The sequence below is a fragment of the Jaculus jaculus genome, chromosome 7 (genome assembly GCF_020740685.1).
Source record: "Jaculus jaculus isolate mJacJac1 chromosome 7, mJacJac1.mat.Y.cur, whole genome shotgun sequence".
Classification (NCBI taxonomy): domain Eukaryota; kingdom Metazoa; phylum Chordata; class Mammalia; order Rodentia; family Dipodidae; genus Jaculus; species Jaculus jaculus.
In genome coordinates, this window is record NC_059108.1 from 69,128,179 (window position 1) to 70,223,690 (window position 1,095,512).

General features: G+C 43.6%; 26 protein-coding genes, 1 long non-coding RNA gene, 4 other non-coding genes and 10 pseudogenes across 59 annotated transcripts in view; 20 read left to right on the forward strand and 21 right to left on the reverse strand.

The window, feature by feature from the left end:
- Nucleotides 1-864, forward strand: part of Lrp10 (LDL receptor related protein 10) — a 6,932-nt gene extending 6,068 nt beyond the window's left edge. For both annotated transcript variants that reach the window (XM_004661782.3, XM_045155045.1), the window contains one exon: nucleotides 1-864. This exon is cut by the window's left edge and continues 158 nt beyond it. In XM_004661782.3, coding sequence (XP_004661839.2) covers nucleotides 1-436 — 436 coding nt within the window. In that variant the 3' untranslated portion in view covers nucleotides 437-864.
- Nucleotides 865-25,469: 24,605 nt separating this feature from the next.
- Rem2 (RRAD and GEM like GTPase 2) lies at nucleotides 25,470-32,246 on the forward strand. Its single transcript, XM_045154677.1, has 5 exons — nucleotides 25,470-25,673; nucleotides 26,721-27,062; nucleotides 28,636-28,709; nucleotides 30,667-30,874; nucleotides 31,188-32,246. The coding sequence occupies exons 1-5, from the start codon at nucleotides 25,571-25,573 to the stop codon at nucleotides 31,478-31,480; spliced, it is 1,020 nt and encodes a 339-aa protein (XP_045010612.1). The 5' UTR covers nucleotides 25,470-25,570; the 3' UTR covers nucleotides 31,481-32,246.
- On the reverse strand, nucleotides 29,912-31,767 carry LOC123462164. The gene is made up of 3 exons (XR_006638138.1): nucleotides 31,384-31,767; nucleotides 30,905-30,997; nucleotides 29,912-30,822 (listed from the first exon to the last, which is right to left on the reverse strand). It is a non-coding gene; the product is annotated as an uncharacterized LOC123462164 (long non-coding RNA).
- A 39,316-nt stretch (nucleotides 32,247-71,562) lies between the features above and the next one.
- Nucleotides 71,563-71,964, reverse strand: LOC123462307 (D-dopachrome decarboxylase-like). Its single transcript, XM_045155555.1, has one exon. It carries the CDS (start codon nucleotides 71,962-71,964, stop codon nucleotides 71,590-71,592), a length of 375 nt encoding a protein of 124 aa, XP_045011490.1. The 3' UTR covers nucleotides 71,563-71,589.
- A 434-nt stretch (nucleotides 71,965-72,398) lies between these two features.
- On the reverse strand, nucleotides 72,399-73,332 carry LOC101603113 (annotated as a pseudogene).
- A 51,871-nt stretch (nucleotides 73,333-125,203) lies between these two features.
- On the reverse strand, nucleotides 125,204-139,430 carry Prmt5 (protein arginine methyltransferase 5). 3 transcript variants are annotated; one of them, XM_045155162.1, is made up of 17 exons: nucleotides 139,275-139,430; nucleotides 138,586-138,704; nucleotides 138,208-138,293; nucleotides 137,122-137,256; nucleotides 135,364-135,476; nucleotides 135,163-135,212; nucleotides 133,741-133,904; nucleotides 132,663-132,824; nucleotides 132,425-132,502; nucleotides 132,282-132,340; nucleotides 132,084-132,206; nucleotides 131,824-131,999; nucleotides 128,799-128,908; nucleotides 128,490-128,583; nucleotides 128,209-128,325; nucleotides 127,317-127,381; nucleotides 125,204-125,801 (listed from the first exon to the last, which is right to left on the reverse strand). In XM_045155162.1, exons 1-17 carry the CDS (start codon nucleotides 139,382-139,384, stop codon nucleotides 125,652-125,654), a joined length of 1,911 nt encoding a protein of 636 aa, XP_045011097.1. In that variant the 5' UTR covers nucleotides 139,385-139,430; the 3' UTR covers nucleotides 125,204-125,651. The 3 variants fall into 3 exon arrangements, with proteins under 3 accessions (XP_045011097.1, XP_045011096.1, XP_045011098.1); XM_045155161.1 differs by having other exon boundaries at nucleotides 125,204-125,804; XM_045155163.1 differs by lacking the exon at nucleotides 138,586-138,704 and having other exon boundaries at nucleotides 125,204-125,804; nucleotides 139,275-139,393.
- Nucleotides 139,431-139,750: 320 nt separating this feature from the next.
- On the forward strand, nucleotides 139,751-139,823 carry Trnar-acg. The gene has a single exon. It is a non-coding gene; the product is annotated as a tRNA-Arg (tRNA).
- A 28,355-nt stretch (nucleotides 139,824-168,178) lies between these two features.
- LOC123462234 lies at nucleotides 168,179-172,051 on the forward strand (annotated as a pseudogene).
- An 11,614-nt stretch (nucleotides 172,052-183,665) lies between these two features.
- Nucleotides 183,666-184,255, forward strand: LOC105944486 (annotated as a pseudogene).
- A 12,932-nt stretch (nucleotides 184,256-197,187) lies between these two features.
- On the forward strand, nucleotides 197,188-198,722 carry LOC123462166 (annotated as a pseudogene).
- Nucleotides 198,723-207,637: 8,915 nt separating this feature from the next.
- Nucleotides 207,638-242,908, reverse strand: Haus4 (HAUS augmin like complex subunit 4). 3 transcript variants are annotated; one of them, XM_045154807.1, is made up of 10 exons: nucleotides 242,800-242,908; nucleotides 241,220-241,292; nucleotides 237,295-237,437; nucleotides 237,085-237,216; nucleotides 235,946-236,080; nucleotides 231,763-231,859; nucleotides 209,826-209,971; nucleotides 209,567-209,697; nucleotides 208,146-208,214; nucleotides 207,638-208,002 (listed from the first exon to the last, which is right to left on the reverse strand). In XM_045154807.1, exons 2-10 carry the CDS (start codon nucleotides 241,272-241,274, stop codon nucleotides 207,813-207,815), a joined length of 1,098 nt encoding a protein of 365 aa, XP_045010742.1. In that variant the 5' UTR covers nucleotides 241,275-241,292; nucleotides 242,800-242,908; the 3' UTR covers nucleotides 207,638-207,812. The 3 variants fall into 3 exon arrangements, with proteins under 3 accessions (XP_045010742.1, XP_045010743.1, XP_045010744.1); XM_045154808.1 differs by having other exon boundaries at nucleotides 242,792-242,860; XM_045154809.1 differs by lacking the exon at nucleotides 235,946-236,080.
- LOC123462131 lies at nucleotides 213,006-215,796 on the forward strand (annotated as a pseudogene).
- An 18,857-nt stretch (nucleotides 242,909-261,765) lies between the features above and the next one.
- Nucleotides 261,766-262,498, forward strand: LOC123462195 (annotated as a pseudogene).
- A 12,859-nt stretch (nucleotides 262,499-275,357) lies between these two features.
- Nucleotides 275,358-287,826, reverse strand: Ajuba (ajuba LIM protein). Its single transcript, XM_004661783.3, has 8 exons — nucleotides 286,487-287,826; nucleotides 282,944-283,045; nucleotides 281,249-281,316; nucleotides 280,321-280,383; nucleotides 278,331-278,461; nucleotides 278,196-278,247; nucleotides 277,260-277,328; nucleotides 275,358-276,816 (listed from the first exon to the last, which is right to left on the reverse strand). The coding sequence occupies exons 1-8, from the start codon at nucleotides 287,520-287,522 to the stop codon at nucleotides 276,691-276,693; spliced, it is 1,647 nt and encodes a 548-aa protein (XP_004661840.1). The 5' UTR covers nucleotides 287,523-287,826; the 3' UTR covers nucleotides 275,358-276,690.
- Nucleotides 287,827-299,242: 11,416 nt separating this feature from the next.
- C7H14orf93 (chromosome 7 C14orf93 homolog) lies at nucleotides 299,243-346,476 on the reverse strand. 9 transcript variants are annotated; one of them, XM_045154488.1, is made up of 7 exons: nucleotides 346,410-346,476; nucleotides 315,687-316,441; nucleotides 313,482-313,799; nucleotides 303,964-304,025; nucleotides 303,652-303,755; nucleotides 300,400-300,512; nucleotides 299,243-299,889 (listed from the first exon to the last, which is right to left on the reverse strand). In XM_045154488.1, the coding sequence occupies exons 2-7, from the start codon at nucleotides 316,281-316,283 to the stop codon at nucleotides 299,470-299,472; spliced, it is 1,614 nt and encodes a 537-aa protein (XP_045010423.1). In that variant the 5' UTR covers nucleotides 316,284-316,441; nucleotides 346,410-346,476; the 3' UTR covers nucleotides 299,243-299,469. The 9 variants fall into 9 exon arrangements, with proteins under 9 accessions (XP_045010423.1, XP_045010419.1, XP_045010418.1 ...); XM_045154484.1 differs by having other exon boundaries at nucleotides 315,687-316,498; nucleotides 346,410-346,465; XM_045154483.1 differs by having other exon boundaries at nucleotides 315,687-316,498; nucleotides 346,325-346,439.
- On the forward strand, nucleotides 328,235-328,336 carry LOC123462545. The gene has a single exon (XR_006638353.1). It is a non-coding gene; the product is annotated as a U6 spliceosomal RNA (small nuclear RNA).
- A 26,798-nt stretch (nucleotides 346,477-373,274) lies between the features above and the next one.
- Psmb5 (proteasome 20S subunit beta 5) lies at nucleotides 373,275-379,165 on the reverse strand. Its single transcript, XM_004661785.3, has 3 exons — nucleotides 378,950-379,165; nucleotides 377,980-378,286; nucleotides 373,275-373,781 (listed from the first exon to the last, which is right to left on the reverse strand). The coding sequence occupies exons 1-3, from the start codon at nucleotides 379,145-379,147 to the stop codon at nucleotides 373,495-373,497; spliced, it is 792 nt and encodes a 263-aa protein (XP_004661842.1). The 5' UTR covers nucleotides 379,148-379,165; the 3' UTR covers nucleotides 373,275-373,494.
- Nucleotides 379,166-385,130: 5,965 nt separating this feature from the next.
- On the forward strand, nucleotides 385,131-386,039 carry Psmb11 (proteasome subunit beta 11). The gene has a single exon (XM_004661786.2). It carries the CDS (start codon nucleotides 385,131-385,133, stop codon nucleotides 386,037-386,039), a length of 909 nt encoding a protein of 302 aa, XP_004661843.2.
- A 7,864-nt stretch (nucleotides 386,040-393,903) lies between these two features.
- Nucleotides 393,904-408,571, reverse strand: Cdh24 (cadherin 24). 4 transcript variants are annotated; one of them, XR_006638166.1, is made up of 13 exons: nucleotides 408,457-408,571; nucleotides 406,728-407,041; nucleotides 406,246-406,540; nucleotides 405,981-406,100; nucleotides 405,738-405,905; nucleotides 405,380-405,567; nucleotides 404,536-404,789; nucleotides 402,582-402,718; nucleotides 399,354-399,475; nucleotides 399,165-399,276; nucleotides 397,293-397,541; nucleotides 394,073-395,063; nucleotides 393,904-393,994 (listed from the first exon to the last, which is right to left on the reverse strand). XR_006638166.1 is itself a non-coding variant. In XM_045155212.1 (12 exons), exons 2-12 carry the CDS (start codon nucleotides 406,926-406,928, stop codon nucleotides 394,573-394,575), a joined length of 2,223 nt encoding a protein of 740 aa, XP_045011147.1. In that variant the 5' UTR covers nucleotides 406,929-407,041; nucleotides 408,457-408,571; the 3' UTR covers nucleotides 393,992-394,572. The 4 variants fall into 4 exon arrangements, 3 of the variants coding, with proteins under 3 accessions (XP_045011147.1, XP_004661844.2, XP_045011148.1); XM_045155212.1 differs by having other exon boundaries at nucleotides 393,992-395,063; nucleotides 406,246-406,426; XM_004661787.2 differs by having other exon boundaries at nucleotides 393,992-395,063.
- Nucleotides 408,572-409,453: 882 nt separating this feature from the next.
- Nucleotides 409,454-483,512, reverse strand: Acin1 (apoptotic chromatin condensation inducer 1). Its single transcript, XM_004661788.2, is given in 20 exon segments — nucleotides 409,454-410,368; nucleotides 411,320-411,420; nucleotides 411,521-411,845; nucleotides 412,033-412,140; nucleotides 412,275-412,382; nucleotides 412,936-413,081; nucleotides 413,351-413,492; nucleotides 414,053-414,205; nucleotides 414,302-414,435; nucleotides 415,597-415,639; nucleotides 419,072-419,213; nucleotides 443,188-443,303; nucleotides 447,236-447,448; nucleotides 449,370-450,617; nucleotides 454,265-454,350; nucleotides 472,965-473,084; nucleotides 473,473-473,584; nucleotides 481,830-481,895; nucleotides 483,200-483,439; nucleotides 483,441-483,512. Coding segments are annotated over 20 exon segments (4,008 nt in total). The 3' UTR covers nucleotides 409,454-410,035.
- On the forward strand, nucleotides 483,069-486,698 carry C7H14orf119 (chromosome 7 C14orf119 homolog). Its single transcript, XM_045155198.1, has 2 exons — nucleotides 483,069-483,842; nucleotides 485,757-486,698. The coding sequence occupies exons 1-2, from the start codon at nucleotides 483,808-483,810 to the stop codon at nucleotides 486,184-486,186; spliced, it is 465 nt and encodes a 154-aa protein (XP_045011133.1). The 5' UTR covers nucleotides 483,069-483,807; the 3' UTR covers nucleotides 486,187-486,698.
- Nucleotides 486,699-487,436: 738 nt separating this feature from the next.
- Lmln2 (leishmanolysin like peptidase 2) lies at nucleotides 487,437-494,819 on the reverse strand. The gene is made up of 14 exons (XM_045155556.1): nucleotides 494,522-494,819; nucleotides 494,304-494,397; nucleotides 494,162-494,213; nucleotides 493,473-493,616; nucleotides 492,892-493,017; nucleotides 492,614-492,698; nucleotides 492,331-492,476; nucleotides 492,082-492,253; nucleotides 491,872-491,941; nucleotides 491,700-491,796; nucleotides 490,942-491,214; nucleotides 489,527-489,747; nucleotides 489,113-489,292; nucleotides 487,437-487,617 (listed from the first exon to the last, which is right to left on the reverse strand). The coding sequence occupies exons 1-14, from the start codon at nucleotides 494,817-494,819 to the stop codon at nucleotides 487,437-487,439; spliced, it is 2,139 nt and encodes a 712-aa protein (XP_045011491.1).
- Nucleotides 494,820-513,720: 18,901 nt separating this feature from the next.
- Cebpe (CCAAT enhancer binding protein epsilon) lies at nucleotides 513,721-515,123 on the reverse strand. Its single transcript, XM_004661790.2, has 2 exons — nucleotides 514,614-515,123; nucleotides 513,721-514,056 (listed from the first exon to the last, which is right to left on the reverse strand). Exons 1-2 carry the CDS (start codon nucleotides 515,121-515,123, stop codon nucleotides 513,721-513,723), a joined length of 846 nt encoding a protein of 281 aa, XP_004661847.1.
- Nucleotides 515,124-531,761: 16,638 nt separating this feature from the next.
- Nucleotides 531,762-622,750, reverse strand: Slc7a8 (solute carrier family 7 member 8). Of its 3 annotated transcripts, XM_045154465.1 has the most exons (12): nucleotides 622,510-622,750; nucleotides 622,077-622,281; nucleotides 593,210-593,414; nucleotides 592,113-592,264; nucleotides 551,920-552,045; nucleotides 550,128-550,281; nucleotides 549,446-549,569; nucleotides 547,416-547,519; nucleotides 538,426-538,522; nucleotides 536,607-536,756; nucleotides 534,287-534,464; nucleotides 531,762-533,780 (listed from the first exon to the last, which is right to left on the reverse strand). In XM_045154465.1, exons 2-12 carry the CDS (start codon nucleotides 622,231-622,233, stop codon nucleotides 533,617-533,619), a joined length of 1,611 nt encoding a protein of 536 aa, XP_045010400.1. In that variant the 5' UTR covers nucleotides 622,234-622,281; nucleotides 622,510-622,750; the 3' UTR covers nucleotides 531,762-533,616. The 3 variants fall into 3 exon arrangements, with proteins under 3 accessions (XP_045010400.1, XP_004661848.1, XP_045010401.1); XM_004661791.3 differs by having other exon boundaries at nucleotides 622,077-622,750; XM_045154466.1 differs by lacking the exons at nucleotides 550,128-550,281; nucleotides 592,113-592,264; nucleotides 593,210-593,414; nucleotides 622,077-622,281; nucleotides 622,510-622,750 and having other exon boundaries at nucleotides 551,920-552,035.
- Nucleotides 588,076-588,184, forward strand: LOC123462660. Its single transcript, XR_006638442.1, has one exon. It is a non-coding gene; the product is annotated as a small nucleolar RNA SNORD23 (small nucleolar RNA).
- LOC123462408 lies at nucleotides 602,295-602,409 on the forward strand. Its single transcript, XR_006638230.1, has one exon. It is a non-coding gene; the product is annotated as a U5 spliceosomal RNA (small nuclear RNA).
- On the forward strand, nucleotides 603,812-605,399 carry LOC123462148 (lysine-rich nucleolar protein 1-like). The gene has a single exon (XM_045154467.1). The coding sequence runs from the start codon at nucleotides 603,837-603,839 to the stop codon at nucleotides 605,217-605,219; it is 1,383 nt and encodes a 460-aa protein (XP_045010402.1). The 5' UTR covers nucleotides 603,812-603,836; the 3' UTR covers nucleotides 605,220-605,399.
- A 1,406-nt stretch (nucleotides 622,751-624,156) lies between the features above and the next one.
- Nucleotides 624,157-765,204, forward strand: Rnf212b (ring finger protein 212B). Of its 3 annotated transcripts, XM_045155607.1 has the most exons (16): nucleotides 624,157-624,626; nucleotides 678,870-678,970; nucleotides 680,935-680,987; nucleotides 683,161-683,235; nucleotides 726,925-727,040; nucleotides 727,997-728,057; nucleotides 730,029-730,057; nucleotides 732,219-732,265; nucleotides 732,464-732,506; nucleotides 732,679-732,739; nucleotides 733,558-733,606; nucleotides 744,664-744,703; nucleotides 745,900-745,997; nucleotides 749,008-749,069; nucleotides 752,307-752,412; nucleotides 764,615-765,204. In XM_045155607.1, the coding sequence occupies exons 2-15, from the start codon at nucleotides 678,871-678,873 to the stop codon at nucleotides 752,409-752,411; spliced, it is 939 nt and encodes a 312-aa protein (XP_045011542.1). In that variant the 5' UTR covers nucleotides 624,157-624,626; nucleotide 678,870; the 3' UTR covers nucleotide 752,412; nucleotides 764,615-765,204. The 3 variants fall into 3 exon arrangements, with proteins under 3 accessions (XP_045011542.1, XP_045011544.1, XP_045011543.1); XM_045155608.1 differs by lacking the exons at nucleotides 624,157-624,626; nucleotides 752,307-752,412 and adding an exon at nucleotides 675,123-675,254; XM_045155609.1 differs by lacking the exons at nucleotides 624,157-624,626; nucleotides 749,008-749,069; nucleotides 752,307-752,412 and adding an exon at nucleotides 675,121-675,254.
- On the reverse strand, nucleotides 630,714-635,731 carry LOC101603992 (annotated as a pseudogene).
- On the forward strand, nucleotides 755,288-756,761 carry LOC101605816 (annotated as a pseudogene).
- A 7,692-nt stretch (nucleotides 765,205-772,896) lies between the features above and the next one.
- Nucleotides 772,897-864,412, reverse strand: Homez (homeobox and leucine zipper encoding). 7 transcript variants are annotated; one of them, XM_045154048.1, is made up of 3 exons: nucleotides 864,139-864,412; nucleotides 863,544-863,630; nucleotides 772,897-775,124 (listed from the first exon to the last, which is right to left on the reverse strand). In XM_045154048.1, exons 2-3 carry the CDS (start codon nucleotides 863,575-863,577, stop codon nucleotides 773,563-773,565), a joined length of 1,596 nt encoding a protein of 531 aa, XP_045009983.1. In that variant the 5' UTR covers nucleotides 863,578-863,630; nucleotides 864,139-864,412; the 3' UTR covers nucleotides 772,897-773,562. The 7 variants fall into 7 exon arrangements, with proteins under 7 accessions (XP_045009983.1, XP_045009988.1, XP_045009987.1 ...); XM_045154053.1 differs by lacking the exons at nucleotides 863,544-863,630; nucleotides 864,139-864,412 and adding an exon at nucleotides 809,404-809,519 and having other exon boundaries at nucleotides 772,897-774,312; nucleotides 774,598-775,124; XM_045154052.1 differs by lacking the exons at nucleotides 863,544-863,630; nucleotides 864,139-864,412 and adding an exon at nucleotides 809,404-809,519 and having other exon boundaries at nucleotides 772,897-774,312; nucleotides 774,583-775,124.
- LOC123462086 lies at nucleotides 780,746-782,506 on the forward strand (annotated as a pseudogene).
- Nucleotides 840,648-842,761, reverse strand: Ppp1r3e (protein phosphatase 1 regulatory subunit 3E). The gene is made up of 2 exons (XM_045154054.1): nucleotides 842,345-842,761; nucleotides 840,648-842,110 (listed from the first exon to the last, which is right to left on the reverse strand). Exons 1-2 carry the CDS (start codon nucleotides 842,759-842,761, stop codon nucleotides 841,688-841,690), a joined length of 840 nt encoding a protein of 279 aa, XP_045009989.1. The 3' UTR covers nucleotides 840,648-841,687.
- Nucleotides 844,348-845,265, reverse strand: LOC101604274 (annotated as a pseudogene).
- Nucleotides 863,940-884,570, forward strand: LOC101606686 (polyadenylate-binding protein 2). Its single transcript, XM_045155557.1, has 12 exons — nucleotides 863,940-864,124; nucleotides 864,428-864,515; nucleotides 864,966-865,405; nucleotides 865,979-866,124; nucleotides 877,147-877,364; nucleotides 878,408-878,751; nucleotides 879,089-879,203; nucleotides 879,875-879,942; nucleotides 881,544-881,650; nucleotides 883,320-883,407; nucleotides 883,494-883,645; nucleotides 884,445-884,570. Exons 3-12 carry the CDS (start codon nucleotides 864,974-864,976, stop codon nucleotides 884,482-884,484), a joined length of 1,710 nt encoding a protein of 569 aa, XP_045011492.1. The 5' UTR covers nucleotides 863,940-864,124; nucleotides 864,428-864,515; nucleotides 864,966-864,973; the 3' UTR covers nucleotides 884,485-884,570.
- A 76,729-nt stretch (nucleotides 884,571-961,299) lies between these two features.
- Slc22a17 (solute carrier family 22 member 17) lies at nucleotides 961,300-967,526 on the reverse strand. The gene is made up of 9 exons (XM_004661797.3): nucleotides 967,135-967,526; nucleotides 966,956-967,059; nucleotides 964,422-964,576; nucleotides 963,442-963,607; nucleotides 963,103-963,248; nucleotides 962,838-962,943; nucleotides 962,467-962,684; nucleotides 962,064-962,175; nucleotides 961,300-961,915 (listed from the first exon to the last, which is right to left on the reverse strand). Exons 1-9 carry the CDS (start codon nucleotides 967,390-967,392, stop codon nucleotides 961,627-961,629), a joined length of 1,554 nt encoding a protein of 517 aa, XP_004661854.1. The 5' UTR covers nucleotides 967,393-967,526; the 3' UTR covers nucleotides 961,300-961,626.
- Nucleotides 967,527-971,243: 3,717 nt separating this feature from the next.
- Nucleotides 971,244-984,836, reverse strand: Efs (embryonal Fyn-associated substrate). 2 transcript variants are annotated; one of them, XM_045155513.1, is made up of 7 exons: nucleotides 984,109-984,836; nucleotides 975,651-975,929; nucleotides 975,263-975,403; nucleotides 974,474-975,178; nucleotides 974,180-974,269; nucleotides 971,934-972,191; nucleotides 971,244-971,543 (listed from the first exon to the last, which is right to left on the reverse strand). In XM_045155513.1, the coding sequence occupies exons 1-7, from the start codon at nucleotides 984,376-984,378 to the stop codon at nucleotides 971,523-971,525; spliced, it is 1,764 nt and encodes a 587-aa protein (XP_045011448.1). In that variant the 5' UTR covers nucleotides 984,379-984,836; the 3' UTR covers nucleotides 971,244-971,522. The 2 variants fall into 2 exon arrangements, with proteins under 2 accessions (XP_045011448.1, XP_004661857.2); XM_004661800.2 differs by having other exon boundaries at nucleotides 971,244-972,191; nucleotides 984,109-984,835.
- Nucleotides 984,837-997,795: 12,959 nt separating this feature from the next.
- Nucleotides 997,796-1,002,022, forward strand: Il25 (interleukin 25). Its single transcript, XM_045155558.1, has 3 exons — nucleotides 997,796-997,804; nucleotides 997,981-998,225; nucleotides 1,001,767-1,002,022. The coding sequence occupies exons 1-3, from the start codon at nucleotides 997,796-997,798 to the stop codon at nucleotides 1,002,020-1,002,022; spliced, it is 510 nt and encodes a 169-aa protein (XP_045011493.1).
- A 1,112-nt stretch (nucleotides 1,002,023-1,003,134) lies between these two features.
- Nucleotides 1,003,135-1,005,817, forward strand: Cmtm5 (CKLF like MARVEL transmembrane domain containing 5). Of its 2 annotated transcripts, XM_045155248.1 has the most exons (5): nucleotides 1,003,135-1,003,406; nucleotides 1,004,337-1,004,489; nucleotides 1,005,127-1,005,219; nucleotides 1,005,391-1,005,475; nucleotides 1,005,569-1,005,817. In XM_045155248.1, exons 1-5 carry the CDS (start codon nucleotides 1,003,281-1,003,283, stop codon nucleotides 1,005,580-1,005,582), a joined length of 471 nt encoding a protein of 156 aa, XP_045011183.1. In that variant the 5' UTR covers nucleotides 1,003,135-1,003,280; the 3' UTR covers nucleotides 1,005,583-1,005,817. The 2 variants fall into 2 exon arrangements, with proteins under 2 accessions (XP_045011183.1, XP_045011184.1); XM_045155249.1 differs by lacking the exons at nucleotides 1,004,337-1,004,489; nucleotides 1,005,127-1,005,219 and having other exon boundaries at nucleotides 1,003,157-1,003,406.
- A 1,935-nt stretch (nucleotides 1,005,818-1,007,752) lies between these two features.
- Myh6 (myosin heavy chain 6) lies at nucleotides 1,007,753-1,032,771 on the reverse strand. The gene is made up of 37 exons (XM_045153940.1): nucleotides 1,032,571-1,032,771; nucleotides 1,031,250-1,031,393; nucleotides 1,030,854-1,031,010; nucleotides 1,030,732-1,030,759; nucleotides 1,030,373-1,030,484; nucleotides 1,030,069-1,030,161; nucleotides 1,029,194-1,029,257; nucleotides 1,028,843-1,028,941; nucleotides 1,028,101-1,028,204; nucleotides 1,027,873-1,028,011; nucleotides 1,027,139-1,027,407; nucleotides 1,026,691-1,026,861; nucleotides 1,024,985-1,025,294; nucleotides 1,024,333-1,024,403; nucleotides 1,022,939-1,023,026; nucleotides 1,022,732-1,022,849; nucleotides 1,022,465-1,022,588; nucleotides 1,022,100-1,022,236; nucleotides 1,019,445-1,019,700; nucleotides 1,019,096-1,019,338; nucleotides 1,018,791-1,018,967; nucleotides 1,018,327-1,018,472; nucleotides 1,018,103-1,018,193; nucleotides 1,016,044-1,016,433; nucleotides 1,015,357-1,015,483; nucleotides 1,015,148-1,015,266; nucleotides 1,014,709-1,014,905; nucleotides 1,014,091-1,014,274; nucleotides 1,013,761-1,013,926; nucleotides 1,013,537-1,013,661; nucleotides 1,012,224-1,012,532; nucleotides 1,011,718-1,011,921; nucleotides 1,009,988-1,010,113; nucleotides 1,009,611-1,009,886; nucleotides 1,008,404-1,008,499; nucleotides 1,008,161-1,008,295; nucleotides 1,007,753-1,007,776 (listed from the first exon to the last, which is right to left on the reverse strand). Exons 1-37 carry the CDS (start codon nucleotides 1,032,769-1,032,771, stop codon nucleotides 1,007,753-1,007,755), a joined length of 5,820 nt encoding a protein of 1,939 aa, XP_045009875.1.
- A 5,176-nt stretch (nucleotides 1,032,772-1,037,947) lies between these two features.
- Nucleotides 1,037,948-1,063,787, reverse strand: Myh7 (myosin heavy chain 7). The gene is made up of 38 exons (XM_004661802.2): nucleotides 1,063,587-1,063,787; nucleotides 1,063,157-1,063,300; nucleotides 1,062,726-1,062,882; nucleotides 1,062,604-1,062,631; nucleotides 1,061,950-1,062,058; nucleotides 1,061,773-1,061,865; nucleotides 1,061,602-1,061,665; nucleotides 1,061,150-1,061,248; nucleotides 1,060,806-1,060,909; nucleotides 1,059,865-1,060,003; nucleotides 1,059,644-1,059,762; nucleotides 1,058,901-1,059,050; nucleotides 1,058,454-1,058,624; nucleotides 1,057,520-1,057,829; nucleotides 1,057,198-1,057,265; nucleotides 1,056,753-1,056,840; nucleotides 1,056,032-1,056,149; nucleotides 1,055,765-1,055,888; nucleotides 1,055,358-1,055,494; nucleotides 1,054,861-1,055,116; nucleotides 1,053,051-1,053,293; nucleotides 1,052,746-1,052,922; nucleotides 1,050,442-1,050,587; nucleotides 1,048,954-1,049,044; nucleotides 1,046,234-1,046,623; nucleotides 1,045,887-1,046,013; nucleotides 1,045,597-1,045,715; nucleotides 1,043,575-1,043,771; nucleotides 1,042,925-1,043,108; nucleotides 1,042,593-1,042,758; nucleotides 1,042,341-1,042,465; nucleotides 1,041,527-1,041,835; nucleotides 1,041,115-1,041,318; nucleotides 1,040,870-1,040,995; nucleotides 1,040,493-1,040,768; nucleotides 1,038,783-1,038,878; nucleotides 1,038,540-1,038,674; nucleotides 1,037,948-1,037,965 (listed from the first exon to the last, which is right to left on the reverse strand). The coding sequence occupies exons 1-38, from the start codon at nucleotides 1,063,785-1,063,787 to the stop codon at nucleotides 1,037,948-1,037,950; spliced, it is 5,808 nt and encodes a 1,935-aa protein (XP_004661859.1).
- Between the last annotated feature and the right edge of the window lie 31,725 nt (nucleotides 1,063,788-1,095,512).

A 1,095,512-nucleotide genomic window follows, 5' to 3' on the forward strand; every position in this document is an offset into this window, starting at 1 on the left:
TAACCCCTCAGCTCGGGCCCCTGAAACCACACCCCAGATCACACCTTCAGCTTCTCCTGCTGAGGCCCTGGATGGCAGCACAGGTCCAGCCCTTGAGGGTGGGGCAGTGGGAGGGCAGGATGGGGAGCAGGCCCCCCCACTGCCCATCAAGTCCTCTCATTCAAGTGTCAGCACATCTGCAGCTCTCACTGCTGTCTCTGAGACTCCAGGGCCTCTGTCTTCAGTACCCCTAGAGCCTTCAATATTGTCTGGAGTGGTACATGCACTGCGAGGCCGTCTCCTGCCCAACCTGTGGCCCCCAGGGCCCACCTGGGCCCCACCTGGGCCCCACATGGCAGTCCTAGCCCCCGAGGATGAAGATGATGTGCTGCTGATGCCACTGGCTGAGCCAGGGGTCTGGGTGGTAGAGGCAGAGGATGAGCCATTGCTTGCCTGAGGGGACCTGGCCACAACCTTTAGTGGTGACTCAGCTTCCCATTGATCTGTACAGCACTGGAAAGTTAGGGGGGCTTAGGCAGGGAGAGGGCTCACTCGGAGACCAGAGATCCTTTACCCTCTCCCCATCCCACTGCTGTCCAGGTTGGCTGTGTTAAAAAAAAAAAAATACAGATTTTAAAGGATCGGAATGGACATTCCATCCTTGCCAACCTCAACACAAAAGTGGCCTTAATCACCAAGATGTCAATTGACTAGAGGAGACCCTGTAGCCCTTAAGGGGAGTATTGGGGCAGTGCCTGAGGTTTTGTCCATCTTCACACCTGTAGGGTCTGACTTACAAATAGAATGTAATGAGCTTTTCTCCTTTAGGTAGACCATTGCCCAGAAAAATCAAGATAAAAAATAAACCATAAAATTTAACTCTTACTACCTGTGAACCTGCATCCTGCCTCTCTGCCCATCTTCTTTATTTTGTGAGTGTTTTTTTTTTTTTTTTTTCCAAGGTAGGGCCTCACTCTAGACCAGACTGACCTGGATCTCACTGTGTAGTCCAAGGCTGGCTTTAAGCTCTCAGTGATTCTCTTCCCTCAGTTTCCTGAGTGCTGGGTTTATTAAAAGTTATGTGCCACTAGACCCTGCCCCTGTTTGTGGTCATGCCAGGGTTTCCTTCCACTGCGGATGAACTCCAGACACATGTGCCATTTTGTTCAACTGCCTTTACATGGGTGCTGAGGAATCGAACCCAGGCCAATATTAGGCTTTGCAAGCAAGAGCCTTTAACTGCTGAACCATCTCCCCAGTCATTGGCTTTTGAGGCAAGGTCTCACTTTAGCCCAGACTAACCTGGAACCTACTCTGTAGCCCTAGGCTGACCTAAAACTCAAAGCAATCCTTCTACCTCAGCTGCTGGATTGCTGGGATTACAGGATAGGTCTGAGCCACCACTTCTGGCTTCTCTCTGCCATCCTGGCTTCTGATACCCTCATCTTGATTCTCCCTGTAGAGGCCTTACCTCAGCCCTCTACCTGCTGTCCTCTTCTAACCACCTGTCCTATGGACCAGCCTTCACTTCCATTGACTTCCTGGGGCCCATCATACACTTTCAGGAGGGATGAGCATCAGTCCTCTACTCAGTACAGGCAAGGAGCCAGCTGGGCCTTGTAGCCTGGGAAGGTTCCACTTATGGAGTACTCTCAGAGCACAGACCATGGGTGCAGACTGTCTCTGATGGGACACAGGAGCCATGACTACCACTCTTCAGCCCCACCACAAGGCAAAATAGGTGGAAGCCCAACTTCTCACAGCAGACAGATTAGTTGAGGGAGAAAGCCACACTGAGGTGATGAGAATGCTGGCATGACTGGCAAAGTCAAAGGTCTTTCTATAAGAGGGTCAAAACTAGCTTTCCAATAATACTGTCAGCAGTTGAACTATAACTGAATTCTGCACAGAACAAATTAGAAACATGAGAGCTAGACCTCAGAAAAGGTAGAGGGCGTGCTGGGCATGGTGGCGCATGTCTTTTATCCTAGCATTTGGGAGGCTGATGAAGGATTGCCAGGCTAGTATGAGCCAAAGTGAGACTCTGCCTCGAAAAAACAACAAAAAAGGTAAGAGGGCCAAAGGGGTGGTTCAGTGGTTAGAAGCACTTGCTTGCAAAGCCTGCTTGCCTGTATTCAATTCCCCAGCACCCGCATAAAGCCAGACATGTTTGCAGTGGTGACCCTAATGCGTGCACACAGGCAAAGAAAGAAAAGGCAGTAGAGAGCTGAAGAGATGGCTTAGTGGTTAAAGATACTTGCTTACAAAGTGCACGCTTGGATTTGATACCCCATTACCCACATAAAGCCAGATACATAGCATGATGGATGTGTCTGGAAATCATTTGCAGGAGCAAGAGGCCCTGGCACACCCATACACATACTATCTCTCTCAAACAATTTTTAAAGTTTACTTATTTGTAAGCAGAGATAAGAGAATGGGTGCACCAGGGCCCCGAGCAACTGTAAATGAGCTTCAGCTTCATATGCCACTTTATGCATCTGATACATCTGGCTTTACACAGGTACTAGGGAATCAGATAGCCCAGGTCCTTTGGCTTTGCCAGCAAGCACCTTAACCAGTGAGCCACCTCTCCAATCCATGAATACATTTTTTTTTTTTTTTTTTGAGTTAGGGTCTCCCTCCAGCCCAGGCTGACCTGGAATTCACTGTGTAGTCTCAGGGTGGCCTCGAACTGACAGCAATCTTCCTACCTCTGCCTCCCAGGTGCTGGGATTAAAGGCGTGCGGAACCACTTCTGGCTATGAATACATACATACATACATACATACATATTTGTTTTGTTTTTCTCTTTTTGTTATTTATTTATTTATTTGAGAGAGAGAGAGAGAACGGGCACACTAGGACCTCCAGCCACTGAAAATGAACTGCAGATGCATGCACCACCTTGTGCATCTGGCTTATGTGGATCCTGAGGAATCAAACCTAGATCCTTTGGCTTTGGCAAGTGCCTTAACAGCTAAGCCATCTTCCCAGCCCTTGTTTTTTCTTTTCTTTTCTTTTCTTCTCTTTTTTTTTTTTTTTTTTTTGATATAGTGTCCCACTCTATCCCAGGTTGACCTGGAATTCACTCTGTAGTCTCAGGGTGGCCTTGCACTCAGGCAGTCCTCCTACCTCTGCCTCCTGACTGCTGGGATTAAAGGCATGTGCCACCATGCCCGGCTGAATGCACATATGTATGTATATATTTAAAAATTTATCTTTCCAGGTGTGGTGGCATGCACCTCTAATCCTAGCACTCGGGAGGCAGAAGTAGGAGGATTGCTGTGAGCTCGAGGCCACCCCGAGACTAGAGTGAATTCCAGGTTCAGCCTGAGCTAGAGTGAGACCCTACTTCGGGAAAAAAAAAAAAAATCTTTATTATTTACTTGCAAGAAAGAGAATGGGCATGCCAGGGCCTCCAGCCACTACAAACAAACTCCAGATGCATGTGCCACCATGTGTATCTGGTTTATATGGGTACTGAGGAATCAAACCAGGGTCCTTAGTCTTTGCAGGTAAGCACATTAACTGCTAAGCCATCTCTTCAGCCCCATAAATATATATTTTTTAAAAGGCAGAACTGTATATGATGTCGCACACCTTTAATTCCAGTAGTTGGGAGGCAAAGGTAGGAGGATAGCTGTGAGTTCGAGACTAGCATGAGACTGTATAATGAATTTCATGTCAGCCTGGGCAAGATCCTACCTGGAAAAAAAAAAAAAAGTGATAGCCCAACCAGTGATTAGAGCCCAAGAGCTGGGGAAGGTAATGGGACGTGGTGATAGGAAAAATACTGGAACTGCCTCTAGTAAGAAAGGTAGCAAGCTGAACCTGAGTTTGGAAGGAAAATGCGGCAGTTCTTGACAATAGTCCCTAGGGTACTGGCTCCCCTCAGGCTTGGGGTTATGTTGATACACCCTGTTGCAGTCCGGTTCACATTGCTGGTAGAAATCACCCAACCAAGAGTAGCTTCTGGGAAAAAGAGGTTTATTTTGGCTTACAAGCTCGAGGGGAAGCTTCACGATGGCAGGGGAAAACGATGGCATGAGCAGAGGGTGGACATCACCCCCTGGCCCACATAAGATGAACCACAGCAACAGAAGGGTGTGCCAAACACTGGCAAGGGAGAACTGGCTATAAAGCCCATAAGCCCGCCCCCAACAATACACTCCCTCCAGGAGGCATTAATTCCCAAATATCCATCAGCTGGGAACCTAGCATTCAGAACACCTAAGTTTATGGGGGACACCTGAATCAAACCACCACACACCCTGTCACCATCTTCACATCCAGTAGCAATTACACAGTTTCCCTCTCTTGCTAGTGAGCAAGGGCCTGTGGATGTAGCAAAGACGATGTGTGGGCCTGTGTGCAACCCAGGGATGCTTCTACAGATAAGGAAAACTGAACTCCACTCGCTGGCTGAAACTTGAGAACAGGCCTCTAGAGAACAGGGTGGAGGGTGGTGGGGGAGGACTTGCTTACAGTTCCCCCTTGGGCCCTCCTTCCCACAGGCCTATACTCCCTTCCCTAGGTCAGGGCCAGTGAAAACAGTCAAGCAGGGATTATGGATTCTCTCCCCAGCCCCCATCTCTCAATCTCCTGGTCTTTACTCTTTCTTACTCTCCCCATCCCCCATAGCCACCTCAGAAGCCTTGAGCCTTCTTCTTCATCCCTTAATCTTTTCCAGACTTTCTCCCTCCTATAGGTATGTGCAGTTTAAAAGAAGACAAGATCTAAGATAATCCTCATTTTAAAATATTTATTTAAGAGACAGAGAAAGAGGCCGGTAGAGAATGGGCACACCAAAGCCTTTAGCCACTCCATATGAACTCCAGACACACATACAACCTTGTGCACTTGGCTTACATGAGTTCTGGGGAATCGAACCTGGGTCCTTTGGTTTTGCAGGCAAGGGCCTTAACTGTTAAACCATCTCTCTAGCACTAATCCTCCTTTTGGGGAATACTACAGAACAAATTTTACTATAGAGGCCTGTGCCTAGGGATTATTGGGTCTGAAAGAAGTTTCTCTGACACAAGACCATCATAAGAGGAGGAAAAGATCATGACATCAAAATAAAAGAGACTGAGACTGATTGAGATGGGGAAGGGATATGATGGAGAATAGAATTTCAAAGAGGAAAGTGGTGGGGGGAGAGAGGGTATTACCATGGTATACGTTTTATAATTATGGAAAATGTTAATAAAAACTGAGAAAAATAAATAAAGTAAAACACAAAGCCAAAAAAAAAGTTTCTCTGAGTCCTACAAAGTGCAAGCAGTAACCCTACTTTTGTCAGTTGCAGTGGAGCCACAGAGTTGGTGGGGAAAGGGAATTGACACACTGTACCTGCTACATGAAAAGTAGTGAAACTAAGGGTGAGGAATTGGGGAGCAATTTATTTTCTTTTTCTTTCCTTCCTTCCCTTTCCCTCCTTTCCTTGTCCTCTCCTCTTTTAATTTTTTTTACTATTGACAACTTCCATAATTATAGAAAATAAACCATGATAATTCACTTCCCCACCACTTTCCCCTTCACAACTCTACTTTTTTTTTTTTTCATATCCCCTGCCTCTTTCAATCAGTCTCTTTTATTTTGATATCATCTTCTTGCAGGCACTGCAAGGTCATGGATATCCAGGACATTTTGTGTCTGGAAGAGCACATTGTAAGGCATCCTGTCCTTCCTTTGACTCTTACAGTTTTTCCACCATCTCTTCTGCAATGGACCCTGAGCCTTGAAAGGTGTGAAAGAGATGTCTTAGTGCTGAGCACTCCTCTGTCATTTCTTCTCAGCACTACGGTGATTTCTGAGCCATCCCAAAGTCACTGCCATCTGAAAAGAGAGGGTTCTCTACCCAAATGTAAGAGTAGCATAAATTTATGGGTAAGAACATTACGAGAAGTAGTTACCAGGCAGTTTGGTGAGCACTGTATATACATTTAGGCAGACACCAACAGATGTTACACCTTTAGGGCTCATGACTTCCCCCTTCATAGGTTTTCAGTATCAGGCACGTATTCCCCCCACACACCCCCTCATGTAGCAGAACTCCAGTCCAATTAGAGGGTGACTGGTTTCCCCCATAACAGACATGCTACTATTGCACCCATTAGCTCATTTGCCTGACTGCCCAAATTTAAGGTTTGCAGTGTCCACTTTTGTTTATCTCCACTGGTGATTTCTCTCTCTCCCATGGAACTACATGCAGCATAGTCTTTTCCAGCTTTCTGTTAGCTTGTAGAGTCTTTAGGGGACCATTATACATAGAATCATATCATCTGCAAATAATGATAACTTGATCTCTTCCTTTCCAATTTGTATCCCTTTTATGTGTATCTCTTGCCTTATTGCTATGGCTAAGACTTCCAGCACTATATTAAATAAAAGTGGGGATAGTGGACACCTTTGTTTTGTCCCTGATTTTAGTGGAAAAGCTTCAAGTTTTCCCTATTTAGTATTACATTGACTGTAGGTTTGTCATAGATAACCTTTATTATGTTGACGTATGTTCCTTCTATTCCCAGTTTCTGTAGGACTTTTACCATGAAGAGATGTTGGGTTTTGTCAAATGACTCCTTTCCCCACTCTCTCTCTCTCTCTCTCTTTGTTTTTTGGAGATAGGGTCTCACTTCAGCCCAGGCTGACCTAGAATTACTATATAGTCTCAGGGTGGCCTTAAGCTCACAGTGGTCCTCCTACCTCTGCCTCCCAAGTGCTGGGGTTAAAAGCATGTGCCACCATGACCAGCTCTGTCAAATGCCTTTTCTGCATCTATTGAGATGATCATGTGATTTTTGTTCTTCAGTCCATTTATATAGTGTATTACATTTATTGATTTGTGTATGTTGAACCATCCCTGCATCTATGGGATAAAGCCTACTTGGTCATGGTGAGTAATCTTTCTGATGTATCCTTGTATTCTGTTTGCCCAACTCTTGTTGAAAATTTTTGCATCTATGTTCATCAGGGAGATTGGTTTGTAATTTTCTTTTCTTTTTTTTTGTAATTTTCTTTTTTGTTTTGTTCTTTGTCTGGTTTTGGTATCAGGGTGATGCTAGCTTTGCAGAAGGAGTTTAGTAGGATTCCATCCTTTTCTATTTTATGGAGAAGTTTGAGAAGCATTGGTGTTGGTTCTTTTATGAAGGTCTGGTAAAATTCATCAGTGAATCCATCTGGGCTTAGACTTACTTTAGTTGGGAGATTTTTTATAACTGCTTGGATCTCCATACTTATTATAGGTCTATTTAAGTGGTTAATCTCATCTTGATTTAATTTTGGTAGGTCATAAATCAAGGAAATCATCCATTTATTTCAGATTTTCAAACTTAGTGGAATATATGTTCTTATAGCATGTCCCTATGATTTTTTGCATTTCTCTGGTATCTGTTGTAATGTTGCCTTTTTCACCTCTATTTTTTAAAATTATTATTATTTTAGTTTTTTGAGGTACAGTCTTACTCTAGCCCAGGCTGGCCTAGAATTCACTATATAGTCTCTGGGTGGCCTCAAACTCATGGCATTCCACCTACCTCTGCCTTCCGAGTGCTGGAATTAAAGGCATGTGCCACCACACCTGGCTTACATCTCTAATTTTATTAATTTGTGTCTCTTCTCTATTTCTTTGGGTCATATTTGCTAAGGGTTTATCAATCTTATTTATCCTTTAAAGAACCAACTCTTTGTTTCATTGATTCTTTGGATTTTTTTTTGTTTCTATTTCATTAATTTCTGCCCTAATCTTTATTATTTCTTCCTGTCTAATGATTTTTGATTGGCCTTGTTCTTTTTCCAAGGCCTTAAGGTGAAGCATTAAATTGTTTACTTGCAACCTTTCTAATTTCTGTCTATCTCTCTCTCTTTTTTTTTTTTTTCTTTTTTTGAGGTAGGTAGGGTCTCACTCTAGCTCAGGCTGACCTGGAATTAGTCTCAGGGTGCCCTTGAACTCATGGCGATCCTCCTACATCTGCCTCCCAAGTGCTGGGATTAAAGGTGTATGCCACCACACCCAGCTCTAATTTCTTAATGTAGGAACTTAAAGCTATAAATTTCCCTCTTAAGACTGTCTTCATTGTGTCCCAAAGGTTTTGTCAATTGATGAGAGTGAGGTGTTGAAGTCACCCACTACAACTGTGTTTGGTGTTATCTGCGACTTTAGTTCTAATAGTGTTTGTTTGATGAAATTGGGAGCCCCCATGTTAGGTGCATATGTGTTTAGGATTGAAGTGTCCTCATGATGAAGTGTTTCTTTAACCAACATAAAATGACCTCCTTTATCTTTCCTTACTAATGTTGGTGTGAAATCTACCCTGTCAGATATTAGGATAGCGATGCCTGCTTTTTTTCTATGTCCATTTGCTTGAAACACCATTTTCCAAACTTTCACCCTAAGATAGTGTCCATCCTTTATAGAAAGGCAGGTTTCTTGGAGGCAACAAATAGAAGGATCCTGCTTTTTTTTTTTTTTTTTTTTTTTGAGGTAGGGTCTCACTCTAGCTCAGGCTGACCTGGAATTCACTATGTACTCTCAGGCTAGCCTCAAACTCATGGAAGTCCACCTACCTGTGCCTCCCAAGTACTGGGATTAAAGTCATGCACCACCATGCCTGGCTGGATCCTGCTTTTTAACCCATTCTGCAAACCTGTGTATTTGGTTGGGGCATTGAGGCTGTTGATATTAAGAGTTATTATTGAAAGGTGGGTATTTATTCCTGCCATTCTTCTTGTTTTGTAGTTCTTCTGTTTTATCCTTCACTCTCTTATTAACTATTATTTGAGTATGGTCTATTTTTCCAGGTTCCTTATGTGTGTGCTTTTGTTTCTCTTTCATATGGAGTATCCTCTCAATCATTTTCTGTAGAGCTAATTTAGTGTTCATACATTCCTTTAGCCTGTTTTTGTTGTGGAATGTCCTTATTTTTGCAACAATTTGGATGGATAGCTTTGCTGGATAAATCTTGGCTGACAGTTGTTATCTTTCAGAACTTGGATACATCATTCCAAGCCCTTCTGTCTTTTAAAGTTTGTGTTGAGTAATCTGCTGTTATCCTGATAGACTTGCCTATGTATATAACTTGATTTTTCTTTCAGACTGCTATCAATACATTTTCTGTGGTTTGTGTGTTTTGTAGTTTAATTATAATATGGTGGTGAAGTATGTATTAACATTCTATAGACTTCCTGTATCTGCACTCACATCACTTTCCCTATTTAGGGGAAATTTTCTTCTATTATTTTGTTGAAAAACCTGTTATGCCTTTGGACTGAAATTCTCCTCCTGCTATGCCCTGAATTCTTTTTTTTTTTTTTTTTTTAAGTTTAGAAAATATTTTATTTATTTATTTGAGAGAGATAGAGGGAGAGAGAGAGAGAAAATGGCACCCCAGGGCCTCTAGCCACTGCAAACAAACTCCAGATGCATGTGCCCCCTTGTGCATCTGGCTTACATGGGTCCTGGAGAATCAAACTGGGTTCCTTTGGCTTTGCAGGCAAATATCTTGACTGCTAAGCCATCTCTCCAGCCCTATACCTTGTTTTTTTGTTTTTGGAGGTAGGGTCTCACTGTAGCCTGGGCTGACCTGGGATTCACGTGGCCTCAAACTCACGGCAATCCTCCTACATCTGCCTCCCGAGTGCTGGGATTAAAGGCATGCGCCACCACTCCTGGCAGCCCTATGCCATGAATTCTTATGTTTGATTTCTTCACAGTGTCCCAAATGTCTTAAAATTCCCATTCATGCCTTCCTGTTAGTTTGTTTTTCTCTTTGTTGAACTGTAGTAGATCTGCCACCTGGTCTTCTATGTTAGACATTCTGTCCTCTCTTTGATCCATTCTACTGGTAAGTCTTTCTACAGAGTTTTCTATTTACTTACTCTGTTTTTCATTTCTAGTATTTCTGATTGGCATTTAAAAAAATATTTCTATTTCCTTACTCATTTCTCGTATTGACTACCATATTTCATCAAGTTCTTTTTCTGTACTTGCCTTCAGGAATTTATTCTCTTCTTTGATTCCTTTGATTTTATTAAGTATAATCATTTTTAACATTATTTACTTGAGTGAAAGAGAGGAGGAGAGAGAAAGAGGCAGATAGAGAATGGCACTCAGAGCCTCCAGCCACTGCAAATGAACTCCAGGTGCGTGTGCCCCTTGTGCATCTGACTTATCATTGTCAGGCATTTCATCTAAAAGAATCTCACTGAGGGCCATTTCTGATGCATTTATAGATTTTGGTAGGATTGTATTATCTTGATTTTTCATGTTTCTTGTATTATAATATAGAGATTTTACATCTTGAGTTAATTTGATGCTTGGGTTTTCTGATTATCTGCAGTGTTCTTAACCATGTAGGTCCAACTTTATATATCTTCATTGTAGGAGTTTAAGGTGCTAAGTGTAGTTCTTATACTCCAAGAAAACAGCAGAAGTGACCCTAGGTGTTGAGTTTGTCTGCCATTAAAGTATTCTAGTATACTGGATGGAGCTTTTTACTGGTAAATTCTAAAATTCAACTGAGTAGTATGCACATTCAATCCAAACCAGCAAAGAGTATGCAGTAGTGGGGATTACAACAAACAGATAATCTCATAAAGTACAGTATTTTCCAGATCCATCCATTTTCCTGAAAATTTCATGACTTCATGTTTATTTCCTGCTGAGTAGAACTGTAGAGCTGGTTTTATCTTCAAATATTCCTTTAGCCTGCTTTTGTTGTGGAATGTCCTTATTTCTCCATCTATTTAAATGGATACTTTGCAGGATAAATTAACCTTGGTTGACAGTTGTTATCTTTCAGAACTTGGAATATATCATTCCAAGCCCTTTTGGCTTTTAAAGTTTGTGTTGAGTAATCTGCTGTGATCCTGATGGGCTTGCCTTTGTATGTGACTGGATTTTTCTCTCTAACTACTTTCAATATATTTTCTATGGTTTGAATGTTTGGTTGTTTAATTATAATATGGCAAGGAGAGGTTCTTTCCAGGTTTTGTTGGTTTGGAGTTCTAAAGGCTTCCTTTATCTGCATTGGCATCTCTTTCCTAATTTGGAAGAAGTTTTCTTCTCTGATTTTGTTGAAAATGCCTACTATACCTTGAGAGTGAAATTCTTCTCATTCTACTATACCCTGAAGTCTTATGTTTGATCTATTCATAGTGTCCTGAATATCTTGAAATTCCCATTTTACTTTCCTATTAGCTTGTCTTTCTCTTTGTTGGACTGTACTAGATCTGCCACCTGGTCTTCTAGTTTAGGTATTCTGTCCTCTCCATCCATTCTACTGGTGAGATTTTCTACAGAGTTTTTTATTTCATTGACTGTGTTCTTTTTAGGGGGGGTTGAGGTAGGGTCTCACTGTAGCCCCGCTGACCTGGAATTCACTATAGAGTCTATGGAGTCTCAGGGTGGCTTCAAACTCAGGCAATCCTGCTACCTCTGTCCCCCTAATGCTGGGATTAAAGGCATGCGCCACCATGCCCAGCACGTTGACTGTGTTCTTCATTGCTAGTAATTCTGACTGGTTTTTCTTTATTATTCCTATTTCCTCATTTATGTCTTGTATGGCCTCCTTATTTCATTAAATTGGTTTCTTGTGTCTTCTTTGATTCCTTTGATTTCTTTGAACATATTTATACTCATTCTTTTGAAATCTTTCTCAGGCATTTCCTCTATATCATTCTCACTAGAGTTCATTTCTGATGCATCAGTACTTTTTGGTGGACTTATATTGTCTTGATTTTTTTGTGTTTCTTGTATTATAATGTAGTAATTTTTGCATCTTGGAATAATTTAATGCCTGGGTTTTTAAAAAGCATTTTTAATATTTATCAGAGAAAGATGGAGAGAGAGAGAGAGGGTGCACCAGGGCTTCCAGCCACTGTAAATGAACTCCAGATGCTTGTGCCCCCTTATGCATCTGGCTAATGTGGGTCCTGGGGAATCAAACCTGGGTCGTTTGGCTTTACAGGCAAATGTCTTAACTGCTAAGCCATCCCTCCAGCTTGGGTTTTCTAATTATCTGCAGTATTATTAGATGTATCAATCTGTTGTTATATATCATCAGGGTAGGAGCTTAAGGTGCTAGGTTTGGCTCTTAAGACTCTCAGAGTAATCACAAAAGTGACCCTAGGTGTTGGGTTTGCCTGCTATGAGAGTATTCATAACATGAGAGTGGAACAAAATACAAGCAAATTCTAAAATTTAACTAAATAATGTACATATTTAATGAAAAACAGCACAGAGTATTTATGCAGGAGTAGGTATCATGACAACCAGATCCTCTAACAAAGTCACAGTCCCTAAGGATGTGTGTTGCCCCACACCCTTAACCCTGTCAACTGGGAGGCTAAGATTTCTGGTCTGTAGAGTGTTCCAGGTCAGCTTGTGACCAAGTGAGAAACCCTTCTTCAATGAATGACAGAAGAGGAAACAAAGGCACTATAAATCAGGAAGCACCAAAGACAAGCCCAAAATATAGCTTACTTAAGAATGGTAAATCCAACCATCCATCATATTTAACATATAATTTACCCTGACATGGAAGGTGCAATTAGCACTTCCAATTCAAGCCTATATACCAGGCTTATTTGGTGAGTTCTGACCTGGTGTAATCTCAGTTACTTTTTGGGATGGCATTGGTCTCAATTCTGCTGCACACCCACTTGGGTCCCTCTTTGCTGCACTGTAGGCTCAGGTAGGCTGGCTGAGTCAGTGGGTCGGTGGGTCACTGCTATAATTGCCTGTGCTGGGTGTGTGTAAATGAGCTCCTTTCCCCAGGTCTCTGGTCCTTGCTGGAACTTGCCCTGGTGGTGGGGGAGGGGAGGCTGTGGATGGTGGCTGAAGTTCTCCTGCTGGTCCTCATGATCCTCTTTCTCACAAGCTGCTCTGTTCGTCCCTGCCATCCTCTCTTCATGTTTCTTGAGTCTGGTATGAGTAGAAAATCCCCTCACCTGGCTCTTCCTGCTGCTCGGGCTGAGTCTGGCAGCTGTGTCCATATGGACCTGGTGCCACCACTGCTGAAGCCTCTTCTGTCTGCTTCTGTGGTCTCTAGATGCTCTGGGTCTTTCCTACTTCTCTGCTGTGGTTGATAATTTATTTTTTAAAATATTTATTTATTTATTTGGAGAAAGCGGCAGATACAGAGAGAGAGAGAGAGGATGGGCATGCCAGGACCTCCAGTCATTGCAAATAAATTCCAGATGCATGTGCCTCCTTGTACATCTGGCTTACGTGGGTCCTGGAGAATCGAACCAGGATTCTTTGGCTTTGCAGGCCTTAACTACTAACTTAACTTTGCCTTAACTGCTAAGCCATCCCTCCAGCCCCACCTTCTCTTTTTAGTAGAAGAGTGTATTTTTCTTTCTTCTTCTTCTTTTCTTTTTTTTTTTTTTTTTTTGGCTTTTTCTCCCCTAGGCTGCTTTGGCATGCTTTCTACACCACCATCATTTAAAAAATATTTTTTATTTATTAGCAGAGAAGGATAGAGCAAGAGAAAGAGAGAAAGAATGGGTGCACCAGCACCTCCAGATGAACTTCAGATGCACATGGGCCCTTGTGCATCTGGCTAACTTGGGTCCTGGGGAATCAAACCTGGGTTCTTTGGCTTTGCAGGCAAATGCCTTAACTGCTAAGCCATCCCTCCAGCCCATGCACTGCCATCTTAACCAGAAGTCTCTCAATTGCTGTTTGTCACACTGTGAAACTTGTATTCTGATCAGCTGTGCTGGATGCTCTATGGCCTGGGGGTTAATGAGGTTCATGGCCCTAACAGTTTTGGGATGGGAAGCTGTGTAAGATGCCTGGAGTTGTACTGGATCTGCTCATCTCGTCCTATTTGTGTTCTCCTTCAGGTGCTGCTCAGCTGGTTCCTGCTAGCTTCTCTTTCAAGTTTCTTGACTTTGCAAGGAGGCTGATGTGAGTGGAAAATCCCTCCACCTGATTTCTGCTCCTGCCACTGGTCCTTTTTTTTAAATTTAATTTTTAAAATATTTAAATTTTTATTTATTTATTAAAGACAGAGAGAGGGAGAGAAAGAGAGTGAGGGAGAGAGAGTAAGAATGGGTATGCCAGGGCCTCTACTCTCCAGATCACACCTTAGCCATACATACAAAAGTGAGACAAATGCCAGGTTTCACATGCCCACTAAGTGGTGCAAGCATCTGGAGTTCCATTGCAGTGCCAATTTATCTCCTCTCTCTCTCTCTCACTTTCTCTAAAATAAAAATAATTAAAAAAAAAAAAAGAATTAATGGTCGGGGAGCTGGTGTTGCATGCCCATAAACAGCTCTCAAAAGGGGGGCTTGAAAGACGCGGAAACAAGACTGCTGCCATGACAGGCTTCAGTAAGGCGCTGCCCAGGCTAGGCCTAAGTTTCAAATTCCGGCTTAGGCAGAGGACTGAGTCAGCCCCTAGACATGTAGAGACATGCCCAAGACTTGTCTCTTCTGCCTCTCTGCCCCAGCCAAGCAAAAGGATACAAGTACAGTTACTGTTTAAACCAACCAATCATGTAACCGCCCCCTACTTCTTTGTTCAAATCCCTATAAAAACCCCGCTCTCACGCTGCTCTGGGCTCTTGTACGGATCCACTGCATTGGTGAAGTCAAGAGCCTGAGCTTAAGCCCGAAATAAAGCTCCTTGCCTTTGCATGCATGTTTGGTTCTCCTTGGTGGTCACTGGGGGTGCCGAGAACTGGGCATAACAGGCTAACACAGGATTGCCTTGAGTTCAAGGTCATTGTGAGATACATAGCAAGACCCGGTCTCAAAGCAAAAAAAAAGGCTGTTATTATTATTATTGTTGTTGTTGTTGTTTCAAGACAGGGTCTAGCCCAGACTGACCTGGAATTCACTATGTAGTCTCAGGATGGCCTCGAACTCACAGTGAACCACTTACCTCTGCCTCCTGAGTTCTGGGATTAAAGGAATGCACCACATGCCCTGCTAAAAAACGTAATCTAAGGCTGGAGAGATTGCTTAGGGGTTAAGGCACTTAGCTGCAAAGCCAAAGGACCCAGGTTTGATTCCCCAGTACCCATGTAAAGCCAGCTGTACACGGTGGCACGTGTGTCTGGAGTTCATTTGCAGAAGCTGTATACCCTGGTGTGCCTATTCTCTCTGTCCATCTCCTATCTCTGCCTGCTTGCAAATAAATAAAAATTTTAATAAGTTTTTTTTTTAATCATTGAGAATAAAGCAGTTGTTCCCATTCTTTTTTTGTTTTGTTTTTTTGAGGAAGGGTGTCACTCTAACCCAGGCTGACCTGGAATTCACTATGGAGTCTCAGGGTGGCCTTGAACTCAATCATCCTACCTCTGCCTTCTGAGTGCTGGGATTAAAGGCGTGCGCCACCACACCCGGCTCCATTCTTTTTTTTTTTTTTTTTTAAAGTTTATCTTTGAGAGAGTCAGAGAGAGAAAGAGGCAGAGAGAGAGAGAAAATGGGCATGCCAGGGCCTCTAGCCACTGCAAACGAACTCCAGATGTGTATGGCTCCTTGTGCATCTGGCTTACGTGGGTCCTGGGGAATTGAGCCTTGAACCGGGGTCCTTAGGCTTCACATGCAAGCGTCTAACTGCTAAACCATCTCTCCAGCCCATAAATACAAACTTTAAACAAGGTTATTTTGTCTCATGATTTTGAAGATTTCAGTGTGATGGATAGGTGCCATTGCTTGGAAGGGGAGTAGTATGTCATGGCAAGAGCTCAAGGCTTAATAAAACCATCCTCCACTCCCCCCGCCCCCCGTACTCTAAGCCCCACCTCTTCACAATACCCGAAGCTAGAAACCAAGCCTTTCATACATGGACCTTTGAAGGATACTCCACATTCAAAATATACCATAATAACCAGGCGTGGTGGCACATGGCTTTAATCCCAGCACTCAGGAGGCAGAGGTAGGAGGATCACCATGAATTTAAGGGCCCTCTGAGACTACATAGTAAGTTCCAGGTCAGCCTGGGCTAAAGCAAGACTTTACCTCAAAACAAATGAACAACAACAAGAAAAAAAACAAAACAAAACAACAACAACAAAAAAACACCCTAAGGCAATCTAAAATCCTGTGGTGATGCATGCCTTTACTCCCAGAACTCAGGAAGCTGAGGTAGGAAGATCACAGTGAGTTCAAGGCCAGCCTGAGTCAACATAGTGAATTCCAGGTCAGCCTGAGCTACAGTGAGACCTTACCTTAAAACACACACACATGAACACAAGCACAAAAAAAAAAAAAAAAAGCCAGGTGTGGTGGGGGCCATGCCTTTAATCCCAGAATTCAGGAGGCAGAGGTAGGAGGATTGCTGTGAGTTCGAGGCCACCCTGAGACAACATAGTGAACTCCAGAACAGCCTGGACAAGAGTGAAACCCTACCTCAAAAAAAAATAAAATAAAATAAAATAAAATAAAAGAGTTAGGGAGATGGTTTAGCAGTTAACTTGGTTGCTACAAAGCTTAATGGTCAGAGTTTGATTTCTCAGTACACATGTAAAATCAGATGCACAAAGTGGCACACATGTCTGGAGTTCATTTGCAAGTGGCTGGAGGCCCTTATGTGCCCATTCTCTCTGTTTCTGTGTCTCTCTCTGTGCTTGCAAATATAAAAAGCGGGTGGGGGGGAGGGGTAGGCATGGTGGTGCATGCCTTTAATCCTAGCACTTGGGAGACAGAGGTAGGATGATCACTGTGAGTTTGAGGCTAGCCTGAGACTACATAGTGAATTCCAGGTTGGTGTGGGCTACAGTGAAACTCTACCTCGAAAAACTCCCTCTCCCGAAAAAGTTATTATTTTTTGGTTTATTTTTATTTATTTATTTGAGAGTGACAGACAGAGAAAGAGGCAGAGAGAGAGGGAGGGAGAGAATGGGCGCACCAGGGCTTCCAGCCACTGCAGACGAATTCCAGATGCTTGCGCCCCCTTGTGTATCTGGCTAACATGGGTCCTGGAGAATCGAGCCTCGAACAGGGGTCCTTAGGCTTCACAGGCAAGCACTTAACTGCTAAGCCATTTCTGCAGCCCCCACCCCCCCCAAAAAATTAAAGAAAATAAAATCCTGGGCTGGAGAGATGGCTCAGCAGTTCAGGTACTTGCCAGCAAAGCCTAACCACCCAGGTTCAATTTCCACATAAAAACAGATGCACAAAGTGCATGCATCTGGAGTTCATTTACAGTGGCTAGAGGCCCTAGTGTACCCATCCTCATTCTCTCTCTCTTCTGTGTGCAAATAAAATAGTTAAACAATACAAAGAAAAGGAAAAGAAAATCCTATCAAGATAGATACCACTATCTAAGGTGCGCAGTCTAAGGTGTGAGAGCTCCGTGAAGGTGAAGAGGGAGAAAGTGATCTCAGCACAGCATGGGGATCAGGCTGTGAAGCACCAAGAGCTTTCATGTGACTAACCCGTACAACAAAGCTGTGCCACGTGTGTCATCAGCCCCATTTCACTGGTTCAGGATTTCACTGGCTTGATTCGGTTCCAAATCTTATCCTACTATTCCACAGGCAGGAGAGAATTTCTTTTCTTTCTTTCTTTTTTTTTTGCGGGGGGGGGGGATACAGTCTCACTCTAGTCCAGGCTGATGTGGAATTCACTATGTGGTCTCAGGGTGGCTTTGAACTCACGACAATCCTCTTACCTCTGCCTCCCAAGTTTGCCCGGGTGGCTCTCCTGTTTCTGAGAGAGTACCTCATAGGCTACAGCAGAAGACCATTTCCAGCCTTCCACTAGAATGGTTGTTAAACCCAGCTTGCTTCTGTGGCCCAAGGCTAGTTTGAAAGAAGCAGAAGTTCCCATGGAGAACTGTTGCCCTACTCTGCAGCCCCTTACTTGCTTATTTTTCTAGAAATGAATCCAAGCACCCAATGAGTTTTCCAGATACAGAGTGCTCATTCTCCTTCACACCTTTCTCTTTTTGTTTGCCATTGAGACAAGCTTAGGCTCTTCTCTAATTCCATGAGCCTCCTGCCTGAGCATTCAGAAGACTAAGGGGCTGGAGAAATGGCTTAGTGGTCAAGGCACTTGCCTTCGAAGCTTAAGGACCCATGTTCAACTCTCCACATCCCAGATACACAAAGGTTAGGCAAGCAAGGCCGCACATGCCCACTAGGTGGTGCAAGTGTCAGGTTTGATTGAGTGGCTGTGGTCCTGGCTCACCAATTTTCTCTAAAAAAATTTTTTTTTAAGAAGATAGGACTAAGGATATAGTTCAGGGGTAGCATGTTTGTCTGACATGCAGGGGGCCCTTGATTCAACCACCAGAATAGCAAAAAGAAAACCACCCCCCCACAGAAAAAATTGAGCTAGGCTTGGTGGCGCCTACTTTTAATCCCAGCACTCAGGAGGCATAGGAGGATTGCTGAGAGCTTGAGATCACCCTGAGGATACATAGTGAATTCCAGGTCAGCCTGGGCTAGAGCAAGACTGTACCTTGGAAAACCAAATTAATTAATTAAATTAAAGAATAAAAATAACTCATTTTACGCCAGGCGTGGTGGCACACGCCTTTAATCCCAGTACTCGGGAGGCAGAGGTAGGAGGATTACCGTGAGTTCCAGGCCACCCTGAAACTACATAGTGAATTCCAGGTCAGCCTGGGCCAGAGCGAGACCCTACCTCAAAAAACAAAAATAACTCATTTTAGAAGAAATTCATGCTAATTATTATTATTTTTTTGTCTGGGTGGTGGTGGTATGTGATATGGTGCCCCACACACTCACCTGCAGTGGTGGGGCATGCAGAGTGGAACTTGCGCTGTCTCATTCCATCAAGTCTTCTGCCTGGTGTCTAGAGTTTCTCTGTTCCTTGATAGGCCTGGGGTTACAGGAACTCCTGGCCATTCCAAAATATTTTTGTGGAATCTGGGGATTCAAACTCTGGTGGTCTCAGCCTCTTCAGCAATCCTCCACCCCACTATGCCCAGGTCCTCATGTTTTCACAGGAAGCATACTTATCTGCTGAGCCATCTATCCATCCCAGTAAAAGCAGTAAAAAACAGCTACATTTGAGCCATGCCCATCTTTAATCCCAGCACTCAGGAGGCAGAGGTAGGAGGATGTCCATGAGTTTTAGGGCACCCTGAGACTAGAGACTACATAATGAATTCCAGGTCAGCCTGGGCTAGAATGAGACCCTACCTTAAAAAAAAAAAAAAAAAATCTGCTTTTATTTTATTTTTCCAGGCAGGATTTTGCTCCAGCCCAGGCTGACCTGGAACTCACTCTGTAGCCCCAGGCTGACCTCACACTCATGATCCTCCTACCTCAGCCTTTCAAGTACTATGACTCTAAAGGCATGTGTCCCCATGCCCAACTTAAACATAATTGTTTTTTTAGACAGGATCTCTCTCTAGCCCATAGAGACATGACAGCTGGGGAGATGGCATAGCAGTTAAGACACTTGGGCTGGAGAGATGGCTTAGCGGTTAAGCGCTTGCCTGTGAAGCCTAAGGACCCCGGTTCGAGGCTCGGTTCCCCAGGTCCCACGTTAGCCAGATGCACAAGGGGGCACACGCGTCTGGAGTTCGTTTGCAGAGGCTGGAAGCCCTGGCACGCCCATTCTCTCTCTCTCCCTCTATCTGTCTTTCTCTCTCTGTCTGTCACTCTCAAATAAATAAATTAAAAAAAAAAAGACACTTGCCTGCGAAGCCTAAGCACCTAGGTTCAACTCCCCAGAACTCATATAAGCCAGATGCACATGGTGGCACATGCATCTGGAGTTCATTTTCAGTGGCTAGAGGCCCTGGTGTGCTCATTCTCTTCTTTTTTTCTCTCTCTAATAAATAAAAGTAAAATATTTTTAAAAAGAGACATGAAATTTATTTTGTAGCCCAGGCTGGCCTTGAACTTGGAGAAATCTTCATACTTCAGTCTCCTGAATGCCAGGATGATATTTGAGCTACCACACGCAGTTCTAAAACATAAAAGTTTCTAAATGTCTGAGGATCATGTGTAGAAACCATTGACTATTGGGTTATTGCTTTGAATGTGTTTCCACTACAGGAACACATATGAATATATCAAAACTGTGGGGCTGGAGAGATGGCTCAGGGGTTAAGGCACTTCCCTGCACAACCTAATGATCTGAGTTCAATTCCCTAATGCCCATGGAAAGCCAGATTCACAAAGTGGTACATACAACTGAAGTTCATTTGCAGTGGCTAAAGGCCCTAGCATGTCCATTCTCTCTCTCTCTCTCTCTCTCTCTCTCTCTCTCTCTCTCTCTCTCTCTCTCTTTGCTTGCAAATAAAATTAATTTTAAAAATTGTGAATAAAAGAAGGACAAGTGGCCAGGCTTAGTGGTGCATGCCTTAGCCCTAGCATATGAGGATGGAGGTAGGAGGATTGCTTTGAGTTAGAGGCCAGCCTGGTACTACAGAGAGAGTTCCAGGACAGCCTGGACTAAAGAGAAAGCTTCCTCGAAAAACAAATAAATAAGGATAACTAAGTTGAGACTGAAGACTAATGAGTAAAGTGCATGAGGATTTGGCTGCTCAGTCCTTTATGCTCTTATTGACATGTCCTGTGGCTGGCCTTCAGAAGAGTAGTGTCACTGCACTTTATTCCCAAGATTACTACTTGCCCATTCCATTGGTAACTCCACTGAGGATAGTAGATCTCCTAGGGATAGTTAACACAAGGAAAGCAGCGTAGTATAGAAATTGGGGGGAGAGGGAAGCCAGGCATAGTGGTGCCCTCAATTTATCTCAGCACTCAGGAGGTGGAGGTAGAGCACCTCTGTGAGTTCAAGGGCATCTATGACTACAGAGTGAGTTCCATGATATTCTGGGCAAGAGTGAGACCCTACCTCAAAAAACAAAAAAATAAAAATAAAGAGAGAGAGAGAGAAAAGAAATGGGGAAAATTTTCTTTGCCTTAAAAAGATCTGTATGACTCCACATACTTGGGCGGCAAGGTCACTGACAAACTCTGCTGGGGCTGAGCTGATAACCTCTTCCATGTAGACCAGCTGACAGAAAGCTGGAAAAAGCCATTCTGCATGTGGTTCAATGGGAGAGAGAGAAATCACCAGTGAAGATACTCAACAGTGGACACTGAAAGCCTTAAATTTGGCCAGACAGGCCAAATGAGCCAATGGGTGCAATAGTGGCATGTCTGTTCTGGAGGACACCAACTGCCCTCTAATTTGACCGGAGAACTGTTCCATGGGAGGGAATACATCCCTCATACTGAAAACCTATAACAGGGGTAGTCATGAGCCGTAAGGGTCAAATGTCTGCTGCTGTCTGGCTAAATGTGTATACTATGCTCACCAAACTGCCCAGTAAGCACTTCACTTAATGTTCATACCCATATATTAATGCTATTCTCACTTTTGGTTAGAGAAGATTATCTTTTCAGATGCCAGTGACCTTGGGATGAGTCAGAAGGTACCATGGTGCTGAGAAGAAGTGACAGAGGAGTGCTCAGCACTGAAATACCTCAATCACACCTTCCATGGCTCAGGGTCCATTGCAGAAGAAGTGGCTGAAAGAATGTAAGAGCCAAAGGAAGGGTAGGACTCCTTACAACGTGTTCCTCCAGATACAAAAAGACCTGGATATCCATGACTTCACAGTGCCTGATACTACCTACACAAGACTATCATAATGGGAAGAAAAGATCATAATACCAAAATAAAAGAGAGACTGATCGAGAAGGGGAGGGGATATAAAGAAGAGTGGAGTTTCAAAGAGGAAAGTCGGGGGAGGGAATTACCATGGAATATTGTTTACAATTATGGAAGTTGGCAATTTAAAAAAAATTTAAAAAGATCTGGGTGGAAATGCTAATAGTGCTTGTGTGACTGCTTGGGGATAAGCCACCTGTCACTCTAGATCTTTGGGTCATGAAGAAGAAGCTAAGGTAGAAAACACCATATAAAGTACTCAGCAAAACTAGGTGTGGAGAGGAAATGAGGGTGTTTGCATGGGTAACAGTATCAAAGGAGGATGATGAAGTGGCACTGTCTGCCCTGGCCTTCCACAGTGGTAGACACCATTCATTGTGGGATAGTTTTGTCTGCCTTTTTGGCTATTTATTAACACTGGCTTGCTGAGCCTAGTTAGGAGAGAAAGTAAAGGAGACCCCACATGACTTGCACCTACCTGAACACACTGGCAAAACAAAACCCACTTTCTGAAAGCCTCTTCAGCAAATGGTGCTGGGAAAACTGGATATGTATCTGTAGAAGGATGAAAATAGATCCTTATATCTCTCCATGCACAAGAATTAAGTCCAAATGGATCAAAGACCTTAACATCAGACTGGAAACTCTAAAACTGCTAGAGGAAAAAGTAGGGGAAACCCTTCAACAGATTGATATTGGCAAAGACTTTCTGAATATAACCCCAATTCTCAGCAAATAAAACCACAGATAACCACTGGGACCTCATGGAATTACAAAGAGTTTGTATAGCAAAAGACACTGTGAACAGTGCAAAGAGGCAACCTACAGAATGGGAGAAAATCTTTGCCACCTATATATCTGACAGAGGATTAATACCCAAGATATACAAAGAAATAAAAAAAATAATAAGAAATCAAACAATCCAATTAAAAATGGGCTATAAAGCTAGAGAGTTCTCAAAAGAAAAAATACAGATGGCATATAAACATCTAAAAAAATATTATACATCCCTAGTTATCAGGGAAATGCAGATTAAAACGACATTAAGATTCCATCTCACTCCTGTCAGATTGGTACCATCATGAAAACAAATGACCATAAATGCTGGTGAGGATGTGGAAAAAGAGGAACCCTTCTACACTGTTGGTGGGAATGCAATCTGGTCCAGCCATTGTGGAAATCAGTGTGGAGGTGCCTGAGACAGCTAAAAAAAGATCTACCATATGACCCAATTTTACTACTCCTAGGTATATATCCTAAGGACTTGTCTCACTACCTTAGAGACACTTGCTCAACCATGTTTATTGCTGCTCTATTCATAATAGCTGGGAAATGGAACCAGCCTAGATGTCCCTCAACTGATGAGTGGATAATGAAGATGTGGTACATTTACACAATGAACTTCTACTCAGCGGTAAAGAAAAATGAAGTTATGAAATTTGCAAGAAAATGGATGGATCTGGAAAGTATTATACTTACTGAGGTAACCCAGGCCCAGAAAGCCAAACTTCACATGTTCTCTCTCACATATGGATCCTAGCTACAAATGATTGGACTTCTATGTGAGTAGGAATAATAGTAGCAGAGGCCAATAAGATAGAGAGGAGATATAAAGAGAATAGCCAGGCGTGGTGGCACATGCCTTTAATCTCAGCACTAGGGAGGCAGAGGTGGGAGGATCGCCATGAGTTCACGGCCACCCTGAGACTGCATAGTGAATTCCAGGTCAGCCTGAGCTAGAGTGAGACCCTACCTTGAAAAACCAAATAAATAAATAAATATAAAGAGAATAGAAAAGGAGGGAGGGGAGGACTTAATAGGATGGTATTGTATATATGTAAGTAGAAAAACAGATTAATGGGGGTTGAAAAGGCCTGAGGTCAGGGGAAGAGATTGAGTAAAGGAAAGGTGGAGGGAGGGCTGATCAGATTCTAAGAGGATATAACTAAGTCATATGGAAACCTACTTTGGACAATGGAACACTCAGAAGCCATAGATTGTTACTAGAAAATTTTCAGTGCCAGGGATGGGATACCTTCCAGTGAGTTGTTGGCCACGGAAGTCCCTGATGCCCCCAAAACATTATAGGCCATGGCAGAAGCTCTTGGTTTCCCACCAGGAATAGATGATAAGACCCTATTGCTGAAGTCTCCACATACTTGGGCTGCAAGGCCACTGAGTTATCCTGCTGGAGCTGAGCTGATAACCTCTTCCATGTAGACCAGCTGACAGAAAGCTGGAAAAAGCCATTCTGCATGCGGTTCAATGGGAGAGAGAGAAATCACCAGTGAAGATACTCAACAGTGGACACTGAAAGCCTTAAATTTGGCCAGACAGGCCAAATGAGCCAATGGGTGCAATAGTGGCATGTCTGTTCTGGAGGACACCAACTGCCCTCTAATTTGACCGGAGAACTGTTCCATGGGAGGGAATACATCCCTCATACTGAAAACCTATAACAGGGGTAGTCATGAGCCGTAAGGGTCAAATGTCTGCTGCTGTCTGGCTAAATGTGTATACTATGCTCACCAAACTGCCCAGTAAGCACTTCACTTAATGTTCATACCCATATATTAATGCTATTCTCACTTTTGGTTAGAGAAGATTATCTTTTCAGATGCCAGTGACCTTGGGATGAGTCAGAAGGTACCATGGTGCTGAGAAGAAGTGACAGAGGAGTGCTCAGCACTGAAATACCTCAATCACACCTTCCATGGCTCAGGGTCCATTGCAGAAGAAGTGGCTGAAAGAATGTAAGAGCCAAAGGAAGGGTAGGACTCCTTACAACGTGTTCCTCCAGACACAAAAAGACCTGGATATCCGTGACTTCACAGTGCCTGACACTACCTACACAAGACTATCATAATGGGAAGAAAAGATCATGATACCAAAATAAAAGAGAGATTGCTTGAGAGGGGGAGAGGATATGTTGGAGAGTGGAGTTTCAAAGGGGAAAGTGGGGGTAGGGAGTTAGGGAATTACCATGGGATATTGTTTACAATTATGGAAGTTGTCAATTACAAAAAAAAAAAAAAAAAAAAAAAATCGCTTTCCCAGAGCCCTTGAAGGCCTTGAGAAAGGTGAAAAATCGATACTTTTGTTGCTCTTATCCTAGAAGAGGCCATTTCCTGTTTCATTTTTTTTTCAGATCAGTTTTTATTTTATTTTATTTTGTTTTTATCGAGGTAGTGTCTCACTCTAGCCAAGGCTGTCCTGGAATTCACTATGCAGTCTCAAGGTAGCCTCAAACTCATGGCGATCCTCTTACCTCTGTATCCCAAGTGCTGAGATTAAAGGTATGTGCCACCATGCAGGGCTCTGATCAGTTTTCAGCCTTTTGTTTGTTTGTTTTTTCGAGGTAGAGTCTTGCTCTAGTGCAGGCTGACCTGGAATTTAGTATGTAGTCTCTGGGTGGCCTCGAACTCATGGTAATTCTCCTACCTCAGAGTAATGGGACTAAAGGCATGCACCACCACGCCTGGCTGGTAGTTTATAGCCTTTTTGTCTGTCATTTCTTTCTTTCTTTTCTTTTTTGCCACTGAGTACCCACTCTGGGCTAGACACTGGGTTGGGTGCTGGAAACAAAAGACAAATCCTGGAATCCTGGAGCAAAAGACCCTGCTCTCCTGAGTCCTTGCCCGTCTGCCACAATCTGCTCTTTTATGGACCTCTCTCTCCACCTCATCCTCTTAACTCATTTCTTCTGCTACTCTGTCGTGCCTTAACCAGGTTCTGCAGTCAGTAATTGCACAGAGGGAAGTGACACAAAGGGAGGGGGCAGAAGGAGGGAATCCCGCTGACATCACTGCTTATTAGCATATGTGACCTCATCAGGGGGTGGGACAATTTCCCCAGGTGTCGGAGGGGGAGGGAAAGTGGAGGGTGGTATTTAAAGGGGAAAGCTGACAATGCTGCTGAGGGAAGGAACAGGCGCTTTGAGCTGCTGGGTTGCACTCGCACACGCAAGCTGATGCACGCAGCTCTCAACATCAACATGGACACGGACACAGAGACTACAGCACTTTGTTCTTCCAGCAGCCGTCAGGCCTCCCCACCAGGGACACCCACACCAGGTGAGGGCTAACCTGAGCAGGTTTGAGCTGAATATATGGGTTAAAGCTTTCATGGGGGGAGGTCAGAATTATGTTTTAACCAGCAAAAGGAGAAAGCAAGTCAGGTAATAAAGAAGACTTCTGCACATCTAAGGTCCATGCTGTTAAGGGGGAGGGGGAGCTGCCTAGACACCCCTCCCCCATAACTCCCAGGGCTTTGCTTGAGAAACTGGTACTTGTTCCCTATGTCAGCTTCATTCCTGATGCTAGGCTAAATGGAAGTGAGCAGTAAAGGGGCAATCCACAAGCCTGGGAATCACTAGCCTGGTGGGGTGGAGGGGCTGCCATGGGGACCTGTTGTAAGGGTTTCTCCTGACTCCAGAGGTCCTGGCTGCTCGCCAAGTATTGATCCTGTGCTATTTACAGCTTCTCTCCATCTTCCTTTGTTGTGTCTGCCGTTACTCCTCCAGTTACCTGACCCTTGCATTGCCGCCCACCCTCTACCTCTACCTCTCCATGAACACGATATTCTCTCCCACTTGCTGGGACAGCCAAGGATGCAAGAGGATACACGCACGCACACACGCACGCGCGCACGCACGCGCACACACACACACACACACACACACACCCCGTAGGGATGCTCAGCTAAGGCAGCATGGGAAGTATTCCCCCACCCCACACACATCTTGCAGAGTCCTGGGACCAGGCTCCCTATAAAGTTTGTGCCTTTGCCCATACCTACTCCTCAGTACCTGGGCAGCAGCTTTCCATTCTGCCCTCTTTAGTTTGGACATTAGTGTGCCTGTGTCAGTATATGGTGTAAGCAGATATACAAGCATGTACATAGATGCCTCCTTTGCACAGAAAATGTTTGAACAGATTGTGGCTGTTTCACAATGCAGAAACCATGTTAGTCCCTTGGAAGTTCAGGCTTCTGGTTAACTTTAGGGTAAGAGATTGGGCCAAGGATTCTCAAAGCCTCTGAGGCAGGAGTAGCCTAAATGAAACCCGCAGCAAATGGCTGGTGATGCTTCAATTACAGTCTCCTTTTCTCTGCTCCCCTAGGAGCAGATGCTATACTTCTGAAGAATCCAGAAAAACTGTTGGCAGAGTTGGACCGAAGTGGGCCACTCCCTGACCCTGGAGCCCCCAGAAGAAGAGGCAGTATGCCAGTGCCCTACAAGCATCAGCTGAGGCGAACTCAGGCTGTAGATGAACTTGATTGGCCACCTCAGGCCTCATCTTCTGGCTCCTCTGACTCCTTGGGCTCAGGAGAGACAGCTCCTGTCCCAAAAGATGGCATCTTCAAGGTCATGCTGGTGGGGGAGAGTGGTGTGGGCAAGAGCACCCTAGCAAGCACTTTTGGTGATCTCCAGGGAGACAGTGCTCATGAGCTGGAGAACTCAGGTATTTGATGGAACCCTACAAAGGCTGAGGGGACCTTAGGGTTTTATTTTTTTTTAACTTTTTATTTATTTACTTATTTATTTGAGCAAGAAAGAGAGAGGCAGACAGAGAAAGAGAATGGGTGCAGCAGGGCCTCTGGCCACTGCAAAACAAGCTCCAGATGCATGTGCCACCTTGTGCATCTGGCTTACATGGGTACTGGGGAATCAAACCTGGGTCCTTAAGCTTGGCAGGCATGCGCCTTAACCACTAAGCAATTTCTCTAGCCCTAGGGATTTTTATATTTTTTTATTATTTTTTTCCTAATTTATTTATTTGAGAGCGACAGACACAGAGAGAAAGACAGGTAGAGGGAGAGAGAGAGAATGGGCGTGCCAGGGCTTCCAGCCTCTGCAAACGAACTCCAGACGCATGTGCCCCTTGTGCATCTGGCTAACCTGGGACCTGGGGAACCGAGCCTCGAACTGGGGTCCTTAGGCTTCACAGGCAAGCGCTTAACCGCTAAGCCATCTCTCCAGCCCAGGGATTTTTATTTTTAAAGCTTTCTTTCTTTCTTGTTTTTTTTTGGGGGGGTAAGGTCTTGCTTTAGTCCAGGCTGACCTCAAATTCACTATGCAGACTCAGGCTGGCCTCAAACTCATGGCAATTTTACCTCTGCTTCCTGAGTGCTGGGATTAAAGGGATGCGCCACAATTTTCAGCTTGCTTGTGAAGCCTAAGGACCCATATTTGACTCTTCAGGACTCATGTAAGCCAGATGCACAAGGTAACATAAGCACACAAGGTTGCACATACACACAAGTAACACATGCATCTGAAGTTTGATTATAGTGGCCAGAGGCCCTGGCATGCCAATTCTCTTTCTCTCATTAAAAAAAAAAATACAAAGCTGGGCATGGTGATGCACTCCTTTAATCCCAGCACTTGGAAGGCAGATCTAGGATAACTGCCATGAGTTTGAGGCCACCCTAAGATTACATAGCAAAATCCAGGTCAGCATGGGCTAGAGTGAGACCCTACTTCGAAAAAACAATACATAAATTTATTTGAGAGGCAGAGGCAGAGACAGAGTGAGTATGGGCATGACAAGGTCTCCTGCCACTGCAAAGGAACTCCAGATGCATAGGCCCCTTTGTGCATCTGGCTTTATGTACAAACTGGGGAAATGAACCTGGGCCATCAGGCTTTGCAAACAAGCGCTTTTAACAGAGGAGCCATCTCTCCAGCCCAACATTAGTCTTTTGTATTTGTTTAAGGTAGGGTCTTGCTTTAGTCTAGGCTGACCTGAAATCCCCTATGTAGTCAGTCTCAGGGTGGCCTCGAACTAAGGCACTCCTCCTAATTCTGCCTCCCAAGTGCTGGGATTAAAGGCATGCACCATCATGTCCTGCAACATTAGGGTTTTAATCAGGGATGAAAGTGCTCTGTGGCAAGAATAGCTCCTGGAGGACAGAACCTCTATAACAGTCTCCCTGGAGGGGCTCCCTGGTGCTGGGAGCTATAGTGTTCCTGGTTACCAGGTCTGAGTGTTAGGGAACCTTCTAATAGACTTTATTCCTTCAATTTCCCAACAGAGGACACCTATGAGAGACGCATCATGGTGGACAAAGAAGAAGTGACTTTAATTGTTTATGATATCTGGGAAGAGGTGAGGACTAAGCCTTGACTGTGAACAGGTGAAGCTGAACTGGGGAAGGACAGTTTGGCTAAACGCTAGTGGGACTGCAAGCCATGTTTCAACATGTGCTGAAAACTGACTTCTCACTAATCTCATCTCAAAGAGCAAAGGTTCACATTAATGTGCATATCATGGCCCACAGTCATGAGATCCAATTTCTTCTAGAACCTTCCAAACCAGTTATAATATAAATTTGACAAACCTTTCAAGTAAGGCTGAACACCCAGAAATTGACCCCATCCATAACTATTTCAGCCTGAGAGTGTGATGTGAGAAGCGCTCAGTGCTCTTTTTTTAAAAAAAATTTTTTGTTTTTGTTTATTTATTTATTTGACAGTGACAGACAGAGAGAGAAAGAGGCAGAGAGTGAGAGAGAGAAAAAGAGAGAGAGAGAGAGAATGGGCATGGCAGGAAACGAACTCCAGACACGTGTGCCCCCTTGTGTATCTGGCTAATGTGGGTCCTGGGGAACCGAGCCTCGAACCAGAGTCCTTAGGCTTCACAGGCAAGCGCTTAACCGCTAAGCCATCTCTCCAGCCCAGTGCTCTTTGACATTAGAAAGAGGGAGGGAAAAGTGAGGACTGAATGTATGAACATAAAATGGAGGCTAAATTACATTTTTTCCTTTTATAAAAAAGTTACTTACAGAGGAAGAGGCAGGTAGAGAATGAGCGTGCCAGGGACTTTAGCCACTGCAAATGAACTCCAGACACATTCATGACTTTGTGGGTACTTTACAAGGGTACTGGGGGAAATCAAACCTGGGTCCTTAGGCTTCATAGGCAACTGCCTTAACCACTATGCCATTTCTCCAGTTTCCCCCCCACCCCGGTTTTTTTTTTAAGATAGGGTTTCATCTTAGTCCAGGCTGACCTGGAATTCACTATGTAGTCTCAGAGTGGCCTTGAACTCACAGTGATCCTTGTACTTAGGCCTCCTGAGTGCTGGGTTTAAAGGTTTGCATCACCACACCCAGCTTAAAATACTTTTAAAAAATATTTTATTTAGGAGGGGATATGATGGAGAATAGAGTTTCAAAGGGGAAAGTGGGGGGAGGGAGGGCATTACCATGGGATATTGTTTATCATCATGGAAGTTGTTAATAAAAATAAATAAAAAGGATAAATGAAGAAAATATTTTATTTATTTATTAGAGAAAGAAAGAGGCAGACAATGAGAGAGAGAATGGGTGTGCTGGGCCCTCCAGCCACTGCAAACGAACCCCAGACTCATGTGCCACCTTGTGTTTACGTGGGTCCTAGAGAATTGAACCGGGATCCTTTGTCTGCAGGCAAATGCAGCCCCTTAAAATACTTTTAAAAAGAGTGTATTTATTACTACTAATTTTTGGTTTTTGAGTCAGGCTCTCCACTGTGAAGGCGAATGGCCTGGAACTCAGGGCAGCATTCCTGCCTCAGCCTGATGAATGCTGGAATTACAGGTGTGAGTCATCACATCTGGATTACACACTTTAATTATTTCTGACAGGGCCTGAGGTAGCACCCAGGCTGGCCTTGAACAACCCATGCAGCAGAGGATGCTGTTGAATTTATGATCCTCTTTCCGCCTCCTTCTCCAGCGTTGGGGTTACACATTCAGTTTATGCTGGGGATGGAACTCAGGGCCTTGCGCATGCACGTGCTTTACCAATTGAGCTACATCTCCAGCCCCTACATTTGGTACTACTTTTTTCTTGATCCAGAGCTTCAGCCTAAGAAAATAGAATGGCTACCCTAGTCTAGGATCCTATGTCATCAATTCTTTCATGTGGAATTCACAATCACTAACTTGCCCCTTCTCCAGAAAGCTGGATAGAAGACTCTTAAGTACCTCCATGTCCAAAGCAGGAGTCTGATTCCTTTTTTTAGCTACAGGCGCTGAGCAGTCTCCTGAGCCTCTAATTCCACTGCTCTTTGCTCATCCGCAGGGAGACGCAGGCGGATGGCTGCGGGACCACTGCCTTCAGACCGGGGATGCCTTTCTCATAGTCTTCTCAGTCACGGATCGACGAAGTTTCTCGAAAGTTCCGGAAACGCTTCTTCGGCTCCGGGCTGGGAGGCCCCACCACGACCTGCCAATCATCCTAGTGGGAAACAAGAGTGACTTGGCCCGCTCTCGGGAGGTATCACTGGAGGGTGTGTATCCCCAACCGACTCCATACTTACGATCTCAAGGGAATGCTCTCCCTTCCGTGTCACGTCTTCTCCCTAAAGCCTTTTTTAGCCTCACGGGTGCAGGAACTCTCTTGCATTTAGCTCCTGGATAAGGGCAGAACCCCGGTACCCCATTCTTAGGGTCCTCACCTCTCCTCCCAGGCGCGCTGCTCCCCCGCTTCGCACCTGGGGCGCCCCAAGGCGGGGTCGCCCAGACCTCGGAATCCACCCGGTAGTCCAACCCCTTCCCGCGCAGGCGCCCCCAGCCGCGCGCTGAGCCTGTTCCCTCCCGCAGAGGGCCGCCACCTGGCCGGGACGCTGAGCTGCAAACACATCGAGACTTCGGCCGCGTTGCACCACAACACGCGGGAGCTCTTCGAGGGCGCAGTGCGCCAGATCCGGCTGCGGCGGGGCCGGGGCCGCCGGGCGCAGCCGCCGGAGCCGGGCAGCCTCGAGGGCCCCGCGCCGCCCGCGCGCCGCGAGAGCCTCACCAAGAAGGCCAAGCGCTTCCTCGCCAACCTGGTGCCGCGCAACGCCAAGTTCTTCAAGCAGCGCTCCAGATCGTGTCACGACCTCTCTGTGCTCTGAGCCGCGGTCGCCATGGCCACAGCTGTCGCCATGGCCACCGTGCCCTTGGCGAGTCCCCTCGGCCCTCCCCCGACCGCGTGCAGCCGTCCAGGACACCAAAAGCTTCAGGATGCCGTGGTCACCACTCTGGAGGACGTCGTGCGCGCGGACTGGACCTGGGCCGGAACAAGTCAGGAAAAAAAACATCACTTCTACAAACAAAACAAAACAAAACAAAAACCAAATTAGCTGGCCCTTGGCCACCTCTCCTGTAAAGAGTCTTTTAAACTGGAAAAGTGGGAGCTGAGTGTGGTGGCGCATGCCTTTAATCCCAGCACTTGGGAGGCAGAGGTAGGAGGATCGCCGTGAGTTCGAAGCCACCCTGAGACTACTTCGTGAATTCCAGGTCAGCCTGAGCTACAGTGAAACCCTACCTGGGGAGGGGAGGGGGACTGCAAAAGTGTTTTGTGGACTCCTGGATAAAATTGACCTCCTTACTACTCTAAACATGCCTCACCTTTAAAGGTAAAAACAGACTTCCGGTGGCCCTGGTCAACTTTGCCCTTAACAAGTTCTTAAAGGCACGGCCTGAAAGTGCTGAGATTGGATTCTGATTTACCATTTCGCTCTAACGTTTCCCCTTTAAGGTTATTGACAGTAACGTGTGGACAGATTTTCTGCTTTTAGATGCCAGAAAGTAGAGCTGAGCAGTGGTAACCCCTTTGGCCAGGGCCAGGAGGCACCAGCAAGGGGCTACCCCATTCCTTTCCAATAAAGAATTTTTTTGCTATTGCCATCTGGTTATCTTGGCTTTCTGTTCGCAGAGTCTCCAAGGAAGGAATACATATGGATGGAAAACTCAGGAGATCCTGAGAAACAAGGAGTCTAAATATACAGGAAAGCTCTAGAACTTATTTGGTGCTAGGATAGTCCATTTTCAACAGGATTTGAAAGATAATTAGGCCTACTTTGTCTACTTTCCAATGAGACACTAGATCTGGCGTCATTTAGCAATTTAGTGACCAGTGGGTCCAGTCTTTTGACTCTAGGTTCATCTTTCTATCTTACCCTATCCTGCAGGGAGCAGGGTATCTGGGATTTGACTTGGAGTGGTTCAAGTAGGAGATATATTCCCCAGGGATGCCCATTAGCTGTGGCATGACCCAGTGGGTCTGTATGTACCTCCTGTGGCAGAGCCCCACAGCCTTATCACCTGCATAGCCCGTGTGACAACTGAAGCTGTCACTGCCTCCCCTGGGGACGCCTACGCCTGCTGCTGCCTGAGCCATGAATTTGAACAAAGGGAACAGAGGCAGCAGCTCTCCTCACCCCTAGGCATGCTGCACAGCTATCTGAGTACTTTGAAGGCCAGCCTCCAACCCACCACATGCAGAACTTGGTGGTGAGATGCTTCCTGAGTCCTCAACAGGGTTAGCGGAGCATGGGTGGTTATGAGAGGAGAATACAGATAATGTTAATTCTTTTTTTTTAAATATATTTTTATTTATTTGAGAGTGAGAGAAAGAGAGTGAGAGAGAGAGAGAGAGAGAGAGAGAGAGAGAGAGAGAGAGAGAAAATGGGCACACCAGGGCCTCCAGCCACTGTAAACGAACTCCAGATGCATGCGCCCCCCTGTGCATCTGGCTAACGTGGGTCCTGGGGAATTGAGCCTTGAACCGGGGTCCTTAGGCTTCTCAGGCAAGCGCTTAACCGCTAAGCCATCTCTCTAGCCCTACCTGTTAATTCTTTAAAGAGTACATACAGTGTTATTACCTATTTTACAGAGACAGTTTAAGTAAATTACCCACAGCTACCCAGTTAAACAACAGAGCTGGGGTTCCATTGTGTGTCTGTTTTGATCCAGCTTTAAGTCCCCTTATTGCATTATATATATGTGTGTGTGTATTTGTATTTTTTTTTTTTTTTTTTTTTGGCAAGGTTTCACTTTAGCCTAGACTGACCCGGAATTCACTTTGTAGTCTCAGGGTGGCCTCAAAATCATGGTGATCCTCCTACCTCTGCTTCCCAAGTGCTGGGATTGAAGGCATGTACCACTATGGACAGCTATTTTTTGGTTTGTCAAGGTAGGTTCTCACTCTAGCCCGGGATGGCCTGGAATTCACTATGTAGTCTTAGGGTGGCCTTGAATTCACAGCAATCCTTTTACCTCTGCTTCCTGAGTGCTGGGATTAAAGGTGTGTGGCACTATGCCCAGCTGAGGTTTATCTTTAATATAGGTGGAAGTATAGCAGAAGACATACAAGAACACAATGGGTAGGGCCATGTGCAATGGCTGTGGTGAATGGACAGAGAAATTACATGGTTATAGTGGAGTAAGCAAACTCTAAACTCTGGAGTTTATGAATAGAGGCAGTTCAAATTATAGAATGTAGGAAAATACATGGACCAATAAGGGACCAGATGGTTGTACAGTTGTCAAATTCTACAATGCAAGAAAATACATGGACCAATAAGGGACCAGATGGTTGTACAGTTGGGTTGAAACCTCAGGGACATGAAGAGGAGGGGTAAGAGATGAACATGGAAAAGATTCGGAGCCATACAACAGGACCTTAAATGCCAGGCAAAGGAGTTTGTGCCTAACTGCAGCAAATGAGTCACTGAAGATCTCTGAATATGGAAATGACATGTTAGTGGTCTTTTGGGAATAAGAGGCTGGGAGAGAGGTGCCCTGACTAGAGCAAAGACCCATGGAGCTGAGTTCAGGAACCAAGAACAGTCAGTGACACATATGGAGGATAATAAAGGACCATCCTAGGGTTCTTCCAGGGGAGTGAAAGTGGAAAAGAAGAAGGGGCATGGGCTTGAGGGTCAGAATCTACTGTCTCTGATGAAGGATCTCACTAGGACCCAGGCTGACCTGGAACTCATGGTGATCCTCTTACCTCAGCCTCTCCAGTGCTGGGATTAAAGGTATGTGCCACCATACCTAGCCTTGAGGGTCAGAATTGATGGGACTTGGTCCCATCAGGAGGCTAAGCCAGGAAGATGAGTTTGTAGCCAGCCTGGCCTACCCAGAGAATTCAAGGCCAGCCCAGGCCATATAGGAAACCTGTCTCACAGAAACAAAGGCTGGAGAGACTGCTTAGAGGTTAAGGCACTTACTTGCCTGCCAAGCCTAAGGATCCATGTTCGATTCTCCAAGACCCACATAAATCAGATGCACAAGGTGGTGCATGTGTCTGGAGTTTGTCTGCAACAGCTGGATGCTTTGGCAGGCCCATTCTCTCTTTCTCCCTCTCTGTGGCCCCCCTCAAATAAATAAATAAAAGAAAATATTAAAAAATAACAGAAACAAAACTAAGGGTCAGTAAGTAGAGCACCTGCCTAGCATGCATAACTCCCTGGGTTTCATCCCAGCACTATATATAACATAACAATGGGGGTTTCCGGGTGTTGTGCACACGTCTTTAAACCCAGAACTCAGGAGGCAGAGAGGTGGGAGGATCACCTTGAGTTTAAGGCCACCTTGAGGCTACATAGTGAATTCCAGGTTAGCCTGGGATAGAGCAAGACCCTATCTCAAAAAAGGGGGGCCTAGAGAAATGGCGTAGCAGTTAAGGTGCTTGCCTGCAAAGCCTAAGGATCCATGTTCAACTCTCCAGATATCACATAAGCCAGATGCACAAAGGTGAGGCAAGCGCAAGGTTGCACATGCCCACTAGGTGGCATAAGTGTCTGGAGTTTGATTGCAGTGGCTGAGGTCCTGGCCAATTCTCCCTCTCCCCCAACCCCTCCGTGCTCTCTCTAATAGTTGGGGCTTGAGAGATGGCTCAGCAGTTAAAGTGCTTGCCTGCAGTGCCTGACAACGTGGGTTCAATTCCCCAGTACCTACATAAAGCCAGATGCACAAAGTGGTACATGCATCTGGAGTTTGTTTTCAGTGGCTGGAGGCCCTGGAGTACCCATTCTTTCTCTCTCTCTTCTATTTCTCTCTGCTTGCAAATAAATAAAATTTAAAAAACATAAGAGGAACTGGAGAAATGGCTTAGTAGTTGAGGCACTTGTCAGCAAAGCCAAAGGATCCAGGTTTGATTCCTCAGTACCCACATAAGCCAAATGCACAAGGTGGCACATGTGTCTGGAGTTTGTTTGCAGTGGCTAGAGGCACTGGTGCACCCATTCTCTCTCTCTGCCTCTCTCTCTCTCTCTTTCAAATAAATAAACAAGAGTGGCACACCTCAGCTATCAGGAGGTTGAGGCAGGAGGATTAGAAGTTCAAGGTCATCCTCAGCTATATAGAGAATGAGGCTGTCCTGGGCTGGAAACCATCTCAAGAGAGAGAAAAACAGAATGAATTGATGGTGGAATTAGGGTGAGGAACTAGGAGTTGGGAGCATTGAAGAGGGGAGATAAATGAGTCCTATTTTGGAGACACTGAGTTTAAATTTAGTTTTTGTTTCTCTAGGTAGGGTCTCATTCTAGCCAGGGCTTACCTGAAATTCACTATGTAGTCTCAGGCTGGATCCTCCTACCTCTGCCTCTGGAGTGTTGAGATTAAAGGCATGTGTCACCACTCCAGGCATGAGTTTGAAATTTCAGAAGGACATCCATATGCAGAGTTCAACAGCTCCCCAGATAAAGGAGTTTATAATTCAGAACAAGTTGGGGCAACACAGACATGAAAACAATTACTACAAAGGTCATAACTGAGGAGCCAGAAGAAAGGCATGAGCTGCAGGGCCGGCTTTATGGTGTGGGGTCTCTGTGTTCACATAGGGACCGTGTTTAAATTAGTGCTGTGCTGCTATTGCCCTGGAGTTTGCTTTGAAGAAAGAGTCCTGATGTTCCCAGTGCTGGAGTTAGAAATACATACCACCATGCCTGGAATCTTTTCTCTATAGGAGTTCTGGGAATCAAACTCAGGTTCTCGTGCTTGCAAAGGAAGCACCTTACCAACTGAGTTACCTCCCCAGCCCTAGCTTTGGTTTTTCAATCATAACATTTATTGCTTGTTGAAAGACTGAATAATTTGTGTGTGTGGGGGGTGCATGCATGCATGTGTGCAGGTGCCACAGTGTGCATGTGGAGGTCAGGGAACAACCTCAGGATGTTGGTCCTCTCCTTTCACTTTTTGTTTGTTTGTTTTGTTTTCAAGCGAGAGTCTTGATTTAGCACAAGCTGACCTGGAATTCACTATGTAGCCTCAGGCTGGCCTAGAACTCCTACTTCTGCCTCCCAAGTGCTGGGATTAAAGGTGTTTGCCATCACACTTGGCTTTCCTTTCACCTTCTTCTCTTACTATTTTGCCACTGGGAAGGCCAGCCTGGGTGGCCCATGAGCTTCAGGATTCTCCTGTCTTCCATTCCTTTGCAGTAGGTACATTGGGATTAAAGATGCTTGTGCCACTCTTTGATCACCAAGAATTTCCCCAGCCTGAAGACTAATTTTAATAAACCCTCAGTGTTCCAGAAAAAGAAGGTCCAAGGAGAGTCTTAGTTACAGATATCACAAAGGCAAAAAAGCAGCCATCAAAGAGATAATGGAGGACTGGAGAGGTGGCTTAGTGGTTAAGGCACTTGCCTGCAAAGCCAAAGAACCCATGTTTGATTTCCCAGTACACACATAAAGCCAGATTCAGAAAGTGGCCCATGCATCAGTTGCTAGTGGACCTGGTGCACCCATTCTCTCTCAAATAATTAAAATAAACTTTTTTTTTTTTTTTTTTTTTTTTTTGTGGTAGGGTTTCACTCTAGCCCAGGCTGACCTGGAGTTCACTATGTAGTCTCAGGGTGGCCTTAAACTCACGCCAATCCTACTTCTGCCTCCCGAGTGCTGGGATTAAAGGCGTGTGCCACCATGCCCAGCAAAGTAAACATTTTTAAAAATTAAATGAGGGAAAAAAGATAATGGAGGGATTAGGATTAAGTATATTGGGGTTAAGGTGGGTAAAGGGACAGGCTTCCAGAACAGTATCACCAATAATCAAGTGTGGTGAGAAGGGGACAAGGACATGCCTTCCATGTGGTAGATTAAAACACGAATAGAATATTGCATATTAAAGGTGGTGACAGAGACTTCCCCCAGGAGGAAAGCCACATAGCACAAGCCTCCCTCTCTTCAACTCAGCCCGTCCCATCAGCCTGACCCATCTGTGTGTTCCCTCCAGACGCCTACGGGAAAGAGCTCAGAACAGACGGAAAGTGAAGCCAGGCTCCCAGCAGCCTTGGAAGTGGTAAGGTCTTATCTGAGAAGCTTGGTCATCTTCTTCCCTCTGCTCTAAGCAAAGTAGAACTATTAGGTTGGTCTGGGGTGAGAGGTCAGCAGAGAGCACTAGGGCCTGATCTGCCTGTGCCAGATCAGATCCTCCCAAGTGCTCCCCTTAAACACTGGAAGTATGTTTGGGCGGCGGGGGGAGGGGGGTGTACGTGCTCTCTTACCATCCCCTTTCTTCCCACAAGCTCTCCTAAATGCCCAGAGCATAAGATTGTGTGTGTGCTTCCCTGAGGAGCCAGAAAGGCGCATAGTCCTTTGTTAAAGAAGGTGTTCCTCCAGTCTATGCCTCTGCTTAAGTTGTGCATTTAAGCCCTGATGGATCTAACCCCCATAGAAAGAGTGGAATAGGGGCTCTCCTTTTCTTAAAGGGTGCTACAGGCTATAGTCATGGGTAGAAGTCTTCTGGGACTCCCAAGAAGTATACACATAGGTTTCTCTCCTTTTCTTTTCTTTTTTTTTTTTTTGTTGTTTATTTTTATTTATTTATTTAAGAGTAACAGAAAGAGGCAGAGAGAGAGAGAGAGAATGGACACGCCAGCCACTGCAAATGAACTCCAGATGCGTGAGCCCCCTTGTGCATCTGGCTAATGTGGGGCCTGGGGAATCAAGCCTCAAACTGGGGTCCTTAGGCTTCACAGGCAAGCGCTTAACTGCTAAGCCACCTCTCCAGCCCTTTTTATTTATTTATTTGAGGTAGGGCCTCACTCTAGCCCAGGCTGACCTGGAATGCAATCTATAGTCTCAGGGTGGCCTCAAACTCACATGGATCCTCCTACCTCTGCCTCCTGAGTGCTGGGATTAAAGGTGTGCACTACCACACCCCACTGTCATTTTTATTAATCTAACATAGTTTCCATCCACATGAATCTAAGTACATTTTCCCTCAGCATTTTTGTCTTTCTTCCACAAATGTTTGAAGACATTTTGTTCCCCTCAAGTACTAAACATATGCAATATGCCAACCTCTATGCTGGGAAAACAGGTACATATATGACATGATCCCAGCTCTTCAGATAGTTTTTAGTTAAACCGAAGAGATAGACAAGATGGGGACAAGGCTAAAAGAGATAACACAGCTGCAGAGGAGGCTATGTCCTTACTGTGGGTTACATTACCTTATCTAAGAATCTGCAACTGGACCTTGAAGCATATATAAGCTAGGGGAAAGAAGTTAAAAACCCTCGTTGTGAAACAACATGAACATGTGCATGGAGGAGCTTATTTCATGAGGGAAAGACCATCCCTGAGCAGAAGGCAGTAAAATTTGGGTAGGTGGTAGAGCCAAGGATGCCCAAAAACCAGAAAAGGACAACCTGTTCACCAGTCCTTTCTCATCTTACTGATTCTTTGATGATTATACCCAAGGTCCCTTTTTGTTTCTTGTTTTTCTTTTCTTTCTTTCTTTTTCTTTTTCTTTTTCTTTTTCTTTCTCTTTTTTTTTTGGTTTTTCAAGGTGGAGTTTCACTCTAGCCCAGACTGACCTGGAATTCACTCTGTAGTCTCAGGCTGGCCTCAAACTCACAGAGATCCTCTTACCTCTGCCTCCTCAGTGCTGGGATTAAAGGTGTGCATTCCCAGAGGTCAAGAAAAATGAAATTATGGAAGTTGCGAGAAATGGATGCATCTGGAAAGGATTATATTTAGTGAGGTAACCCAGGCCCAGAAAGCCAAACGTTGCATGTACTTTCTCATATGTGGATCCTAGTTACAAATGTTTGGACTTGTATGTGAGTTGGAATAAAACTCAGTAGCAGAGACTAGTAAACTAGAAAAGGGATATAAGGGAATAATGGGTGCAATAGTGGCATGCCTGTTATGGGAGAAACCAACTGCTCTTTAATTGTACTGAAGGCCTGCTCCATGGGAGGGAATATATGTCTGATACTGAAAACTTATGCTGGGGAAAGTCACAAGCACTAGTGGTATAACAACTGCTGGTGTCTAGTTAAATGTGTGTATTACGCTCACCAAACTGCCTTGTAAATACTTCTCATAATGTTCATAACTGTAATGTTCATATATTAATGCTACTCTTACTTTTGGGTAGAGAAACTTCTCTGTTCAGATGGTGGTGACCTCTGGAATGACTCAAAAGGCACCATAGTGCTAAGAAGAAGTGACAGAGGAGTGCTCAGTACTGAAACATTTCTATCACACCTTCTAAGGCTTAGGGGTCCATTGTGGATTAGGTGGCAGAAAGAATGTAAGAGCCAAAGGAAAGGTAGGACTCCTTCCATACACAAAATGGCCTGGATATCCATGACCTTATAGTGCCAAGCACTATTTACACAAGACCATCATAATAAGAGGAAAAGATGATGACATCAAAATAACAGACAGACTAATTGAGAGGGGGAGGGGATATCATGGAGAATGGAGTTGTGAAGGGGAAAGTGAGGAGGGGGAGGAAATTACCATAGTTTATTGTCTATAATTATGGAAGCTGTCAATAAACATTTAAGGAAAAAATCATTAAAATTGTCTTTTTGTTTGTTTGTTTTTCCAGGTAGGATTTCATTATAGTTCAGGCTGACCTGGAATTCACTACATAATCTCACAGTGGTCTCAAACTCACAGAGATTCTCCTACCTCTGCCTCCGGAGTGCTGTGATTAAAGATGCCACCACACCCAGGTATTTTTTTTAATTTTTAAACAAATTTTTCTTTTCTTCTTTTTTTTTTTGTTTTGGTTTTTCAAGGTAGGGTCTCACTCTAGCCCAGGCTGACCCAGAATTCATTGTGAAGTCTCAGGGTGGCCTTGAACTCACAGCAATGCTCCTACCTCTGCCTCCTGAGTGCTGGGATTCAAGGAGTGCACCACCAAACCTGGCTAATTTTTAAACAGTTTTTTAAAATACATATTTGGGGCTGGAGAGATGGCTTAGTGGTTAAGGTGCATGCTTGAGAAGCCTATGGACCCAGGTTTGATTCTCCAGGTCCCACATATGCCAGATGCACATGGTAGCACATACATCTGGAGTCTGTTTGCAGTGGCTAGAGGCCTTGGCTTGCCCATTCTCATTCTCTCTGCCTCTCTCTTTCTTTCTCCCTCTCTCTCTAATAAATAAATAAGTAAAATAATAAAATCTTTAAAAAATAATGTATTTAAAAAATAATAAAATACATATTTGTTGCCAGGCATGGTGGTGCATACCTTTAATCCCAGCACTTAGGAGACAGAGGTAGGCGTGTCGCCATGAGTTCAAAGCCATCCTGAGAGTACAGAGTGAATTTCATGTCAGCCTGGGCTAGAGTGAAATGCTACCTCAAACAAACAAATAAACAAAAACATATTTGTGAGTGTCAGAGAGAGAAGTGAGTATGGGCATGCCAGGGCCTATTGATGCTGCACATGAACTCCAGATGTATGTGCCACTTTCTGCATCTGGCTTTAGATGGGTACTAGGGAATCAAACTCTGGCTGTTAGGCTTTGCAAGAAAGTACCTTTAAAGAGCCATCTCCCCAGCCCAGATGTAGTCACTCTTAACCTCTGCTTTTATGTACCTTACCTATACAATTTCAACTATAAAGTGAATTTCTTATTTTTATTGTTTGTATTTCTTTTTTTGGTTGTTTGGCTTTTTGAGGTAGGGTTTTGCCCTCGCCCAGGCTGACCTAGAATTCACTATGTAGTCTTAGGGTGGCCTCAAACTCATGGTGATCCTCCTATATCTGCCTTCCAAGTGCTGGAATTAAAGACATGTAGCACCATGACTGGCTTCAATTTTTTGGGGGCTGGTGGTGGTAGAGGGTCTTTCTCTAGGCCAGGCTGAACTGGAATTCACTGTAGCTCCACACTGGTTCAAACTCATGGATATCTTCCTACCACAACCTATCAAGTGCTAGGATTAAATAAAGGTATGCACCACCACATTTGGCCCAACAATAAAGTGAATAAAGTTTTTTCTTATAAGATAGTCATAAAAAAATAAAAGGACTTCTAGGAATGTAGGTAAATTGGCAGAGTGCTTGATTAGCACAAATGAGGCCCTGGGTTCAATCCCTAGCACTGTGTGGGGCATAATTAAAAGGACAAAAATCTTTAAAATTTGTCAAGTGATATACAATAGAAATTATGCTGTAAATCTTTACTTAGGTTCCCAAGCAGCATGAGAAACTCATAATACCACTCTGGAGTACAAAAGTAAGTTAAAGTCTACAAGGCCCAACACGACTCCTATAGGACTCAGCTAACCCACTATTGAGGTTGGTGGAGTGAGGAAATGTTAGAAGGTAGACTGGCACTGGAAGCCTAGGTGATGGTATCATGCTGCAGTGCTCTGTTTTTGTTTTGTTTTGTTTTTCAGGCACTACATGTATCTTTATTTTTATTTTATTGACAACTTCCATAATTGTAAACAATATCCCATGGTAATGCCCTCCCCCCCACCCACATTCCCCTTTGAAACAACACTCTACATCGTATCTCCTCCCCGTCTCAATATCTTTTATTTTGATGTCATGATCTTTCCTCCTATTATTATTTCCTCCTATTATGTGTAGACAGTGTCAGGTACTGTGAGGCTATCCAGGCCATTTTGTGTCTGGAGGAGCATGTTGTAAGGAGTCCTACCCTTCCTTTGGCTCTTACATTCTTTCAGCCACCTCTTCTGTGGTTGACCCTGAGCCTTGGAAGGTGTGACTGGGATATTCCAGTGCTGAGCACTCCTCTGTCACTTTTCAGCACCATGGTGCCTTGGACATCCCACGGTCATTGCAATCTGAAAAGAGAAGCTTCTCTAACCAAAAGTGAGAGTAGCATTAATATATGGGTATGAACATTAAAAGAAGTGCTTACTGGGAAATTTGATGAGTATAGTATATATATTTAGCCAGACAGCAGCAAACATTACACCCCTAGGGCTCATGACTACCCCTGTTGTAGGTTTTCAGTATGAGGGAAGTATTCCCTCCTATGGAGTGGGCCTACAGTCAAATTAGACGGCAGTTGGTTTCCCCAATAACAGACATGCCACTATTGCACCTATTGGCCGATTTGGCCTAGCTGGCCAAATATAAGGCTTGCAGTGTCCACTGTTGAGTACCTTCACTGGTGATTTCTCTCTCCTATTGAACTGCATGCAGCATTGCTTTTCCAGCTTTCTGTCAGCTGGTCTACATGTAGAAGGTTTTCAGCTGAGCTCCAACAGGATTTCTTAGTGACCTTGCAGCCTGAGTATTTGGAGTCTTCAGCAATAGGGTCTTACCATTTATTTCTGGTGGTAAACCAAGGGCCTCAAAAATGGCCTGTAATGTTTTGGAGGCATCAGGGACCTCCCTGGCCAACAACTCACTGGAAATTTTTCTAGTAATAATCTATGGCTCCTGTGTATTCCATTGTCCAAAAAAGTAGGTTTCCACATGAGTTATTTATATCCTCTTAGCTTTTGATTAGCCCTACCTCTACCTTTCCTTTACTCAATCACTTCCCTTGACCTCACTTAGGCATTTTCACCCCCATTAATCTATTCTTTGACTTACATATATAAAATACCATACTATTAACTCCCCCCCCCCTTTTTTTTGGTTTTTCAAGGTAGGGTCTCACTCTAGCCCAGGCTGACCTGGAATTCATTCTGTATTCTCAGGGTGGCCTAGAACTCGCAGATATCCTCTTACCTCTGCCTCCCGAGTGCTGGGATTAAAGGTAAGCGCCACCATGCTCGGCTTCCTCCCTCCCTTTCTATTCCCTTAATATGTCCATTCTAGCTTCTGAGTTTTCTTAGAAGTTTTCTTCCTACTCACACAGAGGTCCAATCATTTGTAGCTAGGATCCACATATGACAGAGAACATGTGATGTTTGGCTTTCTTGACCTGGGTTACCTCACTTAATAATCCTTTCCAGATCCATCCATTGTCCTGCAAGTTTCATAACTTCACTTTTCTTTTTTTTAAGGTACTATTTTTTTATTTTCATAATTTTTATTAACATTTTCCATAATTATAAAAAATATCCCATGGTAATACCTCCCCCCAATGCACTTTCCCCTTTGAAATTCCATTCTGCATCATATTACCTCCCCACCTCAATCATTGTACTTACATATATACAATACCAACCTATTAAGTATCCTCCCCCCTTCCTTTCTCTTCCCTTTATATCTCCTTTTTAACTTACTGGCCTCTGCTACCAAGTATTTTCCTTCTCACACAGAACCCCAATCATCCGTAGCTAGGATCCACATATGAAGGAGAACATGTGGTGCTTGGCTTTCTGGGCCTGGGTTACCTCACTTAGTATAATCCTTTCCAGATCCATCCATTTTTCTGCAAATTTCATAACTTCATTTTTCTTTTTTTTTAAATTTTGTTATCTTTCAAAACTTGGAATATATCTCTCCAAGCCCTTCTGGCTTTAAAAGTTTGTGTTGAATAATCTGATGTAATCCTGATGGGCTTGCTTTTGTAGGTAACTTGATTTTTCTCTCTAACTGCTTTCAATATTTTTTCTTTGGTGTGTGTGTTTGGAAGTTTGATTATAATATGGCAAGGAGAGGTTCTTTCCAGGTTTTGTCTGGCTGGGGTTCTAAAGGCTTCCGGTATCTGTATTGGCACCTCTTTCCCAATTTGGGGGAAATTTTCTTCTATGATTTTGTTGAAGACACCTACTATGCCTTTGGAGTGGAATTCTTCTCCTTCTACTATGCCCTGAATTCTAATATTTGATCTTTTCATAGTGTCCCGAATATCTTGAAATTCCCACTCATACTTTGCTATAAGTTTGTCTTTCTCTTTGTTGGCCTGTATTAGATCTGCCACCTGTTCTTCTAGCTTAGATATTCTGTCCTCTCCTTCATCCATTCTACTGGTGAGTTTTTTAGTTCATTAATTGTTTTCTTCATTGCTAGTAATTCTGACTGGTTTTTCTTTATTATTTCTATTTCCTTATTTATGTCTTGTATTGCCTTCTTTATTTCATGAAATTGGTGTCCTGCATCTTCTTTGACTCCTTTGATTTCCTCTTTAAGTTCCTCTTTGACTCCTTTGATTTGTACTCTGACTTCTTTGAACAAATTTACAATCATTCTTTTGAAATCTTTCTCAGGCATTTCCTCTAACTCGTTCTCACTGGAGGTCATTTCTGATGCATTAATACTTTTAGGTGGATTTATATCGTCTTGCTTTTTAGTGTTTCTTGTGTTATAATGTATATATTTTTGCATCTTGGATTAAGTTAATGCTTGGATTTTCTAGCTAGCTGTGTATTCTTAGCTGTATCAATTGATTTGATGTTATATATTTTCAGGGTAGGAGCTTAAGGTGTTAGATGTGGCTCTTAAGACTCTCAGAGTATCTACAAAGGTGCTTCTAGGGGTTGAGTTTCCCTGCTATGGGGGTATTCAAGTAGGCTGAGTGGAATAAAATACAGGTAGGTTCTAAAAGTTAACTAAACACTGTACCCATTCAGTCAAAAACAGCCCCAAGTATGTATGCCAGAGTAGTTATTATAACAACCAGATCCTCCATCAACATAGATGTTAAGATTTCTGGTCTGTTGAGGGATCCAAGTCAGCTTGTGACCAAGTGAGACCCTTCCCTGGTGCAAACCCAGTTACCTTGGATGAGTTTGGTCTCAGTCAAGTTGCTGCCTGGGTCGTTGGGCTGCTGTTCTGATTTCTGGTTCTGGGCACTGGCTTTTCCTATGGGGCAAACCAAGCCTGGAAACTGTGGCCCTGCAGATCAGCACCCCCGCTGCTGGAACCGCTGCTGCCAAAGCTGCCTCTGCTGGGTCTGTCAGCAGCTGAAGCTGCTGCTTCTGGGTCTGCTGTTGTTTCTGCTCCTGGGTCTGCTGCTGCTGGGGCCGCTGTTACCGGTTCTGGAGCCGCTAATATTGCTCCCGAACTCTGCTCCTGCTTGTGTCCCGCTGTCGGCTCAAGTTGGCGTGGCCGGTCCCGGACCGCTGCTCTGTTCGCTGGAGCTGGGCTCAGGCGGTGGGGGAGGGAAGGGAGCTGAAGCTGCTCTGGTTCTCTCGCTGCTCCACGTGGTCTTCTACCTCGTGGTCTGATCCTCCCTTGCTCACTGCCGCTCTTCCTTCATGTTTCCTGAGCTGCCGAGAGCGTGGTGTGAGTAGAAGCTCCCGCACCTGGCTTTTCCTATGGCTCAAGCCGAGCCTGGTGGCTTTCTGGTGCGCCCCGCCGCCGCAGCAGTTGGCGGAGCTGCCGGGCGCTTTTGCTGGCCTGTGTGGGCTCTGGATGCTCTGGATCTCTCCTACTTCTCCACTGCTGCTTCAATTTCCTATACACCTCACTTTTTAGTAAAAGTGTGTATTTTGCTGAGTTTTTTTGGTCTTTTTTCCCCCCAGGCTGCTTTGGCATGGTACCTACGCCACCATCTTAACCAGAAGTCCATAGCCCATTTTTTTTTTAATATATTTTATTTATTTGAAAGAGAGAGAGGAAGAGAGAATGGGCACTCCAGGGCCTCCAGCCACTGCAAACAAACTCCAAACTTCAAATCCATGTGCCACCTTCCTTGTGCACCTGGCTTTACCTGGGTACTGGGGAATCGAACATAGGTCCTTAGGCTTTGCAGACAAATGCCTTAGCTACTAAGCCATCTCTCTAGCTCCAAAATGTCTTCTTTTAGTCTACTGGGCATTCCTCCATTGTGTTTTCCCTTTCCAGTGTGACTTTTCAATCCTGGCACCCTGTTGTCCATAGAGTTTCCCAAAGTTTGAATTATTTATTTATTTTTTATTAGTCATGGCCATCTTCAGTATGGAAACAGCACATGGTGGTATGACCTTCTCCCTCATCCCTGACCCCCTCCAAAGGGACCCTCCTCAGTGGGGATGCCAGTCATCCCCATGGGAATTGTGGGTCGAGTGTTGTGGGGGTGGCCATCAGTTATGGGGAAGAGGCGATGTCTTCTCTGTGCATAATGTCCCAACTTGTGGCTCTAACAATCTTTCCACCCCTCTTCCCCAAGATTTCCTGAGCCATGTTGGGTGCATTTTAAGTCTACTTCAGTGATGGGCTCTTAGGAGCCTCTGGATCTCTGCTTTGGTAGGTGTTGAGTGTCCTCAGAGTCTGTCTCCTTCACCCATGGACTGATATCAGATTTACTGAGAAAGCAGCACTCTTGCTCATTTCCTCAGTTCCTCTGTGGTTTCAGCTGGGGCCAAAGTGAAGTGCACTGGTCTGCATAGCCCATTTTTTGATTGGCTTGTTTGATTCCTTATTATTTAACTTTCTGAGTTCTTTGTATATCCTACATATTAATCCTCTATCAGATACATAGCTGGTGAAGATTTTTTTTCCCATTCTGTAGGTTGGCTCTTTGCTTTTTTCACTGTGTCCTTTGCAGTGCAAAATCTTTGTAATTTTATGAGGTCCCAGTGATTAATCTGTGGTTTTATTGCCTGAGCAATGGGGTTGTATTCAGAAAGTCTTTGCCAAGAGCAATATGTTGAAGGGTTTCCCCTACTTTTTCCTCTAGCAGTTTCAGAGTTTCAGGTCTGATGTTAAGGTCTTTAACCCATTTGGACTTAATTCTTGTGCATGGCAAGAGAGAAGAATCTATTTTCATCCTTCTGCAGATATATATCCAGTTTTCCCAACACCATTTGCTGAAGAGGCTGTCTTTTCTCCAATGAGTATTTTTGGCATTTTTATTGAATATCAGGTGGCTATAGCTACCTGGACTTACATCTGGGTCCTCTAATCTGTTCCACTGATTGACATGTCTGTTTTTGTTCAGTACCACACTGTTTTTGTTACTATGGCTCTGTAGCACAGGTTCAAATCAGGTATAGTGGTACCACCAGCCTTACTTTTGTTGCTCAGTATTATTTTAGATATTCGAGGTTTTTTGAGTTTCCAAATGAATTTTTGGATTGTTTTTTCTATTTCCATGAAGAATGCCTTTGGAATTTTGATAGGGATTGCATTAAATGTGTAGATTGCCATTTCACAATATTGATTCTTCCAATCCAGGAACAAGGGATGTTTCTCCACTTTCTAGTGTCTTCTGCAATTTCTTGCTTGAGTGTTTTAAAGTTCTCTTTGTAGAGATTCTTTACTTCCTTGGAGAGGTTTCTTCCAAGGTACCTTATTTATTTATTTATTTTTTTGATGCAATTGTGAATGGGAGTGTTTCTCTGATTTCATCCTCTGTGTGTTTGTTGTTAGCATATATGAAGGCTACTGATTTCTGTGTATTTATTTTGTATCCTGCTACATGGCTGTAGGTATTTATCAGCTCTAACAGTTCACTAGTAGAGACTTTTGGGTCCTTTATGTATAGAATCATGTCATCTGCAAATAATGATAACTTGATCTCTTCCTTTCCAATTTGTATTCCTTTTATGTGTGTCTCTTGCCTTATTGCTATGGCTAAGACTTCCAGAACTATATTAGATAAAAGTGGGGACAGTGGACACCCTTGTCTTGTTCCTGATTTTAGTGGAAAAGCTTCCAGTTTTTTCCCCATTTAGTAATATGTTGGCTGTAGGCTTGTCATAAATGGCCTTTATTATATTGAGATATGTTCCTTCTATTCCCAGTCTCTGTAGGACTTTTATCATGAAGGGATGTTGGATTTTGTCAAATGCTTTCTCTGTGTCTAATGAGATGATCATGTGATTTTTGTCCTTCAACCTGTTTATGTAATGTATTATATTTTTAGATTTGAGTATGTTGAACCATCCCTGCATCTCTGGCATAAAGCCTACTTGGTCAGACTGAATGATCTTTTTGATATTCTCTTGTATTCTGTTTGCCAATATTTTGTTGAGAATTTTTACATCTATGTTCATGAGGGAGATTGGTCTGTAATTTTCTTTTTTTGTTCTATCTTTGCCTGGTTTTGGTATCAGGGTGATGCTGGCTTCATAGAAGGAGTTTGGTAGAATTCCTTCTTTTTCTATTTCCTGGAAAAGCTTAAGAAGCAATGGTGTTAGCTCTTCCTTAAAGGTCTGGTGAATCCATCTGGGCCTGGGCTGTTTTTAGTTGGGAGATTATTGATAACTGTTCGGATCTCCATGTTTGTTATAGGTATATTTAAGTGATTAATCTCATTTTGATTTAATTTAGGTAGGTCATATAGATCAAGGAAATTATCCATTTCTTTCAGATTTTCATACTTTGTGGAGTATATGCCTTTATAGTATGTCCCTATGATTTTTTGAATTTCTCTGGAATCTGTTGTGATGTTACCTTGTTCATCTCTGATTTTATTAATTTGTGTCTCTTCTCTCTTTCTTTTGGTCAGATTTGCTAAGGATTTATCAATCTTGTTTATCCTTTCAAAGAACCAACTCTTTGTTTCGTTAATTCTTTGGATTGTTTTTGTTGTTGTTGTTTCTATTTCATTAATTTCTGCCCTAATCTTTATTATTTCTTCCTGCCTACTGCTTTTTGGTTTGCCTTGTTCTTCTTTATCCAAGGCTTTAAGGTGAAGCATTAGGTCGTTTACTTGCGACTTTTCTAATTTCTTAATATAGGCACTTAAGGCTATAAATTTACCTCTTAGAACTGCCTTCATTGGGTACCAGAGTTTTTGATATGTTGTGTTCTCATTATCGTTTGACTCTATAAATATTTTGATTTCCTTCTTGATTTCTTCATTTACCCATTCATCATTTAGTAGTGTGTTGTTTAGTTTTCATGATTTTGTGTATGCTCTATAGCCTTTCTTGCTACTGATTTGTAGTTTAATTCCATTGTTGTCAGATAGAATGCAAGGAATTATTTCGGTTTTTCTGTACTTGTTAAAATTTCTTTGTGTTCTAATATATGGTCTATTTTAGAGAATGTTCCATGTGCTCCTGAAAAGAATGTATATTCTTCAGCCTTTGGATGAAATGTCCTGTATATATCTGTTAGGTCCATTCCTTCTTGCCTCTCTGTTTATTCTTTCCCAGGATGACCTGTCAGTTGATGAGAGTGGGGTGTTAAAGTCGCCCACCACCACTGAGTTTGGTGTTATCTGTGACCTTACTTCTAATAGTGCTGGTTTGAAGCTGCTGCTGGTGGACTGTTGCTGCTGCCTCTAAAGCTGCTGCTACTGGATCCACCACTGCTGGGGCCACTATTGCTGGTGCCAGAGCTGCTGATGTTGCTGCCGGACCCTGCTCCTGCTTGGGAACTGTTGTTGGCTCAAGTTGTTGTGGCCGGGTCCAGGACTGCTGTTCTGTTCGCTGGGGCTGGGCTCAGGCAGTGGGGGAGGGGAGGGAGCTGCAGCTGCTCTAGTTCTCTCACTGTTCCACGTGTTCTTCTACCTTGTGGTCTGCTCCTCCCTTGTTCACTGCTGCTCTCCCTTCATATTTTTTGATTTGTGGAGAGTTCCAGTGTGAGTGGAAGCTCCCCTCATCTGGCTTTTCCTGCAGCTCGAGCTGAGCCTGGCGGCTTTCTGGTATGCCGCCACCATCATTGTTGGAGGACCTACCGGGTCCGCTTTTGCCGGCCTGTGCGGGCTCTGGATGCTCTGGATCTCTTCTGCTTCTCCACTATTGTTTCAATTTCCTATACACCTCACTTTTTAGTAAAAGTGTGTATTTTGCTGAGTTTTTTTGGTCTTTTACCCCCTAGGCTGCTTTGGCATGGTACCTATGCTGCCATCTTAACCGGAAGTCTTCATAACTTCACTTTTCATTACCACTGAGTAGAACCCCACTGTGTAAATGTGCCATATCTTCATTATCCACTCATCAGTTGAGGGACATCTAGGCTGGTTCCATTTCCTAGCTATTGTGAATCAAGCAGCAATAAACATGGTTGAGCAAGTATCTATGTAGTGATATGAGTCCTTAGCATATATGTCTAGGAGTGCTATAGCTGGGTCATATGGTAGATCTATTTTTACTTGTCTCAGAACCTCCACACTGATTTCCATTATGTCTGGACCAGATTGCATTCCCACCAACAGTGTAGAAGGGTTCCTCTTTTTCCATATCCTTGCCAGCATTTATGGTCATTTGTTTTCATGATAATAGCCAATCTGACAGGAGTGAGATGCAATCTCAGCATAGTTTTAATTTGCATTTCCCCAATGAGTAGGGATATAGAACATTTTTTAGATGATTACATTCCATCTGTATTTCTTCTTTGAGAAATCTTATTTAGTTCCATACCCATTTTTTAATTGGGTTGTTTGATTTCTTATTATTTAATTTTTTGAGTTCTTTGTATGTCCTAGATATGACACCTCTATAGATGTACTGCTGGCAAAGATTTTCTCCCATTCTGTAGGTTGTCTGTTTGCTCTATTCACAGTGTCCTTTGTTTTACAAAAGCTTTATAATATAATGATTAGGTCCCAGTGATTAATCTGTGGTTTTATTGCCTGAGCAATTGGTGTTATATTCAGAAAATCTTAGCCAAGACCAATAGGTTGAAGGATTTTCATACTTTTTATTCTAGCAGTTTCGGAGTTTAAAGTCTGATATTAAGGTCTTTGATCAATTTGGACTTAATTCTTGTGCATGGAGAGAGGTAAGGATCTATTTTCATCCTTCTACAGATACATATCCAGTTTTCCCAGCACCATTTGCTGAAGAGGCTGTCTTTCTTCCAATGAGTATTTTTGGCATTTTTGTCAAATATCAGGTGGCTATAGTTACCTGGACTTAGATCTGGGACCTCAGAATGCCACTGGAATTTTGATGGGGATTGCATTAAATGTGTAGATTGTTTTTGGTAAGATTGCCATTTTCACAATATTGATTCTTCTGATCCAAGAACAAACGATGTCTTTTCATTTCCTAGTGTCTTCTGCAATTTCTAACTTGAGTGTCTTAATGTTTTCATTGTAGAGATCTTTCACTTCCTTGGTTAGGTTTATTCCAAGGTACTTTACTTATTATTTTTTTGAGGCAATTGTGAATGAGAGAGCTTCTCTGATTTCATCCTCTGTGTGTTTGTTGTTAGCATATAGGAAGCCTACTGATTTCTGTGTATTTTTCTTGTATCCTGTTACATGGCTATAGGTGTTTATCAGCTCTAACAGTTTGCTGGTAGAGTCTTTATGGTCCTTTATGTATAGAATCATGCCATCTGCAAATAATGATAACTTGATCTCTTCCTTTCCAATTTGTATCCCTTTTATGTGAGTTTCTTGCCTTATTGCTATGGCTAAGACTTCCAGTACTATATTAAATAACAGTGGGGACAGTGGAAACCCTTGTCTTGTTCCTGATTTTAGTGGGAAAGCTTCATTTTTTTCTCCATTTAGTATTTTGTTGGCTGTAGGCTTGTCATAGATAGTCTTTATTATGTTGAGCTATGATCCGTTTATTCCCAGTTTCTGTAGGACTTTTATCATGAAGGGATGTTGGATTTTCTTGAATGCTTTTTCTGCATCTAATGAGATGATCATGTGATTTTGTCCTTCAGTACATTTATACAATGTATTACATTTATCAATTTGCATATGTAGAGCCATCCCTGCATCTCTGGGATAAAGCCTACTTGGTCAGGGTGAATGATCTTTCATATATATTCTTGTATTCTGTTTGCCAATATTTTGTTGAGAATTTTGCATATATGTTCATGAGAGAGTTTGGTGTGTAATTTTCCTTTTTTGTTCTATCTTTTCCTGGTTTTGGTATTAGGGTGATACTGGCTTTGTAGAAGGAGCTTGGTAGCATTCTTTCTTTTCTTTTCTTTTCTTTTTTTTTTTTTTTTTTTTTGTTTTTCAAGGTAGGGTCTCACTCTAGCCCAGGCTGATCTGGAATTCACTATGGAGTCTCAGGGTGGCCTCGAACTCATGGCAATCCTCCTACCTCTGCCTCCCAAGTGCTGGGATTAAAGGCATGCGCCACCACGCCCAGCTTCCTTCTTTTCTATTTTATGGAAAAATTTAAGAAACCTTGGTGTCAGTTCTTCCATGAAGGTCTGGTAAAATTCACCAGTGAATCCATGTAGGTATGGACTATTTTTAGTTGGGAGATTTTTGATAATTCCTTGGATCTCCATATTTGCTATAGGTCTATTTAAGTGGCTAATCTTTTCTTGATTTAATTTTGGTTGGTCATATAAATCAAGAAAATCATCCATTTCTTTCAGATTTTCAAACTTAGTGGAGTATATGTTCTTATAGTATGTCCCTATGATTTTTTTTTTTTAATTTCTCTGGTATCTTTTGTGATAGTGCCTTTTTCACCTCTAGTTTTATTAATTTGTGTCTCTTCTGTCTTTCTTTTGGTCAGATTTGCTAAAGGTTTATCAATGTTGATTAATCTTTAAAAAAAAAAAAACCAACTCTTTGTTTCATTGATTCTTTGGATTTTTTTTTTTTTTTTTTCAAGGTAGGGTCTCACTCTAGCTCAGGCTGACCTGGAATTCACTCTGCATTCTCAGGGTGGCCTTGAACTCATGGCGATCCTCCTACCTCTGCCTCCCGAGTGCTGGGATTAAAGGTGTGTGCCACCATGCCCGGCTGATTCTTGGATTTTTTTTTTTTTAATGGTTTCTATTTCATTAATTTCTGCCCTAATCTTTATTTCTTTCCATCTACTGATTTTCAGTTTGCCTTGTTCTTCTTTTTCCAAGACTTTAAGGTGAAACATTAAGTTGTTTACTTGCACCCATTCTAATTTCTTAAGATAGGTACTTAAATCCATAAATTTCTGTTTTACGACTGCCTTCATTGTGTCCCAAAGATTTTGGTATGTTGTGTTCTCATTATCATTTGACTCTATGAATTTTTTTATTTCCTTTTTGAATTCTTAATTAACCCATTCATCATTTAGTAGTATATTTAGTTTCCGTGGTTTTGTGTATGCTGTATAGCTTTTCTTGCTATTGATTTGTAGTTTAATTCCATTGTTGTCAGATAGAATGCAAGGAATTATTTCGGTTTTTCTGTACTTGTTAAAATTTCTTTGTGTTCTAATATATGGTCTATTTTAGAGAATGTTCCATGTGCTTCTGAAAAGAATCTATATTTTGCAGCATTTGGATGAAATGTCCTGTATATAATTTTTAGGTCCATTTGTTCTATGACCTCATTTAATCCAGATGTACCTCTGTTTATTTTTTGCCAGGATGACCTGTGAATTGATGAGAGTAGGTGTTGAAGTCACCCACTAAAACTGTGTTTGGTGTTATCTGTGACCTTAGCTCTAACTGTGTTTGATGAAGTTGGGAGCCCCCATGTTAGGTGTATATATGTTTAGGATTTTAATGTCCTCCTCTTGGAGTGTGCCCTTAATCAATATAAAGTGACCTTCCTTCAACTCCCACCAGATCAGAGAGCCAGAGCCTCAGAGGCCCCCAACACCTCAGCACTGAAGCAGAACAAAAATGAACCCAAGATGGCTCAGGGAAATTTTGTGGAAGAGGGGCAGAAAGAATGTCAGAGTCACATGTTGGGTCATGATATGCAGAGACATTTATCGTACCAATAACTGTGGGCTAACTCCACAATGCACGACCCATTTACATCAACAAGGAGGGTCTAATGGGAGGGGATAGATCATGGATGAGCCTAAACAATGGTACCAAACTGACTGTATTTGCTGAAAAGAAAACTAATAAATTAAATTAAAAAAAATTTAAAAATAAAAAATAAATAAAGTGACCTTCCTTATCTTTTTTGACTAATGTTGGACTGAAGACTACCTTGTCAGATATTAGTATAGCAACCCCTGCTTGTTTTCTAGGCCTATTGATTTGAAATACCATTTTCCAGCCCTTCACCCTAAGATAGTGTACATCCTTTATAGAAATGTGAGTTTCTTGGAGGCAACAATTGAAGGATCTTGCTGTTTACATTAGTCTGCAAACCTTTGTGTTTTGGTTGGGTTATTGAAGTCTTTGATATTAGGAGTTATTATTGAAATGCATGTATTTATTTTTGTCATTTTTTTTTGTCATTCTTGCAGCTTTACCTTTGCTCTCTTATATTAACTAGTATTTGAGTATGGTTTGTTTTTTCCATTTTCCTTATATGTGTGCCTTCAGCATGGAGGATCCTTTCAAGTGTTTTCTGTAGATCTGGTTTTGTTATTCTTCAAATATCCCTTTAGCCTGCTTTTGTGGTGGAATATCCTTATTTTTCTGTCTATTTGAATGGATAGGTTTGCAGGATAAAGTAATCTTGGTTGACAGTTGTTACCTGGAATACATCATTCCAAGTCTTTATCTCTTTCAAAGTTTGTGTTGAGTAATCTGCTGTGACCCTGACTGACCTGTCTTTGTTTGCAACTTGATTTTTCCTCTGTTACTGCTTTCAATATATTTTCTTTGGTTTGAATGTTTGGTAGATTAATTATAATATGATGAGGAGAGGTTCTTTCCAGGTTTTGTCTGTTTGGTGTTCTAAAGGCTTCTTGTATCTGCATTGGCACCTGTTTCCCAATATTGGGGAAATTTTCTTCTATGATTCTCTTTAAAATGCCTACTATACCTTTGAAGTGAAATTGTTATCCTTCTACTATTCCCTGCATTCTTATGTTTGATCTTTTCAGAGTGTAGCAAATATCTTGACATTCCTATTCATATTTTCCTATTAGTTTGCTTTTCTCTTTGTTGTATTAGGTCTGCCACCTGGTCTTCTAGTTTAGTTATTCTGCCCTCTCCTTCATCTATTCTACTGGTGAGATTTTCTATAGAGTTTTTTTTTTTTTTTTATTTCATTGACTGTGTTCTTCATTGCTAGTAATTTTGACTGGTTTTTCTTTATTACTTATATTTCCTTATTTATGTCTTGTATTCACCTCCTTATTTCCATATACTGGTCTTCTATGTCTTTCTTGATTTCTTTGATTTCCTCTTTGATTTCTTTGAACATAGTTATAATCATTCTTTTGAAATCTGTCTCAGGCATTTCCTCCAAATTGTCACTGAAGGTCATTTCTGATGCATTAATACTTTTGGTAGATTTATATTGTCTTGATTTTTTGTTTCTTTTGTTATAATGTATATTTTCTTTATTTTGTTTTGCAAGGTAGGGTCTCACTGTAGCTTAGACTGACATGGAATTCACTATGTAGTCTCAGAGTGACCTCAAACTCTGGAGGGAGGCTTCTGACCATACAGTTGTCACTGCAGCTCCTGCATACCAGACACTATCCTTAGGGAAGCTGCTACCATCTGTATACCTAGACAGGTCTGCCTCTTTAAGTGGAACATCCTTGAGATCTGGTCAGGTCCCTTGTAAACTGCTTAAGGTCTCCAAGCAGTCATGTATGGGACTGTCCAGATCCAGATCAGGTAACAGGGTTGCAGGATTGAGGGTCTGACTGCAAATTGGACCCATTGGGGGGGGGTTGAGGAGAAGAGCTTGGAATGAGTCAGTCTGGCATTAGTTAGCCACCTGTCAGGTGGCTACTTTAGCACTCCTTCAGTAGCATGAGTAGTCACTCTCAGGGTTTGGCCCAAAGTTAGTTTATCTGAGTCTTTGACCAATAAGGTAGTGGCTGCTATTATTCAGAGGCATGGGAGCCATACCATTGCCACTGGGTGTAATTTCTGTGATAGGTAAGCAAGTGGCCTCTTCCAAGGGCCAAGAGTCTGAGTCAATACCCCTTTGGCTATGCTCTTGTGTTTTTTGTTTTTTTTTTTTAAAGGCCATTACTGGCAATTTTATTAAGGCTTGTTTTTTTGTTTTTTTAAATTTTTTTATTTGAGAGCGACAGACACATAGAGAAAGACAGATAGAGGGAGAGAGAGAATGGGCGCGCCAGGGCTTCCAGCCTCTGCAAACGAACTCCAGATGTGTGTGCCCCCTTGTGCATCTGGCTAACGTGGGACCTGGGGAACCGAGCCTCGAACCGGGATCCTTAGGCATCACAGGCAAGCGCTTAACCGCTAAGCCATCTCTCCAGCCCTATGCTCTTGTTTTCATCCACATAAATATGGAAAGGTTTGTGGATATCTGGCAAAGCCAATGCCAGGGCTTCAAGGTTCTAGGAGGGCCTCTTTCAATCGGAGGAAGGCCTTCTCCATTTCTGGGGTCCATTCTAGGGAGCTTTCTTGTCCCCTCATGGCATCATAGAGAGGCTTGGCAATTTCTGTGAATCTGGGTATTCAGATTCTACAAATCCCCACCGACCCCAAGAACTCACGTACCTGTCACTGGGTTCTGGGGTGGGGGATGTTGAGGATTGTCTCTTTGTGGGCTTGAAACAATAGGTGTTGGTCCCCCTTGAGTATGTACCCAAGGAACATTACTTCCCTCTGGCAGAGTTGCACATTTCTGGCTGAAACTCAATATCCCATGTGGTCCACTTCTCTCAGCAAGGCCTCTGTGGCTGAGCAGCAGGCTTCTTCATTTGGGGCCACTATAAGGAGGTCATCTACATATTGCAAGAGGATTATTTAGGGCCTGATTGTACTCACCCAAATCCTCCTGGAGTGCTTCATCAAAAATGGTGGGTGAGTTCTTAAATCCTTGTGGCAATCTGGTCCATGTTAATTGCCCATTGAATCCACATTCAGGATCACTCCATTCAAAGGCAAGTAGAGGTTGACTGGTCGGAGCCAGCAGCAAACTGAAGAATGCATCCTTGAGGTCCAGCACACTGTATACATTGAATTTAGGTGACACAGTGCTTAGCAAAGTGTACAGGTTTGGCACCATGGGGTGGATGTCTTCTACCCATTTATTAATTTCCCTCAGATCCTGTACAGGCCAATAGTCATTAGAGTGGGGCTTCTTTACTAGCAGGAGAGGAGTATTCCAGGCACACTGACAAGGGACTAATCCCTTGTTCCCAAATCTGGGTTATGTGAGGTGTTATACCAAGTTTGGCCTCTTGGGGCATAGAGTATTGGCGGACTTGGATTGGGCTGGCATTAGCCCTCAGTTAGACCATGATTGGGGCCCAGTGTTTGGCTAGTTTGGTCTGATTTCTCTCTGTCCATACACCTGGAATTCTTTCCCATAGCTCCCCAAAATACAGGCTTTCAGGGGTAGTTTGGGAGGGTGAAGAGTAGAGTTTATATCCATCCTCCAGGGACACAGTTAACACATGTACAGGACCATTCTGATTGAGAACCTGTACTACCCCTGGGCTAAAATGGATTTGTGTCCTCATTTTAGTCAAGAGGCCTTACCCTATGAGTGGATATGGGCACCCACAGATGATCATGAATGAGTAGGTTACCCGTCCCACTCCTAAGTCTACTTTTCTTCAGGTAGTCCCTGAATATTGATTTGTCCCAATGGTTCCTTGGACCCATGTCCTCTTGGTGGACAGGGGTCCCATAGGTTATTTCAGGATAGAATGTTGAGCCCCAGTATTGACCAGGAAAACCACTTGTTTCCCCTCCATCTTCAGGGTTACCCAGGGCTCATGGGAGGGGTTATGAGCCCTGACACCTTCAGTCACTGAGTTCTCCTATTTCCGGGATTTTAGGATTTTTGTTCCTTTGTCTTTTTGGACATTCATTTTCCCAATGTCCCATCTCTTTGCAATAAGCACATTGGTCATTTTGGAGATGGGTTCGGTGTTGTCCTTCCCCTCTCAATTGTGGGGCTGGTTTGCCTCTGTCTCTCCCATAAGCCATGGTTTTTAATTACCTTGGGTCAGATTTTCCTGTGGCAGCCAGTAATATCTTAGCTAATCCTCTAGTTTGTTTATCTTCTGGGATTTCTCTATTATTATAAATGTTTTCTGCTGTTGCCACAAGTTCTGACATCTGCTTACCCATGGAACTGTCCAGCCATTGAAGTTTTCTGCATATGTCTGGTACCACCTGGTTGATGAAAGCCATGTTCATGGCAGACTGGTTTTCTCTTATTTCTAGGCCCAGGGGCATATAGGTCCAGTATGCTTCTAATAGACTCTCTAAAAAGGCTCTGGCCTTTCTTCCTAACCTTGTATAACCTGTCCTACCTTAGATAAATTTGTAGGCTTCCTAGCAGCCTCTCAGAGACACCCCATCAGAATCTGGTGGTAGGCTTTGAGTCTTTTCTTATCTTCAGGGATGTTGTGGTCCCAGTCAGGGCGGGCTAAGGGAGAGGCTGCATCCACAACAGTCTGCACAATCATGGGTTGGCCATTAGCTTGCAGGAGACAGCTAGAATCCATTCCCTTTCCTTTGTTGTGAAGAGAAACTGCAAAAGCTGCTAACAATTATCCCAAGTGGGCTGATGGGTTATCATTATGGAATCTAACAAGTTTAGGATGGTGAGGGCTTCTCAGAAAACTTTGGGTTCTGCATCTTCTAATTATACAAGTCAGTAGTGGAGAAAGGGCTATGAACCATGAACTGTTGGCCATCCTGATCAGGGGAGCCTATTGCTTACAAGGGCAGTGCAACCACTGTGGGGTCTGCCTGTCTCATGGTCCGGGCTCACATATGGGGAGGACTGATCATATTTCCAGTTACCCCTGCACCCAGATCGGCAGTTACCACATGAAGCCTGGGCTTCGGTGCAGGGACAGGTACATAGGGAGGTGGGTGAAGGTCTTCCTCGGGGGCAGAGGTGGACAAGACTTCCGGCTTATGATCCCCAGGTGGCTTAGACTCCTTAGCAGACAGGATGGCTGGGGCTGGTGGCAAAAAGGGGCTCAACCAAGGAGGGGGGCTCTCTACCAGGTATTTCCTGGCTATGATGTATGGGATCTGGTCAGGATGCTCAGGATTCCCAGACATGTACCTTTAACCTTATAAAGGGTAGAGAGGTGGAAGGTGCCTCCCTCTGGCCATCCCACATTGAAATTCGGCCATTCATTCCTGCAAAAGATGGTTAGTTTTCCTGACCATACTGTTTAGCCCAGATTGTCTGCCAGGTGTCTGAAATCCTTGAAGTATGACTGGACTAGGTCCTATGGGGTGGAACTTGCTGCCTGTCCCATAGTACCTTTCAAAAAAACTTTCAAGAAAGTAGAAAAGGACAAACAAGACACAGACACAGAAACAAATTTCCCAGGAAGCAAAGAAGATACTCAAATGCTGCTGATGGTGGCCTATTCCATGAATGGGCTCCATCAGACTGGCGTGATCCATCAGTATTTACCAAAACAAGAGTCATACTGGAGCTCTCCGGCTCCACCAGACTGGAGCCTTCTGGCTCCACCAGATTGGAGCCAGATTTACCAAAAGTGAAACAAAAAGCAGAGCAGAACAAAGACACACATTACAGAGGGGCTCCCCAACTCACCAATGAGTGGAGAACAAAACTATACCCCTGAAAATGCTCTGCTATCTCTGGGGGTCCCCAGCAATCCTGGATGAGCTCCAAATGTAAGGGCCCGAAAATTGCTGAAGAAAAGACCACAGACTCAAATACTATGTAAAAGCAAAGAACGTTTATTCTGCAGAGTCAGCCAGCATGTGGGGGTCAACCATTCATACAAAATGGTGACTCTGGGAGGAGCTCGCAGGCTCCTTTTAAGCACATATCTCAATATAATGAAGTAAATATAATATAATAAAATATTATAAATAAAATAAAATCTCAATATAATAAAATAAAATAAAGGCTATTTAGGACAAGCCTACAGCCAACATATTAGTAAATGGAGGAAAATTGGAAGATTTTCCCCTAAAATCAGGAACAAGACAAGGGTGTCCACTGTCCCCACTTTTATATAATATAGTACTGGAAGTCTTAGCCATAGCAATAAGGCAACAGACACACATAAAAGGGATACAAATTGGAAAGGAAGAAATCAAGTTATCTTTATTTGCAGATGACATGATTCTATACATATAGGACCCTAAAGACTCTGCCAGTAAATTGTTAGAGCTGATAACCACCTATAATCATGTAGCAGGATACAAAATAAATACACAGAAATCAGTAGCCTTCTATATGCCAACAATAAGCACAAAGAGGATGAAATCAGAGAATCACTCCCACTCACAATTGCATTTAAAAAAATAATAAAGTGGGCTGGAGAGGTGGCTTAGCGGTTAAGCGCTTGCCTCTGAAGCCTAAGGACCCCGGTTCGAGGCTCGGTTCCCCAGGTCCCACGTTAGCCAGATGCACAGGGGGCGCACGCGTCTGGAGTTCGTTTGCAGAGGCTGGAAACCCTGGCGTGCCCACTCTCTCTCCCTCTATCTGTCTTTCTCTCTGTGTCTGTCACTCTCAAATAAATTAAAAAAATAATAATAATTGGGCTGGAGAAATGGCTTAGCGGTTAAGCGCTTGCCTGTGAAGCCTAAGGACCCCGGTTCGAGGCTCGGTTCCCCAGGTCCCACGTTAGCCAGATGCACAAGGGGGCGCACGCATCTGGAGTTCGTTTGCAGAGGCTGGAAGCCCTGGCGCGCCCATTCTCTCTCTCCCTCTGTCTTTCTGTGTCTGTCGCTCTCAAATAAATAAATAAAAAAATAAAATAAAAATAAAAAAAAAATAATAATAATAAAGTACCTTGGAATAAACCTAACCAAGGAAGTAAAGAATCTCTACAATGAAAACTTTAAAACACTCAAGCAAGAAATTGCAGAAGACACTAGGAAATGGAAAAACATCCCTTGTTCCTGGATTGGAAGAATCAATATTGTGAAAATGACACTTAAAAAAATTTCTATTGTTCATTTTTCTTCATTTATTTGAGAGTGACAGAGAGACACAGAGAGAGAGAGAATGGTCATGCCAGGGCATCCAGCTACTGCAAATGAGCTCCAGATGTGTGTACCTCCTTGTGCACCTGGCTAACGTGGGTCCTGGGGAATTGAGCCTCAAACCGGGGTCCTTAGACTTCACAGGCAAGTGCTTAACTACTAAGCCATCTCTTCAGCCTGAAAATGGCAATCTTACCAAAAGCAATCTACACATTTAATGCTATCTCAATCAAAATTCCAATGGCGGAGAACTTCCGGTTAAGATGGCGGCGTAGGTACCACGCCAAAGCAGCCTAGGGGGGAAAAAGACCAAGAAAACTCAGCAAAATACACACTTTTACTAAAAAGTGAGATGTATAGGAAATTGAAGTGGCAGCGGAGAAGTAGAAGAGTTCCAGAGCATCCAGAGCCCGCACAGGCAGGAAAATTGGCTCCGGCAGCTCGGCAAACCACCGTGGCCGGGGCGCACCAGAAAGCCGCCAGACTCGGCTCAAGCCGCAGGAAAAGCCAGGTGTGGGAGCTTTCCCTCACACCGACGCTCTCCGCAACTTGGGAAACGTGAGGGGAGAGCGGCAGCGAGCAACGGAGGAGCAGACCTCGAGGTAGAAGAATGCTTGGAGCAGCGAGAGAACTGGAGCAGCTGCAGCTCCCTCCCCTCCCCCACAGCCTGAGCCCAGCTCTGGCGAACAGAGCAGCGGCCCGGGACCCAGTCACGCCAACTTGGGCCGACACCGGGACCCAAGCAGGAGCAGAGTTCGGCAGCAACATAAGTGGCTCCAGCACCGGTAACAGCGGCCCCAGCAGCAGCAGACCCAGGAGTGGCAGCAGCGGCAGATTCGGCAGCAGCAGCTTCAGGGGGAGCAGCAGCAGTGGACACAGCAGCAGCAGCTTCAGCAGCAGTGGTGGCTCCAGCAGTGGCAGCTACAGCAGCAGCAGAGGCAGCAGCAGCGGCTCAGTTTTCCCCACAGGAAAAGCAAGTGCCCAGCTCCAGAAATCAGAACAGCAGCCTGACGACCCAGGCAGCAACTTGACTGAGACCAAAATCATCCAAGGTAACTGGGATTGCACCAGGGAAGGGTCTCACTTGGTTGCAAGCTGACTTGGATCCCTCAACAGACCAGAAATCTTAACCTCTTTGTTGATAGAGGATCTGGTCGTTATAATAACTACTCTTGCATACATACGCGGGGCTGTTTTTGATTGAATGTGTACAGTGTTTAGTTAAATTTTAGAATCTACCTGTATTTTATTCCACTCAGCCTGCTTGAATACTCCTATAGCAGGGAAACTCAACCCCTAAGAACATCTTTGTAGATACTCTGAGAGTCTTAAGAGCCACACCTAACACCTTAAGGTGCTACCCTGAAAATATATTACATCAAATCAATTGATACAGCTAAGAATACCCAGATAGCTAGAAAATCCAAGCATTAACTTAATCCAAGATGCAAAAATATATACATTATAACACAAGAAACACTAAAAAGCAAGACGATATAAATCCACCTAAAAGTATTAATGCATCAGAAATGTCCTCCAGTGAGAAAGAGTTAGAGGAAATGCCTGAGAAAGAGTTCAAAAGAATGATTATAAATATGTTCAAAGAGGTCAAAGAACACATCAAAACAATCAAAGAAGAAATCAAAGAGGAAATCAAAGGAATCAAAGAAGATGCAGGACACTAATTTAATGAAATAAAGAAGGCAATACAAGACATAAATAAGGAAATAGAAATAATAAAGAAAAACCAGTCAGAATTACTAGCAATGAAGAACACAGTTAATGAAATAAAAAACTTTGTAGAAAATCTCACCAGTAGGATGGATGAGGGAGAGGACAGAATATCTAAGCTAGAAGACCAGGTGGCAGACCTAATGCAGTCCAACAAAGAGAAACACAAACTTATAGAAAAGTATGAGTGGGAATTTCAAGATATTCGGGACACTATGAAAAGATCCAATATAAGAATTCAGGGCATAGTAGAAGGAGAAGAACTCCACTCCAGAGGCATAGTAGGCATCTTCAACAAAATCATAGAAGAAAATTTCCCCCAAATTGGGAAAGAGGTGCCAATGCAGATACAGGAAGCCTTTAGAACCCCAGCCAGACAAAACCCAGAAAGAACCTCTCCTCGCCATATTATAATCAAACTTCCAAACACACACACCAAAGAAAAACTATTGAAAGCAGTTAGAGAGAAAAATCAAGTTACCTACAAAAGCAAGCCCATCAGGATTACAGCAGATTATTCAACACAAACATTTAAAGCCAGAAGGGCTTGGAGTGATATATTCCAAGTTCTGAAAGATAACAACTGTCAACCAAGGTTACTTTATCCTGCAAAGTTATCCATTCAAATAGATGGAGAAATAAAGACATTCCATGACAAAAGCAGGTTAAAGGAGTATTTGAAGACAAAACCAGCTCTACAGAAAATACTTGATAGAATCGTCCATGCTGAAGAAAAGGAAAAGCACACATATAAGGAACCTAGAAAAAACAAGCAATACTCAAATACTAGTTAACAGAAGAGAACGCAGGTAGAACCAGAAAGACACACACACACACACACACACACACACACACACACACACAAAAAAAGGCAAACATAAATACACACCTTTCAATAATATCTCTTAATATCAACGGCCTCAATGCCCCAACCAAAAGACATAGATTTGCAGACTGGGTTAAAAAGCAGGATCCTACAATTTGTTGTCTCTAAGAAACTCACCTTTCTACAAAGGATAGACATTATCTTAGGGTGAAAGGTTGGAAAACGGTGTTTCAAGCAAATGGGCCTAGAAAACAAGAAGGGGTTGCTATCCTAATATCAGACAGGGTAGACTTTAGTCCGACGTTAGTCAAGAAAGATAAGGAAGGTCATTTTATATTGATTAAGGGCACACTCCAACAGGAGGACATTACAATCCTAAACATATATGCACCTAACATGGGGGCTCCCAAATTTGTCAAACAAACACTATTAGAACTAAGGTCACAGATAACACCAAACACAGTGGTGGTGGGTGACTTTAACACCCCACTCTCATCAATTGACAGGTCACCCCGGGAAAGAATAAACAGAGAGGCATCTGGACTAAATGAGGTCATAGAAGGAATGGACTTAACATATATATACAGGACATTTCATCCAAAGGCTGCAGAATATACATTCTTTTCAGCAGCACATGGAACATTCTCTAAAATAGACCATATATTAGGACACAAAGCAAATCTTAACAAATTCAGGAAAATTGAAATAATTCCTTGCATTCTATCTGACCACAATGGAATTAAACTACAAATCAGTAGCAAGAAAGGCTATAGAGCATACACAAAATCATGGAAACTAAACAATACACTACTAAATGATGAGTGGGTCAATGAAGAAATCAAAAAGGAAATCAAAAAATTTATAGAGTCAAATGATAATGAGAACACAACATACCAAAATCTCTGGGACACAATGAAGGCAGTTCTAAGAGGTAAATTTATAGCCTTAAGTGCCTATATTAAGAAATTAGAAAGGTCGCAAGTAAACGACCTAATGCTTTGCCTTACAGCCTTGGAAAAAGAAGAACAAGGCAAACCAAAAATCAGTAGACGGGAAGAAATAATAAAGATTAGGGCAGAAATTAATGAAATAGAAACAAAAAGAACAATCCAAAGAATTAATGAAACAAAGAGTTGGTTCTTTGAAAGGATAAACAATATTGATAAACCCTTAGCAAATCTGACCAAAAGAAGGAGAGAAGAGACACAAATTAATAAAATCAGAGATGAACAAGGTAACATCACAACAGATTCCAGAGAAATTCAAAAAATCATAGGGACATACTATAAAAGCATATACTCCACAAAGTATGAAAATCTGAAAGAAATGGATGATTTCCTTGATCTATATGACCTACCTAAATTAAATCAAAATGAGATTAATCACTTAAATATACCTATAACAAACATGGAGATCCGAAGAGTTATCAATAATCTCCCAACTAAAAACAGCCCAGGCCCAGATGGATTCACCAGACCTTTAAGGAAGAGCTAACACCATTGCTTCTTAAGCTTTTCCAGGAAATAGAAAAAGAAGGAATTCTACCAAACTCCTTCTATGAGGCCAGCATCACCCTGATACCAAAACCAGGCAAAGATAGAACAAAAAAAGAAAATTACAGACCAATCGCCCTCATGAACATAGATGCAAAAATTCTCAACAAAATATTGGCAAACAGAATACAAGAGTATATCAAAAAGATCATTCACCCTGACCAAGTAGGCTTTATCCCAGAGATGCAGGGATGGTTCAACATACGCAAATCTATAAATGTAATACATTACATAAACGGGTTGAAGGACAAAAATCACATGATCATCTCATTAGATGCAGAGAAAGCATTTGACAAAATCCAACATCCCTTCATGATAAAAGTCCTACAGAGACTGAGAATAGAAGGAACATATCTCAATATAATAAAGGCTATTTATGACAAGCCTACAGCCAACATATTACTAAATGGGGAAAAACTGGAAGCTTTTCCACTAAAATCAGGAACAAGACAAGGGTGTCCACTGTCCCCACTTCTATTTAATATAGTTTTGGAAGTCTTAGCCATAGCAATAAGGCAAGAGACACACATAAAAGGGATACAAATTGGAAAGGAAGAAATCAAGTTATCATTATTTGCAGATGACATGATTCTATACATAAAGGACCCTAATGACTCTACTAGCAAGCTGTTAGAGCTGATCAAAACCTACAGCAATGTAGCAGGATACAAAATAAATACACAGAAATCAGTAGCCTTCATATATGCTAACAACAAACACACAGAGGATGAAATCAGAGAATCACTCCCATTCACAATTGCATCAAAAAAAAAAAAAAAGTACCTTGGAATAAACCTAACCAAGGAAGTAAAGAATCTATACAATGAGAACTTTAAAGCACTCCAGCGAGAAATTGCAGAAGACACTAGAAAGTGGAGAAACATCCCTTGTTCCTGGATTGGAAGAATCAATATTGTGAAAATGGCAATCTTACCTAAAGCAACCTACACATTTAATGCAATCCCTATCAAAATTCCAAAGGCTTTCTTCATGGAAATAGAAAAAACAATCCAAACATTCATTTGGAATCACAAAAAACCTCGAATATCTAAAATAATACTGAGCAACAAAAAAGAGGCTGGTGGTATCACCATACCTGATATTAACCTATACTATAGAGCCATAGTAACAAAAACAGCATGGTACTGGCACAAAAACAGACATGTAGATCAGTGGAACAGAATAGAGGACCCAGATGTAAGCCCAAGTAGCTATAGCCACCTGATATTCGATAAAAATGCCAAAATACTCATTGGAGAAGAGACAGCCTCTTCAGCAAATGGTGTTTTGAAAATTGGATATATATCTGCAGAAAGATGAAAATAGATTCTTCTCTCTCGCCATGCACAAGAATTAAGTCCAAATGGATTAAAGACCTTAACATCAGACCTGAAACTCTGAAACTGCTAGAGGAAAAAGTAGGGGAAACCCTTCAACATATTGGTCTTGGCAAAGACTTTCTGAATACAACCCCAATTGCTCAGGCAATAAAACCACAGATTAACCACTGGGACCTCATGAAATTACAAAGATTTTGCACTGCAAAGGACACAGTGAAAAAAGCAAAGAGGCAACCTACAGAATGGGAAAAAATCTTCGCCAGCTATATATCTGATAGAGGATTAATATCTAGGATATACAAAGAACTCAAAAAGTTAAATAATAAGGAATCAAACAAGCCAATCAAAAAATGGGCTATGGAGCTAAATAGAGAGTTCTCAAAGGAAGAAATACGAATGGCATATAAGCATCTAAAAACATGTTCTACGTCACTAGTCATCAGGGAAATGCAGATTAAAACTACATTGAGATTCCATCTCACTCCTGTCAGATTGGCCACCATCATGAAAACAAATGATCATAAATGTTGGCGGGGATGTGGAAAAAAAGGAACCCTTCTGCACTGCTGGTGGGAATGCAATCTGGTCCAGCCATTGTGGAAAACAGTGTGGAGGTTCCTAAAACTGCTAGAGATTGATCTACCGTATGACCCAGCTATAGCACTCTTAGGCATATATCCAAAGGACTCGTCTCATTTCCTTCGAAGTACGTGCCCAACCATGTTTATTGCTGCTCAATTTATAATAGCTGGGAAATGGAAGCAGCCTAGATGTCCCTCAACAGATGAGTGGATAATGAAGATGTGGCACATTTATACAATGGAGTTCTACTCAGCGGTAAAGAAAAATGAAGTTATGAAATTTGCAGAAAAATGGATGGACCTGGAAAGTATTATACTATGTGAGGTAACCCAGGCCCAGAAAGCCAAGCACCACATGTTCTCTCTCATATGTGGATCCTAGCTACAGATGACTGGGCTTCTGCGTGAGAATGAAAATACTTAGTAGCAGAGGCCAGTAAGTTAAAAAGGAGACATAAAGGGTAGAGAAAGGAAGGGAGGAGGATACTTAATAGGTTGATATTGTATATATATAATTACAATGATTGTAATGGGGAGGTGATATGATGGAGAATGGAATTTCAAATGGGAAAGTATGGGGGTGGGGAGGGAGGGAATTACCATGGGATATATTTTATAATCATGGAAAATGCTAATAAAAATTAAAAAATAAAAATAAAAATTCCAAAAAAAAATTCCAATGGCATTCTTCACAGAAATAGAAAAACAATCCAAAAATTCATTTGGAAGCACAAAAAGTCTTGAATATCTAAAACAATACTGAGCAACAAAAATCTGGTGGTATCACCACACCTGATTTTAACCTATACTACAGAGTCAGAGTAGCAAAAACAGCATGGTACTGGCATAAAAGCAGACATGTAGATCAGTGGAACAGAATAGTGGAACTCTGGGTCACTATAGCCACCTGATATTTGATTAAAAAAAAAAAAAGCCAAAAAATATTCACTGGAGAAAAGTCAGCCTCTTCAGCAAATGATGCTGGGAAAACTGGATATGTATATGTAGAAGGATGAAAATAGATCCTTCTCTCTCTCTATGCACAAGAATTAAGTACAAATGGATTAAAGACCTTAATATTAGACCTCAACCTCTGAAACTGCTAGAGGAAAAAGTAGGGGAAACCCTTCAACATATTGGTCTTGGCAAAGACTTTCTGAATATAACTCCAATCACTCAGGCAATAAAACCACAGATTAACCACTGGGACCTCATGAAAGTACAAACATTTTGTATGGCAAAAGACACTGTGAATAAAGCAAAGAGGCCACCTACAGAATGGTAAAAAATCTTTGCCAGCTATACATCTGATAGAGGATTAATATCTAGGATATACAAAGAACTCAAAAAATTAAATAATAAGAAATCAAACAAGCCAGTTTTAAAATGGGCTATAAAACTAAATAGAGAGTTCTCAAAAGCAGAAGTACAGATGGTATATAAACATCTTTAAAAAAAAATGTTCTATGTCCCTAGTCATCATGGAAATGCAGATTAAAACTACATTGAGATTCCATCTCACTCCTGCCAGATTGGCCACCATCATGAAAACAAATGACCATAAATGCTGGTGGGGATGTGGAAAAAAAGGAACCCTTCTGCACTGCTGGTGGGAATGCAATCTGGTCCAGCCATTGTGGAAAACAGTGTGGAGGTTCCTAAAACAGCTAAAGATTGATCTACCATATGACCCAGCTATAGCACTCCTAGGCATATATCCTAAGGACTCATTCCATTACCTTAGAGATACTTGCTCAACCATATTTATTGCCACTCAATTCACAATAGCTGGGAAATGGAGCCAGCCTAGATGTCCCTCAATTGCTGAGTGGATAATGAAGATATGGCACATTTATACAACATAGTTTACTCAGCAGTAAAGAAAAATAAAGTTATGAAATTTGCAGAAAATGGATGAATCTTGAAAGGACTATACTAAGTGAGGTAACCCAGGTCTGGAAAGCCAAGCGTAACATGTACTCTCTCATATGTGGATCCTAGCTACAGGTGATTGGACTTCTGTGACAGTAGGAAGAAAACTAAGTAGCAAAGGCAAGTAAGCTAGAAAAGAGATACAAAAGGGAAGAGAAAGAAAGGAGGGGTGTACTTAATTGGATGGTATTGTATATATGTAAGTAGAAGAATAGATTAATGGGGGTGCAAAGGTCTAAATGAGGTCAAGGTAAGAGATTGAGTAAAGGAAAAGTGGAGCAAGGGCTAATCAAAATCTAAGAGGATATAAATAAATTACTCTTTTGGAAAAGGAGCCATAAGTTGTTACTAGAAAATTTTCAGTGCCAGGGATGGGATACCTTCCAGTGAGTTGTTGGCCAGGGAGGTCCCTGATGCCCCCAAAATATTACAGACCATTGCCGCGGCTCTTGGTTTCCCAGCAGTAATAGAAGGTAAGACCCTATTGCTGAAGACTCCATATACTTGGGCTGAAAAGCCACTGAGAAGTCCTGCTAGAACTGAGCTGATAACCTCCTCCATGTAGACCAGCTGGAAGAAAGCTGTAAGAAGTCATTCTGCATGCAGCTCAGTGAGAAAGAGAAATCACCAGTGACAATACACAACAGTGGACACTGCAAGCCTTATATCTGGCCAGCCAGGCCAAATGAGCCAATGGGTTCAACAGTGACATGTCTATCATGGTGGAAACCAACTGTCCTCTAATTGGACTGGAGGCTGGCTCCATGTGAGGGAATACATCCCTGATACTAAAAACTTAAAACAGGGGTAGTCATGAGCCCTAGGGGTGTAACGTCTGCTGCTTTCTGGCTGAATGTGTATACTATGCTTATCAAACTGCCCAGCAAGCAATTTTCTTAAGGTTCATACCCATATGTTAATGCCACTCTCATTTTTAGTAGAGAGCCTTCTCTTTTCAGATGGCAGTGACCCTGGGATGCATCAGAAGGCATCATGGTGCTTGGAAGAAGCGACAGCCATCCTCACACTGCAATATCTCTATCACACCTTCCAAGGCTCAGGGTCTAATGCGGAAGAGGTGGCGGAAAGAATGTAAGAGCCAAAGGAAGGGTAGTAATCCTTACAATGTGCTCCTCCTGACACAAAACGGCCTGTATATCCATGATCTCACAGTGCCTGACACTACCTACACAAGACCATCATAATAGGAGGAAAAGATCATGACATCAAAATAAAAGAGAGACTGAGTGAGAAGGGGAGGGGGTATGCGTAATGGGGTTTCAAAGGGGAAAGTGGGGGGAGAGGGTATTACCATGGGATATTTTTTATAATCATGGAAGTTGTTTAAAAATATTTGGAAACAAAAATCAATGATGAGGTGAGGCTGGAGAGATGGCTTAATGGTTAAGGCACTTGCTTATGAAGCCTAAGGACCCATGTTCCTTTTCCCTGAACCCATGTAAGCCAGATGCACATGGTGGCCTATGTGTCTAGAATTTGTTTGCAGTGGCTGGATGCTCTGGCGCATCCATTCTCTCTCTATTCTCTCTGTCTGTCTCTCTCTCTCACACACACACACACACAAAGTAGATAAATAATAATTTTAAAAAATCAAGAACCAAAGGAAGGGTACCACTCTTTACAATGCTACCACCCAGACAGAAATTGGCCTCAATATCCATGACCTTAGAGTTGCCAGAATCCCCACATTGGTTCCCTGACTTGTGGAGTGAGGGCTATCATGGTTGGAAAGGCCAAATAGAAGCCACTGAGTCTCCCACCAGTGGGGAAAATAATGAATCAAAAACTATATTGCATCCCTGGAGGGATTTCAGAAATTAATGCCACCATAAAAGACTTGAAGGATGCAGGAGTGGTGGTTCCCACCATGTCTCTCTTTAACTCACCTATTTGGCCTGTTCAGAAGACAGATGGATCCTGGAGAATGACAATGGATTATCAGAAACTTAATCAGGTGGTGACTCCAATTGCAGCTGATATATCAGGTGTGGTTTCTTTACCTGAGCCGATTAACACATCTCCTGGTACCTGGTATGCAGCTATTGATCTTGTGAATGCTGCCTTCTCCATACCTGTCCATAAGGACCACCAGAAGCAACTTGCCTTCAGCTGGCAAGGTCAGCAGTACACCTTTACTGTTTTACCCATATATTAACTCTCCAGCCCTGTGTCATAGCTTAGTTCACAGGGATCTTGGTCACCTATCCTTTCCACAAGGTGTCACGTTGGCCCATCATATTGATGACATTATGTTGATTGGATCAAATAAGCAGGAGGTGGAAACCACTTGGGAGTTGCTGGTACAGCATATGCACATCAGGGGATGGGAAATGAATCCATCCAAAATTCAAGGACCTTCCACCTCAGTGGAATTTCTAGTTCAGTGGTGTGGGACATGCATTGCTGGTAGAAATCACCCAGCCAAGAGCAGCCTGTGGGAAAAAAAGTTTATTTTGGTTTACAGGATCGAGGGGGAAGCTCCTTGGTGAGGAACTCAAAGAAGCGGGCACTGTGGTTGCGGTTCTGCTCAGCGGTGCCCACCACTCCAATGGAGGAGACCAGTAGCTGGACGCAGGGCTCTGTGGATCCGCCTACTGCCATGGCCAGGCCTGGTCGCACTGTAACACTCACTCGGTCCTTGGGCTTGTCCAGGATGGAGGCGGTGGCCGCGCACAGCCGCTTCTCCAGCCCCGCAGGCACGCTGCTGGAGGGCAGGTTCGTGTCCAGTTCAATGAACGGCAGGCTGGCGGGCCTGCACGCAGCTAGCGGACACGGCTCCCCGAGAGAGGCTCGGGGGAGAAAGGGCGCCGGGCTGGGACCCATCTCATTACAAAAAAAAAAAAAAAATCTACCAAGAAACTTTTGTTGTTGTTGTTTTTTGTTTTTTTCGAGGTAGGGTCTCACTCTAACTCAGGCTGAACTTGAATTCACTATGTAGTCTCACGGTGGCCTCAAACTCACAGCAATCCTCCCACTTTTGCCTCCCGAGTGCTGGGATTAAGGGCGTGTGCCACCCTGCCCACTTTAAGAAACTTTTTTTTTTTTTTTAAGAAAACCCTTTGTTTCTACAGTAGCTTTGAGAGAAAGTTCTTGGAATGACTGTATTCCACTGAAGACGTCTCAGTAACAGGAAGCTTCATTTTAGCAATCCCATGTGCAAATATTAATAAAAATATATAAATAATTCAATTTATCTCTTGCTCTCACCATGGCAGTCAGGACTGTTGTTTATGAGAACTGTTGTGCTTGAAAAAGGATTAGACTGTGAGCTTGGCCTTCATCTCCATCTCAGCAGCCCGTCTGAGTGCCACATCCACCAGCAGTTGGGACCCACTAAAATCCTGTTTGAGGTCTGGTGGAGTTGGAGGAGGAATGTTGAAAAATGCCATTCTGTGTGTTTGGACTGGGTCCAGGTTTACAAATGTCCTCTGGGTACATGATCGAGGTGGTGTCTGTAGAGTTGTTGGTTGCTATTTGTGGTATATCTGTGTTCTGTCCCACACCCACTGACTGGCAGTCACAGTGGTGTGGCAGATCACTGATGGGCAAGCCAAAATGGATCCCAGCGATGAAGGTTTGGGAGACAGTGACCTCCCTAGGATTGGATTAGGACCAGCTGTGCAGAAATGATAGGAGCTTTCCTCTAGAACTGGTATGAAGTTTTTGATACACACTGCAGCCTCTGTAGAGCTGGTTTTAGAAATTATTTATTTATTTATTTATTTATTTATTTATTTATTGTTTTTTTTTGAGGTAGGGTCTCACTTTAACTCAGGTTGACCTGGAATTCACTATGTAGTCTCAGGGTGGCCTCGAACTCACGGCGATCCTCCTACCTCTGCCTCCCAAGTGCTGGGATTAAAGGTGTGCGCCACCACGCCTGGCTGGTTTCAGAAATCTTGGCCCCACAGCCAGAAACCATGAACTGGTTTGGATCTTTGCCATCCTTTCTTAGCATGTCACGGAGGAGCCTGCTGTGGGCATTGATGAACCGGTTGCACACCTATAGTGTGTTTGCTGGGACAACAATGCTTTCTCCTGCTCTGAGGGACAGGCATTGTACTGATGCTCATACAGCCAGTCTTGCAGAATCTGAATGGACTCCTTGGACAGGTTGTCCCTCCTCCTCCTCTTGCTGGAGCCAGCTGAAGAGGAAAGGTTCAGGGGAATGTCCATGCTGTCCTCATCTTCAGTCTTGCTGGGACCACACCAGACTGGAACCTCTTGGTGCACTGCAGGCTCCTCCCTGACATACTGAGAAAGGATGGCAAAGATCCAAATCAGTTCATGATATTAACAGTTATTATTGAAAGGTGTGCATTTATTTTTGCTATTTTTCTTGTTTTCCAGTTTTTTTCAATGGCCTTAATGCCCCAACCAAAAGACACAGGTTTGCAGACTGGGTTAAAAGCAGGATCCTTCCTTAGGTGGGGATGCCAGTCCCTAGGCCACATGGGCACAACCGCTGATTCATCTCGAGCCAGGTCAGGAAAGGAGCTGCACCCAAAGGTTCCAGTCTTCATCAGGCACTTCATCTAAAGCAGTCTCACCGGAAGTCATTTCTGGTAGATTTATAATTTTTGGTATGATTGTATTGTCTTGATTTTTTTGTGTATCTTGTATTATAATGTAGAGCTTTTGCATCTTGAATTAATTTGATGCTTGGGTTTTCTAATTATCTGCAGTGTTCTGAGATATGTAAATGTGACTTTATCTATCCTCATTGTAGGAGCTTAAGGTGCCAGGTGTAGCTCTTATACTCCAAGAGAATGAGCAGAAGGGACCCTAGATGTTGAGTTTGTCTGCTATTCAAATATTGTAGTAGTCTGGGTGAAGCAAATTACTGGCAGATTCTACAATTTAACTGAGCAATATAGAGATTCAATCAAAACCAGCACAGAGTGTTTATACAAGTATGGGGATTAAACTAAACAGAAAATCTAGTGCAGCCAAAGTCCCTAAGGGTGTGTGTTGTCCCACACCCTTAATCCTGTCAATTAGGAGGTTGAGATTTCTAGTCTGAAATGTGTTCCAAGTCAGCCTGAGTCCAGTCAGCCCCTGCCCCCAATAATGACAGAAGAAAAGACAAAGGCCATAAAATCAGAAAACATCAAAGGCAACAACAGTCAACACCAAAATATAGCTTATTTCAAAAGGGTAAAGCCAACCAAGAATATATCACTCAAATGTAATATGTAACCTTTCCTGACATGGAAAGAGATATTAGTACTTCCAGTGCAGGCCTATGTATCTTAAAAGTAGGCCCTGTTACCCTTTGGAATGACTTTCAATCTCACCAATGCTAAGTGCCCACCTTATCCCTCTTGGTATGGGGCAGCCAGGGGTGAATGAGTTCTCTGGAGATTCACAGCTCTGACAGCTAGGGGATGGGAGACTTTGCAGGGTGCCTGGACTTGTACCAGAGCTGCTCAACTGGTCCAATTTGTATTCTCCTTCAGCAGCTGCTCAGCTGATCTCTGCTGTTGTCCTTTCGGTTTCTTGCCTTTGTGAGGAGGCTGATGTGAATGGAAAATGCCCTCACTTTTTTTTCTGCTCCTGCCACTCTGGGCTGCCAGCCAGGCAGGTGTGCAAATTGGGGGTGCTGGCATCTCAGCAGGATTCTGGCCCGTTTCCTCCTTCTGGAAGGAGGTCTCTCCTGCTTCTCTGTTGTTGTTGATAATAACTTATACACCTTCACTTTTCAGTGGAAGAATGAGTTTTGCTGTGTTTCTGTTTATTTCCCTCCCAAGGCTGCTTTGGTGTGGCTAGTATGCCACCATCTTACCTGGAAGTCCTTGTCTGGAATTTTCAAGACCATCTCATTGTAATCTCACTAGACAGAGCCTGGGGCATAAAGAGTGTTTCAGGGAGATTGGTTTTCCTGAAAAGTAGACCTGCTGTACACATGCAGGATCTTGTAAGCCTGGGACCTTAACCCAAAAACTATTATCTTCTAATTTCACCATTTCCTACCCACCCTTATTTCTTTCCTCATAGACTCAGAGCATTTTCTGAAGTTGGAGAGAATGAGGTCCAGTGGGAAATCAAATGAGTAGGCATCCTGAGGGGTAGGAATAATGACAACAACAAGCTGTCAGGTTCGAAGCTTTTTATATTTAGCATCTCATTTAATCATCACAATATCCCTCTGAAACAGATGCTATTATTTCTTTTTCACAGGAGTCTGAGGTAAGTAAATTACCAAGCTTAGTCAGCTATTTGTGGTACAAGAGAAACATGAGCCAGGTAGTTTATCTATGACTTTAAGTGAGCATTCTGCTATGGGGTGAACCATTCGATTCTTTAGACACAGGCTTGAAGATGAAGCTAATTCTCAGCACACCTTACTCTAAATAAGTGAGCTGGAGAGATGGTCTCACCAGTTAAGGAGCTTACTTGCTAAGCCTGATGGCCTGAACCCACATAAAGGCAGATGCACAAAGTGGCTCATGCCTCTAGAGTTCCTTTACAATGGTAAGAGGCCCTGATGTGCCCATTCTCTGTCTCATCTCTCTCTCACCCCCTTGCTAATAAATTTTTTAAAAAATTAAATATTTTTTATTCAATTATTTTTAAGCAGAGGAAGACAGAGAGAAAAGAGACAAGAGAGAGAGAATGGACACACGAGGGCCTCCAGCTGTTGCAAATGAACTCCAGATGCATGCACCACTTTCTGCATCTGGCTTTGCATGCATACTGGGGAATTGAATTTGGGTCATTAGGCTTTACAGGCAAGCACCTTAACCACTGAGCCATCTCTCCAGCAACCCCCCCCCCACTGCAATTATTTTTGTTTGTTTTTCAAGGTAGGGTCTCACTATAGCCCAGGCTGATCTGGAATTCACTTTGTAGTCTCAGGGTACTCTGGAACTCACAGTGACCCTTCTGCCTCTGCCTTCTGAGTGCTGGGATTAAAAGTATGCACTATCACACACTGCTTCCAAAAAAATTTTTTTAAATCTGACTGTGGCTCTCATATTTTCTGAAATAGTGACAGAAATCTGACAAGTCTCTGATTTCCAAGGTTATTATTTCCCATTTCTTTTTTTTTTTTTTTCCGAGGTAGGGTCTCATTCTAGTTCAGGCTGACCTGGAATTCACTATGTAGTCTCAGGTGGCCTCAAACTCATGGCGATCCTCCTACTTCTGCCCCCGAGTTCTGGGATTAAAGGTGTGCGCCACCATGTCCGGCTATTATTTCCCATTTCTAAACCTAGCACTAATGGGCTCTTTTCCAGTCTTTAGTTACCTCACCCATCTACCCATTACTGTAAAAAATATCTGCCTAATGTCTCCTCAGTAACATCAGCCAACTCCTTATGGGCTCTTGAGAACAGATAATTTGGAATGGCAAACAGAATTCATCCAATTTTTTAAAGTAGTCTTTGATCCGTTTGTTTCCACTTTCCAAAAGATTCAAATTGAGTGGTCTGTTTCACCTCATATTTATTAGAGGACTAGGAGAAAATTTTGAGAGCATACAAGTTTTGGGTAAAGAGTTCAAAAGTTGGAGAGAAGAGAAAGGATGACTGGAGTTAGAAGATTTAGACACATAGCTTCTCAGACCAAAATTCCTTCTTGTATCTAGCTCATGACTATTGTCTTCACCTGGTTGCCATAGAAACATCAGTCTCTGGTGGATGGCAAACAGTACTTTAGACAAAAAGCATCACAGGCTACCATGGTAACACCAAGAAGAGATGCAATCTCTCCTCTGGAGGAGAAATGAATAGATGAAGCTGCTAGGAAAAGCAAGTTAGAAGAACAGTCTTTGGAAAGCCTGGCTCTGACTTTGAGAAGGGGAATAAGTGAATAGACATGTTATGTATGGCAGAAACACAATGAAGATGACTTGCATGGTCAGATTACAACCTCATCAGGTTATAACCATCTAGCATTACAGTTTGCAAAGAACTCTAAATAAATGCAGAATGAGCCAGGGATGGTGGTTCACACCTGCAGTCACTGTAATCCCAACATTTAGGAGGCTGAAACAGGCATATTGATACAAGTTTGAGGCCAGCCTGAGCTACAGAGTAAAACCGTCTCCAAAAGAAAAACACAGGTCCAGGCATGGTAGCACACTTCTTTGTTCCCAGCACTTAGGAGGCAGAGGAAGGAGAATTGCTGTGAGTTTAAGGCCAGCTTGGACTAGAGTAAGATCCTACCTCAAAAACAAAACCAAAACAAAACAAAACAAAAACCAGGGCAGAATCCCAGGCTGACCTGGAATTCACTATGTAGTCTCAGGGTAGCCTTAAACTCATGGGGATCCTCCCACCTCTGCCTCCCGAGTGCTGGGATTAAAGTTGTGTGCCACCACACAAGCTCTTTTTTTAAAATAAATTTTATTTGTTTATTTGAGAGAGAGAGGGGATAGGCACACCAGGGCCTCTAGCCATGGCAAACAAACTACAGATACATATGCTACTATGTGCATATGGCTTTACATGGGTACTGGGGAATTGAACCTGGGTCCGTAGACTTCACAGGCAAGTACCTTAACTGCTAAGTCATCACTCCAGCCCTCCAGCTGTTTTATTTATTTTTATTTTTATTTATTTGAGAGCAACAGACAGACAGAGAGAAAGAGGTGGGGGGGGGGGGAGAGAATAGGTGTGCCAGGGCCTCCAGCCACTGCAAATGAACTCTAGATGCATGTGCCACCTTGTGTATCTGGCTAATGTGGGTCCTGGGGAATTGAGCCTCGAGGCCCTTAGACTTCACAGGCAAGCGCTTAAGCACTAAGCCATTCTCTCCAGCCCCAGCTGTTTTTATTTTTATTTATTTATTTATTTTTTGAGGTAGGGTCTTGCTCAAGTCCAGGCTGACCTGGAATTCACTATGTAGTCTCAGGGTGGTCTCAAACTCACAGTGATACTCCTACCTCTGCCACCAGAGTTGTGGAATTAAAGGCATGTGCCACCACAATCAACTAGGAATATTTTTATTTATTAATTTGGAAACAGAGAGAGAGAGATAAGAAAAACAGAGAAAATGGGTGTGCCAGGGCCTTCAGCTGCTGCAAACAAACTGGAGTTTGCACGTACCACTTTGTGCATCTGGCTTTATGTGGGTACTGGGGAATCCAATCTGGGTGGTTAGCTGTTCAGGCAAGCACCTTAACCACTGAGCAATTTCTCCTGCCCACATCAGCTGTTTCTTTCTTTCTTTCTTTTTTTTTTTACAAAAATTTATTCAATTATTTGTACATGTGTGCATACGGATGGGTAAACCAAGGCCCCTTGCAAATGAACGCCAGACATTTGCATCTACTTTCTGTGGGTACTGGGGAATTAAAACAGCAAGCACTTTGAGTCATCTATTGCGCCTCTAAGCAGCCCCTCACCCTGCTTTGTAAGTAATTTCAATAAACTCGTTGGCTTACCAAAACTGGCCTTGGTATAAAAACTAAAATAAAATAAAATGTGTATTTTGCAAATGTAAAAAAAAAACAAAACCGGCAAGCACCTTCAATCACTGAGCCATTCCCCCTGCCCCACATGAGCTGTTTTTAATGCATTTTCCTTCACTGTGTCAGAACTGAAGATTCACCAGTGAAGAGCCAAATATCTCACTATAGCTCTTATCTAGGAGGGCTCTTGAGAGTCTGAGAAGGGGTAGGCAGAATCCCTGCAACAAAAATGCAGCAAACTGGCTGTAGCAGTTAATACTTGTAATCTCAGCATTCAGGAGGCAGAGGCCAATAGATTTCCTTGAGTTTGAGGCCAGCCAGGGAAGCCTGGGCAACAGTGTGACTATCTAAAAAAAAAAAAAAACAACAAAAAAAAAACCAAACAACAACCAAAACCCTCACCACACCCCAAAACCCACAGGAGAAGCTAGGCATGTTATGCATCGTAAACCCAGAATTCTGAAACTGAAGCAGGACTGCCATCAGTTCAAGGATAGCTAGAGACAGCTACATAGCACCTTGTATCAAACAAGGGGTTGGGGAAAATGGCTCAGTGTGTAAAAGTGCTTTCTGCACAAGTGTGATTTCAGATCCTTAAGACCCATGTAAAGCCAGGCCTATTTTGGCAAGATAGGGTGGGAGGGAGAGACACGAGTTCCTGGGTCAGCTGCCCGGGATACACAGTGGTAAGAGGCCCTGCCTCAAGCAAAGACCAGCACTCAAGGTTGTCCTCTGATTTCTATATGTGCACCATGGCACACATGTGCCTAAATTTACACACACAATTTTTTTTAAGTTAATAAAAGACGGGGTGTGGTGGCACATGCTTGTAATCACAGCACTTGGGAGGCAGAGGTAGGTGAATCACCACGAGTTCAAGGCCACCCTAAGACTACATAGTGAGTTCCAGGTCAGCCTGGACTAGATTATAGAGTGAGACCCTACTTTGAAAAACCAAAAAAAAAAAAAAAAAAAGTTAACAAAAGAGCACAGCAATTTGAATACCGAACACAGAAATGTGCACTGTCTCAGAGAAGATAGAGCATAGGCTTATATAAGCTCAAAGTCAGGCAAGACTTCCACTTAGAATTGAAACTGGTGAGGAAATCCTGACTGTTGGACAAGGGCCTGGGTCTCTCTCACCTCTATCCCACCCATCCACCTATGCTGTGTGTGGGGGCAGGGGTAGCAGGAGGGAGGTTTCCTTTACCTTAGCTTTGGCAGACTGTTCACCACCTCCTTCTCTCCACTCTAACCACCCTCCATGGAGGGATGAGTAACAAGGCACTGAGTCACATTCAGTGACACCAACTGTCACCTAGTACACACTGTCACCTTATATGGGGTAAGACTAGAGCAAAAGTTGCCTTAGATGTTTCCTTACTTCTACCATTGTCTCTCCCACAGCAAGAGGCTGTATGATGAACTAAGAATGGAATAGCCAAAAGCTGAGGTAGAAGACCCAATATCACAATATACATAAAAGCTATAGGAGGAGCCAGGTGTGGTGGCACACACCTTGAATCCCATCACTCAGGAGGCAGAGGTAGGAAGATCACCATAAGTTTGAGGCCGCCCTGAGACTACATAGTAAATTAAGGTCAGCCTGGGCCAGAGTGAGACCCTACCTCAAAAAAAAAAAAAAAAAAAAAAAGCTATAGTAGATAGGGAAGGGACTCCAAGGAAACCAAACAAAAATGGGGCCCATCTGAGAAGGAGGGGAGGGAGGCAAGACCTGTGGGTATAATAGTTTGAAGGAGTCCAAGTCAGCCATGAGGAGTCCAGTTCATGGCCTTGGGATGACTAACAAAAATGGTCCCCTGCAGTTCTCAACATGTATTAGCCAACAAATCAATAACTACAGGACTGGGCCATGCCAGCAGCTCCTATCTAAAAATAGTGTATCCTCTTTCTTTCCCTTCTCAAAGGTCCAAAGAGCAAACTAGGATAGGACCAAGAAGGGGTAGGGTGGCAATAAAGAGTAACACCAGGTGACACTGCCAGCCACAAATCAGGACCTAGTTCAGAGAGTCCCAGTGGCATATGTCACACAAGCTAGCCTTCAGTACTTAGCTATTTAGTGTAGAAAGCAGCCCCAGAGACTGACATCTCCACACTGCTTAAAAGTCTGAGAGCTGACAAATTAAAATCCAACAGCAATTATCCACCACATTTTTAGCATGATAAAGTTTTAACATTCTGTTACCATAGAGATCAGTAAAAAATGGAGAGTCCCACAGAGCCCTGCCCCTGAATTCAGCCATCTCCTTAATGTAGGATCTTTCTCATCCCTTGTTGTACAAAGCAGGCAAGGGAAGGTACCCCTCTCCTTAGACAGGCCTACTCTTGGAATATTCAGCTCGCTGAAATTTACTGGTCCTAACCTTGTTATTTCTGGCAGAGCTATGTGAAAAGCAAAGGTTGAAGGAACAGATCAAGAAACAGTAGTAGATATCAGTTAAGAAGAGACTTGATGAGCGATGTCCAAGCCTCTTTGGATACTGAACTAGGATTTCTACTACAAAGGGTTAAAGACAGAGCACAAAGGCCAACGGTAAAAATTTGCGCTCAGGAGCTTTAAGCTTCTCAGATCACAGAACACCCCTAGAGGAAGGTGCAGAATGTCTTACTGCCACACTGCCATCTGGTGGAAAGAAAAGACATGTTCTTGGGCACAGACAGGGCAGGTAGGTATGCAGTTAAGATGATTCAATGAAGGACATGGTTGCAGAGTAATAAATACACTGTTGGGAAATGCCACCCAGATGTGAACTTTGCGTCCATTTATCTTCCGAAAGATTAAACAGTAAAATTTTTTAAATGCAATGGCACCAGGCATGGTGACACATGCCTTTAATCCTAGCACTTGGGAGGCAGAGGTAGGAGGATCACTGTGAGTTTGAAGACAGCCTGAGACTACATAGTGAATTCCAGGTCAAACTGAGCTAGAGTGAAAACCTGCCTCAAAAAAAAAGGGGGGGGGGGCTGGAGCGATGGCTCAGTAGTTAAGGCATGTGGTGGTTCGATTCAGGTGTCCCCCATAAATTTAGGTGTTCTTAATGCTAGGTTCTCAGCTGATAGAGATTTGAGAATTAGCACATTCCGGAGGCAGTGTATTGTTGGGGGCAGGCTTATGGGTGTTATATCCAGTTTCCCCATGCCAGTGTTTGGCACATTCTCCTGTTGCTGTGGTCCACCTTATATTGGCCAGGGGATGATGTCCGCCTTATGCTCATGCCATCATTTTTCCTACCATCATGGAGCCTGTAAGCCAAAAAAAAGCTCTCTTCCCCTCCCCCCACAAGATCCTCTTGGTTGGATGATTTCTGCCAGCAGTATGAACCTGACTGCAACAGTAAAGCCCTTTGATTGAAGGGGTGGCTGAGTCCCCTTGAGGAAGGACCCTCCTACAACCCCCAAAAGTTTCAATGTTAAGTTTGATTCTATCCTTCCTCAGAGGGACCTGCAGCCTTTTGCTAGGGTAAGTGTACACTGGGGAAAAGGAAATAAACAGACCTTTCAGGGCCTAATTGACAGTGGCTCTGAATTGATATTGATTACTGGAGACCACAAACAACTCCATGCCCCTCCAGTTAAAATAGGTGCTTATGGCTGGGTATGGTGGCACACCAGCATTTGGGAGGCAGAAGTAGGAGGATCAGCATGACTCTGAGACTACCCTGAGACTACATAGGTCAGCCTGAGCTACAGTGAGACCGTACCTCAAAAAAAAACAAACAAACAAACAAAAACCACCACCACAACAACAACAACAACAAAAAAAAAATGGCTGGAGAGATGGCTTAGCAATTAAGCTCTTTGTGAAGCGTAAGGACCCTGGTTCGGTTTGATTCCCCAGGACCCACGTAAGCCAGATGCACAAGGGGGCACAAGCGGCTGGAGTTTGTTTGCAGTGGCTGGAAGCCCTGGTGTGCCCATTCTCTCTCTCTGTTGCTCTCAAATAAATAAACAAGTAAAATAAACAACAAAAACAATAAATAAATAAATATTAGTGCTTACGGAAGTCAAGTGATCAATGGAGTTTTGGCAAATGTTAGACTGACAATGGGTCCAGTGGGTCGCAAAGCTCACCCTGTGGTTACTTCCCCAGTCCCAGAATGCATAATTGGGATAGATATACTTAGGAGTTAGCAGAACCCCCACACTGGTTCCCTGATTTGTGGAGTGAGGGCTAGTATGGTTGGAAAGGCCAAATGGAAACCAATGAGGCTCCCTTCACTGGGGAAAATAGTGAATCAAAAATGGCATCACATTCCTGGAGGGATATCAGAAATTAATGCCACTATAAGGGATTTGAAGGATGCAGGGGTGGTGGTTCCCACCATATCTCCCTTTAAGTCACCTATTTGGCCTATTCAGAAGACAGATGGATCTTGGAGAATGACAGTGGATTGTCGGAAACTTAATCAGGTGATGACTCTAATTGTAGCTGCTATACCAGATGTGGTTCTTTTTTTTTTTTTTTTGTAGAGTCTCACACTAGCCCAGGCTGACCTGGAATTCACTATTTAGTCTCTGGGTGGCCTCAGCCTTCAGCAATCCTCCTACCTCTGCCTCCGAGGTGCTGGGATTAAAGGCATGCACCATCATGCCCGGCCTAAACCACTTTTAAGTGTTTAGTTCAGTGGTATCAAATACATTCATAATGCTGTACAACTATTACCATAATCTAACCCCATAACTTTCTGAATTTTTAAAATTTAATTTATACATTTAATTTTTTAATTTTTTTTTTTACTTGAAGAAGAAAAGAGGCAGAGTGAGAGGGAGGAAGAGAGAGAAAGAGAATGGGTATGCCAGAGCTTTCAGCCACTGCAAACAAACTCCAGATGCATTAGTCATCTTGTGTATCCAAGGTCTTCATCTCTCCAGCCCCTGATTTTTTTTTTACTTAATTTATTCACTTGCAAGGAGAGAGAGGGAGGAGACAGACAGAGAGAGAATGGGCATGCCAGCGACTGTAGCCACTGCAAACGAACTCCAGATGCATGTGCCCTTTGTGCATCTGGCTTATGTAGGACCTAGAGAATTGAACCAGGGTCCTTTGGCTTCACAGGCAAATGCCTTAACTGCTAAGCCATTTCTCCAGCCCAGATGTGGTTTTTCTTACTTGAGCAAATTAACACATCTCCTGGTACCTGTTATGCAGCTATCAATCTTGCAAATACTTTCTTCTCCATACCTGTCCATGAGGACCACCATAAACAATTTGCCTTCAGCTGGTAAGGTCAGTGGCACACCTTTACTGTTTTATCTCAAGGTTATATTAACTCTCCAGCCCTGTGTCATAGCTTAGTTCAAATATGTTGCAGTCAGGTTTATATTGCTGGTAGAAATGATGCAACCAAGGGCAGCTTGTGGGAAAAAGAGGTTTATTTTGGCTTACAGGATCAAGGGGAAGCTCCATGATGGCAGGGGGAAACAATGGCATGAGCAAGAGGGTGGACATTACCCCCTGGCCAACATCAGGTGTACAACAGAAACAGGAAAGTGTGCCAAACACTAGCAAGGGGGAGCTGGCTATAACACCTATAAGCCCATCCCCAACAATACACTGCCTCCAGGAGACATTAGTTCCTAAATCTCCATCAGCTGGGAACCTAGCATGCAGAACACCTAAGTTTATGGGGGACACCTGAATCAAACCACCACATTCACCCCTGGCCCCCATAAACTGATATCAATACATGACATAAAATACAATGTATTCAGTACAACTTTAAAAGTCCACATAATTTTTATCAATCCCAATAATGTTCAAACATCCTGATAATCCAAGATCTTTTATTTTATTTTATTTTTATTTATTTATTTGAGAGCAACAGAGAGAGAAAGAGGCAGATAGAGAGAGAGAATGGGTGCACCAGGGCCTCCAGCCACTGCAAACAAACTCCAGATGCATGCACCCTCTTGTGCATCTGGCTAACGTGGGTCCTGAGGAACCGAGCCTTAAACCGGGGTTCTTAGGCTTCACAGGCAAGTGCTTAACCGCTAAGCCATCTCTCCAGCCCCCAAGATCTTTTAACTAAGCCATAATACCAAACCCCCCCCCCAAAAGAACATAATGGCACAGAATAAAATTCACACTGCAAAAGATGGCATTGGGCATATCAAAGAAATATTCAACCAATACAAGATTTAAAATGGCAAACATCAAACTCTGGAGGTTCAAGTCCAACAACTCTAGTCAATGACAAGTTTCCAAGTCTGATAATTCTAACCAGCAACAAGTCTCTGAAGTTCCAATTTTGTCCCTCAGCTAGGCTACTCACAGTCCTGGAAAACTTCATCCAGGGCTGGCAGCTCTCCTTGGCAGCCATCTCATGGTCTGGCATCTCCACTAGGTCTCCACTGCAACCCATGGTTCATCCTCATGGCCTCTCCATGCAGGCATCCAGCAAACCTGCTTCACACTGCCGATGGCCATTTCCAAAACACAAGACCATGTTGCAAACTCAATGACCCTCTTTTTCCTGCATTTCTTATACCCCAGAATATCAGCTACGGTGCCAATTTGTTAATGGGGCAGGTGGGAGGGGGGAATAAAGCAAACTTTGAGGAACAGGACACTCCTTGAGCACTCAGACCCCTTCAAAAGACTACATTCTTCCTGTTGCCCCAATGCAACTTAGCTGGCCCAAAATCAAAGGTTGTCATCTCTCAATTGCAGCTAAACAGGAAGCAGTTTCAGCCTAAACATTTCTTTCTGTGCCATAACCCTCTGCTCACATCAGTCCATTTCTATGCAAAGCAACCCTGCACAACTTCTCAGGACATAGGCATAACAGCAAGCTTCTCAAACTGTCAGCCCAGTCCAGGCCAAGTTCTTTCTTACCCTCATAAGCCAAACCTCACAGTCCACAGTTCTTACTGCACTTGGGTCTTTCAGCTCTGACCAGAATAGTCCATCAAGCTGTACTTAAAGCACTGCAAGGCACCTCTTACGCCAAGATTTCAAATCCTTCCACATTCCTCTTGAAAATCTGCTCCAAAAGGCCAAAGCCACACAGTCAGGTACCTAGCAGCAACCTCACTCCTTGGTACCATTTTACTGTTGCACTGAGGTTTGCATTGCTGGTAGAAATCACCCAACCAAGAGAAGCTTGTAAGAAAAAGAGGTTTATTTTGGTTTACAGGCTCAAGGCGAAGCTCCACAATGGCAGAGGAAAATGATGGCATGAAGCAGAGGGTGGACATCACCACTTGGCCAACATCAGTGGATAACAGAAACAGGAGTGTGCCAAACACTAGCAAGGGGGAGCTGGCTATAACACCTATAAGCCCGTCCCCAAGAATACACTGCCTCCTGGAGGCATTAATTCCCAAATCTCCATCAGCTGGGAACCTAGCATTCAGAACACCTAAGTTTATGAGGGACACCTGAATCAAACCATCAAACAGGGATCTTGATCACCTATCCTTTCCACAAGGTGTCACGTTGGTCCATTATATCAATGATATTACGCTGGTTGGATCAAATGAGCAGGAGGTGGAAACCACTCTGGAGTTGGTTCAGCATATTATGTGAGCACATCCCAGAAGTGGACAGCTGTTGCATTACAGCCCCTTTCTGGGACAACACTAAAGGACTGTGGTGAAGAGAAGTCTACACAATGGGCAGAACTTGGGGCAGTACACATGGTTGTACATTTTGCTTGGAAAGAAAAATGGCCAGATGTGTGGTTATACACTGATTCATGGGCTGTGGCCAATGTTTTGGCCAGATGGTCCGGGACTTGGAAGAAGCACAATTGGAAAATTGGTGAGAAGGATATTTGGGGCAGGTGTATATGGATAGAACTCTCTGAATGGGCAAAGGATATGAAGATACTTGTGTCTCATCAGAAGGTGATGTCATCAGAGGATGACTTTAATAATCAAGTAGATAAGCTGACCCATTCTGTGGATAGTGGTCAATCTCTTTCCTCAGCCACCCCTGTCATTGCCCAATGGGCCCATGAACAAAGTGGCCATGTTGGCAGAGATGCAGGCTATGCATGGGTCCAACAACATGGACTTCCACTAACTAAGGCTGACCTGGATATTGCTACTGCTGAGTGCCAAATTTGCCAGCAGCAGAGACCAACTCTGAGGCCCAATATGGTAGTATTCCTTGGGATGACCAGCCAGCAACTTGGTGGTAGGTTGGCTAAATTGGACCTTTTCCATCATGGAAAGGGCAGCATTTTGTCCTTACTGGAATAGACACTTATTCTTGGTATGCATTTGCCTTTCCTGCACGTAGTGCTTCTGCCAAAACTACTATCCGTGGGCTTACAGAATGCCTTATCCATGGTCATGGTATTCCACTCAGCATTGCTTCTGACCAATGAACTCACTCACAGCCAAGTAAGTAAGTCAGTGGGCTCATGATCATGGAATTCACTGGTCTTATCATGTGGCCCACCACCCTGAAGCAGCTGGCTTGATAGAATAGTGGAATGGCTTTTTTAAAGAAACATCTACAGTGCCAACTAGGTGGTAATAGATTGGAGGGCTGGGGAAGTATCCTCCAGCAGGCTGTATATGCTCTGAATCAGCGTCCTATATATGGTGTTGTTTGTCATACCTTGATACAGAGTGTTTGTACAAATCTATACCAATATTAGGATTGTATCACTAGCTAACTGTTGAATTTATATTAGACCTATTTTATTAGAGACTAAGCATTCCTCAAGGAACCTGGCTTTTTGTTGGGGGTAAGATTTTGCAGTTCTGGTTGTACATGGGATAGTTATACCATGTTAGGTGGAATTGTGAGCTTGTTACTACTTTCATTTGGAAATTAAGTATGATGTAAGGAAATAGTGTTTGGTGTCAAGTTGACAAGAGGCAGACTTGTGATAGTTAAGATGTTGTCAACTTGATCTGTTTAGTAATCCACTGAAATCTCTTTTGGGTGGATCCCTGAGGTTGCTTCCAGGAAGGATTAACTGAAGGAGGAAGTCCTTCCCTCAGAGTGAGCCCTTCCCCCAGAGTGGACAGTCCCTCTCAGGGGGGTACTTTATATAAGGAAGCTCTGGATGAAAAGAGCCCCCTTGTTTCTTTCCTTGGCTACCAGAGCTGCTTGCTGCCTTCCAGCATGGATTGAAGACCAGCACTGACTGAAGACCAGCATCAACTGAAGACCCACATGGATCAAAAACTGAGCAGCTTCCAAGTTCCTTGATTCTTGGGCCTGCAATGGCTATTGGACTACCATAAGTTAATCCAATAAATAACCTTTTTTTCCATTTATTTTTTTTTAATTTTTATTAGCATTTTCCATGATTATAAAAATATATCCCATGGTAATTCCCTCCCTCCCCACCCCCACACTGTGGGATTATTTTTATAATCATGGAAAATGCTAATAAAAATTTAAAAAAATAAAATTTAAAATTTAAAAAAAAAATTTTTTTTGAAAATCCCATGGTAATCCCCTCCCTCCCCTCCCACACACTTTCCCCTTTGAAATTCCATTCTCCATCATATTACCTCCCCATCTCAATCATTGTACTTACATATATAAAATATCAACCTATTAAGTACCTTCCTCCCTTCCTTTCTCTTCCCTTTATGTCTCCTTTTTAACTTACTGGCCTCTGCTACTAAGTATTTTCCTTCTCATGCAGGAGCCCAATCATCTGTAGTAAATTACCTTTTTAATATAAGTCATTCTAATAGTTCTGTACCTCTAGAGAACCCTGACTAATACAAGACACTTGCCTGTAAAGCCAAAGGATCTCGGTTCAATTCCCTAGCACCCACATAAGCCAGATGCACAAGGAGGCACATGCCTCTAGAGTTCATTTGCAGTGGTTGGAGGCCCTGGCACACATTCTCTCCCTGTCTCTTTCTCTCTCTCAAATAAATAAATAATTTTAAAAAAAAGAAGAAGAAGCCAGGACATCCGGGTAAGATGGTGGCATAGTAGCTGGGGGGCAGGAGGAATAAGCAGAAAAACAGCAAAATACAGTCTTCTACCAAAAAGTAAAGATGTATAAGAACTTATCAATCACAGCAGGGAAATAGGAGAGACCCAGAGCTTCTAGCAAGCAGGAAACCAGCCAGAATCCCACACAGCACCTGCAGCCCCAATCTGTGTGCCCACATGGTCCTGCATAGAGCCACAGAAGCTGAATCCAGGTGAAGGGATTTTCCACTCACACAAGCCTACTTACAAAATCAAAAAACATGAAGGGGGAAGACAGCAGGGTTCAGCTGAGCAGCTGCTAAAGAAGAACACAACTGGGCCAGCTGAGAAGCTCTGGTACAACTCCAGACACCCTGTATAGCTCCTCTTTCCACAACCGCCAGTGCTGTGATCCATCGGAGAACGTATCCACTCCCAAACATACAGTATCCAGCACAGCCAATCAGAATACCAGATCCATTGACCCAAGCAGCCCAACAGAGTTCACAGAGGGGGACTGAAGTCAGCACTCAGCATAGGTGAGATTGGAAGCCATCCCAAAAGGTAACAGGGCTTAATTACACAAATCCAAGTAAATAGGCCTGCACAGGAAGTGCCAATCTCACTTTCCATGTTAAGGCATGTTATGTGTTAAATTTGATTTATGAATTCCTGGTCAGCTTTACCATTCTCAAATAATGTGTACATTGGTGTTGAATTTTATTGCTTTTGACATTTCCTGACTTATAGGGCCTTTGTCTTTTTCTTCTGTTGTTATTTGGGACAGAGTCTCCCTTGGCCATAGGCTGACCTGGAACATATTTCAGACCAGAAATTTCAGACTCCCAGTTGACAAAGTTAAGGGTGTGGGGCAACACAAAGTCCTTAGGGACTTTGGCTTTATTAGGTTATCTGTTTCTTTTAACCCTACTCTTGCATAACTACTCTGTGCTGATGTTGACTGAATGTGTATATTGCTCACTTGAATTTTAGAATTTGCCAGTAATTTGCTCTACCTAGTTTACAGAATACTTGCATAGAGAGCAAACTTAACACCTAGGGTCACTTCTACTGTTATCCTGTATGGTAGTTTGAATAGATGGCCCCCAATATATTCAGTTCTTTATTGTTTGTAGTTTGCATCTGCAGCCACCTGGCTGGAGGCAATATCACTGGGTGGATCTTAAGGTGTGGTGGTGGGTTTCAGATTTCAATCTAAAGATATGCAAAGTGTGCCTAGCAGGAGTTCCTGAAGTGTGCTGTGGCTTTTGGCTTTTGGGCTTGTGCTTCTCTCTCTCTTTGCTTGGTCCTGTGATGTCAGGCCAGCTTCTTCTGCCATTTATGGAACTTCCCCTGGATCTGTAAGCTTCAATAAATATCCCTTCCTCCATAACTGTGCCTGGTCTGGAAGTTCATCTCAGCGAACCTGAAGCTGTCTGCTACACCCTGGGAGTAATATAACTTGGCACCATAAACTCCTACTCTGAAGACATATAACACTAGATTTACATATCTAAGAATACTGCAGAAAACCAAAGCATCAAATCAACTCAATATGCAAAAGTCTCTACAAGAAACACACACACAAAAAAATCAAGACAATCCAATTCCACCAAAATTTATAAATTCATCACAAAGGACCTCCAGTGAGACTATTTTAGAAAAAAATCCTTGACAAACATTTTTTTAAAAAATGATTATATCTGCATGAGAAGAAAAATACTTAGTAGAAGAGGCCAGTAAGTTAAAAAGGAGATATAAAGGGGAGAGAAAGGAAGGGAGTAGGGTACTTAATAGGTTGATATTGTATATGTAAGTACAATGATTGAGATGGGAAGGTAATTTGATGGAGAATGGAATTTCAAAAGGGAAAGTGTGTGGGGGGAGGGAGGGAATTACCATGGGATTTTTTTCATAACCATGGAAAATGTTAATAAAAATTTAAAAAAAAATTAAAAAATGATTATAGCTATGCTGAAAGCAAATCAAAGGAGTCAAAGAAGCAAACAAACTCTGAAGGAATCCCAAAAGAAGACAGAAAACCAACTTAATGAAATGGGGAAGTCAATACAAGACATGAGTAAGGAAATATAAATAATGAAAAAAAAAAGCTATCAGAAATACAAGAAATGGACTTCCTATTAAGATGGTGGTATAGAAACCACACCAAAGCAGCCTATGAGAAGAAAAGCAAAAAACAAAAACAAAAGCCAGCAAAATACACTCTTCTACTAAAAAGGGAGGTATATAAGAAATTATTGGGCTGGAGAGATGGCTTAGTGGTTAAGTGCTTGCCTGTGAAGGCTAAGGACCCTGGTTCAAGGCTCACTTCCCCAGGACCCATGTTAGCCAGATGCACAAGGGGGCACATGCATCTAGAGTTCGTTTGCAGTGGCTGGAGACCGTGGTGTGCCCATTTTCTCTCTCTCTATCTTCCTCTTTCTCTCTCTGTCTGTTGCTTTCCAATAAATAAATAAATAAAAATGAACAAAAAATTTATATAAAGAGTCTAGAGCCCACAGAAGCAGGCAGAAGCTGCTCCAGCAGTGGTGGCATCAGGTTCACATGGCCACAGCTGTATGATTTGGCCTGAGCCACAGGAAAAGCCAGGTGAAAGGATTCTTCACTCACATTGGAGCTCCTCACAAACTCAAAAAATGTGAAGGGAGAATGGCATGGAAGAACAGAGGAGCAGCTCATGAGGAAGAGGACTGCAAAGACCACTGGGAGAACTTCAGCCCCCATCCACAGCCTCCCCTCCCCCACCACCAGCACAAGCACAAGCACAAGCAATCACCAGAGACCTAAGAAAGGAGTTCACCTACACAGCACCTGGCACAGGCAATCAGAGAAGCAAACCAGTGACCCAGCCAGCCTACCTGAGCCCACAGCACAACAAAGAGGGACCCAAGAAGAAGTACAGCATAACTGAGACCAAAACCATCCCATAAAGGTACCTGGGATTACACCAGGTTGGTACCCTCCCAAAAATACGCCTGGTATGTAGAGTTCTATCCACTAATCAATAGCAAAGAAAGCTATAGAGCATACACAAAATCATGGAAACTAAACAATACACTATTAAATGATGAATTGGTCAATGAAGAAATCATGAAGGAAATCAAAAAATCATAGTCAAATGATAATGAGAACACAACATATCAAATCCTTTGGGACACAATGAAGGAAAACCTAGAGGGAAATTTATAGATTTAAGTGCTTATCTTAAGAAATTAGAAAGGTCGCAAGTAAACAACTTCATGCTTGGAAAAAGAAGAACAAGGCAAACCAAAAATCAGTAGACAGGAAGAAATAAAAAAGATTAGGGAGAAATTAATGAAATAGAAAAAAAAATACAAAGAATCAAGAGTTAATTCTCTAAAATGATGAATAAGATTGATAAATCTTTAGCAAATCTGACCAAAAGAAAGAGAGGAGATACAAATTAATAAAATTGGAGATGAAAAAGGCACCATCACAAGAGATACAAGAGAAATTCAAGATATCATAGGGACATACTATAATAACATATACTCCACTAAGTTTGAAAATCTGAAAGAAATGGAAGATTTCCTTGATATATATGACCTATCCAAATTAAATCAAAATGAGATTAACCACTTAAATAGATCTATAACAAGTACGATCATCCAAGGAATTATTAAAAATTTCCCAACAAAAAATAGTCCAGGTCCAGATGGATTTGCTGGTGAATTTTACCAGACCTTCAGGGAAGAACTAATATGAATGCTTCTTAAACAACTCCTTCTACGAAGCCAGCATAACCCTGATAACAAAACCAGGCGAAGACAAAGAAAAAAAAATACAGACTAATCACCTTCATGAATATAGATGCAAAAATTCTTAACAAAATATTGGCAAAAAAATATAGGGAGAAATAACATTCCACAACAAAAGCAGGCTAAAGGAATATTTGAAGACAAAACCAGCTCTACAGAAACTACTTGAAAGGATCCTCCATGCTGAAGGGAAAGAAAAACACACATATAAGGAACCTGGAAGAAAAAAAAAACAACTCAAATACTAGTTAATACAAGAAAGAAAAGGTAAAACTGGAAGAACTACAAAATACAGGAAAATGACAAAAATAAATACATGCATTTCAATAATAACTCTTACTGTCAACTGCCTCAATGCCCCAACTACAGGACATAGGTTTGCAGACTGGGTTAAACAGCAGGATTCTTCAATTTGTTGCCTCCAAGAAACTCACATTTCTACAAAGGATGGACACTATCTCCAGGGTGAAAGGTTGGACAAAGGTGTTTCAAGCAAATGGGCCTAGAAAACAAGCAGGGGTTGCTATTCTAATAACTGACAAAGTAGACTTCAGTCCAACATTAGTTAGGAAAGATAATAAAGGTCACTTTATATTGATTAAAGGCACACTCCAACAGGAGGACATTATAATCCTAAACATACATGCATCTAACATGGGGGCTCCCAACTTCATCAAACAAACACTATTAGAACTAAGGTCACAGATAACACCAAACACAGTTTTAGTGGGTGACTTCAACACCCACTCTCATCAATTCAGAGGTTATCCTGGCAAAAAATTGAAACAGAGGTGCATCTGGATTAAATGAGGTCATAGAACAAATGGACCGAAAAATTATATACAGGACATTTCACCCAAATGCGGCAGAATACACATTCTTTTCAGCAGCGCATGGAACGTTCTCTAAAATAGACCATATATTACGATACAAAACAAATCTTCACAAATACAGGAAAACTGAAATAATTCCTTGCACTCTATCTTATCACAATGGGATCAAACTACAAATCAATAGGAAGAAAAGCTATAGAGCATACACAAAATCATGGAAACTAAACAATACATTACTAAATGATGAATGGGCCAATGAAGAAATCAAGAAGGAAATAAAAAATTCATAGAGCCAAATGATAATGAGAACACAGCATCCCAAAACCTTTGGAACACAATGAAGGCAGTCCTAAGAGGGGAATTTATAGTGCCTATATTAAGAAATTAGGAAGGTCATAAGTGAACAACTTAGTGTGTCTCCTTAATGCCTTGGAAAAAGAAGAACAAGGCAAACTGAAAATTAGTACATGGGAAAAAATAAAAAAGATTAGGGCAGAAATTAATGAAATAGAACCCCCCCCCAAAAAAAATCCAAAGAATCAATAAAATGAAATGTTGGTTCTTTGAAAGGATAAACAAGATTGATAAACTTTAGCAAACCTGAAGAAAAGAAAATTGGAAGAAAGAAGAAACACAAATTAACAAAATTAGAATATGATGGAAAATGGAATTTCAAAGGGGAAAGTGGGGGGGTATTACTATGGGATATTTATTTTTTCTGGTTATATATAATTTTTTTTTTTTTTACTTTTAAGTCATAACTGTACTTTATTTTTTTAAGTAAGTAATAGTACACATGCCATCTTTTAAAAGGTTTCTTTTGGGAACAGATTACTGAAAGTGACACTTAGGGATCTTTAACTCTGTCTCCAAAATTATTTTCCAAATTTGATGTGATTTCTATTCAAAGACAAATATTCCTGGACCAAGTCAAAATAATCTGAAAAATAGTTGTCCCATGGGATATTTTTTATAATCATGGAAAATGTTAATAAAAATTGAGAAAAAAAATTAGAGATGAAAAAGGTACTATCACAACACACCAGAGAAATTACAAAAAAATCATAGGGACTTAAATATAAGAACATATGCTGCACTAAGTTTGAAAATCTGAAAGAAATGGATGGTTTCCCTGATTTATATATTTATATGACCTGCCTAAATTAAATCAAGATGAGATTAATCACATAAATAGACCTACAGCAAGTATGTAAATCCAAGTAGTTATCAAAAATCTCCCAACAAAAAAATGTCCAGGTCCAGATGGATTCACCAGTAAATTTTACCAGACCTTCAGGGGAGAATTAGCACCAATGCTTCTTCACTTTTCCATAAAGTAGAAAAAGAAAGAATCCTACCAAATTCATTCTACAAATCCTGCATTACCCTCATACCAAAGTCAGGCAAAGTTAAAACAAAAAAGGAAAATTAGAGACCAATCTCCCTCATGAACATAGATGCAAAAATTCTCAACAAAATATTGGCAAACATAATAAAAGAATATATCAAAAGATCAATCACTCTGACCAAGTAGGTTTTATCCCAGAAATGCAGGGATGATTCAACATACACACATTGATAAATGTAATGCATTATATAAATGGACTGAAGGACAAAAATCACATGATCATCTCATAAGATGCAAAAAAAGCATTCAAGAAAATCCAACATCACTTCATTAAAAAAGTCCTACAGAGACAGGGAATACAAGGAACATACCTCAACATAATAAAGGGTATTTATGACATGCCTACAGTGAACATAAAACTAAATGCAGAAAAACATGAAACTTTTCCACTAAAATTAGGAACAAGACAAGGGTGTCCACTGTCCTCACTTTTATTTAATATAGTACAGGAAGTCTTAGCCATAGCAATAAGGCACATAAGAAGGATACAAATTGGAAAGAATGAGATCAAGTTATCTTTATTTGCAGATGGCAAATAAAGGACCCTAAAGACTCTACTAGCAAACTGTTAGAAGTGATAAAAAACATATCCATGTAGAAGACTACAAAATAACAAAATATATACACAGAAATCAGTAGCCTTCCTATGTGCTAACAACAAACATGCACAGGATGAAATCAGAGAATTACTCCCATTAACAATTGCCTCAATAAATAAATAAATAAAGTATCTTGGAATAAACCTACCCAAGAAAGTCAAGGATCTCTACAATGAAAACTTTACTTTTTTATTTTTAAAAAATTTTTATTAGCATTTTGCATGATTATTAAAAAATCCCAAGTTAATTCCCTCCACCCGCCCAATTTCCCCTTTGAAATTCCATCTCCATCATATTACCTCCCCATCTCAATCATTGTACTTACATATATACACTATCAACCTATTAATTACCCTCCTCTCTTCCTTTCTCTTCCCTTTATGTCTCCTTTTTAACTTACTGGCCTCTGCTACTAAGTATTTTCAATCTCATGCAGAAGCCCAGTCATTTGTAGCTAGGATCCACATATGAGAGAACATGTGGCACTTGGCTTTCTGGGCCTGGGTTACCTCACTTAGTATAATCCTTTCCAGGACCATCCATTTTTCTGCAAATATCATAACTTCAATTTTCTTTTTTATTAGCATTTTCCATGATTATAAAAAAAAATCCCATGGTAATTCCCTCCCTACCCCCCCACACTTTCCCCTTTGAAATTCCATTCTCCATCATATTACCTCCCATCACAATCATTGTGCATACATATGTACAATATCAACCTCTTAAGTACCCTCCTCCCTTCCTCTCTTCCCTTTATGTCTCCTTTTTAACTTACTGGGCTCTGCTACTAAGTATTTTCCTTCTCACACAGAAGCCCAATCATCTGTAGCTAGGATCCACATATGAGAGAGAACATGTGGCGCTTGGATTTCTGAGCCTGGGTTACCTCACTTAGTATAATCCTTTCCAGGTCCATCCATTTTTCTGCAAATTTCATAACTTTGTTTTTCTTTACCACTGAGTAGTAGAACTCCATTGTATAAATGTGCCACATCTTCATTATCCACTCATCTGTTGAGGGACATCTAGGCTGGTTCCATTTCCCAGCTATTATAAATTGAGCAGCAATAAACATGGTAGAGCACATACTTCTAAGGAAATGAGTCCTTTGGATATATGCCTAGGAGTGCTATACCTGGGTCATATGGTAGATCAATCTTTAGCTGTTTTAGGAACCTCCACACTGATTTCCACAATGGCTGGACCAGATTGCATTCCCACCAGCAGTGTAGAAGGGTTCCTCTTTTTCCACATCCCCGCCAACATTTATGATCATTTGTTTTCATGATGGTGGCCAATCTGACAGGAGATGGAATCTCAATGTAGTTTTAATCTGCATTTCCCTGATGACTAGTGACGTAGAACATTTTTTTAGATGCTTATATCCATTCACATTTCTTCCTTTGAGAATGCTCTATTTAGCTCCATAGCCCATTTTTTGATTGGCTTGTTTGATTCCTTATTATTTAACTTTTTTAGTTCTTTGTATATCCTAGATATTAATCATCTATCAGATATATAGCTGGAGAAGATTTTTTCCCATTCTGCAGGTTGGCTCGTTGCTTTTTTCACTATGTCCTTTGCAGTGCAAAATCTTTGTGACTTCATGAGGTCCCAGTGATTAATTTGTGGTTTTATTGCCTGAGCAATTGGGGTTGTATTCAGAAAGTCTTTGCCAAGACCAGTATGTTGAAGAGTTTCCCCTACTTTTTCCTCTAGCAGTTTCAGAGTTTCAGGCCTGATGTTAAGGTCTTTAATCCATTTGGACTTAATTCTTGTGCATGGCGAGAGAGAAGAATCCATTTTCATCCTTCTTCAAAACACCATTTGCTGAAGAGGCTGTCTTTTCTCCGATGAGTATTTTTGGCATTTTTATCGAATATCAGGTGGCTATAGCTACTTGGGCTTACATCTGGGTCCTCTATTCTGTTCCACTGATCTACATGTCTGTTTTTGTGCCAGTACCACACTGTTTTTGTTACTATGGCTCTGTAGTATAGGTTAAAATCAGGTATGGTGACACCACTAGCCTTATTTTTGTTGCTCAGTATTATTTTAGATATTCGAGGTTTTTTTGTGATTCCAAATGAATTTTTGGATTGTTTCTTCTATTTCCATGAAGAATGCCTTTGGAATTTTGATGGGGATTGTATTAAATGTGTAGATTGCTTTTGGTAAGATTGCCATTTTCACAATATTGATTCTTCCAATCCAGGAACAGGCAATGTTTTTCCACTTTCTAGTGTCTTCTGCAATTTCTCGCTTGAGTGTTTTAAAGTTCTCATTGTAGAGATTCTTTATTTCCTTGGTTAGGTTTATTCCAAGGCACTTTATTTCTTTTGATGCAATTGTGAATGGGAGTGATGCTCTGATTTCATCCTCTGTGTATTTGTTGTTAGCATATATGAAGGCTACTGATTTCTGTGTATTTATTTTGTATCCTGCTACATAGCTATAGGTTTTGATCAGCTCTAACAGTTTGCTAGTAAGTCTTTAGGGTCCTTTATGTATAGAATCATGTCATCTGCAAATAATGATAACTTGATCTCTTCCTTTCCAATTTGCATCCCTTTTATGTGTGTCTCTTGCCTTATTGCTATGGCTAAGACTTCCAGTACGATATTGAATAAAAGTGGGGACAGTGGACACCCTTGTCTTGTTCCTGATTTTAGTGAAAAAGCTTCCACTTTTTCCCCACTTAGTAATATGTTGGCTGTAGGCTTGTCATAAATAGCTTTTATTATATTGAGATATGTTCCTTCTATTCCCAGTCTCTGTAGGACTTTTATCATGAAGGGATGTTGGATTTTGTCAAATGCTTTCTCTGCATCCAATGAGATGATCAAGTGATTTTTGTCCTTCAACCCATTTATATAATGTATTATTTATAGATTTGCATATATTGAATCATCCCTGCATTTCTGGGATAAAGCCTACTTGGTCAGGGTGAATGATCTTTCTGACATATTTCTGTATTCTGTTTGCTAATATTTTGTTGAGAAGTTTTGCATCTATGTTCATGAGGGAGATTGGTCTGTAATTTTCTTTTTTTGTTCTATCTTTGCTTGGTTTTGGTATCAGGGTGATGCTGGCCTCATAGAAGGAGTTTGGTAGAATTTCTTCTTTTTCTATTTCCTGGAAAAGCTTAAGAAGCAATGGTGTTAGCTCTTCCTTAAAGGTCTGGTAAAATTCAGCAGTGAATCCATCTGGGCCTGGGCTTTTTGTAGTTGCAAGATTATTGATAACTGTTCGGATCTCCATGTTTGTTATAGGGCTATTTAACTGGTTAATCTTTTTAATTTTGGTAGTGCATATAAATCAAGAAAATCATCCATTTCTTTCAGATTTTCATACTTTGTGGAGTATATGTTTTTATAATATGTCCCTATGATTTTTTGAATTTCTGTGGAATCTGTTGTGATGTTACCTTTTTCATCTGATTTTATTAATTTGTGTCTCTTCTCTTTCTTTTGGTCAGATTTGCTAAGGGTTTATCAATATTGTTTATCCTTTCAAAGAACCAACTCTTTGTTTCATTAATTCTTTGGATTTTTTTTTTTTGTCTCTATTTCATTAATTTCTGCCCTAATCTTTATTATTTCTTCCCATTCACTGATTTTTGGCTTGACTTGTTCTTCTTTTTCCAAGGCTTTAAGGTAAATCATTGTGTCATTTACTGCTACGTCCACAGCGACCTCGCCTGTGTAGCAAGCAGAGATGCTTCTGTACTGGAAGAGAGCTGAGGACAGAGGGCCAGCACTCTTTGGAGGGATGCCCCTGGTGACCCCTTGGCAGTCAGTTACTGTAATGGTTCTTGCTGCCCATGAAGTCACGACGACCTGATTGCTGGCACCAATGAGCTGTTTTCTGCGTTCTGTTTCTTTTCTGCCTTCTTCTAGTTGTTTGTCAAAGAACAGCTAGTTTCTATGCTACGCTTACTATTAATCATGCACGCAATCAGAGTACAAAAACAATTTGAGCATTGAATGTGCCCCTCCTATGATTAGGACAATGGAGGAAATGTATAACTCTACTAGGAATAAAAAATTAACTCTAAAACAGTTTTTAGATGGTGTAGAGTAGAAACAGCTTATGATGTTTTAGAACAATACTGAGCCTGAGAATATGAAAGTAGAAATGTTGATCGGTAGTGTTCATAAGAAACATGACAATTCTGCAGAAAAGAAGTTACAAAAGTTGGGCATTCCCACCAGAACGCTTCCTGGGGGGTATGTTCAGTACTTGATCAAGGGCTGATAGTAGACTCCCAGAGCTGGGAACTACCTAGATCCACTCCCCTATGAGGGAGGATATGATGAATTCGGTAATAGATGAATGAATTATGAAGGAAAAAGGAGGCTATGGCATTCTCTTCCATTTATGAAATGCTTAGCAAGGACACGTAAGCCTTGGTGCTTATACTCTAGACAAGAAAGAAAAGAATTCCTGGAAAACATTAAACCAGCCTTAAAATATTAGTGGTCTTTTGGATAGAAACACTTTTATAATCAATATGAGGATTATATAAATAATCTAGTAAGTGACAAGAGATGGCTCTCTGCTCGGTTTATAAAAAATAAATAACCTATTGTTCACCTTACATCCCTTACCCCAAGCTTCTATTCATGTAAAGCTGTGGTCAATGATACAAGACGTCCTTCTTAAAAAATGGGTACATTCCTGCCTGATAAATATTACATGTATGCTTACAATAAAACAATACTTAAGATTGTTTAGATTAATGATTTCTGAGATCACTTGTTGGCTAAGTTTCCCTGTTCAATCTGTATAAAACCTTCATGAAACCTTCAGTAAATTGCAGCAGCATATTCAACTTAGAGTGTGTCTGTCTGTCATTTCCTCGCCGAATCCCGAGTTCTCCTTGAGCCTTCGCCCTTGTTCTCCCTCGGTCCTGATCTCCCCGAGAGTCAGTCCACGGCAGTTTACTTGTGACCTTTTTAATTTGTTTTATTTTTTGACAAATAATACAAATATATTTTATTTGAAATAAAAATGTTTACACAGCTTTCACTTACAATCAAACTCTTGCTTGACTGGATTACTGAGCAAAAACAAAGCTTTAGCAAAACACCCTTCTGTTTTGACATATATTTGGAGACAGGTAGGAAGACACTATGTGGTTTTTAAAAAACTTAACTCCTCTAAGGCCTGGTCATAGAAGTGTAGGCAATGTAAATGAATCCACTATTACCAGCTGTCATATCATATCCATGTTACTTGTGCATTCGGAGATCACACACACACCTGCCAATACACCTGGGAAGGGACGCTATATCACAGTTACATCTGAGTTCTTGGCAGGCAGGACTGTCAGAGGAAGAGTAATTTGGAATGAGTTTTGCATACTATTTATTCGGTTCAGTGACAGGCTACAATAGAGATACTTCCTGAAAGTTTTCCTTTTCACATTGGTTAGTTTTCATTTTTTATGATTTACATAGTTTTTTTTATTCATCTGCCTAAAAAATAAGCCTGCAAAGAAGTATTAAAGCACAAGACACCTATTATTCCTTCAAAATCTGCATTTTTCAAGTTTTATATTCTGTCCAATGTGTCAGCAGTTTTTGAATATGAAGCAGAAACACAAGTGGGCAGAGCTCTTCTAATCTGCAAGTGTGCGTAACCAGAGCACAGTGGCACTAGGTGGGAAGGAGACACGGGGAAGGAGAGAAAGCAAATGCTCGTGTGCACAGAATGTGGTTCAAGTCTTTGGATTTAAAAATAAGTTCCTCCAGAGAAGCTGGCTATTACAGTTTCCAGGAAACTTCTGTGTCTCTCAAAATGGACCTGAAAGTTCCAATCCAGACTTTTGAAATGACAGTTATGAGATGCTACAAAATATATAGCATAATTGATCAAAGCAGTCAGAGGATGAAGGATGAACGTGTCTTCCTCAGCTACACTTTGTAGCATAGCTTCTTTAGCAGTCGGTGGATCAGTGAAAAAAAAAACACTGAAGTACCAGAAGTACCTTGAAGCATAGGGGTTAAAAAAAGTAATGCAAAGATTATCTGTATAAATCAATAACAGGACTTCATGACTAGGAAAATGTTTTAACAGGATAGATCTCTCAACATTGAATGTAGCAGAATTAACAACAAAAAGATTTATAAGTAGATATAGTAGATATATATAACAGAAAATTACAAGGCAGAGACCACAAAAAAAAAAAAAAATCAAGACAATGCTAATATATGGTCTTAGAGAATGTTCCATGTGCTGCTGAAAAGAATGTATATTCTGCAGCATTTGGATGAAATGACCTGTATATATCTGTTAGGTCCATTCCTTCTATGACTTCATTTATTCCAGATGCCTCTCTATTTTTTCCTGGGATGACCTGTCAATTGATGAGAGTGGGGTGTTAAAGTCACCCACCACCACTGTGTTTGGTGTTATCTGTGACCTTAGTTCTAACAGTGTTTGTTTGATGAATTTGGGAGCACCCATGTTAGGGGCATATATGTTTAGGATTGTAATGTCCTCCTGTTGGAGTGTGCCCTTAATCAATATAAAGTGACCTTCCTTATCTTTCTTGACTAACGTTGGACTAATTCTACCTTGTTAGATATTAGGATAGCAACCCCTGCTTGTTTTCTAGGCCCATTTGCTTAAAACACCATTTTCCAACCTTTCACCCTAAGATAATGTCTATCCTTTGTAGAAAGGTGAGTTTCTTGGAGACAACAAATTGTAGAATCCTGCTTTTTAACCCAGTCTGCAAACCTATGTCTTTTGGTTGGGGCACTGAGGCTGTTGATATTAAGAGATATTATTGAAAGGTGTGTATTTATGCTTGCCTTTTGTGTGTGTGTGTGGGGGGGGTTCCGGTTCTACCTTTGCTCTCTTGTGTTAACTAGTATTCGAGTATTGCTTGTCTTTTCCAGGTTCCTTATATGTGTGCTTTTCCTTTTTTTCAGCATGGAGGATCCTATCAAGTACTTTCTGTAGAGCTGGTTTTGTCTTAAAATACTCCTTTAACCTGCTTTTGTCATGGAATGTCCTTATTTCTCCATCTATTTGAATGGATAGCTTTGCAGGATAAAGTAACCTTAGTTGACAGTTGTTATCTTTCAGAACTTGTAATACATCACTCCAAGTCCTTCTGGCTTTTAAAGTTTGTGTTGAATAATCTGCTGTAAACCTGATGGGCTTGCCTTTGTAGGTAACTTCATTTTTCTCTCTTAACTGCTTTCAATATTTTTTCCTTGGTTTGTGTGTTTGGTAGTTTGATTATAATATGACGAGGAGAGGTTCTTTCCAGGTTTTGTCTGTCTGAGTTCTAAAGGCTTCCTGTATCTGCATTTGGACCTCTTTCCCAATTTGGGGGAAGTTTTCTTCTATGATTTTCTGGAAGACACCTACTATGCCTTTGGAGTGGAATTCTTCTCCTTCTACTATGCCCTGAATTCTTATATTTGATCTTTTCATAGTGTCCCAAATATCTTGAAATTCCCACTCATAAGTTTGTCTTTCTCTTTGTTGGACTGTATTAGATCTGTCACCTGGTCTTCTAGCTTAGATATTCTGTCCTCTCCTTCATCCATTCTACTGGTGAGATTTTCTACAGTTTTTTATTTCATTAACTGTGTTCTTCATTGCTAGTAATTCTGACTGGTTTTTCTTTATTATTTCTATTTCCTTATTTATTTCTTGTATTGGCTTCTTTATTTCATTAAATTGGTGTCCTGCATCTTCTTTGATTCCTTTGATTTCCTCTTTGACTCCTTTGATTTGTACTCTGACTTCTTTGAACATATTTACAATCATTCTTTTGAAATCTTTCTCAGGCATTTCCTCTAACTCGTTCTCACTGGAGGTCATTTCTGATGCATTATTACTGTTAGGTGGATTTATATTGTCTTGCTTTTTAGTGTTTCTTGTGTCATAATGTACGTATTTTGGATTAAGTTAATGCTTGTATTTTCTAGCTAGGTAGGTATTCTTAGCTGTATCAATTGATTTGATGTTATATATCTTCAGGATAGGAGCCTAAGGTATTAGGTGTGGCTCTTAAGGCTCTACAAAGGTGTTCCTAGGGGTTGAGTTTCCCTGCTATGGGAGTATTCAGGTAGGCTGAGTGGAATAAAATACAGGTAGATTCTAAAATTTAACTAAACACTGTACACATTCAATCAAAAACAGCACTGAATATTTATGCAAGAGTAGTTATTATAACAACCAGATCCTCCATCAACAAAGAGGTTAAGGTTTCTGGTCTGTTGAGGGATCCAAGTCAGCTCGTGACCAAGTGAGACCCTTCCCTGGTACAATCAATCCCAGTTACCTTTTTGGATGATTTTGGTCTCAATCAAGTTGCTGGCTGGGTCGTTGGGCTGCTGTTCTGATTTGTGGAGCTGGGCACTGGCTTTTCCTGCGGGGCACACCAGGCCTGACAACTGTGGGCCTGCAGAATGGCACCCCCTCTGCTGGGACTGCCACTGCTCTTCCTGAAGCTGCCACTGTTGGATCTGTCACCACTGCTGCTAAAGCTGCCGCTGGTGGGTCTGTAACCTCTGATGGGTCCACCACTGCTGCTGTTGCTTTAGCTGCCACTGCTGGATCCTCTGCTGCTGCTGCTGGATCTGCAACTGCTGCCTCTGAAGCTGCTGGTGCTGGAGCCGCTGATATTGTTGCGAGACTCTGCTCCTACTTGGGTCCCGCTGTTCGCTCAAGTTGGCATGGCCGGGTCCCAGGACCGTTGCTCTGTTCGCTGGAGCTGGGCACAGGCAGTGGGGGAGGGGAAGGAGCTGCAGCTGCTCTGGTTCTCTCGCTGTTCCACATTTCCTTCTACCTTGTGATCTGTTCCTCCGTTGCTCACTGCCACCCTCCCTTCATTTTTCTTGAGTTGCAGAGAGCTCTGGTGTGAGTGGAAGCTCCCCTCACCTGGCTTTTCCTGCGGCTGGAGCCAAGCCTGGTGGCTTTCCAGTGCGCTGCTGTGGTCAGCAGACCTGCTGGGGCCACTTTAGCCGGCTTGTGCAGGCTCTGGATTTCTTCTACTTCTCCACTGCCATTTCGATTTCCTATACACCTCACTTTTAAGTAAAAGTGTGTATTTTGCTGAATTTTTTCGGTCTTTTTCCCCCCTAAGCTGCTTTGGCATGGTACCTAAGCTGCCATCTTAACCGGAAGTTCCAGCCTAGTACTTTTGACTTTAATATTCTTATTGATCTTGATAACTTCCTCAGAAGACATGGCAAGTAGTCCAGGATACCCTGCCTTCAGGGATTCTTTGCCCTTCATTCCTGTCCTTCCCTTTGTACTTCTTGTTCTACCTACCAAATTCTTCTGTCACCAAAAAAACCTCTAAAAACCTCCCCAAACAAAAGTCCTCACAAGACTCACCTTCTTTTGACCTAGCAGATGAACCCCCTCCATACCATTCCCCAAACCCCCTCCTGCTCCCCTACATCAACCTCCTGAAACAACTTCTTCCTCACCCCCTCAACCTCTATCCAACTCTCTTTCTGTACCTGTTTCTCCCCAACCCCCCTCTGCTCCTCCTGTCCTCTCACCCCAGCCCCTTGAAGCTCCCCAAAAGAATGATTCTCTTAATACCATGCACTCCCCTCCTCCTTCTCTACAGTAGGTCAAGGGGGGGAACCAACAGGGGATTTGGGATGTTTCCTTTACGTGAGGTAGCAGGGACAGAAGGACCCACTTGTGTCCATGTTCCTTTCACTCTCAGTGAAATGGACTCCATTGAACAAAATTAGGATCTTTCTCAAAAAATCTCTGCATTATAGAATTCTCTTTGCTAAGCTCACCCAAATCTACTCCCTCACTTGGAGAGATGTTTTTCACATTTTAATCTCAACCCTTACTCCTGATGAATGGGAAGACATTTGGAAGGCAGCCCAGACCCACACTGATAGATTGAGTGGACAGGACCCCCAATCCCCTCTTCCAGGGCTGAGGCTGTCCCCTTGTAAGAGCCAAATTGGGACTACCATGCAACAGGACACAGGCTAAAAGCATCTCCAGTATATGGTAACCTGCCTAGCTAAAGGGATGCACCAGAATACCCATGGCAGAATTAATTTTGACAAACTGAAAGAAATTACCCAGTGCCCCACTGAAAACCCAACCCTTTTCCTCAACCACCTATCTGAGGCTATTAACTATGTTCATTAATGTAGATGTAACTCCTGTGAAGGTACTTTGCTTCTTCACATTCACTTTCTAGAAAACATCTGCCCCCAACAGACACAAATTCCAAAGACTTGAAAAGGGACCTATGAACCCCCACCCAATGAATTACTTGACCTGGCTTTCAAAGTCTTTAATGGTAGAGAGGAAGAGGCCAGGAAAGAGATTGGAAACTGACCAGGAAAGAATGCCAGGCAGACTTTCCTTTTTTTTTTTTTTTTTTTTTTCTTCGAGGTAAGGTCTCACTCTAGCCCAGGCTGACCTGGAATTCACTATGGAGTCTCAGGGTGGCCTCGAATTCACGGTGATCCTACCACCTCTGCCTCCCGAGTGCTGGGATTAAAGGCATGCGCCACCACGCCCGGCTGCCAGGCAGACTTTCAATTCCTGGATGCCACCTTACACTGTTCTCAGCCACAGCCCTCACTCTCTATCTCCAAGAAGTGGGGTCAGCACCCCACCCCACCCCCCAGTCCCTGTTTCCACTGTGGCCAGCCTGGCCACTGGGCAAAAGAGTGCCCCAACCCTCAGCCCCCTTCCAGGGCATGTCCAATCTGTGGACAATGGGGACACTGGAAAATGGATTGTCCAATGAGCTGTGCAGGTGGTTCTTTTGGCAACCATGACAAATCCTCATCTCATGCCTTACTCCAATGACAGGGCCCAAGCTATGTCCACTCCCTCTCCTTGGTAGAGATCTCCTAACCAAACTTAAAGTTTCCATCTATAGACCCCCTCTGAATGCAACTAGTATTTTTCTTCTACAGGTGTATTCAAGTCTGCCTAAAGTCTGCTCTCAAATTGCTACCTCTCCCTATTACCCTCAATCAACCCTTTAATATGGGATACTTCCCATCTTGCTGTTGCCTCTCACCACTCTCCTATCCTCATAAAATCTCCCAAGACCAATACCTCCTATCCCCTGCTGTTCATCAAGACTAAAGCTCATAATTCAACATTTGCTCTCAGGGCTGGAGAAATGGCTTAGTAGTTAAGGCACTTGCCTGCAAAGCCAAAGGACCCAGGTTCAGTTCCCTAGGACCCATGTAAGCCAGCTGCACAAGGTGGTGCATGCATCTAGAGTTTGTTTGCAGTGGCTGGAAGACCTGGTGTGCCCATTTTCTTTCTCTGTCTCTCTCTCATACTCTGCCTCTTTCCCTCTCTTAAATAAATAAAAATAAAATATTTAAAAATTTGCTCTCAGCCTCTCTTCTCACCCCCATCCTGGGCATAAGAAAACCTAATGGATCCTATCATTTAGTACAGGATCTCCAAAAAATAATTTCTTTCATCCCAACTTTTCAAGTTGTTGCTAACTCCTACACTCTCCTCTTCTCCATCCCACCCTCTTCAAAATACTTTTCTGTTTTTGTCTCAAGGATGCCTTCTTCACTATCCCCTGCACCCTAAATCAAGACCACTTTTTGCCTTCACCTGGGAAGACCCTGCCACGCAGCAGGCCCAACAATTAACCTGGACAGTCACCACGTTTTTGGCCAGGCCTTATAATGAGACCTGGCCACTTTATACCTCAGACTTAGCCTTCTCCTTCAATATGTAGATGACCTCCTACTACGCAACCCTTCTAGTGATCTCAACTTAGCACATACTACCACGCTTCTCAACTCCTTGGCTTCTTGCGGATATAGGGCCTCTAGAGGTAAGGCTCAAATCTGTAAAACCTGTTCCCTATCTCAGCCTTTTACTTTCATAGGAAGGAAAAACCATTCCTGCCTCCAGAATTAAGGACTTCATTAATTATCCCTTACCCCATACTAAATGTGAACTTCTTGTATTGCTTGGTTTGTTTAATTTTTCCATATTTGTATTCCAAATTTCTCGCCCATAACTCATCTTCTTTCTGAGTCACCAAGGGGTCCCTAGAAGAGCCACTCCTATCCCCCATGTCCCTTCAGGCCCCCATAGACCTCTTCAGATGATCTTTATCTACTGTCATCACTTTCTCCCTACCTGATACTAACAAGCCTGTTTTTCTTTCCTTACATGTCAACTGAGGACAAGCCTTAGCCATTCTCTGTCAAAAAGGAAGTAGCACTTTTCAAACCCTAGCCAACCTTTCCAAACAACTAAATATGGTATCATGGGGAGGCCCCCTGCCTCCAAATGCTTACAGCAGTTTCCCTCCTTGTTCCTGAGGCTAATAAAATTTCCCTCCATAGTCCTCTCCATATTCTCACCTGTCACTCTCTAAAGGACTCCTGAGTCACTGAGCCTTTCTCTCCCTCCCCCTTCCCATTTCCAGATCCTCCATACTCACCTTCCTGATCCCAATCTCCTTTTTGAACAATCTCCCCTCTGAATACTGCTACTCTTTCACCTGCCACACATTCCTCTACACCATCTGACAGCCTCATTAATGTCTGCACAGATATTCTAGATTTCTCTCTTAACCCATTCACACACATTCACGACTCCCACTTGCCTGATGCCCCTGACTGATTTACTGATGGCAGTGCCTTCAAACAGGAACCCTTTACAGAAGGCTATGCCATCCTCCAGAGTGATCCCCAGCATCCTCAACACCCCCAAATCATAAAAGCTGTCTCTGCCTCCACATACTACTTCACAACAAGCTGAATTTATTGCTTTAACCAGAGATCTTACTAGAGTAACTGCTCTCAAGGTGAACATTTAAACAGATTCCAAATATGCATATAACATCATACATTCAAATATTTTGATGTGGAGAAAGAGAGGCTTCCTTACACAGAAAGGGTCCCCCATTATCAACTCATCTCTTATCCAAGAACTCTTAGACTAAGCTCTATTACCCACCCAAGCTATGATCATTCACTGCAAGGGCCACCAATGAGACAATGTTTCTATTCTCAATAACCAGGCAGACACGCTCACCCACCAAATGGCTTTCACTTACCCACACCAATCTTTGAAACAGGCTAACACATTCCTCCTCTCTCCCGGACCTACACCTTTATTCCTAGCCCATAATATCACTCACAGCACTCCTAGCCTACCACTAAGGAGAAGCTTTCATACTTACACTCCCCATTCTATCCCGTTGACAGCACTTTGCTTTTCTTTCTTCGGGGCTCATACACCCTCACTTCTGAAGACAAACATTTGCTCCAAAACTTAATCACTTCTTACTCTGTCTAATCCTAACTGTAATTTATGTCCCCTCAATTTTCAACCCATCAAAAGAAGGGAACCTCTCCTGCCATGGACTGGAAAACAGACTTTACTCACATACCCTCTGTCAAACACTACCCATATCTTTTGGTCTTCATTGATACCTTTTCAGGGTGGATAGAAGTTGTCCCAATGACTAACAAGAGGGCCTCAACAGTCACTAGACTTCTCATTACAGAACTGATTCCCCAGTTTGGTTTATCTTCCTCCCTGCAATCTGATAATGGGTCAGAATTTATTTCATGTCACCCAACATGTAGACCTTCACATACCTTGGAAGTTTTATATTCCCTACTACACCCAATCTTCTGGGAAAGTCAAAAGGGCCAATTGCTCTCTTAAAGGAATCTTAACTAAACTAACTCTGGAACCAAAATGAGACTGGATCAAACTCCTACCCTTAGCTCTCTTTTGTCTCCATGCCTTGCCCCATAAACCAACTAACATCAGCCCTTTTTTTTTTTTTTTTTTGTTTTTTTTTTGAGAGCAACAGACACAGAGAGAAAGACAGATAGAGGAAGAGAGAGAATGGGCGTGCCAGGGCTTCCAGCCTCTGCAAACGAACTCCAGACGCGTGCGCCCCCTTGTGCATCTGGCTAACGTAGGACCTGGGGAACTGAGCCTCGAACTGGGGTCCTTAGGCTTCACAGGCAAGCGCTTAACCGCTAAGCCATCTTTCCAGCCCAACATCAGCCCTTTTGAATTAATGTATGGCAGACCCATCACCCCCTACTCTTGCCCAAGATTTTCTTTCTTTCCTCAGAGAAGAACTGTGGAAGGCTGCTGACTCAAACCTCCCTAAGCCTATCCTTAATGCTCCTTGAAGAGGGAATCTCTTCAAGTTTGGGGACCAGGTTTATATATATACTTTTTAATTTATTTGAGAGCAACAGACAGAGAAAGAGGCAGAGGCAGGGGGTGGGGGGGAGAGAGACAGAGAGAGAATGGGCACACCAGGGCCTCCAGCCACTGCAAACGAACTCCAGATGCATGTACCACCTTGTACATCTGGCTTACATGGGTACTGGGGAATTGAGCCTTGAACTGGGATCCTTAGGCTTCACAGGCAAGCATTTAACCTACGTCATCTCTCCAGCCCCAGGTTTATATTTCTAACACCCACTCCTCCTTACAACCTAAATGGCAAGGACCTCATAAGGTCATACTCCTTACCCCCATGGCTGCCAAACCCCAAAATCTTGTTCCTTGATTTCATCTTTCATATCTCAAGAAAACACCTCCCTCTTACTCCTCCACCCTCCTAAATCCCAACAAACTCAAAATTTCTCATCTCCCATTAATTCCTGAAGAGACAACGGAGACTACTATTGATCTTATGCTTCCTTTTTCAGATCAACCAAATGACACAGAACCTTCATCAGTTTAACCTTTTCCTAACTGACCTGCTAGAGGACATATGGTTAATTCCACAGCCCATCCACACCTTTGATCAGCTACCCAAGACTACTAAAATCCTTTGGTTACAGGGCACTTTTGTCTCATTTCAGCCTCATCAGGTTGAATTCTTCACTCTTTCCCTTCATTTTGCTCTTCATTAAGGATTGCTCATGTTCTGCCCCATCCTTCCCCTTGTCCCTGCTGTCATCACAGCTGCACTGTGACTACCACTTCCTTACCAGTGGACTAATCAAAGCCATACCCTCTAGCTGGTCCCACTCTGAAAAGGCAGCTCTCACCCTATTATGGTCATATTTCATTATCATTCTAATCATAAAATGTCACCCAAGCTTCTATTTGCCTTACTCTTTCTACCATACTGTACCCATCTCCAACTCCTCCCCAAAATAACTTCTGCCTACACCTTACTTGAAACATGTGTCACTTCTGTATCCCTAATAAGACCTGCCACTACAGGATCTCCCTTAATGCTAAACTGTACCTTTTCATGTCCTGACACCATAATTGGCTCTATTAGATGGTATAAGGATGATCAACAACTATCTTGCCAAGGTGTCACACAGAGCCCCTGGAAAAATCTCACAGATCATTCTAAAAGAGATAACATAAACTAGGGTATCTATAAAACTCCTGCTAACCCTCAAGACTCAGGCTATATTCTTGTAACAAACTTCAGAAATTTCCCACAGATACAGTGCATTCAAAGGCTACCTTGAAGTATCAACCCTCTAGAGTCCCAGAATACTCAAAATTTCTGGGTGCAATTGGCTGGTGACACAATGAACAAACATCCTTTTTGTCTATAGGAGGAAAACTCAGCCCATCTAACTACCCAACAACACTGCTTATGCATCAACTGTCTCCTCCTCCTAGCCTCTCATAAATCTTTACATCCTAATGGTTCTATTAAATGTTTCTTTGCCTTCTGGCAAATATTTACCTACAGGATAGATCTCCTTCTACAACCAAACAACCTACCAAGCCCTTCCTGTCAAATTCTCTGGAATCTGTTCCATTGGATGGATCCTTCCCTGACTACCCTCCATAAACCCCTCCCAGTAGATTATCAGGAACTTACCCTCAAATTGTGATGATAATTTAATCTTATTAGATCCCAAACAGGTGGCCATCACATCAGTCCTTATCCTGCCTGTTCCAGGCCTTGTGACAGGAATACAAGAGAAAGTCTCAAAATTGGACTGCATTTTCAGCAAGACTGCTAACCTCAATGCACAAGTTCTGGCAGATATTAACCAAGAAATGAAGGAACTCTGGATCTCAATATTACAAAATAGAGCTACTACTTATTTTCTACTATTAAAACATCATATTGGCCGGGCGTGGTGGCGCACGCCTTTAATCCCAGTACTTGGGAGGCAGAGGTAGGAGGATCACCGTGAGTTCGAGGCCACCCTGAGACTACATAGTGAATTCCAGGTCAGCCTGAGCCAGAGTGAGACCCTACCTCGAAAAAAAAAAAAAAAAAAAAAAAAAAAAAAAAAAAAAAAAAAAAACATCATATTGGATGTCGGCAATTTCCTGGAATACGCTGTTTCAACATCACAGATAATTCTAGTATTATTCAAGAACAGATAGATAAAATCAAACAAGAAATCACCAAAATCCATAAAAGTAACTTTTGGTCAGATTTAGGACAATGGTTTCCATGGCTAAGCACTTTATTGGGCCCCATTGTTATGATTTTGTTAATTATTCTTTTTGGTCATTGCATACTCAGATGCCACACTGAATTCCTCCTGGACAGAATACATGCCTTCACAGCAAGTCACTGAATTCTTCATGGCCACTAAATATCAGCCCCCAAACATCCAACTTCCACAGGACTGAGTGGGACATCCCAAGAGAGCCTACTGCCCCTCTCCAAGCAGGAATCAGTATAAGAGTTTGTCATCCCTGTTCCAGCCCATACAGCCCTCCCCAAAATGTCCCACTCACTCCCCCATTCTCCCCAACTTCTTTTATCTTTCCAGAGTCCAGACTGAAGGGTTAACAGCCTTCCTTGAAAACCAATGGGAACTAAAGAGTTAGTAACTATCCCTAAAGCTCATGGGCAATAAGGAAGGCAAAGAGGTCAGGGGAAGAGACTGTGTAAAACAAGGGCATGGGGGGGGGGGATTGTCAATCAAAATTCAAGATATTCTGAATAAGACATATGAAAGCCTATTTTTTTGAATAATGGCACATCCAGAAGCCATAGATAGTTTTACTAGAAAATTTTCAGTCCCAGGGATGGGATACCTTCCAGAGAGTTGCTGGCCAGAGAGGTCCCTGTTGCCTCCAAAACATTACAGGCTATTGCCAAGGCCCTTGGTTTCCCTCGAGAAAAAGATGTAAGACCCTATTGCTGAAGACTTCACATGTCTGAGCAGCAAAGTCACTAAGAAATCAAGCTGGTGCTGCGCACAAAACCTTCTCCCTGTAGCCCAGTCAACTGAAAGCTGGAAAAAGCTATATTGTATGCAGCCGTATGGGAGACAGAAGTCATCAGCAGTGAAAATGGTGAACACTGGAAGCCTTAAATTTGGCTAGACAGGTCAAATGACTGAAAGAGTACAATAGTGGCATGTCTGCTCTGGGGGAAACCAACTGCTGTCTAATTGGACTGGAGGTCCTGCTCTATGGGAGGGAATACATGCCTATGGCAGGGGAGGTCATGAGCCTTAGGGGTAAAAAAGGCTGTTCTTATCTTAATAAATGTGTATATTATTCTCACCAAATCACCCTGAAAGCCAAGAGCAGGAACAAAGTTCTCCAGGTCTTGAGGCAAGTAAATACATATAGAAAGCTATGCATGGGCTGGAGACATGGCTCAGAGGTTAAGGCTCTTGCCTGTGACACCTAAGGATCCAGGTTCAATTCCCCAGTACCCACATAAGCCAGATGCACAAGGTGGCACATGTGTCTAGAATTCATTTGCACTGGCTGGAGGCCCTGGCACACCCATTCTCAATGTTTCTCTTCTATCTCCCTCTGCTTGCAAAAAATAAATAAAAATATTTTTTTAGTGAAATGGGCTAGAGTGATGGCTTACCGGTTAAGGTGCTTGCCTGCAAAGCCAAAGGACTCAGGTTCAATTCCCCAGTACCCACATAAGCCAGATGCACAAGGTGGCACATATGTCTGGAGTTTGTTTGCAGGAGCTAAAGGCATACCCATTCTCTCTCTCTCTCTCTGATTCTATCTCTCTCTCTCAAATAGATAAATTAAAAAAATATATTTTAAAGGGTGAAGTGGAGGCCAGGCATGGTTGTGTATGCCTTTAATCCTAGCACTTGGGAGACAGAAGTAGGAGGATCACTGTGAGTTCAAAGCCACCCTGAGATTACATAGTGAATCCCAGGTCAGCCCAGGCTAGAGTGAGGACCTACCTTGAAAAACCAAAAATAAAAATAAAAAAGCAAAATAGGGCTGGAGAGGTGGCTTAGGTCCCACATAAGCTAGACAGATGTACAAAGTGATGCAAGCACAAGGTTGCACATGAGCACAAGGTGGCACATGCATCTGGAGTTCAATTGTGGCTAGGGGCCCTGGTGCACCAACTCTTTCTCTCTCACAGACACACATTAAAAAAAAGGCCAGTCTGCTAGGCTTGCCTCAAAAAAACAAAGTGAAATGTGTTAAGACCAACCCCTTCAATCCTTAATACCTGGTCACTGTTTTCTAGCTGTTAGCTTAACTCTCAACACATACTCCTGTAGTATGGCTCTATCAACCATTTATTCATATTCCATAATCACTAAAAGGAAACAAAAATAGCCACTGTAGTAAATGTATGCCTTTAATCCCAGTACTCAGGAGGCTGAGATAGGAGGATCACTGTGAGTTGAGGCTAGCCTGAGACTATATACATAGTCAGCCTGAGCTAGAATGAAACCCTACTTCAAAAAACAAAATAAAGCCGGTGTGGTGGCACAGGCCTTTAATCCCAGCAGGAGACAGAGGTAGGAGGCTCTCCATGAGTTCAAGGTCACCCTGAGACTACACAGTTAATTCTAGGTCAGCCTGAACCAGAGACAGGCCCTACCTCAAAAAACAAACAAACATAAAGCCAAGTGTGGTGGCACACCTTTAGGATTGCTTTGAGTTTCTGACTATTCTGAGACTACATAGTGAATTCCATGTCAGCCTGGGCTAGAGTAAAACCCTACCATAAAAAAACAAAAAAACCAAAGCCAGGCATGGTGGTACATGCCTTTAATCCCAGCTCTCATGAGGCAGAGGTAGGAGGATCACCATGAGTTTGAGATAACCCTGAGTCTACATCGTGAATTTCAGGTCAGCCTGGGCTAGAATGAGACCCTACCTCAAAAAAAAAAAAAAAAAAAAAAAGTGCTCCTTTTCAACTCATCTGACAAAGCTTTTCTCTCAGAACTAAGCATTCTTTTATTTATTTTTTTTATTTTGGGTTTTTTAGAGGTAGTGTCACTGACATGGAACTCACTCTGTAGCACTGGATTGGCCTTGAACTCAGTGATCCGCCTATTTTTGCCTTGCAAGTGCTGGGATTAAAGGCAGGTGCCACACCTGGTTTGAACTGAGCATTCTTATTTGGTCCATACCTAAGGCAGAGAGAAACAAATTAAAACTTGATTTACACTGGTCCAATGGTGGTTCTTTGCTCACAAGAATATCTGCTGCTAGCACATCATCTCACATGTGAACACAACACAGGTTGAGCATCCCAAATCTGAGAATCTGAAATGCTCCCAACTCCACAACTTCATTCATTGCCAACATGATACCACAAGTAAAAAATTCTACACTTAGCCCCAAGAGTGGTTATAAGTCAAAACACAGGTACACTAAAGATGTATTAAATTATCTCCAGGTTATATGGGTGAGGTGAATATGACATATGAACAAAGCTTATGCTTAGACTTGGGTCCTACTGGAAAAGTATCTCATTATGCATATGCAAATGTTCTAAAATAGAAAAAAAATCTAAATCTGAAACATTTCTGGATCTAAGTATTTCAGATAAGGGGTATTCAAAACATATCAGTCCTCTCATGACTTAATATCCAGCCTACTACCAAAATGGATTACATGTAACCTCACACAAGATCTATAGTGCACCTGTTCAAGCTAAAGTAAATTCAAGGGCTAGAGGGATGGTTGAGTGGTTAAAGGCTCTTACTTTTTTTTTCTTTCAAATTGTTTTTAACAACTTCCATGATTATAAAAAATACCCCATGGTAATACCCTCCTTCCCCCCACTTTCCCCTTGAACCTCCATTCTCCATTCATAACCCCTCCCCATCTCAATCAGTCTGTCTTTTAATTTTAATGTCATGATCTTTTCCTCCTCTTATGATGGTCTTATACAGGTAGTGTCAGGCACTGTGAGGCCATGGATATCCAGGCCATTTTGTGTCTGGAGGGAGCATGGTATATGGAGTCCCACTCTTCCTTTGGCTCTTACATTCTTTCCGCCACCTCTTCTGCATTAGACCCTAAAGATTCTTGTTTGTTTGTTTGGTTTTGTTTTTCGAGGTAGGGTCTTACTCTAGCCCAGGCTGACCTGGAATTCACTATGGAGTCTCAGGGTGGCCTTGAACTACTACTACCTACTACCTGTGCCTCCCCAGTGCTGGGATTAAAGGTGTGTGCCACCACACACAGCTAAAGGCTCTTTCTTAAAAGCCTGTCAGTCTGAGATTCTCCAGGACCCATGTAAAGCCAAATACACAAGGTGGTGTATGCATCTGGAGTTTGTTTGCAGTAGCAGGAGATCCTGGTGGGTCCAATTTCTCCTCTCTCTCTCTTTCCTTGCATATAATATTCTTTAAAATACTTCATTTATTTGAGAGAGTGGCAGAGAGAGAGACTGGGTGTGCCAGAGCCTCTAGCCATTGCAAATGAACTCCAGATGCATGTGCCACCTAGTGCATCTGGCTCATATGGGTACTATTATGGAATCAAACTTGGGTCCTTAGGCTTTGTAGACAAGTGCCTTAAGTGCTAAGCCACATCTCCAGTCCCTATTTTTTTGTTTGTTTGTTTTGGTTTTTGTTTTTCTAGGTAGAGTCTCACTTACACACAGGCTAACCTGGAATTTACTATGTAGTCTCAGGGTTGCCTGGAACTCACGGAGAGCCTCCTACCTCTGCCTCCCAAGTACTGGGATTAAAGGCATGTGCCACCATGCCTGGCTAAAATACTTTTTTTTTTTTAAATTTTTTCTTTATTTATTTGAGAGCGACAAACACAGAGAGAAAGACAGAGAGAGGGAGAGAGACAGAATGGGCGCGCCAGGGCCTCCAGCCTCTGCAAACGAACTCCAGATGCGTGCGCCCCCTTGTGCATCTGGCTAACGTGGGACCTGGGGAAGCGAGCCTCGAACCGGGGTCCTTAGACTTCACAGGCAAGCGCTTAACCACTAAGCCATCTCTCCAGCCCTAAAATACTTTTTAAATGTAAAAGATTTTTAATTTTAGAAAGAGAAGAGATAGAAAATTGGCACACTAGGGCCTCAGCCAATGCAATCGAACTCCAGATGCTTGTGTCACCTAGTGGGCATGTGTGACCTTGCACCTGCCTCACTGTGCATCTTGCTAAGGTGAGATCTTAAGAGTAGAACATGGGTCTTCAGGCTTCACAGGTAGAAGCCCTAAAATATTTTTTTAAAGAAGTGGGGCTGGAGAGATGGCTTAGTGGTTAAAGCACTTGCTGGCAAAGCCAAAGGACACAGGTTCAATTCCCAAATACTCACATAAAGCCAGATGCCACTAAGTAGTACATATATCTAGAGTCTGTTTGCAGTTGCTGGAGGCCCTGGCATGCCCATTTTCTCAGTATGTATCTCTTCTATCTCTCTCTGCTTGTAAATAAATAAATAAGATTTTTTTTTTTTTAAAGGAAAGGCTGGAGAGATGGCTTAGCATTTAAGGCATTTGCCTGCAACGCCAAAAGGACCCATATTTAGTTCCCCGGTACTCATGTAAAGCCAGATGCACAAGGTGGCTCATGCATCTGGAGTTTGTTAGCAGTTGAATAGAGTCCCTCATTTTCCTGCTCTCTCTTTATCTGCCTCTTTCTCTCTAATAAATATATAAAAATAATTTTAAAAGAAGTAAGATTCAAGGGTAAGTGGGGTGTGGAAGTTTGAATAGATGATCCCAATATATTCAATGTTTTATTAGTTTGTAGTTTGGATCTGCAGGCACCTGGCTGGAGAAGGTGTCATTGGACAGATCTTAAGGTGTGGTGGTGGGTTTGAGATTCCAATCTAAAGCTATGCAAAGTTCTACCTGGAGTTCCTGAAGTGTGCTGTGTGGCTTTTGGCTTGTGGCTTCTGTCTGTCTGTCTCTCTCTGCTTGGACCTGTAAAAGCAGGGCCATCTTCTTCTGCCATTATGGAACTTCCCCTGGCTCTGTAAATTTCAATAAATGCCTTCCTCCATAATTGCCTGGTTTGGAAGTTCATCACAGGGACCTGAAGCTGTCTGCAACACTGGATTTAGTAGCTTACTCTGATAATCCCAGCACTCAGGAGGCAAGGCAAAGATTGCCCCGAGTATGAAGTCAGCCTTGGTTTCAAGGCAAGTACCAAGCCAGCCAGGGCTACATGACCAAAGAGTATCTCAGCATCCCTCCTCATTAAATAAACAAATAAATAATTTAAGATTCAAGGGTGAGAGTGGGAGATATAGCTCAGTGGTAAAGCATCTGCTTAAAATGCACCTGGGTTTGCCCTCAGGGCCATAAAAAATAAAAAAAGAAACAAGGATGATATTATTAGCAAAGGTGATACCCAATAAGTAGAGGATTCCTATTATAATGCACAGGATCTTCATAGCCTTTGTGGCTCACTACTATGTTGATCCCAGCTAGGGCTGCAGTGATGACCCTAATCATGGCTTTGGTTCTGTTTCTCTACACTGATCCTGGCTCTTACCTTTGCCTTTAAAGTACAGCCTTTGCTGGGCGTGGTGGCACACGTGGTGGCACACACCTTTAATTCCAGCACTCAGGAGGTAGAGGTAGGAGGATTAATGTAAATTCAAGGCCATCCTGAGACTACATAGTGAATTCCAGGTCAGCCTGGGCTAGAGGGACACCTACCTTGAAAAACAACAACAAAAAGTATATTCTTCCAAGGACTGGGGAGCTGGCTCCGTGGACAAAGCATTCACTGCTCAAGCATAAGTACCTGAGTTTGATTCTCAGACCCCATGTAAAAAGCTGCAAACTGTGCCAGGGTTCTATAATCCCAGCACTGTGACAGTAAAATGATGGGAAAACTTCTTGGAAGCTCTTAGAGAGCAATGAAGCATAGCAAAAACAGAACAGAGTGAGATCAAGAGAAACCCCAACCTAAAATGAGGTATAATGGACAGAATAAACCCTAAAATGACATACACACAGAAGAGGCCATGAACACCCACACTCTCCCACACAAATAAAATTTAAAAATAATTAGGGCTGGAGGGATGGCTTAGCTTAGTTAAGGAGTTTGCCTGGAAAGCCAAAGAACCCAGATTCAATTCTCCAGGGACCATGTTAGCCAGATGCACAAGGGGCTATAAGCGTCTGGAGTTCATTTGCAATGGCTAGAAGCCCTGGCGTGCCCATTCTCTCTTTCACTCTCTCTCTGTCTCTCTCTCCCTCTTTCTCTGTCAAATAAATACATGAAAATAAAATATTTTTAAAAAATAATAATTAGGGTCTGGAGAGATTTCTCAGTAGTTAAGGTTCTTGCCTGCAATGCCTAACAACGTGAGTTTAATTCCACACAAAGTAGTGTATACATCCGAAGTTCATATGTAGTGGCTAGAGGTCCTGGCATACCCATTCTCTCTCTTTCTTTCTGCTTCTCTCTCTCTCTTTGCTTGCAAATAAATAAATAAATAAAATATAAATAAATAAATAGAGCTGGAGAGATTATTGAGCAGTTAAAGGCACTTGCTTGCAAAGCCTGACAGCCCAGGTTCAATTCCCCAGTGCTCATATAAAGCTTGATGTACACAGTGGCACATGCGTCTGTAGTTTGCTTGTAGTGCCAGGATCTTATATATTATACACACACACACATATACATAATTACATATTATATATATGTGTATATATATATAAGGTGCTTGCCTGCAAAGCCAAAGGACCCAGGTTCAATTCCCCAGGACCCACATAAGCTAGATGCACAAAGTGGTGTACACATCTGGAGTTCATGCACCATTTTCTCTCTCTCAATCTGACTCTTACTGAGAGTTCAGGCCAACCTATGCTGAATTAACAAGTACTAGACAAACCAAGGCCTCAGAGTGACCCTGTTTCAAAATTTCTAAAAAAAAAAACAACAGGGCCAGAGAGATGGCTTAGTGGTTAAGGCATTTGCCTGCAAAGCCTAAGGACCCAGGTTTGATTCTCCAGGTCCCACGTAAGCCAAATGCACATGGTGGTGCATGCGTCTGGAGTTCATTTACAGTGTCTTAGAGGCACTGGCATACCCATTCTCACTCACTCTCTATCTCTCTCTGTCTCTAATAAATAAACAAAAATGAAATAAAATAAATTCAAAAAATAACAAAACTCTTTCTTAAGGGCCAGGTGTGGTAGCACATACCTTTAATCCCAGCACTTGGGAGGGAGAGGTAGGAGGAACACTGTAAATTCGAAGACAGTTTGAGACTACATAGTGAATTCCAGGTCAGCATGGGCTAGAGCAAGACCCTACCTTGAAGAAAAAAAAAATAAATAAATAAACCTTAATCTTAAGGGCTGGGGAAGTGGTTTAGTGGTTAAGGCATTTGCCTGAGAAGCCTAAGGACCCACATAAGCCAGATGCACAAGGGACACAAGCATCTGTAGTTTGTTTACAGTGGCTAGAGGGCCTAGTGTGCCCATTCTCTTTCTATCTGCCTCTCTCTCTTTCTCTCTCAAATAAATAAATAAATAAATAAATAAAACTTACTCTTAAAAGAAATGAACATCAGGAGGTTGGGGAGATGGCTTTGTTGGTAAAAGTGTTTGCCACACAAACATGAGGACCTGAGGTCGGATTCCCAGCACCCACAGAAAAGTTGGATGTGGTGACCCCCATCTACAATCCCAGCCCTGAGGAGATAAGAGAGTGGAGGATCACTGAGGGCTTAATCTGGTGGGCTCCAGGTTCAGGGACAGAGATTTTGTCTCAAAAAATAAGGTGGAGAGCAATTGACATTGACCTCTGGCCTCTGCACACCCACACACATATAAAAATGCGTGCTTGCACACACACAGACACACACCACATGTGCACTCAAAAAAAGTAAAAGGAATCAATCCTACCTTGAAAATTAAAAAGCAGAAGCCAGGGTGGTAACATACACCCTTAATCCCAGCACTCGGGAGGCAGAGGTAGGAGGATTGCCATGAGTTTGAGGCCACCCTGAGAATCCAGAGTAAATTCCAAGTCAGCCTGGACTAGAGTGAGACCTACCTCCAAAAAAAGAAAAGAAAAGATGAAAATTGGGATGGGCATGTAACTCAGTTGGTAAAGTGACTGTTTACCAAGCACAAAGCCCTGGGTTTAGTGCCCAATACTGCATAAACCAGGTATTTGGAAGGTGGAGACAGAAGGATCAAAAAGAAGTTCAAAGTCAGGCTGGGAAGATGGCTCAGCAATTAAAGACACTGGCTTGCAAGCCTGCAGGTCCTGGTTTGATTCCTCAGTACCCACATAAAGTCAGACGTACAAAATGCCACATGTCTGAAGTTTAGTTGCAGTAGCAAGAAGCCCTGGAGTACCCATTCTCTCCTTTCCTCTCTTTCTCACGCACAAATAAAATTAAAAAGAAATTAAAATATTTGGTGGCACATGCCTTTAATCCCAGCACTCAAGAGGCAAAGGTAGGAGGAAGATCGCTGTGAGTTGGAGGCCACCCTGAGACTACATAGTGAATTCCTGGGCAAGACCCTACCTCGAGAAAAAAAAAAAAAAAAAAGCCTGCTAGCCCAGATTCAATGCCCCAGTACCCATGTAAAGCCAGACACACAAAGTGGCACGTGTCTGAAGTTCCTTACGCCTGCAAGAGGCTCTGGTGCTTTTATTCTCTATCTAAAAAAAAAAGGAGGAGGAGGAGGAGGAAGAGAAGGAAGAGGAAGAGGAAGAAGAGAAAACAAAACAATTAAACATACACTTGGGGCTGAAGAGGTTAAGGCACTTGCCTGCAAAGCCAAAGGGCCCGGATTCAATTCCTAAGTACCCAGGTAAAGCCATCTCTCCAGCCCCAATATGGTGCATTCTTTCATCCATTAGCAGTATAGTCAGAGCTGTGCTTGAACTTAATCATAGCACAGCTCTCATTGCCAAAGAGGCAGAGGAATGTCAGCCAGTTCAGAAAGAACACCGAGTATTGCAGTCACAGTGGTATGGCAATGCCATCTCCTTGGTGGAATTACTGACATGGACAAAAGGCTTCCAAACTGAAAGGAACTTTAGTAAGAACCAGAACAAGGACTGGAGAGATGGCTCAATGGTTAAAGGTTCTCTCACTTATCTCTCTTCTCTATCTCTCTCTGCTTGCTTACGAATAAATAATTTTTTTAAAAAAGGCCAAATGCGGTGGCACATGCCTTTAATCTCAGCACTTGGGAGGCAAAAGAGGATCTCCAAGAGTTCAAGGCCACCCTGAGACTACATAGTGAATTCCAGGACAGCCTGAGCTACAGTGAAACCCTACCTCTAAAAAACAAAACAAAACAAAAACCTTGGCCATGGGCTGCAGAGATGGCTTAGCAGTTAAGCGCTTGCCTGTGAAGCCCCAAGACCCAAGTTCGAGGCTCAATTCCCCAGAACCCATGTTAACCAGATGCACAGGGGGAGCACGCGTCTGGAGTTCGTTTGCAGTGGCTGGAGGCCCTGGTGCACCCATTCTCTCTATCTGCCTCTTTCTCTATCTGTCATTCTCAGATAAATAAATAAAAAAACAACAACAACAAAAAAAAACCTTGGCCAGGCATGGTGGCACATTCCTTTAATCCCAGCACTTGGGAGGCAGAAGAGGATAAATCCGAGGCTGCATAGTGAAGTCCAAGTCAGCCTGGGCTACAGTGAAACCCTACCTCAAAAAACCAAAAAATAAACAATAAAAATACCTTCTAAAAAGTTGCTTGCTTGCAATACCTGGTGCCTGGTGCCAGGGTTCTTTCTATTAATATTTTTATTTATTTGAGAGAAAGAGGGAGAACGAGAGAGGGAGGGAGGGAAGGAGGGAGGGAGAGAATGGGCACACCGGGGCCTCCAGCCACTGAAAACAAACTGCAGACATGTGGGGCACCTTGTGCATCTGGCTTATGTGGGTCCTGGGTAATTGAAACTTGGCCCTTTGGCTTTACAGACCAGCGCCTGAACTGCTAAGACATCTCTCCAGCCTGCTAGGGTTCTTTTGATTCCACAGGACCCACATAAAGCCAGATGCACAAAGTGGCACAGGCATCTAGAATTTGTTTACAGAGGCAAGAAGCCCTGACATGCCAATTTCCTCTTCTCTTCTTTGTAAATAAATTAAAAAAAGAAAAAGCCGGGCATGGTAACACATGCCTTTAATCCCAGCACTCAGGAAGCAGAGAGGTAGGAGGATCACCATGAGTTCAAGGCCAGCCTGAGACTACATGGTGAATTCCAGGTCAGCCTGAATTAGAGTGAGACCCTACCACAAAAAAAGCAAAATAAAATAAATAACTGGAACAATATGAAGCCAGGAGTGGTGCTGGCACACACCTATAATGCAAACTCTGGAGGCTGAGGTAGGAGGATCATCCTGTGTTCCAGTGGACCCTGTCTTGAAAAAAAAAAAAAAAATAGAACAATGAGGCAAAAACATCACATTAAGAAATGTGTTGTGTAATGAGCCAAAATTACCCTTAAAAAAAAAATAGACCATATCCTCCTGTAAGATGTAGCTCAGTTTGTAGAATCTTACCTTGCTAGTGTGAAGCCCTGGGTTTAATGTCCAGCATGGCAGTACTATTATCACCAGGCATGGTGGCACACACCAATAAACCCAGTACTCAGGAGGTGAAGGAAGAGGATCCAAAGTTCAAGGCCAGTCTGGGCGGTATAGTGAACTTGAGGCACACCTGGGTTAAATGAAACCTTGTCTCAAAAGGGTGGGGGGGGGGTAAGAAGACAGCTTGGTGGTTTAAAAAAAAAAAGTAAGTTAAGAACTCGAAAAGCACCAGAGGAGATAATAAGATGAACATAATTTCAAGAGACTGGGAAGTAAGGAAGAAATGCCAAATCCTTTATGCCTCTGTGTTGGCACACAGGGTTATATGCATCTCCTCAAGGCTAAGCTCCCTCTCCCGGGTTATGGGTGACCCGGTCACGCTGCAGGGCCTTCCAGTGAATTCATTGAAGGTGCATCTTTGTCTGGAGACAGTACAGTCATCATCTCTAAAGACGTGCCACTGGGTAGTAAACGTTTCCAGAAAAACCGTAACTTTATTTTGAGAGAAAGGAGATAGAATGGGCATTTCAGGCTTCTCCTCCAGATGCACGCACCACCTCGAGCTCACAGTAAGTACAAAAAGCCATGTCTCCAGCCCCACACTTTTTAAAACTTCCGGCAGTTGGGCTGATTTTACTCGTGGTGTCAGGGGAAGCGCTATATCACTCACAGGAACGTAAGAGAGGTAGGAATAGAGTTGGGCTATCACCAGATCCCTTCTCCCAGTCAGCAGTAAGGGCCTGTTCCTAGTAAAGATGGCTGGTGCACTCCCAGGAATCTCTCACTGTTGTGGCAAGAGCCCAAGGTACATTTTCATTTGCTAAAGCGCTCCATGTGGGCAGCCAGTCACAACCAAGGCTCCCAACGACAAGTTAACCTCTCCAGTCTGAAGTAAAGCAAAGCGCCTCTTTGGTAGCTGTCCTCCTCTCATTGGCTAGGTGACTTGCGGAGCCAACAAACCGTCCCTACTGTCGAGGGTGCCAACCCTCTTCTCCCTAAGGTAGCTTGGCCCATAGTAACTGAGGGTTCCATTACAGCCATCATGACTGAGTCTTCTACTTAAGCTCTACCTGTTTCCCTGAAGTCTGGACCAGCAGTCTGCCACGGGGCCTGTGTCCACAACTGTTAAGATCAGCGCTCCTACTTTATATCCCACTGCAAATGGAAGCTTGGGAATTTCTCCAGTGGTTCCTTTGATACTGAGGTCAACTCTCTTTTTTTCTTTTTTCTTTTCCTTTTTGGTTTTTCGAGATAGGGTTTCACTCTAGCTTAGGCTGACCTGGAATTCACTATATAGTCTCAGGGTGGCTTTGAACTCACGGCAATCCTCCTACATCTGCCTCCCGAGTGCTGGGATTAAAGGTGTGCCCCACCATGCCAGGCAACCCTCGCTTCTTATGGCCTCCAAGAACCCTATCTTCAGCAGCCTAATCTTAACACACACACACACCCTGCAAAAAAAAGTAGCTAGTTGTAACAGACACAGGAGAGCTTGAGCACCAGTTTGTTTTGGGTGGGGGGTTTGTTTTGATTTTTCAAGGTAGGGTCTCACTCTAGTCCAAGCTGACCTGGAATTCATTATGTATCAGGGTGGCCTCAAACTCAAACTCACCTGGCTCTTGTCTTTTGAGGTAGGGTCTCACTCTAGTACAGGCTGACCTGGAATTCACTATGTAGTCTCAGGGTGGCCTTGTACTCACAGTGATCCTTCTACCTCTTCATTGACTGGGATTAAAGGCGTGTGCCACTGCACCCGGCTTGTCTTGAGTACCAGTTCTGACTTGGATCTGTAGTAATATGTCATTGTGCTGATTTCAAAATCCTCTTCTGAAAATGGAAAATCAGACTAATAATCCTTTAGCATTTTAAATTCTAACCCAATCATTTTGCTAGAGACTCCTGGATGGCTTTCCAGTTTCCAAAAAATACAAAAGGACCTGGGGGGCTGTGCATCTAAGGAGAGCTTCACTATTACAACTTCCCTAGGGTGGCAAACTCTAATGACTCCTCTTCAGAAAAAAGCCAAATCATGGACTGGTCATAAAAGCCTATACCCGACCCAACATGTTTTGTGGTACTGCGGATGGAACCAGGACCTCACAATGAGTATTCAATGTTCCACCAATGAACTATACTTGCAGCTTTCATGCAGATTTTTCCTTTTTTGAGGCAGGGTCTCACCCTAGCCCAGGGTGGCCTTGAATTCACAGTAATCCTCCTACCTCAGTGTCCCAAGTGTTGGGTTTATAGGCAATCGTCACTACTTACAGCATCATTCAGTGTGAGAATAAAGCTAGGTCTCTTTGGGTCTTGGTAAGGGAACTGACCTGAACACACCTGGACTGAAAAGAGGTATAGGGAAACAAGCAGGGATCAGTAGGGTAAAGCAGGAAAGGGCCATAACTTGACTTTATTTGTTTCCTTCTTAGACAAGACCATCAAAACAGCAGGCAGGGCAAGGACTGGAAATTGGATCAATCCACATTCTCAGAGCTATTTCACAAGCTTTTTTTTTTTTTTTTTCTTTCTTCCTCCTCCTCCTTCTTCTCACCCCTCCATGAAGCTCGAGGCTGAGTACCTGTTGATGTCACTTCAGACCCAGCATTACTAACTCCACATGCCCTGGCCTGAGGCCTTTTACAGATTGGTGGCTGAAGCCCTGAGATCTTACCCCTTGCCCATCTTGATGTAAAGTAGTAGAGTAGAATGAAATGTTCCTGTCCAATGGGTAAGGGATCATTCACAGATGTACCAGCAGATGGACTGCACCTTCTCTGCTTTAAGGATAAAACTCAAAGCTGCTTCCAAGGCTCTGACATCATACACGCAGCTAGAGGCCAATGGTATAGGAACGGCCTGTAGGGTTGTGAATAGAAGAACAAACTGGTGCCGTCACAGCCCACTCATACCACACCTTCTTAGAACTGCTGCATCGCCAGAAACGCACACAGATGGTCTGGCCTTCACGAACGGTAATGGGCTGCTGTAACAAGAAAGATACAGAGGTTCAGGGTAGATCCGTGAAATTACAAGACAATAATAGGTTAGTTATGGAGCTTAAATGATAAACATAGCCAGTATGGTGGTGTACACCTATAAAACCAATCAAGAGGCAGGAGGATAAAGACTTCTAAACCAGACAGTGTTATAACAGAAAACCTCTCAAGAAACAAAAAGACAAAAATAACAGACTAGGGCTGGGGAAATGGCTTAGCAGTTAAGGTGTTTGCCTGTGAAGCCTAAGGACGCTGGTTTGATTCCCCAGGACCCACATAAGCCAGATGCACAAGGGGGTGTATGTGTCTGGAGGCCCTGGCACACCCATCCTCTTTCTCTCTGCCTTTCTTCTCTCTTTCAAATAAATAAAGAAATTAAAAAAAAAAAAAGACTATCCCAATCTTCAGAGCTCTGTCAGAATGCAGAACATTCACACATTACACAAAGCTGTGGTGAATGCTGAGAGCTTGTATGGGTGCCATTAAAGCATTTAAGAAAGGGAATGCCACCCTAGTCTAAGAGGTCAGGAAAACATGATCTGACAGTAGAAATAAGCAAGCTACATGGAGAAATGAGCAAAGGACTTCACAGGTAGAGGAGAGAGGTATATAAGCTGGAGAATAAAGACAATGGAGTTTTAGTGGAGCCAAAAGAAGGCTCACAGAACTGAGGCAATGTGAGCCAGGAAACAACAGTTGAAAAGACAGGCAAAAACTACTTCAAACCAACTTCTATAAGCAATGTTCCAGATTCTGACCAAAGGGCACTGGGAAGACAATGAAGGCTTTATAACAGGAGAGAGATAAATTTAAATTAGAGGATTTTTTTTTTTTTAATTGGAAGTAGAGACAGAGAAGACAGATAGAGAGACAGAAAGAGAATGGGCACTCCAGGACCTTCAGCCACTGCAAATGAACACCAGATACATGCAACACTTTATGCATCTGGCTTTACATGGCTACTGGAGAATCAAAACAAGGTCATTAGGCTTTGCAAACAAGTGCCTTAACCACTGAACAATCTCTCCCAGCCCCTCAAATTTGAGGTTTTTTTTGTTTTTTTTTTTTTATTTACCTGAGAAAGAGAGAGAGAAAAAGGAAGAGAGGGAGAGAGAGAGAGAGAGAGAGAGAGAGATTGGGAGTGTCAGGGCCTTCAGCCACTGCAAACAAACTCCAGATGCATGTACCACCATGTGGGTCTGGCCTACGTGAGTCCCGGGGAATTGAACTTGGGTCCTTTGGCTTTGCAGGCAAGTGCTTTAACTGCTAAGCCATTTCTCTAGTTCCAAATCAAGAGTTTTTTAAAGGTAATTCTTCAAGGTAGAGAATGGAATGGATACAAAAGAACGCAGAGTAGATTATGTGGGAAGGCCAAAGATTCAAGAATAAGTGACAGCAGGAGAATGTCATAGCCAAGGATGCTGAGAGAAGGAAAGGGGGGAGGGGGACCCAATGGCAAAAGATATCCCCTAATCTACAGTCCTAAAGGTGATTCCTACCTTAATGGGGAACAGGATGGGAAACCATGAGAACATCCCAGGAGAGTGAGTCTCTGGACGAATACCTATGGAGACAAAATAATGCAAAACCTGAGGTCTCCCATCATTGCATTTTTTTTGTTTTGTTTTTATTTATTTATTTGAGGGGGGGGGAGGGAGAGAATGGGCGCACCAGGGCCTCCTGCCACTGCAAGCAATCTCCAGATGCATGCACGCCCTTGTGCATCTGGCTAATGTGGGTCCTGGGGAATCGAGCCTCAAACCAGGGTACTTAGGCTTCATAGGCAAGCGCTTAAACTGCTAAGCCATTTCTCCAGTCCTCATTGCATTTTTTTTTTTTTCCCCTGAGGTAGGGTCTCACTCTAGCACAGGCTGACCTGGAATTCATTATGGAATTCAGGGTGGCCTCAAACTCATGGCTATTCTCCTACCTCCTGACTGCTGGGATTAAAGGTGTGCACCGGGGCTGGAGAGATGGTTTAGCGGTTAAGCGCTTGCCTGTGAAGCCTAAGGACCCTGGTTCAAGGCTCGATTCCCCAGGACCCACGTTAGCCAGATGCACAAGGGGGTGCACGCATCTGGAGTTCGTTTGCAGTGGCTGGAAGCCCTGGCGCGCCCATTCCCTTTCTATCTGTCTCTTTCTCTCCCTCTCTCTCTGTCACTCTCAAATAAAGAAATAAAAATGACAATATATATATATATATATATTTAAAGGTGTGCACCGCCACTCCTGGCATCCATCACTGCTTTTTACCGAGGCTGACAAGGGTCTCTTGTAATTACAGAAACAAGTAATCAAAGATCCCCATTCACTGGTTTTTGGGACTCTCCACAAATGTAACAACACATGTAAACTGCTGTGATGCCCTTAAATACTACTCCAGGCACTCACTCAGAGTGATGTCCTGATAAAGCACCGTCTCAAAGTAGCCTGCAAACCCATGCAGGACTGTGTTCACCTCCACAGGAAACTCCAAGGTACAGTAGCGATTGTTGTCAATCATGGGATCTGTCAGGAAAGATTTGATTGGATGACAAGGAGGCCCTCAACAACTTGTATAGTACGAGCAAGATCCAGTGAAAGAAGTCTATATGCAGCACACCTGGGCTAGCAAAGAAAAAGCAGGATGAACTCACCCATTTCAGTCAGAGAATGGCCATGCATGAACCTACCTTTATTGGGATGGCTAAAGGTGAAACAAGGCTGGGGAGCAGACAGCTGGTGGAAGTTGTGCAGCCGAACCACATAAGGCATCTCAAACTGGGCCTGTCCAGAATGAGAAAGCAAGAGCTGGAGCAGACAGACAGGAGATACCTAATTCCCCCAAAGAAAACTCAAGCCTCAGGAACACAGGAAAAGACAGAAACATCATTTCACTTCAATCACTTTTTCCCACACCCAATGTCTCCTTCACCCATTCATCTCCAGTGGAAGGACTACGAAAATTCATTCTCTCCTTCTGGAAGAGAGTAGGTATTTACCTCAGGGTCACGGTCTTTTTCCCGACAGGCTCGGACCTCATTGTATAATTTAGAAGAGGAGATGGGAGCCAGGAAAGAAGTATATTCCCCAGGGATGCTCACACCATCATCTGCACACCAGGAGGGAAAAATGGCACATTTTCACTGACCAAAGGCTCAAATCTTCCACAATAAAACAGGCCAAGAATGGCATGCACATGGCAGTAAGAGGCACATGGATATCCCATTCCCAGGTTGGCCAGCTCCCAACTCTTGCTATGGGGAATTCTACTCCTAGGCTAATTTAAAGTCATAGAAGATTAAAACTGAAGGACCATGAAGAATAGTACATGTTCTCCTTAACAACAAAACAATTTTGTTACTCTGTGAATATTAGTCATTACACAAACTAAGATGGTGACAATGTTGCTAGTGATGAAATCCTAAAACCACCTCAAGTATGCAGTCCACTGGGAATAAAAACATGCAATGTGTGAAGGTATTCTAACCTGGTGGTTCTGAATTTTCTCCCCATATTTAATTATTTGTATGTGTGTGCATGTGTGTGTGCATGCCAGGCTTGCTTGCTACTACAAATACTTGTCCAGCTTTATGTGTGTGGCTGGGGAACTAATTTGGGCTAGCAGGCTTTGCAAGCAAATGCCTTTAACCACTGAGCCCCCTGAATGTGTGTGTGATGCATAGTATTGAGGCATGTTCATAATGTAGTATATGGGCACAAGTGTATGTATGTATGTATGCATGTGTGTGGAAGTCAGAAGTTGAGATCTATTGTCTCTAATTGCTCTACACTTTAGCTTGTTTTGGGGGTAGAGTGTCTTTTGCTGAACTCAGGGCTCACTAATTCAGTTAAGACTAGCTGGCCAGCAAACTCTAGGGATCCCATGCCTACCTTACCTGTGCTGAGATTTCAAACACACACCATATGCCTGGCTTTGTCATGCAGGTGCTAGGGATCACTTAGTTCACTTAGGTCCTCATGCTTGCACAGGAAGCATGTTACCCACTGATGAACTATCTCCTCAACCCTGATTCTAAAATGTTGTGGCATCACAAAGGCCCCCAAAAGTTCCTGATAATGAAATTTTCAGTACCAGGGATGGGATCCCTTCCATTGAGATGTTGGCCAGGGAGGTCCCTAATGCCCCCAAAATATTACAGGCCATTGCTAAGGTTCTTGGTTTCTCACCAAGAATAGACTGTAAGATCCTATTGCTGAAGACTCTACATGCTGGGGCTACAAGGTCTCTGAGAAATCTTTTTTTTTTTTTTTTTTTTTTTTTTCCTCTCTGAGAAATCTTGCTGGAGCTGAGCTAAAAACCTTCTCTGTGTAGACCAACTCACAGAAAGCTGTAAAAAGCTATGCTACATGCAGCTCCATGGAAGAGAAATAAGTCATCAGTGGTGATGAACAACAATGGATACTGCAAGCCTTAAATTTGGCCAGCCAGGCCACATGAGCCAATGGGTGCAATAGTGGCATGTCTGTTATGGGGGAAACCAACCACTCTCTAATTGGACTGGAGGCCTGCTCCATGAGAGGGAATAAATGCCTGATACTGAAAACCTATGATGGGGGCAAGTCATGAGCCCTACTGGTGTTAACAGCTGCTGGTGTCTGGCTAAATGCATATATTATGCTCAACAAGCTGCCCGGTAAAAAAGCACTTCTCTTAATATTCATACCCGTATATTAATGCTACTCATACTTTTGGATAAAGAAGCTTCTCTTTTCAAATGGTGGTAACCTCTGGGATGACTCAAAAGGCACCATAGTGCTGACAAGTGACAGAGGAGTGCTCAGCACTGAAACATCTCTATCACACCTTCCAAGGCTCAGGGTCTATTGTGACAGAGGTGGCAGGAAGAATGTAAGAGCCAAAGGAAGGATAGGACTCCTTACAATGCTCTTGTCCAGACATAAAATGGCCTGGATATCCATGACCTCGCAGTGCCTAGCACTTCCTATACAAGACCAGTATAGTAGGAGGAAAAGATGATAACATCAAAATAAAAGAGAGGGAAAAAAAATTTTTTTTAAAAGGGGGGTGGCTAGAAAGATGGCTTAGCGGTTAAAGCGCTTGCCTGTGAAGCCTAAAGACCCAGGTTTGATTCTCCAGGTCTCACGTAAGCCAGACACACATGGTGGCACATGCATCTGGAGTTCATTTCAGTAGCTGGTGTGCCCATTCTCTCTGGGTCTCTAATAAATAAATCAGGAAAAAAAATTAGATAAAATAATAAAAGAGAGACTGATGGAAGGGGACATCATGAAGAGTGGAGTTGTGAAGGGGAAAGTGATGGGGGTGAGGGAATTACCATGGTTCATTGTCTATAATTATGGAAGTTGTCAATAATAAAAAATAAGCTGGGCGTGGTGGCACATGCCTTTAATCCCAGCACTTGGGAGGAAGATAGGAGGATCTCCGAGAATTCAAGGCCACCCTGAGATTACATAGGACAGCCTGAGTTAGAATGAGACCCTACCGCAAAAAAAAAAAAATTTTTAAAGTTCCTGATAATACTGGGCATGGTGGCACATGCCTTTAGTTCCAGCACTTGGGAGGCAGAGGCAGGAGGACTGCCATGAGTTTGAGGCTACCCTGAGAATACAGAGTAAATTCCAGGTCAGCCTGAGCTAGAGCGAGACCCTATCTTGGAAAAAAAAAAAGTTTCTGATAAATGCTAAACCCAAGGTACCTTTTTTTTTTTTTTTTTTTTTTTTTTTTTGTGGGGTGGTGCTCAAGATTAAATCTGAAGCCTTACCCATGCTAAGTAACTGCTCTGCCACTGAGTTCTATCCCCAGCCCCCAAGGTACATATTATGTTAGCATAGGGTGTCTACAGATCTCAGGTATAGTCTAGTCATTCTTCTCATTTGATACACCTCTCTGAAGTCTAGATAGCTCATTTCGTTTGCTACTCTGATAAGTATTACTTCTCAGTTATATGATCTAATCCAAATCCAACCTCCCAGGTTGCTGTCATACCACCCATCAACCCTCAGAACCCCACACAGAGGCACCTTTCAGGAAATGCTGTGCTCCATCCAAGCACTCAGGTGACAGTTCATTGTCAGCAAAGGAACCCAGAAGCTCACTGACAATGATGTCTGCTTTCTCTGGAGCCACCCATTCCCGCATGTCTGATGAAACAACCGTCACCTGGCTTCCCCATTCTTCAAACTGCCAGTTCTCTAACCTGAAACAGAAGGGACACAGGTAAGGAGAGATGTTACTGGAAACTTACAAGGACAAACTTCTTAGGAAGCAAGTTGCAACTCACGTCACCACAGCATTTGGGTTCTTCTCCACAGCATACAGCTTTATCCGCCGGTCAGCCTGCTTGGCTGCCCGAAGGGAAGCATTCACTAGAGGACCCCGGCCTGCTCCCAGCACCATCAAGACCCTAAGAAAAGAGTCAAGTGTCAGCCTATAGAAAAGTAGGCACACAAGCGTCTGGGATTACAAGAAAAGCACTCACTGGACATTAGTATCCTTCTCCTCTTCTGGTACTCGATCTAGCAAGCATTTATAGATAGCCTAGGGGAACGAGAGAAGACTTCATAGCTGGAAACCCTCCCTGATATCATCCTGGCCTTTCCCAACCTGTATCCAATGCTGTACCTGCTGGTACTGAGAGTATTTGATGGGATCTTTTTCAAATACTTCATAGGTCTGAGATTCCAGATTGTCCATCAATGGCTGATGAATGAAAAAAAAAGGACAAGTTTGTCAGAGGAAAAAGGCCAGGACATCAAAAATTTCCCACTGCCTCCAGAGTTTTGGTAGGATTTTGGGCCACCTACTCCCAAGATACATTTCTTTTCCCTGTATCTTGCCTTTAAATATACTCCCAACCCACCTGAAGTGGGGACTGCAGATAGTCTTCATAGCCCTTAGCGAAGAGTTCATAGGCATTGGGTGGAGGACGGTTCTGGCTTAAGTATTCTAAGTACTGGAGGTAGGAACAGAACTCCTTCTCTGAATGGTGGTTGGTGCCCGTGATGATAAACTGTACTTCCAACTGTGAGAAAAGTCATACCTTTAGACCAGCACTCAAACCAAAATTCTAAGATATTATTTATGGTTTATGGCTACAAAGCCCTAGCATAAAGACCCAGACCAACAGTTCTCCAGTATCTGCTTTAGTATCAACAAAAGTAGCGTAAGGCTATGATGATTATAAAGCTCTCGTATGTTAAATGGATCCTTACTGTAACTCAAATGAAACAATCTACAAAGTTCCCATAAAGTCTGGTTCCTTCTCAAAGGTTTCTGGGGCTCCTACTAACATTTACATTTTAAGATCCTCAACTCTACTGAAACTGCACTGCAGAAACAAGAGAGAAAATAGTTAAGTCAGGTGTGGTGGCACACACCTTTAATCTCAGCACTCAGGAGGCAGGTAGGAGGATTGCCTTGAGTTCAAGGCCAGCCTAGGACTACAGAATGATTTTCAGGTCAATCTGGGCTAGAGTGAGACCCTACCTCAAAAAAAAAAAAAAAAAAAAAAAAAAAAAAAGCCGGGCATGGTAGCACACACCTTTAATCCCAGCACTGGGGAGTCAGAGGTAGGAAGATCACTATGAGTTTGAGGCCATCCTGAGACTACATAGTGAGTTTCAGGTCAGCTTGGGCTAGTGTGAAACCCTACCTCAAAAAACTAAAAACAAACAAGTAAAAAATAGCCTCATAGATGTAAAGTGGGGACATCATATATAAGTGAATAAAAGATATAAGCCGGGCATGGTGGCTCATGCCTTTAATCCCAGCACTCAGGAGACAAAGGTAGGAGGATCACCATGAGTTTGAAGTGATCCTAAGACTACATAGTGAATTCCAAGTCACCCTGGGCTGGAGTAAGACCCAATCTTGAAAAATAAAACAAAACAAAACGAAGAGATGTAGCTGAACTACCTTTTAAACCTTTCTACACCCACCTTGAGAAGCCTGAAGATAAGTCTCTGATGCATCTTAGAAAGAACAGGAAATCCCTTCTTGTTAGTCAGGAAAATGCTGGTGGGAAGAATGGCTGCTTTGATGGGTTCCCCAAGCCATCGATCAATGACATGACTAGATGGGAGGTCAGCCCCAATTTCAAGAGCTAAACAAAGGAAGAAAGGCTTGTCAACCATTACCAGGAGGAAAGCCCTTCCTCATTCCCTCTTCTTAAGAGCAAGACAAAACCAGGTGTGGTGGCACATGCTTTTAAACCCAGAACTCAGAAGGCAGAGGTAGGAGGATCACCAGGAGTTCAAGGCTACCCTGAGACTACATAGTGAATTCCAGGTCAGTCTGGGCTACAGTGAAATCCTACCTCAAAAAAAAAAAAGAAAGAGGGAGGGAGGGACGGATGGATGGACGAACAAGACAGTCTAAGGCATAGAAAATGTAGTAAAAATGCTCAGTAAACATGAAACTGTTTTTGAGACAGAATCTCGTTGTAGCCCTGGCTGACCTTAACTATAATTTTTTGTTTGTTTGTTTGTTTTGTTTTTTTTGAGGTAGGGTCTCACTCTGGCTCAGGCTGACCTGGAATTCACTATGCATTCTCAGGGTGGCCTCGAACTCACGGTGATCCTCCTACCTGCCTCCCGAGGGCTGGGATTAAAGGCGTGCGCCACCATGCCCGGCAACTATAACTTTTGATCCTTGTGATTCCATCTCTCAAGTCCTGGAATTACAGGTGTGAGTCAACATACCTAATGAGGACTGATTTTTATAAAATTATTATTATCATTTTTCAGCCGGGCATGGTGGCGCACGCCTTTAATCCCAGCCCTCGGGAGGCAGAGGTAGGAGGATCGCCGTGAGTTCAAGGCCACCCTGTGGACGACATAGTGAATTCCAGGTCAGCCTGAGCTAGAGTGAGACCCCACCTCAAAAAAGAAAAAAAAAAAAAAATTATTATTATCATTTTTAACAGAGAGAATTGGCATGCCAGGGCCTCCGGCCACTGTTACCGAACTCCAGACACATGTGCCATCTTATGTGCACATACAACCTTGCACTTACGTCACATTGTGCGCCTGGCTTACATGGGACCTGGAGTTGAACATGCATCCTTAGGCTTTGCAGGCAAGCACCTTAACCTCTAAGACATCTCTCCAGCTCTGATTCTTTTTTTTTTATTTTTTTAAATATTTTACTTATTTGAGAGATGGGGCAGAAAGAAAGAATGGGCATTCTAGGGCCACTCGCCACTGCATACGAACTCCGGATGTATGTACCACCTTGTGAATCTGGCTTACATGGGTACTGGGGATTTGAACCTGGGTTTGCAGACAAGTAACTTAACCACTTGAAAGTACTGATTCTTATTACTAACAGGTCACTGATCTCCCAAGTCCCTGCGGACTTACCTACTGCAATTCTCTTGCTATAATCACACAAAGTCCGGAAATTGTGCCACCTGGCCAGAGTCAAAAGATAGAAAAATAATGTCAAATACTTGTGGTCTACCAATCACCAGGACTTCAGGAGATCTCCCTGCTAGTTCCATCCCGTACTTCTTTTCTCTCACCCAACCCCTTGCTCTGGTATAGCAGCAGAAGGAAGCATACCACATCCATGTTTTTTCTTCCCCGCTGTAGTCTTCTGTGTGTGTAGTTGGCACATTCTCAATTATATCATCTCTCAAGTCATCTGGTGCCACCAAGGGTACTCGCATCCAGAACTGTGTATGAATACGTAGCCTTTTAAGAACTCTGTTTTGAACTCAATTTTTTTTTTTTTTTTTTTTCAGTTTCTGAGAGAGAGAAAATGAATGGGCAAGCCAGGGCCTTCAGCCACTGTGAGTGAACTCCAGACACATGTGCCCCTTTGTGTCCATTTGCAACACTGAACACTTGTGTTCCTATGCGTCTGGCTTATGTGGGACCTGGAAATTCAAACATTGAGTTCTTAGGCTTCGCAGGTAAGTGCCTAAACCACTAAGCCATCTCTCCAGCCCTCAAATAATTTTTGTTTTGGGGGGGGTTTCGAGGTAGAGGTCTCTCTCTGGTCCAGGCTGACCTGGAATTAACTATGTAGGCTCAGGGTGGCCTCAAACTCACAGCCATCCCCCTATCTCTGTCTCCCGAGTGCTAGGATTAAAGGTGTGTACCACCATGCCCAGCTGGATTATCTTTTTGAAAAAGTAATTTTATCTATTTGCAAGCAGAGAGAATGAGAACGAGAGCACCAAGGCCTCCAACCACTGCAAACTCCAGATACATGCACTACTTTGTGCATCTGGCTTTATGTGGGTACTGGAAAATAAAAGCCAGGCCTTCAGGCTTTACAAGCAAGTGCCTTTAAACTACTGAGCCATCTCTCCAGCCCTGGAATATCTTTTATTCCAGCCAGAAATAATTATACACTTTCTTCTTTGTTATTTTTTAAATATTTTTATTTAGGGCTGGAGAGATGGCTTAGCAGTTAAGCACTTGTCTGTGAAGCCTAAGGACCCTGGTTCGAGGCTCAATTCCCCAGGACCCACGTTAGCCAGATGTACAAGGGGGCGCATGCATCTGGAGTTCGTTTGCAGTGGCTGGAGGCTCTGGCACGCCCATTCTTTCTCTCTCTCTGCCTTTCCCTCTGTGTCAGTTGCTCTCAAGTAAATAAATAAATAATGAACAAAAATATTTTTATTTATTATTTATCTATTTGTGTGTGTGTGTGTGTGTGTGTGAGAGAGAGAGAGAGAGAGAGAGAGAGAGAGAGAGAGAGAGAAAGAGAGAGAGAGAGAGAGAGAGTGTGTTAGTCAGTCTGCATGGGCATGCCAGTGCCACTTGCCATTGCAAATGAACTCCAGACAAATGTGCCACTTTGTGTATCTGGCTTTACTTAAGTATTGGGGAATTCAACCCAGGTTAGCAAGCTTTGCAAACAAGCTTCTTTAACTGCTGAGATATCTCCCAACCCTATTTTCTTTTTTGTTTTGCATGCTGAAAATTGAATCTAGTATTTTTTGTTTTGTTTTTTGAGGTAGGGTCTCACTCTAGCCCAGGCTGACCTGGAATTCACTATGTAGTCTCAGGGTAGCCTTGAACTCACGGTGATCCTCCTACCTCTGCCCCACAAGTGCTGGGATTAAAGGCATGTGCCACCACACCCGGCTTGAACCTAGTATTTTATGAATGCTAAGCAAGTGATCTACCATTAACCTATACCTCAAGCCCCAATTTCTGTGTTTCAAAACTCTATACATACCACTTTTAGATGAGGGTGGGCAATACTGACATTTCAATTCTGCTAAATGCATAAGTGAATTGGCTAAGCAAAAATAGTACAGATTGCCTACTGTGATAAATAGCAGGAAAGAAGACCTTCAGCCATACCATGGAGGAGTGGTGGCCAGTGTGGATGTGGTTGGTCAAAACTCTGGCCAGATTTGTGTTATCTTCCTGATTAAGGGGCAACAGGAAGGCTGGAAGACCCAAATATGCTCCAAAATTCAGTTCCTGTAACATTGCCTGAAATGAAGATCAAGATAAAAGGGTTGAGAGCTAGCAACCAAACACTTTTTTTGGAGCAGGGTGGGTAGTTGAAGGTCTCACAATTGTAATGGGCGTGGGGACTCACAACAGTAATCCCAGCTCTTGGGAGGAAGAGGCAGGATTTCTTTTTTTTTTTTCATTCCAGCCAGAAATAATTATATACTTTCTTCTTTATTATTTTTTAAATATTTTTATTTAGGGCTGGAGAGATGGCTTAGCAGTTTGTTTGTTTGTTTATTTATTTATTTATTTATTTATTTGAGAGTGACAGACAGAGAGAAAGAGGCAGATAGAGAGAGAGAGAGAATGGGCGCGCCAGGACCTCCAGCCACTGCAAACGAACTCTAGACGCGTGCGCCCCCTTGTGCATCTGGCTAACGTAGGTCCTGGAGAATTGAGCCTCGAACCGGGGTCCTTAGGCTTCACAGGCAAGTGTTTAAACGCTAAGCCATCTCTCCAGCCCAGAGGCAGGATTTCTGAGTTAGTTCAAGGCTAGTCTGTTTTTCAGAGTGAGACCCTGCTTCAAAAATAAATTTGGACTGGGCATGGTGGCGCACACCTTTAATCCCAGAACTCAGGAGGCAGAAGTAGGAGGATCACGGAGAATTTGAGGCCACCCTGAGACTACATAATGAATTCCAGGTCAGCCCAAGCTAGAGTGAGACCCTACCTTGAAAACCCAATTAATTAGTTAATTTGGTTTCCACTAGGTTGCGGTGGTTTATGCCTATAATCCCAGCACTCAGGAGACTGAGATGAGGATTTTCTAAAATTTAGGGCGAGACTAGGTATATAATTCTGGTATTCTCAATCCTACATTAGTCTAAGTGTTGGACTAGCCTCCCAGTGCTGGTACTACAGGTAAGTGCAACCATTCCCATGTGGGATACAATCTACAGAAAGATCTCATGGATAAAACAGCCTTACCGCCTCAGAATTCCTGCGTATCTTCTCCACTTTAGAGTCTGGATGAATCCACGGAGAAAGCTTTCCCACAATTAGAGTATTCCAATCTGCACTCCCCACCCAAGAAAACAAAAATTGAATGAGGCTCAGTATTTATGGTTCCAACTTTGAGTTCTTAATAGGGAATACAGAGTAGACATTAAGAAAAAAAAATAATAATTTTCTCTTACAAATATGGGGATAGCCTGATGGGGAACAGGGAACTAAGGCTTTAAAAAATAAAGGAGAGAAAACAAGAGTTGTCTATGCCCCAGGAACTAACCAATATAACCAAGTTAGAAAAGGAGAATAAGGACCCTGATAACGCCTCTAATAAGGAGTGTATGGGAAGGTCCCTACCCCTTCCTGACAGCAGTAGGTCTGATCTCGTTTGGGGGCCAGGCCGATTCTTAGCAGGTTCCTGAGCGAACTCCCTCTTGAAACGCGGGTGGAAAACAGGCATGCAGAGGAAATCAAACCTATAACCGCAACAGGCCCAGAATGAACATGTAAAGTGAGCACCCAGACGCCAAGCAACTGTCAGCTGCCATCTGCCACCCGATCTCCAAGGATACCACTTTTGTTGCATTGTGCCTCAACTTCTCCCCAGAACACAACCGTAGGAGAGATGAGGGAATGAGAAAAGATGGACATGTAAGCCCAGCATCATTCTTTCTTCGCTGATGCCACTGACGTCCCAGGACTATTACACAGATTTGGCCAAACATTGCCTAAGAGTCCCCGCTCACGATTAACCTATTCTCGCCCTTGCTCCTTACTTCCTCCCACTTCCAAACTAGAATCTCAACCAAGGCCCTAGGTGGACGGATTTAACAGTCTCTTTTAGGGATTATCCAATTACTCCCCTGACTTTTGGATCTGATGAGCGCAAGCACCCGTAAGTTTCATTCCTCTCGTTCTTGGGGCCAAACCTCCCCTCAAGGAGGGTGGTTTTTCGCGTCCCCATCCCCTACGGGGATGACTAGTCTGCCCTCCTCGGCCCCCGAGTTTGGAACCCCGCGTTCTGCTCGCGGAGGTCCGTCCCTCACCCCTGCTTGGCCACAGCCCCCAGTGTGTCAGCTATTTCGGGGACGCAGTTCAGGTCCCTCCCGCTGGACACGCGGCTTCCACCGGCACCTCCGACCGCCATCGCCGCCATCTTTTCCCTCGCACGGACCACGCCGGGATCGAACAGCCAATCACAAAGCCGAAAAAGCGCCCCTCTCCCTCTCTCCTCCCCCCCAGCCCAAGGCGGGACAAATCGCCTTAACAACCAGGGCGTCTTCACAGCTCCCCAGCGGGCGGTGGAGAGGGTGGAGCCGTTCCTCCCGCCAATCCGCGGGCTGCACAGTGACGTGCGGCCTGGTCCTCTAGGCCCACCAATCCCAAGGCCTCCTTCCTGACGTACTGTAATTTCCCAGAATGCTTCGTTTGCCCGTGGAACGCTGACAAGAAACTACAGGCCCCATGGAGCCCTGCAGGAGAAGTTTGAAGTGTCATCACTGGGAACGTCTGCAGTGTCTCGGGGCCAGTGGCGCAATGGATAACGCGTCTGACTACGGATCAGAAGATTCCAGGTTCGACTCCTGGCTGGCTCGTTGGGACTGGTACTCCTTTATTTGCTTGCACCCTGTTCAAATTGTATACTTAAGCACCTTTTTTTTTTTTTTTTTTTTTAATTCTTTCATCAGTATCTTCTTCACTCATATTCACATCTTAAGTGGATGACGTTTTAGGTCGTCCTGTGTTAGTCTTTCCCATCAAAACTTGGTGAATGGCTGAGACTATTAAAATAGAGAAAACACGTACACACATACACCGCTTAAAATAGAGAAAAGGAATTCATATGGAATTAGAGCGCACATGGAACTGCCCAGCGGAGGTTCAAAGAGAACCTACTTTTTCCCTTGTCGAGAGACACGGGAAAATAAGGAAATGGCCAAAGCAGGGAAAAGCCTAGGGAGGTAAATGGGGACTGCTCAAGACAAGTGGCCCACCAGTGTTAAGGCCCCTGGTATAGGCCCAGAGATAAGAGCATACTATTAAGAGGCCCTACACTGGAGGCCCTGACAGAATTCCGGAACTGGCTGGTGTAAGGATCGGAGAATCTCTGAAGAAAGACCCCAGACTCAAATAGCATGTAAAAGCAAAGAGCGGTTATTCTGCAGAACCAGCCAGCATGCCAGGATCAACCATTCATGTAAATGGCGACCCTGAGAGGAACTCGCAGGCTCCCTTTAAGCACAGCTGGAGGAATTTTGGCAGGCTTAGGTAATTTTTAAAATGATTGGCTAAGCAAGCCGCAATTATACTTGCGCATCTCTGACTGGTTGGGGCAGGAGGGTTGCAAAAGGCGCGAAAAGGACATGTTTCCAGGACCTGACTCAGCCCCTAGGCGATTATCTTTTCGGGCCACATGTCAGGATCACTGTTGATTAACAGCCCGCCCATTCTCAGAAGTCTTGTCTGTCTCTCCCAGAAACTGGAACTTAGGCCTAATTAAGGTGGCACCTTACTGAAGCCTGTCATGCCATCAGTTTGGTCCCTTCACTAGCAGGGAGTCATGAGAATAAGTCAGATGTGAAATCTAGGTTTTTTTTTTAATTAATTAATTAATTTTTTAACATATATATTTTTATTGGCAACTTCTATACTTATAGACAACAAACCATGGTATTCCCCTCCCTTCCCCCACATTGTCCTTCTTAATTCTGCTTTCTGTCATATCCCCTCCCTCTCTCTATTAATCTCTCTTTTAATTTTTTTTTGAGGGGGGGGTTTCAAGGTTGGGCCTCACTCTAGCCCGTGATGACCTGGAATTCACTATGGAATCTCAGGGTGGCCTCGAACTCATGGCAATCCTCCTACCTCTGGCCCCTAAGTGCTGGGATTAAAGGCATGTGCCACCATGCCCAGCTTTCTCTTTTAATTTGATGTCATCATCTTTTTCTCCTATTATGAGGGTCTTGTGTGGGTACTGCTAGGCACTGCAAGGTCTTAGATATCGAGGCCAACTTCCTTCCAGACAGTTGTATATAAGGAATTGTACCCTTCCTTTGGCTCTTACATTCTTTCCGCCACCTCTTCTGCAACGGACCCTGAGCCTTGGTGGATGTGAGATGATTCAGTGCTGGACTTTTCAGCACTATGTTGCCTTTTGGGTCATCCCAGTGGTCATCACCATCTGAAAAGAGAAGCTTCTGTAACCAGAAGTGAGAGTAGCATTAATATGTGAGTGTGAAAATTAAGTGTAGTGATTTCAGGGCAATTTTTGGAGAGTAATATATGCATTTATCCAGATAAGAGCAGGCTTTATACCCCTAAGGCTCATAACCTGTCCTGCCATAGACTTTTGATTAGGTTTCCAGTACCAGGCATGTATTCCCTCCCATAGAGTGGGCCTTCAGTCCAATTAAAGAGCACTTGGTTTCCTCCAGAGCAGACATGCCACTATTGCAGTCGTTCAGTCATTTGGCCTGTCTGGCTAAACTTGAGGTTTCCAGTGTCCACTGTTTTCACCGCTGATGACTTCTGTCTCCCATGACACTGCATACAGTGTAGCTTTTTCTAGCTTTCAGTTTGCTGGGCTACAGGGAGAAGGTTTTCTGCTCAGCACCAACTTGATTTCTCAGTGACTTTGCCTCTCAGGCAGATGAAATCTTCAGGAATAGGGTCTTACCATCTCTTTCTCACAGGGAACCAAGGGCCTTGGCAATAGCCTTTAATGTTTTAGAGGCAACAGTGACCTCCCTGGCCAACAAATCATTGGAAGGTATCCCATCCCTGGCACTGAAACTTTCTAGTAACAATCTATGGCTTCTGGATGTGCCATTACTTAAGAAAGTAGATTATCATATGTCTTATTCAGAATACCTTGAATTTTGATTGACCCTCCCCAATTGCCCTTCTTTTATACAATCTCTTCCCCTGACCTCACTTAGATGTTTCCCTTCCCTGTAATCTGTTCTTCTACTTACATATATACAATCCCATCCTCTTAAGACCTTCCCTCTCCTTCCTCCCTTATAGCCTTTTTCTAGCTTATGGGCCTCTGCTACTGACTTTTGGGTCCAGCTCACACAAAAGTCTATACTTTGTAGCTAGGATCTACATATAAGAGAGAACATGTGTTGCTTGGCTTTCTGGGCCTGGGTTACCTCACTTAGTATTATCCTTTCCAGATCCATCCATTTCCCTGCAAATTTCATTTTTCTTTACTGCTGAATAGAATTCCATTGTGTAGATATACCACATCTTTATTATTCATTCATCTGTGGACGGACATCTGGTCTGGTTTCATTTCCTAGCTATTGTGAATAGTGCAGCAACAAACACGGTTGTGCAAGTATCTCTAAGTGAGAAAAGTCATAAGGATATATGCCTAAGAGTGCTATAGTTGGATCATATGGCAAATCTATTTTTAGCTGTCTCAAGAACTTCCACACTGATTTCCACAATGGCTGTACCAAATTACATTCCCACCAGCAGTGCAGAAGGGTTCCCCTTTTATTACATCCTCGCCAACTTTTATTGTCATTTGTTTTCTTGATGGCAGCCATTCTGATGGGAGAGAGATGGAATCTCAAGGTAGTTTTAATTTACATTTCCCTGATGGCTAAGGATGTAGAACACTTTTTTAGATGTTTATATGCCATCTGTATTTCTTCCACTGAGAACTCTCTATTTAGTTCCATAGCCCATTTTTTAAAAAATTTTTTTTAATTTTTTATCCATTTTTTATTTATTTATTTGACAGTGACAGACACAGAGAGAAAGACAGATAGAGGGAGAGAGAATGGGCACGCCAGGGCTTCCAGACACTGCAAATGAACTCCAGACACGTGCGCCCCTTGTGCATCTGGCTAACGTGGGACCTGGGGAACCGAGCCTCGAACCGGGGTCCTTAAGCTTCACAGGCAAGCGCTTAACTGCTAAGCCATCTCTCCAGCCCTTTTTTAAAATTTTTATTAACATTTTCCATGATTATAAAAAAATATCCCATGGTAATTCCCTCCCTCCCCCCCCCCACTTTCCCCTTTGAAATTCCATTCTCCATCATATTACCTCCCCATCACAATCATTGTACTTACATATATACAATATCAACCTATTAAGTACCCTCCTCCCTTCCTTTCTCTTCCCTTTATGTCTCCTTTTTAACTTACTGGCCTCTGCTACTAAGTATTTTCATTCTCACGCAGAAGCCCAATCATCTGTAGCTAGGATCCACATATGAGAGAGAACATGTGGCGCTTCCATAGCCCATTTTTTGATTGGATTGTTTGATTTCTTATTGTTCTGTTTTTTGAGTCCTTTGTAAATTCTGGATATTAATCCTCTGTCACATGTGTAACTGGCAAAGATTTTCTCCCATTCTGTAGGTTGTCTCTTTTCTCTATTCAGTATCCTTTGCTGTATAAAAGCTTTGTAATTTCATGAGAACCCAGTAGTTGATTAGTGATCTTATTTTCTGAGCAATTCAGAAAGTCATTACCTATGCTAGTATGTTGGAGAGTCTCCGCAACCTTTTCCTCTAGCAATTTCAGAGTTTCCGGTCTGATATTAAGGTCCCTGATCCACTTGGATTTGATTCTTGTGCATCAGAAAGACAAGGATCTATTTTCATCTTTGTGCATATAGATATCCAGTTTTCCCAGCACCATTTGTTGAAGAAGCTGTCTTTTCTCCAATGAATATTTTTGGCATTTTTGACAAAAAATCAGATGGCTGTAGCTGCCTAGATTAACATCTGGGTCCTCTGTTCTGTTCCGTTTATCTACATGTCTGTCTTTGTGCCAATACTATGCTGTTTTTCTTACTATGGCTTTGTAATATAGCTTAAAATTGGGTATGGTGATACCACCAGCCTTATTTTTTTTGCTCAAAATCATTTTGGCTATTCAAGGTTGTTTTTTGCTTCCAAATGAATTTTAGGATTTTTTTTCCCTATTTCTGGGAAAGGGATGCCACTGGAATTTTAATGGGGATTATATTAAATGTGTAGATTGCTTTTGGTAAGATTGCCATTTTCACAATATTGATTCTTCCAATCCAAGAACATGGGATGTCTTTCCATTTCCTAGTGTCTTCCTCATTTTCTCACTTGAGTATTTTAAAGTTCTCATTGTAGAGCTCCTTCTCTTCCTTAGTTAAGTTTATTCCAAATTATTTTTTTTAAGCAATTGTGACTGGGAGAGATTCCCTGATTTCATTCTTTGCATGTTTGTTGTTAGTATATAGGAAAGCTACTGATTTCTGGGTATTTATTTTGTATCCTGATATGTTGCTAAAAGTGTTTATCAGCTCTAACAGTTTGCTGGTAGAGTTTTTAGGGTCTTTTATGTATAGAATCATATCATCAGCAAATAGTGATAATTTGATCTCTTCCTTTCCAATTTGTATCCCTTTTTATGAGTGTCTCTTGCCTTATTGTTATAGCTATGACTTCCAATACTATATTAAATAAAAGTGGGAGCCAGGCATGGTGGTGCACACCTTTAATCCCAGCACTTGGGAGGCAGAGGTAGTTGGATCACCATGAGTTCGAGGCCACCCTGAGACTACATAGTGAATTCCAGGTCAGCCTGAGCTAGAGTGAGACTCTACCTCAAAAAAATAAAAACAAAAATAAATAAAAGTGGGGACAGTGGACACCCTTGTTTTGTTCCTGAATTTAGTGGAAGTTAACGTTGGTTGACAGTTGTTATCTTTCAGAACTTGGAATATATCATTCCAAGCCCTTCTGGGTTTTAAAGTTTGTGTTGAGTAATCTGCTGTGATCCTGATAGGCTTGCCTTTGTATGTGACTGGATTTTTCTTCTTAACTGCTTTCAATATGTTTTCTTTGGTTTTTATGTTTGGTAGTTTAATTATAATATGGCGAGGAGAGGTTCTTTCCAGGTTTTGTCTGTTTGATGTTCTGAAAGCTTCTTGTATCTGCATTGGCATTTCTTTCCCAATTTGAGGAAATTTTTCTTCTATGATTTTGTTGAAAACATCTAATAAGCCCCTGGATTGAAACTCTCCTGTTATACCCTGAATTTTTTTTTGTTCGTTCGTTTGTTTGTTTGTTTGTTTGACATGTCCATACAAAGTTTATACTTCACAAAACATAAAACAACCACAGTGACAAAAAAAAAACAACCCTGCCTTCAACCTTCCACAATCACAGATTTCCAGAGTTTGATGTTTCTCAGTTACTCTTAACTTCCATAATCTCTACCTTGTCTTTATGATGTCTCTCCTCCTTTGTGTACCTGAAGAATAAATCTTTGCATAGCTATCAATAAATGGTTACATTTCCTTTCTTTTTAAGAAATATTGTTTTGGGCTAGAGAGATGGCTTAGTGGTTAAGCACTTGCCTGTGAAGCCTAAGGACCCCGGTTCAAAGCTCGATTCCCCAGGACCCACATTAGCCAGATGCACAAGGGGCGCATGCATCTGGAATTCGTCTGCAGTGGCTGGAAGCCCTGGCGGCATTCTCTCTCTCTCTCTGCCTCTTTCTCTGTCTGTCACTCTCAAATAAATAAATAAAAATAAACCAAAACAATTTTTTTAAAAAATAAAAATTATTGTTTTAAAATGTTTTTATTTATTTTCAAGCACACACACATACAGAGAGAGAGAATGAGGATGGGTGCACCAGGGCCTCTTGCCACTGGAGCAAATTAACTCCAGATGCATGTGCCACTTTGTGTAGCTGGCCTTATATGGGTACTGATACCCTGAATTTTTATGTTTGATTTTTCATAGTGTCCAGTATATCTTGAAATTCCCATTCATACCTTGCTATTAGCTTGTCTTTCTCTTTGTTGCACTGTATTAGCTCTGCCACCTGGTCTTCTAGTTTATATATTCTGTTCTCTCCTTCATCCATTATACTGGTGAGACTTTCCACAGTTTTTTATTTCATTGACTGTATTCTTCAAAGCCAGGATTTCAGCCTGGTTTTTCTTTAGTATTTCTATTTCCTTACTCATGTCTTGTGATGACCTCTTTATTTCATTAAGCTGGTTTCCTGTGTTCTCTTTCAGAAGTTTGTTCTCTTCTTTGATTCCCTTCATTTCTTCTCTGATTTCTTTGAGAATAGATCCCATCATTTTCTTAAAATCTTTGTCAGGCATTTCATCTAAAACAGTCACATTGGTGATCATTTCTGATGGATTTATAGTTTTTGGTGGGATTGTATTGTCTTGATTCTTTGAGGTTCTTGTATTATATTGTAGTGACTTTTGCATCCTGAATTTAGTTGATGCTTGGGTTTTCTACTTATCTTCAGTGTTCCCGTATGTGGCCCTCCACCTCCATATACCCTCAGGATATGTGTTCAAGGTGCCAGGTGTAGGTCTTGTACCCTATTCAAGCCACAGAAGTAATCCTAGGTGTTGAGTTTGCTTGCTAAGCAAGTATTCTAGTGGACTGGGTAGAATGGCAAATTCTAAACTTCAACTGGGTAATATACACAATCAATAAAAACCAGCACGAAGTATGCAATTGTGGGGATTAAAACAAACAGATAGTCATATAAAGCTAAAATCCCTGAGGGGGGGGGGCGGTTGTTCTACACCCTTAATCTTGTCAGCTGGGAGAGTTCTGATCTGAATTGGGTTCGAGGTCAACCTGGATCTGGATCAGACCCTGCCCCCAATAATGACAGAAGAAAAAATATATGCAAGCACCAAAGGCAATGAAATTCAACCCCCAAATACAGATTATTTGAAAATGGCAAAACCAATGAAGAATATATACCCCAAAACCTGCCCTGACAAGGAAAGAGATTACCTCTTGCAGGACTGTGTACCTGTTTTTTTGATTGTTTGTTTGTTTTTTGTTTATTTGTCAGTCAGCTTCATTACCTTTTGGGGTGGCTTCCAATCTCATCAATGCTGAGTGCCTGCCTGTGCAACTGTACCTCTGATCAGCTCTTCTGGCTGAGCTGCCACTGAGGCCTGAATGCTGTAGGTTCATGGTTCTGATGGTGGGGGATGGGAGAGTTCAAACTTCCAGAGTTGCTAGTCCTTGCAGTAGCTCTTTAATTGATCTCAGCTGTCTTCCTTTCAGATTTCTTAACTTTGCAAGAAGGCTGATGGAGCTGAAAAATCTGTTGCTTGGTCTCTGCTGCTGCTGCTGCCACTGCCTGGTGCGCCTGGCGGGACTGCGCTGGGTGGGCGCCCATGTATCATGGGTCATAACCACCTCCATGGGATTCAGGCCATTTTCCTCCTTTCTGGTGGGTCTTTGTCTCTCCAGCTTCTCCGCTATGACTAAGAATAACCTATACTCCTTCACTTTTCAGAAGAGTGTATTTTGTTTGGGTTTTGCTTAAGTCCCTCTCTAGGCTGGTTTGGTGTGGCTGCTAAGCTGCCATCTTACTCAGAAGTCAAGTCCAGTGTTTTGTTTGTGCAGTGAGGATTCATGGAAAATCAGGTCTGGGGACTTGGGGATGCTGTGTGATAGAGTGGCATGAAAACTGATCAGAAGCAGATAGGATTTGGATGTCTCCAAAAGAAAAGCTGTGACTGAAGCTATGAGAGTGCATGTAATCATGGGGAACAGAGCTCTGAGCTGTTAACACAGAAAGGATGTGGATAGAATAAACTCAGAAGAGTCCTGGATACAATGCAATGTAAGTGCTCCAAAATGATGCAAGTGAGAAAAGCAGAGAACTAAGAAAATGCTCCATGACAAGATGAGGAAAGCTTTTTCCCATCTTATTATTATTATTATTTTATTCATTTATGAGAGAGAGAGAGAGTGAGGCAGAGAGAGAATGGGCATGCAAGGGCATCTTGCCACTGCAAACAAACTCCAGATACATGTGTGCCACCTTGTGCCATCTGGGTTACGTGGGTACTGGGGAGTTGATCCTGGGTCCTTTGTCTTTGCAGGCAAAGGCCTTAAACGCTAAGCCATCTCTCCAGTCCAGTTGTTACCATTATTACCAGACCTTTTCATGCTCCATTTTTTCACACAAGGTAGTTGAGGTAGTTTGAATTGATGGCCCCCAATATACTCAGTGTTTTGTTTGTTTGTTTGTTTGTTTTGTAGTTTGCATCTGCAGCCACCTGGCTGGAGGCAGTGTCACTAAGTGGATCTTAAGGTGTGGTGGTGGGTTTCAGATTTCAATCTAAAGTTATGTAAAGTGTGCTGTGCTGTGTGGCGTTTTTGGCTAGTGCTTTTCTTTCTCTCTCTCTGCTTGGTCCTGTGAAAGGCCAGCTTCTTCTGCCATTATGGAACTTTCCCTGGATCTGTAAGTTTCAATAAATCCCTTCTTCCACAACTGTACCTGGTCTGGAAGTTCATCTCAGTGGCTGTCTGCTACAAAAGTTGCTACCAAGAGTGGGGTGAGATGTACCTGACCATGTGGATGTTGATCTTTTGGAACCTTTCTTCTGGAGGAATGGGCATGGACTTGGTGCTTGCAACTGAAGATGCCTTCTGGAGTAGTAAGGCAAGTTTTATGGACTATTCTGATCAGAGTTTGAGAATGCTAAGTGCAGACAGTATTAAGCTTCAATGCTTGGTTTATGAGCTTTCTCAGAGAGTTTGATCAAGATTAAATTTGTAATGGGTTGATGTGTGTGGTGGTTTGATTCAGGTGTCCACCATAAACGTAGGTGTTCTGAATGCTAGGTTCCCAGCTGTTGGGGATTTAGGAATTAATGTTTCCTGGACAGAGTGTATTGTTGGGGGCAGGCTTATGGGTGTTATAGCCAGTTTCCCCATGCCAGTGTTTGGCACACTGTCCTGTTGCTGTTGTCCACCTTAGTTGGCCATGGGGTGATGTCCACCCTCTGTTCATGCCATCATTTTCCCTGCCATCATAGAGCTGCCCCTTTGAGCCTGTAAGCCAAAATAAACCTTTTTTCCCCAGAAGCTGCTCTTGCTTGGGTGATTTCTACCAGCAGTGTGAACCTGACTGCAACAGCGTGCTTGGCTAAAGATAATTGGACTGAGAGATTTAAGATTTTTAAGTAGGTCATATAAATATATAAATCAGGGAAATTATCCATTTCTTTCAGTTTTTCAAACTTAGTGGAGTATATGTTCTTATATTTAAGTCCCTATGATTTTTTGAATTTCTCTGGTATCTGTTGTGATAGTGCCTTTTTCATCTCTAATTTTAACTTGTGTTTCTTCTCTCTTTCTTCTGGTCAGATTTGATAAGGGTTTATCAATCTTGTTTATCCTTTCAAAGAACCAACATTTCCTATTTTTGATTCTTTGGATTTTTTTTTTTTTTTTTGGTTTCTATTTCATTAAATTCTGCCCTTAGCTTTTTTATTTCTTCCCATCTACTAATTTTCAGTTTGCCTTGTTCTTCTTTTTCCAAGGCATTAAGGTGATGCACTAAGTTGTTCATTGATACCTTTCTAATTTATTTCTTTTTTTTTTTTTTTTTTTTTTTTTTTTTTTTTTTTTTTTTTTTTTTTTTGGTTTTTTTTTCAAGGTAGGGTCTCACTCTGGTCCAGGCTGACCTGAAATTAACTATGTAGTCTCAGAGTGGCCTTGAACTCATGGAGATCCTCCTACCTCTGCCTCCCTAGTGCTGGGATTAAAGGCATGCACCACCACACCCAGCTTCTAATTTCTTAATAAAGGCACTTAAAGCTATAAATTTCTTTCTGAGGACTGCCTTATTGTGTCCCAAAGGTTTTGGTATGTTGTGTTCTCATTATCATTTCACTCTATGAATTTTTTGATTTCCTTCTGGATTTCTTCATTGACCCATTCATCATTTAGTAATGTATTGTTTAGGTTCTATGATTTTGTGTATGCTCTATAGCTTTTCTTGCTATTGATTTGTAGTTTGATCCCATTGTGATCAGATAGAGTGCAAGGAATTATGTCAATTTTCCTGTGTTTGTTAAGATTTGTTTTGTATCCTAATATATGATATGTTTTAGAGAATGTTCCATATGCTGCTGAAAAGAATGTGTATTCAGCAGCATTTAGATGAAATGTCCTGTATATATCCATTAGGTCCATTCCTTCTATGATCTCATTTAATCCAGATGCCTCTTTGTTTTTTTTGTTGTTGTTGTTGTTGTTGTTTTTTTTGGTTTTTTGAGGTAGGGTCTCACTCTGGCTCAGGCTGACCTGGGATTCACTATGTAGTCTCAGGGTGGCCTCGAACTCTTGGAGATCCTCCTACCTCTGCCTCCCGAGTGCTGGGATTAAAGGCGTGCACCACCACGCCCGGCTCAGATGCCTCTTTGTTTATTTTTTGCTAGGATGACCTGTTAATTGATGAGAGTGAGTTGTTGAAGTTCCCCACTACAACTGTGTTTGGTATTATCTGTGACCTTAGTTCTAATAGTGATTGTTTGATGAAGTTGGGAGCCCCCATGTTAGGTGCATATATGTTTAGGATTGTAATGTCCTCCTGTTGGAGTGTGCCATTAATCAATATAAAGTGACCTTTATTATCTTTCCTAACTAATGTTGGACTGAAGTCTACTTTGTCAGTTATTAGGATAGTAACCCCTGCTTGTTTTCTAGGCCCATTTGCTCGAAATGCCTTTTTCTAACCTTTCACCCTGAGATAGTGTCCATCCTTTGTAGAAATGTGAGTTTCTTGGAGGCAACAAATTGAAGGATCCTGCTGTTTAACCCAGTCTGAAAACCTATGTCTTGTGGTTGGGGCATTGAGGCCATTGATATTAAGAGTTATTATTGAAAGGTGTGTCTTTACTTTTGCCATTTTTCTTGTTTTGTAGTTCTTCTGGTTTTACCTTTGCTTTCTTGTATTAACTAGTATTTGAGTATGGTTTGTTTTTTTCCAGGTTCCTTATATGTGTGTTTTTCTTTTTCTTCAGCATGAAGGATCCTTTCAAGCATTTTCTGTAGAGCTAGTTTTGTCTTCAAATATTCCTTTAGCCTGCTTTTGTTGTGGAATGTCCTTATTTCTCCATCTATCTGAATGGATATCTTTGCAGGATAAAGTAACCTTGGTTGTTAGTTATCTTTTAGAACTTGGAATACATCTTTCCAAGCCCTTTGGCTTTGAAAATTTGTGTTGCATAATTTGCTGTGATCCTGATTGATATGTCTTTGTATGTGACTTGATTTTTCTCTCTAACTGCTTTCAATATATTTTCTTTGGTTTGTATGTTTGGTAGTTTAATTATAATATGGCAAGGAGAGATTCTTTCCAGATTTTGTCTGTTTGGTGTTCTAAAAGCTTCCTCTATCTACATTGGCATCTCTTTCCAATTTGGGGGAAGTTTTCTTCTGTGATTGTGTTGAAAATGCCTACTATACCTTTGGAGTGAAATTCTTCTCCTTCTACTGTACTCTGAATTCTTTTTTTTTTAATTTTTAAATTTTTATTAGCATTTTCCATGATTATAAAAAAAATCCCTTGTTAATTCCCTCCCCCCCCACACTTTCTCCTTTGAAATTCCATCCTCCATCATATTACCTCCCCATTTCAATCATTGTTCTTACATATATACAATATCAACCTCTTAAGTACCCTCCTCCCTTCCTTTCTCTTCCCTTTATGTCTCCTTTTTAACTTACTGGCCTCTGTTAGTAAGTATTTTCATTCTCACGCAGAAGCCCAGTCATCTGTAGCTAGGATCCACATATGAGAGAGAACATGTGGCGCTTGGCTTTTTGGGCCTGGGTTACCTCACTTAGTATAATCCTTTCCAGGTCCATCCATTTTTCTGCAAATTTCATAACTTCATTTTTCTTTACCACTGAGTAGAACTCCATTGTGTAAATGTGCCACATCTTCATTATTCACTCATCAGTTGAGGGACATCTAGGCTGGTACTATTTCCCAGCTATTATAAATTGAGCAGCAATAAACATGGTTGAGCACGTACTTCTAAGTAAATGAGATCAGTCCTGCGTATATATGCCTAGGATTGCTATAGCTGGGTCATAAATAGCCTATATTATATTGAGATATGTTTCTTCTATTCCAAGTCTCTGTAGGACTTTTATCATGAAGGGATGTTGGATTTTGTCATCAGTTGAGGGACATCTAGGCTGGTTCCATTTCCTAGTTATTATAAATTGAGCAGCAATAAACATGGATGAGCACGTACTTCTAAGGAAATGAGATGAGTCCTTAGGATATATGCCTAGGAGTGCTATAGCTGGGTCATATGGTAGATCAACCTTTAGCTGTTTTAGGAACCTCCACACTGCTTCCCACAATGGCTGGACCAGATTGCATTCCCACCAGCAGTGTAGAAGGGTTCCTCTTTTTCCACATCTCCGCCAACATTTATGATCATTTGTTTTCATGATGGTGGCCAATCTGACATTCTTATGTTTGATCTTTTCATACTGTCCCAAATCTCTTGAAATCCTATTCATACTTTCCTACTAGTTTGTCTTTCTTTCTGTTAGACTGCATTAGATCTCACCTGGTCTTCTAGTTGAGCTATTCTGTACTCTCCTTCATCCATTCTACTGGTACAATTTTCTAGAGATTTTTATTTCATTGACTGTGTTCTTCAGTGCTACTAATTTTTTATTTTTATTTTTTGGTGTTTTGAGGTAGGGTCTCACTCTAGCCCAGGCTGACCTGGAACTCACTATGTAGTCTCAGGGTGGCCTCGAACTCACAGTGATCTTCCTACCTCTGTCTCCCAAGTGCTGAGATTAAAGGCATGCACCACCACACCCGGCTTCAGTGCTACTATTTTTTTACTGGTTTGTCTTTATTATTTCTATTTCCTTATTTATGTCTTGTATTGACCTCCTCATTTCATTGAATTGGTTTCCTTTGTCTTCCTTGTTTCCTTTGATTTCCTCTTTCATTCCTTTGATTTCCTTGAACATACTTATAATTATTCTTTTGAAATCTTTCTCAGTCATTTCCTCTAAATCATTCTCACTGGAGGTCATTTCTGATGCATTAATACTTCTTGGTGGATCTATATTGTCTTGATTTTTTTTGTGTTTCTTGTGTTATAGTGTATATAATTTTGCATCTGGGATTAATTTAATGCTTGGATTTTCTAATTAGCTGCAATATTATCAGATGTATCAATCAATCTGATGTTTGTATCTTCAATATAAGAGCTTAAGGTGCTAGGTTGGCTCTTAAGACTGTCAGAGTAACTACAAAAGTGACCCTGGATGCCTCCTATGAGAGTATTCAAGAAGGCAGAGTGGAACAAAATACAGGCAGATTGTGAATTTTAACTAAACAATGTATACATTTAATGAAAAACAGCACAGAGTATTTATGCAAAAGTGGGTATTATGACAGCCAGATCCTCTATCAAAGTCACTGGCCCTTAGGGCATGTGTTGCCTCCCACCCTTAATCCTGTCAACTAGGAGGCTAAGATTTCTGGTCTTTGAGGATTCCAAGTCAGCTTTTGCCCATGTGAGACCCTTCTGGTGCAATCCCAGTTACCTTTTGGGATTGTTTTGGTCTCATTTATGCTGTGCTCCTATTTGGGTTCCTCTTTGTTGCACTTTGTTTTCAGGTAGGCTGGCTGGGTCGCTGGGTCACTGCTCTGATTGCCTGTCAGGTGCTGTGTAGGTGAGCTCCCTTCCCCAGGTCTCTCATGCTTGCTGGCACTTATGCTGGTGGTGGGGGAGGGGAGGCTGTGGGTGGGGGCTGATGGTTTCCCACTTGTCCTCACAATAGTCTTCCTCATGAGCTGATCCTCCCTTCTTCCTTGCTGTCCTCTCTTCATGTTTCTTGAATTTGTGAGACACTCCAATGTGAGTGAAGTGTCTTCTCACCTGGCTTTTCCTGTGGTTCAAGCTGAGCCTATGCCTGGTGCCACACAGGCCTATTTCCTCTGCTGCTGGAACAAGTTCTGCTTGCTTCTTTTGGCTCTAGATGCTCTGGATCTCTCCTACTTCTCTGCTGTAGTTGGTAATTTCTTATAAACCTCATTTTTTAGTAGAAGAGTGCATTTGCTGTTTTTTGTTTTTGTTTTTGTTTTTGTTTTTGTTTGGCTTTTTCTCCCCTAGGCTGATTTGGCATGGTTCCTAAGCCTCCATCTTAACCAGAAGTTCCTCTATTTTTCAGCATGTGCTTTTTCATGTTTAGGATTTATTTTGTCCCTGAATTAAGAATGTGGCTGTGTCCTGCACAAGCTGGTATTGGTTTCAGATGCATGAAAAATGAAAGGCATGGTCGTGAATTGCACACGGTTTGAGGAGCTGCTGCTGAGATGTAACATGAGGCAGGGCCTGATGCCCTTATAGGCTGAACAAGCCTGTGGAAGATGGACCATGATTTGCATGAATATCTGAAGAGAGTTTGGATATGCCAGGACTATGCAAGGGCTACCATAGAGCGCACTGTTGGCCTAGGATGGAAGTGTTCCTTGGCTACTCTGCCCAGCTGGAGGGGTGCAATTGGAAAATATGGAGACTGTCAATCTCTAGTTATACTGAACTTGAACTGCAGAAGTTTGATGTTTGTTTGATGGTGGTTGAGTTTGCATTGTTTTAGTCTCTCCTTGCTGTGCATTTTACCAGTCGAAAATGTTTAAAATTTACTCTATGCCTTTATGTGTTGCAAATATTTAACTTGTTTGATTTTACAGGACTTACTATCTTAAATATTAAAGAATGTGGGGAACCTTTGAAATTGAACTGAGTACAATTTACAATGTGTAATGGTCATAAATCTGTTGGGAGCCAGGGGCAGAATGTGGTAGTTTGAATAGATGGCCTCCAATATAGTCAATGTTTTTTTGTTTGTTTGTAGTTTGCATCTGCAGCCACCGGGCTGGAGGAAGTGTCACTGGGTGGATATTAAGCTGTGATGGTGGTTTTCTGATTTCAATCTAAAGTTATGTAAAGTGTGCTGTGTGGCTTTTTGGCTTCTGTTTCTCTCGCTCCCTCTTTCTCTCTCTCTCTGCTTGGACCTGTGAAAGTAGGCCAGCTTCTTCTGCCATTATGGAATTTACCTTGGATCTGTAAGCTTCAATAAATCCTGTTCTCCATAACTATGCCTGGTCTGGAAGTTTATCTCAGCAAACCTGAAGCTGTCTGCTACAGTAGTATATTATATTTCGTTGTCATGTGTCCATGGCTGTGACATTTCTCAGATGTACCCTTTTTTGATGGTTGTTGATTTTTGTTGTTGTTGTTTGCTTGTTTTGGTTTATTAAGGTAGGTGTTAAGTAGGGACAGACTCCCAAAATGGGTCACCAAGGATAGCAGGATGGCTACAGACATAAGGAAGTAGATTATCCACATTCCTCAAGAACCCTCCCAGCCATTATCCCTTCATTGCCTAATAATGTCCCCAGGTCATGGTTTTCTGCCCCCTTATCTCATAAATTGCCTGCTCACTGTTCTGGACTCACCTTCTAGATATTTGTTCTTTTCCCTTCCTCAACTTCTCCCAAATGAAAAGTCCTATAAAGTGCACTATCTAGAAACTCAGATTGGATATGCTCCTTTCTTGTGAGTCAGCCCTGGCAGCTCATATTTTTCCCCAAATAAAAGCTTTCATCTTTGCCCTCAGAATGGTCTGCATGGTCTTTGTACTCCCGAACCTTACCGTAAGGTCTCACTCGGGCCCAGGCTCACCTGGACACTAGGTAGTCTCAGGGTGGCCTCGGACTCATGGCAATACTCCTACTTCTGCCTCCCAAGTGATGGAATAAAAGGTGTGTGCCACCACGCTGGACTTTACTGTTAATGTTTTACTTTTTTTTTTTTTTTTTTTGGTTTTTAGAGGTAGGGTCTTGCTCTATCCCATACTGACCTGGAATTCACTATGTCATTTCAGGCTGGCCTCAAACTCAGTTATCCTCCTACCTCTGCCTCCCAAGTATTGGGATTAAAGGCATGGGCCACCACACCCAGCTGTGAGAATTGTTAATTTTGATGAGTACTGGTAAGGCATTATGGGATGCTCCTCTGTTAGAATTTATCTCATGTTTTTCTCATGATTTACTGGGTTTCTAAGGAAAGGGTTTGAGGCTACCCTGAAACTATTCCAGAGCAAGACACTACCTCAAAAGAAAGTGTGTGTGTGTGTGTGTGTGTGTGTGTGTGTGTGTGTGTGTAAGAAAGAGTTGGGGGCTGGACAGATAGCTTAGTGCCTGCCTACAAAGCCAAAGGACCCAAGTTTGATTCCCCAGGACCCACATAAGCCAGATGTACAAGGTAGCACATGCATGTAGGGTTTACAGTGGCTGCAGGCCCTGGTACACCAATTCTTTCTCTCCCTCACACAAACACACGCTTTCTTTCTCTCTCTCTTTCTCTTGCTCTCAAATAATAAAATGTTTAAAACATATATTTTTAAAAAAGAAGAAGAGTTACTGGGCATGGTGGTGCATGCCTTTAATCCCAGCACTTGGGAGGCAGAGGTAGGAGGATCACCATGAGTTCAAGGCCACCCTGAGACTCCCTCCATAGTGAATTCCAGGTCAGCCTGGGCTAGAGTGAGACCCTACCTCAAAAAAACAAAAAAACAAAAAAAGAGGAGTTGGGGAGATGGCTCAGGATGGCTCTTCAGTTAAGGCACTTTCTCATAAAACCTATCAACCCAGGTTCAGTTCCCCAGTAACCAAGTAAAAGACAGATGCACAAAGTGGTGTGTGCATCTCGAATCCACTTGCTGCAGCTGTAGGCCCTGGCACACCCATATTCTCCCTCTCTCTTTCTCTCCCTCCCTCTCTCTCTCTCTCTCTGTGCAAATAAATAAGAGTTGGATTTGGCACAATCCTTTAATCCTAGCACTTGGGAGGCAGATTTAGAGTTTGAGACCAGACTGGAACTAGGATGAGTTCCAGGTCAACCTGGGCTAGAGTGAGACCCTACCTCAATAAAACCAAACAGAGAGAGAGAGAGAGAGAGAGAGAGAGAGAGAGAGAGATAGTGAGAGTATGTGTGTTGGGGATGGGGCAATGGCTAAGAAGTTAAAAGTACTTTTTTGCAAAGTCTGCCGGTCAGGCTTCAGAGGCTGTCAACAGATGCATCACAATCCAGTGCTCCTGACTTCTTTCTTCTGATGTCAAGCTGGCCACTCTGTTGGTTGTTAATTAATCCACAGTGAGAGACAAAGAGGAAAATTTGTGGAGTACTGTTAGCTTTGCTTTGCTTTGCCCTTTCCTTTCCTCTCCTCTCCTTCCCTCCCCTCCCTTCCCCTCCCCTCCCTTCCCTCGCCTACAATTTCTGAAAGTTTATGCTGACTGAATTTCACTCATCTGAACTGTCTTCACTTTTACATTCACAATGTCCTAAACCAGGGTTGGAGAGATGACTCAGCAGTTAAGGGATTTTCCTGCAGAGCCTAATGAGAGCAGAGTTCGGTTCCCCAGTACCCACATAGAGCCAGATGCACAAAGCATTGCATGCATCTGGAGTCTTGTTTGTGGCCGCTGGAGGCCCTGGCATGCCCATTCTCCCTGTATGTCTCTTTTATCACTCTCACTGCTTACAAATAAATAAAAATACTTTTACTGCCCTAAGATGGGGCTAGAGAGATGGCTCAGTGATTAAGGAAATGGCCTGAAAAGCCTGATGACCCAGGTTCTCCAGCAACCATGTAAAACCAAATGTGCAATGTGGTGCATGCATCTGGAGTTGTTTATTTGCAATGGCAGGAGGCTCAGGCACACCCATTATCACTCTCTCTTTGTTTGTCTCTCGTCTCTCTGTCTCCCTCTGCTTGTAAATAAATAAAAGTATTTTTTTAATATCCTAACCCATGTAACAGTCATGATGAGGAGCAGTTCTTAGTAATTCCATACCACATTGCTCCTGTTTTTTCCTGTAGCACTGTCCTGGGCCTGAGGGCAGGGTGGAGCATCTCATTGTAACTGTGGGCCTGTCTGGATGAGCTACAGCAGAGCAAGAAGGATGGGAAGGACTGAAAAGAACTAGAACTTGGCTTCATACACTAAGTCAAGGCTGGTGACCTTTATCATATGCTGTGCATCCCCTTGTTCTACCCTGTGTGCTGAATATTTCTCAGAAGCATGTTCCTCTATTGTACTATGGGTTGTAGTCTAGGGTGGAGCTAGGAATAAAAGAAGGCCAGGTATTTAGGTAAGAAATCATGCTTTTTAGAGCCAAGCGTGGTGGTGTATGCCTTTAATCCCAGCATTCAGGAGGCAGAGGTAGGAGGATTGCCATGAGTTCAAGGCCACCCTGAGACTCCATAGTGAATTCTAGGTCAGCCTGGGCTTGAGCAAGACCCTACCTTGAAAAAACAAAAAAATAAAATAATGCTTTTTTATTTATTTATATTTTTTGGTTTTGGTTTTTTGGTATAGGGTCTTGCTCAAGCCCAGGTTGGCCTGGAATTAGTCTCAGGCTAGCCTGGAACTCCCAGCAATCCTCCTACCTCAGCCTCTTGAGTCCTAGGATTAAAAGTGTGTGCCACCCTACCAGCTTAATGCTACTTTCTCCAACGGAAACACTGGCAACAAAACTGGGCACCACTGAAGGGTACACCTGTAATCCTGGCATTTGGAAGGTGGAGGGAGGAAGGTCAGGAATTCAAGGCCACCTCAGCTGCATACTGAGTTTGAGGTCAAGAAGATAAGTGATAGATATTAGATAGGAGAGCAAGCTGGTTTAAGAAAGAGGCACTGAGATAAGTTGCCCTTTTAGAATAGGTGCTTTATTAGGCAATTTATTAGTTTCATGGTCCTGGCAATATGATGGGGTCTTGAAATCAGAGAGAAAGAGAATGTGAATCAGTCCCAGAATGGAAACCAAAGAGGGGGTTAGTTTTGTTAGGTCAGGCGGGTTCCCTAAAATGGGGTCACCAAAGACAGCAGAATAGTGACAGACACAAGGAAGTGGGTCATCCACATTCCTCAAGAACCCACCCAACCATTATACCTTCTTTGTCTAAAAATGCCCCCCAAGGTCATGATTTCCTGTCCTCTTGTAATCACTGTTCTGGAGTCACACCCTGGCTATCTTAGATCTCCCCTAAAGAAACCTTTTTTTTTTTTTTTTTAACTTTTCCCTTCCTCAGCTTCCCCCAACTGAAGAGCCCTATACAGCCCAATATCGGGAATCTCAGGTTGGTTGTCCTCTGCTCTTGAGAGTCAGTCCTGGAAACTCATGTTTTTTGCCAAATAAAAGCTTTCATCTTTGCCTCAGAGTGGTTTCTATGGTCTTGGTCACTCCTGAACTTTACAAGTTTGCCTTGGGAGAGCATAATGGGGTCACCAAAGCTAGACAGAGAAGAACTTCACTTTTTCCAAAGGACAAAGAAAGTTTCTGCTTTCTGTTTTCAGGAAAGAGGGAAAGTTCCACACTATGTGACCTATGTGCTAGGAGCCAGTAAGGCAATAAATTAGATACAAGGCTATAACTAAAGGCCATGGTGGGTACCTGGCAACAAAGGATATGGTCTTTTTTTCCCACTTGGCCTTGGTGTCAGGCAACAGGGCCTCTCTCTCTCTCTCTCTCTCTCTCTCTCTCTCTCTCTCTCTCTGTTCTTTTGGTTTTGCAAGGCTGGGTTTCGCTGTACCTCAGACTGACATGGAATTCACTATAGAGTCTCAGGGTGACTTGAAACTCATGGAGATCCTCCTACCTCTGCCTCCCTAGTGGTGAGATTAAAGGCATGTGCCACCATGCCTGGCTTCTCTGTCTTTTTTTTAAGGGGATAAGAGAGAGTTTATTCTGGAGCCAAGTATGAGTGACCATGGCCAGGAACACAGATTTAGGTTACCCTAAATTCGATGTTCCTATCTGTTAACAATTTCATGAATGTTTTATAGTTACAGAACAAAAGAAATTCACAAATCACTGCCTTTAATCCTAGCACTTAGGAGGCAGAGGTAGGAGAGGCCACCCAGAGACTACATTGTGAATTCCAGGTCAGCCTGGGCTACAGTGAGACCCTACCTCAAAAAAAAAAAAAAAAAAAGACTTCCAGTTAATATGGTGGCATAGGTACCATGCCAAAGCAGCCTAGGGGGGGTAAAAAAACCAAAACAACCACAGAAAAATACACACTTTTACTAAAAAGTGAGGTGTATAGGAAATTGAGCAGCAGTGGAGAAATAGAACAGATCCAGAGCATCCAGAGCCCACACAGGCCTGCAAAAGCGGCCCGGCAGCTCCTCCAACCATGGTGGCAGCACACCAGAAAGCCTCCAGACTCGGCTCCAGCCACAGGAAAAGCCAGGTGTGGGAGCTTCCACTCACACTGGAGCGCTCCGCAACTCAAGAAACGTGAAGGAAGAGCGGCAGTGAGCAACGGAGGAGCAGACCATGAGGTAGAAGAACACGTGGAACAGCGAGAGAACTAGAGCAAATGTGGCTCCCTATCTCTCCCCCACCACCTGTGCCCAGCTCCAGCGAACAGAGCAGCAGTCCTGGGACCCGGCCACGCCAACTTGAGCCGACAGTGGGACCCAAGCAGGAGCAGAGTCTGGCAGCAACATCAGTGGCTTCGGCACCGGTAACATCGGCCCCAGCAGTAGCAGATACAGTAGCAGCAGCAGCGGCAGACCCAGCAGAAGCAGACCCAGGAGCAGCAGCAGCGGCAGACCCAGCAGCAGCAGATTCAGTGGCAGCAGTGGCAGTGGACCCAGCAGCAGCAGCTTCAGCAGCAGCAGTGACTCCAGCAGTGGCAGCTACATTAGCAGCAGCAGAGGCAGCAGCAGTGGTGGACCCAGCAGCAGCAGCTTCACCAGCAGCGGCAACAGACCCAGCAGTGGCAGCTTTAGCAGCAGCAGCAGCAGCAGTGACAGATCCAGCAGAGGCAGCTTTCGCAGCAGCAGTTCCAGCAGCAGGTGTGCTGATCTGCAGGGCCAAGTTGCCAGGCTCAGTTTGCCCCACAGGAAAAGCCAGTGCCCAGCTCCAGAAATCAGAACAGCAGCCCGACGACCCAGGCAGCAACTTGACTGAGACCAAAATCATCCAAGGTAACTGGGATTGCACCAGGGAAGGGTCTCACTTGGTCACAAGCTGACTTGGATCCCTCAACAGACCAGAAATCTTTACCTGTATGTTGATAGAGGATCTGGTTGTTATAATAACTACTCTGGCATACATACTTGGGGCTGTTTTTCATTGAATGTATACAGTATTTAGTTAACTTTTAGAATCTACCTGTATTTTATTCCACTCAGCCTACTTGAATACTCCCATAGCAGGGAAACTCAACACCTAGGAGCACCTTTGTAGATGCTCTGAGAGTCTTAAGAGCCACACCTAACACCTTAAGCTCCTACCCTGAAAATATATAACATCAAATCAATTAATACAGCTAAGAATACACAGCTAGCTAGAAAATCCAAGCATTAACTTAATCCAAGATGCAAAAATACATATATTATAACACAAGAAACACTAAAAAGCAAGATGATATAAATCCACCTACAAGTATTAATGCATCAGAAATGACCTCCAGTGAGAATGAGTTAGAGGAAATGCCTGAGAAAGATTTCAAAAGAATGACTGTAAATATGTTCAAAGAAGTCAGAGAATAAATCAAAGGAGTCAAAGAGGAACTCAAAGAGGAAATCAAAGGAATCAAAGAAGACGCAGGACACCAATTTCATGAAATAAAGAAGGCAATACAAGACATAAATAAGGAAATAGAAATAATAAAGAAAAACCAGTCAGAATTACTAGAAATGAAGAACACACTTAATGAAATAAAAAAACTCTGTAGAAAATCTCACCAGTAGAATGGATGAAGGAGAGGACAGAATATATAAGCTAGAAGATGAGGTGGCAGATCTAATACAGTCCAACAAAGAGAAAGACAAACTTATAGAAAAATATGAGTGAGGCTGGAGATATGGCTTAGTGGTTAAGACTTTTGTCTGCAAAGCCAAAGGGCACTGGTTTGATTCTCCAGGATCCACATAAGCCAGATGCACAAGGGGGCACATACATCTGGAGTTTGTTTGCAGTGGCTGGCAGCCCTGGTGCGCCCATTGTATCTCTGCCTCCTTCACTCTCATAAATAAATTAAATAAATAAAGTTTTTTTTAAAGAAAAGTATGAGTGGGAATTTCATGATATTGGGGGCACTATGAAAAGATCAAATATAAGAATTCAGGGCATAGTAGAAGGAAAAGAATTCCACTCCAAAGGCATAGTAGGCGTCTTCAACAAAATCATAGAAGAAAATTTCCCCAAAATTGGGAAAGAAGTGCCAATGCAGATACAGGAAGCCTTTAGAACCCCAGCCAGACAAAACCTGGAAAGAACCTCTCCTCGCCATATTACAATCAAACTTCCAAACACACACACCAAAGAAAAAATATTGAAAGCAGTTAGAGATAAAAATCAAGTTACCTAAAAAAGCAAGCCCATCAGGATAACAGCAGATTATTCAACACAAACTTTAAAAGCCAGAAGGGCTTGGAGTGATAAATTCCAAGTTCTGAAAGATAACAACTGTCAACCGAGGTTACTTTATCCTGCAAAGCTATCCATTCAAATAGATGGAGAAATAAGGACATTCCATAACAAAAGCAGGTTAAAGGAGTATTTGAAGAGAAAACCAGCTCTACGCTCTATAGCCTTTCTTTTTCTTTTTTTTTGGTTCATTTTTTATTTATTTATTTGAGAGTGACAGACACAGAGAGAAAGACACATAGAGGGAAAGAGAGAGAATGGGCGCGCCAGGGCTTCCAGCCACTGCAAACAAACTCCAGACGCGTGCGCCCCCTTGTGCATCTGGCTAACATGGGACCTGGGGAACCGAGCCTCGAACCGGGGTCCTTAGGCTTCACAGGCAAGCGCTTAACCGCTAAGCCATCTCTCCAGCCCTCTGTAGCCTTTCTTGCTATTGATTTGTAGTTTGATTCCATTGTGGTCTGATAGAATGCAAGGAATTATTTTAATTTTCCTGGATTTGTTAAGATTTGCTTTGTGTCCTAATATATGGTCTATTTTAGAGAATGTTCCATGTGCTGCTGAAAAGAATGTATATTCTGCAGCCTTTGGATGAAATGTCCTGTAGATATCTGTTAGGTCCATTTCTTCTATGACTTCATTTAGTCCAGATGCCTCTCTGTTTATTTTTTCCCAGAATGACCTGTGAATTAATGAGAGTGGGGTGTTGAAGTCACCAACTACCACTGTGTTTGGTGTTATCTGTGACCTTTGTTCTAATAGCATTTGTTTGATAAATTTTGGGGGCCCCATGTTACGTGCATATATGTTTAGGATTGTAATGTCCTCCTTTTGGAGGGTGCCTTTAATCAACCTAAAGTTACCTTTCTTATGTTTCTTAACTAATGTTGGACTGAAGTCTACCTTTCAGACACTAGGATAGCAACCCCTGCTTATTTTCTAGTTCCATTTGCTTGAAACACTGTCTTCCAACCTTTCATCCTAAGATAGTGCCCATCCTTTGTAGAAAGGTGGGTTTCTTGGAGGCAACAAATTGAAGGATCCTGCTTTTTAACCCAGTTTGTGAACCTATGCCTTTTGGTTGGGGCGTTGAGGCCATTGATATTAAGAGATATTATTGAAAGGTATGTATTCATTTTTGCCATTTTTTTTTGTAGTTATCCTGGTTTTACCTTTGCTCTCTTGTGTTAACTAGTATTTGAGTATTGTTTATTTTTTTCCCGGTTCCTTATATGTGTGCTTTTCTTTTTCTTCAGCATGGAGGATACTTTCAATATTTTCTTTTTTTTTTTTTTGGTTTTTCAAGGTAGGGTCTCACTCTGGCTCAGGCTCACCTGCAATTCACTATGTAGTTTCAGGGTGGCCTCGAACTCATGGCGATCCTCCTACCTCTGCCTCCCGAGTGTTGGGATTAAAGGCATGCGCCACCATGCCCGACCAATATTTTCTATAGAGCTAGTTTTGCCTTTAAATACTCCTTTAGCTTGCTTTTGCCATGGAATGTCCTTATTTCCCATATATTTGAATGGATAGTTTGCAGGATAAAGTATCCTTGGTTGACAGTTATTTTTCAGGACTTGGAATACATCACTCCATGCCCTTTTGGCTTTTAAAGTTTGTGTTGAGTAATCTGCTGTAATCCTGATAGGTTTGCCTTTGTAGGTAACTTGATTTTTCTCTCTGAGTGCTTTCAATATTTTTTCTTTGGTTTGTGTGTTTAGAAGCTTGATTATAATATGGTGAGGAGAGGTTCTTTCCAGGTTTTGTCTGGCTGGTGTTCTAAAGGATTCCTGTATCTGCATTGGCACCTCTTTCCCAATTTGGGGGAAGTTTTCTTCTATGAGTTCGTTGAAGACGCCTTACTATGCCTTTTGAGTGAAATTCTTCTCCTTCTACTATGCCCTGAATTCTAATATTTGATCTATTCATAGTGTCCCGAATATCTTGAAATTCCCACTCAAACTTTTCTATTAGTTTGTCTGTCTCTTTGTTGGACTGTATTAGGTCTGCCACCTGGTCTTCTAGCTTAGATTTTCTGTCCTTTCCTTCATCCGTTCTACTGGTGAGATTTTCTACAGAGTTTTTTATTTCACTAACTGTGTTCTTCATTGCTCGTAATTCTGACTGGTTTTTCTTTATTATTTCTATTTCCTTATTTATGTCTTGTATTGATGTCTTTGTTTCATTAAATTGGTTTCCTGTGTCTTCTTTGATGCCTTTGATTTCTTTGAGCATATTTATAAACATTCTTTTGAAATCTTTCTCTGGCATTTCCTCTAACTTGTTCTCACTGGAGGTCATTTCTGATGCATTAATACTTTTTGGTGGATTTATATTGTCTTGATTTTTGGTGTTTCTTGTGTTATAATGTATATATTTTTGTATCCTGAATTATTTAACAATTGGATTTTCTAGTTAGCTGGGTAGTATTAGATGCATCAGACAATCTGATGTTATATAACTTCAGGGTAGGAGCTTAAGGTGTTAGGTGTGGCTCTCAAGACTCTCAGAGTATCTACAAAAGTGACCCTAGGTGTTGGGTTTGCCTGCTATGAGAGTATTCAAGTAGGCTGAGTGGAACAACATACAGGCAGATTCTAAAATTTAACTAAACAATGTACACCTTCAATGAAAAACAGCTCAGAGTATTTATCCAAGAGTAGGTATTATGACAACCAGATCCTCTAACTGTCCCTTACGGTGTGTGGTGCCTCACCCGCACCCTTAATCTTGACAAGGAGGTTAAGATTTCTGATCTGTTGAGGGTTCCAAGTCAGCTTGTGACCAGGCGATACCCTTCCCTGGTGTAATCCCAGTTACCTCTGCCCCTTGCTTGGGTCCTGCTGTCAGTTAAAGTTGGTGTTGCCAGGTCCCTGGACCACTGCTCTGTTTGCTGGACCTGGGCACTGGCGGTGGGGGAGGGGAGGCTGCCAATGCTGCTCTAGTTCTCTGGCTTTTCCACGTGTTCTTCTAACTTGTGATCCACTCCTCCGTTGTACAGAGATGGGCAATAAATAGCTATTGAGGGGCTAAAGATAGCCCAAGGTAATTAGGCTTTGATTTTGCAACACTTAGTCTCTCCAGTAGGGTCTCTTAAAGTGACCACATCTGTGTTCTGACAGGAAGGAGTACCCATTCCCAATAATGTTATCACTAGTCAGTCAGCATCCCTCACCTTCAGGCTCCATTCCTCCACTTGAATCTGATTCTCTTATCTTTGCTTAAACACCTCCTGTCAGTTGTAACTCTTTAACTTTTTTTGTGTTAGCTTTTCCCCTCAGCACTCAACTCCTTGCCAGATCCACCTTCAATTGCCTTTGTGCCTGACTGGCCAGTAGCACACATCAACACCAAAAAAATGGCTTGTTTGACACTCCTACTGCTCCAAATTGCTGCTTCACAATCAAAGTTATACTCTACTTACAATTGTGTCAGAGTTACTGAGGCAGAATAATTGGTACCAATTTGCATTTTTTTCCTTGTCATTTCTATTATATAGTGTTCATCTGTCTCAATGAAAAGAAACAGGAACTGTTCTGAACATAAAAAAAATGAAAACTGACCCAATTTATTTATGAAGCAGAAACCCATGCCAAACAAAACTTAAAAATAAAAAAACTAACACCATTGCTTCTTAAACTTTTCAATAAAATAGAAAAAGAAGGAATCCTACCAAACTCCTTCTACAAAGCCAGCATCACCACAATACCAAAACCAGGCAAAGATAGAACAAAAAAAGAAAATTACAGAGCACTCTTCGTCATGAACATAGATGCAAAAGTTCTCAACAAAATATTGGCAAACAGATTATAAGAATATATCAGAAAGATCATTCACCCCAACCAAGTAGGCTTTATCCCTGAGATGCAGGGATGGCTATACATATGCAAATTGATAAATGTAATACATTATATAAATAGGTTGAAGGACAAAATCACATGGTCATCTCATTAGATACAGAAAAAGAATTCAACAAAATCCAACATCCCTTCATGATAAAAGTCCTACAGAGACATAACAGAAGGATCATATTTCAACATAATAAAGACTATCTATGACAAGCCTACAGCCAACAAAATATTAAATGGAGAAAAACATGAAGCTTTTCCACTAAAATTAGGAAGAAGACAAGGGTGTCCACTGTCCCCACTTTTATTTAATATAGTACTGGAAGTCTTAGCCATAGTAATAAGGCAAGAGGAACAAATAAAAGGGATACAAATTGGAAAGAAGAGATCAAGTTATCATTATTTGCAAATGGAATGATTCTATACGTAAAGGACCCTAAAAACTCTACCAGCAAACTGATAGAGCTGATAAACACCTATATCCATGTAGCAAGATACAAAATAAATGCACAGAAATCATTAGCATTCCTATATGCTAACAACAAACACACAGAGGATGAAATCAGAGAAGCTCTCCCATTCACAATTGCCTCAAAAAATAATAATAATAATGTGGTGGTTTGATTCAGGTGTCCCCCATAAACTTAGGTATTCTGAATGCTAGGTTCCCAGCTGATGGAGATTTGGGAATTAACGCCTCCTGAAGGGAGTGTATTGTTGGGGGTGGGCTTATGGGCTTTATAGCCAGTTTCCCCATGCCAGTGTTTGGCACACCCTCCTGTTGCTGTGGTCCACCTTCTGTTGGCCAGGGGGTGATGTCCACCCTCTGCTCATGCCATCGTTTTCCCCTGCCATCTTGGAGCTTCCCCAAAAGCCTGTAAGCCAAAATAAATCTCTTTTTCCCAGAACTGCTCTTGGTGATATCTACCAGCAATGCGAACCGGACTGCAACAAATAATAAATAAAGTGCCTTGGAATAAACCTAACTGTATTAGTCAGGGTTCTCTAGAGGAACAGAACTGCTAGAATGAATTATTTAAAAAGGGGACTTATTGGATAAACTTACAGTAGTCCAATAGCAGTTGCAGGCCCGAGAATCACTGAACCTGGTAGCTGCTCAGTCCTCCTGTCCAGAAGCCTCAGCAGTCCCGACCTGGCACTGCAGGTGGTGTGGGGAAGCCTGGCGGCTTCCTCAGGAGCTGCTGGGTTTCGATCCACGCGGGTCTTCAGTCCGCCCTGGTCTTCAATCCACGCTGGAAGATAGCGAGCAGCTCCGGCAGCCAAGTGGAAGGGAGGAAGGAAAGAAGGAACTCTTTTTACCCAAAGCTTCCTTATATCAAGTCCCCCTCTGAGCCGGGCCACCCACTCTAGGGGAAGGACTCACCCTGGGGGAAAGACTTCTTCCTTTAGTTGAGCCTTCCTAGAAGCAACTTGTGGATTATTAAACAGATCAAGTTGACAACACCTTAACTACCACAGTAACCAAGGAAGTGAAGGATCTCTACAATGAAAACTTTAAAACACTCAAGTTAGAAATTACAGAAGACACTAGGAAATCGAAAAACATCCCTTGTTCTTGGATCATAAGAATCAATATTGTGAAAATGGCAATCTTACCAAAAGCAATCTACATAGTTAATGCAATCCCCATCAAAATTCCAATGGCAGGCCAGCGGCACAGCTGGAAATGGCTCAGGGAGAAGTACTAGCCTGTATCCCACGCCAGCCAGGCTGAAGGGCAGGAGAAGGCCCGGAGTCGAAATCCAAAAGCAACTCAACTCCTCCCAACTGACAGCCAACTTTCAGTGGAGATGGTGGGGCCAGAGCTGTTGCTGGACTCCAACATCCGGCTCTGGGTGGTGCTGCGCATCATAATCATCACTTACTACATGGGCATGATTCGCCACTACGTGTCCATCCTGCTTCAGAGCGACAAGAAGCTCACCCAGGAACAAGTGTCTGACAGTCAAGTCCTAATTCAAAGCAGAGTCCTCCGGGAAAATGGAAAATATATTCCCAAACAGTCTTTCTTTTTTTTTTTAAATTTTTTAATTTTCATTAACATTTTCCATGATTATAAAAAAAAAATCCCATGGTAATTCCCTCCCTCCCCCCTGACACTTTCCCCTTTGAAATTCCATTCTCCATAATATTACCTCCCCATTTCAATCATTGTTCTTAGATATATACAATATCAACCTCTTAAGTACCCTCCTCCCTTCCTTTCTCTTCCATTTATGTCTCCTTTTTAACTTACTGGGCTCTGCTACTAAATATTTTCCTTCTCACGCAGAAGCCCAATCATCTGTAGCTAGGATCCACATATGAGAGAGAACATGTGGCACTTGGCTTTCTGGGCCTGGGTTACCTCACTTAGTATAATCCTTTCCAGGTCCATCCATTTTTCTGCAAATTTCATAACTTCATTTTTCTTTACCGCTGAGTAGAACTCCATTGTATAAATGTGCCACATCTTCATTATCCACTCATCAGTTGAGGAACATCTAGGCTGCTTCCATTTCCCAGCTATTATAAATTGAGCAGCAATAAACGTGGTTGAGCACGTACTTCTAAGGAAATGAGATGAGTCCTTAGGATATATGCCTAGGAGTGCTATAGCTGGGTCATATGGTAGATCAATCTTTAGCTGTTTTAGGAACCTCCACACTGTTTTCCACAATGGCTGGACCAGATTGCATTCCCACCAGCAGTGTAGAAGGGTTCCTCTTTTCCACATCCCCCCCAACATTTATGATCATTTGTTTTCATGATGGTGGCCAATCTGACAGGAGATGGAATCTCAATGTAGTTTTAATCTGCATTTCCCTGATGACTAGTGACGTAGAACATGTTTTTAGATGCTTATATGCCATTCGTATTTCTTCCTTTGAGAATGCTCTGTTTAGCTCCACAGCCCATTTTTTGATTGACTTGTTTGATTCCTTATTATTTAACTTTTTGAGTTCTTTGTATATCCTAGATATTAATCCACTATCAGATATATAGCTGGTGAAGATTTTTTCCCATTCTATATGTTGCCTCTTTGCTTTTTTCACTGTGTCCTTTGCAGTGCAAAATCTTTGTAATTTCATGAGGTCCCAGTGATTAATCTGTGGTTTTATTGCCTGAGCAATTGGGGTTGGATTCAGAAAGTCTTTGCCAAGACCAATATGTTGAAGGATTTCCTCTACTTTTTTCTCTAACAGTTTCAGAGTTTCAGGTCTGATGTTAAGGTCTTTAATCCATTTGGACTTAATTCTTGTGCATGGCAAGAGAGAAGAATCTATTTTCATCCTTCTGCAGATATATATCCAGTTTTCCCAACACCATTTGCTGAAGAGGCTGTCTTTTCTCCAATGAGTATTTTGGGCATTTTTATCGAATATCAGGTGGCTATAGCTACTTGGGCTTACATCTGGGTCCTCTGTTCTGTTCCATTGATCTACATGTCTGTTTTTGTGCCAGTACCAAGCTGTTTTTGTTACTATGGCTCTGAAGTATAGGTTAAAATCAGGTATGGTGGTACCACCAGCCTCATTTTTGTTGCTCAGTATTATTTTAGATATTTGAGGTTTTTTGTGATTCCAAATGAATTTTTGAATTGTTTTTTCTATTTCCATGAAGAATGCCTTTGGAAATTTGATAGGGATTGCATTAAATGTGTATATTGCTTTAGGTAAGATTGCCATTTTCACAATATTGACTCTTCCAATCCAGGAACAAGGGATGTTTCTCCACTTTCTAGTGTCTTCTGCAATTTCTCGCATGAGTGTTTTAAAGTTCTCATTGTAGAGATTCTTTATTTCCTTCCTTAGGTTTATTCCAAGGTAATTTTTTTTTTTTTGGATGCAATTGTGAATGGGAATGATTCTCTGATTTCATCCTCTGTGTGTTTGTTGTTAGCGTATATGAAGGCTACTGATTTCTGTGTATTTATTTTGTATCCTGCTACATGGCTGTAGGTTTTGATCAGCAGTAACAGTTTGCTAGTAGAGTCTTTAGGGTCCTTTATGTATAGAATCATGTCATCTGCAAATAATGATAACTTGATCTCTTCCTTTCCAATTTGTGTCCCTTTTATGTGTGTCTCTTGACTTATTGCTATGGCTAAGACTTCCAGAACTATATTAAATAAAAGTGGGGACAGTGGACACCCTTGTCTTGTTCCTGATTTTAGTGGAAAAGCTTCCAGTTTTTCCCCATTTAGTAATATGTTGGCTGTAGGCTTGTCATAAATAGCCTTTATTATATTGAGATATGTTCCTTCTATTCCCAGTCTCTGTAGGACTTTTATCGTGAAGGGATGTTGGATTTTGTCAACTGCTTTCTCTGCGTCTAATGAGATGATCATGTGATTTTTGTCCTTCAACCCATTTATATAATGTATTACATTCATAGATTTGCATATGTTGAACCATCCCTGCATCTCTGGGATAAAGCCTACTTGGTCAGGGTGAATGATCTTTTTGATATACTCTTGTATTCTGTTTGCCAATATTTTGTTGAGAATTTTTGCATCTATGTTAATGAGGGAGATTGGTCTATAATTTTCTTTTTTTTGCTCTAACTTTGCCTGGTTTTGGTATCAGGGTGATGCTGGCCTCATAGAAGGAGTTTGGTAGAATTCCTTCTTTTTCTATTTCCTGGAAAAGCTTAAGAAGCAATGGTGTTAGCTCTTCCTTAAAGCTCTGGTAAAATTCAGCAGTGAATCCATCTGGGCCTGGGCTTTTTTTAGTTGGGAGATTATTAGTAACTGTTCGGATCTCCATATTTGTTATAGGTCTATTTAAGTGATTAATCTCATTTTGATTTAATTTAGGTAGGTCATATAAATCAAGGAAATCATCTATTTCTTTCAGATTTTCATACTTTGTGGAATATATGCTTTTATAGTATGTCCCTATGATTTTTTGAATTTCTCTGGAATCTGTTGTGATGTTACCTTGTTCATCTCTGATTTTATTAATTTGTGTCTCTTCTCTCTTTCTTTTGGTCATATTTGCTAAGAGTTTATCAATCTTGTTTATCCTTTCAAAGAACCAACTCTTTGTTTCATTAATTCTGTGGATTTTTTTTTCTATTTCATTAATTTCTGCCCTAATCTTTATTATTTCTTCCCCAAACAGTCTTTCTTGACACAAAAATATTATTTCAATAACCCAGAGGATGGATTTTTCAGGAAAACCAAAAGGAGGGCTGTGCCTCCTTCTCCTATGACTGATCCCACTATGCTTCACAGACATGATGAAAGGGAATGTAATGAACGTCCTCCCTATGATTCTCATTGGTGGATGGATCAACATGACATTTTCAGGCTTTGTCACAACCAAGGTTCCATTTGCACTGACACTCCATTTTAAGCCTATGCTGCAGCAAGGAATAGAACTACTCACATTAGATGCATCCTGGGTGAGTTCTGCATCCTGGTACTTCCTCAAAGTATTTGGGCTTTGGAGCATTTACTCTCTAATTCTGGACCAAGATAATGCTGCCGACCGGTCACGGGTGATGCAGGAGCAGATGACGGGAGCATCCATGGCCATGCCTGCAGACACCAACAAAGCTTTCAAGACAGAGTGGGAAGCTTTGGAGCTGACAGATCACCAGTGGGCACTAGATGTTGAAGACCTGCACTTGGAAGGCATGTTCAAAAAGGAACTTCAGACCTCTATCTTTTGAGTACTGAGCAGGGATTAGTGGTGTCAGAACTTGAGTAGTGCTTAACCTTGTAACTTTCGCTGGAGCCTGAGCCTCTGAGAATAAAAGGGAGGGTGCAAGGGCTGGCGGGCGTGCAGCAAGGCTCATTCTTGTGTGAGCTGGGTGCCCCTTACTGTTGGAAACTAGAGGAAAGAAGAGTGTGCTGGCTGACGTGCTGCCTAAAGTGTTGTGTGTTCACATTCTGGTGACTAGTAATGGAAGTCAAAAAGGGGGATACTCAAGCTACAGTAATATATCAAAACTTAGCAAACACTCAGTCTGAAAGAAGCATTGTCAGTTATACTTAGTTATTATCATGTTTGTCAGCCTGACTTCTAACCACAGTAAACTCCTGTTTGCTTAGGATCCCAACATCCTGCATTTTACCTTTCATTTCCTGTTAGTCTTTTTAAACTTTCTTTACAGAAGTAATACATTTTTGCTACTGAAAACTTAGAAACGATGGATGAACAACACATCTCCCTGTACTGTTCATTTTGAACCTACAGAATGACAAAGAGCCAGTGTATACCAACCTTACTGAAATAAACTCTTTTCAGAGTGAATACCCAGGGCCAGGACAGACTCAGCAAACCTTTCATATGTCTTGCTGTTGTCCATTGAAAATCGGTGACCCTGAGGCACTGCCAGACTTTCAAGTGTCTTTGGGATCATCAGAGACAGGTGACATACTACAAGTTCTTGATCTGAACTTCAGAAAATATCAAATCCATTGGCCAATCAATGGTGCTGTACTGTAAGTGGCTATTCACTTGAATGAATGGCCTCATTTCCCAGTTCCTCTGGACAGGAGAGAGTTTACATATCACTGTAAGAGGGAGAGAGGGCAGCTGCTGGGAGATACATAGATCAGGATGTCCAAGAGGACTCTCTAGATGAGCGACCCCAGGGAAGTGTCAGGGTGCCATTTCTGTACCAAGAAGTGAATGTAATTTGCATGTTGAGCACTGTAATCAAGAACAAGCAACTCCTGACTCTACTAATTAAACAATCCTGTTTTCTCTTAAAAAAAAAAAAATTCCAGGGCTGGAGAGATGTCTTAGCGGTTAAGTGCTTGCCTGTGAAGCCTAAGGACCCCGGTTCGAGGCTCGGTTCCCCAGGACCCATGTTAGCCAGATGCACAAGGGGGCGCACGCGTCTGGAGTTCGTTTGCAGTGGCTGGAAACCCTGGTGCGCCCATTCTCTCTCTCTCCCTCTATCTGTCTTTCTCTCTATGTCTGTCGCTCTCAAGTAAATAAATAAAAAATGAACAAAAAAAATTAAAAAAAAATTCCAATGGCATTCTTCATGGAAATAGAAAAAAAAAATCCAAAAATTCATTTGGAATCACAGAAAATTGCGAATATCTAAAACAATACTGAGCAACAAAAATAAGACTGCAGAGCTGGGCCTGGTGGTGCATGCCTTTAATCCCAGCACTCGGGAGGCAGAGGTAGGAGGATCATGGAGAGTTCAAAGCCACCCTGAAACTACATAGTGAATTCCAGGTCAGCCTGGGCCAGAGTGAGACCCTACCTTAGAAAAACAAAAAATAATAATAATGCTGGTGGTATCACCAAACCTGATTTTAACCTATACTACTGAGCCATAGTAACAAAAACAGCATGGTACTGGCACAAAAGCAGACATGTAGATCAATGGAACAGCATAGAGGACCCAGATGTAAGTCCAGGTAGCTATAGCCACCTGATATTTGATAAAAAAAAATGGCAAAAATACTCATTGGAGAAAAGACAGCCTCTTCAGCAAATGGTGCTGGGAAAACTGGATATGTATCTGTAGAAGGATGAAAATAGATTCTTCTCCTTCTCCATGCACAAGAATTAAGACCAAATGGATTAAAGACCTTAACATCAGACCTGAAACTCTGAAACATCTAGAGGAAAAAGTAGGGAAAACCCTTCAACATATTGGTCTTGGCAAAGACTTTCTGAATATAACCCCAATTGCTCAGGTAATAAAACCACAGATTAACCACTGGGACCTCATAAACTTACAAAGATTTTTGTACAGCAAAGGACACAGTGAATCAAGCAAAGAGGCAACCTACAGAATGGGGAAAAATCTTTGTCAGCTATACATCTGATGAAGGATTAATATCTACGATATACAAAGAACTCAAAAAATTAAATAATAAAAAATCAAACAACTCAATTTAAAAATGAGCTATGGAACTAAAAAGAGAGTTCTCAAAAGAAGAAATGCAGATGACATACAAGCATCTAAAAAAACTGTTCTACATCCCTAGTCATCAGGGAAATGCAGATTAAAACTACGTTGAGATTCCTTCTCACTCCTGTCAGATTGGCTACCATCATGAAAACAAATGACCATAAATGCTGGATGTAGAAAAAGAGGAACTCTTCTACACTGTTGGTGGGAATGTAATCTGTTCCAGCCATTATGGAAATCAGTGTGGAGGTTCATAAGACAGCTAAAAATAGGTCTAACATATGACCCAGCTATAGCACTCCTAGGCATATATCCTAAGGACTCATCTCATTACCTTAGAGATACTTGCTCAACCATGTTTATTGCCACTCAAGTCACAATAGCTGGGAAATGGAACCAGCCTAGATGTCCCTCATCTGATGAATGGATAATGAAGATATGGCACATTTATACAATGGAGTTCTACTTAGCGGTAAAGAAGAATAAAGTGATGAAATTTGCAGGAAAATAGATGGGTCTGGAAAGGATTATACTAAGTGAGGTAACCAGGCCCAGAAAGCCAAATGCTGCATGTTCTCTTTCATATGTGGATCCTAGCTATAGATGACTGGACTTCTGTGTGAGTAGGAAGAAAAGTCAGTAGCAGTAGCAAAGGCAGGTAATCTAGAAAAGAGATATGAATGGAAGAGAACAGAAGGGAGGGTGGTACTTAATAGAATGGTATTGTATATAAGTGAGTAGAAGAATAGATTAATGGAGGTGAAAAGACCCAAGTAAGGTCAGGCGAAGAGACTGAGTAAAGGAAAGGTGGAGGGAGGACTAATCAAAATCTAAGAAGATATAAGTAAATCATATGGAAACCTACTTTTCTGGACAATGGAACACTCAGGAGACATAGATTGTTGCTAGAAAATTTTCAGTGCCAGGGATGGGATACCTTTCAGTGAGCTGTTGGTCAGGGAGGTCCCTGATGTCCCAAAACATTATAGGCCATTGCCGAGGCTCTTGGTTTCCCACCATAAATAGATGGTAAGACCCTATTGCTGAAGACTGCACATACTTGAGCTGCAAAGCCACTGAGAAATCCTGCTGGAACTGAACTGATAACCTTCTCCATGTAGACCAGCTAACAGAAAGCTGGAAGAAGCAATTCTGCATGCAGTTCAATGGTAGAAAGATAAACCACCAGGGAAGATATCCAACAGTGGACACTCCAAGCCTTATATTTTGTCAGCCAAGCCAAATGAGCCAACAGGTGAAATAGTAACATGTCTGTCATGGTGGAAACCAACTGCCCTCAAATTGGACTGGATGCCTGCTCCATGAGAGGAAATACATTCCTGATACTGAAAACTTAAAACAGGGACAGTCATGAGCCCTAGGGGTGTAATGTCTGCTAATATCTGGATAGATGTATATACTATGCTTATCAAACTTCCAGTAGGTACTTCTGTTAATGTTCACACCTATATATTAATTCTGCTCTCACTTTTGGTAAAGAACCTTCCCTTTTCAGATGGCAGTGACCTTGGGATGACTCAGAAGGCATCATGGTGCTGGAAAGAAGTGAAAGGAGTGCTCAGCACTGCAATATCTCTATGACACCTTCCAAGGCTCCGGGTCTATTGTGGAAGAGGTGGCAGAAGGTAGGACTCTTTATGACATGCTCCCCCCAGACACAAAATGGCCTGGATATCCATGACCTCGCAGTGCCTGACACTACCTACACAAGACCATCATAATTGGAGGAAAAGATCATGACATCAAAATAAAAGAGAGGCTGATTGAGAGGGGGAGGGGATATGATGGAGAATGGAGTTTCAAAGGAGAAAGTGGGAGGAGGGAGGGCATTACCGTGGTATATTGTTTACAAACATGAAAGTTGTTAATAACAAAATAAAAGTAAGCCAGGCATGGTGGTGCATGCCTTTAATCCCAGCACTCAGGAGGCAGAGGTAGGAGGATTGCTGTGAGCTTGAGGCCACCCTGAGACTCCATAGTGAATTCCAGGTCAGGCTGGGCTAGAGTGAGACCCTCCCTCAAAAAACCAAAAACAAATAAATAAATTAAATTAAAAAGCACACCCCAAAAGATATAGATCCATCTCACTATGGATATTAATGTTAAAAATTCCTAAATATTTAGAATTAATTTAAAAATTAAAATATTGCTGAGTGTGGTGGTACATGCCTTTAATCCCAGCTCTTGGGAGGTAGAGCTTGTCATCACCGAGATGAACTTCCAGACCAGGCACAGTTATGGAGAGCGGATTTATTGAAGCTTACAGATCCAGGGGAAGTTCCAAATGGCAGAGAAAGCTGCCTCCCATTCAAAGGACCAAGCAGAGAGAGAGAAACTCCAAGCCAAATACCCAAAAGCTACACCACACAGAAGCACACTTAGGAATTCCAGGCAGAACTCAGGCACTATACATATCTTTAGACTGGAATTTCAAATGCACCTATACACCATAAGGGTTGGACCCTAGGATCCACCCAGTGACATCTCCTCCACCCAGGCGGCTGAAGATCTATATTAAAAACTGTAATAAAACCCTGAATGTATTGGGGGCCATTCATTTAAACCACCATACAGAGTTAGGAGGATCACAGTGAGTTCAAGGTCACCCTGAGACTACAGAGTGAATTCTAGGTCAGTCTGGACTAGAGTGAGACCCTACTGTGACAAGACCTAAACTGGAGAAGGACATAAGTGACTCCATATTGTGAACTTACACAAGGAAGTTCAGCTTAGCAGGTACCTTAGGATATGGTGTCACCTTCACTCATTCTTTATGTTTGGCTTGCTTTAACACAATGGGTTAACACAAGACCAAAATATTTTTCTCCATAAATTGCTAAATTCAATCTTTAGGTTCTGTATTAAGAGCTACTTGCTTGCAGTTATAGGAGAGGGAAAAATGCAGGGAGGGGAGATTCTGGAAAAGTTTCTGTTTTATTCTAAAATCAACTGAAATTAACTCTTGGTTTATTAATTTTATGATTACAGAACTGTCAAACTAAGATGTGCAATCTTATGGATTTCTCCTAAAAAAAAAAAAAAAAAAAAAAGAGCCCTGAAATATAGCCTGGTACAGCATTCAGGTTGTCAAGACCTGGATGTAACCGCCAGTCTGCTAATAAAGATTCCTTTTCTGCCAGGCATGGTGGTGCACACCTTTAATCCCAGCACTTAGGAGGCAGAGGTAGTAGGATCAATGTGAGTTCAAGGCCACCCTGAGATTATGTAGTAAATTCCAGGTCAGCCTGAGCTCTACCTGGAAAAACCAAAAAAAAAAAAAAAAAAAAGATTCCTTTTCTACTACTTGGTGTCTGTGTGGTCTTCCCTGGGGGTTCTCACCACAACACTACCTCAAAAAATAAATATACAATAAAAGTGGGGAGAGACTGGGATGTAGTCAATTGGTAGTGTGTAGGAAATCCTGGGTTCTATCCAAGCATAAACTTGGTGTAATGGTGCATACACGTAACCCCAGCATTGAGGAGATGGAGGCAGGAGGACCGGAGTTCTGGGTCATCCTTATCTAAATAGCAAATTCAAAGTCAGCTGGGGGTACATAAGACCCTATATAAAAAAAAATAGGGGCTGGAGAGATGGCTTAGCAGTTAAGGTGTTTGCCTGCCAAGCCAAAGGACCCAGATTTGATTCCCCAGTACCCACATAAGCCAGATGCACAAGGGGCACATGCATCTGGAGTTCCTTTGCAGTGGCTACAGGCCCTGGTGTGCCCATTCTCTCTGTGTCTGTCTCTCTTCTGTCTATCTCTCTCTCTCTCTCTCTGCTTGCAAGTAAAGAAATAAAAATAAATTTAAAAAAATTACCTGAGTGTGATGGTGCACACCCTTAATCCCAGCACTCTGGAGGCAGAGGTAGGAGGATCACCATGTGTTTGACTGAAAATACAGAGTAAATTCCCAGTCAATTGGACTAGAGTGAGACCCTACCTCAAAAAAAAATTTTGTTGTTGTTGTTGTTGTTTAAAATAGGCTGGGGGGCTAGAGAGATGGCTTAGTGATTAAGGTACTTGCCTGTGAGGCCTAAGAACTTCTGTTCGAATCACCAGGTCCCACATAAGCCAGATGCACAGTGATGCAAGCACACAATGTTGCACATGTGCGCAAGAGGGCACATGCGTCTGGAGTCCGTTTGAAGTGGCTGGAGGCCCTGGCATGCCCATTCTCTCTCCCTTTCTCTCTTTGCCTCTTTCTCTATTTCTCTCTCAAATAAATAGTATAATAGGCCAGGTTTGGTGGTACCCACCTATAATCCCACCACCTGGGAAGTAGAAGCAGGAGGATCAGTGGTTTAAGGCAAGTTCATGGCCTGGTCATGAGACCTGGTCTCAACAACAACAAAAATAATAAAAATGAAAAGGGCCAGAGAGGGCTGGAGAGATGGCTTAGTAGTTAAGGTGCATACCTGTGAAGCCTAAGGATCCAAGTTTGATTCTCCAGGTCCCACATAAGCCAGATGCACATGGTAGCACTTACATCTGGAGTTTGTTTGTAGTGGCTAAAGGTCTGGCATGCCCATTCTCATTCTCTCTGTCCTTCTTTCTCTTTCCTCCTCTCTCTGTCTCTAATCAATCAATAAATAAATAAAAATAAATCTTTAAAAAATGGGCTAGAAAGATTGTTCAGTGGTTAGGGCACTTGCCTGCAAAACCTAAGGACCCAGGTTTGATTTTCCAGTACCCACATAATGCCAGATGCACAAGGTGGCTCATGTAACTAGAGTTCATTTACAGTGGTTAGAGGCTCTGGCACACCCAGTGTCTCTTTCTCTCTTTATAATTTTATTTATTTATTTGAGAGAATGAGAAAGAGGCAGAGAGAGAGAATGGGCACACCAGGGCCTCCAGCCACTGCAAGCGAACTCCAGGCACATGTACCACCTTGTACATCTGGCTTATGTGGGTCCTGGAGACTTGATCGAAGGTCCTTTGGTTTTGCAGGCAAATGCTTAACCACTAAGTGATCTCTCTAGCCCTTTCTTTAGAAGTCCAGTGCTCTATCCATTGCACTACAGAGCCTTTCTCTCTCTTTAAATACATAAATAACACTTTAAAAATATCAAGTCGGAGCTGGGTGTGACAGCTCACACCTTTAATCCCAGCACTCGGGAGGTAGAGGTAGGAGGATTGCCAAGAATTCGAGGCCAACCAAAGAATAATGTGAATTCCAGGTCAGCCTGGGCTTGTGTGAAACCCTACCTCAAAAAAGGAAAAAAAAAAAAAAAATCAAGCTGAGTGTGGTGGACATACCTTTAATCTTAGCTCTCAGGAGGCAGAGGTAGGCGAATCTCAGTGAGTTTGAGGCCAGCCTGAGACTACATAGTGAATTCCAGGTCAGCATGAACTAGAGTGAGACCCTACCTCAAACCATCACCACCCCAAAAAAAATCAGCCAGGCGTGGTGGCACATCTTTAATCTCAGCACTCAGGAGGCTGAGGTAGGAGGATCATTGAGTTTGAAGCCACCCTGTAGTCTCAGGCTGGCCAATCTTGAACACAAAAAGCCCGGGGGTCGGGGGTGTCTGGAGATGCAGCATAACACTTAAGGCACTTGCATACAGAGCCAAAGGATCAAGTTCGTTTGCAGTGGCTAGAGGCCTTGAGTCACCCATTCTCTCCCCTCTCTCCTCTCTCTCTCTCTTTCTGCTTCTTTTTCTCTCTCTCTTAAATAAATATATAAGAAAGAAGAAATGCAAGCCAAAATAAATCCTTTCCTCCCATCAGCTGCTTTTGGGTGCTACTCACTCCCAGGAATACACAGGAATAGTGTAGCATGACTATAGCCCAGCTTTTGGGAGATGTACACAAGAAGACAGGAGTTCAAGGCTCTGTAGCTTCAGCTACATAGTGACTTTGGGGCCAGCCTGCACTACATAATTTCCTGATTCATTAAAACAAAAACAAAACCAAAAAAATTTGCCAGGTGTGGTGGCACACGCCTTTAATCCCAGCACTTGGGAGGCAGAGGTAGGAGGATCACCTTGAGTTCAAGGCCACCCCGAGAATACATAGTGAATTCCAGGTCAGCCTGGGCTAGAGACCCTACCTCAAAAAAAAAAGAAAAAGAATTGTAAAGTAACCTTCAACTTGCATAGCTATTGTAACTAGTATTTTCCCCATTTATCTCTCCAGTTGTAAAAGTAACACCATTATAAAATAGTGGGCTGAAGAAATGGCTTAGTGGTTAAAGTGTTTGCCTGCAAAGCCTAAGGACCCATGTTTGGCTCTCCAGGTCCCACATAAGCCTGATGAACAAGGTGAAGCTAGGGTGCAAGGTCACACATGCACACAAGGTGGTGCACACATCTAGAGTTTGATTATAATGGCTGAGGCCCAGGCACACAAATTCTCTCTCTCATTAAATAAAATGAATAATTAGCTGTACACTACCAAAATATATAAAGAACTTGTATGAAATTATAAAACTTTCCTGAAAGCCAAGTATGGTGGCACAGACAGGCCTTTAATCCTAGCATTTAGAAGGCAGAGGTAGGGCTGGAGAGATGGCTTAGCGGTTAAGCGCTTGCCTGTGAAGCCTAAGGACCCCGGTTCAAGGCTCTATTCCCCAGGACCCACGTTAGCCAGATGCACAAGGGGGCGCACGCATCTGGAGTTCGTTTGCAGTGGCTGGGAGCCCTGGCACGCTCACTCTCTCTCTATCTGTGTCTCTCCCTCTCTCTCCCTCTGTCACTCTCAAATAAACAAATAAAAATGAACAAAAAATATTTTTTTTTTTTAAAAAAAAGAAGGCAGAGGTAGAAAAACTGAGCTCCAGGCCAATCTGAGACTACGTAGTGAAATCCAGGTCAGCCTGGGCTAGAACAAGACCCTACCTCAAAAAAAAAAAAAAAAATTCTGGGCATGGTGATGCACACCTTTAATGCCAGCACTTAGGAGACAGAGATAGGAGGATCACCATGATTTCAAGGCCACCCTGAGACTACAGAGTGAATTTTACAACAGCCTGGGCTAGTGAGACCCCACCTTAAAAAACCAAAAACAAAACAAAAAATTTTCCTGAAAGATCTCAAATATATATATCTTATTTGCAAAGAGAGAGAGAGAATGAAGGGGTACCAAGGTCTCTAGCCACTGCAATTGAAATGCATGCACCACGTTGTGTAGCTGGCTTTATGTGGATCCTGAGGATTTGAAGTCAGGTTGTTAAGCATTGCAGGTAAGCACCTTAACTGCTGAGCCATCTCTCCAGCCCTCCTCCCTCCTCCTCCTCCTGTTTTGTTTCGTTTCATTTTGTTTTTTGAGGTAGGGTCTTGCTCTAGCTCAGGCTGACCTGGAATTCACTATGTAGTCTCAGGGTGGCCTTGCACTCATGGCGATCCTCCTACCTCTGCCTCCCAGGTGCTAGAATTAAAGGCATGTGCCACCACACCAGACTCAATTATTTTTATTTATTTATAAGCCAAGAGAGAGAGTAAGAAACAAAACAAAACAAAACACAACAAAAAACAATAAAAACAGAATCAAGCTGGTCATAGTGGCCCACACCTTTAATCCCAGCACTCAGGAGGCAGAGGTAGGAGGATTCCCATCTGGCTTTATTTGGGTACTTGAGAATTGAACCTAGGCTTTCCAATCAAGCACTTTAACTGCTGAAGTATCTCTCCAGCCCAAAGATCTCAATTTTTTGTTGTTGTTGTTGTTTGTTTGTTTTGTTTTTCCATGTAGGGTCTCATTCTGGACTAGACTGACCTGGAATTCACTATATAGTCACAGGGTGGCCTTGAACTCATGGTGATTCTCCTACCTCTGCCTCCCAAGTGCTGGGATTAAAGGCATGCACCACCACACCTGGCTAGGTCTCAATTCTTGACCAATTAATTTCTCTCTTTTCAACATTCAATCACAATTCTAATGGAATCTTTTTTTTTTTTCTTTTTTATGAGAGAGAAAGAGAATTAGTACTCCAGGGCCTCCAGCCATTGTAATCAAACTCCAGACACATGTGCCACCTTGTGCTTTCATCACCTTGTGTGTCTGATTTATGTAGGATCTGAAGAGTCAAACATGGGTCCTTAGGCTTTGCAGGCAAATAACCTCTAAGCCATCTCTCCAGCCCTGGAATTTTTCCTTTTCTCTCTTTTTTCAAAGATTTGTTTTCAGTTTTTTATTAGAGACAAGAGAAGGAGAGAGAGTGTGTGAGGATGGGCATGCCAGGGCCTCCAGCCACTGCAAATGAACTTCAGACATATGTGCCACCATGTACACCTGGCTTACATGGGACTGGGAAAATCAAACCTGGGTCATTAGGCTTCGGAGGCAAGTGCCTTAACTGCTAAGCCATCTCTCCAGCCCCTTGGAATCTTTTCTTATACATATTTAAAAAAAAAAAAAAAAAACTTCAGTGTTCAATGGTGGTTAAAAAAAAAGAATCCAGGCATGGTGGCACACACTTTTAATCCTAGCACTTAAGAGGCAGAGGTAGGAATAATTGCTGTGAGTTTGAGGCCATCCTGGGGCTACAGAGTTCCATGTCAGACTAGGCTAGAGTGATACCTTTCCTGGAAAAAAATAAGACAAGAAAGCAAAACAAACTGAAAGAAAGAAGAGCTGGGCTAAAGTGGCGTATACCTGTAACTGCTGTACTCAATAGGGGTAGATAAGGCAGCCTAGGGTACATGAAACCTCATTTCAACATCTCCACCCCAAAAAAGGAGAGAGAAGAAACAACACAGAAATCCTTTTATATTTTAGCTCCTTTTAAAAATGAATATATTTTAAAATATTGTAATTGTAGTTCATGTAAGAATGAGCAGACAAAGAAGAAGAAGAGGAGGAGGAGAAATAAAATAAAAGTAGAGCCAGGCATGGTGGTGCACACCTTTAGTCTCAGCACTTGGGAGGCAGAGGTAGGAGGATCTTCACAAGTTCGAGGCCACCCTAAGATGATACAGCGAATTCATGAAACAAAAAATAAATAAATAAATAAAAATAAACCGAGTATTGTGGCGCACACCTTTAATCCCAGCACTCAGGAGGCAGAGGTAGGAGGATTGTTGCAAGTTTGAAGCCAACCTGAGACTACATAGTGAATTTTAGGTCAGCCTGGCCTAGAGTGAGACCCTACCATGAAAAACCAAAAATAAAATAAAAAATTTTGTGGGGGTGGGGAGGGAGGGAATTACCATGGGATATATTTTATAATCATGGAAAATGTTAATAAAAATTAAAATAAAAAAAATTTTAAAAAGAGATAAGAGGCCCTGTGCCGGGCCGCGTCGGTGTCGGCGGCCGTCAGCGCCCTCGCTCCGGCCTCGGCTCGGTGGCCCTGGGCAAGGGCTCCGTCCGCGCCGCGGTGCGGGCCCTGGAGAGCCGGGCGCCGTCCCCATCTCCCAGAACGAGGGCAGCGCGGCGCAGCGCTCCGCACCCTCCCGGAGCGTGCGGGAATAAGCCGGAAATGGCCGACGAGGCGTTGTTTTTGCTTCTCCACAACAAGATGGTGTCAGGAGTGTACCAGTCCGCGGAGCAGGGCGAGGTGGAAAATGGTCGATGCATTACTAAGCTGGAAAACATGGGATTTCGAGTGAGACAAGGATTGATAGAAAGGTTTACAAAAGATACTGCAAGGTTCAAGGATGAGTTAGACATTTAGAGAGTTAGAGATTTTTGGACTACAGTATTCAAGAAACAAATTGACAATCTAAGGACAAACCATCAAGGCATCTATGTACTTCAGGACAACAAATTTCAACTACTTACTCAGATGTCTTCAGGAAAACAGTATTTAGAACATGCATCAAAGTATCTAGCATTTACATGTGGCCTAATCAGAGGTGGCTTGTCAAATTTGGGGATAAAAAGTATTGTAACAGCTGAAGTGTCTTCAATGCCAGCATGCAAATTTCAGGTGATGATACAGAAGCTATAGAAGATACTGAAATGCAAGGCTTCCACAGTGTAAAGAGATAAATTATTCCTATATAAAGTGTTTCAAGTAATGATTTAATTACATTGTTGCTGATTTGTTCAGAAGCAAGGGTGCTTTTTATTTGTTTAACCCAGACTAAGTCAAAGCAGATAAAGGGCCACTATACCATGACATAAACTTTGCTGCAACTTCAAAATGACACCAAGATCTAAGACTGTTTTAAACATTTTTATTTCCTTAGAGTGCTGGTTATTTAATCATGGACAGAGAAGTACAACTCAGGATTTGTTGAATTAGCAAAAAGAAAGATGTACACCAATCAGAATCATTTGTGTAAGGATGACCAAGATGCATTAGCTTGACTTTTTTTTTTAATATTTTTTATTTATTTGCAAGCAGAGAGACATACGGAGAGGCAGAAAGTCAGAGAGAATGGGGCACACCAGTGCTTCTTGCTACTGCAAATGAACTACAAATGTATGAACAACTTTTTGCATTTGATTTTACCTGGGTACTGGGGAATGGAACCTGAGCCATAAGGCTTTGTAAGCAAGCACCTTTGAACACTGAGCCATTTCTGTAGCCCTGTTTTAGTGATTTTTAAAAAGCAAGCCAAGGTAGGTGTGGTGGTACACATTTTTAATCTCAGCACTCAAGATGCCAAGAATTCCCATGAGTTTGAGGCCACCCAGAGACTACATAGTGAATTCCAGGTCGGCCTGGGCTAGAACGAGACCCTATCTTGGGGGTAAAAAGCCAACATGCTTAACTTAGATTTTTTTTTTTTTAAACTTTATTTGAGAGACTGAAAAAGAATGAGTGGGCATGCCAGGAGGCCTCCAGTCACTACAAACAAACTGCAGAAGCATGTGCCACCTTGTCCATCTGGCTTACATGGGTCCTGGGAAATTGAACCTGGGTCCTTAGGTTTGCAGGCAAGCACCTCAACCACTAAGCCATTTCTCCAGCCTGAGTAAGCTTAATTTCATTGTGTTGCTTATAATTTCTTTCTTTAAAAAAGATTTTTTTTTTTTTGCTTATTTTTAATTTATTTATTTGAGAGTGACAGACAGAAAGACGCAGAGAGAGAGAGAGAGAATGGGCCCGTCAGGGCCTCCAGCCACTGCAAAATCTAGATGTATGTGCCACCTTGTGCATCTGGCTTACGTGGGTACTGGGGAATTGAGCCTTGAACTGGGGTCATTAGGCTTCACAGGCAAGTGCTTAACTGCTAACCCATCTCTCCAGCCCCTATAATTTATTTCTTTTGAGAGAACGTTTATGCTTATATAAGAATTTCATTTATACATTGTATATACATGTACATACATATAAATACATATGTAAATTTTTAAAAAAGGCAAACTAGTAATTCAGAAATGAACTAACTGTATGTGTATACATATGTATAATTAAATATATGTGTTTATTTGTAATAATACCTAGTGTAAGTTTCATGAACTACCACACACAACCACTCTGAGGTAGCAAAAGATCTGCAGGGCTGTCTCACAGGAAGAGAGAAAAACCACCAGTTTGGGTTTTTATAGAGTTTTTTCCTTTGGAAGGGGTGTACAGAGAACAAAGAACTGAATAATTCAAGGGAGAGCAGAGAACAAACAGAGAAGCTAATTAATCTTGGGGACAGAAACCAAATGGAGGAGGTAATCATAGGATGAGTTGCCATCCCAAGAGGATTCAGGTTGTCTCTAAAATGATTTCGGCAGGAAAACTATGGATGAGGACATTGTTAGGTCAGGGGAATAAGGGTTAGGCAATATAAACATATGAAATTGCATCAGTTAAGCTGCTGTTGTTCTCTTCTTTCATCTAAATTCCATCTGGGGACTCTTGTCCTACCTAACATTCCATCATTTTGTTAAGGACAAGGGGCATGGTCATTTCTTAATACTGCTTCCTGGTGTGAGAGGGCGTGGTCAGGTGTTTCGGGGCATGTTGGTGTCAGCAGCTGACAAGTCCCTTCAAAGCAGGCGATGAGGTGTCGAGTTTGTGGAGGCTAAAAGTTGGTACTGAGTGGAAGAGGAATAGGTTAACAAAAGTTGGTTGAGGGCTGCAGAGATGGCTTAGGGGTTAAGATTTTGCCTGTGAAGCCTAAGGACTGCAGTTCGAGGCTCGATTCTCCAGGACCCATGTTAGCCAGATGCACAAGGGGGCCCACACATCTGGAGTTTGCATCTGGAGTTCGTTTGCAGTGGCCAGAGGCCTGGGGCGCCCATTCTCTGTCTTTATCTGCCTCTTTCTCTCTCTGGGTTTGTCACTTTCAAATAAATAAATAAAAATAAACAAAAAAAAATTTTTAAGTTGGTTGAATGATGTGTGAGATTATGGTTTTGGATGCATTTCCAAAGAGAAGGACCTATCAAGAGCAAAAGAAATATCCCCATTAATGGCCTGAGTAATGGTAATATCCAAGGCCAAATAATTTCAAATATACACCATGGTCCTGAGGACAGTGGGACTTCAGGATAGAGTCTATTGGCTAGAATGTGAAGCTTTTTTTTTAATCTCTAATTCTACTTTACCCAATTAGTTTATATAAGAGCAACATTCCTTGTTTAGGAAGAGACAGGTTCTTCTCTTTTTGGCTGTGATGCTGTTGAGGGCTTTACAGTTCTGAAGGACTTCTGATATCAATGAGGTGAGCTGCTGCTGTAGCAGGTGAAGGGCCATAGCAGAATCCTTAATAGCTGTACTCAGTTCTGTGGAAAGCTATTGATAAGAAATTAGGCTGTGTCCCAGCCCCTTCTCCTGATGTGATAGTTGAGGTGTTGAGTGTGTTGGAAAAGACAGTAGGATAGTTCACCCTCTCTACAGAGGGTGAGGTTAGGTAGCAAAATGACAGGGATTCAGGGACCTGTTTTATGGGGGAGATGCAAGTGTGCAGGGCAGAGTCACACCAGAAGTAAATCCCTGCAGGTAGAATGTGATTGCTAGGGAGAGAGAGAGATGTTTGAGAGAAATGTTTTTTTTTTAATGTCCCTGGCCAGCTCTTAGAAGTGTCATTATGCCAGCAGTCAAGACCTGAAGGAGAGAGAGGAACAGAAAAAGAATAACTGGGTTCCCAGGGATAAATGGAGCCTAAAGTGGAGGTGACATTGAATAGGGGTATTGCAGTAATAAGAAGCTGTTAAACATGGAAAATGCTAATAAAAACTAAAAATTTAAAAAAAAAAAAAGAAAAGAAAAGCTGTTAAAGAGAGGCAGGCACAAAGAAAGCAGGCAGTATGGTTTACTGAATTGAGCCGGTTGAGCAGGGAAAGTGAGGAATTTAGGATAGACATCCAAGGTGGGGTAGAAAGGAAAAGGTCACAGAGGTTGTGTTGAAGATCTTCATGAGCCTGTTGTATAACTCGGACTGCATGTATGATGGAATTTTGGGACATCACTGGCACTGTTTGGAGTGACCTGAAAATCTTTACCCCCCCCGCCCACACACACACAGAAATTTTTATCAAATGTGTCTTACTGTGTAGGCCACTCCCTCCATTTCATATGCCCCTCCCCCTTTTTTTGTTTTTGAGGTAGGGTCTCACTATAGCCCAGGCTGACCTGGAATTCACTATGTAGTCTCAGGGTGGCCTCAAACTCAAGGCGATCCTCCTACCTCTGCCTCCCGAGTGTTGGGATTAAGGGTGTGCACCACCATGCCCAGCTCCTCTAAAGTCTCTAGACAGGAGTATATAAGTTCTTTAGGTAGAGGTAAAAGGGTAGCTGGGTTAAGCAGGGGGTAGGAGTCTAAAGTAATGTTTGGGTTACCTAGAAAGGTAAGATGAAAAAGTTGAAATTTGGATGGGGTTAAGGTTGACAGGCAAGATTTAGAGAAGAGATACTTGAGCCTATGAGGTGAAAGAACTGAGCTTTTGGTCAAAGGTGAATTTTTGTGCTTCCTGCGCCCAGAGTGCTGCTGAGGCTAAAGCACATGGGCAAGATTGTTAGCTCCAAACAGAGGTTTCCAATTGTTTGGTAGGCCACTGGGGCAAAAGAAGGGTCTTTCATTTGTCCCAGAACTCCCAATGCCATTCCTCTCTTTGCAGTGCTATACAGGAGAAGTGCCTGTTGGAGATGAGGGAGAGCCAGGGCTGGTGCTATCAGGTGGGCATCTCATAGGTGAGAAAAAGCTCAGTCTAGGGATCAAGTGGTTCACATGGGTCTCCCTTAGCTTTGTCACAAAGGGGTTTTGCCAAGAGGGCAAAATTGGGAATACACGTTTTGAGAATACCAGAGAAGCCAAGAAAAGATAGGATTTCTTCCCTAAAGGTAGGAGAGGAGAGAGAGTGAAGATGCTATTTGTAGTCTAGTTGAGGTTTGTTTGTGTGAAGTCTAGCATCCAGAAGAGAGGGTGAGCAGAGAAGGTCATCAACTTACTGTAAGAGTATGCTAGGTAATATATTGAGGGATACGAGGTCAGTGGATACAGCTTGGCCAAACAGGTGAGAGCTGTCTCTAAACTCTTGGAGGAGGACAGTCCAGGTTGGTTGAGTGGTAGAGGAAGGACTGTGAGAGAGAAGGGTGTATGGGTTGGGCAATACTGGGTGAATGGGTAGGATAGCAGTATTGACTAAGCAAAGGTCTTGGATTAATATCAGGCTTAATGACAGGCAGGATGGCAGTATTGTAGGGGGAACGAGTGGGATGGAAGAGGTCAGTATGAAGGAGGTGAGAAATGATGGATATAATTTCCTAATGGTGTTTAAGTGAGATTGTGTATTGGGACCAGCAGGGGAACACTGTAGGGTCTTTGAGTTTGATAGGAACAGGTGGGTGATATGAGGCTAGAGCAGGAAAAGAAGTGTCCCACACTCAGGGATCAACCTCAAAAGTGGGAAGGAGAAACTTAGAGGTTTTTCTCCTCTGTGTAGACAAGCTGATAGAAAATTGGCAAAAGCATGCAGTTCCATAGGAGAAAGAGAAATCACCAGTAGAGATAAACAACAATGGACACTGCAAGCCTTAAATTTGACCAGCCAGGCCAAATGGGCAAACAGATGCAATAGTGGCACATCTGTTATGGTGGAAACCAACTGCCCTCTAATTGGTTTGGAGGCCTGTTCCATGGGAGGGAATATATCCCTAACACTAAAAACCTACAACAGGGGTAATCATGAGCCCTAGGGGCGGTAGCATCTGCTGCTGTCTGGCTAAATTTATATCCTATGCTCATCAAACTGCGCAGTAAACACTTTTATTTATTTTTTTTTATTTTTTATTTATTTATTTGAGAGTGACAGACAGAGAGAGAAAGACAGATAGAGGGAGAGAGAGAGAATGGGCGTGCCAGGGCTTCCAGCCTCTGCAAATGAACTCCAGACGCGTGCGCCACCTTGTGCATCTGGCTAACGTGGGATCTGGGGAAACAAGCCTCGAACCGGGGTCCTTAGGCTTCACAGGCAAGTGCTTAACCACTAAGCCATCTCTCCACCCCCAGTAAACACTTTTAATGTTCATACACATCTATTCATGCTACTCTCACTTTTGGTAGAGAACCTTCTCTTTTCAGATGGTAGTGACCTTGGGACAACTCAGAAGGTATCATGGTGATGGAAAGAAATGACCACAGTGCTCAGTACTGCAATATCTCTATCACACCTTCCAAGGCTCAGGGTCCATTGTGGAACAGGTGGCAGAAAGGATGTAAGAGTCAAAGTAGGGTAGTAGGACTCCTTACAACATGCTCCTCCAGACACAAAATATCCTGGATATCTATGACCTCACAGTGCCTGACACTACCTACACAAGACCATCATAATAGGAGGAAAGCAGTTAAGATGACAGCGTAGAAACCACGCCAAAGCAGCCCAGGGAAGGAAAAAGCCAAAAAGCAAAAACAAAAAAACACAAAAAAACAGCAAACTACACTCTTGTACTAAAAAGTAAGGTGTATTAAGAAATTACTAATGGCAGCAGAGAAGTAAGAGAGATCCAGAGCATCTGGAGCCAACATAGGCAGGCAGAAGCAGCTCCAGCACTGACATCACCAGGTCCAAGGGACCACAGCTGCAAGGCTCAGCTTAAGCCGAGAAAACCCCAGATGAGGGGATTTTCCGCTCACACTAAAGCTCCTGGCAAATTCAAGAAACCTGAAGATAGTACTGCAGCAAATAATGGAGGAGGAGATCATGAGGTAGAGGATCACGTGGACCAGCAGGAGCATAGAACCACCATCCACGGCCTCCACTACCTCACCACCAGCACAAGCGCCAGCAAGCACCGGAGACCTGGGGAAGGGAGCTCATAGCACGCAGCACTGGCTACCAGGGCAGTGATCCAGTGACCCAGCCAGCCTACTTGAACCCACAGTGCACCAAATAATGGACCCAAGCAGGAGTGGAACATAACTGAGACCAAAATCATCCCAAAGGTAACTGGGTTTACACCAGGTCAGTACCTGCCAAATAAGCCTGGTATATTAGGCCTGAACCAGGAGTGCTAATTGCACCTTCCATATCAAGATAAATTATATGTTGAATCTGATGGATAGTCGTATTTGCCATTCTTTTTTGTTTGTTTGTTTGTTTATTATTTATTTATTTGAGAGTGACAGAGAAAGAGGGAGAGAGAGAGAAAGAGAATGGGCACGCCAGGGCTTCCAGCCACTGCAAACGAACTCCAGATGCGTGCACCCCCTTGTGCATCTGGCTAACATGGGTCCTGGGGAATCAAGCCTCGAATCAGGTTCCTTAGGCTTCACAGGCAAGCACTTAACCACTAAGCCATCTCTCCAGCCAGGATTTGCCATTCTTTTTTGTTTTGTTTTTTTACTTTTTTTACTTATTATTTTTTTATTAACAACTTCCGTGATTATAAACAATATCCCATAGTAATGTCCTCCTTCCCCCCACTTTCCCCTTTGAAACTCCATTCTCCATCATATCCCCTCCCCATCTCAATCAGTCTCTCTTTTATTTTGATATCATGATCTTTTCCTCCTCTTATGATGGTCTTGTGTAGGCCGTGTCAGGTACTATGAGGTCATGGATATCCAGGCCATTTTATGTCTGGAGGGAGCACGTTGTAAGGAGTCCTACCCTTCCTTTGGCTCTTACATTCTTTCCTCCACCTCTTCTGCATTAGACCCTGAGCCTTGGAAGGTGTGATCAAGATGTTACTCAGTACTCCAATCACTTCTTTCCAGCACTATGATACCTTCTTAGTCATCCCAAGGTCACTGCCATCTGAAAAGAGAAGATTCTCTACCCAAAGTGAGAGTAGCATTAATATAAGGGTATAAATATTAAGAGAAGTGCTTACTGGGCAGTTTCAACCAGACATCAGCAGATGTTACACCCCTAGGGCTCATAACTACCCCTGTTTTAAGTTTTCAGTATCAGGGATGTATTCCCTCCCATGGAGCAGGCCTCCAGTCCAATTGGAGGGCAGTTGGTTTCCAGCATGACAGACGTGCCACTATTGCACCCACTGGCTCATTTGGCCTGGCTGGCCAATTATAAGGCTTGCAGTGTCCACTGTAGAGTATCTTCACTGGTGGTATCTCTTTCTCCCATTGAACTACATGTAGAATGGCTTCTTCCAGCTTTCTGTCAGCTGGTCTACATGGAGGAGGTTATCAGCTCAGTTCCAGTGGGATTTCTCAGTGGCCTTGCAGCCAAGTATGTGGAGTCTTCAGCCATAGGGTCTTAACATCTATTCCTAGTGGGAAACCAACGGCCTCGGCAATGGTCTATAATGTTTGGGGGGCATCAGGGACCTCCCTGGCCAACAACTCACTGGAGGTATCCCATCCCTGGCACTGAAAATTTTCTAACAACAATATATGGCTCCTGAATTTTCCATTGTCTGAAACCAGAGGATTCAGTATGATTTATTTGCATCATCTTAGATTTTGATTAGCCCTCCTTCCTGGATTTGCCATTCTTAAATAAGCTATATATGGGGCTGGTTATTAGTTGCTTCTTGATTTATAGTGGCTTTGTTTCCTCTTCTGTTGTTCATTGAGGAAGGGTCTCATGTGGTCATAAGCTGACTTGGAACCCTAAACAGACCAGAAATCTTAACCTCCTTGTTGACAGGATTAAGGGTGTGGGACACCACACACCCTAAGGGACAATGAATTTGTTAGAGGATCTGGTTGTCATAATACCTGGTCTTGCATAAATACCCTTTGCTGTTTTTCATTGAATGTATACATTGTTTAGTTAAATTTTAGTATCTGCCTATATTTTGTTACACTCAGCCTACTTGAATACTCTCATAGCAGGCAAACCCAAAATCAAGGGTCACTTTTTAGATACTCTGAGAGTCTTGAGAGCCACAACTAGCACCTTAAGCTCCTACCCTGAAGATATATAACATCAGATTGATTGATACATCTAATAATACTGCAGCTAACTAGAAAAACCAACCATCAAATTAATCCAAGATACAAAAATTATAACACAAGAAACTCCAAAAATCAAGATAATATAAATCCACCGAAAAGTATTAATGCATCAGAAATGACCTCCAGTGAGACATGCCTGAGAAAGATTTCAAAAGAATGATTATAAATATGCTCAAAGAAGTCAAGGAAGAAATCAAAGGAATGAAAAAGGAAATCAAAGGAATGAAAGAAGACACAGGACACCAATTTAATGAAATAAAGAGGTCAGTACTAGACAAAAATAAGGAAATAGAAGTAATAAAGAAATTCACTCAGAATTACTAGCAATAAAGAACAGAGTCAATGAAATAAAAAACTGTAGAAAATCTCACCAGTAGAATGGATGAAGGAGAGGACAGAATATCTAAACTAGAAGACCAGGTGGCAGATCTAATACAGTCCAACAAAGAGAAAGCCAAATTAATAGGAAAGTATGAATGGGAATTTCAATGTATTCGGGACATTATGAAAAGATCAAACATAAGAATTCAGGGTATAGTGGGAGGAGACGAACTTCAATCCAAAAGCATAATAGGTGTTTTCAACAAAATCATAGAAGAAAACTTCCCCTAAGTTGGGACAGCAGAGCCAATACAGATACAGGAGTCCATTAGAAAACCAACCAGACAAAACATGAAAAGAACCTCTACCAAACATACAAACCAAAGAAAATATACTGAAAGCAGTTACAGAGAAAAATCAAGTTACCTACATAGACAAGCCCATCAGTATCACAACAGAATACTCAGCACAAACTTTATTTATTAATTTTTTCTAGTTTTCAAGGTAGGGTTTCATTCTAGCTCAGGCTGACCTGGAATTCAATATGTAGTCTCAGGGTGTCCTCAAACTCATGGTGATGCTCCTGCCCCTGCCTCCCGAGGGCTGGGATTAAAGGCATGCACCACCATGCCTGGCCTCAACACAAACCTTAAAAGCCAGAAGGGCTTGGAATGTTGTATGCCAAGTATTGAAAGATAACTGTCGGCCATGGTTTCTTTATGCTGAAAAGCTATCCATTCAAATAGACAAAGAAATAAGGACATTCCATAACAAAAGCAGGCTAAAGGAATATTTGAAGACAAAACCAGCTCTACAGAAAATACTTGAAATAATCCTCCATGCTGAAGAGAAAGAAAAACACACATATAAAAAAAAAACTGGAAAAAAACAAACAAACCATACTCAAATACTAGTTTAATACAAGGGAGCAAAGGCAAAAGTGGAGAACTACAAAAAAAAAATGACAAAATTTAATGTACACCTTTCAATAATATCTCTTAATATCAATGGCCTCAATGCCCCAACTAAAAGACATAGACTTTGTAGACTGGGTTAAACAGCAGGATCCTTCAAATTTTTTGCCTCCAAAAAACTCACCTCTCTACAAAGGATGGACACGTCTTAGGGTGAAAGGTTAGAAAATGGTATTTCAAGAAAATGGGCGTAGAAAACAAGCAGGGGTTCCTCTCCTAATATCTGACAAGGTAGACTTCAGTCCAACATTAGTTAGGAAAGATAAGGGAAGTCACTTTATTTTGATTAAAGGCACACTCCAACAAGAGGACATTACAATCCTAAACATAAATTCACCAAACATGGGGGCTCCCAACTTCATCAAACAAATGCTATTAGAAGTAAGGTCACAGATAACACTAAACACAGTCGTAGTGAGTGACTTCAACACCCCACTCTCATCAATTGACAGGTCATCCCAGCAAAAAATAAACAGAGAGGCATCTGGATTAAATGAGGTCATAGGACAAATGGACCTAATAGATATATACAGGACATTTAATCAAAATGCTGCAGAATACACATTCTTTTCAGCAGCAGAAGGAACATTCTCTCTCTCTTTTTTTTTTTTTTTTTTTTTTTTTTTGAGGTAGGGTCTCACTCTGGTCCAGGCTGACCTGGAATTAACTCTGTCATCTCAGGGTGGCCTTGAACTCATGGCAATCCTCCTGCCTCTGCCTCCCGAGTGCTGGGATTAAAGGTGTGTTCCACCACGCCCGGCTAGAAGGAACATTCTCTAAAATAGACCATATATTAGGACACAAAGCAAATATTAACAAACACAGCAAAACTGAAATAATTCCTTGCATTCTATCTGACCACAATGGAATCAAACTACAAATCAATAGCAAGAAAAATTATAGAGCATACACAAAATCATGGAAACTAAACAATACACTACTAAATGATGAGTGGGTCAATGAGGAAATCAAAAAATTCATAGAGTCAAATGATAATGAGAACACAATAAACCAAAACCTTTGGGACACAATAAATGCAGTCCTTAAGAGGGAAATTTATAGCTTTAAGTGCCTATATTAAGAAATTAGGGGCTGGAGAGATGGCTTAGCAGTTAAACGCTTGCCTGTGAAGCCTGAGGACCCCAGTTCAAGGCTTGGTTCCCCAGGACCCACGTTAGCCAGATGCACAAGGGAGCACACGGGTCTGGAGTTTGTTCGCGGTGGGTGGAGGCCCCGGCGCACCCATTCTCTCTCTCTCTCTGCCTTTCTCTCTGTTTGTCTCTCTCAAATAGGTAAATTAAAAAAAATTTAAAAAAAAGAAATTAGAAGCCAGGTGTGGTGGCACATGCCTTTAATCCCAGCACTAGGGAGGCAGATGTAGGAGGATTACTGTAAATTCAAGGCCTCCCTGAGAATACAGAGTGAATTCCAGGTCAACCTGGGCTACAGCGAGACCCTACCTTGAAAAACCAAAAAAAAAAAAAAAAAGAAAAGAAAAGAAAAAAAAATTAGAAAGGTCTCAAGTAAACAACCTAATGCTTTATCTTAATGCCTTGGGAAAAGAGGCAAACTGAAAACCAGTAGACCAGAAGAAATAATAAAGATTAGGGCAGAAATTAATGAAATAGATACAAAAAAAAATCTAATGAATCAAGAGTTGGTTCTTTGAAAGGATAAACAAGATTGATAAACCCTTAGCAAATCTGACCAAAAGAAAGAGAGAAAAGACACAAATTAATAAAATTAGATGAAAAAGGCTACATCATAACAGATAGCTAGACAAATTTTAAAAATCATAGTAACATACTATAAAAACATATACTCCACTAAGTATGAAAATCTGAAAGAAATGGATGATTTCCTTGATTTACATGACCTACCTAAATTAAATCAAGATGAGATTAATCACTTAAATAGACCTATAACAAAGAGGGTTATCAAAAATCTCCCAACTAAAAAAAAGTCCAGGCCCAGATGGATTCACTTGTGAATTTTACCAGACTTTCAGGGAAGAACTAATGCCAAGGCTTTTTTTTTTTTTTTTTCAAGGTAGGGTCTCACTCTAGCCCAGGCTCACCTGCAATTCACTATGGACTCTCAGGGTGGCCTACAACTCACGGCAATCCTCCTGCCTCTGCCTCCCTAGTGCTGGGATTAAAGGCATGCGCCACAATACCCAGCAACACCAAGGCTTCTTAAGCTTTTCCATAAAATAGAAAAAGAAGGAATCCTACCAAGCTCCCTCTGCGAAGCCAGCATCAGCCTGATACCCAAACTAGGCAAAAATAGAACAAAAAAGAAACTTACAGACCAATCTACCTCATGAAAACAGATGTGAAAATTCTCAACAAAGTATTGGCAAATAGGGCTGGAGAGATGGCTTAGCGGTTAAGCGCTTGCCTGTGAAGCCTAAGGACCCCGGTTCGAGGCTCGGTTCCCCAGGTCCCACGTTAGCCAGATGCACAAGGGGCCGCATGCATCTGGAGTTCGTTTGCAGAGGCTGGAAGCCCTGGCGCGCCCATTCTCTCTCTCCCTCTATCTACCTTTCTCTCTGTGTCTATTGCTCTCAAATAAATAAATAAAATCTTTACAAAAAAATATTGGCAAATAGAATACAAGAATATATCAGCAAGATCATTCACCCTGACCCAGTAGGCTTTATCCCAGAGATGCAGGGATGGTTCAACATACCCAAATCGATAAATATAATACATTATATAAATGGACTGAAGGACAAAAATCACATGATCATCTCATTCGATCCAGAGAATGCATTTGATAAAATCCAACATCCCTTCATGATAAAAGTCCTACAGAGACTGGGAATAGAAGGAACATATCTCAATGTAATAAAGGCTATTTATGACAAGCTTATAGCCAACATATTACTAAATGGGGGAAAACCTGGAAGCTTTTCCATTAAAATCAGGAACAATACAAGGGTGTCCACTGTCCCCACTTTTATTTAATATAGTACTGGAAGTCTTAAACATAGCAATATGGCAAGAGATACACATAAAAAGGATACAAATTGGAAAGGAAGAGATCAAGCTATCATTATTTGCAGATGACATGATTCTACACATAAAGTACCCTAAAGACTCTACCAGGACACTGTTAGAGCTGATAAACACCTATAGCCATGTAACAGGATACAAAATAAATACACAGAAATCAGTTGCCTTCCTATATACTAAAAACAAACACACAGAAGATGAAATCAGAGAATCACTCCCATTCACCATTGCCTCAAAAAAAATAAAGTACCTTGGAATAAGTCTAACTAAGGAAGTGAAGGATCTCTACAATGAAACCTTTAAAACACTCAAGTAAGAAATTGCAGAAGACATTAGGAAATGGAAAAACATCTCTTGTTTTTGGATCATCATCCAAAAGAACCAGAGCAGTTGAGAAAGCTGTTTACTGGTGGTCTGAGCTTTGAAACTACAGATGACAGTTTGAGAGAACATTTTGAGAAATGGGGCACACTCACAGATTGTGTGGTCATGAGAAACCCCCAAACAAAGCGTTACAGAGGCTTTGGCTTGGTGACTTACTCATGTGTTGAAGAGGTGGATGCAGCAATGTGTGCTCGGCCACACAAGGTTGATGGGCGTGTAGTGGAACCAAAGAGAGCTGTTTCTAGAGAGGATTCTGTAAAACCTGGTGAAGAAAAATTTTTGTTGGTGGTATTAAAGAAGATACAGAAGAGTATAATCTGAGAGACTACTTTGAAAAGTATGGCAAAATTGAAACCATAGAAGTGATGGAAGACAGCCAGAGTGGAAAAAAGAGAGGATTTGCTTTTGTAACTTTTGATGATCATGATACAGTTGATAAAATTGTTGTTCAGAAATATCACACTATTAATGGGCATAATTGTGAAGTGAAAAAGGCCCTTTCTAAGCAAGAGATGCAGTCGGCTGGGTCACAGAGAGGTCGTGGAGGTGGATCTGGCAACTTTATGGGTTGTGGTGGAAACTTTGGAGGTGGTGGAGGTGGCTATGGTGGTGGAGGTGGTGGCAGCAGAGGGAGTTATGGTGGAGGTGATGGTGGTTATAATGGATTTGGAGGTGATGGTGGCAACTATGGTGGTGGTCCTGGTCATAGTAGTAGAGGAGGCTATGGTGGTGGTGGACCAGGATATGGAAACCAAGGTGGTGGATATGGTGGTGGAGGAAGAGGAAATGATGGTTACAATGAAGGAGGAAATTTTGGTGGTGGTAACTATGGTGGAGGTGGGAACTACAATGATTTTGGAAATTATAGTGGACAACAGCAGTCAAATTATGGACCCCTGAAGGGGGGCAGTTTTGGTGGAAGAAGCTCTGGCAGTCCCTATGGTGGTGGTTATGGATCTGGTGGTGGAAGTGGTGGATATGGTAGCAGAAGGTTTTAAAAACAGCAGAAAAGGGCTACAGTTCTTAGCAGGAGAGAGAGCAAGGAGCTGTCAGGAAAGCTGCAGGTTACTTTGAGACAGTCGTCCCAAATGCATTAGAGGAACTGTAAAAATCTGCCACAGAAGGAGCGATGATCTATAGTCAGAAAATTTACTGCAGCTTAAACAGGAAACCCTTCTTGTTCAGGACTGTCATAGCCACAGTTTGCAAAAAGTGCAGCTATTGATAAAATGCAATGTGGTGTCAATTAGATGTACATTCCTGAGGTCTTTCATCTGTTGTAGCTTTGTCTTTCTTTTTCTTTCGTTACATCAGGTATATTGCCCTGCAAATTGTGGTAGTGGTACTAGGAATAAAAAATTAAGGAATTTTTAACTTTTCAATATTTGTGTAGTTCAGTTTTTCTACATTTTAGTACAGAAACTTAACAAAATGCAGTTTTGAAGGTGTTTCCTTGTGAGTTAACGAGTAAAGAAGATCATTGTTAATTACTATTTTATATGAATTTTGCTAAAGTTAACTGTAAAGAAACACCTACTGACTTGCAGTTTAAGGGGGAATTTATTCTCCCTACTTCCAAACCATGCTATGAATGGGCGCTGACATGTGGAGAGAGTAGATACCTGTATGCTTGCAATGTGTGTTTAAAATATTTAGGATTGGGTATTTAATAAATTAGCATATTTGTGAACTTAATAGCATTAAGATTACCTTCAAATGAAAAATCTCAAAATTTCTATTTGGTTTTTGTATATTTTCTTCAAAATGTAATCATAATTTTAGTGTGTAGACTTACTGAATCCTAGCTGTTATAACATCTCCATTCTACATTCACATTGGTCACACTTAAAGTGGTTTTTGGATGTAAAGCATGGGCTGCCCTCTTTAAATTCTGGAAAGGGGTAGTGGATGTTTTCCATTCCCACTTTTAACCTTGATGCAGGACCACTAAGTCTGCTGTGTGTAAGCAAACTGGTAGGTACCTGATTTTGTTAATTCATCTTAAAACCCAGAGGTTCACAAATCCTGAGTCACTTTCCTTGATTTAGCTTTTCCCAAGTTTTTAGAAGAAAAGAATAAAAATCACTCATTGAACCCTTAACTGGCTGGCATGCTTTCCTGTTTGTGCCCTATACATATTTAGATGAATTAAACCAAGTCTAGTTTAGATATCATTGTCTTAACAACTAATGCAGCAGAAACATAGCACAGTTGCTAAGTACAAGCTTCACACTTCCCAAAGATCTGAAATTAAATTTGGATAATCGTGAGTTCCCAAAGAACATGGTATTCTCTGTATATATTTCAACCTAAAACATGTTGGTGTGAGTACACTTTGTTTGGAAAACCCTGGTTGAGAAGGTTTTAGAAATGAGGTTTTATATATATGAAAAGCAATGTCTACTGTCTTGCGCCAGTCTAGTGTTTTAACAATTTCATTCAAGCCCTGAGTGTGTGCCCTACTGTTACTCTTTCTTTGGAAGTTGAACGTTTGAATACAAATTTTTACTTGGTTTTTAAAGTACTGAGTAAAATAAGCAATGAAAAGGGGATGGGGCGTGCTAGTGTTTGACTATGCTCTTTGTTGCTCTAATTCTGTGCCTCTGTGCAGCATTAATATTTGGATGCATGCAATGCCAGCATGGAACTCAGTCTTCACATAATACTGCAGTTTTTCCAGAAAACACTCACCAATAAATGTAACAGACAACATTCCATTGTTAATGGGCATATGTGAAAAAGCAGTGTAGAAAATAGGCTATAGAAAATGGTTAAGTCCTTAAATAACAAGTGTGGTTATTCACTGGACACTGTCAATGTTCATAATTTAAACCTGGGTACCTGGTCAAAATGCTTGGGGAAGATTTCATTAAAATTGAGCTAAATTGTCAAAAAAAAAAAATGCCAAAAATACTCACTGGAGAAATGACAGCCTCTTCAGCAAATGGTGATGGGAAAACTGGATATGTATCTGTAGAAGGATGAAAATAGATTCTTCTCCCTCTCTGTGCACAAGAATTAAGTCCAAATGGATTAAAGACCTTAATATCAGACCTGAAACTCTGAAACTGCTAGAGGAAAAAGTATTGGTCTTGGAAAAGACTTTCTGAAGATAACCCCAATTACCCAGACAATAAAACTACAGATTAATCACTGGGACCTCATGAAATTATGAAGATTTTGCATGGCAAAGGACAGTGAAAAAAGCAAAGAGGCAACCTACAGAATGGGGAAAAAATCTTTGCCAGCTATACATTTGATAGAGGATTAATATCTAGGATATACAAATAACTCAAAAAATTAAATAATAAGCAACCAATCAAACCAATTAAAAGATGGACTGTGGGCCGGGTGTGTTGGCACACGCCTTTAATCCCAGCACTCAGGAGACAGAGTAGGAGGATTACCATGAGCTCGGGTCTACCCTGAGACTACATAGTGAATTCCAGGTCAGCCTGAGCTAGAGTGAGACCCAACCTCAAAAAAGGGGGGCTGTGGAATTAAATAGAGAATTTGCAAAAGAAATATGGATGACATATAAGCATCTAAAACAATGTTCTACATCCCTAGTCATCAGAGAAAGGCAGATTACAACTAAATTGAGATTCCATCTCACTCTTGTCAGATTGGCTATCATCATGAAAACAAATGATCATAAATGCTGGCAAGGATGTGGAAAAAGAGGAACCCTTCTACACTGTTGGTTGGAATGCAATCTGGTCCAGCCATTGTGGAAATCAGTGTGGAGGTTCCTAAGACAGCTAAACAGATCTACCATATGACCCAGCTATAGCACTCCTAGGCATGTATCCAAAGGATTCATCTTATTACCTTAGAGATACTTGCTCAACCATGCTTAATGCTGCTCAATTTTCAATAGCTAGGAAATGGAACCAGCCTAGATGTCCCTCAACTGATGAATGGATAGTGAAGATATGGCAAATTTATACAATGGAGTTCTACTCAGCAGTAAAGAAAAATGAAGTTATGAAATTTGCAGGAAAATCGATGGATTTGGAAAGGATTATACTTTGTGAGGTAACCCAGAAAATCAAGTGTTGATGTTCTCTCTCATATGTGGATCCTCGCTACAGATGACTAGACTTCTGTGTGAGTAGGAAGAAAACTCAGTAGCACAGGCCAGTAAGATAGAAAAGAGATATAAAGTGAAGAAAAGGAAGGGGGGGGGGAATTAATAGGATGGTATTGTATATATGTAAGTAGAAAAATAGATTAATGGGGGTGAAAAGGCCCAAAGTGAGGTCAGGGGAAGAGATTGAGTAAAGGAAAGGTGGTGGGAGGGCTAATCAAAATCTAAGAGAATATGAATAAATCATATGGAATCCTACTTTCTGGGACAATGCAACACTCAGGAGCCATAGATTGTTGCTAGAAAATTTTCAGTGCCTGGGTTGGAATACCTTTCAGTGAGTTGTTGGACAGGAAGGTCCCTGATGCCACCTAAACATTTATAAGCCATTGCTGAGGCCCTTGGTTTCTCACCAGGAATAGATGGTAAGACCCTGTTGCTGAAGACTCCATATACTTGGGCTGCAAGACCACTGAAAAATCCTGCTGGAACTGAGCTGACAACCTCCTCTATGTAGATCAGCTGACAGAAAGCTGGAAGAAGCCATTCTGCATGCAATTCAATGGGAGAGAGAGAAATCACTGTGAAAATATTCAACAGTGGACACAGCAAGCCTTATATTTTACCAGCCAGGCCAAATGAGCCAACAGGTGCAATAGTGGCATGTCTGTCATGGTGGTAACCAACTGCCCTCTAATTGGACTGGAGGCCTGCTGCATGGGACGGAATACATCCCGGATACTGAAAACTTAAAGCAGGGAAAGTCATGAGCCCTAGGGGTGTAACATCTGCTGCCATCTAGCTAAATGTATATACTGTGCTCTTCAAACTGCCTAGTAAGCACTTCTCTTAATGTTCATACCTATATATTAATGGTACTCTCACTTAAAAAAATTTTTTTTTTGTTTATTAGTTATTTATTTGAGAGTGACAGACAGAGAGAGGAAGAGACAGATAGAGCGAGAGAATGGGCGCACCAGGGCCTCCAGCCACTGCAAACAAACTCCAGATGTGTGTGCCCCTTTGTGCATCTGGCTAACATGGGTCCTGGGGAATAGAGCCTTGAACCACGGTCCTTAGTCCTCATAGGCAAGTGCTTAACTGCTAAGCCATCTCTCCAGCCCTCACTTTTGATAGAGAACCTTCTTTTTTCAGATGGCAGTGACCTTGGGATGACTCAGAAGGCATGGTGGTGCTGGAAAGAAGTGACTGGAGTGCTCAGCACTGAACTATCTCACACCTTCCAAGGCTCAGGGTCCATTGTGGAAGAGGTGGTGGAAAGAATATAAGAGCCAATGGAAGGGTAGGACTCCTTGCAACGTGCTCCTCTAGACACAAAATGGCCTGGATATCCATGACCTCACAGTGCCTGACACTACCTATACAAGACCATTATAGTAGGAAGAAAAGACCATGACATCAAAATAAAAGAGAGACTAACTGAGAGGGGAGGGGATATGATGGAGAATGGAATTTTAAAGGGGAAAGTGGGGGGAGAAAGGGGGGAAATTTGGATGTTTTCTACAATCATGGAAGTTGTTAATAAAAAAATAATTTAAAAAATAATAGGAGGAAAACCTGACATCAAAATAAAATAGAGATTCATCGAGGGGGGAATATGATGGAGAGGGGAGTTTCAAAGGGGAAAGTGGGGGGAGGGGGGAAATTATCAAGGGATATTGTTTATAATCATGGAAGTTGTCAATAAAAAAGAAATAAGTAAATAAATTAAAAATAAATAAATAAATAAAGTTGGGGGCTGAAGAGATGACAGTGATTAATGCATTTGCCTACAAAGCCAAAGACCCAGGCTTGATTCCCCTGGACCCATGTCAGTCAGATGCACAAAGTTTGCAGTGGCTGGAGGCTCTGGAGTCCCCATCCTCTACTTGCTGTTTTCTCTCAAATAAATAAAAATAAAATTAAAATCAATCAAAAGCTGGGTGTGGTGATGCATGCCTTTAATCCTAGCACTTGGGAGGCAAAGGTAGTAGAATCACCATGATGGGGAGGCCTCCCTGAGACTACATAGGAATTTCAGGGAATTCTAGAAGTCCAGGAGTATGCACCCATTCCAGGCTACTTTATTTCTTTTTCTCTCTCTTTCTGTCTCTCTCTGGTTTTGTTTTGTTTTTTAGGTAGGGTTTCACTCTAGCTCAGGCTGACCTGGAATTCACTATGTAAGTCTGAGGGTGGCCTGGAACTCATGGCAATCCTCTGGGATTAAAGGTATGTGCCACCCCACCCAGCCCTACATTCTTTCTTTCAAAAGCTTAACCAGGGCTAGAGAGATGGCTCAGCAGCTAAGGCATTTTCCTGCAAAGCCTAAGGACCCTGGTTCAATTCCCTAGGACCCATGTAAGCCAGATGCACAAGGTGACACATGCATCTGGAATTTGTTTTCAGTAGCCTCTTCCTCTCTCTCTCTCTCTCTCTCTCTCTCTCTCTCTCTCTCTCTGAAATAAACAAGTAGAAATTTAAAAAATAAAATAAAACTTAGCCAACATTCCATGTCTCTATAGCTGTCTCCAACATTCAGAAGTTACATGAATGCCCTCACAGCTAGACTGATATTTAAGTTTTACTACACACCAGGCATTTAAAAAGAAAAATCTCACTGGGCATGGTGACATACTCCTTTAATTCCAGCACTTAGGAGGTAGAGGTAGGAGGGTCACTGTGAGTTCGAGGCCAGCCTGGGACTTCAGAGTGAATTCCAGATCATCCTGGGCTAGAGTGAGACCCTACCTTGAAAAACAAAACATAATTTTGGGAGGCAGAATATACTCATTTTATAGGTAAGAAGACAAGTTAATTATGTCTTGAACAAAGTTATGCTTAGTTATGGTAGAGCCAGAATGAAAAAGAGTTTAGTTATTGGCCTTTTTCCTTTTCTTTAGGCTTAGATATATGCACACATACATGGGAGGGAGTTGGGGTATGCCAGTATGGTATGGAGGCTAGAGGAGAACATGGGTGTTCTCTATCTCCATCCATGTGTTTCTTTGAAACAGAGTCTCTCTCTGAGCTGGGACTGGAGTTCCAGGTACATATGGCTATGCCCAGCTGTTTGCAATGGGTGCTGGCAATCAAACTCAGGACAAATTAGACACTGTTCAGCCTTCATGTTTACAGGTTAAAAGCTTAACCATTGATCCATCTCTTCAGCTCAAAATTTGCTTCTTCTGATTCCAAAGTCCTTTTCTTTTTAAAAAAAAAAAATTTTAAGTTTACTTATTTATTTGAGAAAGAGAAAATGGGTGCACCAGGGCCTCTAGCCACTGCAAACTCCAGACACATGCACCACCTTGTGCACCTGGTTTATGTGGGTACTGGGGAATCAAACCTGGGTCCTTAAACTTCACAGGCAAGCACCTTAACCGTTAAGCCATCTCTCTTCTCTACCCTATGCTTTTCTTTCTTTCTTTTGTTTTTTTTTTTTTAATTTATTTATTTGAGAGCGACAGACATAGAAAGAAAGACAGATAGAGGGAGAGAGAATGGGCGCGCCAGGGCTTCCAGCCTCTGCAAACGAACTCCAGATGCATGCGCCCCCTTGTGCATCTGGCTAACGTGGGACCTGGGGAAGCGAGCCTCGAACCGGGGTCCTTAGGCTTCACAGGCAAGCGCTTAACCGCTAAGCCATCTCTCCAGCCCTTTCTTTTGGTTTTTTGAGGTAAGGTCTCACTCTAGCTCAGGCTGACATACCCTACATTGAAAACAAAAGCAAAAAGAAAAGAAAAAGAAAGAAGTAAAAAAGAAAGAAAGAGAAAAAGAAAGGGATTGGAGAAATGGCTCAGTTGTTAAAAATGCTTGCTTGCAAAGCCTGCAAACCCAGGTTCCATTCCTCAGTACCTATGTGAAGCCAGATGCAGAAAGTGACCCATGCATTTGGAGTTTGTGATGGTAGGATACCATGGCCTGCACATTCTCTCTCTCTCCCTCTCTGCTTACACATTACATAAAAATACTTTTAGAAAAAAAAATGTTAACATACAATGGGCTTTGGGGGGAAAGTAAGGAGTGGGTTTGTGACAGGATCTTATATAGCTAGGCTAGCCTAGAATTTATGTAGCCAATATGACCTTGAACCTCCCCCTCTTGCACACTTCCTAAGTGATAGCAGCATCACAGGTATGTAGTACCATAACCAGATTTTTTTTTCTTTTTTAGTTTTTGTGGGCCTTTTGTTGTTGCTTTTGGTTTATTGAGGTAGGGTCTCACTATAGCCCAGGCTAACCTGGAATTCACTATTAGCCTCAGGGTAGCCTCGAACACACAGCAATCCTCCTACCTTGGCCTTGCTAAGATTAACGGTGTGTGCCACCACGCCCAGCTTGGTCTCCCCCCCACACCCCAACTAATATTTATTTACTTGAAACAGAAAGACAGAGAGGGAGACAGAGAGAGAGAATGTGTATGTCAAGGCCTCTTGCAGCTGCAAGCAAACTCCAAATGTGTGTGCCAGTTGGTGTATCTGGCATTATGTGGGTACTGGAGAATCAAACCCAGGCCATGAGGCATTGTAAGCAAGCACCTTAACCACTGACCCACCTTTCCAGGCCTTTTGTGGTTTTCTTTAAGTGCTGGGAGGAAGGGAGAGAGGGGGAAGAGAGGGGAAGAGGGAGAGAGGGGGAGGAGCGGGGAGAGAGGGAAAAAGGGGAGGGGAGGGGAGGGGAGGGGGAGGGAGGGAGAGAGGAAGGAAGAGGGAGGGAGAGGGAGGGAGAGAGGGGGAGAGAGGAAGAGAGAGGGAGAGAGAGAGAAAAAAAAAGAAAGTGAAGGGGGAGGGAAGGAAGGGAAGAGGAAAGAAAAAGAATGAGGGAGGAAGGGAAGAAAAAAATAGAAAGTGGAGAAGGGAAGCACATGCCTACAATTCCAGAATACAGAAAACCCTGAGTTCAATCCCCCAGCACCACATAAACTAGGTATGGTGGTATATGCCTGTAATAGCAAAATTTGGGAGGTGAAGGCAGTAAGTTTGAGAGCCTGTCTCAAAAAAAAAAAAAAAAAAAAAAAAACAGAAAAACCCCACTAAGCAATATTGATCATTTCAAAGTTTTTCTATTATTTATTTGTTCTTTTTGTGTAGACTAACATTTATGTACATTAGTGGTTGGTGCCATTTACAGAAAAAAATGTTAAGTCCAAGACCTTAATTCTTCCATGCCAATCAGGACCATCATGTGAATGCCTAAGCCCATCTGCAAAGTGGTTGAGAAGAGTGGGTTCTTTTGAGTAAGAAGCCTTCTGTCCTTGTTTTATATATATGTGTGTGTGTATGTGTGTGTGTATATATATATATATATATATATATATATATAGTTTATGTGTACCTTATTTACTTGAGAGCAAGAAAGAATGGATGCACCAGGGCCTCCAGCTGCTGCAAACTAACTCCAGACGCATGTGCCACCTTGTGTATCTGTCTTACATGGGTCCTTTGGCTTTGCAGGCAGACGCCTTAACCGCTAACCAATCTCTCCAGCCCTTTCCCTGCTTTGATGCCAGCCAGATCCCTGCCTTATTCTACCACAGTGTAGAACTGTGTTCCTCAAGGAGCTATCTACTTGCCCTCTGCTTCTGGAGAGACATGAAGTCCTTACACTGTAGAAGCTTAAGTGGCTTATGTCCTTTTCCTGTAACCAAATTAAATGCCTGCTGTTTTATTGTAATTGTACTATTGACAGCATGGTAACAAAATAGTTTCATACCTGGCCTGAGCACTCAGAACTCCTTTGGAGATTATAATTCAAGAGCATATCCAGATTTAATCTACTTCTACTCTCCTGGACAAAGCCTTGACTTGAGGGCCAGCTGGCATCTCTACCGCCCATCCTTTTGGTAAGCATTAGAGATCTGTCTCTGTTTACAGCCACTGAGTTCTTCCTCTCTACCCACAGGCTTTAATGCCCTTTACTCATCTTTGCTCAAGGAAGGAAAATGACTAAACTCCTAAGATACAATATCATCCCTTTATTCAGGAGATAATCAAATGCTATACAGAGAGTTGGAATGATGGGTCTGCTTTCAAATGCTACACATGGCTGATACTGACAGTTATGCATACAATTATTTAACTCTCATAGCTACATTTTCAAGAAGAGACTTAGTCATTGTAAACAAATGAGAAAACAGAGCTAAGTGTGGTAGTGCATGCCTTTAATCCCAGGTCTCAGGAGATAGAGGTAGGAGGATCTCTGAGTTTGAGGCCAGCCTGGGACTGTAGAGTGAATTTGAGGTCAGCCTGGGCTAGAGTGAGACCTTACCTTGAAAAAGAAAAAAAAAAAAAAAAACAAGAAAGAGACACCAGGAAGATGCCTTAATGACTCCAGTATTTGAAGTATTCTTTTATTGGAATTCACTATGTAGTCGAACTCATGGCAATTCTCCTACCCTTGCCTCCCAAAAGCTGGGATTAGAGGTGTGTGCCACCATGCCCAGCTCCTATTTTCCTTTGTAATAAAGACATCCTCAGGTGGTGGTGGTCCCTTCAGCAGAAAGATGAGGCCTTGTTGAACTCCTGGAGCGCCCAACGTTTGTTCTCAGTTGCCTGTCTGAGTTCAGTATACTCTTGCACAAGCCTGTCAAACTCCTCTCCAAGGACCTCATAGGTGTTTAGGATCTGTCTTGACTTCTCCATGTCTTGCTCTTGTAGGCGAATGGCTCCTTCTAAGCGGTCCCTACAAGACCAGGCAGAGAAGGTTTAATATAAGGATGTTCATCCTCAAAAAGCAGGCAGGAATGGGAACAAGTTAAAATGAACATGCCTGGAGGGTGTGGGAACCAGCTGTGAGTACCTGTAACCATTCTTGGGAGTTCTCACCTAATAAGCCGATGAACTTCAACTTTCTCAGCAGTATAAGTATCAGACAAAATCTTTAGTTCCTCCATCCTGACAGAGGGAAGGAAGAAATGTCACATGGAATGTCCTTGACAAAAGTAGAGTTAGGAATGGATACCATCCCCAGCCACCCTGGTGAGAACTAAGAACTAAGAAGAGATGGGATAACAAGGTCACTATGGACCTGAGCAACTGATCTCACAATACAGCTACCTGTTTCAGAAGGCCACAACATCCAAGGCTCAAGAATGTTCACCAGGCATGGTGGTGCACGCCTTTAATCCCAGCACTTGGGAGGCAGAGGCAGGAGGATCACCATGAGTTAAAGGCCACCCTGGGACTACAGAGTGAATTCCAGGTCAGCCTGAGCTAGAGTGAGATCCTACCTCAAAAAACAACAACAACAAAAAAAAAAGAATGTTCACAGCTTTTGGTAATTCACAAAAAAAGCTAATACTCAGTGAAAACAGTGGACATTGGAAACCTCAAGTTTGGCCAGAGTGGCCAAACGTCTGAATAAGTGCAATAGTGGCATGTCTGCTCTGCGGGAAACCAACAACTCTAATTGGACTGAAGGCCCACTTTATGGGGGGGGAATACATGCCTGGTACTGAAAACCTAATCAAAAGCTTATGGCAGGAGAGGTCATGAGACTCCTTAGGGGTATAAAGCCTACTCTTGTCTAGATAAATGCATATATTACTCTCACCAAATTGCCCTGAAATCACTACACTTAATGTTCATACTCATATATTAATGCTACTCTCACTTCTGGTTAGAGAAGCTTCTCCTTTCAGATGGTGATGACCACTGCGATGGCCCAAAAGCAGCACAGTGCTGAGAAGAAGGGACAGAGGAGTGTCCAGCACTGAGACAACTCATGCCCTCAAAGCTCAGGGGTCCATTGTGGAAGGTGGCCAAAGGAAGAGTACCACTCCCTATATACAACTGTCCAGGCAGAATTTGGCCTCAATATCCAAGACCTCAGTGCCTAGCAATACCCACACAAGACCCTCATAATAGGAGAAAAAAATGATGACATCAAATTAAAAGAGAGACTAATGGAGAGAGGGAGGGGATATGATGGAGAGCAGAGCTATGAAGGAGAAAGTGGGGGAGGGAAAGGAAATACCATGGTTTGTTGTCTGTGACTATAGAAGTTGTCAATGAATGTATGTATATATATATATATATATATATATATATATATATATATATATATATATATATATACATATAATAAAAATAATAATCAATGCAAAGAGAAAAAAAGCTAATACTACTATGTGACATTTCCTAGGGCCCACCAGATGCTCCTCTGTGGGGAGGAAAGAGATGAGGGAGAGGGAATAAGGGATGGTATGTGGACAGAATCCCTTTGCTTCACAGGGCTCACAGCTCACCTCAGTTTAAGTATCATGGCACTGCACTTGATCTCCAGGTACTGGGCATTTATGCAGTCTAGCTCTGACTGAGTCTTCAGCTGGTGCTCCTGAAGCAGCTTCTGCAGCGAGGCAAGGCAACGGAGAAGTACCTGAGCCCAAAGAGGAAGGACAAGAAGCATAAGCACAGATAACCAAGGAGGCAAGTCAGAAATCCTGGTCTTCACTCACAAGGCCCCTGGGATCAGGTTGAGTGTGGTGCTGTACTGCTACAACAAACCTGGGAATAGATGGCGCTCTTCTTCTCCAACAACACCAGCTGCTCCTTCTGCTGGCTCTTGGCATCCAGGCACTGCTGCTTCTCACCTGCCAAGACCTCTGCCAGTTTCCACACCTTTGCAGCCTTCAGTGTTTCACTATCTGTGTCTGCGGGAAAGGAGACAGAAGACTGCTAGGAAAAACCCAATTGATACTGCCCTTCTAAGTGACCTGTACTAATATAGCTCTCTAAGTTGTGCTTCTCTCAGCTTTTCTCTTTCTTTTTCTCTCTCTCTCTTTTTAGGATCTCACTCTAGCCCAGGCTGACCTGGAATTCACTATGTAGTCTCAGGTTGGTCTCAAACTCATAGCAATCCTCCTACCTCTGCCTCTCTGAGTGCTGGGCTTAAAGGCATACGTCACCATGCCTGGCAGAGAGAGAGGTGGGGGGGGGGAGGGAGGGAGTGTGAGTAGTGAGATAGCTTAGTGGTTAATCCCAGCACTCAGGAGACCAAGATAGGAGGATCCTGGTGAGTTCAAGGCCACCCTAAGACTACATAGTAAAATCTAGGTCAGCCTGGGCTAGAGCAAAACCCTACCTCAGAAAACCAAAAAACAAACAACAGAACTATTAGGATCTGAGAGATGGCTCAGCCATAAAGGCTCTTGCCTGCAAAACCTAATGACCCAGATTTGATCCCCTAGTGCCCACATAAGCCAGATGCACAAAGTCGTGCATGCATTGGGAAATCATTTGTAGTGGCTGGAGGCCTGGGCATGCCCATTCTCTTTATCTCTCTTCTCTCTCTGGTTGTAAATTTAAAAAAACATAATAAATATTTTTTGTGGGCTGGAGAGATGGCTTAGCAGTTAAGCACTTGCCTGTGAAGCCTAAGGACCCCGGTTCGAGGCTCGGTTCCCCAGGAACCACATTAGCCAGATGCACAAGGGAGCACACATTGTCTGGAGTTCGTCTGCAGTGGCTGGAGGCCCTGGTGTGCCCATTCTCTCTGTGTCACTCTCGAATACGTAAATACAAAAAAAAAAATTCTTGTGGGCTGGAGAGATGGCTTAGCAGTTAAGGAGCTTGCCTGCAAAAGCTAAAGGATCTCTGCCTCTTTTCCCCTCTCAAATAAATAAAAATATTTTTAAAAAATATTATTTGTGAGAGTGGGGTGGGGGATGAGAGATAATGTGCATACCAGGACCCCTTCCATTGTGCTTCTGGCTTTGTGTAGGTACTGAGGAACTGAACTCAGTAGGCAGGCTTTGTAAGCAAGCATCTTTAACAACTGGGCCATGTGTCCAGCCCTCTCAGCCTTTCTTCCAATGTCTGACTATCATAGTTGGGTTCTTTTACTCTATAGCCCCGACTGGCCTTGAACTTAAAGCAATCCTCCTGCCTCAGCCTCCTAAATGCTGAGTGGCCCTATATTCTTTTTTGTTTTTTGTAATATTTTTAAAATATTTTATTTATTTTTTTATTATTTATTCATTTCACAGAGAAAGAGGGCCTCCAGCCACTGCAAATGAACTCCAGGCACATGTGCCCCTTTGTGCATCTGGTTAACGTGGGACCTGGGGAATTGAACTTGGGTCCTTTGGCTTTGCAGGCAAACGCCTTAAACACTAAGCCATCCCTCCTGCCCCTTGTTTTTGTTTGTTGAGGTACTGTCTCACACTTGCTCAGGCTGACCTAGAATTCACTATGTAGTCTCAGGGTGGCCTTGAACTCTTGGGTGATCCTCCTACCTCTGCCTCCTGAGTGCTGGGATTAAAGGCGTGTGCCACCATGCCCAGTTTAGTGGCCCTATATTCTTAAACCACAGAAATAAAGAGGCTAGGTGTGATGGCGCAAGCCTTAAAGTCTACCACTTAAGAGGTGAGTGAGCCAACCTGAGACATATAGTGAATTCCAGGTCAGCCTGGACTAGAATGAGACTCTACTTTGGGGGGGGGGGAGCTGGGCAATTGGGAAGCAGAGATAGGAGGATTGCTGTGAGTTCAAGTCCAGCCTGAGAATACATAGTGAATTCCAGGTCAGCCTGGGCTACAGCAAGAGTGCACCTCGAAAAACCAAAAATATAAAAAATAAAGAGGCTGGAGAAATGGTCTAGTGGTTAAGACACTTGACTGTGAAGCCTAAGGACCCATGTTCAATTCCCCAGTACCCATATAATTCAAATGCACAAGGTAGGGCATGCACCTGGAGTTTATCTGCAGTGACTAGAGGCCCTGGCGTGCCCATTCTCTCTCGCGCGCGCATGCTTTCTTTTAAAATTATATTTATTTATTTCAGAGAGAGAAACAGATAGGAGAGGGAATGGGCACGCCAGGGCCTCTAACCGTGCAAACAAATTCCAGATGCATGTGCCACCCTGGTTTATGTGGGTCCTGGGGAATCAAACCTGGGTGCTTAGGTTTCACAGTCAAGTGTCTTAACTGCTAAGCCATCTCTCCAGCACCCCCCCATCTGCCTCCTTTTCTCTCTTGCAAATAAATAATAAATGAAACTTTCAAAGTTTTAAAAAAAGATAAATGGAACAGAAATGGGCCTGAACTTGCCACTTTTTGTCATTCTTTTTTTTTTTTTTCCTTGTTTTTTTCGAGGTAGGTCTCACTAGCTCAGGCTAGTCATAATTTTTTTTTAAATATTTTATTTATTTATTTGACAGAGAAAGGGGGAGAGAGAAAAAGAGAATGGGTGCACCAGGGCCTCCAGCCATTGCAAACAAACTCCAGATGTGAGCACCCCCTTGCAAATCTGGCTAACGTGGGTCCTATGGAATAGAACCTGGGTCCTTTGGCTTTGCAGGCAAATGCCTTAAGCTAAGCCATCCCTCCAGCCCTGTCTTTGTCATTCTTAATTCACCCTTCTTGCACCAGGTGGGCTAATAATGACCAAACAGTCCTTACAAAAGTATTTGTTTGGCACGAGGCATGGTGGCACACCAAAAACAAAGAGAAAAAAAGTATTTGTTTTTATTCCACCACCAAGGAAAAAATAAACATTTCTAATTCTAAAGTTTAAATGTATTATTTTCAAAAAAGCAGCCCAGGCTGTGGCCGTTTGAAGTGACTAATTTTTGTCATATGACTGAGGCATCCATGGGGGTGGCAGGGCGGCCCTAGGAGCTGGAGGCACAGTGGAGGGGAATACCCCGGCCAAGCTCGAGCCCCCAGAAGGCCATGGTGGTCAGCCATGGTGCTGACGTTGTTTCAGAAGCTTTTCAGCACGCGGAGCGGGTTGGGCACACCAGGGCAACCCAGATTGTGCATTCAGAAACTCTGTAGTGTTAAAGTCAAGTTAAAGTCTTTGGGAAATGTTGCAACTGAAGCCTGGAGGAGATAGTTCTTCCTCTTTGGACAGTTCTATCACTTTATCTTCTGATGTAAAAGACCAGGGCACTAAGTAAAAGGATTCTCAGTGCTCGTTAGATGCCAACAAGATTGGAGAGATGATGTTTGGCTCCAGTATCAATGAGCTAAAAGGATCTACCTTAAAAACGCATCACATCCGCTCCCTCCACAACTCATGCTCAGCACCGTTTTCACTGCATGGACTGGCAGCAGGATTTGTGGCTGTCTTAATACACTGCAAGACAGTCTTGAATTCATCAATCAGGACAGTAGTAATACATTATAGGCTGATAACACAGTTGTTAATGGACTGCATAGGAATATAGTTCACAGCAACTCAGTGGACATGCCGGAAGAGAGCTGAACGAGGACAGGGACAGTAGCACAGCATGCTGTGCACCTCTAAGCAGCTTGCTCCTCACCCACTTCCTTCCCCAAACTCCTCACCTACCCAAAGCTGTGCCAGCAGTGATGTTGGCAACAAAGCCAAACAAGTTTGGGAAATGGTGTATTTCCTAGATGGTCTATAGAAGAAAGCTTTAACCTGTCAGATGAAAGCTGCAGCCCTAACCCAGGAATTGTGAAGAAAAAGAAGATGGCCACTATAGTCATCTTTACACTATCCAAAGATGAAGATGAAAATAAAAAATTTAATGAATTCTTTTTTATCACACTTTCCTCTCTTTGAAAACCACATGAACAAATTAAAGAGTGCAATAGACAGGCTATAAAAATGAGCCAGAGATCAGCCGATGACAGTCAGAGGAGTTTGGTACACAATCAAACAGTTGATGCCCTAAATGAATTCAGAACAATAGTTTGTAATCTCTATACAATGCCACAAATTGGAGAGTTCATACAGCTTACAATGTCAGGGACTCCAGAAAAGAACCAGCTTTGCCATCATTTCATGAAGGAGTTTACTTTTCTAATGGAAAATGATTCCAAAATCAGTTTTTGCCAGCTCTCATTACTGCAGTTTTGGCCAATTATCTTGCTTGGGTTCCAACAGTCATGCCAAATGGACAACTACCTATTAAAGAGAATGTGTCACAACAGGAGAAAGAAGGTGTTCAAGATGGCTCTAAAGAACTGTTAGGAATTTCAGATGAATGCCAAATGATTTCTCCTTCTGACTGCCAAGAAGAAAATGCTGTTGATGTTTAACAATATCAACATAAACTAAGAACATGCCTTGACACCAAATTAGAGACTCTTGTTTGCACAAGATCTGCTCCAGTAGACAAATGTGTATGGACAGAAATGGGCTTAGAGACAACAGAAGAAACATGGCAGAGTAAGGAATTGGATTCAGACAATCACACAGGCCAAGGGATAAGATCCACAGGAATAGTTGTAGAAGAGTGCATTTTCTTGTGGGGCAATTCAAACGAAAGTTACTTTCTTGATTGGGGATTCTGTGTCACCTGACTCAGATGTGCTCTCCACAGTCAGGCAGAGGTGGGTCAGATTAGCAGGCATCACACCAACCCATTGAAAGAAGGCAGAGGGGTGACCGGCAAGCATCAGGAAGCTCAACAAACAGCTCAGGACCAATCTGCAGAGAGTGATATACAGAGCCTGGCCTCTGGACAACCATGTTGAGTCATTTAGACTCAGAAAACATGAGCTTATTTGATGACTATTTTAATGATGGGTAAACTGAAATCAGGACTATTGATGATTTTCCAATTAAAACTAGTACAGACAATAAGGAACACTGCTGTATGTATTTCCAAAAATATTGTGCACAAAAGAGCAAAGCAGTGAATTTTGTAGATGTATAGAAACAGTTCACCAAGAGTCATGTAAAACCTGCTTTCATCAGCAGGACCAAAGAGATACACTCTCTATTCTTGTTCCCCATGGGGATAAAAGAGACTTCAGAGAAAACAGTTGCTGTAGGAACTAAATGGGACAGTCCACGAAATGAAAGTTCACATGGTGGGTGTCCTTGGGGATACTGAAAGTGAAGATACAGGTCATGATATGACAAGACAAGCTAGTAATTACCATGGAGGGAGCAAGAAGACTGGGCAGAAGAAGATGAGATACCATTTCCCGGGTCAAAGTTAATTGAAGTGAGTGCTGTTCAGCCCAATATTGCCAACTTTGGGTGGTCCTTGCTGGGTGGCTTTTGCTCATCTTATGTGCCCAACTTTGTTCTTCAAGGACTTGGAGGTGATGAGAGGCTTCACCAGTGCCTGATGTCAGATTTGTCTCATGTGTGCAGCACTCAGTGTTGGATGAACCCATCCTAGCAGCTGTCTGCATTATAGCTGATACGGATAAATGAACTGTTCAAGTGGCCAGCAGCCAGAGATGAGTGACAGATAATACTGGGAAAGGAAGTGTTGGTTTCCAGTCTTGTTTCCAACCTGCTTCATCCCACTCTTCAGCTTTATAAGTATAACTTGTCTCCAAACTTTGTGTAATGAATCTTGAAAACTGGTTACAGGAAGTATACTTCAAGAGCAAAATGCTGTCTGAGTACCTGAGGAGACAGATGCATGTTCTTATTAAGGAGCGAAGAGTGGTTCTTGGGATTGAATCCAGTGACTGTCCTCTTCTGGCTACTGTAGCAAGCACTCACTCTCCATATGTTGCTCAAATAATCCTTTAACATGCACAAAGGTTAATTTAGGGCAAAAGTTAAAATAGAGCCAGGCGTGGTGGCGCACGCCTTTAATCCCAGCACTTGGGAGGCAGAGGTAGGAGGATCGCCATGAGTTCGAGGCCACCCTGAGAGTACATAGTGAATTCCAGGTCAGCATGGGCTAGAGTGAGACCCTACCTCAAAAAAAAACAAACAACAACAACAACAACAAAAAAGTTAAAATAGAAACCCAGGAAGCAGGCACAACATTCATTTTAATTTTGTTTTGTTTTGTTTATTTTCCTCTCAAACTTCCATGTGAATAAGGCCAGTTCCAGGGTGTCCTGCATTGCATTGTATGTTCTGTGCAGACTGGATTGCTTTTTCTTTTTACCTGGCTTCTGGGCTGTGGTCAATTTTAGCCAGGAGAAAGAAAAGCAACACTGACAATTTTTGAAGGAAGCATTTGAAAAAGCCAAAGTGTAACTTAGAAATTTTTACAAAATATTATTGAAGGATTTCATGTGATCACTCAGTGCTGTCACAATCACAGATACTAGCAGACATCTCATGACCCAGTGGCTCAGTGATAGTCACTTCATTCACATACAATTCATCTCTACAAGACCTTGATTCATTGGTTGGCAATTTAAAGCAACAATTTCAGGTTATTTATCAAAGTAAATAATTTTAAATAGCCTGTTGATTAAAAGAAACTCAAAACAATGAGTTTAAAAAAGTGTTAATGTTATCTATCCAAATGTACATATGTATCTATTTTTTTAAAAAGCAAGGGTAGAAATCAAAGATTGATAAACATACCTTTTTAAAACATATTTTCAACTAATATTAATTGTATGTAATGTTGAAACATTGCTTTCTGGTGATCTTTCTGTTTCACCCACTCTAAAAACCAATATTTTCTTAAGGCTGAGGAATACAGATTTCCAGAGTAATATATGACTTCACACCATCTGTTTTGTAAACATGAGCTGATTCTTACTAATATGCACATATTCACTCATTTAATATATAAAAATTAGGATTAAAGAAAGGATAAAAGTGCATCAAACATTGGCAAAAATTATACTTTTTTTTTTTTTTTTGGTTGTTTTTCAAGGTAGGGTCTCACTCTAGCCCAGGCTGACCTGGAATTCACTATGGAGTCTCAGGGTGGCCTTGAACTCACGGTGATCCTCCTATCTCTGCCTCCCGAGAGTACTGGGATTAAAGGTGTGCGCCACCACGCCCGGCTTATACTATTTTTTTTAAATGCGCTCAGGTAGTGTAGTGGTTTGATTCAGGTGTCCCCCATAAACTTAAGTGTTCTGAATGCTAGGTTCCCAGCTGATGGATATTTGGGAATTAATGCCTCCTGGAGGGAGTGTATTGTTGGGGGCAGGCTTAAGGGCTTTATAGCCAGTTTCCCCATGCCAGTGTTTGGCACACCCTCCTGTTGCTGTGGTCCACCTTCTGTTGGCCAGGGGGTGATGTCCACCCTCTGCTCATACCATCGTTTCCCCCTGCCATCGTGAAGCTTCCCCTCGAGCCTGTAAGCCAAAATAAATCTCTTTTTCCCAGAAGCTGCTCTTGGTTGGGTGATTTTAACAGCAATGCGAACCAGACTGCAACAGGTAGCCATCACCTTTGTTTTCATTATCAGTCCTTCTTGAACCCATATAAGCAGTTTCACTGCTTAGTAATACTCAACTTCCACGACAGAAGTGATAATTCTTACAACTATTCTCCTGTCTCTAAGAGCTCCTTCCTTCCAAAAACTGATTTTCTAAAGAGATTTTCACTTTTCAATTATTATTATCTTTGTATATATAGTAGAATGTTGCTTGTAAAAAAAGGCTAGTACGAACCAAACTGTGTCCGTACATAATATAATGTAAATAGAAGGGTGGAGAGATGAGTTTTCAGTGTGCTCTACTACCTCAGTTCACCTGAATTACAGCTTACTCTTTGCTTCTCTAGTGTGACACACATTTAATGCTGGAAGTTGGTTTATGCTTTCATTGGCTATTATAATTGATTTTCTCAAAAAGAAAACTTCTTAAATTTATTGAATACATTTACTATTACATAACACACCCATTCTTGCTATTTAAAATTTAATGAATAAAAAATGTCTGTGGTTTGCTTAGTCTTTGAAACCTTGACTTTATAATGTTAGGCCACTTTTTGCCTTCCTGTTTTTGTTTATTCAAGATAATTCCAACAAGACAAAGAAGAAGAGGTTGTTTTCATGAAATATAAACCTGAAATTAGTATGTCTACAATTTGGCCCACGTCTCATTAGCTGGTTCCAGTTAATATCTGAGTCTCCTGTGGGTGACTTGCTGCCAGAGAATGTTTATGGATACGTTTTCTTTGGCTTACTTTTATTATTCCATTTATCTGTGGATTTTTCTGTTGTATATTGCTGGGATTCAATGAGTAGAATTCTGTCAATTTGGAATCTGGAAAAGTTCCTATATGGGCCACTGTATATTAATTTTTGATGTGTTCAGAGTAATATGTAGCAGATAGATAAAGTCCATTTCTGGGTGATTTCTTAATCGTCAAGGTAAAGCTACTATCTATTTGAAATTTCTGATTTCCATTTAGTAATCTAGTTTCATACCTGGCTCATGCCAGTGTTATTCTTAAAACTAAGCTTTGGTAGGAAGGAAAAGGCCTACTGTTTCTCAGAGAAGCATTAGTCCTTATAGGATTCCTGGGATTGATAATACCCCCTATGTACCTATTTTATATCCTTATTACCATCCTGCATTCCTCTGTACACAATGTCCAAGAAAGGAGCTGCTACTTTAAAGTGTGTTATTCTAATGAATGTGAAGAGTGATGGACTGTTTAAAGTTTAATTTTTATTTATTTATTTGAGAGCAACAGAGAGAGAGAGAATGGGTGCACCAGGGCCTCCAGCCACTGCAAAGGAACTCCAGATGCATGTGTCCCCTTGTGCATCTGGCTAACATGAGTCCTGGGGAACTGAGCCTCAAACTGGGGTCCTTAGGCTTCACAGGCAAGCACTTAACTGCTAAGCCATCTCTCCAGCCCTAAAGTAGTTTTTTGAACTACATAATGGTATAAGAAAATATGTGCTACATATTAAGAAATGCCTGGGCTGGAGAGATGGCGTAGCGGTTAAGCGCTTGCCTGTGAAGCCTAAGGACCCCGGTTCGAGGCTCGGTTCCCCAGGTCCCACGTTAGCCAGATGCACAAGGGGGCGCACGCGTCTGGAGTTCGTTTGCAGAGGCTGGAGGTCCTGGCGCGCCCATTCTCTCTCTCTCTCTACCTGTCTTTCTCTCTGTGTCTGTCGCTCTCAAATAAATAAAAAAAAAAATTAAAAAAAAAAAAAAAAAGAAATGCCTGTTTATTGCAATAGGAAATTTAAAAGGGATCTTTTATATTATAGAGCTAAAACTGATCTTTTGTACATGTAAACTAATTGGTTTGATTTTAAGAATCTTGGCATTTATTATATACATTATATATAATTAATTTTGAGTTTTGAAATATTAAATGCAACAAACACACTAGTACAGATTCTATTTTGTTGCAACTGGCATACACTGTGGAAGATGACTAAAAAAAAAAACCAGAATTTAAATAACGCCTATTTCTGGCACATGTTTTAGAAGAATGTTCTGCTTTCTCTGAGTTATTTAGATGGTGGATATATAAAATGTACGTACTTGGTTCTTGTTCTGAATACATTTCTGAAATGTACACCTGTATTATAATAACCTTCCAGTTCTAGGGGAAATTTATGCAATAAACACATATGTCAATTTGTTGGGTTAAAAAAAAGCAGCCCAATATGGGAGCTGGGCATGGTGGCTCATGCCTTTAATCCCAGCACTTGGGAGGCAGAGATAGGAGGATTGCCATAAATTCAAGGCCACCCTGAGACTACATAGTAAATTCCAGGTCAGCCTGAACTAGAGTGAGAACCTACGTCAAAAAACCAAAAAGAAGCTGGGCATGGTGACACACGCCTTTAAGCCCAGCACTTGGAGGCTAAGGTAGAAGGATCTCCATGAGTTTGAGGCTGAGACTACCTAGTGAATTCCAGGTCAGCTTGGGCTAGAGTGAGATGCTACCTCGAAAAACCAAAAAAAAGCAGCCCAATATGGGCATGGTGGTTCACACATATAATCCCAGCACTTGGGAGGCAAAGATAAAATGACTGTTACAAGTTTGAGGCCAAACTGGGTTATACAATAAGTTCTAAGCCAGTCTGGGGTACAGAGTGAGACCATGTCTCAAAACAAGGCCAAAAAAGTCAAAATTAAAATAGGGCTGGAGGACTTCTGGTTAAGTGGCAGCATAGGAGCCACGCCAAAGCAGTCTAGGGAAGAAAAAGCCAAAAAAAAAAAAAAAAAAAAAAAAAAAGAAAAGAAAAGAAAGAAACAAACAAACCAGCAACATACACTCTTCTATTAAAGTGAGGTGTGTAAGAAATTATCAACTATAGCAGAGAAGTAGGAGAGATCCAGAGCATCCAGAGCCCACAGAAGCAGCCCCAGCAGTGGCGGAACCAGGTCGGCTGGGCCTGAGCAAGCAGGAAAAGCTAGGTGAGGGAATTCTCCACTCACACCAGCCTCCACGCAAACTCAAGAAACATGAAAGGAGGACGGCAGGGACCAATGCAACAGCTGCTTGTGAGATAGAGTATCACATGGATCATCATAAGAACTAGAACCACCATCCACATCCTACCCCCCCCCCAACCACCAGCAAGCACCAGAGACCTGGGGAAGGGAGTTCACCTACACAGCACCAGGCACAAGCAACCACAGCAGCGATCCAGCGACCCAGGCAGTCTACCTCAGAACACAGCACAGCAAGGTGGGACCCAAGCAGGAGCACACCATAACTGAGACAAAAACAACCCCAAAAGCTAACTGAGGTTATACCAGGTAAGTACCCACCAAATAAGCCTGGCATTGAATTGGGAGTGCTAATTTTGCCTTCCATGTCAAGATAAATTATTTGTTAAATCTGATGGATGGTCGTAACTGCCATTCTTTTTTTTTTTTTTTTAAGAGGTAGGGTCTCACTCTAGCTCAGGCCTACCTGGAATTCACGATGTATTCTCAGAGTGGCCTTGAACTCCTAGTGATCTTCCTTCTGCCTCCAGAGTGCTGGGATTAAAGGCGTGTGCCACCACACCCGGCATAACTGCCATTCTTTTTTTTTTTTCTGCCATGATTCAGTCCTTTAATTTTGTAAAGGTGTAGCTGAAGGCCAAGTGCCTGGTATTGAGGTGGGTGGTGGAGACCCGTGCTGCCATTCTTAAATAAGCTATATTTAGGGCTTGTCATTTGTTGCTTTCTGACTTATACTACCTTTGTTTCCTCTCCTGTTGTTCATTAGGGAAGGGTCTCACTTGGTCACAAGCTGACTTGGAACCCTCAACAGACCAGAAATCTTAACCTCCTAGTTGACTGGATTAAGGGTGTGGGGCAACACACATCCTAAGGGCCTGTGACTTTGTTAAAGCATCTGGTTGTCATAATACCTACTCTTGCAGAAACACTCTGTGCTATTTTTCATTGAATGTGTACATTGTTTAGTTAAATTTTAGAATCTGCCTGTAGTTTGTTCTACTCAGCCTACTTGAATATTCTCATAGCAGGCAAACCCAATATCTAGGGTCACTTTTGTAGATAGTCTGAGAGTCTTAAGAGCCAGACCTAGCACCTTAAGTTCCTTTATATACCCTGAAGATATATAAATCAGATTGATACATCTAATAATACTTCAGATAATTTGAAAATCTAAGCATTAAATTAATCCAAGATGCAAAAAAATATATAACACAAGAAACACAAAAAATCAAGACAATATAAATCCACCAAAGAATATTAAAGCATCCAGTGAGACTGATTTACAGAAAATGCCTGAGAAAGATTTCAAAAGAATGATTATAAATATTTTCAAAAAAATCAAAGAGGAAATGAAAGAAGACACAGGAAACTAATTTAATGAAACAAGAAGGTCAATACAAGACTTAAGTAATGAAATAGAAATAATAAAGAAAAACCAGTCAGAATTACTAACAATGAAGAACACAGTCAGTGAAATTTAAAAAAAAAAAGAAAAAAAAAAGCTGTAGAAAATCTCACCAGTAGAATGGATGAAGGGAAAGGACAGAATATCTAAACTAGAAGACCAGGTGGCAGGCCTAATAGAGTCCAAAAAAGAGAAAGACAAACTAATAGGAAAGTATGAATGGGATTTTAAAGATTCAGTACACTATGAAAAGATCAAACATAAGAATTCAGGGTACAGTAGAAGGAGAAGAATTTCACTCCAAAGGCATAGTAGGCATTTTCAACAAAATCATAGAAGAAAACTTCCGCCAAATTGGTAAAGGGATACCAATGCAGATACAGGAATCCTTTAGAACACCAAACAGACAAAACCTGGAAAGAACCTCTCCTCACCATATTGTAATTAAATTAGCAAACATACAAACTAAAAAAAATATATATTGAACACAGAGAGAAAAATCAAGTGACATACAAAGGCAAGTCCATCAGGATCACAGAAGAATACTCAACACAAACTTTAAAAGCCAGAAGGGGCTTGGAATAATGTATTCCAAGTTCTGAAAGATAACAACTGTCAACCAAGGTTACTTTAACCTGCAAAGCTACCCATTCAAATAGACAGAGAAATAAGGACATTCCACAACAAAAGCAGGTTAAAGGAATATTTGGAGACAAAACTAGCTCTACAGAAAATACTTGAAAGAATCCCCCATACTGAAGAGAAAGAAAAACACACATATAAAAAACCTGGAAAAACAAGCCATAATCAAATACTAGTTAATACAAGAGAGCAAAGGTAAAACCGGAAAAACTACAAAACAAAACAAAAAAAAAGCAAATATAAATACACAACTTTCAATAATATCTTTTAATATCAACGGCCTCAAAGCCCCAACCAAACGACATGGTTTGCAGACTGGATTAAAAAGCAGGATCCTTCAATTTGTTGCCTCCAAGAAACTCACCTTTCTACAAAGGATGGACACTATCTTAGGGTGAAAGGTTGGAAAAAGGTGTTTCAAGAAAATGGGCCTAAAGCCGGGCGTGGGGGCTCAAGCCTTTAATCCCAGCACTCGGGAGGCAGAGGTAGGAGGATCGCCATGAGTTCGAGGCCACCCTGAGACTCCATAGTGAATTCCAGGTCAGCCTGGGCTAGAGTGAGACCCTACCTTGAAAAACCAAAAAAAAAAAAAAAAAAAAAAAGAAAGAAAAAAGAAAGAAAGAAAGAAAAAGAAAAGAAAATGGGCCTAGAAAACAAGCAGGTGTTGCTATCCTAATATCTGATAAGATAGACTTCACTCCAACATTAATTAGGAAAGATAAGGAAGTTCACTTTATATTGATTAAAGGAACACTCCCAACAGGACATTACAATCCCAAACATATATGCAGATAACATGGGGTCTCCCAACTTCATCAAACAAACAGTATTAGAACTAAGGTCACATATAGTACCAAAGACTTGTAGTGGTTGACTTCAACACCCCACTATCATCGATTTACAAGTCATCCCAGCAAAAAATAAACAGAGAGGCATCTGGATTAATGAGGTCATAGAACAAATGAACCTAACAGGTATATACAGGACATTTCATCCAAACGCTGCAGAATACACATTCTTTTCAGCAGCACATGGAACATTCTCTAAAATAGACCATGTGGGCTGGAGGGATGGCTTAGCGGTTAAGCGCCTGCCTGTGAAGCCTAAGGACCCCGGTTCAAGGCTCGGTTCCCCAGGTCCCACGTTAGCCAGATACACAAGGGGGCGCACGCATCTAGAGTTCATTTGCAGTGGCTGGAAGCCCTGGCGCGCCCATTCTCTGTCTCTCCTTCTATCTGTCTCTCTGTGTCTGTCGCTCTCAAATAAAAAAATAAATAAAAAGTGAACAAAAAAATATTTTAAAAATAAATAAATAAAAATAAAATAAAATAGACAATATATTAGAACACAAAGCAAATCTTAACAAATACAGGAAAATTGAAATAATTCCTTGCATTCTATCTGACCACAATGGAATCAAACTACAAATCAATAGCAAGAAAAGCTGTAAGAGCATACACAAAATCAAAATCATGGAAACTAAACAATACACTACTAAATGATGGATGGGTCAATGAAGAAATGAAGAAGAATGCCAGGTGTGGTGGCACAAGCCTTTAATCCCAGCACTTGGGAGGCAGAGGTAGGAGGATCACTGTGAGTTCAAGTCCGGCCTGAGACTACATAGTGAATTCCAGGTCAACCTGGGCCAGAGTGAGATCCTACCTCAAGAAAAAAAAAAATCCATAGTCTCAAATGATAATGAGAACAAAAAAAAACAAAACCTTTGGGACACTGAAGGCAGTCCAAAGAGGGAAATATATAGATTTAAGTGCCTATATTAAGAAATTAGAAGGTCTCAAGTAAACAACTTAATGCTTCACCTTAAAGCCTTGGACAAAGAACAACAAGGCAAACCAAAACTCAGTAGATGGGAAGAAATAGTAAGAATTAGGGTAGAAAGTAATGAAATAGAAACCAAAAAAAAAAAAAAAAAATCATTGAAACAAAGAGTTGGTTCTTTAAAAGGATAAACAAGATTGATAAACCCTTAGCAGATCTGACTGAAAGAAAGATAGAAGAGACTCAAATTAATAAAATTGGAGATGAAAAAGGCACCATCACAACAGATACAAGAGAAATTCAAAAAAGGTCACAGGGACATACTATAAGAACATATATTCCACTTAGTTTGAAAATGTGAAAGAAATGGATGATTTATTTGATTTATATGACCTACCTAAATTAAATCAAGATGAGATTAACCACATATACAGACCTATAACCAGTATGGAGATCCAAGCAGTTACAAAAAATCTCCCAACTAAAATAGTACAGGCCCCAGTGCCAGACACTAGAAGAACATCATAAGAGGAGGAAAAGATCATGACATCAAAATAAAAGAGAGACTGATTGAGATGGGAAGGGGATATGATGAAGAATGGAATTTCAAAGGGGGAGGTGGGGGTAGTCATAGAAGATGTTAATAAAAATTGAGGAAAAAAAAGAGTACAGGCCCAGATGGATTCACTGGTGAATTTTACCAGATGTTCATGGAAGAGCTAACACCAATACTTCTTAAAATTCTCCATAAAACAGAATAAAAAGGAATCCTACCAACCTCCTTCTGCAAAGCCAGCATCACCCTGATACCAAATTCAGGCAAAGACAGAACAAAAAAAAAAAAAATTACAGACCAATCTCCCTCATGAACATGGATACAAAAATTCTCAACAAAATATTGGCAAGCATAATACAATAATATATCAGAAAGATCATTCCCCCCACCCCTGACCAAGTAGGCTTTATCACAGAGATACAGAAAAAGCCAGATGCAGAAAAAGCATTTGGCAAAGTCCAACATCCCTTCATGATAAAAGTCCTACAGAGACTGGGAATAGAAGGAACATTTCTCAGTCTGGAGAGATGGCTTAGCGGTTAAGCGCTTGCCTGTGAAGCCTAAAGACCTGGGTTCGAGGCTCAGTTCCCCAGGATCCATGTTAGCCAGATGCACAAGGGGGCGCATGCATCTGGAGTTCGTTTGTAGAAGCTGGAGGCCCTGGTGAACCCATTTGCGTGCTCTCTCTCTCTCTCTCTCTCTCTAACTGCCTCTTTCTCTCTCTCTGTCACTCTCAAATAAATGAATAAAAATAAGCAAAAAAAAATTTAAAAAAAAAAGAAGGAACATTTCTCAATATAATAAAGGCTATTTATGACAAGCCTACAGTGAACATATTACTATAATGAGAAAAGTTTGAAGCTTTTCCACTAAAATCAGGAACAAGACAAGGGTGGCAACTGTCCCCACTTTTATTTAATATAGTACTGGAAGTCTTAGCCATAGCAGTAAGGCAAGAGACACATATAAAAGGGATACAAATTGGAAAGGAAGAGGTCAAGTTACCATTATTTGCAGATGACATGATTCTATATATAAAGGACCCTAAAGACTCTATCAGCAAACTGTTAGAGCCATGTAGCAAGATACAAAATAAACACAGAGAAATCAGAAGCCTTCCTATATGCTAACAACAAACACACAGAGGATGAAATCAGAGAAGCACTCCCATTCACAATTGCATCAATAAAAATAAAGTACCTTGGGGCTGGAGAGATGGCTTAGCAGTCAAGCGCTTGCCTGTGAAGCCTAATGACCCCAATTCGAGGCTCAATTCCCCAGGACCCATGTTAGCCAGATGCACAAGGGGGGACATGCATCTGGAGTTCATTTGCAGTGGCTGGAGGTCCTGGGGCACCCATTCTCTCTCTCTCTCTCTATCTCTATCTGCCTTTTTCTCTCTCTGTTGCTCTTAAATAAATAAATAAAAAATAAACAACAACAAAAATTTTTTTAAAGATAAAGTACCTTAGAATAAACCTACCTAAGGAAGTGAAGGATCTCTACAATGAAAACTTTAGAACACTCAAGCAAGAAGTTGCAGAAGACACTAGGAAATGGAAAAAACATTCCTTGTTCTTGGATCGGAAGAATCAATATTGTGAAAATGGCAATCTTACCAAAAGCAATCTACACATTTTTTAAAAATTTTTACTTTTGGACTGGAGAGATGGCTTAGTGGTTAAGAGCTTGCCTGTGAAGCCTGAGGACCCCGGTTCGAGGCTCGATTCCCCAGGACCCACGTTAGCCAGATGCACAAGGGGGCGCATGCGTCTGGAGTTCGTTTGCAGTGGCTGGATGCCCTGGCGCGCCCATTCTCAATCTCTCTCTATCTGTCTCTTTCTCTCTCTGTCACTCTCATATAAAGAAATAAAAATGAACAAAAAAAAATTTTTAAAAAAAAAAAGGGCTGGAGAGATGGTTTAGCGTTTAAGCGCTTGCCTGAGAAGCCTAAGGACCCCGGTTCGAGGCTCGGTTCCCCAGGTCCCATGTTAGCCAGATGCACAAGGGGGCGCACACATCTGGAGTTCATTTGCAGTGGCTGGAAGCCCTGGCGCGCTCATTCTCTCTCTCTCCCTTTATCTGTCTTTCTCTCTGTGTCTGTTGCTCTCAAATAAATAAAATAAAATATTTAAAAAAATTTACTTTTATTTATTTATTAATTAGAGATAGAAACAGGGAGAGAATCAAACCAGGGTCATTAGGCTTCGCAGGTATGTGCCTTAACTGCGAAGCCATCTATCCAGCCCATCAATCTACACATTTAATGCAATCCCCATCAAAATTCCAATGGTATTCTTCACAGAAATAGAAAAAAACAAAAATTCATTTGGAAGCACAAAAAATCTCAAATATCTAAAACAATTTTGAACAACAAAAATAGGCTGGTGGTATTACCATCCCTGATTTTAACCTATACTACAGAGCCATACTAACAAAAACAGCATGGTATTGGCACAAAAACAGACTGGGTAGCTATAGCCACCTGATCTTTGACAAAAATACTCATTGGATAAAAGACAGCATCTTCAGCAAATGGTGCTAGGAAAACTGGATATGTATCTGGAGGACAAAAATAGATCCTTATTTCTCTCCATGCACAAAAATTAAGCCCAAATGGATTAAAGACCTTACTATCAGACCTGAAACTCTGAAACTGCTAGAGGAAAATGTAGGGGAAACCCTTCAACATATTGGTCATGGCAAAGACTTTCTAAATATAACCTCCCAGCCAGGTGTGGTGGCGCATGCCTTTAATCCCAGCACTCGGAAGGCAGAGGTAGGAGGATCGCTGTGAGTTTGAGGCCACCTTGAGACTCCATAGTGAATTCCAGGTCAGCCTGGGCTAGAGTGAGATCCTACTTTGAAAAACAAAAACAAATAAATAAATAAAACCCCAATTGCTCAGGCAATAAAACCACATATTAACTGCTGGGACCTCATAAAATTATAAAGCTTTTATACAGCAAAGACACTGGGAATAGAACAAAGAGTCAACATACATAATGGGAAAAAAAAAATTTGCCAGCTATACATCTGACAGAGGAGTAATATCCAGGATATACAAAGAACTCAAAAAGTAAATAATAAGATTTCAAACAATCCAATTAAAAATGGGCTATGCAATTAAATAGGAGTTCTCAAAAGAAAAAACACAGATGGCATATAAACATCTAAAATGTTCTACATCCCTAGCCATCAGGAAAATGAAGATTAAAACTACATTGAGATTCCATCTGACTACTGTCAGATTGGCTACCATCATGAAAACAAATGACCATAAATACTGGCTAGGACGTGGAAAAAGAGGAAAACTGCTACACTGTTGGTGGGAATGCAATCTGGTGCTGCCATTGTGGAAATCAGTGTGGGGGTTCCTGAGACCTATCATGTGACCCAGCTATAGCACTCCTAGGCATATATCCAAAGGAATCATCTCACTGCCTTAGAGATACTTGCTCAACCATGTTTACTGCTGTTCTATTTATTCACAATAGCTAGGAAATGGAACCAGCCTAGATGTCCTCAACTTGAGTGGATAATGAACATATGGCATATTTACACAATGGAGTTCTACATAGTGGTAAAGAAAATGAAGTTATGAAATTTGCAGGAAAATGGATGGATCTGGAAAGGATTATACTAAGTGAGGTAACCCAGACCCAGAAAGCTAAACGTCGCAGGTTCTCTCTCATACATGGATCTGTGTGAGTAGGAAGAAAATTCAGCAGCAGAGGCCATTAGGCTAGAAAGGAGATATAAAGGGAATAGAAAGGGATGGAATGGGGGACCTAATAAGATGGTTTTGTATATATGTAAGCACAGTAACAGATTAATAGGATGAAAAGGTCTAAGTGAGGTCAAGGGAAGAGATTGAGTAAAGGAGAGGTGGAGTGAGGACTGATCAGATTCTAAGAGGATATAACTAAGTCATATGGAAACCTACTTTTTTGGACAATGGAACACTCAGGAGCCATAGATTGTTACTAGAAAATTTTCAGTGCCAAGGATGTGATACCTTCCAGTGGGTTGTTGGCCAGGGAGATCCCTGATGCCCCCAAAACATTATAGGTCATTGCCAAGGGCCTTGGTGTCCCAACAGGAATACTGATGAAGACTCCACAAACTTGGGCTGCAAGGCCACTGAGAAACCCTGCTGGAACTGAGCTGATAAGCTCCTCCATATAGACCAGCTGACAGAAAGCTGGAAAAAGCCACACTCCATGCAGTTCAATGAGAGGGAAAGAAATCACCAGTGAAGATAACAGTGGATTTGCAATACTTATATTTTGCCAGCCAGGCCAAATGAGCCAATGGGTGCAATAATGGCACATCTGTCATGTTGCAAACCAACTGCCCTCTAATTGGACTGGAGGCCCACTCTATAGGAGGGACTATATCCCTGATACTGAAAACCTACAACAGGGGTGGTAATGAGCCCTAGGGCTGTTACGTCTACTGCTGTCTGGCTAAATGTATGTTCATCCAACTGCCCAGTAAGCACTTCTTTAATGTTCATACCCATATATTAATGCTACTCTCACTTTTGGTAGAGAACCTTCTCTTTTCAGATGGCAGTGACCTTGGGATAACTCACAAGGCATCATGGTGCTGGGAAGAAGTGACAGGAGTGCTCAGCACTGAAATATCTCTATCACACCTCCCAAGGCTCAGGGTCCATTGTGGAAGAGGTGGCAGAAAGAATGTAAGAGCCAAAGCAAGGGTAGGACTCCTTAGAACATGCTCCTCCAGACACAAAAAGGCCTGGATATCCATGACCTCACAGTGCCTGACACTACCTACACAAGACCATCATAATTAGAGGTAAAAGATCGTGACACCAAAATAAAAGAGAGAGTGATTGAGGGGGGGAAGTGATATGATAGAGAATAGGGTTTCAAACGGGAAAGTAGGGGGAGGAAGGGGATTGCCATGGGATATTGTTTAGAATCATAGAAGATGTTAGTAAAACATAAATTAAGAAAAAAAATTTAAAAATCTAAGAGGATATAAATAAATCACATGGAAACCTCCTTTTTTAGACAATGGAACACTCAGGAGTCATAGACTGTTACTAGAAAATTGTCAGTGCCAGGGACGGGAAACCTTCCAGTGAGTGGTTGGCCAGGGAGGTCCTTGGCCCCCAAAAGTTTATAGGCCATTGCCGAAGCCCTTGGTTTCCCACCAGGAATAGATGGTATGACTCTATTGCTGAAGACTCCACATACTTGGGCTGCAAGGTCACTGAGAAATCCTGCTGGAGCTGAGCTGAAAGCCTCCTCCATGTAGACCAGCTGACAGAAAGCTGGGAAAAGCCATTCTGCGTGCAGTTCAATGAAAGAGAGAAAAATCACCAATGAAGATACTCAACAGTGGACACTTCAAGCCTTATATTTTGCCAGTCAGGCCAAATGAGCCAACGGGTGCAATTGTGGCACATCTGTCATGATGGAAACCAACTGCCCTCTAACTGGACTAGAGGCCCGCTCAATAGGAAGGAATGCAGCCTCGATACTGAAAACCTACAACAGGGGTAGTCATGAGCCCTAGGGGTGTAACATCTGCTGCTATCTGGCTAAATGTATATACTATGCTCATCCAACTGCCCAGTAAGCACTTCTGTTAATGTTCATACCCATATATTAATGCTACTCTCACTTTTTTTTTTGTTTTCTTTTGTTTTTTTGTTTTTTAGAGGTAGGATCTCACTCTAGCTCAGGCTGACCTGGAATTCACTATGTAGCCTCAGGGTGGCCTTAAACTAGTGATCCTCCTACCTCTGCCTCCTGGGTGTTGGGATTAAAGACGTGCACCACCACGCCCGGCAACTCTCACTTTTTCATTAGAGAACTTTCTCTTTTCTGATGGTAGTGACATTGGGACGACTCAGAAGTTATCACAGTGCTGAGAAGAAATGACAGAGGCGTGCTCAGCACTGAACTATCTTATCACACCTCCAAGGCTCAGGGTCCATTACAGGAGATGTGCCAAGAAGAATGTAAGAGCCAAAGGAAAAGCAGGACTCCTTACAACGTGCTCCTCCACACGCCAAATGGCCTGGCTATCCCTGACCTCACAGTGCCTGACACTACTTATACAAGACTATTATAATAGGAGAGTAAGATGATGACATCAAAATAAAAGAGAGACTGACTGACGGGGGAGGGTATATGATGGAGACTGGAGTTTCAAAGGGGAAAGTCAGGGGAGGGAGGCAATTACCATGGGATATACAATCATGGGTTTACAATCATGAAGTTGTTAATTATAAAATAATAATAATAATAATAAAGGGGGGCTGGAGTGATGGCTTAGTGGTTAAGGCACTTGCCTGTGAAGCCTAAGGACCCAGGCTCAATTCCCCAGTACCCACGTAACCCAGGTGCACAAGGTGGCACATGCATCTGGAGTTTTGGAGTTTGTTTGCAGTGGGTAGAGGCCCTGGCATGCCCATTCTTTCTCTCAAATAAATACATAAAATATTAAAAAGTAAATAAGCCAGGCGTGATGGCACATGCCTTTAATCCCAGCACTTGGGAGGCAGAGGCAGGAGCTAGAGAGAAATCCTACCTTGAAAAAATAAACAAAATAAAATGAAATAAATGAATAAAAATAAGCTTGATTTTAGCTGCAAAGCACCTAAAAATAAATACATAAAAAGGCTGGGGAGAAGGCTCAGTGGATAAGACCACTTGCTATGAAACATGAGAGCTGAATTCCTGATACCCATGTAAAAGGCTGGGCGTGGCCAGGCATGCCTATAACCTCAGTGCTGAGTGGGGAGTGGGGACAAGAGGATTGCTGCAGCAGGCTGGTCAGCTCCAGGTTAAGAAACTGTCTCAGGGAAATAAAGTGAAAGAGTGATAAAGGATACTCAGTAAACCCTGGCCCCTACACATGCGCATGGGGCACTGGCATTTGCACACACACATCAGGTCTAGAACACACACACACAGAGCCCATGTGACCATAAGCAGAACAGAAGGCAGCCCTCACCTGAATTGGGATCATGGTAGCACAGCAGAGTGAAACACTTCCTCTTAAGCTGCTCCTCCACTTCTAGCTGGAGCCGTGCTCTCATCCACACAAAATCCTACAGCAAAGAGGAAGGTACAAATAGATTGTTAGGACTAGGAAGACCTAGGGGCTAGGGAGATGTCTCAGGGGGTAAGTGCTTGCTGTTTGAGCATGAGGACCTAAGTTTGGTCCCCAGCATAAAAAGGTGGCCATGGGCATACACACCTATAACCACAGAACTGAGGACACAGACAAAAGAATCACCAAGGTTCACAGGTCAGCCAGTCTAACCAAAAGTCAGCATGAGCTCCGGATTCAACAAGAGACCCTATCTCACTTCTGGTTAAGATGGTGGCGTGGGAACCATAGCCAAGCAGCCTAGGGAGAAAAAAGCCAAAAAAGAAAGGAAGGAAGGAAGGGAGGGAGGGAGGGAGGGAGGGGGGGAGGGAGGGAGGGAGGAAGAGGTTACCAGTGGCAGCAGAGATATACAAGAGGTCCAGAGCAGGCAGGCAGAAGAAGCTCTAGCAGCAGTGGCAGCAGGTCTGCAGGGTAACAGCTACAAGGCTGGGCTCAGCTAAGTGAGGGGATGTGAAGGGAGGACCGTAGCAAACAATGAAGGGCCAGACCAGGAGGAAGAGGATCATGTGGACCAGCGGGAGAACTAGAGTTACCATCCACAGCCTACCCTCCCCCACTGCCAGATCAAGCGCCAGAAAGCACAAGAGACATGGGGAAGGGAGCTCACAGCACCAATCACCAGCAACCAGAGCAGCGATCCAGCGACCAGCAACCCCACCAGCCTACTTGAACCCACAGCGCAGCAAATAGGGACCCAAGCAGGAGCACAGCATAACTGAGAACAAAATCATCCTGAAAGGGATTACACCAGGTCAGTACCTGCCAAATAAGCCTGGCATATAAGCTAGAATCAGAAGTGCTAATTGCACCTTCCATATCAGTTTTGGGTTTGGTTTTTTTTTTTTTTTTTTTTTTGGTTTTTCAAGTTAGGGTCTCACTCTAGCCCAGCCTGACTTGAAATTCACTAGTCTCAGAGTAGCCTCAAACTCACAGCGATCCTCCTACCTCTGCTTCCCAAGTGCTGTGATTAATGGCGTGTGCAACCATGCCCGGCTTCCCATTCTTAAATAAGCTACATTTTTGGCTTGTCATTTGTTGCTTCCTGATTTATAGTGGCTTTGTTTCCTCTTGTTTGTTCATTAGGGAAGGGTCTCATTTGGTCACAAGCTGACTTGGAACCCTCAACAGACCAGAAATCTTAGCCTTCTAGTTAACAGGATTAAGGGTGTGGGGCAACACACATCCTAAGGGATTTACACAATGGACATCTACTCAGCAGTAAAGAAAAATGAAGTTACAAAACTTGCAGGAAAATCCATGGATCTGGAAAGGATTATACTAAGTGAGGTAACCCAGGCCCAGAAAGCCAAATCACATGTTCTCTCTCATACATGGATCCTAGTTATGATGATTGGACATCTGTTTTAATAGGAAGAAAACTCAGTAGCAGAGGCCATTAAGCTAGAAAGGAAATATAAAGGGAACAGAAAGGAAGGGAGGAGGGTATTTAATAAGATGGTATTGTATATATGTAAGTAGAATAGATTAATGGGGGGTGAAAAGGCCTAAGTGAGGTCAGGAAAGAGACTGAGTAAAGGAAAGGTGGAGGGAAATCTAAGAGGATACAAATAAGTCATATAGAAACCTACTTTTTTGGGCAATGGAACACTCAGAAGCCATAGATTGTTACTAGAAAATTTTCAGTGCCAGGGATGGGATACCTTCCAGTGAGTTGTTAGGCAGGAAGGTCCCTGATGTCCCCCCAAAAACATAGGCCATTGCCGAGGCCTTTGTTTTCCTGTCAGAAATAGATGGTAAGACCCAATTGCTGAAGACTCCACATATACTTTGAGTTGCAAGGCCACTGAAAAATCCTGCTGGAACTGAGCTGATAACCTCCTCCATATAGACTAGCTGACAAAAAGCTAGAAAAAGCCATTCTGCATGCAGTTCAATGGGGAGAGAGAAATCGTCAGTGAAGATACTCAACAGTGGACACTACAGGCCTTATATTTTGTCAGCCAGGCCAAATGAGCCAACAGGTGCAATAGTGGCACATCTGTCATGGTGGAAACCAACTGCCCTCTAATTGGACTGAAAGCCTCCTCCATGGGAGGGAATACATCCCTGATACTGAAAACTTAAAACAGGAGTAGTCATGAGCCCTAGGGGTATAATGTCAGCTGCTGTCTGGCTAAATGTATATACCATGTTCATCAAACTGCCCAGTAATCAATTCTCTTAATGTTCATACCTATATATTAATGCTACTCTCACTTTTGGTAGAGAATCTTCTCTTTTCAGATGGCAATGACCTTGGGATGACTCAGAAAGCATCATGATGCTAGGAAGAAATGTCAGATGAGTGCTTAGCACTGCAATATCTCTATCACACCTTCCAAGGCTCAGGGTCTAATGCGGAAGAGGTGGCGGAAAGAATGTAAGAGCCAAAGGAAGGGTAGGACTCCTTACAACGTGCTCCTCCAGACACAAAATGGCCTGGATATCCATGACTTCACAGTGCCTGACACTACCTACACAAGACTATCATAATAGGAGGTAAATAATCATGACATCAAAATAAAAGAGAGGGGCTGGAGAGATGGCTTAGCGGTTAAGCGCTTGCCTGTGAAGCCTAAGGACACTGGTTCAAGGCTCGATTCTCCAGGACCCACGGTGCACGCATCTGGAGTTCGTTTGCAGTGGCTGGAAGCCCCGATGTGCCCATTCATTCTTTCTCTCTCTCTCTCTCTCTCTCTCTCTCTCTCTCTCTCTCTCTCTGCCTTTCTCTGTCACTTTCAAATAAATTAAAAAGAAAGGGCATTACAAAATAAAAGAGAGACTGATTGAGATGGAGGAGGGGATATGATGGAGAATGGAGTTTCAAAGGGGAAAGTGGGGTGGGCAGGTATTACCATGGGATATTGTTTACAATCATGGATATTAATAAAAAATTAATTAATTTCAAAATTTAAAGAAAAGAGACCCTATCCAAGGAAACAAGGAAGAGAGTAATAAAGGTGGATGCTTGATGATGTCCTCCTCTGGCCTCTGTACACATGCAGTGTATGCATCTGCACACACACATATACACAGACCACACTAAATATACCAAAAAAGAAAAAGAAGAGCCAGGCATGGTGGCACATACCTTTAATCCTAGCACTTGAGAAGCAGAGGTAGGAGGATCACTGTGATCTCAAAGCCACCCTAAGACTACATAGTGAATTCCAGGTCAGCCTGAGCTAGAGTGAGATCCTACCTCAAAAAACAAACAAACAAAAAAAGCCAACATGCTCAGCCTAAAAAGAGTTCTAATTATAATACATTAAAACAGACTGTAGGACTGGTGAGATGGCTTAGCTGTCAAGGTGCTTGCTTGTGAAGCCTAAGAACTCATGTTCAAATCTCCTGGTACCACATAGCCAGACACACAGTGACGTAAGCACACAATGTTGCACATGTGCTCAAGGGGGTGCACGCATCTGGAGTTTGTTTACAGCAGCTGAAGTCCCTAGCATGCCCATTCTCTCTCTTTCTCTCTCTCAAATAAATACGTAATAATAATAATTTTTTAAAAGACTATAAACCGAGTATGGTGGCACACGCCTTTAATTCCAGCACTCCAGAGGCAGAGGTAGGAGGGTCACCATGAGTTTGAGGGTCATCCTGGGACTACAGAGTAAGTTCCTGCTCAGCCTGAGCTAGAGTGAGACTCTACCTTAAAAAAAACAAAAAAAACTAGACTGTACTTAGGAGCCTAAGGCAGTAGGACCATGAGTTTGAGGCCAATCAAAGCTGCAGTAAAATTCTGTTTCAAAAATTCAAGGGGAGGGGATTGGGACGTGGCTAGTTAGAAGAGCACCTGCCTACCATGAACAAAGGATCAGAAGTTCAAGGCCATCACTGGCTACTACATAGTGAGTTCCAGGCCACCCTGGGATACTAAGACCTTGTCTTGAAAAAGAAAAAGAATGGAAGGAAGGAGGGAGAAAGGGAAGAAGAAAAGAAGAAAGACTGATTTAAAGAAATGGGAAAAATCAAGCTATTTTACTCTGTGATCCAATATCTGCCCATTCCCAACCTCTGAGGGTGGCAAGAGTTCCAGAAGGTCCGCCTTCTCCAGCCCTAGAAGTAGAGGTATCTCCTTACTGGGCCTAGGCTCTGAGAGCTGTGTCAGTTCAGTCATGAGCAGCCGGTGTTCAAGGGTCTCATGAAACTGAGAATTTAAAAAAAAAAAAAAAAAGTGACTATTTATTTTATTTTACTCTTTCCCTTCCATCCCCAAGAACCAGTTCTTTTTGGTTTTCAAGATATGGTCTCATTCTAGCCCAGGCTAACCAAGAATTCACTATGTATTTTCAGGGTCTCCTTTGAACTCACAGCAATCCTCCTACCTCTGCCTCCCAAGTACTAAAGGACTAAAGATGTGCACCACCGCGCCCAGCTTCTCATACATTTTCAAAGTCTTAAAACATGTGATCAATCAGCCAGGTGTGTTGGCACACGCTTTTAATCCCAGCACTAGGGAGGCAGAGGTAGGAGGATCGCCATGAGTTTGAGGCCACCCTGAGACTACAGAGTGAATCCCAGGTCAGCCTGGGCTAGAGCGAAACCCTACCTCGAAAAACAAAAATGAAAAAAAAAAAAAAAAACCATGTCATTAAGCCCGGCATGGTGGCACATGCCTTTAATCCTAGTACTTGGGAGGCAGTGGTAAAAGGATTGCCATGAGTTGAAGGCCACCCCGACACTAAATAGTGAATTCCAGATCAGCCTAAGCTAGAGTGAAATCCTACCTCGAAAAACCAAAAAACATATAACCCCTTCAGATAACCCCCTCAATTTCAAGTACTTTTCTCCCCTCTTTCCTTTCTTCCCTTCTCTCCTTTTCTGCTTTTTTACAGGGTCTTTCTACATTGCATATGCTGGTCTTAAGATACTTGCACTTAAGCTCCTCCTGTCTCAGCCTCATGAGTCCTGGGATTACAGGTATGCACACCCACATCTGCTACCATGGTCATTCTTACATTTGCTAATTACACCAACCTCATATCTTTGGCATCGCCTTTTTGTTTGTTTGTTGATTTTTTGAGGCAGGGTCTCACTCTAGCCCAGGCTGACCTAGAATTCACTGTGTAGTCTCAGGCACACCACCTCCACCCCTCCCAAGAAGTGCTGGGATTAAAGGTTATGTACCACCATACAAGGACTTGGCCTTACCTTTTTGTCTTCTGAACTTAGATTTGTGTCTTGTGTCTTCACATAGTAGTCTACAAGCAGCTCTTGGATGACTCTGTATAAAATTTCGGACCTCAACCATGTTGTCTTATGCAGTCGAACTTCATTCCATGCCTAGAAAACAAAAACTGTCCAGTCTAGGAATCAGTCTTTCTCTCTCTCACTTTACATTGCTCCTGTCATCTCACTTACCTGAGACTGTTCCTTTGCCATGGTGAGGCTTAAGCCACTATCATCCACATGCTGTGACAGACTCATCAACAGCTTGCTGAAATTTGGGTTCTGTAACAGGTCCTCTTCACTCAGGTTACAAGGAGGAAACTGCTTGCTGCACACTTAGTGGAATAAGGACAAAAAACCAGGCAGACATAAAAATAAAAATAAAACAATCGCTATGAGTTTGAGGCAACCCTGACAATACAGAGTGAATTCCAGGTCAGCCTGGACTAGAGTGAAACCCTACCTCAAAAAAAAAAAAAAGGATAAACCAGGCATGGTGGCAAATGCCTTTAATCCCAGCACTCAGGAGGCAGAAGTAGGAGGATTGCCATGAGTTCAAGGCCACCCTGAGACTACATAATGAAAATCCAGGCAAGCATACGCTACAGTGAGACCTTACTTCAAAAACAAAACAAAACAAAACAAAAGGATACAGTGATACACATCACATCTATAGTCCCAGCTATTCAGGAAGCTAAGACAGGAGGGTCCTTTGAGCCCAACACACCAGGAGCCCCACCCACTGTAAATGAAATCCAGGTGCATGCACCGCTTTGCACATCTGGCTTTAAGTTGGTACTAGGGAATCAAACTCAGGTTGTTAGCCTTTGCAGGCAAGTGCGTTAATCATGCCTTAATTACTAAGTCATCTCTCCAGACCCCTATTTTGTTCTTAAAATTTATTTATTTACTTGACAGAAAGAAAGAGAGTGAGAATGAGCACACTAGGGCCTCTGGCCACTGCAAATGAACTCCAGACACATGCAACACTGTGCATCTTGCTTTACATGAGTAATGAGGATTTGAACCTAAACCAGCAAACTTTACGAGCAAGGGCCTTTAACCACTAAGCCATCCTCCCAGCCCCAAAAGTCCTTTTTCAAGATTAAGAAATTTTCCAGGCATGGTGACATATGCCTTTAATCCCAGCACTTAGGACGCAGAGGTAGGAGGACCACCATGAGTTCAAGACCACCCTGAGACAACAGTGAATATCAGGTCAGCCTGGGCTAGAGTGAGATCCTACCTCAAAAAAAAAAAAAAAAAAAAAAAGAGAAAGAAAGAAAGAAAGAAAGAAAGAAAGAAAGAAAGAAAGAAAGAAAGAAAGAAAGATAGATAGATAGATCAGAAATTTATCAATCTTAGGATAGGGATGGAATTCAGTCAATATAGGTGCTTGCCTATATTGGTTTGTGGGATGCATGCAGGAGGCCCTGGGTTTGATTCCAAGCACCACATAAACCAAGTGTATTAGGGAGCACCTGTTATCTCAGCACTTGGGATGTGGAATAGATAAAGGTCAGGAACTCAAGGTCATCCTCAGCTATGCATTTAGTTTGAGTTCAGCCAGGGCTACCTGTCTCAAAAAGCAAAAATAAAATAAAAATTAAAAAAAATCTGTCTCTATTTCCCTCCTTTTAAAGTATTAATTCATTATAAAAAATAAAATAGTGCCTGGGCATGGTGGAGCACACCTTCAATCCCAGCATTTGGGAAGCAGAGGTAAGAGGATCACTGGTACTTCAAGGCCACCCTGAGACTACATGGTGAATTGCAGGTCAGCCTGGGCTACAGCAAGATTCTACCTTGAAAAGCCAAAAAATAGCTGATAGAAAGCTGGAAGAAGCCATTCTACAAGTAGTTCAATGGGAGAAAAGATACCACCTGTGAAGATACTCAACAATGGACACTGCAAGCCTTATAATTGGCCAGCCAGCCCAAATGAGCCAACAGGTGCAATAGTGGCATGTCTGTTATGGTGGAAACCAACTGCCCTCTAATTGGACTGGAGGCCCGCTCCATGGGAGGGAATACATCCCTGATACTGAAAACTTAAAAGAGGGTAGTCATGAGCCCTAGGGGTGTAACGTCTGCTGTTGTCTGGCCAAATGTATATACTATGCTTAACAAACTGCCCAGTAAGCACTTCTGTTAATGTTCACACCGTTATATTAATGCTACTCTCACTTTTGTTGAGAATCTTCTCTTTTCAGATGGCAGTGACCTTGGGATGACTCAGAAGGTATGGTGATGGAAAGAAATGACCATAGTGCTCAGTACTGCGATATCTCTAGCACACCTTCCAAGGCTCAGGGTCTAATGCAGAAGAGTGGCAGAAAGAATGTAAGAGCCAAAGGAAGGGCAGGTAGGTCTCCATACACCAGGATTCCTCCAGATACAAAATGGCCTGGATATCCATGGCCTCACAGTGCCTGACACTACCTGCATAAGACCATCGTAAGTGGAGGAAAAGATCAAGACATCAAAAGTAAAAGGGAGACTGATTGAGATGGGGAGGGGTATGATGGAGAGTGGAGTTTCAAAGGGGTAAGTTGGGGGAGGGAGGGTATTACCATGGGCTATATTTTATAATCATGAAAGTTGTTAATAAAAAAATTTTAAAAAAAGAAAAACCAAAAAATAAACCAAAATAGAGCTAGATGTGGTGGTACATGCCTTTCATTCCAGCACTCTGGAGGCAGAAGTAGGAGGATCACTGTGAGTTGGGTCTGAGGCCAGCCTGGGACTACCGAATGAGCTCCAGGTCAGTCTGGGCTAGAGCAAGACCCTATCTCAAAAACAAAAAGGAAGGAAAGGAAAAAGGAAAAGGAAAGAGGGGAAGGAGTGAGGGGAAGGAAAAGGAAAGAAAAGAGGGGGGTAGGGGGAAAGGGAAGGAGAGGAAAGGAAACGAAACAGCTGGGCATGGTGGCACACGCCTTTAATCCCAGCACTTGAGAGGCAGAGGTAGGAGGATCACTGTGAGTTCAAGGCCACCCTGAGACTATAGTGAATTCCTGGTCAGTGTGGTCTATAGTAAGACTCTACCTCAACAAAATAAAACTAACAAAAAATACACACATACACACACACACACACACACACACACACACAGAAGGGACTCAAGATATGGAAAGAATGTAAGATATAGGGACTGAAATTTTGGAAGAAATTAAAAATACAGGTAGGGCTTGGTATGGTGGTGCACACCTTTAATCCCAGCACTCAGGAAGCAAAGGTAGGAGGATTGCCATGAGTTCGAGGCCACCCTGAGACTACATAGTGAATTCCAGGTCAGCCTAAGCTAAAGTGAGACCCTACCTTGAAAAACAAAACAAAACAAAACAAAAACCACAAGTAGGAAGGCATCCCTGAAGGCGCTCATATTTACAATATGTTTGCTAATACAGCAGGGTGCTAGTATCCTGACTTTTCAATCTGTTGCACAGATATAGAACAGTAACAGGAGTTTATAAACTGTTTCCCAGTAAGAGTGTGTTCAAGAATTTCCAGGCTGGAGAAATGGCTTAGCGGTTACAGTGTTTGCCTGAGAAGCCTAAGGACACATGTTCAACTCTGCAAATCCAATGTAAGCCAGATGCACAAGGTGAATCAAGTGTGCAAGGTCACACATGCACATAAGGTAGCACACACATCTGGGGTTTGATTGTAGTGGCTGGAAGCCCTGATGCACCAATTCTCCCTCTCTCTTTCTCTCTCTCTCTCTCTCATTAAAAAAAAAAAAAAAAAAAAAATTAGAAGTGCTGGAGAGATGGCTTAGCAGTTAAGGTGTTTGCCTGCAAAGCCAAAGGACCCAAGTTTGATTCCCTAGTACCCACATAAGGCAGATGCACAAGAGGGGCACATGTATCTATAGTTTGTTGGCAGTGGCTGTCCATTCTCTATCTCCTTCCTCTCTCTGCTTGCAAATAAACAAATTAAATTAAATTAATATTTGGAGAGAAAAAAAAGAAATTTCCATATACTCTACTCTCCCCAGAAACTGAGGCTCTGTGAAAGAAACCATTCTAGTGGGCATTATGAATTCTTTTTATTCTAGAAGGAAAGAGTCTGGATCTATCTAGAAAAGTCAGCAACCCCCTCACATGTCTTCCCTTACCTTGTTGTAGTATTTCCATCCCTTCTCCAGGTGAACAGAAGTCTCCAGATGCCATTTGGCTTATCTGATATTCCTGTTTGTGTGGAGGCAAATGAAAGATAACAGATGAATAAACATCTGACTGTTCCAGATGAAATGACCTTGGGCTCTAGTTTCTTTTCCACAAACTGGGAACTCCCAGGATACTTTTTATAGAGGTCTAATTTACAATATCCTGGATCTAAGCTCTTATACAGGTTTTATGGACAGACTCAGAAGTGCCAGAATAGTCTGCATTCCAAACACAAAATGTCTCTGTTTGTTCCAGGCTATTCAAAAAGTACTTTCTAAAAAGAAAAGAAAAAAGAAAACCCAGTTCATTAGGGTCCAATCAAGATTCCCCACCATTATGTTGAAGCTAAAACTGAGCTGTTATTTTCATGAAAGAAGTAAACTGGAGAAAGGAGGGGGGGAAAGTGGTTTTTTACCCCTCCAAATAACTAAGCTATCAAATTTCATACTAGTTTTCTTATGCTTCTTGAACTTGTCCTTTCATCTAAGAGCTGCTGGAATTTTCAATCATTAATGCTAAAATCACCCTTCAGGGACAAATCATCCCACACCGGAACAACAATGTTTCTTCACTTACTTAACGTGATTACTAAAGAGCACCTTGTCGAAAAAGGGCGCGAGAAGAAGGCTGACAAGAGGGGTCAGAGGCCAGAGTAATGCAAGGGTGTAGTGAAGGCAGCTGAAATTGGGCCATGACCTAAGCATATTTTGAACACTGGCAAGAATGACATTAACACAGGGACAGATGAGCAGTTTGAACTTGACATAAAACATTTCCCATATTACACTTCATTTGCAGAACATTTGGTTTATTCACTCATTTTATGAGTGACATCAAAGTTAAGTTCATGTTTTGTAACATAGTCAAGAAAAGCCTGTGTCTAAGGAGGCAGAATGCTTGGGATTGAGTCCACAGCGGCCCCATTACTGCTTCAGTATGAATTAGGGGGGAACTCTTTGGTGCCAAACTCTTCCTTCTGCAAAAGTGAGTTAACAGTGCTTGCACTGGATAAAACATTCAGTAACAATCGACTTGTCAACAAAAGCCACTACCTAGTTGAGCTCAGTGTATCAACAATTCAGTTTTGATCTAAGCTTGAGAATAAAAAGTTTTGCAGGCAAATTTCGTGCACACACAGAGACGAAGACCAATCCAGATTCCAACAGCTCGGCTACTCCCTCCATAAGTTTTTTTTCTTCTTTTACCCTTTTAAAAGGCTACAAGGGCGTGAAGGCAGCTGCCACCCAGGGCCCCTTAGCTGCAGCAGAGACGGAGCATTGAATTCTGACTCAGGCGTCTTTGAAATCCTCAGCTCTCTGTTTACACGCAGCGCTGAACAGTAAATTGATTTTACAGGTATTTTCACAAGACAGGACCCTGACAAGGCCCGACATAGATCAACATGCACAACAGGCTCTCCAGCCCCGACTCCCCTTCAGGCTGGGCGGCCAAAGATTCCCAAGGACAAGGACGAGGCCGGAGACCCGGGACTGGCCGGATAGACCCCTCCCCACGCAAACCTGCGCACCCAGGGGCGGCGGAGCTCCCGGGCCTAGCGGAGGATCTGCCGGCACAGGCCGGGACAGGCGACCGGAAGGGCGGCGCGGGAGGCGCGGACGCTGGGCCCGGGGGGCGGGGGGAGGGCGCGCAGGGCGGGGCTGGCGGGGGCGCGCGGGGCGGGCGGGGCGGGGCGGGGGGCGCGAGGCGGGGCGGGGCGGGGGGCGCGCAGGGCGGGGCTGGCGGGGGCGCGCGGGGCGGGCGGGGCGGGGCGGGGGGCGCGCGGCGGGGCGGGGGGGGGGCGCGGGGGGGCGGGGCGGGGGGCGCGCGGGGCGGTGGGGGCGCGCGGGGCGGGCGGGGAGGCGCGCGGGGCGGGGCGGGCAGGCCACGCCCATCGCCAGCCCTGGCCCCCAACCGCAGCGCGTCGGGCGGGAGGCGGTGTTCTCGGGACCGCTGCCGGGCCTGGCCTTGGTCCCGCAGTCGGTAAGCAGCGCAGGCCCTGTGTCAGGCGTTTGCCTCTCCTGTCTCTGAGGATGGTCACGGCCAAACCCACTGTACACAGGAAAACTAAAGCGGAAAGAGGTTCAGTTCAAGGTCGCCGCAGCTCCCCCAAGTGCCCGGCAAGTCTCTACACCCGGACTGTTCACGCCCATGCCCACAGCTCGCCGCTCCCTTGGGTTGGCTTCCTCCTGAGTTTCCTACTCTGGGCACCTCTGCTTTCCATGTTCTCATCCATCATTCACCCATCTCAATCACAAATCTAGCAGTCTGGGCCAGGCGTGGTGGCGCACGCCTTTAATCTCAGCACGGGAGGCAGAGGTAGAAGGATCGCCATGAGTTCGAGTACACCCTGAGACTACATAGTGAATTCCAGATCAGCATGGGCTATAGTGAGTCCCTACCTCCTCGAAAAGCCAAAACAGAAAAATCAGCCGTCTTTGCAAGACTGAGGAATCTATTTCGTTTAGAAAATGTGCCTGTGTACAGTGACATCCTCTCAACCCAGCTACAGCCCAGCCTGGACAGCGTGATGAAACCCTCCCCCCCACTGAAATGATTCATGTGAAACAAAGTGCGCTAGTTATCACACACAAATCTCTTGCCTGGGAGAAGCTGAGGAGGGGCAGGGCAAAATCCACTGGGACCGAAGGAGGGGAAAACATGGTCTTTATGTTGTAGCCACACATAATTTCCCATGCTCCAGTAATAACCTCCACCCATGCCCATGTAAGCAACCCTAATTTATCTCAGTGGGTCACCAAAAAAAAAAAAAAAAAAAAAGAGGAAGGGAAGCCGTTTGGATGAAGAATGGGTTATGGGTTTAATGCAAAGGAGTGCGAGGGTTATAAGAGGATGAGGGTGAGTATGATCAAAATACATCATATACATGTATGAGATTATGAAAAGTAAATTGAAAATGAAAAAAGGGGGGCTGGAGAGATAGCTTAGTGGTCAAGGTGCTTGACTGCAAAATCTAAGGACCCTGGGTTTTTGTTTTGTTTTGTTTTGTTTTGGCTTTTGTTTTGTTTTGTTTTTCAAGGTAGGGTCTCACTCTAGCTCACGCTGACCTGATATTCTCTATGTAGTCTCAGGGTGGCCTCGAATTCACGACGATCCTCTTACCTCAGCCTCCCAAGTGCAGGGATTAAAGGCATGCTCCACCACGTTTGGCATAGGACCCAGGTTTGATTCCCCAGTACTCACTTAAGCACAAGGTGGTGCATGCATCTCGAGTTCCTTTGCAGTGGCTGGAGGCCCTGATGTGACCATCCCCCCCTCTCAAATAAATAAATAAATAAATTTTTAAAAAAGAAAATGGAGAGATGGCTTAGTGGTCAAGGCGTTTGCCTGCAAAGCCAAAGGACCCTGGTTCCATTCCCCAGGATAATTCCACATAAACCAGATGCACAAGGTAGCACATGCATCTGGAGTTCATTTGCAGTGGCTAGAGGCCCTAGCACTCCCATTTTCTCTGTCTTTCCCTCTCTCCCTCTCTCTCTCTCTCTCTCTCTCTCTCTCTCTCTCTTTCTGACTGTCTTGGATAAGTAAAACTTGAACAATAAAAATAAATTAAAAGAAAATGGAAAAATGTATTAGAGATAGTTTCACTTTTTCATTTAGAACCAGCTAGAGAGCGTCTAGTATTCATAAAGTTACAGGTGTGTAGGGAAGAAATTTTATATTGTTGGTCAACACATCAACTGCCACCTTTCATGTTTAATGCTAGAGAGTTGTCATTTTTCAAGGCTTTTAAAAATAATTTATAGCCAGGCAAGTGGTACACTTTAATCCCAGCACTCCAGAGGCAGAGGTAGGTGCGTTCAAGACTACCCTGAGACTCCATAGTGACTTTCAGGTCAGCCTGGGCTAGAGTGAGACCCTACCTCGAAAAACCAAAAAAAAAAAAAGGTCATTTATGTTTCCTCAATTCTATAGAGCAGCATCATCAGATAATAGTCATAATGTCTCTAACAACCTGGGAAGCAAACTAGCAAGCATCAGCTGGGAATGTGACTCAGTGGATAGAATGCCTACCTAGTATGCATGTAGCCATGAGTTCAGTCCCCAGCACTGCATAAAGTTGCTGTGGTGGTGGCAGGAGGATTAAGGCCATCCTTACGTATGTAGTGAGGGCAGCCTGAGCTACATGACATTCTAAGAAAAAAAGAGGGACGGGCTCAGTGTCTTAGAGCATTTGCTCAGCAAGTATGAGGACCTGAGTTCAATTCCTGACACCCAAGGAAAAACTTGAGATGGTTGCATGCACCTGTCACCCAAGCAATGAGGGAGGCAGAGACAGGAGGACCTCTAGTGCTCATTGGTAAGCCTAACCAAAAAATGGAAGCTCCATGTTTAGTGAGAGACTGCCTCAAAGAAATAAGGCACAAGCCGGGCGTGGGGGCTCACGCCTTTAATCCCAGCACTCGGGAGGCAGAGGTAGGAGGATCGCCATGAGTTCGAGGCCACCCTGAGACTCCATACTGAATTCCAGGTCAGCCTGGGCTAGAGTGAGACCCTACCTCAAAACCCCCCCAAAAAAGAAAGAAAGAAAGAAGGAACAAGATAGAGGAAGACACTTAACATCTGCTTCTGCACATTCGCATGTCTGTGTACATGCATCTGCACACACATGCGTGTACACCACACACACGCACATGCACACACAAAGCATGCTTTTGGTGATTTAGAGCTGTTCAGAAACTGAGGAGATAGCTCAGTGGCTAAAGGCACTTGCAAAGCTTGTGTTCAAGCTCGCATATACACACACATGCGTGTGTAAATGAGTATTTAAAAATAAAAGGAAAAGAAACTAGGGGCTGGAGAGATTGCTCAGCAGTAAAAAGCACTTGCTTGCAAAGCCTCATGGCCTGGGTTTGATTTCCCAGTACCCACATAAAGCCAGATGCACAAAGTGGTGCATATATCTGGAGTTCATTAGCAGTGGCAAGAGGCCCTTGTCGTGCCCATTCTCTCTCTCTTTCTCTCTCAGAAAGAGAAAAAAAGGAAGGAAGGAAGAAAGTAGGAAAGAAAGAAAGAGCCAGGTGTGGTGGTGCACGCCTTTAATCCCAACACTCAGGAGGCAGAAATAGGAGGATCGCCATGAGTTCAAGGCCTCCCTGAGACTACATAGTGAATTCCAGGTCAACCTGGGCTAGAGTGAGACCCCACCTCGAAAAACCAAAAAAAAAAAAAAAAAAGAAGAAAGAAAGAAAGAAAGAAAGAAAGAAAGCAAGAAAGCAAGCAAGCAGGCAAGCAGGCAGGCAGAAAGAAAGAGCAAGGGGGTGGGGAAGGCCAGCCATGGTGCTGTCTTAAATCCCAGCATTTGGGATGCAGAGGAAGGGGGATTACCATGAGTTCAAGGCCAGCCTGAGACTACATAGTCTAGGTCAGCCTGGGCTAGAGCAAGATGCTTTCTCAGAAAAGAAAAGAAGGAAAGATGGAAGGGAGGAAGGGAAGAAAGGAGAAAGAAAAGAAAAAGTAACTGAAATGTCATTGTCCAGACTGGTCAAAGTCTTGGTTTTTCGAGGTAAGGTTTCATTGTAGCCCAGGCTGATTTGTAATTCACTTGTAGTCTCAGGGTGGCCTCAAACTCACTGCAGTCCTCCTACCTCTGCCTCCTAAATGCTGGGATTAAAGACATGCACCACCAAACCCGGCTTCGGCTTTTTGGGGTTTTTTTGTTTGTTTGTTTTTTTAATGGGAGCACCAGGGCTTCCAGCCACTGCAAACAAACTTCAGATACATGCTCCCTGGCTTACATGGGTACTGGGGAATCAAACCTGGGTCCTTAGGCTTTGCAGGCAGGTACCTTAACTGCTAAGCCATCTCTCCAGCCCCTTGTCAAGCTCTTAGTCAGAGAACTACAAAGCTTCTGCTGAGCAGCTCTTCTTTTTTAGAACCTTTTTTTTATTTTTTGTTTGTTTATTTTTATTTATTTAAGAGCGACAGACAGGGAGAGAAGGTGGCAGAGAGAGAGAATGGGAGCGCCAGGGCCTCCAGCCACTGCAAACGAACTCCAGATGTGTGTGCCCCCTTGTGCATCTGGCTAACGTGCGTCCTGAGGAATTGAGCCTCGAATCGAGGTCCTTAGGCTTCACAGGCAAGCAATTAATCACTAAGCCATCTCTCCGGCCCTGAGCAGCTCTTCTGTGCTTGAGGACCAGAGGGGAAGGATGCAGAAGGCTGCCTTCAGGTTACAAGATAAAGAAGACAGAAATGGGAAGCCTTAAATTAGACTAGACATTCATATGCAATTTTATCTTCCCTCTCTGTTTCTAACAAGTTCTCTGGCCTTGAGCTTCAGATTTCCTTATCTGTCAAAAAGAGGAAATAATATATTTCCAACTCCTCCAGTCTCAGAGTGCTGATATAATGATCCAATGACATAATGGCTGAGAAAGTGCATTGGAAAGACAATAAAAGTGATGAGTTTTAAATAGACACTTTGCAAGCTCATCCAAAGCAAATAATACGAGGCAGCAAAGAGGTGCCCAAAGAACAGCTTAGATTATAAATGCCAGAGAAAGTTTACAGAATTTTTTTCTGCAGAAATACATAGGAAATACTGTGAAGTAAATCTTATTTTTACTGGGCCTGAAAGTAAAGAGAAAATTTAGATCATTTAGAATGTGAGAAACAGCCCAGCAAATGGAGGCAGACAGTATAAGCTGCATTCTAGACCCAAGAGGAGATAGGACCAGCTGAAGTGAGACATTTTGCAGGTTAGCTCTATATAAGATTGGGTGCTGGGAATTGAACTTGGTGGTCAGCAAACACCTATAAACACTGCCCCCCGAATTTATTATTTTATATTTTATCTTATTTTGTTTTATAATTATTTATTTACTTATATGACAGAAAGAGTCAGAGAGAGAGAGAATGGGTTCACTAGGGCTTCCAGCCACTGCAAACGAACTTCAGATGTATGCACCACCTTGTACATCTGGTTTACATAGGTGGGGAATCGAACCTGGGTCCTTTGGCTTTGCAGGAAAGTGCCTTAATCACTAAGCCATCCCTCCTGCCCTTATTTTATTTTTTATTTTATTTATTTATTTTTTATTATTATTTTATTTTATTGGTTTTCTGAAGTAGGGTCTCAAGCCCAGGCTGACCTGGAATTCACTTTGTAATCCAGGATGGCCTAGAACTCACAGCAATGTTCCTACCTCAGCCACCCAAGTGCTGGAACTAAAGATATGTACCACCATATCTGGCTAATAATTCTTTTTGTTGTTGTTACTGTTGTTTGTTGTTTTTTCTAGATCAGGCTTACCTGGACTCACTCTGTAGTCACAGGCTGGCCTTGAACTCACAGTGATCTGCCTACCTCTGCCTCCTGAGTGCTATGACTAAAGGCCTTCGCTATCATGCCTGCATCTAGTTTATGTCTTTTTGTTGCCAATAGGTAATATGCAAAATCTTTTTTGTTTTAAATTTATTTATTTATTTATTTATTTGAGAGCAACAGACACAGAGAGAAAGACAGATAGAGGGAGAGAGAGAATGGGCGTGCCAGAGCTTCCAGCCTCTGCAAACGAACTCCAGACGCATGCGCCCCCTTATGCATCTGGCTAACGTGGGACCTGGGGAACCGAGCCTCGAACCGGGGTCCTTAGGCTTCACAGGCAAGCGCTTAACTGCTAAGCAATCTCTCCAGCCCAATATGCAAAATCTTTACAATCTTTGTTTGTTTGTTTTTGAGGCAGGGTTTCACTCTAGCTCAAGCTGACCTACAATTTACTATGTAGTCTCAGAGTGGCCTCGAACTCGTGGTGATCCTCCTACCTCTGCCTCTTGAGTGCTGAGATTAAAGGCATGCACCACCATGACCATCTACAATCTTAATTTGGGGTTGGGGAGACTGCTCAGCTGTTAAAGGCACTTGCCTGCAAAGCCCTATCGACCTAAATTTGATTCTCCAGCATCCACATAAAGCCAGATGCACAGAATGGCACATACATCTGGAGTTTGTTTGCAGCCCTGGTGATTGTCTCATCCTGGTATGCAATACTTTCTCCCCTGCTTCTCAAATAAACATTTTTTAAGCAATCATAATTTATTTGTGTGTGTATTCAAGGAGATTCTTCCTCCATCACCCAAGGTACGCATCTCAGTGTATAGGATGCAGAGGCACTTACTAGTTGAAAGAATGATATTTTTTTTTTTTCCCCACAGGCAGGGTCTTGCTCTAGCCCAAACTGACCTGGAATTCACTATGTAGTCTCAGGCTGGCTTGGAATTCACAGTGATCCTCCTACCTCTGTCTCCTGAGTGCTGGGATTATAGGTGTGTGCCACCAAGCCCAGCAAAGAATGGAAATTTACAAGAACTTTGCATGCACTCTCTGCCTAACACACTCTGGCCAGGAAAAAAAAACAAAACAAAACAACAAAATGGCACTCCAAAGAGAGAGGTGAACATTTAGCATTCTATTTATGATACTGATGGGAGCCTTAGAGTAGGACATGTTATCACCAAAAATATAAGTGTTGAATAACTAGTTGAAAGCTGGGACAATAAAATACCCTTTGGGGGCTGGTGAGATGGCTTAATGGCTAAGGCATTTGCCTGTGAAGCCAAAGGACCTACATTTGATTCTCCAGGACCCATTTAAGCCAGATGCAAAAGGAGTACATGAGTCTGGAGTTCCTTTGCAGTGCCTAGAGGCCCTGGCATGCCCACTCTCTCTCTGTCTCCCTTCTTTCTCTTTCTCTCTGCTTGCAAATAAATAAATTTTTTTAACCTGAATTAAAATGCCCTTTGGGCCAACTTGATAGTGCACACCTATAATCCCAACACTTTAGAGGATGAGGCAAAAGGACTGCCATGGGTTTGAAGCTACCCTAGACTTCATAGTGAGTTTCTGTCTCAAAAAAAAAAAAAAAAAAAAAAAAATTGGGGCTGGAGAGATGGCTTTGTCGTTATGATGGTGTTTGCCTGCAAAACCAAAGGACCCAGGCTCGATTTCCCAAGACCCATGTAAGCTAGTTGCACAATGTAACACATGCCTCTGGAGTTTGTTTCCAGTGGCTGAAGGCTCTCTATTTGCCTCTTTCTCTCTCCCAGGTAAAACTAAATAATTTTTTTTAAAAACCTAGATTATTAATTAGCCTTAGAATTTAGGACTCTGAGCATGGTGGCCCATGCCTTTAATCCCAGCACTCAGGAGGCAGAGATAGGAGAATCACTGTGAGTTTGAGGCCAGCCTGAGACTAATTCCATGTCAGCCTGGACTAGAGCAAGACACTACCACCCACCAAAAAAAATGATAAATTAGCCTTAGAATTTAGGAAGCCATTTGTGGTGGCACACAGCTTTAATCCTAGCACTCAAAAGACAGAGGTAGAAGAGGATCTCTGTGAGTTTGAGGTCTGAGGCCAGCCTGGGATTACAATCACAGAGTTCCAGGTCAGCCTGTGCTAGAGTGAGGCCCTATCTTTTTAATGTTTTTTTAAAATGTTATTCATTTATTTGAGAAAGAGAGAATGGGCATGCTTAGGGCCTCCAGCCAATGCAAACAAACTCCAGATGCATGTGCCACCTTGTGCATCTGGCTTCCATGGGTCCTGGATAGTCAAACCTTAGTTCCTTGGCTTTAAACGCAAACATTTTAACTGCTAAGCCATCTCTCCAGCCTGAAACTCTATCTTGAAAAAAATACAAAAACTTATGTTTATCCTTAACTGACCAATTGATCAGGAAAATTTGTAAGCCATACTACTTTGAAAGTAGTTGAATATATTATTATAGACTGAGGAGTTAGTTTCATGGATTAAAAAATTCATACAGAACTGGGCGTGGTGATGCACGCCTTTAATCCCAGCACTTGGAAGGCAGAGGTAGGAGGACTACCGTGAGTTCAAGGTCACCCTGAGACTACAGAGTGAATTCCAGGTCAGCCTGAGCTAGAGTGAGACCCTACCTTGAAAAACCAAAACAATAAAAAAAAAAAAAAAAAAGGTCAGGGCTGGAGAGATGGCTTAGTGGTTAGAGGCAATTTTTTTTCTTTTTTCTTTTCTTTATTAACAACTTCCATGATTATAAACAATATCCCATAGTAGTTCCTTCCCTCACCCCCCACTTTCCCCTTTGAAACCCCACTCTCCATCATTTCCACTCCCCCTCTCAATCAATCTCTCTTTTATTTTGATGTCATCATCTTTTCCTCCTATTATGATGGTCTTGTATAGGTAGTGTCAGGCACTGTAAAGTCATGGATATCCAGGCCATTTTGTGTCTGGAGGAGCACGTTGTAAGGAGTCCTACCCTTCCTTTGGCTCTTACATTCTTTCCACCACCTCTTCCGCATTAGACCCTGAGCCTTGGAAGGTGTGATAGAGATATTTCAGTGCTGAGCACTCCTCTGTCACTTCTCAGCACCATGGTGCCTTGAGTCATCTCAAGGTCACTGCCATCTGGAAAGGTTCTCTAACCAAAAGTGAGACTAGCATTAATATATGGGTATGAACATTAAAAGAAGTGCTTACTGGGCAGTTTGGTGAGCATAATGTATACATTTAGCCAGATACCAGCAGACTTTACACCCCTAGGGCTCATGCTAACCCTTTTGTAGGTTTTCAGTATCAGGGATATATTCCCTCCCATGGAAGATAGGGTCTCACTCTAGTCCAGGCTGACCTGGAATTCACTATGTAGTCTCTGTGTGGTCTCAAACACACAGTGATCTTCCTATATTTGCCCCCAAGTGCTGGGATTAAAGGCATGCGCCACCCACCACACCCGGCTTAAAGGCACTTTCTTACACAGCCTGCTGACTTAGGCTCAACTCCTCAGTATCCACGTTAAAGTCAGATGCCCAGAGTATGTGTCTGGATTTCCTATGTAGTAGCAGGAGGCTTTGGTGCACCCATTCTCTGTCTCTCTCTCAACAAAATAAATTTAAAAAAATTTAATTACATATTTCCAAATGTGGTAGCACACACATTTAATCCCAGCACTCGGGAGGTAGAGGTAGGAGGATTGCTGTGAGTTTGAGGCCACCCTGAGACTGCCAAGTCAGCATGGACTAGAGCAAGACCTTACCTTAAAAAATAATTTTAAAAATTACATATAGTCAAGTTGGGGAGATGGCTCAGTGGTTAAAGCACTTGCTTTCAAAGTCTGACAGCCTGGGTTTAATTCCCCATTTCCTGATACCCACATAAAGTCAGATGTGTCTGGAGTTTGTTCACAGTGGCAAGAGGCCTGGGTACAGCCATACTCACTCACTCTGTCTCTCTCAAATAAGTGAAGTTGTTTTATTATTTGTATTTATTTATTTGAGAGTAACAGACAGACAGAGAGAGAAAGAGGCAGATAGACAGAGAATGGGCATACCAGGGCCTCCAGTCACTGCAAACGAACTCCAGATGCATGTGCCACTTTGGCATCTGGCTTAGGTGGGTCTTGGGGAATGGAGCCTCGAACTGGTCCTTAGGCTTCACAGGCAAGTGCTTAACTGCTATGCCATCTCTCCAACCCATAAGTGAAGTTTTTTAAATTTTTTCTTTTTTATTTATTTATTTATTTATTTGAGAGCAACAGACACAGAGAGAAAGACAGATGGAGGGAGAGAGAATGGGCGCGCCAGGGCTTCCAGCCTCTGCAAATGAACTCCAGACGCATGTGCCCCCTTGTGCATCTGGCTAACGTGGGACCTGGGGAAGCGAGCCTCGAACCGGGGTCCTTAGGCTTCACAGGCAAGTGCTTAACCGCTAAGCCATCTCTCCAGCCCATAAGTGAAGTTTTTAAAAATGACATAAGCTGGAGACTCCCGGTTAAGATGGTGGCATAGGAACCACGCCAAAGCAGCCTAGGGGAGAAAAAGCCAATGAAAACCCAGCAAAATACACACTTTTACTAAAATGTGAGGTTTATAAGAAACTAAAATGGCAGCAGAGAACTAGGAGAGATCCAGAGCATCAAGAGCCCACACAGGCAGGCCGAAGCAGCTCCGGTTGTGGTTCTGGCTCTGGCAGTGAAAGCAGCAGTGGAAGCACTGGCAGCAGCGGCTCCAGCAGTGGTGTATCCAGCAGTGGCGGCAGCAGCTCCACCAGCAGCAGCAGCAGCAGTGGCTATAGCAGCAGTGGATCCAGCAGCAGCAGCTTCAGGAGCAGCAGCAGCGGTTCCAGCAGCAGTGGTGCCGGTCTGCAGGACCACAGTTGCCAGGCTTGGTTTGCCCCACAGGAAGAGCCAGTGCCCAGTTCCAGAAAACAGAACAGCGGTTCAGCGACCCAGCCAGCCTACTTGACTGAGACCAAAAGCATCCAAAAAGGTAACTGGGATTGCACCAGGGAAGGGTCTCACTTGGTCACAAGCTGGAATGGAACCCACAACAGACCAGAAATCTTAACCTCTTGGTTGACAGAGGATCTGGTTATTATAATACCTACTCTTGCATAAATACTCAGTGCTGTTTTTGATTGAATGTGTACAGTATTTAGTCAAATTTTAGAATCTACCTGTATTTTATTCCACTCAGCCTACTTAAATACTCCCATAGCAGGCAAACTCAACCCCTAGGAATACTTTTGTAGATACTCTGAGAGTGTTAAGAGCCACACCTAACATCTTAATCTTCTACAATGAAGATACATAACATCAGATGAATTGATACAGCTAAGAATACCTAGCTAACTAGAAAATCCAAGCATTAACTTAATCCAAGAGGCAAAAATACATACATTATAACACAAGAAACACCAAAAGTCAAGACAATATAAATCCACCAAAAAGTACTAATGCATCAGAAATGACCTCCAGTGAGAATGAGTTTGAAGAAGTGCCTGAGAAAGATTTCAAAAGAATGATTATAAATATGTTCAAAGTTTCAAACGGGAAAGTGTGGGGGTGGGGATGGAGGGAATTACCATGGGATATATTTTATAATCATGGAAAATGTTAATAAAAATTAAAAAAAAGAAAATAAAGAACCCAGTAAAATCCTAAAAAAAAACAAAAAAAAATATGTTCAAAGAAGTCAAAGAAGAAATCAAAGGAATGAAAGAGGAAATCAAAGGAATCAAAGAAGACACAGGACACCAATTTAACAAAATAAAGAAGTCAATACAAGACAAAAATAAGGTAATAGAAATAATAAAGAAAAACCAGTCAGAATTACTAGCAATGAAGAACACAGTTAATGAAATAAAAAACTCTGTAGAAAATCTCACCAGTAGAATGGATGAAGGAGAGGACAGAATAGGTAAGGTAGAAGATGAGGTGGCAGATCTAGTACAGTCCAACAAAGAGAAAGACAAACTAATAGAAAAGTATGAGTGGGAATTTCAAGATATTCGGGACACTATGAAAAGATCAAACATAAGAATTCAGGGCATAGTACAAGGAGAAGAGTTTCACCCCAAAGGCACAGTAGGCGTCTTCAACAAACTCATAGAAGAAAACTTCCCCCAAATTGGGAAAGAGGTGCCAATGCATATACAGGAAGCCTTTAGAACACCAGCCAGAGAAAACCTGTAAAAAACCTCTCCTCACCATATTATAATCAAACTACCAAACACACAAGCCAAAGAAAAAAATATTGAAAGCAGCTAGAGAGATAGATCACGTTACTTACAAAGACAAGCCCATCAGGAGCACAGCAGATTACTCAACACAAACTTTAAAAGCCAGAAGGGCTTGGAGTGATGTATTCCAAATTCTGAAAGATAACAACTCTCAACCAAGGCTACTTTATACTGCAAAGTTATCCATTCAAATAGACAGACAGAAATAAGGACATTCCATGACAACAGCAGGCCCTGACTGAATTTTGAAGACAAAATCAGCTCTACAGAAAATTCTTGAAAGAATCCTCCATGCCGAAGAGAAGGAAAAGCACACATATAAGGAACCTGGAACAAACAAACAATACTCAAATACTAGTGAACACAAGAGAGCAAAGGTAGAAGCAGAACCACAAAAAAAAAAAAAAAAAGGCAAACATAAATACACACCTTTCAATATCTCTTAATATCAATGGCCTCAATGCCCCAACCAAAAGACATAGGTTTGCAGACTGGTTTAAAAAGCAGGATCTGGGCTGGAGAGATGGCTTAGCAGTTAAGCGCTTGCCTGTGAAGCCTAAGGCCCCATTTCGAGGCTTGATTCCCCAGGTTAGGACCCAGGTTAGCCAGATGCACAAGGGGACACACATGTCTGGAGTTCGTTTACAGTGGCCGGAGTACTAGGCACACCCATTCTCTCTCTCTCTCTCTCCCTCTCTGCCTCTTTCTTGCTCTGTCTGTTGCTCTCAAGTAAATAAATAAACAAACAAATTTAAAAAAAAAAAAAGCAGGACCCTACAATTTGTTGTCTCCAAGAAACTCACCTTTCTACAAAGGATGGACATTATCGTAGGATGAAAGGTTGGAAAATGGTGTTTCAAGAAAATGGGCCTAGAAAACAAGCAGGGGTTGCTATGCTAATATCTGATAAGGTAAACTTCAGTCCAATGTTAGTCAAGAAAGATAAGGAAGGTCACTATATTGATTAAGGGCACACTCCAACAGGAGGACATTATAATCCTAATCATATATGCACCTAACATGGGGGCTCCCAAATTCATCAAACAAACACTATTAGAACTAAGGTCACAGATAACACCAAACACAGTAGTACTGGGTGACTTCACCCCACTCTCATCAATTGACAGGTCATCCCAGGAAAAAATAAACAGAGAGGCATCTGAAATGAATGAGGTCATAGAAGAAATGGACTTAACAGATATATACAGGACATTTAGTCCAAATGCTGCAGAATATACATTCTTTTCAGCAGCACATGGAACATTCTCTAAAATAGACCATATATTAGGACACAAAGCAAATATTAACAAATCCAGGAAAATTGAAAGAATTCCTTGCATTCTATCTGACCAAAATGGAATCAAACTACAAATCAATAGCAAGAAAGGCTATAGGACATATAAAATATCATGGAAACTAAACAATACACTACTAAATGATGAATGGGTCAATGAAATCAAGAAGGAAATCAAAAAATTCATAGAGTCAAACGATAATGAGAACACAACATACCAAAATCTCTGGGACACAAAGAAGGCAGTTCTAAGAGGTAAATTTATAGCTTTAGTGCCTATATTAAGAAATTAGAAAGGTCACAAGTAAACAACCTAATGCTTCACCTTAAAGCCTTGGAACAAGAAGAACAAGGCAAACCAAAAATCAGTAGACAGGAAGAAATAATAAAGATTAGGGCAGAAATTAATGAAATAGAAACAAACAAAAAAACAAACAAACAAACAAACAAAAAACAATCCAAAGAGTTAATGAAACAAAGAGTTGGTTCTTTGAAAGGATAAACTAGATTGAAAAACCCTTAGCAGATCTGACCAAAAGGAAGAGAGAAGAGACACAAATTAATAAAATTAGAGATGAAAAAGGTAACATCACAACAGATGACAGAGAAATTCAAAAAATCATAGGGACATACTATAAAAGCATATACTCCGCAAAGTATGAAAATCTGAAAGAAATGGATGATTTCCTTGGTTTCTAAAACCTACCTAAATTAAATTAAGATGAGATTAATCACTTAAATAGATCTATAACAAGGATGGAGATCTGAACAGTTATCAATAATCTCCCAACTAAAAAAAGCCCAGGCCCAGATGGATTCACTAATGAGTTTTACCAAATGTTCAAGGAAGAGCTAACACCATCACTTTTTAAGCTTTTCCATAAAATAGAAAAAGAAGGAATTCTACCAAACTTCTTCTATGAAGCCAGCATCACCCTGATACCAAAACCAGACAAAGATAGAACAAAAAAATAGAAAATTACAGACCAATCTCCCTCATGAACATAGATGCAAAAGTTCTCAACAAAATATTGGCAAACAGAACACAAGAATATATCAGAAAGATCATTCACCCTGACCAAGTAGGCTTTATCCCAGAGATGCAGGGGTGGTTCAATATATGCAAATCAATAAATGTAATACATTATATAAATGCATTGAAGGACAAAAATCACATGATCATCTCATTAGATGCAGAGAAAGCAGTTGTCAGAATCTAACATCCCTTCATGATAAAAGTCCTACAGAGACTGGGAATAGAAAGAACATTTCTCAAGATAATAAAGGCCATTTATGACAAACACAGCCAACATATTACTAAATGGGGAAAAACTGGAAGCTTTTCCACTGAAATCAGGAACAAGACAAGGGTGTCCACTGTCCCCACTTTTATTTAATATAGTTCTGGAAGTCTTAGCCACAGCAAGAAGGCAAGAAACACACATAAAAGGGATACAAATTGGAAAGGAAGAGCTCAAGTTATCATTATTTGCAGATGACATGATTCTATACATAAAGGAGCCTAAAGGCTTTACTAGCAAACTGTTAGAACTGATAAAAAAAAAAAAAAACTACAGCCATGTAGCAGGATACAAAATAAATACACAGAAATCAGTAGCCTTCATATATGCTAACAACAAACACACAGAGGATGAAATCAGAGAATCACTCCCATTCACAATTGCATCAAAAAATAAATAAATAAATAAAGTACCTTGGAATAAACCTAACCAAGAAACTAAAGAATCTCTACAATGAGAACTTTAAAATAAGCGAGAAATTGCAGAAGACACTAGGAAGTGGAAAAACATCCCTTGTTTCTGTTGGCAAGGGATGTGGTAAAAGAGGAACCCTTCTACACTGTTGGTGGGAATGCAATCCGGTCCAGCCATTGTATAAATCAGTGTGGAGGTTCCTAAAACAGCTAAAGATTGATCTACCATATGACCCAGCTATAGCACTCCTAGGCATATATCCTAAGGACTCATCTCATTTCCTTAGAAGCACGTGCTCAACCATGTTTATTGCTGCTCAATTTACAATATCTGGGAAATGGAACCAGCCTAGATGTCCTTCAACTGATGAGTGGATAATGAAGATGTGGTACATTTATACAATGGAGTTCTACTCAGTGGTAAAGAAAACTGAAGTTATGAAATTTGCAGAAAAATAGATGGATCTGGAAAGGATTATACTAAGTGAGGTAACCCAGGCCCAGAAAGCCAAGCACCACATGTTCTCCCTCATATGTGGATCCTAGCTACAGATGATTGGGCTTCTGTGTGAGAAGGAAAAAACTCAATAGCAGAGGCCAGGAAGTTCAAAAGGAGATATGAAGGGAAGATAAAGGAAGGGAGGAGGTTGGTATTGTATATATATAAGTGGAAGAATAGATTAATGGGGGTGAAAAGGCCCAAAGTTAGGTCAGGGGAAGAGATTGAGTAAAGGTAAGATGGAGGGAGGGCTAATCAAAATCTAAGAGGATGCAAATAAATCATATGGAATCCTCTGGTTTCGGACAATGGAAAACTCAGGAGCCATAGATCATTGTTAGAAAAAGTTCAGTGCCAGGGATGGGATACCTCCAATGCGTTGTTGGATAGGGAGGTCCCTGATGCCCCCAAAACATTATAGACCATTGCCAAGGCCCTTGGTTTCCCACCAGGAATAGATGTTAAGACTCTATTGCTGAAGACTCCACATACTTGGGCTTCAAGGCCACTGAGAAATCCCGCTGGAACTGAGCTGATAACCTCCTCCATGTAGACCAGCTGACAGAAGCTGGAAGAAGCCGTTCTACATGTAGTTCAATGGTAGAAAGAGAAACCACCAGTGAAGATACTCAACAGTGGACACTGCAAGCCATATAATTGGCCAGCCAGGCCAAATGAGCCAACGGGTGCAACAGTGGCAGGTCTGTCATGGTGGAAACCAACTGCCCTCCAATTGGACTATAGTCCCACTCCATGGGGGGAACACATCCCTGATACTGAAAACTTAAAACAGGGGTAGTTATGAGCACTAGGGGTGTAACATCTGCGGATGTCTGGAAAATGTATATACTATGCTTATCAAACTGCCCAGTAAGCACTTCTCTTAATATTTATACCCTTATATCAACGCTACTCTCACTTTGGGTAGAGAATCTTCTCTTTGCAGATGGCAGTGACCTTGGGATGACTCAGAAGGTATCATAGTGGTGGGAAGAAGTGATTGTAGTACTGAGTAACATCTCGATCACACCTTCCAAAGCTCAGGGTTTAATGTGGAAGAGGTGGCAGAAAGAATGTAAGAGCCAAAGGAAGGGTAGGACTCCATACAATGTACTCCCTCCAGACATAAAATGGCCTAAATATCCATGACCTCATAGTGCCTGACACTACCTACACAAGACCATCATAAGAGGAGGAAAAGATCATGACATCAAAATAAAAGTGACTGATTGAGATGGGGAGGGTATATGATATATAATGGAATTTCAAAGGGGAATGTGGGGGGGGAGGGTATTACCATGGGATATTTTTTATAATCATGAAAATGTTAATAAAAATTGAGAAAAAAATGATATAAGCCAGCCGGGCATGGTGGCATATGCTTTTAATCTCAGCACTTGCATGCAGAGGTAGGAGAAACACCATGAGTTCAAGGCCACCCTGTAGTGGTCAATTCCAGGTCAGCTTGGGCTAGAGTGAAACACTACCAAAAAAAAAAAAAAAAAAAAAAAAAAAAAACATAGTCAAGAGATTTTAGAATGATTTTGAAGTGTTCAATAGAAAATAAAGGTATTCAGAATGACAATGATTGATGATTAAGGTAGAAAATTTTATGCCCACTGTAACTACATGATTTGAGAAGAAAACAAGAATATAAAATATGTAATCAACCTATGACATCAAGTGAAAATTTCACAACAAGTGTTCATAATGTCCCATTTTTGAAATTACTTATCATTTCCAAGGGTAAGCCCTGTCCCTCACAACTTCAAAGGTTGCCTGTCTGTTCACAGATAGGTGTTATATAACTGGAATGAACTTGGTTTTACTTCCAGACACTATTGAGAGACTTAGTATATAAATGAGGCCTGCTGGGAAATGTAGATCTCAAAGGAAAACTGAGAAATTTGGCTCAAAAAAAATGGGACAGATTGAAACAATTTTTTAACCAAAGAAATACGAGACTGTAAAAGAAATTCATTGAGGAGAGGAAGAGTTGTATCATCTTGAAAAGCCAGACATGAAGTTCAGTGTGCACAGTTCTTGTAATGACTATGCTCCTGTAACTGGAAAGCATGTGCCAAGCTGATAATTTAAGTTGATGACGACATCTTATGCTGAGTTGCATATGAAGGAGATTTTCTCCTTTAACAATTCTGTACTGAAGCTGGGCTTGGTGGTACATGCCTTTAATCCCAGCATTTGGTAGGCAGAGGTAGGAGGATCACTGTGAGTTCAAGGCCAACCAGAGAATAGTAAATTCCAGATCAGCCTGGGCTAGAGCAAAACCCTATCTCAAAAAGAATAAATAAATAAATAAATCCTGTATTGGAGAGATGGCTCAGAGGTTAAGGCCCTTCCCTGCAATGCCTAGACCTGGATTCTGTTCCCCAGTACCTCCATAAAACCAGATACACAAAATGGTGCATGTATCTGGAGTTTCTCTGCAGTGTCTGGAGGCCCTGGCTCACAAAGGGCCAAAGCAAAGTGAGACTTCTCTGCAGCCTGCTGGGGCACCTGCCCTCTGGGATCACCCTTACCACCCCTAGGCTTGACAGGCTCCAGGGGGCCAGCACAGAGGCTACAGTCTAGGCTATTTTCTCTCCCCCAGTCACACCTGGCTGCTGTGATAGATTCTGACTAGGCAAGCAATTTCCATCCTCTGCATATCTTTCCGCAGGACAAAAATATGCATGGCTCTCCCTAGCTCTTCATCAAGCTTAGGTTTTTTCACCTCAAGTCCCCTATCATTCAGACCTTCTGAGAACTGTTCTTCAGGGCTGGAGAGATGGCTTAGTAGTTAAGGCACTTGCCTGCAAAGCCAAAGGATCTAGGTTCAATTCCCTAGAACCCACATAAGCCAGATGCACAAGGTGGCATATGTGTCTGGAGTTTGTTTGCAGTGGCTGGAGGCCCTGGCGTGCCCATTCTTTCTATCTATCTATCTCTCAAATAAATAAAAATATTTTGAGAACTGTTCAAGTCTTAAAGCCTTCCAGAGGCTCACGAGCACTGCATTTGGCTTTCTATGAGTTTTATCCTTAGCAACTCGAAAGCAACACAAATCTTGCCACGTTTGCTTCTGAGTGACCTGGATAGACCTTACAGCTTGCAGTGTCCACTGTTGAGTATCTCCACTGGTGACTTCTCTTTCTCCCATTGAACTGCATGAAGTGTAGCTTTTTCCAGCTTTCTGTCTGTTGGTCTACAAAGAGTACGTTTTCAGCTCAGCTCCAGCAGGATTTCTCAGTGACCTTGTAGCCCAAGTAAGTGGAGTCTTTAGCAATAGGGTCTTACCATCTATTTCTGATGGTAAACCAAGAGCCTCAGCAATGGCCTATAATGTTTTGGGGACATCAGTGACCACCCTGGCCAACAACTCACTGGAAGGTGTCCCATCTGTTGCAGTCAGGTTCACGTTGCTGGTAGAAATTACCCAACCCGGCGTCTCGCGCCGGACGTGCGGTATTGTAGGACAGATCAGACATTTTGTCACAATGCCTGAAATAAATACCAACCATCTTGATGAGCAACAAGTTCAACTTCTGGCAGAGATGTGTATACTTATTGATAAAAATGACAATAAAATTGGGGCTGACACCAAGAAGAATTGTCATCTAAATGAAAACATTGACAAAGGATTATTACATCGAGCTTTTAGCGTCTTTTTATTTAACACTGAAAATAAGCTTTTGCTACAGCAGAGATCAGATGCTAAAATTACCTTTCCAGGTTGTTTTACCAACAGTTGCTGTAGTCATCCATTAAGTAATCCAGGCGAGCTTGAAGAAAACAATGCCATTGGCATAAGACGAGCAGCACAGAGGCGAGGCGTTTAAAAGCTGAACTGGGAACACCCTCGGAAGAGGTTCATCCAGATGAAATGAAGTACTTAATGCGAACTTACTATAAGGCACAATCAGATGGTATCTGGGGTGAACATGAAATTGATTATATTTTATTTTTGAAGAAGAATGTAACCTTGAATCCAGATCCCAATGAGATCAAAAGCTATTGCTATGTGTCAAAGGAAGAACTGAAAGAAATTATGAAAAAAGCAGCCAATGGTGAAATTAAGTTAACTCCATGGTTTAAAATTATTGTAGATACTTTTCTCTTTAAATGGTGGGATAACTTGAACCATTTAAATCAGTTTGTTGACCATGAGAAAATACATAGGATGTGAGTGCATAAGTGAATGATTACTGAACAATTTCTTTACCTAGTAAGAATGGGAGAATGGGATTTTTTTTTTTTAAATTGGGCTCCCTCTTATGATACAGATACTTTTCAGTGAGAATTTGTGTGGGTGAGAAAAGAAAACAACTGACTTACAATTTTGTACTAACTCTTACATGTGCTCTGCTGTTTGTACAACATTTATGCGAGGCTATTGTAAAATGGATACAGCAAATAAAACAATTTAAACAGTAGAAAATTAATTGATATGACAAACTTGAAGAAATAAGTAAAACTATTTACATTTTGACATTTTCAGACACTGCCATTTTCCAGGTGCTTTATTTATTAAGTTTTATCATAGCCTAGAAAATGACCAAAGGAAACAGTTCACAAAACAGTCCTCATTCTCTGATTAAACTGTCAGAGCAGGGCTCTGCGATAGTGTGATTGCCTAGCAGGCATGAGGCCGCGGTTGTTGAATGCCCCGAGTGCCCCCACCTCCCCCCAGAAAGGAAAAAAGGCAGAGCAGGATGAGAGGAAAGTAAGTGGTATCCAGTCAGCATCCTCCGTCTTCACACCTGACTGATTTCAGGAGTCCCTTCATAACAAAACAAAACAAAAATATCTGTGACTTCTCCCAATTTCTTCTGTACTATGACAGTCTTTTCATATAGCTTCACACATCCTTCCTTATACTTTCTGTCCTCTCTAGAGTACTTACAATACCTAATACAGTGTGAATGGTTGTTACCCTGTGCTAGGAGATAAGGGTAAGGAAAAATGTATACATGCATACAGATGCAAGAATTTTTAAATATTAATACATATTGGCTGAACTCTTAGATGTGGAGGGCCAACTACATTCCATCATTCTAAGTTGCTATTGTACTTTAACTATCCTGAGAATCACTTTGCTACATAAAGTTAACTGTTACTTTTGGTAATGATAATTAGTTGACTTTTAAATTCTGTTTGCCATTTAGTAGCCAACTTTTTTTTCAGAAGTATATGGGAAGAGATGCTACTCATAAGATGGGATTGAGTCCTCTACAGAAGTTAAAACATTTGGCTCTGTCAGCATTTGGTCTGGATTCTTCGTTGTGGGGCCATCCTCTGAGTTGAATGTTTGATAGTGTCTGCCCTCTACACATTAAATGCCATGTAGCACCCCTTCCTGCTATGACAACCAAGATTGTAACAATACCAAATGCCCCCTAGAGGACAAAGTCACCCCTAGTAGAGAACCACTGTGGTCAGGGTTTATTTTACAGGCAGAAGTGAGTGAATAACAATGAGAAAATTTTTATGGAATAAGTATCTCTTATATGTAAAATTATATATTGGTTGGATACTTTATAAAACTTGCCACATGTTTGTCAAGTTTGAAATCTTAAGGCAGGTTTATTCTTAACTGCTGTGTAATGAATAAAATAAAATTTTCTTAGGAAATTAAAAAAAAGAAAAAAAGAAATTACCCAACCCTCCTCCATGTAGACCAGCTGACAGAAAGCTGAAAGAAGCAATTCTGTATACAGTTCAATGGGGAAGAGAGAAATCCCAGTGAAGATATTCAACAGTGGACACTGCAAGCCTTATATTTGGCCAGCCAGGCCAAATGAGCCAACAGGTGCAATAGTGGCACATCTGTCATGGTGGAATCCAACTGACCTCTAATTGGACTGGAGGCCTGCTCCATGGGAGGGAATACATCCCTGAAAATGAAAACTTAAAACAGGGGTAGTCATGAGCCCTAGGGGTGTAATGTCTGCTGCTGTCTGGCTAAATGTATATACTATGCTTATCAAACTGTCCAGTAAGCACTTCTCTTAATGTTCATACCCTTATATTAATGCTACTCTCACTTTTGGTAGAGAATCTTCTCTTTTCAGATAGCAGTGACCTTGGGATGACTCAGAAGGCATCATGGTGCTGGAAAGAAGTGACTGGAGTGCTCAGTACTGCAATATCTCTATCACACCTTCCAAGGCTCAGGGCCTAATGCCGAAGAGCTGGTGGAAAGAATGTAAAAGCCAAAGGAAGAGTAGGACTCCTTACAATGTGCTCCCCCCAGAAACAAAATGGCCTGGATATCCATGGCCTCACAGTGTCTGACACTACTTCCACAAGACCATCATAAGAGGAGGAAAAGTTCATGACATCAAAATAAAAGAAAGACTGATTGATATGGGGAGGGGATATGATTGAGAATGGAGTTTCAAAGAGGAAAGTGGGGGGAAGGGGTATTACCATGGGATATTTTTTATAATCATGGAAGTTGTTAATAAAAATTTAAAATTAGGGCTGGAGAGATGGCTTAGCGGTTAAGCACTTGCCTGTGAAGCCTAAGGACCCCGGTTCGAGGCTCAGTTCCCCAGGTCCCACGTTAGCCAGATGCACAAGGGGGCGCACGCGTCTGGAGTTCGTTTGCAGAGGCTGGAAGCCCTGGCGCGCCCATTCTCTCTCTCTCCCTCTGTCTTTCTCTCTGTGTCTCTCGCTCTCAAATAAAATAAATAAAAAATTAAAAAAAAATTAAAATTAAAAAATTGAAATTAAAAAAAAAAGACATCACCCAACTAAGCACAGCTTGTGGGGGGGAAAAAAAGAGGTTTATTTTGGCTTACAGGCTCAAAAGGAAGCTCCACGATGGCAGGGGGAAATGATGGCATGAGCAGAAGGAGGACATCACCCCCTGGCCAACATAAGGTGGACCATAGAGACAGGAGAGTGGGCCAAACAATGACTTGGGGAAATTGGCTATAACACCCATAAGCCCATCCCCAACAATACACTCCCTCCAGGAAGTGTTAATTCCCAAGTACCCATCAGCTGGGAACCTAGCATTCAAAATACCTAAGTTTATGGGGGACACCTGAATCAAACCACCACACCATCCCTGGCACTGAAAATTTTCTGGTAACAATCTGTGGCTTCCAGGTGTTCCATTGTCCAAAAAATAGGTTTCCATATGACTTATTTATATCCTCTTAGATTTTTTTTTATAAACTGATTTTTTTTTAATTTTTATTTATTTATTTGAGAGTGACAGACACAGAGAGAAAGACAGATAGAGGGAGAGAGAGAGAATGGGCGCTCCAGGGCTTCCAGCCTCTGCAAACGAACTCCAGACACGTGTGCCCCCTTGTGCATCTGGCTAACGTGGGACCTGGGGAACCGAGCCTCGAACTGGGGTCCTTAGGCTTCACAGGCAAGTGCTTAACCGCTAAGCCATCTCTCCAGCCCTTGTTTTGTTTTTTTGAGGTAGGGTCTTGCTCTAGCCCAGGCTAACCTGGAATTCAGTATGTAATCTCAGGGTGACCTCTAACTTTGGTGATCCTCCTACCTCTGCCTCACAAATGCTGGGATTAAAGTCATGTACCACTACACCTGGCTTCTCTTAGATTTATTTTTTAAGACAATTTTTTAACAATTTATTTATTTAAGAGTGACAGACAGAGAGAGAAAGAGGCAGAGAGAGAGAGAGAACAGGTATGCCAAGGCCTTCAGCCACTGCAAACAAACTCCAGATGCATGCACCCCATTGTGCATCTGGCTAACGTGGGTCCTGGAGAATCGAGCCTTGAACCGGGGTCCTTAGGCTTCACAGACAAGCGCTTAACTGCTAAGCCATCTCTCCAACCCTTCTCTTAGATTTTGATTAGCCCTCCCTCCATCTTTCCTTTACTCAATCTCTTCCCCTGACCTCACTTAGGCCATTAATCTGTTCTTCTACTTACATATATACAATACATACCATTCTATTAAGTCCCCTCTCCCTCCCTTTCTCTTCCCTTTATATCCTCTTTCTAGCTTACTGGCCTTTGCTACTGAGTTTTATTCCTACTCAAACAGCAGTCTGATCACCTGTAGCTAGGATCCACATATGAGAGAGAACATGTAATGTTTGGCTTTCTGGGCCTGGGTTACCTCACTAAGTATAATCCTTTCCAGATCCATTCACTTTCCTGCAAATTTCACAATTTCATTTTCTTTAAGGAAGATGGCCCAACTGCTTTACATTAATACAATGGAGAGGATATCTGAGGAAAGACTGGATAGAAATGTAAGCTCTTGGAAACAGTTAACTGGAGAAGGAACCTGCTTTTTCAAGGTCATGATTTATTTCATCACTGAATTAACAATATGGCTGTGTCCTGCACACCTGGTATTGGTTTTGAAAGCATGAAAAATGCATGGAGTGGTCATGAAGTGCACACACAGTTCCAGAAGCTGCTGCTGAGATGCGACATGAGGCAGGGCATGATGACCCTGATAGGCTGACAAAGCCATTGGAAGATGGACTGTGGTTTGCATGGAGACCTATGGACATTTTGGATATACCAGGACTGTGCAAGGGCTACCATAAAGGCTGTTAGCTAGGAATGAAAGTCTTCCTTGGCTACTCAGCCCAGCTGGAAGGGCGGAATCGGAAAATCTGGAGACTGCCAGTCTCTGGTTATATTGGACTTGAATTGCAGAGTTTGCTGTTTGCTTGATGATTGGTGAGTTGCATTGTTCTAGTCTCTCCTCGTTATGCCTTATACCAGTTGAAAATATTTACTCTGTGCCTTGTTATATTGAAACCATTTAACTTGCCAGTTGTGGCGCATGCCAGTAGGAAATGCTGAAGAGAAGAAGGCAGGAGAATCAGAAAGTATTTAACTTGTTAGATTTTACAGGACTCACAGCTAAGAGATAATTTCAAATCTCAGAGGAAACCTGGGACTTTGAAACTATCTTAAGTTGGTAAAGACTGTGGGGACCTTTGAAAATGGACTAAATGCAATTTTTTAAGTTGAAAAATCATTTTTATTATATGTCTTATTTACATAATGTGTATTTATATAATAATTTTATTTATTTAATTGAGAAAGAGATATATAGAGGAAGAGAATGGGCACACTAGGGCCTCTAGCCATTGCAAAAGAACTCCAGATGCATGTTCTACCTTGTGCATCTGGCTTTACATGGGTACAGGGGAATTGAACCCATGTCCTTAGCTTTTGCAGGCACACACCTTAACTGCTAAGCCATCTTTCCAATCCCCCGCCCTTTTTTTTTGGTTTGTTGAGGTAGAGTCATCACTCCATGCCAGGCAGCTTCTGCATTTTTTTTTTTTTTTTTGGCAAGCAGATAAAGAGAGAAGAGAGACAGAGAGTGAACGAGCATGCCAGGGCCTCTAGCCAATGCAAATGAACTCCAGACACATGTGCCCCTTGTGCATCTGGCTTATGTGGGTCCTGGGGAATTGAACCTGGGTCCTTTGGCTTCACAGGCAAACACCTTAACTGCTAAGCCATCTTTCCAGCCCATTTTTTAATTTTTATTAACAACTTCCATGATTATAAAAAATACCCCATGGTAATACCCTCCCTGTCCCCACTTAGCCCTTTGAAACTTCATTCTCCATCATACCCCCCCATCTCAATCAGTCTCTCTTTCATTTTGATGTCATGATCTTTTCCTTCTCTTATGATGGTCTTATACAGGTAGTGTCAGGCACTGTGAGGCCATGGATATCCAGGCCATTTTGTGTCTGGAGGGAACATGTTGTATGGAGTCCTGCCCTTCCTTTGGCTCTTACATTTTTTTCTGCCACCTTTCTGCCACCTCTTCCGTATTAGGCCCTGAGTCTTGGAAGGTGTGATAGAGATATTGCAGTACTGAGCACTGCAGTCAGGTCATTTCTTTCCATCATCATGATACCTTCTGAGTTGTCCCAAGGTCACTGCCATCTGAAAAGAGAAGATCCTTTATCAAAAGTAAGAGTAACATTAATATAAAGGTGTGAACATTAGCAGAAGTGCTTACTAGGCAGTTTGATGAGCATAGTATATACATTTGGCCAGACAACAGCAGACGTTGGACTCATGACTACCTCTGCTTTAAGTTTTTAGTATCAGGGATGTATTCCCTTCCCATGGAGCAGGCCTCCAGTCCAATTAGAGGGCAATTGGTTTCCCCCATAACAGACGTGCCACCATTGCACCCATTGGCTCATTTGGCCTGGCTGGCCAAATATAAGGCTTGCAGTGTCCACTGATGAATATCTTCACTGGTGATTTTTCTTTCTCCCATTGAATTGTATGTAGAATGGCTTCTTCCAGCTTTCTGTCAGCTGGTCTACATGGAGGAGGTTATCAGCTCAGATCCAGCAAGATTTCTCAGTGGCCTTGCAGCCCAAGTATATGGACTCTTCAGCAATAGAGTCTTACCATCTATTCCTGGTGGGAAACCAAGGGCCTTGGCAATAGCCTATAATGTTTTGGGGGTATCAGGGACCTCCCTGGCCAACAACTCACTGGAAGATATCCCATCCCTGGCACTGAAACTAAATACAATTTTAAATATGCGATGGTTTTGAATCTACTGGGGGCGAAGTGTGGAACGTGGTAGTTTGAATAGATGGCCCAATATATTGAGTGTTTTATTAGTTTTTGTTTGGATCTGTAGCCACGTGGCCGGAGGAGGTGTCACTTGGTGAATCTTAAGGTGTGGTGGTGGGTTTGAAATTCCAATCTAAAGATAAGCAAAGGGCTGGAGGGATGGCTTAGCGATTAAGGTATTTGCCTGCAAATCCAAAGGACCCAATTTGATTCCCCAGGACCCACATAAGCCAGATGCACAAGGTGGCACATGCATCTGGAGTTGGTTTGCAGTGGCTGGAGGCCCTGGAACACCCTTCTCTCTGTCTCTCTGCCTCTTTCTTTCTCTGAGTCTCTTAAATAAATTAATTAAAACTTAAAGATTGCAAAGCGCCTAATTCTGCCTGGAGCTCCTGAAGTGTGCTATGCGGTTTTGCTTTTAGCTTTTTCTCTCTGGCTGGTCCTTTTAAGAGGGGGCCAGCTTTTTCTACCATTATGGAACTTCCACTGGATCTGTAAACTTCAATAAATATCCTTTCCTCCATAACTGTGCCTGGTCTGGAAGTTCATCTCAGTGAACCTGAAGCTGTCAGCTACACAGGCTATAACTACAGCTAAGTATGAATAGTTCCAGGATCCCTATGTCATTGGCATAGCAGAGTGCCAGTATGCAAAATCAGAAGGGACAGACAGAACAGAGAAGACTGACAATGATCTGATTTGACACTTACTGAGCCTCATCCAACAGCTCTGAATGAACAAGCAGCTTTAGGGTACAGGTACTTCTAAGACATATTGCATACAAATGTTTTGGCTTACCTGCCCTATCTCAACCCCAATCCTTGTAATTGCTAATGATACAATGTGAAGGACTTCATCCATCTGGCTTTATTTATGTGGGTGGAAACCTCTTCCACCTGAAGGGAGGACTGCCTAACCTGATTGTGAATAGAATCCTAGCATTTCCTTGACTTCAAGAGGAGCTAGTCAATACTCGAAGGAGAAAGGCAGAGGAACACTCTATCTTGATACTTTTTTCTTCAAAGTGCTGGGGATTAATGCTTGCTAGGCAACAGTTCTACCTTTGGGCTATACCTCTAGCTCCGCATCTTATTTATTTATTTATTTTTTCTGAGACAGGGTCTCACTATGTAGCCTAGACTGGGCTCAAACTTGCTATATAACCAAGGATGATCTTGAAATTCTGATCCTCCAACTTCCATCTCCCAAGTACTTGGATTACAGGTGTTTAAGCTGGACAGTGCATCAAACCCAGTACTTTGTCCCTGCTAGGGAAGCACTCTACCAACTCAGTTGTATCTGCAGTCTGTAGTGTTTTTTTTTTTTTTTTTTTTTTTGAGGTAGGGTCTCACTCTGGCCCAGGCTGACCTGGAATTCACTATGTAGTCTCAGGCTGGCCTCTAACTCACAGTGATCCTCCTACCTCTGCCTCCCAAGTGCTGGAAGTACAGGTGTGAGCCACCATGCCCAACTTTGTATGTGTGTGTGTGCAGTGTGTATACACATGTGCAAATGCACATGCTCCACATGCACACATTTGGAGGCTAGAGGAAGATAGTGGCTGTCATCCTCTATTGTTCTTCCATCTTATTTCCTTCAGAGGTTCTCACTGAACCTACAACAGATACTTTTTGGTTAGGCTGGCTACTAGTGAGCCCCAGTGATCATCCTGTCTCCACCCTCTCTCACCACATCATGGGTGGGTGTGCAAGATCACAACTGGCTTTTTACTGGGTGCTTAGTATCAAACTCAGGTTCTCACGCTGATACAAGTTCTCTTACCTACTGGCAATCTTCCTGGTTCTGTTTGCTTGTCTGATTTGTCTGATTTGGTTTTAAGCAGGATCTCACTCTAGCCCAGGCTGACCTGGAACTCATTCTGTAGCCTAGGCTGGTCTCCAACTCACAGTGATCCTCCTACCTCAGCCTCCCAAATGCTGAGATTAAAGTCATGTGCCACCATCTTATCCTTGATAACCCATATTTGAGTTCTTGGCAACCAGTCTGTTGTCAAAGTCTACCTCTTGTCTTTCAGCTCTCCAATAGAAACAGTGGAATCCTAATTCATCCATTATTCCCCTTTCTCCATCTAGTACTAGTAGGTATTGATCAAAACTGAGTGGCAAGCTGGCCAAACTACTTTGCACCCTTGGCGCTATTTCATGAATTTTCATCAGCAATTGTAAATATTAAATAGAAATATTAGACAGGAACCAGGTGTTGTGGCACATGCCTTTAATTCCAGTACTAGGGAGGCAGAGGTAGGAGGATGTGAGTTCAAGGCCATCCTGAGACTACATAGTGAATTCCAGGTCAGCCTGGGCTATAAGACACCTATCTCAAAAAAAAAAAAAAAAAAAAGAGGAGCAATGTTGTAATCAGTCTCTACATGGAGAAAGGGGTTTATTTCAAGCTCACAGATCCAGGGGAAGCTCCATCAGTGGGGGAAGAAGCTGCTTCCACACATCCACACAGAGAGACCATCACCAGCCAGTGCACACCTAAAGCAGCAAACACAAAACCAGCAGCAATAGCAGGGGCCCAGGCAGAGCTCAGACCTCTCATACTTTGGGCTGGAATTCAGATCCACCTCCAAGAGATTCAAGTTACAAGTTTTATTAAAACACCTGAGGCTGAGCATGGTGGCACACGCCTTTAATCCCAGCACTTGGGAGGCAGAGCTAGGAGGATTGCCATGAGTTCAAGTCCACCCTGAGACTACAAAGTGAATTCCAGGTCAGCCTGACCTAGAGTGAGACCCTGCCTCAAAAAAAACAAAACAAAACACAAAACACCTGAGTCTCTGGGGGACAAACATTCTAACTACCACAAGCAATCTTCCACCACCAGGAAGGAAGCTGTGATACAGGGTGTACATGGTAACCTGCCACTGATAAGGGGTGGCTGCCCAGCCTGCCTTTCTAAAATGCTATCACTTATTTTCTTCAAAAGTAGGAAGAACATCCCCAGTGACAATAGAATTTGGGGGACTGGAGAGATGGCTTAGCAGTTAAGGCGCTTGCCTGAGAAGCCTAAGGACCCAGGTTTGATTCTCCAGGTCCCACATAAACCAGAAAATAGAATTTGGGGACTCCCCAAGGCAGAACAATATTAGTGGAGACCTAGAAAAGAAATGAGCCAGTTGGCCAGGGTAGGAACAGAGAGAGGTCCAAATCAGAGTGAACCAGGTTCCAAGAGTGAAAGAAGATAGGTGTAAGGCTATATAAGCTTGTCTAGATTTCTCAGCCTGATGATAAAATGTCCTAGTCTCAGAGTTTTTCTATTCACTCATTTAATAACAGTTCTGAAGCAGTCTTGGCCGCAGAACAAGCAACCCAGTTTCATGATGCCTGTCTCTCCAAAACAGTGTATTTTCCCCTCTGGCATTCAACTGTATGAATGTGAGTTCTCTTCTCATTCAGAGGCCTCTTCTGTGTAATCCCCAGGACAGCTGATATGGTGACTTTAGAATAACCACAAAGGTAGGTCTTCTGTCATCAGGAAGCAAATCATGAGGAAGGGTAAGACCAAGGGTCTGATTATCTGACAGAATTGCCTAAAACCAGCTGGCGGTAGTGCACACCTTTAATCCCAGCACTCAGGAGGCAGAGGTAGGTGATCACCATGAGTTTGAAGTTCAAGGCCACCCTGAGGCTACATAGTGAATTCCAGGTCAGACTAGACTAGACTAGAATGAAACTCTACCTCAAAACAAAATAAGAACAACAAAAAAAAATTACCTAAAGCCATAAAAACCAACTCATTGACAGTCCATTGGCTGAAAATAAGCACTTATCAAATCTACAGTATTCCAAAAAGACTTAGTTTAGCTTCACCTTTCCACTTAAGCATTGCTGTTCTCTATATAACCTTAAAATTTTTTTAAACTTTCATTTTTATTTATTTGAGAGCAACAGAGAGAGAAAGAGGCAGACAGAGAGAGAGAATGGGTGAGCCAGGGCCTCCAGCCACTGCAAACAAACTCTAGACACATGCGCCCCCTTGTGCATCTGGCTAATGTGGATCCTGAGGAACTGAGCCTTGAACCAGGGTCCTTAGGCTTCAGAGGCAAAGGCTTAACTACTAAGCCATCTCTCCAGCCCTGATTTTTTTTAAATTTATATGTTTTTATTTATTTGCAAGGAGAAAGACAGAGAGAATGGGCACACCAGGGCCTGTAGCTATGCAAACAAACTCTAGATATATGCTCCCGTTTGTGCATCTGGCTTTTCATGGGTACTGTAGAATTGAACCCAGATCATTAGGCTTTGAAGGCAAGTGCCTCGACCACTAAGCCGTCTCTCTGGCCCTATATAACCTCTATTAGTGAGCTGAATAGGCTTCCTACCTGTTCACTTGTAATGATTTAGCAATAAGAATATAGGAATCAGACCAAAGCTATGGTAGTGTGAATATAAAATGTCCCTTAAAAGCATGCCTTGACATGCAGCACTCAGGAGGCAGCGGTAGAATTGTGCTGAGTTTGAGGTAGAGCAAAACCCTACCTCAAAAAATAAATAAATAAATAACTCACCCCTGCTTCCCACACCCAGTTCACTATTGCCACTTCCTCCCTGCTGAGGTGTGACAACAGGATGCCCAGCTGTGTACTCCTGCTATGCTGGCCCTGCCGTGATCAAACTTCCCCTCGAAACTAAGCTGGAAACAAACCCTTTCCTTCCATATGCTTCTGGTTGGGTGTTGTTTTCCAGAAATGAAGGTAACTACAAGAGGGTCAGTCATACTCAACTCCACATTTTTCAGGGTATCTAATTCATAACTATTGAATTAAGAACTACAAATAAGCCAGGCGTGGCAGCACACACCTTTAATCCTAGCACTTGGGAGGCAGAGGCAGAGGATCATCATGAGTTCAAGGCCAGCCTGAGACTACATAGTGAATTCCAGGTCAGCCTGGGTTATAGTGAGACCCTACCTCAAAAAAACAAGCAAGCAAGCAAGCAAACAAAGAACTGGGGCTGGATAGATTTCTTAGTGGTTAAGGTGCACAAAGCACCTAGTCCTAGCCTAAAGACCCATGTTTAACTCTCCAAGTCCCACATAAGCCAAATTCACAAAGGTGAGGCAAGTTGCACAAGCCCACTAAGTGACACAAGTGTCTGGAGTTCCATTTCAGTGGCTGAGGCCCTGGCCAATTCTCTCTCTCTCTCTAAAAAACAAAGAACCACAAATAGGGCTGGAGAGATGGCTTAGCAGTTAAGGTACTTGCCTACAAAGCCTAGCCACCTAGGTTTGATTCCCCAGTACTCACAGAAAGCCAAATGCATAAAGTGGCACATACATCTGAATTTTGTTTGCAGTGGCTGGAGGCCCTGGTGTGCCCATTCTTTCTTTTTCTTCATATAAATAAACATATTTTAAAAAAAACAAGTCACTGAGAAATCCTGCTGAAACTGAGCTGAAAACCTCCTCCATGTAGACCAGCTGACAGAAAGCTAGAAAAACCCACACAGCATGCAGTTCAATGGGAGAAAGAGAAATCACCAGTGAAGATACTCATCAGTGGACACTGCAAGCTTTATATTTGGCCAGCCAGGCCAAATGAGTCAACAGGTACAATAGTGACATGTCTGTCATGGTGGAAACCAACTGCCCTCTAATTGGACTGGAGGCCTGCTCCATGAGAGGGAATACATCCCTGATACTGAAAACCTACAACAGAAGCAGTCATGAGCCCTAGGGGTGTAATGTCTGCTGCTGTCTGGCTAAATGTATATACTATGTTCATCAAACTGCCCACTTCTAAGCACTTCTCTTAATGTTCATACCTATATATTAATGCTACTCTTACTTTTGGTAGAAAACCTTCTATTTTCAGATGGCAGTGACCTTGGATGACTCAGAAGGCATCATGGTGCTGGAAAGAAATGACAGGAGTGCTCAGCACTGAAATACCTCTATCACACCTTCCAAGGCTCAGGGTCCATTGTGGAAGAGGTGGTAGAAAGAATGTAAGAGCCAAAGAAGGAAGGGTAGGACTCCTTACAACGTGCTCTCCCCAGACACAAAATGGCCTGGATATCCATGACCTCACAGTGTCTGACACTACCTACACAAGACCATCGTAATAGGAAGAAAAGATCATGACATCAAAATAAAAGAGAAACTGATTGAAAGGATGAGGGGATATGATTGAGAATGGAGTTTCAAAGGCGAAAGTAGGGGGAGGGAGGCATTACCATGGGATATTGTTTACAATCATGGAAGTTGTTAATAAAAAATAATGATAAAGAAAGAAAGAAAGAGTAGACTGGAAAGATTTCTCAGTGGTTAAAGGCACTTGCTGGTTTAGGTTCAATTCCCAGCACCCGCATAAAGCCAGATACACAAAGTGACACATGTGGCTGGAGTTTTTTGTAGAGGCAAGAGGCCCTTGCATGTGAATTCTGTCTCTCTTTCTCTACTTACAAATAAATAAATAAAATACTTTAAAATTTAAAAAAGAACAAGTAATGACATACAAAATATCTGTACCAATTGTATTTATTTCTAGAAACTTTGAACTTTTTCTTTAAAATGTTTGAAAAGCAGATAACATAAGAAAAGTCATCTGTAATTGTAGGAAGCAATCTCACCATTTGCAAAGTGCTCCAGATTTGATAAATTTGTTGCTGGTAATAGCTCAGAAGTATCTTGGATAAATAGATATAAATCCTTGAAATACTCTAAATGTAACAAAAAACAGATGCCTAAGTGGATATAAAAACACCTAAAGGGGAACTGAGCTTTTGGCAAACTGGTCATTAAATGAACTGCACTTTAAGCAAACAAGTTTTCAGTGAACTGGCTTTAAGACATGTAACTTTAGGTGAATTCAAGTTTCAGGCAAACTGATGAGAACCAAGCCAGTGTTTTGTTCTCTCCAGCTCCCTAAGCCTGAGCTGTGAGGCCATAGTAGATATTTGTAATCCGGGAGTCTATGAGAGATGGGAGGTCTGGAGTGGTATGCTACTATTAGGAAACTAATAAGTTTAAGAGTCACCTGAGAAAAGGGAATAACAGTGTGTGTATATGGAGAGGGGTGCGTGTGCACACACATACACGAATGTACCCACGTAAACATATACTGGGCTATAGAGCTCAGTGTGCTTAAACCCTGGAGAAGGGCTAGCCTGAAGTTTCCTAGCCATCCCACCCAGGAAATTCCATGTTCCCAGAGATCTGCTGTTACCTTTGCATCTGAGTGGAACCACAAGGAAAGAGAGACCCTGCTCAACCTCTCTCTGTCCCTGAGAAACAGGAAATACAGGCAGCAGGGCCACCTAGAGCTGGTCCTGTTCCCAGCAGAGGGATGAGGAGCTCACCTAGTCTTTAGTGAGAAGGCCAAGAAATGACTCATTATGAAGTCCAGGGTGTCTACCTCTTCATCCAGCAAGATAGAGTACTGTGCTAAACACCTAGGTGACCCCAGGTATGGGGTGCAGCAGAGTGGGGAGCTCCTGTGATGCCCTCTCCTCTTGTGATTCAGCGCCAGAACATTGGGTAATTTACACACAAACACACAGGAGACATGTACACCAGAATTGATGTTCACAAAGCCCTGGAACCCGCCTGTATTTCAGTATCTACTAGAGCAAACGCTTCACGTAGAAGGCCAGCCATCCCTCCTGGCAATTAGAAGGTTCCTCCTCCACAGTCCATATGGAATGTTTTGATCTTTGGGTCTCTGGCCCTTGGGGCATCCCAGAGGACTCTTCTCCAGGATTGCAGAGCGCAGTCTTTGCCTTGGCTGGCTTAAGAGAGGCCACCTGGCAAGAGGAGTCTATCAACAGCCGTGATGGAAGCAGCAGTAACTGCAGCTCAGATGTAGTTGGCAGGGGGCTGTCGGGCATTGAGTCGTTGCATGTGACAACCGTGGCAGAGCAAGTGCCCATCCAAAGGGAAACAGCAGCAACCTTCTTCATCGCTCAGCTGCATACGGCAGTCCTAGGAAAGAAGGCACCTAGTTCACCTCAGCCACAGTTCTCTAGACACTGAGGACATTTTGGGAATCTGTCCTGCTCAATACCAGACTCATAACTGCTGGAAGAAAGGGATACAAGGCAGCTGGAGGGAAGGATAACAGGGTAGAAAGAACCGAAGAGAAAACCCGGGAAAATACTTAATCTGGTCACCAGGTGTCGCTGCTGCAGAAGAAATAATGAGGCAAGCCTCATTTCCAGTCTCTAACGTTGACCCTTGGGAAGCCACATTCAGAAACGACTGAACAAGAACAAAGCCTGGCCACAGGACAAGAGACTGAGAGGCAGAAGAAGGGTCACAGCACTTCCCTGGATTTCTGTATCCAACGCCTCTGACATAAATGCCTAGAACTGGACTCCTGCCTTCTCTCAATTCCAATTCTCCAACAACGCTGGACCCACACTCACCTCACAGTGGTAGCACTCAAAGTGATAATCCCGGTCCATGGATATCACCCTCACAATGTCTTCACAGCCCTGAAACAGCAGACCTCTGTGAGGACCAGACCACTGTGGCACCCCCAACGACCTAGCCCTCCCCATGGGATTCCTCTTCCTCCTCCAACAGGAAGATCATCTGAAGTCCTTGTTACAGTGAAGCGTGAACACCGAAATGCTACCACACCTGGGTTTTTTTGTTTGTTTGTTTGTTTGTTTTTCCCTATTTTGAAGTAGAGTCTTGCTCTATCCCAGGTTGGCCTGGAATTCACTATGTAGCCTCAGGGTGGCCTTGAACTCATGGTGATCCTCCTACCTCTACCTGCAAGTGCTGGGATTAAAGGCATGCACCACCATGCCTGGCTCACTTGCCTTTCTTGGTGCCAGGAGGGCCTATCCTACATCCTTTGGCATAGGGGCCTTTGACTTACCTGTTGCTCCAAGGTGTGCAGGAAGCAGAGGGACAGAAAAGGGGCTAAGAGTAGGTGAGGCTGAGGACATGGAGGTCCAATAGGTAACTCTTCACTGGCCTCTGGCTTCTCTCCCTAGGCATATCTTCTGCACACACAGCTTAAACTGCTTCTGACCCTGTCCTACCAGCTTGAGGATTCTTTCACCTTTGTCCAGTTCCTCCATCTGGGATCTGGTGACCTTGACCTCAAAAAAAGCCTCCTCCTGTGGACTGGGACAGAAGATACAGAGCCTGGGCCCAGTGAGGCTATCAGACATGTCTGGGCCCGGATGTTAGGGTCAGGGTGGTGACCCCAAGGGCAGAGTCACACGGGAATCTTTGCAGAGAACATTCCTCAGCACCACCACTTCCAGAGGGAGGCCAAATTGCTTGTCCCCACCCATTCCCCAGAGGAAGCAACACTGGCTGCCCTATAGTAGAACTCAGACACTGACCTCTGAGGGGAGGATGGGTTGGCCGCAGGCTGCACATTTAGGGGCATAATTTCTGAAAAAGAGAACATGGTAATGAGCTGAGATTGGGGAAATCTGGGACCCAGTTCCACATGGCATCCCCAGGGTTGAACTCACTTGTGGTAGTCAGTGACACAGTACACCTGGTTGGAGAAGTCCACTGTGAAGGGAACACCATCCAGACACTTGTTACAAACGATGCATCGGAAGCAGCCTGGGTGATAGGACTTCCCCATTGCCTGTAGGATCTGGCTCAAGGAATGGGAGGAAGATCAGTCTCCTTCCAATCTTGGCTCTCCAGATACCCATTATGTTCCTTTCCAACCCCCTCTATTCTCCTTGAAGAATTCTATGTAATTTGAGGCGATCAGAGTCTTAAAATAGAGGCAAAAGCCCTGAAGAGAAGCTTTTCAGACCTGTGGATATATTTTTCTTTCTTTTCTCTCATTTTAGTTTTTGTTTTGCCTGTTGCCTTTCTTTCACTTTCTTCCTTTCTTATTTATTTATTTGAAAAAGGGAGAGAGGGAGAGGGAGAGAGAGAATGGGCACTCCAGAGCTTCCAGCCACTGCAAAGGAACTGCAGATGCATGCACTACCTTGTGCATCTGGCTTACATGGGTCCTGGGGAATCAAATCGAGGTCCTTTGGCTTTGCAAGCAAGTGCCTTAACCACTAAGACACCTCTCCAGCCCAGTTTTTTTTTTTTTTTTTTTTGAGATAGGATCTCATTCTAGCCCCGGTTGACCTGGAATTCACTATGTAGTCTCCGTGTGGCCTCAAACTCACAGTGATCTTCCTACCTCTGTTTCCCAAGTGCTGGGATTAAAGGCATGTGCTAGCACGCCTGGCTATTTATTTATTTTGAGGTAGGGTCTCACACTAGCCCTGACTGACTTAGATCTCACTCTGTAGTTTCAGGCTGGCCTGAAACTCAAGGAGATCCTCATACCTTTGCCTCCTCAGTGCTGGGATTAAAGGCCTGCGCCACCACAACCCAGCTACTCTCTTATTTTTTTCTTTTTCAAGGGAGTGTATCACTCTAGCCCAGGTTGACCTGGAATTCACTATGTAGTCTCAGGGTGGCCTCGAACTCACAGCAATCCACCTACCTCTGCCTCTCAAGTGGGGGATTCAAGGCATGCACCATTATACCCAGCTCCAGGCACTCTTTGATACAAGGTCTCATGAAGTCCAGGCTGGCTTTAAATTTAGCCAAGGGTAACCCCGAACATCTGACTTTCCTTATTTTGCCTTCTGAGGGCTGGGATTACAAGCATGTACCCCATGTACAGGTCTGTGGATTTCAAACCTGGCTACATTAGATCACTTAGAGAGCTTTTTTGTTGTTTTTGCTTTTTGTTTGTCGAGGTAGGGTCTCACTCTGGTCCAGGGTGACCTGGAATTAACTATGTAGTCTCTCAGGGTGGCCTCAAACTCATGGCAATCCTCCTACTTCTGCCTCCCGAGTTCTGGGATTAAAACTGTGCACCACCACACCTGGTGAGTTGTTTTTTTTTTTTTTTTTTTTTTTAATCAATGTCAATCCATTATTGTGCTCCACACCTGTTACCCCAGAATTAGCACTGTGAAGGTAAAGACAGGAAGATAGAGTTCCAGACCAGCCTAGGCTACACTGCAAGACCTAGCCTCAAGGGGTGAGTAGGGGAAGAAGTCAATGCCTGAGTCCCAGCTAATTTTTATTGCAACTCTGGTAATAAGCTCCAGCATTGTAACTTTTCCAGTTCTTCCCAGGATATTTGCTAGGCTGTCAGGGTTGAAAATCACTGATCCAATCCAATTCCTTCCTTCTACAGAAAAAGAAAACTGATTTCCAGCTAATCCTGACCCATAGTGGAAGAGGGACTAAGTCCCAGGACCCCACACTCCTAGCTCAGACCAGAGGGGCCTGATCACAGAAACCAAGAATGGTAGAATTACAAGTGCAGACAAGATGTCACAACAGGAGGAATGGCACTGTGAACAGATGCTCTTGGAAAGACGCCATCTGGTGATAAGTTCCCTCCCGCACCTCCTCAGTATCCCAGTAGCCCCCAATTCTACCCGCCAGGCCCATGGCTTCCATCTCAACCAAAGGGGTACTCTTTACCTTCTCCAAAATCAAGTGACCACAGACACAGCATTTCTCAGCTGCCTCTTGAAACCCTGAAAACTAGAGAAAAGACAGAAAGAGGATGTCACCAAGCTGAAAATAAGAGGCCACCAAAAAGAGGGACTGGGGACCCGGCATGGTGGTGCATGTCTTTAATCCCAGCACTTGGGAGGCAAAGGTAGGCGGATCACTGTGACTTCAAGACCAGCCTGAGACTACTTATAGTGTATTCCAGGTCATCATGGATAAGATCCTACCTCAAAAAAATAAACAAGGGGGCTAGAGAAATGGCTTACTGTTTAATAAGGCATTTGCCTGCAAAGCCTAAGGATCCTGGTTCAATTCTCCAGGACCCACAAAAGCCATATGCACAAGAGGGTGCATGCGTCTGGAGTTCGTTTGCAGTAGCTGGATGCTCTGGCATGCCCATTCTCTCTCCCCACCCTTCTCAAATAAAAATAAAATAAAATAAATAAAAACATCTTAAAAACTAAACAAGGGCTGGAGAGATGAGATGGCTTAGCAGTTAAGGTACTTGCCTGTGAAGCCTAAGGACTCAGGTTTGATTCCCCAGTATACACATAAGCCAGATACCCAAGTTGGAGTTCTTTTGCAGTGGCTGGAGGCGCGGGTGTGCCCATTCTTTCTCTATCTGCCCCTTTCTTTATCTACTCTCTCCTAAAAAATTAAATATTAAAAAAAGAGGGGCTGGGAAGATGGCTCACTGGTTAAAGACGCTTGCTTGCAAAGCCTGCTGGCCTGGGTTCAATTCTCCAGCCACACATTAAAGCTGGATGGGTGTTTGCAGCAGCAAGAGGCCCTAGTATGTGTACACACACACAAATTAAGAAAAAAAAAAAAAAGAAAAGAAGGTCCTACTGTGGGAGTCAATTCCAGATCCAGATGACCCTCACCCCTCACTCACCAGATAATCCTCCTCACAGTAGACAGAGCCATTGACACTGTAGAAAGCCTTGCAGCGCAAAGTTCGCCCTAGAAACAGGACAGAAGGGGCTGGAACCTGTCTTGGAGCCCAGGCACAGGGTTTTCCCCTCTGGTCTGTGCTCCTCATTGCTGCACAGGGCGTTTCAATCTGGACCTTAGAGCTTAGGTTGTCCTTCCCCTTATGAAAAGCCCACCTGATCTGCAAGGGGGAGCACAAGCCTGTAATTCCAGCACATGAGAGGATAAAGTAGGAGGATTGAGTTCAATGCCAGCCTGAGCTACATAGTGAGCCCCTGTCTCATAAAGAATTTCATCTAATAGAATTCCAATTTGCTTTGGCTTCATTCCAGCCCAACCTCTTTCTAATGCTCACTGCTTCTCCAGTTCCTGTATATTCAACAGTCATCTGACCATCACTCCTCTCCAGAGCCCAGTGTTTTGGGGCGGGGGGAGGTAACCTAGAAGAGCAAAGCTGGCATACCAGGGAAGGAGCACTGAGCTAAATGATGAACAATTTGCATTCAGAATCATGATCACAGGCATTACCTGGGACCTATCACCTGAAGTCTTGGCCTCTGCACAGTTATTCAGCTTTCACAGCTACCTAGCTCCTTCCAGCTCTGTGTTCAGCATATTGTAATTATTGCTGGGGACAAAGTGCTTCATTTGGGAGCAAATCTCATGATCTTTCTTGCTACTTCCCAAGCCTGGAAGGACTCAGAGGCAGCGTAGGATTTTTTGTAAGACAACAAAGCAGGACCAGTTTCCTTCTGACCCATACCCAGAAAACTACTCCAAAGTCTCTAAATGGTCAAGGAAGACGAAGGATGAGGACAGAGTAAAGAATGGACAATTTCCCTGTTTTCTGCCTTCTTCCCATTAAAATCTTCACTTCCAATTCTGTCCAGTAGTTTAGGAAAAGTGACTTGGAAACTTATGACATGAAAGGAGAGACAGAGATGTACCCAGAAGAGGCCCTATGAAAAGGACAGCCAGAGTGGCCTAAAGAGCCAGGCAGAGGTAGGAGATTAAAGGTTTAGCAAAAGAATCATTATGGGTAAGCAGTGGGGAAGGGGTAATGAGAGGTGAGAGAGGGTGTGGTAGAGGCATTAAAGCTGCTAAGAACACCCCCACAGAAGGCCCCTGAGTTATCAGCAGTAGCGGGCATTCCTGCAGTGTGATGTCATCAGCTTGGCATGGCCTGGTGGCCTGCACTCTAGAGAGGTGGCTGAACTCTGACCAGCCAAGAGAAAACCCCTCTCTCCACCCCCAAACTCCCTACTCTCCCAGCCCACACCCGCCCTTCCCACATTCCAGCCTTTCACAGTAGCCCCAGGCAACTCTACTGCCCAAAACCAAACCCTACCAAGAGCAAGTGGGAGTACAGGCAGCTCCAGCAAGGAGACACTAGAAAGGAGGACTTGAGAAGAGCAAGAAGGCTGAACAGAGGCAGAGGACTGTCTCCAGAAAACACACATGAAGGGTGGGGGCAAAACCAGGTACCACCCAGAATGGAGACAGCAAGAGCTATGGACCTCCAGACTCTTGGTGGGGACCTGACAGCCATTCTGAGGGTAAATGAAGACACATCAGCTCTGTTCAGGTTGCCCACAGCACTTGTGAAAGTGTTTGGTGTGCATGGGGGGGGGGGGGTGTTTGAGTGACAGACACTCACCACAGGAGCAGCAGACAAAGCATTGGGTGTGGTAGAGGCTGTCCAGGGCCTGACAGGCATTGCTCTGCCCATAGATGCCTTTGTTGCACTTGATACAGGTTCCTGAGGAGAGAAGAGGTTGTGAATGCCACACTCCACTTCCCTACTCAAATGCAGAGATCCCCAAACTCTCCTGATATGCCAGAGAAAAATGCCTCCCTTTAATGGGTTCCCTCCTGAAAAAAAACAGGTAACAAGAAATAGGATACAACATGCTGAGGATATACCTCAGTTTCTGCTTGCCTAGCCCTGAGTTGGACCTCCAGCACTCTCTAGACCAGGTGTGGCAGCAAATGCCTGTAATCCCAGCACTCAGGAGATGGAGGCAGAAGGATCAGGAGTTCAAGGCCAACTTGGCTACACAGTAAGTATGAGGCTGAACCTGGGTTACATGAGATGCTATGGGAAGGAGAAAGAGAGAGATGGGATGAAGCAAGATCTTGGTCAGGCAGAACTCTTTTTTTTTAAAGCAGATTTATTCTTGTTCACTTGATTAGTCACCAGATATTCTCTGAGCATCTATTTTGTGCTTAGCACATTTACCCAGTACTGAAAACAATTGGAAGAAGTTGGATGCTTAGATTCTTCTAAGGCCAATGTGGGAGATGTGGGACACAGGGACTCGGCTGCACACTGGAAAAAACTTCCTAGAGAAAGCAGGCCAGGGTTATAGATGACTCAGTGGTTAAAGGCACTGCTTTCAAAGCCTGTAGCCTCGTTTCAATTCCCTAATATCCATATAAAGCCAGGTACACAAAGTGGCACACATGTTTGTTTGCAGTGGTAGAAGGCCCTGGCACATCCTTACTCACTCTTTCTTCCTACCCCGAGACTACAGAGTGAATTCCAGGTCAGCCTGAGCTAGAGTGAGTCTCTTCTTTGAAAAACTAAAAAAAAAAAAAGAGAGAGAGAGAGCTAGAGAGAGAGGGAGAGGGGCAGAGTGAGATGGTACACCCCTTTAATTCCAGCACTCAGGAAGCAGAGGCAGGATCGCAGTGAGTTCAAGGCCACCCTGAGACTACATAGTGAGTGAATTGCAGGTCAGCCTGGACTAGAGTGAAACCCTACCTCAAAAAACCAACTAACCAAACAAATAAACAAAAAAGCCAGGCACAATAGCGTGTACCTTTAATCCTAGCAAAGGTAGGAGGATCACTGTGAGTTACAGGCCAGTCTGAGACTACATAGTAAATTCCAGATCAGCCTGGGCTAGAGACCCTACCTCAGGAAAAAAAAAGAAGAGACAGAGTTGTGCCCAGGCATGGTGGTACATGTCTTTAATCCCAGCACTTGGGAGACAGAAGTAGAATTGCTGTGAGTTAGCAGCCAAGCTGGGCTAGAGTCAACCCCTGCTTCAAGAAAAAGAGAAAGTAGGCCAGGGCCCAGGAGGCCTCTGGGACAACTTTTCCTATGTGTAAAACAGGCTGGACCTAGTTCAGCAGAGGGTCCTGTGCAGAAGGGCCATGGACGCACTTCTGTAAGTACAGGGTGTGTTCCAGGGACTGGGACTGCACAGGAAGCTGTTGAGAGGCAGTACAGAGCTTAGCTGCTCTTCCCCAGCATCCCCCACCTGGCTCTGGCACTAGCCTTTCCTGGGTGTGCTCTTCCTTTCTTCCACTCCCCAATTCCAGGCCCATGAGTGAGGGCTAGGGCCTGTCTTTGGGGAGCAGATCCCAACGGGCCCGCCCCACCTTTCCCCCTCGGCACGCTGCCATGCTCCATGCCTGTTGAGGCCCATCCCAGTCTGCCCAGGGGCTTGGGAGCTGGTGCAGCAGCTGCAGCAACTGATGAGCCTAGGCCTGTCTTGCTCCCACCCTCTGGCAGCTGGACAAAGCTGAAGCCAAGAAAAAGGGCCCCTAACTAGGGGCATCAGTAAAAGCGTACAGTCAGGCAAGGGCAAGGGTATAAGGGGTCTGTGTATGGGCCAGGAAGGCAAGGTAACCTGACCCCAGGGAGAAGCCCCTACTTCTGAATTTGGAAGATGGCCTCCCTCACAGATGGCAAGATCTGGCCAAAGATTGCCACACCAGGGGGTCCTGTCAGAGCCATTCTTTGGGAAGCCTAGGACAGGACATTATGGGAAGAGGAAACTGCTCAGGCATGTCTGCCTCACCTACTCTCAGCCAGAATATCCACACCTAGCTTCTTACCGCCATTTTATTGCACTTTCTGAGTTCCTTTCTTCCTTTTGGCTCTAATGGTTTGCCAATGAGACAGACTTCTTTCCCAACTCTCTCTCTAGGACCTCACAAGTGAACTGCTAAATGGAACCTGTCACTCAGTTTCTCTTGATCAAAGTGACTCAGTATCACCTACTTCGGACTTTCTTCTCTCAGAATAGGTGAAATGAAAGGGGGTGGAGGGCAGGGGAGGAGGATGTTGAACTACCAATCCTTTCCAGCCTAAACCCTGCAGTTTCTTCGTAACTTCCTCTGTAACAATCCCTCCCTGGGTTCCTCTCTCCTTATTCATATTCTAACCATGGGGGCCAGGAAAGAAACATGGATGGTGAGAAAGCCGAGAAGAGGCACATGGTCCAGGGGGCGAGTCCTCCACTTCACTCAGATCAGCACTGCTTTATATAATGATGGGTGCCGATGGATTCTGTTAAAACCCCATTATACCTCTTAGGAAACATATAATTGATCAGTAATGAAGACTGGAGGGAGGCAATGGTCACGTTTCCTCAACAGTAGAGGAAGAGGGTTACCTCTGCCTGAATGTTGAGCACGTTATGGCCAAAACTCAAGGCCAGACCTTAGTAACACAGGGTTGGTTGATCCACCCAAGGGTTACAGTATTCCTCTCAGCAATACTTTTGCCTTGACTTCCCGAGAATGTGGAAAACAGGCTGGTACTATCGGGCCTCTGTTTATATATGCCCACTGGCCACACCTCGTCAGCAGGCTTAGCGCTGGGCAGCACTTGAGTCCCGGCTTTCCCTCCGGATCTCCAAGGCCCTTACGAGGACCCGCGAGAGCTAGGAAGTACCCTCAGCGCCCACCTCACCCCCGGGCCCGGAGGCCCCGCCCGCCGGCACCTGGAGCGCCGGCCGAGGCAGGAGTCGGCACGCACGCAGCCCGCCCGCCCCGCCCCCCGCGCATTCCCCGAATTCCTACGGGCGGAGCCTGGGCCCGGGTGGGGGCAGCGCGCCGGAGTTTGCTGGGGCACCGCGGTGAAGGGGAGTCCGAAGGGGATGCTCTCACGCTCCCACCGGGTCTCCTCCCTACCAGGCCTCCTACCGCGAGAAACCAAGGCGTTCTAGTGCTGGAAAAAATGGGACTCAAGATAACCTGGGAAGTTGAATGTCAGGAATGAGGAGCCCTATCCCATAGGAAACCCAGCAGCAAAGGGAGAGCGCTCTGGGGTCCACCCCCCTCCTTCAAGCCCAAAGGTCCCTTTCCTAGTCCCGCGTCTCGGACCCCAGGACACCGGCAATTTGGGCCATCGGGGCCCTAGCGAGCCGAATGTTTTGAAGGGTCCGTAGGCTCGCCTCTTACTCACCGAAGTAGTCCTCTCTAGCCTCTGGCTCGCGCATCCGGGCCCGGGAGGCCTCGGGAACGAAAGGACCCGGCGGCTCCTCCAGACTCGACGGCTCAATGCCCGAGGGTTCTCCGCGGACACCGGCCTCTCGCCCACCGGTGCCCACGGTCAGGCGCAGCAATGCGCTCAGCTCATCCTGATAACGGGACCCCGCTGCGCAGTCCCCATAGCCAGTGACCGAGTGTCGTCCGGGCTGCGCCCCACGTCTCTCCAAGGGCCCAGCCGTTCCCACGGCGGCCCCGGCCAGAGCTCCAGGGCTACCCAGGGCCGGGGGATACGAGTGGCGGCTTTCTTGGCAGCCGAAACCCGTGGGCCGGTGAGCACACAGTCGGTCCAGGGCGGCGTGGAGCTCCGGGTAGGCGGACGGGACTCCTCCAGAGGAATAGCCTGCCGGAGCTCCAGTAAGAGGTGGGCCAAACAGACACGGCCCTGCGGGCAGAGGGCTTCCGTGGCGCTGGTCGTAGCCCATGCTGATGCCACTGGTACGGTTGCTGCAGGGCCGGCTCCCTCCGGCTCCGCCAGCCGCCGCCCCGTCCAGCAGCAGGCTGCCTCGGGGGCTAGACGGTTTGCTAGCATCGCTGGCTGAGCTACTGGCGAAACTAGAGCGAGGGCTTAGAGCCGGGGCCGTCGTCTCCAGCCGAAAGTCGGGAGGCAATGACTGAGGTAGAGGCAAGGCCCGGGTGGGCGGCGGCCCCCCGGAAAAGGAGCTTTCGTAACGCTGCGCCTCAAAAGAGCCGCGCGGGTTCCGCTCGGCATCCAGGGAGCCTTGTTCCCTGGCCTGCTCCAGTGGCTCATCCCCAGAACCCCCGGCAGCTCCTCCGGGCCCTGATTTCCTAGGTCCCCCCAACCCACCCAGGCGCCCCTTGCCCGGCCCGGGGGTCCCATCAGACCCCGACCGGCTAGCTTCACCCTTTCTGCGGCCGAACTTGGCACTGCCGGAGTCCGAGAGTCTTAACTTCTCCAGCAGACGACTGGCTTTCTCCCCTAGCCGCTCCATGCCCTCCGGTCTGGAGACGGCAGTTCCCTCCCGGCCGGGCACCCAGTAGCGTGTCCGCAGCCGCTTATCTGCCAGCGGCCGGGCTCCGGTTCCTCGGGGACACTGGCTCTGCACCCGGGCTTAGCGGTTGGCCCAGGTGACTGGCGCCCGGAACGCTGCAGCATCCCTCGGCGAGGGGGACACAGTCCCCCCACGCATCTGGGGTCAAGAGGGTCAGAACGGCCTTCAGTCGCGGCTGTCCCGGTCCCAGTCCCAGCAGGTCTGTTCACACGTCCACTCGCGCGACCGCCCGAGCGTGCCTGGCCCCCGCCCCCTGGCTCACAAGGCGCACAGCCAACTTCTCCAAACTTTTGTCTGCCGACCGGATCTACTTTCCGGGCGGGGCGCGCTGTGGAGCAGGGCGCTGGGGGTGTCTGAGCAAAGATCTCCAGTGCCCCACCGGGGACGCTGGGCCTCACTACCCTGAAAGTGGAGGTGGGCCGACTGGACGTGAAAGAAGAAAGTTTGGGACTCTGCGATCACCACACTCCAGAGTTGCAACAGGAAAGAGTCCAGAGGGTGGGAGGAAGGGGACTCTTTGTTTACAGTTGGAATGCGCGGAGGGGCACCGTGGAATGTTGCTATCTGCAACTTGGCGACCCGAGCAAGTTCTGGTCAAACACCGTGACTGTTCCTACTGGGAGGACTGCGAGAAAGACGAGACAGTAATAAGACAGGGACAGAGCCATCAAGAAGAAGGCAGGGAGAAAAGGGAAAGGTTAGATCCTACGATTCAGAGATTCCCTAGATAAAGATAGTCCTGAAAGGCAAGGAAGCTCACATAGGTGAAAGGTGGTGAAAGGAAGAGCCTGGGCAAAGAATCGTGTGGGAGATGCTAAAACAGACGAATATATAGATAAAGGAAAGGACAAGTAAGCCCTAGGAACTTGAGAGAAGATAAACTGCAATAAAAAGACACTGCTTTCTGGACCCACAGCTCTGATAGTGTGGACAGAGAACTTTGTAGAATCAGTGAAAAGGGGCAATGAAAATGTATCTGACTGATTCATGCTGTCAGAGGGGCAGGGAAAGATTTAGTATGTATATAAAAGTAGGGAGGAAGAAGGGCGTGGTGGCTCATGCCTTTAATCCCAGCATTCGGGAGGCAGAGGTAAAAGGATAGCATGAGTTGGAGGCCACCCAGACACTACATAGTGAATTCCATCCAAGTCAGCCTGAGCTAGAGTGAGACCCTACCTAGAACCCCCCCCAAAAAAGTGTGGAAGCTGGGCGTGGTGGTGCACGCCTTTAATCCCAGCATTTGGGAGGCAGAGGCAGGAGAATCACCATGAGTTGGAGGCCACCCTGAGACTACATAGTGAATTCCAGGTCAGCCGGGACCAGAGTGAAACCATACCTAGGAAAACTTAAAAAAAAAAAAACAGAAAAAACAATAGGGAAGAAAAGATTTGAGAATAATTTCTACCTTAAGGGTAGGAGAGAGTAGAAACGACAGATAACCCCTGGTGTTGGGAAATGAAATTTTTATCAAGTATTTCAGGTAATTAAGGATTAAAATCCCGTGTTTAAGGGTAGCAAATACCCTCTATGTGAGTTGATCACCGTAAATTGATGAAAAATAGTATGTATCAAAGAAGTAGAGGGGCTGGAGAGATGGCTTAGCAGTTAAGCATTTGCCTGAAAAGCCAAATAACCCAGGTTCGCTTCCCCAGGACCCACATATGCCAGATGCACAAGGTGGCGCATGTGTCTGGAGTTCCTTTATAGTGGCTAAAGGTCCTGGCATACCCATTCTCTGTCTCTCAAATAATTAAAGCCGTGTATGGTGGTGCATACCTTTAATCCCAGCCCCCGGGAGGCAGAGGTAAAAGGATTGCACTTAATTTGAGGACACCCTGAGACTACTTGGTGAATTCCAGGACTAGCCATCAGGGAAACGCAAATTAAAACTACATTGAGATTCCATCTCACTCCTGTCAGATTGGCTACCATCATGAGCAAATGACAATGCTGGTGAGGATGCAGAAAAAGAGGAACCGTTATACACTGTTGGTGGGAATGAAATCTGGTCCAGCCATTGTGGAAATCAATGTGGAGGCTCCTGGACAGCTAAAAAGAGATCTAACATATATCCTAAGGACTTACTACCTTAGAGATATTTGCTCAACCATGTTTATTGTTGCTCTATTCACAAAAGCTAGGAAGTGGAACCAGCCTAGATGTTCCTCAACTGATAAGTGGATAATGAAGCTGTGGCACATTTATACAATGGAGTTCTACTCAGCTGTAAAGAAAAATGAAATTATGAAATTCACAGGGCCTGGTGTGATGGCACACACCTTTAATCCCATCCAGCACTCAAGAGGCAGAGGTGGGAGGATCACTGTGAGTTCAAGGCTACCCTGAGACTACATAGTTAATGTCAGGTCAGCCTGGGCAAGAGTAAAACCCTACCTTGAAAAAACAAAAAACAACATATGCCCCCCTCTCCCTCTCTCTATATATAAAATTTTGAAATGCAGGAAAATGGATGGATCTGGAAAGGATTGTACTTAGTGAGGTAATCCAAGAAAGCCACACATCACATGTTCTCTCTCATATGTGAATCCTAGCTACAAATGATTGGACTTCTATGTGAGTTGTAATAAAACTCAGTAGCAGAGGCCAGTAAGTTAGAAAGGGGATTTAAAGGGAATAGAAAGGGAGAGAGACTTAATAGGCTGGTATTGTATATATGTAAATAGAAGAACAGATTAATGGGGTAAAAAGTCCTAAGTGAATTTAGGGGAAGAGACTGCGTAAAGAAAGGTGGAAGGAGGGCTAATCAAAATCTAAAAGGATATAAATAAGTCATATGGAAATCTATTTTTTTGGACAATGGAACACCCAGAAGCCATAGATTGTTATTAGAAAATTTTCAGTGCCAGGGATGGGATACCTTCTAGTGAGCTGTTGGACAGGGAGGTCCCTGGTGCCCCCAAAGCATTACAGGCCATTGCCGAGGCTCTTGGTTTCCCACCAGGAATAGATGGTAAGACCCTATTGCTGAAGATTCCACATAGTTGGGCTGCAAGGTCATTGAGAAATCCTGTTGTAGATGAGCTGAAAACCTCTTTCATGTAGACCAGCTGACAGAAAGCTGGAAAAAGCTACACCACATGCAGTTCAATGGGAGAGAGAAAAATCACCAGTGAAGATACTCAACAGCAGACACTGCAAGCCTTTAATTTGGCCAGGCCAAATGAGCCAATAGGTGCAATAGTGACATGTCTGTTATGGGGGAAACCAACTGCTCTCTAATTGGACTGGAGGTCCACTCCATGGGAGGGAATATATCCCTGATACTGAAAACAGTACTTATGAGTTCTAGGGGTGTAATGTCTGCTGGTGTCTAGCTAAATGGATATACTTTGCTCACCAAACTGCCCAGTAAGCACTTCTCTTAATGTTCATACCCATATACTAATGCTCCTCTCACTTTTGGTAGAGAACCTTCTCTTTTCAGATTGCAGTGACCTTGGGATGACTCAGAAGGCAACACTGTGCTGAGAAGTGACAGGAGTGCTCATCACTGAAATACCACTATCACATCTTCCAAGGCTCAGGGTCCATTGTGATAGAGGTGGCAGAAAGAATGGAAGAGCCAAAGGAAGGGTAACACTCCTTACAAGTGCAGCACTTCTTCCAGACACAAAATGACCTGGATATCCATGACTTTGCAGTGCCTGACACTACCTACACAAAACCATCATGATAGGAGGAAAAGATGATATCAAAATAAAAGACTGAGGGGTAAGGGGTATGATGGAGTGTGGAATTACAAAATGAAGAGGGGAGAGGGAGAGAATTACCAAGGGTTATTGTCTACAATTATGGAAGTTGTCAACAGAAAATTTAAAAAAAAAAAAAAAAAAGAGGGAGAGGGGCTGGAGAGATGGCTCAGCAGCTAAGGGGCTTGCCTGCAAAACCTAATGACCAGAGTTTGATTCCCGAGTACCCATGTAAAGCCAGAAGCGCATGTGTCTAGAATTCATTTGCAGTGGCTGAAGGTCTCGGTGAGCCCATTCTTTCTCTCCCTCTCTCTCTGTCTGCTTGCAAGTAAGTAAGTAAAGAAGAAAAATGTAAAACCTGAATTAAAAAAAAAACTATATGAGCCCTTTAATCCCAGCACCGAGGTAGCAGGATTGCCGTGACTTCAAAGCCACCCTGAGATTACATAATGAATTCCAGGTTAATCTGAGTTATAGTGAGACTTTACCTGGGGGGGGGGGGGAAGGGGGGAGAGAAGGGTGGGAAGAGGAAGAAAGAAAAGAAATGCTGGTTAGAGGACATAAATGAAAATGATCATGGTGGAAAAGAGAAAGAAGCTGATATTAGCCATACTGGAAAAGTCCAGAATAAAGAAGAAACCCTTGGCTAAAGCTAAACACTGGCCAGTTATTTTGTCCAAACTAGCATTCTAGACACAATGAGCCAGTGAAGGAAAATGACTCCCTCTGTATTTAGACAGTAAATGAGCATGAAAATTACATGCAAACAAATCATGCTTTTTTTTTTTTTTTTCAAAGTATGGTCTCACAGTAGCTCAGGCTGACCTGGAATTCACTATGTAGTCTCAGGGTAGCCTTGAACTCATGGCGATACTCTTACCTCTGCCCCCCAAGTGCTGGGATTAAAGGTGTGTATCACCACACCCCGCACATGCATGCTTTTTTAACTCAATATTTTGAGCACCTTTTATGATTTTTTTTCTGTTTTTTTTTTTTTTTTCTTTTTCTTTTTTCAAGGTAGGGGCTCACTCTAGCTCAGGCTGACCTGGAATTCACTATGTAGTCTCAGGGTGGCCTTGAACTCATGACGATCTTCCTACCTCTGCCTCCTGAGTGCTGGGATTAAAGACGTGTGCCACCACGTCAGCTACCTTTTATAATTTTAGTGTAACCTTAGGAAATGAGGAACAACAGTCAGGTATGGTGTCATACACCTGTAGTCCCAGCACTCAGGAGGCTGAGGCAAGAAAGATGGATAGTTTGAGGTCAGTCTGGAATACATAGCTCTTTCCTCTTCTCTCCTCCCCTCTCTCCTCTCTCATTTTTTGTTTTGAGACAGGGTCTGTGCTACATAGGTCTCTCCCCTCTCTTCTTCTCTCTTCTCCCACTTATTTATTTGAGAGAGGGAGAAAATGGGTGTGCTAGGGCCTTCAGCCACTGCAAAAGAACTCCAGATGTGTGTGCCCCTGTGCACATGTGCAACATTGCGTGCTTGTGTCACTGCATCTGGTTTATGTGGGACCTGGAGATTTGAACAGTTCTTAGGCTTCACAAACAAGCGCCCTAACTGCTAAGTTATCTCTCCAAACTTCTCTTGCTTTTTGTTTGGTTTTGAGACAGTCTCTGTAGCCCAGGCTGTCCTAACTCTACATAGACCAAGCTGGCCTTCGTGGCACCTATCTCAACCCCCAAGTTCTGGGATTACAGGTGTAAGCCACCACACCTACCTTTCTCTCTCTTTCTCAAAAAACAAAAGGGATTTTTAATTTTTTAAAAAATAAACTTCCAGGTGTGGTGGCTCATACTTTTAATGCTAGCACTTGGGAGGCAGAGGTAGGAGGACCGCCGTGAGTTCGAGGTCACCCTGAGACTACATAGTGAATTCTAGCCTGGGCTAGAGTGAAATCCTATCGGGGGGGCGGGGGGAGATCCAGATATAGTGGCACATACCTGTAGTCCCAGCACTTGGGAGGCGGAGGTAAGAGGATCACTGTGAATTCAAGGCCACCCTGAGACTACATACTGAATTCCAGGTCAGCCTGGGCTGGAGTGAAACACTACCTTGAATAACCCCACCCCCAAAAGGCGGGGTGACACATGTCTTTAATCCCAACACTCAGGATGAAAAGGTAGGAAGATTACTGTGAGGCCAGCCTGAAACTACTGAGTGAGTGCCAGGTCAGCCTGGGCTAGAGTGAGACTCTATTTTGAAAGAAAGGTGGGGGGGGGGGGTGGCTGGAGAGATGGTTTAGCAGTTAAGGCACTTACCTGTGAAGCCTAGGGATTCCTGGTGTACTTTCCAGGTCCCAAGTTAGCCAGACCACAAAGGTGAGGCACAAGCAAGGTCACACATGCCCACTAGGTGGCACAAGCCTCTGGAATGCCATTGCAGTGGCAAGGCCTTGGCATGCCAATTCTCTTTTTGTCTCTCTTTCTCTCTCGCTTTCTCTAAAAACAATAAAAATTAAAAAGATGGGCTGGAGAGATGGCTTAGCGGTTAAGCGCTTGCCTGTGAAGCCTAAGGACCCCGGTTCGAGGCTTGCTTCCCCAGGTCCCACGTTAGCCAGATGCACAAGGGGGCGCACGCGTCTGGAGTTCGTTTGCAGAGGCTGGAAGCCCTGGCGCGCCCATTCTCTCTCTCTCCCTCTATCTGTCTTTCTCTCTGTGTCTGTTGCTTTCAAATAAATAAATTTTAAAAAAAAAAATTAAAAAAAAAAAAGAAAGAAAGGGGTTCTGGGGATATAGCTCAGCAGTTAAAGGGTCTTGCTTACAAAATCTTGCAGCCTGGGTTCAATTCCCCAGTGCCCAAGTAAAGCCAGATACATAGTGATACATGTGTCTGTGAGTTCTAGGACAAGAGGCCCTGGTGCACCCATACTCACTATCAAATTGAAAAGAAAAAAAAAAAAATGGTGGAGTGGTTTCACTGTAGTCCAAGCTGACCTAGAATTCACTATGCATTCTCAAGGTGGCTTGGAACTCATGGCAATCCTCCTACCTCTGCCTCCCAAATGCTGGGATTAAAGGTGTGCATCACTACGCCCAGCCTAAAAAAAGGCTTAGGGCTTAGCAGTTCAGGTGCTTGCCTGCAAAGCCAAAAGACCCAGGTTCAATTCCCCAGTACCCACATAAGCCAGATGCACAAGGTGGTACATGCATCTGGAATTCATTTGTAGCAGCTGGAGGCCCTGATGTGCCCATTCTCCATCCCCCCCCCCGCCTCTTTCTCTCTGTCAAATAAATAAATAAATAAAATGTTTTTTTTTTTTTAATTTTTATTTATTTATTTATTTGAAAGCGACAAACACAGAGAGAAAGACATATATATATATAGAGAGAGAGAGAATGGGCGCGCCAGGGCTTCCAGCCTCTGCAAACGAATTCCAGACGCGTGTGCCCCCTTGTGCATCTGGCTAACGTGGGACCTGGGGAACAGAGCCTCGAACCGGGGTCCTTAGGCTTCACAGGCAAGCGCTTAACCGCTAAGCCATCTCGCCAGCCCTAAATAAAATGTTTTAAAAAATCTTTTCTAAAAAGGAAAGGGCTGGGTTGGAGAGATTGCTTAGTGATTAAGGCACTTGCCAGCAAAGCCTAACCACCAGTATCCATGTAAAGCTAGATGCACATAATGGTACATGATTCTGGAGGTCATCTATAGCATCTGAAGGCCCTGGCATGCCCATTCTCTCTCTGTGTCTGTCTCTGCTTGCAAATATATAAATAATAAATAAACAAATAAAGTCCTGGGAGATGCCACTGTTGTTAAAAGTACTTCTATAGGAAGTATAGCAAACCTGTCAACTGGAGTTCAGATCCCCAGAACTCATGTAAAGCCAGATATAAGTACTCCTGTACCTGTAATCCCAACATGCCTTTGACAATGGGAGGCAGAATCAAAAAAAATCCCTACACTCAGCAGTCAGTTGTCTGGCATTTGGGGTGGCAAAAAATGAGAGGTCCTATCTCAAAGTGGACCAACACCCTCAGATTGATTGATCTCTGACCTCGTGTCAGTTCTCTCTCTCTCTCTCTCTCTCTCTCACACACACACACACACAAAACACAGCAACTTTAGGGGAATTGAGTTTTTTGATTGAAGCTATATTTGTTTATTTATGTTTTTTTCGAGGTAGCTTCTCACTCTAGCTCAGGATGACCTGGAATTCACTATGTAGTCTCAGGGTGACCTTGAACTCATGGTGATCCTCCTACCTCCAGAACTCATTGCTTCAGAGAATCAGCCTGCTCTGGCCAAGCCTACAGTTTTTCTCTGATTCTGAGGAGAGATTCCCCCAGATAAGAAGCAGGGAAGACTGGAAGCACTAAAAGAGGGGAACTGTCAGTTTGCATATAGAGCACCTTCATAATTAAAGATGAGGTCCTTCCTCCTTTCCTGACTCCAGAGAGAAGGAAACCTGGATTCTTCCTACCAGAAGCATAGCTTCTATGGTAGTTTGAATATATTCAGTGTTTTATTAGTTTGTAGTTTGGATCTGCAGCTACCTGGCTGGAGGAGGTATCACAGGGCAGATCTTAAGGTGTGATGGCTCAGTGGCTAGCTAAAGGTACCAGGCTGCAAAGCCTGATGGCCTGGGTTTGATTCATCAGTGCCCATGTAAAGGCAGATGTACAAATAGCACATGCATCTGGAGCATCAGGAGGCCCTGGTATGTCCATTCTTTGGCTCTCTCTCAAATCAATACACAACAAATAAATAAATATTTTAAAAAATTTATTGGGGGCTGGAGAGATGGCTTAGCAGCTAAGCGCTTGCCTGTGAAGCCTAAGGACCCTGGTTCGAGGCTCGGTTCCCCAGGTCCCACGTTAGCCAGATGCACAAGGGGGTGCACGCGTCTGGAGTTCGTTTGCAGAGGCTGGAAGCTCTGGCACGCCCATTCTCTCTTTCTCCCTCTATCTGTCTTTCTCTCTGTGTCTGTCGCTCTTAAATAAATAAATAAATAATTAATTAAAAAAAATTATTGGGCCAGGCATGGTGGTTCATGCATTTATCCCAGCACTTGGAAAGCAGAGGTAGGAGGACTGAGTTCAAGGCTAGCCTGAGACTATGTAGTGAATTCCAGGTCAGCCTGAACTAGAGTAAGACCCTACCTTGAAAAACAAAAACAAACAAAAAAAATTATTGGCCAGGCATGGTGGCACATACCTTTGATTCCAGCACTTAGGAGACTAAGGTAGGGGAATAGCATTTTATATATACATATATATATAATCACAAGCAAAGAGAGGGAATGAGTGTACTGAGGCCTCCTGCCATTGCAAACTGGATACATGCACCACTTTATGCATTTGGCTTTACATGGGTACTGGGAAATCAAACTCAGCTTTCAGACTCTGCAAGCAAATACCTTAACCACTGAGCTACCTCTCCAGCTCCAAGAGAGGGTCTCTTGCCACTGAAAACAAACTGCTAGACAGCAAATGAACATCAGACTAGCCTGATAACTTCACACGCTCTCCTGGCTCTGCCTCCCATTGTCATAGGTGCACTGGGATCACAGATGCCTGCACCACTTTCCATCCCACTTTATGTGATTGCTGGAGAATTGAACTCAGGCTGGCAAGCTTTGCAAGCAAGCAGCTTTAACTGTTGCACCATCTCTCCAAATCCCCTTAATCTATTTAAAGTGCATTTGTGTGCACATGCATACACTTCCTTAAAATACAGCTTGACTGAATGTGGTGGTTTGGTTCAGGTGTCCCCCTTAGGTGGTCTGAATGTTAGGTTTCCAGTTGATGGAGATTTGGGAATTAACGCCCCCTAGAGGCAGTGTATTGATGGGGGTTGGCTTATTAATCAGTGTCTCCTTGTGTTTGGCACAATCTCCTTTTGCTATTGTCTACCTTATGTTGGCCAGGGGGGTGATTCCACCCTCTGCTCACGCCATCATTTTCCCTGCCATCATGGAGCTTCCCCCTAGAGCCTGTAAGCCAAAATAAACCTCTTTTTTCCCCACAAACTGCTCTTGGTCGGGTGATTTCTGCCAGCAATGCAAACCTGACTGCAATAGAGGATACTAAAAATACCATTACTCTCCATCACAAGAATGGGAGAAAAGCTACCAGTGAGACATGAGCACTTTCTTTTCTCTTCCTTCCTTTCTTTTTCTTTCTTTCCTTTTTTTTTTTTTTTTTTGTTTGTTTGTTTGTTTCTTGACATAGAGTCTCACTCTAGCCCAGGCTGACCTGGAATTTACTATGTAGACACAGGGTGGCCTTGAATTCACAGCAATCTCCTACCTCTGCCTTCCAAGTGCTGGAATTAAAGGCATACACCACTATGCCCGGCAATTTATTTTATGTTATTTTATTTTGAGACAGGATCTCACTCTGTAGTTCAGGCTGGCCTTCAATCCACAGAAATTCTACTGCATCAAACCTTCCAAATACTGAGATTATAGGTGAGTCACTATGTTCAACAACATGGAAATTCATTATCTTTAAGATGAGAGTAACTAAAATTTTCTTACCCGGAGGCCAGGTAAAAACCAAAAATAAATAAATAAATAATTTTTTTTTTTTTTCTTGCCTGGGAGTGGTGGTGCACACCTTTAATCCCAGCATTCAGGAGGCAGAGGTAGGAGGATCACTGTGAGTTCAAGGCCAGCCTGAGACTACATAGTGAATTCCAAGCCAGCTTGGCTACAGCAAGACCCTACCTTGAAAAACCGAAAAAAAAAAAATATATATAATAGTAATAATAATAATTTTCCTGAGGCAGGTGGATTATAAAGAGCTCAAGGCCAGCTTGGTCTTACATAATGAGTTCAGGACAACCTGGGCCACAGAGGGAGATTCAGTCTTAAAACACCAACCAGTTGGCCAGATATGGTGGTACACACACCTTTAATTCCAGCACTCAGGAGACAGAGGTAGGTGGAATGCACAAGGTTCTGGGTTCAACCCCCACCACTGGTTATGGTGGTAGTGAATGCCTATAATCCCAGCACTTGGGAGGTAGAGTCAGAAAGATAAGAAATTCAAGGGCATCCTAAATTACATAGAAAGTAGCTTATTTGTTGTTGCTTTGTTTTGTTTGTTTTTCAGGAAGGGTTTCACTCTAGCCCAGGCTGACCTGGAATTCACTACGTAGTCTCAGGGTGCCCGACTGGATGGACTATTTAAGAAAAAAAATTAAAGCCAGGCATGGTGGTGCAGGCCTTTAATCCAACACACGGGAGGCAGAGAGGTAGGAGGATCATTGTGAGTTCAAGGCTACCTTGAGACTACGTAGTGAATTCCAGGTCAGCCTGGGCTAGAGTGAGACCCTACCTCGAAAAACCAAAATCATCATCATCATCATCATCATCATCCATGGAACAGTAACTGTCATACCTACATTTCAATTCCAGATAGTGAGGAAGCCCATGTTCCATTGCTCAGAAAAATCAAGCCCATGACTATCTGAAACTTGCCACCAGGTGGCAGTATTCCCCAGGACTGCTCTGCTGCTTTCACTGCACAGCAAAACCAGTCATAAAGAAGCAAAAAGATAAGACGGATGGAGAGATGGAGAGACGGCTTAGCGGTTTAGCACTTGCCTGTGAAGCCTAGGGATCTCTGTTCGACCCACGTAAGCCAGATGCACAAGGTGGCGCATGCGTCTGGAGGACCTGGCGTGCCCATTCTCTCTCTCTGCCTCTTTCTGTCTGTTGCTCTCAAATAAATAAATAAAAATAAAAGGATATGAAATAGTACTTGGTAGGCATGGTGGCGCATGCCTTTAATCCCAGAGTTAGAGGTAGGAGGATCACTGTGAGTTCGAGGCCACCCTGAGACTGCATAGTGAATTTCAGGTCAGCCTGGGCTAGAGTGAAACCCTACCTCAAAAAAACAAAAAAAGAATTAGCACTCCTTCCTGAGCTTTCAGTGAAATGGGGTGAAGGTAAAGGGACACAGAAATGGAGGAAAACAAACTCAGAGACAGAGACATATATCAAAGACTCTTGTTTCTTTGACTCATCCTCCTTTTCTCATCCCAGGCTCCTGAGGCACCTTTTAGTTTAGGAATATGCAGTGGGGAATGCCCCCATCCCACTGAATTCTGTTCTCTCACCAAGACAGGAGAAGCAGGCTTGCTCTCTCAGCCTTGTTCTGAGTGAGCCACCCATTTCTGGGGCATGTGGAGTATCAGAAGCCAGTGAGTCTAGTTACAGACTTCACTCGTCCTTTTCCACCTTGATTTCGATGAAAGAGTTCAAGTCAGGACAGCAAGTCTTATGAGGCTGGTCAAAAGATGGGGAGATAGGTCCATTCTCATTGGTTCCTTCCTCTTCCTCTTCTTGGAAATTAGGGTTGTACAGCTCGGGTGGAAGGAGCTGGACTTCTGCAGAAGGCAGCCTGTCTGAGGGAGGCCCGTATACACGATTGGCTTTGGTGCCATGCTTGGAGTTAGCATCTAGGTGGTAGCAGAGCTCTGTGAGTCGCTGGGCCCTGAAACGTGGAGGACGGGCCACCCAGACGCCGGGCTCATTAAGACTGTCCTCCTCATCTGACATCAGCTCTTCAGTCACATCCTTCCACAGGCGTTGGTCCTCCGGTCCAAAATGCCTCATAATACTGGATCGGTTGGCAAAAAGCTATGGTAGGACCCCAGGACAGATTAGGAAGAAAACCAGAATGCACTGGCAGAATTGAGGTAGGGCTGAAGACATTGGAAAATCTGTGCCTAAGTGAACACAGTCCCCAAGGCAAATCTTAGAACTGGCTCACTGGGGCTGGAGAAATTGCTCAGTGGTTAAGGTACTTGCCTGCAGAGCCTAATGGCCTGGGTTTCATTCCCCAGTACTCATGTAAAGCCAAACGCACAAAGTGCGTGCATGCATCCACTTGTTTGCAGCTGCAAGAAGCCCTGGCTTGCCCATTCTCTCTCTCCCTCACTCTCTGTCTCTCTCTCTCTGTTTCTTTGCTTGCAAATAAATAAAATATTAAGAAAAAAAAATAATTGGCTCACTCTTTGTCTCTGTCTGCCTACCTTCCAACCTGTCAACCCTATTCTCAGATGCCATGTCCTCTGGCCCTTCACAGTGTGACTTAATTAGCATGTGGAGTCAACAGGGTTTAGCATCCTGAAATGCCTAGAGACCTACCCTGTATCTGCGACTTCGAAGTTTTTTTTCCTCTTTTTCCTTTAGTCCTTTAAAAGGGTTCAGGGAGTTGCGGTACTCACGCCTCTTGGTAAGGAAGTAGGCCACACAGGCTCCTGGGAGGAGAGAGGGGAGACAGCAAGGAATAGGGTCTTCTACGGCAGTGGTCCCCAGCCTCAACATTGCTTATTGAATGGGAGATTAGCATCACTATTGAGTTGGAATTGGCTTTCTGGCAAATCCACCAGCATTTCTCTTCAGTCCTCTTTGATTTAGTGCCCTATGCCCACCTCCATCTCCAACACTAAGTCCTCACGAATATCTCCCACTGCAAAAAGATAAGTCCAGGGCTGGAGAGATGGCTTAGTGGTTAAGGTGCTTGCCTACAAAGCAAAAGGACACAGGTTTGACTTCCCAGAACCTACGCAAGCCAGATGCACAAGAGGACACACACATCTGGAGTTCATTTGCAGTGGCAAGAGGCTCTGGCACACCCTTTCTCTCCCTCTCCCTCTCCCTCTCTCTCTCTCTCTCTCTATGTGCCTATTTCTGTATCTCTCTCTCCAATAAATAAATAAATAAAATATTTGAAAAAAAAGATAACTCCAATCCCTGCTGTGCATTAAACTTCTTTCATTAACCCTACGTCCACTGCCACCTCACTAATAGATTTCAAGTTCTTTTTGTTTTGATCTTTCAAGGTAGAGCCTTGCTCTAGCCCAGGCTGACCTGGAACTCACTCATTGGCTCAGACTGGCCTTGAGTTCATAACCATCCTCTTACCTCTGCCTCCTGAGTGCTGGGATTAAAGGAGTGTGCCATCACACTCAGCTACAAGTACTTTTTATTTCCTTGCAATTTTTTTATTAGAGAGAAAGTGAAGGAGCAAGAGAGAGAGAACAAATTGGCATGCCAGAGCCTCCAGCTATGGCAATCGAACTCCAGATGCTTGCATCACTTCGTGCATCTGGCTTATGCCAGACCTGGAGAGTTGAACATGGGTCCTTAGGCCTTGAAGGCAAGCGCCTTAACCACTAAAGCCATCTCTCCAGCCCTATTAGCAGAAGTAGGGTTTTTGTTTGTTTGTTGTTGTTATTTTGAGATGGGATCTTAATCTAGCCCAGGCTAACCTGGAATTAGTCTCAGACAAACCTCAAACTCACAACAATCTTCCTACCTTAGCTTACCAAGTGCTAGGATTAAAGCCACCACACCCAGCACATTTCTATTTTATTTATTTATTTTAAATTTTTATTAACATTTTCCATGATTATAAAAAAAAATCCCATGGTAATTCCCTCTCTCCCCCCCTCACATATTTTATTTATTTATTTACTTGGTAACATAAGTTTTCATAGTACTTCAGCATTAGGTACAAATAACAGAGTAAAACCAGGTGTGGTATCTCACACCTTTAATCTCAGCACTCAGGAGGCAGAGGTAGGAGGATCACTGTGAGTTGGAGGCCACCTGAGAATATATAGTGAATTCCAAGTCAGCCTGGGCTAGAGCGAGATCCTACCTCAAAACAAAACAAAACAAGGCTTGGAGAGATGGCTTAGTGGTTAAGCACTTGCCTGTGAAGCCTAAGAACCCTGGTTCAAGGCTCAGTTCCCCAGGACCCACATTAGCCAGATGCACAAGGGGGCGCTTGCATCTGGAGTTCATTTGCCATGGCTGCAAGCCCTGGCATGCCCATTCTCTCTCTCTCTCTCTCTCTACTTGCCTCTTTCTCTGTCTGTTGCTCTCAAATAAATAAATTTAAAAAAATAAAAAAGGCACAAGGAGCACATGCATCTGGAGTTTGTTTGCAGTGGCTGGAGGCCCTGGGTGCCCATTCTCCCCCCCCCCCACCTCCTCTCTCTTTCTCTCTCTGATAGCAAATAAATAAATTTAAAAAAAAAATTTTAATTAAAAAAAATTAGGGGCTGGAGAGATGGCTTAGCAGTTAAGGCACTTGCCTGCAAAGCCAAAGGACCTCAGTTTGATTCCCCAAGACCCATGTAAGCCAGATGCACAAGGTGGTGCATGCATCTGGAGTTCATTTGCAGTGGTTGTAGGTCCTTACGTACCCATTCTCCCTCTCTCTGCTTCTCTCTCTGCCTTTCTCTCTTTCTCTCTCTCAAATAAATAAATAAATAAATAATAAAAGAATTTTAAAATATATCTTTAAAAAGTTAATGAAAACATACAGGGGCTGGAGAGATGGCTTAGAGGTTAAGTGCTTGCCTGTGAAGCCTAAGGACCCGTGTTTGAGGTTCGATTCCCTAGTACTCATGTAAGCCAGATGCACAAGGTGGTACATGAATCTGGAGTTTGTTTGCAGTGGCTGGAGGTCCTGGAGCACCCATTCTCTCCCTCTCTCTCTCTCTCTCTCTCTCTCTCTCCCCCTCTTTAGCTGTCGCTCGCAAATAAATAAACAAAAATAAAAATAAAATTAAAAAAAAAAACAAGAAAATATACACAAAGCAGAGTAGACTAAAGAACATAGAAAACCCAGGATAAAAAAAGAGAGTGAGAGAGAGAGAGAGAAAAGAAAAGAAGGAAACCCAGGATGTCGTACTTAGGGACAAAAGGACAGACCTGGCTTCTGACCCAGATTCAGGCTCTATATAAACAATGATGGTACTCTCGTCCTTTCTTTTTCTCACTTTCATTTCAAATTGAGTAGGAGAATAAAAGACAATTTGAAGCTGGGCATGGTACCTCACATCTGTAATCCTAGATTTAGGAGGCTGAGGCAGGAGTATCACTGTGAGTTCAAGGCCAGCCTGAGCCACTGAGTGAGTTCCAGGTCAGCCTGAGCAAGGTGGCACACTCCTTTATTCTCAGCACTTTGGAGACTAAGGTAGGAGGAGTGCTGTGAATTCCAGGCCAGCCTGGACTAAAGTGAGTTCCAGTTCAACCTGGACTAAAGTTAGACTCTGCTTCAAAAAAAAAGGTGATTTGAAGTAATCAATCAGATGAATAAATTCTACGTGAGATGAAGAGGGGAAAAAAGTTTTAAAGTTTTAAGACACAATTACAAGCATTGTTTACTTTTTTACATATATAGCTTAGGTGGGCCTAGAACTCACTATGTAACCCAGGCTAGCTTTGGACTCAAAGTGACCCTCTTGCCTCAGCCTCCAGAGTAGCTACCACAACCAGATAATGCACTATTTTCAATGTCACCTAAGTCATCCCATGCCTTTACTCCTCTGACCAAGAATGGGGGAGTGGGAGGAAAGGGAGGAGTTAACTCAGTTTTCTCACCTTTCAGCTCTTTATCAGTGTAATTGTGAGGACTGGTCACCAGCTCCTGCTTGAGCTTGTCCAAAAGGAACTTCACTACAGAAATGTTCCAAGAAGACTTGATGCTGCCATGAAGGGAAAAGAAATAAGGTAGAGATCTTTGGAAGAGACAGAGGAAAAGAGATGCCCAGCACCTAGCAATCTGTGGCAAATTCCTTGGCCTGAGACCAGATATCAGGGAAAATGGCCCTGGCCTCCTTCTAGTGGAGCACCCCCTTTGTTTCCCTCTCCTTAGCAAAGTGCCTTGGAATCTTTTCCCTCGAGGGACCATACCTTTCAGAGCCATTGAATCTCTTGTCATTGGTGATGTGGTTATGTACATTGTGGACCAATTTCTAGGAGGGGGGGAAAAAAACAGAATCAAACAAACAAAAACAAAACAAAAAAGGAAAAAAGAGCTGGGATTGGTGGCACACATCTTTAATCCTAGCACTTGGCAGGCAGAGGTACAAGGATTGCCATGAGTTTAAGGCCATCCTAAGAGTATATAGTGAATTCCAGTCATCCTAGGCTAGAGCGAGACCCTACCTTGAAAAACTGAAGAAAAAAAAAGAAGAAGCCAGGAGTGGGTATTAGCATGCCCATTTTCTCTACCTGCCTCTTTCTCTCAAATAAATAAATAAACCTTCCACTGGCTCTCTAAGGGAAAGGGCATTGTCCCTATGGGGATTTTCTACCTAAATCCTTTTTATTGCCTAGGTACCTTTTTTTTTTCTTTAGGCAGCCCAGGCTGTTATGGAACTTACTATGTAGCCAGAGATAACCTTAAACTGCTTATTTAAATATTTTATTTATTTGGCTGGAGAGATTACTTAGTGGTTAAGGTGCTTGCCTGCAAAGCCAAAGGACCCAGGTTTGATTTCCCAGGACCCATGTAAGCCAGATATACAAGGTAGCATATGCGTCTGGAGTTGGTTACAGTGGCTAAAGGCCCTGGTGTGTGCTCATTCTCTGTCTTTCTCTGGTTCTCTTCTCTCTTTCAAATAAATAAATAGTGAACTAAAATATGTGAACTTGCCGTGTGTGTGTGTGTGTGTGTGTATATACATATATATATATATATATTATTGTTGTTGTTGTTTTGTTTTGTTTTTCGAGGTAGAGGTCTCACTCTGGCCCAGGCTGACCTGGAATTAACTATGTAGTCTCAGGTAGCCTCAAACTCATGGTAATCCTCCTACCTCTGCCCCCCTAGTGGTGGGATTAAAGGCATTTGCCACCATGCACAGCTCTTAAAAAATATTTTTTTTAATTTATTCATTTGGAAGAGAGAGAAAGAGGCAGAGACAGAGAGAAGGAAGAAGGGCATGCCAGAACCTCTAACTACTGCAAATGAACTCCAGACACTTGCACCACCTTGTGCATATGGCTTTATGTGGGTACTGGGGAATTGATCCTGGGTCCTTTGGCTTTGCAGACAAGCACCTGCTAAACCATTTTCCCAGCCTGACCTTGAACTTCTACTTTTTTTTTTTTTTTAACTTTTATTTATTTGAGAGCGACAGACACAGAGAGAAAGACATAGAGGGAGAGAGAGAGAATGGGCATGCCAGGGCTTCCAGCCTCTGCAAACGAACTCCAGATGCGTGTGCCCCCCTTGTGCATCTGGCTAACGTGGGACCTGGGGAACTGAGCCTCGAACCGGGGTCCTTAGGCTTCACAGGCAAGCGCTTAACTCTAAGCCATCTCTCCAGCCCAAACTTCTACTTTTTTTTTAAGTTTTAAATATATTTTGTAGTAGATCATCTTATTTACATTGATTCAGAATCATTTTACATTAAGTCAGACAGTAATAAATGTTTTACTTTTGTAAATTGTAAAGGAAAAGAAGGAAACTACTGAAAAAGTGTTCATTAGGCCTGTCTTATGCTATCTAGCTTGAGGACTTGAACACACAGAAACCACAACATGTTATCAGCACAGACTGGGGGCAGGGTTTGCTCTGGCACACAGTGGGGACCCCTCATCAACTTAACAGTTTTCTCCTCAGGAAAAAGACAATGATTCTTAGCACTAATTTAACCACACTTTGGAAAACAGATGCTAGCAGTGTTGAGTGGAGAGAATCAAGCCCCAGCCAACAAACCTCTAGATCCCCACAGAGGCTAAAATCTACCCCACATGGCCATGGTGGCTCCAGCTCAGAAGGGGTGAGGACTCTCACCCCCTACACCATACCCAGGTATACTTAGCAGTGGGCAAACAGCCATCTGAGGTAAGGGGGAGAAAGACTCTTCCACAGGCATACCTCACTAGGTCTCATCACCCACTTTGCAGCTGCTTGATACCTTCAGAAATTCAAATCAAACTCAAGAGAAGCTGGGCATGGTGGCACGTCTTTAATCCCAGGCAGAGGTAGGAGGACTATCATGAGTTTGAGGCCACCCTGAGATGACATAGTGAATTCCAGGTCAGCCTTGGCTACAGTGAAACCCTACCTCAAAAAAAAAAAAAGAAAGAAAGAAAGAAAGAAAGAAAGAAAGAAAGAAAGAAAGAAAGAAAGAAAGAAAGAAAGAAAGAAAGAAGGAAGGAAGGAAAGCAGGAAGGAAGGAAGGAAGGAAGGAAGGAAGGAAGGAAGGAAGGAAGGAAGGAAGGAAGGAAGAAAGAAAGAAAGAAAGAAAGAAAGAAAGAAAGAAAGAAAGAAAGAAAGAAAGAAACTCAAGAGAAGTGACTGTTGCCTCAGCAGACGCTGTAGGGGGAAGACGGAGTTGGTGGGGTGTGTAGTCGCTGGCTCCTGGTGGAGACCACCTGAGGAAGGACATATTACAGAACCTTTGAGAGGTTTTCTGAGAAGGGAATTAATCACCTCACAACTCCATGCAGCTTAAGGCTTCACTTTTTAAAAATTATTTTATTTTTATTCATTTTACAGAGAAAGGGGGGGAGAGAGAGAATGGGCGTGCCAGGCCTTCCAGCCACTGCAAACGAACTCCAGACGCGTGTGCCCCCTTGGCACTTGCCAGCAAAGCCAAAGGACCCAGGTTCAATTCCCCAGTACCAACATAAAGCCGGATGCATGAGATGGTGTATGCATCTGGAGTTCATTTGCAGTGGCTGGAGGCCCTAAAATGCCCATTCTCTCTCTCTCCTTATCTCCCTCTTTCTCTCTCTCAAATAAAAAAATGAATTAAATATTCTTTTTAACCAGGCATAGTGGCACACGCCTTTAATTCCTGCACTTGGGAGGCAGAGTGTGGTGGTTTGAGTCAGGTGTCCCCCATAAACTTAGGTGTTCTGAATGCTAGGTTCCCAGCTGATGGAGATTTGGGAATTAATGCCTCCTGGAGGGAGTGTATTGTTGGGGGCGGGCATAAGGGCTTTATAGCCTGTGTCCAAATGCCAGTGTTTGGCACACCCTCCTGTTGCTGTGGTCCACCTTCTGTTGGCCAGGGGTTGATGTCCACCCTCTGCTCATGCTATCTTTTTCCCCTGCCATCGTGGATCTTCCCCTCAAGCCTGTAAGCCAAAATAAATCTCTTTTTCCCAGAAGCTGCTCTTGGTTAGGTGATTTCTAACAGCAATGCGAACTGGACTGCAACACAGAGGTAGGAGGATTGCCATGAGTCTTATAGTGAATTCCAGATCAGCCTGGGCTGCAGTGAGACCCTACCTTGAAAAAAATCACACACACACACACACACACACACACACACACAAAATTAGTCTTCTGGGGCTGAAGAGATAGTTTAGCCATTAAGACGCTTGCCTATAAAGCCAAAGGACCCAGGTTTGATTCCCCAGTACCCACATAAACCCAGATGCATCTGGAGTTTATATGCAGTGGCTGGAGGCCTGGTGTACCCATTCTCCCAAACCTCCTGCCCCGCCACCCATCTCTCTCTGCCTCTTTCACTCTGTCTCTCAAATAAACTATAGGCACATTTTTAAAAGTCTTCTGAAATCTAGTAGAATTGATGACCCAAGAACATGTCACAGCTTTAGCTACGGCTTTATGTATCTCTTTGCACATTATCATAAGTCCCAGAGGTACACATATGAGGGTTTGAAAAACACAAATCTAAAATAACAGAAATGTTAATTGGAAAGCACCATGAAGACTGTCACGAGAGCCGGGCGTGGTGGTGCACGCCTTTAATCCCAGCACTCGGGAGGCAGAGGTAGGAGGATCGCCGTGAGTTCGAGGCCACCCTGAGACTCCATAGTGAATTCCAGGTCAGCCTGAGCCAGAGTGAGACCCTACCTCGAAAAACCAAAAAAAAAAAAAAAAAAAAAAAAAAAAAGACTGTCACGAGCTTCCTTTTCTGGTGTTAAACAGCTTCCTGTTTTGCTAAAACACATCTAATGATGGCTTCAGCTTTTTTTTGTTGTTTTGTTTTGTTTTGTTTTTCGAGGTAGGGTCTCACTCTAACTTAGGCTGACCTAGAATAATTCACTATGCAGTCTCAGGATGGCCTCGAACTCACAGCGATCCTCCTACCTCTGCCTCCCAAGTGCTAAAGTATTAAGTATTAAAGGTGTGCACCACCACACCTGGCAATGGCTTCAACTTTCTTTGCTTATTCTATGAATTTTTTTTTCACGTGTATGTATATATGCATGTGTACGCACATGTGTGGAGACCGCAAGTCAATGTTAGCTGTCTTTGTCCATTGCTTTCCACCTTATTTTTTTTGTGACAGGATTTCTCACTGAACCTGAAACTCACCAATTCAGCTAGACTTGCTAACCAGCTTGCCACAAGGATAGGCCTGTCTATACCTCTTGAGCACTGGGATAATAGGCACGTGCCGCCATACTGGCTTTTACCTGGTGCTAAGGATCTGAACTCAGGTCCTCATGATACACAGTAAGAAGTTTACCAACTGCTGCCCTGCATGGTGGCGCACGCCCTTAATCCCAGCACTCGGGAGGCAGAGGTAGGAGGATCGCTGTGAGTTCGAGGCCACCCTGAGAGTCCATAGCGAATTCCATGTCAGCTTGGACTAGAGTGAGACCCTACCTCAGGAAAAAAAAAAAAAACAAAACAGGAAGTTTACCAACTGAGCCATCACTACAGCCCTCTATTGAGCCTTTTTTTTTTTTTTTTTTTTTTTTTTGAGAGGTAGGGTTTCACTCTAGCCCAGGCTCACTAGTTCCAGGCTGGCCTTGACAGAAATCTTCCTACCTTTGCCCCAATTGCTGGGATTAAGGCATGTGCTACCAGGCCAGACCTGATGAACAATTTTTTTTGTTTTGGGTTTTCAAGGTAAGGTCTCGCTCTAGCTCAGACTGACCTGGAATTCACTATGTAGTCTCAGGGTAGCCTTGAACTCATGGTGATCCTCCTACCTCTGTCTGCCGAGTGCTGGGATTAAAGATGTGCACCACCACACCCAGCTTCCTGGCGAACATTTTTAATTGTTAAAAAAATTTACCCCTATTCTCTCTGTCTCTTCTTCCTATCTCCTTCCCTCCCTCCCTCCCCCCCCCTCTCTTTCTCTGCTTGGAAATAAATAAACTAATTAAAAAAAAAAAGGTTGGACTCAGAAGGTATCATAGTGCTGGAAAGAAGTGACTGGAGTACTGAGTAACATCTCAATCACACCTTCCAAGGCTCAGGGTCTAATGCGGAAGAGGTGGCAGAAAGAATGTAAGAACCTAAGGAAGGGTAGGACTCCTTACAACATGCTCCTCCAGACACAAAATGGCCTGAATATTCATGACCTCACCATACCTGACACTAACTACACAAGACCATCATAAGAGGAGGAAAAGATCATGACATCAAAATAAAAGAGAGACTTATTGAGATGGGGAGGGGATATGATGGAGAATGAAATCTCAAAGGGGAAAGTGGGGGGGAGGGAGGGTATTACCATGGGATATTTTTTATAATCATGGAAAATGTTAATAAAAATTGAGAAAAAAATAAAAAAGGCTGGAGAGATGGCTTAGGAATTAAGGCACATGCCTGCAAAGCCTGATGATCAAGTTCGATTCCCCAGTATCCACTTAAAGCCAGATGCACAAAGTGACACATACATCTGGAGTTCACTTGCAGTGGCTGGAGGCCCTGGCATGCCCATTCTACCTCTCTATCTGTCTGTCTTCTACCTCCTTCTGTTTGAAATAATTTTTTAAAATATTTTATTTTTATTTATTTATTTGAGAGAGAGAAAGAGAGGGAGACAGAGAGAGAATGGGTGCACCAGGGCTTCCAGCCACTGCAAACGAACTCTAGATACATGCACCACCTAGTACATCTGGCTTACATGGGTCATGGGGAATCGAACTGAGGTTCTTTGGCTTCACAGGCAAGTGCCTTAACCACTAAACCATCTCTCAAGCCCCTGAAAATAATTTTTTTGAAGTAGGGTCTCACTCTAGCCCAGGATGACTATGTACTTTCAGGGTAGCCTCAAACTCACAGTGATTCTCCTACCTCTGCCTCCTGAGTGCTGCGTTTAAAGGTATGCGCTACCACACATGAAATATATCTTCATATCTCAGGTGGTATTATGTACAAAACTGTTTTTTTGTTGTTGTTGTTGTTTTTTGAGGCAGGGTTTCAGTCTAGCTCAGGCGGACCTGGAATTTACTATATAGTCTCAGGGTGGCCTCGAACTCATGGCGAGTCTCCTACCTCTGCCTCCCGAGTGCTGGGATTAAAGGCATGTGCCACCATGCCCAACTTGGTGTCAGATTTTTGAAGGTAAAATACATATATTTTTAATATTTATAGGCTGGAGAGATGGCTTAGTGGATAAGGCACTTTCCTGCAAAGCCAAATGATCCCGGTTCAATTCTGCAGGACCCACATAAGCCGGATGCACAAGGTGGCACATGCATCTGGAGTTAGTTCACAGTGGCTGGAGCCTCTGGCATTCCCATTCTCTCCCTCACTTTCTGTCTGTCAAATAAATAAATAAATAAACAAATTAGGTAGGTAGGTAGGTAGGTAGGTAGATATAGATATGATTTTCGAGGTACGGTTTCACTCTAGCTCAAGCTGACCTCAATTCATTACATCATTTCAGGGTGGTCTCAAACTCACGGTGATCCTCCTACCTCTGCCTCCCGAGTGCTAGGATTAAAGGGTCACCATGAGTTTTAGGCCAGCCTGAAACTACAAAGTGAGTTCCAAATCAACCTGGGCTTAGGTGAGACTCTAACTCCAAAAAGCAAAAACAAACAAAAAAAACCCTTTACCTTCAGGAACTGAGATTATATCTCAGTTGGTAGAGAGCCTGCCTAGCATGATCAAGGTCCAGGGTTCAGTCCTTAGCACATCATGAAACTGTGGCATGGTGGTACACACCTGTCAGCTCACCACTCAGGAGGTAGAGACAGGAGGATCAGAAGTTCAAGGTCATCCTCAGCCAGTTTATACCACATAAAACCCTCTCTCAAAAGAAACATTGGGCTAAAAAGATGGCTTAGCCATTAAGGCACTTGCCTGCTAAGCTTAAGGACCCAGGTTCGATTCCCCAGTACCCGCATAAGCCAGCTGTACAAGGTGATACATGCATCTGGAGTTTGTTTGCAGTGGCTGGAGGCCCTGACATACACATTCTTTCTATCTGTCCCTTCCTCTCTCTCCCTCTCTCTCTTTCTCTCTCTTGCTCTGTCACCCTCTCAAATAAATAGTTTGTTGTTGTTGTTGTTTGTTTGTTTGTTTTCGAGGTAGGGTCTCACTGTAGCCCAGGCTGACCTGGAAATCACTCTGTAGTCTCAGGGTGGCCTTGAACTCATGGTGATCATCCTGCCTCTGCCTCCCAAGTGCTGGGATTAAAGGCATGCACCACCACACCCAGCTTAAATAAGTAAATATTAAAAAAGTATTTTACCTTCAAAAAATCTGACACCAGTTTTGTACATAATACCACCTGAGATATTTGAAGATATATTTCATGGATACTCTATGTCTTCTCTTGTCTGGTCTAAACACCTCCAAGTCATTTGGGTGATTCTCATAGTTTCCATAGAGATTTCACATCAGTAATAGAGGGCTCTTTGGCTTGTCTCCTGCAAAGTGGTACCAGGAACTGAATCTAACTCATCAGTTCAGATCTAGCCAGAAAAAGCAGTACTTACAAAGCAAAACTCTATGCTCTGGGAATGAAACTGAAGATGGCATTATCTTCTTCACTCACCCCACAGCCACTCAAAGTCACAGGACTCATTCTGCAACTGATGCTACAAGCTTTAATGTAAGATTTTATATTTCCTTCTGTAAAAATTTTTATGATTACATGTTCATCACAAATCAGCTGGAAGGCAGCTCATGGTTAAAAGTGCTTACTTGTAAGTCCCTCAATTGGAGGTTACCCCATTCCAAACTGATAGCAGCTCCCTGTTCTGAAATCTCTAGTTTATCCTCCTACCTCTAGGACTGAATGACTCTACTAACACAGGAATAGACTATTTGCTTTTAAAAGCTCTGGTCTCCACTTTACAAAAAGGACTATTACTATACTAAATTTATTTTCTAAATATTTTTTTATTTTAACTCCTAGAAATCCAAAACATAAAAGCCAGGTGTAGTAGTATGGTAGCTCATGCCTATATACAAGCTTTTGGGAGGCTGAAACAGGAGGATTGCTACAGGTTTGAGGCCAGCCTGGGCTACACAGTGACCCTACCTCAAAAAACAAACAGGGCTGGAGAGATGGCTTAGCGGTTAAGTGCTTGCCTGTGAAGACTAAGGACCCCGGTTCGAGGCTCGGTTCCCCAGGTCCCACGTTAGCCAGATGCACAAGGGGGCGCACGCATCTGGAGTTCGTTTGCAGAGGCTGGAAGCCCTGGTGCGCCCATTCTCTCTCTCTCTCTCCCTCTATCTGTCTTTCTCTCTGTGTCTGTCACTCTCAAATAAATAAATAAATAAATAAAAATTTAAAAACCAACCAAACAAACAAAAACCTAGATTAGGCTGTGCATAAGGTCATATGCTTATAATCCCAGACTTTACAGGTCTGAGGCAGGAGGATATTGAGTTTGAAGCCAGCTTCAAAATATCAAAACACACACACACACACACACACTATATATATATATATATATATATATATATAATTTTTTTTGAGGTAGGGTCTCACTCTAGCCCAGGCTAACCTGGAATTCACTATGGAGTCTCAAGGTGGCCTCAAACTCATGGCAATCCTCCTACCTCTGCCTCCCGAGTGCTGGGATTAAAGGCGTGCAACACCACGCCCAGCTATATATATATAATTTTTAAAGTGAGTGAAAGGGAGAGAGAAAGAGAATAGGCACAACCTCTAGCTAGTGCAAACAAATTTCAGACACATGCACTACTTTGTACATCCATCTTTACGTGAATATTGGGAAATCAAACCTGGGTCCTTGGGCTTTGCAGGCAAGTACCTTAACTGCTAAGCCATCTCTCCAGCCACCCACCTTTTTTGAGGTAGGGTCTCGGTTTAGCCCAGACCTACCAAGAATTCACTACTTCAAACTGACTTCAAACTCACAGATTCCCACTTCTGCCTCTCAAGTGCTGGGATTAAGAGCATGTGCCACCATGCCTGACAGAGGGAGAAATGGGAGCACCAGGGCTTCTAGCAGCTGCAATCAAATTTCATATGCATGCACCACTTTGTGCATCTGGCTTTACATGAGTATTGGGGGTCATTAGGCTTTGCAGGCAAACAACTTAACTTCTGAGCTATCTCTCCAGCCCCCCCCCCTTTTTTTGGAGGGGGGACCTTTTCTTGATCCTTCCCATCCCAGTAGGATCCAAGATACCATTTGATCTAAATTGGGAGTTTAAAATAAACCACTCTTCATTTTTCTCCCAACTAAAGAAAAACATTATGGAAACAGAGCTCACTTACAGAGAGTACCAGGTCCCGCTTGCGCCTGGAGTTCTTCTGCCCGCTCCCTCTGATTCTGCATGGGGAGCCAATGAAGCCCAGAGAGTGTCTCAGCTCCCCAGTGCTCCCAGGGGCTGACTCTTCCAAGGCAGTGTCCAGTGTGGCAGCAGCACTGAGCATGTCCTCAGGGTGAGGTAGTGGCAGCTTGGTTCCATTTTCTGGCCCTGTCTCTGAGGACACCCTGTGGATAGCCAGTTGTGTGGCTGGTGAAAGCTGTTTGGCATAAGCAGGGACCAACACTCGCTGAACTGTACCCTCAGAGGCCACATAGTCTTCCAGCTAAGAACATAAGAAAGAATCTATTAGTGAGCCAGGCATAGGGAACCTGTTCAATCTTTTTTTATTTATTTATTTTTTATTTGAGAGAGACAGAAACAGGCAGAGAGAGAGAGAGACTGGGCACGCCAGGGCCTCCAGCCACTGTAAACAAACTCCAGATGCGAGCACCCCCTTGTGCATCTGACTAACGTGGGTCCTGGGGAACCGAGCCTCTAACCGGGGTCCTTGGCCTCACAGGCAAGCACTTAACTGCTAAGCTACCCTCCAGCCCTGAACCTGTTCAATCTTAGTCTTTGGCTAAGAATAGTTAACTGAGTGAAGAAAAGGCCAGTCTAGCAGTCTTGCCAGTGGTAATGTTTCTCTTGGATTCCTAAGGGAACATCAGGCAAATATTTCTTGCATGTACAGAACCTCTAGTGGTTTTGACACCTTCTGTGTGCATAGTTATTTGTGGCTTGCTCTTGAGCATAAGAAATGCAGTTAGGGGGCTGGAGAGATGTCTCAGTAGTTAAAGCACTTATCTGCAAAGCTTAAGGACTAGGGTTTGATTCCCCAGTACCCACATAAAGCCAGATGTGCAAAGTGGGGCATGCATCTGGAGTTTGATTGCAATGGAGGAATGGTGTCCCCTTTCTTTCTCTATTGGCCTCTCTCTCTCTCTTATCTCTCTCATAAATAAAATTTAGGAAGGGACTTAAAAAAAAAAGTAAAAGAAAGAAATGCAGTTAGGAAAGTGTTTTGTCCAGGCGTTAGGAAAGGGAAACCAACCAAGAAAAGGAACAAGAAAAATAGCCAAGTGTGGTGGCTCATGCCTATAATCTCGGCACTCAAGAGGCTAAGAAAGGTGGATCTTGGAACTGGGGAGATGGGTCAGCAGTTAAAGGCACTTGCTTGCAAAGCTTTCAGGTCTGGGTTTGATTACCCAGTACCCACACAAAAGCCAGATGCAAAAAGTAGTACATGCATCTGGAGTTCATTTGCAGCTGCAAGAAGCCCTTTTGTGTCCTTTCTCTTTCTCTCTCCCTCTTTCTATTTTTCTCTTTCCTTGCAAATAAATAAATAAAAATATATTAAAAAAATAAAAAGCCAAGCTGGGCGTGATGGCGTATGCATTTAATCCCAGCAGTTGGGAGGCAGAGGTAGGAGGATCATTGTGAGTTCGAGGCCACCATGAGACTACATAGTGAATTCCAGGTCAGCCTGGGCTGGAGTGGGACTCTACCTCGAAAAACAAAACAAAACAACAACAAAAAAAAAAAAAAAAAAAAAAAAGGCAGGCAAAGCCTGCCTTGTCTATATAGTAAGTTTGGGTTAGCCTGAGCTAAAAAGTGAGGCCCTGTCTTAAAAAAAAGGAAACAGCATGGTGTCACTCGCCTTTAATTCTAGCACTCCAGGAACTAAGGTAAGGGGATCTGAGATCCCCGTACCTGCTTTCTATTACTCTTATATCTGTCCTTTCCCTATTACCAGTGCCTTTTTCCTCCCACCTGGTCCTTTCTCCACCTCCGCCCCCTCCCCTCCACATTTCCATTTGTGTACTAAAGTCCGTGGCAAGCTGTGATCAAATATGAATGAGCCGTCTGTGCGTGGCAGGCATTCTCTCCAGGAGGGGCAGAGCAGGTGGAGCAGCCGAGACAACTGTGAGAACATGCCATGTGGAGCTACTGCGAGAAGGGAAGGGCAACTCATCACCACACACTCCAAAAAAAGCTTCTGGCCATAGACTGACGGTTCAGGAAGCAAACTGGAATACTCACTGTCCCTTTAGCAGGTGCTCTTCTGTTTTCTCACAAATACAAACAAAATGAGAGTTTAAAGGTGGAAAGAAGCAGAGAAGAAAGGAGGGAAGAGGAAAAGCAGGTGCGGTGCCCGGGCAAGCATACTCACTGGGTTGAGCAGCGGGGCCTCGCCAGCCCCCAGCGTGTATCCTGGGAGCCGCAGGTCCCTTTGGGGGGCTGAGAAGGGCAGAGACCCAGGCCCCACGGAGGAGGAAGCTGCCCCCAGCTGTCGCAGCTCCTCGATCACCACCTGCACCCCGCTGCCCATGCTGTCACACTCCTCTTCCATGGCAGACAGAGTCTTGCAGCCTTCCCCAGGACTCTCCTTGAGTGGTCCAGGCTCCTGGAGTGGGGGGCTGTGGGCCCGACTTTCCCCATCTTCATCAGGGGCACACCCTTTCCCTTGACGTAGCTCACCCACTTCCTCCTGGAGCCGCTTTAACAACTCATTGTTGGCCCGAGCGAGACCCAGGGCGGCCTCAGCCAGCCCCACTGCCTTGTCCACCCGCTGGTAGATGATATGCAGGAGCTGCTCGGAGTTCTGAACCGCCAGGCCATGTCCTGTCACTGTAATGGGGGTACCGCCAGGGTTCCCACCCTGAGAACCTGTGCTGCCCCCGCTAGTCTCGCTCTTACAGGCACAGCAGCAGCACCTGGCCTCACTGCCACTGGGAGGGGAGAAGAGGATGGTCGCACTGAAGGACATGACTGCTGCCCACAGTAGCAAGCTGGGATCACACTGCTGCTGGCTCCAAAGAGTGCTCCAGTCAAATGGACGTCACTGAGCTGAACACTGGCCTCAGTATTCACCGTCCTTTCTCATCCAAAGTGGTCAGAAGAGCAGCAGGCTCCAGCTCGTCGATTCTGTGGAGGAGTAGGGAAGCTGCTGAAGGAGGACAGTCCATGGCCGACTGTCTAGGCCTGCAGAAACAGGGGAGACAGAAGCCATCTTCTATGGACAAGTCAGTCCTCCAGTTCCCTAGCATAGCGCACTGGGTGTCACACCCAGTCTTCAGGGAAATGGCAAGGGCCTCCCTGATGAACAGTTTCCAAAGATCCAAGACATTCTTCCCTTACCTAAGCATGGACACCCCAAGCCCTTCTAAATCCTTAAAAACAGAAGGTACTCAAAAGACCCTCCCAAGGTCTGTCTCCTCTTCTTCTTTTCCCTATCTTTACTGTAATAACAGTATTATTTTCTTTTTTAATTTTTTTCGACATAGGGTCTTGCTCTAGCCCAGGCTGACCTGGAATTCATTAGGTACTCTCAGGGTGGTCCTTGAACTCACAGTGATCCTTCTTACCTCTGTCTCCCCAAATACTACGACAAAAGGCATGCGCCAAGACACATGACCATTTTATTGCTTTTTAAATTATTTGCTGTACCAAGCATTGAACCTAACATGCATGCCAGGTAAGCGTTCTACCACTAATCTATAGCCAACACCATTTTATTGCTTTGACATCACCTTTAGGGAGTTCAGAATACTTCATAGGGCTAAAGGGAAGGCTTAGCACTTAAGGCACTCTTGCCTACAAAGCCAAAGGACCCCGTTTGATTCCCTAGGACTCATGTAAGCCAGATGCACATGATGGTACCTGCTTCTGGAGTTTGTTTGCAGCAGCTGAAGACCCTGGCACACCCATTCTCTCACTCCCTCTTTCTCTCTCTCAAATAAATAAAAAATTTAAAAAGAACACTTTATATAGGTAATCTCATCTACACAACAGTGCTTGGAAACAAATATTACCCCTGGTCCAGAGATAAATTGTACACTTTTATTAAGGTCAAAGGAAAAAGCAAAATCCAGTTACTGTTTTCAGTGTAATGTATATTGTTCAAAATATTTATTTGCATGTGTATGTGAGTGTGTATGGGTGTGCTAGGTCTACTATCACCAGATGTATGCACTGCTTTTTGTGTTCAGCTTTACATGGATTCTGGGGAACTGAACTTAGACCAGCAGGTTTTGCAAGCAAGCACCTTTAACAACTGAGCCATCTCCCCAGCCCCCAAAATTTTCACATAAATGCATTCAGAGTAAGACTCCTAAGTAAGGGACACATAGTTCACTGCAGCCACTGTGTCACCAACCTTTCACTGTTTATTTATTTATTTATTTAAATTTGAGACAAGGTCTCACTCTAGCCCACACTGACCTAGAACTCACAGTGATTCTCCTACCTCTGCTTCCAGAGCGCTAGGATTAAATGCATGTGCCACCATGGCCTGCTTGAGACAAGGTTTCATGTAACCCTGGGTGGCCTTAAACTCCTGATCCTCCTGCCTCTATGTCTCAAGTGCTGGGATTATAGACAAGTTTTACAAGCAAGTACCTTAAACAACTGAGCCATTTCCCAAGCCCCTATAATAACTCATGGTGATCCTCCTACCTCTGCCTCCTGAGTGCTGGGATTAAAGGTGTGTGCCAGCAGGCCCGGCGGTGGTACACATCTTTAATCCCAGCACTCAGGAGGCAGAGGTAGGAGGATCACCATGAGTTTGAGGCCAACCTGAGACTACATAGTGAATTCCAGGTCAACCTGGGCTAGAGTGAGACCCTACCTCAGAAAAAAAAAAAAAAAAGTACACCACCATGCCTGGCAATATTGAGACTTAAAAATTTTTTTGTTTAGTTTTATTTATTTATTTGAAAACGACAATAGACATAGAGAAAGAGGCAAAGAGAAAGAGAATGGGTGCACCAGGGACTCCAGCAAATGAACTCCAGATGCATGTGCCACCTTATACATCTAGCTTACATGGGTACTGGGGAACCGAGCCTTAAACCAGGGTCCTTAGGCTTCACAGGCAAGCACTTAAATGCTAAGCCATCTCTCCAGCCCCAATGTCACTTTTTTTTTTTTTTTTTTTTTTTTTTTTTTTTTTTAGTTTTTCGAGGTAGGGTTTCACTCTAGTCCAGACTGACCTGGAATTCCCTATGTAGTCTCAGTAGTCTCAGGATGACCTTGAACTCACAGTGATCTTCCTACCTCTTCCTTCCAAGTGCTGGTATTAAAGGCATGTGCCACCATGCCTGGCTCAATATTGTCACTTTTAAATGATACTTGATTTTAGAAAAAAAAATAATCTTTCTGCCTAAAGCTTCCTGACAAAATCTTGTGTTTACAATTCCCTAAAAGAATCACTTTGTAAATTATATCATATCATAATTAAAAGGAGAGGAAGAGGGCTGAAGAGGTGGCTCAGTGGTTAAAAGCACTTGCTTGCAAAGCCTGATGGCCTGGGTTCAGTTCCTCAGTACCCATGTAAAGCCAGATGCACAAAATGGCACATGTGTTGAGTTCGTTTGCAGTGGCACTGGGCCCTGGCATGCCAATTCTCATTCCATCTCTTTCCCTACCTCTCTCTGCTTGCAAATAAATAAAAATAAGCAAATAAAGCTGGGCATGGTGGCATACGCCTTTAATCCAGCACTCAGGAGGCAGAGGTAGGAGGATGGCTGTGAGTTGGGAGGCCACCCTGAGGCTACAGAGTGAATTCCAGGTCAACCTGGGCTATAGACCCTACCTTGAAAAAACAAAAAATAGGGGCTGGTGAAATGGCTTAGCAGTTAAGACATTTACCTGTGAAGCCTAAGGACCCGTTTGATTCCCCAGGACCCACGTAAGCTAGATGCACAAGGGGGTGCATGTGTCTGGTTCATTTGCAATTTGCTAAAGGCCCTGGTGCACCCATTCTCTCTATCTGCCTCTCTGCCTCTCTCAAATAAATAAATAAAATATTTTTTAAACCAAATAAATAAATAAGGGTTGTTTTTTTTTTTTTTTAAAGCAAAAGGAGGGGAACTGGGCATGGTGGCACACTCCTTTAATCCCAGAATTTGGGAGGCAAAGGTAGGAGGATAGCTGTGAGTTCAAGGCCACCTGAGACTACATAGCAAATTCTAGGTCAGCCTAGGCTAGAGCAAGAATCTACCTCGAAAAACAAAACGAAACAAAAGGGAGGGGCTAGAGAAATGGTTTAGTGGTTAAGGTATTGGCCTATGAAACCTAGGGACCCATGTTCAACTCTTCAGATCCCATGTAAGCCAAATCCACGAGGTGATACAATTGCACAAGGTCGCACATGTGTACAAAGTGGTGCACACATCTGGAGTTTGATTATAGTGACTATAGGCGTGGGTACACCAATTCTGTCTCTGTCTCACATTAAAAATAAATAAATAAAATTTAAAAATAAAAATAAATAAATTTTAAAAGGCCATGCTAGGTAGGCATGGTGGCACACTCCTTTAATCCCAGCACTTGGGAGGCAGAGGTAGGAGGATTGCCATGAGTTCAAGGCTACCCTGAGACTACATAGTGAATTCCAGGTCAGGCTGGGCTAAAGCAAGACCCTACCTTGGGGAAAAAGAAGGGGTGGGCAGGGCTAGAGAGATTGCTTAGTGATTAAGGCACTTGCCTGCAAAACTTAAGGACCTGGGTTCAATTCTCCAGGACCCACATAAGCCAAATGCATAAGGTGGCACATGTGTCTGGAGTTCATTTGCAGTGGCTGGATGCCCTGGTATGCCCATTCTCTTTCCCTCTCTCTGCCTCTTTCTCTCTCTCAAATAAATAAATAAATAAATAAATAAATAAATAAATAAATAAATAAATAAATTTAAAAAAAACACTAAGCACCAAAGAAAGGGTAGGACTCCTTACACTGCACTCCTGGAGACACAAAATGTCCTGGCTATCCATGACTTCACAGGGCCTGGTACCACCTACATAAGACCATCATAATAGGAGGAAAAAGCCTGGTGTGGTGGCGCACACCTTTAATTCCAGCACTTGGGAGGCAGAAGTAGGCGAATCACCATTAGTTCCAGGCCACCCTGAGACTCCATAGGGAATTCCAGGTCAGCCTGGGCTAGAGTGAAACCCTACCTTGAAAAACAAAAACAAAAACAAAAACAAAAAAAAAAAAGGAATTCACTATGTAGTCTCAGGGTGGCCTTGGACTCCTACCTCTGCCTCCTGAATGCTGGGATTAAAGGTGTGCACCACCACACTTGGCTGTACCTATCTTTTAAAAAAAACTTTGTTTTAAAATTTTTATTTATTTATTGACAGAGAGAAAATAGGGAGAGAGAGAGAGAATGGGCACACCAGGGCCTCCAGCCATTGCAAATAAACTCTAGACATGTGTCCCACTTTGTGCATCTGGCTAACGTGGGTCCTGGGGAGTTGAACTTGGGTCCTTTGGCTTTGTAGACAAATGCCTTAATTGCTAAGCCATCCCTCCAGCCCCCAAAAGACTTTTTTATTATTATAATGAATTCCAGGTCAGTCTGAGCTACAGTGAGACCCTACCTTGAAAAACAAAACAAAACAAAAAAAGGCACTACCAAGGCTGTTGTGGAGATGATTCGGTGGGTAAAGTGTTTGCTGTGCAAGTATGAGTGCCTGAGCTCGGAGCCCCAGCACCCCAAAAAAGCTGGCTGGTGGTGATGGTACAGGTCTACAACCCCAGTGGTGGGGAGGTGGGAAGAGCAGTGTTCAGAGTTTGATGGCAGGTAGTCTAGCATCCATCAGTAGGCTCTAGGTACAGTGAAAAACCCTGTCTCATAAAATAAGGCAGAGACTGACTGAGGAAGACACCTGACATCAATTCTGGCCTCCATACATGCACACAATAATTATGCTGCCCACATACATGTGAACATATATGCACACACACACACACCAAACTCAAATGCATAAAAAAGCACTATCCATGCCTTTGAGATACTCAGATTTGAATATGATAGTGCATTTTAATTACATTTGGGTATTAAAGAATAGTCTCTAATTTGTTCTTTCCATCCTTCATATTGAAGAAATGGCTTTTCTATGCCAGATAGTCACTTGTTCTAAGAACTTAAATTCATTTACAGCTTTTCTGTCATTAAAGTTATTGGGAGGCAGCTAGACTTGAAACTAAAGGTTAAACCCAATTAAAAATAAAGGTCAAAGAAAAACAATAGGCAAATGTCAATTGACAGATGAAGCACTTATGTAATATATTCTTTTCTTTCCTAAATAAAGGCCAAGACTTCTCTTCAAGGCTTTTTGCTTAGACCTGATGAAAAGTTTACGAGGAAAAAAAAAAGTTATGGAGTGTGTTTGGGAGCCTTTCCAGGCTGGCCTTGAACTCACAGCAATCTCCTACCTCTGCCTCCTGAGTACTGGGATCAAAGGTATGCGATACCATGCCCTGCTGGGTTTTTTTGTTGTTGTTGCTTGTTTTGTTTTGTTTTTTTTATGTGTATGTTCATGTGTATGAGTATAGGCCTGAGTCAAAGGACAACTTTTGGGTGTTGGCCTCACCTTCCACCTTGTTTGAGGTAGCTCTTTGCCAAGCTAGCTGGCTCATGAACTTCCAAAGGACTCTCCTGTCTCTGCCTCCTTTCTTGCCTGTAAACATGCTGGGATTACAGATTTCCCACTGCACGTGGGTGCTGGGAATCTGACTTTAAGTATTCAGCTTGCACCCCAAGCACTTTGTCCACAGAGCCATCTCCCCAGCTCACTGTTGCTTGTAATTTTGAGACAGGGTTTCCTTATATACCCCATATTGGCCTTGAATTTACAGCCATCATTCTGCCTCAGTTTCCTAATTCCTGCTGGAATTACAGATGTGGGCCACACTGCCCTAGCAATTCTGGTAGTTTTTAATGATTCACAATTTCCCCCCACTAAGGTAGGGGGGTCTCCCTCTACCCCAAGCTGACCTGGTATTCACTATGTAGTCTCAGGGTGGCCTTAAACTCACAGTGATCCTCCTACCTCAGACTTCTGAGTGCTGGGATTAAAGGTGTGCACCACCATGCCTGGAGATTCTCAATTTCTTTCTTTTTTGAGGTAGAGTCTCACTCTAGCCCTTGAGTTCACTATGTAGTCTCAGGGTGGCCTTGAACTCATGGGGACCCTCCTCCTTCTGCCTCCTGAGTGCTGGGATTAAAGGCATGTGCCATCACACCCTGCTCTTTATGCTTTTCTACTTTATGAATTATCATACTATGTCTATTTCACAAACGTGACATTAAAGGCAAGAAATGATGTTTTCTTGCATTAACATGTCTATAAAAACCTGAAGGCTGGAGAGATGGTTTAGCAGTTAAGGTACTTGCCTTGAAGCCTAAGGACCCAGGTTTGATTCCCCAGAACTCACATAAGCCAGATACACAAGGTGGCACATATGTCTAGAGTTTGTTTGCAGTGGCTGGAGGCCCTGGTGCACCCATTCTCTCTCTCTTTGCCCTCCCCCACCCCATAAATAAATAAAAATACAAAAACATGGTATAGGGCTAGAGATATGGCTTAGTGGTCAAGACACTAGCCAGCAAAGCCAAAGGACCTTCATTCTATTCCCCAGTATCCATGTAAAGCCAGATGCACAAGGTGGTACATGCGTCTGGAGTTTGTTTGCAGTGACTAGAAGCCTTGGAATGCCCATTCTCTCTCTCTGTTTCTCCTCCTCCTGCTTCTTTCTCTCAAACAAATAAATAAAATGCTATTTTAGCGGGGCATGGTGGTGCACACCTTTAATCCCAGCACTCGGGAGGCAGAAATTGCTGTGAGTTTGAGGCCACCCTGAGACTACATAGTTAATTCCAGGTCAGCCTGGACCAAAGTGAGATCCTACCTCGAAAAAAAAAAAAAAAAAACTATTTTAAAAACTTGGTATAGCCAGGCATGGTGGTGCATGCCTTTAATCCCAGCACTCAGGAGGCAGAGGAGGAGGATCACCATCAGTTCGAGGACACCCTGAGAATACATAGTGAATTCTAGGTCAGCCTGAGCTAGAGTGAGACCCTGCCTCAAAAAATCAAAACAAAATTAAAAAATAAAAACCTGGTATAGTACAGCATAACACAATGTGCTTTTTATTTACTTATTTATATACATTATTTATTTGCAACCACTAAGCCCTACCTCCCCAAACCCAACACAATGTGCATACAAATGACTTTTGGTTTCTCTGCATGCTCACTTAATTTTCCTAACTTCTACTAGTCTCCTACCTAAAGTCTGAGATATAGAAAGTGGGTCAGTAGACAATAAAGGAGTACTTCACATTATATTTACTAAGTAGGTAAGACCTAAGTACTAGATAAGTGATTATAAACAAAATTAGAAGCTGGGGAGAAGACTGAGCTGTTAAAAGTACTTGCTTGCAAAGCTTGACAGCCCAAGTTCAATTCCCCAGTACCCATGTAAAACCAGATGCACAAATGGTACATGTGTCTGGAGTTGCTTTGCAACCGCAAGAGACCCTGACATACTTTTTTGTGTGTGTGTGTGTGAGGTAGGGTCTCACTTTAGTCCAGGCTGACCTGGAATTCACTATGTAGTCTCAGGGTGGCCTTGAACTCTCAGCAATCCTCCTACCTCTGCCTCCCGAGTGCTGGGATTAAAGGCATGCACCACCACACATGACAAGACTTTCTCTCATAAATAAAAATATTTAGGGCTGGAGGGATGGCTTAGCGGTTAAGCGCTTGCCTGTGAAGCCTAGGACCCTGGTTCGAGGCTCGGTTCCCCAGGTCCCACGTTAGCCAGATGCACAAGGGGGCGCACGCGTCTGGAGTTCGTTTGCAGAGGCTGGAAGCCCTGGCGCGCCCATTCTCTCTCTCCCTCTACCTGTCTTTCTCTCTGTGTCTGTTGCTCTCAAATAAATAAATAAATAAATAATTTAAAAAAAAAAAGAACATAGATGTTTGATTTAAAAAAAAAAAAAAAATATTTAACCTAATAACCCAGGTAAGATTCCCCAGTATCCACATAAATGGATGCACATAGTGGTGCATGCATATGAAGTTCATTTACAGTGGCTGGAGGACCTGGTGTACCCATTCTCTCTCTCTTTCTCATTCTCCTTGCAAATAAATAAAATACATTTAAAAAAATTTTGTTTATTTTTATTTATTTATTTGAGAGCGACAGACAGAGAGAAAGAAGCAGAGAGAGAGAGAGAGAGAATGGGGGCGCCAGCGCCTCCAGCCACTGCCAACAAGTGTGCCCCCTTGTGCATCTGGCTAATGTAGGTTTTAGGTAATCGAGCCTGTAACCAGAGTCCTTAGGCTTCACAGGCAAGCACTTAACCACTAAGCCATCTCTCCAGCCCCAAATACATTTTTTTAAATCAAATTCAGGCTGGGTTTGGTGGTGCACGCCTTTAATCCTAGCACTCAAGAGGCAGAGGTAGGAGATTCACCATGAGTTTGAGGCCAGCCTGGAATTACAGAGTGAGTTCCAGCTCAGCATGGGCTACAGTGAAATCCTACCTCAAAATAAATAAATAAATAAATAAAACAAAAAAACAAATTTCTTTTGAAATTTAAAATTTTGGGTTACAGGGAAAGAATAAACAGAGAGGCATCTGGACTAAATGAGGTCATAGAAGGAATGGACCTAACAGATATATACAGGACATTTCATCCAAAGGCTGCAGAATATACATTCTTTTCAGCAGCACATGGAACATTCTCTAAAATTTTGGATTAAAGAAACTACTTCTTGTCGGGAGAGATGGCTCAGCAGTTAAGGCACTTGCCTGCAAAGCCCAAGGACCCAGGTTCAATTCCCTAATACCCAAGTAAAGCCAGATGCACGAGGTGGTGCATATGTCTGGAATATGTTTGCAGTGGCTAGAGGCCCTGGCACACCCATTCTCTCTCTCTTTCTCTCTCTCTCTCTCTCTATCTGCCTTTCTCTCTCTCTCTTAAATAAATAAACTACTTCTATCTATGCATAAAACTTTCAAAATAATTTGAGTATTTGCCAATATCTCATAGCATACCTTTTTATATCTATATTAACTATGTTAAATAGTTCTATCTTCTTCAAAAACTAAAATAAAAATATTTAAGATAGGCTGGGAGTGGTGGTATATACCTTTAATCCCAGCACTTGGGAAGAAGAGGTAAGAAGACAGTTCCAGATCACCCTGGGCTAGAGTGAGACTCTACCTTGGAAAGACAGAAATAAAAAGAAAATTAAAAATAAAGCAGTAATTTTTCATTATTTTTTTGTGAGTATGAGCGCTCATGTGCATGGCTGTAGGTGCAAATGTGCCATGGCTCATGTGTGAAGGTCAGAAGACAGCCCCAAGTGTTGGTCCTCAACTTTCACCTTGTTTGAGATAGGATCTCTTATTTCCCACTGGAAAAACCAGGTTTGCTGGAGCACAAATGTCCAGGATGCTCCTGTCTGTGCTCCCAATCTCACCATAAGAGGACTATGATTACATATGCTCAAAACTGCTCCTGGCTTTTACATTGGTTCTGGGAATCTGAACTCAGGTATTCATGCCTATACAGGAAGTGCTTTACCCACTGAGCTAGCTCCCCCAGTCCCAAAATTAGCTGCATACATTCCTCTTTACAGAAGGTATATGTTATTCTTTTTTTTTTTTTTTTTTTTTTTTTGAGGTAGGGTATCACTCTAGACCAGGCTAGCCTGGAATTCACTCAGTAGTCTCAGGGTGGCCTTACTTTGGAAATAGATTTAATTTAAATTGATAATCAAATTTTATTACAGAAACAACTGCATTGTTAGAACCTGTTAAATTTCTCTCTTCTAATATTCCACACCTAACATAATTACTCATGTTTCAATATCACAGCTCATTTAACCCTGCTGACATTATTAGCATACTTATACTTTATTCTGATTCTGATCTACCTATCTTTCACCTATCTATCTACCAATCAATCATCTATCCACACATCCATATACACTTGAGACAGGGGCTTATGTAGCTGCCAACTTGCTATGTAGCCAAAGCTGGCCTTGGGCATTTTTTGTTGTTGTTTTTTGAGGTGAGGTTTCACTCTAGTCCAGGCTGACCTGGAATTCACTACGGAGTCTCAGGGTGGCCTTGAACTCATGGTGATCCTCGTACCTCTGCCTCCAAAGTGCTGGGATTAAAGGTGTGTGCCAACACACCCAGCTTGAACATTTTTTTAATTAAAAAAAAAAAAATATATATATATATATATACATATGTATATATATGTAGAGAGACAGAGAGAATGGAGGGAATAGGTGTGTCAGGGGCTCTTACCACTGCAAATAAACTCCAGACATATGCAGCATTTTGTGTATATAGTCTACATGGGTACTGAGGAACTGTGAACTTGTGCAAGCAAGTGCTTTCAACCACTGAACCATATCCCCAGCATTAATAGACTTAACAAATATTGTCACTTTCTTTTTTTTTTAATTTCTATTTATTTATTTTGAGAGAGAGAGGGAGAGGGAGCAAAAGGCAAAGAGAGAAAGAGAATGGAAGCACCAGGGCCTTCAGTCACTGCAAATGAATTCCAGATGCATGTATACCCTCATGCACCAGTGCAAAATTGAGTGCTTGCATCACTGCATCTGACTTATGTCGAACCTGGAGATTCAAATAGGAGTTCTCAGGCTTCCCAAGCAAGCACCTTAACTGTTAAGGCATCTCTCCAAGCTTCCCACTCCCTGCAATACTCCTACCTCGGCCTCCTGAGCACTGGGATTAAAGGTGTGTGCCATCATGCCCATTAATGCTACCTTTTTTATTTGCAAAATTGGTAATTTTTTTTTCTTTCTGTGGTGCTGAGGGTGGGTCAATCCCAGGGCCTGTGCATGGCAAACACAAGCTCTACCACTGGGCTACACTCCCAGTCCAATATTTTGCTTGATATTTATTTATTTATTTTGGCTTTTTGAGCTAGGGTCTCACTCTAGCCCTGGCTGACCTGGAATTCACTATGTACTCTCAGGGTGGCCTCAAAATCACAGTGATACTCCTACTGCTGCCTCCCAAGTGCTGGAATTAAAGACATGCACCACCATTCCTGACTTACTTCATTGTTTTGTTTTTCCTGATTTATTTATTTATTAGAGCCAGAGAGAAGGACAGAGGGAGAGAGACAGAAAGAATGGGTACACCAGGACCTCTAGCCACTGCAAACAAACTCCAGATGCATGTGCCACCATGTGCATATGGCTTATGTGGGACCTGGAGAATCAAACCTGGGTCCTTAGGCTTTGTAGGCAAGTGCTTTAAGCATAAGCCATTTCTCCAGCCCACTTTATTATATTTTTAATATTTTACTTATTTATTTGAAAGAGAGAGAGGGCAGGACAGGGCCAGAGAGATAGCTTAGCAGTTAATGAGCTTGGCTGCAAAGCCTAAGGACCCATGTTTAACTCTCCTGAGCCATGTTAGCCAGACACTCAAAGATGCGGCAAGCGCAAGGTCGTACGTGCCCAAAAGGTGGTGCAAGCATCTGGAGTTCAATTGCACTGGTTGAGGCCCTGATGCACCAATTCTTTCTCTCTCTGTCTCACCCTTTCTAAAAAAGTAAAATATATATATATATATATATATATATATATATATATATATATATATATGACACAAATATCTGACACTTCTTTGCAGAGGCAAGAAGCCCTGGCATGCGTGCTCGCACACATACACACACACAAGCAAGTGTAAACAAAAGTTAAAAAATTTAAAAATAGCTGGGGATGGTAGCACAAGTCTGTAATCCCAGCACTGGGGAGACTGAGGTAGGAGGACTGCTGTGAGTTTGAGGCCTGCCTGAGACTACATAGTGAATTCCAGGCTAGCCTGAGCTAGAGCAAGACCCTACCTCCAAAAAAAAGATTTTTAATGTGCTTGCTTCAGCAGCACATATACTAAAATTGGAATCAAAGGAGATTAGTACAGCCCTGTGCAAGGATGACATGAAAATTCATGAAGCATTTCATATTAATAAAAAAAAAAAAGCTGGGTGTGGTGGCACACTCCTTTAATCATAGCACTTGGGAGGCAGAGGTAGGAGGATCACTGTGAGTTCAAGGCCACTCTGAGACAACATAGTGAATTCCAGATCAGCCTAAGCTAGAGTGAAACCCTATCTAAAACAAAAACAAAAACAAAAACAAAACTATATATATATATATTTTAAAATATTTTCAAGGGCTGGAGAGATTGCTTAATGGTTAAGGCACTTGCCTGCAATGCCAAAGTATCCAGGTTCAATTCTCCAGGACCTACATAAACCAGATGCACAGGGTATCACATACATCTGGAGTTCATTGCAGTGGCTGGAGGCCCTGGTATGCCCTTTCTTTCTTTCTTTCTTTCTTTCTTTCTTTCTTTCTTTCTTTCTTTCTTTCTTTCTCCCTCTCTCTCTCTCTCTCTCTCTCTCTCTCTCTCTCTCTCTCTCTCTTCCTCTTTCCATCTGTCTCTGAAATAAATGAAAAGTAAAATATAAAAAAAGTTTTAAAAAAATATTTTCAAACCCCAGTAGCTCAGGAACAATCACTCAACCAATGGGATATCATGAAACTGAAACATTTGTGCACAGACAAGCATACCATAAGCAGAGCCACACATTACCCACTAAATGGGAGAAAAATTTTTGCCAGCTATACAACTGACAGAGGGCTAATATGGAGAATCTACAAAGAACTCAAAAACCTAAATAAAAGCCAGGCATGATTGGTACATGCCTTTAATCCCAGCACTGGCACAGGTAGGAGGATCGCCATGGCACAGGTAGGAGGATCGCCATGAGTTCAAGGCCATCCTGAGACTGAATTCAAGGTCAGCCTGAGCTAGAGTGAGAGCTTACCTCAAAAAAACAAAACAAACAAAAAGGGAAGAGAAAGGAAGGGAGGAGGGTACTTAATAGGTTGATATTGTATATATGTAAGTACAATGATTGAGATAGGGAGGTAATATGATGGAGAATGGAATTTCAAAGGGGAAAGTGGGGGGAGGAGGGAGGGAATTACCATGGGATTTTTTTTATAATCATGGAAAATGCTAATAAAAATTTTAAAAATAAAAAATCAACAACAAAAAAATAAAAATAAATAAATAAAATTTTTTAAAAAAAAGCCTAAACAAAAGCCAGGCCTGTTTGGTGTATGCCTTTAATCCCAGCACTCCAGAGATAGGAGGACTGCCTTGTGTTCAAGGCCGCCTGAAACTACATAATTAATTCTAGGTCAGCCTGGGCAAGAGTAAAACCATACCTTGAAAAACTAAAACAAAGACAAACAAACCAAAAAACCCTAGACAACAAAAAAATCAAACAACCCACTCACAAAATGGGGCACAGAACTGAATAGGGAATTCTCAGAGGAAGAAATACAAATGGAAAACACACACTTACGAAAATGTTCAACACCCCCAACCATCAGGGAAATGCAAATTAAAACAACTATGAGATTCCACCTTACCCAGTAAGGATAGCAAATATAAAAAAAATCAAATGCAAATAAATGTTGGTGAGGATATGGAGAAATAGGAACCCTCATTCACTGTTGGTGAGAGTAAGCTGGTACAACCACTATGGAAATCAATATGGAGACTCCCAGAAAGGATGAATATAGAACCAGGCATGGTGGCACACACCTTTAATCCCAGCACTCAGAAGGCAGAGGTAGAAAGATCGCCATGAGTTCAGGGCCACCCTGAGACTACATAGTGATTTCCAGGTCAGCCTGAGCTAGAGTGAGACCCTACCTTGGAAAAAAAAAAAAAAAAAGGATGAATAGAGTTACCACCAAACTCAGTTATTCCCCTACTGGGCATTTTCCCTAAAAGCTCCACACCTCAGTTCAGAGATATTTGCTCAACCATATTTATAGCTACTCAGTTCATAATAGCTAAGAACTAGAATCAACCCAGATGTCCATTATTAGATGAATGGATAACCAAGACATGGTATATCTACACGATGGAATTCTACTTAGCGCTAAGAAAAAATGACACAATACAATTTGTAGATAAAAATGGTTGAACTAGGAACAGATCATTCTCAGCAAACTCACATAGTCACAGAAAGAAGACAATCGTTGCATGGTCTCACTCATCTGCAGTTCTTAACCTGGATCAGCCTGAGTTGCTGACATACCTGATAGGCATCTCAAGGCCTGGGAGGGAAGGCTTGAGGGGAGGGCAAGGGGGGGGGGTCACAAATATGAACCCAAATTGAAATGGTACCATAGAAACCTATGTCCTGGAAGGTAGACTAAATGGCTGAACCCTCAACAGGACCTTAGGGGGAGCATCTGAATCAAAGGGGCCTGAAGAAGGTGAGATGAAGCCTAACCTTAAATTTCTCCTGCTTCTTTTTTTTTTTTCCTTTCTTTTCTCTTGGCACTGGCTTGTGATTCCCACTTCCAGGATGTGGTTGACACCCATAATGAACTGTTGATCAGAGAGACCTACAGGGTTTCCCAAAACAAGACAGACTTCTGTCAGAGCACTTGATTACCCACCAGAGGTTAGTGGTAAGGCCCTACTGCTGAAGACACCATATGCTGTTGGCACGAAACATGGAGAAACCTGGATGAAATCCAGAAAAACAGCCAGTCCCCAGAAAGTTAGCCTGTTTAGTGCTGGAAGGCACTACATAAGCTACTAGGGGAAAGCAGCCAACATCTGTCTGAGCAACTCAAGATCTAAGCTACTCAGAAGCAAACAACCTGGCATGATGCTCACACAAGTGCAATAGTGGCACACAGCCATGGTGGGTAACCAACTGCTCTTGGATTAGCTAACAGATCCACTCAGTGGAAATGAAACCATATCTGGAACTGGGAAACAAGTCAGAATTATATCCAGATAATGATTTTGCTCTCCAATATCAAGCTCCCATTAATCTTGGGCTACAAGAGGATCTACACCCACTAAATTCTCTCTAAATTAATAATGGTCATTCCATTTAACCTGTACTGACTTCATTCTCCATTAGAGATTCTGCTTCTCTTTTTCAGATGGGATCAGGACCTGAGGAGATAAATGACCCATCGTACTTCATCCCAGCTGCAGCTTAGATCACACAGGAATTGGAGAAATAAGCAAGAGTGCTGCTTTCTCTGTGAATCTGATATCAGCACAAGGGTAAAGGAGAGAGATACTGAGGATACTCAACACCTATCAAACCAGAGATCCAGAGGCCCCTAATGAGCCCATCAATGAAGTAGACTTAAAACACACCCAACATGGCTCAGGGAATTTTGCAGAAGAGGGGGTGGAAAGATTATTACAGCCACAAGTTGGGACATTATGTACAGAAATCTTGTCTCTCTCCCATGACTGACTGCTGACCCCACAATGAATGACCCACAACCCCCATGGGGATGACCTGCATCCCCAATGAGGAGGGCCCTTTGGAAAAGGGGCAGTAATGAGAGAAAGGGTGGTACCAACATGTGGTGTTTACATGTTAAGTATGACCATAACTAATAAAAATAAATTTAAAATCCCAGCACTCGGGAGGCAGAGGTAGGAGGATCACTGTGAGTTCAAGGCCACCCTGAGACTCCATAGTGAATTCCAGGTCAGCCTGAGCTAGAGTGAGACCCTACCTCAAAAAACCAAAAAAAAAAAATAAATAAATTTAAGCTGGGCGGGGTGGTGTACACCTTTAATCCCAGCACTTGGGAGGCAGAGGTAGGAGGAACACCATGAGTTCAAGGCCACCCTGAGACTACATAGTGAATTCTAGGTCAGCCTGGACTAGAGTGAAACCCTACCTTGAAAAACCAAAATAAATTAATTTAAAAAAATAGGGCTGGAGGGATGGCTTAGCGGTTAAGGCATTTGCCTGCAAAGGATTCTGGTTCGATTCCCTAGGACCCATGTTACCCAGATGCGTAAGAGGGCACGTGCATCTGGAGTTCATATGTAGTGGCTGAAGGCCCTGGTGCGCCCATTCTCTCTCTCTTTCCCTGTCAAATAAGTAAATAGGTTTTAAAAAAAAAAAAGATAATAATTATAATAAGGGCTTTCACAGTGTCTGGCACACAGAAGCAACTAGTATTTATAAGGGCCTGGCATGTGGTGGGACATGGGGACCCAGCGGCAAATAAGCCAAAGTTCTTACCCCAAGGATCCCTAGCTTAGTAGCAGGGGGATCATGCAAGGCCTCCAAAGCTTTTCAGGTTGTTGAGATATGGTAGTTTGAACTATGTCACTCAATGGACTCAGCTTGTCTCTGGCAGCCTGAATAGAGGAGGTATCCCTGGGAACAGACCTGATTTCTAGCCTAAGTTATGCAGAGTGTTTGAGTTCTGCTGGTTCCTGCTATTTGGCTGTAGGTTTTTGCTTTTGCATGTGGTGCTGCTGTAGTTTTTCTCTCTGTGTGTGGATCTGTGAAAGGGGGCTAGCTTCTTCTGCAAAAGATGGAAATTCTCCTGGATCTGTAAACCTGAAATAAATCTGGTTCCTCCCAGAAAAATAAATAAATAAATAAAAATTGGGGCTGGAGAGATGGCTTAGCAGTTAAGGCGCTTGCCTGCAAAGTCTAACAACCAGAGTCCAATTCCCCAGTACTCACATAAAGCCAGATACTTAATGGTACATGTATCTTGAGTTTGTTTGCAGTGGCTGGAGGTCCTGGCATGCCCATTCTCTCTTTCCTGTCTCTCTCTCTGCTTGCAAACAAATAAATTTAAAAAATATTTTTTAATAGAAACAGTGGGCTGGAGAGATGGCTTAGCAGTTAAGGCGTTTGCCTACAAAGCCAAAGGACCCTCGTTCGATTCTCCAGGACCCATGTAATTCAGATGCACAAGGAAGCAGATGTATCTGAAGTTCATTTGCAGTAGCTAAAGACCCTGACATGCCCATTCTCTTTCTTTCCCTTTATCTCTCTCTCTCTCTATCTCAAATAATAAAATAAAAATAAAAATTTTAAAAGCCAGGCATGGTGGCACATGCCTTTAATCCCAGCACTCAGGAGGCAGAAGTAGGAGGATCGCCATGAATTTAAGACCACATTGTGAATTCCAGGTCAGCCTGGGCTAGAGTGAGACCTACCTTGAGAAACAAAAAAAAAAATAAAAATAAAAAATAACAAAAAGAGGGCCTGAAGAGATGGCTTAATGATTAAAGTTCTTGCCTGCAAAGCCAGAGGACCAAGGTTCAATTCCACAGGACCCATGTAAGCCAGATGCACAAGGTGGCACATGCATCTGGAGTTTGTTTGCAGTGGCTAGAGGTCCAGAAGCACCCATTCGCCCCATCTCAAATAAGTAACTAAAAGAAGGCTGGTGAGATGGCTTAGCTGTTAAGGTGCTTGCCTGCAAAGCCAAAGGACTCAAGTTCAATTCCCCAGGACCCATGTAAGCCAGATGTACAAGGTGGTGCATGTCTCTGGAGTTCATTTACAATAGCTGAAGGCCTTGGCATATGCATTCTCTGTCTCTGTCTGTCCATATATTGATCAATCTATCTATCTACCTACCTACCTATCTGCCTCTTTCTCTCTCTCAAGTAATAAAATAAATATTTAAAAACTAAAAATGAAATGAGCCGCATGTGGTGGCATACACTTTTAGTCTCAGCACTGGGGAGGCTAAGATAAGGAAATTTGCCATGCGTTTAAGGCTACCCTGAGACTACACAGTGAATTCCAGGTCACCCTGGTCTAGAGCAAGACTCTACTTCAAAAAAAAAAAAAAAGAAGAAGAAGAAAGAAAGAAAGAAAGAAAGAAAATTATATTTTTCTAGGGCTGGAGAGATAGCTTAGTGGTTAAGGTGTTTGCCTGTGAAGCCTAAGGACCCAGGTTTGATTCCCCAGAACCCACGTAAGCTGGACATACATGGTGGCACATGTGTCTGGAGTTTGTTTGCAGTGGCTAAAAGCTCTGATGCACCCATATTCATTCTCTCTCTATCTATCTTTCCTTGCAAACATATATATATATATATATATTTTTAATTATATTTCTAAACTAGGTGTAGTGGTGCACACCTTTAATCCCAGCACTTGGGAGGCAGAGGTAGGAGGATCACTGTGAGTTCAAGGCCACCCTGAGACTACATAGTGAATTCCAGGTCAGCCTGAGTTAAAGTGAGACCCTACCTCAAAAAATAAATAAATAAATAAGTATGTATGTATGTATCTCAGCCAGGTATGGTAACACACCACCAATCCTAGCACTCAGGAAGCTGAGGCAGGTAGATCACTGCTAAGTTGAGGCCAGCCTGGCCTATATAGTGAGTTTGTGACTGAGCTACATAGTCAGGCCATATCTCAAAAAACAAAAACAAGGGCTGGAGAGATGGCTTAGCGGTTAAGCACTTGCCTGTGAAGCCTAAGGACCCCAATTCGAGGCTCAGTTCCTCAGGTCCCATGTTAGCCAGATGCACAAGGGGCACACACGTCTGGAGTTTGTTTGCAGAGGCTGGAAGCCCTGGCACGCCCATTCTCTCTCTCTCCCTCTATCTGTGTTTCTCTCTGTGTCTGTCACTCTCAAATAAATAAATAAATAAATAAAATTAAAAAAAAAAAAAAAAAAAAAACAAGCCAGGCATGGTGGCCCACGCCTTTAATTCCAGGAGGCAGAGGTAGGAGGATCAGCCTGAGCTAGAGTGAGACCCTACCTCAGAAAACAAAAAAAAAAAAAAGGCCAGGCATGGTGGTGCACATCTTTAATCCCAGCACTTGGGAGACAGAGGTAGGAGGATCACATGAGTTTGTGAGTTCAAGGCCAGCCAGCCTGAGACTACATAGTGAATTCCAGATAAGCCAAGGGCTAGAACGAGACCCTACCTCAGGAAAAAACAAAAACAAAAACAAAAAAACAGGGCTGGAAAGATAGCTCATCAGTTAAAATGCTTGCCTGCAAAGCCTAATGACCCAGGTTTGCTTTCCCCAGTACCCACTTAAGGCCAGATCTACAAAGTGATATATGCATCTGGAGTCTGTTTGCAGTGGCTGGAGGCCCTGGCACGCCTATTCTGTCTTTCTCTCTTTTATCGCTCTCTGCTTACAAATAAATAAACAGTAATGAGCAGGCTGGGGATGTGGCTCATTGGTAGAGTGACTGCCTAGCATGGCATCACAGTGCCCTAAGTTCAATCCCCAGCACTGAATATACCAGGAATGATGATATGGACATACAACCCCAGCACTCAGAAGGTACTGGAAGTGGAGACAGAAGGATCAGCAGTTCAAGATCATCCTCCGCTACACAGTGAGTTTGAGAACATTCTTGTCTACATAAGATGGCCTCAAAAAGTACAGCAGTGGGGCTGAGTATATGGGTCAGCATGTTGGTAGTGTATAGTGGCCTAGCATGCATGCAGCCCTGGATTCAGTCTCCAGTACTGCATAAAACTGGGTGTAGTGGGGTTCACCTGTCACTCCAGCACATGGAAGGTGGTGAAAGTAGCAGAAGGGTCAGCAATTCAACGTTATTCTTTTTTTAAATTTTTTTGTTTATTTTTATTTATTTATTTGAGAGCAATAGACAGAGAAAGAGGCAGACAGAGAGAGAGAGAGAATGGCCACGCCAGGGCCTCCAGGCACTGCAAACGAACTCCAGATGCATGCGCCCCCTTGTGCATCTGGCTTACACGGGTCCTGGGGAATCGAGCCTTGAACCAGGGTCCTTAGGCATCACAGGCAAGTGCTTAACCTCTAAGCCATCTCTCCAGGCCCTCAAGGTTATTCTTAACTGCAAAATGAGTTCAATGTCCAGGTTTAAAAAAAAAAAGTGCTTCTAGCCAGGCATGGTGGTGCACACTAGAGAGGCAGAGGTAGGAGGATCGCCATAAGTTCCAGGCCACCCTGAGACTACATAGTGAATTCCAGGTCAGTCTGGGCTAGAGTGAGACTCTACCTCAAAAAAAATTTTTTTTTTAAAAAGTGCTTCTTGGCCAGGTTTGGTGGTGCATACCTTTAATCCCAGCAATCAGCAGGCCAGCCTGGGCTACAGAGTGAATTCCAAGTGAGACCCTGCTTCAAAACAAACAAAAAGTTATTCTCGGGCTGGAGAGATGACTTAGTGGTTAAGGTGCTTTCCTACAAGCAAAGGATACAGGCTCAATTCCCTAGAACCCATGTAAGCCAGATGCACAAGGTAGCACATGCATCTGGAGTTCATTTACAGTGGCTGAAGGCCCTGGCAGGCCCATTCTCTCTCCCTCCCTCTTTCTCTCTCTCTCTCTCGAAGAAATAAAATGTAAAAAGAAATTTAAAAAAAATTTGATGTTCTCAATAATTTTGTATTTTTCAGTTGTTTAAAAAAAAAGTTTAGGGTTGGAGGGATGGTTTAGCAGTTAAGATGTTCACCTGCAAAGGCAAAGGACCTAGGTTCAATTCCCCAAGACCCGCATTCGCCAGATGCATGAGGTGGCACATGCACCTGGAGTTCGTTTGCAGTGGCTGGAGGCCCTGGTGTGTCCATTTTTTCTCTCTCTCTGTCAAATAAATAAATAAAAATTTTAAAAAGTTTAGAGCCAGGCAAGGTTGTGCACGACTTTAATCCCAGCACTGAGGAGGCAAAGGTAGGAGGAACCATGTGAGTTCGAGCCCACCCTGAGACTACATACTAAATTCCAGGTCAGCCTGGGCCAGAGCAAGACCCAATCTGGAAAAAACAAAAAATGCCAGGTGTGGCAGTGAACACATTGAGTCCCAGAACTCAGGAGGCAGATGTAGGAGGATCACCATGAGTTCGAGGCCATCTTGAACCTGGGCTAGAGAGAGACCCTACCTCAAAAAAACCAAAATGCACAAGGTGGCACATGCATATGGAGTTCGTTTGCAGTGGCTAGAGGCCTTGGCATACCCATTCTCTCTCTCTCTCTCTTTCTCTCTGTCAAACAAATACAAATTATATATATATTATATATATATATGCATATATATATATGTATGTATGTATAATAATATATATATGATTAAAAAGCCAGGTTGTGGCACATGCCTTTAATCTCAGCAGGCAGAGGTGGGAGGATAGCTGTGAGTTCAAGGCCAGCCTGGGACTACAAAGTGAGTTCAGAGTCAGCCTGGGCTGCAGTGAGACGACCCTACCCTGATGAAAAAAAGATGTCAAAAAACTAATTTTGGGAGCTGGAGAGATTGTTTAGGTGTTAAGCACTTGCCTGTGAAGCCCAAGGACCTCTATTCAAGGCTTGATTCCCCAGGACCCACATAAGCCAGATGCACAAGGGGGCACATGCATCTGGAGTACATTTGCAGTGGCTGGAGGCCCTGGGGTGCCCATTCTCTCTCCCTCTCTCTCTCTATCTCTCTCTGCCTCTTTCTCTTTCTGTCTGCTACTTTCAAATAAATAAATAAAAATTTAAAAAAATTAATTTGGGGGCCAGGCATGGGGTCAGCTTGGGCTAGAGCAAGATCCTACCTCTAAACAACAATAACAACAAAAAAAAGTGATTGCTGAAAGTACGGCAATTCATAACATAATCTTCATTTTAAGAAATAAGAAAAGGAGGGCTGGGAAGATAGTTCAGTCAGCAAAGTTCTTGCTTTGGAATGTGGACTTGAGTTGGATCCCCGGCACCCATATAACAATGCCTAACTTAGTGTCTACTTGTAATGTCAGTGCCAGGAAGTTGAATGTAGGAGGATCCCTGAGGCGCACTGGCCAGTCAATACAGCCTATTTGGTGAGTTCCATCCAGGCCAATGAGAGAACTTGTCTCAAAAAAAAAGTGGAGGGGGCTGGAGAGATGGCTTAGCGGTTAAGCGCTTGCCTGTGAAGCCTAAGGACCGCGGTTCGAGGCTCGGTTCCCCAGGTCCCACGTTAGCCAGATGCACAAGGGGGCGCACACGTCTGGAGTTCGTTTGCAGAGGCTGGAAGCCCTGGCGCGCCCATTCTCTCTCTCCCTCTATCTGTCTTTCTCTCTATGTCTGTCGCTCTCAAATAAATAAATTAAAAAAAAAAAAAGTGGAGGGAGCCGGGAGTGGTAGCGCACAACTTTAATCCCAGCACTTGAGAGGCAGAGGTAGGAGGACAGCCTTCAATTTGAGGCCACCCTGAGACTCCATAGTGAATTCCAGGTCAGCCTGAGCTACAGTGAGACCCTACCTCGAAAAACCAAAAAAAGCCAGGCGTGGTGGCGCATGCCTTTAATCCCAGCACTCAGGAGGCAGAGGTAGGAGGATCGCCATGAGTTTGAGGCCACCCTGAGACTACACAGTGAATTCCAGGAGAGCCTGAGCTAGAGTGAAACCCTACCTCAAAAAACAAAAAGAAAAAAAGAAAAGAAAAACCAAAAAAAAAATTTAAAAAGGAGGAGGGATATACTTGGGCTACAAGGTCACTGAGAAATCCTGCTGGAGCTCAGCTGCAAACCTCCTCACTGTAGACCAGCTGACAGAATGCTGGAAAAAGCCATGCTGCATGCAGTTCAATGGAAGAGAGAGAAACCGGTGGAGATACTCAACAGTGGACACTGCAAACCTTAACTCTGGACACCCAGGCCAAATGAGCTAATAGGTGCAATAGTGGCATGTTTGTTATGGGGGAAACAAACCCCTCTCTACTTGGACTGGAGGACTGTTCCACGGGAGGAAATACATCACTGATACTAAAAACCTATAACAGGGGTAGTCATGAGCCCTAGGGGTGTAACATCTGCTGCTGTCTGGCTAAATGTATATACTACGCTCACCAAACTGCCCAGTAAGCATCTCTCTTAATGTTCATACCCATACATCAATGGTACTCACTTTTGGTTAGAGAAGGTTCTCTTTTCTGATTGCATTTACCTTGGGATGATTCAGAAGGCACCATGGTGCTGAGAAGAAGTGACAGGAGAGTACTCAGCACTGAAACATCTCTATCACACCTTCCAAGGCTTAGTGATGGATATCCATGACCATACATACATACATATGCATACACCTGTGTGCACACATTGCGGACGAGGTGGCAGAAAGAATGTAAGAGCCAAAGGAAGGGTAGGACTCCTTACAACGTGCTCCTCCAGACACAAAATGGCCTGGATATCCATGACCTCCCAGTGCCTGACACTACCTACACTAGACCATCATAAGAGGAGGAAAATATCATGACATCAAAATAAAAGAGAGACTGAGGGGAGGAGAGGATATTATGGAGAGTGGATTTTCAAAGGGAAAAGTGGGGGGAAGGAGGAAATTACCATGGGTTATTGTCTACAATTATGGAAGTTGTCAACAAAAATAAATAAATTAGAGCTGGGGAAATGGCTTAGTGATTAAGGCATTTGCCTGCTAAGCCTAAGGACCCCAATTCAATTCCTCAGGACCCATGTAAGCCAGATGCACAAGGGGGCACATGAGCCAGGAATTCATCTGCAGTGGCTAGAGGCCCTGTTGTGCCCATTCTGTGTTTCTCTCTATTTGCCTCTTCCTTTTGTTCTCTCTCTCTCTCAAATAAATAAATAAATAACTCCTGAATCTATAAAAAACAATAAATTAAATTTTAACAAAAAGGTGGAGGGCTGGAGAGATGGCTTAGCGGTTAAGGTGCTTGCCTATTAATTAATTAATTAAAAAATAAAATAAAGGGACCAGAGTGCTCAGTACTGCAATATGTCTATCACACCTTCCAAGGCTCACAGTCTATTGCAGAAGAGGTGGCGGACAGAATGTAAGAGCCAAAGGGTAGGATTCCTTACAACATGCTCCCCCACAGACACAGAATAGCCTGGATATCCATGACCTCACAGTGCCTGACACTACCTACACAAGACCATCATAATAGGAGGAAAAGATCATGACATGAAAATAAAAGAGAGACTGAGCTGGGGAGAATGGAGTTTCAAAGGGGAAAGTTGGGGACGGGAAGGTATTACCATGGGATATTTTTTTATAATCATGGACGTTGTTAATAAAAAAAAAAAAATTGGAAAAAATAAATAAAATAGTGCTGGAGAGATGGCTTAGCAGTTAAGCGTTTGCCTGTGAAGCCTATAGACCCCGTTTCAAGGCTCTATTCCCCAGGACCCATGTTAGCCAGATGCACAAGGGGGCGCATGCATCTGGAGTTCATTTGCAGTGGCTGGAGGCCCTGGCACGTGCTCGCTCTCTCTCTCTCTCTCTCTCTCTGCCTTTCTCTCTCTCTCACTCTTAAATAAATAAATAAAAATGAACAAAACAATTTAAAAAAAGAAATATGTTAAAAAATAGTAAAAAAAAAAAAAAAAGGGGGGTACTGGAGAAATGGTCTACTGGTTAAGGCACTTGCCTGCAAAGCCTAATGGAATGAGTTTGATTCCCTAGTACCCATGTGAAGCCAGATGCACAGGGGTGTGGTGCATGCATCTGGAGTTCATTTACAATGATTGGAGGCTCTAGTGTACCTATTCTGTCTGTCTTCTCTCTTTCTCTCTGCTTGCAAATAAATAAATATTTGAGGGGAAAAACAAGGTGGAGCATGTGGAGCATGCCTTTAATTCCATCAGTTGGGAAGCAGAAATAGGACAATCAATATGAGTTTAAGGCACCAGAGACTACATAGTGAATTACAATGAGACCCGGACCTTGCTGAAAATGATACCTGAGGTCATCTTCCAGCTTCCACATGCACACACACATACATACACACATATGCATACACCTGTGTGCACACACATTAAGAAAAAGAGAGAGAGTGAGAAATGTTCACTTAAAAGTCCTTAACAGATCAGCCCTGCCCTGGACTTCAAGGTACAAAGTGGCTCACCTGTTACACGATCCTTCAAAACTTCAGTCAGTAGTGAGAATGGGATTTTGATTGAGCTTACCACTACTATTGGGCTTGGTGTTGTTATCTGTGACTTTACATCTAGTAGTATTTGTTTAATGAAACTATGTACACCAATGTTTAATGCATATATGTTCCCTTATCCTGTTTAAAAAAAAACAAACTTCAATCAGAAATGGACTCCTTATCCCACAAGAGCACATAAGTAGTTATCATAAAATATAACTTCCCTACACTTTCAAAATAAAGTGGGGTTGGGGTGGGCTGGAGAGATGGCTTAGCAGTTAAGGTATTTGCCCACAAAGCCAAAGGACCTCGGTTCGAATCCCCAGGACCCACGTAAACCAGATGCACAAGGTGGCACATGGGTCTGGAGTTCATTAGCAGTGGTTGGAGGCCCTGGTGTGCCCATTCTGCCTCTCTGTCTGCCTGCCTCTTTCCCTCTCTCAAATAAATAAATTAAAAAAAGTATAGGGGGTCATGGTGGTTTATGCCTTTAATCCCTGCATTTAGGAGGCAGATCACTTTGCATTTGAGGCCAGCCTGAGACTAATTCCAGGTCAAGGTCAGCCTAGGCAAGACCCCAGCTAGAGCAAGACCCTACCTAAGGAAAAAAAAAGTTTTGGGGCTGAAGAGATAGCTCAGCACTTAAGGTGCTCTCCTTCAAAGCCTAATGACCAGAGTTTGATTCCCCAGTACCCACATAAAGCCAAAATCACAAAGTGGTGCATGCATCTGGAGTTTGGCTACAGTGACTACAGGCCCTGGTGTCCCCTTTCTTTTCTCTTTCTGCTTGCAAATAAAAAAAAATTAAAGAAACAAAAGTTTAATGCAAAAAATCTAATAACTCACTATCAAATAAGAAAAAAAAAACTAATTTTTTTTTTTAGTTTTTTGAGTTAGTGTTTCACTCCAGCTTGGGCTGACCTGGAATTCTCTATGTAGTCTCGGACTGACCTTGAACTCACAGTAATCCTCCTACCTCTCCTCCCAAAGGCTGGGATTAAAGGCGTGTGGCACCACTGCAGGCATGAATAATTTTTAAAAAGGAACTATATACCCAGAGAGCGGAATGAGCTTTTTTTTTTTTTTTTTGCTTTTTCGAGGTAGGATTCCCGCTCTGGCCCAGGCTGTCCTGGAATTTACTGTGCAATCTCAGGATGCCCTCGAACTCATGGCAATCCTCCTACCTCTGCCTCCAGAGTGCTGGGATTAAAGGCATGCGCCACCATGCCCGGTCTCAGAATGATCTTTTTTGTTTGCTTGTTTGTTTTTGTTTTTCCAGGTAGGGCTCAAGGAGGCCTGCAATTCACTCTGTAGTCTCTTGCTAGCCTTGAACACACAGACATACTCCTACCTACCTGTGCCTCGCAAGTGCTGAGATTATAAAACGTGCACCAGCACGCCTGGTTTAGAATGATCTTTTAAACAAAAGGTTTCCATGTACTCTGAAAATTGTAAGTTTCTCCCTGTTTCTCTCTCTCTGAAACGCCATTTTTGAGTTAGGGTCTCTCATTGTAGACCAAACTAGCCTCAAACTCCAGGCCACTGACCATTTTGACATTCTCAAGATGCCATAAGAGTGAAAAGATTAGCACAGAGCATTAATTACAAGCATGTGGATGGGTCCCAGTAGGGCATCTGGTGTTTGCTCTCACCCTGATATTTGGTATCTGCTTTACCTGGTGCTAACTACAAAATTTCTGCTTTTGTAATCATGTTTGATTGTTCTTGCTAAAGACAATGATGTGTGGAGGGGGTGGCTTTTTTTTTTTTTTTTTTTAAGATCATTGTAAAGGAATGTGGTCTTTGCCTTTAACACTCACTGTAAAAGTAGAGGGGGGTGCTGGAGGGGACAGCCGCCAGCTGGCTTAATAAAGACTCTCCTTTTTAAATTTTATTTGGGTGGTCTTCTGTTCATTTTTGGTCTGGGACTTGCTACACGAGTCAGAATTACAGGTGTGCATCCCTATGGCCAATTTATGACAAGCTTTTTGTCTTTCAACTCTGCGATCCTACCTCTGCCTCCCTAGTGTTGGGATTAAAGGTGTGCGCCACCACGCCCAGCTATTGGAAGAGTTTTTAAACTAAGAGGCAGCCTTTTATTTTTTTTAATTTACATTTGCTACAGTGCAACTTGGTATGATTAAAAATTCCACCTTCAAACCGGGCGTGGGGTAGCACGCCTTTAATCCCAGCACTGGCGAGGCAGAGGTAGGAGGATCCCCGTAAATTCCAGGCCACCCTGAGACTACATAGTGAATGCCAGAGGTCAGCGTGGGCCAGAGCGAGATCCTACTTCGAAAAACAAAGAAACAAAAAAACCCGCCTTCAGGTTTCTATATTACTGTGCCTGATTTCTGGAGATACTGAAAAATGGGAATTACCCGTGGAACTCGATCACGTGGCTAGAATGCCTTCGGTAAATGTTAGCTGATTTAATATTGGTGAAAGACAAAATGGACGCCAGGCGCGGGGGTGAGTCAGTGAGGTTCGTCGACTCGGAGCGCGAGACTGGCCAGGCAGCAGGTCACAGGGGACCCCCACCTGGTCCCACCGCGGCGTCTGCCAAAAAGATCATTCCCGGCGGCTGCCAGGCGGAAGGAAGCGCCGTCGCGAATTCCGCGCGGTCCTCGCGGCTAGACTACCTCCCCACCCGAGTCCTGAGGAGTAGGGCGGGCGGAGGTCTCGGAACAGGAATGGGAGCGCCACTCCGCCGGCGCCCGCCGACTCGTCAGGCCCACGCGGCTCGTGTACCCCGCTAGCATGCAAGTGGGAAGGCTCCGCCCCGCTGGCCCTCTGGCACCCGTTGATTGGTGGCTGGATCAAAGAGGGTCAGACCAGAGACGCTATTGGCAGCAACTCCCAGTCACTCAAAGAACCAAGGAGCGGAGGGGCCTCCTCAGTAAGGGACACGATCGTGAGGCCTTTTGAAGGCCGGCAGACGCCATGTTCAGCTTTGCTGTTTACTCATTTTTGTTATCTGCTGCTCATACAGTTCTGTGTACACGACTATAAAAGTACAATGGCCATAAAATTGGTCTCATACAATGGGGAGGGGCTGAATTTTAGTTTCTGCCGGCCTTAGTGACAGATCTTTCAGAAAATGGTTCCTTCGGATTCCCAGGCAAAAACAACTGAATTTAGATTTGATTTACTTTGATAAGGTCAAGCCAATGAGATACACACTCAGTCGTAGGCGGAATTCTTCTCTGAGAAAGAAATTCAAAAGCGAGAAACCTGGATGTCTACCTAGATTGCAGGATGTAAAAGGTGACTGAGTAGCCCAGGCTGTGTCCTGCTCTAGGAGAGCTCTCCCTTTTCTGAAAAGCTGCAGTGAGGCACTATGGTTAGAAAGGGTAAAACTCCCATTAAAAAATTACCATCACTGTTGTGATCACGAAGGTCACTAGAATCTATATTTTGGAGCCAGTGTTTAATAAGCACTGATCTGACTTGCATTATTAGGATATAAAAATGCTCTTCATAGATAAGAAATAGCCCACAAAGGGCCATTGTTATCATAGTGAGTTCAAGACTGCACACATAATTTTGCTGTAATTGTTATTTAGGTGTTTTAAATACTGCTTGCAACCGAGGACACTAGCTAAGGAGTAAGTTGTGGTGTAATGAAAATCTGAACCCTATCACTTCTTAGCTTTTTTTTGGGGGGGGGGGCTAAGATGAAACAAAAATTTGAACCCTACCATAGTCTTTTAATCTCCCAGTTACTGCTACACTTGTGACATTCCAGTTTCTCCCTTACCTCCCCATATACTTACTATGTTTTCACTCCAGTCTACAAATACAGAGTAGTTATTTTCTGTGTAACTCCTAATGAGACTGTCCCACCCGGACAGCTCCCATGGGGAGGGGAGGTGCTTTGGGCCTGTTGTCCTCTAATTCAAACATTTGTCTCTGAAAATCTTAAGCCAAGGTTTTTCAATGGAAATGTGCAACATGATTACCACGATACATTTTTAATTCCTGTCACCTGTCCTTTGCCTACTCTGGCACCCACTCCCATCTCTGCGAATTGGACTTGACTGAATTTTTACCTGATACTTTGCCAGCTGTGGAGCTTTTCAAATAAATCTCAACCAATAAACAAGCATTTTGTCAAGCAGCCAAAAGGAAACTTCTCTTCTGAATACCCACCCAAACCACACATAAAGGCCAAAATATACACAGCTGTACATTTATAAGAATGAGACAATAAAGAGCAAAACCACTTAAGGCGAAACAGTCACTAAAGGCAACTTTAACTACAAACTCAACAAAACGCCAACCCCCCCCCCTTTGCCACATGTACTGAAAACTCTGGCAATTATTTTTTTTTCTTGGCAATTATTCAATTATTCACTAGTCTGGTTAAGAGGAGCAGAAAATAACATACTAAGTATGTCCATATCTAATAAAAATAAATTTTAAAAAATAAATAAAATCCAACTCTGGGAAAACAAAGAGTAGCAGAAAAGTATCATGTGCAGAGAACGAAAGGTCTAAGTATGCTAAATACAAGACTTACTCCAAACTCCACTTTGCACATGAAATCCTGTTGTGGTTACATTTGGAAACACAGTAGGAAAAAATTTGCATCCTAGGGCCAATTTTACACACATGAAGTCAAAGACTTTTGAAAATAAAATATATACACATATACATATACTGGACATATACACAAAGAACAAACCCCAAACGCTTATGAAATTGTAAGAAACACACACAACATAGAGAAAAAATGTCCTCATGAAATTGTGTGTACTAGACACACCGTCAGACGGGCTTCCCCTGCTCCCCAGGGAAGTGAGTGTCCCAGTTATAATATCCCAATATTTTTAATCTTTTGGCCTTGGACAACTGCCACATCCAAGCCACTTGGTTTTGGTGGTGAGGGAGGGTGTGTGAAATGCACGCGCTTTGCAAAAGAGCCTCTCACATTATCTCTGCTTCCTTCCACTTGCCCGTGGCAGAAATTTACATTTTCCCCTCAGCCCGCTTATAAAAAGAAATCTATACTTCCCAAGAAGTTAAAAATTTTAAATCCCTCAACCACAACATTTTACCAGTTCTTAAAATGTGATAGCAAAGGGGAAAAAATTCTTTAAATTTTTCTGGAAACAGTTGCACACGGCCATCCTGCGCCTCAAGAACTTCTTGGTATATTTAAAACCTTGACCAGGAAAAAGAAAGAGGAAGAGAGACAGAAAAAGAAATGGGGGAAGAGCAAATTCCCCCTAGCAACAGTTTTCCTCACCCCAGCACTGACACGGATCTCTAGTTTTTTTAAAAATTGAAAACACACACAATATTAAGAAGAAAAAAAAATGGAAAAAGGATACCCGAAGGTCGTATGGCTCTTTGTATTCGTGTGTGTGCAAAAAGGAGGACTCGCGGATCCGCAGCCGGCACGCCCCGCCCCTCCCCGGACGCCCGCCCGGATTGGCCGCGGTCGGCCGTGGGTCGCCCCGCCCGTGAGCACACGCGCCGCGCCGCCCGAGGCGCCAGCCCCGGGGGAGGGGGGACCCTGGGGGCCACCGAGCCCCGACAGGAGCTCGGCCTGGGTGCCCCACTCGCCTGCCATCTCGGTCCACGTCCATTTCCTTTCACTTTACCCCTTCCCATCGCCCTTTCCCATCCCCTTTTCTCCTCTGCAAAACAAGGCCCAGTCATCCAGATTACCAGCCCAGAGACCCTTTGCTAAACTGCCAATTTGTTAGCAATAACATTCTAGACTGGAGTTCAACATTAAACGGCTTTTGGTGCGCAGGCCTCAGCTTCTGGTTTCCGAGTGGAACGTCTGACAGCCCTCTCCTCTTCATGAACATTCACATATGCAATGTTCAAGTGAAAGATAATCTCTAGTAGTCTTAAACCTCCAGGAGTTGTTTTTGCGCAGCCTGAGCGCTCAGTTTTCTCTACTTGGCCAAGACTACATTCTGAAGAAAATGAGTAGCTCCCTGTCACTTCCTTAATCTGCTGTCAGTACTGTTATTTCTCATTATCCTCGACTTCTCATCCTGTATTACTCCTTTGCTCAACTGCTTTCCTACCTGGAATGATGCGCATATCCTCTGGCTAGCTTGTATACAACCTTCAGTAAACACAGACCACTTCTTTCTCTTGGCTCCTAGCTAATACTATTTGGTTTCATGTATTTTACTAAATTCACTCCAGAAATGTAAGATCAGAAATAGTGTTCAGGGCTGGAAAGATGGTATGGTGGTCAAAGGCCCTTGCTTGTGAAGCCTGACATCAGGCCTGGGTTCCATTCCCCAGTGCCCACATAGATCCAGGTACTCAGAGTGGCTTGTATGTCTGAAGTTCCTTTGCAGTCTTTCTCTCTCACTGTGTGTGTCTGTCTAATAAAAATATTTTGGGGGCTGTAGACATGGCTTAAATGTTAAGGCACTCTCCTGTGAAGGCTAAGGACCCAGGTTCAACTATCCAGTCCCACTTAAAGCCAGACAAAGGTATGGCAAGCACAAGGTTGCACATGCCCACTAGGTGACACAAGCGTTCAGAATTTGATTTCAATGCCTGAGGCCCTGGCACAACCATTCTCTCTCTTTCCTTTCTCTCTCTGTTTTTCTCTCTCTTGCTCTAAAATTAAGAAAAAAAAAATTAAATCATGCTTTAAAAGTTCATCCAGGGGGCTGGGTAGATGGCTTAGTGGTTAAGGCATTTGTCTGCAAAGCCAAAGGATCTCCGTTTGATTCTCCAGGACCGACATAAGCCAGATGCACAGGGTGGTGCATGCATCTGGAGTTCATTTGCAGTGGTTGGAAGTCCTGGTAGGCCCATTCTCCTCCTCTCCCTCCCTCCCTCTCTTTCTCTCAAATAAATAAGTAAATAAAATATATTAAAAAAGAAGTTCATCTAGGAATGGTTTGATTATTGTTATAGAAACTGACATAACTATAAATAGTAAGCATTGGGCTGGAGAGATGGCTTAGCGGTTAAGCGCTTGCCTGTGAAGCCTAAGGACCCCAGTTCGAGGCTCGGTTCCCCAGGTCCCAGATGCACAAGGGGGCGCACGTGTCTGGAGTTCGTTTGCAGAGGCTGGAAGCCCTGGCGCGCCCACCCTCTCTCTCCCTCTATCTGTCTTTCTCTCTGTGTCTGTCGCTCTCAAATAAATAAATAAAAAATTTAAAAAATAGTAAGCACTAAAGAAAAAATAATTTATAGCTGGAGTGGTGGTGCACGCCTTTAATCCCAGCAGTCAGGAGGCAGAGGTAGGTGGATTACCAAGAGTTCAAGGCCACCCTGAGACTACATAGTGAATTCCAGGTCAGTTTAAGCTAGAGTGAGACCCTACCTCAAAGAAAAAGAGGGGGTGCAGCTAGAGAAATGGCTTAGCAGTTAAGTGCTTGCCTGGGAAGCCTAAGAACCCAGGTTTGATCCACCAGTACCTATGTAAGCAAGATGCATCTGGAGTTCATTTGCAGTGGCTGGAGGCCCTGGTGTACCCATTCTCTCTCTCTTTCTCTAGCAACTCTTACACTTTCTTTCTCTCCCCTTTTCTCTAATAAATAAATACATGATCATAGATGTATTATGAGATTTTTTTAGTTAAGACATAGATTGTGAAATTCAGACACTACATAAGAATTATCTTTTACAATAAATAATAGTATGTGTGCAGGTATATGCAGAAATTGTTGCAATTACTGCAAAAATTTTTGTTTGGTTGGTGTTTTGTTTTGTTTTGTTTCAAGGTAGGGACTCCCTCTAGCCCAAGTTGACCTGGAATTCATTATGTAGTCTCAGGCTGGCTGTGAACTCACAACAATCCTCCTATCTCTGACTCCCAAGTGCCAGGATTAAAGGCATGCATGTGCCACCAGGCACAGCTCTTATTTTTGTTGTTGTGGTGGTGGTAGGGTCTCACTTTAGCATAGGCTTACCTGGAATTCTTTATACAGTCTCATTCATGGTGGCCTCAAACTCAGTGAACCTCCTACCTGTGCCTCCCAGAGTCCTGGGATTAAAGGCATGAGCCACAACCCCTGCCTTTTTTTTTTTTTTTTCTGTTTGTTTTAATTTGTTTATTTATTTGAAAGAGAGAAGACACACAGAGAGACAGAGAGAAAGAGAGAATGGGCACACCAGAATTTACAGCCACTGCAAACGAACTCCAGACACATGTGCTCCCTGGCTTATGTGGGTCCTGAGGAATCAAACCTGGATTCTTTGGCTTTGCAGGCAAGAACCTTAACCACTAAGCCATCCCTCCAGCCCTTGTTTGTTTTTTATTGACAACTTTCATGATTGTAAAAAAATCCCATGATAACTTCCTCGTCAACCCCACTTTCCTCTTTGAAACTCCACACTGCATCATATCCCCACCCCCGCTCTCAATCAGTCTCTCTTTTATTTTGATATCATGATGTTTTCCTCCTATTTTTTTCCATCCAGCTTTAAATTTTTTTATTTTTTAAAAGCCAATTCTTTATTTTAATTTATTTTTTAATTTTTTATTAATAACTTCCATAATTGTAAACAATGTTAATGTAAACAAGTTAAATAATAAGGAATCAAACAAGCCAATCAAAAAATGAGCTATGGAGCTAAATAGAGAGTTCTCAAAGGAAGAAATACGAATGGCATAGAAGCATCTAATAAAATGTTCTACGTCACTAGTCATCAGGGAAATGCAGATTAAAACTACATTGAGATTCCATCTCACTCCTGTCAGATTGGCCACCATCATGAAAACAAATGATCATAAATGTTGGCGGGGATGTGGAAAAAGAGGAACCCTTCTACACTGCTGGTGGGAATGCAATCTGGTCCAGCCATTGTGGAAAACAGTGTGGAGGTTCCTAAAACAGCTAAAGATTGATCTACCACATGACCCAGCTATAGCACTCCTAGGCATATATCCAAAGGACTCATGTCATTTCCTTAGAAGTACGTGCTCAACCATGTTTATTGCTGCTCAATTTATAATAGCTGGGAAATGGAACCAGCCTAGATGTCCCTCAACTGATGAGTGGATAATGAAGATGTGGTACATTTATACAATGGAGTTCTACTCAGTGGTAAAGAAAAATGAAGTTATGAAATTTGCAGAAAAATGGATGGATCTGGAAAGGATTATACTAAGTGAGGTAACCCAGGCCCAGAAAGCCAAGCACCACATGTTCTCTCTCATATGTGGATCCTAGCTACAGATGATTGGGCTTCTGCATGAGAAGGAAAATACTTAGTAGCAGAGCCCAGTAAGTTAAAAAGGAGACATAAAAGGAAGAGAAAGGAAGGGAGGAGGGTACTTAATAGGTTGATATTGTATATATGTAAGAACAATGATTGAGATGGGGAGGTAATATGATGGAGAATGGAATTTCAAAGGGGAAAGTGTCAGGGGGGAGGGAGGGAATTACCATGGGATTTTTTTTTATAATCATGGAAAATGTTAATAAAAATTTAAAAATTGAAAAAAAGACAATTCTTTATTTTAATTTATTTTTTAATTTTTTATTAATAACTTCCATAATTGTAAACAATGTCCATGGTAATTCCCTCCCTAACCCCCCTTTCCCCTTTGAAACCCCACATTCCATCATATCCCTTCCCCCTCTCAATCAGTCTCTCTTTTATTTTGATGTCATGACCTTTTCTTCCTACTATGATGGTCTTGGGTAGGTAGTATAAGGCACTGTGAGGTCATGGATATCCAGGCCATTTTGTGTCTGGAGAAACACGTTGTAAAGAGTCTTATCCTTCCTTTGACTCTTACATTCTTTCTGCCACCTCGTCAACAATGGACCCTGAGCCATGGAAGGTGTGATTGAGATATTTCAGTGCTGAGCACTCCTCTGTCACTTCTCAGCACCATAGTGCCTTCTGAGTCATCCCAATGTCACTACCATCTCAAGAGAAGGTTCTCTGACCAAAATTGAGAGTAGCATTCATACATGGGTATAAACATTAAGAGGAGGGCTTTCTGGGCAGTTTGGCGAGCATAGTATATACTTGTAGCCAGACACAGCAGATCCCTAGGGCTCATTACTACCCCTGTCGAAGGTTGTTATTATCAGGGATGTAATTCCTCCTATGGAGTGGGCCTCCAGCCAATTTAGAGGGCAGTTGGTTTGCCCCATAATAGATGTGCCACTATTGTACCAGTTGGCTCATTTGGCCTGGCTGGCAAAATATAAGGCTTGCAGTGTCCACTGTAGAGTATCTTCACTGGTGGTATCTCTTTCTCCCATTGAACTGCATGCAGTGTGTCTTTTTCCAGTCTTCTGTTGGCTGGTCTACATGGAGGAAGTTTTCAGCTCACTTCCAGCAGGGTTTCTTAGTGACCTTGCAGCCCAAGTATGTGGAATATTCAGCAATAGGGTCTTGCCATCTATTCCTTGTGGGAAACCAAGGGCCTCAGCAGTGGCCTGTGATGTTTTGGGGGCATCAGGGACCTCCCTGGCCAACAACTCACTAGAAGGTATCCCATCTCTAGCACTGAAAATTTTCTAGTAACAGTCTATGGATCCTGTGTGTTCCATTGTCCAAAAAAATAGGTGTCCATATGACTTATTTTTATCCTCTTAGATTTTGATTAGACCTCCCTCCACCTTTCTTTTACTCAATCTCTTCCCTTGACCTCAATTAGGCCATTTCACTACCATTAATCTGGTCTTCTACTTACATATATACAATACCATCCTATTAAGTCCCTCCCTCCCTTTCTTTCTATTCCCTTTATATCTGCTTTCTAGCTTACTGGCCTATGCTGCTGAGTTTTCTTCCTACTCACAAAGAAATCCAGTCATTTATCTTATTTCTTGATATAGGCACTTAACACTATAAATTTCCCTCTTAGGACTGCCTTCATTGTATCCCAAAGGTTTTGGTTTGTTGTGTTCTCATTATCATTTGACTCTCTGAATTTTTTTTTTATTTCCTTCTTGATTTCTTCACTGAACCACGCAACATTTAGTAGTGTATTTTTTAGTTTCCATGATTTTGTGTATGCTCTATAGCTTTTCTTGCTGTTGATTTATAGTTTGATCATGTTGTGATCAGATAGAGTGGAAGAAATTATTTCAATTTTCCTGTATTTGTTAAGATTTGTTTTGTGTCCTAATATATGGTCTATTTTAGAGAATGTTCCATGTGCTGCTGAAAAGAATGTATATTCTGCAGCATTTGAATGAAATGTCCTGTAGATATCTGTTAGGTCCATTTGTTCTATGACCTCATTTAATCCAAATGCATCTCTGTTTATTTTTTGCCAGGATGACCTGCCAATTTATGTGAGTGGGGTGTTGAAGTCACCTACTACAACTGTGTTTGGTGTTTTCTGTGACCTTAGTTGTAATATCATTTGTTTTATGAAATTGGGAGCCCCCATGTTAGGTGCATATATGTTTAGAATTGTAATGTCCTCCTGTTGGAGTGTGCCTTTAATCAATATAAAGTGACCTTCCTTATCTTTCCCAACTAATGTTAGTCTGAAGTCTACCTTGTCAGATATTAGGATAGCAACCACTGCTTGTTTTCTAGGCCCATTTGCTTGAAACACCATTTTCCAACCTTTAACCCTAAGATAGTATCCATCTTTTGTAGAAAGGTGAGATTCTTGGCAGCAACAAATTTAAGGATCCTACTTTTCTTGTGGTTTTTTGTTTAGTTTAATTTTGTTTTTATTTGATTTGATTAGTTTTTCAAGGTAGGGTCTCACTCTGGCCCAGGCTGACCTGGAATTTACTATGTAGTCTCAGGGTGGCCTTGAACTCACAGTGATCCTCCTATCTCTGCTTCCCTAGTGCTGGGATTAAAGGCATGTGCCACCACGCCCAGCTAGGATCCTGCTTTTAAAAATTTATTTATTTTTATTTTTTTATTAACAACTTCCATGATTATAAAAAATATACCCTCCCTCCCCCCACTTACCCGTTTGAAACTCCACTCTCCATCATATCCCCTCCCCATCTCAATCAGTCCGTCTTTTACTTTTGATGTCATGATCTTTTCCTCCTCTTATGATGGTCTTATGCAGGTAGTGTCAGGCACTGTGAGGCCATGGATATAAAATCCTGCTTTTTAAGCCAGTCTGCAAACCTTTGACTTTTGTTTGGGGCATTGCAGCCATTGATATTAAGAGTTATTATTGAAAGGTGTGTATTTATTTTTGCCATTTTTCTTGTTTTGTAGTTTTTCCAGTTTTACCTTTGCTTTCTTCTATTAACTCGTATTTGAGTATAGTTTGTTTTTCCCACACGTATATTCCTTATATGTGTGTTTTTCTTTCTCTTCAGCATGGAGGACCCTTTCAAGTATTTTCTGTAGAGCTGGTTTTGTCTTCAAATATTTCTTTAGCCTGCTTTGTTATGGAATGTTCTTATTTCTCCATCTATTTGAATGGGTAGCTTTGCAGGTTAAAGTAACCTTGGTTGACAGTCGTTATCTTTCATAACTTTGAATATATCTCTGTAAGCCCTTCTGGCTTTTAAAGTTTGTGTTGAGTAATCTGCTGTGATCCTGATGGGCTTGCCTTTGTATGTGACTTGATTTTTCTCTCTAACTGCTTTCAATATATTTTCTTTGGTTTGAATGTTTGGTAGTTTAATTATAATATGGCAAGGAGTGGTTCTTTCCAGCTCTTGTCTGTTTGGTGGTCTAGAGGCTTTCTGTATCTGCATTGGCATCTCTTTTCCAATCTGGGGGGATTTTTCTTTTATGATTTTGTTGAAAATACCTACTATGCTTTTGGAGTGAAATTCTCCTTCTACTATACCCTGAATTCTTATGTTTGATCTTTTTATAGTATCCTGAATATCTTAAAATTCTCATTTATACTTTCCTATTAGTTTGTCTTTGTCTTTGTTGGACTGTATTAGATCTGCAAGTTGGTCTTCTAGCTTAGATATTCTGTCCTCTCCTTCATCCATTCTACTGGTTTTTTTTTTTATTAATTCTACAGGGTTTTTTTATTTCATTGAATGTGTTCTTCATTGTTAGTAATTCTGACTGGTTTTTCCTCATTATTTCTATTTCCTTACTTATGTCTTATATTGACCTCCTTATTTCATTAAATTGCTTTCCTGGGTCTTCTTACATTTCTTTGATTTCCTCAAACATATTTGTAAACATTCTTTTGAAATCTTTCTCAGGCATTTCCTCTAACTCAATCTCACTAGAGGTCATTTCTGTTGCATTAATACTTTTTGGTAGATTTATGTTGTCTTGACTTTTTTGTGTGTGTTTCCTGTGTTACAATGTGCATATTTTTGCATCTTGGATTAACTTGAAAATCAGCTCCAAAAGGCCAAAGCCAAACATTCAGGTGTCTATCAGCAACCCCACTCTCCATACCACTTTTCTGTTACAGTCAGGTTTGCATTGCAGGTATAAATCACCAAAATAACAGCAGTTTGTGGGGAAAAGAGGTTTATTTTTGCTTACATGCTTGAGGGGCAGCTCTATGATAGCAGGGAAAGTAATGGCATGAGCAGAGGGTGGACATCACCTCCTGGCCAACATAAGGTGGACCAAAGCAACAGGAGAGTGTGCCAAACACTGACATGGGGAAACTGGCTATAACACCCATAAGCCGGCCCCCAAAAATGCACCACCTCCAGCAGGCGTTAATTCCCAAATCTCTATCAGCTGGGAACCTAGCATTCAGAACACCTAAGTTTATGGGGACACCTGACTCAACCCACCACAACATCTGTATTTCTTCCTTGAGCACTCCCTATCTAGTTCCATAGTCAATTTATTAATTGGGTTGTTTGATTTCTTATTATTTAATTTTTTGAGTTCTTTCATCCTCTATCAGAAGTATAGCTGGCAAAGATTTTCTTCCATTCTGCAGGTTGTCTCTTTGGTCTATTCACAGTGTCTTTTGCTGTACAAAAGTTTTGCAATTTCAAGAGGACCCAGTGGTTTTATTGCCTGAGCAATTGAGGTTACATTCAGAAAGTCTTTGACAAGACCAATATGTTGAAGGGTTTCCTCTACTTTTTCCTCTAGCAGTTTCAGAGTTTCAGGTCTGATGTTAAGGTCTTTAATCCATTTGGACTTAATTCTTGTGCTTGCACAGAGAGAAGGATCTATTTTTACCCTTCTACAGATACATATTCAGTTTTCCCAGCATCATTCGCTGAAGAGGCTGTCTTTTCTTCAATGAGTATTTTTGGCATTTTTATTGAATATCAGATGGCTATAGCTACCCAGACTTATGTTGAAGGGTTTCCCCTAATTTTTCCTGTAGCAATTTCAGAGTTTCAGGTCTGATATTAAGGTCTTTAATCCATTTGTACTTAATTCTTGTGCATGGAAAGAGATAAGGATCTATTTTATCCTTTTGCAGATACATATCCAGTTTTCCCAGCACCATTTGATGAAGAGGATGTCTTTTCTCCAATGAGTATTTTTGGCATTTTTGTCAAATGTCAGGTGGCTATAGCTACCCAGACTTACATCTGGGTCCTCCATTCTGTTCCATTGACCTACGAGTCTGCTTTTGTGCCAGTACCATGCTGTTTTTTGTTACTATGTCTCTGTAGAATAGGTTAAAATCAGGTATGTTTTGTTTTTTGAGGTAGGGTCTCGCTCTAGCCCAGGCTGACCTAGAATTCATTATGTATTCTCAGAGCGGCCTCCAACTCAAGGTAATCCTCATATCTTTTCCTCCCATCTTCCTCCCAAGGGCTAGAATTAAAGCTATGAGCCTACCAACTTCTTTTATTTTTTAAAAAATTTATTTTTATTTATTTATTTGAGAGAAAAACAGAGAGAATGGGTATGGTTGTGCCAGGGTCACCAGCACTGCAAACAACTTCCAGATGCATGTGCCACCTTGTGCATCTGGTTTACATGGGTCCTGGGTAATCGAGCCTGGGTCCTTTGGCTTTGCAGGTGAGTGCCTTAACTGCCAGGCCACCTCTCAAGCCCTTTTTGTTTAAATATATATATATATATATATATATATATATATTTGTAAGGAGAGAGAGAGAGACAGAAAGAGAATGGGCACATCAGGACCTCTAGCCACTGCAAACAAACTCCTGACACATGACACATGTGCCCCTTGTGCATCTAGCTTATATAGTTCCTGGGGATTTGAACCTAGGTCCTTTGGCTTGCCAGGCAAATGTCTTAACCCCTAAGCCATCTTTCTAGTCTCAGCCCATTTTAAAATACACACATATATATGTATGTGTGTATATATATATATGCAAGGAGAGAGAGAGAGAGAGAGAGAGAGAGAGAAAGACAGAAGAGAGAATGGGCACACCAGGGCCTGTAGGCACTGCAAACAAACTCCAGATGCATGTGCCCCTTGTGCATATGGCTTCCATGGGTCCTGGGAAATCAAACCTGGGTCCTTTGGCTTTGCTGGAAGCACCTTAACTGCTAAGTCATCTCTCCAGCCCTTTTTTGTTTGCTTGTTTGTTTGTTTTGTTTTAAATTAGGGCCTTAGTCTGTAGTCTCAGGGTGGGCTCATGATTTATCCTATCTTGAGACCCAGCAAAGTATTAGGTGCATAGCTGGAAGCATTGAGATTAGTTTACAAAAGCATCCCCTCAACCTTGGTTCCTACAGACTACAAACTCCTAGTTAGACCTATTTATTTCCTTTCTTACATGAAGCCCTTATATTCCTCTGTCTTCCAGGGTCTTCTGGGATCTTCCTCCCCACTTGAATACTCTTGACCTCGTCCTGTGGACTGATATAGAGTATTAGTTTTGCTTTTATGCACCCTCTTCAGCAACTTTTCTAATCAAGAACTACTTTAAAAAATTCATTTATTTATGCATTTATTTGAGAGAACATGAGAGGGAAAGAGGCAGACACAAAAAAGAGAGAGAGAGAGAATGGGTGCACCAGGACCTCCAACCACTGCAAACGAACTCCAGATACATGTGTCACCTGGTGCATCTGGCTTATGCTTATGTGGGTCCTGGGGAATCGAGTCAAGGTCCTTTGGCTTTGCAAGCCACCTCTTCCACAATGGACCCTAAGCCTTGGAAGGTGTGATAGAGATATTGCAGTGCTGAGCACTCCTCTGTCACTTCTTCCCAGCACCATGATGCCTTCTGAGTCATCCCAAGGTCCCTGCCATCTGAAAAGAGAAGGTCCTCTACCAAAAGAGAGACTAACATTAATATATAGGTATGAACATTAAGAGAAATTTGATGAGCACAGTATATACCTTTAGCCTGACAACAGCAGACATTACACCCCAGGGCTCATGACTACCCTGTTTTAGGTTTTCAGTATAAGGGATGTATTCCCTCCCATGGAGTTGGCCTCCAGTCCAATTAGAGGTAAGTTGGTTTCCCCCATGACAGACATGCCACTATTGCACCCATTGGCTCATTTGGCCTGGCCAGCCAAATATAAAGATTGCAGTGTCCACTGTTGGGTATCTTCACTGGTAATTTCTCTCTGTCCTATTGAACTGCATGAAGCATGGCTTCTTCCAGCTTTCTGTCAGATGATCTACATGGAGGAGGTTATCAGCTCAGTTCCAACAGGATTTCTCAGTGGCCTTGCAGCCCAAGTATGTGGAGTCTTCAGCAATAGGGTCTTATCATCTATTCCTGGTGGGAAACCAAGAGCCTTGGCAATGGCCTATCATGTTTTGGGGACATCAGGGACCTCCCTGGACAACTCACTGTAAGGTACCCCATCCCTGGCACTGAAAAATTTCTAGCAACAATCTACAGCTCCTGAATGTTCCATTGTCCAAAAAATTAGGTCTCCATATAATTTATTTATATCCTCTTAGATTTTAATTAACCCTCCCTCCATCTTTCCTTTATTCAATCTCTTCTTACTCACTTATGCCTTTTCACCCCCATTAATCTGTTCTTCTAGGTATATATATATACAATACCATTCTCTTAAATCTCCCCTTCCCTTCCTTTCTCTTCCCTTTATATCTCTTTTCTAGCTTACTGGCCTCTGCTACTGAGTTTTCTTCCTACTCACACAGAAGTCCAATCATCTATAGCTAGGATCCACATAGAAGAGAGAACATGCAAGGTTTGGCTTTCTGGGCCTGGGTTACCTCACTTAGTATAATCCTTTCCAGATCCACCCATTTGCCTGCAAATTTCATAACTACATTTTTCTTTACTGCTGAGTAGGACTCCAAAATGTTCCACATCTTCATTATCCACTCATCAGTTGAGGGACATCTAGGCTGATTCCATTTCCTAGCTATTGTGAATAGAGCAGCAATAAACATGATTGGCAAGTATCTCTAAGGTAGTGAGATGAGTCCTTAGCATATATGAGTGCTATAACTGGGTCATATGGTAGATATAGTTTTAGCTGTCTTAGGAACCTCTACACTAATTTCCACAATGGCTGGACCAGATTGCATTCTTATCAACAGTGTAGAAGGGTTCCTCTTTTTCTGCATCCTCATCAGCATTTATGCTCATTTGTTTTCATGATGGTAGCCAATCTGACAGGAGTGAAATGGAATCTCAATGTAGTTTTAATCTGCATTTCCCTGATGACTAGGGAATGTAGACATTTTTTTAGATGTTTATATGCCATCTGTATTTCTTCTTTTGAAAACTCTCTCTTTAGCCCATTTTTAATTGGCTTATTTGATTTCTTATTATTTAATTTTTTGAGTTCTTTGTATATCCTAGATATTCATCCTCTATCAGATGTATAGCTGGCAAAGATTTTCTCCCCTTCTCTAGGTTGCCTCTTTGCTTTATTCACAGTGTCCTTTGCTGTACAAAATCTTTGCAATTTTATGAGGTCCCAGAGGTTAATCTGTGGTTTTATTGCCTGAGCAATTGGGGTTATTTTCAGGTAGTTTTTGCCAAGACCAATATGTTGAAGGGTTTCCCCTACTTTTTCCTCTAGCAGTTTCAGAGTTTCAGGTCTGATATTAAGGTCTTTAATCCATTTGTACTTAATTCTTGTGCATGGACAGAGAGAAGGATCTATTTTTATCCTTCTACGGATACATATCCAGTTTTCCCAGCATCATTCGCTGAAGAGGCTGTCTTTTCTTCAATGAGTATTTTTGGCATTTTTATTGAATATCAGGTGGCTATAGCTACCCAGACTTACATCTGGGTCCTCTATTCTGTACCATTGATCTACATGTCTGCTTTTGTGCCAGTACCATGCTGTTTTTGTTACTATGGCTCTGTAGTATAGGTTAATGTCAGGTATGGTGACACTACCAGCCTTATTTTTGTTGCTCAAAATTGTTTTAGATATTCATGATTTTTTGTGCTTCCAAATGAGTTTTTGGATTGTTTTTTCTATTTCTGTGAAGAATGCCATTGGAATTTTGATGAGGATTGTATTAGATGTGTATATTGCTGTTGGTAAGATTGCCATTTTCACAATATTGATTCTTCTGATCCAAGAACAAAGGATGTTTTTCCATTTCCAAGCATCTTCTGCAATTTCTCGCTCAAATGTTTTAAAGTTTTCATTGTAGAGATCCTTCACTTACTTAGTTAGGTTTATTCTAGGGTACTTTATTTATTTATTTATCTATTTATTTATTTATTTTGATGCAGTTGTGAATTGGAGTGCCTCTCTGATTTCATTCTCTGTGTGTTTATTGTTAGCATATAGGAAGGCAACTGATTTCAGTTTTATTTTGTATCCTGCTACATGGCTATAGGTGTTTATCAGCTTTAACAGTTTGCTGGTAGCATCTTTAGAGTCCTTTATGTATAGAATCATGTCATCTGCAAATAATGATAACTTGATCTCTTTCTTTCCAATTTGTATCCCTTTTATGTGTGTCTCTTGCCTTAATGCTATGGCTAAGACTTCCAGTAGTATATTAAATAAAAGAGAGGATAGTGGGCATCCTTGTCTTGTTCCTGATTTTAGAGGAAAAGCCTCCAGTTTTTCCCCATTTAGTAATATGTTGGCTGTAGGCTTGTCACAAATAGCCTTTATTATGTTGAGATATGTTCCTTCTATTCCCAGTCTGTGTAGAAGTTTTATCATGAAGGGATGTTGGATTTTGTCAAATGCTTTTTCTGCATCTAATGAGAAAATCATGTGATTTTTGTCCTTCAGTCCATTTATATAATGTATTACATTTGTTGATTTGTGAACGTTGAATCATCTCTGCATCTCTGGGATAAAGCCTACTTGGTCAGAGTGAATGATCTTTCTGATATATTCCTATATTCTATTTGCCAATATTTTGTTGAGAATTTTTGCATCTCTGTTCATGAGGGAGATTGGTCTGTAATTTTCTTTTATTTATTTATTTATATTTTTATTTTTTTTTGAGGTAGGATCTCGCTGTAGCCCAGGCTGACCTGGAATTCACTATGTAGTCTCAGGGTGGGTTCAAACTCACAGTGATACTCCTACGTCTGCCTCCCAAGTGCTGGGATTAAAGGCATGCCCCACCATGCCCGGCTTCTTTTCTTGTTCTATCTTTGCCTGATTTTGGTATCAGAATTATTCTGGCTTTGTAGAAGCATTTGGTAGGATTCCTGCTTTTTCTATTTTATGGAAAAGTTTAAGAAGCAATGGTGTTAGTTCTTCCCTGAAGGCCTGGTAAAATTCACCAGTGAATTCATCTGGGCCTGGACTTTTTATGGTTGGGAGATTTTTGATAACTGCTTGGATCTTCATACTTGTTATAGATCTATTTAAGTGATTAATTTCATCTTGATTTAATTTAGGTAGGTCATATAAATCAAGGAAATCAACCATTTCTCTCAGATTTTCAAACTTAGTGGAGTATATGTTCTTTTAGTATGTCCCTATGATTTCTTGAATTTCTCTGGTATCTGTTGTGATGCTGCCTTTTTTGTCTCTACTTTTATTAATTTGTATCTCTTCTTTCTTTTTTTTTTTTGTTTTTCCAGGTAGCCTCTCACTCTGGTCCAGGCTGACCTGAAATTCACTATGTGGTCTCAGGGTGGCCTCGAACTAATGGCAATCCTCCTACCTCTGCCTCCCAAGTGCTGGGATTAAAAGCATGTGCTACCATGCCCAGCTCTTCTCTCTTTCTTTTGGTCAGGTTTGCTAAGGTTTGAGTCCCCAGGACACATATAAGCTAGATGCACAAGGTGGTACATGTGTCTAGAGTTTGTTTGCACTGGCTGTAAGCCCTGGTGCACACATTCTATCCTCTCTCTCTCAAATAATTTTTTTTAAGTATTGAAGCTGGGCATGGTGGCACACACTTTCAATTCCAGCACTTGGAAAGCAGAGAGGTAGGAGGATCACCATGAGTTCAAGGCCACCCTGAGACCACATAGTGAATTCCAGGTCAGCCTGGGCTAGTACAGACCCTACCTCAAAAAACCAAAGGAAAAAAATAAAATAAAATAAAAGGAAGCTACATTGGGTATGGTGATGCACACCTTTAATTCCAGTACTTGGGAGGTTGAGGTCAGAAGATTACTGTGAGTTTAAGGACAGCCTGGACTACAAAATGAGACCCTGGCTCAAAAAAAAAAAAAAAAAAAAAAGGCTGGAAAGATGGCTTAGTGGTTAAGGCGTTTGCAAAGCCCAAGGACCCAGGTTCTACCCCCAATACACACGTAAGCTAGATGTACAAGGTGGCTCATGCAACTGGAGTTTGTTTGCAGTGGCTGGAGGCCCTAGCATGCCCATTCTCTCTCCTCTTTCTCTCTCTCATATAAATAAATAAAAATAAAATTTAAATTTAAAAGAAGAAGAAAAAGAGGAGGAGGTAAAGGAACCAAATTCTGCATTATTTATCTTGTTGCTTCAGAGCAACTTTTACTTTTCTGTCAGTGGCCTGGCGGGGTAAGAAGGGGGCTACGAGAAATCTGAAGCATCATTTTCAACCTTGTACCAACAGCATCAGCACAGAGAGATCCTTGCAGGGCATAAGTGACTGTAACAGTACAGGGACCACACACAGAGAGGCACGTGCTCATTATGTATGTCTGGAGAAGTTATCTGTCTCCAGAGGGACATATTTCACTCTGCATTGGCTTTGAGCGTCTTCCTTACCCCATGTTGTCTTTTCCCACGAGCTCTGTTGCTGTCCTTCTCAGTCTCCTTCCTCCCCCTCCATACCTCGCCCTTCCCATCCTGCTCTACCTGTCACTGTCTCCATCTCCATCCATCTTTCTCCCTCCATACTTTGCTCAGTCAAGCCTGTTCCTACTTCTCCTTGATTCCTTGTTCTCTGTAGCTCCCTTTCTCCCACTCCATCTGTGATACCACCTTGCTGGGTACCCTGCAGTGAGTGATGAGCTTTCCTTCTCACATTCAAAACCATAAGCTGTGCTTGGTTTATTGATTGATTTAAAAAAATAAAAACTGTAGAGGAAAGAAAAGAGTATTTTTCTTGTATTTTTTGGACTCATGGACTTGCACATGCTAAGCACACATTTTGCAACTGAGCTACACCCTCAGCTCCCCAAGATGCTTTTGTTTTTGCTTTTTTGAAGTAGGGTTTCCTTGCTGACCTCACTGTGTGGTGTCCAAATCATGGAGACCCTCCTACCTCTGCCTTCCCAATGCTGAGATTAAAGGAGTACACTATCACATCAGCCCCACCCAAGGTGATTTTAATTGTGTTCAAAATAGGTTCAAAGGGGGATTTTTTAATTGTTGTTTTGTAAAGGTAGAAAGTATAGGGAGATTGCCAGGCATGGTGGGGCACATCTTTAATCCTAGCACTCAGGAGGCAGAGGTAGGAGGATCCCTATGAGTTCAGGGCCACCCTGAGACTACCTAGTGAATTCCAGGTCAGCCTGGACTAGAGTGAAACTCTACCTTGGAAAGAAAAAGCATAGGGGGATTGTGAAACCATCAATGAGAGAGTAGCCTGAGAAAATGTATAGGTAGGGAAACAACATAAGAGGTTAAAAGCTGGGCATAATGGTTTACACCCATAATCCCAAATCCCAGTTCCAGAGAAGTAGAGGCAGAAAGGACCATTCTTGGATATGTAGTGAGTGGGAAGCCAGTCTGCTACATGAAACCCTTCTCCAAAAGAAAGTAGTTGAATGTTCTCTCTCATATGTGGATCCTAGCTACACATGTTTGGACTTCTGTGTGAGTAGGAAGAAAACTCAGTAGGAAAGGCCAGCAAGCTAGAAAAGAGATATAAAGGGAAGAGAAAGGAAGGGAAGGGAGTACTTAATAGATGGTATTGTATATATGTAAATAGAATAGATTAATGGGGGTGAAAAGGCCCAAGTGAGGTCAGGGGAAGAGATTGGGTACAGGAAAGATGGAGGGAGGGCTAATCAAAATCTAAGAGGATAAGCCAGGCGTGGTGGCACACACCTTTAATCCCAGCACTCGGGAGGCAGAGGTAGGAGGATTGCCGAGAGTTCAAGGCCACCCTGAGACTACAGAGTTAATTCCAAGTCAGCCTGGACCAGAGTGAGACCCTACCAAAAAAAAAAAAAAAAAAAATCTAAGAGGATATAAATAAATCATATGGAAACTGACTTTTTTGGGCAATGGAACACTCAGGAGCTGTAGATTGTTGCTAGAAAAATTTCAGTGCCAGGGATGGGATACCTTCCAGTGAGTTGTTGGTCAAGGAGGTCCCTGATACCCCCAAAATATTACAGGCTATTGCTGAGGCTCTTGGTTTCTCACCAGGAATAGATGGTAAGACCCTATTGCTGAAGACTCCATATACTTGAGCTGCAAGGCCACTGAGAAATCCTGCTGGAACTGAGCTGATAACCTCCTCCATGTAGATCATCTGACAGAAAGCTGTAAGAAGCCATTCTGCATACAGTTCAATGGGAGAGAGAGAAATCACCAGTGAAGAGACTCAACAGTGGACACCGCAAGCCTTATATTTTGCCAGCCAGGCCAAATGAGCCAATGGGTGCAATAGTGGCATGTCTGTCATGGTGGAAACCAACTGTCCTCTAATTGGACTGGAGGCCCGCTCCATGGGAGAGAATACATCCCTGATACTGAAAACCTAAAACAGAGGTAGTCATGAGCCCTAGGGATATAATGTCTGCTGCTGTCTGTCTAAATACTATGCTTATTAAACTTCCCAGTAAGCACTTCTCTAATGTTCATACCCTTATATTAATGCTACTCTCACTTTTGGTAGAGAATCTTCTCTTTTCAGATGGCAGGGACCGTGAATGACTCAGAAGACATCATGGTGATGGGAAGAAGTGACAGGAGTGCTCAGTACTGAAATATCTCTATCACACCTTGTAAGGCTCAGAGTCTACTGCGGAAGAGGTGGCAGAAAGAATGTAAGAGCCAAAGGAAGGGTAGGACTCCTTACAACACACTCCCCCCAGACATAAGATTGCCTGAATATCCATGACCTCACAGTGCCTAACACTACCTACACAAGACCATCATAACAGGAAGAAAAGATCATGACATCAAAATAAAAGAGAGACTGATTGAGAGGGGAAGGAGATATGATGGAGATTGGAGTTTCAAAGGGGATAGTTGGGGGAGGGAGGGCATTACCATGGGATATTTTTTTTTTTTTTAATTTTTATTTATTTATTTTGAGAGCGACAGACACAGAGAGAAAGACAAATAGAGGGGGAGAGAGAGAATGGCGCACCAAGGCTTCCAGCCTCTGCAAACGAACTCCAGACGCGTGCGCCCCTTGTGCATCTGGCTAACGTGGGACCTGGGGAACCGAGCCTCGAACCGGGGTCCTTAGGCTTCACAGGCAAGCGCTTAACCGCTAAGCCATCTCTCCAGCCCACCATGGGATATTTTATAATAGTAGAAGTTGTTAACAAAAAAATTTTGAGGGCTGGAGCAATGGCTTAGCAGTTAAGCACTTGCCTGTGAAGCCTGAGGACCCCGGTTCAAGGCTTGATTCCCCAGGACCCACATTAGCCAGATGCACACGTGGACACACACATCTGGAGTTCATTTGTTGTGGCTGAAGGCCCTGGTGTGCCCATTCTCTCTCTCTCTGCCTCTTTCTCTCTCTCTGTCGCTCTCAAATAAATAAATAAAAATAAACACTTTTTTTTTAATTTTTGAAAAGAAAAAAATAAAAAGAAAGTAGTTGAGACTGGAGAGATTGCTTAGCAATTAAGGCCCTTACCTGCAAAGCCAAAGGACCCAGGCTCAATTCCCCAAGACCCACGTAAATGCAGATGGACAAAGTGGCACATACATCTGGAGTTCGTTTGTAGTAGCTGGAGGTCCTGGCACATATATCCTCCCTCTATCTGCCTCTCTCTCTCTCTCAAATAATTTTTTTTTTTAAGGCAGTCAGGTGTGTTGGTGCACACCTTTAATTCCCACACTTAGGAAACTGAGGTGGGAGGATCACTGAGTTTGAGATCATCCTGAGACTACATAGTGAATTCTAGGTCAGCCTGGAATAGAGTGAGACCCTACCTCAACTAAAACAGAAAAGGAGAAAGAGAAGAAGAAAGGCAGCAGAGGCCAAGCTTGACTTCTTTTTAAAAATATTTTATTTAAGCCTGGCATGTTGATATACACCTTTAATCCCAGCCCTCAGGAGGCAGAGGTAGGGAGATTGCAGTGAGTTCAAGTCCACCCTGAGACTACATAGTAAACTCCAGGTCAGCTTGGGCTAGAATGAGACTCTACCTCAAAACACCAAAATTATCCAGGCATGGTGGTGCACACCTTTAATCCCAGCACTTGGGAGGCAGAGGTAGGAGCGTCGTCATGAGTTCAAGGCCACCCTGAAAATACAGAGTGAATTCTAGGTTAGCCTGGACTAGAATGAAACCCTACCTCGAAAAAGAAAATTATCATAATAATAATTATTATTATTTGGAAAAGCTGGGAATGATGGTGCATGCCCTTAATCCCAGCACTTGGGAGGCAGAGGTAGGAGGACCACCGTGAATTCGAGGCCACCCTGAGATTACATTGTGAATTCCTGGTCAGCCTGAGCTAGAGTGAGACCCTACCTTGAAAAACAAAACAAGGAGCTGGTGAGATGGCTTAGCAGTTAAGCACTTGCCTGTGAAGCCTAAGGACCCCGGTTCAAGGCTCCATTCTCCAGGACCCACGTAAGCCAGATGCACAAGGGGTGCATGCATCAGGAGTTCATTTGCAGTGGCTGGAGGCCCTGGCACACCCATTCTCTCTCTCTCTCTCTCTCTGTCTGTCACTCTCAAATAAATAAAAATATTTAAAAAAAGAAAAAACAAACAAATAAAAGTCAAGGGGAAGTTAAATTTATGACATCTTATTTCCTTTCAAATAAACCAAGTTAGCTATTTTTTGTTATTTATATATTTGAGAGAGGCAGATAGAGAAAATGGGCATACCCAGGTCTCCATCTGGCTTAGGTGGGTCCTGGGGAATTGAATCTGAGTCCTTAGGCTTTGATGGCAAGTGACTTGATCACTAAGCCACTTTTTTTTTTTTTTTTTTCCGATTTTTCAAGATAGGGTCTCACTCTAGCTCAGGTTGACCTGGAATTCACTATGTAGTCTCAAGGTGACCTCTAGCTCCCAGTGATCCTCCTACCTCTGCCTCCTGAGTGCTGGGATTAAAGCTGTGCATTTACATGGCTTATTTAGGTACTGGGGAATGAATCAAGGTCCTTTGGCTTTGTAGGCAAGTGCCTTAACTACTAAGCCATCTCTCCAGCCCCTCTCCTTTTTTTTTTTTTTTTTTTTTTTTTTAGGTAGGGTCTTGCTGTAGCCCAGGCTAACCTAGAATTTACTATATAGTCTCAGGCTGGCCATGAATTCACAGTGATCCTCTTACCTGTGCCTCCTAGGTGCTGGGATTAAAGTTATGCGCCACCATGCCCAGCTTCAAATTAGCTTTTTATGTCTAGTGACAGCTTAATCTTAATCTGGACTGTGAAAAGCTAAATTCTAAATTGGGCTTGGTACCTACTCAGAGGCAAAAGCTTTTCTGAATCAGGAGCTGAGTTAAATAAGCCTAAAATGCTGACATGGGTAGAATCTCTTCTGCCTTACCCACCAACTACTGTGAAGGGGGACATTTTAGAAATGGTTTTTATTGAAATGCTTTAGTGGGGGCATTTGGAAGTCCCTGGAAGCTCAAATTTGGCTCTGAGGCCAGGTCCGGGGATACCCTGAGGATGTGGACAGTTGGTTGACTTGAGGAAAGAAGGAGCAGCTTGGCCTCTGGGGAGGAGGCCCAGCTGTTGATCAGGGCAGTTGGGATTGCTATGTTTGCTCTTCCCTCTTCCACACTATAATTAAAGGTCTCCCAATATTATTATGCTTCCTTGGGAAACTAGAATTTACAAAAACAAGCTCTTAACAAACACAAAACAGTGGAGATGCTTGGTTTCAATATTTGAATTTTTGGGGGAGGTTTCACTGTAGCTCAAACTGACCTGGACTTCACTATGTAGTCTCGGGGTGGCCTGGAACTCACAGCAATCCTCCTACCCCTGCCTCCGTGCTGGGATTAAAGGCGTGTGCCACCACGCCCGGCTCCAGTTTTTTATTTTTCTGAGGCAGCATCTCACTTGAGCCCACACTGACCTGGTGTCCACTTTGTAGCTCAGGTTGAACTTGAACACATGGTGATCCTCCTACTTTAGCTATCGGAGCACTAGGATTAAAGGCATTTATTTATTTGTTTGCATGCATGCGCGTGCACATGTGTGTGTATGTGTATGTGTGTATGCCAGGATCTCATGCCACTACAAACCAGACACTTGTGCCACTTTCTGCTTCCAGCTTTACGTGTGTACTAGGGATTTGAACCCCGACAGGCAGACTTTGCAAACAAACACCTTTAATCCAATTGCTATCTCCCCAGTCCTTATTTTATTTTAATTAATTAATTACTTTATTTATTATTGTTATTATTATTTTGTTTTTTTGAGGTAGTCTCACTGCAGCTCAGGCTGACCTGGAATTCACTATGTAATCTCATGGTGGCCTTGAACTCATGGTGATTCTGCCCTGTCTTCCAAGTGCTAAGATTAAAGGCATGAACCACCACACCCGGCCCTTATTTTATTTATTATTATTATTTATTTTTATTTATTTATTTATTTTTGGTTTTTCGAGATAGGGTCTCACTCTGGTCCAGGCTAACCTGGAATTAACTCTGTAGTCTCAGGGTGGTCTTGAACTCATGGCAATCCTCCTACCTCTGCCTCCCGAGTGCTGGGATTAAAGGCGTGCACCACCATGCCCAGCTCTTATTTTAATTTTATTACTATTATTTTTTGGTTTTTCCAGGTAGGCTCTAGCCCAGTCTGGTCTTGAACTCACAGCAGTCCTCGCCCTGCTTCCTGAGTGCTGGGATTAAAGCTGTGCACCACCATGTCTGGCCCTTATTTTATTTTAATTTTATTTTTTTTTTTTTATTTGAGACAGAAAGAGAGGAAGACAGAAAGAGAGAGAATGGGCGTGCCGGGGCCTCTAGCCACCGCAAATGAATTCCAGATGCAAGTGCCACCTTGTGCATCTAGCTTATGTGGACCTTGAAGAATCAAACCTGGGTCCTTAGGCTTCACAGTTAAGTGGCTAAACTGCTAAACCCCAGCCTTTTTGTTGTTGTTGTTTTGTTTTATTTTCTGAGGTAGGGTCTTGCTCTTGCTTAGGTTGTCTCAGGGTGTCCTCGAACTCATGGCAATCCTCCTACCTCTGCTTCCCAAGTGCTGGGATTAAAGGCATGCGCCACCATGCCCGGCCTCCAGGCCTATTTAAAAAATTTTATTTTTTATTTTTTCATTTATTTATTTGAGAGAGAGATAGAGAGAAGGAGATTCATCCAGGGTCTTAATTCCTCCCTCTATCTAATGTACCACGTGAATTCCCCTGGTCACAATAAATCAGTTGTTTTATTTCCCCTCAAAGAATGTGACCTTCCTCTCTCCTTAAAGGGTTTTGACAGTTCGCTCACTTGCTAGCTGAGGAGGACATCAAGAGACACTGACCTTCTGGTTCTACCTAAGAGAGAACACTCAGTAGCTTAATAGCTTCCATCTCAGTGTTGCTTTAACTACTCCTTCCTCCCTGCTGCTCTGTCCTCACCTACCTTTCTCTCACCTGCTTCGTGAACATGACGCTCTCTCTGTAGAGCACTGCCGCTCCCCGCAGCCCTCGCTGGCCTAGTGGAGATATGCTCTAAGGCATATCTGCCTTCAATCCCACAGTGTTCCCTGCTTGCAAAAGAACACACAGGGCCTCGAGGAGTGCTTGCTTTCTTTTTAACTATCACCTACCCAGAGGAGCAAGATTTTGGTGCCACTGAACTGTGTGTGGCAGGAGGAGAAATTTTCAGACATTACTTTAAAAAGCCTTGTCCCTTGGATGCTTGGGAACTGCCAAGAGAAATTTCTTTTCCATCACCTTTTGTCAAGATGCCTATACTAGAAAATCAATTCGAAGGGATCCCTGAACTAGTTCACTCCACTCAACAGCAGCATCTCTTGAGCACTATGCAGCATCCATCATCCCCACATAAGTGGAGACATAGCACTCTCTTGCAAAGTCAACTCCCCATCAGTGAGAAATTACAAATTCACAGGGTAATACTACCAGCCTAGACACTAATTTTCCCCGTATTTCTCCTGTAATTTTTTCCTAGAAAACCCATCACAATTCTCTCCTGTTAAATAAGGTTTTACTTCCAGACCCAAGGTCAGAGAGACAGGGTTGTGCCATAAGATAGCACAGGACTGTAAGTTATATATTTTCTCTCCTAAATGACACTGTGCAGAGTAGGTGTTTAAACAGATCACTGCCAAAGCAAAGTGTGAGAAGAAAAACAGGAACTGCCAGGCATGGTGGTGCATGCCTTTAATCCCAGCACTCGGGAGGCAGAGAGGTAGGAGGATCGCCATGATTTCGAGGCCACCCTGAGACTACATAGTGAATTCTAAGTCAGCCTGTGCTAGAGGGCGACCCTACCTCAAAAAAAAAAAAAAAAAAAAAGTGAGGGGGAGGAGTGTGCTGCTTCAAGCTTGATAGGTAAGAGGGGGTGAGTAAGGTAGCACAGTTTGATGAGAGGCATTAAGACAAAGTAGCGGTTAAAACTTTTTTTTCTTTAAATTTTTAAAAAATTGATTTTGGAAGCTGGGCGTGGTGGCGCATGCCTTTAATCCCAGCACTCGGGAGGCAGAGGTGGGAGGATCACTGTGAGTTCAAGGCCACCCCGGAGCTACAGAGTTCCAGGTCAGCCTGGACCGGAGTGAGACCCTACCTCAAAAAATTTTAAAAAAAAATTGATTTTGGTCTTTTAAAATTATACATAGGGGCTGGAGAGATGGCTTAGGTTTAAAGCGCTTGCCTCCAAAGCCAAAGAACCCAGGATCAATTCTCCATGACCCACATAAAGCTAAATGCATAAAGTGGCACATGCGTCTGGAGTGCCTTTCCAGTGGCTAGAAGCCCTGGCATACTCATTCTCTATCTGCCTCTTTCTCTCTCTTCTGCAAATAAATAAATAAAAAATGTTCAAAATTGGGCCAGGCATGGTGGTGCACACCTTTAATCCCAGCACTCAGTGAGGTAGATGTAGGAGGATCACCATGAGTTCAAGGCCACCCTGAGACTACATAGTGAATTCCAGGTCAGCCTGAGCTACAGTGAGACCCTATCTCAAAAAACAAAACAAACAAACAAACAAAAGAAATGTTAAAAATTATATATATATAGGGCTGGAGAGATGACTGAGTGGTTAAGGTGCTTGTCTGTGAAGCCTAAGGACCCAGGTTCAATTCTCCAGGTCCCATATAAGCCAGATGCACATGGTGGGTGCATGTGTCTGGAATTCCTTTGCAATGGCTAGAGGTCCTAGTGCACCCATTCTCTCTCTTCCTCCCTCCGCCTCTAAAAAATAAATAAATAAAAGATTAAAAATTAGATATAAACCAGGCATGGTGGCACACGCCTTTAATCCCAGCTCTGGGGAGGCAGAGGTAGAAGGATTACTGTGAGTTCAAGTCCAGCCTGAGACTACATAGTGAATTCCAGGTCAGCTTGGGCTAGAACAAAACCCTACCTCAAAAAAAAAAAGAAAAAGAAAAAGAAAAAAACTAGATATGATATATAACAATTTTTTTTTTCGAGGGAGGGTCTCGCTCTAGCTCAGGCTAACATGGAAGTCACTATGTAGTCTCAGGGTGGCTTTGAATTCATGGCAATCCTCCTACCTCTGCCTCCCAAGTGCTGGGATTAAAGATGTGTGACACCATGTGCTGGAATTATATTATTATGAAAATAATATAAATTGTTATATATCAAGCCGGCGTGGTGTCACACATCTTTAATCCCAGCACTTGGGAGGCAGAGATAGGAGATCGCTGTGAGTTTGAGGCCACTGTGAGATTACACAGTGAATTTCAGGTCAGCCTGGGCTAGAGTGAAACCCTACCTTGGGGGGAGGGGAGGATTGCCCTTGGGAGGTAGAGGCAGGATTGCCAAGAGTTCAAAGATAGCCTGGGGCCCACAAAGTGAGTTTCAGGTCAGCCTGAGCTAGAGTGACACCCTACCACAAAACACCTAAAACAGCCTGGCGTGGTGGCGTACACCTTTAATCTCAGCACTCGGGAGGCAGAGGTAGGAGGATCACCTTGGGTTCAAGGCCACCCTGAGATTACATAGTGAACTGAATTCCAGGTCAGCCTGGGCTACAGTAAGACCCTATTTCAAAAACCAAAAAAAAAGATTTTTGCCAGGCATGGTGGCACATGCCTTTAATACCAGCCCTCAGGACCCAGAGGTAGGAGGATCACAGTGAGTTTGAGACCACCATCTTGAGACTACGTAGTGAATTTCAGGTCAGCGTGGGCTAGTTTATCTTTAAAAAAATTTTTGTTTTTTAGGTAGGGTCTCACTCTAGCCTAGGCTGACCTGGAATTCACTACAAAGTCTCAAGATGACTTTTTTTTTTTTTTAAAGTCTTATTATTTATTTGAGAGAGGTAAAGAGACAGAGAGAGAGAGTATGGGTGCACTAGGGCTTCCAACCACTGCAAATAAACTCCAGATGCATGTGCTACCTTATGCATCTGGCTTACGTGGATCCTGGGGAATTGAACTGAGGTCCTTTGGCTTTGCAGGCACCTTAACCTCTAAGTCATCTCTCCAGCCCAGGATAACCTTTGTGGAACTTAGGTGCCCTGAATGCTAGGTTCCCAGCTAATGGAGACTTGGGAATTAACGCCTGCTGGAGACAATGTATTGTTGGGGCCAGGCTTATGGGTGTTAACAGCCAGTTTCCCCTTGCCACTGTTTGGCACACTCTCCTGTTGCTATTGTCCACCTTATGTTGGCCAGGGGGTGATGTCCGCCCTTTGCTTCTGCCATTGTTTTCCCCTGCCATCGTGGAGCTTCCCCTCGAGCCTGTAAGCCAAAAATAAACCTTTTTCCCACAAGTTACTCTTGGTTGGGTGATTTCTGCCAGCAAGGTGAACCTAACTGCAACAACCTTGAACTCAAGGTGATCCTTCTACTCTGCCTACAGAGTGCTGGGATTAAAGGTGCGCGCCATCAAGCCTGGCATTAAAAATAAATTTAAAAACCAAAAACAATTTATTTTTATTTTTTTATTTTGTGAGGTAGGGTCTCACTCTAGCTCAGGCTGACCTAGAATTCAGTATGTAGTCTCAGGGTGGCCTTGAACAACACCTGTATAAGAGTCACAACTTGTGGGGCTGGAGAGATGGCTTAGCAGTTAAGCGACTTGCCTGTGAAGCCTAAGGACCCTGGTTCCAGGCTCAATTCCCCAGGACCCTCATTAGCCAGATGCACAAGGGGGCATACGTGTCTGGAGTTCATCTGCAGTGGCTAGAGGCCCTGGCGCGCCCATTGTTTCTCTTTCTGCCTCTTTCTCTGTCTGTTGCTCTCAAATAAATAAATACCTAAATAAAAATAAACAACAACAACAACAAAAAAGTCACAACTTGTAGTCATAGTTGCTTTCTCATCCACTTGTATGTCTTTCTCTGGGTCTAAGCCGCCCCTTCCCAATTCACTTCACATGCTGGTTTTATGCTTCTCACTGTCCTGAGTTGCATAGAATCAATCTTCCCTCCCCCAACACAGAACAAGAGTTTGTTCCTCTGCAGCCCTGCCTGTGAGTCTTTCCACCTCATCAACTTCACATCTTTTTGAAGGGAACTGGGAAGTCTCTCCCTCCTCTCTCTTTCTCCTTAGCTATTAGCATCACCAGTGGGGGCATTAATGTATTCTCTAGACAATATTTTCACACCATTGTTTCCTGTAATTATAGTCCTGTCACTCCCACTGCCCTTATTTGACTGTAAAATGCCTGAAGGGGGGCAGTGTGAACAAAAGATATAACACAGGCTGAGGTTGAGCAATGAGTACTGTAATGCAAACATCCAAAAATAAGCAAGACAGCCATTTCACCAGCAGCTCATTAGCAATTACTAATACAGATGTTAATAGTTTTCAAAGATGCCATTGTTTCAGATACAACTGCAGACTCCTCCACCATGCGATGGGGTGTTGTAATATCACTAGTGACAGTCACCCCAAGAAACGCAAGTAGCCACATCCACCCCCCTTCAAGGGGTAGATCCAGTATACTTGTCATGTAAGTCGGCTACATTGTCACTGGAAACATGGATCCAGCCAGCCTCCTGCACATGGTACAGGTTGACTGAACCTCCTGAGTAGGCATCTCTGTAGGTGGCTTGGTAGATGGCTCGACGGGCCAGATCATAGGCTTGCTCCACTTCTAGGTCATAGGAGTAGCCTCGATCCATAACCCCATAAGCATAAACAGAGCCAGAACCTACAGAGAAGGTGGTTCCAGAGATCCGGTTCCCTTCACTGTCCACGTAGTAGAGGCCTGGGAAGAGAAATGAGGTGAGGTTAGCAGACAGAAAACAACCACTCAGTGGATATTTATTTCATCTTTCTAAGGATGTTCATCCTTCTAAAAACCCAGGGAAGGGCTGGAGGGATGGCTCAGCTGTTAAGGTGTTATCCTGTAAAGCTGAAGGACCCAGGTTCAATTCCTCAGGATCCACATAAGCCAGATGCACAAGGTGATGGATGTGTCTGGAGTTAGTTTGAAGTGACTAAAGGCCCTGGCATGCCCAGTCTCTCCTCTCTAATAATAAAAATAAATAAATAAGTAAATAAAACAGGGAAGACCTGGAGATGTAGCTTACTAGCAGAACACTCACCCATCATGTACAAGGCCCTGGGCTGATCCTCCGGCAATGCAACAAACACAGGCACATACATCCAATTAAAAAAAAAAAAAAAAAAAAAAAGCCTGGCTTAGTAGTTAAGGTGCTTGCCTGCAAAACTGAGGGACCCACAAGCTACTCTCCAGATCCCATCTTAGCCAGACTTACAAAGGTGAGGCAAGCGCAAAGTTGCACATTCCCACTAGGTGGTGTAAGTGTCTGGAGTTCAATTTCAGAGGTTGAGGCTCTGGTGTACCATACCATTTCTCTATCTTTCCTCTCTCCTTTCTATGTCTCTTAAAAAAACAAACAAAAAAAAAAAAAAAAAAAAAAAAAAAAACAAAACACTGGGAATTGTAGTGAATGCCACTGGTCCCAGCAGAAGTCAGGAAACTTAGGTAACCATGAATTCAAGGCCATCCAGGAACTACAGAGTGAGTTCCTGGACTAGAGTGAGACCCTATCTTCCCCTGCCCCCAGGTTGACCTGAAATTCACTATGTAGTTTTAGGGTGACCTCAAACTCACGGTGATCCTCCTACCTCTGCCTCCCAAGTGCTAGGATTAAAGGTGTGTACCACCATGCCCGGCTCGAGACCCTATCTTAAAACAAACACCCCATCCCACAAGAAACAAAACAAAACAAAACAAAAACAAAAAATAGCCAGGCATGTGCTATCACGTCTGGTGTTTGTTCATAAAGTTAAAAATATATTTTAGGCCTGGAGAGATGGCTTAGCAGCTAAGGCACTTGCCTGTGAAGCATAAGGACCCAGATTTGATTGCCCAGTACCCAAGTAAGCCAGATGCACATGGCAGCACATACATCTGGAGTTTGTCTGCAGTGGCTGGAGGCCCTGGCAATACTCCATTCTCTATCTCTGACTCTTTATCTCTCTCTGTCAAATAAATAGAAAAAGTAAAAAAAAAAATTTTAATTATGTGTGTGCTGGGTGTGGTGGTTCACACCTTTAACCCCCCCCCCAAAAAAATAAACCACTAGGGGAGGAAACAAACATAAATACTAGTAAGACATGTATACAATTACTTGAAGCCAAGTATGGTAGTGCACACCTGTAATTCTAGCACTTAGGAAGTGGAAGCAGGGGAATCAGGAGCTCAACGTTGGTTTTAGCTACAGAGCTAGTCTGAGTAGTTTGAGGGCAGCACTGGCTACATGAGACCTGTCTTGTACATCAGCTGTACCAGGTGGTGCATGTGTCTGGAGTTCATCTGAAGTGGCTAGAGACCCTGGTATACCCATTCTCTATCTGCCTCTTTCTCTCTCTCTCTCTCAAATAAATCAGGAGGATCACCATGAGTTCCAGGCCAGCCTGAGACTACATAGTGAATTCCAGGTCAGCCTGGGCTAGAATGACACCATACCTTGAAAATCAAAAATGTGTGTGTGTCAAAACAACAAAGTGTGTGTGGTTTCTTTCTGTGGTACTAGGAATTGAATTTAGGACCATGTACATGCTAGGTATTCACTCTACCACTGAAATACATCCCCAGCACCCTTTGATCTTTTATAATTTTATTTTTTAGTTTGTTTAGGTAGAGTATCACTTTATCCCAGGCTGACCTGGTATTCACTATGTAGTCTCAGGTTGGTCTCAAACACACAGTGATCCTTCTACCTCAGCCTCTAGAGTGCTGGGATTAAAGGCTGAACCGGGAGGGACCCTAGCCCTTACTTTCTACATGGCTCCTTTAGCCCCTCCAGCTCCCCACATGGCAGGACCTCCTTGAACTTTCTTTTCTTTTCTTTTCTTTTCTTTTCTTTTCTTTTCTTTTCTTTTCTTTTCTTTTCTTTTCTTTTCTTTTCTTTTCTTTTCTTTTCTTTCTTTCTCTCTCTCTCTCTCTCTCTTTCTTTCTTTCTTTCTTTCCCCCCTTCCTTCCTTCCTTCCTTCTTTCTTTCTTTTTGCTTTTTTTGTTTTTATGAGGTAGGGTCTCTCTCTAGCCCAGGCTGATCTGGCATTTACTCTGTAGTCTCAGAGTAGCCTTGAACTCAAGGCAATCCTCCTACCTCTGCCTCCCAATTGCTGGGATTAAAGGCGTGTGCCACCACACCCAGCTCTTTTCTCTTTCTTTCCATACTTTTTTTTAGGCCCTCCACATGGGATCTCTAGCCACGTGGGTGCCTATCTTGGCTCTGTACTTCCCTAAATAAAGATAATTTTTTAAACGTTTATTTATTTATTCATTTATTTGAGAGAGACAGAGAGAATGAGCGTGCCAGGCCTCCAGCCACTGCAATCGAACTCCAGATGCATGCACCACCTTGTGCATCTACCTTACATGGGTCCTTTGGCTTTGCAGGCAAACGCCTTAACCACTAAACTATCCCTCCAGCCCTAAATATAATAATTTAATAATTAAAAAAATAAAATAAAGGCACCCAGCATGGTGGCACATGCCTTTAATTTCAGCAGTTGGGAGGCAAAGGTAGTAGGATCACTGTGAGTTCGAGGCTACCCTGAGACAACATAGTAAATTCCAAGTCAGCCTGGACAAGAGTGAAACCCTACCTTGAAAAGCCAAAAATTAAATAAATAAATAAAACAAAGGCATGTCCAGCAGTATTAATAATCTTTTATATTTATTTACTTATTTGAAAGAGAGGAGAGACAGAGAAAGAATGTGCACATCATGGCATCCTACCACTGAAAACAAACGCAAGTTGCACACATTACTTTAGGTATTTGGCTTTACATTGGTACCAGGGAATTGAACCCAGGCCATGAGGCTTTGTAACCAAATGTCTTTTAACTGCTAAGCCATCTCTTCAGCTCCTATTTATTTATTTTTGAGGTAGGGTCTCACTCCAGTCTAGGTTGACCTAGAATTCACTCTGTAGTCCCAAACATGCACCACCATGCCCAGCTCCTCTTGTTATACTTTAAATTCATCCATGAAGTAATTCTAAGTTATGTGTGTGACTCATGTTACTTATCTGTTAGCTAATGCTGGCTATAGTTTATCAGTCACTATAATTCTCAAATGTAGCTCTTGGGGGCTAAGGAGATGGCTCAGTAGTTATGGCATTTGCCTGCAAAGCCTAACAACTTGGGTTCCATTCCCAGATACCCACATGAAGCCAAATGCATGAAGTGGCACATGCATGGTAAGTTTGCAACGGCTAGAGGCCCTGGCACACCCATTCTCTCTCCTTGCAAATAAATAAATAAATAAATAATACATACATACATACATACATACATACATATATATGGGGGGGGTTGAGGTAGGGTCTTACTCTAGCCCAAGCTGACCTGGAATTCACTATGTAGTCTCAGGGTGGCCTCAAACTCATGGTGATCCTCCTACCTCTGCCTCCTGAGTGCTGGGATTAAAGGCATGCACCACCATACGCGGCTAAATCATATTTTCAAATGTAGTTCTTTTCTTTTCTTGTTTTTTTGAGGTAGGGTCTCACTATAGCTCAGGCTGACCTGGAATTCACTATGTAGTCTCTGGGTGGCCTTGAACTTGCAGCAATCCTGCTATCTCTACCTCAGAAGTGCTGTGATTAAAGGTGTGAGCCACCAAGCCAGGCTTGTAGCTCTTTTCTAGTTCTTATAGTTGTATGGGACTGAAAGCAAAAATATTATGTGCTAGATATCCCATGAATTGATTTATATTTACCACACTTAAACCATTGTGATAACTTACTCAACCCTTATAATTGATGATGAAAAGGCTGAGAATGACACAGCAGGTCTAATTTCATGGCCTTTCCCACACTATAGTGTCTTCCTTGGGCAAAGAACCAATTAATGCATCCTTAGCATTACTGAAAGTCCTTACATTCATCTTTCCATTTTAACCCTTCAGTGGCAGCACAACTCACCAGGACCTCTCTTATCCCAGCCACAGATCATGGTGCCCATGGACAGCCCCATGCCTTTGTATTGATACACCATGTTCGCAAGCAGCTTGGAGGCGGCTGCTACAGAGATACGTTCCTTATTTCGAAGCTCGTAGATTCGACACTGCCGGGCCAACAGTCGCTCCCAGAAGCTGCAGTCTGCTGCACCCCCAGCCATGGTGCCCAGAAGGTAAGGGTTGATTTCGATGACTTTTTTCACCGTCTGAGAAGCAATGTAAGCCCCGGCTGTGGCTCGGGAGTCAGCTGCAACAATGACTCCATGGCGAAACTGTTAAGATAAGAGAAAAACACACAATAGAACACAAAATCATTGGCCCCCGCCGCAGCACATCTATTTATCTATTTCTATCTTTTTTATATTTGACAACTTACTTCTCCACAAAGTAAAGATCACTTGAGCCTCACAGCAATTCCTTAACTTCGGGTATAATCAGTACTATATTATATTCACTTTACAGATGAAGAAATAGGTTCATTGAGATAAAGACTTGCCCAAGACCTACAGCTAGCTATTGTAGTACTGGAACAAGGACCCTAACCCCTTGTCTGGCTCCTACTACAGTAGTTCCTGGCCTCACCAAGCTTCGCTGATCTCCGGCCATATTTAGTCATTCTTGCCTAGGGGGATGGCCAGTTTACAAAACCACTGGTAAACAGCCACCCTGGCTCGGCCACGGTCCATGCTTACTACGGCCTCCCTACTCCCGGCTACGGTCTCCTGGATGGGAGCAACCCAAGCTAAGTTCCTTCCTCCCCAGCCCATGGACCCTCTGCTCCGGCCAGGATAGGCAGCCAAACCGTTAGGGTCGGGACGAGATGCCCGAAGCTCCGCCGGGGCTGGGCGGCCGCGGCCACTGCAGGCTCTGTTCGCGCCGGGAGGACAGGAAGGGCGCGAACGTTGGGGACTCGGCCCGGAGAGCCGGGGGCGCACCTTGAAGGCCAGGGTGGTGGTGCCATGAAGCATCTCGATTCGCGGCTCCTCCGGGAACTCCCAGCAGGGCGCGGCCAGGCTCAGCCCATCACAGGGACTCCCCGGACCCAGGTCCAGCAGATCTGTACGACCACCGAGTCCAAAAAACCCCTGCCGGTTCACCTGCAGCGGCCTCTCCAACACGCTGGCCAGCGCCATATCTAATAAGGGCAAAAGGAACTAATCCGGAGAAAGCCTGGCCGTCACAGCCTCACTTCCTGTTAAGTCCAGGCCCAGGGAGAAGCCATTTTTACTCAGGGCAACCAAGACGCCAGATACAAGAGTGAGTCAAACTGTTTTCCGAGGAAGGGGATAAATGGCTTCAGTATCCGTAAACCCTAAAAGGATGTGTCTGCTGTCTTGATTTTTTGGTCTTGTGAAAACCGTAACAAATAAGATTAACTTCAAATTCACAGAAAGGGCTTGTAAACATCCAAACTGAGTGAGCGAGGTGAAGTCCACCATCTTTGTTAAGGGCGTGACTGGTTAAAAATTGGGTCTGGACTCCGTGGGTGGATCATCTGTCTCCAGCCTGGGATTCCGGCTTTATGTTGCATCTCTGCAGCTCAAAATCCTGTTAACAAGACTAAGGCTGCTACTTTGTTTAAGGGCACGTGCTAGTACTGTGTAATCTATTTTGAGGGTATTTCTTTGTGATATTAGTTCAGCCACAGGAGTTTGTTTTTTGTTCTTTTTGTTTGTTTGTTTGTTTCGAGGTAGTGTCTTGCTCTAGCCCAGGCTGACCCGAAATTCACTCTGTAGTCTCTAACTCAGGGGAGCCCTTCTATCTCTGCTCCCAAGTGCTGGGATTAAAGGCGTGTGCCACCATGCCCGAACTGGCCCCAATTTTTAAGATACGATGTTCTTTTTACTTCCATATTCTAGTGAAAATTTATTCTTTTATTTATTTCTTTGTTGGTTTGTTTACTTAAGATAGAGAGTGAATATGGGCATTCCAGAGCCTCATAACACTGCCGAACTCCAGACATATGCCACTTTGTGCATCTGGCTTTAAGTGGGTACTGGGGAATTGAACCCAGACTGTTAGGCTTTGCAAGCAAGCGCCTTTAATAACTGAGCAGCCTCTCCAGTTCTCTAGTGTTTTTTCGTTTGTTTGCTTTTGTTTTTCGAGGTAGAGTTTTACTCTAGCTCAGGCTGACCTGGGATTCACTATATAGTCTCGGGGTGGCCTCAAACTCATGGTGATCCTCCTACCTCTGCCTCCCGAGTGCTGGGGCTAAAAGCATGTGCCACCACACCCAGCTCTAGTGAAAATTTTATGTAATGAACTACCTAAAAGGCTGATAGATGAAAAAAGAAGTAGCTGGGTGTGATGGCGCACGCCTTTAATCCCAGCACTCGGGAGGCTGGGATTAAAGAAGAATCACTGTGAGTTCAAGGCCACCCTGAGACTACACAGTGAATCCAGGTCAGCCTGAGCTAAAGTGAGACCCTGCCTCGAAAAAGAAAGAAAGAAAGAAAGAGAGAGAGAGAGGGAGGGAGGGAGGGAGGGAGGGAGGGAGGGAGGGAGGGAGGGAGGGAAAGAAGAGAAGAGAAAAGTAAAAGAAAAAGAAAAAGAAAAAAGGAGAAGTAAAGGGCCTGATTACTCTAGATTCTCCATTCAACACCCAAATATTTGAGTCAATAGTCATTTATCACCAGAGAGTGTGAAGGATAATTCACATGCCCTAGAGATGTATCGCGAGATTCTCTAACTTCAGCTAAGAGAAGGCTCTTTATCAGGAATGGGCTATATTGCCTCTTCCTCCTTCCACCAGTCTTCACTTTTCAATGCTTTTGGGAACTGTTGTAAGTCAGAAAGTGGGTATGTGCATGAAATGTTGCCTCCTGCTTTATGGTTTTTGGCAATGTCTGGCCTCCCTTCTTCAACATCTAAATTCCGCTTTCCTCTAATGCTCAACTCAGTCCTTTCTCTTAGCTGAGTCTGCAATTCTTACCAAGAGCAACCGCCAGAAATGAAGTAGGATTTTTATTTTATTTTTTGGTTTTTACGAGGTAGGGTCTCACTCTAGCCCTAGGCTGGCCTCAAACTCACAGTGATTCTCCTGTCTCCAGAATGCTGGGATTAAAAGCATGCACCACCATGTCCTACCCTGCTATAAAATTTTATCAGTGGTGTTACACTGTGATGGTATGCAAAATGCAAAATACAGCCGGGTGTGGTGGCACATGCCTTTATTCCGAGCACTTGGGAGGTAGAGGATCGTCTTGAGTTTTAGACCACCCTGAGACTACATAGTGAATTATAGGTCAGCCTGGGCTACAGTGAGATCCTATCTCAAACCCCCTACACACACAAAGGCCCCCCCAAAATGCAATAGAGTACATTAATGGGGGTGAAGAGGCCCAAGTGAGGTCAGGGAAAGAGATTGAATAAAGGAAAGGTGGAGGGAGGGCTAATCAAAATCTAAGAGAATATAAATAAATCATATGGAAACCTACTTTTTTGGACAATGGAACACTCAGGAGCTGTAGATTGTTACTAGAAAATTTTTAGTGCCAGGGATAGGATACCTTCCAGTAAGTTGTTGGTCAAGGAGGTCCCTGATGCCCCGAAAACACTATAGGCCATTGCCAAGGCCCTTGGTTTCCCAACAGTATTAAATGGTAAGACCCTATTGCTGAAGACTCCACATAGTTGGGCTGCAAGGCCACTGAGAAATCGTGCTGGAACTGAGCTGATAACCTGCTCCATGTAGACTAGCTGACAGAAAGCTGGAAGAAGCCATTCTGCATGCAGTTGAATGGGGAAGAAAGAAATCATCAGTGAAGATACTCAACAGGGGACACTGCAAGCCTTATATTTGGTCAGCCAGGCCAAATGAGCCAACGGGTACAATAGTGGCATGTCTGTCATGGTGGAAACCAACTGCCCTCTAATTGGACTGGAGGCCCACTCAATGGGAGGGAATATATTCTTGATACTGAAAACTTAAAACAGGGTAGTCATGAGCCCTGGGGGTGTAACGTCTGCTGCTGTCAGGCTAATTGTATATATTGTGCTCATCAAATTTCTCTTAATGTTCATACCTATATATTAATGCTACTCTCACTTTTGGTTGAGAATCTTCTCTTTTCAGAAGGCAGTGACCTTGGGATGACTCAGAAGGCATCATGGTGCTGGGAAGAAGTGACAGAGGAGTGCTCAGCACTGAGATATCTCTATTACAACTTCCAAGGTTCAGGGTCCATTGTGGAAGAGGTGGTGAAAAGAATGTAAGAGTCAAAGAAAGGGTAGGACTCCTTACAACGTGCTCCTCCAGACACAAAATGGCCTGGATATCCATGACCTCACAGTGCCTGACACTACCTACACAAGACCATCATAATAGGAGGAAAAGATGATAACATCAAAATAAAAGAGAGACTGATTGAGAGGAGGTGGGGATATGATGGAGAATGGAGTTTTGAACGAGAAAGTGGGGGGAGGGAGGAGGGAGGGCATTACCATGGAATGTTTATAATCATGGAAGTTGTTAATTAAAAAAATAATAATAGGGCTGGAGAGATGGCGTAGCGGTTAAGCGCTTGCCTGTAAAGCCTAAGGACCCCGGTTCGAGGCTCGGTTCCCCAGGTCCCACGTTAGCCAGATGCACAAGGGGGCGCACGCGTCTGGAGTTCGTTTGCAGAGGCTGGAAGCCCTGGCTCGCCCATTCTCTCTCTCTGCCTCTATCTGTCTTTCTCTCTGTGTCTGTTGCTCTCAAATAAATAAATAAAAATTAAAAAAAAAATAATAATAATAATATAAAAATGCAATATACCCATTTATTAAGCATGGGGTTTTTTGTTTGTTTGTTTTTGTTTTTGTTTTTGCTTTTTGGTTTTTCTAGGTAGGGTTTCACTCTAGCTCAGGCTGACCTGGAATTCACTATGTTGTCTCAGGGTGGTCTCAAACTCATGGCAATCCTCTAACTGAGTGTTGGGATTAAAGGCGTGCACCACCATGCCGGCCTAAGCATGTATTCTTTACAGTCTCCTTGCAGTGCAATTTGTCCTTTGCTGACTCGTAGCTTTCACCCTCTGCAGACAGCACCTGCACCTCTATTAATGCATTCTTTTGTTTGTTTTCTGAGACTGGATCTTACTGTGTAGCCCAGGCTTGCCTGGGATTATAAGTGTGTGCTACCTTGCCCAACAATTGCAAGCTTTATTTATTTAATTTTGGGGTGGGTTTTGAGGTAGGACCTCCCTTTAGCCCAGGCTGACCTGGACTTCACTCAGTAGTCCAGACTGGCCTTGAACTCAAGGCGATCCTCCTACCTCTGCCTCCCAAGTGCTGGAATTAAAAGCTTGAGCCACCATGTACTGCCTAATTTATTTTTATTTTATTTATTTTTTTATTATATTTTTTTTATTTTCAAGGTAGGGTCTCACTCTGGCCCAGGCTGACCTGGAATTCACTATGTAGTTTCAGGGTGCCTCAAATTCATGGCGATCCTCCTACCACTGCCTCCCTAGTGCTGGGATTAAAGGCATGTGCCACCATGCCTCGCTATTTTATTTTATTTTATTTATTTAATTTGGTTTTTCCAGATAGGGTCTCACTCTAGCCCAGGCTGACCTGGAATTCACTCAGTAATCCAGACTGGCCTTGAATTCAAGGTGATTCTCCTACCTCTGCCTCCCTATGCTAGGATTAAAGGCATGCACTGCCATGCCCAGCCCTTATTTATTTTTTTTAAAGATATTTATTTATTTATTTGAGGGTGACAGAGAGAGAAAGAGGCAGATAGTGAGAGAGAGAATGGGCACGCCAGAGCTTTCAGCCACTGCAAAGGAACTCCAGACAAGTGCGCCCCCTTGTGCATCTAGCTAATGTGGGTCCTGGGGAATCCATCCTCAAACCAGGGTCCTTAGGCTACACAAGCAAGCGCTTAACCGCTACGCCATCTCTCCAGCCCTCTTATTTAATTTTTACTAAATTTATGTGTGTGTGTGTGTGTGTGTGTGTGTGTGTGTGTGTATGAATGGGTATACCAGGGCTTCTTGCCACTGCAAACACCAGATACTTGCCCCACATTTTTGTTTGTTTGTTTTTGGTTTTTTTGAGGTAGAATCTCACTATAGCCCAAGATAACCTGGAATTCACTGTGTATTCTCAGGGTAGCCTGGAACTCACAGGGATCCTCCTACCTCTGCCTCCCGAGTGCTGGAACCTGCCAATATGCGTGTGTGTGATATATATATATATATATATCTTATCTGAGAGAGAAAGAGGCAGCTAGAGAGAGAATGGGCAAGACAGGCACTGCAAACAAACTCCACATGCATGCACCAACTTGTACATCTGGCTTATATAGGTACTAGGGATTTGAACCTGGGTCCTTAGGCTTTATAGGCAAGTGCCCTAAGGGCTAAGCCATCTCTCCAGCAGGTGGAGCTTCTTCTTCTTCTTTTTTGTTTTTTTAGGTGGAGCTTCTTGAAGGCAGGAGCTTCTCCAAAGATTTCTTGATGAAATGATCATGGATGGTGGTGACTCCCAGCCCTGCTCCTTCCTTTTACATCCACTCTTTTTATTTTAATTCTTTTTTTTACTAACAACTTCCATGATTATAAACAATATCCCATGGTAATGCCCTCCCTCCTCCCCCCACTTTCCCCTTTGAAACTCCATCATATCCCCTCCTCCTCTCAGTCTCTCTTTTATTGATGATGTCATCATCTTTTCCTCCAATTATGATGGTCTTGTGTAGGTAGTGTCAGGCACTGTGAGGTCATGGATATCCAGGCCATTTTGTGTCTGGAGGAGCATTACATCCACTCTTTTGTGCTGTTACCTGACCCTACTTCGCTTCTCTCCCTTCTGGGTAGATACAGGATGACAGACAGGGGACTCTGTTGGTGACTCTCAGATGCATCACTGGCAGCAGAAAGCAAAGACAAGTGGTATCTTGCCAGTGTGAAGCTTCTAATGGCCCATTCTGTTCATGGGGTATGGGGACTGCTCCATCAGCCAATCCCAAAGCCTGATTTGGGGTTGGAGAGAAATGAAGCATCAGTTTACTTGACTTGCTTGCTGATTCTGGCTGGAGCCCAGCTTCTCTGTAGCGTCCCTCTTTCCCCTGCTGACCCAGGCTTCAAATCCTGCTTTACTCCTTCCAAACTTCATTCAGCTTCAAGAATGGCTTTGCAAGATGTCTGCAAGTGGAAGGCTCCTGACACCCAGGAACTATCCCTTCACTTACCTCAGCATGGCAGCTGGGCTGTGCCACGGGGCTGTGACTCTCAAACCTTCTTGCATGTCCATGGCCCCAGATTGGCCCACGGCACCACCACCCTGGCCTTCCGCTTCCACCATGGTGTCATTGCTGCAGCCGATACGCGTTCTTCCTGTGGTAACTATGTGGCCTGTCCAGCCTCACTCAAGGTCATCCCTGTGCACCAGCACCTCTTGGGCACCACGTCTGGTACTTCTGCTGACTGTGCCACATGGTATCGGGTGCTACAGAGGGAGCTGAGGCTTCGGGCACTGAGGGACGGTCAGCTGCCTAGTGTGGCCAGTGCAGCCAAACTCTTGTCAGTCATGATGTCCCGTTACCGGGGTCTGGATCTGTGTGTGGCCACTGCCCTCTGCGGCTGGGACCACTCTGGCCCTGCCCTCTTCTATGTCTACAGTGATGGCACATGCCTGCAGGGGGACATCTTCTCAGTGGGTTCTGGATCACCTTATGCCTATGGTGTGCTAGACCGGAGCTACCACTATGACATGACCATCCAGGAAGCCTATGCCTTAGCCCGCTGTGCTGTAGCCCATGCCATCCACCGTGATGCCTACTCAGGGGGCTCAGTGGACCTTTTCCATGTACAAGAAAGTGGATGGGAGTATGTATCTCGTTCTGATGCCTATGTGCTGTATATGGAGCTGGAGAATCTCCCAGAGTCAAAACAGGAGCTGCAGGTGGAAACCAGCCAGATCTATACTGAAGCTGCCACTTTGCCCAGGGCGGAAGTAGGTGGAGAATTCTCTGTGGAGCCAGAGGAGGTGACCCCAGAAGACTCCAGGATGCCAGCAGAGACTGAAACACTGTGAGCAATGGCATGACTTAGGGGAACCCCACCAGTTAAGGAGCAGGTGGGATGATGGGGCCGCAGAGGCAGGCTTGCTGGGAGTAGCCTCATGGCATATGGCTCTAGCCCTTATGGTTTTCTGGATTCACGTGGTCAACTTCTTACCCTTTCTGCCTCCTAGAGTTATTGATGTCTCTGTCCAGGATGCTCTTACTGATGCCCAGTAGAATGGTGCTGCCTCCTTTTTGACTCCAAGCTGATTTTCAACAAACACTTGCAACATGGCTACTGCATCTAGACACAAGCTACATGCCACACTCTCCTTGGTCATCCTCCTGTCCTAGTCTCTATTCCCATGTGGGTCCTTATCTATCTGAATCTGTGTTTTTGTCTCTTTTTCCTGATTTTCTCTCACCTTGGTGAGGTAAGACAGCCAAGAGGGGAACAGCTCCTCTCAGAATAATTTAGGGAGCATGGTGTGGTGGTGCACGCACTCGGGAGGCAGAGGTAGGAGGGTTGCAGCTAGTTAGGGGCCAGCCTGAAACCAGAGTGAATTCCAGGTCAGGCTGGGCCAGAGTGAGATCCTACCTTGAAAAAAAACAAAACAGAGGGCATGGGGCCCAGAGAGATAAATCATGGGCTTGTCTCCTCACCCTCCTCCTGCTCTGTCTATAGTGATTCCTCCAGTTCTGAGTGCAGTTCTCAACACAGCCCTTTGAGACACAACGTGCCTGGCATCACAGAAGACGGATCAGGTTAATAGGGCTACTGGGACTTGCCCTGGTTACACTGTGGGTGCAGTAGTGGGGCTGAGGTGCTGTTCTGCCTTCTGCTCCCCAAGCTCCCCGCCTGTACTCTGTGTAGCTTCTTCTCCCAGGCCCTCTGCCTGGTCTTTCCTGTCTTTTCTTTTTTTAAATAAATTGTTTTGTTTATTTTTGTTAATTTATTTGAGAGTGACAGACAGAGAGACAAAGCAGCGGAGAGAGAGAGAATGGATGCACTTGGGCCTCTGCAAAGGAACTCCAGAGGCGTGCGCCCCCTTGTGCATCTGGCTTACATGGGTCCTGGGGAATCCAGCCTTGAACTGGGGTTCTTAGGCTTCACAGGCAAGCGCTTAACCAATAAGCCATCTCTCCAGCCCCTCCCTGTCTTTTCTACAGGCTTGTGGGGAATGATGTGAAGGGAAAGTAGCTGAGCCAACCTACTACTACCTGGAGGCCAGGGCTGAATGAACCCTAAGGAACGCATACATGGGCCTGGAGAAGTGAGCTTAGGGAACTGCCCATTTTTAGTCTCATATGGCCCACCAGGGCCTAAGGCAAGTTCTGTAACCTACCCATGCTTTCTACCTGCCAGATTTCTCCTCTCTCTCGCTCTCTTTTTCTTTCATTTTTATTTACTTGCTGGAAAGAAAGAGAGAGAAAAAAATGGGCATGCCAGGGCCTTCAGTCACTGCAAATGAACTCCAGACACATGCGCCACCTTGTGCATCTGGCTTATGTGGTACTGGGGAATGGAACCTGGACCCTCAGACTTAGCGGGCCAGAGCCTTAACCGCTAAGCTGTCTCTCCAGTCCTTTTTCTTTTCTTTTCTTTTCTTTTCTTTCTTTCTTTCTTTCTTTTTTTTTCCTGAGGTAGGGTCTTGAAAGACCCCCAGAGGGAGACCTTCACTCAAGTCTCGAGATAGCACGCACCCAAAGACACACGGGAGACCAAACTTGCTGCAAAAGCATGAGGCTTTATTCGGGAAACCAGAGCTCTGGGGCCGACATGTATCTCATGCAGGAGACAGAGGAGTCGACCCTGAGCCCTGTTGGGTGTTTCTTTTTATAGGGTTTTTAGCAAGGAAGGGAAAGGGGAGGGGGTTTCACAAGGGTATTTGCCAAGCTTGTACAGTTGTGTCTACATATCTTATTTGTGCATAACCAGAGTTTAAGTCCTTGGTCAGGCTGTCTTGGGAAACTATCTTATTATTTTGGTTTTTCTCAAAACTGTATTTTTGTTTATCCTCTTCCCGGGACATAAAGTTTAGGTTGACCCGACCAACCCATATCTTGGGTCACCCACAGCCTATCTTTTAGCCTATTTTTGATTTACTCCTTTCTGAATATACAGTTCAGGCTGTCCCCTACCTGTAGCAACCAGCTATTTCTTCACTAAGTTTACTTTAAAATTTTCTATCCTGCCTTTCAGTCTCACTCTAGCCCAGGCTGACCTGGAATTCTCTATGTAGTCTCTGGGTGGCCTTGAACTCACGGTGATCCACCTACCTCTGTCTCCTGAGTGCCACTATGCCTGGCATTCTCCTCTCTCCTCTTCCTTCATTTCAGCTTCTCCTTCCAGACGCTTTCCTGGAGAATGAAGACAAAAGGGAAGGGGTGTGCCTATGACACAGTGCTGGTAGCACATCTGCTCCTCCTGTCTTCCTCTGGTTTCCCCAGAAGCTTTGACTCAGAGATTCAGGATGGGAACTGCCCAATGGGGAGAAAGCAGAGCTGATCAAAGAGATGGGGTCAAAGGGACTGAAGGTTACTGAAACTTACCTCCCTCCTGAAGCTCTTAGTTCTAGCACTAACAGCTGCTTCTCCTTTCTGGGCACATCTTCACATCAAATTAAGAATTCTTCCAGGCAAGAATGAGCCTGACAAAAGATTTCCAGACTCTGAACCTATCTAAAACAAGAATCTAAAATAAGAAAGGAAAGTCAGAGATCCCCAGAAAAATAGTTGTGGGGTGGGCAAGGAACTGTGGTAGGGAAGGGGGCCCCAGAAGGTGCTCACTCAGTACATGGAGACCAACTTACAAGCCAGGGTGGAGAAATGTAGCTACTGGCCTCCACAGCAACTTTCTTCATCACTCCTTTGCATAAGGGAGAAGGTGTGGGACTCTAGGAATGATAGTCAAAGGCCAGGGACACAGAGATATCTAGTTTTTTTTTGTTGTTGTTTGTTTTGTTTTGTTTTGTTTTTGAAATGAACTCCAGACACATGCATCACCATATGTATCTGGCTTACATGGGTTCTGGGAAATTGAACCTGGGTTCTTAGGCTTCAAAGGCAAGAGTCTTAACTGCTAAACCATCTCACCAACCCTATTTTTAAAAATTTATTTTGTTTGTTTGTTTTTTCGAGGTAGGCTCTCACTCTACATCAGGCTGACCTGGAATTCACTATGTGGTCTCAGGGTGGCCTCAAACTCTCAATGATCCTACCTCTGTTTCCCAAGTGCTGTGATTAAAGGCATGTGCCACCATGCCCAGCTTTTTTTTTTTTTTTTAATAAACTTGTATATATTTTTATTTATTTATTTGCAAGGAGAAAGAGAGAGAAAGAATGGATGGATGCACCAGGGCCTTCTGCCACTGCAAACAAATGCCAGACACATGCCAGACACATGCACCACTTTGTGCATCTGGCTTTATGTGGGTGCTGAAGAATCAAATCTGGGCCATCAGGCCTTGAAGGCAAGTGCCTTTAACTGCTGGGCCATCACTCCAGCCCAAACTGTGTCTTTTCTGATGCCCTCTTTCAGATACTACCTCCTCACAGTCTCCAGAGACCTTGTGTGGATACATAGCTTGCTCTTACACAGGACCTTGGGTTCCAGCTTCTGCAGACATGTAACAACCAGTACTGGAGCAAGGGTCCTTGTCCTGCCACCACGTGGTTGCCTTAACTTAGTTAGGAAGGTATGAGAAGGTATGTTGCCAGCCAGATGTGGTGGCTCATGCCTGTAATTTTAGCATACAAGAAACTGAAGCAGGAGGATTGTCATGAATTTGAGGCTAACCTAGTCTATATAGTAAGTTCCAGGTCAGCCTGAACTTGCCAGGGCTCTCTAGAAGATAGAATGAATGAATATACATTATAAAGGGGATTCATTAGACTGGCTTATGTTCCAGGGACTGGGTACTCCAACAATGGCTATCTTCATGATGACAAGGCTGAAAACCCAGTAACAGGTTAGCTTAGGAGACTGGCTGCCTCAGCAGTCCCAATCCAGCATTGAAGGCTGGGAGGATTCCTGGAGAACTGCCAGTCTTCAGTCTACATTGAAAGGCTAAAGAAGCTGTGTTCCAATGGCAATGAAGGATGGCACCGAAGGATGGTGAGATGCACTTTCCAGCAAGGAGCAGAGGTGGGCAGATAAAAGCACTTTTTTTTTTTCTCTGACTTTGTACCGAGTTTGTTCCAGAAGGGCTGAAGAGCTTCCCACTCTGGGGGAGGGTCTTTCTGTGCCCAGTTTAACTATTACCTGAGTTACATAGTGAGATATGTCAAAAAAAGGGGGTGGGGACAGGAGTAGCACATACCTTTAATCCCAGCACTCCAGAGGCAGCCTGAAAAAAAAAAAAAAAAAGCCAGGCATGGTGGTACATGCCTGAGTTTAAGACCACCCTGAGACTACATAGTAAATTCCAGGCCAGCCTGGGCTAGAGTGACACCCTACCTTGAAAAAACAAAAAACAAAAATAAAATAAAAAAGAAGGGAGTACAGTTTTTCTGATGTTTAAAAAAAAGCTGTGTATGGTGGCTGGCATACACATATAATGCTAGCATAGGAGATGAAGGCAGGCAGACCCTTGGGGCTTGCTGGCCATCTGGTCTATTGTCTAGCCTATTGGCAAGTTCCAAGCCAGTGAAAGATCCTGTCTCAAAAAAAGATAGACAAGGGGTGGAGGGATGGCTTAGCGGTTAAGTTGTTTGCCTGCAAAGCCAAAGGACCCTGATTTGATTCCCTAGGACCCACGTTAGATGCACAAGGGGGCACACACTTCTGGAGTTTGTTTTTACAGTGGTTGGAGGCCCTGGCGCACCCATTCTCTCTCTCTCCTTCTTTCTCTGTTAAATAGATGAATGAATGAATAAATAAATAAGTAATAAATAAGTGTAAATAAATAAATAAGTGTAAATAAATAAATAAATAAGTGTGTGAGTTCAAGGTCAACCTGAGACTACATAGTGAATTCCAGGTTAGCCTGGGATAGAGTGAGACCCTCCCTCAAAAAAACAAAGTAAATAAATACATAGATTTTAAAAAATGTAGACAGCACCTGAGAAATGACAGCTGAGGTTGTCTTCTGGGTGGCTTCTGGCATACATGCATGTCCCCCCCCCCCCACATGCACACACTGTCCCATCAAAGCAGCCTTCTCCACTGGTCCCCATCACACAGCAGAGTGAGTCATAAGAACCTGTCCTGACCCATCTACTGTTGTGGGTCTCTAGGAGTCCTACCTGGAGTATGAGGCCTGAGTCTTGTGTTGCTCCCCACCTCAGAAAGTAGGCATTATAGGTGCTGGTGATCCCATCTCAGCTTCCATCCACTTAATTATTCTGCTTTTCAGCCACCCACTTTCTTGCTTCTTTTCCCTCCTCTGTTCTCTGTGAAGGCCAAGACCTTCTATGGGCTAGTGGTAAAAGTAGAAATAGGTCTAGATTCCGGTGTGACTGTCTCATCATGGCCTGTTCTTTCTCTTTTGACACCATAGACCCAGGAAAGGCTGGCTTGCACCACATCAGCTATTTAGCCACCCGTATTTTTTTTTCCTAGTGTGGAATGTCCTTGTGATGGTTAATCTGGTTGTCTTTTTGACAGGATTTAGACTCACCATGGAAACAAATCTCTAATCCTGTCTGAGGAATTGTCAAGATTAGATTAGTTGAGGAGGGAGGACCAAGCCTGTGGGCAGCACTATCCCACAGACTGGCTTCCTGGACTCATAAAAAGGAGAGAGAACCAGCGTGGTGGCCCACACTTTTCATCCCAGCACTCGGGAGGCAGAGGTAGGAAGATTGCCATGAGTTCAAGGCCACCCTGAGACTACATAGTGAATTCCAGGTCAGCCTGGACCAGAGTGAGAACCTAACTCAAAAAAATAAAAAAAAAATAAAAGGAGAGAGCTGGGGCTGGAGAGATGGCTCGGTGCTTAAAGACACTTGTTTGTAAAGCCTGACTGTCTAGGTTCAGTTCCCCAGCCATCTATGTAAAGGCGGACAGGCATTTGCAGTGATTAGAAACTCTGGCATGCATAGACACATAAACATGCACAAAATTTTCTTTTTCTTTTTTTTAAAATTTTTATTTATTTATTTGAGAGCAACAGACACAGAGAGAAAGACAGATAGAGGGAGAGAGAGAATGGGCGCGCCAGGGCTTCCAGCCACTGCAAACGAACTCCAGACGCGTGCGCCCACTTGTGCATCTGGCTAACGTGGGACCTGGGGAACCGAGCCTTGAACCGGGGTCCTTAGGCTTCACAGGCAAGCGCTTAACCGCTAAGCCATCTCTCCAGCCCCACAAAATTTTCTTTTAAAGGAGAAAGGATACTGAAGAGATATCTCAATGGTTAAAGGCACTTGCTTGCAAAGTGTGATGACCTGGGTTTGATTCCTCAGTACCCATGTAAAGCCAGATGCACAAAGTGGCACATGCATTTATAGGTCATTTGCAGTGGTGAGGAGCACCGGTGTGCCCATTCCCTCTCTCATTCTCTGTGGTTGCAAATAAATTTAAAAATTTTTCTTTGTTGAAGTGGTGGGGCACACCTTTAATCCCAGCACCAAGGAGGCAGAGGTAGGAGGATTGCCATGAGTTCAAGGCCAGCCTGGGACTACACCAAGTCAGCCTGGGCTAGAGCAAGACCCTATTTCAAAAAACCACAAATAGCCGGGCGTGGTGGCGCACGCCTTTAATCCCAGCACTCGGGAGGCAGAGGTAGGAAGATCGCCAAGAGTTCGAGGCCACCCTGAGACTACAGAGTGAATTTCAGGTCAGCCTGAGCCAGAGTGAGACCCTACCTTGAAAAACCAAAAAAAAAAAAAAAAAAAAAAAAAACCCACAAAAAAGGAGGGTTTGGAGAGATGGCTTAGCAGTTAAAGTGCTTGCTTGTAAAGCCTAAGGACCCAAGTTCAATTGTCCAGTACCCAAGTAAGGCAGATGCACAAGGTGGCACATGCATCTGGAGTTTGTGGTGGCTAGAGGCTCTGATGTACCTAATCTCTCTTTCTCTCGCTTTCAAATTATATATATATGGGGAAAGCAGGCCAGGTGGGGTGGAACACGCCTTTAATCCCAGCACTCGCCATGAGTTTGAAGCCACCCTAAGACTACATAATGAATTTCAAGACAGCCTGGGCTACAGCGAGACCCTGCCTCAAAAGAGGAGGTGGGGGGGAACTAGCTGAGCATTCAGCTTTCATCATTTTGCTCTGCTTCCTACTGTGGACTGAAGTGAGAAGCTGCTATGATGGACTGTAGCCTGGAATTGTAAACTGAAATTAACTCTTCGTTCCTTAAACTGATTTTTGCCAGGTATCTTGTCCCAATAATAAATTCACTAATACACTCCTCTTCCTGTCTTCTTTCTCTCTCCTAGTAGCTCTAACCCTGTATTCTTTTTGCTTTCTTGTCAATCCCTCACATTTAGTTCCTGGGACAGTTTGAGATCAATAGAAAACCTACAGAGTTGGTGGTGGGTGTAGGGGCAGTTATGGTCTTCTTGTTCTTCAAATGGAATGGTCCAAACTCTCCTCCACCTGGAAGGTCTTGAAGAGGATGCCCCCAAGGAAAAGGAATGAGCTTGGAGGAAATAGGTTTAGGCTTCTCTTCCTACCCTTTGGCACAAAGGAAGCTCTATCTAAAATGTGAGTGTAGAAACAGAAGGAGGGCTGCTATACAAAATAAAGTGTTTATTATGAAATTAGAGATGGAGGCCCCTCCCTTTCCTCCCTTTCCCCCCCTTCCCCAGCTGCCTCCCTTTTTTCTCCCCCCTTCCCATGTGTCGCCTGGGAAGCACACAAGACAATGTCCAAAACTGGCATAGCTAGGGCAGGCTGACAGCTGGGCAGAGCTCCAGGGAGGTAGCCACGTGGGGGCTGAAGCTCTCGCCCTGGGAGGCGGCGCTGGCTCAGTTCTTCCCTTCTGTGAGAAGCCAGGATGAGGTCATGAGCGAAGGATGGAACCATGCGGGCAGGTCTGTAAGGACAGGAGCAGTGGTAAGGCGTGGGGGAGGGGCTTTGGTCCATTCGTCCTATGTAATAAAGGAACACTGACCTGGGGCATAGCATCCCCTGTAGTAGGTTGGGCAGCAGTGGCTGGAAGTTTTCTCTTGCTTTTGGGATGGATAACAGAAAAAAAAAAAAAAAAAAAGAAGCCAGTCACAGGGACCCAAAGAGAAGTCTTGTGGGTGAGAGACAGACACTGAGCATGTGTATGGGCAAGGTAGACAAAGTTGGCGAGAGATTTAAAACTACAGAGACAATAACAGCCACGGAGGGTCACAGTGAAAGAACAGAGATTCAGGGTCAGGGTCATAAAACCAAGATCCCCAACAGTGTGAGAGTCACAGACAGACAGAGATCTCAGGAGAAAGACACACAGACCGACTCAGGAGAGGGAGATAAGAGCGAGGGTGCTCTGGGGAAGGAAGGAGACACACGGGCTGGGTGCGGGCCTGGGGCCCTTTGGCTGCTGCTGCCTGCGGGGACCCTGTGGGGCTCACTCAGCGGGCCTGTGCGGGGTCCCTAAGCTGCGGGCAGGGCCCCGCCAGGCGCTCAGGGGGCCGGGGGCTCCTTGGCCCCGTACAGCTCGGCCAGGGTGCAGAAGAGTGGACCCCAGTCGTCCGTTGGTTCTGTGGGGCCGGAAGCACCGCCAGCCTCGCAGTCTGAGCCCAGGGAGCTGAGGGAGCCACAGGAGGAGCCCCGGCCTTCATAGCCGTACACCTGCACAGAATCATATGGGGGCATGCTGGGGTCCTCATCTGCCTCGCGCAGCCGCAGTGCCAGGAGCTGGGCCACATCCGAGGGGCCTGGTGGCCTGGGCTGGCGTGGTGCTCGGGTCCGGGGCAGCACATCGCGGCGCACTGGGGCTGGCGGAGCAGCACCATCTGGATTCTGCAGGGCCATGATGTCAAAGGCTTCGGTGTCCTCCTCGCCGCCTCCCTCATCATCATAGGTGATGATATTTTCTCGGACGTCCTCCTCCTCCAGTACCATAAGTGCTTCCTGCTTCTGCCGCCGCAGGGCCACGTAAAGCACCACCAGGGCTGCACAAGAACGCACACAGGCAGCTGACCCAGCAGGGCCCACCACCTGCGGCTGGTTTCCATGTTGAACGCGGTCGGCCACATGAAAGAGAAGGCAATGTGGCCCGAGGTTGCAAGTCCTGCGGTTAAATCCTGACTTCATGAAATGCTTTGACTCTTAGATGGAAAAACTTCACCTCTTCAGGTGTTGAAAGCATAATATGAAATACCGTAAGTGATGGGCTCAGCACCACACTTGGTACAACATAATAGGGCTTCAATTAATGATTTTTTTTGTATGTCTGTTGTATGTATGTGTGGTGTGGTGTGTGTGTGTGCTGTATGCACAGGCCCACATCGTGTGTCCTTCTGTCACTCACCTGCATTTCTAAGTGTACAGCTGTGGTTTTCAGGAGCCCCAGAGATTCTCTGGACTCTGCGTCACACAGCACTGGGGTTACAGGTGTGTTTAGACATGCCCAGCTATTTACCTGGGTCCTGGGGAACTGAGCTCAGGAGTTCTCAGACCCCCAAGCTGTGGCAAAGCTATTACCCACTGGGCCATCTTTCTAGCCTCTTTTTAAAAATATTAATTCATTTATTTGGGAGAGAGAGAGAGAGCGCACACTAGGGCCTCTAGCCACTGCAAAGAAACTCCAGATGTGTAAGCAAATTTGTACATTTGGCTTTATGTGTGTACTGGGGACTCAAACCTGAGTCCTCTGGCTTTGTCAGCAAGCACCTTAACTGCTAAGACAGCTCCCCCTCCCCCACTTTTCTTTTTTTTTTTGGTTTTCGATGTAGGGTCTTCCTCTAGCCCAGGCTGACCTGAAATTCACTATGAAGTCTCAGGCTGGCCTTGAACTCACAGCATCACTCTTACCTCTGCCTCCTGAGTGCTGGGATTAAAGATGTGTGCCACCATGCCCAGCTTTTATTTTTTAAAAATTTACTTTTATTTATGTATCTATTAGAGACAGAAACAAGAAAGAGATGGGCATGCTGGGACCTCTAGCCACTGCAAATGAATTCCAGATGCATGTACCATGTGCATCTGGCTAACGTGGAACCTGGAAAATCGAACCTAAGTCCTTAGGCTTTGTAGGCATGTGCCTTAACCGCTAAGCCATCTCTGCAACCCCCCCCCCCTTTTTGAGGTAGGGTCTTCTGTAACCCAGGCTGACAAATTCACTATGTAGTCTAAGGTTGGCCTCAAACAGTGATCTTCCTACCTCTGTCAAGTGCTAGGATTAACAGAGTACACTATTACACCCAGCCCTAGCTTCTTAATAAGTTTTTTTTTTTTTTTTTTAGGTAGGCTCTCACTCTAGCTCAGGCTGACCTGGAATTCACTATGTAGTTTTAGGGTGGCCTCAAATTCATGGTGATCCTCCTACCTCTGCCTCCCAAGTGCTGGAATTAAAGGCGTGTGCCACCACACCTGGCATGGCTTAATAAACAATTTTTATGGCTATTGACGCAGATTAGGTCAGGGATATGAGGTCAGAGCTTTTCTCTTGGACACATAAAGTGGCAGAAAAATCCAGGCAGGGCTGGAGAGATGGCTCAGTGGTTAAAAGCATTTGCTTGAAAAGCCTGATGGTCCTGGGTTCAATTCCCTAGTATCCATGTCAAACCAGATGCACATAGAAAACATGGAGTTTGTTTGCAGTGGTAGGAGGCCCTGGTGTGCCCACACACTCTCCCTCCCTCTCTCCTAAATAAATAAATATATTAAAAGTAAAAGCCTGGGGCTGGAGGAATGGCTTAGAAGTTAAGGTGTTTGATTGCAAAGCCAAAGGATCCTGGTTCAAATCTCCAGGACCCATGTAAGCCAGATGCACAAGGGAGCACATTCATCTGGAGTTCGTTTGCCATGGCTAGAGGCCCTGGTGTGCCCATTCTCTCTCCCTCCCTCCTTCTCTGTCAAATAAATAAATAAATAAATAAAATATCTAAAAAATAAAAATAATAAAAGCCAGGCTTGGTGGTGTACATGTATAATCCCAACACTTGGGAGGCAGAGGTAGGAGGATTGCCATGAGTGTAAGGCCACCGTGAGACTATATAGTGAATTCCAGGTCATCCTGGGCTAGAGCGAGACCCTACCTTAAAAAAGCATTAAAAATAAATAAAAAAGAAATCCAGGCATGTGTGGTCCTTTTTGCCCTGTGTTCAGAGTCTTAGTTCTTCTCTACTACTCGCCACCACAGGCCCAGGTATCATGTGTCCCCCTATAGTCTGACTCACCAAGAAGGGTGCTCACACAAGTGAGGATGGCAAGAAGGGCACCAGTGCTGAGACCAGTAGGTGAAAGCTGAGCTTCAGGTCTGCAAGATGCCACTGAACCATCCGGCCGGCAGCGGCACATGCTGACAGTCATTGTGGCAGTGCTGCTCAGGGCTGGCTGTCCCCAATCCCACAGCTTTATAGGAACTAGGTAAGGAGCTAGGCGGGGTGGGGCAGGGCGGGAGGGCAGCATCAGGCTTGCAGAGCCATCTGTGAGAAAGGAAAGCGTAGGATTACTAAACTAAATATTCTTGTATAGCTTCAATTGTGAGACAGGCAGACTTCTTTTCTAGGGGAGAGGTTTATGGGGGGGTGAAGTTAGTATGCCATGGAGGAGCATGGCAGGAAGGAAACATAAGTTTCTTTTAAAATTTTTTTAAATTTATTTGAGAGAGAGAGAGAATGGGCACACCAGGGCTTCCAGCCACTGCAAACATGCTCCAGATGCATGTGCCACCTTGTGCACCTGGCTTACCTAGGAACTGGGGAATCAAACCTGGGTCCTTTGGCTTTGCAGGCAAGCACCTTAACCACTAAGCCATTTCTCCAGCCCTGTAAGTTTCTTTTTTAAAAAATATGTTTTAGCTCTGGAAGGATGGCTTAGCAGTTAAAGGCATTTGCTTGCAAAGCCAAAGGATCCAGGTTTGATTCCCCAGGACCCATGCTAGCCAGATGCACAAGGCGGCACACACATCTGGAATTTGTTTGCAGTGGCTGGAGGCCCTGGTGCACCCAATCTTTCTCTCTCACCTCCTCTTTCTCTGTCAAATAAACAAAATATGTAAACAATATGTTTTAAAGTTAGGCGTGGTGGTGCATGCCGTTAATCCCAGCATTCAGGAGGCAGAGGTAGGAGGATCGCCATGAGTCTGAGGCCACCCTGAGACTACAGAGTGAATTCTAGGTCAGCTTGGGCTAGAATGAGACTCTACCTTGAAAAGCCAAAAAAGAAAAAAAAGAAAGAAAGAAAAAGGAAAACAGAAAAGAGTAAACTTGTAATTCACAGTTGCTATGGTCCAGCAGGGGCCTCTTAAAGTGATTAAATCTAGGGGCTGAAGAGATGGCTCAGTGGTTAAAGGTAAAACCTGACAACCGACAACCCAGGTTCAATTCCCTAGTACCCACATACACAAAGTGGTACATGCATCTGGAGTTGGTTTGCAGTGGCTAGAGGCCCTGGCATGCCCATTCTCTCTTTCTCTCCTCTCTCTGCTTGCAAATCAATAATTTTTCTTTCAAGGTAGAGTCTTACTCTAGCCCAGGTTGATCTGGAATGTAATCTCAGGATGGCCTCGAACTCATAGTGATCTTCCTATCTCTGCCTCCCAAGTTTAAATTAAAGGCGTGTGCCACCATGCCTGGCAAACAAAAAATTTAAATGTCTGTATCTATGTTGTAACAGAAAGGTATTGAGGCATCTCATGGGACACATTTCTCTTAGGGTTGGTCCAGCCTGTACAATTGTAAAAGAGCAAACAAGCAAGTGTAAATGCACACTTACCTTTTCTTTTTTTTTTTTTTAAATGTTTATTTATGTACTTGAGAGAGAAAGAGAGGGAGGGAGAGAATGGGCACACCAGGGCCTCCAGCCACCACAAACGTACTCCAGATGCATGCGCCCCCTTGTACATCTAGCTTATGTGGGTCCTGGGGAATTGAACCAGTGTCTTTTGGATTTGCAGGCAAATGCTTTAACTGCTAAGCCATCTCTGCAGCCCCCATACTTACCTTTTGTTGGGGAGAAGGTCCCAGAGGTGGAGCAGGGAACAGTCAAGCTGGGCCAGGAAAATGGGAAGTAGAGGAGGGAGTCACACTTGGAAGGAGGCCACCCACCTCTGTTGTCCCGGAGTGTAAAGTTAGCATTGGGGTCCAGAGGACCTTGAAGGGATACTCTGCTATTGTTGCCAACTTCATCTCTGTCCAGGGCTTGTATGACCTGGATCAACTGGAGGAAGAAAGGCTTTAAATGGAGTGGGCTGCTGGAGGCCTTGAGATTCCAACTCATCTGCCTTAGCTGCTTACCTGGCCAGGGGCTGCAGAATCACACACAAAGGTGTCATAGGGCTCAGCCAGCTGGGGAGCATTGTCATTTTCATCCAGGGTCTGGATGGCCACTTGCACTTGGGAGGCCTGTGCAGAGCTGTCTGAAGCCAGAACACCAACAAGTACACACCACACACAATAACACAGTTTACACACAATATACATGATGCAGAGATATAGGCACCATATATCATGCACATGCAACACATGCAATAGCATGTAATATACAAGCAACAAACCATGTTTTGAAGTGAACAGAATAATGCATCTGATATTCATGTAGTACCCAAGATGTGCAGATTATACAATATGTATGCAACAAAAATGCAGTATCCATGTCGTACATATACAGTAACTCACATGCAAGGCACATGTAGCAATGGACAGAGGGTACATATGGGTTGTATTCAGATATAAGTGAAGAACCATACAAATATACCATATATGCAATACATGAGGGTTGGAAAAATGCAACATAAAGGAAGCAGATGTTTGATATACAGTGAAAGCAGCATTATCTGCCATCCCACCTAAGACTCAGAGGATGCATTTTCATGTACAATCCCATGCACAGCAAAAAGTGGGATGGAGACGTGCACGCACGCGCGCACACACACACACCATCAAAGGTCAGGGAAGCTGTAGTGCAGCAATTTGTGTTACTTAGAGTTGACCTTGGAGAGTGAGGCACCTCATGAGCTATAGGGAACCAGGCTCCCTCCTCACCTATCTCCTTTATTCAATGGTTCCCCACCACTGCCTTGCTTTGCTTTTCATTGTCAGTACCACTCAAGAGAGTATGCAAAAGGTGTGTGTGTGTCCCTGCTACCTTTCCTAGGCTAAGCCTCCTAATACTGTCAGCCTTTTCTCACGTTGGGGTGAGTTAATAGCCTGGGCAGGGGCACACTGTTTTGAACTGTAGTGTTGAGAACACCTAGAGAAAGGACAGGATAGGGTTCAGTCCTTTACTGCACCAATATTGGGGTGGGGGTAGGGACAGAATTTGGCAGGCAAGAAGACAGACAAACAAACAGACAGACAGACAAAGACACACACACATCTGCAGATATCCTTTCCCTTACAATTATAGATACATAACACTGTCAAATAGCACACAATTGCATTACAGAAACATAAACTAAGGCATGTATTTAAATATCAGTTCCCTGGTGGTCTAGTGGCTAGGGATAAATACATGTGGAAGGCAGTAACATGGAGGAGATAACTCAGACTGCGGACTGACTGCTAAGATGCCTCCATCACCTATTCTCTGGGTGACCTTGGGAAGTTGCTTAACTTCTCTTTGTATGGTTTCATTTAAAAATGGGGAAATAGTGGTGGCACAAGCCTTTAATCCCAGCACTTGGGAGGCAGGGGTAGGAAGATTTCTAAGAGTTCAAGGCCACCCTGAGACTACATAGTGAATTCCAGGACAGTCTGAGCTAGAGTCAGACCCTACCTCAAAAAAAAACAAAAATAAATAAATAATTAAAAATGAGGAAATAATCAGATCTCCCTCATACATTGGTGATGGTTAAGATTCAATGAGTTAATTCATTTTAGGGTCTTAAAATAGTACCTGATACACAATAAGCAATAAATTATTATCTGTCCACAATATAGCTACTTGCATATATATACATGTCTAATTGCACATTCACAAATTACATATAATTCTATGCAAACAAATGTGAGCACACATACATATTATACACATGTACTCACAAGTATTGTATATATGTATATATATACATATATTTTAATTTTCATTAGTCATTATCTTTTCTTAAATATCTTATTTTTTATTTACTTGAGAGAGAGAGAGAGAAAGAATGGGCTCACCAGGGCCTTTAGCCACTGCAAATGAACTTCAGATGCATGCACTACTCAATGCATCTGGCTTTATGTGGTTACTGGGAAATAGAACTTGGATCCTTTGGCTTTGCAGGCAAGTGCCTTAACTGCTAAGCCATCTCTCCAGCCCTTTTTTCAAGGCAGGTCTTGCTCTAGCCCAGGCTGACTTGGAATTCACTATGTAGTCTCAGGGTGGCCTCAAACTAGTGATCCTCCTACCTCTGCCTCACGAGTGCTGGGATTAAAGGCGTGCGCCACCACGTCCGGCCAGTCCCCCTTTTTTCTGGTCAGGGTCTTATGTAGCCCAGGCTGACCCCAAGTCCCTGTGTAGTTGAGGGTAGTCTTGAAATCCCGATCTTCCTGCCTCAGCCTCTCAAGTGCTGGGATCATATGCATATGCCACTATGCCTACCTGTATTTTCACACAGACAGAATTATATCCATTCCTGAATATATAACCACATATACACAATACGTATAGATCTTCCTCGACATGTATTAATATCAACATATACAACTGAAACTCTTAACAGGGCTGGAGAGATGGCTTAGCGGTTAAGCGCTTGCCTGTGAAGCCTAAGGACCCCGGTTCGAGGCTCGGTTCCCCAGGTCCCACGTTAGCCTGATGCACAAGGGGGTGCATGCGTCTGGAGTTCATTTGCAGAGGCTGGAGGCCCTGGCGCGCCCATTCTCTCTCTCCCTCTATCTGTCTTTCTCTCTGTGTCTGTCGCTCTCGAATAAATAAATAAAATAATTAAAAAAAAACCTCTAACGTACAATTTTAAAACAAGAGCATGAGTAGGGGAGATAAGGGAAAAGGGAGGGTGGTTCCCCTGCCTCTCCAGGGTAGGGCAGCTGCACCAGCTGCTGGTGACTGGGGGTAAGGCATACTAAAGGTATCCACATAAGGAGCTGATACTCCTCCCAACACCAGGGTGGGGTCCCAGCAGTGCTTCTACCAGGGCTTCTTTGGGAGGAACTGCTGGTACACTTCTGCTTAGCCCTTAGGGGTGCACAGCGCTGGGCTCCCACCTGAAGCAGATAGTGAAGAAGGTAGGGTCTACCATCACACAGGTTGGGAGCTATTCAGTCTTGCTGAGGCAAGACCCACTGGCTCTGTGTTGAGGAAAATCAAGCGAAGGGTAAATGCAGGGCCAAGGGAATGCTGGGCAGACCCTCTGTGCCCAGCTCAGTCTAACAGAGGAGGCCTGCTTGGTGGTGAGGCTCCAAGATGAGGACCAGGAACTACAGACTGGTGAGGGTGTAATGGCAGTCACTGCCCTGTCCCACCCACACTCAGGGACAGCTCTGCTCCAGAAGGATGCAGCATCCTTAGGGGCCCAGACTCCTCACCGAGCTCTGTAGCTAGCACAGTGAGGTTATGCCAGACATGAGTCTCGCGGTCCAGTAGCACTGCTGTTCGGATGGTGCCATCTTCCGGCTCAATGGAGAAGCAACGCTCTGGATCTGAGTGTGGGAGGATGGAGTATCTGTGGAAGATGAGACCCATGCTGGGGGCTGGTTGGGGAGCTGCCATTTCTCCATCTCTTCTCCCCTCTGTTCATCTTGATGGGCCTCAAGGCTCATCTGGGCAGAGGGCTCAAACTGGGCATTAAGGCTTATCTAAGCAGTTTACCCCTAGTACCTAGAGTCATCAGGTTAGTGTCTCTGAGAGGTTCTAAGACTTAGGGGAACTGAATTTCATGAAGGTGACAAAAAACAATACCCCAAAGAGGTGGAAGAGTTTAAACACTACGTGCCTTTCAGACTTCTAGGCTCTGTTCTAGGAACCCAGGGACCTGTGTTTCAGCCCTGTTCTGCCTCAGACCAGCTGAGAGGCCCTGGGAAAATCATTTAATCTCATTTAATTAGCTGCAAAATGGGAATGATGATACCAGCCACTCCCTCATAGATCAGTAGCCTGCCTCTCCAGGCCAGGGCAGCAGAGTCAGCTGCTGGTAACTGGGGGTAACACTTGTCAGGGAGCAGGGAGGTAGGAGTAGGAAGGATGGCTTTTTTTTTTTTTTAGGTAGAGTCTCTCTCTAGCCCAGGCTGACCTGGAATTCACTGTGTAGCCTCAGGCTAGCCTCAAACTCAGTGATTCTCCTACCTCTGCCTCTTGACTGCTGGGTTTAAATGTGTGTGCTACCACGCCCAGCCTGTTTTACTTTTTTATTTATTTTTTGTTTTTTCAAGGTAGGGTCTCATTCTAGCTTAGGCTGACCTGGAATACACTATGTATTCTCAGGGTGGCCTTGAACTCAGGGTGATCCTCCTACCTCTGCCTCCCAAGTGCTGAGATTAAAGGTGTGAGCCACCATGCCCAGCTCTTTTTTACCCCCCCTTTTTTTTTTTAAGTTTAGTTATTTCAGAGAGAGAGAAAGAAAGAGGTAGACAGAAAGAGAGTATGGGCAGATGTATTCACTACTTTGTGCTTTACATCTGATTTTACATGGGTACTGGGGCAATAAACCTGGCCTGTCGGGCTTTGCAAGCAAGTGTCTTTAACTACTGAGCCATCTCTGTGTCCCAGGAGCCTACGATGGCTGTTGTCAGCATAGACGAAACCAGACTCCAAATCCCAGCAAGCGGAAGGCAGAGGTAGGAGGATCACCATGAGTTCGAGTTCAGCCTGAGACTACATAATGAATTCCAGGTCAGCCTGGGCTAAAGTGAGAACCTACCTTGAAAAATAAAACAAAACAAAATGAAAGCATAAAAAACTAGACTCAGCTGGGTATAGTGGTACATGCCTTTAATCCCAGCACACAAGAGGTAGAGGTAAGAGGATCGCTGTGAGTTTGAGGCCAGCCTAAGACTACATAGTGAATCCCAGGTCAGCCTGAGCTAGAGTAAAACCCTACCTTGGCAAACAAAACAAACAAAAAAAAAAACAAAAGCAAAAAAACTAGACTTCATACCAGCTCTGCTACTCACAATGAGCAAATTATTTGACCACTCACAGCTGGCCTTTAAAACAACCAGTGATGATAACCTCTACTTTATAGGGTTATTGTAAGAATTAAACATTTTCAAATAGGGGCAGTCAATAGATCCACTTATTGAATGATATTACATTTGCTTGCACTGCCACTGGGAGGTGCTACTCTAGTCTACTCAAAGGGATAGATGGAAAGTTAGGCCATGTTAGCCAGGCCCTCCAATCCTCCTCTGCACAGAGGCTTGAAGACCAGCAAGTAGGGAGGTCGACCTTTGCTGGAAGGTGTTATTTGTAGCAAGGTGGAGGGCTGACCTCTGGCTTCCTTCTCAGAAGTCTTGTCCCTCCCCAGCTCACACTTCAGCTCACCTTATTGGGCTGGCTGGAAAGTCCAGGTCAGTGGCTGAGACCTGGCCCACCAGGGTTCCAGGAGCTTTGTTCTCAGGTATTATCAGGTGGTAGATGGCCTGGGTGAAGGCAGGTGGCTCTGGAGCATCTTGTACAGCCACATGCACTGAGGCTACATCCTTAAACGGACCTCGCCGCAGGTAGGCTGGGTCAATGAGTGTGTTGGTGGCTTCCACACGGAAAGAGTAGGAGCGACAGGTCTCGAAGTCTAAGGGCTATGATGACAACAGACAGAGTGAGTGAGGTATTCAGAAACCAGGGTAGAGCCGGATGTGGTGGCTCATGCCTTTAATCCCAGCACTTGGGAGGCACAGGTTGGAGGATTGCTGTGAGTTCGAGGCCAGCCTGAGACTACATAGTAAATTCCAGGTCAGCCTGAGCTATAGTAAAACCCTACCAGGCTCCTTCCCCATTTGCATCCAGTGCTCAGGAGACATGGCACTGGAGAGGTATGGCCTTAGTGATCAGGGTGGATGTACAGCTGGTAATTCTAGGGCTGCCCCTAGGTCCATTTTAGAGTTGTAAGTGTCCTTTAGATAGTTACTTCCCCTTTTCAGCCATTGGCCTCAACTGAAAGATACAATATCTATGTCCCCAACATAGAGGTCCTATATGTTTCAAGGAGCCTAGTTAGAAATATGACCCAGTGGGCGATGCAGGAGGTATAAGTGAGCCTGGAGGTGTCTCCTTCTCCCACACTGGGAGTTAGGATCAAACCCAGGTCTTTGTGCATGCTAGGCAGGCTCTCTACCACTAAGCTACACACCCAGCCAAGTCTGCAGATACTAACAGGCAGGAGGCTAACCTTCCGGATAGTGAGGAGCCCATCTTGGCCCTGAGAGTCTGTGCTGATGCTGAAAGCCTCTGACCCTTCCCCATCCAGGATGCTGTATGCCATGAGGGCGTTGTCCCCCAGGTCTGGGTCCTGGGCCTGTAGCCGACCCACCAGGGTTCCAGGCCCTGCAGTCTCCACCACAGAGAACTGGTACAAGCCTTAGGAGAGGATGGAGAGGAGACCCATTCTTAGAGATGTCCACAGCCCTCCGTCCCTATCCCCAGTACTTCCTTCTCCCAATATCTGGCTGGAGTAGGGCCACAGCTTCTTCAGAAGCTGTAAGGATAGGGTGGTTGAGGAAAGCTCAGGCATAACACTACCCCCTTACTCTGAGGAAACTTGGGTGGGTTGTCGTTGACATCGCTGAGGGTGACTGTCACTGTAGTGCTGCCTGACAGCCCCCCCATGTGGCCACCCATGTCCTTGGCCTGGATCACCACCAAGAACTCCTCCTGGGTCTCCCGATCCATGTTGGGGATGGCTGTACGCACCACTCCTATGGAGAGATACTGGGTCAGGAGGTGTCTATCCCTATGGCTTACCCCACAAGGCTCCAAAAGTCCATCCTCACCAGTCTGGGGGTCCACAGAGAAGAAAGGCAATCCATCCAACACAGTATATACCAGCTTGGCACTGTTCCCATAGCTGGGGTCATCAGCATCATGAGCAGTCACCTGGATCACGGATGTCCCTGTGGAGGATCCCAGCACCCCAATCAGCAGCAGGGGGACCAGAAGGGAAAGAAAACAGATGAGGGGGACTGTGATGCAAGGGAGACTGAATTAAGGAAGTGCAAGAGGGAAAGTAAAGATGGACATTCAGAGTTGGGTGCTCACCAACGTTAGACATCTCAGGTACCGTGGCATGGTAGGGCCCAAGGGGAAATACAGGTGGGTTGTCATTGATGTCCTGCACTTTGATAATGAACTCTGATGGAGGCTCCAGGGGCCGGTTGGAAGCTCGGTCCACAGCTTGGGCCAGCAGCACATATTGGGCTTTCTCCTCCCGGTCTAGGCTCTTGGTCACATGAATATTTCCTGTAGCCTCATCAATCACAAATACAGTGCCTGCCCCCTCCCCGGTCAGCAGGTACTTGGTGCGGCCTTCACCCCGGTCAACATCGGAGTGCAGCTGTGGGAATCAGGGAAAAATGGCAGAGGGCTCCAAGTGCAGGGGTAGCTAGTGAAAGAGTCTAGGCTTGGGTGGAGTTTTACAAATCTCCAGGGTCCAAGGTCATTGCAGACTGATGAAGTAACAGGGCAGGGCAAAAGGGCCTGACAGACTAGTCAAAGTAGGCATGAGAGGGGTTGATCCTTACCTTGCCAATAAGGACAGGCTCTGGACCAGCATATTCCTCAATGACAAAAAACTGGTTCCAGACCCAGCTCCTTCGGGTTCGCAGCAGTGTAGGACCTGAGCGCCCCTGGGACCCCGTCCTGGCCTGGACTAGGGCTGTCAGATGCCCCATGCAGCCCCAACCACCCAGCCAGGCCAGCAGGAGCCTCACAAGGCCCCACATATTTGGAATCCAGCCAGGGTGTTCACTGGCTCTGGGTGCTGAGGCTGGGCAGGGCCAGGTGGCCCATGAGCTGGCTGGGGTAGATGTGCTGGAGCTACCCCATGGATCCACACCTGTAGGACACATAGCTATTCAGGATTAAGGAAATCCTAAACCCTAGTCCTCCCCAAAATAGATGCCAAAGCCCAGATTTCTAAGGAACCAGACAGCTAGAATTCAGTCAAGACAGAGCATACAACTATATTTACCTTCAGTTCCCCAAGCCAATAAATCTCAGGCTAGTCAACTTTGAGAAGGTGTAAGCGAAGACAGGAGAGGGGAGATCCTGCCAGAGCTTGGAATCCCAAATTCTGTCCCTCTCCTCCCGCCTGTGACAAGTATCCAGGGGGCTGGAGGACATGGGTTGCCAGAGAAAGGGCATAAAATTAAGGGGTTTGGACTCTTAAGAGGTTTGGCCTTTAAGGGTAGGATCCGGAGTGCAGCCTAAGTCAGGTTAAGAGCCTATAAAAGTACCTCCCCTCATGGGAAACCCCACCTCTCCAGGCTGGCCTCAGCCCACACTGCCAGCAGCAGTCCTTAAGGGGATTGTTCTCATGAGGCAGAATGGGGTTGGAGCTTGAAGAGGTGGGTACAGGGTTATGGTTAGGGAAAGGAAACTGGGGAGGGATGAGGTGGAGATTAACGGAGAAATCATGTTTGAGGGTTAGATCAAGAAATCAGGGTTGTCTGTCTGGCAGATAAGAGATCGGATAAGAGGCAGAACCAGAGAGACAGGGCAGCAACAGAAAGGAAAGAGATCAGGGAAACAGCCTGAGCTTCTGAAAGGCTGAGAGAACTCGGGTGCCAGGCATGGAAGCCAACCGGTGGAGGTACAGAGGAGCTTTCTATGTGTGTGTGTGCGGGGGGAGTGGAGGTGGGAGGTGGATCAGGCCTGAGGAACTTCATTCTAGCAGGGGGAGCAACCTAGAGTAGCTGAGGTAGGGAGGGGATGCAGGAAGGGAGCTAAAGAGAGGGCCCTTCCCACTACTCTCTCCTGAGGGGCCCCATCAGGTAACTGTCATTTGCGCCCCTCCTCCTTCCCTAGAGCAGATACACATCTGACAGTCCATTTGCTGCCCGGGGAAGAGAAGCCGAGGTCCATGGAGAGAGGAAGACGAAGAGAAAAGGAGGAAACAGGATAGCAGAAAAGGAAGAGGGAAGGAAAGGAGTTTGGAAAAGGGAAGAGAAGAGAAAGGGGGAAAGGCAGACGGAAAGAAAAGGCAAAAGAGATGGGAAAAGATAGGACAAGAGGGACAGAGAGGTTCGGAGAGGAAACGGGCAGAGAAGGCAAGCAGAGAGGAGGAAGGGTGAAAAGAAATCGAGAGGAAAAAGGGAGAGAGGTGTGAGGGAAGAAGGGAAAGAGGCAGAGCGCGGGAGAAGGGAGCTCACAGCCCCAGAGCGCACCTCTCTGAAGACACCCGCAAGCTGCGGACCCCTGCCGCCCCCTCTAAGGATTTCTGACCCCGAGCTTCGAGGCAGGCGCCCTTACCTGACACAGCCGAGTGGCCCTGGGCAGCTGGGAGTGCCCCAGCCCGCCTCCGTAGCTCGCTCTTGGAGGCACAGCCCCGAACAGCTCCAAGCCGGCGCCGCGGCTCCGCTGCAGGTCTGAGCGGCCCGGGCGAGAACAAGGGAGCGAGACGGAGGGGGCGGGGGAAGCAGGCTCCGCCTGCGGAGGAGCGAGGCCGCTGGGCGCTGCGCGGGAGACAAGAGCCCAGCCTCCGACCCTCCCCCGTCTGCGCGGGGGAGGCGCCCGGCGCCCGCCCCTCGGCGCTCGCTCCCCGGCTGTGGGGCGCATACAGATGCGGCGCCCCTCCCGAGCCCGGCCCTGCCCGCAGCGCGGTACCGAGGCTGCTGGATGGCCAGGCCACAGCACCGAGCAGACTGAGCTGCACCGTTAGCGCGACGCGCTCAGCAGCACATCACCTTCGGCCCGGCGAAAGAAGGAGCACACGGTGGAGTGAGGAATAAGGAGCCCACTGCGGAGATCGGCTTCCTGCTCACTAACCGGCTTTTAGGACTGGTACGGCGGCTAGGCAGCAGCCAGCACCTTGCAGAGTGCGGTTGCGGGTCGACCGGCGTAAGCTTAGGGGTGGCAGAAGGGGTACAGGGAGCTTGAGGGATTGGGTACGGGTCAGGGACGGAGGCACAACGTGGGCAGCAGGCGGAGGTGGGTAACGGAACCTCTTTTGGGGAAGCTTGTTTGCAAGAGCGAGGATTTGCGCCCTCTGGTGGCAGTTGTGGACAGCACCTTTGAAGGTGGCAAGCAAGTGACCAAATGCCTAATGCTGCCAAACCTGCCCCCAGCTGCTGGAATACCACAAAATAGGAACTATACAGCCTTGGTCTGATTAGCCAAGGTAGGGACGGAGCATCAGTCCCGGATGAGTACACAGAACGCACGAAGTACCTGCTCCATGCTAGTGAATCATTCTCTTCCAGTTTCTTTCTGCCCAAACCCTCCCCAAGGAAAAGCACTCCAGTACTACTTAAAACTAAGTCAGATTTTATTTTTTTCATAGACCACATCATTTAATAATAAAAAAAATAAAAATAAAAATTGAACAAAAGGAAAATGTGGATATAAAGTGGAACCAGTGGGCAAGAGGCAAAGGCTGCAGGACACAAGTTGGGAACTGCAGGGGCGCCCTGGGACTCAGGAGGAGATGCTGATTCAGCTCATAGGTGACCCAGTCCTGGCCCCGGCTGTTCCCAAGAGGTTGTGAGTACCCAAGGAAGGTGGAAAGCAGGATGGAGGGAACATAAAAAAGCTCTGGGGTACTTGGCTGCTCCCCATTTCTGTCCTAACACTTCCCTCCATAACCTGGCTCTTCCCCTCAGGCTTAAAGGGAAATGAGGAAAGGCTAAGTCCCAAAAGTTAAGGGGGGGGGATTGCCACTGCTCCATTTGGTATGTGGGGACAGGTGGCAGTTATAGTTCAGCACTGAGCAATGGTGTGAAAGACCCTTGGTTCCAGGGTGGTGGTGATAGTACCTATCCCTCTGTGGCCTTTAATCCCCCCCATCGTGGGCAGAATGGCAGGTGCCTGCAGCTCTCCTAGTGTTTCCCAGCTAGCGGCGCCCACCCCGGTCTCGCACAGGCGTGCTCCGACTCCGGCTTCTGCTGTGGCGTTTGGTGTCTCTGCGATCCCGCTCCCTGCCTCTTTCACGGTCCCTTTCCCTATCCCGATCTCGGTCCCCCCTGTCACGCTCCCTGTCCCTCTCTCTCTCCCTGTCCCTCTCCCTCTCGCGGCTGTGCTCCCGACGTTTTTCCCGTTCCAGCTGTCGGTTGCGTTCCCGTTCCGCTTCCTTCTCCCGCTCCTTCTGTTCCTCTTCTTCTTGTTCCTTTCGCCGCCTCTCCCGCTCCTTGGCTCGTTCTGCTCTCTCAGCTTCCTTCTGAACAATCTGTAGCCAGGCAGGAAGGAGACAGAGAATGACAGACCCTCCTGCACTTACCTGGAACCTATGCTTACGGTGACAGTCAGCTTTGCTGTTAAGCAGGAAGAGGCAAGTGTGGGGGAGTGGGACTGGCTCCACAAATGCCTTGGACTGCACTGGTCTTTCTTAGAGCTTCTTTCTCCAGTTTCCAACTTGTCCAGGTTGACCTGGAATTAACTCTGTAGTCTCAGGGTGGCCTTGAACTCACGGCGATCCTCCTACCTCTGCCTCCCAAGTGCTGGGATTAAAGGCGTGCGCCACCACGCCTGGCTCAGTTTCCAACTTTTATGTGTGACAGGGATTGGCAACCTCAGATGGAACTCCCCTAGCTTCCCTTACCCTAAATGTAAACAAATCTTTTCTCTTGAGTAGCATGAAGCCTAAATGCTCACCTCATTTTAAAAATAATTCTCAGGGCTGGATAGATGGCTTAGCGGCTAAGGGGCTTGCCTGCAAAGCCAAAGGACCTAGGTTCAACTCTCCTGGACCCATGTAAGCCAGACGCAAAAGGGGGCACACACATCTAGAGTTCATTTGCAGTGACTGTAGGCCCTGGTACGCCCATTTTTTTTCTCTCTCTCTACCTATTTCTGTATCTCTCTCAAATGAACATATAAAAATAAAATATTAAAAAAAGAATTCCCATAAAAAGCAGAAACTATAAAAACTATAAAATAAAAAGTTTTTAAGAAGTTTAGGTAACAGCTTTCCTTCCTACCCTGGTGGCCACCCTCACATTCTGGGCTTAGTTGCTCTACGTACTTATCAACTGTTTCTTTGGGAAGCTTGTTTTCTCCCCTTACTAACTCCTCCGCAAATACCTGGGTCACTCACTTTCACACTCCTATACATCTCCTGATTCTAATGACCTCAAAAGCCTTACCACCACTATGGGCAGGCTCAAAGAAGAGTGCTCACCTGGCTGTCGGTCAGTGGGAGCCAATAGATGCAGGGAGCTGCCTTAGTCTTACGGAAAAGGTCATCCAGCAACTTGGCAGGTGGCTCTTCCTGGGCTTTCTCTGAGGCAGGAGGAAGGAAATCAGATTTGAGCACAGGACCCTCTGCAACTGGGTCTTTGTCCCTTCTAACTAAGAGACAGGTACACCCACAGCTAAGTACCTTTCTTCTCACTCTTCTTCTCTTTCGACTTTGCACGTTCTTTGCGGCGGCGGTCACGGGACCGTGATCTAGAGCGAGGCCCTTCTCGAACTTTGTCCCGATCCCATTCCCGCTCTGACCGAGTTCGCTCCCGCCGCTCCATTTCCCGTTCCCGCTCTGCCCACTGCTCTCGCACAGCCCGCTCCTGCTCCCTTTGCTCTGCCCGGGGGTGGGATGGTGGCTGGGCTGGGGGTGGCGGAGGAGGGTGCAGGGGTCTTGGTATCCCCTGCTCCTCTGTCTTAGTTTCAGAGGGACGGTCCACTAACAGGCCACGGTGATAGTCCAGCTGTGGACAAAGGGAAGAGTAGAATCTTAACGACTGGGATGCACTAAGTAGTGTAATGAATTTGTACATGTTACTTCTACAATCTTAATAAGTACTAGTTTGGCCAGTACCTCATTTGGAAACTACCAGAAAATGTCCCCCCTTCCACCTGTTCCCTGTTTTTTTCCCCTTAGGGTTGGTTTCTCACCTCATCTTGTTCTGCGTAGTCGGCACAAAGGAATTTGGGATTGGACTGGGGCCATTTTACTCCATGCAGAGCTGTGCGGGTGGCAACCGCTTCCTCTACTGTTGAGTACTGGTAGAAGAAGGCAGAGAGGCACAGTATATGTTCAGTCATTCCCCCTTGCTGCAATGCCCTTAAAATGTACCCCCATTAGTCTCAAAAATAAACATGTGCCACCATCTTTAGAATTAGCTTCTTCCCCTCACCGTTACAAAGCAGTGAGATTTGATCTTGTCAATCCAAAAGGCCTCTTCCACCAAGGTTCCTGTACGCCCCAGTAACTCCTTCAGTTGGCCTAAAGTGAAGGGCCGAACCTGCCAATGAAAATCAACTTTTCAGGCCTTGAAGGAGGTACAGACATCCAGTACATCCAGCCTTGAGCTTTCCCAGCTGTCACAGGCATGTATCTTCCAGATTTAGGTGAGGGCAGAAAGGTTAGGAACCCTGTAACAGGAATGTGAGAAGTGACAGCACTGAGATATTATATAGCAAGCCCTCAGCAAATCCTCAAATCCTCCTAAGAATCCTACAGAGTGATATTTTCTTCCCATTTTTCAGATGAGGTAATAGGCTAATTCAAGGTCAGTAAGTAACTGTCAGATCTAGGTCGGAGTTGAATCTCAGAAGCATGAGTCCTAAGTACAAACTCTTAAAGAAGTGTAGGTGTGATGGAACTCGCCTTTAATTCCAGCAGCACTCCGAAGACAGATGTAGGAGGATCACCATGAGGCCAGCCTGGGACCACAGAGTGAGTGCTAGTTCATCCTGGGCTAGAGTGAGACCCTACCTCAGAAAAAATCACCAAAAACAAAACAAAATAACCCCCCTCCCCACACAAAAACAAGCAAAATGTGAAACAAGACTTACCAAATTGGAGATATGAACAATGTTACTGATCTTGCCTCGGGGTGGGGAGGGCACCTGGGCAGTTCGGACTGGGTCATCAATTGTAATGGAAACTCCAGACTTCTGCTGGCTAATGGACCTCCGAGTTAAGGTATCCCCTAAAGTCACTATCAAAGAGCATAGAATAGCTTTCAGTAGGGAGTGATGCTTGCTAACTTCCCAGATGACACCAAGGTTTCCTTGCTTTTATTCTCTACTAAGCAGCCACTCTTCCACCTAATAACTGTAAAGTACTAGGCTTAGTTTCCTTGATGCAGAGACACAGAGATTACAGATTCAAACCCAGTTCACAATAACTTAGTATCCAGGATGAGATGGCAGAATCAGAAATCTACTGAAATATAAGGTAAAAGCATCAAATGAGCACTCCACCCACCTTTCTTTACTTCATGTTCCACAGGTGGGGGCAAGGCCACTTCTACCGAGACCTGGGGAGGTACAGGGAGTTCTGCTTCTGGCTCCTTCTCTTCTTCTTCCTCTTCCCTTTGCCCATTCTCCTGGCCCTCTGCAGGCACGATCTATAAAGGCAGCAGATGATACAGGTGGTGTGTCACCAGACTGGCACATTCTATTCAGCTGCTGGTTCCACAAGCGACAGCAATAATATCAGCTGAGCATGTCCCTTCTCCTGGAGGTTTACTTGGGTCACTTCCACCAGATTCTAAGATTGCTAGTGTTTTAACGAAAAGGCAGGCAGGAGTTGACATTTTTTTCCCCCCCACTGTATATGGAAAGATAGTATTTTAGGCTTTGTCAGCAATTGTCTGGTTGTAACTTCTCAGTCCTGGTGTCTGTAGCTCTTGTGTGCTACAAGAGTAAATGAACTGGTATGGCTATATTTTAATACAGATTTTACTTTTTTTTTTTCCCCCGAGATAGAGTCTCGCTCTAGCCCAGGCTGAACTCAAACTCATGGCGATCCTACCTCTGCCTCCCAAGTGTAATACAAATGTATATTTACATAGTAGCTGGTCATCTGCACAGGCGAGTGAGTTCCCTTCTAGGACTTTGTCTTAGCTCCTTAGGTGCCTGCTGTGCCTATACTGCCCCTCCCCTAAGGCTGGGCTGCAGCTTTTACCTGAGTGACTGTCCGGCATATTTTCAGTCCCTTGTCATGGGTCCCGTCATCACCATTGCGTTCTGTTTCATCCTCAGAGATGCGGGAGTCATCAGCATGAAGATCCACAACAGCCTCCTGCCCCACCAGGGGTTTGATGTCGGGGATGAGGCTCTGGGACACAGATACCCCCCACCCCGTTATACTGGGCCCATGTCTACCCCCCCATAACATGTCTTATCCTCCCTTCCCTGGCTCCTCCCACCTCACCTTGAGTGATTCAGTGGTGATACTGATGGAAGGTTTCTTCTGTGTGGTGGCTGTGCTGGCTCCCCAACGTCTCTTTCGACCAGGCTGGCCCCCCTCTGTGTCACTGTTTCCAGTTGGCACCCCCTTGGTAGCTGCTGTCCCCAAGAAACAGGATGCGACAATTAGATGATCTCAGGCCCCAGGATGGCTAAAACCATAAAACCTACAAGTTGCCTTTGGCTGGAGCTTCAGTAAAAAGTTAACTTAAAAAAATCATATTTGGGGGCTGGGAAATCTATGACTTCAGAGTGAACAGGCTCTTCCAGACCGACAAAACGTGAATTCCTGGTCAGCCTGGGCTACTGCGAGACTCTACCTTGGAAAACCAAGACAACAACAACAACAAAAAAGATCATTTGTCTATAAGGAAGACGTAGCTAGTTTGATAAGCACTTTAAGTGCCAGGAAAAACAAAACTTTGTTCTTTTGTGAGTGTGAAAATGCTACTTTTTGTGGCGTATGATACACCCATTTCCAATGCCCTCTTAGAATAAAGTACAAAAAGGTAAGCATTTTATGATTTCCATAAATGTAAGTTCACAGTGGTCAAAAGACAAAATGTCAGTGGATGTGGTGGTGCACCCCTGTAATCCCAGCACTCGGGAGGCAGAGGTAGGAGGATTGTGATTTTGAGGCCACCCTGAGACTACATAGTGAATTCCAGGTCAGCCTGGGCTAGAATGAGATCCTACCTTAAAAAACAAACAAAAAGTCTTTAAATACCTGAGTATGACAGCACATGCCTATAATCCTAGCTACTTGAGAGGCTGAGGTAGGATTCAATTTGAGGCCAGGCTGGTCTGTATAGCAGATACTTTGTCTCACCCTGGGTTGAATCCTCAGTCACACCCACACACTGGAAAAGCATGGCAGGGCTTTCATTTTTTTTTGTTTGCTTTTTGAGGTAAGGTCTCAATCTAGGCCAGGCTGACCTGGAATTCACTATGTAGTCTCAGAGCGACCTTGAACCCACAGTGATCCTCCTACCTCTGCCTCCGGAGTACTGGGATTAAAGGGGCGTGCCACCATAGTCCAATGACATTTTATCTTTTGACCACTGTGAGCTTACATTTAGGGAAATCATAAAATGCTTACCTTTTTGTACTTATAAAAAAGGAGGGAAAAAAAGGAACCCTTCATATGCAGGGAAGGCACAGATTTGTTGAAGGTATCCCCAAGAATGCCACTGGGAATAAACTACTTCTCTAAGAACACTGATTTTACGGCCTTTGTTAGGGAGTTGGGGCTAGACTTACAGACAACGGAGATTTTCCTCTTGAATGATTTGGGCATCAAGCTCTGTATAGAGAAGATAAGGGAAAAAAGAGAAAGAGAGACACCCCACAGAGAGGGGGGGAAGGAGGTTAAATGGGGGCAATCTTCCCATAAATGCCAAAGACACACAGAGACAGAGAGGGACACAAATAGACAGAGACCAAAACAGAAGCGGCAAACGGCAAAAACGAAGCAGAATCAATGCAAGTTAGAGGGGGAAAAAAAAAGAAAGAAAAGAAAAAAAAAAAGAAAACCAAACATCATAGCAGGGAAAAGTCATTTACTCCGCATCACATCAGTGTATTATTAGCTTTACCAGAAATAAGCTAAAAGAACTCAGCAACCTCCCAGACATTCATCTATTTTTTTTTTTTTTTTTGAGACAGGGTCTCACTATATAGCCAAGGTTGGCCTCAAACTTGTGGTGATCCTCCTACATCAGCCTACCAAGTGCTGGAGGAAGTGAGCCACCACATCCAGTTCCCTCCCAGTCCTTTAAAGATACTGATCATGCCCTTTCCACTCACTAGCTCTAGGGGATGAAGAGAACAAACCCAACAATATGTACTCAGAACTGGGTTAGCTAGACCTCTCAGGTCCTTCCTTATTAACCTGAGGAAAACAACTAGATTCACTGGAGGCAAAGCTCCTGAGCTATGTGCTAAAATAAAAGAATTTAAGTGTCTCTAGTAAAAGGGCAGGCTAACTTCACAAAACTTTCAACAAGCTCCAGCAGAATCTCAAATGTTTCCTCTTCAATCAGGACTTAAGCCTCAGAGGTTCTGACCATAGACCAGAAGACAGTTTGGGATGTGTGTGTGTGCCAACTAAAAACCAAAACAAAACCCAGAAGACAGCTTTGGGCAAGTTCCTCCCTCAAGCACTCAGTGGGAAAAACACTATGAACAGGGGAAAAAAAGGGGGGGTGTAGAAAAGGGAACAAAACATTTTAAAATTGAGGTGCTTATTTCTGGAAAAACTAAGAGCACTCTATCATACTTCTATAGGGTAGGGCAGAACCCTCTTAATTACAGTCCCTATTCCAATCCACCCCAGCCCCGTTTGTGTCGTCTAACCAAGTCTCCTGGGTCTCTGTTAGGGGCCAGCCTGACCCCTACTCTTGATGGGTAAGTTAGTGAGAAAAAAAAAAGAAAAAGAAAAAAAGAAAAAAAAGAAATAAGAAGGTCTTAATTAAAACAGTAAAAACATGAACCAAATAAGTAAATAAATAAACCCAACAAATAAATCAGAGAAATAAAGAAGAAAATAAAATAAAAGATTAAAAAGAAGTAGAAAATAAAGAAGAAAATAAACTAGGAATATGACAAATGTTCCAGGTACCATCTCACACCTGGGATCTTCAGTTCAGCCAATCGCACCTCACTGTGTACTGTATCTAGTCAACCGCCGGTCCAATCAGAATGAGCCCTCCCTGCTAGGCGCTGTACAATTGGTGGGGGGTTGGGTTGGCAAAAAAGGTAGGCGCACGGCGTGGTAGTCAGCACGGCACTGCCAGTCCTCCCAGGGGCGCAGGGGAGGCGGGAGGGAAACATGTGGGGGGACGCTGCCCAGTTTCCAAGATGTCAAGACAGTTCACTGGTGGTGACCAGGCTCAGCGAGGGGTAGAAGGGGAAAGGGGCAGAACATCAGTCCTAGCCCTGTAGGGGCATCATCTTGCAGTCCCTGATGACATGGCCTGTGAGCAGCTGGAACAGTCCTTGCCTTTATCATGAGGCAGGCAGGACCCTATGTCCGTCAGTGGCCAGGTGCAGCAATAACTCCACCCAATACTTGGGATCCACGTGATGACTCCAGAGTCCCTTTCTCCTCTCACTGTAACTGGGGAGGGGGTCCTCTCTCCGAGTGGGATCATGGAGCCTCTGATGAAGGTAGCCTGGGGGTAGTAGGTGAATATTCCCAGGACCTGGCACACATTCAGCAGCAAGGTCAGAATACGTTTCTTCAGAGTTGTGGATGGCATCTCCTCAGGGACTCCAGCTGAGACAGTGGTTCCAGTCAGGTGGATCAATGAGTCCCTGCCTCCAGGAATGGAGAAGTTGGAGCAACCAACATGCTGCCCTTTGCCATGGACAATAGGGACCGAAGGAAAAGTCCCATTTGATGAGCAAGTGGTGATACATGGGCTGGGCTGTCATTGCATTAAATCCCTGGGACACAGACCCTAGACTTCTCTGCAGGGTTCCTAGTCGCCACAGCTTAAGCCGAGGGCCCCACTCCTGGTACTGTGATCACAAACATTGACTTAGATTTCTTGGTCCCTAAATAGGGATCTCAGCAGTCTGTAGCAAACAAGGTAACCCACAGTTCTTGATAAAGTAAGGGGATATAGGCAGGCGCCCCAGGACTGGCACAAGCTCTTCTTGGGGTGTCCCAAGTAGGGAGATGATACAAGTCCACCCCTTCCACATGCCTTTTGTTTTCTCAATACAAGTCTCTGAAGAACAGTGCTCTTCTTAGCCCCCTGATATAAGCAAGACAGGGAGGCAAAAAAGGGCCCATCACAGGAGCCCAAATACACGCCCCTCTGGCCAAGACAACATGACAGCAGACTCGGCTCTGATTGGGCAGCTCAGTAGCAGCGGGTGGGTCCAGAGGAAGAGGCAGCATCAGCGATTGGCCAGTTGGGCAGGGTTATATTTTACGGGCGAATTACCGTACATGAGGTACTTGGACAAAATTTTACGGGGAAGAAGGACCTTGTAATAAATAATATTCTGCACATCAAATCACTTTCACCGGCCCCCACCCCCGCAACACACACCAGAGAAAGGCTACACACACAACAGTCCCTCCCACCCTGTAATCCCATTCCTACACCCAGCTAAATTCTTTAAGAGCCAAGAAGACTTCGCTGGCTCAGATGTGAGGAGCCTCCTGAATTGTTTGTGTACAGGAAAAGGGAAAAAGTAATATATATGCGAAAAAATAGATACAGAGGCCATAGATAATGGAGAAGCGGGGGGCCTTCTGGATCATTCCAAGTACTGGTTTCTAAGGAGTTATGCCTCTAATGAGACCACTGGAGGGCAGATGAGTAACAAAAATTCCTCAACATGGCTAATCAGGTTAAGAACCACAAAGCCCACTAGATGGCGCTGAGCTCCATCACGCTTTTAAAAAGGAGGGAAAGCTAAAGTAGTTATGGTAGGGGAAAAGCTTGTAGACAGCAGGAATAACTGAACTTGATTTTTAGAAAAGGGGCCATTTACAGACTTTCCACATAGGGAAAAGAAAAAGAATGAGCCCTGTGCCCACCACAAGAGGACTTCCTTGTTAAACCAGCGAATTCTACCTTGGCCATTTCCTGATCCAAGCCCTGACGTGTGCTCTCAGGTGATCCCCCTGTGTAAAGAGGGATCACTGGAATGAGGGTTCTGCTCTTTCCCCTATGTCCACCTTTGTCCACCCACCCCAACGGGTGACTGTGATATTTACCTCTTTCTTCTCCTCATCTTCAGTACTGCCTTCTGGGCGATCATCATTGCTGGCTTGGTCTGCAATAGGCATAGGCGGCTCTGGAACCTCATTTTCAGGTCTATTTTCACTTGTGTCCATGGTTACTTCCTCCTTCTCCTCACTGACAGGATGAAGAGAAGTTGAGGGGAAGGGCAGAAAAGAACCAAGGGGAAGAAAGAACAAGATATTAGCTTTTGGGCCATAAAACTTGCATGCCTCATCACTTGGGTGGGAATAGGATAAAATAGGTGATTTGCAGATCAGACTGGACCCCTGCTGCCACAGTAAAAGTGGAAGTCACTGAGAGCACAGTTCCCCACTGCCCAAATGGGTTAACGCTGCTGCTGCTGCTGTGTGTGTGTGTGTGTGTGTGTGTGTATGTGTGTAGCTAGGACCACACCAGTTCCTAGGTAGTAACTCACCAGAGGCCAAGTGACTTTGATTTACCCACAACCCATGGCCTCTCCATCCCCTAGCCACAGGCACCTTTATTTTGCATGAGGACCTAACGGAAGCTGATTCATTAAAGGGGGGGGGGACTGGCCAAGGCTGTCTGTGGCAAATGATCTTGACCTTGTGATTAATCAACCACTTAATGCTATCTTCAGGATCTAGAGACACCAGGAGTGGGGAATGGGGACAGTAGAGCTGGTGAGTTTGTGCCTCAACAAGGACTTTCTCTCATCCTATGAAAAGTACAACTGTTACTTTTACCTGTTCTTGCATTAGACTTTCACCTAGTTTCTTCCACTCCCTCATTCCAATTTCCAAGAGATACAGAGCAGGCCTCTCAAGTCAGTACTCACCCTCCCCCACACAATGCAATTCCCAACACTGAACCCACTCTCCCATTCTTACACAAGTTAGCACCCACTTGAGACAAAGAATCCCAGATTCACATCAGATAAACTATCTTCCCACCTTTGTTTTCTGTCACCATCATTAATTTCTAATCACATCAAATATTAGGCATAAATAAAAAAAAATCAAATCAAGATGTTCAGGGGCCCAAGTATCAGAAAAGGGGAAACCAAGACTCCCCAGACTGATAACAAGCACCAGAAAATTTAACATTCCCAACAGGAAGCCTGACACTCAGAGGTCAGAACAGCCTCCTAGAGCAGTGAGGGAGGGATGCACGAGTTGAGGGGGAGGGGGAACGCCAGAATTGTGCCCCCAGCTAACAGGCCCCCACAGAAACACCCAATCAGTTGCTTAAATCTACAAAAAAAAAAAAAAGTCTATGACAAAAACCCAACTAAAATAAAAATCCAACCAACCTAGTTCCCAGAGAGAACAAGTGGGGCCAATTAGAAAAGCTGAGCAGGAAGGACAAAGGGAAAAAGCAGAATGACCAAAAACAAACCAAAATGAAAAAACTATGAGCAAGCTAAGGAAGACGAGGTGAATTAGAGGGGTGGGAAAAGGGATACATGGAAATGTGAAGCTCTCACCCTTCTTTGCTGTCTGATAACATGATTTTTTTTTCTCCCCCTGGAAGTGCTGTTAATCCCTTTCTGGAATGGAAGAAATAACAAAAACCAAACAAAAAAATCCTAAAAAAAAAACTAAAAAGAAAAAAAAAAACAAAAAAAACCCCAAACAAACAAACAAACAAAAACCAAACCAACCACTTTCCTGGTCCCAAGCTCCCACCACCTCCTCCCAGCCACCCGATCCAGAGAGAAAATCGAGATGCAGCAACTGGGGATCCAAAAAATGTTAAATGGAAGGGGAGGTGGTGGTGGAGCAAGGTGGCTAAAATTGATCTGGCTTTTAAGAGATAAGCGGTAAGTTCTCACGGCAAACCCCGAGTTCGGCTGGATTGATCTCTCTGGAGGAAGAGGGCCAGGCTGCTGGTAATAGTTGGCTCTATTGTATTGGCGAAGCGGCAGCGATCAGCCGGAGACATGCAGGGGAGCCATCTTGCCACTTACCCAGCAGCCCGTGTGTGCGGATGGGGGAGGGCCCTGATGCAGCAAGGGGAGGGAATAAGAAGAGGGAGGGACCTGAGTGAGCAAGCCTCTTATCCTCTGGCAGACTACTGGGAGTCAACTGCTGGCTCAAAAGGCAGAGCCTTTTTCCTGCTTTTCTCAGGTTGCACTAGCTACCAAAGACTAGCCCCACAAGGCCCAGGTGCTTTCTCCCAGTTTCCCAGGAGGCAAGGGAGGGGCCAGGTCCAGAGAACATAGAAAATTACAGCTGCCTGATTGGCAGACACTAGTAGAAAAGGAGAGAAACGGCAGAGCTGGGAATGAAAAAAAAAAAAAAAAAAAAAAAAAGTTGAAAAATAATTTAGAGAATCAAAGCCACTATTCCAGAGTGGAACTAGCCATCTACTTTTTTAAGTAATTTATTTTATTTCATTTTATTTTTTGGTTTTTCAAGGTAGGCTTTCATTCTAGCCCAGATTGACCTGGAATTCACTATGTAGACTCAGGGTGGCCTTGAACTCACCATGATCATCCTACCACTGCCTCCCGAGTGTTGGAATTAGAGATGTGTTCCAACTTGCCCAACTTGTTTTATTTTTTAATGTGCCTACCACTGGGCCAGTCATGCTCAAAGTTGGGTGGTGGAATAGGAATTATCACTATTCAATCTAGTAACTAGTAATCCCCATGTGTAACTACTCTAGCTTGTCTCGGGAATGGAGGAAAGCAGATAAAAAGCAGAGTTACTTTTCCAAATTCCAGTGGCCCAGAAGATGACTTTATTTCATAGTCTTTAATAAGGTCACTCTCCCTTGGGCTGCCTAAAGCCAGAAAGGACAAGAATAAACAGGGCATAAGTGAAGCTTAAAGACCACTTCTTAGAGGAAGTGATTCAAGGGGAGGGCTCTGAAGCAGTGCTACTTGGGGCAGGGGAGGGAGAGGTCATATAGGCAAAATGGGACTGGGAGGAAAGAGAAAAACACTAATCATGGGTAACTTCACCAGAGCAGATGTGAAGAGGGAAATCAGATCCTAGCAACAAATGTACTCAGGGGGCTGTGTGAAATGGCTCAGCAGTTAAAGGCTCTTGCTTACAAAGCCTGCTGCCCTGTCTGATTCCCTAGCACCTATGTAAAGCTGAATTGACAATGGGAGGCAGAGCCAGGAGAATCCACTAGTGGACCAGCTAGACTGGTGTTCATTTGCAGCTGCAAGAGACTGTCTCAAAGAAGGTGTAAGAGTAGACACCTTCTCTGGTTTTCCTGACCTCCACAAGTGCACCATGGTAGGCACACTACACACATTGATCTCTTTCTGTCTCAGCCTAGGCTACAGTCAGTGAGACTCCCCCTCCCCCCCTTAAAAAAATAAAAAGCCCTCAGGCTGCACATAAGCATTCCCAGCACTTGAAGGGCTAATGCAGGAGTGCAGCAGTTTGGGGCCAGACTAAGCTAGAGATACTCTCTCAAAAACAAAAACAAAGATCTGGGCGCATACCTTTAATCCCAGCAGGTGGGAAGCAGAGGATCACTGTGAGTTAAGAGGCCAGTCTGAGAATACATAGTGAATGTCAGCCTGGGCTAGAGAGAGACCCTAACAGAAAAACAAAACAAAACAAAGAAACAAAAAGCACTAAAGCTGGGCGTGGTGCTCCGTATCTTTAATCAGAGAGCTCAGAGGCTGAGGTAGGAAGATTGCTATGAATTCAAGGCCAACCTGGACTGCAGATTGAGTTCCAGGTTCCTTGCTTCAAAAACCAAAGGGAAACTGGGCGTGGTGGCGCATACCTTTAATCCCAGCACTCGGGGAGGTAGGAGGATCACCGTGAGTTCAAGGCCACCCTGAGACTACATACTGAATTCCAGGTCAGCCTGGGACAGAGTGAGACCCTAACTTGAAAAAACAAACAAACAAACAAACAAAAAAACCCAAAACAAAAACAAAAACAAAGGGGACTGGGAAGAAAAAATACAAAAAAAAAATACAAAAGAAAAAATACAAAGGGCTGGAAAGATGGCTCCATGGTTAAAGGCACTTACTTGCAAAGCCTGCTGGTCTGGTTCCCCCCCCCAATCAAGCATCTTAACCACGGACTCATCTCTCCAGTCCTACAAAGTCCCCTTTCACATAGTGGTCCCTGTTTGCTCAGAATGTTCTCAGAGAAAATTGAGAAAGAGGGGGCAGAAATAATTTAAAAGCCATAAGCCAGGTGTGGTGGTGCACACCTTTTATCTCAGCACTTGAGAGGCAGAGGTAGGAATATTGTTGTGAGTTCAAGGACAGCCTAGGTTAGAGTGAGACTCTATTTTGAAAATGAAAAAGAATATAACAGGCAGAGGACAGGGCTGAAACACTGTCTTCCAGACATGAAGTGGCTGCTGCACTCATGACCTCACAGCAGCTGTCATTACCTGCACAGGACCTGCACAATACTGGGCCCATCAATACGTAGTCATGAATGATTGAAGAGGGGAAAAAAAAAAAAAAAAAAGTGAGCCCTTAATCTGGCTTGCACGCTTGTGTGGCCCCAAACTCACCATCTTAAAACTGTATGATGCTGCCAAATTCCTGATTTTCTCTGTGTATTTATTTCACAATCTGTAAAGGGTGGATGATAATATCTGTCATAGACAAGTGTAGTAAGTGTTAGTTTTGTAGAATCTGGCTTAGATGATACTCCAAGTTAAGATAAGAGTATGTAAACACCACATGTACAAGGGCTGGGGATGTGGCTTAGCTGGCAGGGTGTTTGCCTAGCATGCACAAAAAAGCCCTGGGTTCTATCCCTAGCAGTGCATAAAAACAAGATGTGGGGCTTGGAGAGAAGACTCAGTGGTTAAAGGTACTTGCTTTCAAAGCCTAACAACCTGGGTTCAATTTCCTAGTATTCACATAAAAGCCAGATACACAATGGGGTGCATGTGTCTGAAGTTCATCTGCAGAGGCAGGAAGCTCTACCATACCCATACTCACTCTTTCAAGTAAATTATTAAAAAATAAAAATGCAATATTCAAAAAAATAAATAAAAATTAAAAACCAAGCCAGGCATAGTGGTTCACATCTTTACGGCCAGCACTCAGGAGACATATGTAGAAAGATTGCTGTGAGGCTGAGGCCAGTTTGGGATCACAGACAGAGTTCTAGGGCAGCCTGGGCTACAGTGAGACCTTACCTCAAGATAACAACAAACAAGCAAACAAACAAAAACAAGGTGTGGTGGTATAGGTCTATAATCCCAGTACTTGGGAGGTAGAGGCAAAAGGATCAGAAATTCAAGGTTAGCCAGATATGATGACACGCCTTTGATCCCAGCACTTGGGGGGCAGAGGTAGAAGGATCACTATGAGTTCAAGTCCACCCTCAGACTACATAATGAGTTCCAGGTCAGCTTGGGCTACAGCAAGACCCTACCTCAAAACACACACAAAAAAACCCCCAGAAGTTCAAGGTCATCCTTAGCCACATAATGAGTACAAGAAGCACCTGGGCTAAATAAGACCAAACAAACTCGGGTATGGTGGTGCTCGCCTTTAATCCAGCACTCAGGAGGTTGAGGTAGGGGACTGAGCTTGAGGAAAGCCTCAGTTATAGTTCCAGGTCAGCCTGGGCTCGAGTGAGACCCTACTTCCAAAAACATAAACAAGGGCTAAAGAGATGGCTCAGTGGTTTATGTTTTAGAATTTTTAAAATAGAGTTAAAAAAATAGAATCTTCACAAGAATATGGCACAGAATATGTTATCATCAAACATGCTCAAATCAATGTTTTTCTACACTTTGTTTTACAATACTTTCAGCTGCTAAAAACCTCTCTATACATAGTTGTAGGAAGAACTGCTGGGCTGGAGAGACAGCTTAGTAGGCAGGCAATTGCCTGTGAAGCCTAAGGACACCAGTTTGATTCTCTAGGACCCATGTAAACCAGACGCACAAGGGGGCACATGCATGTGGATGGAGTTTGTAGTGGCTGGAGGCCCTGGCACGCCCATTCTCTCTCTCTCTTTCACTCTCTACCTCTTTCTTTCTCAAATAAACAACAAAAAAAATATTTTTAAAAATTACCCACCTTCTGTTATTTGAATTTTTTTAAAAAGAATATGAAGGGCTGGGGAAATGGTTTAGTGGTTGAGGAACTTGCCAAAGGACCCAGGATCAATTCCTCAGGACCCATGCAAACCAGATGGCCCATGTATCTGGAGTTTGTATGCAGTGGCTGGAGTCCCTGGCGTGTCCATTTTCTCTCAAATAAATAAAAAATAAAAATAAAAAAGAGTAAGAATAATCCCCCAAATTTTTCCTTTGCCTTCTTAAGACAGGAAATTTGTGCCTTCTGCTTCCCTATAAATTCTGTGGGACTCCAGAATTACTAAGACTTGAAGACAGTAAGGAATTCCTGAAACTGTTCCATCTCTATCTCATTTAAATTCTTCAACAAAGTGTTTCTGAAATCTTTGAAAATTCGTGAAGTTGTACAGTAAATATGGGAGGGGCAGGAATCCATAACTGAATACACACAAAGCATTTATAGTCCAAAAGAAAAGGACAGAATTACCTGAGTGCTAATAATATCACATTCTGCCTGGGCATGGTGACACACGCCTTTAATCCCAGCACTTGGGTTCACCATGAGTTCAAGGCCATCCTAAGACTACTGAAGCCAGACTACATAGAGAAATCCAGGTTAGCCTGGACAAGAGCAAGTCCTACCTTGAAAAATAAAACAAAACAACCCCTGCCTCCCAAAAAAATCACATTCTAATTCTTATACAACTATGAATGAGATTCAGAAAAATTAATGGAAAAGATAATTCCTATATATGTTCAAGTTTTAGTTATTACAGGAAACTCATGGGAGGCTAAGGACCCAATATGAAAATTTAGTAAGAAATACTGACACTTGATACCTCCAGTTTACAAGCTCCAAGACAAATAAAGATAGTATGGTTTTGGAGAGTACATTCTTAGATAAAACTTCTCAATGAACAACTCTGCTGATGACAACAAATTATACTTGCTTACTTGTTTAATTTTTGTTTACTTCTTACTTATTAATTTGAGAGTGACAGAGCAAGAGAGAAAGAATGGACGTGCCAGAGCCTCCAGCCACTCCAAACCAACTCCAGACATGTATGCCACCTTGTGCATCTGGCTAACGTGGGTCCTGGGGAATTGAGCCTTCAACAAGGGTCCTTAGGCTTCACAAGCAAGCACTTAACCGCTAAGCCATCTCCCAGCTTACTTTTTGTTAGAAAAAAATCACTTACAGCAATGGCATCACAGGTCCCTTGGAGATTATCAATTAAACTGTCTACTTTTGTTGTTTTTTTTCAAGGTCTCATTCTAGCCCAGGCTGATCTAGAATTCACTATGTAGTCTCAGGGTCACCTCAAACTCATGACAATCCTAAGGCCCAGCTCAGTTTCTACTTTGTTTATTCCAGCATTAGCAAGGGGAAGGAGGGCTAGCAGGAAGATGGAAGAAGTTGAAAGGAGGGGGCCGGATTCAGTACAGGGTGGGCAGGGTGACTGTCCATGGTCCTCCCTGGCAGTTGTGCTTTGCCCTCCTCGAACTGGCTAGGTGAATCTTTTTTTCAGTTTCACTCTACCCCAGGCTGACCTGGAATTCACTATGTAGTTTGAGGCTTGCCTCGAACTCATGGCGATTTTCCTACCTCTGCCTCCTGAGTGCTGGTATTAAAGGCGTGTGACACCACGCTGGGCCTCCGGCTATGTGAGTCTTGCTCTTCTTAGGCAGATGCCTTCTGCTGAGGCTGTGAAGAGTGACACCATCTAAACACCTTCTTGAACATTTCTTTTAGTGCTCTGAGCTTTTCCTTCCCCACCTCCTCACCCCAAGGCCTTAAGAGATGGTGAGTGAGGAGTTACAGAATTTTTTTTGGTCAAGGCAGGGTCCCATTCTGGAACTCACTATGTAGTCTCAGGCTGGCTTGGAACTCACGGGGATCCTCCTACCTCAGCCTCCCAAATGCTGGGATTAAAGGTGTGTGCTACCACGCCCACTTTTTTTTTTTTAATACTTATTTATCTGGGAGAGAATGGGTGTGCCAAGGCCTCTTCCTGCTGCAAATAAGTTCTATGCACGTACACCACTTTGAACCCTGGTAGGTAGGCTTTACAAGCAAGTGCTTTTAACAGCTGAGACATCTCCTTAGCCCCTCTTTTTTAATTACCTTATTAGATAGAAGGAAAAAAAACATATAGGGGCTGGAGAGAGATGGCTCAGAGGTTAAAGGTGTTGCTTGCAAAGCTTGATGACCTGGGTTCAATTCCATAGTACCGATGTAAAACCAGATGCAAAGTAATGCATGTTTCTGGAGTGTGTTTACAGTGGCTGCAGGTCCTGGTGCACTCATACCCTGTCTCTCACAAACAAAACAAACAGCTGGTGGGTGGGGCATGCCTGACACTACATATACATTCCAGGTGAGCCTGAGTTAGAATGAAACCTTACCTTGAAAAACACCCCACAAAACAAACACACACACACAATGGGCATGGCATGGTGGACATGCCTTTGATCCCAGTACTTGGAAGGCAGAGGTAGAAAGATTGCCATGGCTCGAGGCCACCCTGAGACTACATAATGAATTCCAGGTCACCCTGGGCTAGAGTGAAACCCTACCTCAAAAGGAAAAAAAAAATAAGGGAGCCGGAGAAATGGCTTAGCAGTTAAGGTGCTTGCCCACAAAGCCTAAGAACGCCTGTTCAAATTTCCAGGTCCCAAGTAAGTGCACAATGTCACACATGCACACAAGGGGGCACACGCACCTGGAGTTCACTTGTAGCAGCTGAAGGCCCTGGTACACCCATTCTCTCTCTCTCCTTCTCAAAAAAATAATTTTAAAAAGGTCTGGAGAGATGGTTTAGCAGTTAAGGCACTTGCCTGCAAAGCCAAAGGACCCACGTAAGCCAGATGTCCAACACGATAGAAAGCCCTTTCTCTCTCTCTCTCTTGCCCTTTCTCAAATAAATAAAAATATAATAATAATAACAATAATAATAATAGTAAAATTTTGCTGGGCGTGGTGGCACATGCCTTTAATCCAGCACTCAGGAAGCAGAGGTAGGAGGATCATCATGAGTTCAAGGCCACCCTGAGACTTAATAGTGAATTCCAGGTCAGCCTGGGCTAAAGTAAAACCCTTACCTCGAAAAACAAAAAAAAGCCGAGTGGGGTAGTGCACGCCTTTAATCCCAGTACTCAGGAGGCAGTGCTAGGAGGACTGATGTGAGTTCAAGGCCACCCTGAGAATACCTTGTGAATTCCAGGTCAGCCTGGGAGACCTACCTCAAAAAACCAAAACAAAACAACAAAAAAAACCCAGAAAACAACAAAAACAACAAAAAACTGTCCAAGTTATTTCTGAGAGCGGGAGAGAGTAAACAATTCAAGAAGCCAAGAGGCGGGATGGCTTATGCCTGTAATTCCCACAGTGGATGATACTGAATTCTAGGGCAGCCTGGGCTCCATAGTGAACTCCCAGTCAGGCTGGGCTTCAAGCAAGTCTTTGTCTCAAAAACAAAAGATCAAGGCACTTAGCGTAACCATGAATCATTACAGTAGAAATATACTCACACTTCCCCAAATTGGAGCAGCTGTAAGCCAATTTGTATTTACTGTAGAGAATTTATGGAATTGACAAGCAGTAAAAACAATGGTGTGGGATCTGGATAGATGGGACTCAGTGGTTAAGGTGCTTGCCTACAAAACCTAACAACCCAAGCTTGATTCCCCAGTACTCATATAAAGCCAGATGTACAAAGTGGCCCACACACCTGAAATCCATTTATAGCAGCTAGACAGAGGCTTTGGTGTGTCCATACTCTTTTTCTTTTTTGGTTTTTCGAGGTAAGGTCTCACTTTTAGCTCAGGCTGACCTGGAATTCACTATGTAGTCTCAGGGTGGTCTTGAACTCACATGATACTCCTATCTCTGCCTCCCGAATGCTGGGATTAAAGGCAAGGGCGTGCACTACCACGGGCTCTTCTCTGTCTCTTTGCAGTAAATAAAAATATTTTTAAAATCCTACCAATGGTATGGACTATCTGACCATGCGCTCTGATTCTTCCCCAGGCAGCATACTTGCTGGTGCTGAGATGGAGCATCACAGTAGTCAACCTAGCAAAAGAAAAGATATGTGGCCCAGACCCTCCCTCAAAGCCTGACCTCTTTAATCACTCAGCTTTTGCAGATACCATACCACACTCTGTGTGGGTTTCCTCTGTTATTTGGTTAACTGGAAAGTATTTGTGGGAGGTAGGTGGGAGGTTGACAGTGTCTCAATCTAAATCCCAGACTGGCCTCAAACTCAAGTCAATTGGCCTCAGTATCCCAAGTGCTGGTACTGTAGGTGTGATGCCCCTCAGTGTTTGTGTTCTCTGTATTCCTCACTGTTGGAAATGTTACTAGTCCCAGTATCTACAGCTGGATCTGATAAATACTAGATGTTCACTACACTACTAACTAAGCTTATTCTTCCTTTGTATCAAGACTTTGTGTAGGTGCTGGGGATGTGGCTTGTCAGAAGAAGAAAAAGTATTTCCTTTTACAAATGCACAAGGACAAATATGCATAGTTTCAAGAGCTTGAAGTCACTAGTGTCTGCTAGGTTTGTATACACAGAAGACTACAAAGATTCAGTAGTGGGGCTGGGGAGAGAACTCAGTGGTTAAAGGAGTTTGCTTGCAATCCAGATGACCCGTTTGATTGCCTAGCATCCACGTAAAAAGCTGAATATAAAGTGGTACATGTGTGTCTGTGATTACAATATTCCTACCTTAATGTGAGGCAGAGACAGGAGAATCTGGAAGCTCACAGGACAGCCAGACTGGCAGATGCACAGCAGCAAAACAAGATACCTTGCCTCAAAATCAATTCAAAACAAAAAACTGTGTTGGGCTGGAGAGATGGCTTAGCGGTTAAGCGCTTGCCTGTGAAGCCTAAGGACCCCGGTTCGAGGCTCGCTTCCCCAGGTCCCACGTTAGCCAGATGCACAAGGGGGTGCACGCGTCTGGAGTTCGTTTGCAGAGGCTGGAAGCCCTGGCGCGCCCACTCTCCCTCTATCTGTCTTTCTCTCTGTGTCTGTCGCTCTCAAATAAATAAATTTAAAAAAATAAAAAAAAAACAACTGTGAAGGTATCATGGTGATTGAAAGAAATGACCACAGTGCTCAGTACCGCAATATCTCTATCACATCTTCCAAGGCTCAGGGTCTAATGCGGAAGAGGTGGCGGAAAGAATATAAGAGCCAAAGGAAGGGCAGGACTCCTTACAACGTGCTCCCCCCAGAAACAAAATGTCCTGGATATCCATGGCCTCACAGTGCTTGACACTACCTACATAAGAGGAGGAAAAGATCATGACATCAAAAGTAAAAGAGAGACTGATTGAGATGGGGAGGGGGTATGATGGAGAATGGAGTTTCAAAGAGGAAAGTTGGGGGAGGGAGGATATTACAATGGGGTATTTTTTTTAATAATCATGGAAGTTGTTAATAAAAATTTGGAAGGAAAAAAAAAACCTGTGAGCAGAGAGGACAGACACCCCAGGTTGTCCTCTGACCTCACTGTGCAAGCCCATATAACCACCATCTAAGCACAGACATTAACAAAAAAGAAAGAGGAAGGAAGGAAAAAATTCAGTTGTGAGTGGAAAGGTTTAAGTGGGGCTAGGGTACAGAGAGATGAGGCATAGAAACAATCAAAACTAAGTATGTATAAAGAGCCATGAGGAAAGAAGGCTCAGTGGTTAATGCACTTGCCTAAAAATCCTAACAAACAGGTTCAAAGTCAGATGCACAAAGGGTTTTTGGAGGTAAGGTCAGCTCAGGCTGACCTGGAATTCACTATGTAGTCTCACGGTGGCCTTGAACTCATGGTGATCCTCCTATCTCTGCCTCCCGAGTGCTGGGATTAAAGGCACGCACCACCATGCCCAGCTTCTACTTCTCTCTCTCTCTCTAAAAAAAGAAAAAAAAAAAGCCACAGTGCTGGGCATGACGACACACCACATCTTTAATCCCAGCACTCGGGAGGCAGAGGTAGGAGGATCACCATGAGTTCGAGGCCACCCGGAGACTACATAGTGAATTCCAGGTCAGCCTGGGCTAGAGCAAGATTCTACCTAGAAAAACCAAAAAAAAAAAAAAAAAAAAAAAAAAAAGCCACAATGAAACCTGCTATTAAACTAGTTAAAAAACAAAAGGAGACTGGAGAGATGGCCTGGCAGTGAAGACATTTGCCTGTGAAGCCTAAGGACCCAGGTTTGATTCTCCAATAACCACTTAAGCCAGATGTGTACATGCATCTACAGATCATTTGTAGTGGCTAGAGGCCCTGGAGTGCTCATTTTCTCTCCCTTTAATAATATCTTTAATATATAATATCTCTTTAACAATCTTTCTCTTTAATAAATAAATTATTTCAAAAAAAAAGCTGGGTGTGGTGGCACATGCCTTTAATCCCAGCGCTTGGGAGGCAGAGGTAGGATTACTGTAAATTCAAGGCCACCCTGAGACTACATAGTGAATTCCAGGTCAGCCTGAGCTAGAGACCCTACCTCAACCCCACCCCCACAAAAACAAAAACAAAAACAGGGCTGGCTGTGTAGATGGCTCAGCAGTTAAAGATACTTGCTTATAAAGTCTGACAGTCTGGGTTTATTTCCCCAGTACCCATGAAAAGCCAGATGCACAAAGTAGCACATGCATCTGGAGTTGATTTCTAGTGGCAAGAGGCCCTAGTACTCCATTCTCATTCTTTTTTTCTAATTTATTTTTATTTATCTTACAGCAACAGAGAGAGTAAGAGGCAGATAGAGAGAGAGAATGGGCACGCCAGAGCCTCCAGCCACTGCAAAAGAACTCCAGAAGTGTGTGCCCCCTTGTGCATCTGGATAACGTGGGTCCTGGAGAAGTGAGCCTCGAACCAGGGTCCTTAGGCTTCACAGACAAGAGCTTAACCGCTAAGCCATCTCTCCAGCCTCCATTCTCATTCTTTCTCCATGGGAATAAATAAAATTTTTTAAAAATTATTTTTATTTATTTATTTGAGAGCGACAGAGAGAGAAAGAGGGAGATAGAGAGAATGGGCGCACCAGGGCCTCCAGCCACTGCAAACGAACTCCAGACACGTGCGCCCCCTTGTGCATCTGGCTAATGTGGGTCCTGGGGAATCGAGCCTCGAACCAGGGTTCTTAGATTTCACAGGCAAGCGCTTAACCGCTAAGCCATCTCTCTAGACCAAATAAAAAAAAATATTTTTTTTTAATATTGTTTTGCCAGGCATGGTGACTCACATTCTTGATTTGTTTTGTTTTTCAAGGTAGGGTCTCACTGTAGCCCAGGCTGACCTGGAATTCACTATGTAGTCTCAGGGTGGTCTTAAACTCACAGTGATCCTCCTACCTCTGCCTCCCGAGTGCTGGGATGCGCCACCACATCCAGCCTGGTGGCTCACATTTTTAATGCCAACACTTGGGAGGCTGAGGTAGGAGGATCACCAAGAGTTCAAGCATAACCTGAGCTAGAGTGAGACCCTGCATAAGAAGAAAAAAGGGGGCTGGAGGGATGGCTTAGTGGTTATGGCATTTGCATATAAAGCCAAAGGACCCAGGTTCGATTCCATAGGACCCATGTTAGCCAAATGCACAAGGGGGTGCATGCATCTGGAGTTCGTTTACAGTGGCTAGAGGCCCTGGTGCTCCCATTCTCTCTCTCTCCCTCTTTCTCTGTCAAATAAATAAATTAATAAATTAAAATATTTTTAAAAAGGGGGCTGGAGAGATGGCTTACCAGTTAAGTGTTTGCCTGCAAAGCCAAAGGATCCCGGTTCAACTCTCCAGGCTCCAGGTAAGCCAGATGCAAAAGGGGGTGCACACATCTGGAGTTTGTTTGCAGTGGCGGGAGGCCCTGGCACACCCATTCTCTCTCTCTCTGCCTCTTTCTCTCTCAAATAAATAAAATATAGTCTAAAAAAAAAAGTGAACAATGGAGTCACACACAAAACTAGGAAAAAAAAAAAAAAAAAAAAAGAAGCTGGGCACAGCAGTGTATGCCTTTAATCTCTAATCCCAGCACTCAGGTGGCAGATGTAGGAGGATCACGATGAGTTTGTGGCCACCCTAAGACTACACAGTGAATTCCAGGACAGCCTGAGCTTGATTGAGACCCTACCTCACAAAATCAACAGCCAAAAAAAAAAAAAAGTTTGAGTGGAAGTGCCCTGTGTGGGTGAATAAACCTGTTCCCCAAGGTTATTAAATCAAAATCCCAATGCCATGAGTGGGATATTTCTGTACAAATTGTTGCCAAGAAGGTCCCTGAGGCAGCCAGAGCAATATTGCTACTGCTGTTGGCTGCCCACGAGAACTACTGGGAAAGCCTTGGGTTGTGGGACACAGGAAAATCAAGCTGGAAGTTTTCTTCCTGATGACTAGCTTTCATAGTGCAGGAAGGTGTTCCTGGGTGAGCACTGTCATCCGTTTCTTAGCTGTGGACCCTGTGTACTAAACTAATGACCTTTTAGGCGAGATATACTCCCTGGTGCAACAACAGCATGACTGTTGCATGTTCCACAGGAGGGAATTCATACTTGCTACTGTAAACCTGGTCAAAATCCCACTGCCTTGTAGTCATAAGCCCTAGTGGGGAAAACTACTGCTGTTGTTTTGCTAAATGGACATGATTTGCCTGTTTGCCTCCTAAATATCTGTGGTCCTAAATATTAGTGCTGCTGTCGGTTTTGGTCAGAGAAGCTTCTTTTGGCAATGGGTAGTAGTTACTGAAAATCCATGTGCGTAACTTGTCAAAATGCCGAGAATGACTGTTGAATGCTCAGCATAAACAGGACATTATTATCATCCCCTCCAAGGCACAGGGAGCATGGTGGAAGAGGGGACAAAAAGATAATTAAGAGCAGGAGAAAGGGGAGGAGTGTTGTGGAAAACTTTTCCAGGCATGGAATTGCTAGTACATTCTTGAACTCTCAGCAGCTTTACTTACATAAGATTGGGTCCATCAACATTCTTTTATAGAGAGGGAGGGCTGCATGAGGCTTCACCACTTACAGAGAATTTATAGGTAGTTAATGCTTATAAGTGGGGATGCCAATGGTGCAGCCATTGCTAAGTTGCCCATGCTTCTGTAAATACTGATGCTACTATAAACAACTCCAATTAAACTCATTGAAGCTAGGTGTGATGGTCATGTCTTTAATCCAAGCACTCAGGAGGCAGAGGTAGGGGGATCACCATGAATTTGAAGCCACCCTGAATTCCAAGTCAGCCTGAGTTAAGAGTGAGACCTTGCCTTGAAAAACCAACCAACAAACAAAATCTAAACTCATTGAGACATGAAGAAGGGATTACTGAGAGTAGGATGAGAGGATAATAGGGGGAAATATAACCAAAATACATTATAGGGGTTGGAGAGATGATTTAGTGATTAAAGGCATTTATTTGCAAAATACATTATATGAGTATATAAAAATGTCAATACTAAACCCATTATTATAAATAATTAATATATGTTAGTAAAAAACTTCAAAATTCCAGATGTGGTGGCACACACCTTTAATCCTAGCTCTCAGGAGGCAGAGGTAGGAGGATAGCCATGAGTTCAAGGCTATCCTGAGACTACATAGTGAATTCCAGGTCAGCCTGAGCTAAAAACCCTACCTCAAAAAAACAAAAACAAAAACAAAACAACAACAACAACAAAAAACTTCAAAAAAGGAACTTCAGACACGTATGGTAGTACATGCCTTTAATCCCAGCACTTGGAAGGAGTGTGGGAAGATTATTGTGAGTTTGAGGACAACCTGAGACTACATAGTGAATTCCAGGTCAGTGAGACCCTACCTCAAAAAAAAAAAAAAAAAAAATTAGGGGCTGGATAAATGGCTTAGTGGGTGAGGTGCTTGCCTACAAAGCCTAAGGACCCAGGTTTGATTCCCCAAGAACCATGTGAGCCATTTGGAGTTCATTTGCAGCAGCTGGAGGCCCTGGATCACCCATTCTCTCCATCCCTGCCTATTTCTCTCTCAAATAAATAAAGAAAAATAAAATAAAGTAAAATAAAAAATGAAACTTCAGGGCTGGAGAGATGGCTTAGAAGATGCTTGCTAGAAAAGCCTAAGAACTGATGTTTGAATCTCCAGGTCCAAGGTAAGCCAGATACAGTGATATAAGCACGCAATGTTGCACATATGAGCCAGGGGGTGCACTTGCCTGAAGGCCCTGGTGTGTCCATTCTCTTTCTCTCTAATAAAAAAAAATAATACTTTGGGCTGGAGAGATGGCTTAGCGGTTAAGCACTTGCCTGTGAAGCCTAAGGACCCTGGTTCAAGGCTCCATTCCTCAGGACCCACGTTAGCCAGATGCACAAGGGGGCACACACGTCTGGAGTTTGTTTGCAGTGGCTGGAGGCCCTGGCACACCTATTCTCTCTCTCTCTCTATCTGCCTTTCTCTCTGTCATTCTCAAATAAATAAATAAATAAAATAATACTTCAGGTTTGTCAATTAACTACAACATATATAACTGTTTCCCATACACCTTTTTTTTTTGGTTTTTCAAGGTAGGGTTTCGCTGTAGCTCAGGCTGACCTGGAATTCACTATGTAGTTTCAGGGTAGTCTTGAACTCATGGCAATCCTCCTACCTCTGCATCCCAAGTGCTGGGATTAAAGGCATGTGCCACCATGTCCAACTTCTATACAACATTTTCTCCCATATTTTAAAATTTTTTATGTATTTGTGTACACCAGAATCTTTAGCCACTGCAAATGATTGCCAATCTGGCTTTATGTAGGTGGCTGGAGATTGAACTTGGGCCAGTAGGCTTTCAAGCAAGTACCTTTAAACACTGAGCCACTTCCCCAACCATAGGTTTTCCTTTTAATTTTTTTTTTTTTTTTTTGGTGTTTGAAACTGATTTCCAAATGCTTAGGGAAGAAGGGAATACGCTGGCATGCACACAGAGGGGATTCTTTGTTGGAGGAAAAGAGGACTTAATGGCACTTCTTCAGGGATTCTTTCTTAGTATATCTGTGGCATTATGCTAATTCATTTACTTGATCAAACTATCATAACAACTTTTAAAAACCTGTAGCTTTACGAAGTCTTGACTCTTAAAAAGAAAACTACCACATGAGGATTTTCAGTCAAGAATCATCCCTTCTACAAGCAGCTGAAATCATTGCTGAAGCCCTAGCTTTAGTGTCAAGCCTGGTTACTCTTGGATTCCATCTTTATATATATATATATATATATATATATATATATATATATATATATATATATATATATATATATTTTAATTTGAGAGAGAGGAAGAGAGAGAGAGAGAATGGGCATGTTAGGGCCTCTAGCCACTGCAAATGAACTCCAGACACATGAGCCACCTTGTGCATCTGGCTTACACGTGGGTCCTAGGGAATCGAACCAGGGTCCTTAGGCTTCGCAGGCAAATGCCTTAACCACTAAGACATTTTTTCCCCAGCCACTTTGAATTCCATTCTTGACCTGATTGAAGAGGTGAGGAGGAGGCTGCGAGTCCTTTTTCAATCTAAATCCTTTGCCAGCACCAATATTTGTTAAGCCTCTAATACGGGGTTATCAGTCCTTGGTAGAAAGCATTCATCCAAGTTCTGTAGACCTTGTACCTTTTCCATCAAATTAGCTATGATGAGGTGTCCTAGTTCTTTGCACATGTCATTGCAATCACGTTCTATTTCAGCCATCCATTTGGGTGGAGAACTAATAATAGGGCTTTTGAAAGAAGCTGCAAATTAAGCAACACCTGATAATTGTTCTGGCCACAGGTCTGGAGAGGCATGGTCAAGTTTCTCAAAACTTAGCAAAGATGTTTCCAAGTCTGTCCCATCTGTGGGAGACGCCATCTTCCAACCCATGTCCACTTTTTTTTTTTAACCCTCTATTCAAAGGACTCAGGTTCTATTCCCCAGGACCCACGTTAGCCAGATGCACAAGGGGGTGCACGTGTCTAGAGTTCGTTTGCAGTGGCTGGAAGCCCTGACATGTCTATTCGTTCTCTTTCTTTCTTCTTTCTCTGTCAAACAAATAAAAAGAACCTATAAAAAATATTTAAGAGAGAGAAGGAGGGAGGAAGGGAGAGAATGGGCATACCAGGACCTTTAGCCACAGCAAACCAACTCTAGACGCATGCACCATTTTGTGCATCTGGCTTTACGTGGGTCCTAGGGAATCAAACCTGGGTCCTTTGGCTTTGGCGGCAAGCACCTTAACCACCAAGCCATCTCTCTAGCACTATTTTCTTCTGTTTTTAATTTGAGGCAAGGTTTTACTCTGTAGCCTATGAACTCATTATTTAGAGACCAGTTGGCCTTTGACTCAAGGTGGTCCACTTGCCTCAGCCTCCCAAGTGCTGGGATTACAGGCATGAGCCACCATACCTGGCTTTAATTTTCTGCTCCCTCCCCCCTTGGTGTTTCTAAGTAGGGGTCTCACTCTAGCCCAGGCTAACCTAGAACTCACTATGAAGTCTCAGGATGTCCTCAAACTCATACTCATCCTCCTATGTCTACCTCCCAAGTGCAGGATTAAAGTTATGCACCACCACGCCCAGCTCTGGCTTTAATTTTCTTTTGAGACAGGGTCTCACTATCCAGCCTAGAGTGGACTTAAATTTACAATCTTCCTAACTCAGCCTCCCAACTGCTAGGACTACAGCATCCACCACTATCACAAATCCTTCTTCTGTTTTTCTTTTTTTTTTGGAGGGGGGGAGGTAGGTGAACACATGTGTTTGTGGTACCCATGAATATGTGTGATTTTGTGTTGGCATGTATGTATATGTGTATGAAAGGCAGAGTTTGATATCAGGTATGTTCGCCAACGGCTCTTCATTTTCTTTACTAAGGCATGGTCTCTCATTTGAAACCAGGACTTGCTGATTCAGCTACTGTAGCTAGGCAGCTTGCCCTGGGGAATCCCTGTATTAGAGGTTTAACAAATATTGGTGCTGGCAAAGGATTCAGATTGAAAAAGGACTCGCAGCCTCCTTCTCCAGTGCTGGGATTACAAGAGGGTTGCCATGCCTACCTGGCATTTATGTGGATGCTGGGCATGATGAACTCAGGTCCTTCTACATGTGCCTCAAATGCTTTACCAACTCCAGTCTCCTCCCCTATATTTGTATTTATGTACTTGCAAGCAGAGAGAGAGAGAATAAATATAAATGGGCACAGCATGGCCTCTTTTTGCCCCTGCAAATGAACTCTAGATGCATGCACCACTTTGTGCATCTGGTTTCATGTGGGTACTAGGGATTTAAACCCAGGCTAGCAGGCTTTGAAGCAAGTGCTTTAAACCGCTGAGCCATATCCCAGGCTTCCAGCTGCCCCCTTTGACAAAAGTACTTTATTTATTCAATGGGGGAAGTATGGGTGCACTAGGACCTCCTGCCACTGTAAATGAACTCCAGACACATGTGTCTACCTCTCTCTAGCCCAGGCTGACATGAACTCACAACTCACTCTGTAGTCTCATACTGGCCTTGAATTCACAGTGCTCCTCCTACCTTCGCCTCCCGAGTGCTGGGATTAAAACTGTGCACTGCTGTGCCTAGCTGCCCAGCCCTCCCTTCTTTTAATGTAAAAAGAAAACAGTAGCCTCCCCCGCCCCCCATGACGACTTTGTTACATGAGTAAAAGGTAGATAGGGACTTGGACTAAAATAGGACATTTACAAATTTCTACTCCAACCAATGAAAAAGACCTTACCCCTTAAATTTAGAATTCCTAGCTGGGCATGGTGGCACATACCTTTAATCCCAGCACTGGGGAGGTAGAGGTAGGAGGATTGCCATGAGTTTGAGGCCACCCTGAGACTACATAGTGAATTCCAGGTCAGCCTGATCTAGAGCAAGACCCTACCTCATAAAACCAAAAAGAACGGGAGGCAGAGGTAGGAGGATTACTGTGAGTTCGAGGCCACCCTGAGACTACATAGAGAATTCCAGGTCAGCCTGAGCTAAAGTGAAACCCTACCTTGTAAAACCAAAAAGAACAACAACAACAAAAAACAAACAAACAAAAAAAACCCAAAAAGAAAAAAATAAAATTAGAATGCCTTAGTTATCATCAGAGTCAGAACAGTTTTAACCAAGCACAGTGAAAATGTTAGAAAATCTCTTCAAAATGATGAGTGGTTCCTGAAGTAAAGTCTAACTTTTTCTTAACACTTTGCTATTGTTATTTTTAGTCATGGGAAAGCCAAAACTAAGTCACAAATGGTCTTTGCTATTTAGTAGTGTTGACTCCATTTTTAGAATTGGCCAGGGGTCTAGAAGGATTCCGGGCTGAAGAGATAAAGAGTACTGTGAATAAGTTGAAACACATGCAAACTTGTTTGTCAAATCCAATGTCATAACAGTCTTAGGCTTATAGGAATACTTTTTTTTTCCTCCTGGTTTTCAAGGTAGGGTTTCACTCTAGTTCAGGGTGACCTAGAATTCACTATGTAGCCTTAGGGTGGTCTCGAACTCATGGAGATCCTCCTACCTCTGCCTCCCAAGTGCTAGAATTAAAGCCGTGCGCCACCACGCCTAGCTAGGAATACTTTTTGTTAGGCTGTTGAGCAGCCCAGGTAAGGAGAAGAAAGCAAGTATAATGAATGGGTATGAGCTATTCCTGTGTGCAAGTCATTTTTTATCTATAGGCTGCTCATTTGGAGCTTACCTAGGCAACAATGGCCAATCTCAGTATTTGCTGAAGGTGCTATTTGCCTATTGACCTTATCAGAATCAATGTGATTGAATTATCTCAACCAGAAATGAGTATCAATACCTCTCTACCCTGTGGAGAAAAACTCTGTATAAAACTTCAAGCTGGGTGATAGAAAGCTGGAAGAAGCCATTCTGCATGCAGTTCAATGGGAGAAAGAGAAAACACCCGTGAAGATACTCAACAGGGGACAATGCAAGTCTTGTATTTGGCTGGCTAGGCCAAATAAGCCAACGGGGGCAATAGCGGCACGTCTGTCATGGTGGAAACCAACTGCCCTCTAAATGGACTGGAGAGGCCCGCTCCATGGGAGGGAATATATCCCTGATACTGAAAACTTAAAACAGGGGTAGTCATGAGCCGTAGGGATGTAACATCTGCTGCTGTCTGGCTTATCAAACTGCCCAGTAAGAACTTCTCTTAAGGTTCATACCCTAATACTAATGCTACTCTCACTTTTGGTAGAGAATCTTCTCTTTTCAGATGGCAGTGATCTTGGGATGACTCAGAAGGTATTATGGTGCTGGAAAGAAGTGACAGGAGTGCTCAGTACTGCAATATTTCTATCACACCTTCCAAGGCTCAGGGTCTATTGTGGAAGAGGTGGTAGAAAGAATGTAAGAGCCAAAGGAAGGGCAGGACTCCTTACAATGTGCTCCCCTACACACAAAATGGCCTGGATATCCATGACCTCACAGTGCCTGACACTACCTACCCAAGACCATCGTAATAGTAGGAAAAGATCATGACATCAAAATAAGAGAGAATGAGAGGGGGAGGCGATATGATGGAGAATGGAGATTCAAAGGGGTAATTGGGGGGAGGGAGGGCTATTTTTTATAATCATGGAAGTTGTTAATAAAAAAAAATTTGAAAAACAAATACAAACAAAAAAACCCTTCAAGCTGGGGCTAGAGAGATGACTTAGCAGTTAAGGCGGTTGCCTCCAAAGTGAAAGGACTCAGGTTTGATTCCCCAAGATCCACGTAAGCCAGATGCACAAGGGGGCACACACATCTGGAGTTCCTTTGCAGTGGCTGGCGGCCAGGCATGCCATTCTCTCTCTCCCTCTACCTACCTATTTCTGTATTTCTCTCTCCCTCTCTCAAATAAAAAAATAAAATAAAATAAAATAAAATAAAAAATAAAACAACTTCAGGCAGGTATGGTGGCACACATCTTTAATCCCCGCACTTGGGAGGCATATGTAGGTGCATCTCTGTGAATTTGAGGCTAGCCTGAGACTAAACAGTGAATTCCAGGTCAGTCTGGGCTAGAGTGAGATCCTACCTGGAAAACCCAAAACAAAGAATCAGAATAAAAACTTCAAGCTTCAATAGCCTGGAATGGTAACATTGATGAGATCAGGCATGGTCTAGCTATAGACAATAACAGTACTTCAAAGTAACAACGACAAAAGACTTCCGCTTGCTAGGATCTTATAGACTAATAAAATAAAAGCTTGTGAAGACCTTTACAGAAAACTGTTTGTTTCTCAAGGTGCTGAGGAAGCAGTTTTTCAAGTTGTCAATATCTACTTTAAAAACTCCAAATGAACAAAGGTCACCCTGTACTTTAATGGGACAGAGAAATGATGAATTTATGTCTGAATGATACTGAAAGATTTCACCATTTCCTTATTGATGGTGTGGTTGGTGAATTCAGAATACCTTCTAGAATCTGCTGAGTTTTTGTTTTATGGTCCTAGAGGAAAGTCCTTTCCCAAAGGATAATGTACCTATTTTAAAACAGAAAAACAGGGCTGGAGAGATGGCTTAGCGGTTAAGCGCTTGCCTATGAAGCCTAAGGACCCCGGTTCGAGGCTTGGTTCCCCAGGTCCCACGTTAGCCAGATGCACAAGGGGGCGCACGTGTCTGGAGTTAGTTTGCAGAGGCTGGAAGCCCTGGCACGCCCATTTTCTCTCTCTCCCTCTATCTGTCTTTCTCTCTATGTCTGTCGCTCTCAAATGAAAAAAAAAAAAACAGAAAAACAAAAACTTTAGAAACTGTTTTCCAAATCAAAAATATAATGGCCACAAGATGGCAGCAGTGCCAAGACTATTTGAAATAACAAGGAAACAATGGCAGAGCACAGCACTATCATTAAAATCATTAGCAAAGGGCTGGAGAGATGGCTTAGTGGTTAAGGTGCTTGTCTGCAAAGCCAAAGGACCCAAGTTCAATTCCCCAGAACCCAAGTAAGCCTGATGCACAAGGTGGTGCATGCATCTGGAGTTCATTTGCAATGGCTAGAGGTTCCCATTGTCTCTCATTCTCAAAATAAATAAAAATAAAACAAATAAATCCCTCGAGAGGCAGACCCTGAGACTACAAAAAATCATCAGCAAATATGGTAATCATGTTACTTGTCCATAACCCAAGAATTAAAGGACAGTCTGAAGCTCCCAGAGGTGTGTTACAGATAAGACTATCACAGACAGAAAAATGAGATCAGTAATAATCTTAAAATAGCATAAAAATAAGCATGAAACAACTGGAGGCCAACTATCTACATAGGACATTCTCCAAAGCCATCCACAATTTCTATGTATAGAAAGCAAGTAATCTTATCCCTAACAACACTTCTTTTCATTTCCCGTAAAGTTTTGAAGCTAGAGATTCTGGTTCAGTCTGGCCTCAAACCTCCCATGCTGCAAAGGGATGACTCTTGAACTTCTGGTCTTCCTGCCTGTATTTCCCCTGTACTACAGGCTTGAAACACATCTGGTTCTACACCCTCCTTTATTAAACAGTTTTCTAAATTCAGATGAAATAGGTGAACATGAGTTACAACACTGAATTAAGTTGAGCAAAATGTTTATACTACTATCTTGGCTGTTTATAGGAGTCGACCAATTTTGCAGGTAGATCATGTGTTTGTGTCCTATATATTTCTTTATATCCTGATCATTATTTTCAGACTACCTTAAAGCTTTGGGAGTTAAGTACTCAAGTCCCACCCAAGTAACACTGAAGCCTAGTCTTTGTCCAGGTAAAACTATTTTGAAGCAGTCTCCACTCCAGTCCAGACCACTAGGCCCAGGCTGCTCACTGTGTTCCTCCTGCCTCAACCTCCCAAGTGCTAAGATTAAAGATGGCAGATACCAAACATGGCTGACTTCATGATTTTTCGAGGTAGGGTCTCACTCTATCCCAGGCTGACCTGGAATTTACTATGTAGTCTCAAGGTGGCCTCAAACTCACAGTAACCTCCTATCTCTGCCTCCCAAGTGCTGGAATTAAAGGTGTGCACCACCAAGCCTGGCTAGCTACATGTTTTAAAATAAACTAGGACTACTTAGTCAAAGACCCTAGTTAACAAAGAACTACCTCACACTCGTAGTTCCTAATTATATTCCAGATGAAATGTATACTTACACAGTGTGATGAACCTTTTTTGACTCTGGCAGATGAGAGGTCACAGTCTCTGAGGTCTGAGGCTGGGTGGCAGCTGGTGGCTCTGCCTCTTCAGCTTCACACTTCTTTGGGCTCTCCTGAGAAGACAACAAAAACAAAACAAAGGACTTAAACCTTCTAGGTTCCTTTTCTTCAACCTGGAGCTAAAAAAAGACAGATCAAGCTGGGCGTGGTGGTGCACGCCTTTAATCCCAGCACTTGGGAGGCAGAGGTAGGAGAATCGCCATAAATTCGAGGCCACCCTGAGACTCCATAGTGATTCCAGGTCAGCCTGAGCTAGAGTGAGACCCTACCTCAAAACAAACAAACAAAAAAAAAGGGATCAGGACTTGGGAGGCATAGATAGGAGGATCACCATAAATTCAAGGCCAGCCTGAAACTACATAGTGAATTTCAGGTCAGCCTGGGCTACAGTAAGACCCTACCTTGCAAAACCAAAACAGATAAAAAAAAATGTAGTCGTTCCCCCCCCCCCCCCCACCACCGAGGTAGTCTCACTGTAGCCCAGGCTGAGCTGGAATTCACTGTGTAGCCTCAGGGTGGCCCTAAACTCATGATGATCCTCCTACCTCAACCTCCTGGGTTCTGGGATTAAAGGCGTGCCATACCTGTTTTTTGTGTTGTTGTTTTATTTTCATTTTGGTTTTTCGAGGTAGGGTCTCACTCTAGTCTAGGCTGACCTAGAATTCACTATGTAGTCTCAGGATGGCCTTGAACTCACAGCAATCCTCCTACCTCTGCCTTCCTAGTGCTGGGATTAAAGGCATGCGCCACCACACCCGGCTCACACTTTTTTTTTTTTTAATTTATTTTAAAACAGTCTCACTATATAGCCCACTCACTATATAGTACAAGGTCCTGGGTTCCATCTCCAGTACAGGGAAAGGTGAGGGAGATCATGTTTCTATGGGGATGGGAATGTAGCTCAGTGGTGAGTGCTTGCCTAATGAATGCCTTAGATTCCATCCTCAGAACCAAAAGAGAAGGGGCAGGTGGGGGGGGGGGAGCTAGAGAGATGGCTCAGTGATTAAGGCACTTGACTGCAAAGCTTAATGAATCAGGTCAGATTTCCCAGTGGCCACATAAAACCAGATGCATAAGGTGTGATACATGCATTTGGAGCTTACTTGAAGAGGCTGGAGGCCCTGATTTGCCCATTTTCTCTCTTTCTCTCTGCTTATAAATAAATGAATAGAAATATTTTTAGAGTCGGGTGTGGTGGCATATTCCTTTAATCCCAGCACTGGGGAGGCAGAGGTAGAAGGACTGTCATGAGTTCAAGGCCACCCTGAGATTACAGAGTGAGTTGCAGGTCAGCCTGGGTTATCAAGTGAGGAGGGAAAAACATATATAGATAGATAAGATAGATAGATAAGATAGATAGATAGATAGATAGTTAGTTAGTTAGTTTTTTTTGAGGTAGGGTCTTACTCTTGCTAAGGCTGACCTGGATTTCACTATGCAGTCTCTCAGAGTGGCCTCAAACTCATGGTGAGTCTACCTCTGCCTCCTGAGTGCTGGGATTAAAAGCATGTACCACCACACCCGGCCAGAAAAAAATAAATAAATAGACTTTTTTTTTTCTTTTTTCCCCCCATGTACATGTGTAGTGTATGTGGTATGGTATGTGTGATGAGCTCCATATACTCACATGTAGAGGCCAGAGAATGTTGGATGTCTTCCTCTATTGCTCATCCCTGTTATGTCCTTATTTAGAATCTCATTCTGAACACAAACCTACGGTTTTCACAAGCCTCGGTGACTCTCCACTCTACGCTCCCCACAGGCCTGTGGTTACAGGCATAGGTGGACCACATATTAGCTATTTATGAGGTTGCTGGGAAATCAAACTCTGGCATTTCTCAGGCCTTCATGCTTACAAGCAGCCAACAGTCTAAACCACTAAGATATTCCCAGTCCTCTTTTTTTCTGGGCAGGATCTCATGTAGCTCAAGCTGGCCTTGAATTTACTATGTAGTTGAGGACAACCTTGAACTTCTGATCCTCCACCTCACCCATGCCCAGTTTTTTGTTTTTTGTTTTTTCTTCCTAGGTAGGGACTTGCTCTAGTCCAGGCTGGCCTGACATTTACTATGTAGTTTCAGGCTGGCCTTGAACTCACTGTGATCCAAGTACCTCTCTCTCCTGAGTGCTGGGATTATGGGATTAAAGGTGTATGCCACCATGCCCAGTTTTATGGGGTGCTAGAGATCAAGTGAGGGCCTTTGTAAAGGTTAGGCAGGTACTCTACCTACTGAACCACATCCCTAGCTCTAGACTTTCTGTGTTAGAAATCACTTGATTAGATTTGGAGCAAAGGTGCTATGGATTGAATCCAGGGCTTCCTGCTTATTAAGCATGTAACTCTACCACTGAGCAACACCCTAAAACCCAAAGAATTGTTTATTTTATATATATATATTTTGAAGGTAAAGTCTTGCTTTAGCCCAGGCTGACCTGTGTTATTTTCTTGTTTTTTTTTTTCTTTTTTTTTTTTCCAAGGTAGGGTTGCACTCTAGCCCAGATGTTTGACCTGGAATTCTCTGTATAATCTCAAAATGGCCTTGAACTCACAGTGATCCTCCTGCCTCTGCCTCTCCAGTGCTGAGATTAAAGATGTGCACCACCACACCTGGCAATTTGGGTTTTGTGGGTTTTTTTCGAGGAAGGGTCTCACTTTTTAGTTCAGACTGACCTGGAATTAGTGTCAGGGTAGCCTCAAACTCATGGTGATCCTCCTACCTCTGCCTCCAAAGTGCTGGAATTAAAGGCGTGCACCACCACACCCGGCTATTTTTATTTATATTATTTGGGAGTACAGTCAGTATGGGCATGCCACAGCATTTTGCCACTACAAATGAATTCCAGATGTATGCACCACTTTTTGCATCTGGTTTTATGCAGGTACTGGGGAACTGAACATTTCCTTATAGGGCCAGATACATGGCAAGAATTCTTTTGTTCTTCAGGTAGGGACTTTTGCTAGTCCAGACTGGCCTGGAATTCACTATGTAGACCCAGGATGGCCTCAAACGAATGATGATTCTCCTACCTCTGCCTCCCCGGCGCTGGGATTAAAGGCATGCACCACCACACCCAGCAAAAATTGCAGAGTTCTGAGGGAGAACTAACATGAAGTGACCTGGAGATGAAAACCCTGCTACACAACCTCATAAAAGGTTTTCATGAACCAGGAAGTGGTCAATGAGTCCGTAAGACTTAGCATCTTCAACTCTTCATTTTTCTTGAGTCTTGTCTATACGGACTTTTTGTTAGGTTTTTGAAGAAGGGCCTCAGTCTATCTCAGGTTGACTTGGAACTCAATCTATAGGCCCAGACTGGCCTCCAACTCATCAACCTTCCTACCCCAGCCTGCCTAGTGCTGGGATTAAAGACGTGTGCCACCACACTCAGTTTATAGTTACTTCTCAATTCCATAGCTAAGACAAACTTGCTGGGTACAGTATACAGCTATAATCCTAGCACTTGGAGGTTAATACAAAAGGATTGTGAGTTTGAAGCTGGCTTAGGTTACGTAACAAGATCCTGTCTCAAAAGCTGGACTGGGCTAGAAAGATGGCTTAGTGGTTAATTAAGGCACTTTCCTGCAAAGCCTAAGGACCCAGGTTCAATTCTCCAGTACTCATGTAAGCCATATGCACAAGGTGTTGCATGCCTTGGGAGTTTGTTTGCAGTGGCTGGCTGGAGGCCTTGGCATGCCCATTCTCTCAAAAAAAAAAAAAAAAAAGGCAGCTAAGACAAGCTCAGTTGATAGAATGACTGTCTAGTGTGCACAAATCCCCAGCAGAGCATAAATCAGGCATGGTGGCACATGCCTGTGATCCTGGCACTGGGAGATAGAGGCAGAAGGATCAGAAGTTCAAGATCACCCTCAGCCTGGGATACATGAGACCCTATTTCAAAAGAAAAAACAAGAAAATAACAAAAGATATGGGAAAATCAGGTCTAATCCTCTGTGGCCTTCTAGGGAGGGGTTCTAATAGCTTACCCGTTCTGGCTGTAACCTCTGCATGCCATGCTTTTCGGCTGGCTGAGGCTGGCTCTGATGACTCATCTGGATAGAGGAGACGGAGGTTCTTTCTTTTTGCTCAAGGACCTGCAGCTGTGGCACTGGTGGAGCTACAATCTCCTGACCAGAAGAAGGATCTTTGGTTTCAGTGTAGCTGGTATTGCTGTCCCTAGAGACTCCAGGGCTCAGAGACTAAAGAAATGAAAGGAAACACAAAGAAAAATTATTGGAAATATAAAGGATGGAGAGTAAATATTCAGAAGATCACTGAGTTTTCCAACTCGTACCAACCCAATTTGTAGTCTAAATATCCATTAATTTGAGGGAGAGAGAGAGAGAAGGAAGCAGATAGAAAGGGCCTCTAGCCACTGCAAATGAATTCTAGACACACATGTGCCAATGTTGTGAATCTGGCTCATGTGGGCTCTGGGGAATTGAATTTGGGTTCTTTGACTTTGCAGGCAAGTGCCTTAACCGCTAAGCCATCTCTCTATCCCCCTTTAAAAGAATTTAAAACTATTTTATTATTATTGTTATTTTTATTATTATTATTATCAAAAGCATGCACCACCACACCCAGCTTATTATTATTTATATTATTTGAGAGACAGAATGAACACACCAGAGCCTTCAGCCATTGTAAATGAACTCCAGATGCACGCACCATCTTGTGCATCTGGCTTACATGGGTCCTAGGGAATTGGAGTTGGATCATTTGGCTTTGTGGATAAGTGCCTTAACCACTAAATCATCTCTCCAGCCCTTTTCTTTTTTGAGATAGGGTCTAACTCTAGCCCAGGCTGGCCTTGAACTCACAGTACTCCTCCTACCTGTACCTCTGGAATGCTGGGATTAAAGGCGTGCCACCATGCCTGGCTCACTTCTTTTAATACTTTCATGTAATGAGTGACTGAGTATGAGCATGCACACATGCACACGAGTGCACCAGGGCCTCCAGCTGCTACAAGAACTCCAGATGCATGTGCCACTTTGTGCATCTGGCTTTACACAGGTACTGGGGAGTTAAACCCAGGTTGGCAAACTTTACAAGCAAGTGCCTTTAACAACTGAGCCATCTCCCCAGCCACTATTTTTTGTTTCTTTCAGATACAGACTTAAATATTCTTTTTTGTTTATTTGGACCTGGAATTCACTATGTAGTCTCAGGGTGGCCTTAAACTCTTGGTGATCCTCCTACCTCTGGTTCCCGAATGCTGGGATTAAAGGTGTGTGCCACAATGTTCGGCCAGACTTAAGTATTCTAAACTGGCAAATGGCATTAAATTTTCTATGTAGCTGAGGGTGACCTTGAATTTCTGATCCTCTTGCCTCCACCTTCCAAGTGCTAGGATTACATGCATGTGTATGACCTTACTCTTAGGTATTTTTGTCTCTCTCTCTCTCTTTTTTTGGTTTATTGAGATAGGGTCTCACTCTAGCCCAGGCTGACCTGGAATTCACTATGTAGCCTCAGGGTAGTAATGAACTCATGGCAATCCTCCTAGCTCTGCCTCCCAAGTGCTAGGATTAAAGGCACATGCCATCATGCCTGGCATTTTTGTCTTTTTATTTATTCCTGTTTAAATTAATGATCTCTAAGTACTAGTCAACAAATTCACTAAATTCCAACTAGGTGTTTATACACTCAACAAGCTTATGTTTAGTTGAGGAGACAAGCAGGTAGATTGAGCATTCCCTGGACTCAAAGGGATTCAGAATGAAAAAAGACCCCATTTAGTGATCTAAGTGTCTATAATGAAGGCAAAGTAACCAGTGAACTGGAGACTAAAAGATATTTCTACTATAATTAGAAAATATGACGGGGCTGGAGAGACTGCTTAGCAGTTAAGGCCTTTGTCTGCAGTCAAGGATCCTGGTTCAATTCCCCAGGACCCATGTAAGCCAGATGCACAAGGGGGCACATGCATCTGGCGTTCCTTTGCAATGGCTAGAGGCCCTGGCATGTCCATTCTCTCTCTCTCCCTTTCTCCCTACCCCCTCAAGTAAATACATAAATAAAGTATATTTTTTTAAAAAAGAAAATATGACAGGTTATTCTTAATTTGAAAATTATTGGAGTATAGATAGGATATACAGGATTATCCATACTCACTTTTCTACTGCTGCTTGATGCTGAACGGGAACGGGAACGGGAATGGGAATGGGAACGAGATCGGGAACGTGACCTAGAATCTGATGTTGACCTGGAGCCCATCTTGGGTGTACCATGAAGGGTGGTATGAGCTCCTGCCTGGGATACATCTTTTTGTTTGGATCTTGGAGATGAGTGAGACCGAGAGGCTGAATTGTTGGGAGAGCGAGATCTGGATCTAGAACTGGAAGATGAAGATGAAGACGACCGGCTAGATGATGAGTCAGCTGACTGTTGCAATCTGTGGCTTGGGAAAAGAGTATGAGAAGCCCTTCTGCCTTCCTTCTGTTCCAAAGACTGCTGTTTCAGAGGTTCCTTGGTGATCCCTTTGGCAGGTTCTAATGCCTCCATTTTAAGGAGTGGCTGAGTGGATTTTTCTGACTCAGTTTCAAGACCCTTCTGGGCTGAGTATTCAGCTAGCATGCTCTTTTGATCTAGAGACAAGACATTTTCCTCTGATACTTTCTCTGTTGGAGATTCTTCTTTGGTGTCTGCAGGGCTTGACAAAGAAGATAGGCCTCCCACCACTTGCACAGTAGGCTGAGACATTAGTAGCTCCTTGGTTTCAGCATCTGCAATAGGAGGAGATAACTGAATGAGGACAGGGGGTGCTGAGCCATCTATGAACTCTATTTCTTCTTCACTCTGGAGCTGCATATGAGATGGTGGAGATGATGCTTCCTTGGTAAGTAAAGGTGGGGGAGTCTCTTCTTCACTGACTGACTGCTCTGGTGGTAGCACAGTAGGGGTCTTCTGTAAATCTTCAGTAAGTTGGGGTGGGGAAGGAGATTGTAATTTTTCCTCCAAGCTTTGTGAAGATTTTATTTTTTCTTCTTGAAGAGGAGAAACTATTTGACTCTCTATCTCTTGTTTGGCTAGATGACTTCTTCTTGCTTCTTCCTGGGATCTTGTAATGCGCCCCTCCTGTTCCTGGGACCTTAATGTCTTAGGTCTTTCATCCATCACCTCTTCTGGTTTTTCTCTGGGTATCTCTTTCTCTTCCTCCTCTAACTGTTTCAGGATTGGTGCAACTGAAGATTTCTGTACCTCGTCTTCCTCCTCCTCCTCCTCCTCCTCCTCCTCCTCTTCCTCTTCCTCCTCCATTTTTAAATTTCGATCTGGCCTGATCCTCAGATTTCTAGAAGGTGTTTCTTGATCCTCTTCCTCCTCAGTAGCCTGACTGTACTCAGAGAATTTAGTTGCTCTTGCCTGAAAGACATACAATGGCTTCAAATATATCTATTCATCATCAAGAGGACAAAAAGTATCTCATAAGATACTCTTAGGACAGACAATATTTCTTTTTAATTTTTTATTTATTTATTTATTTGAGAGCGACAGACACAGAGAGAAAGACAGATAGAGGGAGAGAGAGAGAATGGGCGAGCCAGGGCTTCCAGCCACTGCAAACGAACTCCAGATGCGTGCGCCCCCTTGTGCATCTGGCTAACGTGGGACCTGGGGAACTGAGCCTCGAACCGGGGTCCTTAGGCTTCACAGGCAAACGCTTAACCGCTAAGCCATCTCTCCAGCCCCAGACAATATTTTTAATATGTATTTAATTAATTTATTTATTTTAGAGAGAGAGAAAATGGGTGCACCAGGGGCCCCCAGCCACTGCAAACAACTCCAGATGCATTTGCCTCTTTGTGCATCTGGCTTACATGAGTTCTGGGGAATAGAACCAAAGTCCTTTGGCTTTGCAGGCAAATACATTAACTACTAAGCCATCTTCCACAGCCCCAGACAATATTAAAAATATATATACATATTTCTATTTATTTATTTGCAAGGAGAGAAAAGACAGAGAGATGAATGAATTAATGGCCATGCCAGGGCCTCCTGCCACTGCACACCAACTCCAGATACATGTGCCACTCTGCACATCTGGCTTTACGTGGGTACTGGGGAACTGAACCCAGGTTGTTAGGCTTTGCAGGCAAATGCCTTAACCACTGAGCCATCTCTCCAGCCCCAGAACAGAGAATATATTTTTTTCTTTTTCTTTTTCGAGGTAGGGTCTTGCTCTAGCCCAGGCTGATCTGGAACTCACTCAAGCTGGTCTCAAATTCACAGCAATTCTCCTACCTCTGCCTCCCCAGTGCTGGTATTAAAGGCGTGCCCCACCACGCCCAGCTTGTTTTTATTGATTTAAGGCAGGGTGTTACTCTAGTCCAGGCTGACCTGGAAGTCACTCTAGTCTAGGCTGGCCTTGAACTGAGCATTCCTCCTACCTCAGGCTCCTGAGTGCTAGGATTACAGGTGTGTACCACCAAGCCTGGTTGGAAGTAGAAATTTAATGACACATGTTCAGCAACATAGAAATAGGCAAGACAGTAATCACAATATAGGCTCTTTAGGAGAATCAAAATGAGTTCCATCTACTTCACTTCCTAGCTTTAAAATTTTAAAACAAAATTAGCAGAACATCTAAAAAGCAGAGGGAAAAATTAATTTAATGTCAATTATGGCAATAATTATGTGTTCCATTTTGGTAGGTTTTTTTTTTTCTTTTTTTAATAAGGTGTAAGCATGGTGGTACATGCTTTTAATTTTTTATTTATTTATTTATTTGAGAGCAACAGACAGAGAGAAAGACAGATAGAGGGGGAGAGAGAGGATGGACGCACCAGGGCCTCCAGCCTCTGCAAATGAACTCCAGACACATGCACCCCCTTGTGCATCTGGCTAACGTGGGACCTGGGGAACCGAGCCTTGAACCAGGGTCCTTAGGCTTCACAGGCAAGCGCTTAACCGCTAAGCATCTCTCCAGCCCTTTCTTTTCTTTTTCATTTTCTCTCTCTCTGAAATAGGATTTCATTGTGTAGCTCAAGCTGGCCTTGAACTTGAGATCCTTTCTGCCTCACCTTTCTAGGTGCTGGTATTACAGGATGAAGTACTACATCCTGCTATCTTTCTTCTTCCTCCTTTTTTCTTTTTAGAACAGAGTCTCACTATGTAGCCCTACATGTTCTATAAATGTTCTGGTACTTCATAATATATAAACTAAGCTTGTTTCAAACTTCCAGTGATCTTCTTGCTTCTCCCTCCTAAGTGCCACTACAACTATCCCTATTATATGTTTGCATAATCAATTATACCTAACTTTTGAATTCTGCTCAATTATCATCGTCGAGTTTTAAATAAATAATTGTCACACCTTGTCTTATAATGTGGTTTAAGGAGAGACCAGCCTGCTCACGTTCACATTTATGGTTTTAAAGATATGTATGTTCACACCAGGAATGTTGGCACATGCCAGTAATTTCAGCATTTGGGAAGGTAAGACCGGAGGATTTTAAGTTCAAGGCCAGTCTAGAGCTACACAGTGAGACCTTTACTCAAAAATAAGCTACAGGGCCGGAGAGATGGCCTAACAGTTCAGGTGCTTCCCTGCAAAGCCAAAGGACAGGACCCAGGTTCTGTTTTCTAGTACCCATGCATAGCTACATGAACAAGGTGACACATGCATCTGGAGTTTGTTTGCTCCAACTAGAGGCCCTAGAGTGCCCATTTCTCTCTCTTTCTCTGTCTCACTCTCTCTCAAATAAATAAATAAAATATATAGGGCTGGAGGGATGGCTTAATGGTTAAGGCATTTGCCTGCAAAGGTAAAGGACCCAGGTTGATTGCCCAAGACCCACATTAGCCAGATACACAAGGGGGCACACACATTTTGGAGTTCATTTGCAGTAGCTGGAGGTCCTGGCACACCCACTCATTTTCTCCCCTCCCCTTTCTCTGTCAAATAAAATAAATATACGTGTGCGGGGAGGGGGGTGTATTTTTTCCTTTTTTCCCCTTCCCCCCCTTTCTTTCTTTCTTTCTTTCTTTCTTTCTTTCTTTCTTTCTTTCTTTCTTTCTTTCTCTCTCTCTCTCTCTCTCTCTCTCTCTTTCTTTCTTTCTTTCTTGGTTTCACTCTGATGACCTGGAATTCACTATGTAGTTTCAGGGTGGCCTTGAACTCATGGTGATCCTCCTACCTCTGCCTCTTGAGTGCTTGGATTAAAGGCATGTACAACCACACCCAGCTAAATATTTTAAAAAATTAGCTAGAAAAATTTGTTTAGAAATCTGATGGCCAAAATAGATTTAAATAACAAAACAAACAAAATGACATTAACAAGATGATAAAGAGCAGAAAGGAGATTTCTACATAGAAATTGAGACACCAGCCAGGCGTGGTGGTTCATGCCTTTAATCCCAGCACTTGGCCACCCTGAGACTACGTAGTGAATTCCAGGTCAGCCTTGGGCTAGAGCAAAACCCTATCCTGAAAAACCAAGAAGAAAAGAGAAATTGAGACACCATTCAGGTTAGAGAGATGGCTACGTGGACAAGGCGTTTGCAAGCATGAGGACCCATGTAAATGTGGGGCCCGGTTGTAATCCCAGTGCTCAAGAGGCAGAGGCAGGGGATGTCCTGGGCAAGGTAGGTGCAAGCTGGATAGCTTGTTTAGCTAACTGGGGACCTCTGGGTTCAAAAGTGAGAGATCCTGTTTCAGTCAATAAGGAGAGTAGCTGAGAAAGACATCTAACCTCTGGCCTCCATACACACACACACGTACACAAATGCACATGCACAGGAAATAAAGAAAGCAAACTAAAGCCAGGTGTAGTGGCACACGCCTTTAATATCTCAACTCTCAGGATGCAGATGTAGGATTGCCATGAGATTGAGGCCATTCTGAGAATACATAGTGAATTCCAGGTCTGCCTGGGCCAGAGCAAGATCCTACCTTGAAAAAAAAAAAAAAAAATGGCAAACTAGAGACATGAACAGTTTGAGAAGGAAAGGATGGAGATATTCAAAGCACTGTTTAAAGAGGTGACTGTACTTTAGGAAGTCTGAGTTACCTGTCTGACCCTGGATGATCTTCTTTCTCCTTTCCTTGGTTTCTCATCATCAGATTCACCTTTGTCTTTTTCAGAGGAGCTTTTTCCTATCAAAGAAAAAAAAAGTCAGACTCATGTACTCACTCACCTATGACTTTCTAAAATCCAACTGATCATAGCATATGAGCTCTCAGTACATATCTTTATAAGTTTCTTTGCTCAAAACTATACAAGTTGAGGATCAAGGACTTATATTAATAACTCTTGCCAAGCATGGTGGTGCATGCCTTAATCCCAGCCTTTAGGAGGCTGAGGTAGGAGGGCTGCTGTGAGTTCATGGCCACTCTGATACTACATAGTGAATTCCACATCAGTCTGGGCTAGAGTGAAACTCTATCTCAAAAAACAAAAAGCAAAAATCCAAAAACAAACAAAAAAAAAACTTGGGCTGGAGAGATGGCTTAGTGGTTAAGCGTTTGCCTGTGAAGCCTAAGGACCTCGGTTCGAGGCTCGATTCTCCAGGACCCAGGTTAGCCAGATGCACAAGCGGGCGCACGCGTCTGGAGTTCATTTGCAGTGGCTGGAGGCCCTGACGCGCCCATTCTCTCTCTCTCTCTGTCTCTTCCTCTCTCTGTCTGTTGCTGTGAAATAAATAAATAAAAATAAACAAAAGAAACTTTAAAAAACTTGCTATGTATATAGAGAATATTTTTAAATACAAAAAGTCCAATTAATAAATTACAAGTAACTCAGAATAGAAGTAACTCCAGCTGGGCATGATAGTGCATACCTTTAATTCCAGCACTTGAGAGGCAGAGGTAGGAGGATCACTATGAGTTCAAGGTCACCCTGAGAATACACAGTGAATTCCAGATTAGCCTGGGCTAGAGAGAGAGTCTCCTTTGAAAAGAATAAAAAAAGAAAAATAACTCCCAAAGACGCTAAATTGTCCAGCAGGAATATACAAACACAGGTACACTTATTTCTAGAATGTGTTTTAATTAAACATATTTGTATTTATTTATTTGAGAGAAAGAGAGAATGGGCACAGCAGGACCTCAGCCACTGCAAATGAACTCCAGATGGATGAGCCACCTTGTACATCTGGCTTATGTGGGTCCTGGAGAATTGAACCAAGGTCCTTTGGCTTTGCAGGCAATTGCCTTAACCACTAAGCCACCTCTCCAGCTCTAGAATATGTTTTATTAATCTGAATCAGAACTTAAAAGACTTTACTGTCTGTTGGGCATGGAGGTTCACACCTGTAATCCTAGCACTTGGGAGGCTGCAGGAGGACTAAGTCTGAGGTCAGCCTGGGCTACACAGCCTTTTTCTACACTGTGAAGTTACTTTAAGAAAAAAAAAATTATTCTGTTGCTTATTTTTAAAATATTTTTATTTATTTTTATCTGCAAACACAGAGAGATATGAGACAGAAAGAATGAATATGGCAGGACCACTAGCTACTGCAAATAAACTCCAGATGCATGTGCCACTCTGTCTATCTGGCTTGTCATGGGCACTGGGGAATTGAACTCTAGTCATCAGGCTTTGCAGGCAAGCACCCTAGCTGCTAAGCCATCTCTCCAGCCCATTGTTTGTGTTTGTTTGTTTTTTGTTTTTATTTTAAGATAGGATCTCACTCTATCCCCGAATGACCTGGAATTCACCATGTAGCCTCTGACTGGTCTCAAATTCACTGTGATCCTCGTACCTATGTCTCCAGAGTGCACTGGGATTACAGATGTGAGCCACCATACCCAGCTCCGTTGCTTATTTTTATTTAATTAATTTTATTTACTTGAGAAAGAGATGGAAGGAGAGAAAGAGGCAGATAGAGCGAATGTATGCACCAGGGCCTCCATCCACTGTAACCTGATGCATCTGGCTTACGTGGGTCCTGGGGAATCGAACTTGGGTCCTTTGACTTTGCAGGCAAACACCTTAACTGCTAAGCCATCTCTCCAGCCCCATTATTTTTAAAAATAAAATTTTCTTTTGAGGTAGGGTCTCACTCTAATTCAGACAGACCTGGAATTTACTAGGCAGTCTTGGGGTGGCCTTGAACTCATGGCAATCCTACCTCTGCTTCCCCAGTGCTGGGATTAAAGATATGTGCCACCATGCCCAGCTTTTCCGTTATTTATTTTTAAATCACCTATTGCTATTATTTACTAGTCTTTTTGTTTTATTTTGTTTGCTTTGGTTTTTCAAGAGAGAATATTACTATGTAGCCCAGGCTGGCCTGAAACTCTGATCTTCCTGCCTTAGCTACCTGAGTGCTGAGATTTACATGGTTGAGCTATGCTTGTTCTATTCGCTAGTTTTTTTTTTTTTGGAAGCAGGGTCTCACTCTAGCTCCTGACCTGACCTGGAATTCACTCTGTATTCTCAGGGTTGCCTCGAGCTCATGGTGATCCTCCTACCTCTGCCTCCCAAGTGCTGGGATTAAAGGCATATGTCAACATGCTCGCTTATTCATTAGTTTTGACTAAGATATTATGATTAAATATATTTTATTATAAATAAATTAATTATAAATATATTAGTCAATTTATACAATGATAAACTCAAGAAATAAGTAAAGGCTGGAGAGATGGCTCAGCGGTTAAGGCACTTACATGCCAAGCCTAATGACCTGGGCTAGATTCCCCAATACCCAAATAAAGCCAGATGTGCAAAGTGGCGTATGCATCTGCAGTTCAAGTGCAGTGGCTAGAGGCCCTGGTGCACCCATTATTTCTGTCTCTCTGTGTACAAATAAATATTTTTTTAAGTTTAAGGATATAGCTCAGTGGTATGGAGTGTTTACCTACCAAATACAAGACCCAACATTTTAAACCCCCCCCAGTACAAATAAATAAGCAAAAGTATACAGATAAACAGGATTTTTTTTTTTCAGGGGCTAAAGTTCCTAGAAATAACTTTCAAGTTAAATGGGCAGCACTTCAGAACTGAGTCCTCTTGACCATAGTTAAGTACACTGGCACTCAAGGGAAGATTTGTAATTTTTCTAGGAAAAAAAAAAAATCTATTAAAGGAAAGCTTGAAGCTGGGCATGGTGGTGCATGCCTTTAATCTTAGCACTCAGGAGGAAGATTCAGGAGGATCACCATGAGTTCGAGGCCACCCTAAGACTACATAGTGAATTCCAGGTCAGCCTGGATGCTAGAGTGAGACTTACCTCGGCCCCCCACCCCCTGCAAAAAAAGAAAGAAAGCTTACAAACCATTAATCTAAATCATCCATGTAAAACTGAAGTTTCATGACCATACTATGGTAAAGGGAAGTATTTGGTATTATATATCACTTAAAAAGTAATTTGAGTCTCAATATCTCAATTAAGAATAAAAGGGGGGCTGGAGAGATGGCTTAGCGGTTAAGCGCTTGCCTGTGAAGCCTAAGGACCTCGGTTCAAGGCTCAGTTTTCCAGGTCCCACATTAGCCAGATGCACAAGGGGGTGCACGTGTCTGGAGTTTGTTTGCAGAGGCTGGAAGCCCTGGCGCGCCCATTCTCTCTCTCTCCCTCTATCTGTCTTTCTCTCTGTGTCTGTCACTCTCAAATAAATAAATAAATAAATTTAAAAAAAAAAAAGAATAAAAGGGGGGCTGGAGACATGGCTTAGTGGTTAAGGCGTTTGCCTGCAAAGCCAAAGGACCTCGGTTTGATTCCCCATGACCCATGTAAGCCAGACGTACAAGGTGGCACATGCATCTGGAGTTCATTTGCAGAGTGGCTGGAAGCCCTGGAAGCCCATTCTCCCTCCCTCTCTCCCCCTCTGCCTCTTTCCCTCTCTCAAATAAATAAATAAAAATAAAAATATTAAAAAGAATAAAAAGGGGGCGCTGAATGGAATGGTTCTGCTTCCTACCAATACTAAAGTACAATGTAGAAGGACTTTGGGTATAGCTCAGTGGTAAACAACATGCTCACCATGCATGAGGCCTTAGGTTCAATCTTCACTGTGGAGGGAAAAGTTATATATAGGATAACAATACAAGTAGTTATGAGAACAAGTTTAGAAATAGCATGGGGTGAGCCTTGGTTGAATGTCCAGCACCACAAAAAAGATATATATATATGTATTAATAAGCTGTATTGGCGTGTTTTAAAACAGCACAAAAGGCAAAAGGCTTAAATATTGGCTGAAGATATACCTCAGCAGTTGAGTGCCTGTCTAGCACACACAGGCCATGGGTTTGGTCTCCATCACCTAACTCCAAAAGGCTTAAATGACACACATAAAAATCATAAAAATGGTCTAATTTAATAGGTTTATTTATTTATTTATTTTTGGTTTTTCGAGGTAGGGTTTCACTCTAATCTAGGCTGACCTGGGATTCAATATATAGTCTCAGGGTGGCTTTGAACTCACTGTGATCGAACTCATGGTGATCCTTCTACCTCTTTCTCCCAAGTGCTGGGATTAACGGTGTGCACCAGCATGTCCAGCTTAATTTAATAGTATTTTAACTAGTGTAAAAAAATCACATGGTATAAGCACTAACTCATGATCTTTTCTTATGTCTCCTATATCCCAATAATCTAAAATGAACTAGACTTGGCTTATATAATAACAAATAAACAAACTAGAAGACTGCATACATTGTGTAGAACTTTATTCCATGATCATTTGATTAACAGGCTCTCTAAAGGTATTACCGTTTCACATCTACATAAGTGAAAAGACTTGCATTACCATTGTACAGGATCTATGTGATACAAATGACAGTCGATATTCTTCTGCAAACATCTGAAGACATTTTATCACAGTGGCTTTTAACCCAAGATCTTTTCTTCTTTTTTTTTCCAGGTAAGGTCTCACTCTATCTCAGACTGACCTGGGTCTCACTCTGCAGACTGGCCTCAAACTCATAGCCATCCCCCTACCACGTCTGTGAAGTACTGGGATTAAAAGGCATGTACCACCACACTCAGCCAAGATCATCATCTATTTCTATATTCCAATAAAAATATAATTCAGGGATGGCTTAGCAGTTAAGGCGTTTGCCTGCAAAGCCAAAGGACCCAGGTTCTATTCCCCAGGACCCACATTAGCCAGATATACAAGGTGGCACATATGTCTGGAATTCATTTGCAGTAGCTAGAAGCCCTGGCATGCCCATTCTCTGTCAAATAAATTAATAAAAATAAAAAATATTTTAAAAAATGTTATTCAGGGGCTGGAGAGATGATTAAAAATGCCTGCTTGGGGCTGGAGAGATGGCTTAGTGGTTAAGCGCTTGCCTGTGAAGCCTAAGGACCGCGGTTCGAGGCTCGGTTCCCCAGGTCCCACATTAGCCAGATGCACAAGGGGGCGCACGCATCTGGAGTTCGTTTGCAGAGGCTGGAGGCCCTGGCGCGCCCATTCTCTCTCTCCCTCTATCTGTCTCTCTCTCTGTGTCTGTAGCTCTCAAATAAATAAATTTTTTTTAAAAAGCCTGCTTGCAAAGCCTACCAGCACAAGTTTGATTCCCCAATACCCACACAAAGCCAGATACACAAAGTGGCTGAGTTTGTTGCAGTGGCAAGAGGCCCTGGTGTGCTCATACTCTCTCTAAAATTATATACATACATACATACATACATACATACATACACACACACACACACATACATGGGGGGGAGGGAGGGGAGAGGGAGATTAGCAGAGCTGGGTATGATGGTTCACTGTTTAATCACAGCACTTGGGAGGCAGAGGTAGGGGGACTGTCATGAGTCCAAAACCCTCCTGAGACTACACAGTGAATTCCAGATCAGCCTGGGCTAGAACGAGAGCCTACCTAAAAAAAAAAAAAATTATGAAATTTGCAGGAAAATGGATGGATGTGGAAAGGATTATACTGAGGTAACCCAGGCCCAGAAAGCCAAACATCACATGTTCTCTCTGATATGTGGATCCTAGCTACAGGTGATCAGACTTCCATGTGAGTAGGACAAAAACTCAGTAGCAAAGGCCAGTAAACTAGAAAAGAAATATAAAGGGAAGAGAAAGGAAGGGAGGGGGTTATTTAGTAGAATGGTATTGTATATATATAAATAGAAGAATAGATTAATGAGGATGCAAAGGCCAAAAGTGAGGTCAGGGGAAGAGATTGAGTAACAGAAAGATGGAGGGAGGGCTAATCAAAATCTTAGAGGATAAAATAAATCATATGGAATCCTACATTTTTGAACAATGGAACACTCAGGAGCCATAGATTATTGCTAGAAAATTTTCAGTACCAGGGATGGGATACCTTCCAGTGAGTTGTTGGCCAAGGAGGTCCCTGGTGCCCCCAAAACATTACAGGTCATTGCCAAGGCCCTTGGTTTCCCACCAGGAATAGATGGTAATACCCTATTGCTGAAGACTCCACATACTTGGGCTGCAAGGCCACTGAGAAATCGTGCTGGAACTGAGCTGATAACCTCCTCCATGTAGACAGCTGGAAAAAGCCATTCTGCATGCAGTTCAATGGGAGAAAGAGAAAACACCAGTGAAGATATTCAACAGGGGACAATGCAAGCCTTATATTTGGCCAGCCAGGCCAAATGAGCCAACGGGTGCAATAGTGGCACGTTTGTCATGGGGGAAACCAACTGCCCTCTAATTGGACTGGAGGCCCGCTCCATGGGAGGGAATACATTCCTGATACTGAAAACTTAAAACAGGGGTAGTCATAAGCCCTAGGGGTGTAATGTCTGCTGATGTCTCGCTAGATGTATATACTATGCTTATCAAACTGCCCAGTAAGCACTTCTCTTAATGTTCATACCCTTATATTAATGCTACTCTCATTTTTAGTAGAGAATCTTCTCTTTTCAGATGGCAGTGACCTTGGGATGACTTAGAAGGTATCATGGTGCTGGAAAGAAGTGACAGGAGTGCTCAGTACTTTAATATCTCTATCACACCTTCCAAGGCTCAGAGTCTACTGCATAAGAGGTGGAAGAAAGAATGTAAGAGCCAAAGGAAGGGTAGGACTCCTTACAACGCGCTCCCACAGACACAAAATTGCCTGGATATCCATGACCTCACAGTGCCTGACACTACCTATACAAGACCATCATAAGAGGAGGAAACAATCATGGCATCAAAATAAAAGAGAGACTGATTGAGATGGGGAGGGGACATGATGAAGAATGGAGTTTCAAAGGGGAAAGTGGGGGTAGGGAGGGTATTACCATAGGATATTTCTTATAATCATGGAAGTAAATAAAAGTCTGAAAAAAAAATTTTTGGCAGTGTGGTGTATGCCCATGTGCAAATGTACTCAGGCACAAGGAGGCCAGAGGAGAATGTTGGATGTCCTTCCTTTATTGCTCATCCAAGTATTTCCTTGAGATGGGGTTATCTTTTAGAATGTAGAGGTGTGGTTTTCAAAAGCTCCTATGATTCTCTGATCTCTGCTCCCCACAGGACTAGGATTACAGGCATACTGCTTATGGGGGTCCTGAGGAATTGAACTCAGACAGTCCCCAAGACCCTCTTGCTTGTGGCAAGTGCTTTTTATCACTGAGCCATCTCACCAGCCCTAGTCCATCACTTTTTAAAATTTTATGTTTATTTATTTATTTGACAGAGAAAGAGGCAGATAGAATGGGTACACCAGGATCTCCATCTGCTGCAAATGAATTCCAGATGCATGCACCACCTAGTGCATCTGGCTATTGTGGGTCCTGGGGAGTTAAATCTAGGTAAGCCATCTCTCCAGCCCTAGTCCATCAATTTTAAGCAAAACTCTTCTGCAAGCAGAAGAAAAAGAAGCTGATTTAATTTATCTCTGTCTCCTGAACGTTGGGATTCAAGGCATTAGCTACCACGCCCAGCTGAATTGTGTTTTTTTGGTTTTCTGAGGTAGGGTCTCACTCTGGCCCAAGATGACCTGAAATTCACTATGTAGTCTCAGGGTGACCTCAAACTCACAGCAATCCTCCTACCTCTCCCTCCCAAGTGCTGGGATTAAAGGTGTGCACCACCACACCTGGTTCTGAATTATGTTATTTTTGAAGCTATAAAAGTTCAGTGAGAAAATTTTGGAAGATTACGCCAAATGAGTCATTAAGTGGTGTCACCAAAAAGAGACACACACAGAGAGAAAATAATTATCCTCCTTTTGGTTTTCAAGGTAGGGTCTCATTCTAGCCCAGGCTGTCCTGGAATTCACTATGTAGTCTCAGTGTGGCCTTGAACTCACAGTGATCCTCTTACCTCTGCCTCCAGAGTGCTGGGATAAAATGCATCAAGCTACCATGCCCGGCTCATCTTTCTTTCTTTTCTTTTTTTAATTTTTAGACACACACACACACAGAGAATTGGTGCTCCAGTGCCTTAGCCACTGCAAACTCTAGAGGCTTGATCCACCTTTGTGGTCTGGCTTACATGGGATCTGGAGTCAAACATGCGTCCTTAGGCTTCCCAGGCAAGCGCCTTAACTGCTAAGCCATCTCTCCAGCCCATTTTTCTTTCCTTTGTCCCTCCTCCCCACAACAGGGTCTCATACTAGCCCAGGCTGAAGTGGAACTCATTCTGTAGTCCCAGGCTGGCCTCAAATTCAGAGATACTCCTACCTCTGCCTCTCAAATGCTGGGATTAAAGGCATGTGCCACCATGCCTGGCTGAGAATATCTATCCTTCCTTCCTTCCTTCCTTCCTTCCTTCCTTCCTTCCTTCCTTCCTTCCTTCCTTCCTTCCTTCCTCCCTCCCTCCCTCCCTCCCTCCCTCCCTCCCTCCCTCCCTCCTTCCCTTCTTTCTTTCTTGGTGGGGAAAAAAGAGGTTTATTTTGGCTTATAGGCTCAAGAGGGAAACTCCATGATGGCGGGGAAAACGATGACATGAGCAGAGGGTGGACATCACCCCTAACATAAGGTGGACCATAGCAACAGGAGAGTGTGCCCTATCTTTCTTTTAAAAAAAAAAAATTATTTGCTGGGTGTGGTGGCGCACGCCTTTAATCCCAGCACTTGGGAGGCAGAGGCAGGAGGATCACCAAGAGTTCAAGGCCACCCTGAGACTACATAGTGAATTCCAGGTTAGCTTGAGCCAGAGTGAGACCCTACCTCAAAAAACCAAAAAAAAAAAAAAAAAAAATATTTAGCTGGATGTGGCGTCACATGCCTTTAATCCCAGCATTCAGGAGGCAGAGGTAGGAAGATCACCATGATTTCAAAGCCACCCTGAGACTACATAGTGAATTCCAGATCAGCCTGGGCTAGAATGAAGTTCTACCTTGAAAAACCAAAACATAAATAAATAAGCAAAATAAAAATATTTATTTATTTGAGAGAGAGAAATGGAGGAAGGGAGAGAGATAAGTGGGCATGCCAGACTCTCTAGCCACTGCAAATGAATTCCAGAAGCATGTGCCACTTTGTGCATCTGGCCTTATGTGTGTACTGGGTACTTGAACCTGGATCCTTAGGCTTATAGGCCTTAACTGCTAAGCCATTTCTCCAGACCAAGAATATCTTACTAATGCCTTAGAAGGAGATGGTGTATATGGACAAGCTTCTGGGATTAAAAAACTTATTTTATCTAGGGATGAAGCTGATACTAGTAAAGGGGTAATAACTCATTCAAGAGTTGAAACTTTCAGTTGGCTGTCTATAGTTTAAGATGCACTAAAATGAAGAATTCATAAGGATCACTTCAGAAAGTAGTTTTGAGGTTGTTTGGTTTTGTAAAAAAAAAATATTCTTGGGGTTGGAGAGATGGCTCAGTGGTTAAGCACTTGCCAGTATAGCCTAAGGACCCCAGTTCAAGGCTTGATTCCCTAGTACGCATGTAAGCCAGATGCACAAGGTGGCACATGCATCTGGAATTCGTTTGCAGTAGCTGGAGGCCTTGGTGTACCCATTCTCTCTCTGCTTCTTTCTCTCTTTGTCTGTCACTCTCTAATTTAATAAAAATAAAAATAAACAAAAATTAAAAAAAAAAATTTGGCTGGGTGTGGTGGTGTATGCCTTTGATTCCAACGCTAAGGAGGAAGAGCTACGAGGATCACTGTGAGTTTGAAGCCAGCCTAGGACTATACAACGAGTTCCAGGTCATCCTGGATTAGAGTAAGATGCTGCCTCAAACCCTCTCCTCCCCCAAAATTCATTCATTTGTATCTCTCTATGTATCTATCTATCTGTCCATCCATCCAGCCATCCATCCACCATCATCTAGCTAGTTATCTATGTATGACAGTCAGACAAGACAGTATGGGTGTGCCAAAGCCTCTTGCCACTGCTAACAAACTCCAGACACATGCACCACTTTGTGCATCTGGCTTTATGTGGATACTGGGAAACTAAACCTGGGACAGCAGGCTTGGTAAGCAAGTTCTTTTAACATCTGAGCCATCTCCCCAGCCCTGTTTTTATTTATTTTATTATTTACTTGAGAGAGAGAGAGAATGGGCATGCCAGGGCCTCTAGCCACTGCAAACAAACTCTAGACACATGCGTCACCTTGTGCATCTGGCTTACATGGGTACTGGATAATCAAACCTGGGTCCTCAGGTTCTGTAGGCAAATACCTTAACCACTAAGCCACCTCTCCAGTCCTCTGTTTTTTATTTATTTATTTTTAAATTTTTACTTTATTTATTTGAGAGAGGGAAAGAGAGAGAATGGGCACACCAGGGCTTCCAGCCACTGCAAACGAACTACAGACTCATGCGCCCCCTTGTGCATCTGGTTTACGTGGGTCCTGGGGAATCAAACCAAGGTCCTTTGGCTTTGCAGGCAAGTACCTTAACCTCTGACCCATCTCTCCAGTCCTATTTTATTTATTTTTACTTTTATCTATTTGAGAGAGACAGAGAAAAAGAGGCAGATAGAAACAGTATGGGCACATAGGGCCTCCTGCCACCTCAAATGAACTCCAGACGCATGCATCACTTTGTACATCTGGCTTTCAGTTGCAAAACATGCCAGCCTGGGGTCTAATTCCCCAGTCACCAACATAAAACCAGATGTAAAGTGATGCAAGCCGGGTGTGGTGGCACACGCCTTTAGTGAAGCTATCCAAAAATGACACATAACAGTTCTTATAAAACATCCACTTTTGTTAAGTAAAAGGGAAAGAAAGTAATGTTGGGAAGAAGTGGAGAAAGAACCAATGCAATTATTGATCCATCAGGTGCCTTCATGCAGTCACATCCCCACTGGTGTGAAGTGGGACTGGATTCCCTCTTACCTTGCTTGTTCAATAGTCTCTCTTTACAGTTTTTTTTTTAGTTCTCAGTTTCTAACTGGCCTTGATCCCACCTTGGAGTTACTCATTATTAACATGTTATACATCACTAAACTTCTTTTGAAAATTAGTTTATAAATGGTTCCAGGCCACCCTGAGGCTACTTAGGGAATTCCAAGTCCCTACCTCAAAAAAAAAAAACAAAAAAAAAAAAAACAAAAGGGATGCAAGGACCTAGTGTTCCATTTGCAGTGGCAAGAGACCTTGTGTGTGTATGTGGTGTGCCCTCACATGCTATAACGTAATCCTGGTTCTCTTACAGCAAGATGAGAGGCAGGCAGGAGAATTCCAGAAGCTGTGGACTAGCTAGCCTGACTTCATAGTAGTGAACAACAAACAGACCCTGCCTCAAACAAGGAGGAAAGTGAGGGGTGTTACATATACAGAGTAGTCTTCTAACCTCCACACGAGTGTCTACACGCCCCCATGGACACCCACACCCAAAAAAACTCAAGACTAGTAGTAGTATGGAGTTCTAGCAGTGTTTAGTTAAATCAGCCTTAATTCTGGTATTTACTTAGAAGGAATTTGGTGGGGGGTTGGGGAGTTGAGGTAGGGTCTCACTCTAGCCCAGGCTAACCTGGAATTCACTATGGAGTCTCAGGTGGCAATCCTTCTACCTCTTCCACCCAAGTGCTGCGATTAAAGAGGTGCACCACCACTCCCGGCAGAAGTATTTTAAGTGTACAGTGTCAGTCCACCATAGGTCAATAAATGATAATGATGGCTTACTGTTTTTGAGTCACTCCATTTTCGTTTATTTATTGTTACAACAGGGTCTTGCTATGTAGTCCTGGCTGCCTTGATCTATGTCAGTGCTCCTGCCCTGGTCTTGCAAGTGTTGGGATTACAGGTCTAAGCCACCATGCCCAGCTTCTTCTTTTTTTTTTTTAGTCTCATGTAGCTCAGGATAGCTTCTGACTTACTACGCAACTAACGGTGATCTTTGTTTTTGCTTTCACCATGCCTAGCTCCCTTTAATTTTTATTTTATTTATTTAAAAAATTTTTTTTTGGTTTTCAAGGTAGAGTCTCACACTAGCTCAGGCTGACCTAGAATTCACTATGAAGTCTAAGGGTGGTCTTGAACTCGTGGTGATCCTCCTACCACTGCCTCCCAAGTACTGGGAAGAAAGACATGTGCCACCACAACTGGCCCTTCTTTATTTTTTAAGATGGGGGTCTCATAAGTCAACCAGGTTGTGACAGTGATCTGGCTGAGACATCTGTCACCCCACAGATCGCCCGAGTTGATTCAGCTGACCTGGCTAGGCGCGTGCCCCCTTCCTCTCTCACCACTCCATGTGCGTCCCTCCTGAAGCTGCACACTCAGTCGAGGGGGATGAGGACTGGTCTTCAGTCAAGGGTATAGGAGTAGCGCTCCCCTGCAAGAACCTCTAAACAAGCTCTCACTAAGTCGCCCAATTGGCCACAATCTTACAATGCCCCCGCCTCTAGCTACCCTCATTCTAAATCCTTGCTTTTGAAACCTATGTTCTATTTCAGGATTGGGTCTTCATTTTCATTACAAATTATATTTAATACTGAGAAGACATTTCTTTCTTTCTTTCTTCTTTTTTTTGGGGGGGGGTTTCAAAGTAGGGTCTCTAGCCCAGGTTGACTTGGGATTTACTTCACTATCAGGCTGACCTCAAACTCAGAGATCCGCCTACCTCCATCTCTCAAATGCTGGGATTAAAGGTGTGTGCCACCATGCCCAGCTTCTTTCTTTTTTTAAGATATTCATTTATTTCAGAGAGAGAGATTAAGGCAGACAGAGAGAATGGGTGCACCAAGGACTCTAGCCACAGAAAAACAAATTCAAGATGCATGCGCTATCTTGTGCATCTGTATTTATGTGGCTACTAGGGAACTGAAACTCATGTCCTTAGATTTCACAGGCAAGCGTTTTAACTCCTAAGCAATCTCTCCAGCCCAACACTTGTTTTTTTAAAGAGAAGTCCTTATTAAGAAATTTAATAGTTCCCTCATTACCAATAAAACAACAACAAAAACATACTTACTGGCTTGGCATCTAAAGCCTTCTGTAGTTTTATGGCAATCTACCTTTTTCATAGTTTCTCTAAATGTCCTGGAAAATGAAGTAAGTTGACTCTGGTGAGATTGGCCTACTTTTTTTTCTTTTTAAAATATTATATTAAGGGGCTGGAGAGATGGTTAAATGGTTAAGAGCTTGCCTATGAAGCCTAAGGACCCCGGTTCGAGGATCAATTCCGCAGGACCCATGTTAGCCAGATGCACAAGGGGGCACACACATCTGGAGTTCGTTTGCAATGGCTGGAGGCCCTGGTGCACCCATTCTCTCTCTGCCTGTTGCTCTCAAATAAATAAATAAATTTTTTTAAAAAACATATTACATTAAGGGGCTGGGTATGGCGGCACATGCCTTTAATCCCCAGCATTTGGGAGGCAGAGATAGGAGGATCGCCGTGAGTTTAAGGCCACCCTGAGACTACATAGTGAATTCCAGATTAGCCTGAACTAGAGACCCTACCTCAAAAAAAAAAAAAAAAAAATTACATTAAGGGGTTAGAGAGATGACTCAGTGGTTAAGGTGCTTGACTGCAAAGTCTAATGACAGGGTTCAATTCCCCATATCCACATAAAGTTAGATGAATGGAGTAATACATGCACCTGGAGTTTGTCTGCAGTGGCAGTAGGCCTGGTGCACCTATTCTCACTCTCTCTCTCCACTTGCAAATAAATAAAAATATTTTTTAAATAAACATTACATTAAGTTGGTCATGGTGGTACACACCTTTAATCCCAGCACTTGGGAGCAGAGGCAGGAGGACTGCTCTGAGTTTGAAGCCATCCTGAGACTACAGAGTTCCAGGTCAGCCTGGATAGAATGAGACCCTACCTCCAAACAAAATAAAATAAAATAATATATTAACTTAGCTGGGCAGGTGGCGCATGCCTTTAATCCCAGCACTTGGGAGGCAGAAGTAGGAGGATTGCTGTGACTTCAAGGCCATCCTGAGTCTACATAATGAATTCCAGGTCAGCCTGAGCTACAGTGAAACCCTACCTTGAAAAACCCCCCAGGCCGGGGGTGGTGGCGCACGCCTTTAATCCCAGCACTCGGGAGGCAGAGGTAGGAGGATCGCCAGAGTTCGAGGCCACCCTGAGACTACATAGTGAATTCCAGGTCAGCCTGAGCCAGAGTGAGACCCTACCTCAAAAAACCAAAAAAAAAAAAATAAATAAAGTGAATAAAATAAAATAATTAACCCATGCTGGGTGTGGTGGCACATTCTTTAATCCCAACACTGGGGAGGCAGAGGTAAGAGGATCACTGTGAGTTCGAGACCACCCTGAGACTACACAACAAATTCCAGGTCAACCTGGACTAGAGTGAAACCCTACGGGGGGCAGGGGGAGATTAAATCTTATCTTTATGCCCTTTTACCTTTTGAAAAATTACCTTCTTTTCTCAGTCAACTTAAATCCTATTAATTTATAAGGCTTGTATCAAATCCTATACCTTTGCCATAAGGCATTCTCTACACTCTAGTCCTGGTATCTTTCACTTCTTTGTGATTGTGTATACTTGTAATCCCAGCACATGGGAGGCAAAGCAGAAGGATCTTGACGTTGAGGCCAGCCTGGAACTACATAGCAAGATCCAGCCTAAAAAAAAAATTATACAATGTGCATTATTTATGTTATGTACTTTCTTCTACTGTTACAGTTTTATGTACAGTCATTCTTTCTCTCCAGCAGACAAAGGTAGGTATATAGCAGGAATTCAGTAGTTTCTTAATTTTTGTTTAAGAAGAAATACTGAGAGGCTAGGAAGATGGCTTAATGGTTAAAAGAACTTGCTTGGGGATGGAGGAGTGGCTTAGTGGTTAAGGCACTTGCCTGCAAAGCCAAAGGACTCTGGTTTGATTCCCCAGGACCCATGTAAGCCAGATGCACAAGGTGGTGCGTGCATCTAGAGTTTATTTGCAGTGGCTGGCAGCCCTAGCACACCTCTCTCTCTCTCTCTGTCAAATAAGTAAACAAACAGAAGATTTAAAAAGCTGGGCATGGTGGTGCACACCTTTAATCCCAGCACTCAGGAGGCAGAGGTAGGAGGATCGTAGTGAGTTCAAGGCCAACCTAAGATGACACAGTAAATTCCAGGTCAGCCTGGGCTACAGTGAGACCCTACCTTGAAAAAAAAAAAGAACTTGCTTGCAAAGCCTATCACCCTGGGCTCAATTTCCCAGTCACCCGTATAAAGCTGAACAAGTATTTGTTTGCAGCAACAGGCCTGTTATAGACACGTGCAAATGAATAAATAAATATTTTTTAAATAAGAAATATTGGGTTCATTTATGGAAGAGCTTTCTCCTTCCTTGTTAGCATTGTAATCTAGAGAAAAAAGTACTAAGACTAAAGTGGGCTAGTTGAGAGCCTTCTGCTTTCATTTTTGGGAGAAAAGAGGTTCCGAAGGAACTTTTTAATAATTCCAAAGTGTTGCCAGTGTTAATTTATTAAATATATTTTATTTTTATTTATTTATTTGAGAGAGAGAGAGGCAGAGAGAAAGAGGGAGAAAGCAAGAGAGAAAGAGAATGGGCACGCCAGGGCCTCCAGCCACTGCAAATTAATTCCAGATGCACGTACCATGTGCATCTAGATTACGTGGGTATTGAAGAGTCAAACCTTAACCGCTTGCCTGTGAAGTCTAAGGACCCATGTTTGATCTCTCTCCAGTTACCATGTAAGCTAGACACACAAAGGTGAGGCAAGCACAAGGTTGCACATGCCCACTAGGTGATGCAAGTGTCTGGAGTTCAGTATCAGTAGCTGAGGCCCAAGCGCACCAATTCTTTCTCTCTCTAAATTAAAGTTTCCCAAAGGCCAGGTATGGTGGCAGATACCTTTAATCCCAGAATTTGGGAGGCTGAAGTAGGAGGATCATCATGAGTTTAAGGCCACCCTGTGACTACAGAGTGAGTGCCAGATCAGCCTGGTCTAGAGAGAGACTTTACCTTGAAAAACAAAGTTTCCAAAGGATTGGGATTGTGGCTCAATGGTAGAGTGCTTGCCTGGCACGTGCAAGGCCCTGGGTTCAATCCTGTCTACAAAGAAAAAAGGAAAGTAGGGGCTGGAAGGATGGCTTAGCAGTTAAGTCCTTTGCCTGAAAAGCCAAAGGACCCAGGTTCAATTCCCCAGAACCCATGTTAGCCAGATGTACAAGGTGGCACATGTGTCTGGAGTTTATTTGCAGTGGCTAGAGGGCCTAGCATGCCCTTTCTCCCCCACCCCTTTCTTTCTGTCAAATAAATAAAAGAAAGTAGTATTGCCAGTATTTTGGGCTGAGGATGTATGTTACTCAGTTGGCAAAGTTTTTCCCTGGAACACATAAAGCCCTAGGTTCAATCCTCAGCACTACTACATAAACCTAGAAGTGGTAGTGCATACTTGTTATCTCAGCACTTAAAAGTAGAGGCAGAAGGATCATCCTTGGCTACATCAAAGTTCAAGTCTAGCCTGGAATATATGAGACCCTGACTCAAAAAAAAAAAAAAAAAAAAGTTTCTAAGCAGGGCGTGGTGGCTCATGCCTTTAATCCCAGCACTGGGAAGGCAGAGGTAGGAGGACTGTCATGAGTTCGAGGCCACTCTGAGACCACAGAGTGAATTCCAGGTCAGCCTGAACTAGAGTGAGACCCTACCTTGAAAACAACAACAACAACAACAATAAAATTCCAAAAATTCTTCCTCAAGAACTCAGACTAGGGATCAAGAAATATAGACAGTTGTTGAACTAGGACCTTAAAATTAAACTCAAAAGTCCTCTACTTTGGGCTAGAGAGATGGCTTAGTGGTTAAGGCATTTGCTTACAAGCCTAGCAGTCCAGATTTAAATCCCCAGGACCCATGTAAAGCCAGGTGCATACATCTGGAGTTCAACTGCAGTGGGAAAAGGCCTGGTACACCCATTCTCTCTTTCTCTACTTGCAAATAATAATAATTTAAAGTCCTGTATTTTCTTTTCTTTTCTTTTTTCTTTCTCTTTTTCTTTGGTTTTTCAAGGTAGGGTCTTGCTCTAGCCAGGCTAACCTGGAATTCACTATGTAGTCCCAAGCTGGTCTCAAACTCACAGCAATCCTCCTACCTCTGCCTCCAAATGCTGGGATTAAAGGCATGCACTATCACACCCAGCTCCATTTTCTTTTGTAGCCTGTCAGGTTAAGTTCTTTCCCTCCATTAAATAGCTCCAAACATTTTATTTTCTTGAAGGAATTCTACACTAATCAGCAGAGGTGGAAACTTCCATACATTCTAAAAGTGCTGAGCATAAGAGTGACTGTCACCCCCACTAACAACTGCTAATAGTAATAATGTTTGAAAATACTTGTTAATTTACATCTACCTATTGCCCATCATGAGTCGCACACATTGTCTTCAAAGTATTCAGTAGTTTCCAAAGAAAAGCTACATTTGCAAACTTTTGCATGAGATACTATGCAAAATTGGGTCCCTAATTTTTTTTTTTAACTTTTTTTTCCCCAATATGTTAGCACTTTATGGAGAGAGCAGTATTTTTCATGGTAATGAATACCAGGGATAACTTTTTGTTTCTTGGCCTTACACATTGTTAAAGAGGATCTAGTATGTGCATCAAATATCAAATGGGCCTGAAAGCCGTGCATCTAGAGTACCGCCTGGCGGGATCATGTACACAGGGGTCCCTAATTTTTTATAATGTGAAAAATACAAATCTTGCTTGAACCAGTCCTACACACTAGGTTAAGAGAGCTTTACAATATGCTCACATTACAGTATACACTTAACAGTACTTAGGGCAAGGTGTGGTGGTGCACACCTTTGATCCCAGAACATGGGAGGCAGAGGTAGGAGGATTGCTGTGAATTCAAGGTCACTCTGAGACTACACAGTGAATTCCAGGTCAACCTGGGCTAGAATGAGACCCCTACCTCAAATAACCAAAATAAATTAATTAATTAACAGTACTTAGTATAACTGTAATTATGCCACTTTCTGAATGCTCATCAACTCTCTAGACTAAGTTTCCTAAAGACTGACTTGTTTTTTCCACGTATATTCCTGAGGTCTATTATATGCCTGGTACACAACAGTTACTTAATAAAGTGCTAATAAATAAATAAATAGTAAATGCCTAATTTGGATGATCATCAGATGTACAACATATAATATACATAACAATAAGGATATGAAATTTGTGAATGTTTCTAAATTCAGAGGTACAAGGAGCTGAAATGGTACAGATGAGAAGAAAAATTGTAATGTAAATCGTAAAAAAGCAAGAAATCAATATAGGTAAAAGGACACTGAAAATAGACATAATTTCCCTGAAAAACACAGGTCAAATATCAATTTCACAAAATTTTCCTGGGAATTTCATGGAGGTTTAGCATGAAAGGAGGCTTAACTACCTCCCCCCACCAACTACGCAAGACTGACAAAACAGCGCAGTGGGGAGGGAGATACGTACTGGACGAATGTCTGCTGAGCTCCAGCTCTGGTCTCTCCAGGCTGCTCTGAAAATCAGGAGGTAGCAGGGAAGCCACTCCCTCGGGGTGGATGATCTCGTCCTCCGACTCAGCTGAAGCTTCTGCAAAGTACAGATTGGGTCGGGACAGGGAGGGAGTGAAGGGCTCAGCATGTGGGAACAGGATGGAGTGAAGGATGTCAGGTAAAGTCATAGATATAGACACATACTGAATGAAGAAACTCCTTTGAATTAAGCTTTTCCTTTTCTAAATGGTGGCTTAATTTACTTAAAACTCTTCCTGTTGGCAGGAATCCTCATATAGTAAGATTCCAATTAAGTGTCCCTTTTCCTGACCAAGGTAAACAGTAAATCATTTGGCTCTATAAAATACCAATGCAAATGAATAGCAGTCTCAGCCTGACTTATTACTGAGAACTGCCTAGTTAGGCCTATCTACTTGGTGACAGTTAAAAGAAAGAACTTCTTAGACATGACAATCTGGACTTACCTTCAAGTTCTGCAGCCTCTCGAGCTTCCCGTTCCAGACGCTGCCTGAGGAGCTCTTGCTGCTTTTCTAGATACTGTTTTATGAAACTGTTCTGGCTCATTTCCTCCCCAATCTGTGGAGAGGAAGTGATAAATCAAACCAGGAAAATGCAAGGAAAAAGTCCTATGAAATGTAAGTTTATTCCAGAGCTGGAGAGATGGCTCAGCTGTTAAAGTGCTTACAAAGCTGATGGCCTGAGTTCGAGTCCCCAGTGCCCACGTAAAGCCAGATGCACAAAGTAGCATGTGTCTGGAGTTCATTTGCAGTGTCAGGAGGCCCTAGTGCATCCATTCTCTTGCTTCCCAAATAAATAAATATTTTTAAAAGTCTATTCCAGGGCTGGAGAGATGGCTTAGCGGTTAAGGTATTTACCTGCAAAGAGGAAGAACCTAGGTTCAATTCCCCAAGACCCACGAAAGCCAGATGCACAAGGTGGTGTATGTGTCTGTAGTTTGTTTGCAGTGGACAGGAGGCCCTAACGTGCCCATCCTCTCTCTCTCCCTCTCTCAAATAAATAAACAAATAAATAAATTTTAAAAAGTCTATTCCATATAGCAGGATCTTAGAAAATTAACAAAATTAAAAATGAAACTCTTGGATGGCCCTTTTCTCTTTGTGTGTGTGTGTGTGGGGGGGGTCAGGGGACATATGGTAGTGTGTGCCTGTTTTTAAAGAGATGCATGAGTGCTAGGCACATACCTAAAGAGGCTCCTTACTTCCCTCAGATGGAGTCTTTCACTAAACCTGGAACTGCTGCTTTTCCTCCTCCCCTTCCTGACAGGCTGACCAGAGAGTCCCAGCAACTTTCCAGTGCTGGCCACTCTACGTAACTGGGTTTACAAGTGCACATGGCCATGCCTAGGTTTTTTGTTGTTGCTGTTGTTTTGATTTTTCAAGGTAGGGTCTCACTCTAGCTCAGGCTGACCTATAATTCACTATGTAGTCTCAGGGTGGCCTCAAACTCACAGTGGTCCTACTACCTCTGCCTCCCCAGTGCTGGGATTAAAGGCATGTGCCACCATGCCTGGCCATGCCTAGCTTTTTACAAGGGTGCTGGAGATCAAATACAGGGTGTCTCAGGCCCCCATGTTTGCACACCAAGTGCTGTTTTCAACTGAGCCATTCATTTCCCCAGCCCCCCAAACTGTTCATAATTAAAGATCAGAGTAAATAGCACTGTGAGTGAGTGGCAAAAGATGACAAAAAGAAGAGCTATATTAATTTTGTTTTTGTTTTTCAAGGTAGAGTCATGCTCTAGCCCAGGCTGACCTGAAATGCATTATGTAGTCTCAGGTGGCCTTGAACTCAACTCACAGCAATCCTTCTATCTGCTTCCCGAGTTCTAGAATTAAAGATGTGTGCCACCAAGCCCGAATGAGCTGTATTATTTAAAAATATTTTACTTGAACGCCATCTCTCCAGCCCCCCTAATTTTTTCTTTTGTTCATTTTTATTTATTCAGTTGAGAGTGACAGAGAGAAAGAGACAGAGAGAGAGAGAGAGAGAATGAACGGGCACACCAGGGTCTCCAGCCACTGCAAACAAACTCCAGATGCATGCAAGCCCTTGTGCATCTGGCTAACATGGATCCAGGGGAATCGAGCCTTGAACCAGGGTCCTGGAGCGTCACAAGCAAGCGTTTAACCACTAAACCATTTCTCCAGCCCTAGATCTCCTAGATTTTATTTAACATATATACAGTGCCTTATGAAGAGTGATATTGGTGCACAAATAACTTAAAAGAAAAGTAAAAACTTCAAGAATTGTGCTTCCTGGGGCCAGAGAGATAGCTTAACAGTCAAGGCTCAATTCTGAACAGGGATCCTTGTAAGCTAGATGCACAAGGTAACACATGCATCCGGAGTTCATTTGCAGTGGCTGGAAGCCCTGGCACACCCATCTTCCGTCTTTCTCAAATAAATAAAAATACTTTTTACCAAAAAAAAAAAAAAAAAAAAAAAAAATTCCAGAGCTGGGCGTGGTGGCGCATGCCTTTAATCCCAGCACTCGGGAGGCAGGGGTGGGTGGATCGCTGTGAGCTCAAGGCCACCCTGAGACTGCATAGTGAGTTCCAGGTCAGCCTGAATAGAGTAGAATGAGACCCTACCTCAAAAATAAAAAAAATAATAATACTAAAAACCTCCTCCATGTAGACCAGCTGACAGAAAGCTGGAAGAAGCCATTCTACATGTAGTTCAATGGGAGAAAGAGAGACCACCAGTGAAGATACTCAACAGTGGACACTGCAAGCCTTATAATTGGCCAGCCAGCCCAAATGAGCCAACGGGTACAATAGTGGCACGTCTGTCATGGTGGAAACCAACTGCCCTCCAATTGGACTGGAGGCCTGCTCCATGTGAGCAAACACATCCCTGAACTGAAAACTTAAAACAGGGGTAGTCATGAGCCCTGGGGGTGTAACATCTGCCGAAGTCTGGAAAAATGCATATACTATACTTATCAAACTGCCCAGTAAGCACTTCTCTTAATATTTATACCCTTATATTAACACTACTCTCACTTTGGGTAGAGAATCTTCTCTTTTCAGATGGCAGTGCCTTTGGATGACTCAGAAGGTATCATAGTGCTGGAAAGAAGTGACTGGAGTACTGAGTAACATCTTGATCACACCTTCCAAGACTCAGGGTATAATGCAGAAGAGGTGGCAGAAAGAATTTAAGAGCTAAAGGAAGGGTAGGACTCCGTACAATGTGCTCCCTCCAGGCATAAAATGGCCTGCATATGCATGACCTCATAGTGCCTGACACTACCTACACAAGACCATCATAAGAGGAGGAAAAGATAATGGCATCAAAATAAAAGACAGACTGATTGAGATGGGGAGGGGATATGATGGAGAATGGAATTTCAAAGGGGAAAGTGGGGGGGAGGGAGAGTATTACCTTGGGATACTTTTTATAATCATGAAAAATATTAATAAAAATTGAGAAAAGGGCTGGAGATAATGGCTTAGCGGTTAAGCCCTTACCTATGAAGCCTCAGGACCCACGTTAGCCAGATGCACAAGGGGGCGCACGCATCTGGAGTTCGTTTGCAGTGGCTGGAGGCCCTGGCGCGCCCATTCTCTCTCTCTCTCTCTCTCTGCCTCTTTCTCTCTCTGTCACTCTCAAATAAATAAAAACAAACAAAAAATATTTTAAAAAAATTGAGAAATAAAAAAGATCCAAGTTGGCCTCAAATAGTTCTGGGATTGCAAGTATATGCCCTCACTGGTCATGTGATTTTTTTAAAAATTGCTTTAATTTTTTTCATTTATTTATTTATTTTTATTTGCAAACAGAGTGATAGACACAGAGAATGGGTGCACCAGGGATTCTGGCTCCTGCAAATGAACTCCAAATGCATGCACCATTTTGTACATCTGACTTTATGTGGGCACTGGGGAATCAACTCAGGTCATTAGGTTTTGCAATGAAGTATCTTAGCTGCTAAGCCATCTCTCCAGCCCTATTTCACTTTATTTTATTTTATTTTATTTTTTGGGAGGCAGGGTTTCACTCTAGTCCAGGCTGACCTGGAATACACTACATAGTCTCAGACTGGCCATGAACGCATGCTGATCCCCCTACCTCTGCTTCCCGAGTCCTGGGATTAAAGGTGTGCACCAGTACACCCAGCCTATTTTATTGTTTTAACTTGGTGATGCTTGGGACATACCCAGAGCATGCTAATAATAAACTTTACCAGTAAGCTACATCCCAGTCTGAATTCTGAGTTATGCCTTTTCATCAATCCTCAGTACCCATGTAAAGCCAGATGCAGAATGGCGCATGCATCTGGAGTGTGTTTGCAGAGGCAGAAGGCCCTGATGTATCCATTCTCTCACTCTCTCTCAAATAAAAAAATATTCTTTTAAAAAAAGATCAGGGCTGGAGAGATGGCTTAGCGGTTAAGTGCTTGCCTGTGAAGTTTAAAGACCCCAGTTTGAGGTTCGATTCTCCAGGACCCATGTTAGCCAGATGCACATGGGGGCGCACACGTCTGGAGTTCGTTTTCAGTGGGTGGAAGCTCTGGGGCGCCCATTCTCTCTATATATCTGCCTCTTTCTCTCTCTGTCACTCTCAAGTAAATAAATAAAAATGAACAAAAAAATTTTTTAAAAAATCAAGCAGAGGGATGGCTTAGCGGTTAAGGTGTTTGCCTGCAAAGCCAAAGGACCTAGGTTCAATTCCCCAGGACCCACATTAGCCAGATGCACAAGAAGACACACATGTCTGAAGTTTGTTTGCAGTGGCTGGAGGCCTTGCCACACCCATTCTCTCTCCCTCTTTCTCCCCCTCTTTCTCTGTTAAATAAATAAATAAAGAGAAAAAATAGAAAAAAAAAAAGTGGACAAAATAGCACATGCCTTTAACCCCAGCACTCAGGAGGCAGAGGTAGGAGGATCACCATGAGTTTGAGGCCACCCTGAGACTAGCTAGTGAATTCCAGGTCAGCCTGAGCTACAGTGAGACACTACCTCAAAAAAATAAAATAAAATAAAAATAAACCACACATCATGGTAGATCAAGGCTAATCCTAGCAATTAGGAAGCTGCGGCAGGACAAGTGCCATAACATTGATGCCAGCCTCTTTCAAAAGAGCAAAGACAAATAAACAAACCAACCACTCTATTGTCCCTGGGGTTAAAAAAAAAAAAAAATCCCTGATAATGAATTCAAAATCCCAGGTCTTGGGGCTGGAGAGATGGTTTAGAGGTCAAGGCACTTGCCAGTAAACCCAAATGACCCAGGTTTGATTCCCCAATATCCACATAGGCCAGATGAACATGGCATTGCATGCATCTGGAGTTGGTTTGCAGTGGCTAGAGGCCCTGGCATGCCCATTCTCTCTCTCTAATAGAAACATAAATAAATAAATAAAATTCCAGGGTTTACCCCACTCCCCCTTCCCTTTTTTTGTTTTGTTGAGGTAGGGTCTCATTCTAGCTCAGGGTGACCTGGAATTCATTATGTAGTCCCAGGGTAGCCTTGAACTCATGGCAATCCTTCTACCTCTGCCTCTCAAGTACTGGGATTAAAAGCATGCACTACCACGCCCGGCTCCCCATTCCCATTTTAAAATTGTTTTTATTTTTATTTATTTATTTGAGAGACAAAGAGGGAGAGAATATGGACACACCAGGGCCTCCAGCCTCTGCAGAGGAACTCCTGATGCATGAGCCACCTTGTGTATTCGGCTTAAGTGGATCCTGGGGAATCAAACCTGGGTCCTTTGGGTTTGCAGGCAAGCACCTTAACCGTTAAGCTGCTAGTAGGCAAAGCCAAAGGACCCAGATTCAAATCTCCAGTACCCCAGGTTCAAATCTCCACTACCCATAGAAAGCCAGATGCATAAGGCAACACGTGCATCAGGAGTTCACGTGCAGTGTCTGGAGGCCCTGGAGCACCCATTCTCTATCTCTAGCTCTATCTGCCTCTTTCTCTCTCTCTCTCAAATATATAAGTATAATATCTAAAAAACAACAAAAAAAAAAAAAGGTGGATGGAGCCAGGAGCCACACACCTTTATTCCCAGGACTTGGGAGGAAGAGAAAGGAGGGTCATTATGAGTGTGAGGCCACCCTGGGACTACAGAGTGAATTCCAGGTCAGTTTGGGCTACAGTGAGACCCTATCATGGGGGAAAAAAACCCACAAGAAACAAATAGCTAGATGGGGTAGCACAAGTCTATAATCCCAGCAAGCCTATAGTGATGGGAGACAGAGATAGCATGAGAAGCTCGTGGACCAGCTGGCCTGGCCTACAACAAAAAGACCCTGCCTCAAACAAGGCAGATATCAAGAACTGACTTCCGAAGTTGTCCTCCAACCTCCTCCACAAGTGTGCTGTGCATGCACACATACACACACAAGTAAGGCCTGAAAGATTAAAATGCACCAAGTAAAAATACAATTGTAAACTGGCTAGGTAGTTTTTTATGCTTGTTAAAAGTAGGTAACTTGCCAGGTGTGGTGGCGCACGCCTTTAATCCCAGCACTGGGGGGGGGGGGGGACAGAGGTAGGAAGATTGCCCTAAATTCCAGGCCACCCTGAGACTACAGAGTGAATTCCAGGTCAGCCTGAGCTAGAGTGAGACCCTATCTCAATATCCCCACCAAAAGAAAAAAAAATACCTAACTAAACCTCTGAAACATGGCTAGATCATGAGACTTACAGTTTAATGAGGTCATAACAAGGGAATAAAAAAGCTCTCAGGGCAGGCGTGCTGGTGCATGCTTTTAATCCCAGCACTTGGGAGGCAGAGGTAGGAGGATGGCGGTGAGTTGAGGCCACTCTGAGACTACATAGTGAATTCCAGGTCAGCCTGGGCTAGTGTGAGACCCTACCTCAGAAAACCAACAACAACAAAAAAGCTTTCTTGTATAGTATCCTTGGACTTCATCTAGTATTGGGCCCCACACACCAATGCATTTTTTCCTCTAATTGTGTAACACATTAAATGAAGGGTTTTTGTTGTTGTTGTTGTTGTTGTTGTTTTTTGAGATAGGGTTTTGCTCTAGACCAGGCTAACTTGGAATTCACCATGTAGTCTCAGGCTGGTTTCCAAATCACAGTGATCCTATGCCTCCAGAGTGCTCAGATTAAAGGGGTGCACCACCATGCCCAACAAATAAAGCAGTTTTAGAAGCTGAAAGGAACTCCAAGGTATTATATAGTCTAAGAATTTGTTTATAAAGTGTAGAATAATTTCAAGAGAAATCAAATGTAGAAAACTGAGCATGGAAACACATGCCTATACTCCCAGCACTATGGAGGCTGGCTGCCCTGAATTCTAGACCAGTCTAGGCTTTACTGTAAGTTCCACACCAGCCACATTACATAGTGAGAGTACCATGATACCCACTCACCCCAAAATAATTTTTGCAGAAACACACTTGCTAACTTTACAATTAAGTATCATCCATAGGACACCCAAGCAGAGCAGTTATAAAACTATGTTTTTTATGAGCTGGGCATGGTGGTGCATGCCTTTAATCCCAGTAATCAGAGGCAGAGGTAGGAGAACTGCCATGAGTTCAAGGCCACCCTGAGATTACATAGTGAATTTCAGGTCAGCCTGGGCTAGAGTGAGACCCTACCTTGAAAGCCCCTCCCCCCCCAAAAAAAACAACTATGAGGGCTGGAGGGGTGGCTCAAAGGACCCAGGTTAGCCAGATGCACAAGGGGACACACTCGACTGGAGTTTGTTTCCAGTGGCTGGAGGTCCTGGTGCACCCATTCTCTCCCTCCCTCCCTCTCTCTCCCTCTTTCTCTGTCAAATAAATAAATAATAATAAAAACTATGGATTAAAGCCAACTACTTTTCATATTACAGATAAGGAAACTGAGAAACCCAGGTGACTTTCTTGTCCTTAAGTAACAGAACTATCAGGAATGTTTAAGAGTAACTGCAAACTGAGCATGGTGGCTCACGCCTTTAATCCCAGCACTTGGGAGGCAGAAGTAGGAGGACTGTCATGAGTTCAAGGCCACCCTGAGTCTACAAAGTAAATTCCTGGTCAGCCAGGGCTAGAGCAAGACCCTACCTCGGGGGCTGGAGAGATAGATGGCTTAACGGTTAAGTGCTTGCCTGTGAAGCCTAAGGACCCTGGTTTGAGGCTCAATTTCCCAGGACGCACATAAGCCAGATGCACAAGGGGGCACACGCGTCTGGAGTTAGTTTACAGTGGCTGGAGGCCCTGGTGCGCCCATTCTCATTCTCTCTCTCTCTCTGCCTGTTGCTCTCAAATAAATAAACAAAAAAATTTTTTAAAAATTTTTAAAAAGACCCTACCTCAGGAAAAAAAAAAAAGAGTAACATCAAATAGTTAAACATTTAATACCAGAAATGGAGATGATTTTATAAAGGACTGAGTTTAAGGAAATCTATATCAAGAAAAGCTCTTTTTTAAACATATTTTTATTTATTTGAGAGAGACAGCAAGGAAGAGGCAGACAGAGAGAGTAACGGTGCTTGCTTCGGGGATTCCAGCCACTGCAAACAAATTCCAGATGTATGTTCCACTTTGTGCAACAGGCTTCATGTGGGTACTAGGAAATTGAACCAGGGCTGTCACAACTTTTGGCACACTCCAGTGAAAATACAAGGACTTTATTAATAGCTCCTTTGATTTTGTTTTTTAAAAACTCCAGGCCTTTAAGTAAAATTGGGCTTGATTAGAATTCAACTACATATACAAAAACATTTCCAATGAAAAGAACTTAGAATATTGGTGATAAATATGAAATACACAACGCTATGTCATTCCATTTATTTGTTATCTCCAAACAGCCCACTCGAACAAACTTTCTTACCTGTGAATTTGGCTGGAATGCAGCATGGGGTGTTGAATGTTTCTGTAAATTTTCTAGCATTAGAGCCTGGTATGGACAAGGGCAAAAATCAGAATCCAGAAGAAAAACAACAAAAAACAAAACTAATACACACTTAAACTGTACTTCTTTTATAGTCTTGTTAAAGCCTTTACTAATACCACTGTCATTCATTTTCAGAAGACCCTTAAAGGTTACAGCTTCTGAGTATACAGACATAAATTATTACTGACACACAAAGTCAGTGAGTGACCTGGCTGTGTCTTAAAATCAGCGACAATGACAGAATCAGTAGTATATTCCTTATTATCTTCTGCAATTTTGACTAGAGCCCCTTTTAAATATGGCCCACCAGGCAAAATTGGTTCAAACACTCAAACAAGCTTCAAATACACAACACATACATGTGGCTGCTGCAGGTTTGGGCTTGACGGAATTAATTGTTTACTCAGGACTAGAACTGCTTAAGTGAATTTGTACAATTTCCAGCAGTGACACCCAGACTAATCAAATTTATTAAAATTTCAAAAAAGTAATTGACCACAGACCCTGTAAACTGTGGTCTGATCTAATCCACACACGCCCACACAAACTGTCAGCTTCTGTATAAACAACGGTCTGCCAACTCAACCCTTGAACCGACCTACCTCCTGTCGGTGCTACCGGCCACGCACCGTAAAGAACTCTAGAACCAGACTACTTCATCTTCTCTCCACTTACATCAAACCTTTACACAACCACCCATCTGTCTACCTCATGAAAGTCCATTCTCATCTACTCGAACACATACAACCGGCCTCACCTCACTTATCAATATTCATCTAATTCTTAACCACCAAAACTGCTTCTGGGTTCACCGGACATCCCATCATCTCACGTCCTAATCTAATCATATGGACATTTCTACCCTACCCTAAACGTGTCCTTGCAGACAGATACCAAGCCCACCCGCTCCTCCTCCTAACTGTACCCCTACTCGGATCCTGCCCAAAGCGGCCCCTGAAGGCCTGCAACACCGGTGGTTGTAGTGGGATTTAACTCCTTCTGGAGCGCATGCGCCGACACCAGACACAAACAAGGAGGGGGTGGGGGAAGAAGGAAGGAGCTTAACACACTCCGGAGAGTAGCACGCACCCACCCATTTTGGGCTCGCGCTGCTACCGTTAAGGCGGGAACCGGCGCGACCTCTATTCCAGCGCAAGCACACCAACCACCGTGCGCGCGGGTCTGGAGGCTCGCGCTGGCGGCCTGAGAGCTCGCGCCAAGCCCGGACACTGCGCCTGCGCCGCGGCGGAGACTCGTCTCTACCGGGTCCGCTCCCCTCCGACACCCCGGTAATGCCGACTTCTCACCCCTTTGAGCCGCTTGACCAGGGCACTCTTCTGCCCGCTTTTGGCTAGGCCTCGCTGCTCCAATGCGGCCTTCAGGTCGGTCACCCGCAGAGCCTGAAGAGGCTTCCCGTCCAGAGTCACCTCCTCCAGCTCCGCCATCTTGCGTGAGGTACTCGGGTCCGTCCCGACGGCTTCGGGCATCTTCGGTAATTTCCGCCAACGCCCTTCTAACGAACCGAGCTGATCCCGCCCACTGCCATAAGTCCACCCCACCGTTACCACTCAGAATGCCCCGGGTTCCTCCGGAACTGCTCGAGTATTTCCGCCTCCACATCGGCACCAATCGGTTCTTTCCATCTGCCCTTCAGCCGCCCCTCCCACCTTGCTTTCAGGCTCGGTTATCTTCGTCTTGCCGAGGCTATGAATCGAATCTATTCGGAAAACTTCGACTCTGGCATAACCATAATCGGAGACATTCGGTTATCTCCGGGTCTGGAGTGGAGGAGCTAGGGCACTTGGGTGTTTGGGCCTGGTTCAAGACCGGAAGTGCGTGGGTTGCCAGGCTGGCTTTGCTTAGGGTTTTCAGGAAACATGGAAGCTGCTGCCCTAGCCGGAGTTGAAAGACTCTTATGATCTCTGGACGTCTTCTGAGAGGAAAGGGGAGGTAAGCTGGGAAATAGTCCTTTGGGGCTAAGTCAAATTTGATGTTTGTAGGTTACCTTAGGAGGACAACCCTTTTGCTCCCGTATGGAAACAGCTGCCGTTCCCCATCTTCTGGACCCTGTCCGTCTATCTAAGGGATTTGTTGTTCTTTATTGCTAACTGTAGTAAGAGGCTTGTAGCCTCCAGTGTGGGCAAGGTAGCATCTTGTCTTTGGACCCAGGCAATAAACTGGTCCATGACATTGAATTTAAGTTTGCTGTGAAAGCGATGTGGCAAGACCCCGAAAAGTTTCCCTTTCTCAAAATAAGTTAAACAAGTTAATTAATTGGCGCTTCTCCCAGTAGGGACACTCTGAAAATGGCAATCATCACTGTTTTTGTACTAACTGATGTTTAGAGGTTTCTTTCTATGTCACTAAAATCTTAGAACTTGCAGCACAAGGAACAAATAGAAATGTAGAAATAGAAATATAGCTTACGGCTTTCATTATAAAAGATACAAACTGTAGGACTGAAAACTGTTGAGTTAGCTGACTTATTGCATTCATGAAGAAATAGCAGAGCACCAATAACATTAAGGAAGATTGTTTAAAGACAAATTGTGATGCATCAGTATTGTTAGACTCCCTCAGTCAGCTAACTGAGCTATTTTTCAGAGCCCTCAAAGCCTGGCTCCTGGTTTTCTGTTATTTTATTTGAGGCAAGGCCTTCACTTACTATTTCCTGAGGCTTTACAGAAATTATAATAAGGGGAATCTCAGAAGCTATATGCATATTGGGAAGAAAGTTCTTGCATCATATATGATGTTTTTTCCTTTTTCTTCACTTCATAACTCTGAACAATTATCATTTAGGCCCTGACCAATTGTATCTAACATGTTTATAAAAAGAACAAAACCAAGCTGGGTGTGGCAGCACACCCCTTTAATCCCAGCAGTTGGGATGCAGTGGTGGGTGGATCACTGTGAGTTCAAGGCCACCCTGAGACTGCATAGTGAATTCCAGGTCAGCCTGGGCTAGAGGGAAAACCCTCTAAAACTAAATATATATACATATATATGTGTGTGCATGTGTGTTTGAGGTTTGATTCCCCAGGATCCACGTTAGCCAGATGTATAAGGGGGCTCAAGTGTCTGGAATTCGTCTGGAATTTGTTTGCAGTGGCTGGAGTCCCTGGCACACCCAGTCTCTCGGTCTGCCTCTTTCTCTGTCTGTCGCTCTCAAATAAATAAATAAAAGTAAACAATTTAAAAATAAAATAGAATAAAGGATCCTTTTGATTCTGGCATAGTGGTGTGCACCTGCAATCCCAACATTCAAAAGCTGAGGCAGGAGAATGAAATTCCAGGCTAGTCTTGGGCTACATAGTGATCCCTTTCCCCTCTGGAATAAAAAGATCCTTTCCTTTTCCTATAAATTAGTGAGAAGTAAGCCAGGCATGGTGGTGCACACCTTTAATCCCAGTACTCTAGAGGCAGAGGTAGGAGGATCAAGGCCACACTGAGACTACATAGTGAATTTCAGGCCTGCCTGGGCTAAAGTGAGACCCTACCTCAAAACAACTGAAAAAAAAGAATTTTCTTATTATTTTTATTTATTTGAGAAAGAGAGGGAGGGAGGGAGAGAGAAGAGGCAGAGAGAAAAAGAATGGGTGTGTCAGGGCCTCCAGCCGCTGCAAATAAACTGTGGACACATGCACCACTTTAATGCATTTGGTTTAAATGGGTCCTGGAGGATTGACCCTGGGTCCTTTGGCTTTGCAGGCAAGCGCCTTAACTGCTAAGCCATCTCTCCAGCCCAGTGAGAAGTATTCTTCTCAATAGCTGCTGACTGAATGCTATAAGATTTTTTTGCTGCTTGGGAGTTGTTTTGTTTGCTCTGTCTGGAGAAAACATAACAGTGTTTTTTTGTTTCAGGATGTCACTGGAATCATCTTCCTCTTCACTATCACCATCCTTCCCTTCTCCATTACCCTCAGTACCAGACAGTATTAGCAATTCTTCCCCTCCTCCCATGTCTTACATCACTTCCCAGGAAATGAAATGTATTCTTCACTGGTTTGCCAGTTGGTCAGCTCCCCAGCGTGAATGTTTTCTACAGGACCTGGTAGCTAAAGCAGTGCCAGGAAAACTACAGCCCCTGGTGGATGGTCTAGAGCAGCTTAGTGTGTCTGGGCCAAATCGACCACCTTGCATATTTGAGTGCCAGCTCCGTCTTTGGGATCAGTGGTTTCGAGGTTGGGCTGAACAAGAGCGCAATGAATTTGTCAGGCAGCTGGAGGTCAGTGAGCCAGACTTTGTGGCAAAGTTTTACCAAGCAGTGGCTGCTACAGCTGGAAAGGATTGATCAAGAAAGTAACCACAGCTAATTGAACCAAGGACATGGCTGCAGTGAGAACTCAATGGAGATGTGTTGCTTAAAGATTTAGGGGGTGGCATGATCTGACTGAACTTGCTGATGAACACAGGCATCGTTTTTTCAGCATAACAATGGTATATCAGGTGGACTCCTTGTGTCAACATAATCCATGTAAGCAAATCCTGATTGTGTCAGGCACCTTCATTGCATTTTTCCAAGGACTGTTGAAACTTCAAGAATTTGACCACTTTGCAACTATAATCAAAAGGAACCTACCCTTTATAACTGAAGCCTACTGTTGGCCCATGGAGGCTATAAATTAGAACTTTCCTTTCTCAGAAATAGGAGAGAACAATAAGAAGCATTTTTATATTTTATTAGATTCAGGTGGCTGGCTTAATCACCCTTATCGTACTCTAGCATGATTATGTGACATCCCAACTACTGGGTTTCCCAGTGAAGACTTAATAAAATTAAAGTAGATCAAAGAAAGAAGATAATTCTGGCCTTCAAACTGTTTTGATTCCAAAAGGCAATGAACATTAAATAAGTAAAAAATATCAGGGACTGGGAAGATGGCTCAGTGGCTAAAGGCCTGCTGGCCTTGGTTCAATTTGCTACCCACTCATGTAAAGCCAGATGGGCATTCGTTTGCAAGAGAACCTGGTGTTCCCATACACACATACAAATAAGTAAAAATTATTTTTGTTTGTTTTTGGTTTTTCGAGGTAGGATCTCAGGCTGACCAGGAATTCACTATGTAGTCTCAGGGTGGCCTCAAAGTCACAGTGATCCTCCTACTTCTGCCTACTGAGTGCTGGGATTAAAGGAACATGTGATGTCTTTAGAACTGGTAGCAGATGCTCTTACTCTATTTCTGTAGTACTATAACAGTATGAAAGTGAGAGAAACTTTGCAGATCAAGCAGTTTATTTTTTGTATCAAAATAAACAATGGAACTTCATCATAAGACAACTGCATCTTCCTCATTACAAAGCTATTATAAAGTTCATATCCTGGGAAAGGGGTATTCTGAGGACAGTAGTACTTGATAACATAGAATAGATGAAGTTTTCCATCCTGTTGACTCAAGAAATAGTCCTCTAGGGATTTTCCTACCTGGGACTCCCTCCCAAGCTGGGAGCTTTTTTTTTTTTTTTTTTTTTTTTGGCCTTACTCTGCTATATTTTCCTAAAATTTTGCATAGTTCAAAATGAATGATAGCATAGTTCATCCAGTCAGACCCTTGCACCATGTCCCTCATGATGGTGAGGGGTAGATGGTCTGACCCGAAGTGTAGCTCGTTTCTGAAAGGCCACAGTTCCTAGTGCACCCATCAGAATTAGCAGCAATAGGCAGAATCCCATGGGCAGAAGTAGGTGGGTCACGGAGGGATTATGGTCTGATGTAGCCAGCAGCCTGGGAATATGGAAAATACTGTTGGACCTGAAATAGTGCCTATGCACACACACAATTTTTTATTTTTTAATCAGAACATAGAACCTGAAAATAGGAATAAAGCCAAGATCCAGCTCTCCCAGCAACTTCAATTATTGGAAGGAGACCTAATTTGTCAGTGAGGGAATGGCTTAAGGGAAGAGTTAAACTGTAGTGTTTCAGTAGCTAAGACTCTAGATGCTGCTTAAAAAAGGAAGGGGAGGGCTGGAGACATGGATGGCTTAGCAGTTAAGGCTCTTGCCTGCACAGACTAAGGACCATGGTTTGATTCCCTAGCACCCATGTAAGCCAGATGCACAAGGTGGTGCATGTGTCTGGAGTTCCTTTGCAGCAGCTGGAGGCCCTGGCATACACATTCCCTCTATCAAATAAATAAAACTTTAAAAAAAAAAAAAAAGAAAGAAAGAAAGGCAGGGGCTGGAGAAATGGCTTAGCAGTTAAGCGCTTGCCTGTGAAGTCTAAGGACCCCGGTTTGAGGCTCGATTCCCCAGGACCCACATTAGCCAGATACACAAGGGGGCGCACGAGTCTGGAGTTCATTTGCAGTGGCTGGAAGCCCTGGTGCGCCCATTCTCAACCCCCTCTATCTTTCTGTCACTCTCAAATAAATAAATAAAAATGGAAAAAAAAAGGCAGCCTTGTGTGGTGGCACACACCTTTAATCAGCACCCAGGAGACAGAAGTAGGAGGATCGCCAAGAGTTCGAGGCCACCCTGAGACTACATAATGAATTTCAGGTCAGCCTGAGCTAGAGTGAGATCCTACCTCAAAAGAAAAGAAAGAAAGAAGGCGGGGGGGGGAGGGCCAGAGATGGCTTAGCAGTTAAGGCACTTGCTTGAGAAGCCTAAGGGCCCAGGTTCAGTTCTCCAGGCTCCACGTGAACCAAATGCACAAGGTGGTGCATACATCTGGAGTTTGCCGCGGTTGGAGTGCCCATTAGCTCTCCCTCTTTCCCAAAGAAAAATAATTTTAAAAATAAATAAAATAAAATAAAAAAGAAAGGAGCCAGGCGTGGTGGTGCACGCCTTTAATCCCAGCACTTGGGAGGTAGAGGTAGGAGGATCGCTGTGAGTTAGAGGCCACCCTGAGACTACATAGTTAAGTCCAGGTCAGCCTGGACCACAGTAAGACCCTACCTTGAAAAACCAAAAAGAAAAGAAAGAAAGGAAGGGGAATCAGTTTGGTTGGTGCTGCATGCCTGTGATAGCAACATTCTAGAGTGGAAGCAAGAGAATCAGAAGTTCAAGGCCAATTAGCTACATAACCAATTTGAGGCCAACCTAGACAAAAAAAAAGAAAGGTTGGGGGTGGGACTGGGATCCATAAGTTTAGGGATGCGAACTCTGTTATTATGGGAAAAGTGCCACATAGTGATGACCCAAAAGTGGTATTTGGCATCTTTCAAACATCTAGACTCCAGGGATTCAAAAGAAAACTATGTGGAGTGTCATCTTACTTGCTGTATTCTGTGGTGAATCTTGCTTTTCCATGATACACTTCCAGGGGCTTCTCTTGGAGGGTCAAGGTCAGGGCCCTGTGTAGCATAGCAACTGAAGGCCCTTGGCAGCCAGGAGGCTTCCACATATGCACAAAGAACACCAAGCTAGCAGTGACTGATGGGCTGTGGAAGTAGCACCTAAGTGGACATTAGGATTTCTTTAATGGGGTTGTCCTTAGAAGAGCATATCTAATGAAACAAGTCTTAGGAATGGATTGAACAGGAAGTTTGCAAAGGCACCAGGTGGACATTGTGGTGCACACCTTTAATCCCAGCACTCAGGAAGCCAAGATAGGAGGAAAGTTTTTAAAATAACAAAGTCATTCTCTATGGCCCCATTGTATAAATGCTCAGCCTGAACTGTCCCTTTACCTGTTAGTACCACCTCTGTTCACCAGGGCCTGCAGTACTATTTCAGACAACTCTTCTCTCTGTTTCTTCCTCAGTAAGAGGCCTGGGGGCCCAGTCAGTCCTAAAGACAGCTGGACTAGCAGGTCTTGGGTTGAATGACTCACAGGTGGAGTACTGGTATCTTCATTACTCTGACACAGCCGACCTTGGGGACAGTAAAGAAGACCATGGTATCCAGGTATCTGCAAGGAAATGTACAGCAGAGTATAAGCTATACCCTGAGTTACCTGCTTAAGCCTTCCTTCTAAGAAAAATGTACCTTCTAGAGGCTTAGTGGTTAAGGCACTTACCTGTGAAGCCTAAGGACCCAGGTTTGATTCCCCAGCATTCTCATAAGCCAGGTGCACAAAATGGCTCATGTGTCTAGCATTCATTTGCAGTGGCTGGAGGCCCTGGTGTGCCCTTTCTCTATCTGCCTCTTCCTTTCCCTCCCTCCGTGTCTCTCAAATAAGTAAATGAATTAAATAAAAAGATAAAAGCCCAGGTGTGGTGGTGCATGCCTTCAATCCTAGCACTTGGGAGGCTGAGGTAGGAGGATCTGTAATGAGTTTGAGGTCACCCTGAGACTACAGAGTAAATTCCAGGTCAGCCTGGGCTAGTACGAGATCCTACCTTAAAACAAAACAAAAAAAGATTAGCAGCCGGAGCGTGGTGGCGCATGCCTTTAATCCCAGCACTTAAGAGGCAGAGGTAGAGGATCGCCATGAGTTTGAGGCCACCCCGAGACTACATAGTGAATTCCAGGTCAGCCTAGACTAGTGTGAGACCCTACCTCAAAAAGCCAAAAAAGGGCTGGAGAGATGGCTTAGCGGTTAAGCGCTTGCCTATGAAGCCTAAGGACCCCGGTTCGAGGCTTGGCTCCCCAGGTCCCACGTTAGCCAGATGCACAAGGGGGCGCACACGTCTGGAGTTCGTTTGCAGAGGCTGGAAGCCCTGGCGCGCCCATTCTCTCTCTTTCCCTCTATCTGTCTTTCTCTCTGTGTCTGTCACTCTCAAATAAATAAATAAAAATTTAAAAGTTGTTTAAAAAAAAAAGGAAGAGAAAAATGAATATCAAGTGGGTTGGATAGGGGCTGAGAGCATAGCTCAATGAGTGCAATGCCATGCAATTCTCTCTAGCACTGGAAAAAAATAAAAAAAGAAAAGGGAAAATGTTGAATATTAGGTGTGGTGGCTCACCTCTATAATCCCAGTACTCAGAAGGCTGAGGCAGGAGGATTGCTGCAATGAAGCTAGACTGGGCTATGTAGCAAGTTCCAGGCCAGCCTTGAACTATAGAGTAATACCCTATCTCAGAAAAAGACAGTACTACCATACAAGCATTTCCCAACTTCTTTTTACCAGTGTGCCACAACTAATCCTTTTATGATATTCACCTGAATTGCCATTCCTGGAAGGCAAGGGACCCAAGGTGATCCCTGCACCTGCACCTTGTATGCTCCCTTCTGTGTACATTGATGTAAATAGCAATGGCCAGTGAGCTCTTTTTCCCTAAGATGTGGGATTTGAGAAGGATAGCTGGTCTGGTCCTCAGAGAGTAACTGTGAAGTGAGGTTGGCAAGGAAGCAGCGACTCTGGGAATGGTAGATCTCTCCATGGGGATTCTCTGCTCCCACTGGGAGTCCATTTTCCTCTTTCCAGCATTCACTCTGAAGGGCAAAGAAGGAGGTAGAAATGTTCGTCTTGGGTTGGAGAGATGGCTTAGCAGTTAAGGTGCTTGTCTATGAAGCCTAAAGACCCATGTTCCATTCCCCAGACCCCATGTAAGCCAGACGCACAAGATGATGCATGTGCAAGGTCGTACATGTGCACAAGGTGGTGCACGTGACTGGAGTTCGATTACAAAGGCTGGAGGCTCTGGCATGCCAATTCTCTCTCTCTCTCAAAAAAAAAAAAAAAAAATGAGCCGGGTGTGATGGTGCATGCCTTTAATCCCAGCAGAGGTAGAGACAGAGGTAGGAGGATTGCCATGAATTTGAGGCCATCCTGAGACTACATAGTGAGTTCCAGGTCAGCCTGGGCTGTTGGGCTTGCCTCAAAAAAGAAAGAAAAAAAGAATTGTTTGTTTTGATGCCATGCATGTTGACTTCTTTCCAGGCCCAGTGTTTCATTCTCTGTTCTGTATTCCACTCACCCCATTGGCTAAGGGTTTGTAAATGCGGCAGCCTTCCAGCATGGGGTCTGAGGAGCAGATTCCCTTGTCCAGGTGCAGATAGTGACAGCCCAGCCCACTGTAAGAAGGGATGATAAAATGATGCTAGGGTTGCTGATAGATATATAGTCCCCCACCTGCTCAGCACACACACTTGCCAGTACAGAAGAAATCTGAGGAGTCACTCTTACAGGTGGTCAGCAGGCCAAATTCTATGCCAGATCCTGCTTGAGAGACAGGAAGAGAAAAAACACTCAACAAACAGAGCCTCAGACATCCCTAAGCACCCTTCCATCCTGTCCCACATCTCACAGAAACAACTTGGGTCATGAGAACGGCTCTCTGCAGGTCTCTTATTTCTTACCCTGGCCCCACAAGAGCTCCTCTGCAGCACTATCATTGACCTGATACCAGCCTGAATCTTTGAAGGCAGCAAGAGTGATTGGGTCAAGTCGAGTGCGCCTGGCACCATGGAAAGTAGCAGTCATTATAGAGCCTTGGAGCAGTCTGGCCTCCCAGTGGGAAGATAAAGAGCCCTGCTGGATGAGGTAGCAAATGGCTGGTTGTTATCTGGCTACTCTGTTCCTTTCATCTCCCAATGTGTTATTCTCACCTCTTCTTCCAAAGGAACTCCCAAAGAAACCTTGAGCACTCCCAAGTGTTTGGCCAGGCTGTGCCTAACAGCTGGGGTGATGAGAAGCTGCTGTCCCCGCTTATCTCGCCTTGTCACTTGTTTCCTTCTGGAACAATTCTCTCTAACTGAGTACAGAAAGGGAAGGGAGAGGAGAACTTAAAAAGAGTGAAATAGAATCAGAAGGAAGAAGGTCACAAGGTAGTGAACTTCCTTCAGTCACCATTGTGGGAAGTCCACCTGCTCCGTCATTCCTCCCATTTACCCCAGAGTCCTGAGGGGCAATCCCTCCACTTCTTGAAGAGCTGTCCAGAGAAACCCAGGGCATGGAGCAATTCATGTAGCGTGGCCTAAGGAAAAATGACTGCTGAGTGGGGGAGGGGGTGGGTTTGCAGCAGGGCTCTGTAATCCCTCTTAGAGCTTGAGGTACCTTTCGTCACATTCTCAGGTTCCTCATTGAAGGCTGAGTGAGCTGCCTCCCCCACCCCCACACCTGTCTGCTTCTCCCTGTTCATCATGCAACAGTCATCATGCAGCAGTCACCATGACGATGTCGTTATGGCTGAGGCTGGGACTGGTGAGATGTTGGACACAGTAGACAATGGTACCAGCAAGTGGCCTGTCTTCTGAGTCCAACTGGCAGCTGGCAGCATAGGCTATGATAGAGGGCTGTGAAAAGCCAGGAGAGGGTAGAATAGAAAAAATAAAATAAAATGAGTGTGGTAACACAGGATAGAAGGAGTCTTGAAGACACAGGGCCTGCAGAATTCTGGGATGGCCTGGGGGTTTCTTAGCCCCTACTCAAGCTAATCTTTCTCAGCAGTTCCCAAACTGCCCCAACGAAACAGAGTTTACTTAATAAGACTGCTACCCCTACCGCTGTCTCACAAGATTTAAGATTATAGCCGGGTATGGTGGCACATGCCTTTAATCCCAGCACTCGAAAGGGGGCAGAGGTAGGAGAATTACCATGAGTTCATGGCCACCCTGAGACCACATAGTGAATTCAGGTTAGACTGTGCTGGATAGAGGCTCTACCTTGAAAAACCAAACAACAACAACAACAAAACATTTTAAGATTATGAGAGGAAGAGCAGGGGAAAGGGATTTGTTTCAAACCTTACCTCTTGATGGCACTTGGAAGTTTGGGCAACGCGTACATACAGGACATAGTCAGCGTTTTGGACCCCAGGCCCATCTGGCTGGATTAGTTGTGGCAGACCATGCTCTGGCCATAAAGCATAGCCACGCAGATGGGCATCTGGCATCTAGCAGAGAATGGAATGTACCATGTAACCTAGCAGAGGGACAGAGACAGGAGCAGTGCCAGGAGGAAAGAAGTTAGCCCTGGTCTGCTTAGTACCATCCAGAAGCTACTAAGAATGCAAAGCTATGCCTGGGGCTGTTGCTCAGTGGTAGAGCACTGGTTTAGCATGTGCAAGGTCCAAATGCAATCATGAGTACTACACAAGAAGAGAGAGAAGGAGGGAAGAAGGAAGATAGGCTGGGAGTGGTGGCGCACGCCTTTAATCCCATCACGCAGGAGGCAGAAGTAGGATCACTATGAGTTCGAGGCTTTAGACAAAAAGTTGTTCCCAGCCACCTGTTTCTGCTTTAATATATTTTGGGGAGTGTGGGTAGAGAGGTACTAAGGAATTATACATTATTATGAAGCACAAGACAAGAAGATAAAGGAACATTTCATTTCATACCATCACCTCTGACTTTAGTTCCTTTACTGTACTGGAAGTATTGAAGACATCTAAGTAGGTTAGAGATCTCCAGATCCCCATGACTAGGAGGTTGCTCTCACCTTTGCTCCCAGGCACCTCTCTCCTTTGTATGCTGTGTTCAAGAGGCTGCACCTGCCAAGAATGGACATCTGTAGGTGAGCTTGAATTACCTCTAGATATCCCTGAAGAACTGTTGTATACATTCATAGTGACATAACTCACCTGTGGTAGTTTGGTGTTTCTGGGTCTCCCCAGACAGCGTGGCAGTATTGTGCAGGGTCTCTACTTAGAAGCAGAGGTCCTTGCACTGGAGGAACTTAAAGAGACAAGCAGAAAATTTAATGTCACCATCTCTGAGTTCAGTTCCTTTTCTGTGCTGGCCTGCATTTTCTGGACCTCTCTATCACTCAGCCCTCTGTGACCCCTGTCCCCTTACTCACCTGCTAGGATACCCTGGATTCTCTGAGTGGTCTCTCTTACTGCAGCCAGGGCTCGGGACCCCTCTCTTATTCCAGTCCCCTCAGGATCCCAAACTTCATCTGATCTAGGATCTCCTGCATAGTAGATTTGGATTCGAAGGGGTTGAGGATCATGGGAGCCAGGGAGAGGGAGGAAAGTTGAGTAGCGGAAGTCTGTGGGCATTTGGGAGAAAGGGGGCCTGAGAAGGCTCACAGACTTCTGGGTCTCATCATGTAGACATCTGCTCATGACCAGCCTGAGAAGGAGCAGCAAGAGCATCTTTCGATATTTTCCCACACCTTGCCCTGGTCCCTTCTTCCCTGGCTCATTATTCTGCCTTCTCCCTCTTTATTCTCTTTCCACATCCTCTCCACCACTGTTGCTTGTTTTTCCAAGACTAGAGAGTTGTTGACTAAATCTACAGTCCCCTGCCAGGAGGTCGGATATGAACCACAAAAGCCAAAGCCATCCTCTTCTGGGGTGTCAGAGGGGGAGCGTTGGGGGAGGGGATGTGATCTTGAGCCCTCAGCTCACCTTTGAGGGAGGAGCTGCCTTTCCCATTGTGGGATCCTGTCCTAGCCCTCTCCTATCTCACATGCTTAGTCCCCCATCTTTCTGAGTAGAAAACATTGAAAGCTCCTTAGAAGTATAATAATAATTTAAAAAAACATAAAGGAGCTGGGTGTGGTGGTGCACGCCTTTAATCCTAGCACTTGGGAAGCAGAAGCAGAGGCAGGAGGATTGCCATGAGTTCGAGGCCACCTTGAGACTACATAGTGAATTCCAGGTCAGCCTTGGCTAGAGTGAGACCCTACCTCAAAAAAATTAAAAAAAAAAAAAAACACCTTGAAAAAGGGCTGAATAGATGGCTCAGTGGTTCAGGTACTTGCCTTTAAAGCCTAAGGGTCTGAGTTCGATTCCCCAATACCCACACAAAGCCAGATGACTAAAGTGGCCCATGCATCTGGTACATGCAGCCCCGTTGTGCCTATTCTCTCTGTCTCTCTACTTGCAAATAAATAAAAATATATTTAAGGGCTGGAGAGATGGCTTAGTGGTTAATGCACTTGCCTGCAAAGACAAAGGAACTTGGTTCAATTTTCCAGGACACATGTAAGCCAGATGCACAAGATAGAACATGTTCCTGGAGTTCGTTTGTAGTGGCTAGAGGCCTGGCACGCCCATTCTCTCCCTCTCTCCCTCTTTCCTTCTTTCTTTCTTTCTTTCTTTCTGCCTCTATCTCTCTCTTTAAAATAAATAAATACAAATAAAATTTACATATATACATACACACACATATATACATGTATACATATATATATGTATATATGTACATGTATACATATATATGTATATATGTATATATATGTATATATGTATATATATATGTATATGTATGTATATATATGTATATATATATAGGTACATGTATACATATGTATGTATACATGTACATATACATGTATATATTTAAAAAGTAAATTGGTGACAGCCGAACATGGTAGTGCATATCTTTAATCCCAGCACTTGGGAGACAGAAGTAGGAGGATCACTGTGAGTTTGAGGCCAGCCTGGGACTACAGAATGAGCTCCAGGTCAGCTGAGGGCTGCAGTGAGACCCTGCATGGGGGGAGAGGGGTAAACAACATGTGATAACAATGAATGGGGTATATGAGGGATGTTTTTGGTTTATAGCTGTCAGCCTGCCTCCCTGCAGGTGAGCAGAAAGGTTTCTACACTTCAATGTCAGAACTAGAAGGCCTCTAAATGATGACTTTTAGGCATTGTGTAGGGCTGTTAGTAGGTGTACAACAAATACACTGACACTCCTTATGGAGGCTGTGGTGATAAGTCTCTGAGGTCTCACAGAATCTGCTTGCGGGCTGTGGAAAAAGAAAAATAAATTCTTTTTTATTTATTTTTAAATTAACATTTTCCATGATTATAAAAAGTATCCCATGGTAATACCCTCCCCCCCCCCAAAAAAAAATAAATTTTTGAAAAATGAACACTAGCTGGTGCTCTTGTAGCAAGCTAAGAGCTCCCACTGTGCTTCCCATCCGGCTTCCCCTTCTTGGCTAACTCCTGCCTTTCCTGTAAGTACTCTGGGAAGCCTTTCTTAACACCTCCCACCCAAATTCCACACTTTCCAGAGGTGGCAAGTGAGTTGGGGGTATCCTCTTACTTCTAGCTCTTAACAGACACCTGCCTTTCTCTATGTAAGTGCTGCTTCAGTGTTCCTTCCTCCACTCCCAACTCCCTGAAGCAGTTCAGGGCGTGGTGCTGCATGCCTTAATCCCAGCTCTCAGGAGGCAGAGGTAGGAAGGTTGCTGTGAGTTTGAGGCCAGCCTAGAGCTAGATAGTGAATTCTAAGTCAGCTTGGGCTAGAGTGAGACTCTACCTTGAAAAGCCAAAAAAAAAAAAAAAAGAAAAGAATATTCTACAGGCTGCAGTGAGCTCAATGGTAGAGCCTTTGTCTAGCATGTGTAAAGTGTGCTTGCAATCGCTAGCCCCAGAGGAAAAAACAAACAAAAACAAAATACCCATAACAACACATGTTATACATACTTTCATTTAGTAACCTTAGAAAAAAGAAATGATGGGGGTGGGGAGGGAGGGAATTACCATGGGATATATTTTATAATCATGGAAAATGTTAATAAAAATTTAAAAAAATAAAGAAAAAAGAAATGAGTATCAACTTAGGTACATCTTCAGGAGATTTAATCTTTCTCGAAGACAAATCTAGTCTTTTCCAAGTATCTGAAGACTTTTTCTCTAAAACAACAAGATCTGATTAGTCAGATTTTTGTGATGAGTTCAGGATACCACCCTAGTCTGCAGCCATTCCTAGTTTGTTGCTGCTCTCTGGTGGCCATGCTGAGAGGCACCACCTTGCTAGAGTCCTGGCCTGCTTAGAAGCTCCTGGGAAGCTTCACACCCCTCACACAGGAGGTGACAGTCAACTCAGGCATATTTGTTGAGGGCCTACTGTCAGCCCTACATGATGTAGGAGATGCCTGAATCTCCTCCCTCCCTCATCCCTTCCCTCCCTCCCTCCCTCCCTCCCTCCCTCCCTCCCTCCCTCCCTCCCTCCCTCCCTCCCTCCCTCCCTCCCTCCCTCTCTTCCTTCCTTTCAAACTCACAGAGATCCTCCTACCTTTGCCTCCAGAATGTTAGGGCTAAAGGTGTGCACTCTTTCTTTTAAAAATAATATTATTTACTTATTTCTAAGCAGAGAGAGATAGACAGAGAGAATAGGCACTCCAGAGCCTCCAGTTGCTGCAAATGGGACTCCAAATACACATGCCACTTTGTACATCTGGCTTTACCTGGGTACTGGGGAATCGAACCTGGGTCATTAGGCTTTGTAGGCAAGTGCCTTAACAGCTGAGCCATCTCTCCAGCCCCTCTCTTTCTTTTTTTTTATTTTTTATTATTTATTTATTTATTTGAGAGCGACAGACACAGAGAGAAAGACAGATAGAGGGAGAGAGAGAGAATGGGCACGCCAGGGCTTCCAGCCTCTGCAAACGAACTCCAGACACGTGCGCCCCCTTGTGCATCTGGCTAACGTGGGACCTGGGGAACCGAGCCTTGAACCGGGGTCCTTAGGCTGGCTTCACAGGTGAGCGCTTAACCGCTAAGCCATCTCTCCAGCCTCTCTCTTTCTTGCTTGCTTTTTTTTTTTTTTTTTTTTTTTTGGTTTTTCTAGGTAGGGTCTCACTCTGGCTCAGGATGACCTGGAATTCACTATGTAGTCTCAGGGTGGCCTTGAACTCTCAGCAATCCTCCTACCTCTGCCTCCTTAGTGCTGGGATTAAAGGTGTGTGCCACCACGCCCGGCTCTTGCTTGCTTTTTACCTTTCCTTTTTTTTTTCTCTCTTTCCTCCTTTTCTTTTCATTTCTCTCTCTTTTTTTCTCTTTCTTTAGTTAGACTAGCTGACCAGGGAACCCCAACAATCATCTTGCCCGCACCCTCCTGCCGCAGTGCTAGGTTATAGACATACACAGCCATACCCCCGCCTTTTTTTCTTGTGGGTTTCTTATGGGATCAAACTCAGATCCTCATGAGAGACACTTTTTAGTTTTTCCACTGATTTTGGATCTTCCTTTGCATTGAAAAAATCCTACATCTTTCAAGATCTAGGTTTTCTGCTCATTGAGACATTTTTTTCCCCCTTGGTTTTTCGAGGTAGGGTCTCACTCTAGCCCAGGCTGAGCTGGAATTCACTATGTAGTCTCAGGGTGGCCTCAAACTCACAATAATTCTACTTCTGCCTCTCGAGTGCTGGGATTAAAGGCGTGCACCACCACGCCAGGCTCATTGAGACTTTTATTTACCTCTCTCCCTCCAGGCAAAGCAGAGCTTATTTGTGTATCATATTTTCCAACAGTATTTCTTTCATGACTTTAAGTAGTACTTATTACATTAGCCTCTTTTTGTTTTTAAATATTTGTTTACTTGAGAGAGAGAGAGAGAGAGAGAGAGAGAGAGAGAGAGAGAGAGAGAAAGAGAATGCACATGTTAAGTCCTCCTGCCACTACAAACAAACTCCAGATACATGGCACCACTTTGTGCATCTGGCTTTATGTACATACTGGGGATCAAACCCAGGTCATTAGGTCTTGTAAACAAATACCTTTAACCACTGAGAAATCTCTCCAGCCCTTTAAAAATATTATTTATTGTGTTGGAGAGATGACTTAGCAGTTAAGGCACTTGCCTGCAAAGCCTAAGGACTCAGGTTCGATTCCTCAGTACCTACAGAAGCCAGATGTGCAAGGTAGCGCATACATCTGGAGTTTATTTGCTGTGGCTGGAGGCCCTGGCGTGCACATTCTGTCTCTCTCTCTCTCCCTCTCTCCCTCTTTCTCTCAAATAAATATTTATTAAGCCTGGCATTGTGGCATATGCCTTTAATTCCAGCACTCAGGAGGCAGAGGTAGGAAGATCTCTGTGAGTTCAAGGCAAGCCTAGGACTGCAAAGTGCTGGGATTAAAGGTGTGTACCACCACTCCCAGCTTCTAAACATTTTTTGTATGTTTTTTATTTATCTATTTTCAAGAATATATATATAAAGAGAGAGAGAGAGAGAGAGAGAATGGACACACCAGGGCCTCCAGCTGCTGCAAAGGAACTCCAGACACATGCGCCACTTTGTGCATCTGGCTTTATGAGGGTACTGGGGAATGGAACTCAGGTCCTTAGATTTTATGGGCAAGCATCTTAACTGCTAAACCATTTTTCCAGCCCCCACCTTTTTGTTTTATTTATTTTTAGTTTAATTTATTTATTTGAGAGAGAAAGAATAGATGATAGATTGATTGATAGAGAAACATATATATAGAGAGAATGGGTGTGCCAGGGCCTCCAGCCACTACAAACAAACTCCAGATGCATGTGCCACTTTGTGCATCTGGTTTATGTGGGTGCTGGGGAATTGAACCTTGGTCCTTTGGCTTTGCAGTTAAGTGCGCTAAGCCATCTCTCCAGCTCTTCTTTTTCTTTTTTTTGAGTAGGGTCTCCCTCTAGCCCAAGCTGACCTGGAATCCACTATGTAGTCTCAGGCTGGCCTCAAACTCACAGCGCACCTCCCACGTCAGTCTCCTGAGTGCTGGGATTAAAGGTGTAAGCCACCATGCCTGGCATTCTAGGCATTTTATACTCATGTAATTCTTCCAGAAACTTGTAAACCACCGGTATTAAAATAAATTATTGTCTTACAATTTTGTAACTAAGGCGTAGTGAAATCACATGATGTGTATAGGTGGTAAATGGCAGTACAGGATTTTAACAGATATAGATTTCTGGCAGGCTGAAGGGAAATAAAGACAGGAAGGAAAGAAGATATGCTTAGATGAAAGAACAGAAGTGAAGGAGTTGGGGAAGAGCGGAAGAACTACGGTGTGACAATAGGGCTTTGGGGATGAGAAAGGAGACTAAAGAGGCGATGGGTGGGGTGTGAGGGAGGATGAAGATGAGGAGCACAGCCGGCACTGGCAGTGGCATCACTTGTGGAGGCTGCCCAGCATGCTGACCTCTCAGCTCCTTCACTTTCTTGTCTCTAACATTCTTTTCCTCCATCCCACTAAATTGAGCCACTCCTAAGATTATACTCTGAGCCTTATCATCACTAGAAACTGTAGCACCTACGAAATAACTGAATCAAACATCCCCTCTCTGATACAATCTCTTTTCCTTATGGTTCGTTGCTAGGTTGTTTCACTGCAGCTGTTGGACAAACTCAATGGGGAACTATGACCCTTTTTTATTTAGTCTTGTCCTTTCTGTGTTATACGGTTCAGGCTCACCCCTGAAATCCTTTTCTGATGTCCTCAACTCCTTTTCCCCATCTGTCCTTTTTATTTTTTTCCCCCAAGGTAGGGTCTCACTCTAGCTCAGGCTGACCTGGAATTCACTATGTAGTCTCAGGGTGGCCTCAAACACTTGGCAATCCTCCTACCTTTGCCTTCCAGGTGGTGGGATTAAAGGTGTGCATTACCATGCCTGGCCCATCTGTCCTTGTAATCCCATTTTCCTGAGTAAACACCAACCCAAATGTATCCAACATTTTCTTTATTTTTGTATGTGTATGTGTGTGTTCCTATATGTATGTGGAGATCAGATATCAATGTCAGATGTCTTCCTCAATCAATGTTTATCTATTTTTATCAACACGTGTTTGTTTATTTTAAAAATATTTCAAAGCTGGGCGTGGTGGTGCACGCCTTTAATCCCAGCACTTGGGAGGCAGAGGTAGGAGAATCACCATGAGTTCAAGGCCACCCTGAGACTACATAAAGAATTCCAAGTTAGCCTGAGTTAGAGTGAGACCCTGCCACAAAAAACCAAAAAAAAAAAAAATTTTTTTTTTTTTTGATTTATTTGAGAGAGAGAGATACAGAAAGAGAGAGTATGGCCGCACTAGAGCCTCTTGCTACTGCAAATGAACTCCAGACCATGTGCCACTGTGCATCTGGCTTTACGTGGGTATTGGAGAATTGAACCTGGGCTGTTAGGCTTTGCAAGCAAGCATCTTTAACCGCTGAGGAATCCCCCATCTCCAGCCCTGTTTATTTTATTTATTTTATTTTGTTTTTTGAGGTAGTGTCTCACTCTAGCCCAGGCTGACCTGGAACTCATTGTGTAGTCTTATGGTGGCCTTGAACTCATGGCAATCCTCCTACTCTGCCTCCCAGTGCTGGGATTAAGGCATGAGCCACCACACCCAGCTTTTAGCTCTGTTTATTGATTTTGATGTGTATATGTATGTTTGTGTGCATGTTTATATGTATGAATACAGATGTGCACATGCTATGGTGTCATAGTTGTTCACTACTTCTTTTACATTGGGATTACAGAAGCTCACCACAACTTCTGGCTTCTACATGGGGCCTGGAGATCTGAATTCAGAAACTTAGAGTTGCACAGGAAGACTTTATCCACTGAGCCATCTCCCCAGCTCTCTATGTTAGTTTTGAGACAGAGACTCTCAATGTCTAGACTATCTATCCAGCAAGCCCTAGGAATCTCCTGCATCTGCTTCCCCAGAGCTTCGAAGCTCTTATATGGGTGCTGAAGATCCAAACTCAGGTGCTTTATGCTTGCACAAGAAGCACTTTTTGGCCTAGCCATCACCTAGTCCCAAATCCAACATTTTTAATTCTTTTTATTTATTTGAGAGAGAGAGAGAGAGGGAGACAAGAGAGAAATAGGCAGGGAAAGAGAGGGAGAGGGAGAATGGGCACATCAGGACCTCTAGCCACTGTAAAAGAACTCCAGATGCAAATGCCATCTGGTGCATCTGGCTTACATGGGTCCTGGAGATTCGAGCCTGGGTCCTTAGGCTTCTCAGGCAAGCACCTTAACTGCTAAGCCATCTCTCCAGCCCTAAAACTTTATTTATTTATTTATTTGCAAGCAGAGAAAAATGAGAGAGAGAGAGAGAGAGAATGTGCACATGCCAAGGCTCTAACCATTGCAAACTCCAGATACATGCACCAATTTGTGCATCTGGCTTTACGTGGGTACTGGGGAATCAAATCTGGGTGGATAGGCTTTTCAGGCAAGTGTCTTAAACTCTGAACCATCTCTAGCCCTCAAGTTAAAAAAAATTTTTTTTAAACTGGGTGTGGTGGCACATGCCTTTAATCCCAGCACTCAGGAGGCAGAGGTAGGAGGATCTTTGTCAGTTCAAGGCCACCCTGAGACTACATAGTGAATTTCAGGAACAGCCTGGGCTAGAGTAAGACCCTACCTTAAAACCCCTCTCCCCCAAAAATATATGTATTTCCAAGGAGAGAGAATGGGCATACCAGGGCTTCTAGCCACTGCAAACAAACTCCAGATGCATGTACTACTTTATGCATCTGGTTTACGTGGGTTTCAGGGAATTGAACCTGAGTTGTTAGGCTTTGCTGGCAAGTGCCTTAGCTGCTGAATCATCTCTCCAGGCCCCCACCTACTCTTTCACAGTGAAAGAAAGAAAGAAAGAAAGAAAGAAAGAAAGAAAGAAAGAAAGAAAGAAAGAAAGAAAGAAAGAAAGAAAGAAAGAAAGAAAGAAAGAAAGAAGGCTGTAAGACAGGAACAGCTACAAGCTTGCTTTTATTTATTTATTTATTTATTTTTTGGAAACGGGGGCTTGTTCTGTACCTAAACTGGTCTGGTGTTTGCTGTCCTCTTGCCTCAGCCTGAGTACTGGGATTACATATATATTTCAGAATGCCCAACAAACCTATGTGCACATGTATCTCTTGTTGTCTTTTCACTTTCTTCTTAGCAGAGAGGGGTTTCTCTTCCTTTGCAAAGTCGGTCCTCCCCCCACATGTTCTGGGCCCTACCTGAATAAACTCTAGCCTCAGTGTCCTACTCAGCCCCAGCCCAGTCCAGTGTGCCCTCCCATCTGTGTCAATGAGTGGTAAAGACCTGCTTATGGGCTTTTTGCTGATACTTCTCTCTCTATGCTTGACACCCTGCTTTTTGCCAGAGTCATCTCTTAGATTCTGCTTATCTGTTACTCCCTCAAAGAAGCCCAACTCTGACATTTAAATCAGGTGATCTCAGGTGCAGTGACTCATGCCTTTAATTTCAGCACTCTGAGAGCTGAGGTAAGAGGATTGCTGTGAGTTTAGGTCAGCCTGGACTATAATGAGACCCTGCCTCAAAACAACAACAACAAAAAAGTAATGCATGGAGTCACGTGCCTTGATCACAGTGCTTGGGAGGCAGAGATAGGAGGATCACTGTGAGTTGAGGACAACCTGGGGTTACAGAGTAAGTTCCAGGTTAGCCTGGACTGGAGTGAGATCCTACCTCAAAAAATCCAAAAGAAAGGAAAAGAAAAAAGAAAATAAATATGTTGAGGAGAGAGGTGAGGAGTTTAGTATGTTGACACCTATAATCTCAGTATCCACAAGGCTGAGACAAGAGAATTGCCTCTACTTCTAGGCTAGTCTGGACCAAAAAGAAAAAAAGAACAAAAGAACATGAGATTAGAGATGGAGGGGCCACCATATAGCAGGGAGGAGGGTTGGCCAAAGTAAGATTTTCAGGCATGGTGGGCTTCTAGGAGCTCTGGCTCCAGGGGCCATGATGCTTGAGATGTTTCAAAGCAGGGCTAGTTTGGGTCTATCTGCCTTTATCTAGGAGTGCAGCCCTAGCTAGCCTCAGATGGTGACAGCTGGAGCTAGCAGGGGTTTTGCAAACCATCCCGATTGCAGCAGGTCAGCCTGTGTGGGACAGGTGGGTGGAGCCTGGGCTTATCTCCCAAGTACAGTCCTAACCTCAGATGGTGAGAAAGGGGGAGCTAGTGGTCGTTTTGCAAACCGTCCCGATTGCAGCACAGTAGGATGGCCTGGTCAGGGTGACTGTGTCACCAAGTATGGGGGCAATACGAGTTTGGAGTTTGGCCTTCAGGATGAAACTTAGCTTTCAGGGTTCAGGATGGAGCCATGCTAGGATGGCTTATCTACAACAGGGCTTGGCTTCTCTCTGAAATAAGTGGGAGGCTGCAGCTCCTCAGGGGCCTCTCCCTGTGGGCAAACCAGAACACTGTACCTTTCCACTGCTTTCTCAGGTCATAGTTGATGGCTGTTTCCATGAAGTCAAATGACACTTTTTCCTTTGAAAATACCCACCTTCCTCTTCTTGTGTGCCATCAGTTTTCTGAGGTCAGGTCAAGGAGTCCTGTCCAAGTTAGACCACTCTCACTTTGGATGAGAGGTCTGCCAGCTTGGGGCTGCACAGGCCTTCAGCTCCACCACTTCTCATGACTCCATCCCAGAGTCCCCTCACCAGGACAAGAGCTGGAGGCGAAGAGGCCCCTCTCCACCACAACCCCAACCGGGATCTTGCAACACTGGGATGGGGGCCCTAGGGGCCCAGGCAATGTGGCAATCTTGGGGGTGGGGAGGGGAGGTGTGTGCTGGGGGGGGCAGCTTTCACAAGCCACCACTGACCTTGGCACTTACCTTGGTCAGTTTCACCCTCTTCGTGGTATCAGTGTCTCCCCACAACCTTCCTTCTCAGCAGCTTTCCTGTGGCCTGAGGGCCTGTTTCAGCTCAGGACTCTTGTCTTGGTCTCCTGCTCAAGAAGGAAAAGTATATTTGAGAGCAAAAGGAATGCATGTGTACTTTTGGTGCCTTGATTGCTGATTTCCAAAGTCCTCAACCTGCAGTCCTGGAGCCAGTGCACCCTGCCTTAGGCTCCTTTCTGCTCTGTCCTTTTCCTGTGGCCAGCCCTGAGAGGGCCCCTCCAGGGGCAGGCGTGTCTTCTCTCTTCCTTGCCAGCAGGTGTGTACTGCAGGGCACCCACTTGAGAGCAGTTATTTGCAACTCCTTTTTGCATTGAAGGCTTTTTTGTGGTTTTTTGTTTGTTTTTGTTTTGTTTTTTTCAAGGTAGGGTCTCACTGCAGCCCTGAGCTGACCTGGAATTCGCCCTGTAGTCTCAGGGTATCCTCAAACTCATAATGATCCTCCTACCTCTGCCTCCCGAGTGCTGGGATTGAAGGTGTGCGCCACATTCTTTCATATTTTTATTTTTATTTATTTATTTGACAGAGAAAGAGGGAGAGGGAGAGAGAGAGAGAATGGGTGCGCCAGGGCCTCCAGCCATTGCAAATGAACTCCAGATGCATGTGTCCCCTTGTGCATCTGGCTAACGTGGGTTCTGGGGAATTGAACCAGGGTCCTTTGGCTTTGCAGGCAAACGTGTTAACCACTAGGACATCCCTCCAGCCCCTCTTCATTCTTTCAATTCAACCAGCATATTTGGCTTCCTTTCTTTTCCTGACTTTGCACTTGCTCACTCTAAACCTCCTAGAAAGCTTTGAGGATTCAATGTAAATGTCATTTCCTTAACCTTCCCAGCTGAAAGCCTCCCTACCTGTTTTAATCCATAGGCCATAGGCACATTCAAATAGGATAATGAGAAGCCATAAATGTGTCAAAAGACAGGATTCAGAAGTGACAAGTACCACATTAGGGAAGTGACTGCCACCCTTAGGAGTCATAAGGGCAAGGGAATACTGGGAGAGGGGCTGCCTCCTTGTCCATCAGCCCTTGCCCTCCTGTCCCTCCCCTCCATGTTTGGGAAAGAAGTTGAAAGCAGGCAGTCTCCTGGAAAGGGAGTAGGTGAGTAGGATGTGGAGAGCAGTTAAGGACTTGCCTGCAGAGCCAAAAGACCCAGGTCTGATTTCCCAGGACCCATGTAAGCCAGATGCTCAAGGTGGCACATGTGTCTGGAGTTCATTTGCAGTGGCTGAAGGCCCTAATGTGCCCATTCTCTCTCTCTCTCTCTGCCTTTTTCTCTCTTTCAAATAAATTTTAAAAAAATTTAAATACTTGTTAAATAAATTACTTTAGCCAAAATCAATTGAAGTCAGATTGAAAGCCTCCTTTAGGCTGTGAGTCTTCTTGGATAGGAGCTCACTAGGGAGCTGGCTCTTCTCCAGTTTCAGTGACAATCAGTAAGCTTCCACCAGTTGGTCATAGTGGCACATGCCTTTTTTTTTTAAATTTTTTTTTGTTTATTTATTTGAGAGCGACAGACACAGAGAGAAAGACAGATAGAAGGAGAGAGAGAGAATGGGCACGCCAGGGCTTCCAGCCTCTGCAAACGAACTCCAGATGTGTGCACCCCCTTGTGCATCTGGCTAACGTGGGACCTGGGGAACCGAGCCTCAAACCAGGGTCCTTAGGCTCCACAGGCAAGCGCTTAACCACTAAGCCATCTCTCCAGCCCGGCACATGCCTTTAATTCTGGCACTTGGGAGGTTGAAGTAGGAAGATTGCCTTGAGTTCGAGGAGACCAGCCTGGGCTACAGAGCAAGTTCCAGGTCAGCATGGGTTAAAATGAGATCCTGCTTTAAAAAAAAAAAGCCGGGCATGGTGGTGCACACCTTTAATCCCAGCATTAGGAAGGCAGAGGTAGGAGGATTGTGGTGAGTTTGACACCACCCTGAGACTACATAGTGAATTCCAGGTCAGCCTGAGCTAGAGTGAAACCCTACCTCGAAAAACCAAAAAAAAAAAAAAAATCCCATCAGTTATGGGCTGTAGAGAGTGACAGGCCATAGGGTTGAGGGGCTGAGAGAAGACAGCTCAGAGCTGCAGAAAGAAACTTGGGGTCGGTGCCGATGCAACTTGGATCTCATCATTTAGTGCCTTGGAAAGAAGTCCAGGGCCAGTGGTTGTGAGCTAAGAGGAGGAACTCTGAAGACCGAGTCACTTGCTGCGTTCTGTACAACCACTTTCCCATGCAATCCATCTCCCGCACCCCTACCTAGGCTGAAGAGGTGAGAAGATTCTCCCAAGTGCCACAAAGATGGGGACCTCTTCTTCCCACTCAGGCAGCTTTCATCATTGTCTTCACCTGAAGGTTTGGGTCTATCTGCCCAAAGCCAGGTCACAGGGACAAGGCAAAGAGAGGATGCCGAGACATAAAAGCAAAAGTGCAAAGGTTGCTGAGCTCTGCTTGAGATAGACTTGGTGCACAGAAGAGCTTCCCTAATGTGGCACTTGTCACTCCTGAAGGGAGTGTGCAAGGGCTCTACCACTGAGATCTAGAGAGAAGTGAAAGACAGAGCTGTGATGATCGAAGCACAAGTCTCACTCCCTCTCAGAGCAGGATGTCTAACTATGGCTTTCTCAGCAAATACTGAAACTCTTTAACACTGTTGGGGAATTCACATTGTGTCCTGTCGTGTGTGTGTGTGTGTGTGTGTGTGTGTGTGTGTGTGTGTGTGTGTGTTTTGCAGGAGCTCAAGCCCAATGTTTTTTCATTTATTTTTATTTTTATTTTTTTTCAAGGTAGAGTCTCACTCTAGCCCATCCTGACCTGGAATTCACTATGTAGTCTCAGGGTGGCCTCAAATTCACAGAGATCCTCCTACCTCTGCCTCCCAAGTACTGGGATTAAATGCATGTGCCACCATGCCTGGCTAAAATTAACTAATTTATCTCTCTCTCTCTCTGTGTGTGTGTGTGTGTGTGTGTGTGTGTGTGTGTACACCAGGGTCTCTTGCCACCTCACATGAATGCCAGTGGCTGGCTTTATGTGGGTGCTTGGGGAATTGAAACTGGGCTGACAGACTGCAAGCAGGAGCCTTTAACCACTGAGCAATCTCCTTAGCCCTATAATTACTTTATTTTTAAAAACTATTTATTTAGTTATTTGCAAGCAGGAAGAGATAGAGAGAAGAGAGACAGACAGAATTGGCACGCCAGGGCCTCCAGCCACTGTAAATGAATTCCAGATTCATGTACCACTGTGCATCTGGCTTTATGTGAACACTAGGGAATCCAACTGGGTCTTTATGCTTTGCAGACAAGTGCCTTAACTGCTCAGCCACCGCCCCAGCCCCGTAATTACGTCTGGACTGTGGCTCTTGTGCCCCATCTGTGCTGTACATCCTCAGAGTAGAGCACGAGCACAGAGGAGAGAAAAACTAAGTGATGAGGCAACAGGGAGCTGAATGAGCTTCAGTAGATTGTCTCTTATCCCCACTGGACTCTCTGCTTTATCTACAAGATGTGGCTCACACTATCTTGTTTGTCTGAGGGCAAAGCTAACCCAGAATGATTTCTTGAGGTGTTCCTCAGCACCTCCCGAGAGCTGTGATTTTATGGAACTAATTCTGATTCTGCTTCTAAATAGCCATCTGATTCTACGTTGTCTCTTCCTCTCTCTCTGAGGCCTCAGTTTCCTCATCTGGAAAATGAAAAGTTTAGATAAGATCTCTGAGGTCTTTCAGTTCTAGCAAAATGGAATCACAACAAATATGAATGCATATTACTTGTCAGGCCCTGTTTCTTTAGAGATAAGCACTCAGATTGAAGCAGGAGGACCTATAAGTTTGAAATTGCTCCTGGGTCTCATAGCAAGAGCCTGTCTAAAAGCAACAATAAAATGGAGTCATTTGTGTCAGCTCTTCCAAAATGACTAAAGCCATGAAGTTATGGAGAAATAGTTCTTTTCTTTTTTAATCAGAGAGCCTTTTGTGAGAAACCTGCTCTTTCTTTCTTAATTTTTTTTTAAAAATTCTTTATTTGAGACAGAGAAAAATAGCCGAGGAGGGAGGAAGAGAGAGAGAATGGGCATGGTAGGGCCTCCAGCCGCTGCAAATGAACTCCAGATGCATGCGCCCCTTGTGCATCTGGCTAACATGAGTCCTGGGGAATCGAACCTGGGTCCATTGGCTTTGTAGGGAAGTGCCTTAACCACTATGCCATTTCTCCAGCCCAAGAAATAGCTTTTTTAAAAAAAATTATTTATTTATTTATTTATTTGCAAGCAGAAAGAGAGACAGAGAGAATGGGCATACCAGGGCCTCTAGCCACTGCAAACAAACTCCAGATGCATGCATTCCTTGTGCAACTGGCTTATGTGGGTCCTGGGGAATTGAACTTGGGTCCTTTGGCTTTGCAGGCTAGCACCTTAACCACTAAGCAATCTCTCCAGCCCAAGAAATAGTTCTTAGCCCAGATACCTGACACTGTGTCCTAACTTTGGCTCCTACTTCTATTCAGTTTATGATATTTGTTTCAGAAATGGGCATTTATATTCACTTCAAGACTGAGGTGTTAATAGCCTGCCCTGGTGGCACATGTCTTTAATCCTATCACCCAGGAGGCAGAGGAGGGAGGAGCGCTGTGAGTTAGAGGGACACCCTGAGACTACATAGCGAATTCCAGGTCAGCCTGGGCTGCAGTGAGATCTTACTTCAAAATAAATAAATAAATATAAAAAATAAAGAAATAAATAAAAGAGTTAAGTGTTAAAGAGCAAGGGCTGGAGAGAGATGGCCTAGCAGTTCAGGTACTTGCCTGAAAAGCCAAGGGACCCAGGTTTGATTCCCCAAGACCCATGTGAGCCAGGTGCACAGGTGGCGCATGCATCTGGAGTTGGTTTGCAGTGGCTGGAGGCCCTGGCACACCCATTCTCTCTATCTGCTTCTTTCTCTTGCTCTCTCCCTCTCAAATAAATAAAAAAGAAAAAAGAAAAAGAAAGAAATATTCTTGCGGGGCATGGTAGCACATGCCTTTAATCCCAGCACTTGGGAGGAGGATCATTGTGAGTTCTAGGCCAGCCTGAGACTAATTCCAGGTCAGTCTGGATTAAACCAAGACCCAATTATAACCACCCTAACAGGAAGGAGACATTCTAAAGAGACACTTATGTCTCTCCTTTGGCCATCAGACTATTGAAACATTGGACCTGAAGGAATTGGAATTTCCCTAGTAATTTCCTGCTAGGAGAAGGAAAAGACTAAAGCTTAGTGAGCACCAGCCGAAGGGGAAATTTGACTCCTTGGAAAGAACTGCCCCCGCCGCCAAGGTAAAGTCTCACTCAAGCTCAGGCTGACCTGGAATTCACTAAATTGTCTCTGGTGTCCTCAAACTCACGGCCATCCTCCTACCTCTGCCTTCCGAGTGCTGGGATTAAAGGCATGCACCACCACGCCCAGCTCTCAACTGTTATTTATTTATGTGTGGAGGGGCAGATAGAGAATGGACACACCAGGGCCTCTAGCCTCTGCAAACAAACTCCAGACGCATGCACCACTTTGTGCATCCGGCTTTATGTGGGTACTGGGGAATCAAACCTAGATTCTTTGGCTTTGCAGGAAAGTGCCTTAACCACTAAACCATCACTCCAGCCTGAAAGAGCTTTGATATAGTGCTGACAAGTCACTTGTAGACCACCATGCAGGAGAGACTGGGGCCAAGACAATCATGGGCGAGAGCATACCTTAACCAGGATTGCTTAGCACACCACTGGCCCAGTCCTGAAACTCAGACCTCATGTCAGGATCCTTAAGATGGACTTGGCAGGACCATGAATCTCTTTGGCCCTCACCCCAGTGTGGCTACATTGATTAAACTGGATTTTTCTGTTTTTTTTTTTTTTTTTGTTTGTTTGTTTTTTTTGCTTCTTCCAGGTAAGGTTTCACTCTGGTCCAGGCTGACCTGGAATTAACTATATACTTTTTTTTTTTTTTTTGGTTTTTCGAGGTAGGGTCTCACTCTGGCCCAGACTGACCTGGAATTCACTATGGAGTCTCAGGGTGGCCTCGAACTCACGGCGATCCTCCTACCTCTGCCTCCCGAGTGCTGGGATTAAAGGCGTGTGCCACCATGCCCGGCTTAACTATATACTTTTAGGGTGGCCTTGAACTCACAGCGATCCTCCTACCTCTGCCTCCCAAGTGCTGGGATTAAAGGTGTGTGCCACCATACCAGGCTTTTTTTTTTTTGGGGGGGGGTCAGTATTGCTGATCCTGGTTTGTTAGAGCCACCAGGGGATAGGCTCTGACCCTCTCCACCAGAACATGATTACTTTTGTTTTGCAGATGAGGAACCTGTGGTATGAAAAGGAGAAGTAAAAGGCTCAAGGTCACATAGCCAGTGAGTAGTGGAGGGAGATGCAAATTGAGATTCTCAATTACTTTCCCATTCTGCCTCCTAAACTGTATGCCATTCAATGAAAAAGAAAACATTGACTGTGAGGATTCACAGGCACAGGTAGATGTCATTGTCTTCCTCATTATCAATGTTCTCACATATAAATCAGCCCCCAAAGCCCTTTTCAACTGACTTCTCTTCTCTCAGGCACTCACATTCTGCAGTGTTAGGGAGTCAGGGCCCTAGGGGTTGAAGGAAGGTAGATGAGAGTGAGTGAATGTTAGTCTGGTGGGCTGAGGCTATGGAACTAGACAGAAGAGATAGAATGCTGGATCTAAAGCTAAGGGACCATAAACATGGCAGAGCCATCAAATTTTCCCTTGAGTCTATGTACATACCACCCTGAATGTGCAGAATCTTATTTCAGAAGCTAAGCAGGGTCAGGCCTGGCTTGAATTTGAAAGGGAGATATTTTCCCTTGGTTACCCAGGACAAGAGCTCCCAGACCTTGCCTTGAGATGGTAGAGTAGATTTGAGGTTAGAGGGTCTGGGTGCAGGGTGGTGTGGTGCTGGCATTGCTCTAAAAGTCCCAGCGCTCTCTCAGGCCCGTATCCAGAGGCTGCTCTGGGTCCTGCATGAGTGGTGGTGGCAAACATGTCTTCAGTTTACAAAGGATCAAGTGGACGGGTTTGAGGACACTGAGCGAAATGACAGAAGAGCAGAGAGAGAGATTGGAGAGACGGCTCATGGGTAAAATACTTGTCACACAAGCATGGTGACCTGACCTTGGATCCCTACTAACATTCAAAAAAATGCTGTATGTGTCAGGTGTGGTGGTGCACACCTTTAATTCCAGCACTCAGGGGCAGAGGTAGAAAGATTGCTGTGAGTTTGAGGCAAGCTTGAGACTAATTCCAGGTCATCCTAGACTAGAAGAGCAAGACCCTATCTCAAAAATAAAAAATAAAAAATAAATTAAAATGTGGGTAGGGACTGGAGAGATGGCTCAGCAGTTAAGATGCTTACTTCGCTGGGCGTGGTGGCACACACCTTTAATCCCAGCACTTGGAAAGCAGAGGTAGGAGAATCACCATGAGTTCAAGGCCACCCTGAGTCCACACAGTGAATTCCAGGTCAGCCTGGATTAGAGTGAGACCCTACCTCAAGAAACAAAAAAAGAAAAAAAAAATGCTTACTTGCAAAACCTGACAGCCCAGGGTTCTATTCCCCAACACCCATGTAAAGCCAGATGCACAAAGTGGTGCATGCATTTGGAGTTTGTTCACAGTGGCAAGAGGCCCTGGCACATCCATTCTCTCTGTCCCTTTCTCTCTCTCTCTTTTTTTGTGTTGCCTGAAAATTTTTTTTTCTTTTCACAATTTTTATTAACATTTTCCATGATTATAAAAAATAACCCATGGTAATACCCTCCCTCCCCCCCTCTGTCCCTCTCTTTCTCCTTGCAAATAAATAAATAAAAATATTCAAAAAATAATGGATACAGTACTTGCCATGCAAACATAAGTATGTGGAAGCACTTGTCTATAATTACAGTACACCTCCAGCTACAGGAGTCAGAGACAGGAGAATTGGAACCTCATAGGCCAGTTACTGGAGGACATGGCAAACAACAAAGAGACCCTGCCTCCAGCAAGGTGGAAGGCAAGAATTAGCATCCAAAGTTGTCCCCCAGCCTCCACATGCATGTGGTAGCACATGTGTACACATACACAATAAGATGGAGATTGAAAAGGGAGACACTTGACATTGACTTCTGGCATCCATATGCATGTACACACTCAAACACATACGAAAATGCATAACCCACATGCCCATATGCCACACAAACCAAACAAATAATAAATAAGCAAATAAATAAGTAATAAGAACAGAGTGACAGACCTGAGGTCTGGTTGTGTGGTATATTTGGAGAACTGTGAACAGAATGTTTATATTTCCATTTTCATTTGGGCATGGAGACAAGAATAGTACACCCAGTTAACATGCATTCCTGCCCTTAATATCTCATGAGTGCAGGCACACACCATCACCACCTCCAGGCCCAGGCCCAGGCCCAGTGAACAGTTCCAGTTTCAAGTCACAGTGCAATTTATTCAGCCACAGAATCATTATGGTCTGACCCTCCCAGCTACTGGCTGCCAGTCTAGAGTCTGTCTTTGGCTTGGCCCTGTAGGGCTCTGGGGCCCCAGCAAGATGGGGTTTCCCATGGCCAGGCGTTGGGTCTGCTGCCTGCAGTGTGACCCGTAGGCAGGCTCAGCTGCAGCTCCCTATACCCTTGATGAGGTTGGCAGCTTCGGGGATCTGGCGGAAGAGATTTCGGAGGGTGTCCAGCTCCTGGGTGAGCTGCTCAACGCGACTGCGCAGACGCTCGTTCTCAGCCATGTACTCCAGCACCTTCTGCTGCGTCTCCAGAATGCGCCTTTTGGCCTTGTCTCGGCTCTTGCGCACTGCGATGTTGTTGCGCTCCCTTCGCAGCCGGTACTCCAGGCTATCTTTGTTTACCGCCTTCTTGCCCTTGTGTGAGGGGCCAGCTGGGGAGGGCGCCTTGAGAAGGGTGCTGCAAGGAGGCGCTGCAGCAGCCACAGGGGTCTGGAGGGAAAGGCACAGAGGGACAGAAGGTGAGGGCCCGTCAGGAGGCAGGAATCCCAGCAGCAAGGGCACAGTGAGACGTCAAGGAATACAGGATCCTGAGCCAGCCAGCTCCAGTCTTTGCATCTGAGAAAGATGGTATCCCAGATGCATATGGTTCCCCGCCTGAAACCAGCTCCCATATATCCTCTGAGGACACTTTGCCTAGGCCTGTCTTTGGCGAGTCCCCTACAATTAGCAGGCCTTTCATCTTCCAGAAGCAGTTGGCAGAGAAACAAGAGAAACGCATGGTGGGCCTCAAAGATGCTGATGGCTGGGCCTGCAGATCAGGGTCTTCAGGACCAGGTGGAGTTGGGAGCCAGAGTGAATTCACAGAGGGAAAGGGGGAGTTCATGGTCTCTGTGAGCACAGAGGGCCGTTAGGTGGGTCAGATTCACAGAGCAGCATGCGGCGCACACAGACACACTTTTAGTATAAGCCTGAAGGTTAAAGTTCCCCCATCCACACCAGTTCACTCTGGGCAAGCAGGGAGGTAGGGAGAAATGACTTGCTCTTACCTTGAGGACGCGCAGAGGCTGCCCAGGTGCTGTTAGGGTTGGGGGCAGGTGCATAGCTGTCTGCCCACAATGTGCCACTTGGTACTGCAGGGGATTGTAGCCACCCCGGCTAGCACCTCTACTGCCCTCTGGTCCCCGAGGCTCCTCCTTCACAGCCATTGCTCTAGGGTCGTAGCTCCCGGGGCTGCTGTAGATGCCAGGTGCCAGTGCCTTCCTGTCTGGGCCAAATGTGTGTGAGGGGTAGGTGAATGGCCTCGGGTCTGCTGGCAGGTAGTGAGGGAAGGCAGGGGTTCCAAGGCCCTTATGGTTTCGGGCCTCTGGTGCTGGCTTCATGGCAAAGAGGTCAGAAAGTAGCTGCTCCTCCCCAGATTCGATGTAGGCTGATAGGTCGATGGAGGCCTCATGCTCACACATGTCCCCCAGCTCCCCGGGCCCAGCTCTGCCCCCTGAGAACTCAAGTGGCTGTTGGCCACCCCGGGGCTCACACTCATAGTAGGTCCCGTGGGACATGGCCAGCCCACCCCTTTGGCTCCCCGCCCCTGGGCCCTGCTTCAGGGGCACTCTCTGGGATGCTTGGCCTGCCTGCCCTCTCTGGATCTTCCCCCTGTCCTAGATCTGCTGTCTCCGGTCTCCTGTGTCATCCACTCCTGTGGGCCTTCTCTCCTCCGCTCTGCTTCCTTTTCCTTCCTCTGTAGTCAATGCCTCTCTTCTCTTCCCTTTTTCCCCCCTCTCTCTCCCTGGTGTGACTCAGGGAGGGGCAGGGCACACCCCAGAAGGAGGATGCTTAGCAGTCAGGGTGCTCTTCTGTGAGGCCCTAGCTAGGGTTCTGGAGATATTTAGGGGTTGCTGTTTTGGGAAATGTCCCCTGTGTCTCTGTTGAGCTTAAGAGATTCCAACTCCTTGCTAAGGGCAACTCCTCCCCCTGAATGTACTCCTTCCTCTAACTTCCAAAGAGCTCTGTGAAGAATGAGGTGCCAGGCCAGAGCCAACAGAGAAGACCGTCCTCCACTGCTGATCCCACTTGGCCTGAGCTCCTCCCTTGATACATCTTCCTGCCTGAACCCCCAGTGGTGAGCTCCACCTATCCTGGGGGTAAGTAAGGCTTTCTGTCACTTTACTACACCTCCTAGAGCATTCTCCCTGGTGTAGGCCAGGGGTGTTATTTGTGGGCTTCAGGAAGTAGTGGTAGATCCTGGGACCAAGCTAACCAGAAGCCTGTGCCCTGCCTGGAATAGGATATACTCTACTCATTGGCTAGGTTTTTGCAGCAGCCCAAACACTAACTTGTTTCCAGTGCTGGCTACCTCCAGCAGCCTGGCATAGTCTCTGGCTCAGGAACACAGCAAAGGTGCCTGGTCAGGGCTGGGGCTCAGGAAAGCTGCTGTGCTCCTCTGGATGCTTCAGTGCCTCTTCTAGATCCCCTGTTTGCCAGAGTGCTCAAGCTGGCATTTTGCCGCCTCCCTCTTCCCACTGTGGGCATGAAGCTCTGCCTCCAGCTTCCTGTGACCTGGGCTGCAGGCTCAGAAGCTCGCTGCAGCTCAGTTTGCTGTTTTTCCTTTTACATAGCCATTCTCTGACCTCCAGTGTGTGTTTCAGTGTGGGTCTACTTCCTCTTATAAGCTTGAGAAGGCTTCTTTTTTGTCATCACCTCTTCCTGGGGTTCTGTTTCAGTGTCTCTAGGAGAAGCTTGTTGCTCTGCCTCTGCTTGCACTAGCTCTGCCTCCAGTTTTCCTTTTCTTTTCTCTGGGAACTCCTCATTCCCTCTGCTCTGTGGGGGCTGTTTTTACCTGTTGAACTTCAAAGGAAGCTGTAGATACATTGATCAGAAAAGGGCTGGTACACACCAGTCCCCCCCCAAAAGGAAAAGGATTGGTAGAAATAAGTGGGGGCCAGGAAGATTGCTTTGTAGTTCATGGTGCTTGAAAAGCCTACCTGCCCAGGTTCAATTCCCATCCACATAAGGTGGACACAAAAAGTGGCATAAGTGTCTGGTGTTTATAATGTCAAGAGGTCCTGAGATGTGTACACACATGCATGCAAATAAAAAATGTGTTGCAGTCTTTCTCTTTTAAAGCAAGAGCTCCTTATGTAGCCTAGACTGGCCTTGAATGCTCTGCCCTCCTGTCTCAGCCTCCTTAGAGCTAGATCTGTAATTAAAGGTGTGCCACCATGTCAGCTCTACTAGCTCTTTTTTTTTTTTTTTCTTCCCGAGGTACTGTCTCGCTCTAGCCCAGGCTGACCTGGAATTCACTATGTAGTCTCAGGGTGGCCTTGAACTCATGGCAATCCTCCTACCTGTGCCTCCAGAGTGCTGGGATTAAAAGCGTGTGCCACCATGCCTGGCAGATCCTTTATTTTGATTAGGGAAATTACCAAAGGACAATTTCAGTTACTTCATATTTACCAGCTTCTTTCTTTCTTCTCTCTCTCTCTCTTTTTCAAGGTAGAGTTTTTCCTCTAATATAGAATGGAATTCACTATGTATTCTCAAACTTACAGCGATCCTCCTACCTCTGCCTCCCAAGTGCTGGGATTAAAAGTGTGAGCCACCACACCTGACTTCTACTATTTCTTTTATTACCAACAAATGTTATGGGTGTCTGGGGTAGGTGCAGAAGCTTTTATAAATTGGGCACACCAAAGAATAGGTCACTGAGAGGGGCTATAGTGAGGACACATTTGAAAAGGATACATATGGCACTGAACACTAAAGTAAAAACTGACAAATGTAATTTGCCCACAAGTTACTCTTCCTGATATGGTTCTCCTTTCCATTCTCTCGAACTCCATAATTTGGCCAGATGCTCTCTGAGCCCAGCTTTAACTGAATATGCTTCTTCCAGAAGCCTTGACATGACATGGGGAGAGCTTCAGAGATCCTATAAACTAGACTGAGCTCCAGCAGTAGGTGGGGAAAATTTCTGTCCATCCTGAAGGATTTTTTACTAAATAGATACCAAAGTTAAGCAAGTGACAAGTTTGATGTCAGCACCTCTGATGACCAGTAGGTGACAATGTTGTCCCCAAAATTCTGGACCGAAGGGGCTACTGTGGTTTGGAATGAGACGGACAGCAGAGGGCAGCGTCTCTCAACCCTGACGCTGGCCAATGTGCTGGGCCTTGGGACTCAGGCAGAGGAAACATGGCCAGGGTGAGGGATTTACAGTCAGGTTACTGTATGGGCAGGCTGGGGAATTTTGCCAGGGCTTGTGTTGAGGAGATATTCTGTCCCCGCCTTGACTTTGAAATAATAATGATTAGATCTTGTGTTGGTTGATAAATTATGCTTTTTCAATGAAACACACTTTTCTATTAAGTAGACAAGACTGACAGCATTTTTTATTCTAATTTTATCAGTAAGGAAAATAAAGCTGAGAGACTAAGCTGCCCAGGGTCAACAGAGGATGGCTGATAATGTCTGAAAGGGCCATAGGCTTGTTCTTGAAATGGATGTGGTGGCTTTGCTGTGTGACTCAGAGACCCTCCACACTCATTCAGCTACCACAGTAGGGGGCGGAGAGGGGAGCCGGGGTAGGGGTGAGGAACCACTGCATCAATAGCAGTGGATTGGGTGCTAGCGGAAGTGTGGAGGTATGCAAAGAGAGCCAGCAGAAAATGAGAAAGTCTGTGCCTTGAGCCATGGAGAGAGATAAGTAGACGATCCAGACGTGGCCTCTGTGGTGGGTACTGATGCTGTCTATGCAGTTACTAAAGGGTAGGCCAACCTAGACATCAGAGCAGGGCAGGCTGGTGCTCTAGGTGGGGGGGGGGGGGGGGGGGGGAGGGGCAGACAAGGACTGGGGAGATTCTTGCTCAGGAGAAGAAAGAAGCCTTCCCTGCTCAGCAGGATCATTTTCCTGTTGCTGCTGCAGTTGCTACCTGTTTGCATTCACTGAAACAATAGGTGTATATTATCTTAAGTGACTCTGTGATAGGCTTCCCTTGATGACTGACTCCAAGGCTTCCCCAAAGGGGAAGTGTCAGAGAGAACTGGGCTCAAATCTGGTCTCCAGCCTCTATCACTTACCAGCTCCTTGAATTTGGTCAAGCTGTTTAGTATTATTTATAAAGTAGTTTGATATGATCATTTAAACTTTGAATAAGAAAATGTATGTAAAAAGCAACTGATCTCAGTTAATGTTTAGTCTCCTCTCCTCCTTTGGACCTCTCACTGCTCTTCTGCAATCCTGCATGTGTGATGACTCTATTTTTTAAAAATTTTTTTGTTTATTTTTTATTTATTTGAGAACAACAGACAGAGAGAAAGAGACAGATATATATATAGAGAGAATAGGCGCGCCAGGGCTTCCAGCCACTGCAGACGAACTCCAGACGTGTGCACCCCCTTGTGCATCTGGCTTAAGTGGGTCCTGGAGAATCAAGCCTCGAACTGGTGTCCTTAGGCTTCACAGGCAAGCACTTAACTGCTAAGCCATCTCTCCAGCCCTGATGCCTCTATTTTTTAAAAATTATTTTTATAAGCCAGCGTGGTGGTGCATGCTTTTAATCCCAGCACTCGGGAGACAGAGTTAGGAGGATCAGGATGAATTCAAAGCCACCCTGAAACTACATAGTGAATTCCAGATCAGCTTTTTGAGCTTGATTGAGAACCTACCTCGGAAAACAAAACAAAAAAATATTTTTATTATTATGAACTTTATAGAACATATTACATGTACTACGAGTTGGTCAGCATCTCACGCTAGTTCAAGCTGACCTGTAACTCACTCTGTAAACCCAGGCTGGCTGTGAACTCACAGCAATCCTCCTACCTCTGTTTTCCAAGTGCTGGTATTAAAGGTGTGTGCCACCATACCAGGCTTGTACTCTTTATTTATTTATTTATTTATTTATTTGATAAAGAGGCAGATAGAGAGAATGGGCTTGCCAGGGCTTCTAGCCACTGTAAACAAACTCCAGACTCATGCACCACCTTGTGCATCTGGCTTGTGTGGGCACTAGGGAATCGAACCTGGGTCCTTAGGCTTCACAGGTAAGTGCCTTTATTGCTAAGCCATTTCTCCAGCCCCACTTGTACTCTTTTTTTTTTTTTTTAATTTATAGGGGAGGAGAGAGAAAGAGAAAATGGATATATGAGGACTTCCTGCCCCTATAAATGACTGTAAATGAACTCCAGACACATGCACCACTTTGTGCATCTGGCTTTACATGGCTACTGAGAAATTGAACCAAGGCTGTTGAGGAATTGAACCTAGGCTTTTAGGCTTTGCAAGCAAGCAATTTTTCTTTTTTTAATTTTATTTTTATTTTAAAAAAATTTAAAAAATTTTAAAAATTACTTATTTGAGAGAGAGAGAGAGAGAGAGAGAGAGAGAGAGAGAGAGAAGTAGATACAGAAAATGGGGGCTGGAGAGATGGCTTAGCAGTTAAGGTGCTTCCCTGCAAAGCCTAAGGACCCATGTTTGACACTCCAGACCCTGAAGTTGGACTTGGGATGGTGGCCACATCTTTTTCTGCTTTCATTATGAATTTGTCTTTTAAAAAATTTGAGGGCTGCAAAACATTATTGCTGAGGCCCTTGGTTTCCCACCATGAATAGATGGCAAGACCCTATTGCTGAAGACTCCACATAGTTGGGCTGCAAGGCCACTGAGAAATCCTGCTGGAACTGAGCTGATAACCTCCTCCATGTAGACCAGCTGACAGAAAGCTGGAAGAAGCCATTCTGCATGCAGTTCAATGGAGAAAGAGAAAACACCAGTGAAGATACTCAACAGTAGACACTGCAAGCCTTATATTTGGCCAGCCAGGCCAAACGAGCCACCGGTGCAATAGTGGCATGTCTGTCATGGTGGAAACCAACTGTCCTCTAATTGGACTGGAGGCCTGCTCCATGGGAGGGAATACATCCCTGATACTGAAAACTTAAAACAGGGGTAGTCATGAGGCCTAGGGGTGTAATGTCTGCTGCTGTTCAAGCCCTTATATTAATGCTACTCTCACTTTTGGTAGAGAATCTTCTCTTTTCAGATGGCAGTGACCTTGGGATGACTCAGAAAGCATCATGGTGCTGGAAAGAAGTGACTGGAGTGCTCAGTACTACAATATCTGTATCACACCTTCCAAGGCTCAGGTTCTATTACAGAAGAGGTGGCAGAAAGAATGTACGAGCCAAAGGAAAGGTAGGACTTCTTACAACGTGCTTCCCCTAGACACAAAATGGCCTGGATATCCATGACCTCACAGTGCCTGACACTACCTACTCAACACCATCATAATAGGAGGAAAAGATCATAATACCAAAATAAAAGAGAGACTGATTAAGATGGGGAGAATGGAGTTTTAAAGGGAAAAGTGGGGGGAGGGAGGGTATTACCATGGGATATTTTTTTATAATCATCGAAGTTGTTAATAACAAAACAATTAAAAAAATTTTTTTGCTCATTTTTATTTATTTGAGAGTGACAGACAGAGAGAGAAGAGGCAGATAGAGACAGAGAGAATTGGCGTGCCAGGGCCTCCAGCCACTGCAAACAAACTCCAGACACATGTGCCTCCTCGTGCATCTGGCTAATGTGGTTCCTGGGGAATCTAGCCGCGAACCGAGGTCCTTAGGCTTCACAAGCAAGCGCTTAACTGCTAAACCATCTCTCCAGTCCCCAAAAACATTTTGGAAAGGAAAAAAAAAATGAGGGCTGGAGAGATGGCTTAGTGATTAAGTTATGCCTGCAAAGTCAAAGGATCCAGGTTTGATTTCCTAGTACCCACATAAGCCAGATGCACAAGGTGGTGCATGCATCTGGAGTTCGTTTGCTGTGGCTACATGCCCTAGTGTGCCCATTCTCTCCCTATCTATCTCCCCTTCTCTCAAATAAATAAATAAAAATAAGATATTTTTAAAAAATTGGTATTTAAAATATGTATGTGTGTGTATGTGAGGCATGTATATGTACACATGTATATGGTGTGTGTAACCTGTGCACATAGCTGCAGAGGCCAAAGGAGAGCATTAGGGTTTAATGTTTCTTTCTTTTCAAATTTTTTTTATTAGCAACTTCCATGATTATAAAAAAATCCCATGGTAGCACCTTCCCTCCCCCCACTTTTCCCTTTGAAACTCCATTCTCCAACATATCCCCTCCCCATCACAATCAGTCTCTCTTTTATTTTGATGTCATGATCTTTTCCTCCTGTTATGATGGTCTTGTGTAGGTAGTGTCAGGCACTGTGAGGTCATGGATATCCAGGCCATTTTGTGTCTGGAGGGAGCTATTTTTTTATTAATTATTTTGTATTGACAACTTCCATAATTGTAGATAATAACCCATGGTAATTCCCTCCCTCCCCCACTTTCCCCTTTGAAACTCCACTCTCCATCATATCCCCTCCCCCTCTCAATCAGTTCTGTTTTATTTTGATGTCATTATCTTTTACTCCTATTATGATGGTCTTGTATAGGTAGTGTGAAGCACTGTGAGGTCATGGATATTCAGGCCATTATGTGTCTGGAGGAGCATGTTGTAAGGAGTTCTACCCTTTCTTTGGATTTTACATTCTTCCCGCCACCTCTTCCGCAATGGACCCTGAGCCTTGGAAGGTGTGATAGAGATATTTCAGTTCTGAGCATTCCTCTGTCACTTCTCAGCATCATGGTGGCTTCTGAATCATCCCAAGGTCACTGCCATCTGAAAAGAGAAGCTTCTCTAACCAAAAGTGAGAGTAGCATTAATATATGGGTATGAACATTAAGAGAAGTGCTTACCAGGCAGTTTGGTGAGCATAGCATATACATTTAGCCAGACATCAGCAGATGTTACACCCTTATAGCCCCTGTTGTATGTTTTCAGTATCAGGCATGTATTCCCTTCCGTGGAGCAGGTCTCCAGTCCAATTAGAGGGCAGTTGGTTTCCCCCATAACAGACACCTGTTGGCTCATTTGGCCTGACTGGCCAATTCAAGGCTTGCAGTGTCCACTGTTCAGTATTTCCACTGGTAATTTCTCTTTCCCCATGAAACTGCATACAGCATAGCTTTTTCCAGCTTTCTGTCAGCTGGTCTACATGGACAAGGTTTTCAGCTGAGCTCCAGCAGGATTTCTCAGTGACCTTGCAGCCCACGTATGTGGAGTCTTCAGCAACAGAGTCTTACCATCGATTCCTGGTAGGAAACAAAGGGCCTTGGAAATGGCCTGTAATGTTTGGGTAGAATCAGTGACTTCCCTGGCCAACAACTCACTGGAAGGTATCCCATCCCTGGCACTGAAATTTTTCTAGTAACAATCTATGGCATCTGAGCGTTCCATTGTCCAAGAGTAGGTTTCCATATGACCTACTTATATCCTCTTGGATTTCGAGTAGCCCTCCCTCACCTTTCCTTTACTCATTTTTTTCCCCTGACCTCACTTAGGCCTTTTCACCAGTGTTTTCTTTTCTTTGTTTTTAATTTTTTTTTTTTTTAATGAGAGACAGAAAGAGAATTGGCATGCCGCCAGGGCCTTCAGTCACTGCAATCAAACTCCAGACACATGTACCACCTTGTGTGTATGTACAACCTTGTGCATACGTCATTTTGTACATCTGGCTTATGTGGCATCTGGGGAGTCAAACATGGGTCCTTAGGCTTGGCAGGCAAGTGCCTTAATGACTAAGCCATCTCTCCAGCCCCCCCTTTTTTTTGAGGTAGGGCCACTTTACCCCACGGTGATCTGGAATTCACTCTGCAGTCCCAGGCTGGCCTCACACTCACAGTGATCCTCCTACCTTTGCCTTCCCAGTGCTGGGACTAAAGGCATGGGTTACCACATCCAGAAGCACCAGTGTTTTCTATTTTGCTCTCTTGCTTTGTTTCCTTCAGGCGGAGTCTCTCACTGAACCTGGAGTAGCTGTTTTTGGTCAGATAGTCTCATTAGCAAGCTCCAGCAATTCACCAGTCTCCACCCCCCTAGAACTGAGGTTACAGCTGTGTGTGGCCACACCTGGCTTTTTGCCTGGGTGCTGGGGATGGGATTCAGGTGTTCTGTGGCCCTCTCAGTCTCTCATGCTTGCATGGCTAGTGAACTTACCTGCGGAACCATTTCCCTAGCCCCTAATTTGACTCATTAATTGGCTTATTATTATTTTATTTCTTGTAAGGAGAGAGAGAGAGAGAGAAGAGCAAGAGAGAAAGTGAGAGGGAATGGGCATTCCAGGGCCATTTGTCACTGCAAATAAACAACAGATGCATGTGACACCTTGTGCATCTGGCTTAACTTGGGTCCTGGGGAATTGAACCTAGGTCCTCTGGCTTTGTAGGCAAATGCCTTAACTGCTAAGCCATCTTTCCAGCCCAAATAAAATATTTAAATAAAAAAGAACAAACTGTGTGAATAAACTATGAGAATGAAATAATGAAATATGGGAATGAACTATGGAAAAGAATAGGAATGTTTCTTTGGACCTTACAAATAGCTTTTATGACATTATTGCTGTGAGATACTAAATTCCTTACTTGTAACTTGCTCTAAAACTAATTTTACAGAGCCAGGCATGGTGGCACACGCCTTTAATCCCAGAATTTGGGAGGCAGTTAGGAGGATTACCCTACCTCAAAAAAACAACAACAACAACAACAACAACAACAAAAATATATATGAAATTAACTTTACAACTTGTAATCCACCTGCTTAGAGGAATGTGACTAGGTTTCCCCTGCCTTTGTACAACTTTGGCCTGAACAGCACAGATGACCAATATTGATGAGCAATGTTTAGAGATGCTGACTCATCTTAAGGTATGCACTATGTTCCTTTCCTCAGAGGTCTGGTGAGACTCTTGACTCCAAACACACACATATGTAAGAAGTGCTGATCACAGCGTTGAAGACAATGAGGTCAGTACCTATGGGCCCACGGATCTGTTGAAAACAGCAGGCAAGCTTACTGTGCTAGCTCTTGGGATCAGAGTATGCGGACGTTTTGGATCTACAGAGTCCAGCAGGTCATACCTCTACACCTCTTCCTTTAACAGTGTTTAAGGATTATCCAAGGCTGAAAGTTCCTTACCCTTTGCTCATACAATACACTGCTTGTTCACATATTACTGGCTTCTGGCTATTCAACAAAAGTGCTGTATGCGGAGGAAGCCACAGCCTCAGTGACGTCAGAGCCGCCGCGACAGCAGACACAGCAGGCTTGCTAACGGCTTGAATTTAACTCTTCAGTTTTCCTTTTCCTCAGGCACCTGCTAGAGGCAGCTAGCACACTCCTGAGACAGCTGTATCAGGAGTTAGCTTTCATACCTCTCAGGCTGTGCTCCTAGAAGCACTTTGCCCACTTCTGGATAGGAATGTTCTAGAGATTAGTATTTACTAAATTTAGGGCTCTGCTCCCCAAATAGGGCATTTGACTAGTCATTTTATTGGAGTACAACATAATTAGCCAGGTGTGGTGGTATATGCCTTTAATCCCAGCACTGGGAAGACGGAGGTAGGAGGACTGCTGTGAGTTTAAGGCTACCCTGAGACTACATAGGAAATTCTAGGTCAGCCTGGTCTAGATTGAGACCCTACATTGAAAAAAAAAAATTGAGCTGGGTGTGGTGGCACATGCCTTTAATCCCAGCATTCAGGAAGCAGACGAAAGAGGATCACTGTGGTTTCAAGGCCAGCCTGGAACTTCACAGTGAGTTCTAGGTCACCCTGGTCCAGAGCAAGACCCTATCTCGAAAAACAAACAAACAAAAATAAATGAGTCTGGCATGGTGGCTCATGCTTTTAATCTTAGCACTTGAGAGGCTCAGGTAGGAGGATCACCATGAGTTTGAGGCTGTCCTGGGCTACAGAGTGAGTTGCAGGTCAGCCTGGGCTAGAGTAAGACCCTACCGCAAACAAACAAACAAACAAACAAAAAAACTGTGTGTGTGTGTGTGTACACATGTACAGGTCGGAGGACTTAATAAGCAAGTGTCTTAAACCATTGAACCATCTCCTCAGCCCTTTTTTTTTCAAGTAGGGCTCACTCTAGCTTAGACTGACCTGGATCTCACTCTGCAGTCCCTGGCTGGCTTTGAATTTATAGCAGTCCTCCTACCTCTGACTCCTAAATGCCCAGATTAAAGGTATGTGTCACCACACCTTGGCTCATAGATGTTTATTTATTTATTTTTTCTTTGGTTTTTCCAGGTAATGTTTCGCTCTAGCTCAGGCTGACCTGGATTTTACTATGTAGTCTCAGGGTGGCCTTGAACTCATGGTGATCCTCCTACTTCTGCCTCCTGAGTGCTGGGATTAAAGGCATGTGCCACCACGCCTGGACTTCATAGATGGTTTTATTTTTGTTATTTATTTTTATTTATTTGAGAGAGGGAAAGAGGCAGAGAGAGAGAGAGAGAGAATGGGTGCACCAGAGCCTCCAGCCACTGCCAGCGAACTCCAGAGGCATGTGCCCCCTTGTGCATCTGGCTTACGTGGGTCCTGGGGAATCGAACCGAGGTCCTTTGGCTTTGCAAGCAAACACCTTAACCACTAAGCTATCTCTCCAGCCCCCATAGATGGTTTTTAATATAGTATGAAGTACAACAAATTAGCTCTTGGAGCTCCTAAAATAGCTAAATAACAAATCTTTGGCACATTCAGTTTTGTATTTTGAACTTATTATGACTAAGAATTGTGATTATTTTTGGAATCAGGTGTGCTACTGTTGCGCCACAGTGTCCCAGAAGAACTGTGATTATTTTTTATCTCAATTATGCTGCACTCATGCTTGGGTCCCTCTTTGCTGCACTGTGGGCTCAGATAGGCTGGCTGGGTCATTGGGTTGCTGCTCTGATCTCCTGTGCCTGGTGCTGTGTAGGTGAGCTTCCGCCCCCAGGTCTCTGGAGCTTGCTGGCACTTGTGCTGGCTTCTCTCTCTGTCTCTCTCGGCTCTCACCTGCTCCTTCAGCTCTCATTTGCTTTCTCTGTCTCAGCTATCACTTGCTCCCTCTCAGCTCTCACCTGCTCTCTTTCTCAACTCTTCTGCTCCCTACATGTGTGTCCCTTATTTTCTCCCTCCTCTTGATTCTTCTCTAATTCTCTTTTTCTAGTACACACACCCATTTCTTTCTCTACCTCTTCCCCATTATAATAAAGTCCTGGATCCAAGAAATTGTCTGTGAGTCACCTGGTCCAAGTTGCCTTTCCATATTCAGATTATACCAGTCAATCCTGCTGTCAAGGAGGATTCTGACCCAAGGAACTATCCTTCTTGGTCTCCATTAACCTAACCTAACATGGTACTGAAACCTGTGATTGCAAGTACTCGCAGGACTGATTGTCTTCTTGGTCTCCATCTCTCCCCCTTTTCTTCCTTCTGCTCTTTGCTAGATTTTTTCCTACATTCACCACCAACTCTATTTTCCTGTACATCATGTGGTTGACTCCCACTGGCATGATGGGGTCTGGGACTCCTTGCTCTGAATCCAATAGAGACGCAAAGATATTTGATCTCTATTTTTTTTTTTTTCAAGGTAGGGTTTCACTGTAGCCCAAACTGACCTGGAATTCACTATGTAGTTTCAGGGTGGCGTCAAACTCATGCGAATCTCCTAGCTGTGCTTCCTGAGTGCTGGGATTAAAGGTTTACGCCACCACGCCCGTCAGGTGACTGGAATTTTTGAGAGATTATTTCTCTTTTCCAGAGTTTAGAGTTTACTGCAACCCCCTCTCTAGATTGTCTCTTACCTTCCCCACTGTGCTGTGAGGTCCAGGCCCTCCTGGAGCTGGGCAACTCCAGAGTTTAAACCAATAGAATGAGTTTCACACAATACTCCTCCACTGTGCCATGGCAGATGTCAATCTCCCTCTCTCTCCCTCTCTTTCTCTCTCTCTGTCTCAGAAGTACAGTTCTAAACATTGGCCAGGTTTGCTGAACCTGTTTCTGTTCAAAGTGCAATTATAAAACTGGCTTCTAAGAATAGCCTTCAGCCTATTCGTCAGACTCCACTGTTTTTCTTTTTTAAAATTTATTTATTTGAAAGTGACAGAGAGATAAAGAGACAGAGACAGAGAGAGAGAATGGGCGCACCAGGGCTTCCAGCCCCTACAAACGAACTCCAGACGCGTGCGCCCCCTTGTGCATCTGGCAAACATGGGTCCTGGGGAATAGAGCCTTGAACAGGGGTCCTTAGGCTTCACAGGCAAGCGCTTAACCACTAAGCCATCTCTCCAGCCCTGTTTTCCTTTTCTTTTCTTTTCTTTTTTTTTTTTTTTTTTTGTTTTGGCTTTTCGAGGTAGGGTCTCACTCTAGCCCAGGCTGACCTGGAATTCGCTATGGAGTCTCAGGGTGGCCTCAAACTCATGGCGATCCTCCTACCTCTGCCTCCCAAGTGCTGGGATTAAAGGCGTGTGCGCCACCATGCCCGGCAGCCCTGTTTTTCTTTTTATTGTGCCTCTTGAACTCCACCTTCAGGATTTCCAACATGACTTTCTTTCCTAGAGAATATCTGCCTGTTAGAAAAAGAGGGAAATGAAACAAGAGAGAAGACTCTGATTGCTAGGTGGTCCACCTTCCTCAGGGCTTGGGCCACTTTAGGGAAGTGATAATCAAACAGGTGTTTCAGGAAGGTGATAGTTAGGAGAGGTGGTTGGGTCACTCTTGGGAAATAGAATTAAAATGAAATGACAGCCAGAGTCCAAAAATTGAGACCTTCTGGTTCTAACACTGTTTATGACCAGCAGCCACATGGTAAGACAGAAACACTGTTCTCCCCCCTAGGTGAGACCACATTTACTGGGCACGGCTACCTGGATTGTTCTTTATGATGCCAGGTGAAGTTAGTACCACTTGCCCATCAACTCAAGACTGTGCACCTTCCCCCAGGATATGTGGGTCTCTCCCACATTGAAGTTGGAGTCTTCTCAGAGGCTGCTCTGTCTTTGAGATGTCAATTTTCTCATATTAAAGATTACTTAATGCAGCTGAAGAGATGGTTTAGTGCTTGTCTGCAGAGCCAAAGGACCCAGGTTCAATTTCCCAGTATCCACATAAAACCAGATTCACAAGGTGATGCATTTGTCTGGAGTTATTTATTTTTATTTTTTTTTGCAGTGGCACCCATTCTCTCTTTCTTCAATAAAAATTAAAAAAAGAGCTGGGCATGGTGGTGCACGCCTTTAATCCCAGAACTCAGGAGGCAGAGGTAGGTGGATTGCTGTGAGTTCAAGGCTACCCTGAGACTACATAGTGAATTCCAGATCAGCCTGGGCTAGAGGGAGACCCTACCTTAAAAAAAAAAAAAGCAAAACTAATAAAAATATTACTTGATGCTGTAAAGAAAATAATCAAGGGGCTGGAGAGATGACTCAGCAGTTAAGGCACTTTCCTACAGAGCCTGAGGACCTTAGTTTGATTCCCTAGAACTCATTTAAGGCCAGGTGCACAAGGTGCTGCATGAGTCTGGAGTTTGTTTGCAGTGGCAAGAGGCCCTGGTGTGCCAATTCTCTGTCTCTAAAATAAAATACGAAAAAAGAAAAAGAAGCATGCTTTAAGCCAGGTGTGGTGGCTCATACCTTTAATTCCAGCACTTGGGAGGCTGAGGTAGGAGGATCACTGTGAGTTCAAGGCCACCTGAGACTAGAGTGAGACCCTACCTTGACAAAACAAACAACAACAAAAAACATGTTTTTAGCAAAGAAGTTTAAAAGAAAAGGATATGTGCTTAGATGAGAAAGAAGTAAGGTAAAAAAGATTGTTCCAATTGGAAGTAGAGATAAAGCAGGTTAAGTATGTTGTAAAAAGGTTATTGAGAGTTAAACTGACAAAAAAAAAAGTTAAACTGACAAAGGCTATTTATTGTATGATGACATAGAGCACTATTGTTAATCCCATGATGTAAAAATCATAAAGATGTCTGTGGCAAAAGGTAAGCATGTGAAGAGTGGTTCTCTGCATTTTCTCCCTTGCTCTAATTGCTTGCAAGATATGTTACTGTCCATGGTATTTATTAGCTTTCTTATCTTTACAAACTAGCTAGAATGTAATTCAGATTCAACTTTTTTTTTTTTTTTAGGTAGTGTCTCACTCTAGCCCAGGCTGACCTGGAATTCACTATGTAGTCCCAGGGTGGCTTTGAACTCATGGAGATTCCCCTACCTCTGCCTCTCCAGTGCTGGGACTAAAGGCATGTGCCACCATGCCTGGCTCAATTCTTTTTCAATAAGATGGTAAATTTGTTTATGTTGCCATGTTTCAGTGATATCAAATTTTAAATTTTTATTTATTTTATTATTTATTTTTATTTATTTATTGTTTTGGTTTTTCGAGGTAGGGTCTCACTCTGGTCCAGGCTGACCTGGAATTCACTATGTAGTCTCAGGGTGGCCTCAAACTCATGGCAATCCTCCTACCTCTGCCTCCCAAGTGCTGGGATTAAAGACATGCGCCACCATGCCCAGCCTATTCGAGGTAGGGTCTCACTCCAGCCCAGGCTGACCTGGAATTCACTCTGTATTCTCAGAGTGGCCTCGAACTCACGGTGATCCGCCTACCTCTGCCTCCCAAGTGCTGGGATTAAAGGCGTGTGCCATCACGCTCGGCTCCCAATATCAAGTTTAAAAATTAGTTAATATTAATGCTACTCTCACTTTTGGGTTAGAGAAGCTTCTGTTTTTAGATGGTGGTGACCTCTGGAATGATTCGAAAGGCACCACAGTGCTGAGAAGAAGTGACAGAGGAGTGTTCAGCACTGGAAACATCTCTATCACACCCTCCAAAGCTCAGGTTCCTGTGCAGAGAAGGGACAGAAAGAATGTAAGAGCCAAAGGAAGGGGAGGACTGCTTGTAATGCAACCTTGATGACACAAAATGGCCTTGATGTCCATGACCTCACAGTGCCTGGTACTACCTACACATGTCCCTCATAATAGGAGGAAAAGATGATGGCATCAAAATAAAAGAGAGACTGATTGAGATGGGGAGGGGATATGATGTAGAGTGGAGTTGTGAAGGGGAAAGTGGGGGAGGGGATTGCCATAGTTTATTGTCTATAAATGTGGAAGTTTTCAATTAAAAAATAAGTTAAAAAAAAAAGAAAAAGCTGCTTCCCCAGTGCTGGAATTAGAGGCATGTACCATCATGCCAGGCTAAAATATTAGTTTTTTAAGAAATTGGGCTGGAGGGATGGCTTAGTGGTTAAGGCATTTGCCCGCAAAGTCAAAAGACCCTGATTCAATTCTCCAGGACCCATGTTAGCCAGATGCACAAGGGGGCACACGCATCTGAAGTTTGTTTGCAGTGGCTGGAGGCCCTGGCATGCCCATTCCCTCTCTCTCTCCCCCCCTCTTTCTCTGCCAAGTAATAAATAAATAAAAATAAAATATTTTTTTCAAAAAGAAATTAACTTAGCATTTCCTCCTTCTTTCTAATCCTCGGCCAATAGTCCTCCCAGTCTTCCTACTGGAAACTTCATTGTCCATAAATATATTTCCCCTCCCTCCATCCTGCCCTTCCCTTCTTTTTTCCTTTTCCCTTTCTTTTCTTTCCTTTCCTTTCCTTTTTTTCCAAAGTAGGACCTATCTTTAGCATGGGCTGGCCTGGAATTCACTATGTAGTCTCAGGGTGGCCTTTAACTCACAGCTATCCTCCTACCTTTGCCTCCTGAGTGCTTGGATTAAAGGCATGCGCCACCATGCCTGCAATTTTTTTTTTTGAGACAGTCTCATTCTGGAGCCTAGGATATACTGAATTTATTAGGTAGATCAGGCCTTGAACTCAATGGTATTACCCCCACCACCACCACCTCCCATATGCTGGGATTATAGGTGTAAATTGACACACCTAACTTTAGAAATGCTTTTTTCTCTCTTTGTTTTCTACACTAGGTATTGAACCTAGGACCTTGTGCAACACTACTGTTATCACTATAATATATTCCCAGTCAACAATTGTCCTTTAGTTGATTCTAAGTGAACCAGTGTCATCTCCCAGTAAGCTCCTTGGACTCTTTGGGGTTCTCCACAACCACTGCATCCTTTCCTGCTGGGTTCAATGTAGGAAGGCTTTGCTGCCAGTATTAGGGGCACCGCCCCTGCCTTTGTCTCTTTTGACTCAGCTTTGTCCTGTCCCTTCACTTGTGTCTCTACTTTGGGGAGTGACTAGTTCTTGTTCCTAGTTTGCACACTCTTAGGACAGTGCACACAGTGAGACTCATGTAATTATCAATACCATCACCTGCATTCCTATTTAACATTTTATTACATGAAAAGAAACTTTGTAAAATGAACAAAATTCTAAAACCTAAACCAAGTCAATGACAGAATATCAAGATTCTAGCTCCACCCCCAAACCACCTTACATTAAAAAAAATCCAAAAGAAGTACAAATACCAGCTTCAAAAATATTTATCCAAAAGGTAAGTAAGGCATTATTTAAAAAAAAAAAGAAGACAGTAATTGAAGGAGGAGAGGAGGCCGGAGGAATGAGAAGAGAAGGAACAGAAGGATGGTCCCCTGGTCCTGTTGAGGCCCCCCAGCCTGCTTGGGTTCCATTTTGCAGGGTCATAATTCCCACACAACCTCTCACCAACCAGAAGTCAGGTCAGCTTTGTTGCAAGCTAGAAAATCTGCCCTGGGCCAGAAGGGAACCTGTATGTATTCTAGCATAAGCAGATGGAATGGGGGTGGAGTCCTGCTTTGGGATCAAAGCATCCCGTCCTCAGCACAGCAGGGTGGTGTGGAGGCTGCCAAGCCAACACAAACACCTTCACCTTGCTGTGGAACACAGGGGAAGGTCAGAAGTTGGCACTCCACAGAGAAGGTGCTTTTCTGCAGTTCTCAAAAGTGGGTACCATTCTGTCAGTACCTTCCCACTGTGCCCCAAGATGGGAAGGCAAGATGGCAGTGGGATCATTTGAGGAAATGGCCTTCAGATCTCTCCCCACACAAGGCCCCAGGTCGTGGAATGGGCAGCTCTGGGAAGTGGGAAAGCACCCTTCCTCTTGGGGAAGGCATTTAACACCAGGTCTGTCCAGAGAGCTAGAAATGAGGGAGTATTTTTAGGCCTAGTTCTTGGATGGGAGGTAACTTAAGGCTGGTTTGGCTCTGATTTCAGGCCTGAAGGGCTTGAGGATCCTTCATACCTGGTCCCTGAGCCAAGGTCCAGAAAAGGCATGGTGGGGGTGGCCGGCAGTGGTGAGGGTGGGTGTTGGGGAACAGCTGCTAGGGTAAGTGGAATACTGATCCTTGCCACCGGGTGTGGGTAAAAAGGAGGAGCTGAGTAACTTTGTCATCAGGCAAGAGACATTCAGTATAAATAAGCCTTCCTGGCTTCAGGGACCTTTGGCACCAGTTTGGGGGCTGGATGCAGGAGGCAAGGGAAGGGCTGGGTCTCTATAATCACAACTGTTCCCTATGCTCCACAAGCCAGGCTTGGGGGTTGAGGGAGGGGGATCTTCCTTCTTGGTCCTTAACTCAGTAGGGAAAGGGGGTCCTAAAAAAACTTTTTGGAATAGGGAGCCGAGGTTGGGCCTGTGGAGTGGTAATGGTATGGGGTAAGGGAAGACAGCAGAGGGTAGCATCTCTTAGGCATTTTGGGTCCCTTGTGAAGAGAAGCATTTGTGTCTCTCAGCTAATCTCAAGTCTCTCTTCTTTAGCTAACTCGCTGTGGTGACCACTTCAGTTTGAACTGAGGCTTTGCTTGGGCTCAGGAATGGAGAAGGGAGGCAGTAGTGAACTCAGGTTCCTAAGAGTCTCCTGAGAGTGTGAGCCCAGGAGGAAGGGCCCTGGAGGGCACCCATGGCATCTACACTGTCCTCTAATACTTGGAGTGTGGAGAGTCCCATCATATGGGCCTTGGTGTGAGAAGCTTGTTCTTCAGATATAAATGTCAGTGTTTTTGTTTATATCTTTTCATCAAGGACACCTAAGGTCATGCCCCTGCCTGAAAGAACTACAGGGTGTGTGTGTGTGTGTGTGTGTGTGTGTGTGTGTAGGTTGGTTTGTTTGGTTTGTTGGAGGGACCCAAACAGGAAAGCAGAGCAGAAAGGAGGACAAAGGAAGGAGCAGCTAATTAAAGGGATGGAGGTCTTCAGGGCTAGGACTGCTCCACTGAGTCCTGGTCCTTGCTGGGAGCGGGTTGGAAGATGGGCTTCTGCTGTTCCTCCTCCATGTTCTCACTTGCCTCCTCTGTTCCTGAGTCCTCCTTCATCTGGGGGTATACGACCACACACATCTTCTGGCTCACCAGGGTTAGTGACTCTGTGGAAGTGGACCACACAGAAAGTGGGTAAGTGCCGAGTGTGTTGTGCACTCCACCCATCAAGCCATGCCCTCTTCCACCCCAGGATTTACCTCAGAAGAGCAGTCAGTGGCTTTCAGAGACTAACTTGTCTGCCCCTTGCTTACAAGGCCCCAGCCCTTAACTTTCCATGTGCCCACTGACCCCTCAAGTCCAGCTCTCTGTTGGTCTCCACCCAGCTTGAGGCAGCTCTTGCAGGATTGCTGGCAGGCTGCCTATTCTTTTTTTTTTTTTTTCCAGGCTGCCTATTCATATATAGCTAAAGGCTGTGTGAGAATGTCAGCTGTTCTCTCCCCAGAGTATTTTGGAAGGCATCTGCCATTCCTGGCCCTGATTCCAGAGCCTGTAGACTCAGGTGAATGTGAATCTTGGCTTCCTGATCCTGGTGGGGATCCACCCACAGACAGTGAACCACTATGTCCATTCTCAGGCATCCCTCTAAATACTCAGCACCCCAGGGACTCACCAATGAAGTCATTGAAACACTTGGGCTTTTGTTGCCAGTAGACACCCAGGAAATACACAGGCACTCCTGTCAGCATGATGGCCAGGCCAATGCCACACACTACTGGCTCTGACCACAGACTGAAGATCAGCAGGAAGGCCCAGAACAGCAAGTAGATAATGGGGAACAGCAGGCTGATCTGTGGAACAGAGGCACTGTAAACTAAGCGGACCCCAGGACCCTTAGAGTCAGCCTACCCTCTCTCCACCTATATCCTTGTGGGTAAGGCTGGGCTTCACTTAGCTCTGCATCTGATACCCCAGGCTCTGACAGGCTATGTCAACAAAGGTTGGGCAATGGGACAAGGAGACAGGGATCCTCACTGCTCATGTCTTCCTCCTAGGTGGGGTCAGATGAGACCTTATGACCCATGCCAAGTGCCCATGGCAGCCAGAGAGACCTACAGGATTGAGAATCTGCCTATGATATTTATATGCACTTTCCAAGGTCCTGGAGGAGAGGCAGGAAGGAAGTGACCTGGGTCTTGTCTGGCTCCAGGCTCCCTATCTCCTCCTAGGCATGTCCTCATCTGGGTGCACTAAGGCAATGTCCATTGCTCTCACCAAGATCAGCCCCAGTTTGTTTCTCAAGCAATCATAGAAGAAAAGCCTGCCAAGCCCCAGGAAGTCACAAAATCTAGCATGGCATAAGGCAGGCTGGGGCCTGGGCTTCAGGTCAGAGAGAAGCACCAACTGCTTAGGTTTTAGTCCTTGCTGACCGCAAGTGGGGTTTCCAAAAGAGTCTTTATGATCTTGGGGCAATCCTGCTTCAGCTGTCTTCCTCCTTGAATGGCCCTCTCACAGATGAGCATGAAGATACAAGGAGATGAAATTATCTATCTCCTACAGCAGAAGAAAAATGACATTGAAAATGTCCCTGGAAACTGGGAAATCTGGAGACTCCTTGATTTCTCAGCAGGAAGATTCTTCTAGAAGCATCTAGTCTCTGTTTCTATTAAAGGTTGCTCAAATAAGCTCTGTTTTAGTTTCAGAAGGACTCCGCACTGTAGCATATCTTTTTTTTTAAATTTAATTTTTATTAACATTTTCCATGATTATAAAAAAAATCCCATGGTAATAATCTCCCCCCCCCACACTTTCCCTTTGATGTAGCATATCTTGTTCTGAGCAATCTCATCTTTATTCTTATCAGTTCTTTTAAGTAATCACTAAATTCACTGATTCCCCCTCCCCCACTTTGTGTAGAACCATTGGAGTGTTAAAAGCAAGGATTATACTGGACTTAGAAGATGGTTCAGTGGATAAAACACCTGCTCTGCAAGCGTAATGACAAGAGTTTAGATCCCCAGAACCCATATAAAGCCAGCTGCTATAACAGGCATCTGTAACTCTGGAATCCTAAGGCAAGATGAAGGAGAAACAGGAGAATCTGCTAGAAGCTCAAAATCCAGCTAGTTTGGCAAATGGAATTGTGAACAATGAAAGTCCTTGCCTCAAATGAGGGAAAGAGGACCAACTCCTAAGGTTGTCTTCTAATCTCCACATACACTCACATATGAACACACACACATACACACACACACAAGGGTCTAAGGCTTGTTAGGCTACAACAGGGTGGGACAGTTTGCCGAATAGCTAGGTCATACATAGATTACTTCAACTTTTTTCACCCTTCTGGAATTAAAAAAAAAAAAAAGCAAGGATGACATAAGTGGGGCTTCAAGAAAGAGGAGATACTTGAGGCCCATTTGAAAATGGTTAGATTTTAGACAGGCAGATAGGAGAAGGAAACTCATTTTGGGTTAGAGACATGGCATAACGAACCCAGTTATCTAGAGAAATAGGCAGGATAAGAGGAGCTTGAAGATCAGCAAGAGTTCAAGACTTAGGGTAGCAGAGACTGGAGAGACAGCTCAGCAGTTAAAGGCACTTGCTTGCAAGGTCTAGGTTCAATTAGCCACGTAAAGCTAGGAGCATGCATCTAGAGTTTGTCTACAGTGGCAAGAGGCCCTGGTGCACCCATTCTCTTTCTCTTTCTCTCAAATAAAATTGCATAAAAAAAACATAAAAAAACATAAAAAACAGTGGCATGAAACAAACCAATGGTTGATGAAAGTGACACTGAAATGAACTTATTTTCCAATCACAACTTGCTCTGTCTTTATCTCTAGTGGAGAAAGGAAATAGCTGCCCATTTACATGTGGTCTGTTACCACCATTGAGAAGTGGACTTATGGCCAGCGGCTAAGACCCAGGATGATTCAGAAGTCTGCAGGACAGCTGGACCCAGTAAGGAGAGGGGCAAAAGCAAGTTCTCTCACCTTGATGGGACGGGGGATATCTGGCTTCTTGCAACGAAGAACGATCTGCCCCGCAACTGTGACCCCATAGAAAAGGTAATTGATGAAGCCCACGTAGTTGATGAGTGAGTACATGTCACTGGTGACCAGCATCAGCAGCGTGGAAAGGCACTGTGAACAAACAGGGTCTCGTGAGTGACCACAAATGTGCGGCACACAGGCTCATGGGTCAGAGGCTGTTCTGAGCCTCCAGGCCAACCATGCTGTTTCATAGTGAACACATCTACAGTCTCATGATGGACTCTTCTCACCACCTCAAGTAGCCCAGGTTGCTGTTACACCTTCATTGCCAGGAACCTCTTTTTTATTACAGGGACATAACCAAAATATGTAATCATTGGAATGACATGAGCCACACTGGTGCCCTGGTCTCATTCTACTCTTGGTTATATCTGAAGCTAATTTTCTTTTCTTTTTATGTTTTGTTTTTGTTTTTCAAGGTAAAGTATCACTGTATCCCAGGCTGATCTTGAATTCACCCTGTAGTCTTAGGGTGGCCTCAAACTCACAGGGGATCCTCCTACCTCTGCCTCCTGAATGCTGGGATGCAAGGCATATGCCACCATACCCAGTTATTTTTATATTTTAATCCCTTAGGCAAGATTGTTAACTGATGATTAAGACTTTGTTCTTGCTCTTATCTTTTTCTCCAGGCTGAGTCACCTACTTTATTTTCCTTTTCTTTTTAAAAATTGATAAACAGTTATGTAGCCAGGTTCTATTCATAGCATTCTGCAAATATTAACTCATGTAACCCAAATAACATCCCTATGAGGTTTTCTTTTCTTTTCTTTTCTTTTTTTTTTTTTTTTGACAGAGGTCACTTTCCAACTTCAAAGTCATCTCTGTAGCTCTCTCTCTCTCAGAACAAACCATGCTCTTCCACTCTGGTAATCTGTGAGGGCCACTGCGATCTGATGGCGAGAAGATTTTAGTGGATGACCAGGTTAGATTCTTGTACATGCCTTGCAGTCACAATACTGCACTAGTGGCTCAAACAGAGAAAGTTTGGGTGGCCCATTGGGAAAACTGTCTTCTCTCACTTTTCACAACTCCTAATCAAGATGACCTTCATCCTGAGTATTTTAAAATTTGCCCCTTGTTATTTTGATTTCTGACCAAAGGAACAAAGTCATTTTAGTGTTTTATTTGGGATCTAGTCAGAAAATAAAAATAATTCAAAAGACTCAATGGGACACATCTTTGCTTCCTGTAGCATTTGCTCTAGATGACTTGACTCTATGGATATTTTACTCTCTTTCTTCCTCACCCCAAGTTCATTTTCCTCCACCTTCAGTTTATCACTCTTCATCTCTCTATGACTTTACTAAAATTAGGTATACCCTTAACAGTAGATTTGTTTCAGATATTTCCCAAAAGGACTCTGGGGCAGGAAGCAGGAGGGAGGAATATGTGTACAGTGACCAGCAAGGAGCAGATGCCCAGAACTGCACCCCTGTACTAGCAGGTGCTAGAAAGGGCAGGGGAAGAAGAGTGTCTTTGTGAGGCTGTACCATCCCAGGTCACTTCTGTATGTCCCCAAATGATGAGAGAATGAAAATGAGCCAGCATGAGAGTCTTAGATATCTTTTGACATTAATAAAGCCAGTGACTAGATGTGCCAGCTAATCTAAGGTTCACTGAAACCTCAGAATAGACCAGATCGGTGATGTGTGTGTGTGTGTACATGCACAGGGGATAATGTGAAGTCCCAACAGAGACTCAGCACAAAGAGAGGGAGGACAGGAGTTGGGCCAGTAGTAGCAGCAGGGGCCCTTACTGTGAAGAGCAGGGCTGGGATTGGGGTGCAGCGCTTCACGTGGATCATGGCCAACACGCTGGGAAGGTGGCCTTCTCTGGCTCCAGCAAAGAACAGCCTGGCAGGGAGAAAAGCAGATCAGCCTGGGATAGAGCATGCACCCCCTGAGCATGATCCCTCTCATTCATGTCCACCTTCTGCCCATACAGCAGCACCCCTCCCCTGGCCAGTAATCTGCTTTTGTGTACACACCTTCTAGTCTACCAGCCACAGGATCAGGTTCACAAATGCAGGTACAGGCATACCAGAGGCAGCCAGTGGGTAAGTGGACCCTCAGCCTGCAGGGATGGAGAGTGTGGTCTGGCTGGCTCAGGACACTGGCTGTACAATCATTCTCAATGCCTGGAAGGCTACACTGCAGGAGGAATTCTCTCCCCTAATTAATTTTATTATTGGTTCTTTGAGACAGAGTCTTGTGTAGCCCAGGCTGGCCTTGAATTCCCTCTACAGTCAAGACTTTGTCTTAAACTCTTCCTGATACTCCTGCTTCTAGATCCTGCGTGCTAGGATTATAGATGTGTACGTCTGGCTGATTCTCTCCTTCTCATCTGCAGGGCTTCAGAGGCCCTGGCACATGGGGACTGAATTGCACATGCAAAGCTTTAAACCATTTTCATCATGGTCAGAGTAGTCGCTGCTTCGGGGCTGGGGAGTGGGCAGTGGACTGGAAAAGGCAGGTGGGACTTCCAAGGGAGAGACATATCAGTGTTCTGGGCAGTGGCTATAATTGTCACAGCTTATCAGATCAAACCTTTACAATCTGTGCATTTTATTGTATTTAAAATTTAGACCCTTAAGCTGGGCATAGTGGCACATGCCTTTAATTCCAGCACTTGGGAGCCAGAGGTAGGAGGATCGTGGTGAATTTGAGGCCACCCTGAGACCACATAGTGAATTCCAGGTCAGCCTGAACTAGAGTGAGACCCGACTTTGAAAAACAAAAAACAAAACAAAACAAAAATTTAGACCCTTAGAACTATTTTTTTCCCCAAAAAAAGTCAGCCTTAGAGAAATGAATAGCTCAGTTGATAAAGTGCTTGCCTTGCAAGCAAGAGGACCTGAGTGAAAACCCCAGGACCCATTTTATTTAAAATGTTTTTTTTAAAGTTACTTATTTATTTACTTATGAGACAGAGAAAAAAAGAGGTAGAGAGAGAGAAAGAGAGAAAGAGAGAGAGAGAATGGGCACAGAGAGAGAGAGAGAGAATGGGCATACTGGGGCCTCTAGCCATTGCAAACTCTAGATGCATGTCATACCTTGTGCATCTGGCTTATGTGAATACTGAGTAATTGAACCCTATTCCATAGGCTTTGTAGGCAAGTACCTTAACTACTAAACCATCCCTCTAGCCCATATTTTTTAAAGCCAGGAATGGTGGCGAGTGCTTTTAATCTCAGTGCTGGGGAGGCAGACAGGAGGAGGCCTATAGCTCTCTGGCTAGCCAATCTAGCTTAATTAGGTGAGTTCCAGGACAGTGAAAGACCTTGTCTTCAAACAAACAAACAAAACAATGAAAAATAAAAGGAAAGAAAACAAAAGGAAAGAAAAAAAACTTGTTTTAAAAAGGTAGATGGGAATCCCAGCACTGAGGAGGCAGAGGTAGGAGGATCACTATGAGTTCGAGGCCACCCTGAGACTACATAGTGAATTCCAGGTCAGCCTTGGCTAGATTGAGACCCTACCTCGAAAATAAACAAATAGGGACTTCTGGGTAAGATGGCGGCATAGTAGCCACACCAAAGTTAGCCTAGGGAGGGAAATAAACTGAAACATAGCAAAATATACTCTTCTACTTAAAAGTGAAGGTATATAAGTTATTATCAACAATAGCAGAGAAGTAGGAGAGACCAAGATCTTCCAGAAAGGAGGAAACCAGCCAGAATTCCGCTGAGGCACCATTCGCTCCAATCCATGAGCTCGCCCAGTCGGTGGCAGTGAGCAGCAGGAACAGAAACAAGTTAAAAGGATTTTCCACTCATATCAGCCTCCTTGAAAAGTCAAGAAACCGGGCTGGAGAGATGGCATAGCGGTTAAGCGCTTGCCTGTGAAGCCTAAGGACCCCGGTTCGAGGCTCGGTTCCCCAGGTCCCACGTTAGCCAGATGCACAAGGGGACGCACGCGTCTGGAGTTCGTTTGCAGAGGCTGGAAGCCCTGGCGCGCCCATTCTCTCTCTTTCCCTCTACCTGTCTTTCTCTCTGTGTCTGTCGCTCTCAAAAAAAAAAAAAAAGAAAAAAAAAAAGTCAAGAAACCCGAAGGAGAAGATTGCAGGGGCCAGCTGAGCAGCTGCTGAAGGAGACACAAACAAGACCAGCCTAGCAGCTCCAGTGTGACTCCAGGCTCCCTGCACAGCCTCCCATCCCCCATCCATCTCAGGGCCATGAATATCCAGAGAACTCATTCTCCCATGGCGCCTGGCACTGATTGGCTTTACTAGATTATCTGTTTAGAATTTTCCAGTAATTTGCTTCACCCAGTCTATTACAACACTTGAATACAGGCAAACTCAACACCTAAGGTCACTTCTGCTGTTTCTCTTGGAGAATAAAAGCTACACCTGATACCTTAAGTTGGATTTATATGCCTAAAAACACTGCAGAAAATTAGAAAATCCAAGCATCAAATTAACTCAAGATGCAAAAATCTCTACATTATAATACAAGAACCACAAAAATTCAATCCCACCAAAAAAATAATAAACCCCCCTGATGCCCCCAAAACATTACAGGCCATTGCTGAGGCCCTTGGTGTCCCAACAGGAATAGATGGTAAGATCCTATTGGTGAAGACTCCACATACTTGAGCCTCAAGGCCACTGAGAAATCCTGCTAGAACTGAGCTGATAATCTCCTCCATGTAGACCATCTGACAGAAAGCTGGAAGAAGCCATTCTGCATGCAGTTCAATGGGAGAGAGATAAATCACCAGTGAATATATTCAACAGTGGGCACTGCAAGCCTTATATTTGGCCAGCCAGGCCAAATGAGCCAATGGGTGCAATAATGGCATGTCTGTCATGGTGGAAACCAGCTGCCCTCTAATTGGACTGGAGGCCTGCTCCATAGGAGGGAATACATCCGTGATACTAAAAACTTAAAACAGGGGTAATTATGAGCCCTAGGGGTGTAATGTCTGCTGCTGTCTGGCTAAATGTATATATATGTTTATCAAACTGCCCAGTGAGCACTTCTCTTAAATGTTCATACCCTTATATTAATGCTACTCTCACTTTTGGCAGAGAATCTTCTCTTTTCAGATGGCAGTGACCTGGGATGACTCAGAAGGCATCATGGTGCTGGAAAGAAGTGACAGGAGTGCTCAGTACAGCAATATCTCTATCACTCCTTCCAAGGCTCAGGGTCTAATGTGGAAGAGGTGGCAGAAAGAATGTAAATAGCCAAAGGAAGGGTAGAACACCTCACAACATGCTCCCCCTAGACACAAAATGGCCTGGATATCCATGACCTCACAGTGCCTGACTACCTATACAAGGCCATCATCATGAGGAGAAGATGATGACATCAAAATAAAAAAAGACTGATTGAGATGGAGAGAGGATATGATGGCAAATGGAGTTTCAAAGGGGAAAGTGTGTGTGGGGAGGTATTACCATGGGATATTGTTTACAATCATGGAAGTTGTTAATAAAAAATTAATTAATTAAAAAATATATAAATCCATCAGAAATGACTTCCAGTGAGATTGCTTTAGATAAATGCCTGACAGGATTCAAAAAAAAAAAAAAAAAGATTATATCTATATTCAAAGAAATCAAAGGAATCAAAGAAGAAAACCAAGTCCTGAAGGAATCCCAAGAGAACACCGGAAACCAACTTAATGAAATAAGTAGGTCAATACAAAACATGAGTAAGGAAACACAAATAATGAAAAAATACCAATCAGAAATACTAGGATTTAAAAACAGAGTGAGTCAAATTGAAAACCCTCTAGAAAATCTCACCAGTAGAATGGATCAAGGAAAGGACAGAATATCTAAACTAGAAGACCAGGTGGCAGACCTAATACAGCCCAACAAAAAGAAAGACAAACTAATAGGAAGGCATGGGGCTGGAGAGATGGCTTAGTGGTTAAGCGCTTGCCTGTGAAGCCTAAGGACCCCGGTTTGAGGCTCAGTTCCCCAGGTCCCACGTTAGCCAGATGCACAAGGGGGCGCACACGTCTGGAGTTCGTTTGCAGAGGCTGGAAGCCCTGGCGCGCCCATTCTCTCTCTCCCTCTATCTGTCTTTCTCTCTGTGTCTGTCGCTCTCAAATAAATAAATAAATAAATAAATAAATAAATAGGAAGGCATGAATGGGAGTTTCAAGACATCTGGGACACCATGAAGAGCTCAAACATGAGAATTCAGGGCACAGTAGAAGGAGAAGAAATTTACTCCAAGGACATAACAGGCATTTTCAACAAAATTATAGAAGAAAACTTCCCCCAAGTAGGGAAAATGACAGGACGTCATGAAATTACAGAACTTTTGTACAGCAAAGGACACTGTGAATAGAGCAAAGGGGCAACCTACAGAATGGGAGAAAATCTGTCAACTATATATCTGACAGAGGATTAATATCCAGCATATACAAAAAACTCAAATAACTAAATAATAAGAAATCAAACAACCCAATTAAAAAATGGGCTATGGAGCCGGGCGTGGTGGCGCACGCCTTTAATCCCAGCACTTGGGAGGCAGAGGTAGGAGGATCGCCATGAGTTCGAGGCCACCCTGAGATGACAGAGTTAATTCCAGGTCAGCCTGGACCAGAGTGAGACCCTACCTTGAAAAACAAACAAAAAAAAAACAACAACAACAAAAAAAAAGGGCTATGGAACTAAATAGAGTTCTCAAAAGAAATACAGATGGCATATAAACATCTAAAAAAATGTTCTACATCCCTAGCCATCAGGAAAATGCGTATTAAAACTACATTGAGATTCCATTTCACTCCTGTCAGATTGGCAACCATCATGAAAACAAATGACCATAAATGCTGGTGAGGATGTGGAAAACGAGGAACCCTTCTACACTGTTGGTGGGAATGCAATCCGGTCCAGCCATTGTGGAAAACAGTGTGGAGGTTCCTGAGATAACTAAAAATAGATCTACCATATGACCCAGCTATACCATTCCTAGGCATATATCCTAATGACTCTTCACACTACCTGAGATACTTTCTCAACCATGTTTATTGCTGCTCAGGGTCCATTGTGGAAGAGGTGGCAGAAAGAATGTAAGTGCCAAAGGAAGGGTAGGACTCATTACAATGCACTCCTCCAGACACAAAATGGCCCAGATATCCATGTCCTCGCAGTGCCTGATGCTACCTACACAAGACCATCATAATGAGGAAAAGATGATGACATCAAAATAAAAGAGAGACTGATTGAGAGGGGGAGGGGATATGATGGAGAGTGGAGTTTCAAAGGAGAAAGTGGGGGGGGGGGAGGAAGGGAATTACCATGAGTTATTGTCTACTATTATGGAAGTTGTCAATAAAAAATAAATTAAAAAAAGGTAGATGGTGCCTGAGGATCAACTCTCTGAGGCTCTTCTTGCACATGCACACAAAGAAGTGGATAGAGGTGGCAAAAGGTACATATACAAACATAGTCTCACAATAAGACAAACTGGAAATATCTTAAGTGCTAAAAACTATAAAACTGAGCTGGGCAAGGTGGTATATGCCTTTAATCCCAGCACTCGGGAGGCAGAAGTAGGAGGACTGCCGTGAGTTTGAGGCTACCCTGAGACTACATAGTGAATTGCAGAACAGCCTGGGCTAGAGCAAAATTCTACCTTGAAAAACAAAAAGCAAAACAAAAAAAAGCAAAACAAACAAACAAACAAACAACCACAATAAAACCCCAAAAGCTATAATATTGATTAAATAAATTATGATATACCTATAAGATGAAAAATTATGAATATGAGGTCATAATAATGTTTTTCAAAAAATGACTACGAGAACATGCTTGTCATTATAACATTTAAAAGAAACTCAGAATAAACTGGGCATGGTGACACACCTCTTTAATCCCAGCACTCAGGAGGCAGAGGTAGGAGGATTGCCATGGGTTTGCGGCCACCCTGAGAATATATAGTTCATTACAGGTCAGCCTGGACTAGAGTAAGACCCTACCTTGAAAAAGCAAATAAATAAATAAATAAATAAATAAATAAATAAAAACTCAGAATAGAGCCGGGTGTGGTGTATGCCTTTAATTTAAGCACTCATGAAGCAGAGGTAGGAGGATCATTGTGAGTTCGAGGACAGCATAAGACTAATAGTGAATTCTAAGTCAGCCTGGGTTAGAGTAAGACCTTAACTTGAAAAAAAAAAAAAAAGAGAGAGAGAGAAAGAGAGAAAGAAAACTGTAGCCCTAGACTGGAGAGATGGCTTAGCAATTAAGGCCCGCAAAGCCTAAGGACCCACGTTCAATGCACCAGATCCCATGTAAGCCAGGCACACAAAGGTGAAGCAAGCACAAGGTTGTACATGCCCACTAGGTGGAGCAAGCATCTGTAGTTTGATTGCAGTGACTGAGTCCCTGGCATGCCAGTTCTCTCTTTGTGTCTCTGTCTCTCTGAAAAGAAAAGAAAAGAAAAGAAAAGAAAAGAAAAGAAAATAAAATAAAATAAAATAAAATAAAATAAAATAAAAAGCAGAAAAATACAGTTAAAAAAAAAAAACTGCAGCTGGGTATGGTGGTTGGTGCACACCTTTAATCCCAGCACTCAGGAGCCTGAGGTAGGATGATCACCTTAAATTGGAGGCCACCCTGAGACTACATAGTGAATTTCAGGTCAGTCTCAGCTAGAGAGAAACCGCACCTCAAAAAAACAAAAAAGGAGAAAGAAAAAGAAAACTATGATTCTGAGCTCAGTCTATGCACTCAGGAGTTTGAAAGAGTATGATTTAGACTTCAAAGCCAGATTTATATAGGACAGTGTCTCAACAAAAAGGGGTGAAGCATTAACTTTGAGATCTTTGAGAGGGGGTGGGAAAGGGAGAGTGCATGCCAGTTGAGTTGGAGTGCTTACCTAACTGGTCATGGTGTCACATGCCTGTAATCTCAGCACTTGGGGGCGATGTAGAGACAGGAAGATCAGGAGTACAAGGACACACTCACCTACACAGTGAGTTCCAGGCCAGCCTGGGCTACATGATATTTATTTCAAAAGCAGAGGAGGAGGGTGTGAGTTAACTTTGAAAGCCATCCCTTTTCTCTCTTCCAAGAGAAAAAAATATAAACTCTTAGCAGTCATAAACATATTAATGTGACTCGAAGTGCCTTTTCTTCTAGGGCAAGTACCAACTAAACGACTAGAGGAAGTGGGTGGGAAACAGGGTCTCACTATGTAGCCCAGGCTGGCCTAGAACTCTTGGTCCTCCTGCTTCAGCGTCTGGAGTGCTGGTATTACAGAAGTGAGTCACATTGCACATGGAACAGGCTGGACTTCTAAAGAAAACTGTCACTTTGTAATTTGTGTATGGAGGAGAATGGAGCTAACAGCAACAGCTTGTGTTGTGACCCTAAGTACTCATAAGCAGTTGACATCAAGAACTTCTGAGGCCGGTGTCTCTAGTTTCACAAGGATGCACGGAGCCCCTCTTCTCCCCCATGCGATCCCCTCTACAGTGCAGCTTCATGCACTAGTCTGAGCCCAGGGGCTGGGTGGGTCATCGTGCACATAGCCAGGCTTCCGCATTCACATCCCTCCTCCACATGCAGCAGTACAAGTGTAACTGTCCAAATCCAACAGCATTTGCAAATGTCAAGTTCACAAGGATTAATCCTTACCCAGTGAACTGACAACAGAGAGGACAGTGACATTAAGCATAAGACTTCTCAGGAAGAATCATCTGCTTCACACCCCAGTATACAAAATACTGAAAGAGAGGAGGGAAGGAACAGGAAGGAAAGAAAGAACTAGAAGGCGAGCAGAGGAGGCCTGGGTGGGGTGGTTGCACCTCTGATGCCTCTTGCATGCACATACAACTATGCTGCATGCATGTAGACGACTGCATGCCTGCCTGAGGGACAAACCCCACTCTTAAAGCCACTGGAGCCAGCCACTCTCCTCCAAGAGATCCCAGGGAGCCTCATGGGTCACTGCTCTCTTCCACTGCTCGCCCTCGGCTAGAGCTTCCAGGCCACGACTCCTGTGTAACATGCACACCTGTGGGTGAATGTCACAGGCTGCTGGGACTCAGGGGATACTGACATTCTCTCTTCCCGTCCTAGATCCTGAAAATGTGCTAGTGCCTGTCATCCCACAGGAGCTCTTTCCTGATGAGACAGGGGCTTTGGAAACAGCTGAAGTCAGGAACTTGTCTTTTGAATAGTACTATTCTCCAAGGGAATGGGGCACTCCTCTGCCCGCACAAATGGAACCCCTTCAGCATCTGGTAATCCTCAACATTCCATTCTGAAGATGGTAGGAAAGGGACATGAAAGAAGGGCTGAGCACTGGATAGATGAAGGCAGGTTTCTGGGGCCCACTGGTGCTTCTGGCCTCTCAGAGTTTGGGTTAGGGGCATGGCTAAAAGGCTCTTTCCTGACAGGAGGTTTCTACTATTCCCCACCTATTACTTCACATTCTCCATTCAAGCCTCAGAGGCGCTTCCTACAGCAGCTGCACCCTCAGGACATTTGGAGGGATCCCCATCCCTGTTTGTACAAACTGAGAGGCTCCAGACCAGAAGCATCCAGGGACCAGGTAAGTGGAAAAGGGAGCTCTACGAATGTAGCTAAGGTCCTGTCCTGCTGCCAACCACAGCCCTACTCCTGAAACATGGCAGTACCCACACAGACACATTTGCCTCTGCAAAGCTGCCACTCAGGAACCCACATAGAGCCTTGCTGACAGAGACAAGCCCACCATGTACACACAAAGCAATGTGCACAGCAGAGTGGCCCACGAAGGGTCCAGGAAGCACTTACCTGGATGATGTGAAGAGTGACCCATTAACTCCTCCAAATGTGGACAGGGCAACGGAAATAGGCATGATCCATGCCATGACCCCTAGAAGCTTCTCTCCAAAAGTCTGGGAGAGAAAGCAAGGGCACAGATGAAAGGAAGAGTATAACTTCCCACTTCAGCTTGCTCTCCACTGCCCCATCCCGACTGCTTGGAGCCACCACTTCCGCAGGGACAACTATGTCAGGAGTCAATATGTGCTTTGGGCTAATTAACTGAAGAAGGTAGTGTACAGTGTTAATAATAGTAATGAGCCAGCTGGGCGTAGCAGCACATCCCTTTGATCCCAGCACTTGGGAGGCAGAGGTAGGAGGATCACCATAAGTTCAAGGCCACCCTGAGACTACATAGTGAATTCCAGGTCAACCTGGGTTAGAGTGAGACCCTACCTTGAAAAAAAAAATTTAGTAATAATAATAATGAGCCAACATTTGTTCTCCATATTTATGAATAAGGACACCGAGGCTCTTAGTGATTCATAGTTTACCTCAGATTGCACCCCAGGAAGGGGTTGGAAGCCAGGTGATCTAAGCCTGTGCACATTACAGATTTCTCTACCCAGGCAGAGACACAGGCTTGTGGGTCAGGCAGATCTAGATTCAAATCCTAGCTTCACCTTGAGAAAGGTTTGTATTATTTTATTTTAGTGCTGAGGATTGAACCCATAGCCTAGTACATGCTAAGCAAGTGCTCTACAATGGAGCTAGATTCTAGGTGCCAAGTTTGTAATTTTTGAGTCTCAGCTTCCCATCTATAAAGTACAGTGAGCCCTAATTTATAGGATGAGAATTTCTAAATTCATAGAAACATTATGTTGGTAAAACACACACATATCTAAAAACCAGTCATTATTTTGGTTGAGAAAGAAGGTGATGTGAATCTATAGATTAGTCTTTTTAAATTTAAAAAATTTATTTATTTATTTATTTGGGGGGTGGGTTAGGCAGATAGATAGAGAATGGATGCTCCAGGGCCTCCAGCCACTGCAAACAAACTCCAGACCCATGCTTCACCTTGTGCATCTGGCTTACTTGGGCACTGAGGAAATGAATCTGGGTCCTTAGGCTTCACAGGCAAGTGCCTTAACCATGAAACAATCTCTCCACTCCTACAGATTAGTCTTGAATATACTGAAGGGATATAAAATGTAGGGGGACCAGACTGCTCTAGGTTCTGTGAGCCAGCTATAGCATGTGACTGGGGAGGGGTTGTCTAGAACAGATGCTCCGTGGGGAGTGGGAGGCTGCTGGCCATAGGAATAGGAGATGGCAGGGTCTCTAGTTTCAGGCTTCAGAGATGAGGCAAGTGATGGCACTGTTCGGCCTGAAGCTAAGACTTTCTCAAATATCAAAGATGCCAGTCTCTTGGATCTCCATGATATATTTCCCCCCAAAGCATACACCATTCTGATTTACAGCTATTTATCCAAACCTGTGTGTGTGTGTGTGTGTGTGTGTGTGTGTGTGTGTGTGCATTCACATGCACACCAATGTGCCCACATGTTGTTAGGGAATGGAAGTTAGGGTTTTGCACATGTAGGCAAACACTCTACCACTGAATTCCAACCTCAGCCCTTCAGTTTTCCCTGATGAAAAGAGTCAGCTTGCATGATTCCCAGAGAAAAAGAGGCAGAGAGAAATGGTGTGCCTTGTGCAAGTACTTGTCTCTGTGAAGAGGAGCCTGTCTCTGTTATGTTTAAAATGCCCTACATCAGAGTTATCAAACTTGTTCTATAGAGCATCATATACTAGCTATTGCAATACCATAGGCCTAAAGTTTTTCTATGGCAACTATTCAGTTCACCATGGTAGCTGTTTTGGTACCAACCAAAGTCATCAGTTTGGTCCTAGGCACTTGAAGATGCCCTGTGAAGGAGACCTGAGGGCTTGAAATGATTTCCAACTTCATGAGGCCCCGAGTCAGGGTGAAGTGAATGGGCTAAGCTTGCAAGTCTCAGCATTCTGTGTTTGAGACCTAGAGTTTGATTTCTTACCACAGCGACTGCATTGGACGCCAGCAGCTCCTGAGGGGACATTGCCGTGACATACGCGATATTGGCAAAGACATATACAAATGTGACCAGTGGGATAGAGATGAAGATGGCTCTGGGAAGGTTCCTGTAGAGGGAGAGGAGGTGAGAGGGAGGCCTGTACCAGGGAATACCTGCTCTGCCTGCTGAGGATCTGCACAACCCTACACTTTGCAGATTCTCAGCTCTTCCTCTTGCTAGGAGGTTTTGAATTACTTGGGACAGGAGAATTTAAAGGAAATGAAATGGTTTAGGATAGAAATATGTTCAATATCTGCTGATCTCTTCTTGGCCCCGATCTGCACCATGCACCCTTTCTGCTATCTGAAGTTACAAGGGCCAGTCTGTCCCCAAACAGATAAGATGCCCAGGGGTCCCATAGGACAGTTCATTTTCCAAGGCATGATGCTATCCAGCAGAGATTCTCGCTTTTAACTGCCCGGAACAATTATAGGACCTTTCTTCCCTTGGCAGGGTGGATAATAAATGAATTAAGTTCCCGAGAAATGAACATTGCTTCAGGACAGACCAGAGCATGGTCAGGGCAGCTGTGAGAAGTAGGCAGTGCACCCCTGCTCCCCTTTTCCTATAGCAGGCTCTCTTGCAGATGAAGGGTGAGGGGGAAAGCTGGGTTAATTCAACTCACTTGTAGGGATCCACAAGTTCCTCAGTTACATAATTAAGAAAGTTCCAGCCTCCATAGGCAAAGGAGCCCTGGAGGAAAGCCAGGGCGATGAGGCCAATGTCAGGTTCTTGGAAATTCTCAAATGCGTTCTTTGGTTCCAGCCAAAAGAATTTTCCTGTTGACACAACGGGCAGGAGGCTGCTCAGAGAGGAGTCCAGGTCTGGCAAGCCCTTGCCTTTCCCTGAGTGATATTCCAGCTCTTTGTTTAGCCTCCAGTGAAGCCACTCTATGGGAGAAGTGGGGCTAACGGGAGTGGAGAAATTCAGGTCCAAAACTCCCCAGGAGTAGGTAACCATGAGTCCAAATAGGGGTTCATGTTCAAGGCACATCTCTGAATGTTTCCTTTGTTGTTTGTTTGTTTGTTTCATTTATTTTATTTTTGTTTTTTGAGGTAGGGTCTTTCTCTAGCTCAGGCTGACCTGGAATGCACTATGTAGTCTCAGGGTGACCTCGAACTCATGGTGATCCTCCTGCCTGTGCCTCCCAAGTGCTGGGATTAAAGGCGTGCCATCACACCCATATGAATGTTTCTTTTTTTAAAAAAGGTAAGGTCAGGGTAAAGGAAAGGCCATGGTACTTTTGGAGGCTGGCTTATTGAGTTTAAACATCTGGAGTCAGGGGCAATCTTCTGATTGCCTTCCTTGATGCATAAGTTTGCATTGTCACAGACAACAACAGCAAACACTCAGACACAAGCTTCAGCAGTGCACTATCAGCCCAAGCTTATTCTGCCTGCTTTGCCTGTGTCCCATCTTCTCCTAAGACATATTTGGCCTCTCTTTTCTGGGTCCGTTAGTACAAAGCCTTTAAACTCCCTTCCCAGCACTAACCACAGATCCTGAACACTGAGGGGCTTCAAAATAAGTTGCTGGGCTAAAGATGTAGCTCAGTACTAGAGTATGTACTTAGCACATGCAAGGTTCAAGACCCAACACCTCCCCACCTGCAATGGCTGCTGACTAATAAGGTAGGGATGAGGCAAGTAACCGACCATGTTATTTATTCACAGTAACAAGGCATTGGGACAGGAAATAGGGGATTAGGAGAAAGAATTGAGACTAGATTAGAAGGAATTTATTATCTTTGAAAAGACAGCATAGTGATTACCTACAATCTAAATTCCTAAAAACAATATAACCTTCTAAAGGACTCAATCCACCTGATTAAGATGGTCAGGGACATTATACAGCAGAAACTTGTTTCCTGGAGTAAATAACCAGGCTCCCCACACTGCCTTCAGTGCCTGTGGACAGGCAGGACATCTTCCTGCTTGTATTTAATTTTCTCCTTGAGGGAGTGATAGCGTGCAGAGCCAGCAGTGCCCTGTGTCCCAAGGAAACCAAATACAGACTTGGCTCAGAAAGAACCAAATCAATGGGGAATGTTGGCAGGCCTCAGGGGCGTAGAGTTTTTGTTTTTTTTTTTAACAGAGATTATGAGTAATTTTGAAATATATAAAATTCTCTTCTTCTGTTCTCCATTTTAAGATATGGACAAAGTATAATAGAAAATACTGGGTGCTTTCCTGGGGTTGGGGCAAATATGGCCATTGGGTACAGAGATCTAGAGTCATTACATGGCTGTGCTAGTCATGAGGTGAAGGGAGTGAGCTGGACCTTTGCAAGATGAGGTGGAGGTGGGTGGGGTTATTTCTAACACTAAGGAAACAGCCGAAGTCGCTCAAAGCCAAAACTTGGAAATCTCAGGAAGTGTAAAAAGTTGTGTGGGGTCCTGTTGTCCCCATAACACTCACCTTTGCATATCTGCACAATACCCATGATGATAATCAGGGCCAGGGCCAGGAGTTTCCCAGCTGTGAAGATGTCTTGAACTTGGGTGGCCCACCTCACACTGGAGCAGTTGACCCATGTAAGGAGCACTGAAATGACAGAGTACCAGATATGCTCTGAGTGGCTGCAGGACCCATGCTGCATACAAAGTGCTTCTGGCTTCTGACGACAGGATTGTAACAGGCAAGCCAAAAAGCCTCATTCCCAGTGACCAGAAACCTTGGCTCGGTTAATAGGTTACAATGGGGATTATGTGCTCCGAATTAGAGCTTGGTCACAGCATGCCCTGTGCAGGGCTAGAAGCCAGTAGTAGGCAGGGCAATGGTGGAGGGAGACTCAACATCTGATCATGGCATGAATATGGGCTTAGGATTCAAGTTTTATCTGCTTAAGGTGAATACAGGGCAGCTAGGGCCTTGGATGTCATCTTCCTGAGCCTGATTTTGGAGCAACAGTGATTTGGGGCACTCTTGACACTTAGGTTTATCAAAATACAATCTACATCTAGATTGTAAAATTCACCTTTAAAAATATTATTTATTAGGACTTCCGGTTAAGATGGCAGCATAAGGGGCTGGAGAAATGGCTTAGCGGTTAAGCGCTTGCCTGTGAAGCCTAAGGACCCCGGTTCGAGGCTCGGTTCCCCAGGTCCCACATTAGCCAGATGCACAAGGGGGCGCACGCGTCTGGAGTTCGTTTGCAGAGGCTGGAAGCCCTGGCGCGCCCATTGTCTCTCTCTCCCTCTATCTGTCTTTCTCTCTGTGTCTGTCGCTCTCAAATAAATAAATAAAAAATGAACAAAAAATATTAAAAAAAAAAAAGATGGTGGCATAGGAACCACACCAGAGCAGTCTAAGGGAGAAAAAGCCAAAGAAAACTCAGCAAAATACACACTTTTACTAAAAAGTGAGGTATATGAGAAATTAAAATGGGAGCAGAGAGGTAGGAGAGTCCCAGGGCGTCCAGAGCCCACACAGGCAGGCCGAAGCAGCTCCAGCACTGGCGCCCAGGCTCCGGCAGTGGGAGCGGCAGTGGAAGCCGAGGCTCCGGCAACACTGGCTCCAGCAGCTGCAGCTTCAGCAACAACAGTGGCAGTTCCAGCAGCAGGGGTGCCCATCTGCAGGGCCACAGTTGCCAGGCTCGGTTTGCCCTGCAGGAAAAGCAAGTGCCCAGCTCCGGAAAACAGAACAGTGGTTCAGCGACCCAGCCAGCCTACTTGACGGAGACCAAAATCATCCAAAAAGGTAACTGGAATTGCAACAGGGAAGGGTCTCACTTGGTCATAAGCTGACTTGGAACCCTCAACAAACCAGAAACCTTAACCTCTTTGTTGATAGAGGATCTGGTTGTTATAACACCTACTCTTGCATAAAATACTCGGTGCTGTTGTTGATTGAATGTGTACAGTGTTTAGTTAAATTTTAGAATCTACCTGTATTTTGTTCCATTCAGCGTACTTGAATACTCCCATAGCAGGCAAACTCAACCCCTAGGAACACTTTTGTAGATACTCTGAGAGTGTTAAGAGCCACAACTAACATTTTAATCTCCTACACTAAAGATATATAACATCAGATCAATTGATACAGCTAAGAATACCTAGCTAACTAGAAAATCCAAGCATTAACTTAATCCAAGATGCAAAAATATATACATTATAACACAAGAAACAACAAAAATCAAGACAATATAAATCCACGAAAAAGTATTAATGCATCAGAGATGACCTCCACTGACACTGAGTTGGAGGAAATGCCTGAGAAAAATTTCAAAGGAATGATTGTAAATATGTTCAAAGAAGTCAAAGAACAAATCAAAGGAATCAAAGAGGAAATCAAAGGAATCAAAGAAGACACAGGGCACCAATTTCATGAAATAAAAAAGGCAATACAAGACATAAATAAGGAAATAGAAATAGTAAAGAAAAACCAGTCAGAATTACTAGCAATGAAGAACACAATTAATGAAATAAAAAACTATGTAGAAAATCTCACCAGTAGAAAGGATGAAGGAGAGGACAGAATAGCTAAGCTAGAAGACCAGGTGGCAGATCTAATACAGTCCAACAAAGAGAAGGACAAACTAATAGAAAAGTATGAATGGGAATTTCAAGATATCTGGGACACTATAAAATGAATGATATGAATGATAAGAATTCAGGGCATAGTAGAAGGAGAAGAATCTCACTCCAAAGGCATAGTAGGCATCCTCAACTAAATCATAGAAGAAAACTTCCCCCAAGTTGGGAAAGAGGTGCCAATGTAGATACAGGAAGCCTTTAGAACACCAGCCAGACAAAACCTGGAAAGAACCTCTCCTCGACATATTATAATCAAACTTCCAAACATACAATCCAAACAAAAAATATTGAAAGCAGCTAGAAAGAAAAATCAAGTTACCTAAAAAGGCAAGCCCATCAGGATTACAGCAGATTACTCAACACAAACTTTAAAAGCCAGAAGGGCTTGGAGTGATGTATTCCAAATTCTGAAAGATAACAACTGTCAACCAAGGTTACTTTATCCTGTAAAGCTATCCATTCAAATAGCCAGAGAAATAAGGACATTCCATGATAAAAGCAGGCTAAAGGAGTATTTGAAGACAAAACCAGCTCTACAGAAAATATTTGAAAGAATCCTCCATGCCAAAGAAAGGAAAAGCACACATCTAAGGAACCTGGAAAAAACAAGCAATACTCAAATACTAATTAACACAAGAGAGCAAAGGTAGAACCGGAACCACACACACAAAAAAAGGCAACTTTCAATAATATCACTTAATATCATGGCCTTAATGCCCCAACCAAAAGACACAGGTTTACAGACTGGGTTAAAAAGCAGGATCCTACAATTTGTTGTCTTCAAGAAACTCACCTTTCTACAAAGGATAGACATTATCTTAGGGTGAAAGGTTGGAAAACGGTGTTTCAAGCAAATGGGCCTAGAAAACAAGCAGGGGTTGCTATCCTAATATCTGACAAGATAGACTTCAGTACAACCTTAGTCAAGAAAGATAAGGAAGGTCACTTTATATTGATTAAGGGCATACTCCAACAGGAGGACATTACAATCCTAAACATATATGCACCTAACATGGGGGCTCCCAAATTCATCAAACAAACACTATTAGAACTAAGATTACAGATAACACCAAACACAGTGACAGTGGGTGACTTTAACACCCCACTCTCATCAATTTACAGGTCATCCTGGGAAAAAATAAACAGAGAGGCATCTGGACTAAATGAGGTCATAGAAGGAATGGACCTAACAGATATATACAGGACATTTCATCCAAAGGCTGCAGAATATACATTCTTTTCAGCAGCATGTGGAACATTCTCTAAAATAGACCATATATTAAGACACAAAGCAAATCTTAACAAATCCAGGAAAATTGAAATAATTCCTTGCATTCTATCTGACCACAATGGAACAAAACTACAAATCAACAGCAAGAAAGGCTATAGAGCATACACAAAATCATGGAAACTAAACAATACATGACTTAATGATGAATGGGTCAATGAAGAAATCAAGAAGGAAATCAAAAAATTTATAGAGTCAAATGATAATAAAAACACAACATACCGGGCTGGAGAGATGGCTTAGCGGTTAAGCGCTTGCCTGTGAAGCCTAAGGACCCCGGTTCGAGGCTCGGTTCCCCAGGTCCCACGTTAGCCAGATGCACAAGGGGGCGCACGCGTCTGGAGTTCGTTTGCAGAGGCTGGAAGCCCTGGTGTGCCCATTCTCTCTCTCTCTCTCTCTCTATTTGTCTTTCTCTCTGTGTCTGTCGCTCTCAAATAAATAAATAAATAAATAATTAAAAAAAAAAACACAACATACCAAATTCTCAGGGACACAATGAAGGCAGCTCTAAGAGGTAAATTTATATCTTTAAGTGCCTATATTAAGAAATTAGAAAGGTCACAAGTAAACGACCTAATGCTTCACCTTAAAGCCTTGGAAGAAGAAGAACAAGTCAAACCAAAAATCAGTAGATGGGAAGAAATAATAAAGATTAGAGCAGAAATTAATGAAATAGAAACAAAAAAAAAATACAAAGAATTAATGAAACAAAGAGTTGGTTCTTTGAAAGGATAAACAATTTTGAAAAACCCTTAGCAAATCTGACCAAAAGAAAGAGAGAAGAGACACAAATTAATAAAATTAGAGATGAGAAAGGTAACATCACAATAGATGCCAGAGAAATTAAAAAAATCATTGGAACATACTATAAAAGCATATACTCCACAAAGTATGAAAATCTGAAAGAAATGGATGATTTCCTTGATTTATATGACCTACCTAAATTAAATCAAGATGAGATTAGTCACTTAAATAGACCTATAACAAGCATGGAGATCTGAATAGTTATCAAAAATCTCCCAACTAAAAAAAGTCCAGGCCCAGATGGATTCACTGCTGAATTTTACCAGACCTTCAAGGAAGAGCCAACACCATTGCTTCTTAAGCTTTTCCAGGAAATAGAAAAGGAAGGAATTCTACCAAACTCCATCTATGAAGCCAACATCATCCTGATACCAAAACCAAATAAAGATAGAACAAAAAAGAAAATTATAGACCAATCTCCTTTATGAACATAGATGCAAAAATTCTCAACAAAATATTGGCAAACAGAATACAAGAATATATCAGAAAGATCATTCACCCTGACCAAGTAGGCTTTATCCTAGAGATACAGGGATGGTTCAATATGCACAAATCTATAAATGTAATACATCATATAAATGGACTGAAGGTCAAAAATCACATGATCATCTCATTAGACTCAGAGAAAGCATTTGACAAAATCCAACATCCCGAGCCGGTTGTGGTGGCGCATGCCTTTAATCCCAGCACTCGGGAGGCAGAGGTAGGAGGATTGCCTTGAGTTCAAGGCCACCCTGAGACTCCATAGTGAATTACAGGTCAGCCTGGGCTAGAGTGAGACCCTACCTCAAAAAAAAAAAAAAAAAATCCAACATCCCTTCATGATAAAAGTCCTACAGAGAATGGGAATAGAAGGAACATATCTTAATATAATAACGGTTATTTATGACAAGCCTACAGCCAACATATTACTAAATGGGGAAAAACTAGAAGCTTTTCAACTAAAATCAGGAACAAGACAAGGGTGTCCACTGTCCCCACTTTTATTTAATATAGTTCTGGAAGTCTTAGCCATAACAATAAGGCAAGAGACACACATAAAAGGCATACAAATTGGAAAGGAAGAGATCAAGTTATCATTATTTGCAGATGACATGACTCTATATATAAAGGACCCTAAAGACCCTACTAGCAAACTGTTAGAGCTGATCCAAACCTATAGCCATGTAGCAGGATACAAAATAAATACACAGAAATCAGTAGCCTTCATATATGCTAACAACAAACACACAGAGGATGAAATCAGAGCATCACTCCCATTCACAATTGCATCAAAAATAATCATAAAGTACCTTGGAATAAACATAACCAAGGAAATAAATAATCTCTACAATGAGAACTTTGAAACACTCATGTGAGAAATTGCAGAAGACACTAGGAAGTGGAAAAACATCCCTTGTACCTGGATTGGAAGAATCAATATTGTGAAAATGGCAATCTTACCAAAAGCAATCTACACATTTAATGCAATCCCCATCAAAATTCCATAGCCATTCTTCATGGAAATAGAAAAAACAATCCAAAAATTCATTTGGAATCACAAAAAATCTCAAATATCTAAAATAATACTGAGCAACAAAAATAAGGCTAGTGGTATCACCATACCTGATTTTAACCTATACTACAGAGCCATAGTAACAAAAACAGTGTGGTACTGGCACAAAAGCAAACATGTAGATCAATGGAAGAGAATAGAAGACCCAGATGTAAGTCCAGGTAGCTATAGCCACCTGTTATTAGATAAAAATGCCAAAAATACTCATTGGAGAGAAGACAGCCTCTTCAGCAAATGGTGTTGGGAAAACTGGATATGTATCTGTAGAAGGATGAAAATAGGTCCTTCTATCTCTCCATGCACAAGAATTAAGTCCAAATGGATTAAAGACCTTAACATCAGACCGGAAACTCTAAAACTGCTAGAGGAAAAAGTAGGTGAAACCTTTCAACATATTGGTCTTGGCAAAGACTTTCTGAATACAACCCCAGTTGCTCAGGCAATAAAACCACAGAATTATCACTGGAATTTCATGAAATTACAAAGATTTTGCACTGCAAAGGACACTGTGAATAAAGCAAAGGGGCAACCAATAGAATGGGAAAAAAATCTTCGTCAGCTATATATCTGATAGAGGATTAATATCTAGGATATACAAAGAACTTAAAAAGTTAACTAATAAGGAATCAAACAAGCCAATCAAAAAATGGGCTATGGAGCTAAATATAGAGTTCTCAAAGGAAGAAACAGGAATGGCATATAAGCATCTAAAAAAATGTTCTACATCACTAGTCATCAGGGAAATGCAGATTAAAACTACACTGAGATTCCATCTCAGTCTTGTCAGATTGGCTACCATCATGAAAACAAATGATCATAAATGTTGGCGGGGATGTGGAAAAAAAGGGGAGCCCTTCTACACTGTTGGTGTGTGTGGTGGTTTGAATAGAATAGATGGCCTCCAATATATTCAGTAGTTTGCATCTGCTGGCTACCTGGCTGGAGGCAATGTCACTGGGTGGATTTTAAATTGTAGTGATGAGTTTCTGATTTCAATCTAAAGATATGCAAAGTGCCTAGCTGGAGTTCCTGAAGTGTGCAGTGGCTTTTGACCTTTAGGCTTGCACTTCGCTCTCTCTGTTTGGGCCTGTGAAGGCAGGCCAGCTTCTTCTGCCATTATGGAACTTCCCCTGGATCTGTAAGCTTCAATCAATCCCTTCCTCCATAACTGTGCCTGATCTGGAAGTTTATCCCTGTGAACCTGAAGCTGTCTGCTACAGTGTGAATGCAATCTGGTCCAGCCATTGTGGAAAGCAGTGTGGAGGTTCCTAAAACAGCTAAAGATTGATCTACCATATGAGCCAGCTATAGCACTCCTAGGCATATATACGAAGGAATCATCTCATTTTCTTAGAAGTACGTGCTCAACCATGTTTATTGCTGCTCAATTTATAATAGCTGGGAAATGGAACCAGCCTAGATGTCCCTCAACTGATGAGTGGCTAATGAAGATGTGGCACATTTATACAATGGAGTTCTACTCAGCAGTAAAGAAAAATGAAGTTATTACATATGCAGAAAAATGGATGGATCTGGAAAGGATTATACTAAGTGAGGTAACCCAGGCCCAGAAAGCCAAGCGCCACATGTTCTCCCTCATATGTGGATCCTAGCTACAGATGATTGGGCTTCTGTGTGAGAAGGAAAAAACTCAGTAGCAGAGGCCAGGAAGTTAAAAAGGAGATATAAAGGGAAGAGAAAGTAAGGGAGGAGGGTACTTAATAGGTTGGTATTGTATATATGTAAGTAGAATGACTGAGATGGGGTGGGGATATGATGGAGAATGGAATTTCAAAGGGGAAAGTGGGGGGGAGGGAGGGTATTACCATGGGATTTAAAAAAAAAATTTTTTTTTTAATTTATTTATTTGAGAGTGACAGACACAGAGAGAAAGACACATAGAGGGAGGGAGAGAGAATGGGCGTGTCAGGGCTTCCAGCCTCTGCAAACGAACTCCAAACGCATGCATCCCCTTGTGCATCTGGCTAACGTGGGACCTGGGGAACCGAGCCTCGAACCGGGGTCCTTAGGCTTCACAGGCAAGCGCTGAACGGCTAAGCCATCTCTCCAGCCCTATTTTTTATAATCATAGAAAATGTTAATAAAAATTGAGAAAAAATATTATTTATTGGATGCGTAAGAGGTGGCGGAAAGAATATAAGAGCCAAAGGATGTGTAGGACTCCTTACAACATGCTCCCCCTTGACACAAAATGGCCTGGCTATCCATGACCTCACAGTGCCTGACACTACCTACACAAGACCATCATAAGAGGAGGAAAAGATCATGACATCAAAATAAAAGAGAGACTGATTGAGAGGGGGAGAAGATATGATGGAGAATGGAGTTTCAAAGGGGAAAGTGGGGGGAGGGAGGGTATTATCATGGAATATTTTTTATAATCATGGAAGTTGTTAATAAAAATTTGAAAAAAAAATTATTTATTGGGCTGGAGAGATGGCTTAGCGGTTAAGGCACTTGCCTGCAAAGCCTTAGGACTCATGTTCGACTCTCCAAGTGCCACATAAGCCAGATGTAGAGTAACGCAAGCATGCAGGGTCACACATACACACAAGGAGACACATGCATCTGGAGTTAAATTGCAGTGGCTGGAGGCCCTGGCACACCAATTCTCTCCCTCTCTCTCTTTCTCTCTTGCATAAAAAAAAGGCCGGTCTGTTGGGCTTGCATCAAAAAAACATTTATTTATGAGAGAGAGAAAAAATGGGCATGCCAAGGCCTCTTGCCACTGCAAATAAATTCAAGATCCATGAACCACTTTTGTTTGTTTTTAGTTTTTTTAAATTATTTATTTATTTATTTGAGAGAGAGAGAGAGAGAGAGAGAAAGAGGCAGAGCAGGCTGGAGAGATGGCTTAGCAGTTAAGGTGTACGCCTGTGAATGCTAAGGACCCAGATTTGATTCCCCAAGACCCACATAAGCCAGATGAACATGGTGGCAAAATGTGTCTGGAGTTCCTTTGCAGTGGCTGGAGGCCTGCCCATTTTTACTCTCTTTATCTCCCTTTCTCTGTCTCAAATAAATAAATAAAATGTTTAAAAATGTTTAAGAAAAAGAGGGAGAGAGAGAGAATGGATGCACCAGGACCTCCAGCTGCTGCAAAAGAACTCCAGATGCATGCGCTCCCTTATGCATCTGGCTTATGTGGGTCCTGGAGAATCGAACTGGGGTTCCTTGGCTTTGCAGGCAAACACCTTAACCACTAAACTGTCTCTCCAGCCCCTGTTTGTTTTTGAGGTAGGGTTTCATTCTAGTCCAGGCTGACCTGGCGCTCACTCTATAGTCCTAGGCTGGCCTCAAACTCACTGCAATCCTACTACCTCTGTTTCCAAGTGCTGGGATCAAAGGCATGCACCACTATGCTTGACTGAAAGTCACCTTTTATTATTATTATTATTTTTATATATTTATTTATCTATTTGAGAGAGAAAGAGGGAGAGAGACAGAATGAGCACACCAGGGCCTCTAGCCACTGCAAACGAACTCCAGATGCTTGTGACCCCTTGTGTATCTGGCTTACATGGGTCCTGGAGAGTCAAACTGGGATCCTTTGGCTTTGCAAGCACACACCTTAACCACTAAGCAATCCCTCCAGCCTGAAAGTTACCTTTTAAAAAATATTTTTATTTTTTGGTTTCTTTTGGAGGTAGGGACTCACTCTAGCTCAGGCTGACCTGGAATTCACTATGTAGTCTCAGGTTGGCCTCAAACTCACGGCAATCCTCCTACCTCTGCCTCCCGAGTGCTGGGATTAAAGGCATGCACCATGCCTGGCTTTAAAAATATATTTTTATTTATTTATTTGAGACAGAGAGAAAGAGAATGAGTATGGGTGCGCTAGGACCTCCTACCACTGAAAATAAACTTCAGACACAAGCACCACTTTATATATCTGACTTAATGTGGGTAGTAGGCCATGAGGCTTTGCAAACAAGCACTTTTTTTTTTTTTTTTTGGTTGGGTTTCACTCTACCCAGGTGGACCTAGAATTCACTATGTAGTCGCAGGGTGGACTCGAACTCACAGCAATCCTCCTACCTCTGCCTCCCCAGTGCTGGGATTAAAGGTGTGCGCCACCACGTACAGCTCACAAACCAGCACCTTTAACAGCTAAGCCATCTTTCCAGCCCCCGAGTCATCTTTTTTTTTTTTTTTTTTGGTTTTTCGAGGTAGGGTCTCACTCTGGTCCATGCTGACCTGGAATTAACTCTGTCATCTCAGGGTGGCCTTGAACTCATGGCAATCCTCCTACCTCTGCCTCCCGAGTGCTGGGATTAAAGGCGTGAGCCACCACTCCCAGCCCAAGTCATCTTTTTTTAAAAATTTATTTTATTTGAGACACAGAGAGAAGGAGGGGTGGGGGGGAGAGCTGGGCGTGGTGGCACACACCTTTAGGTAGGAGGATCGCTGTGAGTTCGATGCCACCCTGAGACTACATAGTGAATTCCAGGTCAGCCTGGGCCAGAGTGAGACCCTACCTTAAACAAATAAATAAAAAATAAAATAAATAAAATAAAAGAGTACTTTTTTTTAAGGTTTAGAAAGATTTTATTATAGGGAGCACGAAAACTTAAGAGAAAGAAAGAGTCCAGGGCTCCTGCCAATGAGGCAGGGAATTCCTGGAAATGGGAAGGCCACAAGAGTACATGTTCATGAGATTTAACAAATGAGTTTAAATTTTTTATTCACTGCTACATACAATATATACAACACTTCCAGTATTCCAATAAGTTGCCTATGGGCTATAACTAACTTAATCCTCTTCCTCTACTGCTGGCAATCACTATAGACTTGCCTTTTCCAAAATGTCACAAAATGGAATAAGAGAATATGGATACTTTTGGGTCTGGCATCTTACACCTAATATAATGGTTTGAAATCTATCCGTGTTGTTATATATTAGTAATTCATTCATTTTTTATCATTAAATACTATTCAATTATATAGCTGTATCAGTTGTTTTTCATTCTGATGGACATTTGGGTGCTGTTAGGTTGGTTATTATGTATATAAAGCTACTATAAAAGATTGCAAAGGCTAGGCGTGGTGGTGCATGCCTTTAATCTCAGCACTTGGGAGACAGAAGTAGGAGGATCACTGTGAGTTCAAGGCCATAGTGAATTTAAGGTCAACCTGGGCTAGACAAGACCCTCAAAAAAAAAAAAAAAAAAGGTTGCAAAGGGGCTAGGGAAATGGCTCAGTAGTTAAAAACACTTTCTTGAAAAGCCTGCTGGTCTGAGTTTGATTCTCCAATGACCATGTAAAGTCAGATACACAAAGTGGCACATGCATCTGGAGTTCTTTTGCAGTGTCAAGAGGCCCTGCACACTCATTTTCTCTTTCTATCTCTTTCTCTGTCTCATATAAATGAAAAAAAAATTTAAAAAAAACTTGCAAAGAAACCATATGTGATAATTTATGCCTGTAATTCAAGCATATGAGAGGTGATGCAGAACTGCTGAGAGTTCCAGGCCATCTGGGCTACAAGGTGAGACTCTGTCTCCAAACCCGTAACCAATAATATCCCCCCCCAGCAAAAAAAAAGATTTACTTTGGGGCGGAGGTGCTGGCTCCGTGATTAAGGGTAAAGCCCGCTAGTCCAGGTTTAATTCCCTAGCCACACATATAAAGTCAGTTAGGCTTTTGTTTGCAGGGACAAGACACTTTGCACACCCTCCCACATGCAAATAAAGTAATGAATTTATTTTAAAAAATTTGCATGAGCTGGAGGGATGGCTTAGAGGTAAAGGCGTTTGCCTGCAAAGCCAAAGGACCCAGATTTGATTCCCCAGGACTTATGTAAGCCAGATGCACAAGGGGCCACACACATCTGGAGTTTGTTTGCAGTGCCTGGAAGCCCTGGTGTGCCCATTCTCTCTCTCTCCCTCTTTCTCTGTCAAATAAATAAACATTGGCATGGCTTAGCAGTTAAGGTGTTTGCCTGCGAAGCCTAAGAAATCTTCAGGTCCCAAGTAGCCACAGTGATGCAAGTATGCAGTGTTACACATGCACAGAAAGGGGTGCACACATGTGGAGTTCATTCACAGCGGCCGAAAGGCCCATTCTCCCTCTCTCTGCTTCTTTCTCTCAAAAATAAATAATAAAAAAAAATTGTGAAGAGTTGGGTACGCTAGGACATTGCTATGGTCCTTGCTGTTGAGAGGCTGAGGAATGATTTTTTTTTTTCAAGATAGGGCCTCACTCTATGCCAGGCTGATCTAGGACTCTGTATCCCCAAGCTAGCCTTAAACTCACCAACCTCAGCCTCCCAAATTCTGGGATTAAAGGTGTGTGCCACCACACCAGATTCTGACGCAGGATTTTAAGTTCATCAGCCTGGGCTAGCTAGCAAGGTCCTGCCTCAAAAAATAAACAAAAAGAGGTGTGGTGGTGCACACCTTTAATCCTAGCACTTGGGAGGCAGAGGGAGGAGGATTTTAGTGAGTTCCAGGCCAGCCTGAGACTACATAGTGAATTCCAGGTCAGCCTGGACTAGAGTGAAACCCTAAACAAAGACAAAAAAAAAAAAAAAAAAAAGACTTGCCTCTAAATTTCTGGAGTTTTTATTTCTCTTAAGTAAATACTCAAGAATAGGATATGACAGATGCCTTTTTCTTTTTCTTTTTCTTTTTTTTTTTTTTTAAGGTAGGGTCTTGCTCTAGCCCAGGCTATGTATTCTCAGGGTGGCCTCAAATTCATGGCAATCCTCCTACCTCTGCCTCCCAAGTGCTGGGATTAAAGATGTGCACCACCATGCCTGGCTTTTTAATTTTTTTTCGAGGTAGGGTTTCATTCTAGCTCAGGCTGACCTAGAATTCACTATGTAGTCTCAGGGTGGCCTCGAACACATGGTGATTCTCTTACCTCTGCCTCCTTTGTACTGGGATTAAAGGTATATGCCACCATGCCTTTATTTATTTATTTATTTATTTATTCATTCAGATAGGGTCTCACTCTAGCTCAGGCTGACCTGGAATTCACTATGTAGTCTCAGGATGGCCTCGAACACATGGCGATTCTCTTACCTCTGCCTCCTGTGTACTGGGATTAAAGGTATTTGCCACCATGCCTTTATTTATTTATTCAGATAGGGTCTCACTCTAGCCCAGGCTGACCTGGAATTCACTATGTAGTCTCAGGGTGGCCTTGAACTCACAGTGATCCTCCTATTTCTGCCTCCCAAGTGCTAGGATTACAGGCATGTACCACCACACCCAGATCTTATTTTTGGGGGGGGGAGGTTTGAGGTAGGGTCTCACTCTAGCTGAGGCTGACCTGGAATTCACTATGTAGTCTCAGAGTGGTATTGAACTCATGGCGATTCTCCTACCTCTGCCTTACGAGTGCTAGGATTAAAGGTGTGTGCCACCATGCCCAGCAAGTAGAAATTTTGTATAGATACATCTTATGTTGGTACCTTCATTTCTCTTCTACCTTCCCCTACTCCACTGAGGAACCTCCTTAGTGGAGCAATCCCTTAGTGGGATTGCTGATATTCACCATGGAGTTGTGGGTTATGTGTTGTGAGAACAGCAGTCAGTCATTGTGGGGGAAGGGCATTTAATTCTATAAGAAATTGCCACATTTTTCCCCAATGAGTAATGATACAGAGCAAGTTCTCAGGTGCTTCTTTGCCAGCTGCATATGTTCTTTGATGGCACAGGGTTGGGGGCTTTCAACGCTGCTCCTTACTTAGGAGGCCCGGTGCGCTCACCGACGTGGCCTCTGCAGGACTGGCCGCTTTCCTGCCATAGTGCCCAAGCACTCACCCAAGCTCTGGCTTACAGAGGCACGATCAGAATTTCCTGGTGCTTAGGAAGTACTTGAGAATACAGGTAGAAAATATAGGAAAAAAATCTGCTGCTTCTTTTCTTAAAACAGTGACCAGAACACCCTCTAGTGCTCAAAAGGTACATAAGATACTTGCAAAAACATATGACTATCTGTTTTTCATGCCTTCCCTTAAGGCTCTGACTTCACTTGAATGGCTAATTAAGTTTATCTCCACCTTAACCTTATATTATGCTTTTATTTTCCAAATGTTTCCCAGCCTTACTTGGTTCTGAGAACATGTCACAGGTTAGGAAGGTCTTGCAACATTATCCATCTGTGATCTTCCTTCCTGCATAGTTTCCAGGATGGCAAGGGCAAAGCCCTTCCATTTCTCAAGGGCCACCTGTTTCATAAAACTTTGCAGTTTTGTTGATTCCTAACAGTGAACCATCGAAGTAAGTTCTATCAGCCACACTTTATAGACGGGGTACAATGTTTGTCTTTCTTTACTAGGACAATCCCAGGCCATTTTGTTTGTAATTAAGTATAGCACATATTTCTTTTCTTTTCTTTAATATGTTATTTTTATCTATTTGAGAGAGGGGGGAGAGAAAGGCAGAGGGAGGGAGAGAATAGGTACACCAGGGCATCCAGCCACTGAAAACAAACTCCAGACAAATGCACCCCCTTGTACATCTGGCTTACGTGGGTCCTGGGGAATGAACCTGGGTCCTTTGGCTTTGTAGGCAAGTGCCTTAACTACTAAGCCATTTCTCTAGCCCTCATATTTCTTTAATATTTTATTCATTATTTATTAGAGAGGGGCACAGAAAGAGGCATGCCAGGGCTTCCTGCCATTGTAAAGGACCTGCAGATGCATACGCCATTTTGTGCATACAGCTTTAAGTAAGCACTGAGGAAATAAACCTGAGTTGTTAGGCTTTGCAGGCAAGTGCCTTAACCCCTGAGCCATCTCTCCAGTGACCTTCATATCAGACCTGAAACTCTGAAACTGCTAGAAGAAGAAGTAGGGGAAACCGTTCAACATATTGGCATAGGCAATGACTTTCTAAATATAACTTCAGTTGCTCAGGAAATAAAACCACTAATCAACCTCTGGCATCTCATGAAATTACAAAGCTTTTGTACAGCAAAGGGCACTGTCAATAGGGCAAAAAGACACCTACAGAATGGGAGACAATCTTTGCCAGCTACACAACTGACAAAGGATTAATGTACAGAATATACAAAGAACTCAAAATACAAAACAATAAGAAATCAAATAACCCAATTAAAAATGGACTATGGGGGCTGGAGAGATGGATTAGTGGTTAAGGCATTTGCCTGCAAAGCCTAAGGACCCCTGTTCGATTCTCCAGGACCCACTTAAGCCAGATGCACAATGGGGCGCATGTGTCTGGAGTATGCAGTGGCTAGAGGCTCTGGGGCACCCATTTTCTCACTCTCTCTCTCCATATATATATATACACATACATACATATATGTATATCTGCTTCTTTCTCTCTCCCTCTCTCTCTCTTATCTCAAATAAGATAAATAAAATTTTAAAAAATGGACTATGGAACTAAATAGAGAGTTCTTAAAAGAAGAAATACAGATGGCATATAAACATTTAAAAAATGTTCTATATCCTTAGCCATCAGAAAAATGCAAATTAAAACTACTTTGAGATTTGATCTCACTCCTGTCAGAATGGCTACCATCAAGAAAACAAATGACAATAAATGTTGGTGAGGTTGCAGAAAAAGTGGAACCCTTCTACACTGCTGGTTGGGAATGTTGTCTGGTGCAGTCATTGTGGAAATCAGTGTGGAGGTTCTTGAGACAGCTAAAAATAGATCTACCATATGAACCACCTATAGCACTCCTAGGCATATATCCTAATGACTCTTCTCACTACTTTAGAGATACTTACACAACCATGTTTATTGCTGCTATACTCATAATAGTTAGGAAATGGAACCAGCCTAGATGCCCCTCAACAGACGAATGGATAATAAAGATATGGTACATGTACACAATGGAGATCTATTCAGTGGTAAAGAAAAATGAAATTATAAAATTTGCAGGGAAATGGATGGATCTGGAAAGGATTATACTGAGGTAACCCAGGGCCAGAAAGCCAAATGTCACATGTTCTCTCTCATATGTGGACTCTAGCTATAGATATTTAGACTTGTGTGTGATCTGGAACCAAAAATTGGTAGCAGAGACCAGTAAGCTAGGAAAAGGCTATAAGGGAAAGAGGAGAGGGAAGAACTTAAGGAGATGGTATTGTATATATGTAAGTAGAAGAACAGATTACAAGGACTGGAATGACCTAAGTGAGGCCAGACGAAGAGATTAAGAGAAGGGTATTGGGGAGGGTCAGTCAAAATTCGAGATATTCTGAATAAGACATATGAAAGCTATTTTTTTTTTTTTTTTGGATAATGACATATCCAGAAGCCATAGATTGTTACTAGAAAATTTTCAGTGCCAGGGATGGGATACCTTCCACTGAGTTGTTGGCCAGGGAGGTCACTGTTGCCTCTAAAACATTACAGGCTATTGCCAAGGCCTTTGGTTTCAAACTAGAAATAGATGGTAAAACTTGATTGCTGAAGACTTCACATGCCTGGGCGGCAAGGTCACTGAGAAATCAAGCTGGAGCTGAGCTGAAAACCTCCTCCCTATAGACTGAAAGCTGGAAAAATATGCACTGCCTGAAGCTCTATGGGAGACAGAAGGCAGCAGTAGTGAAAACAGTGGACACTGGAAGCCTCAAGTTTGGCCAGACAGACCAAATGATTGAACGGGTGCAACAGTGGCATGCTTGCTCTGGAGGAAACCAACTGCTCTCTAATTGGACTGGAGGCCTTCTCTATGGGAGGGAATACATGCCCAGTACTGAAAACCTAATCAAAAGCCTATGGCAGGGGAGGTCATGAGCCTTAGGGGTATAGTTCTTGCCTGGCAAAATGTATATATACTCTCACCAAACTGCCCTGAAAGCACTACAATTAATGTTCATATTCATGTGTTAATGCTACTCTCACTTTTGGTTAGAGAAGCGTTTCTTTTCAGATGGCAGTGACCACTGGAATGACCCAAAAAAATAGTGCTGAGAAGAAGGGACGTAGGAGTGTCCAACACTGAAACATCTCTATTACACCCTCCAAGGCTCAGGGTCCATTGTGGAAGAGGTGGCGGAAAGAATGTAAGAACCAAAGGAAGGGTACGACTCCTTACAATGCAACTGTCCAGACAGAAATTGGCCTCGAAAAACAAGACCTCACAGTGCCTAGTAATACCTTCACAAGACCCTCATAACAGGAGGAAAAGACAATGACATCAAAATAAAAGAGAGACTAACGGAGAGAGGGAGGGTATATGATGGACAGTGGAGTTGTGAAGTGGAAAGTGGGGGAAGGGAATTACCATGGTTTATTGTCTACATGTATAGAAGTTGTCAATAAAATTTTTTAAAAATATTAAAAAAAATTTTTTTTGTTCACTTATTTATTTGAGAGTAACACACAGAGAGAGAAAGAGACAGAGAGAGAGAGAGAGAGAGAGAGAGAGATTGAGAACGGGTGCACCAGGGCTTCCAGCCACTGCAAACGAACTCCAGATGCGTGCGCCCCCTTGTGCATCTGGCTAACGTGGGTCCTGGGGAACCGAGCCTTGAACCAGAGTCCTTAGGCTTCATAGGCAAGCACTTAACTGCTAAGCCATCTCTCCAGCCCCTAAAATATTTATTTATTTATTTGAGCTAGAGAGCGAGAGCGAGAGCGAGAGAGAGAGAGAGAGAGAGAATGGGCTGGCCAGGACCTCTAGCTGCTGCAAACAAACTCTAGAGCTTTGTGTCACCTTGTTTGCTTGGCTTTATGTGGGTACCAGGGAACTGAACCCGGGTCCTTTGGCCTTAATCAATAAGCCATCTCTCCCTATTTCTTCGTATTAAAATGATCAGAGGCCCCAGTACTTGGGAGGCAGAAGTAGGAAGATTGCCATGAGTTTGAGGCCACCCTGAGAGTACATGGTGAGTTCCAGGTCAGCCTGGGCTAGAGCGAGACCCTACTTTGAAAACCAGACACACACAAAAAAATGATAATAGTTTGAGGCCACCCTAGGCTATGTAGTATTACCAGGTTAGCCACAGCTATGTATTTAACACTCTAGCCTCAAAACAAACAAAAAAACCCAACCCTAATTAGAGAGCTCAGTGGATAGTGTTTGCCACACAAGAGTGGTGACCTGAGTTTGGATCCCCAGAACCTATATCAAGCTAGACACATCAAGTAGCACATGAACATTGGTAACAGTAGTGCTCCTATGATGAAATGGTAGACAGGTCAGGAGAACCTTAGGAAGCTCATGGGCCAGCTAGCCTGGCATACTCAGGGGCAAACAACAAGACAGCCTGCCTCAAACAAGGCAGAAAGAGAGGAATGAAACCCGAGGTTGTCCTCTGAGCATACAAATGCTATGATACACGTGTGCCCATGCTCACACATGAGCATGCATACATATATGTCATATATACATATACATCATGCACACACACAAAAATAAATGATTCTTTTTTTCCTCTTTCCTACTTTTCCTTGTATGATTTTCATGTTTTTTTTTAAATTTATTTTTTGTTCATTTTTACTTATTTGAGAGTGACAGAGACAGAAACAGGCAGAGAGAGAGAGAGAGAGAGAGAGAGAGGGAGAGAGAGATAGAGGGAGGGAGGGAGAGAGAGAGAGAGAGAGAGAGAGAGAGAGAGAGAGAGAGAGAGAGAGAGAGAGAGAATGGGCATGCCAGGTCTTCCAGCCACTGTAAACGAACTCCAGACGTGTGTGCCCCCTTGTGCATCTGGCTAATGTGGGTCCTGGAGAATCGAGCCTCAAACCAGGGTCCTTAGGCTTCAAAGGCAAGTGCTTAACCTCTAAGCCATCTCTCCAGCCCATGATTTTCCCGTTTTTTAACTCCCAGGCATGTCACTGGTAGCTGCAAATAAATAGGTGCTCAGCAAATATTTAAGAAGAAAAATCAACAATCCATTAGCCCTCCAGTCTCACTCTACATACACATTCTACAGTGCATGCCAACTTTCCCTGTTCCCCAGGAATCTCATTAATAGGGTCTATAATCTCTAGTTGGTTTCACAGAGACAAAAGAGTAACAGGAAACTCAATTTTCAAGACTAAAACTTCCTGACTCCCTGTGCATGAGCAGCTAGCCAAAGTGGTATGATGGAAAAATCAAAACATATTGTTGGAGGAAGGATTTTAAGTGCCTGAGCAGGGAGAACATTTTTTTAAATTGCTAGAATGTCCCAGAAGAACAGGGATCCTGATAAATACACATTTGGTTATGTTACTCAATTCAGTAAGGATTTCGGATCATGTGTCTGGTGACAATCCAACTCTTAGCAGCTGGGGCTGTGACCTCATCTTCTTTCCAGGGCCCTGACACCTGCTAGGTACCTGGTACCAGGCTGGACCCCACCACCACAGACATTGAGGCAGTCACAAGCAGTAGTGACTAAGGGATAAAAGAGATTGATTTGTGATTGAAAATATTCAAAAATAAACCTGTGTGGCTCAGGAAAGAGTAAGAATTATAAAACAAGGGCCTGGCTCTTGACCTCAGGGAAGAAAACTCTGCTCCACTAAGGGGAGGAGAGGGCAGAGCAGGGAGATGACAAGAGGGTAGGTACTTAAGGAAAGTAAGGGCAGAGTAGACTCACATAGGAGTCCCTGCTCCCACAAGCAAGAGGAAGCATGTGGCCACTTCTCTGAGTGCTGGGATAGAAAACATAAAATTCTCTTTTTACAAAGCAGGCCTTGTCAGGGGGCAGGCACAAGGACCTCTCAGACTGTCATGTCAGCTTCAGGCATTCTCAGGGTGACTGAAGTATCTAAGGGACAGAATGCTCTGTCAAGTAGCCTTGCTGTCAAGTGTCTTCTCTCTTGCCTCACCTTATTCTCCACAATGTCACAAAAACTCAGCCTTTAGCTGGGTGTGGTGGCTTTAACCTCCATACTTGGGAGGCAAAAGTAGGAGGATTGCCATGAGTTCAAGGCCACCCTGAGACTACCTAGTGCATTTCAGGTCAGCCTGAACTACAGAGAGACCCTATCTCGAAAAACCAAAATAATAATAAATAGCCTGGCGTGGTGGTGCATGGCTTTAATCCCAGTACTCTGGAGGCAGAGAGATAGGAAGAGTGCTGTGAGTTCGAGAGTACACTATGTGCAGTATGAGACTCCATAGTGGATTCCAGGTCAGCCTGGGCTAGAGTGAGACCCTACCTCAAAAAACAAAACAAAACAAAGCAAAAAAAGTGTTGAAATAAATAATAAAATAAAAACTCAGCCCTTAACTAATAGTTAACTGTTCACAGTCACAAGGATCTTTCAGTAATAAGAAAATTCTGAGAATGACGGGGATTGAGCAGGTTGCCCCCATTCTCCTCAGAACAATGTTACTGGCCCACAACTCACCCTTCACCCTGCACCCTGTGGTTGGGCGACCACAGCATGTGACTGAGAGAGGGCACTTTCAGTCTCCTGGTACAGCAAGGCAGCCTCCCTTCCAGCAGCTGAAACCTGAGCCTCTATCCAGAGGGAAAGGTCACAGAGTGAAGGCAATACTTGCTATGTGCTTGCCAAGGCTTTCCCTGTGCAGGAGGCTGGGCACTGCCCATCTGCCACCCATCCCCTTTATTGCTTACTAGTATGGACTCTCTCTGCTCAACCAGACCATAAAATCTATTAAAAATACATATATACATACATACATACATACATACATACATACATACATACATACATATATATATATATATATATATATATATATATATATATGTGGGGGAGGTTGTTTGTTTGTTTGAGGTAGGGTTTCACTCTGGCTCAGGCTGCCTTGAACTCACTATGTAGTCTCAGCGTGGCCTTGAACCCATGGTGATCCTCCTACCTCTGGCTCCCAGATGCTGGGGATTAAAGGCATGTGCCACCACGCCTGGCTTAAAAATATATTTTTTTAAATTTTATTTATCTGAGAGCAACAGACAGGGAGAGAAAGAGGGAGAGAGAGAGAAGGAGAGAGAATGGATGCCAGAGCCTCCAGTCACTGCAAACAAACTCCAGGTGCGTGCGCCCCCTTGTGCATCTGGCTAACGTGGGTCCTGGGGAATCGAGCCTTGAACTGGGATGCTTAGGCTTCGCAGGCAAATGCTTCACCACTACGCCATCTCTCCAGCCCTTAAAAATATTTTTTATTGCAAGCAGAGAGAGCTAAAGAGTGACAAAGAGAAAGAAAAAAAAAAAAAAACCACAAGAGTGACAAAGAGAATGGGCATGAATTCCAGACACATGTGCCACTTTGTGCATCTGGCTCTACATGGGTACTGGGGAATCGAACTTGGGCCCTTAGGCTTTACAGGCAAGCTCCTTAACCATTGAATCATCTCTCCAGCCCTTAAAAATATTTTAAAATTTATATGCATGTGTGTGTATGGGTGTGATAGGTTCTCTTGCTAGATACCCCTAACTACTTTTTGCATCTGGCTTTACATGAGGGCTGAGGGGGTCAAACCCAGACTTTTCAAGCAAGTGCCTTTAATGGTTGAGTCATCTCACCAGACCCCACAATGAAATTTTATTCACCCATAAAGAAAAAATGAGATTATAAAATTTTCAGGAAAATGGATGGAAATGGAAAATGCTAAGTGAGGTAACCTAGGCAAAGAAAGACATACATGACCTGTTCTCTCTTATATGTGGATCCTACCTTCGAATCTTTACATATGTGTGCTCATAGAGGAAACTAGAAAGGGCCCATGAGGAGAAAAAGAGGCTTCAAGGGAGAGGAGTTGGAAAGATCAAAGGATTCCTGTAATATGAAAGTGAAAGGGGGAATTCTTGGGGTGAGAGGGTATAGTGGGGCTGGGGGCAGACATGGGGAGAAGGAGTAGGGGACAGGAGTCAACCATGTGTTTAAAGATATAAAAAGAGCCGGGCATGGTGGTGTATACCTTTAATCCCAGCACTCAGGAGGCAGAGGTAGAAGGATCACCATGAGTTCCAGGCCACCCTGAGACTATATAGTGAATTCCTGGACTAGAGTGAAACCCTACCTTGAAAAAAAAAGCGGGCTATAAAGCCAAAGGACCTTGGTTTGATTCCCTAGGACCCACATAAGCCAGATGCACAAGGTGACACATGTGTCTGGAGTTCATTTGCAGTGGCTGGAGGCCCTGGCACATCCATTCTCTCTCTCTCTCTTTCTCTCTCAAATAAAAATTTTAAAAATACAAAAAGAAAATGGGGGCTGGGGAGATGGTTCAGCGGATAAGATGCTTACCTGCAAATCTAATGAGCTAGATTCAATGCGGCACATGCATCTGGAGTTCGATTGTAGCAGCTGGAGGCCCTGGCATGCATGTTCTCTCTCTGTTTGCAAGTAAATAAATAAAAATAGTTTCAAAAGAAGAAATGGAAAGGAAAGGAAGATGAGATATCAAAAAGATGAAGTCAGGGGTTACTAAGACTACTCAGAATGAAGAACTCAATATCAGGAGAGACAGATACACAGAACGGAGCAAGAAGAAGTAAAAAATCTCAAAACCCAGCAATTGGCTGTGTGTGGTGCCTCACACCTTTAACCTCAGCACTTGGGAGGTTGAGGTATGAGGATCACCAAGAGTGTGAAGCCAGCCTAAACTAGACAACCTGGGTGGCACAGGCCTTTAATGCCAGCACTCAAGAGGCCAACGTAGGAGGATCATTGTGAGTTTGATGCCAGCCTGAGACTAATTCAAGGTTAACCTAGAAGCTCCAGGGCCAGCTAGCAGGATGAGCAACAAATCAAGAGACCCTGGGTTGGAGAGATGGCTTAGTGGTTAAGGTACTTGCCTGCAAAGCCTAGGGACCCAGGTTTGACTCCCCAGAAGCCACATAAGCCAGATGCATATGGTAGTACATGCTTCTGGAGTTCATTTTCAGTGGCTAGAGGTCCTGGTACACCCATTCTTTCTCTATCTCATAAATAAATAAATAAATAAATAAATACAAGAGACCCTGACTCAAAGGTGAGAGGCAAGGATCAAGACTTGACGTGGTCCTTGGACCTCCACATCCATGCTATGGCACAGAGTGTAATGAGGAATGTGTGTGAATATGATAGAAATCCATTATATACACGTATGACATTTTCAAAACATAAAAATAAATGATGTCAGGAGTGGTGGCACACACCTTTGATGCCAGTACTTGAGAGGCACAGGTAGGAGGATCACTGTGAGTTTGAGGCCATCCTGAGACTACATAGTGAATTCCAGGTCAGCCTGGGCTAGCATGAGACCCTACCTCAAAAAGCCAAAAGAAAAAAAAAAAAAAAAGGAAAGCAGGGACATATCCTTCTTAAATGGGAAAAGCTCTTAAAAACAAACAAACAAAACAAAACCTGGTAGAGGGCTGGAGAGATGGCTTAGTCATTAAGGCAATTACTTGTGAAGCCTAAGGAAGGACCCAGGTTTGATTCCCTAGTATCCACATAAGCCAGATGTGCACAAGATGACACATGTGTCTAGAGTTCATTTGCAGTGGCTAGAGGAGGCCTTATGGCACCCATTTTCTCTCTCTCTCAAATAAACAAATAAATTAACTATTTAAGAAAAAAAAAGTTTAAAAAACAAACCTGGGAGAGCTGGGGATGTAGTACAGTGTGGTAAAGCACATGCTTAACGTATGTGAGGCCCAGGTTCAATCCCCAGCACCAACCCACTAGCAATAATAAAAGTAGCACCAGACAATGCACACATGCGCACCTGGCCCTGCTGTTTTGTTTATTTTGGGACAGGGCCTCATGTAGCCCAGGTCCATCACAAACTTGCTACGGTAGATCAGGATGACCTTGAGCTCCTGATCTTCCTGCCTCTACCTCCCCTCCTAAATGCTGGCATTACAAGTGTGTGCCACCATACCCAGTTTATCCCCTAATTTGGTTGGTCGCCTTTTTACTAACTAGACGCTATAATCAAATGTCTTAAGAAGAGTCAAAAGGGAAAGCCAAGGGGCTGAGGTTGGGGCTCAGTTTAACATCTGTGAGGCCCTGGGTTTAATCCCCAACACTGAAAAACAAAATAAATCCACAAAAAAAGCCAAGACTCTTTCTCTCTGTGTGTATGTCTCTCTCCTCTCTTGGCTTTCAAATAAGTAAATAAATAAAATTTCTTTTTTTAAAAAAAAGCTGGGCATGGTGGGACACGCCTTTAATCCCAGCACTTGGTAGGCAGAGGTAGGAGGACTGCTGTGAGTTCAAGGCCACTCTAAGACTACATAGTGAATTCCAGGTCAGCCTGGGCTAGAGTGAGACCCTACCTTAAAATGAAAAAAAAAAAAAAAAATGCTAGGCATGGTGGAGCACCCTTTAATTCCAGCCCTTGGGAGGCAGAGGAAGAAGGATCACAGTGAGTTCGAGGCCACCCTGAGACTACACGGTGAATTCCAGGTCAGATTGGGGTAGAGTGAGACCCTACCTTGGAAAACAAAAAACAAAAAAAGAAAAGTTAAAAAAAAAATTAGAAAAAGGCTGCAGAAATGGCTTAGTGGTTAAAAGCCTAACAACCCAGGTTTGATTCACCAGAACCCACGTAAAGCCAACATGCACAAAGTGGCACATGTGTTTGGAATTCATTTGCAGTAGCTGGAAGTTCTAGCACACCCATTTTTTCTCTCTCTCTCCTTGGAAATATATATATATATATTGGTTTTTCAAGGTAAGGTCTCACTCTGGTCCAGGCTGACCTGGAATTAACTCTGTCATCTCAGGGTGGCCTCGAACTCATGGCGATCCTCCTACCTCTGCCTCCTGAGTGCTGGGATTAAAGGCGTGCGCCACCACGCCCGGCGGAAATATATTTTTTATTATGCTGGTGATCAGAGGGTGGGGCTGAGCAAATGGGAAAGGCAATAGCATTGTGGGCTTTAGAGAGGTCATATCACACATCCAACCAACCTCTGACTTTCCTGTAGCCCTAACTCTTCTCAATTTATAATCTTGTTCCCTTTTTTCTTAGGATAGTGCTCTACAGATCACTTGCTCCGGGGTCCTTAAGCCCAAGTTGTTAAGAAGTACAGTATTAGCAGCATGAGGATGGTTGGAATTGGGCTTGGGGAATTTAATACTAGATCAGAAGCCAAAATGGTCAATTGTACCACATTTTCAGAAATGGGGGGGGGGGGGAAATATCAACAAAACCAATAGATACCACCCCTTATGAATCAGGTGCCTCCATCTGCTAGGAAGGTGTGCCCCACAGAAAGCCACACTGCTGTACTTCTTAGACTTAGTAGAGAAGGAAACTGCCCTGTGCTTCCCAAAGCCATTAGAAGACATGACCATCAACAATGCCTCCTGGGCAGCGTGCCACTGAGATCCTGAAACAATGTGCACACACACAGCAGGTGCTAAGCTAAAAGAATGGAGGATGAATAAGCCTGCACAGAAAATATTGGGAGTGTTTCAGATGAGCTATTTGCAGGGAGTTAGTATCAGGGTTTTCAACCTAGTAGGAACCCTGTGGAGCAGGGCAGGTGGGTGGGTAGTGGTGCATATTTTGGCAGTTTTCCTTTCATGTGAGAAAGTTCACCAAGTACAGGCCCCATTCTCAGAGACCACTGAGTAATTATTTGTAAGTGTACCATGTTTCTGGATATAGGACTCTGGTTTCTTGTTGACCTGGGACAGCAAGGGGTTATGCCTTTCTCAGGAAGCTAGTGAGCACTTTCCTGAAGTAGTTTGAAGCCCCAAATGAATCTTAAGCCTTCTGCCAAGGCAGCTGCCATTCCTGAACGTGCTGGCCTGAGAGGTGAAAACTGGGATAGGACCAGTTGGATAGAGGGTTAGATTGGTTGTTTTAAGAAATGAGACAATTGGGGCTCTCTTTGTAGCTAATGTATAACTCTACAAATAGACATTTGAGACTTGGGCTCTACTTCCCAGATACATATCTCTAGTCTCCTGGGCAATCAGAGTCAAGAATGACCTTAGAGACCCTGGTCCCCAGATATTTGGTGGCAAAGGTAGGACTGGGAAACCCCTTTCCCAAGTCTCCTTGGCCAAAGCCTTCCTTTCCTCATATACAAATCGCCCTTCTTTCCCTTCCACTCACCCTTCCTAGCTCTGACCAAGGTACCCATGACCACTGTTGCAGTGCCCCTTGGGTGTGAGTCTGTTGCCTGAAGATACTGGCCTGGTCCCAACCTAGGTTGCATTCTGGGCAGCAGAAAGTAAGATACAACTCAGGTCTGTTTTGTGTCTCCTTAGTATTGACAGGACCATTGTCACCTATTCCTTCTGGGCCTGGGGACTTACATTTGTATTCTTTTAACTACTTTCCCTCCATTTTTTAAAAAATCAATTTTTTTTTTGGTGTTTTGAGATAGGGTATTATATAGCCCAGGTAGGTCTTGAACTCTTGATTCTATTGCCTCTACCTTCCAAATGCTGGGATTATAGGAGTGTACCATGATACCTAGCATCTTTCTTCCCCACACTCAATATTTTATTTATTTATTTGAGAGAGGGTGGGGAATGGGCACAGAACCTCTTGCCACTGCAAACAAACTCCAGACTCATGAACCACCTTGTGCATCTATCTTTACATGGGTATTGGGGAACTGAATGTGGGTCCTTTGGCTTTGCAAGCACATACTTAACTGTTAAGCTATCCCTCTTTCTCTTTCTCTTTTTAAAAATTATTTATTTATTTATTTGAGAGAAAGAGAAGGGGAGAGAGAGAATGGGCACACCAGGTATACCACCACTGCAAAAGAACTCCAGGTGCTTGTACCACCTTGTTCATCTGGCTTATGTGGGTCCTGGGGAATAGAACCTGGGTCCTTTAGCTTTGCAGGCAAGCACCTTAACCGCTAAGCCATCTCTCCAGCTCTCTCTCTCTGTCTCTCTCTTTAAGACCGGGGTCTTAGGGCTGGGAATATAGCTTAGTGCTTGCCACAGGTTCAAGTCCAACAAGAAGTTGGGGGAGGAGAAGAAAAAAGACATAGTCTAGATTGGCCTTGAACTCATAATCTTCCTGCCTCAGTTTTAGGAGTTTCAGGGTTACAGGCCTGTGTTAGCATGCTCAACTCCATTTGGATTTTTTTTTTTTTAAGATTTATTTTTATTTATTTACTAGATACAGAAAGAGGGAGAGAGAGAGAGTGAGAATGGGCATGCCAGGGACTCTAGCCCCTACAAACGGACTCCAGATGCATGTGCCACCATGTGCATCTGGTTTACATAGGACCTGGAGAAGTGAACCTGGGTCCTTAGGCTTCACAGGCAAGTGCCTTAAGTACTAAGCCATTTCTCCAGCCCTCCATTTGGATTTTTTTTTAGTCTAGCTGGCTCATGCCTTTCTTAGGAGGGGGCTAGAATCAACTTGGTAAAGTTATTTTCCATGAACACTGCCAGAACCAGGCTTTTCCTCCTGGTCTTTTCAGGAAAGTAAAAACAGGCCATAGGAAGGGGTAAAATGGCTGGGTTGGTAGAACATGCCTCTAGTGTAAGCATTCAGTAGACAGAGGCAGGAAGATTGCAGAAAGCACCAGGCTAGCCTGATGTAGTGGTCTACATAGCACATTTCAGGCCAGCCATGGCTGTATAAAGAGACCCTGTCTCACTGGGTATGGTGGTGTACGCCTTTAATCCCAGCACTCAAGATAAAAGAATCGCCATTGAGTTCAAGGCCACCCTGAGACTACATAGTGAATTCCAGGTCAGCCTGGGCTACAGTGAAACCCTACCTTGAAAAACAAACAAAAAAGAAAGGTCAGGCATACTGGTACATGCCTTTAATCCCAGCACTTGGGGGGAAGAGATAGGAGGATTGCTGTGAGCTCTAGGCCAGCCAGAGACTACATAGTGAATTCCAAGTCAGCCTAGACTAGAGGAAAGATCCTACCTCAAAAACAAACAAACAAACAACAACAACAAAAAGCAGTGGTGGGCTGGAGAGATGGCTTAGCAGTTAAAGCTAAGCTCTAGAGAGGCCTGTGAAGCCTAAGAACCCAGGTTCAATTCCTCAGTACCCATGTAAGCCAAAATACACATGGTGGTACATGTGTCTGGAGTTTATTTGCAGTGTCTAGATGCCCTAGGGTGCTCATTCTCCCTTTCTACAAAAAAAAAAAAAAAAAAAAAAAAAAGAGCCAGGTGTGGTGGGCACACACCTTTAATTCAGAGGTAGGAGGATCTCTGTGAGTTTGAGGCCACCCTAAGACTACAGAGTGAATTCCAGGTCAGCTTGCGCTACAGCAAGACTCTACCTTGAAAAACAAAACAAAACAAAAAGTTTAAAAAGCGGTGGTGGAGCTGTATATGCATACCAAAGTCCATAAAAACCAGCTAAGAGGGCTGCAGAGATAGCTTAGCCGTTAAGCGCTTGCCTGTGAAGCCTAAGGACCCCGGTTCGAGGCTCGGTTCCCCAGGTCCCACACCCAGGTCCCACGTTAGCTAGATGCACAAGGGGGCGCACGCGTCTGGAGTTCGTTTGCAGAGGCTGGAAGCCCTGGCGCGCCCATTCTCTCTCTCTCCCTCTGTCTGTCTTTCTCTCTGTGTCTGTCACTCTCAAATAAATAAATAAAAATTAAAAAAAATTATAAAAAAAATACCGGCTAAGAAGAGAGGGAAACCAAAGAGCGTGAGAAGTAACAGGGTGGAGGGAGGAAAGGGGGCAGCAGCATAGGTGAGGAGCAGAACTAGAGAGGAGAACAGAGTGAGAGCCAGGGTAGAAAAAGAAAGGTGCAAGGCAGTAAGTAGGCAGCTGCTGGGAAAGGAAGCCATGACGCTGCTTTGTAGAATCAGAACACCCTGTTCCTCTCCACGACTTCAAAACAAGCACCTTTCCCTGATGGAGCACCCCAGCCTTCGGTTCTAGCCATAAATTCCACCTGGGGGCTGCCAGAAGAATGCTTTCTTGGTCTCACCTTTTGCTGGGGCGTGCATTTCTCTGCCATGCTCTGACCAAGCCCCTGTCTCTCTGGCTCTGAGCTGCGGCAAGAGGGTGATGTGATGTTCCTGTGCCCAACCCTCAAAGTGCCCATGCAACGGCCAGGACACCCAGCCAGCGGGCAGGAAGGCGGTGTGGCCACTCAGCTCACTGATAGGCTGGACAGGGTTGTTGGTTGCCTGTACCATTCAGGAGGAACTGGGCACATGTTTCTAATTGTGGAAAAGGTGGGTGTGTCTAACCCCATCCCTTTCCAGGCTAGGAGGTAACTGGTGCTGGCTGCCAAAGCACACGGATAGGCAAAGAAAATAAAAGCTCTTTGAATTCTAATGCATACCCGGGAGCCTATGAGAAGGTTTCAGTTCTGCCCACTCAAGATACAGGCTGGATTGAGCCACTGCTACTCCTTAAAGACCCTAGAAAGGCCTGGGTGGGAGTACAGGTGGGGAGACACAGGGAACCGGCTTCCTGGAACGCTCCTAGAATCTTTCACTACTTACTTATGCTTTTATTTTGGTTTTGGTTTCTTGAGGTTTCACTCTAGCCCAGACTGGAAAAGTAATGGATAGGATTAATTATGTAGTCTCAGGGTGCCCTCAAACTCATGGTGATCCTTCCACCTCTGCCTCTCAAGTACTGGGATTAAAGGTGTGCACCACCATGCCCGGCTTGTCCTGCTTCTTTAGGAGCCTAAACTAACTAACTTATCTATCTATCCATCATCATCTCTCTGCCTCTCTCTCTCTCTCTCCATATATATGTGTATATATATATATCCATCTTCTATCCATCTCTCTATCCAACTATCTGTTTGTCTTGAGACAGGGTCTCATGTAGCCTAGGCTGGCCTCAAAGTCACAATGTATCTGAGCCTGGCCCTGAACTCCTCATTCTCCTACCTCTTCTTCCCCAGTGCTGAGCCAACATGCTCAGGGAGACATTGCTTGGCTAAACTAAGTATTGGATAGTGATTCAGCAGAGGTGAGGAGTTACGTTATTAAGTCCTCAGGCACCCTGCCTACTGACAACAAAGGTTTGGATTATTGTACATGTGATATAACTTGACCGGGTAAGTAATACATATAAATAACCTGACTAGGGGAAGACAAAGCATCCAAACAAAGCAGTAGCAACAGCAACAAAAATCAAAGCAGCCTTTCTTCATAAATGACACTTTGATCCTGTCCTCTTGTATAAAGTGGACAGTTGGGTTTTGAAATAGATCTTGCCTGCCACAGTACAGTACTGTTTCCCTTCTCCAGCTCTTTCATCTTGTGGCACTGACAGTTTAGAAATCTCACAACTCCCTCTTAAAAGGAAAAGAACTGCTCTTGAGCTTTTCCTCTTGCTCCAAGGACAAGCATGCAGCCAGTCGGCGCTTCCAGAGGTCTGACACTGAGCTGAGCCCATGCTGCCCCTCCTCCTCTCTTCTCCTTCCTCCTCCTTCTTTTCTCCCCAGTGCCAGATACTGGACCTGGACTCTCTGCTGAATCACCATCTTAGATCAGCCAAGAAGCCTGAACACACAGCTCAGCATTTTCCAAGAGCTGAGTAGTTCTCTCTTCAGCATTGGCTAAACATGGCTTCTGAGCTATGGGGTAGTAGAGGAGAGGAAAAAAAAAAAAAATACAACACCCAGAAAGCTAGGAATGCAATACTATGCAATCCGAAGGAGCCTCATTTTAATCCTATCCATTACTTTTCCAGTCTGGGCTTGAAATTTTTCTTTCTTTTCAAGTCTTCAGTTCTCAGGGCTGATTCTCCAGACAGAACGAGGTGGATAGCTGGTTCTGTTGGGCCTGCACTGCCCAGCAGGGTTTGACTGACTCTCATATTTAGTCTTGGAGGTTTGGGTCCTAGGAGTTTGGGTGGGTTTGGGGACTGGAAGACTCATGGGCTCTGTTAGTGCTTACCAAGATCTCTAAATTGGGTCCATGCTACGAAGTTCGCCACGTGGTTCAGTTTATGAGGGCAGCCAGCCCTCAAGCTGCTGAGCTCTCCAACCTCACCCCTTCTCTCCTTCAGTGTCAGGCCTCACCCTCATAATCCCATAGTCCTCTGACTTCATGTTCTCTGCTATGGGATATAGATTTGGGGTGTCACATTAACCCTGAAAAATTCACCAATTTATGGATGAGCTCATAAACCTCAGTCATCAGCCCCTCTCCACTCCAGTTAAAACAAAGTGCTCCTTGAGAGACAGCGCTAAATGGGTGGAGGACAATTCACGCTTCTAGGCTGGAATAGCAACTTGGTGTCTCACCTGGAGGAAATTGAAAAATTCCTACTCTAGAAGACCTTAATCCTCTTCAAACAAGGGTAGAGACAGTCCCAGAAATAAACCCTTGTTCCTCAGTTTCTAAGATGCGAGCTTTGAATAATTCTTAGACTCTGGTCCATGAGTGGAAGCTGGAAACTAGACTGTACTGTGGGAAGCATTGAAGAATCTTGAAACAAGAAAGACTAACTTCTCAGGTGGCCATCATGGGGAGAGGAGGAGTAAGAGTCTGGTCAGAGGACAGACAGGACACAAACCAATGGATAGAAGTATCCAGAATAGGCCCAGAGATATGGCTTAGCGGTTAAAGGCACTTACCTGCAAAGTCTAAGGATCCAGGTTCAATTCCCTAGGACCTATTTAAGCCAGATGCACAAGGTTTCACATGTGTCTAGAGTTCATTTGCAGCAGCTGGAAGGCCTGGTGTGACCATTCTTTCTCTCTGCCTCTCTCTCTTAACAATTAAATTTTTTAAAAAAATATTTTTAAAAAAGGAAGTGTCCAGCACCAATGGCTCTTTAGGGAAGATGACACCATAAAACTCTGTGATGTACATACTTCCTTACTGTGATATATAAACTGTAAAGCATTTTTCCATTAGTTATACTTTTTGTTCGTTTGTTTGTTTTTCAAGGTTGGGTCTCACTCTGGCCCAGGCTGACCTGGAATTCACTATGTAGTCTCAGGGTGGCCTCGAACTCATGACGCTCCCCCTACCTCTGCCTCCTGAGTGCTGGGATTAAAGGCATGTGCCACCACACCCAGCAATTGTTCTTTTTGTTGAAGCACAAAACTGAGTTCCTAACATAGCGAGGATAACTGAGACACCTTCATTTCCAGGGCTGCAGGAACAAGCACTACTCCAGTGGCCTGCCAGGGAGGGAGGTAAAATATCACTGAAAAGTAGACATTTTCTGTGGCCTTGTAGACATGAAGTTCAAAGACACAGGGGATGCCTGTTGCTTGAATCAGGAGAGTGAGTGAGAAGGGTAGAAAGACAAGAGCAGCCAACTCCACTGTTCTAAACCATACCAATGAGAAGTCACTCAAATATGATCTAGTGTTGTCCTCGGGTTATTGCACATGTATCCCCGCCTCCTTCACTGTCAGTCCTGGCAATTTCTACCTCCTGAATGCCAAATCCATTGGCTCCTCCCTGCTTCCATCCCTCAGTCACGTCACTGACATTTCTAACCTTGTTTCTTGTGTTGTCATCAGTTTTCTTGCCTCTGACCTTTCTCTCCTGGACTATCTCTCCTTTACCCTTACAGCATGAATCTTCTAAAATACAAACTGGCAATGTCACACCTGTTTCTGAAACCCTTCCGGGACTTCTTGTTGCTCCTCTGATCAAGCTCATCTATTCAGCCTGGCCCTTAAGGCCCTTCATGATGGGGTCCCCTCTTTTGCTACATTTCTTACCTACTCTTTTCTATGATGGCTATATTAAACCGCTTGTAGTCTCCTCAAAAGGACCATGTCACTTGTTACTTCCTTCTATGACAACATTTCCCTGTCCCAACCCACTTACCCTCCCCTCCGTTGCCTGTTTCTCTCAAAATGATCTGTTTTTTTTTTTTTTTTGTTTGTTTTGTTTTTTGTTTTTTGAGGTAGGGTCTCCCAGGGGAATTCACTATGTAGTCTCAGGATGGCCTCGAATTCATGGCAATCCTCCTACCTTTGCCTCCAGAGTTGGCATGATCTGTTTTTGTTTGTTTAAGACAGAGTCTCAATCTATATATCAGGTTGGCCTTGAACTTGCAGCAATCCACCTGCCTCAGCCTCCTGAGTGCTGAGATACAAGTACACATCATGAGGAAGAATGAAGATTTTTGCCTCCTGCTATATCCCTGTGCCAAGAATAGTATCTAGTATGTCATAGGTGCTTAAAAATGTTTGTTGGATGAACACTGGTTGTGATTCTCATTTTTTCTTTGGCATGTGTATGTGTGTGTGGTGTGCACACCCATGTGTGTGTGAATGTAGGTGTGTGTGGATATAGGCATGGATGTGGGTGTATGTGTGCGTGTGTGTGGATGCAGGTGTGCGTGCGAATATAGGTGTGTGTGGATGAGGGTGTGGGCACTGACATCGAGTGTCTTCCTTGACTGCTCTATTTATTAAGAAAGTTTTTGATACAGAGTTTCTCACTTGAACCTAGAGCTTGCCCATTCAGCTAGCTTAGCTAGCCAGCAGCAACAGGGATCCCTTGTCTTTGTTTCCCAAGTGCTAGGAGTATGGGTGGGCTGCTATGTCCACTCAGCATTTATGTAGGTGTTGGGGATCCAATCTCTAGTCCTCACACTTGCCCAGTGAGTATTGTATCCACTAAATCATCTCCTCAGCCCCGTGATTCTCATTTCTGCAGCATGCCCAAGAGTCTCCATTTTTTTCTAAGTTACACTGATATTTTTTCTGTGCTGAGGATCAAACTCAGAACCTTGTACTTGCTGGGCAAGTGTTCCCCCTCTAGTCTATATACCAAGCCCTTGTTACACTTTTTTTTTTTTTTTAAATCGAGGTAGGGTCTCACTCTAGCCCAGGCTGACCTGGAATTCACTATGTAGCCTCAAACTCATGGCAATCCTTCCAAGTGCTGGATTAAAGGCACCATGGCCCCCTAGAGTGATTTTTTTTTTTTTTTTTCGAGGTAGGGTTTCACTCTGGCCTAGGCTGACCTGGAATTAACTATGTATCTCAGGGTGTCCTCAAACTCATGGTGATCCTCCTACCTCTGCTTCCCAAGAGCTGGGATTAAAGGAGTGTGCCACCATGCCTGGTTTAGAGTGATTTTCTTTCTTTTTTTTCCTTTTTTTTTTAGCAGAATACTGAAATAACTACCCTGAGGAAGACTGCTAACCAGAGACCTACTCAGCACCCCTCAGGGCACTAAAAGGCAGAGACAGAGAAACTATATTCTAAGTGTTCATCTAAGTTAACATGTGTTTCACTTTGATTTGTGAGGCAAACTAGAGTCTACCTGCTTAGTGGTCAAACAGTCACCATGCCTGGCTGATTCCATCCCTAAACCTTCCTGTGTTTGTCACTGTACCATCTTTGTTAAGAGTATATTTAGGGGGCTGGAGACATGGTTTAGCAGTTAAACACTTGCCTATGAAGCCTAAGGACCCCAGTTGGAGGCTCGATTCCCCAGGACCCACGTAAGCCAGATGTACAAGGTGGCGCATGCGTCTGGAGTTCCTTTGCAGTGGCTGGAGGCCTTGGCGTGCCCATTCTCTCTCTCTCTCTCTCTCTCTGCCTCTTTCTCTCCTTGTCTGTCACTCTCAAATACATAAATAAAAATAAACAAAGAAAAAAAAGAGTATATTTAGTTTGAGCCACCACCTCCCCAACCTGGACAAGTACTTAGCCTGTTTTTCTCCCTGTTTATCCTTATCCAAATGTGAACTTAGTCATGTTTTAGTGTTCAGAACCCTTTAGTGCTGCCTCATACCTTGGAAAAAATCTGCTCTTTCTTTTGTCTAAAAATAAGAGATCTTTCGAGATCTGGCTCCTACCTACTGACCAGAGAACTCTTAGAATGAAGGAAGGGCAAGAAGGAAGTGCCACCCAAATGTCTGAAGCGATGTTTAATGTTTGGGGATAAGAAGTTTGAGACTAGAGAATATGAAGGCTCAAGGGAAGATGAACTGAGATCAAGGATTTAGATGCTAGGGAAGACTGCTGAACCCTCTCATGTCACTGGATTAATTTGCAGGAGACTTGCAAAACAACTCACAGCATCCTGCTCCTGGCAGTTGGAGCCTCTATAGAGGAAACGAGTAGTTCAGTTAGAAGAAGAATCTTTCCTTTCCACAGAGCTCAAGGAAGAAGGAGAAATCTGAAACCCTGGAAAAGCAGCCTCTTAGGAATCTGTAGAAAAATGGAAAACAAGATAAGAAGCATTTTTCCCTTGTGAGATGTACAGAGGGCACTCCTTTCTCTACAGAATTAGGAGGGAAAAGGAATTTCTTTAGGGAAAGATCTGCACAAAGAAGGGTTCTAGAAGAAAAAGATTCTACTTCAGCTGGGTGTGGTGGCATGAATTCAAGGCCACCTGAGAATACAAAGTGAATTTCAGGTCAGGCTGGGCTAGAGGGAGACCCCACCTTGAAACACCCCCCCAAAAAAAAAAGAAAGGAAAAAAATAAATAAATAAAAGATTCTACTTCAGATGCTGGATGGGAACCCCAGTCCCAAAGGAAAAGGAGGCAGCCAGGGACTATCTGAAAGGTAATTCCATCCTCAAGAGAAAGGGGAAAGAGAATCAAGATACATAGAGGAGGGCTGGAGAGATGGCTTAGTGGCTAAAGACACTTGCTTGCAAAGCTCAATACCCTGAGTTCAGTTACCCAGTACCCCATAAGGCCAGATGCACAAAGTGGTGCAAGCATCTGGAGTTTGATTATAGTGTTAAAGGGCTCTGGTACTCTGATTCCTTCTCTGTCTCATTCATTGTCACTCTCTCTCTCTCTCCTTGCTTGCAAATAAATAAAATAAAGGTATTTAAGAGATACCCAGAGGAGGGCTGGAGATGTGGTTCAGTGGTAGAGAACTTGCCTAGAATGTATTTGTCTCCAGCATGCACCCTTCCCACTCCAACACACAGGGATGTAGGACTTTCTATAAAGGGTACCCTCACACCCAGCACTCCTTATGCCACAAGGCCATTGTTTCCTGCTAAGCTCCTGCAATTGGCCCCAACACACCAGGGTAAAATCAAAATGAAGTCACTCATGCCTCCAAGCTGTTAGTAAACTATCTGACCTTCTTAGACTGAGGATTAGAGAGATAGCAGCCACCATTTCCAAACAAGCCAAATTCAATCACTATGAGGATATTCCTTCTGCTCTAATCTTTATACAAGAGGTAACCTAAATTACCTTATATTATTAATTATTTTCTGGTTATTCTGTCTTCTGTCCTTAGGTACAAGGAGAGTAGCTTTTTAAAAAAAAATTTATTTATTTGTGTGTTCGAGAGAGACAAAAAGAGAAGCCAATACAGAGAGAGGAAAAAAGTGGCATGCCAAGGCCAATGCAAATGAACTCCAGACACATGCCCCACCTTGTGCATCTGGCTTATGTGGGTCCTGAGGAATCAAACCTGGGTCCTCTGGCTTCGCAGGTGATTGCCTTAACCACTAAGCCATAAGGACAGTAGATTTGCTTTTGGGGTTTGCTTTCTGCTTTCTTTCTCTGTTTAAAAAAATCAAGCTCATTTGCTCAGACCATTGGAACACCTATTTTGTGGAATGAATTTGCCTGATTGCAAAGAAAAATTAAATTCAATTAAGATCTTTAATGCCCAGTGATGACACCATCCTTGCCCCCAGTGCCTCCAGGAGCTGTGAGTGACACTATGGCTGTCCATGGGCCAGGCCAGGTGGGCCACAGCCCGGGGGCTGAGGGCACAGGGTTCTGGGGGTGAAAATAAAAAAAAAAATCTTTAAGCTGGGCTTTCTGGTGTTCACCTATAGTCTCAGGTACTTTGGAGGCTGAGTCAGGGGAATCACTTGACCTCAGAATCCCAGACCAGCCTCGAGGCCTGAGATGTAATCTCAAAAAGGGGGGGATAGGAAAATGGCCCAGTGGTAAAAGGGGCTTGTTGGCAAAGCCTGCCCCAGTGCCTACATAAAGCTGGATGTACAAAGTGGCCAGAGACCCTGTGCACATTCACTCCCTGCAACTCCACCACTACAAATAAATAAATAAATAAACAAATAATTGTTTTTAAAAGTTGATGTATAAAAAAAAAAGTTGATGTAGTTGACATAGAAAGATTTATTGTGGGTTTTGTTCTTTAGCTACTGGAAAGTCATGTAACAGTAGGAAGAAGGATTATGTGACCAAAGGGAGAGCTGCAGAAGCAAGCCCCCAACACCCACGTCTATACTCACATGTGCACGTCAATAGATGCATTTCAAACATGCATATGTATCCAATTTATTTATTTGAGAGAGAAAGAGACAGACACAGAGAGAGACTAGGTGTGCCAGGGCCTCTAGCCACTGCAAAGGAAGTTCAGACACATGTGTCATCCTGCTCATCTGTCTCACGTGAGTACTAGGGAATCATACCTGGACTTCACAGGCAAGTGCCTTAACTACTGAGCCATCCCTCCAGCCCAACAGATGCATTTTATTTAGAACTGTTGGGATATCTGACAGTTATTACCAAGGCCACTATACCAGGGCAGGGAGAAGGCAAAGATGAGGGTGGCTTTCACTGTTGACTCTTTTTGTGTCTTAGTTGACTGTTCTACACAGAGAATATAGTCATTTCCTTACGAGATAATAAAAAGAAAAGGAAACACCCAGTAAGTCACAAAACCAGGCAAAAAAACAAGGTTTAACAACTTCCCTGTCTCCTTTCCTAACTCCCTCTTCCTACTAGCATGCTTCCTCTGGAGAGGCAAGAAAGGCTTTCCGTCTAATTACAATGTAAAATGCCTTCTTTCTTTTTTTACTGCCTGGTGGCCAGGGATATTCTGCTGAGTCAGCAGTGAATAATCAGCTTTGACCTAAATAATAGAATAACTCACAGTGGTGGCTGCAGTTGCACAAGCAGATCCAGATCTTCAGTTCCTTCTTTCTCTTCCTTTCCTCCTCTCCAGGCTCCCAGCAGGCATGCCAGTTACAGCAGCTTCTTTTGGCCTCTCTACCCACACCATCTGGCTGTCTCAACTTAATTTCTCATCAGATAGTTTCCAAAATGGTCCCATCACAGCACTAGATCTGACCTCATCTCCCTTCCACTGCCAACCCTGGCCCTGGTCTTTGTCACAAAGACTCCCTGCTGGGCTGTGTCCTGTCCTCCAGAGGCCCTGCATTATGCATCAGTGACCTCCCACTGAGGGTGGCCTTTCTTCAAACCTCTTATTGCTCAGTAGATCCAGCCCATTATCAGCATGCCAAAACGAGACAGCAGTAAGCAGAGTTTCCTATGTAAAGTCATTCCCACCATACCCAGGCTCTCTGCTGCTTTTCTCAAAAATATGGCTAGCTTGGGTGGCTCCTGGTTCCACCTCCAAAGAACACTGGGCCTATATTATGCTGCTGGTACCTATTAAGAGGATGGGTAGACTGGGTAATGGTGGCAGTGGGTGGGTAGGATGAGTGATAGAATAAAAAATGTCACAACAGCAGGTGTGGTGGCACACACCTGAAATCCCAATGCTCAGGAAGCTGAGGCAGGACATGACAAATTCAAGGCAAACCTAGGCTACCTGAGTAGTTCAAGGCCAGTCTAGTCTACATAGTGAGACCCTGTCTCCACAAACAAAACAGTACTCAACAAACCAGAAAACAGAACCTCTCTATCCATGGATTTAAAAGCAGCTGGGACCTGTTCTCCATCTTCCCTGAAGGACCTGTATGTTTGGCTTTAAAATTTTCTGCTTATAAAGTAGAAATAATTTAAACACGTCTCAAAGACACTAAACAATTCCTGTCTTCGGAGGACAAGGCCAACGACTACTTAGGTGGAGGCAATTCATTTGCAACTTTATTAGAAGGCTTGATCAGGTGGTTATTCATGTGAGGGTTAGGCATGGGGTGCACAGTATGGATCTGTCTTCTGGAGCTGGCTACAGAAGAACAGCTCTGGAGTGAAGGGATGGCCGCTGGCTATAATCCAGAGGGCCTTTGTGCAGGTTTGGAGAATACAAAGGAACTGCACAGTGTGGCTAGGCTCCTCTCCTAGGGGAGAACTTCAGAATTCTTGATTTGTAGTCATAGGAAAGGGGAGTCTTCTTGTCTGAAATGCTGGCATCGGCAGAAAAGAGGAAACTGTGTGCATAAGACACCAAACTAGCAGCTGCCAGCATTCATGTGCTTCCCTCTCCATCCCCACACCGTCCCCCCATTGCCTGATGGTACAAGCAGCATCTTTTCCTACACTCCCACACTCTCCTTTCTCTCCTTCCCAGCTCTAGAAAGCAAGGACCAAATGGCAATAATAACTTCACACTGAAGCTCCTCCTCAGACTGACGTGACGGGCATTAGGTGCAGAATGCAGTGCCGGGGGCGTATCACTCCTTCTTGACAGCACTCTTTGTAGCCACATTCTCCTGGGCACAAGTTTACAATGCTCATCTCACCAGGGGCAGGTGACAGTTCTGCCAAGCAATTAAATGGTAAAGTAGAGATGCTTGTGGGTGGTGAATAGGCCTCCTTCCACCATCCTACCAGCATGACCGAACAGGGCTAAAGCCTGGAAAGGAATAGAAAGGATGGTCCCTACCCTGAGCTAGGGGTCATGTGTTCACAGGTGTGAAAAGACAGGCACAAAAGTGTAGCCTCTAAAACACATGTGTATAGTTGCTTGAGAAGTTAATGTTTTATAAAAGCCATGGAGATGGGCGTGGTGGTGCACACCATTAATCCCAGCACTTGGGAAGCACAGGTAGAAGGACTGCCATGAGTTCAAGGCTAGCCTGAGAATACACAGTGAATTCCAGGAATTCTGAAATAGGCTCTGCAGAGCTTCTCTATTGAGGATCTCTCCAATTCTCTAAATTTTCTCTGCATATAAAGCTTTTTCCTATGCTTAAAAATCTCATTCATGAGCCAGACATGATGGTGCACGCCTTTAATTCCAGCACTTGGAAGGCAGAGGTAGGTGAAGTAGGAGGATCACCATGAGTTTGAGGCCATCCTAAGACTACATGGTGAATTCCAGGTCAGCCTGAGCTAGAGTGAAAACCTACCTCGAAAAAACAAAACAAGAGAGAGAGAGAAAGAGAATTCTAGAACTACAGAGATGGCTTAGTGGTTAAGACACTTACCTGCGAAGCCTAAGAACTCATGTTCAAACCTCCAGGTCCCACATAAGCCAGACGTGCAGTGACACAAGAGCACAGGCCGCAAATTCACACAAGGGGGCGCGGGCATCTGGAGTTTGTTTGTAGCGGCTGAGCGCTCTGATATGCCCATTTTTTTTCTCTCTTTCTCAAATAAATAAAAAATTTTTTAAAAGAGAACTCTGGCAGTGAAAATTACTATGTCTTCAAGGAGGTACTTATATTTCTCCTTATTTTCTATTTTTATTTTTATTATTTATTTATTTATTTTGTAGCCTTAGTGTGGCCTTGAACTCATAGTGATCCTCCTACCTCTGCCTCCCTAGTGCTGGGATTAAAGGCGTGCACCACCATGCCTTGCTCTTCTTGTTTTTAACATTAGATAACTATGCAGAATCCACTCATCCAAAACACACTCTCAGGAAATGAAAAGTAATGAGGGAGGGAAAAAAGGAAGAAAAGACGGAGAACCAGAGACATGAATGCCACCATGGAGACTAAAATACTGTCCTGAAAGCCAGGTCCAGATGACACTTACATAAGCAGATGGCAGCCAGGAGTCTAAGGCCAGACTCTGGGGGGAAGCAGGTGGGGAAGAGTGGCTGCAACACGTAGTTGGAGAAAGTGAGGGCGATGACAGCTTGGTTGGTGGGATAGATCACCAGCACAGCAATCCACAGTCTCAGGAACCTGAAGGAAGAACACAGTGCACCACCGATGGGCGTGGTGGGATTAGATTTTTCAGCAGGAAATCCAGCAAATTGGTGGGTGGACAGCCTTGAGCAAAGGCAGGTAGGCTAAAGGCATGGCTTTTTTTTTTTTTTTTTTTTTGAGATAGGGTCTCATTCTAATCCAGGCTGACCTGGAACTCACTGTAGCTCCATGCTGGCCTTGAACTTATAGCTATACTTTTACCCCTGTCAGGCTCATGTCTCCCTTTTTTTGTTTCCATGTGTCCTAGAGAACCCAGCTCCTATTCTCCACTCCAAACAAGACATCTAGCTTTCTGCAATGGCAATAAAGTGGTGGAATAATGAAGAGCTCAATTTCAACTAGCACTGATGCAAATCTTTTTTTTTTTTTTTCTCTTTCTCTCCTTTCATTATCTCTTCTCACAACTCCAGCCCTCTACATACAATGGTAGGAAAATCAAATGTAACTTTTAACAGCCAGGAGATGCTAAGGGTACAGCTGTGTAAGCAACTGCCAGGGAGGCATCAAGCAGGGGTTTGCAGGGAAGTTACCTTCCGTACCCTTTGGCCCATTGGTGAATGTTGAGCTCCTTAGCAGAGTTAGAGAAGCTGAGGAAATTCAAGATGATGGCTTGGCTCTAGAGGGAGGTTGGAAACCTTGGTGATGTGAGAAGAGGGGATGTTCAATCTTTAGGTAGCCACCCTCATTTGTCAAGATAAAGAGTTTTATTTTTGCGATTTTTTTTTCTAGCAGACTATGGTTAGTATTATCATATGTTACTATTTGCTTTTTTCACTCATAGATTCTTGTCCACCAAATTTAACCTAGAGAGTAAAGTTACATCCTGGTTCCTTTAGGCCTCCTTTGACCTGACCTCTTTTTGTCTTGTTTTATTCCTTTTCTTCTAGAGATATTCATTCATATTTCCACAGATTTGCTTACCCTGCCAGTCCTCCAAATATATCCTTGACATAGGAGTAGTCACCTCCAGATTTAGGGATGGTGACTCCCAGCTCAGCATAACAGAGGGCTCCCACAGCTGTGATGATGCCAGTAATGATCCAGACGATGAGAGCAAGGCCCACAGAGCCGGCATTCTCCAGCACACCTTTTGGGGACACAAAGATTCCAGAGCCAATGATGTTCCCTGCACAAAGGGTGAGGAGAGGAAACAGTGAAGTCAGGATGATTGGCAGGACTAGCATTTGCAGGAAGATCACATCTCTGGTCTGATTCTGAGATGCCTCTGAAATTGCAAGTGATCTTCAGGTGGGCGTGTTCAGCAATGATTCTTCCTAGAGTAAGGTAAAGAGGAGCAGAGAACTGACACGTATTCACCAGGAACTTGCTGGGTAATTGACACGTCTGATTCATTCCTCAGAGCAATCCTGTGAAGCCAAGATAACATTGCTCACATTTTCTAGAGGAGGAAAATGAATCTCAGAGAGGCCAAATGGGTTGCATAAGGCCACGTAGTAGTAACTGATGGAGCAAATATTGGATTTCAGGATACTTTAACTGGGCTATACACGTTCCACCCAAGGTGACAAGAATCTCAGGACTGCCTGAAAAGGACAGGACTGAAAATGTAGACTACTCTCAGAGACCACATCTGCCACCTAAAAAACTTCAAAAGATGACCCAAGGGACAAAATCTTTGGAACCACCCCTCTACCACATTGTGTGTGGGGGGATGTTCAAGACCTATGACTATTGGCTGGGTGTGGTGACATACACTTGTTATTCTAACACTTGGGAAGCTAAGACAGGAACATTATAAACTCAAGGCCAACTTGGGCTACATAGTGAGACCCTGCCTTAAGCAAATCAAGACAAAAATGAAACACCTAGCCAGGCGTGGTGGCGCACGCCTTTAATCCCAGCACTTGGAAGGCAGAGGTAGGAGGATCGCCGTGAGTTCGAGGCCACCCTGAGACTCCATAGTGAATTCCAGGTCAGCCTGAGCTAGAGTGAGACCCTACCTCGAAAAACCAAAAAAAAAAAAAAAAAAAAAAAACCCAAAAAAACAAAACAAAACAAAAAAACAAAAAACAATCACCTAGGAGTAGGTACAGCAAGCACCCTTGGAGTCTAGCTTCTACTCTAGACACAACAGCCCCATCCTTGGTGAAGAACCTGAAATAAACCTATAAAAATAGTCCTTGTAGTCTGGACATGGTTTATGAGAGTATGACACATGCAAGGCTTCAGTGCGACATTCTTCAAAAGCTCTTTCCCCTCTATGGTTTCTTGTGACCCTCAGAGTGATCTTTGGGAAGTCAGGAAGCAGAGAAACAGCAGGTATGTCTCTATTTTACAAACCAAGAGACAATAGGGTTAAGTGGCCTAGCCCAAATTCCTCAGCTACTGATGGGTAAAATTGGATCCTGAAATTCATCTCCTGAGGTTTAATCCAGGGCTCTTTTCACTAATCCACATCTGCCTGCTCGGGGGTGGATTTCTCTGAGAATTGAGGTTGGTACCAAGACCAAATGGGGGCTTCTAGGTTGTACTTATTGGGCAGGGGAGAAACAAGAGAGCTGAAACAGCTCCTGCCATGCTTCTTCAAGTTTTCTTCTAGATTGAAGTCAGTAATGAAGCCCACCAGACAGGTGCTTAGAAAAGTCCCTCTCCCTGGACTACCCAGATCACCACTCAATGCCTGGGGAGAAGCAGAGACTTACAACAATCCAGGTGGAAATGCAGAATGGGAGCATTTGTTATGAAGCAGTTGGATTTGACAGTGTTTGGGGGACATTAGTCATTTGGAACCAGTGATATGAAGAGTGTAACATTGTATGTGCCATTTTCCAGAGCTAACTTTCAGATTCCAGCCATAACTCATCTCACATAAATCCTGAAGCACTCACTTTCAAACCAAAATTTAATTTCAATTTTGTTGTTCATGTTTGGAGTGTGTGTGTGTGTGCAATATATATATTTGATCTGGCTGGTCTAGAACACACTACTTAAATCAGACTGGCCTCAAAATTGCGGTGATCCTACTTCTGCCTCCTGAAAGCAAGGTTTATAGACATTCACAACTATTCTTGGCCCCTAATTTGTAAGCCAGGGCCAGGCATAGTTACAGCAGTTAAAGGGGGAGAGGAGAATATTCTCATTCTACAAGCAATAATACTCCATTCCTCTCAGTTGCAGAATATGCTATCACTTTTCAAACTAAAAAAAATTGTGCATGAAAGCCAGGCGTGGTGGTGCATGCCTTTAATCCCAGCATTCGGGAGGCAGAGGTAGGAGGATCACCATGAGTTTGAGGCCACCCTGAGACTACATAGTGAATTCTAGGTCAGCATGGGATAGAATGAGAACCCATCTTGAAAACAAACAAACAAACAAACAAACAAAAAACAAAACAAAACAAAAAAATTGTGTGTGAAGCCAGGTGTGATGGCTCTCATGTATAATTTCAGTATTTAGGCAGGAGGATACCTTAGGCCACATAAAAATAAAACAAAACAAAAATTGAGGTGTGAGAGCCAAGTAAGGTGTGGTACATGCCTATAGTCTTAGCACTTAGGAGGCTGAAGCAGAAGTGTGAACTTGAGGCCAGCCTGGGTTGCTTAGTAAGACCCTGTCTCAAAAAGTCAAAACAAGCTGGGCATGGTGATGCATGCCTTTAGTCCCAGCACAAGAGAAGCTAAGGTAGGAGAATCACTGTGAGTTTGAGGGCCCAGCCTGGGCTACAGTGTTTCAGGTCATCCTAAGCCTAAGGAACTAGGTTTGATTCCCTAGTATCCATGTATGCCAGACACACAAGGTGGTGCATTTGTTCATTTGCAGTGGCTATATGCCCAGGCAGGACCATTTTCTCTATATATATCTACCTCTTTCTCCATCTCTCTCAAATAAATAAATAAAATGGTTTTAAAAAAATCAAAGGACGTGGCACTAAAACTAAAAACAGATGAAAAGAAAGCACATTTCTATATAAACATGTCTTTGTGTGTGTGTGTGTGTGTGTGTGTGTGTGTGTGTGTGTGTTGAGGTAGGATCTCACTCTAGCTACTATGTAGCCTCAGGCTGGCCTCTAACTCACAGCAATCCTCCTACCTAAACTTCCCTGGGATCTCAGGGATTAAAGGCATGTGACACCATGCCCAGCTTCTTTTTAAAAAATATTTATTTATTTATTTATTTATTTATTTATTTATTTATTTATTTATTTATTTATTTATGTGTGTATACACCAAGGCCTCTTGCCTCTGCAAATGTACACTAATTATTTGCACTACTGCTTTTATTGTTTGTTTGTTTTAATATTTTATTTTTATTTATTTGAGAAAGAGGGGGAGAGACACAGAGAGAAAGAGACACAGAGAAAAAATTGGTGCATCAGGGCCTCCAGCTACTGCAAATGAACTCCAGACACATGCACCACCTTGTGCATCTAGTTTACGTGGGTCCTGGGGAGTTAAACCTGGGTCTTTTGGCTTTGCAGGCAAGCACCTTAACCGCTAAGCCATCTCTCCAGCCCATTTGTTTGCTTTTGTTGCTTCTGGCTTAAGTGGGTGGCTTGGGAATTGAACCTTGGCCTGGGCTGGTAAGCTTTGCAAACAAATGCCTTCAACCACTGAGCCATCTTCCTTCTTTTGTGCTAAGAAATTAGTCTAAAAGAAGAGAGCTACTTATGGTAATGAAACTAAAAGAAGAAACAATACCTTACCATCAAGCTCATGATGTAAATATCAGGCTAAGAGAAGACAAAGAAGACTGAGGTAGCAAAAATTCCTGTAGCATTTCACTTTTGCTTACATGGGACAGGGTGAGGAAGGCACCTTTCAGCCCTCCTGTCCCCTCAACTAGTCCCCATGTGCGCTCTGCATGATCTGTTTGCTTAATGGAGACTAAAAGACCTGCACTTAGTATTTCAGGACTCAGACATCTTTACCCTGTCAAGTGACTCTTCAAGCTGGGCATGATAGGTCATACTTAGGATCCCAGCACATGGGCCACATTTATATCCTAGCACACAGAAGACAGAGGCCAGAGGGGTGTCTTGTGCTTGAGGCCAAGCTGGGCTACATAGTGAGACTCTATCTCAAAAAACAGCAAAAGCTGGGAGGGGATGAGGAGATGATTCAGTGGGCCCAGTGCTGGCTGCGCAAGTGTGCGGACCTGAGGTCTGGTCTCCAGTTCCCACGTAAGATGCTAGGCATGGTGATATGTGCCTGTGATCCCAGTACTGGCGAAGCAGAGACAGAATCTTTGAAACTCACTGGCTAGCTAGTCTAGCTAAACTGTAAAGCTTTGGGTACAGTAAACTCTGTCCCCAAGAAGGTAGAGAGTGACTGAGGAAGACATCCAAAATTCACCTCTGGGGCTGGAGAGATGGCTTAGTGGTTAAGCACTTGCCTGTGAAGCCTGAGGACCCCAGTTCGAGGCTCGATTCCTCAGGACCCATGTTAGCCAGATGCACAAGGGGGCACACGCATCTGGAGTTCATTTGCAGTGGCTGGAGGCCCTGGCGCACCCATTCTATCTCTCTCTCTGCCTCTTTCTCTCTCTGTCTGTCACTCTCAAAATAAACAAATAAAAATAAACAAAAAAAAATTTTTTAATTCACCTCTGTCCTTAACATGCATGCCCATATACCTGCACACACACTAACATACATGTGCATACCATACACACATACAAATGCAAATGCACAGTGGGTACATACATCTGGAGTTCATCTGCAGTGGCTGGAGGCCCTGGTGCGCCCATTCTCTCTCTCTGCCTCTTTCTCCCTGTCACTCTCAAATAAATAAAAATAAACAACAAAAATTAAAAAATAAAAAAACAAGTAAAAACAAAAAAAATCACAAAAAGCTGAGCATAGTAGCTCATGCCTATAACCCCCACATTATGGGAGGCTGAAGAAGGCAGATCACTTTGAGTTTGAGGTCAGACTAGACTTAGGCTATAGTTTAAGATCGATTCTGTCTCAAAAAAATTGTTCACATGCCAAAACTAAGTGTACTGCTGTTCCCTGAATGACCCCACCCAAGTGCTGGGAAGCGAGATGACTGGTGAGTTGCTAATATCTCTGCAAGACGATAGTAAATTCCTTGCCTATCTGAAAGTTATCAAAAGAATGATCTATAGGGCATTTTAAAGTCAGCCAAGAAGAGAGCAATAGAATTCAGTTATAAAACCAGATCCAGGGGTTAGAAAAGCAATCAATAGCAGGGAGAAACAAGGGTTGACTTTGGCCTTAAGGTAATGAATATGAGAGGTGAACCAGCCAGGCACTTAGAGCCAGGAATGGCAGTTGTAATGAGGACTATGGGATCTGAGTTTGAATATCTGACCTTCTCAGGAATGAAGTCAGTGTTCCACTAAGGTTCTTGGGGGAACAAACACAGCAGTAGGAATCAATCGTGATTGGTGATTGGTGAGCAATCTCATGTTTTGTGTGTTGCTGTGACATTTCCAAAATATACACGCTGTTTGTGGTATTTTAAGTCACAGGAAATCGCTGCAAGGTGTGATCTGCAATACTAGTTGACTTGTGAGTGGTCTGATCCGTTTCCTACTTCCAACTGCTTCTTGCAGGTTCTCTGACTTTCTTAGGAAAGGCAGAGTGATGGGAAGGTCTTGGTAAATCAGCACTGGGACAAGAGGCCTCATTTTCTAAAAGAAGGGCTGTCCAACTTCATAAAAAAAAATCTCGGGGGCTGGGGAAATGGCTTAGCAGTTAAGGTGCTTGCCTGCAAAGCCTAAGGACCGTGGTTCAATTCCCCAGGACTCACGTAAGCCAGATGCACAAGGGGGTGCATATGTTTGGAGTTTGTTTGCAGTGGCTAGACGGCCTGGCTCACCCATTCTCTCTTTCTTTATATCTGCTTCTTTCTCCCTCTTTCTCTCAAATAAAGAAATAAAATATTTTAAAAACAAATAAAAATCTGACTGGAGAGATTGCTAAGTGGTTAAGGCATTTGCCTGCAAAACCTAACGACCTGGATTCGATTCCCCAGTACCAATGTAAAGCCAGATGCACCAAGTGGCACATGCATCTGGAGTTTGTTTGTAGTGGCTGGAGACCCTGGCATGCCCATTCTCTCCCCCCTCCTTCTCTCTCCCCTTGCAAATAAACAAATACAGTAAAACTACAAAGACAAAAGCCCATAAGTAACCAGGCTTGGTGGAGAGGCCAAGTCCTTGGACTTCAAGCCCCAGTTCTCCAAACTCCATGCTGCCTCTCCTCCGGCAATTGCGCAACAGGTGGTGCACCAGTGGGGCCTTTACACCTGGACATTGTTCAAATGAAGCTTGGAGACAGGAGAGCTGAGACAGGGCTTTACACCTTGATTGGGAGTATTTCTTGATGAAATGGAGGAAGAAAGTTGTTACAGTGGGGAATTTTTTCCCCGTTCTTTTACTCTGAGATCTATTGTCTAGAAGGCCATGTAAGAGGTGATGCATGGCTGGGGAGATGACTCAGCAGTTAAAAGCACTTGCTTGCAAAGCGTTCGATTCCCCAGGACCCACATAAAGCCAGATGCACAAAGTGGTACATGCATCTGGAATTTCTTTGCAGAGGCAGAAGGCCCTGGTGTACCTATTGTTTGCAAATATATAAATAATTTTTTTTGGTTTTTTGAGGTAGGGTCTTGTTCTAGCTCAGGCTGACATGGAATTCATTATGTCATTATGTAGTCTCAAGTTGGCCTCAAACTCATAGCAATCCTCCTATCTTTGCCTCCTGAGTGCTAGGATTAAAGATGTGTGCCATTATACTTAGCTTGAAAATATTTTTTAAATATTTATTTACGTATTTATTTGAACGACAGAGAGAGAGAGAGAGAATGAGTGTGCTAGGGCCTCCAGCTACTGCAAACAAACTCTAGATGTATGGACCACTTTGTGCTTCTGGTTTTATGTGGATACTGGGGAAGTGAACCTGAATCATTAGGCTTTGCAGGCAAGCACCTTAACTGCTGAGCCATCTCTCTAGCCTGAAAAAACATATATGTTTAATTTTTAAAATAATATTTTATTTATTTGTTATTTGAGAGAAAGAGGCAGATAGAGAGAGAGAATGGGCATGCCAGGGCCTCTCGCTATGGCAGAGGAACTCCAAATGCACATGCATCTGGCTTATGTGGGTACTAGGGAATTAAACCTTAGTCTTTTGGCTTTGTGGGCCAGTGCCTTAACCACTAAGCCACCTCTCCAGCCCTATATATTTAATTTTTAAAAAGAGGTGATGCACACCTGTCTGTGCCAAGGTACTTGAGGTCAGGGTTTTAGCCCTGTTTCCAACACCCCAATTAACAAAGTAATCACCTTATTATGCAGATATTTAGTGAAAACTGGATTTTAGAATGCCTGGACAATGAGGCTTAGCTTAGCTTGTTCGGTCAGAGAAAATCCATGCAAGCCATTGCATTAAAAAAAGGCCAAGTTGTATCAGTGGGCAAGTCCTCACTAGGAAACTGCCTGAATTGAGAAAACTCACATGTGCTATGCATACACTAACTTCCCAACCTGTATGCCAATACTTATGTGACTCCAATGAAGGCATTACTCATATCCAGGCTTGTCCACACTAGAATACTGTACCCATCAAAAGATTTCCTAAGGCATGAAGTTATAGACTTACAAATGCCCAACAAACCCTCAGATCCAAAAGGCTTTGATTTTCTTTACTTATTCATGCTGGTTCTCAAGTCTAGCCACAGTTTCTGTTGGACAGTATAGTCCTTGGCGGTTGCCACAATGTCCAGAAAAACAGCGAATGTCATCTGCTTTTCCATAGGATGGCTGGAACAATCAGAGTTTTCAGGCTGGGGTGGGGGTGGAGGGAATGGTATGGAAGCAGAGCATGGGATGCTAGGGCCAAGCTTTGATCCTCGCCCCAGGCCCTCGAGCTCATCATGTTTCTTACGCTATATTCATTCACTTCCCCATCAGGACTGTACAAACAGCTACTGTGGGGGTGAGACAGGTCAAGACTCTGACACAAGCTCTGTGGGACTGCATATGCTGCAGATCAGAGATGTGGAAGGCACTGTAAGACTCTGCTATTCTGCACCCCTTACCAAAAAGGGGCACCAGAATTAGAATTGAAGGAGCCAGAGTCCTCATCACTCGTAGCCATGTGACTCATTTCCTTCATGTTCAGAATGAGTAATTGTTTAGGCTCTTATAGGCTTGTTGTGGGGATCAAGGGAGCTTATGCCTATGAAATGCTAACAAATAGAGGGACTTGCTAGGATTTATAGACGAGCCCTAGATGAATCCAACAGATTGGCAGTACAGACTTGGCTCCAAAGCAGCACTCTGTAGCCAGGACCATGAAGCATCCTCCGAGTCATTTGTCTGCCTGTCTAGGTATAATTTTTAGAGGCCGCAGGTGGGCAGGAGGCAGATAATTGCATGTCAGGAGGTATTTATTAATCGCCCACTCTGTACATGCTTGCTTTGGAAGGTAATTGGGAAACACTTGTTCTCACATGATCTTTTTATGAGATAGATGGGGCCAACCACCACCCACCAGCCAGTGAAAGACAGGCATCACAGCCTGAGGGGCTAAGAGTACTGAACCCACACATATGGTTCCCCCTTAGGGACTCACAGCTCGCCTCCAGCATTTCCCTACTGGATTGGAGAGACAGGCTGTAGTGAAAGCTTTTTACCTTCCTCAGTGAATTTCAACCAGGGACAGTTGTGCCACCTACCGCTAGGGAACAGTTGGCAATGTCTAGAAACACATGTAGTTTCCACACTAGAATGGGGATGCTACTGTCACTTGCGGTGCAGAGGCCAGTTATACTGCTAACCTCCTCTATTGTCAGGACAGCCGCCCACAACAAGAGGGATCTGGCACAAAAGGTAATAGTGCCAAGGGTGAAAAACCCTGCTCTTCCTTCAAATTTTCACAACACAGTCTGGATAATCCTACAAGACTCTTTGCTATTTGAACCTGGATTTATTTTTATTTAGCTAAGCATAAAAATGTATGGTTCATGAGAATAACTCATTTTTAGACATAAAGTATTGTGGTTAAAGACACATAACAACACTCTGGTTTCTCTTCAGATCATATAAAACTTTCACTTTTTACTAAAGATTTCATGGAGAGGAATAACTCTGAGACATAACCTAATTTTGGGGGGCCTTGTGTTAGCAAGGCTAAAAAAGAAAAGAAAGAAGAAATAAAGAAAAGAGAGAAAAAAACACATAAGAAGGAGTCTCTATGTTCGATCTCCCACGTGTGTGGAACTGCCCCAGCCTTTTCCTAGATATAAATTTCCCCCAGATAAACATCACTAATTATTATTTCTCCCTAAATCAACTCAATAATTCATTTTTAAAAATAACAAAATTTATTATCTTAGGTGGCACATGCCTTTAATCCCAGCACTTGGGAGGCTAGAGTGAGATCCTGCTTCAAAATAATTTTGGGGGGTGGTTGGAGAGATGGCTTAGTGGTTAAGGTACTTACCTGCAAAGTCAAAACCCAAGTTCGACTCCCCAGGACCCACCTAAGCCATGCATCTGAAGTTTCTTTGTGGTGGCCATTTTCTCTCTATCTGCCTCATTCTCTCTCTCAAATAAATAAATAAATTTTTTAAAACTTTAAAAACTTAATATATATATATACCTTTTGGGTTGTTTTGAGGTAGGGTTTCATTCTAGCCCAGGCTGACCTCCTAAACCCTTCTACCTCTACTTCCCTGGTGATGGAATTACAGGCAGGCAGCACCATGTGTGACTATCTTATCTACCATGTATGTGCAAGGTGAGGCCAGGGGACAACCTCAGTGTCATTCCTCAGGTACTATCCACCCTTTTTGGAGGCAAGGTCTCTCATTGATCCGGAAGTAGGCTAGGGTGATAATCCTCGAGGGCACGTCTTCCTGTGCCTCCTCAGCAATCAGATGACAACTGCTTGCCACAATGTCCAGCTTTTATTTTTTTGCAAGGAGACAGAAAGAGAGAGAGAGAGAATGGGCATGCTATGGCCTCTAGCCACTGCAGATGAACTCCACACACATGTGCTATCTTGTGCATCTGGCTTTAACATTGACACTGGGGAATCAAACCTGGGTCCTTAGCCTTCTCAAACAAGTGCCTTACCCATGGAGCCATCTCTCCAGCCCCCCAGCTTTTTAAAAACAGGTTTTGGCCTGGAGAGATGGCTTAGCGGTTAAGCACTTGCCTGTGAAGCCTAAGGACCCCAGTTTGAGGCTCGGTTCCCCAGGTCCCACGTTAGCCAGATGCACAAGGGGGCGCACGCGTCTGGAGTTCGTTTGCAGAGGCTGGAAGCTCTGGCGTGCCCATTCTCTCTCTCTCCCTCTATCTGTCTTTCTCTCTGTGTCTGTCGCTCTCAAATAAATAAATTAATTAATTTATTAAAAACAGGTTTTTTTCAAGGTGGGGTCTCGCTTTAGCCCAGGCTGACCTAGAATTCACTATGTAGTCTCAGGGTAGCCTTGAACTCATGGCACTGCCAAGTTCTGGGATTAAAGGCAGCACCACCATGCCTAGCTTTAAAAAAAGGTTTAAAAGCGGGCGCTCACATGGAGGCGGGGACGCTCGGCCCGCGGGTGGACCGGGAATGATCACCAAGACCCAGAAAGTAGACCTGGGCCCAGGGGTCCCAGAGAAGAAAAAGAAAAAAAAGAAGATTGCAGTGGTCAAAGAACCCGAGACTCAATACTCTGTCTTAAATAGTGACGATTATTTTTCTGACATTTCTCCTGCAAGGCCCATATCCCCCTCTGATAATGTGGGTCAGGGGCAGGTCTCCGAGATGTCTCTGGGCAAGAAAAAGAAGAAAAAGAAGGACCACCATACCTCTTGTAAGGAGTTTTCAGAACCTGAGCCCCTGGTATGTGCCAGACTGACAGAGTCACCCAGTGCTAGAAACCAGGTCCTTGACCAGCTGGAATGTCTTAGTGGAGAGAAGAAAAAGAAAAGGAAGTCCTTATCTCTGGCTGCTTCCCAAAGCTCAAAGTTGAAGACTTCCCCTGACCCCAAACAGGGCAAGGAGGTGAGCGGAGCTGGCAAGAAAGTCAAAAAGCACAAGAAGGAGAAAAAGACACGAGATGTCATAGCCTTCTCTACCAAGGACCCCTGGCTGTGTGAGGCTGGCGATGCTCTGTACGCAGCCTCAGTGGAGAAGGAGGAGGCTGAGGGGCAGGTGGCCTTGGGGCAGAAACGCAAGCAAGGCAGCACCAGAGAGCACAGCTTGAAAAAGAAGAAGAAGGCCCCCCAGGAGAGCGACACCCTCCAGGTTCACTGTAGGCACAGTAGGGCTGTAGAGACTAGCCCTGGGAGAGGAAGGAAGAAGCAGCCGGTTGAAGCTGGAGTTCTAGACTACATCTCAGTAGGAGACAGCCTGAAATCTCCAGGGAAGAAGAAGGGGAAGTCCAAGAAAAAGGAAGAACAGCCAGTTGGTGAGGAGCTGGCAGTGAAAACAAAGAAAAAGAAGAAGAGGAAAGAGCACAGAGTAGCAGAAGTTCCCTTGGAGGAGGAGGAGGTGTCTGATGCAGACTTGGAGGTGGTGCTGGAAAAGAAGGGCAACATGGATGAAACCTACATAGACCAGGTGAGGCGAAAGGCCTTGCAAGAAGAGATTGATTGGGAGTCTGGCAAGACAGAAGCTTCAGAACCCAGGAAGTGGACGGGAACCCAGTTTGGTCAGTGGGATACTGCTGGTTTTGAAAATGAGGAACAGAAACTGAAATTTCTCAAACTGATGGGTGGCTTTAAGCATCTTTCCCCTTCATTCAACCGGCCCCCCAACATGACTGGGAGACCCAACATGGCCCTCAGCAAGAAGGCCGCAGACACACGACAGCAGAACTTGCAGCAGGACTACGACCGAGCCATGAGCTGGAAATACAGCCGTGGAGCTGGCCTTGGATTCTCCACCACCACAAACAAACTCTTCTATAGCGATAGGAACGCCTCCAAGTCTGTCAAGTTTGATGATTAAATTCTAGGGTCTTGCCTCCCCGAGCAACCCAAATTACATCTTGTTTGATTTTGTAGATGAAAGCCAGTTGGAAAGTTGTCTTGAGTTAAACAAGAAGAATAAGGAAACTCATGATGGGTTTGGACTAAATGGGTAGGATGGCTTGTGTGTCAGGACTAGAATATGTGTGGCTAAAACTTCTATTTTCTGTGTTAAGTGTTCAATCCTTGCTTGGTGTGTAAGTAATAGTAGCTAACATCTGGTAGGTTTTAGCATGTACAGAGCACATACTGAAGGGTTTTCTTTGCATTAGTGTAAATAATCATGATTATGAAATGGATGTTATTCTTATCTCCATCTTATAGATGTGGCAACTGAAGTTCAGAGATGAAAGTAATAAAACTGTCCAGGGTCACCTAGCAAAAAAAAAAAAAAAAAAAAAAAAAGGTTTAAAAAATATTTTTGTTTATTTACTTTCAAGGAGAGAGAGAGACAGACAGACAAAAAAGGCATACCAGGGGCTCCAGCCGCTGTAAACAAACTCCAGATGCATGCACCACTTTGTGCATTTGACTTTACGTGGATACTGGGGAATAGAACTCAGGTCCTTAGGTTTTACAGGCAAGTGCTTTAACTGCTAAACCATCTCTCCAGCCTCAGCGTTTTTTTTTTTTTTTGAAGCTAGTAGTTTATCGATAGATATATGGATATTGATACATATTGTGTTTACATAGTCCACAAGTTAAATGCAGGTATCCATAACAGAAGCATTAACAATAAAAATACAATCTGTGCCGGGCGTGGTGGCACATGCCTTTAATCCCAGCGCTCAGTATGCAGAGGTAGGAGGATCTCCATGAGTTTGAGGCTACCCTGAGACTACATAGTTAATTCAGCCTGACCAGAGAGAGACCCTACCTTGAAAAAAAAAAAAATCTGTGTGTAGCCAAGTACAGAGACTTAAAATGGGAAAACAGCAAAAAGTATCTCACAAAAGTACAAATATATAGTACAAATTGATTTATTTAAAACACAAAATGCAGAACAAAATAAAGATTTTCCTTAGAATTATTAATGCTTTGTTAAAGATGCCTTTGTTAAAGGTAGGATTAGAGGGTAAGAAATGATACTGGGTGGGGGAGCACTAAGTTCTAAGGCTTTAGATACAATGCAGTTAATTACATATTAATTCAGCCATTACATACTGGGGATAGTCATTGGGGATCAGTAACTTATCTATAGGGAACTCCTACACAAACCAGATCTATCCAGACCTCCCCAGTGCCATCCTTCTCCACTGCTTAGGAGCCTAAAGCCACCTGAATGACAAAATTCTCCACCCTACTCCCTATCCATATATTCTTCCCTCCCCTAAGGTGCTGCGCAAGCTGAGAGCAGTGTGCTCTCTGCAGCTGGAACATATACTGTTTGACTACAGGGATCCCGTGTGACTAGAAAGTTTGTAGGGGACAGCCTTATTTCAATACTTCAATATAGCCTTAGTACAGTCTCTTCTGACACATTGCAGATTCTACTGAATGCAAGTGTGAAGCAAGTGAGGGATCAAGCCTGCCTCCCTCAACACCAACAGCTCTCCACCCCTCACAGCTTACAACTACATGCACACTCCCTGCCCAGGGGTGGGTGTGAAGCCACTGTCTCATCAGTTCTCTCTCTCCTCTGAAGAAAGGAGCTCCCCCTCGGCCCCTATAGTCCTAAAAACAGATTTGATGCTTGCAAGTTTGACAATAAGTCAAGGCACATGGGGAGCGGCCAGCTTTTTTTTTTTTTTTTCCATGTAGGTTCTGGGGATGGAACTCAGGACCTTATACAAGAACTTTGCCAACTGAGCTATTTGCTCAGTCAGTCCAGTGTTAACTTTTTTTTTTTTTTAATTTATTTATTTGAGAGCGACAGACATAGAGAGAAAGACAGATAGAGGGAGAGAGAGAGAATGGGCGCGCCAGGGCTTCCAGCCTCTGCAAACGAATTCCAGACGCATGCGCCCCCTTGTGCATCTGGCTAACGTGGGACCTGGGGAACCAAGCCTCGAACCGGAGTCCTTAGGCTTCACAGGCAAGCGCTTAACCACTAAGCCATCTCTCCAGCCCTTTTTTTTTTTTTTTTTTTTTTTGAGGTAGGGTTTCACTTTAGTTCAGGCTGACCTGGAATTCACTATGTATTCTCAGGGTGGCCTCAAACTCATGGCAATCCTCCTACCACTGCCTCCTGAGTGCCAGGATTAAAGGCATGCGCCACCACGCCCAGCTCAATGTTAACCATTTTTTAAAACTGTTAATTTAAGGGAGGGAAATGTCATGGTTAATTGTCTGTAAGTATAGAAGTTGTCAATTAAACATGTAGAAAAAAGGGCTGGAGAGATGGCTTAGCAGTTAAGGCACATGCCTGCAAAGTCAAAGGACCCAGGTTCAATTCCCCGGGACCCATGTAAGCCAGATGCACAAGGTAGCACATGTGCCTAGAGTTTGATTGCAGTGGTGAAGGCCCTGGCACGCCCATTCTTTCTCTCTCTCTCTCTATCTGCCTCTTTCTTTTTCTTTCTCTTGCCCTCAAAGAAACTAGCTGGGCGTACTGGTGCATGCCTTTAATCCCAGCAATGAGGAGACAAAGGTAGGAGGATTGCCAAGAGTTCAAAGCCACCCTGAGACTACATAGTGAATTCCAGGTCAGTCTGAGCTAGAGTGAGACCCTACCTCAAAAAAACAAAACAAAACAAAACCAAAAAAACTTACTTAAAGTCAGGTGTCATGGCACACACCTTTAATCCCAGCAGAGGCAGAGGTGGGAGAATTGCCATGAGTTTGAGGCCACCCTGAGACTAAATAGTGAATTTCAGGTCAGCCTGGGCTAGAGTAAGACCCTATCTCAAAAAACCAAATAAAACAAACAAACAAAAAAAGATGCATGTGTGTGTGTGTATGTATGTACATACACACACACACATTGTGGTGTCTTGCCATTTCAAATGAATACCAGACATGTGTTACTTTCTATGTTTGGCTTTATGTTGGTGCTGTGGAATTGAATCTGGGCCAGCTGGCTTAGCAAGCCAAGTGTCATTAACAACTGGGCAATCTCCCCAGATCCCAATGTTAACCATTTTTAAGTCCAGTTCAGTAATATCAAGTTTTTTTCCCCAGTGGTGGTGGTTAAATTCAGGTCCTTGTGCATGTTAGGCAAGGGCTCTACCATGGAGTTATATCTCCAGACCTGCTGATTTTTTTTGGCATGTGTATGTGTGTGTGGTGTGTATACATGTTTGGGTGTGTGTGTGGCACATGTGTGTGTATGTGTATTCATGTGGTGACCAGAGGTTGACTGCGGGTGTCTTCTTCAATTGCTCTTCTCTTTATTTACTAAGGCAGGGTCTCTCAGTTGAAACCAGAGCTTGCCAATTTTGCTAGTGTAGCCAGCCAGTTTGCCCTGGGGATCCACTGTCTCTGGCTCCTGAGCATTGGAATTACACAACATTTCCATGGGTACCAGGGATCTGAACTCTGGGGTCTTCACACTTATATAGCAAATGCTTTATCTACTGGTCATCTTCCAAGCTCCTTGGTTCAATTTTGACTGATTGCTATTATTCAACAAATACATGAAGCACTTATGACATGCTAGGCTAAACATGCAAGTCTGTGAAAGTGAGACTCAGTTCCTGCCCTCAAGGAATTGAGTGGAGACATGTAGCCAGACATGGAGCTGACCACACCAGGCTGAACAGAAGTTGCTTTAGTGTGACTATAATAATATATGACAAGGTATGTTAGAGTAGATGGGAAAGACCACTGGCTAGCCAGGAGAAACATCCTGACACTTGGGAGACTCAAGGTAGGAGATCTCAAAAGAAAGAAAGAAGGAAGGAAGGAAGGAAGGAAGGAAGGAAGGAAGGAAGGAAGGAAGGAAGGAAGGAAGGAAGGGAGGGAAGAGAGAGGGAGGAGGGAGGGAAGAAGGAAAAAAGAAAGGGAGAGAGAAAGAGGGAGGAAGGGAGGGAAGAAAGAGGAAAGGAAGGAAGGAAAAGATAAGGAAGAGAAGGGAGAAAGAAAGAGAAGAGGGCAGGAGAAGAGAAAAAAGAAAAGCTTCCTGAAAGAAGGGAAGCATGAGAGATATGCTGATGAGGAAGTCAGTTCAAGTCAACAGAGGAAAATGGAAAGGCACTGACTGGCTGCTAAGCAAGACAGACCCCAGCTGACTCAGCCAGTACTTTTTATCCCGGGATCAGTAGGAACTAAATTCCTGAACCAGCATTAGTGAGTGGTGCTTGTGGGCTGGGAGAGAGCAAGGAAATGGGGGTGGTAGGTAGTGGAGGATAAACCTGAGGGGAGAGAAAAAATGTGTATTGAACACGACCCCAGAGTAGGGCTTTTTTAGTGCTCTGTGTAACACGTCTTTGGCAGCTATGGCGGCATACCTCTTTAATCTCAGAACTGGGGAGATGGGGGCAGAAGGATCAGAAGTTCAAGGGGCAGTTTTGGCTACATAGTGAATTTGAGACTAGCCTGATCGACACGAGACTCTGTCTCAAAATTAAAAAAAAAAAAAAAAAAAAGAAAGAAAGAAAGAATAAAGAAAAGTAGGGAAAGAACTTCCATTTTGCAGTTAAGTAAGCTGATAGCTTATTCAGGGCTACAAAGATTGTGCACAGGGAAGCATTTGCAAACCCCAGGCTATCTCTAAAGCCAATCCTTTCCACTGTCTCACCAGCAGTCCTCTCTCTGTACACACACTGACATAAATAATGGAGATTTTTGCCTTACGCTTTCTATTTCTAGCACCATGGCCCAAATATTTTTAAAACTTTTTTTTTTTTTAAGTTTTTGAGGCAGGGTCTCACTACGTAACCCAGACTATCCTCAAATTTGTGGTGATCGTCCTGCTTCAGCATCCTGAGGGCTGGGATTACAGGTATGAACGCCAGGCTCCCAAATGCTTCCTCAAGGCAGTCTGACTTGCCTGGACCATTTGCTTGCTACATAAAACTACATAAAACTGTACTCTAAAGCAGCAGCGAATTTATACATCCATACATGTGCCAGTTGGCTGGCCCCTTTAAATATACACCGAGATGAGACAAGTATGCTATCATTCTGTGGCAAGGGTCTTCTGAGTAATGTGCAGCTCAGTGTGCGAGCCTGGCACACCATGAATCCCTCTCCCCAGAAGTGACGTCATTGCTGATGCTGAGGATATTTAAAGCTAGCCAATAGGAAAACCTGTGAGTGAGACAAAGGATAAGGGATGAGATGTGATTGATAATGCTTTTCATCTAAACTTCACTCATTCTATAAATAGATCTGCTTAAAATAGACTTGAGGGATTATTTTGCTCCTTAGAACTAAAATTCACCAGTGCTCTCAGCACATGTGTGTGATGAGAGTTAAGACACAGAACAGTTCCCATTCCTATCACCAACAGCCCCTCCATTTGGTCCTAGACTTCAATTTGCTATTTCTAGATGTGCAGGGAACAGTCTAGGATGGGGTTGGCTGTCTGTAAGTATGTTCTGGGAGAGGAGCTCTGTGTACTTAGCAGGGAATTGAAAATTGGAGGAGGGGTACAGCAGTGCAGCTCTGTGGTATAGGGCTTGCCTAGGATGTAACAGGTCCTGGGTTTGAGGCCCAGAACTGGGGGAAAAGTTAGAAGACAGAAGTTTCCAGCCCCCTGGGTTACTGACTAGTACTGATTTTCTGCAGATCAGAATCTATTCCTAGAACAGCTTGCTCCTGGTTGTTCTTTGAGATCTGTCCATGATCTCCACAATAACAAGAAAACACAGAGAGCAACAACAGATTCCTGGGGCTTTTTTAAATAGAAAGTAAGCTGCTAGATTAGTCCTCAGTGGGAAGCAGAAAACCTTGGCAGCTTGGCAATTTGAGAAGCCTCCATGCCTCCAGTCCACTTTAATAAATGAACTTAATTCAGAAAAGTTATATGTATGTGCCCACCTCTCTGAGGTCACTTGATTGGGTATAAGATATTTTTATTCCTTTTAGGGCTCTAGAGATGGCTTAGCAGTTAAGGTGCTTGTCTGTGAAGCCTAAGGACTCAGGTTTGATTCCCCAGTACCCATGTAAGCCAGATGCACAAGGTGGCTCATGCATCTGGAGTTTGTTTGCAGTGGCTAGAGGCCCTGATGTGCCCATTCACACTCTCTCTCTCTTTCTTACCCCTCTCTCCCTCTCAAATAAATGAATAAAAATATATTTTCAAAAAGATATTTTTATTTCTTTTTAAAATTTCTTAAAATGTTTTATTTTATTTTATTTCTTTGTGGTAGGGTCTCACTCTAGCTCAGGCTGACCTGGAATTCACTATGGAGTCTCAGGGTGGCCTTGAACTCACAGCAATCCTTCTACCTCTGCCTCCCAAGTGCTGGGATTAAAGGCGTGTGCCACCATGCCTGGCTATTTTTGGTTTTTTGAGATAAGGTCTCACTCTCTAGGCCAGGCTGCCCTGGAATTCACTATGTAGTCTCAAAGTGGCCTCAAACTTACAGCGATCCACCTACCTCTACCTCCTGAGTGCTGCTTATTTTTAAAAATATATCTTATTTTGGGACTGCAGAGATGGCTTAGCAGTTAAGTTGCTATTTACTTATTTATTTGAGGGAGAGAGAGAGAAAAAGAGAGAGAGAGAGAGGGAGAATGGGCCAGGGCCTCCAGCTGCTGCAAACAAACTCCAGACATATGAGCCATCTTGTATTTTATTTATATTGGCTTTATTTACGTGGGTACTGGGGAATCAAACCTGGCTTTGCAGGCAAGTGCCTTAACTGCTAAGCCATCTCTCTAGCCCCTATTTTTACTGTATTATCAATGGTAAAATAAATGGGCTCTTCATTCTGTCTTTTAGACATCATTTTATTTTTTGAGATAGAGCCTTACCATGTAGTCCTGACTGGTCAGGAACTCACTATACCTGTAGACCAGGTTGGCTTTGGACTTGAAGCCATTCTCCTGCCTCTGCCTCTCAAGTGCTGGGATGTATTGCCACATCCAGCTCAGGCATATTTTATACCTGTTGGGTATCTATTTCCTCCCCAAACTATAAGAATCTCCTGTGAATCACTCATTTTGCATAGCTCTGTTCTTTGAGGGAATAAATTATAGCTCCAACAGTTGCAGGTTTAATCAAATTGCCCCTCAAGCCCTCTGGCTCCTAGAGGCAGGGATCATGCTATAGCCACCCGCTCCATGCCAGGGAGCACCTCCATCCAGTGCTGCCAGCGCCCAGTCATTTGCCTACTGGAACCTTTCATTTCTATAACGGCATTAATTGTGCAAGATTTTCTATAAAGTGCCAATCAGGTATGCTGTATTTGGTGCACTGTGAGCAAGCACTCATTAAATGGTAGTTACTTATTATGTTGCTGACTACTACTTTTCCTACTCACCAAGGTGTGTTTGTGCTGAAATGCCTCTGAGCTGGCTTTTATCCCAGAATTTTCTTTGAAAACAATAAAAGTTTCAATTATATTTTCATCCTAAATGAACCAAATTCTAATATTCACATGTTTTTTTTCTTAATGGGAGTATAAAGTCAAGAATAAAATTTCATATTCTCTCCTTCAGTCAATATCCAATAAGCATTTCTGGGATTAGACACCAATATATTATGTTAAAGGCTACAATGCAAAATCTTTTGAAGTGGTATGTAGTATAAGGCCAAAATCTTCTGGACCTAAAATCTTTCCCTCAGTGCCATTTCAGTATGTCATACTTCTCTCCTGAAAGATATACATTCTCTCTCTTTTTGAATGCAAATCCTTATGCATCCTTATGTAGCCCAGGATGGCCTTGAAAAGAAGATCTTATTTCAGCCTCCCAAGTACTGGGATTATAGATATGAGCAATACACACTTGGCTCATCTATCCTTTTATAAGAAGGGCTACATGGTGAGATACTGGCTGGCCTGGGTTATAGAGTGAGATTCTATCTCAAAAAACCTGGGTGGGGAGACGACTCAGCAATTAAGACACTTGCTGGCAAAGTCTGCCAGCCCTGGAACCACGTAAGGCCAGATGCACAAAGTAGCACATGTGTTCATTTGCAGTGGCAAAAGGCCCCAGCATGCCCATGCTCCTCTTCTCTCTCAAATAAATAAATACAAATAGTGAGAAAGAGAGAAGAGGGGGAACCGTGGAACATGTAGCAAACCTATAGTTTGAAACCACCTTGGGCTATACAATGAGTCCCAGCCAGAAGTACATAGCAAAACCCCTTCTCAAAAAAAAAAAAAAAAAAAAATCAGACAGAAAAGCCAGGCGTGGTGGCGCACGCCTTTAATCCCAGCACTCGGGAGGCAGGGGTAGGAGGATCACTGTGAGTTCAGTGCCACCCTGAGACTACACAGTGAATTCCAGGTCAGCCTGGGCTAGAGCGAAACCCTGCCTTGAAAAACAAAAAAAATCACACAGGGCTGGAGAGATGGCTTAGCAGTTAAGGTGCTAGCTTGCAAAACCTAAAGACCCAGGTTCAATTAGCCAGTACCCACTTAAGCCAGATACACATGGTGGCACATGTGTCTGGAGTTCATTTGCAGTGGTTTAAGGCCCTTGTGCACCATTCTCTCCCTCTCACTCCTCTCTCTGACTCTTTCTCTCTTAAAAAAATAAAATATTTAGCTGGGAGTGGTAGCCCATACCTTTAATCCCAACACTTGGGAGGCAGAGGTAGGAGGATCACCATGGTCATTCTGAGACTACATACTGAATTCCAGGTCAGCCTGAGCCAGAGAGAGACCCTCCCTCAGAAAACAAAACAAACAAACAAAATAAAAGTGAAAAAAATACTATTGTTTTAAAATGTACTAGTGAGAGTCAGTGGTCTAGCTTATATTCAGTATTGCCTTGCAACAAATACCTCCCATGAGCAGGCAGCATGCTGAAAGCAAAGCAGTCAGGCAAACCATGAACATTGTTTCTTTAGGCTATGCAGCTAGCTTCTCTGCCTTCAGACCTAGCTTCCAGCCATACACCTAAATACACAATGGGTACAAAGTTACTTAGATACTCAAGAATGCTGTAAGCCCACCTGGAACACAGTTAGGTAGAAGAAGGAACTAATGAGAACATGACGTGGTCTGTGTGGGCACCTCAGACTGGCCCCTAGATGTTCCTGAACCTGCACTGGAGCACTAACTTCCTCCAGCCCAGCTCCTCTTACACTAGGGCCTTCCTTACCAGAAAGATAATAGTAATTGCTTATCTATAAAAATAAATTCTGGCTGGGCATGATGGGCGCACCCCTTTAATTCCAGCACTTGGGAGGCAGTGGTAGAAGGAGCACTGTGAGTTTCAGGAGGCCCCATAATGAATTCCAGGTGAGCCTGGGCTTGAGGGAGACCTTACCTTGAAAAACAAACAACAATAACAAAAACAACAACAAAAAGCTGGGCGTGGTTGCGCACGTTTAATCCCAGCACACGGGAGGCAGAGGTAGGCGGATCGCCATGAGTTCAAGGCCGCCCTGAGACTACATAGAGAATTCCAGGTAAACCTGGACTAGAGTGAAACTCTACCTAAAAAAAAAATCTTGGCTCCAAAACTTTTTAGTTGTGTGACCTTTGGCAAATTGCTTATCTTTCTGAGTTTCCATTTCCTTATCTGTAGGAAAAATAATATGTGCCTACCACATGGGGCTTATTGTGAGGGACAAACAGATAATGTATGTTAGGTAACTGAATGAGTGCCTGGCATATAATATGTATTTAATAGTGATTGCTATTGACAGTAACTTTGGTATCACCAATAAGTAAATTTTGCTGTCCTTTATTCCCTCTTTAAATTTTGGGGTGAGTTCACATTATTGGTGAAATTTAAATTCATCTGCTACCAAGAGTGTTCCTTAGTCACCTACCTGAAAAACAATAGCCTAGTTGTTAGGACAAATGTAATGTTAAAAAAAAAAAAAAAAAATTAAGGGATGGGAGAGATTGCTTAGTGGTTAAGGCATTTGTCTGCAAAGCCAAAGGACTCAGGTTCAATTCACTTGGAAGCACATAAGCCAGATGCACAAGGTGGAGCATGCATATGGAGTTTGTTTGTAGCCACTGAAGGCCCTGTTGGGCCCATTCTCTTTCTCTCTCTCTCTTTCAAATAAACAAAATAAGTAAATGAATATTTTTTTATTTACTTATAAAAAAGAATTAAGTTGGGTGTGTGGCACATGCCATTAATTCCAGCACTCACCCTGAGAGTACATAGTGAATTCCAGGCCAGCCTGGGCTACTGGGCTAAAGGGAGATCCTACCTCAAAAAAAACCAAACAAGAAAGTTGTGTGTGTGTGTAGTAACTGGTCCTAGTTTACACTTTTCCAAGCCAGGCTCTTTTAGATAAATGCAATATATATATATATTTGAGAGAGAGAAAGAAGCAGATGGAAAATGGGTGTGCCAGGGCCTCCAGCCACTGCAAACAAACTCCAGATACAAGCACCACCTGGCTTATGTGGGTACTGGAGAATTAAACCTGGATTCTGGCTTCACAGGTAAGCACCTTAACTGCTGAGTCATCTCTTCAGCTCAAAAAATGCTTCTTTTTTAAAAAACAATTTATTTATTTATTTATTACTTTTTTGCAAGCAGGGGTGGGGAGAGGAGAGGAGAAAATGGGCGCACCAAGGCCTCTTGCCATTGCAGATGAACTTCAGATATGCACTACTTTGTGCATCTGGGTTTATGTAGGTATTAGGGAATCAAACCCAGGCCATTAGGCTTTGTTAAGCAAGTACTTTTAACCGCTGAACCATCTTTCCATCCGTGATAAATGCTCCTTGTTTTGTTTGTTTCCAAAATAGGTTATTACTCTAGTCTAGGGTGGCCTCAAACTGTTGGCGATTCTCCTTCCTCAGTCTTCTGGGTGCTGGGATTGAAGGTGTGTGCCACATAAATTCTTGTTTGCTTGTTTGTCTGTGTTTTTGAGACAGAGATTTACTGTGTAGATAAACTGGCCTCAAACTTGAGATCTTCTTGTCTCAGCCTCTGGAGTACTCAGATTACAGGTGGGTGCCACCATGCTTGGCTTAGATAAATAATTTTTGGAGGAGCAGGAATAAAGATCAAACCCAGAGCCTTGGCATGCTAGATAAGCACTCTACCAGTGAGCTACAAACCCCACCCAACAATCATTTGAGTAACTTCCATATTACATGCTCTGATAAGCACTAAAGATTCAGAGATGGGGCTGGAGAGATGGCTTAGCAGTTAAGGCATTTGCCTACAAAGCAATTCCCCAGTACCCACGTAAACCAGATGTACAAGGTGGCGCATGAGTCTGGAGTTTGTCTGTAGTGACTATAGGCCTTGATGCACCCATTCTCTCTCTCTCTCTCTCTCTCTCTCTCTCTCTCTCTCTCTCTTAAATAAATAAGTAAAATATTTTTTAAAAAAATGATTCAGAGCTGTATAAGACAAAATGTATTTCTTCCTTCCCCCTTCTTTTTCTTTTGAGACAGGGTCTCATGCTGTGTACACTGTACCCAAGTTGGCCTGGTACTCACTATGTAGCTTTAGCTGGCCTCAAACTCTTGACAATCTTCTTACCTCAGCCTACTGAGTACTGGGATTACAGGCATGAATCTATATCAGCTTCTTTCCCCTCCCCCCATCCCTCCATCCTTACTTAGGACTGAATCCAGAGGCTGGAATATGCTAAGTACATGGTCTACAACTGACCTGCACCTCCAAGACATAGTTTTTGTTACATATATATATATAATGTTTTGTCGTTTATGAGAATTTTAATATATGAACATATTGCAATTTGGCTATATTCCCATTGGGTTATATATATACTATGTCCCTCCTCCCCCAACCCATCCCACTAAGGACCCTCCTTAGTGGGTTTACTGATAGTCACTGTAGTGCTATGAATATGCCAGTTAGTTTCTGTGGGGTAAGGGGACAATGCCTCAGAGTATATCTGCAAGCCCTGTGGCTCTTAGATTCTTTCAACTCTCTCTTCCCCAATGTTTCCTGAACCTTGGAGGGTATGTGGTAAGTTTCCTTTAGATTAAGAAGCCTCTAATTTTCTGTCTTGAAGATTGAGTCTACCATCATCTCCTTGGAAGAGGTTCTTAACAGTGAGAGCAGCACTCATGTTTAATCCATAATTTCCTCTGTGATGTTTCCTGGGGTCAATATTTTTTTACTTAAAGAATTATGGGCTGGAAAGATGACTTAGCTGTTAAGGTGCTTGCCTGTGAAGCCTAAGGATGCATGTTCGAATCTCCAGGCCCCATGTAGCCAGACACAGTAATGTAAGCATGCAATGTTGCACATGCACACAAGAGGGTGCACACGTCTGGAGTTTGTTCACAGTGGCTGAAAGGCTCTGGTGTTCCTATTCTCTCTCTCTCTCTCAAAAATAAAATAATAATAATAAAAGAATTGTGTGGTAAAGCACACCTTTAGTTTGAGGCCAACCTCAGACTACATAGTGAATTCCAGGTCAGCCTGGGCTAGAGACACTACCTCAAAAATCCCCTCCCCATAAAAATAATAATAGCCAATTGTCTTTGCTGCTTCTTCCCCACATTCTTCCAGAGGGTTCTTAACCTGTTTGCTGGTAAGATCCTCTCTCTTGCTATGCCTCCTATCTTTCCTTTCCATTCCCCTCTCTTTGCCCTCCCCCAGCTCTTACATAACTAAACCAGTCGTTAATTCTCAGTCTGTTTAGTGCATGTAAATCTCATCTTGCCCATCAGATTATAAATAACTCCAGGGCATGAGTCTTCTATATTATCTTATATTCCCATACTACCCACCATCCTGTTATATCTAATCATCCATGATGACTATGGATTACATTTTATGAACTTGTATGAAATACATAGCTCAACTTATCCCTCTAACATAGTTGGATATGAAACAGATATGGGGCAAATGCTACTTTGCTACTTTTGTATATACCACTTGATGCATGATGTACTTAGAAATTTTCTCACCCCCCCCCCGACTTTTTTTTTGTTTGTTTGTTTGTTTGAGGTAGGGTCTCACTCTAGCCCAGGCTGACCTGGAGTTCACTATATAGTCTCAGGGTGGCCTCAAACTCACAGTGATCCTACTCCCTCTACCTCCTGATTGCTGGCATTTAAGCCATGCACCACCACGCTCTAACTTATTTCTTCTTAAATCCTTTTAATTATTCTTCTTCCATAGTGTTGATATTGAACACCAGACCACTGAGTTCTACATGGAATGAAAAATGCCAGTTCCTTCAAAAAGTTAAATAATAAGGAATCAAACAAGCCAATCAAAAAATGAGCTATGGAGCTAAATAGAGCATTCTCAAAGGAAGAAGTACGAATGGCATATAAGCATCTAAAAAAATGTTCTACGTCACTAATCATAAGGGAAATGCAGATTAAAACTACATTGAGATTCCATCTCACTCCTGTCAGATTGGCCACCAGCATGAAAACAAATGATCATAAATGTTGGTGAGGATGTGGAAAAAGAGGAACCCTTCTACACTGCTGGTGAGAATGCAATCTGGTCCAGCCATTGTGGAAAACAGTGTGGAGGTTCCTAAAACAGCTAAAGATTGATCTACCATGTGACCCAGCTATAGCACTCCTAGGCATATATCCAAAGGACTCATGTCATTTCCTTAGAAGTACGTGCTCAACCATGTTTATTGCTGCTCAATTTATAATAGCTGGGAAATGGAACCAGCCTAGATGTCCCTCAACTGATGAGTGGATAATGAAGATGTGGCACATTTATACAATGGAGTTCTACTCAGTGGTAAAGAAAAATGAAGTTATGAAATTTGCAGAAAAATGGATGGACCTGGAAAGTATTATACTAAGTGAGGTAACCCAGGCCCAGAAAGCCAAGCACCACATGTTCTCTCTCATATGTGGATCCTAGCTACAGATGATTGGGCTTCTTCTGCGTGAGAACGAAAATACTTGGTAGCAGAGGCCAGTAAGTTAAAAAGGAGACACAAAGGGAAGAGAAAGGAAGGGAGAAGGATACTTAATTGGTTGATATTGTATATATGTAAGTACAATGATTGTGATGGGGAGGTAATATGATGGAGAATGTAATTTCAAAGGGGAAAGTGTGGGGGTGGGTAGGGAGGGAATTACCATGGGATATTTTTTTATAATCATGGAAAATGTTAATAAACATTTAAAAATTTTTAAAAAAAAGCCAGTTCTTGGGACTGCGATGATGGCTCAGCAGTTGAAGGTGCTTGCTTGCAAAGGCTGCCAGCCTGGGCTCAATTCTCAAGCCACCCACATAAACTGGACACACACATGCACACACACACACACACACAAAAGGCACAAATGACTGATACTCATTTGCAATGGCAAGAGACCCTGGCAACACCCCCCCAGCACATACACATCAAATAATTTTTTCTTGTTGTTTTTTCTGAGGGAGGGTCTTGCTGTAGCCCAGGATGATCTGGAATTCACTATGTAGTCTCAGGGTGGCCTTGAACTCACTGTGATCCTACTACCTCTGTCTCCCAGGTGCTGGGATTAAAGGCATGCATCACCATGTCTGGCTAAAAAAAAATTTTTTTTAAATGCTAGTTCTATCTTTGCATTTGGTCTTGAATTGCTATCATCTGCTTGGAAACTGCTCCAGAAGACAGGGCAGCTTCTCAGCACATCTGCAGCTAACAGTCATGCAGAAGGGAAGCAGAAGCAATTTTGCCCCATATCTCCCTTAAGGAGAACACTGAACGTTGTTCCTTAGCTTAGCTTGAATGGTGTACAATAGTGCTGATTAACTCTACAAGAATTCTCACATTTGGGAATTATTTGGGAAAATATCTTGATTTCACTGAAATCACCTGTAATACATGCACCATATTTATTACTCTTGTTTGTTTTGTTTTGTTTGAGGTAAGGTCTTGCTCTAGCTGAGGCTGACTTGGAATTTGCTATGTAGTTTAAGGGAGGCCTCGAACTCACAGCAATCCCCCTAACGTTGCCTCCCAAAAAAAGGAATGTAGTGCTGGGATTAAATGAATGCGCCAACACACACGGCCAGACTTGTTATTCTTGTTACTGTCATGTCACCATGAGGTGTTTTGGAACTCTCCTCTCTTCGGAGTCATGAACAGATCAGTAAGTAACATTTACCCCACTGACATTGTACTTAGTATACCTTACAACCCCACTCTGAGATTTCAGATCATGACTATAAACCCCCTTCACAAAACACTACCTTTTTCTTTAACCTTTGAAATAACAGAGGATACCTAGAAAACCTCCCAGAGTCCATTGTGAAAAGGGATTGGAGATAACATGATCACTGCACTGAAGTCTGGGTGAAGAAGTGAAGAGGATTATCTGCATACTGCACTGATTTTATTTGACTTCAGGATATTCTCTAATGTCACTGCTGTTCAAGTGCCAAGATATCTCTGAACTATACATGGAGCACTGTTATCCAGAGAAACTGGTTCATGGGCACCAGGACACAGTAAACCTTCATAAGAAAACTCCAGAGACAGACAACACAGAATCAGTCCCATGTGAGCCTGACCACACTGCATTCCTTTTTCTGGGAAGAAGGTTAAGCCTTCTACAAAATACAGCAGACTAAACTCTTCCTACCTAAAGAGAGGGCAGTAATGAATCATTGCCCCACGCCTATCTCCAGAGCTTCTCTACAGAGCATGTATTGCATAGGCAGAGTTATGTCTGAGAGCCCCTGCCCTGTAAAGCGCTACTGGGGCACCTACACTCTTGGTTCCACTCCAAGCCAGGACACACATTTCACCCATCAGTTCCTCCTCCACTCCATATTCTAGTTACTCCTGATTCCCTCAGAGGACCTCACAGGGTCTTCTGTGGTGTTGACAGGTGGATTATGATAGGTGACCAGAGAAACTGCAAAAATACATTTAGAAGCCAGTCGTGGTGGCGCATGCCTTTAATCCCAGCACTCGGGAGGCAGAGGTAGGAGGATTACCCCAAGGCCACCCTGAGACTACTTAGTGAATTGCAGGTCAGCCTGGGCCAGAGTGAGACCCTACCTTGAAAAAACAAACAAACAACAACAAAAACATTTAGAGAAGAACACAAGTGTCCCCTCCCTTCCGTATTTTCCTTATCCAAGAAATGGAAATAACAAACAGCCCCATGTCACATCTATTTCACTCAGTGAAGGTGCATTGGATGGGACAGGCTACAAAAAGTTAGGCCATTATTATTTCTGTTGTTGCTATTATAATCACACACCCCATAGTTTCATATAAGGCAACACAATATCTACTAAATATTCCTCAAAACCTAATCCACTGCATGCTGCGGGTGGCTGTGTAAAAACTCACTGCATGTGGCGAGTGGCTGTGTAAAAGCTAGTTAAGAATCTATAACTCGCAGGGCATGGTGGTGCATGTCTTTAATCCCGGCCCGCAGGAGGCAGAAGTAGGAGGATTGCTGTAAATTCCAGGCCATCCTGAGACTACATAGTGAATTCCAGGTCAGTCGAAAAACCAAACCAAACCCAAACAAACAAACAAAATCTATTCAGTCTCAGAGACTGAATCAGGGTTTTCTGGATCAGAACCCCCACGTGACAAGACCTGGATTTTTACCAAGTTCTCAGGCAATGCTGGGACACACACACCCAACCAGGTTTGTGACCCCTATTTGTTCTACTTTATGGAGAGAACTATTCAGTTTGGTTGGTTGACGAAATACATAACACAAATCACTTTTCATACCTCTCAGACTTGATCAGTGGAAATGGGTCACAATACATGGGACCAGACCAAGCAAGACTAATGCTTTGGAGGTTTTTTTTTTTTGGGGGGGGGGTTAAAGTTCCATAAGAGGGCCGCCAGAGAAGGGATGCTGAGATCTGTGGGCAAAGGAATTGGACTCACCTACAATGATGCCACAAGCGCTAACCAATCCGATCTCTTTCTTCAGAGCTACTCCGCCCCCTCCAGAACCGGCCTCAGCCTCCAGGCTGGCCTCCGACTTGCTCCCACCTGGGTGGTTCTTTTCCGTGTTGTTTCGGTGTCTGGCTCCTTTTTCCATCTTTCTCCGCAGGATTACAATCGTGAAAAAGCTACCTCTTTCTAAACACTGCTTATAAACAAAGAAAGTGCTTTTAAGGGCGGGGCACGGGAGCTTATATGTTTAAATATAAAAATAGAACTGTACCAGCGACTCCAGCTGGAATTCTCCGGAAAGGGTTTATCCCCAGAAACTGGGATGACTCTGCTTTGTATACCGAGAGCGGCTAATTTCAGATGCTTCAAAACGACAGTCTGACTTTCCTTCAGCTGCCCTAGCCAAAGAAACCGCCTTTACCTTCCCAGTCTTCCTGGATGACGAGGACAAGGTAGTTTTCCTGCGCTGATGGAGTAGGGAAGCGATCTTCAGGTACTTTCTTCTTTTCTAGAAAAGCAAAGCTGTGACCTGGCCGGCTGGCTCTCGATCTGGCTTCCACCTGCTGCGGGCTGCCTCCCCCGGCTTCGGCTCCTCCTTCCGCTAGCCCCAGATGTCCCCTGCTGTGTGGCTCACCGTCTCGTCCTCGCCGGCCCGGGTCCGCGCTCCGCGCTCACGGCGCCGCCGGCCCCATCGCGCGCCCGCCCGCCCGCCGGGGAGAGGCTCCTCCGCGCCCGCCGCTCGCCGCGCGCTCGCCCAGCGCTTCCCTTGGAGCCACCCGCTTTATTCGCTGGCCGAGGCTCCGCCCCCGAATCCTCCGGTCCTCTCCATCCTCCGGCCTCCCTCCTCTGCTATTTAAATATTAGCACATACCCCCAAAGATCCCGGGGAATATGGTTGAAAACATTTCTCTTTCTCTCTCTCCTTGTAACCAAGTGGAAGAGAAATGCTCTCAGGTCACCTGCTGGACATGGGAGAGCTCACTAGCCAGCCGTGCATGACAGCGTCTGCGAGCTTTATAAATAAAGGAACAGTTGTGCGGATACTTTTAATGCCATCAGAAATAAACCGGCCGATGTACTAAAATATTTATAAATTATTTGAGGACACCAGAGGGAAGGCTGTAGGGATATCATCTTCAACCTGGTTCTTGAAAATAGAAGGGAGTCTTTGGGGGATAGGGTGGAAGGAATTTATAACCACAAGAATTTTACTTAGCGGCCATTAATGAAAAGCAAATAAATTCATGAAGAAGTAGTAGCCTCATTGTTTATACCTCTTAGTGAGGGGTGATTGAAGCATAAGAAGAGTCTGGCCCTGGGCCCATTAATTCTAATATTTTTACATCTCTAAGCTGAAAAGCAGATGAGGGAATTATCAGCGCCTCATGAAGATTTGTTGATGTTAAGAGATGAATAACTCATCAGTTCCTCTACTTCCCTGAAGAATACATGCATTTATTTAATTAATGTTTTGTTGCTGTTTTGAGTTTTTAAGGCAAGGTATCTCACTCTCTAGCTCAGCTGACCTGGAACTCAACTCTACAGCTGAGGCTGGCTTTGAACTCCTCCTACCTCCGCCTCCAGAGTGCTGAGATTCTAGGCATGAGCCACCACATACAGCTTCCTGGAGAATTTAATTCTGAAACTGTTGCTTTACCACAAGAACAATATGTTTATTTCTAATTGTAAAGTACTTTGGAAAAGCAGCATGAAGCAATATCGCACACAACACTATAAATCTAAAGTGACTTTGACTCTCATTACATACATTATGCAAACTCTTTGATGTTAAAGCAGATCAAAAAATTAAAATTCTCCAAATTGACCATTAACTACAGAAATTTGGCTTTACTTTTTGTAAAATATCCTAAAATGTTTGCACTTTAAAAAATATTATTATTTTATTTATTTATTTTGGATTTTTGAAGTAGAGTCTTGCTGTAGCCCAGGCTGACCTGGAATTCACTATGGAGTCTCGGGGTGGCCTCACACTCACAGCGATCCTCCTACCTCTGCCTCCCAAATGCTGGAATTAAAGGCATGTGCTACCACGCCCAGCTTTGTGCTTTTATTTTTTTAATTTGTGCCTCTAAAGAAAATAAGTACTAATTCTTTAAAATGGGATTAGACAAACTATTGTAACAAGTTTTTCCAAATGGAGTAAAGTCCAATCAACAATCTTGTTTTCAGTCTGCCCCTTGAACACTCAACTCAGCAAGTATTAAGACGTTTCAAAGGTTGTCATCTCCATTCCCCCTTCTGCCCTTCCAAGACATAGCAAGTTTAAAACGTCAGCAAAATAAATAAATAAATTAAAAGGACAGAAAGGAAAAAAAGACATGGGGGGTAGTGTATAAAGGATTTTTAACAAAAAGACAAGACAGGAAATACAGCACAAAGCTCTAGGAGAAGTAATGAGTCATGGAAAAATGAACACAATTTGGATTGCCTCTGGCCTTTCCTGGCATTCGAGAGAACAGAGGGAAAATTTAAGAAGTTCATTACTAAACACTCTGATTTGAAGACTTCTGCTCAAATGTGAGTTATTTCAGTAATGTTTGATAATTCCAATTTAAATGATTTAGACTTAATATAGGATGAAACAAGATTGTGATGAATTTAAGGTCTCTTGCCAAAATGAGTACAAGCCTACCATGTAAGCTTGAGCTGTCTCAAGGGGAACTACCAGATCAAATAGATTTTTAGGATACAGTATATCTGCAAATGGGAAAGGGAGGGCTATTGAAGATTAATATTTCCCTTTTTTTTTTGGCTTTTTTGTGTGTAGCATGATATGTGTGTAGTGTATACACATACTTGTGCCTTTGCAGAGCCCCATTTACCCACCTCCAGTAGAGGGTCACTTGCCTAGGGTGGCTGGAATGGAACATGGAGTATTCCACCCCATTGATCTTTTGCCTGGTTTTGTTTGGAGCCTGGGTCTCTGTTTTTTCTAATTTTGGAGCTTGCGAGGTATGTGGGGGGTGGCTCCGGAGATCCTCAGGTCTGTGTTTCTCTGCAGGGCAACGCCCAGCTTTTTTATGTGGGCTCTGGAGATTTGAACTCTTGCTGTCCCAGGGTTAGTCCCCTCAGGTTCTTCTGCTTAAACAAAAAGTGCACTGAACTACTGACCCATCTCTCCAGCCTTATTTCCAATTTATTATTATTATTATTATTTCAGTACATGTGGTTTCTTAAAAAAAATAAGAGAGCAAGAGAGGAAGAATTGGAGCACCAGAGTGTCCAGCCACCGCAATGGAACTCCAGATGTGAGCGCCACCTTGTGCATAATGTGTCACCTTGTGCCTCTGGCTTATGTGGCATCTGGGGAGTCAACCATGGGCCCATTGGCTTCACAGGCAAGCCCAGTAACTGCTAAGCCATGTCTCCAGCTCTTGTGGCTTTTTAGTATGGCAGGCTTATGACTGTTTAAGGGTGTGATATAAAAACTAGAAAAGGAGTCTTCCTTCCTTCAAAAGGGCCATTATTCATATTATATGTCTCTCCTTAGGTTGGGATTTTTTTGTGACGTATGTTTAAATTTCATGTGACATGGGGCTGGAGAGATGGTTTAGGGGATAAGGCACTTGTCTATAAAGCCTAGGAACCCAGGTTCAATTCCCTAGGACCCATCTAAGCTAGATGCACAAGGTAGCACATTTGTCTGAAGTTCAATTGCAGAGGCTGGAGGCCCTGGTATGCCCATTCTTCCTCTCAAATAATTTTTTTCTAATTTTATGTGACCAGCATTGAACAGGAGAGAAAAAATGTTGGTGTAATATGTTAAGAAAAAAAATGACTACTTGAAATTTATTATGCTCTGTGTATACAATTCTTCATCTATAACTGTAGCCTACATTTGTTTACTTTTATATTTTTTATTTTACTCTGCATCTGAACAGTGCTTTATAGTATACAGTCTGTTTTCTTAATATCTTAATTTCCTCCCCCCCCCTCATAAAATATCCTGGGTAGACAAAACTAGTTTCTTTTTCGTTATTGTTGTTGTTATTCTTATTGTTAGGTTTTTGGTTTGTTTTGTTTTTTTCCTTGGAGGTGGGATCTCACTCTAGCCCAGGCTGACCTTGAAGTCACTCTGTAGCTCCAGGCTGGCCTTAAACTCACTTCAATCCTCTTACCTCTGCTTCCTGAGTGCTGTGATTAAAGGCATGCACCACCACACCCAGCTCACAAAACCAGTTATTATTTCTTATTTTTATGGTACCTGAGATTAAAACCAGGATCTTGCTAAGCAATCATTCTCCCACTGAGCTATCTTCCCCACACACTAGCTCCTATTTTAAAGATTATGAATCTGAAGCTCAAAGAAGTATCATGCCAGAGGTCAAAGACCAGACATTGAATCTGTTCAAGGGCCAGGTTATCACCCACTTATACTGAGCTCTTCTAGTCTAGAACACATGTCAATGCTTCAACTCCTTTCACCAGAAACAGAGGACTTCTGACCAGGCTTGTCCCATGTTTGTTGTTGTTTTGAGATGTCATTTATATAGCCCAGGCTGGCCACAAATTCATGATCTTCCTGGTTCAGCCTCCCGAGTGCTGGGACTCTGTGTGTTCTCGAGTTCATGTCATACCTTGGTCTCTTAGACACCCACCTTGATGTCAGCTCTTTGGAATCTGTTCTGTGAGAACCACAGGATTTAACATAGCCACTCTCCCCCACCTTCCCCCCATTCACCACCCTCTTCACACAGGCCACCTAGCGGACATTTCAAAAGTACTTAGTGCATCTCTATTTGCATTATGAGTGATGGTTCTCATTGCGTGCTTAAGATGACAAGAAATCAGCCTTATTAACCAGGAAAAGATAGGTGGAAAGAACATTTTCTTAAAAATACTTTATAGTCTGAGGAAGAGAAAGGCTGTGTATGGCTGACACCTACTGCACACACACACACACAAAAAAAATGCCACAGGGACATTTCACTTGCCATAGTTGAACACTGATGTTCTGATAGTCCCTTTTTGAAACAGGTAAAAATGCTAATGGTGGCACATGCCTTTAAATCCCTGCACTCAGGTGGCAGAAGAAGGAGGATCACCATGAGTTCAAGGCCACCTTGAGAAGACTACATAGTGAATTCTAGGTCAGCCTAAGCTAGAGGTACTCAAAACACCAAAAAAAAAAAAAAAAAAAAAAAAAAAAAAAAAAAAAAAGCTAATGCAAAGGAATGGAGCACAAAGCACATCTACTCCATTTCTAGCTTTGTTTCTGTGCCTGACAGAAAGTGTTCTATTCTTATTCTTTGTAGCAGAGCTATGAACTCTGCGGCCACTCACAGAGGACCAAACATCTTCCTGGAGTCAGCCCTGAGCCCGTGCTTTCACTGCTCTCGTCTCTTATCTACAGACTCCAAGTCAGACTGAAACCCTTCTTTAGATTAAAACCCATGGGTGAGATATGGGCTCATGCTATATAATCCCAACACCTCAGGGGGCTGACACAGGAATATTGCCATGAGATCAGGTCAGCCTGGGCTACAGAACGAGACTCTGCCGCAAAACACATAAATAGATAAATATATTAGGTAAATAAAGCCTATGGGCTGGATGTGGAGAGGCAAGTTTGTAATCCCAGCACTGTGGAGATTTAAGAGGACCTCCGAGTTTGAAGCCAGCCTAGGTTGCTCAAGATCAGTCTGGGATATGTGTTGAAACTGTTTCAAAAACAATGGAGGGGGGAGTGGAGAGATGGTTCAGTGGTTAAGACACTTGCCTTCAAAGCCTAACTACCTGGGTACCCAGTTAGCCAGATGCAGATGCACAGTGGCACATGCACCCGGAGTTCGTTTGCAGTGGCTAGAGGCCCTGGTATGTCCATTTTCTCTCTGTGTCTCTCTCTGGTTGCACATAAATAAATAAATAAAATATTTTTAAAGTAAAGGAGAAAAAGCTGGAGAAATAGCTTAGAGGTTAAGGCACTTACCTGAGAAGCCTAAGGACCTAGGTTCAACTCTCCAGAATGCAGAAGCACATGGTGGCGCATGTGTCTGGAGTTCATTTGCAGTGGCCAGAGGCCCTGGTACATACACTTTCTCTCTCTTTCTCCCTCTCTCTCTCTCTCTCTCTTACTCTCTCTTAAATAAATAAATAAAGCCAAGCATGGTGGTGCATGCCTTTAATCCCAGCACTCCAGGAGGCAGAGGTAGGAGAGGAGGATCACTCTGAATTTGAGACCACACTAAGACTACATAGTGAATTCTAGGTCAGCCTGGGTGAGAGCAAGACCCTGCCTTGAAAACCCAATAATAATAATAATAATAACAATAATAAATAAAAATAAAATATAAAGGGCTGGAGAGATGGCTTAGCGGTTAAGCGCTTGCCTGTGAAGCCTAAGGACCCCGGTTCGAGGCTCGGTTCCCCAGGTCCCACGTTAGCCAGATGCACAAGGGGGCGCACGCGTCTGGAGTTCGTTTGCAGAGGCTGGAAGCCCTGGCGCGCTCATTCTCTCTCTTCCTCTATCTGTCTTCCTCTCTGTGTCTGTCGCTCTCAAATAAATAAATAAATAAATAAATATATATATATATATATAAAGCCAGGCATGGTGGCACACACCTTTAATCTCAGCACTCCAGGAGGCAGAGGTAGGAGGATCGCTGTCAGTCTGAGGCCACCTGAGACTACATAGTGAATTCTAGGTCAAACAAACAAACAAATAAATAAATAAAATATAACAAATTTTGGGCTGGAGAGATGGCTTAGCGGTTAAGCGCTTGCCTGTGAAGCCTAAGGACCCCAGTTCGAGGCTAGGTTCCCCAGGTCCCACGTTAGCTGGATGCACAAGGGGGCGCACGCTTCTGGAGTTCGTTTGCAGAGGCTGGAAGCCCTGGCGCGCCCATTCTCTCTCTCTCCCTCTATCTGTCTTTCTCTCTGTGTCTGTCGCTCTCAAATAAATAAATTTAAAAAAATTTTTAATTAAAAATAAAAATTGGACTGGAAAGATGGCTTAGCAGTTAGGGTGCTTGCCTGCAAAGCCAAATGACCCAGGTTCGATTCACTAGTACCTACATAAAAGCCAGATACACAAGGTAGCACATGCCTCTGGAGTTTGTTTGCTGTGGCTAGTGGCCCTGGCATGCCCATTTTTTCTCTATGTACGTATCTGCCTCTTTCTCTCTCTTTCAAATAAATAAATTAATTAAATAAAAACATTTTTAATAAAAATTAAAGTCAGTGGTCCATTGTATGGTAGCTTCTTGAGCCAGTAGTTCTAGAAGCATTTATGTCATTTAAATAAGGAAAGTAAAGCTGAGCCTATAATTCCAGCACTTGGGAGGCAGAGGTAGACAGGATCGCTGTGAGTGTGAGGCCACCCTGAGACTGAATTCCAGGTCAGCCTAGGCTAGAGTGAAACCCTACCTCGAAAAACAAAACAAAAATGAATAAATAAATAAGTTAAATAAATAAATAAAATAAGGGAAGTAGATGAAAATTACAGGGGGAGAAAAAGGAAGGAAATTTAAAAAGATAAGGCCAACACAGGTCAAAAAGAAAAAGAAAAACAAAGCCAGCCCTGTCAGTTAAAAAAGACTTTTCTAGTTGTCCTCTGTCTGCCTTCTGGACATACCCTAAATTCAAGGGAAGACGTATCTTCTAGAGTTTATGCAATCCTGAGAATTTGGATGGAGCAGGCTTTTGTTATGATGGTTAATTAATTCATGCTTCTCTGGAGATAATGAATCCTTGCTCTGACACTAGAGACAAAAATTCCAGCAGATGATCCTTCTGTCTGTTAAACTTGGCTGGATTCCAGGGATCCAGCCCACTGCTGGTGGGAAAGCAACAAAGATCTGTTCCCCATAGCTGCCATAATCCCACAACTCCTGTACTATGCCCTGTCTGACCCAGGACACTGACTGATCATCTTAAAAAAAGAAAAAAACAACTTTTCTTTGTTTTGAGTGAGAGAAAGAGAGAATGGGCTCCTCCAGTGCAAACTAACTCCAGACACATATGCCACCTTGTGCTTCTGGCTTATGTGGTCCTGGGGAATTGAACGTGGGTCCTTAGGCTTCATAGGCAAGTACCTTAACCACTAAACCATCTCTTCAGCCCAAGGGATCCTGATCTTCTTTGTAAGGATTTATATCACTGTAGTCCTGAGTGCTTACATGTGGAAACTTCTGTCTTAAATGTTTGTTTTTATTATTTATCCAAGATGAAGGCCCATTTTGTTTTGTGGTGCCTAGGATCAAACTCAGGGCCTTGCACATGCTAGACAGATGTTCTGCTCTTGAATCACACCCCCAGCTCTTTGTTTGTTTTAATTTAAAAGATTCTAATATAGTTTATTAATAACAATGTAAACCAATGACAACTTAGTCAAATTAAAATTTACCAAATAAAAAATTATTTTTAATTCTAATTTTCTTTTTGTTTTTTGAGGTAGGGTCTCACTCAGGCTGACCTTAACCATTATTAATTGCCTATTAGATATATGGCAGATATGGTTAAAAAGTCAACAATTTTTTTTGTAAATTGTAAAAAATATACAAATTAGCACTTAACATTAATACTTGAGAGTACCTATATGTTAAGCAAAGTCAAAGGGCCTTTTAACAACAGAACAATGTATAAAACAAAGATGCTCAATTTGCTTTAGAGCACATGCTTTTTTATACAGAAAAATTTAAAATAGCCTGTTTTCAGAATCATACAAGAAAGTTCACATCTAGATGTCTTTTCTATCAAATGCTTAATCTTTATTATCAAAATCTTCATTTTGCACTCCTGGTTGGAGTTTTCTTCCTTGGCAGTTCTTTTTGTTATACCACTGAAATATTTCTTATGAAAGGTATGGCAGAAAGCCATCACTTAGTACATGTGAATATTGGTCCAGGTTCTCAAATTCCTTCACCTTCTCCATGGTGCTCAAGTGCCTGGATGTGTGTCTAGAAAGCTTCTGCTCACAATTGCTGATGAGTTTCAGGCAGGGGTGCCAGGGCACCATCTCTTCTGTGTATTCTGGTATGTACACTGGTAACCAATGGATTAGTCTTCCACTTAATACAAGGGTCTTGGCTGTGAAGTTTAACAGGTCAAAAAAACATATCACTCAGGTGATAACTCAAGGAAACAGGAATATGGCTTTCTGGACATTTTTCTATCCCCTTTAGTACTTCCCTCTGTGACCCTGTTCTTCTTGTCATACTCTGATGCTATATGAAGGATCAGTGATAATTACATCAAAATTTGTCACTGGGTGTGATGGTGCACACCTTTAATCCCAGCACTCAGGAGGCAGAGGTAGGAGGAGTGCCATGAATTCAAGGCCACCCTGAGACTACATAGTGAATTCCAGGTCAGCCTGAGCTAGAGCGAGACCCTACCTCAAAAAAAAAAAAAAATTGTGCCCCTTTCTCCAGGAAGGCTTAGATGCATCTGAAACCAGGACATCAAGGTAAGACTTCTCCAAACCATACTGATGAAGATATGCCCTGATGTTTTCATCTGGTCCTCTCCATTTCTGGTTTTTCCTGCTTGCCTTTCCCAAGCCATGCACATATGCACCAAAATGAGCAGATGCTATCAGGAGGCCATATGTTCCAACAAATGCATCAAACACAGTATTGTTTTCTTTCACTTTTGCATGGTTGGCCATGATGAATGATAAACTAGCATCCATACTTGCATTTCCAATAAAATGTCTCTTTTTGACACTATATGATCCAATTAGTTCTTTGTCCATCTGCATTCCATCTACCAAAATAAATATTATGTGGATTTTCAGGGATGCATTTTTCCTCCAAAATAGAGAATATATGTTGTGGTTTCTTTAAGTTCACTTTGCCTTCACATGGTAGAAATTCAAGTGTATCGATTCGTTTGACTTTTTCTTCTTGTGTCAATGTCTTATTAAATGTGTGAATCTTTATTTTATATGTAGAGTCCGAATGTAGAAATGGAACCATCTTTTCCACAGGATAATTTTTTTGTTCATTTTAATTTATTTATTTGAGAGTGACAGACAGACAAATAGGCAGGTAGAGAGCGAGAGAATGGGCGTGCCAGGGCCTCCAGCCACTGCAAACGAACTCCAGATGCATGCTCCCCTTTGTGCATCTGGCTTACGTGGGTCCTGGGGAATCGAGCCTCTACTGGGCTCCTTAGGCTTCACAGGAAGCGCTTAACCGCTAAGCCATCTCTCCAGCCCAACAGATAATTTTTAAGAGAAGTATACAGCTCCTCAGGAGATTTTCCATGAGCCCATAGTTCAAATAAGGCGGAACTCCAGGTGCTCTTGGGCCGAGCAGTAGATACCTGTTTAGGAATACCGGCAACGCCATTGCAGCAGCCCCGTGTGCCAACGCAGGCTCCGCGGGGCCCCGCCCCCTCCTGTTTGTTTTTTTGAGACAGGTCTCACTATGTAACCCGTGCTACCCTGGAATTTGTACTCCTTCTGCCTCACCACTTGGGCACTGGGATTACAGGTATGTGCCACCAAGCCCGGGGAAACTGTCATTCATTCATATATATATATATAATTTTTTTTTTTTTGAGAGAAAGACAAAGAGGCAGCCACAGGAAGAATGAGTGAGTATGGGCATCCCAGGGCCTCTTGCCACTGCAAACAAGTCCTCCTGCCTTTGCGTCCCCCGTGTTGAGATCACAGATGTGTGCCACCCCTTCAGCATATCACATGGGTGCTGGGGATACAAACTCAGAGCTCCTTGCTTGTTTGGGCAGGACTTTACCCATTTCCCTAGCCTGTTTTGTTGTTTTGAGCATTTCAGTATGTATGCCAGATTGGCTTCAAAGCTCATGATCCTCATGCCTCTGTCTCCTGATTGCTAGGATTATTGCTGTTTGCTACCATACCACACTTAAACTCTTTTAAAGTAATATCTAATTATTATCTAAAATTGTTTTCTTACTTGCTTGTTTGCCCTTTCTCTGTCCCTCCTAATAGAATTGTTAGAGAACAAAATGACAGTTTAGTTTAACATCTTAATTTGTTATTGTTCAGTTGTAAAATACAGCAAGATTTCACTCTATAAAACAGAATGAGGACTAAAGAGATGGTTCAGTGGTTAAGGCACTTGCCTGCAAAGCCTAACAACCCAAGTTTGATTGTTCAATACCTACATAAAGCCAAATGCACGATGGCACATGCATCTGGAGTTTGTAGTGCCTAGAGGCCCTGGCATGCCCAATTCTCCCCCTTTTTCTCTTTCTGTGTGCTTGCAAATAAATAAAAATATTTTTTAAAACCCAACAGTGCTGGGCGTGGTGGCACACACCATTAATCCCAGCACTTGGGAGGCAGAGGTAGGAGGATCACTGTGAATTCAAGGACACCCTGAGACTACATAGTGAACTCCAGGTCATTCTGGGCTAGAGTGAAATCCTACCTTGAAAAAATAAAATAAATTTTAAAAACCTGAAAAAACAAAAAACACCTTTGTGTCTTGCTGGGGTTCAAACCCAGGCCCTTGCTCATGCTAGGCCAGCACTGCACCACTGAGCAGACCCCCCACAGCCTGAGGATGTTGGTTTTGTAGACAGGAAAGGGTTGAAGAAGCAGAAACTAAAACAAAAGTGGTTATTTCAAAGCTGCTTTACTTGTAAGGAACAGACAGGGGGAACAATAGAAAAATAAATGATTAGCTAGCATTATGTTTGTCCAAGTTGCATCTTTGTGTAAGGATTAGAGTACAGGAGGCTTTATCATTGCACCCATTGAATCTGACATTTGGAAAATGTGGCTGCCATCTCCCTAATCCTGGTTTCTCAGAAGGTCAGATAACAGCCTTAACTTCAGTGTGGTGAAATGGACTTTTAGCACGAGCGACTTAATTTTGATTTTTAGCTTGGCTTACTGGGGTGCAGTGTAGGAACTTAGTCCAAAACAATGACCTCCTGAAACTTTGTTTAACAGAATGTAAGATCCAGATTATTAAAGTTGTTTGTTTTTTAGGCATGTTATGATCATAAGATTGTTAAAGAATATCTAATTTAGAGACATATATGCTAGTATATTTATAGATGAAATAATCCAACATCTTGGATTTGTTTCAAAATAATATCAGAGGAAGGAAGATTATCAATGAGAAAAGGTTAACTGAATATATATATACATATATATATATTTTTTGTGGGGTTTTTTTTGTTGTTTTTTTTTGTTTGTTTGTTTGTTTTTCGTTGTGGGTTTTTTTGAGGTAGGGCTTCACTATAGCCCAGGCTGACCTGAAATTCACTATGTAGTCTCTAGTGACCTCAAACTCATGGTGATCCTCCTACCTCTGCCTCCCAAGTGCTGGGATTAGGAATATAATATATATGTTGTTAAGAGTTTATATATATATATATATATATATATATATATATATGAATGATTTTTTAAAATATTTTTTAATTTGTTTATTTTTTAAAATTTTTTGTTTTTATTTTTATTTACTTGAGAGCAACTGACAGAGACAGAAAGAGGCAGAGATTGAGAGAGAGAATGGACACATCAGGGCCTCCAGCCACTGCTAACAACTCCAGATGCATGGGCCACCTTATGCATCTGGCTTACATGGGTACTGGGGAATCAAGGTTTGAACTAAGGTCCTTAGGCTTCACAGGCAAGCGCTTAACCACTAAGCCATCTCTCCAGCCCTATTTATTTATTTATTTATCTAAGAGACAGGGAGAAAGTCAGAGGCAGATAGAGAGAATGGGTGCACTAGGGCCTCTAGGCACTGCAAACAAACTCAACGCATGGGCTACTTTGTACATCTGGCTTTTTGTGAACAGTGGGGAACTGAACCTGGGTCCTTTGGCTTTGCTGACAAGTGCCTTAAAATCTCCAGCCCAAGAATGTGTGTGTGTGTATTTATTTTGAATACTTTATTTTTATTTATTTATTTGAGAGAGAAAGAGAAAGAGGCAGAGAGAGGGAGAGAAAGAATGGGCAGGCCAGGGCCTCTAGCCACTGCAAATGAGCTCCAGACATATGCGCCCCCTTGAGCATCTGGTTTACGTAGGTCCTGGGGAATCAAATCAAGGTTTCTTGGCTTTGCAGGCAAATGTCTTAATCACTAAGCCATCCCTCCAGCCAAGAATTTATATACATATATATATTTTGTTTGTTTGTTTGTTTTATTTTTTGAGGTAGGGTCTTGCTCTTGCTCAGGCTGACCTGGAATTCACTATGTAGTCTTAGGGTGGCCTCAAACTCACAGCGATCCTCCTACCTCTGCCTCCCAAATGCTGGGATTAAAGGTATGCGCCACCACGCCCAGCTCGAATTTATATTCTTTAAGATGAGTGATGAATAATAGCATAGTAGAAAGTTACTATACTGTTTTTTGCCCTTCACCACACACTCTTAGACTGGCTTACACTCACAGTAGTTCTCCTTCCCTCAGCCTCCCATATGCTAGGAGCATAGGTGTGGGCCATCAGGTCTTGTTTCTACTTTTGTGTATGTTTAAATTTTCCCATAATATCAAATAAAACTTACTTTTCAAGAAAGGGTCTCACTGTAGTCTAGGCTGACTCTAGCCCAGGCTGACCTCAGACTTATAGCCATCTTCTTACCTCAGCTTCCAGGGTACCAGGATTAAAGGTGCTTGCCACCAAGCCAGGCTTTCTAATAAAAGTTTTGCATTTTTCTTCACTATTACCTCCATAGTGCCTGGGGGACTGGGGAAATAGCTCAGCAGTTAAGAGAGGTTACCATTCAAGCTTGAGGGCCTGAGAAGATCTGAGTTTCCCCAGCACTCACATAAACAGCTGGATGTAGCCAAGCATGCCAATACCCACAGTTTTGTGGGCATCAGAGACTGGAGAATTGCTGAGGCTTGAGACAATAGCAGTTCTGGGTTCAAGGCCATATGTGGATGAGTAAAAGAGGGGCATACCTGATGTTCTCCTTGGGCATGCTCACGTGTACATGGGATGTGTGCATCTGTACACACCCACGTATAAATTCTACATACCACACATACATACACACAAATAATAAGTGCCTGGGATATAGAAATGCTAAATAAATAAAGTTATTCTATATTTATTGTAGGGGCTGGAGATGTAGCTCTAGAATACTTGCCTAGCACACCTCAGGTTCTGGGTTCATTCCCAGTTCCATGAACAAACAAAAATATTCATTATATATAGACTTCATTGGGAAACTAGAGGTATATTTTCCAAGATAAAAGGTAATCATTTGGGCTGGAGGAATGGCTTAGCAGTTAAGGTGCATGTCTGAAAACTCAAAGCACCCAGGTTCAGTTCTCCAAACCCACATAAGCTAGATGCACAGGGTAGTGCATGCATCTGGAGTTTGTTTGCAGTGGCTAGAAGCCATGGCACTCTCATATTCTCAATCTCTCTCTCAAATAAATAAATAAATAAAAATTTTAAAGGGTGTGGTGGTGGACACCTTTAATCCCAGCACTTGGGAGGCAGAGGCAGGAGGATTGTCTTGAGTTCAAGGCCACTCTGAGACTACATAGTAGACTAAAACCCTACCTTGAAAATCCAAAAAATAAATAAATAAACAAAAGGTTATAATTCATTGCTAACTATTAGCAATCTAAATTCTAATTTTCCAAAGAAGAATTTTATAGTCTGTATTCCAGGCCACACATCTAAGAATATACTAGTTTGGGAATGTTAAAAACTATAACCTGGCTGTGGTGGTGCACGCCTTTAATCCCAGCATGCAAGAGGCTGGCAGTAGGAGGATCGCTGTGAGTTTGAGGTCAGCCTGGGACGACAGCGTAAGTTCCAGATCAGCTGGGGCTAGAGTGAGACCCTACCTTGAAAAAAGAGAAAAACAAAACAAAACAATACAAGCTGAGCTGGGGAAATGGCTCAATGGTTGCTTGAAAAGCCTGACAGCCCAGGTTTGAATACCCAGCGTTCACATATAGCTAAATGCACAAGGTAGTGCATGTGTCTAAAGTTTGTTTGCAGAAGTAAGAAGCACCGGTGCACCCATACTCTGTCTCTCTCAAATTAAAAAAAAAAAAATTAAGTTTTTTATTTTTATTTATTTATTTGAGAGAGAGAGCGGCAGAGAAGGAGAGAGAGAATGGGCATGCCAGGGCCTCCAGCCACTGCAAGCCAACTGCAGACACATGTGCCCTCTTGTACATCTGGCTTATGTGGGTCCTGGGGAATCAAATCATGGTCCTTTGACTTTGCAAGCAAATGCCTTAACCACTAAGCCATCTCTCCAGCCCTCAAATACAATTTTTTTTAAATTATAAAAACTACAGCATCTAATTTGATGATAGCTATTTTTTTTAAATAAATCTACATTCATATTATTTTTTATTTATTTTTTTATTTATTTGAGAGCAACAGACACAGAGAGAAAGACAGATAGAGGGAGAGAGAGAGAATGGGCGCGCCAGGGCTTCCAGCCTCTGCAAACGAACTCCAGACGCGTGCGCCCCCTTGTGCATCTGGCTAACGTGGGACCTGGGGAACCGAGCCTCGAACCGGGGTCCTTAGGCTTCATAGGCGAGCGCTTAACCGCTAAGCCATCTCCCCAGCTCGATGATAGCTATTTTTAATTATTCTTTTTAACTTTTTTTATTAACAACAGTTCTAGGCAATAAACCATAATTCCCTCCCCTCCCCACTTTCCTCTTCACAAATCCACACTACATCATATTCCCCTCCCCATCAATTAGTCTTTTTATTTTACTTTTTTTAAGATTTATTTTATTTTATTTATTTGAGAGCTACAGACAGAGAAAGAGAGAGAATGAGCACACCAGGGCCTCCAACCACTGCAAACAAACTCCAAATGCATGAGCCACCTTGTGCATGTGGTTTACATGGAGTACTGGAGAATTGAGCCTCGAACCAGGGTCCTTAGGCTTCACAGGCAATTGCTTAACCACTAAGCCATCTCTCCGGCCCTCTTTTTAAAAAAATTTTTTTGGTTTATTTATTTATTTGAGAGCCACAGACACACAGAGACAGAGACAGAGACAGAATGGGCGTGCCAGGGCTCCAGCCACTGCAAACAAACTCCAGACTGCCCCCTTGTGCATCTGGCTAACATGGGTCCTGGGGAATCAAGGCTCAAAATGGGGTCCTTAGGCTTCACAGGCAAGCGCTTAACCCCTAAGCCATCTCTCCAGCTCTCTCTTTTATTTTGATGTCATCTTTTCCTCCTATAATGAGGGTCTTGTGTAGGTAGTACCAGGCATTGTGAGGTCATGGATATCCAGGTCATTTTGTGTCTGCAAGAATGCATGGTAAGCAATCCTACCCTTCCTTTGGCTCTTAAATTCATTGTGCCACCTTTTCTGCAGTGAACCCTGAGCCTTGGAAAGTATGATAGAAATGTTTCAGTGCTGAACACTCCTCTGTCACTTCTCAACCCTATAGTGCCTTTTGAGTCATCACAGAGGTCACTGCCATCTGAAAAAAGCAGCTTCTCTAACCCAAAGTAAAAGTAGCATACATATATGGGTATGAATGTTAAAAGAAGTGCTTACTGGGTAGTTTGGTGAGCATAGTATATGCACTTAGCCAGTCACCAACAGGCATTACACCCCTAGGTTAATGACCTCCTCTGTCATAGCCTTTCAGTACCAGGCATGTATTCCCTCCCATGGAGCAGGCCTCAGTCCAATTAATGAGCAGGTGGTTTCCCCCATAAGAGACATGTCACTATTGCACCTGTTGGCTCATTTGGCCTAGCTTGCATTGTCCACTGTTTTTTTTTTTTTTTTAGCTCCACTGATGATGTTTCTCTCCCACAGGGCTGCCTGCAGTGTAGCTTTTTCCAGCTTTCTGTCAGCTGGTCTATGGGGAGAAGGTTTTCAGCTCAGCTCCAGCTTAATATCTTAGTGACCTTGCAGCCCAAGCATGTGGAGTTTTCAGCAATACAAAGGGCAATTTGATAGGCATAATATACCCATTTAATCAAACAGTAGTAGCTTTCTCCTGCTGGGCTTATGACCTCCCCAGCTGTAGAGTTTTTTTTTTTTTTGTTTGTTTGTTTTTGCAGCAAGGTCTCACTCTAGCCCAGGCTGATCTGGAACTCACTGTGAACATTACACTGTTGATAAACTCATGGCAATACTCTTTAGCCTTCTGAGTGCTCAGATTAAAGACATGTACCAACCATAGGCTTTTGACTAGGTTTTCAGTGCCAAGCATAAATTCTCTCCCATGAAGCAGGCCTAAAACCCAGTCAGAGAGCAGTTGGTTTCCCTCATAACAGACATGCCATCATTACACCAGTTGACACAGTTTGCCTGGCTGCCAGCAGTGTAGTTTGCAGGACCCACTGCTGGTGACAACCATTTATGACTTTTCTCCCCCCAGAAGGCTGCAAGTACTTTTCAACACCGTGAGAGTCAGAGGGGAGGAGGCTTCCAGTTCAGTTCCAGCTTAATTTCTCAGCGTCCTGAAGCCAAAGCATCTGGTAGAAAACCAGGAGCCTTAGCAATAGTCTGTATTGTTTCGGGGGTATTAGAACAACTCGGGAGGAAGTACCCCACCCCCAGCCTTGTTTTGATTTTTATTTTTTGTACGTGCGAGTTTTTTTTTTACTCTAGCTTAGACTGACCTGGGACTCTGTACTCAAGACTGACACTGAACTCAGGGCAACCTTACTTCTCTCTCCCTGTCTCTGAAATAAATTAAAAAAAAAATGAAGCTTAAAAAAATAAATAAAGGGCTGGAGAGATGGCTTAGTGGTTAAGTGCTTGCCTGTGAAGCCTAAGGACCCTGGTTCAAGGCTCAATTCCCCAGTACCCATGTAAGCCAGGTGCACAAGGTGGCACATGCCTCTGGAGTTCATTTTCAGTGGCTGGAGGCCCTGATGCACCCATTCTATCTCTTTCTCTCTCTCTCTCTCTCTGCCTCTTCCTCTCTCTTAGTTGTTCTCAAATAAATAAAAAATAAAATAAATAAATAAAAAGGGGGCTGCAAAGATGGCTTAGTGGTTAAGTGCTTGCCTATGAAGCCTAAGGATTCCAGTTCAAGGCTTGATTCCCCAGGACCCAGGTTAGCCAGATGCACAAGATGGTGCATGTATCTGGAGTTTGTTTGCAGTGGCTGGAGGCCATGGTTCACCCATTCTCTCTCTCTCTTTCTCTCTCTGTCGCTCGTAAATAAATAAAGATTTTTAAAAATAAAAATAAATAAGTAAAAAGGTTTTATTAGTCTCCGCTTATCCCTGGTTTTACTTTCTGCCATTTTAGTTACCTGCAGTTAACATGAAGGGTGAGTAGAGTACTAGAAGATACTTGAGAGAGAAAGTGACCATGTTAATATACTTGTCTTTAGCATATTGTTATTCTATTTCATTATCAGCTATTGTTACTTTATTACTGTGCCTAATTTGTACATTAAACTTTATCTTTTTTTTCCTCAATTTTTATTAACATTTTCCATGATTATAAAAAGTATCCCATGGTAATACCCCCCCCCCACTTTCCCCTTTGAAACTCCATTCTCCATCATATCCCCTCCCCATCTCAATCAGTCTCTCTTTTATTTTGATGCCATGATCTTTCCCTCCTCTTATGATGGTCTTGTGTAGGTAGTGTCAGGCACTATGAGGTCATGGATATCCAGGCCATTTTATGTCTGGAGGGAGCAGTTGTACGGAGTCCTACCCTTCCTTTGGCTCTTACATTCTTTCTGCCACCTTGTAGTGGTTTGATTCAGGTGTCCCCCATAAACTTAGGTGTTCTGAATGCTAGGCTCCCAGCTGATGGATATTTGGGAATTAATGCCTCCTGGAGGGAGTGTATTGTTGGGGGTGGGCTTATGGGCTTTATAGCCAGTTTCCCCATCCCAGTGTTTGGCACACCTTCCTGTTGCTGTGGTCCATCTTATGTTGGCCAGGGGGTGATGTCCACCCTCTGCTCATGCCACCGTTTTCCCCTGCCATCGTGGAGCTTCCCCTCGAGCCTGTAAGCCAAAATAAAACTCTTTTTCCCAGAAGCTTCTCTTGGTTGGGTGATTTCTACCAGCAATGCGAACCGGACTGCAACAGTAAAGTGGTACCGAGGAGTGGGGTTGCTGCTAGACACCTGACTGTGTGGCTTCGGCCTTTTGAAGCTGATTTTCAAGAGGAAAGTGGAAGGAGTTGAAACCTTGGCCTAAGAGATGCCTTGCAGTGCTGTAAGTACAGCTTGATGGTCTATCCTGGTCAGAGCTGAAAGACCTGAAGGCAGTAAGAACTATGGACTGTGAGGTTTGGCTTATGAGGGTGAGAAAGAGCTGTGCCTGGACTGGGCTAGCAGTTTATGTGAGAAGCTTGCTCTTGTGCCCATGTCCTGAGAAGTCGTGCAGGGTTGCTTAGCGTAGAAATGAACTGGTGTGTGCAGAGGGATATGGCACAGAAAGGAAAATCTTTGGGTGAACTGCTGCCCGTTCAGCTGCAACTGAGAGATTACAACCTTTGAGACTGGGCTAGCTGACCTGCACTAGGGCAACAAGAAGAATGTCAACTCTTTTGAAGGGGTCTGAGTGCTCAAGGAGTGTCCTGTTCTTCAAAGTCTGCTTTATTCCCCCCTGGATTAACAAATTGGCACCCTACCTGGTATCGTGGAGTATAAGAAATGCTGGAAAGAGGGTCATTGAGTTTGCAACACGGTCTTGTGTTTGGAAATGGCCATGGGCAGTGTGAAGCAGGTTTGCTGGTTGCCTGCATAGAGACACCATGGGGCCATGAGGATGAACCGTGGCTTGCAGTGGAGACCCAGTGGAGATGCCGGGACCATGAGATGGCTGCCGAGGAGCTGCCGGCCCCGGTGAAGTTTCCCAGGACTGTGAGTAGCCTAGCTGGAGGGGTGGAATTGGAATGCCAGAGACTTGTTGCTGGTTAGAATTATCGGACTTGAAGATTTGTCACTGGTTTGAGTTGCTGGACTTGAAGCTACAGAGTTTGATGTTTGCCCTGGTTGTTTTGAATCTTGTATTGGTTGAATGTTTCTTTGCTATGCCCAATGCCATCTATTGCAGTGTGAATATTTATTCTGTGCCATTCTGGGTTTTTTGAGGTTATTTTTTGGTATTATGGCTCAGTTAAAAGATCTTGAACTATGGGGATGTATGAACATCATTGAGATTGATAAAAACTATGGGGACTTTTAAAGTCAGACTGAAAGCATTGTATTTTACATCATGTATGGATATCAGTTTATGGGGGCCAGGGGCGGAATGTAGTGGTTTGATTCAGGTGTCCCCCATAAACTTAGGTGTTCTGAATGCTAGGCTCCCAGCTGATGGATATTTGGGAATTAATGCCTCCTGGAGGGAGTGTATTGTTGGGGGTGGGCTTATGGGCTGTATAGCCAGTTTCCCCATCCCAGTGTTTGGCACACCTTCCTGTTGCTGTGGTCCATCTTATGTTGGCCAGGGGGTGATGTCCACCCTCTGCTCATGCCACCGTTTTCCCCTGCCATCGTGGAGCTTCCCCTCGAGCCTGTAAGCCAAAATAAAACTCTTTTTCCCGGAAGCTGCTCTTGGTTGGGTGATTTCTACCAGCAATGCGAACCGGACTGCAACACACCTCTTCCGTATTAGACCCTGAGCCTTGGAAGGTGTGATCAAGATGTTACTCAGTACTCCAGTCACTTCTTTCCAGCACTATGATACCTTCTGAATCATTTCAAAGTCACTGCCATCTGAAAAGAGAAGATTCTCTTTCCAAAGTGAGAGTAGCGTTAACATATGGGTATAAATATTAAGAGAAGTGCTTACTAGGCAGTTTGATAAGCATAGTATATACATTTTTCCAGACATCAGTAGATGTTCCACCCCTAGGGCTCATGACTACCTCTGTTTTAAGTTTTCAGTATCAGGGATGTGTTTCCCCCCATGGAGCAGGCCTCCAGTCCAATTGGAAGGCAGTTGGTTTCCACCATGACAGACGTGCCACTATTGCACCCGTTGGCTCATTTCGCCTGGCTGGCCAATTATATGGCTTGCAGTGTCCACTGTTGAGCATCTTCACTGGTGATTTCTCTTTCTCCCATTGAACTGCATGCAGAATGGCTTCTTCCAGCTTTCTGTCAGCTGGTCTATATGGAAGAGGTTATCAGCTCAGTTCCAGCAGGATTTCTCAGTGGCCTTGCAGCCCAAGTATATGAAGTCTTCAGCAATAGGGTCTTACCATCTATTTCTGGTGGGAAACCAAGAGCCTTGGCAATGGCCTATAATGTTTTGGGGGCATCAGGGACCTCCCTGGTCAACAATTCACTGGAGGCATTCTATTCCTGGCACTGAATAAACTTTATCTTAATAATGCATGCATATGAGCTAGAGAGATGGCTCAGCAATTAAGGCACTTGCCTCCAAAGCCTAACTGCCTAGGATCAATTCCCCAGTACCCATGTAAAGCCAGGTGCACCGTGGCACATGCGTTTGGAGTTCCTGTGCAGCCTGGAGGCCCTGGCATGCCTATTCTCTTTCTTTCTCTCTCTCTCTGTCCTCTTTTTCTGCTTGCAAATAAATACAATTTTTTATGGTAGGGGAGTGGGTTTATTTGGGCTTACAGGCTTGAAGAGAAGCTCCACAATTGCAGGGGAAAATGATGGCATGAGCAGAGGGTGACCAACAACAGATGGACCACAGCAACAGGACAGTGTGCCCAACACTGGCATGGGGAAACTGGCTATAATACCCATAAGCCCACCCCCAACAATACACTGCCTCCAGGAGGCGTTAATTCCTAGATCTCCATCAGCTGGGGACCTAGCATTCAGAATGCCTAAGTTTATAGGGGACAACTGAACCAAACCAGCACAAAAGCAAATGCCTTTAATTGCTGAGCCATCTCCCTGGTCCTCCTTGTTGGCTTTTTAATGTTTGTCTCTTCCCTCCACTTACTTCCTTCTGCTCTTGTTTCAAAGCTTTTATAGTGGCAAGCCAAAGTGGGGGGCTGCCTCCCCAGCCCCTAAACAAGATAAGCAAGAAAGCATTGCAACAGGAATCTCTACTTGGGTCATGGTGGGATCATACAGGGGCTCATTTCTCTTTCTCTTCTGTTTTTTTTTTTTTTGTATGTGTGTACTGTGTGTATGTAGTGGTCACAGGTGTGTGGGTGCATGGGTGTGTACAGGTATGCATGCATAGGTGTGAGTGTGCACGTGGAGGCAAGAGCATGTCTTCACAGGTATTGGCATCAGGGACACCATACACCACTTTTTGACACAGAATGTCTTATTGACATGGAGTTAACCAGTTAGTTTACATAGACTCCTGCCTCCCTGAGTACTGGGACCACAGGCACATGCTGTCATGGCTGACATTTCAATATGGGTACTGGGGATCAAACTCAAGGCCTCTTGCTTGAAAAGCAAGCACTTTACCCACTGAGCTATCACCCTAGCCTTTTTTTATTAATAACTTCCATGATTATAAAAATATCCTATGTTAATGTCCTCCCTCCCCCCACTTACCCCTTTGAAACTCCATTCTCCATCATATCCCTTTCCATCTCAGTCTCTCTTTTATTTTGATGTCATAATCTTTTCCTCCTCTTATGATGGTCTTATGTAGATAGTGTCAGGCACTGTGAGGTCATGGATATCCACGCCATTTTGTGTCTGGAGGGAGCACGTTGTAATGGAGACCTACCCTTCCTTTGGCCCTTAAATTCTTGCTACCACCTATTCTGCAACAGACCCTGAGCCCTGGAAGGTATGATAGAGATATTGCACTACTGAGCACTCCTGTCACTTCTTTCCAGCACCATGATGCCTTCTGAGTCATCCCAAGGTCACTGCCATCTGAAAAGAGAAGATTCTCTACCAAAAGTGAGAGTAGCACTAATATAAGGGTATGAACATTAAGAGAAGTGCTTACTGGGCAGTTTGATAAGCATGGTATGTACATTTAGCCAGACAGCAGCAGACATTACACCCCCAGGGCTCATGACTACCCCCATTTTAAGTTTTCAGTATCAGGGATGTAGTCCCTCCCATGGAGTGGGCCTCTAATCCAGTTAGAGGGCAGTTGCTTTCCACATTGACAGATGTGCCACTATTGCACCTGTTGGCTCATTTGGCCTGGCTGGCTAAATATAAGGTTTGCAGTGTCCACTGTTGAGTATCTTCACTGGTGATTTCTCTTTCTTCCATTAAATTGCGTGCAGAATGGCTTCTTCCAGCTTTCTGTCTGTTAGTCTACATGGAAGAGGTTCTCAGCTCAGTTCCAGTAGGATTTCACAAAGGCCTTGCAGCACAAGTATGTGGAGTCTTCAGCAATAGGATTTTACCATCTATTCATGGTGGGAAACCAAGGGCCTTGGCAATGGCCTATAATGTTTTGGGAGCATTGGGACCTCCCTAGCCAACAACTCACTGGAAGTTATCCCATCCCTGGTACTGAAAATTTTCTAGCAACAATCTATGGCTCCTGAGTGTTCCATTGTCCAAAAATGGCGGGGGGTGGGGGGGTTTGTGGGGAAGAGAGAGAGAGAGAATGGGCATGCCAGGGCCTCCAGCCATTACAAACAACTCCAGATGCGTGTGCCCTCTTGTGCATCTGGCTAACGTGGGTCCTGGGGAATCGAGCCTCAAACTGGGGTTCTTAAGCTTCACAGGCAAGGGCTTAACCACTAAGCAATCTCTCCAGCCCAGGATCCTCCTTTTTAACCCCGTCTGCAAACCTATGTCTTTTCGTTGGGGCATTGAGGCCATTGATATTAAGAGATATTATTGAAAGGTGTGGATTTAATTTTGCTATATTTTTTTGTAGTTCTTCCAGTTTTACCTTTGCTCTCTTGCAGTATTGGAGTATTGTTTGTTTTTTCCAGGTTCCTCATATGTGTGTTTTTCTTTCTCTTCAGAATGGAGGTTTCTTTCAAGTATTTTCTGTAGAGCTGGTTTTGTCTTCAAATATTCCTTTAGCCTGCTTTTGTTGTGTAATGTCCTTATTTCTCCATCTATTTGAATGGATAACTTTGCAGGATAAAGTAACTTTGTAAAGTAAAAGTTGTTATCTTTCAGAACTTGGAATACATAACTCCAAGCTCTTCTGGCCTTTAAAGTTTGCATTGAGTAATCTACTGTGATCCTGATGAGCTTGCCTTTGTAGGTAACTTGATTTTTCTCTCTAACTGCTTTCAATATTTTTTCTTTGGTTTGCATGTTTGGTAGTTTAATTATAATCTGGCGAGGAGACATTCTTTCCAGATTTTGTTTGGTTGGTGTTCTAAAGGATTCCTCTATCTGCATTAGCACCTCTTTCCCAATTTGGGGGAAGTTTTCTTCAATGATTTTGTTGAGAACACCTCCTATGCCTTTGGAGTGAAATTCTTCTCCTTCTACTATGCCCTGAATTCTTTTTTTCCTTCAAATTTTTATTAACATCTTCCATGATTATAAAAAATATCCTGGGCTGGAGAGATGGCTGAGTGGTTATATGCTTGCCTGTGAAGCCTAAGGACCCCGGTTCGAGGCTCGGTTCCCCAGGTCCCACGTTAGCCAGATGCACAGGGGAGCGCATGCGTCTGGAGTTCGTTTGCAGAGGCTGGAAGCCCTGGAGCACCCATTCTCTCTCTCCCTCTATCTGTCTTCCTCTCTGTGTCTGTTGCTCTCAAATAAATAAATAAAATAAATTTTAAAAAATCCCATGGTAATACTCTCACTCCCCCCAATTTCCCTTTGATATTCCATTCTCCATCATATCCCCTCCCTATCTCAATCAGTCTTTCTTTTATTTTGATGTCATGATCTTTTCCTCCTCTTATGATGGTCTTGTATAGGTAGTGTCAGGCACTGTGAGGTCATGGATATCCAGGCCATTTTATGTCTGGAGGGAGCACATTGTTAGGAGTCCTACCCTTCCTTTGGGTCTTACATTCTTTCCGCCACCTCTTCTGTATTAGACCCTGAGCCTTGGAAGGTGTGATACAGATATTGCAGTACTGAGTACTCCAGTCACTTCTTTCCAGCACTATGACACCTTGTGAGTCATCCCAAGGTCACTGCCATCTGAAAAGAGAAGATTCTCTACCAAAAGTGAGAATAGCATTAATATAAAGGTATGAACATTAAGAGAAGTGCTTACTGGGCAGTTTGGTGAGCATAGTATATACATTCAGCCAGACAACAATAGACATTACACCCCTAGGGCTCATGACTACCCCTGTTTTAAGTTTTCAGGATCAGGGATGTATTCCCTCCCATGGAGCAGGCCTCCAGTCCAATTAGAGGGCAGTTGGTTTCCACCATGAAAAATATGCCACTATTGCATGTTTTTTAATTTTTTTTGGTTTTCCAACATAGGGTCTCACTCTAGCCCAGACTGACCTGGAATTCACTATATGTAGTCTCAGGGTGGCCTTGAACTCATGGCAGTCCTCCTACCTCTACCTCCCAAGTGCTGGGATTAAAGGCGTGAGCCACCACACCCAGCTATACCCTGACTACTTATATTTGATCTTTTCATAGTGTCCTGAATATCTTGAAATTCCCATTCATACTTTCCTATTAGTTTGTCTTTCTCTTTGTTGGACTGTATTAGATCTGCCACCTGGTCTTCTAGTTTAGATATTCTGTCCTCTCCTTAATCCATTCTACTGGTGAGATTTTCTACAGAGTTTTTAATTTCATTAACTATGTTCTTCATTTCTAGTAATTCTGACTGTATTTTCTTTATTATTTCTATTTCCTTATTTATGTCTTGTATTGCCTTCTTTATTTCATTAAATTGGTGTCCTGTGTCTTCCTTGATTCCTTTGATTTCCTCTTTCATTCCTTTGATTTCTTCTTTGACTTCTTTGAGCATATTTATAATCATTCTTTTGAAATCTTTCTCAGGCATTTCCTCTAACTCGTTCACACTGGAGGTCATTTCTGATGCATTAATACTTTTTGGTGGGCTTATATTGTCTTGATTTTTGGTGTTTCTTGTGCTATAATGCATATATTTTTGCATCTTGGATTAATTTAATGCTTGGTGTTTCTAGTTAGCTGAAGTATTATTAGATGTATCAATCAATCTGATATTATATATCTTCAGGGTAGAAGCTGAAGACACTAGGTGTGGCTCTCAAGACTCTCAGAATATCCACAAAAGTGACTTTAGGTGTTGGGTTTGCCTGCTATGAGAGTATTCAAGTAGGCTGAGTGGAACAAAATATAGGCAGATTCTAAAATTTAACTAAAAAATGTACACATTCAGTGAAAAAGAGCACAGAGTATTTATGCAACAGTAGGTATTATGACAACCAGATCATCTAACAAATTCATTGTCCCTTAGGGTGTGTGGTGCCCCACACCCTTAATCCTGTCAACAAGGAGGTTAAGATTTCTGGTCTGTTGAGGGTTCCAAGTCAGTTTGTGACCAAGTGAGACTGTTCCCTAATGTACAACAGAAGAGGAAATAAAGCCACTATAAATCAAGAAGCAACAAATAACAAGCCCAAAATATATCTTATTTAAGAATGGCAAATCCGATCATCAGATTTAACATATAATTTATCCTTATATGGAAGGTGCAATTAGTACTTCCAGTTCAGACCTATATATATACCAGGTTTATTTGGCGTGTACTGACCTGGTGTAATCCCAGTTACCTTTTGGGATGATTTTGGTTTCAGTTATGCTGTGCTCCTGCTTGGGTCCCTTTTTGGTGCACTGTGGGTTCAAGTAGGCTGGCTGGGTCGTTGGATCACTGTTGTGGTCACCGGTGCTAGGTGCTGTGAGCTCCCTTCCCCTGGTCCCTGGTGCTTGCTGGTGAGCTTGCTCTGGCAGTGAGGTAGGGGAGGCTGTGAATGGTGTCTGTAGTTCTCTCGCTGGTTCACGTGATCCTCTACTTTGTAATCTGCTCCTCCTCAATTGTTCGCTGCCATTCTCCCTTCACATTTCTTGAGTTTGTGAAGAGCTTCCGTGTGAGTGGAAAATTCCCTCACCTGGCTTTTCCTGTGGCTCAAGCTGAACCTTGCTACAAATTCATATATATATTGGTTTTTCAAGGTAAGGTCTCACTCTAACTCAGACTGACCTGGAATTAACTCTGTATTCTCAGGGTGGCATCAAACTCATGGCAATCCTCATACTTCTGCCTCCTGAGTGCTGGGATTAAAGGCCTGCACCACCATGCCTGGCTTACAAATATATTTTTTTTAAAAAGGATGTATGTATATGAAACACATAGTTTATTTAGGGATCAATATTATCTGTGGTTTCAGACTAGGGAACTCAAGATTATTCCCTTTGAAAACAATTGTTTGTACAAAGAATTGGGATCAGAATAATAATAATGCCTTTCTCAACAGCAATATTAGATGGTTGTTGTAGTTACTTTCTCATTGCTGGCACAACACAATAGACATAAAAGGGCTGATGGAAGGAAAGTTGTATATTTTGGCTTACAATCTTTTTTTTTTTTTTTAATTTATTTATTTGAGAGCGACAGACACAGAGAGAAAGACAGATAGAGGGGGAGAGAGAGAATGGGCACGCCAGGGCTTCCAGCCTCTGCAAATGAACTCCAGACGCATGCACCCCCTTGTGCATCTGGCTAACGTGGGACCTGGGGAACCGAGCCTAGAACCAGGGTCCTTAGGCTTCACAGGCAAGCGCTTAACCGCTAAGCCATCTCTCCAGCCCTACAATCTTTTTTTTTAATTAAAAATTTTTATTAACATTTTCCATGATTATAAAATATATCCCATGGTAATTCCCTCCCTCCCCACCCCCACATGGCTTACAATCTTGAGGGGAAGCTCCATGATGTCAGGGAAAAGATGGTATACAGCAGAAGCTTAACATCACTTCCATGCCAACATCATGTAGACAACAGAAGAGTGAGCCAACCTCTAGCAAAGGGAAACTGACTGTAACACCCCTGAACCCACCCATAACAACACATCTCCTCTAGTAAAGCTCCACCTCTAAAACTGCCATCAGCTATGTACCAAGCATTTAAAACACATGAGTTTATGGGAGACACCTAATAAAAACCACCACCGTGGGCTGGGGAAATAGCTTAGTGGTTAAGGCACTTGCTTGAGAAGCCTAAGGATCCCAGTTTGATCCCCCGGGACGCATGTAAGCCAGATGCACAAGGGGGCACATGTGTTTGGAGTTTGTTTGAAGTGGCTACAGGCCCTGGCATGCCCATTCTCTCTTTCTCTATCTGCCTCTTTCTCTCTCTCTCTCAAATAAATAAATAAATGAAACATTAAAAAAAAAAAAAACCACCACCATGCTTTAATGGAGCAATACCTTCAAAATTCTTAAGGAAAAGAAGTCTTAGGGTTTTGTTTTGTTTTGTTTTGTTTTTTAGTTTTTCAAGGTAAGGTCTTGCTGTAGCCCAAGCTGAACTGGAATTTACTATGTAGACTCAGGCTACTGCAAATGTACTCCAGACACATGTGCCACTTTGAATTGAAGCTGGGTCCTTGAGTTTTGCAGGTAAATGCCTTAACCACTAAGGAATCTCTCCAGCCCTATTTATTCATTAAAAAAAAAAAATTTATGGGCTGGAGAGCTGGCTTAGTGGTTAAGGTGCTTGCCTGCAAAGCCAGAAGACCCAGGTTCAACTCCCCAGGACCCACGTAAGCCAGGTGCACTAGGAGACACACACACCTGGAGTTCATTGGTAGGGGCTGGAGGCCCTGGAGTGCCCATTCTCTCTCTCTCAGCCTATTTCTGTATCTCTCTCTCTCTCTCTCTCAAATAAATAAATAAATATAAAATATTTTTAAGTAATTAATTTATTTGTTTGAGTGTGAGAGACAGGCAGTGAGAGAGTAAGTATGGACACACCAGGGCCTCCTGCCACCACAAATGAACTCCAAATGTGTGCACCCCTTTGTGCATCTAGCTTTGTGTGGATACTGGAAAGCTGAACCTGAGTATCAAGCTTTACAAGTGTTACAGTTAGCTCCATGTTACTAAAGACAACAGACACAGTTTATGGGAGAAAAGGGGTTGATTTCACGCTTACAGATCCAGAGGAAGGTCTATCAATGGTGGAAGGAGCTGCTTTCTTCCATATATCCAAATGTAGAGAAAGAACTGCAACAAGAAAAACACCAACACCAGCAGATAGCAAGAACCCAGCCAGACCTCAGAAGGCTCTCCATTACTTTTTGCTAGAATCATCTCCCCCTAGTACATGCCCCCTCCAGCAGGTTGCTGGAGACTTAAGCAGAAAGTTTAACCTTAATCAAAATATAAGCTGGGCATGGTGGCACATGCCTTTAACCCCAGCATTCTTGGGGCAGAGGTCAGAGGATTGCTGTGAGTTCATGGTCATCCTAAGACTACATAGTGAATTTCAGGTCAGCCTGGGCTACAGCATGACTCTGTTTCAAACAAACAAACAAACAAAAAATGTATGGGCTGAAGCCAGGCATGGTAGCACTTTAATCCCAGCACTTGAGAGGCAGAGGTAGGAGGATCCCCATGAGTTAGAGGCCACCATAAGACTACATACTACATAGTGAATTCCAGGTCAGCATGGGCTACAGCAAGACCTTACCTCAAAAAAATATACATATATATAAATTATATATATATATATATATATATATATATATATATATATATATATATATATATATTCATACATACATACATACATATACAGGCTGAAGAGGTGGTTTAGCGCTTGCTGGCAAAGCCAAAAGAACCTAGATTCCAATGGAATACTCAGGAGCCATAGATCGTTGCTAGAAAATTTTCAGTGCCAAGGATGGGATAACTTCCAGTGAATTGTTGGCCAGGGAGATCCCTGATGTCCCCAAAACATTACAGGCCTTTGCCGAGGCCCTTGGTTTCCCACCAGGGATAAGTGGTAAGACCCTATTGCTGAAGACTTCACATACTTGGGCTGCAAGGCCACTGAGAAATCCAGCTGGAACTGAGCTGAGAACCTTCTCCATGTAGACCAGCTGACAGAAAGCTGGAAGAAGCCATTCTGCATGAAGTTCCATAGGAGAGAGAGAAATCACCAGTGAAGATACTCAACAGTGGAAATTGCAAGCCTTATATTTGGCCAGCCAGGCCAAATGAGCCAATGGGTGCAATAGTGGCATGTCTGTCATGGTGGAAACCAACTGCCATCTAATTGCACTGGAAGCCCGCTCCATGGGAGGGAATACATTCCTGATACTGAAAACTTAAATCAGGGGTAGTCATGAGCCCTAGGGGTGTAACGTCTCATGCTGTCTTGCTAAATGTATATATTATACTTATCAAACTGCCCAATAAGCATTTCTCTTAATGTTCATACCCTTATATTAGTGCTAATCTCTCTTTTGGTAGAGAATCTTCTCTTTTCAGATGGCAGTGACCTTGGGATGACTTAGAAGGCATCATGGTGCTGGAAAGAAGTGACAGGAATGCTCAGTACTGCAACATATGTATCACACCTTCCAAGGCTCAGGGTCTATTGCAGAAGAGGTGGCGGAAAGAATGTAAAAGCCAAAGGAAGTGTAGGACTCCTTACAACATGCTCCTTCCAGACACAAAATGGCCTGGATATCCATGACCTCACAGTGCCTGACACTACCTACACAAGACCATCATAATAATAGGAAAAGATCATGACATCAAAATAAGAAAGACTGATTGAGAGGGGGAGGGGATATGATGGAGAATGGAGATTCAAAGGGAAAAGTGAGGGGAGGGAAGGTATTACCATTGGATATTTTTATAATCATGGAAGTTGGTAATAAAAAAAATTGAAAATAAAAATAAAAAAGAACCTAGATTCAATTCGCCAATACACAAGTAAAGCCAGATGCACAAGGTGGCACATGCATTTGGAGTTTGTTTGCACTGGCTAGAGGCCCTGGAGTGACCATGCTCTTTCTCTCTATCTGCCTCCTTCTCTCTCTCAGTAAATAAAAATATTTTTTAAATACCTGGCTGAGGCTATTTAGGATGTTTACATTCACATTCAAACCTCCACAGCAATCAAGTGTCCTTAACTACTGAGCCATCTCTCTGACCCCTTTTTAAATTAATTTATTTAAGTATTTTATTTTTATTTATTTCAGATAGACAGATAGACAGACAGAAAGAGTATGGGTATGCCAGGGCCCTCTGCCACTGTAGATGAATTCTAGACACATGTACCACTTTGCACATCTGGAGTCATGTAGGTACTGAGGAATTGAAACTGAGTTGTTTGGCTTTCATGTTGGCAAGAAAGTACCTTTAACCACTGAGCAATCTTTCCAGTTCCTACTTATTTATGTTTGAGGAAGGGTCTTACTAGGTAATCCAACTTAGCCTCAAACTCAGTGATCCTTTTGCCTCATGTAATCCTGAGTACTGGGATTACATTTGTATGCTACCATGCCCAGCTAGGAATATAATTTTCAATCTAGAAAACTGTACATAGCTAAGACATCAGTGAGATGTAAATATAGAATAAAGTCCTTTTCAAAATACAGGATCTCAAGTTTACTTCCCTTATGTACTTTCTCAGAAAGCTATTTGAAAATGTGTACCACTTGACAAGGGAATAAATAAAAGAGGAGGAAAGCCTTGGGTTCAGGTGCCCCAAACCAGACAAAGAGAAACCAGGATGAGAATGGATAACTGGCCTAGACAGCCATCCCTCCACAGGAGAGCCAAATGGGAGATTGAAAAGGATGTCTCCCAGAAAACAAAAATGCAGCTGATGATCACTTGACATTTTGGCCGGTGGGTGGGGGGACGGGGGGATGAGGGAGGGGATTTTTTTTTTTTTTTTTTTTTAGGTAGGGTCTCACTAACTTTGGCCCAAGCTGACCTGGAATTCCCTCTAGTCCCAGGCTGGCTTTGAACTCACATTGATCCTCCTACCTCTGTGTGTGCTAGCACACCTGGCCAAGATTTGTTTTTCATGAAATGAGTTTAAGAAGAGCTAGTGATAGTGACATAAAAGAGAAGCGAGGCATCTTAGCAATGTCTGCAACCTAGCATTTTGGAGATACAGGTAAGAGGTTCAGGGCCAACCTGAGGTACATAGTGAAACTGTTTCAAAATAAGACAAATAACAAATAACAAAAAGACCTAGTAGAATAACACGTTTAGTCATTTTTCTTGTTTGTTGATTTGGGGTTTTTTTTTTTTTGTTTGTTTGTTTGTTTTTTTGAAGTAGGGTCTCACTCTAGCCCAGGCTGACCTGGAATTCAGGGTGACCTCGAACTCACAGCGATCCTCCTACCTCTGCCTCTCCAGTGCTGGGATTAAAGGCGTGTGCCACCACGCCCAGCTTGATTTGTATTTTTGAGGTAGGGTGTTGCTCTCTAGCTCAGGCTGACCTGGAATTCATTATGTAGTCTCAGGGTGGCCTGGAACTCACAGTGATCCTCCTACCTCTGCCTCCTGAGTGCTGGGATTAAAGGTATGCACCACCACACCTGGCCATATTTTTAAAAACTATTTTTATAATTTATTTGTAAGCAGGGAAAGAAGAGAGAAGAGAGACAGAGATAGAGAGAATGGATTCACCAGGTCCTCTAGCAGCTGCAAATTAACTCCAGTTGGGTGCACCACTGTGCATCTGGCTTTATGTGGATACTGAGGAATTGAACATGGATCATTAGTCTTTGCAGGCAAACACCTTAGCCACTGAGCCATCTCTCCAGTCCATTTAATCTCATTTCATCTCCAAGCAGCCCTTCAAGGTAAACAAAGGTTCATTTTATAAATAAGACAGTAGGTAGGGTTCAGGAAATTTAAGTGACTTTCCAAGGATACACAAAGGCAGAGCCATAATTTAACTATAAAACCTAATCTGACTCCCATAGCATGTGCTCTTTCTTCTATGTCCCCATAGAAAGAGGGGACAAGGGCTGGGCGTGGTGGGGCACACCTTTAATCCCAGCACTTGAGAGGCAGAGGTAGGAGGATCACAGTGATTTCAAAGCCAGCCTGAGACTACATAGTGAGTTCCAGGTCAGTCTGGGCTAGAGTAAAACCCTACCTTAAAAAAAAAAAAAGAGAGAGAAAAGAAAAGAAAGAGGGGAAGAGGGGACAGCACTTTGCTCCACCCATTCTCACTTTCAAACAACAGCTCCATAAATATTATCTCAGTTCTTCCCTGGATACTTTGTACTGTTTGGTCACAACCTTGCTTCTGGTTACTGACCTCTGAGAACTTTCTTATGGACTTGAGCATGCAGCTTACCATCAGTCCAAACCAGATTCTGAACACTTACCATATGCAAAACTGCTACTTTTCTTTCTTCTCTCTCGCTTTAATTTTTAGTTTCTTTCCGTAGTGCTGGGGTGTCAGACCTTATGTATGCTGGGTGAAATTTCTTTTTTGGCTAGCACTGCCAATTATTTGACCCACTTTCTCATTTGTAATAAGCTTGTTATTGGTCATCGTCCCATCCGCTCTTCTTTCCAGTTCTCTCCCTCATTCTTCACTGTAAATCCTAGGTGGTAATGCTGAAACACAGAGCCTGAGCCCAGTAGGCTTGTATGCTCATTCGGTGTCATCATGCTGCTCTCTGGAACAGAGCCATGCTAGCATCCTTGCAGTCTGTGGGACAGCTGCCAAGGGCCTTTGTCTAGTCTTTTCCCTCTGCCTGAAGGCTTCCTTTTCCTCTTAACCTACTTCACTGCTACTCATTCTTCTGATCTGGTACAAGTGGTATTTCCTCCCAGACTCTCCCATCCTTCCCTTTCCTGGTTCTTGATTTTTATTTTTATTATTATTATTTTTGGTTTTTCGAGGTAGGGTCTCACTCTAGCCAAGGCTGACCTGGAATTCATTATGTTGTAGTCTCAGGGTGGCCTCGAACTCAAGGTGATCCTCACATCTCTGCCTCCTGAGTGCTGGGATTAAGACGTGTGCCACCATGCCTGGAAATTAAAGTGATTTTATGATTTACAACAACCTCTCCAACTAGACTTCAACCTCCATGAATGTAAGGATGACTTATGTTTCTACAGCTCACTATAGCACAGTATTTAGGACATAGAAGACCCTCAATTAAAAGTTTCTGAATGAGGGCTGGAGAGATGGCTTATGGCTAAGGTGCCTGCCTGTGAAGCTAAGGACCCAGGTTAAATTCTCCAGTACCCATGTAAGCCAGCTGCACACATCTGGAGTTTGTTTACAGTGATTAGAGGCCCTGACATGCCTATTCTCTCTCTCAAGTAAGTAAGTAAGTAAGTAAATAAATAAATAAATAAATAAAATATTTTAAAATTAACAAAAGTTTCTATAATAGCCTACCAATTTATCTCAGTATCTGTGACTTCCCACCCTTCATTTGGACCCAGATTTATGTTTTACCAAACATAGGGTCAATCATGTTTCTGTCCTACTCAAAAGCCCTTGATGGCTCCCATTGTATAAAGAGTGGTCCCTAAGGCTGGCTGGGGGAGAATCAAAATCATCTTAAAACTTTTTCCCCTGCAAAAAAATAAATTGGAAAAAATAGAAGCAAACTGAGGCCAGCCTGAGCTACAGGAAACAAAACAAAACAAATTCAACAACAAGAAAACAAACAAACTAACTAACTAAAAACACATGATAAGGGCCCAACATGTTGGCGCACGCCTGTAATCCCAGCACTCAAGAGACTGAGGGGGGGTTCAAGGCCACCCTGAGACTGCAGAGTGAATTCCAAATCACCCTGGGCTAGAGTGAGACCTAACCTCAAAAAACTAAAAAAACAAGACAAACAAACAAAAACAACAACAAAAATTAAAAATGGAGATAATTACATTGAACCTGCTTTAACATTACACAATGCAGAGATGTGGTGAAACATTACATGTACCCATTAATCCGTACAACTTTTATGTTTTAATGTACCAGTTAAAATTAATTGTAATTTTTAAAAAGGTGGGGGGGAGGCTGGAGGAATGGCTTAGCAGTTAAGGCATTTGCCTCAAGGCCAAAACGATGCAAGTTCGATTCCCCAGAACCCACATTAGCTAGATGCACAAGAGGGCCCACAGAGTTCATTTGCAGTGGCTGGAGGCCCTGGCATGCCCATTCTCTCTCTCTCTCTCTCTGTCTCTCTGTTGCTCTCAAATAAATAAAAATAAACAAAAAACAAAAAAAAATTTTAAAAATACAGCTGGACATGATGGCACACACGCCTTTAATCCCAGCCCTTAGAAGGCAGAGGTAGGAGGATTGCCGTGAGTTCAAGACTACCCTGAGGCTACATAGTTAATTCCAGGTCAGCCTGGGCCAGAGTGAAACCCTACCTAGAAAAACCAAAAAAAAAAAAAAAAAAAAACTAAACCTAGCTCAGGGAAATTACTCAATTTCTTAGTAGCCCTTCTCCTATGGTACCCTCTGGTGGTAAATTCTTGCAATGGCCAATCTTATTTTACCCACAAAACTTCCCCTGATATTTTTAGCAGACCTGCCTATACCTTGAGGAAACCACAACTTTAAAATGCAAAGTCTGAACTTCTGTGGCATGGGTTCAATCTTACCCTCTAGTTTGTTCCATAACATCTCTTCTCTACCACCCTCTTTTTTTTTTTTAATTTTTATTTATTTATTTGAGAGTGACAGACACAGAGAGAAAGACAGATAGAGGGAGAGAGAGAGAATGGGTGCGCCAGGGCTTCCAGCCTCTGCAAACGAACTCCAGACGCGTGCGCCCCCTTGTGCATCTGGCTAACGTGGGACCTGGGGAACTGAGCCTCGAACCGGGGTCCTTAGGCTTCACAGGCAAGCGTTTAACCGCTAAGCCATCTTTCCAGCCCATCTACCACCCTCTTGATGTCCCATTCCGGAGTCCTTTCAGCCACACTGGACCACCCCATATTTTCCCATATTAATTTCTCTGTTGGTGCTTTTCCTCGCCCTGTCTCCCAGATGAACCATTTGCTTTGTTGAAGGCTCATTCAGATATCTCTTTAAGAGGTTTGGGGAGATAGCTTAGTGGTGAGAGGCACTTACTTACTACATAGCCTGCTGGCTTGGGATCAATTCCCAAGCCACCCATTTAAGCTGGATACAAAATGTGATGCAAGTGTCTGGTATTTACAGCAACAAGAGGCAGGCATGCGCATGCATTTTCACATGCATGCAAATAAACAAATACTTTCCATGTTTTTTGAAAAATTTATTTGTAAGCAGAGAGAAATAAAGAGAAGAGAGAATGAGCATGCCAGAGCCTCTAGCCACTGCAAAGAAGTCCACACACATGTGCCATTTTGTGTATCTGGCTTTATGTGGGTACTGGGGAATCAAACCCAGATTAGGCTTTGCAGGAAAGTGCCTTAACCAATGAACCATCTCTCTAGTCCAACAAATACATTTTAAAAATACCCCCTTTAAGTAAGACATGGTATATGCACCCAACACTTGAAGGCCTGGGACAGGAGTATTGTTAGTTCCAGGCCAGCCTGGTCTACACAATGAGAACTTTTCTCAGAAAAACAGTTACAGCAACAAAAGCCATCCCCCCACCAACAAACAACACCCCTCAAATACTCATTCCTCTAGAAAACTTGCCCAAATAAACCTAATCTTTCTTTTCTCTGTGCATTCAAAGGCATTCCATACCTCCTCCAGGAAGCCTTTCCAAATTATGTTTTCATAGGTCCTGGTGTTTTTGTCTTTATGACAGCACTTACTAGTCATTTGTTTACACTGCGCTACTGCAAAGTAGGCAGGGAAAAGAAATTCCACGTGAGAGAAGGCAGTTGGCTGGTGGGCATGGCGGTGCACACTTGTAATCCTAACACACTGGGAGGCTGAGGTAGGACAACTACCATGACTGAGGGCTCTCTTAGTTACATAGTAAGACTCTACCTCAAAAAAAAAAAAAGATTCTCTCTCTCTCTCTCTCTCTCTCTCTCTCTCTGTCACACTCAAATAAATAAATAAAAATGAACAAAAAAATTTTTTTAAAGGGCTGGAGCAATGGCTTAGCGGTTAAGCGCTTGCATGTGAAGCCTAAGGACCCCGGTTCGAGGCTCGATTCCCCAGGACCCACGTTAGCCAGATGCACAAGGGGCGCACGCGTCTGGAGTTGGTTAGCAGAGGCTGGAAGCCCTGGCGCGCCCATTGTCTCCCTCTCTCTCTGTCTCTTTCTCTCTCTGTCACACTCAAATAAATAAATAAAAATGAACAAAAAAGAAAGAAAGAAAGAAAGACAGACAGACAGACAGAAAGAAAGAAAGAAAAGAAAAAAAAACATGAGGTCTGGAGAGATTGCTTAGCGGTTAAGGCGCTTGTCTGTGAAGCCAAATGATCCATGTTCTACTCTCCAGGTCCCACATAAGCCAGACACACAAGGTGATGCAAGCCGTTAGGTTGCGCACGCACACATGCTGGCACATGCATCTGGAGTTCAACTGCAGTGGCGAGAGGCCCTGGTGCGCCAATTCTTTCTCTTTCTCTAATTAAAAACAAACAAACATGAGGCCAGGCCTTTAATCCCAGCACTTTGGAGGCAGAGATATGAGGATTGCTGTGAATTTGAGGCAGTTTGAGACTACATGGTGAATTCCAGGTCAGCCTGGGTTAGAGTGAGACCCTACTTTAAAAAGAGAGAGAGAAAGAGAGAGAGATGACAACTGAGTCTGTCTTCCTTTGTGTCATGCTGTTGCCCTCCAGTGCCAGCGAACCAACCACAGCTGTGACGCGGAAGACAGCAGGGCCACTGCAAGCCTCTTGTAAAATATTGAAGATGAAACCTTTAGCCTAAGAAGAAAATAGAAATTTGTACCATTATTTGTATTTTTTTATTTATTTAAGAGAAAAAGAGAGAAAGAGAGAGAGAGAGAATGGGTGGGCCAAGCCTTCAGCCTCTGCCAATGACCCCCAGATGCATGCTCCACTTTGTGCATCTGGCTTATGTGGGTCCTGGGGAATTAAACCTGAGTCCTTTGGCTTTGCAGGAAAACACCTTAACAGCTAAGACTCCAGCCCATCTTTTTTTTTTTTTAATAATTATTTATTTGAAGGGGGGAAGGAAGAAAGAATGGGCACACCAGAATCTTCTACCACTAAAAATGAATTCCAGATGAATATGCCCCTTTGTGCATCTGGCCTGACATGAGTACTGGGGAATCAAACACAGGCTGTCACACTTTGCAAATAAGTACCCTAACCACTAAGCAATCCCACTCTTTGTATTTATTTTTATGATTTTTTTAAAAATGTATTTGAGACAGAGGGAGGGAGGGAGAGTGTGAGAATGAGCACACTAGGGCCTCTAGCCACTGCAAACGAACTCCAGACGCATGCGTCACCATGTGCATCTGGTTTACATGAGACTTAGGGAATCGAACCTGGGCCTTTAGGCTTCACAGGCAAGTGCCTTAACTGCTAAGCTATCTCTCCAGCCCTGTATTTACTTGTTAAAATATGTTTATATATTTATTTGAGAGAGAGAGGTAGATAGAGAAGGAGAGAGAGAGAGAATTTGTGCACCAGGGCCTCCAGCCACTGACAAAGGACCTGGGTCCTTTGGCTTTGCAGGCATGTGCTTTAACTGCTAAGCCATCTCTCCAGCCCTCCAGCCCTGTATTTCTGATTAACAAATAAACAAGGATATTTCCAGAAGTGACCATGGTTAAACTTTAGCTCAAAAAAGTAGGAATACTAGAGTGAAGGAGTGAGAGATGAAAGAGGTAAAAGAACTAGAATATGCTTATGTGTTAAAACTCTCAATTTAGGGCTGGAGAGATGGCTTAGTGGTTAAATGCTTGCCTTTAAGCCTAAGGACTCTCATTCGTCCCAGGATCCACATAAGCCAGATACACAAGGTGGCACATACACCTGGAGTTCATTTGCAGTGGCTGGAGGCCCTGGTGTGCTCATTCTGTCTATCTGCCTCTTTCTCTGTCTGTCACTCTCAAATAAATAAATAAAAATAAACAAAAAATATTCTTTAAAAAGCCTCTCAATTTAGAGCCATGGTGTGGTGGCTTACAACTTTATTCCCAGCACTCAGGAGGCAGAGGTAGGAGAATGGATCACTATGAGTTCAAGGCACCCTGAGACTACATAGTGAATTCCAGGTCAGCCTGGGCTACAGTGAAACCCTACCTCGAAAAACCAAAACAAAACAAAATTAAAAACTCTCAATTTAAAAAAATGTTAAAAGAGCAAGCCTGGTGATGCACACCTTTAATCCCAGCACTCAGGAGTTAGAGGTAGGAGGATCACTATGAGTTCAAGGCCATCATGAGACTACATAGTGAATTTCAGGTCAGCCTGGATTAGAATGAGACCCTATCTTGAAAAACCAAAAATAAATAAAGAAATAAAATAAAAATTAAAAATGCTAAAAGGGGACTGAAGAGATAGCTCAACAGTTAAAGGCATTTTCTTGCAAAACCTGATGGCCCAGGTTTGGTTCCCCAGTTACTACATAAAGCCAGACATACAAAGTGGTGCCTGCTTCTGGAGTTTGTAGCAGCAAGAGGACCTGGTAGATCAATACTGTCTCTCTGTTCACAATAAAATATTTTAAAAGGAAAGAAAGCTTAGCATGAGCTCAAGGCCAGCCTGGGACTACAGAGTGAGTACCAGGTCATCCTAGGCTAGGGAGAGATCCTGTCTCAAAAACAAACATACAAACAAAACAAACACAAAGGAAAGAAATAAAGCTTAGGGCTGACACTTGCTTGCACAGTCTGCTGGTTCAGATTTGATTTCCAATAGTCACATAAAGCCAGATCCACAAAGTAGTACATGTGCTCAGAGTTTGTTTGCAGTGGCAAGAGGTCCTCTCTCCTTCTCTCTTTCAAATTGAAAAACATATATATACAGGGCTGGAGAATGGCTTAGAAATTAAGGGCTTTGCCTGAGAAGCCTAAGGACCCATGTTCGACTCTCCAGGTCCTACGTAAACCAGATGTACAAGGTGACACAAGTGCACAAGGTTGCAAATGTGCACAAGGTGGCACGTGTGCACAGGGTTGCACATACATCTGGAGTTCAATTTCAGTGGCTGGAGGACCTGGCACACCAATTCTCTCTCTCTCTCATAATATATATTATATATTTAACATAATATTGTATTATATATATTTTCATATATCATATATATTTATATGTATGTATATATATATATATATATACATTTTATTTGCTTGTTTGTTTGTTTGTTTTCTGAAGTAGGATCTCACTCTAGCTCATATTGACCTAGAATTCACTATGTAGTCTCAAGGTGCCTTCAAATTCATGGTGATCCTTCTATCTCAGCCTCCCGCCAAGTGGGATTAAAGACATGCACCACTGCAGCTGGCTTAAAAAAATTTTTTTAGGGCTGGAGAGATGGTTTAGCGGTTAAGCGCTTGCCTGTGAAGCCTAAGGACCCCGGTTCGAGGCTCGGTTCCCCAGGACCCAAGTTAGCCAGATGTACAAGGGGGCACACGTGTCTGGAGTTCGTTTGCAGAGGCTGGAAGCCCTGGTGCACCCATTCTCTCTCTCTCCCTCTGTCTTTCTCTCTGTGTCTAAAAAATCACTCTCAAATAAATAAATTAAAAATTTAAAAAAATTTTTTTAGGTAGGGTCTTGCTCTAGCCCTGGCTGATTTGGAATTCACTATGTAGTCTCAGGCCTAGAACTCACAGCAGTCCTCCTACCCAGGCCTCCTAAGTATTGGAATTAAATGCATGGGTCACAACACCCAGCAAAAAAAAAAAAATAATAATTAAGACAGTTTGAAAAAATGTTTAAGGTGCATGTCTTTGATCCCAGCACTTGGGAGGCATTGGTAGGAGGATCACCATGAGTTCAAAGCCACCTTGAGATTACAGAGTAAATTCCAGGTCAGCCTGGGCTAGAATGAGACCCTACCTCAAAAAAAAAAAAAAAGGCTGGAGGGATGGCTTAGCAGTTAAGGCGTAGGACACGGGTTCGATTCCCCAGGACCCACATTATCCAGATGTACAAGGTGACGCATGCGTCTGGAGTTCGTTTGCAGTGGCTGGAGGCCCTGGTGCACCCGTTTTCTCTCTCTCTCTCTTCCTCTCTCCCTCTTTCTCTCTGTCAAATAAATAAAATATTTTTTAAAAAAGAAAAAATGGGGCTGGAGAGATGGCGTAGTGGTTAAGCGCTTGCCTGTGAAGCCTAAGGACCCCGGTTCGAGGCTCGGTTCCCCAGGTCCCACGTTAGCCAGATGCACAAGGGGGCGCACGCGTCTGGAGTTCGTTTGCAGAGGCTGGAAGCCCTGGCGCGCCCATTCTCTCTCTCTCCCTCTATCTGTCTTTCTCTTTGTGTCTGTCTCTCTCAAAGAAATAAATAAATTAAAAAAAAAAAAAAGAAAAAATGTTGCCAGGGGTGGTGGTGCACGCCTTTAATCCCAGCACTCGGGAGGCAGAGGTAGGAGAATCACTGTGAGTTCAAGGCCACCCTGAGACTACAGAGTTAATTCCAGGTCAGCCTGGACCAGAGTGAGACCCTACCTCGAAAAACCAAAAAAAAAAAAAAAATGTTTAAGGTTTTGAAGAGATTGCTCAGAGGTTAAAGGTGCTTTCTTGTAAACCCTGATGACCCAGTACCCATGTAAAGCCAGATGAATAAAGTTGAAGATACCTCTGGAGTTCGTTTACAGGGCAAGAGACCCTGGGGCACCAGTGCTCCCTTTCTCTGTGTTGTGTGTGTGTGTACGTGCTAATATAAATAATTTTTAAATTTTTTTTTATGTTTTATTTATTTAACAAAGAATGAGAGAGAGAGTGGCGTGCCAGGGCTTCCAGCCACTGCAAATGAACTCCAGACACTTGTGCCCCCTTGTGCATCTGCCTAACATGGGTCCTGGGGAATCAAACCTGGGTCCTTTGGCTTTGCAGGCAAATGTCTTAATCGCTAAGCCATCCCTCCAGCCCTAAATAATTTTTTTAACTTAAAGATGTTTAAAAAGAAAGTAGAAATACTGGTTGAATTTTCAAGAAAATTAGACTGAAGAAAATAAAAGAAATTTTGTTATCTATATCTATCTATCTATCTATCTATATTTTTTTTTTTTTGGTAAAAGATAAAATTGTAGTTGGGCATGGTGGCACATGCCTCTAATCCTAGCACTCCAGAGACAGAGATAGGAGGATCACTGTGAGTGAAAGGCTACCCTGAGACTACATAGTGAATTCCAGGTCAGCCTGGGCTAGAGTGAGACACTACCTCAGCTCCCAACCCCTAAGAAAAGATCAAATTATAGAAAACTCATGTTTTCTATTTTCAACTCTAGTGGTAGTGTTGTTTTTTGAGACAGGTGTCTTGTAGCCTAGTCTTGCCTTGAACTTGCTATTGATCATCCTGCCTTCACCTCTCCAGTGTGAGATCATTTGCAGTATGGGTAAGACATGACACCTTGAGTGGAGAACCATTTTTTTTTTTATGAGTGTGTGTGTGTGTGTGTGGTATATGCACAAATCTATATGCACATGTGGAGGCCAGAAGAGAATATAGGTTATCTTTCTCTTAATCCTCTTCCACATATTTTCTTGAGACAGGGTCAGTCTCTCCCTCAACCTGTGGCTGGTGTTTGTCAGTGAAACCCAGTGATTCTCTAGTTTCTGCTCCCCCATTCCCCAACACACTGTGGTTACAGATGTGTGCAACCATGCCCATCTTTTTTTCTTTAATTTTTAAATTTTTATTAACATTTTCCATGATTATAAAAAAAAATCCCATGGTAATTCCCTCCCTCCCCCCTGACACTTTCCCCTTTGAAATTCCATTCTCCATCATATTACCTCCCCATCTCAATCATTGTACTTACGTATATACAATATCAACCTATTAAGAACCCTCCTCCCTTTCTTTCTCTTCCTTTTATGTCTCCTTTTTAACTTACTGGCCTCTGCTACTAAGTATTTTCCTTCTCACGCAGAAGCCCAATCATCTGTACCTAGGATCCACATATGAGAGAGAACATGTGGCGCTTGGCTTTCTGGGCCTGGGTTACCTCACTTAGTATAATCCTTTCCAGGTCCATCCATTTTTCTACAAATTTCATAACTTCATTTTTCTTTACCACTGAGTAGAACTCCATTGTATAAATGTGCCACATCTTCATTATCCACTCATCAGTTGAGGGACATCTAGGCTGGTTCCATTTCCCAGCTATTATAAATTGAGCAGCAATAAACATGGTTGAGCACGTACTTCTAAGGAAATGACATGAGTCCTTTGGATATATGCCTAGGAGTGCTATAGCTGGGTCATATGGTAGATCAATCTCTAGCTGTTTTAGGAACCTCCACACTGTTTTCCACAATGGCTGGACCAGATTGCATTCCCACCAGCAGTGTAGAAGGGTTCCTGTTTTTCCACATCCCCACCAACATTTATGATCATTTGTTTTCATGATGGTGGCCAATCTGACAGGAGTGAGATGGAATCTCAATGTAGTTTTAATCTGCATTTCCCTGATGACTAGTGATGTAGAACATTTTTTTAGATGCTTATATGCCATTCGTATTTCTTCCATTGAGAATGCTCTATTTAGCTCCATAGCCCATTTTTTGATTGGCTTGTTTGATTCCTTATTATTTAACTTTTTGAGTTCTTTGTATATCCTAGATATTAATCCTCTATCAGATATATAGCTGGCGAAGAATTTTTCCCATTCTGTAGGTTGCCTCTTTGCTTTTTTCACTGTGTCCTTTGCAGTGCAAAATCTTTGTAATTTCATGAGGTCCCAGTGATTAATCTGTGGTTTTATTGCTTGAGTATTTGGGGTTGTATTCAGAAAGCCTTTGCCAAGACCAATATGTTGAAGGGTTTCCCCTACTTTTTCCTCTAGCAGTTTCAGAGTTTCAGGTCTGATGTTAAGGTCTTTAATACATTTGGACTTAATTCTTGTGCATGGCGAGAGAGAAGAATCTATTTTCATCCTTCTGCAGATATATATCCAGTTTTCCCAACACCATTTGCTGAAGAGGCTGTCTTCTCTCCAATGAGTATTTTTGGCACTTTTATTGAACATCAGGTGGCTATAGCTACTTGGGCTTACATCTGGGCCCTCTATTCTGTTCCATTGATCTACATGTCTATTTTTGTGCCAATACCACGCTGTTTTTGTTACTATGGCTCTGTAGTATAGGTTAAAATCAGGTATGGTGATACCACCAGCCTTATTTTTGTTGCTCAGTATTATTTTAGATATTCGAGTTTTTTGTGATTCCAAATGAATTTTTGGATTTTTTTTCTATTTCTATGAAGAATGCCTTTGGAATTTTGATAGGGATTGCATTAAGTGTGTAGATTGCTTTTGGTAAGATTCCCATTTTCACAATATTGATTCTTTCAATCCATGAACAAGGGATGTTTCTCCACTTTCTAGTGTCTTCTGCAATTTCTCACTTGAGTGTTTTAAACTTCTCATTGTAGAGATTCTTTACTTCCTTGGTTAGGTTTATTCCAAGGTACTTTATTTATTTATTTTTTTGAAGCAATTGTGAATGGGAGTGATTCTCTGATTTCATCCTCTGTGTGTTTATTGTTAGCATATATGAAGACTACTGATTTCTGTGTATTTATTTTGTATCCTGCTACATGGCTGTAGGTTTGATCAGCTCTAACAGTTTGCTGGTAGAGTCTTTAGGGTCCTTTATTTATAGAATCACGCCATCAGCCAATAATGATAACTTGATATCTTCCTTTCTAATTTGTATCCCTTTTATGTGTGTTTCTTGCCTTATTGCTATGGCTAAGACTTCCAAAACTATGTTAAATAAAAGTGGGGACAGTGGACACCCTTGTCTTGTTCCTGATTTTAGTGGAAAAGCTTCCAGTTTTTCCCCATTTAGTAATATGTTGGCTGTAGGCTTGCCATAAATAGTTTTTATTATATTGAGATATGTTCCTTCTATTCCCAGTCTCTGTAGGACTTTTATCATGAAGGGATGTTGGATTTTGTCAAATGCTTTCTCTGCGTCTAATGAGATGATCATGTGATTTTTGTCCTTCAACCCGTTTATGTAATGTATTACATTTATAGATTTGCGTATGTTGAACCATCCCTGCATCTCTGGGATAAAGCCTACTTGGTTAGGGTGAATGATCTTTCTGATATATTTTTGTATTCTGTTTGCCAATATTTGGTTGAGAATTTTTGCATCTATGTTCATGAGGGAGATTGGTCTATAATTTTCTTTTTTGTTCTATCTTTTTCTGCTTTTGGTATCAGGGTGATGCTGGCTTCACTGAAGGAGTTTGGTAGAATTCCTTCTTTTTCTATTTCCTGGAAAAGCTAAAGAAGCAATGCTGTTGGCTCTTCCTTAAAGGTCTGGTAAAATTCAGCAGTGAATCCATCTGGGCCTGGGCTTTTTTTAGGTGGGAGATTTTTGATAACTGTTCGGATCTCCATGTTTGTTATGGGTCTATTTAAGTGATTAATCTCATTTTGATTTAATTTAGGTAGGTCATATAAATCAAGGAAATCATCCATTTCTTTCAGATTTTCATACTTTGTGGAGTATATACTTTTATAGTATGTGCCTATGATTTTTTTAATTTCTCTGGAATCTATTGTGATGTTACCTTTTTCATCTCTGATTTTATTAATTTCTGTCTCTTCTCTCTTTCTTCTGGTCAGATTTGCTAAGGGTTTATCAATCATGTTTATCCTTTCAAAGAACCAACTCTTTCTTTCAGTAATTCTTTGGAATTTTTTTTTTAAATTTTTTATTTATTTATTTGAGAACGACAGACACAGAGAGAAAGACAGATAGAGGAAGAGAGAGAATGGGCGCGCCAGGGCTTCCAGCCTCTGCAAACGAACTCCAGACACGTGCGCCCCCTTGTGCATCTGGCTAACGTGGGACCTGGGGAACCGAGCCTCGAACCGGAGTCCTTAGGCTTCACAGGCAAGCGCTTAACCGCTAAGCCATCTCTCCAGCCCGGAATTTTTTTTTGTTTGTTTCTATTTCATTAATTTCTGCCCTAATCTTTTTTTTTTAATATTTTTTTTTAATTTTTATTTATTTATTTATTTGAGAGCGACAGACACAGAGAGAAAGATAGATAGAGGGAGAGAGAGAGAATGGGCGCGCCAGGGATTCCAGCCTCTGCAAACGAACTCCAGACGCGTGCGCCCCCTTGTGCATCTGGCTAACGTGGGACCTGGGGAACCGAGCCTCGAACCGGGGTCCTTAGGCTTCACAGGCAAGCGCTTAACCGCTAAGCCATCTCTCCAGCCCTTTTTTTTTAAATTTATTTATTTTTATTTGAGACAGACAGAAAGGGAGAGAATGGGCTTGCCAGGGCCTCTAGCCACTGAAAACGAATTCCAGACACATGTGCCACTTTGTGCATCTGGCTTACATGGGACCTGGAGAACTGAACCTTGGTCCTTAGGCTTCACAGGCATGTGCCTTAACCGTTAAGCCATCTTTCCAGCCCTCTGCCCTAATCTTTATTATTTCTTCCCATCTACTGATTTTTAGTTTGCCTTGTTCTTCTCTTTCCAAGGCTTTAAGGTGAAGCATTAGGTCGTTTACTTGCGACCTTTCTAATTTCTTAATATAGGCACTTAAAGATATTAATTTACCTCTTAGAACTGCCTTCATTGTGTCCCAGAGATTTTGGTATGTTGTGTTCTCATTATCGTTTGACTCTATAAATTTTTTGATTTCCTTCTTGATTTCTTCATTGACCCATTCATTGTTAAGTAGCATATTATTTAGTTTCCATGATTTTGTGTATGCTCTATAGCCTTTCTTGCTACTGATTTGTAGTTTAATTCCATTGTGGTCAGACAGAATGCAAGGAATTATTTCAATTTTCCTGAATTTGTTAAGATTTGCTTTGTGTCCTAATATATGGTCTATTTTAGAGAATGTTCCATGTGCTGCTGAAAAGAATGTATATTCTGCAGCATTTGGATGGAATGTCCTGTATATTATCTGTTAGGTCCATTCCTTCTATGACCTTGTTTAGTCCAGATGCCTCCCTGTTTATTTTTTCCCAGGATGACCTGTCAATTGATGAGAGTGGGGTGTTAAAGTCACCCACCACCACTGTGTTTGGTGTTATCTGTGACCTTAGTTCTAATAGTGTTTGTTTGATGAATTTGGGAGCCCCCATGTTAGGTGCATATATGTTTAGGATTGTAATGTCCTCCTGTTGGAGTGTGCCCTTAATCGATATAAAATGACCTTCCTTATTTTCTTGACCAACTTTGGACTGAAGTCTACCTTGTCAGATATTAAGAAAGCAACTCCTGCTTGTTTTGTAGGCCCATTTGCTTGAAGCACCGTTTTCAAACTGTTCAACCTAAGGTAATGTCTATCCTTTGTAGAAAGGTGAGTTTCTTAGAGACAACAAATTGTAGGATTCTGCTTTTTAACTCAGCCTGCAAACCTATGTCTTTTGGTTGGGGCATTGAGGCCATTGATATTAAGAGATATTATTGAAAGGTGTGTATTTATATTTGCCTTTTTTTTTTTTTTTTTGTGGTTCCGGTTCTACCTGTGCTCTCTTGTGTTAACTAGTATTGGAGTATTGTTTGTTTTTTCCAGGTTTCTTAAATGTGTGCTTTTCCTTTTCTTCAGCATGGAGGATCCTATCAAGTATTTTCTGTAAAGGTGGTTTTGTCTTCAAATACTCCTTTACCCTGCTTTTGTCATGGAATGTCCTTATTTCTCCATCTATTTAAAGGATAGCTTTGCAGGATAAAGTAACCTTGGTTGGCAGTTGTTATCTTTCAGAACTTGGAATATATCACTCCAAGCCCTTCTGGCTTTTAAAGTTTGTGTTGAATAATCTGCTGTAATCCTGATGGGCTTGCCTTTGTCAGTAACTTGATTTTTCTCTCTGACTGCTTTCAATATTTTTTCCTTGGTTTGTGTGTTTGGTAGTTTGATTATAATATGGCGAGGAGAGGTTCTTTCCTGGTTTTGTCTGGCTGGGGTTCTTAAGGCTTCCTGAATCTGCATTGGCACCTCTTTCCCAATTTGGGGGAAGTTTTCTTCAATGATTTTGTTGAAGACGCCTACCATGCCTTTGGAGTGGAATTCTTCTCCTTCTACTATGCCCTGAATTCTTATATTTGATCTTTTCATAGTGTCCCGAATATCTTGAAATTCCCACTCATACTTTTCTATAAGTTTGTCTTTCTCTTTGTTGGACTGTATTAGATCTGCTACCTGGTCTTCTAGCTTAGCTATTCTGTCCTCTCCCTCATCCATCCTACTGGTGAGATTTTCTACGGAGTTTTTTTATTTCATTAACTGTGTTCTTCATTGCTAGTAATTCTGATTGGTTTTTCTTTATTATTTCTATTTCCTTATTTATGCCTTGTATTGCTTTCTTTATTTCATGAAATTGGTGTCCTGCATCTTCTTTGATTCCTTTGATTTCCTCTTTGACTCCCTTGATTTGTTCTCTGACTTCTTTGAACATATTTACAATCATTCTTTTGAAATATGTCTCAGGCATTTCCTCTAACTGGTTCTCACTGCATTTCATTTCTGATGCATTAATATCGTTAGGTGGATTTATATTGTCTTGTTTTTTAGTGTTCCTTGTGTTATAATGTATATATATTTGCATCTTGGATTAAGTTAATGCTTGGATTTTCTAGCTAGCTAGGTATTCTTAGCTGTATCTATTGATTTGATGTAATATATCTTCAGTATAGGAGCTTAAGGTGTTAAGTGTGGCTCTTAAGGCTCTCAGAGTATCTACGAAGGTGTTCCTAGGAGTTGAGTTTCCCTGCTATGGGAGTATTCAAGTAGGCTGAATGGAATAAAATACCGGTAGATTCTAAAATTTAACTAAACACTGTACATATTCAATCAAAAACAGCACCGAATATTTATGCAAGAGTAGTTATTATAACAACCAGATCCTCTATCAACAAAGAGGTTAAGATTTCTGGTCTGTTGAGGGTTCCAAGTCAGCTTGTGGCCAAGTGAGACCCTTCCCTGGTGCAATCAATCCCAGTTACCTTTTTGGATGATTTTGGTCTCAGTCAAGTTGCTGGCTGGGTCATTGGGCTGCTGTTCTGATTTCTGGAGCTGGGAACTGGCTTTTCCTGTGGGGAAAACCAAGCCTGGCAACTGTGGCCCTGCAGAACGGCCTTCCCACTGCTGGAACCGCCACTGCTGCTCCTGAAGCTGTGGCCACTGGATCTGTTGCTGCTGCTGCTAAAGCTGCTGCTGCTGGGTCTGTCGCCTCTGCTGGGTCCACCGCTGCTGCTGCTGCTGCTTTAGCTGCCACTGCTGGATCCTCTGCTGCTGTTGCTGCATCTGTCACTGCTGCCTCTGAAGCTGCTTCTGCTGGATCTGCCGCTGCTGCTGCTACTGGATCTGCCACTGCTGGGGCAGCTGCTGTTGGTGCCAGAGCCACTGATGTTGCTGCGGGACTGTGCTCCTGCTTGGGTCCTGCTGTTCGCTCAAGTTGGCGTGGTTAGGTCCCGGACCACTGCTCTGTTCTCTGGAGCTGGGCACAGGCGGTGGGGGAGGGGAGGGAGCCACAGCTGCTCTGGTTCTCTCGCTGTTCCACGTGTTCTTCTACCTTGTGATCTGCTCCTCTGTTGCTCACTGCCGCTCTCCCTTCACGTTTCTTGAGTTCCGGAGAGCTCCAGTGTGAGTGGAAGCTCCCTGCACCTGGCTCTCCTGTGGCTGGAGCTGAGACTGGTGGCTTTCCGGGGCGCAGCCACCATCGCGGTCGGTGGACCTGCCAGGGTCGCTTTAGCCAGCCTGTGCGGGCTCTGGATGCTCTGGATCTCTTCTACTTTTCCACTGCCATTTCGATTTTGTATACACCTCACTTTTTAGTAAAAGTGTGTATTTTGCTGAGTTTTTGTGGTCTTTTTCCCCCCTAGGCTGCTTTGGTGTGGTACCTACACCGCCATCTTAACTGGAAGTCGGGAGACTTTTGATAACTGCTTGGCTCTCCATACTTGTTATAGATCTATTTAAGTGTTTAATTTCATCTTGATTTAATTTAGGTAGGTCATATAAATCAAGGGAATCATCCATTTATTTCAGATTTTCATACTTAGTGGAGTGTATGTTTTTATAGTATGTCCCTATGTTGTTGTTTTTTTTAATTTCTCTGTTGTGATGTTGCCTTTTTCATCTCTTATTAATTTGTGTCTCTTGTCTCTTTCTTTTGGTCAGATTTGCTAAGGGTTTTTCAATCTTGTTTATGCTTTCAAAGAACCAACTCTTTGTTTCATTGATTCTTTGGGTTATTTTTTTGGTTTCTATTTCATTAATTTCTGTCCTAATCTTTATTATTTCTTCCCCTCTATTGATTTTTGGTTTGCCTTTTCTTCTTTTACCAAGGCTGTAAGGTGAAGCATTAGGTCATTTACTTGAGACCTTTCTAATTTCTTAACATAGGCACTTTAAGCTATAAATTTCACTTTTAGGACTGCCTTCATTGTGTCCCAAAGGGTTTTTGTATGTTGTGTTCTCATTATCATTTGACTCTACGAATTTGTTGATTTCCTTCTTGATTTCTTTATTGACTCATTCATCATTTAGTAGTATATTGTTTAGTTTCCATGATTTTGTGTATGCTTTATAGCTTTTCTTGCTATTGATTTGTGGTTTGATTCCATCAGATAGAATTTAAGAAATAATTTCAATTTTCCTGTATTTGTTAAGATTTGCTTTATGTCCTAAGATATGGGCTATTTTAGAGAATGTTTCATGTGCTTCTGAAAAGAATGTATATTCTGCCGCATTTGGATGGAATGTCCTGTATATACCTGTTTGTCCATTTGTTCTATGACCTCATTTAATCCAGATGCCTCTCCGTTTATTTTTTGCTGGGATGGCCTGTCAAGTGATGAGAGTGGGGTGTTGAAGTCCCCCACTAGTACTGTGTTTGGTGTTATCTGTGACCTTAGTTCTAATAGTGTTTGTTTGATGATTTTGGGAGCCCCCATGTGAGGTGCGTATATGTTTATGATTGTAATGTCCTCCTGTTGGAGTGTGCCTTTAATCAATATAAAGCAGCCTTCTTTATCTTTCCTAACTAATGCTAGACTGCGTCTACCTTTTCAGATATTAGGATAGCAACCCCTGCTTGTTTTCTAGGCCCATTTGCTTGAAACACCCTTTTCCAACCTTTCGCCCTAATATAGTATCCATCCTTTGTAGAAAGGTGAGTTTCATGGAGGCAACAAATTGGAAGATCCTGCTGTTTAACCTAGTCTGCAAACCTATGTCTTTTGGTTGGGGCATTGAGGCCATTGATATTAAGAGTTATTATTGAAAGGTGTGTATTTATTTTTGCCACTTTTCTTGTTTTGTATTTCTGCTGGTTTAACCTTTGCTCTCTTGTATTAACTGGTATTTAAGTATGGTTTGTTTTTTCCAGGATCCTTATATGTGTGCTTTTCTTTCTCTTTAGCATGGTTGTGCCATATTTAATGGGTTTATTGTTTTCAAATGATTAAGTATTTTGAAATTTCTCACTTTTAATTGTTAAGTGTTAGTCAATACCATCTATAAACAAAAGTTATTTGGGGGTTCTTTAACAACTTTTTTTGGGGTGTTTCAAAGTAGTGTCTCACTCTAGCCCAGGCTAACCTGGATCACTGTGTAGTCTCAGGGTGGCCTCAAACTCACTATGATCCTCCTATATCTGCCTTCGGAGTGCTGGGATTAAAGGCATGCTCCCCCTCTACAGCTCTTCAATAACTTTTAAAAAGTAATGGTCTGGGGGCTGGAGAGATGACTCACTGAGTAAAAGCCTGACAGCCTTGGTTCCATTCTCAGTATCCACATAAAGCCAGATGCACTAAGAGGCATCTGGAGTTGATTTGCAGCATCATAAGGTCCTGGTACCCCCATTCTCTCTCTTCTTCTCCCCTTCTTTCTTTCTCAAATGGATAAATATTTTTTAAAAAGTAAAATATTTTTACTTTTACTTGGGGCTGGAGAGATTGCTTAGTGGTTAAGGCACTTGCCTGCAAAGCCAAAGGATTTCAGTTCAATTCCCCAGTACCCACATAAGCCAGATGCACAAGGTGGCACATGCATCTGGAGTTCCTTTGTGGTGGCTGGAAGCCTGGTGTGCCCATTCCTTCTCTCTTTCTCTCCCTCTTACCTTCTCTCAGATAAATAAATAAAAATAATTTTTTTTTTTTTAAAAGTAAAAGTCTGTTAGAACAAAAGCAGAACAAAACCACAAAACTCTACTAAAGTTTTTAGGTCGAGTTTTTTTTTTTTTTTTTTTTTTTGCTTTTGGTAACAAGGTCTTATATAGTCCAGGCTGGTATCACTGTGTTGCTGAGAGTGGCTTTTCTGATCTTCCTGCTTTCTGTTCCTACTGCTGAGATTACTGGTGTGTACCATCATGTTCAGCTCAGTTTTTTTTTTTTTCTTTTTCTTTTTTTAGTTTTTCCAGGTTGGAGTCTCAGGGCGGCCTCAAACTCACTGGGATTAAAGGCAACATCATGCCTAGATTTCTTTCTTTCCTTTTAATTTCTAGTGAAAATTTATTTACTTATTTGGATTTTCAAGGTAGGGGTTCACTGTAGTCCAGGCTGGTGTGGAATTCACTCTGTAGGCTCATGGTGGCCTCCAACTCTGCCTCCCAAGTGCTGGGAGTAAAAGCTACTATGATCAGCTCTGAATTTTTTTTTTTTTTTTTTTTTTTAAGGTAGAGTCTCACTCTAGCCCAGGCTGACCTGGAATTCTCTAGGTAGTCTCAGGGTGGCCTCGAAATTGCAGTGATCCTGCTACCTCTGCCTCCTGAATGGTGAGATTAAAAGTGCACCATCTAGCCGGCTAAAAGTAAACTTTCCCCCGTGGAGATTTGTTAGTTCCCATTTGACAACCAACCTCTATTATTTTTTCGTTTTTCTGTTTCTGATTTTTTGCTGTTCTCTCAAAGCATACGTTACTTTCATTTTAAAATATAATGTTAAAGTTTCTAGTGCTTTGTCATTCCATTTTCTTTATGTTCTGGCCACTTATCGGAATATTTGGTTTATTCTTGTCTTTTAGCTTCCACAGTAACATCCATACAATTACATCAAGATAATGATTTGATCTTACCCCTCACATGAAATGATTTCGCCGACTACTGCAAAATCCTCTCAGGCCACCGTAGGACTCCCCTTCCCAGAGAGCCCGCGGCAGCGTCAGAGTGAGCGTCAGCGTTGCGTGCCTCAGGCTGGCCCCGTCCATACCTCGCGCAAACTGTGGCTGGCCTTGGCCAGCGTCTGTAGCCTCGTGTTCCTGGCCCAGGAGCCATGCTTGCTAATTCATTTCCCGTCACTTCCTGCTCTTCCTGAGGAGAACCGGGTGATTACTTGATCTGAGGCCGAGGATCATCGAGGCCACGCTGGTAGCGAAGGTAGACATAAAAGGACTTTAGGTCCTTAAAGATGGGTGAACCCTTACCCCTACGAGCCAGAGTTTTGCCCTCAGTTCTCTTGCCCTGTGAACTAGCTTTCTTAAGAGGGGTACATCCGGGCAACCGAATTTTGAACTGCTGCTCCCTGTAACAGGCCAGGGCATGTGTGGGGCTTCGAAGTAGTTCTTTAGATGTATGCCTGGCCAGAAGTTGCTGGTCAAGGGAGCAATACATAGAAATCTGAAGGTGGTGGTTCTGTGGGATATCTTTGCCTGTTGCATTAAGTTTTTAAAATTATTTTATGTATGCGAGTAGGTGCGGCAGGGATTCTTGCCACCATAGGAACATCAACCAGCACGTGTACCACTTTTTGTGCCTGGTTTTAGGTGGGTGTTGGGGAATTGAATCTGGTCAGGAAAGCTTTGCAAACAAATACTAAGCCATCTCCCCAACTCCTGTTCATTATGTTCTTATTTTATTTTAAAATCACACCTTTAATCCCAGCATGTGGGAGGCAGAGGTAGGAGGATCGCTGTGAGTTCAAAGCCACCCTGAAACTACATAGTGAATTCCAGGTCAGCTTGGGCTAGAGCGAGATCTTAACCACCCCCCCCCCAAAAAAAAATTAAATCTAAAGTGATAATTTAAAAAAATTTGTTTATTTATTTGAAAAAGAGTATTTGGGAGCAAACATGGATACACTAGGCCTCTTGCTACTGCAAACAAGCTCCAGACACATATGCCATTTGGCTTAAGTGGGTACTAGGGAATTGAACTTGGGCAGGCAGGCAAGCTCATTTAACCACTGAGCTATCTCCTCAATCCAAGTGCGAGAGTTTTTTTGAACTTAAATTTTATTTTATTTTTTTTAGTTTTTGAGAGAGAATGGGCGCACCAGAGCCTTTTAGATGTGTGCACCCCCTTGTGCACATGTGCAGCATTGCATGCTTGCATCACTTGCATCTGGCTGTACATGGGACCTGGAGATTTGAGCAAACGTTCTTAGGCTTCTTAGGCAATTGTCTTAACTGCTAAGCCATTTCTTCAGCCCACTTCTATATTTTTCAAATGCCAGTTTTGTCATTTAATAATCCCACAAGGGGGATTAACGGTTAAGGTGTTTGCCTGCAAAGCCAAAGGACCCAGGTTCGATTCTCCAGGACCCACATTAGCCAGATGTACAAGAAGGTGCATGCATCTGGAGTTTGTTTGCAGTGGCTGGAGGCCCTGGTGCACCCATTCTCTCTCTCTGTCTCTCTCCCCCTCTTTCTGTCAAATAAATTCATTCATTAAATATTTTAACTCCTGGTGGAATTTTTTTTTTTAAATCCCACAAGGGCTGAAGAGATGGGATAGCTATTAAGATGCTTGCCTGTGAAGCCTAGGGACCCAGGTTCAGTTCCCCAGTACCCATGTAAGCCAGATGCATAAGGTAGTGCATACATCTGAAATTCGTCTGCAATGGCTGGAGTCCCTGGCGCACCCATTCTCTCTATCTGTTTCTTTCTCTCTCTCTCTCTCTTAAATAAATAAATATAGGGCTGGAGAGATGTCTTCACAGTTAAAGTGTTTGCCTGTGAAGGCTAAGGAGCCGGGTTTGATTCTCCAGTACCCATGTAAGCCAGATGCACAAGGGGGCGCAAGCATCTGGAGTTTGTTTGCGTGGCTAAAAGCCCTGGCATGCCCATTCTCTCTTTCTCTAACTTCCTTTTCCTCACTCTGTCAAATAAATAAAATATTTAAAAATAAATAAATATCCCACAAAGGGTCTGGAGAGATGGCTTAGCAGTTAAGGCCTTATGCAGAGGTAAGAAGATTGCTGTGAGTTCTATGCTGTGAGGCCTATGAAGCCTAAGGACCCAGGTTCGAGTTCTCAATACCCATGTGAGCCAGATGCACAAGGTGACACATGTATCTGGAGTTCATTTGCAGTGGCTAGAGGCCTGGTGAGCCCATTTTCTCTCTCCCAAATAAATAAATAAAATACATATTTTTAAAATCCCACAGTCGCTTGTTTAGTTATATATTTAACAAATTATATAAAATTGCTTTTGGCAGAAACAACGGAACTGTGATATGGTTACCATGTCTAACACTAAACCTATTGAAGGGCTGGAGAGATAGATGGCTTTGCAGTTAAGGCACTTGCCTTTGAAGCCAAAGGACTCAGGTTCAATTTTCCAAGACCCACATAAGCCAGATGCACAAGCTAGCACATGCATCTGGAGTTGGTTTGCAGTGGCTGGAGGCCCTGGTGTGCCCGTCTCTGTCTCTCAATCTGCCTCTTTCTCAAATAAATACTTTTATTTTTTAATATATTTATTTAACAGAGAGAAAGAGGTAGAGAGACAGTGAGAGAGAGAAAGGGACTGCAAACAAACCAGGCACATGTGCCACCTTGTGCATCTGGCTTATGTGGGTCCTGGGGAATCGAACCAGGGTCCTTTGGCTTTGCAGGCAAGCACCTTAACCGCTCAGCCATCCCTCCAGCCCATTCTTTTCTTTTCTTTTTTGAATACTTTTACTTATTTATTTATTTGACAGAGAGAAAGAGGTAGAGAGAGAAAGGGAATCAAATAAGTAATTTTAAATTTAAAAAACCTACTTAAGTGTAAACAAAAACTTTTCTTTTTCCTGAGGTAGGGTCTCACTGTAGCCCAGGCTGACCTGGAATTCACTATGTAGTCTCAGGGTGGCGCCTGTGGTGGTGCATGCCTTTAATCCCAGCACTTGGGAGGCAGAGGTAGGAGGATTGATCACCATGAGTTCAAGGCCACCCTGAGACTACATAGTGAATTCCAGATCAGCCTGGGCTACAGTGAGACCCTACCTCGAAAAACTTAAAAAAAAAAATTGTATATGAGTTAACCCAGAAAACATGGAAAATAGAAATGTGTATGAGTGATGGAGATGTTGCTCAGCAGATAGAGTACTTTTCTAGCATGCACAAAGCCCTGGGTTCAGTCCTTAGCACCAAATAAACTAGATATCGTATTGCATACCTGTATTCTCAGTACTTGGAAAGTGAAGACAGGAGGATCAAGAGTTCAAGGTCATCCTCCACTACATAGCAGGTTGAGACCAGCCTGTGCTACATGAGATCCTGTCTCAAAAAGCGAGGAGAAAAAGAGAGGGTGGTAGGAGGGGATTATGATAATGTTATATCGTTTATATTTATGGATGTCATCAATAAAGACCTGTAAAGGTAAATATATACCAAGCACACAAGATCTTCTCCCTGTCTTCTTACTACCTATCTTTTTTTCAGTTTTTCGAGGTACAGTCTCCCTCTAGCCCAGGCTGACTTGGTTCTTACACTGTTATCCCACTCTGGCCTCAAACTCATAGCAGTCCTCCTTCCTCTGCCTCCCGAGTGCTAGGTTTAAAGGCGTGTGCCACCATGCCTGGCTTTTACTACCTTTCTTTATAGTATTATATATAAGCTGCTGTTTCCTCACTTTCATTAGAATATATACATCTTTGCAGATTTTGGAATACCCACAAAGATGTGCCTACATCCCAGTAACCTATAACAAACTAAACAGGCAATATTGCATAGATTTTGAAACAGCTATAATTATGCTTCATATTATTCTTTCTCTCTATCTGCTCCAGAATGGACTGGTTCCACTGCAATCAGTGTTTCCGAAAAGATGGGGCCCATTTCTTTGTCACCAGCTGTGGCCATATTTTCTGTAAAAAATGTATGACTCTGGGTGAGTGATTGTTTTCAGAGTTTTAACCTAGATATAAAGATTAGCCATTTCTCTGTGTGACTTTGAATAAAAAATGACTTGGTAAGAGAATGATAGTATGGGTACTATAGGCAGCTGTCCATTTTGGAACTTGAAGGGATCCATTAATAAAAGAGAAGTACTAAATGATTTAGCAAATGCATTACTTGAGCACCACAAGGTACTCTCATGTTTTGAAGTATGTCATGGAAAAACCACAGTGGGTAACAAATGATGATGATGGACCTTGGCTGATGGCTCTGGGTAAAAGTACAATGACCTAAGTTTGGAACACCAGAACACATGTAAAGCCCTTTGCAATAGTGCATGTCTGTACTCCTAGTATAGCTATGGCAAGAAGAGAGGTGGAGGCAGGAGAATTTCCTGGAAGCTCCAGGGCCAGCTAGCCTGGTGAATGAACAGCAAGGTTGGTGGAGGCAAGTACTGACACCCGAGGTTGTCCTCTGACCTCTGTATGTGTGCACTTACACTCATACATATGAACACCTATACAGATAATAAAAATAAAGTAATAATGATGCTACCTTGCAGTTTCAAAAAGCATTTTCACCTATACTAATTTACTTATTTATGTATTTATTTTGTAGTGCTAGGCTTTGTACATGCAAAATATACAAAGCAAATGTTTTACAAACAAATGTTATATCTTTGTGAGCCAGCCCCATACCAATTTTTAAAATGGTTGTTACATTATTTACAACAAACAGAATTTTCAATGTTTTTTCAGGGTAGGGTCTTTCTGTAGTCCAGGCTGACCTGGAATTTACTATGTACTCTCAGGGTGACCTTGAACTCACAGTGATCCTCCTACCTCTGCCTCCTGAGTGCTGGTATTAAAGGTGTGCGCCACCATGGCCTGTTTTGTTTTTTCTTAAACAGAATGATTTTCTTTTTTGCTAGGTCATACTAGGAACAATTTGGAGGGCAGGCTGGGGAAAAATATGTATTCCTCAAGGAAAGAGCAGTCAAGTTAAGTAGTCTCTAGAGAAGCTTTTTTTTTTTTTTTTCCCCTGTGTGAGTCTCATGATCCTTTTAAGTTATCTGCTATAATGTTCACTGTGGTAATAGCAGCTCAGTAGTGGTTGTCTTTCTGAAGCATAAAGCCATGTGATGTTTTCTCTGACATGGCATTTATCTTTTTTTTTTTTTTTTTTGAGGTGTTGAGGACTAAACCCAAGTTCTTCCACATTTCAGGCAAGTACTCTATGGTGCTTCATGCCCTGTGGAATGTTTTTCAATCACTAGCACCACTACTAAAATTGCACTGTGAAAGGAAAGATGGGGAATTTTGATTTTGCTTCTTTCAGATTGCATTATTGGAGAATAGAAGCTAGAGATCTTCACAGCAAGATGTAGGAATGCCAGCAGAAAGTGGTAGCAGAGCAGGAGTCATAAAGTAGCCTCATCTAGTACCCAGTGTGTGTCCGCTGTCAGGTAGCAAGGAAGCGGATAGAAAAGAGAAAGCTAAAGCTTAAATCCATGCTACGGTAGTATTCTTTCTTTCCATTGTGCTTATAAGTGTATTCCAGTACTGTTGGGTGTTTAGAATTTTCCCTAAAGTCTCACCAAGGAAAATTGAGAATTTTTTTAAGCACCTGTAATCCCAGTATTCAGGGTTCCTGACTGAGGCAGTATTGCCACAAGTTCCAAGCCAGCCTGGGCTACAGCATGAGAAAAGAAACCGGGAGAGAAAAGACAAGGAGTTGAGCATAGTATGAAAGCCCTATACTTCAGAATATTTGTTTGAAAATACTAATTTAGAAGGAACAGTGATTAGGTTAATGTCCTTTTATGGCACAATGATGTTCTAAATTCATTAAGAATCTTTTTCTTCTTATCTGCTGCTCTACCTGATAGTTAACATATACTTTAGGAAAATCTTACCTGATATCCATGAAAACAGTTTTTCATCCTTTTTCTCTTAGAAAAATGTGCTGTTTGTGGAATTCCTTGCAAACATCTGGCTCTTTCTGATAATGTAAGTTTTTTCCCTGTCACAAACCATCTTTTCCTATTCCTGCCATGTGTAGAAAGTATACACAAAGTGCACATTATGAGTTTTTTCTTATATGTGCATGTGCATATGTGTGTGTTCATGTGTGTGTGTGGATATGGATGCACATGTGTGCAGAGGCCAGAGGACACTTGGTGTCAATCTTGGGAATGTTGTTGTTCTCCTTTGAGAAAGGGACTCACTGGCCAGCTGCTTTCACCTTCCCAATACTGAGATTGCAGGTATGTGTCATCACATCCTGCATTCTTATTTGAGCACTAAGGATGGAACTTAGGTCCTCAAGTTTGTAAGGCAAGCACTTTACCATCTGAGTTATCTCTTAACCCCAGATGATGCGAATTTTTGTTTGATTTTTAGAGGCAGCATCTCACTGTAGTCCATACTGACCTGGAACTTTGTAGCCCAGGTTGGTCTCAAATTCATGGCCATTCTCTACGTCAGCCTCCCAAGTGTTGGAATTAAAGACATAAGCCACCACACCTGGCTTTTTTATTTTATTTTATTTTATTTTTTTGTTTTTCAAGTAGTGTCTTGCTGTAGCCCAGGCAGACTTGGATTTCACTGTATAGCCTTGAACTCACAGTGATCCTCTTACCTCTGTCTCCTTTTTCCTCTTTTTTCTTTGCTTTGGATGCTGGCTGAAATTCTAAGCATGTTTGCTCTGACACTTTGGGTTTTCTCACTGTTTCTCTGAAGCCCCCCAACTCCCATGCATCTGCTTGCCATCTTCCATTGCCAAACCTGTGTGATTTCTATACCCTAACTCAGTATCCATCTCCTCCCTCATAGCTGCTGTGGAGTTTTATAGCTTGCCTTCCTTATATTTTAATAAAATTGTCCTTGAGCTTCTTTCTGGGTCCATTTCTAAATTCTTTCATTAATGAGAATAAGGACCCAAATCACTGAAGGTGGGGTGTGGGGTTCTTGGTCTCAGGGGTACCCTTCCTGGTATGGTAGTCTTTTTTTTGTAAGGGAAGGTCCTAGGGGGTACATGTTGGAGAGATTGATACTCTGCAATTCTCTGGCTCTGAGGTTGCGATCCCAGCCTAAGACCTAAATAACAGCCTCTCACGGTGAGCCAGGCCCTGACTGTGCTACAACCTGCCCAGGTAAAAGCCCAACTCCAGGAACAGACCATCCTGTAGGGCTAGGACAGGAGGGGAAGACAGGTTTCCTACAGAACTATAAGGCTGGAGACCTACCTAGGCCCAGAGACCCCCACCCAAGATCAGATACCTTCACATGTTCCCAAGCCCCATCAGGTGATCCCTACTCTAGGTCAGACCCCACACTCCAGGTCTGGAGACCTTCCCCCACCACACACCCAAGGTTTACCTTGCCCTAATTTCCAAGGTGCAAGATCCAACCTGAACTTCGTGTTCTGAGACCACCTCACAGTAGATCCTATTTCTGTGGGGTCTGAAGTCCCCTGATTCACATGGCCCATGTTCTACCCAATGCACTCGCTCTTTTTGTTGTTGTTTTCCCTGGAGATATGGTTTCACTCTAGCCCAGGCCAACCTGAAATTCACTATGTAGTCTCAGGGTGGCCTTGAACTCATAGTGATCTTCCTACCTCTGCCTCCAAGTGCTGGAATTAAAGGTGTACACACCACTCCAGGTCCTCACCTTTTTTTTTTTTTTTTTTTTTTTTTTGCTTTTCAAGGTAGGGTCTCACTCTAGCCCAGGCTGACCTGGAATTTACTATGTAGTCTCAGGGGATCCTCCTACCCATACCTTCCGAGTGCTAGGATTAAAGGTGTGCGCCACCATGCCTGGCTCACCCTATTTTTTTAAGGATAAAAATAAAAAACTTGCAGATAACAATTGTGAAAAAGATAGAATTTTTAAAATATTTTACTTATAATCAGAGAGAGAGAGAGAAGAGAAACAGAGAATGGGCACTCCAGGGCCTCCAACCACTACTAAGGAACTCCAGCTGTATGCACCACTTTGCATATCTGGCTTTAAGTGGGAACTGGGGAATTTAGCTGGGGTTGTTAGGCTTTGCAGGCAAGTGCTTTAACCATAAGCAATCTCTCCAGCCCAGATAGAATTATTTTATTTCATTCTAGTAACAGTATTTCATTTCATTTCATTGGAGATAGTCTCACTGTGTATCTTATTCTCTTCATAGCTGAAACCTCAGGAGAAGAAGTTCTTCAAAAGTCCTGTAGAGACAGCTTTGCAGTATTTTAGTCACATCTCTCAGGTATGAAAAACAAAAATGAAATTGTTTTCTAGGAAAATTCTAGCTTTATCTCATTCCTTTACCAAAAGTTCACTTCGGGGCTGGAGGGATGGCTCGGTGGTTAAGGCATTTGCCTGCAAAGCCAAAGGACCCAGGTTCTATTCCCCAGGACCCATGTTAGCCAGATACACAAGGGGGCATTTGCAGTGGCTGGAGGCCCTGGAACACCCATTCTTTCTTTTTCTCTCCCTCTCCCTCCTTCCCTCTTTCTCTGTCAAATAAATAAATTTTAAAAAATAGGGCTAGAGAGATGGCTTAGCCATTAAGCACTTGCCTGTGAAGCCTGAGGACCCCGGTTCGAGGCTCGATTCCCCAGGACCCACATAAGCCAGATACATAAGGGGGTGCACACGTCTGGAGTTCATTTGCAGTGGCTGGAGGCCCTGGTGCACCCATTCTCTCTCTCTCTCTCTCTCTCTGCCACCCGCAAATAAATAAACAAAAAATTAAAAAAATATTTTTAAAAGTCCTCTTTAGAACTGGGTGTTGTGGTGTATACCTATGATCCTAGCACTCAGAAGGCTAAGACAGGAGGATTGTTGCATATTCAGGGCTACCCCGGGCTTTGTAGTGAGTACTAGAGTACTAGTAGATACATGGTAAGACCCTGCCTCCAAAAAAGAAAAAGAGAAAAAAAGAAAAAGAAAACAGAGTTTGTGTGGTGGCACATACCATTAATCCGCCGTGAGTTTGAGGCCACCCTGAGGCTACATAGTAAATTCCAGGTCAGCCTGGGCCAGAGTGAAACCCTACCTTGAAAAAAATAAACAAGCAAAAAAAAAGAAAACAGGCTGTCTTTAGACTACCTTTATGCACAATGGAAACTGCTCTCTTAGCTTCCTTGCTTTGATACAAATCTGTACCAGTTAACTTTTTACTGACCCAGAATCTGTTAGGTACAGAAACCACAATCTAGTTAAATCTTGCTTTGAACTTCTTAGTTATCCTAAGTTATTCCTAGGACTACAGGATGTGCTAGGGAGCTCTATCATCTTTCTCTATCGTAGATGCATTTTCTAAAACTTACTTTGAATACATAGGCCTGACCTTGCAAAGAATGGATTTGATAGTTTAACATTTTCCTGACAGATCTACATTTATGAAGGTATGTCTTGTTCTTCATTTCACTTATTTTTTTTCAGTTGTTTTTATTTATACTTAAATCTTAGAATTCATGACTATTTTTTTTTTTAATTTTTATTTATTTATTTGAGAGCGACAGACACAGAGAGAAGGACAGAGAGAGGGAGGGAGAGAGAATGGGCGCGCCAGGGCTTCCAGCCTCTGCAAACGAACTCCAGACGCGTGCGCCCCCTTGTGCATCTGGCTAACGTGGGACCTGGGGAACCGAGCCTCGAACCGGGGTCCTTAGGCTTCACAGGCAAGCGCTTAACCGCTAAGCCATCTCTCCAGCCCGAATTCATGACTATTTGAATGTTGAAAAATATATTTTTTTTTCCTGGTGCCTCACATGTTGACAAACCATTGACCTTGGTCAGAAACAAAAGAAAGGTAGAAGAAATCAGTAAAACATTTGAAAGTTCCAGAGTTGTAAAGACTTTGTTTTCACTCTTTAGTTCTCTGCTTAGATTACTTTATAGGCTGGTGGGATACTTATCTTTGCATCTTTCTTAAGATTTTATCATTGCTCCTTTTGGTTATTGATGTGCTAGACCCAGAGCCTGTACACACTAGGTAAGTGTCCTGTCACTCAGCTGCTCAACCATTGTTTTTATTGTTGTTGTTACTCTTGTTCTTATTTTTTTCCTTCAAGGTAGGGTTTCACTCTAGTCCAGGCTGACCTGGAGGGTGGCCTCTAACTCATGGTGATCCTCTTACCTCTGCCTCCCAAGTGCTGGGATTAAAGGCGTGTGCCACCATGCTTTGTTCTTATTGTTTTGTTTTCTTTGGTGTGTGCTTGTTTGTCTGTGTTTTGGAGACAGGGATAACTTCTGATCCTCCTGCTTCTACCTTCCAAGTGCTGGGATCCCAATCATGTACCACCTCTGGTGGTTTATGTGGTGCTGGGAATCAGACCCAGGACTCTACCAACTGAGCTATATCCCTAGCCTCTTGGTTTATTTTGGGAAAGGATCTTGCTATATAGTTCAGGCTCACTTTGGATTATTTTTCCAGGCTGGCCTTGGATACATGTTCCACCTACCTCTACCTCCTGAATTATAGGATTACAGGCATGAACCACCACACCTGGCTTTGCTATTCTTTTTCTGTATTGATTTATTTATTTGTGTGCATGCGTGTGGATGCATGTGTGCGCGCGTGTATGTGTGTGTGATTAACTCCAGAGCCCCATACATGCCAGGCAAGCCCTGAAGCACTGTATCAGTAAACGATATCATACCCAGTTCATATTGTTATTTTCTTTTTTTTTTTCTTTCTTTTTTTTTTTTTGGTTTTTCAAGGTAGGGTTTCACTCTAGTCCAGGCTGCCTTGGAATTCACTATGTAGTCTCAGGGTTGCCTCGACCTCATGGTGATCCTCCTACTTCTGCCTCCCAAGTGCTGGGATAAAAGGCATGCGCCACCATGCCTGGCTCATATTGTCATTTTCTTACGAGAATTTCTCTCTCTCTTCCAAGACAAGGTCTCCGATAGCCCAGGATGGCTTCAAACTTGTTATGCATCTGAGGATGACCTTGATTGCTAATTTTCCGCTTCCACCTCCCAGGCATTACAGGCATGTGTCACCACTCCCTGCTTGAGTATACCTTTTCTAAGCATGAGAGTGATCTTTAGTCATTTTCTAGTGTAGATAGTAGATTTTCCATTAATGTTTCTTCCAGTTCCCAGACTAACTCTGGAGATAGAGAAAGGGGAATTAGCACTTTGGCCACATCCTCTCTTCAGGTGTTTGGGTTAGCCATTATATTTGAGATTCTATGTTTAATGTTATGCGTAGATAAAATCTAGCTGAGACTCAAGGAGAAATGTAAAAAAGGTCAAATGAACAAGAGAAAGAACAGACCTTTGGTTAATATCAAACCCAGGGTTAGTTAATGATCAGTAAAGAAATTACATATAGTTTGAATCTTAACCTGACTAATCATGGGACCAATTACACATGGTCAAATAATCAAGGTAAAATAAATAGAAAGAGTTAATCATCACTTCAGTGAAGGGTCAATTTGCTGAAGTCAGCAATCTGAAAACATATTTTCCTAATCTGTGAAGATTAATAACTAGTGTAACCAAAAAAAAAAAAAAAAAAAAGTAACTCCAACATTCTTAGCTCCTTTTTTTCTTTGTTTTTGTTTCTCAAGGTAGGGTCTCCCTCTAGCCTGGGCTAACCTAGAATTCACTTCGTAGTCTCAGGGTGGCTCTAAACTCATGGGAATCCTGCTACTTCTGCCACCCTGAGTGCTGGGATTAAAGGCATGTCTATGAATAGTTCCTACCCTCTAATGGACATTCAAAACATTCTCCTTAAATGAATGGACTGTTGCTCTAAGTATCTATTTCCAGTCCTATATAAATGACCTAACAAGGTCCTTTTCCTACTTTACTCTGCTAGTAGTTGATAAGCTGCCTGTTTTGAATTCTTTTTTTTTTTTTTTTGTTCATTTTTACTTATTTATTTGAGAGCAGCTGACAGAGAGAAAAAGAAGCAGATAATGAGACAGAGAGAGAATTGGGCGCACCAGGGCCTCCAGCCACTGCAAACGAACTCCAGATGCATGCACCACTTTGTGCATCTGGCTAACGCGGGTCCTGGGAAACCAAACCTCAAACCGGGGTCCTTAGGCTTCATAGGCAAGCACTGAACCACTAAGCCATCTCTCCAGCCCCTGTTTTGAATTCTTTACCAACCTCTAGAGAACTTTTCAAAGGAATTGGAGATCCCATATGGACCTTTTAGCTTTGTTCTACTATGTCATAGGCACCTTTATACATAAGCTACCCAATACTTGATGAGTTAATTGTTCCTTCCTTAGTAAAAGCCTTTCAAAATTTCTCTAGGTACAGTTTTGCTTTGTCCATTATACTCCATTGCTTTTAAGTCTACAAGATACTTAACTCTGGAAATGTGGCTTTTTGTTTTCCGTCAATCCAGGATGCTAGATAAAGGTTGGTACTGTGATCCATATGTATGTTTTACTCATTTCACTATGAAGATTTCAAAAGTATATATCACCTTTTTTTGTAAAGAAAAAAAACATATATCACCTTTTTTTTGGTTTTTATTATTTACTTATTTGAGAGAGAGAGAACACAACAGGGCATCCAGCCACTGCAAACAAACTCCAGATGTATGTGCCACCTTGTGCATCTGGCTTATGTGGGTCCTGGGGAATCGAATCTGTGTCTTTAGGCTTCGCAGGCAAGTGCCTTAACCATTAAGCCATCCCTCCAGCCCATTTTTTTGTTTTTTTTGAGATAGGGTCTCACTCTAGTTAGCCCAGGCTGACCTAGAATTCACTATTTAGTCTCAGAGTGGCCTCAAACTCACCACAATCATCCTACCTCTGCCTCCTGAGTGCTGGGATTAAAGGCATGTATCTCCAATGCCTGGCTCAAAAAATATTTTATTTATTTATTTATTTGAGAGAGAGAGAGAATGGGCACACCAGGGCCTCTAGCCACTATACCTAAACTCTAGATAAATGTGCTACCTTGTGCATCTGGCTTTACGTGGGTACTGGGGGGTTGAACTTGGGTCCTTTGGCTTTGCTGGCAAGTGCCTTAACCAACAAGCCATCTCTCCAGCCCCATATATTATCTTTGTGACAATGTCTAACTAGGAATATGGCACAAATTGGGTATATTTATAAATGATTGGGCCACAATAAAACTGACTAAGAGGAAAGTTATTAGCTAGGCATACCTTTAATCCCAGCACTTGGGAGGCAGAGAAAGGAGGATTGCCATGAGTTTGAGGCCAGCCTGAGACTACATTGTATATTCCAGGTCAGCCTGGACTAGAGTAAAACCCTACCTCGAAAAATATATTGGCTGGAGGAAGGTTATTTAAGATAAAGTCAGAGAAATATGTACTTATATATTATGATAAAGAATTTAATTTTTTATGCTGAGTGTAGTAACATCATTGAAGATATATATTTATTTATTTAGGAGAAAGAGAGAGACAGATAGAGAGAGAATGGGTGTGCCAGGGCCTTTAGCCACTGCAAATGAACTCCAGACACATGTGCCACCTTGTACATCTGGCTTATATGGGTACTGGGAAATTGATCCTGGGTCCTTAGGCTTCACAGGCATGTGCCTTAACCACTAAGCCATTTCTCCAGACCCTGAAGGGTTTTTTTTTTTTAATCTTTTTAAATTTATTTATTATAGAGAGAGGGGGAAGAGAGAGAGTGAGAATGGGTACACCAGGGCTTCTAGCTACTGCAAATGAACTCCAGATGCATGAGCCACCATGTGCATCTGGCTTATGTGGGACCTGGAGAATCGAACCTGGGTCCTTAGGCTTTACACACATGTGCCTTAATCACTAAGCCAGCTCTTCAGCCCTTAAAATCTTTTTTTTTTTATTGACAACTTCCATAATTATAGTTAATAAACCATGATAATTCCCTCCCCTCCCACACTTTTCCATTCACAAATCCATTCTCCATCATACCCCTTTCCATTTCCATTAGTCTCTCTTTTATTTTGATGTCATCATCTTTTCTTCCTATTATGAGGGTCTTGTGTAGGTATGTGTAGGTAGTGCCAGGGACTACAAGGTCATGGATATCCAGGCCAATTTCTGTCTAAATGATTGCATTGTAAGCAGTCTTCCCCTTCCTTTGGCTCTTACATTCTTTCTACCACCATTTCCACAATGGGCCCTGAGCCTTGGAAGGTATGATAGAAATATTTCAGAGCTGAGCACTCCTCCTCAGCACTATGGTGCCTTTTGGATCATTCCAGTGGTCGTCACCATCTGAAAAGAGAAGCTTCTCTAACCAAAAGTGAGAGCAGCGTTAATATGTGGGTATGAACATTAAGAAAAGTGCTTACGCCAGGCGTGGCGGCACATGCCTTTAATCCCAGCACTTGGGAGGCAGAGGTAAGAGGATTGCTGTGAGTTCGAAGCCACCCTGAGACTCCATAATGAATTCCAGGTCAGTCTGAGCTAGAGTGAAACTCTACCTTGAAAAAACAAAAAGAAAAGTGCTTACAAGCCAGGCATGGTAGTTCACACTTTTAGTTCCAGCATTTGGGAGGCACAGGTAGGAGGATCGCCATGAGTTCGAGGCTGCCCTGAGATTATGTAGTGAATTCCAGGTCAGCCTCAGCTAGAGTGAGACCCTAGCTAAAAAAAAAAACAAAAAAAAAAAAAACAAAAAAACAAAAAAACAACGAAAAGAAAAGAAAAGTGCTTACAAGGCAGTTTAGTGAGTATACTATATGCATTTAATTAGACACAAGTAGGCATTACATTCTTAAGGCTCTTGACCTCCCCCGTCATAGGCTTTGATTAGGTTTTCAGTACCAGACATGTGCTTCCTCCCATGGAGTGGGCCTCTTGTCCAATTAGAGAGTAGTTAATTTCCCCTATAATAGATTTAAGGCTTGCAGTATCCACTGTTTTTACTGCTGGTGATACTACCTAATATTTAAATTTAAAATTAAAAGATAATTTGTCCAGGTTCAATTCCCCAGTATCCACATAAAGCCAGATATACAAGGTGGTGCCTGTGTCTGGAGTTTGTTTGCAGTGGCTGGAGGCCCTGGTGTGCCCATTCTCTGTCTCTCTTCTCCCTCCCCCCCTGCCCCCCATCTCTATCTGTCCCTTTCTCTCTCTCTCTCTCAAATAAATAAATAATTTTTTTTAAAGATAATTTAGCTCCTGAGTGCCAAGTAGGCCACAAAGAGGTTGAGAATAGAAACAGGAAGAATGAAAAGACAGTCAAAGCAGGAATGGACAACTTAGGAAAAAAATCTAAGCAACTATGCTTGGGCTAATGTGAAGGCAATAGAAATGGAAGAAAAAGGCTTGGAGGTATAGCTCAGTGCTAGAACACTTTACTAGCAAGCAAAAGGCTCTAGGTTCAGTCTCTTGTATCACAAAACAAACAAACAAAGTGGATGGGGAGTACTTAATCCTGAGACACACCTTCTAGAAAGAACTAGTAAGTTAGAGCTTACTGTTGATTGTGGTATAGCAGAGAGAAAAAGAGAGGAATCAGAGAATGCCTAAGTTTTTCCTCTTGAGCAACTAAGCAGTATGATGTACCTTTATAAACTAAGACTACTTTTTGATGATCCTAGGGATTGATCCCAGGGCTGTACACACACTAGGCAAGTGCTCTATCCTCAGGAATATTTTTACTTTGTCCTTTTTTTTTTTTCAAGGTAGGGTCTCACTCTAGTTCAGGCTGACCTGTACACACTCTGAGCCTTGGAAGGTGTGACAGAGATGTTTCAGTGCTGAACACTCACTTCTCTGTCACTTCTTCTCAGCACTGTGGTGATTTTTAAGTCATCCCAGAGGTCACCACCATCTGAAAAGAGAAGCTGGTGTAACCAGAAATGAGGGTAGCATAAATATATTGGTATAAATATTAAGAGAAGTGCTTACTGGGCAGTTTAGTGAGCATAATACATGCATTTAGCCAGACACCAACAAGCACTGGATCCCTAGGGCTCATGACCTCTTCCATCATAGGTTTTCAATACCAGGCATGTATTCCCTCCCATGGAGCAGGCCTCCAGTCAAAGTAGTGAATGGTTACTTTCCCCCATAACAGATATACCACTATTGCACCTGCAGGCTCATTCTGCTTGGCTGGCCAGACTTAAGGCTTGCAGTGTCCACAGTTACTTATCTCCACTGATGACTTCTCTCTCCCATAGGGCTGTGTTACAGTTAGGTTCGCATTGCTGGCAGGAATCACCCAACCAAGAGCAGCTTGAGGGGGAAAAAAAGGTTGATATTGGCATACAGACTCGAGGGAAAACTCCATGATGGCAGGGGAAAATGATGGCATGAACAGAGGGTGGACATCACCCCCTGGCCAACATAAGGTGGACAGTAGCAACAGGAGAGTATACCAAATACTGGCATGGGGAAACTGGCTGTAATACCATAAGCCCACCCCCAACAATACACTGCCTCCAGGAGGCATTAATTCCCAAATTTCTATCAGCTGGTAACCTAGCATTCAGAACACCAAAGTTTAAGGAGACGCATGAATCAAACTACCACATCCCACCCTTGGCCCCCATAAACTGATACCCAGCCATGATGTAAAATACAATGCATTCAGTCCAACTTTAAAAGTCCCCATAGTTTTTATCAATCCTAATGATGTTTAAGCATTTCCATAGTCTGAGATCTTTTAACCGAGCCATAATACCAAAGGAACTAAAAAACCCATAATGGCACAGAATAAATACACTGCAAAAGATGGCATTGGACATAGCAAAGAAATTTTCAACAAATGCAATATTTAAACAGGGCAAACATCAAACTCTATAGATCCAAGTCTAGCAACTCTAGCCAGTGACAAGTCTCCACATCTGATAATTCTAACCAGAAACAAGTCTCTGGATTTCCAATTCTGCCTCTCTAGCTAGGCTACTCACAGTCCTGGAAAACTTCATCTGGGGCCAGCAGCTCTCCTTGGCAGCTATCTTGTGGTCCCAACTTCTCCACTGCAACCCACGGACCATCCACATGGCTCCATCTGGTCTCCTTGAATGCATCTCACAAACCTGCTTCAGACCACCCATGGCCATTTCCAAAACACAGCACCATGTTACAAATTCAATGACCCTCTATTTCCTGAATTTCTTATACTCCACAATACTAGGTAGGGTGCCAGTTTGTTAATCCATGGGAGAATAAAACAGACTTTGAAGAATAGGACACTCCTTGAGCATTCAGTTCCCTTCAAAAGAGTGTGCATTCTTCCTGTTGCCCCAGTGTAAGATAGCTAGCCCAATCTCAATGGCTGTAATCTCATATAATTACAACTGAATGGGCAGCAGTTTCAGCCCAAAGATTTCTTTCTGTACCATATCCCTTTGCACACACCAGTCTGTTTGTACACACTGCAAACCTGCACAAGTTCTCAGGACACAGGCATAACAGCAAGCTTCTCTCACATGCTGCTTCTAACTTAGTCCAAAGCTCCTTTTCACCCTCATAAGCCAAACCTCATAGTCCATAGTTCTTACTACATTCAGGTCTTGCAACTCTCATCGGAATAATCCATCACGCTATACTTATAGCACTGCAGGGTGTATCTTAGGCCAAGGTTTCAAATTCATCCACTTTCCTCTTGAACATCAGCTCCAAAAGGTCAAAGCCACACAGTCAGGTGTCTAGCAGCAAATGACACACTGTTGCAGTCAGGTTTGCATTGCTGGCAGAAATCACCTGACCAAGAGCAGCTTGTGGGGAAAAAGATTTATTTTAGTTTATAGACTTGAGGGGAAGCTCCATGATGGCAGGGGAAAATGATGGCATGAGCAGAGGGTGGATATCACCCCCTGGCCAACATAAGGTGGACAGGAGCATCAGGAGAGTGTGCCAAACACTGGGAAGGGACACTGGCTATAACACCCATAAGCCACCCCCAACAATACACTGCCTCCAGGAGGTATTAATTCCCAAATCTCCATCAGCTAGGGACCTAGCATTCAGAATACCCAAGTTTATGGGGGACACCTGAACTAAACCACCACAAGCTGCATGCAGCTTTTTTAGCTGGTTTGCAGGGAGGAGGTTTTCAGTTGAGCAGTAGTGACCTTACAGCCCAAGCATGTAGAGTCTTCAGTAATACTTTTCACTTTTTTCAAATTTTTATTTACTTATTTGAGAGAGAGGGGAAGAGGCAGATAGAGAGAGCGTAATGGGCACACCAGGGCATCCAGCCACTGCAAACAAACTTCAGATGGGTGTGCTACCTTGTGCCTCTGGCTTACATGGGTCTTGGGGAATCAAGCCTGAGTCCTTTGGCTTTGTAGGCAAGCACCTTAATTACTAAGCCATCTCTCCTGCCTACTTTTTACTTATTTTTTTTTTCTACATTTTTACTTTTTAGTTGAGAGATATCTCACTAATTTTCCCAGGCAGTCCTTGAACTTAACAGTCCTCCTGCCTGAGTCTCCCAAGTAGGTAGGATTATAGGCCTGTGCTATTACATCCAGCTCAGACAACTGTTCTGAGAGGGAAAATGTAACTTTGGGCACAAGTATTTACTTGTTTTCACTTTTAAGAGTTTTTTTTCACTTTAAAAATAAAACATATTTATTTGAGAGAATGGTAGAGAAAGAGGCAGCTGGAGAGAGAATGAACATGCCAGGGCCTCTAGCCACTGCAAATGAACTCCAGACATATGTGCCATCTTGTACATCTGGCTTCTGTGGGTACTGGGGAATCGAACCTGAGTCCTTAGATTTTGTAGGCGAGTGTATTAACCACTAAGCAATTTCTGTAGCCCTTGTTTTTGTTTTTGAGAAAGGGTCTCTCTAGCCCAGATTGGCCTGAAGTTTTATGCAATTTAGGCTTGCCTCATATTTGTGGCAATTCTCCTGCCTCAGCCTCTTGAGTGCTGGTGTTATAGGTGTGTGCCACCACATCTTGCTTTAAGTTTTTCATGTACAAAAAGATTATCCCAGGAATAGAATAGGTACTGGCTTGTTCACAAGAAGCACTATAAAAAGGAGACCTCTCCCCACTTTCAAATAGGAATGTGGCATAAATAGACATCAAAAGAAGTGAACAGAGGACCAGGGAGATGGCTTAGTGGTTAAGGCACTTGTCTGCAAAGCCTAATGACCCAGGTTTGGTTCCCCAGAGCCCACATAAGCCAGATGCACAAGGTGGCACATGTGCCTGGAGTTTGTTTACAGTGGCTGGAGGCCCTAGCATGCCCATTCTCTTGGTTATCTCTCTTCTCTCTCTCCTTCTCTCTGCTTGCAAATAAATAAAAAATATTTGGGGCTGGAGAAATGGCTTATCAATTACAGCATTTGCCTGCAAAGCCAAAGACTCAGTTCAATTCTCCAGAATCCATGTAAGCCAGATATACAATGTAGTGCATGCATCTGGAGTTCATTTGCAGTGGCTGGAGGCCCTGGCACATCCATTCTGTCTCTTTCTCTTCCCCCTTTCATTCTCAAATTTTTTTTAATTTTTTTAATTTCAGGGAGGTTTTCCTTATTTATTTATTTATTTATTTATTTGAGAGAGAGAAAGAAGCTGAGAGAGGGGAGGGGAATGGGCATGCCAGGGCCTCTACCCACTACAAACAAACTCTAGACACATGTACCACCTTATGCATCTGGCTTACGTAGGTAAGAATCAAACCTGGGGAGTCACACCTGGGTCCTTAGGCTTTGCAGGCTTAACTGCTAAGCCATCTCTCCTGCCCTGAATAATATTTTTAAAAAATGTTTTTGTTTGCAAGGAGAGGGAGAGAGAATGGGTATGACAGAGCCTCTTGCTGCTGCAAACTCCAGACACACGTACCACTTTGTGCATCTGGCTTTACGTGGGCACTGAGAAATCCAACCCAGACCATCAGGCTTTGCAAACAAGCACCTTAACTGCTAAAACCATCTCTCCAGACCCCTCAGCAATTATGTATAGTTTTCTCTGAGGTAGGTCTCACTCTAGCCCATGCTAACCTGGAAATCACTCTGTAGTTCCAGACTTGCCTTGAACTCACAATGATCCTTCTGTCCCTGGCCTCCCGAGTGCTGGGATTAAAAGCCTGTGCCACCACACCCAGGTAGCAATATTTTTATTATGCTGCATATGACACTGACATATATTGGTAAGATTTTTTAAAAAAAAAATTTAATGTATTAGTTATTTATTTATTTGAGAGAGAGAGAGAAAGAGGCAGTTAAAGAGAAAGAGAGCGCCAGGGCCTCTAGCCACTGCAAACAGCTCCAGATGCATGTGCCCTCTTCTGCATCTGGCTTATATGGGTCCTGGTGAATCAAGTCTGTGTCCTTTGGGTTTGCAGGCAAGTGCCTTAATCACTATTTCTCTAGCCTACAAGTGGTTGTTGTTTTGTTGTTTAATGCTGCTCAACAGGAGAAAACCAACAATAAGCCGCAAGTAAACTGCCCTTTCAGAACTAGGCAAGTATGCCAGCTATACCTGTATCCTTAGAAGTTTTGATACTTAATTGACATAATGCCTCAAATCACTGTAATTAAAGTTAGGGGTAAGGGCTGAGACTAAATCACATGGATAAAATGTCACTTAATGCACTGGGTGTGATGGCGCATGCCTTTACCCAGCACTCTGGAGGCAGAAGTAGAGGATCGCTGTGAGTTCAAGGCCACCCTGAGACTACATAGTGAATTGCCTGGGTTAGAGTGAGACTCAAGACCCTACCTTGAAAAACTAAATAAATATACAACCTTTATTATGTTCAGTTACCTGGAAGGCACATGCTACCAAAAATAAGGAAAGACAAAGTAACTGAGGCACAGACTCAGAATCCCCTATAAGGTAACTAAGGTCCTAATAGTAATTTTTAAAATTTCCACCCCAGGGCTGGAGAGATGGCTTAGCGGTTAAGCACTTGCCTGTGAAGCCTAAGAACCCTGGTTCGAGGCTCGATTCTCTAGGACCCACATTAGCCAGATGCACAAGGGGGTGCACGCATCTGGAGTTCGTTTGCAGTGCTGGAGGTTCTGGCGCGCCCATTCTCTCTCTTTGCCTCTTCCTCTCTCTGTCTGTCACTGTCAAATAAATAAATAAAAATAAAAACAAAAAAAAATTCCACTCCATGTCAAAGTTTCTAAGCTTGTTACTAAGCATTCAAATATAATTTTAGTATATATTGGTGTGCATAAATACCATTTTATACAACCTAAGAGTTTAATGTCCCTTCCCACCTCCTCCCCACTGGAAAAATAAGTTAAAAACAGATAGGTGACTTTTTTTGTTGTTGTTGTTTTTTGTTTTTTTGAGGTAGTGTCTCACTCTAGCCCTGGCTGACCTGGAACTCTCAGGGTGGCCTTGAACTCAGGCTATCCACCCACCTCTGCCTCCCAAGTGCTAGGATTAGAGGTGTGCACCACCATGCCTGGCTATAGGTGTTTTGTTTTTGATTTTTAAAATTTTTTCATTTTTTGTTTATTTTTAAAAATTTTTATTAGCATTTTCCATGATTATAAAAAGATATCCCATGGTAATTCCCTCCCTCCCCCCCTTTTATGTTTATTTTTATTTATTTATTTGAGAGCTACAGAGAGAGAAAGAGGGAAAGAGAGAGAATGGGTGCACCAGGGCCTCTAGCCACTGCAAACGAACTCCAGATGCATGCACCCCCTTGTGCATCTGGCTAATGACGTGGGTCCTGGGGAATCGAGCCTCGAACCGGCATCCTTAGGCTTCACAGGCAAGTGCTTAACTACTAAGCCATCTCTCCAGCCTTTTTTTTTTTTTTTTTTGGTTTTTCGAGGTAGGGTCTCACTCTAGCCCAGGCTGACCTGGAATTCACTATGGAGTCTCAGGGTGGCGTCAAACTCACGGCAATCCTCCTACCTCTACCTACCGAGTGCTGGGATTAAAGGCGTGTGCCACCATACCCAGCTTCCTTTTTTTTTTTTTTTTTTTTTTTTTTGGTAAGGTCTCTCTCTAGCTCAGGCTGACAGTGCTGGGATTAAAGGCATGTGCCACCATACCTGGCTTAGGTGTTTGTTTTTTCTTTTTAATTTTTTTTTATTAACACCCATACTTCTAACTCAAAGATGCTCTGATAAAAGATTGCCTTTGCACTCAGGGAAACAACTATTGAAACCATATGTGAATAGAAGAACTGTACTCACTGCAAAGCAAGAGGTTATTTTGAAGACAGTTGATTAAAAAAAAACAAAAAAAAACAATAACATTCTTTTTTAGCCAGGCATGGTGGCACATGCCTTTAATCCCAGCACTCAAGAGACAGAGGTAGGAGGATCACTGTGAGTTCAAGGTGGTTAGTTTTCCTCATAATAGACATGCCACTATCATTTAGCCTGGCTGGCCAAACTTAAGGTTTGCAGTGTCCACTATTGAATATCTCCACTGGTGATTTCTCTCTCTCCCATTAAACTGCATGCAGCATAGCTTTTTCCAGTTTTCTGTTTGCTGGTCTACATGGAGGACGTTTTCAGCTCAGCTCCAGCAGGATTTCTCAGTGACCTTGCAGCCCAAGTATGTGGAGTCTTTAGCATTAGGGTCTTACCATCTATTCCTGGTGGGAAACCAAGGGCCTCAGCAATGTCTTGTAATGTTTTAGGGTCATGAGGGACCTCCCTGGCCAATAACTCACTGGAACAATCTATGGTTTCTGGGTGTTCCATTGCCCAAAAAAAGTAGGTTTCCATATGACTTATTCATACCCTCTGTGGTAGTTTCATAAACTTAGGTGTTCCTGAATGCTAGGTTCTCAGCTGATGGAGATTTGGGAATTACCGCCTCCAAGAGGCAGTGTATTGTTGGGGGCAGGCTTATGGGTATTAAGGCAGTTTCCCCATGCCAGTGTTTGACACACTCTTCCTGTTGCTATGGGTACACCTTATGTTGGTCCTGGAAGTGATGTCTACCCTCTGCTCATGTCATTGTTTTCCCTTGCCATCATGGAGCTTCGCCTCTAGCCTGTAAGCCAAAAGAAACCTATTTTTTTCCCATAAGCTGGTCTTGGTTGGGTGATTTCTACCAGCGATGTGAACCTGACTATAATAATAAAAGTAGTACTTAGGAGTGTGATTGCTGCTAGACACCTGACTATGTGGCTTTGGCCTTTTTGAGCTAATTTTTAAGAGGAATGTGGAAGGATTGGCCTAAGAGACACCTTGCAGTGCTGTAAGTACAGCTTGATGGACTATTCAGGTCAGAGTTGAAAGACCTGAATGCAGTAATAACTATGGACTGTGAGGTTTGGCTTATGAGGGTAAGAAAGAGCTGTGCTTGGACTGTGCTAGCAGTTTTTGAGGCTTGCTGTTATGCCCATGCCCTGAGAAGTTGTGCAGGGTTGCTTTGTGTAGAAATGAATTGGTGTGACCAGAGAGATATGGCATGGAAAAAAAAATCTTTGAGTGAACTGCTGCCTGTTCAGCTGCAATTGAGAGGTTACAACCTTTGAGAGTGGGACAGCTGATCTGCACTGGGACAACAGGAAGTATGTAGACTCTTTTGAAGGGTCTGATTGCTCAAGGAGTGTCCTGTTCTTCAAAGTCTGCTTTATCCCCCCTAATAAATTGGCTATAAGAAATGCAGGAAAAAGAGGGTCATTGAGTTTGCAACATGGTCTTGTGATTTGGAAATGGCCATGGGCAATATGAAACAGGTTTGTTGGATGCCTGTATGGAGACCCCCATGGGGCCATGAGGATGAACTGTGGGTTACAGTGGAGACCCAGTGGAGATTTCAGGATCATGCGATAGCTTCCAAGGAGAGCTGCCTGCCCCAGATGAAGTTTTCCAGGACTGTGAGTAGCCTAGCTGGAAGGACAGAATTGGAACGCCAGAGACTTGTTGTTGGTTTGAATTATTGGACTTGGAGACTTGTCACTGGCTAGAGTTGTTGGACTTGGAGCTAGAGAGTTTGATGTTTGCCCTATTTAAACCTTGCATTGGTTGAATATTTCTTTCCCATGTCCAATGCCATCTTTTGCAGTGTGAGTGTTCTGTGCCATTATGTGTTAGGTTGTTTGATTTCTTATTATTTAGTTTTTTTCAGTTCTTTGTATGTCCTGGGTATTAATCTTCTGTCAGATGTATTGCTGGCAAAATTTTTCTCCCATTCTGTAGGTTGCCTCTTTGCTCTATTCACAGTGTCCTTTGCTGCACAAAAACTTTGTAATTTCATGAGATCCTGGCGGTTGGTTTTATTTACTGAGCAATTGGTGTGATAATCTGAAAGTCTTTGCCAATACCAATATGTTGAAGGGTTTCTCCTACTTTTTCCTCTAGCAGTTTCAGAGTTTTGGGTCTGCTGTTAAGGTCTCTGATCCATTTGGACTTTATTTTTATGCATGGAGAGAAATATACATGGAGATTCTACAGATACATATCCATTTTTCCTAGCACCATTTGCTGAAGAGGCTGTCTTTTCTCCAATGAGTATTTTTGGCATTTTTGTCAAAGATCAGGTGGCTGTAGCTACCTGGACTCATATCTGCGTTCTCTGTTCTGTTCCATTGATCTATGTCTGTTTCTGTGCCAGTACCATGCTGTTTTTGTTACTATGTCTCTGTAATATAGGTTAAAATCAGGTATGATGATGCTACCAGCTGTCTTTTTGTTGCTCAAAATTGTTTTAGCTATTCGAAGTTGTTTGTGAATCCAATGAACTTTAATGTTCTTTTTTCTATTTCTGTGAAGAATGCCATTGGAATTTTGATGGGAATTGCATTAAATGTGCAGATTGCTTTTGGTAAGATTGCCATTTTCACAATATTGTTTCTTCCAATCCAAGAACATGGCATGTCTTTCCCTTTCCTAGTGTCTTCTGCAATTTCTCGCTTGAGAGTTTTAAAGTTTTCATTGTAGAGGTCCTTCACTTCCTTGGTTAGGTTTATTCCAGGTACTTTTTATTTATTTTTTTTTTTGATGCAATTGTGAATGGGAGTGATTCTGTTATTTCATCCTCTGTGTGTTTGTCGTTAGCATATAGGAAGGCTACTGATTTCTGTGTGTTTATTTTGTATCCTGCTACATGGCTATAAGTGTGTATCAGCTCATAACAGTTTGCTGGTAGAGTCTTTAGGATTCTTTATGTATAGAATCATATCATCTGCAAATAATTATTGTAAGGTTTGGGAGTGACCAAGACCACGTAAGCCATTCTGAGACAAAGATGAAAGCTTTTATTTGGGAAAAATACAAGCAACCAGGACTGACTCTCAAAAGCAGAGCACAGCCAACCTGAGTTTCCAGATAGTGGTCTTTATAGGGCTCTTCATTTGGGGGAAAGTGAGGAACTAAAAAGTTGAATGAAAAAAAAGGTTTCTTTAGGGGTGATCTAAGATAAGAAGCCAGGGTGTGACACCAGAACAGTGACCAGATGACTTATAAGATAAGGGGGCAGGAAACCATGACTGGGGTCCATTGTTAGGCAAGGAAGCGATAACGGCTGGGCAGTTTCTTGAGGAATGTGGATAAGTCTCTGTTGCCATCCTGCTGTCCTCAGTTACTCCATTTTTGGGAGCCTGTCCTGACCTAACAATGATAACTTGATCTCTTCCTTTCTAATTTGTATCCCTTTTATGTCTCTTGCCTTATTGATATGGCTAAGACTTTCAGTACTATATTAAATAAAAGTGGGTACAATGGACACCTTTGTCTTGTTCCTGATTTTAGGGGAAAAGCTTCAAGTTTTTCTCCATTTATTATTATGTCGGATGTATGTTTGTCATAAATAGCCTGTAACATGTTGAGATATGTTGCTTCTAATCCTAGTTTCTGTAGGATTTTTATCATGAAGGGATGTTGGATTTTGTCATATGCTTTTTCTGAATCTAATGAGATTATGTAATATTTGTCCTTTAGTCAAAGGATCCTCGGGGCCATGGTTCCCTGAAGGTGTTCAGGCAACCATGGAGAGCAGGGTCTTGAGTGCCTGTGAGAATGAAGGATGTAAACCCAGGAGACAACTTCAGAGAGTAGTTTCTGTTTATTCAATAGGTTTATAAGCAGTTGAGAGAGGAAAGAGGGTCCAAAGGGGATTGGTGGGTTCAAAGATTGTTAGCCAATACCTAGGGATGTTCATTCCAGCACGTAAGGAGTCAGGTGTAGCACATAGGGAGTCAGTTGGTCTACGTAGTGGCGGGAAGAGGATCATGGCGATGGGTTGTCTGAAGGCTGCTGGTTGATAAGTTTCCTAGGCAACTGGCCAAAGGTCACAGGGCTATGGGTAAAGCCTAAGTTTAGGTGTTCTGGGCTTGGAGAGGGAGTTGCCTCCTGTAGCCTGGGGGTCCTTAGCCATGCCTGGCAACTCAGATTGGTCTCCTGAAGGCTGTAGCCTGTGTCTGGTAGTGCCTGACAACTCCCCCTTTGTTTTTATAATGGGGCAGTGTCATCCTGAGTGAGTTCTTTATAATTTACCATAGGTCCAGATAGAGCTAGGTGGTGCATGAGGACCTGATTAGTAGCAGCCTTTGCAATATTAGTTATTTGTTGTCTGAGAAATTTGATGAGGCAGGGGCTACAAGTAATTGAGTTCTCATAGCAAGGAGGGGGCTAAGGAGCAGGAGAAGCCAGGTAACTAAAGACTTAGAGAACCAGGTGGTAGGGTCCTCAGGTTTGTAACAGTCAAGCTCCTTGCAGAGTGTTTTGAGAGCTTTAACATTTTGTTTAACAACATTTGATTCATTAAAAAACAACATTCTTTTCCCAAGGCCACACGTTGTCCCCCCCCATTCAGTATTAATGAGGTCTAAGACTAGACGGTTTTGAAGTACCACACCCACGAGAGAGTTCAATTGTCTCTGGAGAGATTTGAGGCTGTTGGTCATGGGGGGCCACCCAGACAGCATCACGCTGAGGCCCACCAGCAGAGGGATGAAAATCTTTCTCAGCTGGCACAGACAGTTTGTAGGCGGCTTCTTCTTCACCATAGAAATACACCTGTGGAACAATCAAGACTGGGGAACAATAAGTGGGAGAGGAAATATTTATGCATGTGGTGGTTACCCCTTTGCACCAAAGGAGAGCAGGTGACTTAACACAAGTGGTCCTGGTTATGGAAATATTGATGAGGCATTCAGTTTTAGTCAGCTTGGAGCCAGACAGGCAGAGAGGCACACCTTGACCGGCATCAAAGAGTATGAGGCCTGTTCTTTGCAGAGCCAGGGACATATCACACACATGGAGAAATAGTTCTTTGCACTGGGCAAGAGATAAAAACTTTCCTGTTCCTTTTACCTTCAGGGGTCCAGTCACCCTAACTCTACCCCCCCCCTTATTTTTCCCTATCTAACTGCTGTTAGGAGACAAGGGGGAAAGACATCAGATTGTTTACTACTTCCTGCTAAGTGGGGCATGAAGTTGTGGCAGTTAGAGAGACTCTCCCAGAGAGGGGAGCTATTCTAACGGACCACGGAAGTGCATTGATAGAGTACAGGAAAATAGTCTTGGAAGATTACATTGGGGAGAAAGAATAAAAGTAAGAAGTTAATGAGAAGTGAGCACATAGCAAATTGGTCCTTCTTGTGGTTGAGGGAACCCAGGTGGTTGGAGTTGGATGGTCTCAGAACCATCTGAACATGAGCTGGCTGAGATTTTCTTCCAGAACTGTTCATCACATGTCACAGTAGTGTTTGACATGGCTTAAATCTGTTTCCATGTGGCTTGTAAAACATGAGATATTAGCAGAGTTATCAGAAACATATACACAGCATTTAATTTTGATAATAGAAAGCCATTGGGTGCCATTAAAGGCTGTACAAATATGTTTTTGGTCTCAGAACTTACTTATATACTCTTAGATTTGAAATAACCCTTTTATAGTTGTTTTTATTTATTATATAATTATAAGTATTAGAGATGGGGAAAGTTCTTGTTTGTTTCCCCTCTTAGAAAGCTCTTGTATTACTTAATAGGCTACTTGTATATTTAAGGTATTTTTTAAATCTTTGGCTATACATTTCCCTCTGAGTGTTTAAGTCCAACCAGAAAGCCAAAATTTAATGAAGGATTAATTTTGGAAGTTATTAATGCTCTCCAAAGGAGACTTTATGGACCCAGGAGTAGATCTATAGCTTACTGATGTTTCCTGTCTGTTAGGATGAGTCAGGGTCATGCTGGCCAAGTAGTTTTCCCTTCTTTGGGAAGTCAGGAGTACTGGTTGCTCCTCAATTGTGACTCTCTTGATTCAGACTGTACACCAGTTTTGTTTAGGTCTCGGTATCCTGCTCAGGAAGACAGGTGACTTACCAAGGGGCCAGTGTGGAAGTGTCCCATCATCACCAGTGACCTCATGACCTGAGAGCATAGGCCAAAATATTGGCACCTTTTTGCTCCAATGATTCCTATTGGCTTTGGCTTCTACATAGGTGATTAACACACTTAGAAAGCAAGTTATACCATCCTGGATGTATTTATATATAGAGCACATTTGATTACTGAAGTAGATTTAGTTAAACAATGTCACAAGGGCTTTTAAATCATTTTGCCCAAACTTTTAAAATTTTGTTGTCCTGTGGCAGCATAAGCCATATCTGAGGCATAGAAAGTAGGCACATCTGACACTTTAAATATCTGATAGCTGTAAATACAGGCAGAACCTATGTTATCAATCTTGAAAACAATACCAATTCATTTACAAACAAACAAACTAATTAGTTTACCCTAGAAAGTGTCAGAAAAGGGCAAGTTAAGGCAGTATAAAGTCTTAGCACCTGTGTTTGAAAATATCTTTGATTAATTCAGATACCTATGTGGATACCAATTACCCAGAGAACACTGGAAACAGAACCAGAGCTTGAAATTATTTTTCTCAGAAGAGGACCATTGTTTGAGCATGAGGCTGTACCCTAAAGTAGGAAATATGTCTTAAGAGTTAATTTTGTTATAAGCACTGGACTTAAGATGCCAGAAATGACAGTAGAGCAAAATCTGGTCTAGCTAAATTCTAATACAACTCTTGACAAATCTATTTTGAAAGAAAAAACACCATTTGACAATGATTTTAGTTTAATATTGATAGCCATTCCATACCATAGAAATTTTTCTTAACATAAAACAATTTTATGTTTTACCCATGACTTAAATTTGACAAAGCTTAAGTAAGTTATTGCAACATATTTTATCCAACAGGAGCATAAAGGTTATAGTGACTGAAATTAAATCACTTAAGCATCCTTAAGAGTTTGTAAATGTTGAAAAATCTTTAACTTTAGGCATGGTGTTTAGGTTTAGCTTGAATTTTTTTTTTCTACACACACACACACACACACACACACATCTTTAACCACATACTTTAACTTTCTGATCTAAGTACAACTCAAAAAGCATTTTTTGTTTATTTTTTTTTATTTATTTGAGAGTGACGGAGAGAGAGCCACCAGGGCCTCTAGCCGTTGCAAACAAACTCCAGATGTGTGCATCCCCTTATTCATTTGGCTAACGTGGGCTCTGGGGAATGGAGCCTTGAACTGGGGTCCTTAGGCTTCACAGGCAAGTACTTAACCAGTAAGCCATCTCTCCAGCCCTCAAAAAGCATTTTTAACGAGCATTCTATGTCCAATATACTTGGGGGAAGTTTTCTTCTATGATTTTGTTGAAAATACCTGTTATGAACAAAAAGAAAAAAATGCTGGGCGTGGTGGCGCATGCCTTTAATCCCAGCACTTGGGAGGCAGAGGTAAGAGGATCACCATGAGATCGAGGCCACCCTGAGACTACATAGTGAGTTCCAGGTCAGCCTGTGTCAGAGTGAGACCCTACCTCAAAAAAAAAAAAAAGAAAGAAAGAAAGAAAGAAAATACCTTTTATGTCTTTGGAGTGAATTTCTTCTACTATGCCCTAAATTCTTATGTTTAATCTATTCATAGTGTCTCAAATGTCTTGAAAATCCCATTCATGCCTTCCTATTAGCTTGTTTTTCTCTTTGTTGGACTGTATTAGATCTGCCACCTGGTCTTTTAGTTTAGATACTCTGTCTTCTCCTTGATCCATTCTACTGGTAAGACTTTCTACAGAGTTTTCTATTTGACTTACTCTGTTTTTCATTTCTAGTGTTTTGACTGGTATTTTTTCATTATTTCTATTTCCTTACTCATGTCTTGTATTCACCTCATTATTTCATTAAGTTGGTTTCCTGAGTTCTTCAGGAGTTGGTTTTCTTCTTTGATTCCTTCTTTGAACATAGATATAATCTTTTTTTTTTTTTTTTTTAATCTTTGTCAGGCATTTCACCTAAAACAGTCTCACTGGAGGTCATTTCTGATGGATTTATAATTTTTGGTGGGATTGTATTGTCTTGATTTTTTGTGTTTCATGTATTATAATGTAGAGATTTTACATCTTGAGTTAATTTGATGCTTGGGTTTTCTAATTATCTGCAGTGTTCTTAGCCGTGTGAATCTGACGTTACATATCTTCATTGTAGGAGTTCACGGTGTCAGTTGTAGCTCTTACACTCCAAGAGAAATAGCAGAAGTGATCCTAGGTGTTGAATTTTCCTGCTATTTGAGTATTGTAGTAGACTGGGAGAAGCAAATTACTTGCAAATTCTAAAATCCAACTGAACAATATAGACATTTAATCAAAACCAGCACAGAGTATTTATACAAGCATAGGGATTAAAATAAACAGGTAATCTAATAAAGCCAGTGAGGGTTGCCCCACACCCTTAATCCTGTCAACTAGTATGTTGAAATTTCTAGTGTGAAATAGGTTCCAAGTCAGCCTGGGGCTTGTTAGTCCCTGCCCCCAAAAGTTATAGAAGAAAAAGACAAAGGCCCTAAAAATCAGGAAACATCAAAGGCAACAGTAGTCAAACCCAAAACACAGATTATTTGAGAAGGGTAAAGCCAACCAAGAATATATCATTCAAATGTAATGCATAACCTTTCCTGACGTGGAAAGAGAGATTAGCACTTTCACTGCAGGCCTGTGTATCTGGCTTTGTGTAAGTAGGCCTTGTTACCTTTTGGGATAGCCTCTAATCTCACCAATGCTAAGTGCCCACCTTGATCTCTCTTGGTGCCAGGTAGCCAGTGATGAATGAGTTCTCTGGACATTCACAGCCCTGACAGTTGGGGCATAGGAGACTTTGCAAGGTGCCTGGAGTTGTACCAGAGCTGCTCCAGCTTGTCCTGTTTGTATCTCCTTCAGCAGCTGCTCAGGTGGTCTCTGTTGTCTTCTTCTTCAGGTTTCTTGACTTTACGAGGAGAATGATGTGAATGGAAAATCCCCTCACTTTGTTTCTGGTCCTGCCACTTTGCACCACTGGGTGGGTGGGCTCATGGATTGATGCTGCTGGCACCTCAGCAGGATTCTGGCTGGTTTCCTCCTTTCTGGAAGACCTTGTTGGTCTCTCTTGCTTCTCTACTGTGGTTGATAATTTTATACATCTTTACTTTTCAGTAGAAGAGTGTATTTTGCTGTGTTTCAGTTTATTTCTCTCCCTGGGCTGCTTTGGGTAGAACTAGTATGCCACCATCTTACCCAGAAGTCCTTGTTTTATTTTGTTTTTTTGAGGTAGGTTCTCACTTTAGGTCAGGCTGACTTGGAGTTTGTCCCAGGGTGGCCTGAAACTCATGGTTCCTCCTACCTTGGCCTCCCAAGTGCTGGGATTATTAAAGGCATAGCTACCACTCACAGCCTACTCATTGTTTGTTTGTTTTGTTTGTTTGTTGGTTGTTTGGTTTTCTAAGGTAGGGTCTTACTCTAGCTCAGGCTGACCTGGAATTCACTATGTAGTCTGAGGGTAGCCTCGAACTCACAGCAATCTTCCTACTGTTATGGGGTCTGGTGTTGCACAAGTAAGACCATCAATTCATGGAATGTGAGGCAAAGTTTTATTGAGTTAAAAAAAAAAAGAAAAGAAAAGAAAAGAAAAGAAAAGAAAAGAAAAGAAAAGAAAAGAAAAGAAAAGAAAAGAAAAGGAAAGGAAGCTGGGCGTGGTGGTGCATGCCTTTAATTCCAGCACTCAGGAGGCAGAGGTAGGAGGATCACCATGAGTTCAAGGCCACCCTGAGACTACATAGTGAATAATTCCAGGTCAGCCTGGACCAGAGTGAGACCCTACCTCAAAAAACCAAAAAAAAAAAAAAAAAAAAAAAAGAAAGGAAGTGTGGGGGGGAGGTCTGGTATATCAGTTCTGTGCCCCAGAGGGCATCTCAGGGGAACAGCAGTCAGTAGTTATGAACTGCTGTCAACTTTTATTGGAAATAACCACATGATGTTAGAAAAAATAGGATGGAAGTTAAACTCTAAATCACAATTTACATATGACAGTTATAGCCATAAAAGTTAAAAAAGAAAAGTAACTTGTAAACAGATCTGTTGGTCAGGTACAGGAAGCACCACCTGGGGGGTGCGAGGTAGGCCTGTGACCAGGTGTCCTGCTTATCTTAAGGAGTTGGCTCAACAATGCAGGTCCCAGGAAATGCTATTCATCCCAGAAGAACCTCTTGTTTACTTGCTATTAGCAGAGCCTCCTGTTTGTCTACCATCAACAGAGCATCCTGACTTCTGTATTTCTCTAGTCTAGGTATAAAGAAATGTAGAGCAATATAATGTTTTGCTCTCTTTACACTACCTCTGCTTCCTAAGTGCTAGGATTAAAGGTGTGTGAGCCACCATGCCTGGCTCCCATTGCTTTTTTTTATTTTTTAATTTTTGTTCTAATCTGGATCAGACAGGAAGAGATGAACACATTGTTTTAGATGCTGGATAGAACTAAAGGTGGAGAAGTTAGGCAGAAAAATTTACCATTTTGTAGCTTAAGGCATAGGACAAGGCTAAGATACAAGTGTGAATCTTACCTAGATATAGATAGTATTTGAAGCCTTGTGGGGTAGTGCTGGGGTGTAGCTTCATAGTGAATGCATGCTTTCTTAAATGTAAGACACATATCCAGGAACTCTCTGTTCTTCTCTTATACCCTAAAAAAAACAACAACCCAGTCTGGGTCTCTAGGTATGTTTTTCCATTTTCAAGAACCCCCTCTTGCCTCTTCTTGGGCAAAAGCTCTGTGTTTCTTCCTGTTCTTAAGTTCTTTTTTTAGGGCTGGAGGGATGGCTTAGCTGTAAGGGTGCTTGCCTGTGAAGGACCCAGTTTCAATTCCCCAGAACCCACATAAGCCAGATGCACATAGTCACACATGTGTCTGGAGTTCGTTTGCAGTAGCTGGAGACCTTGTTTTGCTGATTCTCTCACTCTCTGTTTGCCTCTTTCTCTCTCTCACTCTCTCTTAAAAGAATAAATAAATATTTTTAAGTTCTTTTTTTTTTAATTATTTTTTGGGGCTGGAGCAGTGGCTCAACTGTTATGGAACTTGCCTGTAAAGTCTAACAAACTGGCTTCAATTCCCCAGTACCCGCATAAAGCCAGATGCATAAGTGGCACATGTATTAAAAGAAGGAAAGAGAAGGAAATGCAGAGAGCTCTTGCCATGTGAAAGGCAGGAGGGGATAGGGAGCCTATGTGGAAGTAAAAGGGGTTTTCCCCTCAGGCCCAGATGAAGGAAATTACCATAACCAGAAGCTTACCCAGAGCCAGTCAAGAGCTATTTATTTATTTGCAGTCAGAGAGAGAGAGAGAGAGAAGAGAGACAGAATGGGTGTGCCAGGTCTTCCAGCTGCTGCAAACGAACTCCAGATACATGTACCTCTTTGTGTATCTGGCTTTACATGGGTACTGGGGAAATGAACTCTGGTTGTTATGCTTTGCAGGCAGGAACCTTAACTGCTGAGTCATCCATCCATTCAGTTCCCTGCTCTTAAGTCTGTAATAAAATCTTTCTAAAATTAAAAAAAAAAAAAAAAAAAGATTGTGGACTGGAGAGATGGGTTAACAGTTAAGGCACTTACCTGAAAAACCTAAGGACCAAGGTTTGATTCCCACGTGGAGCCAGATGCATAAGGTGGCTCATGCAGCTAGTGTTCGTTTGCAGTAGCTAGAGGCCCTGGCATGCCTATTCTCTGTTTCTCTCTCTGCCCTTTTTTTCCCCCTCTCTCTTAAATAAATAAACAGTAAAATAAATGACAAAAAAGGTTGTAATATCTAAGGGCTTTATGAATCAAATTAGTCAGCCTTCCAATACTGTGACCCAGTCCTTGGAATAATCATTGTATAAAGAGTGTCAAAGCAAAAATGTAGCTCTCACCTCAGAGGCAATAAGTTTATTCTGTATTCAAATATGAGTGATCGTGGCCTAGGAACATGAAGTTAGGTTGCCCAAAAAAGGCATGTTTTATTGTGGAAGTAGTTAAATAAGATTTTATTACTTACAGAACAAAAAAAGTCATGAATCAAAGGAAAATTGTCCTATAGATGTCAGATGCTGATGAAATTCTTAATTTGGATTATTAGAGGCTAGTAGCTTGCTAAGACTACATTTTAAAAATTGTTTCCTTTTGTTTTGATAGTCACAAGGATTTTAGGCTAAACATAGGTGGGCAGTGAATGGCTTTCAAAAGGTCTAAAAATAACCTAAGATAACTTGGCTTTAACCTGTAACATTTTTAAACATTTATTTTTATTTATTTATTTATTAGATACAGAGAGAGTGAGAGAGAGAATGGGCACACTAGGGCCTCCAGCCACTGCAAATGAACTTCAGACACATGTACCACCTTGTGTTTCTGGCTTATGTGGGACCTGGAGAATTGGACCTGGGTCCTTAGGTTTTGCAGGCAAGTGCCTTAACTGCTAAGCCATCTCTCTGGCCCTGATCTGTAACATTTTTAAATAAACCTTATTTATTTTATTTTTTTTTATTTGAGAGAGAGAAAGAGGTAGATAGAGGGAGAAAAAAAAAAGAGAATGGGTGCACCAGGGTCTGTAGCCACTGCAAGCAAGCTCCAGATGTATGTGCCACCTTGTGCATCTGGCTTATGTGGGTACTGGGAAGTTGGACCTGGGTCCTTGGGCTTTTGAGGCATGTACTTTAACCACTACGCCATCTCTCCAGGCCTGATCTGTAACATTTTTGTTTGTTTGTTTTTTGAGGTAGGAGCTCCCTTTAGGCCAGGCTGACCTGGAATTCACTATGTAGTCTCAGGGTGTCCTTGAACTCATGGCAATCCTCCTACCTCTGCCTCCCAAATGCTGGGATTAAAGGCATGTGCCACCACACTTGGCAACATTTTTAGCTCCATAATCATGAAGTTCAGTCATTTGGCTTTATAGAATCTTTAACATAGGTGTAGCTTTCTTTTTTCCTGTAACTTCACTAAGATGGTCAGTCTTTATTGTCAACTTGATTGGATCTAGAATCACCCAGAGAATTTCTAGGTTGGGTTAATTGGAAGTGGAAAGAACCACCTTAATGGGACCTACTGTTTGGGTAGGATCCCAGACTGAAGAAAAAGGAGAAAACTGAGCATCAGCATTCATTGTTCTACTTCCTGACTGCAGACTCAGTGTGATAGGAGCAGCTTTGTGCTCCTATCACCATGCCCTGGAACTGTAAGCTGAAAATAAACTCTTCCTAGTTTCTGGTCACAGCAATAAGAAAAGTAACCAGTACATTCATTTTATAAGAGAAAAGTTTATTTTGACTCAAGGTTTCAAAGATTTCAGTCCATGGTTGTTGGCTGGCATTGTTGCTTTGGGTCTGTGGCAAGACAGATCATGGTAGAGAGCATGTGGTAGAGAAAAGCTGCTCACTCACCTGATGGTGGCCAGGAAGTAAAGAAGGGATGGGAGGAAGGACTCATATCTGCTTCATGGGCATACCTCCCCTAACTGAACTTTCCTCTAGCAGGCCTCACCTCCTAAAATTTAACCACCTCCCATTAATGCCACAGGCTGTGACAAAGCCTTCAACACATGAGCCTTTGGGGGGAATTTAAGACCCACAACATAACAGATGCTTTAAGAACCTGGGACAAAGACCAAGTACACATTTCTTGCATTTCTTGTCAAACACCCCTAATCAACTAAATAAAACACATTTTAGAGGCAGAAAGGAAAGCATGGTGGCTCACACTTTAATCCCAGTACTCCAGAGACTGAGATAGGAGGATCACTGTGAGTTGAGGCCAGCCTAGGCTACAGAGTGAGTTCTAGGTCAGCCTAGCCTAGAGTGAGACCCTGTCCCCCCCTAAAAAAAATTTTTTTTTCAAATAGCTTTCAGGGCTAGGGAAATGGCTCAGTGAGTCACAGTACTTTCCATTAAAACATGAGGACCACAGTATCCCTGAAAAAAGCCAGGCATAACCAAGCATGTCTATAATTCCAGTTCTAAGGGAGACAGAGAGAGGGGAATCACTCTGACTTGCTGCTCAACCAATGTGACCAAAAATCGGTAGGTCAAGGTCAGTGAGAGGCTGTCTCAAGGAAATAATGCAGAAAAGCAATTAAGGAGGACATCTGATTCCTTTAGTGGCTTCCGCATGTGTGCACATTGGGCACATTTTATCTGCACACACATACATGTATATACCATACACACATGTCACATACACATCACACACACAATAAAATAAACAAAAGCTAAAAATGGTTTTGAAGCTTTTTTTAATACAACTGGGAATTGAACCTAGGACTTTGCAAATGGTAGACAAGCACTCAACCTCTGTGCTAAATCCCCAGCTCTTTTTTAAAAAAAATATTTACTTATTTGCAAGCAGAGAGTGACAGAGAGAATGGGGCATGCCAGGACCTCCAGCTGCTGCAAATGAACTCCAGATACATGTACCACTTTGTGCGTCTGGCTTTAAAAATATTTTTATCATTTTTTATGTTTTTTAAATATTTTTATTTGAAAGCAGAAAGAGAGAGAAAAAAATGGGCATTCTAGGGCCCCCAGCCATTACAAATGAACTCCAGATGCATGTGCCACCCTGGTTTCTGGCTTTACGTGGGTACTGGGGAATTGATCCCCAGTCTTAAGGCTTTGCAGGCAAGTGCCTTAATTACTGAGCAATCTCTCCAGCTCTATCCCCAGATCTTTTTATTTTACTTTGAGACAGTCTCACTAAATTGCCTAGGTAATCCTTAAACTTATGATCTGCCTGCAAACCTGTACCGAACATCCCCAGCTTTAATACTTTTATCATAGATAATTTCAGAATTTTGTTTGCTTCTGTGTGTGTTTGGGTGGGTGGGTGTGGTGTGTGGTGTGGTGTTCGCAAGTCTGTGTGCCATTATGATACACATATGTTCACCTGTGGCAGTAATCCTTCGCCTGCAGTGGCCAAAGTAGAATGTCCGGTGCTCCCTTTTATTGCTCTTCTGTTTTGAGCTGGAGTCTCTTTTTTTTCTAGTTCCAGAGCTTGGGGGTGCCGGTGAGTTAGTGATTCTTAGGTCTGTCTTCCCCTGTAGGACTGGGGTTACAGGTGGGTATGGTTATGCCCAGCTGCTTTATATGGGATCTGGTGATTTGAACTCTGGCAGTCTCAGGCCCTCATGCTTACTAAGGAAGCACACTTAATTGCTAAGCCATTTCTTTCTCCCTAATTTCAAATTATTACCGCAGAGAAAATAATGAATGACATGTGTAATATAATGAATTTCCTTGTATCTGTCATTTCATCAATTATTAACCAATGGCCAATTTTCCTTCATTTATAGCTCTTCATACCCCAACTAAATTATTTTGAAGCAAAAACTAGATACTTTATCATGTTAACTATAAATATTTCAGTGTATTCCACTAAAAGAGAGGGTTTTCTTTTTCTAATATGTAGCCATGTTTGTTAAAATAACAGTTCCTGGTCTGAGGACTTGGCTCAGCTGTTAAAGGTACTTACAGGGCTGGAGAGATGGCTTAGCAGTTAAGCACTTGCCTGTGAAGCCTAAGGACCCCAGTTCAAGGCTCAATTTCCCAGGACCCATGTTAGCCAGATGCACAAGGGGGCGCACGCATCTGGAGTTTGTTTGCAGTGGCTGGAGGCCCTGGTGCATCCATTCTCTCTGTCTATCTGCCTCTTTCTCTCTCTGTCGCTCTCAACTAAATAAATAAAAATGAACAAAAAAAATTTAAAAAAAAATTTTTTTAAGGTACTTACAAAGTGTGCTGGCCCAGGTTTAGTTCCCCAGTATCCATATAAAGCCAGAGGTACAAGTGGCATGTGTGTCCAGAGTTTGTTTGCAACTGTAAGAGGCCCTGGCAAGCTCATATATACACAAATCTTTTTCTTCCTCTCTCTCAAATAAATAAAAATATAAAATAATAAACTAATACCCTAATATTAACAAATAATTATTCACATTTCCTTAGTTATTTCACAATTATTTTTGAGTTTGAGTTATATTTTAATAAAATCTATGTATTTTAGCTGGTTTTGTCTCTTAAGTTTTTGTTTGTTATTTTGAGGTAGTGTCTCGCTCTAGTCCAGGCTGACCTGGAATTCACTATGTAGTCTCAGGGTGACCTTGAACTCATGGCGATCTTCCTACATCTGCCTCCTGAGTGCTGGAGTTAAAGGCATGTGCCACTATGCCCAGCCCTAAGTTTGTTTTTAACTATAAATTTCACCTTATCTGGTATTGTAGAAGAAAATAGTCTTTTGTCCTGTAGTTCATAACATAGATTGTGTTTTTTACTTTTGAAGCAAAGTTTCACTCTAGCCCAGGGTGACCTGGAACTCACCCTGTAGCCAAGACTGGTTTCCAACTCATATCAATTCTTCTATCTCAGCTTCCTGAGTGCTAGGATTAAAGGTGTGAACCACCATGCCCAGCTGGATTTTGTTTATTAAGTCATTTAATAGGCTTTTCTGTCCTCTGTTTCTTATAAATCAGTAGGTGGATTGAGGCTTAACCACCATTAGATTTGTGGGGAATGAGAGCAAAGCTACTTTACAGCAGTGTTACATTTCACCAAGAAGTGTGTAATGGTCTTCTGTTGTTTGTATGATATAGTTATGATAAACTTTGCAGGGAGATATTAATTCATTGCAGGTTTCAAAGACATGTTTTCATTCTATTTTTTAGTCAGAATATTTCTAAAGAAAAAATATTGCCTGGCTTGGTGGAGCACACCTTTAATCCCAGCACTCGGGAGGTAGAGGTAGGGTCTTACTGTAGCGCAGGATGACCTGGAATTCACTATGTAGTTTCAGGGCGACCTTGGCCTTGAACTCACGGCAATCTTCCTACCTCTGCATCCCGAGTGCTGGGATTAAAGGTGTATGCCACCACACCTGGCTTAAATAAGTAACTTTAAAAATTATGTGTCATGTGTTCAATAAAATTTGTAGGCCATTAGTTTGGACTGAGCTTCTGCAGTAGGCCGACAATCAAACCAAATTCATGCTGAAGTTCCATGAAGTCCAAGCTAAGTTATTTATCTAACCAGCAAAGAAGAGAGAATCTAACTGTCTAAATAGGCCAGTTTTATTCCACATAAAGAGGTCCCCATGGCTTTTATCTCTATAAGGAAATTTACTTTGCAGCTACTAATCTTAGGTCAGGTGTTGTAGTCAGGTTTGCATTGCTGGCAGAAATCACACAACCAAAAGCAGCTTGTGGGAAAAAAAAAAAGGTTTATTTCGGCTTACAGACTTGAGGGGAAGCTTCATGGTAGCAGGGGAAAACAATGGCATGAGCAGAGGGTGGACATCACCCCCTAGCCAACATAAGGTAGACAATAAACAATAGGAGAGTGTGCTGGGTATGGTGGTGCACACCTTTAATCCTAGCACTCGGGAGGTAGAGGTAGGAGGATCGCTATGAGTTCGAGGCCATCCTGACACTACAGAGTGAATTCCAGGTCAGCTTGAGCTAGAGTGAGACTCTACCTAAAAAAATAAATAAATAAAAACAACAACAACAATAGGAGAGTGTGCCAAACATTGACAAGGGGACACTGGCTATAATACCCATAACCCCACCCCAATATACTGCCTCCAGGAGGCATTTATTCCCAAATTTCCGTCATCTGGGGACCTAGCATTAAGAACACCTAAGTTTATGGGGGATACCTGAATCAAACCACCACAGAGATAAACTCATTTTTTTTGATGCATGTGTGTATGTTTGTATATGTACAAGTGCACATGTGTGTGTAAGAATAGTTGCCGGAGGACAACATCAAGTGTTGTTCCTCAAAAATGCTGTCTACCTTTTGTATATGTATGTATGTGTAGTGTGTGTATATGTTTTATGCATCTTCATAAGTGTGTGACTGCACATGAGTGTACAGATATGCATTCATGTGAAGGACAGAGGTAGACACTGGGTGTCTTCTTTGATTGGTCTCCACTTTATTCTTTGAGACAGAGTCTCTTCTGAACCTAGAGCTCAATGATCTGGTTAGACTAGCTAGCCAGTGAACCGCAGGAATTCTTTGTCTCCCCCTCATTGGTGCCTCTATGATGTCAGATATTTACTGTGGTGATCTGAACACTGGTCCTCATGATTGCATAGCAAGAGCTTCATCCACTAAACCATCTACTCAGCCTTCTGTTCACCTTTTGTTGAGATGTGGTCTATTAACCTTAACCTTGCTGGCCAGCCAGGAAGCTCCAGGTATCCCCCTTTCTCAACCTCAACACTGGAAGTATAAACACAGGCTACTATGCCTGGCAGGACAGCCACTGAGCTCTGATAATGGGAATTGTATGCCCAGTGGCAGTCTAGTCTAGGGAACTTATTTCAGAATGCTCTACTACCTATGTTCCTCTCTGGCAATATGCAGTACTAAATACAGAATATTCTTTAACTCCATATTAATATCAATATTTTGTTGCATTTAAGCCCATTTTAAAGCCATAAAAGCCAAGACAAAGCAGTTTATTTCTCTGAAGCCAAGTATTAAGCCACTTTTGGGGTGTAAATGAGGGAGTATAATCTGTACCATTTCAAGATCTCTAAAATATTTGGAGGGTATTTTTGATACTTGAAGCTGTTGTAATCTCAAGATGAAGTATCATCTATTCAAAGCTGAATTCTTAGCATTATTTTATTTATTGAAGGATATTAGTTTTAGTGCACTGCATAACTAAAAAAAATTAAAACTACCTCACCGGGAGTATCCTAAGCTTTTAAGGACAAGCTTATGATTCTGATTTGATTGGCAACACTTCTTTTATGCCTAACACTGATGATATGTACAGTTGTAGTGTTCCTTAGAAGTGTGAGGGGCATTTGGAGTATGTTATCTACCAGTCTCCAAAATGTTTCCACTAAATGTTTCTTTAGTACCAATTATATGATAGCACTTTTTAGTAAGTGTGCCAAACATTTAAATTTCAATGATTCTACACAGTTTCATGATTTATTGTTATAGTGTAAACAGACCACTGTAGAGTGGCTACTTAGTATTTACCATTGAGTTCCTATCCATTATAGTACTTTTGTGGTATATTACTTGGTGCTGATCTTTATTATTCCCCTGGATGTTAACTATGGTATCTTAAAGCATTTAATTCTGTGGTGTGAACCTTAATCCCATGACAGAGCACTTACCTGTGTGCCATGTTGTCACAGTTCCCTCCCTCATTCAAGTCTAGAGGAGATGCTTTTACTTAAGAAAAGAACCCGCCGGGTGTGGTGGCCATGTCTTTAATCCTAGCCCTGGGGAGGCAGAGGTAGGAGGACTGCCATGAGTTCAAGGCTACCCTAAGACTCCGTAGTGAAATCCAGGTCAGCTTGAGCTAGAGTGAGACTCTACCTTGAAAAAAGAAAGAAAGAAAGAAAGAAAGAAAGAAAGAAAGAAAGAAAGAAAGAAAGAAAGAAAGAAAGAAAGAAAGAAAGAAAGAAAGAGAGAGAAAAGAAAAGTAAGAAAAGAACCTGATGCTGAGTTCATCATATATGGTGAAAGCAAGTCTTTATTTGCTCAGTGGCATAATTTATGTATATTCCCCTAAGGGGTAGCACCATGTTGCCCAAGCTCTGTGCAAACTAATATTGTAAAGTGGTAGAGGAATAACTGTAAACTTTTCTGAACCAATAACATCCAAAGTGGCACATTATAACTTGGTTTGCAATATTTTTTCTCAATATTTTTAAAAATTTCATGTATGGAAAGAGTCTTTGTTTTCACTACATTTTGAATTTTTCCAAGAAAAAGTGACAAAACATTACTTATCATCTTCCTTCAAAACATATGGCATGTGCCCACAAAATATTAAATGATCTTTTACAATGACAACAAATGTGATATTTCATCTGAAACTCCCAGAATGTAAGGTTTCTTGAAGCAGACATGAAAAGGAGTGGCGGGGGGAGCAGAGATGGTTCAGGAGGATTGGTTTGCTGGTGGAGATGATGATGAAAGCATATGTTACTCAGGTCTGAAGGAGGACTGTATATACATGCATATATCAACAAGGGTGCTAGAAAATATTTTATTTAGACACAGCTATTTTAAGTCAGATCCTTCATTCAGTTTAGTGTCTCCTAGTTTGTGTTTGTTTTTGCTTTTTCGAGGTATGGTTTCATTCTAGTCCAGGCTGACCTGGAATTCACTATGGAGTCTCAGGGTGGCCTTGAACTCATGGTGATCCTCCTACCTCTGCCTCCCAAGTGCTGGGATTAAAGGTGTGCACCACCACACCCAGCTAGTGTCTCCTAGTTTGAGAGAGATAAAAAATTGCATATACATGTTTAAGTTTTCTTTCATTATTTTTCTATGACTTTTTCACTGGAGGAAGAATCTTTTTCCACAATCTCAAGTACCTGAAGAGAGGGAAGCTCCATGATGCAGGGGAAAACGATGGCATAAGCAGAGGGTGGACATCACCTCCTAGCCAACATCAGGTGGACAACAGCAACAGGAGAGTACCAAACACTGGCATGGAGAAACTGTCTATAATACCCATAAGCCTGCCCCCCAACAATGCACTGCATCCAGGAGGCATTAATTTCCAAATTGTCATTAGTTGGGGACCTAACATTCAGAACACATAAATTTGTGGGGGACATCTGAATTAAACCACCACATCAGGCATGGTGGGGCATACCTTTATTTGTAATACTGTGGAGGCTAAAGCAGAAGGACCATGAGTTTGAGGTCATTCATGCTGCATAGCAAGTTTAAAGTTAGTCAGGGCTATATAACAAGAGCCAGCATAAAAAAAATTATTAATCTACTTTTTATTATGTTTCTGATTTTTCAGCCCTTTTCTACCTACAAAGCCCACTCTTCTGCTCAGTTCATCAATACTTACTCTCTGTTTTAGAATGAGATGTTACCTAATTTTAGGGTCATAAATTCAGCTTATTTCATTGAACCACAAAGGGATGTGTTCTAACATCCTCAGTAGATGCCTGAAACTCTAAGTAGTATTAAAACCTATATATGCTATGCTTTATTTCCCACATGCATATACCTATGACAAAATTAATTTATAGATTCAGCACAGTAAGAGTCTAAATTTAACAGCAAAAAAATTTTTGCATGAATTTATATTTCCTTCAGTTTCACAGATAGAAGAGTCCAACAATTTCTGTACATGTTTGTTTTTTTTTTCTCTCATTTAAGTTGACAACTTTCACTTTTTCAACTACAGGAAGCATTTTTTAACATTCTCTTGGCATATCCAAATTTTCAGTATCATCATACTTGCCTTTTTTAAAAAATATATTTTAAAAATATTTATTGCTCAGTAGTCGCTGCAGACACATGTTTCACTTTGTACATCTGGTTTCACAAGGGATCTGGGGAATTGAACTCCGATCTTTAGGGGTTTTTTTCTCTTCATTTTTTAATTTTTATTAGCATTTTCCATGATTATAAAAAAAATCCGGTGGAGAGGGAGGGAATTACCATGGGATATATTTTATAATCATGGAAAATGTTAATAAAAATTAAAAAAAAAAATCCCATGGTAATTCCCTCCCTCCCCCTCCCCACTTTCCCCTTTGAAGTTCCATACTTGCCTTTTGAGACCATTTTTAAGTAAGATAAAAATTCCTTAAACATAAACACTGCAACAATTGATCTGAAAATAACTCGAGGGCTGGAGAGATGGCTTAGCAGTTAAGGCACTTGCCTGTGAGGCCTACGGACCCAGGTTCAACTCCCCAGATCCCATGTAAGCCAGATGCACATGCATCTGGAGTTTGTTAAAGGAGGGGAAAAAAAAAGCCTGAAAATATTTCTAGCACATTTGAACCTAGGTAATGAAACTACAGGAAAGTAAAGCCTCCAATAAAGGGGGACTGCAGTAGTAGTTAGGATCTGTAAACTAAATGTTATAATTTTGTCTTTTGACATGTTATCAGTTCTAAAATGAGTATGAGCATAGTGCGAAGACCATAATATTCAGGGGCTGAGGAGATTGCTCAGCAGTTAGCCTGACAACCTTGGTTTGATTCCCCAGTACCCACCGAAAGCCAGAGACACAGAATGGTACATGCATCTTCTGTAAACCTTCTCGTTGCTGGGATAAAGCAGCTTATGGGAACTCATGTTTGAATCTCCAGGTCTCACATAAACCAGACAAAACTCACAATGTTGCACATGTGCACAAGGAGGTGCATGTGTCTGGAGTTAATTTGCAGTGGCTAAAAGCCCTAACGCACCCATTCTCTCTGTCTTTTTTTTTTCTCTCTCTCTCAAATAAATAAAATAGTAGGTAGTTTCATACAATGATATGATAAAATAAATAGCATTTAACATTTGTATAATCCAGGCAGTGTTTAGTGTTATCAGTAGTGCAACTTGTAATGTTATCTGAATTATTAACAAAACAATTGCATCTTAAAAAAGAAAAAGCAGCCTGGCATAGTGGTGTGCACTTTTAATCCTAGCACTTGCAAGGCAGAGGTAGGAGGATCTCTGTAAGTTCAAGACCATTCAGAGACTACATAGTGAATTCCAGGTCCACCTGGACTAGAGAGCCAAGTTTATCCTCCTTTTTGGGAGTGATGGGGGTGAGGAAGGCCATACTTCATGAAGCAGAGAGAACAGAATAATGTTGGTTATTGGGATTCTCTTTCCTTTTTTTTTTTCTTTTAAAATTTATTTATTTGCAAGGGGAGAGAGAGAGAGAGAGGGAGGGAGGAAGGGAGGGAGGAAGGAAGAGTGAGTATTACAGGGCCTCTTGCCTCTGCAAATGAGCTCCATACACATGCACCACTTTGTGCATCTGGCTTTATGTGGGTACCTGGACCATCACAATATGCAGTCCAGGATTCTTTTTCTTGAACATACAGAAATGCGTTACTGTAATTAGTGTTTAGAATCTTGTTTATTATGGATGTATCTAGCATCAGACAGATTATTTGTTTTTCTCTGATGCTTTTAAAAAAAATTATTTGTTTGCAAGCAAAGTGAGAGAGACAGGGAGAATGGGTGTGCCAGGGCCTCCAGCTGCTGCAAATGAGCTCCAGATGCATTCATCACATTGTGCTTCTGGCTTTTGTGTGGGAACTGAAGAACCAAATCCATGTTGTTAAGCTTTGCAAGCAATTGCCTTAACCACTTAAGTCTCTCCAGCCCTTCTCTAATGCTTTTTTTTTTCCTGTTTTTTTGAGGTAGGGTCTCACTCTGGTCCAGGCTGGCCTGGAATTAACTATGTAGTCTCAGGGTGGTCTTGAACTCATGGCGATCCTCCTACCTCTGCCTCCCGAGTACTGGGATTAAAGGCGTGCGCCACCATGCCCGGCTTCTCTAATGCTTTTTGCTGGTGGTTCTGGATTGGTCTTAGAATGATCAGAGCTATGACTTAAAAAAAAAAAAAGTTTATTTGTCTGTGTGTTCGTGTACATGTGGGCGATGGCACATCAGGGTCTCTTGACAGTGCAGATTTATATCTGGCTATATATGGGTGCTGGGGAATTGTAGGTTTTGCAAGCATGTGCCTTTAGCCACTGAGCCATCTCCCTAGCCCCCAGACCTGAGATTTAGATGTCAGTTTTGGATAAGTAGGCTTGCTGAGGCCTAGTCAGAGATCCTTCCATAATCTAGCCTGATTCTTGTAGTTCCAGTAATGTGTTCTGTTTTCCGTGTACCCTTAGTGACCTCAAAGGGATATTTAGCTTGTTTAAGGTAAGATTTGACCTTTGTGCCATCCTCCCTCCCTTTCTTCATTCCTCTTTTTTTAAAACATATTTTATTTATTTATTTGAGAGAGAAAGATGGGGGGGAAGAGGTAGAGAATGGGTATGCCAGGGCTTCCAGCCACTGCAAACAAACTTCAGATGCATGCGCACCCTTGTGCATCTGGCTTACATGGGACCTAGAGAATTGAACTGGGATGCTTTGACTTTGCAGACAAATACCTTAACCACTAAACCATCTCTCCAGCCCCCCACCCTTTTTTTTTTTTTTTTTTTTTTAAGAGAACCAGGCTGGCCTCTAATTCACCATGTGGCTCAGGCTGGCTTTGAATTTCACAAGTCTCTTGCATCACCTTCCCCAAAGTGCTGGGATTACAAGCATGAGCTAGCACCTTCAGCAAAAATTAAGGGATGCTGGGGGTAACAATTTGAGACACAGTCATACTTTGTAGCCCAAGCTGTCCTCAAATTCTTCCTCTTGCCCCAGCCTCCCAAATACTAGGACTAAAGGTGTGAGCCATCACATCCAGCTAAGACTTTTTTTGGGGGGGGGGGGTGGAGTAGGGTCTCACTTTAGCCCAGGATAGCCTGAAATTCACTGTATAGTCTTGGGCTGGCCTCCAACTCATAGTGATCTTCCTACCTCAGCTTCCAAAGTGCTAGGATTAAAGGCATGAGCCACTATTCCCAGCAGATTTGGATTTTTTTTAAAATTTTTATTTATTTTCAAGTAAAGAGAGATAGAAGAGAGACAGACAGAGAGAATGTACGTGCCAAGGCCTGTAGCCACTGCAAATAGACTCCAGATGCATGCGCCCCCTTGGCATCTAGCTTATGTCGGTCCTGGGGAATCAAACCTGGGTCCTTTGGTTTTGTAGGCAAATGCCTTAACCACTAACCCATCTCTCCAACCGAGATTTGGATTTCCTGATCTGAGCTTCATAATTTAATTTCATCACAGGCTAATCCCAAGACTAGTACTAGAATGCTTAGGGTACTGTGTCTTGACTATCATTTACATCTATTTTGTTCCCTAACACCTTTCTCTACTGTTTTACATAACTCCTAGGATTTTGCGTGGCTTTTTATTGACTTCTGTTCAAATTCTCTACCACAGACATGTTTTACTTTCATTAAAAATTACAGCCTTGGGCTGGAGAGATGGCTTAGTGGTTAAGCGCTTGCCTGTGAAGCCTAAGGATCCCGGTTCAAGGCTTGATTCTCCAGGACCCATGTTAGCCAGATGCACAAGGGGGCACACGCGTCTGGAGTTCGTTTGCAGTGGCTAAAAGCCCTGGCGTGCCCACTCTCCTCTCTCTTTCTCTCTCTCTGCCTCTTTCTCTGTCACTGTCAAATAAATAAATAAAAATAAACAAAAAAATTAAAAAAAAAAAATTACAGCCTTTCCCAGCACTCGGGAGGCAGAGGTAGGAGGATCGCCATGAGTTCGAGGCCACCCTGAAATGACAGAGTTAATTCCAGGTCAGCCTGGACCAGAGTGAGACCTTACCTGGAAAAAAAAAAAAAAAATTATAGTCTTGTGGGCTGGAGAGATGGCTTAGCAGTTAAGCACTTGCCTGTGAAGCCTAAGGACCCCAGTTCGAGGCTTGATTCCCCAGGGCCCACGTTAGCCAGATGCACAAGGGGGCGCATGCATCGTTTGCAGTGGCTGGAAACCCTGGCGCGCACATTCTCTCTCTCTCTCTCAATCTCTCTGCCTCCTTCTCTCTGTCTGTCACTCTCAAATAAATAAATAAAAATAAACAAACAAAAAAAGTTTTAAAAATTACAGCCTTGAGCTGGATGTGGTGGCACTCACTTTTAATCCCAGCACTCAGGAGGCAGAGGTAGGAGGATTGCTGTGAGTTTGAGGCCACCATGAGATGACATAGTGAATTCCAGATCAGCCTGAGCTAGAGTGAGACCCTACCTCAAAAAAAAAGGGGGGGGGGCTAGAGAGATTGCTTAGCAGTTAAGGAACTTGCCTGCAAAGCCAAAGGACCCAAGTTCAATTCCCCAGGACCCATGTTAGCCAGATGCACAAGGAGGCATACACATCTGGAGTTCATTTGCAGTGGCTGGAGGCCCTGGCGTGCCCATTCTCTCTGTGTCTTTCTCTCTTTGCCTATTTCTCCCTCTCTCTCAAATAATAAATAAAAATAATTTAAAAAAAAATAGGGGCTGGAGAGATGGCTTAGTGATTAAGTGCTTGCCTGTGAAGCCTAAGGACCTTGGTTCCAGGCTCAATTCTCCAGTACCCATGTTAGCCAGATGCACAAAGGGGCATACACATCTGGAGTTTGTTTGCAGTGGCTAGAGGCCCTGGTGCCCCCATTTTCTCTCTCTCTCTCAAATAAATAAATAAAAATAAACAAAAAATTTAAAAAAATAGTAACAGCCCTGCCTACACAAAACTATCATAATAGGAAAAGATGATGATGATATCAAAATAGAAGAGAGACTGATTGAGAGGGGGAGGGGATACAATGGAGAGTGGAGTTGCAAAGGGGAAAGTAAGGGAAGAGGGAATTATCATGGTTTATTGTCTATAAAAATGTAAGTAAACAAGCCAGGCATGGTGGTGCACACCTTTAATTCCAGCACTCGGAAGGCAGAGGTAGGAGGATCTCCATGAGTTCAAGGCCTCCCTGAGACTACATAGTGAATTCCAGGTCAGCCTGGGCTAGAGTGAGACCCTACCTCAAACAAACAAATAAACAAACAAAGCCTTGGGCTGGACAGATGGCTCAGCAGTTAAGGTGCTTGCCTGCAGAGCCTAATGACCTGAGTTAGATTTCCCAGTACCCACATGAGGCCAGATGCACAAGGTGGTGCATGCATCTGGAATCTATTTACAGAGGCTAAAAGCCCTGGTGTATCCATTCATTTCTGTCTCTCTTCTATCACTCTGCTTGCATATAAATAAATAAATAATAACAATAACAATCTTAGGGCTGGAAATATGGCTCAGTCGTTAAGGTACTTACCTGCACAGCCTAAGTCCCTAAGTTTGATTCCCCAGTACCCATGTAAAGACAGATGCACAAAGTGGTACATGCATTTGGAATACGTTTGTAGCAGTGGAGGCCCTGGTATGCCCATTCACTCTGTCTCATTTCTCTTCTCTCTCTCTCTGCTTGCAAAAAATAAAAATAAAATAAAAATAGTTTTTAAAATTTAAGAAAATAAAAATAGCAGCCTTTAAGAAAATAAAAGTAGACTACAAGCACTTTTTTTTTTTTGAGGCAAGCCCAACAGACTGACACTTTTTTTTTTCAATATGTGGGAGGGGGGGATATAGGGAGGAGGAATTGTCATGCCAGGGCCTCCAGCCACTGCAATTGAACTCCAGACATGTGCCCCCTTGTGCTCATGTGTGACATTGCATACTTGCATCTCTGTGCATCCGGCTTACATAGAACCTGGAGTGTCACACATGAGTCCTTAAGTTTCACAGGCAAGCACCTTAACTGCTATGCCATCTCTCCAGCCCTGCAAGTAATTTTACCTCTAGAATTAGTTTAGCATGCCTTTACATAGAAAGAAGGTGGATACTATATAAACTCTAAAGTATAGTTCTTTAGTATAATGGCAAATGATTTGCAAATTTGTTGAGGAAAAAGTTTATGAGGGCTGGAGAGATGGCATAGCAGTTAAGGCACTTATCTGTAAAGCCAAAAGACCCAGGCTTAATTCCCCAGGACCCACATAAGCCAGATGCACAAGGTGGCACATGTGTCTGGAATTCATTTGCAGTGGCTAGTATGCCCAATTCTCTTTTTCTCTTTACCTGCCTCTCTCTCTCTCTCTCTCTCTCTCTCTCTCTCTCAAATAAGAATCTAAAAAATATTTTTACAAAGTTTATAAGAATACTGTTACTTTCTTCTTGCTGGGACAAAATACCTACCAGAGGCAACTTAAGGGTGGGAAGGGTTTATTTTGGCTTAGAGTTCTGATGGGAAGTGCCCATCATAGCAGGGAAAGCATGGCAGGAACAGAAAGCCTGTGTCACATCTTCAGTAAAACGGAAGTAGAGTGGGAGCAGAAATTGATTCTGGGTTGTAACACCTAAAGGCTTCCCTCCAGTGATACGCTTCTCCCAGCAAGGCTCCAACCCTTAAAGTTTTTATAACATTCCCAAACAGTGCCACCAACTGGAATTTAAGCATTCAAACACATGAGTCTATGGAGGGTATTTTACATCCAATCTATCATAAATACTAAGGTCTATGTGTTGCTGTAGGAATTCAAGGGAAAGTGGGATTATGAACTCAGATTTGGAAAGCCGAGCATAAAATCATGTTTGCATATGAGGTACATGTTACTAGTTTCTGTATTATATCAACAGATACACTAAAAGCTTGTTTTTACACCTAGAAAATGTAATAAGCAAAGGGTCTTATTTTTTTTAATTTTTAAAAAAATATTTATTTATTTGAGAGAGAAAGAGACAGAGAGAATGGGCATACCAGGGCCTCTAGCCACTGCAAGCAAACTCCAGATGCATGTGCGAACTTGTGCATCTGGCTTACGTGGATACTGGGGAATTGAACTTGGGTCCTTAGGCTTCACAGGCAAGCACCTTCACCACTAAGCCATCTCTCCAGCCCAAGTCATTTTTTTATGTGTTCAAGTAGCAGAATTTACATTGAAGAGTAAGCAAGTAATATGGGAAAAATAAAGGAATTAAAGGTGTATGAGTGATTGAAATAAAAATCCTGAAATTAAAAAAAAAAACAAAACATAAAACCCCAGCACTTGGGAGGGAGAGGTAGGAGGATCGCTGTGAGTTCAAGGCCACCCTGACACTACAGAGTGAGTTCCAGGTCAGCCTGGACTAGAGTGAGACCCTACCTCAAAAAAAAAAAAACAAAAAAAAAAACACTAAGACCTAGGAAAGGATGGACCCTTGACAAAAGTTTATAGTCTGAACAGCAAGGAAGCAGATGGGACATAAATTTTGCTGTGTACTCAGAAGTGGTGCCTGGCAAAGCTAAAACACATTCTAAATATTAACTTATGATCTGATTCAGCAATCCTATAACAGGAACATCAGTATAACAAAAGATAAAAGTATGTGTCCTTACCCAAGCAAAAAAAAGGGAAAAAAAAAAAAAAGGAGCCAGGCTTGGTGGTACATGGCTTAAATCCTAGCACTTGGGAGGCACAGGTAGGAGGATTGTGGTGTTTGAGGCTAGCCTGGGATTAGAGTGAATTCCAGGTCAGCCTGGACTAGAGTGAGACGCTACCTCAAAAAAATAAAACTATAAAAAATAAATAAATAACTATCAAGAATAGGTACTTTCAAGCTGGGCGTAGTGGTGCACGCCTTTAATCCCAGCACTTGGGAGGCAGAGGCAGGAGGATTGTCATGAGTTTGAGGCCACCCTGAGATTACATAGTGAATTCCAGGTCAGCCTGGCCTAGAGTGAGACGCTACCTCGAACCCCCCCCCCCAAAAAAAAAAGAATAGGAACTTTCCCTCTGTGTTCTCTCCTTTCTTTTTCTAAGACAGGGTCTCATAACTCAGCTAGCCTCAAAGTCCTGATCCTCCTTCCTTCACCTTCCATGTGAAGCTGCATACATAGCCTGTAGGTGGTTCTGTGTGTGTTAATGAAAGTAAATTGGCTACCAGTGCTCTGTAATAGCTAAGAAGGAGAAAGCTAAATCCAAGGTGATAGTACATAAGTTAGAACCGATTGTGAGTTTGAAAAATGTTTCCCTCAGGATCAAAGATTTTATACGCACACACACATGTTCTATAATGTCATAATATCCCCACTAAGTTATTAGAAACCTCTATGTAAGCCAGATGAATTCATTGGCAACAGCAAGAGGTTCTGGCACACATGCATACCCAAACAAACAAACAAATAATTTAAAAAATAAAAAAGGTACTAGAAAGTCATGCCTTTCACATGAAAACCTTTGGCTTTCCCTAGTATTGATCCTATAGTTTTGGGGAGCCACAAATGAGGCTAGTTCTAAGAGAAAAAGAATAGTACTAAAATATGATTTGATAGATTTCCCTTTGTTGTCAGAAGTGAGGAGAATGGAGTTCTGGGAGTGTATGTGAATGCCTGTTTTTTCTTAGTAGGTTTGGCGCTTCCAGAAGAAACAAACAGATCTTCTTATTGCCTTTTATAAGGATAGAATCTCAAAGTTAGAAGCAGCTATGCAAGAAGCAAAGCAAACAGTGGCTAACCAGGACAAGTAAGTGCCAAGTCAAATCTCTAGGTATCTTATTTTCTTTCTTTCAGAGAGACTGTAGACTCTGGCTCCTAGTGGAAAATAATGGAAATTGTCCCATGTGTTTATATTTGTATTGAGAAAATCAAGTACTGAATTTTGGATGGTGCCCTCAAGCCTTCCTTTTTCTCTCTTTAGTCTCAGGACCTATCTTCACTTAACAGTATTTCTCTTCTACTTCACTTAATCAAAAAAGCTGCTTCTTCTTTTTTATTTTCTGTTTGGTTGGTTGGTTGGTTTTTCAAGATAGGGTATCATTGTAGCCCAGGTTCACCTGTAATTTACTATGTACTCTCAAACTGACCTTGAACTCACAGCCATCCTCCTACCTCAGCCTCCTGAATGCTGGGATGAAAGGCGAGCACCACTGCACCCGGCCAAAAATGATTTCTCCAGAGAGGTCAGATTTAGTTGACTCACACTTACAACAGTGAGAAATTACATTTAAAATGTTAATTTGAGAGGGTGTATTTTGAAAATATTAAACTAAAGATGGAATCCTTGTTGGAAGTTTTTAGTGAAAAGGAAATAAAATTCTATGCAAAAATTTCCAGAAGTCAGCTGGACACGGTGGCACACACCTTTAATCCTAGCACTCAAGAGGCAGAGATAGGAGGATGTCTTTGAGTTTGAGGCCACCCTGAGAATACAGAGTGAATTCCAGGTCAGCCTGGGCTAGAGTAAGACCCTGCCTCAAAAAAAACAAAACAAAACAAAATCTCTGAAGTCATACCAAATGACTGCCTATTTTGTCCACTTAATTGTTTTCACCATCAGAACCCTGATGTTTTCTCTTTGAATCACCCTGATGAAAGTACTGCATGTGTCTGTAAACACCTCTCATTAAGCATTAACTAGATGTTGATATGATCATTTTTATCCTGCTAACCTGGAGCTGATTGTTGCCATCTTTTACCTAGAGAGCTGTCAGTCTTGAGAAAGGAGAATGGAGAACTGAAGAAATTTCTAGCCATCCTAAAGGTGAGTGAAATAGATTTCATTGATTGATTTGATTGATTTTGTTTGGCTATGCTAAAGATCATATCCAGAGCCTTGCTAGGCAATGCTAGGCAAATGCTCTATTACTGAGCTATTTCCCTAGCCCTTGATTTTCTTGAAATAGGATCTCACTTTGTAGCTCAGGCTAGCTTTGAACTTACTATGTGGCCCAGGCTGGTTTTAAACTCAGGATCCTTCTGTCCTGGTCTCCTGAGTGCTAGGATTACAGATATGTGCTCCCATTTCCTATTGAAATAAATTTTCTCTACTACTATTTTCTCTCCTACTTTTTCCATCTTTCTAGCTGACATTATAAAACAGTGCTTCCCAACATTTTTCATATCAGACATACACAGAAACTCATTTGTACATTAGGCATATTGCAGTAAATGGATGAGGCCCCACAAAACCTTGGAGAGCTCAGAGCAACATTGTTTAGCATATGACCCATTCTCAAGTATCAGTGAGTCATAATATAGTAGTTAAGGAGCTCTTGTAGAAAACACAGATGATTGAATTTAAATTTCTTAGTAGCAGAGGCCAGTAAGTTAAAAAGGAGACATAAAGGGAAGAGAAAGGAAGGGAGGAGGGTACTTAATAGGTTGGTATTTTATATATGTAACTACAATGATTGAGATGGGGAGGTAATATGATGGAGAATGGAATTTCAAAGGGGAAAGTGCAGGGGGGGCGGGAGGGTATTACCGTGGGATATTTTTTATAATCATGGAAAATGTTAATAAAAATTGTGAAAAGAAAAAAAAAATTTCTTGGTAAGAAGCCCAAGACTCCTTAGGATCCTTTCCTTTCACACTATATTTCCAGTGTGCTTTATTTAGTTACTTATTTTTATTTTTTAATTTTAATTTTATTTATTTTTTGTTTGTTTGTTTTTTGAGGTAGGGTTTCACTCTAGTCCAGGCTGACCAGGAATTCACTATTGTAGTCTCAGGGTGTCCTTGAACTCATGGTGATCCTCCTATCTCTGCCTCCCAAATGCTGGGAATAAAGGCGTGTGCCACCATGACTGGCTGTTTTTAATTTTTTATTATTGACAACTATTTGATTATTTATTTATTTATTTATTTAGGAGAGAGAGAGAGAGAGAAAGAGGCAGAGAGAGGAAGAGAGAATGGGCACACCAAGGCCTCCAGCCACTGCAAATGAACTCCAGAAACATGTGCTCCCTTGTGCATCTGGCATGTAGGTCCTGGGGAATCAAACTGAGGTCCTTTAGCTTTGCAGGAAAATGCCTTAGACACTAAGCCATCTCTCCAGCCCCTATTTTTATTTTTTATTTATAAAGAGAGTGAGAGAGAGAAAGAGAGAGAGAGAATTGGAATGCCAGGGCTTTCCTACTACTTCAAACTCCAGACGCTTGTGCCACCTAGTGGGCATGTGCAACCTTTTGCATGCCTCACCTTTGTGTGTCTGGCTAACCATGGGATCTGGGGAGTTGAACATGGGTCCTTAGGCTTAGCCTGCAACCGCCTTAACTGCTAAGCCATCTTTCCAGTCCTATTTTTATTTTTGAGAAAGTCTCTTATAGCCCAGTCTGGTCTTAAATTCTCTATGTAGCTGAGACTTCGTTTGAGCTCTTGATCTGCTTGCCTCCACCTCCTGAGTGCTAGAATTACAGGAATGTGTTGCCATGCCTAGCTCCCCAATGAGCACTTAGGAAAAGAAGCTAAAACTTTATTCCCTCAAAGCTAGCAATTCCCTAAGGAAATTCTGTTGCTGTTTTTTCTCCTACTGGGATTCTTAGTCAACCACAACATTGAAGCTGAGTTACCTAACAAGACTGAGATTAATCCAAAGGGTATACAATTTTTTTACATTGTGACATAATGTCATTTATGTGTTGGGTCATATTCATAGAGCTACCTGGACAAATCCAGCCTGTAGGCCACAGATCAGACATATCTGATAGAACCATTTTTTTCTCACCTACAGGAATCTCCAAATCGCTACCATGGAAGCAGGTCAGCACCCGTATTAATCCTCTATCTTGAAGATTTGTTTTATTCTTCAAGAACTTTTAATCACCCTATAACAATTGTGTATATTTATAGGGTATGATGTAATGGTTTGATTTGTGTATGCAATATGTAATGATTAGGGTATTTACCATTACCCTATCTTTAAACCTTTGTCATTTCCTTGTGCTGAGAAGCATTCAGCTTGTATTTTCTGACTTCCAATTGCTTTGGCTACAAGATGCATAGAAAATAGTTGAGGGTTTTATCTTTTGCTTCTCTGATTCTGAGACAGGAATAAAATCTTTTTTTAATTTTTTTATTTTGGAGGTTCTAAGACCTCAGGAGCCTCTGCCATATTGATCATGTGCTCTGTCACTGAACTATATCACCAACCCACCTTTTACTTTGATGTTTTTAAAAATATTTTATTTATTATTTGAGAGAGATAGAGGAAAGAGGCAAAGAGAGAGAATGGGCACACCAGTGAATAGCCACTGCAAACAAACTCCAGACACATGTGCCGCCTTGTGCATCTGGCTTTATGTGGGTACTGGGGAATCGAACCCAGGTCCTTTGGCTTTACCAGCAAGTGCTTTAATCACTAAGCCATTTCTCCAGCTGTTTCCTTTTTACAAGGTAGGGTCTCACTCTAGCCCAGGCTGACCTGGAACTCACTCTGTAGCCCAAACTAGCCTCAGATTCACGGTGATCCTCCTATCTCAGCCTCCCAGGTACTGGGATTAAAGACATGCTATCTCATGCCAAGCCCCTGGTATTGAATTTTATTATTTATTTATTTATTTGAGAGAGAGATTAAGAGGCAGATATATATAGAGAGAGAAGGGGGGTGGCAGACAGACAGACAGACACAGAGAGAAAATGGGCATGCCAGGGCCCAAGCCACTACAAATGAACTCTAGATGCATGTACCTCTTTGTGCATCTGATTTTACATGGGTACTGGGGAATTTAATTGGGGTTGTCAGGCTTCACAGGCAAGCGCCTTAACTGCTAAGCCATCTCTCCAGTCCTTATTTTTATTTTATTTATTTGAGAGAGTGAAAGAGGCAAACAGAAAGAGAGTGAGTATGGGCATGCCACGTGTGTCACTTTGTGCATCCGGCTTTACGTAGGTACTAGGGAATCGAATCCAGGTCATCAGGCTTTCAGGCTTGGGAAGCAAGCATACACCTTTAACCCTGAGCCATCTCTCTAGCCCCTGGTTTTTATTGTTGCATTCAGTAGCCTTTGAGCCTGTCAGGGAAGAAACCTTATTCGAGGGATTTTTTTTTTCTGAAGCAGGTCTCACTTCTAGCCCAGGCTGACCTGGAATTCACTCTATAGTCTCAGGGTGGGCTAGAACTCATGGTAGTCCTCCTATTTCTGCCTCCCTAATGCTGGGATTAAAGGATTGTGCCCCCATGCTCAGCTAGGTAATTAAGTAATTGTTTTAATCTCAGGAATTAGGACCTTACTCAATGCTTAGTGTATGGATGTGAGAATCGAGGAATGTATGAGTGAATAGACAGGTATCAGTTTGAGAGTAAGACACTACAGAAAGGAAGAAAGGGCTGGAGAGATGGCTTAGCCATTAAGGCATTTTCTGAAAAAACAAAGGACCCCAGTTCAATTCTCCAGGACCCACATAAACCAGATGCACAAGGGGGCATGTGCATCTGGAGTTTGTTTGCAGTGGCGGGAGGCCTTGGCATGTCCACTCTCCCCCCACCCCTCAAAGAAATAAGTAAATAAAGCTTTTGGGTTTTTTTTAAAGAAAGGAAGATTGTGGACAGGAGCAGTGGAGGAAGGATCTCATGTGGAAAAGTTTGCTTCCCTGTTTTGGGATGATACCTTTAATACATGAAAGTAAATATCTGTACTTAGGGAAGAAACTTCTTTTTCTTTTAAAAAAAATATGTATTTATTTGCAAGGGGGGAGGGAGAGAGAATGGGCGGCCCAGGGCCTCCAGCCACCACAAAAGTATGCACCCCCTTGTTCATCTGGCTTTATGTGGTGGGTACTGAGGAGTCAAACCTGGGTCCTTAGGCTTTGCAGGCAAGCACCTTAAGCACTAAGCTGTCTCTTCAGCCCAAACTGATTAAAGTGGTACTTTACTTCTATTTAGTGAGATTAGAGTTTCCCTTTTCTTTTTGTTTTCCTGCAGGTTGACCACACCTCGACCAGTGGGAATTACTTCCCCATCACAGCCAGGTAAAAATTTTTTTTTCCCACCTATCTGTATGAGGTAGATAGATAACCTTTCCACATATGGCAAATTCATAATGTGATTTTTTAATCTTACATATTATATGCAAATACAGCCAGATACCCACTCATAGCAGATTGGCTAGCCGAGGTTGAGTTCATCATTCATAGCAACTTTTCATCCTATACTTTATTCTCTTTCAGTTGCTTCACGACCTAGTTCTCAGCATAGCAGTCAAGTGGTTAGGTAAGTTCTAAATCTATACAGCAACATTAAAGTCATTGCCAAAAGTTGGAAGACGAAAGAATGAAAGAAATACCTAGATATGGCTGATACTGAGAATGAAGATTAGGAATGAAGAGCCTTCAATTTTATGTCCAAGTTTTAACACCAGTTTCTGTTGTTTTACCTTCTTTAGTCGCTCCTCCTCCATAGAGTCTATCCCTAATAGAGTGGCTGGCTTTGCTAGTATGGGACAAGTAAGTAATATCTGCCTTATCTTTCTAGATAAAGGTTTCTAGTGCTTAGTGAAAGCAACAATTTAAATTTATATTGGAGCTGGGCATGTTGACAGATGCCTTTAATCCCTGCACTGAGGGGCAGAGATAGAAGGGCTGTGAGTTCAAGGCCAGCCTGAGACTACATAGTGAATTCCAGGTCAGCCTGCGAAGAGCCAGACCCTACCTTGAAAAACCAATAAGTGAATAAATAAATAAATTTATATTGGTTTTGATATGAATTATGTTATGCCATATGCCATGCAGACCCTATTTTGGATATGTGATATTAAAAGCTGGCACAGAATCATTAGTGATGATTATTGTAGACATGTTGAAGGAAGAATAAATTAAGTGTCTGTCAGGTTTATTTTTGGGGGGAGGGAGTCCTAGGTAGGGTCTCACTCTAGCCCAGGCTGATCTCAAACTCATAGTGATTTTCCTACCTTTGTCTTCTGAGTGCTGAGATTAAAGGCGTGAGATACCACACCAGCTTGTCATGTTCATTTTGGAAGTAGTAAAGCATCGGACCGTCTTAGACTAGTATGCTCAATCTGGGAGAACAGTGTGTGTTTGAATATATACATATTAATAAATAGAGCTGGGTGTGGTGGCAGAGGTAGAAGGATCACCATGAGTTCAAGGCCACCCTGAGACTACATAGTGAGTTTCAGGACAGCCTGGGCTAGAGTAAGACTCTACCTTGAAAAACCAATTAAAAAAAGAAGAAAGAAAGAGCAGGGGATATGGAGGCTAAAGAACCAGGATATATTAATTAATGTTCATTATTTGTTTATCAGGGGGACAGATGCCTACAGGGAAGGAACACTCCCAGAAACATTTATACTGGTAAGGGAGGTGGGGCAGGAAGGAGAAGGTGTCTGATGTCCATATACTTTTTTTCTTTTTTTTTTAGGTAGGGTTTCACTCTAGTCCAGGCTGACCTGGAATTCACTATGTAGTCTCAGGGTGTACCCTCCTACCTCTGCCTTCTTAGTGCTGTGATTAAAGGTGTGCGCCACCACGCCCTGCTGAAGTCCACATATTCCTGTCTAGAGACCAGGAGATTTCTAGTGTCCAATGCATAATATAATGGCATTTTACTTTTTTACAAGTTTTCAAACATCTTTTTGTTCTGAAAATGAAAAGTTGAACGCTTGCCATTGAGGACCTCTGATCAGGAAATGGAGGGTAACGAGAAAGATAATTGATTTGAGTTATTTTAATTGCCACAAGATGGCAGTGAAAGTTAAATCTCTAAAAGAAAAGATGTTCTTGTTTGTTTGTTGTGTTTGTTTGTTTTTCAAGGTAGGGTCTCACTCTAGCTCAGGCTAACCTGGAATTTACTATGTAGTCTCAAGGTGCCCTTGAACTCACACTGATCCTCCTACCTCTGCCTCCCGAGTGCTGGGATTAAAGGTGTTCAGCACCATACCCAGTAAGATGTTAATTCTTAATTTGTGGGGTTTTTGGCTTCTTAACTCTTATTTTGTATTAAAGTAAAAGTTGGGGCTGAGAAGGTAGTTCAGTGGTTAAAAGGCACTTACTTGCAAAACTTGCTGGCTCAAATTCAATTCCCAAGCCACCCACATAAGCCAGGTACACAAATTTATTTATTTGTAAGAAGAGAGAGTGTATATGGGTATGCCAGGGCCTCTGACATTGCAAACAAACTTTAGATGCATGATCCACTTTGTACATCTGGCTTTACATGGGTACTAGAAAATTGAACCCAGGCCAGCAGACTTTGCAAGCAAGTGCCTTTAACTCTCCAGCTCTATTTCATTCTTTTTTTTTTTTTTTCGGGGGGTGGGGGTTCCAGCTAGGGTCTCACTCTAGCCCAGGTTGACCTGGAATTTACTATGTTGTTTCAGGGTGGCCTCAAACTCTTGGCAGTCCTCCTACCTCTACCTTCTGAGTGGTGGGATTAAAGGAGTTCACCAGTATGCCTGGCTCTATTTCATTCTTTTTGATATAATTTTCTTTCTTTCTCTCTTTTCTTTTTTCGAGGTAGGGTCTCACTCTAGTACAGGCTAATTTGGAATTTACTATGTAGTCTCAGCATGGCTCAAATTCACAGCAATCCTCTACCTCCTGAGTTCTGGGATTCAAAGCATGTGCCACTATACCCAGCTATAATTTTCTTTATTGGTGTTTTCTCTTTGTGGAGATACCATTCTCATTCTTTGTTTTTAGATATGGTTTCCTTTACAGCTTTGAGTGTATTTAAAACACCTAATTAAAGTCTTTGTTTAGAAAGTTCAGGGGTGAGCTGGAGAGATGGCTTAGTGGTTAAGGCACTTGCCTGAGAAGCCTAAGGACCCAGGTTCAATTCCCCAGGACCCATGTAAGCCGGATGCACAAGGGGGAGCATGTATTTTGAGTTTGCTTACAGTGGCTAGTGGCCCTGGCTCACCCATTTTGTCTCTCATAACTAAATTTGCGGGACTCCTTCCCACACAGGTAGTGCCGAGGGAAGGACCAGGCCTGCTGGTTCCTCCCTAGGGGTTGAGGGGATGATGAGCGTTGGACGACTCAGAAACCTCTCCTGGCCACCGGAGAAAAACCACACTGAGTCAGGAGTCTTTGCAATGCAGGAACAACTCGCTTTATTACTCTGAGCAGTTGCTTATATCATGTTGGGGACGAAAGCGGGGACTTTAGGGTGGGAGAAGAGGTAAGGGCCAATAGTAAACTTTAACTATTGAAATGGTAATTACAATTACCACGAGGAAGTAGCAGGCCAGAAGCCCTTAGGCATCCTGCTGAGTCATAGCTGGCCAGAGACAGGTCGCCAAACTTTAGCTAGGCTCAGGAAGTTCCACTAGGCTTCACGCCTGGGCCTTTCAGGGCCCAACATCTCCCCCTTTTTTTTTTGTAAGAGCATTAGTCACCGTGGCCCCTGTCTTAGGTTGTCCCCCTCTGGGGATCTTACCCGTCATTGGTCACATGGAGGGCAGAGGAGGTGGCAGTGGGTCATCTAAGGAACTTAATTCCTGAGTTGTCAGCCCATGATAATGTATTTTGGCCTGACGAAGTTTTATTGTCTCCAGCCACTGGTGAATAAATTGTGTAATTTTGTTAATTACACAAGGCCCGACAGTGAGGAGAAGGAGAAGAAGAAGGAGAAGGAGAAGAAGGAGGAGAAGGATGGGGAGGGGTCCAGGTAGAGGGAGGATGTAGGGTAAGAAGTCATGTAAGCCCGTCTGTAGCAGGTTGTCTTGGGGGTCCCGTCGCCTCCTCTCCATGTCTTTCTGGGGCCTCTTAATCTTGTCCTGGACGATTCCCGATTTACTGGCGTAAAAGCAGCATTTTTCCTGTAAAAACAAACATATGCCTCCCTTTCGGCTGTTAGTAGGTCTAGTCCTCTCCTGTTTTGTAGGATTACCTTAGCCAAGGAATCTAGCTTCCAGAAATGATATCTACATCTGGGATTAAGGTGGCTGGGGCACAAAGGCCCATCCAATTGCTGGGCAGAAAGTTACAGGCCATTTTGCCTCCGCAAACATAAGCCATTCCAGAAAGCGGGCAGCGTTGAGCACTGGGCTCAGTTTTGTTAAAATTACAGAAGGAAGGATGAATGGATCTCACATCTATACTGGAATTATTAGGAGAAGGAAGGGCCCAAATGCCCAGAGGAAACATTGGGAAGAGCTGGACGGGGATGGGGAAGGTGGCTGAGCAGCTTTTTAAGGTCGTATGGACAACTGTACTGCAAGCAGCCAGAGAGGCCCAGATCGGAGGCAAAGCCAGCAATCCTCCACAAGGGAGGGAGTTATTTAATTTAGCAGGGTAAAGGACCATTTTAGGAACAGTCCTCAGGGGCAGGACACTCCCTAGAGAAGTGATTGTCAGTGTCCCCTTGTTCAGGCAAATATTTTAGGTCCCTTGCTGGTACCCAAATGGGTCTTTTTTCATCTTGAGGGAAGACACATTCAAACCCTCTCCCTGCTGTGAGGAGTGGATCAGGCCCTCTCCAGGCCCCAGTCAATGGGTCCCTCCATCTTACCCAGATAGAACTGTAGGTAACAGATGAGGACCAATGTTTTTGAAAAGGGGATAATTGTTTATTTTCTTTAGAAAAGTTTAAAATGTTTAGGGTAAATAATGCCTTTTTTAGTTGGTCATGTGGGGGTAAGGATTCCCCCTTTTGTTTTTGTAATTGAGACTTGAGAGTTTGATTATATCTTTCAACTATAGCTGGGCCCTGGGGGTTGTATGGGATGCCTGTGGAATGTGAAATTTTCCAGGTCTGGAGAAAATCTATAAAGGCCTTGCTTATGAAGCAGGGGCCATTATCTGTTTTTATTTGATCAGGCAGCCCAAGAGTGGCAAAACATTGAAGCATATGACTAATGGCATGTTTAAATTTTTCCCCGGCATGTGCTGATGCCCAGCAGGCGTGGGAGAAGGTATCGACTGAAAGAAAGATATATTTAAGCTTTCCAAATGGAGAATAGTGTGTGACATCAATTTGCCAAAGATGATTAGGGCGGAGCCCTCGAGGATTGCTTCCTGTATTTTGAAGGGGGGGGTACTTGGAGGAAAGGCTGACAGGACTTACAAGTCCAGACAATTTTTTTAAGGTTCTTGACTGGTACCTGTGGAAACCTGTGCTTGAGACCTCTCCAGTTGACATGGGTCAATAAGTGGAAGCGTGTAGCTTCTGTAATAGTATTACATTGAGGCATAGAAGCCATTTTATCAGCCAAATTGTTTCCTTGAGAGAGAAATCCTGGTAAGTTTTGATGACCCCTGAGATGTTGAAGAAAAATGGGATTGATTCTTTGTTTGAGTAGGGAATGAGCTTGAATCATCAAAGGAGATATAGGGTTGGAGTCCAATCTAATATGGGCCTCAACCAGGTTGGGTAATAAATTAACAACATAAAGGCTGTCAGAAAATAAGTTAAATGGCTCTTGAATAGTGTCTAAAGCTAGAACGACTGCAAATAGTTCTTTGAATTGTGCTGACCCCTCAACCTCATGGGAGAGTGACTTTATGGGGATAGGCTCTTTTTTCTGTTTTAAAGGAGGGTAAATGACTAGGGAAGCCCCCAGGTGCCCTCCATCGGTAAACACGGTAAGAAAGTCAGGGTTAGGTTGAGACAGAAAAAGCCTGGGGGGCTTCCATTCTAACCTGGAGAAAGAACTCATCCATTTGTGGGGGCCATAATGGCAATCAATTTTACCTAGAAACCCCTTGAGAGCCATAGCAACTCTGTTATTATTTCTCTGAAGCCAGGTGAAATCAGTTATCTTAAAGGGAGTGACAATAAGGTGAGGTTCTGGGCCAAACAACTGGACAGAGGTGTCTCTGCCCTTGATAATGCAATCAGCAACCTGGTTGGTTTTAGAATAAACTCTGGGGATCCCACCGATTGAGAGGTGGATCCATTGGATGGGCTCACCTTCCTGGGCCAACAGTGCAGTACATAATGTTTCCCCAGAGAAAATGTAGAGGGAGATGGGCAAATTAGGATTGAACCTCTTTAAGGTCGCAGTATTTATAGCCTGTTGTACCTTATAAAAAATTTGTTAAAAAAAAAAAATTGTTGATGACAAGGGGACAAAATTACCTGAGAAGAGAAGTTAAGAACCTTTAGGAGGTCAAACAAAGGGGACAGCTCTTCAGTAGTTATGGGTATCCAAGGCCTCATCCAGTTAATTTCTCCCAAGAGCTTCTGGAGTTGAGGCAAGGTGTAAGAATCCTGAATATAAAGTTGTGGTTTAACAGGTGAAACTGTATCTAGGGTAAGGGTCGAGCCCAAGATCTTAAAGGGAGGCACAGTTTGAACTTTTTCAGGAGCTACTTTAAAGCCGTGAGTATGAAGGATAGTTAGACATTGATGGGTAAGGTCCTGGAGTGTGGAGGAATCTAGGCCCCCAAGAATAATATCATCCATGTAGATATAAAACAGGGTATTGGGGAGATTGAAAAGAGAAGAGAAAATGGATGACAGGTAATATTGACAAATGGGTGGGCTGTTAGCCATGCCCTGAGGTAAGACAGTCCATTCAAATCTCCTATCTGGGCCACAAAAGTTAATAGCGGGTACAGAGAATGCAAATTTTTCCATGTCTCCTGGATGGAGAGGGATAGAGAAGAAGCAATCTTTAATGTCAATGATAGTAATATGGTATATATTGGGAATAGCTGGGATCCATGGAAGTCCCCTCTGGGGGGTTCCAAAGGGGATCATGCATTCATTGATCTTTCTTAAATCATGTAAAAATCTCCAGGACCCATTAGGCTTTTTTATGACAAAGACAGGAGAGTTCCAGGGACTAGTGGAGGGACGGATATGTCTAGCCTCCAACTGTTGATCAATAAGTATGTGGAGTTGGTGTAACTTAGAAGAAGGGAGAGGCCACTGCTCAACCCATATAGGGTCCCCCAGTCTCCACTGGATTTTAAATGGGGGGGGGGGGACTGGACAGTGGCCCTTAGAATTGGGGGTATTCATTGGAGTAATTAGGATGACATTCCCTCCCTTCCTTAAACCATTGTTGATATTTTTTTTTATTTAACAAATCATTATAAAAGGCCTTATGGTCAGTAGTAATGAAAGCCTCGGCATCTCCAAGGATGTCTTGCCCTGGTAAGTTAGCAGTGAGCCCAGTCACCACGAGAGGGCGGACTTTTCCCTTGTCTCCACCTGGGTCAGTCCAAGGGAGCCATGTGGCAGTCTCCCAGGAGGTGGATTGTCTGCCAACTCCCAGTAGGGGAGGGCCAGGCACAAGCTGCCAGGAAGGGGGCACTTCCTCCTTTCTCAGGACTGTTCGGTCTGCTCCAGTGTCGATGAGAAGTTTGAATTTTTTATTGCCAATATTTAAAATAATTTTGGGTCTAAGGCCAGGAACCAGGGGGACGGTCCAATGGGCTTTGATAGATTCTTTCCCCTTATTTAACGGGGCTGGGGGGAGCCCCGGAAGAAGTTTAAAGGCTTTCCCTGTATGTCAAGTTTCGATTGGCAGTCCCTAGCCCAGTGAAACCCCTTATTGCATTTAGGGCAGCAGGTGGGAGGGGCGTTGGTCATCCCCCTAGAGGGCAGGGGAGGCTTTGTTTTGTTGGGGCACTCCTTTTTAAAGTGACCCATGTCCCCACACCCGAAACATGTTGAGTTTTTAGAATTTAACTGTAATGCGCAGGTCTTATCAGTTAAATTTCCCTGTTTATTTTCCTGAAGGGCAGCAGCCATGGCCCTAGCCTGATGGGAGATAGTGCCAACGTCCTTGGTGGCTACAATCCATCTACTCATGGAGTTGTCCTTGAGACCTGCACAGGCGAGGAGGTGATCAGCCGTCATCCCTTCCCAGACCAACATTTTAGTAAATTGATCTCGTAATGCCCCTGGGGGAAATTTTCTTTGGAGACTTTTTCCCACCCTATCAATAAATGTGGCCAAGTCCTCTGATGGTTTTTGAGTAATACTCATAAGGGGGGTTTCAGAGGGTCCCTCATCAAGCTTTTTCCATGCCGCCAAGCCCAGTGCCCTGACCTGGTCCCTATACGGGTCAGGTATAGCCGCCTGTTGAGTGCCTGTAGCATATTGATCAGAGATACCAGAGAGCATTCCAAAAGTTATTGGCACAGGGGGCTGTTGATTTTGGTTTCGTTCTGCCTGTGCATGGCGCTCATCTTTAAAATAGGCACACCACTTAAGGTATAGGGGACCCGACAAGACAGCCCTGACTAGATTTTTCCAATCTTGGATTGTACAAGGGTGATGGGCAAGTCCCTGTAATAGGGTCTCAGCCCAAGGAGAGTTGGGTCCATCCTCTGAGACTGCCTTTTTAAGCTCCTTAAGGTCCTGAGCTTCCCATGGATACCAAGCAGCAGGGCGATTGCCCCAGGATTTAGATTGACAGGAAATAAAAAGGTAGCTTTATTTTCTGGCAGCTTGGCAGCCGAATATGAAGGAGGAGTCAAGGGGGTCTTAGCGGCTGAATATGAAGGAGGGACCAAGGGGGTCCAGAAAGGGTTAGTTGATGGAGGAGGTCCCTCAGAAGGCCAGGGAGCACTCTCAAAGGGATCGAGTGAGGAATATAAAGATGTATCCTCTTTCGGGGTTTTTATAGCTGTATCTCCAGGAGGAGTAACCGGATCAGGCTGTATATTATCTTTTCCTTCTGTCTTTTGTTTATGTTTGGTTAGTCTTGGAGGGAAGCAGTCCTTGAGGGCCGAGATCGTAGGGAGGACCCCTGAGGGGAGTATTTGACCCTTCCCCACATGTGCCCGACAAACAAGGGCCTCTACCCTATCCCACGTGTCCCAGTCAAAGAGATTTCCTTCTGGCAGCCATGGCGCCAGCTTTAAAAGGCAATCCCAGGTCTGTCGAGCCTGATTATCAGTCAAATTAAGCCCTCTACTCTTTAGGAGTGCCCTGAGAGATTCTAAGGCAGGATTGGATTTAGAGGAAGACTGTCCCATATTATAAAGTTGAGAGAGAGATATCCAGAAAACTAGGGCAATAGCAACCCACATACACACGAGTATAACACAACCGCAAGGATCCAAAAGATAGGTAAACATGTTGTACAAAAGCCGCAGATGCAGCTTGTCTGCGAAATGAAAGGGAAAGGAAAGAGAAAGAGAATGAAGAGATGTTGACAAGTAAGTACAGGTTGTAGAAGCAAAGTTTAGTGCAGTAAATAGGAAGACTACCTCATAACTTATGAGGGTACGCTCACCCGCAAACACCGATTACCTCCTCAACGACTGCCTCTCACGGGGTACACTAGTCTGTCAGGGTCCCAGAGCCGCACGTTGGGCGCCAGACGCGGGGCTCCTTCCCGCACAGGTAGTGCCGAGGGAAGGACCAGGCCTGCTGGTTCCTCCCTAGGGGTTGAGGGGATGATGAGCGTTGGACGACTCAGAAACCTCTCCTGGCCACCGGAGAAAAACCACACTGAGTCAGGAGTCTTTGCAATGCAGGAACAACTCGCTTTATTACTCTGAGCAGTTGCTTATATCATGTTGGGGACGAAGGCGGGGACTTTAGGGTGGGAGAAGAGGTAAGGGCCAATAGTAAACTGTAACTATTGAAATGGTAATTACAATTACCACGAGGAAGTAGCAGGCCAGAAGCCCATAGGCATCCTGCTGAGTCATAGCTGGCCAGAGACAGGTCACCAAACTTTAGCTAGGCTCAGGAAGTTTTACTAGGCCTCACGCCTGGGCCTTTCAGGGCCCAACATAAGTTAAATTAAAAAATAAAATGAAAAGAAACTTCAGTGTCTAGGCTTTCTCAGATACAGGTTCTATTTTGGGTTTGTTTTTTTTTTGTTGTTGTTGTTGTTGTTGTTGTTTGTTTGTTTTTTGCAGGGAGAGGGTTGTTTCAAGGCAGGGTCTCACTCTAGCCCAAGCTAACCTGGAATTTACTCTGTAGTCCCAGGCTGGCCACAAAAGAGAAATTCTCCTACCTGTGCCTCCTGAGTGCTGGGATTAAAGGTGTGCACCATCACACCAGGCCTTAATTGCTTGTTTCCCCCTTTGTACAGGCCATAATTTCTTGTTTCTTTGTATGTCACATAATTTCCACATTTTCAACACTCAGTCATCCAGTTGACAACTGTCCCTTGACTTTTAATTCTACTTAAAAAGATTCAAAATTAGTTTAGGGTTGTCTCATGTTTCCTGAGCTTAGATTGTCAGAAATGTGTCCCCATTGACATCTTGCTCCCCTTATTCTTTTATTTATTTACTAATATTATTTTTTTAATTCAATCTCACATACGTCCTTGTGCTCTGAACTCCAACCAGACCTTGCAGAGATTCATTCTTTTTTAAAATTTATTTTTATTTATTTAATAGAGAGCGTGAGTGAGAAAGAGAGAGAGAGAATGGGTGTGTAAGGGCCTTCAGCCACTGAAAATGAACTCCACATGTATGCACCACCATGTGCATCTGACTTACGTGGGACCTGGAGAATTGAACCCAAGTCCATTGGCTTTGCAGGCAAGCGCCTTAACCACTAAGCCATCTCTCCAGCCCTTATTCTCTTTTTCTTTTTTTTAGAAATTTATTTATTTATTTATTTGAAAATGAAAGAGAATATGGGCACTCTAGGGCCTCTAGCAACTGCAAACTAACCTGAGATGCAGGTGCTACCTTATGCATCTGGCTTTACGTGGGTATTGGGGAATTGTCCTTAGGCTTTGCAGACAAGTGCCTTAACTGCTGAACCATGTCTCCAACACTCCCCTTATTGTTATTTATTTATTAATTTGTTTGTGAAAGGGAGAGGGAGATACATAGAGAGAATAGGCACACCAAATCCTTCAGCCACTACAAATGAATAAACTCCAGACTCATGAGCCACCTTGAATGTCTGGCTTACGTGCATCCTGGCGAATCAAATCTTGGTCCTTAGGCTTCACAGGCAAGCACCTTAACTGCTAAGCCATCTCTCCAGCTTGCCTTCCCCCTTATTCTTTTTAATCTATTATTCATCCCAACTGATTACTATCTTCTCAGACAGCCCCAAACTAAGTACATGTAATTGTTTTCAACAAACACTCCTAAGGGAAAGGCTTGTGTGTAGTAAACTCTGAGCTCTAAGATCTGGGGTACTTGAGTTCCAAATCAAACAAAACAGATACCTAGAAAACCAAAGAAAAAGCAAACCAAAATATAGTAACAGTACTTTAAGAACAAAGACCCATTCCTTTCCTCAGTGACCTCCTGACTCAGAAATACATTGAAATGGACAAGATGAAATGAGACCAGGGCTAGTTTGTATACAGCAGTGTTTACTGTCTTTATTGACATTCTAAATTTTAAATTCTCCAAATTGCTATCAGGTCTATATAATTTCCTAATTCCCAGTGTTCCTAAAAGTTATTCTGACCATTTTTGTATGTGTGTTTGTTTTGATTTTTTGTTTTGTTTTTCAAGGTAGGGTCTTGCTCTCACCCAGGCTGACCTGGAATTCACTATTCATTATATAGTCTCAGGGTGGCCTCGAACTCACAGTGATCCTCCTACTTCTGCCTCCTGAGTAGCTGGGATTAAAGGTGTGTACCACCACACCGACTTTTAATTTTTACTGGGAACTTTCATATATAAGCATACTGTAATTTGGTCATGTTCTTATCCTGTTATTCTCTTTTGTATTTTGTTTTTTCCAGTTTTCTCATTGCTTTTTATGGAGGAGATAATTTTTAGAACTCTACATTTCTGTTTTCTCAAACGAACTCCAGATGCATGTGCCACCTTGTGTATCTGGCTTTACATGGGTACTGGGGAATTGAACCTGGGTCCTTAGGCTTTGTAGGCAAGTGCCTTAACCACTGAGCCATCTTCCCAGTCCTGCTGCATTTTTTCCCAATTTTTTTGTATTTATAACTCCCAATTTATTGGAAAAGCAATCTTCCCTGACATAAATTTTCTTTTTCCAATTTTTGTTCTACCACATTTTCTATCTCTTGACATGTAATGATTCTTTTTGTTTTGTTCCTTTGGTTTTGCCAGGTAGGGTTTCATTCTAGCTCAGGCTGACCTGGAATTCACTGTGTAATCTCATGGTGGCCTTGAACTCATGGTGATCCTCCTACCTCTGCCTCCTGAGTGCTGGATCAAAGGCATGCACCACCATGCCCAGCTGACATATAGTGATTCTTGCCTAGCTATCCTTATTAGAGGGGAGCCAAGGCACAGACACATTAGTGCACATCAAGGCAGTGATAGATCTTGGTCCCCAACTCAAGATGTTGTGGTGGGGGGCACCTTTAGGAAACACTGCTAGGTGACTTATGAGCCTTTTCACTTACTGTTAGTCACTAAACCTAAAATATATACTAAAAATCCTTAATAACCATTTCTTTCTTTTTTTTCTGGGCCCCCATGATACCTGAACATCTTCTCCAGTTGCTGAGTTACCTGACTCATATTTTTCTTTCCAGAAACCCCCTCACCAGCTTCTACTCACAGCCTGACTTACAGGTGAGTGATATTATACTTCCTTTCTCTGGAGGTCTGTTCACACTGACACACTGTGAGCAGCTCTAGGCTTACATCTCTAGTGGCCTATACCACTGCTTTATAATCTGAAGTTATTGAGAAGTTTTTGTGAAGTTATTGTGTATAATATATATCCACTTTATTTAATATTATCTTCAGTTACAAGCAGGGTTTTCTCTTTTCTTGTCTCAGTGTATAGGCTCACCATTTACATATGCTTTTTACCTTTATCTTTCTACATAGTGAATTCCCTACCTTGAAAAACAAAACAAAACAAAAAAGAAGGGCTGACTGGCCTGGAACTCACTATGCAGACAAGGCTGGCCTCAAATTTGCTGTAACACTCCAGCTTTTGCCTCCCAAGTGCTGGTAATACAGTAATTTTGGGGTGTCCCCAGGTTTTTGACTTATGAATTCAAAGAATGAAATCCACAGACCAGATGATAAGGCTTAGAAAAATTTTATTATAACTTAGAACTTTAGGACAGAGAAGAGAAAGGAAAATTAAAGAAAGTATAGCTCTCGCCCAAGGAAACAGGACGTGGGTTTGGGAAGCGCAGAAGTTAAGAAGAAAACAGGCAGAACTCTTGCACAGGGAGGCCAGACCTCGAGACTTGGGTAGGAATTTTTATGAGCCCCATGGATGAGTGGGTGGTTTAGCCAGTCTAGCCCTGATGTCAGCTGTCTGGGGTCAAGATTTCTGGAAAAGGATAATCTTCCCAGGAATCTACATTCTCTAGGAAAGGCCTTCTCTGAAGGGAGTGGAAGGACTCCCTAAGGTGGGAGAGGTAAGGGAAGGTCAGACTCTTCTGACATTTCTGTAGGAAAGTGTAATGGCCTAGATTTCCCCCTACAGGACCAAGGACAATTCCTGCATTTAGTCCAGAAGAAAGCTATTCACTTTGGGGTCCTGTCACTCTAAGCTCCCTAGCCAATTTCAATTTCCCATACTCTAGGATTATAGGCTTGCACCATCTTTTCTGGCTTTGCTGATGGTTTTTTGTTTGTAAATATTTTATTTGAGAGAGAGAGAATAAGAGTTAGTGGGAATACCAGGGCCTCCTGCCACTACAAATGAACTCCTGATGCATATGTCACTTTGTGATTTCTAAGCAAGTACCTTTAACTGGTGAGCCATCTCTCCAGCCCCTGCTGATGCTTTTATTTCTCTTCCTTAGACCTTCATCTGCTTCCTCTGGACAGGGAATTTCTTCTTTCAGACCATTCCTCAATGGTGATTCAGGCCACACAAGAGTCCTCACCCCCAACGATTCTGGTAAATTAATACTATCAGATTTCCTTGGCAGTTAGGAAAAATCTGAATTTTGCCTGAATATAAAATGTCAACAATCAAATCCTATTATTTACTGTCAAGTTCTGAGTTTGAGATAGTGGAAGCAAGACAAACTGTTTCTTGGGCCCAAGACCTTGATTTCAATACCAATAGAAGTTGGCAGGATCCAAAGTGTTAGGGCTGGGAAAGGAAGGACAGAGCAAGAAGCTTCAGAACACTGGGTAGAGTGGGGCAGGGTGGGGTTAGGGTACCAGAAAATAGCCTTGCATGATGTGACTGAGGTTGGGACTGGGGAAGGTAGCATTTCTCTCTTCTCAGCCCAAGAATGTCAGTTACCATAACAGGAGGTAGTTCCAGAATCCCACGCCAGGTGGGAAGAGGGGGTGAGGGAACGAGGAGGAAACAACTCTGGGAATCTTACATTTCCAAATGGGCTATAGGATTAGGTTGGCTCACTCTCCTCCCCCAAGCTGGGACCTTGTGTGTGCTAAGCAAGCACTCTACCACTGAGCTATATTCCCAGCCCTTGGTTTCCTGAGACTGGGTCTTGCTGCTTTAGGTCAGGCAGCCTTGAATTATGAAGCCCAGACTTGCCCCAAATCTGTGATGGTCTACACTTTCCATGTACTGGGATTAGAAGTACATATCATTACCCCTAGAGACACACAGAGAGAGAGAGAGAATTGGCGTGCCAGGGTCTTAGCCACTACAATCAAATTCCATATGCTTCTGCCACCTGGTGGGCATGTGCAACCTTGCACTTGCCTCACCTTTGTGTGTCTGGCTTACATGGGATCTGGAGAGTCAAACATGAGTCCTTAGGCTTCGCAGGCAAGCGCCTTAACCACTAAGCCATCTCTCCAGCCCATGACTTTTAAACAATTTTATCTATTTTAGAGAGAGCAAGAGAAAGACAAAGAGGAAGAGAGAGGATTGCCATGCCAGGGCCTCAGCCAGGGCAATTAAATGCCAGACGCTTGCGCCACCTAGTGGGCATGTGTGACCTTGTGCTTGCCTCATCTTTGCATCATGCTTAGGTGGGATCTGGAGAGTCAAGAATGGGGGCTGGAGAGATGGCTTAGCAGTTAAGTGCTTATGAAGCCTAAGGACCCTGGTTTGAGGCTCAATTCCCCAGGACCCATGTTCACTAGGTGGCACAAGGGGTCGCACGCATCTGGAGTTCATTTGCAGTGGCTGGAGGCCCTGATGCACCCATTCTCTCTCTCCCTCCCTCTTATCTGTCTGTTACTCTCAAATAAATAAATAAATAAAACAAAAATATATATTAAAAAAAGAATGGGTCCTTAGGCTTTGCAGGCAGGTGCCTTAACCACTAAGCCATCTCTTTGGCGCAGCAGACTTTTATTTTCTGTGTTGAACATGTTAGGAATTTAATTCTAAGTATTATAAAACTGATAGATTGCTTAATGGTTAAAGCACTTGCCTGTGAAGCCTAAGGACCCAGGTTTGATTCCCCAGTGCCCACATAAAGCCAAATGCACAAAGTGGTGCATGCAGCTAGAGCCCTTGCATGCCCATTCTATCTATCTCTCCTCTCTCTGATGGAAAAAAATATATATGTGTGTGTATATATACACACACACACACACACACACACATCCATACACATACACACACACACACACACATATATATATATATATTGGGGGGGTTCAAGGTAGGATCTCACTCTGGCCCAGGCTGACCTGGGATTCACTATGTAGTCTCTTGCTAGCCTTGAACTCATGGCGATCCACCTACCTCTGCCTCCCGAGTGCTGGGATTAAAGGTGTGTGCCACCATGCCCAGCCTTAAATAAATATATTTTTTTAAATATGTGGAGGTATTAAGTCCTTTTAAAGTTTTTGTTTTATTTATTTGAAAGCAACAGACAGAGAGAAAGAGGCAGATAGAGAGAGAGAGACATAGGAGTGCCAGGGCCTTCAGCCACTGCAAATGAACTCCAGACGCGTGCGTCCCCTTGTGCATCTGGCTAACGTGGGTCCTGGAGAATCAAGCCTTGAACTGGGATCCTTAGGCTTCACAGGCAAGCACTTAACCGCTAAGCCATCTCTCCAGCCCAAATAAATATATTTTTAAAAAAATTGTTATCCTTACTTCTCCCCGTCTTATTCAGTAGAAGTACCTCCTTTACCAGCCCTCTCGATAAGGGGCTGACACCTTCAATAGCTCAACCAAATCTTTATAGTGCCTGTATCTTTCCACTTGTAATTAAATTCAAATCTCAAACTGTTCTATCAGTGTTCCACCCTCACAGAACAAGAATGCATTATATAGCCTACTTCTCAAAGTGCTTAGGTAATAGTCTGTTTTTATTTGCTGTTTGTTCATTTGAGACAGGGTCTCATGTAGCCCAGGCTGATCTCAAACTTCCTATGTAAAGAGCTGAGGTTATAGCTACAGATGACTGGGCTTCTGCGTGAGAATGAAAATACTTAGTAGCAGAGGCCAGTAAGTTAAAAAGGAGACATAAAGGGTAGAGAAAGGAAGGGAGGAGGATACTTAATAGGTTGATATTGTATATATGTAATTACAATGATTGTAATGGGGAGGTAATATGATGGAGAATGGAATTTCAAATGGGAAAGTGTGGGGGTGGGGAGGGAGGGAATTACTATGGGATATATTTTATAATCATGGAAAATGTTAATAAAAATTAAAAAAAAAAAAAGAGCTGAGGTTAGCCTTAAGCTCTTGGTCCTCCTGCCTCCAACTCTTAAGTGCTGAGATTATAGGCATGTCTTTTCCTTCCTTCCTTTTTTTTTTTTTTCTGAGATAAGGTCTTGCTATGTAGCCCAGAGTGACCTTGAGCTGGCTACATAGACAGGCTTGTATTGGGATCACAGTTGTGCATCACTGCACCTAGCTGCTGATAGGCTTTTCTCTTCTGACTAGTATTTCCCTGACTCATGAGTAGCACTGCTGAGAAACTGCCCAAGTAGCTTATCTTTCACTGTTCTATCCTATTCAGGTCAGAGGGAGAATAGAACCACACCGGAGAGTTTTCCTGGTTTTCAGCTTCCAGTCCTGCAGGTGAGGTCTAGCTAGTCTACTTGTCTGTGCATAAAGTTCATATAGTAGATAGGTCTGCGTACTAAATGCCTCATTCTAGACTTAGGGTGGTAGAAGGCTACCAGTGGAGAATAACGTGGGTTTCAACTGTAGTAAACACATGTTCACAATTTTTCAGGATGCTTTCAATTCAAAGATTTTATCTTATTATAAGGTCAGTTTACTGTTTTTTTTTCTTTTTTAGGTCACTTAATATTTGGCCTTGGCCAGTGACATAAATTTACAGGAGTTCCATCACAGAATTTTTTTTTTTTTGAGGTACTCAGGATTGTACATGCTAGGCAAGTGTTCCACCACTGAGCTGTATCCCTAGTTCTTTATTTTTTTTGCAAGAGGTCTTGTTAAATTGTCCAGTCTGCCCTTGAAGCTGCAATCCTTCTCCCCAGCCTCCCAAATAACTGGGATTATCAGTCTGTGTTACCAGCTCTGGCAAATATTTTTAATAAAATCCATCTTTTGGATGAAGATATTTTTTGAGCTAGGAGAAACACTTTCTTCAGAGATACAATTAAAATGACTTGTGAATTTATGGAACTAGTCCTGATTCAACATCAAGAAAAATCAGGTGTGGTGGCACAAGCCTTTAATCCAAGCACTTGGGAGACAGAGGTAGGAGGATTGCCATGAGTTCAAGGCCAGCCTAAGACTACATAGTGAATTCCAGGTCAGTGAGCTAGAGTAAAACCCTACCTTGAAAAACAAAACACAAACAAACAAACAAACAAAAAAGGTCAAAAAGAAAGGGTATGGTAGAGGAACATCTATTAAATGAAAATTCTAGTCTTATATCATGGCTTGGAGTTTGAGGACCTTTTCTACTGCAAGCTCTTACATACTAACATTGGGATATATGGGGGGGGTTTTGTTTGTTTTGTTTTGTTTTGTTTTTCGAGGTAGGGTCTCACTCTGGTCCAGGCTGACCTGGAATTAACTATGTAGTCTCAGGGTGGCCTCGAACTCTCAGCGATCCTTCTACCTCTGCCTCCCAAGTGGTAGGATTAAAGGCGTGCACTACCACTTTGAAGGGATATATGTTATTAAAGACAGTTTCACATTGCTGGGATGAACATACAAAGCAGACACAGTTTATGGAAGGAAGGGGTTTATTCCAAACTCACAGATCCAGGGGAAGTTCCATCAGTGTCAGAAGAAGCTGCTTCCATACACCTAAGCAGAGAGACAACCAGCCAGCCAGCAAACATCAAAAGCAGCAGCCAGCAACTGCAGCAAGCAGGAACCCCAGAGTTGAGACCTCTCTGCAAACCTTTGGGCTGGAAATCAGATCCACCCCCAAACACATCTTAGAGCAGGATCCCAGGATCTGCCCCCAGTGGCACCTCTTCCAGCCAGGCAGCTAGAGATCCAAGTTACAACCTTCAATAAAACACTTGAGTCCGCCAGGCGTGGTGGCACATGCCTTTAATCCCAGCACTCGGGAGGCAGAGGTAGGAGGATTGCCAAGAGTTCGAGGCCACCCTGAGACTCCATAGTGAATTGCAGGTCAGCCTGGGCTAGAGTGAGACCCTACCTCAAACAAACAAACAAACAAAAAAAAAAAAACACTTGAGTCTTTTGGGTTCATACATTCAAACTACCACATATGTTGTTCCCATAATACAGAATACCCTTTATTTTCATCATCAAAAAATTAAAAGAATTTAAACCAGGCCTGGTGCTGTAGACTGTAATCCCAGTTACTCAGAGGCTGAGACAGAATAATCATAAGATCAAAGGCACTACAAGCTACAAGAGTGAGTTTCAGGTCAGCTTGGGCAGTTTAGCAAGACTCTATGTGAAAACAAACACACAAAAAAGATGGGTATGATGGCATATATTTGTAATTCCAGCAAGTGGGAGGCTGAGGTAGAGTTAACAGGTCAGTTTGAGTTACACAAAGTTTGAGGTCAGCTTGACTAGAAAGACCTTGTGTCAGAAGAAGTAATAACTATAGCTCTGTGGTAAGAGTGCTTGCCTGGAATGCAAAATAAACAAATTAGGATCTAATAATGAAAGTTCTTTTTTATTTTTGAGGTAGGGTCTCACTATAGTCCAGGCTGACCTGGAATTCACTCTGTATTCTCAGGATGGCCTCGAACTCATGGTGGTCCTCCTACCTCTGCCTCCCGAGTGCTGGGATTAAAGGCATGTGCAACCATGCCCGGCTTTTCTTTTCTTTTTTTGAGGTAGGGATTCATTCTAGTCTAGGCTGATCTGGAATTCACAATGTAGTTTCAGGGTGGCCTCAAACTCACAGCAATCCTCCTATATCTGCCTCTCAAATGCTGGGATTGGGCTGGAGAGATGGCTTAGCGGTTAAGCGCTTGCCTGTGAAGCCTAAGGACCCCGGTTCGAGGCTTGGTTCCCCAGGTCCCACGTTAGCCAGATGCACAAGGGGGCGCATGTGTCTGGAGTTCGTTTGCAGAGGCTGGAAGCCCTGGCGCGCCCATTCTCTCTCTCCCCCTCTATCTGTCTTTCTCTCTGTGTCTGTCGCTCTCAAATAAATAAATAAATAAAAAGTTATCAACTACAGCAGAGAAGTAGGAGAGATCCAGAGCATCTAAAGCCAACAGAAGCAGGAACAAGCGGCTCCAGCAGGCGGAACCAGGTCCATGTGGCCACAACTGTAAGGTTCAGCCTGAGCTGCAGGAAGAGCTAGGTGAGAGGATTTTCCACTCACACCAGCCTGCTCACAAACTCAAGAAATGTGAAGGGAGGATGGCAGGGAAGAATGGGGGAACAGCTTGTAAGGAAGAGCATCATAAGGACTAGTGGGAGAACTTCAGCTACCGTCCACAGCCTCCCCACCTCCACTACTAGCGCAAGCACCAGAGACCGGGGGAAGGGAGCTCACAGCACCCAGAACCCAGCACAGGCAATCAGAGCAGTGATCCACAGCCTCAGCCAGCCTACCTGAGCCCACAGCGCAGCAAAGAGGGACCCAAGCAGGAGTGCAGCATAATTGAGACAAAAACCATCCCAAAAGGTAACTAGGATTACACCAGGTCAGTACCCACCAAATAAGCCTGGCATATAGACTTAACTCAGAAGTGCTGAGTGCACCTTCCATGTCAGGATAAATTAGATGTTAAATCTGATGGATGGTTTGATTTGCCCTTCTTAAATAAGCTATAGTCTGGACTTGTCATTTGTTGTTTCCTGGTTTATAGTGCCTTTGTTTCCTCTTCTGTCATTCATTAGGGAAGGGTCTCACTTGGTCACAAGCTGACTTGGAACCCTCAACAGACCAGAAATCTTAACCTCCTAGTTGACAGGATTAAGGATATGGGACAGCACACACCCTAAGGTACTGGGACTTTGTTAGGGGATCTGGTTGTCCTAACACCTACTCTCACTCAAACTCTGCTGCTTTTCACTGAATGTGTACATGGTTTAGTTAAATTTTAGAATCTGCCTGTATTTTTTTCTGCTCAGCCTACTTGAATACTCTCATAGCAGGCAAACCCAACACCTAGGGTCACTTTTGTGTTTACTCTGAGAGTCTTAAGAGCCACACCTGGAACCATCAGCTCCTACCTTTAAGATATGTAACATCAGATTGATTGATACATCTAATAATACTGGAGATAATTAGAAAATCCAAGCATTAAATTAATCCAAGATGCAAAAATCTCTACATTATAACACAAGAAACACACAAAAAAATCAAAAACAACATAAATCCACCAAAAAGTATAAATGCATCAGACATGACCTTCAATGTTAGACTTATTTAGAGGAAATGCCTGAGAAAGATTTCAAAAGAATCATTATAAATATGTTTAAAAAAATCAAAAGAGGGGCTGGAGAGATGGCTTAGCGGTTAAGTGCTTGCCTATGAAGCCTAAGGAACCTGGTTCAAGGCTCGATTCCCCGGGACCCACATTAGCACAAGGGGGCGCACACGTCTGGAGTTCGTTTGCAGTGGCTGGAAGCCCTGGCGCGCCCATTCTCTCTCTGCCTCTATCTGCCTCTTTCTCTCTGTGTCACTTTCAAATAAATAAATAAAAATGAACAAAAATAAATTAAAAAAAGAAAATCAAAAGAATGAAACAGGAAATCAAAGGAATCAAAGAAGACATAGGAAACCAATTTAATGTAATGAGGAGGCCAATACAAGATATAAATAAGGAAATAGAAATAAGAAAAACCAGTCAGAATTACTAACAATGACAAACACAGTTAATGAAATAAAAAACTGTAGAAAATCTCACAAGTAGAAAGAATGAAGGAGAGGACCATATATCTAAACTGGAAGACCACGTGGCAGATCTAATACAGTCCAACAAAGAGAAAGACAAACTAATAGGAAAGTATGAATGGGAATTTCAAGATATTAGGCACACTAACTAAACATAAGAATTCAGGGTATAGAAGGAGAAGAATTTCACTCCAAAGGCATAGTAGATATTTTCAACAAAATCATAGAAGAAAATTTCCCACAAATTGGGAAACAGACGCCAGTGCAGATACAGGAATCCTTTAGAACACCAATTAGACAAACCTGGAAAGAACCTCTCCTCACCATATTATAATTAAATTACCAAACACATAAACCAAAGAAAAAATATTGAAATCAGTTAGAAAAATCAAGTTACCTACAAAGGCAAGACCATCAAGATCACAGCAGATTACTCAACACAAACTTTAAAAGACAGAAGGGTTTGGAGCGATGAATTCCAAGTTCTGAAAGATAACTGTCAAACAAGGTTACTTTATCCTGCAAAGCCATCCATTCAAATAGAGAAATAAGGACATTCCACAACAAAAGCAGTTTAAAGGAATATTTGAAGACAAAACCAGCTGTACAGAAAATACTTGAAAGAATCCTCCATCTGAAGAGAAAGAACACATATAAGGAACCTGGATAAAACAAACCATACTCAAATACCAGTTAATACAAGAGAGCAAAGGTAAAACCAGAGAACTACAAAAAATGGCAAAAATAAATACACACCTTGCAATTATAACTCTTAAGATCAAGCCTCAATGCCCAACCAAAAGACACAGGTTTGCAGACTGGGTTAAGAAGCAGGATCCTTCAATTTGTTGCCTCCAAGAAACTCACCTTTCTACAAAGGATGGACACTATCTTAGGGTGAAAAGTTGGAAGAAGGTGTTTCAAGCAAATGGGCCTAGAAAACAAGCAGGGGTTGCTATCCTAATATCTGGCAGGGTAGACTTCAGACCAACATTACTTAGGAAAGATAAGGAAGGTCACTTTATATTATTAAAGCCTCATTCCAACAGGAGGACATTACAGCCCTAAATATATGTGCACCTAACAATGGGGGCTCCCAACTTCATCAAATAAATGCTATTAAAACTAAGGTCACAGATAACACCCAACACAATGGTAGTGGGTGACTTCAACACCTCACCCTCATCAATTGACAGGTCATTCCAGCAAAAAATAAACAGAGATGCAGGTGGATTAAACGAGGTCATAGAACAAATGGACCTAACAGATATATACAGGACATTTCATCCAAATGCTGCAGAATACATATTCTTTTCAGCAGCACATGGAACATTCTCTAAAATAGATCATATATTAGGACACAAAACAAATCTTAATAAATACAGGAAAATTGAAATAATTCGTTGCACTCTATCTGATCACAGTGGATCAAGCTACAAATCAATGGCAAGCAAAGCTATGGGGCATACACAAAATTATGGAAACTAAAAAATACACTACTAAATGACAAATGGATCAATGAAGAAATCAAGAAGGAAATCAAAAGATTCATAGAGCCGGGTATGGTTGCATACACCTTTAATCCCAGCATTTGGGAAGCAGAGGTAGTAGGATCACTGTGAGTTCAAGGCCACCCTGAAACTACATAGTGAATTCTAGGTCAGCCTGAGTTAAAGAGTGAGACTGTACCTCAAGAAAAAAAGAAAATAATAATAAAGTAAAAAAAAAAATCAAAGCCGGGCGTGGTGGCACATGCCTTTAATCCTAGCACCCGGGAGGCAGAGGTAGGAGGATCCCCGTGAGTTCAAGGCCACCCTGAGACTACATAGTGAATTCCAGGTCAGCCTGGGCTAGAGTGAGACCCTACCTTGGAAAAAAAAATTCATAGAATTAAATGATAATGAGAACACAACATACCACAACCTTTGGGACATAATAAAGGCAATCCTAAGAGGGAAACTTATAGTTTTAAGTACCTATATTAAGAAGAGGTGGTGTATCCTGGTCTTCGAGTTGTACCTGCAAAGAGCCTAGGGTGCCGGGGAGCCCATCTCCTCCCAGCTGCCTGAGGCCGAGGCTGTGTGTGGCACATGGGGAGACCCCAGAAGTGATCCAGCCACCTGGCTGCTCTGGCTGTGCGCACTGCTCACCATGTCCGGCTCCACATGCCTGCGATCATAGCGTGGCCCTACCAGGAGGCCTATGGGTGCAGGTGCCAGGCTCACTCTTGTCTCCAAGGCTTACTGCAGACGTCCACATGTTGCACTGAAGGATTCTACAGAGAATGAGTCCCTTGTCCTTTTACCACTCAACTCAATTTTCTCTACTGCTGTCCTGTACCCACCGTCCTCATGTCTACCATACTTCTGAATCTGGATTCTGGGGCACCTCCCAAAAAGACATTTGAAGGAAATGCCAAGCATCAACATTTTGTCAAGAGGCAACGATTCCTGGAACAGAAGGGACTTATAAATAAAAAGAACCAGCCCCCTAGCAAGGTGTCAAAGTTGCATTCAGAACCTTCCAAGAAAGGGGAAACCCCCAAGGTGAATGGCACTCGTAAGATCCCTTCCCAGCCACAAAAGAAGGAGGCAGCTGTTCTGGCGCCTCAGTCTGTGGACAAGAAAGCGGCAATGACTTGGCTGACCCCCACCCCTTTACAGAGGACGGGTTCTGTTGTAGCTACAACCGATTTGCTGAGCGAGTTTCAGAGTGCCCTTCCAAAGATGAAGCACTGCCCACCCCGCCCCAAGAAGAAGCCCCCTGAGAAGAGTGCCACCCAGAACTCACCCAAACTTACTCAGAGACTGAACGCTCCAAAGCACCCCAGAACTTGCCAGGGAAGATGGTGGCAATTGACTGTGAGATGGTGGGCACAGGACACAAAGGGCAGGTTAGTTCTTTGGCTAGGTGCAGCATTGTCAACTACAGTGGTGATGTACTTTATGATGAGTACATCCGGCCCCCCCGCCAAATCGTAGACTACCGGCCCAGATGGAGAGGCATTCTCAAGTGCCACATGGTGAATGCCACACCCTTTAAGATTGCTCGGGTCCAGATTTTGAAGATACTCTCCGAGAAGATAGTGGTGGGGCATGCCATCCACAACGACTTCAAAGCCCTGAGGTACTTCCATCCCAAGTCTCAGCCTAGACACCTCCCTAATCGGAAGGCCAACTGCCTAGAGAATTCCACTGTCACTGAAGATCTCACCAAGAAGCTGCTAGATCGGGACATCCAGGCTGGAAAAAGTGGCCATTCCTCTGTGGAAGATGTCCAAGCCACCACTGGAGCTGTACAAAGTGGTTGAAGTCAAGTGGGAGAAGCATCCGGCCCAGAATCTCCCCCAAAACTAGCAGCCCTAAGGAGACGGAGGCGGCAGAGTTAGTGCACAGTCCTACCAGCTTCAGCCTCTGGGAGCTAGGCTTGCTGGGAGAGAGGCTGACCTCAGACATAATACCCATTAAAGTTTCATCTCTGCCATCAAGTTTCCTGTCTGGTTAAATGTCCCATGGAACTGGGAAGCCTTCATGTCAGCCCAGTCCTAGGCCAGCCTGTGGCACAGACTAAATCCCAGATACTGAATAATGGAGTAGTTGAGTAGGAGGTCACAAGATCAAGGCCTGCTTGGGTCACAGAATGAGTTCAAGGCCAGTGGGTCCTGTTTGAAGTAAAACGTAGAGTTAGGATGGGGAGTGTGGTTCAGTGGTGGAATGCTTTCCTAGCATGAGGAAGCCCCTGGGTACAGTCCCTTGAAAAGAGGCTGGGGAGACCCTATCCTTAGACTGCTGACTTTAGTTACTTCCATAGGTCCTTGAGTGCTTGGTGCCAGTCAAGCTTTTTGACTTTCAAAGTGAAGGACATGCCAGGAGATGTAATTTCCCACATGGCCTTACCACTCTCTACTGCTGTCCTTATGTCCTAAGGGTTGTGTGCCTCTTTTTTTTGGGGGGGGGGGAGGGTGTCTAGATAGGATTTCACTCTAGCCCAGGCTGACATGGAATTCACTATGTAGTCTCAGGGTGGCCTTGAACTCATTAAAGATCCTCTTACCTTTGCCTCCCAAGTGCTGGGATTTAATGCATGCACTACCATGCCCAGCATATGTGCCTCTTTTTTAGGAGGACAGAGGGGGCCCTATGTGGTCAGGGCTGGCCTTAAACTCCTAAGCTCAAGCAGTTCTTCCTCAGCCTCCTGAGTAGCTGGGACTAGAAGTGTGTGCCACTGTGCCTGGTTGTTTTCATTTTGGTTTTTGGTCCTGGTTTAAGCCAGGTGTGGTGGTCCAGGTCTATGATGTCAACACTCAGAAGGCTGATGGAGGAAGATCCAAAGTTCAAAGCCAGCCTGTGCTATGTGGAGAGGCCCTATCGCAAAAAGAGAGGGAGAGAGAGAAATAGAGAGAGAAAGAGAATGGGCTCATTACATATCTTTTTGGCTCAATCTGCCTTGGCTGTTGGGGTGTTTTACTGCCTGTTACCTTTTGGGGCAGGCTTAGCTCTCTTTAGGGTTAGAAAACAGGTAAGAGTAGAGCTTGGAAATAATTTTTCTGGCTCAAAAGCTGTCTCTTACCTAGAGTAATGGAGGATTTACTTGAAGTTCTACTTGGTAGGATTAAATGGAATTTAAAGCTTTAAATTGCTTTAAAACTCTTACCTTGTTGACCCAATCCTTATAAAAACCTCAAGTGATTCTTTTGATAAATTTTTATAATAGAGAAAAAAAGAAATTAGAAAGGGCACAAGTAAACAACTTAGTACTTCACCTTAATGCCTTGGAAACAGACCCAAGCAAACCAAAAATCAGTAGACGAGAAGAAACAGTAAAGATTAGGGCAGAAATTAATGAAATAGAAACAACAAAAAATCCAAAGAATCAATGAAACAAAGAGTTGGTTCTTTGAAAGGATAAACAAGATTAGCAAATCTGACCAAAAGAAAGAGAGAAGAGACACAAATTAATAAAATTAGAGATGAAAAAGGCACCATCACAACAGATACCAGAGAAATTCAAAAAATCATAGTGACATAAGAGCATATACTCCACTAAATTTGAAAATCTGAAAGAAATGGATGATTTATTTGATTTATATGACCTACCTAAATTAAGTCAAGATGAGATTAAACACTTAAATAGACCTATAACAAGTATGGAGATCCAAGCAGTTATCAAAAATCCCCCAACTAAAAAAATTCCAGAGCCGGGCGTGATGGTACACACCTTTAATCCCAGCACTCAGGAGGCAGAGTTAGGAAGATCATCGTGAGTTTGAGGCCACCCTGAAACTACATAGTTAATTCCAGGTCAGCCTGGATCAGAGTGAGATCCTACCTCAAAAAAAAAAAAGAGAAAAAAAGAAAAGTTCAGGCCTGTGGGTTCCTGGGTCCTCGGGCTGGCCATGGTTCCCCAAAGAGCCCAGGCAATTATGGAGATCAAGGTTGTGAGTATGATGAAAGAAAAGACTTTCAGGAGACAGTCTCTGTGAACAGTTCAGTTTAATCAATAGGGAAATGGATTTATAAGCAGTTGAGGGTCCTCAGGGGATTGGATATATGTACAAGGTTGCTTGTACATTGCTTGTACATAGATTCCAGCACATAGACAATGGCAGGGGGATGGGCTGTGCAAAGGTTGCCAGCTGCTACTATATAAGGAGTTTCCTAGGCAACTGGCCAAAGGTCACAGGGTTATGGGCAAAGTCTTAGTCCTTTCTGAATGTCCAGGTATCCTGTGCTTGGAGGAGGAGTGGCCTTACTTCCTGCAGATCTTGGGGTCCGAGATTTTGTGCGGTGGGGGAAGGGGGTACCAGGTGCACTGTGATCCCCAAGAATGGGGGAGTATCCTGGCTCACTGCAACCCCCAAGAATGGGGGGAGGAACTCCCCTTCCAGTCTGGGCCCCAAGATATGACAGGCAGTTCAGGCTGCTGCAACCTCTCCATAGCCTGGGGCCTTCCTATCAAACAACTTAGGTTTGCTTTAACTCAGGGCCCTGCCTATGTCCGACACAGGCCCAGGTGGATACACTGGTGAATTTATAGCAGACCTTCATGGAAGAAGTAACTCCAATGCTTCTTAAACTTTTTCATAATATAGAAAAAGAGGAATCCTACCAAACTCCTTCTATGAAGCCATCATCACCTTCATACCAAAACCAGGCAAAGATAAAACAGAAAAAGGAAATTACAGACCAGTCTCCCTCATTAACATAGATGCAAAAATTCACAACAAAATATTGGCAAACAGAATAGAAGAATATATCAGAAAGTTCATTCACTCCTACCAAGTAGGCTTTATCTCAGAGATGCAGGGATGGTTCAACATATGCAAATTAATAAATGTAATACATTATATAAATAGACTGAAGGACAAAAATCACATGATCATCTCATTAGATGCAGAAAAAGGATTTGGCAAAGTCCAACATCCCTTCATGATAAAAGTCCCACAGAGACTGGCAATAGAAGGAACATATCTCAACATAAAAAAGGCTATTTATGACAAGTCTACAGCCAATATAATACTAAATGGAGAAAAACATGAAGCTTTTCCACTAAAGTCAGGAACAAGACAAGGGTGTCCACTGTCCCCACTTTTATTTAATATAGAACTGGAAGTCTTAGCTAGAGCAATAAGGCAAGAGACACACATAAAAGGGATATAAATTGGAAAGGAAGAGATCAGGTTATCATTATTTGCAGATGACTTGATTCTATACATAAAGGACCCTAAAGACTCTACCAGTCAGCTGTTAGAGCTGATAAACACCTATATCCATGTAGCAGAATACAAAGTAAACACAGAATTCAGTAGCCTTCCTATATGCTAACAACAAACACACAGAGGATGAAATCAGAGAATCATTCCCATTCACAATAGCATCAAAGAAAATAAAGTACCTTGGAATAAACCTAACTAAGGAAGTGAAGGATCTCTACAGTGAAAATTTTAAAATACTCCAAGCAGGAAATTGCACAAGACACTAGGAAATGGAAAGATATCTCTTGTTCTTAGATCAGAAGAAGCAATATTGTGAAAATGGCAATCTTACCAAAAGCAATCCACACATTTAATGCAATCCAATCAACATTCCAATGGCATTCTTCACAGAAATAGAAAAAAACAATCCAAAAATTCATTTGCAATCACAAAAAACCTTGAATACCTAAAACAATTTTGAGCAACAAAAATAAGGCTGGTGATACACCATACCTGATTTTAACCAATACTACAGAGCCATAGTAACAAAAACAGCATGATACTGGCACAAAAGCAGACATGTAGATCAATGGAACAGAATAGAGGACCCAGATGTAAGTCCGGGTAGCTATAGCCACTTGATATTAGACAGAAATGCCAAAAATCCTCATTGGAGAAAAGACAGCCACAAATGGTGCTGGGAAAATTGGATATGTATCTGTAGAAGGATAAAATACATCCTCATCTCTCTCCATGCACAAGAATTAAGTCTAAATGGATCAAAGACCTTAACATCAGACCTGAAACTATGAAACTGCTAGAGGAAAAAGTAGAGGAAACCCTTCAACATAATGGTCTTGGCAAAGACTTTCTGAATATAACTCCAATTGCTCAGGCAATAAAACCACAGATTAACCACTGGGACCTCATGAAATTACAAAGCTTTTGTATGGCAAAGGACACTGTGAATAAAGCAAAGAGGCAACCTACAGAATGGGAAAAAAAAAATCTTTGCCAGCTGTACATCTGATAGAGGATTCATATTTAGGATATACAAAGAACTCAAAAAATTAAATAATAAATCAAACAAGCCAATTTAAAAGTGGGCTATGGAACTAAATAAAGAGTTCTCAAAAGAAGAAATATTGGGCTGGAGAGATGGCTTAGCAGTTAAGCACTTGCCTGTGAAGTCTAAGGATCCCGGTTCAAGGCTCGGTTCCCCAGGTCCCATGTTAGCCAGATGCACAAGGGGGTGCACGCGTCTGGAGTTCATTTGCAGAGGCTAGAAGCCCTGGCGTGCCCATTCTCTCTCTCTCTCTCCCTTTATCTGTCTTTCTCTCTCTGTCTGTCGCTCTCAAATAAATAAATAAAAAATTTAAAAAAAAATAAATCTTTAAAAAAAAAAGAAATATGGATGGCATATAAGCATCTACAAAACATTCTACATGGGGCTGGAGAGATGGCTTAGCAGTTAAGCGCTTGCCTGTGAAGCCTAAGGACCCCAGTTCGAGGCTCAATTCCCTAGGAGCCACATTGGCCAGATGCACAAGGGGGCGCATGCATCTGGAGTTCGTTTGTAGTGGCTGAAGGCCCTCGTGCGCCCATTCTCCCTTTCTCTCTCTCTCTCAAATGAATAAATAAATAATTGAATAATTAAAAAAAATGTTCTACATGGGCTGGAGAGATGGCTTAGTGGTTAAGCACTTGCCTGTGAAGCCTAAGTACCCCGGTTCGAGGCTTGATTCCCCAGGACCCACATTAACCAGATGAACAAGGAAGCGTACACGTCTGGAGTTCCTTTGCAGTGGCTGGAGGCCCTGGTGCGCCCGTTCTCTCTATCTGCCTCTTTCTCTGTCTGTCACTCTAAAAAAAAAAAAAAAAAAAGTTCTATATCCCTAGTCATCAGGGAAATGCAGACTAAAACTACATTGGGATTCTATCTCACTCCTGTCGGATTGGCTACCATCACGAAAACAAATGACCATAAATGCTGGCGAGGATGCAGAAAAAGAGGAACCCCTCTGTGCTCTGGATAGTAATGCAATCTGGTCACTGCCTTAGAGATACTTGCTTAACCATGTTTATTGCTGCTCTATTCACAATAGCTAGGTAATAGAACCAGCCTAGATGTTCCTCAACTGATGAGTGTATAATGAATATGTGGCACATTTACACAATGGAGTTCTACACAGTGGTAAAGAAAAATGAAGTTATGAAATTTGTAGGAAAATGGATGGATCTGGAAAGGATTATACTTAGTGAGGTAACCCAGGCCCAGAAAGCCAAATGTCACATGTTCTCTCTCATATGTGGATCCTAGTTACAAATTATTGGACTTCTGTGTGAGTAGGAAGAAAACTCAGTAATAGAGGTCAGTAAGTTAGAAAAGAGATATAAAGGGAATAGAAAGGGAGGGGTGGGATTAATAGGAAGGTATTGTATATATGTAAGTAGAAGGATAGATTAATGGGGGTGAAAAGGTCCAAGTGAGGTCAGGGGAAGAGATTGAGTAAAGGAAAGGTGGAGGGAGGGCTAATCAAAATCTAAAGAGGATATAAATAAGTCATTTAGAAACCTACTCTTTTGGACAATGGAGCACACAGTAGCCATAGTTTGTTACTAAAAAATTTTCAGTGCCAGGGATGGGATACCTTCCAGTGAGTTGTTGGCCAGGGAGGTCCCTGATGCCCCCAAAACATTATAGTACATTGCTGAGGTCCTTAGTTTCCCATCAGGAATAGATGATAAGTAAGACCCTATTGCTGAAGTCTCCACATACTTGGGCTGCAATTCACTGAGAAATCCTGCTGGAGCTGAACTGAAAACTTCTTCCATGTAGGCCAGCTGACAGAAAGCTGGAAAAAGCCACACTGCATCAATGGGAGAATGAGAATTCAGATACTCAGCAGTGGACACTGCAAGCCTTATATTTGGCCAGCCAGGCCAAATGAGCCAATGGGTACAATAGTGGCTTGTCTGTTATGGGGAAACCAACGGCCCTCTAATTTGACTGGAGGTCCACTCCATAAGAGGGAATACCTCCTTGATACTGAAAACCTACAACAGGGTACTCATGACCCCTAGGAGTGTAATGTGTGCTGCTGTCTGCCTAACTGCATATATTATGCTCACCAAACTGCCCAGTAAGCACTTTTCTTAATGTTCATACCCTTATATTAATGCTACTCTCACTTTTGGTTAGAGAAGCTTCTCTTTTCAGATGGCAGAGACCTTGGGATGACACAGAAGGCACCATGGTGCTGAGAAGACATGACAGAGGAGTGCTCAGCACTTAAATATCTCTACCACACCTTCCAAGGCTCAGGGTCCATTGCAGAAGAGGTGATGAAAAGAATGTAAGAGCCAAAGGAAGGGTAGGACTCCTTACAACATGCTCCCCCCAGACACAAAATGACCTGGATATCCATGACCCCACAGTGCCTGACACTACTTACACAAGACCATCATAATAGGAGGAAAAGATCATGATATCAAAGAGACTGATTTAAAAGAGACTGATTTAGAGAAGGAGGTGATATGATGAAGAATGGAATTTCAAAGGGGAAAGTGGGGGGAGGAGGGAACCACCATGGGATATTATTTACAATCATGGAAGTTGTCAATAAATAAATAAAACAACAGCTACAAAAAAAAAAATTTCTAGTTAGGTGCAGGAGTATACAAGTCACCTCAGCATTTGGAAATTGGGCAGGAGGATCAGTTCATGCTGGGCATAGTTGCACACGCCTTTAATCCAGCACTAGGAAGGCAGAGATAGAAGGAATGCCATGAGTTCGAGGCCATCCTGAGTCTACATAGTGAATTTCAGGTCAGCCTGGGCTAGAGTGTGACCCTACCTCAAAAAAAACCACAAAAAACAAAAAACAAAAAGATTAGTAGTTCAAGATCATCCTTGGTTGGGTGCCATCCTAGGTGCTGAGAAACAACAACATAATAAAACCACTTACTATGAGTTAAGATTTCATACTGTGATTATGTTTAACCTTTATATATGTACATATTTTCAGGGCTGGGAAATTAAATGATGTGTGGATTTTGGATTAGTATAATTTAGTAGAATACAAATAAAAGAAGGTCCATAAATTTAGTTGACTATACCTGTGGCACAGGACTTTAATCCTAATACTCCAAAAGCTGAGGTAGGAGGAGACCAGCCTATGGTTCAAAGTGAGCTTCAGGTCATCCTGGACTAGAGTAAGATCCTACCTCAAAAAAAAAAAAAAAAAAAAAAAAAAAACCAGCCACGTATGGTGGTGCGCGCCTATAATCCCAGCACTTGGGAGTCAGAGGTAGGAAGACTGCTGTGAGTTCCAGGCCACCCCGAGAATACAGAGTGAATTCTTGGCCAGTCTGGACTACAGTTAAACCTTACCTCAAAAATGAAACAAACAACAACAATAAAAAACACCAAAAAACAAACATCAAAAAAAAACCACTTTGTTTGGAAAAGTTAGTCATTGTGCAATGATATGAGGAAAATCCATGGGAAAACAAGAGGAGTTAGTTTATAGTTAAATATTAAACTTTATGTAATGGGTTCAGAGTCCTTATTGTTGTGAACATGCAAATCTACCTTCATGTTTTCCACTGTAGAAATTCTACCAGCAGAGACAGATGGGATTAGCCTGCAGGAAAGAAGCATGGACTACTTCCAGATAAACCCCAGAACTGACCTGTGCATATTGCTGAAGGATGGACTGTAGGTAGTGTCTAGTATCCATTATGGAACCATGGGCTTGAAAATACACACCTGCTTTGTTTCCTGACTTCATTCTGCATCTTAAACATCTGATACTAACCTCCCAGGAAAAGTGGCCAGGTTTCATTATAAGGTTTCAGGAAGATGTTCATCTCTCCCTCATATATAGCTCCTTTTATTTCCTACAATTCGAAACTTAAAAGATGTAAAAAACAATCTTTGGTATTATACTTGGAAATGAGATTAGATAATATACTCAACTTGTTTCATTTCTGTATTTCATTTTTTAGCTTTGTGTATATTGTCCTATTGCCATGTGAAAAGCAACAACTATTTATCCAAATTTACCTTTCTTATTTACATATTGTTTCTTGTATGCCCAGTTGCTATTATGTTGATTTTCCTATCAAAATGATAGCTGGAGATATAGATTTCCAGATCACCTACTGGAGTATATAGAAAATAAAGAGGAAAACTCATTAAAAAAAAAAAGATGATGATGTTTTGTGGCTACTGCAAGTCTCACAATTCCAAGCTCTAGAATGGCAGGAAGAGCAAGTGAAAATAGCTCCAAACATGCTTTATGTCACTGCTGAGGCCTCAAATTTTAACATCTGACTGCTGGTAAACACTGTGTGATAGATGCTGCCACTGTCTTCTAGTTTTCTAGAATTTTTTTTTTTTTTTTTTTTCAGCAAAGTCTTGCTGTAGCCTAGACCCTGACCTGGAGTTCACTATGTAGTTTCAGGATGCCCTTGAACTCATGGAGCTCCTCTGTATCAGTCAGGGTTCTCTAGAGGAACAAAACTGATACAGTGAATTGTTTTAAAAGGGAACCTACTAGATTAGCTTATGGCAGTCCAACAATAGCAGGTTGCAGGCCTGCGAGTCAAGGAACCCAGTGGCTGCTCAGTCCAGGAGGCTGGATGCCTCATCAGTCCCAACCTGGCAAGGAAGGCCTGGAGACATCCTGGAGAGGCGCTGCTCTTCAGTCCACACAGCTCTCCAGTCCACGCTGGGAAGCTGCAAGCGGGGAACAACAGGCAGCACCAGCAGCCAGGGAGGAGGAGGGGATACTTTCCTCCCCAGAGTTTCTTTAGATACAGCCCACCCCCCCACTCTGAGAGGGGCTGCCCACTCTGAGGGAAGGGCTCACCCTGGGGGAAGGATTCCTCCTAGAAGCAACCTCAGAGATCCACTTACAAGGAATGTCTGTGGATTCCTAAGCAGATCAAGTTGACACAAACTTAACCATCACATCCTCCTACCTCTGCCTCCTAAGTGCCGGGATTAAAGGCATGAGCCACAACGCCTGGTTAGACTTTCTTTTTTTAAGGAAAAAAAATTTTTTTAGGTAGGGTCTTGCTCTAGCCCAGGCTGACCTGGAATTCACTGTAGTCTCAGGGTGGCTTTGAACTCAAGGCGATCCTCCTACCTCTGCCTCCTGAGTGCTGGGACTAAAGGTATGTGCTACATTTGATCTGCAAGGGGAGGGGTGGGATTGTGCCTTAGATATTGCACACACTTGACAGGAGTTCTACCATTGAGCCACACACCCAGCCCCTAAATCCGAAATGTTACTGGTCTTGACTCCATCTCTAAAGGGGCTGGCATTGAGGCCCTGTTGATACAGCACTTGCCTAACATCCACAAAGCCCTGGATTTGATCCCCAGCACCACGTGAATGCATGGTGCTATAAACCTATAATTTCAGCATTTGGGAGGGGAAGGCAGGATCAAGGAGTTCAGGGCCAGCTTGGCCTACATAAGACTGCCTCACCTGCATAATGTGGGGAGAGGGTGGTGCGGATAAAATGATGACATCAAGGAAGAGGGATTTGCTGGGCATGGTGAGGAACACCTTTAATTCCAGTACTTGGGAGGCAGAGGTAGAAGGATCACTATGAATTTGAGGCCAGCCTGAGACTACATAGTAAGTTCCAGGTCAGCCTGGGCTAGAGCAAGGCCCTACTTCAAAACAGGAGGGCACTGGAGAGATGGCTCAAGCAGTTAAGGTACTTGCCTGCAAAGCTTCACAACTCTGATTTGATCCCCAGTACACACATAAAGGCAAGTGCACAAAGTGGTACATACATCTGGAGTTTGTTTACAGTGGCTAAAGGCCCTAATGTGTACATACATGTGTATGCTTGATGTTCTGTCTCTCCCTGCCCTTTCTTTCTCTGCTTGCAAATAAATAAATAATGAGCCGGGCATGGTGGCGCACACCTTTAATCCCAGCACTTGGGAGGCAGAGGTAGGAGGATTGCCGTGAGTTCAAGGCTACCCTGAGAATACATAGTGAATTCCAGGTCAGCCTGGGCTAGAGTGAGACCCTACCTCAAAAAATCAAAAAAAATAAAAAATAAAAAACCAATAAATAACGAAGTTTAATCACTTAGGTTTAAGTGATTTACTTTCAGCCATTATAACTTTTATTCTCCTGTTAGGTAAAATATGTTGGGATAGCTTGCTTAAGCTTTATCAATTTTTTTTCCTGTTACTGAATACCTTTTTTAATTTTAATTTTTTTATTCACAACATATTTAGCTTTATCAATTTTAAGTCATGGGTAAGACAAAATTGTTTTATCCTATTATACATAAAAGATCCAATTGCTATGCAAGATTAAGCTAAAAATATTGGTTGTCAAACTGTTCTCTCTTTCAAAACAGATTTGTCAAGGGTTGTATTAGAGCTTAGTGGTTTTGGTTCAACAATAACCAGATTCTGCTGTATTATATGTAACAATGGTTTCATTTCTGTCATTTTAAGTCCATTGCTTTTAACAGAATTAACACAAGACATATTCCCTGCTTTAGGGTACAGCCTCATGCTCAATAGTCCTCATCTGAGAGAAATAATTTCAAGCTCTTTGGGAATGTTTCCAATAGTCCTTGGGTAATTTGTACCCACACAGGTATCTGGACAAATCAAAGATGTTTTCAAATACAGTTGCCAAGACTTTATATTGTCTTGTCTTTTGCTGACAATTTCTAAGTTAAATTAATTGGTTTAGATTTGTATTGTCTTCAATACTGGTAACAGGTTCTGTCTGAATTTATTATAGCTAGTACATATTTAAGGGATAAGACATGCCTGCTTTCTGTGCATCAGATATGGTCTATGCCATCAGAGGATAACTAAACTTAGAGTAATCAAATGTGCTATATATGTATACCCTTCAAGGCAGGTATAACTTCCTTTCTAAGTGTTCTAATAACCTATGTAGAAGACAAAGCCAGCTGGATTCAGTAGAGCTAAAAAGGCCAATATTTTGGCCTGTCTTCCCCCCAGGTCATGAGACCACTGGAGATGATGGGACAATTCTACACTGGCCCCCTGTTAAGTAAACCTGTCTTCCTGAGCAGGGAGGATACAGAGACCCAGAAACGATGTACAGTCTGAAACAGGAGAGTCACAACTGAGAAAAGAAATCAGTCTTCCTATGCTTCCCAAAGAAGGGAAAACTACTTGGCCAGCATGGCCCTGACTCATCCTAACAGACAACACCAGTATCAGAAAAGCTACTACTGGGTCCCTAAAGTTTCCTTTGGAGAGCCATTAGTGACCTCCAAAATTAATCCTTGATTAAATTTAATTAATTTGGTGTACCTGCTTGGTCTTAAACACTCAGAGAGAAATGTATAACCATGCCTTTAATCCCAACACTTGGGAGGCAGAGGTAGGTGGATCGCTGTGAGTTCAAAAGCCACCCTGAGACTACATAGTGAATTCCAGGTCAGCCTGGGCTAGGAGACCCTACCTCGAAAAAACAAACAAACAAACAAAAAGAAAGATAAAGGGATATCTCAACTATTATATGAATGGCCTATTAAGTAATACAACAAGAGCTTTCCAAAAGGGGAAACAAACAAGGTCTTAAGGCATATTGGCTCCATCTCTAATAGTTCTAATTCTATAATAAGGAAAAGGCAACATAGATGTCAAAATGGTTATTTTGAAATCTAAAATATATATGGATGACTCTGACTAAGGTCACTTAATTTAAACACACTTCCTGGGCTAGAGAGATGGTTTAGCAGTTAAGGCACTTGCCTGTGAAGCCTAAAGACCCAGGTTTAGTTCTCCAGGTCCCACGTAAGCCAGATGCACATAGTGGTGCATGTGTCTGGAGTTCGTTTGCTGTGGCTAGAGTCCCTGGTGTGACCATTCTCTCTTTGTCTCTAATAATAAATAAAAATAAAATCTTTTTGAAAAAGACTGCCTTATACTGAAAACAATGGTGAGTCCCTTTTAACTTGTGCCAGGACATCATTAAGTAAGTCCTGAAGCCAACAATATATTGTACAATCTGTACTGGCACCCAATGGGACAAATTAAAAAAAGGTACACTCTGGAAGGCTATTATACAAAATATGGTATAGGGCTGGAGAGATGGCTCAGAGGTTAAGGTGCTTGCCTACAAAATATGGTGTATTCACCATTATCAAGGTTAAATGTTGTGTATATACTCCTATAACTTTGCTAATATCGCATCTATTTTACAAGCCATACAGAAAGATTCAGGCCAGATCATGTGTCATTCAGTGAACATTTCTGGGAGGAAATCTCAGCCAGCTCATGTCCTGAGACAGTCCAACTCCAACTATCTGGTTCCCTCAAATGTTTCCCAAGGACAAGAACTAGTCTACAAGGAAAACCCTAAAGGTGACCAGTGTGCTGTATGTTCACTCCTTATTAACTCTTTACTTTCATTCTCCCCAACATTTTCTTCCAAGATTCTCTTCCTATACTCCATCAATACACTCTCAAGATCCTTTAGACTAGTTCCCCTTTCTGGGAGAGGTTCTCTAACTGCCATATTTCTACACCCCTGTTCAGCTGGAAGTAGTTCAAGATCTGACATAATTGTTCCCTTTCCTCTGACAGCAGTTAGTATCTTCTCATGGGAGGGGGTTGGTTAGTTAAGGTGACTGGACTTCTGAAAGTAAAAAAGGCAGGAAAGTTTGCACTTGCTATAAATCAAAGATGATCTGATTCCTTGTCTCTTGCCTAGTTCCCTAGACTTGTTTTTCCACAACCAGGACCCCTCCTGGGAGGGAAGTCTTTCATAGGATTTAAACATTGTGGGGCTGGAGAGATGGGTTAGTGGTTAAAGTAATTTCCTGTAAAGCCTAACAACCTGAATTCAATTCCCCAGTACCCACATTTAAAAAAAAAAAAAAAAAAAGAGCCAGATACACAAAGTGACTCATGCATCTAGAGTCTATTTAAACAAAGAAAAACAAACATTGTGGTTGGTTAAGTTCAGCCCCTGGAACTTGGTGTCAGGGCTAGCCTTCATTTGTCTCCCAATTGCTAGGATTAAAGGCATGTACCACCACATCTGGCCCCTCCACATGGGTTCTTTTATCTCATTCGGCCCTCCACAAGGCAGGAGCTCCTTGAACTTTCTTTTCTCTTTTCTTTGAAGTTTTTCCAGGCCTTCCACATGGAATATCTAGCCATGTGGGTGTCTTTTCTTGGCTTTATACTTCCCTCAATAAATATAATTTAATAATTGTTATTTATTTTTGGTTTTGCTTTCTTTGAGGTAGGGTCTTGCTCTAGCCCAGACTGACCTGGAATTCACTATGTAGTATCAGGGTGCCCTCAAACTCATGGCCATCCTTCTATCTCTGCCACCCAAGTGCTGGGATTAAGGTGTGCGCCACCACGTCCAACTTAATAATTTAAAAAAAAAAAAAAAAAAAGAAAGAAAAGGAACAAGGGCTGGAGAAATGGCTTAGCGGTTAAGGCATTTGCCTGTGAAGCCTAAGGACCTAGGTTTGATTCCCCAGGACCCACATAAGCCAGCTGCACAAGGTGTTGCATGCATCTAGAGTTCATTTGCAGTGGTTGGAGGCCCTGGTGTGCCCATTCTCTTTCTCTCTGCCTCTTCCTCACTGTCTGTCTTTCCCTCTCTAAAATAAATAATTTTTTCTTTAAAAAAAAACGAGGAACTAGGGCTGGAGGGATGGCTTAGTGGTTAAGGTGTTTGACAGCAAAGCCAAAGGACCCAGGTTTGATTCCCCAGGACCCACATTAGCCAGATGCACAAGGGGGGACATGTGTCTGGAGTTTGTTTGCAGTGGCTGGAGGCCCTGGCACACTCATTCTCTCTCCCTTTCTCTGTCATATAAATAAAATAAATATTGTTTAAAAAAGGAAATAGTTGGAAAGAAGGATTTAGTGAAGGGGAGAGGGAAAGAGGAAGAGTGGTAGTAGTATATTATGATATTGGTATATTGCCTATATGGAGGTTGTTGATAGTTAATTTAGGGCTTGGGAGAAGACTCAGCAAAAGGCACTTGCTTGCAAAGCCTGCCAGCCTGGGTTGAACTCCCCAGTATCCACATAAAACCAGATGCACAAAATGAGGTGGCTCAGTGGTTAAATCACTTGCCTGTGAAGCCTAAGGACCCAGGTTTGATTCCCCAGTACCCACATAAGCCACATACACAAAGTGGTGCATACATCTGGAGTTTGTTTGCAGTAGCTGAAGGCCCTGGCATGCCCATTCTCTCTTTGCCTTTCTCCGCCCAGTAAATAAATTTAGAGAATAAAATATTTTAAGCTGCTGGGCGTGGTAGTGCACACCTTTAATCCCAGCAATTGGGAGGCAGAGGTAGGAGGATTGCCGAGAGATCAAGACCACCCTGAGACTACACAGTGAATTCCAGATCAGCCTGGGCCAGAGCGAGACCCTACCTCAAAAAACCAAAAAATAAATTATATATACATGTATACATATACATATATATATATTTTTTATGTATATGTATATATATACATATACATACACATATACACACACACACACACACACACACATTAAACTGGGTATAGTGGTGCACGCCTTTAATCTCAGCACTTGGGAGGCAGAGGTAAAAGGGTCACCAGTGAGTCTGGGGCCACCCTGCGAATACATGGTCAGCTTGGGCTAGAGTGAAGCCCTACCTCCAAAAACCAATAACCAATATATATAGAGAGAGATATAGATAGATATATATGTATATGTATATACTTTTTAAAGTTAATTAACAAAAAAACAAAAAACAGCAAAACAAGAGCCGGGCATGGTGGCCTTTAATCCAAGCTCTCGGGAAGCAGAGGTAGGAGGATGGCCAAGAGTTCAAGGCCATTGTGAAACTGCATAGTAAACTCCAGGTTAGCCTGGACTGGAGTGAAACCCTACCTCAAAAAAAAAAAACAAAAAATAAAAAAAGACCCTGCCTCAAAGAAAACAAAATCGCTAAACCATAAGCATAGCAAAGTAGAAAAAATTTTATTTTGGGCTTTTTTATTATTTTGTAAATTTGAGACTTCTACTTTTTTTTTTTTTTTTTTTTTTTTTAGGTAGGATCTTGTTCTAGCCCAGGCTGACCTGGAATTTACTATGTAGTCTCAGTGTGGCCTTGAACTCACAGCCATCCTCCTACCTCTGCCTCCCCAGTGCTGGGATAAAAGGAGTGCACCACCACACCTGGCTTTTTTGTTTGTTTTTGTTTTTTAAGGTAGGGCCTTGCTCTATCCTAGGCCAACCTGGAATTCACTATTTAGTCTCAGGCTGGTCTCAAACTCACAGTTATCCTCCTACTTCTGCCTCCTGAGTGCTGGGATTATAGTTGTGCACCAGCATGCCCAACTCATATATTAAACTCATATATTAAAGGACACCTCTCCTAATTCTCACCAATAAATATTCAGATTAAATACCATCCAATTAAACTTTTTCACTAAATGAGAATATTTTCCTTGAGACAGATAGTGAACAGAGGGAATTTCATAGAGATAAGGGAAATTGCTTAGTGGTTAAGGCACTTGCCTGCAAAGCCACAGGACCCAGGTTCAATTCCCCAGGACCCATGTAAACCAACTGCATAAGGTGACACTTGCGCCTGGAGTTCATTTGCAGCAGCTAGAAGCCCTGGTGTGCCCATTCTGCCTTTTCCTCTCTCTCAAAAAAAAAAAAAAAAAAAAAAAATTTAAGTTGATGGAGCCTGGCGTGGTGGCGCACGCCTTTAATCCCAGCACTTGGGAGGCAGAGGTAGGAGGATTGCCGTGAGTTTGAGGCCACCCTGAGATTACAAAGTGAATTCCAGGTCAGCCTGAGCTAGAATGAAACTCTACTTGTAAAAAAAAAAAGCTTTTTTTTTTTTGCTATATGACTAACATAGAAGGTAAAATAGAATATCAAACTGGTATGAGGAACTATTTGAGACAAAAATGGAACATACTGAGACACTTAAGTGCAAAAAACATGGAATTGGGCTCCAAAGCAGCCTTATATTTTAGAGAAATAATGATGAGACTGGAGATGCATTGGGATCATCAGGTGGACCAGAATACACCTCTCCTTCCAGGCCCCCTGGAGATGTTGGATGAGGTCTGGCATCTGTAAGCACACCAAGGGGAAAGAATAGGAGAGTAAGAACCACTTTGGGGCCGGGTGTGGTGGTGCATGCTTTTTAATCCCACCCAGCACTTGGGAGGAGGCCTGCCAGTGAGTCCAAGGCCAGCGTTAGGCTACATGGTAAATTCCAGATCAGCCTGAAAAAGAGTGAGACCTTACCTTGATAAAACAACAACAAAACATTTTTGGGCCATCATTTGCCCTCTCCATACTGAGGTTTAAAAAGACTGGGTTTCTGCTGATCCAGTACTTTATATTGTGTCCTGTGGTCATCTTCCTCAGTTCACCCTCAAATTAAAATAGCCCTGTTGCCCACTCTGAAAAACACAAGCCTGTTAGTTGTCACAAGGTAATTTAAGAAATGTTTAACAGTTAAGTTGGTTCATCTTTTAGTAACATACCCCCCTTCTCCTCAGCCCCCCCTTAGTCCTGTATGACATCATCCTCATCATCATCTTCCTCTTCCTCCTCCTCTTCTTCCTCCCCATCTTCTGGCAGTTCCTCCTCCTCCTCCTCCTCTTCTTCATCTAGACAGACTACCACCTCAGCTGGCTCAGGTAATCGAGAATCAAACCAGTCCAGTACTTGCTGAGTGCTAAATCCTGATGCCTGACTCAATTTAAGTACATCAGCTTTCTGTAGCTGTTGGTGGGCTGCCCAGTACCTTTCCAAGGGTTGTGTATCCGGTGGGTGTCGGGGGGTTGGCAGAGGTGGTGTCTTGGCCCATTCTTTGAAGGAGCGGGTTGACGGTGGTGTGAGAATTGCTAGGTCTGGGAAACTATTGCCACCAGGTACTGCATTGTCCCGAAACCACTTGAGTTGCCCATGTTTCAAGGCATAGCGTGTGTCACCAAACCACTGAATGATCTCAGGGCGAGGTAAACCAGTAATCTCTTCCAATTTATGGTAATCTTCACGTCTTGCCCATTGACACTGAAGAAAAAAGGACTTGAGGATTGCTAGTTGCTCCTTGGTTTTACGCTTAGTCTTTCGCTGGCGCTGCATATCTGAGGAAAGGTATTCCATGGAGTCAGCTCTACCTGCTTCTGAGTTAGGCCGTAGCCTCTGGGGCCAGGGTGATTCCACATGTGGGGGTAGTGCTTGTTCTTTGGGTGAAGTAAAGCCCAGCAACTGGATGGGTTCAGAGGTGGCAGTAGCTCCATTAGCCAGAACCTGGAAAGAAGAGGCAGAGGAAGGAGGAGTCAAATTAGGTATCAATTCCTCCTTATAATAACTGCCAAGTAATGAGATGGGTCGGGCCTTATCCCGAGCACATGGCTGACGGGCAGCTGTGGAGTGACTCCAGGAAGCAGTACCTATGATACATGCCTGGTGGGGACCCCTGTCTGCCTGCTCCTCAGAGAGGCTGCGACTTTGATCTGACTGCTGGAGGAATGCTCTGTCAGGTGTCATCAAGGGTTCCTTCACTTTCTGGTGACTCACTGGCATTGGTGGTACCTGGGAGGACTCCTCAGGCTCTATCTTCAATCTTTTCATCTGGGTGGGCTCACCAAGAGTCAGAGGACATATTCCAAGACCAACTTGTTCTGGAGGTAGCATGGGAGGAGGTGCCTCCTGGGGAGGACACCCTGTATGATGAGTAAAAGAGAGAAGGGATTTGAAATGGAGTTGGTCCCTATGGTAGACTACTCTGGCTCGTGTCTCTTCTATTTCTTCAGATGACCAGCTAATGCCACAGCGGAGTCGTTGGGCCATGAACCAAGTCTTGACCTTCTCCATCTGCAGCCCATACCGCAGGCAAAGAAGGGCAATGTCTGCTAGGCTGGGATAGGGAAAGTAGCTGAAGGTTTGTAGCAGGTGTTCATTTCCATCCAGCTCACTGGTCTGAGCTGCTTGGGTCCACACAGGCTGGAGGTCTTCAGAAATCGGAGGGAGGCAGATGAGCCTTGTTGCTGAACTATTAAAGCTGCTGGCATCTTTACTAGGAGGCATGGTGTATTCTGATTTGTGCCCTTCAGTGATAGCTGAAATAAGAAGAGAAACAGCTCAATCACCAAGGCTCTTCTAATTAAGGTAATTAAGGCTTAACACTTAATTACTACCAAAATGTTGGATGTTGCGATATTTAATCTTAATTGTCAACTTCCTTGGATCTAGAATCACATCAGAAGCAAATTCCTGGGCTGTAAGGGAATTTCTAGTGTTGAGATAGGAAGGCTCACCCTAACTGTGAGAGGCACTATTACATGGGTTGGGTCCCAGGTTGCATAAAAAGGAGAAAGTTAAGCCAGGTGTGGTGGCACACATCTTTAATTCCAGCCCTTGGGAGGCAGAGGTAGGATGATAGCTGTGAATTCCAGGCCAGTGTGGGCTCGAGTGAGACGCTACCTTGAGACACCAAAAAGGAAAAAAAAAAAAAAAATGGAGACAGTAAGGGCTAGAGAGATGGCTTAGCAGTTAAGGTGTTTACCAGCAAAGCCAAAGGACCAAGGTTTAATTCCTCAGTACCCATATAAAGCCAAATGCACAAGGTAGCACATGCATCTGGAGTTTTTTTTACAGTGACTAGATGCCCTGGTAAGCCCATTCTCTATCGGCCTCTCCCTCTTTCTCTCAAATAATTTTTTTTTAAAGGATAAAGTTTGCCAGGCATGGTAATATATTCCTTTAATCCCAGTACTCAGGAGGCAGAGGTAGGAGGATCACTGTAAATTTGAGGCCTGCCTGGGGCTACAAATTTCCAGGACAGCCTGGGCTACAGTATGACCCTACCTGTGGATATGGGTGTGTGTGGGGGGGGGGTGGAGAAAGCTTGCTGAACTTGAACTTTCATTACTCTCTGCTTCCTGACTACTGATACAATGTAACAAGTGGCCTTCTGCTTTTGCAACCTTGTCTTTCCCACCATGATGGGCTATATCCTCAAACTTTGGATTTGTCATGTATTTTGTTTTAGGAACAAGAAAAGCAACTATCTACTGGGTATGGTGGCGAATCATGAGTTCGAGGCCAGCCTGAGACTACATAGTGAATTACAGGTCAGCCTGGGCTAGGGTAAGACCCTACCACAAAAAACAAAAAAAAGAAGAAGAGAGTAAAAAAGAAAGGAAGAGAAAGAAAGAAAGAAAGAGAGAGAGAGAGAGAGAGAGAGAGAGAGAGAGAGAGAAAGAGAGAGAGAGAGAGAGAGAGAGAGAAAGAAAGAAAGAAAGAAAGAAAGAAAGAAAGAAAGAAAGAAAGAAAGAAAGAAAGGCAACTACTACAGCTGACAGAAAGCTGGAAAAAACTGTGGTGCTCCATAGGAGAGAGAAGTCATCAGTGGAGACAAATAACAGTGAACACTGCAAGCCTTAAATTTGGCCAGCCAGGCCAAATGAGCCAATGGGTGCAATAGTGGCATGGCTGTTATGGGGGAAAACAACTGCTCACTAACTGGACTGGAGGCCCACTCCATGGGAGGGAATATAGTCCTCATACTAAAAACCTATGACAGGGGAAGTCATGAGCCCTAGGGGTGTTAACACCTGACGGTGTCTGGCTAAATGCATACATTTTTTAAAATTTTTTTTTATTTTTGATTTTTCGAGGTAGGGTCTCACTCTGGTCCAGGCTGACCTGGAATTAACTCTGTAGTCTCAGGGTGGCCTCAAACTCTCGGCGATCCTCCTACCTCTGCCTCCCGAGTGCTGGGATTAAAGGCGTGCGCCACCACGCCCGGCTCTAAATGCATACATTATGCTTACCAAATTGTCTGGTAATCACTTTTCTTAATGTTCATACCCACATATTAATGCTACTCTTACTTTTGGTTAAAGAAGCTTCTCTTTTCAGATGGTAGTGACCTCTGGGATGACTTACCATAGTGCTGAGAAAAGACAGAGGAGTGCTCAGCACTAAAATATCTATCACACCTTCCAAGGCTCAGGGTCCATTGCAGAAGAGATGACAAAAAGAATTAAGAGCCAAAGGAAGGGTAAGACTCCTTACAACGTGTTCCCCCTAGACACAAAAGGCCTGGATATCCATGACCTCACAGTACTTGTACCTACACAAGACCATTGTAACAGGAGGAAAAGATGATGACATCAAAATAAGAGAGACGGATTAAGAGGGGAAAGAGATATGATGGAAAGTGGAATTGTCAAGGGGAAAGTGGGGGGAAGAGAGAATTCTCTTGGTTTATTGTCTATAACTATGGAAGTTGCCAATAATTTTTTAAAAAAGAAAATAAAAGCAACTACAACAGAGATGCCAAACCATTCACTTTCTACTTCTTTTTTTTTTTTTTTTAGGTAGGGTCTCACTCTGGCTCAGGCTGATCTGGAATTTACTATGTAATCTCAGGGTGGCCTCGAACTCACGGTGATCCTCCTACCTCTGCCTGCCGAGTGTTGGGATTGAAAAGGTATGCACAACATGTCCAGCTCCATTCACTTTCTATTTGTATCATACTGTGTTGCTTTTGTGTGTGTGTGTGTGTGTTGCCTTTAAAATGCTTCAATGTTTCTCATTTAGTTTTCCTTGTCAAGGCAAAGAGCCTGCTTTAATTAATATGTTTTTGAAATGAAAAAACTAAAGTTCATAGAAGTTGGGATGAAAATTGGGCCAGAGAGATGGCTCAGCAGGTAAAGAGCATTTGCTGTGCAAGAAAGAGAATCTAAATTTGATTCCCAGCACTTATAAAATGGCAGGCATGGGGCGGGAAGGTGGTTCAGCAGTAAAAGGAGCTTGCGTACAGAGTCTGATGGTCTGAGTTTGATTTCCCAGTATCCACCTAAAGCAAGATGCACAAAGTGGAGCATATATGTGGAGTTTCTCTGCAGTGGCAGAAGGCCCTGGCATGCCCGTACTTGCTCTTCATTCTCTGTCACTTGAATAAATAAATTATTAAAAAATAACCCAGGTGTGATGGCACACACCTTTAAGCCCAGCACTCAGGAGGCAGAGGTGGGAGGATTGCCTTGACTTTGAGGCCACCCTGAGACTATATAGTGAATCCCAGGTCAGCCTAACCTCGAGTAAGACGCCTACCTCAAAAAAAAAAAAAAAAAAAAAAAGGGCTGGGGAGATGGCTTAGCATTTAAGTGCTTGCATGTGAAGCCTAAGGACCCTGGTTTGAGGCTTGAGTCTCCAGGACCCACATTAGCCAGATGCATAAGGGGGCATATGTGTCTGGAGTTCATTTGCAGTGCTTGGAGGCCCTGGCGCACTCATTCTCTCTCTCCCTCTCTGCCTCATTCTCTGTCTGTTGGTCTCAAATAAATAAATAAAAATAAAAAAATTTTAAAAAATAGGGGCCAGGCATGGTGGCACATGCTTTTATTAATTCCAGCACTCAGATGGCAGAGAGGTAGGAGGATTACTGTAAATTCGAGGCCAGCCTGTGACTACATAGTGAATTCCAGTAGAATGGACAAAGGAGAGGACAGAATATCTAAAGTAGAAGACCAGGTGGCAGATCTAATACAGTCCAACAAAGAGAAAGACAAACTAATAGGAAATATGAGTGGGAATTTCAAGATATTCAGGATACTATGAAAAGACTAAACAAGAATTCAGGGTATAGTAGAAAGAGAAGAAATTCACTCCAAAGGCATAGTAGGCATTTCAGCAAAATCAAAGAAGAAAAGTTCCCCCACATTGGGAAGAGATGCCAGTGCAGATAAAGGAATCCTTTAGAACACCAAGCAGACAAAAACTGGAAAGAACCTCTCCTTGTCATATTATAATTAAACTACCAAATATATAAACCAAAGAAAATATATTGAAAGCAGTTAAGAGAGAAAAATCAGGTTACATTCGAAGGCAAGCCCATCAAGATCACAGCAGATTGCTCAATACAAACTTTAAAAGCCAGAAGGTCTTAGAGTGATGTATTCCAAGTTCTGGGACTTCCAGTTAAGATGGCGGCATAGGAACCATGCCTAAGCAGCCTAGGGGAGAAAAAGAAAAAAACCTTAGCAAAATACACCCTTCTACTAAAAAGTGAGGTGTGTAAGACATTACCAATGGCAGCAGAGAAGTAGGAGAGATCGGAGCATCTACAGCCCACATAGGCAGGCAGAAGCGGCTCCAGAAGTGGCAGCACCAGGGCTCATCTTGGGCCACAATGAAAGCCAGGTGAGGGGATTTTCCACTCACACTTGAGCTCTTCGTGAAGGGAGAACCACAGCAAACAATGGAGGAGCAGATCACAAGGTAGAGGGTCACATGGACCAGTGGGAGAACTAGATCCACCATCCACAGTCTACCCTCCCTGGCCGACAATGCAAGCACAAGCAAGCACCAGAGACCAGGGGAAGGGAACTCACAGCACCTAGCACCAGAAACTAGAGCAGTGATCCAGCAACCCAGCCAGCCTACTTTAGAACTCAAGTGAACAAATGAGGGACCCAACCAGGAGTGCTACATAACTGAGACCAAAATGATCCCAAAAGGTAACTGGGATTACACGAGGTCGGTACCTGCCAAATAAGCCTGGTATATAGACCTGAACTGGAAGTGCTCATTGCATCTTCCATATCAGGATAAATTATATATTAAATCTGATGGATGGTTTGATTTGCCCTTCTTAAATAGGCTAAATTTTGGGCTTGTTATTTGTTGCTTCTTGATTTATAGTGGCCTTGTTTCCTCTCCTGTTGTTCATTAGGAAAGGGTCTCACTTGGTCACAAGCTGACTTGGAACCCTCAACAGACCAGAAATCTTAACCTCTTAGTTAACAGGATTAAGGATATGGGACAACACACACCCTAAGGGACTGTGACTTTGTTAGAGTATCTGGCTGTCATAATACCTAGTCTTGCATAAATCCTCTGTGCTGTTTTTCATTGAATGTGTACATTGTTTAGTTAAATTTTAGAATCTGCCTGTATTTTGTTCCACTCAGCCTACTTGAATGCTCTTATAGCAAGCAAACTGAACATCTAGGGTCACTTTTGTGTTTACTCTGAGAGTCTTAAGAGCCACAACCTAGCACCTTCAGCTCCCAGCTTTAAAATACATAACATCAGATTGATACATCAAATAACACTGCAGCAAACTAGAAAATCCAAGCATTAAATTAATCCAAGATGCAAAAGTATACACACTACAACACAAGAAACACCAAAAATCAAGAGAATATAAGTCCACCAAAAAGTATTAATGCATCAGAAATAACCTCCAGTAAGAATGAGTTAGAGGAAATCCTCAGAAAGATTTCAAAAGGATGATTATAAATGTGCTCAAAGAAGTCAAAGAGGAAATCAAAGGAATGAAAGAGGAAATCAAAGGAATCAAAGAAGACACAGGAAACCAATTTAATGCAATAAGGAGGTCAATACAAGACATAAATTAGGAAATATAAAGAAAAACCAGTCAGAATTAGTAGCAATGAAGAACATAGTTAATGAAATAAAAAACTCTGTAGAAAATCTCACCAGTAGAATGGATGAAGGAGAGGACAAAATATCTAAACTAGAAGACCAGGTGGCAGATCTAATACAGTCCAACAAAGAGAAAGACAAACTAATAGGAAAGTAAAATGGGAATTTCAAGATATTCGGGACACTATGAAAAGATCAAATATAAGAATTCAGGGTATAGCTCTCACTCACCGCCGATGGCCCGTCTCGCCGCGTGCCCCTTTGCCAACGCCCCGCAGAAATGCTTCGACTGCCTACAGTCCTATGACAAATGAGACCAGTGTCCCGGGCACTGGCTCCTCATCTCACTTGGGCTTATGCCAAAGATGTAAAATTTGGTGCGGAAGCCCGAGCCTTAATGCTTCAAGGTGTAGACCTTTTAGCCGATGCTGTAGCCGTTACGATGGGGCCAAAGGGAAGAACAGTAATTATTGAACAGAGTTGGGGAAGTCCTAAAGTAACAAAAGATGGTGTGACTGTTGCAAAGGCAGTTGACTTAAAGGATAGTATAAAAATATTGGAGCTAAACTGGTTCAGGATGTTGCCAGTAACACGAATGAAGAGGCTGGGGATGGCACCACCGCTGCTACAGTACTGGCACTCAATTGCCAAGGAAGGTTGTGAGAAGATCAGCAAAGGCGCTAATCCAGTGGAAATCAGGAGAGGTGTAATGTTGGCTGTTGATGCTGTAATTGCTGAACTTAAGAAGCAGTCTAAACCTGTGACAACACCTGAGGAAATTGCTCAGGTTGCTACAATTTCTGCTAATGGAGACAAAGAAATTGGGACCATCATTTCTGATGCAATGAAAAAGGTTGGAAGAAAGGGTGTCATCACAGTGAAGGATGGGAAAACACTGAATGATGAATTAGAAATTATTGAAGGCATGAAGTTTGATAGGGGCTATATTTCACCATACTTTATTAACACATCAAAAGGTCAAAAATGTGAATTCCAGGATGCCTATGTTCTGTTGAGTGAAAAGAAAATTTCTAGTGTCCAGTCCATTGTACCTGCTCTTGAAATTGCAAATGCTCACCGTAAACCCTTAGTCATAATTGCTGAAGATGTCGATGGTGAAGCTGTAAGTACACTGGTCTTAAATAGGTTAAAAGTTGGTGTTCAGGTTGTAGCAGTCAAAGCTCCGGGTTTTGGTGACAATAGAAAGAACCAGCTTAAGGATATGGCTATTGCTACTGGTGGTGCAGTGTTTGGAGAAGAGGAACTGATCCTAAATCTTGAAGATGTTCAGCCTCATGACTTAGGGAAAGTCGGAGAGGTCATTGTCACCAAGGATGATGCCATGCTTTTGAAAGGAAAAGGTGACAAAACTCAAATTGAAAAACGTATTCAAGAAATAACAGAGCAGTTAGACACCACAACTAGTGAATATGAAAAGGAAAAACTGAATGAGCGACTGGCAAAACTTTCAGATGGAGTAGCTGTGCTGAAGGTTGGTGGAACAAGCGATGTGGAGGTAAATGAGAAGAAAGACAGAGTTACAAACGCCCTCAATGCTACGAGAGCAGCTGTAGAAGGCATTGTTGTAGGGGGCGGCTGTGCTCTCCTCCGCTGCACTCCAGCCTTGGACTCTTTAAAGCCTGTTAATGAAGATCAAAAAATTGGTATAGACATTATTAGAAAATCACTCAAAATCCCTGCAATGACAATTGCTAAGAATGCAGGTGTTGAAGGATCTTTGATAGTTGAGAAAATCCTGCAAAGTTCCTCAGAAGTTGGTTATGATGCTATGCTTGGAGAATTTGTGAATATGGTGGAGAAGGGAATCATTGATCCAACAAAAGTTGTAAGAACTGCTTTAATGGATGCTGCTGGGGTGGCTTCCCTGCTAACTATAGCAGAAGTTGTAATCACAGAAATTCCCAAGGAAGAGAAGGAACCTGGAATGGGCGCAATGGGAGGAATGGGTGGTGGTATGGGAGGGGGCATGTTCTAAGTCCTAGAATAGTGCTTTGCCATTCGTAATGAACTGTGACAGGAAGCTCAAGGCAGGATTCCTCATCAATAACTTCAGAGAAGTCAGTTGAAGAAAATGACTGAAGAAAACGCTGGCTGATGTTTAAGCAAATCACTATAACCATCAGTTACTGGTTTTAGTTGACAATATATACTGGTTTACTGCTGTCATTTGTCCATGCCTACAGATAATTTATTTTGTATTTTTAATAAAAAAGACATTTGTACATTCCTGATACTGGGTACAAGAGCCATGTACCAATGTACTGCTTTCAACTTAAATCAATGAGGCATTTCTACTACAATTCTGTTCAAGTCAGGATTTCAGTGCTTGCCATTGCCAGATAAGTTCAGAAGCAGCCTTTCTGTGGAGAGTAAGAATAATTGTACAAAGTAGACAAGTATCCAATTATGTGACAACCTTTGTGTAATAAAAATCTGTTTAAAGTTAAAAAAAAAAAAGAATTCAGGGTATAGTAGAAGGAGAAGAATTTCAATCCAAGGGTATAGAGGCTTTTTCAACAAAATCATAGAAAAAAATTTCCCCCAAATTGGGAAAGAGGTCCCAATGCAGATAAAGAAATCCTTTAGAACACCAAGCAGACAAAAACTGGAAAGAACCTCTCCTTGTCATATTATTATTAAACTACCAAATATATAAGTCAAAGAAAATATATTGAAAGCAGTTAGAGAGAAAAATCAAGTTACCTACAAAGGCAAGCCCATCAGGATCACAGCATATTATTCAACACAAACTTTAGAAGCCAGAAGGGCTTGAAATGATGCATTCCAAGTTCTGAAAGATAAAAACTTTCAAACAAGGTTACTTTATCCTGCAAGGCTAGCCACTCAAATAGACGGAGAAATAAGGACATTCCACAACAAAAGCAGGCTAAAGGAATATTGGAAGACAAAACCAGCTGTACAGAAAATACTTGAAAGAATCCTCCATGCTGAAGAGGAAGAAAAGCACACATATAAGGAACCTGGAATAAACAAACCATATTCAAATACCAGTTCATACAAGAGAGCAAAGGTAAAACCGAAGAACTCCCCCCCCCCCAAAAAAAAAGGCAAAAATAAAAACACACCTTTCAATAATATCTCTTATATCAACGGCTTCAGTGCCCCAACCAAAAGATATAGGTTTGCAGTCTGGGTTAAAAAGCAGGATCCTTGGGGGGTGGGGGGACACATCCCTGATACTGAAAACTTAAAACAGGGGTAGTCATGAGCCCTAGGGGTGGAACATCTGCTGATGTCTGGAAAAATGTATATACTATGCTTATCAAACTGCCCAGTAAGCACTTCTCTTAATATTTATACCCTTACATTAACACTACTCTCACTTTGTGTAGAGAATCTTCTCTCTTCAGATGGCAGTGACTTTGGGATGACTCAAAAAGGTATCATAGTGCTGGAAAGAAGTGACTGGAGTACCGAGTAATATCTCGATCACACCTTCCAAGGCTCAGGGTCTAATGCAGAAGAGGTGGCAGAAAGAACGTAAGAGCCAAAGGAAGGGTAGGACTCCGTACAACGTGCTTCCTCCAGACATAAAATGGCCTCAATATCCATGACCTCATAGTGCCTGACACTACCTACACAAGACCATCATAAGAGGAGGAAAAGACCATGACATCAAAATAAAAGAGAGACTGATTGAGATGGGGAGGGCATATGATGGGCAATAGAATTTCAAAGGGAAAAGTTGGGGGGGGGGGAGGGTATTACCATGGGATACTTTTTATAATCATGGAAAATGTTAATAAAAACTGAGAAAAAAAAAAGCAGGGTCCTTCAATTTGTTGCCTCCAAGAAACTCACCTTTCTACAAAGGAGGGACACTATCTTAGGGAGAAAGGTTGGAAGAAGGTGTTTCAAGCAAATGGGCATAGAATATAAGCAGGGGTTGCTATTCTAATATCTGACAAGGTAGACTTCAGTCCAATATTAGCTAGGAAAGATAAAGGTAACTTTATATTAATTAAAGGCACATGCCAAAGGAGGACATTACAAACCTGAACATATGCACCTAACATAGGGGTTCCCAACTTCATCGAACAAACGCTATTACAATTAAGGTCAAAGATAAAACAAACACAGTGGTAGTGGCTGATGTCAGCACCCAACTCTTATCAATTGACAGGTTATCCCAGCAAAAAATAAATAGAGGCATCTGGATTAAATGAGGTCACAGAACAAATGGACATAACAGATATACAGAGGACATTTCATCCAAATGCTGCAGAATATACATTTTCAGCAGCAGAAGGAACATTCTCTAAAATAGACCGTACATTAGGACACAAAGCAAATCTTAACAAATACAGGAAAATTGAAATAATTCCTTGTATTCTATCTGAGCACAATGGAATCAAACTACAAATCAATAGCAAGAAAAGCTATAGAGAATACACAAATTCATGGAAACTAAACAATACACTACTAAGTGATGAATGGGTTAATGAAGAAATTAATCCATGCACAAGAATTAAGTCCAAATGGATTAAAGACCTTAACATCAGACCTGAAACTATGAAACTGCTAGAGGAAAAAGTAAGGGAAACCCTTCAACATATTGGTCTTGGCAAGGACTTTCTGAATACAACCCCAATTACTCAGGCAATAAAACCACAGATTAATCACTGGGACCTCAGGAAATTACAAAGATTTTGCACTGCAAAGGACACAGTGAATAAAGCAAAGAGGCAACCTACAGAATGGGAAAAAATCTTCGCCAGCTATACTTCTGGTAGAGAATTAATATCTAGGATATACAAAGAACTCAAAAAGTTAAATAATAAGGAATCAAACAAGCCAATCAAAAAATGGGCTATGGAGCTAAATAGAGCATTCTCAATGGAAGAAATACGAATGGCATATAAGCATCTAAAAAAATGTTCTACGTCACTAGTCATCAGGGAAATGCAGATTAAAACTACATTGAGATTCCATCTCACTCCTGTCAGATTGGCCACCATCATGAAAACAAATGATCATAAATGTTGGCGGGGATGTGGAAAAACAGGAACCCTTCTACACTGCTGGTGGGAATGCAATCTGGTCCAGCCATTGTGGAAAGCAGTGTGGAGGTTCCTAAGACAGCTAAAGATTGATCTACCATATGACCCAGCTATAGCACTCCTAGGCATATATCCTAAGGACTCATCTCATTTCCTTAGAAGTACGTGCTCAACCATGTTTATTGCTGCTCAATTTATAATAGCTGGGAAATGGAACCAGCCTAGATGTCCCTCAACTGATGAGTGGATAATGAAGATGTGGCACATTTATACAATTGAGTTCTACTCAGCGGTAAAGAAAAATTAAGTTATGAAATTTTCAGGAAAATGGATGGACCTGGAAAGGATTATACTGAGTGAGGTAACCCAGGCCCAGAAAGCCAAGCACCACATGTTCTCCCTCATGTGGATCCTAGCTACAGATGATTGGGCTTCTGTGTGAGAAGGAAAATACTTAGTAGAAGAGGCCAGTAAGTTAAAAAGGAGACATAAAGGGAAGAGAAAGTAAGGGAGGAGGGTACTTCATAGGTTGGTATTATATATATGTAAGTAGAATGATTGAGATGGGGAGGTAATATGATGGAGAATGGAATTTCAAAAGGGAAAGTATGTGTGGGGGGAGGGTATTACCATGGGATATTTTTTATAATCATGGAAAATGTTAATAAAAATTGTGAAAAGATTTAAAAAAAGAAATCAAGAAGGAAATCAAAAAATTCATAGAGTCAAATGATAATGAGAACCCATCATACCAAAACCTTTGGATCACAATAAAGGCAGTTCTAAGAGGGAAATTTATAGCATTAAGTGTGTATATTAAGAAATTAGAAAGGTCTCAAGTAAACGACCTAAGGCTTCACCATAATGCCTTGGAAAAAGAAGAAAAAGGCAAACTGAAAATCAGTAGACTGAAAGAAATAATAAAGATTTGGGCAGAAATTAATAAAATAGAAACAAAAAAAATTAATGAAACAAAGAGTTGGTTCTTTGAAAGGATAAACAAGCTTGATTAAACCCTTAGCAAATCTGATCAAAAGAAAGGGAGAAATTAAAAAAAAAAAACACAAGGAACATACTATAAAATAAATATACTCTACTAAGTATAAAAATCTGAGAGAATACCTACAAAAGCAAGCCCATCAGGATTACAGCAGATTATTCAACACAAACTTTTAAAGCCAGAAGGGCTTGGAGTAATATATTCCAAGTTCTGAAAGATAACAACTGTCAACCAAGGTTACTTTATCCTGCAAAGTTATCCATTCAAATAGATGGAGAAATAAAGACATTCCATGACAAAAGCAGGTTAAAGGAGTATTTGAAGACAAAACCAGCTCTACAGAAAATACTTGATAAAATCCTCCACGCTGAACAAAAGGAAAAGCACACATATAAGGAACCTAGAAAAAACAAGCTATACTCAAATACCAGTTAACAGAAGAGAGCACAGGTAGAACCAGAAACACACACACACACAAAAATGGCAAACATAAATACACACCTTTCAATAATATCTCTTAATATCAACGGTCTCAATGCCCCAACAAAAAGACATAGATTTGCAGACTGGGTTAAAAAGCATGATCCTACAATTTCTTGTCTCCAAGAAACTCACCTTTCTACAAAGGATAGACATTATCTTAGGGTGAAAGGTTGGAAGACGGTGTTTCAAGCAAATGGGCCTAGAAAACAAGCAGGGGTTGCTATCCTAATATCAGACAGGGTAGACTTTAGTCCGACGTTAGTCAAGAAAGATAAGGAAGGTCACTTTATATTGATTAAGGGCACACTCCAACAGGAGGACATTACAATCCTAAACATATATGCACCTAACATGGGGGCTCCCAAATTCATCAAACAAACACTATTAGAACTAAAGTCACAGATAACACCAAACACAGTGGTGGTGGGTGACTTTAACACCCCACTCTCATCAATTGACAAGTCATCCAGGGAAAGAATAAACAGAGAGGCATCTGGACTAAATGAGGTCATAGAAGGAATGGACCTAACAGATATATACAGGACATTTCATCCAAAGGCTGCAGAATATACATTCTTTTCAGCAGCACATGGAACATTCTCTAAAATAGACCATATATTAGGACACAAAGCAAATCTTAACAAATTCAGGAAAATTGAAATAATTCCTTGCATTCTATCTGACCACAATGGAATTAAACTACAAATCAGTAACAAGAAAGGCTATAGAGCATACACAAAATCATGGAAACTAAACAATACACTACTAAATGATGAGTGGGTCAATGAAGAAATCAAAAAGGAAATCAAAAAATTTATAGAGTCAAATGATAATGAGAACACAACATACCAAAATCTCTGGGACACAATGAAGGCAGTTCTAAGAAGTAAATTTATAGCCTTAAGTGCCTATATTAAGAAATTAGAAAGGTTGCAAGTAAATGACCTAATGCTTCGCCTTAAAGCCTTGGAAAAAGAAGAACAAGGCAAACCAAAAATTAGTAGACGGGAAGAAATAATAAAGATTAGGGCAGAAATTAATGAAATAGAAACAAAAAGAACAATCCAAAGAATTAATGAAACAAAGAGTTGGTTCTTTGAAAGGATAAACAAGATTGATAAACCCTTAGCAAATCTGACCAAAAGAAAGAGAGAAGAGACACAAATTAATAAAATCAGAGATGAACAAGGTAACATCACAACAGATTCCAGAGAAATTCAAAAAATCATAGGGACATACTATAAAAGCATATACTCCACAAAGTATGAAAATCTGAAAGAAATGGATGATTTCCTTGATCTATATGACCTACCTAAATTAAATCAAAATGATATTAATCACTTAAATAGACCTATAACAAACATGGAGATCCGAACAGTTATCAATAATCTCCCAACTAAAAAAAGCCCAGGCCCGGATGGATTCACTGCTGAATTTTACCAGACTTTTAAGGAAGAGCTAACACCATTGCTTCTTAAGCTTTTCCAGGAAATAGAAAAAGAAGGAATTCTACCAAACTCCTTCTATGAGGCCAGCATCACCCTGATACCAAAACCAGGCAAAGATAGAACAAAAAAAGAAAATTACAGACCACTCTCCCTCATGAACATAGATGCAAAAATTCTCAACAAAATATTGGCAAACAGAATACAAGAGTATATCAAAAAGATCATTCACCCTGACCAAGTAGGCATTATCCCAGAGATGCAGGGATGGTTCAACATACGCAAATCTATAAATGTAATACATTACATAAACGGGTTGAAGGACAAAAATCACATGATCATCTCATTAGATGCAGAGAAAGCATTTGACAAAATCCAACATCCCTTCATGATAAAAGTCCTACAGAGACTGGGAATAGAAGGAACATATCTCAATATAATAAAGGCTATTTATGACAAGCCTACAGCCAACATATTACTAAATGGGGAAAAACTGGAAGCTTTTCCACTAAAATCAGGAACAAGACAAGGGTGTCCACTGTCCCCACTTCTATTTAATATAGTTTTGGAAGTCTTAGCCATAGCAATAAGGCAAGAGACACACATAAAAGGGATACAAATTGGAAAGGAAGAAATCAAGTTATCATTATTTGCAGATGACATGATTCTATGCATAAAGGACCCTAAAGACTCTACTAGCAAGCTGTTAGAGCTGATCAAAACCTACAGCAATGTAGCAGGATACAAAATAAATACACAGAAATCAGTAGCCTTCATATATGCTAACAACAAACACACAGAGGATGAAATCAGAGAATCACTCCCATTCACAATTGCATCAAAAAAAATAAAATACCTTGGAATAAACCTAACCAAGGAAGTAAAGAATCTCTACAATGAGAAGTTTAAAACACTCAAGTGAGAAATTGCAGAAGACACTAGAAAGTGGAGAAACATCCCTTGTTCCTGTATTGGAAGAATCAATATCGTGAAAATGGCAATCTTACCAAAAGCAATCTACACATTTAATGCAATCCCTATCAAAATTCCAAAGGCTTTCTTCATGGAAATAGAAAAAACAATCCAAAAATTCATTTGGAATCACAAAAAACCTCAAATATCTAAAATAATACTGAGCAACAAAAAAGAGGCTGGTGGTATCACCATACCTATTTTAACCTATACTACAGAGCCATAGTAACAAAAACAGCATGGTACTGGCACAAAAACAGACATGTAGATCAGTGGAACAGAATAGAGGACCCAGATGTAAGCCCAAGTAGCTATAGCCACCTGATATTCGATAAAAATGCCAAAAATACTCATTGGAGAAGAGACAGCCTCTTCAGCAAATGGTGTTTTGAAAACTGGATAAATATCTGCAGAAGGATGAAAATAGATTCTTCTCTCTCGCCATGCACAAGAATTAAGTCCAAATGGATTAAAGACCTTAACATCAGACCGGAAACTTTGAAACTGCTAGAGGAAAAAGTAGGGGAAACCCTTCAACACATTGGTCTTGGCAAAGACTTTCTGAATACAACCCCAATTGCTCAGGCAATAAAACCACAGATTAACCACTGGGACCTAATGAAATTACAAAGATTTTGCACCGCAAAGGACACAGTGAAAACAGCAAAGAGGCAACCTACAGAATGGGAAAAAATCTTCACCAGCTATATATCTGATAGAGGATTAATATCTAGGATATACAAAGAACTCAAAAAGTTAAATAATAAGGAATCAAACAAGCCAATCAAAAAATGGGCTATGGATCTAAATAGAGAGTTCTCAAAGGAAGAAATACGAATGGCATATAAGCATCTAAAAAAATGTTCTACGTCACTAGTCATCAGGGAAATGCAGATTAAAACTACATTGAGATTCCATCTCACTCCTGTCAGATTGGCCACCATCATGAAAACAAGTGATCATAAATGTTGGCGGGGATGTGGAAAAAAAGGAACCCTTCTGCACTGCTGGTGGGAATGCAATCTGGTCCAGCCATTGTGGAAAACAGTGTGGAGGTTCCTAAAGCAGCTAGAGATTGCTCTACCATATGACCCAGCTACAGCGCTCCTAGGCATATATCCAAAGGACTCATCTCATTTCCTTAGAAGTACATGCTCAACGATGTTTATTGCTGCTCAATTTATAATAGCTGGGAAATGGAACCAGCCTAGATGTCTCTCAACAGATGAGTGGATAATGAAGATGTGGTACATTTATACAATGGAGTTCTACTCAGCGGTAAAGAAAAATGAAGTTATGAAATTTGCAGAAAAATGGATGGACCTGGAAAGTATTATACTAAGTGAGGTAACCCAGGCCCAGAAAGCCAAGCGCCACATGTTCTCTCTCATATGTGGATCCTAGCTACAGATGACTGGGCTTCTGCGTGAGAATGAAAATAGTTAGTAGCAGAGGCCAGTAAGTTGAAAAGGAGACATAAAGGGTGGAGAAAGGAAGGGAGGAGGATACTTAATAGGTTGATATTGTACATATGTAATTACAATGATTGTAATGGGGAGGTAATATGATGGAGAATGGAATTTCAAACGGGAAAGTGTGGGGGTGGGGAAGGAGGGAATTACCATGGGATATATTTTATAATCATGGAAAATGTTAATAAAAATTAAAAAAAAAACAGTATGCAAAGTATACAAACTTAAATGTTTTATAATGTTTGTAAATTAATTGATAAACACTGATATGTTTCTGAAATGTTACTTCTCCTGAGGTATTCAAAGTTATGTAATAAAATTATAAGTCAAAAAAAAATCTGAGAGAAATGAAGGATTTCCTTCATTTATATGACCTACCTAAATTAAGTCAAGTTGAGATTAATAACTTAAATAGACCTATAACAAGTATGGAGATCCAAGCAATTATCAAAAATCTCCCAAATAAAAAATGTCCAGGCCCAGATGGATTCAATGCTGAATTTTATCAGACCTTCAGGAAGAACTAACACCATTGCTTCTTAAACATTTCCATAAAATAGAAAAAGAAGAATCCTACCAAACTCCTTCTACGAAATTAATCACCCTGATACCCAAACCAGGCAAAGATCAAACAAAAAAGAAAATACTGACCAGTCTCCCTCATGAACATAGATGCAAAAATTCTCAACAAAATATTGGCAAACAGAAAGAAGAATATATCAGAAAGATCATTCACCCCGAGCAAGAAGGCTTTATCTCAGAGATGCAGGGGATGGTTCAACATACACAAATCAATAATACATTATATAAATGGACTGAAGGACAAAAATCATATTATCATCTCATTAGACGCAGAAAAAGCATTTGTCAAAGTCCAACATCCCTTCTTGATAAAAGTCATACAGAGGGCTGGAGAGATGGTTTAGCGGTTAAGCGCTTGCCTGTGAAGCCTAAGGACCCCGGTTCGAGGCTCGGTTCCCCAGGTCCCACGTTAGCCAGATGCACAAGGGGGCGCACACGTCTGGAGTTCGTTTGCAGAGGCAGGAAGCCCTGGCGCGCCCATTCTCTCTTTCTCTCCCTCTATCTATCTTTCTCTCTGTGTCTGTCGCTCTCAAATAAATAAATAAATAATTTTTAAAAAAAAGTCATACAGAGACTAGGAATAGAAGGGTCATATCTCAATCTAATAAAGGCTATTTATGACAAGCCTACCGCCAACATATTACTAAATGGGGAAAAACTGGAGGCTTTTCCACTAAAATCAGGATCAAGACAAGGGTGTCCACTCTCCCCACTTTTATTTAATATAGTACTGGGATGACTCAGAAGGCATCACAGTGCTGGAAAGAAGTGACAGGAGTGCTCAGTACTGCAATATCTGTATCACATCTTCCAAGGCTCAGGTCCATTGTGGAAGAGGTGACAGAAAGAATGTAAGAGCCAAAGGAAGGGTAGAACTCCTTACAACGTTCTCCTCCAGATATTAAATGGCCTGGATATCCATGACCTCACAGTGCCTGATACTACCTGCACAAGACCATCATAATAGGAGGAAAAGATCATGACATCAAAATAAAAGAGAGACTGATTAAGAGGAGAAGGGGAAAGCCAGACGTGGTGGCCCACGCCTTTAATACCAGCACTTTGCAGACAGAGGTAGGAGGACTGTTCTGAGTTCGAGGCTACCCTCAGACTCCACAGTGAATTCCAGGTCAGCCTGGTCTAGAGTGAGACCCTACCTTGAAAAAAAAAAAAAAAAAGAGGGGGGAGGGGATATGATGGAGAAGGGAGTTTCAAAGGGGAAAGTCAAGGGAGGGAGGGCATTACCATGGGATATTGTTTACGATCATGGAAATTGTTAAACAACAACAACAATAAAAAGAATCAACAAATCAGGGCTGCAGAAGATGTCATAGCAGTTAAAGCCTTTGCCTGCAAGTCAAAGGACTTGGTTCAATTTCCCCAGACCCATATAAGTCAGATGCACAAGGTAGCGTATGCATCTGAAGTTTGTTTGCAGTGGTTAGAGGCCCTGGTGCTCCCATTCTCTTTCTCTCTCTCTCTCTGTTTCTAATAATTAAGTAAAATATGTTAAAAACAAAAAATCAGGAAAAAAACAAAAAAAATTAATTTAATTTAGAAATAGGCCTGAGCAGTATGTGGTGGCCCATGCTTTTAATCCCAGCAGACATTGGAGCATCTGTGTAAACTCAAGGCCAGCCTTAGACTACACAGTGAATTCCAGGTCACCCTGGGCTAGAGAGACTCTACCTTGAAAAACCAAACCAAAAAAAAAAAAAAAAAAAATTGGGGTTGCGTATGGTAGCACACACCTTTAATTCCAGCACTCACTCAGGAGCAGGGGTAGGAAGATCACCCTGAGTGAATTCCAGATCAGCTTGGGCTAGAGCAAGACCCTACCTCAAAAAATCACACACACACACACAAATGGGGCTAAAAAGATGGCTCAGCAGTTAAGGCGCTTGCCTGCAAAGCCTAATGACCCAGGTTCAATTTCTCAGTGCCCAGATAAAGCCAGATGCACAAAGTGGGGCATGTGTCTGGAGTTTGCAGCGGTTAGAGGCCCTGGTGCACCTATAGTCTCTCTGTATCTCTCTGGTTGCAAATAAATTAATTAATTAATTTAAAAATATTTTTTAATGGAGCTGGAGAGATGGTTAAATGATAAAGGTACTTGCCTACAAAACCTAACAACCCAAGTTTGATTCCCCAGTACCTACATAAAGCCTATGCCTCTGGAGTCAGTTTGCAGTGGCTGGAGGCTCGGGCATGCCCATTCTCTATTTCTCTGTGCTTGCAAATAAATACAAATATTGGAAAAAGAACACTTTAAAATATAAGATAGCTGGGTGTGATGGCACATGCCTTTAATACCAGCACTCAGGAGAGAGGTAGGAGGACTGCCGCGTGTTCAAGGCCACCCTGAGAATATATAGTGAATTCCGGGTCAGCCTGAGCTGGAGTGAGACCCTACCTTGGAAAAACAAAAAAAAATTAAAAATAAATAAATAAAAATTAAATTAAATATGCAGGCTGGAGAGATGGCTTAGTGGTTAAAACCCTTGCCTGCAAAGCCAAAGGATTTAGGTTTGATTCCCCAGGACCTATGTAAGCCAGATGTACATGGTGGTGCATGCATCTGGAGTTCATTTGCAGCGGCTGAATGCCCTGGTGTGCCCATTCTCACTCTCTCCTCTCTCTCAAATAAATAAATAAGATAAAATGTAGGGATGGGGGCTGGAGAGATGACTTAGTGGTTAAACACTTACCTGTGAAGCCTGAAGACCCCAGTTCGAGGTTCGATTCCCCAGGACCCACATTAGCCAGATGCACAAGGGGGTGCATGCATCTGGAGTTTGTTTGCAGTGGCTGGAGGCCCTGGCACACCCATTCTCTCTCTCTGCCACTTTCTGTCTTTGTCTCTGTCTGTCACTCTCAAATAATAAGCAAAAAAAATTTTTTTAGTAGACTACTGGTTAAGATGGTGGCGTAGGTACCACGCCAAAGCAGCCTAAGGGGGAAAAAAAAACAAAAAAACTCAGCAAAATACGCACTTTTACTAAAAAGTGAGGTGTATAGGAAATTGAAGCGGCAGTGGAGAAGTAGGAGAGATCCAGAGCATCCACAGCCGCACAGGCTGGCAAAAGCGACCCCCGGCAGCTCAGCCAGCCACAGCGGTGGCAGCGGTGCGCCAGAAAGCTGCCAGGCTCAGCTCCAGCCGCAGGAAAATCCAGGTGCAGGGAGCTTCCACTCACACCAGCGCTCTCCACAAATCAGGAAACGTGAAGGGCGAACGGCAGTGAGCAACGGAGGAGCACACCAGTAGGTAGAAGAGCACATGGAGCAGCTAGAGAACCAGAGCACCTGCGGCTCCCTCCCCTACCCCACCACCTGAGCCCAGCTCCAGCGAACAGAGCAGCACTCCCGTGACCCAGCCACGCCAACTTGAGCCGACAACAGGACCCAAGCAGGAGCAGAGTCCAGCAGCAACATCAGCAGCTCCACATGAGTAACAGCGGCCCCAGCAGCAGCAGATCCAGTAGAGGCAGCAGCGGCAGACCCAGCAGCAGCAGACCCAGGAGCGGCAGCAGCGGCAGGCCCAGCAGCAGCACCTTCAGCAGCAGCGGTGGCTCCAGCAGTGGCAGCTACAACAGCAGCAGCAGAGGCAGCAGCAGCGGTGGACCCAGCAGCAGCAGCTTCAGCAGCAGCGGCTACAGACCCAGCAGAGGCAGCTTTAGCAGCAGCAGTTCCAGCAGCAGGGGTGCTGATCTGCAGGGCCACACTTGCCAGGCTCGGTTTGCGTCACAGGAAAAGCCAGTGCCCAGCTCCAGAAATCAGAACAGCAGCCCGACGACCCAGGCAGCAACTTGACTGAGACCAAACTCATCCAAGGTAACTGGGATTACACCAGGGAAGGGTCTCACTTGGTCACAAGCTGACTTGGAATCCTCATCAGACCAGAAATCTTAACCTCTTTGTTGATAGAGGATCTGGTCATTATAATAACTACTCTTGCATACATACTTGGGGCTGTTTTTGATTGAATGTGTACAGTGTTTAGTTAAATTTTAGAATCTACCTGTATTTTATTCCACTCAGCCTGCTTGAATATTCCCATAGCAGGGAAACTCAACCCCTAGGAACACCTTTGTAGATACTCTGAGAGCCTTAAGAACCACACCTAACACCTTAAGCTCCTACCCTGAAAATATATAACATCAAATCAATTGATACAGCTAAGAATACCCAGATAGCTGGAAAATCCAAGCATTAACTTAATCCAAGATGCAAAAATATATACATTATAACACAAGAAACACTAAAAAGCAAGACGATATAAATCCACCTAAAAGTATTAATGCATCAGAAATGTCCTCCAGTGAGAATGAGTTAGAGGAAATGCCTGAGAAAGAGTTCAAAAGAATGATTGTAAGTATGTTCGAAGAGGTCAAAGAACAAATCAAAAGAATCAAAGAAGAAATCAAAGGAATCAAAGAAGACGCAGGACACCAATTTAATGAATTAAAGAAGGCAATACAAGACATAAATAAGTAAATAGAAATAATAAGAAAAACCTGTCAGATTTACTAGCAATGAAGAACACAGTTAAAGAAATTAAAAACTCTGTAGAAAATCTCACCAGTAGGATGGATGAGGGAGAAGACAGAATTTCTAAGCTAGAAGACCAGGTGGCAGATCTAATACAGTCCAACAAAGAGAAACACAATCTTATAGAAAAGTATGAGTGAGAATTTCAAGATATCTGGGACACTATGAAAAGATCAAATATAAGAATTCAGGGTATAGTAGAAGAAGAATTCCACTCCAAAGGCATGGTAGGCATCTTCAACAAAATCATAGAAGAAAATTTCCCCCAAATTGGGAAAGAGGTGCCAATGCAGATACAGGAAGCCTTTAGAACCCCAGCCAGACAAAACCTGGAAAGAACCTCTCCTCGCCATATTATAATCAAACTTCCAAACACACATACACCAAAGAAAATATATTGAAAGCAGTTAGAGAGAAAAATCAATTTACCTACAAAGGCAAGCCCATAAGGATTACAGCAGATTATTCAACACAAACTTTAAAAGCCAGAAGGGCTTGGAGTGATATATTCCAAGTTCTGAAAGATAACAACTGTCAACCAAGGATACTTTATCCTGCATAGCTATCCATTCAAATAGACGGAGAAATAAGGACCTTCCATGACAAAAGCAGGTTAAGGGAGTATTTGAAGACAAAACCAGCTCTACAGAAAATACTTGATAAAGTCCTCCATGCTGAAGAAAAGGAAAAGCACATATATAAGGAACCTAGAAAAAACAAGCAATACTCAAATACTAGTTAACACAAGAGAGCACAGGTAGAACTGGAACCACAAAAAAAAAAAAAAAAAAAAAAAAAAAAGGCAAACACAAATACACACCTTTCAATAATATCTCTTAATATCAACGGCCTCAATGCCCCAACGAAAGACACAGGTTTGCAGACTGGGTTAAAAAGCAGGATCCTACAATTTGTTATCTCCAAGAAACTCACCTTTCTACAAAGGATAGACATTATCTTAGGGTGAAAGGTTGGAAGATGGTGTTTCAAGCAAATGGGCCTAGAAAACAAGCAGGTGTTGCTATCCTAATTTCTGACAAGGTAGACTTTAGTCCAACATTAGTCAAGAAAGATAGGGAAGGTCACTTTATATTGGTTAAGGACACAATCCAACAGGACATTACAATCCTAAACATATATGCACCTAACAAGGGGCCTCCCAAATTCATCAAACAAACACTATTAGAACTAAAGTCACAGATAACACCAAACACATTGGTGGTGGGTGACTTTAACACCCCACTCTCATCAATTGACAGGTCATCCTAGGAAAAAATAAACAGAGAGGCATCTGGACTATATGAGGTCATAGAAGGAATGGACCTAACGGATATATATAGGACATTTCATCCAAAGGCTGCAGAATATACATTCTTTTCAGCAGCACATGGAACATTTTCTAAAATAGACAATATATTAGGACACAAAGCAAATCTTAACAAATTCAGGAAAATTGAAATAATTCCTTGCATTCTGTCTGACCACAATGGAATTAAACTACAAATCAGTAGCAAGAAAGGCTATAGAGCATACACAAAATCATGGAAACTAAATAATACACTACTTAACAATGAATGGGTCAATGAAGAAATCAAGAAGGAAATCAAAAAATTTATAGAGTCAAACGATAATGAGAACACAACATATCAAAATCTCTGGGACACAATGAAGGCAGTTCTAAGAGGTAAATTTATATCCTTAAGTGCCTGTATTAACAAAGTATAAAGGTCGCAAGTAAACGACCTAATGCTTCACCTTAAAGCCTTGGAAAAAGAACAAGGCAAACCAAAAATCAGTAGATGGGAAGAGATAATAAAGATTAGGGCAGAAATTAATGAAAGAGAAACAAAAAAATAAAAAAACAATCCAAAGAATTAATGAAACAAAGAGTTGGTTCTTTGAAAGGATAAACAAGATTGATAAACCCTTAGCAAATATGACCAAAAGAAAGAGAAGAGACACAAATTAATAAAATAAGGCTGGTGGTATCACCATACCTGATTTTAACCTATACTACAGAGCCATAGTAACAAAAACAGCATGGTACTGGCACAAAAGCAGACATGTAGATCAGTGGAACAGAATAGAGGACCCAGATGTAAGCCCAAGTAGCTATAGCCACCTGATATTCGATAAAAATGCCAAAAATACTCATTGGAGAAAAGACAGCCTCTTCAGCAAATGGTGTTGGGAAAACTGGATATATATCTGCAGAAGGATGAAAATAGATTCTTCTCTCTCGCCATGCACAAGAATTAAGTCCAAATGGATTAAAGACCTTAACATCAGACCTGGAACTTTGAAACTGCTAGAGGAAAACGTAGGGGAAACCCTTCAACATATTGGTCTTGGCAAAGACTTTCTGAATACAACCCCAATTACTCAGGCAATAAAACCACAGATTAATCACTGGGACCTCAGGAAATTACAAAGATTTTGCACTGCAAAGGACACAGTGAATAAAGCAAAGAGGCAACCTACAGAATGGGAAAAAATCTTCGCCAGCTATACATCTGGTAGAGAATTAATATCTAGGATATACAAAGAACTCAAAAAGTTAAATAATAAGGAATCAAACAAGCCAATCAAAAAATGGGCTATGGAGCTAAATAGAGCATTCTCAATGGAAGAAATACGAATGGCATATAAGCATCTAAAAAAATGTTCTACGTCACTAGTCATCAGGGAAATGCAGATTAAAACTACATTGAGATTCCATCTCACTCCTGTCAGATTGGCCACCATCATGAAAACAAATGATCATAAATGTTGGCGGGGATGTGGAAAAACAGGAACCCTTCTACACTGCTGGTGGGAATGCAATCTGGTCCAGCCATTGTGGAAAGCAGTGTGGAGGTTCCTAAGACAGCTAAAGATTGATCTACCATATGACCCAGCTATAGCACTCCTAGGCATATATCCTAAGGACTCATCTCATTTCCTTAGAAGTACGTGCTCAACCATGTTTATTGCTGCTCAATTTATAATAGCTGGGAAATGGAACCAGCCTAGATATCCCTCAACTGATGAGTGGATAATGAAGATGTGGCACATTTATACAATGGAGTTCTACTCAGTGGTAAAGAAAAATGAAGTTATGAAATTTTCAGAAAATTGGATGGACCTGGAAAGGATTATACTAAGTGAGGTAACCCAGGCCCAGAAAGCCAAGCGCCACATGTTCTCTCTCATATGTGGATCCTAGCTACAGATGATTGGGCTTCTGCGTGAGAAGGAAAATACTTAGTAGCAGAGGCCAGTAAGTTAAAAAGGAGACATAAAGGGAAGAGAAAGGAAGGGAGGAGGGTACTTAATAGGTTCATATTGTATATACTTAAGTACAATGATTGAGATGGGGAGGTAATATGATGGAGAATGGAATTTCAAAGGGGAAAGTGTCTGGGGGGAGGAGGGAGGAAATTACTATGGGATATTTTTTTATAATCATGGAAAATGTTAATAAAAATTAAAAAAAAATTTTTTTTAAATGTAGGGCTGGAGAGATGGCTTAGTGGTTAAAGCATTTGCCTGAGAAGCCAAAGGACCCAGATTCAAGTCCTTAGGATCCACGTAAGCCAGATGCACCAGGGGCACATGCTTGTGGAGTTCATTTGCAATGACTAGAGGCCCTGGTGTGCCCATTCTCTCTCTGTCTTCTCTCTCTCTCTCTGCTTGCAAATAAATAAATTTATAAAAAATAAAATAAGCCTTTAATCCCAGCACTTGGCAAGTAGAGGTAGGAGTATCGCCGTGAGTTCAAGGCCACCCTGAGACTACATAGTGAAATCCAGGTCAGTCTGACCTAGAATGAGACCCTGCCTTGTATAAAACGAGGGGGGTGGGCGGGGAGTAATCAAAATTCAAGATACTTTGAATAAGAGATATGAAAATCTACTTTCTTGAATAATGGCACACCCACAAGCCATAGATTGTTACTAGAAAATTTTCAATGCCAAGGATGGGATACCTTCCAGTGAGTTGTTGGCCAGGAAGGTCCCTGTTGCCTCCAAAATATTATTGCCAAGGCCTTTGGTTTCCTATGAAAAAGAGATGGTAAGACCCTATTGCTAAAGACTTCCACACACCTGAGCGGCATAGTCTGCACTGTATGCAGCCTTATGGGAGACAAGTCATCAGCAGTGAAAACAATGGACACTGGAAGCCTCAAGTTTGGACAGACAGGTCAAATGACTGAACGAGTGTAATAGTGGCATGTCTGCTCTGAGGGAAACCAACTGCTCTTTAATTGGACTGAAGGCCCGCTCTATGGGAGAGAATACATGCCTGGTACTGAAAACCTAATCAAAAGCCTATGGAAGGGGAGGTAATGAGCCTTAGGGGCATAAAGCCTACTCTTGTCTGGATAAATGCATATATTACTCTTACCAAATTGCCCTGAAAGCACTACAGTAATGTTCATACTCAAATATTAATGCTGCTCTCAATTCTGGTTACAGAAGTTTCTTTTTTCAGATGGCAATGACCCAAAAGGCAACATAATGCTCAGAAGAAATGACGGAAGAGTATCTAGCACTGAAACATGTCACACCCTCCAAGGCTCAGGGTCCATTGTGGAAGAGGTAGAAGAAAGAATGTAAGAGCCAAAGGAAGGGTGCCACTTCTTACATACAACTGTCTGGACAGAAGTTGGCCTCAATATCCAAGACCTTGCAGTGCCTAGCAATGCCTACACAAGACCCTCATAATAGGAGAAAAAGATGATGACATCAAATTAAAAGAAACTAATGGAGAGAGGGAGGGGATATGACAGAGAGCAGAGCTATGAAGGAGAAAGTGGGAGAAGGGAGGGTAGGGGAGGTAAATACCATGTTTTGTTGTCTGTAAGTATGTTGTCAATAAAAAATATATTTAAAAAAAAACTAAAAAGCAAATAAAAATTAAAAAATAAAGGGCTGGAGAGATGGCTTAGCTTTTAAGGTGCATGTCTGCGAAGCCTAAGGACCCAGGTACGATTTTCCAGGTCCCACGTAAGCCAGATACACGTGGTAGTGAATGCGTCTGGGGTTTGTTTGCAGTGGTAGAGGCCCTGGCATGCCCATTCTCACTCTCTTCCTCTCTGTCTCTAATAAATAAATAAATTAATTAATTAAAATAAATATTAAAAAAATAAAATGTATCTGTGTATGGTGGCACATGCCTTTAATCCCAGCACTTGGGAGGCAGAGGTAGGAGGATTGTTGTGAGTTCAGGGCCACCCTGAGACTACATAGTAAATTCCAGGTCAGCCTGGGCTATAGTGAAACCCTACCTCAAAAAACCGAAATAAATAAAGTAAAATAAAATAAATGTAGGGCTGGAGAGATGGCTTAGTGGTTAAGGAGAGTGCCTGCAAAGCCTAAGGACCCATGTTGACTCCCCAGATCCCACATAAGCCAGATGCACAAGGTGATGTATGTGCAAGATGGCACATGCATCTGGGATTTAATTACAGTGGCTGGAGGCCTTGGCATGCCAATTTTCCACCCCACCGCTTGCTATAGAAACCTAAGAACTCATGTTCTACTCTTCAGGCACCACATAAGCCAGACACACAGTGACATAAGCACGCAATTTCACAAATGTGCAGAATAGGTGCTTGCATCTGGATTTCGACTGCAGTGGCTGGAGGTCCTGACATGCCAATTCACTTTCTCACATTAAAAAAAATGGGGGGCTGGACAGATGGCTTAGAAGTTAAGGTGCTTGCCTGCAAAACCCAAGGACCTAGGTTCGTATCCCCAGGACCCACATAAACCAGATATACAAGGTGAGTTCATTTGCAGTAGCTAGAGGCCCTGGTGCACCCATTTTCTGTCTCTCAAATTAATAAATAAATAAAATAAAGATGAGAAAGTTTTTTTTTTTTTTTAAAGGGCTGGGTGTGGTATCACACACCTTTAATCCCAGCATGCAGGAGGCAGAGGTAGGAGAATCACTGTGAGTTCAAGGCCAGCCTGTGACTACATAGTGAATTCTAGGTCAGCCTAGGCTAGATGAACCTACCCTGAAAAACCAAAAATAAATAAATAAATAAATGGCCCCAAGTTACATAACAAAAATACACTTTAGAGGCTAAAACGGAAAAAAAAGTGCTGCTCCCCTGTAATCTGGGCACTGAGTAGGTGGAGGTAGGATCAGGAGCTCAAGGTTATTATCCTAGCAATATGCAGAGTTTGAGGCCAGCATGGGCTACATGAGAAGTCCTACAGCAGACAGCACTACTCTTTTTTTCTTTACTTTCTTGGTGGGAGACTGTGGGAGGAGAATGTATTAATAGTATCTTCAAGCCCTGAACTCAAACCAGATAGGTTTATTGTTTTTGGATAAATGGAGCTCATGGTTTGGGTTTTGTGGAAAAAAATGTTCCCTCTCTCAAGTCAGCTATGGAACAAAAGTTATCCCCCCCCCCCCCCCAGCTTTTGTCTCTTTCAACAGCTCAGCCTCTCTCCAGGGAACCCAGAGCAAGCTACTCCACACTGGCTCATTCCCTTATCTGCTCAGACCAGCTTTCTCCTGAAAACCAGGTGGACAGGTTCATTATAATTTGTAACCAGCTCCTGCAAACTACCCAGAAGCAACCTGCTCCCAATGCTATGAATGTGGGTGACTGCAGGGAAAGCCACTGACTGCTTCATTCCTGAAACACTTGCCAAAATTATTTCCAGAATATTCTGTTAACCATTTTAATTCAGCTCCATATGTAGGCCTAAGAGATGCTTTGACAACAGCATCCTTGACTCTTAGGGGAATTCTATCAGTGTTTATAAATAGTACTTATGACTTGTTAAGGACAGGACAAGATCCTTATATTTGTAAATACTAATGAATTCAGAAAATAAATCTAAATTCTATAAAGTTATAGCAATATAAATATCAGGGGTTTATTTATTCTTTTTATTTTGCTTTTTTTTCAGTGCTGGAGATGGGGACTACTACTTAGGAACTAGTCAAGCCCTAGGGATTTTGTATGATTAAAACAATCATAAACATTTAAGTGTTTGTTAACCATTCCTTTTAACAATCAAATCTAACAAACTGAAGTCCACACAGATCCTAAAGCAATATAGCTTAAAAAATGTCTTACAGAGTTAAATGTAAGCAATGCATAATGGGTAGAAATATATTTATTTATTTAGGTGCTGGGGATTGAACCAGGACCTCATGCAAGCTGAACATATTCTTACCATTGAGCTGTAACACCACCCCCCTCAGAAATTTGAATTCATAGGGGCTGGAGAGATGGCTTAGCAGTGGAGGCATTTGCCTGTGAAGCCTATGGACCCAGGTTCAATTCTCCAGTACCCACATAAAACAGATGCACATGGTGGGACATGTGTCTGTAATTCATTCACAGTGGCCAGAGTCCCTGGAATACTCATTCATTCATTCTATCTCAAATAAATAATACCTTTTTAAAAAGAAATTTGATCCCACTTTTGGCTACAGAACCTTCCCTTTTCAGATGGCAGTGACCCTGGCATGACTCAGGAGGCACCATGGTGCTGAGAAGTGACAGGGGAATGCTCAGCACTGAAATATCTCAATCACACCCTCCATGGATCAGGGTCCATTGCAGAAGACATGGCAGAATGAATGTAAGAGTCAAAGGAAGGGTAGAACTTATAACGTGCTCCTTCAGACACAAAATGGCTTGGATATCCATGACCTCACAGTGCCTGACACTACCTACACAAGACCATCATAATAGGCAGAAAAGATCATGACATTAAAACAAAAGAGAGACTGATTGAGAGGGGGAGGGGATATTATGGAGTGGAGTTTCAAAGGGGAAAATAGGGGGAGGGAGGGAATTACCATGGGATATTGCTTATAATTATGGAAGTCGTCAATAAAAAATATTTTTAAAAATAAAAAGAAATTTGAATTCATAAGTAAGGCAAACTTGAGTTTGAATCCCAGTTCTGCTACTTACCAGTTAGCTGGGTAAAAGTTAGTGAAGTGATATGATCCTCAGTTTGTGTGTAAAAAATGAAGACAGTGGGCTGGAAAGATGGCTCAATGGTTGAAGGTGTTTGTTTGCAAAGTCTGAAAGCTTGGGTTCAATTCTCCATTTATTATCCATATTATCTACCATCCTGATAGGCACTTATCCATAAAGCCAGATGCACAAAATGGTAAATGCATATGGAGTTCATTTCCAAGGGCAGGAGGCCCTAGAGTGCCCATACTTAGTCTCTTTGCCTGTTTCTCCATCTCCCTCAAACAAATATTTTTGTGTGTGTTTTTGAGGTAGGGTCTCACTCTAGGCCAGGCTGACCTGGAATTCACTATGTAGTCTCAGGCTGGCCTTGAACTCATGGCAATCCTACCTCTGCACCCCCCTCCAAGTGCTCCACCATGCTCAGTTTGAAAATATGGAACTTTATATGTAATACTCAACACTGTCTTCATTTTTTATTTTTAAAATATTTTGGGGCAGGTGTGGTGACATACACCTTTAATCCCAGCACTAGGGGTGAGAGGGGGCAGAGGTAGGAGGATTGTCATGAGTTCAAGGCCACCCTGAGAATACATAGTAATTCCAGGTCAGCCTGGGCTAGAGCAAGACCCTGCTTCGAAAAACCCCCCCCCCCAAAAAAGTTCCATATTTTCACCAAGCATCTGCTGCATTGTGCATAGGCAGAGAGAGAGCAGCTATTGTAGATGGAGGTTTGGGGTGTGACCAACTTGAGATTTATCACAGCTCCGCCACTTTCTATAATGCTGCTTGGCCTTAGCCATTTAACTTGTCATAGTTTCTCATCAAGGAAAAAAAAGAGATACCTGGAAAATTCATGAGTAAACTCATAAGATGCTGTTGACATATCTAGAACAAAGGGCTCCAGACACAATACTGTTTTCATTGCTTCAGCTCCATGACCATGGTGATACTTCTTTTAGTTACAAAAGGTAATGTTCCTGAGTCTGGGGAAAGGGGGGTGGGGGTGGGGGAAGTGCAGCAAGGATAATTTTTTTTTTTTTTTTCCCCGAGGTAGGGTCTCACTCTAGCTCAGGCGGACCTGGAATTCACTATGTAGTCTCAGGGTGGCCTCCAACTCATGGCAATCCTCCTACCTCTGCCTCCTGATCCTCCTACCTCTGCCTCCCGAGTGCTGGATTAAAGGTGTGTGCTGAGATTAAAGGTGTGCGCCACCACACCCAACTAAGAATAAAATCTTTTATTTATTTATTTTTAGAATAAAATCTTTTAAAACTGCAGTTTTTAAAATCTGTTTTTGCAGAACACTGATAGCAGGAGAAGCAGCCAGGGCATTTACGAGTTATTCATTCATTCATTTTTTTTTAATTAACTTTAATGTGCTGAGGGAAGAATCCAGGGACTCCTAATAGGCAAGTGCTCTACCAACTGAGCTATCCAGTCCCTGATTTTTATACTATTTTGAGTTTTTGAGAGAATTTCAGAATGTATTTTGCTGCTTAAAAAAAAATATGCCTTGGGCTGGAGAGATGGCTTAGCGGTTAAGCGCTTGCCTGTGAAGCCTAAGGACCCCGGTTCAAGGCTCGCTTCCCCAGGTCCCACGTTAGCCAGATGCACATGGGGGCGCACGCGTCTGGAGTTCGTTTGCAGAGGCTGGAAGCCCTGGCGCGCCCATTCTCTCTCTCCCTCTATCTGTCTTTCTCTCTGTGTCTGTCGCTCTCAAATAAATAAATAAATAATTTAAAAAAAATATGCCGTGACGGGCATGGTGGCACAGAGGTAGGAGGATTGCCGTGAGTTCGAGGCCACCCTGAGACTCCATAGTGAATTCGAGGTCACGTGGGCTAGAGTGAGACCCTACCTCAAAAAAAATTATACACACACACACCTTTATGGGTTGATAGATGGTCTTGCCTGCAAAGCTTAAGGACCCAGGTTTTATTCCCTGTTACCCACATAAAGCTGTATGTACAACGTGGCAGATGCACTGATGTTCCCATTCTCTGTGTGTGGGTGTGGGTGTCTGTCTCTGCTTGCCAATAAAAAAAAAAAAAAAATTTAATATGGCTTTATTCTATGTCAGCCTGAGCTAAATTAAGACCCTACCTTGAAACAACAAAAATAATAATAATGGCTTTAATTAGGAGGAAACTACCACCATAGCAGCTCATTTATAACAAGTAGTGGGGCTAGAGAGATGGCTTAGTGGTTAAGCACTTGCCTGTAAGGTTCAAGGCTCAGTTCCCCAGTACCCACATAAGCCAGATGTACAAGGTGGCACGTGCATCTGGAGATAATTTGCAGTGGCTGGAGGCCCTGGTGCACCCATTCTCTCTCTGTTGCTCTCAAATAAATAAATGACAAGTAGTGCAAACCCTATAGTAACCAAAATCACAGCTGAAGACTACAGTGTCTATTCTTGTGTCTCTATTTTAGACTATATAAATGGAATTAAAGTTAGAGAAGAAAGGTGTTTTAGGGCAGAGGTGGTGTAGTAAGTAGTATCTATTACATATTATTACATTTGCATCCTTACCACAGATGCTAAATATACTCATCTGCTACTTAATCACTTATGAAATATACTCAGTGCAACCCCTTTTTCTCTTTCAGCACCCCTAGGCAGATGGCAGAGAATGAGCCACCTCAAACTCTGTTTCAGTGTTCCAGGGAAAAGTGGACTTTGTAACATTCTGGTTGAACCTAGGCCTGCTTATGTAGACATCAGTTAAAATAAACTAAATACAATCCTGCTCAAGTCCAAGTCCCTCTTTATTCAAAGATCTAAGGACTGCCTGAAATATGTTTTGGTAATACAACTTTAAGAGCCTTGACGACTTTTTGTATGTTTAACTTGCATACTGCTTAACTTTTTTGGATCATGATCCTCTTTGAAAATCAAACAAAAGTTATAGACCCTTAAAAAAATCTTATTTGAAGTTTTTTGTTTTTAAAGTATGACTAACATTCACTTTTGTACTCTGGGGATACACTTATTGTCAAGAACCTCTACTTTAGGGCTGGAAAGATGACTTAGTGGTTAGAGGTGCTTGTTTGCAAAGCCTGTGGGCCTAGGTTCAGTTCCACAGTACTTACAGAAAGCCAGAGGCAAAGTGGTGCATGCATGACATGTGCGCACACACACGCAAATAATAAGGAATCTTTGTTTTTTGACTTACCAATTTAATTACAGCACTGATGGGCAAATGCTTCAAGAAAAACTAGCAACTTGATGTACAAAAAAAAGGAAAACACAAGTGGCACAACCCTGTAATATCCCAACTGTGCAAGTGGAGGCTGGAGATTCATGAGTTCAAAGCTAGCTCCAGCTACTTTACTGAGTTTGAGGTCTGCCTGGGCTACCTGGATTCCTCTCCAAAAACAAAAAAAGCCATGGGTTGTAGCTCAAGTCCTTAACCCCAGCACTTGGGAGACTGAGGTAGGAAGATCTCTGTGAGTTCAAGGCCAGCCTGGGGTACTTAGCTGGGCATGGTGGCACATGAGTTTAATCCCAGCACTCAGGAGGCAGAGGTATGAGGTTGCTGTAAATTTGAGGCCACCCTGAGATTACACAGTAAATTCCAGGTCTTCCTGGAGTAGTGTAAGACACTATCTCAAACACACACACACACACACTCACACACATGGAAAATACAGACTAGAAAACACGATTATGTCTAGAAGGGACAGAAAGGCTGTGGAACTAGTTAGAATGGAAAGGTGCTAAGTAGTTCAGAAGCATGACTTAAATGATCCAGTACCCATTGTCTTGGATACTCCACATTAGTAGGTTACTCTCTAGTGTGACAAAATCATTGGCTTCATTCTGTTGTCTGTGTGCTTGCAACAAGTTTGTGTTTTTCCAAAGCTTGTTATTCCCATGGCTTTTTCTATATATAGTAATGTAATATAACAAGTAAACTATGGGGAAATATTACATTAAAAACTGTTCCTGTACGCTTTTAATCCCAGCACTTGGCATGCAGAGGTAGGAAGACCACTGAGTTTGAGGACAGTTTGAGACTACAGAGCAAGTTCCAGGTTAGCCTGGGCTAAAGTGAGAACCTACCTCAGAGGGAAAAAAAGCAACCAAAAACTATCTGTTGTTGTTGTTTTTGAGGTAGGGTCTCGCTCTAGCCCTGATCTGGAATTCACTCTGTAGTCTCAGGATGGCCTCGAACTCACAGCCATCTTCCTACCTCTGCCTCCCAAATTCTGGAATTAAAGACATGCGCCACCACGCCTGGCCAAAAACTATTCTTATAAAAACTCAGCCACCTTAAAAAGGTGAGACAGGAGGATCACAAGCTTAAGGCCAGTCTGTGGCTACCTCGTGAAACCCTATCTAAAACAAAAAAAGAAAGCTAAGTCAAATCTTTGGGTAGAGATACTACAAAGGAATATATGCTAGATGTGAACAAGGCAACTGTAAGATCGAAGATGGATATTCTGCACTTAAGACAGCTTCAAAAGTGTCCAATCTCACCTTAAAAGTAATCAAAACTAGAAATCACAGTGTCATCTATAGTGACACAATAGAATTACCTAGGAAATGGCAAAGGCTATGCTCCTCATCCTGATTTTAATATGGACCGGGACCCAGGCATTCAGTATTTTAAAAGTTCTGAGGGTGCAGTGGTGTTGGGTTTGAGACTCCCTTGTGTAGCGATTATTAGAAAGTTAACTGGAAACTCTAGTCAGCCGCCTCAACACAAGTCTCGGAATTACAGCAAAAGATTGGTGAAATGAATGTACTTTTCAGCATAACGTTTAGGATATATATGCATTAATTTTCTAAATTCTCAGGCTTGAGAATTCAGTACTGGTGTCTACCTATCCTAATCTTATAAATGGGCTTCAAATACGGGCTTACAGGATTTCCAAAAAAAAAAAAAAAATCTGATGTGATCCCACACTGTTTATCAAACAGGTTTCAGCTTCAATCTTCTGAGTTTAGAAGTCTCCGTTAAAGACGCTGCTTCCTGGTTGGTTTTCTCACTATGGCTGGACTGGAGTCAGAGGGCATTTCTTCTAACCCTTTCACTCCCCATGGCCATTGCTCCCCAGCTCAGTAGGCGTGTTGAGGTCGCCTGGAGATAGTCACGGGGATGAGGGAGAGGCCTGGAAAGGAGACGTTTCTCCTCGCCTCCATTTCACAAGCAGTCCGCCAGGCTCTGAACCGGTCGGAGAACAAAAAGTTGCTGCACTTGGGGTGGGGAGCCCCAGGAGGCAGCGAATCTCAATCCTCCTCCGGCCAAGGGCGTCCCAACCCAGCCAGCCCCGCCAACCCTTCCCTCCCTCCCTGTTACAACACGGAATGGAGAAGTCCGCAGGCGGAAGAGGAGAGAACCCGACGACTTCGAACCTAGGCGTCTCCTCCCCGCGGCCGGCAGGGGATGGAGCTGTGGAGGTCGCGGGCTGGGAGAGGGAGTCCAAGGGGCTGGGGATCACTCACCGCGGTCCCGCCCGGGCGGCGGCTCCCAGCCTCGCACCATGGGCCAGGGCGGGGAGGGGGGGGGTGAGGAGGGCAGGGGGCCTCCAAATGGGAATGTGGCCGCGGACCTGTCGGCCTGCTCCCAGCCCACGCGCGCAGAGGGACAGGATGGCACCCCCCCCCGCCCCCGAGAGTGCGCCCGACCTGCCAAGCCCGCCCAGCTCCACCGCCTGAGGCGCGGCGGGTGGGAGGGGCGGGGCCAAGGCGGCTCGAGTCCTGATTGGCGAATGCTCTGCCCTGCCCCGGGCCATTGGCTGCGTGGGTCTTGGTTCACGTCCGCAATTGGCTGCGCGGTCCTCAGCTCGGGTCAACCATTGGGCGCGGGCCAGGGAAGATGTCCTCCAAGGCCAGGGCGCTACCTCGCTGCACTTAGGAGATTTTGGTTCCCGACATTCGGAGTATGCCGGGTCTGGTATCTCCATCGATTTTCGTTTACTGGACTCCAGCAGCTCCCCGGTGTTTCGTGGGAACACCTTTTAAATACCTTCCTAGTCTTACACCGGAGACACGCCTCCTCCCTTCTAGAGCCCTACTGACCCTCCTACGTCAGCTGTAAATAGTTGAAGCCGCCGGGAGCGAGATCAAGTGGAGCAGTTGTTCTGCCACCCAGACGAATATCCCAGAGAACTCAGAGACCCCCGCCATTTCCGAGGTCCATGGAACACCAGACAGGTGTTCCTAAAGAGGAACACTGGAACTGTCACCTTTCAGCTTCTCGGAGCCTCAACTACCCTGCCCCCTTAAGGAGAATATGGAATTCTGCCCCATATTTAGAGGCTTTGGTTTTCGATCTTAAGAAGTAACAGTAAAGACGAGCTTTTTCACCAAACCATTATCTCACACAACATGCAAGGCTCTACTAAATTTTGAATATTTAGGCTTAACCATCTTGTGGTTAAAACTGGAGAACAGTACTTTCTGAAGTGACTCTTCTGATAAAAACCTAACCTTAGGAGCTGGGGAGATGGTTTAGTGGTTAAGGCGTTTGCCTAGGAAGCCTAAGGATCAGGTGTTAGATTCCCCAGTACCCATGTAAACCAGATGTACATGGTGGTGCATGCATCTGGATTTCGTTTACAGCGCCTGGAGGCCCTGGTGTGTCCATTCTCCCCCCCCCCCCCACACACACACACTCTTTCTCTCTGAGCCTCTCAAATAGCAATAAAATATTAAAAACAAACAAAACCCTACTCTTGCTTATCTTGGTCACTTGGTAGGCAACTTCAGACTGCTGGTATTCCCATCACCCCTAATTATCTACTGTTGCATGAACTCCTGGAACTATGACCAACATAGGGCACCAAGGACAGACCAAAGACGATTTCATCCACACCTACCTTGCTAACCAGTGAGTTAAGTTGGGGTCACTTACAGGAGCATGGACAATTTAGGAACAGCTATATCATTGAAGAAAATGTCTCCCCTGGGGCTGGTGAGCTTTCCCAGTGGTTAGGCACTTGCTTACAAAGCCTGATGCTTACATTCAATCCCTCAGCTTTGCGTGGGCAAAGCCAGATGCACAAAGTAACTCATGCAGCTGGAGTTCATTTGCAGTGGCAATAGGCTCTGACACACCCATACTTAATCCCTCTTTCTTTCTCTCAAATAAACATTAAAAAAAAAAAGAAAAGAAAAGGAAGCCGGGCATGGTGGCACATACCATTAATCCCAGCACTTGGAAGGCAGAGGTAGGACGATCACCGTAAATTCGAGGCCACCCTGAAACTACAGAGCGAATTCCAGGTCAGCCTGGGCTAGAGTGCGACCCTACCTCGAAAAGCCAAAAAAAAAAAAAAAAGAAAGAAAGAAAGAAAGAAAGTCTTCCCTAACTGCTTATATGACCTCAGCCCCTTAGTGAGAGAGGGGCCTCATAAGCCCCCACCCCAACTTCCTGCTTCTATTTGGGGCTGGGGATTTTTTGTTTGTTTGTTTGTTTTTGTTTTTGTTTTTCGAGGTAGGGTATCACGTTAGCTCAGGCTGACCTGGAATTCTCTATGTAGTCCGGGGTGGCCTCGAACTCACGGTAAACCTCCTACTTCAGCCTCCTAGTGCTGGGATTAAAGACATGTGCAACCATACCCCACAGGGCTGGAGATTTGTAAATCTGTTCCTTCCTTGAAAATAGCGCCCCAGTCAGGTAATCACAGCTGCTGTGAGTGCAGAAGGACAATAGCCATGTCACACCTTAAGAAACCACTGACAATCTTCTCATTGAGTTCCTGTCAATTGGTGGCAGTTTCGCACCAGAGTTCACACAATTAGCATTACCTTACCTTCTGTTTTTACAGAGGTATATTTGGCTATTTCGTGAGATATTCTAAGAGTCAATCTCAAGGCAGCCAGAATTTCCCTTAAGGTGGGATCATAATCTAACATGTGAAGAATGACTTGATGCCTGTTTAGAAATACTTGGTTTTAAAAAGAATGAGTGATTTTATTTGATCTTTAAAAAAATAAAGAGGGCTAGAGGGATGGCTTAGAGGTTAAGGCATTTGCCTGCAAAGCCAAAGGACCCTGGTTCGATTCCCCAGGACCCACATAAACCAGAGGCACAAGGGGACGCATCTGGAGTTCATTTGCAGTGGCTGGAGGCCCTAGAATGCCTATTCTCCCTCTCTCTCTCTCTCTCTCTCTGACTCTCTCAAATTAAAAACAAAACAAACAAACAAAAAAAAACAATGACAAAACTACTTCGTCAGTACTGTACTCCAAAGCCTGGAGCTCTTTCAGAATTAGCAGACATCACAAACCTGTTTGGGCGCTGAGCCTCATTTTCCATTTGCTAGCTCTTTATTTGCCCCATCTCCCTTTCCTATTTATATCTAGTACTCATTTTCAATTGCTAATAGCCATATTGTTTTTACAAGTTTGACAAAAAGTTTTTATTAATATTATTTACTTATTTATTTGATAGCAACAGACAGAGAAAGAGGCTGATAGAGAATGGGTGTATCAGGGCCTCCAGCCACTGCAAACACACTCCAGATGCATGCGCCACCTTGTGCATCTGGCTTATGTGGGTCCTGGGGAATCAAGCCTCGAACAGGGGTCCTTAGGCTTCACAGGCAAGTGCTTAATTGCTAAGCCATCTCTCCAGCTTGACGAAAGTTTTTTTAATTAAAAAAATATTTATTTGAAAGCCGGGCGTGGTGGCGCACACCTTTAATCCCAGCACTCGGGAGGCAGAGGTAGAAGGATCGCAATGAGTTTGAGGCCCACCTGAGACTACATAGTAAGTTCCAGGTCAGCCTGGGCTAGAGTGAGAGCCTACCTCAAAAAACCAAAAATAAAAATAAAAAAAATAAAAAATAAAAATAAAATTATTTGACCATGGGAGGGAATACATCCCTGATACTGAAAACTTAAAACAGGGGTAGTCATGAGCCCTAGGGGTGTAATGTCTGCTGCTGTCTGGCTAAATGTATATACTATACTTACCAAACTGCCCAGTATGCACTTCTCTTAATGTTCATACCTATATATTAATGCTAATCTCACTTTTGGTAGAGAACCTTCTCTTTTCAGATAGCAGTGACCTTGGGACGACTCAGAAGGCATCATGGTGCTGGAAAGAAGTGGCCACCACAGTGATCAGTACTGCAATATCTGTATCACACCTTCTAAGCCTCAGGGTCTATTGCAGAAGAGGTGGCGGAAAGAATGTAAGAGCCAAAGGAAGGGTAGGACTCCTTACATGCTCCCCCCAGACACAAAATGGCCTGGATATCCATAACCTCACAGTGCCTGACACTTTCTACATAAGACCATCATAAGAGGAGGAAAAGATCGTGACATCAAAATAAAAGAGAGACTGATTGAGAGGGGGAGGGGATATGATGGAGAATGGAGTTTCAAAGGGGAAAGTAGGGGGAGGGAGGGTATTACAATGGGATATTTTTATAATCATGGTAGTTGTTAATAAAAAATTTTTTTGAAAAAAAAAATTTATTTGAAAGAAAGAGAAAGGCAGGCAAAAAGAGAGAATGGACACACCAGGGCCTCTATTCACTGCAAATGAACTCCAGATGCAGGTACAACCTTGTGCATCTGGCTTTATGTGGGTACTGGGGAATCTAATCTAGGTTCTTGGGCTTTGCAGGTAAGAACCTTAGCTAAGCCATCTCTCTAGCCCTTGGTTTTTTGGTTTTTTTTTTTTTTTTTTTTTTTTTTTTTTTTTTGGTCTTTGTTTGAGAGAAGACAGGGTCTCTCACACAGTGGCCCAGGTTCACTTAGAACTCACTAGGTATACTAAACAGGCCTTGAACTTACAGCAATTTTCCTGCCTTGGCCTTCACAGCACTAGAATTACAGATCTGAGCTATCAGTGTCTTAGTCAACTTCTCATTGCTGGGACAAAATACCTGATAAAAGTAGAATTTAAATGCTTTTTTTTAAGATTTATTTTTATTTACTTATTAGAGACAGAGAGAGATAGTGTGAGAAGGACTTCTAGCCACTGCAAACGAAGCCCAGACGCATGCGCCACCATGTGCATCTGGTTTACAATCAATCTGGGTCCTTAGGCTTTGCAGGCATGTGCCTTAAACGCTAAGCTATCTCTCCAGCCCAAAAGTAGAGTTTAGCTTGGTGTGGTGGCACATAGACCCAGAACTCGGGAGGCAGGGGTAGGAGGGCTGCTGTGAATTTGAGGGCCACCCTAAGATTACATAGTGAATTCCAGGTCAGCCTGGACTAAAGTGAGACCCTATCTTAAAAAATTAAAAAAAAAAAAGCAGTTTATTTCAGCTCACAGCCCATCAGGTGGAAAAGGCACGTCAGCAGCTGATCACTTGCAGCACAGTGAGGAGGCAGAGAGCTGTCCAAGACCCTGGCCTGTGGAATGGTGCCTCTCCACAGTTAGGGTGGGTCTTCCCACCTCAATTAACCTAATCCAGACAATCCCTCACAAGCGATTCTAGGTCCTGTCAAACTCACAATCAGTACAAGCCATGCAACCAACCTTGAGAGCTTGTTTGGAGGTTCTTGCAGGGGAGCACAGCTACTCCTATACCCTTGACCCAAGACCAGTCCTCATCCTCTTTGACTGAACATGCAGCTTTGGGAGAGAGGCACATGGAGCAGTGAGAGAGGAAGGGGGCACCCGCCTAGCCAGCCAGGTCAGCCGAATCAACCCTGGCGATCAATGGGATGACAGATGTCACAGCCAGATCGTCCTTGTTTCCCAATCAGTATAATCCATGCAACAACCTACAACATTTTGTTATATAACAAGGCATCAGGGAAATTATCTTTTTAAAAAATTTTAATATTTTATTTTTTATTTTTATTTATTTGACAGAGAGAGAGAGGGAGAGAATGGGCATGCCAGGGCCTCCAACCACTGCAAACGAACTCCAGATGTGTGTGCCCCCCTTGTGCATCTGGCTAATGTGGGTCCTGGGGAATCAAACCTGGGTCCTTGGGCTTTGCAGGCAAATGCCTTAACAGCTAAGCCATCCCTCCAGCCCAGGGAAATTATCATAAACCTAAACAATATGATTATTCTAGAAGACTGAAATACCTTTAAAAAATTATTTGAGGTGGTGTGTATTACACATGCTTGGTCCTTCTACCTCATTTGAGACAGTGTCTCTAGTTCATGGCTTCATTGGCAGTCTTCCAGGAAATTCTTGTCTTAGCTTCCCTTCTCCCTAAAGGAACACTAGGATTTCAGAAGCCCTCCACAGCTTCCAGCTTCTACTTAGGCTCTGTAGATCTGAACTCAAATATCCGGGAGTTAGGAGGTAACTTCTTTACCCACTGAGCCAGCTCCCCAGCTATAAGACACTCTTCTTCCTTCCTTTTATTCTTCCCACATATGTGGAGGGAGGCGGTGGGAGGTGTTCCATGGTCTCTTGCCACTGCAATCAAATGCCTATCTGGCTTTATGGGGATGGCTAGGAAATTGAATCCAGGTCAGTAGGGTTTGCAAGCAAGCACCTTTAAAGGCTGAGCCATCTCCCCAATCCTCCAAGATGCCTTTTAATTTGTGTGTGTGTGAACACACACATACACACATGGGGTGGGGCGGGGGGAGAGGTAGAGAATGGGTGTGCCAGGGCCTTCAGCTGCTGAAAATGAACTCCAGACCTTGTACAATCTAGCTTACGTGTGTACTGGGGAATTGAAACTGGGTCCTTTGACTTTGCAGGCAAGCACTTTAACTGCTAAGCCTCTCTTCAGCCTCCTTTTTATTCTTTATAGTAAGCATTATATAACCATGACAAGAAAAAGCTATCAAAGAGCATTTATCAAAAAAAAGTATAAGCTGGGTGTGGTGGTGCAACCTGTATCCCAGCACTTGGGAGGCAGAGGTAGGAGGATCACCATGAGTTTGAGGCCAACCTGAAACTACATAGTGAATTCCAGGTCAGCCTAGGCTATAGGGAGACCCTATCTCAAAAAAAAAAAAAAAAAAAAAAAAAAAGTATAGAAAAAATTCTATTGTTTTTCCAGATTGGTAATGCTTTTCTTAACAACATATTTTGAGAGTATGGGCATTTTAGCGCCCCTTCACTTTGTGCATCTGGCTTTACATGGGTACAAGGAAATCAAATCTGGGCCTATAGGCTTTGCGTGCAAGCATCTTTAACCTCTGAACTGTCTCCCAGTCTTTTTTTTTTTTTTTTTAAGGCAAGGTCTTGCTCTAGCTCAGGCTGACCTGGAACTCATTCTGTAGCCCTAGGTTGGCTTCATTATAGGTGTGAATCACCATATACTTGGATGAGGTTGGTAAATTTTTTTGTTTGTTTTGAGGTAGGATCTCACTCTAGTGCAGGCTGACCAGGAATTTACTAGGTAGTCTCAGGGTAGCCTCGAACTCACAGTGATTCTCCTACCTCTGCCTCCCAAGTGCTGGGATTAAAGGTGTGTACTACCACAGTAGGCTAGGTTGATAATTTTTGTTAGTTTTTTGAGATTTGTTATTTGCATTTTTCCATTCTGAAAAACTGCTTTGTGCCCAATTTTGTATTTGTACTTTTGTATTTTTTTTTTTCTTTTGAAATGTTTTATTTAGGGGCTGGAGAGATGGCTTAGCAGTTAAGGTGTCTGCCTACAAATCCAAAGGATTCTGGTTTGATTCCCCCAGACCCACGTAAGCCAGATATACAGGTGAAGTATTTTATTTATTTGAGAGAGAATGAGAATGGGCACATCAGGAACTCTAGCCACTGCAAACAAACTCCAGACATATATGTTACATTGTGCATCTGGCTTACATGAGTACTAGGGAATTGAACCTGGGTTCTTAGGCTTTACAGGCAAGCATCTTAGCTGCTAAGCCATCTGTCCAGCCCTGTATTTTTTTTTTAAAGGGCCTCCAAAAGTTGTAGACTTCTAGTACCCTGAGCCCTGGATCTTACCCTGGAATTAACCAAATGGTCCTGGTCAATTTCTGTCCCATTCAGGGGAACTCTACTGTAGCTTGGTCTCCTCTTATAAAATACCAGAACTAGAGGGAGCCAGAGGGCTGACTTGTTAGAACTGCAAGTGTTGTGAATTTGGGATGGGCTTGAAATAGCAAAAGCCACATTACAAGTACTAGCAAAAGAAAAGTTCAGCCGGGCGTGGTGGCGCACTCCTTTAATCCTAACACTCGGGAGGCAGAGGAAGAAGGATCACTGTGAGTTCAAGGCCACCCTGAAACTACATAGTGAATTCCAGGTCATCTTGGACTACAGTGAAACTCTACCTCAAAGAAAGAAAGAAAGAAAGAAGGGAGAGAGGGAGGGAGGGAGGGAGGGAGGGAGGGAGGGAGGGAGGGAGGGAGGGAGGGAGGGAAAGAAAGAAAGAAAGAAAGAAAGAGGGCAGGCAAACAAGCAAGCAAGAAAGAAAGAAAGAAAGAGGGAAAGAAAAAGAAGTTCATACCTACTGCCAAACTGAGATGCGTGTCTGGATAGCCTCCACTTACCTCTCCTTGTTAAGTGTCTGTTCCTCATACTGACTCTTCCCTTCAGCATATCAGTTTCTTTCAGCATGCTATCTGCAGTGACATCACAACTCAACTATTGTGACATAATAAGGAAGCATATGATTATATTCCAACTAGGACTTCCCTGTTAGGACTGCCCTTATCTCATTATTACATTGTAGCTCATTGGATTCTTTCTTCAGCCAGATGATACAAAAATCAATTGTTAGAACTTGATTAAAAAAAATTTAGATGTTTATTTGGGATAAAGAGAGAAAGAAAACAGAGAGAGGGAGAATGGGCATGCCAGGGCCTCCAGCCATGGCAAATGAACTCCAGATGCATGCACCACCTTGTGAATCCAGCTTTACGTGGGTACTGGGAAATCGAACATGGGTCCTTAGGCTTCTCAGGCAAGCACCTTAACCACTCTTAAGCCATCTGTCCAGCCTCAAATCTTAAAGACTTAAAAAAAAAAGTTTATTCATTTATTTGAAAGCAGAGGGAGACAGAGTGTGAAGAGACAGAGAAAGGGAGAATGGGTGTGTCAAGGCCTCTAGTCACTGCAAATGAACTCCAGATGCAAGTGCCACCTTGTGCATCCAGCTATGTGGATACTGGAGAGTCAAACCTGGGTAGTTAGGTGCTTCAGGCAAGCGCCTTAACAGCTGATCCATTTCTCCAGCCCCTATAACTTGATTTTGGAAAAAAAAAAAATTCTAGGTAAAGTCTTACTCTAGCCCAGGCTGACCTGGAACTCATTCTGTACCCAGGATGATCTCAAAACTCAGTGACCCTACCTCATCTTCCTGAATGCTGGGATCAAAGGCGTGTGCCACCTTGCCAGGTTCTCTTTCTTTGCATCAGCCAAAGGGCTTTACTTGTCCATCTAGTGCCTAAGGAGCAGAATGTAACTCAGAGGGGCACCTAAAGAAGGGAACTGAAGCCAGGCATGGTGGCACACACCTTTAATCCCAGCACTCTGGAGGCAGAGGTAAGAGGATCGCCATGAGTTCGAGGCCACCCTGAGACTACATAGTGAATTCCAGGTCAGTCTGGGCTAGACCCTACCTCAAAACCACCCCCCAAAAGAGAACTGAGGCTGGAGAGATGGCTCAGCAGTTAGAGACATTTGTTTGCAAATCCTGATGGCCTGGGTCTGATTCCCCAGTCCCACATAACACCAGACGCACAAAGTGCCACATGTCTGGAGCTTGTTTGCAATGGCAGGAGGTCCTTGGTGTCCATACTGTCCCAAATTAGTAAATAAAAATATTTTAAATATAAAAAAATCCGGTGTGGTGGTGCATGCCTTTAATTCCAGCACTTGGCAGAGGCATCTAGTGAATTCCAGGTCAGCATAGGCTTGAGTAAGACCCTACCTCAAAAAAAAAAAACAAAAATTAAATCAATTAATTAAAAAGGGAGGGGCTATCCTGTCTCACCAACTTTCTCAGATAACCAGTAACTAATATTCCTAAGGTTGCTACTAATCAGGTCCTCATACACCACCTAACTCTATCTGGACCTATGGTAAATTATAAAAAAAATCTCATTCAGGGGCTGGAGAGATGACTTAGTGGTTAAGCACTTGCCTGTGAAGCCTAAGGACCCCGGCTCAAGGCTTGATTCCCCAGGACCCATGTTAGCCAGATGCACAAGGGGGCGCATGTGTCTGGAGTTCATTTGGAGTGGCTAGAAACCCTGGCGCATCCATTCTCTCTATATATATATCTGCCTCTTTCTCACTGTCTGTCGCTCTCAAATAAAGAAATAAAAATAAACAAAAAAAAATTTAAAAAAAAAAAACTCATTCAGGATGACACTGCCCCATATAAAAACAAAGGGGCACTGCCAGGCACAGGCTGGAGCCTTCAGGAGAGGGACCTGAGCTTCCAAGTATGGCCAAGGACCCCAAGCTACAGGAGGTCACACCCTCTCCAAGCCCAGAACACCTGAACTTAGGCTGTGTCCAGAGCCCTGTGACCTTTGGCCAGTTGCCTAGGAAACTCCTTATCAGCAGGCAGCCTTCAGAGTCCTGAGACCCTAGATCACCTGACACCACCCCCTACCCCGTTCATTGCCTACGTGCTACAATGAATGTCCCCATAGGCTACTTAGGCATCAGAAATAAACTTGGTACATCCAATCCCCTTAGTGTCCTCCCCTCCTCCCTCAGATGCTTATAAACCAATTTCACTAACAATAAACTGAGAGAGCTGTTAAAAAGGGGAGGGGGGGCGCTAGAAAGATGGCTCAGCAGTTAAGGCAGTTTCCTGCAATGCCTTCAGGACCTGAATTTGTTTCCCTAGTACCCATGTAAAGCCAGATGCACAATATGGTACATGCATCTGGAGTCTGTCTGCAGCAATGGGTGGCCCTGATTCTCTTTGTGTCTGTCTTCTACCTGCCCCTCTTTTTTCTCTGGTAACAAACAAAAACAACAAAAAGCTGAGCATAGTGGCACATACCTTTAATCCCAGAACTTGGGAAGCTAAGGTAGGAGGACTGCTGAGAGATGGAGGCCAACCTTAGAGACTAATTTAAGGTCAGCCTGGGATACAGCAAGATCCTACCTCAATAAATAAATAAATAAATAAAATATAGATTTAAAAAAATAAAATAAATGGGCTTAGTGGTTAAGGTGCTTCCTACAAAGCCTGAAGACTCAGGTTTGACTCTCCAGAACCCACGTAAGCCAGATGCACATGGTGGCACATGCTTCTGGAGTTTCTTTGCAGTGACTAGAGGCCCTGGTATGACCATTCTCTAATAAAAAAGAGACGTGCCACATGCCTTTAATCCCAGCATTTGGGAGGCAGAGGTAGGAGGATTGCTGTGAGTTCGAGGCCACCCTGAGACTACATAGTGAATTCTAGGTCAGCCTGTACCAGAGTGAGACCCTACCTCAAAAAAGCGCCCCCCCCCCCCAAAAAAAAAAGAAAAGAGAGAGAGAGAGAGATGCATGCATCGGGAATTCATTTGCAGTGGCTGGAGGCCCTGGCCAGCCCACATTCTCACTCTCCCTGTTGGCCTCTTTCTATCTCTCTCAAATAATTCAATGGAGTTCATAGCAATGGCAAGAGGCTCTGGAATGCCTATTCATTCTCATTATCTTGCTCATAAATAAATGGATCATTTTTATTTTTTTAATAGATTTTTTTTAATTTTATTTTATTTATTTATTTATTTGAGAGTGACAGACACAGAGAGAAGGACAAATAGAGGGAGAGAGAGAGAATGGGCGCGCCAGGGCTTCCAGCCTCTGCAAACGAACTCCAGATGCGTGCGCCCCCTTGTGCATCTGGCTAATGTGGGACCTGGGGAACTGAGCCTCGAACCGGGGTCCTTAGGCTTCACAGGCAAGCATTTAACCACTAAGCCATCTCTCCAGCCCTTTTTAAATAGATTTTTATTTGCTAGAGAAAGAGAGAGAGGCAGATGTTGGGAGTTGTAGCTGTTCTTTGACCATGAGAACTGAAGCTGTTTTTGGATCTCCGGGCACAGAGACCTTATCATATGGCCTTGGCAAACAGTCTTCAGACACACAGGCATTTGTGGAGCAGACTTTAGGCATGTAGGCACTGTCTGGAAAGTTTATTTTCTGTATATAAGCTTGTGCTTGCCTGAATAAATCTGAGACCTTGATCAGAATATAGACTTGGTCTCCTTCTTTGTGTCTCTTGTCTCCCATCCAGGTTACTTTCCCCTCAGGTCCTTGTTTAACTCCCCACTGGCTGGGGCAAGTGGTGCCCAAACTTGGGGCTTGAGGTACGAAATGTGACCTGGACATTGCTCAAGTGGACGTCCGTCACCCCCATTGGATCGCCACCTCATCGGTGAGTGAAGATCCGCATGCAGATCACCGCAGGAGTGCCCACCTGTGATACAGATCCAGAGAGGTAAGAAAAGCGATGCAATTATGGGACAAGCATTAAGTAAGCATGAATTGCTTGTTGAAGGGCTTAAAACTCTCAAGACACAAGGAACATGGGTTAAGTAAAAAGGTTTAGTGAAATTCTTTGTCTTTTTAGAAGATGTCTGTCCCTGGTTCCCCCAGGAAGGAACTATAGATGAGAAGCGGTGGCGCCGTGTTGGTGATTGTCTAAATGACTACTACTGCTCTTATGGTCCTGAAAAGGTTCCAGTGCAGGCATTTTCTTATTGGAATCTCATAAATGATGTACTACAGGTCCTCCACTATCACCCTGATGTTTCAAAAATAGTTACAGATAGTGAAAATTTCCTTAAAAATTAATTCACCAGTAGTCAGACATCCCTCCCTAAGAATGAAGTCCCAGAGAATGCCTACCCCGCCCACACCGGCTCTCGCTCTGTGCTGTGCTGCGGGCCAACAACCTGCCCTTTCTCTCCAGGCTCTAATTGTTCCTCTATTATCATTCCTATGCCAGAAAATGCTGATAATCCACCACCTAATAACCCACCCCCACCTAGTAACCCTCTCCCACAATCTATCTATCCAGTCCTGTCTGACTTAAAAACCACCAATCCTAATGATGACTCCCTTTCCCCTGAGAAAGAGGCAAATAAAGCTGAGGGAGAGGCTGAATTGCAGGATGAAGCTACTAAATATCATAACCCTGATTAGCCCCCCCCAGACACTTTTGGGTACACGGTCACCACCCTGTAACATAGCATACCCTTCTTCTGCCCCGGCACTTGACGCTCCCTCTGATCTAGAAGAAATAACTAGACAAGCCATTACTAAACTTTCCCGGGAGGCACAATCTCTTAAGACGCTCCTCTGAGCCAAAAAGGAAAAGTCACAGCTGTTCAAGCAATTACGCGACCTTGATTTAGAAATACGCTCCCCCTCCACTCACCCTGTTCAGAAAACTAAAACCAAAAGTAAAACTCTCCATGCCTTTCCTGTAACTCACTCCCAAGTTAAACCTATTGAAGGAAAAACTAAATAGGCTGAGCCGCAGGATCCAGATAGCCCAGAAGAGTGGAAGGGAGAATCTGAGACAAGGGAACCTGCTGGGTCAGAAAGCACTGAGAATGAGGAAGGGGATGAAACTCTACTCATTAAAGCCCAGTGATATCGCTGTCTTAAGTTTAAACATATAAAAGAGTTAAAAAATGCAGTTACTTTGTATGGTCCTATTGCTCCTTTTTTTTTTTTTTTTTTTTTTTGGTTTTTCGAGGTAGGGTCTCACTCTGGTCCAGGCTGACCTGGAATTAACTCTGTAGTCTCAGGGTGGCCTTGAACTCATGGCGGTCCTCCTACCTCTGCCTCCCGAGTGCTGGGATTAAAGGTGTGCGCCACCACGCCCGGCTCCTATTGCTCCTTTCACTCTCTCACTGTTAGAATCTCTAAGTGAAGACTTACTTATTATTAATGATTGGGTTATGTTAACTAAAGCTACTTTAACTAGGGGTGATTTTCTTCTATGGAAAGCCGATTACACTGAGAGGTGCCAGGATGCTGTCTGCCATAATTTGGCCGCTGGTGGTTCCTCCAAATCCTGGATGCTAGATAAACTTCTGGGCAACCGTCCCTACAATACAAATGAAAAACAAATTTCCTCCAGGATTACTTATACAAATTCAACATGCAGCTCTTAAAGCCTGGAAGAGCCTTCCCTCTAAAGGGTCAGCTGTCACCTCTCTTGCTAAACTCAGACAGGGTCCACAAGAGCTTTAGAGTGATTTTATCAGCCGCCTTACAGAGGCCGCTGAACACCTCATGGGAAAGGAGGAAACAGATAATGAATTTGTTAGACATCTTGCCTTTGAGAATGCTAACTCAGCCTGCCAAGCGGCTATATGCCCCATCGCTGTGGCAAAAATATTTCTGACTTTATCAAACTCTGTGCTGATGTAGACCCTGCTTCCCACAGCATTGGATTAGCCATAGGAGTGGCCCTTAAAGATTTTACCCAGGGGGATAAGCTCAAAACTTGTTTTAATTGCAAACAACCAGGTCATTTTTCCAAAGAATGCATGGCCCTTAAGGCTAAGGAGCCACTCCCATCCTCTCTGTGCCCGGAAAGTTCTCCCTCAAAGTATGGCTAATAGTCCAACTTCATGTCAGAAATTTGTGGCTAAAGCTTTAGCTTATACAAGAAGCAAACTTCTCCAATTATATATTATTCATTATATGGATGATATTTTATTAGCTGGAAAGAAAAGACAGAAATCTAGTTACAAAAAACAAAAAAGGGAAAAATAAATCAGGGATCAGTAACAAGATGGTTAAATCATAGTTTGTTTATTTTTAAATTTTTTACTTTTGGATGCAAAAGGGTCTTCTGCTGCTGACCATTTTTGGCATGCACAAACCAACACTAATTATGCTAAAGTAATGTGGAAAGATCCATTGGCTAACAAATGGAGTGGACCCGACCCTGTATTAATATGAGGACGAGGATCTGTTTGTATTTTTTCACAGAAAGAAAATGGAGCCAGATGGTTGCCAGAACGTTTGGTGCAGCATGCAGGCCATGAGATCAAACAAAAGGACACTGCTGATCCTGATAATATAGAGTCATCCACATCTTGCTTACAGTGAACTTTACTAGACCTATGTTCCTGATCCTCCTATATTACATCCAGTGACTTGGGAGAAAAAAGAAATCATAGTTCCAGTCAATAACACTTGGTTGCTAAGTACGCCATCTAGTAAAAATATGGAATTACATCAAATAATTATGAGTTCACATTCAGGGCGTGGTCTAGGTATTCCACTATGCTTTCTAAGACTAGCATAGTGGGATGTTTTGAAATAAAGGAAAGAAACATTACTGTAAAGCATTTACAAGAGCATGTATAAGGTACAAAGATAAAGCAGGTTCAAATAAGCAGAATTTCTATTTGGCTTCCCTATGGAAATCAAGTTACAGGGGATAGTCCACCAGAGGACTTTATTCCTTGTGAAGGAAATACACTTTGGTTCAATAAATGTATATATTTGAGCAAATGTGTAGGGAAAAAACTTATCAGGTATAATGTTCCTGGATCTACTAGATATGTTAAGGACTGGTCAGGATCAGCAGGCTCTATAGAGAGTAAAATTGAATGGGTTAGTGATTGGGCCACTGGACTGTCCTTAGGATTGTGGTGGTCAGACAATGGACATCAGCAAACTTATGTGTGGAAAATTGCTGCTGCTATGGGTGGTATCAAGGTTGCATCTGACAGCAATGATTCAAATAGCCTTCCAAAGGGAACTGTTATGGCCTGTGTTACACCACCTTATGCCCTGATGTTAGGGCATATAAATATTACTTGGTATCACGGGTCTGAGGAAATGTTTAATGTTACCTGTGATAATTGTAGTCTGTCCAGTTGTATTTCTCATGATTCTGGAACTGTAATGATTGTTAAACAACCTGCATTTGTTATGATTACTGTTAATCTTTCAAAGCCTTGGTATTCTGACAAAGGTATTCAAATTCTAGAGGAGGTTAAAAATAGTTTAAGTAGACAAAAGAGAGTTGTAGGTTTAGTTATTGCTGGGATTGTTGCATTCATTACATTATTAGCTTCTATTACTACTGCTACTATTGCTCTTACACAGGAAGTTCATACTGCACACTTTGTCAATAATCTAGCTAAGAACGTTTCTGTTGCTTTGGGAACTCAAGTAGCCATAGATAAGAAGTTAGAAGAAAAAATAGATGCTTTGTTTGATGTAGTGACCTATCTGGGAGAGCAAATTCAAGGAGTGAAGATTAGAACTTGATTAGAATGCCATGCAGATTATCAATGGATCTGCATCACCTCTAAAACTTACAATGCAAGTTATAAAGATTGGGTAAAGGTCAAAATGTACTTGGAAGGAATTTGGCACCATGGTAACATTTTGTTAGATTTGGTTAATTTACATTCAGAAATTCTAGCTATACAGAACAGTCATCTTGATTTTGATGCCACTAAGGCTGCTAATGATTCACTTGCTGCAATTAAGTCTGTTGCCTGGTTGGGACTCTCTAAGTTCCTGGATAGGCAGCTTTGCAGCTGTGGAAGTTTGCCTTCTGCTTCTCTTATGCCTATAGCCTATTTTTTTCAAGTGTCTAATGAAGTCTATTGTGAATGTTTGTGCAGAAGTCCAAGCTATGCACTATAGAATACATCCTTGACTCCCCTCTTTTAGGAGCTGCATAGGATTCAGACCTATGCATATTGGCTCACAATAAAGCGAGTACAATATTGGCGGGCACCAACATGGGTGCGAGGCAAAGCACCGCAAGGTAAGGTCCCTTTCTGACCGCTTCTGAATTCCCTGAGAGAAAAAACCTGACTTGCATGGAGGTTGGTACCACACTTATTATGAGCATATAGGCCCTGCCTCCCCTCCCCAAAAGGTACCAAGGGCCAAGATTGTGGGTCAAAAAATTGACATCCCACGGGAGGTGTCAGGTCAATACTCCCCCAGTTGATTAAAGCCCACCGCTGAATAGTGGGTCTCCCCATCTTTTGTATAAAAGAAGGGAGGAGATGTTGGGAGTTGTAGCTGTTCTTTGACCATGAGAACTGAAGCTGTTTTTGGATCTCTGGGCACAGAGACCTTATCATATGGCCTTGGCAAACAGTCTTCAGACACAGAGGCATTTGTGGAGCAGACTTTAGGCACGTAGGCACTGTCTGGAAAGTTTTATTTTCTGTATTAAGTTTGTGCTTGCCTGAATAAATCTGAGACCTTGATCAGAATATAGACTTGGTCTCCTTCTTTGTGTCTCTTGTCTCCCATCCAGGTTACTTTCCCCTCAGGTCCTTGTTTAACTCCCTGCTGGCCAGGGCAGGCAGATAGACAGAGACAGAATGGGTGGGCCAGAGCTTCTGGCCACTGCAAATGAATTCCAGACATATGTGCCATCTTGTACATCTGGTTTACATGGGTCCTAGAGAATCAAACCTGGGTCCCTGAGCTCTGCAGGCAAGTGCCTCAACCACTAAGCCATCACTGCAGCTTAATAAATAAATTATTTAAGTCAGGCATGGTGGTTCACGCCTTTAGTCCCAGCATTTGTGAGGCTGAGGTAGGAGGATCACTGTGAGTTCAAGGCCACCCTGTGACTACATAGTAAATTCTAGGTCAACCTGGGATAGAGTAAGATCCTACCTCAAAAAGCTAAAATAAATAATAAATAAATAAAATTAAAATTAAAAAAAGAGGACCCAAGAAGAAACTGACCTTTTTTCAAACTGGTCCCTTTAGAGTTGGGTGCCACAGAACTATACCTGGCTGGGGTCATGGTAACTTTCTCACTATCTTAAATGTTAGTAGGAGCCGGGCATGGTAGTATATACCTTTAATCCCAGCACTAGGGAGGCAGAGGTGGGAGGATCATTGTGAGTTCCAGGCCAGCCTAAGACTACATAGTAAATTCCAGATCAGCCTAGGCTAGAGTGAGATCATATCTTAAAACAAAAACAAAAACAAAAACAAACAAACAAACAAAAAACAGGGCTAGAGAGATAGCTTTGTGGTTAAGACATTTGTCGGCAAAACCAAAGGATCCTGGTTTGATTATCCAGGACCCACGTAAGCCAGATGCACAAGGGGACGTCTGGAGTTCACTTGCAGTGCCTGGATGCCCTGGCATGCCATTCTCTCTCTCTCTCAAACAATAAAATAAAATAAACAAAAATCAGACTTCTGGTTAAGATGGAGGCATAGGAACCACGCCAAAGCAGCCTAGGGAGTAAAAGCCAAAAAAAAAAAAAAAAAAACAAAAAAAAAATACCTCAGCAAAACACACTCTTCTACTAAAAAGTTAGGTGTATAAGAAATTAAAACCACAACAGTGAAGTAGGAAAGATCCAGAGCATCCAGAATCCACATATGCAGGCAAAAGCAGCTCTAGCAGTGGTGCCATGGGGCCACAGCTGCCAGGCTCAGCTTGAGCCACAGGAAAAGCCAGGTGAGGGGATTTTCCATTCACACCAGAGCTCTTCCCAAACTAAAGAAACATGGAGAACCACAGTGAACAACAGAGAAGCAGATCATGAGATAGAGGATCACGTGGACCAGGAAGAGAACTAGAGTTCTGCCACCATGGACAGCCTCCCCTCCCCCACCGCCAGTGCAAGCACCAGAGACAAGCAGAAGGGAGCTCACAGCACCCAGAACCAGCGACCAGAGGAGTGATCCAATGACCCAGCCAGCCTACTTGAACCCACAGTGCACCAAAGAGGGACCCAATCAGGAGCACAGCATAACTGAGACCAAAATCAGCCCAAAAGGTAACTGGGATTACCCACCAAATAAACCGAAAGTGCTAATTGCATCTTCCATATCAAGATAAATTATATGTTAAATCTGAAGGATGGTCAGATTTGCCATTCTTAAATAAGCTATATTTGGGGCTTGTTATTTGTTGCTTCTTGATTTACACTGGCTTTGTTTCCTCTTTTGTTACACATTAGGGAAGGGTCTCACTTGGTCACAAGCTGACTTGGAACCCTCAACAGACCAGAAATCTTAACCTCCTTGTTGTCAGGATTAAAGGTGTGGGGAAAGACACACCCTAAGGAACAGTTAGAGGATCTGGTTGTCATGATAACTATTCTTGTATAAATACTCTGCTGTTTTTCATTGAAAGTGTACATTGTTTACTTAACTTTTGGAATCTGCCTATATTTTGTTCTACTCAGCCCACTTGGATACTCTCATAGCAGGCAAACCAAACACCTAGGGTCACTTTTATAGATATTCTGAGAGTCTTGAGAGCCACATTTGGCACCTTAAGCTCCTACCCTGAAGAGATATATCATCAGATTGATTAATACATCTATTAATACTGCAGCTAACTACAAAATCCAATCATTAAATTAACCCAAGATGCAAAAATCTCTATATTATAACACAAGAAACACCAAAATTCAAGACAATATAAATTCTCCAAAAAGTATTAATGCATCAGAAATGACCTCCAGTGAGAATGAGTTGGGGGAAACGCCTGAGAAAGACTTCAAAAGGAAGATTATAAATATGCTCAAAGAAAAAATCAAAGAAATGAAAGAGGAAATCAAAGGAATCAAAAAAAGACACAGGATACCAATTTAATGATATAAACAGGTCAATACCATATATAAATAAGGAAATTGAAATAATAAAGAAAAACCAGTCAGAATTACTAGCAATGAAGAACACAGTTAATGAAATAAAAAACTCTGTAGAAAATCTCACCAGTAGAATGGATGAAGGAGAGGACAGAATATCTAAGCTAGAAGACCAGGTGGCAGACCTAATACAGTCCAACAAACAGAAAGACAAACTAATAGGAAAGTATGAATGGGAATTTCAAGATATTTAGGACACTATGAAAAGACCAAACATAAGAATTCAGGGTATAGTAGAAGGAGAATTTCACTCCAAAGGTATAGTAGGTGTCTTCAAAAATCATTGAGGAAAACTTTCCCTAGATTGGCAAAGAGGTCCCAGGGCAGATACAGGAATCCTTTAGAACACCAACCAAACAAAACATGGAAAGAACCTCTCCTCGACATATTATAATCATACTACCAAACACACAAACCAAAGAAAAAATATTGAAAGCAGTTAGAGAGAAAAATCAAGTTACATACAAAGACAAGTCCATCAAGATTACAGCAGATTACACAACACAAACTTTAAAAGCCAGAAGGGCTTGGAGTGATGTATTCCAAGTTCTGAAAGATAACAACTGTCAACCAAGGTTACTTTATCCTGCAAAGCTATCCATCCAAATAGACGGAGAAATAAGGACATTCCATGACAAAAGCAGGCTAAAGGAATATTTGAAGACAAAACCAGCTCTACAGAAAATACTTGGAAGAATCCTCCATGTTGAAGAGAAAGAAAAGCACACATATAAGGAACCTGGAAAAAACAAACAATACTCAAATACTACTTAACACAAGAGAGCAAAGGTAAAACCTGAAGAACTACAAAAAAATGGCAAACATAAATACACACCTTTCAATAATATTTCTTAATATCAATGGCCTCAATGCCCCAACCAAAAGACATAGGTTTGCACATTAGATTAAAAAGCAGGATCCTTCAATTTGTTGCCTCCAAGAAACTCATCTTTCTACAAAGGATGCACATTATCTTAGGGTGAAAGGTTAGAAAACAGTGTTTTGAGCAAATGGGCCTAGAAAACAAGCAGAGGTTGTTATCCTAATATCTGACAAGGTAGACTTCAGTTCAACCTTAGTTAGGAAAGATAAGGAAGGTTATTTTATATTGATTAAAGGCACACTCCAATAGCAGGACATTACAATCCTGAACATATAGGCACCTAACATGGGGGCTCACAACTTCATCAAACAAACGCTATTAGAATTAAGGTCACAGATAACACCAAACACAGTGGTAGAGGGTGACATCAACACCCCACTCTCATCAATTGACAAGTCATCCTGGGGGGGAAAAAAAAAAAAAACCCACCAGAGAGGCATCTGGATTAAGTGAGGTCATAGGAGAAATGGACCTAACAGATATATGCAGGACATTTCATCCAAATACTACAGAATATACATTCTTTTCAGCAGCACATGAAACATTCTCTAAAATAGACCAGATATTAGGACACAAAGAAAATCTTAACAAATACAGGGAAATTGAAATAATTCCTTCCATTCTATCTGACCACAATGGAGTCAAACTATCAGTCAACAGCACGAAAAGCTATAGAGCATACACAAAATCATGGAAACTAAACAATACACTACTAAATGAAAAATGGGTGAATGAAGAAATAAAAGAAGGAAATCAAAAAATTCATAGAATCAAATGATAATGAGAACACAACATACCAAAACCTTTGGGACAAAATGAAGGCAGTCCTAAGAGGGAAATTTGTAGCTTTAAGTGCCTATTAAGAAATTAGAAAGGGGCTGGAGAGATGGCTTCATGGTTAAGCACTTGCCTGTGAAGCCTAAGGACCCCGGTTTGAGGCTCGATTCCCCAGGACCCACATTAGCCAGATGCACAAGGGGTACACACATCTGCAGTTTCTTTGCAGTGGCTACAGGCCCTGGAATTATCTATCTATCTATCTATCTATCTATCTATCTATCTATCTATCTATCTGCCTCTTTCGCTCTCTGTTGCTCCCAAATAAATAAATAAATAAATAACAAAAAATTTAAAAAAAAAAGAAATTAGAAAGGTCTTAAGTACTACCTAATGCCCCACCTTAAAGCCTTGGAAAAAGAAGAAAAAGGCAAATTGAAAATCAGTAGATGGGAAGAAATAATAAAGATTAGGGCAGAAATTAATGAAATAGAAACCAAAAAACCAATCCAAAGAATCAATGAAACAAAGAGTTTGTTCTTTGCAAAGATAAACCAGATTTGTAAACCCTTAGCAAATCTGACCAAAAGAAAGAGAGAAGAGACACAAATTAATAAAATTAGAGATGAAAAAGGCAACATCACAACAGATACCAGAAAAATGCAAAAAAAATCATAGGGACATACTATAAAAACATATACTCCACTAAGTATGAAAATCTGAAAGAAATGGATGATTTCCTTGATTTATATAACCTACCTAAATTAAATCAAGATGAGATTAATCACTTAAATAGACCTATAACAATTATGAAGATCCAAGCAATTATCAGAAATCTCCCAACTAAAAAAAGTCCAGGCCCAGATGGATTCACTGCTGAATTTTACCAGACCTTCAGGGAAGAACTAATACCATTGCTTTGTAAGCTTTTCCATAAAAGAGAAGAAGGAATCCTACCAAACGCCTTCTACAAAACCAGCATCACCCTGATACCAAAACCAGGCAAAGATAGAACAAAAAAATAAAATTACAGACCAATGTTCCTCATGAACATAGATGCAAAAATTCTTAACAAAATTTTGGTAAACAGAATACAAGAATATATAAGAAAGATCATTCACCCTGACCAAGTAGGCTTTATCCCACAGATGCAGGGATGGTTCAACATACACAAATCAATAAATTTAATACATTATATAAATGGACTGAAGGACAAAAATCACATGATCATCTCATTAGATGCAGAAAAAGTATTTGATAAAATCGAACATCCTTCATGATAAAAGTCCTACAGAGACTGGGAATAGAAGGAACATATCTCAATATAATATAGGCTATTTATGACAAGCCTACAGCCAACATATTACTAAGTGGAAAAACTGGAAGCTTTTCCATTAAAATCAGGAACAAGCCGGACGTGGTGGCACACACCTTTTAATCCCAGCACTTGAGAGGCAGAAGTAGGAGGATCACCATGAGTTCAAGGCCACCCTGAGATTACATAGTAAATTTCAGCTCAGTTTGGGCCAGAGTGAAACCTTACCTCGAAAAGTCAAACAAACAAACAAACAAAAAAATCAGGAACAAGACAAAGGTGTCCACTGTCCCCACTTTTAGTTAATAGAGTACTGGAAGTCTTAGCCATAGCAATAAGGCAAGAGACGCACATAAAAGGGATACAAATTGGAAAGGAAGAAATCAAGTTATCATTATTTGCAGATGACATGACTCTATACATAAAGGAGTCTAAAAACTCTACCAGCAAACTGTTAGAGCTGATAAACACCTACAGCAATGTAGCAGGGTATATACACAGAAATCAGTAGCCTTCCTACATGCTAACAACAAACACACAGATGATAAAATCAGAGAATCACTCCCATCCACAATTGCATAAAAGAAAATAAAGTAACTTGGAATAAACCTAATCAAGGAAGTAAAGGATCTCTACAATGAAAACTTTAAAACACCCAAGCGAGATATTGCAGAAGACACTAGAAAATGGAAAAACATCCCTGGTTCCTAGATCAGAAAAGTCAATATTGTGAAAATGACAATCCTACCAAAAGCAATCTACACATTTAATGCAATCCCCATAAAAATTCCAATGGCATAGAAAAAACAATCCAAAAATTCATTTGGAATCCCAAAAAACATTGAATATCTAAAATAATACTGAGCAACAAAAATAAGGTGGGAGGTATCACCATACCTGATTTTAACCTATACTACAGAGCCATAGAAAAAAGAAAAGAAAAAAACAAAAAAACAAAAATCAGCATGGTACTGGCACAAAAGCAGACATGTAGATCAATGGAACAGAATAGAGACCCAGATGTAAATCCAGGTAGCTATAGCCACTTGATATTCAATAAAAATTCCAAAAATACTCATTGGAGAAAAGACAGCCTCTTCAGCAAATGGTGCTGGGAAAATTGGATATGTATCTGCAGAAGGATGAAAATAGATTTTTCTCTCTCTCCATCCACAAGAATTAAGTCTAGATGGATCAAAGACCTTAACATCAGACTTGAAACTCTGAAACTGCTAGAGGAAAAAGTAGGGGAAACCCTTCAACATAGTGGTCTTGGCAAAGACTTTTTGAATATAACCCCCAAAACAGATTAACCACTGGGACCTCATGTAATTACAAAGATTTTGTAAGGCAAAGTACACTGTGAATAGAGGAAAGAGGTGACCTACAGAATGGGAAAAAAATCTTTGCCAGCTATATATCGGATAGAGAATTAATATCTAAGATACACAAATAACTCAAAAAATAAATAAGAAATCAAACAAGCCAATTAAAAAATGGGCTATGAAACAATAAAGAGTTCTCAAAAGAAGAAATACAGGTGGCATATAATCATCTAAAAACGTTCTACATCTCTACTCATCAGGGAAATGCAGATTAAAACTGCATTGAGATTCCATCTTACTCCTGTCAGATTGGCCACCATCATGAAAACAAATGACCATAAATGCTGGTGAGGATGTGGAAAAAGTAGAACCCTTCTACACTGTTGGTAGGAATGCAATCTGGTCCACCCATTATGGAAATCAGTGTGGAGGTTCCTAAGACAGCTAAAAATATATTTACCATATGACCCAGCTATAGCACTCCTAGGCATACATCCTAAAGACTCATCTCATTACCTTAGAAATACTTGCTCAACCATGTTTATTACTGCTCAATTCACAATAGCTGGGAAATGGAACCAGCCCAGATGTCCTTCAAGTAATGAGTGGATAATGAAGATGTGGCACATTTATACAATGGAGTTCTACTCAGTGGTAAAGAAAAATGAAGTTATGAAAATTTCAGGAAAATGGATGGATCTGGAAAGGATTATACTAAGTAAGGTAACCCAGGCCCAGAAAGCCAAACATCGCATGTTCTCTCTCATATGTGGATCCTAGCTACAGAAGACAGGACTTCTGTGTGAGTAGGAAGAAAAGTCAGTAGAAAAGGCCAGTAAATTATAAAAGAAATATAAAGGGAAGAGAAAGGAAGGGAGGGGAGTACTTAATTGGATGGTATTATATATATATGTAAGTAGAAGAATAGATTAATGGGGGTGAAAGGGCCCAAAGTGAGGTCAGGGGAAGAGACTGAGTAAAGGAAAGGTAAAGGGAGGGCTCATCAAAATCTAAGAGGATATAAATAAATCATACAGAATCCTACTTTTTTGGACAATGGAACACTCAGGTGCCATAGATTGTTGCTAGAAAATTTTCAGTGCCAGAGATGGGATATCTTCCAGTGAGTTGTTGGCCAGGGAGGTCTCTGATGCCTCCAAAACATTACAGGTCATTGGCGAGTCCCTTGGTTTCCCACCAGAAATAGATGGTAAGACCCTATTGCTGAAGACTCCACATACTTGGGCTGCAGGGCCACTGGGAAATCCTGCTGGAACTGAGCTGATAACCTCCTCTATGTAGACCAGCTGTCAGAAAGCTGGAAGAAGCCATTCTGCATGCAGTTGAATGGGAGAAAAAGAAATCACCAGTGAAGATACTCACCAGTGACACTGGAAGCCTTATATTTGGCCAGCCAGGTGAAATGAGCCAACTGGTGCAATAGTGGCATGTCTGTTATGGGGAAACCAACTTCCCTCTAATTGGACTGGAGGCCTGTTCCATAGGAGGGAATAAATCCCTGATATTGAAAACTTAAACCACGGGTAGTCATGAGCCCTAGTGATGTAATGTCTGCTGCTGTCTGGCTCAATGTATATACTATGCTTATCAAACTGCCCAGTAAGCACTTCTCTTAATGTTCATATCCTTATATTAATGCTTCTCTCACTTTTGGTAAAGAAGCTTCCCTTTTCAGATGGCAGTACCTTGGGATGACTAAGAAAGTATCACAGTGTTGGAAATAAGTGACCAGAGTGCTCAATATTCTCATATCTCTATCACATCTTCCGAGGCTCAGTGTCCATTGCAGCAGAGGTGGCAGAAAGAATGTAAAAGCCAAAGGAAGGGTAGGACTCCTTACAACGTTCTCCCCCCAGACACAAAACGGCCTGGATATCCATGACCTCACAGTGCCTGACACTACCTACACAAGACCATCATAAGAGGAGGAAAAGATCATGACATCAAAATAAAAGAGAGACTGATTGAGATGGATAGGGGATATGATGGAGAATAGAGTTTCAAAGGGGAAAGTGGGGGGAGTGAGGGTATTGCCAGGGGATTTTTTTTTTATAATCATGGAAGTTGCTTATAAAAATTTGAAAAAAAAAATCAAATGGAGCCAAGCATGGTGATGCACACCTTTAATTCCAGCACTTGGGAGGCAGAGGGGGAGGGTCACCAGGAGTTCAAAGCCACCCTGAGACTCCACAGTGAATTTCAGGTCAGTCTGGGCTAGAGTGAAACCCTACCTCGAAAAATCAAACAGAGAAATAATAATAATAAAAAAAACTAAAAAAATTAAAACAGAGCCAGGTATGGTGGCACACACCTTTAATCCCAGCACTCAGAAGACAGAGGTAGGAGGACAGCTGAAGTTCAAGGCCACCCTGAGACTACATAGTGAATTCCAGGTCAGCTTGGACTACAGTGAGACTACCTCAAAAAAACAAAATAATAATAAGTGAAAATACAAAATGAAATAACATTCAGGCATGATAGCTCACACCTGTCATCTAAGAATTTAGGAGACTATGGTAGGAAGATTGCTGTGAAGCTAAGGCCAGCCTTGGCCACACACTGATTACCAGGTCAGTTAGAGTAGCAAGATGCAATCTCAAAAAAAAAAAAACCTCAATATAAGTCAGGTATGGTGCTGCACACCTTTAATCCCAGCATTTGGGAGGCAGAGGTAGGAGAATTGCTGTGAGTTTGAAGCCACCCTGAGACTGAATAGTGAATTCCAGGTCAGCCAAGGTTAGAGTGAAACCCTACCTCAAAAAAACCAAAAAAAAAAAAAAAAAAAAAGGTTCAGAAAAACAATTCTGTTCTCAAGTTCTTGCCTCCTTTAGCCCAAAACAAAGAATACTTCTGAATACTTTTCTTTCTTTCTCTCTTTCTATCATTTATTTATTCATTAGAGACAGAGGGATGGAGGGAGAGAGAATGGGTGCCCCAGGGTCTGTAGCCACTGCAAATGAACTCCAGATGCATGCGCCTCCTTGTGCATCTGGCTAATGTGGGACCTGGAGAATTGAACCTGGGTCCTTAAGCTTCACAGGCAAGCATCTTAACCACTAAGCCTTCTTTCCAGTCCCCCCCGCCCCTGTTTTTGAGGTAGAGTCTCACCCTATCCCAGGCTGAACTGGAATTCTCTCTGTAGTTTCAGGCTGGTCTCAAGCTCACAGTGATCCCAAATCTGTCTCCATTATGCACAGTGATTCTGTCTCCTTACTGCCTTATTTATAATGCACATCGGGGCCCCTAAAGACAGCCAAATTTCTAGTTATTTCTCATGTCAGCTGGACTTGGAGCAGTTGAGGGAAGCTGGTGGTTGTTTCTTTTTAATTACTTTTTTAAATATTTGAGAGGAGAGAGTGCACTAGGGCCTCTTGCCACTATAAACAAACTCTAGATGTATGTACTACTTTGTGAATCTGGCTTTAAGTGAGTACTGGGGAATCAAACCCCAGCAGCGGGCTTTGCAAGCAAGTGCCTTTAACTGCTGAGCCTTCTAAAGGGACCATACTGAAGCCATGTCGGGCTTCAGTAAGGTGCCACCCTAACTAGGCCTAAGTTCCAGTTTCCTGGAGAGGCAAACAAGACCTCTGACAAAGGGTGGGCTGTTAATCAACAGTGATTCTTACTTGTGGCCAAAAAAGATAACTGCCCAGGGGCTGAGTCAGTTCCTGGAGACATGTCACTTTCGCTCGTTTTTGCAACCATCTTGGCCCAACCAATCCGAAATGCACAACTGTAATTACTGCTTGGCTAGCCAATCATTTAAAAAAATTACCTAAGCCCACCAAAATTCCTCTAGCTGTGCTTAAAGGGAGCCTGCGAGCTCCTCTCAGGGTTGTCATTATGCATGAATGATTGACTCCGCATGGTGACTGACTCTACAGAATAAACGCTCTTTGCTTTTACATGCTATTTGAGTCTAGGGTCTTTCTTCAGTAATTCTCGGACCCTTAATTCTCCCTACCCCAGGTGGTTGCAGTTCTGCCCACGTCTATTATTTATTGCTTATTGACACTGTAGGTAATGTGGATGAGTGCTGGAAAAAAACAGTGTAAGTAAGGAAAGGGAATAATACTTCCTCATTGATTTGCAGGTGGTGGGGTTTATGATACAGCTTCACTAGCCCAGCCCAAGGTTAGGAAAAGCCAGGGGACAGGGAGAATCTCAGTGCTCGTGTACTGGGGGAGGCATGCACACCAAAGATACCAAGGCAGGAAATGTCTTCTGAGAATCTCAAAAGGACCAGTCACACAAAAGTCACTGAAGAAATATTAGGTTTTCCTGCTATTAGACTTGTGGAACTGATAGTTGTGGAAGTCTGAGATTCAAGAGTGAAGTACCTATTATTTGTGTGTGCAGGAAGGCAGCTGGGCTGGGTTTGGTGGTATACGCATTTAATCCCAGCACTCAGGAGGCTAAGGTAGAACAAGGTGACTTTGAGAACAGCCTGGGGCCACAGAGTGAGTTCCCGGTCAGCCTGGGAGTTTGCATTTTCCCCTTAGTAACACCAGGACTCCCAGAGGGGTAGCGAAGTACAGACCACCTAGCAGTTGTCCTAAACTGAGAGCCTTTCTCATGGAAGCATCCTAAATTCAAAGATAGTGTGGCAAAGGGTTAGCTAGAGCCAAGAGAGAAACTCACCGTATGAAAGGCCAGAGATTAAATAGGCTCACAAATTCTCTAGCAGGCAGATGGGGGTGTCTCTTAGTGACCCTGCAGAAGTGGCACAGCTGGGCCCTTACTCCAGAAGACAGAAGTGAGGGAAGGCACAGCATATCAAGAACTAAGGTCTTTCCTCATGAGATGATACAGCAAGGTTTTTAATTTTGTTTTTAAAGAAAAAACAATTAACACCATGATTATACACACAGGCTCTGGAGGTTTGTCATCCTAGCTTTGTCACTTAACAGCTATATGATCTTCAATAATTATTGAGCTCTAAGACCTTTTCTAAAACAGGTATAATGATAATGCTCAACTCACAGGATTATTTTCAGCATGTATGTAAAATACAATAGCCAACTGGTGTTAAATGTGAGCCATTGGAGAGCTAGAGAAAAGGCTCAGCAGTTAAAAGATCTTGCTTGCAAAGCCTACTGGCCTGAGTTTGAGTCCCCAGCCATCCACATAAAAGTCAGATAGGCATTCATTTGCAGCAGCAAGAGACCCTGGCACTCCCATACATACACACACAAATAATGTAAAACAATTAAAATGTGAGCTGTTTTCTATTGTTAATGACATAACAGTAACAAATAGACATTAGGCAAGACAAATACAGTGAAACTTGACCCAGTCTCCCCTGGTTCCTCATGAAAGTGCACACTGCTTGAGGGCTTCTAGCAGCTTCTCTACTTTGCTGGACTTTAACCTGAAGATCATCTATAAGATGCATATAATTCTATTTTCTTCACAAGGTGAGATGATGTTAAGTAGGCATTTGAGGAATGACTGACCTCAATGTTCCACTCTTTCAGCTACCTTTCTTCAACATGTTAAGGGTCTGGACAGGCATAGTACACAAACAAGCCAAACATTCCATCCTGAATGTACATGTGGGCACATGTGTAAACCCCAGTCCATTTAGTGACAGGGAAGGAGAGAGTAAGAGATTAGTAACAGAAAAGGATGTGGGAGGCTGGTTACCTAGGAGCTCCTGTTCATCTGTAACATCAAGAACTGCTTCTTGGGCTGGAGAGATGACTCAGTGGTTAAGGTGAATCCTTGCAAAGTCTGTCAACCTGGGTTCAGTTCCTCAGTACCCATGTATGCCAAATGCAGAAAGTGATGCATGTGCCTGGAGCTCGTTTGCAGTGGCTAGAGGCCCTGGTTTACAAAACTACTTCTTTTCCCTTTAGGAGCCCAAAGGAAGGGGATCCCAAAGGGGATCAACCATGGTCTGGGAGAAAGGAACTAGGATTTCCATTCCTTCTGGAGTGAGAAGGAAGTGCAGAGATCAACAAGGATTAAGAGGAAAGGAGAAAATAAGGGTCATAATCTTACACATTCAAAGAGAAAGTGATGAGGTCAAGGAAAGGAAAAGTAAAGTTTAGAGGTAAGAGGAAAGGAAAAATTAACCACCAGCAATAACTCTCACGGTAAAATAATCCAGCAGGGTTGGAGAAATGGCTCAGCAGTTAAGGCACTTGCCTAGAGCCTAATGACCCGGGTTTGATTACTCAGTACCCATGTAAAGCCAGATGTACAAAGTAGTGCATGCCATCTTGAGGCCCTGGTATGCCTATTCTCTCTGTATGTCTCTTGTCTCCCTTCTCTCTCTCTCTGCTCGCAAATAAATATTTCTTTTAATTACCCAGCAAAGAAGAGGCATGACTATGGGTAGAAGGCTCCAGGTTCTCTACTCCACTGCTCAGTCCATGGATCAGAATGCCATCTTCTGGTGCTACTTAATTTCAAGTGGCTTAGTATGTTTTACATTTCCCTTCCCCAGCTCTCCTGTCCCCCAACCCCAGGCTGACCTGGAATTCACTGTGTAGTCTCAAACTCAGTGATCCTCCTACCTCTGCCTCCTGAGTGCATTTATTTGGGAAGCAGGGAAAGAAAGAGAATGAATATGGGCATGCCTCTATAAACAAACTCAAGACACATGAGCCACTTTGTGCATTTGGCTTTGTATAGATACTGGAGAATTAAACCTGGGCCAATCCAGGCTGGCAGGCTTTACAAGCAAGTGCTGATAAATGCTGAGCTCTCTCCTCACCTTTTCCATTTCCTATCCCACAATCTTTTATCCTCCAATTAAACTGCAAGTTTCATTTTATTTTGCAACCACCATTTTCCCCCAACAGAGATAAATCATCCCAACATTTTCTCACAGTACCCAGGCTAATAGTCTGTGGAAGCAAGACCAGAAACATATGGGTAGAGGATAAGCTGTGGTTTGGAAGTGGCTCTGGAATACCCCGAGGCTACAGGATGCTTATGCTTTCCAAACCCTGGGAACATCTATACTCAAAATGAGAGGATATATATGTAAGTACAATGATTGTAATGGGGAGGTAATATGATGGAGAATGGAATTTCAAAGGGGAAAGTGTGGGGGTGAGGAGGGAGGGAATTATCATGGGATTTTTTTTTTATAATCATGGAAAATGTTAATAAAAATTTAAAAATTAAAAAAAAAAAAAATGAGAGGATACATCGCCATCCCCCAACCACAGGCTTATGGTGCTGTGTGTATGTGATGTTTGTTTGAGAGATGGTCTTACGTAGCCCTGTCTCGTCTTGAACTGTGACAGTCCTGTCCTAGCCACCCAAGGGCGAACAAATGTGTGCCCAATCCACTTGGTTTGCTGTGTGGCAACACTATGTTGAAGGATGTAGCTTCTAACCTACAATGTGTTATGCACAGATCATAAAGTGTCAAACGGAAAAAAAGTAGCCTTAGGGGTGGAGAGATGACTCAGCGGTTAGCGCTTGCCTGCAAAACCTAATGACCCATGTTCAATTCCCCAATGCCCACATAAAGCCAGATGCACAAAATGGTGCATGGATCTGCAGTTTGTTTATAGTGGCTAGAGGGCCTGGAGTGGCCATCTTCCCCCCTCTCTCCTCCTCCTTTGTCTGTCTGGTTTCAAATAAATTATTTTTTTTAAGTAGCCTTCAAAGCATGGTGGCTTTCACCTGCATTGCCACACACTGGAGGCTGAAGCAGAAGGATCTCAAAGGGCCAGCCTGGACTACATGCTGAGTTCCAGACCAGGCTGAGGTACAGATTCTGTCTTCAGTGGGGGTAGGGGGGGAAGAAAAGAAAAAGTACTCTTTTTAAAAAATATTTATTTATTTGAGAGCAACAGACAGAGAAGGAGGCAGAGAGAGAGAGAGAATGGGGCCTACAGCCACTGCAAATGAACTGCGGACGCGTGCGCCCCTGTGTGCATCTGGCTAACGTGGGTCCTGGGGAATCAATCCTCGAACCGGGTTCCGTAGGCGTCACAGGCAAGAGCTTAATCGCTAAGCCATCTCTCCAGCCCCAGGAAAAGTACTCTCAATAGACCCTCTAACTCTCTGATCCCATTTTTCAAGTAGGAAAGTTATACAGCTGCACAGTGACTTCCTTTTCTTCTGAGGCAGAAAAAATAAAACAAGATAGTGATTTTCATGATTCACTGTCCCTTGACAAAATCCATAAGGTGCTTAGAGGTTATTAGGAGGCCCCCAGAAAAATAACTCTAGTATTTTTCTAGAAACCCCTGAATGTACCAACCCCTTAGATGCTTCATTATTTGGCTGTAAGGGCAGCCTGAGGTTACTTTTGCCACTATATTAATTCCTTAGGCTACTTGCATAGAGGCTAAGAGTTGGGTACTGCCTCTGGTGAAGATAGAAGCCAGGAACTGTAGTTTGACAAGGGAATCCTATCATAATGCCAGGGATTAAACAAGGCAATTATTGTTCAAATAATGCTAGGATGGGCAGGATTGGGGCACCTGAGGCAGCAAGGCGAGTAAGGAAATGAGACAGAACTCTAAATCACTTCAACTGGGCTAGCCTATTTCACACATAAAACCTACTCAAACCATAACATCTCCCTATGCCAAAGGGTTTCCTTAGACCTTGAACTGCCAAGACCTACTGAGCCAACTTAATTTCTTCCAGGGAGTGCTCACTGAAGACCACGGTCATTCACATCTTTGTTTGCTTCTACTCCCTCCAGCGACCCTTCCCGTCTTTCTCCCACGCCTAGGGTTCCTGACACTTTTATCAACTGGCCTGTACCACTCCAAACTCTGAGCTTCCTAATTTCTCCTACCCTGCTTCACGTGAGTCTATTGGGCTAAACCCGACCAATCTGGCAGTCTTGCATTCTCGCTTTCCTCCTTCCGCAGAGGCTCTCCCACTCCTACTCCCGAGTGCCGTTCGTGTTGTTTTATCTGCCCGTGGCCTGCAGGCACCCAGTCTTAGATAAAGTGGATCCAGCCCCGAGCCTCCCGGACTCCACCACTGCCCGGGTGCTCCGGCCCTCGTAGAACATAGTGACGGCCGCCGTTGTTGTCCCAGAACTCGTGACCAGTCACACGGTAGCGCAAGGCGAAGAGCAGAGCGCCCCCTGTGGGCGGCGCGGGCAGGCGGAAGGCGAAGCGGTCGGCGCGCGGCGGGGGCGGGGCGGGGCCGGCGTAGGCGGCGGGCGACTCCCTCTGGCTGCGCCAGCCGTCGGCGCTCCAGCGTACGCTCACGCGCTTCTCGTAGGCCAGGTCCAGCACGCGCGCGCTCCCGGCCACGCCCAGCGGGCCCGCCTCCACGCGCTCCAAGCAGATACGCTGGGCCTGCAAGCGCACTGCGAAGCCGGGCTCGCTGGCCGGCTCCAGGGCTGCGCGCGCCTCCTGGGGAGAGAGGGGCGGGGTCAGAGCAGGCGCTGGGCCAATCACAGGTCTAGGGGGCCCCGCGGCTGAAAAATGGCCTGGAGCCGCTCGGGTCGCAGACTCCAAAAGGGATGCGCTGGGCGAGCCAGCTCGGGGTCGCTGATGGGCAGTGCTTTTCAGACAAGTCCACTCCCTCGCGCCCGCCGAGGCCGACTGGGGGGGGTCCCGGGGAGGGGACGTGTCCCAGCCGCCTACCTGGGGGCTGCGGGCGCGTGGCTGGCGCGGTGCGAAGTGGCGGAGGGCATCCTTCTGCAGCTGGATCTGCACGTGGCGGGGTACGCGGGGCAGCTCTCCAGGACGGAAGCGGCGTACCGCGGCCAGCTCCAACCCCAGAGCATCGGCAAAACGCACTCTCTTGCGTGTGTTAGGGCTGCGGCTGCGGGGCGCCCGGGCCCCATCGCCCGCGGCAGGGGCGGAGCGGGCCCGGCGACCTCGACTCTGAACTTGAGCCCGGGATCGGGCCCCGAGTCGGGTCCCGCCCTCGCCTGGCTCCTCCTCCAGCCCCTCCTGGAGGCTGGGCCGCTGGCTGTGGTAGTAGGCGCGTTCCGTCAGCGCGGCTGTGAAGCTCAAGTTGCGCGGGATGTCGGTGCGGGGGGGCCGCTCGCGGGACATGACTTTCCCGCCCCAGCGGGGACAACCCGCAATGCCCCGGCGCCGCCCTCCCTCTCTCGGCCGCCCGCTCCGCGACGGCACATCAGTCGTGGTACTCGCCGCGGGATGCTCTCCTTGCGGTCACCTCCCGGATCCTCCACCTCCGGTGGTGCTCGGCCAGTGCACCTAAGTGACCGCCCTTCCCTCCCTCCGGCCTTCAGCCCCCGGTGTTTTGGACCGGCACAGCCCGCCTGGCTTTGAGCTAGGTGCCCGATCTGAGCGTGCGCTCAGCGGCGCTCTCGCCTCAGGTTCTGCAGGCCTCCTCGAACGGCCCCCTCCCGCCCTCTGACAGGTGGCTGCACATCCTTCTTCGCGTTGCACCAGGGGTCGGGGACGCCATCCGCCCTTTGGGGCCTAAGTGAGGTCACCTGTTGTATTTGTTTTTTTTTTTCCTTTCTTTTTAACACCTCCCACCTCTCCGGCATGGGCAGTTAAAAGAGCTTAACCTGCACGGGCACAGCAGGTTCACAATGCCCCGAGTGAGACTTTCTTGTGAGAACTCAACCATTTTCTTATACCTAGGTTACAAATTTGGGAGGGGGTGGCAAAGGGTGCAAAGGCCACATGTGACAGCTAATTAAGAGTCAAATAGGAAAACGAGGCACTGGAGTCCGAACAGAGTAGCGGGAAAAGACCTACCTTCCAGGCGTGGGTCTCCTGCTGTTGAAGTGTGTGACTTTGAGGAGGGCGTAACTTACCTATAACCTGGTTTTTTGGCCTGTGAAAAAAGTGATCGTCCTGCCTCAAGATGGAAAGTGAGGACCAACACCTGAGATTATCCTCTGAGCTCCACATGCATGGTAGAGCGTGTGCATACACACTCACATACATGAACAATCATACAAACACAAAAATAGTAACAGTTGTGACTCTGAGGGGCCAGAGGCTGTGTCTAATTTGTGGCCAGTTTTTGTACATGGTAGTCAGGTTGCCAAACTGATTGAAGGAGTTCACAACTCTCCTGGAGTTGGGACTGTGGGAGTCCTAGTTCCAGTGGAGGCTTCTAAGAAGAGCACAGGACTATTTTCCATTTCATTTTTTTTTTCAGAAATTACTTTATTATAAACATTCCCAGATTAGAAACGGAAACTTTTGGAACTGTATGTAAGATAAGCATATTATAATGTATTTCACTCTCCAACGCTGCAAGTTGGATGTAACAAAGGAAGTCTAAATTGCTTCATAGAAAACCAGTGAACATAAAAATATCTGACACAAAACTAAAACAAACCCAACCAAAACATAGATTCTGCAAAGTGTTAATCCTCCAAATTAAAATAAATGGTCTCCCAGAGGAAAATAATTCCATTACAGCAACTTGACAAAAAGCATAAAGGGAAATTTCTCATAAAGGGAAATTACACGTAAGAAAGATGTAATGATGCTTTTAGAAAATGTAATTTTCATATTGGAAACAAGTATACTAAATAGTTTGTGCTGTCAGAAATCAAAGTACCTCTTGACATAGGATAAGTGGCATGAGTATCATGAAACCAAGCTCCTCAAGTATTTTTCAATTTAATCCCAGAAGAACGAATTAAAGAGTTTCAAAATCCAAGGATAGACTGGTCCCAAAGCGTTTATTCCTCCGTCCTTGCTTCACCTTGTTCTTATCTTTCCTGCACTTGCGGTCCTCTCTTAAGAGGCTTCATCTCGACTTTTTTTTTGTTTTGTTTTGTTTTTTTGTTTTTCAAGGTAGGGTCTCACTCTGGTCCAGGCTGACCTGGAATTAACTCTGTAGTCTCAGGGTGGCCTCGAACTCATGGCGATCCTCCTACCTCTGCCTCCCGAGTGCTGGGATTAAAGGTGTGCGCCACCACGCCCGGCTTGACTTTTTCTCTTTTGAGTCTTAAGCTTTTCTGTACTGACTGGTTCAGTTTCTGTTTCTCCCTTTGTTTTCTTTCTTTGGATGCTCTTTTGTTTAAATCCACTTCCGCAGAACTTCTTTTTCTCTCATGCTTGGGCTGGTCTTTCTCTGCCTTCCTCTAGGATCCTTTCCTTTCTTGATGCATATGTTTATGACTGGCTTGAAAGTCGTTGGTGCTGTAACCTGAGCAGAGGAGTTTGTGAACTCCAAACTCTAGGCTGTATGAGCCACAATTGTATTCTTGCTGACTGAAGTTCAGGGGCACTAGTTTTTCTGAGAAATAGCCCCTGCTAAACTGACAGTAGCCCAGAGAGTCTAGTGACAGCTTGCTGTCATGAGCTGAGAACCGGTTCTCTACAGTTTGTGAGATACTGCATGATCTTGGATAGGTCTTGATGGTTCCAGATGGAAATTTTGGGTCAAACCTTCTATGCCTGGGTCTGGAATTAGCCTCTTCTCTGTACCTACCATTTCTTAAATAGTCCTCCCTCATCCTTCTGAAAGAAATCTCTGGCTCTAGGCCTCTGGCTTTCTGTACTTTAATGTAATTTTCGAGTTCATCTTGAAAAGAGTCACAGGACTTGTTTGAATGCTTCATTAGGGTGACAAAAAGGGATTCTCTTTACCAGACTGAGATCTTGGTAGAGAAATTTGATCATATTCACCCACTAGTTGTGGGAAGCCATGCTGGCTTTATCAGGCTTTGCTGTGTCAGCTTGTTTACTGCTTTTGTATCCTAATTGTCTGTGCATGAGCACATGATGTTATCCTAACATGGCTGCTCACCTATCCCGATTGGGTGATGCATAGTCAACTGATGAGACTTAAGCCAATCAGACGACACTGCACAATCATCTGACCACTAGTATATAAGCTTGGGGCTCTGTAGGGTCAGGGTCCTTCTCTCTTTCAGTCTGGAGCTCCCAATAAAGTGTGCTTGAGAAGAATCCTGTTGTTGTTGTTCTTCCTGCTGGCGGGAGGGGCGCAACAAGTGGTGCCGAAACCCGGGAACTTGTCAACAAACGGCCAATTGAGAGGACCCCTGAGGATACTTCCGAGGGAGGATTCAGAACTCAACACACGGAGCGGCGGTACCGGTAAGTTCCCCTGGTGCTATATGATAAGTTTTGGCCTGTAACTGATCTCTAAGTAACATACATAAGGTTGCAAAATGGGACAACACCACTCCACCTTTTTGGAGCCACTTCAGGAAGTACTAACACAACGTAGACTTAAGATTTCAGATAAAACTCTTAAAGGGTTTTTGGAAGAAGTGGCTATGATAGCGCCTTGGTTTGAGCTGACTGAAGATTTAAATTTGACCTGCTGGGATAAATTAGGCAGAGACATTGACCGTGAGTCAGAAACGCGAAAGTTGCGCACAGGTACACAGCCCTTATGGCGTTTGGTGCGATCCTGTTTGGAGGACAAACATTGTGAAGAAGTGATCAGGGAAGGTCAACGCATATTAGCACATCATCAAGATAGTATGTCAGAGTCTGAAGAAAGTAAAAGGGGAAAACAAAAAAAGGTTAAAATAAAAGGAGAACCTAGGTTTCAAATAGAACAGAATAAAAGTACACAGAATAAAAATGAATCACAAAAGGAAGGGCCAAATTCAGGTCCTAAGTTATATCCAGATTTAATGGAACTTGCAAATTTATATATAGAAAGTTCTAGTGAATCTGAGGGAGAAGAATTAACTCCAGAGAAAGAACAGGATTTTGAGGAAGTAGAGACTGAATGTGGTCGGGAGTGTTCTAGACCCAGACAAGATGGCGTCTTTGCTTCTCCTCCAGCTTATGCTTCTATGAGTAAAAAGTGTAAACAACAAGATGGCCAACTTCCGTTTGGGGCACGTCCTTCGTCCGGATGTAGTCTGATAAAACCAGATACTTGGAAAAAGCTGGCTAGTGCTTATCCAGTCTTTGAGGATCCTAATACCAATAATAGATATCATAAAGCTATAGGATATAAGGATGTACTTGAAAATGTCTGGAAAGGCCCGGATCCAGTTATAGCCAGATCCAGGGGAGCTGTTTGTGTTTTTCCACAGGGCCAAGCTGATCCTATCTGGGTGCCAGAGCGGTTGACTTGAATCGTGCGTCATGAGACAACAAGGAATGACAACCTCCGTATTACTACTGATGATCCTGAGCCTGTTCCTGCCGATGATGATAAAGGGAATTAAGATGCAGTTTTGGGCTGTGGCCAGAACATGGCCTGTCCCTATGCCAGTTCATTCATATTCTAGTGTCTTACCTACTCTATTTTCCACATCTTGCCAAGGGGAAATGCCTTGCATCAGGGATCCTATACAAACACCAACAATTTATAATCAAACTTCTTTTCATCTGAATGGCACTTTGTGTTTTTTCCAGGGTAATAAGAACCTAGCTCCCCCATGTATTGTATTACAAAAACAAAATCTTAATGCTTGGCAGGACCCATTAAAAAAGTCTAAAGTTGATATGAGTATAATACTTGCAACTTTAACTCAGATTACTAAGAAAAAACAAAATGGGTCAAGAGAGGGAGGTAATGTTACAAATGTTAATATTACCACATTATTGATACAGAGTAAAGTGACTGTCCCTTCTAGACAGCCCAATCTTAAGATAAATACTAGTAATGTAAAAGGTGCTCCCTGGTGTGAACCTAATTATGCATTTCCTCCGATTTTTACTCCATGTCAGAGTTCAGATAAAATCCAAAAACAGATCTTACAGGGATTTCAAATGACCCCTCCATTAAGGCGTTACCAATTTAAAAGTAAAGGAGATGATACTCTTAGTAATAGTGCTGGTTGGCCCTGGTATAAATGGCTTCTATCCAATGAGGCCGGTGCAATGGCAGATGTGTCAGCTTTAGCAGGATTATTGGGAACTAAACATGCATTATGGAATGTTTCAGCAGTTAGAGTTAATATAAATGATAAAATTTATATTAAAGACATAAATAAAAATCACCAATGGATTAATAGTAGCTTTAATCCAGCCTCAATTTGTGTACAAGCTCCATTCTTTTTTCTGACAGCAAATGTTAGCACTAACATCTCTTTGATAGATTGTAGAAATATCACATGTTGGCTTGCAGAGTGCTGGAATGCTAGAGTTAATCTAACTTTAATAGTAAAATTACCTACTTTTGTCCCCATTCCAGTAGAGGCGGATCCAAATACCTTTCCTTTAGTAGGACTTATTCGTCATAAAAGAGATTTTGGTATTACTACAACAATCATTTCCGCCATCGTCATTTCAGCTGCAGCAGCAACTACTGCTGCTATTGCCATGACATCTCAGGCCCAAACTGTGGAAGTTGTTAATAATATAGTAGAAAAGACTTCTACAGCATTAGAAACACAAGAAGCAATTAATACACACCTTCTTGCTGGTATTCATCTAGTCAATCAAAGAGTAGATTTGGTGCAAAATCAAGTAGAGGAATTATATAAAATAATACAACTTGGATGTGTGTCTCAGTATCAACATTTGTGTATTACTCCTTTGCAATTTAATTTTACTGCTTCTTTTAATCAGAGTCACAAGCTAGCTGAATTTTTAGCAGGAAACTGGACGCGTAAAAGAGAACAGCTATCTCGGAAGTTACTGTTCCAGATTGTACAGCTGAATGGAACTCATTTGGAGCCAATCTCTTTGGGAGATTTTACTTCTTGGTTATCTTCTGCATTTTCTTTCTTTAAGGAATGGGTGGGGGTGACTATGTTTAGAGCAGCCCTTTTGTGTGGTATGGTGTTCTGTCTCTGGCTTATCTGTCGAATCAGACGACAACGTCACCAGGATAACATAAAGATTGTTCAGGCACTTATAGCTTTGGATCAAGGAGCATCTCCACAAGTGTGGCTGGCAAGCCTACAAAATGGTTAGTTCCACCCTGCTTACTGTAAGGCCTTTGCACACCAAGTGACCTTGTTGTCATTGCACCTTGGAAGGCTTACATTCCTGCATGAGCAGCCTTTGCACCCTGAAGGGATTTTTCCATTGCACTCGGGAAGGTGCTAAAGCAGGCTTTTGGTCTTGGGCTCTACCCTTGATCGGACTGGCCATCATGAGGGCTGGTCCTGGATCGGGTATCCTAAGGTTCAAAACAATTTTTAAAGGGGGAACTATGGGAAGCCATACTGGCTTTATCAGGCTTTGCTGTGTCAGCTTGTTTACTGCTTTTGTATCCTAATTGTCTGTGCATGAGCACATGATGTTATCCTAACATGGCTGCTCACCTATCCCGATTGGGTGATGCATAGTCAACTGATGAGACTTAAGCCAATCAGACGACACTGCACAATCATCTGACCACTAGTATATAAGCTTGGGGCTCTGTAGGGTCAGGGTCCTTCTCTCTTTCAGTCTGGAGCTCCCAATAAAGTGTGCTTGAGAAGAATCCTGTTGTTGTTGTTCTTCCTGCTGGCGGGAGGGGCACAACAACTAGTTGCTTCAGTTTTTCAGCATGAACTGTCCCCAAAGGAAGACTGTACCATGAGGCAGGCATCTACTTTTGTCCAGTATCTTATCCTCCTTCACGTTCTCCGAGCAGGGGCTGCGTCTACAACTACTGCCCCTCCCTGCTACACCTCCCTGGAGAAGCGGCTGCGGGGGAGGTGGCGGAGGGGCAGGAGCACCGCTGCTGCTGTTTTAACATTTTATTTTGTCTATACTAGTGAGAAAGACATACAAGCTTGGTTTTTTTCTACCTTATTTTAATTTTTTATTTATGTAGTTTTTAGAGAGAGAATTGGCCAGCCAGGGCCTCAGCTACTGCAATTGAACACCAGATACTTGTGCCACCTAGTGGGCATGTGCAACCATATACTTGCCTCACATTTTGTGCATCTGGCTTATGTAGGATCTGGAGAGTCGAACATGGATCCATAGGATTCACAGGCAAGTGCCTTAACTGCTAAGCCATCTCCCCAGCCCTCTATCATCTTTTTTTTTTTCTAGTTTTTTTGAGGTAGGGTTTCACTTTGGCCCAGGCTGACCTGGAATTCACTCTGTAGTCTAAGGGTGGTCTGGAACTCACTGCGATCTTCCTATCCCTCCGTCCTAAGTGCTGGGAGTAAAGGCGTGCATTACCATACCCGGCTTCTTTATTAATCTTTTAAGACAATACAGGTTTTATAATACAGGAAATATTATTATGCCTGTTTTACAGATGAGGAATAAGCCCTTGCCTAGAGTGCTAATTGGGAGCTGGGATTAGAACCTCAGTAGCCCAACTCTGGAGGCCACTCTTTTATCCAACTGGTTATATGAGATTAAAATACTTAATGATAATATTAACATGTTCACGAAATAATAACATCTAATAAGATGAAAAATATTAGAGGAAAAATAAAATCACTTTTTTTTTGTAGTGCTGGGAATTTAAACCTAGGACTTGGTGTGTGCTAGGGGAAGCCCTCTGGCACTGAGCTACCTCTCCATTCTCATACAATCTCTAAATTTAAAAAAGCAGGAGTTACGAGCGAGACCACGCTGTGGTGGTGGGTGTGTACAGGCCACCTCCCAAGGCGAAAAACTGACACTCAATGCCATCTGGATTCCTCCCGAGATGTGTGCTGCTACTATTGCATGTGTGAAGTTTTTTCTATTAAAGGACTCTACAAATAAATAAATAAATAAATAAATAAATAAATAAATAAATAAGCAGGAGGGAAGCTGGGCATGGTGGAGCACACCTTTCATCCCAATACTCAGGAGGCAGAGATAGGAGGACTGCTGTGAGTTCGAGGCCACCATGAGACTACAGAATGAATTCCAGGTCAACCTGGGCTAGAGTGAGACCCTACCTTGAAAAGTTAAAAAAGCAGGAGGGCATAAGAGAGATGGTTTAGCTGTTAAAATGCTTGCCTGGGAAGCCTACGGACTCACGTTCAACTCTCCAGGTCCCACTTAAGCCAGACGCACGGTGACGCAAGGTTGCTCTTGTGCACAAGGGGCACACATATCTATAGAGTTGAATTGCAGTGGCTGTTGACCCTGGGATGCCAACTCTCTGTCTGTCTGTTTCTCTCTCATTTTAAAAAAAGGCATTCTGTTGGGCTTGTCTCAAAAAAGCAGGAGGGCTGGGCATGGTGGTACACACCTTTACTCACAGCACTTGGGAGGCTAAGGTAGGAGAATCTCTTTTACTTCTGGGATTAAAGGTATGTGCCACTATACCCACCTGACTCTTAACATTCTTCCCAACACTTGTCAGCACTTCAGTGAATTTTGAGTACCCCCAGTGAAAAGAGAAGTTTCTCTAACCAAAAGTGAAAGCAGTACTAATATATGAGCATAAGCAAATATTTAGAGGGCAATTTATTGGGCATGATATATCCATCTAGACAAACAATAGTAGCAACTTTCCTTCCTAGGGTTTTTGATCTTCCCAGCTATATGATTTTGACTATGTTTTCAGTAACAGGCATAAATTTCTTCCAGTGGAGTGGGCCTCAAATTCAAACAGAGTGTAGTTAGTTACTCCTTAACAGACATGCTACAATTGTACTAGTGGACACATTTTGCCTGCCTTGTTTGGCCAGTATCTTAGCTTGTAGAATAACACTGTTGGTGAATTTTCTTCCCCAGCAGGTTCCATGGAGCTTTCCAGCATGTCATGGGAAATCTTGTCCCATGTCTTTTCCCCACAGAGGGTAGACAACAGACCAAAAGATGATTACACCAAAACCATTTTGGAGAACCCGTGGCTTATTGTGGTTATTTACAGAGCAGGATGAGGGGTTGCTTACAGGAGCAATGGGTGACTCAAAGGCAGCTGCATCACTGAACAGCCCAGCATAGGTAACAACTCAGGAAGTTGCAGCCACTCTGGAGCTCACTGCAAAGCCTGCAGGCAGCTCAATCAGAGGGTCTCTCTCCAAGCAGTTGTTTTCTGTTTATATATCCTTAAGGAGGGTCTTACAGCCTTTTCCCCAGACTTGTTGAAATCCTGAGTCTGGAGAGCTTACTCTCCTCCAGGAAGGAATGTTTCCATTCCTAATTAATAATGGACAAAGTCTGCCCTTAATGATTCCTATAATCCTGAGGAATTAAATTTCAGACCTCCCAGATTTGACTTCCTAAATCCCCAGAGCCTCCTTCCTGAACTCTCCAGGAGGGAGTATTTCAGTTCCCAGAAATCTGCTACAGGACATGATGTTATAGCAGGGAGTCAGCAAGGAGGAGGTTTCCAATACAGTTCTAACTCGAGTTCTCAATGTCCTACAATTGAAACATACAGTGTCTTTTTTTTTAATACTTTATTTTTATTTATTTATTTGACAGAGAAAGAGGGAGAGAGAGAGAATGGGCGCACGAGAGCTTCCAACCACTGCAAACGAACTCCACCCCCTTGTACCTCTGGCTAACATGGGTCCTGGGGAATCAAACCTGGGTCCTTTGCCTTTGCAGGCAAATGTCTTAACTTCTAAGCCATCCCTCCAGCCCGGACATATAGTGTCTTTAACAATAAGAGCCTTGGCAATAGGCTATATTGTTTGGGGGACCACAGGGACTTCCCAGACCAACAACTCACTGGGAGGTAGCCCACTATAGGCACTGGATATTTTGTGTAATAGCCCATGGCTTTTGGGTGTAGCATTATTAATCCCACTGGATACTTGGCCCAAACTCTTACACACATGTATATGTATATGTGTGTATGTATGTGTACATTACACACACACACACACAGTTTTCAGTCAGCCTCAGGTTGCTGGGATGAATTTACAGATTAGGCACAGTTAGGGAGGAAGGGAATTTATTGAAGCTTACAGATCCAGGGGAAGTTCCATAATGGCAGAGGTTGTTGACCTCCTATTTCACAGGTCCACGCAGAGAAAAAAATCAACCATTACCAAAAGCAAGCAAGCACACTTTAGGAACTTCAGGCAAAGCTCCCACAGTTTGCATATCTTTAACTGGAAATTCCAAATCCACACCCATACCTTAGGGCTGAACCCTAGGATGGGCCCAGGTGGCTGGAGAGCTACAATTACAAACTTTATTAAACTCCTGAATCAATTGGGGTACAACCATTCAAACCACTATATATATACATACATACATACATACATACATACATACGTTAGGTAGGATAAGAGTCCCAAGATTGAGTTGAAATGAAGAAATGAAGGAGAGAATGACAGCAGCAGCCTGACTGATTGATGCGACTTTAGGTGTTTACATTGCCTAACCCTTACTCCCCTGACCTAACAATGCCCTCAGGCAGTTCGCCTGCCCATCTCATCTTAGAGAACCTGGCTCCTCTTCTGATGGCAATCCATCATCTGATTATCTCCTCCATTTAGTCTCTGTCTCTATGATTAATTAGTTTCTCCGTTTGGCCCCTGTTCTCCCTTGAAGTCTTCAGTCCTTTGTTCCCTGTACTCCCTCCCAAAGGGGTGGGGGGAGACCCAAACTATCCAGATTTATGCCAGCTGTTCTCTCTCCTCCCATAAGACCAGCAGTGCGGGCCCCATGAAACAGTGTTTTTCCTGCCTCAGAGTGGTCTTGTATGGCATTTGGCCGTTCATGAACCTTGCATGTTATATGTTAAATTAGCTATCAAAGAATTAGGGGGTAAAAGTAAAAAGTAAAAAAGAAGCTGGGCGTAGTGGCGCACACCTTTAATCCCAGCAATTGGGAGGCACAGATAGGAGGATCACACTGTGAGTTTGAGCCCACCCTGAGAATACAGAGTGAATTCCAGGTCAACCTGGTCTAGAGTGAGACCCTACCTCAAAAAGCAAAAACAAACAAATAAAAACAATTAGGTTTCCATAGGCTTTAACCCTACTTCCAACCCCTCTTCTCCATCCCACTCCCCTGACACCACTTAGACAAATTCATGCTTGATTCTGTTTTTACAGCAGCATTAACCAAAGCAATGCTATTTAGGTAGGGCTCATTTTAATTCTTTATTTTATTTAAGTATTTTATTTTATTTATAAATTTGAGAGACACGGGGGGGGGGCAGAGAGACAGAGAGAGGCACACTAGGGCCTCTAGCCACTGCAAACAAACTCCAGACACATGCACCACCATGTGCAACTGGCTTACATGGGCTGTAGGGAGTCAAACCTAGGTCCTTAGGCTTTGCAAGCAAGTGCCTTAATCACTAAGCTCTCTCTCCAGCTCTAAATTCTTTTTTTTAAAAAATATTTATTTTAGGTGGGGTGTGGCAAAAGAGAGAGAATAAGTGAGTCAGGGCCTCTTTCTTGCCACCAGACACAAACTCCAGATGCATGTGCTATTTTGTGTGTCTGGCTTTATGTGGGTACGAGGGAACTGAACCCAGGCTGGCAGGCTTTGCAGGCAAACACCTTTAACTCCTGAACCATCTCTCCAGCCTCCAGGAATCATTTTAAAAATATTATCTATTTATTTATTTGAGAGAGGGGAAGAGAGATCCGAAGAGGCAGAGAGACAGAGAATGGGCACGCCAGCCACTCCAAACGAACTCCAGACAAATGTGCCACATTGTGCATCTGGCTTATGTGGGGTCTGGAGAAATCAAACCTAGGTCCTTAGGCTTCACAGGCAAGCGCCTTAACCTCTAAGCCATATCTCCAGCCCCAGGAAACCACATATTTTACACATAAAATTCATGAATATACTTTATGTCAGGATGTAAAACAATTGCATACTACTAATGTTGAAGTCAAGCAGCTTGAAGGGATCCTCCTTGGTTTGGTAAAATTAAGGGTCCTTGCAGTAAAATAGAAATGGGTCTAGGCCAGCCTACATGGCCTGGAATATTCTGGCAAAAGCTTAGTTGCCTTGTCTGTGGGCTGAGCTGGTACATCTTGGCTCTGTGATATGAAGTTGAGATACATATATTTAGTCAGTGCATAAACTGTTCATTCAACAGCTTTTTTTCTTTTTTGCGTGGGGGAGGGGGGAGGTTGGGTCTCCCCCTAGCTCAGGCTGACCTGGAATTAACAATAAGGTCTCTGCGTGGCCTCAAACTCAAATCAATCCTCCCACCTCTCTACCTCCCTCCGGAGTGCTGGGATCAAAGATGTGCACAACCATGCCCAGCTTTTTTTTTTTTTTTCCCCCATGGCAGGGTTTCACTTTAGCCAGGGCTGACCTGGAATTCACTATGTAGTCTCAGGCTGGCTCCAAATTCGTGGCTATGACCTTCCTACCTCTGCCTCCACACCTGGCTCCAAACCAGTCTTAAACAGCTACTTCAATAATCTTTAAATACCTGGCCAGAGCTTCTCAATAACTGGCTAAAGGTATTGATTGATTCATTTACTGTGAGCCTATTTGACCATAAGTACAAAAACCTGAGAAAACTCAGTTCTGGCTATCAAGGACCTTATAAAGAAAAGGTCTGACAGAAATATATTTGGGTACAAAATGGCCTGGATATTCATGACCTCACAGAGCCTAACACTACCTACACAAGACCATCATAATAGGAGGAAAAGATTATGACATCAAAATAAAAGAGAGACTGATTGTGAGGGGGTGGGGATATGATGAAGAACAGAGTTTCAAAGGGGAAAGTGGGGGGGGAGGAGGGAGGACATTCCCATGGGATATTGTTTATACTCATGGAAGTTGTTAATAAAAAAAATGAAAAGAAAAAAATATATATTTGGATCTTATTTTAAATAAAAACACAAAGTAGGGCTGGAGAGATGGCTTAGCTGTTAAGCACTTGCCTGTAAAACCTAAGGACCCTGGTTCGAGGCTTGATTCCCCAGGACCCGCGTTAGCCAGATGCACAAGGGGATGCATGCGTCTGGAGTTCATCTGCTGTTGCTGGAGGCCCTGGCACGCCCATTCTCTCTCTCTCTAATAAATAAATAAAAGTAACAAAAACAATTAAACACACACACACACAAAGTAGCAGGGTGTGGTGGCATACACTTTTAATCCCAGCACTCAGGAGGCTGAGGTAAGAGGATCACAGTAAGTTCGAGGCCAGCCCAAGACTACATAGTGAATTCCAGGTCAGCCTGGGCTAGAGTGAGATCCTACTTCAAATAAACAAACAAAACAAAACAAAAAATAAATAAAATAAAATAAAACCACCTAGCTGGGCGTGGTGGCGCATGCCTTTAATCCCAGCACTTGGGAGGCAGAGGTAGGAGAATTGCTGCAAGTTTGAGGCCACCCTGAGACTACATAGTGTATTCCAGGTCAGCCTGAGCTAGAGTGAAACCCTACCTCAAAAAAACCAAACATGCCTGTAATCTTAGCACTTGGGAGGGGTAGACATGAAATTAGGAGTACAGGGTCATCCTTGGCTATCTATGGAGTGAAAGTTCAGCCTGGTCTACTTTAGGTCCTGTCTCAAAATAATCAGGATTGGAGATATGGCTCAGCAGTTAAAGGCACTTGCCTGCAAAGACTGATGGCCCAACGGCTTTTGGTTTTCCACCAGAACTAGATGATAAGACCCAGTTGCTGAAGATTCCACATGCTTGGGCTGCAGGTCACTAAAATATCAAGCTGGAGCTGAGTTGGAAACATCTTCCCTGTTGACAAGCTGTCAGAAAGTTGGAAATCACTATGATGCATGCAGGTTTTTGGAAGAGAGAAGTCATCAATGGTATTAAACAGCAGTGAATGCTGTGTTGAAGTCAGGTTCACATTGCTGATAGAAATCACCCATTCAAGAGCAGCTTGTGGGAAAAAAGAGGTTTATTTTGGCTTACAGCCTCTAGGGGGAAGCTCCATGATGGCAGGGAAAATGATGGCATGAGCAGAGGATGGACATAACCCCCTGGCCAACATAGGTAGACAATAGCAACAGTAGAGGGTGCCAAACACTGGCATGGGGAAACTGGCTATAACACCCATAAGCCCACCCCCAAAAACACACTCCCTCCAGCAGGCGTCAATTCCCAAATCTCCATCAGCTGGGAACCTAGCATTCAGAACACCCCTAAGTGTATGGAGGACACCTAAATCAAACCACTACATTCTGCCCCTGACTCCCATAAACTGATATCCATCCATGATGTAAAATGGAATGCATTCAGTCCAACTTTAAAAGTCCCCATATTTTTTATCAATCCCAATGATGTTCATACATCCCCAGAATCCAAGGTCTTCTAACTGGGCCATAATACCAAAAAATAACTTCAAAAAAATCCATAATAGCACAGAATAAACATTCTCATGGTAAAAGATGACATTGGGCATAGTAAAGAAATATTCAACCAATACAAGATTTAAAACAACCAGGGCAAACACCAAACTCCAAACTCTACAGTCCAACAACTCTAGCCAGTGACAAATATCCAAGTTAGATAATTCTAACCAGCAATAAATCTCTGGACTTCCAATTCCACCCCTCCAGCTAGGCTGCTCACAGACCTGGAATTCTTCATCGGGGCCATCAGCTTTCCTTGGCAGCCATCTCGTGGTCCTGGCAACTCCACTGGGTCTTCACTGCAATCCATGGTTCATCCTCATGGCCCCATGGGGTCTCCATGTAGGCACCCAACAAACCTGCTATACACTGCCCATGGCCATTTCTAAAACACAAGACCGTGTTGTAAACTCAGTGACCCAGTCTTTCCTGCATTGCTTATACTCCACAATACCAGGTAGGGTGCCAATTTGTTAATTCAGGGGGAATAAAGCAGACTTGTAAAGAACAGGACACTCCTTGAACTCAGGCTTCTTCAAAAGAGTCTTCCTGTTGCCCCAATGCAGCTGGCCCAATCTCAAAGGTTGTTATCTCTCAAAAAATTTGCAGGTAAACAGGCAGCAGTTTAGGCCCAAAGATTTCATTTTTTTCTGAGACATATCCCTCTGCTCACACCAGTTCATTTCTTCGTAAAGCAACCCTGCACACCTTCTCAGGACATGGGCATGACAGCAAGCTTCTCACACAAACTGCTAGCCCAGTCCAGGCAAAGCTCTTTCTCACCCTCATAAGCCAAACCTCACAGACCATAGTTCTTACTGCATTCAGGTCTTTCAACTCTGAGCAGAATAGTTCATCAAACTGTATTTACATCACTGCAAGGTGTCTCTTAGGCCAAAGTTTCAAATCCTTCCACATTCCACTTGAAAATTAGCCCCAAAAGGCCAGTCATGTGTCTAGCAGCAATCCCACTTTTGGTACCACTTTGTTGTTGCAGTCAGGTTTCGCACTGCTGGTAGAAATCACCCATTCAAGAGCAGCTTGTGGGAAAAATAAAAAGGTATTTTGGCTTATAGGCTCAAGGAGGAAGCTCCATGATGGCAGGGAAAATGATGGCATGAGAAGAAAGTGGACATCACCCCCTGGCCAACATAGGTGGACAATAGCAATAGGAGAGTGTGCCAAACACTGACATGGGGAAACTGGCTATAATACACATAAGCTTGCCCCCAACAATACACTCTCTCTAGGAGGTGTTAATTCCCAAATCTATCATTTGGGAACTTAGCATTGAGAAGACCTAAGTGTATGGGGGACACCTGAATCAAACCACCACACCCTGCAAGCCTTATGACCATACAGCCAGGCCAAATGTGCCATAGTGGCATGTCTGTTATGAGAGAAACTATAAAGAAAGTAAGTATAAGAAAAGCAAAAGAAAACATTGGACTTATCTCTATAGACTGTTTATTGAGAGAAACAGGGAGGAGCCTCAGCTTCCCCGTGAGATGAAAGCTGAAGCACTGGGCAGGGCTAGGGTGTAAGTTTATAAGGTGGATCCTAAGAAAAACAGACTGGACCAGGTGCAGTTGGTAAGAAAATTGTAGCTGTTTGTGTTCTTGTTCAGAATAGGCTTCTTCAGCCAGGAATGTCTAAGGGAGGATACTCAGATGGTCTCTGGTCCTTCAAGGCCATCTAGGCTAAGGGGAGTAAATCAATCAGGGAAGGGTGCCAAACTTCTTTATTGTCTGCAAGCTTTAAGGATAGCTATTAGCTCTTTAGTTCCCTTTAGTTTTCAGGGAAGGATATTAGCCCTTCAGAAACCAACTGCTCGGGCTGGAGAGATGGCTTAGCGATTAAGCACTTGCCTGTGAAGCCTAAGGACCCCGGTTCAAGGCTCGGTTCCCCAGATCCCACGTTAGCCAGATGCACAAGGGGGCGCATGTGTCTGGAGTTCGTTTGCAGAGGCTGGAAGCCCTGGCGCGCCCATTCTCTCTCTCTCCCTCTATCTTTCTATCTGTGTCTGTCCCTCTCAAATAAATAAAAAAGAAACCAACTGCTCTCTTATTGGACTGGAGGCCTGCTCCACAGGAGGGAGGGAATACATATGTAATACTGAAAACCCAGTTACAAGCCTAAGGCTGGGGAGGCCATAAGCCCTAGGGCAGTAATGCCTGCTGTTGTCTGGCTAAATACATCTATTATGTCCACGAAACTGCTGTGTAAGCACTTCTAAAATTTATTTATTTATTTGAGAGCAACAGAGAGAGAAAGAGACAGAGAGAGAGAGAGAGAGAGAGAGAGAGAGAGAGAGAGAGAGAGAGAGAGAGAATGGGTCCATCAGGGCTTCCAGCCACTGCAAATTAACTTCAGACACATGCACCACCTTATGAATCTGGCTTATGTGGGTCCTGAGGAATCGAGCCTCGAACCAAGTTCCTTAGCTTCACAGCAAGTGCTTAACCGCTAAGTCATATCTCCAGGCCGTGTGTCAGCACTTAAAAAAAATTATTTATAATAGATCCATCAGCACCTGAGCAATTAAGTGCAAGGAATCCCATTGATACCAAAGATTATTCTACTCACAGGCTATATCAACTTTTAGAGGGAGACAATAAGAAAAAATAATTGTTTATAACCAATGAAAACCTGGAGGAAGTGGCTGAGAAATTGAAGCTGGATGTTTCTCGAGTACAACATCAGTTGGCAGTGTCTACTCAAGAGTATTTTTCCTTTCTGTCCAAACTTAATAATGATGTGGATATGTTTTGTGATGCTTTATATCAAGGAGGAAATCAGCTTTTACTTAGTGATCAGGAAATAACAGAGCACTTCCATCAAGTTGAATCTCAGTTGAATAAACTAAACCATCTCCTCACTGATATTCTTGCTGTTGTAAAGACAAAAAGAAAAATTTTGGTAACTAACAAATCATATCAAATGGAAAGAGAATTATATGTGTATTTTTTTTAAAGATGGAGACTATGTAAAAGATGTTGTGGAAAATTTAGAAAACCAATCAAAGATTAAGGCTTTGGGTCTTAAAGACTGAAAATTACTAAAAACTGAATCCTTGCTATGTTTTAACCTTTTATGTATTAGACTAACAAACACTACTATATTTAAAAAATGTTTATATCCATATATTAACACTACTCTCATTTTTGGTTATAGAGAAGCTTCTCTTTTCAGATGGTGATTACCTCTGGGATGACTCAAAAATCACCATAGTGCTGAGAAGTGACAGAAAAGTATTTGGCACTGAGACTTCTCTATCACACCCTTCAAGATTCAGGGTCCATTGCAGAAGAATGTAAGAGCCAAAGGAGGGGCAGGACTGCTTACAATGCAATCTTCCAAACACAAAATGGCCATGATATTTGTGGTGGTTTGATTTAGGTGTTCCCCATAAACTTAGGTGTTCTGAATGCTAGATTCCCAGCTGATGGAGATTTTGGGAATTAATGCCTCCTGGAGGCAGTGTATTGTTTGCGGCAGGCTTATGGGTGTTATAGCCAGCTTCATCATGTCAGTGTTTGACACACTTTCCTGTTGCTGTTGTCCATCTGATGTTGGCCAGGAAGTGATGTCCACCCTCTGGTCGTGTCATCATTTTTCACTGCCATCATGGAGCTTCCCCTTGAGGGTTTAAGCCAAAATAAACCCTTTCCTCCCAGAAGTTGCCCTTGGTTTGGTGTTTTCTGCCAGCAATGTGAAGCTAATGCAAAAATATTCACAATCTTGCAGTGCTTGACACTACCTACACAAAAACCTTCAAAATATGAGGAAAAGATGATGACATCATAATAGAAAACTCAGGCTGAAGGGATGGCTTAGCGGTTAAGCGCTTGCCTGTGAAGCCTAAGGACCCCAGTTCGAGGCTCGATTCCCCGGACCCACATTAGCCAGATGCACAAGGGGGCGCACGCATCTGGAATTTGTCTGCAGTTGCTGGAGGCCCTGGCGCGCCCATTCTCTCCCTCTCTCTCTTTCTCTCTCTCTCTCTCTCTCTCTCTCTCTGCCTCTTTCTCTGTCTGCCGCTCTCAAATAAATAAATAAAAATAAACCAAAGAAAAATTTTAAAAAATAATAGAAAACTCATTGGAAAGGGGAGGGGATTTGATGGAGTGGGAGCTTGAGAGGGGAGAATAGAGGTGGGAATTATTATGGTTTATTGTCTGTACTAATGGAAGCTGTCAGGAATTTTTTTTTAAATAGATGGAAATAGCTGGGTGTGGTGATGCACACCTTTAATCCCAGCACTTGGGAGGCAGAGGTAGGAGGATCACTGTGAGTTCGAGGCCAGCCTGAGAATACAAAGTGAACTCCAGGCTAGCCTGGGCTAGAGCGAGATTCTACCTTAAAAAAAAAAGATGGAAATGGCTTAGTAGTTAAGGTGCTTGCCTGCAAAGCCAAAGGACCTGAGTTTGATTCCCTAGTACCCATCCATGTAAAGCCAGATGTAGTGGTGCATGTATCTGGAATGGCCCACCCCATTCTCTCTCTCTCTACTTATAAAAAAAAAAAAAAAAACTTAAAAAAATTCAAAAATTAGGAAGAAGGCCCGGTATGGTGGTGCACACCTTTAATCCCAGCACTTGGGAGGCAGAGGTAGGAAGATCATTAGGAGTTCAAGGCCACCTTGAGACTACAAGTGAATTCCAGGTCAGCCTGGCTAGAGTGAGAGTCTACCTTGAAAAACTATACATAAATAAATAAATACAGGGGCTGGAGAGATGGCTTAGTGGTTAAGGTGCCTGCCTGCAAAGCCAAAGGACCAAGGTTCAATTCTCCAGGACCCATGTAAGCCAGATGCACAAGGTGGCACATATGTCTGGAGTACATTTGCAGTGGCTAGAGGCCCTGGTGTGCCCATTTTCTCTATCTGCCCTTCTTTCAAATAAATAAAAATAAAATATCTTTAAAAAATTAAAAAAAGACTGATGGCCCAGGTTTGATTCCTTAGTACCCATGTGAAGCCAGATGCACAAAATGGCACATGTGTCTGGAATTTGTTTTGCAGAGCCAGGAGGCCCTGGCATACCTACACTCACTCTCTGTCTGCCTCTTTCTGTCTCTCAAATAAATAACACTATTTGAGGGCTGGAGAGATTGTTCAGTGGTTAAGGCATTTGCCTGCAAAGCCTAACAACCTAGGTTCAAGTCCCCAGTACCCACGTAAACCCAGATGCACAATATGGCATATGTATCAGGAGTTTGTTTGCAATAGCTGAGGTTCTGGCATACCCAGTCTCTCTCTCTGCTTGCAAATAAATAAATTCCAGGAGTGGTGGCACATGCCTTTAATCCCAGCATTTGGGAGGCAGAGGTGGGATCACTGTGAGTTCCAGGCCACCCTGAGACTACATAGTGAATTCCTGGTCAGTCTGGATTAGAGACCCTACCTTGGAAAAAAAAAAAAAAAAGACTAGACAATTGTGCCAAGACCCCTAACCAGGAGCCAAGTCCCCCAGTTACCCAGGAGTCACAGATGCTCGAATGTAAAAGCAACAGGTTTCTTTATTGCAAGCCTAGGCCTGGGCTCTGTCCCCACAATCCGGCACAGTGGTAGTGAGGGAGAGAGTTCCTTTTTGGGGGGAAGGGGCTCATATAGGAATTCGAACAAAGAAGTAGGGGATAGATACAAGATTAGTTGATTTAAACAGTTCTGATTGGCTTGGGGTTTCAGCAGGCAAAGTTGGGGGCAGGAGCTAGGGGCACTCCAGGCAGATGAAGTAATCTCTTTGTCCTTGAAGTGGAGATTCCTCAGAAACTTTAGGGGGAAAGGCAGCAATTAAGCAAGCAAAGTTTACAGAAGCAAAAGGTTAGCACATTGGCCGGCTAGTTCTCTATCTAAGTCAGGCCTTTACTTAAAATGGTTATATTTGGTTTCTCATAGACAAAGTCTGTTTCTTAAAAAGGAGGCAACTGAAATGATCAGCCCAAGAACAAAGAAGAAATGAGGATGGTTAAAGGATACAACCTTAAGAGTGAAATCTGTATGTTCAGAATAGAGACTTGAATAAGGACTCATAAGTTCCAACACTAAAATACTGACCACAGTAAGGAAAGAGATCATTCTGAGGCAATGTCATGTCAAAGTTAAAATTTTAGTCCCAGCAGAGGTAGGAGGATCCCTGGGAGTTTGAGGACAGCCTGGGACTATAGAGTGCCCAGGTTAGCCTGCGCTAGAGCTACCTCAAAAAACAAAACAACAAACTTTCAGATCAGACCAATTTAATTTAAACCCAGCTTCTCTCCCCAGTGTATGGCTTTGGGCAAATTAATTTTTCCAAGCTTCTAAACTGCTGTTTCCTTATTCATAGAATGGGGATTACAGCATAATGAATTGTGAGAAGACAAACTATTCTACAAGTAAAGAAAGTACTTTTTGCAGCTAGACATGGTGGCCCAAACCTGCAGTACCCATACTCTGGAGGCTGGCGTGGGAAAGCATGAATTCAGGAGGATCATGGGTTCAAGGTCAATCTGGGCTACATGGAATTTGCCCACTCAAAGAAAAAAAATTTTCTTGGCTTTTCGAGGTAGGGTCTCGCTCTAGCCCAGGCTGACCTGAAATTCACTACGTAGTCTCAGGGTGGCCTTGAACTCACAGTGATCCTCCTACCTTTGCTTCACGAGTGCTGGGATTAAAGGCATGCGCCACCATGATTTTTTTTTTTAATAATAAGAAGCAATTCATGTGGTGGGTGAAAAGAAAGCAAATCAATATCATTATAAAAGAAGACGAACTACCTGTAGACGATGCTTGCCATCCAAATTCTGGCATCCTGATGCCTGGCTGCAGCTCCAGCCCAAGAAAAGATCACTGGATTCAAGGTCCTGGGGACCAGAGGGTGAGTAAGGCTCGGTGTTTTTGTTTTTGTTATCTCTACTAATCCCAAAACAACAAAATACTGCTTGGCAGTTCCGAGATTAATGTTATTTGCTCCTCTGTGTTCCAGTGTTGGGAAAGTTCAACAAGTGCCTGGAACGTCAGAGTCTTTCCGGAAATACTGAATTTGCTCCGTGGTTTTGAGGCCCGGGTGTTCTTCTCTGGGCAATCTCCAGGCCCAGCAACCAGCTCATTCCATGGTGCCTTCTCCGAACAGCCTGTTTACCTTCGGTGACATTCTCAGACCCCAAGTTGTGGCCCTTCCCAAGTCTAACTCTCAGCCCCGCCCCTCTCTCTGGACGCATCTCTGGGCCCCATCATCACCGGGCGCCGGGCCCTCCCTCCTGCCTCCCCCTCTCCTCCCTCTTTCCTTTCCTCCCTCCCTCTCTCCCTCCCAGCTCCTGCACCAGGAAACGGCCGGATCCCCGCAGCAGCCTGACCCGTGAGATCCCTAACCTGGCAGGCGGGCGGGCGGCGGGATTGGAGACTGGACGAGGGTGGGGGCCAGGGAGGAGCTGAGCCTTCGGGCTGTTTTGGGGGCAGCCAGGAGTAGAAATGGTGTCGGCAGGAAGCCCTTGGCCCTGGGTTTCCCGGGAGGACAGTCATTAAACATGGATTCGGCCACACAGCTGGTAGTGTGTTGGGGGCAGGGGCCCAGTCCCAAGAGCTGCAGTCCCCAGTTCTTCCAGGCCAGCTCCTGATCCCTGGCCTTCACCTAGTTCTGATCGTTTTCTCCCCTTTCTAGTGCTCCACGCTGGCCGGGAGGATGAAAGGCCCCAGCTGGGGGCTCCCCGCCACTACCACTGGGTCCTAAGAGCTGCCATCCAGGCTGGGTGAGTGGTCTCTTCCTTTCGGCCCCATACAGGCCTTGGCGTCTCCCACCTTTCTCTTCAGTCCCTGTCTCCTCCCCATCTTGTGCATCTGCCAACATCTTCACGACGGGCTTCTGGGGAAGTCCTAAGCCCTTTCCTAGAGCCACAAAGGTGTGTACTGGGGGTGGGGATGGAGAGATGCCATGCAGCTGTTGTCTTATTAAGAAAAATCCTAAAGTATTCTAAAAATAAAATTTACTTGTTTTAATTTAGACATAAGTGACCAGCCACTTAGACCTTGGACCCTACACCATAACTTGAATTGCTTGATCTTGCCTGTCCCAGACCAGTGGTCTCTAAGCATTTTCTTATCCTATCTCAGTGGGTTGACCAAACCAGAAATGCCCTCTTTGGATTTTTGTCTTTATTTTCTCTGTATTCATTCCAGACTCTCATCCTTACCCCTTTCAGCTGCCCGGATGGCGACCCCAGCCTCGGCCCCAGACACACGGGCTCTGGTGGCTGACTTTGTAGGCTATAAGCTGAGACAGAAGGGTTATGTCTGTGGAGCTGGCCCTGGAGAGGGCCCAGCAGCTGATCCACTTCACCAAGCCATGAGGGCAGCTGGAGATGAGTTTGAGACCCGCTTCCGGCGCACCTTCTCTGACCTAGCTGCTCAGCTGCATGTGACCCCAGGCTCAGCCCAGCAACGCTTCACCCAGGTCTCCGATGAACTTTTTCAAGGGGGCCCCAACTGGGGCCGCCTGGTAGCCTTCTTTGTCTTTGGGGCTGCTCTGTGTGCTGAGAGTGTCAACAAAGAGATGGAGCCACTGGTGGGACAAGTACAGGAGTGGATGGTGGCCTACCTGGAGACGCGCCTGGCTGACTGGATCCACAGCAGTGGGGGCTGGGTAAGAAGCTTCTCAATTGCTGCTCTGCACATCCCTCTGCAAGGCTTGTCTCCAGGGGAAAACGGGGGCTTTGATTGGAGGCCGGGGAAGCTGTGCTGGGAAGGAGCCTTGAGGGCCGAGTTCCTCTTTTAGGTGGAATCAGACGAGAGAGCATCATGTTGAACTCTGCACTCCAGGGCATGCCATGCCATGTAATCACTGGATGGGTTCATGGTCCCAAGCAGAGGACAAAATACACAGTTTAATACACACTGTCCAAAGAGTGTCTGCAGGAAAAGGCCTTATACCTGAGGACATGGTATGGGAGGTGGGATCAGGGATGGGTGGTGGTTAATTAAGCCTTGGCAAAGGATGCCAGTTCTGAGCAGAATGTTTTACCAAAGAAAGGATTGGGATCACTTGAGGCAGACAGAGGAGTTTATAGTCAGTAGAGCTTTGGCTGAAGAAGTAGCTGGGTGTGGGATAGTGCTCTCAGTGGATGGAACTGGAACTCTTCCTCTCCTCTTCTCTCCACTCTCCTCTCCTGATATCCCTTTCTCCTTCTTTCTCTCCTACTTCCCTTCTCTCCCACAGGCGGAGTTCACAGCTCTATACGGGGACGGGGCCCTGGAGGAGGCGCGGCGTCTGCGGGAGGGGAACTGGGCATCAGTGAGGACAGTGCTGACAGGGGCCGTGGCACTGGGGGCCCTGGTAACTGTAGGGGCCTTTTTTGCTAGCAAGTGAGAAAGTCCAGGGTTAGGTGGGGCTAGGTGTGGCTGGGGGCCGGGAGAGAAGGAATAAAACAGAGAATGCCCTTGGAAGAAGTGTGATGGATGGATGGTCATGGCACAGAGAAGGGAAGGAAAAAGGTAGTATGTGCAGGAGCTCAGGATGCCAGGCAGATGGCAGGAAGAGTGAACTGGATGGAGACTTTGGGAAGTGTTTTAAGAAAGGAGGTCAGGGGCCCAGGAGATGGAATGATTCCAGGGTTTGGTAGGGAGATGGAAGCAGTCATCCTATAGGTATGGACACACGACTACCCGGAACTTGGTTTTCAGACCTGGGGAAGGTGGGCTTGCATAAGGAATTGTGTCTCCATTGGATGAGTGGGGATTTGGGGAGTCTAGAAGACACATCCATTGGTGATATGGTGGTTGGGAGAGGTAGGTGGCCGTGGTTGTGAACTGCTTGGACATGCGTATGTGCACATGCACGCGTGCTCATGTGCATGCTGGGCTGTTTGTTTGATCGGGTGGTGGGATTCTTTAAGGACAAACATTGCCTCTTGCAGTGGCAAGAACAAGGTAGTTCTCTGTCCCTCTTCCCTCTCTGCCCCCTCCTGTGTCCTGATGCCTCAAGGCTGAAGGAGAAACACTGTATCCAGATGGAGGGCTCTGGCACTTCTCTGCAGAAAGCTGTTGGCAGGGCTTTGGAGAGAAGAGTTCTACAGCTGGCCTTGTTCCTCGTCATTCTCCTTTTGTGTGCATCTTGCACTTGCTGCTGCCTCCTGGGCTGACAGAGGGCAGGGCTGTGGAGCCTGGGTGGGTGGAGCCCTCAGTATCTGGACCTGCCTGCCACCTTCCCTTCCACTAGGCACAATGGTGTCTAAAGTGTTGCCTTTAGACACCATTTAAGTGAAACTTAAAACTCTAAATTGGGGTTCTAGCTAACTTTCCTTTAGAGTGTGGACATAAATGCTGATCTAGAATACAGTGTGGGTGTTGAACTGTGTCTCAGTGAGGCTGGTGATATTATGAGGTGGCCCTTTTGGCTGAGCCCCTTGGGTGTGATGGTGACAGGTACTTCCTATTCTGTGGTGGGCTTGTAGTGAGTGCTGCTTTGTCAGGGGCCAGTTGCATGGGTTCTAGAGTACCTACCATGACCTACACCCATTTATGTTTCATCTTAGGCCATGCAGTTTGCATGGGTGTTACTTGTTCGTACTCAGAGTCTGAGGATGCTAATGTTAGAACTCACAGTCCAGTCCTTAAGAACAAATTCAGACCATAGCTTTTTCTTTTGAGGGAGCAATGATCTTCACTCCAAATGCATGCCCTGAGCCAGACCTCACTGCTGCACTTTCCACAGTGCTAACATTGCTGCTTCTCAATGCTGACTTCATTCACAGTGCTCTAGAACCCTGCCTGTTATCCTGAGCACTTATCAACTTAGCCAAACCACAACTGACTTGACCGGGAGATTTTCACTTGGTCCTAGAATGTGGCATCATTTTGCTAGAATGTGGGACCAAATTGGCCTCAGGTGTTTAGTTCAGACTTTAGCTTTTGAGAGAGGGTTGCACTTTTTAAAGGTATTTATGGGGGGAACTGGTAGACTGCATGCACCACTGGGTCTGTTGTGAGTGTGCTGATACCAGAAACTCAGAGCTGGTCTGTGGAAAGCAGTTGGGATAGGTGCCTCTGACTTGCTCAGGTCAAACTAGGCCACTGATTTTCACGCTGCTTGGCAGAGCCTCAGGAGTCCTTTGGGAGACAAGGGGGTGAGGGGCTGAGCAAGCTAGGCAACTTGCCCTCAGATAGAATAACTCCCCTTGTAGCTGTCTTACATATCGGGGTTCAGGGTAAGATTTTATTTACATTAAGGGGTTTGCTGCTGAAGAAAGTTGGAAAACCACCAACTAGACCATCAGCTCCAAATTGGAGCCTGTGTTCCCCAAAGTTCAGGGCAGACTCTTCGCTCTATCCTGCACTACAAGTACACCTGTCTGTGTTAGCATTCCTGGGAGCCTTCAGCAAACAGGAGCAGCAGGAACCCATGGTCAGGTTATCAAAATGTCCTGCTCTGAGGCCTTCATACCTGAGTGGAAGGCAAGGCTGTTTTCTGAAAGGATAAAGGGCTTGGATTCCAGATGCATAGCTTAGATGGGACCACAGTGGGGAATTTTGACCTGTTCTGCCCTTAGTTTGAGGGGCGTTGGAAACCCCAGAGATTCTTCTGTCAGGGAAAACTAGAGACTCTTCTAGAGCCATATAGTTCCTTGGGATTAGCTCTTGGCCAAGAAGGCTAAGTATGGTTCCTACTTTTTAAGTCCATTTCATTTTTATGCCATTTTCAAAGATTAAATAGGTGGAGAGGATGTTTTCTTGCTCTCCAAACCCCAAAGGGGCAAAAAGGGATTTTGCTGAAGCCAAGGAAGGAGCAGAAGTAGAGCAACTCAGTCCTGCTATTATTAATCCCCACTTACACTAGGGTATACAGTTACTCAGTCCTGCAGTTATTAATTCTCTACACCCCACATGTACTAGGGCATACATGTACTCAGTCCTGCAATTATTAGCCCCATTCCCCACTTATACTTGGGCATACATATACTATTTTACTTTTTTAAAATCATGAAATGACAGGAGAACAGATTTGGTTAGTTTAGAAGAAAAGAAAAAGCTCTATAAATATAAATATATATATTCCTGTATTTTTATTTAATAATTTATAAATGCCAAGTTCTTTTGACTTTTATTTTTGTGTAATATGTAATGGTCATATTAAAAAATAAATAAAGCCCAGAAATTTAATGAGAAGGACTGAACAGGGTTTTGTGACTTCTATACTTTATGGCCTGGGATCAGAACATGCCTTAAACCAATCTTCTCATGACCTCACTAAGGATGAATTTCAGGGATTTGGGAAAGTGTTGAGATTTAAAATAAATAAATTAGAGTTGTTCCAACATCCTCTTCATCCACCCTAGCCTATCTAAACACCAAGCACCCACAACCAAGAACTTTACCCCAATCCAAGCCTAAAGAGGATATGAGTGTATGGTATTTCATGACTGCCACAAATACCAAACCAAACAAAGAAACCTGACTTGTTGGTATACTGGTGCACATCTGTAATCCCAACCCCTGGTGATGGAGGCAGGAGGATCAGGTGTTCAAAGCCAGCCTCAGATATATGCTGAGTTTGAGCCTAGGCTGTGCGACATGAGACCTCATCTCAAAACAACAACCACCAAAAACAAAACAAAAAAAGAAAATTAAAGCTGGGCATGGTAGTGCATACCTTGAGTTCTAGCACTTGGGAAGCTGAGGTAGCATTGCTGTGAGTTCAGGGCCAGCCTGCTCGGGGCTACAGGGTGAGTTCCAGGTCAACCTGGGTTAGGAAAATTAATGTACAGAGCATATTTAAGTAGTATTCTCAAATATAAAGCTAGTCGCCCATGAATTCAGCTGAGTCCAGAATGGCAGCTAAAGCAAATGGGAAAACACTAGTATCACAGCCCTTTTATAGTTACTCAATAAAGTCAGAAGTTTTTTTTTTTTGAGATAAGGTCTCACTCTAGCCCAAGCTGACCTGGAATTCACACTGTAGTCTCAGGGTGGCCTCTAGAGTGATGGGATTAAAGGTACCCTACCACACCTGGCTGTAAAAAGTATTCTAAAGACACTAGTGATACAATAGCATTTGCACTATTATGTTGTCTGTCACAGTTTTTTCTAGAAACACCAAATGAGAATTCAGAAACTGCTCAACCTTTTCATGTCATCACAGTTTAGTCAATATGCTCTTTTATTATGGTCTAATTTAGTATAGGCAAAAAGAACAGCTTTTCACAAATGCTGTTTGTCCAAATGGCTCTTTTGGTAATGTTGGGCAACATTTACTTAAAAGTTATGGCAAATGTGGGGGTGATTGTGGTTCATGCCTGTAATCCAGGCATGTAATACTCTAGGCAGGAGTATATCAAGTTCAAGTCAGCATGGGCTACATGGTAAGATTTGGTATCAGAAAATAAATAAACCTAAAATTTTTGATTTGTCTTTACTTAATAGCAGATCCTTTTGGGGGGGATTTTTTTTTTTTTTTGAGATGAGGGATCTTTATTGAGGTCCAGGTTGGCCTTGAACTCACAGTAGTCCTCCAAGTGCTAGAATTATACATGTGTGACACTATGCCTACCTAGATTTTTTGGGGGGAAGAAAACAAAAAATTGCCTTAAGGGCTAGAGAGATGGTTCAGTGGTTAAGGCACTTGCTTGCAAAGCCTGATGGCCTAGGTTCAGTTCTCCAGTACCCACATAAAGCCAAATGCACAAAGTTGTGCACACATCTGGAGTTTGTTTAGTATGACTAGAGATCCTGGAGCACCCATTCTGTCTCTGCTTGCAAATAAAAAAACAACAACAACATTATTTTGTTTGTTTCTTTTTGAGGTAGGGTCTCACTCTAGCCCAGGCTGACCTGGATTTCACTATGTAGTCTGAGGGTAACCTTGAACTCATGGTGATTCTACCTCTGCCTCTCAAGTCTGGGATTAAAGGCATGCACCACCATACCTGGCTCAATTCCAGCATTCAAGAGGCAGAGGTAGGAGGACTGCCATGAGTTTGAGCCACCCTGAGACTACATAGTGGATTCCAGGTCAGTGTTGGCTACATTGAGTTGCTACCTAGGGAAAAAAAAAAAAAAAAACAATAAAAAAAATTATTTGCATGTGCATGAGCAAAACCCTACCTTGAAAAGCAAAGAGAAATAAAAAAGGAAGAAGAAGAAGAAGAAAATTTTTAAAAACTGCCTTGGACTGGAGAAATGGCTCATAGATCAAAGTTCTTGCCTGCAAAGCCTAAGGTCCTGGGTTGGATTCTCCAGTACCTACATAAAGCCAGAAGCACAAGGTGGCACATGCATCTGGAGTTTGTTTGCAGTGGCTAGAGGCCCTCGTGCACCCATTCTATCTCTCTACCTCTTTCTCTCTCAAATAAGTAAATTATATATAAATTTTTTTAAACTGCCTTAATGAGCCCGGCATGGTGGCACATGCCTTTAATCCCAGCACTTGGGAGGCTGGGGTAGGAGGATCACTGTGAATTCAAGGCCATCCTGAGACTATGTTACATATAGTGAATTCCAGGTCAGTCTGGGCTAGAGTGAGACCCTACCTCAAAAAACAAACAGCCTTTAATCCCAGCACTCAGGAGGCAGAGGTGGGAGGATCAAGGATTGTCATGTTTGAAACCACCCTGAGACAACATAGTGAATTCCAGGGAGGCCTGGGTTAGAGCAAGACCCTACTTCGAAAAAAAAAAAAAAAAAAAAAAAAAAAAAAAGAAAGAAAGAAAAAGAACACACATACACAAAACTTCCTTAAATGTTGATATAGGAGAGATACATAAACAAATTATTTTAAAATTCAACCAGAAACTCGGATTGCTGCTGCAAATCTGTAATCCCAATATTTGGGAGGTAGTGACAGAAGGGTCATCAGGAGTTCAATGCCAGCCTGGGTTACTGGAGACCCTGTCTCAAAACAAACACAGACACACACACAACAGAAAACATGATTAATAGAATACTGTATCATTTGAGGCCAGCCTGGGACTACAGAGTGAGTTTCAGGTCAGCCTGGCTAGAGTGAGACTATACCATGGAAAAACCCAAAAACGTTAATCAAGTGTGGTGGTGCATGCTTGTAATATCAGCATTCAGGAGGCAAAGGCAGTCTGGTCTACATAGCAAGTTCCAGGCCAGCCAGTGCTAGAAAGGGAAGGGGTCTCAAAAAATAAACCACAGTCAGGTGTGGTGGTGCATACCTTTAATTCCAGCATCTGAGAGGCAGAGGTAGGATCGCAATGAGATTGAGGCCACTCAGAGATTACATAGTGACCTGAGCTACAGTAAAACCCTACCCCCCCCCAAACAAAACAAAACAAACAACAAAAAAGAGCTGGGCGTGGTGTTACACACCTTTAATCCCAGCACTTGGGAGGCAGAGGTAGGAGGATCACCATGAGTTTGAAGCTACCCTGAGACTACTTAGTGAATTAAAGGTCAGCCTGGGCTAGAGTGAAAACCCTACCTTGAAAAACCACACACACACACACCCCAAAAAGAAAAAAAAAAAAAATGGGGCTGGATAGATGGCTCGGTGATTACACACTTGCCTGTGAAGCCTGTGGACCAGGTTTCATTCTTTTTTTTTTTTTTTAATATATTTATTTATTTGACAGAGACAGCTGGAGAGAGAGAGAGAGAGCCTCCAGCCCACTGCAAACAAACTCCAGACGCATGTGTCCCCTTGTGCAGCTGGCTAATATGGGTCCTGGGGAATTGAACCTGGGTCCTTTGGCTTTGCAGGCAAACACCTTAACCACTAAGCCATCCCTCCAGCCCCAGGTTTAATTCTTCAACAACAAAATGTTAGCTAATCAAAATGGAAATTAAGCAGCCTAGCAGAGGCTCTTTCACATTTAAATGGCCATCCCAGGGTGCTGGGGAGGTGGAAAGCAAGTAAAGGTGTTTGCTCCAAAGCCTGTTGGCCTGGGTTCAATTTCCCAGTACCCACCTAAAGCCAGATGGGCATTCACATGTACTTCTAACCCCGACAGATACAAATTATATATTTTTTTTTAATTTTTTTTTTCTGTTTTTTCTAGGTAGGGTCTTACTGTAACCCAGACTGACCTTGAATTCACTATGTAGTTTCAGGGTGGCCTCAAACTCATGGAGATCCTCCTACCTCTGCCTCCCGAGTGCTGGGATTAAAGGCGTGTGCCACCACACACAGCTTTTTTTTATTTTTTTAAAAAAATATTTTAGTTTTATTTATTTATTGGGCAGAGAAAGAGAGGAGAGGTGGAATACACCAAGGTCTCTAGCCACTGCAAATGCACTCCAGATGCATGAGCCATCTTGTACATCTGGCTTAAGTGGGTCCTGGGGAATCAAATGTGAGTCCTTTGGCTTTGCTTTAACTTTGGCCTTAACTGCTAAGCCATCACTCCAGCCCCAAATACAAATTTGAAATGCCCACTCCATGTAAGTGAAAGGTCTGATCTAGGGAGTTAATTCAAGTAAGGCCAGGGCATATCAGAAGATAATTAGGATCTCCTTTAAAAGAAACATGATTCAGGGGTTGGAGAGATGGCACAGTGGTTAAGGTGCTTGCCTGTGAAGTCTAAGCACCCAGGTTTGATCCTTCAGGTCTCACATAACCAGAGACATCAGGTGGCGCATGCATCTGGAGTTTGCAGTGGCTAGAGGCCCTGGTGCACCCATTCTCTCTCTCTCTCTGTCCTCCTCTTTGTGTCTAATAAATAAATAAAAATAATCCAGGTATGGTGGCACACACCTTAAAAAAGAGAGTCATGATTCAATAATAAAGATGCCAAGTCTCGGGCTAGAGAGATGGCTTAGCAGTTAAGCGCTTGCCTGTGAAGCCTAAGGACCCCGGTTCAAGGCTCGGTTCCCCAGGTCCCATGTTAGCCAGATGCACAAGGGGGCGCACGCGTCTGGAGTTCATTTGCAGAGGTTGGAAGCCCTGGCGCGCCCATTCTCTCTCTCTCCCTCTATCTGTCTTTCTCTCTGTGTCTGTCGCTCTCAAAAAAAAAAAAAAAAAAAAAAAAGATGCCAAGTCTCATGTGAGCATTGCTGAAATATAACACAAGCTTCACAATAGAGTTTTACATTAAAAAATATTTTATTTATTTGAGCTTTACATTTTTCTAGTAATCTCACAAAAAAATGTAAAAGGAGAACTGGGCTTGGTGGCCTTTATCTGTAATCCCGGCATTTGGGAGGCTGAAGGCAGCAGGATCAATTGCTGATCCTAGGTCAGCTGAGAAAACCTAGCAAGACTGTTTTATAATTTGTTTGAGGCAGGGTCTCACTGTAGCCCAGGCTGACCTCAAATTCATACCTCAGGACTGTGATTAAACTCAAGAGCCCCATACCTGACTTGATTTTCTTTTCTTTTCTTTTTTTTTTTTTTTTTTTGAGGCGAGGTCTCACTCGAGCTCAGGCTGACCTGGAATTCACTATGGAGTCTCAGGCTGGCCTCGAACTCATGGTGATCCTCCTACCTCTACTTCCCGAGTGCTGTGATTAAAGGCATGCGCCACCACTCCTGTCTTGATCTTCTTTTTTGAAACAGGGTCTCATATTGTAACCTAGGCTGGCTTCAAACTCAAGTCAATGCTCCCATCACCCTCCAGTCTAGGGATTATAGGTGTGAGCCATTATACCCAGTTCATTGTTTTTGAGATAGGTCACATCCAGCTGAATCTCAACATTTTGTTTTTCTTTTTTGAGAAAAAGAGACAGAGAGAGAGAAAACGGACATGTCAGGGCCTCTAGCCATTGCAAATGAACTCCAGACACATGTGCCACCTTGTGCATCTGGCTTACATGGGTACTGGAGGATCAAGCCTGGATCCTTAGGCTTTGCAGGAAAATGTCTTAACAACTAAGCCATCTCTCCAGCCTGGATCTCAACATTTTTAAAGCTTTTGGTACACTTTTTGTTGTTCCTTTTCCTCCTATGCCCAATTATTTTACTTTTTTGGCTTTTCAGAAATCAAACATGCAGGCTTAGCAGTTAAGGCACTTGTGTGCAATGCCAAAGAACCCAGATTTGATTCCCCAGTCCCCACGTAAGCCATATGCACAATGGTGCATGCATCTGGAGTTTGTTTGCAGATGCTGAGGCCCTGACATGCCCGTGCCCATTCTCTCTCTCTCTCAAAAAGGAAAAACAAAAAAATAAAATGTTGAGATTCAGCTGAGACTTTGCCAGGTATGATGGTTCATTCCATTAATCCCAGCACTTGGGAAGCTGAGGTAGGAGGATAGCTGTGAGTTTGAGGCCAGCCTGAGAGTACATAGTGAATTCCAGGTCAGCCTGGGCTAGAGTGTAATCCTACCTTGAAAAACCAAATCATGCCCTGCGTGGTAGCACATGCCTTTAGTCCCAGCACTTGGGAGGCAGAGGTAGGATGATTGCTGTGAGTTTGAAGCCACCCTGAGACTACATAGTAAATTCTAGGTCAGTTTGGACCAGACCAGAGTGAAACCCTACCTCGAGAAACAAAAACAAACAAACAAACAACAACAACAAAAAAGAAAAACTAAACCACAACAAACAAGCAAAAGTAAACAATATGCTAGGGGCTAGGGAGATGGCTCAGCAGTTAAGTGACACATGTGTTTGGTGTTCAGTTCAGTTGGCAGGGGCAAGAAACTGTTAAGTGCAACTTCACATGCAAATTAAATAAAAATATTTTACTTATTGTGTTTTTTTTTCAAGATATGGTCTCACTCTAGCCCAGGCTAGCCTAGAACTCTGTAATCTTAGGCTAGCTTCAAACTCATGACATTATCCTTCTACCTCCTGCCTGGCCTTGACCACTTGATCTTTCTGCCGGTACCTCTCAAGGAGTGTGCCACCACACCTGGCTGGTTCTATAGTAATTTTTTGGTGTTTTATTATTTATCTATTTACTATTTTTTTCAAGGTAGGGTCTCATTCTAGCCCAGGCTGACCTGTAACTCTGTAGTAATACTAGGTGGCCTCAAACTCACAGTGATCCTCTTACCTCCGCCTCCCCAGTGTTGGGATTAAAGGTGTACACCACCACGCCTGGTCCTATTTATTCATTTTGGCTTTTTGAGGTAGGGTCTTGCTCTAGCCTAGTCTAACCTAGATTTCACTCTGTATTCTTTTTTTTTTTTAAATATACTTTTTTTTAAAGTATTTATTTATTTATTTATTTGAGAGCAACAGACACAGAGAGAAAGACAGATAGAGGGAGAGAGAGAGAATGGGCGCGCCAGGGCTTCCAGCCTCTGCAAACGAACTCCAGACGCGTGCGCCCCCTTGTGCATCTGGCTAACGTGGGACCTGGGGAACTGAGCCTCGAACCGAGGTCCATAGGCTTCACAGGCGAGCACTTAACCACTAAGCCATCTCTCCAGCCCTCACTCTGTATTCTTAGGGTGGCTTTGAACTCTTGGCAATCCTCCTACCTTTGCCTCCTGAGTGTTGGGATTAAAGGTGTGTGCCATCACACTGGGCCCTGTAGTAATATTTTTAACAATATTTTATTTATTTGAGAGAAAGAGAGAGAGGTAGATACGGAATAGGGAATGGATGCACCAGGGCCTCTAGCCACTGTAAATGAATTCCAGATGGTGCACCACTTTGTGCATCTGGCTTACATGGGTACTGGGGAATCGAACCTGGGTCCTTAGGCTTTGCAGACAAGTGCTTTAACCACTAAGCAATCTCTCCAGCCCTGAAGTAATATATATTTTTAAATAAATAAAATATTTATTTGAAACAGAAAGAGAGAATGGGCTCACCAGGCCCTCTAGGCACTGCAAACAAACTCCAGATGCATGTGCCACCACGTGCATCTGGCTTATGTGGGACCTGGAGAATCAAATCTGGGTCCTTAGGCTTTGTAGGCAAGAACCTTAACCACTAAGCCATCTCTCCAGCCCTGCCTGAAGACTGACTCTACTCCTAGTTCCCTAGGTCCTAAGGTAAGGAATGCAAGAAAGTGTTGGGAGTAAGGGTTAAGTGTGGGCTGTGAGTATTCTTTGACTTTTTGGTTTGCTAATAGGAATTTTCTCTTGTCCAAATCTTTGTTCTATCCATATTGTTTAATTTTTTTTTTTAAGTTTTATTTATTTGAGATAGTGACAGAGAGAAAGGTAGAAAGAGAGAATGAGTAGGCTAGGGCCTCCTGCCACTGCAAAAGAACTCCAGACAGGTACCACATTGTGCATCTGGCTTTATGGGGTACTGGGGAATTGAAATGTGCAGGCATCTTTAATGGCTGAGCCATTTTTCCAGCCTCGTGCTGTTTAATTTTTTTGGTTGGGTTTGTATGAATCTGGCTCTCAAATTTATAGCTTGGTCTACCTACAAAACCCCTTTTTACAAATTTAGTACTGCACCCCCTTTAACTCTTTTAATAAATCTGTGGGGTTGCTGCTAAAATGTGGCTACCCTACTTTCCCCAGGAGTCAGATCTCATTGATATCTCAGGTGCAGATGTCTGAGAACTTCCCTGGAGAAATTCCTCCGATGTCTGAAAGAGAGGTTGGGAGCTGGGAAATTGCAGAAAATGATAGGTGGCACCTAGATCCTCCAATCAATGCATACTTCGATCAGCAAATATCCAACAGGATATGTGTGCGCTCCGTGTTATGCATGTTGCCATTCCGGGATGCAAATATAAGTAGGATTTGCGCGACCCTCATTCCCCCCCCATCTGCAGGCATTCACACCTAGTTACGAAACAGCCAAAAATGGTTGAGTGTACAGTAGAGGGAGGCCTATTTGTTTCAAGATACAAGCTGGTGGAAGACTTTGTTGTTAAGGAGAGTCACAGGCCAGGTACACACTGTAATGAGAAGTGTGGCGATAACATTTGCAGAGTAGCCGAGTTACGGGGTGTCTTAAGACCACAGTAAGGATACTTTAGCCAGGAAAAGGGGGTTGTCTGGTAGTGGTGCGGACTGGAAGGGTGCCAGTGGAACCTAAGTTCATTAGGTGCAGAACAACAAACAGGCTGGAACTGAGGACACGGGCCTGCTCTGCAGATCGCAGTGAGAATTTTTTTTTTTTTTTAAATTCTGAACCTTCACTTCTGACCGTATCCCACCTACTCTTCTGGTCTGGAGACTAGTTTCCAAACGTTTCCACCCCGTTTTGGCCTCCAGCACCTCACTAAGTGGTTAAGCAGTGCTGTCAAGATGGCGGCCCCCGCCGGAGCTAATCAGTCACGTGGTCTCAGACTGCCCCTCCTTTCAAGCCAATAAGTCCCTTCGGGATCAAGGCTCGCTGGTCACGCCAAGGGTGTCAGTCCTTCGAATCTCGGGAGCCAATCGGTGTCTGAGACTGGGCCTCTGCGGGTGAAACGACCGGAAGATAGGTTCTTGCCCGTCACCTGGTCAGGAGCCAATCGCGGAGCGTCCCGTACGTTGTAAACCCACCCGTGGACGGGATGGGTGCGGGGAGGAAGCGGAATGTCGTCACAGTGTTGCATTGTTACCTGACTCGAGGGGAGGTGAGACGTGTTGATTGACAGACAGACTTCCCTTGCCAGGATTCGAGGATTTGGCGCAGCGGCCCGCCTTGGAGGTGGGGTCTTATTTGATTGCCAAGTAGCGCACTCCAATGGGGTTGTAGCTCGGGGTGACGGGCGGGACGCTTGACTAATGAATCCTCGGCGTGGCCAGCACAGTTCTCCAATCGTCAGGCGGCGGGCCCCAGTCTGAGCGGCGATGGCGGCGGCGGCGGCGGCGGCAGCAGCAGCGGGGGCTGCGGGCGGTCGGGGCTCCGGGCCGGGGCGGCGGCGCCATCTTGTGCCCGGGGCCGGTGGGGAGGCCGGGGAGGGGGACCCGGGGGGCGCAGGGGACTACGGGAACGGCCTGGAGTCTGAGGAACTGGAGCCTGGGGAGCTGCTGCCGGAACCCGAGCCCGAAGAGGAGCCGCCCCGGCCCCGCGCCCCCCCGGGAGCTCCGGGCCCTGGGCCTGGCTCGGCAGCCCCCGGCAGCCAGGAGGAGGAGGAAGAGCCGGGGCTGGTCGAGGGTGACCCCGGGGACGGCGCCATTGAGGACCCGGTGAGGGAAGGAGGGCGAGCGAGTAGCTGGCGGCAGCCGGCGGGCCGGGTCACGGGAGGCCCAGCGCTGGGTCAAGAGGGAGGCCGGCTGGGGGTGGGGTTGGGCGGGGAATAACGTGGCCAGGGACGGGTCTGGGGCGGGTTGATAGGCGTCTTGGAAGCTTGGGGTTGCTCTAGAGAATGTAACTTGATTTTTTTTTTTTTTTTCATCACGGCCCTCTTGTGAGACGTGGGAAATGGCCGAGCATGGCTGGGGCCCGGTGCCAACTGAAAGTAAGGCACAGCCCCTGCGTTGGTTGTTCTTAAGCTTTTCTGCATGCCCTCCTCCCTCATTGTAGGAGCTGGAAGCGATCAAAGCACGAGTCAGGGAGATGGAGGAAGAGGCCGAAAAGCTAAAGGAGCTGCAGAACGAGGTAGAGAAGCAGATGAACATGAGTCCTCCTCCAGGCAATGGTGAGTAGACTGTCGATTGCCCGGCAGTACAGGTCCTCCGGTTGGAAGGGTGCTGCAGGGGCCTGGGGGATGTAGCATTAGATGTCAGGACCTTGGAACTGCCTGTCTGAACAATACCTACTGGACAGGTGTCGTGGACCATTGTGTTCTGCTGGCCTTTGTAAGGCAGCTAGCCGTCTTGGCGATGGTAGTCTTGTGCCTCCTTTTGTTTCTTTTATAAGTGTGTTCTCTTTGTTCTTTGCCTTTACCCTTCTACTCCAGATTGCCAGCTGGCATTTGACCTTCAAGTCTTAACGTTTTTCCTTTCAGTAGGAGACCCTTCAGTCAGGGTTTCTAAAAAGCTGCTTGGCCATAGGGGCTTCTTTAATATAGAAATGTCAAATCTCAACCCGTTTAATTTTGTTCAGTATTTCAGGCATTTCAACCAAAGCTGTTCAGTAGGGATTTGATTTAGGGAGTAGGAGCATTCCTTTACTGTTTTCTGTGATTTTTTTTTTTAAGGGAGTATTAAGTACCTTATCAATGTTTGTTGGGAAGCTTCTGAGTACTAAGCACCATTGTAGAAACAGCAGAGACAGAACAGATACAAATCTCAGCTTAGTGGTAAAAGTGTATATATATAGATTCAGTAGAAAATATGCTTGTTTAAAATTTTTTTTTTTTCCTCAAAGCTGGCCCAGTGATCATGTCTATTGAGGAGAAGATGGAAGCTGATGCCCGTTCTATCTATGTTGGCAATGTATGTATTAAGGCTCCAATTTCGGTTGGACATTCTTTTTAACTTGTTGTTATTGCTTTTTTGAGGTAGGGTCTCACTCTAGCCCAGGCTGACCTCAAACTGTCAGTGATCCTCCTACTTCCTGAGTGCTGGAATTAAAGTTGTGCACCACCATGCTTGGCCAACTTTTTTGTTGATTTGTTTTTCAAGGTAGCTAGCTCAGGCTGACCTGGAGTTAGTCTCAGGGTGGCCTTGAACTCTCAGTGATCCTCCTTCCTCTGCTTCACAAGTGCTGGGATTAAAGGCTCATGCCACCATGTCTGGCAACTACTTTTTTTTTTTTTTTTTTTTTTTTTTTTTTTTTTTTTTTTTTTTGGTTTTCCAAGGTAGGGTCTCACTGTAGCTCAGGATGACCTGGAATTCACTGTGTGGTCTCAGGCTGGCTTAGAGCTCCCACCTCTGCCTCCCGAGTGCTGGGATTAAAGGCGTGGGCACTAGGCCCAGCTACCTAGCTGTATTTTTTGTTTTTTGTTTTTTTTTGGGGGGGGGGGGATAGGGGACTCACTATGTAGCCCAGGCAGGTTTCTAATTTGAGGTGATCCTCCTGACTCAGCCTCCTGAGTACCAGGATTACAAGAGTACATCATCATGCCTGGCTACCAAGAACATTCTCATTGTGGGGAGTTATTTCATAATTTTGAAAGAACTATTTCCAGGATTTGTGGCAGTTTTGGATTGAATCCAGGGTCTTGAACCTGCCAAGTAAGTGCTCTGCCACTAAGCTCTACACCCAGGGTAACATTTTATGTAGAGCAGCAATTACTTGTTAAAACAAGTGGTGTTAAGCAGGGTGTGGTGGTGCACACCCCCAGCATTTAGGGGGCAGAGGTAGGAGGATCACCATGAGTTTGAGTGAGGTCACCCTGAGACTATGTAGTGAATTCCAGGTCAGCCTGAACCAAGAGCAAGACCCTACTTCCAAAAACAAAACAAAGCAAACAAAAAAACCAAGGGGTGTTAAAATTGGCCATGGGGCGCACGCGTCTGGAGTTCGTTTGCAGAGGCTGGAAGCCGTGGCGCACCCATTCTCTCTCTCTCCCTCTATCTGTCTTTCTCTCTGTGTCTGTCGTTCTCAAATAAATAAAAATTAAAAAAAAAATTGGCCATGGTAAGCTGGGTATAATGGCACAGACTTTCGAGTCCAGCACTTTGGTGGCTGAGGTGGGAGGATCTCTGATTTGAAGGCCAGCCTGAGGTTACAAAGTGAATTCCAGGTCAGCCTGGGATAGAGTGAGCCCTTGCCTCAAAAAAAAAAAAAAAAAGGAGGGAGGGCAATAAGGGTGGTCTTCGTCTATTAATACACCAATAGTATTTATATGCATTAGGAGTTAAATATTAAGGGTGAAATAGATGGTTGCGAAGAGATAGAATAAACATGAAATGATCAACATGGACTTTGGAGCTAGAGGAAAAGGCATTACTTCCTTAGAGAACCATATTTAATGTGCCTTGGATATCTATCTATCTATCATCTATCTATCTATGGCCCTGGCCAAAGGCTAGGCAGGGTACCTATACAAACAGGAGTTTGGCCAGTACTTATGTGAGGTCTCCCTTCTTAGGTGGACTATGGCGCAACTGCAGAAGAGTTGGAAGCTCACTTTCATGGCTGTGGTTCAGTCAACCGTGTTACCATACTTTGTGACAAATTTAGTGGCCATCCCAAAGGGTATGTAGAGGAATAAGTTGAGTTTTGTTTTTTTTTTCTTTAGTAGTAAAATGACCAGCCTTGCTTTTTTGTGTTTTTCAAGGTAGGGTTTTACTCTAACCCAAGCTAACCTAGAACTCATTGTGTATTCTCAGGCTTGCCTCTTAATTCTCAGTGATCATTCTACCTGTCTCCTGAGTGCTGGGATTAAAAGTGTGCACCACCATGCTGGGCTATAAAATGGCAGTTTTATTAAAAGTGAGAGTATAAGCATAGCATGCACTTCAGGATGGGCATGGTGGCATCTGCCTTTAATCCCAGCTCTTGGGAGGGAAGGGTAGGAGGATTGCCTTGAGTTTGAGGCCACTCTGACTACATAGGAAATTCCAGGTCAGCCTGGGCTAGAGCAAGACTTTACTGAAAACAAAGAAAAGGCATCAGCTGAGATTTTAATCAGTTTAAAAATAAATGGTGGGCTGGAGAGATGGCTTAGCGGTTAAACGCTTGCATGTGAAACCTAAGGACCCCAGTTCGAGGCTCGGTTCCCCAGGTCCCACGTTAGCCAGATGCACAAGGGGGCACACGCGTCTGGAGTTCGTTTGCAGAGGCTGGAAACACTGGTGCGCCCATTCTCTCTCCCTCTATGTCTTTCTCTCTGTGTCTGTTGCTCTCAAATAAATAAATAAATAAAAATTTAAAAATGCAAAAATAAAAATAAATGGTGCATATTATATGTCCTTATTCCCTTCCCCTGCCCAAGGCCTTAAACATGCTAGACATGTACTCTACCATTAAGCTACACACTTAGGAATAACTTAATTTATATAGAGCAGTGATTCCTTGCTCTGGTCTTTGTCTATTGACACATAGTATTAGTATTGATATGCATAGGGAGTTGTACTTTATAAATATTTTTTATGGAGAAAGCACATGAATGAGAATGGGCCCATTAGGGCTTCCTGCCACTTCAAACACATGACTGCTTTGTGCATCTGGCTTGACACGGGTACTGGGGAATTGAACCAGTCCATCAGGCTTTATAAGCAAGCATGTTTAGCCACCAAGCCCTCTCTCCAACCCCAGGTTTTGTACTTTATTTTTTTTTAATGTTTTATTTTTATTTATGTATTTGAGAGTGAGAAGATGTAGAGGGAGAGAGAGAGAGAGAATGGGTATGCCAGGGCCTCCACCTGCTGCAAACAAACTCCAGAGACATGCACCAACTTGTGTGTCTGGCTTACATGGGTACTGGGGAATTGAACCTTGATCCTTAGGCTTCATAGGCAAGCTCCTTAACTGCTATCCCATCTCTCCAGCCCAAGAATGACAATCTTAAAAACAAAGAAAAACACAGTCAACTCAATTGCAGATCCAGCAAAATTGTTCTCCAAAATGGAAGGATGAAATTATGTCATTTTAAGTTAATAAAAGTAGAGAAAATTTCTGCACTATAGGTATTGTATTTTAAATTGTGCAGAGTAGAGTCTTTCTTAGTTTCTAGGCTGGCTTTGAACTCCCTGTAGCAGGCCTTGAACTTGTGCCTCAATCTCCCAAGTATCTGGGATTACAGGTCTGCTGGAAATTTTGATATTTAAAAATATGGATTCACTGTATCCCAATAAAGCATGCAGAATTGAACTTAGCCTGTGAGCTGTTTGTAAACTCATTGATAAAGTGATATTCTTTATAGGTTTGCATATATAGAGTTCTCCGACAAAGAGTCAGTGAGGACTTCCTTAGCCTTAGATGAGTCCCTGTTTAGAGGAAGACAGATCAAGGTAAGCCTAGCACCTTAGCTGCTATTCTCTGTAGAAATTCTTCAGGAAGATTCCGAGGCTTTCTCTTATCTGTCCTGTATTCTTAGGTTATCCCCAAACGAACCAACAGACCAGGCATCAGCACAACAGACCGGGGTTTCCCACGTGCCCGCTACCGTGCCCGGACCACCAACTACAACAGTTCCCGATCTCGATTCTACAGTGGTTTTAACAGCAGGCCCCGGGGTCGAGTCTACAGGTCAGGATAGATGGGCTGCTCCTCTGCCCCGCCTCCCATGAGCCCTCTCTCCTGAGGACCTTCCCTTCTTTGCCCTCCCCCCACCCCCCCTTGGTCTCTAGGGACTTGGTTTCCTGCTTGTTCAGGGTGAGAAGATAGTTACAGATCGGGTCATGTAGCCAGTTCTATCTTTTCTGGAGCAGAAATTGGTGATAAGGGCTGACCTGTTCTGAGAGGCATTTCTTCCCTCAGTCTCTTTTCCCCTTTGGGAATTAGTGGCAATAAATGTGTTAATGCAGAAAGTTAAGGAAAACAGAGCCTTAGGACAGTGAAAGCACTTCTTGGTCATTGCTGCTTGGAAGCATACCAAAGGCTAGGTGATCCTCCCACGTGGTGTGCGAGGACTTGTGATACTCACTCTGTGATTGAGCCAGTGCTGTGCAAGATTAACTTTCTCACTCAGCATAAACTGTGGTGCTTAGGTAGCTTTGCTCTTTTTTTCTGTCTTTGCAGTAATAGACACATGAAACACATAAGACTTGGCTTTTCATAAGATAGGGTTTAGAAACTGGAGATCTGAAAACTGGGTAATGGTGTTTTTCTCTTGTTCCTGTATTTGAATGTCTTAGATGCACTTCTTTATCCCTCCCTCAGTTTGCAAGGTTTGTTGTTACTTCTGAGATTGAGGAATCAGTTTTAGGATATTGGAACTTTTCCCCTCTTCCCTGCACAGTAATTGGGGCAAGGGCCCATAGGGGAGGGTCTTGTGCTGAACTATCCAGTGATCATGTTAACACCCAACTCTCCTTCTTTCTTCCAGGGGCCGGGCTAGAGCGACATCATGGTATTCCCCTTACTAAAAAAATGTGTATTAGGAGGAGAGAGAGGAAAAAAAGAGGAAAGAAGGAAAAAAAAAGAATTAAAAAAAAAAAAGAAAAACAGAAGATGACCTTGATGGAAAAAAAAATATTTTTTAAAAAAAGATATACTGTGGAAGGGGGGAGAATCCCATAACTAACTGCTGAGGAGGGACCTGCTTTGGGGAGTAGGGGAAGGCCCAGGGAGTGGGGCAGGGGCTGCTCATTTCCTCTGGGGATTCGCCATGGACACGTCTCAACTGTGCAAGCTGTTCCCTGTTTTCTTGCTCCCTTTACTCCCTTGAGGGCTGCTCACAGAGTAGGTGGGCATGGGTGGTAGGAGGGTTTTGTTTTTTAACCCAGGGCTCTTGGAAGGACACCAAACTGTTGAGCTTGTTTCCTTCCCTCCATCTTCTCCCTGCCTTTCACAGTCCCCCCTGCTCCTGTCCAGCCAGGTCCATCGCCCATCCACCCTCTCTCCTCTGGCTCTCCGCCCCTCCAGTTTGCCTGGTGATCGATTTTGTTTCCTTTTGTGTTTTTCTGTTTTGAGTGTCTTTCTTTGCAGGTTTCTGTAGCCGGAAGATCTCCGTTCCGCTCCCAGCGGCTCCAGTGTAAATTTCCCTTGCCCCTGGGGAAATGCACTACTTTGTTTTGGGGGGGATTTGGAGGTTGTTTTTTTTTTTTCCAGTTTTTTTTTTTTGGTTTCGTTTTATTATTTTTTTTTCTTTACCTTTTTCCCTTTTATTTGGAGGGAATGGGAGGAAGTGGGAACAGGGAGGTGGGAGGTGGATTTTGTTTATTTTTTTTTAGCTCATTTCCAGGGGGTGGGATTTTTTTTAAAAAAATAATGTGTCACAAATAAAGTTGTTTATGAAAATAAAAATTGTTTGGCCTTTTGGGTGTAAAGATCATTTATCTCCCTATGTCTTAGATCACAGATAGCTGTTATTTCTTTGAGGAAGTTACCTTGTAAATCAAGAGATGGGCTAAATTGCAGCTAACTATATAACATATATACTTAAGGATGATGGATTTTCTGGTCAGTAAAAGGATAGCTCTATTAGGGACTTGGGGAGGTTGTACAGTGATTAGAGGCATTTGCTTGCAAAGCCTGTTGGCCCAGGTTCAATGCTGTAGCATCCATCAAAAGCTGGAATGGTACCTGGCAACAAGAGACCCCAGCACACCTGTGCAAAGCGTGTTTATATACAGGCACTGAGGCCTCTTGAAAAGGGCATAGGTACTGGGGAATTGAACCCAGGTGAGGTGACCAGTCTTTCAAGCATGCACCTTTAACCTCTGAGTCTTCAGCCCCAAGTAATTTTTTTTTTTTTCCCTAGGTAGGATCTCACACTAGTCCAGGCTGACCTGGAATTCACTATGTAGTCTCAGGGTGGCCTTGAACTCATGGTGATCCTCCTACCTCAGCCTTCTGAGTGCTGGGAAGTATTTTTAAAAAGATTAGGATGGCTTGTTTTGAGATAAGGCCTCATTTGTAGTCCTTGCTTGTTTGGAACTTGGTATTTAACCAGGCTTTCCCGGACTTGGGAGTGACCCTCAGCCTTATCTTCCTGAGAGCTGGGATTACTGGCCTGTAAGTGCCTAACCAATATCATTTGTATGTATTTGAAAGTGGACTATCCTCTACCCACCATAGTGTTTTGTCATCTGTGCCTCCTCCAGATAGACCCACAAAATGCAAAAACAAAGAGCAAGGACAAGTGCAAAGCAAAGCATCATCCAGCCTAGATGTCACAAGCATGTTAGCATCGGATTCTTCACAATTGACTTTTAAGTTTTGTTTGGTAGGTATTTGATTTTTTTTTTTTTTTTTTTTTTTTTTTCATTGAGGTAAGATCTCTAGACCAGGTTGACCTGCAATTAATCTCAGTCTGGCCTTGAATTCAGTAATTCTACCTCAAGCCGCCTGAGTGCTGAGATTAAAGCCATGCACCACCATGCCTGGTTTATTTGACACCTTAATTTTTCTTCTATTTGAGAGAGAATGGGCATGCCAGACATATAGCCACTGTAAACAAATTCCAGACACGTGCTACCTTGTGTGTCTTAAGTGGATCCTGGGGAATCAGACCTGGGTCCTTTGGCTTTGCAGGCAAGTCCTTAACTGCTAAGCCATCTTTAGCCCCCCGCCCCCCCCCCCCCCCCCCCCCGAGGTAGGGTTTTACACTAGCTCAGGCTGACCTGGAATTTACTATGTGATCTCAGGGTAGCCTCAAACTCACAGCGATCCTCCGGCCTCCTAAGTGCTGGGATTAAAGGTGTGTACCACTGCCTGGTGAGCCCTTGTGTTTTTATTTGAGCTAGAGTCTCAAACTTGTGTTCCTCTAGCTTCAGCCTCCCAAGTGCTGGGATTGATGATAAGGTGTGTGCCTCCATACTTAGCTTTCAATTTTCCCCTGAGGTAGGGTCTTTACCCCAGGCTGACCTGAAATTCACTGTGTAGTACTCAGTGATCCTCCTACCTCTGCCTCTACCAGTGCTGGGGTTAATGGGGTTAATCCTAAGTTTTCTATCAAAAGCATGTGCAACTTGTTTTTCATTCTTTGACAATTTCATACATGTGTATGATATATTTTTGTTTGTGGCAGGGTCTATATCCAGGCTGACCTGGACTGTGTAGCCCAGGCTGGCTTCAACGTCAGCCTCCTTAGTGCCGGAATCAAAGGCATAAGCCACCACGCTTATGCCCAGTTCTCAGCAGCCCCGGTGACCACCAAGGAGAACCAAACATGTATGCAAGGGCAAGGAGCTTTATTTCGGGCTTAAGTTCGGTTTCTTGACTTCACCAATGCAGGGGTCTGTACAAGAGCCCTCAGTTGTGAGAGGGTAGGGTTTTTATAGGGCTTTGAACATAGAAGTAGGAGATGAGTACATGATGGGTTGATTTAAACAGTGTACTTTTCTGGTTGGCTTAGGATTTTGGCGGGCTGGGGCTAGGGGAATTGAACTTATCTATGACTATAGGAATGTATGGCATAATCAGTTTCCAGTAAGTGTTAAACCTGCCCTTACTGGAAGATAAGAACTTAAACCTTGCCGGGAAACAGAAACTTAGGCCGACTGAAGCCTGTCATGGCGTCTGTCTGGTTCCTGAGTCCTTTACACACCTGGTTTATAATGTACTTTGATCATATTCACTCCACATCACCTCATCCCACTCCCACTAAACTCCTTGCTTTCATGTCTGCCTCTCCTCCCCTCCTTTCCTCTCCCTGACCCCACTGAATTTAATTAGGGTTGCTTGCATGGGGTGGTTACTTACTGGAGCAAGAGCAGTTTACCATTGAAGACCATAACTTCCCCTCCTCCAGGAGCCACTAACTGTCCCTTCATTGCTTTTTTTGGAAGGGTGGAATGGGGTTTCAGGAACCCATTTCCTATCCATGATGGAATGTTGATGGGATCCATCTTGTTCAGGAAACCAGTGCTACTGCAAGTTCATGTATGCAACTATCTTGTACTCAGAAGATGTCATTCCACAGCACTCTCTCATTTGTCAGCTCTTAAATTTGTTCTGCTCCCTCATCAGTAATGTTTCCTGAATCTTGGAGTGGGTGATATAAATGTCCCTTGAAAGGCTGAGCATGCAAAGGTCACTCATTCCCAATACTTTGGCTAGATATGTGTCTCTGTATTAATTTCTGCCCACTGCAAAACGAATTTCATTTGGGGATGGAAGAAACACTATACCATTGTATATGCATAATATTTAGAAGGCAATCATGCACACCTTTGAATACATTTTTATTTGTGAGCAGAGAGAATGTATAGGAGTGCCAGGCATCTTGCTTGTCCACATGAGCTCCAGGCACATGCTCTGCTTTCTGAATCAGCCTTTACATGGGTACTGAGGAATCAAACCCAGGCTTTCAGGCTTTGCAAGCAAGTGCCTTCCACTGAGCCATCTCCCCAGCCCCATCCACATCTTTGAAAGAGCCAATTACCACAGCCATAAAGCCTTTCTTGATTTTTATTTTTATGTTTTGGTTTTTCAAGGTTGGGTCTCTAGCTCAGTCTGACCTGGAATTCACTATGTACTCTCAGGGTGGCCTCAAACTCATGGCGATCCTTCTACCTCTGCCTCCTGAATGCTGGGACTAAAGGTGTGCGTCACTGTGCCTGGCTCTTGATTTTTAAGTCAGAGTCTGTGACACTCAGGACAAATTGTTTCTATGTCAAAAGTAAATGTATTCTTACCTGCAAAGCCATTCCTCCAACCCCTGTTGCTGTTTTGGAACCTACCAGGTCCTATCTTTTTTATTGTTAGGTAGGGTTTCACTCTAGCCCAGGCTGACCTAGAATTCATGATGTAGTCTCAGTGTGTCCTCTAACTCATGGCAATCCTCCTACCTCTGCCTCCCCAGTACTGGGATTAAAGGCGTGTGCCACCATGTCCAGCTGGGTACTATATTTTAAGAATAGGAATAAGGGGCTGGAGAGATGGCTTAATGGTTAAGGCACTTGCCTACAAAGCCAAAGGCCCCAGGTTCAATTCCCAGGACCCATGTTGTAGTAGACAGCTTCAGGTTTGCTGAGATGAACTTCCAAACCAGGGACAGTTATGGAGGAAGGGATATTTATTGAAGCTTATAAATCCAGGGGAAGTTCCATAATGGTAGAAGTTGGGCTCCTCTTAAAGGATCAAGCAGAGTGAGAGAAACCCAAAAGCTACATAGCACACTTCAGGAACTTCAGGCAGAACAAGGCACTTTACATATCTTTAGATTGGAATTTCAAACCCACCACCACACTTTAAGATCCTCCCAGTGATACCTCCTCCAGCCAGCTGGCTGCAGATTCAAACTACAAACTAATAAAACACTGAATATGTTGAGGGCAATCTATTCAAATTACCACATTTTGCTCTGGCTTCCAATAGATCCAAAACCATTACACATTGTAAATTGTATTCAGTCCAATTTCAAAGGTCCCCATAGTCTGGACTAACTTAAGATAGGGGCTAATAGCCTTCCCTGAAAACTAGAGGGAACTAAAGTGTTAATAATTAACCTTAAGATAAGAAGGCTGTAAAGAACAGAGACATCTGGTCCTCCCTAGACAATTCTGCTAAAAAGCCTATTCTGAGCAAGGACACAAATAACTGATTCCTTATCTACTTCTCTCAGACCTGCAGCTGATTCATTCTATTTGTCTTAGGATCCTCATAAGTTTGAACCCCAGCCTGACTCAGTGCTTCAATCTTTATCTGGTGAGAAGGCTGCTGTACCTCTCAATAAACAGCCTGTCTATAGAGATCAAGTCCAGTGTTCTCTTTTGCTTTTCTCTTACACTTTTCTCTTGTGCTTATATTTGGTGCCGTGACTCGGACTGGAGCCCTCCAGGGCTTTTGGGCCACACACCCTTCCCTTTTCTTTCGCTCTTCTCTTCCCCACCTCCCTGCCAGTGTTTCACTCCCTTGAAAGCACAGACACCCACTGAGTTATTTGGACTAAATGGTCACCAGTGTGACCTGAGGCCTCTGGTCTTTTGTGGCTTTTGTTTCCATGAGAGGCACAAGTTTCTTTCAGCCTCATGGCTCAGGGAGTTTTATTGGTGCTCTGTGTAAACCCTTCTTGATACCTGGCAGCTTTCTCCTCTTTTCCTTCTCATTCTGAGCCTTGGATTGAGTGAGCTCAGAGGCTTGTCTGTGGAGACTGACGAATTCGGGCCAGGGCTACTCCCTGGTGAATGTCTAAAGATCCCTCTCTGAGCTCAGCTGAGTCTCCAACAGCTCTTTAGGTAATCCACCAGGTCATATCTCTCTTCTTCTCCCTCCCCTCTCCTGGTGGACTTTTGAACTCCAGACTAGAAGCCTCTTATCATGTGATCTGCTGCATCCACACTCTCATCATATTACTTCAGGACAAGTCATTCACTCTTGGTCTGTGATGGAGGCATCCTGCCTTATACCTTAGAAATTCCAGGAGTTTCTCACTGTTTGGTCTCTGGACAATTGGAGACTCCAGGAGCCTCCCAAATATTGTTCCACTGGACACCCCAAGAATTACAAGTGCAGGGATGCTCTCTCCTAATCCTTGGATTTCATTTGCTCTCCCTAAGCCTGGGAGGCACCCCCGGTGGTCACTCAGTCCTTGTCCTCCAAAATGGGCTCTAAATTATCTGTTCCAGGGCTGGGGAGATGGCTTAGTGGTTAAGCGCTTGCTTGTGAAGCCTAAGGACCCTAGTTTAAGGCTTGATTCCCCAGTACCCACAGAAGCCAGGTGCACAAGGTGGCACATGCATCTGGAGGGTTTTTTTTCCCCCCCCAGTGGCTGGAAGCTCTGGTGCACCCATTTTTTCTCTTTCTCTGTATGCCACTCTCCAATAAATAAAAACAAAAAATTAAATTATCTGTTCCAAAGGACACTCCATTGGCATGTCTCAAGGCTAATTTAAAGGAGCTCGAAATTCCTGAGCTCCTGCCTGCCAAATTACTACTCTCTGTTCAAATTTAGCCACAGCTTTGAACATTTTCATTGGTCTTGATAATTTTCCCCAAGGACACAGCAAATGGTGCCACAAATGATATGCGAGGTTCCCTCCCCTGCTCCTAAAACTCTATCTCTCACATACACATTTTTTACTGCAATATGGTTTGGCCACACAAGAAACTGGATAATGAGTCTCTTTGGCTGAAAATGACACATTTGACTTCCAAATTCTTTTTTTTAAATTTTTATTTATTTGAGAGCGACAGACAGACAGAGAAAGGATGAGGCAGATAGATGGAGAGACAATGGGCACCCCAGGGCCTCTAGCCACTGCAAACAAACTCCAGATGCATGGCCACCTTCTGGCTTATGTGGGGTCCTGGGCAATTGAGCCGTGAACCAGGGTCCTTAGGCTTCACAGGCAAGCACTTAACCATTAAACCATCTCTCCAGCCCAACTTCCAAATTCTCAAAGATCTGGATAACTTCAAAACTGGATTGGCAACTGGCTCTGTTCTTCTACCTCTGACCCCTTCTATGTCAGTTCTGTTCTCTGAGCCAGGCCCTCCTGGGGAAATAACCTTCCTTCCACCCCATTAAACAGTTCCTGTTGGTGACCAACCTTTCTTAGCCCAAGAAGATGACCACAAGCCCTCCTTTACTGTGCTTCCACAGATGACAATCAGTCTCTCTCTCTCTCTCTCTAACCCTAAACTGCAGATAAGTTTGCTTCACCTGTTTCTGTTCAAAGTACAGTTATAAAACTGGCCTTTGAGAATGGCCTCCAGTCCATTCTCTACATTCCACTGGTTTTCTTGTGCCTCTTGTTCTACCTTGAAGTTTTCTAACATGATTTGGTCTCCCAGAGAAATCTGCCTATGATCAATAGCCACATGATGAGATAGGGACTCTGTTCACTCCTGTGTGGGTCTTCCTTTACCTGTAATAAAGAATGGCCACACAGATTGTTCTTTATGGCTCCAGGTAGAATCAATAGGACCTGCTCATCAACTCCATGCCTTCCAGAGGGCATGCAGGCCTATTCCACATGTAAGAGTCTCCCCAAACACATAGTATAACTAAAATATTCAGAAAGACATCTCTTTGCATTTCATGTTCTTTGTCATGCCTAATTCTGGAGAGTTATGTCATGTGTTCTATGTTTCATGTAGTCTGTCTTTATGAGTGACTAAATTCATGGTCACTAATTGTTCCAATGCTTATGGTCATTAAGTGTTCTGATGCTTATAGATATATTTTAAGATAATGTTAAATGACTAAAACCAGGTTTATGTTATATTTCTGACTTTATGCTTGTTCATGCTTACTACAAGTTTATATTAAGGGTTTACTCCTGCCTCTAACAATACCTTCTAAATGTTTATAACTTAAATTTTTAGAGAAATGATTAATTTGGATTTACTGACAAAATACAAACATATTGGTATACTTTGCCTATATTTATCAATGTAAAGACATAGTATACATGCTTTCTGTTGAATGAAATTATTGAAAAATGTTATAATGTTCCTATACTATATCAGTCTGGATGGAGTATAGTCAATGTATCTATGAAAAGGTGTGGCTGCACTTAAGACTTGCAGTGAAACAATAGATATTGCAATTCCCTCTTCTGAAACTGCTGTAAGGAAGATTCTTTTATGATAGCTAATAGATAACAAAAATTCTGTAACAATTTACAACTGAAGTTAAACAAATAGAAACTGACTCCGGGCCTGGTCTTTTGTAGATTATAACTATCTTACTTCAGGAGACAGCAACCTGTCTTATTTAACAGAAGTAATGTTTTAACCCTCACAGACCATAAATCCCTTTCCTCTACAAGCATGGGAAAATTCAAACAGTATAGTCAAGGATGTGGAATTCCGGCACAATCAGTGTTTGGGAACTTCATGCATGAAGCTTCAGTGGAAGCTCTATCCATGAGGTGAATTCTGCCTAAAAATGTGTCTTCAGTAAAGGTATTTTCAGTTAAGATAAGACAGGATAACATAAAAAATTGTTTCTCTGTGCTTCTTTCACCTTAATTGTTTATCTAATTCAAACTCAACTATATAATAAGTTGACAAACTTATTTATAGTGCCTTACCTTATATTGAGATAAAAATTGCAGTTAGAAAATATAAAAGCCCCTGAACCTAAGTTATGCCCTGTATTATAATAGACTTTTGTATTGGTAATGTTCCATACTGCATAGTTTTTTGTGCTAACACTATAGTTTTTGTACTGTTTCAAGACCAGCTAGCACCTTAAGCTCCTACCCTGAAGATATATAACATCATATTGATTGATACATCTAATAATACTTCAGCTAACTAGAAAATCCAAGCATTAAATTAATCCGAGATGCAAAAATTTATACATTATAACACAAGAGACACCAAAAATCAAGACAATATAAATCCACCAAAAAGTATTAATGCATCAGAAATGACCTCTAGAGAGAAAGAATTAGAGGAAATGTCTGAGAAAGATTTCAAAAGAATGATTATAAATATGCCCAAAAAAGTCCACGAAGAAATCAAAGGAATAAAAGAGGAAATCATAGGAATCAAAGAAGATACAGGACACCAATTTAATGAAATAAAGAGGCCAATACAAGACATAAATAAGGAAATAGAAATAATAAAGGAAAACCAGTCAGAACTACTAGCAATGAGGAATACAGTTAAGGAAATAAAAAAAAACTCTGTAGAAAAATCTCAACAGTAGAATGAATGAAGGAGAGGACAGAATATCTAAGCTAGAAGACCAGTTGGCAGATCTAATACAGTCCAACAAAGAGAAAGACAAACTAATAGTAAAGTATGAGTGAGAATTTCAAGATATTTGGGACACTATGAAAAGACCAAATATAAGAATTAAGGGTATAGTAGGAGGAGAAGAATTTCACTCCAAAGGCATAGTTGGCTTCTTCAACAAAAGCATAGAAGACAAGTTCCCCCAAATTGGGAAAGAGGTACCAATGCAGATACAAGAACACAAACCAGACAAAACATGGAAAGAACCTCTCCTTGCCATATTACAATCAAACTACCAAACACACAAACCAAAGAAAAAATATTGAAAGCAGTTAGAGAGAAAAATCAAGTTACCTACAAAGGCAAGCCCATCAGGATTACAGGAGATTACTCAACACAAACTTTAAAAGCCAGAAGGGCTTGGAGTGATATATTCCAAGTTCTGAAAGATAACAACTGTCAACCAAGGTTACTTTATCCTGCAAAGCTATCCATTCAAATAGATGGAGAAATAAGGACATTCCAAAATAAACAGAGAGGCATCTGGATTAAATGAGGTCATAAAAGAAATGGACTTAACAGATATATACAGGACATTTCATCCAAATGCTGCAGAATATACATCCATTTCAGCAGCACACAGAACCTTCTCTAAAATAGACCATATAATAGGGCACAAAGCAAATCTTAACAAATACAGGAAAATTGAAATAATGCCTTGTGTTCTATCTGACCACAGTGGAATCAAACTACAAATCAATAGCAAGAAAAGCTATAGAGCATACACAAAATCATGGAAACTAAACAATACACTACTAAATGATGAATGGGTCAATGAAGAAATCAAGAAAAAAATCAAAAAATTCATAGAATCAAATGATAATGAAAACACAACATACCAAGACCTTTGGGACACAATAAAGGCAGTTCTAAGAGGGAAATTTGTAGCTTTAAGTGAGTTTATTAAGAAATTAGAAAGGTCTCCAATAAATGACCTAATGTGTCACCTTAAAGCTTTGGAAGAATAAGAACAAGGCGAACCGAAAAGCAGTAGATGGGAAGAAACAATAAAGATTAGGGCAGAAATTAATGAAATAGAAACCAGAAAAAAAAATCCAAAGAGTCAATGAAACAAAGAGATCGTTCTTTGAAAGGATAAACAATATTGATAAACCCTTAGCAAATCTGACCAAAAGAAAGAGAGAAGAGGCACAAATTAATAAAATTAGAGATGAAAAAGGCAACATTACAACAGATACCAGAGAAATTCAAAAAAATTCCTATGGACATACTATAAAAGCATATAATCCACTAACTATAAAAATCTGAAAGAAATGGATGATTTCCTTAATTTATATGACCTACCTATATTAAATCAGGATGAGATTAATCACTTAAATAGACCTATAACAGCTGTGGAGATCCAAGCAGTTATCAGAAAACTCCCAACTAAAAAAAAGTCCAGGCCCAGATGGATTCACTGCTGAATTTTACCAGATCTTCAGGGAAGAACTAACACCATTGCTTCCTAAGCTTTTCCAAATAATGGAAAAAGAAAGAATCTTACCAAACTCCTTCTACGAAGCCAACATCACCCTGATACCAAAACCAGGCAAAGATAGAACAAAAAAAGAAAATTACAGACCAATCTCCCTCATGGACATAGATGTAAAAACTCTCAACAAAATATTGGCAAACAGAATACAAGAATATATCAGAAAGATCATTTACCCCTTCCAAGTAGGCTTTATCCCAGAGATGCAGGGATGGTTCAACATACACAAATCAATAAATGTAATACAGTATATAAACGGACTGAAGGACAAAAAACACATGATCATCTCATTAGATGCAGAAAAGCATTTGACAAAGTCCAACAACCCTTCATGATAAAAGTCCTACAGAGACGGGGAATAGAAGTAACACATGTCAATATAATAAAGGCTATTTATGACAAGCCTGCAGCCAACATATTACTAAATGGGGAAAAACTGGAAGCTTTTCCACTAAAATCAGGAACAAGACAAGGGTGTCCACTGTCCCCACTTTTATTTCATATAGTACTGGAAGTCTTAGCCATAGCAACAAGGCAAGTGACACACATAAAAGGGATACAAATTGTAAAGGAAGAGATCAAATTATCATTGTGTGCAGATGACATGGTTCTACATGTAAAGGACCCTAAAGCTTTAGAAGAACTAAATTAGTTCTTTAGAAGAACTACCAGCAAACTGTTAGAGCTGATAAAGACCTATAGCAATGTAGCAGGATACAAAATAAATACAGAGAATCAGTAGTCTTCCTATATGATAACAACAAACACACAGAGGATGAAATCAGAGAATCACTCCCATTCACAACTGCATCAAAGAAAATAAAGTACCTTGGCATAAACCTAACCAAGGAAGTAAAGGATCTCTGCAATTAAAAATTTAAAACACCCAAGCAAGAAATTGCAGAAGACACTAGGAAATGGAAAAACATCCCTTGTTCCTTGATCGAAAGATTCAATATTGTGTGAAAATGGCAATCTTACCAAAAGCAATCTACACATTTAATGCAATTCCCATCAAAATTCCAATGGTATTTTTCATGGAAATAGAAAGAAGAATCAACAAATTCATTTGGAATCACAAAAATCCTCGAATATCTAAAATAATAGTGAGCAACAAAAATAAGGCTGGTGGTATCACCATACCTGATTTTAACCTATACTACAGAGCCATTTTAACAAAAACAGCATGGTACTGGCAGAAAAGCAGACATGTAGATCAATGGAACAGAATAAAGAACCCAGATAGATGCAAGTACAGGTTGCTGTAGCTGCCTGATATTTGGTAAAAATGCCTGTAAAATTAATCAAACTTTAAACCTTTTTACTCTAACATACCTCCATTAGTTCTTCTAATGCTCAGTCAGATCTCTGGATGAAGTCAGTAAAAACAGTGTGCTTTCTACATTAAGAACTTACAAAAACCTTTAAACATGATAACTAAGCTTCAAAATTAGTTAATTTCTTAATCTCTACCATATTTAAATTTATTTATTTAAAATATTTATTTTTATTTATTTGTTAGAGAGAGAGAGAGAGAGAGAGAATGGATGTGCCAGGGCTTCTAGCCCATGAAAACAAACTCCAGATGCAGGCATCACCATATGCATCTGGCTTACATGGCATCTGGAGAATCAAACTTGGATCCTTAGGCTTTGCAGACATATGCCTTACCTGCTAAATCATCTCCCCACCCCATATTTAAATTTAAATTGTTTAAGATGTTTCAAATATTGCTTCAATACTAGTCTCTTATACTTCTTATCTTACCTAAGCAAAATCTTGTTATTTCCAAAAATACCAATTAACTCCCCATCCAAGTCAATAATTCCTTCTTTCTTACAGACAGCACCCTATTTTCTCACCTACCTTCTATGTTATTATTTTTCAACCTTAGATATAATATTCATGTCACCTGTGAATATTATATCACATACAAAAAACTCATACATAGATATTAACCAGATCATAATAACTAATAGATTTAATATGATCTAAGAGTTTCTTCCCTAATGGCTCAGATAATTATCATTTTCTTGAAGAGCTGCTACCTTGCCTGTTCATAAAGGCTATGTGGAACCACAGCCTGCTATGTATACAAGGTACAAAATCAAATGGGGAACCAAAAGCTGAGGTTCTCAGATGCCACATCTTGTGACTAGAGCTTCAATGTTGAACTGCAGAAATTGTGGAGAAGAATAATGGTACTAATCCAGAGCCAGTAATATTGTAGGCCATATTAGTCTTCTTAAAAAAAAAATTATGCTGGGAATGGTGGCACATACCTTTAATTCCAGCACTCAGGAAGCAGAGGTAGGAGTATCACCATGAGTTTGAGGCCACCCCAATACTACATAGAGAATTTCAGGTCAGCCTGAGCTAAAATGAGACCCTACCTCAAAAAAACAAACAAACAAAAATAATTATTTTTATTTATTTAAGAGAGAGTGAGTCAGGCAAATAAAGAGAGATAATGGGTGTTACAAGGCCTCTAGCCACTGTAAAGGAACTCCCAATATATGCACCACTTTGTGTATTTGGGGACTTGAGCCTGGGTGCTTTGACTTTGCAAGTAAGTGCCTTAGCTAAACCATCTGTTGCAGTTCGGTTCACATTGCTGGTAGAAATCACCCAACCAAAAGCAGCTTCTGGGAAAAAGAGATTTATTTTGGCTTACAGGCTCAAGGGGAAGCTCCACGATGGCAGAGGAAAATGATGGCATGAGCAGAGGGTGGACATCACTCCCTGGCCAACATAAGGTGGACAATAGCAACAGGAGAGTGTGCCAAACACTGGCATGGGGAAACTGGCTATAATACCCATAAGCCCGCCCCCAACAATACACTCCCTACAGAAGGCATTATTTCCCAAATATCCATCAGCAGGGAACCTAGCATTCAGAACACATAAGTTTATGGGGGACACCTGAATCAAACCACCACATTCTGCCCCTGCCCCCATAAACTGATAACCATACATGATGTAAAATGCAATGCATTCATCTGACTTTAAAATTCCATTTTTTTTTTTATCAATTCCAATGATGTTCATAGATCCCCATAGTCCAAGATCTTTTAACTGAGCCATTGTGGTGGTTTGAATAGAATAGATGGCCCCCAATATATTCAGTTGTTTGTTTATAGTTTGCATCTGCAGCCACCTGGCTAGAGGCAGTATCACTGGGTGGATCTTAAGGTGTGGTAGTGGGTTTCAGATTTCAATCTAAAGATATGCAAAGTGTACTTAGGTGGAGTTCCTGAAGTGTGCTGTGCTGTGTGGCTTTTTGGCTTTTGGCTTGTTCTTCTCTCTCTCTGCTTGGTCTTGTGAAGGCAGGCCAGCTTTTTCTACCATTTATGGAACTTCCCCTGGATCTGTAGGCTTCAATAAATATCCCTTCCTCCATAACTGTGCCTGGTCTGGAAGTTCATCTCAGCAAACCTGAATCTGTCTGCTACAGCCATAATACCAAAAAATAACCTCAAAAAGCCCATAATGGCACAGAATATATATTCACACTGCAAAAGATGGCATTGGGCATAGCAAAGAAACATTCAACCAATACAAGATTTAAAACAACCAGGGCAAACATCAAACTCTTCACGTCCAACAACTCTAGCAGTGATAAATCTCCAAGTCCGATATTTCTAACCAACAACAAGTCTCTGGCATTCCAATTCCACCCCTCCAGCTAGGCTAATCACAGTCCTGGGAGCTTCATCGAGGCTGGCAGCTTGTTAGCAGCTATCTCCTGGTCCCAGCATCTCCACTCCGTCTCCAATACAACCCACAGTTTATCCCCATGGCCCCATGGGGTCTCCATGCAGGTATCCAGCAAACCTGTTTCATACTGCCCATGGCCATTTCCAAAACACAAGACTGTGTTGCAAACTCAATGACCCTCTCTTTCCTGCATTTCTTATACTCCACAATACCAGGTAGGGTGCCAATTTGTTCATCGGGGGGGGGGGGGGGAATAAAGCAGACTTTGAAGAACAGGACTCCTTGAGCACTCAGGCCCCTTCAAAAGAGTCTACATTCTTCCTGTTGCCCCAGTGCAGGTCAGCTAGCCCAGTCTCAAAGGTTGTAATCTCTCAGTTGCAGCTGAATGGGCAACAGTTCACCCAAAGATTTTTCTTTCTGTGCCATATCCTTATGCACAAACCAGTTCATTTCTATGCAATGCAACCCTGCACAGCTTCTCAGGACATGGGCATAAGAGCAAGCTTCTCACACAAACTGCTAGCCCAGTCCAAGCAAAGCTCTTTCTCATCCTCATAAGCCAAACCTCACAGACCATAGTTCTTACTGCATTCAGGCCTTTCAACTCTGACCAGAATAGTCCATCAAGCTGTACTTACAGCATTGCAAGACATCTCTTAGGCCAAGGTTTCAAATCCTCCCACATTCCTCTTGAAAATCAGCTCCAAAAGGCAAAAGCCACACAGTCAGGTATCTAGCAGCAATCCCACTCCTCGGTACCACTTTACTGTTGCAGTCTGGTTCACATTGCTGGTAGAAATCACCCAAGAGCAGCTTCTGGGAAAAAGAGGTTTATTTTGGCTTACAGGCTCAAGGGAAAGCTCCACGATGGCCAGGGAAAATGACGGCATGAGCAAAGGGTGGACATCACCCCCTGGCCAACAAAAGGTGGACAATAGCAACAGGAGAGTATGCCAAACACTAGCATGGTGAAACTGGCTAGAACACCCATAGCCCACCCCCAATAACACATTAATTCCCAAATATGCATCAGCTGGGAACCTAGCATTCAGAACACCTAAGTTTATAGGGGATACCTGAATCAAACCAACACACCATCTCACCAGCCTTGTCTTAGTCTTTTTAATGGCCAATAATATTATTTCTCTGTATGTGACCTGTCATGTCTTTATGACCAGCTCTAATATCTATTGTTTTAAATGAAAAAAAATCTCAAGCTGGGCATAGTGAGTGCCTCATGCCTTTAATCTCAGCACTTGGGAGGCAGAGGTAGGAGGATCACTATGAGTTTGAGGCCAGCCTGAGACTACATAGTAAATTCCAAGGTCAGCCTGGGCTAGAGTGAGACCCTACCTCAAAACAACAACAAAATCTCACAGTTTTACTACCTTCAAGTTGAACCTATCCTGTCTCTGACATGTACTTTATTCCCCTAATTATGATAATATTCACCCTTTCTTTTGGTCCTTGCATACTCAGATGCCTTACTGAATTCCTCCAAGACAGAATACATACTTTAATTTCACAGTTAGTCACTAAATTCTTCATGGCCACTGACTATCAGCCCCTGGACATCCAACCTCCATAGGACTGTGCGGGACCCCCTGAGAGAACTACTGCCCCTCCTAGCAGTAAGTAGTTTGAAAGAGCTCTTCACCCCCATTCTGGCCCATGCAGTCCTCCCCTAAATGCCCCATTCATTCCCAGTTCTCCCCAAACCCAATCAGTCTGTTTGCCTTAGGATGCTCCTTTTAAGTTTTAGCCCCAGCCTAACTCAGTGCTTTAGCCTTCATCTTGTGGGAAGGCTGCTGCCCTTCATTGTACCTCTCAATAAACAGTCTGTCTGTGAGATCAAGTCTGGTATTCTCTTTTCTTTTTCTCTTAAATTTCCTGATAATGGTAGCCCTTACACAGTCCTGGTATATCCAAAACATCTTAGGTCTCCATGAAAATGATGGTCCATCTTCCAAAGGCTCTTCAGCACATCAGTGACATCACCCCCTACCTCATGCTGCATCTCAGCAACAGCTTCTGGAACTATGTGCAGTTCATGACCACTTCTCACATTTTTCATGCTTCTGAAACCAATACCAGGTGTACAGGACACAGCCATAGTCTTAATTCAGGGATGAAATAAATTATAACCTTGAAAAGCAGGTTCCTTCTCCAGTCAACTCTTTCTAAAAGAGTTTGCATTTCTATGATGGTCTTTCCTCAGGCATCCTTGCCATTGTTTTAATGTAAAGCAGTTGTGCCATCTTCCTTAAGATTGCTAATGTGCTTGACAATAACAGCTTCAGTAACCTATAACAGTCTCAGTGCCTGATATTTTAACTTGCTTGAGGTTTTCCAACTTAAAATCTTAAATCTCTCAGTCCAATATCTTTATTCAAGAACATCCCATTACAAATTTAACCTTGATCAAACTCTCTGGGCATGGGCAGATGAACACAGCCAGCCCTGATGCCAGTGGTCCACTTCCAACAAAGTCCTCTGCAGTCTTCCTTTTTCCTTAGAAAGTCCATAAGCTGAGCCTCCAAGTTTACATCTCTCTGCACTCAGCATTTTCAAACTCTCATAAGAAAAGTCCGTAATGCTTGGCTTACTGCTCCAGAAGGTGTTTTCAGTTGCAAGAATCAAGTCCATGCCCATCCCTCCAAAACAAAAGCTCTGAAAGACCAAAATCCACATGGTCAGATTCATCTCAACACTCCATCCCACCCCTGGTACAAATTTCTGTAGCAGACAGCTTCAGGTTTGCTGAGATGAACTTTCAAACCAGGCACAGTTATGGAGGAAGGGATAGTTATTGACACATACAGATCCAGGGGAAGTTACATAACAGTAGAAGTTGGCCCCCTCTTTTTTTCATGTAATAAATTTATTATACTTTGTTACATTTCCACTTTTCTCTTAGTTCCAACAGAATACTACATAACCAACTTCTCTTTTGGAAATAAAATGTTTTAAACATAAAAATATAAATTCTGCTCCTAAGCTGGGTGTGGTGGCATGTTATGAGCATGTAAGGACCAGCATAAGGTCCAGGGCCAGTTTAGGATAAATAAGTTTTTTGTGAGAGTAAAAAATGCAAAGTCAAAGCTTGTAAGCTAAACTCTGTGTGCAGTACATAGTAGAGATTAGCAGATGTGTGTGTGAAACTATTAGATAAGCATTGAAAGGTATAAAAACCCCAGCTGCTCAGCAACCATTGTCTCAGTCTTCCCGACACTATGACTGACTGGAAGGCTACTCAGCAGTCCTGATTGAGTCACCCCCCCCAGTACATCACTGATCCAAATTCATCAGCCCGACACTCTGTCCAAACGCTGTCCGAATGATCATCCATAAGCTAAAGCACCAGCTTACGCCAGCGGACCAAGACTCGGCTGGAAGCGCAGTGAAACGGAAAAAACGTCGCAGCTTGAACTTCGCATTGTCAGGCCGTAAAACATCTAAAGTGTCGCAGCTCAAATCTCGCGTTGTCAGGTCGTATATATGTTAGACTCGTTAGAAATATTCCTGTGTTAGTAGCGATGAATATACCTTGGTTATATATTATATTAGCTATAATATTATTTGTGATAGTTTGGACTTGCTTGTGTGTGACTTTCGTCCCAGTAAACTCCTTTGCGAGTATACCAGTGTCTGAGTATCATTGACCTTCGCCGGCGGAATCCTCTCAACCAATCATCTTTGAGAGTGCTCGCGACATGGGGTACACCTTTAATCCCAGCACTTGGGAGGCAGAGGTAGGAGGATCGCCATGAGTTCTAGGCCACTCTGAGACTCCATAGTGAATTCCAGGTCAGCCTGAGCTAGAGTGAGACCCTACCTCAAAAAAAAAAAAAAAAAAAATTCTGCTCCTTAAAAATGCATACACCTCAAATAATAAAATATACAAATAAATAACAGAAGTCAGTGACACATCTCATGCACTTGGCCTAAAATAATTTAAAATGTATGATACATTTTTCTCCCAGCCTGGAGGAAAAACTTCCTGTTTTCCATCTTACTATATAATTAAAGAAGAGAATTACGCAGATATTGATGGTTCATGAACAGTGCAGAAGCATTTTGTATACAGAGACATGACATGCAGCAAATGACACAGCGCTCACTGTTGATGGTTCATGAACAGTGCAGAAGGAAGCATTCTGTGTGCAGTGACAGGATGTGCAGCTGCGAAGACAGCTGCAGGAAAACACCGCTGCAACTACAGAGTTCAATCAAGAAACCATTTCTGTAGTGGGGCCTGAATTCAATTTTAACCAGTAGTGAGAGGCACAGTGAAGAGAAAATCTATATGGACTCCAAATGCCTACCAGAAAGACCTACAAGAACTGTAACTTTAGAAATGCCACAACTGTCTTTGTCTGTTGCAATGATCCCTTACCACTTAGAATAGCACCTAGGAAACTTTACATTGTATTTTCATATGCGCAACAGACATCACTGCTGGGCGGCCCTTCTGACGTATTTCCTGCTGTCCTTATTCCTTAGAATACACACCATGCAAGTGAGTTATTCTTTCTCTTTGTAGGCAGCACAGCACTCAGCAGGACAAGACCATCTGATCACAGCTGAATATTTTGAAGGTGTTACAGCCCATCCCGTTCACCACAGATTAAAATTAAATTTCATTTACCTCCATATATAACATATATTGCCAAATTTGGAGGTAATTATTTGATTTTAAAAATACATGAACAATAGCAATGAGGGTTACAAAAAAAATACTCTACGTAAAATGTTTCATATTCATTTTCAAGCTAAAAAGAATTCCTGAAACTGCATTCTGGAAAAGTAGGAAACAGAGTGCAGACCAAGCTACATAGGAAATGCAGTGCCAGCCTGGGCTTTGCTGCCTGAATTTACTACAAAATGGCAATTGTTCTATCAAAAGCAGGGACAGATTTTCCAAGACTATTTTCTTCTTCCCTGGTTCCTTGGAGTGATCATCTCCCCCATGCATCTTAGCCTCATGGTGGAACCTGAGGAGAGACTCTGGGAATAGATGCAGACCTTTGGGTCTTCCTGCCTCAGCAACTACGACAAATTCCCACCAGACTGACAGGTGCCAACCCACCCCCAAAATGCTTCACAATCCCAATCAGTTCCTGAAGTCAGAAAGGCCCCAGAGTTCACAAAAGAAGCTCACAACATTCATCCTCATGCTCTTGTCCACTGCATAGTGGGAGTCACTCCTGCGTATCCTCAACAGCAGTGATAATTCTCACCAAACTTCAAAGCAAAGGCATGGTGTATCACAGTGGCCCTCCAATCTGACTGCAGCTTACAAGTGTGCAGGAGCTTTAGAACCCCCCAGGCAGCCTACACTGCAGCACTAAGGCTTGGGAGGGACTGGGCATGGCAAGTGACCACTAGGTGTCACCATTTCAGGTGAGCTGCTCAGGAGAGCAAGTGTGCTAGGCCTGCAAAAGTCTCAGGTGTACTATGAGCCTCCTGGGAAACACTGGTTTTAAATAAACATGAGATGGATCTGGATACTATCATACATTCCTCAGCCTTAATCTTACCATGACCAGTGGGTGAGACACTCCAAAGCCTTCCTAAGAAGCTCCAGCTTTCTACAAAAGCATTTTAAAATTGTTAGCACTCTCCTTGTGGTGGTAGAACCCGGTAAGATACAAAAACTTAAAATCTAAGCCAGGCATGGTGGTACACGCCTGTCGGAGGATTGTCGTGAGTTTGAGGCCACCCCGAGACTATGTAGTTAATTCCAGGTCGGTCTGGACCAGAGTGAGACCCTACCTTAAAAACCAAAAAATAAAATAAAATAAAAATTAAATTAAATTAAAAAATTAAAAAAATTTAAAAAATTAAAATCAAGCCAGGCGTGGTGGTGCACACCTTTAATCCCAGCACTTGGGAGGCAGAGGTAGGTGTATCACTGTGAGTTCGAGGCCACCATGAGACTACATAGTGAGCTCCAGGTCAGCCTGGACTAGAGTGAGACCCTATCTTGAAAAACAAAAAATAACAACAACAACAAAAAAATTAAAATCTATAGAAAATGGCAGGTTATTTTTAAAACAAAGTACTTTCGGAAAGTCTTCAGGCTAAATACACTATATACAACCAGTGTATGATCAATAATTCCACTCCTGCTTGCAAAATACTTATTATTTTATGTACAAGCTCACCAATGATCAAAAAATCAATAGAGAAATAGATGCAAATAACCCAAAACTCATATTCATGCTCACCTACACTGATGAAGCCACATTTAAAAAATTAAAAATTCAAAAATAGAGCTCTACAATCTAACAAATCTAAGTCTCGTTTAAAACTTAACATTTAGTTTAGTTTCTTTCTCTCTTTTTAAACTGGTTGCTTGCATAGGTAGTAAGATCATGCTTTCTGGGTTAGACTGAGGGCATGCACAATTGTTTTCATTACTTGGTGGTAAATGATCATGGGACTGGAGAGATGGCTTAGTGGTTAAGGTGTTTGCCTGAAAAGCCAAAGGATCTTGGTTTGATTCCCCAGGACCCATAGAAGCCAGTGCACAAGGTGGCACATGTGTCTGGAGTTCACTTGCAGTGGCTGGAGGCCCTGGCATGCCCATTCTCTTACTCTCTCTGTCTGCCTCTTTCTCACTCTTTCAAATGAATAAATAAATAAAATTAAAAAATTTTATCATGCTCAAAATGCAACTGCAAAACAAACACTGTGGGAGCTGGCCAAAAGCAGTATGAGACGCTGAGAATTCAATTCAAATACAAGTATTGGGTCTCCCATGAAAGATGTAGGCAGTTTTAATAAGTTGGCCCCCTCTGAAAGGACCAAAGAGAGAGAGAAAAAGCCACAAGCCAAAAGGCATACAACACACTTTAGGAACTCTGGGTGGAACTAGGCACTTTGCCCATCTTTAGATTGCCCACCACCACACCTTAAGATCTTCCCAGTGTCACCTCCAGCTAGGTGGCTGCAGATTTAAACTACAAACTAATAAGACACTGAATATATTTTGGGGCCATCAATTCAAATTACCACACATGTAAAGCCAGATACACAAGGTGGCCCATGTGTCTGTAGTTCCTTTGCAGTGGCTGAAGGCCCCAGGGTGTTCTCTCTCTCTCTCTCTCTCTGCATCTCTCTGTGTCTGAAAGAAAGGAAGAAGGAAAAGGAATAAGCGGCTGGCAGGGGGGGCTGGTGCACACCCTTAATATCAGCACTTGGGAGGCTAAAGGAGGAAGATTGCTGTAAGTTCCAGTTCAGCCTAGGCTAGAGTGAGACCTTGCCTGAAAAAAAAAAAAAAATTAACTCTCCTCCTACCCTTTGTTTCCTTCATCCCTTTTCCTGATTGTACATAGATCACTCCACTCTAGTAGTTTACCCATGTATTCACATAGCTAAAATGCCCTCCCCTTAAGATCTCCTCTCTCCCCTGTCCCTCATAGTGCTTTTCTAGGTTTCTGGCCTCCTCTACTGACTTTTCCTCCAACTCACATATAATTCTAAATACTTATAGCTAGGATCCACATATGAGAGAGAGCATGCAGCATTTGACTTTCTTGGCCTTGGTGACCTCACTTAGTATAATCTTTTCCAGATCTTCCCATTACCCTGAAAATTTCATTTTTCTTTCTTTTTTTTAAATTTTTTGTTTATTTTTATTTATTTATTTGAGAGACAGACAGAGAGAAAGAGGAAGAGAGAGAGAATGGGCAGCCAGAGCCTCCAGCCACTGCAAACTCCAGACACGTGCGCCCCCTTGTGTATCTGGCTAATGTGGATCCTGGGGAATCGAGCCTAGAACTGGGGTCCTTAGGCTTCACAGGCAAGTGCTTAACCGCTAAGCCATCTCTCCAGCCCACATTTTTCTTTTTTCAAGGTAGGGTATCGCTCTAGCCCATGCTGACCTGGAATTCACTATGTAGACTCAGTGTGGCCCCAAACTCATGGTGGTCCTCCTAGCTCTGCCTCCTGAGTACTGGGATTGAAGGCATGCATTACCACTCCTTCCAGAGAGAGGCAGGAAGAGAATTGGTGCACCAGGGCTTCTAGCCACTGTAAACAAATTCCAGATGCATGCACCACTTTGTGCACCTGGCTTAATGTGGGTACTAGGGAATCAAACTTGAGTCCTTAGGTTTGCAGGCAAGTGCCTTAACCCCTGACCAATCTCTCCAGCCCTTATTTTTCATTACCACTTAGTAGAACTCCACTGTATAAATGTGTTCCATCTTCATTATCCATTCATCAGTTGAAGGGCATCAAGACTGATTTCTTAGCTATTGTGAACATAGCAGCAATAAACATGGGTGAGCAAGTATCACTAAGTCATTACTTAGAGTATATGTAGAGTCCTTAGAGTATATGCCAAGGAATACAATAGATAGGTCATATGGTGTGGTGGTTTGATTCAAGTATTCACCATAAACTTAGGTGCTCTGAATGCTTAGGTCCCTAGCTAGTGGCAATTTAGGAGTTGAAGACTCCTTGAAGTAGTGTATTGGTGAGGGCAGACTAATGGTTGTTATAGCCAGCTTCTTCTTTCTAGTGTTTGGCACACTCTCCTGCTGCTGTTGTCCACCTGACATAGGCCAGGAGGTGATGTCCACCCTCTGCTCATGCCATTGTTTACCCCTGCCTTCATGGAGTTTCTTCTCGAGTCTGTAAGCCCAAATATGTACCCTTTCCTCCCACAAGTTTCTCTTGGTTGTCTGTTTTCTGCCAGAAATGTGAAGCTACCTGGTAAATCTAGTTTTAGCTCTCTCAGGACCCTCCACACAGATTTCCACAATGGCTGTACCAGTTTACATTCTCACTAACATTGAAGAATGGTTCCTCTTTTCCCATACCCTCGCCAAAATTTATTTTGATTTTTCTTTTTAAACAGTGGCCTTTTTAGTTATTTATTTATGAGAGAGAGAGAGAGAGAGAGAAAGAGAGAGAGAGAGAGAGAGAGAGAAAGAGAGGGAGAGAGAGAGGCAGATAGAGAGATAATGGGCATGCCAGAGCCTTCAACTGCTGCCGCAAACAAACTCCAGACACATGAGCCACCTTGTGCATCTGGCTTGTATGGGTCCTGGGGAATCTAACCTGGGTCCTTTGGCTTTGCAGGCAAAATGCCTTAACCATGAAGCCATATCCTCAGGCCCTTCATTTGTGTTCCTGACGATAGCCATTCTGACAGGAATAAGATGTAATCTCAGCTGGGCATGGTGGCGCAGGTCTTTAATCCCAGCCCTTGGGAGGCAGAGGTAGGAGGATTGCTGTGAGTTTGAGGCCACCCTGAGACTACATAGTGAAAGTGAGACCCTACCTCAAAAAACAACAACAAAAAAAGATGTAATCTCAAAGTAAGTTTTTTATTTTGTTTTGTTTTTTGAGGCAGGGTCTCACTCCAGCCCAGGCTGACCTGGAATTCACTATGTAGTCTCAGGGTGGCCTTGAACTCACGGAGATCCACCTACCTCTGCCTCTCCAGTGAGTGCTGGGATTAAAGGCATGTGCCACCACACCTGGGTCCAGTTCCCCTTTTTTCTTTTTCTTTTTTATTGACAGCTGCCATACTTACAGACAATTACTGATAATTCTCTCCCCCACTTGTAAAGGGGAACCTTTACAAGTCCACACTACATCATATCCCCTCCCTCTCTCCATTGGTCTCTTTATTATTTATTTATTTATTTTTTTCAAGGTAGGCTTTCGCTTTAGCCCAGGCAAACCTGGAATTCACTCTGTATTCTCAGGGTGGCCTTGAACTCATGGCAGTCCTTCTATCTCCGCCTCCTAAGTGCTGAAATTAAAGGCATGCACCACCATGCCTGGTGTGGAAGTTTGATTCAGGTGTCCCCCATAAACTTCGGTGTTCTGAATGCTAGCTTCCCAGCTGATGGAGATTTAGGAATTAATGCCTCTTGGAAGCAGTATATTGTTGGGGTGCAGCCATCCGAACTGAACTGGGAAATCAAACCTCAGTCCTTAGGTTTACAGGCCTTTACTCCTAAACTATCTCTCCAGCCCTCTGGCCTGTTTTTAGATGTGTATTGACTATTTTTATGTGTATGTGTGTGTATATACATATATATAAAATCTTTTTTTTTTTCTAGGTAGGGTCTCAGTCTAGCTCAGGCTGACCTGGAATTCACTATGTAGTCTCAGGGTGACCTCAAATTCATGGCAATCCTCCTACCTCTGCCTCCCAAGTGCTGGGATTAAAGGTATGCGCCACAACGCCTGGCCTGATGGCAATATTTTAAAGTGTTTTCCTCACTTTTTCCTCAGACAGTTTCAGAGTTTCAGGTCTGGTATTGAGGTCTTTGATACATTTAGACTTGAGTCTTGTGCATGGAGAGAGATAAGGATCTATATTCATCCTTCTATATATAGATATCCAGTTTTCCCAGCACCATTTGTAAAGAGCCTATCTTTTCTCCAGTGAAATATTTTTGAAGATTTTGTCAAAAAATCAGATGACTATAGCTGCCTGAATTTACATCTGGGTATTGTATTCTGTTCTATGTCTGTTTTTGTGCCATACAATGTTATGAATAAGCTATATGGAAACCTATTTCTAGTTATCTGGGTATTATTAGCTGTATTAATCGATCTGATGTTATATATCTTTAGGGTAGGAGCTTAAGGTGTTAGGTGTGGCTCTTGACTCTCAGAGTATCTACAAAAGTGTCCCTAGGAGTTAGACTCGCCTGCTATGGGAGTATTCAAGTAGGCTGAATTGAAAAAAATACAGATAAATTCTAAAATTTAACTAAACAATGTACACATTCAGTGAAAAACAGCACCGAGTATTTATGCAAGAGTAGGTATTATGACAACCAGATCCTCTATCAACAAAGAGGTTAAGATTTCTGGTCTGCTGAGGGTTCCAAGTCAGCTTGTGACCAAGTGAGACCCTTCCCTGGTGTAATCCCAGTTACCTCTTGGGATGATTTTGGTCTCAGTCATGCTGCGTTCCTGTTTGCATCCCTCTTTGGTGCCCTGTGGGTTCAAGTAGGCTGGCTGGGTTACTGGACCACTGTTCTGTTTTTCTGGAGCTGGGCACTGGCTTTTCCTGAGGATCAAAAGCTGAGCCTGGCAACTGTGGCCCGCAGACCTGGTATCACTGCTGCTGGAGCCACCACTGCTGCTGCTGAAGTTGCTGCTGCTGCTGCTGCTGGAGCTTCCACTGCTGGATCTGCCGCTGCTGCTGCTGGAGCCGGAGCCTCCTCTGCCATTGCTAAAACCGCTGCTGCTGGAGTGCTTTGGCCTGCCTCTGTGGGCTCTGGATGCTCTGAATCTCTCCTACTTCTCTGCTGCTGTTTTAATTTCTAATATTTTAATTTTTTTTTAATTTATTTATTTGAGAGAAACAGACACAGAGAGAAAGACAGATAGAGGGAGAGAGAGAGAATGGGCGCGCCAGGGCCTCCAGCCTCTGCAAACGAACTCCAGACATGTGTGCCCCCTTGTGTATCTGGCTAACGTGGGACCTGGGGAACTGAGCCTCGAACCGGGGTCCTTAGGCTTCACAGGCAAGCGCTCAACCGCTAAGCCATCTCTCCAGCCCTGTTTTAATTTCTTATATACCTCACTTTTTAGTAAAAGTGTGTATTTTACTGGGTTTTCTTTGACTTTTTCTCCCCTACACTCCTTTCATGGTTCCTACGCTGTCATCTTAACCAGAAGTCTGGAAACCTATTTTTTGCTAGCCAATAACATATGTATTTAAAACAAGGGAGGATGCCAAAGCAGCCTAGGGGGAAAAAGACCAATAAAACACAGCAAAATACACACTTTTGCTAAAAAGTGAGGTGTATAGGAAATTGAAGCAGCAGCGGAGAAGTAGAAGAGATCCAGAGCATCCAGAGACTGCGCAGGCCGGCAAAACCAGCCCCGGCAGCTCTGCCAACCGCCGCGACAGCGTACCAGAAAGCCACCAGGCTCGGCTCCAGCCCCAGGAAAAGTCAGGTGCGGGAGCTTTCCCTCACACCGGCGCTCTCTGCAACTCAGGAAACGTGAAGGGAGAGCGGCAGTGAGCAATGGAGGAGCAGACCACGAGGTAGAACACATGGAACAGCGAGAGAACCAGTGCAGCTGCGGCTCCCTCCCCTCCCCCACTGCCTGAGCCCAGCTCTAGAGAACAGAGCAGCGGTCCTGGGACCCGGCCATGCCAACTTGGGCCGACAGCGGGACACAAGCAGGGGCAGAGACCAGTAGCAACATCAGTGGCACCAGCACCGGTAACAGCGGCCCCAGCAGCAGCAGACTCAGCAGCAGCAGCTTCAGTGGCAACAGCATCAGTGGGCCCAGCAGCAGCAGCTTCAGCTGCTCACTGACCCAGCAGAGGCAGCTTTAGCAGCAGCAGTTCCAGCAGCAGGGGTGCTGATCTGCAGGGTCACAGTTACCAGGCTCGGTTTGCCCCACAGGAAAAGCCAGTGCCCAGCTCCAGAAATCAGAACATCAGCCCGATGACCAGGACGCAACCTGACTGAGAACAAAGTCATCCAAGGTAACTGGGATTGCACCAGGGAAGGGTCTCACTTGGTCACAAGCTGCCTTGGATCCCTCAACAGACCAGAAATCTTAACCTCTATGTTGATAGAGGATCTGGTTGTTATAATAACTATTCTGGCATACATACTTGGGGCTGTTTTTGATTGAATGGGTACAGTGTTTAATTAAATTTTAGAATCTACCTGTATTTTATTCCACTCAGCCTACTTGAATACTCCCATAGCAGGGAAACTCAACCCCCAGGAGCACCTTTGTAGATGCTCTGTGAGTCTTAAGAGCCACACCTAGCATCTTAAGCTCTTACCCTGAAAATATATAACATCAAATCAATTGATACAGCTAAGAATACCCAGCTAGCTAGAAAATCTAAGCATTAACTTAATCCAAGATGCAAAAATATATACATTATAACACAAGAAACACTAAAAAGCAAGATGATATAAATCCACCTAAAAGTATTAATGCATCAGAAATGACCTCCAGTGAGAACGAGTTAGAGGAAATGCCTGAGAAAGATTTCAAAAGAATGATTGTTAATATGTTCAAAGAAGTCACAGAACAAATCGAAGGAGTCAAAGAGGAACTTAAAGAGGAAATCAAAGGAATCAAAGAAGACGCAGGACACCTATTTAATGAAATAAAGAAGGCAATACAAGACATAAATAAGGAAATAGAAATAGTAAAGAAAAAACAGTCAGAATTACTAACAATGAAGAACACAGTTAATGAAATAAAAAACTCTGTAGAAAATCTCACCAGTAGGATGGATGAAGGAGAGGACAGAATATCTAAGCTAGAAGACCAGGTGGCAGATCTAAAACAGTCCAACAAAGAAAAAGACAAACTTATAGAAAAGTATGAGTGGGATTTTCAAGATATTTGGGACACTATGAAAAGATCAAGTATAAGAATTCAGGGCATAGTAGAAGGAGAAGAATTCCATTCCAAAGGCATAGTAGGCATCTTCAACAAAATCGTAGAAGAAAATTTCCCCCAAATTGGGAAAGAGGTGCCAATGCAGACACAGGATGCCTTTAGAACCCCAGTCAGACAAAACCTGGAAAGAACCTCTCCTTGCCATATTATAATCAAACTTCCAAACACACACACCAAAGAAAAAATATTGAAAGCAGTTACAGAGAAAAGTCAAGTTACCTACAAAAGCCAGCCCATAAGGATTACAGCAGATTATTCAACACAAACTTTTAAAGCCAGAAGGGCTTGTAGTGATATATTCCAAGTTCTGAAAGATAACAACTGTCAACCAAGGATACTTTATCCTGCAAAGTTATCCTTTCAAATAGATGGAGAAATAAGGACATTCCATGACAAAAGCAGGTTAAAGGAGTATTTGAAGACAAAACCAGCTCTACAGAAAATACTTGATAGAATCCTCCATGCTGAAGAAAAGGAAAAGCACACACATAAGGAACCTAGAAAAAACAAGCAATACTCAAATACTAGTTAACACAAGAGAGCACAGGTAGAACCGGAACCACCAAAAAAAAAAAAAAAAAAAAAAAAGGACAAACATAAATACATACCTTCACCTTTCAATAATATCTCTCAATATCAACAGCCTCAATGCCCCAACGAAAAGACGTAGGTTTGCAGACTGGGTTACAAAGCAGGATCCTACAATTTGTTGTCTCCAAGAAACTCACCTTTCTACAAAGGATAGACATTATCTTAGGGTGAAAGGTTGGAAGACGGTGTTTCAAGCAAATGGGCCTAGAAAACAAGCAGGGGTTGCTATCCTAATATCTGACAAGGTAGACTTTAGTCCAATGTTAGTCAAGAAAGATAAAGAAGGTCACTTTATATTGATTAAGGGCACACTCCAACAGGAGGACATTACAATCCTAAACATATATGCACCTAACAAGGGGCCTCCCAAATTCATCAAAGAAACACTGTTAGAATTAAGGTCACAGGTAACACCAAACACAGTGGTAGTAGGTGACTTTAACACCCCACTCTCATCAATTGACAGGTCATTCTGGGAAAAAATAAACAGAGAGGCATCTGGACTAAGTGAGGTCATAGAAGGAATGGACCTAACAGATATATACAGGACATTTCATCCAAAGGCTGCAGAATATACATTCTTTTCAGCAGCACATGGAACATTCTCTAAAATAGACCATATATTAGGACACAAAGCAAATCTTAACAAATTCAGGAAAATTGAAATAATTCCTTGCATTCTATCTGACCACAATGGAATTAAAGTACAAATCAGTAGCAAGAAAGGCTATAGAGCATACACAAAATCATGGAAACCAAACAATACACTACTAAATGATGAATGGGTCAATGAAGAAATCAAGAAGGAAATCAAAAAATTTATAGAGTCAAACGATAATGAGAATACAACATATCAAAATCTCTGGGACACAATGAAGGCAGGTCTAAGAGGTAAATTTATAGCCTTAAGTGCCTATATTAAGGAATGACCTGTTCTTGTTCTACAGAGAATGGAAATTGGAAGTCAAACACCCTTTGTATTCCAAAATAGGGTCTCAAAATATTTTGTAATTCTCATTTAAAATTGTTAGGATGCTTGGAGATATTAGTTAATCTATCTTCCAAGACACTGTTTAATATTGCACTGAATACATGATGCAAGTTGTCAATGGATAAGTGATCAACTAATAGCTCTGCTAGTAATTGATTTATTTTTCTTCAATAAAGTTGCATAAACCAGAAAAATACACTCTTAAAAAAAAACAAAACAAGGGAGGATATGTCTAGAAGTATGCTATGGATGGGATAATGGTGTGCCCAGAAACCATAGATTGTTACTAGAAAAAATTCAGTGCCAATGAGTTGTTGGTCAGTGAGGCCTCTGATGCCCCCAAAATATTACAGGCCATTGCCAAGGCTTTTGGTTGCCCACCAGAACTAGATGGTAAGACCCTATTGCTGAGGACTCCATATGGTTGGGCTTTAGATCATTGAGAAATTAAGCAACAGCTGAGCTAGAAACCTCCCTATTGACTAGCTGTCAGCATGCTGGAAAGAGCTTGTTAGCATACAGCCTTTTGGGAGAGAGAAGCCATCAAGAGTGTTAAAGAGCAGTAGTCCCTGCAAGTCTAACAGCTGGCCAGCAAGGCCAAAGGAGTCAACTAGTGCAATAGTGGTCTGTTATGAGAGAAATCAACTGCTCTCTGATGGGACTAGAGGCCTGCTTCATGGGAGAGAATACATGCCTGGTACTTAAAACCTAACCAAATGTCTATGGCAGGGGAGGTCATGAGCCCTAGGGGATTAACTTCTGCTATTGTCTGGCTATATGCAGATATTATGCCCAGCAAAATGCCTCTGAACAATTATGTTTATGCCCATATAGTAATGCTATTCTCACTTCTTTTTTTTTGGGGGGGGTGTTGAGGGCAGGGTCTTGCTCTAGCCCAGGCTGACCTGGAATTCACTATATAGTTAGTCTCAGGCTGGTCTCAAATTCATGGCAATCTTACCTCTGCCTCCTGAGCGCTGACATTAAAGGTGTGTATCACCACACCTAGATTACTCTCACTTTTGGTTAGAGAAACTTCTCTTTTCAGATAATGATGACAGTTAGGAAGACTCAAAAGTCACCATAGCTGGGCATGGTGCCACATGCTTTTAATCCCAGCACTCAGGAGGCAGAGGTAGGAGGATTGCCATGAGTTCAAGGCCACTCTGAGACTACATAGTGAATTCCAGGTCAGCCTGGGCTATAGAGATGCCCTATCTTGAAAATCAGAACAAAACACCAGACACAAATTGATATTCATGACCTTACAGTGCCCTGACATTACTTATGCAAGACCTTCATAGCAGGAAGAAACAATGATGACATCGAAATAAAAGAGACACTAATGGGAAAGAAGACGGGATTCAATGGAACAAAGATTTGAGAGGAGGGAAAGGGGAGTGAAGAGTGGGACTTAATGGTTTATTGTCTATACTTATGGAAACCGTCAATAGTTAAAAAAAAAAAAAAAGTTTTAGCAGAAGTACCTTGTGTAGGTGAATAGTGCTGCTCCTTGTAAACCATAGGTCGTTTTACTGGGCGTGGTGGTGCACACCTTTAATCCCAGCACTCAGGAGGCAGAGGTAGGAGGATCCCTGAGAGTTCAAGGCCACCCTGAGATTACATAGTGAATTTCAGGACAGTCTGGGCTAGAGTGAGACCCTACCTTGAAAAACCAAATCAAAACAAAAATACTATAGGTTGTTACAGGAAGATCCTAGTGTTGGAAGTGGGATATCCTCCAGTAAATTATTGGTTTTGGAGGCTCACAAGAGCCTCCAAACAATATAGGCTATTGCCAATTCTCTTAATTGCTCCCAGAACCAGATAGTAAGCAAGACCCTGTTAATGAAGACACTACATTCTTCAGTTGCAGGACACTGGTAAATCAACTTAGAATTAAGTTGGAAACCCCTCCTGTCATAGGGCTGGTGTGTGCTATGCAGGCTGCTGGGGGAGAAAATTCATTAACAAATTTACCCAGTAGTAGACTCTGCAACATAAACAGCCAACTAGCCAGGAAAGATGTGCACCCTGGTGCAAAAGTGGCTAACTGTTATGGGGTAACCAATTTCTCTCTGATTGGATTTGGGGGCCATTCCAAAGGAGGGTATTCATGCCTGGAACTGAATACCTATGGCTAGGGATATCATAGTTCCTAATAGAGAAGTTATAACATTTGTTAAATAAATGTATATGTTGTATCCATTACATTGTCTTCTAATTTTTTTTATAATTATAATTATAGATTAGTGATATCCTCAATTTTGGTCAGAAAAGCTTTTCTTCCTCTTCCTCCTCCTCCTCTTCCTCCCCTTTCCCTTCCCCTACTTCTTCTTCTTCCCCTTTTCCTCTTCCTCCTCCTCCTTCTTTTTCTCCTTCTTCCTCCTCCTTTCTTCTTCTTGTTATCCTTCTCTTCTTCCTCCTCCTCCTTTCTTCTTCTTCCTCCTCCTCCTCCTCCTCCTCCTCTTCTTCTTCTTCTTCTTCTTCTCTTCCTCTTCCTCCTCCTTCTTATCCTGCTTCTTCTTCGAGTTTGCAAGGACTACAGGGGAGACTGAAAACTCATCCTAGTGCTGAGAATAAGTGATTGCTCACAGTTCAATGAGACATCTCCGAGGGCCAGGGAACATTGCAGAGACTGGGCAGAAAGATTGTAAGAGCCAGAGGAAGGAGAGATGTATACTGGAACACTGTCTTTCAGACAATGTGACCATTGCATTCATGATCTTCATGACATCACAGTGACTGTGATTGACCTTCATGACCTCACAATGACGGTCATTATCTACATACATAATATTGGGCCTATCAAAATTTCACCATGGATGGTGGAGGAGGGCATAAAGCCCCTGGCCCTCCTGAGGAGTTATTAGCACCAAATGGAGTAGGAGACATTTTCTTTGGGTAGTAACTGGTAAATTGCATGTGCTCTGGTAAATAATACCCACTCATGCTCACTCAGAACCCAAACTAAACTCAGTGATACACACATAGAGGGAAAAAATAGAAGCAGGACTAGTTGGGAAGAAGTTCAACAGAAAGGGAATAGAGATTAACTGGAAAAAACCACAACACATTAAATACATGCGTAGCAATTGTCAATAAGATCTTGACTGGGATGAGCATACAACCTACCATCTTGACTGGGACCTATAGGACTGGGTGCTAGAATCCCACTAGTATTCCTTCTCCTTTCACCCCTTCATTGGGCTCCAGCTGATTTCTAGCGTTGATTTCCTCAGCAATTCCATTCTCTGCCACCAGGAGGCACCAAAGATCTCCCATTTGGGCTGGGGGCCAAGTGTAAATTCCAGTACAGCTGCAAGTGCTTTACTACTGCTTCATTCACATCTCCAAGACTGGACTCCAAGCACCACCAAGCAAAGCAAAGGCAATCACTTGGGAGGCAGAGGTAGGAGGATTCCTGAGAGTTTAGGCCACCCTGAGACTACATTCTGACAGGAATGAGATGTAATCTTAAAGAAATTTTTTTCGTTTATTTTTATTTATTTATTTGAGAGCAACAGGCAGAGAGAGAGAGAGAGAGAGAGAGAGAGAGAGAGAGAGAGAGAGAGAGAGAGAGAATGAATGGGCATGCCAGGGCCTCCAGCCACTGTAAACGAACTCCAGACACGTGCGCCCCCTTGTGCATCTGGCTAACATGGGTCCTGGGGAATCGAGCCTTGAACCGGGATCCTTAGGCTACACAGGCAAGTGCTTAACTGCTAAACCATTTCTCCATCCCCCTCTTTTTGATCTAGGGTCTTGCTCTAGCCCAGACTGATCTGGAATTCACTATGTAGTCTCAGGGTAGCCTTGGACTCACAGCAATCCTCCTACCTCTGCCTCCTGAGTGCTGGGATTAAAGGAATGTGCCACCATGCCCAGCTATATTTATTTTCATTTTTATATATTTATTTAATATTTTTAAAAAATATTTTATTTATTTGAGAGAGAATGAGAGAGAGAGAGAGAGAGAGAGAGGGAGAGAGGGAGAGAAGGGGTGCACCAGGGTCTCCAGTCATTGCAAAGGAACTCTAGATTCATGCGCCCTTTGTGCATCTGGCTTATGTGGGTCCTGGAGAATTGACCTGGGATCCTTTGGCTTTGCAGGCAAACACCTTAACTGCTAAGCCATCTCTCCAGCCCTTATTTAATATTTTTAAATTTATTGATGAGAAAGAGAGAGGGAGAAAAAGAATAGGTGTACCAGAGCATCTAGCCACTGCAACCACACTTCAGACACATGTGCTATCATGGGCACTGGGGAAATGAACTTGGGTCCTTAGGCTTCACAGGCACGTGCCTTAACTGCTAACCATGTCTCCAGCCCCTACCCCAATATGTTTTTTATGAGATAGAAACAGAATTGGCATGCCAGGGCCTCTAGCCACTGCAATCAAACTTCAGACACATACATGAACTTGTGCATGTGCACCTTGTGTGTCTGGCTTACATGGGTTCTGGGGAGTTGAACCTGGGTCCTTAGGCTTCATAGAAAAGTGCCTTAACCACTAAGCAATCTCTCCAACCCCCCCAAATATTTTTTAATTTTTTTTATTTACTTATTTGAGAGTAACAGCAAGAGAAAGAGGCAGATAGAGAGAGGGAGAGAGAGAATGGGTGCGCCAGGGCCTCCAGCCACTGCAAACGAACTCCAGATGCATGTGCCCCCTTGTGCATCTGGCTAACGTGGGTCCTGGGGAATCCAGCCTTGAACTGGGGTCCTTAGGCTTCACAGGCAAGTGCTTAACTGCTAAGCCATCTCTCCAGCCCCCCCCCCAATATTTTTAAAGAAGCATTTACTACACAAAACAAAGGAAGGGTACTGAAAGCTGCAAGAGAGAAATATCTCATTACATACAAAAGCAGACCCATCAGAATAATGGCTAGTTTTTCAGTAGAAACACTAAAAGCCAGAAAGGGATGGGATGATGTATTTCAAGTACTGAAGGAACTCAGCTGCCAACCCAAAGTACTGTAATCTAGCAGATTTATCTTGTAATTGAAGGAGAAAGAAAATTATTCCATGACATAAAGAAATTCAAGGAATTTCTGAGCACTGAGTCAGCCCTACAGAGGATGCTTAATGGAATTCTGCACACTGAAGAAACACATTCAAGAAGCTATAGGAGGAAAAAGAAGTTTCCAAAACTAGAACACTTAAGCAATGAAGACCAAGAAAATACCAACTTTATTCAGTGGAGGGGGGATTTGGGAGAGGAAACAGCAAAGGTGGTCAGAGAGGATTATGATCATGGTATGTGATCTATATTTATGAAAGCTGTCAATAAGATATTTGCTTTTTTTTTTTTTTTTTAAAGAAAACACCAGGGTTGGGGAAATGGCTTAAGTGGTTAAGGCGTTTGTCTATGAAGACCCCGGTTTGATTCCCTATCACTCACATAAGCCAGATGCACAAGGAGGGGGCATGCATCTGGAGTTCCTTTGCAGTGGCTGAAGGCCCTGGCACACCCATTCTCTCTTTTTCTCTGCCTCTTCCTCTGTATCTCTCTTTCTCTCAAATAAATAAATAAAATATTAAACAAAAAAAGAAAAGAAAACACCAGCTGAGCATGGTGGTGCATGCCTTTAATCCCAGCACTTAGGAGGCAGAGTTAAGAGGATCATCATGAGTTCGAGGCCACTCTGAGACTACATAGTGAATTCCAGGTCAGCCTGAGCAAGAATGAGACGTGAGACCCTACCTTGAAAAACCAAAACAACAACAACCTCCCCCCCCCACCAAATTTCACAATGTTATCAATATAACTGGGATTAACACATTTTTCAAGCAAGCACATTTAACCACTGGACTACCTCCCCAGCCTAGCACACACTTTCCAATAATAACTCTGAATATTAGTGATTAGTAATACTCTCCAATCAAAAGACACAGACTGGTATGGTGGTGCATGGATTTAATCCCAGCATTTGGGAGACAGAAGTAGGAGGATTGCTAAGAGTTTGAGGCCAGTTTGAGACTACATAGTGAATTCTAGGTCACTCTAGACTAAAGAGAGACCCTGCTACAAAAAACAAACAAAAAGACATACCAACAACTTGGATCAGAAAATAGGATCCATCCTCTTGCTGCTCTCAAGAAATTCACCTTCACCTGAAAAGCCTTGCTTCTTTACCCATCAGTAATTACTGAAGTCAAAAGGTCCATTCATTATTGTTAATTTTCTACCAGGACACTCACATAGCAGACAAACCTATCAGCTTGGGTTCCTTTGGGTGATAGCCTTCTATTATGGGAGTAATATTGTGGCCACACCTGGCATCTTGAGCTCCTACCTTGAAGATAACTTCAGACCTACGTATCTAAAAATACAGCTTTAAACAGAAAATCCAAGCAATGAAATAATCCAAGATGTGACAGTACCAATGCAGTAACATAAAAAACACAAAAAAAGGGCTGAAGAGATGGCTTAATGGTTAAGGCAAGACTGTGAAGCCTAAGGAGCCAGGTTTATTCCCCAATACCCATATAAACCAGATGCACAAAGAGGTGCATGCTTCTGGGGTTTGCTTGCAGTGGCTAGAGGTTCCTAGCATGTCCATTCTTTCTGTCTGTCTCTCTTTTCTGTATTTCTGTCTTTCTGCTTGCAAATAAAAAGAAAATTAAACACACACACACACACACACACACACACACACACACACACAAATCAAGTTGGGCATGTTGGCACACGCCTTTAATCCCAGAACTTGGAAGTCAGAGGTAGGAGGATCACTGTGAGTTGGAGGCCATGAGACTACATAGTGAATTCCAGATCAGCCTGGGCTAGAGCAATGTTGGGCCTTGAGAGGCCCGGGCATGAGGCCTAGTGGAACTTCCTGAGCCTAGCTAAAGTTTGATAATCTGCCTCTGGCCAGCTAGGACTCAGCAAGATGCCTAATGGCTTCTTGCCTGCTACTTCCACACAGAAGTTGGAATTAGCATTTCAATAGTCACAGTTTACTATTGGCCCTTACCTTTCCCCCATCCTAGAATCCTGGCCTTTGTTCCCAACATTATATGGGCAACCACCTGTGGAGCAATAAAGCGAGTTCCTGCTTTGACAAGACTCCTGACTCAGTGTGGTTTTTCTCCGGTGACTAGGAGAGGCTCTGAGTCGACCGATGCTCATCCTTCTCCTCAACCCCTTGGGAGGAACCAGCAGGCCTGGTCCTTCCTCAGCACTACCTACCCGCCGGGGAGGAGCCCGGCCTCTGGTGCCTAACATGGGGCTCCAGGAACCCGGCAGACTAGTGCCCAGTGAGAGGCATTCTTGTTGAGGAGGTCAATCGGTGTACATGTGCGGGTGAGAGTACCCTCATAAATTATGAGGCAGTCTTCATATTTAATGTGCTAAACTTTGCTTCTATAACCTGTACTGGTTTGTCAACATCTCTTCGTTCTCTTTCTCTTTCCTTTCACTTTTGGTTCACCGGCAAGCAGCATCTGCAGCTTTTGTATTTCTGAATGGGTCATATGTCCCTAGTGGACACGCTGTGTGCCTTTTGAGGCTTGTTCTCTCTCTCTCTCAATGCTTGGGACTGTGAAGGCAGGCCAACTTTATCTTCCCCTGGATCTGTAAGCTTCAATAAATATCCCTTCCTCCATAACTGTACCTAGTCTGGAAGTTCATCTCAGTAAACCTGAAGCTGTCTGATACAGAACTTGGTACTAAGGAGTGGACTGAGATGAACCTGCCCATGTGGATGTTGATCTTTTGGAACCTTTATTTTTGGAGGAATAGGCATGGACTTGGTGCTTGCAACTGAAGGTGTCTTCTGGAGTGGTAAGCCAAATTTTATGGACTATTCTGATGAGAATCTAAAAATGCTAAATGCAAACAACATTGAACTTTGAGGCTTGGCTTCTGAGATTTCTAGGGAAAGGAAAGACTACAGAGGACTTTGTTGGAACTGGGCTCCTGGCATAAGGGCTGGATGCGTCCTGCTGCCCAGGCCCAGAGAGTTTAATCAAGGTTAAATTTATAATGGACTAATGTGCATATGTAGGAAAAAATTTTTCAGGCTAAATCTAAATGCTATGCCTAAAATTAGAGATTTTTCAACTGTTTACAGACTCTTAAGGATATTCTAAAAGTTTTATATAGGGACATAATCTTAATCTAAATTCATCTTACATTAGACACAGGTGATACCTATGCTAGGTGGGTCACAAAGTCATAAGTACAGATGTAATTGGAGGTTTAACCAGGTTAAACATAGACAAGAATCTATCAACTTGTGTTTTGCAAATGGGTAAATTGGCTATGTAAAAACAAACAACTTCAGAATAGGATAAGAAATATCAGGATGCTTATCTCTGCTCTGTAATTTCATTTTACTCTTGCTTTCCAACATATGCTACTTAAATTCATGGAAAGCTGGACTCTAAAAAAATGGATAAAACCCCCTTTATCTCAGACCCCATACAAGTTTAAGTCATATGTCCCCCAGACTCTGACTAGAGACAAAATGGCCAATTGCCTCTGATAAAAAAAAAAAAAAAAAGGAATACAGCATATAACTGTGGTTCTCTTTATTTCTTCTCTTTTAAACACCTCAAGTCACATCTGTTAGATACAATTTCTCAATAGACAAAATGTTAAATAGGTCAAATGAGTCAAGGTATTTGACCAGGTTACAAACTCCTTACATAAGATAAGCATCAGACTTACCTAATGTGTATATCAGGGAAAGGGCCCCTTCATTAAAACATTTAGTTGGATTAAATCTAATGTTTACCTGATGTCAAGGTTTTAATCAATGGAGAAACTGAGTCTTATGATAAGACTACACTCATTAACAGGTCACTGATGCTAATTTGTTATAATTTAAGGGTTATAAAACTGGCTTTAAGACTTTCTCAGTAAAGTAAATTAGGTTCCTGTTTTCATCAAGGTTTTAACTATTCCTAAGATAAAGGCTCACATAGAAGTGGTTATTTTCCAAAGGTGAAGTACTCATACCTAAAGACATTGTGACTTTAAAAATAGCTTCTGTCTTATTTATGCTAATTCTATTGAATGGTCATAACTAGGTTTAATCACTTAGGTTTAAGTGATTTAATTTCAATAATGATAACTTTCATCTTCCTGGGATATGTTAGGATAGCTTGCTTAAGGTTTATCAAAACTAAGTAATGGCTAAAACATAAAATTGTTTTATGTTAATAAAAGTTTCTGTGGTACATAAAATCAATAACTATCAAGCTTAAGCCAAAATCATGGGTTGTCAAATAATGTTTTTTCTTTCAAAAAGATTTATCAAGGGTTATAATTAAAATTTAGCTAGCTGTTTTGATTTAAAAAAAATTTATTAAACTCTATGGTTCTGTTTCCAATGTTCTCTGGGTAATTTGTACCAACACAGGTATCTAAACTAATCAGAGACTTTTAAAACACAGGTGCTAAAAATTTCTAGGTTCAATGAGTTAATCTATAAATCAATTGGTACTGTTTTCAAGACTAGTGACAGGTTCTGCCTGTGTTTATAAATGTTAAATATTTAAAATGTGAGATATTTATAAGTATTAGATATTTAAAATATGAGATATGTCTACTTTCTATACCTCATAAAAAGGCTTATAGTACCATAGTAAACTAAAAATTTAAAGATAGGGTAATCAGACTCTCAAGTCTCAATTACAAAAACAAAAGGAGGAATCCTTACCCCACACACAACCAACTAGAAAAGGCATTATTTACCCTAAATATTTTAAATTTTTCTAAAGCTATCTGGGTAAGATGGAGCGATCCATTGAAATTGCTCAGCCACCTTCCCCATCCCCGTCCAGCTTTTCCCAATGTTTCCTCTGGAACTTGCATTTGGGCCCCGCCTTCCCCTAATAATTCCAGAATAGATGTAGGATACATTCATCCTTCCTTATGCACTTTGAACACAACTAAGCCCAAGGCTCAATGCTGCCCACCTTCTGGAATGGTTTATGTTTGTGGAGATGAGATGGCCTATGACTTTCTGCCCACCAATTGGATGGGCCTTTGTGCCCCAGCCACCCTAATCCCAGATGTAGATATCATTCCTGGAAGCTAGATTCCCTGGCTGAGGTAGTCCTACAAAACAGGAGGGGACTAGGCCTACTAAGGGCCGAAAAGGGAGGCATATGCTTGTTTTTACAGGAAAAATGCTGCTTTCATGCCAGTAAATCGGAAATCATTCAGGACAAGATTAAGAAACTTCAAGAAGACCTGGAGAGGAGGTGACAGGACCTCCAGGACAGCCCACTGTGGACAGGCTTATATGGCTTCTTACCCTACCTCCTCCCTCTACTTAGGTCCCTCCTTATCCTCACTGTTGGGCCTTGTGTAATTAATAAGATTTCACAATTCATTCACCAGCGGCTAGAGGCAATAAAAATCCATCAGGTTGAAATACATTATCACAGGCTGGCAACTCAGGAATTAAGTTCCTCAGATGACCCACTGCCACCTCCTCTGTCCTCCATATGATGGGTAAGATCTCAGATTGACTGAGACAACCTAAGACAGGCCATGGAGTGGGTTCTCAGCAAGCTAAACACATGGTACCCAGTGACAGGTAAGATACCCAGAGGGGGACAACCTAAGACAGGGGCCATGGTGACTAGTGATCTTATAAAAACAAAAGGGGGAGATGTTGGGCCTCTAGAGGCCTGGGCGTGAGGCCTAGTAGAACTTCCTGAGCCTAGCTAAAGTTTGGTAATCTGCCTCTGGCCAGTTAGGACTCAGCAAGATGCCTAATGGCTTCTTGCCTGTTACTTCCACACAGGAGTTGGAATTATCATTTCAATAGTCAGAGTTTACTATTGGCCCTTACCTTTCCCCCCATCCTAGAATCACTGTGTTCATTCCCAACATTATATGGGCCACCGCCTGTAACAATAAAGTGAGTTCCTGCTTTGATAAGACTCCTGACTCAGTGTGGTTGTTCTCCAGTGACTAGGAGAGGTTTTGAGTCATCTGACATTCATCCCTTCTTCATCAACACCTTGGTCCCTCCTCAGCACTACCTACCCACCGGGGCAGAACCTGGCAGAGCAAGACCCGACCTTGACCATCCTCCCCCCGCAAAAATATCAAGGCAATATAACCCCTCCCCAAATCACGAGTTTTATAACAATGATCCCCAGTTAGACTGAGTCAGACAAAATTTAAGACAGAGAATTTTAAAAGATGATTATGAATCTGTTTTTACTTTTTTATTTTATTATTTTTATTTCCAAATTTTTATTAAGAACTTCCATGATTATAAGAAATACCCATGGTAATACCCTCCCTCCCCCCACTTTCCCCTTTGAAACTCCATTATCCATTATATACCCTCCCCATATCAGTCAGTCTCTCTTTTAATTTTGATGTCATGATCTTTTCCTCCTCTTATGATGGTCTTGTTCAGGTAGTGTCAGGACTGCAAGGCCATGGATATCCAGGCCATTTTGTTTCTGGAGAAATCATATTGTATGGAGTCCTACCCTTCCTTTGACTCGTACATTCTTTCCCCCACCTCTTCTGCATTAGACCCTGAGCTTTGGAAGGTGTGATGGAGATATTGCAGTACTGAGCACTCCTGTCACTTCTTCCCAGCACCATGATACCTTCTGAGTCGTCCCAAGGTCACTGCTATCTGAAAAGAGAATATTCTCTACCAAAGGTGAGAGTAGCATTAATATAAGAGTATGAACATTAAGAGAAGTGCTTACTGGGCAGTTTGTTGAGCATAGTATATACATTTAGCCAGACAATAGCAGACGTTACACCTTTAAGGCTCATGACTACCCCTGTTTTAAGTTTTCAGTGTCAGGGATGTATTCCCTCCCATGGAGCAGGCCTCCAGTTCAATTAGAGGGCAGTTGGTTTCCACCATGATAGATGTGCCACTATTGCACCCATTGGCTCATTTCACCTGGCTGGCCAAATATAAGGCTGTGGTGTCCACTATTGAGTATCTTCACTGGTGATTTCTCTTTCTCCCATTGAACTGCATGCAGAATGGCTTCTTCCAGCTTTCTGTCAGCTGGTCTACATGGAGGGGGTAATCATCTCAGTTCCAGCAGCATTTCTCAGTGGTCTTGCAGCCCAAGTATGTGGAGTCTTCAACAATAGGGCATTGCCAATTCCTGGTGGGAAACCAAGGGCCTTGGCAATGGCCTATAATGTTTTGGGGGCATCAGGGACGTCCCTGGCCAACAACTCACTGGAAGGTATTCCATCCCTGGCACTGAAAATTTTCTAGCAATGCTCTACAGCTCCTGAGTGTTCCATGGTCCAAAAAAGTAGGATTCCATATGATTTATTTATATCCTCTTAGATTTTGATTAGCCCTCCCTGTACCTTTCCATTACTTGATCTCTTCCCCTGACCTCATTTGGGGCCTTTCCACCCCCATTAATCTATTTTACTTACATATATACAATACCATCCTATTAAGTACCCCCTCCCTTCCTTTCTCTTCCCTTTGTATATATCTCTTTTCTAGCTTACTGGTCTCTGCTACTGAGTTGTTTCCTTCTCACACAGAAGCCCAATCATCTGTAGCTAGGATCCACATATGAGGGAGAACATGTGGCACTTGGCTTTCTGGGCCTCGGTTACCTCACTCGGTATAATCCTTTCCAGATCCACCCATTTTCCTGCAAATGCCATAACTTCATTTTTATTTACTATTGAGTAGAACTCCATTGTATAAATGCGCCATATCTTTATTATCCACTCATTAGGGTTATCTAGGCTGATTCCATTTCCCAGCAATTGTGAATTGAGCAGCAATAAACATGGATGAGCAAGTATTTCTAAGGTAATGAGATGAGTCCTTAGGATATATGCCTAGGAGTGCTATAGCTGGGTCATATGGTAGATCAATTTTTAGCTGTCTTGAAAACTCCACACTGATTTCCATAATGGCTGGACCAGATTGCATTCCCACCAACAGTGTAGAAGGGTTCCTCTTTTTCCGCCTCCTCACTAGCATTTATGGTCATTTGTTTTCATGATGGTAGCCAATCTGATAGTAGTGACAAGGAATCTCAATGTAGTTTTAATCTGCATTTCCCTGATGACTAGGGATATAGAACTTTTTTTTTTTTTTAAATTTTTATTAACATTTTTCATGATTATAAAATATATCCCATGGTAATTCCCTCCCTCCTCACCCCCACACTTTCCCATTTGAAATTCCATTCTCCATAATATTATCTCCCCATTACAATCATTGTATTTACATATATACAATATCCCCCTATTAAGTATCTTCCTCCCTTCCTTTCTCTTCCCTTTATGTCTCCTTTTTAACTTACTGGCCTCTGCTACCAAGTATTTTCGTTCTCACACAGAAGCCCAATCATCTGTAGCTTCATTCCACATATGAGAAGACCATGTGGTGCTTGGCTTTCTGGGCCTGGGTTACCTCACTTAGTATAATCCTTTCCAGGGCCATCCATTTTTCTGCAAATTTCATAACTTCATTTTTCTTTACCACTGAGTAGAACTCCATTGTATAAATGTGCCACATCTTCATTATCCACTCATCAGTTGAGGGACATCTAGGCTGGTACCATTTCCCAGCTATTATAAATTGAGCGGCAATAAACATGGGAGAGCACATACTTCTAAGGAAATGAGATGAGTCCTTTGGATATATGCCTAGTACTGCTATAGCTGGGTCAGATGGTAGATCAATCTTTAGCAGTTTTAGGAACCTCCACTCTGTTTTCCACAATGGCTGGACCAGATTGCATTCCCACCAGCAGTGTAGAAGGGTTCCTGTTTTTCCACATTTATGATCATTTGTTTCAATGATGGTGGCCAATCTGACAGGAGTGAGATGGAATCTCAATGTAGTTTTAATCTGCATTTCCATGACTAGTGACGTAGAACATTTTTTTAGATGCTTATATGCCATTCGTATTTCTTCCTTTGAGAATGCTCTATTTAGCTCCATAACCCATTTTTTGATTGGCTTGTTTGATTCCTTATTATTGAACTTTTTGAGTTCTTTGTATATACTAGATATTAATCCTCTATAAGATATATAGCTGGCAAAGATTTTTTCCCATTCTGTAGGTTGCCTCTTTGCTGTTTTCACTGTGTCCTTTGCAGAGCAAAATCTGTAATTTCATGAGGTCTCAGTGATTAATCTGTGGTTTTATTGCCTGAGCAATTGGGGTTGTATTCAGAAAGTCTTTGCCAAGACCAATATGTTGAAGGGTTTCCCCTACGTTTTCCTCTAGCAGTTTCAGAGTTTCAGATCTGATGTTAAGGTCTTTAATCCATTTGGACTTAATTCTTGTGCATGGCAAGAGAGAAGAATCTATTCTCGTCCTTCTGCAGATATATATCCAGATTTCCCAACACCATTTGCTGAAGAGGCTGTCTTTTCTCCAATGAGTATTTTTGGCATTTTTTTTCGACTATCAGGTGGCTATAGCTACTTGGGCTTACATCTGGGTCCTCTGTTCTGTTCCACTATTCTACATGTCTGTTTTTGTGCCAGTACCATGCTGTTTTTGTTACTATGGCTCTGTAGTATAGGTTAAAATCAGGTATGGTGATACCACCAGCCTTGTTTTTGTTGCTCAGTATTATTCTAGATATTCGAGGTTTTTTGTGATTCCAAATGAATTTTTGGGTTGTTTTTTCTATTTCCATGAAGAATGCTTTTGGAATTTTGATAGGGATTGCATTAAATGTGTAGATTGCTTTAGGTAAGATTGCCATTTTCACAATATTGATTCTTCCAATCCAGGAACAAGGCATGTTTCTCCACTTTCTAGTGTCTTCTGCAATTTCTCGTTTGAGTGTTTTAAAGTTCTCATTGTAGAGATTCTTTACTTCCTTGGTTAGGTTTATTCCAAGGTACTTTATTTATTTATTTATTTTTTTTGATGCAATTGTGAACGGGAGTGATTCTCTGATTTAATGCTCTGTGTGTTTGTTGTTAGCATATATGAAGGCTACTGATTTCTGTGTATTTATTTTGTATCCTGCTACATTGATGTAGGTTTTGATCAGCTCTAACAGTTTGCAGGTAGAGTCTTTAGGGTCCTTTATGTATAGAATCATGTCATCTGCAAATAATGATAACTTGATCTCTTCCTTTCCAATTTGTATCCCTTTTATGTGTGTCTCTTACCTTATTGCTATGGCTAAGACTTCCAGAACTATATTAAATAAAAGTGTGGGGACAGTGGACACCCTTATCTTATTCCTGATTTTAGTGGAAAAGCTTCCAGTTTTTCCCCATTTAGTAATATGTTGTTTGTAGACTTGTCATAAATAGCCTTTATTATATTGAGATATGTTCCTTCTATTGCCAGTCTCTGTAGGACTTTTATCATGAAGGGATGTTGGATTTTGTCAAATGCTTTCTCTGCGTCCAATGAGATGATCATGTGATTTTTGTCCTTCAACCCATTTATATAATGTATTACATTTATAGATTTGCGTATGTTGAACCATCCCTGCATCTCTTGGATAAGGCCTACTTGGTCAGGGTGAATGATCTTTTTGATATACTCTTGTATTCTGTTTGCCAATATTTTGTTGAGAATTTTTGCATCTATGTTCATGAGGGAGATTGGTCTGTAATTTTCCTTTTTTGTTCTATCTTTGCCTGGTTTTGGTATCACGGTGATGCTGGCCTCATAGATGGAGTTTGGTAGAATTCCTTCTTTTTCTATTTCCTGGAAAAGCTTAAGAAGCAATGGTGTTAGCTCTTCCTTAAAGGTCTGGTAAAATTCAGTAGTGAATCCATTTGGTCCTGTGCTTTATTTAGTTGGGAGATTATTGATAACTGTTCGGATCACCATGTTTGTTATAGGTCTATTTAAGTGATTAATCTCATTTTGATTTAATTTAGGTAGGTCATATAGATCAAGGAAATCATCCATTTCTTTCAGATTTTCATACTTTGTGGAGTAAATGCTTTTATAGTATGTCCCTATGATTTTTTGAAGTTCTCTGGAATCTGTTGTGATGTTACCTTGTTCATCCCTGTTTTTATTAATATGTGTCTCTTCTCTCTTTCTATTGGTCAGATTTGCTAAGGGTTTATCAATCTTGTTTATCCTTTCAAAGAACCAACTCTTTGTTTCATTAATTCTTTGGATTGTTCTTTTTGTTTCTATTTCATTAATTTCTGCCCTAATCTTTATTATTTCTTCCTGTCTACTGACTTTTGGTTTGCCTTGTTCTTCTTTTTCCAAGGCTTTAAGGTGAAACATTAGGTTGTTTACTTGCGACCTTTCTAATTTCTTAATATAGGCACTTAGGGCTATAAATTTATCTCTTAGAACTGCCTTCATTGTGTCCCAGAGACTTTGGTATGTTGTGGTATCATTATCATTTGACTCTATAAAGTTTTTGATTTCCTTTTTGATTTCTTCATTGACCCATTCATCATTTAGTAGTGTATTGTTTAGTTTCCATGATTTTGTGTATGCTCTATAGCCTTTCTTGCTACTGATTTGTACTTTAATTCCATTGTGGTCAGATAGAATGCAAGGAATTATTTCAATTTTCCTGAATTTGTTAAGATTTGCTTTGTGTCCTAATATATGGTCTATTTTAGAGAATGTTCCATGTGCTGCTGAAAAGAATGTATATTCTGCAGCCTTTGGATGAAATGTCCTGTATATATCTGTTAGATCCACTCCTTCTATGACCTCATTTAGTCCAGATGCGTCTCTGTTTATTTTTTCTCGGGATGACCTGCCAATTGATGAGAGTGGGGTTTTAAAGTCACCCACCACCACTGTGTTTGGTGTTATCTGTGACCTTAGTTCTAATGGTGTTTGTTTGACGAATTTGGGAGCCCCCATGTTAGGTGCATATATGTTTAGGATTGTAATGTCCTCCTGTTGGAATGTGCCCTTAATCAATATAAAGTGACCTTCCTTATCTTTCTTGACTAACGTTGGAGTAAAGTCTACCCTGTCCGATATTAGGATAGCAACCCCTGCTTGTTTTCTAGGCCCATTTGCTTGAAACACCGTCTTCCAACCTTTCACCCTAAGGTAATGTCTATCCTTTGTAGAAAGGTGAGTTTCTAGGAGACAACAAATTGTAGGATCCTGCTTTTTAACCCATACTGCGAATCTATGTCTTTTTGTTGGGGCATTGAGGCTGTTGATATTGAGAGATATTATTGAAAGGTGTGTATTTATGTTTGCCTTTTTTTTTGGGGGGGGGGAGGTTCTGGTTCTACCTGTGCTCTCTTGTGTTAACTAGTATTTGAGTATTGCTTGTTTTTTCTAGGTTCCTAATATGAGTGCTTTTCCTTTTCTTCAGCATGGAGGATTCTATCAAGTATTTTCTGTAGAGCTGGTTTTGTCTTCAAATACTCCTTTAACCTGCTTTTGTCATGGAATATCCTTATCTCTCCATCTATTTGAATGGATAACTTTGCAGTAAAGTAAAGTAACCTTGGTTGAGGGTTGTTATCTTTCAGAACTTGGAATATATCACTCCAAGCCCTTCTGGCTTTAAATGTTTGTGTTGAATAATCTGCTGTAATCCTGATGGGCTGGCTTTTGTAGGTAATTTTATTTTTCTCTCTAACTGCTTTCAATATTTTTTCTTTGGTGTGTGTGTTTGGAAGTTTGATTATAATATGGCGAGGAGAGGTTTTTTTCCAGGTTTTGTCTGGCTGGGCTTCTAAAGGCTTCCTGTATCTGTATTGGCACCTCTTTCCCAATTTGGGGGAAATTTTCTTATATGATTTTGTTGAAGACACCTACTATGCCTTTGGATTGGAATTCTTCTCTTTCTACTATGCCCTGAATTCTAATATTTGATCTTTCATAGTGTCCCAAATATCTTGAAAATCCCACTCATACTTTTCTATAAGTTTGTCTTTCTTTTTGTTGGCCTGTATTAGATCTGTCACCTGGTCTTCTAACTTAGATATTCTGTCCTCTCCTTCATCCATTCTACTGGTGAGATTTTCTACAGAGTTTTTTATTTCATTAACTGTGTTCTTCGTTCCTAGTAATTCTGACTGGTTTTTCTTTATTATTTCTATTTCCTTATTTATGTCTTGTATTGCCTTCTTTATTTCATGAAATTGGTGTCCTGCATCTTCTTTGATTCCTTTGATTTCATCTTTAAGTTCCTCTTTGACTCCTTTGATTTGTCCTCTGACTTCTTTGAACATATTTACAATCATTCTTTTGAAACCTTTTTCAGGCATTTCCTCTAACTCGTTCTCACTGGAGGTCATTTCTGATGCATTAATATTTTTAGGTGGATTTATATCATCTTGCTTTTTAGTGTTTCTTGTGTTATAATGTATATATTTTTGCATCTTAGATTAAGTTAATGCTTGGATTTTCTAGCTAGCTGGGTATTCTTAGCTATATCAATTGATTAGATGTTATATATTTTCAGGGTAGGAGCTTAAGGTGTTAGATGTGGCTCTTAAGACTCTCAGAGCATCTACAAAGGTGCTCCTAGGAGTTGAGTTTTCCTGCTATGGGAGTATTCACGTAGGCTGAGTGGAATAAAATACCGGTAGGTTCTAAAAGTTAACTAAACACTGTACCCATTCATTCAAAACCAGCCCCAAGTATGTATGCCAGAGTAGTTATTATAACAACCAGGTCCTCTATCACCACAGAGGTTAAGATTTCTGGTCTGTTGAGGGATCCCAGTTAGCTTGTGACCAAGTGAGACCCTTCCCTGGTGCAAACCCAGTTACCTTGGATGATTTTGGTCTCAGTCAAGTTGCTGCCTGGGTCGTCGGGCTGCTGTTCTGATTTCTGGAGCTGGGCACTGGCTTTTCCTGTGGGGCAAACCAAGCCTGGCATCTGTGGCCCAGAAGATCAGCACCCCCACTGCTGGAACTGCTGCTGCTTCTGGGTCTGCTGTTGTTGCTGCTCCTCGGTCCGCCGCTGCTGCCGCTCCTGGGTCTGCTGATGCTGGGGCTGCTGGTACCGGTTCCAGAGCTGCCGATGTTGCTGCCGAACTCTGCTCCTGCTTGGGTCCCGCTGTCGGCTCAAGTTGGCGTGGCCGGGTCCCGGGACGCTGCTCTGTTCTCTAGAGCTGGGCTCAGGCGGTGGGGGAGGGGAGGGACTCGCAGCTGCTCTGGTTCTCTCGCTGCTCCACGTGTTCTTCTACCTCTCGGTCTGCTCCTCCATTGCTCACTGCCGCTCTCCCTTCACGTTTCCTGAGTTGCGGAGAGCGCCGGTGTGAGTGGAAGCTCCCTGCACCTGGCTCTCCTGTGGCTGGAGCTGAGACTGGTGGCTTTCTGGTGCGCCACCGCTGCAGAGGTTGGCAGAGCTTCCGGGGCCACTTTTGCTGGCCTGCGTGGGCTCTGGGTGCTCTGGATCTCTGCTACTTCTCCGCTGCCACTTCAGTTTCCTATACACCTCACTTTTTAGTAAAAGTGTGTATTTTGCTGAGGTTTTTTGGTCTTTTTTCCCCCCAGGCTGCTTTGGCGCGGTACCTACGCCGCCATCTTAACCGGAGGTCTTTTTTTTTTTTTTTTTTTTTTGAGGTAGGGTCTCACTCTAGCCCAGGCTGACCTGGAATTCACTCTGTATTTTCAGGGTGGCCTCGAACTCATGGTGATTCTCCTACCTCTGCCTCCCAAGTGCTGAATTAAAGGTGTGCACCACCACACCAGGACCTAATTTCTTTTTTTTTATATATATTTTTTAAATTTTTCATTTATTTACTTGAGAGCGACAGACACAGAGAGAAAGACAGATAGAGGGATTGAGAGCGACAGACACAGAGAGAAAGACAGATAGAGGGAGAGAGAGAGAATGGGCGCGCCAGGGCTTCCAGCCTCTGCAAACGAACTCCAGACGCATGCGCCCCCTTGTGCATCTGGCTAACGTGGGACCTGGGGAACCGAGCCTCAAACCGGGGTCCTTAGGCTTCACAGGCAAGCTCTTAACCACTAAGCCATCTCTCCAGCCCCCCTAATTTCTTAATATAGGCACATACAGCTATAAATTTACCTCTTAGGACTGCCTTCATTACGTCTTAGAGATTTTGGTATGGTGTGTTCTCATTATTGTTTGACTCTATGACCTTTTTGATTTCCTTCTTGATTTCTTCATTGACCCATTCATCATTTAGTAGTGTATTGTTGAGTTTCCATGATTTTGTGTATGCTCTATAGCTTTTGTTGCTATTGATTTATAGTTTGATTCCATTGTGGTCAGTTAGAATGCAAGGAATGATTTCAATTTTTCTGTATTTGTTAAGATTTTCTTTGTGTCCTATTATATGGTCTATTGTCGGGGCCATTTTGGCTTGACTTGTATCCATAGCCCTGGGCTTCTGGCCATAAGACATTACCAAAACTATAGCAGCCTACCTGTAAGCAAGATTAGGTATCTTCAGCCATTTGGCTGGCCCTTTGTGCTGAGAAATGATTGAAATGCAAAAACTCTGGAAGGTTTTTTGATAAGGAACTTGTAAAGCTCATAAAATCTTTGTCCATGGAAAAACTGTTTGTAAAAAGATAAAAAAGAATGCTGTGAAATAAACCATGCCTTCAGTCCTGGCTTGAGTCCTTGCTTCAGCCCTGGACTGGGGTCCATGCTTTCATTCTTTCTTCTGTCTTTCCTTAGTCCTCACTCCCCATCAGGCTCGAACCCTTTCAGCCGGCAGGCTCCGGCAGTCTATTTTAGAGACTGTCCCATATGCTGCCAAAAAGAATGTATATTCTGCAGCATTTGGATGAACTGTCCTGTATATATCTGTTAGATACATTTCTCCTATGACCTCATTTAATCTGATGCCTCTCTGTTTTTTTTTTTTTTTCTCCAGGATGACCTATCAATTGATGAGAGTGGGGTGTTGAAGTCATCCACTACCACTGTGTTTGGTGTTATCTGTGATCTTATTTCTAATAGCATTTTTTAGATGAATTTGGAAGCCCCCATATTAGGTGCATATATGTTTAGGATTGTAATGTCCTCTTGTTGGAGTGTGCCCTTAATCAATATAAAGTGACCTTCCTTATCTTTCTTTTTTTCTTTTTTCTTTTTTTTTTTATAAAGGAGGATAACCCAGGCGTGGTAGTGCATGCCTTTTTTTAAAAAATTATTTATTTATTTATTTGAGAGCGACAGACACAGAGAGAAAGACAGATAGAGGGAGAGAGAGAGAATGGGCGCGCCAGGGCTTCCAGCCTCTGCAAACGAACTCCAGACGCGTGCGCCCCCTTGTGCATCTGGCTAACGTGGGACCTGGGGAACCGAGCCTCGAACCAGGGTCCTTAGGCTTCACAGGCAAGCGCTTAACTGCTAAGCCATCTCTTCAGCCCTTCCTTATCTTTCTTAACTAACATTGGATTGAAGTCTACCTTGTCAGATATTAGGATGGTAAACCCTGCTTGTTTTCTAGGCCCATTTGTTTGAAACACCATTTTCCAACTTTCACCCAAGATAATGTCCATCCTTTGTAGAAAGGTGGGTTTCTTGGAGGCAACAAATTGAAGGATCCTGCCTTTTTTTTTTTTTAATTTTTATTTATTTATTTGAGAGCGACAGACACAGGGAGAAAGACAGATAGAGGGAGAGAGAGAGAATGGACACGCCAGGGCTTCCAGCCTCTGCAAATGAACTCCAGACATGTGCGCCCCCTTGTGCATCTGGCTAACGTGGGACCTGGGGAACCGAGCCTCGAACCGGGGTCCTTAGGCTTCACAGGCAAGCGCTTAACCGCTAAGCCATCTCTCCAGCCTGGATCCTGCTTTTTAACCCAGTCTGCAAACCTATGTCTTTTGGTTGAGGCATTGAGGCCTTTGATATTAAGAGATGTTATTGAAAGGTGTGTATTTATGTTTGCCATTTTTTTTTTTTTTGTAGTTCTTCTAGTTCTACCTTTGCTCTCTTGTGTTAACTAGTATTTGAGTATTGCTTGCTTTTCTCAGGTTCCTTAAATGTGTGCTTTTCTTTCTCTTCAGCATGGAGAATTCTTACAAGTATTTTCTGTAGAGCTGGTTTTGTCTTCAAATACTCCTTTAACCTGCTTTTGTCATGGAATGTCCTTATTTCTCCACCTATTTGACTGGATAGCTTTGCAGGATAAAGTAACCTTGGTTGACAGTTGTTATCTTTCAGAACTTGGAATATATCACTCCAAGCCCTCCTGGCTTTTAAAGTTTGTGTTGAATAATCTGCTGTAATCCTGAGGCTTGCCTTTGTAGGTAACTTGATTTTTCTCTCTAACTGCTTTCAATATTTTTTCTTTGGTGTGTGTGTTTGGTAGTTTGATTATAATATGGTGACGAGAGTCTCTTTCCAGGCTTTTTCTGGTTGGTGTTCTAAAGGATTCCTGTATCTGCATTGACACCTCTTTCCCCATTTGGGGGAAGTTTTCTTCTGTGATTTTATTGGCGACTCCTACTATGCTGTTGGAATGAAATTCTTCTTATCCTACTATACCCTTAATTCTTATATTTGGTCTTTTCATAGTGTCCCAAGTATCTTGAAATTCCCATTCATACTTTCCTATAAGTTTGTCTTTCTCTTTGTTGGACTGTATTAAATTTGCCACTGGCCTTCTAGCTTAGATATTCTGTCCTCTCCTTCATTCATTCTACTGGTGAGATTTTCTACAGTGTTTTTTTAATTTCATTAACTGTGTTCTTCATTGTTAGTAATTGTGACTGGTTTTTCTTTATTATTTCTATTTCCTTATTTATGTCTTGTATTGACCTTTTTACTTCATTAAATTTGTGTCCTATGTCTTCTTTAATTCCTTTGATTTCCTCTTTCATTTCTTTGAACATATTTTTTTAAATATATTTTATTTATTTATTTATTTGAGAGCGACAGACACAGAGAGAAAGACAGATAGAGGGAGAGAGAGAATGGGCGCGCCAGGGCTTCTAGCCTCTGCAAACGAACTCCAGACGCGTGCGCCCCCTTGTGCATCTGGCTAACGTGGGACCTGGGGAACCGAGCCTCGAACCGGGGTCCTTAGGCTTCACAGGCAAGCGCTTAACCGCTAAGCCATCTCTCCAGCCCTCTTTGAACATATTTACAATCATTCTTTTGAAATCTTTTTCAAGCATTTTCTATCTCTCCAGCCCACATTAAAACTTTTTGATGGATTTATATTGTCTTGATTTTTGGTGGTTCTTGTGTCATAACTTAGAGATTTTTGCATCTTGGATTAATTTAGTGCTTGGATTTTGTAGTTAGCTGCAGTATTATTAGATGTATCAACCGATCTGATGTTATATATCTTCAGGGTAGGAGCTTAAGTTTCTATCTTTTGCTCTTAAGGCTCTCAGAATATCTACAATAGTGAACCTAGGTGTTGGGTTTGCCTGTTATGGGAGTATTCAAATAGGCTGAGTGGAACAAAATACAAATAGATTCTAGAATTTAACTAAACGATGTACAGATTCAATGAAAAACAGCACCGAGTCTTCATGCAAGAGTAGGTATTATGACAACCAGCTACTCTATCAACAAAGAGGTTAAGATTTCTGGTCTGTTGAGGGTTCCAATCAGCTTGTGACCAAGTGAGACCCCTCCCTAATGTATAACAGAAGAGGAAACAAAGCCACTATAAATCAAGAAGCAACAAATAACAAGCCCAAAATATAGCTTATTTAAGAATGCAAATCTGCCCATCCTTCATATTTAACATATAATTTATCCTGACATGGAAGGTGCAATTAGCACTTCCAGTTCAGGCCTATATACCAGGTTTATGAGGCGGGTACTGACCTGGTGTAATCCCAGTTACCTTTTGGGCTGATTTTGGTCTCAGTTATGCTGCGCTCCTGCTTGGGTCCCTTTGCACTGTGGGTTCAAGTACGCTGGCTGGGTCATTGGACTGCTCTTCTGTTTCCTGGAGCTGGGCATTGGCTTTTCCTGTGGGTCAAGCCGAGCCTGGCAGCTGTGGCCATCCATACCTGGCACCACTGCTGCTGGAGCCACCGCTGCTGGAGTAACTTCAGCCTGCCTATGTGGGCTCTGGATGCTCTGGATCTCTCTTACTTCTCTGCTGCCATTTTAATTTCTTATACACCTCACTTTTTAGTAAAAGTGTGTATTTTGCCAGTTTTTATTTTATTTTTTTTGGCTTTTTCTCCCCTAGGCTGCTTTGGCATGGTTCCTATGCCACCATCTTAACTGGAAGTCTACCATGAATCTGTTTTTTCTTACAGATGGCAGTGAAAGCTGGGGAGAACAAAAATCCATTAATATGATAAGAAAAGATAATCAACTGCCTAGCACAAGCTAACTCATCACTAACATATATTACAGAGCATGTGACCATTTAAACACATGTGTGGCTTTCACTGTTCTCCTGACAACCAGCTCCAGGGAGATAGAGATAGACTCTGAGGACACTCATAACTCATCAGAGCAGATCCAGAGGATGCAAAGAGCTCAATCCTAATGTAGGCTTTTAACACACCCACCACAACTGAGGGAACATTGTGGATGAGGAGGCAAGAATGACTGTAAGAGCCACAGGGTGAGTAGGAGTATCCTGAGGTATGTTTTCCACAACAGAGACTGACTAATGCATTCATGACTCCACAGCAAATACCAACAACCTCACTGGAATAGGGGCAAGGGAGAGGGTATGTAAGAGGGTAACACAAAAGGCATGCCACCAACACATGATTTGTTCATATAGTAACATTCATAATTAATAAAAGAATGGTTATAAGTATGTTCAAAGAAATCAAGGAAGAAAACAATCTGCTGAAGGGATCCCAAGAGAACAGAAAGCATCTAAATGAAATAAGGAGGTCAATACAAATTATGAGAAAAGAAATAGAACTACTGAAGAAAAACCAATCAGAAATACTGAAAAGGAACAATATAGTAAGTACAATAAAAACACCAATAGAATGGATCAAAGAGAAGATGGAATATGTGAGCTTGAAGACAAAGTGGATTTTGAACTTTCCAACAAGGAGAAAGATAAATTAATAAGAAGTCATGAGTAGAAATGTCAAGACATTTGGGACATTGTGAGGGAACTAAAATCTAAGAATTAAAAAATATCTAAGAATTCTAGGCATAGAAGGAGAAAATTTTCAATCTCAAGTCATAGTGTTTTCAAGAAAGTTTTCCAAAATTATGGAAAAAGTTGCCAATACAAATATAGGAGGCAGTTAGAATACCAAATAAGAACAAGATAAGAAAAGAACCTCTCCTCACTATATTATAATTAACTTACTAATATAGAGACCAATGAAAATATATTGAACTCAGCAAGAGAGAAGCAGCTAGTCACTTATAATGTCAAATGTCAAACCCACCCAAATAATACCATGTTTCTTAACAGAAACTTTAAAAGCCAGAAGAGATTGAAATGAAGAAATAGTTTATTCTCTCTCCCCACCCCCACCCTCCTCTTTAGTTTTGTGAGGTAGGGTCTTTCTGTAGCCCAAGCTTACCTGGAATTCACTAAGCAGTCTCAGGGTGGCTTCAAACTCACATCAATTCTCCTTGCCTCAGCCTCCTAAGTGCTGGGATTAAAGGTGTGCACCACCACCCCTGACAAATTTCTTGTTATATATGATCTACCAAAGTTAAACAGAGAGATGATAAAACATTTAAATAAATCTATAACAAGCATTGAGATTGATACAGTAACTTAAAAGCTCCCAATAAAAAACAGTCTAGGCCCAGATGCTTCCATTGCTGAATTCTATCAGAGTTTTATGGAAGATCTGAAACCACTGATTCTCAAGTTATTTCATAAAATTGAAAAGGAGGGAATACTCCCAAACTCCTATGATGCCAACATTACATTAGTAGCAAAACCAGACACAGACATACACACAACAAACAAGAGATATAGACCAATATCCATTGTGAAAATAGATGCAAAACCTCTCAATAAAATACTGGTGAATTAAATTCAAGAACATAATTAAAAATATCATCCACCTCAATCAAATAGGCTTTACCACAGGGATGCAGAGATGGTTCAACATATAGAGATTAATAAATGTAATATATCACATGAATAGACTCAAGGACAGAAATCACATGATCATCTCAATAGATCCCTCGAATAAAACAACATCCCTTTATGATAGAAAATTTTGACTGGGAATTTTAGAATTTGCCAATAAATTGTTCCACCTAGCATATGACAAAACTTGAATAGGGTCACTTCTGGTGTTTTCTTGGTGTATAAGAGCTGCACTTAGCACCTTAAACACCTACCCTAAACATATGTAAAGTCAGATTTACACAGCTGAAAAGACAGCAGATAATTTGAAAACGCAAGGATCAAATCAACTCAAGATGCAAAAATCTGTGCATTATAATACAAGAAACACCAAAAATCAAGTCATTATAATCCCATCAAAAACTATAAACCCAGCCAGGCATGGTGGCACACACTTTTAATCCCAGCACTCAGGAGGCAGAGGTAGGAGGGTCACTGTGAATTCAAGGCCACCCTGAGACTACATAGTGAATTCCAGGTCAGCCTGGGCTAGGGTGAGACCCTACCTTGAAAAACCAACCAAACAACAAAAAACCCAACCAAACAAAAATCCCCACAAAAATCCATCAGAAATGACGCCCAGTGAGACCAAAATAAAATGCCTGACAAAGATTTTTTAAAAAATCATTATATCTATACTCATAGATATAATATCTATACTCAAAGAAATAAAAGGAATAAAAGAAAACCAACCCCTGAAAGAGAACTTAGGGAAACAATTAACGAAATAAGGAGGTCAATACAAGACATGTGTAAGGAAATAGAAATGATGAAAAAAAATCAGAAATATTGGAAATGAAAAACAGAGTAAGTCAAATCAAAAACTGTGTAGAAAGTGTCACCAGTAGAATGGATCAAGGAGAGGACAGGATCTCTAAAGTGGAAGACCAGGTGACAGATCTAATGCAGTCCCATAAAAAGAAAGACAAACTAATAGGAAGGTATGAATGGGAATGTCAAGATATTTGGGACACTATGAAGAGATCAAACATAAGAATTCAGGGCATAGGGGCTGGAGGGATGGCTTAGCAGTTAAGGTGTTTGTCTGCAAAGCCAAAGGACCCAGGTTCAATTCCCCAGGACCCACGTTAGTCAGATGCACAAGGGGTGCATGTATCTGGAGTTCATCTGCAGTGCCTGGAAGCCCTGGTGTTCCCGTTCTCTCTCTTTCTTTCTCTCCCTCTCCCTCTTTCTCTGTCAAATAAATAATTTAAAAAAAAGAATTCAGGGCATAGCACAAGGAAAAGAATTTCATTCCAAAGGCATAGCAAGTATTTTCAATAAAATCATAGAAGAAAACTTCCCCCAGATAGGGAAAGTGATGCCAATGCAGATACAAAAGCCTTTAGAATGCCACACAGATAAAATCAGGAAAGAACCTATCTCTGTCATATTTTAATTAAACTACCAAACACACAAACCAAAGAAAATATATTGAAAGCAGTTAGAGAGGAAAATAAAGTCACATACAAAGGCAAGCCCATCAGGATCACAGATTACTCAACACAAACTTTAAAAGCCAAAAGGGCTTGGAATGATGTATTCCAAATTGTGAAAGATAACAACTGTCAACCAATATTACTTTATACAGCAGTTATCCATCCAAATAGATGGAGAAATAAGGACATTCCACAACAAAAGCTGGTTAAAGGAATATATGAACATTAAACCAGCTCTACAGAAAATACTTGAAAGGATCCTCCATGCAGAAGGGAAAGAAAAGCACCCACATAAGGAAATAGGAACAATTAAACCTTACTCAAATAATTCTTAATAGAAGAGAGTAAAGGAAAATCTGGAATCACTACGCAAGAAAAAGAATGTCAAGAATAAATACATACCTTTCAATAATATTTCTCTCTCTCTCTTTTTTCTTTCTTTCTTTTTTTCTTTCTTTCTTTCTTTCTTTCTTTCTTTCTTTCTTTCTTTCTTTCTTTCTTTCTTTCTTTCTCTCTTTCTTTTTTTTTTTTTTGAGATAGGGTCTGTCTAGTTCAGGCTGACCTGGAATATAGTCTCAGAGTGGCCTCAAAGTCATGGTGATCCTCCTACCTCTGCCTCCTGAGTGCTGGAATTAAAGGTGTGTGCCACCACACCCAGCTCAATAATAACTCTTAATGGCCTCAATTCTCCAACCAAAAGACACAAGTTTAGCTGTGTGGTGGCACAGACATATACCAGACATTTCTTCCCAATGCTGCAGCATACACACTCTTTTCAGCAACACATGGAACATTTTCTAAAATAGACCACATATTAGGACACAAAGCAAACCTTAGCAAATACAGGAAAATTGAAATAATTCCTTGCACTCTATCTGATCACAATGGGATTAAACTACAAATAAACAGCAAGAAAAGCTATAGAGCATACCACAAAATCATGGAAACTAAATAATACACTACTGAATGATGAATGGGTCAATGAAGAAATCAAGAAGGAAATAAAAAAATTCATAGAAAGACATGATAATGAGAACATAACATACCAAAACATTTGGGACACAATGAAGGCCATCCTAAGAGGGAAATTTATGGCTTTAAGTGCCTATATTAAGAAATTAGGAAGGTCACAAGTAAGCAACTAAATACTTCATCTTAAGGCCTTGGAAAAAGAACAAGGCAACACAAAAATCAGTAGATGGGAGCCCGGTGTGGTAGTACACGCCTTTAATCTGAGCACTTGGGAGGCAGAGGTAGGAAGATCACCATGAATTCAGGGCCACCCTGAGATTACATACTGAATTCCAGGTTAGCCTGGACAAGAGTGAGACCCTACCTCAAAAAACAAAACAAAACAAAACAAAACAAAAAAATTCAGTAGATGAGAAGAAATAAAGATTAAGGCAGAAATTAATAAATAGAAACTAAAATAAAAACTGAACAAAAAAATTAATGAAGCCAGGTGTGGTGGCACATGCCTTTAATCCCACCACTTGGGAGGCAGAGGTAGGAGGATCACCTGCGTTGAGGGATCATTCTATTCCTTAGTTAATAGTAAACACCTGCATTGCACAGAGGGATCATCCCATTCCTTTCACATTCCATTTTCCATTTCCTCTTCTCATATGACAAGTCAAATCCTTGACTCCTGAAGAAGAGTGTCTAGGGTGTTTTCATCTAAGGGGGTGTATTGTGTCCACAATACCATGAGTTTAACAGAATTTATTCTATTCTTTTTAAAAAAATTTTTTATTTTATTTTATTTTTAAATTTTTATTAGCATTTTCCATGATTATAAAAACATCCTATGGTAATTCCCTCCCCCCCAACACTTTCCCCTTTGAAATTCCATTCTCCATCATATTACCTCCCCATCACAATCATTGTACTTACATATATACAATATCAAACTAATAAGTACCCTCTTCCCTTCCTTTCTCTTCCCTTTATGTCTCCTTTTTAACTTACTGGCCTCTGGAATCTCTTGTGACCTTTTTCATCTCTGACCTTATTAATTTTATTAATTTGTGTCTCTTCTCTCTTTCTTTTTGTCAGATTTTCTAAGGGTTTATCAATCTTGTTTATCCTTTCAAAGAACCAACTCTTTGTTTCATTAATTCTTTGGATTTTTTTTTTTTTTTTGCTTCTATTTCATTAATTTCTGCCCTAATCTTTATTATTTCTTCCCGCCTACTGATTTTTGGTTTGCCTTGTTCTTCTTTTTCCAAGGCTTTAAGGTGAAGCATTAGGTCGTTTACTTGCGACCTTTCTAATTTCTTTTTTTTTTAATTTTAAAATTTTTATTAGCATTTTCCATGATTATAAAAAAAATCCCATGTTAATTCCCTCCGTCCCCCTCAAAAGGTCTTTTGAAATTACTTTAAAAATATTTTATTTTAATTTATTTATTTGAGAGAGACAGAGTCAGACAGGAGAGAGAGAATGGGCAAGCCAGGGCCTCAAGCCACTGTTAAGTAACTCCAGACACATGTGCCATCTTGTGCATCCGGCTTATGTGGGTCCTGGAGAATCAAACCTAGGTCCTTTGGCTTTACAGCCAAGTGCCTTAACTGCTAAGCCATCTCTCCATCCCCTGAAATAACTTTTTATTTTTTATTTTATTTTATTTTTTTTGAAATAACTTTTTAAAAGAAAGAGTAGATCAGATTTGATTTACACTATTTACCCAAAATTAAACATAGATTTTAAAAAAATTTTTATTAACAATTTCTATGATTATAAAAATATATCCCATGGTAATTCCCTCCCTTGCCCCTGACACGTTCCCCTTTGAAATTCCATTCTCCATCATATTACCTCACTGTTTCAATCATTGTACTTACATATATACTATATCAACCTATTAAGTACCCTCCTCCCTTCATTTCTCTTCCCTTTATGTCTCCTTTTTAACTTACTGGCCTCTGCTACTAAGTATTTTCCTTCTCACGCAGAAGCCGAATCATCTGCAGCTAGGATCCACATATGAGAGAGAACATGTGGCGCTTGGCTTTCTGGGCCTGGGTTACCTCACTTAGTATAATCCTTTCCAGGTCCATCCATTTTTCTGCAAGTTTCATAACTTCATTTTTCTTTACCGCTGAGTAGAACTCCATTGTATAAATGTGCCACATCTTCATTATCCACTCATCAGTTGAGGGACATCTAGGCTGGTACCATTTCCCAGCTATTATAAATTGAGCGGCAATAAACATGGGAGAGCACATACATCTAAGGAAATGAGATGAGTCCTTTGGATATATGCCTAGGAGTGCTATAGCTGGGTCATATGGTAGATCAATCTTTAGCTGTCTTAGGAACCTCCACACTGTTTTCCACAATGGCTGGACCAGATTGCATTCCCACCAGCAGTGTAGAAGGGTTCCTCTTTTTCCACATGCCCACCAACATTTATGATCATTTGTTTTCATGCTGGTGGCCAATCTGACAGGAGTGAGATGGAATCTCAATGTAGTTTTAATCTGCATTTCCCTGATGACTAGTGACGTAGACCATTTTTTCAGATGCTTATATGCCATTCGTATTTCTTCCTTTGAGAATGCTCTATTTAGCTCCATTGCCCATTTTTTAAAAATATTTTTTGTTCATTATTTATTTATTTATTTGAGAGCAACAGACACAGAGAAAATACAGATAGAGGAAGAGAGAGAGAATGGGCGCGCCAGGGCTTCCAGCCACTGCAAACGAACTCCAGACGCGTGCGCCCCCTTGTGCATCTGCATTGCCCATTTTTTGATTGGCTTATTTGATTCATTATTATTTAACTTTTTGAGTTCTTTGTATATACTAGATATTAATCCTCTATCAGATATATAGCTGGCAAAGATTTTTTCCCATTCTGTAGGTTGCCTCTTTGCTGTTTTCACTGTGTCCTTTGCAGTGCAAAATCGTTGTAATTTCATGAGGTCCCAGTGATTAATCTGTGGTTTTATTGCCTGAGCAATTGGGGTTGTATTCAGAAAGTCTTTGCCAAGACCAATATGTTGAAGGGTTTCCCCTACGTTTTCCTCTAGCAGTTTCAGAGTTTCAGGTCTGATGTTAAGGTCTTTAATCCATTTAGACTTAATTCTTGTGCATGGCAAGAGAGAAGAATCTATTTTCATCCTTCTGCAGATATATATCCAGTTTTCCCAACACCATTTGCTGAAGAGGCTGTCTTTTCTCCAATGAGTATTTTTGGCATTTTTATTGAATATCAGGTGGCTATAGCTACTTGGGCTTACATCTGAGTCTTCTGTTCTGTTCTACTGATCTACATTTCTGTTTTTGTGCCAGTACCATGCTGTTTTTGTTACTATGGCTCTGTAGTAGAGGTTAAAATCAGGTATGGTAATACCACCAGCCTTGTTTTTGTTGCTCAGTATTATTCTAGATATTCGAGGTTTTTTGTGATTCCAAATGAATTTTTGGATTGTTTTTTCTATTTCCATGAAGAATGCTTTTGGAATTTTGATATGGATTGCATTAAATGTGTAGATTGCTTTAGGTAAGATTGCCATTTTCATAATATTGATTCTTCCAATCCAGGAACAGGGGATGTTTCTCCACTTTCTAGTGTCTTCTGCAATTTATCGCTTGAGTGTTTTAAAGTTCTCATTGTAGAGATTATTTACTTCCTTGGTTAGGTTTATTCCAAGGTACTTTATTTTTCTTGGATGCAATTGTGAACGGGAGTGATTCTCTGATTTCATCCTCTGTGTGTTTGTTGTTAGCATATATGCAGGCTACTGATTTCTGTGTATTTATTTTGTATCCTGCTGCATTGCTGTAGGTTTTGATCAGCTCTAACAGTTTGCTAGTAGAGTCTTTAGGGTCCTTTATGTATAGAATCATGTCATCTGCAAATAATGATAACTTGATCTCTTCCTTTCCAATTTGTATCCCTTTTACGTGTGTCTCTTGTCTTACTGCTATGGCTAAGACTTCCAAAACTATATTAACTAAAAGTGGGGACAGTGGACACCCTTGTCTTGTTCCTGATTTTAGTGGAAAAGCTTCCAGTTTTTCCCCATTTAGTAATATGTTGTTTGTAGACTTGTCATAAATAGCCTTTATTATATTGAGATATGTTCCTTCTATTGCCAGTCTCTGTAGGACTTTTATCATGAAGGGATGTTGGATTTTGTCAAATGCTTTCTCTGCGTCCAATGAGATGATCATGTGATTTTTGTCCTTCAACCCATTTATATAATGTATTACATTTATAGATTTGCATATATCGAACCATACCTGCATCTCTGGGATAAAGCCTACTTGGTCAGGATGAATGATCTTTTTGATATACTCTTGTATTCTGTTTGTCAATATTTTGTTGAGAATTTTTGCATCTATGTTCATGAGGGAGATTGGTCTGTAATTTTCTTTTTTTCTTCTATCTTTGCCTGATTTTGGTATCAGGGTGATGCTGGCCTCATGGAAGGAGTTTGGTAGAATTCCTTCTTTTTCTATTTCCTGGAAAAGCTTAAGAAGCAATGGTGTTAGCTCTTCCTTAAAGGTCTGGTAAAATTCAGTAGTGAATCCATTTGGTCCTGTGCTTTATTTAGTTGGGAGATTATTGGTAACTGTTCGGATCACCATGCTTGTTATAGGTCTATTTAAGTGATTAGTCTCATTTTGATTTAATTTAGGTAGGTCATATAAATCAAGGAAAGCATCCATTTCTTTCAGATTTTCATACTTTGTGGAGTATATCCTTTTATAGTATGTCCCTATGATTTTTTTAATTTCTCTGGAATCTGTTGTGATGTTACCTTTTTCATCTCTGATTTTATTAATTTGTGTCTCTTCTCTTTCTTTTGGTCATATTTGCTATGGGTTTATCAATCTTGTTTATCCTTTCAAAGAACGAACACTTTGTTTCATTAATTCTTTGGTCTTTTTTTTTTGTTTCTATTTCATTAATTTCTGCCCTAATCTTTATTATTTCTTCACGCCTACTGATTTTTGGTTTGCCTTGTTCTTTTTTTTTTTTCCAAGGCTTTAAGGTGAAGCATTAGGTCGTTTACTTGCGACCTTCCTAATTTCTTAATAGGCACTTAAGGCTATAAATTTATCTCTTAGAACTGCCTTCATTGTGTCCCAGAGATTTTGATATGTTGTGTTCTCATTATCGTTTGACTCTATAAATTTTTTGATTTCCTTCTTTATTTCTTCATTGACCCATTCATCACTTAGTAGTGTATTGTTTAGTTTCCATGATTTAGTGTATGCTCTATAGCCTTTCTTGCTACTGATTTGTACTTTATATTATTTTATTTTTTGGTTTTTCGAGGTAGGCTCTCACTCTGGTTCAGGCTGACCTGGAATTAACTCTGTAGTCTCAGGGTGGCCTTGAACTCATGGCGATCCTCCTACCTCTGCATCCCGAGTGCTGGGATTAAAGGTGTGCGCCACCACGCCCGGCTCTGATTTGTACTTTAATTCCATTGTGGTCAGATATAATGCATGGAATTATTTCAATTTTCCTGAATTTGTTAAGATTTGCTTTGTGTCCTAATATATGGTCTATTTTAGAGAATGTTCCATGTGCTGCTGAAAAGAATGTATATTCTGCAGCCTTTGGATGAAATGTCCTGTATATATCTGTTAGGTCCATTCCTTCTATGACCTCACTTAGTCCAGTTGCCTCTCTGTTTATTTTTTCCCAGAATGACCTGTCAATTGATTAGAGTGGGGTGTTAAAGTTACCCACCCCCACTGTGTTTGTTGTTATCTGTGACCTTAGTTCTAATAGTGTTTGTTTGATGAATTTGGGAGCCCTCATGTTAGGTGCATATATGTTTAGGATTGTAATGTCCTCCTGTTGGAGTGTGCCCCTAATCAATATAAAGTGACCATCTTTATCTTTCTTGACTAATGTTGGACTAAAGTCTACCTTGCTTGTTTTCTAGGCCCATTTGCTTGAAACACCGTCTTCCAACCTTTCACCCTAAGATAATGTCTATCTTTATAGAAAGGTGAGTTTCTTGGAGACTACAAATTGTAGGATCCTGCTTTTTACCCAGTCTGCAAACCTATGTCTTTTCGTTGGGGCATTGAGGCTGTTGATATTAAGAGATATTATAGAAAGGTGTGTATTTATGTTTGCCTTTTTTTTTTTTTTTTGTGCTTCTGGTTCCACCTGTGCTCTCTTGTGTTAACTAGTATTTGAGTATTGCTTGTTTTTTCTAGGTTCCTTATATGTGTGCTTTTCCTTTTGTTCAGCATGGAGGATTCTATCAAGTATTTTCTGTAGAGCTGGTTTTGTCTTCAAATACTCCTTTAACCTGCTGTTGTCATGGAAGGTCCTTATTTCTCCATCTATTTGAAAGGATAACTTTGCAGGATAAAGTAACCTTGGTTGACAGTTGTTATCTTTCAGAACTTGGAATATATCACTCCAAGCCCTTCTGGCTTTAAAAGTTTGTGTTGAATAATCTGCTGTAATCCTGATGGGCTTGCTTTTGTAGGTAACTTGATTTTTCTCTCTAACTGCTTTCAATATTTTTTCTTTGGTGTGTGTGTTTGGAAGTTTGATTATAATATGGCGAGGAGAGATTCTTTCCAGGTTTTGTCTGGCTGGGGTTATAAAGGCTTCCTGTATCTGTATTGGCACCTCTTTCCCAATTTGGGGGAAATTTTCGTCTATGATTTTGAAGACGCCTACTATGCCTTTGGAATGGAATTCTTCTCCTTCTACTATGCCCTGAATTCTTATATTGGATCTTTTTGTAGTGTCCCAAATATCTTGAAAAATCCAACTCATACTTTTCTATAAGTGTGTCTTTCTCTTTGTTGGACTGTATTAGATCTGCTACCTGGTCTTCTAGCTTAAATATTCTGTCCTCTCCTTCATCCATTCTACTGGTGAGATTTTTTACAGAGTTTTTTATTTCATTAATTGTGTTCTTCATTGCTAGTAAGTCTGACTAGTTTTTCTTTATTATTTCTATTTCCTTATTTATGTCTTGTATTGCCTTCTTTATTTCATGAAATTGGTGTCCTGCATCTCTTTGATTCCTTTCATTTCCTCTTTAAGTTCCTCTTTGACTCCTTTAATTTCTTCTCTGACTTCTTTGAACATATTTATAATCATTCCTTTGAAATCTTTCTCAGGCATTTCCTCTAACTTGTTCTCACTGGAGGTCATTTCTGATGCATTAATTCTTTTAGGTGGATTTATATCATCTTGATTTTTAGTGTTTCTTGTGTTATAATGTATATATTTTGCATCTTGGATTAAGTTAATGCTTGGATTCTCTAGCTAGGTCGGTATTCTTAGATATATCAATTGATTTGATGTTGTATATTTTCAGGGTATTAGCTTAAGGTGTTAGGTGTGACTCTTAAGACTCTCAGAATATCTACAAAGGTGCTCCTAGGGGTTGAGTTTCCCTGCTATGGGAGTATTCAAGTAGGCTGAGTGGAATAAAATACAGGTAGATTCTGAAAGTTAACTAAACCCTGTACCCGTTCAATCAAAAACAGCCCCTAGTATGTATGCCAGAGTAGTTATTATAATGACCAGATTCTCTATCAAGCAAGAGGTTAAGATTTCTGGTCTGTTGAGGGATCCAAGTCAGCTTGTGACCAAGTGAGATCCTTCCCTGGTGCAATCCCAGTTACCTTGGATGATTTTGGTCTCAGTCAAGTTGCTGCCTGGTCCTCTGGCTGCTGTTTTGATTTCTGGAGCTGGGCACTGGCTTTTCCTGTGTGGCAAATCGAGCCTGGCAAGTGTGGCTCTGCAGATCAGCACCCCCACTGCTGGAACTGCTGCTGCTAAAGCTGCCTCTGCTGGGTCTGTCAGTAGCTGAAGCTGCTGCTGCTGGGCCCACTGCTGCTGCTGCCTCTGATGCTGCTGCTGGATCCACTGCCGCTGTTGCCACAGAAGCTGCTGCTGCTGGGTTTACCGCTGCTGCCACTCCTGGGTCTGCTGCTGTTGGGGCCGCTGTTACTGGTGCCGGAGCCGCTGATGTTGCTTCCGTACTCTGCTCCTGTTTGGGTTCCACTGTTGGCCCAAGTTGGTGTGGTCGGGCCCCGGGACGCTGCTCTGTTCGCTGGAGCTGGGCTCAGGCAGTGGGGGAGGGGAGGGAGCTGCAGGTGCTCTGGTTCTCTCGCTGTTCCACATGCTCTTCTACCTCGTGGTGTGCTCCTCCGTTGCTCACTGCCGCTCTCCCTTCATGTTTCTTGAGTGCGGAGAGCACCGGTGTGAGGGGAAGCTCCCGCACATGGCTTTTCCTGTGGCTGAAGCTGAGTCTGGCAGCTTTCTGGTGCACCGCCGCCACGGTTGGCAGAGCTGCCAGGGCCGCTTTTGCCGGCCTGTGCGGGCTCTGGATGCTCTGGATCTCTTCTACTTCTCCGCTGCTGCTTCAATTTCCTATACACCTCACTTTTAGTAAAAGTGTGTATTTTGCTGCTTTTTTCCCCTCTAATTTCTTAATATAGGCACTTAAGGCTATACATTTACCTCTTAGAATTGCCTTCATTGTGTCCCAGAGATTTTGATATGTTGTGTTCTCACTATCGTTTGACTCTATAAATTTTTTGATTTCCTTCTTTATTTCTTCATTGACCCATTCATCACTTAGTAGTGTATTGTTTAGTTTCCATGATTTTGTGTATGCTCTATAGCCTTTCTTGCTACTGATTTGTAGTTTAATTCCATTGTGGTCAGATAGAAGGCAAGGAATTATTTCAATTTTCCTCAATTTGTTAAGATTTGCTTTGTGTCCTAATATATGGTCTATTTTAGAGAATGTTCCATGTGCTGCTGAAAAGAATGTATATTCTGCAGCCTTTGGATGAAATGTCCTGTATATATCTGTTAGGTCCATTCCTTCTATGACCTCATTTAGTCCAGATGCCTCTCTGTTTATTTTTTCCCAGAATGACCTGTCAATTGATGAGAGTGGGGTGTTAAAGTTACCCACCCCCACTGTGTTTGTTGTTATCTGCGACCTTAGTTCTAATAGTGTTTGTTTGATGAATTTGGGAGCCCCCATGTTAGGTGCATATATGTTTAGGATTGTAATGTCCTCCTGTTGGAGTGTGCCCCTAATCAATATAAAGTGACCTTTCTTATCTTTCTTGACTAACGTTGGACTGAATTCTACCTTGTCTGATATTATTATTATTTTTTAAATTTTTATTAACATTTTCCATGATTATAAAATATATCCCATGGTAATTCCCTCCCTCCCCATTGTCTGATATTATGATAGCAACCCCTGCTTGTTTTCTAGGCCCATTTGCTTGAAACACCGTCTTCCAACCTTTCACCCTAAGGTAATGTCTATCCTTTGTAGAAAGGTGAGTTTCTTGGAGACAACAAATTGTAGGATCCTGCTTTTTAACCCAGTCTGCAAACGTATGTCTTTTGGTTGGAGCATTGAGGCCGATGATATTAAGAGATATTATTGAAAGGTGTGTATTTATTAAACATAGAGTTTTGAACTTTGTTTCTTATAATTTTCCTGAGACACCTTTTAAAAGATATGAAAGCAGATTTAAACATTAGAAATTTTAGAAATTTGTTTACAAATTTAGTATTGAGTACTTTTAAATTTAAACACAAATCTTGAGGCTATTGTCTGTTAGTAGTTCCATAAAAGCATAGAAATATACAGTAAATGTGAAACAGCTACAAATTTCTAATAAGAAGTCCCCATAGCGACTTAAAAATATATATATATATATATATATATTGATTTTTGAGGTAGGGTCTCACTCTAGCCCAGGCTGACCTGGAATTCATGATGTAGTCTCACAGTGGCCTTGAACACATGGTGATTCTCCTACCTTTGCCTCCTGAGTGCTGGGATTAAAGGTATGTGCCACCATGCCCTGCTATTTTTTTTTAACTTTTATTTATTTATTTACAAGTGTGTGTGTATATGTGTGTGCACATGTGCACACAAGAGAAAGAGAGAGAGATTGAAAGAGAGACTGGGTGCCTCAGTGCCTCCAGCCACTGCAAACAATCTCCAGATGCATACATCCTCTTAAGCATCTGGCTTACGTGGTTCCTGGAGAATTGAACTGGGGTCCTTTGGCTTTGCAGACAAACACCTTAACCACTAAGCCATCTCTCCAGTGCCCTCCCCCCCCTTTTTTGAGGTAGGGTCTCGCTCTAGCTCAAGCTGACCTGGAATTCACTATGAAGTCTCAGGGTGGCCTCGAACTCACAGTAGTCTGCATACCTCTGGCTCCCAAGTACCAGGATTAAAGGTGTGTGCCACCACGCCTGGCTTTAAAAATATTTTTTAAATAAAATAAAATTTGTATAAAAACACAAAAGATCTCAGACAGCCTAAAGTGTCCTTAGTAAAAAGAATACTGCTAGAAGTAGCACCATGACTGATTACAACTTATACTACAGGACTATAGTAATAAAATACTATAGTAATAAAAATAGCATGGTACTAGGCATAAAAACAGACAGTAGTGGAAAAGAATAGAAGATCAATGGAATAAAAGATCCAGGTATAAGATCATGTAATTACAGCCACTTTATTTTTAAAAAGATTTATTTTTATTTATTTATTTATTTATTTATTTATTTATTTATTTATTTATTACATTGAGAGGAAGAGAGAAAAAGATAGAGAAAAAGTGAGAAAGGGCATGCCAGGAACTCTAGCCAGTGCAAACAAACTACAGACATATGTGCCACCATGTGCATCTGGCTTATGTGGGACCTGGAGAAGAGAACCTGGGTCTTTAGGCTTCACAGGCATGCACCTTAATCTCTAAGCCATCTCTTCAGCCCAAACACCCAATTTTTGACAAGAAGGCCAAAAACAGATATTGGAGGAAATAATACTATTTTCAACAGTAGTGCTGGGAAATATGTATATGTACATGCAGAAGAACAAATCTAGAACCTGATCTCTCATCATGCACAAAAATCAACTCCAAATGGATCTAAGACCTTCTGAAACCATGAAGCAACTAGAGGGAAAAATAAGAACACTTTGAGGTAGATTTTTTTGCTTGGTTCTTTTTGGATTTTCGAGGTAGTGTCTTACTCTAGTCCAGGCTGACCTCAAATTCACTATATACGCTCATGCTAGCCTCGAACTCATGGCAATCCTCATACCTCTGCTTGAGTGCTGGGATTAAAGGCATGTGCTACCATGCCCAGTTCAAAGTAGATTTTTGTACTTAAAATTATTTATTTACAAATATATATATGGAGAGAGAGAGGGAGAGAGAGAGAGAGAGAGAGAAAGATGCGTGTACCACTTTGTGCATCTGGCTTTATGTGGGTACTGGGGAATTGAACCTAGGCCATCAAGCTTTGCAAGCAAGCAACTTTAACTGATGAGCCATCTCTTCAGCCCAAAAGATGGACTTTCTTTCCTTTCTTTTCTTTTTTTCTTTCTTTGAGATGAACTTTCTGAATAGGACTCCAGTATCCCAGAGAATAAGACAAACACTCAACCAATGAGCTCTCATGAAACTAAAAAGCTAATGCACAAGGCTGGAAAGATGGCTTAGTGTTTAAGGTGTTTGCCTGCACAGCCTAAGGACCCAGGTTCAATTCCCCAGGACCCAGTATGACAGATACACAAGGTGGCACATGCATATGGAGTTCGTTTGCAGCAGCTGAAGGCCCTGGTGAGCCCATTCTTTATATATATGTATCCACTTCCTTCTCTCTCTCTCTCTAATAAATAAATAAATAATATTTTTTAAAAAACAAATGCACAGATAAGGAAACCATCAACCAAATGAATAGGCAACCTACTGAGGCTCTGGTGTGCCCATTCTCTCTTTGTATGCCTCTGTCTCTCTCTATTTCTGTTTGCAAATAAATTAAAAAAAAATCAAATGAGGGGTTAGAGATGGCTCAGTGGTTGAAGGAGCTTGCTTTCAAATCTGACTGCCTGGGTTCCCCAAACCTACATAAAGTCAGATGCACAAAGGGGCAGATGTGCCTGAAGTTAGTTTGCAGTGGCAAGAGGCCTTGGTATTATCCTCCCTGCACACACACACATACAAATAAAAATATTAAGCCAAGTGTAGTGGTACACACCTTTAATCCTAGCACTTGGGAGGCAGGGGTAGGAGGATTTCTGTGAGTTCCAGGCTAGCCTGGGACTACATAGTGAATTCCACATCAACCTGGGCTACCCTACCTTGAAAAACAATGACCTATATATCCCAAAAAACCAAAATGACAAGTGCTGACAAGGATGTGAGGAAAGAGGAACACTTACGTGTTATTGGTGGGAGTATAAACTGATATCATCACTATGGAAATCAGTATGGAGGTTTCTCAAAAACTTGAAAAGAAAAAAAAAAATTTAAAAGCAGGCATGGCGGCACAGTCCTTTAATCCTAGAACTCAGGAGGCAGAGGTAGGAGGATTGTTGTGAATTTGAGGCCAGCTTGGACTGCAGAGTGAGTTTCAGGGCAGTCTGGGTTACAGTGAGACACTGCCTCAAACCAAAAATCCCTAAAAATAGACCCAGTTATACCAATCCTGGCATGTACCCCAAGGACTACGCTTTGCTGTTGAGATACTTGACTAGATGCCAAAAACTGATGAATGGATTATGAAGATGTGGTTCAAACACACAATGGATTTTTATTTGACTATAAAGAAAAATGAAGGGGGGAGGGAGGGAATTACCATGGGATTTTTTTTTATAATCATGGAAAATGCTAATAAAAATTAAAAGGAAAAAAAGAGAAAAGTGAAATTATGACACACACAGGAAAATGGATGGATGTGGAAAAAATTATACTAAGTAAGATAATTCAGACTCAGAAGACAAAATACTGCATGTTCTCTCTCATATGCAAATCCTAGCTTTGAATATTTAGATTTGTTTGTAAATTGGAGTAAGAGTCAGTGGTAGAGGCCAGGAAAGTAGAATGAGGCTTGAAGGGTGGAGAAACCAGGGGGAATTAAGGGAGAGGACAGTGAATACGCAAGTAGAAGGACAGAATTCGGGGAGTAGGAAGGTCTAAGTGAAGGCAGGGAAAAGTGAGGGAAGAGAGGAAGGGAGGGAGGACCTGCGAAACTTAAAGATGTTATAAGTCATGTAGAAACTTACTTCTTCACTAATTAATTAAAAATACAATTTGAGAGAGACAGAGCGAGTCTGGGTAGAAGTACCCTGCCTTGGCAGAGAGAGCTTTACCCTTAAGCCATAAATTGTTGCAGAGATTGGGCACACCTCTCACCCCCAGTGAGTTACTAGTCACTGAGACCCACGAGGATCTCCCAAACAAATACAGCCCGTTGCTAATGCTCTTAGTCAACCACCAGAACTAGACGGTAAAACTCTTTTGCTGAAGATAGCACATGCTGCAGTGATAAGACACTGAGAAATCAAACTGAAACAGTTGGAAGTCACCTCCCTGTGCTTGAAAGTGTTATTCAGGCTGCTGGGGGCGGAAGGGGCAAAGGCACCAACAGTCTTAATAAGCAGTGGATCCTGCAGCTATAAGTCAAACAGCCAGGCAAGTTTTACCCACTGGTACAAAAGTGGCACATAAATTATGAGGTAACTAACTGCTCCCTGGTTGAATCTGAGGCCCACTCAGTGGGAGGGAATTCATGCCTGGTACTGAAAGCTGAGAAGCTGAGTGAAAAGTCTATGGTTCGGAAGAACATAGGGCCTACAGGGAAGCTTCAATTGTTCTTTGGCTTACTGGATACATTGAGCCCATCAGATTGCCTTTTAGCAGGGCATGGTGGTGCAGGTGTTTATTTTTTTATTTTTATTTATTTATTTTCCTGAGGCATGTCTTACTCTAGCCCAGTCTGACCTGAAACTCACTCTGTACTCCAGGGCTGTAGCAAGACCCTACCTCCAAAAAAGTATTTTTACTTACAAATAGAGAAGGGGAAGAGTAATGGGCCTGCCAGGGCCTCTTGCTGCTGCAAATGAACTCCAGATGCATGTGCCCCTTTGTGCATCTGGCTTATGTGATGGGTACTGGGGAATGAACCCAGGGTGTTGGCTTTTGCAAGCAAACATCTTAACTGCTGAGCCATCTCCCAGTCCCCAGACTTTTTTTTTTTTTTTTTTTTTTTTTGTGCAGATAGGTTATCCCTCTAGCCCAGGCTGGCCTGGAGTTCACTATGTAATCTGAGGGTGGCCTCGAATTCACAGTGCTCCTCCTGCCTCTACCTCCTGAGTGCTGGGATTAGAAGTGTGCACCACTGTGCCTGGTCACAGACTTATTTGTTTTAAATATTTTATTTATTTCAGAGAAAGAGAGAGAGAGAAAAAGAGGGAGAATGGGCATGCCAAAAATCCAGATGCATGTGTCACCTTTTGCAACTGGCTTAGGGTTTCCTGGAGAATTGAACCTGGGTCTTTAGGCTTTGCAGGAAAGTGCATTAACTTCTAAGCCATCCCTCCATCCCCTCCTTTAAAAATTGTTTATTTAAAATTTTTATTTTATTTTTTAAATTTGCATGTGTATGTATGTGTGTGGACATGATAGTGCCTCTTGATGCTATAAGCAAACACTAGACACTTGTGCCACTCTCTGCACCTGGTTTATGCGGGTGACTGATGAATTGAACCTGGGTTGGCAGGCTTTGCAAGCCAGTGCCTTTAACCACTGAGCAATCTTCCCAGCACCCTCTGGGGGCATTTTATTAGATATTCTTCATTTTCCTGGCTAGAACCTTCAGCACAGTGTTGGACAAAGCAGCTAGCAAATCTCCCTGTTGAGTTCTGGTCTTGGAGAAGAAGTTTTCAATCTTTCACTGACAATGATTTTTATCTATGGGCTTTTCATAGATATGCTTTATTTCCTGTGTGCTCGAGATAAACACTTATTAGGCTACAGATGTAGTTCAGTCATAGAACACTTGCTTAGTATGTGTGGTGGGGCCTGGAGTTCAATCCCCAGCACTTGCTTTCTATGCACTGCTTTCTATGCACACCATATTCTGTCATAACTCTAGACTGCATTATTTTCTCTTTCTTTTGGTCCCTGGCAAACCCAGAACTTTTCCTCGAGCTGAGGAGTTGGCTTAGTGGGTAAGGTGCTAGTCACATAAGTATAAGGACCTGAGTTCAGATACCTAGAACCCAAGTAAAAGCTAGGAATGCTGACATATGCCTTTAATCCCAGCTCTGCAGAGGCAGGGACAGGGAATCCCTGTGCTCACTGGCTAGCTAACCTAGCCCAACCAGTGAGCTCCAAGGCTAGTGAGAGATTCTGTCTCGAACAATAATGTGGAGCTGGGCAGAGGTAGGAGGATCACTGTGAGCTCAAGGCCAGCCTGAGACTATATAATGAATTCCAGGTCAGCCTGGGCTAGAGTGAGACCCTACCTCAAAAAAAACCCCAAATAAAATAAATAAAAAAGAATGGCTTTTAACTTGTGTTATTGATGAGGATCCAATAAAGTCATATAGTTGCTGAAGCTGAGAGGAACTGACAAAATGCCAATTTCAGTTGTGTATGTTGACCCTGTCCATCTCCAAGTTCTATAGAAATTGCTTGAGTATGAGCAATTCTATCTCCACTGTGCTTCACTGATGCTTCTGGTCTGGGTTTTATTTATTTCAGAACTGGAACTCACTCTGTAGCCAAGGCTGGCCTTGAATTTATGGAGATCCTCCTATCTCACCCTCTTGAGCTATGAGGATTAAGGGCATGAGCCACCTACCCAGCTTTATGTTTCTGTTTTCTTTCGTTTTTGTTTTTTCAAGGTAGGATTTCATTCTAGCCCAGGCTGATCTGGAATTCACTATGTAGTCTCAGGGTGGCCTTGAACTCACAGTGATTCTCCTACCCCTGACTCCCCAGTGCTGGGATTAAAGGTGTTGTGCCATCATGCCCAACTATGCATCCATTTTGTTTGCCTTGAACTCCTTGATTGACATAAAAATTTTTTTTGCAATGTGGGAGTTCCCTTAGAGATGCTGCTCTAGTGTCTCTGGACCTTTCTTTAGTGGTTATAGAGCTTTGAAAGCTGGGAGTGGTGGTGTACACCTGTAGTTCCAGCACTCAGGAGGCTGAGGCTGGATGGTTGTAAATTTGGTCTACATAACGTGAGTCTGTCTCAAAAAAGAAATAAAAAAAAATAGCACAGATGCTTCCTTATTTAGCATCTTATTAGTTGTGACAGAATTTCTGGAGTGAGGTAGCGACAAATATGATCTCTTGATTCATCACGGACCATCCAAAGCTAAAAAACAACACCGGTATGTTGAAACTCCATGTACATTGCTCGCCAGAGTAGAATGTATGCTTCACGGTAAATAGAACTGTGAAGGAACTGAAGTGGGATGGAAACACCGCCAGAAGACTTGGTTTAGAATTCTGGCACTCCCAGTGAAGAACAAACTCCCTAATCCCTCTCATTTGCTATTTTCTCAGTAGTAAACAGGAATAAAAACAATACATTGGGCTTAGTAGTTAAGGCACTTGCCTACAAAGCTAAAGGATCTAAGTTCAATTACCCACGACCCACGTAAGCCAGATGCACAAGGTGGCACATGTGATCTGGAGTTTGTTTGCAGTGGCTGAAGGCCCTGGCGTACCCATTCTCTCTCTGCCTCTCACTCTCTCTCTCAACTAAAATAAAATAAAATAAAGTAAAGTAAAATAAAATAAAATAAAATAAAATAAAATAAAATAAAATAAAATAAAATAAAATAAAATAACCCAATACATTAGAATCCCAGCACTTGGGAGGAAGAGGTAGGAGGATTGTTGTGAGTTCAGGGCCAGCCTGGGACTATAGAGTTGCAGATTAGCCTGGGCTAGAGTAAGATCCTACCTTGAAAAATAAAAACAAACAGGGCTGGAGTGATGGCTTAGCAGCTAAGGTGCCTCCCTGAAAAAACAAAGTACTTCAGTTCAATTCCCCAGCACCATATACCATATAAGCCAGATGTACAAGGGGCCTCAAGGACTATGAAGATTAAAGGAGGAAGCTCCTTATGAGTTCTCAACACTGTTGTCGAGAGCTCAGTAGGGCAGCATAACTCATAGAGTATGAATTGGCAAGGAGAAGGAGACAGGATCCCTGGGATTGCAATGTTGTAGGTGACCTGCCTCCCTTTTCTAGAAGGGGATTATCTCATGACTTCCATTTCTCTAAGAAGAAATCTCTCCAGGACCACTCTGAGGTAAACCTCACCATTTCCAGTCTCTGGGAATATGCTGTCTGTGCCCTAGGCCTAGAGATAGTAGGAACACTGTAGAAGGCTTCTGCCTGTGGGCTTCTTGACTCTGAGTGAGTCTTACCTCCTTCAAGTAGTAGTCTCTCCTAGGCTGGAGCTACATAGCAAGTTCAAGGTCAGTGTGGGTTACATACATAGAAAGACGGTGTCTTAAAACAAAACAACATAAAAAAATAGCCCCTTGGTACTTCAAACCACTAGCTTCTCTTTCACCTCATTGATACTCCTAGTGTGTAGTGGCTTTTTATTTATTTATTTATTTATTTTTTTCCTGGCTTTATGAGGTAGGGTCTCGCTCTAGCCCAGGCTGACCTGGAATTCACTTTGTATTCTCAGGGTGGCCTTGAACTCACAGCCATCCTCCTACCTCTGCCTCCTGAGTGCTGGGATTAAAGGTGTGTGCCAGCACGCCTTGCTGGCATTTTATTTTTTGAGACAGGTTCAAGGGTCTCATGTAGCCCAGGCTGGCCTTGAACTCTCTATGTAGCCTAGGATGATCTTGAACTTCTGATTCTCCTGCCTCTATCTCCTGAGTGCTGAAATGACAGGTATCAGTTATGACTCCCAGCTTATGTAGTGCTGGGGACTGAGCAAGCTGTCAACTGAGTTACAGCCCTAACTCTGCAGTGGCCTTTCAGCTCCTTAAATGATGACATAGGTATCCAGGAATAGTAGTGCTCTATAAATTGGTCAGAAAATACTTGCTCATTCAACACCATTTTAAACATCTACCATGCCTCAGACATTGGTGTTTCAAAGTTGAAACACAATTCTTACATGTTAGGAGTTCACCATCTTAGTGAGGTAATTAATATACATTATCTTGCTTAAGTCTCCTATCTATCTGTGGTGGAAGTTAGAAGTTATGACATTTGCCCAGTGATAAAGCCAGGCCAGGGATAGCCTTGCATGAGTGCTAGAAATCTAGTCTCTACAGTTTGCCACTTCCAAGGAGTGCCATGAAACTCTCCTCCTCACTGCCAGGAGAAGTGCCCAAAGGTTAGGGGCTGGGAAAGTGGCCACGGAGTGTAGCCATAAGCTACAGCTTTGTCTGCACACAACCATACCTCAGCTTTGTCACTCTTTAGTTTTGTAACCTTGGGCAAGTAACCAAGTCCCTGAGTTCAGTCTTCTTATTCATAAGAGTAATAATGTGTTGGACATCCACTGTTTGCTCCTGAACATCCAGTTTCACAAAACAGAACCCAGTTTTGCTTTGCCTTTTCAAAGCTGTTAGTATTAGGGGTGGAAGTGGCATGCTTCTCAAAGTAGCCATTCACACACTTGCTGAAGATGAACCTTCCCTAGGGTTTCCTAAAGACTGAATCCTATTGGAGTTTGTCATCCAACCAGGAAGCCTGCCAAGAGTTGTACTGGCACCTCCTGTTTTGTGTACCAGTCTTCTTGGGTCCTAACTCTTTATGAATGGGTCTGCTTTTTCCATCCATGAGCTCATACCATTATCCTGCCTGAGCACCTTAAATAAATTCCTGTCTCAAGTGCACTGAAGTCAACTTTTATAGCTTATAGCAACAAAACTCTACTTGATCCAAACACCTTCCCTGCAATTGTCACAAGGATTAAATAAGTGCTATGAAATGTGTAGAGCACCTAGCAGGGTGCTGGCAGCAGAGCAAGCAGTGAGTGGTGATTCCTGTTTGTAAAGTTGTGGGTAGGGCACAGGGAGGAGGACAAGGTTTGCTATTGGTTTGTCTTGCTGAGAAAAGCCTTGCCAGGAGATAGAAGGACACCAGAAGGAAGGGAGGCCCAAGGTGTGATATGCTCACTTATTCAAAATGTCTTTTATTGAAACAGAATGTTAAAGCAAGAAAGAATGAGGTCTGGGAAGATGTCTTTGGACAAAGGATAGAGCTCAGACCCAATGGTTACAGTGTAGTGCTTTCTCCCTGCCCCTGATTCTTGCTGAAGAAATGGACACAAAGCAGCAGGGAGATGGGGTAGGAGAAGCTCTCTGCGCTCTCCTCAATGGCTGGTGTGAGGAGCCTGTAAGTCTTTTGGTCAGTCTGCCTTCCCTTCCTCACTCTTTGCTCAAAAGATCGCTATGCTACCTTTCTGTATGGGAGAGTGCTCAGAAACTTCTCAGAGGGCAGGGTTGGGAGTGGCTAGCAGCGGGACATGATCACAACGGTTAGGGGGTGGCTGCCGCAGCAGGGAAGGACGACGGCACAGCTCTCCATCCCGGAGCACCTCAGGCAGAAGCTTGCGCTTGGTCTCCGGCAGAAGCATGATGCTGAGGATGCACAGAAGGGCACAGGCTGCCAGTACCACATGCTGTAGGAAGGCTCCGTGGCCCATGTGGAGGCGCTGGGCTGGGCAACTCAGTCCTCCAAGTGCCCCCAGTGCCATTATCAGGCCCAGGCCACGGCCCCTGGGAGAGATGAAGACACTCAGCCCACAGCTGTAGGCCTCACCCCAGCTCTGGTCTAGAAGCTTCCCTCCTCTATCCCTCAGACCTTGTCCTCATCTCGAGGATAGCCTTGAGGTCTGACCCTACCCTTGGCAGCACCATCTCTCACCGGACAGTGGTAGGGATGACTTCAGAAGCAAGGAGAGTGCTGAGGATGGCAGCAGCTTGGGAGGAGAAGAGTCCAAGGACAGAGAAGGTGGTGACAGCAGCTTCATTTAGATCTGAGGGACCAAGAGCGTAATATGAGTGGAGGAGGGGATCATGTCTGGCCTACTCCTGGGCATTATCTCCTTGGCTCTCAAACCTCTGGCTCTAGCTGACTGGGTTTTAGGCATTCACTAAATGATTTGGAGAAGAGACAGGGCTGCATAGCCAGGTGGAGGTCTATGGAAGCTCTGGGCAAGGCCTGGGTCTTGGGAGGCCTGTGCCAAGAGTAGTGGCTGAGCCTTTTTGAGACACCTCTGTTGGTGTTCTCTTGTTGAACCCACAGTATGGGGAAGGAGGATGCTCACAATTCCCGAGGCCCAGCAGGATGAGGGATGCAATGCCAGTGAGGGTCATTGAGAGCAGCAGGATGCCCCGGCGGCCAAATCGGTCCACAGTGACCCCCAAGAAGACACAGGCCAGGGCTGCTGTGCCACTGGCCAGCAGGGAGCACAAGTAGAAATCTGATGGGCTACCTCCTCCTCCCACAGGCTGGTAGCAGTGGCGAATGGCATGTGCAATGAAGCTGTGAGACAGGTTGTGGAAGCAAAGAACAGTGTCTGAATCCCCATCCATACCTTCTGTGTCCTCATCCTCTTTGAGTCTGCAGGCTGTTCCCACCCAGTCAGCCCCCATCCCAGCTACTGGCCTGGCCCTCAGCTCAGACAGCCAGGCTCACTTGGTGAAGCCCAGGATTAGCAGATTTTTCCAGATGTTGCGGTAGTTGAGGAGGGACGCAAAGGAAAAGGTGGATGTTGCAGGGAGAGGACAGGTATTCTCCAGCTCTTTGGGGGAGAGAGAGGAACTGTCTATTAGAAACAGCTAACATCTCAGGTGTCTCCCACATGGTGGTGGGGACCCTGGGAGGTGGCACAGCTAATTATGCAGAGGGCGCTGTGTTGTGTGCACATGAGGCATCACTTATAAGTTCCTTTGCCTCTTACCTTGCAGGGCCTCCTGGGCCTCCTCCCCTATCATCTGCCCATGGGGCCGGTTCCGCTCAGCCAGAATCCTCAGCACAGATTGAGCTTCCTCTATCTGTCGTTTCACTATCAGCCACCGTGCCGACTCCAGAAACAGGCCAGGCCATCTAGGGGCAGGGTGGTGGAGAATATAGTGAAGCCTTTCCTCTCCTGATCCAGAGATGGGAAATTCCCATCTCTGAGGTACTGGGGCATCCTGGAGTCAGAGCACTTGGAGAGGAGGAAAGGTCTTTAGGTTACGGGTCAAGGCTGGAGGTAGAGATGGAAGGATCCATGCTACAGAGGAAGGGTGATACTAACCCATAAAACAGGAAGAGGATGCAGGGAGCCGTGATCATTCGCTGCAGAAATCGCCAGTCCTTAGAGACAAGGGCCAGGCCCAGGAACAGGAAGTGCCCTCCCACCCCGACCAACTCCCCTGCCAGGGCCACCCGAAGCCTCTGGGTTGGATCACACAGCTCCAGGCCTGGAGATACATCAGGGATGGAGACAGGAAAGGCCAGGGAGGAAGGGGGCATGAGAGAGAGAGGGAGGGAAGGAGGAAAGAGGACAGAAAGCTAGGTCAGGCCCTGAGCAGAGGCTGTAGCCATCACTTCCCACAGACTAACCTCTGTGTGGCAAGGAGGGGAGACTGTATTCCTTTCCTGCTCAAACCAGGAGGCTTTCTAGGATCAGAGCCTTCTGTGTGGTCAGCATCTTAGTTTACAGGCCCTTTCACCTTAAGTCTTTTAGTCTCTCATCAACCCTTGTCCAAGGTCACAGAGCTTCTCAGGATTTCATTTGGAGTGGGGGTTGAAACATAGTCTTGCAATGTAGCCCAGGCTAGACTTGAACTCACAACACTTTTACATTAGCCTTACTAGTGCTGGGATTTTACAGTTGTATGCCATCATACCTAGCCAAGATTTTTTTTTTTTTGTACCGTCTCACTCTAGCTCAAGCTGACCTGGGATTCCCTATGTAGTCTCAGGGTGGCCTTGAACTCCCGGAAATCCTCCTACCTCTGCCTCCCAAGTGCTGGGATTAAAGGCATGTGTCACCATGCCTGGAAAGATTTCATTTTTTGAAATGAGGTCTATTCCCTCATATTAGCAAGGTCAGTTTAGGACTTTAAAAGACCATAGGGGTGGAAGGACAGGTATGGAGAGAAACAGGATCCCTGTATTCTTCAAAGATTCTGGGCAGCTGAAATTTGGGGCTGAAGGGCATTGGACATTGCCTGGAAACAGAAAGGTAGGGATGAGACCCAAGGCACAGATCTCTAGCAGGGTGTGACTTACGCATCAGGTAGACACCAAGATCAACACCAGCAAGCAGAAAGCCCAGGAGGAATCGGAGGGCCATGACACCTGTGGAAGAGCCTGCAGCAGCCCCTCCCACTCCACAGGGGCCCACCAGCCCCAAGGTCAGCAGCACAATCCCGCGACGGCCAAACCTGGAAAATGGGAGGGCTTCTGGTCACCGAGGCTCCCTGAGGAAGTGCTATTTACTTCAAAGCTAGGATGAGTAAGAGTTAGACTGAGGCTGGAAAAGACAGGAAAGATGAAGGCTATGGACAGGTGATGTCTGGCTACTGGGTAGTGGAGTGTAGCTATGGTTTTATGGGAAGGGAATTAATGACTCTTGGGGACTGGACTATTCATCAGAGATTAGGCCCATAAATTTAGCAATAAGTATGAGGTCAACCATGGGGTGGGGGAATGGGATACTGCTTAGGGGATTTGGGACCATCCATCCATGGGCTCAGTGAGAATGGAGCTTTCCTTGCCCAGACCAGTTAGAGAAGATGTTGGTCACTATGGAGTGGGAACTCTTGATCTGGGAAGGAGAGATCTTTGACCACTTGTGCATGGGAATAACATTAATTAATGAATACAAAAACTGCTGATGCTAAAGGACTGAATTCATTTTAGGGGATGAGACCATTGTTCCAAGGAGTAAGTCTACTAATACATAAGGGTCAGCAGTGGGATGGGTTATTGACCAGGAGATGGAGATAGAACCATTGGAATGAGTCTATCAATCCATGGGGCAGGATTGTTGATCAGTAAGAGTGGGACCACTTCTTTTTGGAGACTGGAGAAGGGATCTTTGGCAATGAAAGTGAAAATCTTAGTACAGGTGGATGATGGATGGTCAGTCAATGGAAATGAATCTGTTAATCCATGAAAACAGTCACTAAGGATGGAATTAGAGACCAGTGGAGATGAGACTATGAGTAACTGATGATGGTCACTGAACTTATATTAGTAAGGACAGGGCTACTGATCTTTAGAATCCTGAAATTCATCTTTGGAGATTATTGCTATATAGAAGGAGACTGAGGGTCACTGAACTCTAGGAATGAGGCTACTAACAGAGATGGGCTGGGGCCCTTTTTCCCCCCTTTTAAAAAAATATTTTATTTTTATTTATTTGACAGAGAAAGAGGGAGAGAGAGAAAGAGAAAGGGCATGCCACGGCCTCCAGCCACTGCAAACGAACTCCAGATGCGTGTGCCCCCTTGTGCATCTGGCTAACGTGGGTCCTGGGGAATTGAACCTTGGTCCTTTGGCTTTGCAGGCCAACGCCTTAACCGCTAAGCCATTCCTCCAGCCTGGGGCCTTTTTTTTTTTTTTTTTTTTTCATGAGGATGAGCTTACTGGATAATGTGGCTAAGGCTTCTGGTTTTAGTAGACTGAATTATTGATCTTTGGGAATGAGGCCATTATTCCAAAGGGATGAGGCTACTGGCATGTGAAAATGAGACTATTGATGCTTGGGGCTGGGCTACTAATCTGTATATTTAGATCACTGGCATGTATGTATGTATGTATGTATGTGTGTGTGTGTGTGATTACTGGGCACTGAGGGTGGCTACTAATTTTAAGCAACTGCTGAATGTTGGGATACTTGATCTGTGGAAGTTGAGCTATTAAGCCATTTAGGTAGGACTGCAGATCTCACATGAAGATAGTCAATGGAACTGGAGCAACTGGTCAGGGGTGCTGTTGCCCAGAAACAAAAGAGATGGAAATTTTGATCCATGGGGAGTTACTGGTTGGTGGGGATTGACTGTTGCTCTTTGGAGATGAAGCTACTGATTCCTGCAAATGGAGTTTTGGTTTAAGAGGACTTGAAAGCTGTACTAACCCATGTAGACAGGACTATCAATCTATGTGGCTGTCCTTGGAGTCAATGATCTTTTAGGGTAAGATCATTTGCTTGCTGGTATGGAAGTGTGGGTTATTATTTACCAGGGTACCATTCTTTGGAGATAGTTACTAACTATGGGGAGGGCCCACTGGTCAGAGATGGGATCATGTGTTTATCAAGCTTGGACTATTGACTTGGACTAGTGGAAATGGGGTTGTTGATGTTTAAGAAGTAAAACTGTTCTTTAGGGAAGGGGACACTGAGATAGATCTAATGGTCCAGGTGGTCTGTTAGCCAGTAGAGATGAATATGCCAGTCCATGGAGATGGTAAAAGAGTTTGTGAGGGCGATCAAGGCAAGAGAAGGAAAGAGGGACTTTTTGTCTGTAGAGATAAGATAGTGCTTTTTGGCTTAGGCATGCAACTGTTACCTTGGCAGATGGGTGGGAATGGGGTACTAAGTCCATGCATGTGAGGTCATTGTCTGGTGTGGAAGTGGTATGGGAAGTGCATTTTTGATGGGGAATGAAGCTGAGACACGGGCAGATCATTAAACAGGGGCGCAGACAAGGCTGGAGTCCCGCTAATGGAACCGTCAGTCTCTTGCAAACCCAACTGCCTGGGCGAGCTTTGCTAGCACCTTCTTCCTTCTATCCTCCCGGCCCCTACGGCAGTCTCACCTATCTGCAGGGTAACCCAGGAACAAGTAGCCGGAGGCAAAGCCCAGGATGAAGAGGATCTGCTCCAGGATCACCTGCCAGCCCAGGTCGCACACCAGATCCCACTGGGATAAGAGAAAGGGGCAGAGAGTGAGATCCTGGCCCTGCCACCCTCAGCCTGCCCCAGCCCCGAGGCCCACCTGGCCAATGGCGTTGGTGGTGAGCACCGGCAGGCCGTTATAGTCCCAGTCCTTGAGGCAGTGGTTGAAGTCCGGAGGGGCGAAGCCGCTGCACGAGGGGTCCGTACTGGAGGCGACGCGGCTGGCGGCGCTGGCTGCTAGGGCTGCGCTGACGCCGCTGGCATTGGGGGGCTGCTCCCAGCCAGTGACATTGGGGGGGAAGGCCCCGTAGTGGCAGTGCAGAGGGGGCGCCAGCGTGAAGATGGGGTCTGAGGCCATACCCAGCGCCACGAAGAGCACCGGGAGGCAGCAGAGGCCGAGCTGCAACTGCTGGCCGCCGCCCAGCGCCCCGACCTGGGCGAGCAGAGCCTCAAAGCTGAGAGGGCCCGGGGGCACGGCCAGCGACAGGCTGCTGCCCAGCCGGTCGCCGCCCGCGTCGCGCGCCCCCTCCCGCCCGCGCCCGCGCTCACCCTGCAGCGGCTCGGTGGGCACCGCGTCTCCTAGGCTCCCGACCTGCTGCGGGGAGGGGCCGGGCACAGGGTGAGGCGGGCGGAGGACGCGCAGAGCCCGAGGGCGCGCGGGGGCAGGCCGCCGTCCGGGGTAGGGAGGATGCAGGGATGGGGGAGGGTGGCGAAGCCCCTGCGGCGCGGGCACTTACTCCGTTGGAACTGGCCGTGATCTCCACGGTGCTGTCGATTTTACTGCCGCCCCCGCCATTGGGCTCGGGGGTTCCGGTGGCCACTCGGGGAGCCAGCTTGCCGATTGCAGGGGCCCTCCCGGCCCGCGACGCCAGGAAGCGCGGTCCTGTGGCCCAGCTGTGTGCCGGGCGATGAGATCCCGGGAGGCGAGGAGACCCGCTCCCGAGCTCCGCAGCCGCCGGCGCCTCCGCGGTCTCTGCGCTCGCAGCGCCGTTCTCCCCTCCCCCTTCCTCCAGACTCTCCTCCCCTTCCCACGTCAGCAGAAAGAACCCAGGTCCAGACTCTTCGGCAGAGAAGGGGGGCCAGGGCCCAGGGGAAGGAGCAGCTGGGGGCTCGGTCTGCAGGCCATTGCGGTAAAAAGCAAAACCAGCCGAAGGATAGTAAGTAGCCCAAGCAAATGTTGGAGATTTCTCCTCACTTCGAATTCTTTCCTATTATCCATCCATATTCATTCATCAGTAAAATTTAGTAAGTGCCCACTGTGTTCCAGACCTTGTGTCAGGCTTTGATGGTAACGGGATGAACAAGATATTCTTCAGGAGACAGATATGTAAACCAGCAATTGCAGTGTGACTTATGCATAACGGTGGACTGGGTTGGCACGGTGCTCAGCTCTATGCAAGCTCTCTGGGTTCCATAGCATTCATCTTGGTTAAGTTGCTGTGATTTTCAGCAACACTGCCACTATTGTTGACCACCTCTTCTTCTAGACTTTGTTCTTTGGCTGTTAAGAATAACATTCACATTCCCCTGGTTTTCTTCTTCCTGCTCCCTCCTTCCCCACGCAGGGTCTAGCTGTAGCTCAGGCTGACCTTGGAATTCACTATTTAGTGTCAGGGTGGCCTCAAACTCTCGGCAATCCTCCTACCTCTGCCTCCCAAGTGCTGGGATTAAAGGCGTACGCCACCATGCCCGGCTTCTTCTTCCTTTTTTAAAATATATTTTGTTTATTTATTATTTATTTATTTATTTAAAGACAGGGAAGAAGTGTGCCAGGGCCTCCTGTTACTGTGAGTGAACTCCAGACACACGCACCACTCTGTGCATCTGGGAAATTGAACCTGGGCTATTAGACTTTGCAAACAAGTGCCTTTAAGTACTGAGCTATCTCTCCAGGCTCTCTCCTGCTCCCTTTCTCCATTGCAGGTACACCCTTCCTTTCTTCAGCATCACTGTGTTTTTATAATCCTCAAAGACTTGGTCCTAGCCCTTCTCAGGTCACTCTGCATCTCCACCTTGGGATCTCACATAGGCCCACTTTAGTCACCACCAACACAAAACAGTACAGAAGTACTCTTCCACTTCCACATCTCTTCTGAGTCCTGGGTCCATGAAACAACCTCTTGTTAGCCAATGTACTTCAAATGTGTCATAGGGACCTCAAACTCAGTATGAATAAGACCAAATTCATGTCCCCCCCCCACCCCTTCATCTTCAAAAAATGCCCAATGCTTAAGTGATAGCCCTTAAAGCTTCCTTTAGACCTCATGTTAAATCCCTTACAAACTCCTGTCCATTTACTTCCATGTATAGCTCTTGGGTTGTTTTCCTCTCTATGTGCACATGGAGACTATTGTAAGCCCCCCCCCACCTGATGTTGTGCATCCACTTGGTTTCTACTCCCTCCCCTCCTGTTACTGTTACAAAAGGAATGATCTTTTCAAAAAATGTCGATCTGCTTGCGCTTTTCCAACTTAATTGCCTTCAAAGGCCATTTCACACCACCAGGGTATTCCTAAAGAACTCATACACAGGAGGACGTGCCTGGTCCCATGTTTTCTGCTGCTCTACTGACTTCTTAAACTCTGCATTCCAATCACTTGGCCTTCTTTCCATTGTCACATTTGCACAAACTGGTTCTTATGTCTAAACGCTTCTCAGTCAAAATTTTCTCATCCTTTTTTTCCCCAAATATTTTTAACAACTTCCAGGATTATAAAAAATATCCCATGGTAAAACCCTCCCTCCCCCCACTTTCCCCGTTGAAACTCCATTCTCCATCGGATCCCCTCCCCACCTCAATCAGTCTCTTTTATTTTGTCTCATCCTTTTCTGTTAGTACAAGCATCTTGCCTTAGAGAAGCCTTTCCTAACCCTAACTTGTGAAGCAAGTGTGGCTGATGGACCAGCAGCATCCAGACCACTGTGAGATTGGTCTTACCCTTGAACTATGTCCCCAGTCTATAATCTTGAACTAGATCTCTAGATGTATGCATGTTGAAATTAGAAATATATTTCTCTGGATTTGATGCTTGATAGGTATCTTCAAGTCCAGGTAAATCCTGGAAAGGAACACTGTCTCAGCAAGAAAATCTCCCCCCCCCCTTTTCTCTATTAAGCCACAGCATAACTGTTTCATTACTTCCTCTGTTCAGAAACTGTCCAAGTACAGGAAACCTTCTCCTAATGCATCAAGTGCCTTCCTGCCACCTCCTCTCCTCCCCCAGCTCCATAGACACATGGCACAACTGGCACTTGAGGACAAGTCTGTCTGGAAGACAGGAAGATGGACTTCATCACACAGAGACCAACTTTCTTGGCTCCAGAAGCTGGAAATGTCTCCTAGAGTGAGATGAGAAAGATGCCCAGTGAAGGAGGCACATGCATGACATGTGCAGATTATGACCGAAACTTAATGTGCCCCAATCTAGTCCCTGTGCCAGGTTGTTGGAAAAGCAGAACTGAAATGCCTCTTCTGAGTCCTGGGTCCATGAAACCTCTTGTTAGACAATGTACCGGCTCAGACTTCTTCCCTGTGGTTAATGGATGGAGTGACCCTTCATAGAAGCCATGGGCTCTCAATCTCACCAAAGTTGAGACATCAAACTCTGCAGCTTCCACTGCTCTAAATGAAGATATGTCTGTGGCCATCGTATAAGGGGCTACCCCCTCTCCCGAGTCTCCTAAGGAAGAAGGCTCCAGGTCAGCCAGTAGCGGCTTCCAGTTGGCTAAAGCTGGACTATGGTGTGACACTGAGGATAGCTCTCTAGTTGGGGTGACCTCTAAAGAGGTCGTTGTGTAGCCAAACTCTCCTCACATCTGTACCTCTCTAATGACATCATGTGACACTCAAGTCTTGAAGAAAACCTTCAGGTCAGCAGTTGGTCTGGAAACATTAGTTACACCCTTTCTTGTTCTTTCATCCTCCCTGTGCCAGTTCAGATATCACCTCCTTAATTGTTGCTCCCTTTACCTAGCTAGTCTCTTCCCATGGCTGTGTCAATTTCCATATCAAAGACTTGATGTCTGTTTCATTATTACTAGATCACATGTGCTGTGTGCCTTGAGATCTCTTCCTGGACCATTATAGGAGATAAGGACCAGTGACTAGTTATTGAATAAAGGGGAAAGGCTGCATCTCTTAGTGTATGTCCCATAGGCATGGTGAGGGTTCCAGGCCTGGCCCCCAGGCCCCAAGAAGCAGTCATGGAACCAGATGGCAGAGTTTATTGAGGTGCATGTCATTCCCAAGGCCAGGTTTCTGCCTTCCAGGGGAAGGATCCCTCTAGTGTCTCCCAGACCATTGCATTCTGGGCAATGTCCTGCCCTCACTCAGCCATGTGCTGGTGTTCTGGAGCCAAGAAACAGGAGAGGCTCTGTGTGGACCCAAGTTTCTACCACTTGATTCTCTGTGTGCTAAACTTCTAGAGGCAGGAGGCAGGGAGGCAATGTCACTTCAGACTGGAGAGGAGGGTTCAGTTTCTTCTTACCCTAGAGGGCCTGGTGCCTGCCCTTGACAAGGCAAGGAATATTAAATATAAATAATTTATACAAAATAGCTTGTACAAAAAACAGGGGGTTTGGGGGAACAGATGCCTCTGTGAGTGCCCATGATGATCAGATCAGGCAATAAAGGGGTGATTCCCGTGCTTTCCCCTCAGCAGAGCTCTCCAGCTACCCAAGTCCTGAAGCGGGGAGAAGGGAAAGGCTGTACCAACAGACCCTTCAGGGGAGAAGGCCAGCAAGCAGGGTGGTGAAGCGCAGGCTCTGCCCTGCAAGTTCTGCCACACACTGTGCCATCTCTTGGGCCAGAGCACGAGAAGGGTAGCCTAGGGCAGCCCCCTTAATAGCCAGTACAGTAGCCTGCAAGGCTTGACCCACTGCTGTACCTGCGGCCCCCACCTGTGCTCGCAGAGGGGCAGAGGCTGCCAGCCGGCCCAGGGTGTCCCCAACAAAGACCAGGCGATGAGCAGCCACCACCACTCGCTTGCCATGGGGTACAAAAAGGCAGGGGGGCTGGTTTGCCTGGGTGCTGGACATCAGGGCTGCCGCAGCAGCCTGCAGTGCTGAGTAGTGGCTCTGGCACTGCCCTGTGTAGAGACGCAGGAGCTGTAGGTCTCCAGTGGGCAGAGCCAGTGGCTCCTCTGGGGATGGGGCTTCCTGGGGGCAAAAGAAGAGTGTGAGAACAAACTCATTGACGCTACTTTCTTCCTTGTTTCCTTTCTCCCTCCTTCCCTCCCTTACTCCATTCTTTCTTCGTTCTTGAGTGCAAGAACCTCTGCCCACCAGAGAATTTGGATTCTAAAAGAGAGTGCCAGTAAAGTGCCCAGACTTGATGCCAGCTGGACTTGAATTCAGATACCCTCAAACAACTCCAGAGAAGTCTCTAATGTTCTTGAGTTCCTACTCTTAAGCACAGTCTAGAGCTGGGGATGTGGTTCAGTGGTGTACTGCTTGCCTCATATGTGTAAGGCCTCCAGCACTGTGACAGCAAAGTAAAGCAAAGAAAAAAAAAGACAAGCAAAAAAAGAAAAAGAGAAAAAAGAAAAGAAAAAGAAAAAAAAACCCAGGGAGTCTTAGATTATGATACAAACAAAATGCAAACCACAGTTAGTTTTTTAATGCCATGTTAAAAAGTAAAACGCTGGGTGTTATGACACATGCCTTTAATGCCAGCACTCGGGAAGCAGAGGTAGGAGGATTGCCATGAGTTTGAGGCTACCCTGAGACTACATAGTGAATTCCAGGTCAGCCTGGGCTACAGTGAGACCCTACCTTGAAAAACAAAACAACAACAACAAAAAAAAGTAAAGGGGGGGACATGGAGAGATGGCTTAGCAGTTAATGTGTTTGCCTGTGAAGCCAAAGGACCCAGGTTCAATTCCCCAGGACCCATGTAAGCCAGATGCAAAAGGGGCACATGCATCTGGAGTTCATTTGCAGTGGCTAGAGGCCCTGGCATGCCCATTCTTTCATTCTCTTTCTTTCTCTCTCTGCTTGAAAATAAATAAATAAGCCGGGCGTTGTGGCGCACGCCTTTAATCCCAGCACTCGGGAGGCAGAGGTAGGAGGATCACCGTGAGTTCAAGGCCACCCTGAGACTCCATAGTGAATTCCAGGTCAGGCTGGGCCAGAGACCCTACTTCAAAAAACTAAAAAAAAAAAGAAGATAAATAAATAAAAAATTTTAAAAAGTGAAAAGAAACATTTTATCTATAAAAAAAGTTTTAAAAAGTTATAGTTTCCACTTGTAACCAACATGAAAACTTTTGCGCCACATATATATAGTCTGCTAAATCCAGTATGAGCTGGGCATGGTAGCTCATGCCTGTAACCCTAGCAGTCGGGACCCTGAGGCTGGAAGACTAAGGTAAGTTCAAGGGCAGTCTGGGCTACATAGCAAGATTAACAATGCAAATTTAATAAAAATCCGACATGAATTTTCTATTTACAGCAATTACACATTTCAATTCAGACTAGCCACATTTCAAGTGCTCAGAAGACATATATGGCAACCACATTGGTTAGTGTGGGTCTAGCATGTATGTCTTAGGCAGCAGCAGATGTTAATTGAGATAATATACCGAACAGGTTTAGCACAGTACACTGCATACTATAAGCACCATATGAGCTCTAATGACGACTGTGATGGTGCCTACAATGTGCCTAGCACATTGATAAGTACCTGGTGGATAGTAGCTATTATATTATGTCCATTCTAAGCTAGGTTGAAGAAACTACCTTACTTTTTTGAGGTCCAGAAAGATTAACCAACTGCTGAGGAACCCTAGGTTTCTTAGTGGTGAAGCTGGGATTAGGAGCCAGGTCTCTTAGGAACCTAGGAATTCGCAGTTGGAGAAAAGTCACATAGCTCACCTCTGACCCACAGCCCAGAAACACTTTCTGCTCCCTCCAGCTGCCTGGCTTTATGATTTCTCTCCAACATATCCTTTCCCCACTTTCTGAATTCCTAATAGCCTCTTCTATGTTCTAGCACCTTCCTGTTGACTCCTAACACTTCTGTACCCTGTTTCTACTCACATGTACTCAGCACTATGCCAATCTGATGTTTTGGTTAGGAATACTCATTCCTTCATGTTCCAGCCTCCCTTCTCCAACTCTTCTCTAGCACACCCCACCAGGGTTACCTGCTGTTCTGGTGGCTGCCTCTCCAGCAGTTCAGGATCCCCTGGGAAGGCTTTATCCAGGGGCCTAGAACCCTGAGCCTTATCCATGCCCTGTGGATGAATCAGCAGTCAGTGGTAGAGTGATGGTGCAAGATGGATGGTCTCCATGGCCCCTCCCCAGTCCCCTTCCTTTCAGGGAATGCTTCTGCCATCAAAGCTTGCAGTCCCCTAATTCCAGGTCTTAGAGCTCTGGGGGGCCAGGGGAGAGGGAAGGAGGCAAGGAGACTCCTCTGGTGGGGCTGCCCAGGAGCTCACCTTCAGATGCACATAGTCGTATTCCTCAGCTGTTATGATGCCTTCGTACTCATTGTGGAGGTCTGTTTGGCCATCTTCCACCTCTCTACTATCTGGGTCCCCCTCCATCTTGAGGCCCCTGTAGCCAGGTAGGTGGGGTGGAGGAGGGGGCAGAGGTCGGTCCTGAATACTGCCCTTGCGGCCTGGGGCTGGGGAGGGGCCTGGAGAAGGGCTGGGAGCAGGCAGCGCAGGCAGAGGGCGGCGAGACAGGCTCTCAGCAGAGGGCAGCCGGGGTCTGTGTGGGGGTGGGGGACTCTTTGCCAGAAACTGGGCCAGGGTGTCCAAGTCACTGGAGGCTGAGGCTCCTGGAGAAGGAGGTGACTCTGGTCCCAGCAGGGGTACATCATAGATGCCCTCATCAGTGTCCCCACTTTCTCCGTTTGCTAACAGTTCCTCAGGTGCTTCGTACAAGTTAAGGAGAGCTGAGGCCCGTTTCAGGTTTGAAGGGGTAGCATAGAGGGGGGAACTTGGTTCCCGACCCTCTTCCCACTCCAGCTCTGGTGCCAATTCTGCAGAAGGCTTCAGGGCCAGAGGCACATCATACGGAGTTTGGTCTTCTCCAGGAGCCTGTGAGGCACTTGGGGGCAGAAGGTGGGAAAAGGCAGTTGGTGAGTCATAGGGACCACTGGAGGGAGCCCGGAGGGTGGCAGGGGGCACATCATAGACCTGGAGGGAAGAACCAGTATTAGCCTTCAGCATAGCAGTGACCCTCCCTGAGAGTTGCATCCTTCACCTGACATACACACAGACCTCTAAGGCATCTCTGGGGTCAGCCAGCTGAGTTCCATTGCCTCTGGGAACCTTGTAGATGAGGTCAGCAGGAGGTGGGCAGGGTCCAGCTACAGGTCCTGGGGCAGGACAAGGCCGAGCTGGGGGTGGTACCACATATACCTGGGGGATTAAGAGAAGTGGGTATGTCAGAAGTGGGGTTGAGTGAACTAGATGTAGGTCTTGAAGAAGCTTACAGGCCTTCTAACCTCTTCCCTTCCCCTCCCTGTACTAACAGGGATGCAGAGCTTGGAAGGGGATGGCAGACAGTTTGTCCAGAGCCAAGCCAAGAGTTTTGGATCTCCCTGCTGGCCTTGGCAGGGTGTCACAGGCTGTCCAGCCTTGCAGCCAGGGAGACTCAAGTCCTTACCTCCTGCTCCTCAGTGCTATCTTCTGGAGTGGGACGGGGCAAGCCAGGCTGGGCAGGAGATGCCAGGGAGTGGCTAGGCTTGTGTGCTGGGCCAGCAGGAAGGAGCTTCACTCTGTTGGCGGGTACAATACCCTGCTGGCCATGCAGGGAGCAGAGGCACCAGCCATCAAGTCCACCAGCACCCTCCCTCTGCAGTACCCGTAGAACATCCCCTCGGCGGAAGGACAGCTCCTGAGGGGACTCAGCAGTGTTGTCATACAGTGCACGAGCCAACTGGGCCTAGTGGGGCAGGATAGGAGTGAGCAGAGATGTCTTCACACACTTACCAGTTCATGTTGAGACTAGACATACCATTAAGGTTAAAAAAAATTTTCTTCAGTCATGGTGGCACATGTCTTTAATCCCAGCAGAGGTAGGAAGATCACTGTGAGTTTGAGGCTACCTTGAGATTCCATAGTGAATTTCAGGTCAGCCTGGGCTAGAGTGAAACCCTACCTTGAACCCAACCCCCCCCCCAAAAAAAAAATCCCACTCCAGACACTGCTCCTTACTGGGCTTTGCCTTGCCAGCTTCTCTTCCTTTCCATTCTTTCAACTACCTCTTTCCCGCCTTAGGGCCTTTGCACTTATTTTCTCTATCCAGAATGTTCTTCTGATTCCACCCATCACTGGCTTTTCATATCCTTCATTTTTGATAAAATGTCCCTTCCAAAAAGCCCTTTCTTTACTCTTCCCCATCGCATTCTGTCTTAACCCTTTGTTTCCTTCAAATACTTCATATTATTCAGTTTTTTTCTTTGATTTATTGATTTCTGCTGTTACACTGGAAGCCTTATAATTATTTTTTCTTTTGGCTTTTCTTTTTTTTAAATTAATTAATTTATTAGACAGAGGGAGAGAGAATGGGCACACCAGGGCCTCCAGCCACTGTAAACGAACTCCAGATATGTGCATCCCCCCTGTGCATCTGGCTAGCGTGGGTCCTGGGGAATTGAACCTGGGTCCATTGGCTTTGCAGGCAAATGCCTTAACTGCTAAGCCATCTCTCCACCCCTTCTTTTGGCTTTTCAAGGTAGGGTCTTGCTCTAGTCCAGGCTGAGCTAGAATTCACTCTGTAGTCTCAGGATGGCCTTGACCTCACAGTGATCCTCCTACCTCTGCCACCTGAGTGGTGGGATTAAAGGTGTGTGCCACCATGCCTGGCCCTGTAAGCCTTATGAGAAAAGGGACTGTTATGTCTCAGTCACCCTGCAAAGTCCAACTTTGAAATAGTTCTCAATATACATTTTTGGTTTTCAGTGTAGGGTCACCATACCATGCCTGGAAGCTTCAGGCTTTTTTTTTTTAAAATGTATTTGAGAGCGCCAGACAGAGAAAGAGGGAGGGGTGGGGGGGGAGAGAGACAGAAAGAGAGAGAGAGAGGGGGTAGGGAGGGAGAGAGAGAGAGGTGGGGGGACGGGCGCACCAGGGCCTCCAGCCACTGCAAACGAGCACCAGACACATGTGCCCCTTGTGCCTCAAACCAGGGTCCTTAGGCTTCACAGGCAAGTGCTTAACTCACTTAACTGCTAAGCCATCTCTCCAGCCCCCCCCCTTAAATTATATTTATTTATTTGCAAGCAGAGAGAGAGAGAGAAAGAGAGAGGAGAGACAGAATGGCACACCAGGGCCTTTAGCCACTGCAAACGAACTCCAGACACCTGTGCCCCTTGTGCATCTGGCTTACATGGGTTCTGGGGAATTGAACCTGGGTCTTTTGGCTTCACAGACAAACACCTTAACCACTAACCCACCTCTCCAGCCCTAAAGGAGTTTCTTCTAAAGCACATGAAGAAGTCTTACAAGCAAAATGTCAGATCAGCAACTATGAAAGACCCCTTCTTCTGTGGGAGTCTGGGAGAAGTCTTGTCCAACAGAGTGGCAAGGCATAATAAGAAAGAAAACACCGGGCGTGGTGGCACACGCCTTTAATCCCAGCACTCGGAAGGCAGAGGTAGGAGGATGACTGAGTTCGAGGCCACCCTGAGACTCCATAGTGAATTCCAGGTCAGCCTGGGCTAGAGTGAGACCCTACCTTGAAAAAAGAAAGAAAGAAAACAGATTGGGCTGGGGAGATGGCTCAGTGGCTAAGGCACTAGCTTGCAATGCCTGATGGCCTGGGTTCAATTCCCTGGTACTCATATAAAGCCAGATGCACAAAGTGGTGCATGCACCTGGAGTTCATTTGCAGTGGCTAGAAGACTGGGCATGCCCATTCTCTTTCTCTCTCTCTGCGTTTACAAATAAATAAATATAAAAAGAAAAAAGACTAAAGCTGTTGCTTTGTTTTTTAGCCGGAGCAAAGAGGATCATGGAAAAGAGAAACATATATATATATATGATGCTGTAGTGTGTGTACATAGCAGGATTTGTAGATCAATCTAGAACAAACATTTAGGGAGCTGGGGAAATGGTGCAATGGTTAAAGGTGCTTGCTTGCAAAACCTGCTGGCCCAGGTTCAATTCTCCTGTACCCACATAAAACCAGATGCACAAAGTGGTACATGTATCTGGAGTTCATTTGCAGTGGAAAGAAGCCCTGGTGTACCCATTCTTTCTCTCTTCCCATAAATAAATATTTGAGAAAAAACAAACATTTAGGAATGTATGGTGGCTCATACTTACAATCTCAGCACTTAGGAGGTTAAGACATGAGAATTGCCACAAGTTTGAGGCCAGCTTTAGCTACAGTATGTAATCCTGTCTCAAAATTTTTTTTTGGCTGGGTATGATGGCACATGCCTTTAATCCCAGCACTCAGAAAGCAGAGGTAGGAGGATAGATGTGAGTTCGAGGCTACCCTGAAACTACATAGTGAATTCCAGGACAGCCTGGGCTACAGCAAGACCCTACTTCGGAAAAAAAAAAAAAAATTAGTAGTATAGTTCCAGTCCTGTCTGCTTGTCTGGTGGGGATACCAAAAGCTTTCCCACTGAGGGCTATATGCTCAGGTGTTAAGTCAGATACCAAGTGCAAATCACATGTCATGAGCCTGTGGAAGTCTTTCTACTAAATCATCTAAATCTTCATTTTAGAAAGGAAACTGTGGGCTGGAGAGATGGCTTAGCAGTTAAACACTTGCCTGTGAAGCCTAAGGACTCTGGTTCAAGACTCGATTCCCCAGGACACACATAAGCCAGATGCACAAGGGGGCCACATGCATCTGGAGTTTGTTTGCAGTGGCTAGAAGACCTGGCATGCCTATTCTTCCTCTTTCTCTCTCTGTCTGCTGCTCTTAAATAAATAAGTAAAAATAAACAAAAAAAAATTTAAATTAAAAAAATAAAGAAAGGAAACTGAGACAGAGGGTCAGACTTTGTTCAGTGATATCCTGATGGCATGACGGGTGGAATATGACTTGAACTTGGGCTGTTTGATGTCAGAGCCTGTACTTTCACAAACTCTCTCTATTGCCTTTGTGTGTGTGTGTTTTTGTTTTTTATTTTCTTTTTAAAAATTTTTATTAGCATTTTCCATGATTATAAAAAATATCCCATGGTAATTCCCTCCCTCCCGCCACCACACTTACCCCTTTGAAGGTTTTTGGTTTTTTGAGGTATGATTTTTCTCTAGCCCATGCTGACCTGACATTCATTATGTAGTCTCAGGCTGGCCTTAAACTATTGCCTTTCCACAATCACAAGTGCATGGATCCTTCTTGTCCTTAACTAGTTAATAGTGTAGAGGGATCTATGACTTGAAGGCATGTAAAGTATCTATGAAGACCTCCTGTACCCAATTTCCTCCAATTGTAGCTCTTCATAGTGTTTTTATTCCATGATCCCTTTGGCAGAATCAGGATTAATCCATTCAAAATGTCACAGCATAGTCATCTTCAGTTGTGATTGCAAAACAATTGCTTGCCAGTAGGATCCTGGACATTGTTAACTTACAAAGCAGTGTTGAGGAACAGTTAGTCAGGCACTGCTGGCCAAGTCACCAGGTAGACTGTCCAATTTAGTTAAGTTTCAGTCTAAACTGGGCCTGGTGGCACAGGCCTGTAAGCCCAGCTAATCAAGAGGTAGGGTGTGAGGATTGAAAATTCAAGGTCAGCTTAGGCAATTTATATCCTGTTTCAAAATGAAAAGCAAAAAAAGTGTTGGGCTATGCTCAATTGGTAGTGCTTGCCTAGCATGGACAAAGCCCTGGGTTCAGGCCCAAGCAGGTAGGAGGATCAGGAGGTCAAGGCCAATCCTGGCTAAATAGTGAGCTCAGCCTGAGCTATCTGAGACCATGTCTCAAAGACAAAAGAAAGAAAGAGAGAAAGAAAGAAAGAAGTCTCAAGCTAAAGGCTACAACAGGCTTCTACCAGACTGTGGGAGGAAGTTAGTATAAATGTCTGGTCCTCTTAGCTCCTGTTTTCTGGTAGTGGAAGGCTGCAGCCTCTAAGCCCCCCCCTCCCCCACTTTTAAACTGTCCTCCAACTCACTATATAGTTGAGGGTGACCTTGAACTCCCCATCCTTCTACATCTACTTCTGGGATTATAGGTGTGCACCACCACACCAGTTTTTATGTGTGGTTCTTGTAACTGAACCCAGGGCTTCATGCATGCTATGCAAGCACTCTACTAACTGAGTCACATCCCTGTCCAGTTCTTTTTTTAAAATAATATTTTAAAATATTTTTGTTCATTTATTTGCAAGCAGAGAGAAATAGAGAGAGAGAGAGAAAGAATGGGCGCGCCAGGGCTCTAGTTGCTGCAACTCCAGATACACGCACTTTTGTGCACCTGGCTTTATTACATAGATATTGGGGAATAGAATTTGGGTCATTAGGCTTTGCAAGCAAGTGCCTAACCACTGAGTAATCCTCCAGCCCCAGTTCTTTCTCTCTCTCTCTTTCTTTTTCTTTTGGTTTTTCGAGGTAGGGTCTCACTCTAGTCCAGGCTGGAATTTCAGGGTGGCTTTGAACTCACGGCAATCCTCCTACCTCTGCCTCCCGAGTGCTGGGATTAAAGACATGCACCACCATGCCTGGCTTTCTCTTTCTCTTTCTCTCTCTCTATATATGTATGTATATTTGCAAACTGAGAGAGAGAGAGAGAGAGAGAGAGGAGAGAGAGAATGGGTGCTCCAGGGCCTTCAGCCACTGCAAATGAACTCCAGATGCATGTTCCACTTTGTGCATCTGGCTTTACATGGGTACTGGGGAATCAACCCTAGGCTGTTAGGCTTTACAGACAAGCATCTTAACTGCTGAGCCACTCTCCAGCCCAATTTTTAAAAATATTTATTTATTTTTATTTATGAGAGAGAGAGAGAGAGAGATGGGCACACCAGGGTCTCTAACCATTGCAAATGAATTCCAGATACATGTGCCGCCATGTACATCTGGCTTACATGGGTTCTGGGGAATCCAACCTGGGTCCTTAGGTTTCACAGGCAAGTGCCTTCACTGCTAAGCCATCTCTCTAGCCCCAAAATACTTGTATTTATTTGAGAGAGACAGACTGAGAAAGAGGGCCTCCTGTCACTGCAAATGTACTCCAAATGCACATGCCACTTTGTGCATCTGGCTTTACATAGGTACTGGGGAATCGAACCCAGGTGGTCAGGCTTTTGCAAGCAAGTGCCTTTAACTGCTAAGCCATCTCTCCCACCCTCCCCCCCCCTTTTTTTTTTAACAACTCTTTTCTCCTGCTCTGAGCCTCATCAAATTTTCCCCTCTCTTCACCTTCACTTTCTGAGGTGCTAGGGATAAAACTCAAGGTCTATCACATGCCAGGCAATTAATCCCCAGCCTTTATCAAACTATTTTCTGATTATATTGTGGCTTCTATAGATATTGTCCTATAGAAAGAAAACATGTTAGAGGCTGGAAAGATGGCTCAGTTAAACAGTTAAGCTGTTTGCTTGTGAAGCCTAAGGATCCAGGTTTGATTCCCCAGAACCCACATAAGCTAGATGCACATGGTGGCACATGCATCTGGAGTTTGTAATGGCTAGAGGTCCTGGCATGCTCATTCTCTCTAATAAATAAAATAAAAAAATACCTTAACTGGGATGACTCAAAAGGCACCATAGTGCTGAGAAGAGGTGACAGTGGAGTGTTCAACACTGAGACATCTTAATCACACCTTTCAAGGCTCAGGGTCCATTGTGGAAGAGGTGGGAGAAAGAATTTAACAGCCAAAGGAAGTAAGACTGCTTACAATGCAGTCTTCCAGGTACAAAATGGCCTAGATATCCAAGACCTCACAGTGCCTAGCACTACCTACACAGACCTTCATAATAAGAGGAAAAGATGATGCCATCAAAATAAGAGAGAGACTGAGGGGAGAATATGATGGAGGGTGGATATGTGAGGGTGGAATTATCATGGTTTATTGTCTATAATTATGGAAGCTGTCAATAAAAAAAGTTTTTTAAAAATTTTAAAAAAGAGAAAGAAAACATGCTAATTAGATAACACAAATTCCTGGTTAGCTCTGCATGTTTCTTTTCTTTTTGGAGGGTTTTTAGAGGTAGGGTCTTGTTCTAGCTCAGACTAACTTGGTATTCACTATGTAGTCTTCAGGCTGGCCTAGAACTCACGGCAATCCTCCTACCTCTGCTTTGTGAGTGCTGGGATTAAAGGCAAGCGCTACCACACCTGGCTGCACTTTTATTTTTCTAGCTTTTTTTTAAAAAAAAAATCTTATTTATTAGAGAGAGGGAAAGGAGAAAGAATGGGCACACCAGGGCCTCCAGCCACTGCAAACTAACTCCAGACACGTGCTGCCTTGAGCATCTGGACCTGGAGAATGGAACCTGGGTTCTTAGGCTTCGCAGGTAAGTGCCTTAACCGCTAAGCCATCTCTCCAGCCCTAATTTGTCATTTTAAGTTAAAAACTAAAGTGCAGGGCTGGAGAGATGGCTTAGCGGTTAAGACACTTGCCTATGAAGCCAAAGGACCCAGGTTCGATTTCCCAGGACCCAATGTAAACCAGTTGCCAAGGTGGCACATGCACCCGGAGTTCATTTGCAGTGCTATAGGCCCTAGCGTGTCCATTCTCTATCTGCCTTTCTCTCAAATAAATAAATTTATTAATTTAAAAATTATAGATTAGTGTTTTGGATATAGCCATGGGATTAAAAACAAAAGTTCTAAAGGCAGGTAAACCTGGAGTTGAGTTCTGGCTGTTTCTTTCCTGTTGTGTGCTAACAGCAGCAGTATGCTCATAAGGTTGAAAGTTGCATGAGATAATATATTAAAATAACACAACAAAGTTTAGCGTACTGTCAAGTGTAGTAAATACTCCATAAATATTAGCATTACTAGGATCCTGTGAGCTTGATTAGCATAAGTATATACCCATCCCACCCCCCACCTCCAAAAATCAACCTCCTGGACTACAAAGGTGACAGTAGCTGGCAGGCTCTTTGTGTGTCACAGTACCCAGAGACCTCTTCCTGGCCCTGGGCTGGGGTCTTCATCAGACTGAAGAACCAAACCAAACTGAGGAGCCAAAATTGGACCTGTTCTCAAGGACAATAGGAGGGTGTCAGGTGGCTCTTCGCTCTTCTTTTCACTCTCACAATTTTCCTTCCCAGAGTCCCCATCCATTAGGGGGTAGGAAAATACAAGACAGCCAGTCCTTCCCTGGGAGTGCTCTGCAGGGGGTAGGTAAGTGTGGAGAGGTGTGGGGTTGCCAGGATTCAGGACAGAAAGAAAAGGTGGGGCTGTGGAGCTCCTCCCTGTGTTAGGTTTGAATTCTGTCCAATGGGGCCCAACTTGTGTGCTTGCCTTTTGCCTGAACCTGGGCCAGAGTTGCTGCTGATAGAATGACTGATGATGGGTGTGGCCACCCCTGACCGTGCGAGGGGCCCAGCTGACATGTGAAGAAACAGCTGGCTTAAGCGGGGCGGCAGTGGGCCACTGCACTTTCTGGGAGGCCTCCTCCCACAGTTCCATCATGCCAGCTGTCTTCTCTCTTTGTCTCCAGTCACCAGAAAGTGGCCTGAGGCTGGCTGACATCACTTCTTCTCCATTTATATTATTTTCCCTGCCTGTTTACTTTCCTCTGCGGTTTGCTCCATAACCCCTATCCCTCACCTAGAACGGGCCTCCATTTTCCTTGGGCCCCCTAGTTCTTTTCAGAAAAGCCCCCTTTACTTGCATCTCAATGGCAAGCCTCTGCCAACCACCAGTGGCCATCTGTTCCCGCCCAGAAAGGAGCAGATAGGATTGGGGCTACACTTCCCCCTCCCCTCTATCCACCCGCAGCCTCTAGAAAGAAAGTGAATGGGGAGGGAGATGGATGGAGGGACCAACCAAGAGCCAGGAGGGGCAGGGGGTGAGGAGTGACAGGGAGAATGGAAACAAAAGTGAGAGCCGGTCTCAGTCTCTTGGAAAAGAAAGCGGTCACAAAGAGTGGGAAGAAATGAACACGAAAGGCTGGAGGTCTCTGCCTGGCTGCCGTCCCTCAGGTGGACTCACCGACGTGGCAATAGCCATGGCCTTGGTTTCCAGCGTCGCCTGCTTCAGGCCAGGCTCAAACCCGGTTCCGCAGACTTTTATCAGTGGCTGCCCCGCACCATGGTTCTCGGCCTCTAAGCTAGAAAGCCCCCCCAGCAGTGGCTCTTGGGCTGTGGCCTCCGCCAAGGTTGGAGCAAGAGAAAGAGAACCCACAAAAGTTCCCAAATGGGAGGCTGCTTGGCCTGGAGGAGGAGGAGCAGGGCGGGCCGGGGCGTCGCTGCGGGACCTCATCCAAGGGGCGCGCTCCGAACGGTGCTCACGGCCTCCTGGGGGCCGCCGGGTGGGCCGGGTCCCGGAGCTGCTGGCTTAGGCCGCTCGGGCCTTCCGGGCCCGCACGGGCTGAAAGTTCACTTATAAGGCCGGCGGGGCCGGGGGCCGCCCACGACGCGTCTTCAGGCAGCTCCGAACAGCCCCGAGGGTTGGGAGAAGCTGCCCGGGCTGTTGGGCTGGACGAGCGACTCCAGGGCCCAAGCCAGTCCCGTGCGCAGGGCCGCACCGGGGAGAGGCTCCCGCGCCCGTGGCCCGGGTGGCCCAGACCGCCGGGAGGGAGGGAGGAAGAGCGAGCCCTGGGCTGTTTGACTCCCTCCAAACTCGCTCAAGTTGGCGAAGGCAGGGGAGGCTGGGGTCAGAGGCCGCGGAGAGCGTGGCCGGCGAGCGAGGCTGTCCAAGCCTTGCCCCGACCCGGGCGGGGCGGCGGCGGCCGCGCACCGAGTCCCCTCGCTCAGCACCCCGGGGGTGCGGCGCTGCCGCTCGGGAGGAGGGGGACTGCTTTCCCGACGCAGCCGGCGGGCAGGCCAGCGGAGGGGCCAGGGCTCTTCCACTTCGGTCTCGGGACCGCCCCCGCACTCGGTCCCCCGCCCCGCTCACGTGCACCTTGCGCCGGGCCCCTGGCGCGCCCAAAGCCTAAGGAAGCTCCCAGGTGTCTTTGGGAATGAAGAGAGAGGCCACCACGCAGACCAGGACCGGACAGAAGAGGAAGGGGCAGAGCCTAGGGCCCAGTGGGCTCGGCTGGGATGGGGACACTGGGATAAGTCCGGGTTGGGGGGTGACGCGTGGTTCCCCAGGCTCACCCCTCGCACGCGGCTCCCCTTCCCCCTCCCCTTCTTGGGGCTCCGGGCTCCCTCTCGGGGCAGTTCTTTCTCCTCCCCTCGGGCTCTCTCCGCTCCCGCGCTGGGCTCAGTCCTGGGGATTAAGAGAAAGGAGGGAGGGGGAAAGGAGGGGAGGGGAAGGAAGGGGCGGAGGGGAAAGGGGGGAGGGGGAGGGGACGATCCTTCCAAAGGCGGTGTTAAGTTTCAGCTCTGGACCCTCCGACCGAGCTGCTCGACCTGGCCTGGCCCTTTTCCCCCAGCGCCTTCTGTGTCCAGACCTCGTGGCAGACTCCGGGTGGTCTGGTGCGCTCGGCCGCGAGCGCCCTTCTGCCCGCCACGCCCCCGCTCTCGCCCGCCAGCCCCTCGCCTCTGCGGGTCTCCCCTTTCATTACCCCACATCTGACTTTCCCTAGGGAGGGAGCGCGCTCCTTCCGCTTTGCTAGGGTACTGAGCCGAGCCTCTGCGAGAGGTGGCGGGGGGAGCTAGACCGTTCTTGCAGCGCACAGACCTGGATGGTGCTGGACAAGATTCTAGTCTTTACGAAAGAAATTCAAGCCTGAGCGACTGGCTTTAGATCTCCAGGCTAGCCGGCTGGGCGGCCTTTTAGTCTCCTCTGCCAGTCTGGGCCTGTCACTCTTGAGCATGGCCCTTACAGCTACCAGGAAGAGTAGGATTGGGGATTCGGGAACTCTCTCAGATAGCTGGGATCTTGCCTCAGGAATTTCAGCGGAAAGCTGGGCTTTGCCTCCTACACCTCTCCTGTAGGCCTCCCTCAAGCCATGCCTCTTTTGCTGTCCTTGGGGTGACACAGATCCCACATCCGAGCTTTTCAGAGAGAAGCCGGTCTTCCATTTGGGAGTTACTGGTGTTTAAAAGGCAAGAAGCTAAAAGGCACACCAAACACATAGGCAATGACTTTAGTCATAATCCCTTTGGGAATAACATCAGAAGTCTTATTTAAGGCCCTTTGTGAGCCCAAATCTTTGGGACTACTCCCCCCCCCCCAACATTCCACAGGCGCACTATCAAGGCTTTTCCCAGCATAATTTGTAGGCAGAGGTCCTGCCCAGCTCCTTTCCCACCTTATTGCCTGAAGAACCTATAGGTAACTTAGAGATTCAGGAATTCAAAGGGCTGGGAATCTTTTTTTTTTTTAAATAAATTCTGCTCGATTGTTTTTTTTAAATTTTTTTAAACTAAAATTGTTTTTTTTTTAAATTTTTTTAAACTATTTTTATTTATTTATTTATTTGAGAGCGACAGACACAGAGAGAAAGACAGATAGAGGGAGAGAGAGAGTGGGCGTGCCAGGGCTTCCAGTCTCTGCAAACGAACTCCAGACGCGTGCGCCCCCTTGTGCATCTGGCTAACGTGGGACCTGGGGAACCGAGCCTCGAACCGGGGTCCTTAGGCTTCACAGGCAAGCGCTTAACCGCTAAGCCATCTCTCCAGCCCAGGGCTGGGAATCTTGAACATCCACAGACTTCATTAAGACAAAAGGAACTTCAAGAGCTGGGGAGACTCCGTGGTTAAAGGCATTTGCTTGCAAAACCTGCTTGGACAGAGTTCAGTTCCCCAGTACTCATGTAAAGCCAGTTGCACAACGTGGCACGTGTGTCTGACATTCATTGAAAGCAACAAGAGGCCATGATCTGCTCATGCTCTCTCTCTCTTTCGAATACATTAAAATTTTTTAAAAAATAACTTTAAAGTTTCCAGATCTGAAAGGAGTTCCCCCGTCCCAGTTCCACTTTGGTTGGCGGTATGTATGTGTTTTGAGTAGGTTGTCTACCTGCCTCAACATACAGACATGAAGCTGCTAGGGGAGTGACTGGGAATGATTTTTGTTCATCAATACAAAATGGAGGTGAGACCCAAAAGATCAAGCATCTGACTGCCACAGAGAAATAGATGGAGGCCCAAAGAGGTTAATAGAAAGGATGAGGCTAGATCTAGGCAAAATAGTGGCTTAGGAGCTCATTGCCAGGGGAGGGTGGGTGTGGTGGGCTGATTCATGTGCTCACCATCAACTTACATGTTCTGAATGCTAGGTCCCCAGCTGCTGACAATTTGGGAATTGGAGCCTCTTAACTCCAATATTGTTAGGGCGGGCTTATGGGTGTTATAGCCAGCTTCCCCTTGACAGTGTTTGGCACACTGTTTTGCTGCTGTTGCCCACCTAATGTTGGCCAGGAGGTGATGTCCAGTCTGCTCATGCACCATTTTCCCCTACCGTCATGGAGCATCCCCTGGGGTCTGTAAACCAAAATAAACCCCTTTCTGGGGCTGGGGAGATAGCCAAGTGGTTAAGGTGCTTGCTTGCAAAGCCGAAGGATCCAAGTTTGATTCCCCAGTACCCACATAAAGCCAGATGTACAAGGTGGCACATGTATCTGGAGTCTGTTTGCAGTGGCTAGAGATCCTAGTACACCCATTCTCTCTTTATATATCTCCCCCACTCCCAAATAAATAAAATATTTTTTTTTAAATAACCCTTTCCTCCCATAAACTGCTTTTGGTTGGGTGGTTTCTGTCAGCAATGCAAAGCTGAATGCAACAGTGGGCAAGGGACAGCTTCTGGAATGCCCAAGCCCTGAATGGAGTCAGTCAATCATGACAGCAAACCCTGGTTTATTAGCTTCGTGACCTTGATTAAGGTCTAGAACATCTTGGTGTCTTAGTTCCTCATGTGTAACAGTGACTTAAATTTTTTAAAAATTTTACTTACAAGCAGAGAGAGATTCAGAGAGAGATTCAGAGTTGGGGGGAAGACGGAGAGGGAGGGAGGGAGGGGAGGGAGAGAATGGGCATGCCAGGGCCTCTAGGCACTGAAATGAACTCTTGACACATGCACCACTTTGTGTGTTTGAGTTTGTGTGGGTACTTACTGGGGAATTGAACTCTTTACAGGCAAGTGCTTTAACTGCTGAGCCATCTCTCCAGCCCAGCAGTAACTTTCGTGAAATACATGGAAAGTACCATATGTTTTTTTTTTTTTTCCTCCTCTTTACCTATTAGTTACCTTTATCATGCTGGGACAAAATACCTAAAAGTAATTAATTTGAGGAATAAGTGGTTTATTTTGGCTTTCTGTTTGAGGTCCATCATGACCGGGAAGGCATAACAACAGGAGAGGAAGCAGCTGGTCATGTTGCACCTGCAGCCAGGAAGGTGATAAATGCTAGTGCTGAGCTAGCGCTCTCATGCTCTTTCTCTCTCTTTTTCTGAGGTAGGGTCTTGCTCTAGTCCAGGCTGACCTGGAATTCACTATGTAGTCTCAGGGTGGCCTTGAAATCACCTCCTACCTCTGCCTCCTGAGTGCTGCGATTAAAGGTGTGCACCACCATGCCTGGCTTCTCTTTTTTACATATTTTATTTCTTAGACAGAGAGAAAGAGGCAGATCACACACACACACACACACACACACACACACACACAAACACACACAGGGTGGGGGGGAAGGAATAGGTGTGCCAGGACCTCTAGCCATTGCAAATGAACTCCAGACACATGAGCTACCGTGTGCATCTGGCTTACATGGGTAGTAGGAAATTGAGCCTGGATCCTTAGGCAGGCAAATGTCTTAACTGCTAAGCCATCTCTACAGTCTTCTCTCTCTGTCTCTTTTAAAAAATATTTTATTTATTTATTTGAGAGATAGAGAGACAGATAAAGAGAGAGAATGGGTGCCCCAGGGCCTTTAGCAAATGAACTCCAGATGCATGCGCCCCCTTGTGCATCTGGCTTAGGTGGGTCCTGGGGAATTGAACCAGGGTCTTTAGGCTTCACAGGCAAATACCTTAACCACTAAGCCATTTCACCAGCCCCCTCTCTCTTTTTAAAAAAATATTTTATTCATTTATTTGAGAGAGAAAATGTGAATAGGCATGCCAGGGTCTCTAGCCATTGCAAATGAAGCCCAGATGCATGCACCACCTTGTACATCTGGCTTATGTGGGTATTGAGGAATCGAACCTGCATCCTTAGGCTTCATAGGCAAGTGCCTCAACCACTAAGCCATCTCTCCAGCCCATATCTTTCTCTTTTTTATCTAGTCCAGTACCTCAGCCCATGGAGTGGTGCAGCCCATAGTTAACTTAAGATAATCCCTCACAGGCATGCCCAGAGGCTAATTTCCTTGGTGCTTCTAGGTCTTGTTAAGTTGATGACCAATATAAACTGTCACACATCTTGTCAACTTGACACCTAAACATATCACTTTTTAAGTCACAACCTTTCGTGCATTGCCCCCATAGGTTCATGGTCATCTCATCATGCAAAGTACATTCAGTTTAACTTCAAAAGTCTCTTCGTAGTCTTCAGCAGTTTCAACATTTTATATATTTTTTTTCCAATTTTTTTTATTAACAACTTCCGTGATTATAAAAAATACCCCATGGTGATGCCCTTCCTCCCCCACTTTCCACTTTGAAACTTCATTCTCCATCAACATCCCCCCTCCCCATCTCAATCAGTCTCTCTTTTATTTTGATGTCATGATCTTTTCCTCCTATTATGATGGTCTTGTGTAGGTATTATCAGGCCCTGTCAGCACTTTATATTTTTATCTATTTATTTATTTAAGAGAGAGAGAGAGAGAATTGGCATGCCATAGCTTCCAGCTGCTGCAATTGTACTCCAGATGCCTGTGCCACCTTGTGCATCTGACTTATGTGGGTCCTGGAGAAACAAACACGGCTTTGCAGGCAAGTGCCTTAACCACTAGGCAATCTCTTCTGCCCCCAACACTGCTTATAAGTGTAAATGCAGACTCTTTCCTGATACTAAGTAAACAACTGTGAGTTCCTATAACATCAAAAAGCAAGTTACATAGTTCCAATATGGAATGTCAAAAGAAAGCATTCCTGGGTTGGAGAGAACGCTCAGAAGTTAAGGCTCTTGCCTGCAAAGCCTAAGGACCTGAGTTGACTCCCCAGTACCCATGTAAAGCCAGATGCACAAGGTGGCACATGTGTCTGGATTTTATTCGCAGTGGCTAGAGGCCCTGGCACACCCATTTTTTTCTGTCTCTGTGTCTCTCTCATAGTTAAATGATTTTTTAAAAAAGAAAGCATCCCCAGTCCAAAAGGGAATAATGAGGATATGGTAAGGACCAAAGCAAGGCAGCAGGGTTAACTCCAAATTGTACTTCTCCATGTCTAGCATCTGGGACTTAAGATTGAATCATCTGGGTTCCAGAGGATTTGGATAGCCCCGTCTCCCAGGATCTCCTGCAAGTAACACTCCTAGCCTCTTTCCTAGAGAAGCCCACACTGAGTGTGTGGCTTTCTTAAGCAGACATCCTATGGCTTTGGCACCTCCAATATCCTGAGGTCTCCATTGCAACTTATAGTTCACCTTCATAGTTCCACACAGGGGCCTTTAATAGCCTCCCTGCAGGGAATTTGGCCCTACCACATATTGCTTGGCCTGAGTAGATCTTTGGAACCATAGTAAGTAGAAGCCTCCCATGTCACATCTTTCATGCCTCCAAACCTTTTCCGCATGGATGATGCTGCCAAATTCTGCTGCCAGCTTGGGATGAGGCAGAGGCATTATATGGCTTGTCCTCTGCAGTTCCAGCCATTCTAAATGCTTAGTGTATCGTAGGTGCTTGACAACTGCTTGGTAAGTAGTTGAGTGAACCCAGACAGCTGTGACTATAGGACTAAGCTGAATAAGCCTTGGTGAGACACCATGGTTGGGCTCAAGGCAGTGGATCATTGGGCTCTTTGTCTGCTAATTTTGAATCTCCACTGTGTCTTAGACTGAGTTCTCCTTGAAGGCAGGCTGCAGGCTCATGGGCCTAATCTCTTTATAGTTAAAGGTTATATTAACAATAATTAGGTCAGGGGAAGAGATTGAGTAAAGGAAAGGTGGAGGGAGGGCTAATCAAAATCTAAGAGGATGTAAATAAATCATATGGAAACCTACTTTTTTTGGACAATGGAATGCTCAGGAGCCATAGATTTTTAGTAGAAAGTTTTCAGTGCCAGGGATGGGATGCCTTCCAGTGAGTTGTTGGCCAGGGAGGTCCCTGATGCCCCAAAAGCATTACAAGCCATTGCCAAGGCCCTTGGTTTCCTACCAGGAATAGATGGTAAGACCCTATTGCTGAAGACTACATACTTGGGCTGCAAGGCTACTGAGAAACCCTACTAGAGCTGAAGCTGAAAACCTCTTCTATATAGACTAGCAGAAGCAGTTCAATGGGAGACAGAGAAATCACCAATGAAGATACTCCACAGTGGACACTGCAAGCCTTAAACTTGGTCAGCCAGTCCAAATGAGCCAACAGGTATAATAGTGGCATGTCTGTTATGGGGGAAACCAACTGCCCTCTAATTTGACTGGAGGCCTTCTCCATGGGGCAGGGTAATACATACCTGATACTGAAAATCTACAACGAGGTAGTCATGAGCTCTAGGGGGTGTAATATCTACTACTGTCTGGCTAAATGTATATTTTATACTCACCAAACTGCCCAGAAACTACTTCTCTTAATGTTCATATCCATATGTTAATGCTACTCTCACTTTTGGTTAGAGAACCTTCTCTTTTCAGATGGCAGTGACCTTGGGATGACTCGGAAGGCATCATGGTGCTGAGAAGAAGTGAGGAGGAGTGCTCAGCACTGCATTATCTCTATCACACCTTCCATGCCTCAGGGTCCATTGTGTGGTGGAAAGAATGTAAGAGCCAAAGGAAGGGTAGGACTCCTTACAACGTGCTCCTCCAGACACAGAATGGTCTGGATATCCATGACCTCACAGTGCCTGATACCACCTACACAAGACCATCATAATAGGAGGGAAAGATAATGACATCAAAATAAAAGAGAGACTGATTGAGAGAGGAAGGTGATATGGTGGAGAGTGGAGTTTCAAAGGGGAGGGAGGGAATTACCCTGGGATATTGTTTACAATCATGGACATTGTCAATAAAAATACATTAATTAAAAAATAATTAGCAGCTAGTACCATTATCACTTCCAAGTCAGGACATGAGACTAATGTTCTGGAGGGCCTCCATCTTTGTCAGGAGACTGTTTCAGTTGCTGCATCATAGGACGTAGGGTGGTGGCCCAAGTCTGAGGGCAGCTTCTATTTACCTGCAGGTGTATGTGTATTTCAACACTTCAGAAGCTACTGAGCCAGTCTCACATAAGGTGAGCTTCTGTAGACCTTGCTCAGTTCTGTAGATGCTGCACTGTTTTAGAACACAAAGTCTAGAGCAACTAATATGTTTGGCACCTTTGTGGCCACCCAAGTCAATGTCCCCTTTTCCCCAGAGACACATATACTATACCACATACACTACTACCAGTGAGGATTGAAGAACAGAAAAAGCACTTAAGGTGATCAATGGGGCTGGAGAGATGGCTTAGTGGTTAAGTGCTTGCCCGTGAAGCCTAAGGACCCTGGTTTGAGTCTCGATTCCCCAGGACCCACGTTAGCCAGATGCACAAGGTGGTGCATGCATCTGGAGTTTGTTTGCAGTGGCCGGAGGCCCTGGCATGCCAGTTCTCTCTCTCTGCCTCTTTTTTTCTCTGTCATTCTCAAAAAAAAAAAAAAAAAAAAAAGACTAGATAAAGAGTTGGGCCAAACATCAAGATGGAAGATGAGGACTTCTTTCTGAAAAGGGGCAGGACAGTTGTATTCTAATTCACTGCAAACCCTAAGAGCCTTTCCAGACCAAGGATGGGAAGTATAGTCCATCACATTTTCCTTGCTTTTTCCTGGGAGGTGGTAACTTCTTTTCTTAGGGGCATGGGAGTAGGAATCCCAGCCCTGTTTGGCTGCCAGGTTAGTCCAGGAAGGTAGGGACATGTTGGGAGGGTAGCACTGATGTCAGGTTCTGGAACTGCCTCCAGCAGTCTCCCCATTGCCACCCCCATATCCCCACACCCCCAAGGATTCCCTGGAAGCTGCAGTGACTCAGGGATTCCAAAACTAGTCACCCCAGGAGGAAACCCTCTGGAAAATGTTTCTCATAGCAGGGAGTCACCCTAAAGAGTCGCACAAAGCTGCAACAGAGATAAGGCTAGAGGCTGAGCAAGCAGGGTGGGGTGGGGGCATTGTGGCTCCCAGCATAGGCTCTTGGTCATCAAGGTATGGGTAAAAGCCAACCCTGGGGGAGCCTGTCTGATTCGAGGCACCCTCCATATACCTTCCAGGGATTACCTCTGGCCTGAGGCATTAAGGCAGGGAAATTTTCCAAATCCTTTGTGTAAAGAGCCACATCTTGCTCACCCAGTCCAATTCCTTTCTGCAGTATCAGCAATTGAAACGAGAAGCTGAGGTCACTTTTAGTCTCTAAGAGTACCCCTTCCTACACAGGGCAAGATCAGGAGATTTGGGTCAAGATTAGATTCCAGTTCTGCTCCCTTGGCTCTGTGGTTATAACTGGGGTAGACCCAAAGGAAGACTGCTTTTCTGAAACAGGACTGTCTTTTAAGAGCCTGTTCTGGGTTTAGTGTTGCTTAGGAACACCAGAAGCCACCTGAGGCCATGTGCCAGACAAAGGCTGGGGAACAGGAAGCTTGAAGAATGGATCACAGCCAATAAGGCTGAATGCCAACTTGGGCAGGAATGCCCTGTGGCCTTGGGCAGATACAAGTAAGACATGTCCAACCCAAGCCCAGGTGAACACATTTGCTGTGGGGGCTCCCCTTCATCTGCAGCCAACTGAGGATTGGCATAGCTTTATGCCAGAAGCTTAGAGTTAGAGTTGTTGAGGGCTGGAATGGAAAATTAGCTCAGCCTGTTGCTTGGCCACAAGGCCTTGGATAGATCACTAAATTTCATTTGGGTCTTAGTTTTTTCATCTGTTATGTAGGTTAATAGTTTTCATCTTATAGAGTTATTGTCAGGATAGAAGACAATGCATGTCTGGGGTTTAGCCCCATGTTTGGCCCATGTAAGTACACATGAGCAAGATTAGAAGCATAAAAAAGGAAGAACATGCCTGGGGACATGTGGGGCAAGGGTAGGCATGGACATAGGGTGATGATATTCCTGGCTTCATTGTTCTTTGTAAGTGCCCTAGCCCCATTGCCCGAGACTCACCAAAGCAGATTCTTCTGACTTTCCAGAATGTTCTCTGGTATCACACCTCTCCTTTGAAGCTGTTTTGTCCTACCACATTTGAAATGGCCCCCTCACTTCTATGGCTTTAGTTATTTCTGGTTCCCTTTGTTTATTTCCCGATTCCTTGGTTACTTCGGGAGTATTTTCTGAGGGAAAGCACATGCAAATCAGTAAGCTTTATTCTCGAGACAATGTCTGTGTATGAGTGTGTTGGGTGGGGCAGTTGGTCCATTTGCAATCAAAGAAGAGAAAGGCCTAGAGGGAAGGGGCACTGGCTGGCACTCCGCACAGTTCTTCCCAGCAGGCTGGACCATGGCTGGCCTGTGTCTTTGGGGTCAGCCTTTCTGGAGCACACATACTCCCTTCTGGTCAAATAGGGCCCCAGTGGAGAACTGAGGCTGAGTGGGCTTCCACAATAACCAGAGAATGACAACTATCTTTGCTGTGGGTGTTGTCCACAAGGCTCTGTGTGTAGGGATGAGACCTTCTGTTGGCTCTTATGTAAAATTTTTATTGTGTCCTCCTCTTCCTCACCACACTTTCTCATTTGTGCAATGGGGACAGTCACCCACTGTTTCTTCCATCAGATCTTTTTATTTTTTATTTATTTATTTGAGAGCAACAGACACAGAGAGAAAGAAGGAGAGAGAGAGCGAGAGAGAGAGAGAGAGAGAGCAGAGTGCCACGCCAGGGCCTCCAGCCACTGCAAACAAACTCCAGATGCATGTGTCCCCTTGTGCATCTGGCTAACTTGGGTCCTGGGGAATTGAGCCTCGAACCGGGGTCCTTAGGCTTCACAGGCAAGCGCTTAACTGCTAAGCCATCTCTCCATTCCTTCCATCAGATCTGGACTATCCAACCAACAAAACTCCTGTAGTCATATCCTTCCAGACCCATGGTGGGGTGAGGGCTACATCTTTATTTAAAAAAAAAACCATTTTGTTGACAACCTCCATACACATAGACAATGTGCCACGATCATAATCCCCTCTCATTACACTTCCCTTTTCCCCCTTAACCCCCTCCAATAAGTCCTTTTTTCTTCTTTCCAACTAGTCTCTCCTCTATTTTGATGACATTTTTTTTCCCACCAGCCACCATGAGGTCATGAATACCTGGTTACTTGGTGTCTGGAAGACAATATTGCAAAGCACTCCTCCCCTTCCTTTGGCACTTGAAGTCTTTCTGCCACCTCTTCTGCAATGGTCCCTGAGCCTTGGAGGGGTTAATAGAGATGCTTCACTTAGTACGGAACACTCCACACTGACTTCTTAGCACTTTGATGAGTTTTGAGTATTCTTAGTGGTCACCACCATCTGAAAAGAGAAGCTTCAATGAAAAGTGATAGTAGCATTAACATATGAGCATAAACATAAGTATTTAGAGGGAAGTTTGGTGAGAATAATAATCTATTTAGCCAGACAACAATAGAAGTTAACCTCCTAGTACTTATAGGCTTTTGATTGTGTTTTCAGTAGTAGACATGAATTCCTTCCTATGGAGTGGGCCTTAAGTCTAATCAGAGACATGCCACCATTGCATCAATTGATACATTTGGCTTGACTGCACATAAAACTTGCAGAGTCCAATGCTGGTTAAGATCATTGATGACTTTTCTTCCCCACCAGGAGGCACAGCTCTTTGTAGCATCCTGACAGCTAGTCAATAGGGAGGAGGCTTCCAGCTCAGTTATTACTTCATTTCTCAGTGACCTGCAGCTCAGGGATGTGAAGCTTTCAGCAACAGGGTCTGATGGACAACCAACAGCTTTGGCAATAGCTTGCCATGTTTTGGGGCATCAGGGTCCTCCTTGACCAACAACTCACTGGAAGTTATCCCACACCTGGTACTGAAGTTTTCTTGTAACAATCTATGGTTTCTGGGCACAACATTATCTATCCATCCCCACAGGATACTTTTGTCCAAGCACACGTTCTTTCTATTTTTTTCAATCTCTTTTGTTTTTTCAAGGTAGGGTCTTGCTCTAGCCCAGGCTGACCTGGAATAAACTTAGGCTGGTCTCAAACTCATAGTGATCTTTCTACCCTAGCCTCCCAAGTGCTGGGATTAAAGGTGTGTGCCACCATGGCTGGCATTCTCTCTCTCTCTCTTTTTTGAGGTAGGATCTCACTCTAGACTAGGCTGACCTGGAATTCACTATGTAGTCTCAGGGTGGCCTTGAAGTAACAGTGATCCTCCTACCTCTGCCTCCGAGTGCTGGGATTAAAGGCGTGCACCACCACACCCTCTTCCCTCTTCTCCTGCACGCCCCCACCCCATTCCACTTTGAGCATTTCACTCACAGCACTCACTTCCTCTACATACATACCCTTCACTTAAGCCTGCCCTCATGGCCTCCACTAGCTTCCTGGCCTCCACTACTGACTTTTAGTCCAATTCACATACAAGTCTAAACACATGAGCCACATATGAGAGAGAACATGGTGGCATTGGACTTTTTTATTTTATTTTATTAAAATTTTTTTTGTTTATTTTTATTTACTTTTTTGAGAGTGACAGAGAGAGAAAGAGGCAGTTAGAGAGAGAGAGAGAATGGGCGCGCCAGGGCATCCAGCCATAGCAAACGAACTCCAGACGTGTGCGCCCCCTTGTGGGTCTGGCTAACGTGGGGCCTGAGCAATTGAGCCTCGAACCAGGGTCCTTAGGCTTCACAGGCAAGCGCTTAACCGCTAAGTCATCTCTCCAGCCCAGCATTTGACTTTTTGAGCCTGGGTTAGCACCTATCTTTGTATAATCTTTTTCAGAGAGGGCTGCAACATAGCTCAGGGAGAAGTCAGGAAAAGTGTAGGGTCAGGAATGGGGATAAGTTATCAACTTGGAAACAGCAAGGGGAAGTTAAGAAGCAGAAATGAATTAGGGAGATGTTATAGATGATGAGCTCATAGGATTTGGGGTTATCAAAGATGAGAGGGGTCAGAGAATAAAGAGGATGGAGATCAAAAGAGATAGAGGAAGGGAAAATTTTCACTAAGTCAGATGATTAGGGACATCTGGAAAAAAGAGCAAGCGTGGAGGTCAGATGGGAGTGCCAGAAGTCCTGGAAATAATGCCTGTCTTGAGGTAGCAAACTGACCAGGGAGATTCCCATAATGTCAAGTTGTAAAGACACAGAATAGCTGAATGCTATTGCTACGACCCCCGCCTAGGAAAGAGCAAAGAGCAAAGTTTATCCAATCATCTGCCAGGCTGATAATGACAGTTGTCACAGCTTCCATGAGGGTTGCATTTTAAATAGCTTTTGAAAATGCTTGCAGGTTTTTTTGGTTGTTGTTTTTTTTTTTTTTTTTAATCTCGAGTCACTCCCTCCAAAAGATAGTGGAAATAAATTTGAATAAACAAAACAGGTTTGCTGAAAATAAAACCAGGACTCCTCAACTGCTCCAGCCAGCCTGCTTCCAGAAGGCCTGTCAGTCAGGGCAGTACCTGTGCCTGAGTGAGCAGCATCCGGCATGTACAAGGTGAGTGCCCTGACAGCTGGCAGGGGACCTGCTGAGAGGGAAAGGGCAGAGATGGAGCTGGGGGTGAGGACTGTCAAGTTCTCAGGTTTGAGGTCTCAGAGCAGCTAGAGGGAAGGTCCAGATGGGAGTATGGTCAAGACTGGGTGACAGAAGTACTCTTTGGTTTTTGCCTACAGGTGGTTGTCCTCTTGGCAATGATCTTGGGAACCCACACTCGCAGTTTGCGGCTCCAGAAGGATTGCAGCCACTGGCACAGCTGCTGCCCCAGCAAAGTACAGGACTCCCCTGAGGAGTGGCTGAAGTGGAACACCCCGCCTATGTCTTCCCCGGAGCCTGCTAGCCTTGCCCACCACCCAGAATCCTGCAGGGCCAGTGAAGACGGGCCCCTCAATAGCAGGGCCGTCTCCCCCTGGAGATATGAGTGAGTCTACTGTCTCTTTCCCAAATGTTTACATGTGTCCTCCAGGGGATGTGCAAGGGGCCAGGGGTGTTCCACCAGATTCTGCTGTACTATTATTTATTTATTTATTTTGGTTTTTCAAGGTAGGGTCTCACTCTAGCCCAATCTGACCTGGAATTCCCTATGGAGTCTCAAGCTGGCCTTGAACTCACAGCCATCCTCCTACCTCCTATCTCAGCCTCCCGAGTGCTGGCCTGGTTCTACTGTTTTCTTTTAATTGCAAAGAGGCCAGAAAATTTGGGAGTTACACAGGCTTGAATTTTAGTTTCAGCTCTGACTTGTTGGATAAAGTTTTCAGAGCTTAGTGTTTTTTTTTTTTTCCATTTAATCTGTAAAATGAGATTATATTCTATGGGCTACTGTACTGATCAAGTGAAATAATGTATGTAAAGTCTGCGTGCATGTTGATTCTCTCTGTTTCTTTTTATTTTGTCTCTACCATGACACATGGTTTTCTAACTAAAATATCAGGCTATAATACACGATGCAGATGCCAAGCATCACAATGCCAAAGGCTGTTACCCTGGGCTATGAATGGGCTCCAAGTATACTAGGAGAGTGAAACCCTCAACTCTTAGGGGCAGGTGGGCTAGATCCCATGGCTTGTGATCTTTAATCAAAATTGTGGTTATCTCAGTCTTTTGCACAGTATGTCACATAATATTATAATTCTCTATTTGTGCTATGATGTGAAAAATATTAGAAAGTCCCGAAATAGGGACAAAGAAACAAAATATTGGGCTAGAGAGATGGCTCAGTAGTTAAAATCACTTGCTTACATAACCTCATGGTAAAGCCTGCATGCACAAAGAGGTGCCATGTGTCTGGAGTTCATTTGCAGTTGCAGGAGGCCCTGGCACACCCATAGTCACTCTGTCTCCATCTGTCTCTTTCTCTCTTTCATAAACAAATAATAACTATTTTTTTGGGGGGGTTGAGGTAGGGTTTCACTCTAGTCTAGGCTGACCTGGAATTCCCTATGTAGTCTCAGGGTGGCCTCAAACTCATGGTGATCCTCCTACCTCTGCCTCTTGAGTGCTGGGATTAAAGGTGTGCAGCGTGCACCATGTCTGGTGATAAATAATAAATGTATATTTTTAAAAGAAACAAAATGGGAATTCTAGGTCAGCCTGGGCTAGAGTGAGACCCCACCTTGAAAAATTTTAAAAAAAGAGAAAGAAAGAAAAATAAAATATTTAAAATTAGGGTCCTAGGCACCCCAAATGTATTTCTTCTGTCTTATATCTTCGCCATGCCCCATGTGTCTGGTCTGCTAGACCTTGCCTTTAGGGATGGGTGGGGTTAAGTAGTGTAGGGAGCTGGTCAGCTTAAGCTAAGATTAGGCCCAAGGTCTGAGGTCTAATTAGGTCTAAGCAGCTGGCTGGGTCTTGAGGCACATCTGTTGGTGTGGGGGCCTCTTAGGCAGGCTGGGTGGCAGGTAGCTGACTCAGCTGGGACCATACCATTCATTGAGAGGCTGTGACCCCTTGATAACCACTTAACAGACCTTATCCAAAGTGTGTTTTATGCAACACTCATCCCACAAGCTGCTCCTTCAAAAGGAAAATAAGGGGCCGGGGCTGGGGGGCAGGTGTGTTGGCACACGCCTTTAATCCCGGCACTCAGGAGGCAGAGATAGAGGATTGCTATGAGTATGAGGCCACCCTGAGACTACATAGTGAATTCCAGGTCGGCCTGGGCTAGAGCAAGACCCTACCTCAAAAAAACAAAAACAAAGATCAAAAAAAGGGAGGGGGAGGGGCTGGAGAGATGGCTCAGCAGTTAAAGGTGCTTGTTTGCAGACCCTGAGGCCCAGGTTCAATTCCCCAGTACCCACATAAAGCCAGATGCACAAAGTAACACATGTGTCTGGACTTCGGAGTGGCAAGAGGCCCTGGTGTACCTATTCTCTCTATTCTCTTTGAAAATAAATGACTTTTTTTTTAAAGGGATGATGTGAATTAAATTAAGAACTATATCTGACAGAGGATTAATATCTGGGACATACAAAGAATTCAAAAAAAAAAAAGATAAATAATAACAAAAAAAAAAATTAAGAACTCTACCCCTTGGAGGTTCATGGTCCTCTGCATATTAAAGTCTGCAAGAAGTCTGCAGAAAAGAAACTATGAAACTTAGTGTTTCCCAAATTCATTTGACTTCAGAACATCTTTTGCAGGATGTTTATTAGGAAACACACTTTGGGAAATGCTACAGTAACTGGATCCAAACTTGCCAGAGCTTAGCTTTTTATTTTATTTATTTGAGAGAGAAAAGGGGGGGGGGGAGAGAGAGAGAGCGAGCGAGCATGAGAATAGGTGCACCAGGGCCTCCAACCACTGCAAAGGAATTCCAGATACATGTGCCTGCTTGTGCATCTGGCTTCTGTGGGCCTGGAGAATTAAACTGGATCCTTTGGCTTTGTAGGCAAACGCCTTAACCTCTAAGCCGTCTCTCCAGCCCTCCAGAGCTTATCTTTATGGGAAATGGTCTAGTGGAGCTTCCTGATAAGCTATTGGATTACACACCTTTGGAATATCTACTTTTCAGTGGCTTTTAAATCTTTTATTTTTTCCTCCATAAAATCCTTTCTGAATAGGTAAAGAAATCGTCTCATGTACCCTTTACTGAGTTTATATAATACATTCTTGAGCAATGTCTGGAAAGACATGCAGGAAAGAGCTCCCTCTGGGGTGTGAGACTGGTGGAGAGCTGTTGTCTGTCTTCATATTTGAACGTGGCTGGCAGAACAATTTTTTTTTTTTTTTTGAGATAGTGGCCCATACAGTAGTCCAGGTTGATCTAAAATCACTATGAGTTTGAGGCCACCTAGGCTGCACTTCAACTCAAAGCAGTCGTCTTGCCTCAGCCTCCCACACTGAGATTTCCGACATGTGCCATCATACCTGACTAAAAATAGTTTTCAGGGCTGGAGAGATGGCTTTGCGGTTAAGGTGCTTGCCTGCCAAGCCTAAGAACCTAGGTTCAAGTCCCTGGTACCTATGTAAGTCAGTTGCACAAGGTGGTACATACATTTGGGGTTCATTTGCAGTGGCTAGAGGCCCTAGCATGCTCATTCCCTCTATCTGCCCTTTCTCTCTCTTAAATAAATAAATAAATATAGCTTTCAGCTTTACAGTAATAGTAATTAAAAATCCCCAAAATGTAATAATTGCCCTAAGAAAATTCATGTATATCAGATAGAAGCAGAGCTGCTCTGGTGTGGGCTAACAGGAGGCTATTCGCCTTCCCCTGCTTCCAGAAAAAGTTACCATGGCTACTGCCTGGTGCCCAGGTTGTTGAAAAGCCACTCTTTCACCCCTACCCTCATTCAGAGATAAGAGGGGCAGCATTCAAAGTTACACAGCATTGGGTGCCAGTACAAAGACAAGAAGCAGAGTTTCCAACTATACCATTTCCTTCCTTCAGTTTCCTTTCCATCTCACCTGCCCGCCCTGCTGTCCCCTTGCCTCCTCAAGCCTGATCAGTTCCATCCCCACAGGTTGGACAGGGACCTGAATCGGGTGCCCCAGGACCTGTACCATGCACGCTGCCTGTGTCCACACTGCGTCAGCCTACAGACAGGCTCCCACATGGACCCCCTGGGCAACTCAGAGCTACTCTACCACAACCAGACGGTCTACTACCGGAGGCCATGCCATGGCGAGAAGGGTTCCTACCAAGGCTATTGCTTGGAGCGCAGGCTCTACCGGGTCTCCTTGGCCTGTGTGTGTGTGCGGCCCCGTGTGATGGCTTAGTCACATCATGTCTGCTGCTGGCCCCAGGCTGGTCCCTTGTTGGGAGAATATTGCTGGTGTACAATCACATTGTCACTGTGAGCCAAGGTACCTGACTGCGCGGCTTCTTAAAATTCCACCTGGAACAGCAGTATCCTGGGACACTAGCACTTTGAGAAAGGAACCGCTTTAGCTTGTGGCTGCTGGAAACTGATGTCCTGACATCTCCCATCAAAAAAGTCTTCAAAGCTCTGCCCATTTCTACAAGCGGTACTCCTGGCTCCTCCTTTCCTTCTAGCCACCCTAATCCATCCTGCACAGGCACTTTCTCCATATTTCTCCCTTTGCCCCTCATTTCATTTGTTTGTTTGTTCATTCATTTACCAAACACTTGGTGAATGTCTATTTTGCACTACTTTTGATGTGGATCATTCTGAGGAGGAAAATATTATTGAACCTAGATTATCCTAAATAAATATCTGTATTTAAAATTGGTCTAATGTGTCTTTAGCATCTGTGGTTCAGGCCTCAACACCCTGAAATCCTCAACCTGGTTCCTTCTTCTGTCTACCATCGGCCTCCACATGTGGCCCACCCTGCTGTTCTCCCTGCCTTCCTGGGTTTCCACTGCACAGGTCCCTCTCCTCCCCTCGCGGGCCCCCTGGCCTATCCCTGAACACCAGGGTGGGGGCTAGTCAGCTTGGCATGCTGGAGAAACAGAGGCTCATTGAGGCACCACAGTAGGCACACAGCACCCCTCTTGTCTCCCCAACAATCTTCCTTTGTCCTCTGGTACTGGCTGTTGCAGCTTGGTCCTAGAGGGTGCTGCCTGAGCTGGGCTCCAGCTCCCACCCTTCCTAAAAGGAAAAGAGAATGACCCAGCCACGAAAGAGGGTTAAGGTTATGGGAGGGGGTATAAATGTCTTCAGACTAAGGTCGTTCCGTCTGTGTCTCCACTCACCTAGCTTTTCTGGTTTCTTTCCCACCTCCTCCTCTCCCTTTCTTCCCCCTTCTCCAGGGCTGGAGGAAGAGGAGGGTTAACCACGCCTCCCTGACTCCTACCCATCCCTCCTAAGGGCCAGTGCTACTCCACAGGGGCACTCTAGAAGGCAGTGAGAAGCCCATCCGCTTAGGTCACCCCTGGCTGCTGCTTTCTCCCAGGGTCCCAGAGGCAAGGTTCTTGCTTCTTTCTGCTTCCTCACTCATCAGGTTTCTGTTTTCCTTCCAGGGCTGCTGGGGGTTGGGTGTTGGGAGGCTGTGCCTGGTGGGCCTTACAGAGATGTTCAGTGCTTGGAATCTTCGGGACCAGCCCCCTGAGGAGAGGGCAGCTGCAGATCTCCAGGGTTTCGCTGTGGACAAGACCTTCCTGTCTTCCCTCAAAGGCATCCTGCTGGAAACTGAGCTGGTAACAGCTGCTCCCCCCACCTGGTGCCCCCATTCTCTCCCATTCCCAGCTCCTTGGCCCATCCTTCTGCTGGCCCCTCAGCAGAAGGCCCCTTAGCAGGCCCCTTCTCAGGCTTTCTGAGTGCTCCTTCTGCCCTCAGCTGACCTTCCTCATTGCCCAGTCAGCCTTCTTGCTTTCCATCTGCAGATAGTTGTAGCAGGACAGGTTGAAGTTCAATGTAAGGATAGCTTTCTGGGACATTGAGGGAGTTCTTAGGGGAGTGGGGCGGGAAGGGGGTGGGCAAGAGGCATGCTGGTCTGTCTCTGTACAGCCTTTGGGATGGCTACTTCTTGGCACATCTAAGAATTTCAACCATCCAAATGAGCAGACTTCCTGCATCTGGACTTTATCTGCCAGTTGCTGTCCATTCACACCTATTCTCAGGAAAAGATCTTCCCCGGCTACTTGACAAGATTATGGTGAAGGCAACCCAGGGCCTCTGTTTATCTGCCATCCTTAATCCAGGGGGGAGAACCAGCCTTCTAAGACTTTTCTCTCCATGTGGAATCAAAACCTCTGACTCCTGTTGTCTGAGGTTTAGGCATCTGGCATGGGGCACGGATGCTGTGCACGTAGCTCCAGGGGCTGTGGGTCTGCATTGTGCTTGGAGCTCCAGGGGCTCTGCTCCAATGCTTATGGATTTGTGCAGCTTGACCAAAGTATTGGAGTGGCTGGGACTCCCGGGGTAGTGGTACAGGAGGCTAAAGATGCCTTCAATAGGCAAATTCCCTGAATGTTGGCCCTAACACCAGGGATAGGAGACATGCAAGATTTCTTCCTTGTCAACAGCCTGAGGAGAGAGTTTTCTGACTAGGGCAAGACCGCACGTGTACATGTGTTCATGTGTACACATGTCTCCTTCCTGGCATGCTCCCATGCTTGGTTCTGCAGGCCCTCACTTTTGTCATCTTCATCTGCTTCACGGCCTCCATCTCTGCCTACATGGCGGCTGCACTGCTGGAGTTCTTCATCACGCTCTCCTTCCTCTTCCTCTACACTACCCAGTACTACCAGCGCTGTGATCGACTTAATTGGCCTTGTCTGGTGAGAATCCCTGCCTGACCTGGTCCCTTAATTTCTTTTCTTTTCTATTTTTTTTTAAGGTAGAGTCTCACTTTAACCCAGACTGACCTGGAATTCACTATGTAGTCTCAGGGTGGCCTTGAACTCATGGTGATCCTCCTACATATGTCTCCTGAGAGTACTGGGATTAAAGGCATGTGCCACCATGCCTGGCTTCCCTTCCTTTTCTCTAATTCCTGACTTTTCTTTTTTTCCTCCCAGTTTCCCTCCATTTCCACACCCGTCACTGTGTTTTGCCCCATGTTGTATTCTATACACAAATGAGCTTGGAGCCATACTCATTTCACACTAACAGGGTTCCTGCTAGTGAGACAGATATATAATCTCTCAGGCCTGCTCTCCACTCACACAAGGCCTAGTTCAGCCCTGCTCCACCTGGCTGTGCTGGCTGGTGACCCCCGTCACCCTGTCTCAGCCTCTGGCTGCTTTGGGTTCATCTGCTTTCATACCCTAGGTAGCATTTTGAGCTCTCTCTCTTGAGAGTGCTTGATATGTGTCCAGAGACATCCCCATGTAGGAATTCAGTCTCTGAAGAGCAAGCTGGGAAAACTGAGAAACCTCCAGCTGATGGCCCCTGACTTTACACCTGACTCCCCAGGACTTCCTCCGCTGTGTCAGTGCTATCATCATCTTCCTCGTGGTCTCTTTTGCTGCTGTGACCTCCCGGGAGGGAGCTGCCATTGCTGCTTTTGTGAGTCCATCCCTACAGGGCTCACCAGCCTTTTAGAATCTCTGAGTGATGTTGGCACACTTTCGTATCCAAAGCCAAAGCTAGTTCCTGCTCACATCTTGCCCCATCCCACCCACCTCCCTCTCCCCTAGCAATAGCCTCTTCTGTGCCAGCCTGCCCCTCCTCTCACAGGTATTTGGTATCATCCTGGTTTCTGTCTTTGCCTATGATGCTTTCAAGATCTACCAGAATGAGTTGGTGACCAGAGCTAGCCAGGGTGAGTGTCTGTACCCTGAGAGATGAGATACTCCCACTGCCACCCCAGATGCTACAGCCAGATGTGACTTCTTACCTGAATGCATCTTCACAGGGGACCAACAGTGACTCCAAGGATACCTGATTCCTAGGCTCAGCCAGACACAGAGACTGTGGAGCCCAAGCATGCCTCCTTTGGATTCAGTGTTACCTCCACCCCACCCCCCAGTGCAGCATCTTCCACCTCAGGTCTACAAAGATGGGTGCTTGAGAAGTCATGGGGGACCTATCTGTGGAAACTGGTACTCTGGAGCTTGGCTCCTAAAGAAGTTTTGGAGTGCTGTCATCAGATGGGAGGAAGGAGTGGGAGGAGGTTACTGTGCTTCATATCATTCTCAAATTAAAAAATTCAAATGCTACTGGTGAGCCTTCTTCTCCCCTGGAAACTAGGCAGGGTAGGAATTCCAAGGAGTATTACTGGAAATATTCAGAGCAGGTCATGGTTCCTCTCAGCCCAGGCCTGAGCAATGAGGAGGTGGCAACCAGCTTGCAGAAGCCGAAGACCTCTGCAAAGCAACACTTCTATGCCTCAGTCTGATGCATCTTGGAACTGAGATTTCCAGACTGTTATGTGCAAGGTCACTGTGGTGTGCCTGGTGGCTGGGCATCCGGAGATGAGTGAGAAGGCACAGCTTTCCTGATGTGAGCAGAGCCATGCCTGCTACCTGTGCACGCCTGTTAGCGCCCCCTTGTGGTGCTGGGAGGATTTGGCTGACAGATGGTAAGGGAGGGGGCAGCCAGAGGCATTAGAAGAAATTCCCAAACTGCTAGCATTAGAAAAGCCCTTAGATATGTGCTGGCCCAGTGTCCTCATTCCACATGAGAGAAAACTGGGGCTCAACTAGGGGAAATGACCTCATTATTTGTGTCAGAGCTAGGGCTATAATTCAACTGTCCTCCTAAATAGGTGCTCTGGATACTTTGTTGAGCACCTTAATCTCAGAAAACAGGTGCTTAGCCCTTCACCAGTGGGCCTATCTTCCCCAGCTTGCCAGTTCCTCCGAACACTTTTCCTGTTTTTTTTTTTTTTTTTCCCTGAATGCAGAGATTTAGAGGTGACAGCCAGGTCTGTCATTGAGCCCTCACAGGCTGGGGGAGCAGACTGGCTGATCAAGGGCTCCCCACGATAAGAGCTATGGGACAGCTTGGGTTGAAAGAAGTTTGAAGCAGCAACTGCCTGGTCCATGACAATCCAGTGCAGCCAGTACTTCCCTGCCTATAGCAAAGCCCTGCATGGCCAGCAGACTTGCTGTCCACTCTCTCCAATGCATGTTTGTTCCTGCCTTGAAATGCCTTCTCCTGTGGTACTCCTTATACTTGCAGGTCCTAGCCCCAATCCTGCCTAGGCCCTGGCCTTGAACTCTGAGGTGGTGCCATGCTCCCCTCCCATAGTGACCGTGCCTCTTTTGAACTGATATCTTCTGCCTCCTGTTTCCTGTTCTCCTATCCTTATGTTCTGGTACCCCATTAGGGGCTAACAGCTGGTCAGGGATAGAATCAACTGGATTTGGGTTTCTCTGGAACCTACTCATGGTTCTCAGGTCTTAGTAGCCCACTCTCAAGACTAGCTGACTGATCTTGGCCAGAAGAGTGGGAAATAAGATAGGCACAGTCTCGAAGGAGAGATGGAAGAGGCTGGTCTGGGGGTGGGGTGGGGGGAAGGGTGCAGGTGATGGCATGAGGGGGTGGTCTGTAGAGCACTGCCCAAAGGCCTTATGCAGGACAAGGATTAGCTTTGAGGAGAGGTCACAGTTCCAACCCCTGAGTGGCTGTGTATTTTGGCCTCAGTAGTTGCTCAGAGAGAGCAGACCTGCACCCAGTGGAGAGTACCTGAACATGCCCCTGTGTGTGTCCTTGTCTATGTAGGTAAAAATAAAATGAGGACTGTCCAGGTGTGGTCTGTACTCGTTTAAGCTCAGTGTCAGCTGGCCCCAGAGTCTAGGAATGTCCTCATGTGCTGATCTGTAGACACTGGGATGATGGGGGTGTCTTCTGGGTTACTTCTAGGGGACTAAGCAGAAATGTTTGTGCTGCCTCAGGCAGGTGTCTTAGGGTTAGTGTCCTCCTCCATAAATATGGGTGCTTTGACTCCCACAGTTCTGGTCAGTCACCCTCCTCTCAAGCCACCAGCTCTCCTGCTCAAAGATGGACAGTTGGTGGGAATGATGCACAGGACACAGGCAGAGTCAGGCACACATGTTTATTGTGGGTCACCAACAGCAAGATTTTGGAGACAGCATCACTCCTCATCATGCATTTTTTGCTGAGAAGGAAATAAGAGGTATGAGGGTCAGTGAACAAGAGGGTCCAGGGAGGAATCCCTAGGGCTTTCTGGGGTCTAAGGCAAAGGGAGAGGTTAAACCTCAGATATTTTGGAATGTAACATTAGGGGTGTTTCTAGTTTATAATACTGGACTGGGGTTGCTGTGAAGGGCTGTGGGGGGCGTTATCCTGAGTACAAGAGTGGGTTCTCAAGTCATAGACACTATCAGATCCTTAAACTGAGCTTATCACCCTGTGGTATGCTGCATACTCTACCTATTTATATATATGCATAGGAATCCAAATATTGCTACTGAGGGAGTCATGCAACTGAGGGACAATACTGATGTGGGGGTGACAAGTGAAGTCCAGGGGACAGACCCACCTTGGCGCCAATGTCACGGCTCTTGGCCCGCAGCTTGTTAACCTGGGACTCAGCAATGTCCGCCCGCTCCTCGGCCTCATCCAGCTCATGCTGCACCTTGCGGAACTTGGACAGGTTGGTGTTGGCTTGCTCCTCCTGTGGGAGGACACAGGGGTTGGGAGGAGGTGCGAGGGGGCCTGGGCTCCCAGTCTTCCAGCTCCCTTGAGTTTCTCTCCAGGCCTCCGTCTTAGCAGAATCACTCACCGCCTCCTCAGCCTGGCGCTTGTAGGCCTTGACCTTCAGCTGCAGCTTGTCCACCAGGTCTTGAAGCCGCAGAAGGTTCTTCCTGTCCTCCTCTGTCTGAAGGCAGGTGGAGAGGAGAAGTCAGGTTTCGGAAAGGAGCCGATGTAATCGCCATTCCATCCTCCCTCATTCCACTCTTCTCCCAAGGCCTCATGTCAAAGAGGGCTCTACTGTTTTTTTTTTTTTTCTTTTAAATTAAGAATATATTTTGTATGGACACATCATGTGTTGGTATCAGCATTTCCTTCCTCCCTGCCCCCATTCTGCTAAGAGCCCTCCTCAGTGGGGTTGTTGATATTCTCCATGGGGTTGTGGGTTATGAATTGTGAGAGCAGCAGTCAGTCACAGGTGTGTGTGTGGGGGACGAGAGGTCTGTACTTCTAAGTTAAAGAGGATCCACCAAGAATGAGAATTGGGAGGCTGAAAGTGGGGAGGGGTGCTCAGAGTTTCATGTGTTATGTGGAGGCACATTGTCTGTTCTGGCCTCTATCTGGTGAACACAGCTCTCATCTGTAGCAACAAGCATGCTCATGGCCTGAGGTTCTGAGATGACAACCAGAAGAAGAATAAGGAAGGCAGGAGAAGGAAGTATTATCAATGTCCACATGATTTTAATTAACCCAGGGAAAAGACTCTGAGCTATGTAGACGGAATTTTTGGAAATCTTCCCTTTCCAAGGCTTTTCTTTCTCTTACTTGTCTCAGAAATTCCATGAAAGATCTCTGAGTCTATCCCATTATCTGACTCTCTTTTTGTTTGTTTGTTTTTCAAGGTAGGGTCTCACTCTAGCCCAGGCTGACCTGGAATTCACTCTGTAATCTCAGGGTTGGCCTTGAGCTCATAGTGATTCTCCTACCTCTGCCTTATCCTGAAGTTTTTATTGTATCACTTTGAATTACTAAAAATCTGGAGAAATGATGGGAAAAAAACCATTTTTCAGAAAGTCGAAGTAGAGTCTCCATTTACTACAGAAATTCATGAACTCAAGCTGAACTGCCTCCAAAGCATGTGAAAAAACCAACTCTATAGACGCACTTCAAGATGATGACAACTGCCTCAGTGCTGCCTGGCATTAACAAGGTGGCACAGCACGGCCCTGTGTGGGCTGGGAGGTGGGCTACAGCAGCCACTGACTGCCACCTACTCGGGATCTACACTGCCGCCGCACCTGGTAGGTGAGCTCCTTGATGCGCCGCTCGCTCTTCCTCATGCCCTTCACTGACTCCGCATTGCGCTTCTGCTCAGCCTCCAGCTCGTTCTCCAGCTCCCGCACCCGGGCCTCCAGCTTCTGCAGCTGCTTCTTGCCACCCTTGAGGGCGATCTGCTCGGCCTCGTCCAGCCGGTGCTGCAGGTCCTTAATGGTCTGCTCCATGTTCTTCTTCATGCGCTCCAGGTGGGCGCTCGTGTCCTGCTCCTTCTTCAGCTCCTCCGCCATCATGGCGGCCTGGGCATGGGAGAGAGGGGCACATCGTCAGGCCCCCACGCCCTCACTGCCCAGCCTAGGAGATGCTGGCCTGGAGTGGACACAGTGGGTAGGGGACTCACATCTGTGATGGCCTTCTTGGCCTTCTCCTCTGCATTCCTACACTCCTGCACTGCTTCTTCCACTTCCGTCTGGAGCTGGGACAGGTCTGCCTCCATTTTCTTCTTCTGGTTGATGAGGCTGGTGTTCTAGATATGGGGAGAGAAAAGTATTGAATATATGCTTTGTTATCTGATTCTACATCTTTACCCAGAGAAAATTGAAAATGACCATTTCTTTTTCAAAAAATTATTTTATTGGGCTGGAGATATGGCTTGGTAGTTAAGGCACTTGCCTGCAAAGCCTAAAAGCTCAGGTTCAACTCTCCAGGTCCTACATAAGCCAGATGCACAAGGTGGCACATGCATCTGGAGTTCGTTTGCAGTAGCTAGAGGCCCTGGTGCACCCATTGACTCTCTGTCTCTCTATCTGACTCCTTCTCGCTCTCACTCTCCAAAATAAATAAATAAATAAATAAATAAATAAATAAATATAAAACAATAGACAATATGTGTAGCTTTTAGGATATGCTTTGTTTTACCCCCAGTCCTTTTTGGTGCGTGCGTGTGTGTGTGTGTGTGTGTGTGGTGTGCATGGTATAATGTATATATTTATGTATGACTTTTATTTCCTTAAGAGTCTCTCACTGAACCTGGAAGTGTCGTTTTTTCAGCCAGGCTGGCTGACCAGCAAACAAGCCCCAGTGATTCTCTGGTCTCTGACCCCCATAGGACTGGGGTTACAGGTATATGTGGCTATATTCTTCTATGGTGCTGGGAATTGAACTTAGATGGTCTCAGGCCTCTTGGACTCTCATGCTTGTATGACAAGTGCTCTTATCTGATGAACTATTTCCCAGGCCCACTTTCTCGTTTCTTGCAAAAGTGAAAACATTTTGGAAATTATATCTAAAGTTATTCAGCTCCAAAGAAAGGCTTTGAACAAGAGGTCTGAGGTTCTTCCCTTAAGTAACATGGTTGTGTGAAAGAACATGACAATATTCCAAGAAAAATGGAAAAAAAAATAAAAATAATAATGTTTTAGAAATGACTATAATTAGAGAAAAATATAGTGAATTAAAGAAGTGGGTGCAAGGTCAGATGGTGTCAGTAATACCTATTCTAAATTGTGGAACAAAATTCCACACTGCAATGAAGGGGCACAAACACTCATTGTAGTACATAACTGAACAAAGTGCAGGTAGGGTGAGAGAAAATGGGGTCCTATCCAGAACTCAGTTGGCAAATACATATAGTTATGTTTCTTTGAATTCTCATCTTGTAAAAAAAATATTTATTTGCAAAGAAAGAGAGAGAATGAATGAATGTGGGCACACACCAGGGCCTCTAACCACTGCAAATGAACTCCAGATACACGTGCAATATTGTGCATCTCGCTTTATATGGGTACTAGGGGATGGAACCCAGGGTGGTTAGGCTTTTCCTTAAGTGCTGAGCCATCTCTCCAGCCCCTGAATTCTCATCTTCTAGATCAAGAATATCAAATACCAACTTACATCCTAATACTCCCAGATTTATGACTTGCAGCCATCACCAATCAGTCATAGCATGCTTAACTTTTAAGGAGAGAAGCTTTAACTTCTCTCCTCAAGGTAGTTGGTCTTGCAGCTGCTATGAACAGATGAGAGTTGACCCAAGAGGTCAAATAATGTGCCATCCTGGATGGACATGCTCACAACATCTGGTTTCTAAAGCTATCCTAGGCTCTGACACTCAGCAGTTGACCCTCTCACCTGGGAGTGCAGCAGCTGCACCCGCTCACTGGTCTCGATCAGCTCCTGCTCAGCCAGCTTCCGAGAACGCTCTGTCTGCTCCACCACAGCGCGCAGCTCCTCCAGCTCTGCCTGCAGCAGGTTGTTGCGCCGCTCCACGATGGCCATGTTCTCCTTCAGGTCATCGTTGGCTCGAACTGCATCATCCAACTGAAGCTGGGTGTCCTATGGGGAAAACATAATGGGGAAAGGCCTAGCATATCATCACACCATCGTTACCTCCCATTTGGAGTCTGACACATACTATGCCCCATCCATAACTTCTTGTCAGCAGGAGGATAAGGGCACATCCCACTGCCTGTTCTCTAGTTCTGAGGCTGGACTATTCCAGGACATACTGTTCCTCACACCTACAAATCCAGGAGGTAGCTCCATCCTCATATTAGTTAGCCCATTTTCCCACTACCCCTCTGGGCACCCCAGTTATTTCAACTCAACTCCCTTCCAAAAGCCCTAGCTCCTTTTACTTTCAGGTGGGCTTGTGCAATTTTCAGATGTTTCTGGGCCTCTGAAGCTGTCCTATTGGCCTGACTGAGCTGGATCTCCATCTCGTTGAGGTCTCCTTCCATCTTCTTCTTCACCCTCAGGGCCTCATTGCGGCTGCGTGTCTCTGCGTCCAGGGAGGTCTGCAGTGACTCCATCACCCGCAGGTGGTTGCGCTTGGCCTGCTCCATCTCCTCATCCTTCTCTGCCAGCTTCCTCTCGATTTCTGCCTTGATCTGGTTGAACTCCAGCTGTGAGCGGAGGATCTTCCCTTCCTCGTGCTCCAGGGAGGCCTGAAAGAAGGAGAGGAGTCAGGTGGGCAATGTGGGCTCAGGGCTGGGTTCGGGGAGGTGTGAGAGGTGCCAGGCATCAGCCAGGACTGTAGCCTGAAGAAGAGATGGGGTGGTGGGCTCTGCACTCCAGGATGCTGTGGGGAAGGGCTAGACTCCCTGGGCTTCCTAATTCATTGGCCTTCCTCTGAAGGAAAGAGTTTGGAGTTCTCCCTCCAGATCCTTGGCACTAACATAGCAAGAATTTTTGACCCACCTAAAAATCACAGATTTTCAGAGATTTCTGTAATGACAAATTAAAAGCTTATTTTCCCTCATCCTTTAGAGAGAAAAACTAAAAGGCCCAAACTGGGACTGTTTTTAGCTTCCTAAAAATGCACAGTAACAATAATCCAGGTATGGTGGCACACACCTTTAATGCTAGCACCCAGGAGGCAGAGGTAGGAGGATCACTGTGAGGTCAAGACCACCCTGAGACTACATAGTGAATTCCAGATCAGCCTGGGCTAGAATGAGACCCTACCTCAAGAAAAACCAAAACAAAATTCACAGTAAAAATAGCTAATACATATCCAGTGCTTGAGTGTGTTACCTCACCTGATCTTCGTAATAATCATACATACAATCCTATGAGGTATGTATATTTATATTTTATTTTCTGGATGAAGCAGACAGGGCCTCAGGCCAAGTTTCAAACTTAGGTCTTTTGGTTCTGCAGCCCATGCTCCTCTTCCCATTGTCTGAGCAGTTATTATGATGGCCAGATTCAAAACTCAAAAATCCTGGTGGGAAACAAGCCTTCTGGCCTAAAAATCAGATTGTGATATTGTCCTATGTAAGAGATAAGAGACCTTGGCTTTAGACACAGTCATAGGTGGTGGGTAGATGACCTTGCCCTCAGAACAGAAGTTAATGAATTTTGTCTTGGAGACATGGAAATTCCTAGGTGAGCATGAGATAGGAGATAGCAGGGAAGACAGGGCCATGCAGGGAGCGTCAGCCCTCACCTCAGCCTCCTCCAGGGCAGACTGCAGCTCCAGCTTCTCCACCTCCAGCTGCTTGCGGATCTTCTCCAGCTCATGCACATTCTTTCCTCCTTCTCCCAGCTGCTCAGTCAGGTCAGAGATCTCCTCTGAAGGTCAAAGAGCCGGAAAGCTCAAGCCTGAGTTCCTGTTGGCCCCACATGAAGACATGGCCCCTGTGGTCCCTCCCTGCCTCTGGGCCCACACACCTTGAAGGTTCTTGTTCTCTCGCTTGAAGGTCTCCACGTGCTCCAGGGACTCCTCATAGGCGTTCTTGAGCTTGAAGAGCTCAGTGCTGAGGGAGCGCGCCTCCTTCTGTGAAGACTCCAGCTCTGACTGCGACTCCTCATACTTCTGCTTCCACTCGGCCAGGATCTGTGGGGGACAGGTGCAGCCCTGGGTCCAGCCCATGTCCAGGGCTTCCTCAGGCCCCTCACTTGGGTTTAGCCCCTCTCCTTTCTCTAAGAAGAGCAGCAGTTGTCTTGAGCTGGCACAAATCCCCACTCCAGCATTGGCTGCAGCCCCCACCATGGGCCCACCTTGTCAAAGTTCCTCTGTTTCTTGTCCAGGGCTGCAGCAGCGGCATTGGAGCGTTCCACATCTACCATCAGGTCTTCAATCTCATTTTGTAGCCGGTGCTTGGTCTTCTCCAATGAGGAGCACTTGGCGTTGACGGCCTCCACGGCCTCCTCAGCATCTTGTAGCCTCTGGGCCAGCTTCTTCCTGCCAGGGGAGAGTATGTGACTCTTCTTGGGATGACCCTCTTTCCCTGCTTTTGATGAGGGAGCCAAGACTGCTGGTGCTTAGAACAGAGCCAACCAGCACAGGGTGCCCAGGCTCCTACATACATGCAACAATCTGGGGGGCAGTGCACCTCACCCCCAACACCAGGATGAACGATGACAGTCCCTCTGACCAACAAGCTTTTTGCTCGTCTTATACGTGAGCATCAGGTATAACCCGGGCTAAAAGCTCATCCGTCACAGGAAGTGGGATCAGATCAGGTCGCAGGATTCAGGCTTTCTAACAAATATCTCTATTGCCTACTGGGCTGCCCTATCCTTCTCTTCTCTTATCCCAAAGTTATTTCTTATACCCTGACTGTCTCCACCCCAGATCCTCTCTGAGAATTAAGGTGGGTGCCATCTAGTGCTCACTTGGCCTCCTCCAGCTCCTCCGTCCGCTGGATGGCATCTGTCTCATACTTGGTTCTCCACTGGGCCACCTCTGAGTTGGCCTTGGACAGGACACGTTGCAGCTCTGCCTTAGCTTCCATCTCCTCCTCATACTGCTCCCTGAGCAGGTCACAGTCATGCCGGGCTGACTGAACTGCATGGGCCAGAGCATTCTTGGCCTGGGGAGAGGTGGGCACCAAGAAGGTGAGTAGAAATCTCAGACCTCTGTTTTCTAGATTCTAGTTACCTAGTCAAGCCCCAGTCTCTTCCAAATGAAGTGAATCTTACTGTTTTACTGAGGAGGCACTTATCAGGAAGACAGGTTAACTACCATCGTCAACCTCCAGGTACGTTTCTGGAGTTGAGGTTCATGGCCAGGGCCACCATCAAGCCTGTCCCTCTTCCCCCAGCTGGGCCTCACCTTGCCCTCCTCTTCCAGCTGCCTTTTGAGGTCCTCCATCTGCTGGGTGTAGGACAGCTTCCCTCGGGTCAGCTGAGAGATCAGAGCCTCCTTTTCTTCCAGTTGCCTAGCCAGCTCTCCTGGAGGTGGAATGAAGTGTTCGTGGGCCATGGAAGATGTCAACCCAATCTCTAACCAGGGCAGGCTCAGGGATGATGCGGGGTACTGACCATTCTCTGTCTGCAGCTTGGCTCGCTGGGTGGTGAAGTCGTTGAGGGAACGCTGGGCCTCTTCCAGTTTCATGCGGTACTCATTGGCTTGGTCCTCCAGGGTCCGGGACACTTTCTCCAGGTTTGCCTGTAGGCAGCAATGGACAGAGGAAAAGTGAATGTGGGAAAGGGTTAGACTGGCAGGGAGAAGAGGCTGTTTGGAAGAGATCACAGGAAGGAAGAGCTGGGGGGTGGGGGAGGGAAGCACAGAACGTAGGAGGGTGGCAGGCAGCATGGAGGAAGCTCTGTTGAAAAGAGAACATGGATTAAGGAAGAATGACCCCAGCATCACCAGAAATAAAAGGCAATATAAGGAAAGGAGGAAGGTGAGAAGGTCCATGTGGGCTGGGAGTAGTGGCTCATGCTTCTAATCCCAGCACTAAGGAGGCCGATGTAGGAGAATTGCCATGAGTTCAAGGCCAGTTTGGGCTACAGAGTGAATTTCAAGTCAACCCTGGCTAGAGTAAGACCCTACCTAAAATATATGTGTGTGTGTGTGTGTGTGTGTGTGTGTGTGTGTGTGTGTGTAAAAGCTAGGCCAGGGCAGAGTAGAGGAGGAGAAGACCAAAAGGAATGAAGGGAGTGAGGATAATAAGAGATGTCAGAGAGAGGACAGGAAGACACAGCTATGAGGAAGAAGAGGGCAACCTTGGCCTTGATGATCTGCTCCATGTTGGAGGTGACGTCATCCAGCTCCAGCTTGAACTCGCTCTTCTCCTTCTCCAGCTTCTGCTTCACCCGCTGCAGGTTGTCGATCTGCTCCCCCAGCTCGGCCACACTGTCCGCGTGCTTCTTGCGCAGGGCCGCAGCAGTGGCCTCATGCTGCAGCGTGGCTTCCTCCAGGTCCCTCCGCATCTTCTGGAACTCAGCCTCCCGCTTCTTGTTCATCTCGATCTGCACAGACGTGGCCCCGCCAGCCTCCTCCAGCCTCTCGCTGATCTCCTCCAGCTCTCGGGACAGGTCTGAGCGCAGCTTCTCCACTTTGGCCCTGGCTGTGCGCTCTGCCTCCAGCTCCTCCTCCAGCTCCTCTATGCGCGCCTGGCCCGGGACACAAAGGGCTCAACCCACTGCCTGGACCCATCCGTTGAGGTCCCCACCCAAGACTCCAAAAAACTTCCAAGCACTCAGGGGTCTAGCAGTGGTTTTCAGCTAGAGATAATTTTGAACCCAAAGGGACAGTTGGCAATATCTGGGTGCATTTTTAATTATCATGACTTGGGGATGGTGCTACTGGCATCTGGTAGGAGAGGCCAGGGATGCTACTCAACACCCTATGATGACCCTCATAAGGAGAATGGTTGAAGCCAAATATTTGAGGATTTCCTGAAAACATCCAGACAGTCTGAAGATCTACAGCCCCTAGTGCTGAAAATATGTTTAGAGGGGTATCCTGACATCTCATCTCATGTATATATTCACATAATTCTACTCCACTAACCATAAGAATGGAAAATAGGCACTTCTTGTATTTTCACAGAACAATCCAATAGCATTGTAATATTTGAGTTAACTTCATTCCTTACTCTTCAGGGATTGCTTATTGTGTATAGGGTTGGGTCCTAGCTTGCAGCTCCCTTCCATGCTAGGTACAAGGTAGCATAGCAGGGGTCCTCTTCTTCATCATGCATCTATCTCATTGTCATGGACCTAACCTTGGTCATGACTAAATTGGGAGAATGCCCCCATTTAACCTTTTGATCTGTTTTCCAGGAAGGGAAGGACTGGTGGGATTCCCTTCTTGTGAGGTAGTGGACAGACTTCACAGACTACAGGGCAGATTCTGGGAGTAGGAGGGAGAGGACCTCTACCTCTGCTCCCAGGTGGAGGAGGTGAGCTTGTGCACAGGGCCTGGGTGGGGAAGAGGGAGAAGCTACAGTTCAGTGCCAAGACCTGGTGAGGATAACAACACTATTGTCCTTAAGAGGGCAAAGAATTTGCCCTGACTCATGGAAGAATACTGGGATAATGGCTCAATATTCTTGCTAAAGCCAAAAGGTTGTACCTGCCGGGCGTGGTGGGACACGCCTTTAATCCCAGCACTTGGGAGGCAGAGGTAGGAGGATTGCCATGAGTTCGAGGCCACCCTGAGACGACATAGTGAATTCCAGGTCAGCCTGAACTAGTACAAGACCCTACCTCGAAAAACAAAGAACAGAACAAAACGAAAGTTTGTACCCAAGAAAATGGGAACACAAATTACATATTAAGGCAGGCTAGCCTTACTAAAGCAAACCAGTCCAATTTTACATATGACAAGAGAATCTGAAGTCCAGGGAAGGTAGGTGGCTGGCTTGAGGTGGTAGAAATGGACTGCATTTCAGGGGTGCTTATGGTTTCTTGTTTGGGTTAGAGGTAGGATTGATATGAGTAGAGTATGAACAGAGAAGCCCATAGCAAGGAGCTCCACGTATAGGGAGAAAAGGAAAGATTAGAGGAAAATCAAGTCCCTTCACTTGTCTTACAGCAGAAGGGCTATGAAGCAGAGTGTATCTTAGAAAGAGAAGGCTGTTTAGAAGGTACGATTTTCCCCCCAACTTGCTCTGCTGAGATGATACATTCTTGTTCTATGAAGGGAGGGCTAGTGTTCCTGTAAGTCAGGGATTGTTGGGTCTTGGGCTGCCTGGAGTTTCAGATAATGTCTAGAGCCCTAAACAGCTCCCAGAGCCTCTGAGCACAGAGTTCCCTTGGACTACACTAAGAAGTTCACCTGATTTTCTTTCAGTTTCTTTTGCAGTTGAAGAGCCAGTGCCTGCTCATCTTCAATCTTACTGTTCTGTTGGTTGATGTCAAACTCCTTCCTGGAGGAGGAGGAAAGGGCAACTGGTGATGTGCCTTCCTCTGGGCCCATCCTCTTCTCTTGCCCCCTGACTGCAACCTGTGACCTAGCTACTGGGCTTCCCACTAGCCCCTTGTGGCCACCACAGGGCATACTTCTTGAGCTTTTCTTCCAACTGCTGTTTGTCATTTTCCAGGTCCATGATGCTCTCCTGGGTCAGCTTCAGGTCACCCTCCAGCTTCCGCTTTGCCCGCTCCAGATCCATGCGCACCTTCTTCTCCTGCTCCAGCGAGCCCTCCAGCTGGTGGAGAAAAGTTAAAAAATAACAGAAACCAGAAAACCAGAAACCCAGTGTGTGGTCTTCTGCTCCATCTTAAATGTGAAGTCTAGTGGAGCTGAAGCCAAGCTAATAGAGAAATCCTGCAAGCATAAAAGACTCAGAACCCAGCCTAATGAGAAACTACAGAGGGGATGGGGAGAGAGAGAGAGACAGAGAAAGGGAGCGAGAAAGAGAGATTGCCAAAGTCATAAAGGTTAGAAGCAGGGATGAGAATTCCTTCATCATGGCAGTAACTGAAAATCTTAGTTTGAGACATAGAGCATGACTTTCATTACTCACATCATCCACCTGCTGCTCCAGCTTGACCTTGGCCTTGGTCAGGGTGTTGACCTTGTCTTCCTCAGCCTGAAGGTCATCCAGGGCCTGCTGGTGGGCCTCTTGCAGAGCTTTCTTCTCCTTGGTCAGCTTGGCAATGATCTCGTCCAGCCCAGCCATCTCCTCTGTCAGGTTTTTCACCTGCCAAACAAAAACCACATCTCCTTTAGGGTCAACACTCAACATCCTGGGGCCACCTATAAGGACCTTCACAACAAAGACCAGAACTTCACCCGAGTCTGCTCTCAGCCACAGAGAGCTGGCCTCACCTTGTTCTCTGTTGCATGCTTCTCCTTCTCCACCTTTGCCAGGGTCAGCTCCAGGTCATCGATGTCCTTCTTGAGCTCAGAGCACTCATCTTCCAGTTTGCGCTTCTTGGCAGTGAGCTCTGCGTTCATCTCCTCCTCGTCCTCCATCCTCTCGGTCATCTCCTTCACCTTGGCCTCCAGCTGGATCTTGTTCTTGATCAGCTGGTCACAGCGCTCCTCTGCATCATTGAGGTTGTCTTGTTCCTGGGAAGAGCAGGGGAAGAAACTGGTGATTAAAGAGAGAAGAGATGTGTGGCCTCTCTGCCCTAGTGATGTCATGGACTCATAAGAGCTAGTCATGTGACCTCACCGCCTGCACTTGGAGCTGCAGGTCATTCTTCTCCTGCAGCAGGGACACCATCTTCTCCTCCAGCTCCTTGCGGCGAGCCTCAGACTTCTCCAGGGTGTCTTTGATGCGCCCGAACTCCTCCTTCATGGTGGCCATCTCCTTCTCTGTCTCTGCGCTCTTTAGCAGTGGCTTGATTTTGAAGTAGAGCTTCATCCATGGCCAGTTCTTGACCCCCATGAAGGCCCGAATGTTCCACTGGATGACCAGCAGGGCATCCCTGCAAGGAAATGTGGAGGCAGGGAAGAACCCTATGAAAGAACTCTTCTCAGTCATGAGACCACTTGCAATGGCTTTGTTCATTTAAGCAAGTTTGCAGGCTCCAGGCACAGGAGTCCAGACTTGTAGCCTCACTTCCTACATGCTTGCCATGTAAACCCAGGATTATGACCCTTAACATGGAGTTTCTCAACACGGATTCATGAATCAGTTAATACAGCAAAAGATTAGGGTATTTCTGCCCTGCTGGGGCAGTAGTAGCCATGGAATCCCTACTTATAGTGTCTAGCATGCTCAGTATTTCTGGCATATCTATATTGGTTTTTTTTTTTTTTTTTTAAGGTAGGGTCTCACTCTAGCCTAGGCTGACCTGGATCTCACTCTGTAGTCTCAGGCTGGCTTCAAATTTACAGCGATCCTCCTACCTCTACTTCCTGAGTGCTGGGATTAAAGGCATGCACCACCATGCCCAGCTCAGTGTTTCTATCCAGTTTCATGAGACAGTCAGATAGGTTACAAATTATGTGACATTTTACAGCACAGAATCCCCCCCCCCCTCTCTCTCTCTCTCTCACACACACACACACACACACACACATACATACATACATAATAAAGCATTAAAACAAAATGTCTGTCCATGAACTCACCACCTGGGCAAGAGCTAGAGCCTTACTAGCCATTGAATCTACCTTCTCCTCTCTTTCTTGGGCTTTTATCAGAAGCAGTCACTGTTCTGACTCTTGTCTTTCAGTCTTTACTTTTTCAAAAACTATTTGAACATATAAATGTAACTTTAAATAATGCATTGCTGGTTTCACTATTATGGAGTGCTATAAAGACCATATCATACTCTATGTATGCTTCTGTGGCTGGCTTGGATTTACTCAATGATACCCCCCCACTTTTTTTTTTTTTGGTGTTTCCAGGTAAGGTTTCACTCTAGCCCAGGCTGACCTGGAATTCACTATGTACTCTCAGGGTGGCCTCGAAGTCACAGTGATCCTCCTACCTCTGCTTCCCGAGTGCTGGGATTGAACACATGTACAACCATGCAATCCAGCCAAATGATATACTTTTAAAGTTCAAACATATTATACCATGTAGTTGTAGTTTGCACCTTTTTAAAATTTATTTACTTTTTGTTTATTTTTATTTATTTATTTGAGATCAACAGAAAGAGAAAGAGGCAGGTAGAGAGAGAGAATGGGCGTGCCAGGACCTCCAGCCACTTGCAAACGAACTCCAGACACATGAGCCCCCTTGTGCATCTGGCTAACATGGGTCCTGGGGAATTGAGCCTCGAACCAGGGTCCTTAGGCTTCACAGGCAAGCACTTAACCACCAAGCCCTCTCCAGCCCTAGTTTGCAACTTTTTATTGCTTTACAATATTCCACCAAATGGCCATAATACTATTTAATCATTCCCCTTTGGATGAAAACTTGGGTCATTTCCAGATCTCTATTCTTGGGATCAATGCTGTGAAGATACTTTGTTTTTGTTTCTCATGGCATATATGTGAAAGAGTTTCTCTGTGGTAATGTATTCAAGAAAGGAATTAAAAATTAAAAGTATGTAATTATTAAACTTAAAAAAAGAATATAGCTATCCCAGCACTTGGGAGGCAGATATAGGAGGATTGCTATGAGTTTGAGGCCACTCTGAGACTACATAGTGAATTCCAGGTCAGCCTGGGCTAGAGTGAGACCTTACTTGAAAAAAAAAAAGAATATAGCTGTGCAGATGATTCAGTGGTTGAAGGTAATAACTTGCAAAGCCTGAGTTCAATCCCCAGAGCCCATGTAAAGTCAGACACAAAACGTTATTCATCTGGCATCCATTTGCAATGTCAAGAGACCCTGATCACCAGTGTGCACCCATGTACACACATACATGCAAATAAATAAAAATGAAAAAAAGATTTTGAATTGTTTTCCAAAGAGGTTGTGCTAATTTACACACCTATAAACAAACAATAGGTCACATTTCATAAATGTTGTCAATATAATTTTTAAAAATGATATCTCATTGGAGTCTTTTAAAAAATAGTTTAAGGGTCCCCCCCACCAAAAAAAGCAGAAAAAACCGGATGTGGTGGCATATGCCTTTAATCCCTGCACTGGGGAGGCAGAGGTAGGAGGATCACCAGCAGTTTGAGGCCAACCTGAGACTACATAGTGAATTCCAGGTCAGCCTGAGGTAGAGTGAAACCCTAACCCCTTTACCACCCCCCCCAAAAAAAAAGTAGTTCAAAATGAGATCCATAGTGGTGGAGTAACTTGTCCACAACAGCTGGCGAGGGGCGGGGTCAGGATCTGAACGGAGGTCTTCTAACTAGTTGGCCCTGCTTGTCTACCTGCTATGGCTCCGATCCTGTTTCTCTCTCCCTGCAGCCTTACCTGCGTTCCACAATCTTCTGGAACTCAGTGCGCATGAGCTGGCCCCGGGCCTGGGCCTGGATGCGGGTAATGATGCGGCTCAGCCTCTCATCTCTCATCTCTTCCAGGAGCCCCAGCAGCCCCGCCTTGAAGAACACCTGTGGGCAAGAGTGGTGTATCCAGAGTGGGAGAAGATTGGGGGAGAATACTTGATGGGCTCCCACGGGACCCAGTTCTTGTGCATTCTAGGTCCGAATTTGTAATTGCAAACATGAGAGGAATGATGCCTGGGTTCCAGCCAGAGAAGGGAGACCGTCCACCTGATCTCTCAGCTGCTTCACTCCATGTGGCTGCTCTGCAACCACCCTACAGAGCTCAAGACTCACCTTGGTGTGACCAAACTTGTACTGGTTGTGGTCAATGTCCAGGGAGCCCAGCAGCTTCTCGGCCCCTTTCCTGCTGTCAATGAACTGGCCCTCAGGGATGGCTGCTGGGTTCAGGATTCGATACCTGGGAAGGGAAGTGCTTGGAGCCACCTTCCTTCTGCATGCATCTGTTCTGCCTACAGAATTTCAGGGCTCCCACAGACCCCCCACCTCCACCGAGGCAGCCCAGGCGCCCCTGCTCCCTGAGCCCTGGGCACTCCTGCCCACCTCTGCCGAAAGTCCCCATAGAGGATGCGGTTGGGGAAGCCCTTCCTGCAGATGCGGATGCCCTCCAGCACACCATTACATCGCAGCTGGTGCATGACCAGGGGGTTGTCCATCACCCCTGTGGCAGGAAAGGAGGACAAAGGGTAAGCCTCATGATAAGTGCATGCCGCACATCCTCCCTAGATCTAAGCCTTTCCCATGTCTCACCTGGAGCCTTCCGCTCATTGGGAATAAGGCAACGTACAAAGTGGGGGTGGGTGGTCTTCAGGTTTGCCATCAATTTATTCAGATTCTCCTGGGGTAGATAAGAACAGGGAATTAGGAGTCACAACAATCTTCCCTTAGGTCTCTGAGCCCCAGGTTGCAGATACCCTGGCACCAGGACCACCAAAGGGAGGCAGAAAAACCAGGAGTGGTGTTGCATGCCTTTAATTCCAGCACTTGTGAGGTAGAGGTAGGAGGATCACCATGAGTTTGAGGGCCACTCTGAGACTACATAGTGAATTCCAGGTCAGCCTGGGCTAGAGCAAAACTGTACCTCGAAAAACCAAAAAAAAAAAAAAAAAAGGCAAAAGGAAGGAATTGTTGTTTTTTATGTTGTCAGTTCAGGCTTTTGTAGAATTTACACCCAAAATGACCACATAGCCCTACCTTCTTTCCCTATCTGTTGCTTAGCAGATTCCTTCTAATTGAAATATTCCCTACTGAGAGAGGAAAGAAGCTCTGGAGATTCAGGAAGTCAAGTCTGGGAGACTTGAAACTTAGAGGTCATGCAACCACTCCCCAAGGTTATAGGAGTGATAATAAATGACAGATCATGACCAATGTTAATAAGAAATTGAAACAGCCTTGAGAGATAGCTCTGCAGTTAAAGGTGCTTGCTTGCAAAGCCTGAAGGCTCAGGTTTGATTCCCCAATGCCAATGTAAAGCCAGATGTACAAGGTGGCACATGCATCTGGAGTTCCATGGCTGCTGTGGAAGGCCCTGGTGTGCCCATTCTTTCTCTGTCTGCCTCTCTCTAAAATAAAATAAAATAAAAACTTAGAAGAAATTGAAACATTCCTTCTTGGGTATAGGAAGCAGACTCAGGAAGTCAGCAAGTCTGGGAACCATTGTGGGACGCCTCACTAAGGCTATTAAAAGAGAAAATAAACTGCTTGGGGGTAAGCCTCTCTGGTTGAGCTGCCTGCAAGTCATGCGGTGATTCGAGACTCACCCACCAGCCAGTCTCCAACTATCCGAGCTGCCTGCAGGTTGGGCAGTGTGCTCCAGAGCTGTGGCTTCCTGAGCTGTGACCTATGCTGAGGTGGGCTATTTGGTGACACAGTTGCCTTTGAGTCAGCTATGGCTTCTGCAAGCAACCCCCACTCTGCTCAGTAAGTAGCCCTATCAACTCATTGTCTCACCAGACTTGTTTTGGTGTAACCATACTTTGGTCTGTTGTCTGCATCCTATCTGGGGTGAAGACGTTTATTTGCATCACCCCAACAAAAACTTTCCCATGATATTGTCCAAACTGAGTTCATAAGGACAGAATCTTGTGTTCAAATGGCTCTGGGCTTTCCCGTTACAGGCGTTCTGGCATCTCTAGGTCTCTTACCCGGTGGAGAGCAGACACTGTCTGGAAAGATGACCCCTTCTTCTTGCTGCCTTTGCCTTTACCACTGTCACCTAATAACAAGAGAAGGAATGGTGACCTAGAGCTTGAAACACGGTGCACTCAGGCAGGAGCCTAGCTCTGGCTCTCAGGAGCTGAGTGACTTTGTGCAGGCTATTTTCCAAGCTTTGGTTTTCCATGAGTATGGAAGTAGCCACTGCTAAAAGCTTGACAGAGGACTGGCTAGGATCAAGCCTGTAAGTTAGTTCACCAGGAGGCCTAGCCCGACTCCTAGCCTTGCCCATCATGCTATCTTTTGTTTTATTATACTTCATTTTCATCTCAAATGACACCTCTCTTCCATCTCTGAGCTGGAGGCTCTTCTGTCCTACCATTTACCAGTGATCCTCTCAACATGTGTTAAGTATTACATGCATGGTTCTGTGCTGGGCCTCTGACACACATGACCTTAGTGACCTCCAGTTGCTTTCAGGCCTGAGGAAACAGATATGTGCACCAATTTACATAACATAAAGTGGAAAATGGCAAGTACTGCAGGTGAGGTGAAGATGGACTATGGTGTGATGGACTCATGGACCCCTCTACTGTCTCTGGACGTACACCTTCAGAAGTCCCCTGTCCCACTGCCCCTTACCAGCATCAACAGCAGCATAGGAGGAGAAGAGTGTAGCCATGAGCTTGAGGGAGGACTTCTGGTATAAGCCCACTACTGTCTCATTGAGTGGGTCTTTGTTCTTTTCCAGCCAGCCAATAATGTTGTAGTCCACTGTGCCAGCGTAGTGCACCAAAGAAAAGTGGGCTTCCTGCTTCCCTTTGACATTTCGGGGCTTCTGGAAGTTGTTGGACTTGCCCAGGTGGTTGTCATACAGCTTGGCCTTGAAGGTCATGTCTGTGGCTTTGGGGAACATGCACTCCTCCTCCAGGATGGACATGATGCCCATGGGCTGAGGGCAGAGAGTGGAGGAGAAATAAGAATCATCAATTACATGCCCAGGCTTCCAGAGTCCTTTACATTGACAAGAAGAAGACTCTAAAGACCAGTATTGCTAGTGGCCAAAGGAACTTGTGCTGGTGCCATGTACCCCAAGATATGAAGCCAATATTCCTGGGATAAATTCCATTATCTCTGTGTCTGACTGACTCACATAACCTTTATCTACCCCAGTGGATCCAGCAAATAGTACCCCTGATTACCCCTCAAGCCCTGCAGTGCCTATAAACAGTCCCCTTTCATCCAAGGATCACTGCCCCAGAGGACTGACAAGGCCAGGGACAGATGTGTGTCTAAGGAACAAGATCTCTGTCTAAAAGACATTGGTAGCAATTCAAGGATTAGCTAAAGGGATCCAGATTTTGTGAAACTCCATGCCCTTCAAAGAATATGGTTCTTGGCATATTATGGAGCTGGAATCTTTTTTTTTTGTTTTGTTTTTTTGAGGTAGGGTCTCACTCTGGTCCAGGATTAACTCTGTCATCTCAGGGTGGCCTTGAACTCATGGCAATCCTCCTACCTCTGCCTCCCGAGTGCTGGGATTAAAGGCGTGCACCACCACGCCCGGCTGGAATCTTTTTTTTTTTTTTCCACTCCAGGGCCTCCAGCCACTGCAGATGAACACCAGACACATGCACCACCTTGTGCTTCTGGCTTGTGTGGGTACTGGGGAATCAAACCTGGGTCCTTAAGCTTCACTAGCAAGCACCTTAAACACTAAGTAATCTTTCCAGCCCGAGCTGGAATCTTTTTGAGAATTGGAGTTGGAGCCTGTTTCTCTAGAAAGATTCATGTATACATGCACAAATGTATGTGCACATACTTTTTTTCCTATATGGTTTTAGGGAATTTTGAGGCCTATGAAAGATGAGAACTTTGGTTTAGAATCTGAGTCATGACTCAAAGCGTGTGGGAAGCTCCCATTTTTAGGGGTAGTGAATGGCTTGGTGCAGGCTGGATATGTAGGAATGTAGCTTGTGCTAGCAAAGGGTAGAGGACACTGAGGGGAATCAGCATGTGCATAGAGGGCCCACCCACTGCTCCCTCATGCCCTCAGTGAACAAGGGAGGGCATGGAAAGCCTCCATTTAGCTTAGGATATTTCCATGAATCATGCTGCTTAGGGGTATAGAGGAGCCAGGAGTCAATGGGAAGTGTCCACTACACAGATTCAAAGGAAGGAAGGGGCTCTTCCTATGTGCTCTCATAACCTCACAGTGGGTGAAGCTGGGTCTGGAGAGGGGCTAGAGATTGTGGAGACTCTAGTTTCTCAAGGGCAGAAAAGAATGGGTCTATTGCTTTGTCTGGGATGGTAGAGGAAGGGGCTCAGGCAGCGAGGCCAGGCAGCACCTTCTCAATGAGGTCGATGCAGGCCTGCAGGTCCATGCCAAAGTCGATGAATTCCCACTCGATGCCCTCCTTCTTGTACTCCTCCTGCTCCAGCACGAACATGTGGTGGTTGAAGAACTGCTGCAGCTTCTCGTTGGTGAAGTTGATGCACAGCTGCTCGAAGCTGTTGAACTGCAGGGTGGGGCGGCCAGTCAGGCAGGCGTGTTTGAGTGACCATGCTTGCCAACCTTGAGCTGTGCCTTAGCACCCTGCCAGAGCTCAGCAGGGGCACGGGCAATCCCCTTCTGGGTCTGGCTCTGGGTCTGAGGACAGGGCAGTGAGTGGCTCTGTCACTCATGGTACCTTCTGCCCTCTTGCCTGGCCCGTGGCTGGCCCTCCACACTGGCCCGCACTGAAGAAGTAAGTGTGTGAGTGATCATTCTCCCTCTCCCAGGGCTCTCTGACTCACATCAAAGATCTCAAAGCCAGCGATGTCGAGGACTCCTATGAAGTATTGGCGTGGCTGCTTGGTCTCGAGGGTGGCATTGATGCGAGTCACCATCCAGTTGAACATCTTTTCGTACACTGACTTGGCCAGTGCCCCAATAGAGTAGTACACCTGCTGTACACTCTGCCCTTTGGTGACATACTCATTGCCCACTTTCACCCGAGGGTGGCACAGGCCCTTGAGCAGGTCAGCTGAGTTCAGCCCCATCAGGTAGGCAGACTTGTCAGCATCTGGTTGACAAGGAAATGGGAGAGAAAGCACTTTCCACACCTCCCTTCTGCACCCCAACTAACTTCTGGTTAGTGTGTCTGTGGTGGACATGGGAGGACTCCCTTTCTGCCCATCTTCCCATGCTCTTATCCCTCCTTATTTCTCAACCCATCCCTGCGTCCTACAAGCTCAAGGTTCTCCATGGATGGTGAGCAGTCCAAGGTCTGGCTGAGCTCTAACAAAGGAGGGCGCCTGGAGGTCAGGCTGGCCCCGGAAAAGGCAGTGTCCCTGACCACCTGCTTCTCAGCTTCCTCCTGGTTTCCTTCCAAGCAAGTCAGCTGCCAATGTAATTCCTTAAGACTTGTTGAAAGAACCTCTGGACACAGGTGGAAGACTCAGCACCTAGTCCCTGTCTTCAGCACATCAACAGATCCCTTCAGCCTAGGCAGCACCTGGGTCTTCTCAGCACTTCCCCCCTCTCACACCTTCGGTGCCGTCAGGCTCTGCCTGCTCCTCCCGCTGCTTCTGCTTGAACTTCATGTTGCCATAGTGCATGATGGCTCCTGTCAGCTTGTACACACCGGCTTTCTCCTCTGGAGTGAAGCCCAGCACGTCAAAGGCACTCTGGAAAGGGCAAGCCATGGGGGTTGGTGGAGGGGGACCTAGGAGCTCTCAGGAGCCCCCACACAGCCTCCTCAGCCTTTTTAGCTCACATCAGTAGCCAAGAGTTCCTCAGAGTCATCGATGGAGGCCACAGACACCTCTCCCTGAGACACGAAGGCATAGTCGTAGGGGTTGTTGGTGACCAGCAGCATGTCTGTGCGGGCGAGGGAGGGCAAGGCGGGAGCAAGGGGGGTTGGAGAGAAGGCAGAGAAAGGGAAGGAGAGAACAATGGAGGAAGAGAGGGCAGGGAGGAGTAAAGAAAAGAATCAGCAAGGGTCAAGGAGGGACTCCAAAAGAAATTGGAGCATAGAAAGGGGAACCCAAGAGAGGAAGACCCAAGGTCCAAGTGAAAAGGAATTGGGATGGGGAAGCAAGTAAAGAATAAAGTTAGGTCAGGCATGGTGGCACATGCATGCCTTTAATCCCAGTGCTTGGAAGGTCAAGGTAGGAGGACCAGCCCGAGACTACATAGTGAATTCCAGGTCAGCCTAGGCTACAGCGAGACCCTATCTCAAAAATAGAACCAATACCAAAACAGAAACAACAACAACAACAAAACCTTAAAGAGGAGAAAAAACATGCCAGAGGAGAGTGGAAAGAAGCAAAATGAAGAGCAAGGCACTGGATAGTACTGCAAGAGTGAGTAGAAGAGTGGGAAGTAGGGAGAGGGCAGAGGAAGCAGAGGAAGCAGAGGGAGGAGGGAGCAGTGATGTGGGGTGGGGAGAATGGGGTGGAGTCCTCCACAGGTGGGTTCTGGGCAGGACACAGGGCAATGGAATGGGCTGGGCTCACCCAACAGCTCTGGCTTCTTGTTAGACAGGATCTGGTAGAAGATGTGGTAGTTCCTCTCAGCCTTTAGCTGGCAGATTACCCGGGACTTCTCCAGGAGATCTGAGGAACAGAGAAGGGAGGAAGCCAGGCAAGACAGAAGAAAAAGATCATCTAAAGGGCAAATATCAGAACAAGAGGCTCCCATAGCATAATGCAGAGTACCCCAGGGAAGACTGAATTAAATAAAGGAGTGTGCTGAAGCCATGGGGCAGGTGTAGGCCTGGACAGAAGGCCGAGGGAGTGAGAAGACGAGGCTGTGCAGCCGGGAAGGGGGCGAAGAGGCCAGAGGCAAGCACCCCCCGCAGCACTCACAAGTCTCTATGTCTGCAGAGGCCAGCTTTCCAGTGGCTCCAAAGTGGATCCTGATGAACTTCCCCTGTGGGTAGATGGGATAGCCTGAGAACTTGCCAGAGGGACAAAATAAAATGTTGAACTTCAGCTTAACCCAGAATGTTCTGAATGGTTCTGCAATGTAATTGATCTATTTTGTGTTTAGCATCAGTAACAGGGGAAAGGACTTCCTCCCCACACCAGTGCCGAGGGTCTGAGTGGAAACAGCTTTGTAGAATGCCCCTGATTTGTGTCTTTCATATCCTTCATCCTGCCATGTTCTATGAGGCGGATATTGTTCCCCTGCTTCACAGTGGAAGACCTGCTGCTCAGGGAGGTGTGGGGACTCACTGAGCATGTGAAAAGTCAGGTTTTGGCTCCGAAGCATGAAAGAGCTAGGGAAGCGCTCATGAGAGAAATTGAAAGTATGACCCAAAAGCATTGTTTCTTAGCTGTGGACAGCCGTGTAACTTTCCATCTCTTTCCTGGGTTCCCAGAACACAGGAAGCCAGGCTAGGTTGGGGGGATGGTTTGGAATGGTGTGTGTGCATGCGTGCATGTGTGTGTGTCCTTAATGATATCCCCAAACCAGATACAGTCCAATTAGTTGAGTGTATTGACAATTGGCTAAATAGTAACTCCATTTTCTTGTCAAGTTTTTTTTTTTTTTTCAAGTAGGGTCTCACTCTAGCCTAGGCTGACCTAGAATTTCACTATGTCATCTCAGTGTGGCCTTGAACTCACAGCGATTCTCCTACCTCTGCCTCCCGAGTGCTGAAATTAAAGGTGTGCTCCACCATGCCCAGTTCTTGTCAAGTTTGGATGAGGCCACTTGGCAGTGTATAAGAATTACTTACAAAGCGGGAGGAGTTGTCATTCCGGACAGTCTTGGCATTGCCGAAGGCCTCCAGAGCAGGGTTGGCCTGGATGATCTGGTCCTCCAGGGTGCCCTGTCAAAGGAGCAGGAGAATGAAGGCTCATCTTTCATCTACTTTCAGAGGGTTTTGCTTGGCAGAGGTCCTGGGAAGTGTGGTGGGGGGCTAGTGGTGGTGGGTCTTCAGGCCACCAGTCTGCCAGAAGGGTTTCCTGTATTGTGCTGGCCCTCAGAAGCCCTGCTCTGCCCCTTGCCCCTTTTCTACTGAACCTGTGGGCCACATTCACCTTGTTTGCATTGGGGTTGTCCTTCTTGCTACGGTCACTTATGGCTGCAATGCTGGCAAAGTACTGGATGACACGCTTTGTGTTCACAGTCTTTCCCGCTCCAGATTCTCCGCTTGAAGCAACAGGAACCAATCAGAACTCAAGATTCCTACTGTTACTGATACAGAGCTAAGCACTCCACACTCTTCCCTTTCCAGGCTAGGCCAGATTCCAGAACTGCACAGGATTTGTTCTCTAATAAGAGCTCAGCTCCCCACGTCCCCAGGCAATCACAGCCCAAAGGCTATCCCCACCTGCACCCCAGGAAATAGCTTTAGCACCCCAACCCTAAGACCCTGTGGTGGATAGTGCCTGCTTACGTGATGAGGATGGACTGATTCTCCCGATCTGGAAGAGAGAAGGAGAGAGGCAATGGCGTGAGGTCTGAGGGTCCAGGTGGGGGCTGTGGTTGAGGAGACGCAGGTCAGAGCTCCATCCTCACCTGTCAGCATGTACTGATAAGCGTTGTCGGAGATGGAGAAGATGTGAGGAGGGGCCTCACTCCTCTTCTTGCCGCGGTAGGCAGCCACCACCTCAGCATTGTACACTGGCAGCCACTTATAGGGGTTGACGGTGACACAGAAGAGGCCTGAGTAGGTCTGGAACAGGAGACAGAGCCAGCATGAGGTTGGTAAGGGGAGCCTGGGACTGTCAGTGGTGGCAGAAAGGGTATTTCTAGTCACTGCTCTATTTCTGTAGCTGACCAGGGGTTGGCAGAGGGTGGGGAGGCTGGGCCCCTTGGGAGAATCTCTATCTACTCTGTTTGTGAGAGACCCATTGGCCTACTTGGGCCTCTGTCCAGAATGGGGAGTGCCTGAAGTGTATAGTAACCGCTCACGTAGATCATCCAGGCTGCGTAGCGCTCCTTGAGGTTGTACAGCACCGCGGGCTCGTGAAGGAAGGTCAGCATGGCCATGTCCTCGATCTTGTCGAACTTGGGTGGATTCTGCTGCATCACCTGGTCCTCCTTCACCGTCACCGTCTAGAAAAGAGCAGGACTGGTAAGATGGGTGATCACCTGTCGAGCTTTGCCAGCTCACGGCTGCCAGCCTTGCACTCTTGTTTTCACCAGGACACAGCCCTGACTTGACATTGCTCCCTTAGTTCCTGGCTGACCCAAGCTCTAGATCCCTGCCCCATATCAGCCCTATGAATCATTCCCCATCATAGCTTTCCTACCCACTATTTCTCCCACTCTAGAGAGGGCCTAGGACTCCTTTCCCTTGCCAGCTCCCCAGATCCTGTCCAATGATCACGACCTCTAGTTCCCACATTTTATGCATCTAACAGCAAAGCTGGGGACTGGCAGCTCTCAGATCTGCACACACTTTACCGTGACCCTAGGGTTGTCTTTGGGACATAGTCTTTAAGGGCACAATTACTCCAGGAAAACCTTACTCCTCTCCCCTACTGGAAAAGTAGCTCATCTCTGACCTTGCACTCCCCATCAGTCATGGTTGGAGTGGCTTGGGATCAGTCAATTTGCCATGCTCTGATGCCATTAGATCCTGCCAGTAGGGATTTTGGTATTTTTTTTATATAGTGGAGGAGGCAGTGTCTCAACAATTAATGATGTGCCTGCACAGTGACCTGTAGAGGCGGAACTGGCTCAGAGTCAAAGCTGCTGGGGATTGTAGCCCATCACTCCACACCTCAGTGAGAAGTAACATTTAGCCAGCAAGCCTGGGAGGCACACAGCTCGGAATCCTACTGGTGATCCAGGGTAATTTTCATGACCGGTGTGAGCAGCCCAAGAGCAGAGGGTCCTGAGTGCATCACTGGCCTCTGGATGAGTGTTCAGAGAAAAGTTCAGCTCTTTATGTGCATCTGGGTCTGAATTTGCTCTTGGTTTGGGCAAAGATAAGTTTAGAAAATGTGTAATGCTGTGCCCTCTCTCTCCCTCTACAAGACCTCTCTGAGGAGAAGGACAGGGAGCCCCACTCAGCCTCCAACCCAGCATCTTCTCTGGACAGGGCCTGCATCCGTGAGATGGTACCTGCTGCATCTATCTATTCAGGGCCAACTGAGCAGGCTTGGATTCTGGGGTCCTCAAGGGAACAACATATCCACACTCTTCAACTCCCACTACGGGTGTTCCCACTTGGACACATTGCCCCTCAAACCCGCCCTCCTCTGCCTTGCTGCTGTGCCTTACATACCTTGCCATTCTCAGTTTCAGCAGTGACCTTGCCCCCCTCACGGGACACAATCTTGGCCTTGACAAACTCCTCTTTGTCATCAGGCACAAAACACTCAGTGCGGATGTCAAAGGGTCGAGTTTGGGCCTCTAGCCGCTCCTTCTCAGACTTGCGGAGGTATTGGGCTGCTGGCCCAAAGTCGGCCATCTGGGCATCTGTCATCTTGTCACACTGTTCACGAGTAGAGAGAGGAGGGATCTGTTACTCCTGTTGTGAACCCAGCTTCTGCGAGTATCTTGTCCTCCTTACCCGACCCCTGCCCTGCCTCCTCCACACCAGATCCTACCGCTCTCCCCCTCCCCATGATAGGCACCTGCCTGGGCCCATCCTCTCCTACTCAGAGTTCTGCTCCCCTTTCCTCTAAGGCCACCTGAAGGAGGATCCTTGAAAGGGATATGCATGGGGTAGGTTGGCTAACGTGTGCCAAGGGAAGGTACTGAGCTTTTCAAAGGAGAAGCAGAGGCCCAACAACCTGACTTGTAGGAGAATTTTATCCTGCTGTTGACAGAGATAACCGGGCTCATTCTCACCTGGTTATCTCTTCACCGAGAATCTTGAAGGTGCCACAGAGATGCAACTGGGAAAAATGAAGAACAGATGGGAGAATGAACAATGGAGGCAGACTAGCTAAGAGATGGAGGCTCAACCCAAAGATCGAGACTCAGGGAGAACAGACTCAGGGAGGAAGGCAGAGGTGGGAGGCAGAACCAAGGGACAGAGGCTGGGTATGTAGCTCAGAGCCAGAGTGCTTACCTAGCATGCACAATGCCTTTTCTTTGAGCCCCAATACCATGACATAGAATGAAAGGAAGAAAAAAAATGAAGAAGAAAATGAGGAAGGAAAGGAGAGAAAGAAACACAGAGCAAGGAGATGAGAACACATAGCCTAGACAGAAAAGCAAGGGAAAGATAGGGGAGAGGCATGACTGAGACCAGTACTGACAGACTACCAAGTAAGACAAAACCAGGACACAGAGAAAGACGGTGTCCGAAGGAGAGTGAAGAAAGGAAGAGTGGGTAAAGAAAAGAGGCGTCTGGTGTTTCCCCTCTGTCAGTAGACTTTCTTATGCTAGAAGAACCTGTGGGAGTCTCCAACTGACCAGCACCCCATTCCCAGGGCAAGCAGGATCCCTCAAAGTGAGGGCAATCTAGACTGGCTGTAGAGGTCCCTCCTAAATTCCCTCTTACCTTGGCTGGAGGAATTGCAGTCTGTTCTCAAAGCTCTGGCTCCTTTATATCCCCTTCCCCTGTCTGTGGCCTAAATTTGGAGTCCTTCCGGAGGGACCCTCCCTCCCACCTCTTTCCCCATCTGGCTCCTCCTCCCTTGATCCCTTGGCTCTGGAGGTGACAGGAGAAGAGCAGAGTCCCCAGGTTTGCCCATGAAAGGTCTGTTGCCCCGGCCCCTCTGGCTCTGGGGCCTTTTTTTAGTCCTTGGTCACATTCCTCCTCCCCCAAGGGCCGATGGGCAGCTAGAGGAAAGACAGGACCTTCTCATATCACCTCCCATGGTCCTTGCCTTGGTTATTTTTAATCTGAAGGGTGAATTGAGCAGACTGGATGAGGGTCACCTTTTTCTGCCATCAATGCTTGTCTGCTACCTCCCTCCTACCCCTGACTCACAGACTCCCTTCCCTGGCTCCATACCCACTCCTTTCCACCTTGGCTGTCCTTGCACAGCCTTGAGGTTGCGGAGAATGTCCTACTCTCACAGACCTGGATGGAGTCCCACAGTGCCGGGGCCTAGGGACTGAAACCAAGATGGCCAGGGAGGGTGTCTGCTGTCTAGCCCCATGACTCAGTTTCCCTTTGTTAGGAAAATAATTATCTTCTATGCTAACTCAGTACAAATGCATGGTCTCTGTTCCACAAGGCAGTAACCTTGCAAAGACTTGAGGCTACCTTAGTTTGGGGGCATAGGGGGTCCCCTCTCCACAATGTCCCCTGATTCAAAGGTCAACATCAGAAGGAGTTGTTCACCGGCCTCAGACAGATATAGACACAGACCTGGTGTCCTATACCTTCACATATATACTTGAGAAATCATATGTCCTTGCCCATTTTCAGCCAAACAGGCATTTTACAAACTTACCCAGTTAAGATTACAGGTTTTTCTTCTTGCTTTTACACATACTGATACATTTGCCCATCCGTGTTTTCACACATAGCTTTTCATCCTCCACTGTCACACTCCACTTCTGGTGAGGGGTTATAGGGAGGTAGCAGAGGTGTTAATCTTGTGGCCTGAGGGAGGAGGAGGGTGGGGGGCTGCTCCCTTCTGCCTCTTCATGCTGCCAGAGAGTGCAGGTGCTGTTGAGGATGGCTGAGGTGCTTGGCAAGCCTAGGGATTTACACCAGCCGGGCTCTGTGTTCCATCGACGGGGGGGAGGGGGACTGCACACTGCCCCCTCTCCAGGTATAACTGTGGAATCCAGCCTTCCCAAGGCACAACTCACATGCCCTTCTTCATAGTGTCACCCTCAAGCGCCCAAGCCTGTCTTCTAGGACTGCCACTTCTCAGAGGCTGTTGGTGTGGCTCTCCAGCAGGCCAGGCCTATTATGCTAAGTGGACGTTGTGTTCAGGAGACAAAGCCAGACTCCCCTACTCTGGCTTTCCCCTACACCCTCACACCCAGGAACACTCTCCCAGTGTCCCATTCCCCCCATCTACTATCACCTTTCAATATAGCTCTAGGGTGTGGAGGTGGGTAGGACAGACAGGGTCATTCTCTGTGGGTAGAGTGCTCTCTGCTAGAGTTGTGGCTTTTTCCCAAGGTTATCAACCCCTAGGACACTTCACTACCCCATTATGGGGTTCAGGAACATTCATTTCTCTCCATGGGCCTTATACCTTATATTCAGTGTTCTTGAAGGGACCTGAGTCAACCTACCACCCTCATTCTATAGATGCCTTTGCCAAGCAGTTACTTTTAGGAAATGCAAGTCACCTGTCCCCAGCTGGGTCATTCAAGGTGGCTCCAGGCCCAAGAACACAAGCTGTGGGGTTAGCCCATGACCCAGTGCGTCACTGCCTGGTTCCTAAGGCCCTAGGGACATGATAAGGGGTTGAGAACACTGGGTCAACCTGGGTCAGGTCCAGGTGACAAAGACCAGACTCTGTCCTTAGGGAACCAAGTGTACCGAGTAGACCAAACTTGGTATAGGTGGTGGGGTGGGCAGGCAGTTCCTAGTGCTTGTTATGGAAGAAGGAACAAGGAAAGGGTTACCAGGGTTCTGGGCTCTGCTCGTGTCTGGCCTGGTTTACCTTCCTCTTTCTGTCCTAGGTCCACTCCTCTCCAGCCCTCACACTCACTTCTCAGCTGCCTTCCAAGCCACCTCTGCATCCCCATGAAAGTCCTGGAGTGTGCGGGCAGGGGCGGACATTCCAGCCACAGGTGAGGCTGACCAGGGGGCGAGGCAGGCCTCCTTGGTGTATGTTGGCCCTTTTCTTTGCAGCTTCTCATGTCTGTCTGCCCTGTGTCCACCTTCTATTCCCCGTCTTTCCTGGGACCATGTCTTTTCCTGTCTTAGGAACTTGCATGGGGCTCTGCCTTCTCTAGGCTGACCTCTGCAAACTTTCAGCCCGACTTGTCTGCCTTCACCTCTTGCCTTTGGTTCTTCTACTCTCTCCAGCCTCCCTTCTCCTGGGCTTCCCTCACTTTTACTTTTGAAGGTGACCCAGGGTTCTTCCCTTTGCAGTATCATCCTCCTCAGCCCTTCCAACTTCTTTGTCTGTGGCTCCCTCTCTCTCACGGCCTCCTCTCTGCATCCACTCTCAGCATCCCCTTGTCTCGTTGCTCAGTTCTACGTTCTGCCTGTTTGTCCTCAGCCCTGCCCACTCTCACATCATCTATACCTCTTGTTCTCTTAGAGTTTCACTCTTAGATTCCCTTGGCTTCTCCACACACCTCCCTCTTCAAAAGTGGTTCTCTCTTATCTCTTTTGATCTCTTCATTGCTCTTCAAGTCTGTTTCTAGGAAGAGGAATAGTGGTAAAGGGAAGAGGGGTGGTGGTACAGTGAGGAAGTGGAAAGGGCCTGGATCTAAAAGCCTGCTCATGTCCAGGATCTTTGCCTGTGTCTCTTTTTCTTCAGCTCATGTTGACACAGTTCTCCATATCTTTCCACTGCACCCACCCAGGTCTTTCCTTTTTCCTTCCCTATTCTTTTTCTTTGCTCTCCCTCACCTGCTCTTCTTGATACAGTTCCACCTCACGGGCATAAGGCCCTTTTTCTAGGTGCTTCACTCAGAGCTGAGCCCAGAGCCCAGGGAGGGCTGTGGAGCAGATGGGCCATGCATGAGTACGTGCATGCTGAGAAGTAGGGTTGATGGGATATGGGATCCAAGGAGGAAGCAGGGCTGAATGAGGTTTCCAGGGAGTGGAGAGTCCCATTGCTCCAAGACCCCCAGTCCCAGAGCCACCCTCAGCAGTTCAGGGGTTCAGTTATCCTTCCTCTCCAGAGGCTTGTACACACATGCCCTTCCTTGGTCTCTTTTTGCTTGCCTCCCTTCAAGATGGTTTGTCATACATGGGCCAAGGAACCTATCTTCAAGCTGTTTCAGTGGATAAGAGCCTTGCAAATGGGAATCATGGTAAGGGACATGGAAGAGAAAAGGGCACCAGGGGCTCGGCTCTGGGGAGTGAAGAAGAAAGGAAGGTAGGCTAAGGGTGCTATCCTCCTGGCTGGGGTGGGAGGGTTATGAGACTCTGACGATGCCCTTCTGTACTTGGAAGGGCATGTAACTAGCTGCGATCCCATGTCCTCTCAGAGACCTTGCTGAGGCCTAGGGGGATATTACTCACCTGCCTGAGGAGGTCACACCTCTACAGTTTTAAAAGGAACTGTTCATCCCTATCATGCAAGTCTCTTCCAGTGCCCCAGCTCTGGATGTTATCATTGTATACAGAGGGGCTGAGTAGAGCTGGGGTGTAGGTCCATGGTAGATGGGCTGAGTGGTTTTGGTGAGCTTTGGGGGTTCTCTCAATCCCCTGGTAGCTAGGCCAGGGAGAGAGCTGCAAGGACAGTTGTCACCTCTTGCTACAGGTGGCTGGAAGGGAGTGACAAGTCAGTGCTGGGCCAGGAGTGCTCAGATCCTTCTCACCGGATCCTGGGGTAGGGGAAGGCTTCCTATCCTGGCCCCTGAAGCTCCCTTTCATCCTCTGGAGCCCCCCCACCAGAGCCCCATGGGTTAGGGTAGTGAAGAAGAGTCTAGAGTCAGGGTCTCTGTTTCAAGAAAAATGGTTTTATTCTGCTCTTCCCAATGGGTGGTTGTAAAGGTTCCACGTCTAGGAGGGCCTCATTGGTACCTTCAGGGCTGGGCAGATCAAGATGTAGCAAAATTTACTCCTCATTCAAACCCTTTTGAAAGAAAACAAAGTCCAAATTAACTCCGGGGAGGCAAGTGTGGTGGGGATGGGGATGAGGCACAGAAACTGAAGTCGAGACCATGGTACCTGAAGGGCAGAGGCCTCCTATGTGATGTGGATGGGGCCCCTGTGGTGACACAGGTGTGTTTTAAGGGATCAGCGTAGAGGGAGAAAGGTCTGGAGGGAAGGGCTTTGGGGTGGGTTAGAGGGAAGTTGACTGGGTGAGGACAGGTGGTCCTCTGGGATGTCCTTCTCATGTTTGAGTTTCAAGGTTAGGTGCCAAAATTAAGAAGTGTGTGTGTGGGGGGGGTGTTAAAACTGGTAATTGGGCAGAAGTGTGACATGCTGGGTGTATATAAATTGAGGTTGCATAGAGCTGACCACTCTAGGGCTAGGATTCACAGAATCACCAAAAGTTAGATCAGAAAGCATCTTGCAAATTGGTAGAGACTCAATGACCTTGGCCTCTGGAGCTTGTGGTTTATTTAGGGAATACATGAAATGACATTATCTGAAGCTGACAAAGCTGTGGGAAATGACAAGCAAAGTCCAGGGGACAGACCCACCTTGGCGCCAATGTCACGGCTCTTGGCCCGCAGCTTGTTAACCTGGGACTCAGCAATGTCCGCCCGCTCCTCGGCCTCATCCAGCTCATGCTGCACCTTGCGGAACTTGGACAGGTTGGTGTTGGCTTGCTCCTCCTGTGGGAGGACACAGGGGTTGGGAGGAGGTGCGAGGGGGCCTGGGCTCCCAGTCTTCCAGCTCCCTTGAGTTTCTCTCCAGGCCTCCGTCTTAGCAGAATCACTCACCGCCTCCTCAGCCTGGCGCTTGTAGGCCTTGACCTTCAGCTGCAGCTTGTCCACCAGGTCTTGCAGCCGCAGAAGGTTCTTCCTGTCCTCCTCTGTCTGGGGTCAGAAGGTGGGCAGAGGTGAGTGTGGTGCAGTCATAGGAGGCAGTGTTACACCAATCTTGGCGTCACTTATCCTCTTTACCCTGAACATAGCACCCTGAGCAAATTCTGCTTTTTGATCCTCAATAGTTTTCTTATAATTTCTCATCAAAAGAATTTTTGGGGGGCTGGAGAGATGGTTTAGCAGTAAAGGCAACTGCCTGTGAAGCCTAAGGACCCAGGTTCAACTTCACAGAACCCATGTAAGCTAGATGCATAAAGGGACGCATGTGCACAGGTTGCTCATGTGCACAAGGTGGCTAAGGCCCTGGTGTGCCAATTCTCTGTCTCTGTCTCTCTCTCTCTCTCATAAGTAATAAAAATAAATAAATAAAACTAAAAATTTTGTTTGTATTTTTTATATTTTATTTATTTGAGAGAGGGAAAAAAATCAGAGAGGCAGATAGAAAGAGAGAATGGGCACTCCAGGGCCTCTAGCCTCTGCAAAGGAACTCCAGATGCATGCGCTACCATGTGCATCTGGCTTATATGGGTACTGGGTCCTTAGGCTTTACAGGCAAGCACCTTAACTGCTAAGCCATCTCTCCAGCCCTTGTTTGTAATTTTAAATTTTATTTATTTATATACGTGTGTGTGTGTGTGTGTGTGTGTGTGTGTGTGTGTGTATAGACTAGGGTCTCTTGCCCCTACAAACACCAGCTTCTTGTTCCACTTTGTTACCTGGCTTTACATGGGTGCTCAGGAATCGAATCTGGACCAGCAGACTTTACAAGCCAGCACCTCCACTGCTGAGCCATCTCACCAGCCCTTTGTATTTTTGACACAGGGTCTTACTGAGTGGACTAGACTGGCTACAAACTCATGATCCTCCTGCTTCAGCCTCTCTAGTGCTAAAATCATGGATTTGCCAGTACACTGAGAGTGAATATGAGTATTTTAAATAATTCCATAAGGAAGGAACCAAAGGCGCTTGTGACATCTCTGAAATCACGCAGTAAGTTGTAGGTACTATTCCAAGGAGCAGACTCTCTAGGACCCTGGGGCATCATGGAGCATAAACTCCCTGGCTCTGAGTCCAGCATGTACCGGGAGTGACTCTGGGGCTTTGAACATGATGGAATTTCCTGGGCTGCATTGGAGATGACATGGACTTGATTTAGGTTAAGGACAAAGTGTGCTTAGAGGGAAGTGACATGTAAGATTGGAACAGAAACAAATTCTAATTGAGAATCTGACTCTAGAAAACACTACAGGAAGCTGGGTTAATACCACACTCAGTAATGAACAAGTTTTGAGAGTTGTTTAAATGGCTTGGTATACCTTTGGTCTGCTTACAAATTTGCTTCCTGGGAAGCAATGCTGGGTAATCTCTGCCTAGAGCTCTGGGAATATCCCTGCGTGTTGGGGGGTGCTGAGGGTGCATATCAAGGTGGAACACAAAGGCTTGGTGACTGACCTCTGGCCCAGGGCATAAGGGCTGGTCAGGGAGAAGCAGCACTCCAACCCTGGCCCAGGAAAAGATAGCCACAACCTCTGCATTGCCCCTTAGATGCTTGACATTGTGCCTTTAGACCATGGTAAATGAATGACACCATAATCCTGTCTGCACCTGGTAGGTGAGCTCCTTAATGCGCCGCTCGCTCTTCCTCATGCCCTTCACTGACTCCGCATTGCGCTTCTGCTCAGCCTCCAGCTCGTTCTCCAGCTCCCGCACCCGGGCCTCCAGCTTCTGCAGCTGCTTCTTGCCACCCTTGAGGGCGATCTGCTCGGCCTCGTCCAGCCGGTGCTGCAGGTCCTTAATGGTCTGCTCCATGTTCTTCTTCATGCGCTCCAGGTGGGCGCTCGTGTCCTGCTCCTTCTTCAGCTCCTCCGCCATCATGGCGGCCTGGGCATGGGAGAGAGGGGCACATCGTCAGGCCCCCACGCCCTCACTGCCCAGCCTAGGAGATGCTGGCCTGGAGTGGACACAGTGGGTAGGGGACTCACATCTGTGATGGCCTTCTTGGCCTTCTCCTCTGCATTCCTACACTCCTGCACTGCTTCTTCCACTTCCGTCTGGAGCTGGGACAGGTCTGCCTCCATTTTCTTCTTCTGGTTGATGAGGCTGGTGTTCTGACGGTAGAGTGACAGAGCAGGAAAGGCAATGAACATCTCTGAGTGGCTCCTCCCCCTGCCATGTGCTGGATCCTGCCAGGCTACGGTTCCTCAGGAATGCACAGGGACCCTCTCACCTGGGAGTGCAGCAGCTGCACCCGCTCACTGGTCTCGATCAGCTCCTGCTCAGCCAGCTTCCGAGAACGCTCTGTCTGCTCCACCACAGCGCGCAGCTCCTCCAGCTCTGCCTGCAGCAGGTTGTTGCGCCGCTCCACGATGGCCATGTTCTCCTTCAGGTCATCGTTGGCTCGGACTGCATCATCCAGCTGGATCTGGGTATCCTAGGAATCAAGAGAAGGGCCTCAGTGCTTCACAGAGCTGTCATGTGGAACTGGATGTGAGTGGCTTGGGATTGGCCTATTTCTGCAGTGACTGCAGGCCAGGCAGGATCTGGTACCTTTCATAGGATACTATACCACCCTCACTTGGCCATGTGGAAGCCAGTCCTCTTTGTGGGTGAGGGACCTCTGGTTTCCAAAGCCCAAGTACCTTTAGCAAGCTCTGGAGACTTTTCACTTGCTTCTGGGCTTCGGCGGCCATGCGGTTAGCATGACTGAGCTGGATCTCCATCTCGTTGAGGTCTCCTTCCATCTTCTTCTTCACCCTCAGGGCCTCATTGCGGCTGCGTGTCTCTGCGTCCAGGGAGGTCTGCAGTGACTCCACCACCCGCAGGTGGTTGCGCTTGGCCTGCTCCATCTCCTCATCCTTCTCTGCCAGCTTCCTCTCAATTTCTGCCTTGATCTGGTTGAACTCCAGCTGTGCGCGGAGGATTTTTCCTTCCTCGTGCTCCAGGGAGGCCTGGAAGGAGGAGAGGAAAGGGGTTAGAGGTAGAGACAGGGTCTGGAGTAGAGGCAGGGGTCTGCCCAACAAATTATGGATACAGACAGTTCAGGAATGGTATAAATGGCTCAGTGAGGGAAGCAGAAAGAGGGAAAAAAACAAAAGGAAAGTACAAGAAAAATGAAAACAAGCAGAAGCAAAGGTGATTTAGGCCCTCAGAGGCAAGAGTCAGCCATGAAGACAGAGAGGAAAATAAAGAGAAAGGTGTTGCCTAGGAAACAGAGACAATCAGACACAGAGGGTACAAAATGGTGGTGGAAAGGGGAACCTAAAGTCCACTAAGTAAAATGTTTGCTTGAAAGTAGTTGAGTGTTGAGTGGCCCTTAACTCATTCATTCCACAAATATTTGTTGAATGTCTGCTGTGTTCACACGCCTGGGCCCTGGAAATGAGCCAGTGAGAGAAGAGCAAGGTCGGGAGCCTACAGCTCAGAATGTCACCCGCCCCACCCCCATGGATGCACCTCAGCCTCCTCCAGGGCAGACTGCAGCTCCAGCTTCTCGGCCTCCAGCTGCTTGCGGATCTTCTCCAGCTCATGGATGCTCTTTCCAGTGGAGCCCAGTTGCTCAGTGAGGTCAGAGATCTCCTCTGTATGGGGGACACAGTGACTCAGGGGTTGCTGTGGTCCAAAAGGGGTTTGGACATACTTTAAGCAGCTTGCCTTTGGGGCTGCTGAGTGACCCCACATGGGGACATGGCTTCTGGGCCCACACACCTTGAAGGTTCTTGTTCTCTCGCTTGAAGGTCTCCACGTGCTCCAGGGACTCCTCATAGGCGTTCTTGAGCTTGAAGAGCTCAGTGCTGAGGGAGCGCGCCTCCTTCTGTGAGGACTCCAGCTCTGACTGCGACTCCTCATACTTCTGCTTCCACTCGGCCAGGATCTGTGGGGGACAGGTCCAGCCCTGGGTCCAGCCCATGTCCAGGGGCTGCCTCAGGCCCCTCACTTGGGCTTAGCCCCCTCCCCTGTCTCTAAGAAGAGCAGCAGTTGTCTTGAGCTGGCACAAATCCCCACTCCATCATTGGCTGCAGCCCCCACCATGGGCCCACCTTGTCAAAGTTCCTCTGTTTCTTGTCCAGGGCTGCAGCAGCGGCATTGGAGCGTTCCACATCTACCATCAGGTCTTCAATCTCATTTTGTAGCCGGTGCTTGGTCTTCTCCAATGAGGAGCACTTGGCGTTGACGGCCTCCACGGCCTCCTCAGCATCTTGTAGCCTCTGGGCCAGCTTCTTCCTGCCAGGGGTGGGTGAGGAAGGATGGGAGGGAGTGGGGAAGATGGAGGAGGTGGATTTGGACAAGAGGAGAAAATATGAGTTCTTCAGAAGACAGTGCTTAAAAACTCAGAAGTGCTCAGAGAAGCCTGAGAACAGGCCCCAAGTCCTGTGGACAGGGCTGTGAGAGCCACAGGCATCCCTCCCTGGTGCAATGTAGAGGACATGGGTTTCTGTAGCCTCCACTCCCCACAGCGCCCTGCCCCGGGTGGGAGCACTCAGCCCTCAGACAAACCTTTTGTTCGTCTTATATTCGGATGAGAAACATAACGCGAGCAAAAAGCTTCCCTGAGAGGAGCAGGAGGTGGGCTGGGGCAGGGTCCTCCTGAATTGTCACATATTGCCTGAGCATCCCCTATTGGGATCTGCTGAGGAGAGGGCTTGGCTACAAAGGGGTCTCAACCTGAGGCTGGCTGCTCAGGACTCACTTGGCTTCTTCCAGCTCCTCCGTCCGCTGGATGGCATCTGTTTCATACTTGGTCCTCCACTGGGCCACCTCCGAGTTGGCCTTGGACAGGACACGCTGCAGCTCGGCCTTGGCTTCTGTTTCCTCCTCGTACTGCTCTCGCAGCAGGTCACAGTCATGCCGGGCTGACTGCAGGGCATGCGCCAGGGCATTCTTGGCCTGAGGAGAGGTAGGCACCAATGGCATAATGCAATTTATAAGGCAACCTTTGTCCTTCCCATCACCCCAATCTCAACATGTTCGCTTGGCTGCACCACTGTCCCATCCCCAGCAGACCTAGAGTGGTTTCCTTAGTACAAACAACATTGAGAAGTATCACCACACTATTTACGAAGTCCTCATGCATACTGCCCTGTGGTCCTTGGTGTAGCCAGTGTTAGCATCCATGCTATGTAAAGATGGGAAATGGGCCAAGACAGATCAGGATGTTTTCCCAAGATTACCAAGCTATAAGGGGCAGGTTAGCATTGAGTTGCATTTCTTTGCTTTTGTTTTTCTTTTTCATTTCTTTTCTTTTCTTTCTTTCTTTCTTTTTGTTTTTGGTTTTCCGAGGTAGGGTCTCATTCTGGCCCAGACTGACCTGGAATTAACTATGTAGTCTCAGGGTGACTTTGAACTCACAGTGATCCACCTACCTCTGCCTCTGGAGATTGGGATTAAAGGCGTATGCCAGCATGCCTGGCTAATTTCTTTGTTTTTTAACTCTTGATTATTATTCTTTTTTTATGAACTCTGCAATGTACTAGTAATGAACTCCAGCTTAGTTTCCTTCTCCTGTCTTTGGTTGGCCCTCCTAAACCTCAGACCCATCCATACAGTCCTTGCACCTTATCCCTCTGTCCAATCTGCCTCCTTAGATGATGTCCCTTCTCCCCTCCCCCAAGCATGGCAGCAGAACAGCAGGGGCCTCAGTCTGGGGAACAGACTTAGGGTTGGGCCTATTCTTTCTTTCTTTTTTTTTTTTTTTTTTTTTTTGGTTTTTCAAGGTAGGGTTTCACTCTAGTCCAGGCTGACCTGGAATTCACTGTGTAGTCTCAGGGTGGCCTCAAACTCACAGTGATCCTCCTACCTTTGCCTCCCAAGTGCTGGGATTAAAGGCGTGTGCCACCACGCCCAGATCCCTATTCTTTCTTTCTTTTTTTTAAATTTTTTTATTTTATTTTATTTATTTATTTATTTGAGAGCGACAGACACAGAGAGAAAGACAGATAGAGGGAGAGAGAGAGAATGGGCGCGCCAGGGCTTCCAGCCTCTGCAAACGAACTCCAGACGCGTGCGCCCCCTTGTGCATCTGGCTAACGTGGGACCTGGGGAACCGAGCCTCGAACCAGGGTCCTTAGGCTTCACAGGCAAGCGCTTAACCACTAAGCCATCTCTCCAGCCCTTTTTTAAATTTTTATTAAACATTTTCCATGATTATAAAATACATCCCATGGTAATTCCCTCCCTCCCCACCCCCACACTTTCCTGTTTGAAATTCCATTCTCCATCATATTACCTCCCCATTATAATCACTGTAATTACATATATACAATATCAACCTATTAAGTATCCTCCTCCCTTCCTTTCTCTTCCCTTTATGTCTCCTTTTTAATTTACTGGCCTCTGCTACTAAGTACTTTCATTCTCACGCAGAAGCCCAATCATCTGTAGCTAGGATCCACATATACCCTATTATTTCTTTTTGGAGTAAACAATAAGCCTCATTCTTGGGACAGAAAGTGATGCAACTTGGCATGGTGGTGCAAGCCTTTAATCCCAGCACTCAGAAGGCTGAGGTAGGAGGATGGCTATGAGTTTGCCGCCAGCCTGGGCTACAGGATGAGTTCCAGGCCAGCCTGGGTTAGAGTGACACCCTGCTTCAAACAAAACAAAACAAAACAAAACAAAACAAAACAAAACAAAACAAAACAAAAGTGATGGAGATGTAAGGCCAGTTGATATATTCTGTGTTTTTGGTCAGGTGCCAGAGTCCAGGCCTCACCTTGACCTCCTCCTCCAGCTGCCTCTTGAGGTCCTCCAGCTGCTGGGTGTAAGTGAGCTTGCCTCGGGTGAGCTGGGAGATCAGCGCCTCCTTCTCATCCAGCTGGCGGGACAGCTCCCCTGCGGAGGCACCACCATGCTCAGCTTGTCAAGATCAGCCTCCCCTCTGCCCTCAACTCCTCCCTAATCCTCAGGTGTCATTTTCTGGAGAGACTGTAGACATGCATGGGGTGTGTGTACTCAAACTTGTGGTGGCTCAGAAGGCTGGGGCCCATGCAGCTCCAGGCTCACCATTCTCCGTCTGCAGCTTGGCCCTCTGGCTGGTGAGGTCAGTGACAGAACGCTGGGTTTCCTCAGCCTTGCTCCGGTGTTCATTCATCTGGTCTTCCAGGGTCCTGCACATCTTCTCCAGGTTAGCCTGTATGAAGAAGGAGTTATGTGGTGGTAGCAGAAAGGACCGGAAGGTGGTAAGGGGTGCCATTAAAGAAGAAAGGGAGGGGGAAGACATGGAAGGAAGGAGGGGATGGATACCCACATAGAGAGGAAGGGATGCAGGAAGATGAACCATCAGGAAGAAGGAAGGAAAGTGGAAATGAATAGAGGGATCTGGAGAAGTGAAGAGGCTGAACAGGGCCCACCTTGGCCTTGATGATCTGCTCCATGTTGGAGGTGACGTCATCCAGCTCCAGCTTGAACTCGCTCTTCTCCTTCTCCAGCTTCTGCTTCACCCGCTGCAGGTTGTCGATCTGCTCCCCCAGCTCGGCCACACTGTCCGCGTGCTTCTTGCGCAGGGCCGCAGCAGTGGCCTCATGCTGCAGCGTGGCTTCCTCCAGGTCCCTCCGCATCTTCTGGAACTCGGCCTCCCGCTTCTTGTTCATCTCGATCTGCACAGACGTGGCCCCGCCAGCCTCCTCCAGCCTCTCGCTGATCTCCTCCAGCTCTCGGGACAGGTCTGAGCGCAGCTTCTCCACTTTGGCCCTGGCTGTGCGCTCTGCCTCCAGCTCCTCCTCCAGCTCCTCTATGCGCGCCTGGCCCGGGACACAAAGGGTTCAACCCACCGCCTGGACCCATCCGTGGGATTAAGAAGACCTACAAGACTCCTGGCCTATCAGGCGCAGCAAGTGAGATTATTTTACCACATAAAATAGGGACATATATATGCTGGAGAGATGGTTCAGTGGTTAATCCACTTGGTTGCAAAGTCTGATGGCTAGGATTCAATTACCCAGTACCTGGGTAAAGCTGCAAGAGACCCTGGCTCTTCCTTTCTCCTTGCAAATAAATAAATAAAAATGTTTAAAAATGAAAAGGGGGCTGGGTGTTGTGGTGCACACCTTTAATCCCAGCACTCAGGAGGGCCAGGCAGGAGGATCATTGTGAGTTTGAGGCCAGCCTGAGACTAATTCCAGGTTAACCTGGGCTAGAGGGAAAGGTGGCATAAAGGGATCTGGGGAAGCACTTGAACAACCCATTTAATTTTCTTTCATCTACAGTATTATTCATCCTCTTCATTGGAGGAAAAGTTGAAGTTAGCTCTTGAGGGCAAAGGAATCTGTGTCTAAGGGTTTTTTTTTTTTTTTCCCAAACAGTTTAATGACAAGTGTTTTCTTTTTCTTTTCTTTTGTTTTATTTGTATTTATTTATTTGAGAGCGATATACAGAGAGAGAAAGAGGCAGATAGAGAATGGGCTCCACAGGGCCTCTAGCCACTGCAAATGAACTCCAGATGCATGTGTCCCCTTGTGTATCTGGCTTATGTGGGACCTGGGGAATCGGGCCTCAAACCAGGGTCCTTAGGCTTCACAGGCAAGCACTTAATCCCTCAGCCATCTCTCCAGCCCACTGGCCCTCTTTTTTTTTTTTTTTTTCAAGGTAGGATCTCACTCTATCTCAGGCTGACCTGTAATTCACTAAGTAGTCTCAGGGTGGCCTCGAACTCATGGTGATCCTCTTACCTCTGCCTACCGAGTGCTGGGATTAAAGGCGTGCACCATCACGTTTGGCTTATTTTTTAAAATTATTTATTTAAAAATATTTTATTTATTTAGCAATTTGAGTGAAAGAGAGAGAGCAAGGGCAGATAGAGAGAATGGGTGTGCCAGGGCCTCCAGCCACTGCAAACAAACTCCAGATGCATGCGCCACCTTGTGTTTCTGGCTTATGTGGGTACTGGGGAATTGACCTTGGGTCCTTAGACTTCTCAGGCAAGCGCCTCAACTGCTAAGCCATCTCTCCAGCCCTTATTTATTTATTTGAGAGAGAGAAAGAGGCAGGGCGAGAGAGAGAGAGCCATCTCTCCAGCCCAAGGGCAAGTATTTTAAGAGAAAACCATGTCTGTCTGATCAGATAGCTAAAAACCTAACTTGACGTCTGTCTAGACCCAAAGAACTAACCATCAGGGCAAAAAGGACTTTAAAAGTCACCAGGTGGAAAGCTGGGCATGGTGGCACACGCCTTTAATCCCAGTACTTGGGAGGCAGAGGTAGGAGGATTGCCATGAGTTTGAGGCCACCCTGAGACTACATACCCTACTCTGAAAACCAAAGCTGGACAGATTGCTTAGTGGTTAAGACACTTGCTCTTGAGAAGCCCCAAGACCTACGTTCACTTTCCCAGTACCCATGTAAGCCAGATGTACAAGGTGGCACATGCGTCTGGAGTTATTTGCAGTGACTAGAGGCCCTGGTGTGCCCATTCATTCTCTCTCTCTCTCTGTCTTTTGCTCTCAAAAAAAACAAATAAATATTTCTTTTTAAGTCACTAGGTAACTGGGTGGTCATGGAGACCCAGAGATCTGAAGTGGGCTTCCATGGTAACTTAATTAGACAGAGCTGAAACAGAATGCCAGGATTTCTGTCCTCCTGCCCTGGTCTTTTCAAAATCTCTTTCTGTGTCCTTCTGTCTTCCTTGGGTCATGACTCTTGTGGAGGCTCTCCATGGGGAAACTTGTTAACTTTCTTTAAAATATTTTTATTTATTTATTTGAAATATAGATGGACAGAGGGGGAATGGGTGCACAAGAGCCTTTTACCACTGCAAATGGACTCCAGATGCATGTGCTGCTTTGTGTGTCTGGCCTTATGTGGGTACTGGGGAATTGAACCTGAACTGGCAGTCTTGCTAACAAGCATCTTTAACTATTGAGCCATCTCTCCAGCCCTGAAACTCATTAATACTTTTAAAATCCAGGCATGGTGGTGCACGCCTTTAATCCCAGCACTGGGGAGGCAGAGGTAGGAGGATTGTGTCTCTGTTATAGACACAAAATAATTTCTTGTAAATGCAGGAATAGCATATTCAGAGAAGCTGTAAACCAGTCCAAGGACTACAATGTCCAATTGGGGCTCCTAGATCTTACCTGAAGCTCTTTGAGCTTCTTCTGCAGTTGGATGCCCAGGGCCTGCTCATCTTCAATCCTGGCATTGAGTGCATTTAGCTCAAAGTCCTTCCTGTAGGGAAGAAGGGAGGGTGAGGCAAGAGAAGCTGGCTGGGTTCAGGAAATTTCCACCAGTGGCTAGAGATGATAATAAAACAAATAAAGAGCAGGATTTGGGCTGGAGAGATGGCTTAGCAGTTAAGGCGTTTGTCTGCAAAGCCAAAGGACCTCTGTTACATTCCTCAGGACCCACGTAAATCAGATGCACAAGGGGGCACATGCATCTGGGGTTCGTTTGCAGTGGCTGGAGGCCCTGGTATGCCCATTCTCTCTCTCTCCCTCTCTCTACCTCTTTCTCTCTCTCTCAAATAAATAAAAATAAAAACTTTTTTAAAAAAAAGAACAGGATTTAATGTAGGAAAAATAGTTTCCAAGGGTGAGGTATAATTCCTAGAGGCATGACACTTGCTGTTGGATTCAAGTTCAACAAGATAGTACTGAAAAGGCCTCTTCACAGAATGGCAGGACTGGGCTCTGTGGGACTTTTGTATTATTGGCTCATGTTTTCTCATCTGTAAAATGAGGGTGGGTAGATGAGAATTTGCCCAACATCCCTTTTAGTTCGGATAATCTTTGTCGCTGCTACTTTAAGCAACTTAATAATTTCTCCCTTTGTTGGTGTATATCTTTGTACATTGTATTGCATTTCATAAATACAATTTATTTCAATTATTTCATGTACTTTGATCATATTCACTGTTCTCCAAATTCATTAATCTTTCTGAGCCTTAATTTCCTCTTTGGTAAACAGTACTACAGATACTAGAGATTGAGGATCGTCTATTCACTAATGCATTCATTGAACAAAATCTGTACCTGGGGAAGTGTGAAGACTCCTGTGTAAATACAAGCTAACATGCCATAAAAGCCTCAGATATCAGAGAGTGTTCTGTAACTCCCTGTTCTCCAAGCCTGGGTGTGCACCTTCTGGAAAGACTTTCAATAAAAACTGGGACCATAAGTTATCCAGGAAAAATAAGTAAATGTCCTGACCCTTTCACTTACTAAGAATGGGCAGACCCATTTCTTTGTGGACAGGCATATGGGTTCTGTGGGGAAAAAAAAACCCAAAAACTAAAGGACTTTCCTGGTAAGCTTTTGTGTATAACCTTCCTCTGTATCCAATTGAGTTGTGCATAAAAGAAATGTGCTTTTGTTTTTATCCCTACCAAGGGCCCAATAGGAAAAGGGGTCTTGAGGGATCCAAGTTAATTTTTTTCTTTTTGCCAGAGAGGACTGTGGGGCCTGATGTGTATGTTGGGAGAGGAAAGCACTCTTCCTGAAGGCCTTTGCCCACAGACTGAGCAGTCACTTGGGTCACTGCCTCTCCAGATGGCCTTGTTCTGTCATGGACAGAGCAGGCTGCTGGGCTGGGGGAAAGGAACAATGGCAGGGAGGGGAACGTGGTACTTTTTCAGCCGCTCATCCAGCTGCTGCTTGTCATTTTCCAGATCCATGATGCTCTCCTGGGTCAGCTTCAGGTCACCCTCCAGCTTCCGCTTTGCCCGCTCCAGATCCATGCGCACCTTCTTCTCCTGCTCCAGTGAGCCCTCCAGCTGGTGGAGAGAAAGGCCAAGCCATTCCCCAGTGAGGAAGAGCATTCTGACTTGGTGATTCTGGAGTTCAGTTATTCCAGATTTGGGGAACCCTTGGAGCTTGTCCAGAATGGGTCAAATGTATTTAGGGAACTGTGAGATTGTCCAGCAGGTAGGGATTGCTCAGTGGATATTTGATGGATGAATGAATGTAGAATAACATTTCAAAGCTATGATCAGCATCTATAAACACTACTGGTACCAGGTCATATTGTAGAAATTTTAGACACAAAATTCAGCTCCTACCTAAAGGGAGCTCATAGTCTTGTGGCTAAAACAGATACCTTCATAATTATAAGAGAGTAGTCAAGGATTCAGCGGAAGTATGCTACATACAAGGAAACATTGGTCACTTAGGACAAACCCTGCCCAAAATATTAGAAGTGCAAAGATCTTTCTTGAAGAGTCTCACAAATTTCCTAAAGAAACACATCATGTTATTATGAGATAATCCCATAAATCCTATAGTCAAAGACAGAAAGCCAGGCTTGGTGGTGCACGCCTTTAATCCCAGCACTCAGGAGGCAGAGGTAGGAGGATAGCTGTGAGTGAGTTCAAGGCCACCCAGAGAATAAAGAGTGAATTCCAGGTCAGCCTGGACTAGATAGAGTGAGACCCTACCTCGAAATGCTACCCCCCACCAAGAGGCAGAGATATGTGGATTTAAAGCTTAACTAAATTTTAAAAAATTTCAAATTTATTTATTTATTTGACAGAGAAAGAGGGAGAGAGAGAGAAAGAATGGGCGTATCAGGGACTCTCTCCACTGCAAACAAACTACAGATGCCTGCTCCCCCTTGTGCATCTACCTAACATGGGTCCTGGGGAATGGAACCCGAGTCCTTTGGCTTTGCAGACAGATGCCTTAACTGCTAAGCCATCCCTCCAGCCCTAAAATTTTTTTTTAATTTTTTAAATTCATTTTTATTTATTTGAGAGCAATAGACAGAGAGAGAAAGAGGCAGACAGATAGAGAGAGAAATGGGCGCGCCAGGGCCTCCAGCCCCTGCAAATGAACTCCAGATGCGTGCGCCTCCTTGTGCATCTGGCTAACGTGGGTTCTGGGGATTCCAGCCTCGAACTGAGGTCCTTAGGCTCACAGGCAAGCACTTAACTGCTAAGCCATCTCTCCAGCCCCTAAAAAGTTTTAAAATATTTTATCTATTTATTTGCAAGAAGAAAGAGAGAGAAAAAATGGGCATACCAAGGCCTCCAGCCACTGTAAGCAAATTCCAGATGTATGCACCACTTTGTGCATTGCCTTTATTATTATTATTATTATTTTTTTTTTTTTTTGGTTTTTCGAGGTAGGGTTTCACTCTAGCCCAGGCTGACCTGGAATTCACTATGGAGTCTCAGGGTGGCCTCAGACTCACAGCAATCCTCCTACCTCTGCCTCCCCAGTGCTGGGATTAAAGGCGTGCGCCACCACGCCCGGCTGCATTGCCTTTATGTTGGTACTGGGGAATCAAACCCAGGCCATCAGGCTTTGCAAGAAGTACCTTAACTGCTGAGCCACCTCTACAGCTTCCTTAAAAATATTTTTAAAAGCCGGGCATGGTGGTGCACGCCTTTAATCCCAGCACTGGGGAGGCAGAGGTAGGAGGATTGCTGTGAGTCTGAGGCCAGCCTGAGACTCCATAGTGAATTCCAAGTCAGCCTGGGCTACAGAGAAACCGTGCCTCAAAAAAACCAATATATATATATGTGTGTGTGTGTGTTTTATGTATTTGAGAGAGAGAAAGAGGCAGATAGAAAGAGCCCTGGGCATGCCAGGGCCTCTAGCCACTGCAAGTGAACTGCAGACACGTGCCCTCTAGTGCATATAGCTTTACATAGGTCCTGAGGAGTTGATCCTGTGTCTTTAGGCTTTGTAGGCAAGTGCCTTAACCACTGAGCAATCTTTCCAGACTTGAATTAACTTTTTGTAAAACCCTGGCTGTATTATTGATCATATCAGTAAGATTGGATATATAATTAGTTGCATTTCTACCCCACAGTGTCCTTGTGGGAAGACAGCAGGAGAATGAATCCCTTCCAACGATTCCCAGCCCATCACACACACCTGTGAACACAATGGACCCGGCATGTGCAAGCACATTATGCTTCATCTACTCACATCATCCACCTGCTGCTCCAGCTTGACCTTGGCCTTGGTCAGGGTGTTGACCTTGTCTTCCTCAGCCTGAAGGTCATCCAGGGCCTGCTGGTGGGCCTCTTGCAGAGCTTTCTTCTCCTTGGTCAGCTTGGCAATGATCTCGTCCAGCCCAGCCATCTCCTCTGTCAGGTTTTTCACCTGCCAAACAAAAACCACATCTCCTTTAGGGTCAACACTCAACATCCTGGGGCCACCTATAAGGACCTTCACAACAAAGACCAGAATTTCACCCGAGTCTGCTCTCAGCCACAGAGAGCTGGCCTCACCTTGTTCTCTGTTGCATGCTTCTCCTTCTCCACCTTTGCCAGGGTCAGCTCCAGGTCATCGATGTCCCTCTTGAGCTCAGAGCACTCATCTTCCAGTTTGCGCTTCTTGGCAGTGAGCTCTGCGTTCATCTCCTCCTCGTCCTCCATCCTCTCGGTCATCTCCTTCACCTTGGCCTCCAGCTGGATCTTGTTCTTGATCAGCTGGTCACAGCGCTCCTCTGCATCAGCGAGGTTGTCTTGTTCCTGGGAAGAGCACAGACAGAAGGCTGCTCAGAAGACAGTGTCCTTGTCCTTACAGGTAGAGGAAGGGAGAGGCACATAACTCAGATTGAAAAGGGGCTGTAGGTGTATTTTCACCTAGGAAGGGCCTCAGAAGGAAGAGGACAGGAAAAGTTTTAGGGTAGTGTGACTTGGGAGCAGAGCAGAGAGTGAGGGAATTAAAAGTCTTTATTTGGCCCTTTTCCTCTAGTTTCCTTCACTGCAGGAACTGCGTCTGTTGGTGTCAAGCACTTTATGTATTTCATCCTAATGAGACAGGCAGCTTTATTTCCTACCTAGGGATGAAGAAGTTGAAGTGCAAAGAAAATCTGTGATGGGCTTTAGGAGAGGGCTAAGTCAATAAAGTACTTGCCTTACAAGAATGAGAAACTGAGTTAAATATCCAGAACCTATGTAAAAAACAGCAACAACAACAACCCGATGGGTCTGTTGGTATGTGCTTACAATCTCAGTGCTGGGGAGGTGGAGACAACTGGGTTCCTGGGCTCTCTGACCAACCAGTCTGAACTACATGGCAAGCTTAAGGCGAAAGAGAGACCCTGTCTCAAAATGTCACATGCACACTTATACACATGCACACCTGTGCACATATATGTACATATACATACTCATACACAAGCACACATGTACACACTTATATGTATACAAACATATACATATGCACTTAAAAAAATAAAAAGATAACCTGTGGGAGTTTTTAAGGGCTTAGCATCATTATTAACTTGTGAACCCAAGTTGAACCCAAATGGAAACCCTATGAACATAATTAAGTAATTTGGATATTTTTGGATATAGGGTCTCATGTAGCCTAGACTGGCCAAACTAGCTTTATAACTAAGGCTAGCATTAAATTCCTGATCTTAGCCGGTCATGGTGGCACACACTTTTAAAAAATTAAAAATTTTTTTTTCTTTATGTATTTGAGATAGATGGGGAGTGGGGGGGAGGGAGAATGGGTATATGCCAGGGCCTCCAGCCACCGCAAATGAACTCCAAACGTATGAACCGCTTGTGTATCTGGCTTATGCAGGTCCTGGAGAATTGAATCTTGTTCTTAGGCTTCACTGGCAAATGCTTTAACTGCTAAACCATCTCTCTAGCTTGGCATACACTTTTAATCCTAGTACTGGGGAGGCAGAAATAGGAGGATTGCCGTGAGTTTGAGGCACCTGAGACTACATAGTGAATTCCAGATCAGCCTGGGCTACAGTGACACCTTACCTCCAAAAAACAAAAAAACAAAAATAAATAAATAAAAACAAACAAACAAACAAAATGTCCTGATCCACCTGCCTCCAGTTTCTATAGGTATGTGTCACTATGCCTGGCTAAGCCTGTTTATTTAAAAGTGAATTCTTTTTGCCTTTCTTCTTTCTGAAGGGCCAGTTTGGAGGTCTTAGGAAGTGTGATCTCCAACTCCTCAGCCTGTGAGGGGACAAGATATTGAGCACTGGGTGCAGAGGTGTAGGGTCATGGAGAGTATCAACAGTGCAAGGTTTGGAAGTGCCAATAATGGCAGCAGTAGCCTCACCGCCTGCACTTGGAGCTGCAGGTCATTCTTCTCCTGCAGCAGGGACACCATCTTCTCCTCCAGCTCCTTGCGGCGAGCCTCAGACTTCTCCAGGGCGTCTTTGATGCGCCCGAACTCCTCCTTCATGGTGGCCATCTCCTTCTCTGTCTCTGCGCTCTTTAGCAGTGGCTTGATCTTGAAGTAGAGCTTCATCCATGGCCAGTTCTTGACCCCCATGAAGGCCCGAATGTTCCACTGGATGACCAGCAGGGAGTCTCTGTAGGTGCCAAGTGCGAAGGCTGGTAAGAGCCCTTCTGCCTCTTTCCCCTTGAGGTCCTGACTCCAGGTAGTCCCCTTCCTTCATCCAGCTCACTCTTCCTGAGGCCCTTAATCCCTGAGGTCCATCCTATGTTCATAGAAACCCCTGGTGTCTTTCTGCTGGTACTGAAGTCTTTCTACTGGCACTGCCCTTGAACTAGATCCCAAAGGGCTCAAAACCTTCTTTTGAGCTCTCTCACCTGCGTTCCAGCAGCTTCTTGAACTCCATTCTGGACAGTACACCACGGGATTGAGCCTGGATGCGAGTGATGATGCGGCTCAGCCTCTCATCTCGCATCTCCTCCAGCAGTCCCAGCAGCCCTGCCTTGAAGAACACCTATGGAGAATGTGTGTATTGGGCATGATTAGGAATGGTATGAGGGGAGAGAGATGGTGGGGATTAAGAAGGACAACAATTTAGGAGAGGGAAAAGGCCAATGGCAGCTTAAGCTGGGATGGGAAAGTGGTGGTAGGAGGGGATGGTAGCATGTGATTCAAAGATATCCCTAAAATAATTAATAAAAGCACATGGATGAGAGTAGGAGATGAGGCATTGAAGGACAAGAGGCGGCTTTCTTTAATTAATGTGTCTACTATCTTTCCTCACCTTGGTGTGACCAAACTTGTACTGGTTGTGGTCAATGTCCAGGGAGCCCAGCAGCTTCTCGGCCCCTTTCCTGCTGTCAATGAACTGGCCCTCAGGGATGGCTGCTGGGTTCAGGATTCGATACCTGGGAAGGGAAGTGCTTGGAGCCACCTTCCTTCTGCATGCATCTGTTCTGCCTACAGAATTTCAGGGCCCCCACAGACCCCCCACCTCCACCGAGGCAGCCCAGGCGCCCCTGCTCCCTGAGCCCTGGGCACTCCTGCCCACCTCTGCCGAAAGTCCCCATAGAGGATGCGGTTGGGGAAGCCCTTCCTGCAGATGCGGATGCCCTCCAGCACACCATTACATCGCAGCTGGTGCATGACCAGGGGGTTGTCCATCACCCCTGTGGCAGGAAAGGAGGAGAGGAGTGAAAGAAGAGAGCCCTGCAAGTTCTGGCTTTTGATCCTGGCTCTGGCACTTATTAGCTGGTAAGCTGAACAAGTCAGCCCAGTAACAAGCTTTCATTTGTTTCACTTTTTTAAAAGCCACTTTTAATAGCTGCCAGAATATTTTCTCATTGATTATTTTATGTGATTTATACTTATCCAGGACTGACATAGTCCATTTCCTAGGTGATTAAACTAAGGCCAGCAGGGTTGAGTGACTTGCTGAAGGTCATTAAGCTGATCAAAATCAGAGCTAGTCTTTGAATCGAAGTCCCTAAGCCTCTGTCTCCTTATGTGTCAAAAATAGACAGGCTTTATATATCTCATTAGGGATTATAAATCACTGATGGCGGACGACCATCAAGTGCCTTACACCTTGCCCTGACTTTCACATTCTAAGTGCAAGTTAGCATTGGGAGGGTGTAGCCTGGGGACCTCATGGATTACTGGTAGAGAAGCATGTGATTTGGAAACCACAAAAATTAGGAGATGACTGAGACGGCCCTGTGCCTGGGATAGTACATGGGCAGTGGTGGGCTATCCCAAGTTTGTGGACTCACCTGGGGACTTGGTCTCATTAGGGATGATGCAACGTACAAAGTGAGGATGGGTAGAGCGCAAGTTTGTCATTAATTTATTCAGATTTTCCTGTGGCAGAAAAGGCAAAAGGGAAAAGTAAAGAGAGACAATGAAACATGAAAGGTAGAGAATGGAAAGGAAGGGGAAGAAGGAGGGAGAGAATGCAAGGAGCAAGGAGATGAAAGGATGCTGGAGGAGATGGAAGGATGAGGAGGGCGGCTGATGGCAGATAGGACATGGAAAGACAGGGACAACGGGAAGTGAGATTTGAGGCCAGGAGATGAAGGAAGACATAACAAAGAGTGAAAAGAATCAAGGATGGGCCAAGAAGAACTGGTCCTGGGAGAGTTGGGATGGATAAGGGCTGGGTGGGAGATGGGGGTGTAGAGCAGATGGGGAACCACGCTGGGCTGGGGCCACACTCACCCTGTGTAGAGCTGACACAGTCTGAAAGGATGAGCCTTTCTTGGCCTTGCCTTTGCCCTTGTCAACAGCTGTGGGAAAGGGAGCCAACAAAGGGAGCATCAGTAGGAATGTGGGAGGCAAAGGACTTGAGGTGGAAAATCATGGCCTCTCCTCCAGCTTTGCCCACTTTGGACTGCTAGATGAAGGCCTTCAACATGGCTATCTCCTATCCCACTAAGTCTGTGAACCTCAGCATAGCCTGACAGGGAAGTGGTGAAGTGTAATTGACCTGCCTCAGAATTGTACCACAAACCTTAGTTCACTGGTGCCCCAGGGCACTTACGTGCATCAGCTCCAGCATAGTTGGCAAATAAGTTGCTGAGCAGCTTGAGAGAGGACTTCTGGTACAAACCCACCACTGTTTCGTTGAGTGGGTCCTTGTTCTTCTGAAGCCAGCCTAGGATGTTGTAGTCTACTGTGCCAGCATAATGGATTAGGGAGAAATGAGCTTCCTGTTTTCCTTTGACATTTCGGGGCTTCTGGAAGTTGTTGGACTTGCCCAGGTGGTTGTCATACAGCTTGGCCTTGAAGGTCATGTCTGTGGCCTTGGGGAACATGCACTCCTCCTCCAGGATGGACATGATGCCCATGGGCTGAGGGTGAAGAGAGAGCATCACTGAATGTTTTTCACCCAGCACCCATGGTCAGTATCTACTCACAGGGATGCCCTGTAGGATATTAAATTTAGTGCTAGTTATCTGAGGATAACGATCTTCTGGCTGATGAGGGCTTATGCCTTTTATAGATGAAAGATTTTACTGATGTCAGAGGGACCTTTGTGAAAGTCTGGGTTTTTCGAGGCCACCCTGAGACTACATAGTGAAAGTCTGGGTTTGTGGCTACTGTTGGCGCTTTTCATATGCTCCATCACACACCTCCTTGTGATGTTGAGGTTGAAAATAGGTGCACTCTTAGGATCCCTCACCCCCCTTCACATTCCCTGATTCTCGGATACATAAAACAGGCCCAACAAATATGTCCCTTGGGGAGGCATCCTACAGGTGCCCATCCTCCATGTGTTCGCTCTAGCTCCTGGGCGTACAGCTGTCAGCATCCTATTCTGTATGCTCTGCACAGCACAGAGCTCAGAAACTAGGACCATACTTATAATTTTCAGATGGTATTCCCCAGAAGGAAGAGGGTTTTCCACTTGATCTGGGGTGGAGTGTTTATGTAGGATGCAGAGAGAGGACTCAGGCAGTGAGGCCAGGCAGCACCTTCTCAATGAGGTCGATGCAGGCCTGCAGGTCCATGCCAAAGTCGATGAATGTCCACTCGATGCCCTCCTTCTTGTACTCCTCCTGCTCCAGCACGAACATGTGGTGGTTGAAGAACTGCTGCAGCTTCTCGTTGGTGAAGTTGATGCACAGCTGCTCGAAGCTGTTGAACTGCAGGGTGGGGCGGCCAGTCAGGCAGGCGTGTTTGAGTGACCATGCTTGCCAACCTTGGGCTGTGCCTTGCACCCTGCCAGAGCTCAGCAGGGGCACGGGCAATCCCCTTCTGGGTCTGGCTCTGGGTCTGAGGACAGGGCAGTGAGTGGCTCTGTCACTCATGGTACCTTCTGCCCTCTTGCCTGGCCCATGGCTGGCCCTCCACACTGGCCCGCACTGAAGAAGTAAGTGTGTGAGTGATCATTCTCCCTCTCCCAGGGCTCTCTGACTCACATCAAAGATCTCAAAGCCAGCGATGTCGAGGACTCCTATGAAGTATTGGCGTGGCTGCTTGGTCTCGAGGGTGGCATTGATGCGAGTCACCATCCAGTTGAACATCTTTTCGTACACTGACTTGGCCAGTGCCCCAATGGCATATGCCACCTGCAAGGTGGGGGAGAAAGCCAGATGAGCAGGCCTGGGAAGAATGAATTTAAAAGATTGCCCTTCATGTCATGACCCCCATCTTACTTGTTTGCTTGTTCTGTAAGATTTTTTTTTTTAATTTTTTTTTGTTCATTTTTATTTATTTATTTGAGAGTGACAGAGAGAGAAAGAGGCAGATAGAGAGAGAGAGAGAATGGGCGCGCCAGGGCCTAAAGCCACTGTATATGAACTCCAGACGCATGCGCCCCCTTGTGCATCTGGCTAACATGGGTCCTGGGGAATTGAGCCTCGAACCGGGGTCCTTAGGCTTCACAGGCAAGTGCTTAACCACTAAGCCATCTCTCCAGCCCTGTTCTGTAAGATTTTGATTTATTTACTTGCAAGAAGAGAGAGAGAGAGAGAGAGAGAGAACGGGTGCTCCAGGGCCTCAAGCCACTGCAAAGGAACTCCAGATGCATGAGCCTCTGTGCACCTGGCTTTACATGGGTACTGGGGAATCAAACCCAGGTCATTAGGCTTTGCAGGCAAGTACCTTAACCACTGAGAATTCTTTCCACGACCCACCTATTTAGTTTTTGAAGCTGACCCACCTGCTGGACATTCTGTCCCTTGGTGACATACTCATTGCCCACTTTCACCCGAGGGTGGCACAGCCCCTTGAGGAGGTCGGCTGAGTTCAGTCCCATCAGATAGGCCGATTTATCAGCCTCTGGAAGGAAAGCGCGGGTAGCAAAGTTGGCAAAGGAATGCTGGCTCTGAAGATGTGGCCCTTAGCAACTTTACAGCTGCCCCCAGTCTCCCTGCCTGTCACCTTCGGTGCCGTCAGGCTCTGCCTGCTCCTCCCGCTGCTTCTGCTTGAACTTCATGTTTCCAAAGTGCATGATGGCTCCTGTCAGCTTGTAAATCGAGTTCTTTTCCTCTGGAGTGAAGCCCAGCACATCAAAGGCACTCTGTAGGTAGGTGTCAGAGAATCCCAGAAAAGAGAGTATGACTGCTAAGTGAGAGTCTTCATGAATTGGAGGGAGAACTTGTCTCCTAGTTTATATGGATTTTGAAACTCCTGCACTCAGTGGAGAACTCCAAAGCATAGATGGAAGATGTGAGAGCAGGTTGCCACCTCAACACCACTATCTATGGTCGCAGCTGTTCTCGGGAGTTACTCTGGACGACTCACTTATGTTTCCAGTCCCCAAGCCGGGCGTGGTGGCACACGCCTTTAATCCCAGCACTCGGGAGGCAGAGGTGGGAGGATTGCCATGAGTTCAAGGCCACCCTGAGATGACAGAGTTAATTCCAGGTCAGCCTGGACCAGAGCGAGACCCTACCTCGAAAAAAAAAAAAAAAAAAAAAAAAAAAACCAAACCAAACCAGTCCCCACACTTGCTTCCCTGTCTGGTCATACATATCTGTGGGTATCTGTCCTACATTCAACAGCCTTCTCCAGCCCTGTGCTATGACTCTCCTTGCCCTCGTACCTTGGGTGAAATATATTTTTTGCCTTGTCTGCCCTCTGCCTCTCTCTCTCATAGTTTTCAGCACTTTCTGATTTGACAGAACACCAGATACTGGCCAGACCTATCAAATCATCTATATCCCAGCATACACTGCTCACAGGGCAGTGGCTCTCCAGCCGGGAGGGCATTATACCACTTTAAACACCACACAGCCCGTGTCTTAGCTGCATTCCTGAGCTGGCTGCGTGTGCCCCCACTGTTCATGTTCCGCTCTCTGGCTGCATGTTCACACACTCACATCAGTGGCCAGGAGCTCCTCAGAGTCATCGATTGAGGCCACAGTTGTCTCTCCTTGAGAGATGAAGGCATAATCATAGGGGTTGTTGGTGATCAGCAGCATGTCTAAATGGGGAGAGGAATGTGGTTAGGATGTGACACGGCCACTGGCTTCCATGGGGGCTGCTGGTCACAGCACACGGGCAGAGAGACAGCAGCAGACAGGGTTTGACTTGGCTTTCCAGCCCACAGAACTGAACCCAGCAGTGCCATCAAGCCCAGGGCATGCTGAGAGAATTCATACATAAGCAGAGGGACCCAGGTTGCCATGGAGATGGCTAGTTTCAGTCAGTGGCTCTGACTCACCCAGCAGCTCAGGCTTTTTGTTAGATAGGATTTGGTAGAAAATGTGATAATCTCTTTCTGCTTTCAGCTGGAAAATAACTCTGGATTTTTCCAGAAGATCTGTGAAACAACAGATAGGAAGGTTAGGATTTAGGCACAATGAAATAAAGGGAAATGAGTGAGAAATGTAGCACACAAAAGGCAGAGGGAGAGACTGTACACAGACACAGAGACCCAGCAATGGAGGCAGAGACCAGGAGATAAATCTTAGAGAAAAATCCCAGAAAAACACATGTTTATGTATAGACATGGAGGGAGACCCAGATGAAATCTGGGCAAACAAACGCAGGGATCTAGACACAGAGAGAGGAATCCAGCAGCAGAACAGGGGCTGGAGGTGAGGATGGATGGAGACCAGATAGTGCAGAACTTGGGGTGCTCAGTCTAAACACCAGCAGACTCATGGCACTCACAGGTCTCTATGTCTGCAGATGCCAACTTTCCAGTCGCCCCAAAGTGGATGCGGATGAACTTCCCCTGAAGGAATGGAAGAGGTGGTGATGAACGATGAGCGAGGAAGGCTCACACTTGAGGCCTACTTTCAGCCAGCCCATGTCCCACGCCCAAGGTCAAGGGTCACTCACAAAGCGGGAGGAGTTGTCATTCCGGACAGTCTTGGCATTGCCAAAGGCCTCCAGAGCAGGGTTGGCCTGGATGATCTGGTCCTCCAGGGTACCCTGCAGAGGTCAAGAAGGATGGCACGTGAGAGGGCTTCTCCCTCTCTTTCTGCAGTGCAGGCCCGTGGAGGACGACAGGCCTACCTTGCCTGGGGTCTGGTCCTTCTTGCTTCGATCCCCAATGGCAGCAATAACAGCAAAGTACTGGATGACCCTCTTAGTGTTGACAGTCTTCCCAGCCCCAGATTCTCCACTGTTGGGACAGACAGGGGCTCAGTAGGCAGTGAGTAACACTGCTTGAGACCAACAGGCTTCAAATGAGGAGAGAGCCCCTGTCCTACAAGAGTGTAGCGGTTCTAAGCAGGAAGCCATTGGAGACTGCACACAGGCAGTCTACAGGGTTAGGACAGCAAGCAGAAGGATGCCCTGAGAATGTGTAGGGCTTGGGAAGGGTGAGGTTTGGCAACACAGACAAGGTGAATCAGAGGAGGGGAAATGAGTTATTTGGGGAAGGAATAGGTAGGGCTGGAAAGACAAAAAGATTTTTGAAGAAAAAGATGAAGGAAATGAAGAGGTAAAGACACTGTGGACTTAATGGATAAATCAGTGAAGAATTAGAGGATAGTGGGTAAAGAAGATGAGAGAAAAGTAAGGGTGGTATAGAAAGTAGAAAGGAAGAGGGAGCACACAGAGAAGGGCTAGGGACAGGTCAAAGAAGACAGAGGAGATGAGCGTGAAGGTGGAGGGAAAGAGGAGTCCTGCCAGGGGCTGGAATAGGGGCTCTGTAGGGATACTCACGTGATGAGGATGGACTGATTCTCCCGATCTGGAAGAGAGGAGGAGAGAGGCAATGGCGTGAGGTCTGAGGGTCCAGGTGGGGGCTGTGGTTGAGGAGACGCAGGTCAGAGCTCCATCCTCACCTGTCAGCATGTACTGATAAGCGTTGTCAGAGATGGAGAAGATGTGAGGAGGGGCCTCACTCCTCTTCTTGCCGCGGTAGGCAGCCACCACCTCAGCATTGTACACTGGCAGCCACTTATAGGGGTTGACGGTGACACAGAAGAGGCCTGAGTAGGTCTAGGGATAGAAAAGGAAAAGGAGATGGGTGACCCGTGATGCACAAGGAGGAGCAATGATTTTCAGACTCAGAGAAAGACCCCAGGAGAAGCAGAGGGGAACCGAGAATGAGTGAGGCCCTCAGAATGTGCTCAATGTGAGCCATGCCAGTCCCCGGAGGGTTAGAACTGAGTCCAGGCCAGAGGAGAGTGCCCCACCACCTAGGAGGGCTCCAGGAGGGCATACATGGCTGGGAAGCTCTGGGCTCCGGGGGACAAACTGGTGTTCCACTCACGTAGATCATCCAGGAGGCGTAGCGCTCCTTGAGGTTGTACAGCACCGCCGGCTCGTGAAGGAAGGTCAGCATGGCCATGTCCTCGATCTTGTCGAACTTGGGTGGATTCTGCTGCATCACCTGGTCCTCCTTCACCGTCACCGTCTGCAGGAGACCCCATAGGCACCCCTGTGTCTGCCCGCTTCCCTCAGCAGGGAAAGAAGTGGGGTGATTCACACGCAGTGTTGAGCAGAGAAGGAACTGAGATCTCATGAGCAGAGCACAGGCTGCATGTTGGGAGTGAGAAGCTTGGAGGGTTTGTACCCCACCCAACAGAAAGGAGACCTGGTGGTCCTCAGGCATGCGAAGAGGATCCCCTGCACACTTTCTGTGCACGCCTGTGCATGTGGGGGCTCTCTGGGGCAATTCCACACACAGCCCTGACACCCACCTTGCCGTTCTCTGTCTCAGCAGTGACTTTGCCACCCTCTCGAGACACAATCTTGGCTTTGACAAACTCTTCTTTGTCATCAGGCACAAAGACATCCTTCTTGAGGTCGAAAGGCCTGGTTTGTGCTTCTAACCGCTCCTTCTCTGACTTGCGCAGGAAGGGGGCAGCAGCCCCAAATGCAGCCATCTCTGCATCCGCCATAGCTGTGTCTGGAATGAGCAGAACTGGCAGTCCTGCTGCTGTCCCTTCTCTCCCAGGGCTCCCCCTTCAGTGGGGGCTCCCAAACCTAGCACCATGCTAGCACTCAGGTTCTTCAGGTTTAGCCCGTAACCAGAGAACTGCCTAGCAAACCCACCCAACAAAAGCAACAACTAACTTGTTTAGGCTGGTGCCCTCCTCAGAGAGGGAAGAGCCTCTGGGTTGTCTAATGGAAGCAGGAATCTGTCTGTGTCCATCTGTGACCCTCATCACACCCTGTCCCCTCACAAGTCGCAGGAAAGGAGCTCCTGGGAGCCAAAATATTGTCCCCAAGGCAGGATAGAGGCTTTGGAACTGGTGTGCCCAACCTTCCTGGCACCCCCCCCCCACAACAAACACACTCTGTCTTTGGCTTTTCTTACCGTGGTTTCACAAAGTATCTAAAGGTGAGGAAGTAGACCCAGACCTGTGGGACACCTGGAGAAAGGAAAGAGGCTGTGTCATGCCAGGCTCTGGCCCAATTTGGTTAGTGCCCCTCTCTCTTCTCTCCTTGGCTGTCTTTCAGCACCTACCCTCCCCCGTGCCTGAAAGCCCGCTGGAAGTGGTGGCCAGCCTCTCTTATCCCATGTTCTTTCTTCCTTTCTAAACTCTATTTCCTTCTTCCAAAAGACTAGTTCTAACAATTTACTGGTGTCTCTGAGTCTCAGTCCTCCCTACCTTTGGGAGACTGTTCCACCCTTGCCTGTACCCATCCAGTGATACTTTCTTTGAGCCACCAAAAAAAAAAAAAAAGGTAATGGCACTTCCATTCTTTTACTCAATAGTCACCTCTTGAGCTAAGTAGCTTGTTTTCCACAATCAGCAAAAAGTAAGTGATAGGGCTGGAGAGATGGCTTTACGGTTAAGGTGCATGCTTGCGAAGCCTAAGGAGCCCGGTTCAATTCTCCAGGTTCCATGTAAGCCAGATGCACACGGTGGTGCATGAGTCTGGAGTTCGTCTGCAGTGGCTAGAGGCCCTGGCATGCCCATTCTCACTCTCTTTCTCTCCTCTGTCTCTCTCTCCAGCAAATAAATAAAAACAAAATCTTAAAAAAAAAAGTAAGTAATAGAGCCAAGACTTGATCTCAAGTCTCATGACTCTAAGGCCACTTGTTTTCTATCCTATCCCTATTTCATTTTCTTTTCTTTACTTCTTTCCTTTTTTACTTTTTATCCTTTGGTTTTTCAAGATAGGGTCTCACTCTTGCCCAGGCTGATCTGGAATTCACTATGTAGACTTAGGCTGGCCTCCAACTCACAGCAATGCTGCCTCTGTCTCCCTCCCAATGCTAGGATTAAAGGTGTGTGCCACCTCGCCTGAGCATCCTGTCCCTATTTCATCAGATTTTGTGGACATTCTCAGAAGAATACTCACGTAGATGACAATCATGCAGTCTAACGCTCTCCACCACACCCTCTGATGAGTGAGCATGCATGCTTGGTGCTTGTGCACACACCTCACACAAGATTCTTTCCTAGTTTCTGCACACACCCCTCCTCAGTGTACATGCATCTTCACAGTAGATGAGCATATAAGCAGATCCCCTTGGCTGTCCATTCATCAGCATACCAAGACCTAAGACAGCCACATCTGTGTGCCTGTGAGCTCCTTCTGCAGAAGGTGCATACGATGTCACAGGCATGACTCCTCAGTGCACAGACAGGCATGTCCATGGGCACGGCCAGCTATGTTTCAGCCCTCACAGAACTAGCTCGTAAGCACACACACTTTCTATAATATAATCATTCTCTACTACTCTTTCTCCATTCCCACCAAATGCTTGTGCTTAGGCATGATGGCAAACACGTTTCCTACTTGCCTGTGTGTTAGACAGTAAGACACATACCCATACATTCAAACCATGTGTACGTGAACACACACACACAGCATATACCGCATCACGATTGCATTCTGGTCCATGTGCTTGGATACAGATATTTCCTCCTGTGAACACATGAGCCACCTCCACCCCATTCCCATGGCACAAACATGCATGTTTAGACCTGCACATCTGTGCACAATAGTGATCTGGTACTCTACATGAAGTCCTGCCAGAACCCTGCTGTTCCTAGAACTACTTCCTAAACCTGGAGTCCCCTTATCTGAGAGGAAAGCCTCCAGCTTCCACTCCTACCTGATAGCAGCAAGGAAAGAAATAGCGAGAGAGAGCTGAGAGCCAGACCTGATCTCAGGGCCAGTATATATGGGGTAGCAGGGTGTCCCCATCCCCCACCTTCACCCAGTCCCTAGCCAGATTTAGAAAGGTCTGTTGTCACTAAAAGTATTTCCCCCATACTCCCCCTCCCTTGCCCAAAGAGTGCCCCCCCCCCAGCTAGGAAACAATTGGAAGTGGTCGTCATTGTTATGGCATGGGGTGCTCAGGGTCTGAGTTCCAAGGGGCGGGGTGGCTCAAAGTGCAGCAAAAATATCTCTCAGGCCAAGCCTCACATTCCATAGCTGGCTAGAGAGTAAAATGACTACGACCACCCTGACCTTGGGCAGGCCCTGACTCCTGTTCCTTGAACCCCTTGCCCCAGCATTGTCCTGGCCCTATTTCCAGTGTCATCCCTGATCCCCTGGCCTGGGTCCTACATGGAAAGGGGCTGAGTGACAGCAGCAGAGAGGGGCAGGGCAGAGTTGGGGCATGGCCCCAGTGTGATGGTTGGATTGGAACAGCTGGAAGGTGGTTTCCTAATGAAGTAGGAAGAACAATAACCAAGGAGCTTAGACATGGAAACTCTTGGCTCAGACCCTGCTTTCCTTGGCCAGGAGGCAATGTGTTGAGGTCACTGCACCTCAGAGCCAGACAGGTCTTTAGTGATCCATCCAAATGCTTTATTTCATGGAAAGGGAAGTGTTTTCTCGAAGGTCACCCAGCTAGTTAAGGCAGCAAAATTCAAGGCAGGGAACCTTGGCAGAAAGGAGAGTGGGTCCCAGCTGGGGTAGCTGAGCAGTCCTGTTCAACTGCTACTAGGATTCAAAGGGGGAAAATTCACTGTGAGGGAGCAGGACCCTCACATGGGATAGTTCTGGTTTGGAGCCCTTTCTTGACTATTTTCCCAGTTCTACCCTGAAGATTCCACAGATCTTATCCCCGAGCTGGAGCCTCCCAGGGCTATAGATAAGGCAGTTGTTATTGCCTGGCCCACCCAGCCTCTGCTGGGATAACCTCTGTGTAGACATCGATGCCATCAAGTGGGCAGAAGGACAGGACTGCCAAAGCCTTCCCCTCTCCTGCAGGCCCTATGTGCAGCTTCAGGGAGAGAAGGGAAGTTGCTGGGGTCTGGCTTCTGGGTACAGAACAGAGCCACTTCCTTGAACTTCCTGCATGGCCTTTGCAGGCAACCACTGCAAGGTTTGGTTTGAAACCCTCCTTCTTTCCATGTACAGCTCTTAGTGCATATGGATTAACTAGTGATTAACTGTCAGCTTGGAAGAGAGGGCCAGATCTGGGGGAAAGGGTGCAGAGTAGGTACATTTTGAAGATGGGATGGGCACACTAGGGAAGAAAAATTCAGAAGGGAGGCCTCTGTGGGGTAACTTGGTAACCAAAGCCCAGCTGCGGACACTGAGTGGCCGTGTGCATGGTGGGTGCTGGCAAGTGGGGGTTGGAACACAGACAAGAGGGATTGCACTCTGCACTGCTGAAGTACACAGTTTGCTGAGATAGCCCCTGTGGACCCTGCTGCCACCAAATTCTGGGGGTCCCCTCCAGTCCTTGCTGGATACTGAAGAGCCAGCCTCACTTATAAGGACTTATAAGGACCTTCAGGATTGGTTATGAAAGGCAAAACATTTCTCATACCCTTCCTACTTTCTAAATAATTTTATTTATTTGTAGAAAGAGAGAGAGAGAGAGGGAGAGAGAGAGAGAGAATGAGAATAGGCACGTCAGGGCCTACTGCCACTACAGGTGAACTCCAGATACGTGTGCCACTTTGTGCATCTGGCAATGAGTGACCAAAACAAAAAGTTCCTCCTCTGAGCAGTCCTGTTCAACTGCTAGTAGAAGTATAATCAGGCCTCGGTATGCAGCTAGTGCTTTGCCCACGTGAACATGCCTAGTGGAGAGAGTAAGGCTGTGCCCATGGGAGGGTGTAGGCGGCGATTATGGAGTGTGTGACAGAGTGACAGCAGACAAAACAAAGGAGAGCAGAGAAAATGCTATAAATAAAATGGGGACTGGAGGGAGGGCCTCTTCACCAAGGTAGACCAAATAAGGCCTGTCTCCCTGCTCTCCTCTCAACCCCACCCTATTGTTCCTGCTTTGTCTGGGCTGTCACCACCCTGATCAAATGTCAGGCCTGAGCAGGGTCCATTTGCTACGAACATGCCACTTGGGAGTCCAGTGGAAAAGTTGCTAAAATTACTACTAGGAGTTAGGTGGGGGTGGAGGACACACAGGCAAAACTACAAGAGACCTGAGCACAGAAAGGAAAATCAGGAAGGAACCCCAAAACCCAAAGAGAAGGGAGTGGAGAGGATAGGAAGGGGCAGGGGATTTGGGCCCAAGGAGGCCCAACAAGGCACCATTGCTTTTGCACAGGCAACAGGGGGCCCAGCTCTCCAAGCTGCCTGCCCCTAGAATCTCTGACCTTGGGGGGACCCGACCCTGGCTCCACATGGGCCTGGGATTAGGGAGCTGAACTTAGTGACTGTCTCAGGTTTCCCTGTACAAACAGCTGTTCCCTCTTGTCCTTTTGTCTTTCTGCTGGCTCCCAAGTCTTTTGTTCCTTGGTATTCTCCCAACACACCAAACTCCCTGCTCCCCAACCTTTGCTTTCTGGTAGATAAAGGCCAAATGGAAAGATTGGCTGGTTTTGTGTGGGGCGTTTTGGACAGGTAGATCTCCCCTTCAGAGAGTGTTTGAAGGGAGACTACTCACTGAAGAGGAGGAATGGCGAGTAATGGTCAGTCTAGAAGCTTTAGGGAACATAGAAGGGGCATCCCTGATGTCAGCTGCTGAGTTATAGAGGTCCACTTTGAAACTCATCTCTTCATGTCTTAGCTTAGGGGTCTAGGTCAGTCATATAAGCCTCTCAACCAATTTTGTCAGCAACACATTTATTTGCCAGGGTTATGGAAATCATTAGGAGTTTCACAAGTGTGTCTATCTCACACCAGCACACAGCAGGCCTCATGGTGGGCAGTTCCTATCCTCCTGGGCACAGACTCATCATGAAATCCAGACTGAAGACAGTAAGGCCAGTCCTCTCATTTCCCTTAGTCACTTTAAGTTTCCTTGGCTCAAGGAACAGTGTGGGCCAGGGTGGATTCAATATCCTCTAGTTCTATGTTCTCTTCTGCCTAGATGGTGACTGCCCATGGGAATACCATTGTAAGAGGCCAAGGTCTTCAAGCAGTCCAAGACCCTGCCTAAGTCCACAGCCTGGTTCTGAACCAAGAGAGCCATCAGTGCCAGGATGCTGCCCATGTAGCCTCCCACATGACCACTGTGCATGCCAAGGCCCATCAGGAGTTGGCCCAAGAAATAGTGATTTTGGCAGGACACTAAATGGGAGCCAAAGCTAAGCATCAGCTAAATGTTTTATTTTTGTGTCTTTGTTTAAAAAATCTTAGGGATCTTGAATGGAGTTGCTGTGGAGCTGGGAAGTTAGGGTGTGGACAGGAGGCAGACAAAAAGGGGGAGGAGGGCCCTCTGGACATGAGCTGACAAGGGCTCCTTCAGCTATCCCAACTACCCTTAGGCTACAGACAGACTGATCTTAGCCAAAGTTGTATTAGAGGGTCTAGAAATCTTTGGAAGGAGGATGGCTAGAGTATAGAGTATTATTATATAAAATTATCAGATGAACTGAATAAGAGCATCCTGGAGTCACCTGCCTGCCAGACACTGTGGTATCAGGACCTTGAATTCATTCTCTCTCTTACTCTTTCTCCCCTCTCCACTGGCCCTTGCTTCTTCATCTGAGGACCTGTGCTCTGCTTCCAGCTCTTCCTAGGGTGCTGTACTAGAGCTGTCAGGCCTATACCAGCACAGGATGTGGGATCGGCAAGTGGAAGAGAATTGGTCAGAGACCCAAGAATCTGAGTAACCACAGTCACTTCTCAAGAGTGACTTTGTTGTTGTTGTTGTTGTTTGAGGTAGGGTTTTACTCTAGCCCAGGCTGACCTGGAATTCACTATGGAATCTCAGGGTGGCCTCAAACTCACGGTGATCCCCCTACTGCTGCCTCCAGAGTGCTGGCATTAAAGGTATGAGCCACCACACCTGGCTTCCTCTTGCCGTTTGCCAGACACCCTTCTTCCTTCTTCAAGTAGGCTTTCCTGGAACCAGAGCAGGTCTCCCCCACACCACAAGTGAAGGAGAATGTCACAAGTGCCCATCTCTGCAAACACACTCGTACATATGTGTAGGTCTCTGTGCAAACACACACAGCACAGCATTGGAGCTACCTTCTCCAGTCAGTCCCAGGCTCAAAATCACAGTGATCCTCCTACCTCTGCCTCCTGAGTACTGGGATTAAAAGAGTGGACCACCATGCCCAGATGTTTTCTTTCTTCCCTTTGTTCCTTTTCTTTTTTTTTTTTTTTTTTTTTTCGAGGTAGGGTCTCACTCTGGCTCAGGCTGGCCTGGAATTCACTATGTAGTCTCAGGGTGGCCTCGAACTCTCGGCGATCCTCCTACCTCTGCCTCCCGAGTGCTGGGATTAAAGGCGTGCACCACCACGCCCGGCTTTCTTTCTTTCTTTTTTAAATTTTATTTATTTGCAAGCAGAGAGAGATAGGAGAGAGACAGGCAGAGAGAGAATGGGCATGCCAGGGCCTCTGGCCACTGCAAAAGAACTCCAGATGAATGTGCCCCTTGTGCATCTGCTTACCTGGGTCCTGGGGAATTGAACCTGGGTCCTGTGGCTTTACAGGCAAATGCCTTAACCACTATGCAATTTCTCCAGCCCCTCTTTTCTTTTTTTATGCTAAGGATGGAACCCAGAAGCTTACTTATGCCAGGCAATCATCCTATCAGTGAGCTATATTCCTAGCCCTATGGACAGTTTTAAAACAGAGCAGTGGTGTTTGATGAACTTAACTGAAATGTCTTTGTTCCCGTATCCAGCCCAGACCAGACTTTCTTGCTCTCATTCCACCCCACCACCACCCCCAGCTGGGTCTCTGTCAGGCAGCCTGGTGCATGCCTCACTGACTGACACCACTGTACACCAGGCTATAGGGGGTCACAGGTGATGTGCATGGTCTGCCTTTTAGGCACTTTCATGGGCTAAGGACCTAAAAACCAAGTGATACAGCAAGACTTGGATATGGAATGACTCAAAGGCAGAGAATCTCTTGCTCACTTAGGCTGGTACACTTAAGGGTTTCAAGGACATAGATTTGGCAAACACCTTTAGTCCCAGCACTCCAGAGACAGAGGTGGGAGGATTGCAGTGAGTTTGAGGCCATCCTGAGACTACATAATGAGTTCCAGGTCAGCCTGAGCTAGAGTGAGACCCTACTTTGAAAAAAAAAAATAAGGACATAGATTTGGAGCTTGAAGGGAAGAGGGGACTTTGGGAGGAACTGGTGAGCAGGCTGAGTTCCCAGCACTGAGAATCAGCATGACCAAAGGTGTGGAAGATAAGTGGTGTGCAAGGTAGGACGGACTCTGCTATGGGAATCTGGAGACATCAAGTAGAAAGAAAAAGAGGTAGAGCCACATTGCCTATATGGGAGTACCCATCTGGGCCAGGTACTACACACAGAGTTATACATATTTCCTCAATTACAACACAATTGCCTGTCCTTCAGTTGTCTTCTGTGGATAAGGAGTGAAGCATAGATAGCTAAGATATTTGACCAAAGTTAAGCAGCAAATGTTGTTGTAGGATTCAAACCCAGGTCTGTTTTGTTCCCAGTGATTTTACTGATCTGCCATATTTCTCAGACCAGCAAGTGGACAATATCCCAGAAGCAACAAAAAGTGGCCACAGTTCCAGATTGTGTTGCTCATTGTGATGTCTCAAGAACATAGTATGAGAGATCTAGCAGGGCATTGAGGGAGAAGAGGCTGGAGAAAGGGCTTAAGGTAGAATCAAGGTCAAGAGGCATGAAAAGAAAAGGACAAGGCTTGGAGGTATCTTTAAAAAATTATGTATTTATTTATTTAAGACAGAAAGAAAGACAGAGAGAGTATGAGTGTGCCAGGGCCTCCTATCACTGCAAAGCCCAGATGCATGTGCCACTTTGTGCCCCTGACTTTATATGGGTATCAGGGAATTGAACCCTGCTTGTCAGGATTTATAAGCAAATTCCTTTAACCACTGAACCATCTCTTCAGCCCTCTGGAGGCTTCTTAATGAAGAGATAAAATGCCTTTTTGACAGAATGGATCCAGAAAAATGAAGGAAGAGTCATGACTGCATGATGCTGAGAACAGTTCAAAAGGAAACAGCCCCTGAATAGGCAGGACCAGGTGTCTGCTTTGAGCAAGTTAATGGTAGCAAGGGCAACTGGTGGAGATGGCTTCAGATCCCTGAAGGAAGTAGAAATTGTGGACTGGTGAATGATAGCTAGCTGCTTCAGTACTGTATAAGAAGCCATGAGATTAGAGAGAGGAGGAAAGATGAGAGAGAGAGAGAGAGAGAAAGAGAGAGAGAGAGAGAGAGGGAGAGAGAGAACAAGAGTACAGTCCAAAGATATGATGTGCGAAGGAAAAGAAACCCATAGAGAATGAAGCAGGCATCTCAGGAGCCAAGGAGAACAAGAAGGAAGTTTCCTAGAAGTCACAGAAGTATTTCAAGAGGAGCAGGTGGTCAACAGTGTCAGATTCCAAAGAAAAGCTGAATGGCAAGAGGACAGAGAACTTCAGTCATCTTGCAGGAAGCAGCTTGTGGAACGCACAGGGCAGAGCCAAGCTGCAGTGAATTAACGAAGAAAAGGATGAGTGGAAGTAAGCTGGTAGATGAGAGTTAATGAAGAGAAGTACAGGAAGTGCAGGCAGTGGGTATACGCTATGCAATTGAGGAGTTTGGCAGTGGAATGAATGAGATTAGATAGCAATGAGAAGGGAAACAGGCCAAGTACCATGGTTTATTTTGTTTTTAAGATAAGACAGTTCTGAACATGTGAAAAAGGAGTGATAAAAGATGCCTTTTTTGTTCCTCATTCTATTTTCTTTTCTTTCTTTCTTTTTTTTTTTTTTTGGTGTTGTTTTGCTTTTGTGGAAATTAGGAGGGTGATCTGTGAATGTCTGGAGCACTGGGTTTCCCACCACTATAAGCTGGCTTGAAAACACAAGGATCAGAGGACTGCTCTGTCTCCACATGTACATGGAGGGAGCTCAGAGCAGAGTTTGGTTCTCACTGACTAGTTTGAGAAGAGTCTCAACCTCCAGAGGCCCTGATCTGACAGAAAATAGTCAGTTCTGGGGAGAGATTGAAACATAAGCAGTGCCTAGTAACTCAGAGTCATCTGCTTGCTTATGCCTCAGAATCTGTGCTTTGCCCTAGGAAGACAGTGATTGAAGGAAGAAGTGGCCCCTCAGGCATGCAATGACTTCTTAGACTCTAGTGACAAGGCTCTTGCTGGTCTTCATGGGGATAGCACAGTGTTCTCTGATGTTCTTGTGCTGCCGAGACATATAGCCTCCCCAACATTGAGTGTGCAAACTGTGTCTTTAGTGCAGAACTGGAATTCCAGTTCTTTACTATATGTGTCCAAAATTCTCCACGAAAATTGGAAACCAAATACTTCCATACAGTATAAGGTTTTCCTGGGCCTTCTGTGGTGGTGAGCCACTTCCAGGCCTGAGACTCTCAAAGTCAGCTTTGGAATGGAGAAGCCTTGCTGCTTTCCTCACATGAAGCCTTCAGGAACAGTCAGGCCTCCTGGGCATGTGGATGGACTAGGGACTGAGAGCTGGCCAGGCTCCTTGAAGGCTGAAGGGACAAGTACAGGGGCTTTCTTCACTGTTGTAAGGAAAAAAAGAGCCTTCAGAAAAGGGCTCTGGAGAGAAATCACCAGTGGAGATACTCAACAGTACACACTGAAAACCTTAAATTTGGCCACCCAGGCCAAATGAGCAAACGGGCACAATAGTGGAACATCTGTTATGGGGGAAACCATCCACCCTCTAATTTGACTGGAAACCCACTCCATGGGAGGGAATACTTCCCTGATACTGAAAACCTACAGCAGAGGTAGTCATAGGAGTATAACGTCTGCTGGTGTTTGGCTAAATGCATATATGTGTATATAGATAGATAGATAGATAGATAGATAGATAGATAGATAGATAGATAGATATACTGTGCTCACCAAACTGTCCAGTAAGTACTTCTCTTAATGTTCATACCCATATATTAATGCTACTCTCACTTTTGGTTACAGAAGCTTTTCTTTTCAGAGGGCAGTGACCTTGGAATGACTCAGAAGGCACCATGGTGCTGAGGGAAAGTGACAGAGGAGTGCTCAGCACTGCAATATCTCTATCACACCTTCCAAGGCTCAGGGTCCATTGAGGAAGAGGTGGCAGAAAGAATGTAAGAGCCAAAGGAAGGGTAGGACTCCTTACAATGTGCTCTTCCAGACACAAAATGGCTTGGATATCCATCACCTCACAGTGCCTGACACTACCTGCACAAGACCATCATAATAGGAGGAAAAGATGACGACATCAAAATAAAAGACAAACTGATTGAGAGGATGAGGGGATATGATGGAGAGTGGAGTTTCAAAGGGAAAAGTGGGTGAGGGAGGGAATTACCATGGATATTGTCTACAATTATGGAAGTTGTCAATAAAAAATGGGCTCTGGATTTATTAGATTAAAAGAGCTGAACCATTCTGAGCAAGAAGAATGGGAAGGAAGCAGGAGGATGTGGTGGCTGGTTTGTTGGGAGTGGGAAGGTGAGGCAAGGGGTTTCTGGAGAGCTGGAGAGGGGCTGTTAAGGACATCTTCAGAGCAGTAAGAGTGGGCCCAGCAGAGCTAGGTCCAACTGGGACTTAAGACAATAGTGTGAGAGCTGGAGAGATGGCTTAGCAGTTAAGGCATTTGCCTACAAAGCCTAATGATCCTGGTTTAATTCTCCAGTACTCATGTAAATCCATATGCACAAAGTGGTGCGTGCATCTGGAGTTCACTTGCAGTGGCTAGGCATCCTGGCATGCCCTTTCTCTCTTTCTCTCTGTCTCTCTGTCTCTCTCTCTTCTCTTTGTGATTGCAAATAAATAAATAAAAATATTGAAAATTAGTCAATAGTGTGACAAGCTGAGACTGCAGAAAGAAAGGGAGAGCTGTGCCAGTGTGTGTAATGGGGGTGTGACCTTGTCCAAGGACAGAGCCTTGTGGAGCAAAGCCAGGGCAAAGGCACATGTGCAAGAGGCCCGTGCTGGGCCCCTCATCTCTGAGATTAGTCTTGGCTGCCAAGACAGCTCTGTGAGGGTGGAATGAAATAAAACAAAGACACTTTTGGGATGCTGGGTTCCTAAGAATAGCCATGGTTAGGCTCCAGGAGATGACTATGACAGGCTACCATGTCCTGGGACTTGTTCTCTTTATGCTGGTGTCCATGGCGCCGATTGCTAGCTGTCGGGGAGTGGAAGCTGTCAGCCACTCCCCACCTCGCCTCAGTTACTTGTGCTTGCCCAGCTCTGCCACCAGAGAAGACAAAGCAGAGGAAAAATGGGCACAAAAATGGCTCCAATGTATTAGGGGAGGAGACACAGGCCACAAGCCTTTAAAATAAATGTGGAGCTGCAGCAGGAGACAATGATTCTCCCTGGAAGAGAGATGGTGGAACAAAGGTGCCACAATTGGCCAGAGGCAGGGACAGACTTCTGCGAAGGAAGCAGATCCATGACGACACAGCTTCAAGAGACCAGAACACAGGAAAGCAATAAGAAATTCAGAGTGGAGGGGGGGGGGGTACAGATGGGAGCTAAGAGAGTTAGAGAAGATAAAGTCTAGAAGTGGTGAAAGACAGCGGTACTCCTACAGTCACAGGCAGAGGGGGTGACACAGCTCTTGGAAGAGCTTGGAAAAAAGCTCTCAAAGGCCATTCCTATGAGATAACAATGCAGTTCAAATCCCTTCCTAATCTCCCCTTCTATTATTAGCCCTGAGTCCTCTCGTCCAAGAGGCCACAGGTCCCTTGGCCCTGTCCTTTCCACCATGCCATTGGCTAGAATGAAACAGTTGTGTCTGTGTGATCATCTGCTAAGCATGGTCCTTATGGCTTCTGGGCAATGCCACTAGAGAAGAGCATGGAGTGGTGGTGGCAAAGTGTTGGAAGGTCATTGTGCACTTGGCAACACCCAGACTTGGAGTAGGGTAGAGGCCTAGGCCTACTCTCAGAGTTTTCAGATCTATAAAATAAAACACATGACCAACATGATAACAAGGTCTTCAGAGTGACAGCAGTTAACTTGTGCAACACTGCAAAGCTGAGTGTATAAACAGAGTGCTGTCGCTGAAGATCAGGGCAGAAAGGGAGGGTTTCTGGGGCAGGTTAGCTTGGGAGGGATCTTGAAAGGATTAGACCTTGAGGTTCCATTTCCCCAGCTGCTGGCCTCAAGCATTCTGGAAGGAATAAGATAGACCCAAGATAGTGGCTTCTACCCTTGTGGCCCAACCTCTAGAGTATACGGCTGCTGCTATAGGCTTAGATTCCTGAGTTGTCTGCATATGCTAGGACTTATATCTGTTTATTTGAAACTACTGTTTTTTATTTTCTTACCCAATTTGTTCCTTTACTGTTTTCCCTTTGGCCTCCTTGCCTTCCATCTCCCTAAGTGTTCATCATTTTGATTTTTTAAAGGTCAAAAGTTATTATATGTATTTTATCTTGGGCTTGCTTCACTCTGACAAATCTCAGTAAAATAAATGCATGATGAATAATGTACCAAAGAGGGGGTAAGCAGCTGCTGTCCCTATGAGGGCTCCCATTACTCCTGCTGGATAGGAAGTAGATGAGATTCCCTGGCTCTAACTCAGGGTGAGGATAGGGGCTTACTTTTTTCTCTCTCTGTCTTTATTTATTTTAAAAAATATTTTTATTTATTTGCAAATAGAGAAATACAGAGAGAAGAAAGACAGAGAGAATGAACACTTCAGCCATTGCAAATGAATTCCAGATGCATATGCCATTTTGTGCATCTACCTTTATGTGGATACTGGGGACCCATACCAGGGCCCTTAGGCTTTGCAGGCAAGAATCCTTAAGCACTGAGCAATCTCTCCAGCCTTCTGTCTTTATTTTTCATTCTGTCCCTCAAATCTCTTTCTTAAAAAAAATATTTATTTGAGAGGGAGAGAGAGAGAGAATGGGCATGCCAGGGCCTCTAGCTACAGCAAATGAACTCCACATGCATGTGCCACCTTATACATTTGGTTTACATGAGTACTGGGGAATCCAACCTGGGTCCTTAGGCTTCACAGGCAAGCACCTTAACCACTGACCCATCTCTCCAGCCCTCAGATCTCTTCTTTCTTGTTCCATCTCTCTCTTCCTCCTCTCTTCATGTATTTGTTCCTTTTCCTCATTATACAAGTAATGCTCATTCAGTGAATTTCTGTAAGACAAAAAAAGAGGCACCCTTTGCTACTGTGGTGGTTTGAGTCAGGTGTCCCCCATAGACTTAGGTGGTCTGAATGCTAGGTCCCCAGCTGATGGAGATTTGGGAACTAATGCCTCCTGGAGGCAGTAGATTGTTGGGGGCAGGCTTATGGGTGTTACAGCCATTTTCTCCATGCCAGTGTTTGGCATGCTGTTCTGACCCTGTTGTCCACCATATGTTGGCCAGGGGGTGATGTCCACTTTCTGATCATGCCATTGTTTTCCCCTGCCATTGTGGAGCTTCCCCTCAAGCTTGTAAGTCAAAATAAACCTCTTTTTCCCACAAAGTGCTCTTCGTTGGGTGATTTTTACCAGCAATGCAAACTGGACTGCAACCGCTACTATGCCATCTCATCCCAAAGGGGACAGTGGCTAATAGTTGAAATGTATCCATCCAAATCTTTTGCGTATATGTATAAAATATAGCTTTTTTCTGAGCTAGGGTCTCACCATATGTCCCATGCTAGACTCAAACTACTAGGCTCAAGAGACGCTCCTGTTTCATTCTCCCAAGTGGTTGTGACTATAGGCATATGCCACCATGACTGACAGCATATTTTTTTAAACCTAAATAAACAAAAATGAAATATTTACAATTTAGGGGACTTTCTGTGTAATGGATGATCCCGGTTTTTTTTTGTTTTGTTATGTTTTTGTTTTTCGAGGTAGAGTCTCACTCTAGCCCTGGCTGACCTGGAATTCACTATGTAGTTTCTTTCAGGGTGGCCTCAAACTCACAGCGATCCTCCAACCTCTACCTCCTGAGTGCTGAGATTAAAGGCATGTGCCACCATGCCTCGCTGGGGGAGGGAGAGGGGGAATGCTCTTAAAGTGACTTGCATTTGAATGGTTGCCAGAAAAATAATCCAAAGGATCAACAATAATAAGCTCTCAAAAAAGAATCAACCAGGGCTATAAAGAGGGTTCAGTGGTTAAGGCACTTGCCTGAAGAGCCTAACAAGCCAAGCTTGGTTCCCTAGTACCCATTTAAAACCAGATGGACAAAGTAGTACATACATCTGGAGTTCATTTACAAGGGCTGGAGGCCCAGGCATGTCCACTCTCTCTGTCTTTCTGCTTGCAAATAAATAAATAAAATTATAAAAAGATAAAAGAATCAACCAGCCAGGTGTCATGGCACGCACCCAGCAGTAGGTAGGTAGAGGCAAGAGGATCAAGAGTTCAAGGCCAGCCTCTGTTATAGAGTGAGTTCAAGGCATCCTGAACTACATGAGAACCTGTGTCAAAAAAACAAACAAACAAAAAAAAAAACCCACAGGGACAGCAGAGATGGCTTAGCAGCTAAAGACACTTACTTGCAAAGCCTGACATCCCAGTTTCAATTCCCCAGTACCTATGCACAAAGTAGTACATGCATTTGGAGTTTTTTGCAGTGGCAAGAGGCCCTGGAATGCCCATATTATCAATGTCTCCCTCCATCTCCCTCTCTCTTTCTCTCTCTCTCTCCCTTTCTCTCCTTCTCTGTGTGTCTCTCCTAGCAAATAAATGAATAAATTTTAGCCAGGCATGGTGGTGCATGCCTTTAATCTCAGCACTTGGGAGGTAGAGGTAGGAGAATTGCCATGAGTTTTAGGCATCCTGAGACTACATAATGAATTCCAGGTCAGCCTGGGCTAGGGAAAAACTCTACCCTGAAAAACCAAAATAAGTAAATAAAATAAATTTAAAAACAAATATAACAAAATAATGAATCAAGCAGCCTGGGCTACATAGTGAATTCTAGGCCAGCCAGTGCTGTGTAGCAAGACCCTATCTCAAAATAAATAACAACAAAAAGTGCACTCATCTGGAGTTTGATTACAGTAGCTGGAGGCCCTGGTGTGCCAACTCTCTGTCTCTCTGTATCCCTCACACTAAAAAAGGCAGTCTGTTGGGCTTGGGCTTGTCTCAAAAAAAAAGAATGAATCAGTGTCCAAAGGGTAAGTAAGAGAACCCTGGCAATACCCACTTCCTGCATCAGCCTTTCTTTGCTCAGGACATTCTTCTTCTTGGGAGAGGATAGTCACTTGGACAGAGAGAAATACTCTGCCTGGGTGCAGAAGGGACAGTGGCTCTACATCCACAGGAAATTATAATAATTATTACCTATTTCTACCTGTGAAAGACTTGTGTCCCACAAAAGCAACAGAGATATATGGTGTTTTATGAAAGTTCTTTTGTAAAGCCAATTCTGAAATGTCAGTATATATGCTCAGAAATTTATCAGATCACTTTACTCTTGAACTATTATTTATACCAAAGGTCACATCTGTAGCTCTCCTTTGTTGCAGAGGTTATAAAGTGGCCTTTAGTCAAAAGTCAATCAGAAGTTCAGACTATGGATGGAGAGATTTCTCAGTGGTTTAGGCATTTGCCTACAAAGCCTAAGGACCTGAGTTTGATTCCCCAGTACCCACATAAAGCCAGATGCACAAAGTGACCCATGTGTCTGAAGCTTGTTTACAGCAGCTGGAGGCCCTGGCATGTCCATTCTCTCTGTGACTACATTTCTGCCTCTTTCTCACCCTCAAATAAATAAATAAGCAAAAAAATTTTAAAGTTCCGACTAATATCTTAATATAGTCACTGACTCCAAAGCAGCAGCCAACAGTGCGCATAGCATGGATGGCTGCATTCCTAAAGCAAAGGCACCAGGCAGGAACATCAGAAGCAGCTGCTCTCTATGTCCTCTTGCTCTGAGCTCCTTCTCATGGCTCACCCCACACTAAGCCAACATTGGCTCTTCTGATCTCACCTTCTCCAGGACTCAGCCCATGCCCCAGCCAAGACAGGCTGGAAAAGGAAAGAAAAAGATAAGGCAATTATGGTTCTTGACAGCTCAGTGAATAGGAGGATAAGGGCCTAAGATATAGAACCATCCTGTCCTACAACCAGGGATCATGCAAGTGAGGACTGAAGGTGGGAGGAAATCAAGAGAATGAAGGTTAGGGAAGGGGAGGGAGTACAGTATGTGGGGGATTACACCCCAAAGGATACTTACTGTTAAGCCTTAAGGAGGCCTGGCCTCCCTGTGCAGTGTCAAAGATCCCGGGGAGGGGACTGTGGTGGTGTGACTCCCAGCCCCTATGTCCTTGTTCTTCTCTCTTATGCTTACCACAAATGCAGGATCAGTCCTGCTGCAGTCCCTGGCTCCATTTGAAGCCCTAGAAAGACAGAGCCAATAAACTGTAGTATACTTCTGGAGTCTCAGCACTAAGTCAACCATGCCATAGTTCTGGAAGTGCAGTTTCTACTGTGTTCCTAAGACTTAGGGCCCACCCCATGCCATAGTCTGGTAACTGAGTCCTAGTCTTGTTTCCTCTGCCAAGGCCTTATCTTAGTTTCTGTGGCACCTACCAACTTCTCAGGGATTAGAAAAGTCTAATTTGCTTGTGACATTCTCTCTATATACCTGCCTCTCTCAAATAAATAAATTAACTAAACAAAAATGAAGTATTTTTAAAATTAGAGAGTCACTCATGCCAAGGAAAGAGCACAGCTTTTTGCTTGTTTTTTTTTTTTTTTTTTTTTTTTTTGTTGTTGTTTGTTTGTTTTTGTTTTGTTTTTCAAGGTAGGGTCTCACTCTAGCCCAGGCTGACCTGGAATTCACTATGTAGTCTTAGGGTGGCCTCGAACTCACAGTGATCCTCCTACCTCTGCCTCCCAAGTGCTGGGATTAAAGGCGTGCACAACCAAGCCCAGCAAAGCACAGCTTTAAAAAAAATATTTATTTTTTATTTTATGAGAGAGAAAAAAAGAGTGACACACAGAGAGAAAATTGGCACTCCAGGGCCTCTAGCCCCTGCAACTGAACTCCAGGTGCATGCACCACCTTGTGTGCATGTGTGACCTTGTATGTATGCATCACCTTGTGCTTCTGGCTTATATGGATTCTAGGGAGTTGAGCCTGGATCCTTTGGCTTCACAGGCAAGTGCCTTAACCGCTAAGCCATCTCTCCAGCCCAAGCACAGCTTAAAAAAAAAACTTTTTATTAACAACCTCTATACATATATACAATATACCATAATGATAATCCCCTTCCACCATACACTTTTATCCTCTCTCCCCTATCCCTCTCCACTAAATTCCTTGCTGATGTCTGGATAAATGCATATACTATGCTTATCAAACTGCCCATTAAGCAGGTCTCTTAATATTCATATACTTATATTAACGCTACTCTCACTTTGGGTAGAGAATCTTCTCTTTTCAGATGGCAGTGACCTTGGGATGACTCAGAAGGTATCATAGTGCTGGAAAGAAGTGACTGGAGTACTGAGTAACATCTCGATCACACCTTCCAACGCTCAGGGTCTAATGCAGAAGAAGTAGCAGAAAGAATGTAAGAATCAAAGGAAGGTTAGGACTCCTTACAACATGCTCCTCCAGACAAAATGGCCTGCATATTCATGACCTCACTGTGCCTGACACTACCTACACAAGACCATCATAAGAGGAGGAAAAGATCATGACATTAAAATAAAAGAGAGACTGATTGAGATGGGGAGGGGATATGATGGAGAATGGAGTTTCAAAGGGGAAAGTGGGGGGAGAGGAGGGAGGGTATTGCCATGGGATATTTTTTATAATCATGGAAAATGTTAATAAAAATTGAGAAAAAAAAACAAAAACAAAAATAAATAAATAAAATTGGAAAATAAAAAAGAGAAGAAGATGGCTCAACAGCATTTTCTGGGGGAAAGCCCAAGAAGTGCTCTGACCAGGCTTGTCAGAAGCTCCTTCCCTTACAGACCAGGGGACAGGAATGAGACAGTGGGGGCATTGGAATTCTTTGTTTGCAGGGTGGTCCTAGCCTCAAGGCTTGGGCCTATTCAGGGAAGAGATAATTGGGCAAGTTGTTTGGGGCCATTTCAGGAAAGAGATAATTGGGATGGGTGATCTGGGTCATGACATGGCAGTCAGAGCCCCAAAATGGAGACATTCTGGTTCTAACAAATGACACATGTAGTAGGGAGGGAGAGAGAGAGAGAGAGAGAGGGAAAAGAGGAATAGGGCACACACCTTAGTTCATGGAAAGCCAAGGAAAACAAGAGATAAGCAAACAGCAAGGAGAGTCTGGGGAGGCCTTATATATGACCCATTTGAGGGAGGGTGATTTCCTTGTGGGATTTGGGAGACTGCAGAGATGTGGGCTGGACAGATCTCCATTGAACTTTTGGAGAAGTGGGGCGTTTGGAGCTTTGATTGTGGCCTCTTGGGAGAGGGAGAGGAGAATGGGTATAGGGCTCTGAGACTCCACCAGTAACCCAGCCGTCAACATCACCCTCATATATAAAATGTGGTTGGCAATACTTATCTTGGGTATTATACATGTGCAGTTGTGGGCACTGCTCCCAACAGTGAATGCTAAGTGGTGTCTCTTGTTATTATTTTCCTGCTTAACTTTCCCAGTGGTTCCTGTGTTCCAATGTCTTCTTGATTCTGACCGATTTCATAGCTGGTTCCTTTTGTTAGCTGTGGGACCAGGAGACACAGCTCTATGCTGTTGCCCTTAGCCTAAGGAATTTCTTTTAATCTTTTAGGGACCTCCACTCTGGTAAAACTGGACCCTTGGACTTAATGCAAAAACATATTTCAGGATTGCCGGGCATGGTGGTGCACGCCCTAATCCCAGTACTCGGGAAGCAGAGGTAGGAGGATTGCCGTGAGTTCAAGGTCACCCTGAGACTACATAGTGAATTCCAGGTCAGCCTGGGATACAATGAAACCCTACCCTAAAAAACCATATGTATATATATAGAAAGTATATTTTTGTATATTTTTATATATTTCAGGACAAACCAGTATGAACTAGAGTTGGAGTTCATTAGGAGACTTTAAGCATGCACATTAAGAGGAAGGCACCCCGGAAGAAAGTAAGACACATTCAAGAACATGGGTGTAGGTTTCTCAAAGAAGAGTCATATTTCACTTTTTTTTTAAAATTTTTTTATTTATTTATTTTATTTGAGAGCGACAGACACAGAGAGAAAGACAGATAGAGGGAGAGAGAGAGAATGGGAGCGCCAGGGCTTCCAGCCTCTGCAAACGAACTCCAGATGCGTGCGCCCCCTTGTGCATCTGGCTAACGTGGGACCTGGGGAACCGAGCCTCGAACCGGGGTCCTTAGGCTTCACAGGCAAGCGCTTAACTGCTAAGCCATCTCTCCAGCCCATATTTCACTTTTATACTGACCATTTTGGTGGGTTTTAAAATGATTATCCTCAGAGGATTGTTAAGGACCTAAATAAGATCACAGATGGTTCCTGAGGGCCATCTGACATAGTTAAAACTGATAAAGTAAAACTTTAGATGACATGGATACAGGAAATTAGCATTTCTTCACTGCAAACAAAGTTAATGGTGCTGTTAGTAAGATTCTCACAATGTATCAGAAAGGACTGATGCATGCCTCTGTAGTTAGTTTTCAGTTGCATAAGGCTTTGGTGTGACCATATTCTCTCTTTAATAAATGAATAAAATATTTTTTAAAAGACTCTATGGGCTGGAGAGATGGCTCAGTAGGCTAAAGACACTTACTTGCAAAGCCTGATGGCCCAGGGTTTGATTCCTCAGTACCTATGTAAAGCCAGATGCACAGAAAGAGACCAGTTTAGGCTACATTTATTTTTAAAAGTAAAAGGACAAAGAAAAATAGAACATGACAACAGTAATCATATTAATTTATACCACAAAAAGATATAATATATAATATATATATATATATATATATATATATATATATATATATAATTTATACCACAAAAGGTCTTAAATAAAAGAAAATAATTAGGAATAAAGAAGGACATCAACACCACCACCACCACCCATCCACTACCACAAAGATAACAAAAAAAAAGACATTAACTAAGCAATAATCAAGGGATCATTTTGCCAAGAAGACATAACAGTCCTTAGTGTTTAGAACTGAAATTCCCAGAAAAAAATAAAATAAAACCACTGTGTTAAAGATTTTACGATATTGATTGACTGATCACATCTGTGATTGTGGAGAATTAGGAATGTTGCATGTCGTAGCAAAGTTTTCTTAGCTAAACTTGATCCCACCTCTGTGCTTGACCTAATATCCTTGTTACTATCAGGTGAAATTTGAATGTACTAAGAAAAAGGCTAAGAATGTCATCACAGAGCAGCTGAAAGAGCACAGATTTCTTCACTGTAATCCGCCTACCTGATGTTCCCATCAATATATTTCAAAAGTTCTTTGATTTATGACAACTTTTGTTCTGCTACCATAAAATCTTATGAAACTATTACCATGCTGAAACATGCCATTTAGGGTAACTTGAGTCTGTGTTCCTGGGCTGTGGCCACTCATGTTTAAATATAAGAGATGTCAACTGTCTCTTATTCCCTTGGAGGTAAGAGTGGTATTTTTGTGTCTACACTGTGTACGTACCTAACAAGAGAGGGTCATCAGATAAAGCTGCAAGGATCAATCTACTATTATATTTGGAGAGATGAAGATTTTGATACCCCTCTATCACTAAATGAAAAATCTAGGAGGTAGAATATCAGGAAGGACATAGTTGAGCTTGAGCGCAAAAACAGCCAATCAACTGGATCGAGTTGACATGTGCCCAGACAACAGAATCCACTTTTACTCAACATCACAAAGTACACTCATCACCAGAGAACACATCCTGTACCATAAAACACACCTAAGCAAATCAAAAGAAGGCATAATGCAAAGTGTGGCATCAGGCCATGCAGGAATTAAACTAGGAGTCAGTAATAGGGAGATTATTGACAATTTTCAAATATTTGGAGGTTAAATAGCACATTTCTAAATAATACATAGGTTAAAGAATAGTTCTCCAGACAGATGGAGAAATATTTTGTACTGGTCTGGTGTGATGTCACATGTTTGTAATCCCAATATTCAGGCGACTAAGACAAAAAAGATCATGAGTTCAAGTTGGGTGTGGAGGCACATGCCTTTAATCACTTAGGAGCACTTGGGAGACAGAGGTAAGAGTATTGCCATGAGTTCAAGGCCACCCTGAGACTACACAGTAAATTCCAGATCAGCTTGGGTTAGAGTGAAACCATACCTTGAAAACCAAAAAGAAAAGATCATGGGTTCAAAGACAACCTGGGCTATACAGAGTTTCAGGCTAACCCGGGCTATGTAACAAGACCCTGTTCAAATAAATAAATAAAATATGAAAACAGGGCTGGAGAGATGGCTCAGCTGTTAAGACGCTAGCCTACAAAGCCTAATGACCGAAGTTCAATTCCCCATTATCCATGTAAAGTCAGATGCACGAAGTGGTGCATGAGTCTGGAGTTTATTTGCAGTGGCTAGAGTCCCTGGCACACCCGTTCTGTGTGTATTCTCTCCATCAGTCTCTGCTTGCAAATAAGTAAATAAATTTTAAAAAAAACTAAAGAAAACAAAGAAACAAAAAGCAGACAAAGGGGCTGTAGAGATGGCTCAGATGTTAAAGCACTGGCCTGCAAAACCTAAGGACCCAGGTTTAATTCCCCAGTACCGACATAATGTGAGATGCACTAGGTGGCACATGTCTAGGTAGAATTCATTTGCAGTGGCTAGAGGTGTGCCCATTCTCTCCCTTTTTATCTGCCTCTATCTGTCTTAAATAAATAAATAATAAAAAATATCTTTTAAAACCCCCCAACAACAAAAACAGAAAAAGCAATCAATCAAACAAACAAAAAAATCTGGTGTGGTGGTGCACGCCTTTAATCCCAGCACTTGGGAGGCAGAGGTAGGAGGATCACCATGAGTTTGAGGCCACCCTGAGACTACATAGTGAATTCCAGGTCAGCCTGGGCTAGACTGAGACTCTACCTCGAAAAACAAAACAAAACAAAACAAAAAGAACAACCAAAAAAAAAAAAACCCCAAGGGTTGAAGGGTTGGGAAGATGGCCCAGATGTTAAGGGTACATGCTTGCAAAACCTGTCAGTCTGGGTTCAATTCTCAAGCCATTCATATAAGCTGGATGCAATAAGTGGTGCACGTGTCTGGCATTCATTTGCAGGGCAAGGATAGGAAGCACTGGTGCCCTGCACACACACACAGAATTGGAAGGAAGAGACAGTTTCTCTACAGTTGTCAGGACCTTATACATAGAAAACTCTAAGCAATACATTTCTTTTACTTCTTTTGTTTTACTTATTTATTTATTTTTCTTTAAGTTTTTTTTTTTTTTAAATTTTATTTATTTATTTGAGAGCGACAGACACAGAGAGAAGGACAGAGAGAGGGAGAGAGAGAGAGAATGGGCGCGCCAGGGCTTCCAGCCTCTGCAAACGAACTCCAGACGCGTGCGCCCCCTTGTGCATCTGGCTAACGTGGGACCTGGGGAACCGAGCCTCGAACCGGGGTCCTTAGCTTCACAGGCAAGCGCTTAACCGCTAAGCCATCTCTCCAGCCCAAGTTTTTTTTTAAATAATTAACTTTCATGACTAAAACAATAACTCATGGTAATTCCCTTCCTCCCCCCGCCACTTTCCCCTTTGAAACGCCACTCTCAATCATATCCCAACCCCTCTCAATCAGTCTCTTTTTTATTTTGATGTCCTCATCTTTTCCTGCTATTATGATGGTCTTGTGTAGGTAGTATCAGGCACTGCAAGGTCATGGATATCCAGGCCATTTTGTGTCTGGAGGAGCACATTGTAAGGAGTCCTACCCTTCCTTTGACTAGTACATTCTTTCTGCCACCTCTTCTGCAATGGACCCTGAGCCTTGGAAGGTGTGATAGAGATATTGCAATGCTGAGCACTGCTCTGTCACTTCTTTCCAGCACCATAATGCCTTCTGAGTCATTCCAAGGTCACTGCCATCTGAAAAGAGAAGGTTCTCTAATGAAAAAGTGAGAGTAGCATTAATATATGAGTTTGAGCATTAAGAGAAGTGCTTACTAGGCAGTTTGATGAGCATAGTATATACATTCAGCCAGACAGCAGCAGATGTTACACCACTAGGGTTCATGACTACACCTGTTGTAGGTTTTCAGCATCAGGGATATATTCCCTCTGATGGAGTGGGTCTCCAGTCAAATTAGAGTGGTTGGTTTCCCCCATAACAGACATGCCACTATTGCATTCATTGGCTCATTTGGCCTACTTGGCCAAATTTAAGGCTTGCAGGGTCCACAGTTGAATACCTTCACTGGTGATTTCTCACTTTTCCATTGAACTTCATGCAGTGTGGCTTTTCCCAGCTTTCTGTCAGCTGGTCTACATGGAGGATGTTATCAGCTCAATTCCAGCAGGATTTCTCAGGGACCTTGCAACCCAAGTATGTGGAGTCTTCAGCAATAGGGCCTTACCATCTATTCCTGGTAGGAAACCAAGGGCCTTGGCAATGGCCTGTAATGTTTTGGGGGCATCAGGGACCCCCACCCCCAGCCAACAACTCAAAGGAAGGTATCTCATCCCTGGCACTGAAAATTTTCTAGTAACAATCTATGGCTCCTGAGTGTTCCATTGTCCAAAAAAGTAGGTTTCCATATGATTTATTTTTGTCCTCTTAGATTTTGATTAGCCCTTCCTTCATCTTTCCTTTACTCAATCTCTTCCCCTGGCCTCACTTAGGCCTTTCACCCCTATTAATCTGTTCTTCTACTTACATACATACACTACCATCCTCTTACGTCCCTCCACCCTTCCTTTCTATTTCCTATGTATCTCCTTTCTAGCTTACCGGCCTTTGCTACTGAGGTTTTCTTCCTACTCACACAGAAGTCCAATCATTTGTTGCTAGGATCCACATAAGAGAGAGAACATGTGACATTTGGCTTTCTGGGCCTGGGTTACCTCACTTAGTATAATCCAGATCTATCCATTTTTCCTGCAAATTTCATAACTTGATTTTTCTTTACTGCTGAGTAGAACTCCATTGTGTAAATGTGCCATATCTTTATTATTCACTCATCAGGGTTATCTAGGCTGGTTCCATTTCCTAGCTATTGTGAATAGAGCAGCAATAAACATGGTTGAGCAAGTACCTCTAAGGTAATGAGATGAGTCCTTACAATACATGCCTAGGAGTGCTATAGCTGGGTCATATGGTAGATCAATCTTTAGCTGTTTTAGGAACCTCCACACTGATTTCCACAATGGCTGGACCAGATTGCATTCCCACCAACAGTGTAGAAGGGTTCCTCTTTTTCCGCATCCTGGCCAGCATTTATGGTCATTTGCTTTCATGATGGTAGCCAATCTGACAGGAGTGAGATGGAATATCAATGTAGTTTTAATCTGCATTTCCCTGATGACTAGGGATATAGAACATTTTTTTTAGGTGTTTATATGCCATCTGTATTTCTTCTTTTGAGAACACTCTATTTGATTTCATAGCCCATTTTTTAATTAGGTTGTTTGGTTTCTTATTGTTTAGTTTTTTGAGTTCTTTGTATATCCTGGATGTTAATCCTCTGTCAGATATATAGCTGGCAAAGATTTTCTCCCATTCTGTAGGTTGCCTCTTTGCTCTATTCACAGTGTTCTTTGCTGTACAAAAACTTCGTAATTGCATGAGGTCCCAGTGGTTAATTTGTGGGGTTTTTCTTAATGTTTTATTTTTATTTATTATTTATTTGACAGAGAAAGAGGGAGGGAAGGAGAGAGGGAGGGAGAGAGAGAAAAAGAGAGAAAATGGGGAAGCCAGGGCTCCAGCCATTGCAGGCGAACTCTAGACTCGTGCACCCCCTTGTGCATCTGGCTAATATGGGATCTGGGGAATTGAACCTGCGTCCTTCGGCTTTGCAGGCAAATGCCCTTAACCACTAAGCCATCCCTCCAGCTCTTATCTGTGGATTTGTTGCCTGAACAATTGGGGTTATCTTCAGAAAGTCTTTGCCAAGACCAATATGTTGAAGGGTTTCCCCTACTTTTTCCTCTAGCAGTTTCAGAGTTTCAGGTCTGATGTTAAGGTTTTTAATCCATTTGGACTTAATTCTTGTGCATGGAGAGAGAGAAGAATCTATTTTCATCTTTCTATAGATACATCTCCAGTTTTCCAAGCACCATTTGCTGAAGAAGCTGTCTTTTCTCCAATGAGTAGTTTTGGCATTTTTATCGAATATCAGGTGGCTATAGCTACCTGGACTTGCATCTGGGTTCTCTATTTTGTTCCATTGATCTAAATGTCTGTTTTTGTGCCAGTACCATGCTGTTTTTGTTACTATGCCTCTGTAGTATAGGTTAAAATCAGGTATGGTGATACCACCAGCCTTATTTTTGTTGCCCAGTATTATTTTAGATATTTGCGGTTTTGTGATTCCAAATGAATTTTTGGAATGTTTTTTTCTATTTCTGTGAAGAATGTCATTGGAATTTTGATGGGGATTGCATTAAATATGTAGATTGCTTTTTGTAAGGTTGCCATTTTCACAATATTGATTGTTCTGATCCAAGAAAAGGAATGTTTTTCCATTTCTTAGTTTCCACAATTTCTTGCTTGAGTGTTCCAAGGTTTTTATTATAGAGATCCTTCACTTCCTTAGTTAGATTTATTCCAAGGTACTTTATATATTTTTTGATGCAATTGTGAATGGGAATGATTCTCTGATTGCTTCCTCTGTGTGTTTGCTGTTAGCATATAGGAAGGCTACTGATTTCTGAGAGTTTAATTTGTATTCTGCTACATGGCTATAAGCTTTTATCAGCTCCAACAGTTTGCTGGTAGAGTCTTTAGGGTCCTTTATGTATAGAATTATCTCATCTGCAAATAATGATAACTTGACCTCTTTCTTTTCCAATTTGTACCCCTTTTATGTGTGTCTCTTGCCTTATTGCTATGGCTAAGACTTCCAGTACTATATTAATTAACAGTGGGGGCAGTGGACACTCTTGTCTTATTCCTGATTTTAGTGGAAAAGCTTCAAGTTTTTCTCCATTTGGTAATATGTTGGCTGTAGGCTTGTCATAAATAGCCTTTATTATGTTGAGATATGATCCTTCTATTCCCAGTCTCTGTAGGATTTTTATCATGAAGGGATGTTGGATTTTGTCAAATGCTTTTTTCTGTATCTAATGAGATGATCATGTGGTTTTTGTCCTTCAGTCCATTTGTATAATGTATTACATTTATTGATTTGTGTATGTCGAACCATCCCTGCATCTCTGGGATAAAGCCTACTTGGTCAGGGTGAATGATCTTTCTGATATATTCTTGTATTCTGTTTGTCAATATTTTGTTGAGAATTTTTGCATCTATTTCATGAGGGAGATTGGTCTGTAATTTTCTTTCGTTGTTCTATCTTTGCCTGGTTTTGGTTTCAGGGTGATGCTGGCTTCATAGAGGGAGTTTGGTAGGATTCCTTCTTTTTCTATTTTATGGAAGAGTTTAAGAAGCATTGGTGTTAGCTCTTCCATGAAAGTCTGGTAAAATTCACCAGTGAATCCATCTGGGCCTGGACTTCTTTTAGTTGGGAGATTTTTGATAACTGTTTGGATCTCCATACTTGTTATAGTGGTTACTCACATCTTGACTTAATTTAGGTAGGTCATATAAATCAAGGAAATCATCCATTTCTTTTAGAGATTCAAACTTAGTGGAGTATATGTTCTTATAGCATGACCCTACGATTTTTTAAATTTCTCTGGTATCTGTTGTAATGCTGCCTTTTTTATCTCTAATTTTATTAATTTGTGTCTCTTCTCTCTTTCTTTTGGGCAGATTTGTAAAGGGTTTATCGATCTTGTTTATCTTTTCAAAGAACCAACTCTTTGTTTCGTTGACTTTTTGGATTATTTTTTTCATTTCTCTTTCATTAAGTTCTGCCTTAATCTTTTTTATTTATTCCCATCTCCTTATTTTCAGTTTGCCTTGCTCTTTTTTCAAAGGCATTAAGTTGAAGCACTAAGTTGTTTACTTGAGACCTTTCCAATTTCTTAATGTAGGCACTTTAAGCTATGAGTTTCCCTCCTAGGACTGCCTTCATTGTGTCCCAAAGGTTTTGGTATGTTGTGTTCTCATTATCATTTGACTTTATGCTTTTTTTTTTTATTTCCTTCTTTATTTCTTCATTGACCCATTCATCATTTAGTAGTGTTTTGTTTAGTTACCATGATTTTGTGTATGCTAATAGCGCTTCTTGCTATTTATTTGTAGCTAGATCCCATTGTGATCGGATAGAATGCAAGGAATTATTTCAATTTTCCTGTATTTGTTAAGATTTGCTTTGTGTCCTAATATGTAGTCTATTTTATAGAATATTCCATATGCTGCTGAAAATAATGTGTGTTCTGCAGCATTTGGATAAAATGTCCTGTATATATCTGTTAGGTCCATTTGTTCTATGACCTCATTTAATCTAGATGCTTCTCTGTTTATTTTTTTGCCAGAATGACCTGTCAATTGATGAAAGTGGGGTGTTGAAGTCACCCACTACCACTGTGTTTGGTATTATGCGTGACCTTAGTTCTAATAGCATTTCTTTGATGAAATTGTGAGACTCCATGTTAGGTGCATATATGTTTAGGATTGTAATGTCCTCCTGTTGGACTGTGCCTTTAATCAATATAAAGTAACCTTCCTCATCCTTCCTAACTAATGTTGGACTGAATTCTACCTTGTCAGATATTAGGATAGCAACCCCTGATTATATTCTATGTCCATTTGCTTGAAAAACCTTTTTCCAACCTTTCTCCCTAAGATAGTATCCATCCTTTGTAGAAAGGTGAGTTTCTTGGAGGCAAAAAAATTGAAGGATCCTGCTTAAAAATTTTTTTCGTTCATTTTTATTTATTTGAGAGTGACAGAGAAAGAGAGAGAGAGAGAAAGAGGCAGAGAGAGAGAGAGAGAGAGAGAGAGAGAGAGAGAGAGAGAATGGTTGCACCAGGGCTTCCAGCCATTGCAAACAAACTCCAGATGTGCTTCCCCTTGTGCATCTGGCTAACACGGGTCCTGGGGAATCAAGCCTTGAACCAGGGTTCATAGGCTTCACAGGAAAGCGCTTAACCACTAAGCCATCTCTTCAGCTCAGGATCCTTCTTTTTAGCCCAGTCTGCAAACCTATATCTTTTGGTTGGGGCATTGAGGCCATTAATATTAAGAGATATTATTGAAATGTGTGTATTTATTTTTGCCGTTTTTTTGGTTTTTTTTTTTTTTTTTTTTTGTAGCTCTTCCAGTTTTACCTTTGCTTTCTTGTATTAACTAACTAGTATTTGAATATGGTTTGTTTTTTCCAGGTTCCTTATATGTGTGCTTTTCTTTTGCTTCAGCATGGAGGTTCCTTTCTAGTATTTTCTGTAGAGCTGGTTTTGTCTTCAAATATTTCTTCAGTCTGCTTTTGTTGTGGAATGTCCTTATTTATCTGTCTATTTGAATGGATAGCTTTGCAGGATAAAGAAACCTTGATTGATAGTTGTTATCCTTCAGAATGTAGAATATATCCTTACAAACTCTTCTGGCTTTTAAAGTTTGTGTTGAGTAATATGCTATGATCCTGATGGGCTTGCCTTTGTAGATAACTTGATTTTTTTCTCTAACTGCTTTCAATATATTTTCTTTGGTTTGTATGTTTGGTAATTTAATTATAATATGGTGAGGAGAGGTTCTTTCCAGGTTTTGTCTGGTTGGTGTTCTAAATGATTCCTGTATCTGCATTGGCATCTCTTTCCAATTTGGGGGAAGTTTTCTTTTATGATTTTGTTGAAAATGCCTATGATGCCTTTGGAGTGAAATTCTTCTCTTCTACTATACCCTGAATTCTTATGTTTGTTCTTTTTATAGTGTCCTGAATATCTTGGAATTCCCATTCATCTTTTTCTTTTAGTTTGTCTTTCTCTTTGTTGGACTATATTAGATCTGCCACCTGGACTTCTAGTTTAGAAATTCTGTCCTCTTCTTTATCCATTCTATTGGTGTGTTTTTCTACAAAGGTTTTTATTTCATTAACTGTGTTCTTCATTTCTAGTAATTCTGACTGGGTTTTCTTTATTATTCCTATTTACTTATGTCTTGTATTGATCTCCTTATTTCATTAAATTGTTTTCCTGTGTCTTCTTTCATTTTGTTGATTTCCTCAAACATATTTATAATCATTCTTTTGAAGTCTTTCTCAGGCAGTTCCTCTAAATTAATCTCACTGGAGGTCATTTCTGATGCTTTAAAAAAAATTTTTTTTTGTTTATTTGAAAGTGACAGAGAAAGAGGCAGATAGAGAGAGAGAGAGAGGATGGCGTACCAGGGCCTCCAGCCACTGCAAACGAACTCCAGACATGTGTGCCCCCTTGTGCATGTGGCTAACGTGGGTCCTGGTGAATTGAGCCTTGAACCGGGGTCCTTAGGCTTCACAGGCAAGCACTTAACCACTAAGCCATCTCTCCAGCCCCATTTCTGATGCTTTAATACTGTTTGGTGAATTTATATTGTCTTGAGTTTTTGGTGTTTCTTGTGTTATAATGTATATATTTTTGCTTCTTGGATTAATTTAATGCTTAGATTTTCTAATTATTTGCAGTAATAATATTATTAGATGTATCAGTCAATCTGATGTTATATATCTTCAGGGTAGGAGCTTAAGGTGCTAGGTGTGGCTCTTAAGACTCACAGTATCTATAAAAGTGACTGTAGATGTTGGATTTGCCTGCTATGAGAATATTTAAGTAGGCTGAGTGGGGCAAACTACAGGCAGATTCTAAAATTTAAGTAAACAATATACACATTCAATGAAAAACAGCACAGACTATTTATGTAAGAGTAGGTATCATGATAACCAAATCCTTTAACAAAGTCACAGTCCCTTAGGATGTGTGTTGCCCCACACCCTTAATCCTGTTGACTAGGAAGTTAAGATTTCTGGTGTGTTTTTTATTTGCTGCTAAGTAGGTTAGACCATGAGTTGCTTGGACAGATGTTGGTCATTTTCCCCTAGTCACTCATGTAGCACCTTCAGGCACTAGATGAGCTGTCTTGGGACTGACTCTCTTCCAGATTCCAGCCAGGTCGCTCCCTGTTCTGTATCAACAGTGTATGGTGTCTTCACCAGTGGGGTCTTACCACTAACCTTTGTTGGGTCATGGGTCATCAAGTACTCTGACAGAAATCTGTCTTCTTTTGGAAAACCTTGTAGGTCTCTGATCAACAGCTCATTGTGGATGTTGACCATATGCTGGTACTGGGAGTTACAGGCCATTGCCAAGGAAAAGAAGAAAAATATAGGTAGTATAAAAGAGATAGAGAGAAGAGAGAGAGAAATGAGAGAAGATTAAGGTTAGTCTTCATCATACCTTCTCCAGTACGCTGTGATTCAGGTGTTTTCTCTAAGGATCTGATGAAGTTTCAACCATTTAGTTTGATTTTTAGGGTGTAGAATTTATGGTACCATTGCCATGTGGGTCCAGTTTTGTGCCCCCCAGCCCCACTCTTATCCTCCCCTCCAGACCCACCCTTCCTATTGTCTGGTCCTTAAGATGCTTATTAGGTATGTCAGCATCTTGGGCAGATTCAGGTTAGGAGCCACAGATGAGTAAGACCATGTGATGATTATCTTTCTGTGATTGGGTGAGTTTGCTGAGAATGATCTGTTCCAGGTTTGACCATTTTTCTTTAATTTTTTGTGTCATTTTTCCTTACTAGAATTCCATCATGTAGATATACCAAACATTAGTTATCCATTCATCTAATGAAGGACATCTGGGTTGATTCCAGCTCTTAGCTATAAACATGGTTGATCTAATCTCTATGAATTGAGGCATGGAGCTTTTAGGGTAAATGCCTAGTAAGGGAATAACTGGGTCTATTGGTATCTCTATAGTCAACAGTTTTAGGACTCTCCACATTGCTTTCCACAGTAGTTGTACCATCCTACATTCCCACCAACCGTGAATAAGTGTTCCTATTTCTCCACATCCTCACCAGCATTTGTTTTCATTTGATTTTTTTAATGCTTGCTATCCTTATTGGAGTAAGGTGGAATCTCATAGTCTCATAGTTTTTAATTTGCACTTCCCTTTGATTAGGGATGATGAACATTTTCTTAAGTGTATGTTTGCCATTTGTATTTCTTCCTCTGAGAACACCCTGTCCAATTCTTTGCCCCATTTATTTGTTTGACTTTTTAAAAAAGGTTTTCTCTTTTAAGATTTATTTTTATTAATTTATT

Bases quoted from the DNA above. Each gene is read 5' to 3' on its own strand.
- Myh7 (XM_004661802.2), bottom strand. From the start codon at position 1,063,787: ATGGCGGATGCAGAGATGGCTGCATTTGGGGCTGCTGCCCCCTTCCTG. The intron at 1,055,889-1,056,031 runs GTGGGCAGGAGT...TTCCCTTCCCAG, and splicing joins TATGGGGACTTTCGGCAGAG to GTATCGAATCCTGAACCCAG. The intron at 1,038,675-1,038,782 runs GTGAGTGATTCT...GTCCTCCCACAG, and splicing joins AGCGCCAGGCTGAGGAGGCG to GAGGAGCAAGCCAACACCAA.
- LOC123462307 (XM_045155555.1), bottom strand. From the start codon at position 71,964: ATGGGTCCCAGCCCGGCGCCCTTTCTCCCCCGAGCCTCTCTCGGGGAG.
- Il25 (XM_045155558.1), top strand. The intron at 998,226-1,001,766 runs GTGAGTCTACTG...CCATCCCCACAG, and splicing joins GTCTCCCCCTGGAGATATGA to GTTGGACAGGGACCTGAATC.
- Rem2 (XM_045154677.1), top strand. From the start codon at position 25,571: ATGCACGCAGCTCTCAACATCAACATGGACACGGACACAGAGACTACA. The intron at 25,674-26,720 runs GTGAGGGCTAAC...CTGCTCCCCTAG, and splicing joins ACCAGGGACACCCACACCAG to GAGCAGATGCTATACTTCTG. The intron at 30,875-31,187 runs GTGTGTATCCCC...TCCCTCCCGCAG, and splicing joins TCGGGAGGTATCACTGGAGG to AGGGCCGCCACCTGGCCGGG.
- Ajuba (XM_004661783.3), bottom strand. From the start codon at position 287,522: ATGGAGCGGCTAGGGGAGAAAGCCAGTCGTCTGCTGGAGAAGTTAAGA. The intron at 283,046-286,486 runs GTGAGTAAGAGG...TTCTCTCCTCAG, and splicing joins GGCTAGAGAGGACTACTTCG to GAACCTGTATCAAGTGCAAC. The intron at 278,462-280,320 runs GTAAAGAGTACC...TCCTTGAGCCAG, and splicing joins GTCACTTGATTTTGGAGAAG to ATCCTACAGGCAATGGGGAA.
- LOC123462148 (XM_045154467.1), top strand. From the start codon at position 603,837: ATGATCACCAAGACCCAGAAAGTAGACCTGGGCCCAGGGGTCCCAGAG.
- Cdh24 (XM_004661787.2), bottom strand. From the start codon at position 406,928: ATGTGGGGCCTTGTGAGGCTCCTGCTGGCCTGGCTGGGTGGTTGGGGC. The intron at 406,101-406,245 runs GTGAGCACCCAA...GATCCTCCACAG, and splicing joins ACCTGAGATGTCTAACGTTG to GGACATCCGTGATCCAGGTG. The intron at 405,906-405,980 runs GTGAGGATGGAC...ATCTCTCCATAG, and splicing joins CTCTGTGGACCCCCAGACTG to GAGTGGTGCGTACAGCCATC.
- C7H14orf119 (XM_045155198.1), top strand. From the start codon at position 483,808: ATGATCTCTGGACGTCTTCTGAGAGGAAAGGGGAG. The intron at 483,843-485,756 runs GTAAGCTGGGAA...TTTTTGTTTCAG, and splicing joins CTTCTGAGAGGAAAGGGGAG to GATGTCACTGGAATCATCTT.
- Efs (XM_004661800.2), bottom strand. From the start codon at position 984,378: ATGAGGTCCCGCAGCGACGCCCCGGCCCGCCCTGCTCCTCCTCCTCCA. The intron at 975,179-975,262 runs GTCTGTGTGTAT...TCTTCCCTCCAG, and splicing joins ACCCCAGAGATGCCTTAGAG to GTCTATGATGTGCCCCCTGC. The intron at 974,270-974,473 runs GTGAGCTCCTGG...ATTCATCCACAG, and splicing joins ACGACTATGTGCATCTGAAG to GGCATGGATAAGGCTCAGGG.
- Slc7a8 (XM_045154465.1), bottom strand. From the start codon at position 622,233: ATGGAAAAAGGAGCCAGACACCGAAACAACACGGAAAAGAACCACCCA. The intron at 550,282-551,919 runs GTGAGTGTTATG...TTGTGTCAACAG, and splicing joins TATTGTGCAGATATGCAAAG to GAAAATTCTTTTGGCTGGAA. The intron at 538,523-547,415 runs GTAAGTGCTTCC...TCTCCCTGCCAG, and splicing joins TCACTCTTCACATCATCCAG to GCTGTTCTTTGCTGGAGCCA.
- Lmln2 (XM_045155556.1), bottom strand. From the start codon at position 494,819: ATGCTCTTGCTGCTCCTTCTCAGGCTGGTCATGAGCAGATGTCTACAT. The intron at 492,254-492,330 runs GTGAGAATAACA...CTCATCCAGCAG, and splicing joins GAGTTCCTTTGGAAGAAGAG to GGCTCTTTATCTTCCCACTG. The intron at 491,797-491,871 runs GTGTGTGTGCTG...CCCTTCTTACAG, and splicing joins GATTTCTTCTGTACTGGCAA to TGGGCTGGGCTGTCACTATC.
- LOC101606686 (XM_045155557.1), top strand. From the start codon at position 864,974: ATGGCGACCCCAGCCTCGGCCCCAGACACACGGGCTCTGGTGGCTGAC. The intron at 865,406-865,978 runs GTAAGAAGCTTC...TCTCTCCCACAG, and splicing joins TCCACAGCAGTGGGGGCTGG to GCGGAGTTCACAGCTCTATA. The intron at 877,365-878,407 runs GTAGGATTTGCG...CCCCAGTCTGAG, and splicing joins ATTCCGGGATGCAAATATAA to CGGCGATGGCGGCGGCGGCG.
- Myh6 (XM_045153940.1), bottom strand. From the start codon at position 1,032,771: ATGACAGATGCCCAGATGGCCGACTTTGGGCCAGCAGCCCAATACCTC. The intron at 1,010,114-1,011,717 runs GTGAGAGGGTCA...CCCCATATCTAG, and splicing joins TGCAGCTGCTGCACTCCCAG to AACACCAGCCTCATCAACCA. The intron at 1,008,296-1,008,403 runs GTGAGTGATTCT...GTCCTCCCACAG, and splicing joins AGCGCCAGGCTGAGGAGGCG to GAGGAGCAAGCCAACACCAA.
- Psmb11 (XM_004661786.2), top strand. From the start codon at position 385,131: ATGGCTTTGCAAGATGTCTGCAAGTGGAAGGCTCCTGACACCCAGGAA.
- Prmt5 (XM_045155161.1), bottom strand. From the start codon at position 139,384: ATGGCGGCGATGGCGGTCGGAGGTGCCGGTGGAAGCCGCGTGTCCAGC. The intron at 132,207-132,281 runs GTGAGTGCTTTT...CTCTTTTCTTAG, and splicing joins GAGAAGGATACTAATGTCCA to GGTCTTGATGGTGCTGGGAG. The intron at 128,326-128,489 runs GTAGGTTCATGC...CTTTCCTGACAG, and splicing joins CTTTAGCCATCCCAATAAAG to ATCCCATGATTGACAACAAT.
- Cmtm5 (XM_045155248.1), top strand. From the start codon at position 1,003,281: ATGTTCAGTGCTTGGAATCTTCGGGACCAGCCCCCTGAGGAGAGGGCA. The intron at 1,003,407-1,004,336 runs GTAACAGCTGCT...TTGGTTCTGCAG, and splicing joins TCCTGCTGGAAACTGAGCTG to GCCCTCACTTTTGTCATCTT. The intron at 1,004,490-1,005,126 runs GTGAGAATCCCT...CTGACTCCCCAG, and splicing joins GACTTAATTGGCCTTGTCTG to GACTTCCTCCGCTGTGTCAG.
- Ppp1r3e (XM_045154054.1), bottom strand. From the start codon at position 842,761: ATGTCCCGCGAGCGGCCCCCCCGCACCGACATCCCGCGCAACTTGAGC. The intron at 842,111-842,344 runs GTAGGCGGCTGG...CTCTCTCCCCAG, and splicing joins CACGCGCCCGCAGCCCCCAG to GAGGCGCGCGCAGCCCTGGA.
- Rnf212b (XM_045155607.1), top strand. From the start codon at position 678,871: ATGGACTGGTTCCACTGCAATCAGTGTTTCCGAAAAGATGGGGCCCAT. The intron at 732,266-732,463 runs GTAAAAATTTTT...ATTCTCTTTCAG, and splicing joins TACTTCCCCATCACAGCCAG to TTGCTTCACGACCTAGTTCT. The intron at 733,607-744,663 runs GTAAGGGAGGTG...TTTTCTTTCCAG, and splicing joins TCCCAGAAACATTTATACTG to AAACCCCCTCACCAGCTTCT.
- Cebpe (XM_004661790.2), bottom strand. From the start codon at position 515,123: ATGTCCCACGGGACCTACTATGAGTGTGAGCCCCGGGGTGGCCAACAG. The intron at 514,057-514,613 runs GTAAGAGCAAGT...CTTTCCCTCCAG, and splicing joins AGCCTCTGCGCGTCCTCAAG to ACCCCTGTGGCTGCTGCAGC.
- Haus4 (XM_045154807.1), bottom strand. From the start codon at position 241,274: ATGGCATCTGGAGACTTCTGTTCACCTGGAGAAGGGATGGAAATACTA. The intron at 237,438-241,219 runs GTAAGGGAAGAC...TATTCCACTAAG, and splicing joins GATGGAAATACTACAACAAG to TGTGCAGCAAGCAGTTTCCT. The intron at 237,217-237,294 runs GTAAGTGAGATG...TTTGTTTTCTAG, and splicing joins TGGCAAAGGAACAGTCTCAG to GCATGGAATGAAGTTCGACT.
- Homez (XM_045154046.1), bottom strand. From the start codon at position 809,443: ATGGTGCGAGGCTGGGAGCCGCCGCCCGGGCGGGACCGCG. The intron at 775,125-809,403 runs GTGAGTGATCCC...TTCTTATTTCAG, and splicing joins GCCGCCCGGGCGGGACCGCG to CTATCACTGAAGGGCACAAA.
- Psmb5 (XM_004661785.3), bottom strand. From the start codon at position 379,147: ATGGCGCTGGCCAGCGTGTTGGAGAGGCCGCTGCAGGTGAACCGGCAG. The intron at 378,287-378,949 runs GTGCGCCCCCGG...TTATCTTAACAG, and splicing joins CCACCACCCTGGCCTTCAAG to TTTCGCCATGGAGTCATTGT. The intron at 373,782-377,979 runs GTGAGTTGTGCT...TTCTCTTCCCAG, and splicing joins CTGGGATAAGAGAGGTCCTG to GCCTCTACTACGTGGACAGT.
- Slc22a17 (XM_004661797.3), bottom strand. From the start codon at position 967,392: ATGGCCTCAGACCCCATCTTCACGCTGGCGCCCCCTCTGCACTGCCAC. The intron at 967,060-967,134 runs GTGGGCCTCGGG...CTCTTATCCCAG, and splicing joins CCACCAACGCCATTGGCCAG to TGGGATCTGGTGTGCGACCT. The intron at 963,608-964,421 runs GTAAGTCACACC...ATGTATCTCCAG, and splicing joins TCTTGGTGTCTACCTGATGC to GCCTGGAGCTGTGTGATCCA.
- C7H14orf93 (XM_045154488.1), bottom strand. From the start codon at position 316,283: ATGTCCTTCAGTGCGACCATCCTCTTCTCCCCTCCCAGTGGCAGTGAG. The intron at 313,800-315,686 runs GTGAGTATGCTT...TTATGTTCTTAG, and splicing joins AGGCCCCGCTGCTCAACCCA to CTGGAAGACTATGTGGCCTC. The intron at 300,513-303,651 runs GTGAGAAAACTG...CTCTCCTCCCAG, and splicing joins CACTGATAAAGAGCTGAAAG to GAGCCTGTGTGGCCTACTTC.